At 39.3% G+C, this 1153433-nt stretch overlaps 6 protein-coding genes, 1 long non-coding RNA gene, 1 other non-coding gene and 4 pseudogenes across 15 annotated transcripts; 5 read left to right on the top strand and 7 right to left on the bottom strand.

Annotated features, from left to right (window-relative positions):
• Positions 1-44651: 44651 nt before the first annotated feature.
• On the top strand, positions 44652-130841 carry CYFIP1 (cytoplasmic FMR1 interacting protein 1). Of its 2 annotated transcripts, none has more exons than XM_060617925.2 (30): positions 44652-44774; positions 44850-44939; positions 46319-46396; positions 46651-46752; positions 47632-47813; positions 50959-51055; positions 51167-51295; positions 52553-52657; positions 55021-55112; positions 58256-58373; positions 63061-63183; positions 64249-64374; positions 72843-73009; positions 74223-74370; positions 75605-75758; positions 77210-77366; positions 78557-78653; positions 80976-81052; positions 81151-81259; positions 82277-82396; positions 84458-84657; positions 91393-91480; positions 103146-103289; positions 106119-106209; positions 107320-107450; positions 121733-121805; positions 122363-122457; positions 126874-127112; positions 127590-127737; positions 130025-130841. In XM_060617925.2, exons 1-30 carry the CDS (start codon positions 44658-44660, stop codon positions 130187-130189), a joined length of 3762 nt encoding a protein of 1253 aa, XP_060473908.1. In that variant the 5' UTR covers positions 44652-44657; the 3' UTR covers positions 130190-130841. The 2 variants fall into 2 exon arrangements, with proteins under 2 accessions (XP_060473908.1, XP_060473911.1); XM_060617928.2 differs by lacking the exon at positions 75605-75758 and adding an exon at positions 75185-75332.
• A 6378-nt stretch (positions 130842-137219) lies between these two features.
• LOC144616723 (uncharacterized) lies at positions 137220-142404 on the bottom strand. Its single transcript, XM_078448924.2, has 2 exons — positions 141477-142404; positions 137220-137531 (listed from the first exon to the last, which is right to left on the bottom strand). Exons 1-2 carry the CDS (start codon positions 142402-142404, stop codon positions 137275-137277), a joined length of 1185 nt encoding a protein of 394 aa, XP_078305050.1. The 3' UTR covers positions 137220-137274.
• A 9701-nt stretch (positions 142405-152105) lies between these two features.
• On the bottom strand, positions 152106-178247 carry NIPA2 (NIPA magnesium transporter 2). 2 transcript variants are annotated; one of them, XM_060617924.3, is made up of 7 exons: positions 177962-178247; positions 177077-177213; positions 169248-169475; positions 167876-167932; positions 158544-158634; positions 156985-157145; positions 152106-153609 (listed from the first exon to the last, which is right to left on the bottom strand). In XM_060617924.3, the coding sequence occupies exons 3-7, from the start codon at positions 169384-169386 to the stop codon at positions 152975-152977; spliced, it is 1083 nt and encodes a 360-aa protein (XP_060473907.1). In that variant the 5' UTR covers positions 169387-169475; positions 177077-177213; positions 177962-178247; the 3' UTR covers positions 152106-152974. The 2 variants fall into 2 exon arrangements, with proteins under 2 accessions (XP_060473907.1, XP_060473906.1); XM_060617923.3 differs by having other exon boundaries at positions 177997-178247.
• Positions 178248-186687: 8440 nt separating this feature from the next.
• NIPA1 (NIPA magnesium transporter 1) lies at positions 186688-271370 on the bottom strand. 2 transcript variants are annotated; one of them, XM_060617921.3, is made up of 5 exons: positions 271123-271370; positions 232736-232783; positions 231670-231760; positions 192418-192578; positions 186688-189588 (listed from the first exon to the last, which is right to left on the bottom strand). In XM_060617921.3, the coding sequence occupies exons 1-5, from the start codon at positions 271283-271285 to the stop codon at positions 189077-189079; spliced, it is 975 nt and encodes a 324-aa protein (XP_060473904.1). In that variant the 5' UTR covers positions 271286-271370; the 3' UTR covers positions 186688-189076. The 2 variants fall into 2 exon arrangements, with proteins under 2 accessions (XP_060473904.1, XP_060473905.1); XM_060617922.3 differs by lacking the exon at positions 271123-271370 and adding an exon at positions 233848-233875.
• On the top strand, positions 204750-208148 carry LOC144616569 (protein CRIPTO3-like; annotated as a pseudogene).
• Positions 271371-304353: 32983 nt separating the features above from the next.
• On the top strand, positions 304354-578132 carry HERC2 (HECT and RLD domain containing E3 ubiquitin protein ligase 2). 5 transcript variants are annotated; one of them, XM_078448927.1, is made up of 94 exons: positions 304354-304463; positions 304657-304696; positions 305130-305232; positions 316828-316942; positions 339780-339917; positions 366120-366339; positions 370162-370262; positions 370762-370918; positions 372754-372864; positions 373635-373806; positions 375757-375930; positions 377504-377692; positions 378300-378451; positions 380450-380607; positions 380697-380810; positions 388141-388392; positions 393586-393779; positions 399566-399766; positions 405214-405442; positions 405539-405663; positions 409607-409785; positions 415571-415755; positions 416990-417145; positions 417815-418000; positions 424492-424662; positions 425051-425154; positions 426442-426619; positions 428762-428976; positions 429446-429578; positions 429678-429805; positions 429890-430085; positions 432478-432611; positions 433162-433335; positions 433414-433550; positions 433914-434065; positions 435011-435202; positions 449404-449591; positions 450685-450877; positions 452297-452479; positions 454619-454800; positions 455369-455516; positions 455595-455791; positions 456025-456255; positions 457128-457266; positions 458804-458947; positions 461999-462141; positions 479461-479728; positions 479875-480011; positions 480499-480597; positions 482212-482380; positions 482481-482606; positions 486373-486481; positions 486597-486736; positions 494913-495103; positions 496037-496142; positions 496232-496323; positions 499671-499846; positions 507638-507749; positions 509443-509524; positions 509631-509774; positions 511268-511358; positions 511658-511835; positions 512022-512103; positions 512187-512358; positions 513125-513269; positions 513980-514205; positions 520712-520883; positions 521748-521937; positions 522479-522619; positions 526926-527117; positions 529893-530046; positions 541437-541544; positions 542350-542481; positions 542919-543077; positions 543160-543278; positions 544096-544221; positions 546054-546209; positions 546608-546723; positions 546823-547021; positions 550876-551090; positions 556472-556649; positions 557269-557430; positions 560018-560109; positions 560314-560453; positions 564412-564599; positions 565112-565309; positions 568091-568174; positions 572322-572463; positions 572628-572822; positions 573712-573824; positions 574436-574626; positions 575529-575634; positions 576023-576235; positions 577338-578132. In XM_078448927.1, exons 3-94 carry the CDS (start codon positions 305161-305163, stop codon positions 577608-577610), a joined length of 14541 nt encoding a protein of 4846 aa, XP_078305053.1. In that variant the 5' UTR covers positions 304354-304463; positions 304657-304696; positions 305130-305160; the 3' UTR covers positions 577611-578132. The 5 variants fall into 5 exon arrangements, with proteins under 5 accessions (XP_078305053.1, XP_078305054.1, XP_078305056.1 ...); XM_078448928.1 differs by lacking the exon at positions 304657-304696; XM_078448930.2 differs by having other exon boundaries at positions 304358-304696; positions 426469-426619.
• Positions 578133-587658: 9526 nt separating this feature from the next.
• OCA2 (OCA2 melanosomal transmembrane protein) lies at positions 587659-1084607 on the top strand. The gene is made up of 24 exons (XM_078447715.1): positions 587659-587802; positions 617584-617875; positions 679814-679912; positions 682899-683087; positions 690181-690238; positions 692272-692344; positions 700662-700822; positions 702985-703067; positions 704339-704492; positions 748705-748776; positions 750690-750755; positions 753152-753208; positions 754306-754430; positions 757543-757681; positions 765672-765804; positions 787865-788012; positions 789968-790025; positions 792550-792658; positions 842670-842797; positions 875665-875724; positions 876341-876445; positions 905572-905665; positions 920507-920600; positions 1083905-1084607. Exons 2-24 carry the CDS (start codon positions 617628-617630, stop codon positions 1083987-1083989), a joined length of 2538 nt encoding a protein of 845 aa, XP_078303841.1. The 5' UTR covers positions 587659-587802; positions 617584-617627; the 3' UTR covers positions 1083990-1084607.
• Positions 687763-688721, bottom strand: LOC132668839 (high mobility group protein B1 pseudogene; annotated as a pseudogene).
• On the bottom strand, positions 731987-734870 carry LOC132668838 (aryl hydrocarbon receptor nuclear translocator pseudogene; annotated as a pseudogene).
• Positions 882663-883709, bottom strand: LOC132668349 (uncharacterized). The gene is made up of 2 exons (XR_009605546.2): positions 883425-883709; positions 882663-882881 (listed from the first exon to the last, which is right to left on the bottom strand). It is a non-coding gene; the product is annotated as an uncharacterized LOC132668349 (long non-coding RNA).
• On the bottom strand, positions 944794-944900 carry LOC132670494 (U6 spliceosomal RNA). Its single transcript, XR_009606732.1, has one exon. It is a non-coding gene; the product is annotated as a U6 spliceosomal RNA (small nuclear RNA).
• LOC132669617 (SIN3-HDAC complex-associated factor pseudogene) lies at positions 1055583-1072460 on the top strand (annotated as a pseudogene).
• Positions 1084608-1153433: the final 68826 nt, after the last annotated feature.

Below are 1153433 nucleotides of genomic sequence, written 5' to 3'. Positions count from 1 at the left end.
CCACCAACAATGCAAAAGAGATTCTCCTTATCTGCATCCTCGCCAACATCTGTTGTTGCCTGAGTTGTTAATGTTAGCCATGCTGCCAGGTAGGTATAAGGTGGTGACTCATTGTGGTTTTGATTTGTATTTCCCTGATGATGAGTGATGTTGAGCATTTTTTCATGTGTCAGTTGGCCACTTGGATGTCTTCTCTGGAGAAGTGTCTATTCATGTCTTTTGCCCGTTTCTTCACTGGATTCTTTGTTTTTTGGGTGTTGAGTTTGATTAGTTCTTTATACATTTTGGATACTAACCCTTTATCTGATATGTCATTTGCAATATCTTCTCCCATTCTGTCAGTTGCCTTTTAGTTTGGCTAATGGTTTCCTTTGCTGTGCAGAAGCTTTTTAGTTTGATAAGATCTCAGTCGTTCATTTTTGCTTTTGTTTCCCTTGCCTCTGGAGACATGTTGAGTAAGAAGTTGCTGTGGCCAAGATCAAAGAGGTTTTTGCCTGCTTTCTCCTCAAGGATTTTGATGGCTTCCTGTCTTACATTGAGGTCTTTCATCCATTTTGAGTTTATTTTTGTGTATGATGTTAGAAAGTGGTCCAGGTTCATTCTGCATGTCGCTGTCCAGTTTTCCCAGCACCACTTGCTGAAGAGACTGTCTTTATTCCATTGGATATTCTTTCTTGCTTTGTCAAAGATTAGTTGCCCATATGTTTGTGGGTCCATTCCTGGGTTCTCTATTCTGTTCCATTGATCTGAATGTCTATTCTTGTGCCAGTACCATACTGTCTCTTGATGATTATAGCTTGTAGTATAGCTTGAAGTCCGGGATTGTGATACCTCCTGCTTTGGTTTTCTTTTTCAAGATTGCATTGGCTATTCGGGGTCTTTTCTGGTTCCATACAAATTTTAGGATTATTTGTTCTAGCTCTTTGAAGAATGCTGGTGTTATTTTGATAGAGATTGCATTGAATATGTAGATTGCTTTGGGTAGTATCGTTATTTTAATAATATTTGTTCTTCCTATCCAGGAGCCTGGAATCTTTTTCCTTTGTGTGTGTGTGTGTGTGTGTGTGTGTGTGTGTGTCTTCTTCAATTTCTTTCATAAGCTTTCTGTAGTTTCAGTGTATAGATTTTTCACCTCTTTGGTTAGATTTATTCCTAGGTATTTTATGGGTTTTGGTGCAACTGTAAATGGGATCGATTCCTTGATTTCTCTTTCTGTCGCTTCATTGTTGGTGTATAGGAATGCATCCGATTTCTGTGCATTGATTTTATATCCTGCCACTTTGCTGAATTCATGAATCAGTTCTAGCAGTTTTTTGGTGGAATATTTTGTGTTTCATCTGTGAAGAGTGAAAGTTTGACTTCCTCCCGGCTGATTTGGATGCCTTTTATTTCTTTGTGTTGTCTGATTGCAGAGACTAAGACTTCCAGTACTGTGTTGAATAACAGCGGCGAGAGTGGACATCCCTGTCTTGTTCCTGACCTTAGGGGGAAAGCTCTCAGTTTTTCCCTATTGAGGATGATATTAGCATTGGGTCGTTCAAATATGGCTTTTATGATCTTGAGGTATGATCCTTCTATCCCTACTTTCTTGAGGGTTTTTATCAAGAAAGAATGCTGTATTCTGTCAAATGCTTTCTCTGCATCTGTTGAGAAGATCATACAGTTCTTGTCCTTTCTTTTATTGATGTGATGAATCATGTTGTTTTGTGGATATTGAGCCAGCCCTGCATCCCAGATATAAATCCCACTTGGTCGTGGTGAATAATATTTTTAAAGTATTGTTGGATCCGGTTGGCTAATATCTTGTGGAGGATTTTTGCATCCATGTTCATCAGGGAAATTTGTCTATAGTTCTCCTTTTTAGTGGGGTCTCTGTCTGGTTTTGGAATCAGGGTAATGCTGGCTTCAGAGACAGAGTTTGGAAGTTTTCCTTCCATTTCTATTTTTTGGTGAAGTTTCAAGAGAATAGGTGTTAACTCTTCCTTAAATGTTTGGTAGAATTCCCCTGGAAAGCCATCTGGCCCTGGACTCTTGTTTTTGGCAGATTTTTTATTACTAATTCGATTTCCTTACTGGTTATGGCTCTGTTCAAATTTTCTATTTCTTCCTGTTTCAGTTTTTGGTAGTGTATATGTTTCTAGGAATTTGTCCATTTCTTCCAGAATGCCCATTTTGTTGGCATATAATTGCTCATAATATTCTCTTACTGTTTTTATTTCTGTTGTGTTGGTTGTGATCTCTCCTCTTTCATTCTTCATTTTATTTATTTGGGTCCCCTCCTTTTTTTTTTTTTTTTTTTTTTTTTTTTTTTTTTTTTGACCAAACTGGCTAGTGGTTTATCAATTTTGCTAATTCTTTCAAAGAACCAGCTTCTGGTTTCATTGATCTGTTCTACTGGTTTTTTTTTGGTTTCAATAGCATTAATTTCTGCTCTAATCTTTATTATTTCCTGTCTTCTGCTGATCTTGGGTTTTATTTGCTGTTCTTTTACCAGCTCTTTAAGGCATAAGGTTAGGTCATATATCTGAGATCTTTCTTCCTTCTTTAGGAAAGCCTGGATTGCTATATACTTTCCTCTTATGACCGCCTTTGCTGCGTCCCAGAGGTTTTGGGTTGTGGTGTTATCATTTTCATTGGCTTCCATGAACTTTTTAATTTCCTCTTTAACTTCTTGGTTGGCCCATTCATTCTTCAGTAGGGTGTTCTTTAGTCTCGAAGTATTTGTTACCTTTCCAAATTTTTTCTTGTGGTTGATTTCGAGTTTCATAACGTTGTGGTCTGAAAATATGCACGGTGTGATCTTGAGTAATATTTTTAAGTCATGAAAAGAATGATAAAACTTCCAGTTATTAAAAAATTAAAGAACTCTGTGTGTGTGTATATATATATAAATATATATATTATACATAACATATATAATACATATACTTTAACCTTATTTATTTTGAGAGAGAGAGTGTGCAATCAGGGAAGGGGCAGGGAGAGAGGGAGAGAGAGAATCCCAAGCAGGCTTTGTGCTATCAGTGCAGAGCCCAGTGCGGGGCTTGATCCCATGAACCATGAGTTCATGACCTAAGCCAAAACCAAGAGTCAGACACTTAACTGACTGAGCGACCCAGGCACCCCCAGAACTATATATATTAAAGTGAAATTTCCTCAGTACTTCTGTGGTACTATATAGCCTTTTCTGTACATACACATAGTTTTTGTTTTTTTTGTGTGTGTTCTTTTGGTAACATAATGAGATTATATTGCATATATCACTGTACCTATCCATTTGATGATTTTGGCTCATTTAAAGATCTTGGAGATATTTATATGTTGGCATACACAGTGTATATACACAAATTTTCCTTCATTCCTTTTTAATATCTGTATAGTGTTCCATAACATGGACATATTATAATATATATAATCAGCTTCTTATTAATTGACATTGTTGTTTCACATTTGTCACCACCATAGTCAATACTTTTGTTTCTATCTTTGTGCACATACTCAGGCTTATCATTCTGGAAGTGAGTTTGGGTTTAAATAATACCTTGAGTACCTATGCTCCAGCAATGTTCTAAGCCAGGGTTATTTTTCCTATAAAGGTCCAGAGAGTGAATATTTATCACAACTATCTCATTCCACTGTTGTAACATCAAAGCGGCATAGACAATATATAATGAGAGTGTGGCTGTGTTTCAATAAAAGTTTAATTACAGAAACACCAGTGTGGCTAACTCTAGTTCTGGGTACTTTACATACTATGTATCCTTGCAGCCCTCAAATGTAGGTGCAGTTATTAGGCCCACTTTATGGATGAGAAAATTGACAAAGAGAAATGAAGTATGTGTCCAAGGTTATGTGCCTGGTAAGTAGCAGAGCCAGCATCTGACTGCATACATCCAAGCATCTGACTGCATACATCAAGTTGAAAATTCGAGAAAGAAGCTGCCCCAAATACCTTCCCCAAAATGTTAGATCCTAGGACCTGACCCTCACACACACTTACTGAATCACTAGCTTATGATTCTTTTAAGGCAATATGCTTACTCAGCACTCCAGGAGCACTTGCCTTCCCACTCCTCAGATGGGCCAGTGTTCCCTTTGTCCCTCTCACTGTGTGACTGTGTCCTGGCTTTTGATTTGTGTTTTACTAGCATCACCTTATAGAGAGGTCAGCTCAGTGTCTGGACCATCCAGCTACCCAGTGGTAGGAAAGACAGACTTGAGCAGGTGAGATCAAGCTGGGTCCTGGCAAGTCTGCTGCTTTGAGTTGTTGATGTCTGCTCCAATATCATTACATAAGCCCAGGTGGGCACATTGCTTGGCCTGCCTTGACTCATTTTCCTTCTTTGGAGTCATGGGGAAAGTACCTATTAGATTGTTACGAAGATCAAATGAGATAATACAGGAAAAATTCTGTAGAAGGGACAGCTACTATTAGTGCTATGTTTTCTAAAGCTTTTATATTAGAAAAAAATTTATTTTATAAAAGTGTGAAGTTTTAAGTAACTAACCTGTCTCCTCTACTTTTATTGTTTTTGCAACCAAAATTTAGCCAGCTCTTAGCAGCCCCAGGTATAGTATGGATTAATTACATCTACATAATGTAAGAACTTTAATTTAGGCATTTCAATAAGGACAGAAAAAGAAAAAAAAGGCATAGAATTTGGCAGGGAAAATGAAACTGTCTCTTATTTGCAGATGACATGATGATCTGTACAGAAAATCCAAGGCATCTATGAGAAAACTATTAGGACTAGTAAGTGAGATTAGCAAGGTCACAAAATACAAAGTCAATACATGTAAGTCAATCATTCTGTATACTAGCAACATACGATTAGAAAGTGACATTTTAAAATACCATATTCAGGGGCACCTGAGTGGCTCAGTCGGTTGAGCAACCGACTCTTGGTTTCAGCTAAGGTCATAATTCCAGGGTTGTGGGATTGAGCCCTTCTGGGCTCTGCGCTGAACGTGGAGGCTGCTCGAGATTCTCTCTCTCCCCACCTTGTATTCTCTCTCTCTAAAAATAAACATAAAAATTAAAATAAAATACCGTTTTCAGTAGTTTAAAAAAATCAAATACTTAGATATAAATCTAAAAACACAGGAACTGTATCCTGAAAACGACAAAATGCTGATGAGTGAAACAAAGATGATGTAAATAAATGGAGAAGCATACTATGGTCCTGAGTTGGAACACTCAACATGGTAAAGATGTCAGTTCTCTTCAAATTGATGCATAAGTTTAACACAAGTCCAGTAAGATATCTCAGCGAAAAAATATTTTAAACAACTTATTGAGGTATAATGTACATAATTTATTTACTTTAAGCATATAGTGATTTATAGTAGATTTACAGGGTTGTGTAGCCATCACCATAATCCAGTTTTAAAACATACTTTTCACCCCAGTAAGATTCCACGTGATCTTTTATAATCTCCATTTCTAACCCAGCTCTAGCTAATTGCTAATTTACTTTGTCTTCTATAGAGTTGCTTTTTCTGGTCATTTAACATAAATGGAAGTATACAGTTTGTAGTTTTTATGTTCTTTCACTTAAAATTCTGTTTTTGGAAGTTCATTTCTGTTGTAGCATGTATCAGTATTTCATTCCTTTTTAGTACATTTATATTGTTATGTAACCATCACCACTATTCATCTCCAGAACTTTTTCATCATCTCAAACTGAAACTCTGTGCCCATTAAACAAAAACTCCTCATTCTTACATTTCCCTAGCACCTGGCAACTACCATTCTACTATCTGTCTGTGAACTTGACTATTCCAGATATCTATATAAGTGCAATAATATAATATTTGTCCTTTTTTTTCTGGCTTATTTCACTTAGTAAGGCCATCCACTTTTATCATGTATTAGAATTTAATTCCTTTTTAAGGTTGAATAATATTTCCTTGTATGTATATACCATATTTTCTTTGTCCATTCATCTGTTGATGAACATTTAGGTTGTTTCCACCTTTTCCTGTTGTAGAATGCTGCTATGAACATGGATATACAGATACCTCTTTGAGATCCTGTTTTCAATTCTTTTGGGTATATCCCCAGAAATAGAATTGCTGGATTATATGGTAATTCAATGTTTAGTTTTTTTTTTAGGAATTGCTATACTGTTTAACACAGCAGCTGCACCAGCATTCCCATCAGCAATGTACAAGGGTTCCAGTTTCTTCACAACCTCACTAACACTTGTTATTTTCTGGTTTGTTGGTTTGTTTTTAAACAAATATTTTTTGTATGTTTTACATTTTATTTATTTTTGAGAGAGAGAGAGAGAGAGACAGAGCAGAAGTCGGGGAGAGGCAGAGGGAGAGGGAGACACAGAATCTGAAGCAGGCTCCAGGCTCTGAGCTGTCAGCACAGGGCCCGACGTGGGGCTCAAACTCTTGAACCGTGAGATCATGACCCGAGCTGAAGTCATAATGCTTAACCGACTGAGCCATCCAGGCGCCCCATGTTGGTTGGTTTGTTTTGATAACCATCCTAATGGGTGTGAAAGTGCATCACATTCTGATTTGGATTTGTATTTCTCTAGTGATTAGTAATGTTGAGCATCTTTTCATGTAGTTATTTGCCATTGATATATCTGTGGAGAAATGTCTGTTCAAGTCATTTGTACATTTTTAAATTATGTTGTTTGTCTTTCTGCTGTTGAGTTGTGGTAATTCTTTATATATTTTAGATGTGAATCTCTCATCAAATAATCATTTGCAAATATTTTCTCCCATCCTGTGGGTTGTCTTTTCACCACTGACAGAATCCTTGGGTGCATATACTAGTTTTTAACTTTCATGTCTAATTTATCTATATTTCTTTGTGGTCAGTCTTTTGGTACATATCTAAGAAATCCTTGCCAAATCCAGTGTTATGAAGCTTTTCCTAATATATTTCCTTCTTAAGAGTTTTTTTTAGTTTTAGCTTTTATGTTTAGGTTTTTTATTTATTTGAGTTAGCTTTATATATAGTGTAAGGTAATGGCCCAGGTTAATTCTTTTGCATGTAAATATCCAGTTTCCCCAGCACCATTTGTTAAAAAGACTGTCCTTTTTGGGGTGCCTGGGTGGCTCAGTCGGTTAAGCGACTGACTTCAACTCAGGTCATGATCTTGCGGTTTGTGAGTTCAAGCCCCACGTCAGGCTCTGTGCTAATAGCTCAGAGCCTGAAACCTGCTTCAGATTCCTTGTGTCTCTCTCTCTCTCTCTCTCTCTGCCCTTCCCCCACTCACGCTCTGTCTCTTCTTCCTTCAAAAATAAATAAACATTTAAAAAAAAAAAGACTGCCCTTTTCCCATGGAATGGTCTGGACACCCTTGTTGAAAATCATTTGACTGTATATGCAAGGGTTTATTTCTAGTACTATTCTGTTTCACTGGTCAGTGTGTCAGTCTTTATGCCAGTGCCACATTGTTTTATTATTGTTGCTTCATAGTAAGTTTTAAATTCAGTAAGTGTGATACCTCTGACTTTGCTGTTCTTGTTCAAAATCATTTGGCTCCTCTGGGTACCTTGTAACTCTACATTAATTTGGGGGTGTGATTTTCTATTTTTGCAAAAAATGCTGGTGGTATTTTGAAAGAGATTACATCAAACCTGTAGATGGCTTTGGGTTATATTGTCATCTTAGCAATATGAGGTTTTCTAAACCATGAACATAGAATGTATTTATTTGTATCCATGAACATGGAATATACTTATTACTTTCAGCACTGTTTTGTGTTGTATGAATCTTTCACCTCCTTATTCTTAAATATGTATTTTTCTTTCCTTTTTTAAATTTTATTTTAATTCCACTGTAGTTAGCATACAATATAATTAACATATAGTGTAATATTAGTTTCAGGTGTACATATAGTGATTCAACAAATTTCTACATTACTCAGTGCTCATCATGGTAAGTGTACTATTATTAATCCTTTCATGTGTTTCACCCACCTCCCCTCTGGTAATCATCAGTTTGTTCTATATAGTTAAGTGTCTGTTACATGGTTTGTCTGTCTTTTCCTTGATCATTTGTTTTGTTTCTTAAATTCCACACAAGAAATTGTATGGTATTTGCCTTTCTCTGCCTGACCGATTTCACTTAACATTATATCCTCTAGATCCATCCATGTTGTTGCAAATGGCAAGATTTCATTCTTTTTTTATGGCTGAGTACTATTGCATTCTATGTATATATCACATCTTCTTTATCCATTCATCTATTCATGAGTGGTTTCCATAATTTGGAGGTGTAAATAATGTTTGCAATAAACATAGGGTTGCATATATCTTTTCAAATTAGAGTTTTCCTATTCTTTGGATAAATACCCAGTAGTGGGATTACTGGATGATAGAGTAATACTATTTTTAGTTTTAAAGAACCTCCATATTGTTTTCCAGAGTGGTTGCACCAGTTTGCCTTCCAGCAAGGCAAGGGTTCCTCTTCACATCCTAACCAACACTTGTTTCTTGTGTTTTTTTATTTTAGCCATTTGGATAGGTGTGAGGTGATATCTCATAGTTTCGATTTGCATTTCCCTGTTGGTGAGTGATGTGTCTGTTGGCCATCTGGATGTCTTTGGAGAAATGTCTGTTCATGTCTTCTCATTTCTTTTCTTTCTTTCTTTCTTTTTTTTTTCCTTTTTTTTTTTTTCCTTTTTTTTGAAAGAGAGAGCATGTAAGCAGGGGAGAGGGGTAAGGGAGAGAGAGAAAAGCTTAAGCTCAGTCACACAACCCTGGGATCATGACCTGAGTTGAAATCAAGAGTCTGGCGCTCAACCAACTGAGCCTACCCAGTGTTGCAGGGAGTATGGCCGGAGTCGCAAAAGATGAGTCCGCAAAGTGCAGTTAAGTGAAGGTCCTCATACTCAAGTCGGATTGAGGCCCCGAATCCAGAATGAAGCTTCTTTTTATTAGGATAATTGCTAAAGACTATGTGCATAAAGTCAGCTAAGCAAGTGTGTTAATCAATCTAATGGTTTAGCTTTTCAAGGTTGAATTTCGAGTTAATTGGTTTCTATAACACTAGGAAGGGTCCAGTGTTAAGGAGGATCCGGCCCTGGACAAAGTTAATGGCTCTAGGCGTTCCTTATAAGCCTAACTGCAGCTGCATTCAGCTGTGTAAATATGTCCTAAGGCCTTGCACCTTCTCCAGGCCTTCCCTTTTGAAGTCCTTTCCTTTGATGCTCCTCTCCTGCATCTCCCACAACCCAGGCTCATTTCTTAATTGGATTAGTTTTTGGGTGTTGAGTTGTATCAGTTCTTTATATATTTTGGATACCAATCCTGTATTGGATATGTCCTTTGCAGATAGCTTCTCCCATTCCATGGGTTGCCTTCAGCTATGTTAATTGTTTCCTTTGCTGTCAGAAGCTTTTTATTTTGATGTAGTCCCAGTAGCTGATTTTTGCTTTAAGTTACCTTGCGTCAGGAGACATTTCTAGAAAAATGTTGATGTGGCCAATGTCAGAGAAATTACTGCCATGCTCTTTTCTAGGATTTTTTGGTTTCATGTCTCACATTTAATTCTTTAATCCATTTTGAGTTTAATTTTGTATATGGTATAAGAAAGTGGTCCAGTTTCATTCTTCTGCTTGTGGCTGACCAGTTTTCCTAACACCATTTGTTGAAAAGACTGTCTTTTTTCCATTGCATTTTCTTTTCTGCTTTATCAAAGATTAGTTGACCATGTAGTTGCGGGTTTACTTCTAGGTTGTCTCTTCTGTTTCATTGTTCTGTGTCTGTTTTTGTGCCAGTACCATACTGTTTTGATCACTACAGCTTTGTAATATATATAACTTGAAGCCTGGAACTGTGATACTTCAGCATTGCTTTTCTTTTTCAAAATTTAGGGTCTTTTGTGGTTCCATACAAATTTTAGGGTTTTTTGTTCTAGTTCTGTGAAAAGTGTGGTTAGTATTTGGATAGGAATTCCATTAAATCTGTAGATTGCTTTGGGTAGTATAGGGATTGATACAATTTTTATTCTTCCAATACATGAGCACTGAATGTCTCTCCATTTCTTTGTGTCATCTTCCTTTCTTTGATCAGTGTTTTATAGTTTTCAGAGTACAGGTCTTTCACCTCCTTGGTTAGGTTTATTCCCAGGTATCTTGTTATTTTTGGTGCATTTATAAATGGGATTGTTTCTTTAATTTCCCTTTTTTTTAATGTATAGAAATGCAACAGGTTTCTGCACATTGATTACTTGTATCCTGCGACTTTACCAAATACCTTTATGAGTTCTAGTAGCTTTTTGGTAGAGTTGTCCAGGTTTTCTAAATACAGTATCATGTCATCTGCAAATAGTGAAAATTTTACTTCTTCCTTACCAGTTTGGATGCCTTTTATTTCTTTTTGTTGTCTAATTGCTATGGCTAGGACTTCTAGTACTGTATTGAATAAAAGTGATGAGAGTGGACATCCTTGTCTTTTTCATGGTCTTAGGGGAAAAGCTCTCAGTTTTTTCCCATTGAACTCTCAGTTTTTCATGTAAGGCTTTTATTAAGTTGAGGTATGTTCCTTCTAACTCTACTTTGTTGAGAGGTGGTTTTTTGTTGTTTTTTGTTTTGTTTTGTTTTGTTTACCATGAACGTATGTTTTACTTTGTTAAATGCTTTTCCTTCTTCTTTTGAAAAGATCATATGGTTTTTTTATCCTTCCTCCTGTTGATGTGAAATATCACATTGATTGATTTGCAAATATTGAACTACCCTTGCATCCTGGGAATAAATCCCACTTGATAATGGTGAATTATTTTTTTAATCTATTGTTAGATTCAATTTGCTAGTATTTTGTTGAGGATTTTTGCATCTATGTTCCAGAGATACTGGACTGTAATTCTCTTTTTTTTTTTTTTTTTTTTTAGTGCTATCTGGTTTTGGTATCTGGGTATTGCTGGCCTCATAGAATGAATTTGGAAGTTTTCCTTTCTCTTCTATATTTTGGAATAGCTTGAGAAGAATAGGTATTAACTTTTTTTTTTTTTAATGTTTATTTATTTTTGAGACAGAGAGAGACAAGAGCATGAACAGGGGAGGGGCAGAGAGAGAGGGAGACACAGAATCTGAAACAGGCTCCAGGCTCTGAGTTGTCAGCACAGAGTCCGATGCGGGGCTCGAACTCACGGACCGTGAGATCATGACCTGAGCCGAAGTCGGACGCTTAACTGACTGAGTCACCCAGGCGCCCCGGTATTAACTTTTTAAATGTTTGGTAGAATTCTCCTGTGAAGCTTTCTGGTCCTGGATTTTCATTTGTTGCAAGTTTTTTGATTAATGATTCAGTTTCATTGCTGATAATCAGTCTGTTCAAATTTTCTATTTCTCCTGCTTCAGTTTTTGGAGGTTGTATGTTTCTAGGAATTTATCCATTTCTTGTAGGTTGTCCAGTTTATTGGCCTGTAGTTTTTCATAATACTTGCTTAGAGTCATTTGTATTTCTATGATGTCAGTTGTTATTTCTCCTTTTTCATTGGTGATTTTGTTTGAGTTCTCCCTCTCTCTCTGTTTTATGAATCTGGTTGGAGGTTTATCAATTTTGTTGATTTTTTTCAAAGAATCAGCTCCTGGTTTCATTGATGTGTTCTATTGCTTTTTTAGTTTCTACACCATTTATTTCTGCTCTGATCTATTATTTCCTCCCTTCTGCTGGTTTGGGGGTTTGTTTATTGTTCTTTTTCTAGCTCTTTTATGTATAAGGTTACATTGTTTGAGATTCTTCTTGCTTCTTGAGGCATACCTGTATTGCTATAAACTTCCCTCTTAGAGCTACTTTTGCAGCATCCCAGAGATTTTGGATCATTGAGTTTTCATTTTCATTTGTCTCCAGGTATTTTTTTTTATTTCCTCTTTGATTTCCAGGTTGACCCATTCATTGTTTAGTAGCATGCTTTCAACCTCAATATATTTGTGCTCTCCAGATTTTTTCTTGTGGTTGATAGCATTGTGGTCAGAAAAGAGGTATGGTATGACTGATCTTTATGAATTTGTTGAGATTTGTTTTGTGATCTAATATATGATCTGTTCTGGAGAATGTTCTGTGTGTACTTGAAAAGAATGTGTGACCTGGTGTTTTAGGATGGAATGTTCTGAATATATCTGTTAAATCCATCTGGTCCATTGTGTCAGTCAAAGACACTGTTTCCTTGTCGATTTTCTGTTTCAATAATGTGTCTGTTGATGTAAGTGGGGCATTAAAGTCCCTCACTATTAGTGAATTGCTACCGATTAGTTCCTTTATGTTTATTATTAACTGTTTTCTGTATTTGAGTGCTTTCCTATTGATTGCATAAGTATTACAATTGTTCTATCTTCTTGTTGGATTGTCCACTTTATTACCATATAGTGTCCTTCCTTGTCTCTTGTCACAATCTTTGTTTTATTTATTTTTGTTTTTTATTTTAATGTTCATTTTGAGAGAGTTTGCAGGTGCTTGTGCGAACAGGGGAAGAGAGAGAGAGTGAGAGAATCCCAAGCAAGCTCCTGGAGCTTGGAGCCTGATGTAGGGCTCGATCCTACAACTGTGAGATTGCAACCCGAGCTGATACCAGAGTCAGCTGCTCAACTGATTGATTCACCCAAGCACCCCTACAGTCTTTGTTTAAAGTCTGTTTTGTTTGATATAAGTATTTTTATCCTGGTTTGCTTTTCACTTTTTTTACATGATAATCCTTTTCCATCTCTTCCCTTTTAGTCTGCATGTCTTTAGGTCAAGGAAGCATATAGATGGGTTTTGCTTTTTTGTTTTATTCATTTGTGTCTTTTGATTGAAGTGTTTAGTCCATTTGCATTCAAAATAATTATCGATAAGTATGTATTTATTGCCATTTTGTTACTTGTTTTGTGCTTGTTCTTGTAGTTCTTCCTTTCTTCTCTTGCTTTCTTTCATGGTTTGCTGGCTTTCTTTAGTCATATACTTGGATTCTTTTCTCTTTATCTTTTGCATATCCATTACTGGTTTTTGATATGTGGTTATCATTAGGTTTATATGTAACATCTTATGTATATAGTAGTCTATATTAAGTTGATGGTTGCTTATGTCAGAACTCACTATTTGTGCCTTTTCCCCCAACATTTTAGGTATATGGTATCATACTTCACATCCTTTTAGTTTGTGAGTCTCTTGACTGAGTTGTTTAGGTATACTAAATTTTACTGCTTTTGTGCTTCCTACTTTTCTTACTCCTACTTATGGTCTTTTCTTTCCACTCAAGAGTGGAACATTTCTTGTAGGGCTGATTTAGTGGTGATGAATTCCTTTAACTTTTGTTTGTCTGGGAAACTATCTGTCCTTCTGTTCTGAATGATAGTCTGACTGGATAGAGTATTCTTGATTGTGGGCTTTTTCTTCCAGCATTTAAATATATCATGCTACTCCCTTCTGGCCAGCAAAGTTTCTCCTGAAAAGTCCACTGATAGCTTTATGGTAACTATCTTCTTTTCTTTTGCTGCTTTTAAGTTTTTTCTTTATAACTAATGTTTGCCCTTTAAATTACTGTATGTCTTAGGGTAGATTCCCTTGGGTTGATTTTGTTGGTAGCTGTCTGTGCCTCCTAGATCTAGATTTCTGTTTTCTTCACCAGATTTAGGAAGTTTTCAGCTATTATTTCTTGACATAAATTTTTCTATTCTCTCTCTTTTCCTTCTGGGATCCCTATGATGAGAATGCTATTACACTTTATGATGTCACTGAATTCCCTTAGTCTGTTCTTATTTTTTATTATTTTTCTCTCTCCTGTTCAGCATGATTGCTTTTCATTACTGTGTCCTACAGGTCAGTGATCCATAGTTCTGTTTGCTCTCATATACTGTTTGTTCCCTTTAGTGTATTTTTAATTTCATTTATTGAGTTCTTCATCTCTAATTGGTTCTTTTTTGTTTTCTGTTTTTTTGAGGACCTCCTTGAAGTCCTCCATTCTTTACTCAAGTCTAGTATCTTTATGACCATTATTTAATTTTTTTAATATTTGAGAGAGAGAGAGAGAGAGAGAACATGAGTGAGGGAGGGGCAGAGAGCAAGATGGAGACACAGAATCCCGAGCAGGCTCCAGGCTCTGAGCTGTCAACACAGAGCCCGACGTGGGGCTTGAACTCACAAACTGTGAGATCATGACCTGAGCCGAAGCTGGATGCTCAACTGACTGAGGCACCCAGGTGCCCCAGTCACCATTGTTTTAAATTCTTTATAAGGCATATTACTTATCTCCATTTTGTTTGGGTCTCTTGCTGTGATTTTTCCTGTTCTTTCATTTGGGACATATTTCTTTGTCTCCTCATTTTGTCTAACTTTCTGTGTCTATTTCTATGTGTTAAGAAAGTCAGCTCTGTCTCCTGCACCTGAAAATAGTAGCCTTATGAAGAAGAGGTTCTGAAGTGCCCTACAGGGCAGTATCCCCTGTTCATCAGAATGTCACATTTCAGGGGTATCCCCCATGTACCCTACTGTTGTGGCTGAGCTGATTTGCCTTCAGTCCAGTCATGTGCAGTGGCTTTCTTTGCCTGTTGTGGTCAAGATTTGGTTCCTTTGTTGTTAGTATGTTATTCTGGGGCTGTCTTGGTCTTTTTTTTTTTTTTTTTTTTAAGTTTATTTGTTTATTTTGAGAGAGAGAGAGAGTGCAGGGGAGGGGCAGAGAGAGGAGAGAGAAAGAGAATCCTAAGCAGGCTCTGCACTGCCAGCATAGAGCCTGACAAGGGGCTCAAACTCAAGAACCATGAGATCATGACCTGAGCCAAAACCAAGACTTGGACACTTAACCGATTGTGCCACCCAGACACTCCAGGGCTGTCTTGGTCTTGAGTCAGTTCAGGCATTTGCCAGAGCTGCAGTAGCACTGAACTAAAGGTTGCTTTCCCTGTATTGTCTCCTGAAGATCTTTCATTAGTAGGTAGGGCCTGCAGTCAGACCAGATGTCTTCTCCTAGCCTACTGCTGGGGCCACTGTCTGACTGGTTGTGTGCCTAGGCAGAGGCACTTTGAAGTGGTGTTGGCCTGTGTTGGGGCTGCTTGCATACTGTTAGACTTGTGACACCTCTTTGGGTGAGCTCCAACCAAGAGTGTAGTGGATGGGGCAGTCCCCAGGAGAATGCGTAGGTTGGGCTCACAGTGCCTACAAGGTCCATGCTGGTCCATTGTAGGAAGGCACCTGCTGCTCCTTGGGAAAACTAGGCTCGTGGGTTTGGTGATGATGGGTCCACAGAAGTGCTTGGGGGTAGGGGTGGGGCATACTGTTAGCAAGGTAGGTGGAGAGTGTGGGAGAGCACTGGTTCTCAAAGGTGTGCTTGTATTATATCTATGCTGGTGAGTTGGGAGGGTGGAGAATGGCACCCACCAGCTCCTTTGTTCCTAGTGAAGTCTCCCAAAGATCCCTGCCCTTCCAGGTTATGTTCCAATATTAGTAAATAAATCTCCTTCCTGTATTCCCCAGGCGTTTTTCAAAATGTTGCTTCTCTCTTGTATCTGAGGGGGACTGTTTGTTGTGCATTGCTTGAAGGGTGGGGACTCAGTTTTCTATTGCCCTCAGGCTCTCCCAGAGCTGACTGAGCTCACTGGTTTTTAAGGTTTCTGGTGTGATTGTAAGAACTTGCAAAGTTAGGCTCCTCTGGTTTTGAAAACTGAATGTTATGGGGATTCATATATCCTGTGTGGGAGCCTTGTGTGGGGTTCTGCTCCTTTCACCTTTCCATGCTTATGGTTTACCTCCCTCCTGAGGACAGTTCTGTGGGTCCATTTGGCTCCCGACCATGTCTCCCCCCTTCCTACTTTCTTTTCTGTGGCCTCTTCTCTACATTTAGCTGTAGAGGGTCTATTCTGCCAGTTTTCAGGTTGTTTTTTGGGTCATTTACACTGATGTGGGTGTTATCTAGTTGTACCCACTGGACAAGGTAAGTTTGGGTTCTTCCTACTCCACCATCTTCCCTAGAAGTCCCTTTTTAAAATTTTGATGCTGTTGTAAATAGAATAAATAGAATGTTTTCTTTATATCTCTTTTTGGTTGTTAATTGTGACATAAAGAAATACAACTGATTTTAATGTGTTGCTTTTGTATCTTGCAGTTTTGCTAAATCATTTATTAGCTCTAACGTTTTTTATTTTTATTTATTTTTTTTTAATTTTTTTTTAATATTTATTTATTTTTGAGACAGAGAGAGACAGAGCATGAATGGGGGAGGGTCAGAGAGAGAGAGGGAGACACAGAGTCTGAAGCAGGCTCCAGGCTCTGAGCTGTCAACGCAGAGCCCGACGCAGGGCTCGAACTCAAGACCGTGAGATCATGACCTGAGCCAAAGTCGGAAGCTCAACCGACTGAGCCACCCAGGCGCCCCTTAACGTTTTTTTTTTTAATATTGAGGATGTACTGCATATAAAATTATATTCTCTGAAGTTTCATGTATTATAAAGCTGTGTTGTTGGGTGCGTATGTGTTCATGATTGTTAAATCTTGCTGAGAGATTGGCCCTTTCATCATGTGTTTAGTATCAATTTTTATCAAGTGTATTTTGTTTCATATTTAATATTAGTAAAGCTACTTTTTGCTTACTTTTGGTTTCTCTTTACATAGTGTGTCTTTCTCTATTCATTTAGTTTCACATATTTTTATCTTTGGATTAAAATGTGTCTCTCATAGCATATAATTGGTTCATTTAAAAAAATTTATTAGGTCAGTGTCTGCCTTGGGATTGCTTAGTCCATTTACATTTAATGTAAGTACTTATATGGGAGGGTTTATATCTGTCATTTTGTTGTTTGTCTTCCTTATATCTTATATCTGGAGAATATCTGGTCGCAAGTTGGGGCCTTAAGCACAGGAACTCTGCAGGAGATTGTGGAGAACCTAGGCCCATGAGTGGGGCATAAACATGTCAGCTCTGGCCTAATTTCAGGTTATCTAATAGGATTTCAGAACATTTCAGTGATAAGATTTGCATTTGTATGAATTTTCTGCGTTGAAAGCCTCTTAGAACATGGTCTCAAGGAAATAGGGATGTGCTTTTTGTCTCTGGTGTGCATTTGTACTGTTAGCAGAAGCTTATTGAGCATTCATTTAACTGGTTGGTCCCTACCCAACATTATCATGACTGCCTCATCTTCTGTGCATGGCTGTGGGGATAGAAATGATGGACCTTAAATATGGCTTTCAGAATTTTTAGTTGTGAGTATGACATATGGACAGTAATTACTACTGTGACCTAGAAACAGCATATTTGTGATTTGTATTTATATCTCAGGTATTCCACTAGCCAAACTTGTTAAGCCCAGTTCTTTGCTCTCCCTTGGGTTCATTTTACTCCACCTGGGAGAAGAACCAATGCTTAGAGAGCAGTGAGTTCCATCTTGGATTCTGATTCCATAGCCAGAATTTTGTGCCCAGACCTAGCATGGTTATTCCTGGTGCCCATGTTGTCTTGGCCATGGCAGTGGGGATGGGTGTTTATTCATCTTTCAAGATACTTGTCAAAAGAAGGTACGCTTTGCTCTGAAGAACCTTCTGGCCTCAAGTCAGAAGTAGTGATGAGTATTTGCATTGTATTTAAATCCCTGACCCTCTCAAGCTGTTTACTTTAAATAATTTTCTTCTTTTTCCACAAATCCTGCCTAGAAGGACCAGGCTTCGCAAAACCAGTGAGCTCTAAAACGACATGGACTCTTGATTCCCTGGGGTAAGCTGTCCCCAGAGATCACTGAATACCTTAAGTGTGTTAAATCAAGCAGACTTACGCATGTGTGTGATAATTTCATTGACTCTGGAAAGTCAGTCTTGCTGCTGCTCTGGAGACCACACTCATAAGGTTTTTGTACACACAGTTGTAGTTTTTCCTTTGTTTTGATGGGCATGGGGGTACGGGTCTTAGGATTCTCCAGAGAAACAGCCAATAGAGAGAAGGAGAGGAATTTATCTTAAGGAATTGGCTCACAGGATTATGGAGGCTGGCAAGTCTGAATTTGCAGTACGCTGGCTGGAGATGCAGGGAAGAGGTGATTTGGCAGCATGAGTCCAAAGGCAGTTTGGAGGCAGAATTCCTTACTCTTTGGAGGACCTCAGTCCTCTTATGTTTTCTCTTACAGCTATCAACTGATTAGATGATGTTCACCTACAGTGTGGAGGGTAATGTGCTTTACTCAAAGTCTGCTGATGTAAATGTTAATCGCATCTAAAAAATACCTTGACAGGGAAATACAAATCAAAACCACACTCAGATATCACTTCACACCAGTCAGAGTGGCTAAAATGAACAAATCAGGAGACTATAGATGCTGGCGAGGATGTGGAGAAATAAGAACCCTCTTGCACTGTTGGTGGGAATGCAAACTGGTGCAGCCGCTCTGGAAAACAGTGTGGAGGTTCCTCAAAAAATTAAAAATAGATCTACCCTATGACCCAGCAATAGCACTTCTAGGAATTTATCCAAGGGATACAGGAGTGCTGATACATAGGGCACTTGTACCCCAATGTTTATAGCAGCACTTTCAACAATAGCCAAATTATGGAAAGAGCCTAAATGCCCATCAACTGATGAATGGATAAAGAAATTGTGATTTATATACACAATGAAATACTACGTAGCAATGAGAAAGAATGAAATATGGCCTTTTGTAGCAATGTGGATGGAACTGGAGAGTGTGATGCTAAGTGAAATACGTCATAGAGAGAAAGACAGATACCATATGTTTTCACTCTTATGTGGATCCTGAGAAACTTAACAGAAGACCGTGGGGGAGGGGAAGAAAAAAAAAAAAAGAGGTTAGAGAGGGAGGGAGCCAAAGCATAAGAGACTGTTAAAAACTGAGAACAAACTGAGGGTTGATGGGGGGTGGGAGGGAGGGGAGGGTGGGTGATGGGTATTGAGGAGGGCACTTGTTGGAATGAGCACTGGGTGTTGTATGGAAACCAACTTGACAATAAATTTCATATTAAAAAAAAAATACCTTGATAGTAACATCTAGGTTGCATTTGAACCCAAACTAGGTAATACCATAGAATAGCCAAGTTATCACATGAAGTTAACCATCACATTTTTCCCATTTAATTAATTATATTAATTTTTAAAAACTAATTTTCATTTAGTTTTTATTTTGTGTTTTAATAACTTGAAGTTTAGATAATTGCCTCTTCCAACAAAGATTGGCTGAGTACGTACTGAAGGGTAAGTCCATGCAAAGGGTGGTCATGGGTACAGGGAGGTCCTTGCCTTCTGGAACTGCCAGCTGTGTGAAGGGAGAGTCAACACTTCCCACCTGCCCTCTACCAGGAAAGGGGAGCACATCCTTTCACGTGTCACTTTTAGACCTTGCATATGAGCTGTGGGAGGCTGTAACCCTCTTCATGTCCATATATAGCACCCCCCAACACACACCAGGATTGCCCAGAATGGGGTGAGCCTACTTGTGGATGCCTCTGCCAGGGTGGCTGAGGATTGGGGTATTTGCCAGTTGCCACGGGGGATGTGGTTTCTTTTCGCCTCTCTGTGACCCTGTGCTGAGTTCCCTATGTATCATTTGTATTCTAGTCACACATATTGGGCTTACACCATAGAGTTCTGTAGAATTAGTTGTGATTCTGGAAGGGCTTTTGAGAAGCTTTTGGAACTCTCTGTTGCCCCAATTCTGCCCCAGGTCAAGGCAGGAAAGGAGATATGCTGTATTGTCTGATCTCTAGGGTGTGACTCAGTCTTGGGGACCCCCCAACAGACTGGGGTAGGGGTGGCCCTGGGCACTGTGGCCATGCACACCCTTCCTGCAGACTATGAGTGTGAAAGTCTCAAGGTCCCTCTGAATTCTCCCTTCTTATATAGGTCATGTGCATTCCTACAGTTACCCGAGATGATGTTTTTGAGAGTGTGCTTAGAACTCTGCCTCAGGAGGGGCGCCTGGGTGGCTCAGTGGGTTAAGCGTCTGACTCTTGATTTTGACTCAGTTCATGATCTCACACTTTGTGAGTTCGAGCCCCACATCAGGCTTTGTGCTGGTGGTATGGAGCCTGCTTGAGATTCTATCTTTTCCTCTCTGCCCTTCCCCTGGTTCATGCTTTCTCTCTTTCTCTTACAAAAATAAAATAAACTTAAAAAAAAAAAAAAGAATTCTGCATTAGGAGCTTCTTGATTTCATTTAGAGTAATTGGGGAGCATGTCCCCACTAGAGAGCCCTGCCAGCTTTCCCAGAAGGTCCTGTTATCAACTACATGAGGAGGGGACATGCATGCTTGAAGACCAAGTCAGATTCCTTAGCTGGACAACTCAGCCAAGGTCTGTCCAGGCCAAGCTTAAGAACTAGTTGGTTCCTTGGCACAAAAACAGACACTCAGATCAATGGAACAGAATAGAGAACCCAGGAATGGACCCACAAGCATATGGCCAATAATCTTTGACAAAGCAGGAAAGACTATCCAATGAAATAAAGACAGTCTCTTCAGCAAGTGGTGCTGGGAAAACTGGACAGCAACATGCAGAAAAATGAACTGGGCCACTTTCTTACACCATACACAAAAATAAGCTCAAAATGGATGGAAGATCTAAGTGCAAGAGAGAAAGCCATCAAACTCCTCGGAGGAGAAAGCAGGCAAAAACCTCTTTGATCTTGACCGCAGCAACTCCTTACTCAGCACATCTCCAGAGGCAAGGGAAACAAGCAAAAATGAACTATTGGGACCTCATCAAAATAAAAAGCTTCTGCACAGTGAAGGAAACAATCAGCAAAACTAAAAGGCAACCGACAGAATGGGAGAAGATATTTGCAAACAACATATCAGATCAAGGGTTAATATCCAAAATCTATAAAGAATTTATCAAACTCAACACCCAAAAAACAAAGAATACAGTGAATAAATGGGCACAAGACATGAATAGACACTTCTCCAAAGAAGACATCCAGATGGCCAACCGACACATGAAAAAATGCTCAACATCGCTCGTCATCAGGAAAATACAAATCAAAACCACAATGAGATACCACGTCACACCTGTCAGAATGGATAACATTAACAACTCAGGCAACAATAGATGTTGGCGAGGATGCAGAGAAAGAGGATCTCTTTTGCACTGCTGGTGGGAATGCAAACTGGTACAGCCAGTCTGGAAAACAGTGTTGTAGACTCTAAGTCTAAAGTTCTCTTTTGACCAGCAAAAGAGTGGACGTAGGATTAGAGCGAGAGATGGCTAATATCTGGGAAAAGACAAGAGCCCTGAATAAGGGTACCTGCCCCATATTTATTAAGATCAGAAGGCTTACAAACATGGCAATGGATGTGCACAAAGAGACAAAGAAACTGTGAACATTAACTTAAGGATGTGAGGGAAAAGGGGGGGGGGTTTGAAGATATACAGTGTTTGGGGTTAGGGTCAATATAAAACCAAATCCTGGCATTGGGCAGATGGGCAGATGGTTGTTAACGGCAGACAGGAGGTGCGAGGCACTGCATCTGTTTAACTTAGCCAGCCTAGAGGATGAGACAACTAGAGGGAATAACCTCAGGGTTAATAAGGCACTTTTTCTTTTGTTAACCATCTCCTCCCTGGGCTGCTTTGCCTGCAGTGCAGTGGTCCATAGTCCAATTCACCAGTTTACCTAACTTGGCCCTTTCCTGCTGTGAAAGCAGCTTTTCTGGTATAGTACTAAATTGGGGGGCATTTTTGCCGTGCATGCCTGATCTTGCTTATCTCATATACCTTTGTATTGGGAGTCTTTGTACCCATTCCTATTTTGGGCCTTTGCCCCTCCCTCTCTATTCTGGGGGGTCTGCACCCCCTTTCTATTTGGGGGTGTCTTTGCGCCCCCTATTCTTGGGGTGCCAATCTGGTTTACCCAAACTCGGATGTGAGTATTCTATGGCTTTGTATTTCTTTATGCCTTGTTAACCCATTGGTGTAAGCCTGGAGGATTCCTAAGCCTAACCCCCACAAACAGTGTGGAGGTTCCTCAAAAAGTTAAAAATAGAACTACCCTACGACCCAGCAATTGCACTACTAGGTATTTATCCAAGGGATACAGGTATGCTGTTTCGAAGGGGCACATGCACCCTAATGTTTATAGCAACACTGTCAACAATAGCCAAAGTATGGAAAGAGCCCAATGTCCATCGATGGATGAATGGATAAAGAAGATGTGGTATAGGGGCGCCTGGGTGGCTCAGTCGGTTAAGCGGCCGACTTCGGCTCAGGTCATGATCTCGCGGTCCGTGAGTTCGAGCCCCGCGTCGGGCTCTGTGCTGACAGCTCAGAGCCTGGAGCCTGTTTCAGATTCTGTGTCTCCCTCTCTCTGACCCTCCCCCGTTCATGCTCTGTCTCTCTCTGTCTCAAAAATAAATAAACGTTAAAAAAAAAAATTTAAAAAAAAAAAAAAAAAAAAAAAAAAAAGAAGATGTGGTATACACACACACACACACACACACACACACACACACACACACAATGGAGTATGACTTGGCAATCAAAAAGAATGAAATCTTGCCATTTGCAACTACGTGGATGGAACTGGAGGGTATTATGCTAAGTGAAATTAGCCAGCCAGAGAAAGACAAAAATCATATGACTTCACTCATATGAGGACTTTAAGACACAGAACAGATAAACACAAGGGAAGGGAAGCAAAAATAATATAAAAACAGGGAGGAGGACAAAACAGAAGAGACTCATAAATATGGAGAACAAACTGAGGGTTACTGGAGGGGTTGTAGGAGGGGGGATGGGCTAAATGGGTAAGGGGTATTAAGGAATCTACTTCTGAAATCATTGTTGCACTATATGCTAACTAACTTGGCTGTAAATTAAAAAAATAAAGTAAAATAAAGAACAAAACAAAACAAAAAGAACTGGTTGGTTTCTGATGATTGTAGCCCCACGATGGTTCATAGCCTTTTGCCTATTCAGCTGGCTGCTCCCAGGAGGGAGTGATGGAGTTGTGCCATTTCCTCATCCCACATCTCCATCCATATGCCCAAGTTGGTACTTCTAAGTACCTCACGTTGCTTGAAAATTCAGTTTAAATAAATTATACACATTTACTCAGTATTTCTCCTTTCATCTTTTTTCTGCTTTATTAGCTCCTCCTGAAAAAGAAAGAAAGAAAGAAAGAAAGAAAGAAAGAAAGAAAGAAAGAAAGAAAAAAGAAAGAAAAGAGAAGCAAAGAAAATTGTTTTTGGAAAGCACAGCATTTCACATCCCTATCATTTTCATCTGCTTGCTCCATCCCTAACATGACTCTGAACATGAGCTCCAGTTGGTGATTTATAAATGTAAACAGTATCTCTGTCCGAGTTTGGTGGGTCAGTCATAAAGTATGCATAGTTGATAATAGATAATAGTTTGAAAACTAAGTGATTGAGGTGTAGGAGACAACGTTGTACGATGTTGTAGTTGTGGTGGCCTTGTGCTGGCTGTCTTAGAACTTCCCATGCTTGCAAGTTGGAGTGAGGCTGACTGAACTGTAGTGGGTGCCTGGGCTGCTGGTACTCCTGATTTCCTCCATCTCCAGGATGTTTGCAGGAATGAACCTTTCAAAGGGTTTGTGTGTTAATCTGTTAAGGCTCTTCTAACCAAGTACCACAGATTGGGTGTCTTAAACAACAGAAATTTACTTCCTCACAGTTCTGGAGGCTGGAAGTCTAACAACAAGGTGTCGGCAGGGTGGTTTCTCTGGACAAAGCCTCTTTCTTTGGCTTGTAGATGGACATCTTTCCTCTGTGTCCTCACATGGCCTTCCCTCTATGCCTGTCTGTCTCCTAATCTCTTCTTATAAGGACACCAGCCATATTGCATTAGGGCCACACTATGACCTCATTTTGCCTTAATGAGCTCTGTAAAGACCCACTCCCATGATACCTAAGGGATGGGGGATTAGGGCTTCAACATATGGATTTGGGGTAGGGGGAACATTTCAGCCCATAGTAGTTCATTTAGTTAAAACTTGGTGTTAACAGTGGCACTCTTCAGTTCCCTGGGCCAGACCCTCAGTGATAGGGCACCTGTGAGTCCTCAGACCTGTGGGCTACCACTGGTTAAGGGAGGACTGGGTCAGGTGAGTAGCTGTTAGGGCAGCTTAATTCCTTGTCCTTGTTAGGTAAAAATACAGTTGCCCCCTGTTTTCTTATATCATTGCAAAGGATTATATGGTATACCCCATATGGGAGACCAGTGTCCTGAAACAGTTTCTTACAGAATGGGCCAGAGACTCCTACCTTAGAATCAATGCAGGAGGTTAGGGGGTGGAGCTCTAAAAATGCAGGTGTCCAGAACCACCCTACCTCTAAAGAATTTGGGAAAGGCCTGAGATTTGGCATTTGGCATTGTATGTAAGTGATGAATCACTGAATTCTACACCTGATACCAATTTTATCATATATGTTAACTAGAATTTAAATAAAAATTAAAATTAATAAATAAGTAAAATTTATAAGTAATATAAGTAAAATTTCAAAAAAAAAAGCCTCCCTGGTGGTTTTCTGCAGTATTTAGTCACAGCCAGCTCATACCCCAGCTGGGTATGAGGACCATTAGGGCATTGAGTGGGAGGGTCCCACTCAGAATTTTATGGTTTTCTGAATAAAGTATTCATCTTATGAGCTTTGTAGCAGCCTGAAAATGGTTGCAAAAACTGTTATCTCTTGAGGAGTTTTAATTACCACAGGGAAAAAAAGATGTAGACAATTAAAACTAAGCTGGAAGGAACTTCAGGGTTTTAAATAGGTGGGAGTGGCTGGAACCCTTTGTGTCTGCAGGCAGAGCCACTACCTGCTGCCTCATCACCCACAGGGACAAGGGATTTGAAATCTCATATATATGTGTATTAAACTGTTCATTGTGAGCAATTCCAAAATGTACAGAGATACCGAAAATAGGATTATGATCCCTCAACAGTGATCTTGGTTTGTCTGTAACCACCACCACACATGCACTGTTGTGAAGCAAATCCCAGATGTAGCATTTCATCTCATTCACAAATGCTTCCATGTGTATTCCAAGAGATAGGAGTTCTTTTTAAGAACATAAACAGTGTTGGAATTTTGTTTCTTTTTTTCTGGGCCAGAAGTGGAAATGGTTTTGCACTTTCAAGGTCTTTCACTATTTTCTGTAAGCTGTTTTCTTTCTGATCCTAAATATCTGGGAAGTATAAAATTAAGTAATTGAAGCTAAAAATTTGGGATACTATATATTTTCTAAACAAAGCCCAGCAATTTGTAGTAGTCTGAAGTGTTCTAGTTAAAGTACTAAAATGATCATTTCTGGGGGCTAAGTCACCTTTTAAAAGCCCTGCCTGAGGTTGTGTGCTTTCCAGGCCACCTCTCCATGAGGTCTTTTAGAAGTTTTCTTCCAGGAGTGTAGGACTCTGGGCAAAACCTTCCTCTGGGCGGACAGACATAGGGATTTCCAAGGTAGGTACTGTGGTTGGAAAGATTTATTTTACTTTGAAGTGGATGCAGGTGTGTAAACTTGCCATGGGTCATAGCAGTAAGGAGCTACTGAAACACACCTCCATTCAAGGACTTAGGACACATCTGTTTGAACATTAAAAAAATTTTTTTTTTTGAGAGAGCACGAGCAGGGGAGGGGCAGAGAGAAAGGGGCACACAGGATCTAAAGCAGACTCTAGGCTGAGAGCAGTGAGCCCGATGTAGGGCTTGAGCCCATAAACTGTGAGATTCAAGACCTGAGCCAAAGTCAGACACTCAACTGACTGAGCCTCCCAGGTGCCCTTTGAACATTTTTAATTCCTTTTCCCTTAGGTTCATAAAAAGTTTTCAGGGGAGTATTCCATTATTACCCTTTTTAAATAATTTCAAACTGACAAAATATTGTAAAAAATAAAAACAGTACAAAGAGCATGCACACAGAGAAAACTTTTCCCCACTAATTTGAAGCCGTTTACTCTGAAACACATCAGTGTATATTTCCTAAGCATAATGTATGTATCCATAGGACAGCTACCAACTTCTGGCCTTTTTATAGGAAGTTTACTGACCCCTGCCTTACAGAATTCATTGCACATGTATTAATGTGCAAGAATTTTCCTCATAATTCATGATAACAAAGACCCTGTAACCAGCCTCGTGAGATTGGGCCCATAGACTATACTCCATTTGTTCAGTGGAATAGTATACACCTGTCAAAACCACTCTTCAAAGCAACCTGTGGTTGTGGATGCATCTTAGTGATAATATAGCAGTGGAAAAAAATTAGACAATTATATATAGCATGTTTTCCCTTTTTTAAATTTTTTTTTTCAACGTTTTTTATTTATTTTTGGGACAGAGAGAGACAGAGCATGAACGGGGGAGGGGCAGAGAGAGAGGGAGACACAGAATCGGAAACAGGCTCCAGGCTCCGAGCCATCAGCCCAGAGCCTGACGCGGGGCTCGAACTCACGGACCGCGAGATCGTGACCTGGCTGAAGTCGGACGCTTAACCGACTGCACCACCCAGGCGCCCCTGTTTTCCCTTTTTTAATGATTAAAAAAGTGTCTTTTAAGAATATGTATAGATGAGATGCAACTTATATAAAAGAAAGTGGGGGATCAGTGCCTCCTGTTTCTCCTGTGGATCACATGTAGGTCCCCAGCTTTCATTGTGGATAGGAGTTCCTCTCCTGTTATGGCATTATTAAACATAATTAAGTTGAAAGATGTCAGGGTCTAAGAACAATTGTGCATCTGAGGTCCAACTTTCTGTGGACCTCAACATTACTTTGAAGTTAACTCTTGGGGATTAACTGTTGTCTCAAAACTGTTTCTCAGATGGGCAGTGTTTGACTTACGGAAGTGGGTCAGCAGTTTGCTGAGATGGGAGCTATGGATTAGAAACTGCTTCCTTCCCTGGGTGGGGCTCGCAGAGTTCTTCTGGGTAAATTTAGAAGTAAAAGAGGAAATTCCAATGGGAAAAGGCTGAAAAGGTTGATATGATAAAAATTTTATTTATTTATTAATTTTAATTTTTATTTAAATTCTAGTTAGTTAACATATATGATAAAATTGGTATCAGGTGTAGAATTCAGTGATTCATCACTTACATACAACACCCAGTGCTCATTCACAAGTGCCCACCTTAGATCTCATCACCTGTCTAGGCTGTCTCTACCTCCCTCCATCAATCCTCAGTTTGTTCTCTGTTGTTAAGAGTCTCTTATGGTTTGCTTTCCTCTCTTTTTTTTCCCCTTTGTTTATCTGTTTTGATATGATACAAATTTTAAACTGAAGTTTCAAAGAAAAAAGTGGCAAGAAAGGCATAGAAAGCCAAGTAACCTGATCTGGGAAAAATGTTGCAGCAGCTTTCACATGGTTTTAATGTCTTAATATCAATGCTGTAGTGACCTGCCTGTAAACATTGATGAGGAAAATACCAACATTTTAAAGGATGAAATAACAGGAAAATAAATCAAACTGGCAAGTCACACAAGGGTAAAGAAAAAAATCCCACTAGGTTATTGTATAGGAATGTGTTCAGCCTTAGTAAGAATAACAAGAATGCATATTAAAAGAACATTGAGATACAGTTCCGCTTACTAGATTATAAAAATGACGGGGCCCCTGGGTGGCTCAGTCGGTTAAGCGTCCGACTTTGGCTCAGGTCATGATCTCACGGTCTGTGAGTTCGAGCCCCGCGTCGGGCTCTGTGCTGACAGCTCAGAGCCTGTAGCCTGTTTCGGATTCTGTGTCTCCCTCTCTCTGACCCTCCCCCGTTCATGCTCTGTCTCTCTCTGTCTCAAAAATAAATAAACGTTAAAAAAAAAAATTTAAAAAAAAAAATCAAAGTGATCCCTGGGTGCTGTGCTGAGGCTCCATGCTATCATCTCTGGGCCCCTGTGGTAGGACACCTCGCCTGAATCCACCTGCAACTTTTTTTGCCTGAATCCACCTGCAATTTTTAAAAATTGAGATATAATTGACATATAGCATTGTATTAGTTTACACTGTACAACATAATGATTTAATATATACATACAGTGAAATGATTACTTATGACAATAAGTCTAGGTAACATCCATCACTTCACATAGTTACAGAAAACCTTTTTTCCTGTGATGAGAACTTTTAAGGTTTACTGTCTTATGAACCTTCATATATGCAATACAATATAATTATTAACTGTAGTCACCATGCTGTGTATTACATCCCCAGGATTTATTTATTTTATAACGAAGTTAGTACCAGTTGACCACCTTTACCTGATAGATGCATCCTGTACCCCATGCTTCTGACAGCTACCGATCTGTTCTCCATATTTTTGAACTTGGGTTTTTGGTTTTTTTCTGTGTGGGTTTTTTTTTTTGTTTTTTTTTTTTTTTTTCAGATTCTAAGTGAGATTGTACAGTATTTGTCTTTCCTTGGCTTATTTCTCAGCATAATGCCTTCAAGATTCATCCATGCTGTTGAAAATGGCAGGATTTCTTTCTTTTGTATGACTGAATAACATTCCATAATGTGTGCATGTGTACACACACACACACACACACACACCCCACATCTTCATTTATCCATCGACGAACACTTAGGTGGCTTTTGTGTCTTGGCTGTTATGAAGGATGACTCAGTAAAGATGGGGTTTAGATATCTTTTGGAGTTAGTAACTTTGTTTCCTTCAGATAAATACCCAGGAGTGGGATTGCTGGATCATCACTTGCAGCTTTAAAGACAGTAGTTTGATTTAAGAATCTCCTCCTGGGATGCTCAGCCAGGAAGGTCATCTGAAAACATACTGACTTTTCTGGTTAGAGATGGTAATCTTAGGCTTTTCTCTAGAAGAGAAAAATGTATTAACTTAAATGGTTAATACGAAGGGTCCGAGTGTTTGGAGAGCACTTATGAGGCTGTGTAAGTAAGGATGAGGCTGCCATCCAGTATGGAGTGTTCTTGGTGATGCAACCTGGGCAGGAAGCATCTAGGTCCACACTTATGGGGACTGGGCTTGGGACAGGCTAGGAGGGTAGGCCTTTTGTGCACTCCTGGGGGCTGAAGACCAGTGTGTTTCCTTTCTAAGTTTTTGTGCTGCGCAGGTGTTTCTGTGATGGTGGAGAAGATCTGCATGAGCTCGGTGAAAGAACTGCTCTCTGCTTTTGTTCAGTTGAGACTAAGTGCCAGCTGATGGCTTCACTGGTCTGGACAGATTCACTGTTGTTTTGGAGAGAACTGGGGGGTATCTGGCTCTAAGAATCAGGATTTTGGTTTCTATGAAGCTAAGATCTCCTCCTCTGAGTTCCTGCGCCACTTACAGAGTTGGCATCTTTGTGGGAAAGCCTCCTGCCTGTGCCAGGACCTCTCAGGACACCCGCTCCATGGGAACAGTGGGGTCATAGGGCACAGAGGAAGACAGCAAGTCTGATGTGGATATTTTCAGGCTGAATGGCTTGAACAGCAACATCCTGGGTAGAAACTGGGGAGTAGTGCGGTATAGGTAAGGTGGTGGCTAAGGTCAGGGTCATGGCCTCAGGCTAGAGGATACTAGGTGGAGTCTGGCCCAGGGCCACTGTCTGTCTGGTGCCCCTCAAGGGGTACTCCTGGAGTGGGAGGAACTTGGGCTGCTAGCGGGCTGCTCCAGAACCACTGGGGACTTTTTAGAACCCCGGTTGGCACCCTGCTATACCCAGACAGTTAGATGGGGATGTGGAAGGCTAGGGTCCTTGCTGGGTCAAAAGAAGGACAAGGAGGCACATTCAGGTAGTGTGAGGTGCCTGGTGAAAGTTGACCCTGCAACTTCTGTGCCTTTTTGTCATAGTCCTGCAGCTTTCTTTACCCTTAGAGGAGAACTTAGGAAGCTGGCCTAGCACTTGTTAGGTAAGGCCAGGGAGAAGCAGGCCTCACAGCCTTGAACCTTATGAGACCTGTTCCTCAGCTGCCCACAGGATCTGGTCCTTCAGAGCACAACACATGATAAGGGGAACGAGTCGAATTGAGAAGGCTAAGAATGCCCAGCCAAATGATGAACAGTGGTATTCCTCACCAAATGCTTAAGACAGTGCCCAGTGCTCATTGTGATGCTTCTGCACTCTGCATCACTCTTTTCATACACAACTGCTTAGGTGAAGGCGGCAGCACCACTGAGCTGGGGTTGCAGGGACAGCATAGGCCAACTTGTGGAGTGTGGGGGGGGGGGGGGAGGGGAGAAGCTGAGCTGCTCCAGGGGAGTACAGTGGACCCTCCAGCTTCAGCTTCCCCCACTGTGAAGTGAAGAGGGTCATCATCCCTTGCACAGGGCAGGTCTCAAAGTTTGTTGATGGGCTTGTGTGGTGGGTGTAAGCCCATGTTTGGGTTAGTCTCTCTCATCTTCCAGGGCTTAATGCTGTCACTGAGGAATATAATATAACAGTGTTACACTAGTTTCAGGTGTACAATGTAATGATTCAACAGTTGTAGATATTACTCAGTGCTTATCATGGTAAGGGTGCTCTTAATCCCCTTCACCTATTTCACCCATCTTCCCACCTACTGTCCTCCCCACCCCCCTGCAGCTACCAGTTCTCTATTGTTAACAGTTTGGTTTTTGTTTATCTCCTTTTTTCTTTGTTCATATGTTTTGTTTCTTAAATTCCACATGAGTGAAATCATATGGTATTTGTCATTCTCTGACTTATTTCACTTAGTATTGTCCTCTCTAGCTCCATCCATTTTGTTGCAAATGGCAAGATTCTATTCTTTTTTTTATGACTGAGTAACATTCCATTGTATACAAATAGCACAGGTAGTGCCCTCTCTTATGGATTGACACCCAGACACATACCAGAGACTGCCACCGTGGGGTGTATTCTACTACCCACCTGGATATATTCTTGACTACCTTTGATGTCTCTTAAACATGTACTGGATTCTGTGTGAAAGATGAAAGACCACCACATTCACATGAAGAAACATTTAGCAATTAATACAACATGCTGTCTCTCTGGATCCCAGACCATGGAGGAAAACAACCAGCCCAGCAAGGAGAGTCCTGCTTAATCTGAATGTCTGTCAGATGGCAGTATATCAGGTTCTGTGGTGCTTACCTGTGTGCCTTGCATTCAGCTAGGGGGCCATTTCTTTCTTTTTTTAAGTATTTATTTATTTGGAGAGAGAGAACGAGAGAGCGTGCACATGTGCATGCAGGGGGTTGGGGGAGAGAAAGACAGGGAGATAGAGAATCCTCTCTTCAGTGTCGGCATGGAGCCTGACGTGGGGCTCAAACTCATAAATGATGAGATCATGACCTGAGCCTCATGAACCATGGGATCATGACCTGACCTGAGCTGAAATCAAGAGTTGGATGCTTAACCAACTGAGCCACCCAGATGCCCCTGCGGGACTGTTTCTAGTGTTTCCACTTTCCCAAGGGACCCACAGGGGGCCATGGGAGGGAGAGCACCATACAGGCATGTCAGGCGGGGCCTGGGTGTTAGGGAGCTGAGGAAGGACAGCTGCAGGCTGTGGGGAGCGCCCTTAACTTTACATCAGGGATTGAGACTTTACTCTGGAATACTGGGCCCATTCTGCCTGTTATTGATTATTTTAGCATCAGAGTAGTTTCTTCATACAAATCTCAGGAAGTATACCAGTATATTAAATGGTAAAAGCAGGGCTACTTTCCCTTGCCATTATGGGGTACCCCAGGGTCTCACAGAACATGGTCTGAAAACCACAGCTATAGGTAGAAGTAGCCAGTACAAATGTAAAGCAGGAAAGTAACATGATCAGAGTTGTGCTTTGCACAGTTAAAAGAAGTTAAAAAGGAGGGTGGCAGACATGAGTGCAGGTTTGGAGTGTTCCGTGTTAGGGAGGGGCTGGACAGACAGTGGGGCAGTAGCAGGAAACCTGCAGTGGGGGCAGGAACCCTTTCAGGAGGCTGATAGCTCAGTCTTGGGAAGACCACACCTAGGGGCAACCTGACCCCCAGGGGGATGGAGAGCAGTGTCTTGGAGGGGGAGGGGTCCAGAGAGTCAAGATTCCCAACCCGACTCCATCTCAGGACTTCACCTTATTGTGATTTTCAAGCAGACTTGATTTTGTTTCTCTGTTGATGCAGCAGTTCTTTTGAAGTGATAGTAAAAGAGACTAGTGCTGCATTTGAGAATGGAATTTGAAGTTTTTGTTCATTAAAACAGTTGAGTTTCTTCAGCATTCAAGCTTGGCTAGAAAATGATGTTTAGTTTTTAATTATGAACTTTTTGCTTGGTGATCACAGCAGCCCCTTCCCCGCCCTTCCGTATCTCCCCTTAATCTGGAGAAATAAAATAGAGTCCATGCTGGTTGGTGATACAGAAAAACCCATTGTTTTATTTTTAATTTTTTATCTTTCAAAGTTTTAATTTAAATTCCAGCCAGTTAACATATAGTGTAAATTTAGTTTCAGGTATAGAAATTTAGTGATTCAACACTTACATACAACACTTGGGTGCTCATCACAAGTGCCCTCCTTAATCCGTGTCACCTATTTCAGCCATCCCCCACCCACCTCCGCTGGGCAACCATGAGTTTGGTCTCTATTTCCTGGTTTGCCTCTCTTCCCCCCACACTGCTGTGTTTCTTTGTGTTTTTTCCTTGAATTCCATATTTGAGTGAAATCATGGTATTTTTCTTTCTCTGACTTATTTCGCTTAGCATAATTCTAGCTCCATATAAGCTGTTGCAAATGCAAGACTTCATTGTTTTTGATGGCTGAGTAAATGGACACTTGGGCTCTTTCTATAGTTTGGCTATTGCTGATAATGCTGCTGTAAACACTGGGGTGCATGTATTCCTTCAAATTAGTATTTTTGTATCCTTTGGGTAAATACCCAAAGTATTTATAGTAAGGCACATTGTTTTAAAATGTGGGAGAGAAAGGCAAGGTTCAGTAAAGTATGCTTCTTTTCTTCACATGATTTATTATTTTACATGTGAACAGATTGCATAAAAATATTGGACATTTCTACTTTTCTGGGAAGTACCTTTATTTGCATATAGAAGAGGAAGAAAATCAGTGTTCATATGTTAGCAGAATCATTTCAGTTTCTTCTTTGGTTATGCTGTGGAGTTTGGCAAGCAAAATACTTTCAATTTGTAAAATAAAAATTTAGAAATACTGGGAAGACTCCTCTTGGTGGTCATGTTGACTCAGGGTGGAATCAACACGTGCATGGCACTCTCACTGTGGGTGCCACAAGCAGGACTCTTGAGTGGGCACCAAAGTGATCAGTTCTGCATTTTCCTGCCTGTGGTTTCACCATGTTTTGTAACCTTGGTGTTGAGCTGCTTTGGCAGTTTCTATTTTAAACAAAGATTAGTCCTCTCAGTGCCTGTGTAGAGCTGCCACTTGCTGGCTCTTGGATAGGACACACCTTCACTTGGCTTGTCTGACAGTGGGCCACACTCCTTGCAGATGTCCCCAGAGGGAGGCTCTGGATCTCAGTCTGTGCTAGACTCTGTCTCCATGTGTGCATGGTGGTAGTGCCTCCCCTGCAACATACCCCTGGGTCCCCAGCTTCTGGCCTCTGAATTGGTGTCCCCATGCCTCATTCCTTCCTTAGAGCATCCAGGTGCTAACTATTGCTGTACATACTGCTGCCTACCCTTCCAGAGCTTCAGGTCAATTTTTGACCTCTTTGTGAGCTGGGTTAGCTGCCACCCTATCTTACTGACAGTGAGAACCCAACCTAGTCTGGTTCCTGGCCCTTGGATGCTTACTATTTATTAATAGGCATGTACCTAACAATAGTGTTTTTTTTCCTAAAGTTTATTTATTTATTTTGAGAGCGATTGACAGAGAACAAGAGCGGAAGAGGGTAGAGAGAGGAGAGAGACAGAGTCCTAAGCAGGCTCCGCACTGTCAGTGTGGAGCCTGACTCAGGGCTCAAGCTCACAAACTGTGAGATCATGACCTGAGCTGAAATCAAGAGCCAGATGCTCAACCATCTGAGCCACCCAGGCACCCCCTCCCCCAGCATAATAGTTTTACTTTCATTTCTTTTTTTTTTAATGTTTATTTATTTTTGAGAGAGAGACAGAAAGAGAGCACTAGCAGGGGAGGGGCAGAGAGAGAGGGAGACACAGAAACTGAAGCAGGCTCCAGGCTCAAACCCACAAACCATGAGATCATGACCTGAACTGAAGTTGGATGCTTAAACAACTGAGCTACCCAGACAGACACCTCTACTTTCATTTATATTTTTGTGGTGGACAGTAATTTATCTAGGTAAGACCTTACCTTAATAAAAGTTACAGATCTGTGAAGTTATTTGTTGAGTTCCTTTGTGAGTATGTGAGACCTACTGGAGTTAAGTGTTTGATTTACTAAAGATTTAAATTTAGAGGCTGTAGTAGGAACAGAAGTAACCAGAACCAGTTTGCTTACTGTTTATGTTTGAGCTGTCTCTCTTAGTGTTTTAAACCAGCCTTCTAAAGAAGCCACCTTAAGCTAATGTCCATCGTCCCTAGGTTCAACCTTTATTGGCATTTATTTTCTTTTGCTCTTCATTTTTATTCTTTTACACTGGTAGATGACTGTCCTTCTTCCAAATACATGCAAATGATTTCACCCAAAAGTGTTTTCAGATATTTTCTGTTTCTAGAACAGTGTTAGAGGAATGGTGATAAAACAGAAATACATCTCTGTGGTGACAGAAGTTTATCCTCTAATCTGCTAAAACATAACCCACCCCCCCCCCCCCCCCCCCCCCCCCCCCCGGCCTGAGTCCTGCTCTGGGCTGGCCCGGGCTGCAGACTGAAGTTGTCCAGGCTCAGAGGAGGCCTCGTGTGGAGACTTCAAGTCAGCTCTGTAATACTGCCCCAGGAGCCCTGTGGTCACCCTGAGGTGCTGTTGGGGGTCTGAACTAGGGCTGGACCCTTCAGGAACAGATGCCTCCATGCTGTGCTCTCAGGGGACCTTGGCAGGGATGTCTGGACTATGGATCCTCTTAGGCACCCCTTGTCAGCAGCCCCCAGCCACCTGCCAATCCTTTTGCTTCACCTGCCATGTCCATGTCTGAAGGCAACGGTCTTACCTTACACCTTTGTTTTGTTTTGTCTCTGCCACACCTTTCCTGACAGTATCCCATTTCCTAGGGATACTGGCTTATTGCAGACACACTCATACTGGTACATGTCATGCACACACACACACATCACTTTTTTTTTTCTTTCTGTTTTCATCTCTTGGCACCACCCATACTGCCAGTTGAAAATCAGTCTCACTGCTTTAATTTTTGTGAATTCTTTGCAGCCTAAGTATTCTTTTTTTTTTCTAAGTATTCTTTTTTTCGAAGACCATTGAGTTGTATAAGGACTCATTGTGTATCGTTAACTTTTAATGGAACTGCCAGCAGACGGGGGCTTCCCTTTCTTCCCTCCCACCTACCCCCATGCTACCCAGAAACAGGGCAGACTATTAAATCATATTTATTTTTACTAAAAAGTTCTCTTATTCACTGTTCTTTGCTTCAAAAGAGTGTGGTAACTATTACATTTTATAGAAATCATCTTGCCTTTTCGCTTGGCTGCTTACTGTGGCTCTGTCCCCTGTTCCCATGCTTCCCACCTGCCCCTGGGCAGCTCTTTCGGGGGTTCTGGCTCTTGCTTGCTTCTCTCTTGCCCCTCAGGCCTAAGCTGCTTTAGAAAGCACACACACACAACACTCACCCTTGTGAAACTCGTTTTATTGACTTCTCTGTTTGCCTCTGGCCTTTACCCAAGTGGACACAGTGCCTGGTGCTGGGGTGGGTAACTCTGTCCCTGCTCTGTGGGACCTCTGAGCCTTACTCTGCTCATCTGTCAGAGTGTGATGGCCCCACCTTGAGGGTGGGTGAGAGGACAACTTATTGAGAGGATGTCAGGATAAATCTGAGCCTGAGGGGCAAACATTGCCAGGTGAAGGAGAAAGAAGAAGGTCAGCAGCCATGGGCCTTCAGCATGTCAGGTGGGTACTGCCCTTCTAGTGGGCAGCTGTGAGGAACTCCTGCCCAGTGCTGGGAACTCCAGCCTTCTGACTACTTGTGATTGCTTGACCTCTGCCTAGGGTCCTCTGATACCCACCTGTGATGGCCACCTGAGATACATGAGACATCATCCTTGGGCTCTAAGTCCAGGTGGGAGATGAAAGGAAGAGGTGCCCCTAGTTCCCTCTGCTCAGGAGCTGCACTGGCAGCGTTGTCCAGGCTGCTGGCCCTGTGTGAGGGGATTTATGCATGCCAGTATGGTCTGTATCACAGCGGGAGAGGGGAGTCTGCATTTAGATACCTCTTATGGAGGCAGATGCCAGCAGGATTTTGAAGACCCTGCCCTGCACAGACCTGAGCCTTCATTTGGCATGAGTCTGCTCCTGGCCTTGAGCAACCTGCAGTTTGACAACCACCTGAGGTCACCTGCATCCTGGGAGTGCCTCACTCAAGGGCAGGGAACTTGGGGCATAGAAGGAGGAAGTAGCCTAGCTGGGCTGGGAGTGTTATAGTGTGTCACGGCACAGCCTTCCTTCCTCTGCCCTGTTCCTCCAGCTCAAGCTCACAGGCATGTGGTCCACATACCAGGGTCATGCCATAGGGACCCTGCTGATCACTCAGCAGTGTCTTCCCCGGACACAGGCTGAATGAAGGAAAAGCTGGGTATGTGAGGCGCACAGCATAGTGTGCAGGGCTCCCTAATTCATACCGCTGGCCAGCTCTCATGCACTAGTGTGAAAATGCTGAGTAGCTATCCAGAGCATAGGTGTCCCCTGAGCCAAAGGGACCCCTGCAATTGATTCAGGGGTACTTGAACAGTCACTAGAAGAGCAACAAACATATTTAGTATGTCCTTTGGAATGTTTATTTTAAAAGCTGTTAAGTTTACAAAATCAGTTGATGGTTTGTTAAAATGGCAGTTTTATAACTTGACAAGCTTGGAGACAAACCTGAGGGCTGGGAACTGCTGCCAATGGAGATTCAGTCAAGGAGGAAAAGCCTAGCTTGACATCATTTGTTGATGAAATGAGGGAGAGTTTGTTATTTGCAGTCATTTCTCTGTGACGGGAGGTGGATGCTCCCACACCAGAAGTGTCTATACTAGCTCTTTAAGACTGAGGCTCAAGCTTGTTTTTATTCCCAGCCATCTGCTCTTTCTGCATTGAGCATGTATTGTTTCATGATCAAAAAACAGTAGCGCATGGCGGATTTTAACAGCCAGTTGGTGCAAGGGCATAGGGACCCTGTCTGGGCAATTCTGCTCAACTCATTCTAGCTCTGTGTTAGTTTTCTTAGGCTGCTACAACAAATACCGCAGACCAGGTGGTTTAAGGAACAGAAATATATTGTCTTACAGTTCTAGAGGCTGAAAGTTTGAGATCAAGGTGTCTTCCAAGGTCTCTCTCCTAGGCTTGCGGACGGCCACCTTCTGTCTTGTGTTCCCACGTGATCTTCCTTTGGTGCTTGTGGTCACAGGCCACCCTGCTGTGACCAAGCCCCAGCTGGTGCGCATCTCTGTACATGAAGCTGTATGTGAGCTGAACTGGTGGAGACAGAAATGGGATTGAGTTATTAAACTGTAAACTCCCACCAGGCAGCACTGTTGGGTTTGAGCAGTGTTCCAGATATGTGATTTTCATTACGCTTTTGGGCATTGGCATTGTGGAAGCTGGTTACAAAGTCTTATCACTCCTTCCAGTGCTCTGTCCCACAGGCCTTGTGGTAGCCAAGCAGATGACGCACACTTGTCCTAGGGATACCCAGGCTTTGTGGGGGCTGACAGTAACATGGGCAGTAGCATGGACCTGAGGGGATGAGGCAGGAAGAGGCAAATTCCTGTGGCTTGGGGCAGCTAGAGTGGTTACAGAGAGCATGGACTTCATTTCTAGAGTGGTGTGATGCCCATAATGAGCACAGGATTTGCTGGTGGCAGTTAGAGATGGAGAAAAGTAAATAGATTTAAAAGAAATCTTGGGGGTGGCTCAGTCGGTTAAGCCTCTGACTTTGGCTCAGTTCGTGATCCTGCAGTTGGTGGGTTCGAGCCCTGCATCGGGCTCTGTGCTGACAGCTCAGAGCCTGGAGCCTGCTTCGGATTCTGTGTCTTCCTTTCTTTCTTTTCCTGCCCTGCTTATGCTCTGTCTCTCTCTCTCAAAAATAAACAAACGTTAAAAAAAATAATAATAAAAGAAATCTTGGAGGTGGAACTGTGAGGTGTCAAAGAATAAATCAGGACAGAGACTTTGGAGACTTGGACCCAAAGCTGACTATTCCAAGTTTCTTTAATGTGGTTGAGGCAGAGGCCATGCAGATATACATTTGTGGAAGATGCACAGGATGGAGAGACGTGGGAATGTTTGTGGGGCCCTGGGATTGTGTATGTGTATTCATGGCAGAGTGTTTGTTGAGGGGTGTTTATGGCTGTGAAAAAGATGAAAATGTGACAAATAGGAAAGAACAGTAGTGAGGCACAAAAGGGCCTTGGCCAGTGGTCCACACAAAGCTAAATGGGTGCTGCGGGAAAATGTTCAATAGTTTGAAAATTTTTATTTTGAACATTTTTATGGAAGTTGGAAGAAAGAAGCAGCTTACAAAACAGCTTGTATCATATTCTCTTCATTCTGTGGGGGATGGAGGCTTTATGGACTTTTTTCTCTTTTCCATATTTTCTGATTTATGTATGGTAAATATTGCCTTTTTTTTTTTGCTCCTGATTTTTGTTGTTGTTGTAACATCAAATTTACCATTTTGACCATTTTTAAGTGTATAGTCAGTGGCATTGAGTGCATTCACGCTATTGTGCAGTCACCACCACCAACCTTTCCAGAACTTTTCTCATTTTCCCAGATGGGAACTCTTGTACCTATTAAACACTAACTCCCCATTCCCACCTCCTTCCAACCCCTGACAACCATTGTTTACTTTCTCTCTATGACTTTGACTACTCTAGGTACCTAACATAAGTATAATCACACATTCTTTGTCCTTTTGTGGCTGGTTTATTTCACTCAGTATGAAGTCCTCAAGGTTCATCCATCTTGTAGAATGTGTGAGAATTTCCCTCCTCATTAAGGCTGAATAGAGGTGTGTGTGCACCATACAAATATTGCTGTGTTTATATGAGAAAAGTATTCTTTAATAGTGATTTGAATAGAGCATTTATGTTTTTCCTTGAATGTGACCTAAGTGTTTCACTGAGTCTGTCTGCAGCCCTCTTGTACCACCTCTTCTCCCATCAAAGGTGGTCTTGGGCTCTCTTGGGCAGAGGTGGAGGAGGAAGAAGGGTCCTGTGGGCGCTGGGCAGAAGGCCAAGATGACTGGTCACATGGGCAGTATGGCTGTCCCACGGTAGTTAGCCTGACCTGTTTTCTCACTGACCAATTGCACAGGTGGCATGGGAGCATGGAGGGACTCCAGGAGCCCCCAAGCCTCTCCTGGCACAGATTGGGCTTGGGCCATGCAAAGGGCCAAAAGCAGGACTCAGGGCTGGATCCATAGGAGACATGGTGCCTTGGAAGATGTTACTGGGACTCCCTACTCTGGCTCTTTAGGGCAGTGGCCAGTGCGACAACCAGCCTTCACTACTTGGTGCTTTGCTATCCTGGACTTCTTCTTTCATAAGTATGCAGAAGAGGAAGTCATGATGATAGAAGGAAGTTGATGATGGAAGTTAAAAGGCCATCTTCCTTGTTTACAAAGGACCAGATATTTTGAAAAATTATCTGCTACATTTTAAATTTATGGTTAGAAACATGCAGAATAGATATGTTGTTGAAGGGACTTTTGTGTAAATGCTAAGTAGTCCCAGTAGGTCCTAGTATTCAGTTCCTCTGTGTTCTGGCTGATTTTCTGTCAAGGACAGAGTTGTTGCTGTCAGTGCACTTGTGTATTTACTTCTCCTTTCAGTCCTGTTGGTGTTGGCTTGTTGTTTGAAGCTCTCTCCTTAGATGCATCCACATTGAGCATTGTTCTGTCTCCTTGGTGAATGACCTTCTGTCGTCACGCAGTGCACCTCTTGAGCCCTGGGAATTTCCTTGCTCTGAAGTTTACCTCTCACATAGCCATTCCAGCTTCCTTGGGACTGATGCTTGCATGGTTTATCTTTTCCTCTTTTACTTTCAACTTATGTCATTATATTTGAGGTGAGCTTCTTGTAGCTGGCATATAGTTGAGTCAGGATGTTTTTCATCCTGACAGTCTCTGGTCTTTAGGGTGTTTAGACTGTTTGTGATCAATGTAATTATTGGTATGTTTGGATATAGGTCTACCATTTTATTATTTCATACTTTTTATATTCCCACCCCACATACACTTACATATTTTTGTGTGTATATATGTGTGGCTTATAAACAATAGAAATTTATTTCTCACAGTTCTGGAGGCTTAAAAGTCTGAGATCAGGGTGTCAGGGTCCCAGCATGGTCTTGTCTGGTGAGGGTCTGATTTTTAATAAGAAATACGTATTTGGGGGCACCTGGGTGGCTCAATCGGTTAAGCGCCTGGCTTTGACTTTGGTTCAGGTTATGATCTCACAGTTCATGGGTTCGAGCCCTACATTGAGCTCTGCCCTGACAGTGCTTGGGATTTTATGTCTCCCTCTCTTTCTGCCCCTCCCCTGCTCATGCTCATGTGCACTCTCTCTCTCAACATGAATTTAAAAAAGAAATATATATATATATATTTATATATTTGGTCTTCATGTGTTTCTGACAGAGAGCTCCTAAAATCCTTGTAGTTCCCTAAGTGGAAAAGAATACAAAGGTGTCTTGATATTCATTAACAAACCCCTTTCAAAAATTTTTTTTAACGTTTATTTATTTTTGAGACAGAGAGAGACAGAGCATGAATGGGGGAGGGTCAGAGAGAGGGAGACACAGAATCTGAAACAGTCTCCAGGCTCTGAGCTGTCAGCACAGAGCCCGACGCGGGGTTCGAACTCACGGACCGTGAGATCACGACCTGAGCGGAAGTCGGCCGCTCAACTGACAGAGCCACCCAGGCGCCCCAACAAGCCCCTTTCAACCACATCTGAGTTTATGTTAATGAGGTAACTTTTGGAAAACTCCTTAAAAATGGGAGCCGTTTGCCAGGATTGTGGGGGTTGGAACTTTTAATCCCACCTCCCTGACCTTGGAGGTTGAATCCTTTGCCAATAGCCAGTTATTTAATCAGTCATGTCAATGTAAGGAAGCCCACAAGGACAGGATTCTGAGAATTTCTGGATTAATGAAATATGTGAACATTTGGGAAGAGTATGGAACACTCAGAGAGGGCATAGAAGTTCAGCACCCTTTTCCATAACTTGCCCTATGCCTCTCTTCCATCTGGCTGTTCCAGATTTATATCCTTCATAATAAACTGGTAATCTAGTAAATAAAATACTTTGCTCAGTTCTGTGAGCCATTCTGGCAAATTAATTGAACCCAGGAAGGGGGTTTTGGGAATCTTTGATTTCTGTCAGAAGCACAAGTAACAACCTGGACTTTTGATTGGGGTCTGAAGTGGCACAGGGGGCAGTCTTGTAGGATTGAGTTCTTAACCTGTGGGATCTGATGCTATCTGCAGCTAGATAGTGTCAGAATTGAATCATAGGACACCCAGCTAGTGTCTAAGAATTGGTTGGTGGTGTAGGGGGAAAAAACCCATGCTTTGGAATTGGTCACAGAATCAGAGGACCCTTTTCCAGGTTGCAATCCCCAGCTTCTCATTGTGTCCTCAAATAGCAGAAAGAGGATCCCTATTTTTTCCATTGCTCTGCTTCCTTTTCCTGCCTTCTGTTGGTTATCTGAACATTTTTAGTATTCCATATTAATTTATTATATATGATCTTTTTATAAGTTATGTTACTTTTCATAACTTTTTTATTGGTTGTTCTAGGGATTGTAAAGCACACGCTTAACATTTCAGTTTACTGAGAATCAATATTTCACTACTTCAAATGGATTGTAGAAATCTTAACACCTTTCCCTTCCCCCCCTTATGTCATAGTTCTCTTACATATTATGTTTATAGTCACTGAAATCCTATTAGACAGTGCTTTAATTTTTTACTTTCAACCACAAAATATCTTTTAAAGAGCTCCAGAAGAAACAGTCTATTCTCTTGTTCAGTTTAACCTCTGGATCGCTTTTGCTTTGTTCTATGTGTCCCAGGTTTCCTTCTGGTATCACTTCCCTTTTATGTAAAGAACTTTGATTAGCCTGTTGTCTATGAATCCTCTTACTTTTCCTTTATCTGAGAATGTTATTTCACCTTCATTCTTTTTTGTTTTTAATTTTTTCCAGTGTGTATTTTATTTTTGAGAGAGAGTGCATGAGCATGAGCGGGGGAGGAGCAGAGAGTGAGGGGGACAGAGGATCTAAAGCAGGCTGTGCATTGACAACAGCAAGTCTGTTGCGGGGCTTGAACTCACAGTGAGATCATGACTTGAGCCTAAGTTTGACACTAAACCAACTGAGCCACCCAGGCACCCCTTCACCTTCATTCTTGAAGACTATTTCACTTGATACAGGAATCTGTGTTGACTGTTCTTTTCTTCCAGACTTTAAAAAGTGTCATTCTACTTCCTAAGGCCTCCTTGGTTTCTGAGGAGAAATCAACAGGCATTCAAATTGTTGTTCTGTAGGTAATGCATTTTTTTCTCTGTTTTAAAGATACAGTTTTTTCATCAGTTAATTTTTTTTAAAATATAGTTGACACCCAATATGTCACATTAGTTTCAGGCATACAACATAGTGATTTGACAAGTTTATACATTATGCTGTGTTCACCACAAGTGCAACTACCATCTATCCTGATACATCCCTGTTACAATACCATTGACTGTATTCATTATGTTGTGCCTTGTATTCCCATGACTTATTCATTCAAGATATCTTTTTTTTCCTTTGCTTTAGTTTATAACAGTTTGATTATGATCTGTCCCGTAAGGATTTCTTTAGGTTTATCCTGTTTGGGATCCATTAAGCTTCTTGAATTCATATGAGTGTTCTGCCAAATGTGGGAAGTTTTCAGTCATTGTTTTCAGCTATTTTTTTACCCACTTTCAGCACTCCTTGCACTCATAACACAAATGTTAGACCACTTTTCTCATCCCAAAGTTCCCCTGAGGATTTTCACTTTTTTCCCAACCTTTTTTCAGTTGTTCAGATTAGATAATTTCTATTGTTCACTGAATCTTTGTTTTGCTCTTGAGCTCATGTAGGGGCTTTAAAATTTTTCACACAGTATTTTTAGTTCTAAAAGTTTAAAGATTTTCTTTAGTTCTTTATATAAAGGTTTTTTTTTTTCCTTTGACATTCAATTTTTTCTTTCAGTTTGGAAGTGTTGTCATTGTTAGAGCATTTTTTTAGTAGTTGCTTTAAACTCTGATGCATGATTGTAATATCTGTATTATTTCATTGTTGGTATGTTAGTCATCTTTTCCTATAAGAATTAAGACATTTCTGGTTCTTTGTGTGCTGAGTCGTTTGGACTGCAACTGGACGTTTTGTATATTATGAAATGAGACTCTGGGTCTTAAGTCCTAGGCAAATGCTGACTTTTTATTTTAGAGTCAAACAACCTGGTTCAATTTAGGGTGTGGTTTTGACCTGCTTTCTCTGGCGTGTGATTCAGTGTCAGTTCTGTTCTTAGAGCCCCTGCGGTGCCATTTGGATCTGTCCTATGAGTGCTGCCTCTGGCCATCTGGGAGTTTTCTGTGGTCTCAGGGATTGGGGTGTGAGAGGATCAGATCCATGCATTTGTCTCTTGGGCATGGGCCCAAAGTTCATGAGCAACTTTATGGGCTTGCTCTTCTGAGATTCTTCCTCTCCACATTGTCCCTGGGGCTGTCCAGTACCTTTGGGTTCCTTTTTTGGTTCTTAAGCCAGCAGCTTGGGGGTTTGGTAACTTGCCCTACCATGTACTTCTATACCCACACTTTGTCTGGGGCCTAGTGTTGGGAGGATCTTCTTCCATTGAGTGTTCTCATCCAGCCTGTCTGCTGCTGTTTCCTTCTCACAATACATGTAGCTGCCTCATGTGTCCCATCTGGGGTCAGAGCTGCCCCACATGTCCTATCTGGGATCAGAGCTGCTTGGTGTGTCACATCTGGGGTTGCAACTGCTTCTACTCCCTGTGGCCTATCCAGGTTCAGACCAGCATTCAGCTGGAAGCAGGCTGGAGTGTGCGGTCTCCTCTCCTGGAGCTGGCACAGATGTGTTAGATGACATCCACCTTCATTTCTGTGCTTCTCTTTACTAGCCTTCGAGTTTATGCTCTCAGTCCTTTGCTAACACCTCCCTGTTTCATGTTGGCCCTTGGCCCTCAGCTTAGCCTCTACAGGCTGACCATGGAGAAAGGGCTCTGGCCTTTTCCATTTTCATCCTTAGTGTGTAACGTTGCTTAGAGGACCCACCTGGGAAGGTCTGCATGCTGGGAAGCACTGTTGCCCCCTTAGAGGATGTGCTGGCTTCCTTGAGGGCAGACATGGTGTTGAAGATGATATTCCCTACTCTGGCCCTGTAAGAGCCCCTCTGGGAGCCCTCTAGAGACGATGGCCTTAAGGTGGAAAGGGTGACAGGAAGCATGTACCCTGCTCTATGACACTCCTGGAAGCTAGAAGAGGCTACATCATGCCTCCATTGCCAGCAAGCCCTAGAAGAGACACCAGACTCTGGGGGATTGGTCCTGACACCTCATCCACCCCCAAGTTCCCTCAAGTGAGGGGTCAGGGGAAGGGGATCTGATTGCCACACCTTGGAATGGTTGTCAGAGTATTACTACCCTTCCTCACAGTACAGGTGGCTCTGTGTTTTGTTCTAGGCCAGGATGGCAGCCCAGGTGACACTGGAGGATGCACTGTCCAATGTGGATCTCCTGGAAGAGCTGCCTTTGCCTGACCAGCAGCCCTGCATCGAGCCCCCACCATCCTCACTGCTCTACCAGGTGTGTGCCGAGTGGAAGTGGGGTGCATTGTCTGCAACACTGACCTCCACGTGATGGTTTTTCTCTTCCTTTCAGCCAAATTTCAACACTAATTTTGAAGACAGAAATGCATTTGTCACTGGGATTGCAAGATACATTGAACAAGCAACTGTCCATTCTAGCATGGTAATTCCTTCTGTATGTCTTTGTTTTCCTTGGGGGAATAGTACCTGTAATGACAAATGTAAACCTTTTTGGTATTATCCTGATATGATCTGTGGTAAGGAAGAAAAGAAGAAAGTGGATGAAAATGCCTTATGTTTTTAAAAAGACCTTTGTGTTTCTTATTATAAACATAATACATATTCTTTCTGAAAATTTAGCATTTATGGCCCAGAGAAAACCTTTGTCAGCATTTTGAGGGAGTCCCATTCTCTCTCCTCTTTATATTTTTATTATTTTTTTAATGTTTATTTATTGATTTTGAGAAAGAGAGTGCACAGTTGGGGAAGGGGCAGAGAGAGAGAGAGAATCCCAACCAGGCTCTGCACTCTCAGTGCAGAGCCCAGTGTGGGGCTCGAACTCGTGAACCGTGAGATCACTACCTGAACCGAAATCAAGAGTCAGATGCTTAACCGAGCCACCCAGGCACCCCTCTCTCCTTTTTATTTACACTTGTATTCACGAACACAGTTATACACTAAGATATGACTTCGATTGCATGAATGAATTGCAGTGTTATTATGTATTTTAATGATTTCATGAACTTTTCACTTGTCTTTAAAATGTGCCAGATAAGGTAATTTTTCATAACTGTATAGTTCATTTTGTAAATGTCCACAGTTGAATTACTTTTGCATGTTTACTTAGTTTCCCTTTTTTTCTTTGTAATAGAAAATGCAGTGATGAATATCCTTCCAAATCCATCATTATTCCCATTGGTAGATTTGTAGAAGTGAAGTTACTGGATTCAAGGTTGTAAACATTTTAAAGCATCTTAAGAATATGATGAAATTGTAGTTGATGTTTTTAGAACATCTCTGAACTTCTTACCATTTTTATCAAAGGAAACAATGTGAAAGGAGTAGACACTAAAGCAGTTTAAAAATGATGGCAGTCCTCTTTGCATGGATGCTCTCTCTGGATTTTAAGTGTTGCAGAAATACAGCTTTTCCTCCCCTGCACTGGGGATGGCAGAGCTGCCTCAGTCTTAAGAGCCTTGAAGACCCTGTGCGCATCTGTGCTACTTCAGGTCTGCACTGGCAGCAGGTTGTTTAGGGTTGAATGGAGCTGAGGAATAGTGGCTATGGCAGGTGCCTTGGGCTGTGCTGGCTCCTCTCCAGCCAACAGAAGCCGTGAGAGTGTTTGGGCGGTCGTTGTGGCCACACTACTGCACTGAACGTCACCAGCCTCTTAGCACCTGTCTTGTGGTGTGCAGGTCCTGGTACTTGTCTATTCTCAAAGTGAGAGGATACTATGAAGTATCTGGGTTTTAGCAACATGGCATTTCCTTTCTTATGATCATTTTCCTACTTGGCTTTGATTTGCCCTTTGTACCCTTGCAGAATGAAATGCTGGAGGAGGGCCAAGAGTACGCGGTCATGCTATACACCTGGAGGAGCTGCTCTCGGGCCATCCCACAGGTGAAGCCATCCCAGCCAGGCCACGCTGTCATTCCCGTGATTCCATCCCTGCTGACCACGCCCCTACCACAGACCTCACTCCTACCCTTATGGTTCCCTCATCTCAGCCAGACCACACCCCCATGCCACCAGCCCTGCCTCTATCCCACCAGTACTTTCCCCCTCCTGCACCCTACCCCACAGCCTGCTGGGACTGCCTGCTCTCCTATCTAGCTAATTTGAAGCCTCTTTATGTCATACTTGTTTATTCCTAGGTGAAATGTAACGAGCAGCCTAATAGAGTGGAAATTTACGAGAAAACCGTAGAGGTCCTTGAGCCTGAAGTCACAAAACTGATGAATTTTATGTACTTCCAGGTAAAATGGTGAAATAATCCTAGGGGTTTAATGCAGAGGAGTAGGAATCTGGCCCACTCTCACCCATCACCATGACTTACTAAACAAAGTGTATGTGAATTAAAGCAGCCATCATGGCCTCTGAGACAAAAGGGCACCAGACCTTTGTCAGTCTACAGCTTTATTGGCCCTTCTAGAAAAAATACGTCTTTTGTGTTTCACTTCTCTTATTTCTTTAAGAGTGAATATTTCCTTCATGAAGACTGCTTTCTGTCAGTTCCAAATATGTTTGTCTTTCTGTCAGTTTGTACTTTTGATTCATCTGGTTTTTCAGATGTTTTTCTCTCAGCCTCTGCTGACTGTCCACTTAGTGGTCCTTGGCCTGCCTTGGCTCCTTTGGCCCATCGGTTGGGTGGAGTAGCCACAGGGAGGGGACTTGCTGGCTTTTTAAGGATATACTTTGGAAATGTATGAAGGTTTTTATTATAGATTCCTTCAGCAAAAGGAGAAGATAGAACTTATTAGGAGATGAATTTTTGTTTTATCTTAAAGGTTATTAAGAGGAATAATTTCCCTGCCCCCATCTTCACCTCTGAAAGTGAAAACATCTGTTTGTAGACCTTCTATTGGAGCATTTCCTCAGTAACTTTGCTTGAATAATCAACAAAATTCTTTTATTTTAGGGATATAGTTGGTAAAGTGGAAAATTAATGGTGATTATCACAGAGCAAAGGCATGTGGATATTACTTTATAGAAACAAGTCTCATTACCTGAGCTGTAAATGTCCACTCATTTGGGTGGGTATTTCATCAAAGAGTAACAGTGACTGTGCTTGAAGGTGGGCATGGAGTTGGCCCATCAGTGACAGCAGGTTTTTTGCCCTCCCTTCCTTTTTTCAGAGAAATGCCATTGAGCGTTTCTGTGGGGAGGTGAGGCGCCTGTGCCACGCGGAGAGAAGGAAGGATTTTGTGTCTGAAGCCTATTTGATCACGCTGGGAAAGTTCATCAACATGTTTGCTGTGCTGGATGAGTTAAAGAACATGAAGTGCAGTGTGAAGAATGACCACTCGGCATATAAGAGGTGAGCTTTGACCTTGTGCCCTAGGACCTTGCAGAGTGTGCTCAGGCAGGCAGAGTGGTTCTTGATATAGCCGCATGCTCTGCACCTAGTAGGTGCACATCCCATATGTGCTGAAATAACCACAACTGTTTGGTAGTGGTTGTTTGGCAGGCTCAGGACTATTTGAATACACACTCCTACGTATAAGATGCAGGGGTAGCTGGCAGATTATGTGTGTGGCGATGTATTGAGTGAGATGTCTTCTCATAGAGTATGTGTACATTGTGGTTTTATAAGCTAGAGCGGAATATGGACACCCTGGTCATCCTCAAATGTTCGTTGAGGACCTCTGGGGGCTCAGCACATGTGAGAAGACAGATGTGCACAAGACCAATCCCTGTTACAGAGGGTTAGGGTCACCGTAAGGCTTTTGGCTCCATAAGCATCTTGATGAACAGCACCTCACTTCCTGGTTGTACATTTTGGGAAGGTACACACCATCACAGCAGTGGGCAGAGCTGGCCTGTGGACTGTCTTGGGGTCACACTGAGCTTCCAGGTCCCCAAAACCAGCTCTCCTCCAGGGAGAATGTGGAGAACTTCTGGAGAAGAGAATTGGAAAAGGTGGGTGTGCCATGGAATACTGTGAGGGAGCAGTTGATGGCAGGAAGAGGAAGAAGGGTGGTTGGTTAGAACAAAGCGAGCTGTCTTCTAATAAACTTTCTTTAGAAAGTCTGTGCTTGGTACTGTTGAAGGCATGGTTGGCTGGAATGAGATGCTGACTACTGTTTCTTCTGCTAGGCAAAGAATCTTTGCTGTGAAATTAAATTTGATGAGATTTTACTTTGCATTGGAATAGGCTTTAGTTGTGTTGTATCTGAAATCACACAACCGTTGTCGGGTCTTTAAAATAAAATCAACATGGGATATAGTGCTAAACAGATCTAAGGTTGAGGCAGCAGTAGGAGTTAAGCTGGATCACCTAGGGTTTTAAGCTTGGTCCATGTGAAGTTAAGTGTAGGCATTCATCACCTAGAATTAGCTCTATACAGAAGCCTGGATCTCCAGAACTAGAGAATCCTTGGAGTTGACCTATTAACCTTGCTTGAATAGGAAAGTCTGGAGTTGACCTTGTTTGATGTGCTTGCAGGCAGTCTGCACCCCCTCTAGGAGCCACCCAAGCTCTCCTGAGCACAGAGTGGGCCTGGGGCACCCCCCAGCTTCCATTGGCTTCTTCCTGTGACCTCTGTTTGGGATCCCCTATCATCTTCCCAGATAGTAACCCCCATTTCTCCCCAGCCCTCACACACTTACACTCACACTTTTTATTTGCACCTGGAAATAGCTAACAGTACAAATGCTTCTGAGTATAAATGCCAGGATAACCTATATGGTGAGGCTTGAGGAAAATAGAAAACAGCATCTTTGATTTTAAGTTTATTTATTTTGAGAGAGTGAGACAGCATGTGCCTGTGTGTGTGCAGGAGAGGGGGCATCTCTCAGCACATAGCCCGATTGGGGACTCAGTCTCATGAACTGTGAAATCATGACCTGAGCCAAAATCAAGAGTCGAACTCTTAATCGACTAAGCCACCCAGGTGCTCCAAAAAAGTGCTGTCATATCAGGGTTCATATTAGGTTTAACTATATAATTTATTTATTTATTTTTTATTTTTTAATGTTTATTTTTGACAGAGAGAGAGAGAGAGAGAGAGAGAGAGAGACAGAGCATGAGCGGGGGAGGGGCAGAGAGAGAGAGGGAGACACAGAATCGGAAACAGGCTCTCCAGGCTCTGAGCTGTCAGCACAGAGCCCGACGCGGGGCTCGAACTCACAGAGTGCAAGATCATGACCTGAACCGAAGTCAGACGCTCAACCAACTGAGCCACCCAGGTGCCCCTAACTATATAATTTTTTAAAACCCAGAGAAATAATAGTGGTTTAAACAAGATTGCAGATTATCTCTCATTTCTCTCTCATCTGAAAAGTCCCAAAGTAGGTGATCTGCAACTGATGAGGGGATTCCACAGTCCTCATACCAGGGCTTCTGCTGTCCTGCTGCTCTGCCATCTTCATGTGTTGTCTCACGGTCCAAGATGGTTGCTTGAGCTCCAGCTATCATGTCTGCATTCCAGTCAACAGGGAGACAGTAGAATAGAAGGGATCATACTGTTTCTTATCCATATACTTCCAAGTACTTTGCAGTGCTTTTCATTATCTCTCATTGCTCAACCATTGGTCATGTGAAGATGAAGCACATTGCTGTAACATGGAAATTCAGGATTTATTCCTAAGGAGGTATGGAGGAAATGACTGTTGGGATAGGTTATTAGCCTTTACCATAGGAATTTTTTTCAGTAAAACCTCAAAGTTTTTAGGTTGCACAGACATGTCCTTAGGTGGCCAGTTTACGCTAAACTTTTTGGGGGACAGCCCTAGATGTGCAGAATGCTCACATTCGCTGCTTTATGCTGCTTTGCAAGACTCAGAGACTCAGTGTGTGCCTTCCAGTCTTATTGGACCTAAGTGTACAGGCAATTCTGTGTATGCTGTTTCCTCTCTCCTCACATTTTCTCTGTGGGTAGGTCAGGTGGACAGTTGTTTGTTATAGATGTGATAAGTGAGGTTCAGGAGAGTTCAGGAGGTCAGTCCAAGATTGAGCAGTGTTTTGGTGGTGAAACCAGGATTCTGTCTCTGACCTTTGGCACCAGAACTGTGTGTGGTCCCTGACTTGTGGGAGACATGGTGGCCTGGAGGATTCTTGGTGGAGAACATGGACAGTGCCGGCCATCTTCATTACCATACTCTGGGAGTCACAGAGGGGGAGGCAGTCTTTCTCAGACTTAGGAACAGGTAGCCCAAGGGAGAGGCCAGTGTGCAGGAAACCCCCAGGAAGGCCTGTGGTTGGTGCTGCCATGTCTCTGAAGAAGTCCATTAGCTGTTGGGCAGTGAGGTCGTGAGCTGTCCAGGTTGGCAGAAGAGTGACCTGGAGTCCAGGGTAGAGAAGTTTGAGGAGGCTGAAATTATAACTCGCTTCTAAGACCTACATTATCACAGATAACTGTAGCCAGATAAAGTAATGCTGATTTTCTATGCTTTTTTTTTTTTTTTTATCATTAAGTCCGTTGGTTATATGACTTTTTTTTTTTTTTTTTTTGCTTTCAAAGGGCTGCTCAGTTTTTACGTAAAATGGCGGACCCACAGTCCATCCAGGAATCACAGAATCTGTCCATGTTCCTGGCTAACCACAATAAGATCACCCAAGTAAGGCTTCCCCCACCCTCCCCACTTTGGCTGATGGCGTGCACTGCTGGGGTCTGAGGGCCAGGGAGCTAGGAGCAGTCAATGGCATGGATTTCCCACTTTGTGTTTCAGTCTTTACAGCAGCAGCTTGAAGTGATTTCTGGCTACGAAGAGCTCCTCGCTGATATTGTGAATCTGTGTGTGGATTACTACGAGAATAGGATGTACCTGACACCCAGTGAGAAACACATGCTTCTCAAAGTACGTGTATGGGCATGGCTGCTCACATAACTGTGCAGAGAGACAGCCTTGCTCTCAAGAAGAGGCTGTGCTTTGACTGTGATGCTCTTGCCAACCTTATCTTATTCTCACGCTTGCCATGTATGTGTGTGTGTGTGTGTGTGTGTGTACACGTACGTGTGTTTGTGTACACAGCACCCTCCACCCTGCTCACAGCCTGCACTATAGGCTCTCCAGACACATTCCTTTGAATGTGTCCCAGGCTTGATCCTATTGTCAGGTATATGACATGCCTACCCCTGGAGAACGTGCTCATGACTAAGGAGTCCTGGTCAAGGGCTTCTGTCAGCATTAGCTTCTTGTAGCAAAGTTATCATCAGATTCTACTTGTTAAGGATGTGATTCCTAAGAATTAACACTACTGTGTCTCCATGATTGTAGTAGACTTTTCTTGGTCAAGAGCATGGCCTTTCACCATACTTTTCTTTATTACTCAGTTTTAAATTGGGGAGTGTTTTCAGTGACATTTCTTACTGGGATGAGGAGAAGTCAGTTCTGCCATTGCATTTGCTCTGCTTTCCACCTTTGGGAAGGATGGCCCTGAAGAACACTGTGCTGAGTGTCCTGTCAGCACAAACCCTTCCCTATAAGAGTGGGCCCAGCCCCAAGATCTCTTCCCCACAGGAGAGCATGGGCGAGTTGGTGCCCTCTCTAGTGGAGCACTTTATGACAGTGGAAATATTCTATTTGTGCCATCTGGGGTGGGAGTCCCTGGCCATGGATACTTATGGAAATACATACTTAGTATTTCATTGGGCTTAATGAGAGGTGGGTGTTTGTGCCTGGAGAGGACAGTAAAATACTCACAAGAAATGACACAGATAAAAGAAGAGCTTCTTATGAAGGGATAGCTATTTATGAGGAGCTTTTAAAAGTGCTTTTTGAACTTTTTGTTTAATGTTTATTTATTTTTGAGAGAGAGACAGAGCATGAGCAGGGGAGGGGCAGAGAGAAAGGGAGTTACAGAATCTGAAGCAGGCTCGAGGCTCTGAGCTGTCAGCACAGAGCCCGACGTGGGGCTCAAACCCATGAAACCTCGAGATCATGACCTGAGCCAAAGTTCGATGCCAACCGACTAAGCCACCCAGGTACCCCTAAAAGTGTTTTTTGAAAGAAGAATGAACTCCCACTTCAAATATATGAACTGTAGCATTAGAAGTTTTTATGAGTAATTAAACTTTTAGGTCTGAGTTTTATGTGCCATTTTGTGATTTTTAGGTCATGGGATTTGGTCTATACTTGATGGATGGGAGTGTCAGCAACATCTATAAACTTGATGCCAAGAAAAGAATAAACTTATCCAAAATTGATAAGTACTTCAAGGTGAGTTACATTTTTTTAGATAAGCCTTTCTTATCAAGTGTATACACTTAATTTTAGGAGTTAAACCTCTGTGCCCCATATTTGGAAACATGGGTGTGGGCAGTGGGGCGGGGGGAAATCACTGGCTCCCATCTGCAAAGGCAGCAGTTTTGTCTGGGTTTGAACCTTGTATAAAGGGCATCATGCCGGGTGTACTCTTTTGTATCTAGCTGCTTTCACTCACTTACTAGATTCATCTCTGTGAGATCCTGAAGCTGTAGTCCTTAGGTTTTCATTGTGGTATCACAGCCCATTTTATTATTATACCTCAACTTATTTATCCATTCTGCTGTGATGGACATGAGTTTTGGCTGGTACGAACAGTGCTCCTTTGATTTAGTGCACATCTGCGTATGTTTGTGTTTGCTCAGGGCTAGGATTGGGGGCCACAGGCATATACATTTTCAGTGTTAGATGTAGGCTAACAACTTCCCACATGGCTATGCTGATTTGCATTCCCATCAGCTATGAGTGAGCCTTCCTGTTGCTCCACATCCTTTGCCAACACTTGACACTCACTTTTTTGAGGAAGTGCATCCTAAAGGGTGTACATCATTGTGATATTTTTGGCTGGCATTTCCTTGTGGTTTAGTTCATATTTCTCTGATAACTTCACACTCTTCATCTTTTGTGTGTTCTCTTGTGAAGTGTCACTTCAAGTTTCTTGCTCCCTACCCCGCTCCCCCACCCCCCCTTGATTTATAGTTCTTTATATATTCTGGGTACATGTTCTTTGTTGAATACATGTGTTATAAAATACATGCATTCTGTGCTTCTGGCTCTCCTTTTCACTTTCTTAAAGGTGTCATTTGGTGGACAGCAGTTTTTAATTTTAATGTAGTCTAATGTATCAATCTTTAATATCTACTTTAAGAAATCTTTGTAGGGGTGCCTGGGTGGCTCAGTTGATTAAGCTTCTGACTCTTGGTTTTGGCTCAGGTCATAGTCTCACAGCTCATGGGATCGGGCCCCATGTCAAGTTCTGCACTGACAGTGTGGAGCCTGCTTCGGACTCCCTCTCTCTCCCTCTCTCTCCCTCTCTCTCTCCCTCTCCCTCTCTCTCTCTCTCTCCCCCCCCCCCCCCACTTGCTTTCTCACTCTCTGTCTCTCTAAATAAACAAACATAAAAAAAAAGAAATCTTTATATAGAGCAGGCTTATGAGAATTTTCTTCTTGTTACCTTCTAGAAATAGCACTATTTCTTTTTCCGTCTAGATCTATAATCCTCCTCGATCTGGCCTCTGTGTATGGTGTGAAGAAGGGTGTTGACATTTTTTTATTTTTTTTTTCCCCTTATGGGTATCCAGTTGATTCCATCCATTTATTGTAAAGGTCGTCTTTTCCCCCATTGCTGTGCATTGTTGCCTGGGTCATAAAGCAGGTGTCTATATATATGTGATACTGTCTTAGGTTTCCTGTCCTCCTCCACTGCTCTCCATGCTCCAGGGCAACACTGTCTTAGTTGCTATAGCTTTCTGTAGAACAGATCTGCTTATCAAGAAGACTTCAAGTTACGTTCTTCAAGATTATCTTGGATATTGTCCCTTTACCTTTCAAAATAAATTTTAGAATTGGCTTGTTGATTTCCATATACACAAACACATATATGCACTATCCATAAACCATTTTTCTTCTTGGAATATTGTTTTGTTTTGATATTTATTTATTTTTGAGAGAGCATGGGTACGGGAAAGGTAGAGAGAGAGAGGGAGACACAGAATCTCAAGCAGGCTCCAGGCTCTGAGCTGTCAGCACAGAGCCCGAAGCAGAGCTTGAACTCACGGACCACGAGATCATGACCTGAGCCAAAGTCCGGTGCTCAACTGACTGAGCCACCCAGGCGCCCTCTTCTTGGAATATTGTTTGGGATTCCATTGAATTTATAGATCAGTTTAGGGAGTAAAAAGTACCAAGTCTTCCAAAACGTTAACTTGATATATTTCTCCAGTTACTTAGAACTTTAAAACTTTCTCTAGAATTTTTAGTAGTATTTTTGTTTAGAGGTCTTGAACATATTTTGTTAGATTTATTCATATATATTTTAGTTTTTTTTGATGCTATTGCAAGTTGTTTCCCTTTAGATTTTAATTTTCTGTTTGTTACTAATATATAGAAATGCAAATTGATATTTTTTTATGAGCATGGATCTAGCAACAAGGTAGGTTAATTGTAATATTTGAATTAGTTTTATGAATATTTGTTCTTAAATTGTATTTTGTGCAGAGATAGTATTCAGCCCATAGTAATTACTACCATTATTCATTGATTGTATTTGGTGAGTAAACATACATAATGACCTTATTTTTTTTGTTCTTTGAATATAGCAGCTCCAGGTTGTTCCACTATTTGGGGACATGCAAATAGAACTGGCAAGATACGTCAAGACCAGTGCCCACTATGAGGAGAATAAATCTCGGTAGGAGGAGAGTGAGTTGTCCAGTTAGAACATTCTGCAGTGTTCTCATTGTGGTTTTATAACACTTATTTTTCTAGAGAGAACACCTTTGACAGTTTTAATCATCTGGAACCAAAACCAAAAACCCATCTGGTAGGCCCTGTCACTTGTGACTGCCTACTTTTAAATTTATTAAAACATGCAATTTATTTTCTTCGTTAGAGAAATTTAACCAAGAAATTTAACCAAGAAATTTATTTTCTTGGTTATTTTCTTGGTTATTTTCTTGGTTAGAACATCTGTATTTCATTTTTTTTTTTAAATATGTGAAATTTGTTGTCAAATTGGTTTCCATACAACACCCAGTGCTTATCCCAACAGGTGCCCTTCTCAATACCCATCACCCACCCTCCCCTCCCTCCCACCCCCCATCGAACATCTGTATTTCAAATGTTAGTAGTGGCTACTATGTTAGGACAGCTATAGAACTTTTCCATCATCAATCGCTTCTCAGCCTTTTGGTTAAGATCAAGTATAGAACTTTTCCATCATCACAGAGAGTTCTTTTGGATAGAACTCACGGAGAATGTCCAAGTTTAAACAAGTGGCACACTGGTAAATGCTTAACAACTAGCCCTGCTGGGCAGTGGGATGTTTGCATTTATATTACAGAGCTTATAAAACTATCACTGAAGAGCCAAATCCAGCCCAGGGCTCTTTTTGTAAGATCTCTGTTGCTGTGAATGGCCTTTACATTTTTTTTTTTAATGTTTATTTATTTTTGAGAGAGAGAGGGAGACAGGATCCGATGGGCTCTGCGCTGATAGCAGAGAGCTCGACAGGGACAGGGCTTGTTGAACTCACGACCTGAGATCATGACCTGAGCAGAAGTCTGAAGCTTAACTGACTGAGTCACTCTGGCCTTTACATTTTTAAAGGGTTGGTTTTTGTTTTTGTTTTTGTTTTTGTTTTTGTTTTTTTTTTAAAGAAGACAATGGCTGTGTGACAGTGTAGCCCACAAATTCTGAAGTATTTACTTTCTGACCTTGTACAGAGAGAGTTGGCCAGCCCCTGGCATAAAGAAAGGGTCTGTAGCTCACAATTACAGATGAGAAAAAAAAACACACCATACTCTTTTTTTTTTTTTTGTAGATTCCACATAGCTGGTTGAGTCTTCACGGGATGCTTTGTTGACTCTTGCCAAACAGGTGTATCCATAGCCAACCTACAATTGCAAATAGCCATGATTTTGAAAAATCAGTTACATCTCAATCTGCTTATTCAGAGGTTGGCAATCTTTTTTTGTAAAGGCTGAATTATAAACACTTTAAGGCTTTGCAGGCCACATGTGGTATCTGGCATATATTCTTCTTTTCTGTTATTGTTGCTTTTTTTTTAATTTAAGAAATGTGAGTACCATTTTGTATGGCTCTAGGGCTGTATAAACACAGGTTGTGTTTGGTCTGTGCTGTAGTTTGTTGAGGTCTGTGCTAGCTTATTTCCCAATAAAATTTACCATTAAATTTGATATACCATCCAGTTAGGTGACTTCTCATTCTTCTCTAAGTTACGTTCATTAAACTGAAACCTCTTTCTGCTTCAGCACTAATTCAAGCTCTGATCTGGAGCATGTGCTGATTTACATGGTGTAAATACTCCCGCCATGACTGACTTGAGGCTAACAACTTGTTTCAGCTCTAGTAGCATGCCATTACACAGTGCTTCTACCCTAACAGACACAGATGAGCTCTAGATGAGAGGTAATGGTAAAACCAGTAAGACAATCAGGAAACAATGAGTTTTGCATGCTTATTTCTATTTTTTTTTAATTTTTTTTAATGTTTTTATTTATTTTTGAGACAGAGAGAGACAGAGCATGAATGGGGGAGGGGCAGAGAGAGAGGGAGACACAGAATCCAAAGCAGACTCCAGGCTCCGAGCCATCAGCCCAGAGCCCGACGTTGGGGCTAGAACTCACAGACCGCAAGATCGTGACCTGAGCTGAAGTCGGACGCCTAACCGACTGAGCCACCCAGGCGCCCCTTATTTCTATTTTTTAAATATGATTTATTATAAGTCAATAGCATATAATTGGTGTTAGTGGGCATTTAACAGCCACCTTGGGAGGTGCCTGAGCAAGTAGCGGTGAGCTTTGAGAGCCCAACCCACTAGCCCTGCACCGACATCTGGGTCTAGAAAGGGTGGCCAGAGTGTGTGATGTCAGCAGTCAGGTTCTGGGCTCTAGGGCCTTGCTTTAAGTGGACATGCTTTTTGGGGCCTGCAGGGGAGGCAGGTTTATTGAGAGTGGAGCCTGGTCTAGGGCCTGGGCCACATGTACTCATTGCAGACTCAGGGAGCCACCTTGGATGATGCCAACATAATCATTGCATCATCCTATGGTGGAATCAGAAAGTAAGAAAGGACTGCTGCTTGAGACAGTGTCCCCATTATTTTGAAAAGTGGTAATCTGAATTCCTTCCCTTCAAGCAAAGAGGACCAGCTTGTTAAAAACATGGCGAGAGTGTCTGTGCTGAGTGTGAGGGAGCAGTGGTTAGAGCCCTAGGGCCCATACTTTCTGCCTAAGAGCTCCAACAACTTTTAATTCTTAATAAACTTCTTTCCCATTAAATTGACTATTTGCTGCTAAAATGGTGTATTGTGCACATAAGTCAACTGTCTAACTTCCAAGTAATGTCAGTTTTCAACTCCCTATAAGGATAACTTTTGTTTCGGAGTCTTTGGCTGACTTGTTTTCTACTATAGCTTATGTTTTCACATGTGAGTAATAAAGAATTCTTAGTTCCCACCAAATCTGCAGTATGTGTCAAGGGTCCTTGCACGGTGATGCAGTATCCTAAATCCAGCAACACCTCTCAGCTTTTTGAAAGTAGTTGGCTGATTAAAGAGAAATTATGATTCCTTTTCCAAAACGCAGGTATCGGAAGATAGGACAGTGACCCTAACACAGGGAGATGGGGCTGGCTGGCTACTTCTTTGCTGAGAATTCATATTCTCTCCGAGCCTCTTTCTCCTTGGCAGCATGCAGGACCAGTAGGCCATCCTGTGTGCCTGCTGTGCATATGTCCCTGGCCACCCAGCATTATGATGTATAAGTCTTATGCAGGTACCCTTTCAGGTAATACACATTTTCCCTTCACTGCCAGATGGACATGCACATCATCCAGCAGCAGCCCGCAGTATAATATCTGTGAGCAGATGATCCAGATCCGGGAGGACCACATGCGCTTTATCTCAGAGTTGGCGCGCTACAGCAATAGTGAGGTAAGTGGATCTTCCATGCCTGCCTGTGCTGGTACCTAAGGCCACAGCTGTGCAGGAGCCTCTGGCTGAATAGGAGGACATATCCTGTGCACCCAGAGGAGGGCCTGTAGTTGGGGGTAGAAGGAAGCACTGTCTCACCTATAGGTCTTTTTAATTCCTTCCAGCTTTGCAGCTGGGTTTTCTGTGTCCTTATTTGGGCTGGTCACATTTTTCTCATCTGCCAAGCATAGCTCCAGGCCAGCCCTGCCTGTATGTGGGGTGGATAGGAGTGGAGAGGTCTGAGTCCAGAGGAGCAGTGGGAATGTCATTTTTCACATCTGAGCAGGCAGGGCAGCGAGGTCAGGGACAAGCAGTAGTCAGTGGTATGGGTGTTACACATAGTCTTTGAGGGACCTGGGGACTTGAGACCACATACACCGGTCTGGTTTTTGAGACTGTGGTACCTCAGGGTTCTCAGGAGGACCATTAACATTTGGAGGGAGTAACTCTGTGTTGACCCCACCTACTGCAGGGCAATGAGCTCCCCTGTTTCTCACCCAGCAAACACTAGCCATCATGTAACCAGAATGACTGGAAGATAGTCCAAATGGCTCAGAGCACATGCTTATTCCAAGCAGACCCCTGGTGGCCAACTCCCCAGAGAGAAGGTAGTATCTCACTCCTTCCCAGCCACCAGCACAACCCACAGGATAGAAATGGGGTGGGTGTTCAAGAAGGCTGTGCTGATAGAATTGTAAACCAAACTCTTGGAAAGCTCTCAGACAACATGTAGAGTTGATTTCTACCCTAAAAATAGGCGCACTTGACAGCATGTATGGTTCCTGTCTATTTTTCCTCTGATTTCTGCTGTCATACCTTTATAATTACAGTAACGGTTTGAATAAGAAAAAAGAGATCTGTCTTTGAATGCTGCACAGTTGTTTTTTTTTAAATAAAGTTTATTTATTTAGAGAGTGAGAGAGAGAGCACAAGCGAAGGAGGAGCAGAGAGATGGAGAGACAGAATCGAAGCAGGCTTCACACCATCAGCACAGAGCCCAATGCAGGGCTTGAACCCACGAACTGTGAGATCATGACCTGAACCGAGATCAAGAGTTGGACACTTACCGAGTGCCACCGAGGCGCCCCTGCACAGTTTATTTTTAAACAGATTTATGGATATTTAATCCACATACCATACAATTCACCCATTTAGAGTGTACAATTCAAAAGTTTTTAGTTTATTCACTGAATTGTGTAACTACCATGATAGTCCATATTCGAACATTTATTACCCCCAAAGCAACTCCATACCCATGTGCTTCTGCTCTGTATATAGATCAGAGGTTCCAACCACCCTCTCCTTTGGGTTTCCATGTGACTTACAGAGATAAGGGCTCTTTTTAAACATGGCTATAGTACCATTATCATACCTTAAAAAAAAATCAAGTATTCCTTAATATTAAAATCATTGTTTAGTATCTTCTATCGACTCACAAATGGTTTATTTTTCCAAGTTTGTTTGCCTCAGTATCCAAATAAGTTTTGTACACCATAGTTGGTTGGTGTGTCTCTCACTCCCTGTGGTGTCATTTGCCATTGATATGGTTTGAAGTGTTGGGGTTCAGAGCCAACAGCCAGGAAAGAATTTTTGAAATGTCTTTGGTGCATAAAGGTGGTTTTATTAAAGCCCAGGGACAGGAACCATGGGCAGCAAGAGCTGCACTAGGGTTGTGAGGAGTGACTAATTATATAAGATGTTTTGGGGTTTTTTTAAGTTTATTTTGAGAGATTGCACACGTATGTGTGTGTGTGAGCAGGGTAGGTGGAGAGAGAGAGAGAGAGAGAGAGAGAGAGAGAGAGGGAGAGGTTGTGTGCACATGCAAGCAGGGGAGGGGCAGAGAGAGAAAAAGAATCCCAAGCAGGCTCTATGCTGTCAGAGTAGAGCCTGGTGCAGGTCTTGATCTCATGAACCACGAAATCATGATCAGAAATGAAATCAGGAGTTGGACATTTAACTGACTGAGCTACGCTGATCCTCCTACATAAGATTTTCTATCCTTTGGAGGACAGGGTAATGTTAAGGCTCCAGGAAACAGTCTGTAGGTTTCTGGAGATTACCTTTTTTCTTATAAATCATTGAGACAGTTGCAAACTCACGGAGACTCGTCCTACATGACTGTGATCTCTATCAGTTAACCCTTTGTTTTTCCCTTCCTTTGTTCTTGGGTAGCTAGGAGTGCCTGAAGAATGTCACACATATCCCACTGGGGTGTGAGCTTGTGCTTTGCCTTCAGCTTGCCTTTTGCTCCTTCATCATCATGTCCCCTGTGCTTCCACTGCGTTGGTTCTTAGATTCAGGGGCCTGATTAGACTCCTCTTTCATCTGGCCACCTGGCCCATAATTTGCTGTGCTGCAGTCTGCTAGAGTGCTGGCTGTCTCACCTGGGTTGTAGACAACCACTGTTCAGTGCCAAATGTATGAATTCATTAGGGCTGCAACCTGATGGTACTCTATTCACTCCTTCTCAACTCCTCTAACAGTTGAGCCTTGCTCTGCATGTATGATTCCTTCAGGAGAGACAGGTCAGAGCTGGATGCCTTTACTATGCATATCACATTTTCAAATAACTGATTCTCTAGCATCATCTAAAGTAATAAACTTTTTTGAATACTCTTTTGAAGTAAATCTACTTCAGATTCTTTTTTTTTCCCTTTCATGCTGAAAATCCTGGTTCTTAATTTGACTACAGCATTTTTTGACTTGATGTCTTATCTTAGTATACACTTACCAGTCTTAAAATAGCAATACCAGCACTGCTAATAACAATATAGTTACTAGAAACAATATAATTGTATATGGTCATATGCGATGTTATAATATATTATAATGACAATATAATTACTAAAAAGTATTTTAAGATTTCTTTTGTAGTTAATTTTGTCCTTAGATTTTCTCCCTCTAGGATTAGAGAACAAATCATTTTCTTTCTTTCTTTCTTTCTTTCTTTCTTTCTTTCTTTCTTTCTTTCTTTCTTTTTCTTTCTTTCTCATTGTTTTTCAAAGTCACTTGAAGTGGTTTTTGTTGGTCTCAGCCTCCTGATAGTGATACCTGAGGGACTCACCTATCTTTGGCAGTCTCCATAGACATGTCCCCGAGCAGAGCCAATACTGTGGCTGCACAGGCCCTGTGGTTCTTACTACAACTGCAAGGTGTACCTCAGCAACAACCATCAGGGAACTTTGGGGGAAAAAGGCATATGTACTCAGAGTTCTGGAAGGCACATGGCATGCCTGGGGCCACAAAGTGAAGTGACAACGGAGTGTGGACCTCGAGCTCTGTCTTTATTAAAAGACCAGGGTGTAGGGTATCTAGGATTTCATTGGTTTACTCTTTATAGGCAAATTTCAAACATAAGAGCAGGAATGAGGGCAGTAAAGTGGGTCACTCGAGTGATGAGTTATGTAGGTCACCAGAGCTTTCTAGAAGGGGAACTTCATAGATTGGACTACCTGGCTCTTTATCTACTTATGTAGCTGGTACTGTGTTTATTCTAGATGGATGTTTTTGAAATAGATGCCTCAGCAATCAAAAGCTTAATGCCAGGCACTTACACTATAATAAAAAAGCTCATTGTCAGATACCTGCACTACCTAGTTCCTCTGTGCAGTCATGCACCCAATTCAAGTACACACTTTAATTCATTGTTTCATTTTGCTTTTGAGTTTTAAGGATTGCTTTTGTCCCCTAATTTAATTTTATATCATAATTATATAAAATATTTATGTGGTTCCAAAGTCAGAGGTACAAAAGGAGGTATATTTCTCTCCACCCTGCACTTTCCTGTCTTTTAGGTTGCCATTCTTAAATTTTTTTTTTCTACATTTATTTATTTTTGAGAGACAGAGACAGAGCACAAGTGGGGGAGGGGCAGAGAGAGAATGAGACACAGAGTCAGAAGCAGGCTCCAGGCTTTGAGCTGTCAGCACAGAGCCCGATGCGGGGTTCGAATTTACAAACTGAGAGATCAGGACCTGAGCTGAAGTCCGATGCTTAACCGACTGAACCACCCAGGCGCCCCTAGGTAGCCACTCTTAAATACGAGTTTTCAGAGGCACCTGGGTGGCTCAGTCAGTTAAGCATTAGACTTCGGCTCAGGTCATGATCTCACAGTCCGTGGGCTTGAGCCCAGTTCCAGGCTCTGTGCTGACAGCCTGGAGCCTGCTTCAGATTCTATGCCTCCCTCTCTGTCTGCCCCTCCCCTGCTCACACTCTGTCTCTCTCTCTCTCTCTTTCAAAAGTAAAACATTAGAAAAAAATTTTTTTAACTCTTTTAAAAAAGTAGAAAAAATAAATTTAGGTTTTCATTTTTTATATAAGCAAATACACAGGATGTGCATGTTTTCCTTTATTAGCTAAGTAGAAGCATAACTATGCACATGGTTCTCTTAACACCATGTCCTAGAGATCCCTCCAGCACAGTCTGCAGAGACATTCTCTTCTTTGAGAGCTGCAGAATGTCCATTATCAGGGCTCTACTGTTGCCAGCCTTTTGTCATGGTAAAGGCTCATATGCCTACATCATTTTGTAGTTTTGCAAATGCACCTTTAATGTAGATTCCCAGTGGGTCTGATAGGTCATGGGGTAAATGCATAAGTGACTTTTCTAGATGTAGGGCAACTTCTTGATGTTCCTGTGTTGCTCTAGGTTGTCACAGGGTCGGGCCGCCAGGAGACTCAGAAGACAGATACCGAGTACCGGAAACTCTTTGACCTGGCGCTTCAGGGCCTGCAGCTGCTGTCTCAGTGGAGTGCTCACGTGATGGAAGTGGTAGGCACTCTATGCTTGCTTCTATTTGGAAATGCAGAGATCTGAAAGAACATATACCCCTGGTTGGTTACAAGTGCTTTTCTTCCCAAGGCCATCAAGAAATTAACTAAATGATATTTTTTCTGCATTAACTTTAGTCTTTGGTTCGAGAATGAATTGGCTTTTTATTTCTAACCCTAGAAATAAAAATGTATATCAGTCTAAATGTTTCTAAGATGGCTCAGAATATGTTTTGTCTGTTTATAAAAAAAGTCTTATCTTTTAAAACATTTAGATAGAATTTGTACCATTATGATTTTTAATTCTCATGCAATTTATTATTTATTTATTTATTTACTTAGAGAGGGAAGGGAAGGGCAGAGAGAGGGGGAGAGAGTGAGAGAGAGAGAAAGAGAGAGAAAGAGGATCCCAAGCAGGTTCCATGCCCAGCATGGAGCCCAATGCAGGGCTCAATCTCACGAACTGTGAGATCATGACCTGAGCAATCAAGAGTCAGATGCTTAATTGTCTGAGCCACCCAGGTGCCCCTAATTCTCATTTTTTTAAAACGCTTTCTCTGTGGAGTTCCAGCCATTGGTTTCTTTTGTTTAGCATTACTAAAATAGTTTCTGATGTGATATGAAGATTTGGATACCTGTAAGTTTTGGAAGATTTTCCCTCCTCTTGTTTACTTTGATTAGATGAAAATTATTAAATCAGATGAGCACATGATCATTTGAAGAGCTGATTTTAAAAAGAAGTGGTGATGAAATGGCTAGTTTTAGATATTCAACACAAAATATCCTGGACATTTTACCTGATATATTTCTTAAACCTGAAGTCACATGGCTAGAATGTTATGGAGATGAACTCTGGTTTGTGTGTGTGTGTGTGTGCGTGCGTGTGTGTGTATGTGTATGTGTGCATAGTGTATGTGTGAGCATGCATGCATGTGTGTGATTTTCAGATGCAGCTAATATTAAAAGACTAACCTTTGGTTACTTTGGTGATGGCCATGTCAGTCAGACCAGAAGGTAAGCATTTTACGTTCAGTGTGGATGTCTCCCCCTTTTCTGACCACACCAGTATTCATGGAAACTTGTGCACCCAACGGACAAGTACTCCAACAAGGACTGCCCAGACAATGCTGAGGAGTATGAGCGCGCCACCCGCTACAACTACACTAGTGAGGAGAAGTTCGCCCTGGTGGAGGTGAGGTTTGCTTTCTTTTCCTCCTTTGACTCTGGCCTCAGACTATCTTCCCATTCAAAGCAGAGGCAAAATCTTGAGTAAAATTCAATGAATAGTTTCATGTTGTTGCTTCTGTATAGGACAACCCTTTGTATCTGTTGTAGTTGTCAGCAGAACAATAAAATAGGATGTGGGTTTCTGGTCTCTGTATTGATAGCTCCCCGTGAAGATCAGGGGTTTGTTCACAAGTGTCTGGGAGTAGGACACATCTTGGGGGAGGGGGCAGAAGAAGAACAAAATGTGGACCCTGGTGGTCTGAGAGGACCCCCTGTGTTTCCAGCTGTTGTCACCAAGTTCTTTGCTCTCACATATGTTGGCTGTGTTCCCTCAGCTCTGTAGTGTCTTCATGAGCCTTTTGATGAACAGAAGTTCTTAATTTCAGTGCCATCGAGTTTCTTTTCTTTTGTAATTGGACTGTTTTTTGTCTTGTTTAAGAAAACTTTGCATACCCTAAGGTCATAAGATATTCTCCTGTACTGCCTTCTGGATGTTTTATTATTCTGACTTTCACATTTAGATCTGAAGTTCACCCCAAGTTAGTTTATTTTTAAGTTTATTTAAGTAATCTCTACACGCAACGTGGGGCTCAAACTCACAACCCCGAGATCAAGAGTCACATACATCCTCTTCTAACTGAGCCAGCCAGGCATCCCTCTCCTCCCCCCGCACCCCAGGTTAGTTCTTAAAACACTTCTGCCCCCATTGCTCCATCTTGCCACCTTTGTTGTCAGTCAAGCGACCATTCATATATGGGTGTGATTCTGGTCACTTTTCTAATCCATTGTTTTAATTGGTCTATCCTTGTTCTAACACCACCTCCTTCTTAATTACTGTAAGTTGATTCTGTGTCAGGTAAAGCAAGCTTTTCTGTCTTCAAGAGTTCCTTGGTTATTCTTGCCCTTTGTATTTTCATACAAATTTTAGAATCATTTTTTCATATCTCACAGTGAAACCTGTTGGAATTTTTTGTGGATATATGAATAAACCTATAGATCATTTTAGGGAGAATTGATAAATTTAGAATATTGAGTCTTTTATGAACATGATATATCCCTCCATTTATTTAGATTCTCTTTTATAATCTGTAAAACTCTTCCACATCTTTTGTTAGCTTTATTTCTAGGTGTTTGATACGAGATGGTTTATTTTAAATTTTTTCTAAATGTTTGTCACTGCTATTTAACATGTAAATTATTTTTTGTATTTTTCTTTATATCTACTAACTTGTCTAAACTCATTTATTAATTGTAATAAGTTATCCATTAGATTTTCTACCTATATAATCATCTGAAAATGATGGCAGTTTTATTTATCCCAATTTTCCATTTTTATTTGTTTTTTAAATCACACTGGGTAGGATCCCTACTTGTTAAATAGGAGGCACTAGGCTTTGTCTCATTCCTCATCTCAAAGGGAAAGCTTTCAACATTTCACTGTATAATGTGTTTGCTATAGGTTTCTTAATGCCAACAATCATCAGTTTAAGGAACTTGTGCTCAATTCCTTATTTGCTAAGAGATTTTATTATGAGTTAATATTACTTCTATTAAACACTTGGCATCCACTGAGGTACTCCTGTGACTTTTCTCTTTCATTCCATTAATGTGTTAATGTTGTTAATTTATATTGATTGTGAGGGTCCCCCCCCTCACTGGTTGGTTTGTCTTTTTGTTTTTTTGTTTTGTTTTGACCAGGTTTAAGGTAGCCTTGCATTCCTGGTATAAACTCAACTCAGTCATAATAGATTATCCTCTTTATATATTGTTAGATACAGTTTGCTAATATTTGGCTTAGGATTTTTATATCAAACTTGATGAGTGAAACTGTCTTTTACTATCCCTTTTAAAATAAACCTTTTATTTTAAAATATTTTTAGAGTTACAGAAAAATTGCAAAGATTATACAGTAAGTTCCTGTATACCCCACACCCATTTTTCACATTTTATATTAGTATTGTTATAATTAATAAACCCATATTGATACATTATTATTAACTAAAGTCCATATTTTATTCAGATTTCCTTAGTCTTTCCATAATGTCTTAATTCTGGTCTAAGATCCCACATTACATTCAGTTGTCATATCTCCTTAGGCTCCTCTGGGTTGTTTTTCAGACTGCCTTTGTTTTGAATGACCGGTCAGGTATTTTGTAGAATGTTTCTCCATTGGTATTATCTGATTAACCTGGGGTTATGGGTTTGGGGAAAGAGGATCACAGAGGTAAAGCACCATTTCAATCATATCACATCAAAGGTACATGTGGTCAACAAACTCATCACTGTTGGTGTTGACCTTGATCACCTGGCCAAGGAAGTATTATCAGGTTTCTCTGTTATGAAGTTACCTACACCTTCCCCTTATCCCTGTTCTCCCCTTTTTATAGTGTACTTTAGGGAAGGAAGTCTGTGCTCAGCCCACACCTGTGGAATGGGTAACATTACTTCTTTATAACCATCCATTCTAGTTTTCTGGATGCTGGCTTCATAAAACAATTCATTGAGGGCCCCCTTCTTTCTGTATTGTCTGTAGTGGTTTGTGTAAGGTTCATATTCTTCCTTAAATGTTTGCTAGCATTTATGTGATGGTTTTTGGTGATCAGTTTCTTTACCATGTACATTTTCTATTTCTTTTTATATCAGTTTTGGAAAGTTGTATTTTCAGGGATGGTAAGTTGTATTTTCAGGGAGTTCAAAGAATCTTTTAAATTTTTCTAATTTTTTTTGTAAAGATTTTTTAAAGTTATTTTTAACATTTATTCATTTTGAGAGGGGGTGGGGGGACAGGATACTAGCAGGGGAGGGCAGAGAGAGGGGGAGTCACAGAAACCGAAGCAGGCTCCAGGCTCTGAGCTGTCAACATGGAGCCCGACATGGGGCTCGAACTCCTGAACTGTGAGATCATGACCTGAGCCGAAGTTGGCACTCAACTGACTGAGCTACCTAGTCGCCCCTAAAATTTTCTATGTGTCGTAAAGTTTTTCATAATAAATTCTCCTCTTATTTTGTTAACAAATTTTTTTCCTACATCATATGCAATTCACCTGTTTTGAAGTATAAACATTCAATGCTTTTTTTTAGATATTCACAGAGTTGTGCAATCACAATCAAATTTAGAACATTTCTGTTATGTCAGAAAGAAACTTTGTACCCATTAGCAGTCACCCAATTCTCCCCTCCCTTTTGCCCTAGGCAGCCAGTCTGCTTTGTGACTCTGTAGATTTGCTCATTCTGAACAGTTCATATAAATGAAATCGTACAATATGTGGCTGACTATGATTGACTTCTGTCACTTAACATAATGTGTTTAAGGTTCACACATGTATCAGTATTTCATTCTTTTCATTGTTGAATAATATCCCATTGTATGGATGTATCACATTTTATTTATTTATTAGCTGATGGATATTTTGGTTGTTTCTACTTTTTCGCTATTGCGATTAATGCTATTAGCTTTTGTGGACTAGCTTTTGTATGGACTCATGTTTTCATTCCTTTTGATACACCTAGGAGTAGAATTGATGGGTCATATGGTAACTCTGTGTTTAACATTTTGAGAAACTACCAGATGGTTTTCCCAAGTGGCACCACTATTGTATACTCCTCTAAATAGTGTATGAGGGTTCTACTTTCTTAGAATCCTTATTAACACTTGTTAATTGTCTGTCTTTTTGGTTCTGGCCACCCTACTGGATGAGAAGTATATCTCATTATCATTATGATTTTGATTTGCATTTTCCTAACAACTAATGATGCTGAGCATATTTTCATGTGCTTGTTGGCAATTTATAAATCTTCTTTGGAGAAATGTCTATTCAGATCCTTTGCCCATTTTTTAATTAAATTTTTATCTTCTTATTGCGTTTTTTATATATTTTAAAGAGTTCCTTATCAGACATGATTTTCATTTTCTTCCATTCTTTGGTTGTCTTTTGACTTTCTTAATGGGGTCTTGGGAAGCATAAAGTCTTTCATTTCAATTAGGTTCAGTTTACTTATTTTTTCTTTTGCTGCTTATGCTTTTGGTTTTATATTTATGAAACCATTTCCCAACCCAAGTCATGAAGATTTACTCCTATCTTTTCTTATAAGAATTTTATAGTCTTGCTTCTTACATTTAAATGTGTGATGCATTTTGAGTTAGTTTTTTAATATGGTGAGGTAGGGGCTGTGTTAGAGGTTCCCAAAATTGCCCTTGGGCTTGATTTGCTAGGACTCACAGGACTGAGTAGCTGTTCTACTCAAAGTTATAATTTATTACAGTGAAAGTGATGAAGTTTTGGGGTGATGATGGGGGTTCGGAGCTGATGGCCAAGAATGCATTCTTCAAGATGTCTTTGGTGCAAAAAGGTGATTTTATTAAAGCACGGGGACAGGACCCCTGGGCAGAAAGAGGTGAACTGGGATTGTGACAGGTAACTGATTATATACCCTCAGGTTGGCAAGGGGGCAGGGACAGTGTAAGTCTCTAAGGAATTTTAGAAGCAAGGTTTCCAGGACCTTGAGGGGCTAGCTGCTGTTAGGAAAACACCATTTATTACTGTTTAGTAAAACCTCAGTCATGAGACCCTTCCGATATATATCAGGGGTCATGGCTTGGAGTCTGATTACCAGTGTTTATCTTGGGGAAGTTGAGATATAGGAAGTTTCCAAAGGAATTTTTATATGTTAGAGTAGACTTAAAGGTTTGGGGGGGGGGGGGGGCTTGTGGTGGTCAGGATAATGTTAAGCCAAGATTCTCTTTTGCCCCTAGCAAAGTGTCATCATTGAGGCAGCTGAGCTCCTAGAAGGAGGTCACTCTGCCAGTTTCAAGGACTTGTCAATGGGCTATAGGCAGTAAGGGAATTTAATTTTTTATTTGCCTTTGTTTCCCGTATCACCATGGCAAGCACTTAAACCCCTTTCCTTTGTTCTTGGGTAGCCAGGAGTGTCTGAGGAATATTACACATATTCCACCTGGGTGGGTCCAGGGGCTGCTGTTAGCCTGTACTTTGCCTTCAGCTTGCCTTATGATCCTTCATCAAAACGACACAGATTTAAATCAGCAAAAGGCACCTGGGCATAGTCTAGGAGAAACCAGATGCAAACTTCTAGGTATCCCCTACTAGTGCAGTTGTGCAGGATGTACTTTATTTTCCCGGCAAAGATGAATGGCAGCATGAGAAAAATGTTGCCAGTTAGGGAACCTTACGCAAGATCTTAGTGTCCAGGTTTAATAAAAAACCTCAATAAAGGGGGTTAATAATGTCAATAATGTAGGTCAGTAGTGTAGGCATGCAGCATGCCTGCATGATTGACCTCAGCTGCTCAGACTCCAGACGCCAGTGCAAAAATAGGTGTTTACCATAAATTACATTGTTGGTATAAACTATCTAGTCACACTGGTACTGCAGTGGCCCAGAGCCTTAGGTAGCCACAAACACTCTTTTCAGAATATTCGGAGGCTCAGAGCTCAGTTCCTAGGAGTTGGCCAAGGAAGGGCCAGTCCTAAAAACAGGGCTTTCTTGGGAATATGCAGGGTTTGATTATCTCAGTCCTCAGAGTTTATCCTTTCCTGCATAGGAGTGTTTTGCATGTGGATATCTAATTATCCCACTACTGTTGAAAAGGTAATATTTCCCTGTTGAATTGTTTCCACACTCTTATTGAAAATCAGTTGACTGTAAATTGATAGAAATGTGTAAATTTCTGAACTTCTATTTCTATTCCATTGACGTGTATGTTTATCTTATGTTGATATAGTCACATAATCTGTTAATAGCTATAAACTGTGTGACAGTTGATAAGGTGTTTTGGGGTGATGGTAGGGTTCGGAGCTAATGGCCAAGAAAGAATTCTTGCATCATCCTTGATGCAAAAAGGGTAATTTTATTAAAGCACAGGACAGGACCCAGGGGCAGGAAGAGCTGTCCCAGACCCTGAGGATAGAATAGTTATATACTTGGGAGTTGGGGGGATGTAAAGTCTAGAGGAAGTTTCCAGTAGGATTTTCTTGTGCTAAAGAAGACTCATAAGATCCCGGAGGCCTAGCTCTTGTCAAGCTAAGGTTGTTTATTCCCTTTAGCAAAGCATGAACATTAAGACTGTAGGGAGTTCCTAGAGAAACATTTTACTCTATATTTGTCAATGGCTGCAGGTTATAAGGAATTTTAATTTTATTTGCCATTTCCTTCTTGCCTTTGTTTCCCCCATCAGTAATCATCCCCTTTTCTTTCTTAATGCTGGTAATTGTGGCTTGTCTATTTTTCTTGATTAGTCTTGGCTGGACATTTGTCAATTCTATTATTTGTTTACTTATTTTTTTAAACAGCTTTATCTTCATTGATCACCTTCTGTGATATGCTTGTTTTCTGTTTTGTTAATTTTTACTTTTATTTACCTCTAGTTCTGGGAGGGGGGGGTTATTTTGCTATTCTTTTTGTAGATTTATGATGAATATTAGATTATTATTATTTTCACACATTTTTGTTTTCTAATGTATGCCTCTAAAGCTCAAAATTTTACTTTTTAGCATACTTTTCCCACATACCATAAATTTTTTTTTTTTTTTTTTTTTTTTTTTTTAATATATGAAATTTACTGTCAAATTGGTTTCCATACAACACCCAGTGCTCATCCCAAAAGGTGCCCTCCTCAATACCCATCACCCACCCTGCCCTCCCTCCCACCCCCCATCAACCCTCAGTTTGTTCTCAGTTTTTAACAGTCTCTAATGCTTTGGCTCTCTCCCACTCTAACCTCTTTTTTTTTTTTTTTTTTTCCTTCCCCTCCCCCATGGGTTTCTGTTATGTTTCTCAGGATCCACATAAGAGTGAAACCATATGGTATCTGTCTTTCTCTGTATGGCTTATTTCACTTAGCATCACACTCTCCAGTTCCATCCATGTTGCTACAAAAGGCCATATTTCATTTTTTCTCATTGCCACGTAGTATTCCATTGTGTATATAAACCACAATTTCTTTATCCATTCATCAGTTGATGGACATTTAGGCTCTTTCCATAATTTGGCTATTGTTGAGAGTGCCGCTATAAACATTGGGGTACAGGTGCCCCTATGCATCAGTACTCCTGTATCCCTTGGATAAATTCCTAGCAGTGCTATTGCTGGGTCATAGGGTAGGTCTATTTTTAATTTTCTGAGGAACCTCCACACTGCTTTCCAGAGCGGCTGCACCAATTTGCATTCCCACCAACAGTGCAAGAGGGTTCCTGTTTCTCCACATCCTCTCCAGCATCTATAGTCTCCTGATTTCTTCATTTTGGCCACTCTGACTGGCGTGAGGTGGTATCTGAGTGTGGTTTTGATTTGTATTTCCCTGATAAGGAGCGACGTTGAACATCTTTTCATGTGCCTGTTGGCCATCCGGATGTCTTCTTTAGAGAAGTGTCTATTCATGTTTTCTGCCCATTTCTTCACTGGGTTATTTGTTTTTCGGGTGTGGAGTTTGATGAGCTCTTTATAGATTTTGGATACTAGCCCTTTGTCCGACCCACATACCATAAATTTTTAATATGTAGTGTTTTCATTTTCATTCAAAGTGGTTTGAATTTTATTTCAGTTAAAAAATTTTTTTTAAATATTTTATTTATTTTTTGAGAGACAGAGAGAGATAGAGTGCGAGCAGGGGAGGGGCAGAGAGAGAAAGACGCACAGAATCCGAAGCAGTCTCTGGGCTCTGAGCCATCAGCACAGAGCCCTATGCAGGAGATGATAACCTGAGCCAGTCTGATGCTCAACCAACTGAGCCACCCAGGCACCCCTTGAAATCAGTTTTAATCTGAATTGGGACATTTGCCTTTTTTTTGGCAGAAATCCCCCCCCCCCATTAGAAAAGCAACACAGAACCATCAAATAGATCCCTAAAGCAAACAAATAGAACACTAGAGTATGTAGTAAGCGCAGTATATGATGCTGCCACAGAGATGAACTTTAAGCATTTTAGTGTAGTTTCTTCCAGGCCTTTTTATGCATATTAATTTAGCATGCTGTTACTGTTTAGCAAGTGGAATTTGGGCTATAAACTCTTATAACTTCTTCTTTCTTTTCCAACTAATAACATATTTGCTTTCTGGAATTTTTTTGTTCTTTTTCCTTTAAAGTCCTTCACAGGGCATGTGCCTTTATGCATTTGGGAGTGCTTTGAGTCAGTCACCAAATTCTCTGTTAGCTCCATGTCAAGCGAAGCAGATCCATCCCTGCCCTCAAGGCACTCGTGGTCTAATGGAGTCAGACCCTGGCATAGGGACAGCTACTGAGCCAGAGCTCCTGAGAAGAGTTACAGGGCAGCAGCTTCAGAGCAGAAACATAGGAGGCCAGGGAAAGGTACTATGCATGAGAGGGAGGCAGCTTCTAGGTGCAACTTGGCATCACCTGAGAAGGAGCCATCGCCTGTTCTCCTCCACCATACTGAAAGTCATGTGTCCCCCTGCAGGTGATCGCCATGATCAAAGGCCTGCAGGTGCTAATGGGCAGGATGGAGAGTGTGTTCAACCATGCCATCCGGCACACCGTCTATGCTGCGCTGCAGGACTTCTCCCAGGTTACCCTCCGGGAACCACTCAGGCAGGCCATCAAGAAGAAGAAGAATGTCATCCAGAGGTCAGCCTCAGTGTAATACCTCCCTGTGAGCTTGGAGTCCAAAACTGTTGAATTAGTTTAGTTTAAACAACCATATAGTTACATTTTCATAACTATGCTCAATGCATTTATATTCAACCTCCAAAATCCCTTCTGGTATATGTCCTCTAAATGTAATGCAGTGGGTACAATTATTCACCTGAACAATGTATAGTAAATCAACTACAGAATGTCTAAGCAGTGGAGCCACAGGGACAAGGGTGTATTTATCTTGGGGCAGGAGAGTGTCTCAAAATCTGTTTGATTATTCTAATCACCAGGCTTGTGGGGACAGGAAGCCCAGCATCACATTTTCCATCTCAAAATGTGTTGTCTTTAAGTATTTTTGCTTCTGTTCTTTTTGGCCTGTCCTACAAATTGGCCAAAAAATACATAGATATTGCAGACATCTTGTAGCGATCCTGAGCTAGTTTTCTCTTAATATTTAGCCTTTTAAAGTTGTCTTTCAGAGACATTTATGTAAAATGAAGCTTACAAGGGCTCACAAGTGTATTGATTTCATTTTCTTGCTTTATAATTGATGTGTTTATCACCTGGCTTGGTATGATTTTTAGCATTAATAAAATTTTATACTGTGAGTCTTCCCATTTTGCTCATGCTTGCTGTAGTAGGAAGCTAACCACATGGGAAATGTATAGTCTAAGAGTAACTTGGGTTTTAACTAGAATTTTCACCACGAGATAGGATAGGTACATCTGCCAAGTGTGGTGCCTATGGGGGGGTCTCCACATGGTGGGATGGGAGCATGTTTCAAATGTGTCTGAGACATAGACCCAGTCCCCACAGTTGTGTTGGTGACATGTTCCTTTAGAAATCAGGGAATCAGCCAAGGGAGGTCGAGTTTCAGCTCCCTAGGTGGATGTTTGTGGTCTGTCCTCTTGTTGCCCTTTGCATGACAGTGTTCAGGAAATAAAACACCACTTCCAGGCTAATTGATGCAAACTGCAGCTAAGTCAGATCTTCTGGGGCTACTAATGTCTCAGAGAAAACAGTCTATCCAAAGATAATTTCACTTTGAACTGGTCCATTATCATATCTCACACTGTCCCCAAAGGAAATTAGGTGTGAAAATTGGTTTTCCAGCTATGTGTTAGGTGAGGAGATGCAGTGATTGTAAAAGTCCTGAAGCTATAAGTGCTCCATGCCTCACTGATGACTTGATGGGGCTGTTTAGTGTTCTGCAGGCCATCAGGAAGACCGTGTGTGACTGGGAGACGGGGCACGAGCCCTTCAATGACCCAGCCCTGCGGGGTGAGAAGGACCCCAAGAGTGGCTTCGACATCAAAGTACCCCGGCGTGCCGTGGGACCCTCCAGCACACAGGTTTTCATCCTCCCTGCTCCCCTGCTCTATCTGTTCCCCTGAGTGGGCTAACCCAAAGCTGAGGGTTGGTAAGCAAGACCAGGAGTAAAATGACATCACCACTTCTGCTCAAGATGATCAAGTATTGCCTGTGCCTTTTCTGCTCCTTGGTTCCCTGCCCAAGTGAATCTGGAGCATTCTTGTGATTCTCAGATTTGATCATTTGCATGCAGAACTTAATTTGACTGCATCAACTCCTATCACAAAAATGTGGGTGAAAGTCTACGTGTCCGTATTTATGCTGTGTTTCCTGATAGGTGTTTAAATGTATGGTTATAATTTTTACATTGGGCGTAAAAATGATTGTTTCTGAAGATAAAACTTTTAGAAATTTAAGAATATACCTTTTTTGTATCCCTGGTCTTAAGCCACCACTGCTCTTCTCTCTCCTGCCATGCTCAGCCCCCTGCTCCCCAAAAGCAGCCTTATTCTGACTCTCATATCTGATTTAGTATGTCCTTCTGCTTTTCTCTTCCCATTTTGGGATGTAGTACTTCTTAACTCATCATTCTTCTGTTGAGGGTTTTTATAATCCCTTCTTGCCAATCTTTCAGAGAACTACCAGCAAAACACATTGTTGGCTGTAAATGAAACCTCTCAAATATCTGGGAGGAAAGCATTTGGCCCACCCAAGGAAGACGCTTGTCCTGATTCTGTCCAGTGTGCATGCACCCTTCCCACCCTCCGTTCCCATGTGTGTCTCCCCACCCCATGATGTGTGTGTCCTGTGACTAACGGCTCTCTCCCACCTCTCCCCCCATCTATCCATGTCTAGCTCTACCTGGTGCGCACCATGGCGGAGTCCTTGAGCTCTGCCGAGCTGCTGAGGCAGCTCAAGTCTTTGGGCATGGAAAGACTCTTGCATGTGGTAAACGCGTTTCTGAGGCAGTCCTACACCTATCCGCCTCTTTTAACCTTTGGTGGTAAGACATCATTTGTTTTTCTTGTTGACATTATGGCACGGAGGTGAATTGCTCCGTTACAAGTTCTTTCTCACAGGCAGCACCAACTTGGCTACTTAGATGGGCGCCCAGACCCACTTTGAGGAGCTGGCATAGTGGTAGGCTTACTGCTGCAGCCTGGCTCTGGTCAGGGCATAGCACAGTAGTCTTTCTCTTGTGGTTTATCTGAGTTTGGTATAACTAATGTGCCATGTGTATTTTCTCCCCCACAAATGTTTCCTTGGATAATGCAGCTTTACATGGTGAGAACCATGCTAGAGTCCCTCATTGCAGACAAAAGTGGTTCCAAGAAAACCTTGAGAAGTAGCCTTGAGGGGCCCACCATATTGGACATAGAAAAATTTCATCGAGAGTCATTCTTCTACACTCACTTGATTAATTTCAGTGGTAAGAGCTACTGCTGACCAGCGTCTGGCCCAGCATGTTCTAACACTGCTAACACTGTCTAGAATGCTTCTGCTGACCATCCCTGCTGTGGTCCCCTCACACACCCAGACGATGATCCATGTTGTAACCTTCGTGGTATTTCCTTGCCTGTCGCTTTAAATGCACGGCTGGCAGGGCTCCTTCCATGTGGCGTTGCCCTTAGAAAGATGAGGGCCGTGGGCCTGCAGCTGGCTCTGTGACCTGAATGCAAAGCCTTTGTAACCCATACAAGGTTAGAAACACAGACAAATGTCATCTGTCACCTGGCTCGAGAACAAGATAGTGATGAATATGAGAAACAACCTCCATGAGCACTGATGTGTGGAAGGTGGCAAATCACCTTGACCAGGGCATTGGGTGGCTACCCTTTGTCAATTTGGAGTCTGTGTTTACTCCAGTGCTGCAGCAGCTTCCTCAGAGCAGGAAGCCTCTATCTTGGCTGGGAGTATAGTGGGTTTGGAGTAAATAGTAAGGCTTTTGTTTTTCACTTGTCAAATGATGGAAACTTTTTTAAAGTTTATTTATTTTGAGAGAGAGAGAGAGAGAGAGGAGTGGGGAGGGGCAGAGAGAGAGGGAGAAAGAAGGAATCCCAAGCATGCTCTGCACTGACAGTGCAGATGCGGGGCCCAAACTCATGAACCGTGAGATCATGACCTGAGCCAAAACCAAGAAGTCGGATGCCTAACTAAGCCATCCAGGCACCTGGAAACATTGTTTTTAAAAAAAATTTCTGTTTTGCATTAGATAGATTTGTATTGAATATGCATGTAATGCTGCATCTTTATCCTAAAATAAAGTAACACGGTTTTTATTTATCCTTTTATTATTTGTTTATTTACTTACTTAAGGTTTACTTATTTTTGAGAGAGTGAGAGAGACAGTGTGAGTGGGGGAGGGGCAGAGAGAGATGGAGACACAGAATCCGAAGCAGGCTCCAGGCTCTGAGCTGTCAACACAGAGCCCAACGTGGGCCTCAAACTCACAAACCGTGAGATGACCTGAGACAAAGTCAGATACTTAACCAACTGAGCCACCCAGGTGTCCCTATTTCCCCTTTTAAAAAGGCCATTTTCCCCCTTCCCAGTCCCTCAAAGAAGCTCACAGGGTTGACAAGGTCCCATTGGCAGGTGGTGGTATACCAGACCAGCAGGGGCCAGATGCTGAATCTTCTCATTTTGTGAGCAGGAATGTGCAATGTCTAGGGTGGCTTTGCTTGCAGCCACTTCGTGGTTGTCTCATCCCTAGTGTGAGGTGCCGTGTGACCCCCCCCCGCTCATATCTGCTCCCGCATGGCTCACGGCTGAGATTGAAAGAGTCAGCATCTCACACATGCCCCCCTCCCACCTGAGATTGTCCTGCTGAGTCTTTTCTGCTTGCAGAAGATTAACGTGATGTCGTTTGAATCCTTCAAGAAACGCTGCAGCAGTGCTGTGACCTTTCACAGTTGTGGTTCCGAGAGTTCTTCCTGGAGCTGACAATGGGCAGGAGGATCCAGTTCCCCATTGAGATGTCCATGCCCTGGATCCTGACGGACCACATCCTAGAGACCAAGGAGGCATCCATGATGGAGTGAGTGCCCTGTGGGCCTGTTTTAGTTATTTGTGGTAACCTGGGTCCGTGGTGGCATTTGGGAGCTGGGAGAGGGAGGAAGGGGCTGGACTGTTTTCAGCACTTTATTTGAAGTTGTCATACTTGGGGTAAGACTTCAGAGATTAATACAAGTAACGGGTTTCTTGGCTTTAGACTCCAACTGGAACATAGCAGAAGTCATTAAGTCCCACCATGTCCAAGTAAGGCCCTGGGGACTCAGCTAAGATCAGCAAAAGGAGATGTGGCCTGGCCTTTCGTGTGGCACAGCCTCTGAGCCAGAAGAATTTGGGAGAGAAAGTGTTAATTGAACAGCTTTGTTTTGTGGTCAGGACTCAGGGCCAACGGAGGGGATCAGAGATTTTGAAAATATGAGGTCCATGAAGGTAAACTAATAGAAAAGGGAGATGTCTTAGGAAGATTGGGAACTGACCCAGCAGGTTCTTCAACACACAGAGCAAATGTCTTTGTCTTTGCCTATGCACATCAGTTCTTATGTGGTGGTCAGGAGGGTGGCCTTCCACTTTCTCTGGAGTGGCCATATCCTCTGTTCTACAACACTGGAAATCTAATGCAGAGGCCTTGGCATGCCTCTTTGTCGCATATTTGGAGTTGAACTTGACCCCACTGCTCACACAGCCTCCCTTGCTGTGAGGTGGGAGTGGCCTTGTACACTCAGAGGATCCTTATTACTGGAGACCTCTGGCTGCTGCCTTCTGTCCAGACATGGGGCAGAGGGAAAGGGGCTTTCAAAAGCTATGCTGGTCATGGTCATGGTCAGCTGTAGGACCCAGGACCTTTATGTTTTTCTTGCTAAGTCAGACAGTTCATTCTTAGAAATAAGAAAATAACTTGTTTTTGTGGTTATAAAAAATACTGTATTCTGTGGTGAGAAACTTTAAACATAAATGAGAAGCTGCAGCTACAGGAGGCCCTTGTGGACCCAACGGGCCCTGGGCATGACCTCCATAAGTGTGTCCCATCTGTGGGATTGTCTGGCTTATTAGTCCATTAGGATCCTGGACAAAAACCTAGTTTGGTGTTTGAAGTAAGAACTGTTTTTCCTCATGTGAGAGGTCAACAATGAATGTTAAATTTCACTTGGAGTACGGGATGTGAGAGCCGAAAAGCCCTTTGTGGAAGGCTGGGCTGACCACTCGCCCCCTCTGCAGGTACGTCCTCTACTCCCTGGACCTGTACAATGACAGCGCACACTATGCCCTCACCAGGTTCAACAAGCAGTTTCTCTACGACGAAATTGAAGCAGAGGTGAGGGCCCAGGCACCTTTAACAAACTTTAATTTCCTTTTTCTCTGAGTGTTACAGGAAGCAGATTTTCTTTAATAGTACAGGAGGTTTAAACAATAGAATGAACTTTGAAATAAACATTTTGTAGTGAACCCTCCTATCTGTACTTTTCTCTCTGCATCTACACATGTGATGATTGACAGCATGTCATAAGCACCTGTTTCCTCACCTGTCTTCTGTTAAAAACACAGTTTAAAGCAGGTGCATCTACATAGTAGATGCACTGAACCAACCCCTATTTTATTTCTTTCATTTTAGTTTCTTAGTTTTGCATATTGTAAGTAATGCTTTGATGAACTTCCTCGCACCTAATTTTTTAACTGTGTTCAATTATTTTTTGAGGACAAATTCCTATAAGTGGAATTATTAAATTTTTCTACATGTAGCTAAGGAGATAAATCTAAGGAGAAAATTTAAAAATTTTCTAGTTTAAGGTATAAGACAGTTTAAAGCTCAACAAATTACATTGTGCATCTGGATTTCCTTCTCTGCCTCCTCGCAAAAACTAAAAAACGCTTCTTAAGGGCAGACACCTGCAGGTCCTGTAGTGGTTCCCCTTTGAGCACATGGTGTCCTGTGAGCACCATGTGGGGTGGGGAGGCTAACCCTATTTGCAAGGGAGAATACAGTTTTAGGGGTGGAGTCATAGGGGTTTATCCATCCTGTGTGTCTTCACCAACCTCAGTGCCTTGAGCAGCCAGCCATGCTCCAGAGGATGCCACCACACACAGTAGTTCCTGGGACACACAGCCTGGTGGCAGAGCAGAACCCAAATACAATTAAACCACTGAGAACACTTAATAAAGAGAGACTTTTTCATACTCCTTTGCCTTTAAGAGACATGAAGCGTTTTTCTCCATCAGTAAGAAAGGTTCTGACATAATTCCAGTGGCTGTGTAGTGGTCACTCCTGGCCACACCATAATATATTTAATCTGCTGGTGTTAGACAATGAGTTTATTTCTTGGGGTGCCAGGGTGGCTCAGTCAATTGAGCGTCAGACCCTTGGTTTCGGCTCAGGTCATGATCTCATTCATGGTTTGTGGAATTGAGCCCTGCCTCAGCACAGAGCCTGCTTGGGATTCTCTCCCTCCCCTCTCTGTCTGCCCCTTCCCCACTTGCTCATGCTTGCTCTCTCAAAACAAATAATCTTAAAAAAAAAATTGAGGTTGTTTTTTGTCTCTCTTTGCTAATAATTGCCTTTGTTTGCCTTAACAAAAGATTTTCTTTTAATTTTATATTCCCAGAACTTATTCATTTTATAACTGAAAGTTTGTACCTTTTGACCACTTTCACCCATTTTGCCTACCCTTACCCCTGCCTCTGGAAACCACCAGTCTGTTTTCTGTGCATTCTTTTTTTTTTTTAAGTTTATTTATTTTTGCAAGAGGGTGTGAGTGCTAGGCGGGGAGGGGCAGAGAGAGAGAGGGAGAGAGAGAGAATCCCAAGCAGACTTTGTACTGTCAGTGCAGAGCCCAGTGTGGGGCTTGATCCCATGAACCATGAGATTATGACCTGAGCTAAAATCAAGAGTCCGCTCAACCGACTGAGCCACCAAGGCACCCCTCCCCCCTCTTTTTTTTTTTTTTTTTTTTAAGATTTCACACATGAGATTGTACTGTATTTGTCTTTCTTTGTTTGACTTACTTCAGTTAACATAATGCCCTTAGGGTCCATCCATATAGTTGCAAATGGTAGGATTTCTTTTTTTTATGGCTGAATAGTATTCCATTATATATATATATATATATATATATATATATATATATATATATATACACATATATACACACACACACATATATATATACCAAAATTTCTTTATATGTTCATCCATCAATGGACACTTAGGTTGCTTCCATGTCTTGGTTATTGTAAATAATGCTTCAGTGATCATGGGAGTGCAGATACCTTTTCAAGTTCATGTTTTTAGTTTGTTTTTTTTTTTTTTTTTAAACGTTTATTTATTTTTGAGACAGAGAGAGACAGAGCATGAACGGGGGAGGGTCAGAGAGAGAGGGAGACACAGAATCTGAAACAGGCTCTAGGCTCTGAGCTGTCAGCACAGAGCCCGACATGGGGTTCGAACTCACGGACCGTGAGATCATGACCTGAGCCGAAGTCGGACGCTTAACCGACTGAGCCACCCAGGCACCCCTTTAGTTTTTTTGGATAAATACCCAAAAGTGGAATTTGCTGGATCAAAAGATTTTTTTTTTTTTTGAAGTTGGGTTATTTGATCTTTAGGGAATAAAAATCTAATATATGCTTTCTTTTTCTTCAGGTGAATCTATGCTTTGACCAATTTGTTTATAAACTGGCAGACCAGATATTTGCATATTATAAGGTTATGGCAGGAAGGTATGTGGTTTATGATTTGGACATGAAATCTTGGGTTACTTGACATTTCCATTAAAATTCACAGCATATGAGAAATGTCTTCTCTTCCTCTCTACTAGTTTGCTTCTTGATAAACGTTTACGATCAGAATGCAAGAATCAAGGGGCAACGATCCATCTCCCGCCATCTAACCGCTATGAGACACTGCTTAAGCAGAGGCATGTGCAGGTGAGCCAGACCTCTCCTGGGTATTGTGAGGCATGGAGCCAGCACTGGAAATAGTGTGGTTTTCTTTGAGCTGACTGGGTATTAATAGATGTCAGTATGTTGTGTTACTGTGGAGAGATCCTTGTAAAGTGTTGAGATTTTAAAGACAGTTTCTTTTGGATACCCTGAAATACAGAGGAAGATTTGTAGCACTCTGCACCCTGTCCTGTTCTACCTCTGGGGAAAGGCATGGCCCCAGAGGGCTTGGGTCCTCTCTAAGAGCCCAAAATTCAGAACTTAGAAGGAATGAAGGTGAGAAACACTTGTCAGCTGAGTGTTACAGAGGAGCTCTCTCTTGGCCAGAACAAAGAATAAAAAATACAGTGTTTACTTTTGTTTCCTTAAAAACAGTATGTCAGAAAAATGAGTAAAATACAGAAAACTGTAGGGAAAAATGCATATAATTCTACAGATAATTACCATTCACATTTTGAGACATTTTCTACCAGGATTGTATCTATATGTTTATGTTATTGAAATGATATTGAGAAACACATATGTTTTTAGGATTCTGAAGTAGAGAGGGAATAATTTTCTCTTATTCATTCTTGTAATACTGTGAAAGTTAGGCATGCGCAGGCTGCTCTGTAGTGGGGGTTGGTCCTGAACACCATTGTGAGGGGTCCTAACTGACAGACCCAGATTTTCAGGGTGTATGGTGAAACAGAGTTTCTCTCCATGATGTTAAGTATAAATTCAGCAAAGGATGCTACAAAAGTCCTTTATGGTTTTGACCTGAAGGAATTTTAGCTCTAGGAAAGTAGAGTATTTGATCATGACACCTATATATATAATTTGATCTAAAATGTTTACATTTTGTGTATTATTTGTTTTATCTTTTGGAATTGGATTCTGGAACAGATATATTTAATATCTGTATAGGTGTATAAGTATATAGATATACATATACATATATACATATACATATATACATTTGTTTTTTATTGCTCATTCTTTTTTCCTTTCTCCATCTTCCAGCTCCTGGGCAGATCCATAGACCTTAATCGCCTGATTACTCAGCGTGTTTCAGCAGCCATGTATAAGTCTCTGGAACTGGCCATTGGACGATTTGAAAGTGAAGACCTGACATCAATAGTTGTAAGTGCTCTCCCCTTTGTCAAGCTCAGCAGAAACTGGTCACAAGGATTGGAGCTAATTTTAATTTTGTGCTTATGATAAACTGAACCAATAGTAGGTTCAGTTTTTGCATAGAAATCAAAAGCTTTGCACTACTCGAGCTTGGCCTATCCTGAGTATCGTTTTTTAGTGTCTATTCTTATTGGCTGCAATTCTAAGATGACTTCAAAGAAAAAATAGTCCTAACCTTGAATAAATTACACCTAACTATGGCAAGAGAATAAAAGAAGGAAAATTTGGGGCCTCTGGGTGGCTCAGTTAAGCATTTGACTCTTGGTTTTGGCTCAGGTCGTGATCTCACAGTTCGTGAGTTCGAGCCCCATGTTGGGCTCTGTGCTGACAGCACAAAGCCTGCATGAGATATTCATTCTCTCTCTCTCTCTCTCTCTCTCTCTCTCTCCCTCTCCCTCTCTCTCCCTCTCCCTCTCTCTCCCTCTCCCTCCCTCTCTCTCCCTCTCTCTCCCCCTCTCCCTCTCCCTCTCCCTCCCCCCTCCCTCCCCAGCTCCTCTCTCTCTCTTTCTAAATAAATAATTTTTTTAAAAAAGGAAAATTTTAAAAATCAAAAAGAAATGAACACAGAGAAAAAGGATTTGAAAGAAAATCATATAGAAGATTAACAATGAAGATCCAACATACAATACATATCACAAGGGTCTCCGAAGAGAAAAACCAAAGCAGTGTGACCTGAAAATTGTGTTTCCAGGAAACATGGATAAAATTTAGTACATGCTATAAATATATATTAAAAGCCTGTGGCATGTGCCTGGGAAAACTGACCCAAAGTGGCCAATACCAAGGAATATTTCAGTGGAAGTATTAGATTTTTTTTTTAATGTTTATATTTTTGAGAGAGACAGAGCATGAGTGGGGAAGGGGCAGAGAGAGAGGGAGGTACAGAATCCAATGCAGTTTCCAGGCTGTCAGCACAGAGCCAGATGTGGAGCTCCATCTCATGAGATGCAAGATCATGACCTAAGTTGGAAGTCGGATGCTCAACCAACTGAGCCACCCAGGTGCCCCTGTAGAAGTATTAGATTTTAAAGGAAAAGAAAAAATTAATCTGGATATCTGAGCAGAGTGATAAGAGAAAGAAAATTTGTCTTCAGAGCTTTGTCTACAGCTATTCATGCCAGAAGCCAAGGAAAGGAAATGAGAATTAAGGATTTTATGCCAAACCAAATAGATCTTCCAAGAATGAAGGCTTCAGACATTGTTAGTGAACATGTAAGAACACAAGGAAGGTTGTTCATTACTAAAGACACAGTTTTGGCTAGAACAAGAGAGGCGTCAGTGAGCACTGGGCTTCAGCAACTTGGGTTCAAGCATCTCCACATAGGGTGAGCAGTGCTCCTCATATTCTTCCACAGAATCAGGATGACTACATAGATATCTTATATTCTTTGTCTTCATACTTGGTCTTTTAAAGCTGGTGTGTAACTCACATGTACAGTGCACCTCAGTTTGGACCAGCCATGTTCTCATTGCCATTATGTGGCCATTGGCTACTACAGTGGATAACACAGACCTAAGCATATTTATGAGCAAATTAGAAGTTTAGAAATCTGTCTGTGAATGCACTTGCTGACTGTGCTTTGTCGCTGTGCACAGTAAGAGAGGCTGACTCAGGCTGATGCCTGAGGACACATAGCATGCCAGCAGGGCAGGGGTGGATGCATCCTAGTGGTCTCTGCCCTAGGGGTGGTTGGAAGCCAGTGAGGGGGCAGTGTAGAGGTTTCCTTAGTGAAAAAAGGATGATTGCCCTGGAGGTGTGACCATGGTTAGGAGGGGTGTTTCCAAAAGAGTGGAGAGAACATAATGAATTTAGGTGTAAGAAGCAAGCTCCTGTGGCCTACTAGACCCCCACTGTGTATATTCTTGGCCTAGCTCACCAGCCTTACCTCTGTGTATCCTATTCTCTCCTACCCAGCCCACCCTAGCACCATGGCACTGCCCATGTAAGGAATGGGGGCCAATGAGCTGGGCTCAATTCTGTCCTCACACCCTGTCTTTGTGGTCCTATAGGAGTTGGATGGCCTCTTGGAAATCAACCGCATGACCCACAAGCTGCTAAACAGGTACCTGACACTGGACAGCTTTGACGCCATGTTCCGGGAGGCCAACCACAATGTATCAGCGCCATATGGGAGAATCACCCTCCATGTCTTCTGGGAACTCAATTATGACTTCCTGCCCAACTACTGCTATAATGGCTCTACCAACCGGTGAGCATGTAACCTCATGGATAGTTTTAGATGCCCTTTCCAAAAGGTTCCTAAACAGGATATCTCTGGGCCTCCACACTGTCCATTAAGTTGCTGTCTTTTTCCCTGTTCCTATCATTTGTCACGTCCAGGGTACTCAGGCCCTCCCAGTCTCCTCTTTTTGCAAGTATAGCCTTAGGCCAGCCCCTGGGCATGTTTTATGGCTTTGCATGTAGAGACTGCACTGGGGCACTTGCTTGTAGGTCAGGGCAGGATCTCATAGTGCACGTGGACAGTAGCTGCAGGGTCTGCACCATCTCCACCGTTGTCAGTCTACCTGATGTTGGAATATAGTGGGTGACTTTCTATTTTTCTTCCATTCTGGGATGTTGGGGTGTATGAAGATCAGTTGGTGAGCCATACTCTCACCAACCTACCATTTACTACTATGTTGAACGACATAAAAGTGGCCAGTTATGTGGGTGGCATGGTTGATAAGTGGTTTAGCCTCCTGATGTGGCCCAAATCCTGGGACAGCCCTGCCTTGGCCTCTGTGCACTGGGCAGCCACCTGTCCAGGTTTGTTCTCTGTGCTCTACTCTAAGCTGACCTTCTGCTCTGTGTCAGCATGTGCCAAAGACGTATGTGTGTGTGTATGTATGTATATTATGACCACTTTTTAAAAATCACTGTCTTTGGCTTTTCTGCTAGATCTGAACATCCCACCATGTATTAGCTGAATTATTACTGACTTTCAAGCCCAGTTTTATGTCTCAAAGGACATACCGAGGACAGAAGGGAGGCCCTCCTGTGGTCTGATCATGTCTGCTATTGCCATTTTCTATTTAGGACCTCAAGGTTGGATTTCCTTATAGGGACACAGGCTTGGCCCAAGGTGCATGGGGCTATGCCATCACACCAGCCCCAGGTGGCTGACACTTGCCAGGCAGCAGTAGTGGGAACGTGACCATAGCTTCCAGAGCCACAGGGGGAGGAGTCCCAGTCAGTCTCCTCAGATTAGGGGGCTTCTGGGCCTGGCTGGGCATATACCAGAACCAGACTTTACACACTACTCATCATTGTTTAACTTCTTTGAAGGTGTCTAGTCTCCTGAAACAGATATCTTTCAAATTGTTAGAGTCTGGATTAACTGAAAATATATTTTTATTACATAAATAATGCATTATAATTGTAGAAAAGCTAGAAATCATATATACATATATGAGGAGGAAAATAAATCCCTAGAGATTGCTTGCATTAAAAAATATATCGATGGGGGGGGCATCTGGGTGGCTCAGTTGGTTACTGAGGTTCAGGTCATGATCTTACGGTTCGTGAGTCCAAAGCCCCACATCAGGCTCTGAGCTATTAGCTCAGAGCCTGGAGCCTGTTTTGCATTCTGTCTCTCTCTCTCTCTCTCTCTCTCTCTCTGCCCATCCCCTGCTTGTGCTCTCTCTTTTTCTCTCTAAATAAATAAACACTTAAAAAAATGTTTTGGGGCTCTTTGGGTGGCTCAGTTGGTTAATTTTCCGACTCGGGCTCAGTTCATGATCTCATGGTCATGAGATTAAGCCCTGTGTTCGGGCTCTGCGCTGGGCATGGATCCTGCTTATGATTCTCTCTCTCCCTCTCTCTCTCTACCCCTTCCCTACTCTCTCTTTCTCAAAATAAATGAATAAACATTTTTTAAAATGTGTATTTCTTCTACAGTTTTTGTCATACAGTCAGATATACATATATATTTTTTTATTTTGCAGAAATGAGTGCTATTAGGCATGCTGTTATATACACATTCTTATTCCACATGATATATCACAAGGAGGGTCATTCTGTATTAGACTATAAATATGCTTTTCTGCTTCTGAAAATCTGTATAAGTCATGGCTGATGTTTGCAGGACCAAAGAGTTGTTTTGGTTGATCCATTTGGAACCTTTGGAATTAATTTCTGTTACCTTTCCTTAAAATGTTTTTGCCTTGTCAGGTGTCTCTGAAGGTTACATGCAGCAGAACTCCACTATCAGTAGGCTGAAAAAAGGTGTTATGGTGAGGTTGGAATTGGGCAACACAGGAAGTTGTGATTTTTTTTGGTATTATTTTAGATTGTATTTTTTAAATGTTTATTTATATTGAGAGAGGGAGAGAGAGAGAGAGAGAGAGAGAGAGAGTGTGTGTGTGTGTGTGTGTGTGTGTGTGTGTGTGTGTGTAGGGGAGGGGTAGAGGGAGAGAGAGAGAGACAGGGAATCCTAAGCAGGCTCCATGCTGTAAGCACAGAGCTCAGCCTGACTTGGGGCTCAAACTCACAAACTCTGAGATCATGACCTGAGCCAAAACCAAGAGTCAGTTGCTTAACCAACTGAGCTACCCAGGCTTTTTAAAAATTATCTAGCATTTGGTCTTCCTTTAAGGGATTTCTCAGAGATCTTGCAAAAGGAATAATGAAAGGTGTTCCCTGAGCCTCCTTTATGCCTGTTGGACTGCCCTGGTCTCCTTGGTGATGGTTCAATGGGTCAAGTCCTCAGAATTGATGTGAGCTGTGTAGAAGATCTGCAGAGGAGGATCAGGATTACATGATGATGAAAAGCCAGCGTTTGCCGTAAACTCTTGTGTTGAACTGCTATGTTTTCTGGAAGATACTTTAGACATATGAACACAAGTTTGGTGAGGAAGAGTGGAGTTAGGGAAATGGATCAAATTCTGAGTCCCTGCCCATCAAGATAGGCCCTTGTTGGATGCCCTGTTTGGGACTGATGATGGAGAACATCCCCCCATTCAAGGCTGCCTGGCCTGCTGGCAGTAGGGGTCTTATTGTCAAAGACAGAATTGACAGGGCTCAGGTTAGGAAGTTGGTACTATGAAGGGTAGAAAACCTCCAGGCCAGTGTCAGTTATAGGACCCTGGTAGAACTGTGAGGAACATTGAGGCATCCAATATGTAACTGAGGAGTGGTGTCAGGTCACACCTCAGCCCTCAGCTACCTGAGACCACACAATGTCTGATGTAAATGACAGTGAGCAGAAGGGGCAGCTTTGGGTGTTTCATCTCTTGTGGCATATTTCTTCCATTGGCCCATGAGATGTGAATACCCCTGTTTGCAGAGTGAGCACAGAGCCCATGGAGGCTGTGAGTGGGCCCCACCTGTGTTGTAAGGAGGCTGCTCTGCCCACCAAGGCTCCTGAGAACTGAACTGGAATCCTGAGAAGACAGACAGAATTGTGTCACCCAGTATTTTAATTCCATCCCTGAGGGTTTTCTAAGAACTGTTCAAGGGAAACCAGAACTTCACTGGTTGCTTATTTTTGATTAGTGATTTTGCCTGATGGCTCTAGGAAGTGGTTTAGGGTAGCCTATGACTTAAATTTAACCTATACAGCTGATAATTGTGTGAAAATGCTATAGCTCTGGAAATAGGCAATGATTGGGATCAAAGTCAGGCCTCAGAGGGAGGAAGGCCACAGAGGAATGGGTGTGTCCTCAGTGCAGTGTACAATGAAGCAAAGGGCATTACTTTGTCCGTTACTGGTGATGTTAACTTCTGTCTTTTGGTTAGGATGGTGGCTGCCTGGTTTCTCCGCTGATATGTTATCATTTTTCTGCTTAGAATTTATAAGTAATTTATAGAGAGATGGTTGAGACTTCATAAATAAACTGTTCCTCATTAAAATTTGGCCTACTAGTTTTACCATCTGTTGATGATTCTTACCCAACTCAGTTATCATTATGGTGGTTGACAATGGTGATTTTCAAATGTCATCATTCCATGTATATATATTAGTTGGCCTTCAGCTATATATGTTGGCATATATTTATTTGTTTATTATAAGTAAAGAGTTGCAGATTCTAACTCAGCATTGTAATCTGTTATTATCATGATTTGGTTTTTGTGGCTTAAATTGACCCCATTTTGGCCAGTGGGAGCCCCTTCCACCTGGTTTTGGTGTCCTATTAGCTGTCCACATCATTTTGAAGCACTGCCCTACTTTCTGCACCACAAAAAGTTCCAGGTTCATCTTGTACTTCTCCTGCTCTATCTTTGCAATTTGTTATTTCTACAAGGATTCCTTTTAGTGGAGAATATTTTACAACTAGGCTTAATGTTTACAAAGTAAGTCTGGGTGTTAGGTATGCTCATTGCTACTGGAATGTCATTGTTTCTAGACTCTTTTGATGTTCAGAGCTAGGGAGTACCTGACTATGTACTGTATTAAGTCCCTGTATTACCACAAACCTTGGGGCTTAAAACAACAAAAATTTATTTTCTCACAGTTCTGGAGGCTAGATATCCAAAACCAAGGTGTCAGCGGGGCTGTGCTTCTTCTGAGACTCTGGGTAGAGACTTTTCTTGCTTTTCCCCAGCTTCAGGTGGGTGGTCAGCAATTCTTGGCCTTCTTAGCATGCAGCTGTATCATTCCAGTCTCTGCCTCCTTAGACACATGCTGTTTTCCCTTCTTCCTACAAGGACATGAGTCATATTGGATCAAGGGCCTGCTCTGCTTCAGTATAACTTCATCTTGACTAATTACATCTGCAGTAGCCCCATTTCTAAATAAGATCACATTATGAGGTACTGGTAATTAGGACTTCAGATTATCTTTTTAGAGGACACAACCCCATAAAATGTTTATGTGGTGGGGGGTGGGGGTTGCTTCTCTGTAGCTGTCTACATGTTCTAACCCTGAATTCACACTAATATCTTCAATTCCAGTTCAGCACTGCAGTTCTCATTCTCGTTTTCTCCCTCCCTTTCCATTTTTATAACTCCTTTCTACAGTGAGAATCCTGTTTCGTTATTAGTATATTTACTCATTTGCTTAATTCTAGAAAATGCAGAAAATTCAAAATTACTAATCCTTTCCACCATGAACACAAGTCTACTAACTGGAATTCCATTTTTTTTTATCTTTACATTGAGTGTATATATACTCAATATATTTGACTATATATTTATATATTACATATGTATATAAATATATAGTCAAAATACAGTGCTTAAAAGTTATTTGGGATAATGAAGTAACAGGGTTTGGATATATCTTTTGCCTTAAACAAGTGAAAAATTTATGAAACCACTGTTTCATACATTGCCTATTTCTCTAGGGGAAAGGAAACAAAGGAGGTAAGCCCTATGACTTCCCTGGGTTTCTGCTTGGAAGCACTTTCTGGGCTTCAGTGTGGAAGGATGTATCCCAAGTACAGCTTTGAAGTCTTATTTGTTAGAAGGGACAGATTGGAAACAGAGGATGCTGAGACAGCTGGAATTTGCAGGGCAGATTTGCAGTATGAGAGAAGAGAGAGCTGCATAGAGGAATAGCTCCTGAGACCAACTTAGGGGCCCTTTAGTCTTTGCTTGAATATTAAACTGTGTGTGCATTGTGGATTGTGGAAATCCATCTTTGTGGATCTCCACAAAGATGGGCAAAGAACAACTTTTTGGGGGCTCTAAGCTGAAGAATTCCCAGAGCTGACACAGAGCTAGGAGCCATCTGAGGCCCTGCCAGCAAGAATGGGGAGACCTCACCAAATACCTATGCATTCAGTAGAATTGCCAGAAGGGCCTGCCTTAGTACTAGCCCTAAGCTGTTTACAATACCATGCCACCCTAATTATGAAAGGTTCCAGCTGACTTGCAAGCAGTTTTAACATTCTGCCCAATATAACTCAACAGTCTTTAGAGGGTAACAACAAAATCCAGACACTCAAAAGCATGACATTTCTGTGTAAATGTACTCCCCTCAGATATGCATGTTCATTTCATGCACTGGTGGTATTATGCCAAGTACATCCTTTTTTATTTATTAAAGTGTAATATGTGTTAATCAAGTGCTTCATGTTTAATAGTTAGCAAATCCATGTAGTAATGATGCTTCTTTATAAAAGTTTTATAAGGTTTTTTGTTTTCTTTCTTTCTTTCTTTCTTTCTTTCTTTCTTTCTTGAGAGAGAGAGAGAGAGCAAGCAAGCAGGGGAGGGGCAGAGAGAGAGAGGGAGGGAGAGAATCCCAAGTAGGCTCCTCTGTGCTATCAGCACAACACAGAGCCCGACACGGGGCTCAGACCCATGAACTGTGAGATCGTGACCTGAGCCGATACCAAGAGCCAGACATTCAACCAACTGAGCCACCCAGGAGCCCCCAAAGTTTTATATGTTTAAATGAACTCTTCTGATATGAAAGTATTATCCAAGCTTTTCATGTCCACTTTAAAATCCCAGCATTTGATTTTCAAGGTCTCCTAATCCATTATCAAGCCAGTATGTTGGCTAAATGAATGTGGTTATAAGTACTTAGTTTGCTCTTTCTTCCCATTAGCTTGTAACTAGTGATTCGAGTAACTGGATATCAGTGCCTGTATCTTCCTTCCCACTCCTATCCCCGAGGTCATCACCATGTCCAGAGGCCCAGCAAGGCCTGAGTACTAGGTCATTACCACTTGTCAATGGACTGCATTAGGCATGAAATGGTCCTGGTGCCAACAGACCAGACTGTCTTCCAGAGTTTGGAGACTGCTTATGCAGTGGTAGGACCTGGGTGTTCTCAGTCTGTGAACTCTGGATACATGTATATCATATTTCAGAGTGTTTATATCATCCGTACTATGGTTTTTGATTTCTTAGACTTTTCCTATGTGATGATTGTATCAGTTAACTGTGAGGAAGATTTAACTGATGGGTAATGGAAAAGTTCTGAATTTTAAAGAAGTGCCATTAAATTTTTTTGTTTTCTTTTTCTTTTTTTTCTTTTCTTTTTATCCTTTTTGTTTAGATTTGTTCGGACAGTATTACCATTTTCTCAGGAATTTCAAAGAGATAAACAGCCTAATGCACAACCCCAGTATTTACATGGATCAAAGGTAGGTTCTTTTGTGTTTGTGTTAAAAAATTTTTTAAGTTCTCAATGAAACATATTTTCTAGTTTAGTTTAATTCATGTTAGTTGCAGTGATTTAGATGTATCATGCCATGTGTGAAATGTTATTGTTTTCTTCCATTAGCATCTTCCTAAAAAAGTAATAGTAGTGTTAGGACAGCACTCTGGCTGTCGTAGGTGTCCAACTAGGCCTGGCCTCACTCCTGGCACTACAATAAGTGAGGTTGTCAGCAGATTTAATGGTTTAAAAATATCAAACCAGGAAAGTGTGGAATAGGCTCAGGGCCATATCTGTGACAGAGAGGGCAGGATATCTTGTCCAGGTGTGATGCCACAAAGGGAGGGGCTGAGGTGGGAGGGGGCGTGGAGAAAAGGGTTGACATCCAGAAACCACAGGCAAGCAGGCAAACTGGCAAAAGCCACAGAACCACTGCTGTCTAGTAAGGTAAGACAAGTGTCCAGGCTGAGGGTGGCTGAATTTGTAACAAGTTAAGAGTATTATTAAAGGTTAGTTTTGTTAATAATTAAAGCACTCTTAGGGTTTCATAAAAAAAAGACAAACCCTCTATAGTAAAAATGAGATAGATTTAATGAGCAGATATTTCCAAAAAATGTAGTAAAAAAAATAGGAATAGGTAACTGGCCTCACCAGTAATTAAAGAAAAATAAATGAGTGCACATGGGACTGTATGATTCTAGGGAGCCAGCTGAAATGTTTATCAATATTTAAATGTTCTCACTTGTAGGAAGCTGGACAGCTAAGGGAATAAATCAGACAAGTATAAAGTAAGGTCTGCTATGGGGGTGGTCATAACAACATTGTCATAAAAAATACGGAAGCAACCTAACTGACCATCAGGTAATACTCCAATAACTTACTGTCCACTGGAATACAGTCATCACAGGTAATTACATAGATTTTGTGATAGGTTGTGGGGGCTGTATTGTATTAAGTTGAAAAAAAAAAAATCACACTCCAAACAGAATATTCCTTATTACAAAAAGATAAACCCAGAGAAAAGATTAGTGGATGCTAAAAAGTGGCTGTCTCTGGGAGGGCTGAGTCTGAGAAACGTTTTCCTTTTCTGAACTCACTTTATGATGTGTGTGCATTGTTCTCACTAGTTATTTTAAGCTGTTCCCTCTGATGTTGGTGTCAGCCTCGGTCTCCACACAGCCTGTGGGCTGTGTGGGGAAGTGGATCATGGCCCCTGCCTGGTCATGGACACCAGCGCCTATAGCCTTAGAACCTAAAGCTCTGAGCAGCTGCTGCTTCATTCGGCTCTAAAGCTCTGAGGGGCTGAAGTTTGGGCAGTACCATCTCCATATTTTCTGCACATTCTTCTCACAGGTGCAGAAGTGAGCCTATTAATAATGACATAAAAGGACCACTCTTCACATCCCTAGTGCTGGCTCTCAGGAGGGTGTCAGAATTTCAGCCTTCCCTTCTGACTAGTTTTTGAAGAGACAAGTCCTTGGCTCACCCTCCTTCTCTCCCTTCAACTTCTCCAGGCTTGTGATGTCATCTCCCTTTGGCCACTTCTGTCTTAATCACAGCATCATAACACTTTACAAATTAATGTGACCATTTAAAGTTTTCAACCTGTCAGCCAAGAAGGAAATGGTAGATGTCTTAGTGGGATAAGCCAGAGGGTTAAGTAGAGGATATATTTGGGAGGAAGGGGAAACCAGTGTTGAGAGAACTAGAAACTGCCTGTGTTTTGCAAGGATATGTGGAACTTCAAGCTGAAATGGATGCTGTCTCTGTTTTCCACATTTGGGTGGTGCCATGTACTCTGCATTGTGTGTGGGAAGGGCATGTCCACTTGAGAAGCAGCATTCCTAGGATGCTGTGAAAGGAACTGTTGTGATAGAACCTTGGCTGGTTTTTAGAGAGGCCTTGCTCTAACAAGATCTGGATGCTGAGAAGGAACCAGCCCTGCACAGGACCCTGTGGGCCCGAGTCTCTGTCACAAGATGGGGGTGGGGAGGGGTGGTGTATGACAGGCAGCTTGGGCCGGGGTCTGAGGGAGGGACCAGGAGCAGATGGAGAATGATGCCAGGTGGGAAGATGTTATCCTAGTCCAGTCAGGAGGTGGTGCCTTGGACCAGGTGGCATTGACAGAGATAGAAGTAGCTAGACTCAAGGGGTATTTTGGAAGTGGATGTGACTGGACTTTGGCTAATAACCCAAAGATTGAAGGGGAGAGAAACGGAAGACCCAAAGATGTTTCCCAGGTTTCTGGCAGTTGGTGGGTGGAGGTGTCCATTTTTGAAGTCAGACAGGGCTAGATTTAGGAGGGTTAAAGGGAAGAGGCCTTTATCCCTGGGGCCTGTGTCCACTCCTCTTCCTAGGTCTGTCTGCTCTGCACGTCATAGACCTTACTGTGAGCGGGGGAGGATGCTGCCCTGCTGGGTGTCTGTTTTGGACACATCAGGCAGGTTTCATGGCTCACTCAGCTGAGGCAGAGGTTGTGGGAGTTGGTGGGCTGGGTTGGAGGATCATATTGCCCCGTTTGTTAGGGTCAGGATTTTGGCTGCTGTGTTAAGCCTAGTGATGATGACCAGGAGTGAAGAAGTCCAGATGTCATTGTGCTTTCTGCTGTGTTCTGGGACTGAGTGTCATTTTTAAAAAAAGTAATGTTTTTCTTCTACCTATACCAAGTTGCAGTCATAGTCTCAGGGCTCACTCAGCAAGTGTTTCCTGAGCATGCGCTGTGACCCAGGCTGCACCTGGCCTGAGCCAGGGAGCAGAGTTCTTGGCTCAGCAGGTGAGTGCAGGCCTTGTTCCACAGAGGCCTGAAGGTGTGGACTGGGCCCTGGTGTGCAGACAGGTACCAAGAGCCTGGGCAAGGGAAGGGCACCCCAGCAGTTTTGGGAGCATGGCCAGTGAGGCAGGGAGGGTGGAAAGGAGACTGAAGCTGTTGAGATACAAGCAGGGGGCCACATGTCCCTAGTCTCTCCCTTCCTCCCACTTGGCCAAAGATTTCTCGCCTGCAGAGGAGTCCCCAGCAGCACTGCCTCAGAGAAGGGAGGTGGAAGATAAAGCACCTGACTCAGTGCTGCCTCTGGGAAACCCCACTGGTCAGACAGGTGATGCTTATGATGGGACACGAGGCCCAAGCAATTAACAGACTCTGCTCCTGTCCCATGCCCAGGAGACACCCACACTCTGTGGACCCTGAGAGAAAGCTGTTCTCATGCTCTGAGCTGCTGGTCAAGTGTAGCTGGCAACAGGTGTAGACCTGTGTACATGTGTTGAATCTCAGGGCAGTCGAGGCTAGGACACAGGTCAGGAGCTGAGGGGCTGCTACCCCACATCACCTACACTAGGACATCCTTTTAGATGTCAGCTGATCTGAGAAGTAGAAGAGATGCTTCTAACCCATTCTTTCCTAATCTATTCTTTAGAGTGTGAACCTTTCATTTCTGTCTTCTTGTTTGCCTTCATTGCTGTCACTACAGATGGTAACTTGAACTTGATTGTGCTAGGACTACGCCTTTGGAAGTGGGCAAACACTGTGATTCTGGCTGGTGTATTGGTGTAGGCTGCCCACCTCCTCTGCCCCTCCAGAAAGGCATGAGGATTTTTAGAAGTATTAGAATAAGTACTCTATGCCCCCTTTCTGAAATTAAAATGTAATCAGTGTTGAAACCTATCCCGAAGCTGACCACCTGAAGTGTGTATCAAAGACGAGTGAAAAGTCTTATTTAGGGGAACAAAAGAAAGCAATTATCAGAGAGAACTTAAAACAACCAGAATACAGTGTACAGGTATAGAATTCACATTCTATACTGATGCCACTACACTGATGCCATTTTACTCAGAATATATCATAGTTATGTTTAGTAAAATTCAATCATTTAAAAACAAAGAAATAAATAAAGTGTAGTATTTTACCTTCTTGGAGCTAAAAGAAGTTTTATATAGTTTTAGAAGATAGGACTAGAAATTTTGGCAAGTAAGATAGAAATTTCTTGGGTCTGTGTTAACTAAAAGATTTGCTATGAACTAGGCTTGATTCTGAAGTTTAATCCCTGTCTTAGGCATGACCACAAAATATGTCTTTATAATGCTAAGATAAAAAGAGAAGAGCCTGTGGGAAGGAGGAACCAAGAAATGAAGTGATTTTTCCATTCTCTCCTCCATTTCCTCCCCTGCCCCAGCATTTGGAGAGAATGACAAGGCGTAAGGGAAGTTTGGCCCTTTGAGGAAAGGTAGATGCTCATGATTTACCACACATTTGTACAGCATCTGGCCATGGGGTGTCAGACCAGCCTCCCGCATGGTCCTTGGAGGGATGGATTCCTGGGAAGAAGGCTTGTGGTGTTGGTTCTGAGAGAGCGGTTCCTCACCAGCACTATTGTGTCCATCCTGCTGCCCAAACACAGTGTGCATCCATCCTGGTGTTAATGGCTCAGGATTTGGTTTTATACTGCAGGTTTTGGTTTTATACTGATTTTCCTCCAGGAATTCAGGCAGCAGTGTTACTGCTTCTTGTACAGCAAAGATCCTGAGGGGCATGGGGTCTGTGTTCACACCTCATGTGTCTTCAGGGGCGTGAGCAGTCTAGGGTCATCTGCTGTACCCATTTGGAGGAAAAGAAAGATTAGATGAATTGGACTTGATTATTCTTTTAAAAGTGATCAGCTGCGACCGAACTGCAGATTTCAGCCTCAGTTTGACAAATTACGTTTGTGTCATTTTTATTCTTATGCCCTAAACTAGTAATTTTTGTTAAATTGTTTGGATTCTAACAAAAAGTCTGCCAAAAATTTGGGTGAGTGACATCGATGTTGACTGTTCATCTTATATGATACTTTTTTGAGGACCAAAAAAAGCAGAATGACAATATATTATGATATCAGAGTTGAATATTGTATTCAGAACCATCATTTTACTTCATTTTGTTGCAATGCAGTTTATAGTGTTTGTACCTGTGAGATTATGGAATACCATGAATCCAGTTCAAAAATCTAATGTGTTTTTTTTTTATTTTAATGAATGATGAACTAGGATAAGTGTCTTGTGAGAATAATATTGACTTAGATGAGTGGCTCATTTATGATGCTGTTTGGTTCTTGGAATATCACCACTCTAAGTGAACATGCTCTTGAGTATGTCACTGATGTTCTCTTTCTGTAAGATAAGTAATATTGTCCCTGACTTACAGTTGAAGACTCATACCTTCAAGGGTGTTAGAGAACCCAAGACACACCACTAGTGAGTCTAGCTCTGTGTCCTCTGGTTTCAAGGTGAGACCCAAGTCTTTGTGTCAGGTGTGGCTGGCAGAGTGTTTCTTGAATTGAGCTGTAAGTATTTATTTTACAATAAAGTATTTGTAACTTTGCCCTTTTCAGAGGTAGTGCCTTCTCTTCTTCCTCTGAGTAGTTACACCACTTTAGTTGTAGTGCCCCTGGGATGTGCCCTATTTGGGGTGAGTGTAGTCCATAGGGAAGCTGGACATTAGCTGGGGGGTGGGGGAGTATTTTTTTAATGTTTATTTTTTTTTTTAATTTTTTTTTTTTTAACGTTTATTTATTTTTGAGACAGAGAGAGATAGAGCATGAACGGGGGAGGTTCAGAAAGAGAGGGAGACACAGAATCTGAAACAGGCTCCAGGCTCTGAGCTGTCAGCACAGAGCCCGACGCAGGGCTCGAACCCACGAACTGTGAGATCGTGACCTGAGCTGAAGTCAGACGCTCAGCCGACTGAGCCACCCAGGCGCCCCTTTAATGTTTATTTTTGAGAGAGAGAGCATGAGTGGGGTAGGGGCAGAGAGAGAGGGAGACACAGAATCTGAAGCAGGCTTCAGGCTCTGAGCTGTCAGCACAGAGCCCGATGTGGGTCTCAAACCCACAAACCACAAGATTATGACCTGATTTGAAGTTGGATGCTTAACCGATTGAGCCACCCAGGAGCCCCTGGGACCAGGTATTATTAAGCCACAGTCCCTACGCAATTCAGGGCAACTTTTGTTTGTTTGTTTTGTTTGTTTGTTTGTTTGTTTTAATTTTTTTTTTAACGTTTATTTATTTTTGAGACAGAGAGAGACAGAGCATGAACAGGGGAGGGGCAGAGAGAGAGGGAGACACAGAATCTGCAACAGGCTCCAGGCTCTGAGCTGTCAGCACAGAGCCTGACGCAGGGCTCAAACTCACGGACCGTGAGATCATGACCTGAGCCGAAGTCGGACGCTTAACTGACCAAGCCACCCAGGCACCCCTCAGGGCAACTTTGAAAGTGAATTTTCTCATTTGTAATATGAGGCCCTCAGATTTATTTTTGTTTTTAAGTTTTATTTTAATTCCAGTTAGTTAACATACAGTGTTACATAAGTTTAGGTGTACAATATACTGATTCAACAATTCCATACATCACCCAGTGCCCATCATGACAAGTGCACTCCTTAATCCCCATCACCTATTTCACCCATCCTACCCCTCCTGTAACCATCAGTTTGTTCTCTGTAATTAAGAGTCTGACTCTGGGTTTACTCCTCTTTCCTTTTTCCCCCTTTATTCATTTGTTTTGTTTCATAAATTCCACATATGAATGAAATCGTATGGTATTTGTCTTTCTCTGAGTGACTTCTTATGTGTGTGTGTGTGTGTGTATGTTGTGTGTACACACACACACCCCACATCTTCTTTATCCATTCATCAATCAGTGGACACTCAGCTGTTTCCATAGTTTGTTTATTGTAAATAATGCTGCTGTAAGCATAGGGGTGCATGTATCCCTTTGTGTTAGTGTTTTTGTATTCTTTGGGTAAATACCTAGTAGTGCAATTGCTGGATCACGTGGTAGTTTTAACTTTTTGAGGGACCTCCATAATGTTTTTCAGAGTGGCCGCACCAGTTTGCATTCCCATCAACAATGCGAGAGGGTTCCCCTTTCTCCACATCCTCACCAACACCTGTTGTTTCTTGTGTTGTTGATTTTATCCATTCTGACAAGTGTGAGGTGGTATCTCATTGTAGTTTTGATTTGCATTTCCCTGATAGTAAGTGATATTGTACATGTTTTCATGTGTCTGTTGGCCATCTGTTTGTCTTCTTTGGAGAAAAATCTGTTTGTGATTTCTGCCCATTTTTAATTGGATTATTTGCTCTCAGGCCTTTGAGTTTTATAAGTTATTTATATACTTTAGATACTGGCCCTGTATCAGATAGGTCATTTGCAAATATCTTCTCCCATTCTGTAGGTCACCTTGTAGTTTTTTGTTGATTGTTTCCTTCACTGTGAAGAAACTTTTTATTTTGATGTAGTCCCAGTATTTTACTTTCGCTTTTGTTTTCCTTGCCTCAAAAGATATACCTAGAAAGAAGTTGTTACAGCCAATGTCAAAGAGCTTATGGCCTATATTTTCCTCTAGGATTTTTATGATTTCAGGTCTCACATGTAGGTCTTTAAACCATTTCGAATTTCTTTTTGTGTATGGTGTAAGAAAGTGTTCCAATTTCATTCTTTTTGCATGTAGCTGTCCAGTTTTCTCAACACTGTTTGTTGAAGAGACTGTCTTTTTCTCATTGGATATTCCTTCCTGCTTTGTTGAAGATTAGTTGATCATATAATTGTGGGTATATTTCTGGATTTTCTATTTTGTTCCATTGATCTGTGTGTTCATTTTTGTGCCAATACCATCTGTCTTGATCATTACAGCTTTGTAATATAGCTTGAAATCTGGAATTGTGATGCCTCCAGCTTTGCCTTTCTCTTTCAAGATTGATTTGGCTATTTGAGGTCTTTTGTGGTTCCATACAAATGTTAGGATTGTTTGTTTCAGCTCTGTGAAAAGGCTGTTGCTATTTTGATAGGGATCACATTGAATGTGTAGATTGCTTTGGGTAGTATAGACATTTTTAACAATGTTCTTCCAATCCATGAGCATGGGATGTCTTTCCATTTCTTTGAGTCTCTTGGAGGCAGCGTATAGACAGGTCTTGTTTCTTTATCCATTCTAACATGCTTTGTCTTTTGATTGGAGTGTTTAGTCCATTTACACTCAGAGTAAATGATGGATATGTATTTACAGCCTTTTTTTTTTTTTTTTTTTTTTTTTTTTTAACTCATTTTGTCATTGTTCCTGGGGATTTTCTCTGTTCCTTTCTAGTCCTTATCGCTTTTGGTCTTTCCTTCCCAACTCAGAGAGTCTCCAATATTTCTTTTAGGGCTTGTTTAGTGGTTTCGAACTCTTTTTAGTTTTTGTTTGGGAAACTCTATCTCTCCTTCTATTCCGATAATAGCCTTGCTGAATAGACTATTCTTGGCTGCAGATTTTTCCCATTCAGCACTTTAATATATCCTGCCACTCCCTTCTGGCCTGCCAAGTTTCTGTGGAGTGATCTGCTGCTAACCTTATTTGTCTTCCCTTGTAAGCTAGGGACTTCCTTTGTCTTGCTGCTTTTAAGATTTTTTTCTTTAGCATTATATTTCACAAATTTAATTACGCTACATTTTGCTGTTGGCCTACTTTTGTTGATTTTTGATGGAGCTCTCTGGTTTTTAAAGCCAAAATTTATGAATATTAGTCCTCTTATGTGAGCTCCATGGTGCAGAAGTTTTTTTCTCTGTCCATTTTACACACTCAGTTCCCTCTTTTCTGTGGGCAGCCTCCTTCTGCCTTTCTGACCATTGTAACATTTCAGATGTAGCTTCTTCTCTGTATTTCGATGTGGAGTTTGTTCCCACAGTCTTTGGTTAGCTCTCCATCTTACTGACTTGGAAGTGGATCATATCTCATTGAAAACATGGGATGGGGTAAGCTCAGGGTCCTCCTCCTCCACCATCTTTCCTAGCTCCTGAAACCTTTAGATTTCACTAACAATTTGCATGTTTTTCTTTTGAAACAGTAGAACTTATCAAGCAAAAACCTAACATGGAATCCCAGCACTTAAATGCAAATTTGAGGAGGAGTTAGGAAGAGGATATATCTGGTCTGATGATCAAAATATGCCCCTTTCAAGTGTGATTGGGGTTGTAAGTGTGGGCACAGGACAGGCGCTTGGCAGTGCTTCCAACCTGGTCAGTGTTTTATTTGAAAATTGTTTTCAGTTTTCATACTTTCTGTTTTGGGGTCCTAGGACCACCCACACATTTTGATTCTCCGGAAGAACTCACAGACTCACTTGTACTAACAGCTATAGTTCGTTATAGCAAACGGATGCAAAACAGGATTGGTAAGGGAAAAAGATGTATCAGGTGTGACTGAACTGGGCACGGGCTACCAAAGTTGTCCTTCATGGGGGTTGCTTGGGATGTGTAGTTTTTCTGCCCAGCGAAGAAAGGTCCACTCAAATCCTCAGGTCCAAGGCTTTCACTAGGGCTAGGTACATAGGAATATGCCACCTATGTTGACTGTTCATAGTTACTGAAACCCCAGAACCCCCAGAAGGAAAAGAGCCCATCATAAATCACTGTTTGTACATATAACCTAAACAAGTTTATATAGCATGGTTAAGTGCCCTAGTGGTAGAAAACAACCTTATTGTGCACAGGCACCCCAATGTTTATAGCAGCACTGTCAACAATAGCCAAAGTATGGAAAGAGCCCAAATATCCATCGATAGATGAATGGATAAATGTACACACACATACACACAGACACACACTGGAGTATTATGTGGCAATCAAAAAGAATGAAATCCTACCATTTGCAACAACGTGGATGGAACTACAGGGTATTGTGCTAAGCGAAATTAGTCAGAGAAAGGCAGATATCATAGGACTTCACTCATATGTGGAATTTAAGATACAAAACAGATGAACATAAGGGAAGGGAAGCAAAAATAATATAAAAACAGGGAGGGGGACAAAACATAAGAGACTCTTAAATATAGAGAACAAACTGAGGGTTGCTGTAGGAGTTATGGGTGTGGGGAAGGGCTAAACAGGCAAGGGGCATTAACGAGGATACTTGGGATGAGCACTGGGTATTATATGTAGGGGATGAATCACTGGATTCTACTCTGAAATCATTATTGCACTATACGCTAACTAACTTGGATGTATATTTAAAACAAAACAAAACAAAACCCTTATTAGTTGGTAACAATCCAAAGGATGAATTCCCAGGAATTGCAAGCAGGCCTGCTGTGCTTGTTCTTCAGAATCCTCACTTTTCTGATGTGGTTTTCAGTGTATGTAGAGGAAATATTTAAGACAATGATTAAGGGGGCAGGAGGAGGATACAGGGAACCTAAATGGAAGTGAGATTGGTACACTTCAATCAAAGTGGTAAAATGTTGGTAACAGTGGATTATGATTAACTTATACAATGTATAAGACCTAAAACAACCACTAAAACATCCGTGTGAAGAGATACTCTTGAAACTACTATAGGTCAATTGCAGTGGAATTCTAAAAAATGTTTAAGTGACCCAGAGGAAGTCAGGAAGAATGAAACAGACCCTACTTAGATATCAATAATTACATTATGTGTAAATGTCCCAAATGTAAGTGAGACATCTAAATACAATTAAAATACTGAGAGATAGGCAAAGTGGAGTTAAAAAGTTGATTAAGCAAGACATGCACTTCAAATTAATGATATAGGTAGGTTGAAAGTAAAAAGATGGATTAAGATATACCATGCAAACATTAATCAGAAGAAAGGAGTGATTCTATTAATATAAGATAAAATAGAGTTCAAAACAGAGAATATTAATCTGGGACCAAGAGGAACATTACATAATAGGGTCAAACCACCAAGAAAATAAGGCAGTCCTAAATGTTTGTGTACCAAACAATAGAACTTCAAAATACTTGAGGCAAATACTATACTAACATGAGTGAAAGAAGAAATGAACAACTCCACAATTATAGTTGGGGAATTCAACATTTCTCTCTCTTAGTCATCAGTAGACAGAAAATCAGCAACAACAAAGAAGTAAACACCATCAAGCACCAGTAAATTATTGACATGTGTAGAACACTCTACCCAACAAGGGCAGAACATACGTGCTTTTCAAGTGCCCCTGGGGCTTCCCCCCAGATAGACCATATTCTGGGCCATCAAACAAACCTCAAGAAAATTTTAAAAGAGTTGTTTTAAAAAGACAACCAAACTAAATGAAATGCAAATATATCAAAATTTGTGGGATGCACCTGAAAAGTGCTGAGAGGGAAATACACAGCACTGAATGTTTATTAGGGGTCTCCCGGCTGAGTGTTCAATCTGTGTTCTTAGACAAACTTGGAGGTCTCCTCCTATAAGAAACCACCCTGATTTCCTTTCTCACCCATTCTCCCTGCAAGGGCTGCTGTCCCAGCTCCCCATGTGTCCCTGAGATCAGTGTTTGCCCCAGATGTCTCCACCAGGAGACTGGGAACAGCTCCAAGGAGACAGCAATGAGGATGTATTTGTTTCTCATTCCAGGACCTTAAACTGGCACTTTGATAAATCTTTGAAACCAAATGGCTTTGTTTTCTTTTTTCTGTTTTAGCAAGCTTGCTTGTCATGTTTTTATGTTGAAGATATAAATACCAGTAAGGGCAGTCTAATAAATTCTCTGGAATTCTCCATCTTAAGGGCATGGTGTATTGAATGCATCTTTGGTGCAGCAGTTTTTTCGTCTTGGCTTCATAGTGACCACATTGAAAATTCTGGAGATTTCATTAAGCCCTTATATTCTTTGTCCCTCAGGCTTTGAACTTGGCCTACTCTAGCATTTATGGCAGCTACCGAAACTTTGTGGGGCCTCCGCACTTTGAGGTCATCTGCCGGCTGCTTGGCTACCAGGGCATTGCAGTGGTCATGGAGGAGCTGCTGAAGGTCGTGAAGAGCCTGGTATGTTTTCCTCAGTCTGCTTCCTTTTCACAGTGCAGTGTTCTGCACCCAATTCTTTTTTTTTTTTTTTCCATTTATTTTGGGGACAGTGCAAGTAGGGGAGGGACAGAGAGAGGGGGACAGAGGATTTGAAATAGGTTTTGCACTGACAGGCTGATAGCAGCAAGCCTGATGTGGAGCTCGAATTCAAAAAATGAGAGATCCTGAACTGAGCCATGGTCAGATGCTCAACTGACTGAGCCACCCAGGTGCCCCTGCACCCAATTCTAATGTGGGGAGGGGGGTTTTCCACTCCACTGAGCAATTCTCGGATACCAACTGGGTGTCCTATAATTCAGCTCAGTTCTAGCACTGTCTACCTTGAAATAGCATGAGTTCCTACAGATTAAGGGCTCTGACCCACAAGACTGCCCTACCCTCACCCCCACTAGATTTCAAGTCTAATTTGTCACCTGTGCCTCTGACCCACTGGCTGTAAATCAGAGGTTTCTATAGCCCCCTCCTTGAGTTCAATTAATTTGCTAGAGCAGCTCACAAAACTCAGGAAGCTGGTTTACTCTCTAGATTACCAGTTAATTACAAAGGATACAAATCCACAGCCAATGAAAAGATAACATAGGGAGAGGTCCTGAAGACAGGAGCTCCTCTCCTTGTGGACTTTGGAGCCCCTCATAGTGGCCTGTGGACCTGTTCTGGTTCCCAAATCTGTAAGCTCCCCAGACCCTACCCTGTTGGGGTTTTATGGGGGTTTCAGTATATAGTCACAATTGATTAAATCTCTAGCCTTTGGTAACTAAATTGACCTCCAGCCCCTTCTCCTCCCCAGAGGTCTGGGGGTGGTACTAAAAGTCCCAAATCCAACCATGGGGTTGGTTCTCCTGGCAGCCAGCCCCCACTGGTGGGTGGGCCTCCAAAAGTGACCTTAATAATGTAATAAGAGATGCTTTTAAGGCTCTCAGGATAATTTGAAGGTTTTAGGAGCTCTTTGTCAGGAATAGATACAAGACCAAATATATATTTATTATAAATCACAGTATCACACATAACCTTAAATTTTCTGGGGTGGAGAAGCCAGGGGTCCTTCCTCTGTGGTGTTTAGCACCACTTTTGACCATATGTAGTTTGATTTCTCTCCCATCTATCTTCCTTTTTTCTTTTTTTTTTTTAGTGTCTTTTTTTTATATTTAAAATTTTTATTTTAATTTCTCCCCCAACTTTCTTAATTCAAGAGAATAGGTCCATGTTATTTTAACTAATTCGTAGAAAAAGTTAAGGGGTGCCTGGGTGGCTCAGTCGGTTAAGCCTCCGACTTCAGCTCAGGTCATGATCTCATAGTTTGTGGGTTGGAGCCCAGCGTTGGGCTCTGTGCTGACAGCTCAGAACATAGAGCCTGCTTCAGATTCTGTGTCTCCCTCTCTCTTTCTGCCCCTCCCTTGCTTACTCTCTGTCTCTCTCAAAAATAAATAAACATTAAAAAAGAATTTTTTTTAAGAAGTTACGTACCAAAATATAGCTTTCTTATAAAGGACCACTGCTGTTGCCCAAGGGAACCATAAAGGCATTATGGAGAGACCATGTTTTAGTTGGCAAGCATCTGGGTAGGGATAGTTGTATGGAGAGGCCCATTTCTGATTGTGAAGTAGGAGTTTTCTTAAAACACAGATTTCCAGGAAACATTTATACTGGGGGATATGGAGGAGAGTCTGTTGGCCACGAGGAGTTCAGAGCTGTCTGTGGGGTAGGGCTGAGCAAGAGGCAGATGGGCTCAGCTGTGAGACAGTGGTGTGGGCAGGGTCCCGCTGCTGTTCAGACTTCTGTTGCCCAGCGATAGCTGGTTGTACCTGCAAGGCTGATGATGTGCGCCCCTGTCCTGGGTGCTAAGGGTTAAACTGTGAATAAAGGATTCAGACACTCATCTGTGTAACTTCAGATTGAGGTCAGAAGTTCTATGCAGAAGTATTTTATTTAAGTCTTTTTGCAAAGAGAAAGTGAGAGAATGATACATGTAGACTAACATGGATTTAGTTTTCTATGTGCTATTTCTGTTCACTGAGAAAGAACTTTATAAAATCTTAATCTTTAATCTTTTTCCATTATTTTAATAAACTACCTGTGATTAAGCCCATTTCTTTAAAATTTTTTATCGCGAAATAGAGACTTTCAGGTATTTCCCATGCTTAAAGCTGAATTAATGGCCACATAATTAAAGTAGCAGTCCATCAAGGAGATGATATGATCATTAACACAAAGCAAAACCTGACAGAATTCTAAGAGGTTGACAAAATATACAACCTGTTTGGATCAGAAATCAATTAGAATATATAAAAGTTGGGTCTTTTGGCACAGACACGAGCCCATGACCCACTCAGTCACTGCTGGGACCCCCAGCTAGAACCTCTGCCCCAAAACACATAACTTGTAAGGTGTTAGGCACATGAGGTGACATGGTCCAGTGTTGCAGCTACACCAAATCCGTCAGAGGAATACAGAAACTGCCCCATGAGGATGTCACTTCTTCAGAGCCACCGCACTCACCACAGATGGATACAACTAGAGCTCCTTGCCCTCCCACTGTCATACCTCAGGCCACTTGTCTCCTGAAAGAAGAATTGTGTTTTAGAAGATGCATTTAGTTATTCCTGTAAAGTCACTCTGGTGGAGGTTGTTTTCTTTCTGTGGATAGGATTTCCTTTCCCAGCCAAAGTGATTCTCAGTCCTGGTCATTACCATGTGTTTTACTAACAGACTCCCTTTTAGAAACCCCACGCACCACTCACAACCTTTGAGACAGTGGCAGCCAGTGGCTGATGCAGCCTATTTCTCCTACAGCTGCAAGGCACAATCCTGCAGTACGTGAAGACGCTGATGGAGGTGATGCCCAAGATCTGCCGCCTGCCCCGTCATGAATATGGCTCTCCTGGTGAGTATGGGCACCTCCCCAGGAGTGCAGTACAGAAGGGACAGCATAAACATTCAGACCTCAGTGCAAGATGTCAAGTCAGAAATTACTGATAAGGGTAGGATCTCCTTTCCCCAGGTGGGAGGAGGCCACGAACCTAATCAAAGCCTGGTTGTTTCCAATGGAACAAACAAACCAGCCTTTCTTTTGGGAGCAGGTGTGTTGGAATCATCACACTTGGGTGAGGAAGATATGGGGAAGAGGGGCAATGCCGCCTAGTCACTGATGGGTGATGGGGCTCTGAACTCTGAACCCCTGACTCTTGCACAGCACTGGGACCTTGAAGATCACCAACCAGGGAAGGACAGGGAACTCAGCTTCCAGGTCCAACTGCTCTAGGGATCCTTGCAAAATGGCATTTGGTACCTGACAGTTGGGATGAGGGGTTTGAAAACTGTTAAGTCTCCAACTTTGTTCTTTGTAGAGTTGTTTTGGCTATTCTAGGTCTTCTGCGTAACCACGTGAATTTTGGAGTCAGCTTGTGGACTTTTGACTGGGTCAGCATTTGAATGTATAGATCAAATTAGGGAATATTAGCTTTCTTCCCAGTGTTTATGCCTGGTGTCTTTTTGTGCCGTATCACAATGTGCAGGATCTCCAGGACAGTGATGAAAATGTGTGGTCTTGCTCTGGGGCTCAGAGAGAGAGAATGCAGGTTCCACCACTGAGACTCATGACATTAGCTGCAGGGCTTTTGTAGATGTACTTTAGCAGATTAAGTACATCCCTTTCTACCTCTGCCTGAGAAGGGATAATGAATTTTATAAAGACCTTTTCTGCCTCTGCTGGAGATGATGATGTGGTCTTTCTCCTTTATTCTTGTAATGTGCCTCCTCAGAAGATACAGGGTTGACAGAGAAAGAGGCTTTGGAGCTGAGTCCCAAGGCCCAGGTGATGGACAGGCTACTGTTGCAAGGAGGATGTTGGGGTCAGGACACATGGCCATCTCCATACCAGGCACGATGGCAGTGTCAGAGGATGTTTCATGACCAACAGAGATGCTCCCAGCCGTAGAGCCCAGGCTGTGCCTCCAACCTCCCCAGTCCCCTTACTCACTCTCTGCTACTACAGGCATCCTAGAGTTCTTCCACCACCAGCTGAAGGACATTGTTGAGTATGCAGAGCTGAAGACCGTGTGCTTCCAGAATCTGCGGGAGGTGGGCAATGCTGTCCTCTTCTGCCTGCTCATCGAGCAGAGCCTGGTGAGTGCTCAGCCTAGCCAACCCCCAGGCCATGTAGAGTTATTCCCCATAGGTGACAGAAAAAAGAATTTTTTAGAGGCTTGATTTATTGGGGTTATTTAATGGGGGTAAAAAGGGAGTAAGTGTTACAAAGCACCATTTTTTTGTGTGTGACTATTTAGGCTTTAATTTGAATTTGTTTCCTGCAACTGAAAAACAAAAATACAGTGTAGTTCATCATTTAAGAATGTTCTACTATGTGAGCACTGTGGAAATATTTTAATATGTAGTATTTGCTATACCTAAACAAACATGGGACATGTATGTAAGGATATAAAGCACTACTGCCCAGGAGAGCTGTTTGCATGATGGGAAATTCTATATCTGAGGCTGTTGAGCACTTGAAGTGTGGCTTAGTGTGACTGAAGAACTGATTTTTAAGTTTGGTTGAATTTTAATTACTTTATGTTTAAAAAGCTATATTAATGTTCCATGACTATTGTGGTGGATAGCATAATAGAGCAAATTCTGGAAGCTTACTACTACTGAAAAATTGCACAGGGGGACACCTGTTCTCTCCACTGGTTGCCTCCTTGTGGCGTCATTTAGCCTGTCTCTCAGTCCCCTCATGACAACTGACCATTCTGAATTGGAAAGCCTAGTGACTGTAACATACACACACTTGTGGCCTTACTCTGGTTTTCTCTCTGTTGTGACTAAGGTGGGCATCTTCGTTTGTTGCTTGTTTTTCCTATTCTGTTAAATCCTCATTGTGTCTTTTGCCCATTCTTCTCTAGCTTTATAGAAGCTCCTTGTATATCCTTTGTGTTTTACATGCATTGCAAATACTTCTCCCTGTTTGTGGTGTCTTTTCACTCTGATAGTGGTGATTTTTTTTTTTAATAAACTGATACTCTTAATTTGTTTTTTTTTTAAGTTTATTTATTTTGAGAGAGAACATGTGCAAGTGGGGGAGGGGTAGACAGAGGGGAAGAGAATCCCAGACTGACAGCGTGAAGCCCAACACAAGGTTCAAATTCACAAACTGTGAGAGATCAGAGTTGGACGCTCAACCAACTGAGACACCCAGGCGACCCCCTTTTCATATCTTTTTGACAAAGTTCTTTCCTACCTAGGGAGTCATAAAATACTCCCTTATATTTTCAACTGAAGATTTTAAGTTTTGTTTTCTAGATTTAAGTTTATAATCCTGGAATTGGTTTTTGTGAGTGATATGAGTGGATGAAGTTTCTTTTTTCTCTGTGGAGCTAATCAGTTGTCTCTCCTCCAGTGGCTGAAGAACCCCTCCTTTCCTTTATGATCTGCAATGTCATTGTCATCTGCCATATTTCTGTGGATGCACTGGTCAGTGTCCAGGCTTTTGCAATGTCCTTTCTGCAGGCCTTCATGCGTTGGTCATGTTTATGTCCATGGCATAACAACACATTGTCTTATTCCTGATAGCTCTCACTTAAGTCTTGCTACCTGACAGGACATATTTCCTTACCATATTCTTCTTCAAGGGTATGTTGCCTCTTCATACATTTTTGCTTGGCTTAAAGTATCAGTTTACCAAATGTACTGAAAAAGCATGACATTTCAGTCTTAATTGTGTTGCATCTCTATACCTATTTGGGGAGATTTTTTGATGTGTTGTTTCTTAAAGGAGTCTCTTGTCTTCAGGACCTTGGGAGCTTGACAGAGGCAGGGTCATGCTTTACAGTGACCGGGACCAGGGTGCCTATATACATTTCAGGCCATGGCAGCCAGACTACCATACTCTAAGGGCTGAGCCACTGGATTGGCCACTTTACACCTAAATTTAAAAAAAAAAGAAAATACATTGTCAGAGAGTCCAGGGTTGGATGTGGATACCTCCAGGAGCTGATGGCCTCCCATTAGGACCTGCATCTTTTGACTTTACCCTCTGTTACTGTATTCCTGGGTAGACCCTTTCCATGTGTGTGACACAGAGGGGGAACCCCAGGCCATCTGCAAGTCAGCATGGACTCTGAGTGAGCAGCCCCTCATGTGCTATCCTCTTCCACAGCAGGAGTGACAGCATGAGGTGGAGGACCCACCAGAGTCACTTGGTGGGCTGGGCAATTCTGCAGAGAGCAGGTAGGCTGCCTGTAGAGGGAGCAAGTAGCTGATGTCCAGGGCAGCCTCGCTCCAGGAACATACTAGGGAGAACTGAATCTTATACTACAATATTTTGTGAATTTTTGACAAGCAGATAAGCTAAAAAGAATTATTTTAAATCATAATCTATCATGAAGTTTAAATATTTAATATAGGAAGATTCCCTTCATGTGTGACTTTTCCTGAACACATAGTGCCACACAGTATAAAGTGCCATCTCTCTCGTCCATATGTATCTAAACCTGAAGGTGCGTTTTAGTCACTGGCATTGAGTTATGGCAGGGAGCCCCAAGTTTTACTGAGGGAGGACTGCCTTAGAGAATTGACATTAGTTACTGGCAGAGAACCATTAGAAGGCTGATTTTTCTCCTGATCCAGCTGTGCTTTTAGGAAATACAATAAATGGTCAAAACCTTTTCTTCACCTACAAAATAGAACATGTCCAGGAGGCCTTGTACGGACATAAAAGAATATTCTTTTGTATTGGTGCCTCAGCAGTGGAAGAATCCCCTGGGCCTCAGGTGCCTGGTGAGTGCTGGGTCTCTAGCAGCCAGTTGACACAGCTCCCCTTCGTTCTCTCCCTTCTGAGACTAGGCCTGTATCTCAAGTGTATACTCTTGTGCTTAGTTCCTTTGAGTGACAAGCATAGTATTGGACACTGAGAAAAGATGTTAATTAGTAGTTGTCAGTTGATTTGAAAGCAAACTTTGGCTTATGAGTATATGAATATTTCTGAAACAATGAATAAAAAGACTATCATCTACAGTTTAGTCATGTGCAGTTTTGTTTTTTTTTTTTTTATTTTTTTTAATGTTTATTTATTATTGAGAGACAGACACAGAGGTGAGCAGGGGAGGCACAGAGAGAGGGGGAGACACAGAATCCGAAGCAGGCTCCAGGCTCTGAGCTGTCAGCACAGAGCCCTATGTGGAGCTAGTACTCACAAACTGAGATCATGACCCAAGCCGAAGTTGGTACCTTAACCAACTGAGACACCCAGGTGCCCCGCAGTTTTGTTTTTCATGGCAGATCCTGTGACCCATGCCTGAGGCATAGTGAACACCATGCATGGCTCTCTTCTGGTCGTGGTAGCCCTTCCCTATAAAAATGCCTGTCACCACCCTTCCTCAGGCCCTTTGCTTACTGTCACCCCTTCACTTCTCCCTTCTCCAGATCCCCTTGTCAGTGCACCTTGTGGAAGCGGTGAGAAGCCACATGTTCTGTGTTGGGCACGTCTGCTCCCAGGTTCAGTCCCAGATAGGAATTTTGTGGTGTTGGCTTTTGTCCTGTTGGAAGTAGGAGGTTATATTTTGCAGTATGTCCACTAGGGTAGAATTTCCCATGGTGGAAGGAGGTATGGCTGTTGTTCTCAATCTATCTCAGATGATTATGCCCAAGTCCCATCAAACCCAGGGACAGGTTTGAAGACACTAGACACTGATCTCTTCTTAGTGGTCTCTCCAAGGAAGGTGGTAAAAAATAAGTTTTGGTATTTGTGTAGGTTCTCACTATTATAAATGGAGATATTAAGGGTGAATCAGATTGTCACATTAGAAAAGTGGGGTAACTGTGACCCAACTGCCAAGGCAACAAGTATTTGGGTGGGGGCCTCAAGGGCCTGTCCATATGTGGCCATGCAGTAGTTGTCCCAGTTGGCACCAGGATTTGATTCAGTAACCAAAAATGTTGATCTTTTTTATTCTGAATTCATGCATTGGGTAGATACATGTAGTTTCCTGAAGTTTGTTTGTTTCATTCTATTTTCAAATTCTCCTTAAACCCGACCTGGGTAGTATTGTTTTGGTGTTTTTTAGTTTATGCATGTGTGTCTAATAAACTTTTTTCCTTTTTATTTCTTTCTTTTTCTTTTTCTTTTCCTTTTCCTTTTTCTTTTTTTTGTTTCATATGTAGAATTTACTGATTCATCACTTAAATACAACACTCGTGCTCATCAGTCATCATTAAGTGCTTTCTTAATACCCATCACCCATTTAGCCCATCCCCCTGCCCACCTCCCCTCCAGCAGCCCTCAGTTTGTTCTATATACAGACATGTATACAATGGACATTTAGGCTCTTTCCATAGTTTGGCTCTTGTTGGTATTGCTACTATAAACATCAGGGTGCATGTATCCCTTCAAATCACTATTTTTGTATCTTTTGGATAAATACCCATGAGTACAATTGCCAAATCATAGGCAATTCTAATAGATCAGTTCTATTTTTAGCTTTTTGAGGAACCTCCGTTCTGTTTTCCAGAGTGGCTGCACCAGTTTGCATTCCCACCAACAGTACAAGAGGGTTCCCATTTCTCCGCATCTTCACCAACATCTTTTCTTTCCTGTGTTGTTAATTTTTTTTTTAAGTTTGCAAATGCTTTATTCTTTGTTTTACTGAAGACTATAGCCTGAGAAATGGCCTTTTAGATTGCTCTGAAGAACTTTGAAGCTTGTTAGCTACAGGGGATTTTATATATATATATATATATGTATATATATATATATATATATATATATATATGGGAAAGGATATACGTTCTTTTTTTTTCTTTTTTTTTTTCCTGCTCCTTTAATAGGATTTTTTTTTAATTTTATTTTTTATTCTTTAAAATTTACATCCAAATTAGTTAGCATATAGTGCAACAATGATTTTAGGAGTAGATTCCTTAGTGCCCCTTACCCATTTAGCCCATCCCTCCTCCCACAACCCCTCCAGTAACCCTCAGTTTGTTCTCCATATTTATGAGTCTCTTCTGTTTTGTCCCCCTCCCTGTTTTTATATTATTTTTGTTTCCCTTCCCTTATGTTCATCTGTTTTGTCTCTTAAAGTCCTCATATGAGTGAAGTCATATGATTTTTGTCTTTCTCTGACTGACTAATTTCACTTACCATAATACCCTCTAGCTCCATGCACGTAGTTGCAAATGGCAAAATTTCATTCTTTTTGACTGCTAATACTCCATTGTATATATATGTATATACCACATCTTCTTTATCCATTCATCCATCGATGAACATTTGGGCTCTTTCCATACTTTGGCTATTGTTGATAGTGCTTCTATAAACATGGAGGTGCATGTGTCGCTTCGAAACAGCACACCTGTATCCCTTGGGTAAATGCCTAGTAGTGCAATTGCTGGTCGTAGGGTAGTTCTATTTTTAAGTTTTTTGAAGAACCTCCATACTGTTTTCCAGAGTGGCTGCGCCAGCTTGCATTCCCACCTGTGTTGTTAAGTTTAGCCATTCTGACAGGTGTGTGAGGTGGTATCTCATTGTAGCTTTGATTTTTATTTCTCAGATGATGAATGATGTTGAGCGTCTTTTCATGTGTCTACTAGCTATCTGGATGTCTTCTCTGGAAAAATGTGTGTTCAGGTCTTTCCATTTTTTTACTGGATTATTTGTTTTTTGGGTGTTGAATTTTATAAGTTCTTTATATATTTTGGATACTAACCCTTTATCAGGTATGTCATTTGCAAATATCTTCTCCCATTCTGTTGGTTGCCTTTTAGTTTTGTTGATTGTTTCCTTTGCTGTGCAAAGATTTTTATATTGATAAATTCCCCATAGTTAATTTTTCCCTTGCCTTTAGTTAGAAGTTTCTCTGGCTGATGTCAGAGAGGTTACTGCCTGTGTTCTCCAGAATTTTGATGGTTTCCTGTCTCATATTTGGGTCTTTCATCCATTTTGGATTTTTTTTTGTATATGTTATAAGGAAGTGGTCCAGTTTCATTATTTTCCATGTTGCTGTCCAGTTTTCCCAATACCATTTGTTGAAGAGACTGGTTTTTTTCCATTAGATATTCTTTCCTGCTTTGTTGAAGATTAGTTGACCATATAGTTGTGGATCTGTTTCTGGGTTTTCCGTTTTGTTCCTTCAATCTGTGTGTCTGTTTTGTGCCAGCACCATACTGTCTTGATGACTACAGCTTTGTAATATAGCTTAAAATCTGGAATTGTGATGCCTCCAGCTTTGGTTTTCTTTTCCAGGATTGCATTGGCTATTCAAAATCTTCTGTGGTTCGATAAAAATTTTAGGATTGCTTGTTCTAGCACTGTGAAACATGCTGGTGGTATTTTGATAGTGACTGCATTCCATGTACATTGCTTTGAGTAGTATAGATTTTTTTTTTTAATTTTTTTAATGTTTATTTATTTTTGAGACAGAGACAGACAGGGCCTGAGCGAGGGAGGGTCAGAGAGAGAGGGAGACACAGAATCCAAAGCAGGCTCCAGGCTCTGAGCTGTCAGCACAGAGCCCAACTTGGGGCTCGAACTCATCAACTGTGAGATCATGACTCACAAAAGGTAATTCCTTTTGGAGCAATTATAAATGGGATCGATTCCTTGATTCCTCTCTCTACTGCCTCATTATTGGTGTAGAGAAATGCAGTAGATTTCTGTACATTGATATTGTATCCTGCAACTTTACTTAATTCATATATCAGTTCTAGCAAATTTTTGGTAGAGTCTTTTGGGTTTTCTACATAGAGTATCATGTAGTCTGCAAATAGTGAAAGTTTGACTTCTTCCTTGCCAATTTGGATTCCTTTGATTTCTTTGTGTTATCTGGTTCCTGTGGCTAGGACTTCCAGTATTATGTTAAGTAACTGTCTTGAGTGTTGACATCCCTATCTCGTTCCTGACCGTAGAGGAAAAAGCTCTCAGTTATTCCCCATTAAGGATAACATTAGCTGTGATTTTTTCATAGATGGCCGGTCTCTATTATGTTAAGTTCCCTCTAAACCTACTTTTTTGAGGGTTTTCAGCAAGAATGGATGCAGTACTTTGTCAAATGCTTTTTCTGCATCTATTGAGAGGATCATATGTTTCCCATCCTTTCTTTTATTAACGTGGTGGATCACATCAATTGACCTGAGAATATTGAGCTCCCCTTTCAACCCTGGAATAAATCCCACTTGATTGTAGTGAATGATACTTTTAATGTACTGTTGGATTCGATTTGCTAGTATTTTATTGAGAATTTTTGCATCGATGTTCATCAGGGATATTGGTCTGTAGTTCTCTTTTTAAGTGGAGTCTTTGTCTTGTTTTGGAATTAGGGTAATGCTGGAGTCATAGAATGAGTTTGGAAGTTTTCCTTCCGTTTCTATTTTTTTGGATAGTTTGAGAAGAAAAGGTTAGCTCTTCTTTAAGTATTTGGTAGAATTCCCCTGGGAAGCCATCTGGCCCTGGGCTTTTGTTTGTTGGGAGATTTTTGCTTACTGATTCAATTTCTTTGCTGGATATTCTTTGCTCAAGTTTTCTACTTCTTCCTGTTTTAGTTGTTGTAGTTTCTAGGAATTTATCTATTTCTTCAAGATTGCCCAATTTGGGGCATATGATTTTTCATAATACTCCCATAATTTTTTGTATACATATGGTGTTCGTTGTGATTTCTCCTCTCTCATTAGTGATTTCATTTACTTGCGTCCTTTTTCTTTTCTCTTTGGTAAGTCTGGCTAGGGGGTTACCAATTTTATTAATTTTTTAAAAGAAGCAGCTCCTGGTTTCATTCATCTATTCTGTTGGGGGGTTTTTTAGTTTCTATATCATTGATTTCTGCTCTAATCTTTATTATTTTCCTTCTGCTGGCTTTAGGCTTCTTTTTTTTTTTTTTAACATTTATTTATTTTTGAGAGACAGAGAGGGATAGAGCACAAGCAGGGGAGGAACAGAGAGAGAGGGAGACACAGAATCCAAAGTAGGGTCCAGGCTCTGAGCTGTCAGCACAGAGCCTGATGCGGGGCTTGAACTCATGGACTGCGAGATCATGACCTGAGCTGCAGTCAGCTGCTTAACCAACTGCTTAACCAACCCAGGCACCCCAGGCTTCATTTTTTTTTTTTTTCCTAGCTCCTTTATGTATAAGGTTAGGTTGTCTATTTGAGATTTTTCTGGCTTCTTGAGGTAAACCTCTATCGCTATATAACTCACTCAGGACTGCTTTTCCTGCATCACAAAGGTTTTGAACCATTGTGTTTTAATTTTCATTTGTTTCCAGGTATTTGTTTAATTTTCATTTTTTTTTTAAATATTTTTTTAATGTTTTTTAATTTATTTTCAGAGAGAGAGAGAGAGAAAGAGTGCATGAGTTGGGGAGGGACAGAGGGAGAGAGAGAAAGAGAGTCCCAAGCACGCTCTACGCCATCAGCGCAGAGCCCACTGTCGGGCTTGATTTCACGAGCCATGAGATTATGACCTGAGCTGAAATCAAGAGTCAGTGCTTAACTGACTGAGCTACCTAGATGCCCCTCATTTATTATTTTTTTATTTCCTGGTTGACCCATTCATTCTTAGTAGGATGTTCTTTAGCCCCCATGTATGTGGTCTTTCCAAATTTTTTCATGTGGTTGACTTCAAATTTCAAAGTACTGTGGTTTGAAAATAGGCATGGTATGATCTCACTCTTGGTACTTGTTGAGACCTGACTTGTGACTCAGTATGTGATCTATTCTAGAGAATGTCCCATTGCACTTGAATAGAATGTGTTTTCTACTGCTTTAGGATGGAATGTTCTCAATATGTTTGTTAAGTTCATTTGGTTCAGTATGTCATCAAAGCCATTGTTTCCTTGTTGATTTTCTGCTTAGATGATTTGTCCATTGTTATAAGTGGGGTGTTGAAGTCCCCTACTATTCTTGTATTACTGTTAGTGTGTTTCTTTATGTTTGTTATTAATTGTTTTATATATTTAGCTTCTCTCAAGTTGGGGCCATAAATATTTACAATTGTTAGTACTTCTTGTTGGATAGACCCCTTTATTATGATGTAGTGCCCTTGTTCATCTCTTTGCAGTCAGTCGTTTAAAATCTAGTTTGTCTTGGGGCGCCTGTGTGGCTCAGTTGGTTAAACGTCCAACTCTTGGTTTCGGTTCAGGTCATGATCTCGCATTTTGTGGGTTCGAGCCCCGCATCAGGCTCCATGCTGACAGTGCAGAGCCTGCTTGGGATTCTCTCTCTCCTTCTCTCTCTGCCCCTCCCCTGCTTGCTCTGTCTGTCTCAAAAATAAACTTTAAAAAAATCTTTTTTTAAATCTAGTTTGTCTGATAGAAGTATGGCTACTCTGGCTTTCTTTTGACATCCATTTGCATGGTAAGTGTCTCTCCATCTCCTTACTTTCAATCTGCAGATGTCTTTAGATCTACAATGAGCTATGAAAGGCAGTTGTACAGATGGGTCGGGGTTTTTTTGTTGTTTTTTTAATCAGTTCTGACATCCTTTGTCTTTTGATTGGAGCATTTAGTCTGTTTACTTTCAGGATAATTATTGATAGATATGAAGTTAGTGCCATTTTATTAATTTCTTTTGTCTGTGTTCGTTTTTAGTCTTTGTCACTTTTCTTCCTTCATTCCACTTGAAGAATCCCCTTTAATATTTCTTACAGGGGGCGTTTAGTGGTTACAAACTCCTTTAGTTTTTGTTTGTCTGAGAAACTCTTTATCTCTCCTATTCTGAATGATAGCCTTGCTGGCTAGATAGAGTATTCTTGGCTGCAGATTTTTCCCATTCAGCACATTGAATATATCATGCCTTTTTCTTGTCTGCCAAGTTTCTGTGGACAGATCTGTTGCTAACCTTATTTGTCTTCCCTTGAAAATTAAGGACTCCTTTTGTCTTGCTTCTTTTAGGATCTGTCTTTGTCTCTATTGTTTGCAAATTTAACTACAATATGTCTTGGTGCTGGCCTGCTTTTGTTGATTTTGATGGGAATTCTTTGTGCCTCCTGGATTTGGAGGTCTGTTTCATTTGTCAGATTAGGGAGGTTTTTGGCTATAATTTCCTCAAATGAACCTTCTGCCCCCTTCTCTCCCTTTTCCTCTGAGACTCCTATGATATCAATGTTATTACATTTTATGGAGTCACTGAATTCTCTATGTGATCCATGATACTTGTTTCCCTCTTTTGTTCTTCATTATTTCCCATATTGTATTTTTTTATGTTACCTATTCATTCCTCTGCTTCTTCCATCCTTGTCATTACATCCAGGCAGTTTTGATAATTAGTTACTGCATTTTTTCATTTTGGTCTGATTAGTTTTTAGCTCTTTTATCTCTGTGGTAAGGGACTCCCTGGTGTATTTGATGCTTTTCTCAAGCTCAGTTAGTTATGATTATTGCTTTAAGTTCTGGATCAGGCATATTACTTATATCTGTTTCGATTAGATCCCTGGCTGTGACCTTTTCTTGTTCTTTCTTTTGGGATGAATTCCTCTGTCTTGCATTTTTTCTAGTTCTCTGTCTTCTTCTGTGTGTTAGGAAAGCCGTTATGTTTCCTGCTCCTGAGAGTTAATGGCTTTATGAAGAAGAGGTCATATAATGTCCAGGGCCTAGTGTTTCAAGAAGTGTCTCTGGTGCATATTGTATGCACTGTGCTGCTGTGTTACGGCTGCTCTTTCCTTCAGGTCAGTCCTCTGCAGTTTCTCCTTGCCTGCGGTGGGGAAAGTCTGGACCATTGCCAGAATATAGCAACTTTTAACTAGGTGTGCTCTTGTCTGCTTGTTAAAAGAGACTGGATTCTATTTCCACTAGAGCTAAAGCTTTGTAGAACTCCATGGTCCTTAGACATAGTGTGTGTGGGAATTTGTGCTGTTCTTCTGGAGAATAGGCCAGCGGCGCTGGTCCTTAGGCATACTTGCCCAAGAAAAGCACTACCAGCATAGCACAGGAGGGTGGAGCTTGGTGTAAGCAGTTTAGGCAGCCAGTATTGACGCTGTGGTATTTACTGAAGTTAGTTTATGCTGAGGGGCAGGGGAGGAAATGGCTCCAGCCAGCTCCTTTGTCCAGAGAGGGGAGTTCATGCTTGCTTCTGTTCAAGAAGCCCTCCCAGAGGAGGGAGCAGTTTCTCCTTGTGTGTCCCAAGCATCCTTCAGAACGCTGCTTTCACACTGTCTGGGTCCAAGTTGCTTGCCTGCTTGGAGCAGTGCAGTACACTTTGAGCTCTATCCCAGCCAGGCCAACTGAGTTTTAAAACTCCAGACTTTAGGGACCTAGCATGGCGGAGATCTGCACTCATCCCCTTGAGGAGGGTCTTGCCACACCGGGACTGATGCAGGTTTGTTCCAGAAGGATAGTTGTACAAAGTGCAGGAGGATGGGGTTTTAAGTAAAGTACAATAAAGAGCCAGTGTACAGGTTAGCCACCCTCAGCAGGTATCCCTGGGCCTATGCTGAGGTGTGGGGGAGGGAAATGATGCCCTCCACTCCTTTGTCCCTAGAGAGGCAATGCCACCTCTCTCAGATGCGCTCCAAGAAGGAGGAACGGTCTCTCCCAGCTCGGTCCACGGGATCCTCAGATCATGCCTTCTGCCTCCTGTCTTCTCTACAGGAGCACTGCAGTACCCTCAGAGCTTTATACTAGCCACACAATGGACCAACACTCCAGTCTTTGAGCCCCACTGGTTGCAGAAACTCAAGAAAATCAGCCTCTCGGGGCGCCTGGGTGGCTCAGTCGGTTAAGCGTCTGACTTCAGCTCAGGTCATGATCTCGCGGTTCGTGAGTTCAAGCCCCACGTCGGGCTCTGTGCTGACAGCTTAGAACCTGGAGCCTGTTTCAGATTCTGTGTCTCCCTCTCTCTCTCTCTGACCCTCCCCCGTTCATGCTCTGTCTCTCTCTGTCTCAAAAATAAAACGTTAAAAAAAAATTTTAAAAAAAGGAAATCAGCCTCTCTTTTTTTCCTAGTCAGTGGCTTTGAGGAAGTGTTTTCCTTGTGTCTGCCTCAGGGCCTGTGTATACCTTGTGTATGCCTCTCTCTTGCCTCTCAACGACCAGGGCTCCCTCCTCTCTGCAGCACCCATGATCTGTTTCTTCCCCAAACCATGTCTCTGCACCTCCTACCTCCCTTGAGGTGGACTCTTCTCTCCCTCTAGTTGTGCAGTTTGTTCTTTCAGTCCTTAGATCGATGTCTTGGGTATTCAGAATGATTTGATATTTATCTAGCTATGTTCGAAGTACGAGACAAGCCTAGGGACCCCTGCTACTCTGCCATCTTAGCTGTGCCTCCATTAAACTTTTTATTTTAGAATAGTTTTGATTTTAGAATAGTTTTCATTGCTTATTTGTTTTTAATGGTAGTTTTTATAGTTTTTATATTTATAGTCTTTAGTTTTTATTGTTTTTATGGCTGTTCTTACTTTTTTGTTTGTTTGTTTGTTTGTTTGTTTGCTTCGGTTTGGGGGCAAAAATTTGAGCTCATTGGCAATAACACCTGGAAGCAGCACAGCTGGATGAACCACCTGTCTTGAATGGTATTGCTGGCCTGTAGGCTACTTTACTGCCTGCACAGCTCTCCTTGTGTGTGGCTCTGCCTCCAGCATCCTACCTGGTAGCTATGGTCCCTTGTCAAAGTTTCCCATCCTCCATCCATTTCCCTGAGTACTTTTCTTGCAGTCAATCAGCTTCCAACTGACCCCCTTACACTCTGACCATTCATTCATCTCCTCATTATTGTTTTCACTCGACAGTAAATATATCCTGGAGATCACTCTACATTTCTTATCTTTTTTGAGCTGCACATTATTCCATTGACATCACACTTCATTATGTGTTTGCGTACCATGCAATCATCATCTGATCATGTCCCTTTTTTTTTTATCTTGTTCTTCTCTCCTCCACACCTTCTTCGCCTAGACTAGAAGGCCCAAGCGAACAGGTCCTGGGTACACTGGCCCAGAGGTGGCTTCTACTACATATATTCTGCATGAAGAGCTCATGCTTTGGTGCTAGCCTCAGGAATAGAAGGCAGAGTGTGGAGGGGTCAGTCTCCTGGTTGAACAGGTCACAGCTAACTGGCTGCTGCACTAGATTTATGTTAGGGGACCATAGGACACTCACTTATAAGTACAGAAAGTCTTATCTTCCTTTTCTTGGTCTTACCTTTGCCATCATCTGGGGAGATCCTTGGAAGGGAAAATAGCATCAGTTGGTATATGTCTTGACCTTCTGTTAATAGTTCTTTTGTTTAATAATTTTTTTTTTTTCAACGTTTTTTATTTATTTTTGGGACAGAGAGAGACAGAGCATGAACGGGGGAGGGGCAGAGAGAGAGGGAGACACAGAATCGGAAACAGGCTCCAGGCTCCGAGCCATCAGCCCAGAGCCCGACGCGGGGCTCGAACTCACGGACCGCGAGATCGTGACCTGGCTGAAGTCGGCCGCTTAACCGACTGCGCCACCCAGGCGCCCCAATAATTTTTTTTAATTATTATAGAATTATAAGATTTTAAGATGGGTATACAGTAGAAGGTTCTGTGGAGAGCCTGATGTAGATTGAGAGAGAGCTTACTCACCTCTTCTGCCTGCCCCATGGTGAACACACCAATCTTAGGGACCCTTTTTTGTGGTTTAAGAGCCTTCAGACTCTGGAAATAAGCCCTGTTCTTTTTTTAAAAATTTTTTTTTTTAACGTTTATTTATTTTTGAGACAGAGAGAGACAGAGCATGAACGGGGGAGGGGCAGAGAGTGAGGGAGACACAGAATTGGAAACAGGCTCCAGGCTCTGAGCCATCAGCCCAGAGCCCGACGCGGGGCTCGAACTCACGGACCGCGAGATCATGACCTGAGCCGAAGTCGGACGCTTAACCGACTGAGCCACCCAGGCGCCCCAATAAGCCCTATTCTTGACCACCTTTAGATTCATGGTGGGTTTTTAGTTCTGCAACTCTTGTGATATTAGAAGTAAACTCTACCTCTACACTGCAATATTCTGGAGAATGGGTCTTCTTTTTATTACCTCTTTAAAAGAGTTACGTTCCAAAAGCAGGTTCAAGATGACTACTCAGAACTTGGTTTGGGTGCAAGAATGATGCTGCCTTTCTTTCTGCCTCTAGTGCTGCTCACAGAGGAAGCACCTTCCTCCTATCTATGCAGTGGTGTCTTGTTATAAAGTCTTATAACCCAGTTACAAACTTAAGAGGCAGGTAGCAAAAGTAAATAAAATTTGAAATTCAGTTATTCAGGTGTACTAGCCACATGTGGCTAGTAACTAAGTGTATAGCACAAACAATACATTTCCATCATTCCAGAGAGTTCTGCACAGTGCTGCTTAGACTATTTATTTTACACTAAAATGACAAAGATATAGATCTTGTTTTCAGCACCAGACTTCTGTCTGTCTTTGCGGTGAGGTAAACTTCCTAATGCAACCTTCTGTTCCTTTGCTGTAGTCTTTAGAAGAAGTGTGTGACCTATTGCATGCAGCCCCATTTCAGAACATCTTGCCAAGAGTCCATGTGAAAGGTGAGTTTCTGTGCCTCTGACCAGGGAGTCCAGATTGCCTATGCAGTGTTGAGTGGTGACACGTGGTCTTTGTGACCAGAGAACTCAGTGCTAGTTTTGTTTGAGTTTGGTCCCTGTTCAGTCATAACTGAAGGTAACTGGAAATGTAACATAGTTAAATTAATATTGAATAATTGAAATATTTAAGACTAAAACGGTATATCTTGGATGTGCTTCAGAATAGCAGGGGACGTTGAGTATCTATGAAACAAGAGTGGCACGAGTTGATCCTCATTATAACAAATGGGTACAGAGAGTTTTTGTACTATTCTTTGATTTTGATTACATTTATAATTTTTAGTGTTTAAAAAAATGAATATTGAACAGAAAATCAGTTCTGTCATTTTGAGTTAAAATATCAAATGAACCAGTTTTCTAAAACAATGTTCAGAGAATCTGTGTGTATAATTTTAAGAAATCTTCATGTGTTTCTTTGACAAAATTAAACTTCAGCAATCATTTTCCATGCAAAGGAACAGAAAGTTAAAGAAAAATTAAAATATTTTTTTCTACTGCAGAGGGAGAGAGACTTGATGCCAAAATGAAAAGACTAGAATCAAAGTACGCCCCACTGCATCTTGTCCCTCTGATTGAAAGACTGGGAACCCCTCAGGTAATGCATACTGTGACAGCTGTCACTGTGGCAAGTTTGGTATGCACATCAGACCACTGGCATGGCTGGGGCTTCAGAACACAGGTTCTGGATGACCCACCCTGGAAGGTGTAATGAGGTTGGATAGGCCCTCTCAGGCCTCAGTGTCTCCAGTGGGGTTTGTAACTGGACCTTGTCCCAGGATGATTGGGAAGTTTAAGTGAGCTAACATGTGTAAAGGGCTTAGGACATCACCTAGCATGTAAGATGTACACAGTAAATGTTACTTTTTTGTGTGGTCTGTCCTTTCATGAAGAAGGCTTTTTTCATAGGTTTTTAATAACAGAAAGTGGGAGTCTCCTATAGGAGGCAAGGTGTCAGGGTAGAGTTCCATGATTTTATATCAACTTAAGCTAGAGCTGGGTTTCATAGTTGTGGCACTGTCCCCAGTTTGGACCAGATAATTTTTTGTTGTGGGGGCTGTCTTATGAATTGTAGGATGTTGAACAGTATCCCTGGCACAACAGCCTCATGGAAATATAGCATAGAAGCAACAGTGTGAAAAACACCTGAGGCAAATGAAAAGGAGAGTAGTTTACTCATCTCAGAGCGCATCTTGGAGGGATTGAGATCCTTGGAAGATTTCTCCAGGAACAAAGGAGCTGGCAGGCACCATTTCCATCCCCTGCCCCCAGCATAAACTCATGGCCACCTTCAGTATAGCCAGCACCATGTTGACACTTACTGCCTAACTTGCTAACATTGCTACCCCACTCCCCGCTGTGCTGCAGCAGATCCACGCCCTCTAGACAGGCTCACTTTCAGTCCCAGTATAGCAGGAACCCCCTACAGAGGACTGGTGCTGCACAAACTTTGCTAATACCACCAGATACCAGGCTCCCCTGCCCCTTGCCATTACAGCTCCTCCCCTCCAATATGCTCTTGGCCAGAGCCCATCGAGGGCAGTGCCACAGGCCTGGCAGTGTGCAAGTACCTTGACAAGGGTCAGTGCCAGTCCAGAATGACTCTTACCCTGGACAGAGGGAAAGATAACCACACACACAAGTCAAACGGTGGGCCCAGCAGTTGGCTGGGGGCAGACAACCAGTCTGGCTGCAGGCCCTGCCCACCAACGAAAGCTCAGGGGACAGTACAGGGAAAGCAGCTGTAGTTTGGTGCTACTGCATCTCTGGCAAACACCTAGTCTGACTCAACTCAAGCCCTAGGCAGCATGAGACTGGCCCATTAACACCACAGGAACCAAGCAAGTACCCACAATAGGCAAAGAGCCACTGCAGACAACTGAAGGAAAAGCTCAGCCACAACAGCAGGACACGCATAACATATATAGGAGACACACCTTAAGTGGCACTACAGGACCTCTTCATAAAAGCTACTTCTTTCGAGAACAGGAGACATAGCTGATTTTCCTAACACATAGAAAGAGACACAGAGAGTTCATTCCTAGGATGCAAGGGTGGTTCACTCACCACTGATCAATCAGTGTGATACATCAGTAAGAGAAAGGATAACAACCATATGATCATCTCAATAGACTTAGAAAAAGGATTTAGCAAAGTACAATATCCATTCCTGATAAAAACCTTCAACAAAGTAGGTTTAGAGAGAACATACCTCAACATAATGCAGACTTTATATAAAAAACCCACAGTGAACATCATACTCAATGGTGAAAAACAGAACTTTTCCCCTAAGATCAGGAACAAGACAGGATGTCCACTCTCACCAGTTTTATTCAACTTAGTACTGGAAGGCCTAGCCATAGCACTCAGGCAACAAAAAGAAATAAAAAGCATCCAAATTGGTAAGGAAGAAGTAAAACTTTCATTATTTGCAGATAACATGATACTATATATAGAAAACCCTAAAGACTCCATCATAAAACTACTAGAACTAATAAATGAATTCAGTATGTTCCCAGGATACAAAATCAATGTACAGAAATCCATTGTACTAATCTGTACACTAATGAAGGAGCAGAAAGAAATATTTAGACAATCCCATTTATAATTGCACCAAAAATAATAAGATATTTAAGAGTAAACTTAACCAAGGAGGTAAAAGACCTGTACTCTGAAAATTATAAAATATTGCTGAAAGAAAGTGAAGATGATAGAAACAAATGGATAGATATTTCATGTTCATGGATTGGGAGAATAAATATTATTAAATATCCCTATTAGCCAAAGCAACCTACAGATATAATGCAATCCCTATCAAAATACCAACAGCATTTTCACAGAACTAGAACAAAGAATGGTAAAATTTGTGTGGAACCACAAAGAAATCCCAAGTAGCCACAGCAATCTTGAGAGAAAACAAACAAACAAACAAAAAAGCTGAAAGTATCATAATTCCAGATTTCAAGTTATATTCCAGAGCTGTAGTAATCAAACAGTATGGCACTGGCACAAAAAGAGATCAATGGAATAGGGTAGAAAGTCCAGAAACAATGCTTCAATTATATGGTCCATTCATCTTTGACAGAGGGGGAAAAAATATGAAATGGGAAAAAGATAGTCTTTTCAACAAATGGTGTTGGGAAAACTTGACAACTACATGCAAAAGAATGAAACTAGATCACTTTCTTATGCCATATACAAAAATAAATTCAAAATTGTTTAAAGACCTAAATGTGAGACCTCAAACCATGAAAGTCCTAGAGGAGAACAAAGGCAGTAATTTTTCTGACATTGGCCATAACAACATCTTACTAGATATGTGTCTTGAGGCAAGGAAAACAAAACTATAAAAATAAACTATTGGGATTTCATCAGAGTAAAAAGTTTTTGCATAACAAAGGATACAACCAACAAAACTAAAAGGCAAACTGCTGAATGGTAGGGGATATTTGCCAGTGACATCCGATAATGGGTTAGTATCCAATATATATAAAGAACTTATACAACTGACACTAAAAAACCAAATCCAATTAAATATGAGCAGAAGACTTAAACAGATATTTCTCCAAAGAAGACATTCAGATGGCCAATAGACACATGAGGAGCTAACATCACTCATTCATCATCAGGAAACGCAAATCAAAACTACAATGAGATATCCTCTCACACCTCTCATAATAGCTGAAAGCCTAAACACAAGAAACAATAAGTGTTGGCAAGGATGTTGTAAAAAAGGGAACTTTCTTGCACTGTTGGTGGCAATGCAAACTGGTGGGTCCACTTTGGAAAACAGTATGGAGGTTCCTCATTAAATTAAATAAATAGATAGATAGATAGATAGGTAGAACGAACTATATCTAGGATCCAGTAATCGCACTACTGGGTATTTACCCAAGGAATACAAAAACACTAATTTGAAAAGTTAAACGCACCCGTTTTTATTGCGATATTACTTAAAAAAAGCAAGTTATGGAAACAGCCCACATGTCCATTGATAAATGAATGGATAAAGAAGATATGGGGTATGTATGTGTGCATGTATACATATATACATATACATATATATGTATATGTATGTGTGTGTGTATATATATATATATATATATATAAACACAGTGGAATGTCATTCAACCATCAAGAAATGAAATCTTGCCATTTGCAACAATATGGATGGAGCTAGAGTATAATGTAAGCGAAATAAGCTAGTCAGAGAAAGGCAAATACAATGTGATTTCACTCATATGTGGAATTTACAAAACCCAACTGCAGAGAACAAACTGATGGTTGTTAGAGGGAAGGTGGGTGAAATAGGTGAAGGGGATTAAGAATAAAACACTTTTCTGAGGACACCTGGATGGCTCAGTCAGTTGAGCACCTTACTTAGGCTGAGCCTTGTGAGTCTGAACCCCTCATTAGGCTCTGTGCTGACAGCTGGGAGCCTGGAGCCTGTTTCGGATTCTGTGTCTCCTTGTCTCTCTCTGCCCCTCCCCTGCTCCCCACTCGTGCTCTCTCTCTGTCTCTCCCGCTTTCTCTCTCAAAAATAAATAAATACACTTAAAAAAAATAATTTTCTTGATGAGCACTGAGTGGAATAGTTGAATCACTATATTGTATACCTGAAACTAATATGACACTGTCTGTTAACTACATTGGAATAAAATTTAAGAAACATTTTTTTAGAACACAGTATCCCTGACCTCTGCTGACTAGATGCCATTCACCTCACCCCAAGCTGTGACAATCAAAAATGTCTCCACACATTGCCACATGTCTTCTGAAGGCAAAATCACTCCCAGTTAAGAATGGCTATAGTAGACAGTTCTCCTAGACTGAAGTATATTTAATCTAGTAAGACATATATGTAATAGCTGACATATTTATGTTGCTGATGCTTATTTCTAGAAATCCTCTTCTGCAAATTAGGATAGTTTTCAAGTAAGTCAGAAATAAATCTGGGTAGTTTGGTTTCAGCAGTGAGCCTGCCATGGCTCATAACATTCCATCCTTTCTGCAGCAAATTGCAATAGCGAGAGAGGGGGACTTGCTGACAAAGGAACGTCTCTGCTGTGGCCTATCTATGTTTGAAGTCATCCTGACTCGGATCCGGACCTTTCTGGACGACCCTATCTGGCGTGGGCCTTTGCCCAGCAATGGAGTCATGCATGTGGATGAGTGTGTTGAGTTTCACAGACTTTGGAGTGCCATGCAGTTTGTCTACTGCATTCCTGTGGGAACACACGAGTTTACAGTCGAGTAAGTGTACTCAGTGGATGGGGAAAGTGGGAACAAGCTGGTGTTAGGCTCACATAGAAGACTACATTCCTCTGGAAGTGGACTAGAAGTTTTTCAAGTTGCTTTAAAGCTATTTAAGTGGAAGTTCTTAATGCTCAGGAGGTGACTCGGGGTGAAGTTTCTAGGTGTTCTCTGAACCCATGGAAACTTAGGTAAGTTAAGTTTTCTTAACTGTGCATTTTCTAGATGGGGGTGTCCACAGCTTCATAGAATCATTGTTCTTGGAGGGTCTGTGATCTGAAAGAAGGTTAGGAAACAGTGTGCCAAAGGAACTCAAAAGAGACTTTTACCAAAAAGGACACGTCATCTGCTGCTTGGCGTTCCCTTCCTGGCCTGTTCCCAGTAGATCCCTTGGTCATTGAATTCTGGACACCGAGTTGTAAAAGACTTTATAATTGTTTGTGATTGCTTGTTGTCCTTGTTGCTTCTTGTTTCTAGGCAGTGCTTTGGCGACGGGCTCCACTGGGCTGGCTGTATGATCATTGTACTTCTTGGGCAACAGCGGCGCTTCGCTGTCCTGGATTTCTGCTACCACCTACTTAAAGTCCAGAAACATGATGGCAAAGATGAGATTATCAAAAATGTGGTATGTGGAAGAGAATCTTCCACTATGTGGAAGTTTCACAAAATATTTACTAAAAGTTATTTTTCTGGGAATGTTTTTCATCCCAATACATAAGGTGACACCAACTGAAGCTTTCTTTTCCAAAATGAATCTAAACATACTTGCTAAGTAAAGCAGTCAGGCAATTCAAATAGCAATTATTCCATTTTCTTTCTCTTTTTAGGGTACTTAGATCTGCTTCATATTATACAGCCTTATAGAATCTGCATTTTTAGATTATTGGCATATTATTCCAGTTTCTGGCTTCCTTTGTTATAGTCAAAATGTGTGTGGTTTGTTTTGTTTTGTTTGATTTCTTTGTTATGACTGCTCTTTAGGTCTTTTTCCCTTTGTCATTTTATGGATTCTTTGTAATTCTAGAAAATACTCAGCCATTATCTTTTCAAATATTTTAGTTTTCTTCCATTCTGTTTTCTTTTAGGACTGCAGTTACTTACTTGTTAGATATTCTTCTGGTTTCCATATCCCTTATCCTGTTAGTTTTCTAATTAGGTTCCAAATCCACAACAGATTTCCACAGGCTTAGTGGTTTAAAACAACACCCATTCTCTCACAGTTCTGTAGGTCAGAAGTCTGGGTACAGAATGACTCAACTGACTTTATTTATCATCTCAAGGCCAAAATTAGTGTGTCTGTAGCACAGTGTTCCTTTCTGGAGCCTCTGGGGATGAATCTGCTTCCAGGCTCATTCAGGTGGTTGGCTGGTTGCAGTCCCTTGCAGTTAGAGGACCAAGGTCCCCATTTCTTTACTGCCCATTGGCCTACATCCTTCTACTTTCCACATGAACCCCTCCAGCCAAGGTGGGTCAAGTCCCTCCCATGCTTCCAATCTATCAACTTTCTGCTATATCTCCTGCCTCTACCTGAAGGAAATTCTCTGCTCATATGATTAGGTTGGATTCACCTAGAAAATCCAGGGTAGTTTCCCCATTTTAAAGTCTAATCTTAACTACATTTACAGTCTCTTTTGCCATGAAAGGTAACATTTTCATAGGTTCTGGGGATTCAGGCATGGACGTCTTTGAGGGGCTACTCTACCTTCCGTATCTCCCATTTTCTTGTCTCTCTGGGCTGTTCCCAGAGTACTTTATTCAGTTATCTAATTCATTCAGCTGTGTCTAATCTGCTGTTTTTAGTTTTGAGAAATACTAGTTTATTTTTAAATTTTTGATTCGGAGGATGCTTGGGTGGTTCAATCGGTTAAGCACCTGACTTGATCTCAGGGTCATGAGTTCAAGCACAACATTGGGCTCCACACTGAGTGTGAATCCTATGTACGTACATATATACATACATACATGTGTGAAGCCTACATATATACACACATACATACATACATACTTACAAGTTTGATTTAGTTCAAATCTTGGTGGTAATTGATCATTTTATCTTCTTCACTGAATTTTTCCCATTTTTTTTTTACACATTTGATGTATTATATTTTTTAATTCTAGTATGTGAGACCTCAAAGGTTATCTCAAATTCTGAAATGTTTTGTGTGTTAGGTTTTTTATTTGCCAGCTCTTGTCCAATTAAACTTAATTTGGATTGCTTTTCTCCCAAGATATTTATTTGCTTCTCATCTCCACAGGCTGTTACCAACTTGGGGCCACATTAGCCTAATTAGAGGGACCATGGCTTCAGGTGTAGCCCAGCTTGCTTACAGCCCAGGCCATCTCCTCATCTCACTGCTGCTGGTGGCATCTGTCCCTGAGGAGGTCCTGGCTTCTGCTTTACTTCCTGCATAGACAAAACCTGCAGTGCTTTTTAAAGTTTCTTCCTGTGTGTGTGTGTGTGTGTGTGTGCGTGTGTGTGTGTGTCTGTCTGTGTGTCTGTGTGTGTGTGTGTGTGTGTGTGTCTTTTATTAAACCGGGAGGATCTATCAAAGTATCCTGTCTACAATAACTGGAAATCTAAAACTTGTATTAGATTACTGGTCTTTCCCCACTGACTATATTATCTTCATCTTTACATCACCAATTTTTAGCACACAGCAGGTTCTTAATACCTGTGTGTTGAATGAATAGGTCTAAGTTGTAAAAGTAAATCTACCATCAGTAGTATGAAACCGATAGAGAAATGTGTTTAAATGCAAAATACATTCATTGTTCCAATAGGTACATTACAGAGATGTGTGCTAGTAGTTTGCTATAATTTTTGAGAAAATGTGAAAATTCTGACATTTTGAAACATGAAAAATAAATGTACATGTTTTAATAATAAAACATCCTAATTTTAACTGTTGCAGCCATTGAAGAAAATGGTGGAGAGAATTCGCAAGTTCCAGATCCTAAATGATGAGATAATTACTATCTTGGACAAGTACTTGAAGTCTGGTGATGGAGAAAGCACACCTGTGGAGCATGTTCGCTGTTTTCAGCCACCTATCCACCAGTCCCTGGCCAGCAGCTGAGGACATGTACATCATGTTTTTGAAGAGTCCCAGTACTGACTGCATTTAATAACTATAAGGGCATGTTTTTCTTTCCATAAACTATTTAGTAAGATTTTTAGTGACTATTTTTCAGTATCTCTGTGCCTGTTAAAGGGGGTACTTTTCAATTTAAAAGCTTAATTTTATAAAATTATTTTTCTAGACTAAAATTGTATATGCCTTTGGTAATTAGAAAGTCTGAGAATATTAGCTGCTAATTGTTGCCATCATGTTCTTACAGAATTATTTTGCATTTTTCTATGGAATGTTCCAACAACTAGCTATGTCAAAATGCTGCTGAGTTCATCCATATATTCCTTAGCAAAGGATCAGTAATGTTTGGGGAAAGATTTATGGACTTAAGAAACTTAATACCAGCTCATTGTAATAAAATCCACTACCAATTAGAATTAAACTTAATGCTTATTTAGCTTTTGTTTAGGGATTTTTCTGATGGTCTTTTATGAATAACCTTTTCTAAGTCATTGTTCCTTTTTTTGTGTCAGTGTGTCAGAAAATAGTGAACTTGATTCCTCTGCTTCTACTAAATCCAGTTGTGACAGTCTAATTTGTAAGGTATGATTTAAAGGTTACAGAAATCAAACTAATAAAACTTAATTGTGTTCATTCATTTAGTGTTGTTGATAAGGTTTTGGAGTGATGGGGGTCTGGAGCCAATGGCCAAGAAAGAATTCTTGACACATCTTTGGTGCAAAAAAGTGATTCTGTTGGGGTGCCTGGTGGGTCAGTTGGTTAAGTGTCCAACTCTTGGTTTGGGGTCAGGTTATGATCTTGCTGGTTTCATGAGTTATGATGAGTTTCATGAGTTTCATGAGTTATGATCTTGCTGGTTTCATCAGGCTCCACGCTAGCAGCCCAGAGCCTGCGTGAGATTCTCTCTCTCCTTTTTCTCTCTGCCCCTCCCTTAACCTTGTCTCTGTCTCTCTCAAAATAAATAAATAAACTTAAAAAAAATTTTTTTTAAACATGATTTTATTAAAGCATGAGGACAGGACCCATGGGCAGAAAGAGCTGCCCTGGGACAGTGAGGAGAGACTGATTATATACCTGGGAGTTGGGGGAGGTAAAGGCAAGGGGAAGTTTCCAAAGAGATTTTCATATGCTAAAAAAGAATCACAGGATACTGGAGGCCTAGCTATTGTCAGGCTAAGGATATTTTTCCCTCTAGCAAAGCGTTAACACTAAGACAGTAGGGGGTTCCTAGAGAAATGTTGTACTCTGTATTTACCTCAAGTATTTGTCAATGGGCTGCAGGTTCTAAGGAAATTTAATTTTACCTGCCATTTCCTTCCTGCCTTTGTTCCCCATATCACTATGGAGGAGAGGGTGATGTTGGGGCTCCAGGTAACTTGAGTCTACAGGTTTCTGGAGATAAGGCTATTGATAAGATTGCCTTTTTCTTATAATTTACTAAGATATTTGTAAACTGATGGAGACTCATGTCCTGTATGACTGTGATCTCTATCAGTTAACCATTTGTTTTCTTTACTTTCCTTTGATCTTGGGCAGCCAGGAGTGCCTGAGAAATATCACACATATGGTGGGGATGGGGTGTTTGTGGGGTGTCAGCTTACCTTATGCTCTCTCATTTTGTGACCCTATGCCCTTGTTTGGGCAAAGTACTTTACTTATCCCAGTGCACACACCTGGCTCAGTAGGTCTGAGTCTAGGTCACCTGTAACCTTGCAGGAAGGGACAAGACCATGATAGGGAGTAACTGCCATATGGCTTTGGAAACACACCACTAAAACCAAATCCAGCAGCATCATACATGATACTAAAAATAAAGTCTGTGAACGATTCCATTCTACTCTTTAACCTTGACTTATTATGAAATGAAACTATTCTTTACAAAAAGTTGCCTAAAAATGTTGCTTTTGATAATGTGAACTAATGGCAGATTGAGGTAGTATCTGTGCTCACTCTATACTGAAAGTATAGAATATGATGAGGAATTACGATTAATGGCTAAATTTAAGTAATTCATTTAATAAGTTCTGTAAGATTCTATTATAAACTAAATCATATGTAGTAAACATTTATGTACAAGACAATTTCAAGTGTTATAAGATGTTGAAATAAGAATTCATTAACCTATGCATTCTCAGTGAATGCAGTATCACACCCAACGGAAGTGAAAATTGATTCTTTATTATGTACAAAGTACAGATACACAGTACATAAACATATAGAATATGTGAGACGTAAGGGAAATGATTCATTTTCAGAAATACCAAATAAAAGCTGTGCTGTCTTGTTAGGTTTACAACTTATTGGAAAAATGTATGAATACCTCCCCACCACCACCACAATGGAGTCCCAAACCTTTAGACACTTCACTTCCTGTTTTTTTTTCCCCCTTTCCATTTTGTGAGCTTATTTTCACAGGTTGCATGTGCCAAAGAACAAAGGGAAGAGAGACTAAAAGTCTCTGTGACACCTCAGGGAATGTACATTTGTTCCAGTCAGACTACTTCTTGCCTTAAGGGTGTAGGGGATGTCTAGGTAAGGCTATAACCTCTGTAGTACTCAGCCAATGAGGAGCCAGAGAAGGGACTTGCATGTTAGGAGATAAATTGCTATAACTGCCCTGAGTGTGCCTTTCGGTCAGACACTAACTTTCTCAAGAATGTTGATTAAAGCCTCACTTCACTGTGCTCCAAGTCTCCGCATCCCTCCTTTGATTGGGTTGGTGGGCCTATTTCTCACAATTTGGGGGCTTGTCCAGTATTCACCTCAATCTGCGGGGTCCAAGTTCTGAGAAAGGGGAGACATGTCCCACCCTGGTTTGGGTGGCCTTTCCACGGGAGGACCCCTGGCCTCTGCAGGATCCATGGAGCTCAAGACTTTTTACCTTTGGAGACAGAAGAAGTGATGCTGGGGGAAGGGTAAAAGGTACCACAGCGACCTGGTAATTCCGTGCATGGTCCAAGATAGGAAAATTAGACTAAGTACTGCTTGGGGGTCAGGAAATCTTTGGAGGCTGAGTATTTGTGACTGAGATCTATCCTACATACGAAGTGAATGTAGAGTCTCCATCTGCAGTTTCGTTCTCCCAAGAGGGGAACGGAGGGAAACGGCTGGAGACAGACAAAGCGAGTCCTGGAGAGTGCAAGAAACCTCCATTGAGTGGTTGAGCACCCCAGGGAAACTCAGAAGCAAGAACTAACCTGGTTGAGGATGGGGAACAAAAATTCTAGGCCTAGGGATAAGGGAAGAGACACCCAGAAAGAGGTGGGGTCTCTTCAGATTCCTCCACATAGTCCCCAGAGTACTGGGAGGATGCTCCTTGTACAAGGAACAAGGACAAACCTAAAATGATCAAACTCTACTGCATTGCTTGGACTAAAGACCCAATTCAATGACTGTTTTTTGGCCCATTTGGCTCAGCGGAAGACTGGGTCTATGGCTGTGGTACTTCATGTGAATGACAAAAGTTCCAGTATAAGGGAGGAAAGGGACTAACTATGCTCTCTTCTGGTTATCAAGAGCTCTCCCTATGTTTTCAAGAGTAAAGTGAGAGAGATCTCAGGTTTCTATTTCAAAACCATGACTGTAAGGACTGAGACTGAGGAAACATGGGATCTTCAGTCCCCAAGGACTCTCCCTTGGGATGCCTTTTATCCCCCTGGAATCAATTCGATTGCAAGATCTAAGAAAAAAAAAAAAGGATCTTTTATATTACTGCCTGGCCTCAATACTCATTAGGAGATGAGGAAAAATGGCCCATTAATGGGACATTAAATTTTAATACAATCCATCAGATCTCCTCTGCAAGAAATAGGACAAATGGACAAACAGGACAAATGGAGGTACCCTGTGTCCAGGCTTTCATGACCCTAAATAAGGATCCAGAATTGAGGGCCTCTTGCAGAATGTGTTTACCCAAATGTGTTTGGCTAGTAAACTCCCTCCTGATATATTGGATGATTGTCTAAACAGGCCTCCTCCAAATAAACCCAGGTTGCCAGAGGAAACAGGCCATCCCTAATGAAGGGGACTCTGACACTCTCTCTCACTGTTCCTCCTTCCTAATAGACTCTAGCTGTATGTGGGGTTTCTTCCTCATTCATTTCCTGGGTTAATGACTATGATAATTAGAGCTAATTGTCTGGTTAGTCTACCTCAGGGGAGAGACTTTAAGGAATATTCCCAAGCAGCTGCTGAAACTCCTTCCTTTTGTTTCAGGGAAATTCCCTATCTTCTCCAGCCTGATACAGACTCCATATTTCCACTTAGGTGGAAAAAAACAGTGGCACCTGCTCCTCTGAGCTGACGAGGTTTAGAACCAGGAATCTCCTTTCTCTGCCTTCTCTCCTTTCTGCCTTCCCCTCCTCCTCCTCCTGTTTCTGCACACCTACGGTGCAGCCTGCATAACTGATTCTATACCCTCTTCTCTGTCTCTGGCACTATTGGCTCCTCCTCCCACCCTTGATGTCAAGGAGTGAAGAGCACTCACTTGGACCTCCCACTTCAGATTCCCCCACCGGTAAAAGCTGACAATTGACTGACTTTTAAGTGGATACAGGTGGAACATAACTCATGTATTGAGTTACCAGCATTAAATGTGAAGCTTGTTTTCTCAGCCAGAGTGTTCAGTCAACTGAACAAAAGTTTCCCAACGTAGACAATGGGACAGGTGTTGCATCCACACGACTCCTGAAACAGAATGCTACGGGCACCAGTGACAGTCACAACAAAGTTTATTACAATGAGAGGCAAGGCCAACCGATCGGGACCAACACTCTTGATAAGAGTGCGGCCCCGAACAGCCAGGGTACAGAGTTTTTATAACCGATCACATCGTTTTATCATCACCTGGGAACAGAACAAAGAAACAATTTCCAGATGAGTTAGAAACAGTTGCCTAATGAGGTGTTTACTTTAAACTTTCTGCCTCTAAGTTGCAACCAGTGGATCTCCTTGACCCTGCCTCTGATGCTCTTTTCTTTGAACTTTTGTTTCCTTAATTGGTGAAGCCTAATTTACAAGAGTATGAGGCGTAATTTATAAGAGTAAAGCAAGGCTGTTATCTCTTAACCTTCAATGTCAACACAAAGCTGTTATTTTTCAAGCTAAGCATTAGCCCTACACTACAATTTAACCCTTACATTTCCCCCTTTTCTTGTCAGTGAATCAATCCCTTGATTCATCATTAGGAACTAAGGGGATATAATTGGACCTGATCATCATAATTTTTATTTCACTAACTCGCTTCTTGACATATTGTACTAACCAATTGATAATGCATGGGCCAATAGTTAACCCGAGAAGTAACAATAGCAGTGGCCCAGCTACGGCTGTAAGCAATGATGTGAGCCAGGGGGACCAAGAGAATAAACTCTGATACCAATTATTGCTGGCTTCCCTGGCACGTTCCCTTGCCCTAAGATTATCTCTGACCAAACTGAGAGTGTCTCGGATTACTCCGGAATTGTTCGCATAAAAACAGCATGTTTCTCCGAGGGCCACGCAGAGGACCCCTTCCTTCATGAAGAGTAAATCAAGCCCTCTTCTGTTTTGTAATACAACCTCGGCTAAAGAGTCTACTTGGTGTTCTAGCTGAGAAATTGAAGTTTCCAAGTAGCCTAGGTCTCGGTCCACTTGCTTGCTTACAGTTTTGAAATTTTGGTCCCCCACAATGAGTCCAGCAGTTCCAATAGCTGTGGATCCTGCAATTCCCAGTCCCACTAGGAGTGGAATGAGGACTGGTGCTGCCCTTTTTACCCTGGAATGTCCTTCAAATAGACGTAAGTGTTCTCTCCCTGCTTCTCCGCTATATAGGTATATTTGTGGGAGAATATGAACTAGGATACAAATCTCTTGGGTGCCGACCCCAAAAGTATGCGGCTGCAATGCAGGGGGTAATTCCTGATGAGCAAGCAAACCAGGCTCCAGTAAGGGCTCGGTATGCTACATTTTGGGCGCTATCAGTATCTGAACTACTTGGAATATACACTTCTGCACAAGAGTTTTTGTAAGGGGAGTTCTGCCAATTATATTCTTGGGACACTATACACCAACCCTGCCCTTGGACGTCTCCTAGGATTAAAATTGGTCGTGAACCCCAAGGGCACAATGTCGTGCTTGGATTTAGAAATTTCACAACATGCTTTTCTATGTCTTGTCCAATGCTAGCATTTGTAGCCACTCCCACATAATATGGGGGTTTAGGGTTTAAGCACAGCCAACAATCTTGTACAATCTCGGTGTGAGATGAATTTAGCCAAGCATACATAGAATCTACTACATCTAGCCAATGCGTCTCAGGGGAGAACGGGTTCTGGATATGACCTGTAGTTGGTAATTCCAACTTTGTGGGGGCACCCGATTGCGGGGTAGGTTGGGAAGGGACAGTCGGAAAGAGTGGGGGGTGTAAAATCATATCCTTGTTTGGCCCTACCGGATTGGGTGGAGTTTTTCTTTTAACCCGTTGTATAGTAAAGGAAATGCCCTTGTCAACTCCTGGAGCATACATCCTGAGACCCCAAGTGTGTCCAGTGTCCCAGGAAGAGGAAAAGGTACTGGAACTAGAAACCTTTTTTAAACATATTTTTGTTGGGTTACATTTTCCTTGAGTCTTACATTTGGGATCTGGAGTTCTAAGGAGGGTGATTAAGGGATCATGGCCCTGTCCTGCCAGCCAGGGGGCCAGCATTTCACAACCCCATTTTGCACAATGGTATTGGCCTTTTCCTTCACATTCGACCTTTCTATTTGCAGGGCAACTGTATAACCCTGGTATGTTAGCCAATTTTTGTTCTTGATCCCTGTGTCCACATCCATAGGTAACCATATAGGGGTTTTCGGGGACCGGAGGAGCGAAGCCCGTTGGCTGTTTATAATTAGTAACTAGAGTCCCCCATGAGTCCCCCACCAAGTCGCATAAATCAAACAAAAAACAAGGCACAGTGGAAGAGGTATTAGATGCTATCACCTTTCCCGTGACAGTGTCCCTGAGTTCCCATTGGTATGGCCAAAAAGGGGATGCAATTCCATACAGTCCCCCACACTTATCACCATACAAACCCAGAAAATTATTATTATTCCCGCATCAGTCTTAGCTTTAAAGGATCTTCTGGATGCCTTTGAACCTTCCATTGCTCTTTGTTATCTGGTTCTGCATCAGTCTGGGTTGTTCCCGCCTTCACGCAGTTTTTCTTAACCTGAGAGTGATGAATCCAGGTTCGGACACCATCTACCTTCACGGCCGTGGGTGTAGTCAGAATCACGGTGTGTGGTCCTTTCCAGCGCGGCTCCAGGGTTTTAGGCTCGTGCCTTTTGACCCAGACTAAGTCTCCTGGTTGCAAGGGGTGGGGAAGAACAGGAGGATGAGTGAAGGCTTCTCTCAAGGCCCTGGTTATTTCCTTCTGTACATGTTGCAGGGCCATGAGCGAAGCCAGCAAATGGTCCTGTTCCAACTGTTCCATTACATCGTCTCCTAGCCTCGGCAGGATAGGTGGAGGTCTGCCAAATAAAATTTCATGAGGGGAAAATCCCTTGACAAATGGAGTACAATGCGCTCGCAAAAGGGCAAAAGGCAGGACATCAACCCAATTTTCGCCTGTCTCAAGGGACAATTTGGTTAAGGTCTCTTTTAGGGTCCTATTCATCCTTTCTACTTGACCCGAGCTCTGGGGTCTATATGCACAGTGTAATTTCCAATCTATTCCCAATGCCTGGGCCAGACCCTGGGACACCTGCGCCGTGAAGGCCGGGCCATTGTCCAATCCTATGCTCAGAGGCAGCCCGAATCTAGGGATTATTTCATTTAATAATTTCTTAACTGTCGCCTGAGCCGTTTCTGATTTAGTGGGGAATGCCTCGACCCACCCGGAGAAGGTGTCTACAAAAACAAGCAAATATTTATATCCGTATTTCCCTGGTTTAATCTCAGTAAAATCTACTTCCCAAAAGCGGCCTGGCTCAATTCCTCTATCTCTTTTAGCTTCTGAAACCTTCCTATTTGCACCCTGATTTACTTGGGCACAGCTTACACATCTTTCAACCACCTCTTCAATCTCTTTTCCCAGCCCTTGCGCCCTGAACTTTCTCCGCACTAATTCCGCCATCTTCGTTTTTCCCAGATGAGTCCCTTGGTGGAGCTGACCCACCATGCGCCGCCCGAATGCCGCAGGTAAGAGGATCTTACCTTCAGGATCCTGAAACCACTTTTGTCCGGCATCCTACTTCCCCCTTTTCTGGAAATCCACTCCAGAAAATCCAGTTAGGAGTGTAACTGGGCTCCAGTGGAAGCAGGGGCTCTGTCAAGATTGGTAGCTCCAAGGCACTTTCACTTTTAGTTAGGGCAGCTTCTCGGGCTGCTGCATCAGCCAGGCGGTTTCCGACTGCCTCTAGGGAGTTGCCTTTTTGATGTCCCGGGCAGTGAATGATTGCCAGCCTCGCAGGTTCCCAGATGGCTGCTAGAAGATCTAAAATTTCAGCTTTATTTTTGATGGCCTTGCCTTCTGCTGTGAGGAGACCACGCTCTTGATAAATGGATCCGTGTACATGCGCGGTTGCAAAAGCATAGCGGCTGTCCGTATAAATGTTAACTGACTTGTTTCTTCCAAGTTTTAGGGCTTTTGTTAGTGCGATGAGCTCTGTGCGTTGGGCTGAAGTTCCTGGGGGAAGGGTCTGTTGCCATAAAACTTCACGGTCTGTCGTCACCGCAGCACCGGCATACCTTTGCCCTTGAAACACAAAACTACTGCCGTCTGAAAACATGCTGATATCAGGGTCATGTAAAGGAATGTCCGTAAGATCAGAGCGGAGGGACGAGATCGTTGCCAAGGTTTCTGGGCAAGAGTGTAGAGGGGGATTCTGTCCTTCAGGCAGCAAAGTGGCTGCGTTTAAGATTGTGGGAGCACAAAAACGTATTCGGGGCTGGTCAAGTAGCAATGCTTGATATTGGGTAATCCGAGCATTTGACAGCCATCGCTCTGGGGGAGCCCGCAGTAAAGTTTCCACTTCATGGGGCCCCGTGACAGACAATGCTTGCCCTAAGGTTAGTTTGCATCTTTAGAAGCGCAGTGGCAGCAATTTGTCGAATGCATGGGGGCCACCCGGAAGCAACTGGATCCAGCCGTTTTGATAAATAAGCCACTGGTTGGTGCCAAGGTCCTAGGCGCTGTGTCAGAACTCCCTTGGCTACCCCCCTTTTTCGGCTACAAACAAATGGAATGGCTTTGTGGGATCTGGCAGGGCCAAGGCTGGTGGGGTCATGAGAGCATCTCGTAAGGCTTGGAAGGCTTTGGTTTGAGTCTCTCCCCACATGAAGGATTCTGGAGACCCTTTGAGGGTGGCATACAAAGGGGCTGCCAGTTCAGCAAAGCCAGGTATCCATAGTCTGCAGTAGCCTGCCACCCCAAGGAACTCGTGGACTTGTTTGCGAGTTTTAGGCTGAGGAATATCGAGTATGGCCCGAATTCTTTGTTCACCAAGGTAGCGCTTACCTTTTTTAAGGTTGTAACCTAGATAGGTCACTGCAGTACGACAGACCTGTGCGTTTCTGGCTGACACTCGGTACCCCAGTTTTTGTAGAAGACTCAAGAGTCCTTTGGTGGCATTCAGGCATTCTAAATGAGAAGGGGCTGCCAGCAAGATATCATCAACATATTGCAATAGAGTTACCTGTGGGTTGGAAATCCGAAATGGCTCTAAATCTTGGTGCAGGGCTTCATTAAAAAGAGTAGGAGAATTTTTAAATCCCTGGGGGAGTCGCGTCCAGGTGAGCTGTCCAGCTTTTCCCTCTTCAGGATCAGTCCATTCAAATGCAAATAGTGGCTGGCTTTGTGGGGCCAGCGGGGTGGCAAAGAAGGCATCTTTTAAGTCCAGAACTGTATAATACACCTGAGAAGGGGGAAGCAGACTAAGGAGAGTATAAGGGTTGGGTACAGTGGGATGAATGTCCATTACCCTGGCGTTTACTGCTCTTAGGTCTTGAACTGGCCGGAAATCGGATGAATTAGGCTTCCGGACAGGAAGAAGCGGAGTATTCCATGGCGACTTGCATGGGATCAAAATGCCAGAGTCGCGCAAACGCTTGATGTGAATAGCGATTCCCCGCCTAGCCTCCCGGGACATGGGATATTGTTTTAGTCTTACCGGAAGTGCGGATGCCTTAAGTTCCACTATTATGGGAGCTTGATGAATTGCCAGCCCAGGTGGATTAGTTTCAGCCCATACCTGGGGAAAATCCGCCTGGAGGCTTTTAAGGAGGGGATCGACTGCATGAACATTTTCATTAGGCACTGGAGTGAGCAGGCCCTCTTCCCCAAGTGGCACAGTCACCATTACCGTTGTTGGGCCATCCTGGCCCACTTTAATATGCATACCCCCTTCAGTGAATTTCAAAGAAGCCGTTAGTTTATGCAGTAGGTCTCTACCTAGTAATCCAGGGTAGGGGCATTCAGGCATGATTAGGAAAGAATGTGTAACAGTTTTACGGCCTAAATCTACTTGTCGTTCAGTGGTCCATTTACAAGTCTGGGACCCAGTTGCTCCTTGCACCAGGGTTGCCCCTTGCCTGGTGGGGCCAGGATCTTGTTTTAAAACTGAAAAGGTTGCCCCAGTGTCCACCAAGAAGGTCTTAGGTTGGCCCCCTATATTAACAGTAACCAACAGCTCAGAAGGGGCCACCGAGCCGCGGCCCCGTCAGTCGAAATCGACTCCCATCACAGATACCTGGGGTGGCCCAGTTTTGCGTTGGGCTAAGTTGGGGCAATCCTTTTTCCAGTGTCCCTCTTGTTTGCAATATGCACACTGATTTTTTCCCAGTGACACTTTAACCCTTTGTTTATCTTTTTTCTTTTGTTCAGACCAGAATTCTTTGGGCGTTCTGGGTCCTCTTCCCTCACGGGCATCCAGGACGGCTGCCACCACCCTGCTTAATTTTTTTGTCTGTCTTTCTTCCTGAGAATCCCTATTGTTGAAAACCTTTTGGGCTATTTCAACTAACTCAGATAAATTTTTTCCTTCAAACCTATCTAATTTTTGTAACTTTTTCCGAATGTCTGGGGCTGCCTGTGAGACAAAAGCCAGATTTAATGCCCTTCTATTTTCAGGTGCCTCAGGGTCAATAGGGGTAAAGGTGCGGTACGCCTCCATGAGCCTAAGAAGGCCGAGGGGCTTTCCCCAGCTCCCTGAATTACTTCTGTTACCTTAGACATGTTTGTGGGCCGGCAGGCGGCTGCTCGGAGACCTCCCAGTAGAGTCTGGCGAAATAGGGTTAATGATTGCCTACCGTGAGGAGTGTTTGGGTCCCAATTCTCAGGATGCGAGGAAGGAAAAACTTCCTCCAGCACAGCAGGATCCACGGTGGGTTGCCCGTTTGGCCCCATCACTAATTTCTGGGCCTCACGACGGATCTTATCTCGCTCCTCAGTGGTGAAGAGAACCTGCAAGAGCTGCTGGCAGTCATCCCAGGTTGGCTGATGGGTCACAAATATGGTTTCAAGAAGAGAAATTAAGGTTTGGGGTTTCTCTGAGAACGAGGGGTTTTGAAGCTTCCAATTATAAAGGTCGCTAGTGGAGAAGGGTACATAAGTCATAAAGGGTCGGACTTCACCCTGCAGGGGTGGCCCTGGACAAAGGGGTAGGGCAGTGGGAGGGGGATGAAAGGGAGTCCCTGATCGGGTATGAGATGGGCTCAGGGGAGTGTCCTGACTCGGGCTTGCCTCCTGATCTGAAGCATCCTGATTTGTATTTTTTGAGCGAGAACTATAGGGCGGCGGGCGGTAAGTTTCTTCTTCTTCCTCTGGTGCAGGTGATAGAGGGGGCAGCCGCTTAGTCCCGTCAAGATTCTTATTTTGAGCTCCAGATGGGCTGCCTTTGAGTGGTAAAGCCTGTACTTTAGGGAGGTAAGGGGAAAGGGGAAGGAGAAGTTTTAACCAATCTGGAGGGTTTTCGATGAGGGTCCTCCATGCCCCAATATATGGGATTTGGTCTTCGTGCCTAGAAAAGACAATATCATGAACCTTATATATCAATGTAAGGTCAAAGGTCCCCTGTGGAGGCCATTCCACCTGAAAGCTGGTCCATTCCACCTCGCAGAGAGTTCGAAGGACTGGCTTCTTAACGTGGAGGCTGAAAACTGAGGCAGCTCTCCTATAGTCCTGGAAATGGGTTAGTATGAGACTCAGAGGGGTGGGGGTACTCTGATTTTGACCCATGACAAAGGCAGAACTGACAAGGACGCACAGTCAACAGGAAGAAGACAATTAAGACACGAAGAAAACACAAATTTGAGATCTCTAGGCCAGTAGGCCGTGGCAGCCACCTGAAAATAGGATCCTTCTTGACAAAAACCAAACCAAATGCGGTCCACCAGCGTCCCGGTGGGATCCCTGACTCTGGGTCTATAGCCGCGTCCAGCAGACCCTCCTGAGTCATCCAAATGGCGCGCCCCAAGAATTCCTTACCTCTCCCAATCCCGAGCTTCTTCCCAGGGGTCGGCGGAGCAATCCGCAGAAAGGGCCCTGTTTCAGACCTTTAACTTTCCCGCGGAACAATCCAAGAAAGGGCCCTGTTTCAGACTTTTAACTTTCCCGGCCAATGCACCAAATGTTGCATCCACACGACTTCTGAAACAGAATGCTACGGGCACCAGTGACAGTCACAACAAAGTTTATTACAATGAGAGGCAAGGCCAACCGATCGGGACCAACACTCTTGATAAGAGTGCGGCCCGGAACAGCCGGGGTACAGAGTTTTTATAACCGATCACATCGTTTTATCATCACCTGGGAACAGAACAAAGAAACAATTTCCAGATGAGTTAGAAACAGTTGCCTAATGAGGTGTTTACTTTAGACTTTCTGCCTCTAAGTTGCAACCAGTGGATCTCCTTGACCCTGCCTCTGATGCTCTTTTCTTTGAACTTTTGTTTCCTTAATTGGTGAAGCCTAATTTACAAGAGTATGAGGCGTAATTTATAAGAGTAAAGCAAGGCTGTTATCTCTTAACCTTCAATGTCAACACAAAGCTGTTATTTTTCAAGCTAAGCATTAGCCCTACACTACAATTTAACCCTTACACAGGGTTGATTGGGACATTGATCCTGGGGACAGGGTTAGGATGCAGGATTTAAGAGAGCTAATAATCAAAAGGATCAGGAATAATCAAAAGGATCAAATCTACTCCAAGATAGAATGTTGCCAAGGCTTTTGAGATACAGCAAGAGAGGAGTACTACATGGCAATGAGAAAGAACGAAATATGGCCCTTTGTAGCAACGTAGATGGAACTGGAGAGTGTGATGCTAAGTGAAATAAGCCATACAGAGAAAGACAGATACCATATGTTTTCACTCTTATGTGGATCCTGAGAAACTTAACAGAAACCCATGGAGGAGGGGAAGGAAAAAAAAAAAAAAAAAGGGGTTAGAGTGGGAGAGAGCCAAAGCATAAGAAACTCTTAAAAACTGAGAACAGACTGAGGGTTGATGGGGGGTGGGAGGGAGGGGAAGGTGGGTGATGGGTATTGAGGAGGACACCTTTTGGGATGAGCACTGGGTGTTGTATGGAAACCAATTGGACAATAAATTTCATATATTGAAAAAAAAAGAGATACAGCAAGAGAAAGAGGAAACCCCAGCTGCTTTCTTACAGAGGCTTAGGGATCAAATGAAGTATTCAGGCCTATATCTGGAGGACCTAGTGGGACAAGGTCTCTTGAAGGTTAATTTTGTAACTAGAAGTTGGCCTCATATTGCCAGAAGGTTAAAAAAGATGGATACATGGAATGAGGAGCAGATAGAATTGCTCAGGGAGATGCGAAAGATTTGTAAAGAGGGATGAGGAGAGAAAAAAATAGAAGGCAAAGATTATGGTAACTACTGTGGAGAAAATGATTGAAAAGAAAGGGGAAATAGAGAACCCCCTGGAGTGGAGGATGATGAGGAAAACAAGGGCAAGAGAAATGTAGCTTCAATAAATCTTACAGCTTGCAGCCCACTGATAGACATCTGAAACATGCAGAGCATGACCTTCCTTGAGGAACATATGGTTACCTTAATGCCTTAATATATTTGTTTTACTACCTAGGTTTACTGAAGGTCAAATTAGATATTGTTGGATATCTAATGAGATAAAATGCTAAAGCACTGATTACCTCAGTTTATGCTTTTAACTTCTTATTGCAGAGAAACTAAGGCTATTTGGGTCTGTTTGTAAATATGCTTTGTGCTTAATAGATTCATAAATTTGCCATCTAAAGAATTCTGACGAACGGTTCACAACTGGTAACTACTTAGTTTTCACATGGAGACTAAAGTTTCTAAGAGTTAAAATTCTGCTAACTGTAGTTAAGACTGATGGAAATAAGTAAAGCAACTCTGTAGAGAAGATGTGTAAGAAAGATATAAGAAATGGAAATATATTTTTGTTGAAGGTAAAAAAAAAAAAGTAATTTTGTCCTGAATGGAGAGAAATGGCTTGGGACAAAATCTGAATACAAAGGAACATTGTAGAAGGTTGATGAAGGGAAATCTTTGGAAAGGCATTTTATGTGTGGTTAGGATAGACTAAGGTTAAAATGAGTGGATTTTCTTTATTTTTATTTTTTTAATCTTTATTTTTGAGAGAGAGAGAGAGTGAGCAGGGAAGGAGCAGAGAGAGAGGGAGACACAGAATCCAAAGCAGGCTCCAGGCTCCAAGTTGTCAGCACAGAGCCTGATGCAAGGCTCGAACTCACGAACTGTGAGATCATAACCTGAGCTGAAGTTGGCCGCCCAACCAACTGAACCACCCAGGTGCCCCATAAATGAATGGATTTTAAAGGTACACTGGTATAAGATTAAAATTGCTCATCCTTTCATCCAAAGGCTGGGGAAATGGTGGTGATACCCTCGCTGCTGGCATTTGTGTTGCTTCTGCAAGGCAGAGGAATGGATGACTATGATATATAGGGATTTTACCGAGATACATGGGAGCCATTTTGCTACACTTAGCAAAGTGTATGCTGACTTGTATAAATCTAGATACTTTAAAGTAGGGGTGACTTGGTGTTGAGCGTCAGGTCATGATCTTGCAGTTTGTGGGTTCGAGCCCCACATGAGGCTCTGTGCTGACAGTTCAGATCCTGGAGCCTGCATCGGGTTCTGTGTCTCCCTCTCTCTCTGACCCTACCCTACTCATGCTCTCTCTCAAAAATAAACATTTAAGAATTTTTGCGGGGCGCCTGGGTGGCTTAGTCGGTTGAGCATCTGACTTCAGCTCAGGTCATGATGTCACAGTCCTTGAATTTGAGCACCGCATCGGGCTGTGTGCTGACAGCTCAGAACCTGGAACCCACTTTGGATTCTGTGTCTCCCTCTCTCTCTGCTCCTCCCCTGCTCATGCTTTCTCTCTCTCTCAAAAATAAACATAAAAAAAATTTTTATTATTTTATTTTTTAAAATTTATATCCAAATTAGCATATAGTGCAACAATGATTTCAGGGGTAAATTCCTTAGTACCCCTACCCATTTATCCCATCCCCCCTCCCACACCCCTCCAGTAACCCTCTGTTCTCCATATTTATGAGTCTCTTCTGTTTTGTCCCCCTCCCTGTTTTTATATTATTTTTGTTTCCCTTCCCTTATGTTCATCTGTTTTGTCTCTTAAAGTCCTCATATGAGTGAGGTCATATGATTTTTGTCTTTGACCAGTTTCACTTAGCATAATACCCTCTAGTTCCATCCATGTAGTTGCAAATGGTGAGATTATATTCTTTTTGATTGCTGAGTAGTGCTCCATTGTATATATATACCACATTTTCATTATCCATTCATCCATCGATGGACATTTGGGCTCTTTCCATACTTTGGCTATTGTTGATAGTGCTGCTATAAACATGGGGGTGCATGTGTCCCTTCGAAACAGCACACCTGTATCCTGTGGATAAATGCTTAGTAGTGCAATTGCTAGGTCGTAGGCAGTTCTATTTTTAGTTTTTTGAGGAACCTCCATACTGTTTTCCAGAGTGGCTACACCAGCTTGCATTCCCCCCCCAAAAAATTTTTTTAAATGGACACCCATGTGGCTAGAACATATTTATGTGGTCATTGCTGAAAAAGGCAAGGGAATAGACCTTGATGTGGCCCTTTTAGCCCCACTCAGTGGCCGATATTATCCTTACAAAGAAAAGGTTTTCAAATCCCTGTTGGGCCAAGATAAAATTATTCCATCCTCTACAACCAGGGGAGTCTTGCTTGATTGTAGTCAATACCCCCAAAGTCCCATAGGCAGCAGAGAGGGGTGAGAAATTGGGGAAGACAGGGTCAGCTTTCAGAGGTAGGGTCAAGCCTGGATAAAAGTGACTACTCCCAGCACCTTGCGAGACTAAGACTTTTTGGCTGCCAGTCGCATAGCCAACCAAAATGCAGGGTCAGGAGATGAGGCTTCTGGCCCACCATAAGAAATTGAGATAAGGGTTGTCTTTTCCTCTTTTTCTTAGAAATGGACAATTCCCCAACCAAGGCCAATAAAAAATTGAGATGATTTTGATCTACAAACCCTAAAGAAAAAGGGACTGCTTTTCTTTTGTACCAAGGCGTGGCCCCGATACAAATTGGCCTGGCAGCCACAAGGAAATAATACTATCCTACAATTGGACTTGTTTTGCAAACATGAGGGGAAATGGGGGTGGGGGTGTGTGTGTGGGGGAATCCCTTATACACATTTTGGGGCCTTAAAAAAATCAAGATACTTGTAAGCAGTGTAAGGTCAATCCTTACTGGTAACCTTTTCCAAAGTCTAGCAATCAGGAGGGGAAACAAGGGCCTGTACCCAAAGCCGACCTAGCGAAGAAGGAAGGGAAGTCTTCCACCTCAACCTCCTCCTCCTTGGGTCCTTGATCCATATATCCAGACAAAAATGAGCACTTCTGCTCCGTGCTGCCCACCTTATCCAGGCCCTCCCCATAGTGTAACAGGCATGTTTCCTCTACAAGAAGCTAGGGTGCTGGAAGGAGAAACTCAAGGAGGCACCACTATAAGATTACAAGTACCTTTTTCATTACAAGATTTAAGTTGGATAAAAGGATGTCTAGGTAAATTTTCTGATGATCCAGGTAAGTATATAGAGGCTTTTCAGAATATTCATGTATGTTCTAACATGGAAAGATATAATGCTTTTGTTGAATCAGACTCTTAATGAGAAGCATGGTGTTCAGCAGCTGAGAGATCTAGAGATGGGACTGGAGGTCCTATAGGGGACTTCCAGTTCCCTACTGGAGCTCAGGCAGTTCTATCCCAAGATCCTAATTGGGACTATAATCCCATTGGGTAATGGTATCGCTGCCACTTCCAAGCCTGTGTTTTGGAGAAATTAAGGAGGTCTAAGTTTAAGCCCTTAATGCTAAATTAGCCAGTATTCTACAGACACAGAATGAGAGCCTGGTGACTTTCTTGGAAAGGTTAAAGGAGGCTCTCATTAGAGGGCCATCTCCTCTGATACCCTCTGAGGCTGAGATGATGCTAAAGGACAAATTTGCCATTCAGTTGGCCCAAGATATTTGGAGAAAGCTGCAAAAATTTGGCTCTTGGCCCAGAAGGGACCCTAGAGGTGCTCTTATGAGCACTTATGAGTATATTACAACTGAGATCAAGAGGAGAATAAGGAACAGGAAAGGAGGCCTAAGAAAAAAACCTGAGGCCTAGTTGCAGGCTTAGGTATTATTTCAGACCAGACTTCCCGAGGTCCTGGCACTAAGTGCCATTTATGTGGCCATTCAAGGCACTGGAAACAAGAATGTTCTCAGAGGGGACAACTGAAATCAAAACCCAGTATGCAATGCCCCTTGTGTGGAGACAATTGCTTGAGATCTTAATGCCCTCGGGGATCTCAATCTGCCAGGGCTCAGATAACCAGTGTCCCTGAAAGGGACAGATGGGGCCTGGGGCTCTTTACAGTGGCTCCCCCAAACCAACTATATATTGGAAACCCAGAGTCTCACATACCTCTGGATATAGAAGGAAAATCAATTGATTTCCTTCTTGACATCAGAGTCACCTTTTCTGTCCTTCTTTCCACTTCTAGCCAACTATTCTAATGCAGCATAATGATTGGAAGCATCTCTGGAAAACTTATGACTAAATTTTTCTCTCAGCCTCTGGGATGCATATGGGGAGACATAATTTTTTTCACATTAAAAATTTATTTTTCAGAGAGAGAGAGAGAGAGCATGAGCAGGGGAGGGGCAGAGAGAGAGACACACAGAATCCAATGCAGATCCAGGCTCTGAGCTGTCAGAACAGAGCCTGATGTGGGACTTGAACCCACAAACTGTGAGATCAGACCTGAGCTGAAGCTGGACACTTAATGGACTGAGCCACCCAGACACTCCCACATTCTTTTTTGATAATGCCAGGGAGCCCCACTCCCTTGCTAGGAAGAAATATTATGACTGATGGAGCATAAGGCAAGCTGAAGGCAAAATATAAGCTAACAGCCCCCACCACCCCCAGGTGGAATATGTGTGATGTTCCTCAGACACTCCTGCCTGCCCAAAAACAAAGGAAAGGAAAGAAAACAAATGGTTGATAGAGATCACAATCATGCAGGACAGAAGTCTTCTTCAGTTTATGGATAACTTAGTAAACTGCAAGAAAAAAGCAATCTTATCCATAGCCTAATAAAAATCTATAGACTCCATTTCCTGGAGCCCTAATATCACCCTCATCAAGATGTAAGGGGTTTTCAGGGCAAGTACTTATCACTATGGTGATGTGGGAAACAAAGGCAAATGAAAAATTAAATTCCCTTACTGCCTACAGTCCAACTGACAAGTCCTTGAAACAGGCAGAGTGACCTTCCTCTATGAGTTCAGCTGCCTCGATGATGACACTTTAAGGGCAAAAGGGAATCTTGGCTTATCATCCTGACCCCCCCCCTCCCCAGGATCCTGTGAGTCTCCTTAAACATATTAAAATTCCTTTGCAAACCTCCTTTATCTTTAATTCCTAAGAATATGTTGGCAATTATACTCCAAGCATATGGCTAATATACATCTGAAGGGTCTCATGACTGAGGTTTTACTAAGCAGCAATAAATGACGTTTTCCTAACTAGCCCCTCAAGGTACTGGAAACCTTCCTTCCAAAATTCCTTAGAGACTTACACTGTAACTCCTTCCCAACCTGAAGGTATATAACCACTCTTCACAACCCCAGTGCAGCTCTTTCTGCCCGTAGCATGTGGGCTGCACTGGGGTTGTGAAGAGTGGTTATATGCTATGGAGTTGGGGGAAGTAAAGTCAAGAGGAAGTTTCTTAAAGGAATTGCCATATGCTAAAGAAGACATTACTGGAGGCCTAGCTATTGTCAAGCTAAGGTTGTTTTTTCCTTTAGCAAAGCATTATCCATAAGACAGTAGGGAGTTCCTGGAGATTAGGCTATTGATGATTGCCCTTTTCTTGTAATATTACTAAGATATTCGTAAACTGATGCAGACTTTTTCAGTTTAACCATTTGTTTTCTGTCCTTTCCTTTGTTCTTGGGCAGCCAGGAGTGACTGAGGAATATCACATATCCCACCTGGGGGTGGGGGATGTGGTACCTTATCCTTTGCCTTCAGCCTGCCTTATGGTTCCTCAACTCCAAAACCCCATCATGAATTACAGGCTATAGTGCTGCTAGCTCCAGGATGGATAAACATTTGCCTAAACTTATAGTAATTTAAATATCAAATATCAATCTTTCCTTGAGGTAAGTTACACCTCATGGAATGCTTATGGAAACTGGATGGCCAAAGAAGGAATTGAGGATTGAGGACCATGAACTCTTTCAGAAGCTTAATTATTCTAATCAACAGTATCACAAGATCCAAATAAGTATGGAAGAGGGAGGAAAAACTATAGTTAAATTGATTTAAAAAAATATATATGACCAGACATGTCAGGGATTGTTTTGAATGGCTACAATATGTCTTTCCTTCCCATGGTGTGATCTCCTCCTGTTACAGAACCAGGCTGGAATGCTGGCAGAAAAACCAAGCAGCACTCAGAGATCTTGGTGGATCAGAGATTTATTTAACACCGGTTGGCTCAGAGGAGACCATTTCTCCAAAGATCTGAGTGCCGAATGCAAGTGGGAATGGTAATTTATAGTTGTCAGCTTCCATATCTGTGGGGTTTTTTGCGTGCATGGCAAACAGGGCAAGAAGAACCCAGAAGAGGTGTCTCCAAGCTAGAAACCAGAGCTTGTTTTAGTTCCATCGGCCATCTTGTGGTGTAAAACTTTATTCATTTTCCCAACACTTCCTAGGAGGCATTGCATTTAGAATATTAATGCTTGTTGGTATGGTATTCTTTTTATATGTCATTCATAGATGCCATTGCATATGCCAGAAAAATAGGACAAAATTTTGCTGAGACATTCCAAATAATTTCTCATTGTATCAGACCTCTGGCTTGACCTCTGAACTTGCCCTGCCATTCCAGTATTACCACCCCCTCAGCAGGAAGCAGTTAAGATTGTTGTCCCAATTCCTAATGGCAGTGTGGAGTCACATGTTCAAAGGGGGAATATGATAGGAAAAGATAGGATTCAGTAAACAGAGAGGGAAAGGTTAGGACCCAAGGTGCCTGGGTAGGGAAAAACATACTTTGGAACAATGCTGGGAGCATCTGACCACAGCAAACCTCAGGCGTAAGGTTCCTTTTAAGAATGTAACAGACACTACCTACTCCACTTCAGGTTTCCCTCAGGAATTGGACAATCCAGCTCCTAGAGCTATCAAGCCAGTAAGTTGGAAGGAACAGGAGGAAAGATGGGGGGCTGACCAGAATCTTACAAATTTCTGTGCCTTATGGCTAAAATAACCTGTTATTATTGGAAGATAAACCTGTGAGGAGAGCCAACACTTGCTGAGTATGTTTGTGACTTCAAACATAAAGGAAATATAAATGAAAATGGAATCAACTTAGAAGAGGGATTGTGAGAAGGGAGAGGATTCATCTTCAGAAATACCAAATAAGAGCTGTGCTTTATTTATGTATAGTTGTAGGTACAACCTATTGGATATTTACAACCTACACCCCCTCCACCCACCACAATGGAGTCCCAAACCTTTAGACGCTTCACTTCCTGGTTCTTCCCCTCTCTGTTTCGCAGGCTGCATGTGCCAAAGAACAAAGGGAGGAGGGACTGAAAGTGCAACTCCTTAGGCAATTTATTTTCATAAATCGTCTGCTGTAAGTGCCCTCAATGTGCCTTTCGGTCAGACACTTGCTCTTGAAAGGATGTCGATTAAAGCCTTGCTTCACATGCTCCAAGTCTCCATGTCCCTCCTTCGATTGGGTCAGTGAGCCTATTTCTCACAGTGTATCTGTGATATTAAGATTACATGGGAGAGGCAGTTAGGAAAAAAAATGTCTACAAAGGCTCTTTGCAGGATTAATAAGAAAATGGTGACGAAAAGGAAATTTATTTCATGAAATTTGGGAGACTAACTCGGTCCTGATAAAGCCAATGCAGAGCTGTGTGGGACGTTGCTGCCATTACCATAGTGAGGCTCTGGCAACCTCCAGGCAAGGACAGTGAGGCACCTGTGGTGACTCGTTACACAGTGGAGGTCAAGCTGGGTGACCTGGGGTAGGAGCAGCAGAGTGGGAACAAGCCTGTGTTCTTCCTATTACCCAGTGGATAGTGTCAACTGTCACTTTTATACGGCCAATTGCTATGATGATCTGTTTTGAAGCTGGATGGAGTTCATTATATAATATTCTACCTTTTTGCATACATTTGAAATTTTCCATAAACATTTTTTCATGGATGTTTTTAAAAGGTCAAAATATATAGTGGTCTACACAAACTCTTAAGTAAAATATCTGGTACGAAGAAACCATATTTTACAAACATCTTAAGTGTGTTCTAAGCATTCAGACTTAGATGAGAACTGTTTCAATTTTTCTTTTTATTATAACATGAACTAAATTTAAGAAATTAGTCTTTTGACTTTATTTCCCAGAGTTGTTAGATCTAAATGACAATATAACTCATTATGAAAATATACTGAAAAGTACAAGAGCTGATGTAAAATGGTAATCAAGGTTCCAGGTATCAAGGGATTAAAGTAAGTGAAGAATGAAACCGGTCAGGCTGTAGTCTGACAGACACAGGATGAGCTGGTTTAGCATGGTGCCATCAAAGAATAGGAAGACCATCAAATGTGTGGTGGTAAGTCACAGTGTGAGAAACATTGCCTCAGGCAACTTCCTACCCTCTTTTTTTTTTTTTTTTTTTGTAAATTAGTTTTTCTTCATTTAGTAACTTAGGTTTCTCTTTTAACATTTTAAAATTAAAATAAGTCATCAAACAGGAGTCATTTTTACAGGTAAGGTAAATCACAGGATAATGTATTAGGAAAATTTTGTTCCTTTTTAAATCAAAAAGCCTTCAGATGGTCAGGGATTGATGGAGTGGGGAAGACAAATGTACATTTCAGATTTTCATCACCAATGAAAAAATACAGCATTTTTATAGACTTAAAACTGTCAGTGCATTTAGATTTTGGTGAAGGAAAATTTAAAATACCTCTATAATAATACAATGTTAATAGAAATTGGCCATGTACTGAGGTCATTTTAGTGAGCTACCATCATGTAAATATAAGAAAAGTAATTTCTTGGTCCAAATCAGTGAAACTTTAAAAAAGATTGTCTCTAGAGAACATTTTTTGAGAACAATGTTTTTTCGGACACATTCTGATACTCAAATTCACTTTATAACACAATTATAGATTAACCTTTTAATTACATTTTTCTTAAAAAGCTGTGAGATTTCCATTTCTTCGGGAGACATTTTCACCACTGTGTTGTTCAATTCCACAGGTTAAGTTTTCTTCATTATTACTAAGAACTTCATACATGTTAGACAGATTGCCATTCATTGCTTTTTCATCTTGTCGAAAAGACACAGGGAGACTTGCTAGAGTAAAGCTGACATCTTTAAAGGCATGCAACAAGAATATTCCCACAATGATTGTAAAGAAGCCACTCAAAGTACCAATGACATCATCAACAGGCATATCTTGCCACTCCTTAAAAAGAATAGCTGAACAAGTTAAAACTGATGCTGTAAAGAATACATAATATATTGGAGTCACAATGGAAGTGTTGAATATATCCAGAGCCCTGTTCAGGTAATTAATCTGTGTGCTTACACAGACTATAAGGCTCAGCAGCAGAATCCAGGCCAGGGGATGTCGCAGCACAGGCTTTCCAGCAAACAGCTCTTTGATAGCAATGCCCAGGCCCTTAACACAGGAGACTGAAAATGCTCCAATTACAGAGCAGATTGTTATGTACACAAGAATGTTTGTCCGTCCATGGCGAGGTCCCACCACGAAGATTAAGATCAATGACACAATGACCACAAGTGTTGCAAAGACCACAAAACCTGGAGGAGGCAAGAAGAGGCTTATTTAGTAATTGTGTAAGTATTAAAAGAAACCCCTGAGAATCCAAAACTCAATACGAAGGAGAAAAGGTGTGTCCCTAAAATAAGTACTAGATTTCTTTTGCTACCCTAGCAAAAGCACACTCATAAAAATTTAGTTAAGTGTATACACTGGAAGCACCATAACGTGCTTCATATTCACAAATTGTTATACCACTAACATTTTTAACATAGTATCTCAGGCCCCATGATAATTAGACCATAGGAAACATCAGAATGATTCACAGCCACCTATTCTAGAAGATCTTATTACTTCCTACCCACTGGAATGCTCTAATTCCAAGAATGGAAATAATCAGAAACTAGTGGAGAGAAATTATGAGATGATCTTGAACACTCAACAATTTATAGATGCTGAAAAGAACAGCAGTTATAAAGTTCATCCTAAAAGGAGTAAATTTTTTAAATATTTAGATACAATATTTAGAGACAAACACTGGGGTAAACAGCAAATCAATAAAAGAATCTGAAAAGTATTGGCAGGGTTCTCATTGAATATGGAGAACTGAACTTAGCAAACAACTGTGTAGCACCATGGGCCAGGCACTTTTCTCAGAAATTTGCACTGATTAATTCATTTAATCCTCACAACTACCCAATAATATCAATACTATCATCTGCATTTTAAGATGAGGAAATTGAGCAGTCACTCCTTAAACTCTGCTAATAAATAAGTAGTAATAGGATTCTTAAAGAAGCAAATGTACAAAAACAAGAACAGGTAAAGGAGATGACAGTAACATTATGGAAGCCAAAAAGCAGAAGATAACTCATAACTGATAAAGCATATCCACGAAAGCTGAATCCCACATCAGCAGATCAAAGACTAGAATGTAACTCAGTTTGCAGCACAGAACTTTCCAAAGATACAGTGTATCTCTGGAAGTGGGGTTAAGGGGAGAATGAGAAACAGGAGGCCTGGCTGAAAGTCTAGTAAATTATGATCCCAGAATCCCTGCTCAGTTCTGAACATCTGAGTGACTGTTCTTCCTGCCACAGTGAACTGGAGGACTCTAGGCCAGTTGAGTATGAAGGTACCACACTAACACAGAACTTTAGGGTAAGGTAAATGTCTATGCCATTGACTCCCCCTGTCCCACTCAACTCCCAGGACTCAGGCAGCCAAGCAGGAGGTTTTGCTGGGGATTTGACAAGCCCGACATTCAGAAGGCAGCCAAGGATCACCAGGAGAGGCACCAAAACAAACAGAAACAAACAATGATGAAATACCAGAGAAGCAACCAGAACTTGAAGGGGCAAAATTGGAGAAAAAGATAAGGTCCACACTCATCTCTCTGCTTTCTCCCTTGCAATGACTGCCAGTTCTAGAGTAGGGAGTAAGGATGGGCATAAAGGCCAGCAGAAAGTGGTGACTTGAGGCATGTGGAAGTTTCAGTAGACTAGGCAAAAATAAACCTTGGAATTTTGGGCTGCCTAAGCAGCTAGGACACAATGGACCAAGATTCCAGAAAGGAAGGAACTGAAGACAAGTGAGCCCAAATTTCTATGTGCAACTCCCCTTAAGGCATTTGTAGGCACAGAAGCTGCACGTGCCTAGGTTAGAGAAGCCAAGTGGACAGCCTGGTGAAAAAGCAAGAGAGCTGAGTGAAGAGGCCTGCAATCTTGGAATGCTAACACAGACACTGCCATTCAAAGTTCACCAAGGTGGAAGGTCCAAGTAAACATCCCAGGCTATCAGTTGAGAGAAAAGGACTTTGATCAAGAATATAAGCAAAATGGAAAGACACCAGCCCCTAAAAAGATAGAAGCAACACTTTAAGTTAAAAGTAATCTGTACTTGTATCTGCCTGACAGAAGAAATTTAGGTTCTCTCTGAAGGAATAAAACATCATTTAGAGCCTTTACACTTTTTAATATTGTATGTCCAGCATTTAACTGGAACTGCCAAAAGACAAAACTAAATGACTGAAAACAAAAGAAAAAATGGAGCCCACAAATAATCTTGACGTTGAAGTTTGCAGAAAAACTTTAAAATAACCAGGACTCTCTGAGGACTTGCTGCATACCACCATGCATGTAGTTGACCATACATATATGTGAAATGTTGAGAGGGTGAATTTTGTGTTGTGTTTTTTTGGCACACACACACACCAAAGAATAAAAGCAAGCTCTTGGAAATTAAACATGAAATAGCAGAAATAAAAAGTCAAAGAGCTGTAAGACAAAACTGAGGATATCTCCCCGGACACAGAGCTAAAAGGAAAAATGGTAAAAACAGGGAAAATATATATAAGAAAAGTCATGGTACAATCAAGGAAGTCCAATCAACAGAAGAATAAGAATTTCACAAAGAGAAAACAGAAAATTAAAGGACAAACTGATTTCCTAGAGTGAGATACACATTTCCAGATTTAAAAAAATCCATCAAGTATCTGGGACAATGGATAAAACTGGCCCACAGCTAGGTACATCAGTGGAAAATTTCAGATGACAAGAGCAAAGACGACATCCTGAAGGTTTCTAAAGATAAAAGATGGGTCACATATTAAAGATAAAGAATCAACTGTGTTTGATTTCTTAGCAGCAACACTGGAAGTGAGAAGACAATGAGGTCACATAGATTAAAGGCATTTTTATATATACAAAGTCTCAAAAAGTCTCATCTCTTCTGTGCCTTTCTTCTCTCCTACAACAGTGGCTCCAACCAAAATGAAGGAGTAAAACCAGGATTCAGAGCAAGAAAAAATAGAAAGTGGAGGGGATCCTCTACAATGCTGATGAAGGAAAATCTAGAATGACAAATGTGCTAGCACCCTCAAGATACCAGTCTAGACTAAGGCCAAAAGAGTCTCTGGCAGAGATTTCCAGAAGAGATGAAACTGCAGAATACCTAATGTGTTTGAAATTTCTGAGGGGAGAATTAAGACCACTGGAGAAAAGCTTCAAGATGGACTGGTATATTCACAAAAAAGTTATCAAACAATATCCTTATTAGTAAAGGAGAAGAAATCACAATGTATCATATGTCTAAACTGGGAATAAAAGTTATGTAGTGATTATAAATAAATCACTTAAACGGAACTAAGTACATACAATAGGTAGTAGATATAACAGATGATGCCTAAAGCCAAAGAGACTAGCAGCAATATAAGCACGTTATTTATAGACAAAGAGTTAAAAGAACAAAATAAACAAGGGTTTAGGGGCTGATAGGGGAGGAAAATGACCACTGTTTTTCCTAATAAGCTATGTAGAACAATTTGTCTCTTTACATGCACATAAAATTTTAGTTAAAATAAAAACTAAATAAAAAAGCAAACTAGTAAGACCGATACAGCTTTTATTATTTCTTACCTGGATCTCCTAGCTTGTGAGACATTTCATTTAGAGTCTCGATCTCCTCTTCTTTTGGAGCATGAATGACCATAACTGTAGATCCTAGAATACTTAGCAACCATCCAATTTTCCCATGAAGATTAAGTCTTTCATTTAGAAAGTATGAAGAAAGAATGGCACTAAAATGGTGGAGAGGAGTGTGGAACATTAAAATAATCACACTTTTCTCATATTTAAATATCAACACAACTCAGAATTTTAAGTTATTAAAAAACTAAAACACTGTGAACTTGTAAAGATTCTGGCTTTTAGACAAAGCTAAAATGAAAGTTTCCAGAGAAACACTGGTTTCATCATACACTAAACCAGCATAGTTACCGTATTTCCACTGTAGAAAATATGAAACTTACAATAAATGGAGCTGTGGCACAAATTTATAGCATTTTTATAGCATTTTATAGCATTTATAGCCTATGAATATAAGTCCAAACCCAAATTTTGTACTTAAAATTGGCTCAACTTTATTTATCCATACTGGTTGATGCATACTTCCTATGTGTTCGTGTAATAATTTGTCTATTAATTAAATCATCAAGTTTAAAAATTTTTTTGATGTTTATTTGATAAAGAGACAGAGCATGAATGGGGAAGGGGCAGAGAGTGAGGGAGACACAGAATCCGAAGCAGGCTCCAGGATCTGAGCTGTCAGCACAGAGCCCAACACGGGGCTCAAATCCATGAGCTGTGAGATCAAGACCTGAGCCAAAGTCGGATGCTTAACCCACTGAGCCACCCAGGTACCCCTAAGTTATCAAATTTTAATACATTATAGCCAGTTTAATCCAAATCTAAAAATGTATATAATGTAAACCTATAAATATAATGGTATAATATACAGAAAATTCAGGGTAAAAGACAATGTACCATAATATATCATTATATATTACATAGTATCTTGAAAAATTATGTAATTTACATATAATATCAATTTATATATGTATACAAACTATCTTGGGGGAGAAAAATTAAAAGAAAACTTATTAATCAACTTTGAGAATAGTAGCCCAAATCCAACTTCAACTATTAGGGGCTAAGCTAATTAGCTATTGGGGCTAAGCATTAAGATAACAGAAAAAGGACAAATCTTGGACTGCTCCTAATGAGTACCCCAAATCAGGCTTCAGAGGCACATAATCTTGCACCAAATCACTGATTTTCTGTAGTAGGTATAAAAACTGATTTATCATCAACCATCATCTATCAAAGTGTACATGTCTCAAATGATAAATGTTCCAACAAGTCCAACTTGAAATTTTAAAAAATTGTAATAAAAGTAGAACTATCATTGGCTCTGAATACAAGCAAGAAAAGCATAGATGCATTTTCTCTCCCAAATCGACAGCATGCCTATGCACAAAAGATAACCCTTTAAAAGCAAATTAATACACAGCTTAAAAAAAGTTCTCAAGATTGTTTAAATATAAATTATTCTGAGCATGTATAATTAGATGGTACTGAATACTTCATGGACTAAAATACCGACTGCTGTTTCTACATATGAAATGTAGTGTCCTTACCTTACTAGGACGCTGAGAGCTCCTAACGGAGTCACTAGGGTGGCTGGTGCAAAGGCATATGCAGCAAAGTTGACCACCTCACCTGCTCCCACTTGGGAGATAGACAACAAAAGAAACTCAGGAACAAATCACTCAAAATGGAAATGACTGCATTTTATTTTCATTTAGAGTTGACCCATGAACTGGAGTTTAAACTTTGTCCACTTACATGTACATTTTAACCACTGTAGATGTATTCTGTATGATCTTAATATTTTCTCTAGTTTATTAAGAATACAACGTATGATACATATAACATACAAAATATATGCTAATATGTTGTTGGTTAAGCCTTCTGGTCAATAGTGCACTAATAGTAAAGTTTTTAGGGAGTCAAAAGTTATTTGTAGACTGTCAACTGCACAGGGGGTTGGTGCTACTAACTCCCATGTTGTTGAAGGGTCATACACACACACACACACATATAATAATGTACTATTTATATATTATGTACTGTATATATATTATGTACTATTTCAATTGTATTTAGCAATTTATTTTCTCCCAGCTATTCATAAAGGTTCTTCTGTAAATTATCAACACTAAAGTTCCAACTAATTAGAAACAAATCTATAATTTTAACTGGAAGAGACCTAATTTATGCTTACAGATTTTTTAAAATAAAATTTTAATAGATACCTATATCCTATGAGAACAAACACAAATCAATTAAAAGCAGCTAAAACTGGTGTAAAAGCACTTCTCCCAAGTCTTTTTCACTAGCTTTTTCTTTTTTTAAAACCCAACTCTTATATTCGAAGGACATCCTTAGGTACCTACAATGTTCCAGATGCTGTGGTAGGATCAGGAAATGCAGCACTGAGCAAAACAAAGATACTGTTCTCCTAAAATTTACATTTTGTGAGGGAAAAAACAGGCAAAATAAAGGTCAAGTGATTAGCCCACGCAGTGTAGAAAAACAAAGTGACAGAAAGGAATGGAGTGCTGCTGAGGGCAGGATCGTGGTGCCAAACATGGGCACTCTGATAGGTAACTTTTAGACAGTCTGGTCTGAAGTAAAATATTTACCTGCAGCTATCGGGGGGGGGGGGGGGGGGGGAGAATGTCCCAGTCAGGGAGTACAGCAAAAAAAACCTCTGACTCAAGGCAATGTCTGGCATGTCTGAACAGCAAGGAAGGCAGGACGGCTCCAATAGAATGAGCAAGGGGAGAGTAGCCCAGGAGTCAGAGGTAGCCAGGGCCATATGGCACAAGTCCTTTGTGAGTCCTGACAAGGATTTCATCTAAATTGAAAGGCCACTGGGGAATCTTATGCAAGGGAAGGATGTGATCTTATAGAAAAAGATCACTCATGGCTACTGTTTTCCAAAATGGTTATACCAAATTTCACTTAGTAGAGTAACAGAGCTCCCTTTGTCCCACTTGGTGGTACTGTCAGATTTAGAAGTTTGCTAATCTGTTAATGGGGAATGGGATTATTTTATTATTCTTCCAATTTGCATTTCCCCTTTTCATGTGTTGGACAAAGGAAATCTTTTAATGGAGAAGCTGGTCAATTTTTTTTTCCTGTCTGCCAGTAAATCTATTTGTTTTCTCTTACTGATTTGAGGTAAGTTTTTATATATTTTGGATGTAAATCTTCTGTGGGTTAAAAATTGCCCTAGGCAGGAGAGTCTTTGACAAGGTGGAGGGAAGTGAATCCAGAACACAGATGGAGGAGTTAGCCTAAGCAGGAGGAGGACGTTTTTCTTTGTAACGAGAAAAAGGGATGAGAACGAAGGTAAGATTTCAGATTTGGTGTGGGAAATGGAGGGAGTTCTTAATGGCTTTTATGATCTCTCTGAAGTAGAAGGCCTACCACTATTTGAGAGTGTGGAAGCCAGTGGAGTTGGAAGAGGAAAATAGAAGGTTTAAAACAGACTCACTGATATTTCTTTTTAAGTTTATTTATTTATTTTGAGAGAGAGAGAGACAGACAGACAGACACTCCCAAGCAGGCTCTGTGCTGTCAACACAGAGCTCAAAGGGGGGAACTGTGAGATAATGACCTGAGCCAAAAATCAAGAGTCAGATGCTTAACCAACTGAGCCAGCCAAGTGCTCCTTATTTTATTTTTTAATGTATATATATTTGCAACCCCCCTCTCCCCCAAGACTCACTGATTTTTAAGACAATTGAAACTACGCTGCATGACACCGTAACGGTTGATGTATGTCATTATACGTTTCTCTAAACCCACAGAATGTACATCAAGAGTGAACCCTAATGTAAATTATGGACTTCGGGTGATTGTTATGTGTCAGTGTAGGTTCATCAACCGTAGAAAGTGCACCACTCTGATGAGGGGTACTGATAATGGGAGAGGCTATAAATGTGTATGGGCTGGGAGCATATGGGAAATCTCTGTCCCTTCTCCTCAATACTGCTTTAAACCTAAAACTGCTCTAGGTTAACTAAACAACAACCAGAAAAAAAATAAAAATAAAAATTTCCCTAGGCATGTAATAGAGTGTGCTAAAAAAAAAAGCCCTGGAACTGGAGGAGTTTCAGAATATTGGAAAGTCACAAGGACATGATGAAATGGAACTAGTGGCAAAGAGGTGCTATCTGGAAAAAGAGGAATGTGAAAAAATTAAGAGTTTTTATCCAAGGTAAAGCAAGTGCCGGAAGAAAACATCACAATAAAGTTAAAACAGCTAAAAGCTGAGGCAATATCAAAGAATAGCTTTGTAAATGAAATCATTTCACGAATCAAAGTTATATGAGAAAGTCCCATCAAAGGAACAAATATTGATAAGCTATTGTTTGGAATACTTTTGTATTGTTTTATATCAACCCTTTTTTCCACAGTGTTGACAATTTGATATCCATGAGATATCAACTTAATATTTAGTAATATTTTGAGTTAAATCAGCAAAATATTACAACCATTTTTTTGCCACATTCTGTAATTTGCCTTGTCATTCTTTTAAACTCTTGATAGTGCTTCCTACAACTTGCTTGAGAAATGTTATTTTTTAATTTTAATTCCAGTATAGTTAACATACAGTGTTGTTAGTTTCAGGTGTTCAATATACTGATTTGACAATTCTATACATTATTCACTGCTCATCTTTAAGTGTACTTTAAAAAATTTTTTTTATTTTTTAGAAAGAGCGCAAGCGTGGGGGAGAGGGGCAGAGGGAGAGAGAAGAGAGCCACAGACCTTCATCCCACAACTCCAGGACCATGACCTGAGCCGAAATCAAGACCAGGACGCTCAACGGACTGAACCACCCAGGCACCCCTTAAGTGTACTCTGAATACCCTTCACCTATTTCACCCATCTCTTATATGGGAGATCTTTCTTTAAATTCTTTATCCTTCAAATTCTTTAGTGTTCTCTTTCACATTTAAGTTTATAAACCACCTAAAGTTTTTATGTATGGAGATAGAAATCAAATTTTATTTTTTTCCATATGGATTGTTACAATAATATATACTGAAAAGCACATTTCTCTATTTCAATATCATCTTTGCAATAAATATACTGTTTTTGGGTTTGTTTTAGGGTTCGCCATTCTTTTCTATTGGTCTATTGTGTATTTTGGCACAGCACCATACTCAGTGTAGCTTCATAATAAATCTTAATACCTAGTAGAGTAAATCCTTTCACCTTTTCTTAAGAATATCTTTGCGGGGCGCCTGGGTGGCGCAGTCGGTTAAGCGTCCGACTTCAGCCAGGTCACGATCTCGCGGTCCGTGAGTTCGAGCCCCGCGTCAGGCTCTGGGCTGACAGCTCGGAGCCTGGAGCCTCTTTCCGATTCTGTGTCTCCTTCTCTCTCTGCCCCTCCCCCGTTCATGCTCTGTCTCTCTCTGTCCCAAAAATAAATTAAAAAAAAAAAAAAAAAAAAAAAAAAGTTGGAAAAAAAAAAAAAAAAAAAAAAAAGAATATCTTTGCCTTAGGGGCACCTGGGTAGCTCAGTCGGTTAAACAGCCTTTGGTTCAGGTCATCATCTCATAGTTCCTAAGTTTGATCCCTGCACCGGGCTCTGTGCTGACAGCTTGGAGCCTGGAGCCTGCTTTAAAAAAAAAAATTGTTTTCTAACGTTTATTTATTTTTGAGACAGAGAGAGACAGAGCATGAATGGGGGAGGGTCAGAGAGAGAGTGAGACACAGAATCTGAAACAGGCTCCAGGCTCTGAGCTGTCAGCACCGAGCCCGACGCGGGGCTTGAACTCACAGACTGTGAGATCATGACCTGAGCCGAAGTCAGACGCTTAACTGACTGAGCCACCCAGGCGCCCCTCAAATTTTTAAATCAACTTACCACGTAGCACATAAGCACATAGGTTTTAAAAGGAATAGCACTTAACCTGTCACTATGGAGAGGAATGTTGACTTTCCAATAAGGAATCCTTCAATCCATGAAAATAATATATCCTTGTATTTGTCTTTTTCTCAATAAGATTTCATTTTTTTCCATCAGTATCTTTCTCATCTTTTGTTAGATTTAGAATTAAATAATTCTTGTTTTTAAGAATTATATGCAAATGGCACCATTTTAACATTTCATTTTCTAATTGTTGCTGATAATACAGAAACACAGCTAAGTTTTGTATGTTGACTTTGTAACCCAACACCACTTTGCTAAATCTTAATTTTATAATTTATCTGCATATAATTTGGAATTTTTATACCCACAATCATACAATCAGTAAATAATAAGTTTATATGTTTCTTTCTATTTCCACCCCCTTGCCTTACTGCATTTATTATGAAATTCTTTCAGGATATTGAAGGAGTAACGAGAAGTCATTTGCTTGTTTCCAGTTTCAAAAAGAAAGCCTTCAATATTTCATTTTGGTGCTTATTTTGATTGTTCTGGTTTCACTGGTCTTGAAATGACTTATTTGAAATGGTTTTTTAGTTATGAATAGTTGCCGAATAAAAATTCGGTAAACTGAAATGATGCTTTTTCTGAATTTGTTAACATCATTAATTACAGTGATTGGTTTTCCAAAGTTATGCCAACTTTACCCCCCTAAAATGAATCTAGTTTGTTCATAATTTATTTAGGATTTTTGCATATATGTTCACAAATGAGACCAGACTATTTTTCCTTTCTTATACAGAGTCAAGTTTTGGTATTAGAATTATGCTAGATTTTTAAGAAGAGTAGGGGAATGTATACCGTTTTTTCTATTATTAGGAAATTACTCAATTGCAATTATTTCTTTTAAAAATAGGGGCGCCTGGGTGGCTCAGTTGGTTAAGCATCTGACTTCCGCTCAGGTCATAATCTTGCAGTCCCTGAGTTCAAGCCCCACATCGGGCTCTGTGCAGACAGCTCAGAGCCTGGAGCCTGCTTCAGATTCTGTCTTCCTCTCTCTGCCCCTCCCCTGCTTGCACTCTGTCTCTCTCAAAAATAAATATTAAAAAATTTTAAATAAATAAATATATAAATAAATAAATAAAAATGACCACAGAACTTGCCAATGAAACCATCTGGGCCCAGGGCTTAATGTATGCAAAGGTTTTAAAACTATAGACCCAACTGTACTAAGTTAGTAGAAATCTGCCTATTTTATCCAAGTTCTTATATTTACTGAGATAAAACTGTTCAAACATCCTGTTGGTATCTACAAAACTCTAGTTACATCACCAGCTATTCTGCCTTCTCTATTTCTCCATCAGTTTCAACAAAAGGTTTATCAATTTCATTTAGATCATAGACCCAAATGTTGGTTTTAATACCTTTTGTTTTCTATTTAATTTTAGCTCTTCTCTTTACTTCCTTCTACATTTTCTTCTTCTTTTTTTCTTGAACTATATGCCTCACCTTTCTTATTTTTAATTATATTTATTTAAAGCTGTAAATTTTAATTACTTCAGTAATAGTCCACAAGTTATATTTTGCATTGGGCACCAACATACTATTTTCTAATTTGAACATATTTTCTATTTTCATTCTGACTTCTTTAAACCATGGAGTACATAAGTGTATTTCTAAACTTCCACACATAGGGATTTTTATGTATTCTTTTTGTTACCGATTTCTAAGGTAATTATAATGATCTATGAAAACACTCCATTAAATCCTCTGAAAACTTTAAGACTGGCTTTATGGTCTAGCAAATAGTCCATTTGTATAAATATTCTTTCCATATGCCCTTGAAAACAATGTAGATCAATGACATGTCCAAGAAGTTTGTTAAATTTGCTCTTCAAATGTTCTATAGACTTAACAATTTTACTCTGCTTACCCTATGAGAGTGTTATATTAATATTTCACCATATGGTGTTGGATTTGTCTATTTCCCCTGTTCCTGTGTCAACTTCTGCTTTTAATATTTCAAGGCTATATTATTAAATAAAGTTAGAACTGTTAAAGCTTCCTGAGAAGTTGAACCTTTTATCTTTATGCTTTGAATTATATTTTACCTAGCATACTCTTCAATCTCAACTTTCTTCAGGTGTTTTTCCATCTTTCTCTTTCAGCCATTCTATATCCTTCTTTTACATGTGCATCTTGTAAAAGACATGTAGTTAATTTTTATTTGTTTTTATAATTCCAATACAATAATCTTGTCCTGGTTTCCATTCTTAGCAGCACCTGACTCTGACCCTTATTAGCCCAATTCAAAAGTTCACTCTCTCTCCTACCTACCTGCTCTGAAGTCTGCAATTACATCTAGAGCAGAAGTGTCTTCAGCTTATTCTGAGCTTTATGACTTTCTCTGATCTTGGCTAGGTAATTCACTACATGTTGGATCTTTCATGTTTTTAAGAGTTTATATTCTATCCAACCTTTTAACTTGTTTTCAGCAAATCTTATCAGTTCATCTTCAAAACAAAATCCAGTATTCTACCACTTCTTAACATGCTCACTGCAACTCCCTTGGGTCCATACCATCACCACCTCTTACCTGATTATTTCAATAACCTCCCACCTGGTTTTCTTGCTTCTTCCCCTATGTGGTCTATTCCTCAACACAGCAGCCTGAGAGACCTTATTAAAACCTAAAGCATATCATGTCACCCCTTTGCTCAAGTCTCCAATGACTTCCCACACATTAAAGTCAGAGTCATGTCTGTGATATACAAGACCCACCCTCATTACTTCCCTGAACTTATCCCCTGCTACTTCCCCCACATTCACTCTCTTGCTGTTCTTGCCTCTTTAATGTTACCTGAGGCTTTAATAATCCAGTGCTGCATTAATAAAGCACTCCAAAATGTGGCAATTTATTTATTTATTTAAAAAAATTTTTTTAACGTTTATTTATTTTTGAGACAGAGAGAGACAGAGCATGAACGGGGGAGGGTCAGAGAGAGAGGGAGACACAGAATCTGAAACAGGCTCCAGGCTCTGAGCAGTCAGCACAGAGCCCGACGCGGGGCTCGAACTCACATATCGCGAGATCATGACCTGAGCCAAATTCGGACGCTTAACCGACTGAGCCACCCAGGCGCCCCAATGTGGCAGTTTAAAAGACAAGCCATATTTTCTAATGGTCAAGATCTCATGGTTTCTCATAACTTCTATTGGTCAAGACTTCAGAAAGGGATCAACAGGTACTTCTCACTCAGGGTTTTTCAAGAAGTTTATAGTCAAAGATATAAGCTGGGGCTGCAGTCATCTGAAGGCTGGATTTCCCTCAGTAAGCAACCCAAGCAATCAAGGCAAAGCCACAGGCTTTTGGTGACTTGGCCTCAGAAGCCACACATTACAACTTCTTTTGCATCCTATCACCACACTGGGCCAGCACTAATTCAGTGTGAGAGGATTATACAAAAGTGTAAATACCAGGCGGCAAAAATCATTCTGAGCTATCACACTTCAAAAGGTCAGGCATGCTTCACCTCATAGCCTTAATATTTACTGTTTCCTCCTGCTTAAAACATTCCTCCCCCAAATATCCATATGGCTAGCCCCCTCATTTCCTTTACATCTTTTATCCATCTATCCTTCACATCCCTTCCCTATCTTACTCCTAGCAAATGTTAGCATTTGTCACTAACACACACATTTTAATTTCTTTATCTTGTTTATTATTATTTGTCTTCCATCTAGAATGTTAAGTCTTATGTGCATAAGGATTTTTCTGTTTGTTTCAACAGTTTATCTCCAGCACCTACAACACCTGGCATACAAGAAACAATATTTGCTGAATGGTCAAATCAGTCTCTTTGTTATTTCAACTGCTCTTAAACTTATAAGAACATTTACATAATTTAATCCTGAATACTTTGGAGGCTCAGTGAATTAAATATCATTTTTTATGTACTTTTTAAAAATGTTTATTTTTGAGAGAGCGAGAGAGAGAGAGAGAGAGAGAGAGCAAGCAGAAGAGGGGCAGAGAGGGAGACAGAATCTGAAGCAGGTTCCAGGCTCTGAGCTGTCAGCATAGAGCCTGAGGCAGGGCTCGAACTCAATGGGCCAGGAGATCATGACCTGAGCCAAAGTCGGACGCTTAACCGACTGAGCCACCCAGGTGCCCCTCTATGCACTTTTTTAAAGGTAATCATCAAAATAAGCATGGACACTCTTATCAAATGGATACCTGTTTTCCAATTTGGAATGAAAGTCAATGAAGGGGGAGGAGTTAAAAATGGGATGTTTTCTACAATCTTTTTTTTTTTTTAAGTTAATTTATTTATTTTGAGAGAGAGAAAGAGTGCACAAGGAGGAGTGGGGCAGAGAGAATTCCAAGCAGGCTCCACACTGTTGGAGCAGAGTCAACAATCCCACCAACTATGAGATTATAACCTGAGCTGAAAACAAGAGTCAGATGCTTAGCCAACTGAGCCACCCATGTGCCCCTCTATGATCTTTTACTATCAAATTTATCTTCTTAAACTGAGAATTTAAAAAAACACAGGTACATTAAACATGTTTTAATCAGACAGGTAAAAGAAAGTCTTCTCATTCAAATTAAACTATTAAACTGCTTGCTAAATGACTTTTACTGGCTTAAGTTTTACTTATTTTGAGTACTGTTCATTAAAAAACAAGAATTTAAGGGGTGCCTGGGTGGCTCGGTCAGTTAAGCATTCGACTTTGGCTCAGGTCACGATCTTGTGGTTTGTGAGTTCGAGCCCCGCATTGGGCTCTGTGCTGACAGCTTGGAATCTGGAGTCTGCTTCAGATTCTGTGTCTCCCTCTCTCTCTGCCCCTCCCCCACTCACTCTGTCTCAAAAAAACCCCCAAAAAAACACTAAAAAATTTTTAAAATAAAAATGAAGAATTTAATTAGTTTTAAAATGTGCTAGTAATATGAAGCTGTACTAGTATATGCAAATATTTTAATATACAATTATATTTTCTTGAAATGTTCTCTATACATACTTGATAGCAATCCAGCCCACCACAACCATTCTTTAAGATATGCATGGCCACCTTGACCTGTGAATGAAAAAATATTTCACTTTTTGGGAAGATTATCAGACTCTTATAAATTTATGACAACTATTAGCTATGACAGATTTTAAAACATCTTATTTGTTGATGATTATTACTTTGAATAAAGGTTCCATCATGATTTCTTAGATAATATTTTTATGATTTTCTTAGAAAAGAGGATGAGGATAATGAAAATGTTACAATTTTTAGGTTTGCACTATACTACAAACCTCATTCCTTGAGTGAAGTAATTAAATTAATCCTTATATTCAGTCCATACTTCATTCTTTTGTTTCGTGAACTCAGCTTCAATAAACCAAGTAAAGAAAATGAACCAGTAAGTAGTAGTCCAGCTTCAAATGAATTAGTCTGAAAGTGGATAAGCCATATAGGTGTGGGTTAGCCCCATTTATGAGGCAGTTACCTTGGAGAAAGGGGTCTTATATTGACCATACATAAAAAGTTAAGCATTAATCACAGTCTGGGGCTGCTAGGATATTCACCCTCCTTTTCTACTTGACTTTCTTCCCAATAAAAATAATAAAACCAGGAAGCAACTGGTACTTAAGCCATTGTCCAAAAGAAAAAGCCAATGCAAATGAACTCCTTGATAAACATATCCATCATGGACAATGCAAGTACCTGTCTTAGGACAAGAATGAGGAATATACTTGTTCACGCAGTATATGCCAATACTCTCTCCTTTGCCCACTAACCTCTAATAGAGGCCACTATTTTAAGATGGTTTGATTAGCTCTGGCCATAAAGATGGCACAGGAAAGAGGGAGAAGGTGTTTTGTTTTGTTTTGTTTTGTTTACTACCAAAGCAGGTCTTCCTGTGAGGTCAGAACCAGACTTAGAACTAAAGCAGAGACTGAGTGATGAAACACGGCCAGGATGCAACATAATGCTGTTGTGAATGTGCCAAAGTCAGAGTGGGGTTCAATCATAATGAGTATCCCCCAAGATCTTGCCTTCAGTAAGATTCTGATTCTATTCATAAACCCTCATTTCCTTCTCTGCAGAAATATCAAAATTTTAAGATAAGACTGGATGCTAATAGGGCACTGGTCCTTATTTCCACTTTGAAAGTAACTATAGGAGTGAACAGCTAGCTTATTAATGACATTGTCTCACTTTTATTTTTCTCATTACAAAGTAACTGATGTTTGATTCTCTATAAACATTTACAAGGCTTGCATAGTTCAAAGTTTCAAATATACTAACTAGGAATTAAGATGTGGTTGTCTACCATCAAGAACCTGAGTAAACAAGCATACACAGATATCATTTCACAGTCACATAGGGCATAGCCTACCTGCTCTCATGGAGCCTTTCCTGGCAAGGCGCAGAAGACCTTTTTTTTTCAAAATGAAACTCCCGCCAATGAAAATGCTGGAGCTCATAGCCAATCCCAAACCAATGTAAAAGTCATATTTTCCACGCCCCTGGATCATTTCGTTTGTTACTGAAGTTCTTTAAATCACACTGATTACAAAACAGAGAAACCGCTGGTGCTAGAGGCAGGGTTATGCAGTCTTCAAATCTAAACAATGCAAAACAAGACAAGATTTTCAGAGAATGATAGTGATAGTGCAAATGCAACTCAAAAATTTACTCCATTTCTCTTCTCATAAAGGAATATTTTCATTACTACTATTGATAATATACTTACTATTTATAATTTACCACTAATGTAATTATCTCTCTTCCAGTTATGGCAAAAGATAGGATCATGATATAAAGCCATACTAAAAAATCAAACTCATGGAATCAGGGAACAGACTGGTGGCTACCAGAGCCAGGGATAGAGGAGTGACAGATATGGGTATAACATAAAGAAGTCTGGGGGTATAATGTACAGCATGGTGACTACAGTTAAAAATACTGTGTTGTACATTTGAAAGTAACTAAATCTTAAAAGTTCTCATCACAAGAAAAAATTTATAATTGTGTGAAGTGATAAATGTTAACTGAATTTATTGTGATCATTTTACAACATATACATATATGTAATCATTATGTTGTATACCTTAAGCTAATATAATGTTTTATGTCAGGGATAACTCAATAAAACTGAAAAAAATTATGGGAATGCAAGCTGGTGCAGCCACTCTGGAAAACAGTATGGAGGTTCCTCAAAAAACTGAAAACAGAATTACCCTACAACCCAGCAATTGCACTACTAGGCATTTATCCATGAGATACAGGTGTGCTGCCTTGAAGGGACACATGCACCCCAATGTTTATAGCAGCACTATCAACAATAGCTAAAGTATGGAAAGAGCCCAAATGTCCATCAATGGATGAATGGATAAAGATGTGGTATATATATATATCTATCTACCACATGTATGTATACACACACACACACACACACACACACACACACACAAAATGGAGTATTACTTGGCAATCAAAAAGAATGAAATCTTGCCATTTGCAACTACGTGGATAGAACTGGAGGATATTATGCTAAGTGAAATTAGTCAGAGAAAGACAAAAATCGTATGACTTCACTCATTTGAGGACTTTAAGAGACAAAACAGATGAACATAAGGGAAGGGAAACAAAAATAATATAAAAATGGGGGGGGACAAAACAGAAGAGACTCATAAATATGGAGAACAAACTGAGGGTTACTGGAGGGGTTGTGGGAGGGGGGATGGGCTAAATGGCTAAGGGGCACTAAGGACTCTACTCCTGAAATCATTGTTGCAGTATATGCTAACTAGTTTGGATGTAAATTTTAAAAAATAAAAAAACAAAAAAAACAGACCTCATCTGAACAGGCAGGACAGCCAGAGATTGTATACCATGTGCATGGTACTATCTATGCAAAATATGGTAGAGGAATATCTGTAGGTTAAATAAATACTGTTGAAGCAGTAAAAAAAAAAAAAAAAGAAAAGAAAAGAAAAATACACTAAATTTAAAAATTTAAATTAATTTTATAAACTCTAGTTTCATATTTAAATAATGGTTCCAGTCTTAGTTGACAGTCCAAAGTAACAAAACTTTGCTGTTAAGAAAAAATATTCTACAGAACGAAAATAAATCATAAATATATACAAATTTAGTTCATAAATACATTTACCAGTTTCACAACATGTCCTTTTTAAATAATCTACACAGAGAAACTCAAAATTTTCTCACCCATACAGTTTCTTCTTTGAAATCTATGTAGATATAAGCAGATGGTCATTTATTTGTTATTTAGCCTATTTGGGGGTGTGTAGAAAGAAAACAGCTTCCACATTATTTTGTTAGCAGAGGATGATCATTCTAACAGACAGATGTTTGCCACAGTGCAAGTGTGATACTGATGGACTTTTTGGAGAACATGAGGGCCATGGACCTAGAGGGCTCAAACCACAAGACCAGACAGGGAGCAGAGGCTTATCAAAGACATTTCAAATGTCACTCATGAACTCTGCTAACAAATGAACTAAAGCAAAGTGCAGAAAGTAGAGGGAAAGATATTACTCAGCAAGAAGGTTTATGATTAGTTATAACTTACTGCCAGCCCAACTTTCTGGTAGGTCTTGAGATTTTTTATCCCACAAATTAACTACTGAGTTCCAGAACTAATCTACAATTCAGTCAGGATCCTCACTCATTAACCCTTGCCCACTAGCCAACTTTTTCCATTGTTCAGGTTATGAGATTCTGGCTTTTAGCAAAAGCATCATAACTCTAACCACCTAACCCCTCAATTGCTTTATCCATTCACTCAAACGGTATTTACCAAACATAAGCATTAAGCATTATGCTAAGCTCTATGCATAAAATGGTGATAGCTAAATTTTAGTCTTCCATGGGAGACAAACAAAAGACAGTTAAATAATGGACGATAATGTTCTGTAATAATGGTAAAAAGGGGCCAAAGGGGCCAGTGTTTAGATTTGCCTGTTGAGTCACATTATGGTTCCCAGAACCCTTCATAAGAACAGTCCTTCCCAATCCATTGATTTGGGGCTTGGCTCCGTGGCTTATGCTGGCCAATGGGGGGGAAGGTGTAAGTGACAGGAGTGCCAGTTCCAAGTCTAGACCTAAAGAGGACCTTTATATTTCTGCTTGCCCCTTTGCACCCTGCCATCACCCTGTGCACAGCCAAACACAGAGTCATCCCTGCTGACTTAATGAACCATGAGTACGATCATAAATAAATGCTACATGCCACTGGGATAACTAACTTACACACCTAAACAGACTTACTACAGGTAAATATAAAATTCCCATCAGATTTTTGAAAAACCAAAACTTGTCTGCAGAAATGGGGATCAGTGGTAAAGATGGGTGGCAGGCAGACAGGGGTTCATTGTTAGAGAGAGAATAATACTTCTCTCTATTCTATGTACTATGTATGTTTGGACGTTTCCATATCAAGGTTTTTTAAAACACATGTTGCAGTGCTCAAGAGCTGCAGAGATGTCAGGAGAGAAACAACTAACAAGTCTCAAAAGCAAAGTCACCCCACAATCTAGGATAAGATAATACTGAAACATGGAAAGAACATAAGACACTCAAGTCAGGGAGGTGCTCCAAGTTTTATAAGTATCAGTCACATACAATATGGATGAGATTAGCTGTCTAATTGAAACCTTTCCAGACTGATCTTTCTCATAAGGATTTGGAGAAGTATCCCTAGTCCTCTGAATGCCACTCCTAAGGGAAGAAAATGCATCGAGAAAGGTCCAAGGCAGGGAATTTGGAAGATCCAGTCCTGCCTCTAGCTGGGTGCATGACCTTGGTTAAGTCGCCACCTTAACAGAGACACATAAGAAAAGAAAGAAGCTAAAGAATCTGTAAAGTTATTGATTTTCAAATTTCAAATAAAATAAACTACTGGTCTCTTTACGTGCCACATATTGGTAACCCCAAACTTCAACTTAACTTCAGCTTGCCTTTGGAGTAATTCTGGATTGTGACAATCAGTTATGTACAGAGACATAAACATATGCAGGGAGGGGGGAGGCAGAAAATTTGGGAATAAAATGGTTAGCAGAAAGAATTACTTCTATAGACTGTAAGGGCACCTCGGTGGCTCAGTGGGTTAAGCGTCATCTTTGGCTCAGGTCATGATCTCGCAGTTCATGAGTCTGAGCCCCACGCTGGGCTCTGTGCTGACAGCTCAGAACCTGGATCCTGCTTCAGATTCTGTCTCCCTCTCTCTCTGTCTCTCCCTAGCTCATGCTCTGTCTCTCTCTCTCAAAAATAAACATTAAAATATATAGAGAGAGACTATAAAAAGATTATGACAACAAAAAAAGTGTGCTTAATGGTATTCCCAGCACACTCTAAATGACTCACTTAACCATGTTTATGACCCAGTCTTCCTCACTAGACTGCCAGATGCTGGGCTCCTACAGCTTCAAAATATGTCTTAATATCGGTTTTCTCAGTGAATATAGATGAATGGAATAATTATAATTGGCCCTAAAAATAAAGCTGTATCATTTAGATCAGCTTCCTAAAATGTAACAACTGTTTTTACAGTGTATAAACTTATGAACTGTAAAAAGTTGTCAAAGTATGCTGGGAAGTGATAGTATTATATGTAAGTGAAAATGCAAAGGTAACAGTAAAAAGTCTGGGAAGATGGGAGTAAAGAAACCTAGCTACCAAACACACTTCAGCCCACTCTGCATTCCAATGAACAAGGATCACCTAATATTCATCAAAGCACCCCCTAACTTAAAATCAGCTCCTTTAACCATTATCATCATGAAGCACTGTTCTTAATTATCATTCAAATTCTACTGAGGAAGTGACTACCTAAAGTTCTCTGGTCCACAAACCTCCCTTTTAAAAGTCTGAACAAGCTGATTTATAGTTTGAATATTCTGAAATCTATAAAATATAACTTTGTTACCTGCATAGATGATACCCATAAACAAGTCAGGTTTAGCTACAGTTCCAATCCAATAGCTTCACAAATCCAAATTCAGACTTCTTACATAAAGCTCATTTTTTAATTTTTTTATTTTAGAGAGAGACTGCAGGCACACTCACAAGCAGGTGAGAGGGACAAAGAGAAAGAGAAAGAGAAAGAAAGAGAGAGGGAGGGAGGGAGGGAGGGAGGGAGGGAGGGAGGGAGGGAGAGGGGGAGAGGGGGAGAGAGAGTACACCTTAAGCAGGCTCCATGCTTAGTGCAGAGCCTGGCGTGGAGCTCGAATTCACGAACCCGCGAGATCATGACCTGAGCCGAGGTCAGACGCTTAACTGACTAAGCCACCCAGGTGCCCCTGAAATGGATTGTTTTATTCTTGAGTATACTATGAAGTAGGGCCAGGTTTAAAGACAGCTAAACAAGAAAACTTAGTATGTTTCACTTCAACTATGTTCTCAAATCAGAGATGACAAGCTTCAGGTGATAATGTGCCCATCCTACCTCTGACAGGGACCAGGTAGAAGGTCCCATCCCATTCTCCTCTCCTCCAGCTGTTATTATTATTTATAGTGTGGTCATCTGTTCAGTAAACATGCGGAGCAGCTCTAATATGCCAGATGTTGGGGTTATAAAGATGATTTGATCACAAGTCCCTGACCTCAAGGATTCCACAGCTGAGTAAAATGATCTGAAGTGACCCATTTTAATTTTAAGCACACTTTTAAAGGCTCTTAGAATTTCCAAATTGTTCTTTCTAAAGTTTAACTTTCAAAGGTGATTTTACTTTTACGAATATTTATAACATTAACTTTCATTAAATACAAGTTATGTTAAAAATGAAATAAATATATCTTAAAGAAAATAAAGTTTTGAAATTGGTCCACCCTCTTCTAAAATATGGAGAACATGTAAGTAACAGGAAAAGATGGGACTAGTATTCTACCATCTATAAGATGATACTAAGATTTGCTTTGCAAAATGACTAACAGTAGGCAACACAATTACCAAAGTCATATACTTTTTAAAAATATACCAACAGAAGTACATTTACAGCTTTAAACTTGTCACAGCATTTCTGACATTTCATTTCACAAAACCTTGAAAGGTATGTGGTGAGGGCCCCATGAAGAGAAAACAGGTACAGAGATGTCAAGCAACTTCTCAAGAAGTGGGTAGGTAGCAGAACTAGTGCTAGAATCCAGCCTTTTGCCTTTCCCACTGGAGTCTCCATTTAGACCCAGAGGTGGAACACAAGGAAGAAACAGCTCCAACCTGGCTGTCAGTGTAAATCATCATCTGCCCAATCTGCTCCTCCTTGTATTCTGACCATGGCTTCACCATCCTCATTACCCAAACTGGATACAAGGGCCAAGAGTACCATATGGAGTATACCTTTGTGAAATACAGCCTCATATCTCCATGGCTCTCCCAATCCTCATTCAGCTTCAACAATGATGTTATCACACTGCTCTATAAAACACATCTGTGCTATCTCATTCTGCTTAAAACCTTAGAATGGCTACCCAATGTTTACAAAAAGAAGTTCAAATTTTGTAATCCTCTAACACCTTTCACCATTTGTTCCCAACCTAACTTTTGTATCTTATTTCCCTATACTATAATTCACATACCCTATGATACACCAGAGGTCAATATACTGCTGTCATTCTTACCTACTCCTTCTCCTCCTCCATACCTTTGTTTATATTCTCCCTTCATCTTAAAAAAAAAATTATTTTTAATGTTTATTTTATTTTTGAGAGAGAGAGAGCATGAGCAGGGGAGGGGCAGAGAGGGAGACACAGAATCTGCAACAGGCTCCAGGCTCTGAGCTGTCAGCACAGAGCCTGACGCAGAGCTCGAATTCACGAACTGTGAGATCATGACCTGAGCCGAGGTTGGACGCTTAACCTACTGAGCCACCCAGGTGCCCCTTCCCTTTCATCTTTTAAGGTGCAAACTCAAAATGCACCTCCACAATGAAGCCCTGCTTGAATTCCACAAACCAGAGAAATCAATCTTTTCTGAATTCCTTGGCCTTTAAACCTACACTTCTCTTTGGACACTTTTCTAGCCTATATTATGGTTACTTATGTATACGACTTAAATCCCCTTCACGGTGGCTCCTTGTGGACAGGTGCTTATCTCATTTACTCAACCAACAAACATTGACATGAATATATACTATGTTCTAGGAATGGGAATATAGCAGTGAATAAAACAGACCAAAACCCGGCCCTCATGGAATTTACCTTGTGTTGGAGGTAGGGCAAGACAATTAAAAAAAATAATAATAAATAATAATATTATATTGGAAGGTGGTAAACGCTATGGTTAAGGGCATTGAGGAGTTGGGTTGAGGGGATTCTATTTGAATTAGTTTGGTTAAGAGGCCCAGTGGAGAAGATAACACTGAGTAAAGCCCTGAAAGAGACAGGAAAAGAACAAAGCTGAGAAAAAATGCAAAGGCATGGAGGTATGAACTGTTATGCAGCTTTCCAGGAAAAGAAAGGCCACTGTGGCTGACACTGAGTGAACATGGGTAGGCAGGATACCACAGCAGGGTATTTTTATATAAAAGAAATATCCTGAAAACAAGTGTAATTCTTTTTTATCATTTCCCTCTAAATAGTAATAGCTACTACTTACTGAACACCTATGAAGCACTGTTCCAGGTAACTGATACACATTATTTCTAATACATACAATGAGAAGAAGGTATCTTTATCCCCACCTTACAACTAAAGAAACCAAACCTCCAAGGGGTTAAATCACATGCAGAGGACCACACAGAAAGTTATACAGTCTGAAATGGAACCTAAGTGTCTACTAGACTCTACTTCTATATGGGCTGCCCACGCTGAATGAAAACTAATATTAGAGTTCTTAATCTTTACTTCTGTTTGGTTTCCACTGATTTAACTTTTTCCAATCTCTTACTTTGCTAATTCTTTTAAAAAGTTTTCTTTAATGTTTATTTTTAAGAGAGTGAGAGCGAGCGGGGAAGAGCAGAGAGAGCGAGAGACAGAATCTGAAGCAGGCTCCAGGTTCTGAGCTGTCAGCACAGAGCCCGATGCAGGGCTCAAACTCTCCAACGGTGAGATCACGACCTGAGCAAAGTCAGCCAACTTAACCGACTAAGCAACCCGGCTTCCCGCTAATTATTTTTAAAAACGGTACTTATAAATACTGCAGAACCTAAATCTCCAATCCTAATTTAGCAACATCAGTTATAAATTAAAATTTTAACTTACATGTAAGTTTAATATGGTCTCTCTTATGAAAAAAAAGGCTGGAAGAGGTCAGAGATGACTTATTCACTCTCATTTCCTTGTAAATAATACTCTTTATTCTCATTTAAAGTTTTAAACCCTGGTAGAGTAGCTCCGGCCTGGAAAGAAGAAAATACATAAGTAAGCAAAAGGACTGAACAGTTACCAACAGTTTCAAAAATTTGGCTACTAGCCTCCATACTCTTTTTACTTACCAACATGAAACTTACTCAACCAAGCATAAACATAGTACTTCAACAGATAGCCTACTGCAATGAAACAAAGATCTCTACTCTCCCATCTTACTTTTACTACTAAAAAAAAAAAAAAAAAAGTACTACCTAGGTATATGGTTTATAGAGAATTTCTAAAAACAGAAAACGTAGTCCTGTATTAAACGAATTGAAAAACCTAGTGAACAAATTAAAGAGACACATAAACAAAACTAAACGTATATAGAGTTTTTATGAAAAGGAAGGAGGGATTAAATGACTTTATAAAAGTTAGGAAATTAAAAGTCATGTTCAACGGCTGACTTCTAAAACTTGTTCAACGGTCAGTTAATATCTCCGCAGCAGCTGAAACAATCTAAAACTCACAACAAAACGAAAACTATGTGAATGAGCTGAATGAACTGATGCCCCGACAGGGTCAAGCCAGATTTCCATAGGATTTAATAGCAACCCAATTCGCAGTGGGATTCCTTGAAGCAGGATAAGAGGAAAAGCCCTTCCATTTCACAACACACGTGTTCCCAGGGAAGAGAAAGGCGCCCCTGAAGGGCCCCTGCCAACCCAAGACCAGCAGATTCGACCACAGCCCCTTCGCCCTTGCTTGAAAGAAAAAATTAAAAACTGGCGACCTCACCCCAACTGGAGGCCGCCCATGGTCCCCTCCACTACCTGGCCCTGGTCACCTCCGCTCACACGCCCACACAGGCCGCACGGGCCGCCCCTTCTTGAGCTCGCGCGGCCAGTGCCTTAGACGCTGTCCAGTAGGAGGTGAGAGCATCCAGGGCTGCAGCCGTGCGCGCCGCCTCCTCCATGGGGGAGCGCCGAGGGGAGCCTGCCCCGGATGACCCGCGACCGCCGCCGGGACCTAGAGCTGTAAGTAACCGAGGAGCGCCTGGGCGCGGTCGAGTGACGCAAAAGGAAGCGCGCGCACGCGCAGTGCAACGCAGCAAAGGCCCGCCCCGGCCCACCTTACTGTGGATTTCCGGTTTCTTTAGCTGGCCTTGGGCTGTGGAGAGCAAAGAGAGCGGGGCGGGATGAAGGAAGGAGTGGATGCAATATTTTGCAAAGTAGGTTCGACGACCAAGTGATTGAAGTCAAAGAACTGTGTGCTGCTTGCTTAAAATGCGAATTCCCTTACGCGGTTACCGTGTAAAGCTGCGTTTTAAGCCGACTGCCTAGCAATCCCTAGGGAAATGGTGCTCCGAGAGGGCAAGGGGCGGAGCTAGGGCTGGGCCAGGAGGCTGGAGGCGGGTCCCGGAACGCGGAGGTGCGAAACCAAGTGGTGGGGGCGGGGTTGGGCTCCAAGTGGGGCTCTTTCTTCCCGAGGGTGACCTAATCGAAACCCGTAGAGAAGGCGTTCTTTTTAGTGGTTTGGTAAAAGCGCCTCTTAAGACACTTGGAGCAGAGATGTATTTCTCATGAGATACATAGGCAACCCACTGTTAGACTGTCCCGCCTTGGCTTTCTTAGAACCCACAATCATGGTTTTCTATAAAATGGACAAAGACAGAGGGCTCATTTATAAGAGGAGGGGGCGGGATGGGGTGCGACTAGCCAGGTCGGGTTATAGGTGCCAAGGTCCTCTGGGTATGTTGTTCCTGTTTCTGAATAGATTAAAAAAAAAATAACAAACTAGTATTTGAAATGTTAATCATGTAGAATGGGATTTTTTCTTTAAGTTTATTTTGAAAAAGAGACCATTGTGGAGAGCTGTGGAGAGAGAGAGCTGTGGAGGGGTGGGAAGAGAGAGAGAGAGAGATCGATCTCAAGCAGGCTCTGCACTGTCAGTGCAGAGCCTGAGGTGGGACTTGAACCCATGAACCATGGGATCAAGACCTGAGCTGAAATCAAGGGTCCCATGACCACCAACTGACCCACCCAGGTGGGGGCGGGGGGGGGGGGGGATGTTTTTTAAGTGAGTGCTTGTTGAACCAGAAAATGCCAAATATAATTTGCTCTTTTCAGACTAGTCTAATTGGACTACACAGCCCCTACACTCTGGTTTTGTTATAAGTGACTATGCAGCCACTAATTTAAAGTTTTTAATCTTTTGTGAGCTTGGTAACCAGCTAATCGTGCCATTTTAGAACTGACTCAGAGGGCCTTTTTTGCTTATTTCTTTGGTCTCAGCCAAATTCTAGCTGGATATACATAGCCAAATAAGGAATCACATTACATATTGAAAGATGGTTAGCATGTTCGTCTCTGATGATGTGATAGATTGATGAAAAATGGCGGCAATTCTCTGCTTATAAATGTACCCAAACATTTTGCAGAGTGACTTTGCAGCTCCACCCCATCCCCTGATTCTGCCTTGGCCTTGGGACTGGGGATAGTTTTCGGCCAAGAAAACGTGGTGGTTCCCAGCCTAAATTTTGCTAAGAAACTGGACCAGCTTGCTGGAGAAGGAGACCATGTGGAACAGAGCAACTTGCAAAGCTACCAGATGAACCATACTATGTCCAGACTCCAGAGACTGAGCCAACAGACTGATCCAATTGGTTGAATACACTGTTGATCCACAGACCTATGAAAAAGACTAAATGATTGTTGCTTTAAGCCACCAATTTTGATGTGGATTGGTATGTAGCAATAACTAACAAATGCCAACAGATACCTATAGGAGGCAGATGATTATAATGAAAGTAGTGGTTTGCATGAATACTTAGAAATTATGTTAATTTAACTTAAGGAATTTGTTTGCAGGTCTTTTCTGCCAGTATTCTAATCATTCCAGCAAAGCCCTGCTTCATCTATTCAGCTTTCTCTCTTTGTTGTAGTCCACAGACTCCTCTCACATTTATCTGGTCCTCCCATCTGACACTTAACGGTCACATTATACAATGCATTGTTTCATAAGTGTACATAACATACCTTGCTAACATTATGCAGGCTTCTTAAATGCTCAGATCACTCTCTAGCACATGAGGCTGTATTTCTTTTTTTTTTTTTTTAATTTTTTTTAACATTTATTTATTTTTGAGACAGAGAGAGCATGAACAGGGGAGGGTCAGAGAAAGAGGGAGACACAGAATCCAAAACAGGCTCCAGGCTCTGAGCTGTCAGCACAGAGCCCGGCGCGGGGCTCGAACCCACGGACCACAAGATCATGACCTGAGCCGAAGTCGGACGCTTAACCGACTGAGCCACCCAGGCGCCCCAGCATTTATATAACGTGAATGCTCAAGCATTGATCATAAGACATTTTAAAATTTTTAAATATCCACTTCCTTTTCAAACACTGCTGGTGGGATTATAAAATAGTGCAACTTCCTTGGAAAACAGTTTGGCAGTTCCTTAGAGAGTTAAACATGTATCAACCATATGACCCAGATGTTCTATTCCTAGGTATTTATCCAAAAGAAATGAAAGCATATATCCACTAAAAGACTTGTAATTGAACATTCAATAGCAGCTTTATTTGTAATGGCCAAAAAAAATGGAAACAACTCAAATGTCCAACAACAAAGCAACTGTGGATGAGCAACTATGGTGTATCCATATAATAGAATACCACTGAACAATAAAAGGGAATGAACTACTGATACATGTTATAACATGGCTAATTCTCAAAATAATTTTGGTAAGTGAAAGAAGCCAGACCAAAGGAGTATATAATAAACAATTGTAATATATAGCAACAAAGTGGGTGGTTGACTGGGAGTGGAGGGAACAAGAAAGGCAGAGAGGGATCATAGTGGGTGGGGCAAAAAGAAACTTTGGGGTGATGTATATGTTTGCTGTTTTGCTCATGGTGATACGATCAATCTATAACATCATATCACATCAAAACCTACCAAATGTATATTTTATATATGTGCAGTTTACAGTATGTCAATTATACCTCAATAAAGCTGTAAAATTTTTTTGTCAGTTATAGAAACAAGTTATATAAGCAAGACTTCTCTACTAAACAGTATTTTTGAAAATCATGTATTAGTAAATCAAATAGTTTTCTCATGTCTAAATTGTTCTTAAGTTGCTCTTCTGTGTTTTGGTTTTGTTACCACAGAGGCCAGCCAAGAGCCCAAGAACAGCATTTCAGGTATACAATATAGTGATTCATCACTTCCATACAACACCATGTGCTCATCTCAACAAGTGCATCACCTGTTTAACCCTAATCCTCATCACTTATTTAAACCATCCCCCCCCCCCCCCATCTCCCCTCTGGTATCTCTAGCATTTTAAAGGTATTATATAAATGTTTTCCAATTAATATTATTAAGTTTACTCAAGACCATAGACTTAAAAATGTAGTAGGGCATATTCTAAAAACATTTGTTGGAGGGAGAGAGGAGAGCTGTCTGGAAAAGATAGTAATAACTTGAAGTAAATTTAGGTAGAACACTAGGATGTTCATTAAAAGCCAGGAATTGGCTTTTAATAATTACCTCATTTGATGAAATGGGGAATGGATATGGTAGGCAGAATAAAGCCCCCTTCCCCAAAGATTTCCACAGTTCTAACCCATAGAACCTGTTACTATGTTATGTTAGAGGCAAAAGGGACTTTGCACCTGTGATTGAATTAAGGGTCTTGAGATGGGGAGATAATCCTGGATTGTCCAAGTGGGTACAAAATAATTACACGGGTTTTTGTAAGAAGGCAGGGGCACCTGCAGGCTCAGTCAGTTAAGTGTCTGACTTGATTTCAGCTCAGGTCATGATCTCCTGGTTCATGGGATTAAGCCCTGTGTCAGGCTCCAAACTAAGAGCAGGAGCCTGCTTGGGATTCTCTCTCCCCGCCCCCACCCCCACCCCTCCCCGTTTCTCTGCCTCTTCCCCGTGCACACATGTTCTCCCTCTTAAAAAACAAATAACAAAACAAAGGCATAAGTGTCAGAGACAGAGAATGAGATATGACAACGGAAGAAGGATCAGGGAGATGCAACATTGCTAGCTTTAAAGTTGGAGGAAGGGGAATGAGCCAAAAAATGTGCAAGGCCTCTGCTGAAAAAGGCAGGGAACAGATTCTCACCTAGAGCCTCCAGGAAGAATATAATCCTGATAACACCTTGATTTTAGCCCAGTTAAATTCATGTTGGATTTCTGTCCTCCAGAACTGTAAGATAATAAATTTGTGTTGTTGTAAGCCAAAAAGTTTGTAGTAATTTGTTAGAGCAGCAATAAGCACACCAAATTAGGGTAAGGAGGACACTAAGATCCCCCTAACATCATCACCAAAAATAAAAAGATTCCATTTTATAGACAGGCAACCACACTTTGACTTCTCCATCTTCTATCCCTTTATTTCAGTTATTTTATATGGATTTGTTGTGTTTGTTACTTGATTAGCATCCCTCCTACCCTGCTTGCCATGGTGCAGTTCAAATCCCAACTTTCAAATTTCCTCAACAGGAATCCTTCTCCTCTGAACTGCTAGTACAGATAGAAGTATCTTTGTTTTTGTTTCCTGACTGCCTTAGCTCTCAAACACAAAAAAACTTTTTGAAACGACCATGTGAGGTTTGAAATATGGTGTACCAGGTGATAAACATTAAAACAAAGATGCCAACAATGCCATGCCTCAGAGTCATCAGAGAGGCTGTTTCTCAGGAACAGAGAAAATAGAGCATAAGCTCTTTGGAGGGCAGGGGGCATGCCTGATTTTATACAACCCTCAGAACTAGGTGCAGTACTACTAGCTACTACTGTGCTTGGCTAGAAGCTGAAACTTAGTTCTATACTAGTAACCAACCAGGACAAGTTTTTGTAGAATTTGGCACTTACACGCTTCACAACCTCAAAAACCTGTGTGGAAAGGGGTATCCATAGGAACATTTGGTGGTTTTTAAAAATGTCTGTTCCTGATTTCTAAATAGATATAGTTTGATCAAAATGTGAGTAATTAGGGGCACCTGGCTGGCTCAGTCAGTGGAGCATGTGATTCTTGATTTGGGGGTTGTAAGTTCAAGACCCACTTTGAGTGTAGAGATTGCTTACAAGTAATCTTTTTAAAAATGATTTTAAAAATCTTTTTAAAAATGTAATTAAATCCTTTTGGACAGAGCCTAAAAAATACATATTTTTTCTCAAATAAAATATTTTTCTGTTTAACAAAGTGACTTACAGGACACTAAAAAGATTAATAATAAGATTTCTGATGATACTTGTAGTTTTAAGATGTGTTATAATTCTCTAAAGTTTTATGTGCTTAAAATATAATAAAATGTTATGTTATATACTCCCCAAACATGGAAAAGATATTAATATATTAAAATATACCTGGTTTTCTTTAATTGTATCAGAAGGTAATCACTAGATGGTAAATTCCTTCACACATCATGGTTTTGCTCCCTAAGATATTCACAGGCACATATTTTTTATATCATGATGGGAACTGGGCTATTTGTTTCTGTAAAGAAAATGGGAAACATTTAATTGAGGAATTAGGATGATATGGAACCTGGGACTACATGGGTGTTTCAAGTAGTGGGTAAAAAAAAAAAGCAACAAATGTTCAGCTAGAAATAAGTTATTTTATTTTAAAACACATACAGATTAATAAATATTATTGGAAAACTTAATAAATAGCCTTTTTTATTTACATAAGGCAATTACAACATGCTATGACTATTTCTATAAAGCAAAAGATAAGCAAGTCTTAGCCATTGACAAATGTGTGTATGTATGCTAATTGGAAGCTCCCCTGATACATTTACAGGAAAAAACTTATGCAGTCAATCAACATTTTACATTTTTTATCTAGTCTTCTTCTCTTTCACGATTATATTCCATTTTACAAGAAAGTAATAGTTGTCATTTAAAAAGGCAACAACACTCAGGAATGCTACTGGAAAACAGTACCTTTAAATTATTCCAAAGTGCAAAAACACTGACATAGAGGTGGGGGGAGGGAATTAGTACATTCTGACAAAGAAAAGAAACTTTTCAACGTGACCTTTTGGCACTAGTGGTTTGGGAGCTCCTGACATTTACCTGGTGTCAGGTAATTCATGGTCAGGGTTGAGCTGCTTGGAAGCAGGAATTTCAGCATCATTCCTAACAAATTTAACACAACAGAATCAATCTGGTTCACAGGTCATTGAATCTTCTGCAGAACATAAACATATGCAGAATGTCAGAAAATCTTATCACATCATCAGAATGTGATCTTTCAGTGCAGCTTTTAAAAGTCCCTGTTTAACCTTCACGTTTTATAATAGAATATATAAAACCCTTCCTTAAAAAAAAAAAAAGAAAAATTAAAGCTTCATGGAATCGTGCAAACTTTACACCCAGCACTTCCTTTGCTTACTCAGTGCTTGAAGCTGCATGTCTAAAGCACAGTCCTGAGCATACAGGATGCCCAGTGCAAGCTGAGTTTCCACTTCACCACTCCAGAGCAATCCTACACATAACACTCTTGTCGGAGGCTACCAGCACACGCTAAAAGTGTGAGTGCTCTAAAACAGGTGATTTGGAGAACCATCTCACCCCTTTAGAGGTAGAGAAACTGAGGCACAGAAAGGTTAAGTGACTCACCTATAGTTGCACAATTCAAGGAAAAATAGAGAAAAGAACAAATAAATCTTTCTCCCTGGCTCATGCTCTGGGGTCCTAGACAATGCTTTTTATCACATTGGGTACATCTGAAATAGATTTATTTACATGATCATTGTTCTACTATCAACTTTTTACTACACAATAATTTTTGATGTAACATAAAGTTACATTTTTTAAAATATAATTCTCTTGTTGCATTTCACAGCATGTGAGAAATGTATATGAAAATAAACAAGTAGTGATACTGAGCCAAATTCTCATTCTCATTCCTATAATTCTTAATCTTTTCAAGTATATGATGGAGGTATAAGAATCCGGCCAGATGTGAAAAATCACCAATAAACTAAAGGACAGACCCTTAAAATTCATCACCAGTACAACTGTGAGGTGGAAGTGAGGAATACAGAAAATTGAGGTATTTTATATGATAAACTGTTTTATGGTGTGACTGGTGTGCAACTTGATCTTTTCTCTTTCCAACTCAAGTTAACAGGCTTCTAGCTATGACTATGAGTAAAACATATGAAAAACTAACATGGACATGTCCTTGGGAAGAAGGTCAATACTAAGTTGTTAATGTTACATTTTTGGTCCCTGAGAAGGCGGAACACCAAGATTCCATCTAATCCTGCTTGATGGGTGAACTACTTCCTTGGTTTCAAACACAGTGAGAAGGATAACTCCTTCAGACCACTGGAACCAATCAGACAGTCATGAACAGATCTAAATTGAAGCATTTTTCTCTTTCCAGTTTCCTACTCGGTCATAAGAGGTCTAAGTCAGGATCAAGTAGGCATCAAAAAAGAGCAATGGCCATGGCTCTGTAGACAATTGGAGCACTTTCTCCTCTATTCTAGATTAGTTGAGCAGCTTGGAAAAGAGAGGTACCATCTCCCAATAAGAACTAGGCAGCCATCAATACCTTTGGTCTCCATGGACCAAAGTGCTTGTCTACACCTGGAAGACACTGCATATCAGTGCTTTACAAATGTCTAGGAACTAGCTTCTAGAAGTGAGCACAGTATTTACAAAGAGTGAAGCTGTCAAGGAAGAAGGAAGATGAGGGGTGACTGTACACGTTAATAGTGTTCTGACAGACATGAAACCCAAAGAAAAAGAACAAAGACCAACCTACTACAGCTGGAATGAACTTCTGGAGTTAATACTGAGTATAACAAACTGGCTTGAAAAGTAGGAATTGAAAGAATATTTCTTATTGCTGAACCAAGAGCAGCAAAGTGTATTTCACTAACATTCTAATGTGAAAATACTATAGTGACATCTGACTGAAGAACGAGTTATGAGCAGTTCTTATTCCTTGTGTGGCAAGAAGCAGACTACCCTTCCTCTCAAGGACCTTCTCTACAGAGATGGAATAGTCCTCTAGAAGAACAAAATGCCCAGGGTGGTCTCAGAATCCTTAATAGGCCCTACACTTGATCAATTAGCAAAACAGAAAGCAATCTTTTCAAATGCAAAGATTCAGATGAAAAAACAAAGCATTGTCCAAGTAGCAGAGGAGAGAAACGGCTTATTTAAGTATCCAGAGTAAATTTGCAAATTGTGATCAGAAACATAAGATTTTAGAGAGGCTTGAAAACAAGTAGGCGGTAGGTAAATTTCTTCTTAGTTTATCAGAGATAAAGCCCAAGGAATAGTATAATCATGAAAATGTTTCATATGTATTTACTTTTGGAGAGACCAATGAGACCCATTCCCATTCTAGCTCCTCCCAAACTCTCACTTTGAGGCCTTTTTTTTCTTTGCAATTCCAAATGAATTATGAAAACATGAATTTATAAAATAATATATATATATATATATATATATATATATATATATATATATATATATATATAATTAAATCAGAAGTTATATGCTCTATGTCAAACTTGAAAATTGGGCTCTTTAGACTGGTCATGTCCATTTGAGGCTAGAGTCACACACTTGAAATACAATCCTAAGAACTTTGTCCCACTGGAAGGAAAGCTGTTCATCCCACCAAAATAATCTGCTAAACCTGGGAGAGTCCAACTGTTCCAGAACAAGTCATCCTTAAGAGGAGATCAGCTATTACTACTTTCAGATTTTGTTTTGCTATAAACAAAACAAAACAAAACAAAACAAAACAGGGATGATCATCCAGAAAATACCACTGCTGAGTATCCATGGTGTAACCGTGAACTAAAATATAATGAGGAACACTAATAGATGAATTTAAACTAAGCTTCAACTGTAAGCTGTAACAAAATAAACAAGATAATTTCCTTAAGACACATGAACTTTCTCAGTATACTTTTGTTCACCACATGTATTCTTTTAATGTCTCAAACTCCTTATGTAGGAAACTATTATACTGACACTGCTACATGATATTTTCAGAAAGTTCAGTTCAATAAATTAAGGCTTGCATTCCTAAAAATACCTGATAATAAAAAAACCCAAATCTTTAGGAGCTGATAAAAAAAAGTGAGGGACTTTTTGAGTATTTATTAACTGTCAGTTAATGTAAGATTAAAAATTTTTTAAACAATTTTGTTGCTGCTCTTAGTTCACTAATCACTGACAACTCATGCCATCACATCTACTTTTAATTCATAAAGGTGTTCTTCACTGTATGTTAAACTATCCTCATTTTATTTAGCCTCTTTTATTTAGCCTTTTATTTAGCCTCCCCACACTTTAGGGAACAATTTCTTTGGTCTTTAGAAATGTTCTTTTTGCCTGAAAAAATATTTTTTTCCTTAGTGAGTAACTTTAATTGGGTATTATTAAATGTGATATTCTAGTTCGCTAATTCTGCCTTACCCAATCCCATTTTCCAACTTGGCACAGTTCCCTATTTAGATAAAACATTGCATATGAAGTACATGATATCTTGATGAAATAATTTGCATCACTTTGTGCTTTGCTCCCACTTACTATACATAGGAGGTTACTATAAACAGACAAATGATCTCTTTGATCCAAATACTGGCATATTTAGTGGCTATTTTGCATTTCAGAAGATTAATGAGAGGTTGGGTGAGGAATTGTAGGGTGCTCTGCCATCTCAAACAACAGGGAGATGGCTAAATTAATTGTTTTCATTTTAGAAGAAATTCTTTTGAAAACTTACTTTGTATGTTCCAATTTTCAGAAACTTGCCTGAGCTTGACTGTGTCTTTTAACCTGTTCCTGTATTATAGGGAACCTGACATATGTGCTATTGAACAGTTACTCTCTCATCTAACAACCTTATTATCAAGTTGAATAATTTATTTCTTTGGAATGGCCACAATGGTCACTGAAAGAGAATGTGGATATATTTGATACTGGGTCCCAGTTACATAGATTAAATACAAATAAAATACCTTATGCTACTTAAGTCAACTGTCTTTAATTGGACAATAAATACATGCTAAAAAGGTCAATTTGCTCTTATGTGTCTTTCACTGTGACTTTCTTCCAACAAATGAATATACTGTTATTTCTAACTGCTCTATACATTTATATTTTGAATAGTGAAATATTAAAGTATAATCAAAGAGTTATTCTAAGAGAACATACACATAGTAATAGTCAAATTAAGTGAAGAGTTCAAGTGATAAAGGCACTGAAATTGATTTGAGCTATTGAAAGTCATCCTATAAATGGAACTCTGCATCATGTCCACTCATTCTCTCTCTATGTTCAATTAAAATGTCTTGGAGTAGGAGGTGGGAGAGTCAGCTCATTAGCGGATTAAAAACAATTAAATGTATATACTTCTTATTTGGATGAGGTACCTGAATTTTATACATGCTTAATGCAAAATAACACAACTATAGACACATTTACTGTATAGTCAGACTATAAGACAACAATTTCCCCCATTTCCAAAGTAATCTTCTAAGTAACAATATCTGCTCCCCTGCAAAGACTAACCGGAAAGAGCCCAACTTTATTTTCTATTAAATAATGTTAAAATATTGTTAAAGGAAATAGTATTCATGAAAGCTTCCAGGTTAATGGCAATGAACATGAGATTCCTCTCATCAGAGAGAGATGATGCCCAGACAACCATTTAGCAACTTTAGACTGCAGAGGGCTGGGCCCCTACTTGGATGCTGAGCGATGCTCCCTACTGTCCACCAGACCACCCATTAATATGCAAGCAACTTTAATACCAGTGATTAGGGTCTCTTCTACTTCACATCGAATTAGGACCAGAAACCACATCCATTTCCTATTCCTTGAGCCACCCACCCCCCTGTTGCATCCTAGTCTGTTTTCATATTAGATTTGTTCATCTCCCCAAGGTTGAAATTGAACTCTTTGAACACCTGTATAAGGACAATCCCAACAGAGACAGTAGTGAACCCACAGGCCATACCCAAGAAGTCCACCAGGCCCACGTTGCTCCATTCCCGAAAGAGGATGGCCGAGGCTAACAGGACGAGGGTGGTGAATACGACGTAATAGATGGCCCCGAACACAGAGGAGTCGAAGCACTCAAGTGCCTTGTTGATGTACCTGAACTGGACAATGATGCTGCAACCAAGCACGGCGAGGAGCACCAGGCACAGGCAGAGTGCCCGTTGACTGGATGGGTTGTTGTGGAAGATGTCTTGGGCTGCCAGCCCGATGCCCTTGGTGGAAGGCACGGTGAAACTCCCCAGCAAAGAGCAGATACTGATGTAGACCATGATGTTGGTAGGCCCATGGGCTGGTGCAATCCAAAAGATGAGCAGTAGCAGCATAAGGAGCACGATACACAAATAGCCCACAAACACTGGAAAACAGACAATTTTCTTACTTTGGAGTCAATTCAACAAACCCTAGGCAGAATGTGGTCCTGTGTGTGTGGCCAGAGTGGGAGGGTTCTTCAGGAACATGTGGGGTAGTTGTGGCTGTTGCAGTGATTTAAGGGCTACATATAGTGGGCCAAGGCCAGGGGCCCTGAGATGTGGAGACAGTACCACACAAAAATCTCATTCTTCTCACAACTTCTGAGGGTCTCCTTGGACTTGTAAGTGACAAATGTGCTTATAATTATCAGAGCCTAGAACCCAGTTATATATAAAACAAAATAATTTTTGCATATATTTAATATGCACTGAATTTTTCAGAACTTCATTAAGAACTTCATCCCATTGCTGACAACAATATCCCCTGAATGTTTGAGTTAATAGCACGACACTCCACATGAGTCTTTATTTACAGCTCCCAGGCTCTCAGCAACTCCACAAGGCATGGGGTCTACTGGTATGTCTTCTATAGTTGTACCTGAGCATTCTATTTTATTATAAAGTACTATCCTGCTATTTCTCCTTCATATTACAATTAAGGCTTTATTTGCTTTGAAGTTATGTGTACAAAAGGAGGTTGTAATTTCTAATTCAATCTGAGATTATAAAGGAGGTGTTAGAAGCTGGGCCTGACAGGGCTAGGAACAGCCTGGACATGCACTAGGCAGGCTGTGGCTCTTCCTCAAACGTAAGAAGAAAAAAGAACTACGGAGCCCTGTTCTGAGGGAAGATTCAGGAAGATGACCTTAAAATTTCTTCTGAGGCAATTCTTTGACAAAAAAATTCATAATGTTTTTTTAACCTTTAGAAAAAAAATTTAAAAACTTAGAAGCCTCTTGGGGTGCCTAGGTGACCCAGTTGGTTAACCATTCAGCTCTTAATTTCAGCTCAGGTCATAATCTCACAATTCGTGAGATCAAGCTTCACATTGGGCTCTGCACTGGCAGCATGGAGCTTGCTTGAGATTCTCTTTGTCCTGAGCATATAAGCACGTGAGCTCTCTCTCTCAAAATAAATAAACATTAAAAAAAAACTTAGAAACCTCTTTAATTTATAAGTGGCTAGAATAGGGGCACCTGGGTGGCTCAGTCAGTTAAGCGTCTGATTTCAGTTCAGGTCATGATCTCGCGGTCCGTGGGTTCAAGCCCCACGTCAGGTTCTGTGCTGACAGCTCAGAGCCTGGAGCCTGCTTCAGACTCTGTGTCTCCCTCTCTCTGTTCCTCCCCTACTTGCATTCTGTCTCTCAAAAATAAAATAAACATTAAAAAAAATTTATAAGTGGCTAGAATAACATCATTTTATATTCCAGGTTAAAACATGTTATTCATGTTAAAAAGAAAAATCTTTTAGGGGCACCTGGGTGGCTCAGTCAGCTAAGTGTCCAACAGTTGATTTCAGCACAGGTCATCATCTCACAGTAGTGAGATTGAGCACTACATCGGGATCTGTGCTGACAGTGCAGAGCCTGCCTGGGATTCTCTCTCTCCCCCTCTCTCTGCCCCTCCCTGCTTGAGCACGTGGCTCTTTCTCTCTCAAAATAAATAAATAAACTACAATTTAAAAAAAAGAAAAATCTTTTTGCTACCATCATATTTTCATACCAAATTATTATGGCAGTATTCAAATTAGATATGTTTTTTGTAAAAGTTAAGACCTGAATATACTGGTATCATCCACATTTATCAGAAAGTAAAAAGCCTTTGGATATATTTTTCTGAAAATTACATAAAGGAAATTCTTCAGGATATTCATATCCATTTTTCTGATTTTTTTCATGTTTTTGTACTTTCATTTCTCACAGTTTTGGAAATATTTTGGCTTTTACAGGAGGAAGTAAATATAACAATGCTAAATGTTTAGGGATAAAAAAATTACAGGAAAATACAGTCTTGGTTAATTTCATTATGAATCCCTTTTGAAATTTTACAGATATTTCCACTGCAATGTCATTCACTGCCAATTAAAAGCTATAAAAGAGTGGTGAGGTATTTGTGGCTTAGAGATGTCTGTATTTGGGATATTGGTGTGGATGCAGTTTTGTGCTGGCACGTGTCTAAAATTGTTCGTAAGCAATATAAGATGGTCTGCTGGGAGTAATTTAGAAGAATCTATACTTTAGGCCAGTACAATTATGTAGACTGTTGTTTTTTATAGCATTTGTCATGTCAAAAACATGTAGAAAAACTATACAGAGATCTCTATGGGAAATCCAAAGATAAATCAAATTGGGTCTCAGCTCTCAGTTTCACATTACAGGGAAGTGTAGAGGCTTGGGCACAACAGTGGTCCTGAGGGGAACATGGTCCAGAGCAGATCCCAGGAGGACTGACACAAAAGAGAAGAGACAGTAGGAATGCAGGAAAGGAGGTAGGGTGGGAGTACTGGGAGGTGGCAAGAGGTGACAGGAGGAGGCGTGTGGGGGGTGGTCATAGGAGGTAGGGGAATGGGAAGGCCATGGTAAGTGGGAGGTGGGTGCTCATGGGATTGAGGCCTGAGGGGATGAGGCCGCGTTGAGGGGGCCAGGTGATAAAGGCACCCATGTGCAAGATCCCAGAGGTCCGGAAGAAAGCAGAAGCAGTACGAACTCCAGGGAGCAGGGATGCAAGGTCCAGAACCACCAGACCTCCTCCCACTCCTGGGGCAGCAGGAGAGCAGGGGATGCTATAAAGTGTAGGGCACAGCAATGGCCACTCATGTGCAAAGTCAAACACAGGGTCTGTGAAAACAGACCATAGGTAGGCCAACCCAAGCCCAGGCCTGGATCACACTGGAGACAGACAAGCTCTCTGGCACCTTTGCTAGAAAGGAGTTACCTGGGTTAGTCAGCTTCTCTTCCAGCTCAGCCTGAGTGGTCACACTCTCAGATTTCGGGGAGTGGATAATCAGTACAACAGAACCTGCACAGCTTAGCAGACATCCCAACTTGCCCAAGATGTTGAGCTTTTCCTTTAGAAGATAAGAAGCTAAAATGGACCTTTGTTTAAAAAAAGAGAGAGAGAAATCGTTAAAATTTAATACTATCTGACCTGTTTCTACTAACTGTAGTTATTTTAGAAAAGCCGTATTTTCTTGATAGCCATATTCATTTTTAACTTAGTTTTTAAGAGTAGAAAAGATTAGGAATTTATTGAAATTATTAAACACAAAGGATTTTCATACCAATACCATGCAGTCAATACATAATGACTCTTAACTCATACTGCTATACATTATTTCAGTAGATATGAAATAGATCAGAATAGAAAAATAAGTCATCATTCATAAAATGAGGTTTTATGGTTAAATAAAAATATTCTTTCCTTACTTCTTTATTTTTGTTTATTTATTTATTTTGAGAGAGAGAGAGAGTACGTGTACAAGTGGTAAAGGGGCAGAGAGAAAGGGAGAGAGAATCCTCGCTGACAGTGCAGAGCCTGATGTGGGACTCAATCGCACAAACTGCAAGATCATGACCTGAACCAAAACCAAGAGTCGGATGCCTAACTGACTGAGCCACCCAGGTGCCCTGTTTCCTTATTTTGAAAAGCAAACAATCAAAGAAACTATGTTAAGTGGGAAAGTAGGATATGAAAACTGTTAAAATAATTATAAGGCATTCATGATCAAAACACGTCAGTTAAAATAAATTAAGAAAATGCACAAACAAGAAAAAAACCAAAATGCTAATAGTAATTACATTATGGTAGGAGTATGGGTGATTGGGTATTTTTCTCTTCTATAATACCTCAAATATTTAAAATGTGGTCACATTATTTTTTAATGCAAAAAAAAATCTTAAAACATCTACAATTTTTTAAAAAAGTTTTTGTTTTGTTTTTTTAATTAAATAGGCTCCACGTCCAACATGGGGTCTGAACTCATGACCCAGAGATCAAGAGTCGCATGCTCTACCTACTGACTGATCCAGCCAGGCACCCCAAAATCTCTATAATCTTAAGGTTGGTAATATGTTTCCTTTTTTTTTTTTTTTTTTTTTTTAATTTACATCCAAGTTAGTTAGCATATAGTACAATAATGATTTCAGGAGTAGAATCCAGTGATTCATCCCCTACATATAACACCCAGTGCTCATCCCAATAAGTGTCCTCCTTAATGCCGGTTGCCCATTTATCCCATCCCTATATTTCTCCATATTTAAGAGTCTCTTATGTTTTGTCTCCCTCCCTGTTTTTATACTATTTTTGCTTCCCTTCCCTTATGTTAATCTGTTTTGTATCTTAAATTCCACAGGAGTGAAGTCCTATGATATTTGCCTTTCTCTAATTTCGCTTAGCACATTACCCTCTAGTTTCATCCACGTTGCTGCAAATGGCAGGATTTCATTCTTTTTGGTTGCTGAGTAATACTCCATTGTGTATATATATACACACACACCAAATCTTCTTTATTCACCGGTTGATGGACATTTGAACTCTTTCCATACTTTGGCTATTGTTGATAGTGCTGCTATAAACATTGGGATGCATGTGCCCCTTTGAAACCGCGTACCTGCATCCCTTGGATAAATACCTAGTAGTGCAATTGCTGGGTCGTAGGCTAGTTCTATTTTTAATTTTTTGAGGAACCTCCATACTGTTTTCCAGAGTGGCTGCACCAGTTTGCATTCCCACCAGCAATGCAAAAGCATTCCTGTTTCTCTGCATCCTCGCCAGCATTTGTTGTTGCCCGAGTTGTTAATTTTAGCCATTCTGACAGGTTTGAGGTGGTATCTCATTGTGGATTGGATTTGTATTTCTCTGATGTTGACCATTTTTTTCATGTCTGTTAGCCATCTGGCTATAGATGACTATCTTTAGAAAAGTGTCTATTCACAGGGGCACCTGGGTGGTTCAGTCAGTTGAGTGTTGGACTTCGGCTCAGGTCACGATCTTGAGGTTCGTGAGTTGGAGCCCCGCATCGGGCTCTGCACTAACAGCTCAGGGCCTGGAGCCTGCTTCAGATTCTGGGTCTCCCTCTCTCTCTGCCCCTCCCCCACTCACACTCTGTCTCTCTCAAATATAAATAAATATTTTTTAAAAAGTGTCTATTCAGTCTTTTGCCCTTTTTTTCACTGGATTATGGTTTTTGGGTGTTGAGTTTGATCAGTTTTTTTAATAGATTTTGGATACTAGCCCTTTATTTGATATGTCATTTGCAAATATCTTCTCACATTCAGTCGGTTGCCTTTTAGTTTTGCTGATTGTTTCCTTCGCTGTGCAGAAGCTTTATATCTTGATTAGGTACCAATAGTAGTTCATTTTTGCTTTTGTTTACCTTGCCTCTGGAGACGTGTTGAGTAAGAAGTTGCTGTGGCCAAGATCAAAGAGGTTTTTGCCTGCTTTCTCCTCAAGGATTTTGATGGCTTCCTGTCTTAAGCTTAGGTCTTTCATCCATTTTGATTTTATTTTTGTGGATGGTGTAAGAAAGTAGTCCAGATTCATTCTTCTGCATGTTGCTGTCCAGTTTTCCCAACACCATTTGCTGAAGAGACTGTCTTTTTTTCCATTGGATACTCTTTCCTGCTTTGTCAAAGATTAGTTGGCCACACGTTTGTGGGTCCATTTCTGGGATCTCTATTCTGTTCCATTGATCTGAGTGTCTGTTCTTGTGCCAGTACGATACTGTCTTGATGATTACAGCTTTGTAGTACATCTTGAAGTCTGGAATTGTGATGCCTCCAGCTTTGGTTTTCTTTTTCAAGATTGCTTTGGCTATTCGGGGCCTTTTCTGGTTCCATACAAAGTTTAGGATCATTTGTTCTAGCTCTGTGAAGAATGCTGGTATTACTTTGATACGAATTCACTGAATATGCAGATTGCCTTGGGTAGTATCGACATTTTATTTTTTATTTTATTTTATTTTATTTTTATTTATTTATTTATTAAAAAAAATTTTTTTTAACGTTTATTTTTGAGACAGAGAGAGACAGAGCATGAACGGGGGAGGGTCAGAGAGAGAGAGGGAGACACAGAATCCGAAACAGGCTCCAGGCTCTGAGCTGTCAGCACAGAGCCCGACGCGGGGCTCGAACCCACGGACTGCGAGATCATGACCTGAGCCGAAGTTGGACGCCCAACCGACTGAGCCACCCAGGCGCCCCAGTATCGACATTTTAAGAATATTTGTTCTTCCAACCCATGAGCATTGGAATATTTTTCCATTTTCTTGTGTCTTCTTCAATTTCTTTCATAAACTTTCTATAGTTTTCAGTGTATGGGTTTTTCACCTCTTTGATTAGGTTTATTCCTAGATATTTCATGGGTTTTGTTGGATAATATATTTCTTATTTCTCTGTATAACATCAGTATACACTTTGAATTGGAAAACCAAGACTTTTAGTTATCATGGGACTAGTAATTGTCACTTTGTTGTTGTCTATGCCAAATGCGCTCAGAGAACATGAATATCCATGAGGAAGGCACACCAGACCCAGATATACTGGATTATTTCCTTTTTAATCCTTGTTTACAGATAAAAAAGCTGAGCCTCAGAAAGGATTAGCACTGAACCCAAGGCCACAGAAAGCTAACAAGAGGTGAAATCATGGTGATGACATACACATAAAGCCAAAGCTCCAACTTTTTCCATATACCACTTGTGTCTTTACCCCTACACAGCCTGGCCCTCAAGGAAACCTTGGCAATGTACTTGGAGAAATAAATAACATCACTAAAAGAACCAACAAATGATGTTAGAATACACAACTGGGTGTTAAATTGAGGGGCTCCTCATAGCTGCACACAGAAGTGGAAACCAGAGGACTGGGAAGCTCTCAGGGCAAGAGATGAGCCTGGAATGATAAGCAGGCTATGCCACAGTGGAAAGTGGCTGCCATGCATGAAAGCAGAGAGGCAGCTATGAGCCTGAACCACAAGGCCAACTCATCTCTTAGTCCACTGTAAAATACCAGAGTACAAATTAAATAGTACTGCAAAATAGTTTATTACTCAGTTTCCAAGATGAGGGGTCATAGCAACCACTATACAATACACTATGCGGAGCCACACAGGGAACCACAAGGGTTGGTCATGAGATGGGGGAAAGGAAGAACCTATCGTGGTTTCTGTGAGAAGGAATGGGGAGGAAGGGTAAGCCCAGGTTTAGAATTGGCTAATGTGATTAATTTCAAGACTCTGGGGCATAGGGGCTCTCCCTAGTTGTCTCATACCTGGCCCTGGGGAGATTAGGCTCTGGATTAGTTGGTTTACATTTGAAAAGAATGCCTCCCCCACCTAAGGGGTGATAAATGGGGGAGAAGGCCAAGGCAAGGTGACTTGGGCTTATTATTGGATTGTTCAGAACTAGGTGTGTTTAGCACATGCATGTAGGGCAGATGTTAAAACATCAAGTTTAGAGAAGTTAGAAACATAGTATAGTACTGTCTCATTTAAGGACACACGAAGAAAGGATTTGGGCAACTAATTACCTCTGAGTCTATTCCTCATTAAGAATTAGTCCTTGCCCTCCCCTCTGTGGCTAGGAATGAACAACCCCATGGTGGCTGCGATGGAGGCGGAGTATCTACCTAACAGGCCTCCCCAGCACGAAATCACCAACTATTCAATTCAAAACCTTTCTCTTATTGCTTTTCCTGGGCTGCAATCATTAGAGCCTATTGGCTTCTGAGCTGAGATTAGATGAAAGGCAATCACGAATCAACAAACTGTCCCATAGGCCCAACCCAGACTATCTACTTTTGTAATTAATGTCTTACTGTACCACAGTCATGTCCACGTGTTTTGTCTGGTCCATGGCTACCTTCCAGTACAACACTAGAGTTGAGCAGTTGCAACAGAGCCCATACGGCCCACAAAGCATAAGGTATTTGCCATCTAGCCCTTGAGAGAAAACGTCTGCCACCCTCTAAGTTAAATGGTTAAATGTTCAGTGAAACTGATGGCATAGCTACCTGGAGAGCTGGTCTGAGATGTAGCTACAAGTTACATGTTGGCATCAGGGCCACAACACAGAGAAGCAGTGTCTGCACTGGTGAGGGTGGGGGTGGGAAGGTGAAGTGGGGAACAGTGTGATAAAGAAAAGGCAACAGAAAGAGGAAGAAAGAAACTTAATGCCAAGAGTCAATAAATTATCTCAATAAACATATAGCAATAGGAAACAAACAAAATGTGCTATTCACAATAGCTAAAACATGGAAGCAACCAAGTGTCCACTGATGGATGAAAGGATAGACAAAATGTTGTCTATATTGGGGCACCTGGGTGGCTCAGTCGGGTAAGTGTCTGACTTCAGCTCAGGTCATGATCTCATGGTTTGTGAGTTTGAGCCCCGCATTGGGCTCTGTGCTGACAGCTCAGAGCCTGGAGCCTGCTTCAGATTATGTGTCTCCCTCTCTCTCTGCCCCTCCCCCACTCACACTCTGTCTGTCTCTCTCACAATAAACATTAAAATTTTTTTTTAATAAAAAATAAAAAAATAAAAATGGGCAAGATGGTAAATTTTATGTCTATTCTGCCACAATAAAAAAAAAATTTCTTTAAGTGTTCAGAGAGCAGGAGAGTGCTCATGTTCCCATGAGGGTGGCCATTCAGAGAAAATTTAGGTTATGAGAAGGAAACATATACCATGGGAAGAATCACTTACACACACATAAAAATGCTGTGGAATTAGGAGTCTGAGTTTAGGAAAACTCAGGGATTTACTAGATTGACTAGATATTTTATTATTTATTATATTTACTATAATCTACCTATCTATATTATTAAAATAAAATCAAATTAACTTTTTAAGAGAGCAACTTATGACAAGTTTATTTGGCAAAGTAAATAAAAGTCAGACTTTTTTTTTACTTGAGAGTGCATGTAAATATATTAGTGATATAAACAACAACCTTTTCAGAGTATGTTCTCTTTTTACTTACCTACTGAAAAAAATTTTTTTAAGTTTGAGAGAGACAGAGATAGCACAAGTGGGAGAGGAGCAGAAAGAGAGGGAGACAGAGAATCTCAAGCAGGCTCCATGCTGCCAGCACAGGGCCTGATGTGGGGCTTGAACTCATGATACTGCAAGATCATGACTTGAGCTGAAATCCAGTCAGACGCTTAACCTACTAAGCCACCCAGGAGCCCCTACTTACTTATTTACTTGGGGCAAGAAATGAATCTTTGTATCTATATGATTCAAATAGTATTTTCTTTTTTTTTTTTAAATTTTTTTTTTCAACGTTTTTTATTTATTTTTGGGACAGAGAGAGACAGAGCATGAACGGGGGAGGGGCAGAGAGAGAGGGAGACACAGAATCGGAAACAGGCTCCAGGCTCCGAGCCATCAGCTCAGAGCCTGACGCGGGGCTCGAACTCACAGACCGCGAGATCGTGACCTGGATGAAGTCGGACGCTTAACCGACTGCGCCACCCAGGCGCCCCTCAAATAGTATTTTCTAAAACAAATGTCGGAAGAAATTGATGCTGCATTTCTAAGACAGTGGTAGCTACAAACATTTTTCAAATGACAGCATTAATAAACACTTAGTGGATATGTTATTAGGAGGTTGCTAAAAAAAATGAAGGTTAACTTTTTCAAATGATTTGTCTTTCCTCTTCTAACAGTATCTTGTGTCATACTGATGAGTACCAAATTATTTGCCCCAATTTTATTATAAACAATGTTACAACATAAAAGGCAATTTAAAAATTTAAAAACGACAAAATCTCTCCATGCTGTCAAACACTTATTTACTTTCTAACATTCTCCTCAGTTCTATCCATATCCACATATTTTTCCTTGAACTCACAATGGGCTCCATCATGCTGTTTGTTCCCCCTCATCCACTGCTACTCTAGGAAATTTACTTGTGAAAATACTTAGGACAGTTTATGGAACATGAAGCACAATAAATGTGGTTCTCTTTCATTTATAAAACCATTTAAGTATGTTATAAAACTGAAATTGTCTTTGAATATTCAATATCATTTGACATTTATATTGGTACATATACATATATCAAATATTTCCCCCTAATCATTTTCTAAGATTCTGTTCCTCAAAGCTGGACTCTCGCTTAAAGATCAAACACTTGGATGACTCTGGATATCCACTGCCATTATGCCTTCTGAAAGTCTATATTAGTTTAAATTGAATAGACAGTTTTTCTATTTTCTTTCTTTTTCACAGTTTTACTGAGATACAATTAACATAATACAAAATTCACCCATTTAAAGTGTATATGTAAAGTGTATGGAATAGAATTACACATCGATCACCACAATCAATTTTAGAACAAACTTTAGTATGCCAAAAGCAACTCTTTAGGACTCCTTAGCCATAACTCGCCATGCTCCCTCATGCATACATCCCTAAGCAACCACAAATCTACTTTTTGTTTATATATATTTCCCAATTCAGGACATTTCATATACATGAGATCACACAATGTATAAATGGCTTATTTCACCTAGAATAAAGCTTTCAAGGTTTATCTATGTTATAATGTATATAAGCAATTCATGTATTTTATAATAATATCCCATTGTATGAACACACCATCTATTATATATCCTTTAAATTTTTTTGAATGTTTACTTATTTTTGAGAGATAAAGAGCGCACGTGAGCAGGGGAGGGGCAGACAGGGAGATACAAAATCCGAAGCAGGGTGCAGACTCCAACCTGTCAGCACAGAGCCTGATGTGGGGCTCAAGCTCACAGACAGCGAGATCATGACCTGAGGTGAAGTTGGATGCTTAACCAACTGAGCCACCCAGGCACCCCTATTATATATCCTTTCTCACTTGATGGACATTTGAGTTGGTTCCACTTTTTGTCTGTAATGAATAATTCTACTATGGGCATTTGCATACAAATATTTCTATAGACATATATTTTCATTTCTCTTGGGAATTTACTTAGCTGTGATTTGCTAGATCATATGGTAACTCTATGTTTAACTGTTTGAGGAATTGCCAGGCAATTTTCCTAAGTAGCTGCAACAGTTTGCATTCCCACCAGCATTGTAAAAGGTTTCCATTTACTACAAGTTCTAGCCAACACTTGTTAATATCCTTCTTTATGAATATAGCCATCCTAGCAGAGGTAATATCTCATTATGGTTGATCTGCATTTCCCTGTTGGCTAATGATGTGTATTACTTAATAGGTTTATGAGCCATTTCTAGATCTTTGGAGAAAGGTACACTCAGATCTTCTGCCCATTTTTAATTTGAGTTATTTGTCTTTTTATCAATGACTTGTTATGTAGTCTAAATACGAGTTCCCTATTAGATATATAACTTCAAAACTTTTCTAATATTCTGTCAGTTGACTTTTCACTTTTTCTTTTCCAGCTTTATTTATATACAATTGACAACAGTATGTAAGTTTACAACATACAATGTGTTGATTCAATACACTTATACATTGCAAAATGATTGCCACCAGTGTTAGCTAATACCTCCATCATGTCACATAATTTCCACTTTTTTTTATCTGTATGTGTGAGAGCATCTAAGAACTCTTCTCTTAGTAACATTCAAGTATATAATACAGTATTAACTATAATGACCATGCTGTACACTGAATCCCAGAATTTTTCATTTTCTAACTAGAAGTTAGTATACTTTGACCAACGCATCCCATTTCCCCCACATCCCACCTCTCATACCCACCAGTCTATTTTTTCTTTTTTTTAAGTTAAAATCCAGTTAGTTAACATACAGTGTAATATTAGTTTCATGTGTACAGTGTACTGATTCCACACTTCCATACAACACCACTTGCTCATCACAACAAGTGCACTCCTTAATCCCCATCACCTATTTAATACATCCCCCTACCCACCTCCCCTCTGGTAACCATGTTTGTTCTCTACAGTTAAAAGCCTTTTTCTTGGTTTGCCTCTCTCTCTCTTTTCCCCCCTGTTGCTCATTTGTTTTCTTTTTTTTAATGTTTATTTATTTTTGAGAGAGGCAGAGACAGAATGTGAGTGGGTTAGGGGCAGAGAGAGAGGGAGACACAGAATCCAAAGCAGGCTCCAGGCTCTGAGCTGTCAGCACAGAGCCCTACGCAGGGCTCAAACTCACGAGCTATGAGATCATGACCTGAGCCGAAGTTGGATGCTCAGCTGACTGAGCCACCCAGGCGCCCCTCATTTGTTTTTTTTCTTAAGTTCCATATATGAGTGAAAGTCATATGGTATTTGACTTTCTCTGATTTACTTATTTTGCTTGGCATAATAAGATGTGGCTGCTCCATCCACATCTTGCAAATGGCAAGATTTCATTCTTTTTACGGCTAAGTGGTACATATACCATTGTATACATATATACCACATCTTCTTCATCCATTGATCAGTCAATAGACACATGGGCTGTTTCCATAATTTGGCTATTGTAGATAATCTTGTTATAAACATTGGGGTGCATGCATCCCTTTGTATCCTTTGGGTAAATACCTAGTAGAGCAATTGCTGGAATATAGGGTAGTTCTATTTTCAACTTTCTGAGGAACCTCCATACTATTTTCCATAGTGGTTGCACCAGTTTGCATCCCCACCAATAGGGCACAAGTGTTCCTTTTTCTTCACAACTTCGCCATATGTGTTATTTCTTGTGTTGTTAATTTTAGCCTTCTGACAGGTGTGAGGTCTCATTGTAGTTTTGATTTGTATTTCCCTGATGATGAATGATGTTGAACATCTTTTTCACTAGTTGGCTGGCCAGCTGTATATCTTCTTTAAAAAAATGTCTATTCATGTCATCTGCCTATTTCTTAACTGGGTTATTTGTTTTTTGGGTGTTGAGTTTTATAAGTTGTTTATATATTTTGGATTCTAACCCTTTATCAGATATATAATTTGTAGATATCTTCTTTGATCCCATAGGTTGCCTTTCAGATTTGTGGATTGTTTCCTTCACTGTGCAGAAGCATTTTATTTTAATGAAGTCCCAATAGTTTACTTTTGGTTTTGTTTCCCTTGCCTCAGGAGACATATCTAGGAAGAAACTGCTACTGTTGATGGCAAACAGGTTACTGCCTGTGTTTTCTTCTAGTATTTTTATGGTTTCATGTTTCACATTTAGGTCTTTATTCAGAATTCCATTTTGAATTTATTTGTGTATGGAATAAGAAAGTGGTCGAGTTTCATTCTTTTGCATCATGATGTCCAGTTTTCCCAACACTATTTCATTAAGAGACTGTCTTTTCCCCACTGGCTATTCTTTCCTGTTTTGCCAAAGATTTCCTGCTTTGTCAAAGACTAATTGACAACAATTAGTTGACTAGTTATGGGTCCTGGGTTCTCTATTCTGGGTATTCTATTCTGTTCTATTGATCTATGTGTCTGTTTTTGTGCCAGTAACATACTATTTTGGTTACTACAAGCTTCGTATTGTAATGTGAAGTCTGGAATTGTGATGTCTCCAGCTTTGCTTTTTCTTTTTCAAGATTTCTTTGGCTATTCAGGATCTCTTGTGGTTCCATACAAATTTCAGGATTGTCTGTTCTAGATCTGTGAAAAATGCTGGTGGTATTTTGATGGGGATTGCACTGAATGTGTAGATTGCTTTAAGTAGTATAGACATTTTAACACTATTCTTCTAGTGCATGAGCATGGAATGTTTTCCATTTCTTTGTGTCACCTTCAATTTCGTTCATCAGTGTTTCACAGTTTTCAGAGAACATGTCTTTCACCTCTTTGGTTAGATTTATTTGTAGGTATCTTATGGTTTTTGGTACAATTGTAAACGGGAATGATTCCTTAATTGCTTTTTCTGCTGTTTCATTATAGTTGCACAGAAACACATGAGATTTCTGCATGTTGATTTTTTATTCTGCAACCTTACTGAATTTGTGTATTGGTTCTAGCAACTTTTTGATGGTGCTTCAAGTTTTCTATATACAGTACCATGTCATCTTCAAATAGTGCAAGTTTGACTTCTTCCTTGCTGATTTGGATGCCTTTTATTTGTTTTTGTTGACTGATGGCTGTGGCTCGGACTTCCAGTACTATATTAAATAACAGTGGTGAGAGCGGACATCCCTGTCTTGTTCCACGCAATAAAGGAAACCTCTCAGTTTTTCTCCATTGAAAATGATATTAGCTGTTGGTTTTTCATAGATGGCCCTTATTATGCTGAGGTACATTCCCTCTACACCTACTTTATTGAAGGTTTTTCTCATAAATGGATGTTGTACTTTGTCAAATGCTTTTTCTGCATCTATTGAGAGGATCATACAGTTCTTATTCTTTCTTTTATTAATGAGGTGTATCACATTGATTGATTTGCAAATATTGAACCAAACGTGTAGCCTAGTCATAAATCCCACTTAATCATGTTCAGCGATTCTTTTAATGTATGGTTGGATTTGGTTTGCTAGTATTTTATGCAGAAATTTTACAAACCTGTTCATTAGGAATACTAGCCTATAGTTATCTTTTTTAGTGGAATCTTTATCTGGTTTTGGTATCAGGGTAATGTTGGACTCATAGAATGAGTGTGGAAGTTTTTCTTCCATTTCTATGTTTTGAAATAGTTTGAGAAGAATAGGTATTAACTCTTTAAATGTTTGGTAGAATTCTCCTGTGAAGCCATCAGGCCCTGGAGTTCTGTTTGTTGGGAGTTTTCTGGTTACTGATTCAATTTCTTTGCTGGTTAGTAGTCTATTCAAGTTTTCTATTTCTTCCTGTTTCAGTTTTGGTAGTTTATGTGTTTCCAGGAATTTAACCATTTCTTTTAGTTTGTCCAATTTGTTGGCATATTAATTTTTTTCAATTTTTAAATTCCAGTTAGTTAACATAAAGTGCAATACTGATTTCAGTAGTAACACTGTGATTCATCACTTACAACACCCAGTACTCATCACAAGTGCCATTTTTAATACCCATCTCCCATCTAGCTCATCTCCCACCCAAATCCCTACATCAACACTCAGTTTGTTTTCTATTTTTAAGAAATAAAAATAAAACATTGTTTGTTCCCTATTTTTGCCCCTCCCATATGCTCATCTATTGTATTTCTTCAATTACACGAGTGAAATCATATATTTGTCTTTCTTTGGCTGACTTATTTCCCCTAGCAAAATACACTCTAGCTCCATCCACATCATTGCACATGTAAAGATTTCATTCTTTTTGATGGCTAAGTAATACAAAATCGTATGTGTGAGCATGTATGTGTGTGTGTGTGTATATGCACATATATACATAAACACCACTTCTTCTTTATCCATTCATCAGTCAAAGGACATTTGGGCTCTCTCCATAGTTTGGCTATGGTTGATAATGCTGTTATAAATATCGGGGTGCACGTACCCCTTCAAATCTGTATTTTTGTATACTCTGGGTATGCACCTAACAGTGCAATTGTGGGATCATAGAGTAGTTCTTATTTACCTTTCTGAGGAACCTCCATACAGTTCTCCAGAGTGGCTTCACCCGTTTGCATTCCAACCAACAATGCAAAAGTATTCTCCTTTTTTCATATCCTAGCCAACACCTGTTGTTTCTTGTGTTGTTAATTTTAGTGATTCTTTCAGGTATGAGGTGGTATCTCATTGTTGTTTTGATTTGTATTTCCCAGGTGATGAGTGATGTGGAGCATCTTTTCATGTGTCTGTTAGCCATCTCGATGTCTACTTTGGAAAAGTGTCTATTCATGTCTTTTGCCCATTTCTTAACTGAGTTGTTTCTTTTTGGGGTGTTGAGTTTGCTAAGTTTTTTATAGATTTTGTATACTAACCCTTTATCAGATCTGTCATTTGCAAATATCTTCTCCCATTCGGTAGGCTGCCTTCTAGTTTTGTTGATTGTTTCCTTCACTATATAGAAGCTTGTTATCTTAATGAAGTCCCAATAATTCATTTTTGCTTTTGTTTCCCTGGCCTCTGGTAATGTGTCTAGTAAGAAGTTGCTCTGGCCGAGGTCAAAGAGGATGCTGCCTGTGTTCTCCTCTAGGAATTTGATGGCTTCTTGTCTCACATTTAGGTCTTTCATCCATTTTGAATTTATATTTGTGTATGGTGTAAGAAAGTGGTCCAGGTTCATTCTTCTGCATATTGCTGTCCAGTTTTCCCAACACCATTTGTTGAAGAGACTGTCTTTTTTCCATTGGATATTCCTTCCTGCTTTGTTGAACAGTTGACCATGTAGTTGTGGGTCCATTTTGGGTTTTCTATTCTTTTCTTCTGATCGATGTGTCTGTTTTTGTGCCAGTACCATGCTGTCTTGATGACTACAGCTTTGTAATGCAGCTTGAAGTCTGGAATTGTGATGCCTCCAGCTTTGGTTTTGTTTTTCAGGATTGCTTTGCCTGTTTGGGGTCTTCTGTGGTTCCATACAAATTTTAGGATTGTGTGCTCCAGCTCTGTGAAAAATGCTGGTAGTATTTTGATGGGGATCGTGTAGATTGTTTAGAGTAGTATAGACATTTTTTTTTCAATATATGAAATTTATTGTCAAATTGGTTTCCATACAACACCCAGTGCTCATCCCAAAAGGTGCCCTCCTCAAGAGTAGTATAGACATTTTAAGAATGTTTGCTCTTCAGATTTTGATCATGGCCATTTCCAAAGCGTTTGAACTGGAATTCACTACCACTAGGTTGCACCACCCATGTGAACTTGCACATCCCTCTCAGGGAGACCTGGCCTCAGGAGATGACAGCATTCAGTCCTGGGAGGAGCCTGCAATTAGTCATCACTTGCAGTTGGTGCCGTCCCTAGGAATCCAGAACTGTAAAGAGCTAAACGAAACCTGCTGTCTGAATGGGTGAACCTGCATGCTGGGGTCCTTCTGTGCCTGCCCCCCTCCTTCTATGGCTGGAACTGTGAGCATGATTCACACTAAGAGAACTGTGAGTCTGGTGCCCCACGGCACCTGGCTGCCCAAGAGATGGTCCATGTATAAATGCTGGCACTGCCAGGTTTCACTGCTTTCCTCCAACATTTCTACCAAAGGTGTGATGGCCATGTGATGGATGAGCACTTCCTGGTTTCCAGGACTCCAGAATTAACACTGTGTTCAGGCACCATTTTTTGCTAGCTGGCATCTGCCTTGCTATACAAGATACTGTTAATGGACACTTGCATATGCAATATTTGCTATGCAAATTCTGTAACCTGTAAAGACTGTCACTCTAATGTCCTAACTGGAAGGTGACCATTTGCCTTGAAATAGTGGACAGATTTTCATCATGGTTCCTAACATTTTCTTCTTTTCTTTTTTTAAGTATGTGATAATTTATTTATTGTTTTTTTGATTTTAATTTACATCCAAATTAGTTAGCATATACTGGAACAATGATTTCAGGAGTAGATTCCTTAATGCCCCTTACCCATTTAGCCCACCCCCCTCTCACAACCCTCAGTTTGTTCTCCATATTTATGAGTCTCTTCTGTTTTGTCCCCCTCCCTGTTTTTATATTATTTTTGTTTCCCTTCCCTTATGTTCATCTGTTTTGTCTCTTAAAGTCCTCATATGAATGAAGTCATGATTTTTGTCTTTCTCTAATTTCACTTAGCATAATACCCTCCAGTTCCATCCACATAGTTGCAAATGGCAAGATTTCATTCTTTTTGATTACTAATACTCCATTGTATACATATACCACATCTTCTTTATCCATTCATCCATCAATGGACATTTGGGCTTTCATACTTTCACTATTGTTGGTAGTGCTGCTATAAACATGGAGGTGCATGTGTCCCTTTGAAACAGCACACCTGTATCCCTTGGATAAATGCCCTGTAGTGCAATTGCTGGGTCATAGGGTAGTTCTATTTTTAATTTTTTGAGGAACCTCCATTCTGTTTTTCAGAGTGGCTACACCAGCTTGCATTCCCACCAACAATGCAAAAGATCCTCTTTCTCTGCATCCTTGCCAACATCTGTTGTTGCCTGAGTTGTTAATGTTAGCCATTCTGACAGGTGTAAGGTGGTATCTCATTGTGGTTTTGATTTGTATTTCCCTGATGAGGAGTGATGTTGAACATTTTTTCATGTGTTGGTTGGCCATCTGGATGTCTTCTTTGGAGGAGTGTCTATTCATGTCTTTTGCCCATTTCTTCACTGGGTTATTTGTTTTTTGGGTGTTGAGCTTGATAAGTTCTTTATAGATTTTGGCTACTAACCCTTTATCTGATATGTCATTTGCAAATATCTTCTCCCATTCTTTCAGTTGCCTTTTAGTTTTGCTGACTGTTTCCTTTGCTGTGTGGTCCCTAACATTTTCTTAAAGTCCCTACTACTTTCCTCTGCCCTCTCCTCTCCAAAAAACTTGTTTAAAAAAAGCCAGCCATATTTACATTGTGGCCAAGTTCCAAGTGTTTCTTATTATTTCCCTTTAAACAATTGAAGTCTATCTTCATATTATTAAAGACTACTCCTAATGTGGAACTGAGGCTAAAGCTTGGAGTAGAGTTGATCAAAATCAATAAAGACCTCATCTTTAGGGGCGTCTGGGTGGCTCAGTCGACTGAGCATGCAACTTCAGCTCAGGTCATCATCTCATAGTTCATGGGTTTGAGACCTGCATCAGGCTCTTTGCTGGACAGCTCAGAGCCCGGAGCCTGCTTCAGATTCTGTGTCTCCCTCTCTCTCTGTCCCTTCCTTGTTCATGCTCTGTCTCTCTCTCTGTCTCTCAAAAATGAACATTTTTTTAATTAAAAAAAAAGAATGTAAAAAAGACCTCATCTTTAAAAGGAAAGGAAGCCTCTGTAAATGCTAGAGAAGACAAGGGCAGCCCTTTTTTCTCAATGCATTGTAAAGAGATTGAAGTCTCCTTGGAAAAAAATTCCACCTAAATTTCCCCAACATGGGGCACCTGGGTAGTTCAGTCAGCTAGGCATCCAACTTCGGCTCAGGTCATGATCTCAGGGCTTGTGAGTTCGAACCACATGTCAGGTTCTGTGCTGACAGCTCAGAGCCCGGAGCCTGCTTCAGATTCTGTGTCACCCTTTCTCTCTGCCCCTCCCCACCCACGTTCTGTCTCTCTTTCTCTCTCAAAAATAAACATTTAAAAATAATAAACTGTTTTCTCCATACAAGTATTTTAACTGTTGTAAAAAAGAAAATGTTCACAATATATGCATTTAGTTGTAAACCAGGTGATAAAACTATGTACTGTAAAACTCATTTTTAAAATACATTGTGTGTATGAGTATGCTCAGTAAAAATGGGAAATCTATGGACCAAAAAAAAAAAAAAAGTTTGCTCTTTCTTTTTTTTTTTTTTTTTTTTTTATTTATTTTTGGGACAGAGAGAGACAGAGCATGAACGGGGGAGGGGCAGAGAGAGAGGGAGACACAGAATCGGAAACAGGCTCCAGGCTCCGAGCCATCAGCCCAGAGCCTGACGCGGGGCTCGAACTCACAGACCGCGAGATCGTGACCTGGCTGAAGTCGGACGCTCAACCGACTGCGCCACCCAGGCGCCCCAAAGTTTGCTCTTTCAATCCATGAACATGGAATGTTTTTCCATTTATTTGTGTCCTCCTTAACTTATTTCATAAGTTTTCTACAGTTTTCAGAGTACAGATCTTTTATCTCTTTGGTTAGGTTTATTCCTAGGTATCTAATTGTTTTTGGTGTAATTGCAGATAGGATCGATTCCTTGATTTCTCTTTCTGCTGCCTTGTAATTAGTATATAGAAACGCAACCAATTTCTGTATGTTGACTTTATATATCATGAGACTTAGCTAAATTCATGCATTAGTGTTTGCAATTTTTTGGTAGAGTCTTTGGGTTTTTTACATAGAATATCATGTCACCTGCAAATAGTGAAACTTTGACTTCTTCCTTGCTGATTTGGATTCATTTATTTTTATTGTCTGATTGCTGAGGGTAAGACTTACAGTACTATGTTAAATAGTAATGGTGAGAGTAGACATCCTTGTCTTGTTCCTGACCATAGGGGAAAGGATCTCAGTTATTCCCCATTGAGAATATTAGCTATGGGTCTTTCACACATGGACTTTATAATATTGAGATATGTTCTATATATCCCTATTTGTTGAGGGTTTTTTATCAAGAATGGATGCTGTGACATGGTGCCTGGGTGGCAAAGTTGACCATCTAACTGTTGGTTCAACTCAGATCATGGTCTCATTGTTGGTTTGTGGGATTAGGCCCCGCATCAGATACTTCATGGACAGCCCCAAGCCTGCTTGAGATTCTCTCCCTCCCTCTTTCTCTGCCTCTCCCCACTCACACACACACTCTCTCTCAAATAAATACACATAAAGAATGGATGTTGTATTTTGTGAAATGCTTTCTTCTCCATCTACTGACTTGATCATATGGTTTTTATTCTTCATTTTATTAATGTGGTATATCATGTTGATTGATTTGAGAATATTGAACCAGCTCTGCAGCCCTGGAATAAATCCCACTTGATCATGATGAATAATTCTTTTAATGTACTAGTGGATTCAGTTTGCTAGTATCTTGTTGAGAATTTTTACATCCATGTTCTTCAGTGGGGTCTTTCTGGTTTTGAAATCAAGGTGATGATTACAGACTCATTATAGAATGAGTCTCGAAGTTTTCCTTCCATTTCTATTTTTAGGAACATTTTGAGAAGAACAGGTAGTAAACTCTCCGTTAAATGTCTGGTAGAATTCCCCTGGGAAGCCATCAAGTCCTGGGTTTTTGTTTCTTGGCAGATTAAAAAAAAATTTTTTTTAATGTTTATTCATTTTTGAGAGAGAGAGACAGAGCATGAGCAGGGAAGGGGCAGATAGAGAGGGAGACACAGAATCTGAAGCAGACCCCAGGCTCTGAGTTGACAGCAGAGAGCCTTACGTGGGGCTCGAACTCATGAACCATAAGATCATGACCTGAGCCAAAGTCAGAAGCTTAACCAACTGAGTCATCAAGGCACCCCTCTTGGGAGATTTTTGATTAGTGTTTCAATTTCCTTGCTGGTTATGGGTGTTCCAATTTTCTATTTTTTCTTGTTTCAGTTTTGGGAGTTTGTATGTTTCTAGCAATTTATCCATTTATTCCAGGTTGTTGGCATATACTTTTTCATAATATTCTAATTGTTTGCAGTTCTGAGGTATTGGTTGTGATCTCTCCCTTTTTATTTGTGATTTTAATTTCTTGGGGTCCTATCTCTTTTCTTTTTGATAAGTCTGGCTAGAGGTTTGTCAATTTTATTAATTCATTTGAAGACCTAGCTCTTACTTTCATTGATCTGTTCTGGTTTTATTTCTTGTTTCTACAGTGTTTATTTCTACTCTAGTCTTTATTATTACCCTTCTGCTGCCTGTAGCCTTATTTTCTGTTCCTTTTCTAGCTCCTTTAAGTGTAAGGTTAAGTTGTGTATTTGAGACCTTTCTTTCTTCTTGAGGTAGGCCTGTATTACAATATACTTCCCTCTTATAACCACCTTTGCTGCAATCCCAAAAGTTTTTGACTGTCATGATTTCATTTGCTTCCATGTAATTTTTTATTAGGTCTTTAATTTCCTGGTTAACCCATTCATTCATTAGTAGGATTTTCTTTAACTTCCATGTATTTGTGGTCTTTCCGAATTTTTTCTGGTGGGTGACTTCAAATTTCATAGCGTTGTGGTCTGCATATATGCACAGTATGATCTCAGTCCTTTTGTACTTGTGGGGGGTTGATTTTATCTTTTTTAAAAAGTAGGCTTCATGCCCAATGCAGGGCTTGAACCCACAACACTGAGATCAAGACCTGAGCTGAGATCAAGAATTGGATGCTTAACTGAATAAACCACCCAGGATCCCCATGTGGAGGGTTGATTTATGAACCAGTATGTGATCTATTCTGGATACTGTTCCATGTGTACTCACAGAGAATATGTATTCTGCTGCTTAAGGATGGACTGCTCTGAATATATTTGTTGAGTCCATCTGGTCCAATGGATCACTGAAAACAATTGTTTCCTTGCTGATTTTCTGCTTAGATGATCTGTCCATTGCCGTAAGTGGGATGTTAAAGTCCCTTACTATTATTGTGTCATCAGTGAATTTTTGTTATTGATTTATATATTTGGGTTCTTTCAAGTTGGGGGAATAAATACTTACAATTGTTAGGTGTTCTTGATGGACAGACCCCCTTAATTATGATATAATGCCCTTCCTCGTCTCAAGTTGAGTCTTTGGTTTAAAATCTATTAAAATTGGGTATAAGTATGGCTACTCTGGCTTTCTTTTGCCATACATAAGCATGATAGATGGTGCTCCATCCCCTCCCTTTCAGTCTGCAGGTGTTTTTAGGTCTAAAATGAGTCTTCTAGGCTTCTGTGAAGATGGCGGCATAGGAGGACACTGGGCTCACCGCATCCTGGGGATCACTTATATTCCAACCACACCCGCCTAAATAACCCAGAAAACCGCCAGAAGACTAGCAGAACAGACTCTCCAGAGCCAAGTGTAGACGAGAGGCCCATGGAAGAGGCTAGGAAGGGCGGAGAGGCGGTGAGTGCTACACGGACTGGTGGGAGGGAGCCGGACGGAGGGGCAGCCCGCCGGCAAAGCAGAGCCCAAGTCTAGCTTGCAAAAACGGAGGGGCCGGGTGGAATGTGTTCTGATAGCAAGTGGGACTTAACATCCGGAAGGTTATAAGTTAACAGATCTGCTCAGAGAACGGGAGGGCTGGAGGACAAGGGGAGGGAGAGTTGTTGAGCCCCGGACAACAGAGCGCAACTTGGCGGGGAACAAAGGCGCTCGCCAGTGCCATCTCCCTCGCCCATCCACCAGCCAAAATACCAAAGGGAACCAGTTCCTGTCAGGGAACTTGCTTACACCACGTAAACACCCAACGCTTCTGGGATCCAACCCTCTGGCACGTCTGACTCTCTCTCAGTGCTGCAGGGCTCCTCCAGAAGCGGATTTCCGAAGGAAAAGCAAGCTGAGCCTGCCCCTCCTGCCCCTGTGCACCACAGCTAATACGCCAGATTCCCAGCACCACCAGCCTGGCAGTGTGCAAGTAGCAAAGACGGGCCACGCCACCCCACAGGGAATCCCGCCCCTAGGAGTGGGGAAGAGAAGGTACACACCAGTCTGACTGCGGCCCCGCCCACCAATGCAAGTTATTCAAGACAGCACAGGGGAAGTGCCCTGCAGTTCCGCACCACTCCAGGGACTATCCAAAATAATGAAACGGAAGAATTCACCTCAAAAGAATCTCCAGGAAATAACGACAGCTAACGAACTGATCAAAAAGGATTTAAACAATATAACAGAAAGTGAATTTAGAATAGTAGTCATAAAATTAATTGCTGGGCTTGAAAACAGTATAGAGGACAGCAGAGAATCTCTTGCCACAGAGATCAAGGGACTAAGGAACAGTCAGGAGGAGCTAAAAAATGCTATAAATAAGCTGCAAAATAAAATGGAGACGACCACAGCTCGGATTGAAGAGGCAGAGGAGAGAATAGGTGAACTGGAAGATAAAATTATGGAAAAAGAGGAAGCTGAGAAAAACAGAGATAAAAAAATCCAGGAGTATGAGGGGAAAATTAGAGAACTAAGTGATGCACTAAAGAGAAATAATCTATGCATAATTGGTATTCCAGAGGAGGAAGAGAGAGGGAAAGGTGCTGAAGGTGTACTTGAAGAAATAATAGCTGAGAACTTCCCTTTTCTGGGGAAGGAAAAAGGCATTGAAATCCAAGAGGCACAGAGAACTCCCTTCAGATGTAACTTGAATCGATCTTCTGCATGACATATCATAGTGAAACTGGCACAATACAAGGATAAAGAGAAAATTCTGAAAGCAGCTAGGGATAAACGTGCTCTAACATATGAACGGAGACCGATAAGACTAGTGACGGATCTCTCTACTGAAACTTGGCAGGCCAGAAAGGAATGGCAGGAAATCTTCAATGTGATGAACAGAAAAAATATGCAGCCGAGAATCCTTTATCCAGCAAGTCTGTCATTTAGAATAGAAGGAGAGATAAAGGACTTCCCAAACAAACAAAAACTGAAGGAATTCATCACCACGAAACCAGCCCTACAAGAGATCCTAAGGGGGATCCTGTGAGACAAAGTACCAGAGACATCACTAAAAGCATGAAACCAACAGACATCACAATGACTCTAAACCCATATCTTTCTATAATAACACTGAATATAAATGGACTAAATGTGCCAATCAAAAGACATAGGGTATCAGAATGGATAAAAAACCAAGACCCATCTATTTGCTATCTACAAGAGACTCATTTTAGAACTGAGGACACTTTCAGATTGAAAGTGAGGGGATGGAGAACTATCTATCATGCTACTGGAAGTCAAAAGAAATCTGGAGTAGCCATACTTATATCAGACAAACTAGACTTTAAATTAAAGGCTGTAACAAGAGATGAAGAAGGGAATTATATAATAATTACAGGGTCTATCCATCAAGAAGAACTAACGATTATAAATGTCTATGCGCCAAATATGGGAGGCCCCAAATATATAAAACAATTACTCACAAACATAAGCAACCTTATTGACAAGAGTGTGGTAATTGCAGGGGACTTTAATACCCCACTTACAGGAATGGAGAGATCATCTAGACCATGGTCAATAAAGAAACAAGGGCTCTGAATGATACATTGGATCAGATGGACTTGACAGATATATTTAGAACTCTGCATCCCAAAGCAACAGAATATACTTTCTTCTCGAGTGCTCATAGATCATTCTCCAAGATAGATCACATACTGGGTCACAAAACAGCCCTTCATAAGTATACAAGAATTGAGATCATACCATGCATACTTTCAGACCACAATGCTATGAAGCTTGAAATCAACCACAGGAAAAAGTCTGGAAAACCTCCAAAAGCATGGAGGTTAAAGAACAGCCTACTAAAGGATGAATGGGTCAACCAGACAATTAGAGAAGAAATTAAAAAATATATGGAAACACGCAAAAATGAAAATACAACAATCCAAACGCTTTGGGATGCAGCAAAGGCAGTCCTGAGAGGAAGATACATTGCAATCCAGGCCTATCTCAAGAAACAAGAAAAATCCCAAATACAACATCTAACAGCACACCTAAAGGAAATAGAAGCAGAACAGCAAAGACACCCCAAGCCCAGCAGAAGAAGAGAAATAATAAAGATCAGAGCAGAAATAAACAATATAGAATCTAAAAAAATTGTAGAGCAGATCAATGAAACCAAGAATTGTTTTTTTTGAAAAAATAAACAAAATTGAAGCCAGACTTCTCACAAAGAAAAGGGAGATGACCCAAATAGATAAAATCATGAATGAAAATGGAATGATTACAACCAATCCCTCAGAAATACAAGCAATTATCAGGGAATACTATGAAAAATTATATGCCAACAAATTGGACAACCTGGAAGAAATGGACAAATTCCTAAACACCCACACTCTTCCAAAACTCAATCAGGAGGAAATAGAAAGCTTGAACAGACCCATAACCAGCAAAGAAATTGAATCAGTCATCAAAAATCTCCCAACAAATAAGAGTCCAGGACCAGATGGCTTCCCAGGGGAGTTCTACCAGATGTTTAAAGCAGAGATAATACCTATCCTTCTCAAGCTATTCCAAGAAATAGAAAGGGAAGGAAAACTTCCAGACTCATTCATTGAAGCCAGTATTACTTTGATTCCTAAACCAGACAGAGACCCAGTAGAAAAAAGAACTACAGGCCAATATCCCTGACGAATATGGATGCAAAAATTCTCAGTAAGATACTAGCAAATCGAATCCAACAGCTTATAAAAATAATTTTTCACCATGATCAAGTGGGATTCATTCCTGGGATGCAGGGCTGGATCAACATTCGCAAATCAATCAATGTGATACATCACATTAATAAAAAAAGATAAGAACCATATGATCCTGTCAATCGATGCAGAAAAAGCATTTGACAAAATTCAGCATCTCTTCTTAATAAAAACCCTTGAGAAAGTCGGGATAGAAGGAACATACTTAAACATCATAAAAGCCATTTATGAAAAGCCCACAGCTAATATCATCCTCAGTGGGGAAAAACTGACAGCTTTCCCCCTGAGATCAGGAACACGACAGGGATGTCCACTCTCACCGCTGCTGTTTCACATAGTGTTGGAAGTGCTAGCATCAGCAATCAGACAACAAAAGGAAATCAAAGGCATCAAAATTGGCAAAGATGAAGTCAAGCTTTCACTTTTTGCAGATGACATGATATTATACATGGAAAATCCGACAGACTCCACTAACAGTCTGCTAGAACTGATACATGAATTCAGCAAAGTTGCAGGATACAAAATCAGTGTACAGAAATCAGTTGCATTCTTATATACTAATAATGAAGCAACAGAAAGACAAATAAAGAAACTGATCCCATTCACAATTGCACCAAGAAGCATAAAATACCTAGGAATATATCTAACCAAAGATGTAAAAGATCTGTGTGCTGAAAACTATAGAAAGCTTAGGAAGGAAATTGAAAAAGCTACAAAGAATTGGAAAAATATTCCGTGCTCATGGATTGGAAGAATAAATATTGTTAAAATGTCAATACTACCCAAAGCTATCTACACATTCAATGCAATCCCAATCAAAAATGCACCAGCATTCTTCTCGAAGCCAGAACAAGCAATCCTAAAATTCATACGGAACCACAAAAGGCCCCAAATAGCCAAAGTAATTTTGAAGAAGACCAAAGCAGGACGCATCACAATCTCAGACTTAGGCCTCTACTACAAAGCTGTAATCATCAAGACAGCATGGTACTGGCACAAAAACAGACACACAGACCAATGGAATAGAATAGCAAGCTGAGAACTAGACCCACAAAAATATGGCCAACTAATCTTTGACAAAGCAGGAAAGAATATCCGATGGAAAAAAGACAGCCTCTTTAACAAATGGCGCTGGGAGAACTGGACAGCAACATGCAGAAGAATGAAACTAGACCACTTTCTTACACCATTCACAAAAATAAACTCAAAATGGATAAAGGACCTGAATGTGAGACAGGAAACTATCAAAACCCTAGAGGAGAAAGCAGGAAAAGACCTCTCTGACCTCAGCCACAGCAATTTCTTACTTGACACATTCCCAAAGGCAAGGGAATTAAAAGCAAAAATGAGGGGCGCCTGGGTGGCTCAGTCGGTTGGGCGTCCGACTTCGGCTCAGGTCATGATCTCACAGTCCTTGAGTTTAAGCCCCGCGTCAGGCTCTGTGCTGACAGCTCAGAGCCTGGAGCCTATTACAGATTCTGTGTCTCCCTCTCTCTCTGACCTTCCCCCATTCATGCTCTGTCTCTCTCTGTCTCAAAAATGAATAAACGTTAAAAACAATTTTTTTAAAAGCAAAAATGATCTATTGGGGCCTCATGAAAATAAAAAGCGTCTGCACAGTAAAGGAAATAATCAACAAAACTAAAAGGCAACCAACGGGATGGGAAAAGATATTTGCAAATGACATATCAGACAAAGGGCTAGTATCCAAAATCTATAAAGAGCTCACCAAACTCCACACCCGAAAAACAAATAATACAGTGAAGAAATGGGCAGAAAACATGAATAGACACTTCTCTAAAGAAGACATCCGGATGGCCAACAGGCACATGAAAAGATGCTCAGCATCACTCATCAGGGAAATACAAATCAAAACCACACTCAGATATCACCTCACGCCAGTCAGAATGGCCAAAATGAACACATCAGGAGACTATAGATGCTGGAGAGGATGTGGAGAAACAGGAACCCTCTTGCACTGTTTGTGGGAATGCAAACTGGTGCAGCCACTCTGGAAAACAGTGTGGAGGTTCCTCAGAAAATTAAAAATAGACCTACCCTATGACCCATAGCACTGTTAGGAATTTACCCAAGGGATACAGGAATACTGATGCATAGGGGCACTTGTACCCCAATGTTTATAGCAGCACTCTCAACAACAGCCAAATTGTGGAAAAAGACTAAATGTCCATCAACTGATGAACAGATAAAGAAATTGTGGTTTATATATACAATGGAGTACTACGTGGCAATGAGAAAGAATGAAATATGGCCCTTTGTAGCAACGTGGATGGAATTGGAGAGTGTGCTGCTAAGTGAAATAAGCCATACAGAGAAAGACAGCTACCATATGTTTTCACTCTTATGTGGATCCTGAGAAACTTAACAGAAACCTATGGGGGAGGGGAAGGAAAAAAAAAAGAGGTTAGAGTGGGAGAGAGCCAAAGCATAAGAGACTCTTAAATAAAACTGAGAACAAACTGAGGGTTGATGGGGGGTGGGAGGGAGGGGAGAGTAGGTGATGGGCAGTGAAGAGGGCATCTTTTGGGATGAGCACTGGGTGTTGAATGGAAACCAATTTGACAATAAATTTCATATATTAAAAAAAATAAAATGAGTCTTCTATAGGCATCGTGTAGATGGGTCTTGTTTTTGTTTTGTTTTGTTTTGTTTTGTTTTGTTTTGTTAATCCATTCTGATACCCTATGTCTTTTTATTGGAGCATTTAGTCCATTTACATTCAGGATGATTACTGAAAGATAGAAGTTTTGCCATTGGGTTACCTGTAAAGTTGGTGTTTCTATTGATGTTCTCTGTTCCTTTCTAGTCTTTGTTGCTTTTGGTCTCCCCCTCTTGCCCCCTGCCCCACTCAAAGAGTCCCCTTTAAAATTTCTTCCCTGATTGGTTTAGTGGTCACAAACTCCTTTAGTTTTTACTTGTCTGGGAACTCTTTATCTCTCCTTCTATTCTCAATGACAGCCTTGCTGGATAAAGTATTCTTTTTTTTAATCAAAAGGAATAACAAGCGAATCTATTATTTACTTATTACTGTATTTGTCGCTTGATAGATATGTAACCATTACTTTTATTAATATGTAATACACTTAAATATAAATGGCACAAAAAATGAATAAAACATAAATGTGACTATATATATATTTCCAAAGTTTATATCCATTAAAGAACCTCAGAATTAATCAACAGATTAGTACTCTATTCCTGTTTTGATAGTTGAATATATTTTTCTTTTTAGTCTGCTATCTTAAGAGGCTGTTAAATTATAAAGTAGGTATCATAAAGACAGTAATTTTGTGATCAAGAAAAAATATTTAAAGAATTTTGAGTGGGGGGCACCTGGGTGGCTCAGTTGATTGAGCCTCTGATTCTTGATTTCAGCTCAGGTCATGATCACATGGTTCATGATATACAGCCCTGCACTGGGGACTGCCTGTGATTCTCTCTCTTCCTCTCTGCTCCACCTCGCTCATGCTTGCTTGCTCTCTCTGTCTCTCTCTCTCTCTCAAAATAAATAAACAGGGAGGAGCTGTTGGATAAATAATTTTTATGTGTTGGAATGTTAAATCTTGATTTAAACCCTGCTTGTTCCATGTTCTCAATCCTTGCCCAGAATCACCTGAGCCATGCAGGAAGATCAGCAAGGCGCTGTGTGCTGGCAACACCATGCAACGCTGCAACAGAATTGAATCCAATGCAGCCGCCATTGCTGCCGCCCAAGGAGTTTTGTCTGGATAAAGTATTCTTGATTGCATATTTTTCCTTTTCAGCATGAATATATCCTGCCACTCCTTCTTGGCCAGCCAAGTTTCTGTGGACATATCTGCTGTGAACCTGATCTGTCTTCCCTTGTAGGTTAAGGATTTTTTTTTTCTGTTGATGCTTTCAGGATTCTTTCCTTGATGTATTTTGTGAATTTGTCCATGATATACTTTGGCGATGGCCAGTTTTTGTTGAATTTAATGGAAGGTCTCTGCATTTCTTGGATTTTGATGTCTATGCTCTTCCCCAGATTAGGGAAGTTTTCAGCTATAATTTGCTCACATAAACCTTCCGCCCCTTTTTTTCTCTCTTCATCTTCTGAGACTCTTATGATACAAAAGTCACGGAGTTCCGTAAGTCTGTCTTCGTGATCCATTACCTTTGTTTCCATCTTCTTTTCAGAATCATTATTTTCCATAATTTTATCTTTTATATCACTAATTCCTTTCTCTGCTTCATGTGTCCTTGCTGTTATGCAATCCATTTGGGTCTGCATCTTAGTTATAGCGTTTTTATTTTTGGCCTAAATTTAATCTCTTATCTCTGCAGTAAGGGATTCTCTAGTCTTCTATGATTTTTTAAATCCTACCTCAGATATCTTACTTATATCTGTATTAATTGAATCCCTGGCTGTCATTTCTTCACGTTGTTTCTTTTGGGGCAAATTCCTCTGTCGTCATTTTGGAGGAAAAAACATAATAATAAAATAAAATAAAAATTAGAAAAAAAAGGATGCTAGATCCTAGATGTGTTTTGGTCTGCTTGTTAAGAGAAGCTTGAGAGGAAAAAAAGTAAAATTTTTTAAAAAAATCTGCTTTTTCTGTATTCAAGAAAAAAAAAAAAAAAAAAAGAAAAAACAAAAAGCCAGATCCGGTTTCCCCTAGAGCTGATACTTTGCAGCACTCTGTGATCAGCAGACTTAGTGCATGAGAGGGGGTTGTGTTGGTTTTCTGGGAGAGTGGCCTGCTGCTCTCATTCTCAGGTATATTTGCCCTAGTGGAGATGTGCCTGGAGGATCCGGGAGTGGGGGTGGGGGGGGTGGAGCTTGGTGTAATGTGTCTGTTCTCTGCTTGGTGATGCTGTTTAGCTCACTGAGGTTGATTAGTGATAGTGGGCTAGGGGTGAAAATGGTTTCATCCCCCTCTCTAGTCTCTGAAGCAGAAAGTTCCAGCCCTCACAGACACACATATGATCCCCTCTGCTCTGTCCCTGGTGTCCTTGACCAGGCTATCCGCTTGCCTAGGCGTGGCAATCTTGTGTTTTATACCTCAGGTGCAGCTGTGTTTCAAAACTTCACACTTCAGACAATGCACTGCTTGAACCCACTGCCTGATCCTGAGGGAGGTTCTTGACGCACTGTGGCTGGTACCAGCTTTTTACAGAAAACAGAACTGTGCAGCAGAAGTGGCCTGAAGTTTATGGTAAACCACAAAACACAAGGAGCACTAGGGTATGCTGCCCTCAGCTGACACCTTTGTTCCTATACTGGTGAACAGGGCCACCCCACTAGGTCTTTTGTGCATGAAGAGGCCCTATCACCGCTTCCAAATGCACTCCAAGCAGGGGAGCCACTTCTCCCCGTGCAGTGAAGGGGATCCTCAGACCATGCTGCCTGCGCCTTGGGCTCTGCCCTGCTTCCTTACCAGAGCACCACCAGGCACTGAATTCCAAAGTTTCAGATTCTGTGCTGTCTATTTATTTTTAAATTATTTTTAATTTTTAGAAAGAGAGACACACACACACAAGCCAGGGAGAGGAGCAGAGAGAGAGAAAGAATCTTAAGCAGGCTCCACTCTAAGTGCACAGCCAACATGGGACTTAATCCCACAACCCTGGGAATATGATCTGAGCCGAAATCAATGGTCAGATGCTCAACTGACTGAGCCACCCAGGTGTCCTTGCACTCTGCCATTTATAAAAACCTGGTAGTATGGAAACCCTCTTCTTTTTCCATGTCAACGGTTTTGGGGAACAGTTTCATTTGCAATCCCTTGCACATTTTTATGCCCCCTCCAACTTACCTCTCTGCAATCAGGGCTCCCTCCCCGCATCAGCAGCTGAGCCTCTTTTCTCCCAAAAGTCAACTCTCTGCAGTTCCTACCTCCATGGGTTGTTGGTTCTGCTTGTAGATGAGAAGCTTTGTTTTCTAAGACTTTTGACTGATTTCTTGGATGTTCAGAATGATTTGGTATTTATCTAGCTGTTTGCAGGAGGAAGCAAGCATAAGGCTGCCCTACTCCTCTGCCGTCTTAACCAGCATATAGTTTTTCATAATATTCTCTTATGATTGTTTGTACTTCTGTGGTGTTGGTTGTTTCTCCACTCCCATTTGTGATTTTCTTTATTTGGGTCCTTTCTCTTTACTCTTTGATGACTGGCTAGGGGCTTACCAATTGTAATTTTTTAAATTATTTTTTATTTAATTTATTTTTTAAATTTACATCCAAGTTAGATAGCATATAGTACAACAATGATTTCAGGAGTAGATTCCTTAATGCCCCTTACCCATTTAGCCCATCCCCCCTCCCACACCGCCTCCAGTAACCCTCTGTTTGTTCTCCATATTTATGAGTCTCTTATGTTTCGTCCCAATCCCTGTTTTTATATTGTTTTTGTTTCCCTTCCCTTCCTTTCTGTTTTGTATCTTAAAGTCGTTATATGAGTGAAGTGATATTTGTCTTTCTCTAATTTCGCTTAGCATAATACCCTCTAGTTCCATCCACATAGTTGCAAATGGCAAGATTTCATTCATTTTTATTGCAAAGTAATACTCCATTGTATATATATACTACATCTTCTTTATCCATTCATCCATTGATGGACATTTGGGCTCTTTCCATATTTTGCCTATTGTTGATAGTGCTGCTATAAAGGGGGTGCATGTGTCCCTTCGAAACAGCATACCTGTACCCCTTGGATAAATACCTAGCAGTGCAACTGCTGGGTCATAAGGTAGTTCTATTTTTAATTTTTTGAGGAACCTCCATAATGTTTTCTGGAGTGGCTGCACCAGCTTGCATTCCCACCAGCAGTGTAAAGAGATCCTCCTTCTCTGCATCCTTGCCAACATCTGTTGTTGTTGGGATTGTTAATGTTATCCATTCTGACAGGTGTGATGTTGTATCTCATTGTGGTTTTGATTTGTATTTCCCTGATGATGAGTGATGAGCATTTTTCATGTGTCAGTTAACCATCTGGATGTCTTCTTTGGAGAAGTGTCTATTCATGTCTTTTGCTCATTTCTTCACTGGATTGTTTGTTTTTTGGGTGTTGAGTTTTATAAATTCTTTATAGATCTTGGATACTAACCCTTTATCTGATATGTTGTTTGCAAATATCTTCTCCCATTCTGTCAGTTGCCCTTCAGTTTTGCTGATTGTTTCCTTCGCTGTGCAGAAGCTTTATATCTTGATAAAGTCCCAATAGTAGTTCATTTTTGCTTTTGTTTCCCTTGCTTCTGGAGACGTGTTGAGTAAGAAGTTGCTGCGGCCAAGATCAAAGAGGTTTTTGCCTGCTGTCTCCTTGAGGATTTTGATGGCTTCCTGTCTTACGTTTCAGTCTTTCATCCGTTTTGAGTTTATTTTTGTGTATGGTGTAAGAAAGTGGTTCAGGTTCATTCTTCTGGATGTCACTGACCAGTATTACCAGCACCACTTGCTGAACAGACTGTCTTTATTCTATTGGATATTCTTTCCTGCTTTGTCAAAGATTAGTTGGCCATACATTTGTGGGTCTATTTCTGGGTTCTCTATTCTGTTCCATTGATCTGAGCTTCTGTTTTTCTGCCAGTACCATACTGTCTTGATGATTATAGCTTTGTAATACAGCTTGAAGTCCAGGATTGTGATGCCTCCTGTTTTGGCTTCTTTTTCAAGATGGCTTTGGCTATTCAGGGTCTTTTCTGGTTCCATACAAATTTTAGGATTATTTGTTCTAGCTCTGTGAAGAATGCTGGTGTTATTTTGATAGGTATTGCATTGAATATGTAGATTGCTTTGGGTAGTATTGACATTTTAGCAATATTTGTTCTTCCTATCAAGGAGCATGGAATATTTTTCCATTTCTTTGTGTCTTCTTCAATTTCTTTCATAAGCTTTCATAGTTTTCAGTGGACAGATCTTTCACCTCTTTGGTTAGATTTATTCCTAGGTATTTTATGGTTTTGGTGTGTAATTTTTTCAAAGAAAAAGCTGGTTTCACTGATCTGTTCTGCTCGTTTTTTAGTTTTTATATCATCTATTTCTGCTCTATCTTTATTATTTCCTTCCTTCTGATGGCTTTAGGCCTAATTTGTTGTTCTTTTTCTACCTCCTTTAGGTGTAAGGTTAGGTTTTTTATTTGGGATTTTTTTTTTTTTTTTTTTTTTTTTTTGCTTCTTGAGGTAGGCCTGTATTGCTACCTACCTACCTCTTCCTCTTAGGACCACTTTTGCTGCATCCCAAAAGTTTTGGGCCATTGTGTTGTAACTTTCATTTGTTTCTATGTAGTACTGTTTTCTTTCTTCCTTGATTTCCTGGTTGACCCATTGATTGTTCATCTACCTTCTGTTTCCATGAGTTCAGTTGTTTTTAGATTCCACATATCAATGATATCTATAGTATTAGTCTTCCACTAACTTATTTCACTTAGCATGATGCCCTGAAGTATTCATATTTTTATAAATAGCAGAATTTTCCTTATAGTGATTTTCCTGTCTTTTTCAATAATATATCACGTCTTTTTTTTTATCCATTCATTCATTGATGGACATTTAGTTTGTTTGCATACCTAACTATTGTGAACAATGCTGCAATGAACATGGCAGTGCAGACAGCTCCTTGAGATCTTGTTTTCATTTCCTTTGGATATATACCCAGCAGTGGGGCTTCTGCATCATGTGCTAGTTCTATTGCTAGTTTTTTGAGGAACCTCCACACTGTTTTCCATAGTGGCTATACCAATTGACATTACCGCCAATAAAACACCAGTGTTCCCTTTTGTTAATGCCCTTCCTAATACTTGTTACCTCGTAGTTTTTTTGTTTGTTTGTTTGTTTTTGATAACAGTATTTCTAACAGGAGGGAGGGGATATCTTACTATTGATTTGATTTACATTTCCCTAGTGTTAGTTCTGTCAAGCACTTTCTTGTAACTGTTGGCCATTTGTACATATTCCTTGGAAAAATGTCTATTCATATTCTGTGCAAATTTTTAAATCATATTGTTTGTGTTTGCTGTTGAGTTATAGTTCTTTATACTTTTTGGATATTAACCCCTTATTAGATACACGATTTGCAATATATATTCTCCCATTCTGTTGGCTGTCTTTTCATTTTGTTTCTTTTGCTGTGCAGCTTTTTAGTTTCATGTAGTCCCACTTATTAATTTTTGCTTTTGTTGTGTTTTAGTTTATATCCAAAAAATCATTGCTAAGACCAATGTCAAGGAGATTCCCCCCTATGTTTACTTCTAGAAATTTTATGGTTTCAGGTCTTATGTTTAAGTCCTGAATACGTTTTAAATTAAATTTTGTGAGTGGTGTAAGAAAGCGGTCCAATTTCACACTTGTGCATGTGGTTATCCTATTTTCTGAACACAATTAATAGAAGAAACTATCCTTTTCCCTCTCCACTTGGTTCCCTTGTCAATGTTAGTTGACCATATATGTAAGGACTTATTTTGGGGCTCTCATTGCTGTTCAACTGGTCTGTGGAATGGCCAATACCATACTGTAATGATTACTATTTTCATGCCAATAACATACTGTTGTGATTACTAGCTTTATATTCTAGTTTGCAGTCTGAAAGTGTGATGCCTCCAAATTTTTCTTTCATTCTCAAGGTTGCTTTGGCTTTTGCAGACCTTTGTAGTTCCATATACATTTTAGGATTATATTTCTGTATCTGTGAAAAAAGCCATTAAAATTCTGATAAGGACTGCACTTAATCTATAGATGGTTTTGCATAGTATCAACATTTAAACAATATTAATTATCCTAGCCCATGAATATGAGATTTCTTTCCATTTGTACGTGCCTTCGATTTCTTTCATCAAAATCTTGTAGTTTTCAGAGGGTTCAAGATGGTAACATAGAAAGACCCTGAACTCACATCTTTCCAGGGACACAGCAAATCTATACCTACATATAAAGCAATTCTTCCTGAAGAACTGAGGGTTGACTGAATAGCTTCTGCACAACAAAGGATAGAGGGACCACACAGCAACTGGCAAAAGAGACAGAGGCATGGTAAACAAGGAAACCCCACCCCTGATGCTACAAACTATAGTGGGAAAGAATAGCACTAGGGGACCTACCTGCATGCATATTCACCTGCCCTAGGACACAGAAAAAAAAGCTATGGCTTAAAGGGAAACTAGAATTGAAGTGAAATAAGCCTGTAGCACTTGCCAAGTAGTAGAGAAACTGCTGGAACTCTCTCCAGGTTCAGAGGTACTTGTCAGCACCACTGTTTATGTTCACCTTCCACCTTGAAACCACAGATCGGAGTAGGGTGCAGGTGCCTGAGCTGGCATGCCACCTCAATGAGCACCAGGCCTCTAGCTCACACCAACCCCAGCATATGCCCCAAGGCAGTCCCTAGAATGATGCCTATAAGGGCTCTGTCTCCACAAGGAGGCCCCCATACTGATGCCTGCTCAAGCTCCAGCCATCCCACTAACACTGCCCCAGTATGGTGGACATTGGGACTCCCCTGAAGTGCTCCCACTACAACTCTAGCCATCTCACCAAGGCAGCACAGGTACAAAGCTCCCAGAAAACCCCCAGCATGCATCTACTTCAGCTCTAGGTAGCCCTGATGCAGAACCCCCTGGATCACCAACCATCAGCCACATCAACTCAAGCTGACCCACAAAGGCACACCCTGCATGAACACCCCAGGACAGCCAGGCCTGTGCCCACTTCTGCACTAACTGTCCTACACTGTATGTTAACTAACTTGAGGATAAATAAATTTTAAAAAATATAAACAAACAAATAAATAAATAACGACCAGGAGACATACTGTTTCACCTAATTCATAGAAACAAACACAGAAAGCCAAACAAAATGAGGAGACATATAAATATGCTCCAAACAAAGGAATAAGAAAAATCTCATGAAAATAATTAAATGAAATGGAGATAAACAATCTACCTGATAAGGAATTCAAAGTAGTGGTCATGATGATGCTCAATGGACTTGAAAGAAAAATGGATGGGGGCACCTGGGTGGCTCAGCTGGTTAAACGTCTGACTTCAGTTCAGGTCATGATCTCACGAGCAGTGGGTCTGGGCCCTGTGCATCAGGCTCTGTGCTGATAGCTCAGATTCTCCCTCTCTCTCTGCCCTCTCCTACTTGCACTCTGTCTCTCTTTCTCTCAAAAAAAAAAAAAGCTAAAAAAATTTTTTTAATAAAAATAAAAATGTATTCTTAAGTATTTGTTTGTTTTGGTACTATTTTATAATTGAATTGTTTCCTTAATTTTCATTTTTGGCTTGCCCACTGCTACTATATACAGATACAATTAATTTTTTATATTGATCATATATATAGCAACCTTGCTGAACTTGTTTATTAGTTCTAACAGTTTCTTAGCAGGTCCTTAGGATTTTCCATACATAAGATCATGTCCTCTGCTAACAGAGATAGTTTGACACCTTCCTTTCCAATCCAGGTGTCTTTTAATTCATTTTTGTTCATTTAATTTGCTTGCCCAGCTACAGTGGCTAGAACCTTTAGTACAATGCTGAATATAAGTGGCAAAAGTAGATGGCTTTTTCCTGATCTTAGGGGGAAATCATCCAGTCTTTAACCATTAAATATGATGTTAGCTGAGGGTGGGGATGGGGGAGGGGGATTCACAGAGGTCCTTCGCCAGGTTAGGAAGTTACCCTCTATTTCTAGCATATTGATTGCTTTCATCATGAAGGGGTACTGAATTTTATAAAAGGACTTTGCTATGTCTATTGACATGTATTTATTCTATTGATGAGGTGTATTAACTAATTTACACTGATGCTAAATCTATCTTGCATTCTTGAGATAAATCCCACTTGGTCATACTGTATAATCCTTTTTATATATTGCTGAATTTAAATTAGCTAGTGTTTTGTTGAGGATATCTGCATATACGTTAATAAGAGAATGGTTTACAGTTTTCTTTTCTGCTGATTTCTTTGGTTTTCTTACCAGGGTAATATTGCCTTATAGACTGAGTTGGGAAGGGTTCCCATCTCTCCTATTTTTGGGAAAAGTTTGTAAAGAATTCTATTAATTCTTCTCTAAATGCTTGAAAGTACTCACCTCAAGTGAAACCACCGCTACTGGAATTTTTCTTTGTTGGAAGTTTTTATATTACTAATTCAATCTCTTTACTTGTTGTAAGTCTATTCAGATTTTCTATTCTTAAAACATTTTCAGTAGTTTGAGTCTTTCTAGAAATGTGACCAATTCATCTAAGTTATCTAATTTGTTGACATACTGTTGTTTATCTTATTTGCTTATAATTTTTCTATTTCTGTAGAGCTGGTGGCAATATCCCTCTTTTGTTTCTGATTTTAGTAATTTCAGTCTTTGTCAATCTAGCTGAAGGGTTATCAATTTGTTGATCTTTTTAAAGAACAACCTTTGGGTTTTGCTGCTTTTCACTTTTGTATTTCTGTTCTCTATTTCATTTATTTCAGTGATTTTGCTTTCTGATTTCATTCTATTGCAATCAAAGAAAGTATTTTGTATGGTTTCAATACTTTCACATTTATTGATGATTATTTTTATTGCCTAGCAAATGGTCTATGCCAGAAAATGTTCCATATATACTTAGGGAAATGTGAATTCTACTGTTGGGTGGAGTGTTCTCTCTGCCCTTCCCCCACTCACGCTCTCTCTCTCTCTCTCTCTCTCTCAAAAATAAACATTAAAATTTTTTTCAAAAAATCCCTTATATCATAGCTTTAATTACTGACATATTTAACTTAAATCTTTTTCCATTTTATTTTTTTATTGTAGTAAGTGAAACTTTTCATTTTTATTACTTCAAACTTTAGACACTTCTTATCCTTTCAACATCTGAAAGATACTCTTTTTTTCAAGTTGTAAAAATAAAATTTTTCTTATCCATGGGCCATAAACCATGGAAATATAGCTAACTTTTTTTCCCCTCCTCTTTTACAGATTAAACCTCCATCACACATACTATGGGTTGTGCTAAAGTAAAGATGCAAACTTATTCAGTAAAAATCAGAGATAGAAAATGTCTACAGCTATATGTAATGGATTACTGGGTACATTAACTCATTGGATTTGCCACAGCTTTACACCGAACGCTGAACTCTGCACTACTGAGCAGGTTGACATACTTCAATATATCACATAATTCACATGAGTCATGCACTGCAATAGTATCAACAAACCATTCAATGTTGTATTTGCCTCTATTTCCACACTTGATGGCCATCCAGTATATAATGCTTTATTCACTTATTTTGATGGTTCTATGATTTAAATTGATGTTCCTACAAATTGCTTACCAGTTTTCCCAATATAATTTAAAGGAAAAAAAACCCTCTCTCTTTTAGACTAGAGACATGACTGTTAAATGCAGTTTCCAATACTAGACTAGATCCTGTGCTAGGAGGAAAAATGATGGCACAAATGAGAAACAATGGTATAAAAATAATGGTATAAATGGTAAAAATAAAGGTATAAAGAATAATGGTATAAAATAAGGGTATAAGGGGACAATTAACAAAATTGGAATATGGAAGGCAGATTAGACACATGTATTACAATGTTAAATTTATTGAAATTGATCATTGTACTATAGTTATTAAAGAATATTTGTGGGGTGCCTGGGTGGCTCAGTCAGTTAAGGTTCTGACTCTTGGTTTTGGCTCAGGTCATGATCTCATGGTTTTGTGAGTTCAAACCCCACATTGGGCTCCATGCTGACAGTGTAGAGCCTGCTTGGGATTCTCTGTCTCCCTACCTGCCCCTCATCCACTCACGCTGTCTCTGTCTCTCTCAAAATAAATAAATAAACTTATTTGTCATGTTAGGAAAGAATATTTGTCATGTTAAGAAATACAAACTGATGTGTTTAAAGGTGAAGAATCATGATAGAATACATAGTATTCTAGATCAAAAAAACCTCACAAAACAAACAAATAAAAAACCAAAGAAACACCACATTCATATAGAACAATGGTTCTCAACTAGGGATGATCTGCTTCCTCCCCAAGGACATTTGCAGTGTCTGGATATATTTGTGGGGGGGAGGGGTACTACTGGCATCTGATCAGTGGAGTCCACAATGCTACTAATAAGCGCCCTACAATGTACAAATCAGCCCTCACAACGAAGAATGATCTGGTCTCAAATGCCAACAATATTGAGGTTGAGAAATCTTGATGCAGAGAAAGCAACTGGTAGAGCAAAAGGGATAAAATAGCAACAATAGCTGTGTCTAGGTGAGCGTTATGAGTGTTGTTTTGATTATTCTTTTGTTTTAAAGTTTTTATTTAAATTTCAGTTAACATACAGTGTAGTATTAGTTTCAGGTGTACAATACAGTGTCTCAACCACTTACAGACTCCACCTGGTGCTCATCAAAAGGGCACACTTTAATCCCCATCACTTATTTAACCCATCACCTGTTTTGATTATTCTTTTTTTTTTTTTTTTTCTTAAGTAGGCTCCACACCCAGCGTGGAGCCCAGCATGGAGCCCAGGGCAGGGCTTAGACTCACAACCCTGAGATAAAGACCTGAGCTTAGATCAAGAGTCAGACACTCAGCCAACCAGACACCCCCCCACCCTGAATTTTAATTATTCTTAATCTTGTAACTTTTATGTAATTTGGAAATTATTTCCAAATAAAAAGTGTTTTTAAACTTCTTTTATAATTTTTTTAATGTTTATTTATTTTGAGAGAGAGAGAGAGAGAGAGAGAGAGAGAGAGCGAGCGAGCATGTGAGTCAGGGAGGGGCACAGAGAGAGGGAGACAGAGAATCTGAAGCAGGCTCCAGGCTCTGAGCTGTCAGCACAGAGCCCGACACAGAGCTTGAACTCACAAGCTGTGAGATCATGACCTGAGCCCAAGTTGAACTCTTAACTGACTGAGAGCCCCAGGCACCCTAAACTTCTTTTATCATACACTGAGTCATTACAGAGAAAAGTGGACCTATTTTGGGGCTCTGTATTCTATTTCTAGTCCATCTCCTGAAGATTTGGAGAAGTGAACATTTCTGGTGAGGTGACTTAATAACTGCTAAAGTCCACAGAAACAGTTCTTTGGGTCTTAACTAAGCAAGGTATTTTAATATATGCATATTAAATGTGCAATGTGCAAAGATTCCAGGGTCAGATTATTTGCCTGATTTTTTTTTTCCAGGAGAACAAATCAGAGTGAGGTTGGGCTCTAGGAAGTTGGAGCAGTGATTCCCCAAAGTGAGCACCACTCATGCAATCCAAGCTCTTAAGGGCCATCCAGACACAAAGCAACATCAAGCCACATGTGATATTAGCCTTTTGGGATAAGAGCAACATCCTACAAACACATTTCCAAAGGTTAACCTCTAGAAAACACGTTTGTGCTTTCAGCCTACAGAATTTTAAAGCCTAATTAACTTTAAAGTACAATTTAAATGTAATCATAAGACACCCTTCTCTGAGAGGATTTGGGAGTCTGTCTGGAATGCAGCAGAATACCAATAAATAAATGAGTTAGAAACTTGGATTTTATTTCTCTTCTATTATATCTCTGTTTATTAATAACTTCTCCAAAGGTAAAACAGAATATAAATAGGTTCACAGGAGGATATGTATTAAGCTATTTAATAAATGTTTCATAAAATCATTTTTTTAGGTATGCCAAATGTAATAAAAAGACTCTACTTGTAATGCATGCTGGCTGGCAGCCTTCGAGCCCCCAGTCCTACCTTTTTCCCTTTGCCCCACATCTGGGCAACCTGATAAGAAAGCCTGCTCATACCCTTAGACCTTTGGTGTCCTCAGTCCCTGGCACTGGCAGAAATTTCAAACCACACAAGCCCCACCTGAGTGTGGGAACCTCCATCCCACTCACTTTCTAACAATAAAAACCCAAAGTCCCACCTCCCTCATTTCCCTCTGGACCAAAGAGAAACCCTTCTCCTAGGTGTGGGGATTCATGTGCTATTGATTGTTATGAGTCATGAACTCTATTTTACACCCATTGGTGCCCATGTGTCATTTGTCCCAACTCCATAATTTCCCAGGGTGGAGTGGGAGAATTGTCCAGTGTCTGGTAGAGGATTCTAGCTACCCAGATAAAACAGTAACTGACTAGTTTTGCTTAATGATTTCTCAGAATCACTTGTCAAGGCAGCAGGAAGACTCTAGTCTCTAAGTCTTCCAGGGCAAAGACCAGAAGAATGATAGGATCATACTTACTGATGTCCACACATAAGTTAGGGTCTGAAATATACCAAAGCAAATTTCTATGAGAAAGGTTAATAATTCACAAAACAAAATTGAAAGGATAAAATTAAACCATACAGAGTAGAATACTGAAGTTACAATTAGTTACAATTTTGATTTTACTATTATAGAGACAATTAAAATGGAAAGTTTTTTTTTAAACTACATGTTAAAAACAAAAACACAGACTCCCAGCTCTCACCCAAACGGCACTCCAAGGGCACCCAGTGGAGTCACCAGGACTGTGGGGACCGCCGTGTAAGCCAGGAAGTTTCCAATCTGGCCAACAGCCACTGTCAAGAGAATCACAAGGATACCACTTGCAATTGCAGCTCTCTTTCAGCAATGATCAGAGTTTAATTGGGCAAGGAGCTGTTCTGAAAGGGCTATTCTCTATTACTTGTAAGGAAGCAAATGTGGAGCATTATTTGCATAATTAAGGGTCCTGAAGGCAGGGGAGAGCAGGCCCCAGAGTGTCACTGACCCAAACTGGAAGACTAGTTTCCTCTGTGGAAATTCCCAAACTAAATGGCAATGATTGACAGTAGGCGCAACAGAGTATATTTCCACTTTCCCCTTAACACATCCTTGTTTTACAACTAATCGCGTAGAATTTCTTGAGCCCCTTCAATGGCCTGGGACTTAACTCCAGTATAGACCACTGGGCCACAGTGACACGCTGCTGATATACCAGGTAGAAACACAACTGCCTGCATAGGACTGCATTCAGGGCTATACTAAGAGAGCTTAAAGATGAGCTCCTCAATAAAAGGAAATAATATCTGCTAGGTAACATCTTGCCTGAAAGGCAATGTGTGACAAATAAACCTCATAATATTGTTGAATTTTATAGTATAATTTTTCTTTATATATTTAGGGTTCTGAACTCTAATCTTATTAATTTTTATATGATAGCACATAACCTCTGCATGTGACCTCTTTTATCAGTCTGATTGAAGAAACTCTCCTTTGTAAAACCAATTACGTTCGACAAAACAAGAAATTTCACCAAGTGCCAACAGCCTGACTACAGATGAGTAAGCAGGAGCTATTTTAATTTCTTTGGAACCAGGACAGTCTGACCTGGACTAAATTCAGGGCTTATTGCAGGAAGTAGGACCCTCTACCTCCTCCCAACCGTGACTCCCACCCTGGTCCACAGTCCAAAGAATGCAGCCACACTCATTCCACCTCTGCAGTCCTGCTAGAGGAATGACTGATCTTAAGAAAGAAAGCACATCAAACTGTTCACCACACTGGGTACTTACTTGCAATTGTGCCTGCCCACCACACAATGTCTGTTAAATAGGAAGTACCTATGAAAGAGTGAGATAAAAAGGTCAGAAAAGTACAAAGCAAGAGGTTTACAAACTATATACTTTAAAAAAGGAACTTTTACTTGAAAATAAAATTGAAAAGAATATTGAATGCCATACTGCTTAGTCACCATTTTAAGAATCTTTAAGTTAGTCTATAAATAGCAGCATGAAAAACCACTAAAAGTGGCAAATACAGGTAATTTTTTGCAATGAACACAAGCTGACCCAAACAAGTCAAGCCTTTATTAAAGAAACATTTTTGAGCTCATCATGTGACCCAGAGTCACAAATATTCTTTGGCATGAAGTTTTATGTTGAAGTCCAGTTCTCTCATGCATTTACTATAAGCCATTTATATGATAATTTTATTAGTATAGGCTTCAATGACTTGGTGCTTAAACAGGTTAGTCAATTTTCAAAATTTACCTTTCTCATATGGCTCTTTTTTCAACCATTTGGGCAGCAGACCTTTTCTCTCACTCAGTGATTTGACATTTTACACAGTTTCTTGTACTCTCTTAGGTTACCCTCATATACCCCATGTATAGTCAGACAGAACCATGAGCAGGTGCCCAGGCCTCCCCATCACATGGGTCCCTCCTTCCTGTACGAGGAACCTGCAGCAAGATGGTCTCCCAACCGTTGAGACACAGATTTGTCCCACTTCAGATATGTCAAAATGTTTGTCTGAGAGGTTTCTTCACTTCAGGTTATAGTACCTAATTCTAGAGTTTAGCCATTCTAATAGGTGTGAGATAATATCTTATTGTGGTTTTGATTTGCATTTCCCTGATGAGTGATGTTGAGCATCTTTCCATGTGTCTGTTGGCCACTTGTATGTCTTTTTAGGAAAAATGTCTATTCAGATCTTGTGTCCATTTTTTAACTATATTGGGTTTTTTTTTGGTGTTGAGTTGTGTAAGTTCTATAAAGGTAACTTATATCTTAATATTTTGGATATTAACCCTTATCAGATATATCATTTGCAAATATATTCTCTCATTCAGTAGTAAATGATGTTACAATAGGGATGTAATGGGACAGATGGTAGCTATACTTACAGTGAACACAGCATAATGTATAAACTTGTCAAATCACTAAGTTGCACATCTGAAACGAATGTAACATTATGTCATCAGCTATACTCATTTAAAAGTAACTCTGTAGTTACCTTTATAGGGAAATTACTTTTTAAAAAATAAAGTACCTAATTCTAACTGGACATTCTAATTCTTAATAATTTAGTATAATGAACACAGGAAGTCAGTGATTCATGGAGGAACAGAATTACAGGTATTACAATATGTACTTGAAAACAGTGAAATGGGGCTAATAAGTAATGACAGAATAGGAAGAATGGATGAGTTAAAATATCATCATTTGGCAACATCACAATAAAAACCAATTTAGCAAGAATCACTAATGGATACTAAAGCAAGTGGATAAAAGTTTGTTGAGGAATATAAGATTGCCACATAGTCTCCCTTAATCACCTCCATCAGTTTTTCATTAATTATTAAGAGAAAAACTTACCTTTACAGTACTCTATAGACCCTGACAGACATCACCTAACTAAGTGGCTCAAGTTATCATCAGCAATGGGACAAATCAATATCACATGCTTCCTGAGTGGATGCACTGAGAAGGATACAACATTATATCTGGTATTCCCGCCAAAGTGCATCACTTGAATTTAAATATGAGGAAACTGTGAAATAGACTATGAATTTGCTGGTTTGCACTCTAAAAAAAGGCAAGGTCCTGGGGCACCTGGTTGGCTCAGTCAGTTAAGAGTCCGACTTCGGCTCAGGTCATGATCTCATAGTTAGTGAGTTCAAGCCCCACGTCGGGCTCTGTGCTGACAGCTCAGGCTGACAGCCTGCTTCAGATTCTGTGTCTCCCTCTTTCTTGCCTTTCCCCTGCTTGTGCTCTGTCTCTCTGTCTCTGTCTCTCTCAAAAAATAAACATTAAAAAAAATGTTTTAAAAGACAAGGTTCTAAAGACAAAGAAAGGCTAAAGAACAGTTGCAGATAAAAGAAAACTAAGACATGGTAACTCAACACATAAGATGCTAAATGAAAAAAAAAAAAACAACGTTGCTATAAAGGACAGTATTAGGGCAATTGGCAAAATCTAAATATGGACCGTTGTCAAGAAAAGACTTATAAAACCCATTTTCTTTCTACATGAGAATGTGACTCAAGGTTCACTTTCTGGTTCTAGGAAGCTGACAGCCATGTGGCCAGAGGATAACACTTAGAAATGACCTCTGATGGACAAATAGCACCTGACTGGAGGTCGGTGAACACCTGGTAGAGATCCTATTACTTGGACTCCCGAGTGCAATGCCTCTGGGAACAAGTATGTCTCCTGTGGGGCTTGGGAGCTTTGCCTCTGTGACTTTACCCTAGGGGGTACAAGGCTCATAAGGCAGGGCTGCTGTGGCATTGCCTACTGCAGCTCTGCCTCCAGGCCCCTGAGCCATGCTTTGCCTCTGCTGCCAACCTCCAGCAGGAGAGGGCACAGCACTAGCTATGGCTCCTGTCCTGTGTCCCTGAGTGTGTCTGAGGCAAATGTGGACCATACAGCTGAGCCTAAGAAAGCCCCTCCTAGTAAGCACTGTAGACTAGTTACCAGATATTAGTGCAAAATCCATGTTGAATTTCGTGAATGTGTTAATCACACTGTGTCTACTTAAAAGAATGCCCCAGTACCCCCCAAATACTTGCTATATTTAAGAAAAATTTTTTTTTAGTTTTTATTTTAAGTAGGCTCCATGCCCAATGTGGGGCTTGACTCATGACAATCAAGAGTCACATGCTCTACCAACTAAGCCAGCCAGGCACCCCTGCATGCTGAATTTAAAGAATGAAAGTTCATGAAGTCCACTTCCAGAATGCTGGTGTGAGGAACCCTGTGGACCAGTTTCCCACTGAAACAACAATAACTGCCAAATAAAGTATTAAAATTGTTTTTCAAGTCTCTGAAATTGCCCTAAAAGCATACAGCAAATCAAGAAACGTATACTCAAGAAAAATCTACTAAATCTCAGTGAGAACAGTGTAAGCCCTTAGCACATGAGCTAAGACCTATTTGTTCTCTCCCTCACTGCAATTCAGCTTCACAGAAGCTCCACTCCAGGCTGGTAACCAAGAAACTGAGGTCCCCTCTCCCTTTAGCTCTTCATCACCAGGAAGAGCAGTTCTTCAGCATTTCTTATCCCCTTCAAGTTGAATAGGCTAAATATCTGATCGGTGTATCCAAGAGTTTAGGGACTTCTTTCCCCAACCCAGCCCCTACCCAGAGACTCTATCCCTGGTACAACAGGCCCTGATCATCCTATCCTGTTTTAAGCCTGAAGGTAGGGTGCAAGTCTCATGCTTAGAGAGGCAAGCAGAGATCAGAGGCTACCAACTACTCCCAATAACTAGTCTCAACAAATATACCTGCCTTAAATTAACTGGACAAGACTATGAAGCAACTAAAAGCTAGATGTGATACCCAATGAGGCAGACAAGAGAAAAATTAGGTAAAGAAACAGTCAAAGATAGCCCAGCTAGTCATCTCAAGTAAAGGTGCACATACCCAAGACTATAACCTCTGAGGTGTGTGTCATTACAGGCTTCACAGGGGAAACAGACTTTACCAAAATACTCCACTAAACAAATTTAGGTCACTAAACAAATGAACAAGCAAACAATCCACTGAGAGAAGGAGGTCAATCAAATTCCAGAGTTGCTATCATACATTACCTAAAATGTCCAGATATCAACAAAATTCATGACAAAACAACAACAAAACAACACAATTCAAAAATAGCCAAAAGACTTGAGTAGACATTTCTCCAAAAAGATGCACAAATGGCTAATAAGCACATGAACAGATGCTCAACATTGCTAAACATTAGGGAAACACAAATCAAACCCCTATCACTTCACATCCACTAAAGTGACTACTATTCACAAAAACAAAACAAGTGTTGGTAAGGATGTGGATAAACTGGAAACCATGTGCACTGCTGGTGAAAATGGAAAATGGTGCAGCCACAGTGGAAAAGGGATTACATATAGGATCACCATATGATCCAGCAATTCCCCTTCAGGGTATATACCCAAAAGAACTGAAAGTGGGGACTTAAACACATATTTATTTGTACATCATGTTCATACCAGCATTATTCACAATAGACAAAAGGTGGAAACAACAAGTATTCTACAGCAGATGAATGAACAAATGGACAGACAAAATACAATGGACACGGTCCTTTTTGCTATACACGAAAAAGCAGCAAACGGTACAAGAAAGATTGTTATTCAACCTTAAAGAGGAATGAAATTCTGATACATGCTACAGCACAGATGAACCTGAGAGACAGTATGTTAAGTGAAACAGCCAGTCAAAAAATAACAAATATTTTATAAGTGAACTTAACATGAGGTACTGAGAGTAGTCACCTCCATAGAAACAGAATGTGATAGGGGCTGGGAGTGAGAACGGGGGGTTCCTGTTAAATGGGTACAGTGTTTCCGAAGGAGATTATGAAAAAGTTCTAGAGATGAATATTGATGATGTTTAACACAACATAAATGCCTTTAACACAGCCAAACTATACAATTAAAAATGGTTAAAATAGTAAATTTTATGGCATGCATATTTTACAACAATAAAAAAATAAATGGAGCAACAGAGGCCTGAAAATGTTAAGCTCATGACTCCCTATCATCTTGAGATATAAACTAAGTCAAGAGCTTCCAGCATTATGAATCATAAACCAGAACGTCCATGGTAGGAGTGCCTGGAGCCTCCACAATATCTGCAGTCCATCCTACAATGACACTATTGCCATCTAGTGGTCCTTGAGCCCTAGACCTTTGGGGTCTCCTGTAACCTAGGTGCTATTCAACTTCAAGAGGAGATGCTGGGTCAAGTCACTCTCCAGGCAGTGCTTCTTGATGGGAAAACTGTTATTTCTGTCTTTTTTTTTTTGGTGTTTAAATGTACTAAGAAGATGGGTATAGGGACCATTCTACAGAGATTCTGTGCCTTTTTGCTCTTGATAGTTTGTCTTCATCTTTTTCCTTGTAGGTCTCTTAGGGGTTAAGTAGTATCAAGAGGAAGCAAGGCAAAGTTTTCTTGTTTATTCTGCATGCTGGGAATGAGGAACATTTTAGGTTCATGAATAACTTATTGTATATTTGTATTATAATTAAAGATAAAATATTCTTGCTCCATTTGTTACACATGAAACAGAAGCAAAGAACACAAGGTAAACTATAATTAAGTGCTTGAATGATGTTGGTTTCTATTAGGTGTAAAAGTTCAAAGAAAAAAATGCTGTGTGATGGCATGATCATGTAATAATAAAAATAAGAACCCCCGCTCCCTAAATACAAGACATACAAAAAAGCCAGGAGAATGTGACCTACATTACATACACTATACAAACAGGGAAAATGCAGGCAACTAAAACTGCCTGTAAGAGAGCCTAATTTCAGACTTCACAAAAATCTCAAACCATACATTAAAAATATGTTCAAGTTACTAACTGGAATTAAGATAAAAACTTAAAAAAATATGTTCAAATAAGTAAAGAAGCCATGCTTAAAGAAGTAAAGAAGGTATGTGTAAATACAACTTCTCATCAAATAGAGAGTATTAATGAAGAGATAGAAATGACTTAAAAAAAAACAAACCCAAACTGAAATTCTGGAATTAAAAAGCACAATACTGGAATGAAAAAAGAAATCAATAGCAAATTTGAATATTCTCGGCAAAAGAAAGATTTAGTGAATTTGAACATAGATTGATAAAGACTGTACATTCTGAAGGGGGGAAAAGCATAAAGAAAAATAAACAGAACCTTAGAAAAATGTGAAACAACATTAAGTACATCAACACAGTCATAATGTTACTACCAGAAGGAGAGTAGAGAGGAAGTAGAAGAAAAAACATTCAAGGAAAAAAAGGCTGAAATTTACGAAACATGATGAAAATTCAAGAAGCTCAACAAACTCCAGGAGTTCCACACACAAGTCACATTGGTAAAAATGCTCAAAGATGAAGAAAAATTTTAAGAGAAGCAATAGAAAAATGAATGATAATACGCAAGACAATCTCAGTAAATTAACAACTGATTTCTTAGCAAATTTTAATTACAATTTTTAAAAAATGTTTAATTACAAAACACAAATTTGTTTCCCTTTCTCACCTTAACTGATTTGAAAAGCTATGGGACATATGTGCACAGAACTGTTGTTGGATTTATAATACATAGAATTGTAATATATTTAACAATAACAGCATAAAGGATGTGGGTGTGATCAAAGTTTTACTGAGTAAGGACATGGTAACTTAATAACTTGAATGCCGTAAGAACAAATAAAGAGAACAAAGAATGGTAAATAAAAAGGTTAACATATCGATGGGGTGCCTTGGTGGCTCAGTTGGTTGAGTGTCTGACTCTTGATTTCAGCACAGGTCATGAGCTTGGAGCTTAAGATTCTCTCTCTGTCTCCCTCTTTCCCTCTCCCCCAGCTCGCTCTCTCTCTCTCTCTCTCTCTCTAATAATAAAAATAAAAATAATTTAAAAATTTTTTAAATGGTTAACATATTAAACTCTATAAATCTATATTTGCTTTTCTTTATTTTGGAAACTTCTTTAAGGACATAAAATTATATAAAGCTTGCATTACTTTAATTATGTATTGCAACAATATATTGTTGGGTTTGTAACATAAAAACAATAACACAAATAAAAGAAGCAGCAATATACAAGCAAGGCTTCTATATCTAATTAGAATTAAATTAGCGTAAGTCTAAAGTAGATTTCTTAAAAAAATTTTTTTTTTAATGTTCATTTATTTTTGAGAGAGAGAGACAAAGCGTGAGCGGGAGGGGCAGAGAGAGAGGGAGACACAGAATCAGAAGCAGACTCCTGGCTCTGAGCTGTCAGCACAGAGCCCAACTCAGGGCTGAAACTCACAAACCATGAGACCATAACCCGAGCCAAAGTCAGCCACTTAACTGACTGAGCCACCCAGGTGCCCCTAAAGTAGATTTTCTAAGTTAAGACGTATATGGTAAGTTTAGAGCAACCACTAAAAAAATAATGCAAAAATACATTGACAGGGAAAATATCAGGAGGATGAGATTCAAGTGGTAAAACAGGAGGATCCTGAGCTCCCCTCCTCCCATGCACACCAAAACTACAGCTACCTATAGAACAACTCTCTAGGAGAACTACCTTAAGACTAACAGAATAGTTATTCTGCAACAAAAAATATAATGAAAAAGCCATATAGAGATGGGTAAGAGGGGCAGAGAGTCTAGTAGGAACTCATGCCCCCAGAGTAACAAACCAAAAGCAGAGGGATATCACAAAATGGAGGTTATCTCTCAGGAGCAAGGGGATCAAGCCCCACATCCGGCATCCCTACCCTGAGGACCTGCACTGAGTAGATGAGCCCATATAAAATCTGACTTTGAAAATCAGCCCAGCTTAACTCGGGAAGAACCAAAGGGCTACAGGATATTAAGACTCCAATCTTAAAGAGCCAGAGCACTATACCACTCACTCCATGACTCAGCATAGAGCCAGAAGTTTGAAAAGTAATTGGACCATGCATGAAGGAGATTATTTGACTAATTTTAGGGTATCCGCTAGAGGGGCTGGGATCTATAAGAACTTTCTCCAGGAACGGAAGTGGTGGTACAATTTTTATTATTCTCCTTCTAACTAGCTGACCTGGTGCTGGTGGGTACCATTTCTGGTAACTTCCATGCACCTTGCTAGCACCACTCTCCCCACCCTGGGGACTCACCCCACCTACCCTGCCCACCCAAGCAGGCACACTTCCCAAGTGGCTTCCACCTAACTGCCATCCCCACAGCAGCTGGTGGGAAGCATCAGCTGAAACCACACCTTCCTCTAGGGACTCCCACAGGGCAGAAGGGAAGGAGGAGCATCCTTGCCCACCAGCACACTCACAACAGTAGTGGCCTGGTTTCACAGTCAACCACACCAGGGGCCAGTCAAGCCCACCAGTGTGCCCACAGCAGTCACGGCTCAGCCATGATAGGAGGACATATGAAACCCACAGAGGCGACATCCCTGGAGCATGCAGTTCTGATAACCAGGGGGGATGGTGCTTCTGGGCCCCAAAGGAGACCCTGTATATAAGGCCCCTCTTTCAAGAACAGAAGACATAGTTGATCTACTTAATGCAAAGAAATAAACACAGAGAGTTAGACAAAATGAGGAGACAGAGGAACATGGTCCAAATGAAAGAATAAGACAAAACCTCAAAAAAGAACTAAATGAAATGTAGATCAGCAAGCTACCTGACAAATGGTTCAAAATAATAGTCATAAAGATGCTCACCAAATTTGGGAGAAGAGTGAATGATCTCAGGGACAACTTCAACAAAAGAGAAAATATTAAAAAGTTCAATCAGAGCTAAAGAATACAATAACAAATAAAAGACATACTAAACAGAATCAACACCAGATTACATAATACAGAAGAACAAATCAGGAATCTGGAAGAGAGGGTAGAGGAATTCAGCCAAGCAGAACAGCAAAAAGGAAGGAAGGAAGGATTTTAAAAGATACTTTAGGGAACCCCTGGGAAAGCATCAAACACACTAACAATTGCATTACAAAGGTCCAAGAAGGAGAAGAGAGAGAAAAAAAAGGCAAAAAAGTTATTTGAATGAAAACATAGCTGGAAACATTCCTAATCTGGGAAAAGAAACAAACATCCAGGTCGAGGAAGTAAAGAGAGTCCCAAAAAAGATGAGTCCAAAGATGTTCATATAAAGACACATAATAATTAGAATATAAGAAATTAAAAACAAACTCTTAAAAGCAGCAAGGAAAAAGCAATTAGTTACATGCAAGGGAACCACTGTAAGTCTGTCAGCTGATTTGCAGCAGAAACATTGCAGACCATAAAGGAGTACAATGAAATATTCAAAGTGCTTAAAAAAAAAACAAACTATTGAGAATACCCTACCTGGCAAGGTTATCATTCAGAATTGAGGGAGAAATACAGAGTTTTGGAATCAAAAGTTAAAGAAGTTCATTACCACTAAATCAGCCTTATAAGAAATGTTGAAGTAAATTCTTTAAGTGAGAAAGAAAAGGCCAAAACTAGAAGAAAATTATGAATGAAAAAATTTCACTAAGAAAAGGAAACATCGTAAAAGTGGTAGATCAACCACTTATAAAGCTATTATCAAGGTTAAAAGTCAACATTAGTAAAATCAACTATGTCTAAAATAATTATAAGAGATCCACAAAATTTAAAAATGTAAAATATGACATCAAAAAATTAAAATGTGAAGGGGAAGTAAAAGTGTAGCATTTTTACATAGTGTTTGAACTTAAGTAACCATCAACTTAAAATAGACTGCTATATGTACAGAATGTTATATATGAACCTCAGAGTAACCTCCAACCATAAAACTATAATATACAAAAAATAAAAAGGAATCCAACAGTAACACTAGATAAAATCATTGATTCACAAAGAGAGCAAGAGAAAAAAAAAAAGGAACAGAGAACTACAAGAACAAACAGAAAACACTGAACAAAATGACAATGTGTACATGTCTATCAATAATTACTAGAAACATAATTGGATGAATGCTCCAGTCAAAAGACATAGGGTGGCTTAATGGATTCAAAAAACAAAAAACAAAAAAACCACCAAGATCCAACCATATGCTGCTTACAAGAGACTCACTTCAGACCAAAAGACATGTACATATTGAAAATGAAAGGATGGAAAACAATAACCCATGCAAATAGAAATAAAAAGGAAACTGGCATAGCAATACTTATATCAGACAAAATAGACTTTAAAATAGACTACAACAACAAAGAAAGGTATTATATAATGATAAAGGGATAAATCCACAAGAAGATATAGGGATTTTAGGTATCTATGCACCCAATATAGGAAGGTCTATGTATATAAAGCAAATATTAACAGATTTAAGAAAGAAATTTACAGTAATGTATTAAGAGTAAATGGTTTTAATACCCAACTTACATCAACAGATAGGTCATCCAGATAGACAGTGGACAAAGAAACAGTGGACATAAATGACACATTAGACCAGATGGACCACATGGACTTAACAGATATACACAAAACCTTCCATCCAAAAACCGCAAAATACACATTCTTTTCAAGTGCACATGAACATTCTCCAGGACAGATCACATATTGAACCACAAAACAAGTCAAAATAAATTCAAGAATACTGAAATCATATCAAGCATCTTTTGACAATTACAGTATGAAACTAGAAATCAACTGCAAGAAAAAAACTGAAAAAAAAAAAAAAACCCCACAAACAAGTGGAGGCTAAAAACAGCATACTACTAAACAACTAAGGGGCCAATGTAAAAATCAAACAGGAAACTTAAAAATACCTTAAGACAGGTGCACCTGGGTGGCTCAGTTGGTTAAGCATCTGACTTTGGCTTAGGTCATGATCTCTCAGTTTGTGAGTCTGAGCCCTGCATTGGGCTCTCTGCTGTCAATGTGGAGCCCACTTCAGATCCTCTGTCCGCTCCCCCCTCTCTGAACGTCCCTTATTCATGATCTCTCCTTCTCAAAAATAAACATTAAAAAAATAAAAATAAAAATAAAATACCTTAAGACAAAACAAAACACAAACACAATACTCCAAAATCTATGGGATGCAGCAAAAGCAGTTTCTAAGAGAGATGTTTATGTCAATACAGGCTTACCTCAAGAAACAAGAAATATCTCAAACCACCTATCTTTACACATAAAGGAAGTGGAAAAAGAACAAAAAACCCCCAAATTAATAGAAGGAAGAAAATAGTAAAGATCAGAGACTAAAAGAAACAACAGAAAACATCAATGAAATCAAAAGCTGGTTCTTTGAAAAAATAAACAAAATTGATAAGCCCTTATCCACACTCATCAAGAAAAAGAGAGTGACTCAAAATAAATAAAATCAAAAATAAAGAAGAGAACTTACAACTGATAGCACAGAAATACAAATGACTTCTATGAACAATTATATGTAAATAAATAGGACAACCTAGAAAAATGGATAAATTCATATAAGCACACAATCTTCCCAGGCTGAATCAGAAAAAAATAAAAATTTGAACAAATCTACTACTAGTAATGAAACTGAATCAATAATTAAAAAAAAAAATCCAAACTCATTCTATGAAGCCAGAATTACCTTTGATTCCAAAACCAGACAAAGACCCCACTAAAAAGGATAATTACAGTCCAATATCCCTGATGAGCCCGGATGCAAAAATGCTCAAAGGATACTAGCAAATCAAACTCAACAATACATTAAAGAATTATTCACCATGATCAAATGTGACTTACTCCTGGGCTGCAGACTGATTCAATATTCACAAATCAATGTGATACACTACATTAATAAAAGAAATAAAATAATAAGAACCATACAATCCTGTCAATCAATGTAGAAAAAGCATCTACAAAATACAGCATCCTTTCTTGATTAAAAACCCTCAAGAAAGGAGGGATAGAAGGAACATACCTCAAAATCATAAAGGCCATATATAAAAGACCCATAGCTAATGTCATCCTCAATGGGGAAAAGCTGAGAGCCTTTCCCCTACTGTCAGGAACAAGACAAGGATGCTGGTACTATTTAACATAGTACCGGAAGTCTTAGCCTCAGCAATTAGGTAACAAAAAGAAATAAAAGGCATCCAAATCAGCAAGGAGGAAGTCAAACTTACACTCTGCAGATAACATGACACTCTATATAGAAAACCAGAAAGATTTCACCAAAAAATTACTACAACTAATACATGAATTCAACTAAGACACCGAATATAAAATCAATGTACAGATATCAGTTGTACTCGTATACACCAATAATGAAGCAGCAGAAAGAGAAATCAAGGAATAGATCCTATCTGCAATTGCATCAAAAACAATTAGATACCTACGAATAAACCAAACCAAAGAGGTAAAATATCTGTACTCTGAAAATTATAGAAAACTTAAGAAAGAAATTGAAGAGGACACAAAGAAACAGAAAAACATTCCATGCTAATGGATTGGAAGACTGTTGTTATAATGTCTATACTACTCAAAGCAATCTACACATTTAGTGCAATCCCCATCAAAACACCACAAGCATTTTTCACAGAGCTAGAACAAACAATCCTAAAATTTGTACAGAACCGCAAAAGACCCTGAATAGGCAAAACAATCCTGAAAAAGAAAAACAAAACTGGAGGCATCATAATTCCAGAATTCAGCTGTATTATAAAGCTGCAGTCAAAATAGTATGGTACTGGCACAAAAACAATAAATCAATGGAACAGCATAGAAAATCCAGAAACGGACCCACAAGTGTATGGCCAATTTATCTTTGACAGAGCAGGAAAGAATATCCAATGGAAAAAGTTTCTTCAACAAATGATGTCGGGAAAACTGGATAGCAACATGCAGAAGAATGAAACTGGACCACTTTCTTAAACCATACACAAAAATAAACTCAAAATGGATGAAAGACCTAAATGTGAGACAGGAAACCATCAAAATCCTAGAGGAGAACACAGGCAGCAACTTCTTCGACATCAGCCACAACAACTTCTTGCATATATATCATCAGAGGCAAGGGAAACAAAAGCAAAACAAAAAAAAAACCAAAAAAAAAAACAAAACAAAACAAAAAAAAACTTTGGGACTTCATCAAAATTAAAAGCTTCTGCACACTGAATGAAAGAATCAACAAAACTAAAAGGTAGCTTAGGGAAGGGACCAGATATTTGCAAATGACATATCTGATAAAGGGTTACTATCCAAAATCTATGAAGTTAGCAAACTCAACACCCAAAAAAACAAATAATCCAGTTAAGAAATAAGCAGAAGATATGAATAGACACTTGCCCAAAGAAGACATCCAGATGGCTAACAGACACATGAAAAAATGCTCTACATCACTCATGATCAGGGAAATACAAACCAAAACCATGATGAGATACCACCTCACACCTGTCTGAATCCCTAAAATTAACAACAGAAAAAAAAAACAGGTGTTGGCAAGGATGTAGTAATGAAAACTGGTACGCCACTCTGGAGAACAACATGAAGCCTCCTCAAAAAGTTCAAAATAGAACTACCCTACCATTTAGCAATTGTACTACAAGGTATTTACCTAAAGGATACAAAACTACAGATTTGAAGGAGGACATGCCCCCAATGTTTAAAGCAGCATTATTTTTTTTTAACGTTTAATTATTTTTGAGACAGAGAGAGACAGAGCATGAACGGGGGAGGGGCAGAGAGAGAGGGAGACACAGAATCAGAAGCAGGCTCCAGGCTCTGAGCCATCACCCCAGAGCCCAACGCGGGGCTCGAACTCACAGACCACGAGATCGTGACCTGAGCTGAAGTCGGACACTTAACCGACTAAGCCTCCCAGGCGCCCCTTAAAGCAGCATTATTAACAATAGCCAAGCTATGGATAGAGCCAAATGTCCATCGACTAATGAATAAAAAAGATGTGATATATTTATATAGGAATGTTACTCAGCCATCAAAAAGAATGAAAACTTGCCATGTGCAATGATGTGGATGGAATTAAGCAAAATCAGAGAAAGATAAATACCATATGATTTCATTCATATTTACAATTTAAGATACAAAACAGATGAACATATGGAGGGGGGGAGAAGAGAGAAGGAAACAAAGCACAAGAGACTTAATGATAGAGAACAAACTGAGGGTTGCTGGAGGGAGATGGCTGGGAGATGGGCTAGATGAATGACGGGTATTAAGGAGGGCACTTGTAGTGAGTACTGGGTGTTGTATGTAAGTGATGAATCGCTGAATTCTACTCCTGAAACCAATACTGTACTATATGTTAACTAAAATTTAAATTAAAAAAAAAATAAATTCCCAACAAACAAAAGCCTAGGAATAGACACTTCACAGGTAAATTCTACCAAACATTTCATGAAGAGTTAATACCTATCCTTCCCCAACTACTCCAAAAAATTTGAATAGGAAGAAATGTTTCCAGATTCATTCTACTAGACATGCATTACCCTGATACCAAAGCCAGACAAAGAGACTACAAAAAAATAAAAATTATAAGTCAATATTCTTAATGAATGAATATAGGTGCAAAAATCCTCAAGAAAATATTAGCAAACTGAGTTCAACAATACATTAACAGGATCATTACCACAATAAAGTGAGATTTATTCCAGGGATGCAAATGGTTCAATATCCACAAATCAACCAACCTGATACACTACATTCACAAAGTAAACGAGAAAAATCATATGATCATCTCAATAGTTGCAAAAAATGTATTAGACAAAATTCAACATCCATTTACAAATAAAAACTTCACAAAGTGGGTAGAGAGGGAATAAACTTCAACATTAAATAAACCACATAGGGGTGCCTGGCTGGCTCAGTCTGAAGAACATGTGACTCTTGACTTTGGAGTCATGAATTCAAGCCCCACATTAGGTATAGAGATTACTTAAAAAAATAAATAAAACTTAAATACGCACATACGTACATACATACCATATATGACATTACCACATATGACAAACCCTCAGCTAACATCATACACAACAAGGAAAAGCTTTTAAAATCAGGAATAAGACAAAGATGCTCACTCTCACCACTTTTATTCAACATAGTACTGGATATTCTAGCCACAGCAAAGCAAAAAAAGAAAAAGCAAAAAAGCAGAAAAGCAAAACAAAAACAGAAACAAACAAAAAACACCCAAAACTATAAAAAGAAAGAAAAAAAGAAAGAAAAGTCATCCAAATTGGTAAAAAAGGAAAACTGTCACTATTTGCAGATGACATAAAACTATATATATAGAAAACCCTAAAGACTCCTCTAAAAAATGATTACAATAGATGAATTAAGTAAATTTTCAGGATACAAAATGGACATACAAAAATCTGTTGTGTACACTTATAATGTATACACATTATATGTAAGTGTATATACACTTATAATGACCTAGCAGAAAGAGAAGTTAAAAAAATAATCCCATTTACAACTGCATCAGAAAGATAAAATACCTAAGCATTTAACCAAGGAGGTGAAAGACCTTATAGTGAAAACTGTAAGCCACTCATGAAAGAAACTGAAGACGACACATACAAATGGAAAGATAAACCCTGCTCATGGATTAGAAGAATTAATATTGTTAAAATGTGTATACTCAAAGCAATCTACAGATTCAATACAATCTTTATCAAAATTATCAATGGCATTTTTTTCACAGAAATATTACAATCCTAAAATTTGTATAGAACCACAAAAGACCCAAAAATAACCAAAATATTCTTGAGAAAGAGCTAAGCTGGAGGTATCATGCTCCTTGATTTCAAACTACACTACAAAGCTCTAGTAATCAAAACAGTACATTATTGGTGCACGCGCGCGCGCACACACACACACACACACACACACACAAAGACACATAGATCAACAGAGCAGACAATAGAGCCCAGTTATAAACACATGCTTACATGGTCAATCTACAACAAAGGAGGCAAGAATATACAATGGGGGGAAAAGTCTTTCCAATAAATGGTGTTGAGAAAACTGCTTGCTTACATGTGAAAGAATGAAACTAGATCACTTTCTTCCACCATATATCAAAGTTAACTAAAATGGGCTAACCACTTAAATGTGAGACCTGAAAACATTAAACTCCTAAAAGAAAACATATGCAGTAATTTCTTGGACATCAACCTCCACAATATTTTTCTGAATTATCTCCTCAGGCAAGGGAAACATAAGCAAAAATAAACTATTAGGACTATATCAAACTAAAAACCTTTAGCACAGCCAAGGAAACCATCAACAAAACAAAAAGGCAACATGATGAATGGGAGACAATATCTGCAAATCACATACCTGATAAGCAATTAACATCCAAATTATATAAAGAATCCATACAACCCAATACCAAAAAACCCCAAATAATCTGATTAATAAATGGACAGAGGAACTGAATAGATATTTCTCCACAGAGGACATACAGATGGCCAACACACACATGAGAAGATGCTCAACATCACTAATCATCAAAAAGACAAGAAATAACATGTTGGTAAGGATATGGATAAACCCTCATGCATTAAGCCCTTATGCACTGTTGGGGGGGGGCATAAATTGGTGTAACAGCTAAGAAAAACTATATAAAGTTTCCTCAAAAAATTAAAAACAAAACTACCATATGATTTAGTAACTATCCCTAGGTATCTACCTAAAGACAACAAAAATACTAATTGGAAAAGGTATATACACCCTATGTTTATTGCAAGATTATTTACAATAGCCAAATTATGGAAGCAACCTAAGTACCCACTGACAGATGAATGGAAAAAGATGTGGGGTATGTGTGTGGATAGATAGATAGATAGATAGATAGAGATATAAATATATATATACATATACATAGAGTGGAATATTAGTCATAAAAAAGAATGAAATCTTGCCATTTGTGACAACATGGGTGAACCAGACAGTATTATGTGAAATGAAGTCAGACAAAGAAAGACATATATGGTGTGATATCACTCACATGTGGAATCTAAAAAACAAACAAAAAAATGAACAAAGAAAACAAAATAGAAACAGACTCATAAAAACAAAGAATAAACTGTTGCCAGAGGGGTGAAGAGGGGGCAGGGGAAAGATGGGCAAAATAGGTGAAGAGGATTAAGAAGTACAAACTTCCAGTTATAAAATAAGGCATGGGGATAAAAAGAAAGCAAAGGGAATATAGTCAGTTATGCCTTAATAACTACATGTGGTGACAGATGGTAACTAGACTTGTCATGGTGATCATTCTGTAATGTATGGCAATGTCAAATCACTACATTGTACACCTGAAACTAATATAATGTTGTATGTCAACTGTACTTCAAAAAACATATATACATAGTGAAAAATCACTAAAGGAATAAAATATTACACTAGAAAAATTCACTTTATGCAAATAAAATGAGTATAGAAACAGAAAGTATGTGAAGCATATACAACAAAGAGTAAATGGCATACATAAATCCAACTGTAATAATTACAATATTTAACGTCAGTTGGTTTATAGTATCATTCAAGTCTTCTATTCCTCGTTGATCTTCTGCCTAGTTTTCTATAAAAACTTTATTAAATAAATTTTTGAAAGTAGCATACTAAAGTCTCCAACTATTATTGCTGAATTTTCTATTTCTTTTCTATGTCAATTTTAATGTATTTTGAGACTGCTGTCAGGTACATACTGATTTAGAATTGCTACATCATCCTCATAGATGGACCATTTCATTGTTATAAAATGTCCTTTGTTTTTTTTTTTTTTTATAATTTTTTTTTAACGTTTATTTATTTTTGAGACAGAGAGAGACACAGCATGAATGGGGGAGGGACAGAGAGAGAGGGAGACACAGAATCAGAAGCAGGCTCCAGGCTCCGAGCCATTAGCCCAAAGCCCGACGCGGGGCTCGAACTCGCGGACCGCGAGATCGTGACCTGAGCCGAAGTCGGACGCTCAACCGACTGAGCCACCCAGGCGCCCCTGTCCTTTGTTTCTAATAACAATTTTGTGTTAAAAATCTACTTTGTTTCATATTAGTATAATCACTCCACTTCTCTTTTGTGTATAAATAAATATTCTCATTAATTTAAATAATTGTAAATGTACATCATCCTACAACATCTTGAAGCTCATTTGTATGGCAGATGTGCACAATAATCTACTCAACTTTTTAAAAAGTTCTGTATTAGATATAACAAGATTTGAGGGACTTTAAAATTGAGGAATTAGTCACAATTGTGGGGAAACAGAATGTTGGGGGCAGAGAATGGTCAACTCCTTTTATTGCAATGAATATAGTCTGGTCATCAGTGCTTATGGAGTCAGGGATTGCTGCCGCAGCAGTATCTGGAATATGGGTGACCTTCCTGGGGCAGAAACTGGTCCAAGGATGCCAGGAGCCAATGCAATGAGACCCATGGGTTCTCCTCTTTCACTGCTACATTACCCAACACCATTTACCACCATATAGCACATGCATTTGGAGGTTTAGGAAAAAAAGTGTTAACTAAAATGGGGAAAAACCTGGGACACAAGGTACCCAGGGATGGGGAAATAGGCTTTTGGTCTCCCTTTTGTCAAAGGATACAAATCAGCTCCAAGTGTCTCAGACTCTTCCACTTATATGCACCAGGAGGAGCTTGCATTTGCTAAAATCCAAAAGCTTTTTAGATCGCCCTCACATTTTAGGGCAATATCAGGCAAAACTTTTCTGCTTCCATGGACATTTAATAAGTCAGACTTTCTGTCTGTATACCTGTCCCACACCCTTTACTAGAAACCAAAGTGAAGCTCCTGCAGGTGGTCCCCAAGGGCTTCAAATGAGTAGTATCCCTCAAACAAGTGCTCTGCCTAAGGGTGGATAGGCTGGCTTGCCCATCCACCTGTGCACAGCCTCCTCACTGAGCTGGCTGCCTCAGGTTCCTTCCTCTTTTTATAGCCATGAGCTCCCGGATGCCTGTATTCCATAACAGCTCTCAGCCTCTGTCATAAATAGAAGTTTTTCTCTTATTCTAAAACCAGTTGGTTTCTTCACAGTTTCATCTTCAAACATCACTGTAGCTAAAGATTTTAAAGTCACTCACCTTACATCAGGAGGCACTCATTCAAGCTTATGCCCACACTCCGTTTCCCAGCTGCTTCCCAGGACACTTCAAGTCCTCTGGGATCAGCAAGAACAGAGAGCCACAGAATTGTAGAACACTGAGGATTTTTTGTTTGTTTGGCTACGCTCACATGTCCTCTCCTCCACTCCTACGTATGGGCTGCAGTGATCCTAATAGTTAAGTTGTAGGGGTATTTGTCTCACATTGGAACCCTTGGGTGCTGAGAGTTGAATGGCTGTTTATAACAGCAGAACTATAAAACAAAGAAATGTTGTGCGAATACAAAAAAGACTTGTCAGGATGATAACATCAATTGGCAGTGATGCTGTCCAACCATGGACTTGTAGCTTTTGAAATCTTCCATTAAGTTATGTAAGTGCATCAGAAATATCCTTAAATATGACTTTCTAGCACAAAAATAGATAGTCATCTAGTTTATTTACCTTTTGGATTATACCATGGAAAAATGGCTTCCTTTCATGCATGCTCCTAGAGCAACAATAGAAGTTGCTGCAAACAGCAAAAATAGAGTACATCACTATGTCCTTTACTAATTAATTAATGCTTCAACTTAAAAAAAAATGTGTAACATGATGCTACAGTTTTCAGAGTTCTTTAAAAAGGACTAATAAGAAATTTTATTTCCAAACACCAACGTAGCTAGATGGGGGTATTAATTAGAATCAATTTGAGCACTGGTATTCACCAACTTATAAATCGATTTAGCATTTGAAGTTCTTTTGTACATCAATTATTAAATATGTAGAACTTATTTTCCTATAGAAATAGTTTGGCAGTCTTGAAAAAGAGGAACAAAGTTGTAGGGCTTATACTATCTGATTGTAAATTTTACTATAAAACTACATAATCAAGACAGTGTGGCACTGGCATAAGGATAGCCATATACAATGAAACACAACACAGTTCAGAAATAGAACCATACATGTACAGTCAAATCATGGGCTGAAGTGGCAGTATAATTCAATGAGGAAGTCACTTTAATAAATGGTGCTGCATCAACTAGATACCAGTAGGGAAAATATTGAACCTTGATTCATGCCTCAGCTATACCCAAAAGTTAACTCAATAGCTTACAGACCTAAAGGTAAAAGCTAAATCTACAAACTACTAGAGGAAAACACAGGACAAAGGCATCATGACCTGAGGAGAAACGAAGATTTCTTTGGCAGAAATCAAATAAAAAAGCACCAATCATATAGAACAAAAGAAGTTACAGAGGTTAGAAGATGGTGGCAGAGTAGGAGGACCGTAAGTTCCCCTCGTCCCATGAATACAACTAAATAACTATCACATCATTCTAAATACCCCCCATAAATTGACCTAAAGACTGGCAGAACAACTGCACAGCTAACAGTAGAGGAGAGGTCACATCAAAGAGGGTAGTTAGTGCAGAGCTGTGGTTCGGGAGGGAAACAGGTTGTGGCCATTGTGATGGGAAGGGAGCTGTGGCTGCAGAGATGGATGAAAGACAGACTAGCACACAGGAGAATATGCAGGGAAAACAAATCCCTATAGCAATTGCCTTAGAAGGTGAGAGGGGTTGAATTTCATGAGTTCTGGCAATGAGCCAGACTTAAAGCCTGGACTTTTAAAGGTCAGTGGGCTAGGATGGGATAGAGACTGGAGGGTATCATGCTGCTCTTGGAACAGAGGCAGGCAACAACTCACAGACATACAATGTGGAAACAGCAATCTGAAGAGCGCCAGGGATACACAATGGGAAGGCTCTTCATTTCAGAGTCCATTCTAGAGAGAGTGTTCACAGAAAACACCTCCAAGAACAAAGGAACTGGATAGTGCCATTACCTTCCCCTATTTCTCAAAAGCACAGGACCACCTGCAGGTGGCACTACTTAATTACACCCAACCCTACCCCATCCCACACACACTCGGGTGGAACTACTCCAATTCATCCTTGCCTCCGTCCACATGCAGTAGGCCCCACCCCTAGAAGACCTGCTCACACTGCACTTCCCCAAGGGTTTTGCAGAGCCTGGATTCAGGTGGTGGTGGTGACAGGTCTCATTTCACAAAGAGACCAGAGTACACCTAGTGAAAATATGTCACATTCAGGCTAGGAATAAAAACTGCCCACAACAGACAAAGTGAGCCTTTGCAGACAACTGGCCTGAGGGATAAAGCAGCCAGGAGAAAGCAGAAGAGCACATGCAGCACACAGTGGAGATACACCTGGAAGTCCCAGGCCCTGGGCACTGAAAGATACTGTACTTCAGTGCACTACGTGACCTATTCTTCATAAGGCCAATACCCTTAAGAACAGGAGACACGGCTGATGTTCCTAACACAGAGAAAGAGGCACAGACTTAGACAAAATGAGAAGACAGAGAAATTTATTCCAAATGAAAGAGCAGGACAAGGTCATGGCCAGTGATCTAAGCAAAACAGATACAAGTAATATGCCTGATAGAGAATATAAAATAATGACCACAAGGATACTCATTGGACTTGAGAAAGGAATGGGAGACATGAGTGAGACCCTTAACACAGAAATAAGGAATAGTAGAGACAAAGGGTTCAATAAATAAAATGAGAAACAAGCTTGATGGAATGATCAGCACGCTGGAAGAAGCAGAGGAACAAATTAGTGACCTAGAAGCTAGAGTAATGGAAAGTCATCAAACTTAGGAAAAGAGAGATAAAGGAATTATGCATGATGAGAACAGACTTAGGGAAATCAGTGACTCCATCAAATGTAACAACATTCATATTATGTGAATCCCAGAAGAAGAGAAAAGGGAGGAGGAAAATGTAATTGAAGAAAAAAATAGATGAAACCTTCCTTAATCTGGGGGGAAGAAACAGATCTCCAGATCCAGGAGGCAGAGAGAAACCCCAACAAAATCAACAAAAGCAGAACCACACCAAGAAATACTGTAATTAATTAAGTTGACAAAACATACTGAAAAATATAAAATTTTAAAGTGTAAAGTAAAAAAAAGATAATAACTTACATGGGAAAACACATAAGGCTAGCAGGGGATTTTCAGCAGAAACTTTGCAAAGCAGAAGAGAGCAGCACGATACATTCAAAGTACTGAATACGAAAAGTCTGCAGCCAAGAATATTCTATCCAGCCAGGCTATCATTCACAGTAAGGAGAGATGTAGAGTTTCCCAGACAAACAAAAACTAAAGGAGCTTGTGACCACTAAGCCAACTCTACAAGAAATATTAAAGGGGGCACTTTGGAAAGGAGAGACCAAAAGTGAGTATAGAGGTAGGAAACACAAATGCATTAAAAATGACTATTTCTATAAAAAATCAGTCAAGGAACTCACACACAAAAAAGTATATAAAATACAATAACACATAGCTAAAATGTGAGGAGAGAAGAGTAAAGAATGGGTTCAAACTTAAACGACAATCAACTTAATATGGTATGTGTCATATATATATATACATACATATATATATATATATGTATATGCTTCTTCATATATATATGCCTCTCTCTGCCTCTCCCTTGCTTATGCTGTCTCTGTCTCTCTCAAAAAATAAATAAATAAACTTAAAAAAAAAGTGAAGGAATGGAGAATCATCTGTCATGCAAATGGATGTCAAAAGAAAGTGTGTGAAGCAATACTATTATCAGACAAAATAGACTTAAAAACAAAAAGTGTAACAAGAGACAAGAAAGGACACTATATAATAACAAAGAAGACAGCTGAGGAGAGAGTTAAGATGGTGGAGTAGGAGGGGGATCCTGGGCTTGCCTTGTCCCTCAAACACAGCTAGATTAACAACAAATCATTCTGAACACCTAGGAAATCAATCTGAGGGTGAAAAGAACAATGTGCACAATTAGAGGGAGAGACTGTGGTAGGTACAAGGTGCAGAGACATAAATTAGGGGAGAGAAAAGCCGTGGTGCCACAGAGGAAAGAGAGCCCTTTTGCAAAGAGATGAGAGAGAGAGAAAGAGAGAGGGGGAGAGATAGCAGTGTGTTGGGTTTGTGTAAGAAAAACACTTCCCCAAAACCACTGACTGGGGATCAGGAGGATGGATCACAAGTTTTCACAAGCAGCAGAGCTCAAATTCTGAGCTTTTAGAAGTCTACACCATTCAGCAGAGTCGAGCTGGTGAGTGCAGTGGAGTTCCTGGGGAGAAGGAGGGCAGAGGCCTTGGAGCAAAGAGCATGGTGTAGGGATCCCTGGGCTGCACTGGGAGAGAACATTCCCCTTCCTGGAGTACATGTGGAACAGGGTATACTGCCTCTCCAAGGACAAAAGACTGATGGTCGCCATTTGAGTAACCATTCAACAGCAAGGGACAGAAGCTCACACAGAGAGTAGATAACCTGGTTGCTGCTTTTCACTGTTTCACAATAAACTCTAAGCATGAGTGCAGCCATACAACTGCTTTGCTGGGACAAAACAGCACCAGATGCACCATGGCAAGTCTCTCCTCTGTGGGAGGGAAGCAGTTCCACACCCTGCAAGGGTCCTTTAAGATTTGGATTTCTGAATCCCAGTCACAGGCCAGAGACAAAATACAGGAGAACTGTGGCCCTAGGCATGCCAACAGCCTTGTCACAGACAGGTTGAGAGCAGAAATCTGACAGAAGCCAGGAACACAAGAGGGAAATTCTTCAATCTGTGAGAGATTCCTGTTAGTAGGTGCCAGGTCTCCACTCCGGAGACCAGAGAGCAGGGTGATGCCACTTTCTCACTACAAACCAGCATGGACAGACTTCAGTGAGCAACACAGCACCCACAGTGGAGGCTGGAGCCACTTACCCCAAACCCTTACCCTGCCACTCCACACCCCCCCCCCCCAATGTCCTGCAGATACATCTTTACTAGGGCAGGTGTGACTGTGACCCAGTGTAGTGGGCCTCTCCCCCAGGGGACCAACCATCACAGGCTACCTGCAGTCACAACTCTATTGATCACAGAGTGCTCCGAAATGTCGGCTTCAGATCAGGTGGAAATAGGACTAGGCTTTTTTTCCTCCCCGCTTTGGAATTAGGCTTATACTTGTTTGTTTTTTCATTTCCTTTTCTCTTTTTTTGGACCAGGCTTTTTATTTTTTCTGTTTCTTTGAAATCAGGCTTATGGGGTTGTTTGCTTTTTTTTCTTTTTCTTTTCTCTTTTTCTCATTCAGACTTATTATTATTATTCAGGTTTATTTTAACAAACAAACAAAGCACACCTAATTAAAGGTCCAAACACTCCCCACTGCAAGCAAGGAGAAACTCTCCAGAGGACTGACCTGTGGGAAAGAGCAGCCAAAACACAATAGCAAAGTGCACACAGCATACACCAGAAACACTTCTGAAGTACCTGGCCCTGGACAGTGCATGACCTCTTCTTAATATAGCATTACTCTCAGGAGCAGGAAACATAACAAGCTTTCATAATATGTAAAAGACAGAAACATAGCCAAAATGACAAGATGGAAGAATTCTCCCCAAAAGAAATACCAAGAAGAAGTCACAGCCAGGGATTTACTCAAAACTGATATAAGCAAGATATCTGAACAAGAATTTAGAACAACAGTCATAAGAATACTAGCTGGGTAGTAGAAACCAGAGAAACGCTTCCTGCAGAGATCAAAGACTGAAAAACTAATTAGGCTGAAATTAAAAATGTTATAACTGAGATGCAACTGGATACAGTCACAATAAGGATTGAAGAAGCAGAGGAGAGAGTAAATGACATAGAAGATAAAAATTAAAGGGGTACCTGGGTGGCTCAGTCAGGTAAGCATCCAACTGTTGATTTCAGCTCAGGTCATAATCTCCCAGTTTGTGCTTGAGCCCTGCATCAGGTTCAGTGCACAGTGTGGAGCCTGCTTGGGATTTTCCGTCTCCCTCTCTCTTCCCCTCTCTGCTCATGCTCTCTCTCTCTCTCTCTCAAAAGTAAATGAGTATTAAAAAATGAATGAATGAATGAATAAATAGAAAATTATGGAAAATAATGAAGCTGAAAAGAAAAAAGAAGAAAACTATCAGATCATGAAGGTAGATTTAGGGAACTCAATGACAAAATAAATTGCAATAATATCAGTATCTTAGGAGTTCCAAGAGAAGAGCAGGAAAAAGGGACAGAAGGTTTATTTGAACAAATTATAGCTGAGAACTTCCCTAACCTGGGAAAGGAAACAGGCATTTAAGTCCAAGAGGTATTCAATGTGCTAAATGGGAAAAATATGCACCCAGGAATCCTTTATCCAGCAAGGCTGTCATTCAGAATAGGAGAGATAGAGAGTTGCCAAGATAAACAAAAAAGGAGTTCAGGAATACTAAACTAGCTCTGCAAGAAATATTAAAGGAGACCCTTCCAATGGGAAAGAGAAACCAAAAACAACAAACACTAGAAAAAAACAGAGACAATCTACAGGAACATTGACTTTACAGGTAATACAATAGCACTATATTCATATTTATCAATAATTATTCTGAATGTAAATGGACTAAATGCTCCAATAAAAAGATAATGGGCATCAGAATGGATTTTTAAAAAAGATCCATCAATGTGCTTCTTACAAGAGACATATTTTAGACCCAAAGAAACCTCCAGATTGAAAGTGAGGGGATGGAGAATGATTAATCATGCTAACAGACATTAAAATAAAACTGGAACAACCATACTTATATCAGACAAACTAGATTTTAAAACAAAGAATGTAATGAGAGATGAAGGGTACTGCAAAATAAAAGGGTCTACCAAAAAGATTTAACAATAATAAGTATTTATGCCCTCAACTTAGATAATCCAAATATATAAATCAATTAATCACAACCATAAAAAAACTCATTGATAATATAATAATAGTAGGGGGCTTTAACACCCCACATACAGCAATGGACAGACCATCTAAGCAAAAGATCAACAAGGAAACAATGGCTTTAAATGACATACTAAAGCAGATGGACTTAACAGATACATACAGAGCATTTCATTCTAAAGCAGCAGAATACACATTCTTTTTGAACAGATATACCACAGATATACCAGCAATTATAAGAGAATGTTACAAAAAACTATATGCCAACATATTGGACAACTTGGAAGAAATGGATAAACTGTGAGAAACATTATTAAACTACCAACTAAAACAGGAAGAAACAGAAAATTTGAGCAGACTGATAACCAGCAAAGAAACTGAATCAGTAATCAAAAAACTCTCAACAAACAAAAGTCCTAGACCAGAAAGCTTCACAGGCAAATTCTACCAAACATTGAAAGAAAAGTTAACACCAATTCTTTTCAAACTATTCCAAGAAAAAAAAAAAAGGAAGGAAAACTTCCAAACTCATTCTATGAGTCCAGCATTACCCTAATACCAAATAAAGGCACCACTGAAAAAGAGACCAACATCCTGGATGTTCACATGATGCAAAAATCCCCAACAAAATTCTAGCAAACCAAATCCAACAACACATTAAAAGAATCCTTCAAAAAAAAAAAAAAAAAAAAAAAAAAAAAAAAAAAAAAAGAAAGAAAAGAAAAAAAAAATCCTTCAACACAATCAAGTGGGATTTATTCCTGGGCTGCAAAGGTGGTTCAATACTTGCAAATCAATCAATGTGATACATCACATTAATAAAAGAAAGGATAAGAACCATATGATCCTTTCAGAAGATGAAGAAAAGCATTTGACAAAGCATAACATCCATTCATGAGAAAAACTCTCAACAAAGTAGGTTTAGAGGGAACACATCTCAACATAATAAAGGCCATCTATGAAAAACCAACAGCTAATATCATCCTTAATGGGGAAAAATTGAGAGTTTTCCCTCTACGGTCAGAATAAGAAGGGATGTCCACTCTCACCACTATTATTTAACATAGTATTGGAAGTCCTAGCCATAGCAATAAGAGAAGGAAATAAAAGAGATCCAAATTATCAAGGAAGAAGTGAAACTTGCACTATTTGAAGATGACATGATACTCTATATAGAAAACCTGAAAGACTCCACCAAAAAATTGCTAGTAATGACACACAAATTCAGTAAAGTTGTGGGATACAAAATCAACATACAGAAATCTGTTGCATTTCTATACAGCAATAATGAAGTAACAGAAAGAGAAATTAAGGAACAATCCCATTTACAACTGCACCAAAAACAGAAGATACCTAGGCATAAACCTAATGAAAGAGGTTACAGACTTGTATTCTGAAAACTATAAAATAGTGATGAAAGAAATTAAAGACGACACAAAGAAATGGAAAGACATTCCATACTCATGGATTAGAAGAAGAAATATTGTTAAAATGTCTATACTACCCAAAGCAATCTACACATTTCATGCAATCCCTATCAAAATATCACTAGCATTTTTCACAGAGCTGGAAGCAACAATCCTAAAATTTGTGTGGAACCACAAAAGACCCCAAACAGCCAAAGCAATCTTGAAAAGGAAAAGCAAAGTGAGAGGTATCACAATTCCAGATTTCAAGTTACATTACAAAGCTGTAATATAATCAAAACAGTATGGTACTGGCAGTAAGACAGACATATAGATCAAGAGAATATTATAGAAAACCCAGAAATGAACCCACAAATGTATGGTCAATTAGTCGTACTGGAAGTAAGATAGACACATAGGTCAAGAGAACAGAATAGAAAACCCAGAAATAAACCTACAAATATATGGTCACTTAATCTTAAAAAAATTTTTTTTAACATTTATTCATTTTTGAGAGACAGAGAGAGACAGAGTGCAAACAGGGGTGGGGCAGAGAGAGAGGTAGACACAAAATCCAAAGCAGGCTCCAGGCTCTGAGATGTCAGCACAGAGCCCAACATGGGGCTCGAACTCACAAACTGTGAGATCATGACCTGAGCCAAAGTCAGAGGCTTACCTGAGCCACCCAGGTGCCCCTATGGTCAATTAATCTTAAAGCATGAAGGAATATCTAATGAAAAGACAGTCTTATCAACAAATGATGATGGGAAAACTGGACACTTCATGCAAAAGAATGAAACTAGACCATTTTCTTACACCATACACAAAAATAAATTCAAAATGTATTAAAGATCTAAATGTGAGACCTGAAACCATAAAAATCCTAGTAGAGAACATAAAAATCTGAGAAGAGAACCTTGGATTGAAGTATCCTCTTTGACATGGGCCATCGTAACTTCTTTCTAGACATGTCTTCTGTGGAAAGGGAAGCAAAAGCAAAAATAAACTATTGGGACTACATCAAAGTAAAGTTTCCACACAGCAAAGGAACCAATCAACAAAACTAAAAGGCAATCTATGGAATGGGAAAAGATATTTGCAAATAACATATCTGATAAAGGGTTATCCAAAATATATAAAGAACTTATAAAACTCTGGGCACCTGGCTGGCTCAGTCAGACCATGCGACTCGATTTTGGGGTTTTGGGTTTGAGCCCCATATTGGGTGTAGAGATTACTTAAAAATAAAATCTTTTTTCTTTTTCTTTTGTTTTTTTAACGTTTATTCATTTTTGAGACAGAGAGAGACAGAGCATGAATGGGGGAAGGTCAGAGAGAGAGGGAGACACAGAATCCGAAACAGGCTCCAGGCTCTGAGCTGTCAGCACAGAGCCCGACGCGGGGCTCGAACTCATGGACCACGAGATCATGACCTGAGCCGAAGTGGGCCGCTTAACCGACTGAGCCACCCAGGCGCCCCAGAAATAAAATCTTTTTTAAAAAAGTACTTATAAAACTGAACACCCAGAAAGCAAACAATCCAATTTAAAAATTGGCAGAAGACATGAACAGACATTTCTCCAAAGACATACAGATTACCAACAGACACATGAAAAGATGTTCATCATCATTTACCTACCATCAGGGAAATGCAAGTCAAATCCATAATAAGATATTACCTTACACCCATCGGATGGCTAAAATCAACAACACAAGAAACAACAGGGTTTGGTGAGGATGTGGAGAAAAAGGAACACTTGTGCACTATTGGTGACAATGCAAACAAGTGCAGCTACTGTAGAAAACAGTATGAAGGTTCCTCAAAATGTTAGAACTGCTCTATGATCCAGCAATCACACTACCAGGTATTTACCCAAAGAATACAAAAACACTAATTCAAAGGGGTATATGCACCCCTATGTTTATAGCAGCACTATTTACAATAGCCAATATATGGAAGAAGCCCATGTGTCAATCAATAGATGAATGGATAAAGAAGATGTCATACACACACACACACACACACACACACACACACAGACACACACACACACACATACAATGGAGTCTTATTCAGTCATCAAAAGGAATGAAACCTTGCCATTTGCAACAACATGAATGGAGCAAAAGAGTATAATGCTAAGTGAAATAAGCCAGTCAGAGAAAGACAAATACCATATGATTTCACTCAGATGTGGAATTAAAGAAACAAAACAAACAAGCAAAGTGGAAAAAAAAAAAGAGAAAGACAAAACAAGAAACAGACTCCTTTAAAAAATTTTTTTTAACGTTTATTTTTAAGAGAGGCAGAGCACGAGCAGGGTAGGGGCAGAGAAAGAGGGAGACACAGAATCCAAAGCAGGCTCCAGGCTCTGAGCTGTCAGCACAGAGACCAACCCAGGGCTTGAACTAACGAACCATCAGGTCAAGTCGGACGTATAACCAACTGAGCTATCCAGGTGCTCCAAGAAATAGACTCTTAATTATAGAGACCATACTGATGCTTATTGGAGAGGAGGCAGGTGGGGGATGGGTGAATAGTTGATGGGGATTGAAGAATGCACTTGTGATGAGTACCAAGTGATGTATGAAATCGTTGAATTACTGTATCGTACACCTGAAACTAATATAACAGTGTAGGTTCAGTTACTGAAATTAAAATTAAAACAGAACACACACACACACACACACAAATTAAACTTCATCAAAACTAAAATTTTCTGTCCTTCCAAAGGCACCCTTAAGAAAATGAAAAGGCAAGCCACAGAGAAAGATTTGCAATTCCTTTATCTGACAAAGGACTTGTATCCAGGATATACGTACAAACTAACAATCAATAACAAAAAGACACAATCCAATAAAACATAGGCAAAGCTCTTTAAAAGACACCTCATTAAAAAACATATACAAATGGACAATAAACTCATTAAATGAAACTACCAAGAAAAAGAGAATGAAAATCACAGGATACCACTGTACACTTACCAGAAAGGTTAAAATTTAAATATATGACAACACTAAATGTTGAAGAGGATATGGAACACCTAAAACCCTCATATATTGCTAATGAGAATGTAAAATGGTACAATTAGAGTGGGAAAAATGTTTAGTAATGTCTTAAATTTACTTACATACCTACTATATGATCCAGCACTATTATTCCAAGGTATTTCACGAAAGAAATGAAAACATTATGTTTTAAAAAGAATTATATGTGGGGCGCCTGGGTGGCGCAGTCGGTTAAGCGTCCGACTTCAGCCAGGTCACGATCTTGCGGTCCGTGAGTTCGAGCCCCGCGTCAGGCTCTGGGCTGATGGCTCGGAGCCTGGAGCCTGTTTCCGATTCTGTGTCTCCCTCTCTCTCTGCCCCTCCCCCGTTCATGCTCTGTCTCTCTCTGTCCCAAAAATAAATAAAAAACGTTGAAAAAAAAAAAAATTTAAAAAGAATTATATGAGACTTGTCATTGCTCCTTTATTCAAACTGCAAAACTTTGGAAACAACCAAAATGTTCATCAACAAGAGAATGAATGAGCAAATTATGGTATATTCAAACAATGGAACACTATTCAGCAATATAATAAATGTACTATTGATAATAGCATAATGAATCTTCAACCATGCTGAGCCAAAAAATAAAATAGACGTAAGAAAGTACATACTATATAATTCCACTTAAATGAAGTTCAAAAATAGGCAAAACTAATTCATTCTATGCAGATAGGTATCAGAAGATTGGGTACTCTGCTGTGGTGTGGGGAGCACAGAATATAAAAAAGACATGAGGGAACATTCTAGGGCTACAGCAATAATCAATTTCTTTACTAGGGTGTTAGATACACACATATATTTATTTGTCAAATAACCCTAACCCTAACCTAACCCTAACCCTAAACTCACCAAACTGTACCCTTAAGATTTGTGCAGCTTATTCTATGTAATTATACTCTAATGTTTTTAAAAAAGAAACAGTTTATAAGCAATACATAAACTTCTAGGTTAGCCCACACAATGGTGACCATAATGCAATAACTGCTATGGTAGTTTCTCAGTTTCTTCAGGAAATGACATTGTGTTTCAAGAGGAAAATTAATCTGGTATATATTAACACATTCTCCTTCCTCATCATACTCCCCCAGAAAGCTCAATGCAATACTTGTATTCTATTTTCTTACTGTGTCCATCTATCACGTATTTACTAGAATCATCATGTACACAATCCTTAGTGAATACGAAGACTTAAAAAGTCTCCCAAGGGATGGTTTCTGCCCTTAAAGAGCATCCACTTCCTCCTTGCTGTAACTGCAGAGCTTTCTCTCCCATTTTTTTCCTCACAGAGATGGAGGCTGCCCCCAACCCACCCTGAGGGCAGAGAAGCCAAGGTGACTGATTCTTGCTTTCATGACAGGTAGATGTCAGATATTTATAGCTGTACTAGTGTGCTCTGTTTATGTGAACAGAACAATCTATGATAATGAGCTCTCAGTCATGACTAGTAGAATGCAACTATCGCAGAGAGAAGCCAAAATTGTGGAAAACAAATTTTGGGAATATATGTTTATATTTCCTCTACATTTAAATATGAGCATGGAAATAGATATGATATTCCTGGAAATCTTTTTGGCTATATATATATGTATGTATAATAGATACTTGTGTATGTATACAGTTTATAAAAACATCACTTTTAGGGGCACCTGGGTGGCTCAGTCAGTTAAGTGACCAACTCTTGATTTTGGCTCAGGTCATGATTTCATACATCACCCAGTGCTCATCACAACAAGTGTACTCCTTAATCCCCATTACCTATTTAATGTGAAAAGTGGTCTTTTCTAGTCCATCATGGTTAAAAAAGGTTTTTTTTTAATGTTTACTTATTTATTTTGAGACCTCACACATACGTGCAAGCAGGGCAGGGGCAGAGGGAAAGGGAGAGAGAGAATCCCAAGCAGGGTTTGTGCTGTCAGCATGGAGCCAGATATGGGGCTCAATCTCATGAACTGTGAGATCATGGCCTGAGGCAAAATCAAGAGTAAGATGCTCAAATGACTGAGCCATCCAGGCACCCTCCCCCCAATTTTTTTTAAAGTTTATTTGAGAGAGAGAGAGAGCATGTGCAAGAGTGAGCAGGGGAGGAGCAGAGAGAGAGGGAGAGAAAAAGAATCCCAAGCAGGTTCTGCACAGTTAGCATGGAGCCCCATGCAGGGCTTGAACTCATGAACCGTGAGATTATGACCTGAGCTGAAATCAAGAGTCAGATGCTTAACTGACTGAGCCACTCACGCACCCCCAAAATTTTTTTAAATGACTGTTTACTCATTACGGACTTAATTGGACTGAAAATATAAATAACATTTTATACTATACAAATATTTTTGAGGAAAAAATATATTTTGTTCAACAGCAATCCAATAAGACCAAGGGGTATTTCACTTACATTGTATGAAAATGAGAATAAATTTTTATTTGCCTTAAAGTCTTTGGGTATTATTCACAGTTATAATAACACAGTATCAGATTAAAAAGTAAATTTCACACTTAAGCCTTATCTGTAGGTAAATCTATCTTCCCTCTTGCCTTCCCTACAGGGACCAGGGCAAAATAGATGATCTTCATAATGAGCATGAGCTGGGTTAAAATCCTGATACCAGCAGTTCCACATCAGGTGCATGCCTCAGGGGATCTATGCCCTTATACATTCCCCTCCCACACCGAACCTGGGTTGGCCCTGAGTAAGCCAATAAAATGTGGCAGAAGTGGCACTGCAAAACTTCTGAGATCAGGCCACAAATATCCACACAGCTTCCACCATCATCCTTGGAAGATCTGGTCTAAGGGAAGCTACCCACCATGCAAGGGATCTGACTTCCCCATGAGACCATGGAGTAAGGAAGCCCAAGGTAGCCACATGTGAAGAGACTATATGGAGAGATGGAGAAAGGGAGGGAAGGAGGAAAGCAGAAAAGGAGGGAGGAAAAGACAGAAAGAAGAGAGGGGGGCTCAGCAAGCTGATAGATACATGAGTCTGGGACACCATGGGTTTCCTATTAGTAGCCTCCTTTATCTTCTCTTCTTATGGAAACAGTATCAGTTAAACCAGGTACAGGCTTCAGAGCTATTCTCACCATGTTCCTTATCAACAATGATCTCTCTTCAGGACTAGACAGAGATCAGATAGGTGTAGATCTTCAGATGTAGCAGTAACTCTGGCTTCATTTACTTAGTAGAGGCCACAAGTAAATGATGTCAGCTTTAAGTACCTTGAAGAAAGCTCTGAAGTCTTTTCATAAAATATAAGGTCCAGTTTTACCTTCTTCACTCAAGTTATACATGGCCAGTTAGCATTACTGAGTATCCATCACATGCCTCCCAAGTGGACAGGAGCTGTGCCCTGCCTTGATAAGCCAAGATCCAGGGGAACAGACAAGTAAACAGGCCATCATCCCATGGGTTTCAGAGGCAGAAGGGGGTTGAGGACCAGCGCCAAGGAAATGCATGGGGGAGGAAACTGACCCCATCTGTCAGGGTCTGGAGGGTTCACAGAAGCAGCAGAAACTAATCGCAGACCACTGCAGGGATGAAGACAATGTGTGTCTGTCTTCTCTGTGGATGTGGAGGCACATGCACCTAAGTGTGCCTGGAGATGGCAGGAGAAGCAACGAGAAAGAACACATACATCCCACAGCCAGGGAATGCACGTGCTTCAGAAACAATGTACAGAAGGCTTGGGACAGCAGGCGGAATGCCTGAATCCCCGGTTCCATGCTCACAACACAACTCACTCACCTTTCCAGTGTCTTAACAGTATGACTACAGTTTTAGACTATACTCCTCAGGAAAGAGACTATGAAACCTGGAAAGGATTTTTATTATGGTAAAATAAACATAAAATTTATCATTTTAAACAACACTTTTAAGTGTACAATTCTATGACATTAAGTACATTCACATTGTTGTACAACTATTACCACCACTGATCTCCAGAACCTTTTCATCTTCTCAAACAGAAACACTGTACTCATTAAACACTAACTCTCCATTCCCTGCTTCTTGCAGTCCCTGCAACCACCATCCTACTTTCCGTGTCTGTGAATTTGACTAAGTTCCGCATATGAGTGAAATTATACAGTGTTCATCTTTTTTTAACAGGCTTATTTCACTTAGCATACTGTTCTCAAGGTTCATCCATGTTGTAGCATGTGTTAGAATTACCATCATAAAGAGGCTAAAAAGGCTAAATAACATTCCATTAAATGTATATACCACAATTTGCTTATCTGTTCATCTGTCAATGGATATTTGGATTGCTCCCACCTTTTGTTTATGCTATGTCCTTTTGTTCTTGCTATAAACATGGGTGTACAAATATTTGTTTGAGACCCTTCTTTCGCTTCTTTTGGGTATATACCCAGAAGTGGAATTGGTGGGTCATATGGTTAAGTCTGTGTTTAATTTTTTGAAGACTCGCCATACTGTTTTTCAAAGCAGGTGCATCATTTTTAATTCCCATCAAAAATGCACAAGAGTTCCAATTTCTCCACACCTTCACCAATACCTGTTATTTTATGTCTTGCTTTTTGTTTCTTTTATTTTTATAATAGCCATCCTAATGTGTGTAAGGTGGTATCTCCTGGTTTTGAAGAAAGGGATTTTAAAAAGATCTGCTGGTTCATCCTGGTCTAGGGCATTCTATATAAAGTAACTTACTATGCAATTTTCCAAAGCTTCCAGCAAATTCAACCACATGACTTTCCTGAGACTGTTTCCACAAAGCTTGTCCCAGGGCAGGATACCACCCCCAGGCTATCAACCTCCCTAGCCATCATTGCCTACGTGTGCCAGAATTCTGAAGTTCTAACTGGCTTTCCACAAATGCTTTCACACCCCACAATTACCTTGTTTTTCTCACTTAAATCTTTCTTTAACTGGACTCTGACACTAGGCATACTATAAATGATCTGTGGCCCCTTGTGCCCCCTGCCCTCTTCTCACACAGAGTCCTTCAGAGGTGCCCTAGGAGTCAGGTAGTCCACCATGAGCTTGTGTTATGGAAAGTGCTCCTGGACTATCCGGGAACTCTGTTTATTGGGAAGGTCCCTTCAAGAGTGAGTGAAAGCTTGTAACAGAGGAAACTTGGCCCCAAAACCCCCAGTAGAAGGGCTGTGACCAAAACTTGCCTCTCCTGAAGCTAAAACTCAATGCTCTCATGTGGCACTTTGTTTAAAGTTGAAACTGCCCATTTCTTCACTGGATTGTTTTCTGGGTGTTGAGTTTGGTAAGTTCTTTATAGATTTTGGATAGACACTTCCAAAGACGACAACAGATGGCCAACAGACACATGAAAAGATGCTCAACATCGCTCATCATCAGGGAAATACAAATCAAAACTACACTGAGATACCACCTCACATCAGTCTGAGTGGCTAAAATTAACAACTCAGGAAACAACATACATTGGCAAGGATGTGGAGAAATGGGAACCCTCTTGCACTGTTGGTGGGAATGCAAATTGGTGTAGCCATTCTGGAAAACAGTGTGGAGGTTCCTCAAAAAATTAAAAATAGAATTACCCTACCACCCAGCAATAGCACTACTAGGAATTTATCCAAAGGACACAGGAGTGCTGATCCATAGGGGGACATGTACCCCAATGTTTATAGCAGCGCTATCAACGATAGCCAAATTATGGGAAAAAGCCCAAATGTCCATCAACAGATGAATGGATAAAGAAATTGTGGTTTATATATACAATGAAATACTACTTGGCAATGAGAAACAATGAAATCTTGCCATTTGCAACAACGTGGATGGACTGGAGGGTATTATGCTAAGTAAAATAAGTCAGTCAGAGAAAGACAGATATCATATGTTTTCACTCACATGGAATTTGAGAAACTTGACAGAAGACCATGGGGGAAGGAAAGGGGAAAAGTTGTTTCAAACAGAGAGGGAGGCAAACCATAAGAGACTCTTAAATACAGAGAACTGAGGGTTGATGGAGGGGCGGGGGAGAGGGGAAAATGGGTGATGGGCATTGAGAAGGGCACTTGTTGGGATGAACACTGGGTGTTATAGGTAAGCAATGAATCATGGGAATTTACTCCCGAAGCCAAGAGCACAGTGTATACACTGTATGTTAGCTAATTTGACAATAAATTATATTAAAAATAATAATAAAGTTGAAACTTTCACTGAGACAGTTTTTTACAGTGTAAGAAACTGACTGGTCTCCCTTAATGCAAGACCTTGACTTCCTAGTTCTTAGCTACCTCCTCTTTCCTCCTATCTCTCCCATATCAGTCATTTCATAATGGTCAACTCTGCTGCTTGTTAGCAGAGGTGGGAAAAGATTTTAAGGAGAGTAGATTCTGAAACTGCATATCCTCATAATAAAAGTTTCAAGAATATCTGTTGAACAAATCAAAACTACATTTATCAAAACAAGACTATATGTCTGTCTTCCATCACAGTGAGCAACTCAGCTAACTTGAATCTGCAGCAATGGGTTGTAAGTGGGAAAGTATGAAATTAGCAAATAGCACATTTTCACTTTATTAATTTAAAGGCATAGTACATAGTTATAAATAACAGCATCAATTATGGGTGGGTTTTTTTTCTGGTTGTGTTTTTTTTAATTTTCTTATTCACTAATATCCTCAAACACATAAGCTGAGCTAAAAAAACACATTTTAGTTTTACTCAATAATTGTTTGTTTTTATTAACTAAAGTCCGTATTCAGGTTTCCTTAGATTTTACCTAATATCATTATGTGTCCTTAGACGACTCCTGTCTGTGATAGTCTCTCAGACTTTACAACCTTGGCAGAGGACTGGTCATCTATTTTGCAGGATATTTCTCAATGTTTGTGAGATGTTTTTGTTATGGTGAGACTGGGGTTGTAGGTTTTTGGAAGGACACTATAGAGGAGGAGTGCCCTTCTCACATATCTTATCAATGGGCACATGTGTTATGTTTAAGTTACAGTAAACACTTCACACACCCCTGAAACCTGTCAAATTGATAGGTGCTTCCAGAAAAATAGGCCAATGCCAGATGTGTCTTAGAGACATGTCTGCATCCCAAGGAAAGCATACTTGGTTTTATTTGGATTTTATGTAAAGTTCAGTGTTTTCACTTCTAAGTTGAATTCTTTAAACAAATATCCATGATTTTATATTTTCATTTGAGATTGCAGTCTTTCTGAAGGGATTTTTGGCTCTCCATCCAGGAAACTCTGAGAAAGTTTCACCTGTGTTCTGGAATCAGCACTATTAAATAAGTTTACTTATTCTCAAACCCTTGACCTGGTGGTCTCATTTTCCTGAGAACTCTTAATACTATTCTTGTGAAAAGAACAGCTAACAACCCACAAGATTCTCTGTCCTCCTGAGAGCAGCATTTGTGTCTCACAGCATGCTACATCTTGCATTCAGTAAATCGTCCCAGGGTTCTCTTAACACAGACGCTGTCAACGAACTGTGCTACATCTCTCACTTTCTACATTACTAAGGAGTGGGGTCTGGTGGCTTATCCACCAGGGGAATACTCAGTTGACCCATTTTTTGCTTTTTCAGAAAAATCTGCCTTCAGCTTTCTCCACACTGAAGATCACTTGTAGCCAGATGGCTCAAGTCTAAACCAGAGTATCTCAATCAAGGACCCCAGGAACAGAAGCTACAAAGAAGCACAGACCTCTTGCTTGACCCTGCGAGTGAGAGCCTTCTTGGCCCACCTGTTCCCCGCTCCAACCCCCGCGGCCCTGCCTCGTGCACAGTTCTTTCTTCTGCACTAGCGTGGTCACTGCAGGGGGTTAGGGGAGGCAAATTAGCGGGTCTTGCTCTCCCCTAGGCCGAGGCCACAGCCTAGGCGAGAGGTTGCTCCTTCTGGGCAAGCACTGCACTCCGACCATTTTGGGATACTATAAACCGGAAGGTTTCCCTAGCAGCGAATGGGTGCGGGTGACAGGGTCGCCTAGGCTCCAACCGAAGGGCAGGTTGGTAGGCTGCGCGGCTGCAGAGGGAGTGGGAGGGTCTGGGAAGAAAGAAGTCAGCTGGTGAAACCCTGTAAAATTGAACAAAGCCTCTCTAGACGCTAGGAAAAGAGAAAAAGGGTGGGGGAGACACAACTACCACGGCTCAGGGTGCATCGGTTGATTCTCGGACAGCTTCTGGAACTGCGAGAGGACAAGACGCGGCAGCGGCTGTTACGCTTCTAGGGCGCAGGGCCGCGGCAGTGCCTGCGCTTCAGGTGGGCGAGGAGACTCCCGCCCTAGCAGCTTTGCCCTCCGAGGTGCTCCGCCTTGGCCCTAGGCCGGGTCTAAGCAGCGACCCAAACACCCCCAACTTGCGGCCGCTCCCCTGCTCATCTCCCGGCGGCTGCTCCCTCCATCCTCACCCCCTTAACCCAAAGCGCAGCCCCTGCGGCCCGCCCTACCTCGTCGCTTGGCGCGCACGATGCCCTTTTTTTGCAGCACGAACGTGGACCCATTCACCAGGCTCGACACGACGGCCACGCCCAGGCCAAGCGACACCGCGGCGGGGCTCGGGCTGCGCGCCCCCTCCCCGGCCGCCGCCGCTGCCGCCGCTGCAGTCCCCATTCCGCCCGCGCCCGCCCTCCGCGCCTGCGCCTGCGCGCCGCGCGCGCTGGGGCTGGAGGGGGTGGACCCGGGGATCTGCTGGGCCTGGACAGAGTGGAGGGTTGGGTTCGGACCGGGTGTGGGTGTGGGGAGAATTCCGAGTTCCGCGGAGGCGGGAAAGGGGAGGAGTAGAACTTGGTCTCCGTGAAGAGGTTGCAGTGGGGGAGCCTGGGGCTCGTCCAGTGGGGGTGGAGCCCTGGTTCCGCGGAGCCAGGTGATGGAGTAGAGAGGAGGGGAGTGACAATGAGGAAGGAGAGTGAGGAGAGGTAAGAGGGGGCGGTGTGAAAGGGATACAGTGGTAGATGGGTGGGTGGAGGTAGGGTTCCCAGATTTGGTAAATGAAAATACCGGAAGTCCACTTAAGTTTTTATCCGAGATAAATAATTTTTTAGTGTCCCATGCATTATTTGGAACCAGAAGGAGGTCGGCACGACACCGCCTTTGCTGGGATCACGATCCCAAAGCTTCTAGTCGGAGGCCGTCAGGGAATCTAAAGTGGGTCCTAAAACCTGGACGACTCAGCTGTAGACACTCAAATGGGACTGCTGAATCGGGTGAAGTCAAGCTGCCTCCACAGTGGAGCAGGGAGCCTGTAACCATACCGTCTAATTTCCTAATTTATTTTCAATAAAATATATCAAAATTATGGAAAGCATGGAAAACAGGAAATAGTTATTTTGAAATTCCACAATCCCAAAACACTATAGCCTAATTATTATTTATTTTCCCTTAGTATACATTCTTTTACGTATTTCCAGTTACAATATACAAAATATCCTTTTTATTTAAAGTTATAATCAGTTTCTTTGTTGCTACATAATTATGATTATTTTAATGACAGTATAATTTCCCATAAAGTTAATTACCATAGTTTGTCCAACCATTTAGCAGTTGTTGGTTGTATGGTAGTTTTGACTACCAGTTTTTTTCTATTATAAATGATGCTATAATAAACATCTTCATAAATTTTGAAAATACTAGGTTAGAGTATAAAACCTATGCCGACAACATTATTAGTTTGTGGAGCAGTATGAAATAATATACTATTCTGCACGAAAACTAATAATGAATCTAGCCCATTGTTTATTCTTTTGTATTGTGGTAACATACAGTTGACCCTTGAACAACAGGGACTTGAACTGCTTGGGTCCACTCACACTTGGATTTTTTTTACAATATAGTACTGTGAATGTGTTTTTTCTTCTTTATGATTTTCTTGATGTTCTCTTTTCTGTAGCTTACTTTATTGTAAGACTACAGTATATAATACATATGTAAAACGTGTTTTAATCTACTCTTTATGTTATTGGTAAGGCTTAGGTCAACAGTAGGTTAGTAGTAGTAGTAGTTAAGTTTTTGGGGAATCGAAAGTTATTTGTGGATTTTTCTGTGAAGGGGGGGCAATGCCCCGAAACCCCAGATTGTTCAAGGGTCAGTTGTATATAACATAAAACTTGTCATTTTAACCATTTTTAAATGTACTATTGATATTAATTGTGTTGACAATGTTGCAACCCTCTCTATTTCTAAAAATTTTCCATCATCTGAAACAGAAACTCTGTAGCCATTAAGCAGTCATCCCCATTTCTTCTTCCCCCTACTTCCAATCTTCTAATCTACTTGCAGTCTCTATGAATTCACCTATTCTAGATATTTCATGTAAATGGAATTATATAATATCTGTCCTTCTGTGACTGGCTTATTTCACTTAGCTTGGTTTTCATTTGGTTTTAAGGTTCATCCATGTTGTAGCATGTATCAGAACTCGATTCCTTTTTATAGCTGAGTAATATTCCAGTGTGTGTGTGTGTATATATATATATATATATATACACACACACACACACAACATTTTATTTATCTGTTCATCTGTTGATATATATATATATACACACACACACAACATTTTATTTATCTGTTCATCTGTTGATGCACCCTTGGGGTGTTTCTGCCTTTTGGCTTTTGTGAATAATGTTGCAATGATCACCACATGAAAGTATCTGTTTCAGTCCCTGACTTAAAATGTTTTGGATACACTGTACCTAAGAATGGAATTGCTGAGTCATGGTAATTCTATGTTTAGTTTTTTGAAGAACTGCCAAACTTTTCCATAGTCTCTGCACCATTTTACATTCCCACCAGCAATACACAAGGATTCCAATTTCTCTACATTCTCACCAATACTTATAATTTTCCAGTTGTCTTTTCTTTAATAGCCATTGTAGTAAGTGTGAAGTGGTTGCTTATTCTTTTTAAATATACTTGTGAACATCAGTGGTATTTCCTGAAATAAGCAGTAAATCCCATTATAACTCTTAGAGGCAAGTGAAAGCAGCAGCAGCAGCAGCAGCAGCATTGCCAACATAGTCATAATCATTTACTTCTCTAATAATGCCAGTATGTATATGTAAATATATAAATATGTATGTAAACATATACATAAACACACACACACATGCCTTCAGTGCTTTTGGCAAAAAGAGTAATGTTCATTAAAAAAAAAACCTCAGTGAATTCAGTAAATGCCAGAGAATATAAAGCCTCACCCCAAATTCCATCACCCTAAAGTAACTATTATTACCATTAAGAACTCCACTACAAACATTTTTCCAGATGAGTAAATGGGTAAAAGGATAGACATTTATCACATGGGAAGGCACATATGGTATTTTAATTCAAAGCTGAAACTATATTACATGGATTTAACATTTAAAAAGCTGAAATAAAAATGGAGTGACTACTGAAGCTGAGGTAAAATGCTATTCTACCACAAGAGGTATTAGTTCCTAAAAGATGCTTCTAAAATTAAAGTCAGTGAAAAACATTAAGAGGTGGGAGTAACTATGTTTCATTTAACTCTTAACTTTTAGACAGTATAAATTGACTCCTTGCAATAACAAATGAGGAAATCAGCTCACTTTCCAAATCCTTGCAATTTTTTTTGTATTTGCCAAGGCTTATAACATTTAGAGACTACCATGTATTCATAATTCTATACTTGTATAATCTTAAATATATATTTTACTGGGTTCATTATTCACATCACTCTTTTACCAATTTTTTTTTTCTATATTTCAATTCACTAGAAAATTTTCAATGAACAGACACTGAAAATAAAACATAGGTGCTATAATCTTTGAGGCTTTTAAATGTTATGGAATGTTTACGTGAACCACAAAATGGACAGATTTATTTATTTATTTATTTATTTATTAATGTTTATTTATTTTTGAGACAGAGAGAGACAAAGCATGAACAGGGGAGGGGCAGAGAGAGAGCGAGACACAGAATCTGAAACAGGCTCCAGGCTCTGAGCTGTCAGCACAGAGCCTGACGTGGGGCATGAACTCACAGACCGCAAGATCATGACCTGAGCCGAAGTAGGACGCTTAACCGACTGAGCCACCCAGGCGCCCCTAAAATGGACAGATTTAATATTTTCAGACTGTACTTCCTTTCCCTAAAACACTGCAGATGTTATTTCATCTTTTGGCATTAAATGTTATTTTAAAAGTCTGAGGTCACATTGAACACAAACAGGGTCTAAATAATGTTAAAGAGGGTTAATTTTCTTGGGTGTGCTAATAAGATTGTGATTATATTAATATCTTTATTACAGACAATTGGTTAAATATTTACAGCTGAAGTGATTATGTTGGAAATCTGCTTTTTAAAAAAAAAATTTTTAAACGTTTATTTATTTTTGAGAAGAAAGAGACAGACCATGAGCGGGGGAGGAGAAAGAGGGAGACACAGAATCTGAAACAGGCTCCAGGCTGTCAGCACAGAGCTTGACATGGGGCTCGAACTCATGAGCCATGAGATATGACCTGAGCCAAAGTCGGATGCTTAACCGACTGAGCCACCCAGACGCCCCGGAAATTTGCTTTTTATTTATTTATTTGTTTCTTTATTTTATTTAAAAAAAATTTTTAACGTTTATTTATTTTTGAGACAGAGAGAGACAGAGCATGAATGGGGGAGGGTCAGAGAGAGAGTGAGACTCAGAATCCGAAACAGGCTTCAGGCTCTGAGCTGTCAGCACAGAGCCCGACGTGGGGCTTGAACTCACGGACCGCGAGATCATGACCTGAGCCGAAGTCGGCCGCTTAACCGACTGAGCCACCCAGGCGCCCCCGGAAATTTGCTTTTTAAAATGTTATAAGGTTGGGGTGCCTGGATGGCTCAGTTGGTTAAGCGTCCAACTCTTGATTTCAGCTCAGGTCATGATCTCATGGGTCATGAGGTTGACCCTTGTGTTGGGCTTTGCAGTGACACTGCGGAGCCTGCTTGGGATTCTTTCTCTCCCTCTATCTCTGCCCCTCCCTGGCTCAGGAGCACATGCTTTCTCTTTCTTGCTCTTTCAAAATAAATAAATAAGTAAACTTTAAAAAAAATTAAAATAAAATTTCATAAGTAAATAAGATGAGTGTGTAAGCATATGTGTAAATGGATTTATCAAGCGACACCTGTTACCGTCTCCAGGCAAGGAAAAGTCATACTGCATGGAAGATAGCAGAGTAGGGAATGGATACCTGCCACCAAGAGCAGCAGTCACAGGATTTCCACTCATTCCATGGTATATAAATGTCAGGGTCACCAAGAGAGACAAGACTCACATAGGCACTGGATAGCACAAACCTTTACTCTCACACAGAAGAGACAGAATAAGATCAGCTTCAACAGTAGGTTTCAGTCTCTCGTGGTCAACAGGTCGCAGCCTGCAGCCAATGTGGGCAATGGCCTGCATGCACCCCTCTTTTGCTGCAAGCAAAGGACCCCATTCCCGCCCCTCTGGGAATGGATATAGTAGTGGGGTTGGCTAAGGGCCATATAATGCGCCTGCTTAAGCAGAACAAAGGAGTACACAGAATCTGAAACAGGGAAAGAGATTGTCACTCAAGGTGATAAACCCAGAACAGGCTGCCAAGGCTCTTTACTTCTTGATAAAGAAGTATTCTGTGCCCTACACACATTCTCATGCAACCAGGTAGGGATCAGAAGACTGCACACAAGTGATTGCCTTTCCCACCAAGTTTAAAAAAGTAAAAACAGGGGCACCTGTGTGACTCAGTCAGTTAAGTGTATGACTCTTGATATCGGCTCAGGTCATGATCTCACGATTTGTGAGTTCAAACCCATGTGGAGCCTGCTTGGGAGTCTCTGTCTCTTTCTCTTTCTTGAAAATAAACAAATAAACATTTTTTTAAAAGTAAAAAGAGCAGAAAGTTGCTAACTGATTAAGTTGGGTAATGTGTATGAGGATTGCATGCTATTCTCTATGTGTTTGAAAACATTATCTTTTTAAAGTTTATTTATTTATTTTAAGAGAGAGAGAGAGAGAGAGAGAGAGAGCAAGCATGCAAGCAAGGGAGGGGCAGTGAGAGAGGGAGAGAGAGAATCCCAAGCAGGCTCCATGCTGTCACTGCACAGCCCAACACAGGGCTTGATCCCACAAACCTGGAGATCATGACCTGAGCTGAAATCAAGAGTCAGATGCTTAACTGACTCAGCCACCCAGGTGCCCTGAAACCATTCTTAATAAAAGTATTTATGGTTTTTTTTTTTTACTCTGAAGACAGCCTGATTTTTAAAAATATATATTTTTATTTCTACACTTGAGAAGAGTTTAAATACAAACAAGTAATCAGGAAAGATTGAAAAATCTTTTTTTTTACTTTATTATAAAATATTTCAAATATATATGGAAGTGCAGAGAACATTTTTAAAAATCCATGTACCCATCCCTCCAAATCTGTCTAATCATAATATTTTTATAGGAAACATATAATAGCAAAGTCCTCTTTTATTCTATCTCTCTTACTTCTGCCCAGAATCTGCAGAATTATTCTCCTTGAAGCTCAATAACTCAATCAGGATATAACAGTACTGATCAATCTATACCATTTCTCCTAGTACATAGCATATTCTTTCTTTTGTAAATTGTTTTTCCTTCTTTCAGCAAATTTCTATCACTGTGTTTTTATTTTGTATCTTTTTTTTAAAGTTTATTTTGAGAGAGAGAAAGAGAGAGAGAGAGTGAACAGGGAAGGGGGAGAGAGAGAGAGAGAGAGAGAGAGAGAGAGAGAGAGAATCCCAAGCAGACTCTGTGCTGTCATCGCAGAGCCCAACATGGGGCTGGATCTCACGAACCAAACCGATCATGACCTGAGCAGAGATCAAGAGTCAGACACTTAACCAACTGAGCTACCCAGGTGCCTGCCACTGTGTTTTTAAACATCCCCAAGCTACCCCTCCCCATCTTACGTTCTATCAGGTGAGTTCTCTATTTTAAGGACACCAATTATTCTTATGTTGGATATTCTTTTATTATGTTATGTTTTTTTTCTTCTGAATTATCTTGGTATTTATCCTCTATGTCTGTAACCACAATAGGATAATGGTGACATTCTATTTACTTCATTAGCTCTGAAATTTTGTTTTCTTCAAATCTGTTGTTTGTTATATAGTCCTTGAGTTCTTCTTTTACTTATTTTATGTTCTTATTAAGTATCTGTGTCAGGACTTCTCAGGACCACCCAGAGGTAGATGATTCACTTAGGTAGACTCACAGGACTTAGCTTATAGTCATATGAATGATTATGATTACAATGAAAGGATGCAAAGAAAAATCAGCAAAGGGAAAAAGTCCATGCAATGAGGTCTGGAAGAAACAAGGAGCTTCCAAGAGTTCTCTTCAAAAGAAGTAACACACATGTGCTTAATTCCCCCAACAGGTTATGATGATATGTCTGAAACACTATCTACCAGGTAAACTTGCCTAGGAGTGCAGGGATTTTATCAATCCAAGAGTCTCTAAAGGAAAGCAGGTGTTCAGCATAAACCATATTGCTTGTACAAACAATGTAGGCACAGTGAGCCACTCTAATCAGTTAGGGAAATGGATAATAATTTAGTGGTAAGAGGACTCTCCAAATTCAGATTCCCAGATACCAGCCCAAGGCAAACTTTGAAAGCAGGCCTAAAGACAGTAGTCTCACATATGCTATGCTCTCTTCAGAACAGCATCCTGGAGTAAAATTCTTATCATGGAGTTTACTCTTATTCCTTGGGTAATGTTGTCTTCCAGACTGTTTTCTTCATCTATTTATGCATATCTATGTATCTATCTGCATGTCTTTCTTTTTCTTTTCTTGTCTGTCTTTTTTTTCTTTTTTTTTTCATTTTTTATTTTTTTCCATATATGAAATTTATTGTCAAATTGGGTTCCATACAACACCCAGTGCTCATCCCAAAAGGTGCCCTCCTCAATACCCATCACCCACCCTCCCCTCCCTCCCACCCCCCATCAACCCTCAGTTTGTTCTCAGTTTTTAACAGTCTCTTATGCTTTGGCTCTCTCCCACTCTAACCTCTTTTTTTTTTTCCTTCCCCTCCCCCATGGGTTTCTGTTAAGTTTTTCAGGATCCACATAAGAGTGAACATATGGTATCTGTCTTTCTCTGTATGGCTTATTTCACTTAGCATCACACTCTCCAGTTCCATCCATGTTGCTACAAAGGGCCATATTTCATTCTTTCTCATTGCCACGTAGTACTCCATTGTGTATATAAACCACAATTTCTTTATCCATTCATCAGTTGATGGACATTTAGGCTCTTTCCATAATTTGGCTATTGTTGAGAGTGCTGCTATAAACATTGTGGTACAAGTGCCCCGAGGCATCAGTACTCCTGTATGCCTTGGGTAAATTCCTAGCAGTTCTATTGCTGGGTCATAGGGTAGGTCTATTTTTAATTTTCTGAGGAACCTCCACACTGTTTTCCAGAGTGGCTGCACCAATTTGCATTCCCACCAACAGTGCAAGAGGGTTCCCGTTTCTCCACATCCTCTCCAGCATCTATAGTCTCCTGATTTGTTCATTTTGGCCACTCTGTCTTGTCTTTCTTTCTTCTTTTCTATCTTTCTGTATTTCTTTCTTTCTTTTTGCTATTTTATGTTTGCATTAATAGCCTCTCCAATACAGAAGTCAATTAAAGCCAAGAAAGTATGCCTGAAAAAGTTATTTGAGTAGATAAACTAAATACCATAAAGCCAACAGATTGATTCTATTAATTTTAAAAGCAGGTGAAACTCTGAAGTCTCACTCAGAAAAGCTATCTACTCTTATGTTACACACAAAACTAGTAAGATTTAAATTTTATTAGGACTCCCTAAACTATTATCTGGTGAAAAAATGTTGATAGGCTGTGGACAACTGGGTAACCATATAAAAAAATTAAATTGGATCTATTCATTATAACTTAAAGAAAGATAAATTCCAAGTAGGTGACTTTTTTCAGTGTTAAGAAGAGCCTCATTTGTTTTCTTTTGTTTTTTTAGATTCTGCACATAAGCAAAATCATGTTGTATTTGTCTTTCTCTGCCTTATTTCACTGAGCATAATACTCTCTAGGTCCATAGGTCCATTCATGTTGTCACAAATGTCAAGATCTCATCCCTTTTTATAGCTGAGTAATATTCCATTATATGTATATGTATATGTATATGTATATGTATATGTATGTGTGTGTGTGTGTGTGTGTGTATTCTTTATTCACTTATCTATTGATGGACACTTGGATTGCTTCCATATGTTGGCTGTTGTAAATAATGTTACAATGAACATAGAGGTGCATATATCCTGTCGAATTAGTGTTTTTGTTTCCTTAAGGTAAATACCCAGTAGTGAAATTATTGGATCATATGGTATGTATGTATGAATGTATGTATGTATGTATGTATTTTGGTATTTCTTTTTTTAGGTTTTTGAGGAACCTCCATACTGTTTTACACAGTAGCTGCACCAACTTACATTCTTACCAAAATGGATGAGGATGTAGACACATCAACACTTGTTATTTCTTATCTTTTTTTCTAGCCATTCTGACAGGTGTTAGGTGATATCTCATTATGGTTTTAATTTGCCTTTCTCTGATGATTAGTGATGTTGAGCAACTTTTCATCTATTCTATTGACCAAAACAAAGAAAAATCAGGGGCACCTGGGTGGCTCAGTGGGTTAAGTAATTTACTCTTGATTTTGGCTAGGGTCTTGATCTCATTGTTCATGGGTTTGAGCCCCACACTGGGCTCCTGCTGCCAGTGCAGAGCCTGCTTGGGATTCTCTCTCTCTCTCTCTCTCTCTCTCTCTCTCTCTGCTCCTCCTCACCTCTCTCTCTCAAAAAATAAACTTTAAAAATTTAAAAAAAACACAAAGAAAAAGCAGAAACAGACCCATAAATACAGAGAACAAACTGATTGCCAGACGGGAGGCAATGGGGAATAGGGCAAAATAGGCAAAGGGGAGTGAGAGATACAGGCTTTCATTTATGGAATGAAATAAGTCATGGAGATAAAAGGTACAACATAGGGAAGATAGTCAATGGCTTGTAATAGCATTATATGGTTGGTGGATGGTAGCTACACTTGTGAGCATAACTACATATAAACTTGTCAAATCACTATGTTGTACACCTGAAACTAATGTAACATTGTGTGTCAATTATAATAAAAGTAAAAAAAAAGTATACTTAAATTTAAGTATAATTTAAATTTAAATATACTTAAATTAAAAAAAAAATTAAAAGAGTGCCAGTCAACATCATGATTGCAGCCTTTTAAGACTCCAAGCGAAGGATCGAGCTAAGCCTTACTCTCTACCCCCAGAAACTGTGAGAAAACAAATATTCTTTGAAACTTAAAGTTTGTGGTAATTTGCTATGTAGCCATAGATAACTAATGCAGTTGCTAGTTTTTTTGTAGCATAATTTAATGGGTACCTCTATCATCCGTATTTTCTATAAACTAGATGTCACTTCTAGATGTTTGATTAGATTACAGTTGTACCTTTTAATATTAAAAATATGACATAGATGGTGCTAGTGATTTCTATTGCATCAAATCTGGAGGCACCCAATGCCTGATAAGGTCAGTGGGTTCAGGTAGTGAGAACCTGTTCTTTCTTCTGTAAACTTCCCTATCATCCTTCCAGCTAAAAGTTTCATCCATGAAACTTTGCCTGATGATCTTTGCCTGATTAAATAAATTAGATTAAATGCCAAAATAATGATGTTTAAAATTCAATCATTTTTTTTTACTTACTAACTGGAATCTTTCTTAAGTGTGCAGCTTGGTCTATCTATATCTATCTATATATCTGTATCTATATCTATATCTATACCTATCATCCCCCCTACCCAGATCAAAATATAGAGGATTTCTAGGACTCTAGAGGTTCCTTCTGGATCTATACCTTCCCTCAAGAAAATCACTATTCTGACTTCAATCATTATCATTTTGTTTTGTCTTCTTGAAGTTCATATAAATGAAATACAGCACATTCTCTCTTGTAGCTGGTTTCTTTCTTTCTTTCTTTTTTTTTTAATGTCCCTTCCCAAAGTTTCCAGTGTTATTTTCCATTGATTCTAGCCATGGCTCTCTTGCTGTTCCTCATGTATACTCATGATTTCTCATGTTGGTCTCATTATCTACAAGTTCCTTGCCTAGCTCTTATTCCACCATGCAATCAATGTATAATAATTTGAGGAACCTGGGTGTCTCAGTCTGTTAAGTGGCTGACTTCGGCTCAGGTCATGAACTCATGGCTCATGGGTTTCAGCCCCACATCTGTCTCTGTGCTGACAGCTCAGAGCCTGGAGCCTGCTTCAGATTCTGTGTCTCCCTCTGTCTCTCTGCCCCTCCCCTGCTCACACTCTGTCTCTCTCAAAAATAAGTAAACATTAAAAATTATAATAATTTATTTTGTTACCTGTGTATTATCTTGGAAGAGACAAGAAAGCATCATTAATTTTTTTTACCTATTCTTCTCTCTCTCTCTCTTTTCTTTTACTCTTTAAAGGAACTAGTCTGAGGCCAACTCCATAATCAGATAATCGTTTCTCTAAATTTGTTTTTTTTCAATATATGAAGTTCATTGTCAAATTGGTTTCCATACAACACCCAGTGCTCATCCCAAAAGGTGCCCTCCTCAATACCCATCACCCACCCTCCCCTCCCTCTCACCCCCCATCAACCCTCAGTTTGTTCTCAGTTTTTTTTTTCTTTTTTTACGTAAGGCCACGCAATTTATTTTTTTTTTTTCACGTTTATTTATTTTTGAGACAGAGAGAGACAGAGCATGACGGGGGAGAGTCAGAGAGAGAGGGAGACACAGAATCTGAAACAGGCTCCAGGCTCTGAGCTGTCAGCACAGAGCCCGATGCAGGGCTTGAACTCACGGACCGCGAGATCATGACCTGAGCTGAAGTCGGACGCTTAACCGACTGAGCCACCCAGGCGCCCCTGTTCTCAGTTTTTAAGAGTCTCTTATGCTTTGGCTCTCTTCCACTCTAACCTCTTTTTTTTTTTTTTCCTTCCCCTCCCCCATGGGTTTCTGTTAAGTTTCTCAGGATCCACATAAGAGTGAAAACATATGGTATCTGTCTTTCTCTGTATGGCTTATTTCACTTAGCATCACACTCTCCAGTTCCACCCATGTTACTACAAAGGGCCATATTTCATTCTTTCTCATTGCCACGTAGTACTCCATTGTGTATATAAACCACAATTTCTTTATCCATTCATCAGTTGATGGACATTTAGGCTCTTTCCATAATTTGGCTATTGTTGAGAGTGCTGCTATAAACATTGTGGTACAAGTGCCCCGAGGCATCAGTACTCCTGTATGCCTTGGGTAAATTCCTAGCAGTTCTATTGCTGGGTCATAGGGTAGGTCTATTTTTAATTTTCTGAGGAACCTCCACACTGTTTTCCAGAGTGGCTGCACCAATTTGCATTCCCACCAACAGTGCAAGAGGGTTCCCGTTTCTCCACATCCTCTCCAGCATCTATAGTCTCCTGATTTGTTCATTTTGGCCACTCTGACTGGCGTGAGGTGATATCTGAGTGTGGTTTTGATTTGTATTTCCCTGATGAGGAGCGACGTTGAGCATCTTTTCATGTGCCTGTTGGCCATCCGGATGTCTTCTTTAGAGAAGTGTCTATTCATGTTTTCTGCCCATTTCTTCACTGGGTTATTTGTTTTTCAGGTGTGGAGTTTGGTGAGCTCTTTATAGATTTTGGATACTAGCCCTTTGTCCGATATGTCATTTGCAAATATCTTTTCCCATTCCGTTGGATGCCTTTTAGTTTTGTTGGTTGTTTCCTTTGCTGTGCAGAAGCTTTTTATCTTCATAAGGTCCCAGTAGTTCATTTTTGTTTTAATTCCCTTGCCTTAGGGGATGTGTCAAGTAAGAAATTGCTGTGGCTGAGGTCAGAGAGGTCTTTTCCTGTTTTCTCCTCTAGGGTTTTGATCGTTTCCTGTCTCACATTCAGGTCCTTTATCCATTTTGAGTTTATTTTTGTGAATGGTGTGAGAAAGTGGTCTAGTTTCAACTTTCTGCATGTTGCTGTCCAGTTCTCCCAGCACCGTTTGTTAAAGAGACTGTCTTTTTTCCATTGGATATTCTTTCCTGCTTTGTCAAAGATTAGTTGGCCATACGTTTGTGGGTCTAGTTCTGGGGTTTCTATTCTATTCCATTGGTCTATGTGTCTGTTTTTGTTTGTAGCTGGTTTCTTTCACTCAACAATATGTGAGATTCACCCATGTTGTTGAATGTTCCAGTACTTAATTCTTTGTGTGTGTGGGGGGGGGGGGGGGCGGCGTGGTTAGTAGTATTCCATTAGGTAAATATAACACAATTTATCCTTTCTCTTTTTGATAGACATTTAGGTTGTATCCAGTTGGAGACTATCATGAATAAAAATGGCTCTGAACATTCTTATACAAGTCTCTCTGTGGACATATGCACTCATTTCTTTTGTGTACATACCTAGGAGTGGAATTTCAGAAGGTAGGCATAAGTTAAGCCTTAACAGAAAACACCAAACAGTTTTCCAATGTGATTATACCATTCTATACTCCCATCAGAATTGTTTGACAGTTCAGGTACCACCACACCTTTCTGATACTCCCATTTAATCTGTTAACTTTTAGCAGAGATAAAATAATGGAAAGACCCAAAGTATATAGGCATGTTCCTAAGAACACTCAGTAAAGCATTGTTCACCCAATTCTGGTACTTAAAACTATGATGTGGCCAGACTGCAGAAAGAAGCCTGGCAGAACCCTCTGGGTGAAGTGCATGTCCCTTCGGTGAGCTATGTATCCCATACACTCAAGTCCCAGGAGGAAGAGAAGAGATAAAGAAGGTTCCTTCTGGGCATGCTAATCTCTTCTGGACTTTTTCACCCTTGGGTCTCTACAACAGAATGAGACAGAGAGAGAGAGCACAAGTGAGAGAGAGAGAGACAGAGAGAGAGCTCTGACAGTGTCAGAGAGTAGTGTCTCCTGCCTCACTCTCCATGAGAGGCCAGCCTCTTGGCTTCTCTTTCAGGAATTCTGAAATCCATAGTTCCTTGGTATGCTCATTTATTAAACATGGTTTATTGTTTTTCATTATGAAAAATTTAAATCCAAGTTAGTTAACATATAGTGTAATAATGATTTCAGGATTAGAATCTAGTGATTCATCACTTCCATGTAACACCCAGTGCTCATCCCAACAAGGACCCTCCTTAATTCCCATCACCCATTTAGCCCATTCTCCTACCCAACACCCCACCAGCAACCCTCAGTTTGTTCTCTGTATTTAAGAGTCTCTTATGGGTTGTCTTCCTCTCTGTTTTTATCTTATTTTTGCTTCCCTTCCCCTATGTTCATCTGTTTTTTTCTTAAATTCCGCAAATGGCTGAAATTATATATTTGTCTTTCCCTGACTGACTTATTTCACTTAGCATAATACCCTCTAGTTCCATCCATGTTGTTGCAAATGGTAATATTTCATTCTTTTTGATTGCCAGGTAATCCATTGTATATATATGGATGCCAAGTCCATTGTATATATATACCACCTCTTCTTTATCCATTCATCAGTTGATGAACATTTGGGCTCTTTCCATACTTTGGCTATTGTTGATAGTGCTGCTCTAAACAGTGGGGTGCATGTATCCCTTAGAATCAGCATTTTTTAATCTTTTGGATAAATACCTAGTAGTGCAATTGCTGGGTCGTAGGGTAGTTCTATCCTTAATTTTTAAAAGCTTATTTATTTATTTATTTATTTATTTATTTATTTAGAGAACCAGTGGGGGAGACCAGTGGGGGAGAGAGGAGCCGGAGTAGGCTCTGTGCTTACAGCAGAGAGCCCAATGTGGGGCTTGAACCCATGAACCACAAGATCACAACCTGAACTGAAGCTGGATGCTTAACTGACTGAGGTGCCCCTATTTTTAACTTTTCAAGGAACTATTAAACATTGTTTTTAAAAAAAATTTTTAATGTCTATTTATTTTTGAGAGAGAGAGAGAGAGAGAGAGCCAGCCAGGGAGGGGCAGAGAGAGAGGGAGACACAGAATCTGAAGCAGGCTCCAGGCTCTGAGCTGTCAGCGCAGAGACTGATATGGGACTTGAACCCACGGATGTGAGATCATGACCTGACCAGAAGTCGGACACTTAACCGACTGAGCCACCCAGGTGCCCCTATTAAACATGTTTTAAAGCAAAGTCTCCCAGCTCTGTTGGATGGGTCCCCATGAGGGGAGCGAGGGCCAACGAGGGGTCCTTTCCTAAAGGGCTTTTCTTTTTTTTTTTTAATTTTAAATGTTTATTTATTTTTGAGAGACAGAGAAAGAGAGAGAAAGAGTGGGGGGAGGGGCAAAGAGAGATGGAGACACAGGATCTGAAGCAGGCTCCAGGCTGTCAGCACAAAGCCTGATGCGGGGCTTGAACTCAGGAACTGTAAGATCATGACCCGAGCCGAAGTCAGACATTCAAACAACTGAGCCACCCAAGCACCCTGAAGGTCCTTTTTTGAAGGCAGCACTCTGGTTAGAGTCTTCGGACCTCCAGGTCTTGTAATTACGGTGAGACTCCCTAGAAAAAGCCTTCCAGGCACGTGGTAGAGCCAAATGGCTTTGAGAAGGCAGTATTTGTCCCCACCCTAAAGAACACTCATGCCCGTTTGATAGGAGGGCTTGGGGGTGTGCAACTCTGGGCTGAGTCAACTATCTACGAGCAGGACTCAATGGAGCAGAGGGAGACCCAGCAGGTCTGACCTTGAAAGAAATAAAGCCTTTCTAGGTGCAGGTCTAGTCAGTCTTGGGCACCTACTCTATAATTTCCAACCACACTCAGAAATACTGGCACACAAACCAACTAGTGAATAATAGATTTCTAGATCTAAAAAGGGCCTTAGGAATATCTATTCTAAATCAACACATGCATTATGCATTTTATACGAACTGGAGGCTCCATAAATGCTAACAACTGCCTGTTTGGAGGTCACGGCAAGCAGACTAGATTTTTAAGTGCAATGTGAGTGATGGGGGATGGGCTTTAAGATTTTAGGAACAGAAAGAAATGTATTTTGAGTGAAATGGGTAAATTGAAAATGAGGTTTTAAGTTAGAACCATTAAAAAATTTTTTTAGAAAAATCTCTCACCTCCAAAATTATCAGCATTTCTACAGAGGTAACTAAGTGAGAAGAAGAAAGAATTCTTTGTGGGGAATGAAATTTAAATGTCTTTGTGCATAGCTATCAGGGTTTTTTGTTTTGTTTTTATATTTTGTTTATTGTGAAATACAACACATTTGGAAAAGTACATAAAACAAATGCATAGTGGAACAACATGTTATAAAGTCAATTCCCAGGTAAACACAAACCAGTTCAAGACCTACCTCCATGGTTGGCAAAAGCCCACAAGAACCTGCCTGCTCCTGTCTCACAGCCACCTCCTCCCACACTAGTGGAACTACTCTTTTGCTTTCTTGCTTTTCTTTAGAGTTTTATATCCCAGGGGTAATGAAAGCATTGGAAAACTACAGCCTACAAGCCAAATCTGGCACCCACTCTGTTTTCAAATAAAGTTTTGATGGAATATAATCACATCCATTACTTTATGTACTATACTGTTTACACCTACTTTCAGGCTACAAGAGCAGAGTTGAGTAGTTGTTGTAGAGACCCAGATGGCCAGCTAAGTCTAAAATATTTCTTGACTCTTCAGAAAAAATTTGGTGCTTCCAGGTGTATTGTATGATTTACCAAACTTGTAGTTTGCTGCCCCCTGGTGTAGTGAAGGCGCTACCAATTTCCCACAGCTGTTGGGAGGATTGGCTGCACAACTGCCTACTTCTGGCAGTTCTGGGGGGGAAACCAGGCCAGAGTGTGTCTTGGTGCAACCCTCAGTCAACTGATGATATTATAAATGTAATTGTCTTTTAATTTCACTTTTGAATTCTTTATAACTAATTTATAGAAATACAAATGGTTACCAATATTGGTCTTGTGTCCTGCAACCTCAGTGAACTTGTTTCTTACCTCTAATAAATTTTTAGTAGACTCCTTAAGGTTTTCTACATAAAGCTCATGTCATCTACAAAAAAGTTTCACTTCTTCCTTTTTCATCAAGTTGCCTTTCATTCCTTTTTCATGCCTAATTGCCCTACCTAGAACCTCATGTTGAATTTGTTGAACAGTTATAGCAAGAGCAGACATTCTTATCTTATTCTTGATCCTAGGTGGAAAGCTTTCAGTCTTCCAATTAACTATGTGGTGAATTTTTTTGTGGATGCCATACGTCAGATTGAGGAAGTTCCCTTATATTTCTAACTTGTTGGGAGATTTAAAAAAATCATGAATGGGTGTTAGGTTTTATCAAATTCTTTTTCTGACTACTGAGATGATATGCATTTCCTTCTTTTCCTATTAATATGATTTTTACGTGGATTGAATATCATATGTTGAAACAACCTTGAATAGCTGGGATAAATCCCACTTGGTCACAATGTATAGTCCTTTTTGTATAGCTGCATTTGGTTTGCTGGTATTTTGCTGAGAATTTTTGCGTCTATATTGATAACAGATACTGGTTTATAGTTTTCTTATGAGGTCTTTGTCTGGTTTTGGTATTCGAGTAATACTGAACTCATAGAATGAATTTGGAAATGTTCTCTTCTATTTTGTGAAAGAATTTGTGAAGAGTTGGTGTTAATTTTTCAAATATTTGGTAGCATTCACCAATGAAGCCATCTGGTTTGGATCTTATCTCTGTGGGAAGGTTTTTGAATATTGATCAATCTTCCTTACTTTTTATAGACTTATTAAGATTTTCTTTTTCCTCTTGAGTCAGTTTTGATATTTTTGTCTTTCTAGGAATTTCTCCATTCCATCTAGTTTATCTAATTTGTTGATAAGTAATTATTCATAGTATTCCCATATAATCCCTTTTATTTCTGTAAGGTTGGCAAATTAACATCTCCAGATATATTCCTGATTTTAGTAGGTTGAGTCCTATCTCTTCTTTTGTTGGTCTAACAAAAGGCTTGCCAATTTTGTTAATCCTTTCAAAGACCAAACTTTTAGTTTTGTGATTTTTTCTATTGATTTTTTATTCTCTATTTAACTTATTTCCACACTAATCTTTATTATTCATTCCTTCTGCTTGCTTTGGGTTTAGTTTAGTCTCCTTTAGTTTGTTCTTTTTCTAGTTTTTAAGTTGGAAGTTTACATTTTTTGAGGTCTTTTTTCTTTTTTATTTATTTATTTTTTAATGTTTATTTTTGAGAGAGAGACAAAATTCAAGTGGGGAGGGGCAGAGAAAGAGGGAGAGACACAGAATTTGAAGCAGGCTCCAGGCTCTGAGCTGTCAGCACAGAGCCCAATACGTGGCTCGAACTCACGAACAGTGAGATCACGACCTAAGCCAAAGTCAGGCGCTTAACTGACTGAGCCACCCAGGTGTCCCTCTTCTTTTTTAAATGTAGGCATTCACAGCAGTAAATTTCCCTATAATCATTGCCTTTCTGAGTGCCATAAATTTTGGTATTTTGTGTTTTCATTTTCATCTAAAATATTTTATAATTTTCCTTCTAATTTCTTCTTTGACTCGTTTATTTAAAGTGTGTTTTTAAATTTCCACCTATTTTTGACTTACCAAATTTCCTTCTATTATTTTATAATTTCATTAGAATTGAAATTACTTTGTTTAATTTCAATCCTTCTCACTTTATTGGTGCTTGTTTAATGACCTAACATATGGTGTATCCAGAGGAATGTGTCATGTACACCAAGGAAGAATATTTGTGTTGCTGTTGTTGTTGCCTGGAATGTTCAATAGATGACTGTTAAGTCTATTTGTTTTTTTTAAGTCTATTTGTTTATAGTGCTGTCAAGTCTCCTATTTCCTTGTTGATCTTCTGCCTAGTTGTTCTAACCATTATTGAAAGGGTGTATTGAAGTCTCCAACAATTATTTTGAATTGTCTATTTTTCCCTTCAATTCTGTTCATTTTTGCTTCATATATTTTGATGATCTGTTATTAGGTACATAATGTTTATAACTATGTTATATCTTTTTACCATATTGAACATTTTATTAGTATGTAAGGTTCTTTATCTCTTAGAAACTTTTTTAAAAAATATTTTTAATGTTTATTTATTTTGAGAGAGAGAGGGAGAGCACATGAGCAAAGGGGGGAGGGGCAGAAAGAGGGAGAGAGAATTTCAAGAAGACTCTGTGCTGTTAGCGCAGAGTCCAACGTGGGGCTTGAACCCATGAAACCGCGAGATTGTGACCTGAGCCAAGATGAAGAGTCAGATGCTTAACCAACTGAGCCACCCACATGCCCTGAGAAACTTTTTGATTTAAAGTTTATTTTGTCTGATATTGTACAGTCACTTCAGCTCTTTTTGGTTCCTATTTGCATGGTATATCTTTTTACTTCTTTTTACTTTCAACCTTTTTTTGTTTTTGAATATAAAGTGGGTCTCTTACAGATAGTATATTGCTGGATCATGTGGGCTTTTTTCCCCCTTTTAAATCCATTCAGCCAGTGTTTAACTTTAAATTGAAGAGTTTAATTGGTTTATAGTTAGTGTAATTATTGATAAGGTAGGAGTTATGTCTTTGATTTTGCTATTTTTGATATGTCTTATGTACTTTTTGTTATTATATTCCTCAATTATTGGCATTTTGTGTTAAATAAATATTTTCTAGTGTGTCATTATAATTTCCTTGTCATTTCTTTCACCATATAATTTTCAGTTAATTTTTAGTTGATTCTTGAGGGTCACAGTTAAGCTTGTGCTATTTCAACCCTCTAGATTTCAGTAAGGGCAATTACTCCCATGACATAAAGGCCTTGTTTCCTCTGTTTGTTGAATTTCAAGTTATAGGTTCTGAGTATAAACAAATATTCCTCGGGTACCAAGTGTTGTCTCCTTTGCTTGTTATTTCTCTGGTGTCTGGGATCTGACTATTGGCAACTCTTCACTGGAAAATAAGGCCTTGTCAACTTTTTTGTTAGATTCAATGTTTCTAAGGTTCTAAGGAAAAGCAATTTGTCATAGCAGCATGGCCTTGTTGCCTTTGCTTCTTGGATCAAACATCTGTAGGTTCTGAATATGAGCAACAACAGTGTCTTAGTTTGTTTGGGTTGTTGTAACAAAAATTCTCTGCTTTATAAACTGTATGGCTTATAGACAACGGAAATTTATTTCTCATAGTCTAGGAGCTAGAAGTTGAAGACCAAGGTACTGTCAGATTCAATGTCTGGTGAGGGCCCATTTCCTCATGGTTGGCTGCCTTTTCACTGTGTCCTCACATGGTGGAAGGGGCTAGGGAGCTCTTTGGGGTCTCTTTTATTAGAGTACTAATCCCATTCATGAGGGCTCCAACCTTACAATCTAAGCAACTCCCAAAGGTCCCATGTCCCAATACCATCACATTTGGTAGTGGGAATACTTGGCTCATACTCAGAACCTGTAACTTGACTCAGCACACAGAGAAAACAGGGCCTTTATATTCTGGGAGTAATTGCTCTTACCAAAAACCTAGAGATTGAATTAATTTCAACATATGGATTTTGAGGGGACATCAACATTTAGTCTATACTTAACATGGATGGCTTCTTTTACTCTTTCACTCTTCTTGCAAATCTCTGCATCTAGGATCTAATTCTGGACATGTATTCTTTAGGCAAGAAAGCCTTATCTCCTCTTTGTGTTAGATTCAGAATTTCTAGGTTCTGAGGTTGGGCAACTATACCCAGGACATCCAGACATTAAATCCTCTGTTTGGTAGAAAACAAATACAGTATTTATATTGTGATAATGGACAACTACTTCTTCTGGCCTTTTCCTCACTGCTTCCTCACTCAAAGATCCCCAGAACACGAATAAGTGGAACTACTCTTGGGGGCAATAGGCCTTACCCTCTTTACTTTTTATATCTCAGATCCCTAGGTTCCAAGCATGAGCAACAACTCCCACTACAATTAGGCGTTGTTCTCCCTTTGTTGGCTTATACATCTCTAGGTTCTGAATACGTGCACCTGGGGGCACCTGGGTGGCTCAGTCAGTTGAGCATCTGACTTTGGCTCAGGTCATGATCTCATGGTTCTTGGTTTGAGCCCTGCATCAGGCTCTGTGCTGACAGCTCAGAGCCTGGAGCCTGCTTCGGATTCTGTGTCTCCCTCTCTCTCTGCCCCTCCCCTGTTCACACTCTGTCTCTCTCTCAAAAATAAATAAACATTAAACAAAATTTTAAAAAATGAATATGTGCACCTGTTTCAAGAGTTCCAAAGCCATGTCTTCAGTTTGTTAGATCCCAAATTGGTAGGATTTGATTTATGGGTACTAATACTTCAGGGCACTAAGACCTCATTTCCTATAACTGTTAGATACAAGGGAGGCTAACTACTTTCAGGGCAACAAGGCTTTGTCCCTTCTGCTTGTTATACAACATTCTTTGTATTACAAGTATGTCCAACTTCTTGTCTCCTCTGCTTGTTGGATCCCAGGTCTTGGTTCCAAATATGGGAAATGACTTCCAGGTCAGCAAGGCCACTGCTTGTTGGATCAAACACCTCTAGGTTTCCAAGCCTCTATTTCCTGGGCTTTAAAACTTGTTCCCACTGCTTGTTAGGTCCAAGATGTGTAGTGTAAGTGCCTGACAATTAACTTTCTTTTTTTAACTGTAAGTGCCTGACATTAAGATTTTGACTGCTGAGGCATCCATTTCAAAACATATTGCTAGCTGTGTGATATAGTATGAGCTACACAACTAGATCAAGAGCTAGGCTGCTCTATTCATGAAGTTCCCCCTTTTAAAAAGCTCATGGTGGGGCGCCTGGGTGTCTCAGTCGGTTAAGCGTCCGACTTCAGCTCAGGTCACGATCTCGCGGTCCGTGAGTTTGAGCCCTGCATTGGGCTCTGGGCTGACGGCTCAGAGCCTGGAGCCTGCTTCCGATTCTGTGTCTCCCTCTCTCTCTGCCCCTCCCCCGTTCATGCTCTGTCTCTCTCTGTCTCAAAAATAAATAAACGTTAAAAAAAAATTAAAAAAAAAAAAAAAGCTCATGGTGACCTAGATAACTAAGTAACCCTGCTTTTCCTTTCCCATGCTTTAATTCCTGCTCTTTGTTTTAAATTCACCAGCAAAGAATGAACTTGTGAAACGCTAGGCACCCTACCCTTGATCCCTATAAAGTCAGAACCCCAGGTCTATGCATACACACACACTCTCTCTCTCTCTCTGTGAACTCACTATAAAGCCCTGGGCATGTAGTGTACCCTCTAGGACCTATGAATAATAACATAACTTTTTTTTTTTTTAACAAAGTTACCTGATTGTTGTTGCTGAAGCATGTTTTGCAATCACAATAAACACCACAAGGGTCTATCCAGCTACAACATTGGCTGCAGTTGGAGAAATGTCTGTGGGGGCTACCACAAGTAATATGGGCACAGGTGAGAGCCCCAAGTATTCCTAGCTGACAGTATTACTATACATAGGCTGAGACCAACACAAAACAAAATGTCTAGGATTCAAGTATAAGTGCATACTTTCTGGGCACCTAGACCTTGTACTATATACTTGTTGGATCCAAAGTCTCTAGGTTCAAAGTATAGAGAACTATTCACAGGTTATCCAGGGCTGGGCTGACCTCCTCTCTTGTTGGTACCAAAATCTAGGTTCACAGTAGAGGTACAAACCCCAGTATGCAAAGACCTGGTCTCTTCTGCTTGTTGGATCTTAGGCTTCTGGGTTACAAATATTGGCCATAATTTGACTCTAAGGCCTTGTGTGTTTTTGTTTAGCAAGACTTTAGGTTCCTAATGTGGGCTACTACTCTCAGCTTAACAAGGCCTATTCTGTTTTGCTTGTTGGATATCTAATGTCTAGGAACCAATTTGAGCAACAAGGCCTTGTGTCCTTTGCGTTGTATCCCAGGTCTCTATTCAAGTTTGAGAAAATACTCCCAGAAAACCAAGACCTGGTCAAATTTCTTTAGTAAAAATGAGCCTCTAGTTTCTAGTATGAGCCACTAATCTCCAAACATTAAAACTTAAAAAAAATCTGCTTATTGGATGCAAAGTGTCCAGAGTTTGAGTAAGAGAAACCATGTCCAAGGCATGAAAGTGTGTTTTATTCTCCTTGCTGGATCTCAGGTATCTAGGTTCTGGGTATAGTCACTGGACTTTGAGGACATCATGCCTATTCTCTTCAGTTTATTGGATCCCAGGTAACTACATCTTGAACCTGGACAACTACACTCAGGACATTAGGAACTCATCTCCTTTCTTGATGGATTCTGGATATTTATGTTTGGAGTATGGGCTTATATTCTCAGGTTACCACATCTCCTCTGCTTGTTGAAATCCTGGTCTCTAAGTTCAGATTTTGAAGAACTATTCCCAGAGCACCAGAAAGGTGTTTCCTTTGCTATTTGTTTTCCAGGTCTCTAAGTCTTGAGTACATATACCTTCTAAAGCAGAGAACCTTGTCTCCTTGCTTGATGGTTCCTAGTTTTCCAGGAAGCGGCCAAGGAACTACTCCCAAGGCACAAAAGTCTTGTGTCCCCCACTTATTGGATTCTAGCTATCTATGTTTTGGGTTGGGGCAACTTCTTCCCAGGAAAAAGGTATCACATATTTTGCTTTTGGGACTCCAGGTCTCTAGATTCCAAAAATTGTTACATGCTTTCAGGGCACTAGATCAATTTTCCTCTGCTTGTTGGGTATCATATCTTTAAATTCTGATTATGGGCAAATAATCTCCAGGCACAGAGGCATAGGTTACTTTGCTTGTTGGAGTCTAAGTCTCCAGGATCTTAGAATGAGCAATAACACCAAGGGCACCCATGACTTTGTCTTTTTTCCTTAATAGACTTTCAATCTCAACGATCTGAGCATAAGCAACTGTTTCCAGGGCACAAAACCCCTGGCTACTCTGCTTGAAGGAATTCAGGCCTCCAGGTTCAGATTATGAGCAATGATTCCCAGGGCACCAAAGACTATATCCTCTGTGTGTTCTCTAATTTCTTCTAAGAATGAGAACCTACTCCTAGGGTATCAAAGCCTTGTCTCGTCTCCTTGATGGATCTCACTTCTATGATTCAGAAAACTCTTGCAAGGGCATCAAGTGGTCTCCTTTTTTGTTACATTGTGGATCTCTGAGCTGAGCATGGACAACAATTACCAGGGTACCAAGGTCTTGTGTCCGCCCCTTGTTGTGTTCCAGGTTTGTACATTTTCAATATTTCTTCCCCAAGCAAGAAAGTCTCATATGTTCTGTTTCGTGGATTCAAGGTCTCTAGAATCTGAGAGTTGGTAAGTACACTTAGGGCACAAAGTTCTCTGCTTGTTAGATCTTAGGTTCTGATCATGGGAAAATATCCTGGCAGAGGTATAGACCCCTCTGACTTTTGGATTCCCAGTATATATTCTGGGGCTTGACCACTACTCTTAGGGCTCTGAATCATTGTCTCCACTGTTTGATTTTATGAGCTGAGTTTCCAAATATAGGCACCTATTTTCAGGGCACTGAGACCTTGTCTCCTCTGGTTGGTGGAAATCAGTCTGCAGGTTCTGAGTATGGTCTACTATCTCTAGGCACAAAGGCCATGTCTCCTATCTTGGTTGGATCTCAGGTTCCTGTTCCAAGTAGGGATAACAATTACCAGGTCATTAAAGCTGTCTAAACTACTTGTCTGAATCTAGTTATTCAGCTTCAGATGATGAGAATCCCATGTGTTCCACATAGGGTTAACTACCACCAGGGTGTCAAGGTCCTGTCTCTTCTGTTTGTTGCATCCTTGGCCTCTATGTTCTGGCAATGAGTCTCTACTCCATGGGCAACAAGGCCACATTTCTTCGTAGATCTCAGACATCTAGGTGCTGAGTATGGCTGACTTCTTTAGGATTCACAGCCTTGTCTGCTTGTTGGGCTAGACTTAGGCTCCCAGCATAAGCAATTATTCTCTGTTGCAGGGAGTATGGCCGGAGTCGCAAAAGATGAGTCTGCAAACAAAGTGCAGTTAACTGAAGGTCCTCATACTCAAGTCAGAATGAGGCCCCAAAACCAGAATGAAGCTTCTTTTAATTAGGATAATTGCTAAAGACTATGTGCATAAAGTCAGCTGAGCAAGCGTCTTAATCTAATGGTTTAGCTTTTCAAGGTTGAATTTTGAATTAATTGGTTTCTATAACACTAGGAAGGGTCAGGTGTGAAGGAGGATCCAGCCCTGGACAATGTTAATGGCTCTAGGCGTTCCTGCTAGCTGCAGCCACGTTCAGCTTGTAAACATGTCCTAAGGCCTTGCACATTCTCCAGCCCTTCCCTTTTGAAGTCTTTTCCTTTGATGCTTCTCTCCTGCATCTTCCACAATTCTCTGTGCTCCAAGTCTTGTCTCTCAGATTTGGATTCCCAGGTGTCTAAATTTCAAATATGGGCAACTACTTTCATGTCATAAACACTTTGTCACTCTATCATTGCTTTAGCTCTCATTTCTAAATATTCTTGAGATTTCTCAACTTGGCTATATTAAAAAATTTTTTTTTAACGTTTATTTATTTTTGAGACAGAGAGAGACAGAACATGAACGGGGGAGGGTCAGAGAGAGAGAGGGAGACACAGAATCTGAAACAGGTTCCAGGTTCTGAGCTGTCAGCACAGAGCCCGACACGGGGCTTGAACTCACGAACCGCGAGATCATGACCTGAGCCGAAGTTGGATGCTTAACCGACTGAGACACCCAGGCGCCCCTCAACTTGGCTATATTTAAAATGTAACACATTTCCATTATGTCTAGGTGTTTGTTTTTTTTTTTTAATTTTTTTTTCAACGTTTTTTATTTATTTTTGGGACAGAGACAGACAGAGCATGAACGGGGGAGGGGCAGAGAGAGAGGGCGACACAGAATCGGAAACAGGCTCCAGGCTCCGAGCCATCAGCCCAGAGCCTGACGCGGGGCTCGAACTCACGGACCGCGAGATCGTGACCTGGCCGAAGTCGGACGCTCAACCGACGGCGCCACCCAGGCGCCCCTATGTCTAGGTGTTTTTAATGGTAGGGTTTTTTTTTTCCCTCGGAAAATCTATTCCATCATATTTTCAGTAATCAATTTTGCTAGTTAACTAAAATAAATGTTTACACTCCAATTTTTGTTCTGAAGTTTTATTAATTTTTAAGAATATAATTTTATGTTTGTATGTTTAGAAAATTAGAAAATACAGACAAGCATAACTAAGGGAATAATAACATCATTTTCCACTGTGCAAAGTTTATCATTATTAATCCCTGAGAATTACATTTCCAGATCTTTTCCTATGCATGCACACACATATACAGATACTCTTTTGCTAAAATGTTTCCATCCTATACATTATTTTGCAACTTGTTTTTTCTGCATCAGTGATATCCACCTATTCAATGTCAGTATTTATTCACTTTATTTATTTATTTATTTATTTATTTATTATATTTTAAAAAATGTTTTTTAATTTTGAGAGAGAGAGAGAGAGAGAGAGCACGAGATGGGGAGGGGCAGAAAGACAGGGAGACAGAGAATCCCAAGCAGCCTCTGAGCTGCCAGTGCATAGCCTGATGGGAGGCTCAAACTCAAGAACAGTGAGATATGACCTGAACCCAAATCAAGAGTCAGAGACCTAACCAACTGAGCCACCCAGGTGCCCCTTACATAATTTAAAATCCAGATTTTATTCAGATTTCTCCCATTGTCCTTCAAACAGCCTTGTCATACAAATTGTCAAAAATATCCAAGCCAAGACTCTGCTTTTATATTTGGTCTCTTAAATTGCTTAACTAGCTCTTAATTCTCTTTTCATCTAACTGAGACCATTTCTTCACACCATTGACTTGTAGATGAGACTAATTCAAATTATTTTCTTTTGATGTCTTTAGCAAGTTTCTCTATTTCCCGTGTTTCTGATAGCTCAAAGGTTATAAGATCCCAAAGATGTGGTTTAATGAAAACTTTAAAAAAACTATAATGTATCATAGTGATATTGTGCATTTAATATTGTGTCAGAAGACTCAAAATATCTAGTTGACCCTTCACAAGTGGTGCTAAGAGTGGCCACTGAATTAGGATGATGTCAGTAGGAATGCTCTGCTCCTCATTAACCATTCACAAAATGGTTTAGCAGGAGTTGCCTGAGTCAATGTAATTAGGATTTATAAAACACTGATTCCTTAAGTATGCAATTACTTCTACATTTATTACCTGGCTTATTCTGGGAAGTATATAATAAGAATAGATGGGGATATGCTGCAGGAGCAAACAACTCTTGAATCCTGATGACTAAAAAAAATGTTTTCTTCTTGGTCAAGCTATGTGTCAAATACTGTTTAGTAGTGAGACCTCTGCTTTCACAATCACTGAGGGACTCAGGTTGATGGAGGCTCAAATTCAACACCTGCTCCCATTATTGTCATGAAGAAGAGAATGCTGGAATGTCTCACATTAGCAACTTACTGCTCCAGGCTGGAAGTGACACACATTACTTCTATCCATGACCCACTGGCACTACCTCACTTCAAGGAGAAATACAATCTTCTGATGTTCTTGGAAAAAGGGGGACTACTGCTGGCACTAACACTGGTTATTGAACACTTACTCTTTGCCTGCCACCTAGTATACATTGTCTCCAACTGGCTGTACATTCCAGGAGGTAAGTAGTTATATCCCTATTCCATAGACAAAGAAAGTGAGGTTAAAGATTTCTACAAGGTCACCTAGAAAGTATCAAAGTCATAATTCAAATCCAGGTCTTTGTGACTCTACAGCTCATGGAGGGATCTTTTGGTGGGGTAGTGGGATGAAAGTATCTTCATTTATTTTGTCTTGGAGTTTGGGGTCTTCTTAGGCTCTGGTTGACCCTAAGGATAACTGGAGTTAGGGTGAGGCCAAGGAAAATGATGATGAAGATGATGACAATGATGGTGATGATGATGATGGTGATGATGATTATGACATATATTGAGATGTTACCAGGCATTTATTAAGTGTGTTGCATCAAGTACTTCAATCTTCGAAGTAGCTCTATGAGGTAAATACTTTTATTATCTTCATTTTAGAATGAGGCTAAATAACTTGCCAAAACTCACATAGCTAGTAAGTGGCAGAAGTGAGACTTGACACAGGCAATCTGACTGTGAAGTTTTTCCTCTTGATGACTACAAACCTAATCAATCAGTCAGGCCTGGTCTTGCCTTAGACTTTACTAAGAGATAAAGGAATTTTGACAGCTGTGTTATAAGTTCTTACCCAGTTCGTACATTTTATTTGAAAATGTATCAATCCTATAGCTTCTGCAAAAGGACTGGGTCCAAGAAGGTATTTTTCACTACATGACTCACCTCCTAGCTATGGTGACTGACACTAAGGATGGAGACTTTCCTCAAGAAAGAGGGACCCTCCATAGCCTGGCAATAGCCAAGGAGATTTTTTTCTCTTGGGAATCAGGAGTTGGGGCATGGAGTCAGGTAGATAGTGGTGGGACTTTGAGCCATGTACAAACAAATGAAAGCCAGACAGATTTTGGAGGAAATATCATTTTAAGTAGAGAGAATGGCAAGTGCAAAGGTCCTGAGACAGAAACATGTTAGACATGTTGGAGAAGTAGCAAGAAGACCAATGTATTTGGAATGAAGTGGGTGAAGAGGGAAGCAGAAGTAACTAAGAACAGAGAAGGAGCCAGGAATAGATCAGGCAAAACCTGTAGTAATGGCCTTGGATATTATTTAACATATGATGAGAAGATATTAGAGAATTTTGGTCATGGAGAGAGATAATCTGAAACATATTTGAAAAGTATCATATTGGTTACTGGGTGAAGAATGGATGATAGAGCACAATAATGGAATCAGGGGGTGCAGTTACAAGGCTCTTGCATAGATGCAGGTGAGAGATGAAGGTGTTTTGGTTCACATTATTGTAGAGGTGATGGGAAGCGGTCTAATAAAAGATAGAGCCATAGAGTTTGTTCTTGGATTGGATGCTGGATGTAAGAGAAAGAAAGGAGTCAAGGATGATTGCAAAGGTTTTGGCCTGAGTAATTGGGTGCATGGTGATCTATTTATGGAGAGGAATAGGGTATGTGGAAGGGAGATCCTACATTCAGCTTTGGACATGTCAAATTTGAGGTACATTTTATTCTTCCAAGTTGGATGTGAGACTATGAAATTTAGAACTGGAGATCTATATATTTTAGATCCTCACTTCTGAGATACACATTTTCTGTATATTATTATCTCTGAAACCAGGATATATCCCATTATCATTGGCTGTCAGACAAGTGGCATTTGTGATTTAGCTATGACATCTTCTTTTGACACCTGTTAGTAAGATCAAGAAAATAACGGCATCAATACATCTTTGATTTAATGAAAGATGTCAAACCTGGGGGTATTGGTGTACTGAAAGCCATGAGATTAGCTGACACTATTCAGGAAGTGTTGATAAAAAAGAGAGCTGAGGAATAAGCTTGGGTCATTCCGTTATAGCAAAGTCAGGAAAATAAGGAGCCCGATGAGGGATTTCCAGTCACATAGAGGAAACTGGGAAAATGTGAAGAAAAGATATCCATTATGAAGTCATGAGCAAATGTGAACAAACTACTAGGAGCTTACATATGGTGAGGATTGATTACATGAGATTTAGCCAAGTGAATATCATTGGTAACCTCTGTAAGAATATTCTGGTGGAGTGGTAGGAACAAAGCCTGACTGTTGTGGTTTAAGTAAGAGTGAGGTGAAGTAGAAGTATAAAGTAGGGACCATTTGAAAAGGAATTTTGCTATTAAAAAAAAACAACAGAAAAAGGAGATATATTCTGGAAGGATATGTGGAATTGAAAGGAAGGTCTTTCTTTATTTTTTGAGATGAGAGGAGGGGAAGGGGGGAGGGAGAGAATCTTAAGCAGGCTCCATACCCAATGTGAAGTCCAACATGGGGCTCTACCTCACGACTCTGAGATCATGACCTGAGCTGAAATCAAGAGTTGGATGCTTAACTGAGCCACCCAGGCACCCACAAAGGAAGGTCTTTAAAGCTAGGATCCCATGCATATTTATCAGTTGATAGGACAGATGCAGCAGTGAAGGAGACATTCAGGGAAGAGTGAAGGTGAGGTGAGGCAGCGACTAATACCTGAGTGGAGTCATCGATATGTGAGGGGGTGGACCAAGAGTACTAGTAGGGGGATTGTCTACCCACAAGATATGGAAGCTTTATCCACAGTAATAGAATGAAAAGGAAAAACTACATAGTTATGGTGAAAATTTTCATGATGAGAACAGTTTTATTAGGGTGCTTCTGGCTTTAATAATATCTGCTTGTTAATTATTTCTAACTTTAAAAAGTCTGGAGGTGGATGGACACAAGACTGGGTCAATCAATGGTGCATATATGATTTCCAGGACCTCCTTTTATCCATCCACTCTGTTGTCCCCAGCTGGCTGGCTTTTCTTCCTTAGGCCTGTTGTATCCTTGGTACCAGATGGTTGTGTGGCACTAGGGAAAAGGAAAGGTCTGTGGAGTAGATATTCAATTGTGTGCCTCAGGAGTTCAGGCACATAGTAACTACATGAAGCGGATTCACCTAGCATTCAGGTTTGCCAGGCAAGTACAATGGAGAGAAAGAGGAATAAATGATTAGAAATTATGGACAAGCAATATCATGGACTGCAAAACTGAACTTGGCAAAAAAGAAAAGTGAGGATGTGAGTCAAGACTTCTAGAGGGGTTGAAGATTGTTTGCGTAATTACTAGAGGAAGTGAACTGGAAAGATAAGATGCAGTGATCAAAGAGTCAGAGGCTCACAACTGTGATCTTCTAAATGATTTCATGAATGGAACAGATCATGGTGGTGAGTAGCTCAGGAGCAGCAGGAAACAGGATGGTTAAAAGTAAGGCCATGAGGAAGTAGAGGCAGGAGCACTGAGTGGGTGACTCCTGTGCTAGGAAAAGCCCTGACAATGGAGCCAGTGATAGCAGTGGTAAAAAGGTCATAAGTGGAGTGGTTTAAATCTTCAATGAACATGAAAAGTGATGGATAGTACCATGGATTGTTGCAATCACGAGGGTGGTATAATCCGGTATCAAGTGTTTCAAAGAAGTTCAGTTTTGTCTTGTTCTTAAGTGAAGCAGGAGGAATAATGGTCTAAAAGTGTCAGGGATCTACTTCTTGCCCTAAGATGTATGAATGTGGAAGAATAAAAAGCCACTGCTTTCCACAAGGACTATAGGTTTTTCATTAGAACAGGACTATGATGAGAATAGGCCTGTAAGTTCCACAGGGTTCAGGGGTAGGGGTGTGGGAATAGATGAGAAATAGGTACCTAAAGATAAGACTATGGAAAGAAATGAGATTAGGAATATACAAAGCTTTAAATTTACTCATCTTTTTTTGGGTTGTCATCTGTGCTTTTGGTGCCATAATTAAGAAATCATTGCTAAATTCAATGTCATAAAACTTTCCCCCTATGTATTTTTCTAAGAGTTTTATACTTGTAGGTCTTATGTTTAAGTTTGATTCATTTTGAGTCAATTTTTATATATGGTGTAAGGTAAGGGTCCAACTTCATTCTTTTGCATGTGGAAATCCAGTTTCCCCAGCACCGTTTATTGAAAAGACCAACCTTTCACCATTGAATCATCTTAGCACCCTTGTTAGAAATCAATTAACCAGATATGTGAGTGTTTATTTCTGGGTTCTGCGTTTTATTCCATTGATCTACGTGTCTATCCTTGTGGAAGTACCACGCTATTTTGTTTACTGTAGTTTTGTAAGTTTTGTTATCAGGAAATATGAGTCCTCCAACTTTGTTCTTTTCAAGATTGTTTTGGTTTGTATATAGGTTTTCATAGGTGTTCATTAGTAGGTTGAGGAGTTCCCTTCTCTTCCTAGTTTGCTCAGAGTTTTTATGAGATGTTAATTTTTGTCAAAGCATTTTCTGCATCTATTGGGATGATCTCATGATGAATTACACTTAGCTCTGAATGTTAAACCAACCTTGAATTCATGGGATAAATCCCAGTTATGCTGTATAATCCTTTCTAATGTTGCTGGAATCCATTTACAAAAACCTTGGCTAAGAATTATTATACCTAATGTTTATGAAGGATTTTGGTTTTAAGTTTTCTTCCAATGTCTTTTTCTGGTTTTGTTATCAGGGTAATACTGTGGGTATCGAATGAAAATTTTTCCTCCTCTTCAATTTTTTGGGAGAGTTTATGTAGAACTGTTTCTACTTCTTTATTAAATATCTAGCAGAACCAGAATCTATCAATGAAACAATCGGGGCCTGGAGATTTCTATTTTGGAAGGTTTTTAAACTGTGAATTCAATGTTGAAAATAGGTATAGTCCTGTTCAGGTTATCTATTTTGTTTTGGCAGCGTATAACTTTCGTGGAATTAGTCCATTTCATATAAATTGTCAAATTTGTATGTATAGAATTTTCCTAGTATTTTCTTACTTTCATTTTTGAAGATTTTATTTTTAAGTAATCTTTACACTCAGCATGGGGCTCGAACTTACAACTCCAAGATCAAGAGTCACATGTTCTACTGACTGAGCCAACTAGGTACCCCTACCTTACTATCCTGTTGGAAGTCTGTGGGGTCTTTACTGGTATCTTCTCTTGTATTCCTGATATTGGTAACCTGTATGTTTTCTCTCTTTCTTTCTCTCTCTCTCTCTCTTTATTGGCAGTCTTATAGATATTTATCTTTTATCTTTTCAAAGGAACAACTTTTAGTTTCAATTACTTTCTCTGTTGTTTTTCTATTTTCAATTTAATTTATTTCTACTCCTGTATTATTTCCTCCTTCCTCCTGTTTTGGATGTATATTGCTTTTCTTTTCCTAGTGTCTTGAAGTGTAAGTTTAGATCCTTGATTTTAGACCTTTCTTCTTTTCTAAGAAAAGCAGCTAATGTTATAAATTTCACATTCATCACTGTTTTAGCTACATCCCACAAATTGTGATGTTATATTTTAATTTTTATTCAATTCAAACAGTTGTATTTCCCTTGAGATTTCTTCTTTGACCTGTGGATTACTTAGAAGTATATTGTTTAATTCCCAAGTGTTTGGAGATCTTCATATTATCTTTCACCGATTTGTAGTTTAATTCTATTATGGTTAGAGAACATACTTTGTAGAAATTCAATTATTTAAAAAAGTTTAAAGATATGTGTTTTGGCCACTGGTTCAGTGGTACTGATTCCCTTCTCCGATTCCCCTGCTCCTTGAATTCTGCCTAGGATTTTAGTTGCTTTCAGTGGGACAGCAGGAGGCTCTTACAGACTCAAGACAGCCTCCCGCGCTGTGTTCTCACCTGTACAGGTGCCCACGGCACACACCCTTGCAGCTCGGTGCAACCCAATCTCCGTAAGTCCTACCACGCCCACAGGTGGTTCAGAACTCAGTGCTGAGCCGGGGACAGGAGTGTGTGCGTGCAGCGGAAATCCCGCCCCCCGGCGCCTGCGGTTGGCCCTGACCGCGAGGGGTGAACCCCTAGGAGGAAGATGAGCAGGGTTGAAGGAAGCAGGAGAGATGGGAGGAAGGGCGAGTGGGCTCCTGTTTTCCATTGGCTGGGCCTGCCTCGTAGACTCTCTGTGATTGGCTGGGCGCGGGGGCGGTAGTCCCGTGTCGGCCCGCCCCTCCGGTCGAAAGAGGCATAGGGATCACCAGCGCCGGCGGAGCCAGCGGCTTCTTGGAGGCTGTGTCCGCACGCCGCCGAAGTCTGGCGGCAGGGCCTTAGCGCGTCAGGTCCTCGTCCCCGGGGGCGGCGAGGGCGGCGAGCCGCTGGGGCGGCGCGGGTCGGGACCCAGGGCACGGTCGAGCTAGGGCGCGGCGGGCGTTGGCGCGGCTGCCGGACCTGGGCCTGCGCGGACCGCCCGCGGAGCGCGTCTTGGGCTGTCTTTCCATTTCAAAGTGATTATTCTTTTGGATTTTTCTGCAGACGTGACTTTTGATTAATTTGTTTCACGCACCACTTACTGGTACGGAATAAGGCAGATGCATGCTACTGTCATTTGTCGTTGAAATGTGGGCTTCCTGTCTTTCCTGTGTTTACCTTTTGGATTTAAGGGAAGGGGATGACATTGTGATTTGGTCTCCTGTGACCGTCCATTCTCAATGTCTTGACGACGTAGTACAGAAACCAGGCGGATTCCGTGTGTGGCTTTTACCTATATTTGAAGTAGGCTTTTTCGTTCCTCCTCCTCCTTCCTGTCTCTCCATCTTTCTCTTCCTTTCTCTTCCTTTCCTTCCCCTCCCCCAACGGTTCTCTTCTCCCATCTTTCTCTCTGTGTGTGTGTGTGTGTGTGTGTGTGTGTGTGTGTGTGTGTGTTTTCCCGCATTAAACCTTGTGGGAGGGTCTTTGTACAATTCTGAAAAGCTTTAGGTGTTCCAACATTTATATTTTACTTGCAGGACTAACAACTGGGAGGAAGCTGGAGGAAAGATGCCCTCTGATTCTTTCTGTTTGGCTGCCCAGACTCGACTTGACTCCAAATGGTTGAAAACAGATATACAGGTGGGGTTTCCACATGCCTTTTTCTTAGTGTGTTTCTGCCTCCATATTTAATTTTCTGTTTAAAGCTTTATATGGGATAAGTAAGAGGATGCAGATCAGATCTCGCCATGGTAGAGAAGCAGGTTTATTTCCTATAATTTAAAATGTACTTTTATTGTATCAGTTTTTATAGACTGTGGCTACATTTTAATTGAAGTTATGTGTAAGTGCAAGAAACTTGAGATCTGATTATGCAAACATTTTTCCTATTACTATTTTTAACAGGTCTGTGTTATTCTTAAGTATACCTTGGTGATATTTAGTGATAGTTTTTGAGATGTTCAGATAGGAGGGGAAGTGACATGTAGTAATTTATTATGTCCTGCAGAGACTCACAGGACCCTGTGTTTGTGTTCCTGGAGAGACAAGAGTTCATTTGAGCTGTTTATTTAGTATTTGTGAGTGGTCGTATTAATAGGAAGTGCTCAGGTTTTCACATAAAGAATGTGTGGATGGGGCGCCTGGGTGGCTCAGTCGGTTAAGCGTCCGACTTCAGCTCAGGTCACGATCTCGCGGTCCGTGAGTTCGAGCCCCGCATCGGGCTCTGGGCTGATGGCTCAGAGCCTGGAGCCTGCTTCCGATCCTGTGTCTCCCTCTCTCTCTGCCCCTCCCCCGTTCATGCTCTGTCTCTCTCTGTCTCAAAAATAAATGTTAAAAAAAAAAAAAATAAAAAAAAAAAATAAAAGAATGTGTGGAAACAAAATGTTGGCCTTAGACTTTCTAATGTTTTGATTTAATAATGTAATTGCAAGCTTGTCCAGACATTGTTAAATAAATAATAGCGGTAATGTTTCTGTAGACTTTTTTTTTTTTTTTTGCCACAAGTTAGTTTTCTTTGTAAATGGTTTGTAAAAACTACTTTTGTTAACTCCATATTAACAGGAAAAAGAAGTGTCTGAAATATTTTGTAGTATATGTGGGTTTTCTTTCTCTTTCCTGAGGTTAACTGTTTTAAATATTTATCAAGTAATCTACCTTTTTCAGTATGATCTTGCACAGTTAATCAAGAGTCATATATTCTGTAAGCACTTGATCATAGATACTTGAAATATTATTGCCCTTCCTTTTTTTTTTTCTTTTAAAATTTTTATTTAAATTCTAGTTAGTTAACATACAGTGCAGCATAGGTTTCAGGAGTAGAATTCAGTGATTCATCACTTACATACAACATCCAGTGCTCATCATAACAAATGTCTTCCTTAGTACCCATCACCTATCTAGCCCATCCCCCACCGACCTCCCTCCCCTCAGTTCTCTATCTTTAACAGTCTTTTATGGTTTGTTTCTCTTTTTCTCTTTTTATTCCCCCCCATATGTTCATTTGTTTTGTTTTTTAAACTCCACATGAGTGAAATCATGTGGTATTTGTTTTTCTCTGACTTATTTTGCTTAACATAATAACACTCTACCTCTATCCACGTCACTGTGCAAGATTTCTTTCTTTATGATGGCTTAGTAATATTCCACTGTGTATTATGTATTTGTGTGTGTGTATACACACACACACACACACACACACATATAACATAGATGTATACGTACATATATATCCACTACCACATTTTCTTTATCTATTTTGTATTCATCAGTCAGGGACATTAGGGCTGTCTCCATAATGTGGCTATTGTTGATAATGCTGCTATAAACAATGGGGTGCATGTACCCCTTTGAATCTGTTTTTGTATTCTTTGGGTAAATACCTATTAGTGCAGATGCTGGATTGTAGGATAGTTCTATTTTTAACATTTTGAGAAATCTCCATGCTATTTTCCAGAGTGGCTGCACCAGTTTGCATTCCCACCAACAGTTATTGCCCTTTCTTAGTTTTTTTTTTTCTTAAGTGTTGAGTCTCAACTCATGATCTCATGGTTTGTGGGATTGAGCCTTGTGTTGGGCTCTGTGCTGGCAGCACAGAGGCTGCTTGGGGTTCTTCTTTCCCTCTCTCTCTGCCCTTCTCCCGCTCACATGTGCACGTGCTCTCTTCTCTCTCAAAAATAAATAAATAAACATTAAAAAAAAAGTGTTGAGGCCTAGTAGGTATGAGAGCCAAGTGCTTAGAACTATGTTGTGGATTTTGGGATTGTTATTAATGGTATAATGTTAGATTAAAGCACAAAGAATTGGGTTATGAATTGGCATAGTAGTGACTCTTTTGGTTTGTTATTGTTTAAACGTTGCCTTTTATTTGGCAATTACTGTTCATTTTCTTTTGTTATTTTTTTAAAAAGTGGGGTTGTGGGAGGTAAGATGAGTAATTTCTTATTTCTGAAATCTTGAGATTCAGGGAAACTGATTTTAAGGCTTGTTTTTTAAATTAGTGTTTTTGTATTTTGCAAAACTTGTTGAAGTAAAGAACTTTATCTCATGAAGTTTTTCTTTTCTTTTTAATCAGTATTGAATAACTGCTTAATATGAGTTTTAACATCTTGATCTAAAACCAGTTTAATGCTGAGTTTAGTGCCTATGATGATTCAGGCAGATATGCTTAAAAAGAAACACTGCTTATGCTTTAGAGTGCTTACTATTTTCCTTTTGATTTAATGTAACATACGGTACTTGGCCCTTCATAGACATTTCAAATATTAGTCAAAGTCATGCAAACTTATCCCAGGAGTAAGTGAAGAGATCTATGTTTTGGAGAGTGCACCAGAGGGAAAATGTGTTTTAGGTATTGAAGCCACTTAATATCATGAAAAAGGTGATCGTGGACCTTGGTTATATATAGTTTCTCAAGCATTCCTTATTATATGTGAGGAATAAATGTCGTTTTACCCTAAGAAATGACTTAGACATAGTTTCACTCTTTGGAATCCTTCCCGCAGACACATTGCAGATGCAAGCCTTGTACCGATAGGTTTTACCCTCTCTACCAACTGGAGTGGGAAGTGCCCCATTTCTTAGGTAGAGCTTTTGTATTGGGAACAAAATTGATAACTGGTTAATTAATATTATGTGGGGTAGAAACATATGTTTCTTAACCATAGGATTTAGCAAATCTATTTTCTACAGCTGTTTTTGTTTGAAATGTCCTTGAGGTTTTTAGCAACTTTAGAAAAGAAAAATTTTTAAAGGCTATGGAAACTTTTAATATGTGTATATTATGAAAAGCATGGACACTGATCCTAGACTTTCTTGTTAAATGTGTCAGGCCTAGGGTGTTGCAACGAGCTGCCCCTAATGGAGTGACAATTGTATGGCAGGCGTATATCTGGCTTTTACATATATAATGCTTTTTACGTTTCCTTAAAATTTTTTTTTTAATCTTTATTTATTTTTGAGAGAGAGACACATACAGAGTGTGAGCAGGGGAGGGGCAGAGAGAGAGGGAGACATAGAATGTGAAGCAGGCTCTAGGCTCTGAGCTGTCAGCACAGAGCCGGACATAGGCCCGAACTCACTAACCACGAGGTCATGACCTGAGCCGAAGTCGGACGCTTAACTGAGCCACCCAGGCACTCCTGCTTTTTATGTTTTTGATACTCTTCTTTTTTTTTCTTTTAGAATTAAAAAAAAATTTTTTTTTTAACATTTTATTTATTTTTGAGAGATAGAGCCCAAGTAGGGGAGGAGCAGAGAGAGACACACACACAAAATCTGAAGCAGGCTCCAGGCTCTAAGCTGTCAGTACAGAGCCTGATGCAGAGCTTGAACCCACAAACCACGAGATCATGACCTGAGCTGAAGTTGGATGCTTAACCAACTGAGCTAGCCGGGTGCCCCTTCAATACTCTTTTCTGCTTGTTGTGTGGAGTACTTTGAATCGGCAGTTCTTCACAACTCTCTTGAAGAGTCAATAAAATACAGAGCTAAGAGATGTTGTCTACATAATCACTACCGTTACCATTTTTTATATTTGAAGTAAAAGTCCTGTTTGATGTGATTGGTAGTTTCTCAGTGAACTGAAAAGTCAATTAAGCAAAGGAACTATAAAAAATAGTTTTTTTTAAAGGTATATGATACCTTAAAACCTTTTTATTCTTTTTTTTTTTTTTCTTAAATTTGATTCAAGAGATAGAGAGCAAAAGGGGGAGGGGTAGAGAAAGCAAGAGGGAGAGAGAGAATCTCAAGCAGGCTCTACACTATCAGTGCAGAGCCCTATGCAGGGCTCCATCCTATGAACCCGGAGATGATGACCTGAGCTGATATCAAGAGTTGGATGCCTAACTGACTGAGACACCCAGGTGCTCCAAGAGCTTTTTATTCTTAAATCATATATGCACATTTATTTGCTAGTCTTGATGTAAGGCTAAGGGTATGTCTTTGAGCATGGTCCAAGAATGGTATTATCCTTTTCTTGCATAATCTGTACTCAGATTAATCTCCTTACAGTTTCTATTTTTGGGTTCTTTGAAGTAGAGCATGAAATTAGATATGTATGATGCAATTTTTTTTTAACTTTTTATTTCGAAGTAATTATAGATTCATAGGAAGTTGCAAAGAAAGTGGAGATGTCACTGTATACTCTTCACCCAGACTCCCCCAGTGGTTACATCTTATATAACTATAGTACAGTATCAAAACCAGGAAATTGACATTGGTACAATGTGTATATAGTTCTCTGCCAATCATGTAATTATACCACAAAGATCTGCCTCTTGCTCCTGTATAGTCACACCCTCCTTACCCCACCATCTCTGACCCCTGGCAATCACTAGTCTGTTTTCCATCTTTTTAATTTTGTCATTTTGAGAATGTCATATGGTAATGTGACCTTTTGAGATTGGTTTTGTTCATGGTGTAATGCCCTTGAGGTCCATCAAAGTTGTTGAGTATATTAATAACTAAACTCGAATCATTTGTCTCTTCTAATCATCAATTTAAAATGAGTAAAGATAAGTTAAATATTAAATAAACATAAAATTATTACATGTATATACTGTCACTTTATGCTTGGAAATATCAGTACCTTAAAGAACATAAAAGTGATCATCTTGGTAAATTCTATTCTCAGGTTTTCCAGTTGACAGATGAGATGTAGAAATAAAAGAATTTTGTAAATACAGGTAACTTAATATTCATAATGGTATCTTTTGATTAATTTCTTGTCTATAGGATAGGTAGCATACCTCACTTTTTTTTTATTGATGAATTTGGTTATTTGTCTTTTTCTCTGTATTTTGGATTTATTTTATCAGAGCTTTATACATATTGTTAGTCTTTTAAAAAAAAAATAACTGTTCTTAGAAAAGACTAATAATGTTTATAAGAATATAATAAGGTTACCATCACACATTGACCGCAAGACTTTTTTGCAGAAGAAGATTGAGTAACACATTTATGGCACCCTCTAAGAAAAGAAAATGTGAGCCAAGGATGTTATATTCTAGTAAAACTGACTTTTCAGGTAAAAAAGGCACAACTTTATCAATGAACGAATATTGTTCCCATGAGCTCTTCCTGAGGAAGCTAGTAGAGAAGGATCTTTAGATGACTTAATGACTATAGACTGGCATGAAGACTCTTGGTTATTTGTGGAGCCTGGAATAAATGAGTTTTAAAAGGGAGAGAGCATATTATGTAATTGCTGTAAGCTTAGACATGGTACATTATAGTATAACTGTTCTGCCAGTATCTTAATCTATTAATGATACGCATCGAAAATTTCACTTTAGGTGTTGTATTTCATCTGGGGTTCCATTCAGGTCCTTTTTATATCTTCCATTTCACTTGTCATCAGGTTCATATTTTCATATTTGTGAGCCTATGGACATATCTATATAATAATGCTTTTAACGTTCTTGTCTGCTAATTCTATTATCTCTGTCACATCTAGCTTTATTTCTATTGATTGCTTCTGTTGTTTCCATTGATTGATTGCTTTGATTATGGAGCATTTTGTATGCCAGGACATTATAAATATTATGTTATTCTGTGCTGGCTTTTGTTTTATTTATTTTTTTTATTGAATGCTGGACATTATAAATATTGTATTATTCTGTGCTGGATTTTTTTTTTTTTTTTTTAAGAGCATTAGTTTGTCTGGCATGCAGGTAGGTTAGTTGGGATCAACTTAACTTTTTTAAAGCTTGATTCTCAGGTTTTTTCAGGCTGATGTAGCACAGCCTCTAGTCATGTGCTAATTTATCTGCCTTACTAAGGCAATACCCTCCTTAGGACTCTTCCTAATGCTCAGTGTGTTGGGTGCTTTTTTCATTCTGTTTGGTAGAAACATAGGCTTTTCTCAGACTGGAAATCATGGGAATTCTGCCCACTTCTTTCTAGAGCTTCTTTCCCTAGCCTTGATAATTTTTTCAACTATCGGTATTCAGCCCAAGACTCAAAGTGTCCCCTCTGCCCATCTCTAGGGATCATTCTCTGCAGCTCCCCCTTCACCTGTATTCTTGTCATTTTAACCTACTTATAGCTGAACTGTCTCCTCAATTCAGCAAGACCTCTGGGCTCTATTTGGATTCCCCTTTCCTGTGCTGCATCCTGGAAGCTGCTTCTAGGCAGTAAGCTTGGGCAGTTGTAGGGCTTCATTTGTTGCCCTTCTCAGGGGTCATAGCCCTGGGCTGTTGTTGTCCAGTGTTTGAAAACAGCTGTTTGATGTACTTTGTCTGGTTTTGTAGTTGATTACAGCAGAGAGGTAATTCCTAAACAAGTTAATCCTTCACCGGCAGAAGCAGCATAGGCCTTCCTAATCTGCTTTTAATCTCATTCAGAGTTCTTAATTATTGATAATGTATTTTTTTGATTCTAGAATTTCCATTTTTGTTTAAATGGATTTTATTGAGTGCAGTTATATTTAGTAAGGTACATCTATTTTAAATGTTTAGTTTCAAGTGTTTTGGCATTTTTTTTCCTTCCTTTATAGTTTCTTTGACTGCGTCTTCCCTTCCCTCTGGGCTGGCACCCCAGCATACCCATGGGCTGCCCTTCCCCTGCAGTCTTGGATATAATGCCACCAATAGCATGTGGGTTATGGCTTCCCAACTGCCTACCATGGAGCCAATGACACAGCCTACAAGGTGGTGGGAGAGCAGGATCTAGCTCCCCATGGACTGCCATTGTCATGCCACACATAATATATAACAAGTATGTCTGGGTTCCATTAAAGCTTTATTGGTACTGAAGTTTGAGTGTCATAATTTTCATGTGTCACAAAATATTTTCCTTGACTATTTTTCAGCCATTGAAAAATGTAAGAACCATTTTTGGTTTGTGGGCCATATGAAATCAGGTAGTGGGCCAGATTTGGCCTGTGGGTTAGGCCTTAGTTTGCTTACCCCTGTGGTAACGTGCTGTGTCTTATGCTTCATGTATTCCCTTGTCCCCCTTTCCCCTGCCTCTCACTGCCCTGGGCTGACATCTGCTAAGTAAAGTGTCAGGACTTTAATCTATTGCTCAGGCTCTTCTTTTTAGGACAGTCTGTGTCTATATTTCTATCTTTTGCATCTGCTCTTGGTCTGTTTCTATTGTCTTCTATACATTTTTTTTCCATTTTTCTGTCACATTATCTTGCCTTATCCATTATTATTTTTGTTTGAGTTCCAGATAACTGTGTATGAAAAATTATTGTGATGATTTGAGGCTCTGGCTCTGGGTGACAGTTTCCTCCTCTGGAGGGGAATCTATCAGTCCAGTTGCACTAGCAGTCCCAGGTCACTGCAGAGAAGTTGAGAACTGAGATGAATCAAAACTGGGCTTCTTCCCTAGGAATGCCATCTGCTCCCACTTCACCCCTGCTTCTGGTGTGTGTGGCCCTTCGAGGTTTTGCTCAGAGCAAGGTTTATTTACTAGGCCTTTACCCCATGAGGACCCTGGCTGCAGCCTGTCCCCCAGCAGCTCTGCTCAGCTATTGGCTTAGTCCTGCTCACAGAATTGGCAAGTGCCTTTTGGGGAAGCAGACTTAGGTTCTTCGGGCTGTACTTCTCTCTTGGGTCTCAGGCCTCCTATTCCTGGCTGCCTGATGTCTTAAAACAGGTGTACTTTATATTTCTATCTGACCTTCCTTGGCTTACTTTTTAAGTGTATTCTCTCTCTGTCTCTCTCTCTCTCTCTCTCTCTCTTTTTTTTTTTTTTGGTATCTCTAAGCTCTAAACACCAATGTTATTCAACTGGGACTGCATCCAGAGACATTGATGCAGTCACCTTGTGGGTAATCCCAGTGTGCAGTTGGGGTTGAGGATGCTGGTTACTCTCTCTCCTTGGGCGTTGGCATTTCCTCCAGGTCCTGATCCTATATCCCACTTGCTGATGACTCTCAAATTTGGATCTCTAGTCCTGAACACTCTGTTAACATCTGGATTTGTATTTGCAGTGTGTATGTGTGTGTGTTTGTGAGTGTGCATATAAGTATATGCATGTGTGCATGGAGAGAGGATCTCGGTGTTCATGTTCATAGTTAGTGCAAATCTCAGTGGTTAACACTGAGTTAGTTCTCTCTTGTTCTGATTCTATCCCTACCTTTTTTTCCATTTGTCTCATCTGTCTCATTTGATCTGAAATGTCTTAAGTACTTTACTTTCCTTGTCTTAGTTTAGGCTGTCATCCTTTTTTGGGGTGGCTCTTGGCAAAAGGCTCCAAAGTTATTTTCTTTGTTTCTAGTTTCTTCTTCTGTCTCTATCCATTGCACTGATAGTGAGTTACGCCTTAAATGATGATCATTTATTCCCTGGACCACCTAAAGATGCCATGTAACTGCTGGAGGCACACATGAGGCTGGTTAATCTGGCTCCTGTTTGCGTCCCAGGCTATGTGGCTGTGTGGAAGCTGGACTGAACCCCGGCAGTGTTAGCTGCCCTCCTCTTACCTAAACGAGTAGATGGGCCAGGCTTTTCCCTTCCCTTATTAAAACAACAGGGGTGCTGAATGTTTGTGGCTCACTCTTTAGGAAGGAGTTTCCTTTTCTCCCTGCCAGTTGATACTTTTATCTTTTTTTCTTCTTTTAATTTTTGTAAATGTTTATTTATTTTTTTTGAGAGAGAGATACAGTGTGAGCAGGGGAGGAGCAGAGAGAGAGGGAGACACAGAATCTGAAGCAGCTCCAGGCTCTGGATTGTCAGCACAGAGCCTGATTCAGGGCTCGAACTCACCGCGAGATCATGACCTGAGTTGAAGTTGGAAGCTTAACCGACTAAGCCATCCAGGTGTCCCAAGAGTCATATATTTTCGTTCTAAGTGTGTTTATGGCAGTTATCTTGTTAGTAAGGTGAACAAATAAAATATGAGGGCTGAAAGAAAGCTGTTGCTTCTATGAAAACTAAGTTGGATGCTGAATTGGTTTTCTCTTGCTGTATAACAAGTCACTGGCCACAAATTTAGCACCTTAAAACAACTCATGTTTATTCTCTCTCTGAGTTTCTGTGGGTCAGGAGTCTGGCCACAGCTTAGCTGGGCCCTCTGCTTTGGGTCTAATAGGCTGCATGAAATCAGGGTGTGGGCCATGGTGTGCTCTCATTAGTGTCCTCTTTGTCAGAATTTAGTTCGTTGCAGTTGGGGGACTGAGTCATGGGCTCCTAGATGCTGCCCGTCTGCATGGCAGCTCATGGCAGTTTGCCTCTTCATGGCTGTAGAGAATGTCTCTTCTGGATGGCCCCACACTCTTCAGGGCTTACACCTGATCAAGTAGGCCCTCTAGGGTAATCTTCTTTTTTATTAACTAGAAATCAACAGATGTAGGACTTTAATTATATGTGAGAAGTTCCTTCATGTTTGCCATAGATGGAAACAAAACCTGGTCACAGGTGTGATGTCCCATCTTATTCATGGGTACCCACCCAAACTCAGAGGGGATTACACAGGGTATGTATGTACTAGGGGAAGAGGATCTTGAGGGCTTAGACTTTTGCTTACCACACATGCTTTGGATAAAAGTGAGATGCTGAAAATATTATTTGTACAGGTTAGGTAAAAGAGAACTCTAAAGGATTGGGGAAAAGGTCTTGAAAATCTGGAAGAATTCTAATCTGAGATTGCTCACAAAGTGCCCTTTAATTCTTGCTCCATTTAAAGAATTGGAGACTGGAAATAGTGGATGCTTCATGAGGGTGGTGCATGCTAGAATGATGACAGGGAACAAGGAACGAGTTAGTGGACTTGTAAAAAAAAAAAAAAAAAAGGCCCTGGCTTTTCTTTAAAAGATGGCCAAACAGGGACGCCTGGGTGGCTCAGTCAGTTAAGCATCTGACTTCGGCTCAGGTCCTGATCTCACAGCTTGTGAATTAGAGCCCTGCATCAGTCTCTGTGCTGACAGCTTGGAGCTTGGGACCTGCTTCAGAGTCTGTGTCTCCCTCTCTCTCTCTCTGCCCCTACCCTGCTCACACTGTCTCTCTCTCTCAAAAAATAAATAAACATTAAAAATAATAATAAAAAAAGATGGCCAAACAGATGTGTCTGTTTTAGTGTAAAGTGTCTTGTGTGTATGATATGAGGGCTTCTGTTTTCAATGGGTGCCTTCTCTGGGTGTCCACCCCTGTCCCTCATTGGCTGCTTGCTCTGGGAAGCCTTTCTGACTCCTAAGTACTGACAAGTGAGAGTTATTTTTGTTTTTTTTTCTTTGAATATTACCATGGACTCATGTGTTTTTATTTACTTTTGCAGTCCACTGCAGTTATGTATTTTGATGCTCAAAATTGTTTTAAATTTGGTCAGTGGATTCCCCATAAGTCCTTAACCAGCTTTTTTGGTGCAAACACAAAATATTCCAGGCTCATCTTGTTGCCCTGACCCTTGAATCAGCCTTTTTTCCTAAGAGCCCAGATTTTGTTCAGTGGGAAGTGAGATTTAAAAACTGATACGTGGGTGCTGGGAGTACTAATTGCTCTCAGAGTGTCATTGATTCTAGGTCCTTTCCAAAACGAAACACATATATTCAAGTATAAATTCATATTGAGATTTCCAGTTCAGTTTGTTCTTAAAAATGTCCTTGATTTTATCTTTTATACTTAAAACATTCATATCTAGTAACACTAACATAACTGCTGTAAACACGTTTTATTATGTTAACACTGCTGTATCATACAATATATATGAGGTAGTTTTAAGATTTTAATTAAAGTCAATATTATGATTATTGATAAGACCAATGAGTAAAGTTTAAGATATTTTTTCCCTTAGAGTATATTTGACTAATGATGTATAATTGAAAAGGCCCCTGAGATGCTTTTCTTTGTGATAAATGTAGGTCAATTTGCTTGTTACCAGTTGTAGATTTTGCCTTTTTATATTGAATTTTAATTTTTGAAGATCAAAATCATTGCTCTGTTTTAGAAGTAAAAATATATAAAGTTTATTCAAAATCTTTCATTCATCTCTACTGCCCATGTTCCCCTCCTTGTCTCCCTGTAGATAATTATTATTATTTGTTTCTGGTTTATCTTTCCAGAGTGCGTATGTGTGTGTCTTTTTTCTTGTGTCTTATGCAAGTTAGCATGGTATGTATACTGTTATGCTCTGTGCCTTTTTCACTTAACTATATTTTTTGGGATGATTTTTATTAAATGTTGATGATTGAATAAAAAAGAAGAAATGAAATTTTTAAAAAAATCATCTAATTCTTTAAGAATTGCATTGTGAGTATAATCATTCTGTAAGTTTATTATTTATCATTACCAGCTTGCTTTCACACGAGATGGGCTCTGTGGCCTGTGGAATGAAATGGTTAAAGATGGAGAAATTGTATATACTGGGACAGAATTAAACCAGAATGGAGAGCTTCCTTCTAGAAAAGGTAAGGACCTTTCACTAGTAGTTTTCATTTTGTAAAGACCTTTATAAATTGTAGTTTATAGAAATTTTGGAATGTGCAATGGGAATATGAGTACCTGAACATAACTCTGAAATTTTGTTTTCTCTTTGGTGATTGTTGTCTAAATTACAGTTAATTATGAGCTACCTGGATTTCATTGTTCTTTGTAAATGAAGGTCTTTTCATTGCAAAGCTACCTTGCTCTGGTGTCCTTCCTCAGTTAATATTTCTTCTTTTAAGTTTTACAATATATCTTGCCTTGTCAAACTATAAATAGTAATTATTATAAGAGTGAGGAGATACAATTATTCCTGAAATTTTTCCTATCTGACTCTTCTATGAGAATATATAAAACACTTTTTGTAAGCCTTTGGCCTGTGGACTGGACTTGGCCCCTTATTTCATTGTATCTTGTATTTTTTGCAGAGAAATACCAGCAAACACTCTTGTTTAGGCCTGTTGTTATGAAAAGTCAACAAGACTCTGTCATTTAGTTGTTCTCGACCTTGGCTGTGGCTCAGAAACTTTTGAGTCTTTAAAAAGAAATGGATGCCTGTACCCACCCCAGAAATGTAGAATCTCAAAAACCCACTTGAGATCTGCTGAAGTTGCTAAAGTTTGTTAGTCCCACTATTTGAAAGCCATCAAGGTGGATAAAAATACTACTTTGGAAAGTAGTTCTTATCCTCTTTGTAGAATGAATTGAGATAGTGTCCATTTGAAAATACACTGGAAAACATTGGTATATTTTTTTGGTTACAACAGCTAGAATTTTCTCTTTTTTTCCTGGCATTTCATTGTGAAAATTTCCATACACCCAGAACAACTGACATATCTACATAGTGAGCAGTTGCAAACCCCACAGATCCTACCACAAGTGTTTCTCTTCACTTGTTTATCTCAGGGGTCTGTGGATCTCCATTCTTCTGTCCATTGGTGCATCTTACCTGGCTCCCTTACTTCATGCATATCATTTACTTGATTGAGTTCAGTTTAGCTTTTTGTCTCTCAGTAAAATACATGCATAATGAAATGCATATGTTTTATTATTCCACAAGTTTTGACAAATGTAACTTGTGTAACCTAAACCTCTCTCAACATTACTTCCCACTTAGAAAATTCCCTTGTGCCCCTTCCTGGCCTGACCCCACTTTCTAGATGCAGACATGGGTCTGATCTTTCTTTCTGTTGATTAGTTTTGCCTGTTCTAGAACTTCATGTAAATGGAATGATGTAGTAGTTTGTTCTTTTGTGTCTGGCCTCTTTCACTCTGTAATTTATTAATAGTTTCAGTGGTTCATTACGTTTAAAAAAAAAAGTTTCCCATCTCTTCTTCCCACCCCTCCAGTATTTGTTAATGAATTAAACAATATTTCCCCCATTTTTTTTTTTTTTATGAAACACTCATTCTAAAAGATGCTCTGAGAAAAACTATTTACTTGGAAAAATTCAAAGTATATTTCTGATTATATTTGATGAATATGTTTTCTTCTTTTGAAAGTCATATGGTTAGAAAGCAAAGCATAATTTTTTTTTTTTAATGTAGGTCCCAATTGAATAGTTTTTTGGGGATCATTTTTTTGGTATTCAGTAAAAGTTTCTATTTTAGGTGTGGCCTGATGTGTGCTTTTTATTGTTAGAAAATACTTTTTTCACAGATAGGTTTATATCTATACCAAATTCCATTTAGAAGACTATGTATGTTGATGGTATTGTAGCTGATTATGAGGAAAATACAGATTAGAGTAGAAGTTCTTTAGATACACAGTATTCCTTGTTGTATTTTCAAAGATTACTTTCTTTGGGAAAGGATCTGTTTCTTTCTTCCACAAACAGCCATGCTAGGATAGGTTTTTATTGTTGTCAAGTTTGATTCTTTCATGGCTTATTTCTGGGAAATAGTGGCTTTTAATAATTTCTATTTCCCCAGGAATAAACTTTATTACTTTCTTTTGCAATCAGATGTAGAACTTGCTAGTCCTACTGTTGAGGAAAGAAAGCTGCCTCCCATGTAGTACAATTTTTTGTTAATTTTTGGGGATATTCCCCCACAAAAGACAGGCTGGATTATGGTCTCATACTTTTTCAAGTGAATGTTTCTAATTAACACCCTATGTGGGGTTGTTTGTATTTATTATTTTGAGGGAAAGTAGAGGAGGGAATAGGATATTAAAACAAGAAAGTTAAGAGGCTACTAAAAGATATGCTAAGCTTATTTTTTATATTTACTTAGGGCTGCCTTGTATGAAGAATTTAAGCATGAGCTCTTTAATTTATTGTAAACCTTTTTAGTCTATGCAGGTAGTAGAAATATTACCCAGTACTTTGCTTAGCTGCTATATTTTTTCTTGAAAGTATTTTCTCATTATTTCCTTTTATCTTCAACTTTACCAACAAACGGAAGCCACAGTTTGCACAAATAATAGGGGAAGAGCTGGAAATTGAAGCGAGGCCTCTTGACAAAGTTTCGCTGCTATTTCTTTTATACTACAGATATTATTTATTGACACCAGGATCAACTTCTTGTAGTTCCATGGAGCTGATGAGTTCATGTTGTGTATAAGTGTGATAATTGTTTTGAGTGTGTGTATGTGGGTGTCTAGTCAGTACTCTTTATGTGTTTTTAAGAGCTCAGAGATTATTTATTTGAACATGAATGTTTCCATTATATCCTATGCTGATTGGCAGCTTTCCTGCTGTTTTATAACTTTTCTTTGGAGTTGTAAAACATTAAATGTGGGCTTTTTCCCACAATAATTCATGATTATTTGGGCAAAAAAAAGAGTGTGAGCAGATCAGGGGTAGTGTTGGCTGAAGTTTGAGCAACAGTTATGGAGACCTGGTCTGGGTTTGAGGGATGGTGGTATGTGAGGTTATGTAGGAGAAGTGGGCACTGGCCTCCAGGTGGAGGACTGTGGAAAGCAGGACTGGCAGTGGATGTGCAGGGGCGACAGGGAGCAGTGAGCAGGAAGCAGCAGAAGTGTGTTGTGCCAGACTGTAGTGCAATGTACTCTTTTAGGTGCCCTGCTGCATCTAAATCCTGGGAAGTATGCTTGTTGATGCAGTGGACACATTCCCTGGGTGACATGTTTATACTTTGAAGTTTGAAAGCCACTGCACAGAGGGCCGTGAATATTAGGAAAATTAAAGAAGACTCTGTCCTCCTGAGTGGGAACTTGAGTGGGAACTCAAAGAATTAAATCCTGATTCCCTAGCCCAAGGAGTCTCAACCTCTGTTGCTCATTAGAATAACCTGGAGGGCTTGGTTAGACACCCATGGCTGGCCCTTCCTCCAGAGTCTCGAATTTCTTAGAGTTGGGATGGGGCCTGGGAATTTGCATTGCTAACATGTTTCCAAAGTCCCAAGGATGATGCTTGCTTTTCAAAGAGTGTGTCATGTTTCCTTTTAAGGCACAGTCTATTGCTTTGGGAGTTAGAGATGCAGAGGAAAGGAAAAGAACCTCCTCACGTGCTGCTTAGGAAATAAGAATATTAAAGAAAACCAACCATATTCCAAAGCAAATGACCACAATTAGATTTCCCTCATAAACTTATTCTGTTCTCCATAATTAGTTCTTGTTGCTTTGGATCTCAAGTCCTTTATGGAAAGCGTAACCCACCTCTGGGAGTCTGCCTGGTGTCTACTGGCAGGGGTGATGTCAGCTTCTGCTGGAGTCTGTTCCCTACAGGATTAGTAGTTCCACTGAGGCTCTGTGTTCTTGTTTATTGAAGAACCATTTCTGGCCTTCACCTTTGGAAGGAAGCAGATAAGACATAAAGCTCTGGTTAATTGATTATACTTAGCAACAGTATCAGAATGGACAGGAGTAAAATTCTTGGCATGATGGGCTTCGTGGCTGTGTGTGATTTGTTTGTTCACCCTGGGGGTTAGAACATAGCAAGGGCAGCGAGGCATGGATGCATCTCTAGGGTCTCTCACTGTCCTGGGAACTACAGAGTGTTTGTTCATATAACATGCTACTTGTATGAAATCAGGCATCTTAATTTTCTCTTTTTGATTTGCTAGCTCTTCCCATACTGTGGGCCTAGAGCACAGGGAAACTCTAATGATAGTAGTGAGCTAATAAATAAGGAACATCCCAACTCTACCTAATTTTATGTTCAGCCTTCCTTTTGCTTGTGAGCATTTCATCATGAATTCTGTGATGTGGGAGCCCATGTTTGTTATTCTGGTCATCTGGAAAGTGCCAAAGACCATTGGGATGTAAAAACACCTTGACAATTTTTAGTTCAGAATTTTGAGTCTGATCCTGAGAAGATGGTATCAAACAGTTTCCACAGGAATCTGACCTGGGCTCTAGAGGGGAATGTCTATGCTCTGACTTTTCCCAGCTGGCATGGAGAAGTGGTTACAGAGAGGAAACCCAGTCTAGTAGTAAAGGGCTCACACTTTTGTTTCTTGATCAACTTGGTAAATTCTGACACATTTTTACAGATTTTGTAAACCAAGGCAGATAACATGTGAATTTGAATTCTATGTGGGAAAGTGCTACTTATTTAGTAGTAGAGATTTTTTTCTTTGGGACAACCAATACAAAACAAAGGGATAGCAGAAAGCAAACATATGAAGAAAACGTAATAGGGTGGTTCAAGAAGCTTCCAGGGAAGGTCCCTGAGATCAGGTGCCAAGGCCTTATGCCTTGTTCACATCCCCTCACCCTGCTATGCCTTCACATTTACATTCCTCACCCTGCCTATAACAACTCTATAATGGCTATGACCCATGGGGACAAGCTCTGTTTTTTCACCATGGTATGTACCCCCACCACCAAGCAGAATGCTGGCACACAGGAGGGATCCCATAAATAAGTAATCTGTGTTGTGAATTAGTGAGTACTTTCAGCTTCCGGCCGAAGAGGGGTGTACAAATTCCCCTAAGAAGGATGGGACACAGAGGATAAGTGACCTTTTATGTATCATTCAAGTGAATGCTTTGAGCTTTTTTACTCTGCTATCCATCCTTCTGAGTATTCTTCCTTAATTTTATTTCTCCATCTTTTAAAATCCAGTTATTGGTTTGATCGTTTTTTTTACTGGAGAATGAAATTTTCCTGTTAAATGAACATAGGTATCTTTTTATTTATTCTGAACTCTTTAAATTGTAAGGTTGCCATGTTACATGTATTACATTACTAATAATGAGCTAGACATAAGAGATAGTTGCACTGTATCTTTATAATGCAAAAGAATATTGGGGCACCTGGGTGGCTCAGTCAGTTGAGTGTCCGGCTTCGGCTTGGGTCATGATCTCATGGTTTGTGCGTTCGAGCCCCTTGTCGGGCTCTGTGCTGACAGCTCAGAGCCTGGAGCCTGTTTCAGATTCTGTGTCTCCCTCTCTCTCTGCTCCTCCCCCGCTCGTGCTCTTGTCTCTCTCTCAAAAATAAATAAACATTAAAAATTTTTTTTAATAATGCAAAAGAATATCAAGGGAAATTGGAATGATCATTTCTATGTTTGTGTTCTTTTTAATTAATTAATTAATTAATTAATTAATTAATTTATTTATTTTTAATTCACATCCAAGTTAGTTAGCATACAGTGCTGTAATGATTTCAAGAGGAGATTCCAGTGATTCATCCCCTGTGTATAACATCCAATGCTCATCCCAACAAGTGTCTTCCTTAATGCCCCTTACCCATTTAGCCCATTCCCTCCACCCAGAGCCCCTCCATGTGTTTATGTTCTATTAGAAAGTTGTCACGTCTAATCTCTCTTAAAATTGTACTTCTTTGTAAGTAGAAAAAAATTTCAGTGTCATACAAATACATAATACAGTATCTTTTTTTAACTAGTATTTGATTAGTTGGGACCCTTAGTGTGATGGTTAAATTATGTATCAACCTTGCTGGGCCATGTTGCCCAGATGTTTGGTCAAATACTATTCTGGATATTTCTGAGAAGGTGTTTTTTGGATGAGATTCACATGTAAATTGATGGACTTTGAGTAAAGCAGATTACCCTATAATGTGGGTGGGCTTTATCCCAAGCAGTTGAAGAGCATGAATAGAAAAAAGACTGACCTTCAGCAAGAATGAATTCTGCCTCCACATTTCCTTTGGATGCAAACTAACATAACTGGTTCCTGTGTCTCCAGTCTGCCAGCCTGCCCTGAAGATTTGGGGCTTGCACTTCTATAATTGTATGAGCCAGTTCCTTAAAATAAATAGCTTCTGCCTCCCTCTTTCCCTTTCTCTCCCTCTCCTATACATTCTTTTGGTTCTCTTTCTGTGGAGAACCCTCACTAATGTGCTTAGTTACCCATAGTTTTCTCCTACAATCAATCAGTCTGTCTGTCTATCTATCTATAGTTTATTTTTTGAGAGAGAGAGAACGGGAGAGGGGCAGAGACAGAGGGAGACAGAATCCCAAGCAGGCACCAATCTGTCAGCGCAGAGACTGTTGCGGGGCTTGATCTCATGAACCATGAGATCTCATTACCTGTGTGGAAACCAAGAGTCAGATGCTTAACTGACTGAGCCACCCAGGCGCCCCTCCTGCAATCTATTTTTCAGAAGCAATTGATAGTGAACAAGATTTCTTAAAGTTAGTGATTAAGGTAAAAACAAAACCCAAGTGAACCTTCTCGGATGGTGAAATGCTGATTTTCCTGATGGTGGCCCAAGACTGTTACACGTATACCCCTCCTGCTGTGTCCCCCACAGAAGTGCCTTCTGACTCTAGGCTGCTGCTGCCCCTGGGTGCCAAGCCTTCATACCTTGGCACTCATCCTTCTGTAGGTCCTGGATATAGCAACTTGAATGGAAATCACTTTGGATGGTTTGTAAAAACTTCCTCACTGTAACTGGACAGAAAGGTCTTAAAGTCCTCAGGTCATCCAGTCCTAGTTCCACTTTCTTTTTTTTTTTTTTTTTTTTTTTTACTCATTTAAAAAAATCCTTTTTTTTTTTTGAGAGAGAGCACACATGTGAGCAGGGGAGGGGCAGAGAGAGAGGGAGACACAGAATCCACAGAAGTCTCCAGGCTCTGAGTGGTCAGCACATAGCCCAACGCAGGGCTTGAACCCACTGACCGTGAGATCATGACCTGAGCCGAAGTCAGACGCTTAACCAACTGAGCCACCCAGGCACTCCCCTAATTCCATTTTCAGGGACCAGCTGGCAGAGGTCTCCCCCTTCAGTGGCCTCTCAGGTATATGGTCTTGGAAGGTCAGCTTCTCCAGTTTCTCCTTCTTCCCAGCTTTCCATGATTTGTGATGTGTTTGGGCGGCTTGTGTTCTGTTTATTTTCTCTCTGTAAACTTTTAACCCTGCATCCATAAAAAGGAGAGCAGACAAATACTGAAGCGAATGTGATGTTGTCTCTGGTCATGCTAATTCTTATTGTTTTAATTATTCTTCTCTGTTGTTTTCTTAACCTCTAGTGACTTCATTCTGCCTTTGCTGTTGTAAATGTTCTCATTTATGCCCCTGAGAATAAAACTTGAGGTATGCTTAAGTGATACTTCTTGTGTGCTTCCTGGTGACTGTCAAAGCTTTTCATCCTGGACAAGAGATTATATGACCAGTATACCCAGTTTAAAATGATCATTTTGTATTCTTATTTGTAAAATTTTAGAATAGTATAGGTCAAGCGTTGGCCAATTTTCTGTAAAGGGTCAGATAGTAAATATTTTAAGCCTTGTGGACCATAACTATGAGGTAAGTATGAGACCCTGCAGCTGTTGTACCAAAGCAGCCAAAGGCAAAATTAAGCAAATGGATGTGGCTATGTGCCGATAAAACTTTATGAACAGACCAAAATGTGAAGTTCATATAATGTTAATATCACAAAATATTATTATTCTTTTGATTATTTTTCAGTCATTTAAAAACATAAAATCATGGGGTGCCTAGGTGGCTCAGTCAGTTGAGTGTCTGACTCTCGGTTTTGGCTCAGATCATGATTCTAGGGTCATGGGATCGAGCCCTGCGTTACCCTGAGCATGGAGCCTGCTTGAGATTCTCTCTCTCTCTCTGACCTCTGGCCCTCTCCCCTACCCTCTTTCTTTCTCTAAAAACAAAAAGTAAAATCTTTTTTTAGCCTTTGGGTCAAACACAAATTGGACTTGGGCTAGAGTTGGCCCCTGGCTCTGTCAGTGGACCCCACAGTGGAAACCCAGGGCCTAGCAGTTAGAGCCAACACTGTGTTCTAGCCCCAGCTCTGTTTCCCTGGCTAGGACCTACTCTGGGAAGCACAGTTTCTACATATGTGAATGAGAGACACCAAAGCCTGTCTCTGTGAAAGGTCATTTGTAAAGCTTAAAAAGGATAATATTGTTTGGCTAGATGCCAAACTATGTAGTACACATTGGTTTATTTTCATTTTTCGTTAGCTGTCCCCCCCCCCCCCCCTTAATATCCTGCTTTTTGGGGTATCATTTCTAAAATTAAATGTATCTTGTTTCTTAAGATACTACTTTGTTCTCATACTTCCCGTGTTATTAGGTTAAAATAAGGGGCTAAATAAATCACTTATTTAAATTAGTGTTTAGTTTCTCAGGTCAAGATAGAGGGTTATCTACTGCAGATGCAAACTGTTTTCCCCCTATCCTTAATACATTTCCTCATGTCTTAACTGGCCCAAGGCCATGTCCTGCTCTAGCTTTCAGGACATAGCTCATTGCCTGAAAGTGCTTCTTCCAGACTCTTTTCCAGCTGTCTTCCCTGGTCCTTGATAAGTCACTCAGGACCTTGCCAAAGCCTGATTTGTATTGATTAGTTATGTATGTGATATATATTTTCTAGAAGTTCTTTAGGGCTATAGAAGGTATCTTTTACTTTTGTATAAAAGTGTTTACCATGGTACTTTGATGTGCTGGGTGGTAAATACATGTTTGTTGAACTTAATTGAAATTTTACTGTAATTTTAGGGAAAACCATTTAAACAATTTTTATTTTTAAAAGTAATATGGTGCAATTTATTCCTTTTAGATGTTCAGTTCAATAAGTTTTAAAGACATATATAGATTCATGTAGCCATCATTGTGATTACGATTCAGAACAGTTTCATTGTCCTTAGAAAAACTCCCTTGTGTTGTTCCCTTGTGTCACACATTTCCCCAACCCCTAATCCCTGGTAACCACTCATCTGTTGTCCATCACTGTAGTTTTGCCTTTTTGAGAATTGTCATATAAATGGAATTATATGTAATATAACATTTTGAAATTGGCTTTATTTACTCACTAGTTATATCTTTAAGATTCATCCAAAGTGTGTACCAATAGTTCTTTGTATTAGAGTAATATTCCATGGTTTGTACCACAGTATTTATTCATTTTGGTTGTTTCTATTTTTTTTTTTTGGTAATTATAATCTGCTATGAACATTTCTGTACAAATTTTGCATGAATATAGTTTCCATTTCTCTAGGATAAATACCTAGAGATGTATGACTGTTGGGCTATATACTAAGTGTATGTTTCACTTCATGCAAAACTGCCAAAATTTTTTTTCACAGTGGCTTTATTATTTTGCCTTCCCTCCAGCACTGTGTGTTAGTGCCTGTTGTTCTGTATCCTTGTCAGCACTTGGTATCACCAGTACTTTTAATTTTAACTATTCTTACAATTATGTAGTAGGAGCTCATCTTGGTTTTATTTTGCATTTCCTTAATGGCACGTAACGTTAAATACCCTTTCATGTCATCCTTACATCCTGTTTGATGAAGTTTCTGTTTACAATATTTGTTAATTGGTTAATTAGGTTGTTTTCTTTTTATTTAGTTTTGAGAATTTTTTTTATGGTTTGTATTCTCATTACAGGTCCTTTCTCAGATACATGATTTGTAAATATTTTCTCTCAGTCTGTACCTTGGTTTTTTATTCTCTTAATAGTGTATTTTATAATTTTTTCTTTTATGGATTGTGCTTTTGATCTCATGTCTAAGAATTTTTTTGCCTGTTGTCTGGCAATGAAGATTTTCTCCTATGTTTTCTTCTAAGAGTTTTATAGTTTTTCATTTTATTATTAGACCATTAGTCCATTTTGAGTAAATTTTTGTATAAAGTACAAGGTTTGGGTTGAAGTTATTTTTTATTTTTGCACATGGTTATCCAGTTTTTCTAATACTATTTTTTCCTATTGAATTGCTTTTGTACTTTGTAAAAAATGAATTGACTTAATTTGTATGTGATTATTCCTGGACTTTCCAGTCTGTTGCATTGATATGTGTCTATCCCTTTGCTAATGCCACACTGTTTGCTTACTGTGGCTTTATAGTATTAGAATTGGTTTTAGGACTGTGGCTGAGTACTGAGTATTAAAATTGACTCTTCCAACTTTATTGTTTCTTTTCATAATTGTTTTATTTATCCTAGTTTTTTTGCTTTATATGTAAATTTTAGAATCAGCTTCTCTAATATCTACAAAAAACTTGCTGGGCTTTTGATTGGTATTCTGTTAAATCTATAGATCAGTTTGGGGAGAATTAACGTCATTACTATATTTTGTCTTTCAATTCATGAACGTAGTATATCTCCATTTATTTAGGTAGTGTTTTATTTCTTTCATCAGGATTGTGTACTTTTCTGCATACATTTCCTATACATATTTTGTTAGTTTGTACCTAAGTATTTACTTCTTCTGGAGCTATTGTAAATGTTTTAAATTTTTTTTGCTTTCCAACTGTATGTTGATATTATATAGTATGTCTTCTACATTATGTCTGTTATGTAGAAAATATGTAGATGATACTATATATTACATTTTTGGGTGTTGGCTTTGTCTCCTGTGACCTTGCTAAATTCACTAGGCAGTGCTTGTGGAATGTTTCTTGGGATTTTCATGAAGGCAGTCATGTTGTTTTTGAATAGGAACAGTTTTTTTTTTTTTTTTCCAATTTTTCTTGCCTTATTGCATTAACTAGGACTTATAGTACAGTATCAAATATGGGTGAAGAGAGTGGATATCATTGCCTATACATCAATTGATAGTATCAAGTGATTCATATTTCTGTTGGGGGGTTACATTGATTGATTTACAAATATTGAATCAGCATTGTATTCCTGGGATAAACTCCTCTTGGTTTTGGTGTATTATTCTTTATATGTATTGCTGGATTCAGTTTACTAATATTCTATTGAGAATTTTACATCTATGTTCATGAGGGATATTCATTTATAGCTGTTATTTTTTGTATGATTGACCCTTGAACAACATGGGTTTGAACTGTGTGAGTCTGCTTCTATGCAGATAGTTTACAGCGTTGTACTGTAAATGCATTTTCTCTTCCTCATCATTTTCCTGATATTTTTTTTTCTGTAGCTTACTTTATCGTAAGGATGTAGTATATAATACATATAACATACAAAACATGTGTTAATTGACTATATTATCAGTAAAGCTTCTGGTCAACAGTAGGCTATCTACTAATAAAAGTTATTAGTAGATAATTTTTTTGAGGAGTCAAAAAGTTATATGCAAATTTTCAACTGGCAGGAAGTTGGCACCCCTGCCCCCCATGTTGTTCAAGGGTCAACTGTACTTTTGTTTGTCCGGTTTTGGTAAATGAGCTGGGAAATGTTCCTCCTCCCATTTTCTGGAAGAGATTGTAGAATTGGTATAAATTTCTTCTGTAAATATTTAGTTGAATTCTCCATTGAAACCTTCTAGGTCTTGACATTTCTAGTTTGGAAGGCTTTAAACTCTGAACTAAATTTCTTGAATAGTTATCACACTATTTAGCTTATCCAGTTCTTCTTGGGTGAATTTTGGTAGTTTGTGGTCTTTGAGGAACTGGTGTATATCCTCTAAGTTGTTGAATTTGTGTATTTAGAGTTGATGTAGTATTCCCTTATCCTTTTAATATCTGTACTGGCTCTAGAGATACCCTTCTTTCATTCCTGATACTTGTAATTACTGTCTTTTCTCTGTTTTTCTTTTCCCAACAGTCTTGTGCATAGTTTATCAATTTTATTTATCTTTTCAACAAATCAACTCTTAGTTTCATTGATTTATTTTTCTGTTTTTCTCTTTTCAGTTTTATTGATTTCTGCTCTTCATTATTCACCTCTTTCTGCTTGCCTTGGGTTTATTTTGCTTTTCTCTTTCTAGTTTCTTAAGGTGGAAGTTTAGATTGTTGACTTCAGACCTTGTTTTTGTTTTTTTTTTTTTGTAAACATAAGCATTTAATATTATAAATTTCCCTGTAAGGACTGTTTTAACTGCACCCCAGAAATTTCGATGTGTTTTCATTTGATTCAAAATATTTTTAAATTTCCCTGGAGACTATTTTAACCTGTGCATTACTTTGAAATGTGTTAATTTCCCAGTCTTTTGACATTGTCTTGTTATCTTTCTGTTAATTGATTTCTGATTATATGCCATATAGACAGGCCATATATACTTAGTATAATTGATTTCAGCTCATTTAAATTTGTTAAGATTTGTTTTATGACCCAAGACGTGGTCTATCTTGGTGACTATTCAATGTATACTTTAAAAAGAATGACTTCTGCTGTAGTTTGGTGATCAACGTGTAAAATGTTGATTTTGTACTTTTGGTTGAGGTCATGATCTTCAGTACTTTATTATTGCTGGTTTTCTTTCTACTAGTTCTATTACTGAGAGGGTAGTTTAGATATCTCTAATATAATTGTAAGTTGGTCCATTTTACCTTGCAGTTCTCATTTTGTGTTTTGATGGCTTATTGTTAACTTCATATGCATGTAAGATTGTTATGTTTTCTTGAAAATTTACCCCTTTATTATTATTGCTCTTCATCTCTGGTAATTTTCTTTGCTGTGGAATCTGTTTTGTCTCATATTAATAAAGTCATTTCACCTTTCTTTTGATTAGTGTTTCTTGGTATATATTTTTTCCACCCATTTACTTTTTTTTTTAAGTTTATTTATTTATTTTGAGAGAGAGAGAGAGAGAGAGCGCACGCAAACATGCAAGCATGCAAGCAGAGGTGGGGCAGAGAGAGAAGGAGAGAGACAATCCCAAGCAGGCTCCATGCTGTCAGAACAGAGCCTGATGCAGGACTCGAACTCATGAACCACGAGATCATGATCCAAGTGGAAATCAAGAGATGGACGCTTAAGTGACTGAGCCATGCAGGCACCCCTCCACTCATTTACTTTTAGTTGCCTTGTATCATTACATATTAAATGAATTTTTAGAGATGGCATATAATTGAGTCATTTAAAAAAATCCATTCTGACACTTTGTCTTTTAATTTGTGTTTAGACTATTTATATGTAGTATAATTAATGATATGTTTCGGTTTAAGAATATCATTTTATTTGTTTTTTTACTTGTTTTCTGCTTTTTTTTCCTGTTTACCTTACCTGCCTCTTTTAGGGTATTTGAACATTTTTTTAGTATTCCATTTCAATTTTTTTATTGTGATTTTTGAGTGTATTTGTTTATAGTTTTTTTAATGGTTGCTATAAGGGATTACAAAATGTGTACTTAAACATTTTGGTTTATTTAAATCAGTATTTTACCACTTTAATTGAATGTAGAAACTTTACCACCTATAGGTATCTTTACTCTTCTCTCTTTATGTTATAATTGTATTATTTATATATTACTTCCACATGCTTTGAAAATCTTATTAGACAATGTTGAAATTTTTGCTTTCAGTCTTCAAATGAACGTAAAGAAACCTAAGAGAAGAATAATTTATTTACTGTTATATATATCACTGCTATTGCTCATTATTTATTCCAGATGTTCCAAATTCCCCTCTACTATTGTTTCCTTTGTTCTTAAGATCTTTTTAGCAATTCTATTAAAATAGGTGCTGATGACAAATTCTCTTAGTTTTTCTTCATTTGAGAATGATAGATCTATTTGCTACATGTAGAATTCTAGTTAATAGTTGTTTTGTTTCAGCACTTTAAACATGTAGAACCCTAATTTTAGTCCTTATACCATAATTGGCCTTTTGATGCCATGACATCAGTTTAAACCTTGGTGATGACTGAGACTTTTAGGGGGAAAAGTGCTTCATAGGAAGTGAGTTGGTACTTGACCGGGAAGGAGAGGACCATATGGTGAGGTGGACGTCAAAAACGTGAACTTTACAAGTATCCTTTGTTATGTAAATATAGTTCATCAAGTGACCCCTGTGGTATTGGTGTGGGAGTATATGCCCCCAGGGGGCGTTCATTTAAGGTTAATCATTACCTGTGGCAATGGTGACAAAAATTCCATTTGCCAATTGTGAGTAATTTAAATAGAAGTTCTCTGAGGAGTCTATTGTGCTTCTCAAGTAAACTTGATGACTCCTCTTCTAGGCGAGGTGGAAGTGTCATTGAATGCTTTCCTAAAGAGCCCAGCATAGTGTATTCTGAGAAGTGGAATGAATTCTTTGGTCAACTCCAGAGGGGTGTAAGGAGTAATGGTCCTTGTCCTTACAAGGATAAGACAAGTGAGGCCTCATATTGGGGCCTTATAATACATAGGGATGTATCACCTTGATTTATATTTTCAAGTTTTCTTTCTTTTTTAATCTTTATTTTTGAGAGACAGAGAGACGGAGTGCAAGTGGAGGAGGAAGAGAGAGGGAGACACAGAATCCAAAGCAGGCTCCAGGCTCTGAGCTGTCAGCACAGAGCCCAATGCAGGGCTCGAACTCACTAACCTCGAGTTCATGACCTGAGCCAAAGTTGGACGCTTAACTGACTGAGCCACCCAGGTGCCCCACCTTGATTTATAGTTTCGATGTCTGTGAGGCAAGAGATTCTTGGAGTTCTTTACCCCCAAAAGATCAACACTGAGGCTATGGCTCAAAGGTTTGTAAAAATGTGCATATGGGGCCATTTGTTGGTTAGAAAGTCCAGTGCTAAAACAGCTGTCAGAGGTTTTGCTAATTGTACTGGCCTTTGGGTCCCATCCTTTCTTAGGGACACCCTCACAAGGGGATGAAAGCAGCAGCATTCCATTGAGCTCCATCACATATGATGGTAGAGATGTTGTCCATAAAGTGTGTGAACTCCAAGTTCTGTTCATTCAGTTGATCTAAGGGGCTCCCCCAGTAGCCATGGAGAGGGGTGACTTTCAGCATTGTGGCATTAGAAAAGGGACTGAGAACAGGGGAGTCCACCCCCTTGTACAAGTGGGCAAAGGGGCCCAGGTTTGGTTCCATGTTATAGCTGTGTCAAGCTTGTAGGGAGGTTGCTTCCATGACCCAAAGCATAGTGGGGAGCTGAGTGTGGACGGTCATAGGCTCAGGTTCTTTGGGAGACTCTGTTTCCAGGAAAACTCAGTATATGGCCAGCAGTTTCCACTCCAATGATGCATAGTGTAGGGCTGGTAAGAACCCTTACATCTGAAGCCCCTGGGCAACATGTTGTCGTTACAGGTGGTTCGGAGACTCCAGGGGGCCTGCAAGTAAGGAAGTAAGTTTAGGAAGTAAGTTCCTTAGTAAGTTCCTAAGCCTCTTTAGTGAAAAAGTCTCTGAGGGTGTGAAAAAGGAGTATTTGTTATTAATTTCCTAGGCCTGCTGTAACAGAATACTACAAATTAGGAAGCTTAAACAACAGAAACGTATTGTCTCACAGTTCTTCAGTCTACAAGTCTGAAATCAAGGTGTCAACTGGGTTGTATCCTTTTGAGGGCTAAGAGAGAAGGGTCTTCCAAGCCTCTCTCCTTGGCTTCTAGATGACATTGTCTCCCTGTGTTTTCACATTGTCTTTCTTCTGTGTATATCTGTGTTCTGTGTTCAAATTTCCTCTTTTTGTGAGGATACTAGTTATACTGGATTAGGGCCCACCCTAATGATTTCATCATTAAAACATTTTTTTTAATGCTCATTTGTTTATTTTGAGAGAGAGAGAGAGATAGAGTGAGCAAGGAAGGGTCAGAGAGAGGGGGAGAGAGAGAATCCTAAAAGACTCTGCACTGCCAGTGCAGAGCCTGCTGTGGGGCTTGAACCCACAAACAGTGAGATCATGACCTCAGCCTAAATCAAGAGGCATACACACAGACAACTGAGCCACCCAGGTGCCCTCCTGATGGCTTCATCTTAACTTGGTTATCTGCAAAGACCGTTTTTGCAAATAAGGTCACATTCATAGGTACTGGAGATTAGAACTAAAACATCTTTTTGGAGGACAAAGTTCATTGTATAACAGGTCCCATATTTGTTAAGCCAATTTATAATTGCTAAATACTTAATTTTAATTAATTATTCATTGTGTCAGAGCATCTAGGCCTACGATGGGATATTTTAGGGCAGTAGTTGCTATGACCAGGGGAAATTTAGGCAAGACAGTAGTTCTGATGGTTAAAATAAGGCATACCTGTTGTCCTATAGATTATATGTAGTAATTTTCCTAAGATTATAGGGGGTGCTTTGTTTACATTTAGTGGGATCTCCAGGCATAAATGTAATCTGAGCCCCACTATTGATTAAAATCCCTGGAGGTTTGCCAATTGGTGCATTTTAGCAGATACTAAAGTTAATTCAGAACCTGTAACATATATAAAAATTCTCAACAAGATACTAGCAAATAGAATTCAACAGTACATGAAAAGAATTATTTATTATGATTAAGTGGGATTTATTCCTGGGATGCAAGGCTGGTTATTTCTACACCACATTCCTAAGATAAAGGATAAGAACCATATGATCCTGTCAGTAGATGCAGAAAAAGCATTTGATGAAATACATTCTGGATAAAAACTCTCAACAAAGTAGGAATAGATAAAACAACCTCAACATCATAAAGGCCATATGTGAAAGACCCACAGCTAATATCATCCTCAGGGAGAAAGTGAGAGCCTTTCCCCTACGGTTAGGAACAAGACAAGGATGCCCACTCTCACCTTTACTATTTAACATAGTATTGGAAGACCAAGCCTAAGCAATCAGACAACAAAAGGAAATAAAGGGCATACAGATCAGCAAGTAAGAAGTCAAACTTTCACTATTTGCGGACAACATGATACTCTATGTAGAAAACCTGAAAGACTCCACCAAACAATTGCTAGAGCTAATCCTTGAATTCAGCAAAGTTGTAGGATATAAAATCAACATGCAGAAATCTGTTGCATTTCTGTACACTGATAATGAAGCAGTAGAAAAAGAAATTAAGGAATCAGTCCCATTTATAATTGCACCAAAACCAATAAGATACCTAGGAATAAACCTAACTAAAGAGGTAAAAGATCTGTGCTCTGAAAACTATAGAAGACTTATGAAAGAATTGAAGAAGACGCAAAGAAATGGAAAAGCATTCCATGCTCATGGATTGGAAGAACAAACATTCTTAAAATATCCATACTACCCAAAACAGTCTGCGCATTTAGTTCAGTCCCCATGAAAATACCACCAGCATTCTTCACAGAGCTAAAACAAACAACCCAAAAAAATTTGTGTGGAACCACAAAAGACTGGAATAGCCAAAGCAGTTCTGAAAAAGAAAACTGGTGGCATCATGATTCTGGATTTCAAGCTATATTATAAAGCTGTAGTCATCAAGACAGTATGGTACCAGCACAAACACAGACACATAGATCAGTGGAACAGAATAGAAAACCCAGAAATGGACCCACAACTATATTGGTCAGCTCATCTTCGACAAAACAGGAAAGAATAGCCGATGGAAAAAAGACCGTCTCTTCAACAATGGGTGTTGGGAAAACTGGATGGCGAAATGCAGAAGTATGAACCTGGACCACTTTCTTACACCTTATACAAAAATAAACTCAAAAGGGATGAAAAACCTAAATGTGAGACAGGAAATCATCAAAATCCTAGAGGAGAACACAGTCAGCAACCTCTTTGAGCTTGACCAGAGCAACTTCTTAGTAGATATGTCACCAGAGTCAAGGGAAACAGAAGCAAACGTGAACTACTGGGACTTCATCAAGATAAAAAGCTTCTGCACAGTGAAGGAAGTAATCAACAAAATTAAAAGGCAGCCTAACAGAATGTGAGAATATATTTGCAAATGACATATCTGATAATGGGTTAGTACCCAAAATCTATAAAGCATTTATCAAATTCAGCACCCAAAAAACAAACAACTCAGTTAAGAAATAGGCAGAAGAATGAATAGACACTTTTCCAAAGAAGACATCCTGATGGCTAACAGATCGTGAAAAGATGCTCAACATCACTCATGTTCAGGGAAATACATATCAAAACCATGATGAGATATAACCTCACATCTGTCAGAATGGCTAAAATTACCAACTCAGGAAACAACAGGTGTTGGCAAGGATGCAGAGAAAAGGGAGCCCTCTTGCACTGTTGGTGGGAATGCAAACTGGTGCAGCTACTTTGGAGAACAGTATGGAGGTTCTTCAAGAAACTAAAAATAGAACTGCCCTACAATCTAGCAATTGAATATTTGGTATTTACCCAAAGGATACAAAAATAAAGATTCGAAAGGGTACATGCATCCCAGTGTTTATAGCAGCATTATCAACAATAGCCAAACTGTGGAAAGAGCCCAAATGTCCGTTGACTGATGAATGGATAGGGAAGATGGAGTTTCATCAAGAGAATGAAATCTTGCTATTTGAAACGATGTGGATGGAGCTAGAATGTATTATGCTAAGTGAAATAAGTTAATTAGAGAAAGACAAATACCATATGATTTCATTCATGTGGAATTTAAGAAACGAAACATGAACACAGGGGAAATGGTGGGAAAAAGAGAAGAGAGGGAAACAAACCACAGAGAATCTTAGCGATAGAAACAAACTTAGGGTTGATGGAGGGAAGTGGGTGGGAGATGTGCTTGATGGGTGATGGGTGTTAAAAGAGAGCCCTTGTTGTGATGACCACTGGGTGTTGTATGTAAGTGATAAATCACTGAATTCTCCTGAAACCAATATTGCATTGTATGTTAACTAAAATTTAAATTAAAAACATGAAAAGTAGGTTTACATATTTTTAATAATTTTTAAAAAAGTTTTATTTGAGAGAGAGAGTGTGTGTGCACAAGCAGGGGAGGGGCAGAGAGAGAGGAGAGAGAGAATTCCAAGCAGGCTTCATGCTGTCCGTGCAGAGGCGGACATGGGGCTCGACCTCACGAATTGTGAGATCATTGCCTGAGCTGAGATCAAGAGTCAGATGCTTAACTGGCTGAGCCACACAGGCGCCCCTAAACATTTTTAAATTAATGGAATGATAATGTTCATTGTAAACAAGTTTAATCAACACAGCCGAGTATGAATAAAAAGAACCCTGTATTATAGAGTCATGAAAGCTCATTTATCTTTTTGTTGTATAAGTTCTTTCAGTAAACTTTGGGGTTCCAGTTGGGTCAAATTGTGGACCTTTGTTTCAATTTAATTTTTTTTTCCTCCTAAGAGCTTCAAGTCAGTATTGTCAGGGCTAGGAGCCTCCCTCATGGCACTGGTTGCTTTATAGGATTTAAGGACCCTGGTGTACACTGGCCTTGAATTAACCCCTTTGCTGTGCCCACTGCTGCCGTGGATGTTTTCTCTACAGACTTGGGGATCAGGATCTTTGTTGTGACAGAGGCGTGGGCAATGGAGTGATGGGTGTAGTGGACCAGTACAGGGCCCACAACCCAGAGGGTAATGCTTTGAAACCATTCTCTGCTTTAACCTTGCCTTTTCTTTCTGTGCTAGCCTTTGATTCTCTGTCTTTGTCTCTCTTTCCTCCCCTTCTCCCTTCCCTCTCTCCCTCTCCAAATTTTCTCAGTATTCTGGCATTTTCTGTTTTGTGCAGTAACTCATAGTGATGATCTTCTGAGTTGTTACAGGAAAGATTTGGGGTTCTGGTGACCTGCCTCTTCCTCTACAGAATGCCAGTCAGTCTCCAGGAGGTTGGGGTCTACATATCTAGTAAGATTATTTGTGTCTGGTGAGGAGCAAATGGGATGACACATGCGAGCTGGGGCCAAGTCCTCCATGCAGATGCTGGTGTTCCTCTGTCATATAGCAGGTTGGAGGTGGGCTTCTGAGCTTTCACTGATGGCAGAACTGAAGGTTAGAGATGTTGACTGATCTTATGCCTAACTGCTTGTAAAAGATTGAATTTGGAGAATCAGGTTTTCATTCCAGGACACTTCTCTCACACTTGTGCAAAAACCCCAAAATTTTGCAAACCCCTGTTCTTAATTAAAAAACTCAGTAACAATTCTTTCATTGTTTAGTTTTTAGCAAAAAGACAGTAACTTGTTAAAAACACAAGTGCCATAGTTATTTGGCCTCTCCTCTCACTTGTCTTACTTTAAAAAAAAAAAAAGTTTTATTCTGTGTGGCCTTAGTTTGTTACATTAAGAGAGGTTGTGGTATCTAAAACACTACCATTGTTACTTGAAAAACAAATAATCCAGTGAAGAAATGGGCAGAAGACATGAATAGACACTTTTCCAAAGAAGACATCCAGATGGCCAGAGACACATGAAAAGATGCTCAGTGTCACTCATCATCAGAGAAATACAAGTCAAAACCACACCGAGATACCACCTCACACTGGTCAGAGTCGCTAACATGAACAACTCAAGAAACAACAGATACTGGTGAGGATGTGGAGAAATGGGAACCTTCTTGCACTGTTTGTGGGAATGCAAACTGGTGCAGCCGCTCTGGAAAACAGTATGGAAGTTCCTCAAAAAATTAAAAATAGAACTACCCTACAACCCAGCAATAACACTACTAGGAATTTATCAAAGGATACAGGAGTGCTGAGTCATAGGGGCACATGTACCCCAATGTTTATAGCAGTGCTTTCAACAATAGCCAAATTATGGAAAAAGCCTAAATGCCTATCAACTGATGAATGGATAAAGAAGATGTGGTTAATATATACAATGGAATACTACTTGGCAATGAGAAAGAATGAAATCATGCCATTTGCAGCAGTGTGGATGGAACTGGAAGGTATTATGCTGAGTGAAATAAGTCAGTCAGAGAAAGACAGATATCATATGTTTTCACTCATGTGAATCTTGAGAAACTGAACAGAAGACCATGGGGGAAAGGAAGGGGAAAAAACAGTTACAGAGAGGGAGGGAGGCAAACCATAAGAGACTCTTAAATACAGAGAACAAACTGAGGGTTGATGAGGGGGTGGAGGAGAGGGAAAGATGGCTGATGGGCATTGAGGAGGGCCCTTGTTGGGATGAGCACTGGGTGTTGTATGTAAATGATGAACCATGGGAATCTACCCCCCCAAACCAAGAACACACTGTACATACTGTATGTTAGCCAATTTGACAATAAATTGTATTAAAAAAAAAAAAACAAAAAAATCTACCATGTTGTTTGGTCAGTTGCATTTACACTGAGTTAGTAAAATTATATCTTCTGCGCTAGTGATCCTTAATACTGGCTGAATATTAGAAATACTTAGCAACTTAAAAAAGGTAGTGCCCAGGTCCTGTCCCAGAGCAACTCAACCAGAATCTCAGGTGACAGAACTCAGGCGTGGTATCAAAGATATGTGTGCGCATGTGTATATAAGTGTGTATATGCATACCCCTCACCCAGTGCTTCTGAGGGCTGAGAACCTCATTCCAGGTCTTTTTCTATGACTTAAGCAAACATTAGTGCTTAATTTAGAGGTGCTATGTGATTTTATATTTGCAGTGTATAAAAATGTACATATTTCAAAAAACATCTGTCTACCCTTTGGCCACCTGTGCCTCTAGCCCCACATTTCCACTGATACTTCACGTTACTTAATTATCCAACAGATCATTGAAGGCTTACTTCTTGGCTTGCATTGTTCTAGGTACTTGGGATAACCAAGTACCAGATGAAGAGGGGGAAAAAATCCTGTCTTGGAGCTTATATTTTAGTTTACGAACGATTGCCAATTTGGTGAATGTAATGTAGTATTTTATTGTTTTAGTTTATATTTTTATAAACATGAGTTTGAGTAACTCTTCATAGCATTAGTCGTTTGGGATTTCTCCTGTTTGATATCTGATAATTTTCTTACAGAATACGGGAGTTTCTTGAGTGCTTGTCACTTGTTGGTTTTAGTTATTTTTAGATACTCCTGTTTGTAATATGATATCTCTTTCACAGATTTATATGTGTATTTCTAATTATGTTATGTAGAAAATAATTCATTTAGTATTGGCCTTCTAGGATAGGACATGTTTATACTTCAAGGTTTAGGTGAGCTGTGTCTTTATTTGCTCTGTAAGGAGTTTTCATGACATTTGTTCTTGACTGAAACCTAAATTGTCAGTAGTCTAAAGTCATGCTTTTCAACTTTTGGGTCCCAAAACTCCTGAATTATACTCTGTCAATGGTGGTGGTCCTGTGTAGCAGTGGTTCTCGGTGGAATAGGGCAATATATAGAGTTAAAAATGATTTTTGAATCATGCTTCCATTACACATCCTCCCTTCTTTTGGATGCACTTGGGGGTCACTGGATAAAAGCAGTTCACATGAAATTCAATTAGGTGATATCAAAGCTAAGTTTCTGGGGGGCACCTGGCTGGCTCAGTGGGTAGAACACATGACTGTTGATCTTGGGGTCATGAGTTTGAGCCCCAAGTTGGGTGTTGAGATTATTTAAGGAAATTAAAAAAAAAAAGACTAAGTTTCTTAGTTGTGAAATGTAGTAAGGAATTGATGGAATATTTTAGAAGACATGCTTCAAAGAAGAGTTTGAATGATATATTGATTTCTTTATTAAAAGGTTACTGGGCCATTCATTACTTCATAAATCACACTGTACCTTTTATGGTGATGATTCATATAATTTTCTTTTAATCCTCAAACTTTCAGCTAATGTTGAGTATTGTAATGAACTTTCCATTTTTGGGAGGGACATTTGCAAAGAGACTGACAAGTGGATGCTACATTTTGAAAAGGAATTTATAGATATTTTTTTGATTTTTAATTTTTTAGATGATGGAGTTGATACTCAAAGTGGAACAAAGAAAGAAGATCTGAATGACAAAGAGAAAAGAGATGAAGAAGAAACTCCTGCACCTGCATGTAGGGCCAGATCAATCCTAGAGAGCTGGGTATGGGGCAAACAACCAGGTATGTATTCTGAACTTCGGAGATTCTGGTACTTTGGAAAGTATCAGATGGACCAGATGGACATTTGTTTTTTGGTAGTGGAATTCTTTTTTTAAAATTTATTTTAGAGAGAGAGTGTGAGGGAGAGGAGCAGAGGGGAAGTGAGAGAGAATCTTAAGCTGGTTTCATGCTCAGCACACAGCCCAAACGTGGGGCTTGAACCCATGACCCTGGGATCATGGCCTGAGTCGGAATCAAGAGTTGGATGCTAAGCCGACTGAGCCATCCAGATGTCCCAGTTATGGAATTCTTTAAAAAATTTTTTTAATGTTTATTTATTTTTGAGAGAGAGAGAGACAGGGCGCAAGCGGGGAAGGGGCAGAAAGAGAGGGAGACACAGAATCTGAAGCAGGCTCCGGGCTCTGAGCTGTTAGCACAGAGCCCGATATGGGGCTTGAACTCATGAACTGCAAGATCATGACCTGAACCAAAGTCAGACACTTAACTGACTGAGCCACTCAGGCACCCCCAGTTATGGAACTCTTAAAAATTTAACTTAAAATTTTTTTTATATTATGGTAAATTCTACATAACATACAATTGACTGGTTCAACCACTTTTAAGTATACAATTCAGTGACATTAAACATGTTCACAATGTTTTGTAATTATCACCACCATCCATTTACAGAACCTTTTCATATTCCCAAACTGATGGAAACTTTATACTTATTAAATGGTAACTCCTGTTCTTCCCTACCCTCAGCCCCTGGAAACACAATTCTACTTTCTGTCTTTAGGATTTTGACTAGTCTGGTTACCTTGTGTAAGTGGAATCATAAAGTATTTGTCCTTTTATGTCTGGCTTATTTCATTATTTAGCATAATGTCTTCAAGGTTCATCTATGTTGTAGTATGTGTGAGAATTTCCTTCCTTTTAAAGGTTGAATAATAGTCCATTATATGTATAGATCACATTTTGTTGATCCTTTCATCCATGGATGGGCATGTATGTTGCTGCTATCTTGTAGCTGTTGTGAATAATGCTGCTATGAGTGTAAGTATACATAAGTTCTGCTTTCAGTTATTTGTGTATATACCCAGGAATGGAATTGCTGCATCATGTAGTAATTCTGTGTTTAATTTTTTGAGGACCTGGCAAACTTTTCCACAGTGGCTACACCATTTCATTTCCAGCAGCGTATGAGTGATCCTGTTTCTCTGTGTCCTCACCATCAATTGGTGTTGTCACTTTTTTTTATTATTAGGTGTGTGGTGTGGTATCTCATTGTGGTTTTAACTTTAAGAATCCTGTGGCTATTTACCATCTGTGTATCTTCTTCAGTAGAATACCTATTCATGTTAGATTTTTCTTTTTCTTTTTATCATGGTGTTTTTACACTTCTGTATATATTCCAGATACTAGTCCTTTGTCTTATCTATGGTTTGCAAATAATTTCTCTCAGTTCATAGCTTATCTTTTCACCCTCTCAACAGTGTCTTTAGTGCAGCAAAAGTTTCAAAATTTTGATAAAGTTCAGTATAGATTTTCCTTTCTTTTTCTTCCTCCTCCTCCTCTTCCTTCTCTTCTTTGCCTAGACCTTGAGCCTGAAGATTTTCCTCTATGTTTTTTCTCTAAAAGTTTTGTAGTTTTATGTTTTTCATATATGCTTCTGTTTCATTTGAATTAAATTTTGTGTGCAATGTGAGGTTTAAGTCAAGTGTTTTTATTTTTTATTTTATTATTTTGCTTATAAATAATTGCTCCACCATTTTTTGAAAAGGCTACCTTTTTTCATTGAATTGGTTTTGCACGTTTGTCAAGAATTATTTGGGTATACTTGTGTGGTCTATTTCTGGTTTCTCTATTCTGTTCTACTAATCCATATGTGTATCTGTCTGCCCACAGCATGCTCTTCATTACTATAACTAAGAGTAAGTTTTGAAATCAGATAGACTGGTTCTTCCCACTTTATTATTCTTTTTTCATATTGTTCTAGCTGTTCTGATTCCTTTGCCTTTCCTTACAAATTATTAAATAACTTTTGGATAATTTAATATCCATGTGTTCATTGCTAGTATATAGAAATACAATTTATTTCTATATGTTTATCTTGTATCCTGCAACCTTATTACTCTAGGAGGCTTTCTTGAATTTTCTATGTAGACCATCAGTTTTATTTCCCCCTTTCCAATCTATGTGTTTTCTATTACATTTTTTTGCCTTATTGTTCTGGCTAGAACTTCTTTACTATGTTTTATAAAAGTGGTGAGAGCAGCCTTACTTTATTCCTGATCTTAGGGGAAAACATTTAGTCTTTTCATTGTTAACTATAATGTTAGCATAAGTTTTATAGATGCTTTTTATAAAGGTGAAGAAGTTCCTGTCTATTCCAGTTTCCTGAGAGTTTTTGTTGTGAATGAGTGTTGAATTTTATCCAATGCTTTTTCTACATTGCTTGATTTGTCATGTAATTTTTCCCCCCTTTAGTTTGTTAATATGAAGGATCTGATTTTTGACTATTGAACCAGCTTTGCATTCTTGGAATAAACACCACTTGGTGATGATGTTCTTTTTATTAATTCTAGAATTAAGTTAATTCTACTTACTAATATTTTGTTAAAGATTTCTTGTGCCCATATTCACGAGAACAATATTCTATAATTTTTTTTTTTTGGTACTGTGTTGGGTTTTGATATCATGCTAATACTAGCTTCTTAAAATGTATTGGGAGTATTGCCTTTTCTGTATTATAGAAGAGATTGTTTAGAATCTGTCAATTATGTTTTAATATTTGGTAACATTCTTCAGTGAAGCAATCTGAATCTTGTGATTTCCTTTTTGAGATTCTTAAATAATGAATTCAATTTTCTTAATAGTTGTATGGCAGTTTCTTTTTCTTTTTAAATTTTTTTTTAATTTTTAATTTTAATTTAATTTAATTTTATTTTATTTTTTTATTATTTTTTTTAATGTTTATTTTTGAGAGGCAAAAAGAGACAGAGTGTGTGTGGGGGAGGGGTAGAGAGAGAGGGAGACACAGAATCTGAAGCAGGCTCCAGGCTCTGAGCTGTCAGCACAGAACCCAATGTGGGGCCCGAACTCATGAACCGTGAGATCATGACCTGAGCTGAAGTCGGATGCTCAACTGACAGCCACCCAGGCGCCCCTAAAGTTTTTTTTTTTTTAATGTTTATTCATTTTTGAGAGAGAGAGAGAGCGAGCATGAGTTGGGGAGCAGCAGAAGGCGAAGGAGACACAGAATCCAAAGCAGGCTCCAGGCTCTGAGCTGTCAGCACATAGCCCAACATGGGGCTTGAACCCATGAACTGTGAGATCATGACCTGAGCCAAAGTCAAACGTTTAACCAGCTGACCCGCCCAGGTGCCCCAGTTGTATGGCAATTTAAATGATCTGTTTCGTATTTGCTGAGTTGGGGTAGTTTGTATTTTTTGAGGAATCTGCCCATTTTGTCTAAGTTATCTAATTTATATGTGTAGAATTGTTCCCTAATAGCTCCTAATTATCTGTAGAGCCCATTTCTTTCTTTCTTTTTTTTAAGTTTATTTTGGGAGAGTAGGAGCGTGAATGGGGGAGGGGCAGAGAAAGAGGGAGCATGAGAGAGAATCTCAAGCAGGCTCCGTGCTGTCATTGTAGAGCCCGACATGGGGCTTGATCTCATGAACCCTGAGATGATGACCTGAGCCGAAATCAAGAGTTGGATGCTTAACCGACTGAGGCACCCAGGAGCCCTGAGCCAGTTTCTTTCATGATATTTGTAATTCATGTCTGTTCTCTTTTTGTTTTTTGTCAGTCCTCTTTATGGGTGTGTCAGTTTTTGTGATCTTTTGAAAGAACCAGTTCTCTGTTTCATTGATTTTTCTCTACTGTTTTTCCATTTTTCAATCTTACTGTTTTTGCTCTTAGTTATTTCCATTTTTTTTTTTTGCTTACTTTTTGATTTATTTTGCTATTTTTTTCCTAAGTTGCTGAGATGGGAGCTTATATTTATTGATTTGAAAGTTTCCCACTTTTCAGATTACGTATTTAGTACTGTACATTTCTTTTTTTTTTGTTTTTTAAAGTTTATTTATTTATTTTGAGAGAGAGTGAGCAAGCAAACACAAGCAAGTAAGTGGTATAGAGAGAAGGGATAGAGAGAATCCCAAGCAGGCTCTGCAGTGTCAGTGCATAGCCTGATGCGGGGCTTGATCTCATGACCCATCAGATCATGACCTGAGCTGAAATCAAGAGTGGGACACTCAACCAACTGAACCACCAGGCGTGCCAGTACTGTACATTTCTCTCATGACTGCTTTAACTCCCCCCATGACCCCCATTTTGCTCTGTTCTATTTACAACTTAATTCAAGTCAGTATATTTTTGATATCCCTTCCTCTCTGACCCATGGATTATTTAAGAGTGTGTTGTTTTGTTCCCAGGAGTATGGCGATTTTCCCATTATTTTTCTGTAACTGAATTTTTCTGTTTCTAGTTTGTTTCCATTGTTTTGGAGAACATACTCTGTGATTTCACTTCTTTTAAATTTGTTGAGGTTTGTTTTGTGGCTCAGGATATGACTGTTTTGATATTTGTTGTGAATGATTGTGTATTCTACTATTGGCTGGAGTGTTTGAAACATGTTGATTAGATTGTGTTGGTTGTTCCAATCCAAGATCCTGTGGGTAGATCCAGTGGTGTTGTTGCATTCTTTTGTGTCTTGTTGTGTCAGTTGTTGAGAGAAATGTTGAGGTCTTCAACTGTAAGGGTATGTAAATGTCCTTTTCTCTTTTCAGTTTTTTTGTTGTTGTTGTTCACATATTTTGTGGTTTGGTGCATACACATTTAGAATTATTATGTTTTAATGGTGGATTGACCATTATCTCATTAAAAATTTTTTTTTTAAGATCTACCCTATGACCCAGCAATAGCACTGCTAGGAATTTACCCAAGGGATACAGGAGTACTGATGCATAGGGGCACTTGTACCCCAATGTTTATAGCAGCACTCTCAACAATAGCCAAATTATGGAAAGAGCCTAAATGTCCACCAACTGATGAATGGATAAAGAAATTGTGGCAGTCAACAGCAATGAGAAAGAATGAAATATGGCCCTTTGTAGCAACGTGGATGGAACTGGAGAGTGTTATGCCAAGTGAAATAAGCCATACAGAGAAAGACAAGATACCATATGTTTTCACTCTTATGTGGATCCTGAGAAACTTAACAGAAACCCATGGGGGAGGGGAAGGAAAAAAAAAAAGAAACAAAAAGAGGTTAGAGTGGGAGAGAGAGCCAAAGCATAAGAGACTCTTAAAAACTGAGAACAAACTGAGGGTTGATGGGGGGTGGGAGGGAGGGGAGGGTGGGTGATGGGTATTGAGGAGGGCACCTTTTGGGATGAGCACTGGGTGTTGTATGGAAACCAATTTGACAATAAATTTCATATATTGAAAAAAAATTTTGTTTTTTAATCTTATTTTTGAGAGAGAGGGAGACAGAGTACAAGTGGGGAGGAACAGAGAGAGAGGGAGACGCAGAATCCAAAGCAGGCTCCAGGCTCTGAGCTGTCAGCACAGTCTGACTGGGGGCTTGAACTCATGAACTGTGAGTTCATGACCTGAGCCTAAGTCAAACACTTTACTGACTGAGCCACCCAGGCACCTCTTCTCATTTTTTAATGTTGCTCTGTGTTTCTAGTAATTATCTTTGCTCTGATGTTTACTTTATTTGACACTAGTATACCCGTTCTTGCTTTCTGTTTGCATGCTTTTTGTTTTTTCTGTCCCTTTACTTTTGCCCATTTGAAGTTACTTTCTTGTGTATGGCTTATAGTTGGGTTCTGTTATTTAGTCTACTCTGCCAATATCTGTCTTTTAATTGGTGTCTTCATTTAGACTGCATTGAATTCCATGTAATTATTGGTAAATTGTAGCTTAAATTAAGACTTCTGTTTTACATTTTCTCTTTGCTCTGTTTTATTCATTTTTGTTTTGTTCATACTGCCTCTCTTGACCATTTTTAGAATTCCATTTTGATTTATCTATAGTGTTTTTGAGTTTATTTTTTTGTGTATCCTTTTTAGTAGTTTGTGTGGTTAATACATTATATATGTATAACTAAGGACAGTTTCCTGGTTGTGTCATTTAACCAGTTTGATTGATGTACAGAAACCTTCCCTTTATCCTTTTCTGTTTATATGAATGCCTTAAATATTTTGTTGCTTGTATTTATAACCACATTTGGTAATACTATAATTTTTGGGTGAAGGTTCAGACATAAGTTAGAAAAGTCAAGAGATGAAGAAAATACTATTGTATTTACCCATGTATTACTTACAGTGTTCTTCCTTCCTGAGTGCCAAGGTTTTCCTTTTATTGTTTCCATTCTGTTTAGAGAACTTCCGTTAGCCATTCTTTTAGTGTGGGTCTGCTGATGACACATATTCTTAGTTTTCCTTCATCTGAGAATGTTTTATTTTCCTTTCATTCCTGAAGGAGGTTTTTGTTGTATTTAGGATTCTGTGTTAATGATTCCTTTTTTTCCCCATCACTTTAAAAATATTTTGTTGCTTTCAGCTGGCCTCTGTGGTTTCTGATGAAAAATTTGCTGTTACACGAATTGTTATTCCACCATAGTTAAGGTGTTTTTCTTTGGCTGTTTTTACAATATTTTCTTTGCCTTTAGTTTAATTATGATGTGTCTTAGTGTGGATTTCTTTGGGTACATCCTGTTTGGAATTTGCTCACCTTCTTAGATTTGTAGATTTACATCTTGCTGATGTGGGAAGTTTTCAGCTTTACTTCTTAGAATACTTTTTCAATCCCACCCCCTTCTTTAACCACCCGAAGTTCAATGAGAAAAATGTTAGATCTTTTATTATATTCCCATAGGTAGGTCCTGTGGCTGCTCATTTTTTTTTTTAAGATGAGGTATAATATATATGAGATATATAATATGTATGAGATATAATGATATATGTAATATTATGTTAGTTTCAGGTGTACAGTATCTTGATTTGGTATTTACATATATAAGAATGATCACCATAGTAGTCCAGTTACCATAGTCACCATATATAATTAAAAAAATTTCTGTGATGAGAACCTTTAAGATCCACTCTCCTAGCAACTTTCAAACATGCAGTACAGTATTAGCTATAGTCACTGTTGAACGCTACACCCACATGACTTACTCATGTTATAACTGAAAATGTGTGTCTTTAGATCCCCTTATCTGTTTTGCCTGCTCCCTCAACCACCCTACCCCAGTGACTCAAAACAACCACTAATCTGTTCTCTGTATCCTTGAGCTTGGTTTTGTTTGTTTGATTTTGTTTTGTTTTCGTTTTTACATTCCACATACAAGTGAGATCATCTAGTATTTATCTTTTTATATCTGATTTATTTCACTTAGCATAATGCCTTCAAAATCCATCTTTTTACGTCTTCTTTCACTTAGCATAATATTTTCATAGTCCATCTATGTTGTTACAAATGGCAGTATTTCCTTTTTTATGTCTGAATAATATTACAATGTGTATATACACCATATTTTCTTTACTCATCTATCCATCAGTGGACATTTAGTTTATTCCTATTTCTTGGCTATTGTAAATAATGCTGAAAATGGGGGTACATATATCTTTTCAAATTAGTGTTTTTGTTTTCTTCACATGAATACCAAGAAGTGGAATTACTGAATCATATGGTAATTCTGTTTTTGATTTTTTTGAGAAACCTCCTTAGTGTTTTCCATAGTAGCTGCACCAATTTACATTCCCAAAAATCATGTAAGAGTGTTGCCTTTTTTCTACATCTTAACCAGGACTCATTATTATTTTTTTTTCTAGCCATTCTAATAGAGGTGAGGTTATATTGATTTATAGTTGTTATTTACATTTACTTGATAAATGTTGTTGAGTACCTTTTCATATACCTGTTGTCCATCTGTATGTCTTCTTTGGAAAACTGTATATTCAAATCCTCTTCTCATTTTTAATTACATTTTTTTTGCAATTGAGTTGTGTGAGTTTTTTAAAATATATTTTGGATATTAACACCTTATCCCTTATCAGATACATCATTTGCAAATATTTTCACCCAGTTGGTAGGTTGCCTTTTCATTTTGTTGATAGTTTCCTTTGCTATGCAGAAACTTTTTAGTTGGCTATAGTCCCATTTGATTATTTTTGCTTTTGGTGTCAGATTGAAAAAATCATTGCCAAGGTCTGTGTCAGGGAGCTTATCACAAATGTTGAATTCTAGGATTTTTATGGTTTCAGGTCTTACATTCAAGTTTTTTATCCATTTTGAGTTAATTTTTGTGTGTGGTGTAACATAGTGGTCCAGTTTCATTCTTTTGTGTGTGCCTGTCGAGTTTACCCAACACCATTTATTGAAGAAACTGTCCTTTCTCCATTGAATATTCTTGGCTCCTTTGTTGTAAATTAATTGACCATATATGCATAGGTTTATTTCTGGGCTCCAATCTGTTCCATTGATCTGTGTGTCTGTTTTTATGTCAATACCATATTGTTTTGATTAGTATAACATAGTAATATAGTTTGAAATTAGGGAGTGTGGTGCCTCTGGCTTTGTTCTTTGTCTCAAGATTGCTTTGGCTATCTGGTCTTTTGTGGTTCCATACAACTATTAGGATCATTCTGTTTCTATGAAAAATGCCATTGAAATTTTGACAGGGATTTTGAATCTGTAGATTGCTTTAAGTACTATGGACATTTTAACGATACTAATTCTTCCAGTTCATGAATATGTATTATCTTTCCATTTATTTGTGTCATCTTCAGTTTCTTTCATCTATGTCTTCTATTTTTCAGTGTACAGGTCTTTGGCCTCCTTTGTTAAAGTTATTCTTAGGTATTTTATTCTTCTTGATGCAGTTATAAGTGGGATTGTTTTCTTGATTTCTCTGATCATTATTTATAGAAATGCATCAGATTTTTGTGTATTGAGTTTTGTATTTTACTGTACTAAATTTGCTTATTAGCTCTGACAGGATTTTTTTTTTTTTTTTTTTTTTTTTGGTGGTCTTCAGAGTTTTCTCTGTAGAATATCATGTCATCTACAAATAGTGACAGTTTTATTTTTTCCTCTCCAATTTGGATGCCTGTATTTCTTTTTCTTGCCTGAATGCTCTAGCTAGGATTTCTTATACTATGTTGAATGAAGTGGCATCCTTGTCTTGTTCCTGATTTTTGAAGAAAAGCTTCCAGGTTTTCACTGTTAAGTCATTGTTAGCTGTAGGCTTGTCATACATGGCTTTTATTATCTTGAGTTACATTCTGTCTATACCTGCTTTGTTGAGAGCTTTTATCTTAACTGGATGGTGAATTTTTTCAAATGCTTTTTCTGTATCTATTGAGATTATCATATGATTTTTATTTTTCATTTTGTTAATGTATACACCACATTGATTGATTTGTGGATGTTTATCATCCTTGCATCTCTGGGAATAAATCCCATATGTTCATGGTGTATGTATTGTCCTTTTAATGTATTGATGAATTCAGTGTGGTAATATTTTGTTAGGGATTTTGGTGTGTATGTTCATTAGGGAAATTGGCCTGTAATTTTTTTTTTTCTTGTGATGTCCATATCTGGCCTTGGTATTAATTCTCGCCTTATAAAATGAGTTAGGAAGTGTTCTTTCCTCTTCAATTTTTTTGGAAGAGTTAAGAGAAGGGTTGGTGTTAATTCTTTTTTGAATGTTTGACAGAATTTACCAGTGAAGCCATCAGGTTCTGGACATTTTTTTGTTAGGAGGTTTTTGATTATTGATTAAATTTTCCTTATATTTGATATTCTCTTTTTCTTTCTCATTCAGTCTTGGAATGTTTCTAGGAATTTGTCCATTTCTTCTAGGTTGTGCAATTTGTTGGTGTATAATTGTATATAGTAGTTTCTTATGAACTTTTGTATTTCTGTATTGTCAGTCTAACATCTCTTTCATTTCTGATTTTGAGTCCTCTCTTTTTTCTTGGTGACTTTAGCTAAATGTTTGTCAATTTTGTTTAAATTATCAAAGAACCAGCTCTTGGTTTCATTGATGTTTTCTTTTGCTTTTTATTACTTATTTCATTATTTCATCTCTGATCTTTGTTTTTTCCTTCCTTCTATGAACTTTATCCTTCATTTGTTCTTCTTTTGGTAGTTCCTTGAGGTGTAAAATTAGATTGTTTATTTGAGATGTATCTTGTTTCTTGATGTAGGTGTTTATTGCCTATCTCTTTTAGAACTGCTTTTGCTGCATCCCATGAGTTTTGGTATGCTCTATTTTTATTTTCATTTGTCTCCAGGTATTTTTCGATTTCTCTTGATTTCTTGGTTGAAGCATTGGTTGCCAAGTAGTGTGCTGCTTAATCTCCACATATTTGTGAATTTTCCAATTTTCTTTTTGTAATTAATTGATTTCTAGTTTCATACCATTGTGGTTGGAAAAGATGCTTGATGTGATTTCAGTCTTCTTAAATTTATTAAGACTTTTCTTGTGGTTTAATATCCTGGAGAATTTCCATGTTGACTTGAGAAGACTATATATTCTGTTGTTTTGCCGTATATATCTGCTATGTCCATCTGGTCTAATGTGTAAATTAAGGTGATCTTTCCTTACTGATTTTATGACTGGATAATCTATACATTGATGAAAGGAGAATATCAAAGTCCCCAAATATTTATATGGTCTTATGTTGGGTGCATAAATATTTGTAAATGTTATATCCTCCTGTTGGATTGACTTTTTAAAAAAATGTTTATTTATTTATTTTGGTGGGGGAGGTCAGAAAAGGGGGAAAGAGAATCTGTGCTGAAGGTGTGGAGCCCAGCATGGGGCTCAGTCCCACCAACTGTGAGATCATGACCTGAGCCGAAATCAAGAGTCAGGTGCTCAACTGACTGAGCCACCCAGGTGCCCCTGCATTGGCTTTTTTAAATCATTATGTAATGCTTTTCTTTGGTTCTTATACAGTCTTTATTTTAAAGTCTGTTTTGTCTGATATAAGTGTATCTATGCCCACTGTGCTTTGGTTGTCATTTGCACAGAATATCTTTTTTAATCTCTTCACTTTCTCTTTGTGTCCTTATGTCTGAAGGTGAATCTCTTGTAGGCAGCATAAAGATAGATCTTGTTCTTTTATCCATTCAGCCACTCCATATCTTTTGATTGGAGAACTTTCTGTACTTACATGTAAACTGATTATTGGTAAGTATGTGCTTACTGCCATTTTGTTAATTGTTTTCTGGCTGATTTGTAGTTCCTCTGTTCTTTTGTTTTCTTTGTGGTTTGATGGCTTTCTTTATTGTTATGCTCAGATTTCTTTCTCATTATCTTTTGTGTACCTGCTGTAGGTTTTTGTATTATGGTTAGCATGAGGTTTGCATATTTATAAGTCTATTTTAAGTTGGTAACAGCATAAGTTTGAAAACATTCTAAAGCTCAGACTTTTTACTCTCACCCCCATGCTTTATATTTTTATGTCACAATTTATATCTTTTTGTACTGTGTATCTCTTAATTATTGTAGTATATACTGTATTTTTACTAATTTTGTCTTTTAACCTTTATACCATGTTTATAAGTGATTGATCTTCTACCTTTACTATATATTTCTCTTTCCTGTGAGAGTTGTACTTTCATATATTTTCTTGTTACTAATTGGTTACCTTTCTTTTCAGTTTAAGGAAGTCCCTTTAACGTTTTTTGTAAGTGGTTAGTAGTGCTGAATTCCTTTAGCTTTTGCTTGTCTAGAAAATTATCTCTTTTTCAGTTCTGTATAACTTTGTTGGGTACAGTATTCTTGGTTGGAAGTTATTTTCTTTCAGCACTTTGAATATATCATGCCAGTCTTTTCTGGCCTGCAAAATTTCTGCTGGAATATCTTCTGAGGGTTCCTTGTATGCAACAAGTTGTTTTTTTCTTGCTGCTTTTAAGATTCCTTTTTTGTTTTTAATTTAGGCATTTTAATTTAGTTACAATGTGATTTTAGTGTGGGTTTCTTTGAGTTGTCTTATTTGGAACTCTCTGAGCTTCCTGGATCTTGATGTCTTTTCCTTTGTTAGATTAGGGAAATATTCGGATGTTATTTTTTCAAAGAAATTTTCTGTCCCTTTCTCTTTCTCTTTCTTCTGGGACTTCTATATTGTCAATGTTAGTTTACTGGATGTTGTCCCAGAGGCCAACAGAGAAATTTAGTAGGAATGTGGCTGTTGGCTCCCAGGATCTGAAGCTGCCAGGCTGATGAAGGTAGTGGCCTCATGGCTAATAATCATTAGAGACAACATACACAGGATACTCGTGCTCTTGCCAACACTGGAAGCTTGGTGTAGGGAATTTGCAGAAGGGAACTTAATTTACTGCTCAGCTTAAGGCAGTGTTATGTTTAGTTAGGAGATCAGAATCCTTTGAATTATTTTCATTCATGTAGTTGTCTTCTAGGTACTTAAAAAAAAGCTCCTTAATTGTGGAAAATTCAGACATACATTATATAATAGAGCAGTATAATGGAAATACCACTTACCTATCACACATTTTACTACAGTTAGTCTTTGAACAATGTGAGGATTGGAGCACTAATCCCCATCCAGTCAGAAATCTTCATATAGCTTTTGATTTCCCCAAAACTTCACTATTAATAGCCTATTGTGGACTGGAACTGGAAACATAAGCAGTCAATTAACATGTATTTTTTTAATATGTATCATACACTGTATTTTTATGGTAAAGTAAGGTAGGGAAAAGAGAATGTTATGAAGATCATAAGAAAAAGAAAAAAAAAACATTTAAAGGACTGCAGTGTATTGGTGCAGTAAGTTTACATGGTCTGTTTTCAAGATGAATTGTCAATAATATTTCGATATTGTCTTATATGATATGCACTAGATATACATATTATAAATGCTGGATAGTAAAAATGAAAAGATACTTGGAAAAAGAAATTCCTATTTATTTACAGTTATAATGATTCATGAATCCATAACAAAGAAGCAGCAATGTGGTTGCTTTATGGTAGCCTAGTGTAATTGATACAATTGCTTCATGGTGGCCTCACCTATACGCTAATGAATGGATTGTTATAAGATTTTTATAGCATACTGTATTACAGTCATATTCGTAATGCAATATTGGAAACATTGTTAAAAGTTTTTAGAAAACCACTTACCTGTGATGATAGGCTGATATACATTTTCTCCAATTATGAGAGTGAGAGACAGAGGGGTGCATACTGTACAGTAATGTAATTCTTTTCTTTTTTTTTCAATATATGAAATTTATTGTCAAATTGGTTTCCATACAACACCCAGTGCTCATCCCAAAAGGTGCCCTCCTCAATGCCCATCACCCACCCTCCCCTCCATCCCACCCCCTATCAACCCTCAGTTTGTTCTCAGTTTTTAAGAGTCTCTTATGCTTTGGCTCTCTCCCACTCTAACCTCTTTTTTTTTTTTTTTTTTTTCTTCCCCTCCCCCATGGGTTTCTGTTAAGTTTCTCAGGATCCACATAAGAGTGAAAACGTATGGTATCTGTCTTTCTCTGTATGGCTTATTTCACTTAGCATCACACTCTCCAGTTCCATCCACGTTGCTACAAAGGGCCATATTTCGTTCTTTCTCATTGCCCTGTAGTACTCCATTGTGTATATAAACCACAATTTCTTTATCCATTCATCAGTTGATGGACATTTAGGCTCTTTCCATAATTTGGCTATTGTTGAGAGTGCTGCTATAAACATTGGGGTACAAGCGCCCCTATGCATCAGTACTCCTGTATCCCTTGGGTAAATTCCTAGCAGTGCTATTGCTGGGTCATAGGGTAGGTCTATTTTTAATTTTCTGAGGAACCTCCACACTGTTTTCCAGAGCGGCTGCACCAGTTTGCATTCCCACCAACAGTGCAAGAGGGTTCCCGTTTCTCCACATCCTCTCCAGCATCTATAGTCTCCTGATTTCTTCATTTTGGCCACTCTGACTGGCGTGAGGTGATATCTGAGTGTGGTTTTGATTTGTATTTCCCTGATGAGGAGTGACGTTGAACATCTTTTCATGTGCCTGTTGGCCATCTGGATGTCTTCTTTAGAGAAGTGTCTATTCATGTTTTCTGCCCATTTCTTCACTGGGTTATTTGTTTTTCGGGTGTGGAGTTTGGTGAGCTCTTTATAGATTTTGGATACTAGCCCTTTGTCCGATATGTCATTTGCAAATATCTTTTCCCATTCCGTTGGATGCCTTTTAGTTTTGTTGGTTGTTTCCTTTGCTGTGCAGAAGCTTTTTATCTTCGTAAGGTCCCAGTAATTCATTTTTGCTTTTAATTCCCCTGCCTTTGGGCATGTGTCGAGTAAGAGATTGCTACGGCTGAGGTCAGAGAGGTATTTTCCTGCTTTCTCCTCTAGGGTTTTGATGGTTTCCTGTCTCACATTCAGGTCCTTTATCCATTTTGAGTTTATTTTTGTGAATGGTGTGAGAAAGTGGTCTAGTTTCAACTTTCTGCATGTTGCTGTCCAGTTCTCCCAGCACCATTTGTTAAAGAGACTGTCTTTTTTCCATTGGATGTTCTTTCCTGCTTTGTCAAAGATGAGTTGGCCATACGTTTGTGGGTCTAGTTCTGGGGTTTCTATTCTATTCCATTGGTCTATGTGTCTGTTTTTGTGCCAATACCATGCTGTCTTGATGATGACAGCTTTGTAGTAGAGGCTAAAGTCTGGGGTTGTGATGCCTCCTGCTTTGGTCTTCTTCAAAATTACTTTGGCTATTCAGGGCCTTTTGTGGTTCCATATGAATTTTAGGATTGCTTGTTCTAGTTTCGAGAAGAATGCTGGTGCAATTTTGATTGGGATTGCATTGAATGTGTAGATAGCTTTGGGTAGTATTGACATTTTGACAATATTTATTCTTCCAATCCATGAGCAGGGAATGTCTTTCCATTTCTTTATGTCTTCTTCAATTTCCTTCATAAGCTTTCTATAGTTTTCAGCATACAGATCTTTTACATCTTTGGTTAGATTTATTCCTAGGTATTTTATGCTTCTTGGTGCAGTTGTGAATGGGGTCAGTTTCTTTGGCTTTCTGTTGCTTCATTATTAGTGTATAAGAATGCAGCTGATTTCTGTACATTAATTTTGCATCCTGTGACTTTGCTGAATTCATGTATCAGTTCTAGCAGACTTTTGGTGGAGTCTATCGGATTTTCCATGCATAGTATCATGTCATCTGCAAAAAGCGAAAGCTTGACTTCATCTTTGCCAATTTTGATGCCTTTGATTTCCTTTTGTTGTCTGATTGCTGATGCTAGAACTTCCAACACTATGTTAAACAACAGCAGTGAGAGTGGGCATCCCTGTCGTGTTCCTGATCTCAGGGAAAAAGCTCTCAGTTTTTCCCCATTGAGGATGATGTTAGCTGTGGGCTTTTCATAAATGTCTTTTATGATGTTTAAGTATGTTCCTTCTATCCCGACTTTCTCGAGGGTTTTTATTAAGAAAGGGTGCTGAATTTTGTCAAAGGCCTTTTTGCATCGATTGACAGGATCATATGGTTCTTATCTTTTCTTTTATTAATGTGATGTATCACGTTGATTGATTTGTGAGTGTTGAACCAGCCCTGCAGCCCAGGAATGAATCCCACTTGATCATGGTGAATAATTCTTTTTATATGCTGTTGAATTCGATTTGCTAGTATCTTATTGAGAATTTTTGCATCCATATTCGTCAGGGATATTGGCCTGTAGTTCTTTTTTCTACTGGGTCTCTGTCTGGCTTAGGAATCAAAGTAATACTGGCTTCATAGAATGAGTCTGGAAGTTTTCCTTCCCTTTCTATTTCTTGGAATAGCTTGAGAAGGATAGGTATTATCTCTGCTTTAAACGTCTGGTAGAACTCCCCTGGGAAGCCATCTGTTTCTGGACTCTTATTTGTCGGGAGATTTTTGATAACCGATTCAATTTCTTCCCTGGTTATGGGTCTGTTCAAGCTTTCTATTTCCTCCTGATTGAGTTTTGGAAGAGTGTGGGTGTTTAGGAATATGTCCATTTCTTCCAGGTTGTCCAATTTGTTGGCATATAATTTTTCATAGTATTCCCTGATAATTGTTTGTATCTCTGATGGATTGGTTGTAATAATTCCATTTTCATTCATGATTTTATCTATTTGGGTCATCTCCCTTTTCTTTTGGAGAAGCCTGGTTAGAGGTTTATCAATTTTGTTTATTTTTTCAAAAAACCAACTCTTGGTTTCGTTGATCTGCTCTACAGTTTTGTTTAGATTCTATATTGTTTATTTCTGCTCTGATCTTTATTATTTCTCTTCTGCTGGGTTTAGGCTGCCTTAGTAATGTAATTCTTTGAAAGGAAAGTTATAAAACAGCAAGGAAACTAACACATTATTAATTTTATATTAAATATCACTTTATGCCTCTATAAGGGTAGGCTATCTACTTCCATATAAGTCTTGCACACGACCTTCTAAATGTTGAATACTTATGATGATGGTGTTGATGATGATGATGACAACATAAAAATGTCTTCTACAGTTCTTGCTGTACAGTTATTAGATTTTCACACAACGGCACTCACACATATACATCAGATAACTTTATTAACTTTATGGCATGATTATTCATTAATTGGAGGTGAATTATCATAAAGGTATTCATTATTGTCCTAATGTTGTGTAGGTTGAGGAGGAGGAAGAAGAGGAGGGGTTGGTCTGTTTGCCTCAGGGGTGGTGGAGGCAGAAGAATTGGAGGAGGTAGAAGGGGAGGCAGGAGAGGCAGGAACATTCAATGTAACTTTATGGGAATACATTGTAATTTCAGACTTTTTTGCCTTTTCATATCTCTGAAAATGTTTCTATATATACCAACCCTTCTTCTACTGTTTGCTTTGGTTTCGTTGCCCATATCATAAAAGGGTCCACATTGTAAAAGAAGTCAAAACTGTTTTTGAATAATTGGAACCCTTCTGCGAAGTTGTGTAATGTCACTTTTTTTTCTGGCATTGCTTCTACATCTTCTTGTTACAGACCTCACAATGTAACTGTTTACACTGCAAATATAAAAATTTGTAACAAGGGTTAATCCGTAGAGCAATCAAGAATACTTATGTATGGTAAGAAATAACAAAAGAATATGTGTGTGTGTGTGTGTATGTCTGTGTATATACACATACACACATATATATGTATACATATATACACTGTCTTGCTTGCACTGATTGGGAATCACTTATCTTCATTACATTATCTTCTGTTAATTCCTCTGGTGTGGTGTCTGTTACCTCTTGAATTTCTCCAGGATCCATATCTTGAAACCCTTTACTCCTCACCCTTTTGCCTTATCCACAGCCTCTTTCGTGATTTCTTTGATTGTCTCTGTCATAAATCCCATGAAGTCATGCACAACATCTGGACACAGTTTTCTCCAACAGGAGATTTGTTTCAGGCTTGATGGTGTTTATAGCTTTTTCTATAACAGCAATGGCATCTTCAGTGGTGTAATCCTTCCAGACTTTCATGATGTCCTATCAGGATTCTCTTCCACAATGTTAGTGATCCCTTCCACAGAGTACTGTGTGTAATGAGCCTTAAAGGTCCTTATGACTCCCTGATCTAGAGGCTGAATTAGAGACATTGTGTTTGGAGGCAAGAACACCACTTTGATGACACCTTCAGTGTTAAACTCAAGGGGTTCTACATGGCCAGGGGCATTGTTCAATATCAAAAGAACTTTAGAGGGGAACAGGAAGTTGGTGGCGTAGGAGGATGTTGGGCTCACCTCGTCCTGCTGATCACTTAGAATCCACCCACATCTGCCTAAATAACCAAGAAAACCACCGGAAGACTAGCAGAACGGACTCTACAGAGCCAAGCGTAGACAAGAGGCCCACGGAAGAGGGTAGGAAGGACAGAGAGGTGGTGCATGCTACACGTACTGGCAGGAGGGAGCTGGGGCAGCCCGCCTGAGGAAGGGGCAGCCTGAGGAAGGGGCAGCCCGCCAGGCAAGGCAGAGCCCCCGAAGTCTGGCTTGTAAAAGCGGAGGGGCCAGACTCTGTGAGTTCTGACAACCAGCGGGACTTAACATCTGGAATGTTAAAAGTCAACAGCTCTGCTCTCTGAGAGCTGGGAGGGTGAGAGGACGCCAGGCGGGGGGGGAGGGGGGGAGGGTTGTTGAGCCCCGGAAGGACAGAGCTCGGTGGGGGAAAAAAGGCGCTGGCACACGCCATTTCTCTCTCCCATCCCCCAGCCAAAATTCCAATGGGAACCCATTCCTGTCGCTGAACTTGCTGGCACCGCGCAAATGCCCAAAGCTGTGCTTCTGTGGATCCATCCCTCCAGTGGGCCTGCCTCCCTCCCAGTGCTGCAGGGCTCTTCCCTCAGGGGACCACCAAGGACAAAGCTAGCTAAGCCTGCCCCTTCCACCTCTGTGCACCTTGCGGATCCACCCTGGCTAGTATGCCCTTGGCCAGATCCCATCGAAGCAGTACCACAAGCCTGGCAGTGTGCAAGCAGCCCAGACAGGGGCCACACCACTCCACAGTGAGTCCTGCCCCTGAGAGAAGGGAAGATGAGGTACACACCAGTCTGTGGCCCCAGTGGTGGGCTGGGGGCAGACATCACGTCTGACTGTGACCCTGCCCACCAACACAAGTTTCTCCAGACAGCACAGGGGAAGTGCCCTGCAGTTTGGAGCTACCACAGGGACTACCCAAAATGATGAAATGGAATTCTCCTCAAAGGAAACTCCAGGAAGTAGCGACAGCTAACGAATTGATCAAACTGATTTAAGCAATATAACTGAACCAGAATTTAGAATAATGGTCATAAAATTACTCGCTGGGCTTGGAAAAAGCATAGAGGACAACGGAGAATCTATTGCTACAGAGATAAAGGGACTAAGAAATAGTCATGAGGAACTAAAAAATGTTATAAGTGAGGTGCAAAATAAAATGGAGGTGACCACAGCTCAGATTGAAGAGGCAGAGGAGAGAATAGGTGAATTAGAAGATAAAATTATGGAAAAAGAGGAAGCTGAGAAAGAGATAAAAATATCCAGGAGTATGAGGGCAGAATTAGAGAACCAAGTGATGCAGTCAAATGGAACAATATCTGTCCGTATCATAGGAATTCTAGAAGAAGAAGAGAGAGAGAAGGGGGCTGAAGGTGTACTTGAACAAATCGTAGCTGAGAACTTCCCTGATCTGGGGAAGGAAAAAGGCATTGAAGTCCAAGAGGCACAGAGAACTCCCTTCAGACGTGACTTGAATCAATCTTCTACACGACATATCATAGTGAAACTGGCAAAATACAAGGATAAAGAGAGAATTCTGAAAGCAGATAGGGATAAACACGCCCTAAGACAAAGGTAGACAGATAAGGGTAGTAGCAGACCTATCTACTGAAACTTGGCAGGCCAGAAAGGAATGGCAGGAAGTCTTCAATGTGATGAACAGAAAAAATATGCAGCCAGGAATCCTTTATCCAGCAAGTCTGTCATTCAGAATAGAAGGAGAGATAAAGGTTTTCCCAAACAAACAAAAACTGAAGGAATTCATCACCACTAAACCAGCCCTACAAGAGATCCTAAGGGGGATTCTGTGAGTGAAATGTGCAAGGACCACAAAGTACCAGAGACATCACTGCAAGCATGAAACCTACACACATCACAATGACTCTAAACCCATATCTTTCTCTAAACCCAACACTGAATGTAAATGGACTAAATGCTCCAACCAAAAGACATAGGGTATCCGAATGGATAATGAAACAAGACCCATCTATTTGCTGTCTACAAGAGACTCATTTGAGACCTGAGGACACCTTCAGATTGAAAGTGAGGTGATGGAGAACTATCTATCATGCTACTGGAAGTCAAAAGAAAGCTGGAGTAGCCATACTTATATCAGACAAACTAGACTTTAAATAAAGGCTGTAACAAGAGATGAAGAAGGGCATTATATAATAATTACAGGGTCTATCCATCAAGAAGAGCTAACGATTATAAATGTCTATGCGCCGAATACGGGAGCCCCCAAATATATAAAACAGTTAATCACAAACATAAGCAACCTTATTGATAAGAATGTGGTAATTGCAGGGGACTTTAATACCCCACTTACAGGAATGGAGAGATCAGGTAGACACAGGGTCAATAAAGAAACAAGGGCCCTGAATGATACATTGGATCAGATGGACTTGACAGATATATTTAGAACTCTGCATCCCAAAGCAACAGACTATACTTTCTTCTCGAGTGCGCATGGAACATTCTCCAAGATAGATCACATACTGACTGGGTCACAAAACAGCCCTTCATAAGTATAAAAGAAGTGAGATCATACCATGCACACTTTCAGACCACAGTGCTATGAAAGTTGAAATCAACCACAGGAAAAAGTCTGGAAAACCTCCAAAAGCATGGAGGTTAAAGAACAGCCTACTAAAGAATGAATGGGTCAACCAGGCACTTAGAGAAGAAGTTTAAAAATATATGGAAACAAACGAAAATGAAAATACAACAATCCAAATGCTTTGGGATGCAGCATAGGCAGTCCTGAGAGGAAGATACATTGCAATCCAGGCCTATCTCAAGAAACAAGAAAAATCCCAAATACAAAATCTAACAGCACACCTAAAGGAAATAGAAGCAGAACAGCAAAGACACCCCAAACCCAGCAGAAGAAGAGAAATAATAAAGATCAGAGCAGAAATAAACAATATAGAATCTAAACAAATCTGTAGAGCAGATCAATGAAACCACGAGTTGTTTTTTTGAAAAAATAAACAAAATTGATAAACCTCTAGCCAGGCTTCTCACAAAGAAAACGGAGAGGACCCAAATAGATAAAGTCATGAATGCAAATGGAATTAGTACAACCAATCCCTCAGAAATACAAGCAATTATCAGGGAATACTATGAAAAATTATATGCCAACAAACTGGACAACCTGGAGGAAATGGACACATTCCTAAGCACCCACACACTTCCAAAACTCAAACAGGAAGAAATAGAAAACTTGAACAGACCCAGAACCAGCGAAAAAATTGAATCAGTTATCAAAAACCTCCCAACAAATAAGAGTCCAGGACCAGATGGCTTCCCTGGGGAATTCTACCATACATTGAAAGCAGTTAATACCTATCCTTCTCAAGCTGTTCCAAAAAAATAGAAAGGGAAGAAAAACTTCCAGACTCATTCTATGAAGCCAGCATTACTTTGATTCCCAAACCAGACAGAGACCCAGCAAAAAAAAGAGAACTACAGGCCAATATCCCTGATGAATATGGACGCAAAACTTCTCAATCAGATACTAGCAAATCGAATTCAACAGCATATAAAAAGAATTATACACCATGATCAAGTGGGATTCATTCCTGGGCTGCAGGGCTGGTTCAACACTCACAAATCAATCAACGTGATACATCACGTTAATAAAAGAAAAGAAAAGAACCATATGATCCTGTCAATCGATGCAGAAAAAGCATTTGACCGAATTCAGCATCCTTTCTTAATAAAAACCCTCGAGAAAGTCGGGATAGAAGGAACATACTTAAACATCATAAAAGCCATTTATGAAAAGCCCACAGCTAATATCATCCTCAATGGGGAAAAACTGACAGCTTTCCCCCTGAGACCAGGAACACGACAGGGATGTCCACTCTCACCGCTGCTGTTTCACATAGTGTTGGAAGTTCTGGCATCACCAATCAGACAACAAAAGGAAATCAAAGGCATCAAAATTGGCAAAGATGAAGTCAAGCTTTCAATTTGCAGATGACATGATATTATACATGGAAAACCTGACAGACCCCACCAAAAGTCTGCTAGAACTGATACATGAATTCAGCAAAGTCACAGGATGCAAAATTAATGTACAGAAATCAGCTGCATTCTTATACACTAATAATGAAGCAACAGAAAGCCAAAGAAACTGACCCCATTCACAACTGCGCCAAGAATCATAAAATACCTAGGAATAAACCTAACCCAAGACGTAAAAGATCTGTGTGCTGAAAACTATAGAAAGCCTTATGAAGGAAATCGAAGAAGATACAAGGAAATGGAAAAACATTCCGTGCTCATGGATTGGTAGAATAAATATTGCTAAAATGTCAATCCTACCCAAAGCTATCTACACATTCAATGCAATCCCAATCAAAATTGCACCAGCATTCTTCTTGAAGCTAGAACAAGCAATCCTAAAATTTGTATGGAACCACAAAAGACCCTGAATAGCCAAAGTAATTTTGAAGAAGAAGACGACCAAAGCGGGAGGCATCACAATCCCAGACTTTAGCCTCTACTACAAAGCTGCAGTCATCAAGACAGCATGGTATTGGCACAAAAACAGACACACAGACCAATGGAATAGAATTAGAGACTCCAGAATTGGATCCACAAACGTATGGCCAACTAATCTTTGACAAAGCAGGGAAGAACATCCAATCAAAAAAAGACAGTCTCTTTAACAAATGGTGCTGGGAGAACTGGACAGCAACATGCAGAAGAATGAAACTAGACCACTTTCTTATGCCATTCTCAAAAATAAACTCAAAATGTATAAAGGACCTGAATGTGAGACAGGAAACCATCAAAACCCTAGAGGAGAAAGCAGGAAAATACCTCTCTGACCTCAGCCACAGCAATTTCTTACTTGACACATCTCCAAAGGCAAGGGAATTAAAAGCAAATATGAACTATTGGGACCTCATGAAGATAAAAAGCTTCTGCACTGCAAAGGAAACAATCAACAAAACTAAAAGGCAACTGACGGAATGGGAAAAGATATTTGCAAAGGACATATTGGACAAAGGGCTAGTATCCAAAATCTATAAAGAACTCACTAAACTCCACACCCGAAAAACAAATACTCCAGTGAAGAAATGGGCTGGAAACATGAAGAGACACTTTTCTGAAGAAGACATCCAGATGGCCAACAGGCACACGAAAAGATGCTCAATGTCACTCCTCATCAAGGAAATGCAAATCAAAACCACACTCAGATACCCCCTCACGCCAGTCAGAGTAGCTAAAAGGAACAAATCAGGAGACTATAGATGCTGGCGAGGATGTGGAGAAACGGGAACCCTCTTGCACTGTTGGTGGGAATGCAAACTGGTGCAGCCGCTCTGGAAAACAGTGTGGAGGTTCCTCAAAAAATTAAAATAGACCTACCCTATGACCCGGAAACAGCACTGCTAGGTATTTACCCACGGGATACAAGAGTCTGATGCATAGGGGCACTTGTATCCCAATGTTTATAGCAGCACTTTGAATAATAGCCAAATTATGGAAAGAGCCTAAATGTCCATCAACTGATGAATGGATAAAGAAATTGTGGTTTATATACACAATGGAATACCACTTGGCAATGAGAAAGACTGAAATCTGGCCTTTTGTAGCAACATGGATGGAACTGGAGAGTGTTATGCTAAGTGAAATAAGTCATACAGAAAGACAGATACCGTATGTTTTCACTCTTATGTGGATCCTGAGAAACTTAACAGAAGACCATGGGGGAGGGAAAGGAAAAAAATAAAGGGAGGGAAGCAAACCATAAGAGACTCTTAAAAACTGAGAATAAACTGAGGGTTGATGGGGGGTGGGAGGGAGGGGAAAGTGGTATGGGCATTGAGGAGGGCACCTGTTGGGATGAGCACTGGGTGTTGTATGGAAAGCAGGTTGACAATAAATTTCATGTATAAAAAAAAAGAATTTTAAAGGGCAGTCCCTGTTTGATAAGGTACTTCCTTGCATCAGGGACAAAGCATTGATGGAACCCATCCAGAAAAAAGGTTCTTGTCCAGCCCTTCTTGTTGGACAACCAGAAGACTGGCAGCTGGTGTTTATATTTGCGTTTCAAGACTTGGGGATTAGCAGCTTTATAGATAAGGGCAGTCCTGATCATAAACCTGACTGTATTTGTCTATCCCTGCCTGCCTTAAATTCTGGTGCTCAGTTGTCTTCCTTAGTAATAAATGCTGTTTGTGGTATTTTCTTTTTTTCCAGAATAGAGCACTTGCATCTGCATTAAAAACGTGTTCAGGCAGATTTTCTTTCTCTTCAGTGACACTCCGAATGGCATCTGGGAACTTGTATGCTTCCTCTTGGTTAGCAGAAGCTGCTTCTCCTGTTATCTTGACATTTTTTAAGCTAAGCTTCTTTCTAAAATTACCAAACTGTCATTTACTGGCATTAAATTCTCCAGATGTTGATCTTTGCCTTCTTTTTGCTTTAAGTTGTCACATAATGACTTCGCTTTTTCTCAAATCACATTAATGCCTCTATAGGTATGCCTTTCTATAGCAATCCTGCACCCATATAAAAGCTGCCTTTTTAGTACTAGATAAAAGGTATTTCGCATAAAGTGCAGTGTTTTTGTGTTTGCTAGTAGTGTAGCTGGTGTGTCAGCTTCATGAATTTTCTTTTTTTCACATTGGTTTTTATACTTGATTCATTTATCTTGAAATGGCAGGCAACCACAGCTGCAGACCTCAACCTATGGTCCATATCAAACAGTTCAACATTTTCTAGTAATGTCATGACTTTTCTCTGCTTCTTGGGAGCACTTCCAGCATCATAAGTGGCACTATTTATGGGTCCCATGTTGTTATTCAAGGTTTACGGTATTGCACTAAACACAATGAAAGTAGCAAGAGAACTATTAGAGATCACTTTTTACTGCAGTATGCAATTTAGTAGAGAGATGAACTGCTCATGTGGAGATGATTAGCATCTTTTTGGCATTTGAAGTGGATATTCGGAACACTTGAGCTCACTGCAGTACCAACAGGAGGTGGTTATGAAATTATTACAGTAGACATTACAGTAAGTCTGTACTGTTGTTAATTTTATGCTGTTATGATTTAATACTGAATCTTTAGATTTGTTTATGTTGCTTTCGACTGTGAATGGCACCATGTAGGGACTGTATTTTTGTGTGTAAGTGTTGATAAATTTTAACTTTATAATAGATTTGTGTATATTTTATAGTAATAAATGATAAAATAAACTAGTAGCTACATACATTTTATGCATTCATGACAAACCTAACATTAATTTTTTCATAGTTAAAATTTGAATATTAATTGAGATTTTTCCTATTTGTGATTTGTCTGTAAGTTTTAAAAAAAAAGTGTTGCAAATCTCCATAAAATTTTCCAATATATTTATTGAAAAAAATGTGGGTATAAGTCGACCCGTTTAGTTTCAAACTGTGTTCTGTAAGGGTCAACTGTAATTATTTTTCCCTGAAATATTCCAATAAATATATTACTTTTCATGAGTCATATATGCTATGCAGTTTTCTTCCTTCCTTTCCTTTCCTTTCCTTTCTTTTCCTTTCTTTTTTCTTTTCCTTTCTTTTTTTCTTTTCTTTGTGAGAGTGAGAGCATGAGTGGAGGAGGGAAGAAGAAGAGGGAGAGAGAGAATCTTAAGCAGGCTTCATGCCCAGTGCAGAGCCTCGTGCAGGGCTCAAGCTCACGATGGTGATATCATGACCGGAGCTGAAATGATGAGTTAGACACTGGGGCACCTGGGTGGGTCAGTCGGTTAAGCATCCGACTTCAGCTCAGGTCATGATTTCACAGTTCGTGGGTTCAAGCCCCATGTGGGGCTCTGTGCTGACAGCTCAGAGCCTGGTGCCTGCTTTGGATTCTGTGTCTCCCTCTGTCTCTGCTCCTCCCCCATTCATGCTCTCTCTGTCTCTCAAAAATAAATAAAAGTTAAAAAAAAAAATAAGAGTCAGATGGTTAACTGGCTGAGCCACCCATGTGCCCCTATGCTGGGCAATTTTATTGAAACATGTATATTTTGAATTTGGTTATATAGCATGAATATATAATGGATAGCTTTTTTTCTCTGTAGGAAATATGCTGCTAAGTACTGACTTTATAATTTTATGTTAAAAACTTTTATATAGTGTTTCAGAGAGGCAGCATACCGTGGTGGCTAAGAATGGTCTGTCTCATGTGCTGTAATCCTTTGGGTCACCTTGCACAAATTCTCTGTGCCTCAGTTTCCTCCTCCTTAAAATACGTGTACAATACTACCTCTTGATGATGACTGAGAGTTACTTAATAGGTGTAAGGTGCTTAAAACCATTTTGGCACATACTAAGTGTCCAAGTGTTACATATTATTGTTACCATTCACTTTATCATCTTTATAACAAACTATGAGCAAGATATTGAGAGGCTGGGTATTTTCTTCTTGTTTTCTAGATGTGAATGAATTGAAGGAATGTCTTTCTGTGTTGGTTAAAGAGCAGCAAGCTCTGGCCATCCAGTCAGCCACTACCACCCTTTCAGCCCTGAGACTCAAGCAGAGGCTGGTCATCTTGGAACGATATTTCATTGCCTTGAATAGAACTGTTTTCCAAGAGAATGTCAAAGTTAAGTGGAAAAGCAGCAGTATTTCTTTGCCTCCTGTGGACAAAAAAAGGTAATAATATAATGAAGAAGGAATCCTGATACCAACTAAATATAAAATGCAGGCTGTTTGGTTGAGGAAAGTTTAAGTACAACTTTCATTATAGTCCCTTCCATTCTTGCTTTCCCTTTTTGTATGTTTCATATAATCTGGAGAATGGCTTTGCTAATTTGCTGAGAGTAACAGACTATGCTTCTTAATCTGTGCCATTATTTAATTTATTTATTTAAAAATTTTTTTTTAATGTTTGTTTGTTTTGAGAGAGAGAGAGACAGAGCATGAGCGGGGGAGGAGCAGAGAGAGGGGGAGACGCAGAATTTGAAGCAGGCTCCAGGCTCTGGGCTGTCAGCACAGAGGCCAATGAGTGGCTTGAACTTGTGAACTGTGAGATCATGACCTGAACCAAAGTTGGGCATTTAACCAGCTGAGCCACCCAGGAGCCCCTGTGCCATTATTTTAAAATGCTTTTCTGTCAGTAACTGTGGAAGCCAGTGAAGGTGTAGATAAGCATATCTAGATTTTTGAAAATGGGTCCTGAACATTATATTGTTTTTGTTTTGTTTTATTTTGCTTTTGGATAGGGAATACTCAGATCATAATATTTAGTGGCTAGCTAGTTTAGATGCTTCAGTTTTTTCTTCCTAATGTGATTTTCTTACTCTTTTACTCTTCAAAATTTTTTTTAATGTTTATTTATTTTTGAGAGAGGGAGAGAGAGAGAGTGAGCACAAGCAGGGAGGGGCAGAGAGAGGGGGAGACCCAGAATCCGAAGCAGGCTCCAGGCTCTGAGCTGTCACCACAGAGCCTGACGCAGGGCTCCATCTTGTGAAACACGAGATCATGACCTGAGCCAAAGTCGGTTGCTTAACTGACTGAACAACCCAGGTGCCCCATCTTATTCTTTTATTGTAAGAGATGCTTTCAGATATATGATTTTTAATATACTGGTGTACATCAGCAGATTGTTCTCAGACGTAACTAGAATGCTTAAGGCTTGTGTAAAGTTTTCTTTTCCCAAAATGTAGCTTTCTACCACAGTTTTGTTCTCAGAAGCCTCGACTAAAAGATTTCCAGATTTAACTCATATTTTATGTAGTAAAAAGAATTTGTTTTATTTGATTGTAATACTGATTTTTATTCCCTAGAGAGCACATGGAATGTACAGGGGCAGAAAGAAGCAGGGGGGAAACCTTATTTTGCTACCGGGAGACAAGAATTGCTAAATGTATCATGTTTCATGTATTTTTCCTTTTAAATCTAGTTGAAACCACATTACATGTCCTATATTTGATAGTAGTTTTAAGATAAATTAAACCAAGTGACAGAGGAGGATTCCTGCCCATGTGGTGATAACCAGCAGCACAGTTCTTTCTTTCTTGGCTGGAGAGTGAGTGGTCTTTGTAGTGATCATTGATCAGGGAGGGGTTCTGCAATGGGGATGATAGATTCTAAGCCTTTTAAGTGTTCCTGTGTGTTTGTTGAATGAAAATGAATTCTCTAAGATGCAGAAGTGTCTTAGACCCCAACTGATTTTTCTTTGTGCTTTTTTCTTTGTGGTGACATAAGAGTTGGTGAGTTAATTGAAATCTGTCTTTCACTGAATCAAGCAAATTCCTAAAATTAAAAAAAATTCATATTTTGAGATAATTATGGGTTCACATGGAGTTGTAAGAAATAGTACAGATTCCTTATACCCTTCATCTACTTCCCCCCAGTGGTAGCCACTTGCAAAACTGTGGTATACTATCACAATGAGGATATTGACTTTGATACAGTTTACTTATCTTACTCATATTTCCTCAATTTTACATGTTTTCATCTCAGTTTTTTACATGTTCTCAGTGCATGCATGTGTCCATTGTGTTTCCATACAATTTTATCACAGGTTTGGATTTCTCTCACTATTGCCACAGTTAGAGTACAGGACAAGGAGCCTTTTTATAGCCACACTCACCTCCTTTTCCCTCCTCTTTGCCTTATCCTCTTTCAGCCACTAATGTGTTCTTCATGTCTATTATGTAACCTTGGCTTTTTTCAATCAGGGTTACCTCCTTGAGATTCTTTCAAGTAATTGTATGTATCATCATTGCATAGTAAAATTCTGTGACATGGATGTGCCTCATTTGGTTTAACCATCCAGTGAAGGACATCAGTTATTTACAGTTTTTGAGTTTTATGAATTAAAGCTGCTGTGAATATTTGTGGACAGGTTTTTGTGTGAACCTCAGTTTCATTTTTCTGGAATAAATGCCCTGGAGTTCAATTGTTGGGTCTTATGTTTAGGTTTGTAGGTCATTGCTGCACTCTTTCCAAAATAGCTGTGTAATTGTATAGTCTCATCAACTATGTATGAATGATGTAGTTTCTCCATAGCCTTGTCAGCGTTTGAATTTGTTGCTGCTTTGTTTTAGCCAGTCTGTTAGATGTGTCATGATATCTTCTAAATTTTTGTAGATTTCTTCATTTCTCAATTTACTGAATAGTGGTGGATTTCACCTTTTTTTGTGGAATTAGCAATGGGTTGGATTGTTGACTGGTGTGGATGGGAGTGGGTCTAAGCTATTTGCTTTTTTTTTCCTTGAGTATCTGTAAAATAGAGAGTGACTTATTGAAGATTTAGCAGTTCTTAAACTGTGCAGATTGAGGACCGTTGGGCACTTTCTCAGGGGCCATTATGATTACCTGAGGGGAGCCCCTGTTTCATGCTTTTCCTGGAGCAATTTTCTCCCAGAGGGAGAATAGACTTAGCATGTGTACTTCCCGTTTTAAAGACCACATGTATTATTATACATATGTATCTTGTAATATTTATATTTCTCATTCAGAAATAAAGTTTAAATCTCCTTAATCCTGTCTCCTAGGCACCCAGTCCCCTCATTAGAGGCAGCCACTAATTACAGTTTCTTGTGTCTCCTCATGAGCTTCCCTCATAGAGCTCAGGATTCACAGAATGTGCATACTAGCTGCCTCTCTGGGATCCTCACGTTCTTCACTGCTAATTTTACTTGACATTGTATCTTGGGAAGGTCATTCCATATCATTACCTATTTTTCATAGCATTTCCCCCGATTGTGAAAGAAAATTATAGTAAGTTTGAAAAGTATAATACATAGTAGAAATATTCAGCCGTATAAAGTTGCATGATTGAGTTTATACTGTACAGTTTTTTTGTATTCTAGTTTTTTTTTTTTTAGAATGTCATGGTATACTATTTGTATAACTTTAAAAAAATATGCATATCTTGTTAAATTTACATACAGAAGTAGTAAAAAGCTTAAAAAGACATGTGAGAGTGATAAGCACTAAATTCAGGAGAGGATAAACTCAGCAAGATGAGGGTGAAAGAGAATAGAACAGGTACATGGAGTCTCTACTGGTCAGCACATAGACCTAAAAGGGGCCAAAGCAAATACAGATTCCATAGCCCTGGGTGCAGTCCCGGGAATTTGTCGTATTGTTCTCTCAACGCCCTCACCTGCCTTTTCTTTGCTACATGAGCTTTAATCTCTCCATTTATGTATTTATATGTTTATTTTCTGTTTACCATGTGTATCTCCCTGACTAATAATATCAGCTCTCTGAGATTATTTTGCAAGTCATTTAAAATTCTCTGTAAATGCCTTTTTTTTTTCTTCCTTAAAGAGGGAACTTCCTTTACAAAGGACATTTGGTAAAAGTTTTTAAATATGAAACTAAAAGTCACTTGTGATCCTGCTGTCTAAAGAAATTCAGTGATCACATTTTGGTACAAATCCTTCCATATTATTTATTTTATTTTAGTATTTGCACAGTCCTCTGACCAGTTATCACAACTCCCATGTGTGTTGTCCGCAGTTCCCGACCCACAGGCAAAGGAGTTGAAGGACTTGCGAGAGTTGGATCCCGAGCAGCTCTCTCCTTTGCCTTTGCCTTTTTACGCAGGGCGTGGCGATCAGGTATGTGGGCCCAGAGTGTCGTTCGGTTTCCTCACCACATCAGGGGACTTGGGTTCTCTTCTCAGTTCTGCCACCACATGCCCTTGGGCTGATCCCATATAGTCTGTGTGCCTCATTTTTCTTGTTTGTAGAATGAGAGGCTTCAGTCTATTTGACTTTTCAGGTCTGTTCTTTAAAAAAAAAAAAAATAAGAAAAAGTGTGTATGTGTTTATATCGCAGGTAAACCACTGTTAGTACATCAGTGCTGATTTATTTTCTAGGAGAACAAGAAGTTAGAATTGCTCATGAGAGAGTCATAACATAAAGAACTGACTTTGGGGCACCTGTATTAAGTTTTAATCTCTTGAGTTCTTGGAGTATCTCATTGAGAGGAAAGTGAGGGATTGAAAATGTGACAGTGGTATCTTCTCACACAGAGGGGTTGGGAGAGTGGGGAGGGCTTTACTTGTCAGTGCTGCCTGAGGAGTGGATGGCCTCCTCTGATGCATGTGTGCTCAGGTGAAGATGCGGATCTATGCAGCGAGCTATTGCAGGAGTCCCTGGATGCCCTGAGAGCCCTGCCTGAGGCCTCGCTCTTTGATGAGAGCACAGTGTCCTCTGTGTGGCTGGAGGTGGTAGAGAGAGCAGCCAAGTTCCTTAGATCCGTCGTGACAGGGTGAGTTCTTTCTTTTCACATCTTAACTCTGAATGGTTCTAACATGTTTCAGTCTTGTCTCACCTTCTCTTTAGAGCAGGTTTGTGTGTATGTCTCCAGCCTGCCCTCAGCTCTGTTATTCTGGATCTTGGTTTTCAGCTTTTCAAATGTTTGCTTTTGATATTCTGATTAGACCCTGGAAGCTATCATATTGAATCAGATGGAAAAATGAAAAATATTTTTGTAATGTATTTTTTTTCAGATATTTATGATTTGGGTATCAGTCATTCATTAAGTGAGCATCTATTGTGTGCCTTTCAGTGAGAATATGGATGCTACCATTCTGAGTGATGGGTGTTGTCTTAATAGACAACATGGTACTAAACAGCTACTCAAGATCAAAATGTTTAAACCTCAATCTATTCTTTTTAGTGTAAAAAATTTTTGAATGTGAATCATTTTTCTATAAGGAAAACCCTGAACTCTGGTCTTGGGTGTTACATATTTTTGTTAACTTTAAATTTTTAGGTTTTTAAAAAGAAAAAGTATATATACTTAATACATAATTCAATGCCAAAGACATAATTAGAGGAGAAGTGAGTCTTTTCTCATTTGCTTTGTCAAAAGAGGTCACTGCTCTGCCCCTTCCAATGTGCAAGGACACCTGTGGTCTCTGTGCTAACAGATTGTGAGTTTGGCTCCCTAGAGAGCTGATGTAGGCATTGTGACAAGGTTTTGGGCTGGGGGCCCTGAAAATAGGCTTTGAATTACAGTTGATCCTTGAACAATGTAGGGGGTAGAGGTGCCAGCCCTTCACGCAGTTAAAAATCCACATATAACATTTTACTTCCCCAAACTAAACTAATAGCATATGTTGACTAGAAGCCTGACCGATAACATGAACAGTGGATCAATGCATATTTTATGTTGTATGTATTATTTACTGTATTTTTATAATAATACCCTTTTCTTAATTTTTTTGGTATTTCTAAGCTACATGGTTCATCTGTGAGTTTTTTCAAATTGTTGCAAATCTCCAAAAGATTTTCCAATATCTGTATTGAAAAAAAATCTGCATATAAGTGAATTTGTGCAGTTCAAACTCGTGTTGTTCAGGGTTCAACTGTAATTTCAAATATTCAGCTATAATGTTGATGTCAGAAGGCCCTCCATTCTCCATCTTGGGTTCAGAAGAATTGTCATTTATTGGGAAAAGTTAAAATATTTATTTGATAAAAGATAAAAATAAGCATAGACATTTTGTCTAGAGTCTCAGGTGCTTTTAGAAGTTGATTTTTCTCCATTTTCATAGAGGGATGTTGATACTCCAATAGCCTTAGATTTCACTGAAAGTGGAAACATATCTAAACATGTTTCTACTCATGATTTGAATAATGATATAAATAATTTTATGCTGTGGAAACTGGAATATGTGTTTTCTAATCTAGTCATCTTTTGTATCTGAAGTCTTTTAATAAAAACATATCTTTTTAAGTTAATTGTATACTTTATTTTTTATTAAAATTTTTTTAATGTCTATTTATATTTAAGAGAGAGAGAGAGAGACTGCACGAGTGGGGGAGGGCAGAGGGAGACAGAGACAGAATCTGAAGCAGGCTCCAGGCTCTGAGCTGTCAGCACAGAGTCTGATGCGGGGCTTGAACTCACAAGCCAGGAGATCATGACCTGAGCTGAAGTCAGATGCTTAACTCAGGCACCTCGTTAATTGTATACTTTAAAATCTGATTAAATTTGAGTAGTAAGTCTCGGAAACTTGATTCTAAATATTAAAAATATACATGCTGTCTTTAAGTTCTCATGTTACTTTGTTCTTGCATCTACTGCTGTCATTTCAGAGATGTTCATGGAACGCCTGGTACCAAAGGGCCAGGAAGCATCCCCCTGCAGGACCAGCACCTGGCCCTGGCCATTCTGTTAGAGCTGGCTGTGCAGAGAGGCACACTGAGGTAAGGGGTGCTGCAGGCTGGGAGCATTTCATGGAACACCTCTGTATCTGAACATCTGTTTCACTTTATGGCATTTCGTTGAATCATTTGTGTTTATAAAAACGTGTGGTGTTCTATAATCAAAGAACCGTATCCCAGGACTTTCTCTTCTTTCAAGCCTGGGTACACTTAGGTTTTCTTCACTTCCCTTTTTTTTTTTTAAAGTTTGTTTGTTTATTTTTTTTTTAGAGAGCAAGCAGGGGAAGGAGAGAGAGAGAGGGGGAGAGAGAATTTCAAGCAAGCTCTGCACCGTTAGTCCAGAGCCCGATGTAGTGCTCAAACCCACAAATTGTGAGATCGTGACCTGAGCCAAAAATCAAGAGTTGGCACCTTAACTGACTGAGCCACCCAGGCGCTCCTCTTCACTTCATGTTTTATGTTCAACTTTTGTAGTCTAAGACCTGTTCCTTTTTTTTTCTTTTTAATTTTCTTCAAATGATTTTTATTCCATTAATTTAAGGTCCTAGAAATTCTCTTTAGAAAGCGCTGTTTGAACTTCTTAACTGGTTTTATATTTCTTATCCTCAGAAGGTGGATATGTTGTGCTAAAATCTTGGCATTGTTTAAGTGATTTTACTGCCAAGAATTGTTTTCATGGCGTTATTTTAGTTTCCTTTTCAATCTAAAGTATTTTTTCTATTTTATTTAGCTGTCTGCTTTTATTTTTGATAGTCCATGGCAATAAAAGCTAATATGTTTTTACTAGATAATGAAGATATTTTCTCTTTCAGCCAGATGTTATCTGCCATCCTGTTGTTGCTTCAATTGTGGGACAGTGGGACGCAGGAAACTGACAATGAGCGGTCTGCCCAGGGTACCAGTGCTCCTCTTCTCCCTTTGCTGCAAAGATTCCAGAGTATCATCTGCAGTAAAGATGCCCCTCATATAGAAGGTGACGCTCACGTAAGTACCATAAAAAAACTCTGCCTTTAAGTAGCTTTCTTAATTCAGTTATCCTAAAAGAGTTAGACTTTTATAAACAAAACCAGAGTGCATGTCTGTGGCAGTAGTTGTCTCTAGGGGAAAGTGTGTATTTGGTGATGACAATAGTGAGTCAGATGTAGGACAGGTGTGGGATATCATGGGGTGAGTTTCATTCAATGCGGTGGAATATCACTTGAGCATATGGCATCTGTGTGTGTGTGTGTGTTCTGGATTGTGTATACTTAGTAGGGAGAATGTATTTCTTGACATATATCAACTTGTACTTTTAGAGAGATTCCTCTACTGCTTTTTGACCATGTAGTTTTCTTTCTGCTGGATTAGAGCCATTTAGCCCTTTGTGTTTGTGGGTTTATTATTACCTGTGTGTTCCCAGTAACCAGTCATGTTGTGCTTTGGCTGTGATGGAGAGTGAGTTTAAGATGCTGTGGAAGATAGAAAGAAGGCATGCTCACTTCCATGAAAGAGTTAGTAGAGGCATGAAAATGGGTAAAAATTCTGACAATATTTCAAGAACAAAGTGAGAGAGTCAAGCAGGTCCTTATGGGCACTTGCAGTAATAACATGGGGAGGCGGCACAAGTTGTTGAAGCTGAGCTGGTGTGGGATGGAGTGTGTGTTCGGTTCTGAGGATGTGCTCCACCGTGAGGTCGTGTAGTTGCCTAGTGGTTAATGTTTATTTGTTTTGACCTGCCTTGAGAAGTCTGGTAGTCCTTCTCTTCCATGTTCCTCCATATACTGTTTATGGAGAAAACAGTTCAACGAGCACCAGCTGTACTGCAGCACAGAGCTAAGTCTGACATACCCACTTTTAAATACATATTATAAAAAGAGCATTGAAGATAGTGGCTTACTTTTTGGCCCTTTCTTTGTGCAGAGCACTGCATGCATGGCGTGTGTCACCTAAGTCATCACTGTGTTTGTCCTAGGAAAACAAGGCTGGTAGCAGAGGAGGGCCTGTCTGGGTCCTGGGTCTGAACCCCTGGGACTGCTTCTTTTTAGAAGTACAAGTTTGATCTTGTAGGTCTTTTTTTTGGGGGGGAAGACAGCCATTCCATTATAAAGTTAATTTTCTATCACTTGGCAGTCTTTAATTGTAATAAGGCTTTCTGCCTTTAGAAGAATTAGATTTGGGGTGCTTGAGTGACTCAGTTGGTTAAGTGTCCTGACTCTTGATTTTGGCTCAGGTCATGATCTCACAGTTCATGGGATTGAGCCCTGTTTCGGGCTCTGCGCTGACAGCTGAGGCCTGCTTGGGATTCTCTCTCTCTCTCTCTCTCTCTCTCTCTCTCTCTCTCTCTCTCTCCCTCTCCCTCCCTCCCTCCCCCTCTCTGCCTCCCTCCCTCCCACTTTCTCCCCCTCACCCTCTCCCTCTGCCCTTCTTCCCCTCTCATGCTCTCTTTTTCTCAAAATAAATAAATAAGCAATTTTTAAAAAAGAAGAATTAGATTTACTTAATGTTACTTAATGTCCGAGTAACATTAGGTTTCCTTCAGAGTAGGTGGCATTAGGTTTTGGTTTTCAGTTTGTAAAGCCAGGTTGAGGTGTAGTGCTGTGTTCCTAGGAAGCTTCCTCTGCATTCTGAGGGCTGTTGGCTGGGCCAGGGGGTGGGGGGGGGAGTGGGGTGGGGAGCCTGCAGGATGTCTGGACCATGTCATTGACCTGTGTAGAGTATGCACATGCGTGATGGATGTGCAAATGTGCAGGCACTGCTGTGTGCAGTTTTACAGCAGATGTGTATATATGTAGATGTGTAGGGTCAGTGCATCAGCAGTACTTCTCATCTGATGGCTAAAAGGAGTAGATGATGCACAACTGTGAATACCAAAATATAAAGAGTTGTTAATGGCTAATTGTGTTACTTGAATTTTTTCCAGCGTTTTGAAGATGCTTGTTTACTTTTCTTCTCTAGCTTTTGTCTGGTCCTCTGAGCCCTAACGAGAGTTTTCTGAGATACCTTACTCTTCCACAAGATAATGAGCTCGCCATTGACTTACAACAAACTGCAGTTGTTGTCATGGCCCATTTAGACCGCCTGGCTACTCCCTGTATGCCACCTCTGTGTAGCTCGCCAACATCTCATAAGGTACCTGCGCTAACAGTGTTTATTCTTTGTATCTTTGCGTGTACTATAGTCATTAGCACCTGTAGGTTCTCATCCTGTGCCACTTTCTCTGGTATTGGGGGTGGAGCTGGCTTACAGCCTTTTTTTTTTTTTTTTTTTTGGAAGTAGGGTCCATGTCCAGTGTGGATCTTTAACTCACAACCCTGGGATCCAGAGTTGGATGCTCCACTAACTGAGCCAGCCAGACACTCTGCTGGTGTACAAGTGTAAACATGTATACAATTTAAGGTATTGTCAGTGGTCAGAGTGAGTGGTGAGCAAGCTGAGGTGTACATGGGTTGAGGACCCAATTCAGTGTTGCAGGTTCCAGATTCAGGAGGTATAGCTCCAGAGAGCTCTCCTTTATCCAAACAACCACATGCTGTCCTGCCTTCCTCAGGGAGATTCCAGCGTATTTTTTTGTACACTAGGAGCTTAGAACATGGGCTGTCTGTAATGCTGCTCAGAGCACTGATGACACTAATCTACATGTGTGTAGAGCCTGCCAGTGCGGGCCACCTGAGGACTTCACATTCACAGTTGCATCTGACCATCACAACACTACCCCACTGTATTGATGAGAAAACTGCCATTTGGAGTGGCAGTGAATTTTGGCAGGGTCACACAGAATAATCCTGGATTTGAATCCAGTTTTTGCTAACTTTTATTTTTAGCAGGATGTGTATTTATTTCATTTTATAGTCATTTGTTTTTTTCCAAATAAGTATATTCACATGGTTCAAAAATCAAAATTAAATGCAGAGACGATGTTATTTCCCTGTCCCCCCACCCACCTGGTTTTGCACCTGCTACTTTTCATTTTTCTAGTCTCTTATATATCCTTCAGTATTCTCTGAAATGAATATATTAGTGGTAGCATGTTGTAGCTTATTTTTGTCATTACACAGTTTGTACCAAGGAGTTTATCAATAAACAAAGCCTCTCTCTTTATTTTAATGCAACTCAGTATTCCATGTATGGTTGTATCATGATTTTTTTGTTGGAATCTGTGTTGTCAGAAGTCTACTATTCCAGTAGTGCTGCAGTGACCAACCACGTACATTTGTTCTTGTTCGTGCAAATGCATGCACCAGTGGTGATGTACCTGATGTGGGTGGACACTAGCTGATTATCACAAAATTGTTCACACACAGCTTGATCCTTCTCATCCCCACCAACAGTTGGATACTTGTCTGCCAGCCTTGTGCTTAGGCTTTTAGGTTTCTGCCTGTTATGGTAAAAATGGTAACCTGATATGGTTTGAGCATTTGTTTAAGGTTTACTTGTATTACTTTTTTTTTTTTTTGTATTACTTTTTAATGGGCTCTGTTAAGATGAAGTACTGTGGAGAAATATGCTTTATCTTACCTGTTAACTGAGGTAATATGGGATGTTTTGAGTTATTTTGATGTTTTGGATCATCGCCTTTCTTTACTTGCTTTGTTTTTATCCCACAGTATCTCAGTGTTACTCTTAGCATAAATTATTCTTTTTTTGACTAAGAAAGAAATTTTCTTGCCACTCTAAACAAAATGTTTACTTTGTTATCTTACAGGGATCATTGCAAGAGGTCATAGGATGGGGGTTAATAGGATGGAAATACTATGCCAATGTGATTGGTCCAATTCAGTGTGAAGGACTTGCCAATCTGGGAGTCACGCAAATTGCCTGTGCTGAGAAGCGCTTCCTGATCTTGTCAAGGAATGGCCGTGTGTACACGCAGGCCTACAACAGTGACACACTGGTGGGTGTTCTGGGCCCAGATTGCTTTCCTTGGTGGGTGGTTTTCTACTACAGGAGCTACAGAGGTGTCTAGTCTTTAAGTCATTTGATTTCTGAAGATTTGGAAACCTCTGTTCAGTGTATTTTATTAGTTTTATTTAATAATCTCAATCATAATTGTTGCCAAAATCTTGGGGCAGAATTTCTTAATTGTTAAGATCAGGAGCTCCTTATAGTAACACTTATTGCCCATTATGAATCCCATTTTTAAACTAACTTTCCATGTGTAAACTCAATTGACTTTGGGGGTGAGGCAGTATCAGATAATCTGAGGAAATTGGGCCTTGTCAGATAGTACATGTTCCTATTAAAGAAAGGTGCTCTTTACCTGGGGTTATTGAGTTTTCATTGTGTGGAGGTGGCCTAGTAATGTCACAGAGCTCTTGGAGGCTGCCCACTCTTCTGTTGGTAGTGGGCAGGGCATCTAGACAGTTGGCTGGCAGTCTCCATAGGCTCATGTTCTTTCAGTTCCAGGAGCGTTTGTTAAAATAAGATGCGTGAGAAGAGTCATGCTGTTTTCATTGTCCTTGGACTGCTTACTAATTTTCTTCCTATTTTTATCCTTTTAGGCCCCACAGCTGGTCCAGGGTCTTGCCTCCAGAAACATTGTAAAGATTGCTGCCCATTCTGATGGTCACCACTACCTGGCTCTGGCAGCCACCGGAGAGGTGTACTCCTGGGGCTGTGGGGATGGAGGACGGTTGGGCCATGGGGACACTGTGTATGTATGGTCCATTCTTGTAATTGACTTGCTCTTCTTTTGAGTTACTGTATCCAAAATAGGGTGGAAAAGGAGTGTGAATGGGTGTTTTCCAGCTGCTCTGACATTTAGGGCGAGGGTGGAGAAAGCAATCAAGATGTGTCAGCCCCTGGGTGATGCTATGGGAGTTCTGCCCACAGCACAGAAGATGACATCAATTGGCCTTCGTGTTCTTCTCTCTCAGATGGAATGCTTCCAGCTTTTGTCACTCCTGTTTTAACTATACATGGCACACCTCACACTGTGGAGTTTTCTAAAGCAAATCCCACGCTACTTGTTTCTTCATTCACAAACACTTCAACATATCTCTATCAGATATGATCCTCCTTTCCTTGAGCCATTTCATTTTCATAGGTACAAAAATATTTCTTAATGTCCTATTTTGTAGAAGCTTTTGATTTTTGTGAGAGACCAGGAATAAAACAAAATGATTGTTCTAAATGCAATGTTGTGAAAATGGAGAGTACCCATAGCTGCCACAGAATGGTGGGAACACTTTTATATATTGCTGGTTTGAGTGGAGCCTAGTGGAGCAGAACTTGGGCATTTGATTAGAATTGAAGATGCACTTGAAGAGGGTCAGAGGCATGAACAGCACTGTTGAGAGGAGTCTGGCCTGTTCTCACTGCAATGGGATGCAGTTGGACATCCCTGGGTAGAATCCCAAGCCATGAAAAAAGCTGAGCAATGTGTATTGAGTGTTAGCATTCAGCAGAAATATTCCAAACTTGGCAGTATTGTCAGGGATTCAGACAAGTGTGGTAAAACGATGGTGAGAAACAAAGGAATGATAACTACAGAATTTAGAATTGTTATTCTCGGACTGAAAGGGATGAGATGGGCAGGGCTCATAGGATTTGAAAGGATGGAGATACAGGGTGGAGGCATTAGTTTTTATTTCCAGTATGCTAGTTGTAATTTGTACTAAATTACAAAAAAAAACAACTACCTTGTAATAAAATAATACTCAGTTGAGGTTAAGTGCTAGATGATAGGAGTTGGAGAGAAACTTTGGGAGATTGAAACTTGAGCTGAACAGGAGGGAGAAATGGTATCAGAATAGGGTTGTTCAGTGCTCCCTGTGCCTGTATGTGCCCCTGCCTCTGTGTGTATTTATTTATTTTGCAGAATAGTGGGTCACAAAGTTAGTATGCCATGTTTTTGGAGAGGCTAGAGTAGGTGTTAACAATCACAGTGAACATGTTATGGATTGAAAGCATAAGGTATTTTTCTAGTTTTGAAAGTGAAGAGCCAACTAGTAAGGCCTCTACCTGCTGAATTCTTACTGCCTCCTACTTTTCAGTTGTAAAATATAATTTGGAGTGTGATTAGTAAACCTTGCGCCTTCATTCCCTCCTCATTTATTTAACAAATATGTAAATTTTAACCATCTGTATGAGGTTTACAAATCCATCAATTTTAAGAGAACAGTTTAAAGTATTTCAGCAAATGCACCATAACTGAGACACAAATTATTTCCATTGCCCCTGCTATTTTCTATGGATCCTTTGCAGTCAACTCCTGCTCTCTACCTCCAGTTCCTGTCAACCACTGATCTGCCCTCTGTCACTATATGGTATTTTGTTTCTGGCCCTGTCACTTAGCAGAGTTCCTGAGCTTCAGCCAAGTTGTTGGGCGTGTCAGTACTTGCTTTGTCCCTGTTGCTGAGTGATCTGTTTATGGATGGGCCACTGTTTTGGACCATTGTGAACAAAGCTGCTCTTAACACTGTTTTGATATTACTGCTGGATGTCATGCTTGGCATTGGGTGCCCAGTTAACACACAATCATGGAAATGTTACGTGTTTGAATTATGTGTTCCTTAATTATTTCATAAGACAGCTGAAAGGCCAAACTGTCTTGGCACTCTGATAGTTTATTCTGATAGTTATTTCCTTTGCTAACACTAATAGGACATGCTTAGAAGGACATTCATATTTGTTCCCATTCTTTCCACAGGCCTTTGGAAGAGCCTAAGGTGATCTCTGCTTTCTCTGGAAAGCAGGCTGGGAAGCATGTGGTGCACATCGCATGTGGAAGCACATATAGTGCAGCCATCACTGCCGAGGGGGAGCTGTACACCTGGGGCCGAGGGAACTACGGCCGACTAGGCCATGGTACATATGCTGTGAGCTGGCTCGAGCATGTGGTGGGAGGTTTTCTCTTTGGAGGGACTTACATTAATGATAGTCCTATCTGTTTGAAGGCTCCAGTGAAGACGAGGCCATCCCAGTGCTGGTAGCTGGGCTTAAAGGATTGAAGGTCATTGATGTGGCATGCGGGAGCGGGGACGCTCAAACCCTGGCTGTGACGGAGAATGGTATGCAGTACTCATGCTGCCCTGGGCAGGTTCTCAGGATGAGGAGTGCCGCTTTCCTAGAGGGAGTAAGCTCTGGAGTAGAGTGCACCTCATATGGTTGCCCCTTTGTCCATTTTTAAGTGGTGTGCACCTCTGGGTCCTTGGAAGAGGTCCAGAAGTTATAAGACTTTTAATTTCTGTTGCCCAGACTGCTAATTAGCAGCTACATCCTAACTATTTGGGCATTTTATTTTATTTATTTATTTTTTTATTTAAAAAATTTTTTTAAAATAAGAAATTTATTGTCAAATTGGTTTCCATACAACACCTAGTGCTCATCCCAACAGGTGCCCTCCTCAATGCCCATACCACTTTCCCCTCCCTCCCACCCCCCATCAACCCTCAGTTTATTCTCAGTTTTTAAGAGTCTCTTATGGTTTGCTTCCCTCCCTTTATTTTTTTCCTTTCCCTCCCCCATGGTCTTCTGTTAAGTTTCTCAGGATCCACATAAGAGTGAAAACATACGGTATCTGTCTTTCTGTATGACTTATTTCACTTAGCATAACACTCTCCAGTTCCATCCATGTTGCTACAAAAGGCCAGATTTCAGTCTTTCTCATTGCCAAGTGGTATTCCATTGTGTATATAAACCACAATTTCTTTATCCATTCATCAGTTGATGGACATTTAGGCTCTTTCCATAATTTGGCTATTATTCAAAGTGCTGCTATAAACATTGGGATACAAGTGCCCCTATGCATCAGACTCTTGTATCCCGTGGGTAAATACCTAGCAGTGCTGTTTCCGGGTCATAGGGTAGATCTATTTTAATTTTTTGAGGAACCTCCACACTGTTTTCCAGAGCGGCTGCACCAGTTTGCATTCCCACCAACAGTGCAAGAGGGTTCCCGTTTCTCCACATCCTCGCCAGCATCTATAGTCTCCTGATTTGTTCCTTTTAGCTACTCTGACTGGCGTGAGGGGGTATCTGAGTGTGGTTTTGATTTGCATTTCCTTGATGAGGAGTGACATTGAGCATCTTTTCGTGTGCCTGTTGGCCATCTGGATGTCTTCTTCAGAAAAGTGTCTCTTCATGTTTCCAGCCCATTTCTTCACTGGAGTATTTGTTTTTCGGGTGTGGAGTTTAGTGAGTTCTTTATAGATTTTGGATACTAGCCCTTTGTCCAATATGTCCTTTGCAAATATCTTTTCCCATTCCGTCAGTTGCCTTTTAGTTTTGTTGATTGTTTCCTTTGCAGTGCAGAAGCTTTTTATCTTCATGAGGTCCCAATAGTTCATATTTGCTTTTAATTCCCTTGCCTTTGGAGATGTGTCAAGTAAGAAATTGCTGTGGCTGAGGTCAGAGAGGTATTTTCCTGCTTTCTCCTCTAGGGTTTTGATGGTTTCCTGTCTCACATTCAGGTCCTTTATACATTTTGAGTTTATTTTTGAGAATGGCATAAGAAAGTGGTCTAGTTTCATTCTTCTGCATGTTGCTGTCCAGTTCTCCCAGCACCATTTGTTAAAGAGACTGTCTTTTTTTGATTGGATGTTCTTCCCTGCTTTGTCAAAGATTAGTTGGCCATACGTTTGTGGATCCAATTCTGGAGTCTCTAATTCTATTCCATTGGTCTGTGTGTCTGTTTTTGTGCCAATACCATGCTGTCTTGATGACTGCAGCTTTGTAGTAGAGGCTAAAGTCTGGGATTGTGATGCCTCCCGCTTTGGTCGTCTTCTTCTTCAAAATTACTTTGGCTATTCAGGGTCTTTTGTGGTTCCATACAAATTTTAGGATTGCTTGTTCTAGCTTCAAGAAGAATGCTGGTGCAATTTTGATTGGGATTGCATTGAATGTGTAGATAGCTTTGGGTAGGATTGACATTTTAGCAATATTTATTCTACCAATCCATGAGCACGGAATGTTTTTCCATTTCCTTGTATCTTCTTCGATTTCCTTCATAAGGCTTTCTATAGTTTTCAGCACACAGATCTTTTACGTCTTGGGTTAGGTTTATTCCTAGGTATTTTATGATTCTTGGCGCAGTTGTGAATGGGGTCAGTTTCTTTGGCTTTCTGTTGCTTCATTATTAGTGTATAAGAATGCAGCTGATTTCTGTACATTAATTTTGCATCCTGTGACTTTGCTGAATTCATGTATCAGTTCTAGCAGACTTTTGGTGGGGTCTGTCAGGTTTTCCATGTATAATATCATGTCATCTGCAAATTGAAAGCTTGACTTCATCTTTGCCAATTTTGATGCCTTTGATTTCCTTTTGTTGTCTGATTGGTGATGCCAGAACTTCCAACACTATGTGAAACAGCAGCGGTGAGAGTGGACATCCCTGTCGTGTTCCTGGTCTCAGGGGGAAAGCTGTCAGTTTTTCCCCATTGAGGATGATATTAGCTGTGGGCTTTTCATAAATGGCTTTTATGATGTTTAAGTATGTTCCTTCTATCCCGACTTTCTCGAGGGTTTTTATTAAGAAAGGATGCTGAATTCGGTCAAATGCTTTTTCTGCATCGATTGACAGGATCATATGGTTCTTTTCTTTTCTTTTATTAACGTGATGTATCACGTTGATTGATTTGTGAGTGTTGAACCAGCCCTGCAGCCCAGGAATGAATCCCACTTGATCATGGTGTATAATTCTTTTTATATGCTGTTGAATTCGATTTGCTAGTATCTGATTGAGAAGTTTTGCGTCCATATTCATCAGGGATATTGGCCTGTAGTTCTCTTTTTTTTGCTGGGTCTCTGTCTGGTTTGGGAATCAAAGTAATGCTGGCTTCATAGAATGAGTCTGGAAGTTTTTCTTCCCTTTCTATTTTTTTGGAACAGCTTGAGAAGGATAGGTATTAACTGCTTTCAATGTATGGTAGAATTCCCCAGGGAAGCCATCTGGTCCTGGACTCTTATTTGTTGGGAGGTTTTTGATAACTGATTCAATTTTTTCGCTGGTTCTGGGTCTGTTCAAGTTTTCTATTTCTTCCTGTTTGAGTTTTGGAAGTGTGTGGGTGCTTAGGAATGTGTCCATTTCCTCCAGGTTGTCCAGTTTGTTGGCATATAATTTTTCATAGTATTCCCTGATAATTGCTTGTATTTCTGAGGGATTGGTTGTACTAATTCCATTTGCATTCATGACTTTATCTATTTGGGTCCTCTCCGTTTTCTTTGTGAGAAGCCTGGCTAGAGGTTTATCAATTTTGTTTATTTTTTCAAAAAAACAACTCGTGGTTTCATTGATCTGCTCTACAGATTTGTTTAGATTCTATATTGTTTATTTCTGCTCTGATCTTTATTATTTCTCTTCTTCTGCTGGGTTTGGGGTGTCTTTGCTGTTCTGCTTCTATTTCCTTTAGGTGTGCTGTTAGATTTTGTATTTGGGATTTTTCTTGTTTCTTGAGATAGGCCTGGATTGCAATGTATCTTCCTCTCAGGACTGCCTATGCTGCATCCCAAAGCATTTGGATTGTTGTATTTTCATTTTCGTTTGTTTCCATATATTTTTAAACTTCTTCTCTAAGTGCCTGGTTGACCCATTCATTCTTTAGTAGGCTGTTCTTTAACCTCCATGCTTTTGGAGGTTTTCCAGACTTTTTCCTGTGGTTGATTTCAACTTTCATAGCACTGTGGTCTGAAAGTGTGCATGGTATGATCTCACTTCTTTTATACTTATGAAGGGCTGTTTTGTGACCCAGTCAGTATGTTATCTATCTTGGAGAATGTTCCATGCGCACTCGAGAAGAAAGTATAGTCTGTTGCTTTGGGATGCAGAGTTCTAAATATATCTGTCAAGTCCATCTGATCCAATGTATCATTCAGGGCCCTTGTTTCTTTATTGACCCTGTGTCTACCTGATCTCTCCATTCCTGTAAGTGGGGTATTAAAGTCCCCTGCAATTACCACATTCTTATCAATAAGGTTGCTTATGTTTGTGATTAACTGTTTTATATATTTGGGGGCTCCCGTATTCGGCGCATAGACATTTATAATCGTTAGCTCTTCTTGATGGATAGACCGTGTAATTATTATATAATGCCCTTCTTCATCTCTTGTTACAGCCTTTAATTTAAAGTCTAGTTTGTCTGATATAAGTATGGCTACTCCAGCTTTCTTTTGACTTCCAGTAGCATGATAGATAGTTCTCCATCCCCTCACTTTCAGTCTGAAGGTGTCCTCAGGTCTCAAAATGAGTCTCCTGTAGACAGCAAATAGATGGGTCTTGTTTCATTATCCATTCGGATACCCTATGTCTTTTGGTTGGAGCATTTAGTCCATTTACATTCAGTGTTGTTATTGAAAGATAGGGGTTTAGAGTCATTGTGATGTGTGTAGGTTTCATGCTTGCAGTGATGTCTCTGGTACTTTGTGGTCCTTGCAACATTTCACTCACAGAATCCCCCTTAGGATCTCTTGTAGGGCTGGTTTAGTGGTGATGAATTCCTTCAGTTTTTGTTTGTTTGGAAAACCTTATTTATTTCTGAGAGACAGAGAAAGGCAGACCATGAGCAGAGGCGGGGGAGAGAGAGAGAAAGAGAGAGAGATACAGAATCCCAAGCAGGCTCCAGGCTCTGAGCTGTTTGTTAGCCCAGAGCCTGATGTGGGGCTCGAACTCACGAACTGGGGGACCGTGACCTAAGGTGAAGTCGTATGCTCAACTGGCTAAGGTACCCAGGCACCCCTGTGGATTTTATTTTCTTAATATAAAATGAGAGTTACAGTAGAATAACTGACATTATGAATTGTTTCTGGTTATTATGTTTCTTTTTTTTTTTTTTTTTTTTTTTAAATTTTTTCCCAACGTTTTTTTTTTTTTATTTATTTTTGGGACAGAGAGAGACAGAGCATGAACAGGGGAGGGGCAGAGAGAGAGGGAGACACAGAATCGGAAATAGGCTCCAGGCTCCGAGCCATCAGCCCAGAGCCTGACGCGGGGCTCGAACTCACGGACCGCGAGATCGTGACCTGGCTGAAGTCGGACGCTTAACCGACTGCGCCACCCAGGCGCCCCATATGTTTCTTAACGTCTAGCTATCTTTGATTCCCTGTGGTGAATCCCGCTTTTGTCTGTGTGGATTCAGAGTATGAAGCTACATTGTTGGCTTGTTTTTGATTATACTTTTGTATTTGTCTTCATTAGTGAGACTGTACTCATTTTGCTTTTTTTTGAGCGTATATTTATTAGGTTTAACGGTTAGAATTAGATTGATATTTTAAACTGTTATTTGTTAATGTTGTGAGGGTCTGTCCTCAGAATCGTGGTGATCTGTCAAAATCAGCTGGGGAGCCTGTCTGCCCTCTTCCTGCAGAAGTTGAATGGCAGATTGGGAATTGACTTACTTCTGGGAATTTCTTTAGTAAGAGGACAAAAATAATTTCAGTTATCTTCATGTCCACATAGGGCCCCTTCCCGCCCCACACCTATTCCCACTAAAGGATAGGCATAGAGTCATCTTTCTTCTGCTTCTATGAGTCTTAGAGAAAAATGGTCTCATTAGTCATCTGAAAGTTCTCTTCTAGCATGAAGCTTTCAGTTTGACGTCTTGTTTTTAAGTGTCCATTGTTGAGTGATTGATAATATTTTATAAAACTCTTAACAAGGAAGTTTTTTTCTTAAGTAAGCCTTATTAGGGCTTGTTCTTGAATTCTTAGTGTGAAACTGCTACATAAGTAAAACTGTGTAAAGTGTTGACTAAATTGCCTTGATTGGAAACTGTGCATGCTGTTTACCTCACACTGGTGTTTCTTTGGTGTGGGTGTTATAAAGGGAAATGTCCCTGGTATGTTACTATTCTTTGAGAAGACTGGTATAGTAGAAGCCTGCTTGCCTGTTAGGTCTGGTCCTGGATGACAGGCTCACTGAAAAAAATTGGAGAAAGTGGGAATTGTGGGCTGGGCTATGTGAACAACAGGCATTTTGCAAGGCATGTAGTATATGCATATTCTTTGATAATTATGTATGGGTCTGCTGAGTTGAACATTGCTATTTTTCTTTCACTGACCACCTGCTAGTGTATCATATACAGTTTTAGATCAGGGATTGACTGTTTTTGCAAATAGACTGATATTGGAATGCCACCTTGCTTATGTAGTATCTGTGGCTGCTTTCCTATGACAGGGGAACAATTAGATAATTGTAACAGAGACCACATTGCCCACAAAGCCTAAAAATACTTACCTTCTGGGCTCTAACAAAAAGTTTGCTGGGGCGCCTAGGTTGTTCAGCTAGCTAAGCATTCGACTCTTGATTTTGGCTTAGGTCATGATTTCACGGTTTGTGGGATTGAGCCCTGCATTGAGCTCTGTGCTGGCAGTGTGGAGTCTGCTTGGGATTCTCTCTCTCCCTCTCTCTGCCCCTCCCCTGCTCTCTCTCTCAAAATAAATAAATAAACATTAAAAAATATTTTTAAAAATTTGCTGATCTTTAGATTATTTAAAATAGAATGGAGGAGTGTCTGGGTGGCTCAGTCGGTTGATTGTCCGACTCTTGATTTTGGTTCAGGTCACAATCTCATGGTTGTGAAATCGAGCTCTGCACTGAGTGTGGAGCCTGCTTAAGATTCTGTCTCTCTCTCTCTCTCTCTCTCTCTGTGTCTCTCTTCCCCTCATCCTCTACTACCTCTCTTCCCTGCTCGTGTGCTCTCTCTCTTTAAAAAAAAAAAGAAAAAAAAAACTTAGTCACTTATGGAGTGATGTAATTTCTTCTTTTATATTTCTTCTCGTTTCTTTTCTACAGTTTTCACCTGCACCTAATTTAGCAGGTTTCTTTTTTAATAATTCATATTTATTGACTTTTGCAAATTATCAGAGTAAATATAAAACAAACATATTTTTGTAATTTATTGCTTTATATAATATTTAATTAGATTATACTCACAAACATTATTAGAAAGAAATGCCGTCCTGCAGTTGACTTGTGGTCAGCATGACAGGAACAGTGTGCAGGCAGACTTGAGAGAGAGTGGTCAGGGAACTACAGCGGTGTTTAATGGGTCCAGTTATAGTATTTTATGGAGGCAGTGGGTCTTTTGTTCTGTTTTCACTACTTGGTTGAACTGAACCCAATCATTGAGCACAAACTAGTAAGGGTCAGGACTTTATTATTCTTTTAGCTAAAAACAAAAACAAAAAACCACACCCAGCTTTCCTTTTCCTATTGCTTCTGTATCAACCTGAAGTATAAACTAGATTTCATTTGGTAAGCGGTCACCTGGTTATTGTTATTATAGTTATTATACTATATATATAAGTCTAGATTTATGTTATTGGTTATATTGAGTATTTTCAGCCACTTAGAAGTTGCATTAAGATGTACAGTTATTTTTACTTAAATATATTTGTATTTTTTAGGTCAGGTGTGGTCTTGGGGAGATGGTGACTATGGAAAATTGGGCAGAGGTGGTAGTGATGGCTGCAAAACACCAAAGCTTATTGAAAAGCTTCAAGACTTGGATGTTGTGAAAGTCCGATGTGGAAGTCAGTTTTCTATCGCTTTGACGAAAGATGGCCAGGTTTATTCATGGGGAAAAGGTGACAATCAGAGACTAGGGCATGGAACAGAGGAACATGTTCGTTATCCCAAACTCTTGGAAGGCTTGCAAGGTAAGTGCAAAATGAAAACTTTTAAAACCTTTTGAAGCTTTTTCTTTAGCAATCTTTTAAAGTTTGTAGGTCTTTCCTTTATTTACCTAATATTTCACAAATTAACTCATCATTAGAAGGCTTTTACCCACATTTTTATAGGTATAGATTATAAATGGAAAATGGTTTTGTTTCTATTCAAAAATGGTGTAGAATTATTCTCACCAGATTTATTTTGAAATTCGTTCAGTTTTACAAATATTGGTGCCAGGCATCTATTCATCACTATGTAAGCTGGCCTTAGTGAGATTAACTTCTGTTGGTGAGGTCACCTGTAGTTATACTGTAGACACTGCTAAGATGACGGGTGTATATAGTGCTGTGGGAGCACAGTGGGAGATAGGATTGGTGTGCCTAGAGTGGTCTCATTTGAAATTATCCTTGATAGGTGAATCCTGCTTATTTGGTTTCAAGGGCATCTAGCATGCATTCTAGATAGAATGGGAGCCCAGGCATGTAGGTGTGCTTTGCAGGTGCCTTCTGAAGTGTGGGAGAGGTTGGTGATAGGTTTATCAGGTGGGGCTTGTAGTGCTTTATCTAAGAGGTGAGCAGACTGTTTTCCTAAAGGACCTAGACCATAAGTATTTTAGCTTTGAGTACCATACACTGTATGTCTCAACTACTCTTTTTCTGCTTTTGTACCCCAAAAGTAGCCATGGACAATATGTAAACAAATGGTCCTGGCTATGTTATGGCTTTATTCATAGAAACAACCCTTGGCCTGTGTTTGGCATGAGGGATGAAGTTTGTTGGATCTCTGTGCTGGATCCTACTTTATGTTTTTGCTTTTTTGTCAAGGGAGTTTAAAGGGAGACTTTTACATAGGACTTGATAGTTTCTTTCCTGATGACAAAGTTTTATGGTGTCTATTGTTTTCTAAGTTTCTGAGATAAGTTGTAGGGTAATACAGTTGGTTTATATTATGGAGCTATGTTTAAATTTTGTTAGCCTTTCTTGTTTATATTTTTTTCACTTAGCTAAGGAAATATGCTTCCTCAGCAACATTTATTAGATACAGAGAAAACTTATGAAAATATTTAAATAATTTTTGGTACATTTTGGTTGTCAACTTATCATAGGCTCTTAGAATTGTTCTCCTTACTCTAGTAGAATTTTGCAGCTGAATTATTTTTTATGTTGACATTTCTGAAGACATTCCTTGTGCTGGTCATGTTAGACTTACTATTAAGCAAAAATATAATACTTGGATAGCACTATTTAAATAGGAAAAATGTATTATTTGACTTTAGAAAAAAGATTTTTGTCTTAGAAAACTTCCTTAATGAAGAGGGTACTTTGATATTCATCAGGATAGCCCACAATGTGGGCTATAAAACACCCCTTAACATATTTAAAAGAAGGGAGATCAAACAATGTCTGCTGTCAGACTACAATATAATTAAACTAAAAATCAATAAAAGATAGCTGAAATATCCCCAAGTACATGGAGATAAACTTCCAGGATGCCGGGGTTGCTAAGTCAGTTAAGCATCTGACTGGCTCAGGTCATGATCTCACGGTTTGTGGGCTCCAGCCCCACATTGGGCTGTCTGCTGTCAGCTCAGAGCCCACTTGGGATTCTCTGTCTTCCTCTCTCTCTCTCCTGCTTGTGCATACTCACACACTGTTTCTCTCAAAAATAGATAAACATTAAAAAAATATTAAAAAATAAACACTAAACTTCCAAATAACACATGGTCAAACAAAAAACTCTCAAGAGAAATTTTAAAATATTTTGAACTAAATGAAAATGAAAACAACTTACCAAAATTTGTGGGATGCTGTGAAAGCAGTGCTTAGAAAGATATTTATAGCACTGAATTCATGTATTATAAAAGAAGAAAGATCTAAAGTTAGTAATCTTTGTGTTCAGGAAAGGAAACCATCAACAAAATGAAAAGGCAACGTACAGAATGGGGGAAATATTTGTAAATCATATATGGGATAAAGGATTAATATCCAAAATATATAAAGGACTCATATAATTCAATAGCAACAAAACAAAACAAAACCTCCAAAACCAATTTGTTGAAAAATTGGGCAGAGGATCTGAGTAGACATTTTTCCAAAGGTGGCTTATAGATAGCCATCAGGTGTATGAAAAGGTACTCAGTGTCAGTAATCTTCAGGGTAAATGCAGATCAAAACCACAGTGAGATATCACCTCATACCTGTTTGAATGGCTATTATCAAAAAGATAAGAAATAACTAGTGTTGGTGAGGATGTGGAGGAAAAGAAACTCTTGTGCACTGTTGATGGGAATGTAAATTGGTACAGCCACCATGGAAAACAGTAAGGAGGCTTTGCAAAAATTAAACAAACAGGGGCGCCTGGGTGGCGCAGTCGGTTAAGCGTCCGACTTCAGCCAGGTCACGATCTTGCGGTCCGTGAGTTCGAGCCCCGCGTCGGGCTCTGGGCTGATGGCTCAGAGCCTGGAGCCTGTTTCCGATTCTGTGTCTCCCTCTCTCTCTGCCCCTCCCCCATTCATGCTCTGTCTCTCTCTGTCCCAAAAATAAATAAAAAAAAAACGTTGAAAAAAAAAAAAAATTAAACAAACAAAAAAACCAACTACCATGTGATCCACCTGTTCCACTTCTGAGTATTTATCTGAAGGAAATAAATATGCTAACTCAAAAAGGTACCTGCATCCTCCTGTTCATTGCAGCATTATTCACAGTAACCAAGATATGGAAACAACCTAAGTGTCCATTGATAGATGAGTGGATAAAGAAAATGCAGTATAATGGAATATTATTCAGCCACAGAAAAGAAGGTAATTCTTCCATTTGTGTTAACATGGATGGACCTTGAGGGCATTATGCTAAGTAAATAGGTCAGACAGAGAAAGACAAACACTGTATGATGAGAAATGAGAGAGAAGACATACTACAGATCCTTTGAACTTTATAAAGATGATAAAGGAATACTAAGAACAACTCTATGTCCCCATATTTTGTAATGTAGATGAAGTGAACCAATTCTTTAAAAGACACAATTTGCCAAAACTCATATAAGAAGAAATAGACAAACTGAATCGGCCTATATCTATTAAATTGAGTCAATAATTGATAACTTTCAGAAAGCGTGAGGCCCAGATGGGTTTACTGGTGAATTCTCCCAAACATATAAGGAAGAGGGAGAAATTATACCAATTCTCTATAATCTCTGTTTCAGAGGAGAGAAGCAAAGGGAATACTTATTAACTCATTCTGTGAGGCCAGCACTACCCTAATATCAAAGCCAGACAAAGACATTATAAAAAAATTACAGACCAACATCTCTCATGAATATAGATGCAGAAATCTTCAATGAAATATTAACAAATCAAATTCAACAATGTATAGAAAGAATTATATATCACCACTAAGTTGAGTTTATTCTGCATATGCAAGATTGGCTAATTCAGCATCCAAAAATCAATGTAATCCATCAAATCAAGAGAGGGATAAGAAAAATCACATGATCATATCAATAGATGCAGAAAAAACATTTGATAAAATTCAATACCTATTCCTACTAAAAACTCTCAATAAACCAGGAATTCTTTAACTTGATAAAGAATATCTATAAAAATCCTACAGCTAACATTATACTTAATGGTAAGAAACTTGAATCCTTCCCACTAAGATCAGGTACAAGGAAAAGATGTCTCATCTCACCATCATCTCTTTTCAGAATCATGCTGGAAGTTCTAGCTAATGCAGTAAGACAATGAAAGAATAGTAAAGGAATGCAGATTGAGAAGGAAGAAATTTTGTTCACAGATGACATAAAAGTCTATGTAGAATATCTGAAAGAATTAACAAAAAAGCTGGAAGTAATAAATGATTATAGCAGAGTTGTAGTATACAAAGTTAATATACCAAAGTCTTGTTTTTTTATATGTCAACAATTGAGAAGTGGAATTTGAAATAAATACATAATATCATTCACATTAGTAGTAAGGGAATGAAATAAATAGGTATAACTCTGACAAAATAAGTACAAGAGCCATATGAGGAAAACTATGTAACTGATGAATGAAATCAAAGGAGAACTAATAAATTGAGAGATAGTCTTTGTTCATGGATAGGAAGACTGAATATTGTCAGTTCTTTCCAGCTTGATCTATAGATTTAATGTAATCTCCATCAAAATCTGAGCAAGTTATTATATTGGTATTGACAGACTGATTCTAAGTTTTATGTGGAGAGGCAACAGATCTAGAATAGCTAACACAGTATTGAAGGACAAGAACAGGTTGGAGGACTGACACTATGCAGCTTCAAAACTTAATATAAAGCTACAGTAATCAGGACAGTATGACATTGATTACAGTATAGATAAATTGATCATTGAAACAAAGTAGAGAGCTCAGAAATAGACCCACATAAATATAGTTAATTGATCTTTGAGAAGGGAGCCAGGGCAATACAATGAAGCAAAGGTGAGTTTTTCAACAAATGGTGTTGGAACAATTAAACATTCACATGCAAATAAAAGTGAATACTTGATAATAGGGGAGGCTATACATGGGGTGGAGAGTATATGGGAAATCTCTGCATTTTTCCTCAATTTTGCTGTGATCCTAAAATGTTCTAAAAATAGAAAGGAAAAAAGATATACTTTGCATGATTATATCTTGGGACAGGAGAATACGATTTAATGATTAATTAAAAATACACTTATCTCTTTCTGAATGAAAAACTGAATATGGAGAAAAAAAATAACAGCTCTGGGGTGCCTGGGTGGCTCAGTCAGTCGAGTGTCCGACTGTGGCTCAGGTCAGGATCTCGCAGTTTGTGTGTTTGAGCCCTGTGTTGGGCTCTATGCTGATAGCTCAGAGCCTAGAGCCTGCTTTGGATTCTGTGTCTCCCTCTCTCTGCCCCTCTCCCACTCAGGCCCTTTCTCAAAAATAAATAAACATTAAAAAAAAAAAAAAGGTAACAGATCCTTTTCATACCTTAACATTGTTTAATTTTCAGGCTGCAGGTCTTAATAAATTGTAGCTAGTAAACCATAACAAGGGTTTTAATAACATACATGAAGCAGATGAATTATGCATAGTATTAAAGCAATGAATTATCCTTTAGAAGTTGACATTAAATACCTTCTGACCTGAATGATCTACAACAGAAGTCAGGTGTGAAGCTGTATTGTATCTTTCCTCTCAGGGAAGAAGGTAATTGATGTGGCTGCAGGCTCCACCCACTGCCTGGCTCTGACTGAGGACAGTGAGGTCCATAGCTGGGGCAGCAACGACCAGTGTCAGCACTTTGACACCTTGCGTGTGACCAAACCAGAACCTGCTGCGCTGCCAGGACTGGATACCAAACACATAGTTGGAATTGCCTGTGGACCTGCTCAGGTACTGAGTAGATAGTTTGGTTAGATATTTTGTAGAATTTTGGTTGCCCATCCCTCATTGCTAGGATGTTGAAATACCATTGACTTGTGTGTGTTGTTCTTATATCCTGTAGTTGTACTAAACTCTCTTATTAGTTCTAGGAGTTTTGTGTCAATTCCCTGAGTTTTCTTCAGAAACATAGACACAGTTTTATTTCGTCTTTTTTCTATATTTCTTTCCCTTGCCTTATTGCACTGGCCAAGACTTCCAATATGATGTTGAAGAGTGGTAAGAGGGCAAATCCTTGTTCCTGTTTGTAGCGGGAAAGCATTTAGTCTTTCACTATTAGCTAGGATGTTAACTGTAGGATTTTTTTTTTTAGTAGATGCCTTGTGTCAGATTAAGGAAGTTTCCTTTAACTCCTACTTTTTTGAGAGTTTTTTTTTTTTTTAATACTGAATAGATGCTGAATTTTGTCAGATACTTTTTTCTTCTCAAATGATATGATCATGTAGTTTTCTTTCTTTAGTCTGTTTATATGGTAGACTATGTTAATTGATTTTCAAATATTAAGCAAACCTTGCATTTCTGAGATAAACCCCACTTGGTTATGGTGTATTATTCTTTCTTATATATTGCTTTATTTGATTTGCTAATGTATTGTTGAGGATTTTTCTGCTGATGGTCATCAGAGATAATTGGTTTGTGGTTTTATACTGTGTGTCTTTTTATCAGGGTAAAACTGGTCTCATAAAAAGTGTTGGAAAGTGTTCCTTTCTCTTCTGTTTTCTAGAAGGGATTGTGTAGAGTTAGTGTTATTTCTTCTTTAAATTTTTTTTTCTTTGGTGAATCCATCTGAGCCAGGAAATTTCTTTCTCAAAAGATTTTTATGTAAAAATTGTTTCTTTAATAGATACAGAACTATTCAGAGTGTTTCTTCTTGAGTAGGTTTAACGGATTTGTGGCACTCAAGGAGTTGTTCCATTTCATCTAAGATGTCTGAGTTTTGTGTATAAAGATATCCTTAGTATTCTTTTACTAACCTTTTGAAGTCTTTGGGGTCTGTAGTAATATATTCTCTTTCATTACAGATATTAGTAATTTGTGTGTGTGTGTTTGTGTTTCTTTGTCAGTTTTGCCTAGATATTTATCCATTTTATTGATCTTTTTAAAGAACTTTTAGTTTCAAAAAACTTCCCTTTGTTTTTTGCTTTCAATTTCATTGGCTTCTTCTCTTTGTTATTTTTTTTCCCTTTCAGCTTGCTTTGGGTTCACACTTTTCTATTTTTAGTTTCTTCAAGAAAAAGCCTAGGTTAATTTTAGACCTTTCTTCTTTTGTAATATTTAAGCAGTTGATGCTGTAATTTCCCTCTAAGTAGTGCGAATTTGCACTCACACATTTTGATGTATTTTGTTTTTGTTCAGTTCAATATACTCTCTAATTTCTTTTGAGAATTGCTCTGTGACCTATGTATTATTGTGTCATTTAATTTTAAAGTGTTTGGAGATTGTACTAGTATCATTCTCTTACTGTTCCTCATTTAATTTTATTGTGGTTAGGGAACAAACTATATGATTTCAATTCTTCTAGGTTTGTTAAGATTTGTGTCTCAGGATATGTTCTCTTAAGTGAATGTTCTGTGTGTGTGCTTAAAAAGGGTTATGTATTTTGTTGTCCATGTATTTTGCTGTTGTTGGGTGAAGTGTTCTATAAATGTCCATTAAATCCAGTTCATTGATGGTATTCAATTGTTGTATATCCTTGCTGATTTTCTGTCTGCTTCTATCTCTTTCTAGGAGGATAGTGTTGGTATTTCCAAGTACAATTATGGATTTCTCCATTTCTTTTGGCTCTATCAGTTTTATTTTTTTTTAATATCAGTGCTTTTGGTCATTAAAAAAATTATGGTTGACTATAGAGTGGCATTAAGTATATTCGTGAGACTGTGTAACCATCATTGTTATCCATCTCCAGAACTTTGTCATCATCCTAAACAAAAATTCTGTACCCATTAAACATTACTCTCCTTTTCTCTTCCCTTTGGCTCCTAGTAACCTCAAATTTACTTTCTGTTTCTGTGAATTTGCCTATTCAAGATACCTTATATAAGTATAATCATATAATATTTGACCTTTTGTGTCTGGCTTATTCCACTTAGCATAAGTTTTTTAATTTTTAATTAAAATTTTTTTTAAGCATAAGGTTTTTAAGCTTGTTCTATGTTGGAGCATGTTTCAAGATTTTATTCCTTTTAAAGGCTTAATAATATTCCATTATATGTATATCCCACATTTTGTTCATTTATTTCTCCTTTTTTGTACCTTTGGCTATTGTGATTGTGTTGCTCTGAGTGTCTGGGTCCACGCTTTCATTTTTTTGTTTTTGTTTTTGTTTTTGTTTGTTTGAGTATATATCTAGGAGTGGAATTGCTGGATCATATGGTAATTATGAGGAATTTGAGGAACTGTCAAACTGTTTTCTACAGCAGCTGCATGATTTTTACATTCCCACCAGATAGGCACAAGGGTTTCAGTTTCTCCACTTTTTTTTTTGGCCAACCCTGGTTATTTTCTGGTTTTCTTTCTTTGATTGTTTGAAGCCATCCTTGTGTGTATGAAGTGGTATCACACTGTGGTTTTGATTTGCACTTCCCTAATAGAAAAGATGTTGAGCATTTTTTTATGTGTGTATTGACCATTTGTATATCTTCTTTGAGGAAATGTTGATTAAGTCCTTTGCCCCTTTTTGAATTTTTTCTTGAATTGTAGGAGTTCTTGATGTATTGTGGATATTAATCCCTTATCAGGTATATGATTTACAGCTATTTTTTTCCCCATTCTGTGCTTGTCTTTTCATTTTGTTGATAGTGTCCTTTGATGCACACAAGTTTTTAATTTTGAGTAAGTCTACTTTATTTTTTCTTATGTTGTCTATGCTTTTGGTGTTATATATATTCAAGAAATCTGTTGTTATGTAGATTTCACCCAGTGTTTTCTTCTAAAAGTTTTATAGTTTTAGCTTTTATGTTTTGGTCTTTGATCCACTCTAAGTTAATTTTTGTATATGGTATAAGGTAATGATCCAATTTGGTTGCTTTGCAGTTTTCCCAGCACCTTTTGTAGAAAAGATTGTTCTTTCCCCATTGAATGGTGTTGGCACCTATCACAAATCACTTTACTGTATAGGTAATGGCTTATTTCTGGGCTCTCCATTCTGTTTCATTGGTCTGTATGCCAGTATTTCATTGGTACTTTATGCCAGGACCATGCTGTTGTGATTACTGTAGCTTCGTAGTGTAGTAGGCTTTGAATTAGGAATTGTGAGTTTTCCAGTTTTGTTCTCTGTTTCAAGATTATTTTGTTTATTTGGGGTCACTTGAGATTCCATGTACATTTTAGGATGGGTTTGTCAGTTCTTGTTTCATAGATTTTGAAGCTCTTTTTTTTTTCCTTTTTTTAAGATATGTGCACATTTAGGGTTGCTTTGTCATCTTGATGAATTGGCCAAGGGCATTATACAGTATGCCCCCTTTATCCTTCTTTTTCTTTGCTCTGAAGTCTGTTTTGTCTGATTTTAGTGTAGGTTCTTCATTTTTCATTTATTTTGTAAAAATTTTATTAGGTTTATTTTGGGAGAGCATGCATGTGAATGGGGGGAGGGGCAGAGAGAGAGGGAGAGAGAGTATCTTATGCAGACTCCGCGCCTAGCACAGAGCCCAATGCGGGGCTTGATTCCATGAACTTTGAGTTCAGATTCAAGAGCCAAAATCAAGAGTCAGACTAAGTGTTAAGTACTGACTGAGCCACCCAGAGGCTCCTTGCTTTTTATTTAATAGTGTTTGCATACTGTAACTTTTCCATTCTTTTAATTGAAAAAAAATTAAAAATTGAAATAATTATTGTAGGAATTTGCCAATGTCATGGGTTTTGTTTATTGAGGTTATATAAGAAGTCAATATTCTAGTTCCTTTCCCTTTTCATATAAAATTTAGAATAGTCTTGTCTATGTCAGCAAAAACATCTTGCTTGGACTTTAATAGGAATTGTATTTAACCTGTCATCAATTTTTGGAGAATTGGCAGTTTTGCTATATTTAGTCTTCCAATCAATGAAAGTGGTATGTCTAGATATTTATTTACATTTTCTTTGATTTCATTTATTAGCATTTTCAGTATATAAGTCTTTGACATGTTTTGTTAGATTTATATCTTTTACTTTTAACCCACATGTCTCATTATGTGTATAGTGAGTTTCTTGGGTACCGTGTATAGGTGCATTTAAAAAAAAATGCTTGAGTCAATCTGTCTTTTAATTGATATATTTAGATCATTTATTTTTACTCCAATTTTTGACGTACGTAGATTTGAGTCTTTCATTTTCTTGTTGGCTTTTGTTTGTTCTGTTATTCCTCTATTGTGCTTTTCCTGCCTTTTTTGGGAGTATATGAACATTTTTTAATATTCCACTTTATTTATTTTGAATTTGACTTTATTTCTTTATATAGTTTCTTTTTAGTGGCTGCTGTAGGTTTTACCATAAACATACTTAATTCTTTGCAGGCTACTTTAGAATCAAAATGTAACCATTTTTAATTGGAATGTAGAAACCTGTTGTTTAGTTTTCAAATGCTTAAGAGATTTTTCTAGTTATTTACATCTAGGTTATTCTTATTGGCTTCTAGTTTCTGTTGGTTTCTAAGAAGCTTAATTTGATTATGTTCAGAGAACATATTCTATGATTTCAATTTTTTTATATAGGTAAGAAATATTTTATGATTAAATATTTTAAATATGACTGTATTCTGTTGTGGTTTTCTAGTAAGTGTCAGTTTGATCTAGTTCATTGATGGTTTTATTAGTTTCTTTTAAAGTTTTACTTTTTTTTATCTCTCTTTGTTCTATGTTATTAGGATAATTTTGCTGTCTTCAACTATATTTTTGGATTTATCTGTTTCTTTCATTTCTGCCAGTTTTTACTGCCGTGTGTTTTGTGGTTCTGTTGTTAGGTACATATCATTCAACATTGTTCTGTCTTCTTGTGAATTGACCCTTTTATCATTGTATAATGTCTCTGTTTAGCCCTGGTAATTTCCTGTCTCTGAAGTTTGCTTTGTTTGATATTAATATAGCCATTTTCTATTCCTTTACTTAAACTTTTTTAATCTTTATATTTAAGGTAGATTTCTTGTTGATACCATATAGTTAGATTTTGGTTTTCATACCTCCTGACAATTTCTACTTTTTGTTAGTATGTTTAGACCATTTACATTTAATTTAATTATTTATAAGTTAGATTTATTTCTACCATTGTGAGGTTTTGTTTGCTCTCTTTTTTTATTCCTTTATCTTTTCCTGACTTCTTTTGGGTTGTTTGAATAATTTTTAGTACTCCATCTTAACTTACTGAGTTGTCTCTTTGTGTAGTTTTTTAGTGGTTGCTTTAGAGATTAAATATACCTAACCTTTTATTATTTACTTACAGTTATTTGTAACTGTTCAAGTAGATTATGATCCTCACTGTTATCTATTAGTGTGCATTAATAATTTTGAGAGTGAAAAGATTATAAACGTTGTATCTTTTTATTTGTGGCACAATGAGATTGGGTCCTAAAATGAGAGAGAAGATTGGAAGCTGATAGTGTATAAACTAGACAACCATGAAAGTACATTTGTATTGGGGACAATTAGAGGTATGAATAAGTAATAATTTAAGGCATCTTCATAATTCATAATGGTGAATCTTTTCTGTGAAACAGTCCAAGAACTGAATGTGTGAATTCATTTTAGGTTGTTTTGTTTCTTCAATAGAGTTTTGCTTGGTCATCTTGTTCTGAGTGGTCCATTGGCCTCCGTGTCCCTTTTGTGGTAGATATCTGCTCAATGACTTTTGAGCAGCTGGACCTCCTACTACGGCAAGTGAGTGAGGGGATGGATGGCACTGCTGACTGGCCTCCACCTCAAGAGAAAGAATGTATGGCTGTGGCAACACTGAATCTTCTACGACTTCAGGTATTAATGATTTCCTTTCCTCTCCCTCCCTTTGTAAGTGTCTTAGGTATTTGTAATAATGTTTGTGTATATTGAAGGGTATGCATTTTAGCCTGTTAATTGAACTGCTAATGAAAAATGTAAAGTATTTAAAGTGTTTAGATTATTTAGATTAGATTATTTAGATTATGATGGAATGTAATATGTAGGAGGCTTAAAAAAATCAGTCTAGGGGCGCCTGGGTGGCTCAGTCGGTTAAGCATCCGACTTCAGCTCAGGTCACGATCTCGTGGTCTGCGAGTTCGAGCCCCGCATCGGGCTCTGGGCTGATGGCTCAGAGCCTGGAGCCTGCTTCCGATTCTGTGTCTCCCTCTCGCTCTGCCCCTCTCCCATTCATGCTGTGTCTCTCTCTGTCTCAAAAATAAATAAATGTTAGAAAAAAATTAAAACAAAAATCAGTCTAGTTATATTTGTTCTGGAAGTCAGTCTTGGCATGCAGGGTGAGAGTATATATGGATTGTTTTATTTCTGCAATAATCAGCTTGTTTGCATTCATCATGGAATCACTCTTGAATTTACTGTTGTATGTGGAGAAACAACTGAGTGAGATAGTGGATAACTGAGAGACCAGTTGGTGTGCTAGCCAGTCTCTCCTCTGGAGTATGAAAGCTCAACTCTGTAAGCTTGTCTCCCTTCACTTTGTCACAGGGAAGGTTAAGGTGAAAGGTCAAAATAAGAAAACCTACAAACATATTTTTCTTCCCTTTTTTTTTTCTTTTTTTGTTTGTTTGCTTCTTTGTTTCTTTTTTAAAGAAAAACTATAGCTGAAATCTTTGGTCATCATATTTCTCTTGGCAATAAAATCCTATGACTGAATGTCAAGAAACTAGTTTTTCTCAACAAAATAATTTTTCCCTTTATTTTTTTTATTTTTTTTACACTTTTATTTTTTATTTTTATTTTTTTAATTTTTCCCTTTATAATACAAGGATTTCTATGTAACCCATCATGTCCCCCTCTTCTTCTGTCCCCTTCTTGCCTTGGTTCTTTAAAAGGCACACAGCTTATGGTAAGTGATGAATCACAGGAATCTAGTCCCGAAGCCAAGAGTACACTGTATACACTGTATGTTAGCTAACTTGACAATAAATTATTAAAAAAAATAAAAAATAAAAAGCACACAGCTGAATTTAGTGTTTAGTTGCATTAATCAAATTAGCAGAAGTTTGGAGAGTACTTCTCTTTCCCAAAAATCGTCTAAAGGAGCTCATTTATTAGGGCCTCTGTGGTTCCCTTCCATGATTCCACCCAGTTGTTGATTCCCATGGTTTGTAGCAATGTTGCTATTCTGGTCAGTGCTATGGAGAAAGACCTCATACATGTTGTTTTAGGTTCAATTCCTTTTGGCCTACATTTACCTGGTGACATATGTTTTTCTGTTGCTTTATTCTGTTTTTTTTAGGTCCTTATGTTTTAATTGCATCATTTTAAAAATTCACTTACAGAGCTTGATTATTTTTTTTTATTTTTAAAAATTTTTATTTTATTTTATTTTTTTTTAATGTTTATTTATTTTTGAGACGGAGAGAGACAGAGCATGAACGGGGGAGGGTCAGAGAGAGGGAGACACAGAATCTGAAACAGGCTCCAGGTTCTGAGCTGTCAGCACAGAGCCCGATGCGGGGCTCGAACTCACAGACCGCAAGATCATGACCTGAGCCGAAGTCGGCCACTTAACCGACTGAGCCACCCTGGCGCCCCAAAGCTTGATTCTTAAAAAGAATCCAATTTGAGGATCTTTATTCATTAGGTGAATTTAATTTTTTTATAGTTTTTGTGATTGCTAATGTATTTGAATTTAGGTCTTCTGATAAGTTTTATGTAAGTTTATTCTTCATTTTATTATTTCTCTCTTCTTTTAAATGTTTGTGTATTTTTGAGAGAGACAGAATGTGAGCAGGGGAGGGGGCAGAGAGAGAGGGAGACACAGAATCCAAAGTAGGCTCTAGGCTCTGAGCTGCCAGCACAGAGCCCGATGTGGGGTTTGAACTCACAAGCCGCATGGTCATGACCTGAGCCAAAGTCAGACACTTAACTGAGCCACCCGGGCGCCCCTATTATTTATCTCTTGATCAAGTTTCGAAAACAATTTTTTTAAGTTTATTTATTTGTTTTGAGAGCAAGAGCAAGAGGGGAAGAGGCAGAGAGAGAGGGAGAGAGAGAATCCCAAGCAGGCTCTTTGCTGTCAGTGTGGAGCCCCATACAGGGATTGAACCCACGAACTATGAGATCATGACCTGAGCCGAAACCAAGAGTTGGATGTTCAACTGACTGAGCCATCCAGGCACCCCTCCAAAACAGTTTTTTCTTTCATGATACCTTTAATTGTTCCTAAATTTTTAAATCTGATTTCTGGATATTAATCATGTCACAAAAAAATTAAATATTTGTTAATTCCACAAAATGTTAAGTAACTAGTCCTTCTCTTCCTGAAAAATATAGGGGCTATAGGATGCATTACCCTAAGCTCCCCTTTCCACCTTTTGTGTTTTAATTGTCAGGTAGTCTGTTATTACATTGGATCCAATGCACACTTTTTTGTGTATGTGCCCCTAAAAGAAAAATGCTCCCATTTGTGATGTGTAAGATAAATTTCTGATTTAAGACATGAAAAGAAATGCCTGTTAGGATTGGTGAAATAATTATTTTTATATTGTTACAAAAATAATAATCATTTTTCACTTTTCTTTGAATTATTATAATCATAACTGTCATTTTAATTTTTTAATTAAAATTCTTTTTAAGTTTATTTATTTTGAGAGAGACAGCACAAAATTGGGGAGACTGCCAGCAGAGAGAGAGGGAGAGAGAGAATCCCAAGTAGCCTCCATGCTGTCAACACAGAGCATGATGTGGGGCTTGAACCCATGAAACTGTGAGATCATGACCTGAACTGAAATCAAGAATCAGGCACTTAACGGACTGTGCCACCCAGGCGCCCCATTATAATCGTCATTTTTAAAGAGACCATGCTTACTTTGATGTAGCCTTTTTTTCTTTTTTTTTTTTAACCAATTTGTTTTGTCATTGTTGCTTATATCTTCTCCCTCCTGGGTACCTCCTTCAGTAAGTTTCTTCATCAAGGTCTGTGAGTTGTAAAGTCTGAAAACTGTTTGCTTGAATGTTTCTTAAGGTAGTTTAACAGGGCTTAGCTTTCTAGGTTACATGTTATTTTATCAACAGTTTGAAGATGTTTTGTCTTCCAGTCTTTATTTTTGCTGATGAAAGTTGTTTTATTGATGTAATTGTTTATTTGTAGTTAAGGTGTCTTTCTTTTTGGTAGCCTTTCAGATGTTCTTTTGTTTTGTAATTTTAATATATTATGTCTAGGTGAGGATTTATATTTGTATATGTAACTTGAGGTTATGATTCTCATTACATGTTTTGTTAAGTTTTGAAAAAATAGTCACCATTTAACCATTGAAATTAACTCTTTTTTTAATCTACTTTATCTACTTCTCAGTGTATGTTGAACTTCTCTTGTCTTCCTAAGTATCACAACTTGTTTGATATTTTAAAAATCTTTTTATCTTTTATGATGTTCATTTTCTGTCTTTTCCATTCTGCCTTCTGGTTTTTCATTCAATGCTCTCTTTCAGTTCCCAAATCCTTTCTTTAGATGAATGTTCCATATTTTTGAATTGTCCATTATAAAATAATTACTTGTATGATCATTGCATTCCATGCATTAACTCATTAAATCAGTGTGCCACTCATCTGAGAGTTAGGACCTGTGATGTATATTGCATAAATGAGGACACAGAGAGAGGTTCAGGAATGTGGCCCAGATCAGGTACCCATGGCCTCAAGGTTTAGGGCTGGAACCTGGGCCCAGGCTTTTCACACTTCTGCCTTGAGGTTTTTATTCTTGTAGCTGTTTTTTTTCATTTTTAGAATTTATATTTGGGTCTTTTTCAAAGCTTTCATTTTGTTCATTATATTCTTCTGGGTTCTGTTCCTTCCTTGATCTCTAAGAACATTTTCTTTTTTTATGGATTCATTCCATTGTTTTTATTGCTGCCTAGGGGTGTGAATTTTGCCTCTTGTAAGAGCTCTGTTTTTTGATTCTACCTTGTGGTGACCTAGTATGGCTTGTCCTTTCTGACTGCAACACCACTTTCAGGGGAGGGTTTGCTAGGGGTATCCCCTTGCCTTTGGCTATGATGATGTCCCCAGAGGGCAGTTTTGTATTTGTGTCTCTTAAGTGTCATGAGTTTCTCAGGCTCCAGATGAGTTTTGGTTTTCAGTTCTTGACTTGTGATATGTGTACCTCGATGGTTGGTGTAAACTTGATTTTACATCTGTTCACAGGACAGATTTTACATCTGTCAGGTCTCTGATTTATTGTGGGGGTCTCTTTCTACCAAAAGCTTTTATGGACAGTGTTGTTTTCAGGCCCTGGCTGGCAATAGATGGGTGATCTTCAGTGGCTCCCAAACTTCTGCAGGAAGCTCAGGTTCAGTGGGCTGTCATGGGCAGCTGGGATCTCATGCCCCAAGGCCTTGATCTATTCTTAGAGTCCAGAACCTCTTGGCTCCTGCTGGTGTATCTCTGTGAGTTCTGGTTTGGCCCTTGAGGAACTTCCTTGTATACTCTCAGCTTGGCTATATAATCTTTTTTTTAAAAACATTTTTTAAATGTTTATTTATTTTTGAGAGAGAGTATGAGAGGGGCAGAGAGAGAAGGGAACAGAGGATATGAAGCAGGCTCTGCATTGACAGCAGTGAGCCCAATGTGGGGCTTGAGCTCACAAGCTGCAATACCATGACCTGAGCTGAAGTCAGGTGCTCAACTGACTGAGCCACCCAGGCGCCCCTATATTTTTTTAACAGCTTTCGGGTTGTATTATATTCGCTATTTCTCTGTGTTTGGTGCAGATGACTGGTGGTGGGGTGGAGGTTGCTGTTTCCACTTGATTTTATTTCTTTTAATGTTTACTTATTTTTGAAAGAGAGAGAGAGATAGAACATAAGTGGGAGAGGGGCAGAGAGAGAGGGATACACAGAATCCGAAGCAGGCTCCAGACTCTGAGCTGTCAGCACAGAGTCCGATGTGGAGCTCGAACTCAGAAATCGTGAGATCATGACCTGAGCCAAAGTCGAGTGTGTAACCGACTGAGCCACCCAGGTGCCCCTGTTTCCACATGATTTAACCTCTCCATTGGTCTTGAGCTCTTCCATATATGTATTTATAGTGGGTTTAAAAAATTCCTCTTAAAAATACCTTACTGTGGACTCTCACCTAGTATGAGTAAAAGTTTTTAGTCTAGTTAAAAAAATTCATATAGCAGAGCTTTTTTCTTTATTATTTGAATAAAACTCAGTTTGAGGTATTATTTAATCTTTAACAAGATTTGAAATACACTTGTTTTTAGGACTTCTAAATTAAAATTCTTTTTCTCCTTTCAGTTGCATGCTGCCATTAGTCACCAGGTTGACCCAGAATTCCTTGGTTTAGGTCTGGGCAGCGTCCTCCTCAACAGCCTGAAACAGACTGTGGTGTCTCTGGCCAGCAGTGCAGGTGTGCTGAGCACCGTGCAGGCAGCTGCCCAGGCTGTGCTGCAGAGTGGGTGGTCCGTGCTTCTGCCCACTGCTGAGGAAAGGGCCCGGGCGCTCTCTGCTCTCCTGCCCTGTGCAGGTGGGTTTGGGGATGGGGTGGAGTGGTGGGTGCACAAGAGGGTGCCAAGGGGCATTGGCACTTACCTCACATTGTCAAAAACACTTTCCTTTCCAGTTTCAGGCAATGAAGTAAACATAAGTCCAGGTCGTCGATTCATGATTGATCTTCTGGTGGGCAGCTTGATGGCCGATGGAGGCTTAGAGTCGGCCTTAAATGCAGCCATTACTGCAGAAATCCAGGTATGGTTCTAGGAGTATGTATGTGAGCTGACAGAGGCAAGTTTTACCTGTCAGTGAGCTGAGATTGAAACACTGTACTCAGGTGAAGAAATAACATTTTGTAAGAATTATTGAAAAACTGAAACATTAAATGGTTAGTAACATCCAAATATTTTCTGTAATTAAAGCTTTTTTATCTAACTAGTTAAAAAACTTGAGATATTAAGTATGATAAAATATACTCACTTTTATCTACTTAAATGAATGTGACAGATACCCTGATCATATTATGAATCATTTCCATCACCCTAGAAAGTGTCATTGTGCCTCTTTGCACTCCAGGACTCCCATCCTCCCTCAGATTAAATTAGTCTTGCCAGTTCTGATTGCCACATAAATGGAATCATATAGTATGTACTATTTTATATCTGCTTTATTTTACATTGATAATTTTCAGACTCATCTGTTGTTTTTACCATTGAGTATTTCATTGTATGATTATGGCACTGTTTGTTTATTCATTGTCCTGTTGATAGACATTTGATTAAAATTTTTGATTCTGTAAAGCTGCTTTGATCATGCTGTATACAAGTCCTTTAGTGAACATGTGTTTTTCTCTTGCGTAAATACTTGGAAGTAGAATTTGCTAGGTCTTTTGGTGACTTGTGTTTTTACAGTTTCCTAAAGTGGCTGTGGCATTTAATTTGAACCAGCCAATATGAGAGTTCTAGTTCTAGCTCTTCTTGACCTCAGTGACATGAGGCATGTCATTCTTCATAAATTTAGCTATTCTGGGGGAGGGAAGTGTGGTTTTAATTTGCATTTGTATGTACTTATTGGTCATTCATAGCTTCTTTTGTTGCTTTTATTGTTGCAATAGTTTTTTATCTAAAAACTAACACTGATAAAATTAGATGAAGTAAATACATTGAAAATATCTTTGAAAGCATACTTAAGAAGTACTTTGATTAAATTGAAAAAAAAATAGGGGCGCCTGGGTGGCTCAGTCGGTTACGTGTCCAACTTCAGCTCAGGTCACAATCTCATGGTTCGTGAGTTCAAGCCCTGTGCCAGGTTCTGTGCTGACAGCTCAGAGCCTGGAGCCTGCTTCTAATTCTACTTCTCCCTCTCTCGCTGTCCCTCCACTGTTCATGCTTTGTCTCTCAAAAATAAATAAAAACATTAAAAAAAAATTTAAATTGAAAAAAATAGAAGAAATCGTATAAATAACATTAGGAACAACTACAGTTCTTTGTATAGCTATTATTTTCCAGGTACTATGCTGTGTACTTTATTTTGATTTTCTCTTTTAACTTTGTCAATGGTGTTGGGTGGAAAAAGTGGTTTAAAATTCCATTTTATAGATGTGGACATAAGTACCACAAAAGTGTAGTGATTTGCTAAGGTGTTAGGACTAGTGAGTGGTAGGTTTGCTGATTCCAAGCCTCTTCCTTTTCTTCCTCTTCCCCACACAGCTCTGTGTGACAGCTTACCTGATGGGAGCCATGACAGAGAACAGACAGAGGAAGTCCACGAGTGGGCCAGATATGACCCAAGCAGTATTTTTAGAACCTATTAATTTAGTTAGCAAATGTTTATTCCTCACTTCCTGCTGGACAGAGGAAGGGACCTTTAAGGAGGTATTGGAGGCAGGGTATTGCAGAGGTAGAGAGGCTACAGAGATACATAGATTGTGATTTATATAATCATTAAGCCTAAAAGATAACTAACAGGCCATTCATTTTAAAACAAAATTGTTATAAAGCTACAGAAAGACGTAAACAAAAACCTCATATTTAAGAATTATTAGTATGCCAATATTGTTAATATTTTTGTTTTATTGTCTGACTTTTGAGGATGCAAATGTTTACTAATGATGTGATTATGGGGCTAGAATTAATTTCAGTGGTGTGTTAATTTGCATCTTTTTTACTCATCAGGTTGCCATGTTTTCTGTTGTATATTTTACCGTCCATTTGTTCTGTTGTTTTGGAGAAGTCTGTCATATGAAAAGGGAATTCCTTCATATTCCTTTTTATTTTTTATAAATAATCTATTTACCTTTTAGGTTTTAGATATTTTTACTACAATTATTAATTATATTCTTTTTAAAACTGTAATTTATTTTGATAGAGAGTGTGCATGAGTGGGGGAAAGGGCAGAGAGAGAGGAGAGAGAAAATCCCGAGCAGGCTCCAAGCTGTTAGTGCAGAACCCAGTGCAGGGCTTGATTCCATGAACTGTGAGATCATGACCTGAGCCAAAATCAGAAGTTGGATGATTAACTGACTAAGCCACCTGGGAGCCTCTAAGTATATTTTATGGATTATAAGTCATTGAATAGAGTATAAGAATGATTATTAGGAAAGAGTTTTAGAAATGAAATTGTGCTGGGTTAAAAGGATGCACATTATTCATTTTTCTGATTTATGTTGCTTTCTTATCCTTAACAGTGGGTAGTCACTGAGGCTGAGTCTTCATCCCTATACCCCTCAAAGATTGGGATGGATTGTTGGTGTTTAGACTGTTCTTGTTTTTGCCATTAGAAAATGCCCAGAAGGAAAGAACTTTTTTGCTTTTTCACCATAAATTTGGTTACTAGAACAATGCTTGGTATATAGTAAGTCCTCAGGAATATTGGTTGTGTTTGGCAAAGATACCTTCTATTTTTGTTTTTTGCCTTTTTGTTTCTTTTTTTTTTAAATAATAGCTTTATTGAGATCTAATTCACATACTATAAAATTCACTCTTTTACAGTGTATAATTCAGTGGTATACTCACAGAGTTGTGCAACCATCATCACCAGTGATTTCAGAACCTTTTCATTACTTCAAAAAGAAACTCTGTGCCCCTTAACAGTCACACCCCCTATTCCCTACTTGTCTCAACCATTGACAACTGCTAATCTGCTTTCTGTCTCCTGAAGAATTTCTAGCTCTGGACATTTCATATAAATGGATTTATACAATACGTGACCTTTTGTGTCTGGCTTTTCACTTAGCCTAGTGTTTTCAAAGTTTATTCATGTCATACTTAATTTTTTAAAATTGCTAAATAATATTCCATTGTATGGCATAGCACATTTTGTTGATACATTCATCAGCCAATGGACATTTAGTTGTTGCTATTTTTAAGTTATGAATAATGCTGTTACGAACATTTGTGTATAGGTTTTTGTTTGGACAGGCTTTTTTTTTCTTATGGGTGTATGCCTAGGAGTGGATTTGTTTTGTTTTATAGTATCTCTGTGTTTAATGTTTTGAAGAATGGCCAGATTTTTTTCTTAAGTGGCTGTGCCACTTTATATTCCCAGTAGCAATGTATAAGGGTTCTGATTTCTCTACATCCTTGTCAATGCTTGCTACTGTCCAACTTTTCTTTTATAGCTATCCTAACAGATGTGAATTTCCCTGATGACTAATGATGCCTAACATCTTTTCATGTGCTTATGAGCCACTTATATATCATCTTTGAAGATACTTCTATTCAAATCCTTTGCTTATTTTTAAGTTGGTTATTTTTTAATTGTTGAGTTGTAAGAATTCTTTCTGTATTCTGAACACATGTTTCTTATCAGATACATGACTTGGGAATATATCCTCTTATTCTTGAGTTCTTGCTTCATGTTTGCAAAATAGACTGTGTGTGTATGGGGCAGATCACATTAAGTATTTCTTAGATCCAGTAGCAGGAGAAAAGATTTTAGGGACTTTACAGAAGGAACCTGGAGAACGTTAGCAATGGCAGCCTGGGTAATGGATTTATAGGACAAATAGTCTGTTTAGAAACTGAGCACCTGAGCAGTGGGGTTTTCGACAGTGGATGTGGGCCAGTGTCACCAGGTGGTTTTGTGAGTTAGTGCACAGAAGCTGGGACATCTGCTGTGAGATCAGGGCTCAGCTCAGGGTGTATTCACACTTGGTACTAAGATAACTGGTAACCAGTTTCTGTTTTATGAATTACAGGATATCGAAGCCAAAAAAGAAGCACAGAAGGAAAAAGAAATTGATGAACAGGAAGCCAGTGCCTCGACATTTCATAGAAGTAGGACTCCATTGGATAAAGATCTTATTAATACTGGGATCTATGAATCTTCTGGAAAACAGTGTTTGCCTCTGGTTCAGCTCATACAACAGCTTCTTAGGTAAATAGTATTAGATATATTTTAACAGGAGGATTATTGGTTTTCATAGTAAGATAGTGAGATCTAGCTAGTACTAGGGTCTGAAAATGTTTTGGCTGTTGAGGTATACTCTGAAAATTATGTAGAATAGGTTTTGGGGTAAAGAGCAGACTCTTTTAAGTTTTTATTTTAATTCTAGTTAATAAACACACAGTGTTATATTAGCTTTAGGTATACAATATAGTAATTGAACAGTTTCATGTATCACCCTGTGCTCATTTTAAGTGCACTCCTTAATTTCTGTCACCTAGTTAAGCCATCCTCCCACCCCCCTCCCATCTGGTAACCATCAGTTTATTCTCTGTAATTAAGAGTCTGTTTCTTGGTTTGTCTGTCTTTTTCCCCCCTTTCCTCATTTGTTTTATTTCTTAAATTCCACATATGAGTGACATCATATGGTATTTGTCTTTCTCTGCTGACTTAAGTACTTAGTATTATACTTTCTAGCTCTATCCATGTCATTGCAAATGACAAGGTTTCATTTTTTATGGATGAATCATATTTCATTGTGTATACACACCATATCTTCTTTATCCATTCATCTGTTGAGGGACACTCGGGCAGCTTCCCTTTGAATGAGTGTTTTTGTATTTGGGTAATACCCAGTAGGATGATTCCCAGATCATAAGGTAGTTCTGTTTTTAACTTTGAGGAACCTCCACACTGTTTTAAGAGCAGACATTAAATATAGTTGAGGGGAGAGTTTGGAGTGTGTGAGGTAGAACTGGAGATTCTAAAGATTTTCAAACAAGAGAAAATTGGAGTGTATGATAAACAGGAAAAGATTCTTAGCCTCATTAGTAAGGAGTAGATGCAAATGAAAATCATTTTGGTAGAACTATTTTTTTTTTAAATTGGTTGTATCATTGCCTCATTGTATATGTCATAGAATTATATGTATTACTAAGACAACTTTTATTTTTTTATCTTTTTAATTAATTATTTAATATAATTTATTGTCAAGTTAGCTAACATACAGTATGTACACTGTGCTCTTGGCTTCAGGAGTAGATTCCCATGATTCATAGCTTACATACAACACCCAGTGCTCATCCCAACAAGTGCCTTCCTTAGTGCCCATCACCCATTTTCCCCTCTCCCCCCACCCCCCATCAACCCTCAGTTCTCTGTATTTAAGAGTCTCTTATGGTTTGCCTTCCTTTCTGTTTGAAACAATTTTTTTCCCCTTCCTTCTCCCATGGTCTTCTGTTAAGTTTCTCAAATTCCATGTGAGTGAAAACATTTGATATCTGTCTTTCTCTGACTGATTTATTTCACTTAGCATAATACCCTTGCAGTTCCATCCACATTGTTGCAAATGGCAAGATTTCATTGTTTCTCATTGCCAAGTAGTATTCCATTATATATATAAACCACATCTTCTCTATCTATTCATCTGTTGATGGACATTTGGGCTCTATCCATAATTTGGCTATTGTTGATAGTGCTGCTATAAACGTTGGGGTACCTGTGCCCCTATGAATCAGCCCTCCTGTATCCTTTGGATAAATTCCTAGTAGTGCTATTGCTGGGTAGTAGGGTAATTCTGTTTTTAATTTTTTGAGGAACCTCCACACTGTTTTCCAGAGTGGCTGCACTAGTTTGCATTCTTACCAACAATTGCAAGAGGGTTCCCTTTTCTCTGCATCTGTTGTTTCCTGAGTTAATTTTAATCATTCTGACTGGTGTGAAGTGGTATCTTGATGTGGTTTTGATTTGTATTTCCCTGATGATGAGCCATGTTGAGCATCTTTTCATATGTCTGTTGGTCATCTGGATGCCTAAGACAACTTTTAATTAAAAAAATTTTTTTAAATCTTTTTATTTATTTTTGAGACAGAGAGAGACAGAGCATGAGTGGGGGAGGGGCAGAGAGAGAGGGAGACACAGAATCCAAAGCAGGCTCCAGGCTCTGAGCTGTCAGTACAGAGCCTGACATGGGGCTCGAACTTGTCAACCACGAGATCATGACCTGAGCCGAAGTTGGATTCTCAACCGACTAAGCTGCCTAGGTGCCCCGACAACTATTAATTTAAATGCTGAAGTAAATAAAAGAATGGTGAGCATTATTTCTGAAGGCCCTATCTGGAGGAGGTAAGAATCAGTCAGAGTCAGAATATAAACAGGAACCTTGGGCTGAAGTGATCAGACACTGTTCCTGAAAAATGTCAGCCAACATTTCATTGTCATTCAAAAAGACCAAAAAAGCAAGGTGATTTCTGAAAGGTATTTGTTAGACAATGGAAAACTCTTGGCTCTTCTATTTAACAAAATTCTTTCGTGTGTAAACTTGGCTCCTGTTTTGTTTCATTTTCTATACATAAAGAAAGTATTCTAGAGTGTTGGCTCAGGTAGTAGCCAAGTTCAGAGAGCAGGGGGCTCTGCATGTATGTCCAGAAGAGTGGTGGGTGGTATGCTGCTGGTGTGGGGGCAGCCTGCTGTCCATACCTGAAGCACCAGAATTTACTGGACACATTGGGAACTTTTAAGAGGAAGTTTTAGAGCTAGTTCTTTAAATAGATTATAGTAAATGCTAATTAAAAAAACTTTCCTATTTTTTTTTTAATCTGATGATTGTTTCTTTTGACCAGTATCTCATACATTCTGATCTTTAGTACAACAGATTGAAAGTGAATTAACTCAGTGTAGTTGTTGGTAGTGGAAAGACCCTGGGATTTATTCCTAGAAGATTTCACTTGTGACTGCTTGTATAAAATTGGCAAGTGAAACTCTCCCCAGTGTGGTAGCTGGCAGAGTAATAACAGGAGCAGTGTTTATAGAGTTAAGGATCAAATGAGAAAATGGATGCTGAGTGCTTTGTAATTAAAAAATGAAGTTCTATGCAGAAGTTTTAAAGCATAAAGCATGTATTTTCTGAAACAATATTGAGTTCTTGAATGCCCTACCCTTTGCTGAGGAGGCTGTGTCAGGACTCCTGGTGTTTCTGTCAGAAAGTGAGTGTGTGTTCCCTGGTCTCGGCCTATGGTAGGTTGCCCAGCTTGTTTATTCTCTTGGTGTGGAGAGACTTGTCTGTTTTACCCATCAATGCCTGTTACTGTACAGTCTGGAAGTCTCTTGCCATGTTTGACTGATTAGCACTTGGAATGTGTCCAGTGTAGCTGAGACACTGAAGTTTTATTTTTTATTAATTAAAATTCAGTTATTTTAATTGAATGATTAATTATTTATTAAAATTCATATTTAAAACCTTGGACTTGATTCAGTTGTTAGAAAACTTTTAAGTGTGTTTTTGAGTTTAAGTTTTATGTTGAAATAGTATTTTCAGTATATTGGGATACTTTATTAATACTGGTTTTACATTTCTTTTTTTCTTTATTAATGTGACTGGCAGAACATTAAACATTTTTTAAAGATTATTTGTTTATTTTGACAGAGCGAAAAAGAGCACAATCAGGCAAGGGGCAGAGAGAGAGGGAGAGAGAGGATACCAAGCAGGCTCCTCACTGTCAGCATAGAGCCCAATGCGGGGCTCAGTCTCACAAACTGTGAAATCATGACCTGAGTCAAAATCAAGGGTTCAGTGCTTAACTGACTGAGCTAGCCAGGTGCCCCAGTGACTGGCAGTACATTTTAAATGACATTTGTGGCTTCCTGGCATTATGTTACTATTGGACAGCACTTTCTAGACCATTTCATAGGTTGTCTTCTGAACCTTTGGTAACACAGGGAGGAGCTGTCTCCACAGCAGTCTTATAATAATTATATACCTGCTTAAAAAACACAAAAACTGAACCCTGGAAGTAAACAACACTTTCCAAAAGTTTTAGAATATAGAGAAAGGAAAATGTATCAACACCTTTCTCACTAACAGAGTGCCTACGATCCAGACTCTTTTCATAAATGTAGAAAGTGTACTTCTCTCATGTACAGAGAGACTTTGATATTTAATTTTCTTACCTTAAGTGTGATTGAAGGTAGCTCAATGTGTTGACTTAGCTGATACAGTTGTTGAAAAATAGTCTAAAGATGGAAGAGATTGTAGGGATGTTTTGTATACTTTATTCCTTGGAAAACAGGTTAAAGAAATTGCAGTTTGCCAAGAATAAGTTGTGAAACAGATTTCAGAGTAATGCTTTAGTCTTACACTGGCAAGAAGCCACAGAAAAACATTTATATAAAATCAAGAGCTATGAAGATTTTTTAATTAGTGAACTCAACCAGAATTATACATTTTGATTATGGTTCAGGATTTTTTATTAAGGAAATAAGTTAACATTTATATTAGTGTCCTTTGCTCCTTCTTGTATAGCATGAAACCCAGATTTTTTCTACTGTCAAGGCAGGGTGTCAGGCAGTAGAATAGAAAGGTGAGGTTGACTAGAGGCAAGACCCTGTGAGCACCTACCTTCATTTTGTGTGGACGGAGTATCCCTGTGCAGTAGCCAAGGGCTTCTTGCTGTTCTTTCTTAGCAACTTTTGGATGTGTGTTGGAGTTGTGCTGGAACTCCTCAAATGTTTCCTGCTCCTCTTCTTCCTCACAGTGCTGTTAGTTCCAGGAATGAATCATGGGGGCAAGTGCAACTGACAGGTTTCCCACAAACCTACTGTCAACGTTAGAAATCAAAGGAGTGGAATAGAATTCCTGTCTGTGGCCTGGTGTTATGCAGAATTCCCAGACTTACCTGCTCAGTGGCAATGCCAGGTGTTGGCTGGCTGGCCCTCACCCGCCCTGAGATGGAGCTACTTTGACAGCAGCCCAGAGCAAGGCTCTGTTTTAGCTCTTTTCTTCCCCTGATTTATTCCTCTGTTCTTAGTACGGGGATCAGGCCTTGTTTGACTGGTGGTGGGACTGTCCCTGGATGGCAGGGTCTTATCTGGTAGTCTGTGTCTCCTCTATGTTCACACTCATACCGAACTTAATTTCCTCAAACATAAACAGAACATACTCTCCTTTTGAAGCTTCAGGGGCTGGCTCAGCATTGCAGAATCTAGTACCAGCAGCCGGGCACTCTATCACCTACAGTGTCCATTCCTCTTCATTCTCTTGTCTTGACTTGACTCTCTGCCCTTGTTCCTTTGCAAGTTTCTTGTGGAGCCAGAACATTTTACTACTGTTCTAATTTTACTTTTGGGACCCATGTTTTGTTTTGTTTTTTTCCTTTTTCACCCTGTTAACTGATGGTTTGTGGCTCAAGTTAGATCCCACAGTTGGAATTGGAGCCTCTGCTCCTTTCTTTGCTGCTGTATTGTTTGAATACCTGTTACTCTGACCTGGTCTGTTTGCACCCACTTTGGTCTTCCTTCCTGTGCTTTCTGAACCCTGTGTGCCCCCTGCATTGCCCACCTAGGTACTTAACTTGAGTAGGTCTCAAGGCAGATTTGTGAGGCAGATGCAGAAAGGCGAGTAAATCTTGTATTTAAGAATAGTGTCACATCTATATTTGAAATACAGCTTTGGACAAAAGTAAAGACACAGTTGTTTTTTCCCCCAAAGGTCTGTTTTCTATCATTTTGGACCATTCCACACAGCTCTTTAGAGCACATTTGTAAAGCAAAGGGCATCATTATATCTTTTACAACTTCTGTGCTTCTTTTCTCAGTTTTGACTGAGGTTGTGTTTACTGCAGACACACCTGACTCATATTTGGGGAAGGAAGCCCGCTACAGGTCACCTGGATGCATGATTATATTTCTGAGTTTAGTTTTTGTCGTGCTTTCTTAATACTTTTTTTTTTTTTAATAGACATAGCTTGTTAAATTTTGCAATCTTCTTTCCTCTGCATAGAAACATTGCTTCTCAGACAGTAGCCAGATTGAAAGATGTTGCCCGTCGGATTTCATCATGTCTAGACTTTGAGCAACATAGTCGTGAAAGAACTGCTTCATTGGATTTGTTGCTGCGCTTTCAGCGCCTACTTATCAGTAAACTTTATCCAGGAGAAAGTATTGGTCAGACCTCAGATATATCTAGTAAGTTGCTTAAAATTAAAATGTCTTATGTGTATTTTGGGCTTTTTAATTTAGGCCTATTCTATACTCCCAGATGAGTAGTTCTTATATTATTAAATGTGCCAATTTGGGGAGACTTCATTTTGTATCCACTTTTTTTGGGGACAAATATTAGACTCATCAATATTTTTTGTTTCCTTGTCTTACTATTTAAGTTCTTTGGACATCAAAAATAGTTTCCTTTATGTTCAAGTTAGTCTTAACAGACAATTTATCAGACTTACTCTACGTGTCTGTTATGGAGTGTTGGATACTAACATAATGTGGGAACAAAGTAGTGACATAGCATTTGTTGATCGCACTGGAAAACCAGGTGGGGGGTAATGCAAGGAATGAATCATCGTTGGAGGAAGGCTGGGTCTCAGTTATAGCACTGGTTTATTAGCCGCTAGACATGGGACTAAGTCTGAGACTTACCAGGGGGCTGTAGGTTGCTCACCTGCGGAACTGGGATAACATCTGAGGGTGCCTATGAGGATTAAAATAGGATGATATTTAAGCACTTAGTTCTGTGCATGACATAGATTAGAGTACTTTCCACAAGCTCAAAAGATGGCTCTGTGTAAATTGGCTTTCTCTGTCAAGGATGGAAACATCCGCTGCTGTTAATATTTTTATAGATGTTATATTCTAAAATATCTTAGTTGCTGAAAACTGAAAAGGTTTATATATATTCTAAAATATCTTAGTTGCTGAAAAAATTAGGCATTTGTAGATAGAAAATTTCAGGTTGAAATAGGTGAACTTATAGTCCGAAAGAGACATCTCAAAGACAAAGTCATGAGGACTGAAAAGCTATTAAGAGCCTTGTAGGAAGAAAAGTTAAAGATTTTAGGAGATTGAAAAATGCCTAACTTTGTTTATTGAAGTAATTTGCAAGTGTTAAGACTTGAAATTTGATAACATTTGTGTGTATTAGGTGTAAGGTTTTAAAACTCTATAAATTATGACTTTAGTATTTACATTAAATAAATTTTCTAGGTATTATATAGTGCAGTGTATGAAAATTTACATAACCAAATTCACTGTTTCTCAAATTCTGTGACATAAAAACAGCCAAGGAATATGGGTTAATTTTCTCCTTTGAGAAAATTGTTATACATAAAAGATGTATAGATGAGGGTGGAATCAATGCGATTTATTTACAAAGTAAATTTTAATGGTAAAAATGAAATTTTCTAAATCTTTCTTCAAGGTCCTGAGCTTATGGGTGTTGGTTCCTTGCTGAAGAAGTACACAGCCCTTTTGTGCACACACATTGGAGATATACTGCCTGTGGCAGCCAGCATTGCTTCCACCAGCTGGCGGCACTTTGCAGAGGTGGCCTGCATTGTGGAAGGGGACTTCACTGGTACCTTTTTTATATCCTACCTTCAGACATTTATTTATTTTCAGAGATAGATAAGACTTAAAATTTATCACTTCCTGATAAACCTGCATGCCTTTGCCCCATACATTTTCTAGTCATGTTGGCTTTTCTCCTTTTCTTTTTTTACTTGCTTGACAATTCTGTTGGTGTAGGAGTTGTGTCACTGTAAATGTAATTAGTGATTTAGAGTCATACAGCCATTATTAACATTTCAATAATGAGGTCATTGGGAATTGTCTAATTTTATTTCAGCCCCATAAAAATTAGTTGCGCCTTTCAGGACCTTAATAATTTCCAGTATTTCTTAATATGTTTTCAAGTTAATTCTGTGACACTACAGCATTCTTATTAAGTGCTTTTTTACTGATAGTAAACTTAGTTGTAAACACTTAAGTTTTCTGAATAAAAGACAAGTTCACAGAAGTGTTGAAACACAGCGGTTTTGAAAAGTATTCTTGTAACTCAGAGGGTTCTGTTTGATACCTTTGTTTATCTTTTTCAAAATGAAAGATAAAATAATCCTGTAGAAATATGCTTTCCTTATTTTGTGATTTATCAGAATTTGAACATAGAACAAGCTTAGAAAGTAGTTTTATAGGATATATGGTTTTATTTAAATCTTAATGCTGTTTTTTTTCTTTTAAAATTTAGGTGTTCTCCTTCCAGAACTAGTAGTTTCTATAGTGCTTCTGCTCAGTAAAAATGCTGGTCTCATGCAGGAGGCTGGAGCTGTCCCTCTGCTGGGTGGCCTGTTAGAACACCTGGATCGGTTCAATCACCTTGCACCGGGAAAGGAAAGGGATGATAATGAAGAGTTAGCCTGGCCTGGCATCATGGGTATGACATCTTAACTTCTAGAACTTCTGCTGAGGAAAGTTTATCCTGATCTAACCTATTCTTGCCTTTTTATCCGAAAGGATACTTCACAAAGAGAAACCAATATTTGCCATTTTCACTGATGGGAGTATAAGTGGAAAATCAAGATAATCCAAATCAGAACAGATTTAGATTATATATAAGAAATGATTTTTCTGTTAATTGTTGTTACTTTCTGAATTGGACTATTTTAGAAAGTTCTGGAGAACCCTTTCTTGGGTGTTGCCTCCAGAAGGTACTGTTGCGGCGATTAGATATAGTCCAGCTTTGGAGGCTGACATCAATATGGGATGACTTTTTAAACTCATTTCTAACTGATGTTACTAAGTTGTGGAATTCCGATATTTAGCTGAGCACTTCCCTTATATGTACTGTCTATAGTGCTTACCAAATTGGGATGGAACTTGTCTTCTCAAAGTTTTCAGCTTTGACATTTTTTAAGTGTATGTTACCATACTGTGTATGGTTCTGACTTCCTGGACTCATAGAATTAAATTGAAGTTGTGGTTCATTTGTATTTTGTAGGAAAGCTCAGGCAAGCTGGGCTTTTTTCCCCTTCCATTGTAGACTGTCATCTTACAGGAGTTTCAAATAAGAAGTAACAACTATCCTGAAGAAAATAACAATAGGATATGGAGCATAGTTTTTAATTTTTTTATATCACTAGTATTTTTAGCACCATTCATTTGTGTTTATGAAGTTAAATGTTATTTTTGTCTCTATAGTTAGTATGGTTGAAGGCATTTAATCTGATTAAGCAGTTCAAATTTACTCATTTAAAAATCTTTTTTTATTATGAAATATACTCAAAAGTACAGAAAACAGCTCTGTGACTGATCATAGAGAAAATCATTTGGGGCGCCTGGCTGGCTCCATTGGTTAAGCGTCCGACTTCACCTCAGGTCACGATTTCACGGTCCGTGAGTTTGAGCCCTGCGTCGGGCTCTGTGCTGACAGCTCAGAGCCTGGAGTCTGCTTCAGATACTGTGTCTCCCTCTCTCTCTGCCCCTCCACCACTCTCTCTCAAAAATAAACATTAAAAAAATTAAAAAAGAAAAAAAAGAAAAGAACATCCATACAGATTAAGAAATGGAATGGTGGCAGGAACATCCTAAACACTGCTTCTTGTCTCCTGAAAGATACCTCTCTCTGGTCTTGTGTGGTTGCTGCTCCTCTACTTCTCTTTATCATTTTATCAGACAGGCTTGTGCTCCTTAATAGTTTGTTTAAATATTCTTATGTCTGTTTGTTTTTTTAAATTTTTTTTAAAATTTATTTTGAGAGAGAGCAAGAGTGAGGGAGGAGTAGAGAGAGAGGGAGACCCAAGAATCCCAAGGAGGGGCTCAGTCTCATGAGTTGTGAGATCATGACCTGAATCAAAACCAGGAGTTGTGTGCTTAACTGATTGTGCCACCCAGGTGCTCCTCTTATGTCTGTTTCTTGCTGGAATTAATTATGTCTATTTCTTGTTGGTTTGTAGGGTATGCTTTAGTACAGAATGCCAGGTTTCCATAGTGATTGTGCTGATTTTCATCTCCGTAGAGTGTGAGAGTTCTCACCATTCCACCCCTGTGCCAAGAGGTCACGTGTCATTTTTTCCCTAGGCATTTTGTCCACAGGTTCATTGTACCAGCACTCTTGGGTGAAAGGAGTGTCCTTGGTCACTCTTCGGGAGTACCACTTTTGTCAAAATCAGTTGACTGTCTCTGCCTGTGTCTATTTCTCATCTTGCAGCTTCCCTTTGTGACTTCTGCACTTGTTAGCACCCTCTGGTGCATTGTTGAATACAAATGGTGATACTGGTCAGCCTTGTCTTGTTTAGGAGCAAAAGAAAAGCTTTCCAAATTTCACACATGAAATATGAGGTTTGTTAAGGGATTTCTTTGTAGAAACCTTTTTTTAAAAAATTTTTTTAAGTTTATTTATTTTTTGAGAGACAGAGAGAGACAGAGCATGAGTGGGGGAGGGGCAGAGAGAGGGGGAGTCACAGAATCTGAAGCAGGCTCCAGGCTCTGACCTGGCAGCACAGAGCCCGACGTGGGGCTCGAACTCGTGAACCGTGAGATCATGACCTGAGCCGAAGTTGGACGCTTAACTGACTGAGCCACCCAGGCGCCCTCTTTGTAGAAGCCTTTACATATTAAGGAAGTTTCCTTCTATTCTGCTTTGCAATGAAGTTTTAATTAATCTCAGTGATCATATAATTTTTCTTTTTTCTGTTAACGTGTTAATTATTGATTTTTCAAAGGTTAAATCAGCCTTCTGCATCTGGAATAAAACTATCTTGATCGTATTATATTGGTCATATTAATATGTGTTGCTGGTCTTGATGTGTTTTGCTTTTTTCCAACAATTTTGCATCTGTGCTTGTGAATTGTAGTTTTCTTTTAATGCCCTATAAGTTGCTGATAATCACCCTTCCACTAACAAACAGGCTGTAATTTAGGAACATGACAGCTTCCCATGCAATCTCTGTTAAATTTCTTTTTGCAGTCTGTCAGCTGAGAATATTAGCTTGTTGGTAGAAACTATCTGAGGGATCCAGTAGTACAAAAACATAACAAGACATTTAAAGTTTTAGTAAGACAGGCTGTGCTAGTCTCTTAGAGTTACTTAGAGAATGTTCTTTCCTCTTCTTTTTTTTTTTTCCTCCCCAGAAGGGTATGTATAAGATTGGTAGAATTTGCCAGATAATCATCTTGATCTGTAGTGTTGTGAACAGTTTTTTTTTTTTTTTTTTTTTTTTTTTTTTTTTTTTTTTTTGGTTTTGTGGGTGGTAAGATAGAGTGGAAACCCAACTTTTTTTTTTTTTAACTATGGTGAAGTATACATAACATAAAATTTGTCATTTTAACCATATTTAAGTTTTCCATTCTGTGGCATTAAGTACATTCACGTTATTGTCCAACCAACACCACCATCCAGTTTCAAAACCTTTCATCTCTCCTGAATTGAAACTCTGTACCCATTAAACATTAACTCCCCATTCTCCACTCCCTCTCACCCTTGACAACCACCATTCAACTTTCTGTTTCTGTGAATTTGACTACTCGAGGTAGGTCATGTAAGTGGAATCATACAGTATTTGTTCTTTGGTAATTGTCTTACTCTATTTAGCATATCTTCAGGGTTCATCCATGTTATAGCATGTGTCAGAATTTCCTTCCTTTTTAAGGCTGAATAATGTTTTATTTTTTTTTATTTTTTTATTTTTTTAAATTATTATTATTTTTTTTAACGTTTATTTATTTTTGAGACAGAGAGAGACAGAGAATGAATGGGGGAGGGTCAGAGAGAGGGAGACACAGAATCTGAAACAGGCTCCGGGCTCTGAGCTGTCAGCACAGGGGCCCGATGCGGGGCTCGAACTCACAGACCGCGAGATCGTGACCTGAGCCGAAGTCGGTGCTCAACCGACTGAGCCACCCAGGCGCCCCTGAATAATGTTTTATAATATTGCAAACAAAATGGTTTATCCAGTCATCTCTTGATATACACTTTGGTGGTTTCCACCTTTTGGCTGATGTAACTAATGCTGTCATGAACATGGGTGTGCAAATGTATGTTTGAAGCCCTGCTTTCACTTCCTTTGGGTTAGAGGCTAAAAGTGGGATTGCTGAGTCATATGGTAATTCTGTGCTTAACTTCCCACCATAATGTTTTCCATAGTGGCTGTTCCATTTTACACTCCCATAGGCTGAGTACAAGGAAGGGCTCTAATTTTTTCACATCCTTGCCAACACTTGTTTTTTTCTGTTTTATTGATAACAGCCATCCTAATGGGACAAAGTGGTATTATAACATAGTTTTCATTTGGTTTTCCTTAATGGTTAGTGATAATGTATGTCTGTTCTTGTGCTTATTGGCCATTTGCATATCTTTGGAGAAGTGTCCATTCAAGTGTTTTTCCTATTTTTGAATCAGGTTTTGTTATTGTTGCTATTGTTGAATTGTAGGAATTTGTTTTGTATTCTGGATGTATATGATTTAGTTATATTTTCTCCTTATGTGTGGATTGCCTTTTCATTTTGTTGGTAGTGTCCAGCGATGTTTAATTTTGATTGAGTCCAACTTAACCTAGTTTTTCTTTTGTTGCCTATGCTTTTGGTGTCCTGTTCAAGAAATCATTGCCAAATTATATGTCATGAAGGATTCCTCCTGTTCTTTTCTAAGAGTTTGATATTTTATAGTTTTAGCTCTTCAAATCTTTGATCTGTTTTAAGTTTTGTATATGGTGTATAAGGTAAGGGTCCAACTTGATTTGTTTGCGATTGGATATTCAGTTTTCCTAGCACCACTTGTGGAAAAGATTGTCTTTCCCCCATTGAATGGTTGTGACACTCTGTCCAAAACATTTAACCATATATATGAGGATTTATTTCTGAGTTCTGTATTCTGTTCCATTGATCCAATTGTCTTTATGATGGTGCTACTCTGGTCTTTATTATTTCTTTTCTTCTTTCTTAGGGTTTAATCTGATATTTTTCTAGCTTTTAGAGAAATGATGTTTTGTTCATTGTGAAAACACAGATAAAAGTAGGGAGAATAGGATAATGAACCTGGATTTATAAGTATTCACATTTCAGCTTCTCCTCCACTTAACTTAGTGATTGAATGATTGAATCATTTTAAAGCAGATCTCTTTAAGACATTTTGACACACATTACCTGTTAATGATTAGAACTTCTTTTTGGTAATAAAACCTTAATATCATTATTCTGTCTAAGATTAACAGTGATTCCTTAATGTTACATGCAGTCTATGTTCCATTTTCCTGGATTATCTAAAAAGGTCTTTTTATTAGTGGTTATTTTGAATCAGCATCTAAATACATTTTGCATGTTATAGTTGGTTGATATGCTTCCAGTCTTTTTTTCCTTTAATAGTGTATCTCTAGGCCCTCCTCTTTGTCTCTGTGGTCATGCTCTTTATTTGTCAAAGAAGCAGGGAATTTGTTCTGGAGAATTTCATATTTTCTGAATTTGGTTGATTGCCCTCTCTTTTAGTCTAACATCTCTCAGTTACACTTTCTCTAAACAGTTGGTTATATGTATAGGGTTGATGAGGTTTGAATGCAGATTTGAATTTAGTTTTTGATAGAGTGTGTCTGAGGTCATGCTGTGTGTTTCTTGTTTCATTGGCTCTGAGGCCTGTGATTCTGTGTGACACCCACCTTCAGTTCTGTTCAGATGGACCAGGGAGTTCATATACAGTCTGTCTTCTATAAAATCCCCTAGCAACCTTGCCTTCATTTGTTTGGTTAGTACAAAGTACAATTTGTACAGGTAAGGACATGATCCTAGCTTGACTCCCCTCTTCAATCACCTCCCTGTATCATTTTTCAGTGATACTGAGTTAATGTCCTAGCACTTTGAAAGGTGACCAATGAGGCATTCTTCCTTCATCTTTCCCTTCATTCCTCCCCCCGCCTGCTTTTATTTTATTTATTTATTTTTTATTTACTTATTGTTTTTGAGAGAGAGAGTGAGCCTGGGAGGGGCAGAAGGAGATGGAGAGTGAGAATTTAAGCAGGCTTCATGCCCAACACAGACCCTGACTCAGGGCTCGATCTCCTGATTGTGAGATCATGAGCTGAGCCGAAATCAAGAGTTGGACACTTAACTGACTGAGCCACCTAGGTGCCCCTTTTTAAAATTTTTGACTATCATGAGCTCTTAGAATTTTATTGATTTAATGTTTATTAACTTATTTACTTCTTTGCTTTTTTTCCCCCTACTATATATATTTAAAGGTATAAATGCCCTTAAACACATATTTAGCTCTAGAAGTGTGGATCTATAGTATTTTCATTATCATTCATTGTATTTTTTCTATAGACATTTTTTTGTGGGAAGTCAAATATGAATTTTTATTTTATTTTTGTTACCTATTTGTAATTTAACTGCATTGTAGTCAGTGCATATGCTCTGTAACTTTATTCCTTTGAAATTTTTGGGATTTGCTTTATTGCCTTATACATAGTCAGATTTGCTATTCATGCTGCTCATGTGATATTGTTTTTGTTTTGTTTTATAATCATTGCATGTCCTTTGTGCATTTATTTATTTTTTAATGTTTTTATTTATTTTTGAGACAGAGAGACAGAGCATGAGCAGGGGAGGGGCAGAGAGAGAGGGAGACACAATCTGAAGCAGGCTCCAGGCTCTGTGCTGTCAGCTCAGAGCCCAATGCGGGGGTCAAACTCACAGACTGTGAGATCATGACCTGAGCTGAAGTCGGACGCTCAACCAACTGTGCCACCCAGGCGCCCCAAATCATTGCATATTCTTAGTGAAATTTTGTTTGTGGTATTAGTTACAGCGAGAGATATGTTAATCTCCTATTGTGATTATGGATTTGTCTATTTCCCTTTATAGTTCTTTTGCATGATTTGTTCTATTGCTTTATCTCTTGATCTATTGATTGATTGATTTTGGTTTCTGTATATGCAGAATCATTTTTTACAGGTCAGAACTGTAGAAATAATGAGGAGGTGACACAGATACGCAAAGCTGATTTGGAGAACCACAATAAAGATGGAGGCTTCTGGACTGTGATTGATGGGAAAGTATATGATATAAAGGACTTCCAGACACAGTCATTGACAGGAAATAGTATTCTTGGTAAGACCTCACTTTCTACTTCATGGTTAAAAGTTACAGCATGTGCCATTTTGAGCAGAGTATTTGTCTTTTAAGCGATCAGTTGAGTAAATTGTTCCACCCCCCACGTTTTAATCTACTGGTGACTTTGGTGTGTGGCCTATCAGCGAATTCAAGCAGGTTTGAAGAATTCCTTATCATTTTGCATTTGTTTCAACACCTGTTGAAACTTGTTTCAAATCCTGAGTTGGCGCAGGCAGCTCTGGGAGGGGATGAAAGATCATTATTATACTTTGGTAACCCTCACACTGGAGTCACCTGCCTGATCTATTTCCTACTTGACATTTCTACTATGGGTGTCTAAGCAAATTGTATTGAAATAATGTTGCTTTTGTTTTTTTTGTTTTAGCTCAGTTTGCAGGGGAAGACCCAGTGGTAGCTTTGGAAGCTGCTTTGCAGTTTGAAGACACCCGGGAATCAATGCATGCCTTCTGTGTTGGCCAGTATCTGGAGGTGAGGCTGTGTGCGTGGGCATCATGGTGAACGTCAGGGGAGACCTCCTCTGTATATTTGTGATAGGTGGTTTTTACCTTGAAGTATTATTGATAATGGGGCCTTTCGGTGGGGGTGCGTGTCATTAAGTGATACATATGAAGATCCTTTAGAAGTTTTTTCATAAATGAATTTATTTACACTTATTCGTGTTAAGATTTATGAAGTATTGGTCTTGAAAAATTGTAAAAGTTATTAATTTGTAACACATGTAGACACTTTTCCACACACAAAAAGGGGTTAACCTTTGGCCTTTATAGTTTTATTGTAAGCTTATGTAGAAATTTGAAGTGGCTTACTATCTTGAGATATATATTTTTGGGGGAAGAATTATCTAGTAGCATAATTCTTTAGAATAGAAGTATGTCCTACCTATGCATGAGCTTTGGAGTTTATATGTTGGGATTGGTTTTCCAGGTATAGATCCATAAGTAATAAAATTTATTAAATGCCACATAGGTAAGACTTAAAGCATTGCATAGGGAGAGATTGACTTTGCTTGTAAATGATCTAATAAGACTGGCAAAGTTTTTTTTCATCTGATCTCTTTTCTAACTGGTTTCTTTTTGTTAACATAAATTTATACCTCCACATATGTGGTCCTAGTTCACTACTCACAGCAGTCCTTTCATATTTTTGGGTTTTGGGGGGTGTTATTTATGCATGTAACAATTCAGTATATTTTCTGAAGTATACAGTCAATCTGTAAACTTCTATTTGATTCTTTAAGGAATTATCTAGTTTACCTGTTGTTTTTTAAATTTTTTAAAAAGTTTATTTGTGTGTGTGTGTGTGTGTGTGTGTGTATGTGTGTGAGAGAGAGGAAGAGGGAGAGAGAGAGAGAGAGAGAGAGAAACAGGGGAGGAACAGAGAGAAAGGGAGAGAGAGGATCCCAAACAGGCTCTGCACTGTCTGTGCAGAGACCCAGGTAGGGCTCGAACTCATAAACCGCGAGATCATGACCCAAGCCGAATCAAGAGTTGGACACTCAACTGATTGAGCTACCCAAGAGCCCCTCTAGTTTACCTGTTTATCTGAGCTTTGGTTTTACCACCAGTAGATCTGTGTGTTTACCGTTTGCTTTGTAGGGTGTGCCTACAGCACACAGCATGTATAGCAGCATAATAGGATGTAGGAAAAGGGTGTCCAGAGCATCTGCTTCTCTTCCTCATGGAACTTTGTCTCGTTTAGGGATATAAGCTGTTGCTCTTTTGGTTTTTATGTTTTCAATTAACCCTGTTTTCTCAGACTGATGATGAAATTTATCTTTCCAAGCCTGACCAAGAAGTTGTTACCATACCAGATCTGGGAAGTCTCTCTTCACCTCTGATAGACACAGAAAGGAATCTGGGCCTACTTCTCGGATTACATGCTTCCTATTTAGCTATGAGCACACCACTGTCTCCGGTTGAGATCGAATGTGCCAGTAAGAAAAATTTGCTTTCTGCTAACAGATTAGAAGGTTATTTTAGCTGAGTCTTACGTGCTATTTAGAATAGGAGAAGAAGAATCAACACAGTTGTTGGTGAGTAAAAATAAGGATCATGGGACTGTGACACTAAACCAATGAAATAGAAATAGTTGTGAATGGCTTTCATTTGCTCTCATGACCTGTGGCAGTAGAGGAAGCTAACAGGTGCATGGAAATATCAGTCCTATGTGTGCTCTCACTTTTGCTTCCTGTAACAGATGGGTTCAACTTGGCTGTCGTCTCCACGTGACATGGATTGGCTGTTCCTATTGGGGATAATATTCTTTTTGAGGATTGTGTTTTTACTAGACCCAAATACCTTTTGGGATTGCGACCTTTTTAATGACCTCAAGTAATAAAATTTCACTATATTCCATAAGATGGATTTAAAGTTTTCTTCACATATTCCTACATTTGTCTGCCAACCATCCAGCAAGCATTTACTGAGTAAATACTCAGTATGAGTTACCATGCTAGGTGCTCAATGCATTAAGTGTGGAATTAGACACATTTCTGCTTTTAGGTGCTTTTTGTGTGATGATGAGCCAGACATTATAATAGAGCAGTATGCAGGGTAGAAGAGCATGAAATGGAGACATTTGTAATTTGTTCTGATGGGGAAGAAACCCCATCAGAGGTGAAGGAGTAAGGACATTGGAGTCCCAGGAAAGTGAGTGTGTGAATCTTCTAGGCAGAAATACAGGTGTGTGAGGAGCATTTGTTAAGAAAAGTAGGGCTTCCTGTTGCTTGTGTATGTGTACTGTCAGGAGAGAATGCTAGTGGGCAAGGATGGTCAATGTACTTGGTCAGCCCAGCCTTCTGGAACAAGCCTTTGGTGTGCATGCTGGGCATTTTGCTGCCTGCACAGCCTCTCAGGGGGATGGACTCATCCTTTCCCTCAAATATTTGTAGTATGAGGAAGATACATTTCTTCTAAATCAGCAAAGAGGGTGGGAAATGAGAAGAGTCAGAGTAAAATTGATCAGAAGGTACTATGGGCCCTGGTGGGTGAGGGGCCTAAGCCATCAGAAACCACCTTTAGAGCAGTATCTTTGAGAGATTAGAGGGAGTTCTAAATGTAGAGACGTAGGTAAGGTCATGATCATATTTGTGTTTTAGAATTAATGTAGCACTTAGGAGAATGCTCCTGAATCTTCTAAAATCTAAATTTTCAGTAAAAGAACATGGAGTACATCCCAGATTTGATTGCTTGGGTTCTGGAGGACTATTTTGATAACAGAAGTCATTGAAAAAAATTTGTAGCAATGAACAAACTGATTCTTCATTTTTTTTGGTGAATCTCACTCCAGTTATCTTAGCAATTAGAATGAGCATCCACATTGGCACTGATGCATATTCTTGTGTGTCTAGCCATGCCTCACACAGGTCTCCTTTGTGAGACACACATAGTCTACTGGGTCTCCAGTCTCCAAGGATCTGTCTCTTACTAAGATCCCATGTTATATGATTAGTAGTCTCTCATTTTTATTACTAGATTAATGCTCTAGGGAAATATGTCCTGCCCTGAGCATGTTTTTTCTTTGTAGACCCCTTCTCATGTGCTGCTTTCCTACCTGGATGCTCAGTGTTTTTGTCTTTATCCAGATCTCCGCTCAGTTGTCACTTCCACAGAAAATCCTTTACCGACTCTTGAACAGTAGTGGAGGTCTATACTCTTGTACCAACTGTAGTACTTTGTAGCATACAGTTATCCTAATTGAAATTGAGTGATTGCTTGTGTAAGTGTTGCCTCCATGCTGCTCTCCCTAGTAAAATGCAATGCTCCAGTGTTCCCACAGTATCAGTAGAATCGGTCAGCTCCGTGTTTTACTGGGTATCTAGAAAAGTTGTACTGGAACTATTATACTGAGTTCTGATACCATGCTTAAGATGTAGTGAATAGCCAGAAGTGTTAACCTATTTTCATGCAGACATAGGAATTATAAGCCAGTGTATATAAATGTTAGATGTGACTCTTTAATATGAATGATGCTGAATTTTTCCTCTTAAATCAAATATTCACTTCTTTTATATCAATATTTATTTCTGAATAGTACACTCAAGTTTCTCTTTAATGTTTGCATATGTACTTTCTAGAGTGGCTTCAGTCATCCATCTTCTCTGGAGGCCTACAGACCAGCCAGATCCACTATAGCTACAATGAGGAGAAAGACGAGGACCATTGTAGCTCTCCTGGAGGCACTCCTGCTAGCAAGTCCCGACTCTGCTCCCACAGACGGGCCTTGGGCGACCATTCCCAGGCATTCCTGCAAGCCATTGCTGACAATAACATACAGGATCACAATGTGAAGGTGAGCGAGGCCTTCCCACACTTAGTATCCTTGGTTTACCGTAGAACTTTGATATGTGAACACTTTCATGTTCTCTGATTTGCTTAGCACAGACTTTAGTTACATATTATTTGTAGGGCTGGTTTTGAGGTAAGAGGCTGGTTCAGTTCTGGGTGCCTGACTCTTGACTTGAGGTCAGGTCACGATCTCAAGGTCGTGAGATAGAGCCCTGTGTTAGGCTGTGCACTGGGCATGAAGCCCGCTTAAGGTTCTCTCCCTCCCTTTGCTTCCTCCCCTGTGTGCATGCGCGCTGTCTTTAAAAAAAAAAAGAAAAAGAAAAAGAAAAAAAGGCTGATTCAATTCAATATGTCAGTGATGTTTTAGAAGCATTGCTGATTGCAAGTACATTAGAAATTGTGGCATGTAGTTTGGAATTTATGAGGGCGTGTTAGGTGGCTCTGAAGTTACCCTCCAGCTGTTTCTGTTACAGGACTTTCTGTGTCAAATAGAAAGGTACTGTAGGCAGTGCCATTTGACCACACCAATCACTTTTCCTCCTGAGCACCCTGTGGAAGAGGTTGGCCGCTTACTATTATGTTGCCTTTTAAAGCATGAAGATTTAGGTATGAGTCTTGACATTTTAGCTATACCATACATTTTTCAACTGACATGCAATGTGCATTCATTCTTACGCTGCCCCTTTTTAAAAATGTCTTTTACAGGTCACGTGGCATTATCTTTAGTTCATGCAGGAACACTTGGTATTGAGCAAGTAAAGCACAGAACATTGCCTAAATCAGTAGTGGATGTTTGTAGAGTTGTTTACCAAGCAAAATGCTCACTCATTAAGGTAAATACATTTTTATTCTTTTTTTTGTGCTTTGCAGATAGTTGGTAAAATATTTAAGTTGTCTTTTCATATTTAACTTTGTAGACGCATCAAGAACAGGGTCGTTCTTACAAGGAAGTCTGCGCTCCAGTCATTGAACGTTTGAGGTTCCTCTTTAATGAACTAAGACCTGCAGTTTGTAATGATCTCTCTATAATGTCCAAGTTTAAACTGTTAAGTTCTTTGCCCCGTTGGAGGAGGATAGTTCAGAAGATAATTCGAGAACGAAGGAAAAAGAGAGGTAAAAGATGGGAAAATGCTGTCAAAGTGTGTGCTTTTCCCCAGTACATTTGAGTCTGTGATTTGAGTGAAGCTGTTTGCTACTGCTTAGTACATGTGGATTTCCACAACTGCCATAATATTTGTTATGTGTATTTATGATTAAATAGACAAATCCTGCTTATTTTTCTTAGACATCAGATAATGATACAACTTTGCTATTGAGTATGTTATGATTTGGTAATTACTAAATTGATGCTGTACAAGGTAAATACTATAAACTTTATTAAATTGATGGGGAAGAGGAAGTGTTTTTTTTTTTTTTTTTAATCACTTGTTCTGGTAAATGAGATATATGAGAATGTTTATTCTTTTAGTTAATCTTGCCATTATTGTAAGGAAATGTTTTCCTTTGGAAATATTGAGTATTCTGATACATGGAGAATTGTTATAAAAGGAACTAAAAGAATTACTAATATTTTCAGGAAGCAACTATTTAGGGATGTGGAGAATTTTTATATTAAATGAGCAAAATTTGAGTACAAGTACATGAAATACTTTGGAATTTGGTTAATTATGATTATAAACACATTTTGCAGAAATTTCTGATTATATTCTTATGAATTATACCAATTTATTCACAGATAAGCTTATTAAACTATTATTTACTGAGTTTTTGATGGACATTATGAACAATGATGTCATAAAAGACTAACTTTGTGTTAGAAGCCGTCCTGAATTGATTGTTCTTGAGAAAATTCTTAACCATAACAATTTGCCTGAATCCTAGAGATGCTCTGAATCAGGAAATCATGGTAGGAATGCTTCTGAGATCCCTTTAACCTAGGTAGTGAGGAAATTCATAGTAGAGGCACAGACCTGGGAGACCACCATCTCAGCTTGAGGAACAGTGATTCCCTCACCACCTGGCCATCACCTCCATGGATTCTGAGGCCATGTTGTCACCTCTTAAAGTTTCTTGTTGTGGGTTTAAATATTTAGTTGTGTGAGTTTGAAGCTGTTTTTGTTTTTATTTTAAGAAAATCAAATAACTTATAAATGATTATTACTGGTGCTGTGTTAGGCTCACCAAAAGCACCCTTAAATTTGATGATTCACTGGACTCAGAAGAGCTGTTATACTCACAGTTACCGTTTATTACTGTGAAAGGATACAGATTAAAATCAGCAAAAGGAAAGGCACATTGAGGGAAATCCAAAGAAAACTAGGCCTAAGCTTCCAGTTCCCTCCCAGTGGAGCTGCACAGGGCCGTGCTTAGTTCTCTCAGCAGTGATGTGTGACAGCATGTGTGAAGGGCTGTCAGCAAGGATGCTCACCTGAGCCTTGGCGTCCAGGATTATTATTGCGGGTCAGTCACATAGACATATGGGGCCTGCATGGTTACTCTCAGTTATTTAGACTCTAGCTTCCACAGTAGAAACAGGTGATAACTGTAAGTCACATTCTTAGCATAAACTGTTCAAACTGGAAAACATGGCCTTAGACCTCAGGCATACAGAAACAGTTTTCTCAGGCAGAACATGTCAAGGACTTCGATCTCAGTTCACAGGAGATGGCCAAGTGCTGAAAGGACAGTGTTTCTTGGGAATTTGCAGAGTTTGGGCAACCCAGACCTGCTGTGTTGGTGTTTACTGCTCATGTGTATTATTAATTATATTCCTTATTATATTACTTGCTGAGAAGAAATAAACTAAAAATCTTGAAAGGGAGCAAATATATGAAAGCAACACCACATATCACATTGAAAATTCAATAGAAATTTCCCAAATTAAAGAGACTAACATAGTAAAAGGTATCCAGTTAATTCAGTTCAGTTGCATAGTGGTGACAGATTCATTGCATTGGTTCAGAATGGGCAAGCTGGGGACAAATGCAGCCTGCTGCTTGCTGTATGTTGCCCATGAGCTAAGATTGGGTTTTGAATTTTAAAGTTACTTTTTAAAAAACCAAAAGAAGAATAATATGTTTGACACATGGAAATTATATGAAGTTTAAATTGAAGCATCTGTAAATAAAGTTAGCTGCTTTTCAGCTTGCAACAGCAGAATCCAGTATTTGCAATAGACTGGCCTGCAAAGACTAAAATATTCACCATCTATCTGGCCCTTTAAGAAAAAGTTTGCCGACTACTGGGCTTCTCTTTCTGTATGACCATCATAGCACCTTCCCCATCTTTCTGTACATGATGTGGAGTAGCAGAGTGTTATTATTGAATGTCATGTGAGAATAATCATGATAGTTTTTACTTTTGTAGTTTGAGCATTTCAGTTGACAGTGGTATTTACATGTTTGAGTAAAATAGGTCCTTTACCTTCATGCATATTTAATACTTCTTAATTTAAAATTGTATATAAGTAAATGAATTTTATAATGAAAGATGTTTTTAATCATAGTTCCTAAGAAGCCAGAATCTACAGATGATGAAGAAAAAATTGGAAATGAAGAGAGCGATTTAGAAGAAGCTTGCATTTTGCCACATAGTCCTATAAATGTGGATAAAAGACCCATTACAATTAAATCACCTAAGGTGAAGTATTTTCTGTGATTCTGAGGCTGGCTGAATAGAGAAACAGCACATAGCAAGGGAACCCATAAGTATTGTCACTTTGTCCTTGAGCATCTATAAGATAGAGAGTGTAGTGGGTTACTATACATATGGGTGACCGCCCCAGTCATGCCTAACACACTTGATTTATGGTGTCCTGGTTAGATCGATAGCTGGAAAAGTGTTCCCTTTTACTTTTAGTAGTACATTATATCATTATTCATTTGCCATTCGTTCACTGAATGTATACTTTGCTCTAGAAACTGTCCTGGTCACATAGGCTGTTGAAACCTATGATAATTTAACTTTGTATAGTATGTTAGTCTGTTCCAAAGTATGTAAGTATAGAGATTATAAATTCATTTATAAGCCTATTTATGGCATAGTTATTTTTGCCATAAATTAGTTACTTAATTTAAAGTATTTTACCAATTTAAACGTACTTGCATTTATTTATAATTTATTTGAGTAACTGTTTCAGAGCCCATGTTAATAAGGTAAACTAATGGTGAAAATGGCTTTCCTTTGTCAGGATAAATGGCAACCACTGTTGAGTACCGTTACAGGTGTTCACAAATACAAGTGGTTGAAGCAGAATGTTCAGGGTCTCTATCCCCAGTCTGCGCTCCTCAGTACAATTGCTGAATTTGCCCTTAAGGAAGAGCCAGTGGATGTGGAAAAAATGAGAAAGTGCCTACTAAAACAGGTAAAATTTGCTAAAAACATTCTTCTCTGCATGGGATAATATACACAACATTTAACTGTATGCATTCATATTTTGCAGTTGGAGAGAGCAGAAGTTCGTCTGGAAGGGATAGATACAATTTTAAAACTGGCAACCAAAAATTTCTTACTTCCATCTGTGCAGTATGCTATGTTCTGTGGATGGCAAAGACTTATTCCTGAGGGGATTGATATAGGGTAAAACTTTATTATAACATTTTTTCTTAATAAGGGAAATTCTGGCAACAAGACATTATTTTATTGAAATTAAAAGTCTGGCAATATTCTGATTTTTTTTTAAATGTTTGTTTATTTTTGAGAGAGAGAGAGCACACAAGTGGGGCAGTGGGGGGGGGGGGAGTGGGCAGAGAGAGAGAGAGAGAGAGACAGAATCTGAAGCAGGCTCCAGGCTCTGAGCTGTCAGCACAGAGCTCGACATGGGGCTTGAACTCATGGACTGTGAAATCATGACCTGAGCCAAAGTCGGACGCTCAACTGACTGAGCCACTCAGGCGCCTCCTTTCTGGCAATGTGCCAAGTAAAATTCTTTATCTTTGAAAGGGAACCTCTTACGGATTGCCTAAAGGATGTTGATTTGATCCCACCTTTTAATCGGATGCTGCTGGAAGTAACTTTTGGCAAGCTATATGCTTGGGCTGTTCAGAATATTCGAAATGTTTTGATAGATGCAAATGCAAAATTTAAAGAGCTTGGTGAGTTAAAAAAAAAAATCTGATGTTTAAAAGGCTGTATTAAGATTGCTGTTGAAGTATTGCCTGTAATCATGTTAGCATTATCTTATAGTTTGGCTCTTAATTATATGTTGTGGAAACTTACAAATGCTAATTTTTTGCTCTTTGAGAAGACTTTAATAACTTTGTACATTAGAATGATAATCTTTAAAAAATTTTTTATTTTTATATTTATAGATATATAAATATATTTATATTTTATTTTTATTTTTTGAAAATGTGCACACACGTTCCTATGCGTGGGGTCAGGGGCAGAGGGAGAGGGGGAGAGAGAATCTTAAGCAGGCTCCAATGCCTAGTGTGGAGCCCCAACTCAGGGCTTGATCTCATGACTGTGAGATCATGATCTGAGCTGAAATCAAGAGTTGGACACTTAACTGACTGTGCCACCCATGTGCCCCTAGACTGATACTCTAAGCTGCTTTAAGGTTTCTCAAATTTTAAACGGAACTTTCAAAATTCAGCAGAAGACACACTTTTGTAGTGTCCTAATACTAAGCTTTTACATTTTAACGTTTTCATGTGTATCACTAACACCATATACCCTAAAGTGTATATCCTTTATTAATACTTAATTTCTTGAATAGTTTGAGCACCTGCAGAGAAATGCTAGGATTGGTTTTGTGGAAGAGAAGTGAAATATGACTCTTGTATATGAAATAAAATGAGTAAGCCACCAGGGATATTTAGAGGAGCTGCATGATAAGTTTTGCAGACAAATGGAAATAGCTATATGTGGATTGATGGTGGTAGGATTATTGCAAAGCAATGAACAACTGCCTGATGTCCACACTCTTTGGAAACCCATTGAAAAACATAGTTTTTAAAAAATTGCTATTGCTTTCCTCATCTGTATGTTCTTATATCCACATGCAAGAAATTTATGTGGGTGCTAATGCCATTTAGGTATCCAGCCTGTCCCTCTACAAACCATTACCAATGAGAACCCGTCAGGACCAAGCCTGGGGACGACCCCACAAGCTCGCTTTCTCCTGGTGATGCTCAGCATGCTCACCCTGCAACATGGTGCAAACAACCTGAACCTCCTGCTGAACTCTGGCATGCTTGCCCTGACACAGACAGCACTTCGGCTGATTGGTAGGTTGACACTAGTCATTTATGAAAATGCTAAGGTTTTTCCTTCATCTTTTCTTTCTCTTTATAAATTTTTTTTATTGTGGTAAAATGAAAATAACATAAAATGTATCATTTTTTTACAATTATTTTATTTTATTTTTATTTTATTTATTTTATTTTTTTTCAATATATGAAATTTATTGTCAAATTGGTTTCCATACAACACCCAGTGCTCATCCCAAAAGGTGCCCTCCTCTATACCTATCACCCACCCTCCCCTCCCTCCCACCCCCCATCAACCCTCAGTTTGTTCTCAGTTTTTAAGAGTCTCTTATGCTTTGGCTCTCTCCCACTCTAACCTCTTTTTTTTTTTTTTTTCCTTCCCCTCCCCCATGGGTTGCTGTTAAGTTTCTCAGAATCCACCTAAGAGTGAAACCATATGGTATCTGTCTTTCTCTGTATGGCTTATTTCACTTAGCATAACATTCTCCAGTTCCATCCACGTTGCTACAAAGGGCCATATTTCATTCTTTCTCATGAGGGTACAAAAAAGTTATGTAACTAGATACTGGTAATGCTTGTACAACACTGTGGATATGCTTAATGCTAATCAATTATAAAGTTGTTTAAAATGAACAACTTTATAATTGATTAGCATTAAGCATATCCACAGTGTTGTACAAGCATTACCAATATCTAGTTACATAACTTTTTTGTACCCTCATGCAAAGCCATACCCATTACTATCATTTTAAACAACTTTATAATTGATTAGCATTAAGCATATCCACAGTGTTGTACAAGCATTACCAATATCTAGTTACATAACTTTTTTGTACCCTCATGCAAAGCCATACCCATTTAGTGGCAGCTCCTGATTTCCCACTCCTCCAGCTTTTGGCAAACAAATCTGTTTTAAGCTCTGTAGATTTTCCTATTCTGAATATTTCATATAAATGTAATTTTTATATTTCATATAATTTTTAGCCTTCTGTATATGGCTTATTTCACTTAGCATGTTTCAGTACTTCATCTCTTTTTATGGCTAAAATATATGGATATACTACATTTTATTTATCCTTTTATCCATGGTTGGACATTTGGCTTGTTTCTACTTTTTGGCCATTGTGAGTAATGCTGCTAGGAACATTTGTGTACAAGTTTTTGTTTGAACACCTGTTTCCATTTCTTCTGTTATATACCAAGGAGTGGAAGTGCAGGGTCATAAGGTTATCCTATGTTTAACATGCTAAGGAACCTCCAGTCTTTTCCCTAGCACTGCACCATTTTCCATTCCCCCTCAGCAATGGACTGGCTTCTAGTTTCTCCACATCTTCACCAATAGTAGTTTTTCTCTGGATGGATCAAGGCCATCCCAGTTGCTATGAAGTGGTATCTCATTGTGGTTTGATTTATATTTTGCTAATGTAAGGACATTGAGCATCATTACACATATTTGTTGGTCATTTGTATATCTTCTTGGAGAAATTTCTTTTTTTTTTTTTTCTGGTGTGTCAGTTCTGCTTTACTTTTTTTTTTTAATTAAAAAAATTTTTTTTATGTTTATTTATTTTTTAGAGAGAGACACAGAGTGTGAGCAGGGGAGGGTCTGAGCAGGCTCCAGGCTCCTAAACAGACTCCAGGCTCTGAACTGTTTTCACAGAGCCTGATGTGGAACTTGAACTCACAAACTGCGAGATCATGACCTGAGCTGAAGTTAGACGCTTAACCAACTGAGCCACCCAGGCGCCCCTTTTTTTTAATTAAAAAAAATTTTTTTTTGTATTTTAATTTACATCCAAGTTAGTTGGCATATATTGCAATTATGGTTTCAGGAGTAGAATCCAGTGATTGATTCATCCCCTATGTATATAACACCCAGTGCTCATCCCAAGTGTCTTCCTTAATGCCCCTTATTTAGCCCATTCCCCCCACCCACAACCTCTCCAGCAACCCTCAGTTTGTTCTCTGTATTTAAGGGTCTCTTATGTTTTGTCCCTCTCCTTGTTTTTATATTATTTTTGCTTCCTTTCCCTTATGTTCATCTGTTTTGTATCTTAAATTCCACATATGAGTGAAGTCATATGATATTTGATATTTGTCTTTCTCTAATTTCACTTAGCATAATACATTCTAGGTCCATCCATGTAGTTGGAAATAGCAATATTTCATTCTTTTTGATTGGTGAGTAATACTCCATTTTGTGTGTGTGTGTGTGTGTGTGTGTGTGTGTGTGTGTGTGTATGTGTGTGTGTGTGTGTACATTTCCATACATTGGCTATTGTCAATAGTGCTGCTATAAACATTGGGGTGCATGTGCCCCTTCAAAACAGCACACCTGTATCCCTTGGATAAATACCTAGTAGTGCAATTGCTGGGTTGTAGGGTAGTCCTTTTGTGATTTTTTGAGGAACCTCCATACTGTTTTCCAGAGTGGCTGCACCAGTTTGCATTCCCACCAGCAACGCAAAAGAGATCCTCTTTCTCTGCATCCTGACAAACATCTGTTCTGGCCTGAGTTGTTAATGTTAACCATTCTGACAGTTGTGAGGTGGTATCTCAGTGGTTTTGATATGTATTTCCCTGATGATGAGTGATGTTGAGCATTTTTTCATGTGTCTATTAGCCATCTGGATGTCTTCTTTGGAGAAGTGTCTATTCATGTCTTTTGCCCATTTCTTCACTGGATTCTTTGTTTTTTTTGTGTGTTGAGTTTGATAAGTTCCTTTATAGATTTTGGATACTAACCCTTTATTTGATATGTCATTTGCAGATATCTACTCCCATTCCATTGATTGCCTTTTAGTTTTGTTGATTGTTTTCTTTGCCCTGCAGAAGATTTTTATCTTGATGAGGTCCCAATAGTTCATTTTTGCTTCTGTTTCCCTTGCCTCCGGAGACGTGTTGAGTAAGAAGTTGCTGTGTCCAAGATCAAAGAGGTTTTTGCCTGCTTTCTCCTCGAGGATTTTGATGGCTTTCTGTCTTACATTTAGGTCTTTCATCCATTTTGAGTTTATTTTTGTGTATGGTGTAAGAAAGCGGTCCAGGTTCATTTTTCTGCATGTCACTGTCCAGTTTTCCCAGCACCAGTTGCTGAAGAGACTGTCTTTATTCCATTGGATAGTCTTTCCTGCTTTGTCAAAGATTAGTTGGCCATACGTTTGTGGATCCATTTCTGGGTTCCTTATTCTGTTCCATTGATCTGAGTGTCTTTTTTTCTGTCACTACCATACTGTCTTGATGATTACAGCTTTATAGTACATCTTGAAGTCTGGGATTGTGACACCTCCAGCTTTGGTTTTCTTTTTCAGGACCATTTTGGCTATTTGGGGCCTTTTTTGGTTCCATCCAAATTTTAGGATTGTTTGTTCTAGCTCTGTGAAGAATGCTGGTGTTATTTTGATAGGGACTGCCTTGAATATGTTGATTGCTTTGCGTAGTATTGACATTTTAATATTTTTTCTTCCAATCCAAGAGCATGAAATATTTTTCCTTTTTTTGTGTGTCGTCTTCTATTTCTTTCATAAGCTTTCTATAGTTTTCAGTGTATAGATTTTTCACCTTTTTGTTTAGGTTTATTCCTAGGTATTTAATGTTGTTTGGTGCAATTATAAATGGGATTGATTCCTTGGTTTCTTTTTCTGTTGCTTCATTATTGGTGTATAGAAATGCAACCAATTTCTGTGCATTGACTTTATATCCTATGACTTTGCTGAACTCATGGATCAGTTCTAGTAGTTTTTTGGTGGAATCTTTTGGGTTTTCCATATAGAGTATCATGTTGTCTGTGAAGGATGAAAGTTTGACTTCCTCCTTGCTGATTTGGATGCCTTTTATTCCTTTGTGTTGTCTGATTACTGAGGCTAGGACATCCAATACTATGTTGAATAACTGTGTCGAGAGTAGACATCCTTGTCATATTCCTGACCTTAGGGGAAAGGCTCTAAGTTTTTCCCCATTGAGGATATTAGTGGTGGGTCTTTCATATATGGCTTTTATGATCTTGAGGTGTGATCCTTCTATCCCTACTTTCTTGAGGGTTGTTACCAAGAAAACATGCTATATTTTGTCAAATGCTTTCTCTGCATCTATTGAGAGGATCATGTGGTTCTCGTCCTGTCTTTTATTGATGTAATGTATTACATTGATTGTTTTGCAGATATTGAAGTAGTCCTGCATCCCAGGTATAAATCCCACTTTGTTGTGGTGAATAATTCTTTTAATGTATTGTTGGATCCAGTTGACTACTATCTTGTTGAGAATTTTTGCATCCATGGTCATCAGGGAAATTGGTCTGTAGTTGTTCTTTTTAGTCAGGCTTTGGGTTTGGAATGGAAGCTTTCCTTCCATTTCTATATTTGGAATAGCTTCAAAAGAATAGGTGTTAACTCTTCTTTAAATGTTTAGTAGAATTCCCCTGGAAAGCCGTCCAGCTCTGGGCTCTTGTTTCTTGGGGATATTTTTGATTACTAATTTGATTTCTTTACTGGTTATGGGTCTGTTCAAATTTTCTATTTATTCTTGTTTCAGTTTGGTAGTGTATATCTTTCTAGGAATTTGTCCAATTCTTCAGATTGCCCCGTTTATTGGCATAGAATTGTTCATAATATTCTTTTGTTATTGTTTGTATTTCTGCAGTGTTGGTTGTGATATCTCCTCTTTCATTCTTGATTTTATTTATTTGGGTCCTTTCCTGTTTCTTTTTGATCAAACTGGCTAGGGGTGTATCAACTTTGTTAATTCTTTCAAAGAATCAGTTCCTTGTTTCATTGATTTGTTCTGTGTTTTTTTGTTTTTTGTTTTTTGTTTTTTTTTTTATTTCAATAGCATTGATTTCTGCCCTCATCTTTATTATTTCCTGTCTTCTGCTGGTTTTGGGTTTTATCTGCTGTTCTTTTTCCAGATCTTTAAGGTATAAGGTACGTTGTGTATCAGATCTTTCTTCCTTCTTTAGAAGGTCTGGATTGCTATTTACTTCCCTCTTATGACTGTCTTTGCTGTGTTCCAGAGGTTTTGGGCTGTGGTGTTATCATTTTCATTGACTTCCATGTACTTTTTAATTTCCTCTTTAACTTGTTGGTTAACCCGTTCATTCTTTAGCAGGATATTCTTTAGTCCAAGTATTTGTTGTCTTTCCAAATTTCTTCTTGTGGCTGATTTCAAGTTTCATGGTGTTGTGGTCTGAAAGTATGCATGGTATGATCTCAATTTTTTGTACTTGTTGAGGGCTGATTTGTGTCCTAGCATGTTATCTGTTCTGGAGAATGTTCCATGTGCACTTGAGAATGTGTATTCTACTGCTTTAGGATGAAATGTTCTGAATATATCTGTTAAGTCCATCTGGTCCAGTGTTTCATTCAAGGCCATTGTTTGCTGGTTGATTTTCTGTTTAGATGATCTGTCCATTGTTGTAAATGGGATTTTGAAGTTCCCTACTATTATGGTATTATTGTCAATGAGTTTCTGTATGTTTGTGATTAATTGATTTATATATTTGGGTGCTCTCACATTTGGCGCATAAATGTTTACAGTTGTTAGGTCCTCTTTGTAGATAGACCACTTAATTATTATATGATGCCCTTCTTCATCTCTTGATACAGTCTTTATTTTAAAATCTAGTTTGTGTGATATAAGTATGGCTACTCTGGCTTTCTTTTGTTGACCATTAGCATGATAGATGGTTCTCTATCCCCTTATTTTCAATCTGAAGGTGTCTTTAGGTCTAAAATGGGTCTCTTATAAACAGCATGTAGATGGATCTTGTTTTCTGATCCATTCTGTTACCCAGTGTCTTTTGATTGGAGCATTTAGTCCATTGACTATTTTCAGGAAGCAACTGTTTAGGGATATGGAGAAATTTTTATATTAAATGAGCAAAATTTGAGTACAAGTACATGAAATACTTTGGAATTTGGTTAATTGTGATTATAAACACATTTTGCAGAAATTTCTGATTATATTCTTATGAATTATACCAATTTATTCACAGATAAGCTTATTAAACTATTATTTACTGAGTTTTTGATGGACATTATGAACAATGATGTCATAAAAGACTAACTTTGTGTTAGAAGCCGTCCTGAATTGATTGTTCTTGAGAAAATTCTTAACCACAACAATTTGCCTGAATCCTAGAGATGCTCTGAATCAGGAAATCATGGTAGGAATGCTTCTGAGATCCCTTTAACCTAGGTAGTGAGGAAATTCATAGTAGAGGCACAGGCTTAGGAGACCACCATCTCAGCTTGAGGAACAGTGATTCCCTCACCACCTGGCCATCGCCTCCATGGATTCTGAGGCCATGTTGTCACCTCTTAAAGTTTCTTGTTGTGGGTTTAAATATTTAGTTGTGTGATGTTTGAAGCTGTTTTTGTTTTTATTTTAAGAAAATTGAATAACTTATAAATGATTATTATTACTGGTGCTGTGTTAGGCTCGCTTATTTGCTGCTCTGCTTCATCCCTGCTTGCCGTCGTGGCATCCATTTGAGATTGCATCTCAACTATAGCATCTTTAACTTTGCCCTGACTAGATTTTATATCGTTTACCTCTGCAGAAATGGGTTCTATGCTTTTTTTCAACCCCAGCTGGTATTCTTATTATTGTGATTCTAAATTCTGGTTTAGACATCCTGCTTGTGTCTGTGTTGATTAAGTCCCTGGCTGTCATTTCTTCCTGTCCGTTCTTTTGGGGTGAATTCCTTAGTTTCATCATTTTGGAGGAAGAAAAAGATTTAATAAAATAAAAAGTAAAAATTGAAAAAATTAAAAACAACAGAAAAAATCAAATAAAGGATGTTAGATCCTAGGTGCGTTTTGGTCTGGTTGTTGAAAGAAGCATGATAGAATAGAGAACAAAGGGAAAGAAAAAGGGAAAAAAAATAAGAAAACATTTGGAAATTTAAAAAAATACAATAAAATAGAATAAAATGAAAGGATGAAAGTAAATGGAATAAAAAATTACAAAAAAATACAGTAGAAAAAAATTAAAAATCTTTTTAATAAAAACATAATTTCTGTTTTCACAAATAAGAAAAGAAAAAGAAAAAAAATTGAATAGATGGACCAGCTAACAGAATGAAATATGAATGAAATTACATCCTGTTTCTTCTAGCAGTCAAACTATGAAGCACTTTATAGTCCTTCAACTAAGCAGGCAGAGAGCCTTGTGGTGGTCATCTAGAGCTTGGCTGGCACAGTTGGACGTGATGGTGCTTCTTAGCTTACTGGGGTGGATCGTTGTGGTGCATGAACACGTGTATGCACATGCGTGTGATAGGTGAAAATGGTGTCACCCAGCTACCCAGTCTCTAGTATCAGAACTCCGTGCTCTCATGTACTGGCAATCAAGCACCCTTTCTTTGTCTCCGGCTTCCATCTACTCCCTGCTTTTATACTGTGTGGGACCACGCCGTCAGTGTGCAAGGTTGCACCTCCCTCTTGAATTTCATCTCAGATGAGGCTGTTTCCAAATCCCTTCTGAGGGCCCTGTGGCTTTGACCTGCTCAGACCCTCTTGGGGAGGGTCTCACTGAGCAATGGCCAGTTGCCAGCCTGCCCTCAGGAATGTTCACATGATGGTACTGTTGCAGATGCCTAGATACTGTGGCCTAGATATCTGTGGGTGCCAGCCAGCCCCAGAAAAAGTTGGCGTGATTGTGTAGCAGCAGTGTTTCAGGGATTATGGTAAATCACAATACATGTCTGGTGCCAGGCTTCACAGCCCCTTAACGTCATGTTCCAACACCAGCAAATATGGCTGTTCTATGGGTTCCACTGGGACCTTTGCCTGTGGGGAGGCTGCATAGCCTCTACCAAATGTCCTCTCAGCAGGGGAGCTGCCTCTCCTTATGTGGCCAGAGGACCCCCTCAGACCTTGCTGTTGCTCCTGGGGATTCGCCCATCTCATCAGAGCTCTGCCACATATCGAGAGTTTCAACTCTGTACTCCCCTTTTATAGATCCTAATGGTATTTACAACCTTCTCCTTTCTCCTTCCTCCCTTTCTTGTTCAGTCCCTTATGGGTGTTCCCACTCTCTTTCTCTCAGCTACTTTCAGTTGGAGTGCTTTTCCCCTACTCTTCCCTCTGTCTCTGTCCTCTCTCTGCAAGCAAAAATAGCTCCCTACCCTCCGTGGCTTTTCTCTTTCCCAGTTCTCCTCTCCATGCTGCATCCCTGCTAAGTTCTGTGGCTTACGTTATGCAGATTGTTGTGTTGATCCTCATATCAGTTTTCTGGGTGTACAAAATGGTTTGGTGCTTATCTAGCTACATTTCAGGAAGGAGGGAAGCAGAAAACTTTCAGCTGCTCTGCCATCTTGGCCTTTCTTCTCTTTCTTGGAGAACTTGCTATTCAAAACTTTTGCCCAGTTTTAAATTGAGGTATTTGTCTTTGTATTGTTGAGTTGTAGGAGTCCTTTACATAGTCTGGATACTAGACCATTTTCAGTTATATGATATGAAGATATTTCCTCCCACTCTGTGGGTTGTGTTTTACGCTGATGCACAGAAATTTTAAATTTTGGTGAAGTCCAATTTGTCTGTTTTTCTTTTGTTTCTTGTGCTTTTGATGTCATGTTCAATAAACCATTGTCAAATCCCAGTTAATGGGGATGGCTCACTGTGTTTTCTTTTTTTAAGTTTTATAGTTTTAGTTTTTATAGTTAAGTCTTTAGTCCATTTGTAGGCAATTCTTACTACGGTGTGAGGTAAGAACTCCTTTTACTTCTTTTGGTTATCCAGTTGTCCTAGTACTGTTTGTTGAAAAGACTTCTTTTCCCAAGGTCTTGGCCCCCTTGTGAAATCATTTGACTATAGTTATTATAGTTTATTTCTAGACTCTCTATTTTGTTGGTCTATATGTCTGTCATTATGTCAGTACCACATTGTTGTGAACACCAGCTTTGTGGTAAGTTTTGGAATAAAAAAGTAGTTTTCCAACTTTATTTTTCTTTCTCAAGATTATTTTGGCTATTTTGGGTCCTTAGCATTTCAGGAATTCAGGTCCATAGGAATTTCAGGGCTGGCTTTTCCATGTCTGGAAAAAAATAGCTATTAAGATTTTCTAGAGGTTGTATTCAATCTGTAGATTGTGTTAGGGAGTATTGGTATCTTAACAAATATTAAGTCTTTCTTTCCATGATCATGGGATGGCTTTATATTTATTTAGGTCTTCTTTCATTTCTTTGAACTGTATTTTATAGTTGTATTGTTGTAGGGTAATGCTGGCCTCAGAGTGAGTTAGGATTTGTTACATTCTATTCTATTTTTGGAGAGTTAGAGAATTGGTATTAAGTCTTCTTTAAAAGTTTGGTAGAATTCACCAGTTATGCCATCTGGCTCTGGGTTTTTCTTTGTTGAGAGGTTTTGATTACTGATTCAGTCTCTTTACTTATTCTAGGTCTACTCACGTTTTCTATTTCTTCTTAACTCAGTTCAGATCATTTGTGTGTTTCTAGGAATTTATCCATTTCATCTAGGTTAGCTAATTTGTTGTATAGTTGTTCATATACTCTCTTACCGTTCTTTTTATTTCTGTAGAATCAGTAGTAATGTCCTCACTTTCGTTTCTGGTTTTAGTTATTTGCATCTTGTCTCTTTTTTCTTAATCTACCTAAACGTTTGTCATTTTTTTGATATTTTCTAAAAAACTGACTTTTATTGATTCTATTGTTTTTTAATTATCTCTGCTCTAGTTTTTATTCTTTTTTTTCTTTCTACTATGGGTTTATTGTGTTTTTATTTTTCTAGTTCCTCCAGGTGTAGAGTTAAGTTACTGATTTGAGATTCTTCTTCATTTTTGTTAAGTTTATTTATTTTGAGAGAGAGAGTGTGTGTATGCAAGTAGGGGAGAGGCAGAGAGGGGGAGAGAGAGAGAGAGAATTCTAAGCAGGCTGTGCACTGTCAGTGCAGAGCCCAGCGTGGGGCTCAAACTCACGAACCATGAAATTATGACTGGAACTGAAATCAAGAGTTGGACTTTTAACCCACTGAGCCACCCAGGCACCCTCTTCTTTTTTCAATGTATGCTTTTGTAGATAAAAATTTGCCCAATAGCACTGCTTTTTCTGCATCCTATAAGTTTTGGTATGTTGTGTTTTTGTTTTCTTTCGTCTCAAAGTATTTTTTTTCAATTTAAATTTTAGTTAATTAACATACAGTGCAATATTGGTTTCAAGAGTAGAATTCAGTGATCATTACTTATGTACAACACCTAGTGCTCATCAAAGTGCCCTCCTTAATACCCATCACCCGTCTAACCCATCTCTGACCCACCTCCCTCCATTAACTCTTAGTTTGTTCTCTATCATTAAGAGTCTCTTGTGGTTTGTTTCTCTCTTTCTTCTTCCCCTCCCTTCCCATATGTTCATCTGTTTTGTGTCTTAAATTCCACATATGAGTGAAATCATATGGTATTTGTTTCTCTCTCATAGACTTATTTCGCTTAGTATAATATATTTTAGCTCCATCACATTGCTGCAAATGGCAAGATTTCATTCTTTTTGATGGCTGAGTAATATTTCAGTGTGTGTGTGTCTGTGTGTGTGTGAGAGAGAGAGAGACAGAGAGAGAGAGAGAGAGAGAGAGAGAGAGAGAGATTGTTTTTGTGTGTGTGTATACCACAGCTTCTTTATCCATTCATCAGTTGATGGACATTTGGGTTCTCTCCATAGTTTGGCTATTGTTGATAATGCTGTAAACATTGGGGTGCATGTACCCCTTCAAATCTGTATTTTTGTATTCTTTGGGTAAATAACAGTGCAGTTGCTGGATTAGTAGGGTACTTCTATTTTTAGCTTTTTGAGGAACCTCCATACTGTTCTCCAGAGTGGCTGCACCAGTTTACATTCCCACCAGTAGTGTAGGAGGGTTCCCTTTTCTCCGCATCCTTACCCATGCCTGTTGTTTAGCCATTCTGATAGGTGTGAAGTAGTATCTCATTGTTTTGATTTGTATTTCCCTGATGATGAGTAATGGTGAGCATTTTTTTCATGTGTCTGTTAGCCATCTGGATGTTTTTGGAAAAGTGTCTATTCACGTCTTCTGCCCATTTCTTAACTGGATTATTTGTGTTTTGTGTGTTGAGTTTGATAAATTCTTTATAGATTTTGGGTACTAACAAAATTTCTCTCATGATTTTTTTTTACTTTGGGTGGTTAAGTGTTTGTAATTTAATTTCCATATACTTGTAAAATTTGTAGTATTCTTTTGTTATTTTCAGTTTCATTCTGTAGTTGTTGGAGAAGGTAATTGGTATGATTATAGTATATTTCAGTTTATTGAGACTTGTGGTCTAGTATACGGGCTATCCCAGAGAATGTTCCATGTACCCTTGAGAAGATTGTGTATCCTGCTTTTTTTCAGTTCTGTATATATGTGTGTCTGTTAGATCTGATTGGTTTCTAATGTTTTTTGTGTGAACTTTGAAATACTGCAGCGTCAGTCTTCTAAGTCCAAGTGAAAAAGCAAGGCTTTCTTAAGCTCTTTGGTCTTCTCAATCTTTGTGTCCACATGACCCATTCAAAAATATGCATCAGTCTAGAAAACAGTCAGCCTCTATGAGTCATGCATCTGATTTCGTAAGACCTCATGAGTAATTAAAAAATGCTTTTAAAAAGTCTCAAACTTGTATTTCCATCTAGAAATTGCCTCTCTTTTTATATCATCTCCCTTTTTTCCAGAGGATCCAAATAGGTAAAAGTCATAGCACAAATTATTAATTATGGGGGCCTTTGTTAGGAGTTTAAATTTCAACCTTCCTCCTGGCTACAGAAAGCAAGGGAATTGTGTCCCATGAATATATATCTATATTTACCACTTTCCTTGATCAGGATTATTTTTCTTTAATATAAGATATTATAAGCTGGGTGCTTGGGTGGCTCAGTCAGTTGAGTGTCCTACTTCAGCTCAGGTCATGATCTCATGGTTCATGGGTTCAAGCCCTGCAACAGGCTCTGTGCTGACAGCTCAGAGCCTGGAACCTGCTTCAGATTCTTTGTCTTCCTCTCTCTCTGCCCTTCTCCTGCTCATGCTCTATCTCTCCCTCTCCCTCAAAAATAAATAAAAACATTAAGAAAAATTATAAGCATGTAATACTTTATATTAACTTTATGTATGCATCAGATATCACAGCCACAAAATACAAAAGCACTTAAGAAAAGGTCCCCCTTTTTTTCTTATTGCAAATGTATTCATATCCTTTGCAGTAAATTTGGCATTTATAGGGTTAGCATTATATCTGCCAGGGGAGCTCCTAGCTGGAATGTAACAGATGCCCTTTTTGAAGTCTCATTGAGGCACCATTGAGCTGGGCTGAAGAAAAGAATATTTTTTTTCCTAGTAAAACTGGGGAAAAGCTTTACTTTATCTAAAGCTTTACTCCAGCCCTAAGAATTGACTAACCGTTTTTTTTTTAATCCCTTTTGGAGTAGAGAGGATCACAGACTATGTACATTTTTGACCCACCCAAGCCCACCTTTGGGAATGTTTGGGCACCTTTTCCTCCCACTTGGAGGAGAGAACAAAGACTGAAGGAGTTACCAGGACTGTACTTTCCCCCCACCTCAAGTTAGCCAACAAGACCAAAAGCAGCCAGGGGATCCAGCACGCTGATTCCTGGGGTTAAATTCACTATTTTAAAATCCATTTGTAAATTTTACTTCTTGTAGCTGATGGTTCAGCTTCTGTTTTATATTATGGATGATTTCATAGCCATCAAGGACCAAATATTCATCATACTCCACCCCTTCATTCTTCCTTTTACCAAACAATACTTACGCAATATTTCAGCTAGTCAGGGTTGTTCTAGAGATTCCTACTGCTGCCATCCCTGTGCCAGAGTCCCTAAGACCACGCCCAGATTCAGTGCTTTGTGAGAAGACCTTATCAGACTCGCAGTATAGTCACACTGAGCGCTAAGATTTACTACGGTGAAAGACTAGGAAGGAAAATCAGTGAAGGGAAGGGGCACATGGGAAAAGTCCGGGAGAAACTGACACGAGTCCTGTCCTAGTGGAGTCACACAGGATGAAGTTCATTATCAGCAAAGAGTTGTTGATAGTACATGTGAAATGGTGTCTACACCTGGGAAGCTCACGAGAGACTCAGCACCTAGGATTTGCACAGGGGCAGGTCAAGTAGGCACCTCCTGGCATATACCCAAATTCTAGACCCCTAGAAGGAAGCAGGTTTAAGCAGAGACCACATTGTACAAATAGTTTAGGCACTGTGAGGCCTCTTATCAGGGAGGGGTGGGAGCCCTCCTGAGATCCAGGTTCCCAGAGGCCAGCTGAGGGCTACCTTGCAAGCCAGCCCTTCCTAAGGACAGTGGTATCAGGCCTGCTGTTCTTAGCTCTTTTCTGCATAGTATCATAATTAAAGTTTGTTAATTTCTCATTGTTAGACATTTAGGTGACTATCCTTTGCCTTACTGTTCTAATAAAACATGTGATGAGTGTTTTTCTAACTTAATCATTTGCTTTTTTTGGAAGAGGGGCATAATTCCTAGAAGTAGAGTAAATGTCTCTGTTGATCATTTTATATCTTTTATATCTTCTGATGCTTTTCTTTAATTAAACTTTTTTTTTAAAGTTTATTTATTTTGAGAGAGAGAGAGAGGGAGGGGCAGGGAAGGGCAGAGAGGGAGAAAGAGAATCCAAGCAGGCTCCACACTGTCAGTGCAGAGCCCCGATGGGGGGCTCGAACTCACGAACTATGAGACCATGACCTCAGCCGAAAACAGGAGTTGACTTCTTAACCAGCTGAACCACCCAGGTGTCCCTCTTCTGATATATATTTATATATTTGGTTCTCCTTTTATCTTTTTAAATTCTCATCAGTAAATCTTTCATGGTGCTTATTATATTGATAATACACTATACACTATAGATTCTTTAAAATTATTTTCATCAGTCCTTACTAATTTTTGAAAAAAGTGTATTAAGGGGTGCCTGGGTGGTTCAGTGGGTTAAGCACCTGACTTCAGCTCAAGTCATGGTCTCATGGTTCATGGGTTTGAGCCCTGCATTGGGCTCTATGTTGACAGCTCAGAGCCTGGAGCCTGCTTCAGTTTCTGTGTCTCCCTCTCTCTCTGCCCCTCCCCCATACTCTGTTTCTCTCTCTCAAAAATAAATAAACATTAAAAAAAATTAAAAAGAAAAAAGTGTATTAAGATTAGGATATTGTAACTACTTATTGGCTCACCTGCTGTTTTTGATGCTCTGATAGGTCCTAGTTGTGATAATGTTGAAGAGGATATGAATGCTTCTGCCCGAGGAGCTTCTGCTACAGTTTTGGAAGAGACAAGAAAGGAAACGGCTCCTGTACAGCTGCCAGTTTCAGGGCCAGAACTGGCTGCCATGATGAAGATTGGAACCAGGGTCATGAGAGGCGTTGATTGGAAATGGGGTGATCAGGTACTCAGATTTGATTTTAAACACATTAGCCACACATTAGTCACCATCCTTACTTGCATGCTCTTAGTGGGTGGAATTGGAATATATAACTATGTTAACTCAGGGCTTATGCAATTGACAGATGACGTAGTTGTGGATTCCTGGGCAGGTGAATAGAGTCAAAACAAGTAGAGAGTATCAGTGGCTGTAGGGGCACCTCAAGCAGGATCATGTATTTAAGGAGTCATGGCTGTTTTTAGAAAACTTCCTGGCATGGGCTCAATTTGAGGGGGAGCCTAGAGTAGGAGCAGGAGTAAGCAGGAAAGAGTAGACTTCATCTTATTAATAGTGTTCTAAAAGCTGTGAGGCAGAAAAACCCAGGTGCTGAGAGATGGTGGCCATGTGCCCAATTAAGTGCCCCAACCTAGCAGTTTCAGGTGTGCCAGCTGGGTGGTGGCCACCTCTCTGTTTCTCCTTGTGGCAAATCACTCCCAAGCTTCTGTGAGGTCTCACAAGGAGAGATTGTGGGGACTGGTGTCTGTGTTATTACCGTAGTCACTAGCTAAGGATAGTGCTCACCTTCCTACAGTATGGTAGCATTCTTGTCACCTCTAGGTTTTCTCAACCTCACTGTTAAGCATGGGTCTTACCAGAATCATTTCAGAAGTGTCCTAGAACAGGTAGCAGCATCCTAAAAACAGCTTTCACTCATAGACATGAGAGACAGAGTCTCCACTCTAGTTCCAGAGAGAAAACTGAAGAACAAGAGGAAAAGAGGAGATGCTGGTGCTTGTTTCAGGTTTCTGGTATTTTGAAGCCCAATGGAGGGATCAAGCCAAGGAATAGGGCATCAGGACTAGGCTGGAAAGCCTCATCTCTGTATTGGTTTAGGGAGGATGCTGATTGAGGCAATTCTTTTCCCAGTTACCTCTTTGGTAAAGGAGCATAAGCCAGTTATTTCCTGATGTTTGATTTAAGGTGATGATGTGAGCTGTGCATGGTGCAGGTGGGTTTGGAGCAGTCTGTGGGCACAGTGACACAGCAGTCCTTACAGGCTTTGTGCGACAGAACAGGCGTGGGCCCTCTTAACTGATCTTTGTTTTGGCTTCCTCAGGATGGACCTCCTCCTGGTCTTGGGCGTGTGATTGGTGAACTTGGAGAGGACGGATGGATCAGGGTCCAGTGGGACACAGGCAGCACCAACTCCTACAGGATGGGGAAAGAAGGGAAGTATGACCTCAAGTTGGCGGAGCTGCCAGCCTCAACACAGCCCTCAGCAGAGGACTCGGACACAGAGGATGACTCTGGTGGGTGCCTTCGGGTTGTTTAGTCTGGGGCAGCTTGGCAAGCTGTGTGCTAATGCTAGCTGGCTGTCCTTTTCATCTGGAAGTGAGAACAGTGTATCAGGACTCACCTGCAGACAGTGCTCTGTAGTTTTGGACTTGTCCCTAAAGGTTCAGTTTAAATAAGCCCCAGGTAATTCTGATATAGGAGTTAAAAGCATGGCTCTGGTGACTGGCAGCCTAGCTGGATTTGACTCCCTTGCTCCCTTTGGGGACAGTCCAGTAAAGTTTGGCACTGTAGGGCTGGCTTGCTTGCTATGTCTTTACCTCTAGTGGACCTTCTCATTTGGCTCTGAGTCTCCTGTGTGAGGTAGTGAGTCAGTGCCTGGTGAACTAGGAATAATGTGGAATTAGTCAGTACAGTATTACCTTAAGGAAACCAGAAATGAAAATTTGGAGTGAACCCAGAAAGTTAAATCCTATCTAAGTAAATCCAAGGTTGTGGGAGGAGGACTTCATGACATTTTCCGATGTGTCCAAAAGACTTTGGGATGTGTGAATGAAACTTCCCATGGCTGGTCTTGGTGAGACTGTCCAGGAGGCCTGGGCCGATTCCTGGGGCTCAGGTGCGAGCTGTATGCACTGCATGGTCAGGCTTTGGAAGTCACTTGTATGGTCAGGAGAGGAAACCTAAGAGGCTGAGCTCAGTAGAAGATGGGTGGTATGGAGAGTGGAAAAGGCTCTGCTCCATCAATGTCACTTGTGGGGGCCCACGCCCCCTCAGATGTAAACAGATGATGCCTTGTGGAGCTGTTGGGAGTAACATATGTGAAACTTGGAGTCGTGCTTAGTTGGTCAGGGCTGGTTTTGTTATCACTGCGTCTGAGCACACGATGTCTAGGCCACTTGTCCCTCCTCCCAGTTCTCTGTCTGGGGTCTTCACTCAGACAAGTCAGAACCTGAGCAGAGCTGGCTAAGTGACAGAACTATAGCTTGGCTGTCATGTGCCTCCTTGTCAGAAAGTCAGTGGCTTTGACACATGAGCCTCTGCTTCCCCTCCATGGAGCAGGCACTTCTGTCTTCATCCAGGGCATAGCTAGCTCATCAGCAAGCAGTTCTTGACATTTGATAAGTTGTCTTTCTAAAAGAATAAATCCTTGTAATTGTTTTAGTGCTTCTGAGCCATATGTGGAGATAGCTTTAAAAAATTAAACTATAATTTGGAAGGCTTATTTTCTTTGAGGAAGGTGGGGACAGAGATGATTACGGTGTTTAGTGTATTTTGAATTCTTTTCTTGTAAAGAGCTACTTCCCTTTCCACAGTAAAAATTGTGATATTAAATTCCTTAAAAGACTGTGTTATGAAATCCCTTAAGTTACATGCAGGGATATTTTCCAGTTCTATTTGGGAATATAGCTTCTTATTTTGATACTTTTTTCCAGAAGCTGAACAAATTGAAAGGAACATTCATCCCACTGCAATGATGCTTACCAGTACTGTTAATTTACTACAAACTCTTTGTCTCTCTGCTGGAGTCCATGCTGAAATCATGCAGAGTGAAGCCACCAAGACCCTGTGTGGACTGCTGCGAATGTTAGTGGAAAGTGGAACGACGGACAAGACATGTATGCAATGAATAGTTGTGGCCTACAGAGTACTGGGGCTATGAATTTGGTGTGTGTGTCAGTGAGTGTGAGCATGTGGGTGAGTGTGCGTGTGTATTAGTGTCCTAGGGCCGCTGTAACAATTTACTTCAAACTTGGTTAGTTTGTTTGGGCTGGCACATCAAAGTACCGTACACTTGGGTGGCCTAAATAATAGAAATTTTTTTCTCCGTGTTCTAGAGACTAGAAGTTCAAGGTGTCAGCAGAGCTGGTTCTTTCTGAGGGCTGTGAGGGAAGGATCTGTTCTAGGCTTCTCCCTTACCTCCTGTAGTTTGCTGGCAATCTTTGACATTCTTTAGTTTGTAGATTACTGACCTCATATTTACCTGTGTGTGTTTGTCTCCAAATCTCACCTTTTTATAAGGACACCAGTCATAATTGGATTAGGGACCCACCTTAACCTAGTTTAAGTTCTCCCAAACAAATTATATCTCCCCTGGACCCATTTCCAAATAAGGTCACATTCTAAGGTACCAAGGGTTAGGACTTCAACATACTGATTTTGGGAGGCAGGTAGGACACAGTTCACCCCATAATGGAGTTATGGAGACCACATTTTCCAACATCAAGGATTTTTGGAGACCAGAAGTCTAACATCAAGGTGTCAGCAGGGCTGTGTTCCCTGCAAAGACTTTAGAAGAGGATCCTTTCTGTCTCTTCCAGCTTCTGGTACCTCCAGGGTATCTTAGCCTGAGGCCACAGCACTCCAGGCTCTGCCTCATTTTCACACAAAGGACTGCCCTGTGTCTCTTTATGTCCTTTTCTGCTTCCTTATAAGGACTTTCATTGGATTTAAGGTCCACTCTGATCCAATACAGTATTATATCAATCCTTACTTTAAGTAAGTACATCTGCAAAGAGTTTATTTTCAAATAAGGTCACATTCTGAGGTTTTGGATGAACATGAATTTTGGGGGATACAGTTCAACCCACTGAAATGTTTGCATGAAAATGTGAATATGTGTAAGTGTGGAGAGAAGGAGTTGATGGAGTGGGAGGGGCGAGTGTGTGTGTATGTGTGAGAGTGCTTGTGAGTATGGGAGAGTTTGTCTGTGAGTGAGACTGAGTATGTGAGTGGCTACAGGTGTGAGTGTGAAGTGGGGAAGGGAATGTGTGTGAGTAGCTGGGTGTGTTTGTGAGTGTGTGTGGTAATTATGAGGGATTGTGTGTGAGTATATCAGTGACTGAAAATGAGTATGTGGGATTGTGGTAGGGTGTGACTGTGAAAGTTGATGTGTGTGTGTGTCTGTGAGTGTAACTGAGTGCAGGCATGAACTTGTGTCTGATGGCGGTGCCTCTGGAAGCGTAGAGAGCAGGAGGGCTGGGCCCTGGCAGGCGGGCCTCTGCCAGGAAAGAGTGGAAGCCCCTGGGTACCCATGAGTGGAGACCTGGAAGCCAGGAGGAACAGACAGGGTCAGTTGCATCCGTCAAATTGGATAAACCTCATGAAAGCCTCCTAGTCTTGTTCTATTACTGCAGACTTATTAAACTTGGATTGGAAATTTATGGTGCAGATTAAGTATAAACAAGATCATGGGAGATATTTATTATTATTATTTTTAAAGTGTATTTATTTTTGAGAGAGAGAGAGAGCACATGTGTGCGTGTGAGCCAGGGAGGGGCAGAGAGAGAATCCCAAGCAGGCTCCGTGCTGTCAGCAAAGAGCCCTTTGTGGGCTTAAACTCATGAATTATGAAATCATGACCTGAGCTGAAATCAGGAGTCAAATACTTCATCCACTGAGCCACCCAAGTGCCCTGATGATATATAACACGTGAGGTTTTAAAATATACAAGATGCACTCTAATAACTGCTGTTTGAATTGTGAATCATTTTCTTACTGCCTATAAATAATAAGTACATGAAACTCCTTAATTGGTTTGAGCTACTCATGTACTTTGAAGGTTTTAAAAGTGTTGTAAAATGTTCCTTTAGTAGGGTTTTCTCTCACTCCTCACATTTTGAATTAGTGAAATTGTAGTATATTTGTAAAGTAGGCTATTATCGAACATAACACGGTAAGTACATTAAAAGTATAGATTGTGCTGAGTATTTATTTCTAGAAATTTGGTGCCAAGCTGGTTTGTTTCACTGTGGCAGCTTCCCCAAACAGGCTGGTCTGCCGGGAGCAGCACCGGAGCTGGTGCACGTTGGGCTTTGTGCGGAGCATTGCACTCACGCCACACATGTGTGCTGCCCTGAGCTCCCCACAGTGGATTGCCCTGCTCATGAAGGTTGTGGAGGGACATGCACCTTTCACTGCTGCCTCGCTGCAGCGACAGGTAATTGTGCTGCTGGGCTGATGCTGTTCAGTGTGAATTTTGAAACTGTGCAATCCCCTTAAGAGGTGGCATCAAGATACCAATTCTCCCAGTCATCATAATTAGGTGCCTGTACTCAATGAGTGCAGAAAAGAACTGGAACTAACCCAAAGTAGATTTTCTAGTGCAAGGGGCTGAAGTCCTTGATTATTTTAAATTGATTTTAAGTTGCTAAACTGTAGTTGACTTGCTTTTCTTTGAAGTGATAAATCCTACCAGCTTCTCTTATCTGCTTCATAGGAGTTGTAGTATAATTGTCTTCAGAAGAATTAAGCTGAAAAGAATTATTTTTTAATTAAGTGAATATCTGCATCTGTAGTGTAGCTTTTTCCAACTCCTGATAATCTATATCATTAATCAACTTGGGTGTAATTATCTGGTTGTAAAATAATGGATATCTGAATTTTCACATGGTTAATTGCATTGCAGGGACAAAAAAAAAAGAAAATAAAAATCTGTTATCTCTTAATGTAAAACCACAGATTATGGTTTTCTTTAATGTTTGCCGTTTTAAATTGTCTTTTGTCAGATCTTAGCTGTGCATTTACTGCAAGCAGTGCTTCCATCATGGGACAAGATCGAAAGGGCAAGGGACATGAAATGCCTTGTGGAAAAGCTGTTTGGTTTCTTGGGCAGCTTGCTCACCACCTGTTCTTCAGATATCCCGTTCCTCAGAGGTGGGCCTCTCTCCTTACTTGTGTCCTGGGTCAGTGAGCAGGGCACCATGTAGCTCCTCTCTCACATGTCTCTTTCAGAATCTACTCTGAGGCGGCGGAGGGCACGCCCACAGGCCTCTCTGACTGCCACTCATAGCAGCACCTTGGCAGAAGAGGTGGTGGCACTGCTCCGCACACTCCACTCCCTGGGTCAGTGGAACGGCCTCATAAACAAGTACATCAACTCTCAGCTCCACTCTGTCACCCGCAGCTGCACAGGAAAGCCACCAGAGGGGGTGGGTGCTGCGTTTTCATATCTGTTAGTTTTTCTTTGTAGAATGTTGATTTCACTTTTAAATTATCTTTTGAAATGACATGTATTTTGTTTAAAGATATTTTAAACCATACTGTAGTGGAAATAACTATTGAAGAAACTAGTATAAAAATGAACTTGGCTTAGTTATAAATGTGTAAGAAACAGGCAGCACCCTTGGCTGTCTTCTTCAAACTAGCTGTCTGTCTGCATTAGGCCCTGTTAGAGGATTACTTTCCTGACTCCGAAAACCCAGAGGTGGGGGGCCTCATGGCAGTCCTAGCTGTGATCGGAGGCATCGATGGTCGCCTGCGCCTGGGGGGACAAGTCATGCATGATGAGTTTGGAGAAGGCACGGTGACTCGCATCACCCCAAAGGGCAGAATCACTGTACAGTTCTCAGACATGCGGATGTGTCGCGTTTGCCCATTGAATCAGCTCAAACCAGTAGGTGAACTTGTATTCAGTTACTTGGTAATAAGGCAGAGGAGTTTTATGCTGGAACTGAGTGCTAACATTAGTGCTAGAATGAACTTGATTCTTGTAGTTCATGCACGCTGTCTAGGAAACTATGCAACCTGAGGAAAGCCATATGTCTATCTTCCCTTGTTTGCTTTGTGTCTGTGATAAATAGGGCCTGGTCTCATGGTGTTACACAAATTACTAGTTCATGTCTTATTTTAGCCCCCAAAGACATAAAAGGGCGTTAGCAACATAGAAGGTACTGGTAATTATGTTTGTTAGTTTTAATTATCTTAAAATGTAAATTTATGAAGTCTGACTTTTATTGAACAACTCAACTTTTAAAGAAACCTAAAAATGATTCCTTAAAAAAATGACCTTTCTTCATAAATGCTTATTTATTGTGTTGAGTGACATGACTTATGTAGCAGATGCTGTCATCTTAAATCTGTGAATTAAGGATGTATAGGGAAAGAGAGTCATTTATATTATTTTGATGTAATCTAAGTATAACCTGACTATATTTCTATAAAATACTGTTTTTGATTTATAAACGAATACATGCATGTTGTAGAAAATTTTTAATGCATAGAAAATGCCTAAAGAGATAATCATCACCAGCCTGACATAATTATTATTGATAAGTTGTTAAAGAAAAAATTAATTTAGGTTATGTTTACTATACATATAAATCTCTATTTTATCTTTAATGGCATATTTTAAAATGATTTTCAGATATAAAAAGACTTACAATATGTATATTTTAGAATTAAGATTCATGGTTTGATAATTTTTAGAACGTTTCATTTGCTCATTTCATTGGACAGACTTTGAAGATTTCTATCTTCTTGCTTTAGCTCCCTGCTGTGGCATTCAGTGTCACCAACCTCCCCTTCACAGAGCCTATGCTATCTGTCTGGGCTCAATTGGTAAACCTTGCTGGAAGCAAACTGGAAAAGCACAAAGTAAAGAAGTCACCTAAACCGGGTTTTGCAGGTCAGTACATGGTACTTCTTGGTGAAACAACTACAACCTTAACTGGTATTGCTTGGACAATGTCATTTTGTGAGAGCAAGTTCCTGTGACTGTCAAAGTCTTTGGGTTTCAATGGATTGACTATTTGTTGAGTTATAGTGGACATGAAAGCTTGAATGTGGTGATAAGAGTGTGTAGTACCAAGAATGACACCATGGGGAGAGTGGCGTCTGAAGAATCCCTAGGTTTCTCCCCACCCCTGCCCCATGCTCCCTGACTTTCCAGTGCCAGCATTTATCCTGAACAAACCTTTTGAAGAGGAATCTGTGTTTTCTCTCCCCACCGTTAACCCTCCAGCCATGGCTCTTTAGTTCAGTTGCCTTTTAGGAGCTTTGCTTCTGGCCTCATCAATGCCAGACCCAGTAAGGCCTGCATGTTTAGACCTGCCTTGCTTCATATCTATAGACGTTGGGCTAAAACAAAGGTCACCTGTGCTTAAAGCCTTCCTTCCTTTGGTCTGGAATACTGCTCCCTTAATTTTCCTTACGTTGCCACTTGCATGTTCTTTGAGGAGTTCTTCTACTTGACTATTCTTTGCACATTGGAAATCCTTGTGGGTTTCTCCATAACTTTTGGCTCATTGTGTCCACTCTTACTGAGCTTTTTCACCCATTTCTCCCCATTCTTGTGATTGCTGCTGCAACATTTATGATAGTGATCACCTTTAACTCTGAATATCCAGTTCACATTTCTGGCTGGAGGGCCATGTGCATGTATACCACAGCATGTTCAGAATTCCGCTAACCTTATCCCTTAGTCACTCTTTCTCTTCACAGTGAATAAACCTGGCTGCCAGGCAGTCAGGCTTGATGCCTGAGAGGCACCTGTGATCCTCCATCCCCTTCCATCCTATGTTGCTGTTGGCTATGTTGCCTTCTGTGGCCTCTGACATGCCCTGCTGGAACACTGTTGCCACAACTATAATCCGGCTGTACTTGTGGTCTGCCTGCATTTTGTGGCAGCTTAGTTTCCTCCTCAGTTGGCTGTCAGGCACCACTGCAGTCATTTGTTTAGATAAGACTCCAGGGAGTGCCATGATCTTGTTGAGTTAGAGAACTGTATGTTGTGACTATCTGACAAAATCATCCTGGAGGAGTGTTGGCAAGAAAAGGTGAAGATATTTTGTTTGTGACATAGATATCTGGTTGAAATTTTAGCAATATGGGAAACATTTGATTATACTAATAATAACTGACATGGATCTAACTTTGTTAAACCATTTAATTCTCACCCTAATCCATCAAGGTAGTTGTGTGGGCAGCAGGAAAAGGGGAAGACCCAGGGGAGGTAGAGGATACTTATCCAGAAAGGCAAGTCCTTCATTATTGACAGTATTTGGCATGTCCAGCTAATTCCTACAGGGCAGGGCATTGTTTGTGCCACTTTACAGGCATGGCACTGTGGTGCAGGAGGCAGAGCACTTTCCCTAAGGCCACACAGCTGGTGAGGAGAAGAGCCCAAGCAAGGTGTGCCGTTCCTGAGTCCTTTTCTCCCACAGGACAAGTAGACCTGGAGCTGCTGAGGTGCCAGCAGTTAAAACTGTACATCCTGAAGGCGGGCCGTGCGCTGCTTTCACACCAGGACCAGCTTAGGCAGATCTTGTCTCAGCCGGCTGTTCAGGAGGTCACAGCTGCTCATACAGGTATCTTTTTAAGGAAGCTCTTATAGATATGTAAGGAATGCAGGTACTCCCATAGAAAACAGGCAAAAGACATGAGCAAGTAGTCCATAAAAAGGGAAATAGAGATGGTTTTTAAATGCATGAGAAAGATGTGTAACCTGGCCAGAAATTGATGAAGTGCAAATGACAGTGTCATAATCTTATAAGACAAAAGATCCATCTTTCCATCTTTTATGCCTACCCCCAGAAGACACCTTATCACTTGACACAAAAGCAATTCTCTCACCTCTATGGCCTTCCTTTTTCAAATACACTTATACCTCTCTAGTAGACTTATCATCCTGAATATCAGACCTTACCATACAGGTCCCTGCCACAGCTCTAAGTCAGTCTTATGTTTCACCCTGGTATTCAAGGCATTCTATCACATTCAAGGATCTGATGGGAAGGGGGGGGAAAACAGTAAAACAGTGGTGTCCTGCTTTGTTACTTAAAGTGTGGCTCATGGACCAGTAGCACTGATGGCACGTAGGAGCATGTTAGACACGTAGATTCTCAGGCTACACCCCAGACCTAAGAAATCAGAGTTTGCATTTTAATAAGGCCCTAAAGTGGTTCATACATATCTAAAGTAGCACTGCTTTAACACATTGCTTGTGGGAATTTAAGTTGGTACAACCAACATTGAAGAAATGTTACACTTTAAAATACATGTGTATTAGGGGCGCTTGGGTGGCTCAGTCGGTTGAATGTCTGATGTCGGCTCAGGTCATGATCTTGTGGTTCGTGAGTTCGAGCCCCGCGTTGGGCTCTGTGCTGACAGCTCAGAGCCTGGAGCCTGCTTCAGATTCTGTGTCTCCCTCTCTCTCTGCCCCTTCCCTGCTCATACTGTGTCTCTCAAAAATGAATAAACTTAAAAAAAAAATTTTAAATACGTGTGTACACATGCACACACATCTGTATCTGCATCTCTGTATCTAGCTCTGTATCTCTCCATTGACCTGGGAGTCATCTTGTGGGAATTTATCACATGAAAAGGCATGAAGATATGTGTTTACGGATGCCCATTATGGCTTCTTTGTTGGTATTGTTTTTAGGTTGAAAACTGGAGACAATTTTATGCCCATTATTAGGTGGTGTATCCATATACTGGAATACCAGCTGACTTTATTTTCTTTAGACTTTTCTTTATTTCTTCAATTTTCTGGAATAAGCTTATATTACTTTGAATAGAAAAAAAAAGCTATAAAATATTTTTTGATTATCTACTCTTAAAAAAGATGTGCTAAAGTATTATAGGGAACAAGATAGTCCTTGTTTATGACCCCAAACTCTCTGGGGTCAGAGTGAAAAGAGAAAATGCAGATGGCTCTGTACAGGTTATGATGCCAGTGCACTGTGAAATGTGTAATTGTAGTTCCACAAGTGTCTTGGGGATACAGGTGGCTGAGGGCTGGTGAGGGCAGCTTCTGAGGGGTGTGGCAGACTTGAGGTGCAGCATGATGAAGAAGCTCTATTTTGGTGGAAGAGACAATAGGAGCACAGATGTATCAGTGAGTATATAGGAGAATGTTGAAGTGCTTCACTTTGCAAGGAGCTCAGGATTTATTGATGAATGTGGGGCAAAAGCTGGAGAGGTCAGCTGAATTCATGTGATAGAATGCCTTGAATACCAGGGTGAAACATAAGACTGACTTAGAGCTGTGGCAGGGACCTGTATGGTAAGGACTGATATTCAGGATGATAAGTCTACTAGTGAGGTATAAGTGTATTTGAAAAAGGAAGGCCATGGAGGTGAGAGAATTGCTTTTGTGTCAAGTGATAAGGTGTTTTCTGGGGGAAGACATAAAAGATGGAAAGGTGGTTCCAGTAGATCATAACCTGGTGGTTTTGATAATAACCTCATGGGAAACCAGTGAAAAGTCAAAGATGGCTGATGTTTCAAGCTTGAGCTACCGGGAGGACAGGAGGGAGTGCCTCCGATGAAGATTAGAAAGCCTAGTATAGTGTGCAGTTTTTTGTTTCTTAATCTTAAGAGGGTATTGTGAATTTAATTTTAATGTGCTGAGTATAAGGTAAATCTAATGAAAGTGCAGATTTATTCTGTATTAGTCAGTAGGGACCTTGAAAACTATCCATAATTATAGAAGATCAGGAAACCAGAGACCAGGGAATTGGACTGACTGCTCTCTGGTCACCCTGATGAGTAGCTCTGTAGGAACTGAATCAGGGTTACTATGTCACGGTTGGGACAGAGTAGGGGCTCCAGATAGCTCTGTAGAGTAGGGCTTGACAAATTATCATGGTTACCTGTTTTTATAAAGTTTATGGGAACACAGCCGCACCTACTTATTTACACGTCATCTTAGGTGGCTTTTGCTCTTCAGTGGCAGAATTGAGTAGCTGTGACAGACCATGCAGCTGATAAGCTTGAACTGTTTACTCTCTGTCACTTCAAGAGAATGATTTTCCAACCCCTGGTCTAGAGAATTAGTTGAAGTTGTCACCAAACCAACCAGCGAACTCAAATGGTGAGTGGGCTCCAGGCAGTGGGACTCAGTGGGCCTGTGGCAAACAGGAAGTGCTAAATGCCTCACTCAAAGCTGCTCAGAGATTAAAACAGACAAAAAGATGTTACCCTGACCACACAACATATCTGGAATTGGTCTCAGTTTATGGTCTGAACAAGGGTTAACAGGAAAAGCCAAGGCTAAAAATAAAAAGGGAGTGTTCATAGAAGAGGTTTCTGAAGCAATGAGTGTGCACCAAGAAAGAGAAGGTATATGAACTGGACAAAAGGCAGAAATCTGGGAGGTAGCTTTTTTTTTTTTTTTTTTTTTTGGCTCTGAGGAGACAGATGAACCAACAAAGGACAGATGCCAAAAAGCAGGGAGTGAAACAATTTTTAGACTAATTTTTGATATCCAAGCCTTGAAGATTTTGATCGTCTAGTGCTTGAAGAGGTAGAGATCATACTCACTTTAACATGTTCAGTGCATCATCTTTAATAGTAAAGAGATGTTAGGAGTTGAAAATGTGATGTCGTGCATATTTTTTTTTTTTTATATTCAGATGATGGAGCAGCTGCATCCCCTGACCTTGGGGACATGTCTCCTGAAGGGCCACAGCCTCCAATGATCCTCTTGCAGCAGTTACTGGCCTCGGCCACCCAGCCATCTCCAGTGAAGGCCATATTTGACAAACAGGAGCTAGAGGTACGGTAGCAGCCTCTGCAATTTTAATCTGGTACACTAAATTTGGAACATTTTTTTTCCTAGATGTGTATTTTCTTAAGGATATATTCTGAATTTTAAATAATATGCTAAAATAATTCTTATGACTAGTTAGGCTTTAACCATGTTTGTCATAGAGCATTATAATACTAGTTAGAGGGTGAATGAGTTGAAGTTTAACCTTATTTTGAATATATGTGAATTCTTTGAAAAAGTTAATGAGATTCAACATGGGTCAGATGCTCAAATATTCATGGCATGATCTTTTTCTAGGAAATAATTGTTATTGAAGGAGCCCATTAGACCTTGGAATATTGCACTGGCATGTTTGTTCCACTCACTGCAAAGGCTTTTTTGGGCATGCACTGTTGCTGCCAGGCTCTTGGTCCTTGCCCTGTCGCAGAGCACCTGTGCTGCACAGTGTAGCTTAGGGATCAGGCTGTGGGCATGTTCCCATAGAAAAGACAACATGTGATCAGGTCTAAAAGTGATGACTTTCATGGCCTGCAACATGAGGGACTAGATGTTTCTAAAAATCCTTCTTTCTATGTAATATGTAAAAAACTCTGGATAAAATATTAAAGACAAAAACCAAACCTAGAGTACTCAAGTTGCCAGGCAGAATATACCCTAATAGAAATTCTTTGAGACCAGGACTGCAGGGAGTTGGATCCGAAGTGAGGAAGCAGCTGTATCAGGTTGATGGGAGGGCTGACAGTAGTCCAAGAGTGAGGTAGGAAGAAGTAGGTAGCAAGAAAGTAAGAACTGAGGTAGGAAAAAGGTGGGGTGCAAAGGGAGAAGGCAAGAAGTATTGAGCATGAGAATAGGGAGCAGTACAGTGCCTTCTTTGAACTGGCCTGAATGCCAACTACTTGCTAGGTCTAAAAACCGCTAAGATGAGGGTCAGGTTGAAGTGGCAACAGAACAGCAGGGTTTCTAGTCACTTCTAAAGATAAAAAGAGGGCATTGAAAGCAGTTGAAGAGCAAATTGGGCAGAATGCAACCTGGAATCACACTGGGAGGTACCCAGTGTTAAGAGGAAAGATGTGTAAGGAAACAGGGAAACGTAGAGTTATCCTTTAAGAATTGGGAAGGACTACCAAAGAGAGATCTTTCATTGTTTTATCTCCATTGATTTAGATGAAAATTCAACCATCATTCTTATTCTGTTTGAAGTGCCTTTTTGTCATAGACTCTGGGTCTAAAGTTCTTTCTTGTCTAGCAAGAAAGCGGGACTCAGGATTAAATGAGAGAGATGGTTAATGTCCAGGAAAAGACAAGAGCCCTGAATAAGGGTCCTTGCCCTGTTTTTATTAGGATCAGAAGGCTTACAAACATGGTGATGGACGTGCACAAAGAGACAATGAAATTATGAACATTAACTCATGGATGTGAGGGAAAGGGGGTCTTGAAGATATTAGGGGTTTGGGTTAATACAAAACAAAATCCTGGCTCTGGAGGCAGCTGAAGGTTGTTTACAGCAGACATGAGGCACCAACTCTGTTTATCTTAGCTAGCCTAGGGGATTAGACTGATAGAGCAAGTAACCTCAAGGTTAACAAGGCACCTTTTCTTTTGCTAATCAGTTCTCCTCTGGGCAGCTTTACCTGCAGCCCAGTGGTCTGTAGCCCTATTTACTTGTTTACCTAATTTGGTCCTTCCTTCCTGTGAAAGCAGCTTTCTGCTATAATACTAAATAGGGGGGAACTTTTGCCCTGAATCTCTAGTCTTGTTTACCTCATATACCTTTGTATTGCAGGCCTTTGCACCCCCTCTCTATTCTGGGGGCCTTAGCCCCCCTTCTCTATCCTTATTCACCTAATCTTGTTTACCCAAACTTGGGTGTGAGCATCCTATGGCTTTGTAATTCTTTATGCTTGTTAACTCATTGGTGCAAGCCCAGGGAATTTCTAAGCTTTTTCCTCACACATTTTTTCTCCCATTCTGGCTGCATTTAATATTTTGTGATTTGTTTGTTTTTTGTTTTGTTTTCTACAGTTTGACTAAGGCATGCCAATGTATGTATGTATTTTTTCTCCCCCATCCTCTTGGGATATGCTTAAGTTACTTGCATCTCTGGCTTGATATTCCACCCCCCCCCCCCGACCCCCACCCCTCCGCACCAAATTTGGAAACTTGTTAACTATATTTTCCTGTCCTGTTCTTTGCTAAGACTACGGTTACACATCTGTGAGATTAATTTGTTTCTGTGTGTTTTATAGGTCTTTTTCTCTTCGTTAATAAACTTGGCTAATTTTCTGGATCTGTTTTTAAGGTCAGGCTGTTCTGCTTTGTTGGGTCTAAATCTGCTGTAAGCCATCTAAGAGAGTCTTTATATTTTCAGATCTCACATTTCCATTTGGCTCTTATTTTATAGCTCTATAGTTCTGACAGTACTTATCTCTTCACTCTCTATTTCTTTACTGTATATGTATGTAAAACATATTCCTGATAGTTGTGTTAAATTTCTTTTTAACACGTGGGCCAGCTGTCAGTCTGCTACTATTGGCAGTTTTTTTCTCTTGATTATAATCAGTTATTGGTTCTGATTCTTCACCTATATGTAGTTGTTAGTATATTCTGGATGTTTTAGTTCTTTTTTAAATGTTTACTTATTTTAGAGAGAGAGTGCATGCATGTGAGTGGGGGAGGGGCAGAGAAAGAGGGGGGGACAGAAGATTGAAGTTGGCTCCACATTGACAACAGAGAGCCCGATGTGGGGCTCAGACTCATGAACTGTGAGATCATGACATTAGCCGAAGTTGGCATCTTAACCGACTGAGCCACCCAGGCAGCCTGTATGTTTTAGATATTACACTGTGTCGGCTCAGTGTTCTGTCAACATCTTCTGGAGAATGTGAATTTTATTCTCATAGATGGTTTAGTACCTGGCAGTTCTCCCCAATCCTGTGGAGGCTTCGTTCTAGACTTTTTATTTATTTATGTATTTTATTTATTTTTAATACGAAATTTATTGTCACATTGGTTTCCATAAAGCACCCAGTGCTCATCCCAACAGGTGCCCTCCTCAATGCCCATTACCCACGTTCCCCTCCCTCACAACCTCCATCAACTCTCAGTTTGTTCTTAGTTTTTAAGAGTCTCTTATGGTTTGGCTCCCTCCCTCTCTAACTTTTTTTTCCCCTTCCCCTCCCCCATGGGTTTCTGTTAAGTTTCTCAGGATCCACATAAGAGTGAAAACATATGGTATCTGTCTTTCTCTGTATGGCTTATTTCACTTAGCATCACACTCTCCAGTTCCATCCACATTGCTACAAAGGGCCATATTTCGTTCTTTCTCATTGCCGAGTAGTACATTGTATATGTAAACCACAACTTCTGTATCCATTCATCAGTTGATGGACATTTAGGTTCTTTCCATAATTTGGCTATTTTTGAAAGTGCTGCTATTAGATACTGCTGCTATTGGGGTATTAGATAGTGCTGCTATTGGGGTACAGGTGCCCTGGTGTTTCAGCACTCCTGTATCCCTTGGGTAAATTCCTAGCAGTGCTATTGCTGGGTCATAGGGTAGATCTATTTTTAATTTTATTTATTTATTTATTTATTTATTTATTTATTTATTTATTTTTTTTAATATATGAAATTTACTGTCAAATTGGTTTCCATACAACACCCAGTGCTCATCCCAAAAGGTGCCCTCCTCGGTACCCATCACCCACCCTCCCCTCCCTCCCACCCCCCATCAACCCTCAGTTTGTTCTCAGTTTTTAACAGTCTCTAATGCTTTGGCTCTCTCCCACTCTAACCTCTTTTTTTTTTTTTTTTTTTTTTTTTTTTTTCCTTCCCCTCCCCCATGGGTTTCTGTTATGTTTCTCAGGATCCACATAAGAGTGAAACCATATGGTATCTGTCTTTCTCTGTATGGCTTATTTCACTTAGCATCACACTCTCCAGTTCCATCCATGTTGCTACAAAAGGCCATATTTCATTTTTTCTCATTGCCACGTAGTATTCCATTGTGTATATAAACCACAATTTCTTTATCCATTCATCAGTTGATGGACATTTAGGCTCTTTCCATAATTTGGCTATTGTTGAGAGTGCCGCTATAAACATTGGGGTACAGGTGCCCCTATGCATCAGTACTCCTGTATCCCTTGGATAAATTCCTAGCAGTGCTATTGCTGGGTCATAGGGTAGGTCTCTTTTTAATTTTCTGAGGAACCTCCACACTGCTTTCCAGAGCGGCTGCACCAATTTGCATTCCCACCAACAGTGCAAGAGGGTTCCTGTTTCTCCACATCCTCTCCAGCATCTATAGTCTCCTGATTTCTTCATTTTGGCCACTCTGACTGGCGTGAGGTGATATCTGAGTGTGGTTTTGATTTGTATTTCCCTGATAAGGAGCGACGTTGAACATCTTTTCATGTGCCTGTTGGCCATCCGGATGTCTTCTTTAGAGAAGTGTCTATTCATGTTTTCTGCCCATTTCTTCACTGGGTTATTTGTTTTTCGGGTGTGGAGTTTGATGAGCTCTTTATAGATTTTGGATACTAGCCCTTTGTCCGATGTGTCATTTGCAAATATCTTTTCCCATTCCGTTGGTTGCCTTTTAGTTTTGTTGGTTGTTTCCTTTGCTGTGCAGAAGCTTTTTATCTTCATAAGGTCCCAGTAATTCACTTTTGCTTTTAATTCCCTTGCCTTTGGGGATGTGCCGAGTAAGAGATTGCTACGGCTGAGGTCAGAGAGGTCTTATCCTGCTTTCTCCTCTAAGGTTTTGATGGTTTCCTGTCTCACATTCAGGTCCTTTATCCATTTTGAGTTTATTTTTGTGAATGGTGTGAGAAAGTGGTCTAGTTTCAACTTTCTGCATGTTGCTGTCCAGTTCTCCCAGCACCATTTGTTAAAGAGACTGTCTTTTTTCCATTGGATGTTCTTTCCTGCTTTGTCAAAGATGAGTTGGCCATACATTTGTGGGTCTAGTTCTGGGGTTTCTATTCTATTCCATTGGTCTATGTGTCTGTTTTTATGCCAATACCATGCTGACTTGATGATGACAGCTTTGTAGTAGAGGCTAAAGTCTGGGATTGTGATGCCTCCTGCTTTGGTCTTCTTCTTCAAAATTACTTTGGCTATTCGGGGCCTTTTGTGGTTCCATATGAATTTTAGGATTGCTTGTTCTAGTTTCGAGAAGAATGCTGGTGCAATTTTGATTGGGATTGCATTGAATGTGTAGATAGCTTTGGGTAGTATTGACATTTTGACAATATTTATTCTTCCAATCCATGAGCAGGGAATGTCTTTCCATTTCTTTATATCTTCTTCAATTACCTGCATAAGCTTTCTATAGTTTTCAGCATACAGATCTTTTACATCTTTGGTTAGATTTATTCCTAGGTATTTTATGCTTCTTGGTGCAATTGTGAATAGGATCAGTTTCTTCATTTGTCTTTCTGTTGCTTCATTGTTAGTGTATAAGAATGCAACTGATTTCTGCACATTGATTTTGTATCCTGCAACTTTGCTGAATTCATGTATCAGTTCTAGCAGACTTTTGGTGGAGTCTATCGGATTTTCCATGTATAATATCATGTCATCTGCAAAAAGCGAAAGCTTGACTTCATCTTTGCCAATTTGGATGCCTTTGATTTCCTTTTGTTGTCTGATTGCTGATGCTAGAACTTCAGCACTATATTAAACAACAGCGGTGAGAGTGGGCATCCCTGTCGTGTTCCTGATCTCAGGGAAAAAGCTCTCAGGTTTTCCCCGTTGAGGATGATGTTAGCTGTGGGCTTTTCATAAATGGCCTTTATGATCTTTAAGTATGTTCCTTCTATCCCGACTTTCTCAAGGGTTTTTATTAAGAAAGGGTGCTGGATTTTGTCAAAGGCCTTTTCTGCATCGATTGACAGGATCATATGGTTCTTCTCTTTTTTTTTGTTAATGTGATGTATCACGTTGATCGATTGGCGAATGTTGAACCAGCCCTGCATCCCAGGAATGAATCCCACTTGATCATGGTGAATAATTCTTTTTATATGCTGCTGAATTCGATTTGCTAGTATCTTATTAAGAATTTTTGCATCCATATTCATCAGGGATATTGGCCTGTAGTTCTCTTTTTTTACTGGCTCTCTGTCGGGTTTAGGAATCAAAGTAATACTGGCTTCATAGAATGAGTCTGGAAGTTTTCCTTCCCTTTCTATTTCTTGGAATAGCTTGAGAAGGATAGGTATTATCTCTGCTTTAAATGTCTGGTAGAACTCCCCTGGGAAGCTATCTGGTCCTGGACTCTTATTTGTTGGGAGATTTTTGATAACCGATTCAATTTCTTCACTGGTTATGGGTCTGTTCAAGCTTTCTATTTCCTCCTGATTGAGTTTTGGAAGAGTGTGGGTGTTTAGAAATTTGTCCATTTCTTCCAGGTTGTCCAATTTGCTGGCATATAATTTTTCATAGTATTCCCTGATAATTGTTTGTATCTCTGAGGGATTGGTTGTAATCATTCCATTTTCATTCATGATTTTATCTATTTGGGTCATCTCCCTTTTCTTTTTGAGAAGCCTGGCTAGAGGTTTGTCAATTTTGTTTATTTTTTCAAAAAACCAACTCTTGGTTTTGTTGATCTGCTCTACAGTTTTTTTAGATTCTATATTGTTTATTTCTGCTCTGATCTTTATTATTTCTCTTCTTCTGCTGGGTTTAGGCTGCCTTTGCTGTTCTGCTTCTATTTCCTTTAGGTGTGCTGTTAGATTTTGTATTTGGGATTTTTCTTGTTTCTTGAGATAGGCCTGGATTGCAATGTATTTTCCTCTCAGGACTGCCTTCGCTGCATCCCAAAGCGTTTGGATTGTTGTATTTTCATTTTCGTTTGTTTCCATGTATATTTTAATTTCTTCTCTAATTGCCTGGTTGACCCACTCATTCGTTAGTAGGGTGTTCTGTAACCTCCATGCTTTTGGAGGTTTTCCAGACTTTTTCCTGTGGTTGATTTCAAGCTTCATAGCATTGTGGTCTGAAAGTATGCATGGTATGATCTCAATTCTTGTAAACTTATGAAGGGCTGTTTTGTGACCCAGTATATGATCTATCTTGGAGAATGTTCCATGTGCACTCGAGAAGAAAGTATATTCTGTTGCTTTGGGATGCAGAGTTCTAAATATATCTGTCAAGTCCATCTGATCCAATGTATCATTCAGGGCCCTTGTTTCTTTATTGACCGTGTGTCTAGATGATCTATCCATTTCTGTAAGTGGGGTGTTAAAGTCCCCTGCAATGACCACATTCTTATCAATAAGGTTGCTTATGTTTATGAGTAATTGTTTTATATATCTGGGGGCTCGGGTATTTGGCGCATAGACATTTATAATAGTTAGCTCTTCCTGATGGATAGACCCTGTAATTATTATATAATGCCCTTCTTCATCTCTTGTTACAGCCTTTAATTTAAAGTCTAGTTTGTCTGATATAAGTATGGCTACTCCAGCTTTCTTTTGGCTTCCAGGAGCATGATAAATAGTTCTCCATCCCCTCACTCTCAATCTAAAGGTGTCCTCAGATCTAAAATGAGTCTCTTGTAGACAGCAAATAGATGGGTCTTGTTTTTTTATCCATTCTGATACCCTATGTCTTTTAGTTGGCGCATTTAATCCATTTACATTCAGTGTTATTATAGAAAGATATGGGTTTAGAGTCATTGTGATGTCTGTATGTTTTATGGTTGTAGTGATGTCTCTGGTACTTTGTCTCACAGGATCCCCCTTAGGATCTCTTGTAGGGCTGGTTTCGTGGTGACAAATTCCTTCAGTTTTTGTTTGTTTGGGAAGACCTTTATCTCTCCTTCTATTCTAAATGACAGACTTGCTGGATAAAGGATTCTCGGCTGCATATTTTTTCTGTTTAGCACACTGTAGATATCGTGCCAAGCCTTTCTGGCCTGCCAAGTTTCAAAGGAGAGATCAGTCACGAGTCTTATAGGTCTCCCTTTATATGTGAGGGCACGTTTATCCCTTGCTGCTTTCAGAATTTTCTCTTTATCCTTGTATTTTGCCAGTTTCACTATGATATGTCGTGCAGAAGATCGATTCAAGTTACGTCTGAAGGGAGTTCTCTGTGCCTCTTGGATTTCAATGCCTTTTTCCTTCCCCAGTTCAGGGAAGTTCTCAGCTATAATTTGTTCAAGTACCCCTTCAGCACCTTTCCCTCTCTCTTCCTCCTCTGGGATACCAATTATGCGTATATTATTTTTTTTTAGTGTATCACTTAGTTCTCTAATTTTCCCCTCATACTCCTGGATTTTTTTATCTCTCTTTCTTTCAGCTTCCTCTTTCTCCATAACTTTATCTTCTAGTTCACCTATTCTCTCCTCTGCCTCTTCAAGCCGAGCCATCGTGGATTCCATTTTGTTTTGCATTTCGTTTAAAGCGTTTTTCAACTCCTCGTGACTGTTCCTTAGTCCCTCGATCTTTGTGGCAAGAGATTCTCTGCTGTCCTGTATACTGTTTTCAAGCCCAGCGATTAATTTTATGACTATTATTCTAAATTCACTTTCTGTTATATTATTTAAATCCTTTTTGATCAGTTCATTAGCTGTTGTTATTTCCTGGAGATTCTTCTGAGGGGAATTCTTCCGTTTGGTCATTTTGGAGAGTCCCTTGCGTGGTGAGGACCTGCAGTGCACTTCCCCTGTGCTGTGGTGTATAACTGGAGTTAGTGGGCGGGGCCGCAGTCCGACCCGATGTCTGCCCCCAGCCCACTGCTGGGGCCACAGTCAGACTGGTGTGTGCCTTCTCTTCCCCTCTCCTAGGGGCGGGATTCACTGTGGGGTGGCGTGTCCCGTCTGGGCTACTTGCACACTGCCAGGCTTGTGTTGCTGGGGATCTGGTGTATTAGCTGGGGTGGGTAGGCAAGGTGCACTGGGGGTGGAGGGGCAGGCTTAGCTCGCTTCTCCTTAGGTGATCCACTTCAGGAGGAGCCCTGTGGCAGCGGGAGGGAGTCAGATCCGCTGCCGGAGGTTTGGCTCCGCAGAAGCACAGAGTTGGGTGTTTGCGCGGAGCGAGCAAGTTCCCTGGCAGGAACTGGTTCCCTTTGGGATTTTGGCTGGGGGATGGGCGGGGGAGATGGCGCTGGCGCCTTTGTTCCCCGCCAAGCTGAGCTCTGCCGTCCGGGGGCTCAGCAGCTCTCCTTCCCTTTGTCCTCCAGCCTTCCCGCTTTCCGAGCAGAGCTGTTAACTTATGACCTCCCAGACGCTAAGTCGCGCTTGCTGTCGGAACACAGTCCGTCCGGCCCCTCCGCTTTTGCCAGCCAGACTCGGGGGCTCTGCTTGGCCGGCGAGCCGGCCCTCCGCCCCGGCTCCCTCCCGCCAGTCCGTGGAGCGCGCACCGCCTCGCCGCCCTTCCTACCCTCTTCCGTGGGCCTCTAGTCTGCGCTTGACTCCGGAGACTCCCTTCTGCTAATCCTCTGGCGGTTTTCTGGGTTCTTTAGGCAGGTGTAGGTGGAATCTAAGTGATCGGCAGGACGCGCTGTGAGCCCCGCGTCCTCCTACGCCGCCATCTTCCGGTATTTTTAATTTTATTAAAAATTTATTTTATTTTATAAAATAAACCTCCACACTGTTTTCCAGAGTGGCTGCACCAGTTTGCATTCCCACCAACAGTACAAGAGGGTTCCCGTTTCTCCACATCCTCGCCAGCATCTATAGTCTCCTGATTTGTTCCTTTTAGCCACTCTGACTGGCGTGAGGCGGTATCTGAGTGTGGTTTTGATTTGCATTTCCCTGATGAGGAGTGATGTTGAGCATCTTTTCATGTATCAGTTGGCTATCTGGATGTCTTCTTCAGAAAAGTGTCTCTTCATGTCTTCTGCCCATTTCTTCACTGGATTATTTGTTTTTTGGGTGTGGAGTTTGGTGAATTCTTTACAGATTTTGGATACTAGCCCTTTGTCCGATATGTCATTTGCAAATATCTTTTCCCGTTCTGTCGGTTGCCTTTTAGTTTTGTTGATTGTTTCCTTTGCAGTGCAGAAGCTTTTCTCTTCATGAGGTCCCAATAGTTCATATTTGCTTTTAATTCCCTTGCCTTTGGAGATGTGTCAAGTAAGAAATTGCTGTGGCTGAGGTCAGAGAGGTTTTTTTCCTGCTTTCTCCTCTAGGGTTTTGATGGTTTCCTGTCTCACATTCAGGTCCTTCATCTATTTTGAGTTTATTTTTGTGAATGGTGTAAGAAAGTGGTCTAGTTTCATCCTTCTGCATGTTGCTGTCCAGTTCTCCCAGCACCATTTGTTAAAGAGACTGTCTTTTTTTGATTGGATGTTCTTCCCTGCTTTGTCAAAGATTAGTTGGCCATACTTTTGTGGATCCAATTCTGGAGTCTCTATTCTATTCCATTGGTCTGTGTGTCTGTTTTTGTGCCAATACCATGCTGTCTTGATGACTGCAGCTTTGTAGTAGAGGCTAAAGTCTGGGATTGTGATGTCTCCTGCTTTGGTCTTCTTCTTCAAAATTACTTTGGCTATTCGGGGCCTTTTGTGGTTCCATACAAATTTTAGGATTGCTTGTTCCAGCTTCGAGAAGAATGCTGGTGCAATTTTGATTGGGATTGCATTGAATGTGTAGATAGCTTTGGGTAGTATTGACATTTTAGCAATATTTATTCTTCCAATCCATGAGCACGGAATGTTTTTCCATTTCTTTGTATCTTCTTTAATTTCCTTGATAAGCTTTCTATAGTTGTCAGCATACAGATCTTTTACATCTTTGGTTAGGCTTATTTCTAGGTATTTTATGACTCTTGGTGCAATTGTGAATGGGGTCAGTTTCTTTATTTGTCTTTCTGTTGCTTCATTATTAGTGTATAAGAATGCAACTGATTTCTGTACATTGATTTTGCATCCTGTGACTGCTGAATTCATGTATCAGTTCTAGCAGACTTTTGGTGGGGTCATGTCCCCTGCAAAAAGTGAAAGCTTGACTTCATCTTTGCCAATTTTGATGCCTTTGATTTCCTTTTGCTGTCTGATTGCTGATGCCAGAACTTCCAACACTATGTGAAACAGCAGCGGTGAGAGTGGACATCCCTGTCGTGTTCCTGATCTCAGCGGGAAAGCTGTCAGTTTTTCCCCATTGAGGATGATATTAGCTGTGGGCTTTTCATAAATGGCTTTTATGATGTTTAAGTATGTTCCTTCTATCCCGACTTTCTCGAGGGTTTTTATTAAGAAAGGATGCTGAATTCGGTCAAATGCTTTTTCTGCATTGATTGACAGGATCATATGGTTCTGTTCTTTTCTTTTATTAACGTGATGTATCGCGTTGATTGATTTGCGAGTGTTGAATCAGCCCTGAAGCCCAGGAATGAATCCCACTTGACCATGGTGTATAATTCTTTTTATATGCTGTTGAATTCGATTTGCTAGTATCTGATTGAGAAGTTTTGCGTCCATATTCATCAGGGATATTGGCCTGTAGTTCTCTTTTTTTGCTGGGTCTCTCTCTGGTTTGGGAATCAAAGTAATGCTGGCTTCATAGAATGAGTCTGGAAGTTTTCCTTCCCTTTCTATTTTTTTGGAACAGCTTGAGAAGGATAGGTATTAACTCTGCTTTCAATGTATGGTAGAATTCCCCAGGGAAGCCATCTGGTCCTGGACTCTTATTTGTTGGGAGGTTTTTGATAACTGATTCAATTTTTTCGCTGGTTCTGGGTCTGTTCAAGTTTTCTATTTCTTCCTGTTTGAGTTTTGGAACTATGTGGGTGCTTAGGGATGTGTCCATTTCCTCCAGGTTGTCCAGTTTGTTGGCATATAATTTTTCATAGTATTCCCTGATAATTGCTTGTATTTCTGAGGGATTGGTTGTACTAATTCCATTTGCATTCATGACTTTATCTATTTGGGTCCTCTCCGTTTTCTTTGTGAGAAGCCTGGCTAGAGGTTTATCAATTTTGTTTATTTTTTCAAAAAAACAACTCGTGGTTTCATTGATCTGCTCTACAGTTTTGTTTAGATTCTATATTGTTTATTTCTGCTCTGATCTTTATTATTTCTCTTCTTCTGCTGGGTTTTGGGTGTCTTTGCTTTTCTGCTTCTATTTCCTTTAGGAGTGCTGTTAGATTTTGTATTTGGGATTTTTCTTGTTTCTTGAGATAGGCCTGGATTGCAATGTATCTTCCTCTCAGGACTGCCTTTGCTGCATCCCAAAGCATTTGGATTGTTGTATTTTCATTTTCATTTGTTTCCATATATTTTTAAATTTCTTCTCTAAGTGCCTGGCTGACCCATTCATTCTTTAGTAGGCTGTTCTTTAACCTCCATGCTTTTGGAGGTTTTCCAGACTTTTTCCTGTGGTTGATTTCAACTTTCATAGCACTGTGGTCTGAAAGTGTGCATGGTATGATCTCACTTCTTTTATACTTATGAAGGGCTGTTTTGTGACCCAGTCAGTATGTGATCTATCTTGGAGAATGTTCCATGTGCACTCGAGAAGAAAGTATATTCTGTTGCTTTGGGATGCAGAGTTCTAAATATATCTATCAAGTCCATCTGATCCAATGTGTCATTCAGGGCCCTTGTTTCTTTATTGATCCTGTGTCTACCTGATCTCTCCATTCCTGTAAGTGGGGTATTAAAGTCCCCTGCAATTACCACATTCTTATCAATAAGGTTGCTTATGTTTGTGATTAACTGTTTTATATATTTGGGGGCTCCCGTATTCGGCGCATAGACATTTATAATCGTTAGCTCTTCCTGATGGATAGACCCTGTAATTATTATATAATGCCCTTCTTCATCTCTTGTTACAGCCTTTATTTAAAGTCTAGTTTGTCTGATATAAGTATGGCTACTCCAGCTTTCTTTTGACTTCCAGTAGCATGATAGATAGTTCTCCATCCCCTCACTTTCAGTCTGAAGGTGTCCTCAGGTCTCAAATGAGTCTCTTGTAGACAGCAAATAGATGGGTCTTGTTTCATTATCCATTCTGATACCCTATGTCTTTTGGTTGGAGCATTTAGTCCATTTACATTCAGTGTTGGGTTTAGAGAAAGATATGGGTTTAGAGTCATTGTGATGTGTGTAGGTTTCATGCTTGCAGTGATGTCTCTGGTACTTTGCGGTCCTTGCACATTTCACTCACAGAATCCCCCTTAGGATCTCTTGTAGGGCTGGTTTAGTGGTGATGAATTCCTTCAGTTTTTGTTTGTTTGGGAAAACCTTTATCTCTCCTTCTATTCTGAATGACAGACTTGCTGGATAAAGGATTCCTGGCTGCATATTTTTTCTGTTCATCACATTGAAGACTTCCTGCCATTCCTTTCTGGCCTGCCAAGTTTCAGTAGATAGGTCTGCTACTACCCTTATCTGTCTACCTTTGTCTTAGGGCGTGTTTATCCCTATCTGCTTTCAGAATTCTCTCTTTATCCTTGTATTTTGCCAGTTTCACTATGATATGTCATGCAGAAGATCGATTCAAGTCATGTCTGAAGGGAGTTCTCTGTGCCTCTTGGATTTCAATGCCTTTTTCCTTCCCCAGATCAGGGAAGTTCTCAGCTACGATTTGTTGAAGTATACCTTCAGCCCCCTTCTCTCTCTCATTTTCTTCTTCTTCTAGAATTCATATGATACGGATATTGTTCCGTTTGATTGCATCACTTAGTTCTCTAATTCTGCCCTCATACTCCTGGATTTTTTTATCTCTCTTTTTCTCAGCTTCCTCTTTTTCCATAATTTTATCTTCTAATTCACCTATTCTCTCCTCTGCCTCTTCAATCTGTGCTCTGGCCGCCTCCGTTTTATTTTGCATCTCATTTATAGCATTTTTTAGTTCCTCATGACTATTTCTTAGTCCCTTGATCTCTGTAGCAATAGATTCTCTGCTGTCCTCTATGGTTTTATCAAGCCCAGCGAGTAATTTTATGACTATTATTCTAAATTTTTGTTCACTTATGTTGCTTAAATTCGTTTTGATCAGTTCATTATTTGTTGCTACTTCCTGGAATTTCTTTTGAGGAGAATTCTTCTGTTTTGTCATTTTTGGTAGTTTTCTGTTCCTTATGCATTTTAAAGCTTGTGTGTTCTGCACCTGCGAGCACTGCTGTATTAAAAGAGGGTCATACACTGTCCAGGGCCTGGCCCTTCAGGAGGTGTTTTTTCGGAGATTGTTACTTGCTCTGTGTTGTTGTGACTTTGGTTATATTATTACTGTACTTGTAGTAGTATTTTACTATGAGTAAATATTTACTACAAGTAAAAAAACTTTCCACCAGGTGTGCTTTGAATTTTTCCTTGGAGTAACCCTGTAAAGGAAAACAGACAAACTGGAGACAAAAACATGCAAACACACAAACAAATAAAAGCAAAAACCTAAAGTCTAAAAACAAAAAACCCCAAAACACCTACTACAAGTAAAGAAGAAGGTGAAAGCGGTGATGATGGAAGAGCACATACAAAGAGAGAAATGACTGGAGCTGGGGAGGGGGGCAGAGAAAAAATAAACATTGATTAGGCAGAGAGACTAAAAGGCCTAATCCAGAGAGAGAGAAAGGAAATAAAGAAGGCGGCAGAGAAAATTAATGAAGATAAAATTACCCAGACAGAGAAACTATATGGCTTGATTATTCCAGGGAGAGAGAAAGGAGTGTGAAGAAGAAGCTGTAGAACATGTATCAAGACAATGGATTAAATATGTCTTTTTAGTCAGACCAATAACCAGAGTAACCAGCCTAGGGGAAGGAAGAGATAAGGAGGAGAAATGGGGCAGAGGGGAGGATATATCTACATATCCAGAATTGACCTATAGTTAATCCTGGCAATGCTGCATCGCTTGTAGGTAGTAGTATCTTCAGGGTCTGTGCCACTCCGGTGGATATGCAGTTACCCAGTGCAAGGGGGCATGGTTTGGCGTTTTCTGGACCAACTTCCACTATGGGCCTGGGAGTGATCCCTGAGGCGCCGCCTTGGTGGTGGCAGTGGTGGTGGTGGTGGTGGTGAGATGGAGGGGCGGGGGTCAGAGGGTGGGGTGGGGGGGGAATGGTGATTCCCCAGTCTCTTCTCCATGGAGCTGGAGCTAGACCTGGTGGACTCAGTTTGAGTCATCCTCACTATGCCGTGGGCACAGATGGGGTGGGCCTTCTCTCTCTACCAACTCCCCTGACCCTGCGCTTGGCTAGGATTCAAAGTCTCGCTCCATGGTTCTGACGCTGGGGAAGTGCCTTTCAGTGCAGGATATGTGGTCCCGGCTGGCTTTGTCTGTGCTGCAGCACTTCAGGGAGGACCGCCTTCTCCTACAGAGGAGCTCCTGGGGTGGCATACGAAGGCAGGCTTTGTTTTTTCCCACAGCACTCCAGGGGAACAGTGGCCTTACCCTCCTGTAGACTGAGCCCTCCACCCAGCCACCGTACCCGGAGGTGGCGGACACAGGCAGGTTCTGTGCTATTGCGCAGCCCTCCAAGGAGGGAACCTCTTTCTCCAGCTGCAGACTGAGTCTCTGACCTACCACCGCACCCAGGCCTGGCTCCTCTCCTCCCCAGGTGTGCGAACAGGGAGCTGGCCCAGTCCAAAGAAAGCCCCCCAGTTAGAGATCAGATGCCTCTCAGTCTCATTCCAAGGTCTTTCTCTTGTCCAGATACAGTCCTGCACTTCCCTTGCCGCTCTTTCTCTTCCCTTTGTCTCTCGCAGGAGGGAGTGTCTCCCCTCCATGCCCATGTGGCCTTTTTTTTTATCTCCCCCAGTTCACAGTTACCCACCTTTTTTCCAGTTTTCCCATTTTCTTCCTAGTAGATTCAGTCTCTTTTCCTCCCAGGCTCTGGTGTTCAGAGTCTTTGCTTCTACAGTTCTTTGTTTGAGAGATGCAGGACGTATGGATTCCCCCTACTTCTCCACCATGTTGGCCGCCCTTCCGGTGGCCAATGGCCAACCACCAGTGGTGGTTGATTTTTGTTTTGCTCTTAGTCTTGATTTCTGTATTCTAATTCTGCAGGATGTAGAATCATTTCCGAGGCTTCAGTGGAAACCTTTACAGCTTGACCAACTCCATCTAACTTGGTTGGACTGGGACCTCAGACTGTCTCCCTAGTATTGCATAGGTATAGAATCCCTCTAGCCTTCCAGCAGTTCCTTTATGCTGGGTTCTTCAGAGTCTCACAAATGCTCAGTTTTGGAATCAGCCAAGAATTTGGGATGGTTTGTATGCACATTTTGTGATTTCTCCCTCACTTCCGATTGCTTTGGCAGGACTGAATTCCAGCTTCTGACTGCAGTCTAATAACACTGCCTGGTCAGCTTGCCTGCTGGCTTCCCTTGTGGTCAAGGGTTGTATCTGTTTCAGTTTTGATTGCTTTGGCTGTTCTCCAGAACCTTCAAACTGTTTTTAAAAATACTTTGTTCAGGGTTCATAGTTATTATCAGTAGAGGTTTAGCCCAGTTCACCCTAACTCCTCATTATCACAACCAGAACTCTAAACTCAGTCTGGTTCTGAATTGTAAGCTTTTAGGATGAAGACCATCACTTGTGAGTTATTCACACTTCACAGCAAAACCCTAGGTTTTTGACACTACCTAGGCACTGGAAGGCTTAATGGAGTCCTCCTTATTTCTTCCACCCTGTTTCTTCTTATTCCTTCCTCAGATGCTCAGTTCAAAAAATATAGCAAGTCTTAGGCCATATGAAAGTAATTGGAGATGAAGAGCAGAGTGTTGCAAGTAGTTCAGTGAAAGGGTTGTGTGTACTGGGAGTAGGGATTCCTAATGATAACCTCAATAATGCATATATTCATTGATTGTAATTTATTTCCCAATATTTTTTATTTCCTTTATTTTTTTTATACCATGTTTAACTTGCAGAGTGGTTCTTTTACCCTTGAATCATTGAGAGTTGATTTGATGGTACATGAGAGAATTCCATGTCGTCTCTGACTTGTTTTACAGAAGAAGAGAGCAGGAGACCGGACCCTGCCTCCTGGGGCATGGGGAGGGGGTGAGGGACTCCTTCTTTCTCATCTGTCCCCTCTCACTCTGCATTTAACTTGCTCAACTTGTTTCCTACTTAGAGCGGCTATGAAGTTTTCTTTCATGGGCACTGATAACTGGCTAATTTCCTGGGCTCTGTGTGTGTTGCAGCAGGAGTTGTTTGACCATCACATCTTTCCTCTCCATTAAACCATGAAAGTTGTCTTTGTTTGTTGTTAACATGTTTTTATCCATTCATTTAAAAATAACACATGTAAGTCTGAATTTTCTGTTCTTCTGTACTGCATTTCATAGTAGAAGTTTGTAATTTCCATTTTCACAGACTGCTTAAGTCTTTTGACTTTTCTAAACCTCCCAGCTTCACTCTCATTTGTCCAGGCTGCAGCACTGGCCGTATGTCAGTGTTTGGCTGTGGAGTCCACTCACCCGTCAAGCCCTGTGTTTGAAGACTGCAGCTCCAGTGAGGCCACAACACCTGTCCCTGTACAGCATGTTCGCCCTGTCAGAGCAAAGAAGCGCAAACAGTCACCTGCTCCTGCTCTGCCTATTGTGGTTCAACTCATGGAAATGGGATTTCCTAGAAGGAACATAGAGTTTGCACTGAAGTCACTCACTGGTGCCTCAGGGAATGCTGCTGGCTTGCCAGGTATTTTGTTTTCCTTGTGGGTGTTTCACTTAATTTGCCCACACATTTGTTTGTGGGTTTATCTTGAGATGCTAACATCACATGCCTATGGGCAGGTGGGTGCTGTGGATCCTCACTCAGGGTGCACTGTGTGTACTTGCTTGTAGGTGTGGAGGCCTTGGTTGGGTGGCTGCTGGACCATGCTGATGTGCAGGTCACAGATCTTTCGGATGCAGACACAGGGTCTGAGGAGTGTTCAGATGAGGAGGTGGTGGAGGATATGGACGACGCAGCCTACGCTGTGGTTAGTGCCTCCTGTGTGGTTGCCCATCTGCCTGTGTCTACTTGTCCTGTGCTTTGGGTTTCCTGTATGCTGTTCCATGAGGTCTCTCTGCAGTTTTGCCAGGCACACAGTAAAGCTAAGTGCTAATTGTTTTTTTTGTGCCTTAATTACTTTAGCTGTAAAACAGACCCTTGTTCAACATCTAATGGTATTGGGTAGCCAACACCCATTTTTGTGTCATGTAAAAAGCATGTTTTATATGACACAGTTACTTCTAATTTCAGTAAATTGTTTCATGAGATTAATTTGGAAATGTCTCAGAAATTTTCTATACTTTTAGCTTTTGATATTCATTCTGTTTACCATATTGTGTCTTTTAGAATGAAGAATTTTATAGTGAAAATACGTATAATATTTCATATTTTATTTTTTGATATTAAAGATTTCACATACTTCAAGTAGGCTTATCTGGCTCACAATTTTTAAAAAATGTATTTATCTTTTGTAGTCTACTGGTGCTGTTGTAACAGAGAGCCAGACGTACAAAAAACGAGCTGATTTCTTGAGTAATGATGATTATGCTGTCTATGTGAGAGAGAATATTCAGGTGAGTAAATGTCTTAGGCTGGAACGTTGTTCAGGTTTTCAGTGAGCAGAGGCCTGGCGAAGGAGGGCACAGAACCCAGCAGGGAGGCTGTTGTGACTGGAGCAGAGGACAGAGGAAGAGAAGATGAGCAAGGGGTACCAAAGCTAGAGAGCCATGGCACAAAGACCTGTGCTTCTCAATTATTCCCATTTTGGACATTTTAAAAAACCTATTTCTGCTTGTTTTTCTTATATCATTCTTACTCCCATCTAATTTTTAAAATCTAGTTAGGCTTTTTATGTAGTCCTTTATGTATCTTAAATCTTTTCTTTAGTTGTTTTAATTCTTTTGTTCTAGTTAGTATACTTTAGAGAAAATCCCGGAAATCATCTCATTTAATCTGTAAATCTGTTAATATGCATTCCTAACACAAAAAGGATTTTGTTTTTGTTTTTGTTTTGTTTTGTTTTGTTTTGGTGAGCTCTACACCCAGCATGGGGCTTGAACTCACAACCCTGAGATAAAGAATTCCATGCTCTACTAACTGAGCCAGCCAGGTGTCCCGATAAAGGATTTGTTTATAACAGCATTACTGTTACCTAACATTAGCTAAGAAAATAAGCAATAATTCTATAATATCATCTCATATCCAGTGCTTACTCAGATTTTCCCACTTTTCTCAGAGATTGCTTTTTGAAACAGTAACATTTTTGAATTTGGATACAAACAGGGTCATACACCTGACATTTGGGTGAGGTCTCTCTGAAGTGTCTTTTAACCTGGAACAGTTTTCCCCTCCCATTTTTTTTTCTCCTTTCTATGTCATTTATTTGTGGCTTCTTCCTCCCTCTTCTGCATCTCCTGTTAAATCAGAATAAGGGCTGGTGGGGTCGGGGAGCTGTTGGACTCAGGCAGTGTCTTAGGCACGAATGCATCATCTGGACCAAAATGCAGTGTTGCTGGTTAGGTCTTGTTAGTCTATTCCATCTGCTAAGAAGTTCTCTATTGTTCACTTTTGCACTTTGATATCCATTTGTGTTACCACCTAGACTTTTTATGAGGGGTTGCATAATAGTGATTTTCTAACTTTGTCATGCCTTTCAAATTTATTAGCTGGAGTTTATTCTTTGACGAATGCTTTTTAAATCAACTCTAGTTACTCTTTATAATATAGTTATATAAGAAAGTAAGAATAAGTGCTTGCTTTTTTTTTTGTTTTTAGGTTTTTGTTTTTGTTTTTGCTTTATCAGTTTTCAGAATGGTGAATTGGTGCCATGGAACTTACACAGGTGACCAAAAGAACCTTTGCTTATTATCATTGTGATAAATTTATTGACTGATATGGATTTGATGTGTTTCAACCATTATTCCTATTGATTAAATTGTTCTTTTGAGTGAACACATTAATCTTTGAGCATTCCCTTGCTTTATGGCACAAGTTGATCCATGCTCATCTTGTGTATTTCCTGCTCCAGACATTGAGCCAGCAAGTTTTCTAAAGAGCCCTGGTTCCACTTAGTGTAAAATGATTTTGAGAGTACACTCAGTGCTAGAAGAAATCCTTTCTTAGATAATGCTACGTATAATTGTTCATCTATACATTGGACTGAATTTTTAATTTAATTTTAATCTTAGGTGGGAATGATGGTTAGATGCTGTAGAACATATGAAGAAGTGTGTGAAGGAGACGTGGGCAAAGTTATCAAATTGGATAGAGATGGATTACATGACCTTAATGTGCAGTGTGATTGGCAGCAGAAAGGAGGCACTTACTGGGTTAGGTATATTCATGTGGAACTTATAGGTGAGCACATTTTCAAGTGAGTTGTTACACTTTTTTCTTAATTAGTGACAGAGTTCCCAGGAATGAATACTAATTATAGTTCGCTTATTGTAATTTCTAGGCTATCCTCCACCAAGTTCTCCTTCTCACATAAAGATTGGTGATAAAGTTCGTGTCAAAGCCTCAGTCACCACACCAAAATACAAGTGGGGATCTGTGACTCATCAAAGTGTGGGGGTTGTAAAAGGTAATATTATCCAGGCAACAAAATTCCAGATGTTAACTTTTCATCAGCTAATATGATAAACTCATTTTTTTTTTTCGTTCAGGGGCAAGAAAAACAAGTATGAAGATAGCTTATGATATATAGTGTTTTTTTGCTTGTCAGTGTTCTCTAGACCAGGAACTCACATATAGTTGAAAGAGTCAGGTTTATTAGCTCATTGCCACTTGTGAGGATGCATACCCCAGAAAATGGGGTGTCTCCATAGGTGGGTATAGCAAAGGATTAATGGGGTTTGTGTTGGATACTTTGGGAAAAGTTTAAAGGAGTAGGGTTATTCTAAGAATGGGTGTCTTAATAATTATTATCTATATGTCAGAAAGAATGGAGCTAGGATGAAGTTAATGATTGGCAAGGAAACAGTTGTTCATATTAACCAGGATTGGAGGTTAGGGGAGGGTGTCTGGTTGTGTTTGTGGTTTGGGTTAGATTTGAACTTGATCAGACATGATTAAAGAGCAGTTTTGGTTTTGTCTTGATTCATTACAGTCACAGGGTAATCTTATTTGATGTTGGTGTTCTGTAAACTTGTTCTGTCATTCTGCCAAATGGCCTATATGTGAGTGTTTGGCCAACCCCCTCAATTGGGGACTGTTTCTGTCTCTCTCTCTCTGCTATATAAAAATTTAGGACTAAATTTAAGAAATGGAAAAGTGCAAATGATGGGATTTAGGAACTGGAAATACAAAATTCTTTTCAGTTTATGTTTAAATGTGATATTATAGAGATTTCAAACTAATCAGTGTACTTTAAAAGGTATACTATGTCCATTTGAACAATTACATGAGAAGTAATTAAAAATGCATGTGGTTTTATTTTATCTTTAAACTCTTTTAATGGCATAAGGAGATCCTGTTTTGTTTTGTTTGAACCTTCTATAATACTCACTGTCAAATACCTTAGATTAGAAATGGCCATAATGGTGGTGCTTGTCTAGTGCATGGGAGTGTTAGAATGTCTCAGGTTACATGAGAACAAATGGTTTATTTAACATTTTACTTTAGTTTAACATTTTTCTTCAGTTAACAGGTTCTTAAAAGCTTTATGAATCAAAACAGATTTATTTTGTTAACGTAAGTTTTTATTATTACAGCATATTTGACATATGATGTTATATTAGTTTCAGGTGCACAACATAGTGATTCAACAATTCATTATATTATACAGTGCTCATCACAATGAATGTAGTTACCATCTATCACCATACAATGTTATTACAGTATTACTGACTATATTCCCTATGTTTCATCTCTGTAACTTTTTTATTTTGTAAGTGGAGGTCTGTACTTCTTTTTTAATTTAATTTATTTTTTAAATTTACATCGAAGTTAGTTAGCATGTAGTGCAGCAATGATTTCAGGAGTAGATTCCTTAATGCCCCTTACCCATTTAGCCCATCACCCCTCCCACAATCCTTCCAATAACCCTCTGTTCTCCATATTTAAGAGTCTCTTATGTTTTTGTCCCCCTCCCTGTTTTTATATTATTTTTGCTTCCCTTCCCTTGTGTTCATCTGTTCTGTGTCTTAAAGTCCTCATATGAGTGAAGTCGTATGATATTTGTCTTTCTCTGACTATTTTGCTTAGCATAATACCCTCTAGTTCCATCCACGTAGTTGCAGATGGCAAGATTTCATTCTTTTTGATTGCCAAGTAATGCTCCATTGTATATATATACCACATCTTATCCATTGTTGGTCATTTGGGGTCTTTCCATACTTTGGCTGTTGTTGATAGTGCTGCTATAAATATTGGGGTGCATGCGCCCCTTTGAAACAGCATACCTTTATCCCTTGGATAAATACCTAGTAGTGCAATTGCTGGGTTGTAAGGTAGTTCTATTTTTAATTTTTTGAGGAACCTCCATACTGTTTCCCAGAGTGGCTGCACCAGTTTGCATTCCCACCAGCAGTGCAAAAGAGATCCTCCTTCTCCGCATCCTTGCCAATATCTGTTGTTGCCTGAGTTGTTAATGTTAGCCATTCTGACAGGTGTGAGGTGGTATCTCATTGTGGTTTTGATTTGTATTTCCCTGATGATGAGTGATGTTGAGCATTTTTTCATGTGTCATGTGGCCATCTGATGTCTTCATTGGAGAAGTGTCTATTCATGCCTTTTGCCCATTTCTTCACTGGATTGTTTTCTGGGTGTTGAGTTTGGTAAGTTCTTTTATAGATTTTGGATACTAACCCTTTATCTGATACGTTGTTTGCAAATATCTTCTCCCATTGTCAGTTGCCTTTTAGTTTTGCTGATTGTTTCCTTTGCTGTGCAGAAGCTTTTTATTTTGACTCATCAAAATAGTTCCCAATAGTTCCCAGTAGACTCCCAATAGTTCATTTTTGCTTTTGTTTCCCTTGTCTCCGGAGACTTGTTGAGTAAGAAGTTGTTGCGGCCAAGGTCAGAGAGGTTTTTGCGTGCTTTCTCCTCGAGGATTTTGATGGCTTTCTGTCTTACGTTTAGGTCTTTCATCCATTTTGGGTTTATTTTTGTGTATGGTGTAGGAAAGTGGTCCAGGTTCATTCTTCTGCATGTTGCTGTCCAGTTTTCCCAGCACCAGTTGCTGAAGAGACTGTCTTTTTTCCTGCTTTGTCAAAGATCAGTTGGCCATATGTTTGTGGGTCCATTTCTGGGTTCTCTATTCTGTTCCACTGATCTGAGTGTCTGTTCTTGTGCCATGTACTTCTTTTTTAAAATTTATTATTATTTTTTAAAATTTTATTGAAATTCAAATTCTAACATAATAATGTAATAATGATTTTAGTAGCAGAATTTAGTGATTCATCACTTACATATAACACTCATTGCTCATGGCAACAAGTACCTTAATGCCCATTACCCATTTACTGCATCCTCCCCACCCAGTACCTCTCCAGCAACCCTCAGTTTGTTCTCTGTATTTAAGAGTCTCTTATGACTTGCCTCCTTTCTGTTTTTATCTTATTTTTGCTTCCCTTCCCTTATGTTCATCTGTTTTGTTTCTTAAATTCCACATATGAATGAAATCATATAATTTTAATGTTTATTTTTGAGAGAGAGACAGAATGTGAGTGGGCAAGGAGCAGAGAGAGAGAGAGAGACAGACAGACAGACAGAGACAGACAGAATCAGAAGCAGGCTCCATGCTCTGAGCTGTCAGCACAGAGCCTGATGAGGGGCTCTAACTCACAAACTGTGAGATCATGACCTGAGCCAAAGTTGGGACGCTTAACTGGCTAAGTCACCCAGGTGCCCCTCATGATAAATTTTGAAAATAAGAACTTGGTTCAGAAGTTAATGTTTTGTAGCAGAGTGCTCTCACCCAAGGTCAAGAGATCTCTTAACATTATTATTAGTTTTATTTCCTAAGATACTAAATGGAGTTTTTGACTTGATGTAATTAAAAACAAAGTAACCATATTGTGGAAAATTTCAAACATATACGAGTAGAGAATATAGTGTAATGAGCCTCCATGTGTCCATCACTTGGCTTCAACAGTTGTCAGCCCCTGGTCAAAGTTGTTTCATCCATGATCCCCACCCTTGGTTATTTTAAAGCTAATCCCTTATTGACACCATGTGTTAGTTCATCCATAAGTATCTTAGTATGTCTCTCTAAAAGAGAAATACTCTTGGTAAAACATAAATAACTATAATGTAATTATCACATGAGTAGTTAGGTATAGTTTTAATTTTAATTTTAGGTTTTTATTGGTGACTGAGATGTTTCAGCAATTTCTATTGTGTCCTAGCATTCAGTGCAAATGGAAAAGATGTCATTGTCGACTTCCCTCAGCAGTCTCACTGGACCGGGCTGTTATCAGAAATGGAGTTGGTGCCTAGTGTTCATCCTGGGGTTACGTGAGTTAATTTTTATATCACTAGATTTGTTTTGGGGGAATGTTTTTCTTTGTAATTAAATTTAATAAACGGCCTTATCTTTTTCTTATCAACTCAATGGTTTTTTAAAAAATAGGTGTGATGGCTGTCAGATGTTTCCTATCAATGGATCTAGATTCAAATGCAGAAACTGTGATGACTTTGATTTTTGTGAAACATGTTTTAAGACCAGAAAACACAACACCAGACATACATTTGGCAGAATAAATGAACCAGGTATGATAGAATGGTTGTTTTTTTTTAATAAAATATTATTAATGAAATCATTGTGCACACATATGTATTTAGTTTACTCTTTAAAGGTCATGTTTATATGGTGAGCACTGCATAGTGTACACAGTAAAACAGGAAAGATGATCTTACACACTTGGTAACTTGGTATCTTTTTTTTTCAAGTAGTGAGGCACTGTGAGAATTGAATAACAGGATTTCTTTGCTTGTATTTTCATAAAGAACATTAAAAAGATCTTAAGAAACTAAGAAGTGTTTTATTCGATGGGGTGTGGAATTGGATAGATGGAGAGTGAGACTTTTTATTTGTGTATCTTTTATTATAATTTTTTGTTGTGGCAGAATGCAACATAAAATTTGCCATATTAATCACTTTGAAGTGTAACAGTTCAGAGAATGTTGTACAACCATCACCACTATTTATTTCTGAAACTTTTTCACTGCTCCAAAAAGAAACTCTGTACCATTAAGCAATAATTCTCCATTCTCCTCTCCCCCAGCCCCTGGCAACCTTTAATCTGCTTTCTGTCTCCATAAATTTGATTACAACATGTACCTCATATACGTGGAACCAAAATTTGCCTTTTTGTGTCTGGCTTATTTTACTTAGGATTATTTTTCCAAGGTTTATCCATGTTGTAGCATGTGGATACTTCTTTTTATAGCTGAATAATATGTCATTGTACGTACATACTACATGTTGTTTATACATTCATCCATTAATGAACATTTGGGTTGTTTCTGCCTTTCAGCTGTTGTGAATAATGTTACTGTGAATATTGGTGTACAAATCTGTTTGAGTCCTTGTTTTTTAAATTGGTAGTGGAATTGCAGGGTCATATGGTAGTTCTTTAACTTTTTGAGAAAATGCCAAAATTGGCTGCACCATTTTATATTCCCACTAGTAATATATAAGGGTTCTAATTTCTCCATGTCCTTACCAACATTTGTTATTTATTATTATTTTTTTCAATTACAGCCATCTGATTTTGATTTAAGTTTCCCTAATGACAAATGACATTGAGCCTCTTTCCTTGTCATTTTGGCCATTTGTATATCTTTTTTGGAATATATCTATTTAAGTCCTTTGTGCATTAAAAAACATTTTTTTTTTAATTTTTATTTTTGAGAGAGAAAGACAGAGTGCAAATGGGAGATGAACAGAGAGGGAGACAGATTCCAAAGCAGGCTCTGAGTTGTCAGCACAGAGCCTGAGGCGGGACTCAAACTCATGAACTGTGAGATCATGACCTGAGCCGAAGTCGGATGCTTAACTGGCTGAGCCACCCAGACGCCCCTTTTTAATTTTTTTAATGTTTATTTATTTTTTGTGTTTTACCCCTTTTTAAACCTTTGATGCTGAGTTATAGAAATTCTTAAAATATTCTACACATCAAACTCTAGGAGATAGGTGATTTGCAAATATTTCATCTCCTTCTTTGGGTTGTCTTTTCACTTTCTTGATAGTCTTCTGTGATACATAAGTTTTTAATGTTAATGAAATCCATTTTATCTATTATTTCTTTAGTTGTCTGTGTATTTGGTGTCATATTTGTTTTCGGTGTCAATAAATCCAAAGTCATGAATGAAGATTAATACCTATTTTTCTTTCTAATAGGTTATATAGTTTTAGCTCTTAAACTTAGGTTTTGATCCATTTTGAGTTAATTTTTGTACATGGTATAGTGTAAGAGTTCAGTTTCATTCACTGCACATGTGTGCAGTCCAGTTTCCTGACACTGTTGAAAAGACTATCTTTTCACCATTGAATGGTCTTGGTACCCTTTTTGAAAATCAATTGAACATAGATGTGAGAGTTTATTTTTGGGCTCCCAGTTCTGTTTTATTGTTTATTTGTTTATCCTTATGCCAGTAGCAAACCATACATTGTGATGATGGTAACTTTGTAGTAAGTTTTTGAAATTGGGAAGTGTGAATCCTCCAAAGTTGTTCTTTTTCAAGATTGTTTTGACTATTTGGTATCCCTTAAAATTCAATATGAATTTGGGGATGAATATTTCTGTTTTTATAAGCATTATTTGTATAGGAATTGCATTGAATTTCCTTATTGCTTTGGGCAGAATTGTCATTTTAATCATATTAAGTCTTCCAATATATGAATGAGGGATATCTTTTCCATTTATTTACTAGACCTTCTTTCATCAGTTTTTCTTTCAGCAATATTTTGTGATATTTCAGTTTGCAAGTCTGTGCCTTCTTGATTAAATTTATTCCTAAGTATTTTTATGCCATATTAAATGGAATTCTTAATTTCCTTTTTGGAATATTTTTTGTTAGTATATAGAAATATACACTACACTTTCAACACATTTTGTGTGTTGAGTTAGTATCCAGCATCTTTGCTGAATTTATTTATTGTCTCCTACAGTTTTTTTTTTTTTTTTTTTTTGGTGTTTTTAAAAAATTTTTTTCTACATGTAGGCATAGTATCTATGCACCAAGATCATTTTACTTCTTCCTTTCTGATTTGAATGCCTTATATTTCTTTTTCCTGCTTTAGCTAGTTCTTCCAGTACTAAGTTGAATGGAAGTGGCAAAGTTGGGCATCCTTTTCCTACTCCTGATCTTAGGGGGAAAGCTTTCAGTGTGTTAACATTGAGCATAATGTTAGCTGTGGGTTTTTCATAAATAGCCTTTATCATGTTGAGGAAATTGTCTAATTCTAACTTTTATTATTTTCTTATCTTTTTGTAGTAGATTTGTAAAATGTAGAGTTATCTCCTTTTCAAGGCTAACTTAGAATACTTTTTTCTTATTCAGCCTGCCGTGGGTTTGTCAATTTAATTATTCTCTCTCTCTCTCTCTCTCTCTCTCTCTCTCTCTCTCTTCTTTTTTTAAAGTTTTTTCAGAGAGACAAATTTTGGCTTGGTTTGTTGTTTTTCATATCTTTTTCTTTCTTTTTCCTATGGAATTAGGATTTAGATTGATTCCCCCCCCCCCATCTTGAGGTTAATGCTTATCTCATTTTCTCACTCTGTCTTTTTTAATATATGAACTTAAAAATTTAAATTTATCTTTAAGCAAGGCTTAAGCTGTTTTCTGCAATACTGCTGTGTAGTAGTAGTATTTTTAAAATTCCATTAGGATTATTTTTTTGTATTCATTGGTTTTTAAATTTTCAAACACATCAACATTTTTACTTGTTTCTGCATTGCATTCAGAGTGTGTATTCTGATTGATCTTTGACATTTTCTGAAACTTGCATGTGATCATATGACTTAGTATATGATTGGATTTTATAAATGTTTAATGTGTGCCTAAAAGAATGTCTCCTGCAGTTCTGTGGTAAAGTTAGTGTTTGCTTAGTGTATCTTTTTTAGCCTTTTACCCTCAGTCTTTCTGTATTCTTATATTTTCAATATATTTCTTATAAGTTGTAAGTAGTTTTTTAAAATTCGAATATGATTATTTGGATCCTTTAGGTATTTACAAGGCAGTTTATGATGTATTTTTATTTAAAGTGATCAAATTCTCAGTGGTTTTTATTTGTCCCTCCTGTACTCTGTTCCCCTTTCTGCATTCCATCTGTGTTTGGTCTGATAATGTTTTTTATTATTTAACACCAAAGCCCCCCCCCCCCCCCTTAGTGGCTTAGAAGTTACATACATTTTAGTGTATATTTATATATTATATGAGTAGTGTGTATGTTATACACATTTTTAGTATAAGTCATTAAGATAGTAAAACATTCATCTTTGACTTATCAAAATCTAATTATTATTTAGTATTTTTACTCTCTTCTAAGCAATGCAGAGATCTTACTTCCCTTTAACTTTATTTACTCTTATTTTGATTTAAATTATCATGTTTTTATTTTTTTTTTACAATTTTACACACATTTTCAACCATATAAGACATATTATTGGTATTGTATATAGCCATTATTTATTTAGATTTTTTCACATACTTAACATTAACAAATTTTTTTTAAGTATTTATTTTGAGAAAGAGAGAGCACGCATGTGTGCGTGAGTAGGGGAGAGGCAAAGGGAGAGAGAGAATCCCAAGCAGTCTCCGCACTGCCAGCACAGAGCCCAACATGGAGCTCGATCCCATGAACTGTGAGATCATGACCTGAGCAGAGATGAACAGCCAGACACCCAACTAACTGAGCCACCCAGGACCCCCTCTATTCTTCTCTATATCTTGCCTTTTTATCTGTCATTATTCTTCCACCTTAGGAATAGCCCTTAATTTTCCTTAATGGGTCTCCTTCTGTAATGCTAATGAATTACTTTTTTGTGTTTCTGAAAATATCTTATTTCTCCTTCATTTTAGAAACACATTTTTTAAAGAATTTCCTTTAAAAATACTATTCCTAAAAAAAAAAATACTATTCCTTTGGGGTGCCTGGGTGGCTCAGTCGGTTAAGCGTCTGACTTTGGCTCAGGTCATGATCTCATGGTTTGTGAGTTTGAGCCCTGCCTCAGGCTCTGTGCTGACAGCTCAGAGCCTGGAGCCTGCTTCGTATTCTGTGTCTCCCTCTCTCTCTCTGCCCCTCCCATGCTCATTATCTGTCTCCCTCTTTCTCTCTTTCTCAAAATAAATAAATATCAAAAAAATAAAAAATAATTAAAAAATGCTTTTCCTTTGTAATTTGGTTTATATTATTTCTTGAAGTCACTTCTATTAAAGCGGATCATCTTTGTATTTCCTCTTCGTCTGTTTTTGAGTTACTTTTTTGTTTTTATCTTGCACAAATTTTTAAAATTTTTTAAATTTTTTAAATTTTTTGAATTTACATCCAAGTTAATTAGCATGTAGTGCAGCAATGATTTCAGGAGTAGATTCTTTAATGCCCCTTACCCATTTAGCCCATCACCCCTCCCACAGCCTCTCCAGTAACCCTCTGTTTGTTCTCCATATTTAAGAGTTTCTTATGTTTTATCCCCCTATTTTTATATTATTTTTGCTTCCCTTCCCTTGTGTTCATCTGTTCTGTGTCTTAAAGTCCTCATATGAGTGAAGTCATATGATATTTGTCTTTCTCTAACTAATTTTGCTTAGCATAATACCCTCTAGTTCCATCCACGTAGTTGCAGATGGCAAGATTTCATTCTTTTTGATTGCCAAGTAATGCTCCATTGTATGTATGTATGTATGTATATATATATATATATATATATATATATATATATATATATATACCACATCTTCTTTATCCATTTATCCATCGTTGGTCATTTGGGCTCTTTCCATACTTTGGCTATTGTTGATAGTGCTGCTATAAATATTGGGGTGCATGCACCCCTTTGAAACAGCATACCTCTATCCCTTGGATAAATACCTAGTAGTGCAATTGCTGGGTTGTAGGGTAGTTCTATTTTTAATTTTTTGAGGAACCTCCGTACTGTTTCCCAGAGTGGCTGCACCAGTTTGCATTCCCACCAGCAGTGCAAAAGAGATCCTCCTTCTCCGCATCCTTACCAACATCTGTTGTTGCCTGAGTTGTTAATGTTAGCCATTCTGACAGGTGTGAGGTGGTATCTCATTGTGGTTTTGATTTGTATTTCCCTGATGATGAGTGATGTTGAGCATTTTTTCATGTGTCATTTGACCATCTGGATGTCTTCTTTGGAGAAGTGTCTATTCATGCCTTTTGCCCATTTCTTCACTGGATTGTTTTCTGGGTGTTGAGTTTGGTAAGTTCTTTTATAGATTTTGGATACTAACCCTTTATCTGATACGTTGTTTGCAAATATCTTCTCCCATTGTCAGTTGCCTTTTAGTTTTGCTGATTGTTTCCTTTGCTGTGCAGAAGCTTTTTATTTTGATAAGGTCCCAATAGTTCATTTTTGCTTTTGTTTCCCTTGTCTCTGGAGACTTGTTGAGTAAGAAGTTGTTGCGGCCAAGGTCAGAGAGGTTTTTGCGTGCTTTCTCCTTGAGGATTTTGATGGCTTTCTGTCTTACATTTAGGTCTTTCATCCATTTTGAGTTTATTTTTGTGTATGGTGTAAGAAAGTGGTTCAGGTTCATTCTTCTGCATGTTGCTGTCCAGTTTTCCCAGCACCAGTTGCTGAAGAGACTGTCTTTATTCCATTGGATATTCTTTCCTGCTTTGTCAAAGATCAGTTGGCCATATGTTTGTGGATCCATTTCTGGGTTCTCTATTCTGTTCCACTGATCTGAGTGTCTGTTTTTGTGCCATTGCACATATTTTATATGCCCATAGAAATGTATTTCTTTTTATTTATATTCTTTGAGGTTAGCAGGATTCTTTATTTTTATTTTCTTTTTTTTCCCCCTTAGCTGTATTTAGGAAATAAATTGACATATAACATTGTGTAAGTTTAAGATGTACAGTGTGACGATTTGGTACATGTATATATTGCAAAATGATTACCACAGTGGGGTTAGTTGGTTAGTTGACAAATCCATCACTTCACATAATTACCTTTGTGTGTGTGTGTGGTGAGGGTAAGAACACTTAAGATCTTCCTCAGCAACTTTCAAAGCAGGGCTTTTTAAATCTCTAGCTTGATATCTTTTGTCAGTTCTAGAGATTTTTCAGTCAGTAATATCTTCAAATATTGTCTGTGTCCTATTGTCTCTTCTGTTTTTGGGATTCCTATTTCACCAGTGTCAGAGCTTCTTTCTATTCTCTTTCACCTGCTCTTTTATGTTTTCTAAGCTTTTGCTCCTCAGGACTTCTTTCTAGATATTGTTTAGTAATTCTCTTTTTACCTGAGTCTCTTGTGCTAGTAAACCTATTCATTGAGTTCTTAATTTCAATTACTACATTTAATAATTTTTTTTAATGTTTATTTTTGAGAGTGAGAGCGTGTGTACTAGTGGGGGAGGGGCAGAAAGAGGGAGACAGAGGATCCCAAGCAGGCTTCTTGCTGTCAGTACAGAGCCCAATGTGGGGCATGAACTCACAGACTCATGAAATCATGACCTGAGCCAAAATCAAGAGTTGGCCACTCAACTGACTGAGCCACCCAGGTGCCCCTAACAACTTTAATTTTTCTGTTTTTTAATATAATTTTCAATTCTCTGCTGAAATATTCACTGTTCTTATCTTTTCAGACATAAGTAAGTATGGTTATTTTAAAAACTGTCTTATAACTCCAATATCTAGAGACTCTGTGGGTCTGTTTTTATTGTCTGTTATTTCTGATAGTTTTTTTAGTCATGTCTTAGTCTAGTCTCCTCATATGCCATTATGTACTGGACATTATATTAAAAAAAATTGTTTCTTGAATCATTTTGAGGCCCAAGATATTATCATTCTCCAGAGACTGAGGGGAAAGAGGGTTGGTCTTCCAGGTAATTGGGGTAAGTAACTATCTGAGCTCACCTCAGGCTGGTTTCAGCGACTGAGATGATTTCATGCTGAACTTTAATAAAATAAACAGCACTGCACAGTTCACTCTTCCTCTTGGGATTTTTCCTGTTGAGATCCCAACCCACAGTGTGGGTTTTTCTGTGGCTATCTTCTTCTCTCCTGGTGGGCTCTGGACTCCAGTTCTTGGTCCCCATCTCTCCCCTGCCCAAGGCTGTCCAAAGTAGTGTGGTTTTTTTGGAGGCTCTCCTTACTGACAATTATGATCAGGGACAAGTAGCTTCTGATCCATGGTGTTGCTCATCTGGACATCTCTTTTCATCTCAGCTTTTCTTAGATTCTGGTCCCATAATTCTTTGCCATCTTGTTATTTCGGATACTTTTAAGATTTTTTCATCTTTAAATGTTTTATCTGCCTTTTCTAGTTGTCCTCAATGGGGGGGGGAATAGATGAATTTCCAGATTTGCCATTCATGGATGTAGAGACTCTTTACAGGTTTGGTTTTGCTTTGCATTTGTAACAGCATTTTTAATCAGAATGGCTTTTGTTAGAACTGTTGCTGAACTCCCTCTCTCCCCCAGCTTCTATGTATTCTTTCATCTGGAAATATGTCACTCTGTTGTTACTTGACAGTCAAGTAGAATAAGCCATAGCATTATATAAACTTCATTTCATAAATTGGTATAAAATACACTGACTAAGCTTTTGAAGCTATTTTAGGTATTCTGTCCTTTTAAGTTGAAAACTTACTATTTTCTTGAAGTAAGAACTTCTCACTGTGTAGTATTCTTTATTTCTTGGTTGTGAAGGTCCTTCCATACACATCTTAACACTGTTTGACCACCATTAAATAGGACAGTCTGCAATATTTTGTGGCCGTGCTGGAAAACAGCTGAAGCGTTGTCACAGCAGTCAGCCAGGAATGCTGCTGGACAGCTGGTCCCGGATGGTAAAGAGCCTAAATGTGTCATCCTCTGTGAACCAGGCTTCTCGTCTTATTGATGGCAGTGAGCCCTGCTGGCAGTCTTCTGGCTCACAAGGAAAGGTAGTGTGCCATGTGGCACTTCTAGAAATGCTTTCATTTAGATGGCTTTACCATTTTAAACTTCAAAATGAACTTTGAAAAATCTGCTAAGTTACATACACTGTGTTGATACCTGCCAGTACTGATTTTATATTTTAGTTCAAAATTATTTTTAAAGCTATGAGTAATACACCATCCAATATGTATTGTCAGATTTTTTTTCTTTTACCATTTTTTATTTGTTTTTGAGAGACAGAGACTAAGCATGAGCAGGGAGGGGCAGAAAGAGGGAGACACAGAATCTGAAACAGGCTCCAGGCTGTCAGCACAGAGCCCGATGTAGGGCCCAAATACATGAACTATGAGATCATGACCTGAGTCAAAGTGAGATGCTTAACCGACTGAGCCACTCAGGTGCCCCTATTGTCAGAGATTTTAAGCAATATATGTAACATATTATCTAACTGACCAATTGATAGAAGGGGGTAATTGCTGTTGTTTTTGTTAACTCTCCCACATAAAATGTATGAGTTCAGATTCTGCTTCTGGTGAGCACTTTTTCTAATATATCTGAACAAATATGTGTTGCTCTTTGGAATGTTATCATGATTGCGCTCACATGTGGGTGTACGTCTTTTGAACTCATGGTCAGTCTTGGAGAAAAGGGTTTTGTTTTTTTTTTTTTCCTATCTTGACTCTAGTATTTTTATAGTCCACTCCTTGATGGGTATAAAGAGGCCACTGAAGATCAGGAGTCTCTAAACACATAGTTCCTGGGGTTCAGAGTGAGACTCTCTTGTAATGAACAATTAAGTAGTAGAGTAGAATAGTCCTCTCTCTCAGGTCATATCATATATTTAGAAAATCTCATGTAGATTCAGTCTTCAGTGATACTATTTTAATAGCTAAAATATGGCTGAGTTTTACTAATTGAGAGTACATTTTTTTTTAAAGCATTGGATTCGTTTGGAGATTTTCCCAGATGTTCTTGTTCATAGATTAAAAATGATAGTTGATCCTGCTGACAGTAGCTACATGCCTTCCCTGGTTGTGGTGTCAGGTAATTGAATTAGTTTACTCAAAGAATATCTTCTCTCATATGATAAAAACTCCTTTGTCTGATTCCTTTACTCTGTTTTTCCCCACTAGGTGGAAATTCCCTAAATAACCTAATTGAACTAAAGACAATCAACATTAATCCCACTGACACCACAGTGTCCCTTCTGAATGACTGCACAGAGGTATGATATCGTTTTTGATGGTTTGCAAAGGACAGTGGAGGTGACTTTTTTGATTGTCTCTAAACTAACATTGAGCCTGCTTTCCCCCCTGAATTAGATTAAACAGGTATATAATTTGAATTTGCTGCTTATCAGGTCAGCTTGAAAAGGAAACAAAATAAATTTCATTCTCACTATCTTAAGTAAGAAGTGAGGGTAAAGCTCCTAGCAAAAGTTGTTACCGGGCACATCATACTGGTTTTTGCATCCAGCACAGGATTGTTTTTATTAAGTATCTATTAAGATGTGATGGTTTTTTTTCTACCTGCACATGTGACACCTAAATTGCTTTTTTGTTTTCATTCCTGTTGGCATCAAGTATGGAACATGTCCTGAAATACTGAGCTATTGATTTGATTGGTTATAAAGTAATTTTTAAAATGAATACAAGTTTATTATAAATCTTGAAAATGCTGTCAAGGTTCTTTTACATAGTCCCTCTATTACAGAGCAGTGAGACTGTCTCATATCTTTCAGTAAATCTTTTCACACAGATGTCAGTACAATTTTAATAAATATATTAAAAATAATACAAAATAATATAGTTTTTAATACCACCTATATATTATTGTTTCATGAGGACTTATTTAATTGGTACAATGATAGTATAGATATCAAATAATTGACATTTATTCATCTAAAATTTATAAGTGAGTTTAAAAAAATTAAAAAAAAAGTTTTTTTAATGTTTATTTATTTTTGAGAGCAAGAAAGAGACAAAGTGAACAGGGGAGGGGCATAGAGGGAGGCACAGAATCTGAAGCAGACTCAAGGCTCTGATCTGCAGCACAGAATTTTTGAACTTACAAACCATGAGATCCTGACCTGAACCGAAGTTGGATACTTAACCCACTGAGCCATCCAGGTGCCCCATAAGTGAGTTTATTTTTAAATTATTAAATTCAGTTCAGCATTTATTATTACTATTATTGTCATTGGTCTACCCACATAAGAGCAGACAAGTTCAAGGTGGTCCTAGTGTGTTATTTAAAAGAAGCTGATACATAGCCATCAAGTTAATTTGTTCATGGGTGAAAAGTTGGTAACTTGTGTCTAGTCTATGGGAATGTACCAGCTTCTTTTCCCAGGTCTAAGAGGTGATGATCCGGCCTTTATTTTCAAACTTCAATAAATAGATTATGGGAAACCATTCATTTCTGAATGTCACTATTTTGGGATATACCAATTAATTAATTGATAATTAGTACCAGTGGTGGTAATAAATGAATAAAGTCATAAATTATTGAAAGGAAAGATAATATTGAATTTTTCTGAAAAAAGGTAATACCGAGTTTTAGTACATTTTACTGTTAACTCATTGCTAGATAACTGAAAGCAGCTTGTCTAATGTCTTAATTATACTCCTCAGTATTGTTGTACTTTAAATCAAGTAGAGTTAATTAAATCAGTAACTAACAGATGATTATTCATAAAAGGTGTATTAATTGTAATACAATAAATTTTCAACTTAGAACAATTTATTACATAATATTTGGTAAGTATAGAGTAGTGTACATGATATGTGAGAAATATGAAGCATTGTGAGTAGTTGGAAAACTCATGACCCACTCTCTATTCCTCCAACCAGCTTAAGAACAAGAATATTATCATTCCTGGGAAGCCATTGGACATTCTAGCATTGCCTTTCCTATAAAAATGGCTTGTTGTGGTAATTTTCTAACATAACCAAAAATAAAAAGGATACTGAATTCCCCACAAACCTTTGACACATCTTCAACAATTATCAACATTTTTGCCATTCATGTTTCACTGTCTCCTATATCTTCCCCTTTTTTTAAAATTCCTAGAGTGTGTAAAAGCAAGTCCTAGATATGACCTTATTCCATATTATGTACTTCAATATTAACCTCTAAAAAATAAACATAAAAAATTAAATTAAAAAAATGAATAAATAAAAAATATAAAAGTGATGCCTGGGTAGCTCAGTCAGTTATACGTCTAACTTTTGATTTTGGCTCAGGTGATGATCAAGCCCCAAGATCCACGCCCAGCGTGGAGCCTGCTTAGGATTCTCTCTCCCTTTCTCACTCTGCCCTCTCTCTGCTCGCTTGCTCTCTTTCTCTCTCTCTGTAAATAAATAAACAAACCTCCAACAAGGACTTTGAAAATGTAACCACAATGCCATGATCACACCTAATAGTTATTCTTTAATATCATACAATATCCAGTCAGTGTTTACATTTTTTGGAGTTATCCCATAAATATCTTTTTGCAGTTGGTTTGTGTGCCTTTACTTTGCACTTCATTTAAGTCTTGATTCTCTTGGTTTTGTTTTGCCAAAGAAAGAAATTGGTTTTCATTTCCTGTAGAATTTTTCATTTTTTCATTTGTTTTTTTGCATCCCAGGGGTTTTGTTCCATCTGTGTTTCCTGAGACATCTTAGGTAGTAGATCTTGTGGTTTGATCAGGTCCATTTGGGGCAATAAGAAGTCAGTGGAAGTGTGTGTGCTTCATGCTGCCTCATCACTCTTTGTTCACAGGAAATATAGGCATAGAGGAATACTGTAGATGCCAGATACAGGATGTGGGGCACTCTGCAGGACAAAGAACCAACTTTAACAAATGGATGTCAAAGGCATAACAGAGAGAGGTTGCATCCTGTTTGGATCCTGATTTGAACAAGCCAAGAATAGAAAAATGTTTATGAGATGATCAGAAATGTTGATTACTGGTAGCATATTAGATGATAGAAAGAATTATTGTTTTAGGTATGACCATAATAATGTGGATGTATTTTTTAAATGCTTGTACTTCAGTGACACACTGAAGTTTGAAACAACATGGTCCCTGGAATTTTCTTATGATAATCTGTGTATGAACAAAATTGCTCATAATGTTGATAACTTGGAACTAGGTGATAGGGTTGTGGGGCTTTTTGTGTGATTTTCTCTAATTTATATATATTCAAGTATTCTTTATTCTAAAAGTTAAGAATGCTCTGAACTACCTGACATTTAATCTCTTTCCAAATAATTCTTGGTTCTAGAATGCTTTAAGACAGAAAAGTTTGTAGTCATTCAGTAAGGCTATTATGCTGCTTCATTTTAGTAAGAAAATGAGTATGAGTCCCATACCTTGGATATACATACGTGGTGATTAATGACTTTTTAAAACTGTACTCAAATGTAGCTGTATTAATATTGCCTAACTTGCTTGAAATTTCCAGAACTAAAGTGAAAGAGCTGTAACTTTCCACACATTCCATGTCTCAAATGTGTTGCTGTCCAGTTTAAGTATCTCATGTATTTGAGTTTAAAAAGTCTGTAGCTTACCGTTTTTGTGTCTAGTATCACAGGTATATTGAAATTGCAATAAAGCAGTGCAGGAGCTCAGGAATTGATTGTAAAATTCATGGTCTCATCCTGCTGGGGCGGATCCGTGCAGAGGAGGAAGATTTAGCTGCAGTTCCTTTCTTAGCCTCTGATAATGAAGAGGAAGAAGATGAAAAAGGAAACAGTGGGAGGTGAGAGCCATTTGTTACTGGTGGTGCTCATTGCAAAATTCTCACCCTTAAAAGCAAATATTTAATTGGAGTGTATTTAATAATGAGAGTAATTTTATGCACTCAGGAATGTTTGGAAAATTTTAGTTGTTTTAAAAATTTTTAACTTAATTTTTGAAAAATGTTTAATGTAGAAACACATTGGGGTGCCTGGGTGGCTCAGTTGGTTGAGCATCTGACTTCAGCTCAGGTCATGATCTCATGGTTCGAGACTTCGAGCCTCGCATTGGGCTCTGTGCTGACAGCTCAGAGCCTGGAGCCTGCTTCAGATTCTGTGTCTCCCTCTCTCTGCCCCTTCCCCCATGTACACACGTGTGTGTACTCTCTGTCTCTCAAAAATAATTAAATATTAAAAAATACCATTAAAAAGAAGAAATAAAAATGTTTAACTTTTCTACCTGAAATATCACAGTTAATATTTTGATATATATCCTTTTAGTTTTCTTTTTTATCTGTCCCTAATTGTGTTTTTCCAAGAGATGGTGTGATATGATATACATTTTATAAACTTTTTGCTAAATATTTTGTTAACTTTTAAATTGAAATATTGTGTAAAATATATATAATAAAATTTATCCTCAACTATTTTTTTTATTAAAAATTTTTTTTTAATGTTTATTTATTTTTGAGAGAGAGAGGGAGACAGACAGACAGACAGAGAGACAGAGCATGAGAGGCAGAGGGGCAGAGAGTGAGGGAGACACAGAATCTGAAGCAGGCTCCAGGCTCTGAGCTGTCAGCACAGAGCCTGATGTGGGGCTCAAACTCACAGAGTACAAGATCATGACCTGAGCTGAAGTCAGAGGCTTAACTGACTGAGCCACCCAGGCGCCCCAGCCTCTTAACTATTTTTATTTTTTGATCAAGTGGTATTCATTCCTGGGCTTCACGGCTGGTTCAACACTCGCAAATCAATCAATGTGATACATCACGTTAATAAAAGAAAAGATAAGAACCATATGATCCTGTCAATCGATGCAGAAAAAGCATTTGACAAAATTCAGCATCCTTTCTTAATAAAAACCCTTGAGAAAGTCGGGATAGAAGGAACATACTTAAACATCATAAAAGCCATTTATGAAAAGCCCACAGCTAATATCCTCAATGGGGAAAAACTGAGAGCTTTTTCCCTGAGATCAGGAACATGACAGGGATGTCCACTCTCACCACTGTTTCACATAGTGTTGGAAGTCCTAGCATCAGCAATCAGACAGCAAAAGGAAATCAAAGGCATTAAAATTGGCAAAGATGAAGTCAAGCTTTCGCTTTTTGCAGATGACATGACATTATACATGGAAAACCCGATAGACTCCACCAAAAGTCTACTAGAACTGATATATGAATTCAGCAAAGTCTTAGGATACAAAATCAATGTACAGAAATCAGTTGCATTCTTACACACTAATAATAAAGCAACAGAAAGACAAATAAAGAAACTGATCCCATTCACAATTGCACCGAGAGTCATAAAATACCTAGAAATAAGCCTAACCAAAGATGTAAAAGGTCTGTATGCTGACAACTATAGAAAGCTTATCAAGGAAATTGAAGAAGATACAAAGAAATGGAAAAACATTCCGTGCTCATGGATTGGAAGAATAAATATTGCTAAAATGTCAATACTACCCAAAGCTATCTACACATTCAATGCAATCCCAATCAAAATTGCATCAGCATTCTTCTCGAAGCTGGAACAAGCAATCCTAAAATTTGTATGGAACCACAAAAGGCCCCGAATAGCCAAAGTAATTTTGAAGAAGACGACGACCAAAGCAGGAGGCATCACAGTCCCAGACTTTAGCCTCTACTACAAAGCTGCAGTCATCAAGACAGCATGGTATTGGCACAAAAACAGACACACAGACCAATGGAATAGAATAGAGACTCCAGAATTGGATCCACAAAAGTATGGCCAACTAATCTTTGACAAAGCAGGGAAGAACATCCAATCGAAAAAAGACAGTGTCTTTAACAAATGGTGCTGGGAGAACTGGACAGCAACATGCAGAAGGATGAAAGTAGACCACTTTCTTACACCATTCACAAAAATAAACTCAAAATGGATGAAGGACCTAAATGTGAGACAGGAAACCATCAAAACCTTAGAGGAGAAAGCAGGAAAAAACCTCTCTGACCTCAGCCATAGCAATTTCTTACTTGACACATCTCCAAAGGCAAGGGAATTAAAGGCAAAAATGAACTATTGGGACCTCATGTAGATAAAAAGCTTCTGCACTGCAAAAGAAACAACCAACAAAACTAAAAGGCAACCGATGGAATGGGAAAAGATATTTGCAAATGACATATCGGACAAAGGGCTAGTATCCAAAATCTGTAAAGAACTCACCAAACTCCACACCCGAAAAACAAATAATCCAGTGAAGAAATGGGCAGAAAACATGAATGACACTTCTCTAAAGAAGACATCTGGATAGCCAACAGGCACATGAAAAGATGCTCAATGTTGCTCCTCATCAGGGAAATACAAATCAAAACCACACTCATATACCACCTCACGCCAGTCAGAGTGGCTAAAAGGAACAAATCAGGAGACTATAGATGCTGGAGAGGATGTGGGGAAATAAGAACCCTCTTGCACTGTTGGTGGGAATGCAAACTGGTGCAGCCACTCTGGAAAACAGTGTGGAGGTTCCTCAAAAAGTTAAAAATAGATCTACCCTATGACCCAGCAATAGCACTGCTAGGAATTTCTGCAAGGGATACAGGAGTGCTGATGCCTCGGGGCACTTGTACCCCGATGTTTATAGCAGCACTTTCAACAATAGCCAAATTATGGAAAGAGCCTAAATATCCATCAACTGATGAATGGATAAAGAAATTGTGGTTTGTATACACAAGGAATACTATTGGGCAATGAGAAAGAATGAAATCTGGCCTTTTGTAGCGATGTGGATGGAACTGGAGAGTGTTATTCTAAGTGAAATAAGTCACACAGAGAAAGACAGATACCATATGTTTTCACTCTTATGTGGATCCTGAGAAACTTAACAGAAGACCATGGGGGAGGGGAAGGAAAAAAAAAGTTAGGGAGGGATCCAAATTGTAGGAGACTCTTAAAAACTGAGAATAAACTGAGGGTTGATGGGGGGTGGAAGGGAGGGGAGGGTGGGTGATGAGTATTGAGGAGGGTACCTGTTGGGATGAGCACAGGGTGTTGTATGGAAACCAGTTTGACAATAAATTTCATATTAAAAAAAACCTTTTTAAATGTATGTAGTTCCTTGGCATTAAGTACATTCATATTATTGTGTAATTACAGGCAGTATTTATCCCTCAAATATCCATACCATTAAATAGCCTTTTGTCAGGGTGCCTGGGTGGCTCAGTCGGTTAAGTGCCGCCTTCAGCTCAGATCATGATCTCAAAGTCTGTGGGTTTGAGCCCCACATCGGGCTCTTGGTGACAACTTGGAGCCTAGAGCCGGCTTCAGATTCTGTGTCTCCCTCTGTCTCTGCCTCTCCCCTGCTCACACTCTGTCTCTCTCAAAAATAAAATAAAAACCTAAAAAAATTAACAAAAAAATAGTCTTCTGTCATGTAATTTTATTGAGTGCAGTATTTCATCTTATGACGATGTTCTCATTTGCTTACTCAATTAGATATTTTGCATGAATATTATAGTGATGAATATTAGTGTATTTATTCATTCACCATCCATCTATTGAATACCTGTTATGAGCTAAATCCTATTTTCTGTCCTGTGAATGCTGTGGTGAATATGCAAATTAAGACAAAGACACACATCAGAATTCATCATCAGAGTGGCTGTGGAAAGTGCATGAAGGAGAAATGCATGGTGCTTTGAGAGTCAAACAAAAGACCGATGATCTACAAAAGAGCATTGATCTGTCAGGAGAACAAGAAAAACTCTCTCCAAAGGCATACTTTCAGGAAAAGTCAGAGTTTTCAAAACAAAGTGGGCAGAAAAAGGTGTTTCGGGCAGGGGAATAACATATACCAAGGGTTAAGAAAGACATCTGCCAGGTTTCTGCACATTCATTTTTTTAATTCTTTTTTTCCCCTTACATACATACATACATACATACATACATACATACATACATACATACATACATTATTTATGACCTAGAGAGACAGAGCACAAGTTAAGGAGGGGCAGAGAGAGAAGGAGACACAGAATCTGAAGCAGGTTCCAGGCTCTTAGCTGTCAGCACAGAGCCCAATGCGGGGCTCGAACTCACAAACTGTGAGATCATGACCTGAGCTGAACTTGAACGTTTAACTGAGCCACCCAGGCACCCCAGAAAACAGTGCATTTTCAAGTGTTGTGTGTGGGTTATATTCAAATGGCTTTGTTTCTTAAGGCATAAGTAAGAAATTTTCATAAAATAGAAAAATTCATACAAATAGTAAAACCAATATCTATCTTGTACAGAAAAAAATTTAAATATATATAAAAATCCAAGATGGCTTTTAGACTGAAATCTAACTACTTCTGAAATATATCTAGATTATAGGTTCTTTCTTTCTGTCTTTCTTTCTTTTTTAATTTTATTTTTTATTTTTTAAAATTTACATCCAAATTAGCCTATAGTGAAACAATGATTTCAGGAGTAGATTCCTTAATGCCCCTTACCCATTTAGCCCATCCCCCTTCCCACAACCTCTCTTGTAACCTCAGTTTGTTCTCCATATTTATGAGTCTCTTCTGTTTTGTCCCCCTTCCTGTTTTTATATAATTTTTGTTTCCCTTCCCTTATGTTCATCTGTTTTGTCTCTTAGAGTCCTTATATGAGTGAAGTCATATGATTTTTGTCTTTCTCTGACTGACTAATTTCACTTAGTATAATACCCTCCAGTTCCATCCACGTAGTGGCAGATGGCAAGATTTCGTTGTTTTCGATTGCCAAGTAATACTCCATTGTATATATATATACCACATCTTCTTTATCCATTCATCCATTGATGAACATTTGGGCTCTTTCCATACTTTGGCTATTGTTGATAGTGCTGCTATAAACATGGGGGTGCATGTGTCCCTTCGAAACAGCACACCTGTATCCCATGGATAAATTCCTAGTAGTGCAATTGCTGGGTCGTAGGGTAGTTCTATTTTTAGTTTTTTGAGGAACCTCCATACTGTTTTCCAGAGTGGCTGCAACTGCTTGCATTCCTATCGCTTTTTTAATTCTAAGATGTTTATGGAGGACTGGAGTGTGTAGGCAGATGTTTGAGCTCTGTTCACGTCCCAGTAGAAAACAACGTAGATAAATCACTTTCCTCAGATAAGTTGTATTTCCCTAGAGAAATTGCTAAAAGTACATTGCTAAATCAAATGATATACAAAGTCAGTTGATACGTGTTACTGTTGTCCTGCTAGTGTAACCTGTTCCTTGTGGATACTAGAAGGAGGCAGGTACCCTAGTGCTAGCTGAGTTCTTCTGCACTGCCCTTTTCACTAAGTGTTTTTTAGTTTTTTAGACAATGTAAGCTGTCTTTCTTTTAGAAACAGAGGAGCTCTGCCTCTCACTGTTATTAAAACACATTCTCTTAGTCGTGAATGGGTGGCAACTGTGGTAATGAATCAGGTTATTCTGGGGTTCTGTGATCTTGGGTTTGGATTCTGTCGTGTTTTATTTTGGAACCTTTGCACTGAAACTGAAAAGAAAATAGTATATATGACACTACCTCATCTAGAATATATATCATATTGTATGTTATGGTTCAAACTGATGGTATCTATATACGTTAATTAAGGAAGGAAAATTCCAGTTTCCTTAAATGAATCATTGAGATTTTTAAGAGGAAGATCTATAGATTTGCATATTCTTATTCAGTAGCTATGAAAATGAATTGGGCAAATATGTAAATACATGTACTATATACATGAGATAACCAAAAATGTTTGAGCTGTACTCATTGATGAAATTTTTACATAATTGAATACATTAACAAAGTAATTCTAGGTATTTGAATGTAATGTTTTTTCCTGTCAGATTTTAATTAGCTAACGATTTCAGGGTGAATGAGTAGTCCAGACAGTCTTCCCTGCCCACACTAACTACCCACTGACCTCCATTCCTGCTGGTTGATAATTACATGGTACCAGTTGTTTCATTTCTTGCATATCACTCTTGGTGTCCCATACATATTTTTGACTAAAATGTGTTGTAAGTATGTCAAAGATACATGGTCCCTGATTTACAGTAGTTTGACTTGTAAGTTTTCAACTTTACGAAAGTCAAAAGTGATACACATTCAGTAGAAGCCATACTTGGAATTTTGAATTTTGATCTTTTCCCAAATTAGCAATTTGTGGTACAATCCTCTCTTTTAATACTGGATGGCAGCAGCAAGCCTTAGCTCCCAGCCATGTGATCACAAGGGTAAATAACCAATATACTTATTATAGCCATTCTGTTCCTATACCATTCTGTTTTTCATTTTCAGTACAGTATTCAAGAAATTACATGAGATACTCAACACTTTATTATAAAATAGGCTTTGTCTATTTTGTCCAACTGTAGACTAAGTGTTCTCTGCATGTTCAAGGTAGGGTAGGCTAAGCTATGATTTTCAATAGGTTAGGTGCAGTTTTAAAATGCATTTCAACTTATGGTATTTTCTATTTATGATGAATTTATTGGGGTATAATACCATTGTAAGTGGAGGAAGATCTGTACTTACAATATACATTACTTGTTCTCTTTTGCCTGGTATCAGATGAAAGAATTTTCCTACATTTTTATTCCCAACCCATAATATTTTGATCCCTGAAAGTAAATATTCATTAGTATATAATGTATTACAAAAATCTTACTTATCTGGAATCCAGTCTCGAGCCTTCACTTTTCCATCCTCACTTATAAAAATAGAGCAAAAGCAAACAAAAAGGCAAACACCGTAAATACAGAAGAAGCAGTTCCTTAGTAGCTGGCATTACCTGACAACGAAGAAAATCTAACACTGTCCCATTTACTTGGTGGTCTCGAGTTCAAGAACTGGAGTACTTTATTGATTCAACTTCCAACCCATTGAGGGCAGGTCAGGAGATTTAATGAGCAAGGTGGTGCGAGCCAGTAGCCAGAGCTTTGCTTCAGGAGCCTTGGGGTACAGAGCAGGCCCCTCAGGAGAGCAAGGAGGTGGGGGATCTCTAGCCCAGCTGCCCTATGTGGAGGGCAGAGGGTGTGAAGGATAAAAATTACATTTTGCTTTGGGACATGTATCTGTGTTAGAGTACCTCAAAAGTCATATGGCTAAATCTATTTTATTACTTCTTTGAGGGGAAAAACGTTTATTGTTTAATAAACCAGTTGTTTATTTAGATTTACGGACATTGCCACAATGCCAGGCCCAGTGGTGATTCCTGAGGCCATTTAATCATTAAGTGTTCTCTGAATTTAACATCTGTAGTAGTTGTGTATTGAGGCATTGGGCGGGTATATCTGTGAGACAGTAAAACAGTTGTTTTGTTCAACTTGATGTGTAAGAAGAAAGAGAGCTTCATAGTGTGTCATAGAAAGGTCTCCGCCAAAAACAAGGCTAGAGTTAAATTACAGTATTGAAAGGTATTATGATGGCATCTAGAAATTTTGACCCTCTGGAATGCTAACTTGTGTATTTACTTGAGGTTTTGTTGTATTAAAACAAAACTCTTAAGAGTTTCTGATAATAACCAGCAAACTTTGCTTGCTTGAGGTTGCTTTCCTTTTTGTTTAAAAAAAATTTTTATATTAAATGACTTCTATTTCTGTCTTTTTTGTTTGGTTAGCCTTATTAGAAAGAAGGCTGCAGGGCTGGAATCAGCGGCTACAATAAGAACCAAAGTGTTTGTGTGGGGACTGAATGACAAGGACCAGCTGGGCGGCCTGAAGGGCTCTAAGGTATCCCTCTCTGCCTGAAGTTCCTCACCTGACACTCACCTGTCATCACCTGTCATTACATGATCGAGGAGGATCTTTGCTGGTGCCTTTGTCCCAGAGAGGCTCAAAAATAATCAGACCTCTTTGGAGGTTTTTATGATGGTTTACCTTCTATAAGTTGTTGTGTAAATTGGCTTTTCTAAAGACATTCTTGATATGAACTTGCAGACATTATCAGATTTAGTTTCTATTAAAGCCTCTGTCCTTAGAAAATAGTGCACTTCAGATGTAGTGGTATTATTGCTGTTTTTTAAACTAGAAAATATACTTTTGGAAAGATTTGACAAACAGATGAAAATTATAGACTGTAATTATGTTTTGCCTTCAGTACAATAAACATTTTCGCTAACCATGAACAAAATAATGTGTAAAAAATGCCATAGTGGCATAAAGATGAGGAAGATGTCATTTATTTTATTTTATTTTTTTTTAAATTTTTTTTTTTCAACGTTTTTTATTTATTTTTGGGACAGAGAGAGACATAGCATGAACGGGGGAGGGGCAGAGAGAGAGGGAGACACAGAATCAGAAACAGGCTCCAGGCTCCGAGCCATCAGCCCAGAGCCTGACGTGGGGCTCGAACTCATGGACCGTGAGATCGTGACCTGGCTGAAGTCGGACGCTTAACCGACTGCGCCACCCAGGCGCCCCGAGGAAGATGTCATTTAAACACTAGGTACAACAAATGATGCATTTGAACTAGGGTTGAATTCAGCATCTGTTATGTTACTTAGTGTCTCTTAACCAAGGAGCCACAAAACAAATTACTCGAAATTTAGTGCCTGGAAATAGTTTCCCTTCCGATAAGTGTCTCTGCCTTTCAGTATTCTGTGAGACTTCACCCATCATAAGATCCCTTATTAACTTGCATTGTTGAGAAGCTGATAAGGAAAGTTAGAACTCATTTTAAGTGTCCCCTTTCAAATACAATAAATTTTCATCTTTATTTGAACATCCTTGAATCAATTTGTGTTTTAAAGCCCCAAGGCTCCATTTGGAGGTGGGCAGGGGGCAGTAAGCTCTGGGAGTCTCAGTTGTAATGGTGTGGGGCTGTATAGAGGATTTGTTGGAGTTTGCACGTGAAGCATAGATTTGGCATTCCATGGTTATGATGAAGATTCTTTCTGGTGCTGGAGTAGTGATTATCTGATAATTTTGGGGAATTATAAAGATAAAGTCTTTAAGAATTTTAAATTAAGTCATACCCATACCAATGGGAAATTGAAGCACATAATTTCTGAGAGATGTCAGAATCAATAAGAATGAGCAGGAAGTGACATGAAATAAAATGTTTACCAGATGCTGGGTTACATCTTTACATTATATATATTTTATTTTTCACCTTTTATTGTGGAGCTTTTCAGACATAGCAGGTAGAAAGAATAGGGACCTGAGCCCTCATGTTCCTGTCCAGCTTCAACCATTAACAGTAGAGGGTCATGGTTTTTGTCTTTATTTATTTTACACCTCCACCCCTGTTTAAAGTAGATCTCAGCATATCATTTCATCTTTAGAATACTGTACTGCATCTCTTAGAGAAAAGAACATCTTTGGTTAATATAACCATCCAAATTACAAAGTTTACATGTAATTTTAAACGTGTAAATAAAATTATTTTTTTCCTTCTTTTGCTTAACAACAAATCCTGTTCTAGATAAAAGTTCCTTCGTTCTCGGAGACACTATCTGCTTTGAATGTAGTACAGGTGGCTGGTGGTTCTAAAAGTTTGTTTGCAGGTATGATTATTCTTACACTAAAAAATTTTTAAATTATGCTTAGCACTAAAAACATAGTTGTTATGTTGTGAAAAGTGAATCCTATCCTCCTTCTTGTTCTTTGCAGTGACTGTGGAAGGGAAGGTATATGCCTGTGGAGAAGCCACAAATGGCCGGCTGGGGCTGGGCATCTCTAGTGGGACTGTGCCCATCCCTCGGCAGATTACAGCTCTTAGCAGTTACGTGGTCAAGAAGGTGGCTGTTCATTCAGGTACCGGGCCAGAGTTGGCACTTGTATGCAGATAAGCCTTTTGCTCATGCTCTGTAAATAACTATGGCCCTTAAATATTTTTCCTGAGGGCGTCCTTGGATTCCTTTTCAAGTTTTACTTAATTGTTAAGAATAAAAGTTGGATAATGTAAATCTCCAGGTGGTCTAGAATTTATTGTTGGTACACAAGGCTTTTCAGAGACCAGTAGTTGTAGGCATTCCAGGCGTGTGGGGACTAACCCTCCAAGGTATGCATTTTCAGTCTAGAAACAGTGGTCACTGGTTCATGACATCTTTGAAATCATCATGTTCTGTGCTTAAATATAAGCTTGAATATCTTTCTGAGGAAAGAGCCTATAACTTTCCTCAGATTTTCAAAGTGTCTGTGAACCCTAGTGATAAGAAAGATCCTCTGAAAAAATCCCACTCCCTCAATTTAGAACCTTTGCTGAAAATTATTCCAAAGCACTGTGTGAGGCCTCTGAGGAGTGGAACTAAATTAGATACAAAACTCAGTTCATGCCTGCACTGAATAGGTTTGGGTTTAACCCCATATAAAAGCAAGTCCAAACAGTAGTGGCATGAGCAGGATAGAATTTTACTTTTCTCCTCTGTAAAAGTCTGGGGCTGGGGTCCAGGGCCAGTATGGTAGCTGAGTGCCCACGAGGAGCATAAGCACAGGCTCGCTCTTTCTGTCCATCCTTGATAGATGGCCATGCAGCTCTCCTAGGTGAGCACAGACAGGTGTTTCCTCCAGCCCACTCATTCCGTCTAAAACAGTTTTCAGGAAGCCTTGCTCACTTCTGTCATGTCTCTGTCACCATCCTCTCTGGACAAGGGAGTCTGGGAAGTATACTTTTTAGCTGAGTGTATTGTTACTCTCCTTGCTGTGGGTTCTGTTGGTAAAGAATAGGGCAGAATGAATGTTGTGGGGGACTGGGATCTCAGGAGTTGGCAGGTACACAGGTGACAGAAAATGCCAGTAAAGATAGTGTTGTTCAATCATGGGGCAGAGTGGATGGACTGGGACAGTGGTCCACACTGGGGAAGAGCATGAGCATGAAGATTGAGTACAGTGCCTTAATTGTAAATGATGCTGTTTTTGCTTAAATAACTTCACTGTTGGTGTGCATTTTTCTAAAGCTTAATTGCCAGTACATTTGATAATTTGCCTAATCACAAATGTACTTATTTCTACTTTTTTTCCATCTGAATTTTGATCTTTTGTATATTTAACATAACAGGAACCCCTTTATTAAATGGCACTGTTTTCTTCTTCATTGCAAGTAAAATTCTTTCTAGGATTTCAACTTTGTAGTTTAATAAAATTTCACTTACTTTATGTATTTGTCACCCTGAAATGTTGATCCTGTCTACTCATTTATTCAGCACATATTCATTGAGCACATACTCTATGCCAGGCAGAGTAAGTAATTACACTGTGAACTTTTTGTAATGCAACTTTGGCAGCCCATATCTGTGTGGATGTTGCAGGTGGCCGGCATGCTACGGCTTTAACGGTTGATGGGAAGGTGTTTTCCTGGGGTGAAGGTGACGATGGCAAACTTGGACACTTCAGCAGAATGTAAGAATATTTTCTTCATTACTTGCTAGTAAGAAACTGTTACTGATAATAATAGTGAACATCTTTTGGTAGTTATTTTGCAGAAAATTAAATAGGATAGGTCATTTTTGAAAATGGAACTTAAAATATGTATTTGTTAAAAATATCTGTGCATGTGATTTGGCCTCTCATGATCTGTTTTAATGTTTGATAGTTGATCTACAGATGTTTGACTAAATGTGGATCAGTGTTGATGTCCTTTTTTTCTTCTTTAAAAAGACTTGATCAATTATGGGGAATATTATTTTATCTTGCTTTAGGAACTGTGACAAGCCACGGCTTATAGAGGCCCTGAAAACCAAGCGTATCCGAGATATTGCCTGTGGCAGCTCGCACAGCGCAGCCCTCACATCCAGTGGGGAGCTGTACACCTGGGGCCTTGGAGAGTACGGCCGGTTGGGACATGGGGATAATACAACACAACTGAAGCCCAAAATGGTGATTATACACATTTTTGTTGCTTACAGAAAACTTACCATCTGCTGATTTCAAGAGAAGATAAGCTTCGAGTCTAGGAAAGTTCATAAAGACATGTGCATTATTGGCTTTCAGTCTGTGGAAAAAATTTCCCTTGTTTTTTCAGTGCCTGTGCTTGATTCTGTTTTTAAATTTGTAATTGAGTAGGTCAAAGTCCTTCTTGGTCACAGAGTTATCCAGGTTGCATGTGGAAGTAGAGATGCACAGACCCTGGCTCTGACTGATGAAGGTGAGCTGCTGCCAGACTCTATGTTTCTGGGTGGGTAGGAACATCATGAATGCTGGCCTGAAGTACATATTTTTTGAACCTAGGTTTGGTATTTTCCTGGGGTGATGGTGACTTTGGAAAATTGGGCCGAGGAGGAAGTGAAGGCTGTAACATTCCCCAGAACATTGAGAGACTGAATGGACAGGGTGTGTGCCAGATTGAGTGTGGAGCTCAGTTCTCCTTGGCTCTCACCAAGTCAGGAGTGGTATGGACTTGGTACGTAAACTCCCGGTCACCCATCAATGTGTCCGTGTCCATGTAGACAGTGGTGGGCCTCCACCCTGTACCCCATGCCTACCCTGGAGGGATGGTTAACTCTTCATTTTCTTACTTATCCAGGCATCTTTGTTCTTTTATTTATTTTGACTTAGGATTAGTGACAATATTATAATAATAAATTTCTCATTGTAACTCGGTCATTTGGGAAAGAACAGTAGAGAATTTTTAGCCCAGCTTGTCTTTTCTGTTTAGATGAAGTTTATATAGAGGGTTTCTTCTTCCTTACCATGCCAGAAGCCTAGTGATCAAATGGACAGAAAGCAGATTTTTTATTTCTTTGATCCTGAAAAAGTTCATGTCTGTCTTGTGAAAGCTTACTTTATTAAATTTAAAAGGAGTAGGGCACCCAGCTGACCTTGTGACAGTGTGATGGGCCTTTGCTTGAGTGTTATGACTCAGCGGCAGCTTGAGGAAGAATTAGACCTGAGAGGACTTTTAAGAAGCATTTGAAATTGTCATGTGTTCAAACTCTTTATATTAAAATCTACATCAGTAACTTAAGTGTTGTACAATATATGTTAAGGATCTTACTATAGAATTAGTGAATTAATTTGAATTAATGATATACTATTTTATAACATAATTTCAGAGACCCTAGGCACTTAGTCTGATGTTAACATGTTGGCTTTAATGGGTGTTTTCCTGTGGAACATTACCTGATGATAACCATATATTAAAATGCACACTGTTGACTTTCTTGCAGGGGGAAGGGGGATTACTTCAGGTTGGGCCATGGCTCTGATGTGCATGTGCGAAAGCCACAGGTGGTGGAAGGGCTGAGAGGGAAGAAGATTGTGCATGTGGCCGTCGGGGCCCTGCACTGCCTAGCAGTCACAGACGCAGGGCAGGTAAGCTGAGGTGACAAGTCCTTGTATCAAAAGTGTAACTTATGATGAAATGAAATGAAATGATGAAGAACTAGGAGGGTGGGCTGTGCCCATTTTGTTCCTGTGTGTATCTGTCCAGTTGTAAGCATGGGCAGGGCACCCAGTAAAGAGTTGTTGACTAACATGTATTACAAAGTAGTGGGTTTTCCTGCTCTAAAATCCACCCGTAAATGAGAAAAGATTATTGTCATGGAAGGTACTCCTACTGCTAAGGTGTTAGCAGTGTTTCACTTTAGAAATTGACAGCTGATGGAGAGATATACGTACATCATTTTAGAAATAAAGTCATTCATGACAAGTATTACTCATCCATGACAGGCTCATGAATGTTATATTTTAAAAATTCATTTATGACAACAAATTAGCACACTGTTTTTAAAACAAAATGACTTAAATTATTCCTTCTAGTTCTGTAAAGCCAAGAAGTGAATTACTGGAAAAGTGAAAATATTGTTTTTGATCATTTTTCTTTGCAAAATAAAGGAAAAAATAAGTATTGAACCTTATTGAAGAGGAGAATCTCCCTGCTTCCTAAAACAAAGCCAAATAGATGAATTCATTGGATTGATATTAAGTAGATACTTATTGATAGTCATTGGAAAGAATTTTGAAGTAATTTTAGAGAAAATGTTTGAAATGTTGAAAAATTCTGTTTTTGTTCCCTGTAACAGGTTTATGCTTGGGGGGATAATGACCATGGCCAACAGGGCAATGGTACAACCACGGTTAATAGAAAGCCCACACTTGTGCAAGGCTTAGAAGGCCAGAAGATCACACGAGTGGCTTGTGGGTCTTCACACAGTGTGGCATGGACTACTGTTGATGTGGCAACACCCTCTGTCCATGAGCCTGTTCTCTTTCAGACTGCAAGAGACCCTTTAGGTGCTTCATATTTAGGTAACACAGCATTGTTTTTAGTATGAGATCCTTCTGTATGGTACAGCAACATTCTAGATAGAATATTTAATAAGACCACCAGATTAGAGTTTGTAGCACTGTATTAACTGCATTCTGAACCAAGATCATGGTACTCTGATTTTTGCATGCTGGAATGAAAATTTTAAAAGGAAGTACTGATGCTGATTCTTATATTATGATCAGGTCTACTCTGACAGTGCTGTATAATAACTGCTTGACATATGTAAGCACTGTGCTGGGCTACTTGGTATTTTCAACAGCTCTATTCAGGTATAATCAACAAACTGTACATATTTAAAGTGTAATTGCTGTGAGCTTTGACATGTTTGTGCCTGTGAAAGCATCACTGAGTCAAGATAAGTGAACACAGATATATCTTTTGTGCCCCTTCTCAAGTTCCCTTCCTCCCACAACTCCTGACTTGTCTTCTGACACTATATATAGATTTGCATTTTTTAGAGTTTTATATAAATGGAATCGTACAGTATATACTTTTCAAATCTTTTTTCATTCAGCATAATTATTTTGAGATTCTTCCATGTTGCATGTATCAGTAATTCTTTCCTTTTTATTGTTGAGTAATATTTCACTTATGGATATACTGTAATTAGTTATTTATCACCTGTGGTGATAATAATACCACCTCCATATTTTTGTCTACACTTGGTTTGGTCAGTCTTTATAATTTTAGCCTAGATTTGTGTAGATATGTAGTGGTATCTCATTGTGGTTTTACTTTGCATTTCACTGATGACTAATGATGTTAAGCATCATGTTTATTTACTATCCAAATATATGTTTTGTTGTAGTGTCTATTCCTATCTTTACTGTAGTTAAAACTAGGTTGTTTTCTTATGATTGAGTTTTGAATGTTCTTTATATATTCTGGATCCAAGTCTTTTGTCAGATATGTGACTTGCACATATTTTCTTGAAATACGGCTTATCTTCTCATTCTCTTCAGGTCAGTTTTAAAGAGCAGAAATTATTAATTTTGATAAAATCCATTTGATCCAATTTTTTTTAAATGGTTCGTACTCTGGGTGTTATATCTAAAAAAAACCTTTGTGTACTCAAGGTCATAAGATTTATTTCCTGTGTTATGTAAGATCTTTAGTTGTAGATATTTAGGTCTATGCTTGATCTTGAGTTAAATTTTATATATTGTATGAGATGTGCATTGAAATTCTGTTTTGGAGGCATGTGTGTGAATACCCAGTTGTTTCAGTTGCATATATTGAAAAAACTATTCTTTCTCCGTTGAATTGTCTTTTGAACTTTTGTCAAAAATCATTTGTCTGTGTATGTGTGGATCTATTTCTGGATGCTCAGTTTTATTGACTTATTTTTGTGTTTTGATGCTAATACCACATTGTTTTGATTACTATAACTTTATAAAAGACCCACATTCGGGCTGTGGTAATTCTTTAGCTTTGTTCTTTCTCAGATGCTGTTTTGAGTATTAGAATCAGCTTGTCAGTTTTTATGAAATAGCCTTCTTGGAATTTTGATTGCATTGACTATGGATCAGTTCAGACATCTTCGTAATATTGAATCTTCCAATCCATGGATGTAGCATTTCTTTGCATTTTTTGAGGTCTTTAATTTTTCTCAGCAATATTTTATAGTTTTACTTTATAAGTCTTTATCGTATTTATCCCGGAGTATTTTATATTGTTCATACTGTTATAAGTGACATTTGAAAATTATTTTTGTTCCTTGTGTATTATCTAGAAATACTCAAGTTGGCACTTTCTAATATATAGAAATACAATTGATTTTTTTTAAGGCAACTTTATCTTTCTTTATTCTAATAGAAATGTATTTTTTTCTCCTCTGTCACTCATGAGGGGACATTCAGTCTCCAGCATCATCGGCTTTTATAATTACCTGAAATGTGGTCTTCTGGCTTCACCATTTATCAGCTGTATAAACTGGGGCAAGATCCTGAGCCTTCCTGTGTGCTGTTTCCTTTTCTGACATAGATGAAACTGGGGCTTGACTGTAGTCTTGTCTTTTCCAATTTATATTAATCAGGGGTTCCATGTGGGTCTGCTTAACTTACAGCTCTTTTCATGTCACATTATGTTGTTACATTTTGACATTGCCCTTTCCCATCAGCACAGTACTCTGGAGAGTCATCCATGTTGTTGCATGTTTCAGTAATCCATTCCTTTTTATCACTGAGTACTCTTCTATGTTTTAACTATTCACACACTGAAGGACATTTGGATTATTTCTAGTTTTAGGCTATTACAAATAAAACCTGCATGAATATTCATGTACAGGTGTTTGAGTCTGTCTTCCATATCTGGGATAAACCCCCTTGGTTTTGCAGCTTTTTGGTTTTTAAAATTTTTCTCTGTTGTTTATCTGCTTTTAGCTGTCTGTTCTCATCTTCATTAGTTCTTTCTTTATGCTTGCTTTATGTTTATTTTGTTATTTTTTGTCTAGTTTCTTGATCATCTCATTGATTTGAGACCTTTTATTTTTCCTAATGTAAACTTTTAATAGTATAAATTTTCCTTTCAGCACTGCTTTTTAGCTATAGCTCACAAATTTTGATATGTTGTTTGTTTTTTTTTATTCACTTTTGTGTATTTTAAAAATTCCCTTTTAAACTTTGTTTTGACTTATGGGTTATTCTTTGTTAGATTCAGTTTGCTAAAAAAAATTTTTAAGAACTTTTTCCTCTTTGTTCGTGGTAGATAGTGGTCTGTGCTTCTCAAATGTCTCTGTATGGTTTTGGTATCATGGTCAGGGTAATGCTCACCTCATAGAATGAAGTGGTAAATGTTCCCTGCTTTTCATTTTCCTTTTAAATTTGTGTATAATTGGTACTCTTTCAATAGAATTCATTAATGAAGCCATATGGGCCTAGTGTTTTCTTTGTGGGGTTTCTTTCTGTCTTTTAACCACAAATTTAATTCCTTTAAGGGATACAAGGTTATCTCTTTCTTTTCTAGTAAGATTTATGTCTTTGATGGAAGTTGTCCTTTCATCTAAGTTGTTGAATTTATTGGCAGTATTGGCTTATTTTCCTTTTAATATTTGTGGAATCTATAGTAATGCCATTTCTTTCATTCCTTATATTGGTGACTGTATCTTCTCTTACCAGTTTGTCTAGAGGTTTATCAATTTTACTAATTTTTTTCAAATAACAAATTTATAGTTTCCTTGATTTTTCTCTATTGTTTTTCTGTTTTCTGTTTTAGTGATGTGTGCTCTAATCTTGTTAATTTGTTTCTTTTTCTTTTGGTTTAATTTGTTCTAATTTCTTATATTAGAAGCTTAGGTCATTGATTTAGGATCTTCCTGCTTTTCATATGGAGCCATTTACTTTGCTCTCCTTGATTATTTGACTTTGTAATCATTCTGTCAGTTATCCTTTTTATCCCTTTGCTTTGAAGTTTTTTGTTTTTAAAATCTAATTTGTCCCGTATTAATATAGCCACTCCAGCTTTCTTTGATCAGTGCTGTATAGTATATAACCATGCTATTCCATGCACTGTGACATACTATATCTTTTTCATCCTTTTCCTTTTAACGTATTGTGTCTTTATATTAAAAGAAGTTTCCTTGGGGTGCTTGGGTGGCTCAGTCAGTTAAGCATCCAACTTTGGCTAAGGTCATGATCTCATGGTTCATGGGTTTGAGCCCCATGTTGGGCCCTGTACTGACAGCTTAGAGTCTGGAGCCTGCTTCAGATTGTCTCCCTCTCTGCCCCTCCCCCACTCATGCTCTGTTTCTCTCTCTCTCAAAATAAATAAACATTACAAAATATTTAAAAAAATAAAAGAAACTTCCCTTTAGGCAACATATAGTTGAATTTTGCTTTTTAAAATTTGTGCTGACAACCTCTAACTGGGGGTGTTTAGTCCAATTACATTTAATATGATTAATGTATTTGTTTTAAATCTATCATCCTGTTTTTTTTTTTTATCAGTCCTCATTGTTCATTGTTTTCTTTTTGCCTTCCATTAAATTATTTTTTATATTTTTTCTCCTTTGTTTTCTAGGAGTGCTAACATACTATGCTATTTTACTGATTATTTTAGAGTGTATATTATACACCTTTAACTTATTATAGTCTATCTTTAGATGTTACACTATTTCACATATAGTATATGAATTATATAACAGTATATTCTATTTCTTCCCTCCCAGACTTTGTGCTATTGTTGTCATATTTCTGTGTATGTTATAAACATCACAGCGTTTAAAATTAATTTTCTTTATTAAAAAAAATCTTTTTATGTTTATTTTATTTTTGAGAGAGAGAGAGAGACAGACAGACAGACAAGAGCATGAGCAGGGGAGGGGCAGAGATAGAGGGAGACACAGAATCTGAAGCAGGCTCCAGGCTCCGAGTTGTCAGCACAGCTTGACAGTCAAGCAGGACTTGAACTCACTAACCACAAGATCATGACCTGAGCCAAAGTTGTGCGCTTAACTGACTGAGCCACCCAGGTGGCCCTAAAATTAATTTACTTTAAACATTAGGTTATCAATTCAAATGTTTTAAATAATAAGAGAAGAATGCCTCTATATTTACTCATGTAGTTGCCATTTTCAGGGTTCTTCATCCCTTTGTGGAAAACCATGTTTCCATCTGGCATTATTTTCCTTCTACTTGAAGGACTTCCTTTTTTATGTTTTATGGTGTAGATGTGCTGGGGATTTTTCCTGTCAGCTCTTAATGTCTGAACTAGTCATTATTTTGCTTCATTTTTGCAATTTATTTTAGCTGGGTATAGAATTATAGGTTGACAGCTTTTTCTTTTAGTTCTTTAAAGAAGACCCAGTGTCTTCTAGCTTGCATTGTTTTCATTGGGAATTTGCTGTTATTCTTATCTTTGTTGTTCTGTATGTAATGTGTCTTTCTTCTCACACAGTTTTGAGACTTTCTCTTTATCCCCCTGGTTTTGAGCAATTTGACTACAATGTGTCTTGGTACAGTTATCTTCATGGATCTTGTGCTTGTACTTCTTGGATCTTTGGGTTTATAATTTTCATCAAATCTGGAAATTTTTCAGATTTTTTTTTCTTCAAAAAATTGTTTTTCTGTACCTTTCTCTTTCTCCTCTTTTGGGAACTCTGGTTCTCTATGTGTTAGGTCTCTTGAAATTGTCCCATAGGTAATTGGTGCTCTGTTCATTTTTTGCTTTCTTTTCTCCTCAGTTTCATTTTGCATAGCTTCCATTGCTATGTCTTCAAATTCACTAGTTTTCATTTTCTAATGTGCTGATTATGTCACCAAACTATTTTAATCTCAGACATTGTAGTTTCCTTTCTGGAAATTTGATTTGAGTGTTTTTATATCTTTCACATTTCCATTTCCCCTTTTGAACATACATAATATAGGTATAATAAGTGTTTTAATTTCCATGTCTGCTGGTTCTGACATTTATGTCAGTTCTGGGTTATTTAGATCCATTGATTTTTCTTAATATTTATGAATTGGCTAGTATTTTCCTGTCTTCCTGCCTACCTGGTAACTTTTAGTTAGATACTGTACATTGTGAACTTTACTTTGGATGTTGCTAGAGCTTTTTGTATGTCTATAAGTCTTCCTGACTTCCTTACTCTGAAACATTTTGTTCCTTTTGGGTCTTGGTTTTGGATTTGTTTAGTGGCTTCAGACCTCTTATTAGTCTGGGGCTGGTTATTCTCCACTGCTGAGACAAGATCCTTCTGAATACTTAGTGCCCAATGAATCATGGGGTCTTCCTGTGTGGCTGACGGGAGCAAGTGATATGCTTGTCCCTCTGTATTCTTCAAGATGGTGCACTGGGCCTCCAGTCCTTTCATGTAGTTCTTTCTTTGACTTTGGGAAGTTTCCTGTCATGTAGGCATGCATCACCTTTTGCTGCATCCTCAGCTGGGGTGAGTGAGGTTACCTGCACAACTTCAGAGCAATATCGGGGCAACTCTCTCCTCTCTGCTTCTGTTCTATGAACTCTGACTATATTGGCCTCCCTGACTCTGAGGTCTGCCCCCTTTATGCACATAGACTACTGTACTCCACCTGGTTCCCTTCCCTTGGCTGAGGCCTGTGAGCTCTTTGGGCAGTGAAGAGTCGGAACATGTGTTTAGTAAGACTATTTATTGGTGAACATCTTGTCTTCTCTCCATTGTTTTGTATTATTTTTTGTTTTGCATTTCAGTGGTAAGTAAATACAGGCAGTTATTGTATTTTCATAGCACATATGTAATAAATGCATTTAGCAAAAATCTGCATATTTTTTTTTCAGTTATAGCAAATCTTTGATGAAAATAGCTTGTTTTTAGAAGTATAGATAAATAATTGTTGTTGTTTTTGTTTTTGTTTTTACTCTGGGAGACCATTAATGAACCTAATACCTGATCTATGAAATAGGAAAATGCAGATTACAGTGTGTTTTAGAACTAAACTGAAAGGTCAAATAGGAATAGAGCAAACTCTGATCTTTAAAGTTGAACCCGCACTTTATTTTCCTTTTTCAGGTGTGCCTTCAGATGCTGATTCTTCTGCTGCCAGTAATAAAATCAGTGGTGCAAATAATTCTAAGCCAAATCGCCCTTCTCTTGCCAAGATTCTTCTGTCATTGGATGGAAATCTGGCCAAACAGCAGGCCTTGTCTCATATACTTACAGCATTGCAAATCATGTATGCCAGGTAGGCTTCTTGGCTAACTTTTGAAATCCTGTAGTTATGTAAACTTTGAGTTTCTGTATTTTTGTTTGATCATATGTCTAGGAGACTATTGTGGTGTTATCTTTAAATGCTGTGAGTTTTAGTTCATATACCCTTAGATAGTGAATGATGGTATCTTTGTGCTTTCTTTAATGGGGAATGAAATAGGAATCAGAAATCCAAACTTAAAAAACATTTTGTTATTCTTTATGGTGAGTAAACTCTAAGCATTACTGTTTGAGGAATGATATTGATGTGTATTGATACGAATATGCAGTAATGTTTAAGACCACTGGTCATCTTCTTCACTCAAACACTTGATGAGGCAGAGTTTTGATAATACTGACTTTCCAACATCTTGCTGCTATTTTCTCAGTCTGAATAAGTTGCCCATCTGTCATGGTTATGGACTTGATGAGTAGAAATAAATTACATAGGAAAATTAATTTCAGACCAAAGTCCAACTCTGTCATTGAGAAGATGTTTAGTCTTTGCAACTTTGTGTGAAGCACCCTTGGTACACAGCTCTCAGTAAATAAAAAATTATCCTCTAACAATAACCCTAGAAGATTTCTCAGGGAAATCCAGGGGTTTATTCTTGTCTGATTTTTATGTTTGATATTTTTCCACCTGTCATCACTGTGGTCATTCAGATAAATAAGATCTTAAGTAAACATTTTAGCTTTTAGTTGATGAATATTAGCTCATTAGTTTCCCAAAACTCCTTTATGTGTATCCTATAAAAATGAGGGCATCATTCAGTAAGGGCTTGTCCCTGCTCCTGACTCTTCTGTCCTGCAGTGGTAAAGGGCAGTTCACCACAGGTCTGGCTTTCTCTCCTGACAGAGATGCGGTGGTTGGGGCCCTCATGCCAGCTGGCATGATCGCCCCAGTGGAGTGTCCCTCATTCTCCTCCTCGGCACCTCCTTCTGATGTGTCTGCTATGGCCAGTCCTGTGAATGCAGAGGAATGTGTACTGGCTATTGATATTGAAGACAGACTGAGTCCAAATCCATGGCAAGAAAAGAGAGGAGAGGTAAAAATAAATAGAAAAGCAATAAAGCAACATTAGATCAAAAAGGAAATGGTAGCTACTTTGTATCTAGAGAAGTATAAGTCATTCTTCCACTAATTCAGAGTGCTTTTGTGCCTACTTCTGTGATTTTTGGCTTGGATTAGAAAATATTTTATTTAAAAGGATCTTTTTAGTGCTTAAGTAGAAATAGATTTATTCGTTTAAAAAGTTGTTAAATTCAAATCCATAGTCCTTTATTTGCAATTCTGACACCTTAAAGCTATTTTGGGGAAAAATCCAACTTGAAGAGTTGTGAGCTCATTTTAATCTTCATGTGACCATTGTGAATATTAATAGGTTTTCATGGGAATATGAATGTGCTTGACTTTGCAGGGTTGCCCTGTACCCCACTGGAGCTGGTGGTGTATGCTCCTTGCTAACCTCTATAACATCTGTGACATTCCAGATGACCCAAGGGGTTTGAGATCAGGCTTTTTGAAATTGTGTGGGAAGTGTGCCATGTTGCTGAGTTTTTCCTTTTCTTGTATACTTTTTAAACTAGATGATCTCTTCTGAAGATGCCATGACCCCCTCTGCAGTGACCCCATCTGCTTCCTCAGCTTCTTCTAGACCATTTATCCCAGTGACGGATGACCCAGGAGCTGCCAGCATCATTGCAGAAACTATGACAAAAACCAAAGAGGTCAAAGGGATTTCTTTTTTAACATTTTATTTGGAAATAATCTTAAATGTACACAAAAGTTGGAGAAATAGTACATAGAAATACAACACATTATACTACCATATACCGTTCACCTAGGTTCTCCAGTTGTTGGCATTTCTGAACCATTGTGGGGGAGCTGTAGGGCACAATCCCCTTTCATCCTCAAGGCTTTAGTGTGTATTTCCTGAGTGTCAGGGCATTACATTGATCCAGGATTACTTTCTAATCCATAGACTTAATCAGGTTTTTGCTCATTGTTCCAATAGTGTCCTTTATGGGTTTAGAACCCATCTCAGGGTTGTGTGTTGTTTCTTTAGTACTCAATATGGGACATTCTTTAGTCCTTCCTTTTGGCTGAAACACCATACAAAGGATGTAGAGTTCTTTTCATTGCACCCCTCTGGGGTATGTTCATTGTTGATTTGCTGCATTACTAGTGATACTAATTCTTATCACTTAAGAGTATCTGCCAGGTTTCTCTACCAGAAGTTAATAAGAGTGTATTAGTAATTATTCATGAGGAGATACTTTGAGACTGTAAATACCTATAAGTACCTTGTTCCTCATCATATTTTTACCCACTAGTTTCTAGTATCTGTTGATGATTCTAGCTGAATTCGTTATAACTGTGTTGTCACATGATGATTTTTCAGATTTCATCATTCCTTTTGGAATAGAATTGTTGCTGTTCTTCTGTGAGAAGCTCCCTTCTCATCTTTGTCTGTCTGTCTATCTATGATGATATAAAGTTGGATGGGATCCTACTTTACTCAATAATGACATACATTACTATCCTCATTTGACACCCCAATTATCCTAGACTTGGCCCTTGGGAGACCTTTTTGGCTGGTTCATTTGTCCTGACATGCTCCCATAATTCTTTGAGCACTTCCTTACTTTTTGGTACAACAGTGTGTTCTGGACTTATCTTTCATTTGCCCTGTCCCTGCTCGGGAATCACCCATTTCTCCAACGATCCCTGATTCCTTTTAGTAGATCATAGAGTTTAGAAACAAGATCTGGAAACTTGGTAAGTTGACTGCTATCGGATGTTCTTGGTTTACACCTTCTCAGCAAACATGCATGCAGCTGAGCATTTTTTTTTTTTTTTTTAGCATCTTCTTTATAATAAACACCATGAGGGGTACCTGGGTGGCTCAGTCAGTTAAGCGTTCCACTCTTGATTTCAGCTCAGGTCATGGTCTTGCAGTTCATGAGATCGATCCCCATGTCAGGCTCTGTGATTGTACCTTGGAGCCTGCTTAGGATTCTGTCTCTCCCTCTCTCTACCCCTCCCCCACTTGTGCATGTGCTTGTACACTCTCTCTCTCAAAATAAGTAAACGAAAAAACCCCCAGCAAAACCATGAGTAGTTCAAACCACTTTTCAGCTTAGAATGAAAACCAAAAAACATTTTCAGTTTCAGTCCAACAACCACAGAATTTATCTTTCCTCTCTCCCTTTCTGTATTTAAAGTATATAATCCTTTTATTTGTTGCTGGATTGATTTGCTATTTTGTTGAGGGTTTTTATAGCTTGTATTCATAAAGGATACTACTAATCTATAGTTTTCTTATGATGTCTGCCTGGTATTTGAGGAATACTGGCCTTAGTGGAATGAGTTGGGACAGTGTTCTTTTTTACTGTTTCTTTTTTAGAATAGTTTGAAGGGTTAGTGTTACTTCTTCTTTAACTATTTTGTAGAATTTTATGTGTCCCTTTAACCTGTTCTCATCATTTTTTGCGTGTTTCCTTGCTTTCTGGCACAACACACAGTTCTAGTCTCAACAAAATGATTTATTCTCCAGCCCAGAAATCAAATGTTTCTCTAGGAAGTCTTGGTTCTTTTTAGTGGAGAATGGCATTTAGAAGGCAAGATCTGGGCCTTCATGTCCTCATTTAAGTTGGGGTATTGATGTTCTCAAGCATTCTTAGTGGACACAGCTAGGGAATAAATGTGTATGTGTATGTATATTCACACAATAGATATGTATTCTTATATTTATTTCACTATATACCTACATATCTTGAAAACCACTGGTTCACAACAGTACAATCAATTCTAATACCTACACAGGATTCATTCTTCTTTTCTCCCCCTCTGTATTTATAACTCTCTTCTCTGAAAGTGAGAAACCTGATTCCTGTTATTGGCAGTTTATTTACTTCCTCTTAGGTAGCCAGCCTCCCATGTTGGCTGCCACACCTTGCCCCACATGGATACCCCCTTTTCTCCACACAGCTTCTGACACTCAAAACCAGAAGTCATCCCCAATGGATACCCCCTTTTCTCTGCACAGCTTCTGATGCTCAAAACCAGTTTGACTTCTGCTCAACTGCTTGATTTGTGACCTCTCCCTCACCTCCCAAGCTGGCTTGCCAAAGCAGGGACCCATTCTGTCACACCAGCCACCACCACATGTGGACACCCTCCCCACCCCCACTTAGGTGCTCCCTGTGCTGGGCTATCTTACCCTGCTCATACTCTCTCCCTTCTTCTTTGGGGACAAACATGCGTTTTTTGTTTTTTTTTTTTTTTATTTTAAGTTTTTACTTAAATTCCAGTTAGTTAACAGTGTAATATTAGTTTCAGGTATAAATGATAGTGCTCATCAAACAAGTGTACTCCTTAATCCCCATCACCTACTTAACATGCATTATTTTCAATTACATTTGGAACTCTAGATTTATTATTTTATTACTACTGGCAAAAATATGTCCTATGGAAATTATTCTTAACCATCTGTGGTAATAAAAAGATTGCCATTTATAAATTAGGTGTCTAGACTCAGCTTCTCCTACTTCATGATCTCCTATGGTGAAGGTTTAATGCAGAAATTATCCTGAATTATGTAAAATTTTTGCTTTTAGGTAGAAGAGGGATTTCTTTCCTACCAGTTTATTTAAGAGACATAGGCACTAACCAGATTATACCCCTAAATTCCTATCATTTCAGTTTTGGTTTGAGTCATAAATAAATAAATAAATAACATAAAATGTAAATGTAAATAAATAATTTTCATATTAGTATTAGGTTAGTATTAATCACGTGTTAATATATTCCACTGAATGCTTTTGCTGCTCTTCAGTGAGTGAGATTCTGTAATGGCATCATTTCTGATGAACTACACTTAACGATCTCTGGGAATCCATGCAGAGGTAGGAGCAGGGTCCATTTCTTTAAAGGGAGGAACTGTGTTCCTAGCACAGAGAAGTATGGTGTCCAGGGCCTAAGTCTGTGGAATTTGCACATTGGGTATGTCACATTTCCCTTAAGTTTCCTATGTGGGGCTTGTGCTTCCTTTATCTCGTTTCTTTTTCTGGAAAGGTTGGCACTAGTTTTGCTGAGATCCAGAAAGCAAAAGAGAAAAGGAGAGGCACATCTGGAATCTTGTTCTTCCCCTAATGATCCAGACTCTGCCTGGGGAACTAGAAGGTCCTGTGTTATTCCCCATTCAGCACAGGGTCTCAGTGATTCCCATTCCCTCTACGTCAAAAGCTCTGGGATTTCTCATCTCTGATGGCTCCTTGTTCCTTTCTATAAGTCAAACCCCACTACAACCCCCAAGACGCTCTTAGGTGTTGGATAGCAGGCTGTGAGGCAGCAGTGCTGGATGGGACATCCTCACAAGGTCAGAGGCTGCCACAGGCAAATAAGGGGCTCCTTTCACCTGCTACAGAGGAGGGAGAGGTAAATGATGACAGGTGGGGTATGTTCTAACTGACATACTGTGAATGAGAAGTAAGAGGAGAATATCTATTTTCATTTTCAAAGTACCCAAGGAACAAGAGATAATGGATACTGTGTTACGTGCCAGCCAACAAGTCACTTTAAAGCGATTTAGAGATTCTAGGAAAGAGTTATATAGAGAATGTAGGCAAAACATGTAAAAGTACAAATTTAGTTGATAGAAAATTCCCAAGCATATCTTATGAATCAGGGAGGGGTAAATTGTATATGTTGTGACTTCATTCCAGGCCGTCCACCTATGATTCGAATTTGGTCACAGTATAAATTGTCATTTATTTATAGTTTACGCATGCCTTTTCATAGATATTATCAGTATTTTGTAAAATAGTTAATTGGTCTTGAAAGCATAGTACATGGTGGTGGAAATTTTAGAGGTCTGTCCTTTCTTAACCTGGCATTTCATGCTCTTAAAAGCTAAAGGCCTCAGAAAGTCCCTTATTCATCAGTAGTAGTCATGTATTCTTTGAGTTTATGGGTAAACTGGTGACTATTTCATAATGTATCATTCCTCATTTTAATTGTTGGACTTTTTAGGATGTTGAAAGCCAAAATAAAGCAACAGGCCCAGAACCTCAGTCCTTGGATGAATTCACTAGTCTGCTCGTTGCGGATGACACTCGTGTCATGGTGGACTTGCTGAAGTTGTCCGTGTGCAGCCGGGCAGGGGACAAGGGCAGGGATGTGCTGTCAGCTGTGCTGTCTGGCATGGGTACCGCATACCCACAGGTGAGCCATGTGATGGGTGTCGTGGGCTTCTCTCTGAGAGATATGCTACTGTTGGCATCACACCTTCTCTCGTGCTTGATTTTATTCTAGGAGATAGCAGTTCAGAAGGACTCCTTGTAAACAAGCCCTTTCTCTGTCCTGTGTGCTGTGGTTGTCCTCACTGTGCCTTCTGACATCATTTTGGTATTTTTTGCCATTTAGAAATTTCTGATTTTTATGAAGTTGGATCTGCCAGTTTTTTTCATTGATGGCTTCTGGATTTTGTATTATGCTGAAAAACTGCTTGCCTATGTGACATTATTTAAAGAAAATTTTCCAAGTTTCTTCCAATTATTTTTATGATTTCATTTATTATATTTACATTTTTGAGCCATCTGGGATTTATCTTGATATATGGGATAATGTAGGGATCCAACTTTATTTTTTCCTAGATGGCAAACTTGTTGTCTGACAACCATTTATTGAATAATAGTAATAATAATCCATCCTTTTCCCAATGATTTGAAAAACATTTTAATCATATTGTAAATTCTTGTATATATTTGCGTCCATTTATGGACTCTTCTGTACATTAACCTAACCATTATGCTTTAAAATAGTTTTAATATTTGGTAACACGAGGTCCATCAGGATTTTCTACTGTGGTGGCTAGCTGAGCCATCCGGTATAGTGGCTTCCAGTCACATGTACCTGTTGACCACTTGATGACTAGTGCACCTGAAGAACTGAAGTTTTCATTTTATTTAGCTTTAACTAATTTAAATGTGTATAGCTACATGTGGTTAGTTTAGGGTATAAAGTCAGCATCATATCAGTACATCTTAGAAATTGGATTGATCAGTCCTAAAACTTTTTGGCTTCCTAACGACTCTTTTATTTATCAGTGGCCTTCTGCCTTTTTAGAACTGGCCACATCAGGGAGTCTGATGCCATGAACTCTGTACAGAAATGTAACCTGTGTTTTTCTAGACCTTATATCACTGCCGCCCAAGTGAGAAAATACTTAAGTGTGGTTGAGTGGTCTTGAAAACATAGTAAATGATTTGGTAGTTAGTAAATTAAATGGTTTGGGGCTTGTTATTTCTTAATCATATTCAGGAAGAACAGGAGGTAGGTTTCCTACTTTCTAGTTTTTTAAGGCAAGGTACTTGGCACAATTCTGAGAGATTGAATCAAGATGAATTGCCACAAGCAAAAGCTTTTTGTTTTTTGTTTTTTTGTGTTTTTGTTTTTTCACAAGTTTATTGCATTTGTGAGAGGAAAGGATATGAATGAGGACATGGATTTAAAGTAATAATGCCCAATATTTAGTACACACATATCTGCCAGGCCCAGTTGTGAGTGCATTCTCAGTATAGATGGTAGATGTTCTCTGTTTACAGATGAGGAAACTGAGGCTCTGAGACATTGTCCACTGGCTGTGGACACTCAGGTTGCTGGTGGGTGGGAGAAATGGGACTGGACCCTGAGTGCTCTGAGGGAAAAGCCACATCTGTGATGCCTGTCACCCTCTTCTTGTTGACCTCTCCTGGGGGAGTGATGGGATTTTCAGAGGAGGATTGTGAAGCCCAGAAAACTCCTGGTGGACTGTGTGGTAGGTGTTTGATGCTCCCAACATGTGTGTCCCAGTGATGCACACTACGTTTAAGGGGAAACAGAAGCAAAGATAGGATTGTCTTCAGACTATCCTGGCCAGGGGCAAGATGCTGGTCTTGTGTCACCCCAACCTAATATTTGGGACTCTTAAAAGAGAAATGTCTGAATTTATAGTCCTGTTACCTAGATAGCAGTGATATTAGTTTGTCATTAACAAAACTATTTACTAAGCTCATCTATTTGTTATCTAAATGTGAGGAAAAATAGAGGAGAAAAATCATTTATTCCTGGAAAGTATAGAATACACAATAGTTTTTTTCTCTAAATTTCAAAAATTTTCAGGCTCTTACTGCTGCAATAACATATTCTTATTTGTTTTTAAAAATAGAAATCAAAGAGTTTATAATCACCAGTATTTACCACTTCAATGGTGTGAATCAGTAAAATTTAAAATGAAATAAGTATTGGGGAGCCTTGGTGGCTCAGTTGGTTAAGCATCTGACTCTTGATTTTGGCTCAGGTCACGATCTCATTATTCACAAGTTTGACAACTGCATCAGGCTCTGTGCTAACAGTGCAAGCCTGCTTGGGATTCTCTCTCCCACCCTCTCTCTCTGCCCCTCCCCTGTGTGTGTTCTCTTTCTCAAAATAAATAAACTTAAAAAAAAATGACATAAGGACATTATGGATTGTTCAGAGAAGATGGTATTGGGGCTGACCCTTAATGTCCTGGGTCAAGGGAAATCCCACTTATGTTTGTGCTTGTAGCTGTTTGTTTCAGGTATTATGCTGCTGTTTGATCTGGGTGGCTTGATTGTTCCTATCTATTCCTGCCCCCTCCTGTTTGACCCCCAATGACTTCTAGGATCTTGGTCATTTTTATCACCTTTCTGCTCCTGCCCTGGGTATTTTTGTTCCTGAGGCAGATTTTTCCTCACTAGGAAGTAATCTTGTCTTGGTATAAAAAACTGTTGTGATCACAGTTTCATTGGTTGGCACATATTGAGTGTCTTGTGTATGTGAGGCAGCTCCCAGCTACTTACAAGCTTAACAGCACCTCTGAGGTCTGTGCTATCTTGATGTTATAGGTGAGGGAACCAAGCCCTGATTTAAACTAGATTTGTCAAATTCTGAAGTCCTATCCTGGTGCCCTGATCATGTCCCTGCTTCCTCCCCCAGGTGGCAGATATGTTGCTGGAGCTCTGTGTCACTGAGTTGGAGGATGTGGCCACAGACTCGCAGAGTGGTCGCTTGTCCTCTCAGCCTGTGGTGGTGGAGAGTAGCCATCCCTACACAGACGACACTTCCTCCAGTGGAACAGTGAAGATACCAGGTACTCAGCGCTGGCCTAGGGGGACGAGGGGGGAAGAATCTCTGCCTATAGAATAGCTTCATTTCTATAATTGTATCAGAAGTACACCATTTTATAGAAAAGAAGCTACAGAATTGCTTTAGACTTATTTCCCAACTTTTTAAAAATACTTTTTTTCTCAAAATAAACATGATACAGAAAACCATGCACAATGAATATTTAGCTTAACGATTATCAGGTGTGGTTGCCATAGTCCCCAAAACTCAGATCTAGAAGAAGTCCTGTGCCAGTTTCCAGAAACTCTTCTTGTGTCCCCACTAAAGTGATTGCTGCCCGCCCTTAGAGATAATGCTGACTTGTATTTCTGGGCAGTTTCTGTTACCCAGGTGTGTACCCTCTTCTAAGTCTCTTTCTAATTAATAGTTTCTATCTTTTAAGTTTCTTATTGTAACTTTAGTTCTTGATTTTCTTTTTCCTTTTTTTCAGCAATCTATGTGTTGAGGAACCTCAGCCTTTAACCCATTGGTCTTCCCTGCAGCCTGGATTTACATACTCCTATTGCACTTCAGCCTATTCTTGATCCTTGTCTTTCTGCAAATTTCTCCTGATTCAGAGTTCCAAGTAGTTCAGACCTTTGGCAAGACCATTGGTGGTTGTGTCCCTGTGCCTGCTTGTCTTTCCTTATGTGATGTCAGCAGCTACTGATACTCAGAGCCTGAGGCCATTAATCCATTGAGGGTTGCAAAATGGTGCTATTCTAATTGTTCCATTCTTTTCCTGTTTATTAGCTGGAATACTTTATAAAGAGATATTTCCCCTCATCCTTTAGTTAGTTACCTAGGGGTGCTGTTTGCATAAGCAAGACAGGATTAAAAGCTTTCTTCTATTTATATTTTTAAGAGGATGAATTGATTCCCTATCATTCTTTGAAGGTGACCAGAATTTTTTTTTCTTTTATATTGTTATGCACTTACAGATTTAAAAATATATGATGGGCTTTAATCTCTTGTGACTCTTATTCTGTTGAAGCTCAAATTATCCCATCTCTAGATATCAGGAACCTCTTCAATTTGTTCCAGAAATGACATTGGTGATCCATTGATAACCTCCATGCAGTCTGGTATAACAAGATTCTTTGGGCTTGTCATGTAGTTTCTGCCCCCTATCTGGAATCTTCCTTGGTGTCTTTCAGTGGAGAAGGCATTTTAGATTACTGGGCTGTCATTGTTTCTAGACCTTTTCAATAGACAGAGGTAGGATGAATGGTTGGGCAGTCCCCTTTCTTTTGAGTTCATACTGATACATTGGATTCAAATTCAGAACTGCAAGGTTTCTATTAACCTCTTACATTACTTCTGTGTTTTCTTCTGTACTGAAAATCTTGATTAGATAGGGGATGACAGAATTATAATATCTCAAAATTATTCATTTGCTTTATTTGACATTTCAGAAACAAGAGACTAAGGATTCAAATCTAATATAAGCAAACATGAATACAGTTCCTGAAATAGCAAAAAAAAAAAAAAAATTTTGGCTTATTCTCTCTTCCTTCTCCCAACTTTATTAAAATGTTATTATACTGTATCTACCAGAGCATAATAACCATTACATACCGTACTTCTGTTCAATCTTCATTTAGTTTTATTTTTACTCTGTTAATGCTCACTTCTAGTCCTTTGTCTCTATCTCTCTTTTTTAAAAATATTTATTCATTTTGAGAGGGAGAGAGAGAGTGTGTAATCAAGGGAGGGGCAGAGAGAGGGAGAGAGAGAATCCCAAGCAGGCTCTGTGCTTAGTGCACATCATGGGGCTAAATCTCATGAACCATACCATGACCGGAGCTTAAATCAAAAGTCGGTCGCTCAACTGACTGAGCCATCCAGGGGCCCTATCTCTTTTTTCATTATGATTGACTGAAGCTCACACTTTAGTCAATTCTTCAGTGGGCTCAGGATAGCAGCCCTGGGATCGGCTTGTCCATGACAGTTTGTGCTCAAACTTGAAAGTTAGGTTTTCTTGGTAGTAAATTTTTGGATCACCTGTTCTTCCTCTGTGAAAGTGTGATGGTGGTAATCTGTTTTTCCACTTATGTATTGTGCTTTGTTTCAGTAATTTTACTAGAATATGTTTTCAAATGGTTATTATAGGCGGTATTCACAGATAGGTGGTATGTTCCTTTAAAATGCAGTTTCAGACCTGCAGTGCAGACCTGTTTGTGTTACAGTTTGTACTGTTTGTAATCCCTTAGCCCTCTTTCATGGACCCGTGATCATCATGGTGTATTAGATACCTTTTAGACTCCATGTTAACTATTGCCTCTCAAATACTTCCTACCTTTCTCTTTTTCTTCTTTTCCTCCTTCTCTTTGTTTTAAAGCGCCATCTATTTGTGTTCATTTACTCTTATGCCCTTTCTAATTTAGTCTGTATTTAAAATTTTTTTTAATGTTTGTTTTTGAAAGAGACCAAGTGTGAGTGGGGGAGGGTCACAGAGAGAGGGAGACACAGAATATGAAGCAGGCTCCAGGCTCTGAGCTGTCAGCACAGAGTCCAATGAAGGACTTGAACTCATGAGCTGTGAAATCATGACCTGAGCTGAAGTTGGACGCTTAACTGACTGAACCACCCAGGTGTCCCACTCCAGCTTGGTAATAAAACTTGAAGTCCAGAATTGTGATGCCTCCATTTTTGCCTTTCTTTTTCAAGGTTGCTTTGGCTATTCAAAGTCTTTTGTGGTTCCATATAAATTTTAGGATTGTTTGTTCTAGCTCTGTGAAAAATGCTATTGGTCTTTGGATAGGGATTGCATTAAATGTGTAGATTGCTTTGGGTAGTATAAATATTTTAACAATATTTGTTCTTCCAATTCATGAGCATGGAACATCTTTCCATTTCTTTGTGTCTTCAGTTCCTTTTGTCAGTGTTTTATAGTTTTCACAGTACAGGTCTTTCACCTTTTTGCTTAGGTTTATTCCTAGGTATCTTATTATTTTGGGTGCAATTGTAAATGGGATTTTTTTTTAAATTTCTCTTTCTTTTGCTTCATTATTAGTGTATAGAAATGCAACAGATTTCCGCACATTAATTTTGTATCCTGTGATTTTACTGAACTTATTTATTAGTTCTAGTAGTTTTTTTGGTGGAGTCTTTAGAGTTTTCTGTGTGAAATATCATGTCATCTGCAAATCAGAAAGTTTTGCTTTTCTTTCTTGCCCATTTGAATACCTTTTATGTCTTTTTGTTTTCTCAATGCTGTGGCTAGGACTTCCAGTACTATGTTGAATAAAAGTGGTGAAAGTGGACATTCTTGTCTTATTCCTGACTTTAGGGGGAAAGCTCTCAGTATTGCCTCATTGAGTATGATGTTCGCTGTGGCTTTTTCGTATATGGTCTTAGTTATGCTGAGGTATGTTCCCTCTAAACCTACTTTTTTGAGGGCTTTTAGCATGGATGGATGTTGTACTTTTTCAGGTGTTTTTTCTGAGTCTGTTGAAATGATCATATGGTTTATATATCATGTTGATGAATTTGTGAACGTTGAACCATGCTTGCATCCTCAGAATAAATCCCATTTTTTGTGGTGAATGGTTTTTTTAATGTAATGTTGAATTTGGTTTGCTAATTTTTTGCTAATTTGGTTTTGCTATTTTTTTGAGGATTTTTGCATCTATGTTTATCAGAGATATTGACCTGTAGTTCTCTTTTTTTATGTGGTGTCTTTATCTGGTTTTGGTATCAGGGTGATACTGACACCATAGAATGAGCTTAGAAGTTTTCCTTCCTCTTCTGTTTTTTGGAATAGTTTGAGAAGAACAGGTATTAACTCTTCTTTAAATGTTTGTTAGAGTTCACCTGTGAAACTGTCTAGTCCTGGACTTATATTTGTTGGGAGTATAAACTTACCTCTTAGAACATTTTTGCTGCATTCCAAAAGTTTTGGACCATTTTGTTTGATTCCATGTACTTTTTTTTCCCCAAAGTTTATTTACTCATTTTGAGAGAGAGAGTGAGCATGAGCAGGGGAGGTGCAGAGAGAGAGGGAGACGGAGAGAGAGAAGAGAGACAGAGAGAGAGAGAGAGAGAGAGAGAGAGAGTGTCAGTCCCAAGCAGGCTCCATGCTGTAAGCACAGAGTCAGATGTGGGGCTCGAACCCACAAACCGTGAGTTCATGACCTGAGCTGAAATCCAGAGTCGGATACTTAACCAGCTAAGCCACCCAGGCACCCCTGATTCCATGTACTTTTTGATTTCTTCTTTGATTTCTTGGTTAACCCATTTATTTTTCAGTAGCATGTTATTTACCCTCCGTGTATTTGTGGTTTTCCAGACTTTTCCTATAGTTTCATAATGATTTCTGATTTCTAGTTTCATAATGTTGTGATCAGAAAAGATGCATGGTATGGCTTTGATTTTCTTGAATTTGTCAAGGCTCGTTTTGTGGACTACTCCGTGATCTGTTTTGGAGGATGTTCCGTGCCCTCCTGAAAAGAACATGTATTCTGCTGTTTTTGAATGGAATGTTCTGAATATGTGTGTTAAATTCATCTGGTCCAGTGTGTCATTCAAAGCCACTGTTTCCTTGTTGATTTTCTGTTTGGATGATCTGTCCATCAGTGTAAGTGGAGTGTTAACATCTCCTACTATTAGTATGTTACTTTCAATTAGTTTCTTTATGTTTGTTATTAACTATTTTATGTATTTCAGTATTCCTGTATTGAGTGCATAAATATTTACAGTTGTTATATCTTTTTGTTGGAGTGTCCTCTTTATTATTGTAATGTGTCTTTCTTGGTATGTTGTTACAGTCTTTGTTTTAAAATCTACTTTAAGTATTGCCACTTTGGCTTTCTTTTGACATCCATTTATATGATAAGTGTTTCTTCACCCCCTCACTTTCAGTGTGCAGGTGTCTTTAGGTCTGAAATGAGTCTCTTGTAGGCAGCATATAGATAGGTCCTGTTTTTTTGTTCGTTTGTTTTGTTTTTTATCCATTCTGACACCTTGTGTCTTTTGATTGGAGCATTTAGTCCATTTACATTCAAAGTGATTATTGATAGATACCTATTTATTGCCATAAATTGATTGTTGTTTTGCAGTTGTTTCTGAGGTTTTTCACTGATCCTTTTTTCTTTCTTTCGTGGTTTGCTGGTTTTCATTAATGATATATTTGAATTTCTTTCTCTTTATTCTTTGCATATCAGTAGGTTTTGGTTTGTGGTTACCATTAGGTTTGTATATAACATCTTCTGCATATAAGCAATCTATATTAAGTTGATGGTTGTGTAAGTTTGAACCCATTTTTTTCTCCTCTCTCCCCCAATGTTTTAGTATATGGTGTCATATTTTACATCTGTTTATATTGTGAATACCTTGACTGATTTTAGTTGTGTCATTTTGTTCCCCCAGTCTTTGGGCCTCTTTCTGAGTTGTTTGCTCTGATGTGAGTTACCTAGTTGTATCTGTGGGGTAAAGTGAATTTAGGGTTTTCCTATCTGCCTTCTTCCCCAGAAGTGCTTATCATTTCTACTTTTAAAATATATACATTACAAACTTAGCCATTTCTCTCTAACTCCAGGCCATTCTGGGTCCAACCACCTAGTCACATCCAGTTTATTATATGAGCACCATATATTAGTGGGCTGCTCCTGTTCCCACCTCTACACCTAACCTTCTGTGTCCTCCAGAATCATCTCCCTACAGGACATCCAGAGATGCTCTCTTAAAACCACCCTGTGAACCAACCCAGTCAGAACATGCTGGTCCTCTGCTTAAAACCCACCAGTATATCCCTATAACCTTAAAATAGGAGCTAAACTTCTCTAACCATGGCCTATGCAACTTTGTATGAACCCTGATCACCTCTTCAATGTATTCCTTTCTCCCTCGTTGTCTCTCCTTCCTGGCGCCTCCTCATCATCTTCTTTCCTAGTCCTGAAATATATTCCAGGTTCAGGATATTTGTCTCACTTCATATTTGCCATCTGCCTGAAATATTCTTCCCCTAGGCAATTAGTTATAGAGTTGTGACCATTCTCTTGTTCAGAGAATTCTTTCCTAACCATCATATGCAGAAACAGCCTTTCCCCAATCTCATTTCACACATGTCTTTCTTTATAGCAGTTTAAAGGGCATCATCTATTCCTTAATCTAGAGCAGAGACTGACTACAATCAGTGTTGTATACAAAGAGGGAGAGTGGAAATCCTTTTCCTTGTTCCAGTAGGGTGAATATATTCAGTCTCTCAGCATTAAATTCATTAACTATAGATTTTTCATAAATGCCCTTATCAACTTGGGGAAGTTTCTATTCCTACTTAGTGGGGGGTAGTAGGTACATTTTATGAATGAGTGTTGGATTTGGCAAATGCTTTTTGTGTGTTTTGTTACTCAGTAATGCATATTGCAGAAATCAGTTTTTGGATATTAAACTCACTCTGATCTTAAACAAATCACAGTTGTTCATAATGTATAATCTTTATTATATGTTACAGGATTTGGTTTGCTAATATTTTGTTAAGAATTTTTGCATCTATTTTCATGAATAGTATTGCCCTATAGCTTTTTTTTAGGTTTGTATTTTAAAATTTATTCATTTATTCATATAGCTTTTCTTTCTTGTGATAGCTTTGCCTGGTTTTGGTGTCAGGATAATACTGGCCTTAATACATGTTCCTTCCTCCTCTTTTCTCTGAAAGAGTTTGTGTAGGATTGACATTCTTCCTGTTGGGAACGCAAGATACCTCTCTTCCTGTTGGGGTCTGCAACTGATGAAGAATGGTAGGGCATAAGAGCTCCCCATTCTAGCCTCCTGACTTCATTTGAAATGAGGTGTCCTTTATTTAGCTTCACACATAGGTTTACCAGTTTATTATAAAGGATATTATAAAGGGTGCAGGTGAATAGCGAGATGAACAGGTACATAGGATGAGGTCAGGAAAAGACCTGATACAGGGGCTTTTGTTGCTATGAAACTGGGGTATATCATCCTCCCAACTTGGTGTCTTATCAAATCTTGCTATTCAGGAGTTTTATGTATCTTAATCTACAATACCCCCTCCACCTTACCTCCCCTTCCCAGAGATCTCTTGGTGGTATTAAAAGAGCCAGCCCTCTAATCATTTGGTCTTTCTGGTGACCAGCCCCATTCTGAGGTAATCTAGAGACCCCACCCTAAATTACCTCATTAGCATAAATTTAGGTGGGCTCAAAAAGGCTCCTTATGAATGACAAAAGACACTCCTAACAGAAAATTTCTAGGGTCTTAGGAGCTTTGTGCCAATGATGAGATACAAGATATGTATAATAAAATACATATTTTATTATAACACAATAGTGATATTCCTTCTTTTTTTCCTGGTTTTGATCATTTGTATCTTCTACATTTCTGCCCCCACCAATCATTCATCTTAAAAGTTTATTTTGTTGATCTTTTCAAAGGACTAATTTCTGGTTTCATTGATTTGTTTTGTTCTTCAGTTGTTTTTCTGTTTTCTCTTTTACTGATTTCTATTCTGATCTTTATAATTTTCTTCCTTCTGCTTCAGGTACAATATGTTTTTGCTTTTTGTTTTTAGTTTTTTTAAGGTAGAACCATAGATTATTGAGACCTCTTTTCTAACAGAGTTTGAAGTGACAGACTTCCTTCTAAACACTGCTTTGGCTATGCCACATAAATTATGATAATGCTGTGTTTTCAAGTTTTGTTCAGCCTAAATATTTCCTAATTTCCTTTTTGAGATCTCTTGTTTGAACCATGGATTATTTAGAAGTGCCGTTTAAGTATTGGAGGTTTCCCAAATTTCCTTCTTTTGTTGATTTCTGATTCAATTCCACTGTAATACAATTATGGTTGTAGTTGTTCAGTCATACATTGAATGATTTCACATCTTTTAAATTTATTGAAACTTGTTTTATAGAATGTGGTCTATCATAGAGAATGCTTCATGTCTGCTTAATAGGAATGTACATTATTCCTTTGTTGGGGGAGTGTTCTGTAATTATTATCTGTAAGGTTAAGATGATTGGTAGTCCTGTTGAAATATGTAGTCTTATTGATTTTCTTTCATTCATTCTGTCAGTTCTGGAGACTTGGATATTGAAATCTTCAGCTATAATTGTGGACTTGTCTACTTCTTTCATTTCTATCAGCTTTCCATTCATATATTTTGGAGCTTTGTTGTTAGGTGTGCATACCTTTGTAATTGTTATTTATATCTGATGTTTGACTCTTTTTTCAGTGTGAAATGTCCCTTTTTGTTTCTATTAACATTTCTTGCCTTAAAGTCTGTTTTGTGTAATATTTGTATAGCGACTCCATTTCTTTTATGGTGATTGTTTCCATACTAGATTTTTTTCCATCTTTTTACTTCGAACTTTTTTTTGTCTTTGAGCCTGGGTTTGTCTCTGGTTATGCACCTTTTAGTTGCATCTTGCTTTTTTCATCCAGCAATCTCTGCTTTTTGATTGAGATGCTTAGGCCATTCATATCTAATGTAATTATGGCTTTGGTTGGATTTACATCTGGCATTTTGCTATATTTTCTCTAATGCCTGTGTCTTCTTTTGTTCTTCCTTTAGTGCTTTCTTTTGTGTTAAAATTTTTTCGTGTGTAACATTTTAATTCCTCTGTTGATTTTCAGCCACTTTTTTTAGTGTTTGTTCTAGGGTCTAAAATAAGCATTTGAATATATCACCATCTACTTCATGGTTAATATCTTAATTCTGGTAAAATGTAGCAACTTTGCTCCAGTGTAGTTCTATTTCCTTTTCTCTCCTTTTTGCTGTTATTGTCATATATGTTACATTTATATATGTTAGAAATTTGTGCCACATACTTGTAACTATATCTGTTATACATACATGTATATGGTATGATAATCATTGCATTATGTCAAGGATTAGCAAACTTCCGTGTGTCACAAAATATTATTTTGATTTTTTTTCTAACCATTTGAAAATACACAAATCATTCTTTGCTCACAGGCTATGCAAAAATGGGGGGTGAGACAGATATGGCCCATGGACTATAGTTTCCTAAGCTCTGCTCCATGTAATATTTTGTATTTTAAAAGTATTAAGAAAAGGAAAGGGAAAAAAAATACTTATGCTGTCTCTTAACCCACATATTTCCCTTTTCCAGTGCTTTTTATTTCTTCCCATGGATTCAGGTTTCCATTTGATATCATTGTATTTCAGCCTGGAATACTGTAAATGGTTTTTGTAAAGCATATCTGCTAGCAGTTCTCTCACTATGTGTTTATTTGGGAATGTTTTAATTTTGCCTTCACTTTTTGAAGGATAGTTTTGCTAGATATAGATTTCTTAGTTGAGAAATCTTAGAGTTTTTCCCTTTTATTATTTTAAACATGTCATCCCACTGGTTTCTGATGTCCATTGAAGGCAGCCATTAAAGGTATTTTGTACCCCTAGGTGTTTTGTGACTTTTTTTTTTAATCTTGCTGCTTTCATGATTTTCTCTTTTTGTCTTTGGTTTTCAGTAGTTTCAGTATAATATCTAGGTGTGGATCTCTTTGTTTTATCCTACTTGGGATTTATTAATTTTGGGAACTGTAGATTAATATTTTTCATCAAATAAGGAGGTTTGGGCTGTATTTTTTAATTACTCTTTCTGTGCCCTTTTTTTCTCTTCTGTTTTTTGGGAGGAAATTCCCAGATGCATATGTTTGTATTCCTTAATGTTGTCTCCTAGGTGTTTGAGACTTTCTCATTTTTCCTGTCTTTTTTCTCTTATTTTCCAGGAGTGAGAGAGAAATGATACAGTCTTCAATTTGACTCCCTTTTTTCTGCCATTTTGCCCATCTAATGAATTTTTCATTTGGGTCATTCTATTTTCCAACTCCAAAATTTCCTTTTAGTACTTTTTTCATAGTTTCTCCCTCTTTATTGAGATTCTATATTTGTTAAGTCAGTCTTATCATTTGTTACCATGTTTTCTGTGTTATCTTATTTTCTCTGGTTTTCTTGGATTTTTCGAACATTTCAGTTGCTTTATTGTTTGCTAGATCTAGCATTTGGGCATCAGAGTTCATTTTTATTGACTGATTTTACTTTTGAGTATGGCTCACATTTTTCAGTGTTTTTGCTTGTCTCATAATTTTTTTGAAAAGCGAACATTTTAGGTAGTAGTATGTAGTATCATCTGGATTCTGATATTCTTTTTCAAGATTTGTATTGGTTGATAGGTTATTTTCATTGTGTTCTGTACTTGTTTTGTAACATGACTGTAATTCTCTCTGAAATCTGGTTCCCTCACAGCATGTGGCCTCTGATGTCCCGGTTTCATTCTTTTGTTCTCATTTTTGTTCTCTAGCCTGACTTCTAGGGTTTGTTCTGTATCCTCTTGGCTTATGCTCAAGCCTGTTGATCTCCCCTTCTGTTGGTGGATCTACATGCGGGTGGGAGCAGGGAGGGCATAGAACTCTGTTTTGGCAGTTTTCCTGTGCGTGCGCATCCCAGTTTGTCCAGGCCTCCGTGATGCCCTCACTGGCCCTTCTGTGCTCTCTGAATTTTATGATCTCCTTGTTAAATTTCTGGATAGTTCTCAGATTTGATACTTACCTCTCAGATTTGATACTCACTCGCCAAACCATGTTCTCAGGCCAGTGGAGATGGAGGCTTTCTTGTTGGTCTTTTTATTAGCAGTGCCCCTGGCATGCATTTTCTGCTCCCTGCTCTGCACCAGTCAGCTTCCCCTGGAGACAGAGTCCCATCTTGGTAGAACTGTCCTCCAGCTTGGATGGAAACATACCCAGGCAAGAACATCATAGGTACTCCCATCTCTATCCAAGTTTGGCAGTTTTTTTCATGAATAAACACTTCTCAACTTGTTGTTTGCCTTTAATTTATTTGCAGAGCCCTGAGATCATCATCTTTTATAATTTTGAATGGTTTTATAGCTGCTTTGAAGGAGGGGATTTGTTAACCTCTTCCCTCCACCATAACCTAGGTCCTGCTCTTCATTAATTCTTTTGTAAGCTAACTTGTCTCACAGAAGACTCTAGATCTAATACTAAATGTTGATGAATATGGTTTCATGTGGCATTTTAAATGTGTGTGGGGTGGGGGGATAATAAAGTTTGGTCTGGCAACTGAGGTTGCAGCCTGAAAATTTGCCCAGAAATGAGAGCACAAAATGAATTTGCCAAGCAGAAGTGTATTCTTGGGCTTTCCATCACAGGTGAAGTCTTCTGTGGGAGATAAAGTGGGGGGAAAGAGGCAGTCAATCTTAGATTCTTGTCTATGAGGTCAGTTCCTCCTGACTTTCTGCTTTTCATTAGCTGTTAAACATCATATTAGTCTCACTGTTTCTATGTGTCTGTTGCGGCTTATGGCCTTGTCTGTGGTATGTCATTTGGGAGTGATCACTGTGTGTTTTGTGCTCACTTGACCTCCAGGTGCAGAAGGACTCAGGGTGGAGTTTGACCGGCAGTGCTCTACAGAGAGGCGCCACGACCCTCTCACAGTCATGGATGGTGTCAACAGGATTGTCTCCGTGCGGTCAGGTGTGAAGGGAGGTTGAACAGGACACTATCTGCCCACCTTCGTAGAACAGAACTAGTAACTTACTAAACAGAATGCTACTGCTTCATTCCTGTGTGAGACTAAAGGAAGGGATAGTAAGCTATTTTGCTGCAAAGTATAGAAGGTTTTGTCTGCCTGTTCACAGTACTTTGAGTAAGATAGTTATGAGAATGGTATCTGCACCTCACCAGTGGCGGTAGAATTACTGGGTTCCTGGTAGGTCCTTGTCAGGACATTGGCCATCTTGGAGGCCCAGTTTCACCCAGATAGCTAGAGATGGTGCTGTAAGACATATGGGAGTACCAGGCTTGTGCAAACTAAAATATGATGTATGAAAAAGCTTCCTAAAGGGACTTGGTTTATAATTGACTGCAGTAAGGGCTGGGCTCAGGTTTTGGTAAGATTGCATGCTCTGTGAGGAAATCTGGGGCTCTTTCTCCTGTTTCCTGGGTAACTGCCATCACATAAGACCTTCCCCAGGAAACTCTCTATAGCCCTTGACCTGGGCTTGTGTGCTGCTGGCTCTGCAGTGTTGTAGCTATGTATCAGGGTAGTGCCCACCTGTCTTCATTTTCCCTAGTACTTGATGTAATGTATATGGAAGGGCAATATGTATTAAATATCATTCACTAGGAGTAGAGGGAACTCAGATTTTGGAGAACTTGGGTTGGAGGAGCCAGCTGTTCTTGAGACATAGTGTGAATGATTTTGCTTTGTTTTTAAAAAAGTTTGTGTTTATCACATGACATAGTGAACCCAATCCTGGGGCATAATTTTCCCCACTAGGCCGAGAATGGTCTGACTGGTCCAGTGAGCTACGCATCCCAGGGGATGAGTTGAAGTGGAAGTTCATCAGTGATGGGTCTGTGAATGGATGGGGCTGGCGCTTCACAGTCTATCCCATCATGCCAGCTGCAGGTAAGTAGGGGGCTTGCGATGTCCAAATCTTGATGACTCAAGCAAGGTGGACACATAAATTGTTTTCATTTAGTACATTGTACTCTGCCTTCTCCTGTTGTGTTGGGAGCCAGCACTGCCCAAGGCCCCACCACAGTGGTGATCGTAACTGCCAAAGAGCAACCTTAGTAGCCCAGTTGTTGGGATGTTAGGACTCCATTACCTAATGGGAAAGGAGTTATTATTGTTGAATGAACTTCTTAAGCTGTTTGATTTTCAGATAAAATGTCTAATACAGTGCATAGTTGTGTGACACAGACAGTGGCGGTACCATGGGCACCCTCTAAGCATGGCATCCGAGTAGATGAGGCCCACTCTTGGTCAGATTGTACAGGTCTCCTTGTGGGGTAGCCCTTATCCTGTCCAACATGGAAACATTTACAGTGCTCATTTCGCAGGCCCTAAAGACCTCCTTTCTGATCGCTGTGTCCTCTCCTGTCCGTCCATGGACTTGGTGACATGTCTGTTAGACTTCCGGCTCAATCTCACCTCAAACAGAAGCATTGTCCCTCGCCTTGCAGCATCACTGGCAGCCTGTGCACAGCTGAGTGCCTTAGGTAAATAGCACCTTTATTATGTCTGTTGTACTTGATGGGAAAAATGGTCAAGCTTCTGATATTTTCTGTCTGCTCATTTAAGCTGCCAGTCACAGAATGTGGGCCCTTGAGAGACTGAGGAAGCTGCTTACAACTGAATTTGGGCAATCAATTAACATAAACAGGCTACTTGGAGATAATGATGGAGAAGCAAGAGCTTTGGTATGGAACATTACCTCACAGTTTCTAGATGTTTGACTTTGGGAATAAAATGTTGCTTGAATAATTTAAGGGGCATCTGGGTGGCTCAGTCAGTTGAGTGTCTGACTTCGGCTCAGGTCATGATCTCGCAGTCTGTGAGTTCGAGCCCCACATCAGGCCCTGTGCTGACAGCTCACAGCCTGGAGCCTGCTTCAGATTCTGTATCTCCCTCTCTCTCTGCCCCTCCTCCACTCACACTCTATCTCTGTCTCTCAAAAATGAATAAATGTTAAAAAAAAATTTAAAAAAAATATTGCTTGAAAAATTTAAGTCACTGAGAAGAGTTGGGAAATTCTACATAACAATAAGCCTGCTTTTGTCCCATCCAGACTCCTTTATGTTACTCCATATACTGAGTGCAGGCTGGCCTGTGATTTTTGGAAACAAAGATGTGTCAATGGCTGTGAGCATAGGATTGTATCTGTTAGACTTTGCAACAAGTCTGGCTCACCACATCCCCTTATTTTGTTGGATGAGGTAGTTACTGTTAAAAGGATGCTTGATCCTAACGATCTTGGGAGATGGGACTTTGTAGGCCAAAAAGGGCCTTGTTCCCTGCAAGTGGCTGTATTGAAATCTAGACCAAGCATTCTGAGGTAAATTTTCAAGCTCTTCTTTTAAATTTTAGTGTTCATCAAACCTATTTGAAAATATCAATACACATTTTTTAGGGAGAATAGTATCAATATAACAAAACTTTTGACTCACAGAAATAAAATGGTTACTTTCCCTACATTTTGGATTGCTTTACTAGGATATAATCTTGTTGTTTTCTTAGAGTTTTACAGGTAGTGCTCTTGCTGCTTTGGTAAAAGGCCTTCCGGAAGCTTTGCAAAGGCAATTTGAATATGAAGATCCTATTGTAAGAGGTGGCAAGCAACTGCTCCACAGCCCATTCTTTAAGGTAATATTTGACTTGTTTTAAAGTGATGAGATCCACAAAAGTATGGCCAACGAATAATCTTTGACAAAGTAGGAAAGAATATCCAATGGAAAAAATACAGTCTCTTTAACAAGTGGTGCTGGGAGAACTGGACACTGCAACTGCAACATGCAGAAGAATAAAACTAGACCACTTTCTTACACCATTCACAAAATAAACTCAACATGGATGAAGGACCTGAATGTGAGACAGGAAACCATCAAAACCCTAGAGGAGAAAGCAGGAAAAAACCTGTCTGACCTCAGCTGCAGCAATTTCTTACTTGACACATCTCCAAAGGCAAGGAAATTAAAAGCAAAAATGAATTATTGGGACCTTATGAAGATAAAAAGCTTCTGCACTGCAAAGGAAACAATCAACAAAACTAAAAGGTAGCCGATGGAATGGGAAAAGACATTTGCAAATGACATATCGGACAAAGGTCTAGTATCCAAAATCTATAAATAACTCACCAAACTCCACACCCGGAAAACAAATAATCCAGTGAAGAAATGGGCAGGAGACATGAGTAGACACTTTTCTAAAGAAGACATCCAGATGGCCAACAGGCACATGAAAAGATGCTCAACATCACTCCTCATCAAGGAAATACAAATCAAAACCGCACTGAGATACCACCTCATGCCAGTCAGAGTGGCTAAAACAAACAAATCAGGAGACTATAGGTGTTGGCGAGGATGTGGAGAAACGGTAACCCTCTTGCACTGTTGGTGGGAATGCAAACTGGTGCAGCCGCTCTGGAAAACAGTGTGGAGCTTCCTCAAAAAGTTAAAAATAGATCTACCCTATCAGCCAGCAATAGCACTGCTAGGAATTTACCCAAGGGATACAGGAGTGCTGATGCATAGGCACACGTGTACCCCAATGTTTATAGAAGCACTTTCAACAATAGCCAAATTATGGAAAGAGCCTAAATGTCCATCAACTGATAAATGGATAAAGAAGTTGTGGTTTATATATACAGTGGAATACTACTTGGCAATGAGAAAAAATGAAATCTGGCCTTTTGTAGCAACATGGATGAAACTGGAGAGTGTTTTGCTAAGTGAGATAAGTCATACAGAGAAAGATGCCATATGTTTTCACTCTTATGTGGATCCTGAGAAACTTAACAGAAGACCATGGGGGAGAGGAAGGGGAAAAAAAAAGTTACAGAGAGGGAAGGAGGCAAACCATAAGAGGCTCTTAAAAACTGAGAATAAACTGAGGGTTGATGGGAGGTGGGAGGGAGGGGAAAGTGGGTGATGGGCATTGAGGAGGGCACCTGTTGGGATTAGCACTGGGTGTTGTATGGAAACCAATTTGACAATAAATTTCATATTAAAAATAAATAAATAAAGTGATGAGAGAGCTGGTTGGCTAGGAGAGACACAGAGAGTGGTTGTGTGTAGTGCACCACATTTCAGGCCTCCTTGAGGACATGGGTAAGTATTGCTGAAGTTGAATATGAAAAATTTCCAGAAATGACTATGACCTAATAAGCCCTTAATACTTTAGCCAAGTATTAGTGTACTTTGAGATGCTTGACTTGGGCAGTAAGTGTTGTGGCAGTTGTCAGATCTGAGGTCTTGTGTATAAGGTGCATCACTAGGAGCTGGGTGGGAATAATCCACACCACTGGTAGTGGTAAAACACTTGCAGACACATGGCAGTCAGCCTGGAATAAGGAGCTCCTGAATGAGAACTCCCAGAAACCCTGTAATGGTGTCTGTCTTTAGCATGCAGTGTTGGTGAAGTAGATTCTTAGCTGCATTTCTGAGCTTCCTTGTTTTGTTAATTTTTGGTTGCTACAGGTACTGGTAGCTCTTGCTTGTGACCTGGAGCTAGACACTCTCCCTTGCTGTGCTGAGACACACAAGTGGGCTTGGTTCCGAAGGTACTGCATGGCCTCCCGCGTTGCTGTGGCCCTGGACAAAAGAACACCATTGCCACGTCTTTTTCTTGATGAGGTATTGCATGTTATTTTGGAATGTAAAAACATTTTCCTTATTCAGTCATGGTGTAAACAGATGCCAATATTATGAGACATAGCAACATTTCTCTTACAAAGGGATACCATAAAGAAAAAAATCACATAGGTGAAAATGAATAAATGCATACTGTGAATTTCAGTTAAAGTTTATTTTTAGTAAACTAAAGATATACTAGTACTGCCCAGACATTCCAATATCTTAGACTTGATTATAATTGTATTGATTTTGCTTATTAACTATAAAATCACAGTATTGATGTTGGCATTCCCTCAGATTCTGCAATCGGGATCACTCCTGTGTTGTTACCTTAATATTATGTGTTTCATTTTTGAGAGGTGAGTGTTTATTGATAATCTCATAATAATGTTGTCTAGGTGGCTAAGAAAATTCGTGAGTTAATGGCAGACAGTGAACACATGGATGTTCTCCACGAGAGCCACGACATTTTTAAAAGAGAGCAAGATGAACAACTTGTGCAGTGGATGAACAGGTTATTATATCAGAACCAAGAATAATGCTGTACACTGGGGAAAGGTGTTGTATGTGCAGTTCTTTCCCATGTTAATTGTTCACTTAATGTTTGTTGTAGGCGACCAGATGACTGGACTCTTTCTGCGGGTGGCAGTGGAACAATTTATGGATGGGGGCATAATCATAGGGGACAGCTTGGGGGCATCGAAGGTGCAAAAGTTAAAGTTCCCACTCCATGTGAAGCTCTTGCAACTCTCAGACCTGTGCAGTTAATTGGAGGAGAACAGACTCTGTTTGCAGTGACAGCTGATGGAAAGGTAAGGGTGCCTTTTGTGTGTCATATGTTAAAAACTAAGAGACAGCTATGGCTAGAGTGCGTTATTGGTCCATGGTATGTGTAAGGACTCTATTAAAACGTTATCTCAAGGTTAATAGTACTTATTGTTGGAAGCAGTTATCATTCTAAAATATTTCTGTATGATCTTTGATGTGTTCTATAACTTTACAGTGTTTTATTTTGAAATACAGCGTACGTAGAAAAGTGTACTGTTTGCATATCAATAATACATTAGAGTATTCCTTTTTTTTATTTGCTAGTGTAATGCTTTTTAAAAAATTGCTTCTAGTATGATGAAATGGTTGATACATATATATTGTCTTTATGTTTGGTGACCTTATTCAACTATTTTCTTTCTTTTCTATATCTCAGGATTTCTTGTATCTTCTTTATAGAGTCATAATCTGTAAATCAGTTTTGTTCCTTTTCAGTTCACCACTCTTATTTTTTCCTTTTTGTGTGGAAGAAAGGAAGCTCATTGTATTGGGTTGTTTTGGTATAATATTGAGCAGAGGTGGTAGTTGTGGGCTTGTTCTTGTCTTAATCCAGTTTGCAAAGTAAACACTGTGATTGAACATTTCACAAACTTACTGTGAGGTTTTGGTGGATGATCTTTATGAGATTAAGGAAATTGCCTTCTCTTTCTACATTAAAAAAAACTATTCCTAGGGATGTTTTCTCCTTTAGTGGATTTATGTTGTGAATTGGATTAATTGGTTTTCTTATATTTAACCCACTTGCATTCTGTGGAGACACCCACCTTGGTCAGGATGTTTTATATTTTTTTGGTTTGTGTTTGTGAATATTTTCTTTGGGATTTTTGGGAGCTCCAAGATCTTAAAGTGCGATTATAATAATGTTTCTGTCTTATATATTCCTTGTCTGATTTTGGTACTCTATTATTATATATCTATTTAACTTACAACAATTAACTTAAAAATGCATGTTTATTATCTTGCAGTTTCTCTGCGTCAGGACTCTGGAGGTGGCTTAGCTTGGTCCTCCCACCTAGGATCTCTCCCCAGGCTGCAGTTGCCTCAGGGCTATACTGAGCATTCAGTTCCTCATGAGCTGTTGGTTGAGGCTGCCCTCAGTTCTTTGCCACATCACACTGTAGCAGCTGGCTTCCTCAGAGCAAGCAAGGGAGGTGTGGCAAGACACAAGTTACAGTCTTGTGTGACCTAATCCAAAAGTGACAGTCCATCCTTGTTGCCATATTCTGTCCATTAGAATTGAGTCACTAGGTCTAGCCCATGTTCAAGGAGAAGGGATTACACAGGGTGTGAATTAGGGACTCTTGGGAACCACATCAGAGACTGCCTGCCAAGAATATCAAGATTGTGCTAGTCTCATAAAAAAGGGTTGAAGTGTTTTGTTTTGTTTTTTTCCCTTTTTCTATTCTCTGGAGAATTCTATGTCTTTTATTGTTTCCTGGTTATTATAACATGCATATGTAAAATCTGAAGTGAATTACTACTTCTGTCCTCCTCCCAAGTAATACAAATAGCTGATACTTTGTTATCCTGTGTTCTGGCACAAACCCATCAGGGAATGATAGGCATTATTATTTTTGTTGTTATTTTTCCAGATTTACCCAAATGTTGCACATGTCTTTGCTCACATTATTTCTTATGTCTCAGACCTTATATCTTTAAACAGTTTCTTCTACTTCATTTTGCTTCTACTTTATATTTTCATTTTTCTTTAGTGAGTCTTTTGTTGGTTTATCCTCAGATTGTTTTTGTTTATTTGAATATGTCTTTATTTTATCCTTTATCCTAAGTAAGAGTTGCAAACATTTTCTGTAAAGGTCGTGATAGTATTTTTGGCTCTATGGGTCATGTGGTCTCTGTTGGCAACTATGAAAACAAGCCTATGAATGATATGTAAATGAATGTGTCTGGCTATGTCCAATAAAGCTTTATTTACAAAAGTACATGGTGGGCCTGATTTGACTCATGGGCCATAATTTGCCAACCCCTGTTCTAGAGTATGAAATTTTAAGTTGACTGTTATTTTCAGTCAGCCTGTTAAACGTTTTATTCTTTTGGATTTTGGACTTCATTGTTGCTAATGAGATGTCAGCAGTCAGACTAACTTTTACCCAAATGGAGGTAATAAATCTTTTCTCTATGGCTACTTTTAAGATATTTCTTTAGTGATCTGCATTTTGCTGTGATATATTTTTATTGCCCTTTTTTGTTTTACTTTGTTTTTGCCAGGTGGTAAGGGATGGGAGAGGGGGGCTTTCTGGCTCTTGAGAAGTTGTCTTTAAACAACTCTGGTAAATTCCTAGACTGTTTTTTTGCCTCAGATATTGCTTCTACCATATTCTCCGTGTGATCTCTGCCTGAAAATGTGTTCTGATTGTTGAGTGCTTTATATCTCTAACTCCTTCTTTCCATGTTTCCTCTTCTCTTTGTGTTTCTATGCTATATGCTAAAGAATGTCTTCAGATTCATCTTCTAGTCTCTTGTCACCTATTTATAATCTGCTATTAAATGTATCTGGGTATTTAATTTCAATTATTGTTTTTTTAATCCCTGGAAGTTCTGCTTTGGGTAATTTTGTAATTCTTATTCCTTAGGGATACTTTCAAGCTTTTATTTCTTTAAAGATAATATTGGACTGTTGTTCTGACTCCCTCATGGCATCTTTTTTCAACTATGAGCTGACCCTTTTCCTTAGAAAATTTTATGTAGAAATTCTTTGAGGCTTAGTTGGAAATCACTCATCAAAAGAGAATTTATAACCCTGGGGTACTACAAATCTAAGTCATTGTAAATTAAATTCTCAAAGGAATTTAGACCATACATAGTATAAATTTAGACTGAAAACCAACCTAATGACCACCTTTCATGGTTGTTAATTCTCAGGAGAGCTTTTTCTCCATATAATTTAGTGCTGAGATTGAGAAAGGGAACTTGCTTTGTTGTTTTCTTTTTATCCCTCACAGTTGGCCCACTGGAGGATCATCTTTCTAAAAGGAGACTCCTTTTAAGCTTGGTACTTTACCCTCGACACCCCGTGTGCTGAAGATTCTCAAAACCTTCTCAGGGGACACTGGCTTTAGGGCTCTTTTATCAATCTGAGTTCTTGGTTTCACTTTCTGTTTTAGTCCTTGAGGTTTTCCTTACTATTGTGTCATTGCAGCAATGCATTTGAAACAGTATGAAACAATATTTAAATTTTTATAGGAGGGATGTTTGACATGCATTTGGAAAAGGCAGTCTGATTCTTTTTTAAATTAATGATAAACCTTGTGCCCTGAAATAATTACTCACTTAGAACGAAAGAAAAATAGTGTATTCTACTGTGTGACTTATATGCAGCCTTGCTGAAATACTACATCTATTTATAGTTTTTCTATGAGTGTTTCTATCAGTGTTACTATCAGAGATTTGCTTCCAGGGAAAAGATCTTCTTTTTAAAATACATTTTGTGAACTTGGGATTTTAAATAGTCATAACTATTTCATTTTTAGTGTTTGATAAAGCATGGAAAAGTCTTAAACATTCTTGTAACTTTTTTTTTTTTTTTTTTTTTTTTTTTTTGAGAGAGAGAGCGAGCGCACATGTGTGTGAGCCAGGGAGGGGCAGAGGGAAAGGGAGAGAGAGAATCTTAACCAGACTCCATGCTCAGTGCAGAGCCCAGTGCAGGGCTCAATCCCACGACCCTGACTGAGCCACCCAGATGCCCCCATTCCTGTGATTTTTAACTTTAAAATTCATTTCTCTGTGGTAAAAATATCTAGAACACTGATTGAGTTTGTTAATTACTAGAACATAGGGATATTTAGATAAAAATCTGATATTTATATTCTTCTCATCTTAGCTGTATGCCACTGGATATGGTGCAGGCGGCAGACTAGGAATTGGAGGGACAGAGTCGGTATCTACCCCAACATTACTTGAATCCATTCAACACGTGTTTATTAAGAAAGTAGCTGTGAACTCAGGAGGAAAACACTGTCTTGCCCTCTCTTCAGAAGGAGAAGTTTACTCTTGGGGTGAGGCAGAAGATGGGAAGTTGGGGCATGGCAACAGAAGGTATTATGTGAAAACATTATTTTCGATGTTATGCTTTCCTTGTTTCTTTTACCTCTTGTATAACATATTGGCACTTTGTTTTTCAGGACAACATTTATAATAATCTACTCAAGTTAAATGTTAATGACTCATTTGGCAGAAATAAGTTCATGTTACAATGTGTGGGCTTGCCTCCATTGCCCTTCTATTTGAGGGGAAAATCAATTCTGAATTTTCGATTTTTAAGTACTAAGTACATTGAGCTTCTCTTCGTCCTTCTCCCCAAGTTTTCTTCCTCTGATCCCAAGTAATTCACTGAATCAACAGTTGGCATTTTGGTAACATGTGTGATACTAAAGCTGTAAATACAGAGGAAATGGAAGGAGTGAGGATAAGGGGACACACAAATGACAATATTTTTTAAACAAAGTAACCAAACTTTCTAGTTTTTAAAAATTAATGGGAATTACCTGCCCAGTTGGAGTAACAAAGACCTTCATCTCTGAAATAACTTAAAGTACCAGACTAAATATATGAAACAGCTGCCCTAAAGACAATGGATAACAGGCGGTAAAGTTACATACAGTGATCTACGGAGGTGAATACTGACAGTCACATGTGTCAGTGGCCAAGGAACTCAGAGGCCAAGGAACAAACCACCCAAAAGGACTAGAAGGAATGGTCCACAGAGCTCACAGAGGGCAGACAATACAGCTTGCTTCCAAAACCTGATAATTCCCAGAACATTGGTTAGAGGACTAAGAATGATGTTGCACAAAAGTGGGTAAAAAAACTAAAGGTAGACTGTTGCTCTGATCCCATCAAAAACACTTAAAAGCAAAACCTGAAAGGATTAAATTGTTCACAAGGAACCATAAGCTCAGGAATATCTTTATCAATACAGACATATCAAGCGCTCAGCAAGAGAAACGTCACAATGTTCTATATCCATTCAGAAATTACCAGGCATGTGTCTCTTCAATAAATAGTATTGGGAAAATTGGATATTCAAATGCAAAAGAATGAAATTAGATCCCTGAATTATACCACTTACAAAAATTAACTCAAAATGGATTAAAAACCTAAATATAAGTTCTGAAACTATAAGAGTCCTCTAAGAAAACATAGGGAGAAAGCTCCTTGACCTTGGTCTTTGCAATGTTATTTTGGATATGACACTAAAAGCACAAGCACCAGAAGCAAAAATAAAGTGGGACTACATTAAACTAAAAAGCTTCTGTACAGCAAGTGAAACAATCAACAAAATAAAAGGCAGCCTATAGAATAACAGAAAATATTTGCAAACCATATAACTGGTAAGGGATTAATGTCAAAAATGTGTAAGGAACTTGTATAACTCAGTAGCAAAAACTAAAAAAAAAAAAAAAAACAAACCCAATTAACAAATGGGCAAAGAACCTGAATAGACATTTTTCCAGAGAAGACATACAGATGACCCACAGGTACATGAAAAGTTGCTTAGCATTACTGATTTTCAGGGGAATGCAAATCGAAGCCGTGAGATATTACCTTACACCTGTTAGAATGGCTTTTATTAAAAAGACAAGATATAAGTGCTGCTGAGGTTGTGGAGAAAAGGGAAACTTTATACACTGTTGGTGGGAATATAAATTCATGCAGCCACTATAGGAAAACATAGAAAAAAGTAAAAAATAGAACTACCATGTGATCCAGCAATCCCTCTTCTGGGTGTATATCTGATGAAAATGAAATAATTTTCTTGAAAGGATCTATACTCCAGTGTTCAGTGTGGCATTGTTAACAATAGCCAAGACATGGAAACAACCTAAATGTTCATCCACAGGTGAATGGGTGAAGAAGATGTGGGGTGGGGTGGGGTGGGGTGGGGTGGTGGTAGTATGTGTGTTAGAATATTATTCAGCCATAGAAAAAGAAATCTTGGCATTTGTGACAATTTGGATTAACCTAGAGGACATTATGCTAAGTGAAATCAGTCAGAGAAAGACAAAACACTATGATTTCACTTATATTTGGAATCTAAAAAAACTGAACTCCTAGAATTAGAGTAGACTGGTGGTTTCCAGGGGCTGGGGATTGGGGGGTTGGGAGATGTCGACAAAGGGTACTAACTTCCAGTTATAAGATGAATAAATTCTGGGGACATAATGTACAGCATGGTGACTGTAGTTAACAATACTTTATTGTATCCTTGAAAGTTGCTCAGAGGGAGTAGATCTTCAGTGTTCACACCACACAAAAATTATTATGTGAGGTGATGGCTGTGTTAACCTTATTGTGGTAATCATTTTGCAGTATATATGTATCAACTCATCATATTGTACACCTTAAATTTATACAATGTTATATGTCAATTATATCTCAAAGCTGTAAAAAATTTATCAGGCATGCAAAAGAGTAGGAAAGTATAGCCCATATAAAGAGAAAAATCATTCAATTAAAACTGACCCAGAAATGACATAAGTAGTAGAATTACTAGATAAAAATATTAAAACAGTATTTTAACCACATGCCTATATCTTTAAGAAACTTGAGGGAAAACTTAAGCATGTTAGAGATTGAAAGGTATTTTAAATGCCCTAATCAAAGTCTGGGATGAAGAATACAGTGCATGTGTTTAATATAGATTAAACATAGTAGAGGAAAAGATCAGTGAGCTTGATGACGTAACAATAGAAACTGAAACAAATGAAATACACAAACATATAAAATGAATATCACATGAGTGAATTGTGGACAACAGCCTCAAGTGGCCTATTATATAAGTAAAGTCACCAAAGGAGAGGAGGATAGGGGATTTTGAGAAATGATGGCTGAAAAATGTCCAAATTAGATCTAGGAATAAAAGAGAACTTCTGTAACTTGATAAAGGGCATCTCTGTTAAATATAGAGCTAATAGTGACTTAATATGACATACTGAACTTCCCCTAACTATAGGAACCAAGACCAAGGACATCTGCTATCAAGATTCAGCATTGTACTTCAAGATTGTCAAGTGAAGTTCAGCAGTATAAAGATATAACAGGCATTCAAATGGGAAAGAGAATTAAAGCTGCTTCTTTACACGTAGTATAATTGCTTATATAGAAAATCTATGGTACCTACAAAAAAGCTACTAGAATCAATAAGTGAGGTTAGCAGGGTTGCAGGATAGATCAATAAATAAAAAGCAATTGTCTTTATACTAAGCAAATGTAATCAGAAATTGAAATTTAAAAATACCATTTATATTACCCTCCCCCACAATTGAAATAGTAAGGGATAAATTTGACCAAAAAAAAAAACAAAACACATGGACGATTTAGAGAAAACTATAAAATATTGCTAGGGAAGATTTTAGAAGACTTAAAAATCAACAAATGAGTATACTGTGTTCATGGATTAAAAGACTCAATATTGTTGATTTATTAGTTTTCCTCAAATTAACCTATAGATTCAACCCCTTCTCAAACAAAATTTCTGTAGAAATTGACAAGCTGATTGTAAAATTCATAGAGAAATACAGAGCACCTAGAATAATCAAAGCAACTTTGAAAATCAGGAGCAAAGTTGGAAGACGCTACCTTATTTCAAGCCTGATTTTAAAGCTACAGTAATCAAAACAGTGTAGTACTGTTGTAAAGAGAGAGAAATGTATTAGTGGAACAGAATAGAGTCTCAAAATGTACCACAAATACTGAATAATGAGTGTGGAAAAATGAAGTTTGATTTCTGCCTTATAACTTCCAATGCACAGTTTACAAAAGTGCAGTTTATTGGAGAACAGAGCTTTTTCAACAAATGGTCTTGAACAACTGGATAACCATATAGCAAGCAGTGAACTTCTTGACTTGCACTGTATCCAAAATTAACTCAAAATGAATCATAGTCATAAATGTGAAACCTAAGTCCAAAAGCTTATAGAAGAAAACATGAGAGAAAACCTTTGTGACTTTAGGTCAGACAAGGAGTTTTAGAAAGAACTCCAAAAGCATGATCCAGTAAAGAAAAACAGGATAAATTGGACTTCATAAAAATGTGAACTCCGGGTGTTTGAAAAGACATGCTACAGACTGGGAAAGCATTTGCAATCATACATCTGGCTTAGGTCTTACTTTCAAAATTATTATAAAGAGCTTTCAAAACTCAGTAATAAGAAAACAAACTTATTGTCAGTGCTTGGCACATTGTAGGCTAGTTGACATTCATTTGATAAAACTCTATAAATGAAATGTTGATTTATAGCAAGGGTGGATGAATTGTTTTGGTAAAGAGCCAGGTAGCCTACATATTTTAGTCTTTGTAATATATGCTTCTTTCCTTTTTTTTTTTTTTTTTTTTTTTTAAACAACCTTTAAAAATGTAAAATTCATTCTAGGCTCATTGGCTTTTCAAAAACAGGCCATGGGCCAGACTTGGCCCACATTTGGGCACTAGTCTCCTGGCCTCTGATTTAGCAAGTCTCCTGCTCAGTGGCATTAGGACAACTGGTGTAAAGGAAAACATTTAGGAAATTATAAAATTTTGAGTTCAGGTCTGAATGATTCTTCTTAATTAACAATTGATTTTATGACAATAACCAAAGTGTAGAAAGAGCCCAAATGTCCCTTGACAGATGAATGGATAAAGAAGATGTGAGATATGTATGTGTGTATACACACACACACATACATACACATACTCCATTATATATATATATATATATATATATAGTAATGATATAATGATAAGATATATATACATATGTATGTATGATATACATATATAAGGTATATATACATATACATAAGATATATATACATATACATAAGATATATATACATATACATAAGATATATATATATATATATATATATATATATATATATATATATATAATGGAGTATTACTTGACAATCAAAAAGAATGAAATCTTGCCATTTGCAACAGCATGAGTGGGACTAGAGTGTATTATGGTAAGTGAAATTAGAGAAAGACATATCATATGACTTCACTCATGTGGAATTTAAGATACAAAACAGATGAACATGAGGGAAGGGAAACAAAAATAATATAAATACAGGGAGGGGGACAAAACATAAGCGATTCTTAAATATAGAGAGCAAACTGAGGGTTGCTGGAGGGGTTGTGGGTGGGAAGATGGGGCTAAATGGGTAAGGGGCCTTAAGGAAGACACTTGTTGGGATGAACACTGGGTGTTACACATAGGGGATGAGTCACTGAAATCTATTCCTGAAATCATTGCACTATATGCTAACTAAGTTGGATGTAAATTTAAAAATAAAAAATAAACATAAAAAACAATTCATTTGAGAAGTGTACATTGAATAAGTATATAACAAACCAAAAGCCTAGTATTTAATACTTTTAAAATATTTAAGAATAAAACTATTTCAGTTATATTTGGTGGCCTTTTTTGCAGTCCATGTGACCGCCCTCGCGTCATTGAGTCTCTGAGAGGAATTGAAGTGGTTGATGTTGCTGCCGGTGGAGCCCACAGTGCCTGTGTCACCGCAGCAGGGGACCTCTACACATGGGGCAAAGGCCGGTATGGCCGCCTGGGGCACAGCGACAGTGAGGACCAGTTAAAGCCAAAGCTGGTGAGAAGGCGCCTTGAGAAGGTGCTCAGAGGCCTGGGGTGTCTCCTCACACCCTCACTTTTGAAGGTGGTGGGGAGGCAGCTTCTCATTGTCATTATGCCATTTTGATTTTTAAAAGTCAAAAGTATTTCCTGTTCTAGTTTCTTTTTAGTTTTAGAGTTGATGGTCTTAGCCTCATTATTTACAAGGAGGTTTATATTCCATGTGTCATTTAAACAGAATAGTATTTGAAATCTCCTTTTATTATTTTATTTATATTTTACACATATAAATATATATAAATAAATATTACCTGGCATCTAGCTAAATGCTTTGGCTTCTAGAAGGCCCACTGTATTTTGGGTGAGGCAGTGAATAAGACTTCCTGGTGTGGTAGGATTGGCTCACTAGGGACACTGATAACCTGCCTCCTATTGTTTAGATTGATTTGGTTCAGATTGATGAAGGTGTTTTTGGTCTTATCTTACATGATTATTAAAATTACACATTCTTTGTAAAGGCTTAAAATAGTACCGCCCCCACTCTCCCAACCCAAGAGCATCACAGTACTTTAAAGCCTTTCCTTAGGTCAACCTTCTTTCTGCTGTGATTGCATAACTTTGATTTCTTTTTTTTGAAGGTGGAAGCACTGCAGGGCCACCACGTGGTTGATGTTGCCTGTGGTAGTGGAGATGCCCAGACCCTCTGTCTCACTGATGATGACACTGTCTGGTCCTGGGGGGATGGGGACTACGGCAAGCTTGGCAGAGGAGGCAGTGATGGCTGTAAAGTACCCATGAAGGTATTTGTGTCTGCACAGTGGGAGAAAGGCACCTTTCCCAATGATCTGGGACTTGAGGGTTCCACGTCTTTGTGGAGCTCTTAGAGCCTGCCCCTCCCCACCCCAGGCCCTCCTAGGCTTACCACCCCATCCCCCTCTGCATGCTTCTCAGGAGTCTTTTAACCTCATCTTTACCTTCTTTGCAGAAAATATAATGGGTAGTTGAGTAAAAAGTGAAAGGCCCAAAGGTATTAAGATATATTAAGTGCTATTTGTGCTGTCTTGGGAAATTTATGTAAGTTAGCACAACCTGTGGTTTTATGTAGTATATAGACCTGTTTGAAGAAAGGGATAACAAATTGTTCATGGTCTTTTCAATTCACAGAGTTCTGTAGCTATGATTGTAATAGTACTTGCTGAAAGGGTTGCAGCTGGCTTAGCCAGAAGCTGTGTTAAATAGACATCCTGTGACACACTAAGAGAAGAGACTGTAGGCCTGGGTTGGGGGTCAGATTGCTTTTCTCCATGTGATCTGTATGACTCTGAGCAATTTCTTAACTTTGTGAAGTTTGTGAACTTGCCCTTGTGAATGGGTAGTTGGCAGAGATTAAGTTCATTGATGTGTTTAGATCATGTGCTGACTGCTGTGCTGCCTACAGTGCATGAACATGATGGAGCCATTTAGCTGAGGTGCTTTGCTGTGGATTTGGGAGTGTGTGTGCTGTGAAAGAAAACTAGAAATTGTTCTCTGCTTGGTGTTTGGTCTTGTTGGGGATCTGGGACTGCATGTGAGGAGTAGAGACCCTTACAGCCCACAGGCAGCTCTGTGGGGGAGGAGGGCAGCATTCTACTAGAGCCCCCTCAGATGGGACAAGAGCCTGGCTGAAACTGCATAGCTTTTCTTCCCAGAGCTGTGCAGCCCAGTATAGGAGCTGTTGGCCACACATGGCTATTTAAGTTTAAATGTAACTCAATTAAAATTCACTTCCTTGCTCATTCTGGCCGCATTTCATGTGCTCAGTGTGAGCATGTGTCTGGTGACTTCTATATTGGGCAATGTGGACACAGAACATTTCCATTACTGCAGAGAGTGGTTTTGGCAGGCAGTGCTTAGAGCCAAAGCCTGGTGGAGATGTGCCTGGAGACATCCCTGCATGCTGGTGGGCACTGCTGGAGAACCAGAAGCTCAGTGCTTCCTCTTCATTCTTATCATTTCTTATTCCTTTTCTCTTGCAGGTATACAGTATTTTAACCACATTACCAGTTACTTAAGGTTTCCAAATTTATGAAAAAAATTGTGTGTTGTAGACTTTCTTATGCTTAGGAAAGCTTTAGACACAGGCTTTGCACCTTCAGGGATTAGGATGTTGAGCATTGGGGGAATGGAAGTTACTACTTGATATGATTGTGACAGAGGTGAGGGTGAGGAGAGAACTGAGAGAATTGTTTTTAATTAATTTAAATTTAAAATCAAATATGAGGGGTACCTGAGTGGCTTGGTTGATTGAGCATCTGGCTTCAGTTCAGGACATGATCTCGCAGTTCTTGAGTTCGAGCCCCATGTCAGGCTCTGTGCTGACAGCTCAGAGCCTAGAGCCTGCTTTGGATTCTGTGTCTCCCTATCTCTTTCTGCCCCTCCCCTGCTCACACTCTGTCTCTCTCTGTCTCTGAAAAATGAATAAACGTTAAAAAAATCAGGGGCGCCTGGGTAGCTCAGTTGAACGAACATCTGACTCAGCTCAGGTCATGATCTCGCAGTTTGTGGGTTCAAGCCCCACGTCGGGTTCTGTGCTGACAGCTCAGAGCCTGGAGCCTGCTTGGGATTCTGTGCCTCCCTCCCTCTCTCTTTCCCTCCCCTGCTCACACTCGATCTCTCTCTGTCTCTCAAAAATAAACATTAAAAATTTTTTTTTTAAAAATCAGATATGAGAACTTAAGTCTGAGAACAGTCACAGGTAACAAGGAGCATAGCTTGCTGGCTGAGAAAAAGTGATGACTAGGTTAGTGAGCCCCAGTGAAACTTCTGGGTGTTGGTTGTGAAGGGCCTGGACCCCCGATGTACACGGGTGGAAATGACTTCTCATACTAGCCTGACCAAGGTCATGTTTGATTTGATTAACCTGGATAGATGGATAGGTTCTAAAGGCCAGAACCTGGTCCTCTTGGCCAATCCTCCTCCCCCTTTTTGCTGATCCTTTCTTGGGGGCCTGTGGGGTCTGAGAGGGTTGGAGGGCAGAGGAGCATTGCAGGGCTTACTGGAGAATGGGGCCGCCACACCAGAAAGAGAAATAGAGTTGGGAGAATAGATTCTGGGGGGAAATGATCATAGAACTTCCAACTGTGACATGTCCATTTTTAGTGACACATGCTGAGTGTCATTGTGCAGTAGCATGGGCTCGTGGCCTAGTGTCAGCAGGTGTGCCTTCAGAGTCAGGCATCCTCCTGAGAATATTACTTGGTTAAGTGGAGTAGGACTTTAAGTTGTGTGAAATATTTGATCTGAGTAAGGATTTTCAGAGTTCTTTATTAGATTTAGTTCAGTCTCTGTGTGGTTGCAGCAGTCAGAAAAAACCTTGATTCAGTCTGATTGAACCTTTTTCCCTTCCAGATTGATTCTCTTACAGGCCTTGGAGTGGTTAAAGTAGAATGTGGATCCCAGTTTTCTGTTGCCCTTACCAAATCTGGCGCTGTTTATACATGGTATGCAAGATTCTGTTTGTTTAATCTCACAAAACCAGTTTGTTAATTTGAAGTTATATTAACTGACATCTCATAGACTGAGATGTAACTTCTATAGCAGGCTGTGATTTGTGTCCTGAAGTATGGTGCTTATGCCAGGAGGGTGGGACGGGGTGGTAAACGACAGGGCCTTGCACTCATAATTCGATGTTTCATTTTGTGCAGGGGCAAAGGTGACTATCACAGGCTGGGCCATGGATCTGACGACCATGTTAGAAGACCTCGGCAGGTTCAGGGGTTGCAGGGGAAGAAAGTCATTGCCATTGCCACTGGCTCCCTGCATTGTGTGTGCTGCACTGAGGACGGTAGGTGGGGAGGCCCGGTGTTGCAGCACAGAGGCCTTTAAATCTAAGAAGTCCAGTCAGGGATAATATATGCATATATATTATCTGAGAATTTCTGTGGTGAGCAGGGCCTGGTGTTAACACCTCTGAATATGTTAAATTTCATGGCTGTGCAGAAAAGAGCAGAGTATACCTGATACTGTTGTCCTTAGGAAGGGCTGCTTGCAAGGTGAGCCTCAGCTGGCTGCTGGGAAACGAATTTGGGGAGGGCTCTCTCCCTTCCCTAATTGACAAGAGGCCTTGCTTTGCCTAAAACTGCACAATGTGGTCTCTGCTGAAACCTGTTTCCTGGAACATGGGTATGTGCCAGGTGGAGGTGCCCATGTGACAGCCCTAGTGAAAACTAGGGGCTCTAATGAGCTTTCCTGGTTGAAGGCACTTTGCATGTGTTGTCACAACTCTTTGCTAGAGGAATTAAACTTGTGCTGTGTAACTCCACTGGCATAGGGTCCTTGGAAGCTTGCATCTGGTTTTCTCTGGACTTCACCCATGCGCCTTTTCCCTTTGCTGATTTTATTTCATATTCTTTCACTGTAATCATAGCTGAGTATGACTATATGCTGAGGCCTGGGCATTCACCCAATGAATCAGCAAACCTGAAGGTGGTCTTGGGGACCCCAGTACAATGGCAAAAGGGACTTTATAGATAGAAGTAAGGTTGATCATTAGCTGACTTTACAATTGAAGTTATTCTAGATTATTTGGTGGGCTAGTGTAATTACATAGACCCTTCACAACAGAAAAGGAGGCCAAAGAGTCAGTCAGATGTGACAGAGAAGAGGCAGGAGAGAGTTTTCAAAGTGTGAGAGAATCTTGATCCACCATTGTTGGCTTTGAAGATGGAGGAAAGGGACCAGGGAATATTGGTGGCCTTGGGAAGCTGGGATCAGCCATCAGCTGATAGCCCACAAGGAAACAAAACCTTGGTCTTCCCAAGAACTGAATTCTTCCAACAGTCTGCATAAACAAGGAAATGAGCTCTCCCCTAGAGCATCCGGAAAGGATGAGCCTGCTGATATCTAGACTTTAGCCTAGTCAGACTCCTGTTGGTCTTCTGACCTACAGAACTGAAAGAACTGTTTAAGCCAGTAAGTTGTGGTAATTTGTTATGGCAGTAATAGAAAACTAGTGTATCATCTTTTATTAAAAGAGCCATTTCCCCCCAGTTTTGTCTCCTTTTAAAGCCTTTGATAAATTATATGAACATGTGCCCTTTAATTGTCTCATTGATGGAAAAGTTTCCTATATGAATAAGCAATTTTTATGGCTTATCATGGGACTGGCATTATAGTTCTTAACCAAGAACTTACAATACATTTTTTTATTTGCTTTAATTCTTTAAATTTTTGAAGCAAATCACACACTTAGAGAATAGGTGGAAGTGCAGTACAAAGAACTTTTTTTTTTTTTATCCGTTTGAGAGGTGCTGCCCTGATGCTCCATCACCCTGAACATTTGAGTGTATATTTTACAAATAGGAACAGCTACTAAACATTCCCAACGTGGCTGTTCATTTGGGAAATTCACACTGGTTATTACTCCACCTAATCTTCACTCCCATTCATGTTATAGCACAGGTTATACTTAGCTGTCATTTTAATGTCTCATCTTCTCTGAGACAATCCTCAGTTGTCCCTGAGTGTCATTCTTTGACACTTCTTCAATCTTCCTGAGCTTTTTGGACTGTGACACATTTAAAGATTACAGGCTGTTTATTTTGTAGAACATCCCTCAATTTGAGTTTGTCAGATATCTCCTCAGTAGATTCAGGTTGCACATCTGTGATCTTAATTCAGTCTGTGTTGTTAATTCATTCTAAATTCATCAGGTGTCATATAGTTTTTCTTTGTCCCAGTGGTGTTAACTTGATTAAGGTGGTGGCTGCTAGGCTTTTCCATTCTGAATATCTTTTGTAACTAGTAAGTATTTGGGAGGGTATTTGAAGCTATTTAAATATCCCTTTTCTCATTGTATATTTTATTCTCATCAAATATTTGATATTTGTTTTTAATTTCTATCTATGTGGGACTCATGGTTTCCTAATTTATTCATTGGATTGTACGTAATCTGTTACTGTTAATAATTTTGATGCTGAAATTGGCCCTGTTAGGCTAGCTTTATTTCCTTTTTTTTTTTTTTTTTTTAATGTTTATTTATTTTTGAGACAGAGAGAGACAGAGCATGAACAGGGGAGGGGCAGAGGGAGAGGGGGACACAGAATCTGAAACAGGCTCCAGGCTCTGAGGTGTCAGCACAGAGCCCGATGCGGGGCTCAAACTCACGGACCGCGAGATCATGACCTGAGCCGAAGTCAGACGCTTAACCGAATGAGCCACCCAGGTGCCCCTTTATTTCCTGATGTGTGCCCATCATTCACTGGGTATTTCCTTGCTTTCTGGCACAGTAAGACACCCTATCTTCTTGACCCTCCAAGGCCCAAGCCTAGCATTGACCATTTCCACAAGGAGTCTTGGTGTCTTTAGAGGACAATGGTGTTTAGAAGACAAGATCAGGTCGATAGATGTGCTCATTGCTCATTGCTCTCTCTGGCTCAAAAATAAATAAACATTAAAAAAAGATTAAAATCCTTGATAGTCTACAACACACTAGAGAGGTTAATATGGTAACTAAAAGGAGAACAATGGCCAAGGATGTGATGTGCTCATTATATATATATGTAAATAATATACAAATTTGCATCTATGTTTATTTTTGTGTGTGTGTATATATATATATATATATATATATATATATATATATATATATATATATATATATAGAATACCACACATTCACACCAGGAGCCCAGGTTCTAGTTCTATACCACAGGATTCATTCTAATTTTCTTTCTTTCCACACTTACAACTCCTTTCTCTTTTGGTGAGAAGTCTGGATTTCATTATCTCTAATATAGGTATCCACTCACTCTGCCTGAATGTGACCAGTGCCCCATCATTACCTTTGCTCTCTCCCCTGCATGGATCCTTACCTGACTCGGGCTGTGACTGCCCATTCTGGGCCACCCCCACACATGGGCCACTCTGCTTGGGCCAACTCCCCACACTGAGTGACCCCCTGTATGGAAGTTTTTGTCATGTATGGATTCTGATTCTCTGCATCCAGTTGTACCTCTGCAGAGAAGTCCTCCTCTCCTTACTTGTGCTGTAACACTGACCCAGTGGCTTTAGGACTGAATTGTCTAGGGTGGGAATGGGCCAGCAAGCACACTGCCGTTGATCATGTAAGCACTGCACTTTACAGAGTGCTGCTTATGGCTGCATGGCTCTCTTAGGAGTCTTTGTGGAATATGGCAAGGCTAATCTCTAGAAAACTAACCTCATTTCTATTTTAGTCACCAAGTGACCTTACCCTAGAATAGTTTTCTGGTGGTGTTTCATGGTTGGGATCTAGTATGGTACACTGAAAAATATGATTCTCATTATGATGAATCTCATGTTTGGGATATGAATAACTATAGGAAGAACTATGTGTTCCTTTAAAAACAGGTTGTGTTTTTAAAAAAAAAACTGATTTTTTTCTCTCCATTTAACATAAAAAATTAATTTGGGCAGTTAAGGATATTACCATCTGTTTTACTATTACTTGTTCTGATAAAGAACTGTTACAGTTATGTGCTTACTCCTGTGAACAAATGCTATTGTATTTTTAAGACCAGAGTCTTGTGCCTCTTACTAGAAAAGGCACGTTGGCCAGCAGGGGCTCTCAGGAGTTCTGAGAAGCGTGCTCCCTCTTTGGATGCTGCAATTAGAGACATCTAGGTCACACATGAAGTTGACATTCAGACAGCTGACCACCAGCACCATTTGAAGGGAGAGATGATTGTGATGGGAAGATGGTAGAGGTTGTGCATTCACTGGTCCTAGTATACAAGTTCTTGTTCTAAATCCACTTCATTTAGGTGAAGTTTATACGTGGGGTGACAATGATGAGGGACAACTGGGAGATGGAACCACAAATGCTATCCAGAGGCCTCGGTTGGTAGCTGCCCTTCAGGGTAAGAAGGTCAACCGGGTGGCCTGCGGCTCAGCACACACCCTTGCCTGGTCAACCAGCAAGCCTGCCAGTGCTGGGAAGCTGCCTGCCCAGGTTCGTACTGGTTGGGCTGGGTGGGCTAGGAGGTATACAAGTAGTGACAGAGTTACTATCTGTATATTGAATTATGCATGTAAGTAAGCCACACTCACATTTCATTTTCCATTGTATATTTACACAGGTGTTCCACTGAAAATAATACAGGTTAATATTCACATTAACCAACATTGTCCATATATCCATGTGTCACCTTCATTCTAAATCTTATAAACTGTACAAAACCATTCTGATAGTACAAGCTGCACACTTTCCTTAGTAAATGTATTTCTATAGACTAATTTTTAGCATTTTCCTTGGTTCACATTACTTGGCTCAAGCAGTCAAACTGGCCAGAATATTATTCTAAAACCAATAAAGTTTTTCACATCAGACTCCGAAGTCTCAATGATTCCTTGTTTTTGAAAAAAAAAAACAAAACAAAACACTTTTTCAGAATTCATCTACAAACTGTGACTTATCTGTGCATTTGACACCTAAGTTGATTTAATGTAGTTTCAACATTTCAGGTTCCCATGGAATACAATCACTTGCAGGAAATCCCCATAATAGCACTGCGGAACCGGCTGCTGCTTCTGCATCACATCTCAGAGCTCTTCTGCCCCTGTATCCCCATGTTCGACCTGGAGGGCTCTCTGGATGAAACTGGACATGGGCCTTCTGTGGGGTTTGACACTCTACGAGGAATTCTGATATCCCAGGGAAAGGTACTCTTGTAGCAATCTTTGCTATAGGCAAAACTGGTATTTTCAGTAAAATTTAATCCAACAAAAATTCCCAAACTGGGAGTAGACAGAATACAGTTTATTCAGCAGAGACTCATTGTTGAGTACCTGCTATATGCCAGGCTCTGTTCTGGGTGCTCAGAATATATCAGTGAAAAGCAGACAAAAATTTCTTCTCTTTTGGAGCTTACATTAAAAATTAATAGTGTGGTGCGTTATTTCCCTGTTGTAATCTCTGCTTGCTAATATTCCCCTTTAAGGGGTGGGGTGGTTTGCAAAACTAAGCCTCGTTCTTGCCCATGTTCTCTGCTTACCTAGCCATGAGGCATTATGGCAAATCTCCACTGGCAGCAGGAAGGATAAATGAGATAATTTCTTCCCCAGGGATGTCCAGCAGAGGGTGCCAGATATTATACATCATTTAGATAGAAATTCAATATCAGGATATGTAGAGATTCCTAGTCAAAGGATAATTTGTGAATAGAATCATGAAGGAGGGCATCTAAAAATCACTGGACATATTTTGACCCATTGACATTTGTAATAATTTGAGCTTTTTAGAAATAGGATGCCTGATTCAGGAGTTAAGAGTTTCCCATTACTGGACATCAAGTTTCTGGCAAGTAGGTTGGCAGGATGTTCTAAAAGAACCATTGTGTGGTAGGGGTAATATTTGTGTAGAAAAAAGCATAGAGGTCAGATTGAGAACTCCTAATTCTGAAAAGCCTATGATTCTGAGACCTATTTTGTAACTTATTTTGTTATCAAAGATTACGGTCCCTTTTTTTTTTTTTTTAATAATAAAATCTGTATTATTTGGAGTCCTATCCAAACAGATTTATTCTTTTTTAAGAATAGCTTTGTTTGCACTTAGCTGGAGGGGACTGGTCCACACATTTTATTTTCATGTGTGGCTTAGAGACAAGTGGACATTGATAAGGATTGTAGTAATGTAAGATCTCTCTGATGATGGGGAAGAGGAAAAAGTTGTATGCAGTTAACATTGATAAGAAACTTAACTTCAACCATTTTTTTTAAATTTTTTTTTTAACGTTTATTTATTTTTGAGACAGAGAGAGACAGAGCATGAACAGGGGAGGGGCAGGAAGAGAGGGAGACACAGAATCCGAAACAGGCTCCAGGCTCTGAGCTGTCAGCACAGAGCCTGATGCGGGGCTCGAACTCACAGACCGTGAGATCATGACCTGAGCCGAAGTCGGACGCTTAACCGACTGAGCCACCCAGGTGCCCCAACTTCAACCATTTTTTAATAATAAAAAGTAGCAAATTGATCCCTTTTACCATTTTTTAAAAATCTATCAGAGTGGAGATGATAATAGGCAGCTAGGAAAAAGCCTTTCCTCATAGGGAGACAACCAAGTGAGAGGCAGGATGGATCCCACATGGATTGCATGAGTGTTCTGCAGGCTGTGAGCACAGGGGCAGGACAGCAGGAGCACTGAAGGAGTCTGGCAGGCAACTTCAGTGGCAGAGAATGTGTAATCAGCCTCTGTTTTGGTCCTGGGTGAGAAAGGATTACATCTGCTGGAAAATTTGGGAAATGCGTGTTGGTGGTGACCATGGAACATTATTACCAGTATGCAATTCAGAGCACAGAAGAGAGAGCATCATAGGAGACCCCTGCTGGATCAGGCCATCAGAGAAGGGAAATGCATGTCCCTGTGGAGGAGGAGCTGTCCTTGGCTCTGGGCAGAGCAGTCAGGAAAGCAGAGGTCAGGCGGGATGGAGGACAAAACTAGCTGGTAGGTGTTGTACAAGGGTGCATGGTGATGGGTGCACCTATGCGAGCCCCTGTGTGGCGTAGGGTGCCCTGTGAAAGTCCCTTTGTGGTAATGGGTGGACCGCTGTGAGGTGTGATGGGTCTGTCTCTGTGGGCTGGTTGCCTCTATGACACTCTTACTTGACTTTCTCTACCTCTGAGGCCTCATCTTTGGGCTGCTTAGGGCTCTTGCCCTTCCTGCTTTCAGAGGTTGGAGTTCTGACCTGGGAGAGGGACCTGGATACTCTTGTAGGTACCTTGTGCTCCCCCAACCATGCTATCTGTGGACAACGGCAGAGTTATCCACTTGGCAGAGACCTGGGACTCCCATCGCTCCTATCTCGTTTGTGTCTCTTGAGTCTCCTTCCCTACCCCTGTGCTCACTGGTGCTGCCGGTGCCCTGGTCCATATGAGTATGGCAAGCCTACCTGTACGTGGGTGTCATTGGGCCCCAATATTCAGGTTTCTGTCAGTGTATGGTACCTATATGTTTCCTCCTTCACTGGTCTCCCATTCTCACCCCAAGCCTGGATCAACATACAGGACTCCCTGGCCCTGCTGCTGGTTTGTGGTTTTGTCACAACAGTGACACTGAGGCATAGTGTTTAATGTCAGTCCTGCCACGAGTGGACTTGTGGTCTGTCTGGGAGACCTTGGCTTTTCTAGTTAATCCTCAGGGCCTGGCCTGAGTCCCAAGTCAGAGCAGATATGTGCCAGACTCTGGCCCTCCCCACCCTGTGCCCAGAGCATGGTGGGCTTCTCTTGCCTCCAGATGGGGGGCAGAGAGCACAGGTGGGCCTCTGCATAGGCTGTGCCTCTGGCACCACCTCACAATTTGGAAAAGAAGAGTTTGTAGTTACTGTTCTTAAGAAAATTTGACTTTTAGGAGAGAATATTTAAAACAAAACTATGACATGATTTATCTATGGATAATAATATTTCCTATGTCAGATTCTAAATTTTGTCTATCCATCATATTTTAGGAGGCAGCTTTCCGTAAAGTAGTACAAGCAACTATGGTGCGAGATCGCCAGCATGGGCCTGTGGTAGAGTTGAACCGAATTCAGGTAACAAGTGGAAATTGTTCTGAGTCTGACACTTCTCAGATAAGATGGTTTTGTGGTTGGGAGTTGTGGCTCCACAGCCTGGGGGAACAGCAAACTTTCTCTTGTGCCCTTGCCTTAGAGAGCAAGGTATTACCTGTCTATGGTGTCCTGTGGTGCTGAGCTTTTTAGTTGGGAATGTAAATTGTTTTGTTTGTAACAGAAGTAAGAAAGATTTATTTCAGATAATCCAGAAGCATGCATACAGATAAGCAAAGAGGGGTAAAAATGACCCATATTTCCTCCACATGGCGATAATTACTGCTGACAGTTGGAGGTGTGTTTGTATGTTTGTTATAACTGAAACTGGGTGCCTCTCTTTTGTAACTTGCTATTTTTTCCCCCTGAAAACACTGTAAGCACCTCTCCTTGCAATACAGTGGGAGTGTGGGATTATTTTTGCTGACCAGCTACCCCATGTTCTCTTGGTTTTTCTGTGCAGGAGGCTAGAAAACCATGCCCACTTTTCTGGAATACAGCTGTGCTACTCATCACAGCCCAACTACAAGTGTATCTTCAGTTGCCCTTCTTGGGTTAGGTTCTGAGAAGGAGGTTAGGTCAGAGGCCCTCCATGCATCAAATTGTATGTGGGGACAGTCCCCATACCCACCAGCCTCACACCCTTCCTGGCTCTGATAGCTTTCTTTGCCCACTTAATAGACCAGAATCACTAATACTGTTCTCTAGTAATGAATAAATGAAAAGTAGACCATCTCTGAATTAATACTGCTGCCAAGTATAGATAAGCTTACAATTTAAAAAATTAACTGGATACCAGAGGAGCTCCAGTACTGATTATGGTATTGTGTGGTACTTGACATTTAACATGCAAATGAATTGGGCCCCACCTCTTGGAACAGAAACAGAGAGTTATGAAGAACAAATTCTTTGTTCCTTTATATTAACACATGATTTCTACCCTGGTGTTGGTTATATGACTAGACATTTCTCCAGAGTTGTACTTGGGGGCATTTTGAATTAAGACACAAACTCTTATCGTTTGTTGGAGAACACATGTGACCACACTGATGGATGTGGTCCCTTCACTGACGTCAGACTGTTTAATGCTAAGCTCTAGGTCAGTCAGCCTACTCTACAAACAAATGGGCTGTTTAATTAGGTTCATGAAAAAGGTTTTATTTCCGCACCTTGGAGGATCATTTTGGTTTGCTCTACATTATTAGGTCTTAAACACTAAAGTTCATAAGTGAGGAAAGCTCACCTAACAGATTGTTGGGCATTCCTAGATCGTATGCATGCCCTAGCCACATATAGGTGCCTGATCAGGGTCAGTGACCTGATACAGGTGGTCAAATCTGGGGCTTTTGGCATCATTGAACCTTGCTTACCTGGAACCCAAGTTAGGTGTGCCTTTTCTATCTTTCCCTTACCTCAGATTTTGCACTCATCATGTTTGGATGCCTCTTTCCTTCTAGTCTTTATATTCTAGCACAATGCCTTGTGTTATGAAAATGTTCAGTACGTGTTTGAAAAAAACAGAATGGATAAAGGGCAAATTAATATTAGCATTTTTAAAAGGCACATAAACAACTTTCAATGCAGCATGCCATGCTATTCCAGTTATACCCAGTGACCTTCTGGTACCAGAGCCAGATCTTTTTCAATTCAGAGTTCATACTTCCATCCTGAAGCTGGAAAGATCTTCCACAAAGATAGACATAGAATTGTTTTTCTGATCAAAAATAGAGTACAGGATGAGAGTGGAAGGTATTCCACGAATCCAAGTTGAACTCAAGATACCAGTTGATCCAGAAAGGTGGTATCAACCATCCTGTGGTCACAGGATGCTCCTGGCATCAGCCTCCTCCCATGGGGATGCCACTGTAGATATTCTCATATTGTATGTGCAAAGTGTTCTGGAGACACTAAAACATAGGCGTGTTCCTGGAGGGTTTTCTTTGTTTGAATTTGATTTAGTTTTATAACAGAATCTGAAAATCAGCGTGCATAAAAATTTTTAATTTAAAATTTATTACAGAATTAATGCATACTCATTTCTGAAAATTTAGAAAATTCAGATTAAAGGCAGTTAAAATGACTTATATTTCTACTGTCCAGAAGTAGCCACTGGTACACAGGTGCATCCATGCAGAGTCATAGCTGTCTTATCATAGCCATTTCCTTCAGAGGAGCCAAAAGCATCAGCCTCTGTTAACTGGTATTATGAATGGAGGTGATGTGACATTCACAATGGGAAGCTGGGTCTGTGGCTTGTTCCTTATGAACAGACACACCCCTCTTCCTTTCTTTAGCACAGTTTCCATCAGGGATTTGGGTACCTTAAAGAATTGCTGTGAGGTTTAAATAAAATCACATCTGTGAACATAGAGCCAAATGTGTGGCACACACAGAAAATTTCATTCCTTAGGAGTCTGTTATCATTAGTGTTATTATTTATAAGTCTTGTTTATGGTTATTTGTGTGTGAGAATTAGCTATTTATTTAAAAAATTTTTTTTAACGTTTGTTCATTTTTGAGAGATGGAGAGAGACAGAGCGTGAGTGGGGAAGGGGCAGAGAGAGAGGGAGACATAGAATCCAAAGCAGGCTCCAAGGCTCTGAGCTGTCAGCACAGAGCTGACGCGGGGCTCGAACTCACGAACCATGAGATCATGACCCGAGCTGAAGTTGGACACCTAACCGACTGAGCCACCCAGGTGCTCCAAGAATTAGCTATTTAAACTCACCTTAGAACTCATTAAGAAGTTAAGGATTGTAAGAGTTTAGCTGGAGGAGGCAACAGAAAAGTGCATTTTCAAGATCATTTTTTCTTAACTTTTCATTTTGCAATTATTTCAGACTGAGCTTCTCAGGTGATTCTGAAGCACAGCATAGCTAGCAAAGCTGTAGGGTTACTGAGTCCATACCAGGTGAGGGCCTTAAGGGCTCTTGGTCTGATCTGTTTGAAAATCTTAGATTGGGGGCACCTGGGTGGCTCAGTCGGTTAAGCGTCCGACTTTGGCTCAGGTCATGATCTCATGGTTTGTGGGTTCGAGCCCTGCATCGGGCTCTGTGCTGACAGCTCAGAGCCTGGAGCCTGTTTCAGATTCTGTGTCTCCCTCTCTCTGTGCCCCTCCCCCACTCACGCTCTGTCTCCCTCTGTCTCAAAAATAAATAAACGTTAAAAAAAATTAAAAAAAAAAAGAAAATCTTAGATTAGGATGAGAAATAAAGATAGGAAAAGTGATTGGGGGAAATGCAGTGACCCAAGGGTTGGAGTAGGATATGTGCAGGTGAGTAAGGGAGGGGAGCAGGGTTCTGTTCTGGCTGAGATAGTGGCTCCAGGTTTGGGTTCATAGTGCTGATAGTCTGCTAAGGAGAGCTGCTTTTGGAGCTCCTGGCATCTTATTCATGGAGGCCAAAGCAGAGCGGTAAAGTGGTTGGCCATAGTTAAGTTATGAAATGTGTGGATGAATCAGATTGTAGTTACCCCACCAGGTGCCACCACTCTGTGTGAATGACCAATGAGGTTTGTGATTTCTTGAAGGAATGTTTACTTAGACACCACCAGTCCTGAGGGGTGCTGGGCTGTGGCAATGTGCTGCAGGCATTTGGGTGACCAGAGGCCATGCCTCCCATGATTATAGCAGAGCTTCTATTGGCACAGCTGTCCAGCAGGCATCCTGTGCACGAGGCCTGAGCAGGTAAACATGTGTCGAGTGAGGGGAAAGGAGTGTGAAACCAGTCTTTGAGGTCCTCAGAAGGTTTGTGTGCAGGAAGTTAGAGACATGAGGTCCCTCTTGGGGGGAGGAGGGAGAATCATAGAGAAATGAGGTATGGCTTAGTCTAGAAGCTCTTCCACCTTGTACAGATGTGTTTTGTGGGTTTTGCTTTGTTTTGTTGGGTGATCACAGCAGCATCTGAGTGCTGCTGGCTGTGGACTCCATTCATGACAGCTCTTTAGGTCTGGTAGCAGAGTGCTGGCTGGACTTCTACTCTGGTGACCAAGGCAGAGGAAAAAAAAAGGGTAACAGGAGGGGTAAGTGGCTATAGGGCTCATTATTGCCTAGGGCTGGTTGGCTGTGGAAGATAGAAGCTGTGTCCTTTCTGCTGCTGCAGCTGTTTCATATTTCTTTCTTTCTCCTCTGTAGGTCAAACGTTCAAGGAGTAAAGGTGGCCTAGCAGGCCCTGACGGGACCAAGTCTGTCTTTGGGCAGATGTGTGCTAAGATGAGCTCGTTTAGTCCTGACAGCCTCCTCCTCCCCCACCGTGTCTGGAAAGTCAAGTTTGTGGGTAAGAACTTGCATGCACTGCAGACCTGTGGTCCTGAGGGTTGTCAGTCTGAACACAGGCATTAGTGCAATGGGCATTACAAGGAGAGCTGAGAAGCCCAGCTGGCTGCACCCTGTGGGGTTTGCTGGGGTGACTATGAATTACTGATTCTCTTTTCTTTCAAGGTGAATCTGTGGATGACTGTGGTGGTGGCTACAGTGAGTCCATAGCTGAGATCTGTGAAGAACTGCAGAATGGACTCACCCCCCTTCTGATCGTGACGCCCAATGGTAGAGATGAGTCAGGTGCCAACCGTGACTGCTACCTGTTCAGCCCGGCCGCTAGGGCGCCCGTGCACACCAACATGTTCCGCTTTCTGGGTGAGCCTACTCACACAGGCATCGTGTGACTGTGTGTGCCTTAGTTAGCTTAATGTCTACTGTGTCTTGGGAATCACAGATATTTTGAGTACTGTATTTGGTCTTAGCTTTTTTGATGTGTACCTGCAGGGACATGCAGAACCCAGCCATCATTTGCTGGGTGCTAAGGGGCAGAAAGTGTCTTTGGCACTCAGAAGATCGGAAATTTCATATTTCTGTAGTTTAAATGTATCTGAAACTTGGAATCAGATCTGAGAGGATTTTGGTAGTTGGCCAGTCCCTTCCTCCTGTTGCATTAAGTATTTGTGCTGAGTGCTCCTGTTGCTGCCTGTACTTCTCCAGCCATTGCACCTACCTTCCTTGAGAAACTCCAGCTTTTGTTTTGTCATCAAAGGAACGGGGATTGGCCTCTGTGTGGTTTATATCCTTTGGTGGAAAGAGGAGGAGAATTAGAAACTCTCCCATAGGAATAAAAGGAACAAAGGAAATAATGAATTTAGAATAGGACAAAATGTTTTAAGGATGGACCTAACTTGGGGTGCCTGGGTAGCTCATTTGGTTGAGTGTCTAACTTTGGCTGAGGTCATGATCTCATGGTTCATGAGTTCGAGTCCCACATCGGGCTTGCTGCTGTCAGCACAGAGCCTGCTTCAGATCCTCTGTTCCCTTCTCTCTTTGCCTCTCTCTCTCTTTTTTTCTTTCTCAAAAATAAATAAACATTAAAAAAAAAAAAAAAGGATGGACCTAAGTCTCCATGAATTTGGGTAGCACTGGGTTAGAAGGCACTGAGGCCCCAGTGTAGAGCTAGTCTCTACTGTGTTGTTGATTGAACTAGCTGTTTCATCATTGATTTCAAGTATCTACTGTCACTTGTGCTTTGAATGAGCAGGTGTGTTACTAGGCATTGCTATCCGGACTGGGAGTCCCTTGAGCCTCAACCTGGCTGAGCCTGTTTGGAAGCAGCTGGCTGGGATGAGCCTCACCATTGCAGACCTCAGCGAGGTAACCACCAGGAAGGTGGGATGGGGAAATATGACACTTTGTGTACCTGATACAGAGTACAGGGGGTGCCTCAGGCTGCAGACTACCTTCTGGTAGCAAAGAAGGTCTATGGATATGAGGCCAGTTTGCTGCCATAACTTGGTAGACCATCTGTTTTGTGGTGCTTTGCAACTTGAAATCTTGTCAGATAATAATGTTCACCATTTTTCCTGTGGAGGAGGGGAGCTTGTGAGTGGCTGAGTGGTGGCTCCGACTTTCAGTGGGGGAGACATGACTGACCAACCACAGCCAGCATCCTCCCATTGGCCATCCTTCCCTTGGTACCATGACTGTAGGGTGAGATTCATCTCCATCCAGTGGCTGTTGCTCTCTTATTGGTTAATTTTAAGGACTTCCTTGAATTACAAGTTCTTTCCTCAGCTCCCTGGGTGAAGTACTTTCTCACTGCTGGTCTCTGTTATTTCCTGGCGTGTACAGTGCACCAACAGCTTGAGGTATGCCCAGTGCAGACTGAGGCCCCCTTGTGGCTGAGTGTCTCAGGTGTGAACTGTAGTCAGAGGTGTAGGAAAGAGCCAGACTTAACATGTCGGCTCCCTTTTTTCCCTTAAAAGGTTGATAAAGATTTTATCCCTGGGCTGATGTACATCCGTGACAATGAAGCCACCTCAGAGGAGTTTGAGGCCATGAGCCTGCCCTTCACTGTGCCAAGTGCAAGTGGTCAGGACATCCAGCTGAGCTCCAAGTACACACACATCACCCTGGACAACCGTGCAGAGTATGTTCGGCTGGCAATAAACTACAGGTGTGTGGTCATCTATCCTCCATTGTTTTGATTCAGTAAATAGCAAAAATAGAAAATGGTTTGCTTGGATGGCTGCATTTTTCAGAAATATCATACAGTAAAATGCTAATGGACTTGGTTCCAACTGCTGCTGATCTGTAGTCATCAAAACTTGTTTTGTAATCCGAGTCCGAGTACTCATTATTGCCTGAGATTCCTGGCTCTGACTAGAATACCAAGGTGGATAGAATTGCCCTGTTTTGGGAGCTGTCTGAACAGAGATCACAGGGCCTTTGGGTGCCCATCTGTGATCTGTCAACACTCCTGGGCAGGACTGTGCCTGGCCTCTGCCTGGCCATCACACCAGCATTCTGCATGGTTGCTGTGCGGCAGGTCCGCAACACCTGCCCTCCCCATATAGCTTCTGCTCATTGCTGCTTCCACCTGACATTACAAATCCATACAGTGTGGTCCTTGGGGACCTCATTCCCCAGAAGCACCTGGCCACGTGTTGTGGTGAGACTGCATATTGGGTGGGCTTTACTTGCTGAGTTCTGCTTGTGAGTGGTCCTGGCAACTGTGCTGTGCTGTCTCTCTGTGTTCATTTCTGCCTTGTGCCCTAACTCACCAGTCATGGGGGCCACAGTATCTGCTTCCAGAGGGTTCTTACTGTTGGTGCTCTGGAGCCTGGTTCTCTGATTATGCATATCTAATTCTGTGTGCAATAAATATTAAGAATTGTGTCTTGGAAGCTGTAGGTAGTTTTTAAAATTATCTTCTATGTGCCAGTGTAGCTGCACTCAGAATGTGATGCCATTTCTATAAGATGCATACCTTGGTCATCTGAGTGGTAAGTCTTGTTATAAGCAGGACAAGATCTGTGTTACCAAAGATAGAAATGCAAAGTGATTTTTCTCTTTCAGACTCCATGAATTTGATGAGCAGGTGGCTGCTGTTCGGGAGGGAATGGCCCGAGTTGTGCCTGTCCCCCTTCTTTCTCTGTTCACTGGATATGAATTGGAGACAATGGTATGCCCCTAAGTGCTACTGCCCTGGAACTGCCTTTTGCATATTGAGCCACCAAATCAGTGCCACTAGTTAATGTCTTGATTAAATCTTGCCCTTAATTTACATCTGAAGTAGCTCATGCCTGTTGAATGAAGTGAAAACATGTTCAGGAAGCTGGTGTTCCCTGCCTGCCTCTTTCCCTCCCTCGCAGCTATCACCCCACACCAGGGTGGAGCACAGGGTCAAGTGCACATCCATCTGAACACACAGGACCTATCCTCCCAGCCATCCACTCCAGCTCTCACAGCCATCCTGCCCCAAACAAGCCTTGGTAGAAAGAAAGAATGATTTGACTCTGTACTGAAGAGTCGAAAGTGTCAACCATCCCTGACAGTGTGTCCTTCTGCAGGTGTGTGGCAGCCCAGATATCCCTCTGCATCTTTTAAAGTCGGTGGCAACGTACAAAGGGATCGAGCCTTCTGCGTCCCTGATCCAGTGGTTCTGGGAGGTGATGGAGTCCTTCTCCAACACAGAGCGTTCCCTCTTCCTTCGCTTTGTGTGGGGCCGGACGAGACTGCCCAGGACCATCGCAGACTTCCGGGGCAGAGACTTTGTCATCCAGGTGCGGTTCCTCCACATCTCATGGTGTCAGCTGTGGGGGCATGCTCCTTGCACGCAATCCTACAGCAGATTAGAAATGGGACTCTCATGTTATATGGTTTTTCTTTCTTCCTGGGAACAATAATAAAAAGCACACCAAACTTCTTTGATTTGATCACTCAGAATTTTATGACTACAGGATTTAGGTCTCACTTTCTACTTCTGGAAAATTTATCTGGCCACCACAAGAAGATACTGCTATTATGTTAGCACATTTGAGATTTTGAGCACACATGTCATTTAAAGCATATGTCTGATTCTCTGGTTGAATTAGGTAAATTAAGTAATGTTACTTACTGAGAAAAATAAGAGCACCATCAGACTGAGAGCAGGAGTTTTGCTTTGATTTCTAACTCGGTGATCTGATGGCCGGAAATAGGCTCCATTTATCTTCCAGGTCATGGGGACTCAGCTGCCCTCTCTCTCCCTCCTCCATCCTGAGGCACTGAGTATGACTTTCCAGGTAGCAATACCATGGGAGTGGGGAGCTTCCTCAGAGGGCAGATTGGGGTGGAGGGTCCATTCTCTCTGCATGCTTGGAAGGATTTGGGGATGGGTTTCTTCCTGAGCATAGCCTGACTCCAGTCTCTGGCCAGGGTTGCAAAAATAGTTGGAGATCTTTGAGAATACATATAGTTTTTCTCTCCTAAGGTGGGTAATTACTGGATTTCATCCACATGTCTTGCTGGCTTCATAATATCATATCTGTAGTAATTGAAAGGGGGTTAATGGTTCAAGGAGAATTCCCCATGTAAGTGAGTGCTGAGGACATGCCTTCTGCCTGCCTTGTGCCAGGCCCTTTTTACAGCACTGATTTGTCAAAAGTAGTTGTCACAGTAACCAATTGCTATTTTTGACCATAAGTCCTAGGAATTATTGAGCTGTTCCTTTTAATTTCTAAAATTGACTATAGAGTATATGTTTTCTGATATTTTGTTACTCTTAGCCAAAAATGTTACGATTTTTGTGAGAGTCAAGAATCTAATGAACATAATAAAATACATTTGCAGTTTTATCTGTCCTTGCACACCATCTCTAATTATTTAACATTTTTTCATCAATAGGTATTGGATAAATACAACCCTCCTGACCACTTCCTTCCTGAGTCCTACACCTGCTTCTTTTTGCTGAAGTTGCCTAGGTATTCCTGTAAGCAGGTGCTGGAGGAGAAGCTGAAATATGCCATCCACTTTTGCAAATCAATAGACACAGATGATTACGCTCGCATAGCCCTTACGGGAGAGCCGGCTGCTGATGACAGTAGTGACGACTCGGAGAACGAGGATGTGGATTCATTTGCTTCAGACTCTACACAGGATTATTTAACAGGACACTGAGATAGAGAAATGCCATTCATCGCAAGACACCACGAGACTGAGCAAGAAGGCAGAGCATTACAGTTTAGAGTGCAGGAGGTATAATGTATTTGATGAGAAATATTAGGTCTCTAAAATGCATGGGGGTGGTCAGGGAGACTGATCGCTGGTGATTGAACAATGAATGGAATAATGATTGGGAAATCAGCCCTTGCACGAGGGGCACTATGTGGACACTAACATTTATTTTTGAGACTTAAAAGGGTCTTCTCACCCATAATGCTGCATTACATGTAGGACTTCTGTGTTTACTACAGTGTGTAAATGTTTATATAAATACTGAATTGCAGCATCCCAAAATGAATAAAAAGCCTTTTTACTTGTGGGTGCGATAGACTGTGTTTTTTTCTTTTTTTTCTTTTCAAGTGTTGTGCATTGTCTTGATTGTACATTGGAAATACTGTGTAATGATTAAATCGTATTATAAATACTTCAATTAATATTACCCTGAATTTGTTTATTAAAAGTTTTTTGAACATTAAATGATCAGTATTACTTGAATGCATCCAGAGATTATTTAAATCAAAACCAAAATAAAAAGGCCCTTGGTCTCCCTCTTCTCCCCAGGTGCACATTTTAGCATATGCGGTATGTAACTTGAATTGAGGCCTTTCTGTGAGCAGTATCTATGATAGAAGGTATACTATATATAATGCTTGTGTCTTGTATATCCCTAAATTTTAATTCCCTATGAATAAAACATCTGTCACAAAATTATAAGCTGAACTTTCTTACCTGGTTAGACTAGCACTTGGTGGTGTGCTACAACCAAAAAGTAGTCTTTGATATAGCATTAGTTAAAGCCATTCCAATCTAGGTTAGACTTTTTTGGTTACAAAAACCAAAGTCACTCTGGTGATAAAGGAGGAATGGGTATTAGGAGAAAGGAAAGTTTCAAGAGGAGTGGCTGGCATTGGGAGCTGGGGACCAGGAGCCTTCAGGATCCATTCCCCTGTCCTGCACCCCACCTGTCCTGGTTCCCATTCCCATCTGCCTAGGGTCAGGGGTGTGTTTCTGGTCTAGCCGGCCATGGGGTACTATTTGAGGTGCTTGTTCTAGGGTTGTGTGTATGGCAGGTTCCCTGCAAAGGGAAGGACAGAATAGGGTATGAAAGTTGGCCGACAGGTCTGGTGCACTAGAACTTGAGGTAAACTAGATGTAGGCAAAAGGAGGTATTGTATGTTGGGAGATGATTTCTTTATTCTGGGATACTACGTTTTGCATTAGAAAATCCAAAGAGAGGAAGTTTTTCCAGGAATTTATCCATGATCAAATTGATGAATGCCCAGATTAGTCTTTTATTTTTAACTCAGCTCAAAATCTCCATAATCTGCAAGGTATTTTTTAAATCACCAACCCTTTTGTTGTCAGTCAGCTTTTGCTGCTTAACAAACTACCCCCAAAGTCAGTGGCATACAAGATGCAGCATTTATTTCTCTCATGATCTGGGTTGGCTAGTCTTGGCTAAATGGCTCTAGACAACAGGTAAGGTAGGGCTCTGCTTCACAGATCTTTCTGTCCAGGGCAAGAGAACAAGTGAAAACAGGTGAGGCCTATGCTCAGAACTGAACTTTCACCTCCACCCACATTCTGTGGGCCAAAGCCAACCAAGTATGTGGCCAACCCCAAAACCAGTGGGCTGACAAATGTCTTTTGCCTATAGAATAGCAGTTCTCAGAAAAGTCTTGTTTGAGGATCCCTTGAGTTCCCTTTCATGGTGTCCCAGGAGGTCTTCCCTTTTCCAGCTATATATCTGCATGAGGCCAAATTTTCTTTATATCCTTCAACTGAAACTATATTGTAATATATGGATGGCAGAAGCAGAAATGGGATTCCAGGTATCTTCTCATAAGCCAGATAGTAAAACAGATTAACATGTTTAATACCATTCGTCCCACTAAATTTTTTAGTTTTGGAAAATAATTTTTCAGAATAGTATTCATGTTAATAAATAGTGGGTTTGTTTTCCTTTTTTTTTTCAATATATGAAATTTATTGTCAAATTGGTTTCCATACAACACCCAGTGCTCATCCCAAAAGGTGCCCTCCTCAATACCCATCACCCATCCTCCCCTCCCTCCCATCCCCCATCAACCCTCAGTTTGTTCTCAGTTTTTAAGAGTCTATTATGCTTTGGCTCTCTCCCACTCTAACCTCTTTTTTTTTTTTTTTTTTCCCCTTCCCCTCCCCCATGAGTTTCTGTTAAGTTTCTCAGGATCCACCTAAGAATTAAAACATATGGTATCTTTCTCTGTATGGCTTATTTCACTTAGCATAACACTCTCCAGTTCCGGGTTTGTTTTCTTTTAAAATGAATGAATATTTTAAAACTTTTTAGTTTTAATTTCCAACATGGTAACAATTGATAGATAGAACCTGGATAAAAATTAGTGAATGAAAAAGGGTTCTGAGTCAAACTGCTGCAGAGGAGGGAACTGCAAAGTCATGACCAGAAGTGTGGTCCAGAGATGTGCAAACAGATTGGGTACCCATACCTTCTACCACACTGGCTTTGTCTTTGCTGGGTTTGCACTGTTCAGAAGCACTTGTTTAAGACCTACTTGTTATGAGCTCTTTTTCTTTAACTTAGGAAATAGTGGAGGATTATCTATTTCCTATTTTTGTACTATTCCACTAAAAAAAAAAAAAATTAGGGACTTTGATTTTTTTAGGAAGAGTTTCATTTTTGTCCAAGACAAATCTCTAAGACAGTTACAGATCCTCTTCAATTTAATCTCTTTCTCTTATTTATGAAGCCTAAAGTTATAGTTCATTTTTTTAATGATAAACACTAAATAAATAATTTTGTGAGAGTGAGAGAATGTGAGTGTGTGTGCACGTGCAAATGTTCAGGGGAGAGGCAGAGAGAGAGACTCCCAGGCAGGCTGTGCACTGTCAGCACAGCGCCTGATGCAGGGCTCAAACCCATAAACCTTGAGATCAAGAGCTGGACACTCCACCAACTGAGCGACACAAGTGTCCCATAAAGTTATAATTCATTTTGGCAGACTGAAATTAGTACAGCAGAACCTATGGAAGGATAAACTGTAGGAAAGACAGACCCATCCATGCTAGGAGTGAAAATCCTCAGTCACTGATAAAGACTACTTAATTTTATTGGCAGATTCCATCAACATTTTGAATTGTGGATTAATCCTTTCTGAGGCATAAAGTTGGTGTGATACATCATGTTTGTTTTTCTACCAATAAAAATGGTAATGGATGTGCATTTACAATGCATATGAAGCTACATCTGCTTAGATTTATAAAAACTTAATATGATGCCTGACACCAATGTTCACCCTTAGAATCCCTGACAAATTCTTTTTGGTTTTCTAAGCATAGAGCATCTCCAGTATTGTCCCCCAGGGCCTGATAGCCTTCCCTTCCCTAGTGCTTGCTCAAGGGGCTGTCAGCCTCTTGTGCCTTTGTTTGAACTTACGTACCCTCCACACCTCCACATGACCAGCTGCCTTGCTCTGCAGTTTTTCATTTGGTACACCCCATCTTTTAAAGCCCAAGTACAAGCTCCAGGAGCTGGGATCAGTTTCCTTTAGCATGTCCCAGCGCTGGGACCAGGCCTGAGTGAAGAGCAGTGCAGGGTGGTGTGGAGTGGGTAGCCTCTGCTCTGCCACTTGATCTATGACCTCAGAAGTGGCTGCTGGCTCTGTGTTGTTGCTGGACACTGGGCCCAAGTCTGACAGGTCCACTTCTGGAAGACACATCTTACCATCTATAAATGGCAGCCCTTGCCCTAGTGGCTGTTTGAACGCTAGAGAACGTAGAGACAGTACCTGGCTGACAGGTGTTCAACAATGAACGCTAAGGAAGGTTATTAATTTTCACCAGCATAGAATACTACTGTCCAGCATCAGGGTGACCACTGGTTTCTGAGGTTGTTAGAAACATCTGGGTTGACTAGAAATTGGCATACCAGAGAGAGCTTCCTAAGTTCATGTACATGTGAATTGTCTTGACTTGCAAAACTAGCCAGATACTTTCTTTTGGGAACAGTGGAAGAGAAGGGAGAAGTCTGAGGTATAGGTGACCTAGCCTGGTCTTTCATATGCTAGCTGTTCACATATGTACCAGGCATTGGGGTTGAGGCCTTCTCCAGGCTGGATCTGCTGGCTGGAGGAGCTAGGGAACATGGAGTGTGACACCCCTGGGGTTTCAGTCTGCTCTGTGGATTAGGGTCTTCTGATCCTTCCTATCTCTCAGTCTCATTACAACTCAGGCTTTAGCACTGACAAGGCTGATTAATCACTCCTTTTTTGTAGGTAAATACTTTATAGCAAGTGTCTCTGATAGGGTATGTCTCTTGGAAATCCCAATGGGCTTAGTAAGAAGGCCATGTATCATGAATCTTGGGTGTGGATGGGCTGGGGACACAGCTCCTTTTGTGGGTCCATCTTCCCTGTCCATCTGTTCTGTCAGAGCTCAAGGGTGCCAGGCAGGCTGGCCAGGGCTCATGCCCAAGACTGCAGGAATAGGCCATGAGGGTTACCCACTCCTGCCCTGTACTAGCCCTAGGTCCTTCCAACCACAGGGCTGCCCATAGTGAACCTCTGCCTCTTTGTGAATCAAAAAGGGAATCCATGATCATGGGACTTCTACCCCTTGAGGGGCGCATCTGAGACTAATGTGGCCATGGCAGCGTCCAGGGTTACCTGGTTACCCCACCACCCCACACTGGCTGGGCAGCCTAACATTGCTCTCAGGAGGCACAGGTAATGTTCCTGTGGTACCACTCTGTCCCGGGGTGCAGGCTGCATGAGGTGAGTCCCTGAGCCGTCTGCTTGAGTGCAGGGACATGCAGGGAGCACAGGAGATTTGAGAACTGGTTCTACCAACCCTGCTATACTGTGGGGTCTTTTGGCCTGTGGATAGGTGAGTTCTACTGTATGCAACACATGCCACATACTATAAATGCTGCCACCAGGCTGAGAGTAGTCCCTGGCCTCCTGCACTTGCTCTTGTTGGCATGTCATGGTGGTCACAGGCATTTGGTGTCTCTCTTGTCCTTAGAAAATTCTTTGTGTGTCATTGCTGTGACCTCAGCCTCAGCTTTGCACCCTGTTGTGTATGTGCATGCCCAGTGGAGGCACCCGTGCCCCGGGCTCCTCCTTTAGTTGGCTTGGATGGAAAGAGGCCCTTAGAGGGAGGGACCATTATTTCTCAAAGCAGTAACATCCCAGTCTCAGTGCAGGGCACAGAAAAACCTGTAGTTGACACATTGGTCCTAGTGAAGCCAGCACAAATGCAGGACTCTGGGCATTTCCTTTCTGCCTCACCAGGGCTGGAGTAGGCTAGACCTACTGCTGGCAGTGAGTCTCAAGGACACCGTCCTCATGGGTGAGCAGGTGTGAGGAGCAGGCCCTTCTCTGCTGCAGGGAGCTCTACCTGGTGAGCCTCATCCCAGCCACTTTTCAAAGGTTTTTTTCCCCTGTATACAATGGAATCTGCACAATGAATTTTCCTCTAGATCATTACATTAAAAAATAGACTTTTATTAGAGCAATTTTATATTTACAGCAAAATTGAACAGAAGGTGCAGAGATTTCCCATATACCCCTTATTCTCACACATGCATTGCCCCCACCAGAGTGGTACATTTGTTGCAACCAATGAATTTACCATTGCGGTATCATATAGAATAGTTTTACTACTTTAAAGATCTTTTGTGCTCTGTCTACTTACTTATCTCTCCCTCCCCCAAACCCCTGATCTTTTCATTGTCTCCATAGTTTTGCCTTTTCCAGAGTGGAATCTTTTTAGATTGGTGTCTTTCACTTAGCAATGAATTTAAGATTCCTTCATGTTTTTTCATGGCTTGATAGCTCCTTTCTTTTTAGTGCTGAATAATATTCCATTGTCTGAATGTGCCAGTTTATTTATGCATTCATCCACTGAAGAACATCTTGGTTGCTTCTAAGTTTTGACAATTATGAATAAAGCTGCTATAAATATCTGTGTGCAGGTTTCTGTGTAAATGTAAGTTTTGAACTCCCTTGGGTAAGTAGCAAGCAATGCAACTGCTGGATCATATGGTAAGACTATGTTTAGTTTTGTAAGAAGCTGCCAAATTGCTTTCCAAAGTGGCTGTGCCATTTTGCATTCCCACCAGCAGTGAGAGTTCCGGTTGCTTTACAGCTCATTACATATTAAAATGCCTTTAAAGTGCAGACTTGAAGGGGTTCCTGAGTGGTTCGGTCAATTAGCTTTTGATTTTGGCTCAGGTCATGATCTCCTGGTTTATGAGATTAAGCCCCAATGCCAGGCTCTGAGCTGACAGTGTGGACCCTGCTTAGGATTGTCTCTCTCCCTCTCTCTTCCCCTCCCCCACTCATTCCCCCCCCCCCCCATGCCTCTAAGTAAAAGAATAAAGTACAGACTTGAATCCCAAGATTCCTCCCATTGCTTGCATCATGCCTTCATTGTTTCCTTGCTACATCCTTGGCTAGGATGCAGTCTGGGGCAATTTAAACACGGCTCTAATGTTCTTTGACATTTTCCCATCAAGAACTGGAGACTGTGTCCTTTTCCTTGAATCTGGCCTCATGACTGCTTGACCAATGGAATATGATGGAAGTGACACTGGCCAGTCCAGGGTGCAAGGCTGAAGGAACTGGCAGCTTCCAATTCCTGTCCCTTAGGCCCCAGCCGCCATGCTATGAGCAAGTCCAAGAGTCAGGGCAGAAGCCACATGGCAGGGCAGGCAGTTTCACAACAAGTGAGTGAGGGCACCTCCAGATGCTTCCATTCCCCAGTCTCAAGTTGCTTCCTGCCTTTGTGCCACCTTGACTGTACTGGAGCCCAGATGAACTATTTCCACTGTGCCTTTCTGAGTTCCAAGACCCATGGCATCTGGGAGCATGATAAATGGTTGCTATTTTTACCACTAAACTTGGGTGGTTTGTTACACAGCAGTAGATAAAGAGAACCCATGTGAGTCTACATTTGATTTTTCTTCTCTCTCAGGTCACTCTCTGGGCTGGGCTAAGAGACAGAAAAGGAAGTTGCCCTGGCTGTCTGCCCAGTGTCCCCTCTCTCCTACATCTTTTAGGAGTCAGTGCACAGGCTGGGAAAATTGAACTACCTGTGGGCAGCAGTGGAGAAACAGGATGTGTAGCCTATGCAGTCAGAGCAGGCAAAGGCTGGTGGCCAGAGAGGCCTGCACAGTGGGTGGTCACAGGGACCCCTGAGAGAAGGTGGGATTTCCAAAGGGGAGTTGCAGACAGGTTTCCATGTGAAATGGGGCTGGAGGACTGGGATGGAGATCACTCTGAGTCACACCTATCTGTTGAGGGTGAGAAGCCAGGGGCACTTCACTGGATCACCCACAAAGGCAGAAAATATGTACATCTGCACATCCATATAAAACTCACCACTACTTATATAATGTAAGCAAAGGGATTTTATTACAGGTATATAGGAATTTATACATTCAAGTACTGCATACTATTTTTTAAAATTTTTATTTATTTTTAAGAGAGAGAGAGAGAGAGCATGTGCAAGCAGGGGAGGGGCAGAGAGAGATGGAGACATAATCTGAAGCAGGATCCAGGCTCTGAGCTGTCAGCACAGAGTCCAATGCGGGGCTCGAACTCACAACCCCTGAGATCATGACCTGAGCCAAAAAGTCGGACACTTAACTGACTGAGTCACCCAGGTGCCCCTCAAGTACTGTGTATACTTGAAAATAGCAACCTTATGTCAGATTCCAATGATACTGCTCTTTGCTAAGAATATTTAGAAAGTCCCTATTTTGGAATATCCCTTGGTGAAATCTTCCTGCCCAGCTCAGGAATCACATCATTTCTGACATTGTCCCCAATCACTTCTGACTGAAGAAATCAGAACCTCTCCATGGTATAGCACCGGCACCATGAATTATGCTGCAGGTTTCCAGTAACATCATCTGCATCCAATCCTCATTCTTAACTGCCTGAAAGGTACGCTGAATTGGACCTGGCTTCAACAACCAAGAGGATGGGCTGCCAATAACTGAGGAGCCCAGAGATGGAAAGCTTGATTCCTGTTCCAGTGTGGAAACCTGTACTGTGGGGGCTTTGTTGCCATGTGGGTTGGGACATGTAGATGCCAATCTCTAGCAGGGGTGGGATTTCCTCCATAATTTAGGCCACATGCACCCACTCCTGGAGCAGGGGTAGTTGATCCCACCACAGACATTAGGGGCTTATGATGAGGGAGTGAGAAGGAAGCATGCAGTCAGCCCTGCTCACCAGGCTTAGAGTCAGTAGGTGGACATTAGTAACACAGGCACTAGGCACCATGTGTTTGGCCATGGTTGTCCTCCTAATGCTTCATGATCCTCCTTTGGACCTACTGGCCTGCACACCAAGGTTCCTCGGGTATGGATACCATTCTGTAAGGGTGGGAGCAACCCAGAACCTTCCAACCATTCAGAGTGCCTGCACATTCATGCTCTGGGCTCCCCCCCTTGACACTTTCTATCCTGTATTGGTGTTTCTTGAGGCATTGGAGGAGAATGTGCAGGCTCAGGGATGAGCATGGATGAGCCAGCATTTCTACTGTGTTCACAGGCTCAGTAGTGCCCTGCCCCATGTGGATGGAGTCACCAGGCACAGCATATATGAACTGTGTCCACACCCAACGTGTGCAGTGATATGATTTGAAGTGTCTGAAATGCCGTACTGGACCTTACTGTAGAGAACTTGGGCTCTCTGGTGGTTGTGGCCAGCTTGGGGACTGCAGTGTGACAGTGCCCACCATGCTCTAGGAGGCCCAGAGGCTCTTTGGATCCCTGGTGTCTGCTCCTGGGTAGTCTGACCACTTGTTATGCAACATGCTTGTTATAAAGTCTGTGCCTCCCAAATACCTAGCATAGTCAGACTCCATGAAGAAACAATTCTCCCAGAGAGGTTTAAAGAGACATTTTCCAGAAAGAGAACTTTTGGGTTTTGCCTGTTACATGGTGGAGGACCCAAGAGCCTCTAACTTCCTGCCAATCCTTGGGCAGTGCTTGGGGTGGGGTGGAGTGGGGCTAAGATCCCACTTGAGCTGCCTGGCCCACTGCAGGCCTGGGTGTCTGTGTCTGTGTAGTTTATGTGTTTGTGTGTGGCTCTATGTGTCTTGAGTGTGTCTGTGCATGGGTGTTGGTGTGTGTAGTTATGTGGCTCTCTGTGTGTCTATTTATATTTCTGTATTTCTGTGTGTGTCCCTGTTTCTGTGTGTGGTTAATGTGTGTATAGTGTATGCTTGTGATATGTGTGTCTCTGTGTGTGTGTCTCTGTAGTTTGTGTTCTGTATGTGTGTGTATCTATATGTGTGCCTGTATTTCCTTGTGTGTTTGTGTCAGTATGTAGTTTATGTGTCTATGTTTGTGTAGTGTTTGTGTGGTGGGCTGGTGGCCATGTGTATACTTATCTGTATCTGTGTTAACTTTATGTGCCTGTGTGTCTATTTGTATGTCTGATGCATCATGCATGAGTTTGTGTGTCTCTGTTTATGTTTCTTTGTGTGTGTTGTATGGGAGAAAGGGTGAGCCTTCTACAAATGTAACATTGACCACAGCCCAAGGCTTGAGGGGGAACAGGCAATGAGAAAATAAGAGGAATCTGGTCAGGTTTATCAGTTCTAGCTGAGAACTCTTAAAATGCAGGAGAAAAAAGGAGGCAAAATATGCACTCAGTTTATGTTTTCCCCAAATCTCGTTCACAGGAAAAAACCTGTTACAAGTACTTGGCTACCTTCTATAAACCAGACCCTGGAATAGGCACAACAAGCAGACTGTCCGCTTTCAGAGAGGGTCCGGCCTTCTACATTTTCTCCATTTTTTCCCCCTGCATTCCCGATGGGTCTTCCATAGCTCTTGGGGCGAGGGAGCCCTCTCCTCCTCTCCAGGGCAGGCTGCCCTGGGTCTGGGGGAGTCTTCCAGAGGTGCCGTCTGTGGGAGTGGCCAGGCCCGGAGGTGCGGAGGAGGGCTTGCCCCGCCCCCGCGGTGCCCACGCCCGCATCCAGTCCCAGCAGAGTTTTCCTTAGCTCTCCACTCACCCGTTCGGGAGCTATCAGTTTGTATCTTACAACTTCACTTTTGGAGAAAGATCAAGTCGTCAGGCCAGTGGGGAGAGAGGACGTGAGGAGCTAACCTGTCTGTTCTGGGAAGCAGGTAGGGTTTTAAAAAGCCTGTGTTGAGTCGTTGCTTTATGGAGGGGAAAATGAGTAGCTGGTGTGAGCACAGGGCGCTCATTACCACACCAGGCATTTTCTAGATTTAACGGGAGCCGCTCACTGAGAGGCAAGTTCCCAGGACAAACCGGGCCCCTCACCCCGGGGTGGCCCATGGGGATACTGAGGGGCGTTTGGACGTGTTCAGACAGCGAATGTTCTGCTTGAACTGCAGGGCGGCATCTGCTCCCACTGCTGGCTTCACACACGTGAGCGCTAGTCAGGCGTTTCTGTGGAATGCGCCGGCGGGGGGGTGGGGGTGGGGGAAAGCATTAAATCCCCCAGAGCCTCTTCTTTTCACTCTGACCACACACAGCGGAATAAATGGATTGGATGTCGCTAGCTCATTCCAAGGATATGGATAGTAAGCACAAGCTTCCCTGTGTGGATATTCTTGGGGTTACAGACCCAGGCCTGGCTGGGCCAGGTGCCTAGCATTCCACCACACAGAACTGGCTGCTCCTGAAGTTCCGCAGGTGATCCTTTGAGCACTTCGGGGATGTGACAACCCCACAATATGCAGTGATTCTGAGGGAAAGCAAACAGGAGGCTGTTGTCAGTTGTGAGCAGTTATCTCCTGAATGCAAGGCAGTCCACTGTTACCTAAACCGCCTAGGAAATACAGTTCCTGAGTTTGCTTATAGGGGTTGGCATGGAGTCTGCTGTCCAGGCCCCTGGGGCAGTGCCTGCTATCCAGGTCCTTGGAGTAGGACTTGTGGGGGCTGGGAGCTTCACTGCTTCTGGTGATACCAACTCACATAATTGCTAATGAAGATTAAATCTCATTAAAAACAACAGAGGTGAAAGCTGTAGGTAAACCATGAAGGACTGAACAAAAACTGCTTGTTATTGCAATTTAGTTTACAAACATTTGAGTGCAGTTGTTCACATCAGATGTAAAGTGCAAGTGATTTAGGAACATAAGTTTTATTACACTGATGAAAAGCAAATACTGATACTGTTTTTATTCTTGAAAAAGGTCATGGCCCCTTTGAAGTTAGCTGAGGTCTGAGGAACATCAGGAATTACATAGGAAAGAAAAGCCCTGTCTGGAGATTTAGCAGTGCCCACACCTGGGACACCTGGGAAAAGTTTTAAGCCAGAGGACACATAGTCTGATGTGTATTTTGGAAAGATCACTGTGGTTGGGTGGTAGCTAGCTGAGTCTTGCCCACTGAGAGGTAGTTGCACAACCAGGGCAGTGGTAGGGGACACTTCATAGGTAAAGGGTCTGCAGGGTGAGGACAGTTCTCAGGCTCTGGGTTTGTGATGGGTGCATCTAGAAGGATGCTGGACATCAGGGGAGACAAGAAGGCAGCTGCACACAGTGATCTAGGCTGCAGAGGGCAGCTTGGGAGCATTGCCTGTCCACTAGTGAGATCTAAGCCTTTTGGGAGAGGGAGAGGAGTAGGGCCTTTTAACTCTGGGGTTAGTTGGGGGATGGTGGGGATAGGGTGGGGAGGATTTGGCTTGCAATGGAAACATGAAAGTCCAGAAAAGGGGGAGGACAACCTAGAGGCTGGAGGCCCAGAGGAGGCGGCCTGTGTACACAGGAAGGGGAGAGCCTTTCGGGGAGTTTTCAATCTTTCCTATATATTGGAAAATAGGAGGAGAGACCCCACACACCAGGTGTCTCTGGTTAGCTCCTGGGGGCAGCCCTACCACTTCGCAGAAGCACTTTCCTGTGCTTGAGAGCAGTCTCCTCTCGGCCAGTTGCCCACGCACTGGGCCTGTCCTAGTGGCCCAGGCCCTCGTGAGGTGGGGCCCGATTCGGTGGCCTGTGAGGCCACTCTGCGATGAGGTCGGTGCTCTGGCCGCGCCCCAACCTGCTGTGCCCTGTGCAGCAGGAGGCGCGCTCTGAGAGAGAAGGGAGCGAGGACTCGCCCCAGCACGGGTCTCTCTCTCTCTTTTTTTTTTTTGACGGGCAAAGGACAGTTTCAAACTTGTTTGCAGGATGTGCGAAAAGTCAACAACACAGCGCCGCAGGAATAAGCGAAACAGCCTGGAATGCAGGTAGAAGAGATGGATACTCCTTCGCCTGGGGGCTGGTGGCAAGGCCTGGCGTGAGAGGGTGTCCTGCCGAGGCAGGCAGGCGAGGGCAGGAGGCTGAGCACAGCGGCCCAGTTCCAGACTGCAGCGGGGATAGCAACGCTCCTGGAGGCACTCAGAAGCGCGCCCACTAGTTACCTTCCCTGGGCACAGCACGGGGAGAGCATAAAAGGGATTACAAACTGTCCTGTTGGGTTGAGTGTTCTAGACACTTCTACCCAAATTCACATGTTGCAAACCCCATCTGAAGAGATACAGGGTTATACTCTTGTGTCCTGGCCTGTTGTGCGGGTGGAGGCACAGCCCACCCTGCGCTACCCACCACAGACATATCTGCCTTTTCTCAGAGTGGACTGAGAAGTAGTCTGACCGGGGAGCTGGCCTGCAGCAGCCTCCTCACCCTAGGGGCTGTGCCTCTTTCCAGGCTTCATCAATTAGAAAGGTGCACTGGGCTCAAACTGCTGCAGCCTCGTCCCCACAGACAGCCACACCCCTGTGGACACAGATCCTCCTACAGCCACACCTGGAGGCCTCAGCAAGCAAATGCAAATACAGCATTTACCCTTCAGAGGCAGCCACACACCCCTGGAGACACAGCCACTGTGTCTCCACACTGACTGCGGAGCTTTGGGCCTCAGTAGTGCTTACCATGGAAAGGAACATTGGAAGATTCGAGTGTTTTTTTAGGACCTTGCACAAGAGGAGAAGATTAGCTGCTGAGCAGGTTATTTTCAATAACAAAGTTTTCACAGCAGCCAGTATACTCTTTTCTTTTTCTTTTTTCATTAGTGTATTATGTCAAGTGATTAAAGAACTTGAAGAAAAGTGTTCTTAAAATTCACAAACGATGTATATTGCTGCTACTGATTTACTGTGAAACCAACATGAGGATCGTCCTTCAGTAATTTAATTAGTTTAATTGGCATGTCTGTGCAGGGGAAGTTATCAGATCCTCAGAACGGGAGGTGCACAAGGTGTCAAAAAGATAGTTGTTGGACTGGGGTGCACAGAGGGCAGGTTCCTGGGACCTCTGTTCTCCTGTTGCTTCCTGCCCCTCATGCTCTGTCAGGCCATTTGCACGAAACTTGAGTTGTGCTCCATAAATGCCAACAAACCCTGCCATGCCCACAAAAGCCCAGCCAAGTTCTGTTAAGAGCCATTGGGTGCCCTGGCCTGGCTCTAGCATCTGGGATCAGCTCCGCAGATCCCCGCCTTTCTTACATCTCAATTGTCTGATCATCGTCTCAGGCCCAGCAACCAACAACAACTGCTGGACCAAGTTGAGAAAGGCCCAAAGGCAGAATTCTGTTCTCTCCTCAACATTGGCAGGTATTGGAACCTGTGTCCTATGCCCTGCCCCTGTGCACTGAGCCTTGGCCTCCAGCCACTCTTGACCTAGAGCTATCCTCCCAATGAGCCCCTCCACCACATCACAGGCACATCTCTGGGAGGAGCAGCAAGGCCAAATAGCACAACCTGAAGCAGGGTTGGTGAACTTCAGCTATGTCTCCAGGCAAGGCATGGTCAGGGTGTCAAGTCTGTGGCAGGACACACCAACAGGAGGAGGGCCTAGGTGGGCAGGGTCCTTGTAAGACCTGGAGGGATGGGGAAGTACTGCTACAAGGCTGCTGGGGAAGGGAGCAGAGCCAGAGGGCAGACCCAGGAGCTGCAAGATCCAGGTGTGAAGATAGGAACATTCCATGGGGTTTGAAATGTCAGCCACAATATCTACTTTTTTACAGAAGTTGGTGGCAGTTTGGTCAATTTGGTATGAATCTTGCTTAGAAGGAAAGGCCTGGGCTCAGCCATGGTGGAGGGCTGTCTGGCAGAGGGCCATAGCCCCTCTGTTACCACTCAGACCTCACGTAGTAGCTCTCCCACCCCAGCAGGAGCCTGCTGTGTCCTCTACCCCTGCTCAGGACACAGCTGCACCCAGGGGCTCAGGGGTGTAGCTCTTCCCCTATTGACTGCAGATGTCTATTGTAGTCTGAGCTTAGCTCAGTGCTCAGGGTGGGCCCTTCTCTGTGGAGTCTTAAGGGGTGAGTCCCAGACATCTCTCTGCATGTCAGGCATATGGGGAGAGGCTAGGCTGAAACTGTGAGTTCAAGAGAAGAGCAGCCACAGGCTAGGGTGCTGGAGAGGGTTTTTCCAGAGGTTAGTCCATGGGCTAGCATGTTGGGAGGGCCCCCTCAGAGGATGGGCTGTGGGTTGGGATAGTGGAGGTGGGCATTCCTAGAGGATAGATAGTGGAATTGGGGGTTGGGGTCCTCATAGGACAGATTGTGAGCCGGGGAGTTGGAAGGTGTTGGGAAGTTGAGAGTGGGCCATTGGCTAAGGTGTTGGGGTCCCTCCCAGAGGACAGTCTGTAGGACTGGAATGCTCCAGCCACCTAAATGAAAATTAATGACCGGGTGCAAGCAGGAGGGTTTGGGATGTGTTTAGAAGACCTGGATGAGAAACGTAAGAGAAAGAGAGGGACCTCTGGGTGAGCAGAAGCCTTTGTGACCCCAGAAGGTATCCAGAAAGTGAGCTGAACAAGAGCAGAGGCACTGGGCAGTTGCTGAGCCAGGGTACAGAGGAAGTTGTGGGTGGGAGACTCAGCAGAGAGCTAGTTGGGTCAAGAGATAGACCTCTCCAGAGAATGGCCAGTGTTTAAAGCTGAGACTAAGATCTCTTAGGGAGGGCAGGCCTCGGGTGGAGGGTGGGAATAGTGGAAGGAGCCAGCAAAGGAGAATGAGAAAGAGCAAGAGCCTCAGTTAACCCTGAGACTAAAAGGGAAGGCTGCTGAGAATCTGAGAAAGGGCCAGAGCTTGGACGTTATTGGAGGTGACCCTGACTAGATTGTTTTCCATCAGGTTGGGGGGACATGAGGTTGGTTGAAGTGGGTTCAGGAAAGAAAGGAGAAATGAATACAGTGGTCTTGAGAAGTTTGCTCTAAAGGACAGGAGAGAAATTGGGCAGTGGCTAGAAACCTCTGTGAAGACAGATTAAAGTTTTTATTTCGAGGTAATTATAGATTTACATGTACCTTTTACCCATTTTCATCCAATGGTAACATCTTGCAAAATTATGGTACAATATTACAACCAGAATATTCACATTGACACAGTCAAGATACAGATATTCCATTATTGTGAGGACTCCTCATGTAGCCCTTTTATAGCCACACCCGCAACCCTTTTGCCTGTATCACTTGCTTTACACATGGAGACCACTAATCTGTTCTCCATCTCTATAATTTTGTTATTTCAAGAATGCCAAACATACAGAATCATACAATGTATAACTTTTTGGGATTTGCTTTTTTTTTTTTTTAACTCATTACTTTCGCTCTGTAGTTTCATGCTATTTGTTGTATATATCACTAGTTGTGCCTTTCTATTGATGAGTAGGATTCCATGGTATAGATGTACCACAATTTGGTTAACCACTCATCCGTGGACAGACATTTGGGTTGTTTCCAGTTTTGGATTATTATAGATAGAGCTGCTGTGAGCATTCATGTACAGGTTTTTGTGTGAATATATAAGTTTCATTTATCTGCTGGGATAAACGTCCAGGAGGGCAATCGCTAGGTTGTATGGTAGTTTTTTAAGAAACTGTCAAACTGCTTTCTAGAGGGTCTGTGCAGTTTTATATTCCCACCAGAAGTGTATGAGGGGTCCAGTCTCTGCATCCTCTGCCAGCATTTGCTGTTGTCTCTATTTTGTTCATTTTAGCTATTCTCATAGGTGTGTAGTGATATATCATAGTTTTAGTTTGCATTTCCCTAATGGGGAATGTCACATTTTCTCATGTGCTCATTTACTATCTGTATATCCTCCTAAGTGAAGTGACTCTTAATATCTGCACTTATTTGATATTTTTTTAATTTTTAATTTTCCTTTCTGTTGAGTTTTGAGAATTCTTTATTATTATTATTTAGAAATATTTTTTAAAAATACCAGTATAGTTAACATATAATGTTATATTAGTTTCAGATGTACGATACAGTGATTCAACAATTCCATACATCACCCAGTGCTCATCGGGACAAGTGCACTCCTTAATCTCCATCACCTGTTTCACCCATCCCTCACACCTCTCCCTTCTGGTAACCATCAGTTTGTTCTCAATAGTTAAGATTCTGTTTCTTGGCTTGTTTCTGTCCCTCATTTCCCCCACTTTGTTCCCTTGTTTTGTTTCTTAAATTCTACATATGAGTGAAATCATAGTATTTGTCTTTCTCTGACTGACTTATTTCACTTAGCCTATACTCTAGCTCCATCCATGTTGTTGCAAAGGGAAAATTTCATTCTTTTTAATGGCTGAATAACATTCTGTTGTATATATACTATTTTTTCTTTATCCATTCATCTATCTATTCATCACTTGGGCTATAATTTGTCTATTTTAAATAATACTGCTATAAACATCAGAGTTCATGTATTCCTTTGAATTAGTGTTTTGTATTTGTTTTGGCAAATAACAAGTAATGTGATCCCTGGATCATAGGTCTGTTGTATTTTTAACTTTTTGAGGGACCTCCATACTGTTTTCCAGAGTGGCTGCACCAGTTTGCATTCCCACCAACATGCAAGAGGGTTCTCCTTTGTCCACAGCCTCACCAACTCTTGCTGTTTCTTATGTTATTGATTTTAGCCATTATGACAGGTATGAGGTGACATCTTATTTTAGTTTTGATTTGTGTTTCCCTGATAGTGAGTGATGTTGAGCATCTTTTCATGTGTCTGTTGGCTGTCTGTATGTCTTCTTTGGAGAAATTTCTGCTCATGTCTTCTGCCTATTTTAAATTGGATAATTTGTTTTTTGAGTGTTCAGTTTTATAAATTATTAATACACTTTGAATACTAACCCTTTATCATATATGTCTTTTGCAAAGTTCCAATTCTGTAGATTGCCTTTTGGTTTTGTTGATTGTTTCCTTTGCTGTGCAGAGGCTTTTTGTTTTGATATAGTTTATTTTCACTTTTATTTCCCTTGCCTCTGGAGACATATCTAGTAAGAAGTTGCTGTGGCCAAGGTCAAAGAGGTTGTTGCCTGTTTTCTCCTCTAGGATTTTATCTTATGTTTAGGTCTTTCATCCATTTTGAATTTATTTTTGTGTATGGTGTAAGAAAGTGGTCTGGTTTCATCCTTCTGCATGTAGCTGACCAGTTTTCCCATTGCCATTTGTTGAAGAGACTCTCTTTTTTCCATTACAGAATCTTTCCTGCTTTGTTGAAGAAGGCTTGACCTTATAATTATGGGTTTACTTCTACGTTGACTATTCTGTCCCATTGATCTATGTATCTGTTTATGTGCCAGTATCATACTGTTTTGGTTATTATAGCTTTGTAATATAACTTGAACTCTAGAATTGTGATATTTCCAGATTTGCTTTTCTTTTTAAAAATTGTCTTGGCTATTTTGGGTCTTTTATGATTCCACATACATTTTAGGATTGATTGTTCTAGTTCTGTGAAAAATGATTTTGATATTTGGATAGAGATTGCATTAAATGTGTAGATTGCTTTGTGTAGTATAGACATTTTAACAACATTTGTTCTTCTATTCCATGAGCATGGAATGTCTTTCCATTTCTTTGTGTCATCTTCATTTCTTTCATCAATGTTTTATAGTTTTCAGAGTGCAGATATTTCACATCCTTGGTTAGGTTCATTCCCAGGTATCTTACTAGTCTTGGTGCATTTGTGAATGGGACTTTTTGTAAAAATTTGTCTGTCTGTTGATTCATTATTAGTGTATATAAATGTGACATATTTCTGCACATTCATTTTGTATCCTTTGACTTTACTGAATTCATTTTTTCTAGTGTTTTTTTGGGTGGAGTCTTTAGGGTTTTCTATATAGAGTATCATATAATATGCAAATAGTGAAAGTTTACTTCTTCCTTACCACTTTGTATGCCTTTTATGTCTTTTTGTTGTCTGCTGTGGATAGGACTTCCAGTACTATGTTGAATAAAAGTGGTGAGAGTGGACATCTCTGTCTTGTTCCTAACCTTAGTGGGAGAGCTGTCAGTTTTTCCCCACTGAGTATGATGTTTGCTATGGGTTTTTCATATATGACCTTTATTATGTTGAAGTATGTTCCCTCTAAAACTACTTTGTTGAGGGCTTTTATCATGGATGGATGTTGTACTTTTTCAGGTACTTTTTCTGAGTCTATTGAAATGATCATATGGTTTTTATCCTTTCTCTTATTGATGTGATGTATCTTGTTAATTGATTTGTGAACATTGAACCACCCTTATATCCCAGGAGTAAACCCCACTTTTCGTGGTGAATGATTTTTTTTAAATGTAATGTTGGATTTGGTTTGCTAATATATTTTTTGAGGATTTTTACATTGATGTTTATCAGAGATGCTGCCTGTAGTTCTCTTTTTTATGTGGTGTCTTTATCTGGTTTTAGTATCAGGGTGATACTGGGTGATAAAATGAACTTAGTTTTCCTTCCTCTTCTATATTTTGGAATAGTTTGAGAAGAATAAGTATTAACTGTTCTTTAAATATTTAGTAGACTTCACCTGTGAAGCTGTCTGGTTCTGGAATTTATTTGTTGGGAGTTTTTTTGATTACTGATTCAGTCTCCTTGCTGGTAATTGGTCTATTCAAATTTTCTATTTCTTCCTGTTTCAGGTTTGGTGGGTAATATGTTTGTAGGAATTTATCCATTTTTTCTAGATTGTCTAATTTTTTGGCATATGGTTTTTAATAACATTCCCTTACAATTGTATTTCTGTGGTGTTGGTTTTTATTTCTCCTATTTCATTTGTAATTTTATTTATTTGTGTCCTTCTGTTTTTTGATGAGTTTGGCTAGAAGTTTATGAATTTTCTTTAGGTTTTGAAAGAACCATCTCCTGGTTTCATTTATTTGTTCAAAAAAAATTTTTTTTAGTTTCTGTATCATTTATTTCTGCTCTAATCTTTATTATGTCCTTCTTTCTGCTGTTTTTGGGTTTAGCAAACAAGTTCTTTCTCTAGCTTCTTTAGGTATAAGCTTAGGTTGTTTATTTGAGATTATTCTTGCTTCTTGAGGTGCCCTGTATTACTATAAACTTCCCTTTTTAGAACTGCTTTTGCTGCATCCCAGAGGTTTTGGACTGTTGTGTTTTTATTTTTTTCTGTTTACTTTTTGATTTCTTCTTTGATTTCTTAGTTAACCCATGTTATTTAAATTCCATGTATTTGTGGTCTTTTCAGGTTTTTTCTTGTGGTTGACTTCTAGTTTCATAGCACTGTGGTCAGAAAAGGTGCATGGTATGACTTCAGTCTTCTTGTATTTGTTTAGGCCTGTTTTGTGGCCTAATATGTGATCTATTCTGGAGAATGTTTCATGTGCACTTGAAAAGAATGTATATTCCGCTGTTTTAGGATGGAATGTTCTGAATATATCTGTTAAACCCATCTTCTCCAGTATGTCATTCAGAGCCATTGTTTCCTTGTTGAGTTTATCTTCAGATGATCTGTCCATTGATGTAAGTGTGGTGTTAAAGTCTCCTACTATTATTGTATTACTATCAATTAGTTCCTATATGTTTGTTATTAACTGTTTTATGTATTTGTTGTGTACATGTGGTCCTATGTATTTTATGTATTTGGGTGCACAAATATTTACAATTGTTATATCTTGGTGGATTGTCCCCTTTATAATTATATGGCGTCCTTCTTTGTTATTACAGTCTTTATTTTAAATATTTTGTCTGATGTAAGTATTGCTAATCTGGCTTTCTTTTGCTTTTGTTTTTGTTTTTAAGTCTGGCTTTCTTTTTACATCTATTTGCATAATGAAAGTTTCTTCATCCCCTCACTTTTAATCTGCAGGTGTCTTTAGGTCTAAAACAATTCTTTTGTAGGCAGCATATAGCTAAGTCTTGTATTTTTATCCATTCTGTCACCCTATGTCTTTTTTTTTTAAAGTTTATTTATTTATTTTGAGAGAGAGGGAGGTGGGGGAAGAGGGACCGAGAGAGGGAGAGAGGGAGAATCCCAAGCAGTCTGCACTGTCAGTGCAGAGCCCGATGTGGGGCTCAAACCCACGAACCATGAAATCATGATCTGAGCTGAAATCAACAGTCAGATGCTTAACCAACTAGCCACCCAGGCACCCCTGTCACCTTATGTCTTGATTAGAGTGTTTAGTCCACTTACATTTAAAGTGATTATTCCTGGGGGCACATGGGTGGCTCAGTCAGTTGAGCGTCCGACTTCGGCTCAGGTCATGATCTCATGGTTCATGGGTTCAAGCCCCACGTCGGGCTCTGTGCCAACAGCTCGGAGCCTGGAGCCTGCTTCGGATTCTGTGTCTCCCTCTCTCTCTGCTCCTCCCCCGCTTATGCTTTGTCTCTCTGTCTCTCAAAAATGAATAAATGTTAAAAAAAGTTTAAAAAAACTAAAAAAAATAAAGTGATTATTCCTGGATATGTATTTATTGCCATATTCTTACTTGTTTTGTGGTTATTTGTGAAGTTTTTTTATGATCCTTTCTTGTGTCTTTCATGGTTTCCTGGTTTTCATTAATGATATATTTGAATTTCTTTTTCTTTATTCTTTGCATATCTATTAGTGTTTTTTGATTTGTGATTATCATTAGGTTCATATATAAGATATTATGCATATGGCAGTCTATATTAAGTTGATTTCGCTTAAGTTTGAACCCATTTCTTTACTCCTCTCCTTCCCATGTTTTAGGTATATGGTGTTATATTTTACATCCTTTTATTTTGTGAGTTCCTTGACCAGTTTTTTAACAGAAATATTCATTTTTACTGCTTTTGTGTTTGCTACTTTCATATTGTTACTTTTGGTTTTCCCTTTCCACTCAAAGAGTCCCCTTTAATATTTCTTTCAGGGCCAGTTTAGTGGTCATGAACTCCTTTAGTTTTTGTTTGGGAAACTCTTCATCTGTGGTTCGATTGGCTGCATATTTTTCCCACTCAGCATTTTGAATATATCATGCCATTCCTTCTGGCTTGCAAATTTCTGCTGAAAAGTCCACTCATTGACATATGGGGTATATAACTGTCTTTTTTTGTCTTGCTGCTTTTAAATATTTTTTTTTATCACTACATTTTGCCATTGCAAAATGTTTTTGTGGATCTGCTTTTGTTAATTTTGTTGGGGGTTCTCTGTGCCTTCTGGATGTGGATATCTGTTTCCTTCCCCAGATAAGGGAAATTTTCAGCTATTATTTCTTCAAATAAATTTCAATAATAAAAAATAATTTTCTGCCCCCTTTCTCTCTCATCTTCTTCTGGGACTCTTATAATATGAATTTTATGTTTGATACTGAATTCAAACGGAGTCACTGAGTCCCCTAAGTCTATTGCCATTTGTTTTTCATTTGTTCAGCCTGATTACTTTCTATTACTCTGTCTTGTAGGTCATTAATTCATTTTTCTGCTTCTTCCAGCCTGGTGTTCATTCCATCAAGCGTGTCTCTCATTTTGTTTATTGAACTGTTCATCTCTACTGTACTATTCCTTATCTGTGTGTTAAAGGTTTTACTGATGTCTCCCACTTTTTTCTCAAGTTCAACGAATATCTTTATGATCGGTCCTTTAATTCTTTATGAGGCATATTACTTATATCGGTTTTGCTTAGATCTCTGACTATGGCCCTGTCATGTTCTTTCATTTTTTTCAAATTCCTCTGTTTTCTCATTTTGTTTAAGTCTCTGTGCCTGTTTCTCTGAGTTAGGAAAGTCATCTCTGTCTCTGTTCTTGAGGGTAATGGCCTTATGAAGAAGAGGTCCTGTAGTGCCCTTGCAGTATAGTGTCACCTGTTCCCAGGGCCTGTTGCTTCTGGCAGTACCTCCAATATGTGCTGCATGAACTCTGCTGTTGTTTCCTTGCCACTTTATCCTTTAGGCCAGTCACCTGCAGAGGCTCATTTTGCCTGTTATGGGCAGTGTTTGGTCCCTGACCTGAACATGCTGAGTTTTAATTAGGCGTGTGCTGGTCTGCTTTTGAAATGAGACCTGTTGAGGGGCACCTGGGTGGCTCAGTCAGTTAAGCATCTGACTTGGCTCAGGTCATGATCTCACGGTTTGTGGGTTTGAGCCCCACATCGGGCTTTGTGCTGGAGCTTGCTTCAAATTCTGTGTCTCCCTCTCTCTCTGCCTCTCCCCTGCTTGTGCTTTCTCTCTGTCAAAAATAAATAAACATTAGAAAGAAAGAAAGAAAGAAAGAAAGAAAGAAAGAAAGAAAGAGAAAAGAAATGAGACCCGTTGCCAGCACTGCTGAAACCAAGGCCCCCAAAACTCCCAGGCTGGGAAATGTGGTGTGGGCAGGGGTTTTGGTTGGTCTTCTGGGGGAGGAGGCTACTTCACTGGGACTGGGATAAGCATGACTGGGAAGGGAGGTTCCACCATAGCCTGGGGGACAGGTACTGGTGAAGCAAGTTAGATAGCCTAGTGTCAGTGCTGCACTGGTAGCCCTGTGTTTATGCTGAGAGGTGGGGGGGGGGGGGTGCGGAGAGTGGCACCTGCTAGTTCCTTTGTTCCTAGAGGGATCTCTCGGTGAATGCTGCCTCTCTGGGATATGCTCTGAGATGAGCAAATGACCTCCCTTCTGTGGGCCCCAGGTGTTTTCAGATCGCTGTTTCCACACTGTAGGTCCACATGCTATTTCCTCTGCCCTCTCTCCAAGAGCAGCCTCAATGCTCTTCAGGCATTCCCTGAGCCAAAGCTTCTGACCTTTAAAACTCACGGCTTTAAGCCCTGCTGGTTGGAAGAACTCACAAAATTTGGCTCCTCTTGCTTTCCAAGCCAGTTGCTTTGGCAATTTGTCTTCCTTGTGTGGACTCCCTTGTGCTTTAATCTGTCTTTGCCCTTCTCTGGGACCATGGCTCTCTCCCCACTGCAGCAACCATGATCCATTCCTCTCTCAAACTGTGTCTCTGCACTTCCCACCTTCTTTGATATGGCCTGTTCTCTACCTTTAGTTTTGGAGTGTAGTTATGGAGAAGTCAGGTTCATTTCTGAGGTATTTAGGCTGATTTAATGGTTATCTAGTTGTATTCATGAGCTGAGCTGAGCCTAGGATCCTCCTACTCTGCCACCATCTTCTCTTCCCTGAGAGTTCTTTATGTATTCATATCCCTTCCTGGATATGTGATTGGCAAGTATTTTCTCCAAGTTTGTGGTTTGTCTTTTCATCCTCCTAACAGTCTTTCACAGAGAAAGAAATTATAATATTGGTTAAGTCCAATTTATCATTTTTTTTTCTTTTTATGGATCGTGTTTTGGTGTCAAGTTTAAGGTTGTTTTGTTTTTGTTTTTTTTTTTTTTTTTTTTTTTTTTTGCCTAGCCCTATGTCTAAAGATTTTCCCCTATGTTTATTTGTAAAACTTTTATAGTTTTACATTTAAATGTGTGTTGTGTTTTTTAAAAATTTTTTAATGTTTATTTATTTTTGAGAGAGAGAGAGAGAGAGAGAGAGAGAGAGAGAGAGAGAATCTGAAGCAGGCTCTAGGCTCTGAGCTGTCAACACAGAGCCCGATGCAGGGCTCAAACCCATGGACCGCAAAATCATGACCTGAGCTGAAGTTGGACACTTAACCGACTGAGCCACCCAGGCGCCCCAGTGTGTGTTGTGTTTTGAGTTAACTTTTTTATAAGTTATGGGAAATAAACTAAAGGTTCTTTTTCTTTTGCCCATGGATATCCAGTTGCCCCAGCACCATTTGTTGAACAGGTTGTCTTTCTAATGTTAAATTGCCTTTGCACCTTTGTCAAAATCCACTGGGCATATTTTCATGGGTCTATTTCTAGGTCCTCTGTTCTGTTCTGTTGATCCATGTATGTATGTATGAGTCTGCTCACACCACACTCTTTTAGTTACTGTAAGAGTAACAGTAACTGTATAGTGTAAGTCTTGCATTTTGGTAGATTGGTTCCTCCCATTTTAATCTTTTTTTCCCCAAATTACATTAGGTATTCTAGATTATTTGCCTTCCCATGTGATATCTTGAATTTTATATCTATAAAATATCTTTCTGGAATTTGATAGGAATTGCATTAAATCTGTATATAAATTTGGAGAGAATTGACATGTTTACTATGTTGAGTCTTCCAATCCATAAACATAATTTATCTTTTAATTTATTTAGTTGTTTGATTCCTTTCATCAGTGTTTTATGGTTTCTAGCATATGAGTCAGTACATGTCTTTTTGGATGTACATCTAAATATTTAATTTTTTAGCAACTGTAAATTGTATTTTCAGTTTTGGTTTCAACATGTTCATTGATAGCATATGGAAATATAGATTTTTAAAATATTATCTTGTATCCTGTGACCTTGATGAACTCACTTAGTTCCATGAGGATATTTTTGTGGATTACTTGGAATCCACTGAAAATTGGGGCAGTTTTATTTCTTCCTTTCTGCTCTCTCTACCACCCCCCCCCCCCTTTTTTTTTTTGCCCTATTGCACTGGCTAGATATTCTTGTACTATATTGAATAGCAGTGATAAGAGTGGAAATCCTTGCCTTGTTCTTGATCATAGCAGGAAATCTTCAAGTTTCTTTGTATTAAGTACGTTGTTAACTATAGGTTTTTTGTAGATATTCTTTATCAAGTTGAGGAAGTTCCCCACTATTCCAGTTTTCTTCAAATTTTTAGCATGAATGGGTATTGAATTTTGTCAAATTGATATGATTACAACAATTGATATGGTTTTTCTTCTTTTGCCTGTTAACATGGTAGATTATATTGATTGATGTTTTTATTAGCTTTATTGATATATAATTATCATATAATATGTCCATTTAAAAGGTACAATTCAATGATTTTCACTATATCCACTGAATTGGATGGTGATAGCCACAATCTATTTTGGGGCACTTTCACTAACCCAAAATAAAGCCCCATATGTATGGTCAGTCCTCATTTTCCTTGTATCTTTCACTCCTCTCCTAATGGCAGCCACTAATCTACTTTCTGTCTCGGTAGGTTTGTCTATTCAGAAGACTTCATGTATAAATGGAATGAGGCAATATGTGCTCTTTTGTGGCTGGCTTCTTTCACTTAACAGTGTTTTAAAAGTTCATCCATGTCATAGCATGATCAGTATATTATTCATTTTCATTGTTGAATAGTATTCTATCATATGGATATACCACATTTTATTTATTTATTAATAATGGACATTTGGGTTGTTTTTACTTTTTGAGGGTTATGAATAATGCTCCTATAAATATGTACGTGTTTTTTTGTGGGCATGTGCCCCATTTCTCTTGGTTATCTACCTAGAAGTAGAATTATTGATTCATATGGTAAGTGTATAGTTAACATTGATCAATTTGTGAATCCTTAACTAGTTTTGCATCTCTGGAATAAATTCTACTTGGTCATAGTGTATATTATATATTGTTGAATTTCCTTTGCTAATATTTAACTATTTTTGTGCCACATTCACTCCCTCCCTCCCTCTCTTCTCCCTCCCTCTCTCCCTCCTTCTTTCTCTTCTTTGTTTGTTTGTTTGTTTCTTTCTTTCTTTTCCTGCCTTCTTCTTTCTCTTTCTTTTCTTTTTCTTTCTTTCTTTCTTTCTTTCTTTCTTTCTTTCTTTCTTTCTTTCTCCCTTCCCCTCCCACCCCCTTCCCCCTCTCTCCCTCTCTCACAGTTTCTTCCTTCTTTCCTTCCTTCCTTCCTTCCTTCCTTCCTTCCTTCCTTCCTTATTTCCTTCCTTCCTCTTTATTTCTTTCCTTCTTTGCTTCTTTCTTTTCTCTTTTCTTTTCTTTTCTTTTCCTTCTCATACTGCCTCTGATTTTGGTATAAGGATAACACTAACCTCATAAAATTAATTGGGAAGTGTACCTCATCTTCTTGTCTCTGTCTGATTTTGGTATAAGGGCAACAGTAACTTCATAAAATTAATTGGGAACTCTTCCCTATTCCCAACCTCATCTTCTATTTTCTAGAAGAGATTGGGTAGAATTGGTGTTATTCTTCTTTCAATGTTTGTTAGAAGTTTGCAGTGAAATAATCTGGCCCTAGAGATTTGTATTTTGGGAATTCAAAAATTCACAATCTACTTAGTAGTTGTAGCATTATTCAAATTATCTATTTTATATTGGGTGAATTGTACTCATTTGTGCTTTTTGATAAATTGGTCCCTTTCATCTAAGATGCCAAATTTATGTGTGCAGAGTTGTTCATAATGTTCCATTATTATCCTTTTCATGTCTGTAATGTCTGTAGTGATGTTCCCCATTTAATTCCAGACATTGGTAATTTCTATTCTTTTTTTCTTTGTCAGTCATAGTAGAGGTGTTTGTCAATTCTATGGATGTTTAAATTTTTTTTAATGTTTATTTTTGAGAGAGAGAGAGATAGAAAATGCACATGGGAGAGAGGCAGAGAGAGAGGGAGACACAGAATCTGAAGCAGTCTTCAGGCTCTGAGCTGTCAGCACAGAGCCTGATGCAGGGCTTGAACTCACAGACTATGAGATCATGACCTGAGCTGAAGTCAGATGCTTAACCAACTGAGCCACCCAGACACCCCTCTATTGATGTTTTAAAAGAACAGGTTCTTTGTTTCATTGATTTTCTCTGTTGTTTTTCTGTTTTCTAGTTCATTGATTTTTACTCTTATATTTATTGTTTTCTTACTTCTGCTTTCTTTGGTTTATTTTGCTCTTCTTTTTCTAGGTTACTAGGTTACTAAGATGGGAATTAGTTAACTTGATGAGAGTTTAGATTATTGATTTGAGACCTTTTCTTCTTTCCAGAATGAACATTTAATGCTGTAAACTTCCCTCTCATCACTGCTTAGCTTTATTCCACAGATTTTGAAATGTTATATTTTAATTTTGTTTAGTTCAGTACAATTTTTATTTCCCTTGAAACTTCCTCTTTGACTTCTGGGTTATTTAGAAGTGTGTTGTTTAATTTTCAGGTATGCAGATTTTCTGCTTGTCTTTCTGTTATTAATCTCTGATTTGATCATGGCTACAGAACACACTGTGTGTTTTCAATTCTTTTAAATTTTCTGAGGTTTGGGTTGGGAGATCCAATATGGCAGAGAAGTAGGGGGATCTGAATTTACCTCATCCCTCAAACACAGCAATGTGGAGGCCAAAGGACTCTGAATTCCAAGAGTCCAGGCTGCAGAGTGACAGAGATGTCTCCAGGGACACACGGGGACAACCTGGCAGGCCATAGGTGCATGATTGTGAACTGGGAGAGATAAAATGGATGGCATAGGCACTGATGGGAGGGATTCCTCTTCTGCAGAGAGACAAAGGAAAGAGAAATAGAGGCTGTGGAAGGACAATATCTGGACAAGAGAAAAACCACAGACTGGGATGGAGAAAGATCCAGTTACTAACTGTGGGGCTTTCTTTGGACTGGTGCCAGCTGCCCCGTTTGTGCACCTGTGGAGGAGGGGAGCCAGCTCCTGGTTCAGTAACTAGTTCAGAGGTGCAGTCCACAGTGGGAGAAAGCAATACCCTCCCTGGAGTGCTGTAGGAAGAAGGTATATAACTGTTCAAGGGACAAAGACTGCCTGCACCCACCAGCCAGAGGCCATACATTGATGGCATGGAGCGGCACTTCCCTGAAACTAGGGTGCACAGAGGGACCCTTTAAGATATCGGGGTTTAAATCCCAGCCAAGAGCCAAGGAGGTGCAGGAGTTGGTGGAGTGGGACAAACTGCTTCATTTGCACCTGTGGCACTGCAAGGACGGCCTGAACAGAGTGGTCTGGGACACCCAGTCCATGGATGTTGCCATTTTTCTCCCTATCACCAACAAGGTGGGGCTTCAGGGAATGGACATTGGGCCCACACTGGAGGCAGGACTGGTGCACACCAAACCATGCCCCTCCATGCCAGGTAACTGCATATCTACTGAAGCAGTATTGATGCTGATGAACCAGACAGCCCCTCCTCCAGACCAGCACTGCCACCAGTTCCAAGGCACCCAGCAGTTTTGCATTTTTTGATTTAATTCTTGGAAAATTCATAGTATATATATGTTTTTTTCTTCCTTATTTCTTCCCTCTAGTCTGGTTATTCTGATTGTTGGTTTGTTTAAGCAGACATATTTAATCTATTCTCTTTATACCTGTTCTATATCTCCTTATTTATTTTCCTCTCTCTCTCTCTCTCTGGATTAAGCCATATAGTTTATCTGCTTGGTCAATTTTCTTTTCTTTCAACTCCCCCCCCCCCCCATTGGTTTGTTGTAGCTGCTATTTTTGGTTGTTTTGTTTTGTTTTTTGTTTTTGTTTTTTGCTTGTTTGTTTTTTGTTTGTTTATTTGTTTTTTGTTGTTTTTTGTTTTGTTTGTTTTCTTTTCTAGGGCTACTTCAATGAACAAATCAAAGCACACCTGATGGAAGGTCCAAAACATCACTATGGGGAGGGAGATAAAGCAACCAAAGTCACAACAACAGAGAGCAAGGAGCACACTCCAAAAAAGCACCTCCTGAAGGGCCAGGCCCTGGACAGTGTATGACCCCTCTTTAATATAGTAGTGCTCACAGGTGCAGGACACATAACAAGCTTTTAAAACACATAAGGGACAGAAAACTAGCCAAAATGATGAAACAGAAGAATTCTCCTCAAAAGAAATTCCAGGAAGAAATGACAACTAAAGAATTGATGAAAACAGACATAAACAATCTAACTGAACAATAATTTAGCATGATAGTAATAAAATTAATTACTAGGCTTGAAAAAAGGAGAGAAGACAGCAGAGAATCTATTGCTGCAGAGATCAAGGAACTAAAAAATAGTTATGATGAATAAAAATGCTGTAAATGAGGTGTAAAATAAACTAGACATAGTGACAGTGAGGATTGAAGAGGCAGAGGAGAGAAAAAGTGAAGTAGAAAATAAAATTATGGAAAAAGATGATACTGAGAAAGCTGAGAGAGAGAAAAAAATTCTAGACCACGAGGGGAGAATTAGAGAACTAAGTGATTCAATGAAACATAATATCTATTATCATAGGAGTTCCAGAAGAAGAAAGAGTGAAAGGGGCGGAAAGTGTACTTGAACAAATCATAGCCAAGAACTTCCCCAGTTTAGGGAAGGAAACGGACATTGAAATCCAGGAGGCACAGAGAACTCCCTTCAGTGGTAACTTGAATTGATCTTCTGCACGACATATCATAGTGAAACTGGCAAAATAGAAAGATAAAGAGAGAATTCTGAAAGCAGCTAGGGACAAACAGGCCTTAACCTACAAGGGTAGACACATAAGGGTAGTAGCAGACCTATCTACTGAAACTTGGCAGGTCAGAAGGGAGTGGCAGGAAATACTCAATGTGCTGAATAGGAAAAATATGTAGCCAAGAATCCTTTATCAAGCAACACTGTCATTCAGAATAGAAGGAGAACTAAAGGTTTTCCCAGACAAACAAAAACTGAAGGAGTTCATCACTACTAAACCAGACCCTAAGGGGGGGCTCTGTGAGTGGAATGTTGCAAAGATCAAAAAGTACCAGAGACATCACTACAAGCATGAAACCAACAGGATAACACAATGACTCTAAATCCATATCTTTGAATAATAACACTGAATGTAAGTGGACTAAATGCTCCTATCAAAAGACATAGGTTATAAGAACGGATAAAAAAACAAGACCCATCTATTTTCTGTCTATGAGAGACCCATTTTAGATCTGAGGACACCTTTATATAGAAAGTGAGGGGATGGAAAACCATCTATCATGATACTTGTAAGTCAAAAGAAAGCTAGAGTAGCCATACTTCTATCAGAAAAACTAGATTTTAAAATAAAAGTTGTAACAAGAGATGAAGGGCATTATATCATAATTATGGGTCTATTCATCAAGAAGAGCTAACAATTATAAATGTTTATGCACCCAATTCAGAGGAACCCCAATATATAAAACAATCACAAACCTAAGCAATCTTATTGGTAAGAATGTGGTAATTGCAGGGATTTTAATACTACACTTACAACAATGGACAGATCATCTAGGCAGAAAATCAATAAAGAAACAATGATCCTGAATGATGCACTGGACCAGATGGACTTGACAGATATATTCAGAACTTTTCACCCTAAAGCAGCAGAATACACATTCTTCTCAAGTGCACATGGAATATTCTCCAAGAGAGATCACATACTAGGTCACAAAACAGCCCTCAATAAGTGTAAAAGAATTGAGATCATACCATGCACATTTTTAGATCACAATGCTATGAAACTTCAAATCAACAACAGGAAAAAGTGTGGAAAACCTCCACATGCATGGAGGTTAAAGAACATCCTACTAAGGAATGAACAGTCAACCAGGCAATTAAAGAAGAGATTCAAAAAATATATGGAAACAAATGGAAATGAAAATACAACAGTCAAAATCCTTTGGGGTGCAGCAAAGGCAGTCCTAAGAGGAAAATACATTGCAATCCAGGCCTATCTGAAGAAATAAGAAAAATCCCAAACACAAAATCTAACAGCACACTTAAAGGAACTAGGAGCAGAACAGCAAAGACACCCCAAGGCCAGCAGAAGATAAATAATAAAGAGCAGAAATAAACAATATAGAATCCAAAAAAACCATAGAACAGATCAATGAAACTAAGAGCTTGTTTTTTGAAAAAATAAAATTGATAAACCCCTAGCCAGACTTCTCAAAAAGAAAAAAGAGAGAACACAAATAGATAAAATCATGAATGAAAATGGACTTATCACAACCAATCCCTCAGAAATACAAACAGTTATCAGAGAATACTATGAAAAATTATATGTCAACAAACTGGACAATCTGGAAGAAATGGACAAATTCCTAGACACCCACACATTGCCGAAACTCAAACGGGAAGAAATAGAAAATTTGAACAGACCCATAACTAGTGAAGAGATTGAATCAGTTATCAACAATCTCCCATCAAATAAGAGTCCTGGGCCAGATGGCTTCCCAAGGGAATTCTACCAGACATTTACAGCAAAGTTAATACTTATCCATCTGAAGCTGTTCCAAAAAATTGAAACGGAAGGAAAGCTTTGGCTCATTCTATGAAGCCAACATTACCTTGATTCCAAAACCAGACAGAGACCCCACAAAAAAGGAGAGTTACAGGCCAATATCCCTGATGAACATGGATGCAAAAGTTCTCAACAAGATACTTACAAATTGAATTCAACAGCATATAAGAAGAATTATCCACCATAATCAAATGGGATTCATTTCTGGGCTGCAGGGCTGGTTCAGTATTCACAAATCAATCAATGTGATACATCACATTGATAAAAGAAAGGATAAGTACAATCTGATCCTGTCAATAGATGCAGAAAAAGAATTTGACAAAATACAGCACCCTTTCTTTTCAACTTTTTTTAACATTTATTTTTCAGAGACATAGACAGAGTGTGAGTGGGGGAAGGGCAAAGAGAGAGGGAGACACAGAATCTGAAGCAGGCCCCAGGCTCTGAGCTGTCAGCACAGAGGCTGATGCGGGGCCCAAACCCACAAACCATGAGATCATGACCTGAGCCAAAGTCAGACGCCTAACTGACTGAGCCACCCAGGTACCCCACAGCATCCTTTCTTAATAAAACCCTCAAGAAATTCTGGATAGAAGGAACATACCTAAACATCATAAAAGCCCACAGCTAATATCATCCTCAATGGGGAAAAACTGAGAGCTTTCCCCCTGAGATCAGGAACATGACAGGGATGTCCACTCTCACAACTGTTGTTTAACATAGTGTTGGAAGTCCTAGCATCAGCAATTAGACAACAAAATGAAATAAAAGGCATCAAAATTGGCAAAGAAGATGTCAAACTTTCACTTTCCACAGACAACATGATACTCTACATGGAAGGCCAAAAGGCTACTAGAACTGATACATGAATTCAGCAAAGTCTCAGGGTACAACATCAATGTACAGAAATCGGTTGCATTTCTCTACACTAATAATGAAGCACCTGAAAGAGAAATCAAGGAACTGATCCCATTTACAATTGCACCAAGAACATAAAATACCTAGGAATAAATCTAACCAAAGATGTAAAAGATCTGTATGCTGAAAACTATAGAAAACTTATGAAGGAAATTGAAGAAGACAAAGAAACGGAAAAACATTCCATGCTCATGGATTGGAAGAATAAATATTATTAAAATGTCAACACTACCCAAATCTATCTACACATTCAATGCAATTCCAATAAAATTGCACCAGCATTCTTCTCAAAGCTAGAACAAACAATCCCAAAATTTATATGGAACCACAAAAGACCCTGAATAGCCAAAGTAATATTGAAAAAGAAAACTAAAGTGGGAGGCATCACAGGACCGGGCTTTAGCCTATATTACAAAGATGTAATCATCAAGACAGTATGATATTGGCACAAACACAGACGCATAGACCAATGAAATAGAATAGAGAACCCAGAATTGGACCCACAAATGTATGGCCAACTAATCTTTGACAAAGCAGGAAAGAGTATCCAGTGGTAAAAAGACAGTCTGTTTAGCAATGGTGCTGGGTGAACTGGATAGCAACATGCAGAAGAATTAAACTAGACCACTTTCTTACACCATACACAAAAATAAACTCAAAATGGATGAAAGACCTAAATGTGAGACAGGAAAACATCAAAACTCTAGAGGAGAAAACAGGCAACAACGTATTTGACCTCAGCCACAGCAATTCTTGCTTGACACATCTCCAAAGGCAAGGGAATTAAAAGTAAAAATGAACTATTGGGACTTCATGAAGATAAAAAGCTTCTGCACTACAAAGGAAACAATAAACAAAACTAAAAGGCAACTGATAGAATGGGAAAAGATATTTGCAAATGACATACTGGATAAAGGATTAGTATCCAAAATCTGTAAGGAATTTACCAAAGTCAACACCCAAAAACAAATAATCCAGTGAAGAAATGGGCAGAAGACATGAATAGACACTTTTCCAAAGAAGACATCCAGATGGCCAACAGACACATGAAAAGATGCTCAATGTCACTTATCATCAGGGAAATACAAATCAAAACCACACTGAGATACCACCTCACACTGGTCAGTCATAGTGGCTAAAATGAACAATTGCACTGTTGGCGGGAATGCAAACTGGTGCAGCCACTCTGAAAACAGTGTGGAGGTTCCTCAAAAAATTAAAAATAGAGCTACCCTATGACCCAGCAATAGAACTACTAGGAATTTATCCAAAGGATACAGGAGTGCTGATTCATAGGGGCACATGTACCCCAATGTTTACAGCAGCGCTATCAACAATAACCAAATTATGGAAAAAACCTAAATGTCCATCAACTGATGAATGGATAAAGAAGATGTGGTTAATATATACAATGGAATACTACTTGTCAATGAGGAAGAATGAAATCCTGCCATTTGCAGCCACGTGGATGGAATTGGAGGGTATTAAGCTAAGTGAAATAAGTCAGTCAGAGAAAGACAGATATCATATGTGTTCACTCATGTCGAACTTGAGAAACTTAGCATAAGACCATGGGGTAAGGGAAGGGGAAAAAACAGAGGGAGGGAGGCAAACCATAAGAGACTCTTAAATACAGAGAACAAACTGCGTGTTGATGGTGGGGGGAGAGGGGAAAATGGCTGATGGGCATTGAGGAGGGCACTTGTTGGCATGAGCACTGGGTGTTGTATGTAAGCAATGAATCATGGGAATCTACCCCCAAAACCAAGAGCACACTGTACACACTGTATGTTATCCAATTTGGCAATAAATCATATTAAAAAAATAAATTTTCTGAGGTTTGTTTTATGGTCCAAGATGTAGTATACATTGGTATATGTTCTATGGGCACTTAAAAAGTATGTTCTGCTGTTGTTGGGTGGAGTATTCCATATGTGTCAATTAGATCCTATTGGTTGATGGTGTTATTCATTGCGTCTATATCCTTGTTGATTTTCTGTGTGGTTGTTCTATTAATTGCTGAGAGGGAAATGAAATTTCCAACTATAGAACTGTACATGTGTCTTTCTTCTTTCAGTTCCATTAGTTTTTTGCATCACATATTTTGCAGTTCTGTTGTTTGGTACATACATATTTAAGATTTCTATGTCTTTTTAGTAAATTGACTCTTATTATTATATAATGTCTCTCTTTGCACCTAATATTTTTTCTGAAGTCTATCTTATATCAATACAGCCAGTTGTGCTTTCTTTGGATTAATGCTTGAATATCTTTTTCCATTCTTTCACATTTTAGCCTACTTATATTATTATTTTTGAAGTAATTTTTTTGTAGACTGTACATAGCTGAATCATGTTTTATAATCCACTCTACCAGTCTCTGTCTTTTAATTATATTTATACCATTTATATTCAATGGAAGTTTAATGTTAGGAATGTGGGTTAATTGTTTTATTTTGTAATTCCATTTTGATTTATCTCCTGTATTTTTGAATATATCTCTTTTGTAGCTTTTTCAAGTTGTTTCTCTAGGTGTTAAATTATATATACAATACTTGTCATAGTGTTATCATTTTATCAGTTTGAGTTAAATTTAGAAAAACCTTACCCCTCTCTATATCCTTTTACTTCCTCCATTTGTGATAAAGTTGTCTTAAATATTTCCTCTACATAGATTTATAACTACATCAAAGAGTGTTACAATTTTTGTTTCAAAATCAAACATAATTTAGAAGATCCAAGAGGAGAGGAAAATGTTGTATTTACCCATTTCTTGTTTCCATTTTTTCTTTTTTACCTTCCTGATGCTCCAGAATTCCTTCCTTTAGCTGTCCTTTTATGTTTTGATAACTTCCCTTTGCCATTCTTTTAGGATAGTTCTTTCAGTTTTGTCCATCTAAGAAGGTCTGATTTCATCTTCATTCTTGAAGGATATTTTCACTGGATAGAAGATTCTAGGTTAATAGTTTTTATTTTTTCATTACTTCAAAAAATATTCCACTTCTTCTGTCATTTGAATTGTTTTTACTGTCTAGGTATATTGTCATTTGCTAGTGGTTTCAAGAGTTTTTCTTTGTCTTTCTTTAGTCTTCAGAAGTTTGTCTATTTTATGTCTTGATGTGGATTTCTTTGAATTTATCATTTTTTTAATATCATTAAGTGTCTTGGATCTGTAACGTTTATGTGTTTTGCCAAATTTGGGGAGTTTTCAGCCCTTATTTCTTTAAATGCTTTTTCAGCTACACAGTCTTTCTCTTCTTCTGGGATTCTGATTACATGAATGTTAAATATCTTATTATTGTCCCACATGTTTCTGAGGTTCTGTTAATTTTTTTAAAACTCTATCAGATTGTATTTCTGTTGTTCTGTCTTCCAGTTCATCAGTTCTTTTCTCACCACCCCCCTCCATTTTGTTGTTAAGCTCATCTTTGAGTGTTAATTTTGCTATTGTTTTTTTTTTTTCCACTTCTATTTGGCTCTTCTTTTCTGAGACTGTTTCTTTGCTGGGATTTTCTCTTTTCCCCCCATTTGCTTCAAGTGTCTGTTATTGCTTGTTGAAGTGTTTTTATTTTGGCTGCTTTAAAAATTTCAGTCAGATAATTCTAACATCTTTTATTTAAATGTTTTCTTCTATTTTTTTCAGGTTGAGGTTTTCCTGGTTATCACTGTGACAGTTGATTTTTTTTAATTAAAACCTTTTGAGTTTCATTGAACATTTTGGGTATTATGAAACTCTGTATTCCTATTTAAAGTTTCTTTTAGCTGACTTCCTCTGACACCACACCAGCAGAAAGGCCTGACTTCCTCTGACACCACACCTACCATCCTGGCTGGAAGGGGGTAAAGCACCATATTACTTCTTATGTGGCTTCTAGTGACACCATTGGGGGTGCCCTCATTACTGCCAAGCAGTGGTTAAAGTCCTGACTTTCCACTTGGCCTCCTCTGAAATCTTAGCAAAGATGGGGAGGGGTTCTTTTTATTGCAGGGAGGGGTAAAGTTTAGGTTCCCAGTGTGTGGTTTCTGCCTACACAGGGGTTGAGGGGTGTGTAGGGAGGAGATGGGACTACCTAGCACCCAGTAGAGGTGAACATCCCAGATCCCCATAAGTCTTCTCTGACACCAATAGGGATGGGGGCCTGGGTCCTTTATTTCAGCCTGGGGAGGGTGGAGGTTTAGACTCCCCACTTGGCCTTTGCTGTCTTGGGTGGATATGGGTTTGCAGTGTTTGGCTCCAGTAAAGCAGTTACTGCCTAAAAGTTTTCTGTCCTGCTAAGCTGCACCTTAACTACTCCTTTGGTTAGAAAAAGTAGGCTTTAGGGGAGCCTGGGTGGCTCAGTCTGTTGAGCGTCCGACTTTGGCATCAGGTCATGATCTCGCAGTTCGTGAGTTTGAGCCCCGCGTCGGGCTCTGCTGACAGCTCAGAGCCTGGAGCCTGCTTCGGATTCTGTGTCTCCCTCTCTCTGCCCCTTTCCTGCTCATGCTGTGTCTCTCTCTCTCTGTCTCTCAAAAATGAATAAATGTTAAAAAAAAAAAAAGCATGCTTTTCTTGGGACTTTTTTGCTTTGTGCTTGTTGGTCTTTCCAGGTTGCCAACTTCTTCAGCACCCTTTCTGGGATATATGAGGCAAAATAAAAATTCAGGGGCCTCACTGCTCTGTCATTTCTTGGGTCCCTAACCAGTTTTCTTTCTTCTCTCTACCTTTCAGAGTCTTCTTATGGTTGTTTTATACAAAATGTCAGGTTTTTCATTGTATTTATCAAGAGAAAGAGGGAAAAGTAGGTCTACTCTGTCTTCCTGGGAGCAGTAGTCCCGAGATGTATCTTTATAGTGTTGGCAGATATCACAGTATGTTTCCATGCTGGCCTGAATTCTTCAGGAGAGGAGAATTGTAACAATACAACTGAGTAGGTGAGAGTGGGTGGGTTCCAGTGTACCCAGTAGGGTTGCAAACTGTTGTGTACTTGGGAGGCTGGACATTTTATTCTCATTCCTACTAGTTTTGTCAGTGTGCCAATTCTGGGACTTTTGCTATCGGAGACATTCATCACCTTCACTGTTCTCTGCTTTGAATCTCAGTGTCTGGCTCCTGCTTGGGCTCCCAGGTCAGCATCTTCCTGCTGAGTTTGGCCAATAGGAAGCTCTGCTGGGAGATTGAGGGATGGGGAGAGGTAAGCTGGTACTTCTTACCACTCCACTCTGCTTTGGGAGGCATCTCTTCTGGCACTCCACCTTCTTTCAGAAAGGCCCACCATGGTTTCTGCACTCACTTCTTCCTCTGCTCTCAGCTATGGTGGGGTGGAAATTTTCCCACTGTTGCTAATTGTTAGCCTTTGGTGAGTGTCACAGCATGTCCATCTCTTGTGTAACCAGTTTCCACGGTTACGTCTTCAGCTTCTAGTTCCTTCTTGGACCCTGGTTGATTCAGTCAGTGAAGGAAGGAAGAGGCAAAGGCAGCAGCTGAGGTTGAAAAGGAGGGAGGGTGTATGGGAGTTTAAGGAGGGAGATGGAGGAGAACAGGAATGAAAATTGCCTTGGGAGATGTGTTAAAATTGTTGGGCAGTTTTAGGACCCAGTGGGAACACTGCACACAGAAGTCATGTAAGACTGTCAGAACCACAGAGGGTTCTCTATGGCTACATTCAGCTGCTTAGATGCTGGCACAGGGCAGGAAAGCCAATGTTGGGAGTTTTGCCATGAGTGGCAGACAAACCCCAGGGTAGCCCCCATGATCCCTACTGCCTGGTGGTCATGTCCTTGTGTGATTCCCTCCCCTGAGTTAAAGGTAGGCCTTGTGCCTGGCTTCCAACCAGTAGGATATGGCAAAGGCAGTTGATGGGATGTCACTCCTGTTTTTGTGTTACATTATGTAAAATTTTGCCTTGCCAGTGGATTCACTCTGGAGGCTCTCATGGTTGCTTGATGAAGTGAGCAGTTGGACGAGTCCACATGGCAAGGAACTGCAGGAACCTGTAGAAGGTGAGGGTGGCTTCTGAGAGCTTAGTGTGTGGTCTCTAGTCAACAGCTATCAAGAAGCCAGGGCCCCAGTCCTGTAGGACCAGGAAGTGAATTCTGCCAACATTGAGTCATCTTGGAAGCAGATTTTTCCCTCGTTGAGCCTCTAGATAAGAAAAAAAGCCTGATGACACCTTGAGATCCTTAGCAAATGACCCAGCTAAGCCTGCCCCAACACCTGACCCACAGAAACCCTGAGCTTATAAACATGTGTTGTTTTAAGCTTACCAATTTTGTAGTAATTTGTTATGCAGCAATAGAAAACTCACACATCAGGTGAGCTTGACAGAATGAGTTGGGGCAAGTAGGAGGAGAGGGTTTGTTGGGAAGAGGAGTGGGGACAGGGGGTGTTTGGCTGATGAAGAAGCAGAGAAGCTCCCTGCCATTGAGGTGATCACATAACTGAGAGTCCAGGGGGTGGGAAGCATCATCTCTGTAGATGTTGAAACCAAAATATGACAAAGGTAGAACAAGACCACAAGCTATGATTCAGATCTTCAAAGAATGAAGAGATATGACCAGGAAGATATTAGTTGTTTCAGTAAGGGGTTGGTGGGGCATTCCAATGACATGTTCTAAAGCAGCTGGAATACTTTAGGGATGGGAGAAGATTGCAGTGGAGAACAAGGAGGATACCTTTCCAAACTCTTGGTAGGACTAACTACATAATTTCTGGAGCCCCATGCAAATGAAAATGTAGGGCTCCTTTTTTAAAAAACAGGAAAAAAGTGATGTTAAGAGTATTAAAATGTAAAGCTTTTTCCTTTCTTCCACACTCTTTTTCTTGACTTGTCACAGTATTTTAAAATGTCATTATTCTAAGGAAGGACAAATTAAAAACCTAAATTATTAGCATGAACGTCATCCCTGATCTTTATTTTGAAGTATCATTTTAAATGCAAATATGAGAGCATTTAACTTGTAGGTGGAATCAGGAAAGTTGTACAATTTGTATTTTGCAGTTCATACATGCATGTGGACTTTGTTTTTACCAGACAATGGAAACATTGCATTAAACTAATGTAAATGTATTTACTTTACTTTTTGATACAGGCATATTCTACCAACACTCCACCTTCTTCTTACTGATGAGTGAGTCACAAGGAGTGGTGAATCCATGTATTGTACCCATTGAACCCATAGTCATGTACATTGCTTCTCAGTGTTGCAAATCCTGCTCAACCAAAGCTCACAACGAGTGTTGGGTTCAAAGCAACTATTGAAAGCAAACCATTCTGCTGCAAATCAAAGGTTATTTCTGGGGTTATGGGATGCTAGCAAATGTAAAAGAATAAAATTGTAATGGTTAGAAATATAATCCAAGAGTAGGACATCATAACCTTTTAATTTTACTTTCAATAAGCAGTTGTTTTCATTTTCATAGTAGGTATTATTTTCTCATTACAAAGGTATTAATTTGTTAGATGCAAAACCCATAAAACCATAGCATAGACAGGAACAAAGGAGAAAGCCCCCACCATCCAGAGGTACTCATGTTTCAGAGGCTGGGTCTTTTTGGTCTTCTGTTCTATGAAAATGCTATGTATATATTTATATCAAGAAAAATATCATAGTTTATCAATGTTTTTTCTGTATCCTTAATTTTCCCCCATATCAATCAATATCCTTATAGAGCATTTTAGTTGAATAGCATTTCATACTGCACACATATTACAACTTAACTAATGCTTCAGAGAGAGACTGCATGGATTCCATATGGATTCCCCAAAGTGCAAACAATATTTCCAGTTTGCTTTTCATCAACAGTGGTTTCTTTCTGGCTGACCTGGTGAGAAGAGTGACAACGGAACATGCATCTAGAGAACAAAGATGGTGGGCTGACCTCTGGTGTGCTGGAGATGGAGCTACATCAGTCATCTGCTCCTATGTGTGCTGGTCTGGGAAGGCCAGGGCTGGCGGTACCTGCCACCAGCAACCACAGGCTACTGCAGGGAGTCAACAGGGTAGACCCCACATCCCCCTACTCCAGCAGGGCAACTGGGCAGAGCTGCTTGGCTTCTGTGGACCAGGATTTTGGTTCATTCCTCACAGAGCAGAGGTGAGTTTATAATAGTTTTATCTGGTAAATGTGGAAGCCACACATATTGTGTTTTATGAGTGTAGTTCCCCTATTTTTTGTGGGAAATTTTCAGATATTATACAAGGAATGCAAGAATCTTTCTGTCATTAGATCACTTTCCTGGCCTGTTTCAAATGAATGCTCTTTCTAAAATGTAGCTAACATAACCCCAAAAGATTACAAAAATAGAAAAGAGTTTTTAGCATGAACTTGGAATTTATTATATTATTTTAAGGCGTTAAAAGTATTCCATGATTTTAAAAAGCACATGCTGTATCCTTATATGCTTATATATATATGTATCTTGAAATATGCTTTATTCCTATAAATGTCAAGTGAATCATTTCAATATTTTTTTCACGTTAGAAAAATCTTGATTTACATTAAAAAAACTTTTGATAAACCCTTAAATATTTACCAAAGTAAAACAATAAATAGGTATAAAAGTGTGCTATAAGTGTCTATTCATACCCATGTAGGGACATACTGGTTACCCTACAGATCTGGGCATCCTGGTCCCTACAGGCAAGAAGTCCTGCTTAACCAGGACCCACGCAGTACCAGTGGTCTAATGTTGAAAAAGGCAAAGATCACAGAAATACATACAAGTGTGGTATATAGTCCTGCCACTTGTCTGAGACTGCCTTCTCAGGTCCTAGCTCTGCATGGCATCTGCTTTGATGCTTGGGAGTTTGCTGTCATCAGCATCTTTGGCTCAAGCTGCTCCGCTGCTGTGTTCCTGTGAATATAGAACGTCGGCACAGTAGGTGTGTGGGGATGGGGAGAGGTACCTGCCCATGAGTGTGCCTCTCTGGAGCTGAGTAGGGGATTGTCAGTGCCTGGCCCACCTGAACCAGTAAAGGGTTGCAGGTATGGTGGGGCTGGGTCCACTTGTCAAAGCATGCGCACAGGGCTACCTAGCCCATGGGAGAGCTTCCCACTGGGCTGGGGTGGGTGGGCAGCTCCCAGCTGTGAGGGCCAGTTTTATTTTGTAAAGGGCTAGAGGAGGCCATTGCCTGTTTGTGTCCCACACCTGGAACTGTGGGGGTGGGGCAGCTCCTTACCTGGGAGGCCCTAGAGAGATAAAATAGGTTGGCCATGGCTCCAAGCCACACTCCACTACCCCAACTGTGCAGGCAGCTAGGAGCAGGCAAAGGAGAAGGGCCCCTCTACCACCACCCACTGCCTCAGGTTGGCTGAGGCTGGGTGTGAGGCTGGCTTTCTCACATTCTCGATTGACTCTATGTAGATTTACACCTGGAGATAGGAGAGAGCTATGGGCTCCACCTGAGTCAGAGTAAAAGGACAAATCTATATACAACGATATCTCAGAGATTTTCTGATTAGGTTCCAGACCACCACAAGAAAGCAGGTATCTCAATAAAGCAACTCAAATGAGTTTTTGGTATCACAGTGAAAATAAAAGTTATGACTACACTATACTGTAGTCTAATAAAGTGTGCAATAGTATTATGTCTACAAAAACAATGTGTATATCTTAATTAACAAATACTTTATTGCTTAAAAATGCTAACCATCAAAGATGGCTGAGAAGTAGGGGAACCTGGATTTCCCTTGTCCCTCAAACACGGCTGTATTGAGGTCAGATCACTTGGAACACCCAGGAAATCAACCTGCGGAGTGGCAGAAGGATCTCCGCAGGTGGAGGGAGACATTGGAGGGATCGAGGTATGTGTATATTAATTGGGGGAGATAAAATGGCATAGGCAAGGTGGGGAGGGAGCCCCTTTTGTGAACAGACAAAAGGGAGAGAAAGAGAGAAGGATTCAGTATCTACTTAGCATTAGAGGAAAACCTCTCCAGACCATGGACTGGGGAATGAGAAATATGGAGAGCGCCGGTTTCCATTTTGCAAACAGCCTTAGGAGCTGAAACTTGGAGGTATGAAAGTGCCCGACTTTCTCTGGACTGGAGCCGGCTGTGTGTGCATGCCTGGCGGGAGAAGGAGCCAGCCCAGGGTGCTGTAGCAATCTCAGGGGCTCACTGGGAGAGAATAGTCCCTTTCTTCCAGTACTGTGGGAAGAGGATTTATTGCCTCCCCAGGACAAAAGACCCTTTGGTGGCAGCCAAAGACCTTTTATCAGCAGGGCTGAGGGGCCCTACAGCTGGACAGGGTCCCCACAGTGCAGGACCGTTTAAGACATCAGGGTTTGAATCCCAGTCGAGTGCCTAGAAGGCGCAGGAGAACTGTGGAGCAGGGCAAGCTAACTGCTATTCTGTGATGGCTGCCTAAGTAGCATGGTTTGAGACACCCGGTTGGGGGAGAGATCGGAATGTTGGCCATTTTTCTCCCAAACACCAACATGGAGGGACTTCAGGGAAGCAGCACAGCAGTCCACCAGTGGAGGCGGGCTTACACCAAACCCCGCTCCTCCATGCCTGGCAACTGCTTTTCTACTGGAGCTAGACTGAGCTAACGCAGCCAACCTCTCCTCCAGGTCAGCATAGCCACTGGTTCAAGGCACAACCAGACAACTGTTCTTTGTTTTTGTCTGTTTGTCTCTCTGTCTGTTGGTTTGTCTGTTTGTTCTTCTATTCTCTCTACCGTCTTCTTTTTTTTCTTTTGGAATCAGGCTCATAGTTTCTGATTTGTTTTTGGTCAATTCATATATATATATATATATATATATATATATATATAAATTTTTTTCTGTTTTGTTTTTTGTTTTTTTTTTTTGCTGTTTAGTCAGGCATTTTCACTCTTTTTACACCTTTCCAATATCTTCTTTTTCTTTATTTTATTTTCTCTCTCTCTGGATTAAGACTTATACTGTTTAGTCTTCTTTTCTCCCTTTTCATTTTTCTCTTTGTGTGGGATCAGGCTTCCCCCCCACACCCTTTCCTTTTTTTATAGGGCTACTTCAATGAACAAATCAAAGCACAACTGGTTGAAGGTCCAAAAACTCCACCACTACAAGAAAGGAGGAGCTTTGAAGAGGACTGACCAGTGGGATAGAGCAGCCAAAATGCCACAATAGAGTGTATGCAACACACCAAAAAATTCCTGAAGTGCCAGGCCCTGGATAGTGTATGACCCCTACTTAATATAGTAGTACTTCCAGGTACGGGACATATAACAAGCTATTAAAACATGTAAAAGACAGAAACCTAGCCAAAATAATGAAACAGAAGAACTCTCCTCAAAAGAAAATTCAGGAAGAAATGACAGCCAGAGATTTGCTCAAAACAGATATAAACAATATATCTGACAACAATTTAGAATAACAGTCATAAGACTACTAGCTGGGCTTGAAAAAAGCACACAAGACACCAGGGAAAACCTTTCTGCAGACATCAAAGACCTAGGAACTAGTCAGGATAAATTTAAAAATGCTATAACTGAGATGCAAAACAAATGATACAGTGACTGCGAAGATGGAAGAAGCGGAGGAGAGAATAGGTTAAGTAGAAGATAAACTTACAGAAAAAAAGAGGGAAAGGAAATTACTAGAACATGAGGGGAGACTAGGAGAATTAAGTGATTCCAAGAAACTAAAAAATATCCAAATCATAGGAGTCTCAGGAGAAGAAGAGGGAGAAAAAGGGGCAGAAGGTTTATTTCAGCAAAGTATAGCTGAGAACTTCCCTAATCTGGGGAAGGAAACAGGCATACAAGTTCAAGAGGCACAGAGAACTCCCTTCAAACTAACAAACCAGGTCAACGCCATGACATATCATAGTGAAACTTACAAAATACAAAGATTTGAAGGAGAGTTCTGAAAACAGCTAGACACAAAAGGTACTTTTGTGTACTTTATGTGTCTACTACAAGGGTAGACACATGATGTTAGTAGCAGACCTGTCCACTGAAACTTGGCAGGTCAGAAGGAAGTGGCTGGAAATATTCAATGTGCTGAATAGGAAAAATATTCAGCCAAGAATCCTTTATCCAGAAAGTCTGTCCAGAATAAAAGGAGAGATAAAGGCTTTTCCAGACAGACAAAAACTAAAGGAGTTCATGACCACTAAACCAGCCCTGCAGAAAATCCTAAGGCGGACTCTGAATGGGAAGTAGCAGCAAAGACTACAAAGGACCGGAGACATCACCACAATATGAAACTTACAGATAATACAATGGCACTAAATCCATATCTTTCAATCATCACTCTGAATGTAAGTGGACTAAATGTCCCAATAAAAAGACATAGAGTATCAGAATGGATTGAAAAAAGAACAAAATCCATCTATATTCTGCCTACAAGAGACTCATTTGAGACCTAAGGACACCTGCAGATTGAAAGTGAGAACCATCTGTCATGCTACTGGATGTCAAAAGAAAGCTGGAGTAGCCATACTTATATCAGACAAACTAGATTTTATTTATTTATTTATTTATTTATTTATTACTATTTAAAATAATTTTTTTTAACGTTTATTTATTTTTGAGACAGAGAGAGACAGAGCATGAACAGGGGAGGGGCAGAGGGAGAGGGAGACACAGAATCTGAAACAGGCTCCAGGCTCTGAGCTGTCAGCACAGAGCCCGATGCGGGGCTTGAACTCACGGACCGCGAGATCGTGACCTGAGCTGAAGTCGGATGCTTAACCGACCAAGCCACCCAGGCGCCCCTATTTATTACTATTTTTAAAATGTAATTTATTGACAAATTAGTTAATGTACAGTGTATACAGTGTGCTTTTGTTTTTGGGGGTAGATTTCTGTGATTCATCGCTTACATACAACACCTAGCACTCATCCCAACAAGTGCTCTCCTCAATGCCCATCACTCATTTTTCCATCTCCCCCCCATCAAACCTCAGTTTGTTCTCTGTATTTAAGAATCTCTTATGGTTTGCATCCCTCCCTCTCTGTTTGTAACTATTTTTTCTCCTTCTCTTCCCCCATGGTCTTCTGTTAAATTTCTCAAGTTCCACATATGAGTGAAAATGTATCATATCTGTTTTTCTTTGACTGACTTATTTCACTTAACATAATATGCTCCAGTTCCATCCATGTTGCTGCATATGGAAGGATTTCATTCTTTCTCATTGCCAAACAGTATTCCATTGTATATATATAAACCATATCTTCTTTATCCATTCATCAGTTGATGGACATTTAGGCTTTTTCCATAATTTAGCTGTTGTTGATAACACTGCTATAAGCATTGGGGCACATGTGCCCCTATGAATCAGCACTCCTGTATCCTTTGGATAAATTCCTAGTAGTGCTATTGCTGGTTTATAGGGTAGTTCTATTTTTAATTTTTTTGAGGAACCTGCACACTGTTTTCCAGAGCAGCTGCACCAGTTTGCATTCCCTCCAACAGTGCAAGAGGTTTCCTGTTTCTCCACATCCTCACCAGCATCTGTTGTTTCCTGAGTTATTAATTTTAGCCACTCTGACCAGTGTGAGGTGGTATCTCAGTGTGGTTTTGATTTGTATTTCCCTGATGATGAATGATGTTGAGCATCTTTTCATGTGTCTGTTGGTCATCTAGATGTCTTCTTTGGAAAAGTGTCTGTCTATTCATGTCTTCTTCCCATTTCTTCACTGGATTATTTGTTTTTCGAGTGTTGAGTTTGGTAAATTCCTTATAGATTTTGGATACTAACTCTTTATCCAGTATGTGATTTGCAAATATCTTTTCCCATTCTATCAGTTGCCTTTAGTTTTTTTGATTGTTTCCTTTACTGTGAAGAAGCTTTTTTATGTTGATGATGTCCCAATAGTTCATTTTTGCTTTTAATTCCTTTGCCTTGGAGACATGTTGAGCAAGAAATTGCTGTGTCTGAGTTCAAAGAGGTTGTTGCCTGTTTTCTCCTGTAGGATTTTGATGGTTTCCTGTCTCACATTTAGGTCCTTTATCCATTTTCAATTTATTTTTGTGTATAGTATAAGAAAGTGGTCCAGTTTCATCCTTCTGCATGTTGCTGTCCAGTTCTCAAAGCATCATTTGCTAAAGAGATTGTCTTTTTCCCATTGGATACTCTTTTCTGCTTTATTGAAGATTAGTTGGCCATATATTTGAGGGTCCAATTCTGGGTTCTCTATTCTATTTCATTGATTAATGTGTTTGTTTTTGTGTCAATGATGATTGCAGCTTTGTAGTAGAGGCTAAAGCCAACAAACTAGATTTTAAAACAAAGACTGTAATAAGAGATGAAGAAGGGAATTATATCATAAGTAAGGGGTCTACCCATCAAGGAGAGCTAACAATTGTAAATTTTTCTGCTCCCAATGTGGAACACACAAGTTTATAAATCAATTAATCATAAATATAAACAAATGTATAGATAATAATACTGTAATTGTAGGGGATTTTAATACTCTACTTACACAATGGACATATCGTCTAGGCACAAAATCAATAAGGAAACAATAGCTCTGAATGACACATTGGACCAGAGGGATGTAACAGATATATTCAGACTTTTCATCCTAAAGCAGCAGAATACATACTCTTTGTGAGTGCACATGGAACATTCTCCAACATAGATCACATACTGGTTCACAAAACAATCCTCAACAAATATAAAAAGCTTGAGATCATACCATGCATATTATCAGTCACAATGCTATGAAACTTGAAATCAACCACAAGAAAAAATTTGACAAGCCCCAAAATACACAGATGTTAAAAAACATCCTACTAAAGAATGAATGGGTCAACCAGGAAATTAAAGAAGAAATTTAAAAATATATAGAGACAAATGAAAATGAAAAAACAACAGTCCAAACCCTTTGGGATGCAACAAAGGCAATCCTAAGAGGAAAATACATTGCAACTGAGGCCTATCTCAAGAGGCAAGAAAGGTCCTGAATACACAACCTAATCTTACACCTAAAGGAGATAGAAAGTCAGCAGCAAAGAAACCCCAAAGTCAGTAGAGTAAGACACATAATAAAGATTAGAGCAGAAATAAACAGTATATAATAAAAAATTAGTACAACAGATCAATGAATCTAAGAGTCGTTTTTTTGGAAAGAATAAACAAAATTGATAAACCCCTAGCCAGACTTTTTTTTAATTAAAAGAAATTTAATGTTTATTCATTTTTGAGAAACAGAGAGAGACAGAGAGAGCAGAGAGAGAGGGAGACACAGAATCTGAAGCAGGCTCCAGGATCTGATCTATCAGCACAGAGCCCAATGCAGGGCTTAAACCCATGAACCATGAGATCATGACCTGAGCCAAAGTTGGATGCTTAACTGAGTGAGTCACCCAGGCACACCCCTAGCCAGACTTTTCCAAAAGAAAAATAAAGGACCCAAATAGGTAAAGTCATGAATGAAATAGGAGAGATCACAACCAATACCACAGAAATACAAACAATTATGAGAGAATACTATGAAAAATTATATGCCAAAAAAACTGGACAATATTGAAGAACAGACAAATTCCTAGATAGTCACAAACCATCAAACCTCAAACAGAAAGAAATAGAACATTTGAACAGACCCATAACCAGTGAAGAAATTGAATTGGTAATCAAAAATTGTCCCCCAAAATAAGATTACTGGACCAGATTGAATTCTACCAGACATTTAAAGCAGAGTTAATACCTATTCTTCTCAAGCTGTTCCAGAAAGTGGAAATGGAAGGAAAGCTTCAAGACTCATTCTATGAAGCGAGAATTACCTTGATTCCGAAACCAGACAAGACCCCACTAAAAAGAATAATGAAAGCCCAATATCCCTGATGGAATTGGGCAGAAATTCTCAACAAGATACTAGCAAATCTAATTAAACAGTACATTAAAAGAATTATTCACTATGATCAAGTGGGATTCATTCCTGGGCTGCAGGACTGGTTCAATATTCACAAATCAACCAACATTATAGGTCACATTAATAGAAGAAGGAATAAGAACCATATGATCCTGTCAATAGATGCAGAAAAAGCATTTGAGGGGTGCCTGAATGGCTCAGCTGGTTGAATGTCCGACTTCAGGTCATGATATCATGGCTCGTGAGTTGGAGCCCTGTATCAGAGTCACCACTGCCAGTGTGGAGCCAGCTTTGGATCCTCCGTCCCCTTCTCTCTCTGGTCCCATCCCCACTCATGCTTTCTGTCTCTCAAGAATAAATAAACACTAAAAAAAGAAAAAGCATTTGACAGAATACGGTATCCATTCTTAATAAAAACCCTCAAGAACGTTGGGATAGAAGGAATATACCTTAATATCATAAAAGCCATATATTAAAGGCCCACCATTGATATCATCCTCAATGAGGAAAAACTGAGGGCTTTCTCTAGATCAGAAACATGACAGGGAGTCCACTCTCACCACTGTTATTTAACATAGTGTTGGAAGTCCTAGCCTCAACAATCAGACAACAAAACAAAATAAAAGGCATCCAAATTGGCAAAGAAGAAGTCAAACTGTTACTCTTCACAGATGACATGATACTCTACATGGAAAACCCAAAAGGCTCCACCAAAAAACTGCTAGAGCTGATACAAGAATTCAGTACAGGTGCAGGATATAAAATCAATCTACAGAAATCAGTTGCATTTCTATACACCAATAATGAAGCAACAGAAAGAGATATCAGGGAATTGATCCCTTTACAATTGCATCAAAAAACCATAAAGTACCTAGGAATAAACCTAACCAAAGAGGTAAAAGATCTGTACACTGGAGACTGTAGAAAGCTTGTGAAAGAAATTGAAGAAGACGCAAAGAAAAGGGAAAACAGTCCATGCTCCTAGATTGGAAGAACAAATATTGTTAAAATGTTGACACTACCCAAAGCAATCTACACACTCAATGCAATCCCTATGAAAATAACACCAGCATTCTTCATAGAGCTAGAACAATCCTAAAATTTGTATGGAACCACAAAATACCCCAAATAGCCAAAGTAATGTTGAAAAGAAAAACCAAAGCTGGATGCATCATTATCCCAGGCTTTAGCCTTTATTACAAAGATGGAATCATCAAGACAGTATGATATTGGCACAAAAACAGACACATAGATCAATGGAATAGATCTGTGGATCTATTGGAATAGAATCTATGTATCTGTGTGGAATAGAATAGAGAACCCAGAAATGGACCTACAAATGTATGACCAACTAGTCTTCAATAGAGCAGGAAAGAGTATCCAATGGTAAAAAGATAATCTCTTTAGCAAATGGTGCTTGGAAAACTGGACAGCAACATGCAGAAGAATGAAACTGGACCACTTTATTACACCATACACAAAAATAAATTGAAAATGGATGAAAGACCTAAATGTGAGACAGGAAACCATCAAAATCCTACAGGAGAAAACAGGCAGCAACCTCTTTGACCTCGGCTGCAGCAACTTCTTACTTGACATGTTTCTGAAGGCAAGGGAAATAAAAGTAAAAATGAACTATTGGGACCTCATAAAGATAAAAAAATCTTCACAGTGAAGGAAACAATCAACAAAACTCAAAGGCAACTGATGGAATAGTAGAAGATATTTGCAATTGACATATAGGAAAAAGCGTTAGTGCCAAAAATCTATAAAGAACTTACCAAACTCAACACCTGAAAAACAAATAATCCAGTGAGGAAGTTGGCAGAAGACATGAATAGACACTTTTCCAAAGAAGACATCCAGATGGCCAACAGACACATGAAAAGATGCTCAACATCGCTCATCATCAGGAAAACACAAATAAAAACCACACTGAGATACCACCTCACACCAGTCAGAGTGGCTAAAATTAACAACTCAGGAAACAAGAGATGTTGGAGAGGATGTGGAGAAAGGGGAACCCTCATGCACTGCTGGTGGGAATGCAGTGTAGCGCAGCCACTCTGGAAAACAGTGTGGAGGTTCCTCAAAGAATCAAAAATAGCAGACTACACTGTATGTTAACTAACTTGAGAATAAATTTTTAAAAATGCTTACCATCATCTGAGCTTTTACAAGTTCTAATAGCCAATTACAAATCACCATAACAAATATCATAGTAGTGGAAAATTTGAAATATTGCAGGGACACCTGGGTGGCTCAGTCAGTTGAGTGTCCTACTCCTGATTTTGGGTCAAGTCCTGATCCATGGTTCATAGGATCTAGCCCCATGTCAGGCTCCTTTATGATAGCGTGGAGACTGCTTGGGATTCTTTCTGTTGGGAAAATGGTACCAATAGTCCTTTTCCTCACAGGGTTGCCACAAATTTTCAATCTGTAAATAATGCAATATTTGCAATGCCCAGTAAAAGGAAGCACAATAAAACAAGGTATGCCTGTAAGTTATTTAGAGGCTGTGACAGGAAAGAAAATGGAGGCAGTTCCTGCTTTATGCATGTAAGGTCAGCTGTTCAATAAACTGAGTATTAATACTTATAATCTTGAAAGTCAGGATAAGTAAGAAATGACAAAGGCTGAGAATGAAAGAGGCCAATAACAGACAAAACTCATTTAGGAAGAGACTGGTCAAAAGCACTGGAAGGGTTGGGACATTAGGATGGTCCCAGCCAGTATGTAAAGGGGATGAAAAGCTAATGAGCTTTTAATTTACAGAGTAAGACATTGAAGTGGGTAACAGTCTGCACAACTAGGAGAGTATTTTTACAAATTCTTTTACCTTCAGTGTACCAGGAGGCAACCTGGAGACACACATTGTGGGCTTCACAGGCAGGAGGTCTTGTCCTTTGGGACCTGATTCCAGGTACAGTAGGATGGAGAGCATGAGGAGGGTGTGCTCAGGGCTCAGGAAGGTCAGTTGGGATGTACCAGCAGCTGCCTGAGGATTGGAGAAAACTTGGGGGACAAAAGAAGGCCTCTGTGCAGCTCTCTCAACCCTTCTGTCCCCACATGGTGAGGATAGAGCCCAGAAATTTCTACCCTCCTCAACAGGGGGACAAACAGAAGGAAGTATCTAGGGAGCTAGTCTGGGGACCTCTTCATCAGGGCAAAGGGCCAGACCTCAGGGATGCAGGGATGGTCCATAGGTTTAGGGTAAGGGAGGTGAGAGTAGGTGGAAGCCAGGAGACAACAGCCATAGATGAGGACAGGTCCCAGGGATGGTAGAGATGAGCACTCATGAGCCACAACTTCCCCTGTAGAGCTTCTAGGAGAGGGAGCAACAGCAACTAGGAAACCTATAGGGGCAGCTCACAAAAGACCCAGGAGAATGGCTGTTGGCTAGTCCTCCTGTGGTGTGAGCCCTTAGGACAAGGATCAGCTTGGTGTAAGTATGGAGGGTGTAGTCCATCCTCACTTATGCACTTAGGTGAGTTCCTCAAACAGCATGCTCTTCCTGGGCAGGGATGTGCTGGTGTTGTCTGGTTGCCCCAGATGCATCTCTTTTTAAAGGTTATTCAAGGGCTTCATTACATTTTGCAATTCTTGTTTCATGAAAATAAGTATAAAATGAAGAGATGTGTTCACGTGGGTAATAAAACACAGAGGTCTTTCAAACCTAATATAGGTAAGGCAGGATGGAAATCACTGGATATGCAAACAAACAAACAAAAAAAGCAAACCAACTCTTTACCTCAGAGAATTGAAAACTTATTAACTGTTATAGGTTTGTGAAGAGAATGAAACTAAAGAATGCTATGGATAAGCTACAAATACATTGCTTAATATTGTGTTGAAAAGGTAATTTGGGATTTCATATTTTTTAACTCTCTGAGAACAGTCCTCTTTCAACCTGTTCATTTTCTGTTAATTCTGAACAGAAGGGAAGCAGGCAGACGTTTGTAGAGTGTTGCACCCCTTTTGTCCTTTGACTTCCAGCAAGTCTAGGGGCAGTTTCTCAAATCAGCTATACCACCTGTGTACAAACTGGTTAGTAAGTGTTTTCTTAAAACTATTAAAATCTTTGTGAAACAAGGCAGGGTATAGATAATGTGACTATCTACCTGGAGTTAGTGTTAGATCCCACAAGTTAAGGGCTCAGTTCCACAAAACTGTCCCCACTTTAGATGCCAATTGTAAGTACTAGGTATCCTGCACTTCTATCTGATTGGCTATTAATTGTGGGTTCTCATGACCCCCTCCTTAGGCTTGATAATTTGCGAGAATGACTCCTAGAACTTAGGAACAGACTTTACTTATGCTTACTGGTTTACTGTAAAGGATGCAACTCAGGAAAGGCCGAGTGGAAGATATGGATAAAGCAAGATGTGGGGTTAGGGGTGGCATAGTGTTTCCATGCTCTCTCCACATGCACCAATTTCCCAGTATCTTGATGCATTTACCAACTCGGAAGTTCTTCCAATCTGTCTTTTAGAAATTTTTTTAAATTTTAGTTTTTTAATTTACATCCGCATTAGTTAGCATGTAGTGAACAATGATTTCAAGAGTAGATTCCTTAATCCCCCTTACCCATTTAGCCCATCTCCCCTCCCACAACCCCCCCAGTAACCCTCTGTTTGTTCTCCATATTTAAGAGTCTCTGATGTTTTGTCCCCCTCCCTATTTTTATATTATTTTTGTTTCCCTTCCCTTATGTTCATCTGTTTTGTCTCTTAAAGTCCTCATATGAGTGAAGTCATATGATTTTCGTCTTTCTCTGACTGACTAATTTCGTTTAGCAGAATACCCTCTAGTTCCATCCACGTAGTTGCAAATGGCAAGATTTCATTCTTTTTGATTGCCGAGTAATACTCCATTGTATATATATATATACCACATCTTCTTTATCCATTCATCCATCAATGGACATTTTAGGCTCTTCCCATACTTTGGCTGTTGCTGATAGTGCTGCTATAAACATTGGGGTGCATGTGTCCCTTCAAAACAACATACCTGTATCCCTTGGATAAATACCTAGTAGTGGAATTGCTGGGTCGTAGGGTAGTTCTATTTTTAATTTTTTGAGGAACCTCCATACTGTTTTCCAGAGTGGCTGCACCACTGTTGCATTCCCACCAACAATGCAAAGGAGATCCTCTTCTCCGCATCCTCGCCAACACCTGTTGTTGCCTGAGTTGTTAATGTTAGCCGTTCTGACACGTGTAAGGCGGTATGTCATTGTGGTTTTGATTTGTATTTCCCTGATGATGAGTGATGTAGAGCATCTTTTCATGTGTCGGTTAGCCATCTGGATGTCTTCTTTGGAGAAGTGTCTATTCATGTATTTTGCTGATTTCTTCACTGGGTTCTTTGGTTTTTGGGTGTTGAGTTTAATAGGTTCTTTATAGATTTTGGATACTAACCCTTTATCTGATATGTCGTTTGCAAATATCTTCTCCCATTCTGTCGGTTGCTTTGTAGTTTTGCTGATTGTTTCCTTCGCTGTGCAGAAGATTTTTATTTTGATGAGGTCCCAGTAGTTCATTTTTGCTTTCGTTTTCCTTGCCTCCAGAGACGTGTTGAGTAAGAAGTTGCTGTGGCCAAGATCAAAGAGGTTTCTGCCTGCTTTCTCCTCGAGGATTTTGATGGCTTCCTGTCTTACATTGAGGTCTTTCATCCATTTTGAGTTTATTTTTGTGTCTGGTGTAAGAAAGTGGTCCAGGTTCATTCTTCTGCATGTCGCTGTCAAGTTTTCCCAGCACCACCTGCTGAAGAGACTGTTTTTATTCCATTGGATATTCTTTCCTGCTTTCTCAAAGATTAGTTGGTCATACGTTTGTGGGTCTGTTTCTGGGTTCTCTACTCTGTTCCATTGATCTGAGTGTCTGTTCTTGTGCCAGCACCATACTGTCTTGCTGATTACAGCTTTGTAGTATAGCTTGAAGTCCGGGATTGTGATGCGTCCTGCTTTGGTTTTCTTTTTCAAGATTGCTTTGGCTATTCGGGGTCTTTTCTGGTTCCATACAAATTTTAGGATTATTTGTTAGAACAAATAATCTGCGAAGAATGCTGGTGTCATATTGATAGAGATTGCATTGACTATGTAGATTGCTTTGGGAAGTATCGACATTTTGACAATATTTGTTCTTCCTATCCAGGAGCATAGAATCTTTTTCCATTTTTTTTTTTTTGCATCTTCTTCAATTTCTTTCATAAGCTTTCTATAGTTTTCAATGTATAGATTTTTCACCTCTTTGGTTAGATTTATTCCTAGGTGTTTTATGGGTTTTGGTGCAATTGTAAATGGGATCGATTCCTTGATTTCTCTTTCTATTGCTTCATTGTCAGTGAATAGGAATGCAACCGATTTCTGTGCATTGATTTTATGTCCTGCAACTTTGATGAATTCATGAATCAGTTCTAGCAGTTTTGTGGTGGCATCTTTGGGGTTTTCCATATAGAGTATCATGTCATCTGCAAAGAGTGAAAGTTTGACCTCCTCCTGGCCGATTTGGATGCCTTTTATTTCTTTGTGTTGTCTAATTGCAGAGGCTAAGACTTCCAGTACTATGTTGAATAACAGTGGCGAGAGTGGACATCCCTGTCTTGTTCCTGACCTTAGGGGGAAAACTCTCAGTTTTTCCCCACTGAGGATGATATTAGCGTTGGGTCGTTTTTATGTGGCTTTTATGATCTTGAGGTATGATCCTTCTATCCCTGCTTTCTTGAGGGTTTTTAATCAAGAAAGGATGGTGTATTTTGTCAAATACTTTTTCTGCATCTATTGAGAGGATCATATGGTTCTTGTCCTTTCTTTTATTGATGTGATGAATCACCTTAATTGTTTTGTGGATATTGAACCAGACCTGCATCCCAGGTATAAATCCCACTTGGTCGTGGTGAATTTTTTTAAGGTATTGTTGGATCTGATTGGCTAATATCTTGTGGAGGATTTTTGCATCCAGGTTCATCATGGAAATTGGTCTGTAGTTCTCCTTTTTAGTGGGGGGTCTCTGTCTGGTTTTGGAATCAGGGTAATGCTGGCTTCATAGAAAGAGTTTGGAAGTTTTCCTTCCATTTCTACTTTTTGGAACAGCTTCAAGAGAATAGGTGTTAACTCTTCCTTAAATGTTTGGTTGAATTCCCCTGGAAAGCCATCTGGCTCTGGACTCTTGGTTTTTGGCAGATTTTTGACTACTAATTCAATTTCTTTACTGGTTATGAGTCCGTTCAAATTTTCTATTTCTTCCTTGGTTTCAGTTTTGGTGGTGTATATGTTTCTGGAATTTGTCCATTTTTTTCCAGATTGCCCATTTTATTGGCATATAATTGCTTATAATGTTCTCTTATTGTTGTTTTTATTTCTGCTGTGTTGGTTGTGATCTCTCCTCTTTCATTCTTGATTTTATTTATTTAGGTCCTTTCCTTTTTCTTTTTGATCAAACTGGCTAGTGGTTTATCAATTTTGTTATTCTTTCAAAGAACCAGCTTCTGGTTTCATTGATCTGTTCTACTGTTTGTTTTGTTTCGATAGCATTAATTTCTGCTCTAATCTTTATTATTTCCTGTCTTCTGCTGGTTTTGTGTTTTATTTGCTGTTCTTTTTCCAGCTCTTTAAGGCGTAGGGTTATGTTGTGTATCTGAGATCTTCCATCCTTCTTTAGGAAGGCCTGGATTGCTATATACTTTCCTCTTATGACTGCCTTTGCTGTGTCCCAGAGGTTTTGAGTTGTGGTGTTGTCATTTTCATTGGCTTCCATGAACTTTTTAATTTCCTCTTTAACTTCTTGGTTAGCCCATTCATTCTTTAGTAGGATGTGGTTTCGACTCCAAGTATTTGTTACCGTTTCAAATTTTTTCTTGTGGTTGGTTTTGAGTTTCATAGCCTTGTAGTCTGAAAATACGCATGGTATGATCTCAATGTTTTTGTATTTGTTGAGCGCTGATTTGTGTCCTGGTATTTGGTCTGTTCTGGAGAATGTTCCATGTGCACTGGAGAAGAATGTATATTCTGGTGCTTTGGGATGAAATATTCTGAATATATCTGTTAAGTCCATCTGGTCCAGTGTGTCATTCAAAGCCATTGTTTCCTTGTTGATTTTTTTGACTAGATGATCTGTCCATTGCTGTGACTGGGGTGTTGAAGTTCCCTACTATTATAGTATTACTATCAATGAGATTCTTTATGTTTGTGATTAATTGATTTATACATTTGGGTGCTTTCACATTTGGCGCTTAAGTGTTTAAAATTGTTAGGTCTTCTTGGTGGATAGACCCCTTGATTATGATATAATGCCCTTCTGCATCTCTTGATACAGTCTTTATTTTAAAGTCTAGACTTTGTGATGTAAGTATGGCTACTCTGGCTTTCTTTTGTTTACCATTAGCATGATAGATGGTTCTCCATCCCTGTACTTTCAATCTGAAGGTGTCTTTAGGTCTAAAGTGGGTATCTTGTAAATAGCATATAGGTGGATCTTGTTTTCTTATCCATTCTGTTACCCTATGTCTTTTGATTGGAGCATTGAGTCTATTGATGTTTAGAGTGAGTACTGAAAGATACGAATTTATTGCCCTTATGTTGCTTGTACAGTTGAAGTTTCTGGTGGTGTTCTGGTCCTTTCTAAGTTTTGTTGCTTTTGGTATTTATTTATGTATGTGTGTATGTATGTATGTATGTATGTATGTTTGTATTTTTTCATCTTTTCTCCTCTCAGAGAGTCCCCCTTAAAATTTCTTGCAGGGCTGGTTTAGTGGTCACACACTCCTTTAATTTTTGTTTGTCTGGGAAACTTTTTATCTCTCCTTCTATTTTGAATGACAGACTTGTTGGATACAGAATTCTTGGCTGCATATTTTTCCAATTCAGCACATTGAATATATCCTGCCACTCCTTTCTGGCCTGCCAAGTTTCTGTGGATATGCCTGCTGCAAACCTAATCTGTCTTCCCTTGTAGGTTAAGGACTTTTTTTCCTTTGCTTCTTCCAAGATTCTCTCCTTGCCTGAGTATTTTGTGAATATGAGTATGATATGCCTTGTTGATGGTCGGTTTTTGTTGAATATAATGGGAGTCCTCTGTGCTTCCTGGATTTGGTGTCTGTGTCTTTACCCAGGTTAGGAAAGTTTTCTGGTATGATTTGCTCCTGTAACCCTTCTATCCCCACTTCTCTCTCTACCTTTTCTGGGACACCTATGGTTCTGATGTTGTTCCTTTTTAATGAGTCACTGATTTCTCTAATTCTTAAATTGTGCTATTTTGCCTTAATCACCCTCTTTTTTTCTGCATTATTCTCCATATGTTTGTCCTCTATATCGCTGATTATCTGTTCTGCCTCATCTATCCTTGCTGCTGTGGCATCCATTCTATATTGCAGCTCAGTTACAGCATATTTTATGTCATCCTGACTAGCTTTTACTTCTTTTATGTCTGCAGAAAGGGATTTTAATCTATTTTGACTCCAGCTAGCATTCTTATTATCATGATTCTAAATTCTGGTTCAGACAACTTGCTTGTATCTGTGTTTGTTGAGTCCCTGGCTGTCGTTTCTTTCTGTTCTTTCTTTTAGGGTGAATTCCTTCATTTCGTCATTTTGAAGGGAGAAAAGGAATTAATGGGGTAAAAAAAAATTAAAAAAATAAAATGAAAAAATATTAAAATTAAAAAAATTACAAACAAACACACACACAAAATCGAATAAATGATGCTAAATTCTAGGTGTGTTTTGGTCTGGGTGTTGAAAGGGGCTTGACAGATTAGTGAAAAAAGGTGAAAGAAAAAGAAGGAAATTAGTTAACAATGTGAAAAAATGAATACACTGATGTAGACTAAAGTGAAATTATGTAATTAAAATAGAATTTGAAAAAATTTACACAAAAGTGAAAAATATTGTAGAAAATATTAAAGAAAACATTAAAAAAATTGAAAATAAAAATGAATTTTTTCTCTTTATTCAAGGAAAAGAAAAGAAATGAAAAAGAGAAGATAGAAAAAAGAAACAAAAAAAGAAAGAAATTGAATAGATGGACCAGCAAACAGACTGAAATACGATTAAAATTACTTCGTTTTCCCCTAGAAGTCAAACTATGAATCGCTTTTATAGTCCATAAACTAAGCAGGTGGAGAGACTGGTGCTCCTGAAGAGCGAGGTTGGCCCAGTTAGGCGGGGCTTAGTGTAATGGCTCTGTTCTTCACTAGATGGCACTGCTTAGCTTACTGGGGTGGATTGTTGTGGTGCTTGTAGGTGTGTATGTGCATGCGTGGGAGCAGTGAATATGGCCTCACCCAGCTACTCAGTCTCTAGTATCTGTTCTCCCTGATCAGCAATCATGCACCTGTCCTTCATCTTCAGCTTCCATCCACTCCCTGCTTTTACACAGTCTGTGACCAAGTCCCAGACAGCACCTCTCTCCTGAGTTTTGTCTCAGATGCAGTTGTTTCTCCCAACCCCTTACTTTTGATGGACTGTGGCTTTGACTGGTTCTGCCCTTCTGCAGAAGGGTCTCACCGAGCAATGGCCAGGTGCTGGTCGTCCCCAGGAACGTTTGTGGGACTGGGTTGCTGCTGATGCCCAGAGACTGTGGCCGGTTGCCAGCCCGCCCCAGAAAAAGTTCTTGAGATAGTGTAGCAGCAGCCTTTCAGTTATTATGGAAAATCACAGCACACATCTGGCACCAGGCTTCACCCTAATGACATTGTTCCAGCACCAGCGAATGTGGTTGTTCTCCCAGGTCCACTGGAGCCTTGCCTTTGGAGGACCCACACAGCCTCCATCAGGTGTCCTTCTAGGAGGGGAACCGCCTCTCCCCATGTGGTCTGAAGAACCCGGACTCCACTCTGCTCCTGGGGATTTGCCCTTCCACCAGAGCACTGCCAGGTATTGAGCTGTGGAGTTTCAGACTTTGAGCTTCCCCTGTTCATAGTCTGAATGGAATTTAAACCCTCTCCTTTCTCCTTTCTCCCTTTTTAGTTCAGTCTTGTGGCTACTTCCACTTTTCCACTTTTTCTCCAGCTGCATTTGGTGGGAAGCGCTTTTCCCATATCCCCCCCCCCCCCATCTCTGTCCTCTCTCTGCATGCAAAAGTGGCTCCCTGCCCTCCATGGCTTCTCTTTCCCCCAGTTCACCTCTCTGTGCCACATACCTGCTGATTTCTGTGGTTCAGGTTGAGCAGATTGTTGTGTTAATCTTCAGATCAGTTTTCTAGGTGTGCAGGATGGTTTAGTGCTGGTCTGGCTGTATTTCATGGACGTGAGACACACAAAAAACTTCATGATGTTCTACCATCTTAGCTCCTCCCCCCCATTTTTTTAAAACAGAGATTATGTAGGCACCGTTGATTAAATCATTGACAGTTGGTGATTGGATTCAATCTTCAGTCCTTCTCTTTCTTTCCACTGAGCTAGACTTCCTCTGAGTTAGGGATCAACTTGAGGTAAAGTTTAAGTTTTTCTCAGGAATTTTCTGGTCATTTGTCTGGCCTGAGTATGTGTGTGGCCTTTTAGATTCCCTTGTATTCATGGCTGCTTTTGAATGTCCTAATTTCTCAAAGATTCTTACCCCAGTTTCTTCTATGGCCTTAGATGATCTATTGTATATCTCCACCTATAATATTTTGCCCCAGATGTTTGTGGGTTTGTAGTCCACCTTGAAGGTTTTGTTAGCAGATGACTGCTGATTTTCCCACCTGCACTGAGTTATGTGAAACAGAGATAAGCACATTTCATCATGTAGGAATCTTTCACGTAGCCCCCAGACAGCTTAGGATAGAGATGCTCAATACATTTCAAATGAAGTCTTTTTTGCCTTTTCTACTTTAAAAGGTTGGGATGAACTGAGAACCAGACTTCCACCTGTTCAAGAGTCAGATAACTTCCACATCAGGGAGTGTGTGGGTCAAAGGCAAGTGAAATGCCTCCAAACTTTCCTACCCTTTTGAAGATGGCTTGTTAATGTTTGGGCTTTTGGTTGATTGCTGTAAACCTTTGACTGTTTTCCAGAGCTCCTACAAAGTTGGTTCAAAAAACTTCTGGTCCTTCCTTACTTCTTTCCTCTCTCCTCCTCTTCCCCTTCCTTCCTTCCTTCCTTCCTTCTTTCCTTCCTTCCTTCCTTCCTTCCTTCCTTCCTTCCTTCCTTTCCTTCCTTCCTTCCTTCCTTCCTTCCTTCCTTCCTTCCTTCTTTCAGTTTCTGTGAGGGAAAGAGGGCTTAGAACTTCCCAGGTTTCCATTTTCCTCTCTCCTTTATTTTGAAGAGTCATTTTACAGTCTGTGGAATTATTAGTTGAAGGGATTTCTTTCTGAACATACTGTTGAGCCACCATATTGAGATTTTTATTTCACTTGTACTTTACAATTATAGAACTTCTATTTGTTCTTTTTAATACTTTTTCTTTACCGATATTCTCTATTTTATGACACACTAGTCTCATGCTTGCATATAGTTCTTTAAATATGGGTTCCTTTGGTTTTTTGAACATGTTTAAAATCACTGATTTAAAGTTTTTGTTTAGGAAGTCCAATGTCTGACCTTTTTCAGGGAGGGTGCCTATTAACCATGCTCCTTGTGTATGGGCCATACATGCCTTTGTATGTATCATAAGTTTTTGTTGAAATTGGAAGTTTTAAATGATATAGAGTGGAAATTCTGGAAATCAGTTTCTTCCTAAGGTTCTTTCCTAAGGGAGAAATTCTTCCCCTTTCCTATGGTTTGTTGTTGTTGCTGTTCTTTAGTGACTTTCCTGAGTGAATTTTGTTAAGTCTGTATTATTTATTGTGTGTTGCCATGGAATTCTCTTAGCATAGTGATTTGATGACAAAGATTTTTTTAAATTTTATTTTATATATTTAGAGAGAGAGCAAGTGAGAGAGAGAGGCAGAGAGAGAGCGAGAGACAGAGAGAGAAAATCCCACAAGGTGTAGAGAGAAAGGGAGAGATGGTGGGAGAGACAGAGAGAGAGAGAGGGAGAGAGAGAGATTGAGAGAATGGAGCCCAGAGCAGGGTTCATGCTCACCTGAAGCAGGACTTGAGCTCACCCAAAGCAAGTTGTGAACTCATGAAACGTGAGCTCATGACCTATGCCAAAGTTGGATGCTTAACCGACTGAGCCACCCAGGTGCTTAACAGAGATATTCTTAAATGTCTAGAACTCCTAAGTCTCCCTTTTTGCCAAGGGGCTATATGTGCATGTTGGGATAAACCTTTAACATTCAGTCAGGCACTCTGCCTTATTCTTCATTTCTTGCTTGTGCAAAGTCTCAAGGTCAGCCAGACATGACACATTAGGGCCTTCTCAGGTATTTCCTGGGCCTGTGCTTAGCCCTGGAAGCCCAGGCCCAGACTATGCACATGCATGTGGCTTCTGGATTCCCAAAATGTGTTGGAACTTTTCAAAATCCACAATACAACTAGCATATAAAAGAGCCAACTCTAGAACTCTGCCAAATTATCAATAACAAAAAAAGCAACCTACTGAATGAGAGAAGATATTTGCAAATGATATATCCATAAGGAGTTAATATCCAAAATATATAAATAACTTAAGAAACTCAACACCAAAAAACTGCAAACAACTCAATTAAAAAATGGGCAGAGGACCTGAGTAGACATTTTCCCAAAGAAGACATACAGATCACCAAAAGACACATGAAAGGATGCTCAACATCACTAATCATCAGGGAAATGCAAATCAAAACCACAATGAGATATCACCTGAAACCTGTCAGAATGGGTATCAAAAAGACACTAAATAGCAAGTGTTGGGTGTCGTAGACTCTGGGTCTAAACTTCTCTCTTGTGTAGCAAGAGAGCAGGATGCAGGATGAAAAACAAGAGATGGCTAATGTCCAGGAAAAGACAAGAACCCTGAATAAAGGTCCTTGCCCCATTTTTATTAGGATCAGAAGGCTTACAAACATTGTGATGGATGTGCACAAAGAGACAATGAATCTGTGAACATTAACTGTGGATGTGAGGGAAAGGGGGTCTTGAAGATATTCGGGATTAGGGGTTTGGGTTAATACAAAACAAAATCCGGGCACTGGGCAGTCGGGAGGAGGTTGTTTATTGCGGACATGAGGCAGCACCTCTGTTTATCTTAGCTAGCCTAGGGGATGAGACAGATAGGGGAAATAACCTCAGGGTTAATAAGGCATCTTTTCTTTTGTTAACCATCTCCACTCTGGCTGCTTTGCAAAGCGGTCTATAGTCCAATTCACCAATTTACCTACCTTGGCCCTTTTCTTCTGTCAAAGCAGCTTTTCTGCTATAGTAGTAAATTGGGGGCATTTTTGCCCTGCATGCCTAGTCTTGTTTACCTCATATACCTTTGTATTGGGAGCCTTTGTGCCCATTTCTATTTTGGGCCTTTGCCCCTCCCTCTCTCTTCTGGGGGCTCTGCACCCCCTTTCTATTTTGGTGTGTCTTTGAACCTCCCTATTCCTGGTGCCTTTTCACCTCCCTATTCTTGGGGTGCCTTTGCACGCCCATATTCTTGGAGTGCCAATCTGGTTTACCCAAACTCAGGTGTGAGCATTCTATGGTTTTGTATTTCTTTATGCCTTGTTAACCTATTGGTGTAAGCCTGAGGGATTCCTAAGCCTATCCCCCAGATTTGGGGAGGGTGTGAGAGAAAGAAACCCTTGTACACTGTTGGTGGGAACAACTGTCAAAAACAGTATGGAGGTTCCTCAGAAAATTAAAAATAGAAATACCATATGGTTCCATAATTCCACTACTGGGTATTTACTCAAAGAAAACAGAAATACTAATTGAAAAATATATATGTATCCTATGTTTATTGCAACATTATTTGCAATAGCCAATATATGGAAGCAATCTAAATGTCCATTGATAGGTGAATGGATAAGGAAGATGTCTATATCTATATCTATATCTATCTATATCATCTATATCTATATGTCTATATCTCTATACACATCTCTCTATATATACACATCCATATATACATATATATATACATCCACAAGAAAGAATGTGTATATATATATACACACACATACACACACACACACACACACACACACACACACTCATATCCCTCCAAAAATTGAGATTGTGTCATTTATGACAACATGGATGGACCTAGAGGGTATTATGCTATGTGAAATAAATTAGACTGAGCAAGAGAAATCTTATATAATTTCACTCATATATGAAATCTAAAAAAACAACAAATGAATAAACAAACAAAAAGCAGAGTCATACCTGTAACAAACTGATAGTTGTCAGAGGGGAAGGGAGTGGAGGAAGGGAAAAATGGGTACAGTGGGAATTACAGGCTTCTAGTTATGGAATGAATAAGTCATGGGAATAAAAGGGACAGCATAAGGAATATAGTCAGTGATATTGTCATATCATTGTATGGTAACAGATGGTACTATGCTTGTGATGAACATAGCATAATGTATAAGCTTGTTGAATCACTAATGTTGTACACCTGAAACTAATATAATAGTGCATGTCAATTATGCTAAAAAAAGAGAGAAAAAATATTTAGCCCCCCCTGAAAGTATTATTCTGGCAATTTTTATCTGTGTTTTTGTTGCTTTTGTGGTGAAAATTTTTACTGGTTCTTATTCTGCCATTCCAGCTGTTACATCCTATTGATTTTATTTGAAAGAAAATCTCATAAAGATAATATTTCTGAGATACTAAGTGGAAGTACATTTCTGTCCCTGCAAGGGTACAGGAAGTTTGGATTTGTCTTAGAACAAGCCAGTCATAGCTCACTTTTGTATTTCAAGCTAGGATTAAAAAAAATCAACAATATCAGGGTGATAGCTTTGTGAGGCTGGCAGGGAAGTGCTGGTCTGGCTGGGCACATCACTGCTTGCAGTGCTCCACTGAAGGGTATGTCAGCATTGCTTGAGGAAGTGCCCACATCAGTGGTCTATGACAGATCCCTGGTCTTCAATTCTGGGCAGACATGCTGAGGACCTACAACTCCCACTTTCCAGCACTCCTGGGGAGTCTGACAGAGACAAAGTATAAGGATTTTGAAGGAGAGATAACAATGACAGTGGTAGAAGCTTGCATAATGTCCTTAGGGCTTGGTGGAAGCAGCACAGTTGTGATGAGGGACATGTCTGTGGAATTTGAAACTTCAATTGAATTAATGTATGCATTAAAAATAGTCTGTTTAAAATAGGAGACTGAGCAACTACTAAACTAGCATCCCATTCTTCCATTTATAAAAAGGCACTAGGGGCCAACTTATAGAACATGAGTTAATTAATTACTTACACGTGGAAGTGATATGGTGGCTATTCCAACAATGCTCAAATATTCTTCCTTCTCAGCTGGCATTTGCCCTTCCCTCCTTTGGGTTAATATGATGGATAATCTGCAAAAGACTATTACTGGGAATCAAAAAACATTGGGAAGTCTTTAAAAATTAGTCTCCTTTTCACATAGTTTTACGTAGAATATCATTCAATCTCATTAGTTATTTAGATCGATCAGTAGTATTAGCTTATTATTTTGCTCATTTTAGGCTTATTTCTAGACTTTCACAAATTATTATTTTATTTTGAAATAATCTTATAGAAAAGTTACAGTGTATTTTGAGAAACTCCCATATACTCTTCATCTAAAAACTCCAGTCAAGTTTTGCCATCTTTAGGAATAGTGACCTTCCTTTATAGCAAAGAACCCAATTCAGAAGCACATATTGCATTTTATTGTGATTTTTTTTATCTCCTTCAGTCTGGGACACTTTTTTGAATCTCCTCTTGACTTTCATGATGTTGAATCTTTTGAAGATTAGGGTATAGTTATTTTATAAAAGGTTCCCTCATTTTCATTTTCCTGATATGTCCTTCTGATTGGATTCAGGTTATGCATTTTTAGCAGCCACATCAGAGAAGCAATGCTGTGCCCTTTTCATTTCATCCTGTTAGGTGGTGCTTGATTTCATTTTGTCCCATTACTTTTGCTGTACACTTTGATCACTTAGTTAAGGTGATGTTCACTAGTCTTCCTCACTGTGAAGTTGCTCTTTTCTCTTCTGTAATTAATATTTTGTGGAAATGTCAATATCTCATTCCTCATCTGATTTTTTTTACTCAATAGTTTTAGTGTATTTTGATGTTTCTTGTTTGAATTAACCTTACTATGGTGGTACTGGATTATCTAAGTGCTCATTAGCATCTTCTTCTTTGCTGGCATCATTGGTGTTCTGCTCACTCACTGCATACCTGTGAGGATTTTGACACTCGAGTCTTTGTTTTCCTTTTTTCTCCATTAACAGTCATTCTTATAAGGCACTCTTTCATGGGCAATTCCAACTCTGAAGTTCCCTCAACTTCCTTGCACTTGATGACATTTCTCTACATTCAATGTCACTGGCTCACACTCATGACTGTCTTTGCCCATGTCTGCTCCAGAACAGTTTTGTATCTTGCCCTTCTGGCTTTCTTATCCTTTATTCCCAACATTTCCTTGAGCTCATTAAGTTTCTCAGCCTTCTCTCATGCACACACTGCTTCTTCCTACTGGCCCCCAGGGTGTGTTTTTCTCCTCTTCCAGCATGTTTCCAGTGACTGTGTCACTTTGTCTCTCTTGGCACCTTGTGCCTTCTCACCCAGCTGTATCTAAGCTTTGGTTCTCCCACTCTGACTCTCAGGGTGCTGAGTGCACTGGCAGAGAATGGCCACTACAAAGTCCTTACCCTTGCAAGATTCCACCTCACAGAGTTTCTAGGAGGAACCCTTTTTTCATGAGTTGATTCTGTACTCTCAATTTTATGGCCCATGGAAGCTATCCTACAACTTCCCCACTTTTTCCAGTCTTCCTCTCTTCTAGAAAATGGCCCTACCTCCTATTGCAGAGAGTGAATTTGGACCGCCACTCTTGAACACTCTCAACTCTGTGTCTCAGTTATGTGCACAAAAGTGTCTTCTGATTCTGTGGATGAAGCTGGTGAATCTTGTCATTTCTCTGACTCTATTGAGGGGTTGGACTCTGAAGAGTTGGGGTTACGCCTCCAACTCTGAGCTTATCAACCACAGCTCCCACCCTCCTCTTTGTGGCAGGGCTGCCCCATCACCCAGGGGCTATCTGGACTTGACCTGTCTTTTTTTGTGCTATCAATTACACATGTGGGGATCATGGTGTGAAGTACCCAGGGATGTCTGTGATGGCAACAAGCATAGCAAGATTGCTGCTCCCTGGCTGTGATTTGCTGAGTGGCTTTAGTGGAGGTTTGTGAGGGGAAATGCCATCAATAGAGGATGGAAACCAGTGCTGGCCTTTAAGCTTGCTCCTGTCTCTACTCACAAAAATTAAGGATGTGTAAATTTGGACAATTCAATTTTGTACTTTTCTGTTAACTTAAGGAATCAAATTAGTGGTTTTAGCATCATTTCTAGTGTATAAGCAGGAAATGACTCCTGGGTCAGGAGGACTTCCACTGAGAAATGTCACTTGGTTCCTGACCCGACCTACAAAAAAGGCTTCTGGACCTGATCCCACCGTCTCTGGAGCTGCCTGAATATTCTCCAAATGCAGATTGACTGTGTCTCTCTACTGCCCTAGTCCTATGTCACCCAAGGACAGTCTCTACTGCCCTTGTCACCCTGGAAACAGTGTCCTCAGGGTTCCCTGGGGACCAGCCTTTCACCACTGCTCTCCTGCACTCTGTGGGAACAGGAAGGAACCTGGGCTCAAATGGACCTTTCATGTAGCCTTTCACACATCCTCAGAGAGGTCAGTTTTTTCAACTTCTAAACAAGGAGGTGCATTTTGTACAGATATGTGATCTTCTAACATCCTGCATGTTTCCCTTTCCTGGTGGAGGGCAGCCATCATGGCGTTTTATCTTCACCCTATAGGAATGTGTCTTTTCATCCAGTACCAATAGAGTTGTCCTCAGATGCTGGCCCAGGGGTTTGTCACCACAGGCCAGACTCTGCTGAACACCTGCCCGGGCTAGGCTAGGCTTTGGCATATGACATTTATTACCTCTTCTAGTCCCACTGTCCTGTAAGAGGGGTGCTATTCATTGCCATTTTGGGGGCATAGAGGTCAGTGTCCTCCTTTCTTGTCTCTCTAAGAATGTTTGACTCTGAACTGTTCCCCTGTTTTCAAGGAATACTCACTCATTGTGCAGTGAGTGGCATTCCTGTGCTTCCTCCTCTCATCATGGCCAAGGGTCCAGTGGTAGGGCCCTTCATCTCCCTCACCTTTGCCACTCTGTTTCACCTGCCCATGGGGTCTAGGTCATCTCTAAGCCTCATTCACTTCTGAAGTGTTGCATGCTCTGCCTGAGTCCTGTCAATGGTGGGAACTGGTGCTCTGTGTCCACATCACTTGGGCAGTCAAGAAACTGGGCCCCTTTTGTCCTGGGCTTGTGTGTTTGATGTTGCTCCTAAGGGGTGAATCCAGGACTTTTCATTCTTGTTAGAGGGTGACCATACTTCCCCACTGTCCTGAGTGCCTGTGTCCTGGCTGGGTATTCAACTCCTCCTCACCAAGCCCCTCATACACATGGCCCTTGGGAGCCTTCCTGAGGCTCTGGTACCTGCCTGAGCCTGGACTGTATGTAAGGGCTGGTGAACTTGTTCATGCCCCTGGCCATCAACCCTCAGGACTCAGCTAGACCACACTAAGCAATAAGGGCAGGTGGAAAAGCCTGTTCCCCAGCTGTGATTCTGGGGGGACTGCAGAGGGTGGGCCTGCATATTGGGTGGACTCCTTTATCCTGCGCCTCACCTGGGTCCTGTTCAGCTTCCCAAGGGCATAGTTTACTGGCCTCATGGGAGAGAGGAGCTATTGGCTCCTCACCTTCCTGGCTGAGCACTCCCTAACACTTTTGGGTACTGGCAGGGGTGGGTTTAGAGAGCGTGCCTGAAGCTCCTAAATATACAAGTTTGTTGCCTATTGCTGTACTATTTGTTGAATAGTAATTCAATTGTTGTAAAAGGCTTTGAAGTCCCATTCACCCTTGGGGTTTGTTGGAGGTCCCAAGGGGAAAAACACAGCCACCTAGGGCAGGGCATGAATAGAGAGATGCCGGCAGCATCTGATCTTACCCACCCCTCTAGGGACCAAGGCCATGGAAATTATGAGCCAGGGATGAGACTCTGAGGATCCTGTGCCAGGAGGACCTTCTGGGGTAACTGGAGGGATACATCTTTTCTTTTTTTAATCTTTGTTTATTTATTTTATGTATTATTACAGAGAGAGAGTGAGAAGGGGGAGGGGCAGAGAGGGAGAGAGAATCCCAAGAAGGCTCCATGTATCAGTGCAGGGCCCAATGTGGGGCTCAATCCCATGAACTATGAGATCATGACCTGAGCTGAAATCAAGAGTCTGATGCTTAACTGACTAAGCCACCCAGGTGCCCCTGGAGGGACGCTTCTGAATTATCGCAGAAAAGTTTCAGGGTATGAGGCTGTGCAGAATGAGGAAGAGCTGTGCTGGGAACTCAGGTTTAAGGAAGGTCTGGGAAAGATGTGGACTTTCTGTAGATTGAGTGGCCATAGTTGGGAGCTGGGTGTGCAAGGCTGGAGATGCACCTGCTCACCAGGACCACCAGGGGGCATGCAGTCTCAAGTAAGGTCAGGGGGAATCCTGGGGTGGGAGTGCTAGGTCCCAACAGGTGACCTGCATGTCAAGCTTTGGCATCCCTCATTCTTGTTTTTAAGGTGTCCTCATCTTATATCTCTACCTTTATTATCCTTGTTCCCATTTTTAAAAGTTTTTTCCTCTTTTTTCTTGTGTTAATATGCTGCTTTGTGTCAGACTGTCTTGAGGCACTCACATGGCTCCATATTACTTGTGGCAGCCCCCACAGACATTTCCCTGACTGCAGCCAGTATTGAGACTGGTCCTGAAAGACATACCTCCGCAACAACCTTCGGGGAACTTTGAAAAAGCAAGGTTTATTCCTTACAAATCCTGGAGGGTATGCTGCATGCCTGGAGCCAAAAAGCAAGGTTGTAGGTAGACAGAGAGGGAGGAAGTGTGGACCTGGGGCTCTGCCTTTGCTAGGGTCAAGGGTAGGGTGTTTAGGGTTATATGGGTTCTCTCTTTATTGGTGAATTTAAAACACAAGAGCAGGAATAAAAGCAAGAAAGGGAGTACCCATAACAGAAGTTTTACCACTGTAACCATTTTTAAGTGTGTAGTTTACTGGTATTAAATGCATTCACATTGTTATATAGCCATCACCACTATCGTCTTTTTATTTTGTGAAACTGAAACTCTGTACCCATTAAACAACTCCCTATTCCCTTTTCCCCTCAGTCACTGGCAACTACCATTCTATTTTCTATCTCTGTGAATTTAATTCCCCTAGATACAATATATAAGTGGAATAATATGGTATTTCTCTTTTTGTGATTGGCTTATTTCACTTGGCATGATTCCTCAAGCTTCATCTATATTGTAGCATTGCAGAATTTCCTTCCTTTTTGAGGCCTGAATAATATTCAGTTTTAAATTTGCAATCTTATTATAGTTTTCAATAGCCTTGCAAGCCTCATTAAATCTTGTCTGGAACAAGACAAACCAATTAAAAAAGGTTGGCTTCCAAATTTAATGGTAAGGAGCAGTTTTTAAATTTCAACCTTTTAATTTTTTTTTCTGTGTGCTTTTGACAGCAGTATTTGGATCACCAGGATTATTACTATATATCCATAAGAGCAACCAAAATAAAATTGCAAGCACTGATCTTTAAAACAAAAAAAAAGAGAGAAGTGGCATAGCTTTATTTAACCAGGGCAACCACTATGGGCCTTCTATGCAGGGAAAAGCCCTGCAGTTGGCCTTATTTCACTGAACAAATACTCAGTTTGCTCTCTAAGGGGTAACATGAGTCCAGACCCAGAACAATGCAGAGGCACAAGTGTGCCAGACCTGGGGACAGCTTGTAGGGGTGGGGTTCTGGAGGCCAGTTTGCCTCTTGTGGGTACTTCCTGTGTCTTTGGAGAGCACTTCCTGAAGATGCAGAGGAAGCAACCCCATCCCAGCATCACTGCTCTTCTCTGTGTAAGAGACAAATAAAACAGAGTAAGCTCAGAAAACAGGTCATAAATATTTTACCACAGAAGAAGGAAGTTTTTCAAAGGAAATACAAATGCAAAAGAGGTGAGGACAGCAGCTAGACAGACTTGGCCCCTGGTTTCTAACCCATCCTGGTGGGCTGTGGTGGATGAGCTCTGGAGTTCTGCCTTTCATCAATGGAGAGACAGGGTATCCCTCTTAACAATGCGAGTTTGCGTTTGGCTTACAAACGGATACACATGTGAACCACATTTCCCCAGTATCACTTTTTCACCATTGGGCAGACCCTCAAGCTTAGAGGATCAGGATTCCCCTGTTCTTCTGGCCCTTGTAAGTCCCCAGGAAAATGTCTGCTGGTCCAGTAAAGAGATTAGGTGTGACTTTCGTGGGTCAGGCATTTTGCTGCAGCACCCCCAGCTCTGGGTAGGGCCCCACATGATACCCCTTACCCCCTGTCAACCCGGAATGAGGTACATTGCTTCTCCATGTATGGCAGATATTTATAGATTTGTGGCTCAAGGCCCACCCTGGAGATGCCAGCTAGATTCATCTGGGGAGGGGTCATTTTCTTGGACAATTTACTTTCCCCTCTGACTTTACTTCTGAGTTTCTTGAGAACAAATTCCACTACTCTCTTGGGATGATGGTTTTCTTTCTTACGTATGCTCTTATGGCAGTGGCCATTCATACCCTCTGTCTTGTTCTCAGATCATTAATACTCCAGGGAAAGTCTCCTCTCTCTCATAGCAGGGGCCATGTCTTATTCATCTCTGCCCCTCCACTCACTTGGCATAGTAAATGCTTGATAAATATTTGAATAGAAGAGATGTGTATATGTATTTCTGAGCCAGTTGTTTTGGGGGGTGTAGTGTACAGCAAGGCCGCTGCCAGGCAGCTCAATGTACTCTGAAGTATTCTGAAGTGCAGGAAGTGTTATCCATGGGGTCTTTGTATGTGCTGAGAGCATACTCAGTGATGATGATAGTTGGGCAGCAGGAGGGGTCCACTGGTATCTAGGATGTCTTGGGAGGGACAAACTGCCAAGTGGATCCTGACAAAGATGGGGCAACCTTCTCAATGTGAGGACACCACAGAGAAGGGTTGTTGTTATGTTGAGGGCCAAGGCAGTGTAATAAGGCAATGTCTTTAAGTTCCATGGAGTTGAATTGTTGCCTTTAAGAGATGGTTTCCACAAGCATTGGATTGTATTGCCTGTAGGTGTTCTTGTGGATTAAAAATAATGAGAGCCATGAGCACTAAAGAATTGAGTAGTTTCAAAATGATTTCTTTTTCAAAGTATTGGTAAAATAAAAGGCTAAATACCTTCCCTGTTTGAAACTCTTATAAATCAGACTTTTTGTGTCCAAATCCTATCTTTTTGAAACATGTGTTCCATTGTACCATCAGTCATTCACTTTGTAACAGAGGAAGCAATAAAGGCACAAATCATGTATTTCCACAGGCTCTTCCATTATAGAAGTGCACTGACCACCTTGTCTGAATTGATAACTTCTCATGAGAGAAGGGAGTCCAAGAGGACATTGGACTGGCCAAGCTCACATGAGCACCTGTGGCATGCAGATAGCAGGAGGCTACAGCACCCCCATCCTCTCCCCATGCGTGGCTCAGAGTGAGGCACTAGCCATCTTTGAATTTATTATTGGTCCAGTACCCTAGTCTTCATACAGCAGCAAGTACCTTGTTGGTGTTCTGGGTATAATTTAGGAAACCCAGATTCGGGAGGTAAAATGCTAAATGGGATTTCAAGGGAGAGGAAGGACTGTGCAGGACTCAGTGCTCTGGGATAGTGCTTCTTGGTGGTGCTGGATTTCCCATGCCTTGGATTCTGTTTGTCTACAGTGGATACTCTCCAGGCACACACTGTGCTCCTGCTCCCAGCCTCTGAGGCCTTGTTTCCAGACTTCTGACTATGAGTGGAGGAAGTCTTTGGAGGAACAATATCTCCATAATGCACACTTGGGAAACATACAGGAATATTCCTATTCAGGATACTACTCCAAATGAACTGTGTAGGAATGAACTTCCTGTGACTGGTCAAGACCTACACAAAAGGCAGACTGAAAGAGACTTTAGGAAGCTTTAGAAACTTCTGAACTTCTGCATTTGGTGGTTCTCAGGAGAAGGACTGAGCAGTTAGGATGTCAATCATGCTGGCATGAATGAAAAAATAAAAGCAATACTGAAAAAAGTCTCAACACAAGTGTTTTACAACCTGATAAAAACTTTTTATCCAGATAAAAATGTGAAAAAAATCCAAGTGCAAGGCAAGACATCCGGAAAAACACGTGAAGAGAAATACACAAAAAAAGAATGAACAAGGAGAAGTTGTGAAAATTAATTTGATAGACCTAATATTTCATGTGATTGGATACAGTATGGATTGTTCATGTTATGAAAGTGGACACACATTTTTTATTAATATATATATTTCTAACGTTTATTCATTTTTGAGAGACAGAGAGTATGAGTGGGGGAAGGGTAGAGAGAGAGGGAGACACAGAATCTGAAACAGACTCTAGGCTCTGAGCTGTTAGCACAGAGCCCAATGTGGGGCTTGAACCCACAAACTGTGAGACCATTCCCTGAGCTGAAGTTGAACGCTCAATTGACTGACCCACCCAGGTGCCCTGAAAGTGGATACACATTTGAAGAGAAATAAAAAGTTATTCAGTCCTATGCCAAAATAAAGTTCAGATTTAAGCGGAAAGAATAATAACATAAGTAATAGAAAAAGTATCTCTGAATAAATTTTTATGTAATTTTGTGTTGGGATGTCTGTAACTATGAAATTGAGTGTCTTGAGGGCTCCACATCTGGGCCTAGAGCCAGGGCAGACACTGATTGACTGTAGAGCCACCAGGTAGCAGAACTTCATTGCCATAGTTCAGCATGACTGTGATCATGAGCCCTTCACTGCCTTGCTGGCCTCTTGGAGTGACCTCCCAAATGAACCATATGACCCTAATCTTAGCCTCTATTTTAGTTAGATTGTGTTGCTATAGCAAAATTCCACAGGCTGGATGGCCTAAACATCAGATGTTTATTTCTTACAGTTCTGGAGGCTGGAAGTCTGAGATCATGGCCCTGTGCAGGCTGCTGACTGCCCCAACCTCCAGCAAGAGGGTCCTGAGGAGTTGGAGCTGTTTTTACTTCTGGTATTTCACTCAAGGAGGAGGGGCTTGGACTGCCTTCACACCCTCGACTCCATCTAGGTGAAGTAGGGAGTGAAGTAGAACTAAGAACTGGGATAGGAGGGAGGTGTCCCCCACTACCATGGGACAGACAGCCATGCTGGGGCAGCCACACTTCCTCTGTCCTGTCCTCCATTTATTTTGAGCTTGTAGCAGGCAGTCTACAGATTTCTGCAGAACCTGGGCGTGTGACAGTCTGAGAGGTGCTGAGAAAGCAGAGAGTACCTTGAAGGGCTCTTTCAGTCTTGCATTCCTTATGGGGACAGTACTGGGTGATGCAGGCAGGCTGAACGTGAGTGGTTTGGTGGTCTGGTAGTGTCCTCTCTCCAGCTCCCACCTGAAGACCACTGTCCTGACTTTACTCAGAGTTTGTATTGGGTGTTGATGAGAGATGTTCTCATGATAGGATGCATGCTTTGTTTGTGATAGAAGCTATCCTCCTCTTAGGAAAATGTCATGGTGGATGACAATCTCATAAACCAGGGGTTAGCTCACTTTCCACCAGGAATGACCCACATGTATAAGGCTGTGGAGGGACATGAGTTCAGGTAGAGTACAGGTCCCAGTGACAGACTGCTCACTAATCAGGTGCCCCTGATGCTCTACCCACCCTCAGGCCATCCCAGCAGTCCTGGGATGAGAAGTGAGGCCCGTGGTATCTTTGAGGCACACTGGGAGGCTGTCATGGATCAGTAGCCATTTGGCCATTGACAGGATATGGGAAAGAATCTTCTCTGAGGGTCAGTGCATGTCCTTAGTTCTGTCATGAGAGTTCGGGTCAATCAGAATGGGTGCAGGAGGTGCTATAGGCATCAGAAAACACAGAGGGGCACATTCCCTTCTTGGCCACAGATATGCTGCTCAGCCCCCAGGGACCACGGTAGTCGCCTTTGGAGGGCCACCATATACACAGGGATGTCTGCATACATACACATGTATACACATATAGACACATTCACTTGCATGCATCCATATACAGATACATATTTATACATGTATACATATACATATATACATTTTATACATGTAGATATATACACACATGCACACATTTATATATACACATATACATTTACACATATACATGCATAATACACATTTACATACATATACTCACATATATACACATTTATATGCAGTATATACATGCACATTTACACATGTAAAATACATACACCTATATACATATTTACACACATACACACACATGCGTGTATATACACATTTATACATATATATGTATATATACATATGTGTGTGTGTGTGTGTATGTGTATATATATATATATATATATATATATATATATATATATATATATATATTTATATATATGCACACATGAACAAGCTGTTTCTATTAGCCTGGACCATTGGGAGTTTAGAAGAGGATGGACCAGGAATGGTCTGCTTGTCTGAGGGATCATTGAGAACAGACCTCAGTACCCTACAATCTGGGGTCAAATCCAAGGCTGCTGCTTACACCATATCTCAGTCTCCCTCTCCTTATTTCAAGGTGGATGTAACAGTGGTGGTTACCATAAGCATTATGAGACACAAGCAAAGGGCTCAGGATGGGCCTGGCTGGTTGCAAGAGCTATGAGTATGATCTTGTCCTGAGGGGGACCCCTCTTTCTTGGGGGGATCATCATGGGCTGCAGGTGATGTGTTTGGACTCTGGAGACCTCACTAACAAGAGACCAGACTTATTTTGGGAGCTCGAAGGGAGGCAGCTATAACAGCCCTGAGCAAAGCAGCTCTGTCCAGCAGAGTGACTACCTCCTAGTCAGTGACTACCCCATATCCTGTCAATGGCCTCCATGAGAAATACCTGGAAATAGCTAGGGTATTTTGAGGGGTCTAATTTCTGGCACTTGGGCTGGGAGAGCATTGTGTTAGACTACTTGGGGATGAAAGAAGCTTGCCTTCCTCTAGGTCAGGCTGCTGAAGTACTGCCAGTACTTTCTTATATCTCTGACCTCCCACATCTCCCAAGGCATCCTCCTTCCCAGGATTGTGAAGGTGAGCTGGAAGCCATGGCAGGCTTTCCCTGGCTCACCCACGTGGGTACTGCCTGGTGACTTCCTCACAAGATGAGGACACTCCTTACCATGAGGATGAATGATACCAGTGATAATAGCAGGCATTCTGATAATGAAGCAGCTGTGGCTACAAGCCTCTCAAACGAACACTCCTTGGTGATTTTATGACATTAATATACTTTCATATGCATGTTAATTCAGGCTGTATTAGAATTACCTTTGGATATGATTTTTGAAAATGGAGTTCCATTTAAAATTTTCATTCCTACCTACATGTTAAAATTTGACTCTATATTGAAGACCAACCTTGAATTCTTTGTGTGAAGCTTCACCTAGCAACTCCTGTGGGCAGTCCTCTATCATACCTCTGTATGCTTTCTCACAATTTTTACTTTGTGTTATGCTTGTTTATGACTGAGTCTTACCTGCTTGATTAGGGGAGGGGTCAGCCAATTCACTTTTCATTTTCACCCTTTCTAAAGCAGTGCTGGGTTAGTACTCCTATAGTAAGTATTCCTCTAGTACTCCTCCTACAGAGGAGCTATAGTCTATTATGAAATACATAATTCCAAAAATTAACATTTCTCATATTGTAATTTTGTCTATGCTTGTGAGCTTTCTTGATTTGAGGCATTAGACATCTGTGAAAAATGGAGAAATAGTATTATGGCATTTTATAGTATTATTATTTGCCTTACACCTATTCATAGTTTATGGAGTATATACTCCATGATGGGGTGGAATTATTTTGGGGGTTTATGGTTTTATTTTCATGTTCTCCAATCAACTCTTACTGATTGCCATCTTTAACTGGCAAATTAAAATTTGGTCAATTAGCCCCAAGGCCAATAGTGCTCATAGTTAGACTGAAGTTGGGCACTGTGTGATTCCAAGTTTCAAAGGGTCATGAACAGCCTATCAGCAAAGGCCTAATTATTTTTCTATGTGAATGTACTGTAATTAGAACACAGCTGTGTGAGTTGTTAGTTTACAAGTGTCTAATGAGCTATTTCCTTCCCCAATCACATTAGTTGGGGAGTTAATTGGGTCCATCTGTTGTATAATCCACAGTATCTCTGATATCTGTGGTTTTATAAGCATGTAGCAAACTTGGACTCTGGGTTCACAAGGAGGGTTTTGGTGCCTGAGTTCAAAGAAGAAATTTAGTGAAGTACAGGAAGGGTGACGCTGAGCTGGGCAGGAGACTGCTTTGTAGGAACTGTGCTGCAGGAAGCATAATCTCAGGGCTTGCAGTGAGGAGCAGAGTGTAAATGGGCAGGATCACTCATCATCTGGGCCAGCATTTGAGATCTGGTTGCTGAGAGCAGTACCCATGCCGGTGGGCTACTGGGCAGAGACCTGCATCAGGTTAGAGGTTTCTCTCCATCTCAACGAAGTAGAGAGGTAGTGACAGATACAAAATTCTGGCTTTTCTTCACCAAGTGCATTCTGGAACATTCTGAAGAATGGCCTGCTAGAGGGTACATGATTGTGGGAAAGGTAATGTGGGTCACACCTGGGGACGTGTGTACCCGAGCTGACAGAAACCACAGAATCCTCATATGAGCAGACCCTGCCTGCCCTCCACCATCACATGCTTAAAGAGCCCCAACTTGTCTGTCCATCCTTCAGAGGCTATTCTGGGGCTTGGCCTCCTGCCCCCTGGGAAGGTCCTGGAACACATTTGTTTCTGAGACCACCTTCATCAATTAAGAATAGGATAAGATCCAGGTGCAGCCTTCTTCCTAGAGCCAAAAAACAACAACAACAACAAAAAAACCCCCCCAAAAAACAAAAAACAAAAAAAAAACCAAATAAAAGGATGGGGAAATGATTTTGCAGATTTTTCAACCACATTTGATGCTTGCCTAGAAAGATTAGCATACTGAAAAGTGATTGTGCAGGCAGACAGGGAGCTAGGATATCTAAGCTGTTCTTCCTTTCCTCTGGATGTCAGTGCCACCATGACTTTGTTTGTGAGACCTGCTTGGTCACCTCACATCCCTTCTGAGAAAACCCTGCACAAGACCACAGACCACACACTGTCCTGCCCCAAGTGGTGGGTGCCTCCTGGGGACATTGACCCTTTTGGGAGAGGCCCTGGCTGATTTTGCCACCCCCACGTCAGGTCCTTTCCTCTGTGGGTATGAGCCTGGCAGAGCCCGGGTCACCATGCCATGTGTAGGGCTGCACCTGCACCAGCCTAGGCTCTGCAGGATTGACACCAATGAGGACCTGTCCTGTCTAGATGTGGTGGGATGTGGCAGAGATGGGGCTGGAGATGGGGGTGGAATAGGAGAGGGATGGAGCTGGATGGGACTAGACGAGGTCAGGATCAGGGCGAGCACCATTTGCATTCCACCTCCAGCACTGCAGGAGAGGAGCTCTTACTTCCCAAGGGTCTGCTCCTGACCAAGATGTTTATTTACATTGCAGATATCTACAACATATCTGTGTGTTGAGTGTGGATCTTAGTCCTTAGCACATTGCTTTATTTTTCAGCCTCGCCCCTTTTTAGCTACTCAGTCTTATGCGAGCTACTTAACCTCTTTGTCCTCTGCTTATCTAAGAGATGGGTATAAAAATGCCAGCTTGGGGCGCCTGGGTGGCACAGTCGGTTGAGTGTCCGACTTCAGCCAGGTCACGATCTCGCGGTCCGTGGGTTCGAGCCCCGCGTCGGGCTCTGGGCTGATGGCTCAGAGCCTGGAGCCTGTTTCCGATTCTGTGTCTCCCTCTCTCTCTGTCCCTCCCCCGTTCATGCTCTGTCTCTCTCTGTCCCAAAAATAAATAAACGTTGAAAAAAAAAATTTAAAAATGCCAGCTTATATAAGTTATGACTTCTAAACTAGTTTTTGAAATTGCTTTCCTTGTGGTACAATATATAACATAAAAGTTGACATTTTAACCATCTTAAGTATACAATTCAGTGGTGCTAATTATATTCCTAGTATTGTGAAACCATCATCAGTATCTAATTCTAAGACTTTTTTCATCACTCTACACAGGAGCTCTGTATCTGGTAAGGAGTAACTCTCCTTTCCCCATTCCCAGCCCCCAGTAATTTCTAATCTACCTTCTGTCTCTAACAAATTTACCTAGTCTAGATATTTCATATTAGTGAAATCATGCAATATTTGTCCTTTTGTGTCTGGATTATTTACCCAGAATATATGTATGTATGTATGCATATATCTATATCTATATCTATATCTATATCTATATCTATATCTATATCTATATCTATATCTATATCTATCTATATCTAAATCTATATCTATATCTATCTATATCTATATCTATACACACATATATACATATATATGTATATATATACACACATACATATGTATATATATACACATATACATATATATACACATACATATATATGTATGCTACATGTATATGCTATATATGCTACATACATATATATATGCTGCATATATATATATATATATATTCATGTTGTAGCATTTATTAGAATTTCATTCCTTTTTATGGGTAATTAATATTCCATTGTATGAATATACTGAATATATGAATTTTGTTTATCCATTCATCTATTGATGGACACTTGGGTTCTTTCCACATTTTGGCTATTGTGAATAATGAACTGCTGCAATGAATGTTGACATACAAGTATCTGCTTACATCCCTGTTTTCAGTTATTTTGGATATCCCACCAGTGGAATTTGCTGGGGTATATGGTAACTCTATGTTTGACTTTTTGAAGACCCACCAAAATACTTTTCACAAATATTCCCACACTTCATAGTACCACTTGCAGCGTATTTGGGCTTCAATTTCTCCATTACCTCCCAGCATTGGTTATTTTCTGTTCTTTTGATTCTAGCCATCCTAATGGGTGTGAAGTGATATCTCATAGTGGTTTTGATTTGCATTTCTCTAATGATGTTGAGAATCTTTTCCTGTGCTTCTATCTTCTTTGGAGAAATGTCCATTCAAGTCCTTTGCCAATTTAAAAATTGGATTCTCTTTTATTGTTGAATTGTAGGAGTTCTTTATATATTCTGGGTATTAAACCCTTATCAGATATGTATGATTTCCAAACTATCCCATTTAATAGGTTGTCTTCTCACTTTCTTGGACAAAGTGATTTTCATTTTTTAGCTTATTTTTTTAAGGTGTATTGAGATATAGCTGACATAGAATTTAATTTTGATGAAGTCCAGTTATCTGTGTTTTTTTTTCTGTTGTTCATGCCTTTGGTGTCATATCTCAGAATCCATTGCCAAATCCGAGGTCATACAGATTTACTTCAATTTTTTTTTCTAAGAATTTTATGGTTTTATGTTTTAAATAAATGATCAATTTTGAGTTAATTATTTTCTAAGATGTTAAGGATTCAACTTTATTCTTTTGCCAACTAGGGAATCTAGTTGTCCCAGCTCCATTTGTTGAAGAGACTGTTCATTCTCTACTCAGTAGTCTTGGCACTGTTGTCAGACGTCAACTGGCAATAAATGTATGGGTTTATTTCTGGACTCTTAATTTTGTCCCACTAGTTTATATGTCTATCCTTATGACAGTGTCACACTGTTCAGATTACTGTACCTTTGTAGCAAGTTTTGAAATCAGAAAATGTGAGTGCTGAAACCTTGTTCTTTCTCAGGATGTTTTGATTACTTGGGGTCCCTTAAAGTCACATATGAATTTGAGAATTGGCTTTTACAATTTCTGCAAAAATGACCAACAGAATTTTGATAGAGATTGCATTGAATATGTATATTGCTTTAGGTGGCATTGACATTTTAACATTATTAATTATTTCTAACCATGAACGTGGGATATCTTTCCATTTATTTAACTCTTCTTTAGTCTCTTTCAGCAATGTTTTCTAGTTTTCAGCATACAGATATTGCAGCTTCTTGGTTAAATTTTGGCTAAATATTTTATTCTTTTGGATGATATTATAAATGGAATCATCTTGATTTGCTTTTCAAACTGTTCATTGCTGTTGATATTGTACCTGCAATTTGCTTGATTCATTTTTTATAGTAGCTTTCTTGAAAAAATTTTTGGATTTTCTATATATAGGATCATGGGATCATGTTTGCAAATGGGGATAGTTGTACTTCCTCCTTTCCAGTTGGGATGCTTTTAATTCTTGCCTAATTGCTCTGGCTAGAACTTCCAGTACAATGTTGAATAACAGTGGTGAAAGCGGACATTCTTTATTTGTTTCTGATATTAGCAGGAAAGCTTTCAGTCTTTCACCATTGAATATGATGTTAGCTGTGTGTTTTCCACAAGTTACCTTTATCATATTGAAGAATTTATCTTCTATACCTAGTTTTCTGAGTGTTTTTCACCCTTCTTCCAGAGAACTTGGGCTTAAGATGAAAGATGACAGGAAGACATAACCACTGGGGGACAGTAGCCCAGATGTATTATTTCCTGCAGTCAGCTAAAGCTAAAAGGAGATGAAGTTGGAAAGATCCAAGGTTGATGCTGTGAACAGATGCCGATACCAGGCTGGAGAGTCTAAGATTCATCTTCTATGCCAGTGTTTCTCACAGTGTGGTACTATTTAAAAATCCCTTAGATGTTGTAAACATATAGCTTCCTGAGCCATACACTTCTCTGAATCAGAATCTATAGGATAGGTTCCTGGGAAATTGTCTTGAAGCAGACTCCCAGATGATTTGATTGTATGCTTACATTGGAAACCACTGCTATAAGCCATGGAAGGAGAAAATGAAATGAGAATGGCAGGAGGAGGATGTTTTGGCAAACTTGGGAGGGGGAATCTAACACCCTTGGAATTGTTCCAGATCTACACACCTGATAATTCCAGGACACCAAAGTTTAAAAAGAGGGTTACAAGAGGGAACTCTTGAGCAGATGGATTTTAGGATAACACTAATTCATTTTTAGGCATGTTGATTTGAAGTGTGAGCAGAGCTGTGCTATAGCTCTCTCTCCTGGGTAGGGACACAGCCATGGCAGAATCCCATCTATTGTGCCTGATGTATGGGAGATGCTAATACATGCTAGCTTCTCTCACCTCATGGAATTGATGGCTTTCCCTGGCCTTAATCATGTGAACTGTTAGTTAATCTCATCCTTACATCTTAAGCTTGCTATTGCCAGGTGCTGTGCTGGGAGTTGAGCTCATGATATAGTTTAAGGGGCAGATATATAAACAAGTAGCTGCAAAGTATGCAATAAATGACACAACAGAGGTGAGTGCAAGGTACAGCAAGGGCACAGGGAGGGTGAGCTCCAACTCTCTTGGAGGAAAATGGATCCACCCAAAAGAACGAAGAGTACCAGGAATGCAAATGGCTTTAGTCAATATACACATTTCTTCTTATTGTCTTTCAAAGATAATTGATAATTTAAATAAAAATAATAAAAATGTAGTATGGGTTTTATAACACATGCAAAATATGACAGTAATAGCACAAATGTTGAAAAGAGAGAAATAGATACACATTATTTTAAGTGTGCCATTGTGCACTATAGATGTATACAGTTATATATATGTATATGTATGTATATATGTGTATATTACTATTGTGTGTTATATAGGAACAAGTATAATATGATTTTAAGTTAGATTTTAAGCTAAAGATGTATACTGTAAACCCCAAAGCAACAACTAAACTAAAAAGAATTGTAGCTGATAAGCCAGTCACAAAGGAGATAAAATAGAATCATACAAAATACTCAGTTACTGCAAAATAAGGCAGAAAAAGAGGAAAGAGGGAGTAAGGAACAGATAGACAAATAGAAAATAAGTAGCAAGTTGGTAGATGTAAACCTAAATAGATCAATAATCACATTATATGTGAATGGACTGAATTAATACCTTATGTATAAAGGAATTCACTTTAAGCACAGATAGATGAAAAGTAAAAAGATTGAAAAAGACATACAATGCTAAAATGGACAAAGGAAGAGTGGGATGGATACATTAATATCAGAACAAATGGATTATAGAGCAAAGAATATTGTTAGGACTAAAATGGCCATGTCATAAAGGAGTCAGTCTATTGAAAGGGCATAATTCTTAATGTTCAGGAACTTAAGAAGATCTGAAAAATACATGAAGCAAAAAGTGATAGTAAAAGAGCAAATTAAAAAGTATATGGAAGCCAATGAAAATGATAACACCACAACCCAAAACCTCTGGGACGCAGCAAAGGCAGTCATAAGAGGAAAGTATATAGCAATCCAGGCCTTCCTAAAGAAGGAAGGAAGATCTCAGATACACAACGTAACCCTATGCCTTAAAGAGCTGGAAAAAGAACAGCAAATAAAACACAAAACCAGCAGAAGACAGGAAATAATAAAGATTAGAGCAGAAATTAATGCTATCGAAACAAAACAAACAGTAGAACAGATCAATGAAACCAGAAGCTGGTTCTTTGAAAGAATAACAAAATTGATAAACCACTAGCCAGTTTGATCAAAAAGAAAAAGGAAAGGACCTAAATAAATAAAATCAAGAATGAAAGAGGAGAGATCACAACCAACACAGCAGAAATAAAAACAACAATAAGAGAACATTATAAGCAATTATATGCCAATAAAATGGGCAATCTGGAAAAAAATGGACAAATTCCAGAAACATATACACCACCAAAACTGAAACCAAGGAAGAAATAGAAAATTTGAACGGACTCATAACCAGTAAAGAAATTGAATTAGTAGTCAAAAATCTGCCAAAAACCAAGAGTCCAGAGCCAGATGGCTTTCCAGGGGAATTCAACCAAACATTTAAGGAAGAGTTAACACCTATTCTCTTGAAGCTGTTCCAAAAAGTAGAAATGGAAGGAAAACTTCCAAACTCTTTCTATGAAGCCAGCATTACCCTGATTCCAAAACCAGACAGAGACCCCCCACTAAAAAGGAGAACTACAGACCAATTTCCATGATGAACCTGGATGCAAAAATCCTCCACAAGATATTAGCCAATCAGATCCAACAATACCTTAAAAAAATTCACCACGACCAAGTGGGATTTATACCTGGGATGCAGGTCTGGTTCAATATCCACAAAACAATTAAGGTGATTCATCACATCAATAAAAGAAAGGACAAGAACCATATGATCCTCTCAATAGATGCAGAAAAAGTATTTGACAAAATACACCATCCTTTCTTGATTAAAAACCCTCAAGAAAGCAGGGATAGAAGGATCATACCTCAAGATCATAAAAGCCACATAAAAACGACCCAACGCTAATATCATCCTCAGTGGGGAAAAACTGAGAGTTTTCCCCCTAAGGTCAGGAACAAGACAGGGATGTCCACTCTCGCCACTGTTATTCAACATAGTACTGGAAGTCTTAGCCTCTGCAATTAGACAACACAAAGAAATAAAAGGCATCCAAATCGGCCAGGAGGAGGTCAAACTTTCACTCTTTGCAGATGACATGATACTCTATATGGAAAACCCCAAAGATGCCACCACAAAACTGCTAGAACTGATTCATGAATTCATCAAAGTTGCAGGACATAAAATCAATGCACAGAAATCGGTTGCATTCCTATTCACTGACAATGAAGCAATAGAAAGAGAAATCAAGGAATCGATCCCATTTACAATTGCACCAAAACCCATAAAACACCTAGGAATAAATTTAACCAAAGAGGTGAAAAATCTATACATTGAAAACTATAGAAAGCTTATGAAAGAAATTGAAGAAGATGCAAAAAAAAAAAAATGGAAAAAGATTCTATGCTCCTGGATAGGAAGAACAAATATTGTCAAAATGTCGATACTTCCCAAAGCAATCTACATAGTCAATGCAATCTCTATCAATATGACACCAGCATTCTTCGCAGATTATTTGTTCTAACAAATAATCCTAAAATTTGTATGGAACCAGAAAAGACCCCGAATAGCCAAAGCAATCTTGAAAAAGAAAACCAAAGCAGACGCATCACAATCCCGGACTTCAAGCTATACTACAAAGCTGTAATCAGCAAGACAGTATGGTGCTGGCACAAGAACAGACACTCAGATCAATGGAACAGAGTAGAGAACCCAGAAACAGACCCACAAACGTATGACCAACTAATCTTTGAGAAAGCAGGAAAGAATATCCAATGGAATAAAAACAGTCTCTTCAGCAGGTGGTGCTGGGAAAACTTGACAGCGACATGCAGAAGAATGAACCTGGACCACTTTCTTACACCAGACACAAAAATAAACTCAAAATGGATGAAAGACCTCAATGTAAGACAGGAAGCCATCAAAATCCTCGAGGAGAAAGCAGGCAGAAACCTCTTTGATCTTGGCCACAGCAACTTCTTACTCAACACGTCTCTGGAGGCAAGGAAAACGAAAGCAAAAATGAACTACTGGGACCTCATCAAAATAAAAATCTTCTGCACAGCGAAGGAAACAATCAGCAAAACTACAAAGCAACCGACAGAATGGGAGAAGATATTTGCAAACGACATATCAGATAAAGGGTTAGTATCCAAAATCTATAAAGAACCTATTAAACTCAACACCCAAAAACCAAAGAACCCAGTGAAGAAATCAGCAAAATACATGAATAGACACTTCTCCAAAGAAGACATCCAGATGGCTAACCGACACATGAAAAGATGCTCTACATCACTCATCATCAGGGAAATACAAATCAAAACCACAATGACATACCGCCTTACACGTGTCAGAACGGCTAACATTAACAACTCAGGCAACAACAGGTGTTGGCGAGGATGCGGAGAAGAGGATCTCCTTTGCATTGTTGGTGGGAATGCAACAGTGGTGCAGCCACTCTGGAAAACAGTATGGAGGTTCCTCAAAAAATTAAAAATAGAACTACCCTACGACCCAGCAATTCCACTACTAGGTATTTATCCAAGGGATACAGGTTTGTTGTTTTGAAGGGACACATGCACCCCAATGTTTATAGCAGCACTATCAGCAACAGCCAAAGTACGGGAAGAGCCTAAAATGTCCATTGATGGATGAATGGATAAAGAAGATGTGGTATATATATATATATATACAATGGAGTATTACTCGGCAATCAAAAAGAATGAAATCTTGCCATTTGCAACTACGTGGATGGAACTAGAGGGTATTCTGCTAAACGAAATTAGTCAGTCAGAGAAAGACGAAAATCATATGACTTCACTCATATGAGGACTTTAAGAGACAAAACAGATGAACATAAGAGAAGGGAAACAAAAATAATATAAAAATAGGGAGGGGGACAAAACATCAGAGACTCTTAAATATGGAGAACAAACAGAGGGTTACTGGGGGGGTTGTGGGAGGGGAGATGGGCTAAATGGGTAAAGGGGATTAAGGAATCTACTCCTGAAATCATTGTTCACTATATGCTAACTAATTTGGATGTAAATTAAAAACAATAAAATGAAAAAAAAAAGTGATAGAACACAAGAAGAAATAGACAAACCCAAAACTTAGTTGGAGTTTTCAGGACCCTCTGTCATTAACTGACAGAACCCTCAAAGCCTGGACTTATTCAAATGCATATCATATACAGGGGAGAGAATTGTGGTTTACAGAGAAATTTCATAACATCTGTCATTTTCTGTGGTGTCTCCAATTCATGTGTCTGCTCCAGACCACCAGGAAAATATCTCCTCTATCAGGCATGTTTCTAAGAAGAGCTTAGATAACCCCAAATGTGTCACCAGCAGGGTCTATCTAGGAACATGAGATAGAGACTGAGTCTGCCATCAGCTTCATGTCCACTTGAATATTTTATTTAAAAATAAATATTCTATTTAAAATTAGACTTCCTTTTTCTTAATGGGATATCACTGCTGAGCACGTGGTATATACACACGTACGCGATATGAAAAATATTAACAAAAAAGTGTAAAATGGTCTTCCAGAGAGCTGTGTACCCCATCAGCATAGTAATGATCTTAGGTTTCATATAATAATATATTAAGGCACTTTCAACTCATCTGTATTCCTATTAACAGTGCTGAATATCTTTCATCCTTGGACTCATGCATTCATTTGTCTGTCTGGGAGAGAATGAGTATAGAAAAATCTAGCTTTTTGCTCAGGGCCCATATATCTTTCATTAACGTGGAAAGTATTCTATCATCTTCCTTGAAAACACATAAGTCTATCTGGTTTGTTTTGGGATGAGTATACTTTTGTGGGATTTTTTTGTGCAATAGAAATGATTTATCTCTTCAATAACCAGCCCTGTCATAAGCCTATCCAAAGTTAATGATTAATTTTCTGGGTTTTCCAACTAATTGGAGTGAATGTTGGTCTGATTTCTTCCCACAGGTTTTTTTCTGATTGAAGATAATCTTTCCAATACTGATTTTATTGCTTATTTGGTTGAGATATTTTAAACTTGTTTATTACAGTGCAGTGATTTTTCCATACAGGAGGTCTTCCCACTCTAATCATCTGCTTTAAAAGAAAGGATTGCATCTTTTACATCTGCAGTATTACTTAGTCTAAGGACCGACACTTCCAGCTTACTACCTTTGTGGTAGCCCTGGAAAAAATGGACACCAATCTTTTTTATTGTGATTTTTTTGGGGACGTATACTGAGCAATCACCAGCTTCCACAGCAAGCTGGCTAAGGACAGGCATGCATATTTGGCCTTATTACTGATATGTCTACTTCATATGCCTCACTGGGCCCAATCACCACCTGACTGCTCTAAGCCCATCTTTTTGAATTATAAACCTGAACTATAAACTTCAAAAATTACACTACTAGGTCACTAGCTACTTAAACTCTTTTCTTTATGGGAAGTAATTCAAATTGAACCTCAAACAATATGAACCAACCAATATGATTGATTTTACGTTCAAGTAAATCCTAAAATTGTTCCTATAAATCTAAGTAAAAATTATAGATATATATAGATATATAGATATATATTTAATTTTTTATTTAAATTATAAAGGGTAGTATTTGTTTGATGAGTAGAACCCAGTGATTCATCGCTTACATATAACACCAAGTGCTCATCCCAACGAGTGCCCTCCTTAATTCTCATCACTCTTTTAGCCCATCCCCCCACCACCTCCATTCCAACAACCCTCAGTTTGTTCTTTGTATTTGAGAGTTTATTATGGTTTGCCTTCCTCTCAATTTTTTTCTCATTTTCCTTCCCTCCCCCTATGTTTTTATCTGTTGTATTTCTTAAATTCCACATATATGTGAAATCATATGATATTTTCCTTTTCCTGACTCACTTATTTCACTTAGCATAATACACTCTAGTTACATCCATGTTGTTGCAAGTGGCAAGATTTCATTCTTTTTGAACACCAGATAGTATTCCGTTGTATAAATATATACCACCTCTTCTTTATCCATTCATCAGTCGATAGATATTTGGACACTTTCCCTAGTTTGGCTATTGTTGATAGAGCTGCTATAAATATTGGGGTGCATGTGCCCTTTAAAATCAGCATTTTTGTATGGTTTGGATAAATAGCTAGTAGTGCAATGGCTGGGTTGTAGGGTAGTACTATTTTTTAATTTTTTGAGGAGCCTCCATACTGTTTTCCAGAATGGCTACATCAGTTTGCATTCCCACCAACAGTGCAAGAGCGTTCCCCTTTCTCTGCATTTCAGCCAACATCTTTTGTTTCCCGAGTTGCTAATTTTAGCCACTCTGACAGGAGTAAGTGGTATCTCATTGTGGTTTTGATTTATGTTTCCCTGATGATGAGTGATGTTGAGCATCTTTTCATGTGTCTGTTGGCCATCTGGATGTCTTCTTTGGAAAAGTGTCTATTCATGTCTTCTGCCACTTCCTCACCGGCTTATTTGTTTTTTGGGTGTTGAGTTTGGTATGTTGTTTATAGATTTTTGACACTAGCCCTTTTTCTGATATGTCAATTGCAAATATCTTATACTATTCTGTCAGTTGCCTTTTAGTTTTGTTGATTGTTTCCTTCACTGTGTAGAAGCTTTTTATCTTGATGAGGTGCCAGTAGTTCATTGTTGCTTTTATTTCCCTTGTCTTCAGAATTGAACTTCAGAAATTGCTGTGGCTGAGGTCAGAGAGGTTTCTGCCTGTTTTCTCCTATAGAATTTTGATGGTTTCCTGTCTCACATTTAGGTCTTTTATCCATTTTCAATTTATTTTTATATATGGTCTAAGAAAGTGGTCCAGGTTCATTCTTCTGCATGTTGCTGTCCAGTTTTCCCAGCACTATTTGCTGAAGACACTATCTTTTTTTCCCCCCATTGGATATGCTTTCCTGCTTTGTCAAATATTAGCTGGCCATACATATGTATGTTCATTTATGGGTTCTCTAGTCTATTCCATTGATCTACGTGTCTGTTTTTGTGTGAGTACCATACTGTCTTGATGATTACAGCTATGTAATACAGCTTAAAGTCCAGAATTGTGATGCCTTCAGCTTTGGTTTTCTTTTTCTTTTCTTTTTTAATGTTTATTTATTTTTGAGAGAGAGAGACAGAGAGAGAGAGAGAGAGAGAGAGAGAGAGAGAGAAAGAGAGAGAGAGAGTGACAGAGAGCAAGCGGGGTAGGGGCAGAGAGAAAGGGAGACTTAGAATCCAAAGCAGGCTCCAGGCTCTGAGCTGTCAGCACAGAGCCCGACATGGGGCTCGAGCCCACAAACTGTGTGATCATGACCTGAGCTGAAGTCAAACGCTTAACTGACTGAGCCAGCCAGGCGCCCCTTTGATTTTCTGTTTCAGCACTACTTTGGCTATTTGGGGTCTTTTATGGTTTCATACAAATTTTAGGATTTTTTGTTCTAGCTCTGTGAAATATGCTAGTGTTATTTTGATAGGGATTGCATTGGACATGTAGATTGCTTTGGGTATGATTGACATTTTAACAATATTTGTTCTTCTAATCAGTGAGCCTGGGATGTTTTTCTATTTCTTTGTATCTTCTTTCTTTCTGTCATAAGCTTTCTATAGTTTTCAGTGTATAGATATTTCACCTCTTCTGTTAATTTATTCCTGGGTATCTTATGGCGTTTGGTGCAATTATAAATGGGATCAATTCCTTGATATCTCTTTCTGCTGCTTCATTATTGGTGTATAGCAATGCAACTGATTAGTGTACATTGATTTTTATATCCTGCAACTTTGCTGAATTTATGTATCAGTTCTAGCAATTCTTTGTTGGACTCTTTCAGGTTTTCCATGTAGACTATCATGTCATCTGCAAAGAGTGAAAACTTGACTTCTTCCTTGTTGATTTAGATGCCTTTTATTTGTTTTTGTTGTCTGATTGCTGAGGCTAGGACTTCTGGTACTATGTTGAACAAAAGTGGTGAGAGTGAACATCCTTGTCATGTTCCTGACCTTAACTGGAAAGCTCTCAGAGTCCCTGGGTGGCTCAGTCAGTTAAGTAACCAACTCTTGATTTCAGCTGAGGTCATGATGTCACGGTTGGTGAGTTCGAGACCCATGTTGGGCTCTGTGCTGACAGCATGGAGCCTGCTTGGGATTCTCTCCCTCTCTCTCTACCCCTCTCCCAGTTGCGTTTCTCTCTCTCTTTCTCTCTGAAAAGTAAATAAACATTTTTTTTTTAAAAGGGGAAACCTCAGCACATGGCTGGCTCAGTCAGTTGAACATCCAATTTTAGCTCAGGTCATGATCTCACAGTTCATAAATTTGAGCCCCGCTTTGGGCTTTGTGCTGACAACTCAAAGCCTCGAACCTGCTTTGGATTCTGTGCCTCCCTCTATTTCGGCTCCTCCCCTGCTCACACTCTCTCTCTCTCTCTCAAAATAAGTAAGCATAAACAATTTAAAAAAATTGGGAAACCTCTCAGTTGTTCCCAATTGAGAATGATATTATCTGTAGGCCTTTCATATATGGCTTTTGTGATGTTAAGGCATGTTTCTTATATCCCTACTTTCTTGAGGGTTTTTATCAAGAAAGGATGATGTATTTTATCAAATGCTTTTTCTGCATATATTGACAGGATCGTGTAGTTCTTATTCTTTCTTCTACTAATGTGGTGTATTATGTTGATTGATTTGTGAATATTAAGCTACTCCTAAACCAAGGTGTGAATCCCACTTGGTCATGGTGAATAATTCTTTTAATATACTGTTGAATTTGGTTTTCTAGTATCTTGTTGAGAATTTTTGCATCTATGTTCATCAAGCATATTGACCTATAATCTTTTCAGTGGGGTCTTTTTCTGGTTTTTGAATCAAGGTAATGCTGGCTTCATATAATGAGTTTGGAAACTTTCCTTCCATTTCTATTTTTTGGAACAGTTTGAGAAGAATAGGCATTAACTTTTCTCTAAATATTTGGTAGAATTCCCCTGGGAAGCCATCTGCCCAGGACTCTTATTTGTTGGGAGATTTTTGATAACTGATTCAATTTCTTTGCTATGGTTATGGACCTGTTCAATTCTTTTATTTTTTCCTGTTTGAGTTTTGGTAGTGTGTTTCTAGGAATTTGTCAATTTCTTCCAGATTGCCCAGTTTGTTGGCATATAATTTTTCACAGTATCCTCTTTAATTGTTTGTATTTTGGTGGTGTTTGTTGTGATCTCTTCTCTTTCATTTGTGATTTTGTCTCTTTGTGTCCTCTCTCTTTTTGAGAAATCTAGGTAGTGGTTTATCAATTTTGTTTATTCTTTCAAAAAGCCAACTTTTAGTTTTATTGATCTGTTCTGCTGGGTTTTTTTGGTTTGTTTCTATATGCTTATTTCTGCTTGAATCTTTATTATTTCCCTATGTATTCTGGCTCTGGGCTTTATTTGCTGCTACTTTTCTATCTCCTTTAGGTGTAAGGTTAGGTTGTGTATTTGGGACCTGTCTTGCTTCTTTATATAGGCCTAAATTGCAAATGTGCTTTCCTTTTAGGGCTGCCTTTGCTGCATCCCAAAGTGTTTGGACTGTTCTGTTTTCATTTTCATTTGCTTCCATGTATTTTTAAATTTCTTCTTTAATTTCCTGGTTAACCCATTCATTTCTTAGTAGGGTGTTCTTTAATCTCCATGTATTTGAGGGCTTTCATTTGTCTTGTGGTTGATTTTGTTTCATAGTGTTTTGATATGAACATATGCATGGTATGATATCAATATGTTTGTACCTGTTGAGTGCTGATTTGTGACCCAGTATGTGATCTATTCTGGAGAATGTTCCATGTGCACTCGAGAAGAATGTGTATTCTGCTTTAGGATGAAGTGTTTTGAATATATCTGTTAAATCCATCCAGCCCAGTGTGTCATTCAAAGCCATTGTTTCCTTACTGATTTTAAAGTTTCTTAGTATTATGGTATTATTATTGATGAGTTTGTGTTTGTGATTAATTGGTTTATATATTTAGGTTCTTTAAGTTGGGGGCATAATATTTACAATTGTTAGCTTTTCTTGATGATAAACCCCTTAATTATGACATAATGCCCTTCTTCATTTCTTGCTACAGTCTTTATTTTAAAATCTAGCTTGTCTGGCATAAGTATGGCTATTCTGGCTTTCTTTTGATATCCATTAGCATGATAAGATGGTTCTCAATGTGCAGGTGTCCTTAAGTCTCAAATCGGTCTCTTGTGGGCAGAATATAGATGGGTCTTGGTTTTTTTTACCCATTCTGATACCCTGTGTCTTTTGATTGAAGCATTTAGTCCACTTACATTTAGTGCCACCGTGTTACATGTACAGTAAGTGTTTCTGGTGATGTTCTCTGGTCTTTTGTAGTCTTTGCTCCTTTGTCCCTCTTTTCCCTCCACTCAGAGATTCCCCCTTAATATTTATTGCAGGGCTCATTTAGTGGTCATGAAGTCCTTTAGTTTTGTTTGGCTGGAAAAGTCTCTCTCCTTCTCTTCTGAATTACATCCTTGCTAAATAAAGAATTCCTGGCTGCATATTTTTCCTGTTCAGCATATTGAATATTTTCTGTCACTCTCTTCTGTCCTGCCAATTTTAAGTGGACAGGTCTCCTACTACCCTTATGTGTTTACTCTTGTAGATTAAGGGCCTTTTGTCCCTACCTGCTTTCATAATTCTCTTTTAATCTTTGTATTTTACAAGGTTCACTATGATATGTCATGGTGTTACCTGTTTCTGTTGATTTTGAAGGGAGTTCTCTGTGCCTCTTGGACTTGGATGCTTGTTTTCTTCCCAAAATTAGGGATGTTCTCAGCTATACTTTGTTCAAATAAACCTTTTGGCCCTTTTTCTCACTCTTCTTCTTCTGGGACTCCTATGATACGGATATTGTTTTGTTTCATGGAATAACTTAGTCCTCCAAGTCTTCTCTTGTGCTCTAGTAATTTCCTTTCCCTCTTTTTTCAACTTCATTATTTTCCATAATTTTATATTTCACCTGTTCTCTCCTTGGCTTCTTTTTCTTTTTAAAAAAACTTAAAATGGTTTTATCTATTTTTGAGAGAGAGTGAGAGCATTAGCAGGGGAGGGATGAAGAAAGCAGAGACACAGAATCTGAAGCAGCCTCTAGGCTCTGACCTGTCAGCACAGAGCCCCATGTGGAGCTTGAACTCATGAGCTGTGAGATATAACTTGAGCCTAAGTCAGATGCTTAATCGCCTGAGCCTCCTGGGTGCCCCTTTCCTATGCTTCTTCAGTCCTTTCTGTCACTGTATACAGTTTATTTTGCATCTCAGTTATAGCATTTTTAATTTAAAAAAAATTTTTTTTAATGTTTTTATTTATTTTTGCGACAGAGAGAGACAGAACATGAGCAGGGGAGGGCCAGAGAGAGAGGGAGACACAGAATCGGAAGCAGGCTCCAGGCTCTGAGCTGTCAGCACAGAGCCCGATGCGGGGCTCGAACCCACAGACTGTGAGATCATGACCTGAGCCGAAGTCGGACGCTTAACCGACGAGCCACCCAGGCGCCCCAGCATTTTTAATTTTTTAATTCATCCTGACTAGTTCTTAAGTCTTTGATCTCAGCAGCAAGGGTTTCTCTGGTGTCCTCTGCTTTTTCAAGCCCAACTAGTAGACTTATGACTGTTGTTCTAAATTCTTGTTCAGATTTGTTTATATCTATTTTGAGCAAGTTCCTGGCTATGATTTCTTCTTGATCTTTCTTTTGGGGAGAATTCATATGTCTTGTCATTTGGGCTAAGTTTCTGTTTTTTTGTGTGTGTGTGTGTGTGTTTTAAAAGCTTGTTATGTTTCATGCACCTGAGAGTATTTCTATATTAAAAAGGGGTCATACACTGTCCACAGCCTGGCACTTTAGAAAGTGTTTCTGTATGTATGCTGTGTATACTCTGTTGTTGCATTTTGGCTGCTATTTCCCACTGGTGAATCCTCTGCAGAGCTTTTTCCTTCCTTGCAGTGGTGGAGTGTTTGGACCTTTAACCAGTGTGTTTACATTTGTTTATTGAAGTAACCCTAGAAAAAAAGTGGTGGTGGGGGGGAAGCCTGATTACATAAAAAGGGAATAGGAAAGGGAACAGAAAAACAGAGAATCAAAAAACTCTAAGGCTGATTCCCCCCCCCCAAAAAAAGGAAAAAAAGGGAAAAAAAAGCAGAAGAAAAGAAGGAAAATGAAAGGAATAAAAAAGCCTGATCTAAAAAAAAAAAAAAAAAGAGAGAAAAGGAAGCGATAAAAAACAAATAAGAAACTATGAGCCTGATTATAAAAGAAAAAAGAAGAAGGAGGCAAAAGGGAAAAAAGAATTGTCTGTTCATGTCTGAGTGTTGCTGACTGTGCTCGTCCTCTGGAGGAGAGACTGGCTGCTTTGGCTCAGAGTCAATCTTGCCCCAGTAAATAAGCAGTTACCAGGCACAGAGGGGCAGGGCTTGTTGTAAGTGGGTCCTGCCTCCACTGGGGGCCACTGTGTTGTTCTCTGAAGTCCCAATGTGTTGGTGTTGGGGGGGAAATGGCACCACCTCAGTCTCTCATTCCCAGTTGGTGATCTCAACTCCTGCTGTTCAGGAAGCCCTCACAGAATAGGGAGGGAAGTCAACTTGCCCTGCTCCATAACTCTCCTGCGTTTTTTCTTTAGTGCACATATGGGATTCAAAACCTAGAGTCTTAAAGTACTCAGCACCACATATACCCATTCCCCTTCTCCAACATAGAGCCACTCCACCATGCTGATGAAAGGTCTTTGACTAGAACCTACAGGGTTTTTTGACCTTGGGGAGGCAATAAACCCTCTTCCAAAAGTACTCCAGGAAGGGGACTATTCTCTCCCAGTATACTGGAGATCTCTACACCACCCTATGCACTCTGAGGCCAGCTCTGTCCTCCCTAGGAACACATGCCACAGCTCCACTCTGGAGAAAGTTGTGCACTTCCAAAACCTCAGTATTTGAACTCCAAAAGATGTTTTCAAAAAAAAAAAAAAAAAAAAAGAATGGGAATATTTAGTACTTCTCACTCCCCAGAGAGGTTTTCCTCTTGTGCTAACTCAATGCCGCACTATTTCAACCCCTCTCTCTTTCTCTCCCTTTTGTCTCTCCACAGAAAGGGTTTCCTCCTCTCCATGGTACCGCCATTTTTCTCTCCCTAATTCACATCCATGCACCTCTCATTTGCTAAGGTCTCTCCCTCCAACTGTGGAGATCCTTCTGCTATCCTGCAGATGGATTTCCTGGGTGTTCCAAGTAATCTGATCCTAATACAGCTGTGTTTGAGGGATGAGGAAAGCCCAGAGTTCCTCTACTTCTCCATCTTAACTCCTCCCATCTCCAATACTATATTGATTAGAAGTAGCAAAACAGATATCCTCAAATTGTTCTTCATCTTAAAGGAAAAGCCTTCAGTCTTTCACCATTGATTATGATGTTAGCTGTGAGTTTTTCATATGGCCTTTATTACGTTGCAGTTTCCTTTTATTCTTAATTGCTGAATATTTTTATCATGAAAGTGTGTTGAACTTTTTCATATACCTTTCTGCATCAATAGATGATTGTGTGTTTTTTCCTTCAGTGTTAATGTGGTGTGTTTCATTGATTTCCAAGATTTCCATCTTTGAATTCCAGGGATAAATTCCACTTGATCATAGTGTAAAACTTCTTAATGTGCTGCTGAACTGGGGCACCTGGGTGGCTCAGTCAGTTAAGTGTTTTGGCTCAGGTTTTGGCTCAGGTCATGATCTCGCGGTTCGTGAGATTGAGCCCTACATTCGGCTCTGCACTGTCAGTGCAGAATCTCTCTCTGCCCCTCGCCTGCATGCACATGCTCTCTGTCTCTCAAAATAAATAAATAAACAAAAAGTCTCTAAAACATAAGCTGATGAACTGACTTGCTAGTGTTTTGTTGAAGATTTTTTTTGCATCAGTACTTGTCAGAGATATTGGTCTATAGTTTTCTGCTCTTGTAGTATCTTTAGCGTTAAGGTAATACTGACCTCATTGAATGAACATTCCCTCCTCTTCAGTTTTCTTAAGGAGTTTGAGAAGGATTAGTGTTAATTCTTCTTTAAACATATGGTAGAGTGCATCAGCAAAGCAATCTGGTTCAGGGCTTTTTTTTGTTGTTGTTGTGAGGTTTTTGATTACTCTTTCAATTTCTTTAATAGTTGTGGTCTATTTAGATTTTATTTTTTTTCATTTCTAGTGTTAGTAGGTTGTGTATAGCTAGGAATTTGCCCATTTTATCTGCATTATCCAATTTGTTAGCACACAGTTATTCATGGTATACTCTTGTGATCCTTTTTATTTCTGTAAAATTGGTAGTAATGTTCCTGCTTTCAATTCTTATTTTAGTAATTTGAGTTTCTCTCCTTTTTCTTAGTCAATCTAGCTGAAGATGTGTAAACTTTATTGATCTTTGTAAAGAAACAACTTTTGGTTTAATTGCTTTTCTCTATTGTGTTTCTCATCTCTATTTTATTAGTCACCTCTCGAATCTTTGTTTTCTTACTTCTGTTAGCTTTTGGGTTTAGTTTTTCTTCTTTTCCTAGTTTGTTAAGGTGTAAAGTTAGGTTGTTGATTTGAGGTCTTTCTTTTGTTTAAATACAAACATTTACAGCTATAAATTTACCTTTTAGTACTGCTTTTGGCTCATCCCATAAATTTCATATGTTGTGTTTTCATTGTCATTTGTCTCAGGGCATTTGTCTCCAATTATATTAGTTTGCTAGGGCTACCATAACAAAATAGCACACATGGGATGCTTTAAACAACAGAAATTTATATTCTCATAGTTCTGGAGGCTGTAAGTCCAAGATCAAGGTGCTGGCAGGGTTAGTTATCTCTGATGCCTTTCTCCTTGGCTTGCAGATGGCTCCCTTCCTACTACCTCTTCACACTGTTGTCCTTTAGTGCACATGCACCTTTGGTGTCTCTCTGTGTGTCAAATGTCCTTTTCTTATAAGGACACCAGTCAAACTGGATTAGGATCCACCCAAATGGCCTCATTTAACTAAATTGCCTACTAAAGATATCTCCAAAAATAGTCATATCTTAAGGTATTGGGGGTTAGGGCTTCAACATGAGTTTTTTTTTTTTTTATTGTGAAGGGGAGACACAATTCAGCTCACAGCAGAGATTTTCTAATTTATCTTATGAATTCTTCTTTGAGCCATTGGTTGGTTGTTTTGTTTAATTTCCACATATTTGTGCATTTTTATTTTTCCTTTTTGTTATTAGTTTCTAGTGAATTCCATTGTGATTGGAAAAGATACTTTGTATGATTTCAATGTTTTAAAATTTATTAAAACTTATTTTATGGCATAACATATCGTCTATCTCAGAGAATGTTCCACGTGCACTTGAGAGAAATGTGTAATTCTTCTGTTTTGGGTAGAGTGTTCTGTGTATGTATTTTAGGTTCAATTTGTTTATAATGTTGTATAAGGCCTCCAGTACTATATGTATCTTTTATTTGATTTCTAACCATCATTAAGAGTGGGAAATTGAAGTCTCTAACCATTATTGTAGAGATATCTATCCCTTCAATTATGTCAGTGTTTTCCTCATATTTTTTGGAGCTTGATGTTCGGTGCATATTATTTGTAATTGTTATTGACAGCATATAGTTGAATCATGTTTTTTGTTTTGTTTTTATCCCTCTGCCAGCCTATGCCTTTTGATTAATGAGTTTAATATGTTGATATTTAAGGATCACTCATACAAGAAGAATTACTTTTGGCCTTTTGTTTTATGTTTTCTATATGCATTATAGCTTTTTATGTCTTATTTCCTTCATTACTGCCTTCCTCTATTACTGCCTTACTTTGTGTTTAGTTGTTTTTTTATAGTGACATGTTTTGATTCCATTCTCATGTTTTGGGTGTATATTTTAATAATATTTTCTTTCTGCTTACCATGACAACTAGATATGATGTTCTAAAATTGTAACAACCTAATTTTAATTGATACCAACTTAACTACATACAAAAACTCTACTTCTATATAGTTATGCCCCTGTTTGTTTTTGATATCACAAATTACATTTTTATGCATCGTGTACCTAGTAACATAGATTTATAATTATTTTTATGAATTTATTTTTTAATTCATGCAGAAAATAACTAGTGGAGTGTTAGGCTGAAGAAGTGGGAAACTGCTCTCATGTTTCCTGCTTCTTCATTCACAGCTGATTACAAACATTGCTTTTGAGCAGGCTGGGCTATAGGCTCTCCTTTCTGCCGTTAATTAAACTTAGCAGCCTGGCCCTGTTTGGGCAGAACAATGATAGACTCTCTGAAGCTCTGACTATATTTAGGTGAGGAATTATTGAATCCTCCCAACCCTTCTGAAAAATGACACATGAGTAGGTGGCAGCTTCCCTGCTCACTTTCCTTCCTCAGGTCTGATTTTTGTCAATGAACACACTTGGCTGTTTTCTGTGTGATCACTTTCGTGGCAAACCCAGCTTTTCCCAGCCTGCTCATTTGCTTTTTCCCTTCTGGAAATGTAGTTTGGACCAGTGAATCCAGGATGAAAACAGGACAGAAACAAGAGTCAGAAAGAGAGGGAGAGATAGATGAAGGCAGTAGCAGAATTTTGTACTCCTTGTTACTGGCTCTGGGTTCCCTGTCAGTTAGAGCTAGCTTCTGTGCCTGCATTGATGATGTCTACATGATATAGGGCTTGTGAAAGACTGAGAGAAAACCTCTTCCTCTACCACTGATAACCAAACCATTACCTCTCCAGTGTGTCCTTTGCACTAATCATTGTCTCTTGTCTGGCCTTTAGAAGTGTGACTCTTCTCAGAAGTGTTAATATATCAGGCCTTCAATATTTTTATCATTCTTCAATACTTTTTTCTCAATAAAATGACATAAGCACTGTAGGAAATGTTTGGATCTATAAAGAACTAGGGTGTCTGGGCCTATGGAAATGCCAAATGTTTGGATCTATAAAGAACTAGGGTGTCTGGGCCTATGGAAACTATTATAGATGGGGGAGGGCTAGAACGTATTACCAACACTGTCCATCTTGTAGGTTGGCACAAATAGATCTTAACAATAATGGCAGCAATATTTCTTGACAATGGTGGACCTGAATTAATTCTGGCTGTTTAAAATTTACTGCTTAAGGATCTAAAATGTGGCTAATACCCAGGGCTTTGGGGACAGGGATTTGTTCCCTTCTATAACTGAAAGGCATAGTAAAGGGGGCAGGCTCTCTATGGACCATAGGCACCAAGACTCCTCTTGACCCAGTGACTCTACTTCTAGGAACTTTTGGAGGCACACACTAAAACATCTACTAGGACTCTCATAATGTTTGTTACTTATATTAGTAAAAAAGTAGAAATTCCCTAAATTTCCAACATTTCCATCACGTTAAGCCTTATGTGGTGATCCATGTAATAGAATATGATGCCAACATTTAAATCACATTACAGAAGAATATTTAATAACAGAAATGCTAGTGACATAGCTAAGTTAAACAATTAGAAGAGAGGACAAAGCAATTTATATATTTGAATATATGTCTGAACACATGCATATTTGAAGCTGACTTTAAAAATATTCATGTATATGTAGAAAAAAAACTGAAAAGAAGTTTTTTGTTTTTAATTTTTTAAAAGTTTTTATTTAAATTCCAGTATTGTTGGGGTGCCTGGGTAGCTCAGTCAGTTAAGTATCTGACTCTTAATTTTGGCTCAGGTCATGATCTCATGGTTTGTGAGTTTGAGCCCCACATCAGGCTCTGCGCTGATGGTGTGCAGCCTGCTTGGGATTCTGTCTCCCTCTCTCTCTGTTCCTCCCCTGCTTGCTCTCTATCTCTCTCAAAATAAATAAAAACAAACTTTAAAAAATAAATTCCAGTATAGTTAACATACAGTGTAATATTAGTTTCAGGTATATGATAGTGATTCAACACTTCCACACATCACCTGGTACTCCTTACAAAAGGTGCACTCCTTAATCCCCATAACCTAGTTCACCCACTCCCTCCCCCACCTCTTGTAACCATCAGTTTGTTCTCTATATTAAGAATCTTTAAATGTTCACAACTGGCATCTCTGAATTACAGAACTGTATACACTCATTTTATCTGTTATCCTCTTCTTTAGTTTCTAAGTTATTCAAATAAGTATTGGCCACTTAAATTTACAGGCATATATGAATTTTGCAAATTTATATCCACAGTTGTTGAGTCACTAGGGAAAATGGATACTGTTGAATTTTGTGAATTTTAAAAGCACCCTGGTTTATATGTGAAGTCATAAAAATGTCAGTGAGATTTCTTTTATCAGAAGGAGAAAAGGTCAGGAATATTTCATCAATATTTCATCAATATTTTCTACCTTAATTAAGCCAAAATGACCCTGGAATTTGTGTTTCTTGGGAAATCCTGAATCTTTTTTTATGTGCAGTTTGTTAGTTTTCTATCCTCCAGGACAGCAGGTCAGGGGTCCTTTGCAATAACAGGGTCTGAAGGCCTCTCTGTGCTTCCCCTCTTTGCAAAAAGAAATTTACTTGGAACAATGGAAAATAATGTGTCAACAGTGTGAAATTAAGTTTTAAATTTCTGAAATATACTGAAATATTTATGGGAAATTTACTAGTGAAACATTTTATTTTTGGCTTTTTAGAATCATAACTCAATAATCAAAAGCCTAGAAACTACTCTCTGTATGTTTAACTACAATTATAAGATACTATGTGTACACAAAGTGCACTAGAAATGTTAAATAATGAAATCAGCCAGATGTGCCAACCAGAGAAAATACAAATATATTTCTGACTTTTCCCTACATTGATTTTCTTCCTTCATGGCCACAAGGTGAATTCTCAGCATTGCACACTGTGGTTCTACTGTGAGCTGTGCTGAGAGCCTGTGGGTAGTACTTTCCAAGGAGCAATAGCACCTCACCCCTTTGAGCATTCTCTGCTCTTCAGAGGGTCGGTGGTGATTCTGAGCTCATTACTGATTTAATGCTTTAGAAAACTGTTTCATGGAGTCAAAAAGGCATCTCATGCAAATAAGCCACAACTAATGGGACTTAAGTAATTCATTATTAAGTATTTAAGCACTTCCATTGAACTGGGTGCCACTTAAGGTACCAGATAAAACAAGATGGAAATGACATGGTAGCCATTCATAAGAGGCTAAGTGTAATAGAAATCATTGAATCAATAGCTAAGCCCCATGCTTTCCATTTATATGTCCTAATTTAGTGTGACTTATTTAGTGAGTTTTTTTTTCTTTTATCCACATTATACATCTGAGAAAATGGAAGCTCAGAGTGGTTAAATAGTGTGAGTGAGGTCATGTTAATGGTCACCTCTCCCAGAAGTGCTATGTAACAAACCACCCCAGGGAGTAACAGAAAACACTGGATATTAGTTGACTCATTGAAGCATTTCTGTAAATGTACCTGAGGCCCTTATTCTTTTACAGTTATGAGACATGAAAATTTTAAAAGCCCAACTAATAGTGTAACCCAGTTTGAATAGCTAAAGGGCACTAATTAAATCCCTCAAATGGAATTAATCTTTTATCTTGTTTGTTTCCTCTGCTAGTAGGGGCATCTATTCTATACCTTGTTCTCTGCCATGCTCTTCTCCTTGGCTGTTAAAGCCCCTGCAGACAGAGTCCTCAGTCATCTGTGTTTTCCATTAAAAGTGCTCAGGGCTGCCCAGAGGTGGCATTCAGACAACACTTGGTGGCCCAAGACAGACTCCTTTCCTGACTTTGGCATGGAGTGGTGGGTATTGTTAGACACAGCTTGGGGCTTTGGTCTTATTTATCCAAGAGACTGAGTCTTATTGTCTGTATCACAAGTGCATGCTTGAATGAGAGGGAGAAAGGGGGTGGAAATATTTTTCTTGGTTTTGTTCTTCATTTATGATCTGAAGTACTATTATTTCCCTGGGTGAGTGTTTCATGGCATCCACAGCAGCTCTGTGTTTCCTTTAGGAAAGAAAAGGCACTAGTGTGTAAAATGACATATTATCAACAGTTAGGAATGAAAATTATTTCTGCAGCTTGTGGGCTCTGTTGTACCTGTGCAATTCTTTCCATATCAAAAGCTCCTATTTGGATAAGTTTATGGTGGCTTTTCCTCTAGTATAGGCCAGAACAGTGGAAGGGGGTCTCACACAGTGTGAACCTTTGCTTTGCTTCATTTGTGGCTTGCATAACCCTGAGAGACCCCTCCCTGCCATTTTATCATTTCATTTTGACCCCATGGGCCCTGACTTCTGCTTCTTGGAATTTTATGGGAAGCCATTAAGATATTTAAAATGTGTGATCTTAGGAAGTAGAATTTTCTAAGTATAGAAAGGCCCATCAGACTCTGAATGGTTTTCTCCATGAAAAGCTCTGTATGGGATGGCAAAGGTGGCTGGAATCTACTGTTAATGCTAAAGTATGCCTAAAAGTATCAATCCCACAGCATCTGGTTTTCTATGTGAGTTTTTGCTTTGCACTTCCAACCTGGTTTATGCTGGGGAGAAGAGTTGTTTCTAATTGTCTCTCCTAAAACTCCTGCTTTTTACAATTCAGGTATAACTTCTGTATGATTACTGAATCACAGGCATGTTCTTGGAGGTATCCCCCAATTACCATTGTCTTTGTGTTGGTGATGCCTTTTCCTTCACTATGTCTTTCAGGTCTCACTCTTCTTTACCTCAGTTCTCCAACTCCAGGTCAAAAGACCCCTGCTTTACAGAAAATACCCCTTTGCTGGGAAATTCCTCACAAGAGAAAGGGTGAGTTTCCCCCACTCTCTTCTTCTAAAATTAAGAAATCTCTGAGCATTTCCCTTGTCACTTATGCTAGAAAATTTCTTCCTAAGGTATGAATTTTTGTCTGGCATGTTGTTGGTCTCTGCCAGGTCTTTGTCAATTCAATGTAGTATATATTCATGATTCTAGTAGTTGTATTGTGTGGCTTATGAATTTCCAAATAACCATGAGCATAACCCTGTAATGATTAAATAATACATGTGCACATTCATGATGTACACAGCTCTCATGGGCCATCTTACCAGGCCAGGGCTGTCAACTGGGGGCGAAGAAGATACTGTCCAGAGATATGTCTTTTGTTGTCACAGCTGGGGAAGGGGTACTATTGACGTTTAAGGGTAAAGGCCAGGGATGCTGCTAAACATCCTGCAATACACAGAACGCTTCCCCACAACAAGAATTACCTGGCTCAAATGTCAATAGCAGTGAAGTTAAAAATGTATGATTTAAGAGAAAACTCTATTTCCTTCAAGTTTGAAGGTCCTACTGGGGACAAACCATGATGGTTCTGAAATCTCTGAGCAGAGCTGATCTGGAGGATAACTTACTCTGTCCCCTAGAATGAAGGGCCCTGGCTTAGGTATCCAAGCTCATCTCTTCTTCCTTTTGTGGACAACTTTTGGAAGCCCAAACCACCTGCTCAGTATCCCATGATTCCCTATACATTAGAAACTTAGTGGCATTGTCATGGGCCCTTCCTTTCCTGCCCTCTGACCCCATGCATTTGCATCAGCAGGCAGGCTGCTGTTTTACCTGCACTCATCTCCCTCTCAGACTCTGAGGAGCTGCCCACCCTCTCTCCAGCCTTATCTGCAGCCTGTCTGCATGGGGGTGGGGCTTCATATTTTACAGAGTAAATCAAAATTCTTTTGGGTACTTGTATACCATGTGGATTCCTGGTCTCACTTGCCAAAGACTCACCCCATTTAGATGGGGTGTAGGAATGTAGATTTATCACCTCCAAGTTCAGAGACAATATGGCTTCCTCCAGAAGATTCCTGATGACAAGCTGTGTCTCTCTAAAACGTTCCCACTGAGCCCTTTGACTAGAGGATCCTCCTCCCCTTCTGGCTCTCCAGGGCAGTCTCATTCAACTTCAAAGGGGCTCAAATGTCACCTCTTTTATGAAACATTGGTCCCCCCCCCATCTCCCCACCAACTCCCTCAAGGGTTAATGCCTCTTCTGTGCTCTCAACACCATATTTATGCCTATACTTCAGAATATGCCCATATGTTCCATGGTTATGCCTACCAGCCTGTGTCTTCATCTTACATCCCAGTGTCCAGCACAGTCCCTGAAACCAGGAAGATAACTTATTTTTTCTCCATTTCTCCTAATAAATAACTTTGAAAACAAACACTTCATACATTGATTCCCTTAATGTTTTCCTTTGAATTACTTGGTAAACCATTAACGTTATTTTATAGCCCATGTTTCATTGGAAAAGCATAATGTGCAGCATTTGTACTGGGCATATGGAGTGCAGAAACATGGTCTGGGATGCCAAGCTGTGCATCATGTCACAAAACCACTTCAGAGGAGCAGAACATGAGTCAGGTTTTGTTTCCCTTTTTTTCAGGGGTTTGAAGGCAGGTATGTGCAGCTAATGGTACAAGGGTCAGAGCATGCTCTGCATCTGCACTGACCAGCATAGTTACCACTCATCAAGGTGTTATTCAAAGTCAAATTAATTAAAATAAAATAAAATAAAAAATTCAGTTCTTCAGTTACATACTTTCAGTGACCAATGAACATGTGTGACTACCATACTGGATAGGGCAGAGAACACTCCTATCCACCATAGAAAGTTCTATTGCACAGCATTGTTCTAGAAATACTGATGTTAGCTGCCCTGTTGCCGCTTCTAAAAGAAGTTTCCTTAGTTCCAATTTTGGTTACAGTTGTATTTGTTCACCAGCTGGGGGTGGGGGGGTTGTGATATTATTCCTTACACATGAGTATTTCCTGGTCACAAACTGTATATTTTCAGTATTGATTAGTTTGTAGCACTGTCAGCATCATTTATTATTGTTACATATTGGTTTCACACAGCCTAATTTGCATCTTTGGGCTTCTTAGTATGAATAAGAGTACTTTTTTTCTTGTTGTGAACCAGTTTGAAGGCAATTATGGGTATTCAGGAGAATCACAATGTCCTGTAGAGCTAGCTGGGCATGAGAGCCATCATTTGTTTCTAAGTTCATGGTCTTTTATGTCAATATTGTGATCCAATGAATATTCCAAGCAATACATGAAAACACTGGGCTTTGATGCAACCTCACTAGACTCAAGTGCATCTGTACTGAGCAGGTTGTTCAGAAGCCCAAAGATTCAACTAAAAGTCAATGGATATGTCTACATGTAATTTTGAGAAAAGTTTGTGATTCCTCTTGAATCATCCTTCTAGATATAGGTTCCATCCTTGGGATCATCTAGTCCAACACTAATGTTCTCCACTCCTGCTCATGCTCATGTACAGGCTGGGTGGAAAAGTCAGGTAGATCATCTTCCCTATAGTTCTATTATAGAAAGATAACTATACAGAAGAGCAAAGGTTTACACCACTCACTCTGCAATAGGACAAGTATAACAGCTAGGTATTGAAAATTGCAACATAATCAAAGAGAAAGCAATTACCAAAATGAGCTGGAGCTGGTCTGAGACAGAAATAGCTTTATTGTAAAGTTCCAAATTCAGAACAAACTGATGTTTCTTGAAAGTCCACAATTCATTTTGAAGACTTGAGTGACCCCAAATGATTTTCCTTAAGATAAGTGTCCTATGATGTCAAGAAAGACATATTTATACTAGTTTGACAGCACTAAAATGTCTGTGGTCCTTTTAAAAACTAGAATTGATTCCACGTTTCACACTCACCACTGAAATGAAATCTTGTTTTGGAGATGCTACTATTTCTGTGAAAAATAACTACAAAGTCTTGCTTTCCAGGTCATGGGGCATGCCTATTTGCCATCCAGAGTTTATCACTGCTGAAGAATCTTGGGGGAACAGCTCAGCTGAGTGGGATGGAGGATCTCTGCTGAGCAAAGACTTGGCTGGTTCCTCTGGATCTGCCTCCCAAGAGAAAGGGGAGCTTCTGGACAGTGCTCACATCAGGTCCCGTCTTTTGAAACTGAGGTAGGGAGACTTTAAGTGCTAGCACTGGAACAGGGTGATGGTTGTATAGAGCATCTCATTTGTCTGGGACTGAACTGTGGTGGGGGGGGTGTCTCACCCTCACTACATCCTTCCCAAGTGACAGAGTGAAGATGAGGAGGAAGGGTTTTCATATTTGGCCAGGCTGCACTTTTCCTGGAAGATTTTTAACCTTTTCTCCAGTTCCTGGAAGATATGTAAGGTGACACTGCTAATTGACATGGATCTGTGAGGCTATAAGACAGCCCAATTACAAACCTAAATGACTAACATCCTACACTCCTTCCTGTTTGTGATTCAGGGGTCTTCATGACCTTGAGGTTTGCAGATGGAATCAGTTCACTTCAGCAGTCCTCATGGTGTTTTAGAAGCTGATATGATCCCTTGAAGTTAGTGATAAAGCATGTTATTAAAAAGGTTGGGTGCATCTTTCAGGAAACTGTGTTGTTGGGCTGGGTGTGAGCTGGGAGCCTGAGACTGCGCACATGTGAGGAAAGGGGTTGGTGGTAGTAGTGGTGGAAAGGCTGTGCTTGTGCATGTGTAGGAGGTCTTAGGCATGCATATGTGTGGGAGGGCTGAGAGCATTGTAGAGGACTATGCAAGCTGGCCAACCATTGCCGGAGCACCTTTACTCTCCCTGCTTTGTTTTCTGGGCTTCCATAGGTACATTTATTTAAAGGAAAGTTCATGTTGAGACCAACATGTTTGAAAGTGGCATCTCCAGGGACAGAATAAGGCTTGGGGACCCTGGTAATCAGGTTCTCATTCCAGATATGTTCTGAGGTAGCTGAGGGACCAGCAGAGTCAGATACCTCTGTGCAACTGTCTCCTTTTCACCTTGAGTCTCCCTCACTACAGCAGAAGCCTGTGTGGGCTTCTGCTAAGATGGTCTGTGGCAAACCTCACTGATAGGTGTGAAGACACTATGTAGATATCAGACACTAGTGTTATTATTTGTCTACATTAGGGGAACTGTCTTTTCTGAAGCTATTTGAAGGGCTGATTACAAGTGTACCTATCTGTATGCCCAAAGTACACTTGACTGTTCCCAGAGAGGCCCACTATCAATTATTCTATTGATCTTCCTAGCAATCTTGAGAGATAGATGAAGAAAGGGACTTCATGGAAGTTAAGGATTTTGCCCAGGGTCATGCAACTTGTAAGCTGAGGTGGGTATGCAGGGATGTTACCCCACATTCCCCATTTGTGCTTGACTATGGAGATATCATTTCCCAGCATGCTCCCCAGCCATGTATAGCTTTTTTCATGATGACTGGTCTCAGCTGTCTGCATAGATATGATAAATATTTGGTCATAGAATCTGCTATGAAATTATGTGAATAGTGTGAAAGTGTGTGAATAGGGATCTGGTCCCATGGGCTACCGGGACAGTAAGCCCTGACATCCTTCCTCAACTGGTTGGTTCATAGCTCCAGAGGATGCCAGGTTCTTCAACTGTCCTGTACCATGGAAAAATTAAACTTTACTTTCTGTAATTGCTCTATATTCTAGGATTCATAGAATAGTTTCATTGAGCTTGCCACTGAACTAAAAATTTTAGTGCTATTCTTTTTAACAGGTCTAAAAAGTACCATGTATGATCATTAAAGAAACTGTGAAAACATATTTTGGTTTGTCAGCTCTGCTGTATATGTCAGTTATGTAGAAAAATGTTTTTAGAATAATGCCTCTTTCTTTAAAAAACTATCATTTTGATTCCCATTTATTACTATTTTTTAAATTTGAGTATAGTTGACATATAATATATTAATTTTAGATATACAGCACAGTGTTTCAGCAACTGTCTATGTCATCCTACTCTCAACATAAGTGTAGCTACCATCTGTCACCATGCAACACTCTTAAAATACCACGGACTATATTCAGTACTATGCTGTACTTTTTTTATTCCTGTGTTTTGTTCATTCTATAACTGGAAGACTGTATTTCCTCCTCCCCTTCACCCCTTTTGCCCATCCCCCAACCTCCCTCCTCTCTGGCAACCATCTGTATTTATAGGTCTGAGTCTGCTTTTTGTTTATTCATTTGCTTTGTTTTTTAGATTTCATATGTGAGTAAAATAAAATGGTATTTGTCTTTCTCTTTTTGACTAATTTCACTTAGCATAATATCTTCTAGGTCCATCCATGTTGTCACTGATGGCAAGATCTTTTCCTTTTTTATGGCTAAGTAATATTCTATTCTATGTAAATATAAATATAAATACACATACACATGCACCACATATTTTATATCCTTTCATTTATTGAAGGACACTTGGGCTGCTTCCATAGCTTGGCTATTGTAAATAATGCTACAATAAACATAAGGGTGCATATATCTTTTTGAATTAATGTTTTTGTTTTCTTTGGGTAAACACCCAGCAGTGGAATTATTGGATCATATGGTATTTCTATTTTTAATCTTTTGAGGAATCTCCATACTGTTTTCCACAATGGATGCACTAATTTACATTTCCACCAATAGTGCATGAGGGTTCATTTTTCTCCACATCCTTATCAACACCTTTTTATTTCTTGTCTTTTTCATTTTTGCCATTCTGACAAGTATATAGTGATATCTTCTTGAGTATCTTAAAGTGGTTTTGATTTGTAATTCCCTGATGATTAGTGATTTAGTGATACTGAGAATCTTTTCATGAATATGTTGGCCATCTGTATGTCTTCTTTGGAGAAATGTCTATTTAGGTCCTCTGTCCATTTTTTAATTGGATTTGTGTGTGTGTGTGTGTGTGTGCGCGTGTGCACACATGTGTGTGTGTTGAGTTATATAAGTTCTTCCTATATTTTGGATATTAACCCCTTATCAGATATATCATTTGCTAAGGTTTTTTCCCTTTCAGTATGTTGCTTTCTGTTTTGTTGGTGGTTTCCTTCACTGTGCAGAAGCTTTTTAGTTTGATGTAGTCCCAGTAGTTCATTTTTAATTTTAATTTTTTTAGATTTTTTAAAAACCTCTGCAATTATTAGTTTATTAGTATCATCCAGGACTCAGATGTTCAGTATTCCTACTGAAATTACATAAACTAATGCAAATGGAAAGTATCCAAGTCAAAATTATATAACAAAACATCACTCCATCACAAAAGTGTGTACAATTACAAGAATGCTATTTTATTTTATTTTTTTTTTATGTTGAACTGGTTATATTTTATTTTATTTATTTTTTTATTATTCTTTTTAATATATGAAATTTATTGTCAAATTGGTTTCCATACAACACCCAGTGCTCATCCCAAAATGTGCCCTCCTCAATACCCAGCACCCACCCTCCCCTCCCTCCCACCCCCCATCAACCCTCAGTTTGTTCTCAGTTTTTAACAGTCTCTTATGCTTTGGCTCTCTCCCACTCTAACCTCTTTTTTTTTTTTCCTTCCCCTCCCCCATGGGTTTCTGTTAAGTTCCTCAGGATCCACATAAGAGTGAAACCATATGGTATCTGTCTTTCTCTGTATGGCTTATTTCACTTAGCATCACACTCTTCAGTTCCATCCATGTTGCTACAAAAGGCCATATTTCATTCTTTCTCATTGCCACGTAGTAAGAATGCTATTTTAAAACACTGGCACTTTAAAAGAACTATAATCTCAAAAACCACAAAATTGCCAAATTGTTCCCTAAACTGCTAAGTAGATAAACATGACTCTAATGAATGAGTTTGGGTTTCGTAAAGAAAAATCAAATTCAAATCCAATAGCTCCTACTGAAATACAAAGTTTTAAATGTCTTCTTCCCTCAGGCCTATTTGATTTATATAAAGGAGCAAACTACAATATAGGAAAATATACCAGATTTTAAGTGTGGTATACATTTTAGAAGTTGGTCCAATTAATTAAAAATACCTTTAATGGAGAGTCAAGTTTCCTAAGAAATCCATATTTAGATAAATAGGAGAAGACATTTACAGCCAGCACTTTTTTTTCCAGAGCCTTTTATGGGACTAATGTCAACAAAAAATTTAATATGGCAGTCTTGTATTTTAAGCTCACACTTTTGGGGATACATTCTCAGGTCTTCTTTAATGTGGGAACTGCAAATATAACTACCATTACATGGTAATGGGTGTTAAAGAATGTAGAGTCCTCATGTAAAGATTAGAACATACTTTTCTCTTAGTCCTTCAAGGACAGACTTTCAAAATGTTTGATTCTACTAATCCCATGCTGTGAATAGACTGATTACTCTTCACTTTATATATGTGACTGGGCTATGTGAAATCTGTATCAACTGATCAAGACTGGAGTTTCAGTTATGGATGAAAACTATCTCAATTCAACTTTATTACCCTCATCATGAGTATGCAGGGTGTAGACAAAACTTTTTATCAGCTAACTATATGAAAAGATAACCACTGTAATAACCCATGTGATCCAAAATGGGCAAAAGCAAAAGACTAACTTCCCCTCAAGAAGAAAAATTTCAGATGTATGAAAAGGACAACAATACTAATAAAAAAATTGTATTTATTTAGAAGCATTCAGAATGTCAACAAAACAGCTGCAACTTTTTTTTTTTTGCAACTACAGAGTGGTATTCAGTTAACAGAACAACTAAGCTGCATCAGAGACAACTGAAGATGAAAAAACTACCATCCCCGTATATAACTAATTTGTGCTGTGCACAAACAAGAACTGCTTTAAATTTCCATGCCAATTTACAACCCCCATACTGTACCAGGCAAGGTTAGTGGCTATTGAAAATACCACCAGGACAGGGCTATCTAAAGACACATTAGGTAGTGTGTTAACTATACAAAAAAAGACACTGTACAGATTAAAAACAAATCCTACACAGCCTTACATTTCAATTTTTTTCTTTAAAAGGAGTGAGTTGTATACAGGGGGGTTAAATTCTTTATAGACAAGAAAGAAAAAACTGTGCTAGAACCAATTTATTCATCATCATCTTCTTCATCTTCATCTTCATCTTCCTCCTCTTCCTCCTCCTCATCTTCCTCATCCTCCTCTTCCTTCTTTTTCTTGCTTTTTTTCAGCCTCGATGACTCCCTTTTTTGCTGTATCAGGCTTTCCTTTAGCTCAGTATGCAGCAATATCCTTTTCATATTTTTCCTTCAGCTTCGCAGCCTTCTTTTCATAAGGCTGCTTGTCATCTGCAGTGGTGTTAATTCCACATGTCTCCCAGTTTCTTTGCAACATCACCAATGGATAGGCCAGGATGTTCTCCTTTGATTTTTGGGTGATACTCAGAACAAAACAAGAAAAAGGCCGAAGGAGGCCTCTTGGGTGCATTGGGTCCTTGAACTTCTTTTTTGTTTCCCCTTTAGGGGGGATTAAGTTTTCATTTCTTTTTCATAATGGGCCTTGTCCACCTTTGCCATGTCTTCAAACTTTCCTTTATCTTTAGCAGGCATGGTCTTCCACCTCTCTGAGCACTTCTTAGAAAATTCTCAGAAGTTGACTGAAACATCTGGGTGCTTCTTCTTGTGCTCCTCTCGGCAAGTTTGCACAAAGAATACATGTGATGACATTTTGCCTCTCGGCTCCTTAGGATCTCCTTTGCCCATGTTTAATTATTTTCCTCAGCAAGCCACAGAGTCACCCAGTGCCCATCTGGCTCTCACTTGCCCTGGCTCTGTCTCTATCCCCAGTAGTTTATTTTTGTTTCTGTTCCTTGCCTTAAGAGACACATCTTGCCTTAAGAGACACATCTAGAAAACTGTTGCTATTGCCAGTGTGAAAGAAATGACTGCCTATATTCTCTCCTAGGGTTTTAGTGTTTCAGGTTTCACATTTAGATCTTTAATCCATTTTGAGCTTATTTTTGTATACAATGTCAGAGAGTAGTCCAGTTTCATTCTTTTCCATGTAGCTGTCCAGTTTTCCCAGGACCATTTATTGAAAAGACTGTCTTATCCTTATTGTATATTCTTGCTTAGTTGTCATAGATTAATTGACCATGTAAGTGTGGGTTTATTTCTGGAATCTCCATTCTGTTCAATTCATCTGTTTTTGTGCCAGTACCATACTGTTTTGATTACTATAGCTTTGTAGTATATCTTGAAATCTGGGATTGTGATATCTCCAGCTTTGATTTCCATTTAAAAAGGAGTTGTTGAATCAGATTTTGGAAGTGTGAAATGATTATTCATTAAATTAATTAAATCTAAGAGAATGCAAAACAAGACTTAACCATTTTGAAAATATCAGAAAGGTATTGAAAAAGATGTTTCAACATGACTTTCTGCATTCTACAAACATGTGTCAAGCACAGGCCATGTACCAGCGCCCTTCCACAAACAGGGACAGAGTACAAACACCCCAGAGCCTGCTCTTGAGGGCTGGCCAGTGAGAGAGCACACCTCAGGGCTGGGCAGTGATAGTGTCATTAGAAGATGAGATTCAGTGGGCCTGGGGATGTGATATGAGCAGAGGTGGAACTCAAAGGACTCTAAAGACTTGGGGAGACTCAGATTCACCTAGGCCCTGAGAACCACAGGTAAGAAAGATATAATAATGATGACTGGGTCAGGACACTGTCAGGAGACCTCAGAGGGGGCCAACAGCATGGCATGATTGTTAAATTATAATTGTTAAATTATGAATTCTTAAAAGACTCTGTTGGTACAACCAGTAACAGTACTGCAATTTTTTTTTTAATTGTTTGGTTACGTCCTAGTCAGTATGTTTTTTGATCAAATCCACATTCCTACTTACCAGAAAACCTAGGGGAATATAATTGATAAATACAAGCCTGATAGCCAAGATAAAGCTTGTGTCCAGAAAACTCAGCCTTTAAAAATGCTAGTGAAGATCCTCCAAATTTGAATTTTAGCATCTCCAGCAAGAAACATATGCAAATACTCAACATTAACTTTGCCCTCCTCTGTAACTTTCACCAAGCTGCTTTTTATGATGCCATGCATTTACAGGTCAGCAGTGTTTTCCTTCATACCATGTTATGGAAAGAATTTCTAACATGTACTTTGAGATTGATATTACCCAAAGCTTCATAAAGGTGTCTGAGGTTTGGCAGACTAGACAGATGCAAATAGGACTGCTGTTGGTATGACTTGGGGCCTACTTTTTCTCTTACAGGTGCTGTATACGATGGCTGAAAGTTGCAAGCCTGTTTGTCTTTGTGGTGGTGTGCTCTGTGAGTACCACAGAGCTCTGCTGATGGGTCAGCAGAGCCACGGGGTGCCATGGGCTGGGTAGCAAGGCACCTGAGATATGGCGCTCACACTTTCTTTGGAGGAGATGCTGAGGGCATGTGGGATGGTGGGCTGAGGTTGGTGAGGGAGGCATCCCCTTAGCAATGCTCAACTGCTGTGATCCACATGTGACACAACAGAAGACCTGGGGACTTGGCTTTGCTTTATAGAAGCAGTTAGCTTACTCCCTGGGTCTAACTTTCCACCTCAAAGTGGCTTGCCAATTCTGTTTTCAACCACATGCAATAAAACTATTTGTGTTGGGACATGTCCAGCATCACGGGTGGCCCCAAGAATGTTTAGTGTCCCTTTGAGATGGTGCTCTAGGCCTCCATCTAACTGGGCTGCCCTGTTTGGGAGGGAATGAAGCTCCTTGTTTGCCCTTTTCTTGGATGCTTCTCCAACTCCACTTGCCCATGCATTCTAAGGGAGGACTGCAGAGCCATGTTTCTGGAGGTGACCTGAGTATGCCCTCTGACAGGAAGAGTCAGGTGTCTTGCTGCATTTGTGTGGTTTATATCCTGATGTAGTCCTCGCTGGAATCACATTGCAGGTGCTCAAATTTTTTTGCCAAATGAGTGTAAGATTCTTTGTGCCCAGGTGTGCATATCTGTATGTGTACACATGTGTGTGTACATGCCTGGCTGTGTGTGCACATGTGGGTGTGAGGTCCTCTGTGTCTGGCTGTGTGTTTGTGTGTCTGAATGCCTGTGTGGGACATGTGGGTCATTTGTGGTCTGTGATCATTTTGAGATTGTATCTGTGCTTGGGGTCTTAATTCTGGGGGTGTATCAATTTTCAGCATTGACATAAGATAGTTTGTGTGCACCATTGTTGGAGACCCCAGTGGGTGGTTGGTGCATGCTGCTGTGACAGCATGTGAGATTGTGAGCAAGGATGGGGTGTGTGAATGGTGTTTTCATGACTGTGCAATGTAGATTCCAAGATGTGTGTGGCCATGGCTCTTCTATGTAGGCAGCCTGTGGTTATGGCTCATGCTAAATGCTATATGACTGGAAACTTCACATGACCAAATGTGGCTGTGAATACTTATTTTTCATTATCTGTATCTGTGGACATGAATATTGGGGCTCTGTGTATGTGTGCAAGATTGTGCATGAGAAGAGTCTCCTCTTCTCAGTGTGACATATAGAGAGCAATGTTGCATCTTGAGCAGCAAGGGTGGTGCATGAAGTCAATACTGGCCAAATTGAATTGAATACCTGCAACCCTTTAAAAACCCATAGGGAGGAGAGCAGTGGCCCAGAGAAAGGAAGTCTATGCATGAAATAAGAAACAATTACATTGAATTCTGAAAACTTCATGAGTTTACTTTTTTGGCTACCAGTTTACCTCTTTACTTCCTATTCACATAAATGTGTGGTTCTGAAGCTCCAGATGTTTAACAAGGCTGGTGGTGGGGTGGGGACTGGGATTTTCAAGGAGAAGGAAGGGTGGGCCAATTCCCCCACTGATTTCCTGAGGTATGACCTGATCATGTTGTTTAGTCTTAAGCCTTCTTCTGGGAGATAAAGTTTTGGTGATTTGAGGAATTTGTTTTGAACTTCTGTAACAATCATCTTATGATCACTTCAATGTACTTTCTGATCAGGTATAAGCTGCTCTGCGAATTCCACAAAACATACTTTAACCATCACGTGGGTTGTGTTCCCTTTCCTCCAGTATGGGAAAACCACGTTTACCTACCTCTGATGATTTAATTTTGTGGCTGGGTGGTTAATCCTTAAAATCAACAAATATCAATAGTTAAGATCCATTATTGTGGAGAATAAAATAGTGAATCAGAATTTTATATTTTAATATCTAATAAAAACTATTTAGAGTGAGCTGGTGAATATTGGATACATCAGTCAACACTATTATCATACCCATATTTTCAAATTTTATCAAAATTATTTAAATCCTATTGTTTTTCTGCTATAAATCTATCATTAAATGTTTCTGATTGTTACAGATTTTATTCAGCCTGTATCCAGATCAAGGAAAGTTCTGGCAGTTGTTGGCTGTGTCACCCCTGCAAAGCTACTGTATCCAGTCTGTAGACTGCAGAGGATAGTTGTCCATGGTTGAGATTCACAGAGACACCAGAGAACTATTACAACTGTTACTGAAGGTCACAGCATAGGTGATCACTGTTCTTCTCATGAGTATTGTGTTCCTCTAGGACATTAAAAAAATTTCCTTTAAAGTTCACTTATTTATTTTTGAGAGAGAGCACACATAAACTGGGGAGAGGCAAAGAGAGAGAGAGAGGGAGAATCAGAAGCAGGCTCTGTGCACTGTCAGCATGGAGCCTGATGTGGGGCTCGATCTCATGAACCGTGAGACCATGACCGGAGTCGAAATCAAGAGTCTGCTGCTTAACTGACCGAGCCACCCAGGCACCCCTTACTGCAGGACATGTGATGAAACATGAGGCCAGAACAGAAGACAAGAGAAGCACTAGTGAGACTGTGATGGATAGCTGGTGGTGAGGTTCCTCCTGGGGTGATGATAGCCAACTGGCACATTCCAGTTAGGGCCTGGCTCCCCTGGGCTCTTGGATACTCTGATTTGTACCCCTACCCATTTCCTTTTGCATTTCAGCTTAGGTGGTTTCTAATGACCTATATTTTCCTTTCCTTTCCTTTCCTTTTCTCTTCTTTTCTTTTCTCTTCTTTTCTTTCTTTTATTTTTTATTTTTTTAGAGAGAGTGTGTGAGCAGGGGAGGGGCGGAGGGAGAGAGAGAATCTTAAGCAAGCTCCACACTCAGCATGAAGCCCCATGCAGGGCTCGATCTCATGACTGTGAGATCATGATCTGAGCTGAAATCAGGAGTCAGACTCTTGACTGACTGAGCCACACAGGTGCCCCTCTACTGGCCTTTCTTTAAATTCATTGGTTCTTTTCTTTGGCCGTGTCATCTGGGCTTGATGACTGCTTGGTTTCTTTAAATCAAGTTTTCTCGCGTGTCTTTTTGTAGGCCTCATAGTTTGTCAATAAAAGCCAGATATGTTGTATAGGATAATAGATATTGAGTGTGTTAGTCGACTTGGACTGCCCTAACAAAATACCACATCCTGGGGGTAACAGATATTTATCATTCACAGTTCTGGAGGCTGGACGTCCAAAGTCAAGGTGCTGACCAATTTGATTTCTGGTGAGGGCTCTCTTTCTGGCTGGCAGATGGCTGCCTTCCTCCTATGTCCTACAGGGCCTTTCCTCAGTGTGTTTGTGTGTGTGTGTGTGTGTGTGTGTGTGTGTGTGTGTGTGTATGTGCATTTGTATGTGGAGAGAAAGAGCATTCTCTGGTGGCTGTTCTTATAAGGACACAATCCTTTCATATCAGGGCCCCACTGTATGACTTATTGAACTTCAGTTACTTCCTTAGAGGCCCCATCTCTAGACATAGCCACACTGGGGGTCAAGGCTTCAACATATGAATTTGGTAGGGGGACATAGCATTCAATCCATAACACTGTGGGCTTTAGCTGGGGTTCTGTGTAAATCTAGTCAGAGTTTGGCTATGTTGCAGTGTGTGGTTGCCATGGTAACCTCTAATATCCCAGACACTTGGAATTGCTTGGCTTCTCTCCAACTGTCTGCTAGGCTGTGCACTGTTCCTACTCCTCTGCAAGGGGTAGAGTTACTTTCCCCTCTTTCCTGCCACTACTGGCTGCTGGGGTTACATTGTGCCCTTAGGCTACCAGATTTGATGTGCTTTCCCAGGAAATTAAGGTTTCTCCACCAGTCTTCTCAATCTCTCCATATCTTCCCTGTGAGCACCTGCTAGGGTCCCTGGAGCAAAACCGTACAAGAAGATGCTAACACCCCTATTTTGTGGCTCCCAGGGCCTCCCAAGTCTCACACTAGCCCACACTTGACCTTGAGCTGTTTAAAAATTTTCTGATTTAATCTTGCCTGCTTCTGTATGTGGTGGTAGCACCTGTCTCAGGGAAGCAATGCTTGGCCCTGTTCCTCCCCGCATTCACCTGTCTTACTCTAGATTTCAAGTTAGGTGTTGTGATACAGCCTCATTCTTGATAGAATAAGTCATTAACTTAACATTTGTTCCCTGTTTTCTGGTTGTGAGAGTGGGATTGGTGTGTTTCTAGCTCTTTATGTATCCCAAATGAAACTGGAAGTCCAGAGCCCACACCCTCTCTTAGAATGGACATTGGGATTAGGATATTGAAGCATGAAATCTCCTAAAGTTCCCAGTCCTGCTTAAAGCAGTAGGGTTAGTGGTAGGTCCTGAGGAAGGGACATCTTGGAAAGCAAAGGAGGAGAAGAGGGCAAGGAGGAGAAAGGAGTGGGGAGGAAGAGGAAGCAGGTGGAGGAGGAGGGTGGTGGAGGAGGAGGGAGAAGAGGAGGCAGATGTGTCCATTTCAAGTATTTATGATAATTACCTTTTATTTTCTGATTATTGCCTTTTAAAAGGAATTAAATCATGCATAGAGCTACATGGAAAGATTTTTTTTTTTCTCTAGTATCTTCAATTGCTAAGCTGGGTGCACTGAAATTTTAGGAAATTGGATAATTTTCCTTGCAGTCACCAAAAGCTATCACATATTATTGTTTCTTCTAGTTCTTCTGGGGACTTCCCCAGAATATCCTCTCACTCAGCTGAGCCACTCTTCACCCACAGGGTATCAGCAACATTCCAGAAAGACCTGGCACTTAAGGCCTTCAGGTGGGCTCATGAGATGGCTCTTGTGAGCAGTGCATGGTGCATCCCTGCCCTTTAATAAATGAGAGCACTCATCTGTACCTGCTCTCAGGACAGGGTAGCTCTGTTGTCTATCTAAGGGCTTGCTAAAGTCTTGATGTTTTCTTCACCACTTTAAAAATGTGTCTGAGTTTTAGGTAAAGATGTATATCCCTGTGAGAGAATTGGAAAGCTCTGTGATTTTTATGAGCTTTGTTTTTCATTCATGTCTTACCTCTATATCATCTCCATTAAACAAAACTAAGATATGCTTCTGCTTTCCTCAGCTCCTCCTGGAGCCTTCTCAAAGAAAGGTGTGGAGGCCTGGCTTCATGATGTCCCTATAAGATAGATGCTGCCTTCCCTTCATGGGACTTCACTGTAGGTGATCATAACCTGCTGCCCAGGCTGACCCAAGAGCTTGGAGTGAAGGGCTGGATACTGTCCAGAAACAGTCTTCAGTGAGAACCAGATAGGGAGAGGGAAATATTTTGGAGAATCTGGGTTATTACTGTACTGTGGCAACTCGTGTATGAACCTTAGCAGTTAGTAGAAATCATAAGTAAGCATAAGTAAGGATATAACAGGATAAAATCAGATAATAACAAATAAGAGTCCTCTATTCATCCCACCAAGAAATGTACCTTGTCACTTTTATTCTACAGCATTGTGCACAGTCTTCTTTCCAAAGCAGCCCAAGTACACTAGGCCTTTCCTGGGACTTGAATGAGCCTAGGCCCATCCTGGTGGCTGGCAGGCAAAAATGGTTTCTCCTGGCAGCAAGGGCAACTGGGGAGGTCTCTCTCTTGTTCTCTGAGCAGCGTGTATATTTGGGTGAAGACAGAAGAGAAGTGGAAGGGATAGAGAGAGCTGTGTGAGATGGTAGGGATGCTGCAGAGTGGCTCTTATATGTTTAGTGACATTTGTTAAGGATGGCAAATCAGACTTTATTCAGAAACCTAGTGATAGTTGTAGAGACCACTGCAGTGTGGGAGAGGGATTGAACTTGAGAAATGGGACTTTAAAACTAAGGGACAGGGTGGGGGGCAGTGGATAAAAAACTACAAAGAGGAAACATCAGGGGTGAGAGGAGACTCTGGCCAAGCTGACCTCACTGGATTCTTGCTGTAGGCTGGCCAGAGTGATCAGACATCAATTAAGGATGGTGGGGCATGAGGAACCTGATCAGATATTGAGTGTGATCAGATATGGGGAATGCAGATTCTGACTAAATTAACCTACCAGGATTCTTGCTAAAACTGGACAATGCAGAGATAAACACAGAACCCCCAAAGTCACGGCTTAGTCTTAGAGAAGAGAGTTCAAAGGTGCATGACTAAAGTTTGGTCAAAAAGAGACTCTCTCTGTCAATCATTAACCCTGATTAAGGCTGATTTAAGCTTCTTGTGGGTTCCTCAGAAAACATAATAGATTTCCCATATGTTTCTGTAAGCTCACAGACCTTCTTCAAGGACCCTAGGCTGAGAACTTGCTGAGGGGGGTTGTGAAAGGAGAGATCAGAGGTTTTAGGTCTCCCTCAAATGTCCTCAGAGAGCCAACTGCTGATGGTATCTACAAAAGGTGGGGGCAGACTGGGGAAAAGCTAGCTTGTGCACCAGAGTTTGGACCTTTGAAGGTGATTCTCAGCAAAGGGGTGTTATTGTGCAGGTCTGAGGCAGGCAGTGATTCTGGCCTGGTTTTGAAAGTCGGTAGTGGTGTTCTCATTGTTGTTCTCATTAGTGAAGAACCCCATTGTTCTTCCTTCTTGACTTCTGGCCAGACCCCTGGATGGACCGAGCTGAGTAAGAGGCCTGGATGACAGACACTAGGGGTGTGTGTTTTAGTGGGAAGTGATCTTGGAGAAAGCTCCCGTATGCATTAACTGGAGAATAACAAAGCTACCTTTTCTCCTATGAGGTTTTCTTTGTAACAATTGGGCTTTGTCACTTCAGTAATTGTAGGGGTTATTTTAGAAGCTTTGTGAAACAGGAAATGACTGTGATTGCAGGCACCTGAGGTTCTTTTTCCCTGAGTTGTTCTCTGTGCTTATTATGGGGGAGACATGTTCAAGGCTCCCAGGTCATTAGGTAAATAACGGTCAGCAAGCCAGGTTAAATATAAGCAGCTTAATTAGGCTTGTTCACTGGCCTTCCTCCTTTTCTTCTCTCCCTCCTCCCTTCTATTATTTTTCTTTGTTTCTTGACATATGGTCCATTTTCCATCACACCCTTCATAGTAGACCTGGGCTCCCAAAGTACATAAAGGAAACACTATACACATTAAAGAATTTTGTCCCCTCCTGTTCTTCCTCTCTTACATCCTAAGCTCCTTATACTACCTCATAATTATGTTCTCTAATATGGTAACCACTAGCCACTAGTGGCTCTTTAAATTTAAATTTATGTTAATGAAGTAAATAACATTAAAGTTTCACTACCTCATTCACACCAGCCATATTTCAAGTGCATAATAGTCAAATGTGATTTGTGGCTACCATATCAGGCAACATAGATATAAAACATTCCTATCACCACATAGAATCTGATTGGTCAGTACCAGTCTAGAAATTAAGGGCAATCATTCATCCATTTGGTCCCAAACACTGGAGAAAATACATTGGCACTAGATAGATTTATTTTTAATGAATTGATCAATCTTAAAAGTTTCGTACTTTATCAAATGACATTGCTCCCATTTTTATCATGAAGATGGGTCCAAAGGGTCCCCACTTTCTTACCTCAGTTCAACTAAGCAAAAGTTGTGTCAAAGAAAAATTGCATAAGTTAAACAGTAAGGAAGACTTGGCAATGGCGGAGGGGGGGGGGGAGATTGAACTCAACTCCAAATACAACAGGGGAAGCTAGGAATCTACAGTAGGATGAGGGTGAGGATGGAAAATTACCAAGGGGAACTTGGTTGTGTATGAGGAGAGAAGGGATTCTCAATAAACTGGGCTCACCAGGCCAAAGTTGAGGACTAATCAAGAAGAGGGCTCAGAGGAGCCTGACTCAAGTTTGGTCAAGGAGGAAGTCCTGGCCAGTGTTAATGAGCCTGGCATTTGATAGGCACTGTAGCAAATTTAAGGATAAATCCAAGGGGACTCTACAGTTTAGGCAGAAATGAAGGCCTCTCTTCAGGCTGTTGTGGATTTGTTCCATGTCCAGCAACAGCACATTGCCTGTTGTTCAGAGGTGTTTTATGTGTCTTCCTCCCCACCATACATACGCCTCTAGGACAGCTGCCCACACTCGGACAACCAGTGCAGAGTCAATGGTCACACTTAGAGGAACAACAGGAAGATGCTTAACCAGGAACTCAATGGAGGGAGGTCTAGGGGGCTCGCAGAGTAGGAAGAAGGTTCACGGAAGACATGTCAAGTTAGGTCATGAAAAATGGCTTTGATGTGGGTAATGGGAAAGGCAGGAGACTTCTTTGATGCAGTCAGAGGAAGGATGCAATTTCTCTCTGACTTCTCTATTGCCCGCCCCCAGCAGGGACTCTGGTCTATGTTTGGAGGACTTCAAGGATGATGCTGTAAACAAATATTTATTGGTAACATAAGTATTTTGGGGGGCGTCTAATGTGGTGAGAACTAAATTAGTCTCCAGAGAAGTAGAGAAATAAATAAGATGCAGATACTTCTCTTGAGGAGTGAGACCAGTTGGGAAGAAAAATCTTAAACAAACTGCAATATGGCATGAGTCAAATCTACAGAGGATCCACTGGAGTCGTAGATGACAAGCAAAGATTTTAAGAGAGGAGTGGAGAGTTTGAGTGAGATCTCAAAAGATGGCAGAAGTTCTTCATATTTGGAGAAGGCATTTGAAGCAAAGGCAGGGTACTATGTGTTAGGAGAATGGCAGATAGTTCAATATGTCTGCAAGTCAAGGATCAAAGCTGCCTGCAGGGATGAGGCTTGATTAGAGGCTCCTGTTTTCTGTGATCTGGAAGTCACAGATGACGCCAGAGCATCTCAGTGGGCTTTGAATCCTAAATACATGGTGGGCATGTAGAAAGACAGAGGAAAGGGAGGGTGGAAGTAAATGTGGTCCTGTGTCTATGTGGTTTTGTGTGCGCTCCATGTGATTAGTTAATCACAGGGAGATTTGTTATATGGTTGTCTCCTCAAGAGGTCATGAGATGCCCCTTAACCCCCAGGTTTTTATTCATTTACTTCTTGGTATGCAATAGATGCTCCACAAACATTCCTTAAATCTGAGGGAGAAGCCACTGCTTTTCCAATGTTAGCCTCTAGGTGGTGCTGTTCCATCTCCTGGGTTTCTGCAAAGTCTCTAGAATCCTTTCTGAACTGAAATATTTCTCCCCACCCTGTATCTTGTGTTTGACCAGGGGAAAGACAAGGACAGGAGTAATTTTGGTGTGGCAGAAGCAGCAGTGTCTCTTTGGGCCTTTTGTTGGTACATCCTGCCTCATGTGTGACTTCTGTTTCCATTTGTCCTTGATGGAACCCAAGTAGCAGCATAGGTATGTGGAGAGGCTTTCCAGCCAAGTGCTGGGGACAGCTGCACATTCTGGGCTGTCTTATAGACAACAGTGCTGATAAAGCGCTTTCTTTACCAGGATGTGTTTGTATAATAATTTTTTTAAACTAGTATATTTTGCTGGAGGAAATGGATAATGAAAAAGGATTAACCATTCACTGGCACTCAACACTCAATGCAAATCCTGTATACACTGTGGCAACAGTGAAGTTCTACCTTTTCCCTAAGTCTATTCCATAGACCACCTGTTTCTTTTAGGGTTTCTGAATCTTCCTACAACTAGTGAGCTGCTGCTAAGACTTTTGAGGCCTTATACAAAACATAGATTATTTTGAGATTCATTTTTCCACCTACAACAATTTTCTCTTCTGGATGAAAATGACTGGGCCAGCCTCTTTGTAAAATCCATGTCATGTCCCCCAGGACCTTGCAGCAGAGGCAAGAGTTGGCCCAGAACAGAGAGAGAAGGGCTGAGTCGCACAGACCCCTATGTTTGTGCAACACCCAAATGCAGGATGTAAGTACTGAGGGGCGAGCCTGAAGTGGGGAGTAAGTACCATGGGAATTATATTTTGTGTGGGGAAAAAGCCTCTTTTCCTGATAATTCTTCCCTGATCAAGACCCCTTAACACACTTTGAGGGAATTTCTCTCCTCTCACTTATTTAGCTGACTCCAGAATTCTTATTTTAAGTTCTCTTTGTGATTTCTCATTGTACAAATAGAGACCTGGCACCTGAGGATTTGGGCATGGATGTTGATCTGTGTATCTGTTCAGTCATGCAGCCATCCTGTCTACTAGCTCACCGTGGGTCCAGGAATTGGGCAGGAGTTTCATGCTGGCTGCAAAAGCAGAAGCAGAGATAAGGGTAGAATGGGGAGACACCACCACTTAGAGGTTAAACCAGAGGACCTGAAACATAAACAATCAGAAATGCAATTTCTGCAGTGCAAAACACAATGTAAAACCAATGTGTATGTCAGGAGTGAGGTGCTGAGGAGATAAGGAGTGGTCAGTGGCTGCAGTACAGTTGGAGGAAACATCCTGGATATGCATTTCTGTGTGCACCTTCTGAGGAGGGTACTCACTGAGTGGGTGGTGGGGGCACTTTAGGCCTCTCTTCCTTGCTTTGTGGTTCACCTTGACTTTGCCTCAGCTTCAAACCTCACCAGCTATGTGGACTCCACACTGCTCCGGGTGGACCTGGAAGGGGCCCTGGTGGCCAGTGGCCCAAGTCATGCTGGAAGAGAAGAACATGTTGTGGTGGAGGTGACCCAGGCCGATGTTCCAGGCTCCAGGCGGCGGCGGCCACAGCAGGTTACACTTATACTTTACCTAAAAGGAATTGAAAAAACTCACTTCATCTCTTCATAAATTGATTTCCTTTTGAGTGGATTTGATGGGAAGCCATAAGGCAATGACACCCTTCTTTTTTTTGTAATTTTATTTTTTATTTTTTAAAATTTACATCCAAATTAGTTGGCATATAGTGAAACAATGATTTCAGGAGTAGATTCCTTAATGCCCCTTACCCATTTAGCCCATCCCCCCTCCCACAACCCCTCCAGTAACCCTCAGTTTGTTCTCCATACTTATGAGCCTCTTCTGTTTTGTCCCCCTCCCTGTTTTTATATTATTTTTGTTTCCCTTCCCTTATGTTCATCTGTTTTGTTTCTTAAAGTCCTCATATGAGTGAAGTCATATGATTTTTGTCTTTCTCTGACTAATTTCACTTAGCATAATAGTCTCCAGTTCCATCCACATAGTTGCAAATGGCAAGATTTCATTCTTTTTGATGACACCATTCTTAGGCAAGCCCTGTCTTTTGCTTTGTCTTTGCAATTCTTTTTTCTCCTTTTGTCTAAGATAATTATAAAACTCTTGCAATTTCAGTAAAATCAGACTTGTGAGTTTTTTATTCAGATGATTTTATTGGACAATTCAGGGAAATATATATTTGAACGTAGTTTTCTGTTGTTAAATCACAATTAAACTTGGGCCTTACCTCATGGTATAGAAGATACACCACAGTTCCTTTGGGTTTGTGGACACTTAACCAAGTAGTTAAGACTTGCATAATTTCCTAAACCTTCTTCTTCTAAAGCAATAGGCTCTTGCACTTAGTGTCTCCTAGACCATCTTTAGCTCCCATACTTTGAAGGCAAGGAGGGTCAGCAGTGGTGTTGTCACCATGGCCCAGAGCCCAGACAAGGCCTGGACCCTCTCTGTGCATCCTGACCTATACCCCAAGTCCTGATAACTCCCTGGGATTATTATGGTGACTTGTGTATGAAGTCCATGGGTTTTTCCTATTATAATACAGAGAAGGAAACCCTGCTGTTGCACAATGCTGTGTCATCCAAAACAGAGAGTCTGATGGGTTACTGCACCCTCTCATTTTTCTGCCATACAGAGCAGGGTCCACAGAGCAAAGGCATCATTATTAATTAAGCTGCAGTTTCATGGGTGATGGTCTATGCAGCACCAGTGTTCTAAAAGTGTTGCCTTGGTCGTGGTCTTAGGACGTAAACTTGTCTTCCTTGTGTGCAATACACAGCCTGATGGCAATGGCTTCTCAGTAAAGACAAGGTGGGCACACATCTGTCTGCTCTGTCTGTGAGTCTTGGGTGGAAGAAGATGTGACCCTTTGCAGCCTGCTGACATGACTGCCTGCCCATGGGGCTGTACTGAGCTTCTCTTCTCCAGTGCCAGGACAAAAATCCAGCTCAGAAACATGAGGAACACAAAAGTCCTTTACTACTAGGCTTTTCTGATATACTCTTTCCAAATATTGAAGTGTTTTAAGAGAACATATGAACTCTCATTCATGCTTTGACTAATTTCAGAGTTCCTATTTTCATTTACTTCATGATTTTTGGGCATCAAGACTCCCGTCCTCCCATTGAAGTTTCCCTGGCTCCTCAGCTGCCCCAGCCAGCCCCCACTTTCTGCTCATATCTGGCTCCCCTCAGCTGGTTTCTCCACTACCCTGCTTGGGACAGGAAGATGTGGGGTGGATTTGCCCACAGCAAAGTAGCTTTATCCTTGGATCCTGCTTCTCATGGGCTCCTGTGACATGGGTGTGCAGACTTGTCTCTAGTTTGCAAGCAGGAGGCAGTTGTAAGTAAGCATTTTCATGAGTTGCCTCAGAGGGCTCAGAAGATTCCAAGTCTCCCATAAAGTGCAGTGATTTATTTTGCTCATAATAAATCATTTTGACATCTATACCTTTGTATCTTTTATACTAATTCTATGTGTGTACTTTTGTATTCTTTTTTCTTAAAGCCCTTCATAATGTAGAAATTTCCAGTTCCATACAACTTGGATATGCTCTAGTGTCAGGGATTTGGGAGTTGTGTAAAAAGTCCTTGCTGTTCCTCTTTTTCTCCTTATTATAAACAAACACGTACACTGAATAACACTGAATCCCAGGTGATGGTTCAAAGCCTTACTGTGATATTACATTTCAACTTTTACAGGTCACTCAGAATTGGACTGTATTTTTAAATCCGAGAAGAAGTGAGCGCTTAGTGGTGAGCAGGACCTTTGAGATACTGAGCAGGTGGGTCTCAGGTGATCGAAGATCTTGAGGGAGGGTCTTCTGAGACATGCTCACTTAAAAAGTTTGACCTGTGAGACTCTAATTTTTGGCACGAATAGCCAGATCAATTATATGACTTGGATGGGATGCTCTAACTGGGGAGACTGTGAACATGAGGGATGTAGGAGGGCATCATAACCACAAGTGTCAGGAAATGAGGATTGACTTCAGGGTCCATTTTGAAGCAAATGGTATTTTATAGTTGATTTTATAGTCATTAATATTATGAAGCTCTACAATGGAGAATTCCAGGAAATTTTCAGATTCTTTCTCTTTTTCTTTAATGCCACTCCATATTATGTCTGTAGGAGTTTGCTATTCCTGTCATAACAAATACCACAGACTGCATAAATTAAAAAGTAGAAATTTATTTCCTCAAGGGTTCAGCAGAGTTTGTCTTTTCAGAGGCCCCTATCCTTGGTTTGAAGATTCCTTCTACTTCCTGTGTTTTCACATGGTCTTTTCTGTGTTTGTGTCTGTCCCTATCCCTTCTTATAAGGACACCAGTCATACTGGATTAGGGACCACACTAGTGACCTTATTTTAACTTAATTACTCCTATAAAGACTCCGTCTCCAAATATAGTCATATTATGAAGTATTGAGGGTTAGGGTGTCAACATCTATATTTTGGGAAGACACAGTTTGGCTCACAACAGTTGCTGACCGAACTTTTAGAAAAATGCTTTAGTTTCACCATGCCACATACTGTTAATTACTTGGATGCTTATTATTCCAGGTACTTTCCCCCATCATCTGTGACAACCCGTCTATATATTCTCAGGTTACATGTGGCCCTTTTCCAAATCACTGTCATGTGAGAATGGTTGGCTTTGCTATTTGTTAGCAGGCAAAGCAGTCAGTGTGTGATGAAGAGAAAGAGAATTTTAATTTTAAATGGCTAGAACCAATGTGAAAGTTCCTGCTCCTTGTTAATTGTTGGAGTGGCACCTGCCATGAAGCAGATACTGCCAGGTGGGGGCTGAGGGATCTACATTAGATGGATCTGACCACAGGGAGGCTGTGTCTGCATCTCACACTACTCGTATGTGCCCTCAGAGCTCCTTGTCTGCCAGGTCAGGAATTGGGCTAAATCACTCTGAGATTAATTTGGGCTCTCATTATGGCCATAGATAACTTGTGTTGGGAAGGACACCAAGGAAACAAGCACTAATTGTTGACATAGGGTCTGGTTTCCTTTACTAATGGTAATATCTTTGCTTCATTCTACAGAGATACTGTTTCTATCAACATTCGAGCCTCTGTCCAGCAGACCCAGGCTGTTCCTCTTCTGATGGCTCATCAGTATCTCCGTGCAAGCATAGAAGCACAAGTGATCATTGCTGTGGTCATCCTTGCTGGGGTCTACATGCTGATTATATTTGAGGTAACTTTCACGTCAGCTCTCAGATTTATTTGGGCTCACAAGTAAGTGTCTTTCAATGTGTGGATGTTTTGGATAGGCTAAGTTCTCCTTCTTTTTTTAAGTTTCTTTATTTATTTTGAGAGAGAGCATGAGCAGGGGTGGGGCAGAGTGAGAGGGAGAGAGAGAATCCCAAGCAGACTCTGTGCTGTTAGCATAGAGAGAGCCTGACATGGGGCTCGATCTCACAAACCATTAGATCATGACCTGAGCTGAAATCAAGGGTCGGATGCTTAACTCACTGATCTACCAGGTGCCCCTCAGTTCTGCTGTTTCTTTTTTTAAGTTTATTTATTTATTTTGAGAGAGAGAGAGAGAGAGAGAGAGAGAGAGAGAGAGAGAGAGAGAGAATGAATCCCAAATGGGCTCCACACTGTCAGTGTGGAGCCCAACTTGGGGCTTGAACTCACAAACCATGAGATCATGACCTGAGTTGAAATCAAGAGACACTTAACCGACTGAGTCACCCAGGTGCCCCTCACTCAGTTCTGCTTCCTAATCAAATTGCCATGGCATCTTTCCTAAAAAGGAAGATTCCACTATTCTATGTAGAAAATTGATCTGTACTGGAATATTTGCTGAATGTTGGCAACTGACACATGCAAGATGAGCTGCATCAGGTACCAGCAAAAATTTACCTGAGAAAACTGAATATGTGCATGATTTTCTCACTCTCATTCTGCTGCTCACTTGAAATGTGACCCTGAAGGGGCAAATGTGGAAACTCTCTGAGATGTACATTAGACTGTCCCCTATTTGTTTCATAGGAATATGAATGTTATAGAGACTTGAGAGATCTTGGGCTATATGGGGGGGGGGGGAAGGATTATTATCTGTTATGCTTATCAATTCAGTGTATGAGCCTTTTTACAAATGATCTTATGTCTTATAAATTATGTGTTTTTGGGGAGCTAAGCGTGGCCCTACCTTTAATAGCATGAAGCAAAGTGCAGACACTGCCTGGGTGGGCTGGTACATTGTTAATTTAATTGTGAAACCAGACTTACTGCAACACATTGATGAGAATCTTGGCTCCAGTAGGTTGAGCCTGGAAGGTCAGTAGAGAATGAGAAGCATTTCTTCTTTAGTGTGGGATAGGTATGAGAAATACCTTGGAGTTGTCAAGAAAATGGCCTTCAGGAGAAATGGTCAGGAAAGTTCCAGAAGTTTTCCTGTGGTTGTCTAGTATGCCTGGTGAGGAATGTTGGCTCCAGTAAGTTGAGCCCAAACTGTCCAACAAGGTCCACTCATTAATTATTTTATCTCTTATGTCTTCTTTATTCCAGAGTAGCTCTATTCTCTCCATTCTTTTTCTCTTCTTTTTTTTTTTTAACCAATATCATCATGTTTCAGGGTTCCCTTGGTCACCTAAACACTGTGATTTTTCTAGAAGGGCTCACAGACTCACAGGAAGCTCTGCCCTGTCTGGGCTGTGGTTTATTATCATGACCAGCAGTGGAAGAAGCCTCATCAGGAAGTCTGGATGAGTCCAGAAGCAGGGTTCTGAAAGGTCTCCTTTCCCAGAAGGGGCCACATAGAACATGCTCCTTCCTTCAGCAGTGGCATTTATGCCCAGGGCAGCCTGCTTGAGACTCAGAGCTCCAGGGTATTGATGAAGCCTTGTCATGTAGGCTCCCTGAGCCCACCAAAGTCCTAGCCTCCCAGAAAGAAAGCAGGTGTTAACCATAAATCACATTTTATAAAAATAATTTAGACATGCTAGTACAGCAGAATGCAACGTTCTAAGCCTATATAACAACATTATCACTTTCTATCATAAGGAATATTCCAAAAGCCAAGTAACCAGATGCCAGCCAAGGGCCAACCCTAGAGCAGGCTCTTCTAAAGGCTCTTCTAATGATGGCAACCTTAGGCCTTCCAGGTTAGCTCTTTACTGTACCACCATCTAGTTAAAAAATATTTTTATGTGGTTCTGTAGAACATCTTGCATCCTGGATTGGGCTAATGGACCCCTCATAGGATTCTTATTCTATTTCTTTTATTTCCTATGGACTACAATTTATATCTGAAGCCTTCAGGTTTTATTTTGGGGCCCTTTTGCTTCACAGGTGTTCTAGGAGTTTGACTTGCACCAAGGAGAAGTGTAATGTCTAGATGTCCCCCTTGCAGGGATGCTGAGATTGCTTAGTGAGTTTAGGTGGTGGCAGCCTGGCCCAGTGTTTATCAAGTTCCCTGTGACCTTTGCTCCTAATAGTTTTAATATTCACCAGGGACCATTAGCATTCGCAATGAATTTTCTAATTCTGTCATTCTATCTGCATTTATAAATGACACATTCTGTACTGAAGAACTTTCTTCCACCCAATTTCATTAACGTGAAACACACTTAATGCCAGAAACACAAGATAAATTATTTTTCCTTAATTATCAATTTTCATAATAATGATTTGTTGCCTTAGCAACTTCCAGTGGTGTCCACTGAATTTATTTTTTGTCTGTCTCCCATTTTCTGAGTATCATTTTGAACTTATGGGTTTAATAAATTCAATGTACTTTAATCAGTTACAGTCATTAGTAATTAAAAAATACAGTTTAATGCCAATTTATTTTTGAGAAGACTTCTTTTTATTCTAGAATTTGACTTTTTGTGTATAATTGTACAACCTTTCAAAATTACATAATTATAAACATTTATTAATCTTTCATTAATTAATGGCTGTTATTAATAGCCATTCAGAAAATGCTTTTCCCTCCCTCCCAACAGCCATGTTGAAGTAATAAAAGTCCTGTAAAGAGGCCAATTCAACATGGTTTTTACCCTGGCAGAAACAAAAAGTGAGGAGGTTAGAAGAAACTAGATATATTAGTTCAATGAAAGGCTCATTAAGGGCACCCTTTATAAGTCAGTCAGGTGAACTGCTGCCCCTCAGTATAAGGCCTCACTCCTCTCCTGCTCCATATTATAATATACCAGCTACATTATCTATCAAAAACGTTTTTTGTTGTTGTTTTGAAATAATTAAAGATTCACAGGGCATTGCAAAGAAATGTACAGGGAAGTCCAATCTATACTTCCCCAGCCTCCCTCAATATTAATGTGTTATATGACTATGGTTTAATAATATCAAGACCAAGAAATTGGCATTGGTACAATCCATAGAGCTTATTCAGATTCAGTGGTTATAGAAGTGGCAGAGCAGTATGGAGACTCTGAGCTTGTCTTGCCCCTGAAATGCAGCTAGATCAGCATCAAAGCATTTTGAACACCTGAGGATTAATGAAAAAATCTGCATAATTTGAGCCACAGAATTTGGCAGGTATGTGGTATGGAGAGGTGAATTGGGGGAGAGAAAAGCTGCAGAACCATGGAGGGTAGGGAGCTGTTTTCACAAAGAAAGGACAGAAAGAGAAAGAGAAAAGGGATGATTGCAGCACATTGGGATTGTGCAAGAAAAGCACTCACCCCTGTAAGTACCTGGAAAGGAAGAGAGAGAGAAAGAATTAAAACACTTGCAGGGGACTGGACAAGAAATCTGTTCCCCCAAACCCCAAAATTTGGGATAACAGAGAGGGTTTCAATACCACCAGGATTCTATAAACGATGGAGTGCAGAGTCTGAAGTTCTGGAGCTCAGTGCCTGGGAGTGCTCTGGTGAGGAAGTAGGGTGAATCCCTAGGACCAGGCAGTGTGGTCTGAGGGGTCTGTGTGCCACATGGTGAGAAGCTGTTCTCCTGCTTGGAGTGCAATTTGGTAGAGGACATACAGCCTCCCTGTGGGCAAAAGTCCTCATGGACCCTGGAGAGCAGCCACGTTTGCTGATATTGAGACAAAGATGCCAGAGTGTGGTAAAATCCTGGCACCAGCTGTGTGTTGTTTTTCCATAAACTCTGAACCTCTCCTGCTGCACGATCACTGGAATGTTTTCTGGAACAAGCTGGCAACCAGCCATTGCTCTGTGAGACCCACCCCCAGAGAATTAGTGTGGGTCTCTGAAGTGTGGAGTTTTGAAACAGCCTCATCTGAGACAAAACTCTGGAGGGAGGCACTACCTGGCAGGTGGACAGCTTAGACATGGACAAGGTAGAGGCAGGGAGTGGATGGAGACCTGAGACAAGGGAGGGGTGCTTGATCATAGGTCAGGGAAGTGCAAAGTTCCTGTGCCAAAGACTAGGGAGCTGGGTGAAGCCATTTTCACCTCTGGCACATACGGGATCCACCCCAGTAAGCTAATCAGTGCCACCAAGTGGATAATGGAGCCATTACACCAAACCCCACACACCTGCACCCTCCAGGCACATCCCCCCGAAGATCAAAACAAATCCTTCCCACCTGCTTAGTCTACAGACTAGTATGCTTCAAAGTTTCAGTTCGAGGGGAAACTGGTTGTAACTTCAGCCAGGTTTCCTTCTGCTTGCTGGTTCATTTATTTGTTTGTTTTCTTTACTTCTGTTTTTGCTTAAATTGTTTTCATTTTTTTCTTTCTTTTCTTTTTATTTCTTGGATACAGAAAGAGCAAATTCTTTTTGTATTGTTTTTTGTTTTGTAAATTAAAAATATTCTATTTTATTTTCTTTATTTTATTTTACTCTATTTTATTATTTAAAATTAAAAAATTAAACTTTTCCCCTTCCTTTCTCTTTTTTCTCTATTCTGTCAAGCTTTTTTCAACAAGCAGGTTGAAACACACCTAAGATCTATCTTTCTTTACTTGAATCTTTTTTTTGTCTTTGATTTTTTAATTTTAATTTTTTATTTTACTGTTTTTCTTTCTCCAAAATGACAAGACAGAGAAATTCACCCCAAAAGAAAGAACAGAAATAAATAATGGATTTAATCAACACAGATGTGAATAAAATGTCTGAATTAGAATTTAAAACCACATTTTAAGAATCCTAGCTGGGGAGAGAGGGAAGATGGTGGCGTAGGAGGACGCTGGGCTCACCGCGCGTCCTGCTGATCACTTAGATTCCACCTACACCTGCCTAAATAACCCAGAAAAACACCAGAGGATTAGCAGAACAGAGTCTCCAGAGCCAAGCGCAGACGAGAGGCCCATGGAAGGGGGTAGGAAGGGCGGCGAGGCGGTGCGCGCTCCACGGACTGGCGGGAGGGAGCTGGGGCAGAGGGGCGGCTCGCCGGCCAAGCAGAGCCCCCGAGTCTGGCTGGCAAAAGCGGAGGGGCCTGACGGACTGTGTTCTGACAGCAAGCGTGACTTAGCGTCTGGGAGGTCATAAGTTAACAGCTCTGCTCAGAAAGTGGGAAAGCTGGAGGACAAAGGGAGGGAGAGCTGCTGAGCCCCCGGACGACAGAGCTCAGTTTGGTGGGGAACAAAGGTGCTCGCCAGCGCCATCTCCCCCGCCCATCCCCCAGCCAAAATCCCAAAGGGAACCAGTTCCTGCCAGGGAACTTGCTCGCTCCGTGCAAACACCCAACTCTGTGCTTCTGCGGAGCCAAACCTCCGGCAGCGGATCTGACTCCCTCCCGCTGCCACAGGGCCCCTCCTGAAGGGGATCACCTAATGAGAAGCGAGCTAAGCCTGCCCCTCCTGCCCCCGTGCACCTTGCCTACCCACCCCAGCTAATACGCCAGATCCCCAGCACCAAAAACCTGGCAGTGTGCAAGTAGCCCAGATGGGCCACGCCACCCCACAGTGAATCCCACCCCTAGGAGAGGGGAAGAGAAGGCACACACCAGTCTGACTGTGGCCCCAGCGGTGGGCTGGGGGCAGACATCAGGTCGGACTGTGGCCCCGCCCACCAACTCCAGTTATACACCACAGCACAGGGGAAGTGCCCTGCAGGTCCTCACCACTCCAGGGACTATCCAAAATGACCAAACGGAAGAATTTCCGTCAGAAGAATCTCCAGGAGATAACAACAGCTAATGAACTGATCAAAAAGGATTTAAATAATATAACAGAAAGTGAATTTAGAATAACAGTCATAAAATGAATCGCTGGGCTTGAAAAGAGTATAGAGGACAGCAGAGAATCTCTTGCTACAGAGATCAAGGGACTAAGGAACAGTCACGAGGAGCTGAAAAGCGCTTTAAACGAAATGCAAAACAAAATGGAAACGACAATGGCTCGGATTGATGTGGCAGAGGAGAGAATAGGTGAACTAGAAGATAAAGTTATGGAAAGAGAGGAAGCTGAGAGAAAGAGAGATAAAAAAATCCGGGAGTATGAGGGGAAAATTAGAGAACTAAGTGATACACTAAAGAGAAATAATCTATGCATAATTGGTATCCCAGAGAAGGAAGAGAGAGGGAAAGGTGCTGAAGGGGTACTTGAAGAAATTATAGCTGAGAACTTCCCTGAACTGGGGAAGGAAAAAGGCATTGAAATCCAAGAGGCACAGAGAACTCCCTTCAGACGTAACTTGAATCGATCTTCTGCACGACATATCATAGTGAAACTGGCAAAATACAAGGATAAAGAGAAAATTCTGAAAGCAGCAAGGGATAAACGTGCCCTCACATATAAAGGGAGACCTATAAGACTCGTGACTGATCTCTCTTTTGAAACTTGGCAGGCAAGAAAGGATTGGCACGATATCTTCAGTGTGCTAAACAGAAAAAATATGCAGCCGAGAATCCTTTATCCAGCAAGTCTGTCATTTAGAATAGGAGAGATAAAGGTCTTCCCAAACAAACAAAAACTGAAGGAATTTGTCACCAGCCCTACAAGAGACCCTAAGGGGGATCCTGTGAGACAAAGTACCAGAGACATCACTAAAAGCATAAAACATACAGACATCACAATAACTCTAAACCCGTATCTTTCTATAATAACACTGAATGTAAATGGATTAAATGCACCAACCAAAAGACATAGGGTATCAGAATGGATAAAAAAACAAGACCCATCTATTTGCTGTCTACAAGAGACTCATTTTAGACCTGAGGACACCTTTAGATTGAGAGTGAGGGGATGGAGAACTATTTATCATGCCACTGGAAGCCAAAAGAAAGCTGGAGTAGCCATACTTATATCAGACAAACTAGACTTTAAATTAAAGGCTGTAACAAGAGATGAAGAAGGGCATTATATAATAATTACAGTGTCTATCCATCAGGAAGAGCTAACAATTATAAATGTCTATGTGCCGAATACCGGAGCCCCCAAATATATAAAACAATTACTCATAAACATAAGCAACCTTATTGATAAGAATGTGGTAATTGCAGGGGACTTTAACACTCCACTTACAGAAATGGATAGATCATCTAGACACATGGTCAATAAAGAAACAAGGGCCCTGAATGCTACATTGGATCAGATGGACTTGACAGATATATTTAGAACTCTGCATCCCAAAGCAACAGAGTATACTTTCTTCTCGAGTGCACATGGAACATTCTCCAAGAAAGATCATATACTGGGTCACAAAACAGCCCTTCAGAAGTTTACAAGAATTGAAATTATACCATGCATACTTTCAGACCACAATGCTATGAAGCTTGAAATCAACCACAGGAAAAAGTCTGGAAAACCTCCAAAAGCATGGAGGTTACAGAACACCCTACTAACGAATGAGTGGGTCAACCAGGCAATTAGAGAAGAAATTTAAAAATATATGGAAACAAACGAAAATGAAAATACAACAATCCAAACGCTTTGGGACGCAGCGAAGGCAGTCCTGAGAGGAAAATACATTGCAATCTAGGCCTATCTCAAGAAACAAGAAAAATCCCCAATACAAAATCTAACAGCACACCTAAAGGAAATAGAAGCAGAACAGCAAAGGCAGCCTAAACCCAGCAGAAGAAGAGAAATAATAAAGATCAGAGCAGAAATAAACAATATAGAATCTAAAAAAAATTGTAGAGCAGATCAACGAAACCAAGAGTTGGTTTTTTGAAAAAAATAAACAAAATTGACAAACCTCTAGCCAGGCTTCTCAAAAAGAAAAGGGAGATGACCCAAATAGATAAAATCATGAATGAAAATGGAATTATTACAACCAATCCCTCAGAGATACAAACAATTATCAGGGAATACTATGAAAAATTATATGCCAACAAATTGGACAACCTGGAAGAAATGGACAAATTTCTAAACACCCACACTCTTCCAAAACTCAATCAGGAGGAAATAGAAAGCTTGAACAGATCCATAACCAGCGAATAAATTGAATCGGTTATGAAAAATCTCCCAACAAATAAGAGTCCAGGACCAGATGGCTTCCCAGGGGAGTTCTACCAGACGTTTAAAGCAGAGATAATACCTATCCTTCTCAAGCTATTCCAAGAAATGGAAAGGGAAGGAAAACTTCCAGACTCATTCTATGAAGCCAGTATTACTTTGATTCCTAAACCAGACAGAGACCCAGTAAAAAAAGAGAACTACAGGCCAATATCCCTGATGAATATGGATGCAAAAATTCTCAATAAGATACTAGCAAATCGAATTCAACGGCATATAAAAAGAATTATTCACCATGATCAAGTGGGATTCATTCCTGGGATGCAGGGCTGGTTCAACATTCACAAATCAATCAACGTGATACATCACATTAACAAAAAAAAAAAGAGAAGAACCATATGATCCTGTCAATCGATGCAGAAAAGGCCTTTGACAAAATCCAGCACCCTTTCTTAATAAAAACCCTTGAGAAAGTCGGGATAGAAGGAACATACTTAAAGATCATAAAAGCCATTTATGAAAAGCCCACAGCTAACATCATCCTCAATGGGGAAAAACTGAGAGCTTTTTCCCTGAGATCAGGAACACGACAGGGATGCCCACTCTCACCACTGTTGTTTAACATAGTGCTGGAAGTTCTAGCATCAGCAATCAGACAACAAAAAGAAATCAAAGGCATCCAAATTGGCAAAGATGAAGTCAAGCTTTCGCTTTTTGCAGATGACATGATATTATACATGGAAAATCCGACAGACTCCACCAAAAGTCTGCTAGAACTGATACATGAATTCAGCAAAGTTGCAGGATACAAAATCAATGTACGGAAATCAGTTGCATTCTTATACACTAACAATGAAGCAACAGAAAGACAAATAAAGAAACTGATCCCATTCACAATTGCACCAAGAAGCATAAAATACCTAGGAATAAATCTAACCAAAGATGTAAAAGATCTGTATGCTGAAAAGTATAGAAAGCTTATGAAGGAAATTGAAGAAGATATAAAGAAATGGAAAGACATTCCCTGCTCATGGATTGGAAGAATAAATATTGTCAAAATGTCAATACTACCCAAAGCTATCTACGCATTCAATGCAATCCCAATCAAAATTGCACCAGCATTCTTCTCGAAACTAGAACAAGCCATCCTAAAATTCATATGGAACCACAAAAGGCCCCGAATAGCCAAAGTAATTTTGAAGAAGAAGACCAAAGCAGGACGCATCACAATCCCAGACTTTAGCCTCTACTACAAAGCTGTCATCATCAAGACAGCATGGTATTGGTACAAACAGACACATAGACCAATGGAATAGAATAGAAACCCCAGAACTAGACCCACAAACGTATGGCCAACTCATCTTTGACAAAGCAGGAAAGAACATCCAATGGAAAAAAGACAGTCTCTTTAGCAAATGGTGCTGGGAGAACTGGACAGCAACATGCAGAAGGTTGAAACTAGACCACTTTCTCACACCATTCACAAAAATAAACTCAAAATGGATAAAGGACCTGAACGTGAGACAGGAAACCATCAAAACCTTAGAGGAGAAAGCAGGAAAAGACCTCTCTGACCTCAGCCGTAGCAATCTCTTACTCAACACATCCCCAAAGGCAAGGGAATTAAAAGCAAAAGTGAATTACTGGGACCTTATGAAGATAAAAAGCTTCTGCACAGCAAAGGAAACAACCAACAAAACTAAAAGGCAACCAACGGAATGGGAAAAGATATTTGCAAATGACATATCGGACAAAGGGCTAGTATCCAAAATCTATAAAGAGTTCACCAAACTCCACACCCAAAGAACAAATAACCCAGTGAAGAAATGGGCAGAAAACATGAATAGACACTTCTCTAAAGAAGACATCCGGATGGCCAACAGGCACATGAAAAGATGCTCAACGTCGCTCCTTATCAGGGAAATACAAATCAAAACCACACTCACATATCACCTCACGCCAGTCAGAGTGGCCAAAATGAACAAATCAGGAGACTATAGATGCTGGAGAGGATGTGGAGAAACGGGAACCCTCTTGCACTGTTGGTGGCAATGCAAAGTGGTGCAGCCACTCTGGAAAGCAGTGTGGAGGTTCCTCAAAAAATTAAAAATAGATCTACCCTATGACCCAGCAATAGCACTGCTAGGAATTTATCCAAGGGATACAGGAGTACTGATGCATAGGGGCACTTGTACCCCAGTGTTTATAGCAGCACTCTCAACAATAGCCAAATTATGGAAAGAGCCTAAATGTCCATCAACTGATGAATGGATAGAGAAAATGTGGTTTATATACACAATGGAATACTACGTGGCAATGAGAAAGAATGCAATATGGCCTTTTGTAGCAACGTGGATGGAACTGGAGAGTGTGATGCTAAGTGAAAGAAGCCATACAGAGAAAGACAGATACCATATGGTTTCACTCTTATGTGGATCCTGAGAAACGTAACAGAAACCCATGGGGGAGGGGAAGGAAAAAAAAAAAGAGGTTAGAGTGGGAGAGAGCCGAAGCATAAGAGACTGTTAAAAACTGAGAACAAACTGAGGGTTGATGGGGGGTGGGAGGGAGGGGAGGGTGGGTGCTGGGTATTGAGGAGGGCACCTTTTGGGATGAGCACTGGGTGTTGTATGGAAACCAATTTGACAATAAATTTCATATATTAAAAAAAAAATAAAAATCCTAGCTAGGGTTGAAAAAGCATAGAAGACACCAGAGTGTCCCTTTCTGTGGAGACAAAAGAACTAAAATTTACTTAGGCCAAAATTAAAAATGCTGTATCCAAGATGCAATCTCAAATGGATGCCATGACAGCAAGGATGAATGAAGCAGAGCAGAAAATCAGTAATATAGGGGATAAAAGTATGGAAAATAATGAAGCAGAAAAAAAAAGAGGGAAATAAAGGCAAAAGGTCATGATACAAGACTTAGAGAACTCAGTGACTTATTAAAGATGAATAACATTTGAATCATAGAAGTCCCAGAAAATAGAGAGAGGGAAAGGGGCAGAAGGTTTATGTGAACAAATTATAGCTGAAAACTTTCCTAATCTGGGAAGGGCACAGACATCAAAATCCAATAAGCACAGGGAACTCCCATTAGGTTCAACAAAAACTGACCATCACCAAGGTATATGATAGTCAAATTCACAAAATACACAGACAAAGAATTATGAAAAGAGGAAGGGAAAAACTGTCCTTAACCTAAAGGGGAAGACAGGTCAGGTTCACAGCAGATCTGTCCACAGAAACTTGGCATGCCAGAAAGGAGTGTCAGGATATTTTCAACATGCTGGATTGGAAAAATATGCAGCCAAGAATTCGTTATCCAGCAAAGCTATGATTCAAAATAGAAGGGGGATAAAGAGTTTCCAGATAAACAAAAACTAAAGGAGTTTGTAACCACTAAACCATCCCTGAAGGAAATTTTCAGGGGGAACTCTTTGAGTGGAGAAAAACAAAACAAAACAAAACAAGGCAAGTCAAAACAAGACCAAAAGCAACGAAGACTAGGAAGGATCAGAGAGCATCACCCAGAAACACCACCAATTCTACAGACCACACTATGGCACTAAATTCATATCTTTCAATAATCACTCTACATGTAAATGGACTAAATGCTCCAATCAAAAGACATAGGGTGTCAGATGGATAAAAAAATAAGACACATCCATATGCTGCCTACAAGAGACTCATTCTAGACCTAAAGACACCTGAAGATTGAAAGGAGGGCATGGAGAACAATCTTATCATGCTAATGGATGTCAAGGGAAAGCCAGAGTAGCCATACTTATATCAGACAAGCTAGATTTTAAAACAAAGACTGTAACAAGAGATGAAGGGCATTCTATCATAATTAAGGGATATACCAAGAAGATCTAACAATTGTAAATATTTATGCCCCCAACTTGAAAGAACCCAAATATATAAATCAATTAATCACAAACATAAAGAAATTCATTGATAATAATAACATAATGGTAGGAGACTTTAACACTCCACTTACAACAATGGACAGATTATCTAAGCAGAAAATCAACAAGGAAGCAATGGCTTTGAATGACACACTGGATTGGATGGACCTAACAGATATATTCAGAACATTTCACCCTAAAGCTGCAGAATGAAAATTCCTCTCAGGTGCCTATGGAACATTCTCAAAAACAGATCACGTACTGGGTCACAAATCAGCTCTCGACAAGTACAAAAAGATTTAAGATTGTACCATGCATATTTTCATATCACAATGCTATAAAACTTGAAATCAACCATAAAAAAAATTTGGAAATACAATGAATACTTGGAGGCTCCAGGCTCTGAGCTGTTAGCACAGAGCCCGACGCGGGGCTCGAACTCACAGACCGCGAGATCATGACCTGAGCCGAAGTCGGATGCCCAACCGACTGAGCCACCCAGGTGCCCCAACATGAGCTGAATTTAGAGGCGTAACTGGCTGAGCCACCCAGGTGCCCCAGAAGCTGGCTTGTTGAAAGAATGAACAAAATTGATAAGCCACTAGTCAGATTGATCAGAAAGAAGGAAGAAAAGGCACAAAATCACAAATGAAAGAGGAGAGATACCAACCTCTGTGTGCAGAAATACACACAATAATAAGAGAATATTTTGAGCAATTATATGCCAACAAATTGTGCTATCTGGAAGAAATGGACAAATTTCTAGAAACAGATTTCAATGGTTATACATACACTTGTGTGTGTGTGTGTGTGTATGTGTGTGTTTGCATGTGTGACTGTATACAATTATATATATAGCTTTGTGTAAGTACACCTGCAACAAGGATACTAAAACTGTACCATCACCACAAGCTCCCTGTGATAGCTCTGTATAGCCACACCCATCTCCTTGTTCATCATCTGTTAGGCCTGGTAACTACTAATTTGGTCTCCCTCTCTATAGTGAAGTTATTTCACCAATGCTTTGTAGTGTAATAATGTAGAGTGTGTCCTTTTGAGATTGGCCTTTTTTTCAGTCAGCATGATTTCCTTGAGGTTCATCCAAAGTGTTGCATAATCACTATTTTATTTCTTTTTTATTACTGAATAACATTCTGTGATATGGATGGAATAGTGTGTTTAAGCATTTATCCTCTGAAAGGCTAAAATGATTTTCTTCATTGTTGGACTACATAAAGATGCTATGAATACTTAAAAATATTTTTAAAAAATTAATGATGTTTTATGTTGTTTTATATGTACTTTATTCTAGACATAAGGACTTTGTTGGTTGTGTAGTTTGCAATTGTTTTCTCTTAGTTCAGTTTATAAATGTTTTCTTTCTTAGATTGTGCTGTTGGTGTCAAGATAAAGAACATACGCCTAGATCCCAAAGATCCTTTCCTATGTTTTTTCCTGAACTTTATGTCATCTTACTTTTACATTTGAGTCTATGATCCATTTTGTGTTAGCCTTTGTTTAAAGTGTGAAGTTTAGGGAGAGACTAATTTTTTAATCTATGGAGCATTATTTAAACTTATGGACCTCTAGCACCATTTATTGAAAAGCCTAACCCATTCAAATTGCTTTTGATCATTTGTTAAAAATTAATTGGACATATTGTGTGGATATATTTCTTAGTTCTCTATTGTGTTTCATTGATCTATGTGTGTATTCTTCCACCAGTACCATGATATCTTACGTACTTCAGATATATCATAAATCCTGACACTGAGATGAGTGATTCATTCCACTTTTATTTTTCAGAATTTTACTGTCCATTCTATGGTCTTTGTCTTTCCATATATATTTTAGAAAGACCTTCCAGTCCATGAATATTATATGCCTCTTCATTTATTTAGGTATTTGATTTATTTCATAATTTTTCATCACAAAGATTGTGTACATATTTTGCTAAATTTATACCTAAGTGTTTCCTCTATTTTTGGGGCAATTGTTATGGTATTGTGTTTTTATTTTAGTTTCCATTTTTTCATTGTCAGTATATACAAGTGCATTTGATTTTTGTATGTTGATCTTGTAACCTGTTACTTTATTATTAATAATAACACTAATAATATTTTTACTTATTAGTTCTTGGAAGTTTTTTGTAGATTCTCTGGGATTTTCTATATATATAATCATACCATTTGCAATAAGAACACTATTATTTATTTATTTTTTCAAGTCTATATGCCTTTAATTTTCATGCTTTATTGCAGTGGTGAAAACAAGAGTGGTGACAGTGGATATCCTTATCTGTTTCTGATCTTAAAGGGAAAGCATTCTGTCTTTCACCATTAAGTATGATGTTATGTTTAGATATTGTAGATGCTGTTCAAAAGATTGAGTAAATTCTTTTCTTTTCTTGGGATACTGAGAGTTTTTACCATAATTGGGTATGGAATTTTTGCAGTGTCCTTTTGTGTCAGTTGATTTCCTTCATTAGCTGTTTGATATGGAAGATTACACTGATTTATTCTAGAATTTTGGACCAGCCTTGCATATCTGGAACAAATCTTTCTTTTCTAATGTATATGTTGGTGTAACTTTTTTTTGTATCACTTTTGCTATTAGCACTTCTTTTTTTAAAATCTTATTATCTTACAACTTATTGTTTTAATTTTTTAAGTTTTTTTTATATTGTTATTTTTCTTTTTTTATTAAATTTTATTTTTCATTTTTTAAAATTTGCATCCAAATTAGTTAGCCTATAGTGCAACAATGATTTCAGGAGTAGATTCCTTAGTGCCCCTTACCCATTTAGCACCTCCCCCCTCCCACAGCCCCTCCAGTAGCCCTCAGTTTGTTGTCCATATTTATGAGTCTCTTCTGTTTTGTCCCACTCCCTGTTTTTATATTATTTTTGTTTCCCTTCCCTTATGTTCATCTGTTTTGTTTCTTAAAGTCCTCATATGAGTGAAGTCATATGATTTTTGTCTTTCTCTGACTGACTAATTTTACTTAGCATAATAGCCTCCAGTTCCATCCATGTAGTTGCAAATGGCAAGATTTCATTCTTTTTGATTGCTGAGTATATATCCATTCATCCATCGATGGACATTTGGGCTCTTTCCATATCTTTCCATACTTTGGCTATTGTTGATAGTGCTGCTATAAACATGGGGATGCATGTGTCCCTTCAAAACAGCATACCTGTATCCCTTGGACAAATGCCTAGTAGTGCAATTGCTGGGTTGTAGCATAGCTCTATTTTTAATTTTTTGAGGAACCTCCATACTGTTTTCCAGAGTGGCTGCACCAGCTTGCATTCCCACCAGCAATGCAAAAGAGATCCTCTTTCTCTGCATCCTTGCCAACATCTGTTGTTGCCCGAGTTGTTAATGTTAGCCATTCTGACAGGTGTCAGGTGGTATCTCATTGTGGTTTTGATTTGTATTTCCCTGATGATGAGTGATGTTGAGCATTTTTTCATGTGTCGGTTGGCCATCTGGATGTCTTCTTTGGAGAAGTGTCTATTCATGTCTTTTGCCCATTTCTTCACAGGGTTCTTTGTTTTTTGGGTGTTGAATTTGATAAGTTCTTTATAGATTTTGGATACTAACCCTTTATCTGATATGTCATTTGCAAATATCTTCTCTCATTCTGTAGGTTGTTTTTCCTTTTGCTGATTGTTTCCTTTGCTGTGCAGAAGCTTTTTATTTTGATGAGGTCCCAATAGTTCACTTTTGCTTTTGTTTCCCTTACCTGTGGAGATGAGTTGAGTAAGAAGTTGCTGTGGCCAAGATCAAAGAGGTTTCTGCCTGCTTTCTCCTCAAGGATTTTGATGGCTTCCTGTATTACATTTAGGTCTTCCATCCATTTTGAGTTTATTTTTGTGTATGGTGTAAGAAAGTGGTCCAGATTCATTCTTCTGCAGGTCGCTGTCCAGTTTTCTCAGCACCACTTGCAGAAGAGACTGTCTTTATTCCATTGCATATTCTTTTCTGCTTTGTCAAAAATTAGTTGGCCATATGTTTGTGGGTCCTTTTCTGGGTTCTCTATTCTGTTCCATTGATCTGAGTGTCTGTTCTTGTGCCAGTACCATACTGTCTTGATGATTACAGCTTTGTAGTATAGCTTGAATTCTGGGATTGTGATGTCTCCTGCTTTGGTTTTCTTTTTCAAGATTGCTTTGGCTATTCAGGGTCTTTTCTGGTTCCATACAAATTTTAGGATTATTTGTTCTAGCTCTTTGAAGAATGCTAGATGTTATTTTGATAGGGGTTAATAATAATGCTGGTGTTATTTTGATAGGGGTTGCTTTGAGTATGTAGATTGCTTTGGGTAGTATCGACATTTTAACAATATTTCTTCTTCCTATCCAGGAGCATGGAATATTTTTCCATTTTTTGTGTCTTATTCAATTTCTTTCATAAGCTTTCTATAGTTTTCAATGTATATATTTTTCACCTCTTTGGTTAGATTTATTCCTAGGTATTTTATGGTTTTTTGTACAACTGTAAATGAGATCGATTCCTTGATTTATCTTTCTGTCACTTCATTGTTGGTGTATAGGAATACAACCGATTTTGTGCATTGATTTTATATCTTGCAACTTTGCTGAATTCATGAATCAATTCTAGCAGTTTTTTGGTGGAATCTTTTGGGTTTTCCATATAAAGTATCATGCCATCTGCAAAGAGTGAAAGTTTGACCTCCTCCTGGACGATTTGGATGCCTTTTATTTCTTTGTGTTGTCTGATTGCAGAGGCTAAGACTTCCAATACTATGTTGAATAACAGTGGCAAGATGGACCTCCCTGTCTTGTTCCTGACCTTAGGGGGAAGGTCTCAGTTTTTCCCCACTGAGGATGATATTAGTGTTGGGTTGTTCATATATGGTTCTTATTATCTTGAGGTATGATCCTTCTATCCCTACTTTCTTGAGGGTTTTTATCATGAAAGGATGGTACATTTTGTCAAATGTTTTCTCTGTGTCTGTTGAGAGGATCATATAGTTCTTGTCCTTTCTTTTATTGATGTGATGAATCATATTAATTATTTTGTGGATATTGATCCAGCCCTGCATCCCAGATATAAATCCCACTTGGTCATGGTAAATAATTTTTTTTAATGTATTGTTGGATACAGTTGGCTAATATCTTGTGGAGGGTTTTTGCATGCATGTTCATCAGGGAAATTTGTCTATAGTTCTCCTTTTTAGTGGGGTCTCTGTCTGGTTTTGGAGTCAAAGTAATGCTGGCTTCATATAAAGACTTTGGAAGTTTTCCTTCCATTTCTATTTTTTGGAACAGCTTCCGGAGAATAGGTGCTAACTCTTGCTTAAATGTTTGGTAGAATTCCCCTGGAAAGCCATCTGGCAATGAACTCTTGTTTTTTGGGAGATTTTTGATTACTAATTCGATTTCCTTCCTGGTTATGGGTCTGTTCAAATATTCTATTTCTTCCTGTTTCAGTTTTGGTAGTGTATATATTTCTAGGAATTTGTCCATTTCTTCCAGATTGTCCATTTTATTGGCATATAATTGCTCATAATATTTTCCTATTATTGTTTTTATTTCTGCTGTGTTGGTTGTGATCTCTCCTCTTTCATTCTTGATTTTATTTATTTAGGTCCTTTCCTTTTTCTTTTTGATCAAACTGGCTAGTGGTTTATCAATTTTGTTAATTCTTTCATAGAAACAGCTTCTGGTTTCATTGATTTGTTCTACTAGGTTTTTTGTTGTTTGTTTTTTTGTTTTTGATAGCATTAATTTCTGCTCTAATCTTTATTATTTCCTGTCTTCTGCTAGTTTTGTGTTTTATTTGCTGTTCTTTTTCCAGCTCTTTAAGGCATAAGGTTACGTTGTGTATCTGAGATCTTTATTCCTTCTTTAGGAAGGCCTGGATTGCTATATACTTTCCTCTTGTGACTGCCTTTGCTGTATCCCAGAGGTTTTGGGTTGTGGTGTTACCATTTTAATTGGCTTCCATGAACTTTTTAATTTCCTCTTTTACCTTGGTTAGCCCATTCATTCTTTAGTAGGATGTTGTTTCGTCTCCAAGTATTTGTTACCATTCCAAATTTTTTCTTGTGGTTGGTTTCAAGTTTCATAGCATTGTGGTCTGAAAATATGCACGGTATGATCTCGATCTTTTTGTACTTGCTGAGGGCTGATTTGTGTCCCAGTGTGTGGTCTTTCTGGAGAACATTCCATGTGCACTGGAGAAGAATGTATATTCTGGTGCTTTAGGATGAAATGTTCTGAATATATCGGTAAAGTCATCTGGTCCAGTGTGTCACTCAAAGCCGTTGTTTCCTTGTTGATTTTTTGACTAGATGATCTGTCCATTGCTGTGAGTGGTGTGTTGTTGAAATCTCGTACTATTATGGTGTTGCTGTCGATGAGTTTCTTTATGTTTGTGATAATTTATTTATATATTTGGGTATTCCCACATTTGGCACATAAATGTTTACAATTGTTAGGTCTTCTTGGTGGATAGACCCCTTGATTATGATATAATGCCCTTCTGCATCTCTTGATACAGTCTTTATTTTAAAGTCTAATCTTTCTGATATAAGTATGGCTACTCCGGCTTTCTCTTTTTGGCCATTAGCATGATAGATGGTTCTCCATCCCCGTACTTTCAATCTGAAGGTGTCTTCAGGTCTAAAGTGGGTCTCTTGTAAACAGCATATAGATGGATCTTGTTTTCTTATCCATTCTGTTACCCTATGTCTTTTGATTGGAGCATTGAGTCTATTGATGTTTAGAGCGAGTACTGAAAGATACGAATTTATTGCCATTTATGTTGCTTGTACAGTTGGAGTTTCTGATGGTGTTCTCTGGTCTTTTCTAAGTTTTGTTGCTTTTGGTATTTATTTATGTATGTGTGTATGTATGTATGTATGTATGTATGTATGTATGTATTTTTTCATCTTTTCTCCCCTCAGAGAATCCCCTTAAAATTTCTTGCAGGGTTGGTTTAGTGGTCCCAAAATCCTTTAATTTTTGTTTTTTTTTTTTCTGGGAAACTTTTTATCTCTCCTTCTATTTTGAATGACAGCCTTGCTGGATAAAGAATTTTGGCTGCATATTTTTATGATTCAGCACATTGAATATATCCTGCCACTCCTTTCTGGCCTGCCAAGTTTCTGTGGATAGGTCTGTTGCAAACCTGATTTGTGTTCCCTTGTAGGTTAGGGACTTCCCCCCCCCCCCCCTTGCTGCTTTTATGATTCTCTCCTTGCCTGAGTATTTTGTGAATTTGAGTATGATATGCCTTGTTGATGGTCAGTTTTTGTTGAATCTAATGGGGTTCCTCTGTGCTTCCTGGATTTTGATGTCTGTGTCTTTCCCCAGGTTAGGAAATTTTCTGCTATGATTTGCTCACATAACCCTTCTACCCTTATTTCTGTCTCTTCCTCTTCTGGGACCCCTATGATTCTGATGTTGTTCCTTTTTAATGAGTCACTGATTTCTCTAATTCTTAAATCGTGCTCTTTTGTCTTAATCTCCCTCTTTTTTTCTGCTTCATTTTTCTCTATAAGTTTGTCCTCTATATTGCTGATTCTGGGTTCTGTCTCATCCATCCTTGCTGCTGCAGCATTCATCTGTGATTGCAGCTCAAGTATAGCATTTTTAACTTTATTATGACTAGTTTTTACTTCTTTTATCTCTTCAGAAAGGGATTCTAATCTCTTTTTGACTCCAGCTAGTATTCTTATTATCGTGATTCTAAATTCTGGTTCAGACATCTTGGTTGTATCTGTGTTGATTAAATCCCTGGCCATCATTTCTTTGTGCTTTCTTTTGGGGTGAAGTCCTTCGTTTTGTCATTTTGAAGGGAGAAAAGGAATTAATGAGGTAGAAAAATTAAGATTAAAAATAATTAAAATTAAAAAAATATTAAAATTAAAAATACACACATACAAAATCGAATAAATGATGCTAGATCCTAGGTGTGTTTTGGTCTGGGTGTTGAAAGTGGTTTGACAGATTAGAGAAATAAAGGGGGGAAAAAGGAAATCATTTGAGAATTTGAAAAAATGAATACACTGAAGTAGACTAAAAATGATGGAAGTAAATTAGAATTTGAGAACATTTACACAAAAGTAAAAAATATAGTAAAAAATTAAAGAAAAATATTTTTAATAAAATTGAAAATAAAAATGAATTTTTTTCTGTTTCTGTATTCAAGAAAAAGAAGTAAAAAAGAGGGAAAAAAATTGAATAGATGGACATGCTAACAGATTGAAATATGACTGAAATTACTTCATTTTCTCCTAGAAGTCAGACTATGAAGCACTTTATAGCCCATAAACTAATAAGGTGGTGAGACCTGTGTTCTTGAAAGGGAGGTTGGCCCAGTTGGGCAGGGCTCAGTATAACAGCTCCATTCTCCACTAGATGGCGCTGCTTACGTACTAGGGTGGAGAGTTGTGGGCTTGTAGGTTCATAGGCGCATGTGTGGGAACGGTGAAAATGGCGTCACCCAGCTACCCAGTCTCTAGTATCGGAACTCTCTTCTCCCTGATCAGCAATCACACACCCATCATCTCTCTTCAGCTTTTGTCCAGTGTACAGTTTTTCACTGTCTGTGACCAGGCCCCAGGCAGTACCTCTCTCCTGAGTTTTGTCTCAGATGTGGCTGTTTTCCCTGGCCCCTTACTTCTGAAGGACTGTGGCTTTAACCCATTCTGCCCCTCTGCAGAAGGGTCTCACAGAGCAATGGCCGAATGATCAATGGCTGAATGTCGGCTGCACCCAGGAATGCTTGCTGGACCATGCCGCTTTTGGTACCCCGAGACTGCAGCCAGGTGTCAGCCCGCCCCCGAAAACGTTTGTGAGATAGTGTAGCAGCAGAGTTTCAGGGATTATGGAAAATCACAACACACATCTGGCACCAGGCTTCACCCTTAATGACCTTGTTCCAGCACCAGCGAATGTGGCCATTTTCTGGGATCTGCTGGGACCAGGTGGCTTCAGCAGTCTCTACCAAATGTCCTTCCAGCAGTGGAACCACTTTTCCCTGTGTGGCCCAAGAACCTCCCCGGACCCCACTCTTTTCTTGGGGATTCACCCTTCCTACCAGAGCACCACCAGGTATTGAGTTGTGGAGTTTCAGACTTTGCACTCTCCTTGTTTATAGTCTTAATGGAATTTAAACCCTCTCCTTTCTCCTTTCTCCTCTCTCCCTTTTTAGTTTAGTCCCTGTGGCTGTTTCTAATTTTCCACTTTCTCTCCAGTTGCTTTTGGGGAGGGGTGCTTTCCCATATTCTTCCCACCCCCCATCTCTGTCTTCTCTCTACCCGCAAAAGCACCTCCCTTCCCATGGCTTCTTGCTCCCTAAGTTCACCTCTCCATACCATGTACCTTCTGAATTCTGTGGTTCAGATTGTGCAGATTGTTGTGTTAATACTCCAATCAGTTTTCTAGGTGTGCAGTGGTTTAGTATTGGTCTGGCTACATTTCATGGACTTGAGACACACAAAAAACTTCCATGCTCTTCCGCCATCTTGGCTCCTCCTTCTCCCTCTTAGCACTTCTTTAGCTGCATCCTACATTCTGATAAGTTGTATTTTCAATTTCATCTAGTTCTATCTTTTAAATCTTACTTTGAAACTCCCTCTTTGACCCATAGATTAGTTAAAAGTATGTTCTTTAATTTCCAGATTTTTAGAGATTTTCCTGTTGTTTTCTGTTACTGAATTATAGTTTGATTTACTTAAGGTCAGAGAACTTATTCTGTATGACTTCAGTTCTTTAATATTTGTTGAAAAATTTTGTATGCCCTAGGTTTATGGTCCATTTTGTTGAATATTCCATGGGCTTAATGTAATATGATTTTCCCACTGTTTTATAACACTAATGCTACTTGCAAATAGAAATTGTTTATACTTAGGCCAAGCAATAACTTGTGAAACTGAAATACTGCTGTTTTTTTTGTGTTTGTAATTTGATATAGAAGGTGGAGGATGTTGCAGAAGTTTTAGGAAAATAGTATGCTTGACCTTGTGTTTCTGAAACTACTGTGCTTCCAGAATCCCCTGGGAGCATTCACACATTATGAGGGGGAGATCTGGATGCATACTTAGACCTGTGGGCTTTCTAAAAGCAGAGTCAACATTGTGGCATTCCTAGGATCTACTGTAGGAGTCCACTCTAGGGGTAGAATTTGCCTTAGGTGAGGACTGAGAAGTTATTTAAGTCTTGGGGTAGAGCTGTTTTCCCAGAACCTTAGGGGTCTGATGGGTCCTGCTGTTGCCATCTGCACCCTCCTCACTAAGAGAGAGTGAGTCTTGGGGTGACCTGCAGCTCTTCTCATCTGCCCTCCCTCTCTGCTGCTGCCAGCTACTCTCCTTATGCATTATGCCCTCCTTGATCCCTCTTGGCCTGCCCTACTGTAGCTGTGTCATACTTTGCACTTTCTATTGTGCCATCTAGTTCATTCATTATGTGAGTTGTGTGTTATCTGCAATTTTGTTCTGTAGTGATTCCTGGTGCCTCATACAGAACCTGGCACAGAGTAAGTGCTCAATAAATATTTATGAAACAAGAATGTTCCCAGAGTGTCTTTAGATATTTGACCAGGTACTGAGGTCCTACTCTGCGTCTAGTCTAACCTGGCTGTTGGGAGTGGGAGCACCATCCACCTCTGACCCATGAGTGAATGACTGTCTGGCAATGAAGCATCAGGCAGGGTTCCCTTTGGCCTTTTAATAGATTCATGAGATGAAATAATTTCAGGAATTTCTCTAGGTTATTTAAACTTCTTGTCCTATAGATAATCCTGTTTGGCACTTTCTTAACTGAAGATTTGGGGTTGTATTTCTCATCCTTGTAAAGTAGTTCTTGGTAAAGCTCCAAAGAACAAAATTGGATCAATCTTTCTAATTCTTGAACTTTGCATATTTAATAGGGTTTCTGGAGATTTCCCAATGCAGCATTCTAAAAATTCCATTATTACAGTGAAGGCTTCTATGCCCTTATACTGTATGAAATCATATTGAAACAGTGTGACACGGTCTTAATGACAAATATTTCACAATATAAAGGAAATAATACTTTTCCCCTATGTGCCCTCCATTCAATATCTGGAATTATGTTTTAGGAAGAATTGCCGCCACGGGTTCCTTTCTGTTGGAAACAAGGAGGTTTTTCTTTCCTTTTCACTCACTTTATCTAATTGAAGCAAAGTGATGTAGCCTTTGTGTGAGATCATGTGTCATTGTCCTGGGTCCTTTAATTTAGAAGCTCATAAAGCATTTGGTTTAAAAATTAACTGTGAAATGAAATTCAAAATAGATGAATAGAGAACACCTCTAGTCTTCCAGGGGGCCTCTACTTTAACCTCCAGAAATGGGAGGTGCATTTGGAGAGAGGCGAGATGCTATATTTCACAATGCAATGTACATACCACAGTGCCATTTTCCAGTGGAAGCCTCCAAGTCAAGCCTTCCTAATTTTTGTTATTGTATTTTGCAAGGCTGAAATTTAAATTATAGCTGTGGCTAATGGCTCTGCCCCCTAATTCATTTCCCTTTGTCTGCAAGTCTTTTCTTATTGCTGAGATGTTACTATTGTGATTCACAGAACATATTGCTTCTAGTAGCATCTGGCAGGCTTTGTCTAGCAGGCTCCATTACCTTGTTCCAGAGATGCCTTTCTTTTTCTTCTTTGAAGTCAGAGACTTCAGAACTGCAAGAGAGCTGGTGGATTATGTAATACAATTCCTTTACTTAACAGAAAAATATGCTGAATTTCAAATACACTTTTGTAATTGAAAGAGTTGGATGGGGCATGAATCTTCTAACTATACTTGGCCATGCTGTCTACATTTCTTCTGATAAGATCACAACTTGATATTTCAAGGGTTTTCAAAGCAATTCAGTAGAAAAATATCTGGTATTTTGTAGATTTGTCTTGAAGGAAGTGTCCCAGCACTCCTGAAGGTTGTTACCCATGCCCTTGACTGTTCCTGGACATGCAGTCTGTGAACTGAATTATCTGTTTTGAAGCTATATCAAGTTAAGAGGTATGCGTGTGTGGGTGGGGGGGGGAGGATGATAGTGCATAAAGAAGGGCCACAGTGGGACCTGAGAGCTTTAACTTCAAAGAAAATAGTGATGCTATTGATACCTAGCAGAGCTAATGTGTGAAAAGGCAAGCACAGCTCTGAAAATTCTGTGTTAATAGGACCTCCACCATAATCTCATGAAATGGGATTTATTATTATACCCACTTTATAGGTGAGTAAATTGAAGCTCAGGGAAGTTAAATTGCTTGCTAAAAGTCCCTGAACTGGTAAAGGTGAAGTAGGGGCTCAACCCTTGCTTCTACCTAGGCTGCATCACCTGTCAAGGAGCAGGGAAATGTCTGAAGCCAGAATTGCAAAAACTAGACAAAGAGTGAACAAATGTCTGTTATGGCATACCATGGTCCAGCTTTGTGTTTGCAAATGTTATATTATTTAATTCCAAAAACATGTGGTAGTCCAGAACCTGTGAATATATGACCTTGTAAGGCAGAAGAAATTTGAAGATGTGATTAAGTTAAGGGCCTTGGGAGAGTATATTGGATTATCCAGGTGGGCCCAATTCCTTGAAAGTGGAGAACCTTTCCCAGCTGTGGGTAGGAGACATAACTATGGAATAAGGGTCATAGAAAGGTGATGTGATTACTTTTTATCCACTGTTGATAGCTTTGAGAATTGAAAAGATGGGCATTGGTCATGGAATATGGGTAGCCTCTAGAAACTGGAAGAGCTGAGGAGATGGATTCTTCCTAGAGTCCTCAGAAGGAATGCTGTCCTGCTGACTGTATGTTGGGTTTCTGACTTATCAAAGTATAAGTCTGTGCTTTTTTAAGCCACCTACTTTGTGACAGCAGCCCTAGGTAACTAACATAGGAGGTTCCCATGAGGGAGGTGTTACACTCCTGTTTTATAGCTGGAGAAACCATGCAGAAGACAACTTGATACAGATCTCAGCTGTGGTAAGTGGGAAAGGCAGGATTGAACTCATCTTCTTCCATGACCACGTACGTCCTCTTAGGAGGGAGAGTGGAAGTATCAAAGGTTGCCACATGGTTGCTGAGCTTCATTTCATAGCTGAGAATCGGGGCTTCAGCTTAGCTGCCTCCTCTCAAACATGTGGGTGGTGCAGGGAGCTGATTGCCCTTGTGTATATGCAAGAAGAAATCAGAAGTTGATAGGTAGGGGCTTGCCTTGTCTCCCAGTTTTATGATTAATCAAAAGACCTGGCTGCTATGAGCTGGAGGCATCAATTGGGAGGACATTTGGGGCAAGTGTGTGTGTGTGTGTGTGTGTGTGTGTGTGTGTGTGTCAGAGTGTGAGGAGGGTGTAGAATGTGTGTGTGTGTGCAAGTGTGAGATGGTTGATGCTGCATGAGTGTGCAAGATTATAGATGTGTGTGAGTGTAAAACTCAGTGGATGTGTGTGTGCAAGATTGTGTGTGTCTGCGTGTGCTTGTTAGTGTGAGTGTGATTGTGTGTGTGCACGTGCATGAATATGAAACCGAATCTGTGTTGGATGTATGCATAAGATAGATCCCAGTGCTACTTTGTCTTCATGTCACTGGATTACCTCTGGCACCACAATTGGGCTTCTCTGAGGCAGGGGTGGAGAGTCTGACCTGTTGCCCACACCTGGCAGTTTGGAGAATTGATTCCCTGGAGGCCAGGGTGCCCTCAGGATTAGAAGCAGACAAGTCCTGACCACAGGGGAGTGTCCACACCCAAGTCCTGGCCTGAGCTTCAGTTTTCATGTCTCCCCACATGATCTCCTTTAGGAGATGGGGCTCAGGATCAGGGTGCAGGAGGCACTGCCATGCCCCCTCAGCAAGGGCACATCACACTGAGGACAGGGATAGGCTTATATCCTTTCCTTTACCACTTGAGACCTCCCAGAGTGTGGACCTGATCTAGCACTGGGGAGGGATGGGAACCACAAGGGGCAGGTGGCATCAGGGCACATCTACTGGGGACAGGGAGAGTGATGGGAACAGTGGGATATTTCTTTCTCCCATCTGTTGTGCTTCTATGGTCTAGCTTGGGCAAGTCTCTGGACAGTACAGTACAGTTTCATTGTTCTTGAAAGTTATTTTATTTGCTGACAATGTGTTATTTTTTTTTACAAATGGAAAAAAATATTTTGTTTTAAAATCTTTGCTACATGTCATTATTTTTGTCACTGTAAAGCTCAGCACAGATGCTAGCAGTACAGAAATGGCCAACAAGAAAAAAAAAAAAACCCTGAAGGAAAATCAGAAACAAAACCCCCAGAGCCTCGTCTCCCTTCCCTCTCCTTCCCCAAAAGCCCTATAATAACTGTACAATATTATAGTCCTGATCACATTTAAAAACAATTATTAAAAACAAGGATTCCATTGGAAGCTCAACTTTTTGGATTCTTAAACTGTGATATAAATATATATGTATACAGTATGTGTGCACATAGAATAAAAAAAAATCTCCTTTTCAACTCCACTGCCTGGCACCAGACTGGAGACAAAAGGGAGAGAAACCCAGTAATGATGTTCTCTCAGCCTCTCTAAGGCCATCTATGCCCCCTCAGTCCCCTATGGCTACGTTTAATATGTCTTCTCCTTATTAATTCAGTCTTGCACTTAAGATACTGGCCTGAGCCAATTAAAAAAAATGGCTGCCACACATGACTGTTACCTGAGAAAGGTACAGAGAGAGAGTAATAACCTGTATCTGCATTTATATGGCTATAGTTAACTCCGTGACCCTGTTAGAATGGGAGTCTAGGCCCCATCTATGACAGGGATTCATACTCTTGTATCATAAAGCAAAATCCAATCTTAAGATTGGAGGGAGCAAAGAGGAAGAACTATAGGTCCAAAACAGACCCAAGTCTCAGTTTCTAGTCAGACTGAACTGGGAATGGGATGAAGGAGGCTACTTTGCAAGACTTGGTTTAAACTTCAGCAGTGAAGATTTCCCTGGGACTGCTAATCCAAGAAGTTGAGTTTCCATGCAGAAATAACCTCTACAGAACACACATCATCTGTGATTCTCACAGAAAAATGCAGCAAGTATGGCCAAGTATGGGGTTTTAAAAGGGGGTTATCTTCACACCCTAAACATCTGTAATGTTTGCAGATATTCTCTATAAGGTGAGAGCATCAAAAGCAGGAATGACCCAGCTTTACTACTAAATATGTTCGATGAGAGACAAGCCATATCAAAAGACTTTATATATCTGCTTAGAGTTGCATATTGGCTGGGAATAGATGTAAGTGCAGCAAAGATGTTTGTTTAAATACTCTTTGGCTGCAATACTAAGTGGAAAATACGTAGAAGATTTAACTCCTTAGGACTCTTTGAAAATTACATGGAAAAACAAAGATAAAATCTGGGACAAATTCTGCATAACTCCCTAATAGGGAGAAAAAGATAGAGAAACACACATGTGCATGCATGTACACACACACACACACACTCTTTCCTTCTCCCTCTCTCACTTCCTCACTCACTAGGCAGCAGAAAGAGCCTATGCTCACTTCCTAAAGCCATACAGGTATATGTAACCTACCATGTTTCATGATCTTCAAATAGGAGGACATTTCTCTTCTTCCCAACCTTATTCACAATTTCTTTCCCAAAACAAGCCACAGTATCCAAGGCAAATAGTGGATGAATGGATGTCAGGTTCTCTAACCTGCCTATTGACCCTAGCAAAAATCATTTCTGCATAAATCTCTGGTCAGGAGGTATAAGGAAAGGCATTCATAACTTCACCCAGACTCAGTTTTTCAAAGATCCCCAAAGCCTTCAGGATTCACCTCATTTCTTCTCAGAGGCAGGAGGGCAAGGAAAGGCCAGAAGGGGAAGGGGTACACATTAGGGGTGAGGGAAATGATGGGAGAGGGACTTTTATTTTCTTTACAGAAACATTTGCTTTTTAAAAACAAACGGTGACTTTCCTCCCCCACCCCTTATCATCACCCCAATAGTTCTATTCTGAAAAGGAGGGAAACATAGTTAGGTCAGGAAATTCTTCGTTGTTGTAGCTGTTGCTCTGGTCTCCCAGCATGGACAGCATCTCCTGGAAGACCTCAGGTGGGCCAGGTTGCCATGCTGATAGCTGTTGCTCTCTAGAACTTGAGCGATGATGAGAATGCTGGCCCTGACCCTGTGGCCAGACTTACACCCTCTGCTGTCTGTGTCTGGAATTGTCCTGTAGTCTGTCCAGTCTCAGGAGCAAAGTTGGATCCATGATTGGTGGGACTAGGGGAGGCAGCAGCACCAGGTGACACAGTTGAAGCACCAGGGAGGGACATGGGGCTGAAGGAGGATGGAATCTGAAAGCTTCCCATACCAAACTGGGAAGAACGAGTCTTGGCTGTAGCCTGAGTAGCCACCTGCTGGGCAGAGAAGTCTGGGCGGGTGCTAGGGGTCCAAGTTGGGGCTCCTTGGGGTGAGTTGGAGTGGTGGGAAATCTGGGCCAACATCTGCCCTGCAGAAGCTGATGGCTGGACGATGGTTACAGGAGAGGCCAGACCTGCACTATTTCTGAAATTCTCTGCCGGCCGGGGGAGGGGGGGTAGGAGGGAATGTATTGTCCTGTGAGAATAGCTGTTGGATGGAAGGGACAGTGCTGGAGGAGATGCCTTTACTCTGATCTGCATTGATGTTGGAGTAGATTTCTGAAAATCTTGGATCTCTATCCTTGGCAAACAGACCATCTGACTTTCCAAGGGGCTTACTGTGTTCTGGCCCTGTGGTTATTACAGGCTGAACAGAAACCTGGGAATGATTGTAGCCAGCCAATCTATCCCTTCCTGATACCACATCCAATTCTGTTTGGTGTTGATGCTTCCTGGATGCCAACTGCCTTGAGCCCATCTCTAAGGGTAAATTAGCCATGGGACCTAGCTGTGGTCTCTGGATTGTGTTGGACAGTGTAGGCCTTGGTTGATGGCTGGAGTTCTTCACATTGGTGTTGGTACAGATGATGTACTCAATTTCATCTGAGTAAGGGTTCTGGAAAGTAAAGGAGCTGGTTCTCATCCAGAGCCATTCCCTGTTCTTAGACCGGAACCGGAACATGACAGATAGCACTTGGCCTTTTAACTTCACCACCTGTTACAAGCTGTCTCTTAGAAGCTGTTGGTATTCAGGATGACATAATTCTACAATATTATTTCCTAAGAGTTCCTGTGGTTGGTAGCCAACAGTAGCCACACAGCGGTGTTCCACAAAAGTGAATATCCCCTCAATGTTGTGCCGCGAGATGAACTCTGTTGGTTGACAAATGTTACTCATGTCTGTACAGTTGGGAGAACTGGTTACCTGTAGTCTGCCAATGGCCACTAGGCAAAATTTGCTCCCCTGGCCAGACTCTGGATCATCATCTGGGAGGGAGACACCTGCTGGGGACCAGGCCTTGATATAGGCTGTGCAGTGGACCACCACAAAATGAGGTTCCCCATCCTTCACAGAGCCAAGTCCATTCCTGCATCTGTTCCTCACAAAGCTCAGTCTATTCATGGAGACTTGGGTCCACAGAGCTATTGCCACACCTCCTACGGCAAATAAATGATCTCCTTGAGCCCATACACATCTTCATGGAAGACTGTTGGCCTTCCTTTTTCACTGTTCCAGTCTTCAGGTCTGGAAGGATATGCCCTGTCAGGTCATTTTCTGAAGTGGAAAGCTGATCATGAAGTTTGTCCACATCATCTGGATGCACCTGATCATAGAGTGTGCTACCAAACCATTCAGACTTGTTCAAAACAGGGGTCACTGAGTCAGAGATGTAAACTACCCGACCTATCTCACATGAGACAATAAACAGAAAGCCGTCCGCTGCCTCCAAGATCAAAGGTTTGAGTTCCTGATCAGCGAGGAACGAAGGCTTGTAGGTGCCATCAGTGGATGTATTCCCAGTTCCTCACAAGGAATTTATGTGAGAGACTGCCATGGGTAAGATGGTTAGGTTGTCTGGTTTTTGAGCCAGGGCACTACAGGTAGGCACCATGTCTGACAGTTCTGTAATGTAGGCTGTCATCTTGTTCCGTTGCCCCTGTTCAATTTCACTGTAATTTTCCCTGGTGAGTCTTTCTTTATCTGCAAAGCTCTGCTCATCATCCAACCTGGCAAGTCACTCCTTATCATTAGACATCTGATCATCATCACACCTCAAAAATTTACCTTCTCCATCATCATCAAAATCCAACCCTGGTCACCACTTAATAGCCCTGTGGACAATGGCTCCTCCACCTTGAATCCCAGCCCCAGGGTTTCCTGAGGCAATGGCTGGACCCAGTGATGGTACATCTGATGTCATTTCTGGGTAGCTCAGTTGGTTAAGCATCCGACTCTTGATCTCAGCTCAAGTCTTGATCTCACAGCTGTGAGTTCAAGCCCCACGTTGGGCTCTGCACTGGTTGTAAAGTTGGGGTTAGCAGCAGCCGCAGCCTTGGCCGCAGATACCACTACGACGCAACCCCCCCCCCCAGTGGGAGGAGCCACCGCCACCGAACAGGGGGAAGGGGGAGGGGAGAGCCACTCCCCAAACGCGGTACCCTACAGCCACCACCGCTACCACGGAATCCAATATGGATAATGTGTTATTTAAAAGATTCTCTTTTGGTATTCTACAGAACCCTTCCCTCTTTTCCTCATTTCTTCCTTTCTCCTTCCTTCCTGTCTGCCTGCCTGCCTGCCACTTTTAGAGCACTGGAGGTCTGGAAGGCACAGATTTCTAAAAATTTCTAAATTGACACATAACATTGTGTAAATTTAAAGGGTACAACATGTTGACTTGTACATTTGTATATTGCAGTATGATTACCACTGTAGTTTAACCAACATTTCTATCACAGTTACATAATTATCAATTCTTTTATGTGGTGAGAATAATTAAATCTAGTCTCTTAGCAACTTTGAAGTTTATGATACAGTACTGTTGACTATAATCACTATGCTGTACATTAATTAGATCTCCAGAACTTACTTGCCCTCTGGTTGCAAGTTTGTACCCTCAAACATCTCCTCCACAATTGCCCCCCCCCCCCCCCCCCCCCCCCCCCCCCCCGTCCCTGGTAACCACCATTTTGCTCTGTTTCTATGTTTGGCTATTTTAGATTCTACATATAGGTAAGTTCATACAGTAATTTGCCTTTCTCCATCTGACTTATTTCATTAGCATAATGCCCTCAAGGTCCATCCTATTGTCACAAATAGCAGGATTTCCTTTTTCTCATGGCTGGATAATATTCCATTACACACACACACACACACACACACACACCATATCTTCTTTATCCATTGATGGACAATTAGGTTGTTTCAATATTTTGGCTATTGTGAGTAATGCTACAATGAACATGGGGGTGCGAATATCTTTTTGAGTCCTGTTTTTATTTCATTTGCAAGTAAAGGAAACAGACATACCTAATGTGGTATTTTCATCCTGTGGTGAAAATAATTTCCATTTGATGATGTGTGACCATAGAGCAGTCATTTTGGAAGAATGTTAAAAGGAAGTTGTGGGAAACTTCAAACAGAACATGTTTTTCTAAACTCTATTTCAATTTTTAGGATATAGTCACATGAAAAAATAGTGTTTGGTAACATCCTAATTCCCTAAATGGATCTGTGGAGTTGTAGCCACCTATTGTGATTCTCCAAAGCCAGAAGAGTTAACAACTGGCATATTTCTTTTACTGTGGTAGCTAAGCTTCTGTAGTTAGCAGAAATGTTTGTAGTATGCAATAGGAATTTGTACCTTATGAACTTAGCCCTGAAAATCCAGTGACACAATTATTCTTATTTTCCTTTTTGAGGAGAAACCTAATCTGTCCTCCTAGGCAACACAGGATCAATTGGTGATTGGATATGTTTTGTATGATTGCGGACCGCTGCAGATGACACCTTTAAGCTCCAGGATCTATAATTTTGTGTAACATAAGTCATGCCAGAAAATTAACTCAGTCTTATGTGGGTAATACCTAGAAATAAAATATATGATTTGTTCATATGCATTCTCCTTAGGTCACACAGTACATGAGGGGCCTTTCAAAGGGAATATATCATATAAAAACCAGTAATGGTAAAATATCAGCAAGAACAAATAGCCAGGACTGACAAAATACACATAAGGGAAAAAAAAGTGGGCATTGGAGGCAGGGTACTAGGGCACAGTAGATTGCTTCCATCTGCTCACGTGCTATCTTCCAAAGCAGAGTGAGGGCCTGGGGTCGGGTGATGTTTGGGAGCATATAACACAATCCACCCCAGTCCATCCACTGGTCACAATGGTTGCCTCTGCACTCAAATATACAACTTCCCTACAAGATGCACTAAAGCTGTCACCCTATTCAGCCTCCTGGTCCAATCTGGGAGCTACAACCTTTGAGTAGGAATTCTCTGCCTCTCATTCACACTATGAACCAGTGTAAGATGGGGATGCCATACAACCCACTTCTCACCCTGGGAGGGCGCTGTGAGGAAGCACACAGGCTTACAGGGAACCTACACAGGTGGCATCAACTAATAGCCTCCCATTCCAGCATCCACCTCACACCTCAAGCCCCCATGTTCCGGCATCTACCTCTTACCTCACAACCCCCTGTTCCAGGATCCACCTCACATCTGCCAGTCCCTGTTCTAGCAGTCACATCTCACCACACAGCGTCCTATATCAGTATTCCCTCTCACCTCATAGCCCTCTGTTCCAGCTTCCATTTCTCACCTCACAGCTCCATGTTCCAGCTTCTACCTCTCACCTGACCAGCCCCTGTTCTACCATCTGTTTCTCGCCTCACAGCCCAGTGTTCCAGCATCCACCTCTCACCTCACAGCCCTGTGTTCCAGTTTCCACTCCTCACCTCACAGCCCCATGTTCCAGCATCCACCTCTCACCTAACAGCCTTTGTTCCAGCATTCACCTCTCACCTCCCAGGCCTCTATATTCCAACATTCACCTCTAACCTCACAGCCTCATGTTCCAGAATCTTCATCTCACCTCACAGTCCTATGTCCAGAATTCATTTCTCCCCTCACAGCTTCTATGTTTTAGTATCTGCCTCACCCCTGTTTCCAAACCTCCAAGCTTATTAGGTACATTTTTGGCTTCTTGTTTGTCACAGGTGACCCTCTTATTAAATATTTTCTATCGTATCAGTTGAGTTGCGATTTTACCTCACCTTGTATATTAGTATTTTTTATGGACTACTGCCCATTCTATAAAGCCTTGCTACCTATTTTAGATTTTAGGTTTTTGTATCTGGAGTGTCATACTTTGGGGCCAATTTCCAAATTAGTCAGAATTTTCTATGTCCACAGCCATCCAAACATCCCAGTGACTTAACCTGTTGCTTTCTGCTCTGCTGGGATCTGATGACAGGACTGTTGTCTGCACAGAACCTCTGAAGCTCTGTTCAGATTGGCATTTGTTATGCTGTTCTGAATAATAGTAATTCTATATAGCCACACTTTTGGTTTCATGGAGGAAAACTTTATTAATAATAAGGGAAGAAAATATAAGGAATTAAACAATTATGATAAACATAAAGAGGGAGAGAAGTACAGAGAAGAGCAAAGAAGGCTCATACATCAAATTGGGTACTCACAACATCCAACTTTCTGTCTGGGGAAGCCCCTCAAAGAACAGCCAAGGTGGAGTCTTGATTGAGGGTGCTGGGTGGAACATCCTCCCCTCAGGTGAGACTTCCAACTAACTATTCCTGCCAAGGCAATATGTACACTACCCATGTGTTATTTATGGTTAGTCATTAAGTTTGCCTTAGTGCATACCCAAGCAAGCTGGGGCTAGGACACTTTTCTCTGTTTCTCTTATCATATCTCACAATCTTTGGAGTCTATACATCTGCATATTTCTCTTCCCTCCCTGATCCATTCCAGGGGGTCAGCCTGGTCTGGCTCAAGGACGTGATGCATGTTAATCCCTCTTGGCATCAGGAACAGAAGGGCCAGTTCTGATCCTAAGGCAAGATATGGAGTACAAACCAACTAAGCCCTCCATGATTGTGTGTGTGTGGCTCTGGGCAGAAATGCATGACAAATCACACAAACAACTTCTAAACGAACACATGCCTGCTTGTGTGGCCTCAGTGGACTAGCAGGACTAGACATTGGCTCCCAGATAACCTGCAGCCACTCCCAGGGTACATGTTCTTTTGCCTGTTCTTTCTGGTTGCCTCTTGAGAGGGAAAGCCCAGTAGCAATTAGGTTTTGGAAACATTGCAGAAAGGTATATCTGTGTGTATGTTTAACCAGCATTTTCCATGCCTATCGTGTCACAGGGTTTTATGTTGAGCTAGGATTATCAACACATCAAGGAACTCAGGATCTTTGGAACACACTTAACATTCCATCCATTTTCCATGTCATGTGAGACTCAGTAGAGAAATGGCTGAAAGTGCTGCTAGTGAGAAGGGAGCCGGTGGTGGCATGTAGGGTGAGAGGTTGTGGCTTTGGTGCCAAGTGCCTAAGGATCATTCAAGCCCAATGTAGTCAGTCTGAGGATAGGGTTAGGCTGAAGGCAGAGAACACTGATTCAAAGTGAGGATAATGTTTCGATTCCAAAGCACTGGTTCTAATGAAAACCTGGGTCATTTGATAGTGTTCACTTTCTGTGTGTGTGTGTCTCTCTCTATTCTTTGCTCCCTCTCTCTTATCTTTTTCTTCTCATTCTTCTTCCTCTTTTCTTCCTTCTTGCACTAGTGTAAGGCTACATTGTCATAATAGCAGAATATGTAGTATTTTTTTATGTAACAAAATAACTGGCATAACTGAATATAATTGATTTAAGCCCTTAACTATATCATAAGGAATGCAATTAAAGTAGAACTTTATCATCACCCATGCAATCTACTTCATAAGACATTGAAAGTGGTTACCCACATTAACAGAGGTTCTGTGATTGGCATGACACCTGTCAAGGTGGTTGGAACCTACATTGCCCAGAATAGTTTATAAACATTTTGAAACAACTTTGCCTGTATTATTTGTAAAAATAATAGTTAAAAAGGCATTGCATCACGTAAAAGTGATCTCTGTGAGCATTGTTGAGAAAACTTGCATTTCAATGTGGATTTTGAGCTTAATTTTAGATTTCTGTAGTATATCACACATAACAGACAAAATATAGAGATATATTCTTGCTTGTGAGAGCTGTTTCTAAGTGATTTGCAATCTCTGAGCAGAATGCATTTAGGTGCAGACTTCATGAAATTATGTACAGTGCTTTAATTTATTATCTTTCATGAAGATTTCAGTGATTTTAAAGTCAAGTGCATTAAAAACCATTTTTGACCAATTAGAAAAATGGTCTATGTATTGCTTTTCCTAAAACTAGAAAAAACAAGACAAATGAAACCTACCTTGGAATGGTAGTGAGAAGGAAAAGAACTTTGCATCTTGGCAACGTGCCTCATTATATTAAACAAGAGTCAGGGAAATTAACATACACCCAAATAGGCTGCTTAGAACTTACTTAAGGCTCCATGCTGTTTTGAAGTTTGTTGATCTGCAACATTTTCCTTTAATTCGTTCTTGCTGTTCTTTACTCTTTCTCATACACACACATACAAAGCAAAAAAAAAATGTGCATTTTTTGGGCAAGTAGTTGGTTTGTTTTAAATGAAAAATGATGAGATAACCCAGACCCCTCCTGAGCATGACCCAATTGCCTTGCCCTGACTGCTGGCACATCCTCTCCTTTCCTTCTGCCTCTGACACTGCAAAAGGGGTTGCCTTTTGGCCCTGGACGCCTATTCAGGCCTGAATCTTCCTCTTTCTCTGGGTGTCTTGTGTCCTGACTGTGTCATACCTTCAGGCCTCTCTGTCCCAGGACCTCCATCACTCTGTTTACTAAATACTCATTTCTTGTTTACAGGGACTGGGCACACCAGTCTCTGTATTTACTGAGTCCTCAATGCCAGGAGCAGTGACCAGTGAATGCACTGTTGTTGCTGTGCTATTTTTCAATTAAAATGAGCATTGTGTGAATGCTCCTTATATTTTGATGGCATTAATTTCAATGTTCCAGATTTAGGAAGATATTGCCATGGAATTCTGGAATGAGAAGGGTCTTTGGGGTCATCAGATTTGACCCCATATATTCTTATTCTTTCTTTCTTTTTTTTTTTTTTACTGTAAGTGCTATGCTAAATAGGATCCTAAGTTCTATCCTCGATTTAAATTTTGAAATGACTTGGAGGAGAGAAGCAATGACTTTTTTAAATTAAAGTTTTAATTTTGACATAACTACATATTCACATATAGTTGAAACAAAGAAATACAGTGATTTCCTGCACTCTTTATCCACTTTCTCCCAAGGGTAATGTGTTGCAAATTGTGGGGGTGGGAAAAATTTCCCTTCTTCCCTCCTATGTGCTTTGTCTGGTCTGGAACCCTAAAGTTTCCCAGAGCCAATTCCAAAATGGTGGTATCCCCCTAGCATCAGGCAATTCTCAGATACCAGCAGGGTGTCTGAGAACTTAACTCAATTTATGACAGTATCTACTCAGTGCTAGCACATCAGATTCCACAGGTTAAGTGTTCCATGCCCAACCCCAACTTCAGAAACCAGTCATAAGCCCCTGGCTTCTGACCAACTAGCAACAAATTAGAGATTCCAAAAACCTCCTCCTTAGGTTTGATTACTTGCTAGAATGGCTCACAGAATTCAGGGAAACACTTACTTATTTTTATTAGCTTATTAAAGAATGTGAAGAGATACATTGGGCAAGGTACCCAACAAAAGAGTTTCTGTTCTTATGGAGCATGGGACCGAGCTTGGTGGCATGTGGAAGTGTTTTGGTTCCCCAAGCATGGAAGATCTCTGAAAACAAGGACCAAAAAGCTATCATTTTGTGTTTTTATCGAGGCTTCATTACATAGTCATGATTAAATAAGTCATTGGCCATTGGCCGATTCAGCCCCTCTCTAGAGGTTGGGGAGTGGGGCTAACAGTTTTAATTCTCTAATCACATGGCTGGTCCTCCTGGCAACCAGCCACTGCCCTTGGGTGGGGTCCAAAAGTCAACTTCATTAATGACACGACACCCATTTCATTCCTCCCTCCCTTCCTTCCTTCCTTCCTTCCTTCCTTTTTCCTTCCTTTCCATTTAAATTTTTTGTTTAAATTCCAGTTAGTTAACATACAGAGTAATATTAATTTCAGGTGTACAATATAGTGATTCAACACTTCCATACAACACCTGGTGCTCATCACAACAAATGCACTCCCTTTTTAAGTTTTTATTTAAATTCTGGTTACTTAACATACAGTGTAATATTAGTTTCAGGTGTACAATTTAGTGATTCAGCTCATCCATGCAACACCTGGTGCTCATAAACATAAGTGCACTCCTTAATCCAGTTTGACTTTCATAGGTCTGAAATTTTTTTTTTTTAATTTTTAACGTTTGTTTATTTTTGAGACAGAGAGAGACAGAGCATGAACAGGGGAGGGGCAGAGAGAGAGGGAGACACAGAATCTGAAACAGGCTCCAGGCTCTGAGCTGTCAGCACAGAGCCCGACGTGGGGCTCGAACTCCCGGACCACGAGATCATGACCTGAGCCGAAGTCGGACACGTAACCGACCAAGCCACCCAGGCGCCCCGGTCTGAAATGTTTTTAAGAACTGTAGATGAAGACTAGATATAGCTTGGAAATAAATGTTGGTCATCTGAGTGACAAAAAATATTTTTTTAATCAGTCATTAGATCACTATGTCATTGTATCAGTTGGTTTGATAATTAAGTTGACAGAAGATAGATTAATAGGAGAAAACAAACTAATTTTGTACATGTAGGAGCCCCATAAAAACATGAGACTCAAAGATATGGCCAAAGAAGGCAGCTTTTATATCTTTTAGACAAGAAAATAATAATTTTGTGAAGAATTGACAAGACAAAGGGATTGTCTACTACTTGGGTAGTAAATTAGTGAAGTAACAAGTCTTGTTTATATAGCCTTTTCAGCCCTAAATTCCTGATGAGGATAGCTTCTATCCTAGTACAGGAAAAGTACCTTTCATATATGAGATTTATTTTTTCTTTTAAGGGGATCAACAAAAGGTTCAGAGTATCTTTCTTGCAACAGCTGTTTATTAAGTAACTTTGATTCAAAATAATCAATATGCCAAAATGGCATATTTTGGGTCTGACATATTCGGCTCCTCTTTACAAAACTGTAGTAGAATATCACAACCAGGACATTAACATTGTCACATTGAGGATACAGAACATTTCCATCCCCACAAGGATGCCTTATGTTTTCCTTTTGTACCCACACCCAATTCCTTCCATTTCTTATAACCCCCTTCTTACTGACAATTACTAATCTTCCCACCATTTCTATAATATTATCATTTCAAGAATGTCCAAATTGAGTCATACATTGAGTGACATTTTAGAATGGGTACTCAGTGTAATTCTGTTGGAGGTTCATCCAGGTTGTTGCATGTATCAGTGGTTTATACCTTTTCATTGCTGAGTAGGATTCCATAATGTAGATGTTCCATGGTTTGTTTAACCACTCAACTCTTTAAGGACATCTGGGTTATTTCCAGTTTGGGGCAGTTACAAATAAAGCTGTGATGATTATTCATGTACTGATTTTGTGTGAACACAGGTTTTCATTTCTCTGGAATAAAATGCCCAGGATGGAATTGGTGGGTAGTAGGGTAGTTGCAACGTTTAGTTTTTTGGACCATTTTACATTCCCACCAGCAATGTGTGAATGAGCCAGTCTCTGCATCTTCACCGGTATTTGGTGTTGTTTCTACTTTTATTTTAGCCATTCTCCTAGGTGTGCTGGGAAGTCTCATTGTTTCTAGCCCTAAAGCCCCTTCAGGACTCTGTGGGAGAAATATCTGCCTGCCCTTTTTTCTCCCTCCAACTTGTTCTGAGGTACAGACCCATGGCTGTGTTTCGTTCCCCCACAGGTGGATTATGAACTCTGTGAGGGGCACTGCTGGATTTAGTTTCCTGGCCATTCCCTGAGCACAGTTGTCTGTCACTGCCTTGACATTGTGCCTTGACTGTTACATGAATAGGAAACGCTTGCTCACATTTTGGAGGCACTGGCCTCCTCAAGGGGTCATGTGAGGAGGTGGGGTGGTTTTTGCTTCAAGAGTCCCTGGCTGGTGGGCAGAGGGGCTCTCTGCCATGTCCTGGGCCCTGAGTATCCATCTGTGCTGAGGGAAGAAGGGCCTGCCATGTCCTATGACTGGGTCCAAAGCCTGAGGCTCCAGGTGATCTATCCTTCAAAATCAAGGTGAAGATATTCATACCCACTGTGCTTTGCTGGGCATACCAGGTGCACTGGAGCCCACATTGCAAAGTGGTGTCAAGTAGCACTGGCCTGCCCTTTGAAATATTTCTGTCATGCAGGCTCTTGCACTCTGGGCCTAGGATGGGAGGGGCAGCCCTGATGATCTCTGAAATGTCTTCTGGGCTATTCTTCTACTGTGTTGGACAGTAGGTTTTGGCTTTTGTTTAGATGGCTGACTAATCTCCCCACTGTCTTGATGAATAACTCCTAGCTTCCCATTGTGATGTCAGATCCAAACTGATGTCTTTATGAAATTTGGCCATATGCTTTGTGTATTCTCTTGAAGCTTTCTCATTTCTTTTAGTTTGGATAGGCTGAGATTCCAAATTTTAAAGTTTGGCTTCCTTTTTAATTAACTGTTCCATCTTTAAGTCACTTCTCACTTCTCTCATTTTACTCAAAGCTGCTCCTGCAACCCTTTGCTTAGAAGACTCATCAACCAGTTAGCCGATTTCATCCCTTACAGGTTCTACCTCTCACAACTAGGATACAAACACAATTCAACTAAGTCCTTGGCCAGTTTATAACAAGAATTTCCTTTTCTTCATTTTCCAATAACATGTTCCTCATTCTGTCTGAGACTTCCTCAGAATGGCCTTTACCATCAATAGTTCCACCAACATTTTATTCTCAACCACTTAGGTATTCTCTCTGAAGACTGAGACTTCTCCTCAGATGACTCTCCTACTTCTGAGCCCTTGCCAGAATTGTTTTTAATGGTCTATTCACAGCAATTAAGGCTTTTCCTAGTGTGCCTCTCCAGAGTCTTCCGCTCTCCACCCATTACCTAGTTCCAAAGCTGCTTCCATATTTTTAGGTATTATAGCAGCACCCTCACTTCTCAGTTTCTTAGGGCTGCTATAACAAAATGCAACAAACTGGGTGGCTTATAAACGACAGGCATTTATTTCACAGATTTGGAGGCTGGAAGTGCAAGTGCCAGCCTGATCAGATGAGGGCCCTCTTTTAGGTTTCAGACTTCTCATTGTATCATCATGTGATGGAAGGGTCAAGAGATCTCTCTGTATCCTCTTTTATAAGGGCACTAATCCCATTCTGAGGATTCCACCCTCATGACCTCATGACCTCCCAAAAGCCCACCCTCTAATACTATCACTTCAGGTATATGAATTTTGGGAGGACACAAGCATTCAGACCACAGCAGCAACCATTAGCATGGTACAATTTTATTTTTTAATTTAATTTTTTATTTTTAAAATTTACATCCAAATTAGTTAGCATATAGTGCAACAGTGATTTCAGGAGTAGATTCCTTAGTGCCCCTTACCCATTTAGCCCATCCCCTTTCCCACAACCCCTCCAGTAACCCTGTTTTTTGTCCATATTTATGAGTCTCTTCTGTTTTGTCCCACTCCCTGTTTTTATATTATTTTTATTTCCCTTCCCTTATTTTCATCTCATTTGTCTCTTAAAGTTCTCATATGAGTGAAGTCATATGATTTTTGTCTTTCTCTGACTCACTAATTTCACTTAGCATAATAGCCTCCAGTTCCATCCATGTAGTTGCAAATGGCAAGATTTCATTCTGATTGCCGAGTAATACTCCGTTGTATACATATACCACATTTTCTTTATCTATTCATCCATCGATGGACATTTGGGCTCTTTCCATACTTTGGCTATTGTTGATAGTGCTGCTATAAACATGGGGGTGCAGTGTCCCTTCAAAACAGCATACCTGTATCCCTTGGACAAATGCCTAGTAGTGCAATTGCTGGGTCGTAGGGTAGCTCTATTGTTAATTTTTTGAGGAACCTCCATACTGTTTCCAGAGTGGCTGCACCAGCGTGCATTCCCACCAGCAATGCAAAAGAGATCCTCTTTCTCTGCATCCTTGCCAACATCTGTTGTTGCCCGAGTTGTTAATGTTAGCCATTCTGACAGGTGTCAGGTGGTATCGCATTGTGGTTTTGATTTGTATTTCCCTGATGAGGAGTGATGTTGAGCATTTTTTCATGTGTCGATTGGCCATCTGGATGTCTTCTTTGGAGAAGTGTCTATTCATGTCTTTTTCCCATTTCTTCACAGGGTTCTTTTTTTTTTTGGGTGTTGAATTTGATAAGTTCTTTATAGATTTTGGATACTAACCCTTTATGTGATATGTCGTTTACAAATATCTTTTCCCATTCCCTTGGTTGCTTTTTCATTTTGCTGATTGTTTCCTTTGCTGTGCAGAAGCTTTTTATTTTGATGAGGTCCCAGTAGTTCATTTTTGCTTTTGTTTCCCTTGCCTCCAGAGACGTGTTGAGTAAGAAGTTGTTGCGGCCAAGATCAAAGAGGTTTTTGCCTGCTTTCTCCTCAAGGATTTTGATGGCTTCCTGTCTTACACTGAGATCTTTCATCCATTTTCCATGGTATAAGAAAGTGGTCCAGGTTCATTCTTCTGTATGTCACTGTCCAGTTTTCCCAGCACCACTTGCTGAAGAGACGGTCTTTATTCCATTGGGTGTTCTTTCCTGCTTTGTCAAAGATCAGTTGGCCATACATTTGTGGGTCCCTTTATGGGTTCTCTATTCTGTTCCATTGATCTGAGTGTCTGTTCTTGTGCCAGTACCATACTGTCTTGACGATTACAGCTTTGTAGTATAGCTTGAATACTGGGATTGTGATGCCTCCTGCTTTGGTTTTCTTTTTCAAGATTGCTTTGGCTATTTGGGGTCTTTTCTGCTTCCATACAAATTTTAGGATTATTTGTTCTAGTCTGTGAAGAATGCTGGTGTTATTTTGATAGGGATTGCATTGAATATGTAGATTGCTTTGGGTAGTATCAACATTTTAGCAATATTTTTTCTTCGTATCCAGGAGAAGTGAAAAATCGATATGCTGAAAACCTAGAAAGCTTATGAAAGAAATTGAAGAAGACACAAAAAAATAGAAAAAGCATGATACAATTTTAGAATATTCATTTATCCCATAAAGATCCCTAGGGCCCATTTGGAGTCAGTCCTTATTTTTACCTCCAGCCACAGGCAACCCTGATCTTTCTGTATCTCTAAATCAACCTTTTCTGGACAGTTCATATAAATGGAATGACACAATGTAGTCTTTTATGTTTCACTTTTTCACTTTCCATAATGCATTTTGGGTTCATTCATAATATAGCATGTATCATTAGCTCCATGTTGTAGCATATACTACATTTTGTTTATCCACTCATCATGGATAGACATTTGGAATGTTTCCAGTTTTTTGCCTATTTTGAGTAATGTTGCTATAACATTTATGCTTTATGTGAAGTGTTAAAAAGATAAACTGAGGTATAGTACATTTTTAAGAGTTTATTTGACCAAAAATCAGTTAGAATTGGGCAGTGCCAAACTGGAAGTGGTTTGAAGTACTCTATCAACAGGAGCTATGGGAAAGACTTTTACAGAGAAAATGGGGAAAGCAAAGTAAAAAAATGATTTGATTGGCTATAGCTGAAGCATCTGCCTTATTTGGGAAGCCTAGTTAGCTGTTTATGATCAGTTGTTCTTAGATTTTGATTTCTTTTTTTTTCAATGTTTAGTTATTTAGAGAGAGAGAGAGAGAGAGAGAGAGAGAGAGAGAGAGAGAGAGAAAGAGAGAGAGAGAGGCATGGGGTGGGGCAGAGAAAGAGGAGAGAGAGAATTCCAAGCAGGCTCTGCGCTGATATGGCAGAGTCCAGCAACGCAGGGCTCAATCTCATAAACTGTGAGATCATATTCTGAGCAGAAATCAAGAGTCAGATGCTAATCAACTGAGCCACCAGATGCCCTATAGATTTTGATCTTTTAGTCTTGAGGCATTTATTATAGGCTTAGATTTTGGTTTGCTTATGTAGGCTGCTAAGGCATTAGAACCACTTCTGTATTTAATGGTCTCATTTAGTTAATTTAATAGGACATATATTTTCATTTCTCTTAGGTAGATTCCTAAGAGAGGAATTTCTGGTCATATGGTAATTTATTATTTAACTTTTTAAGAAACTTCCAAACTTTTTCATGAGGGCTGCACCATTTTATATTCCCACCAGCAATATTTTATTTTATATTTTTTAATGCTTGTTTATTTTTGAGAGAGAGGGAGACAGAACATGAGTGGGGGAGGGGCAGAGAGAGAGGAAGACAGAATCTAAAGCAGGCTCCAGGATCTGAGCTATCAGTACAGAGCTGGACGTGGGGCTCGAACCCACAGACTGCAAGATCATGACCCGAGCTGAAGTTGGATGCTTAACTGACTATGCCACCCAGGCACCCCTCCCACCATCAATGTTTGAGGGTTCCAATTTCTCTGCATCTTTGCCTTTCTACGAAGATATTTTGTCTCAGAAATTCCATGTCCATTTGAATTATAATTAAATAGAAAACATACTTTCATGATTCAGTGGTAACACTGAACTCTCAATTAGACTAAGCATTTGGCTATGTACCTTTGGTTTAATAACAGTGTCATTAATTGGGAAGAATTGATATATGTTGTGGAACTAATGGTCTACTTTCCTCAGGGTTATATGGTAAATAATTAATGACAATTTACTGCAGGTTTCCTTATAGAACATACGTTAGCCTTCTGCTTCTATTCCTGGGTCATCTAATTATTCAGGAAATGAAATTAGCTTTCATTAGAAGGCAGACTGGTGGTGTTTGTGTGTGTATTTGGGGTTTCCAGATTCTGAAATAAAAGGACCCCTGATTTATATGTATTTTAATAGATATGGTATAAAATGGCATATAGAAATAACATTGATGGATGCTAATAGCAATATAGGCTTTTTGTACGTTTTAAAACCCTGTGGACTGGAATGCAATAATTTCCTATGTTCCTTTCCAGATTGTTCACAGAACACTGGCAGCCATGTTGGGTTCCCTTGCAGCATTAGCAGCACTGGCTGTGATTGGAGACGTAAGTTGTAACATTTTGAGTCAATGGCTTACCACTCTATAGAATATAAGATTCAAAGATAGTCCAACAATTAGGCATTAGCTAGTGATTTTCATTCTTTTATATGCTATTTCCACATTTCTCCCTCAGGAACCATGTTGGAGGCATGAACCAACAAACCTTATCAACATTGATGATGTTTTTCATTTGACTTTCACACACATTTCTTATTTTGCATTTTAGCTGAGGAAAGGCTCATCGCTACGCAGTTGCTCAGGGCTGTGTAGCTGAGTGGTTAGATTTGGCTCTGGGTGCTGTCAGCCCTTGGGAACTAGAGGGGACCATCCTGCCTGGAGCAGAGAGGTGAGAAATGGTGAGGTTGGAGTTCTGTCTTGTAGACATCAGGAGGTCCCTGGAGATGCATGTTTGGGGGTGATGGTACCACATCAGGGTCTGCATGTGGCCTGTATGGCAGGAACATAGGAGTGAATGTAGAGAAGCAAAAGCAAGAGAGCCCAAGTGTCCACTGGAGATAGAGGCCTGCCATTGTTGAAGGAACAGTGCTGGAACTGAAGAAGGTGGTAGCACACAGAGCTGGATTTGAAAACAACTCCATATTTTTGTATCCTTTGGGTAAATACCTAGTAGTGCAATTGCTGGGTTATAGGGTAGTTAGTTCTATTTTTAACTTTTTGAGGAACCTCCATACTGTTTTCCAGAGTGGCTGCACCTGTTTGCATTCCCAGCAACAGCAAAATAAATGTCAGATAAAGACAAATGCCATATGATTTCATTCATATGTGGAATTTAAGAAACAAAACAGATGAACATATGGGGGAAGTGGAAAAAAAGAGGGGGGGGGACAAACCATAAGAGACTCTTAACAATAGAGAATAAACTGAGAGTTGATGGAACCAGGTGGGTGGGGGATAGTTGAGTGATGGGCATTAAGGAGGGCACCTTTTGGGATGGGCACTGAGGGTTGTATGTAAGTGATGAATCACTGAGTTCTGCTCCTGAAACCAATGTTACACTGTATGTTAACTAACTCGAATTTAAATAGAAATTTGAAAAGAAAAAAATAAAAATAAATCTATAGAATTTAAAGGATTTTTTCTTCAAAGTACTACTAAAGGCCATTTAGTTAGCCAAAGAATAATAACTGGTTTAAAAAACTATGTGGGGCTATGTTGTTATTCATTCATTCATTCATTCATTCATTCATTTTGGCTAGAGTTGGTATAAAAAAATACTAACCCTAAGGGTAAAATGTCCCAGAATGCTAAAACTTATACATAAACCACTGTTATTTTTATTAACTGTTAAGGAGTAATGTAGTAGTAGCTATTTTGTTTTAGAAAACACTAATGCGGCACACATCTTGTGCTGCGGGTAGCTCCTTGGGCCACCATGCAGTCCTTTCCCAACAATGAGACTCTCAAAGTGCCCTCACTTCATACTCTGTGCTCCCAATTCCCCATGACCCCAGCCTTCCCTACTCTGCAGGGTTGTTAGAAGATGAAGTGAGAGTGGATTAACAACTGGTGAGTAGGACAAGTGTATCTTTCAATTATTGCCATCCTGGCCTCATGCTCCAATACCAAGGAAGGCATGTGGGAACTTCACTGATCTCAAGGGCCAGTCCTGCATTTCAGGCTGCAGTTCTGGAGTTGGAGTTGCCAGGGACAGGGTTTAGGAAATTTGCTTTTCTTGTTACTAAGTGTATAAGCTTGACATTATGATGTCTTGGGTCATTGATGTTTCATTGATGTTTTTCATTGATGTTATACTCTAATTTTAAAAACAAGTGGATAGTATGATTTTTGACTCTGGTCAAATGAGTGGGCTTGCTATAAAGAGTGGCACGTTTTTTACAGCTATCACCAGAAGGATGATGCCTCAAATTAATTGGGAAATTTGTACTTTGATTGCAGAGACCCAGCCTGACCCATGTGGTGGAGTGGATTGATTTTGAGACCTTGGCCCTGCTATTTGGCATGGTAATTATAATCCTCTTAGTGGGACAGGGCTCCAAGCCTGCTGTAATCTGGGGCCTTCTCTTTTGCTGCCACTGCTGATAATACTTCATTATATTAAAGACATTGTACTGCTTGACAATTAGGGCTTGATTAAGAAGTGTTAGCGCAGGCCTAGCCAATTTCTCCTGTGGAGGAATGAAATGATTGGTGCTCTGGTTAGTTAGCTGGAGAATTACAGTCTTAGTCCTGTCTGATAGTTAAATAATATTGTCATTTAGATAACTTAGTAACATTTTTGAGTTGCTTCCCTTAAAATATACAATGGATTATCCCGAATAAGTGAACCATGTAAGTTTTGGTGATTGGAAAAACACCTGTAATTAAATACATGGAAAATGAAAGAAATTGAACCTAAGTAATAGTTTGTGTGTCATAAACCAATTTAACTAGAATAAGTGAAATTTGATAAGATCCTGAATAGCAGTAGGAATGCCTCACATGTTCTTGAACAGACCCTACAATGGCTAAGTGGTCTGAAGGAGGGTTTTCCCTTTCTGGACAAAAGATCCACTCTGTGTAAAGCAGATTATTATGTATCTTCATTTTCCTGGCTAATATTTTATCCCCCCTGGTAGTCATAAGAGAGGGCCATACTACTCTAGGCTTCAATGTGACCCAAACTAGCTGCTTCCTCTCTGAGTGGAGTGTAAGGAGACAGGTCAGTGCTCTGAACTTAGCCTTTATAGAGAAGTTCATATTCTTGTTGGTCTTGAAAAGTATGTAGTAGAGTCTGGGCATCTGGAAGGAAGAAGGAAGACATACCAGATGTCTCATAAAAGAGGTTAAAAAAAACTTAAATGAATGATATATTAGTTTGCTGGCGCTGCCATAATAAAGTACTACAGACTGGTGGCTTCAACAACAGAAATTTATTTCCTCATACTTCTGCAGGCCAGATTTCTGAGACCAAGTCAGCAGTGCTGGTTCCTTTTGAGGCCTCTCTGTTTGACTTGTGGATGATCATCTTCTCCCTGTATCTTCACATGATCTTCCCTCTGTGTGTGTCTGTGTGCTTATCTCCTCTTCTTATAAGGATACCAGTCATATTAGATTAGGGCCTCACTTTAACTTATCCTGAGGTACTGGGGTTAGGATTTCAACATAGGAATTTGTGGAGGAAAGTGGCACAATTGAGCCCATAACACATGGTTTAATTTTTTTTTCTCAGTTGAAACCATTCAGCAAGCTCCTATGATTCTGGAACTTTGAAGGTGCAAAGATAGTTTATGTATCCAGGCTCCTGCCTTTTCCTCTTTATTTCATGGCAGTTAGCCACCCCATGGGGCCACTTAACCCTGGTCCCTGAATTTAAGTCTCTTTTGGGTAGTTTTGGCAGCAAATGTATGGACCAGCTTCCCCACAATGATGGAAGACCACATAGGACCTACCCATTCAGTTCATGTGAAGCTTCTATTGGTGAGTGAAACACCACATTCTACAGACAGTAACAGGTGGCCATTTGGATTAGGATGAACATCGATGGTCATTATAGACAAGGTAGATATTTGTATTGAGTCTAAACTGACTTTTGGAAATTTTTGTTTTGTACTAAATATTTGAAGGATGATATTGGGCCTACTGTTTTCTAAGTACTTTAATTTACATAATTTTATTGAATTTTCACCACAGCCTTAACAAGGAATAAAACATTCAGAGGTGAGGTGAGGAAACTGAAGTACAGAGGATTGAATAATTTTTTTGCATAAGGTTAAACTACTTCTAAATGGAAGGATTAGTACTTGAACCTGTAGCTTTTCTCTCTAAATTCAACAAATGGTATATTGCCATCATAGGAGGTGGAATAAAGAATCTTCCAGAATCTTCTCTGGGTTCTGTGAACCCAGAGAATAATCATTTCAATGTAACTGATCTTATTTGTGTCTCTTGGTCAAATTGGTGACGGATATCTGTCCCATTATTTTAGGAAACAAAATTTAACTCAGTTTAAAAATCTTAAAATATTTAATTGTTGCTTGTGTGGACATTTAGGTGCAGAAGGCCACATTCCGGCTCATTTCCCTTCCTGCTTCTAGCTTTGTGTCTGTGAGCAAGTCATCTCCCATCTCTGCCCTGTGGTTTCCTCATCTATAAAACAGAGAGTAATGGTAATACCTGATGATTTTTGTGAAGATTAGGTGGAATGATAATTTACCTGGACAAAAATAGAGGTGCAAGCCTTATAGCAAGAGGCTCTATTCAGGAAGTTACTAAGTGGACTGCACTCAGCAAAAGAGCAAGAAGCTTGATGAAGTGGTAGCTTTCATGCAGATGCCTTGTAACTGATCACTCTGATGTCCTTTCGGGATGGTACACTTCTAAAAGATTCCTCTTGTCTCCTTTTTCTGTTTGCCCCACAGATGATCTTAGTAGCCATATTTTCAGAAACTGGATTTTTTGATTATTGTGCTGTAAAGGTAGGTTTGATGTGGGATTTAATATTTATGTATTAATATTTATGTATTAATTCACTGTTATTTACCATTACATATTCAGTCAATAAAGCTACCACTTAAAGCAAGTATTTTAAAATTCCATCTTCCTTTACAAAATTATGGGTGTAAGGCTGGGTACAATTGCTGTCCTAAGTTAGGTGGCTCTGAGAAACACTTTGATCTTCTCAATAAACTGAAGGAGATCAAGGAAAAGAGTATTTGGGTTGAATGTTTGTGTAGCATTAGTTAAATTGGCAAGTTGAGAGCTTCATATCAAAAATTGTTTTGCATTTTAGAGCATCTAAATATTTCAAGTCATCAGCTTCTGATTACTTTACTTTGTGTTGAAATAATTTCAGTGATGACTTTCTAATTATTGAACATATAAACATTCACTTTTATAACTGGAATGAATCCTGGGAAATCCGCCAGCAAGTTCTGACGGCCAGACTCTGCACTGGTGCTATGACTCAGGGTTGGTGAGAGGAGATCTTACCATGTTTTGCTAATGCAAAGGCTAATGTTGTGCTTGATATTCTTTTTTGAACTGGAAAGTTCTTCTAAAAGACTATTTACTCATCAAAGCCCTTTGCTTTGTCATTCTCTGAATGACAGAATTTTTGCCGTCTTTGTGTATCATCTTGCATCTTCAAATATCTGGTCTCTTCCTCTCAATGTCTTGGTACTGAAAATCCTTAAGATATAAGTCCCTTAGATAACCAACAATCAGCAGGCTTGAGGGTCATAGCCCAGGCTGTCTAACCAAAAGGAGATTGTAAGATACTGGATAATGTTAAAGGGATAGAGGGCAATCACCTTGTGACCAGTGAACCATCAAAGGGCACTGTGAAGAAGGAGAATCAGAGGGAAGGAGGGTAAATCATGGTGGATTCAGAATGTCCAGGTACAGGCCATCACTTCCTCATCTTAGCAAATTTAGGAACTCATTGGTCTAAGTTTTAATCCACCATGTTGTGGCTATTTGGATCACTGGCTCTTATAATCTGTAATGAAAAGTCACATCTATTCTTCAACCCCACTGATCCTGGCTTGTTCCTTTCTCTGTGTGTACATCTCAGACGTACCAGCTCTCTAGGGGAAGAGTGTGGGCCATGATCATCATGTTGTGTCTCATTGCCGCTGTCCTGTCTGCCTTCCTAGACAATGTCACCACATTGCTGCTTTTTACTCCTGTGACGATAAGGTATGTAGAGTGGCCCTGTATGGTGGTGTGTTCTGGTTGCTCAATCTAGTCCCCATGTTCCCTTTGCTGGTGTGCCCTGGTCCAGCCCGTGCATCCTCCAGGACTGTGGTGCTCAGTGCTCATGGCTATGGCTATGGCTTTTGCTTGTGGCCATGGCTATGGCAGAAGCAGTGGCGGCCATAGAAATATACATGGAAGTCACCAGATGTAGGCTTTGCTGTCCAGGGGTGTGGGGCAGATGGGTTACAGGAGTTCTTATCCATTGAGATGGTCACAGGTGAAGCAGAGCAGTGTGGAAGCTCCTGCCAGATGGTCAGGGACATGTATCCAGGTGCTGGGGAAGTTGGAGCAGCCATCTTGCTCTCCTCAGGCTTGGAGGCTTATGGGACCTGGCCTGACAAGGCTCTGCAGGGTAACTTTGGGAAAGAGAAATTCAATTTGATTCCATTTCATTTCTTTAAATTAGGCATTTCATTAATTAGACATTTATTGAACATCAGAGGCCATTTGTCTTAAATCTCTTGAAGCTTGAGCTTCAGTCCTGGTCATTATGCAGGCCACTTGTAAGGCCATGGAACTATACTTTTATCTAGACTTTATGTTATTTACTTTGAAGATGGTTCCCCAGGATATCATGGCCCTTCCGTGCTTGGACCCACCATGTCCTGGTACTTGGTTGTAGGGAAACACATACTCCCTGAGTGTTCATGGGAGGAAGGTAGGTAGTGAAGGGTGCCAGACAAGTCACCTCAGCTCCACTGATCTGGATGGTAGCATCAAAAGGACTAACCTAAGCTAGTGTTTTAAGGATTCTGTTAGATAGGAGACCCTCTTAGACATGAGGCACGAGACACAGCAAGTTCAAGTGTGTTCTGGTTGCTTAATCTAGTACCCATGTTCCCTTTGCTGATGTGACCAAAAAGTTCAAAGTGACCAAAAAAGGGCTACTTCCAAGGCTCAGAAGTAAATCTAGGTGATGCCTTTGGAATTTGAAGAATGGTGTCTCTCAGAGGTGGAGTGAATTGGAGTGGGGGATAAGGGGAGGAGAAATAAGGGTGGAGAAGAGCAGAGAACAGGCAGCGTCCCCACAGGTGCAGTCTGAAGTGTTGAGAGTTGGTTGTTGAGAGTTGGTCTCTTGCCCAAGCTCCTGCAAGCTTGGCTGCATTGTCATGCCCCACATGCAGACAGGGATTTAACCTTCCTGTGCAGGGGTGTGTGGCACTTCCTAGTATGTGGGGTTCTCCTGAGGGCAAATGAAGGCTGGAACAAATGTGGCTCAAGGGTGCTGTAATCTGTAACATGCACTACTAATGGCAGACACCAAACTCTGCCTCTAGGACACCTCAAGGGCAAGAGGCAGGGGACCTTCACCCCCTTCAACCAAGGTGACTCTGCTGCTGTCACTGGTTTAAAAGCCATACTATCACCTATGCACCAGGTCCCAGAATATCATTGTGCTCTCTGATGACAGTTCCAATGAGAGCAGGCTTCCATGGGGTACCCATATTCCTGGCATTCCTGGACAGTCTAGAAAGCTGAGGGTTTTCTCAGCCTTGCTAGGATTTGTTTATATCCTCACTACTACAGCAACCAGCTTTGTAATTTTCTGTGAGTAGCAATTCTTTGTCTAAAAGTTACAGCTTTCAAGATTTAAGTGTTAGTGTATTCATATTCACTATATATATTACCATATTCTTCATGACTTTATAAGCTTAATCATGTTCTTCTGCCTTTGTCTGGAGGAGCATAGTCTTCACAGTTAAACAGCTTGGTCCATTTAGATAGGATGCCATCTCTGTGCTTTCTCTACCATTGTTGATTCACGTACACTAATTATTTTCTTGCTTGAGGCAGATCCTGGAAACTTCCTCAGCTGAGCGCTACTGCTGCTGCTGATTGGGGTATAATCCTGTTTTTGGATTCATTCTTGGATTCATTCATTCATTCATTCATTCATTCATTCATTCATCCCCAGACACCTTTCCCTCTTCAGTTTCCACATGGCTCTGTAGGCTGATCCCCTTCAGATGTACTGTTAGTTTCTCTCTGACCTGGGAGATGAAGGGAAGGACCCTTGAGTGCAGCAGCCTGGTAGCCCAAGGCCTGGTTTCTATATGGAAGTAGACAGTATGGATTGGCAGGCGTGGTGGGCCATGATGTGTTTCCCAAACCTTCTTTAGAGCAACATCTTTCTTTCTTTCTTTCTTTCTTTCTTTCTTTCTTTCTTTCTTTCTCTCTAATTTTTTTTTGAGAGAAAGCATGTGTGAGAGAGCACACAAGTGAGGGAGGGGCAGAGGGAGAGGGAGGGACAGAATCTCAAGTAGGCTCCACACTCAGTGGAGCAGGGCTCCATCTCGTGACTGTGAGAGATCACGACCTGAACCAAAATCAAGAGTCAGAGGCTTAACTGACTGAGCCACCCAGGAATCCCAACATTTTTCAACTTTGGGTTCATTGTATCCACATTGGGAGCCTGTAGACTTCTGCTGCCCAGGCCCACTCCCAGGGATTAGTCTGTCATGGGCCGGGCAGCAGGACTTTCAAAGGTTCCCAGACAAATCTTATGTGCAGTCAAGATAGGGAACCACAGCTGTAGAGTGTGTGCTCCTTCTCTAAGGAAGAAGTCTATGGATAGTATTTAGAGGGGAGGGGCAAGAAGATAGCATCTGAGAAAGGGAAGGTGGGTAATGAATTACGTTGGTAGACTTGGTGTAAGCTACTGAGTTGTGGTGCTGTCTGCTCTGCCCCACCCCTGACTCAGAAGGGTCTGGTGGCCAGCAGACTTGTGTCAGGGCCTGCACACAAGGGACTGTGCTCCCTCCAGATCTGTGGGGGGTTGATGAGGGTACATTTTCACACTGATGTGAAACCAACCACAGGTGGGTGGTTGGTTGACTTTCAAAGAAATGCAATTCTGAGGGTCAACTGTAGCTCTGTAAACATTGTCTTTGTTCATCCTCCAGCATTGTACTTCTTATAGGTGTGTGTGTGTGTGTGTGTGTGTGTGTGTGTGTGTGTGGTGTGCCTCCCTTATACAAACAAGTGCATTAAAAATATTTAGATTGTACAATTGAAGAACATGGCTACTTTTATTTTCCTCCATTTGTGACAGATTGTGTGAGGTGCTCAACCTTGATCCAAGACAAGTCCTCATTGCAGAAGTGATCTTCACAAATATTGGAGGAGCTGCCACTGCCATTGGGGACCCACCAAACGTCATTATTGTTTCCAACCAGGAGTTGAGGAAGATGGTATGTACAGTGTAATAGGGTTGCTTTCAATAAATATAGGTCCCAACTTACCTGCCCATTTGGCATTCTACCCAATGTGGAAGACTTTATTAGAAATTAAGCTCTTCTATGTCACTTCTTCATATTAAGTGTTATTGGTTATCTTGAGAGGGGAGATTAGGTGACTGATCCTCCAGTGTAGAGTGAAGTGGTTTGAATTGATTCATTTCCATTCTGATAAATTATTAAGAAAAGGATGGATAACATGATGTACTTAGGTGTAGTAGATGATGTTTGCATTATATTAATGGGAACTGAGGTTTCTTCCAACTAATGTTAAAAATAAAATAATCTGTCCCTCACATTTTCAATTGTGGTGGATGAATTCACTGATGAAGAACTTAAACATTTTTTAAAGGGTCATAAAATGAAGGTCTTTAGGAATTTTTGGAAAGCTCTTATAAATATTAACATATAATTTCTTTGTATGCTAAAGTAAAAAAGTATTAGAGAGTGAAAACAGTATTTTATACATCTTAAAGAGTTTGAAATTATATAGGTTTCATTTATCATTCTTTGGTCATTAGAATTTTCTCAGTAGCTCTTCTGTGAAGTGTCAGCAAAAATGTTTCCAAATTGGTATCATTTATTTTAGATGATATGTTTATGTGTGTGTCTATGAAGTGTGCCAGTATATTTGTGTGTGTTTGTGCTGTCTTCTATAAAAATATTTAAGCCTTTGAGCATAGTTCTAAGGTATTGATATCCAGGGTATGACTTAGGTGCTTTGTCTAAACTTTAATGCTCCCTAGTTACCCTGGGAAACCAACTGGCAACACTTCACCAGGCTTCCTGTGTGAACTGAGCAGTATGCCCAGTATCATGTTATTCTAGAACACATCAGAAGGTGGCAGAGCCTTGTGATCTGTTCTAGGAGCGCCTATCACCCAAGATAGGCATCAGACACCTTGAAGAGAAGTATTTTTAATTTTTTAAAAACATTTATTCATTTTTGAGAGAGACAGAGCATGAGTGGGGGAAGGGCAAAGAGAGAGGGAGACACAGAATCTGAAGCAGGCTCCAGGCTCTGAGCTGTCAGCATACATCCTGATGCAGGCCTTGAACTCATGGACCATGAGATCATGCCCTGAGCTGAAATTGATCACTCAACCACTCAGGTGCCCCTGAACAGAACTATTTTTAGAGAAAGATACTGTTTTATTTTTATTTTGCAGTAATACATTTATTGTAGAAAATGTATATCATACACACAAGTTTTAAAAATTGTCATAATCTCACCATTCAGAGATAAATCCTCTTAATGATTTGGTGCATCTAGTTTCCCAGAATGTTTGTATGTAGATACACATGGATGAATAAAGATACACAGCTTCTGCTCTGCCAAGATAGAGTAACAGGGATTTACCCTGATGCTTGAGATATCCAAAAAGAAAATTAACGAAAATTCAAAAAACAAAACCCCAAACAAAGCAAAACCAGATAATGGTAATCAAGATACAGGGCATCAGACAAAAAAATTACAGTGTTTTTTGAGAATTGGGAAGCAAATGAGGTGAACCCTATCATTGCCCCAGTTCACTGCCTTGAGAGAGTTTCCAGGATGCAGTACAGAGAGGGAAAAACCCATGTGGAGCTCATCAGACTGCCCGAGTTTAGGAGACAGAACTGAGAGTCTGGAGAGACCAAGGTTAAGATGTCTTTTTTGGTGAATTCTCCAAATACTTAAGGAAGAGATAATGCTATAATACCAACTCTACATAAAGCTTCACAGTAAATTAAAGAGGAGAGAATACTTTCCAACTCATTCTACGAGACCCTGACACCTAAAGTGGACAAAACCAATATAATAAAAGTATTAACAAATGTTTTATGAACATAGATTTTTGATTTTTAATTTTTAAACATAATTTTAAAAAAATTATCATATCCAATTTAATAATATGTAAAATGGATAATATATCATAACCAAGTAGAATTTATCCTAGGAATGGAAGATTGGTATGATATTTGAAAAACCAATCAGTGTAATTTACTAACAAACTAAATGACAAAGTTCATATAAAAACTAAAATAATAACAAACTAAATAATAAAGTTCATCTATTGAGATGCAGAAAAATATTTGGCAAAATCCAACATCCATTACTGCTTAAAAATCTCTCAATAAACTAGAAAATAAGAGAACTTTATAAGTCCAATAAGGAGCATTTCTGAAAACACTACAGTAGCATAATACTTAGATGTGAATGCCTCTTCCTTAGATCAGAAACACGACAAAGATGTCCATTCTCACCACTTCAATGTAACATTTTAGTGGGGGCTCTAGCTGATACAATAAGAAAAGAAATACAAATCATCCATATCAGAAAGGAAGAATTGGAAGTCTTTATTTACAGATGACGTGACTGTCCATGTAGACAGTCTGAAAGAATCTGTAAAAAAGCTTCTAGAAATAATAAATTTGACAAGTGTGCAATAAAAGATCAATATAGAAAAATTAGTGGTTTTCTATATTCTAGCAGTATACAATTGGAAATTAGCATTGATATATAAAATACTTTAGGGTAAATCTGACCAAACATATGTAACACCTGTATACTGAAAACTATAAAATATTGTAGAGTAATTAAAGATCTAATTAAATGGAAAGAGATACTTTGTTGATGGATCAGAAGACCCAATATTGTTAACATATCAGTTCTTCCCAGATTGATCTACAGATTTATACAATCCCTATCAAAACCATAGCAGGTTTGTTGTTTTTGGTAGAAATTGACAGATTGATTCTAAAATTTATTTGGAAACTCAAGTGTCCAGAATGTCCAAAAATAACTCTTAATGGGAAGAACAAATTGGGAGGGCTAGTGCTACCTAATTCCAAGATTTATTATAAAGCTACAATAGTCAAGACAGTGTGGTATTAGCATCACTAAAAGTAAATAGGTAAATGGGACAAAGTAGAGTCTGCATGTAGACCTCCACATAGATGAACAAATGATTTTTAACAAACAAAGGTGGAAAGCCAGTTCAGTGGAGAAAGAATTGTTTTTTTTTTTTTTCACAAATGGTTCTGGAACAAATTGGACATTCATATGCAGGAAAAATGAACATCAATCCACACTTTCCAGTTTACCTAAAAACTAACTCATAAGTGGATCACAGACATAAATGTAAAAGCTAAAGCCTTAAAAGTTCAAATAGAAAACAATTTATAGTAAAATAGGTATAGAAATAGTTCAAGTAAGAGCATGGCTACTCCATTTCATTAGATTGTTTTTAGAACTTGGCTTTCAGTTTCTTTTATTTGTCTCCCCTTTTTTCCTCTTCTTATGACAACATATTAATGAATTAATGCAACAGCTTAGCCGTCCCTGGCGAGCATCACATTAGTATTAATGTAAAATCCTGAGCATGATGTCTTTCTTGGCACAAACTGAGTTAACTTTGCATCATTTTAAGCCTTCCTTTGGAGTCCTAAATCTGAATGCTCTGAACTAAACAGTAGAATGTGACCCTAGATGGGCTCTGAGTCCTGGGCCTCTACCAACTCATATAGAAAGCTGAAGGGACAGTCTGTTATACTAGTTCCACATTCCTCCATGACATGCTGGCATGCTGTTGTAAATATCAAGAGTTTAAATATGACAGTAAGTGAGAAAGGTCAGGTTTTCATAAAAATTCACAGAGGGCCGTGGAGGTGAGCACCCTCTCTGCATTGAGCCTTAGCCTAGGCTTCTCACACAGCTTTGTGCCCAAGTGACATCCTCTGGGGAAATGGCTTTAGGGCTATCCTTGTTTTATGGAAGATGGAGTTCCTTGTCTTCTACTTAATGACTTTCCTTGAATTTTTGGGTTAAACTGTCTATCATAGGAAAGGTATCTAATGAATGTCCTCTTGTAGATAACCAAGTGTGGTTTTAATTTATTTTATAGTAGCTCAGAGATAAGAGAATACTTATTTGTATAGAGATACAAATGAACTTATGGCTCCAGGGATAGTGTCTTCAGCAGAGATTAATTTATAAAACCTCATTATCAATGATAGCACAGCCACACATTTGTGTGCACATTTATTCTGCATTATTTGGTTGTTTATCTATGAACTGAACTAGGAAGAAAAAAGATTATAAAATAAAAATTAATTTTGAAATTAATTTTTAAAATATTAATGAAGAAAGTTAATACTCCATATGTAATTCAGAGGAATTATAAAAAACAGTACTGGACTTTGGAACAGTAAAATAAGTCACATAAGAAAATTCTTCCACATTCCCTGAGGATTAGGAAGAAGTTAAAGGGAGTTATGAAGAAAGTTCTTCCAACATACCCTTCTACACCCTGTTCACTGCTCCCAGATCTCTTAGGATGGTTCTTTGTTGGTGGGATTTCCAGTACTGAACAGGTGGGTGGGGAAGACTTCCAGGGTCCTTCTACACTGTAGTAGGACTTTCAATAATGCCTTGTTCCTTCATCTCCCAGTGGGCTAACAGGGATGTAATCCTTTGCTGGTTACATATACCCCTTTATGCTTGTTCTAGGGAGACTTATCAGTGTTGAACACAACTGTTTAACTATCTTTTAAATAACAGTTGAAAAATCTGTTTAGGGGAGCCATGTCCCCTGTGCTTCTGAATGACATCTCATAGGTCAGAGGAAGACTTTCTCCATGGTGCCCCAGAGAAGTGTACGCTGGGACATTCCTCAGGGCTTTCACACCATGCAGTATGCATGCTGGGGTGTTCTTTTGCTGCTCTTCCACCACCATTTTCTTCCACTCCATCAGCTGACAACTTTGATGCTGTCACTCTCTGCTGTTTCCTGCTCTGCCTTTCCTATCACTTCCTCTTAGTTTCCTTTGTGGGTTTTCTGATTCCACATGGCTCTCCAATATCTGTGGGCCTTGGAGTTCTGCTTTTTTTAAATTTTTTTTTTTTACAATCTTTCCTCTTGGGTCAACATTCTGTAGTAGACCTCATGCCCTCTATGGCCTGCTTTGTTTTCTGTGTGTTGGGATGACCCATTTCTATGCCTTTTCCAGAGGTTTCTACCTTCCTCAGATCCATGTATATCATGACCTCTCCTCCACATACTCCATGTATCCTCATATTAAGGATGTACCACACCAGATCCCTCCTGTCATCACACCCACTCTATAGAGCTGGGGTCTTCTACTTATTGAGTATCCAGATATGATTCAATCTTCAAGTTACACCATGATATTTATGAAAACATACAGCAAATTCAGCTAAGCCATTCTCTAACCCAGTTGACTGTTTTGACTTTGTCCCAGAGTTAGCCTGAAAGCATGACCCCTAGAAAATGATATTGGTGAGCCAAGAGTTACTCAGACAGATGATACATATATCCCCTTTGAATATATATAGTTTATGAAGCCGTGGATGTTCTAATATGATTCTGAGGGGGATCCTTTTTTCATAGTTTTACATGTCTCAAATTTTGACCACTTCCACTGTCAAATGAGGACTTTGTGGAAAATTAATAATAACATAGCTCAGTGGATCCCAAACCAAAACAGTACAAAACAAGACTAAAGGGGACAAAATAAAACCAGCACCTTGCAAGACAGGGCTGCATTTAAGCATTGTATTGATGGAAGTGTAATAGTGGGTGGTTTTGTTACTGAGAACATTAAGGAAAAGAGTGTAGGAAATTACAGAGGCACGTAAAGCAGCAGGTAGGCCCAGATACATGCACCTAATAAGCTTAGTGAAACTATTTGCATCCCATGATATATTTCATCTGCCTGTATTATTCTTAAATTTTTCAGCTGCGATTTTCCCACTCTGCATTGTTCTTACTTGATAAATCCACCCATTACAACTCTGGTAGCAACCAAATACTTCCACTCAAAGTTGTATTGTTTTGTTGTGAAGGCCTCCTAGGACCCCCTTAGTCTTTTTCTTTCTTTAATCCACCCCTCACTTTTTTTTCAATTTCCCCATAGTTTCTAACAGGACAAAAAATTTATAGTTAATATGTTCAAAAAAGGACCCAGAATTACTCAGGATACAAATACCTCTGCCTTAGTGGTCACCTTCCTTCAAAAAATATTAATTATATTCTATGACTGAGTTGGTATAAAGACAAATATATTCATATATTATTTTAGGCCATTTTCTTTGACTCAAAAGTTCTTCTTTTGCTTTTTTCCCAGTTTTTATTTAAATTCCAGCTAACATACAGTGTAATATTAGTTTCAGGAGTAGAATTTAGTGATTCATCACTTAGCAACAACACCCAGTGCTCATCACAATGAGTGCCCTCGTCCATTTAACCCAACGTCCATTTAACCCATGTCCCTGCCCACCTCCCCTCCAGCAACACTTTTTTCTTTTAATTTTAGAAGACATTAAAAGATTTTGAGGTGTCCCTGAAAGTTTTGTGGACTTTTTTAAACTAGATGTTTGGGGCATGAGTTCTATAGATGAACACCAAGTCCAAGGTAATATCCTTATTGAAGAACTACCAGAAAAGTGGTGAAATCTTATATGGCCATTAAAAACATTCTTTGAGTCCCACCTCTTTGTAGGTTTCTTGCTGTCTATGTATGGATGAATTCATGCAGCTTCATCTATCGTTCGTAATGCTGTTTTCCCGGGTAACCACTGAACGTGCAGATAACTAACTGTAAGAGATTAAGAACTTCAGATTATTGTACAACTGTCAAGCCTAAACTCTGACACAACTTTACCGATAATGGCTTCTAGTTATATCTTTAGTAAATTTAGAAGTGGTTTTAGATCTTTTCTAGAAGTGAAAAGGACAAATAAATTTTAATAAGCAACAATATAGTAAATATTTCTCCTCCTAATGCAGACCTTTTTAAGGTGGTCTTCCTGACCCCTGTCTTGGGCACTGTCTCTCAAGGTACTCACTTACATTCTCTGGGACTTGCCCCTCTAGCCCCCTGAGTGCACCCCCCCCCCCCCACCCCGGGGTAGAGAGACTTGCCCACATTCTGTGTGAGCACATATATCTGCCACACTACTGTGGTCCTTCCTGCCCTGGAGTAGCCCCCCATACCTGCACTTTGTCACTGGGCTTCTAACCTCCTTTGTGGCACCAGTGGTCCATAGACACTGCAGATAAAACCTAGAGTTCTCACCAGTGAGAAGTTGGTTCTCATGGACAACTTCATGGGGACAACAACTTTATCTGTCATGCTGGGGGCTCAGGGATCACCTTCACCATACCGTTGAGGTATAAGCGCTGAGTAAAAGAAAGACAAAACCAGCCAATGATGCTGCTGACTTATTCCTTGACAGATTAACCGAGTGGAGATTTTATCCCCAAAGAGAGATATCCTCAGCAGCTGACCATGGCAGATAGTTCTGCAGACAGGCAAAGGAAGTGTGACGAGATGGAGAAGTTCTTTCCTGGACCCCTTGTGGACAGTAGGGACACTCTGAACCACCTCAGTCCTGATGGCCACTGGTGACCCTGTAGAGGGCTGTGCTCTCCAGCCAAGGATGCTCTTTCACATAGATAGCAGGGATTTACATGAAATATTAAAAAAAAAAACAAGTTTATCTTGAAATGGGCAAATATTGCCACATAGTTTTATGTTTTGCCCCTGTCAGTCTTTATTTGTCCTGGGAGAATGTGTCAGTCCTGTGTGGTGAAGGTAGACCTAGTTAAGATTAAGAGTGTCTGTGATAGCCTGTTTTTGTTTTCTCCTAAGGTTGATTGTTTTTCGGGTTTGAATTGGTTTATCAATATGAAAGAAACAAACCTTAAGCATTTTCAATATTGTAAAGAAGAGTACCTGTTCTTTCTTGGGTGTTGTGCTGGACTTTGTGGCCCTTGTGCTAACATCCACCATACTGATGTGCCTGCCCCTGCTGGGTCTCGGTGTTATGCCCTCCCTGAAACCCTCATGTAGGGGGTGATCCCTGAAGAGGGAGCTGTGCTATCTGTTATTTCAGGGGAAAGTCCTATCTGTCATTTCATTTCCTCTTTTCTATTTCTAGGGCCTGGACTTCGCAGGATTTACTGCACACATGTTCGTTGGGATTTGCCTCATTCTACTGTTCTCCTTTCCACTCCTCAGACTCCTTTTCTGGAACAAAAAGCTTTATAACAGGGAGCCCAGTGAGATTGTTGGTAAGTATAAACACCTTCATATAGTCTTAGAGTTTAGTATTATAATATTATTTTTTCCAGAAGAAATTGCCACAGAAAGGCAGGAGTTTTCTTACATACTGAGATATGTTCCCATCTGCCTCCTGGTATGCACTGTGCTTTCAGGGGCTTTAAATCCATGGACCTCTTTAGTTTTTTGTAGAGTGAAATGTGGGAAGCAATGTCTTCTGTTTATAGTTTGCATGCCATGACATCATTAAACCACGTGTATACAACGTAAGTAGCATAGTATAGAGACTTTAGTGTTCAAATACGTCATACTTTGTGATTAAATGTGATTACAAAAGTGGCAACATAATCCAGCACAGAGGACAATGTACCATGTCAGTCAAGAATGTTGGCGAGGCACCAGGCAGCAGGAAGAGGGCTCATGACCATCTTATGGCTTTGCATTTTTCTCACCTAAAATTTTGGTAAATGTTTTATTGAGAACATTACTGATGAGGATATATTACAAGCAAGAGATTATTTGGGAAATAGCCATCCTCTCCTCAGCCAGACCAATATAGGACATTGTGCAGGTTACCCGGGTAGCAGAGCACATCTGGGTGACAGGAGTACATTAACAAAGGTGCATTTCTTTCTCTGTAGTTTCAGATGGTGTGGTGTCCTTACAGAGCTCATAGATTGTATATTTACCTCTCTCATCCTGTTATTACTCTGTCCTTGTGTTGTACAGGACTTCAGGTTTTATCTTTAGTAAGATAACAAAATACCATTTTTGTATGAATAGGTAAGGATCTATAGGTTTTGTTATCAGCCCTCCTGCTCATCAGATGTAACTGTACTTGGCAGATTTGCCTTTCTTTCATTCGTGACTTTTGTATTCAGAATTTGACAATTTTTGTTCTAGTTTGGAAAATATTACCTTATATACCCTCTCAAGAGTCATCCATATAAGACAAGCTTGTTCTTAGTAAAATGTAGTCATCCACCTCTTCCAGAGAAATGGAATGATACACAGAAATGTCTATTTTAGGAAATGCTTATTGACCAAATGCAAAAAACATTGGAGTGTCCTTGTGGATGTAGAAATGGTACTTTAAACATGACCAAGCAGTAAGAAATTCTGGGTGGACCCTCCGCCTAGCCCCAACTGAAGATGATGTAAGTGCAGGACAAGTGGGCACATTTCCTGTGCTTCAGATGCTCATGGGGCACTAGGATTGGCATAGGCCCCACCCAACAGGACCTGAACTATAGGGGGTGAGCCTAGGATGGGGGACTGGAGATAAGGGGGGTGCAAACACAGGTGTTGGGGGCTAAATAGAACTGTCCTTTTTATGTAATCCTTTTTATTTTTTAATTTTCATTTTATTTTTAAAAATTTGCATCCAAATTAGCATATAGTGCAACGATTTCAGGAGTAGATTCCTTAGTGCCCCTTACCCATTTACCTTACCCATTTAGCCCGTCCCGCCTCCTACAACCCCTCCAGTAACCCTCAGTTTGTTCTCCATATTTAAGAGTCTCTTCTGTTTTGTCCCCTCCCTGTTTTTATATTATTTTTGTTTCCCTTCCCTTATGTTCATCTGTTTTGTCTCTTAAAGTCCTCATATGAGTGAAGTCATCTGATATTTGTCTTTCTCTTACGAATTTCTCTTAGCATAATACCCTCCAGTTCCATCCACGTAGCTGCAAATGGCAAGATTTCATTCCTTTTGATTACTGAGTAATACTCCATTGTGTATATATACCACATCTTCTTTATCCATTTATCCATCGATGGACATTTGGGCTCTTTCCATACTTTGGCTATTGTTGACAGTGCTGCTATAAATATTGGGGTGCATGTGTCCCTTTGAAACAGCACACCTGTATCCCTTGGAAAAATACCTAGTAGTGCAATTGCTGGGTCGTAGGGTAGTTCAAGTTTTAGGTTTTTGAGGAACCTGCATACTGTTTTCCAGAGTGGCTGCACCAGCTTGCATTCCAACCAGGAATGCAAAAGAGATCCTCTTTCTCCACATCCTCGCCAACATCTGTTGTTGCCCGAGTTGTTAATATTAGCCATTCTGACAGGTGTCAGGTGGTATCTCATTGTGGTTTTGATTTGTATTTCCCTGATGAGGAGTGATGTTGAACATTTTTTCATGTGTCGGTTGGCCATCTGGATGTCTTCTTTGGAGAAGTGACTATTCATGTATTTTGCCCATTTCTTCACAGGGTTCTTTGGTTTTTGGGTGTTGAGTTTGATAGGTTCTTTATAGATTTTGGATACTAACCCTTTATCTGATATGTCGTTTGCAAATATCTTCTCCCATTCTATAGGTTGCCTTTTAGTTTTGCTGATTGTTTCCTTCGCTGTGCAGATTTTTATTTTGGTGAGGTCCCAGTAGTTCATTTTTGCTTTTGTTTCCCTTGCCTCTGGAGACGTGTTGAATAAGAACTTGCTGCGGCCAAGATCAAAGAGGTTTTTGCCTACTTTCTCCTCAAGGGTTTTGATGGCTTCCTGTATTACATTTAGGTCTTTCATCCATTTTGAGTTTATTTTTGTGTCTGGTGTAAGAAAGTGGTCCAGGTTCATTCTTCTGTATGTCACTGTCCAGTTTTCCCAGCACCACTTGCAGAAGAGACTGTCTTTATTCCACTGGATATTCTTTCCTGTTTTGTCAAAGATCAGTTGGCCATACATTTGTGGGTCCCTTTCTGGGTTCTCTATTTTGTTCCATTGATCTGAGTGTCTGTTCTTGTGCCAGTACCATACTGTCTTGATGATTAGAGCTTTGTAGTGTAGCTTGAATCCTGGGATTGTGATGCCTCCTGCTTTGGTTTTCTTTTTCAAGATTGCTTTGGCTATTTGGGGTCTTTTCTGCTTCCATACAAATTTTAGGATTATTTGTTCTATCTCTTTAAAGAATGCTGGTGTTATTTTGATGGGGATTGCATTGAACATGTAGATTTCTTGGCTGCTTTGCCATTTTAACAATATTTTTTCTTCGTATCCAGGAGCATGGAATCTTTTTCCATTCTTTGTGTCTTCTTCAATTTCTTTCATAAGCTTTCTATAGTTTTCAGTATATAGATTTTTCACCTCTTTGGTTAGATTTATTCCTAGGTATTTTATGGGTTTTGGTGCAATTGTAAACGGGATCGATTCCCTGATTTCTCTTTCTGTTGCTTCATTGTTGGTAAATAGGAATGCAACCGATTTCTGTGCATTGATTTTATATCCTGCCACTTTGCTGAATTCATGAATCAGTTCTAGCAGTTTTTTTGGTGGAATCTTTTGGGTTTTCCATATAGAGTGTTATGTCATCTGCAAAGAGTGAAAGTTTGACCTCCTCTTGGCTGATTTGGATGCCTTTTATTTCTTTGTGTTGTCTAATTGCAGAGGCTAAGGCTTCCAGTACTATGTTGAATAACCGTGGCGAGAGTGGACATCCCTGTCTTGTTCCTGACCTTAGGGGGAAACTCTCAGTTTTTCCCTATGGAGGATGACATTAGTGTTGAGTCATTTGTATGTGGCTTTTATGATCTTCTATTGATACTTTCTTGAGGGTTTTTAATCAAGAAAGGATGGTGTATTTTGTCAAATGCTTTTTCTGTGTCTATTGAGAGGATCATATGGTTCTTGTCCTTTCTTTTATTGATGTGATGAATCACCTTAATTGTTTTGTGGATATTGAACCAGCCCTGAATCCCAGGTATAAATCCCACTTGGTCATGGTGAATAATTTTTTAAAGGTATTGTTGGATCCGGTTGGCTAATATGTTGTGGAGGATTTTTGCATGCATATTCATCGGGGGAATTGGTCTATAATAGTCCTATGTAGTCGGGTCTTTGTCTGGTTTTAGAATCAAGGTAATGCTGGCTTCATAGAAAGAGTTTGGAAGTTTTCCTTCCATTTCTATTTTTTGGAACAGCTTCAGGAGAATAGGTGTTAAATCTTCCTTAAATGTTTGGTAGAATTCCCCTGGAAAGCCATCTGGCCATGAGCTCTTGTTTTTGGGAGATTTTTGATTACTAATTTGACTTCCTTACTGGTTATGTGTCTGTACAAATTTTCTATTTCTTCCTGTTTAAGTTTTGGTAGTGTATACGTTTCTAGGAATTTTTCCATTTCTTCCAGATTGTCCATTTTGTTGGCATATAATTGCTCTAATATTATCTTATTCTTGTTTTTAATTTCTTCTGTGTTGGTTGTGATCTCTCCTCTTTCATTCTTGATTTTATTTATTTAGGTCCTTTCCTTTTTCTTTTTGATCAAACTGGCTAGTGGTTTATCAATTTTTTTATTCTCTCAAAGAACCAGCTTTTGGTCATTGATCTGTCCTACTGTTTGTTTTGTTTCCATAGCATTAATTTCTGCTCTAATCTTTATTATTTCCTGTCTTCTGCTGATCTTGGGTTTTATTTGGTGTTCTTTTTCCAGCTCTTTAAGGCGTAAGGTTAGGTTATGTATCTGAGATCTTTCTTCCTTCTTTAGAAAGGCCTGGATTACTATATACTTTCCTCTTATGACCGTCTTTGCTGTGTCCCAGAGGTTTTGGGTTGTGGTGTTATCATTTTCTTTGGCTCCCATATACTTTTTAATTTCCTCTTTAACTTCTTGGTTAGCCCATTCATTCTTTAGTAGGATGTTGTTTCGTCTCCAAGTATTTGTTACCATTCCAAATTTTTTCTTGTGGTTGGTTTCAAGTTTTATAGCATTGTGGTCTGAACATATGCACGGTATGATCTCGATCTTTTTGTACTTGCTGAAGGCTGATTTGTGTCCCAGTGTGTGATCTTTCTGGAGAACATTCCATGTGCACTGGAGAAGAATGTATATTCTGGTGCTTTAGGATGAAATGTTCTAAATATATCTGTTAAGTCCATCTGGTCCAGTGTGTCTTTCAAAGCCATTGCTTCCTTGTTGATTTTTTGAATAGATGATCTGTCCATATTTGTGAGTGGTGTGTTGAAGTCTCCTACTATTATGGTGTTACTGTCGATGAGTTTCTTTATGTTTGTGATTAATTGATTTATATATTTGGGTACTCCCACATTTGTTGCATAAATGTTTACAATTGTTAGGTCTTCTTGGTGGATAGACCCCTTAATTATGATATAATGCCCTTCTGCATCTCTTGATACAGTCTTTATTTTAAAGTCTAGACTTTGTGATGTAATTATGGCTACTCTGGCTTTCTTTTGTTGGCCATTAGCATGATAGATGGTTCTCCATCCCTGTACTTTCAATCTGAAGGTGTCTCTAGGCCTAAAGTGTCTCTTGTAAACAGCATATAGATGGATCTTGTTTTCTTATCCATTCTGTTACCCTATGTCTTTTTTTTTTATTTTTTTAATGTTTATTTATTTTTGAGATGGAGAGAGACAGAGCATGAACAGGGGAGGGGCAGAGAGAGAGGGAGACACAGAATCTGAAACAGGCTCCAGGCTCTGAGCTGTCAGCACAGAGCCTGACATGGGGCTCGAACTCACGGAGTGTGAGATCATGACCTGAACTGAAGTCAGACGCTTAACCGACCAAGCCACCCAGGCGCCCCTACCCTATGTCTTTTGATTGGAGCATTGAGTCCATTGCTGTTTAGAGTGAGTACTGAAAGATACGAATTTATTGCCATTATGTTGCTTGTACAGTTGGAGTTTCTGGCAATGTTCCCTGGTCCTTTCTAAGTTTTGTTGCTTTTGGTATTTATTTATATATGTGTGTATGTATGTATGTATTTTTTCATCTTTTCTTCCCTCAGAGAGTCCCCCTTAAAATTTCTTGCAGGGTTGGTTTAGTGGTCCCAAAATCCTTTAATTTTTGTTTGTCTGAGAAACTTTTTATCTCTCCTTCTATTTTGAATGACAGCCTTGCTGGATAAAGAATTCTTGGCTGCATATTTTTCCAATTCAGCACATTGAATATATCCTGCCACTCCTTTCTGGCCTGCCAAGTTTCTGTGGATAGGTCTGTTGCAAACCTGATTTGTGTTCCCTTGTAGGTTAGGGACTTTTTTCCCCCCTTGCTGCTTTTATGATTCTCTCCTTGCCTGAGTATTTTGTGAATTTGAGTACGATATGCCTTGTTGGTTTTTGTTTGTTTTGGTCGGTTTTTGTTGAGAGTCCTCTGTGCTTCCTGGATTTTGATGTCTGTGTCTTTCCCCAGGTTAGGAAAGTTTTCTGCTATGATTTGCTCACATAACCCTTCTACCCTATTTCTGTCTCTTTCTCTTCTGGGACCCTATGATTCTGATATTGTTCCTTTTTAATGAGTCACTGATTTCTCTAATTCTTTTTTTCAATTTTTTAAATATTTATTTTTGAGAGAGAGAAACAGAGTGTGAGTGGGGGAGGGGCAGAGAGAGAGGGAGACAGAGAATCCAAAGCAGGGTCCAGGCTCTGAACTGTCAGCACAGAGCCTGACACGTGGCTCGAACCCACAAACTGTGAGATCATGACCTGTGCTGAAGTCAAATGGTTAGCCAATTGAGCCACCCAGGTGCCCCAGATTTCTCTAATTCTTAAATCATGCTCTTTTGCAATAATCTCCCTCTTTTTTTTCCTGCTTCATTATTCTCCATAAGTTTTCCCTCTATATTGCTGATTCTCTGTTCTGTCTTATCCATCCTTGCCACCATGACATCCATCTGTGATTGCAGCTCAGTTATAGCATTTTTTATTTAATCCTGACTAGTTTTTACTTCTTTCATCTCTGCATACAGGGATTCTAATCTATTTTCGAGTCCAGCTAGCCTTCTTATTATCGTGATTCTAAATTCTGGTTCCAACATCTTGTTTATATCTGTGTTGGTTAATTCCCTGTCGTTTCTTCCTGCTCTTTCTTTTGGTGTGAATTCTTTCGTTTCATCATTTTTAAGGGAGAAAAGGAATTAATGAGGTAGAAAAAATTAAAATAAAAATATTAAAAAAATATTAAAATTAACAAACACACACACACACACACACAAATCGAATAAATGATGCTAGATGATAGGTGTGTTTTGGTCTGGATGTTGAAAGTGGCTTGATAGCTTAGAGAAAAAAAGGGGGGAAAAGAAAAAAAAGGAAATTGTTTGAAAATTTGAAAAAATGAATACACTGAAGTAGACTAAATTGAAATGACGGGAGTAAAACAGAATATGAAAAAAAATTACACAAAAATAAAGAATAGAGCAGAAAAAAATTAAATAAAAATATTTTTAATACAAATTAAAAATAAACATGATTTCTTTGTCTTTCTGTATTCAAGAAAAAGAAAAGAAACAAAAAAGACAAAAAAGAAAAAGGAAATCATTTGAAAATTTGAAAAAGTGAATACCCTGAAGAATACTAAAATAAAATGATGGAAGTAAAATAGAATTTGAAAAAATTTACACACACAAAAAAAAAAACATATAGTAAAAAATAAAGAAAAGTATTTTTAATAGAAATTGAAAATGAAAATGAATTTTTTCTCTTTCTGCTGAATTGTGTGGTTCAGCTTGTGTAGATTGTTGTGTTAATCCTGTGATCAGTTTTATAGGTATGCAAAATGGTTTAGCGTTGGTCTGGCTGTATTTCATGGATGTGAGACACACAAAAAACTCCCATGCTGTTCTGCCATGTTGGCTCCAAGGACTGTATTTTCTTGATAGCATTGATAATGCCTCATCTCTTGTGGTCTACAGAGCATGGCATGTGCCTTTATTAAGAAAAAAGAATCCCAGATCCTTCTGTCCTCTTACAGCTTTATAATGGAGAGGACAACTACACATGATCCCATTCCTTTCCTGTTTTGAAAAAAATTAATCAAAATTGGCTTTTAAAAAAAGATATTTCTGGCACTAGGATACCTTGATCAACTTTTGCCATTGACCAATGTATTGTTTTTCTAGGACTGATGTAACAAAGTACCATAGACGAGTGGCTTAAACAACAGATGATTTATTTCCACAGATGCTAAGAGGATTTAGTAAGCTAAAGGATGGCTTATTTCCTCACAGTTCTGGAGGCTGGAAGTCCAAAATCAATGTGCCTATAAGATTGGTTGGTTCTGAGTAAGGATGTGTTCCAGGCCTCTCCCCTTGGCTTTTAGATGGCCAGATTCATGTTCCTGTGGCATTCTCCCTGTGTGTGTCTATATCCATATTTCCCCATTAATAAGGATACCAGTCATCTTAGATTTGTGGCCACACTAATGACCTCACCTTAATTAATTACACCTGCAATAACACTATTTTCAAATAAGGTCACATTCTGAGGTATTGGGGATTAACACTTCAACACATGGGTTTTGGGGGAAACAGTTCAACACATAATGACCAGTTAGAGATATTTAGAATGTTTTATCATCAACTAGTATATGTAAAATGAGATAATTTGATATTTAATTTTAGTTTTCTGATGGAAAGGATTGCACCAAGAGAGAGCTAAGGAAACTGTGATCCCAATGGATGAGTGTGTGGGCACAGCTGTACCTCAATGGAGAGTCAGACAGTTATCTTATTCAGTTATGCTAGATTTCTCCCAACCATCCTGATGATCAGAATGACCTGAGAACAATTGTTATATATTTAGGTTACCAGGCCCACCCCCAGGAATTCGGTGCTGTTAGTAAGCTCTTCTGGAGAAAACTATCTTGACATGAACTTAGGATACATGGATTTAGAAGTATAGGAAACAGATCTGTATAATCAACTCTTCTACTCTTCCTGAGTAAGGGGTTGAGAAAAGCTTTGAGGGAAGGGGTGGGGGATAATTGGGATCTGCGTGATGCTAAAGCCCCATGTCAATGCCATGACAATATGTAAATCAGCACAGAGTGAGCTATGCAGTGTCAGGGCAAATGCTCTGGGCCACCATGGGGCATAGGGCTCTCCAATTTTAGAATGCTTATTTTTTGAGTTTATTTATTTATTTTTGAGAGTTGGGAGGGGCAGAGAGAGAGGAGAGAGAGAATCCCAAGCAGGGTATCAGTGCAGAGCCCAATGCAGGGCTTCATCTCATGAACTGTGAGACCATGACCTGAGATAAAACCAAGAGTTGGACGCTTAACTGACTGAGACACCAAGGTACCCTTAGAATGCTTGTTATTACTACAGATTCCCAAGCCCTATTGTAGAGATTTGGGTTCAGCAGGTCTGTGATGGCATTCAGAGCATCTGTCAGAATAGGCTTGGTTATGCTGAAGTAAAGAAGTAACTCCAAAATCTAAATAAATTGCAAAGCCCTGTTCCCCGCACCGCCCCCCCCCCCCCCCCCGCTCCGCTCCCTTTCACTTCATTACTACTGAAGGCTGGTAGTACCCTGCTTGTCATCAGTTCTCAGAGCCCTGAGCTTTTGGTCATCAAAGTAGAACCACTTGTTCCACCCCATTATTGACTGACACAGGATGCCTCTGTTCATATTTTGTCATCCTGATTGTCACCAGGCCCCACCAGTCACAGGGGCCAGGATGTATCAGTCTGACAAGTGCCCAGATTGGAAAACAACATGACTTACTTGATAAAATGCACAAATAGCCAGCACAATCTGCCCTCCTGTTCACCAGACATCAGCTCAAATGGCTTCTTGTTAATATTTTGTATAGAATTTTTGTGTCTGTGTACATTAGGGAAATTGATGTACAGTTTACTTTCTTGTAATGTCTTTTTTTTTTTGCTGGACTCATAGGATGAGTACAGAAGTATACACTCCTCTTCAACTTTTTGGAGGAGATGGTATAGAATTTCTAACACTGTTCCCTTCAATGTTTGCTAGGGTATTTACAGGCCTGGATTTGTGTGTGTTGGGGGTTTAGCTAAACATTCAAATTCCTGATTAGACACAAAACTGGCTATTACAGTTATCTATTTAGTGATTTATCACTTACATATAACAACCAGTGCTCATCACAACAAATGACCTCCTTAATACCTATCACCCATTAAGCCTATTGCCCACCCACCTCCCTCCATTAACCCTCAGTTTGTTCTCTATAGTTAAGAGTCTCTTATGGTTTGCTTCCCTCTTTCTTCCTTTCTTTTTTCCCTTCCCGTATGTTCATCTGTTTTGTTTCTTAAATTCCACATATCAGTGAAATCATATGGTATTTGTCTTTCTGACTGACTTATTTTGTTTAGCATAATACATTTGCAAGTGACAAGATTTCATATATATATATATATATATATACACATAGTATATAGTATATACACATGTATATATGTAGTATATAGTATATACATGTATACATACATGTATAATATATACATACATATAATATACACATAATATTATATATAATATTTCATTCTTTTTGATGGCTGAATAATATTCTATTGGTATATTTACACATATATAATATTACATATATACTTAATATATATAATATATAAATATATAAAATATTACATATATAATCATTCTTTTTGATGGCTGAGTAATATTCTATTGTGTATATATACACATATATAATATTACACATTTATAATATATACACATATACAATACACATATATAATATTCTACTGTGTATACACAATATATATACCACATCTTTAAAAATTTTTTTTAATGTTTATTTATATTTGAGAGAGATAGAGAAAGACAGAGCATGAGCAGGGGAGGGGAAGAGAGAGATAGAGACAGAATCCAAAGCAGGCTCCAGGCTCTGAGCTGTCAACACAGAGCCCAATGTGGGGCTTGAACTCACAAGATGTGAGATCATGACCTGAGCCAAAGTCGGATGCTCAACTGACTGAGCCACCCAGGTGCCCCTATGTATAACACATCTTTATCCATTTATCCATTGATGGATATTTAGGCTCTTTCCATACTTTGGCTCTTGTTGATAATGCTGCTATAAACATCAGGGTGCATGTATTCCTTCGAATCATATTTTAGTATCCTTTGGGTAAATACCTAGTAGTTTAATTGCTGAGTGATAGGGCAGTTCTATTTTTAACTTTTTGAAGAATGTCCATAGTGTTTTCTAGAACGGCTGCACCAGTTTGCATTCCCCACCAACAATGTAAGAGGGTTCCCCTTTCCCTGCATCCTTGCTAACATCTGTTATTTCCTGTGATGTTAATTTTAGCCATTCATACAGGTGTGAGGTGGTATCTCATCATGGTTTTGATTTGTATTTCCCTGATGATGAGTGATGTTGAGCATCTTTTCATGTGTCTCTTAGTCATCTGGATGTCTTTGGAAAAATACCTGTTCATGTCTTTGACCCATTTATTAACTGAATTATTTATTTTTTGGGGTGTTGAATTTGATAAGTTCTTTATAGATTTTGGATACAAACCCTTTATCAGATATGTCATTTGCAATTATCTTCTCTCATTCCATAGGTTGTTTTACTTGTGTTGATTGTTTCCTTTGCTGTGAAGAAGGTTATCTTAATGAAGTCCCAATAGCTCATTTAAAAAATTTTGTAATGTTTATTTATTTTTGAGACTGAGAGACAGATTGTGAGCAGATAAGGGGCAGAGACAGGGAGACACAGAATCTGAAACAGGCTCCAGGCTGAGCTGTCAGCACAGAGCCCAATGCAGGGCTTATACTCACGAACCATGAGATCATGACCTGAGCAGAAGTTAACTGACTGAGCCACCCAGGTGTCCCAAAATAGTTCATTTTTTATTTTGTTTTTCATGCCTCTGGAGATAGATCTAGTAAGAAGTTGCTCTGGCTAAGGTCAAAGACATTGCTGCCTGTTTTCTTCTGTAGGAGTGTGATGGTTCCCTATCTCACATTTAGGTCTTTCATCCATTTTGAATTTATTTCTGTGTATGGTGTAAGAAAGTTATTCAGGTTCATTATTCTGCATGTTTCTGTCCAGTTTTCCTGACACCATTTGTTGAAGAGACTGTTTTTCCATTGGATGCTCCTTCCTGCTTTGTCGGAGATGAATTGACCATATAGTTGTGGGTCCATTTCTGGGCTTTCTATTCTGTTCCATTTTTTTTAAGGATTGTTTTTTTTTTAAAAGATTATTTTGGCCATTCAGAGTCATTGTGGTTCCTTACAAATTTTAGGATTGTTTATTCTAGCTCTTTGAAAAACTGGTAGTATTTGGATAGCGATTGCATTGGCTGTATAGATTGCTTTGGGTAATATAGACATTTTAACAATATTTGTTTTTCCAATCCATGAGCCTGGAATGTTTTTCCATTTCTTATGTCCTCTTCAATTTCTTTCATAGGCGTTCTATATTTTTCGGGTATAGATCTTTTACCTCTTTGGTTAGATTTATTCCTAGGTATTTTTTTTTTTCTTTTTTGAGTGTGAGAGTGGATGAAGAGCAGAGGGAGAGGAAGAGAGAGAATCCCAAGAAGGCTCCATGTCTAGCACAGAGCCTGATGTGGGACTCAATCTAATTCCCATGAGATCACGACCTGAGCCAAAACCAAGTGTTGGATGCTTAACTGACTGAGCCACCCAGGCGCCCCAGGCGCCCAAGTATCTTATGGGTTTTGGTGCAATTGTAAATGGGGTAAATTCTTTTATTTCTCTTTCTACTGATTCATTGATGTATAGAAATGCAACAGATTTCTTTACATTGATTTTATATCCTGTGACCCTCCAGCATTTGTGTATCACCGTTTTTTGGTAGAGTCTTTTAGGTTTCCTATGTAGAGTATTATATCAACTGCAAATAGTGAAAGTTTGAGTTCTTCCTTGCTAATTTGGATGCCTTTTATTTATTTTTGTTGTCTGATTGCTAAGGCTAGAACTTCCAGTACTGTGTTGAATAACAGTGGTGAGCGTGGACATCTCTGTCTTGTTCCTAACTGTAGAGGAAAAGCTCTCAGTTTTTCCTCATTAAGGATGATATTAATTGCAGGTCTTTGGTATAGCTTTTATGATGTTAAGGTATGTTCCCTCTATCCCTACCATGTTGAGGTTTTTTTTTCAAGAATGGATGCTGTATTTTCTCAAATGCTTTTTTTTGCATCTACTGAGAGGATCATACGGTTCTTATCCTTTTCTGTATTAATGTGGGGCATCACATTGATTAATTTACAAATATTAAACCATCTCTGAAGTCCAGGAATAAATCCCACTAGGTCATGGTGAATAATTATTTTAATACACTGTTGGATTTTATTTGCTAGAATCTTGTTGAGAATTTTTTCATATGTGTTTATCAGGCATACTGGTCTGTAAATCTCGTTTTTAGTGGTGTCCTTGATTTTGGAGTCAAGATAATTCTGGCCTTGTAGAATGGGTTTGGAAGTTTTCCCTCAATTTCTATTTTTGGAACAGTTTGAGAAGAATAGGTATAAACTCTTCTTTAAATGTCTGGTAGAATTCCCCTTGGAAGCTCTCTGGCCCTGGACTTTTGTTTGTTGGGAGATTTTTGATTACTGTTTCAATTACTTTGCTGGTTATGAGTCTGTTCAAATTTTCTATTTTTTTCTGTTTTATTTTTAGTAGTTTTTATGTTTCTAGAAATTTGTTCATTTCTTCCAGATTGGCCAGTTTGTAGGCATATATATTTTTTATAGTATTCTTTTATAATGTTTGTATTTCTGTAGTGTTGGTTGTGATCTCTTCTCTCATTTGTGATTTTATCTATTTGGGTCCTCTCTCTTTCTTTTGGTAAGTATGGCTAGGAGTTTATCAATTTATCAATTTTGTTGATTCTTTCAAAGAACCAGCTCTTAGTTTTGTTGATTTGTTCTACTGTTTTTTTTGTTTCTATATTGTTTATTTCTGCTTTAATCTTTATTATTTCCCTTCTTATGTTGACTTTAGACTTTATTTGCTGTTCCTTTTCTATCTCCTTTAGGTGTAAGGTTAGGTTGTGCATTTGAGACTTTGTTTGCTTCTTGAGGTTTGCTACATCCCAAAGGTTTTGGACTGTCGTGTTTTCATTTTCATTGGCTTCCATATATTTTTTTAATTGCTCTTTAATTTCTTGGTTAACCCATTCATTTTTGGTAGAATGTTCTTTAACTTCCATGTATTTGAGGGCTTTCCAAATTTTTTTCTTGTGGTTGATTTAAAGTTTTATAGTGTTGTGGTCAGAAAAGATGCTTGCTACATTCTCAATGTTTTTGTATTTGTTAAGGGCTGATTTGTGATCAAGTATGTAATCTGTTCTGGAGAATGTTCCATGTGCACTTGAGAAAGATGTGTATTCTGTTGCTTTAGGATGAGGTGTTCTGAATATATCTATGAAGTCCATCTAGTAGAGTGTGTCATTCAAAGCCATTATTTCCTTGTTTATTTTCTGCTTAGATGATCTGTCCATTGCTATAAGTGGGGTGTTAAGTTCCCTACTATTATGTTATTATCAATGAATTTCTTTATGTTTGTTATTAACTGAATATATATTTGAGTGCTTTCAAATTGGGGGCATAAATATTTACAATTGTTAGATCTGCTTGATGGATGGACCCCTTAATTAGATATAATGCCCTCGTTCATCTGTGGTTACAGTCTTTATTTCAAAATCTAGATTGTCTGGGGGTGCTGGGGTGACAGTCAGTTTGGTGGTTGACTTTGGCTTAGGTCATGATCTCATAGCTCATGGATTTGAGCCCCGTGTTGGGCTTTGTGCTGACAGCTCAGAGCCTGGAGCCTACTTCAGATTCTGTGTCTCCCTCTCTCTCTGCCCCTCCCCCAATCACACTGTGTCTCTCTCTCTCTCAAAAATTAATAAACATTAACAAAAATTTTTTTATCTAGATTGTCTGATGTAAGTATAGCTACTCTGGCTTTCTTTTAATGTCTATTAGCATGATAGATGATTCTCTATCCCCTCACTTTCAATCTGCAGGTGTCTTTAGGTCTAGAATGAGTCTCCTGTAAGCAGCATATACATGTGTCTTATTTTTTTTAACCCATTCTGATACACTATTTTTTTTTATTGGAACATTTAGTGCATTTACATTCACAGTAATATTGATAGAGAAGAATTTAGTGCCATTGTATTGCCTGTAAGGTTGGTGTTTCTGGTGATTTTCTCTGTTCCTTTCTAGTCTTTGTTGCTTTTGGTCTTTCTTTCCCACTCAAAGAGTCCACTTTAATATTTTTTGCAGAGCGGATTTTGTGGTCACAAACTCCGTTAGTTTTTTGTTTGTCTGGGGAACTTTGATCTTTTCTTCTATTCTGAATGACAGCCTTGCTGGATAAAGTATTTCTGGCTGCATATTCTTCCCATTCAGCATGTTGAATATATCCTGCCACTCTCTTCTGGCCTGCCAGGTTTCTGTGGACAGATCTACTGCTGACCTCAATTTTCTTTCCTTGTAGGTGAGGGGTTTCTTTTTCCTTGCTGCTTTCTGGATTCTTTTCTTGTCTCTGTATTTTGCAAATTGTCCTGTGATATATTTTGGCTTTGGCTGGCTTTTGTTTAATTTGATAGGAGTTCTCTGTGCCTCCAGGATTTAGATATCTAAGTCCTTCCCCAGATTAGGGAAGTTTTCAGCTATAATTTACTCAAGTAAACCTTCTGCCTCTTTTCTCTTTTTCTTCTGGGACTCCTATGATACAAATGTTATTATGCTTTCTAGAGTCACTGAGTTCTCTAAGTCTACATTCATGATCCAATACCTTTATTTCCCTTTTTTTTCAGCTTTATTATTTTTCATATTTTTCTCTTCTATATCACTATTTCATTCTTTTGCATCATCCTTCCTTGTTATTATAGTCAGTTGGTTTTGCATTTCAGTTATAGCATTTTTAAAAATTTTAGCCTGAGTACTTTTTAGATCTTTTATCTCTGTAATAAAGGATTGTTTAGTGTCTTCTATGCTTTTCTCAGGCCCAGCTAGTATCTTTGTGATTGTTGTTTTAAATTCTGGTTCAGGCATATTACTTATATCTGTTTTGATTAGATCCTTGGCTGTGACCTGTTCTTGTTCTTTCTTTTGCAGTGAATTCCTCTGTCTTGTCAGTTTTTCTAGGTCACTGTGTGTGTGTGTGTGTGTGTGTGTGTGTGTGTGTGTGTGTTAGGAAAGCCTGTTATATTTTCTGCTCCTGAGAGTATAGCTATTTTAAAAAGAGGTCTTATACCATCCAAGGCCTGGTGCTTCAGGAAGTGTTTCAGAGTTTGCACTCTGCTGTTATGTTTAGGATGCTTTTCCCCTCTAGTCAGTTCTCTGAAGAGTTTCTTCTTGCTTGCAGTTGGCGGGGGGGTGCAGGGGTCTAGGCATGTTTGACTTTGTTAGGTGTGTGGTGTTTTAACTAGGTGTGCTTTTGTCTGCTTGTCAAAATAAACCTGATCCTATTTCCACTAGAGCTGAAACTTTGCAGCATTCTACAATCAGTAGACTTGGTGTGTGTGAGGGTTTTGTGTTGGTCTTCTAGGTGAAGGGCCTGCTGTGCTGGTTCACAGGCTGATTTGCCCTAGTAAAGATGCACCTGCAGGGTGTAGTGGGGTGGGGCTTGGTGTAAGCAGCTCCAGCCTCCTCACCGAAGTCTGTTAGTGCTGACGGATTGGGGAAAATGGCTTTGCCCCACACTTTCATCCTGGAGCAGGGAATCTGCTCCCACTGTTCTAGAAGCCCTCACAGAAGAGCGAGCAGTCTCCCTTTTTGTGTCCTTGGCTTCCATTAGAGCCCTGCCTTCACCTTGTCTGTGCCCAAGCTGTCTGCCTGCCAGGTGGCACAGTACTCCTGTGTTTTATCTCAGGCATGTGGCTGTTTTTCAAAAGTCCAAATTTTAGGGAACTGGTGCAGCATGGATCCATGCTGATCCTCTGGGGGAGGGTCTTGCCATGCTGCAGCTTGTTCTGGCTTGTCCCAGAAAAGCAGTTGCAGGATCGCACAGAGGCTCAGAATTTATGATAAAGTGCAGCAAAAAACAAGGCACCAAGGCTTGCTGCCCTCAGCAGATGTTTCTGTTCCTATGCTAATGAATGAGGCAGCATGTTGGCACCCTCCAACTCTTTTGACCCCTGAGAGGCTGTGCCACCTCTCCCAAATGCACTCCAAGAAGGGGAACTGTCTTTCCTAGTGTGACACAGGGGATCCTCAGACCCCACTGTCTGCTCCTAGGCTTCTGCCTTCCTTTCCAACAGGAGAACTGTTATGTCTGCCAGGCTCCATCTGGCAGTGGCATGGACTTCTAAAACTTCACACTTTGAGCTCTGCTGCTTGTAAAAACTTGTGATAATCAGCTGTTCCAGTTTTCCCAGGCAGTGGTTTTGGGGAAGTGTTTCTGTTGTGAAGTCCCCTGTGTGCTGCTTTCTCTCTGTTTATCTGCCTCTATTCTGTCTCCAAGATCAAGGCTCCCTCCCCTTCAGAGCACCCATGATTCTTTTCTCCCCAGAATCATGTCTCTGCACCTACCACCTTCCACAATGTGGTTTCTTTTCTCACTCTAGTTCTACAGTTTATTCTCTCAGGATTCAGATTGATTTCTTGGGCATTTGGAATGATTTGATATCTGTCTAGCTTTTTGAGGATAAGGCAAGCATAGGGTCCCCCTGTTGAGCCACAATCTTAAATCCTCTCCTATCTCTGCTTTTCTCTGATGGGTCTGGTTAGAGTTTTATTAATTTTATTGATCTCAGGAACTAGGTTCTGATTATATAGAATTTTCTCTAAATTTTTCTCTTTTAGTGATTTATACTCTGATATTTATTATCTTTTTACTCTGAGATTAATTACTCTTTTTTTTTCTAGTTTCTTAAAGTAGAGGTTGAAGTTATTAATTTTATATATATCTTCTTTTCTAATATAGGTGTTCAGTGCTCTAAATTTCCTTCCAGGTACTACTTTAGTGACCTCCTACCAATTTTTGTATGTTTTGTTTCATTTCCATCCAGTTCAAATTACTTTCTAATTTCCCTTTTGATTTCTTTAATCCTTGGATATTTTAGAAGTGCTTATTTACCACATATTTGGAGAATTTCCAATTACCTAATTTAATTTAAGAGTGACCAGAGAATATACTTGGTAAAACTTGAATCTTTTTAAATTATTAAGATGGTTTTATGGCTAGAATGTCTAGCCTTGTAGATATTCTGTATGTACCAGAAGAGAGTATGTATTCTGCTGTTGTTGGGTGAAATTTTGTCAGTATGGTCAATTAGGTCAAGTTGGCTGATAAAATTATTCAAGTCTTCTATATTCTTGCTGATTTTATTTTTAAAATATTTTAAACCTTTATTTATTTTTGAGAGAGAGAGAGAGACAGAGTGCGAGTGGGGTAGGAACAGAGAGAGAGGGAGACAAAGAATCCGAAGCAGGCTCCAGACTCTGAGCTGTCAGCACAGAACCCAACCTGGGACTCGAAATCATGAACCATGAGATCATGAATGGAGCCAAAGTCAGACACTTAACCAAGTGAGCCATCCAGGTGCCCCTATTCTTGCTGATTTTCTATCCATTTGTTCAATAAATTACTGGGAGATGAAAATAGAAATCTCTAATTATGATTGTGGATTTGCCTATTTCTCTTTACAGTTATGATTTTTGCTTTATATATTTCAAAATTCTGTTACTAGGGTACATAACATTTGGGATTATTTCCTCTTGAAGATTTTATCTTTATCATTATACCTTTACCTTTATCATTATAAAGTGAGCTTCCATATCTATATTCATATTCTTGCTCTGACATCTATTTTGTTGTTAATGTAGCAATTCCAGATTTCTCTTGGCTGGTTGTAGGGTAGTATATCTTTTCCATTCTCTTATCTCTATATTTAAAGTGAATTTCTTGGAAGTGGCTAACAGTTGGGTCTTGCTTTTTTTATCCAATTCCTGATAATCTCTCTTTTAATTGGTACATTTAGATTATATTTAACATGATTAATAATATGATTAAAGTGTATCATCATGTTATTTTCTATTTGTGCCTTCTCTTCTTTATCCTTTCCCATTCATTTTATGCTTTATTTTGAATTGATTGAATATTTAAAAATATTTCATTTTATCTTTTCTTTTTGCTGTTACATTTTTGGCTATAGTTGTGTTTTGTGAATTTAGTGATAGTTATGCTACTGACTTCAAGTGATACTGCTTAACATAAACTATAAGAAACTATAAGAAAATTACAGTAGTATAATTCCATTTCTCAACTCCTGGCCTTGGCATCTTCCCCTGAAACTCAGCACTTGGAGCTGGATGACCCTCCTCTAGGCATTCTGGCAGTCCCCACATCCTGTGAGAGAGCACATCCCACATGGTAATGTCTTCACCTTTTTGTATCATGTATATGGTAACCCCAAGTAATGCTATAAGAGGTTGGTTGAAAAGCTCAGGAACATAGGGACAGGAGGTAATCAGAGAGGTGGAGATTAGACATCTGATGATATCTCCTGGTCAGGGGCCAGCGTGGAAAAGGTAAGAGCTTATATAGCGGGTCAGAGCTCACAAAAGCACTTGCCATTTGAGGATCTAGAGTCTTTCCTGTAGACCTTTGGCTTTATTCTGCAAGCCATGGTAAACCAATTTGAAAGAAGGAATCTGTCTGTCTGTGTATTTGCTACCCTATCTTTCTAGATAGATCAGCCTAGATATATTTATCTTCCTAGAAGATAGGTAAATATAAAGATAGATAAAGTGTCTTCTTTCTATATATCTATCTATATAACTGTATCTGTCTATATATATCTATCTATAAAATAGAATAAGCAGTGTTTTATGACTAACCGTGGGTGGATTGGTAGGAAGTGACTCCAGTTAGAGGTTACTGAGGAGGAATCAGAGTCAGTAAGTGTGAGGAGATGAGGCCTGGACAAACTGATGACCTGAGACAGGAGCAAGTGGAGGGTTGACCTGAGACAGGAACAAGAACTATACCAGTATATCCTTAACTGTTTTTGTGGCCCAGTACTGCCCTAGTTCATGTTTACTTATGACATATCTTCTATCTCTTTCTAACTTGTTGGAGACCAATCCTGTAACTTATTAATTTTTATCCTTTAGCATCTAGCATGGTATCTGACATGCCCAATAATGTCAGTGTAGAAATAGTGAAGAATGGCATTGATAAGACCAAAATGACATTTCAGGCTCACATACCTGGAAGATGAATGATGTCATATAAAAACTAAGAAAGTGAGAGGAGAGAGAGTTTTGTGGAGGGAAGATGGAATGTTTACCTGTGAACCTGACAGCACAAGATGCAGAGGGCAATTTCAAGTAGCCCATTGAAACCATAGTCTTAGAGCTTAGCAGAGAAGAGAGGGTGTGGAGATGGCAGAAGAGGTGTGGAGGAAGCCTGAGAACTGAGGAGCAAATGCACTTGGGTTCTCGGTACAGGCAGTGAGCTTCCTTTCCCTGGGCAAAATCTCTCAACTAAATTCCCTGATAAGTGATGATGTATTTCATTCCAAAATGATGAAAACAAAAGTACACTACCTAAGGATTCATGCATGGGGATTATCTGGGGAGAATAGCTCCTCCTGTTTGATTTGATACATTACAAGGCAACTAGGCTCTAGGTGTACACAAAGCGGCTGAGGCTGCGTCTGGAAAGGACACCTGCAGAAAGGAGCCCTGGGGACCTGGAAGGCCAGTTTCATGGATGCAGCAGTGACTCCCAGGCTCTGCTTCTCCACACATTGATGGGGAGAGGCCTCCCAGCCTTCATTGCATGGACTATCCTCAGAGACTAGCCATGCTCTTGTTTAGCTCTTTAAAGTTGATCCACTTGGGAAAGTGACCATCACCTATGCCTTGAAAGACAGGCTGGAAAGTCTCTGTACTTTATGGATGGGCTTTGAATGATATCTTCTGTGTAATGTGATTCACAGCATTGGATGAAACACCTTCACTGAAGCCTCTGCATGACCTCATCTCTCCTTTCCTGTCCCTGTGTGATATTTTTGTGCTCAGTCGTTCAGAAGTCTAGTTTATTCGATTTTCTCCTCCTCCTCCTGTTCCTCCTTTTAATGTTATCATAACCTCATAGGTTGTTTAATGAGATATGAGGCTCTCTGAAAGGAAATTATAGATATGTTTCTCTGAAGAAGATTTTGAATTATACCCAAGTTTATTTATTTTTTATTTTGGCAAACTACAAAGTGTCAATATGAACTGATGAAAACACATTACATAGCTTACTTCCAAAGAGTTGTCATCTTTGTAAGGCTAGGTCTTTAGAGAAAAGCGTGTGTTAACTGAAATAGTTTTAGTGCCCCTATTCTCTCCCACTTCTCTTTTCTGAATCTTGATGCAATTTGCAATAGCTCTGCCACATAGTAGGTAATCAACTCTTGTGTACTGAATAGAGGGGGCTTAAACAGTGGTGTTTTCCTAGTCACTAAACCACAAGTACGTGCTACTTCTCAGTATTTAGATAATAGGCCTGCCTTGCCTCTGCTCTGAGCTAGTTGTCAAGTGCTCTAGTCCTGCTTCAAAGGGTTCTGTCTTTCTCATCTTGAATTCTTGTGATATGAGGTATAGTACATTGCACATAAGAGGTGATTGATGAAAATACTGTTCTTCCTTATATTTTTTGGTGGATATTTGGAGAAATTTCTGTAGCACCTTTAACTGTAAAATAGAGGTTAAGTATAAATTTTCATAAAAGATTTTGATATTTTAGGAGCCAATGAATTGACAATTCATTCCTCTTTTCTATACCAGAAGATGTCTGAAATGATGAGTAAAATTTGCCTCATTCTATTAATTTGTGCATTACATAAGTTTGTCTATGTTTCTCTCACCTGTGTTCTTTCACAGATGCAAGCTCAGCTTGGAGGCCTGGTCAGGAGGCAGGGCATTCACTACCTCCTGCTCTTATCAGATGCCTTCCTGCTGAGAACTACACTTGTATCTTCCATGTTCACTAGATCTACTTCAATGATTAGACAGTGTCTGGATTTTGGCTGAGAGATCCAAACTCCTGGCTGTAAGAAGTAATTCCCTGGGAGGGGAAAAGTTTGTTGGGTGATAGCATTGATATGTATATTCAAGAATTTATTTCTCACCAAAATCACATTACTTTGCATCCATGGCAATTTTTTAATGTGGGCTTTGTCTCCTGGTTCTATTACAATAACACGAATGCTAAGTCACTGCTTTGGTTTGGTTCTTGGTTATTTGTGTATCATCAGGTATATGTTTCGTAGTCTTGGAAGGTTGTGAGGGGAGTAGGTGCCTGCTGATGTCTGAGGTGGTGGGACACTCAAGCCTTGGCTTTTCTTTCCTGCAGAACTGAAGCACGAGATCCACGTTTGGCGCCTGACTGCGCAGCGCATCAGCCCGGCCAGCCGAGAGGAAACAGCGGTTCGGGGCCTGCTCCTGGGGAAGGTGCAGGCACTGGAGCACCTGCTGGCCCGAAGGCTGCATACCTTTCACAGGTACCAAGCCAGGACCCTGCTTGGGCTACTCTTGGTTTATAGCAGTGGCTCTCAATTTTACCAGTTGTGCTCAATAGTTGAATTGTATCAATAACCTATTTACTACCACCTCCCATGGTATCTAAATGTCATACAATGTACAAGTCAAGTAAGTTAAAATGATGCTTCTTCAGAGTACTCATGGTACTACAAAATAGTAACACTAGCTTCATGCCAATGAAGCTGTGTAAGTCTCTTGTGGCACATTATTTTGTCTACCCTCACTTAGATCTCTGGAATATGTTCTGGTACCAGCCCCAGTTTAAGGATGACATAACTGAAGCTCAGAGAATTTGAGCAACTTGTCCAGGGTTCTACAGCTAGGAAAGAGTGACAGTGGGGATTAAATCCACACTCAAGCACTGCCTGTCACACCTTCACACATAACACTTGTTCTATAACAAGAATCAAAAACAATTAATATAACAAAGAAATTAACAAAATACTCTCCCAGTAGTTGATTTTCAGGGACCTCAAAGAATAGTTAAGTCCTACTCAATTCATTTCCTGTCATTTGCTTTTAATCAAAGCTGAGATGTAAAAGGTAAAAATGAAGGGATGAATTTTTCCTCCAACTCTGATGAGGTGCTGAGTTCCAACCTGTCTTCACTTTGGGAGAGCTGATAGAAGAAGCAGGAGCATATCTACCCTTCAGAGACATTGAATCATTACTGCCACAGAGCTGGGAGCTGGGCTAGAATGAGGGGTCTGTCAAGGCAAGGAAATGCAAATCCCTGTGAATGTAGTGTGAATGATCTTACATGTTGAAGTTTGCTGAAAGCAGCCCTGTATTCCTGGGCTGAGGACAGGAGCTGGGTGTGGTGACTGTGCTGACCCTTGAGGGTCATCCAGTATGGTCTTGAAGCCTGTTATTTTAGTAGGGCCAGGGGGAAGGCTACAGGGAATGTGTGGAATCTTACTCTCCAGCAAAGTGCTGTCTCAGCTCCATCCTAGCCTAGGACCAACCTCCACCAGATGGTGCTTGGGAAGCAGGACCTCGTGTCCTGAGGCTCCAGGAGGGTCCTGAATTGCAGGCTGGGGACCAACTTCCACCACAGGCATAGATCTTAAAAGGAGAAACTTTGTAAATGAAAGATGCTGGCTCTGCAGATTTTGTTTGTATGTATTATTTTAAAAAATTGTCTTCAGGATTTGCCTGCATCTGCTGTGATTTCCTTTAGGGTCTGTTCTGGCTGTGTAGTCAGCCTCTTTTGATACTTGTGGCATATAAGTGCTCATAAAACTAAATTCTCCACGGTATAGCTCTTTTTCCTAGTTAGTAGGGAAGAAAATAAAGCAGAAATCGTGGACTGTTAGGAAAGGTTAAAAGCGAAAGGCATGTTGGAACAAATGAGGGTGACTGAATCAGATCAGAGGTTCCCATGACCAGAGGAGGGAGAAGCACACCTAAGTTCTTTAAAATTGATTTCCATTGATAAAAATCACCACTAAAGCAAGTGGAATTTCTTTAATGTTTTTTCCTTTAATAAGTTTGGTTGTCAATATAAAATAACTTCATTTTGAAAAAAAGTAAAGGAAAATAGAAAGTAAAAAGAGAAAAACAAAAGTATCTTACTGTCATCCCCCTCGTTCACATTTTGGTTAGTATTATTCTGACATTCCTTGTGCTCATGCTCACACATACACATGCTTGCACACTTGCTTCATTAACATTCCATTCATTTCCTGTATTACTTTTCTTTGGAAATACAGAAATATCTTTTCCAATCCATAAACCCAAGTTCACTGGTCACCTTCAGTGACTAGGTGTGCCCAGTATGTGGCCAAATCAGGCATCACTTAGTGCCTGGTATCTAGGCCAAAGGTCCATGCTAAACATGTGCTGACTGCTGCCTTGCTGATCTCACTGCTCGGTAGCTCCAGGAAAATAATGAGACTGCCTTTTTCTCTTTTAGACAAATCTCACAGGAAGATAAAAATTGGGAGACCAATATCCAGGAACTCCAGAAAAAGGTACTGTGGTTTATTCTCTCAGGGATTTCTGAATCACCTCTTGCTTCACAAAAGTTAAGACTGAAAGTAATTTCTCTTTTTATTCCTATAGTTGTACACAAGACATGAGTTATTTCTAGGAATAAATGGGAAAAATCATTTTCCAGGCATGATAGGTCTATTTTGTCCTGAAATGGAAAAGTTAAAATTTTTAAATACCCTTTGAGATAGAGTGCCCCTTTCTATGGTTAATTCAGCTGCAGAGAAAGTTGGCTGGGTGCTTGAGGTTCTTGCAGCTCTTCCTGATCCTAAAAGGCAGGTCTTATGGTTCCCATTGCGTGGATGAGGAAATTGAGGCAGAAACAGATGAGGCATGCAGTGTGAGATGGAACAGCTTTAGGGACAGAGATGGAGTGTGTGGTGTACATTCTCTCATATGGCTCTGGCTTCTGGTGGGCTGTAACTTTTGAGTTCTGTTGATAATTTTCCTGCTTTAACGGACCTGTTTTTAGCCTATCTGAGAACACAGTGCCCCTCTCCTGGCTGAGAGAACTCTGCTCCAGATATGCTGGGAGACATTATATCTTTGTGAAATCTCAAATCCATGTAGTTTCTTTCCTAGGGAGAGATTGATTACCCATTTTCTTATTATGATAGGAACATTTTGTCCCTTTATAAAGAAATTTAGGTATGGTGGTCCTGATGGGTAATGTGTCCTTTGGGTCTCTCTTCCCAATCTCTGCACCACTGAGATGGTTGGGGTTAGGAAAGGAGGGTGTGGCTATGACACTTTTCTGGGCCCCAGGTTTATGCAGATCCTGCTTGCTTTGCTAGACCATGTAGTGCTGGCTGTGAATTAGGGAAAAGATTGTGTATCTCTCTGTGTACAAGGTGGATGAGGATTGAAGAGAAGTGGAAGGAAAAAACAAGGAGCTTGTATTAAATGAAAGAGTTCTTACTGTGATAGCTCCAGAAAGGCAAAGGGAGAAAATTTGACAGACACTCAAAATAACAGATAGGAATACATTTTGGATCATTTCCGCTTACACCAGCAAAGTGATGCTGGAATGTTCTTTGATCTTCCTGCTCTCTCCATTCCCAATCCTAGAACTGCCCATGGTAATACCTACGTTTTATGATTAACATGGCTGCATGGAGGGTTTATAGTGCCTCCCCTTACAACAAGTGAGGGGCCATACCCTTTTCCTCCTAATTCACCATCATAGACTCATCTAGCCAAACTGGCCTTCCTTGGAAGTGGGAAGGAGAAGATGAGTAGGGGCCAGTTGAGCCACAAGCTTTGGCAGTAGGTGGGGAAGGAAGAGATAATCAGGAGGTGGCCCACATGATTCGTGAGCAGGGGGCTAGGGACTGCAGACAGAGCCAGTGTAACATGTAAGAATATGCTTGTAGTTTTTATGACAGCAACTTTAACTGTATGAGTAGAGAAATCCAGAGAGAAAATCTATACCTATGCACACATCTGTCTCCGTATCTCTATACCTATACCTGTATCATCTTTCTGTACCTCTATCTCTATCCATATGCATACCCATAAATATCTGTCGCTGTCTCTCCCTTTCTATCCATATATACACATCCATGTCTATATCTATCTAATTCTAGATATACATAGACAGATGTGCTGGCAGGACCATACTTAAGAAAGGACATGGCATAGTTGTCAGTTCACATGGTAGAGCATGATTCACATAGGGGCCTGTTTGGGTAGGGAATGATGACCCAGGGCTCATCTGTGCCAGTTTTCCTGGATCTCTCTCCTTTCCCCAACTCCACACAGCTGTGGTCTTTGGGGCACAGCACCCTCTGGGGACCTCACCCCATCTTACTCTGAGACTCAGGCCCACTTAAAGGAGGTATAGTACTTTCATTAACCATTTAAGGTTAATGAAGGTACTATAGAGTTTTCTGGCACCTCCCGTCACCCCTGAACGACTCCACAGGCTACCAATGATGTCATCTTGATGGCTATGAGACTGCCAAGTGTCTTCCAGAGTCCCTGAGAACATGAAAGGATATAGTAGGAGCCTTCAGCAGGAGTCATATACTGCATGAATATGTTAACCTCGGTGCCACCGTAAACAGGGATTTGTGTAATAGGAGGAAAGTTGAATTAAAAGGATGTGAGCATGTAGCACCTGTGGAAATGTGTGGCCAGGTCCTTGGAAGTTACATGTTGTTTCCTCAGTGGTTTTGCCAACATCTAACCTAATTCTTGTGGTGTATCTGGGAGCACTTTCTGCATCATATTGATAAGCTATTTAGTCAGGTGTTTTATAAAAGGATTGTCCTATGCTTTAAATTTATTGTGTTTACTTTTTAATAAAGGTTTTGAATGCTGTAATTCCAAATATGTAGTTTTCTTTATAATGCATCACCTTATCATCTTCTTTGAAGCTCAAGATGTTGTATTTTTCATCTTAAGGAGAAAGTTGTAATGATTCAAGTCATGTAGGATGATGGACACATTGCAGGAAACAGAAGATTGTACCCAGTAAATGAGTTGTGTTTTTCTCTCTTACAGCACAGGATATCAGACAGGATTCTGATCACCAAATGCCTGATGGTGTTGGGATTTGTTATTTTCATGTTCTTTCTCAATTCACTTGTTCCTGGTGTTCATCTTGATCTTGGTGAGTCTAATTTTTTGTTACCTTTTGTCTATAGGCTTTGCAATTGCTATCACAGTCTGGAAGGGAAGATTTCAAAGCTTGTTCCCAGACATTGGTCATGAGGGTGAGATGGAGGGTGGCCATCTTTGATGGAAAAAAGGAAACCTTTATCCACTACCTTTCCTTTTGTTTTCTGGAAGAAAGGGAGAGGGAGAGGGAGAGGGAGAGGGAGAGGGAGAGGGAGAGAGAGAGAGAGAGAGAGAGAGAGAGAGAGATTCCTCTCCAGCCCCTAGTGTCTTAGTGCATGGGTCCTTGGCCCCTCCAGGGTTTAACATTAGAAGAAATATGGAGTAGATATTATCATCTCTCTCATACTTGATAACCAGATCTTTAAACTGTTGCTTGAGAAGCACTTCAGAAGAGATGGGAGGTCATATCAACAAGGTCAGAGTCCTACAGTTTGTGCAACTTGACATGAGGATTAGATGAGCACTGAAAGGGCCAGAGGAGTGCAAAAGGTCTATACAACCCCCTGTTCCCTATGGTGCCTCTGTTTTCCCTACACAGCAGAACCTGTTCTCCTACCCTTTCCCGTATGTTGCTTGCTTTCACAGTGCTGTGACTCTCCCTTTCCATTTCTCAAGCCCTGTGTCAAGGTTGTAGGGCCTGTTCCCACTTGAGACATGACTGTCTTGAAAATTGAGCTCACAAGATATCTTGTTAACTCTGGCATCTTTCCACTCTTCATCAATATTTTCCACATTCCTTAGGTTTTTTTTTTTTTTCTTTTCTGATTTAAAGTTCTCTCTATTGGTGTTATTACTTAAAACAAAACAAAACAAAACCCAAACCACTTCCAAAATGTACTTCATGGTAGGGAACTTTAGAAGAAGGTGGCGTAGGAGGACACTGGGCTCACCTTGTCCTGCTGATCACTTAGATTCCACCCACACCTGCCTAGATAACCCAGAACAATGCTAGAAGACTGGCAGAACAGACTCTCTGGAGCCAAGCATAGACAAGAGGCCCATGGAAGAGGGTAGGAAGGGTAGAGAGGTGGTGCGTGCTACATGGACTGACAAGAGGGAGCTGGGGTGGTGGAGGGGCAGCCCACCCGGCAAGGTGGAATCCCCAAGTCTGGCTTGCAAAAGTGGAGGGTCTGGACTGCATGAATTCTGACAGCCAGAGGGACTTAAATCTGGAATGTTATAAGTCAACAGCTCTGCTTGGAGAGCAGGAGGGCAAGAGGACACCAGGAGGGAGAGGTGTTGAACCCTGGAAGACAGAGCTCAGCTCAACAGGGAACAAAGGTGTGAACCAGTGCCATCTCCCTCTCCATCCCCCAGCCAAAAACCCAAAGGGAACCTGTTCACCGAATGGGCACGGGTTGGCCTCTCTCCTGGTCCTGCAGGGAACCACCAAAGGCAAACCGAGCTGATCCTGCCCCTCCCACCCCTGTGCACCTTGTGGATCCACCACAGCTAATATGCCAGATCCCATCAAAGCAACACCACAAGCCTGGCAGTGTGCAAGAGGCCCAGACAGGGGCCACACCACTCCACAGTGAGTCCTGCCCCTAGGAGATGAGAAGTTAAGGTACACACCAGTCTGACTGTGGCCCAGCAGTGGGCTGGTGACAGACATCAGTGTGACTATGGCCCTGCTGACCAACACAAGTTACTCCAGACAGCACAGGGGAAGTGCCCTGCAGTTTTGTGCCACCCCAGGGACTATCTACAATGATGAAATGGAAGAATTCTCCTCAAAAGAAACTCCAGGAAGTAGCGACAGCTAACGAATGGATCCAAAACGATTTAAGCAATATAACGGAACACGAATTTAGAATAATAGTCATAATATTAATTGCTGGGCTTGAAAAGAGTATAGAGGACAGCAGAGAATCTCTTGCTACAGAGATCAAGGGACTAAGAAATAGTATCATAAAAATGATATAAATGAGGTGCAAAATAAAATGGAGGTGACCACAGCTCGGATTGAAGAGGCAGAGGAGAGAATAAGTGAATTAGAAGATAAAATTATGGAAAAAGAGGAAGCTGAGAAAGAGAGATAAAAAAATCCAGGAGTATGAGGGGGAGAATTAGGGAAACAAGTGGTGCAATCAAATGCAACAATATCCATATAATAGGAATTCCAGAAGAGGAAGAGAGAGAGAGAGAAGGGCTGAAGGTGTACTTGAACAAATCATGGCTGAGAACTCTCCTGATCTGGGGAAGGAAAAAGGCATTGAAATCCAAGAGTCACAGAGAACTCCCTTCAGACATAACTTGAAATGATCTTCTGCACAACATATCATAGTGAAACTGGCAAAATACAAGGATAAAGAGAAAATTCTGAAAGCAGCTAGGGATAAACATGCTCTAACATATAAAGGGAGACTGATAAGACTAGTGGCAGACCGATCTACTGAAACTTGGCAGGCCAGAAAGGAATAGCAGGAAATCTTCAATGTGTTGAATAGGAAAAATATGCAGCCGAGAATCCTTTATGCAGCAAGTCTGTCATTTAGAATAGAAGGAGAGATAAAGGTCTTCCCAAACAAACAACAACTGAAGGAATTCATCACCACTAAACCAGCCCTACAAGACATCCTAGGGGGGATTCTGTGAGTGAAATGTTGCAAGGACCACAAAGTACCACAGGCATCACTACAAGCATGAAATCTACAGACATCACAATGACTCTAAACCCATATCTTTCTATAATAACACTGAATGCAAATGGACTAAATGCTCCAACCAAAAGACATAGGGTATCAGAATGGATAAAAAACAAGACCCATCTATTTGCTGTCTACAAGAGACTCATTTTAGACCTGAAGACACCTTCAGATTGAAAGTGGAGAACTATCTATCATGCTACTGGAAGTCAAAAGAAAGCTGGAGTAGCCATACTTATATCAGACAAACTAGACTTTAAATTAAAGGCTGTAACAAGGGATGAAGAAGGGCATTATATAATAATTACAGGGTCTATTCATTAAGAAGAGCTAACAATTATAAATGTCTATGTGCCAAATACAGGAGCCCCCAAATATTTAAAACAATTACTCACAAACATAAGCAAACTCCCTGATAAGAATGTGGTAATTGCAGGGGACTTTAATACTCCACTTACAGTAATTGATAGATCATTTAGTCACAGGAGCAATAAAGAAACAAGGGCCCTGAATGATACATTGGATCAGATGGACTTGACAGATGTATTTAGAACTCTGCATCCCAAAGCAACAGAATATACTTTCTTCTCGAGTGCACATGGAACATTCTCCAAGAAAGATCACATACTGACTGGGTCACAAAACAGCCCTTCATAAGTATAAAAGAATTGAGATCATACCATGCACACATTCAGACCACAATGCTATGAAGCTTGAAATCAACCACAGGAAAAAGTCTGGAAAACCTCCAAAAGCATGGAGGTTAAAGAACACCCTACTAAAGAATGAGTGGGTCAACCAGGCAATCAGAGAAGAAATTTAAAAAAAATATGGAAACAAATGAAAATGAAAATACAACAATCCAAATGCTTTGGGATGCAGCAACAGCAGTCCTGAGAGGAAGATACATTGCAATCCAGCCTATCTCAAGAAACAAGAAAAATCCCAAATACAAAATCTAACAGCACACTTAAAGGAAATAGAAGCAGAACAGCAAAGACACCCTAAACCCAGCAGAATAAGAGAAATAATAAAGATCAGATCAGAAATAAACAATACAGAATCTAAAAACACAGTAGAGCAGATCAATGAAATCAAGAGTTGTTTTTTTGAAAAAATAAACAAAATTGACAAACCTCTAGCCAGGCTTCTCACAAAGAAAAGGGAGAGGACCCACCCAAATAGATAAAATCATGAATGAAAATGGAATTAGTACAACCAACCCCTCAGAAATACAAGCAATTGTCAGGGAATATAATGAAAAATTATATTCCAACAAACTGGACAACCTGGAAGAAATGGACACATTCCTAAACACCCACACACTTCCAAAACTCAATCAGGAGGAAATAGAAAACTTGAACAGACCCATAACCAGTGAAGAAATTGAATCAGTTATCAAAAATCTCCCAACAAATAACAGTCCAGGACCAGATGGCTTCCCTGGGGAATTCTACCAGACATTGAAAGCAGAGATAATACCTATCATTCTGAAGCTATTCCAAACAATAGAAAGGGAAGGAAAACTTCCAGACTCATTCTATGAAGCCAGAGTTACTTTGATTCCTAAACCAGACAGAGCCCCAGTAAAAAAAGAGAACTACAGGCCAATGTTCTTGATGAATATGGATGAAAAAATTCTCAGTAAGATACTAGCAAATCGAATTCAACAGCTTATAAAAAGAATTATTCACCATGATCAAGTGGGATTCATTCCTGGGATGCAGGGCTTGCTCAATATTCACAAATCAATCAACGTGATAATTCACATTAATAAAAGAAAAGATAAGAACCATATGATCCTGTCAATCGATGCAGAAAAAGCATTTGACAAAATTCAGCATCCTTTTTTAATAAAACCCTCGAGAAAGTCGGGATAGAAGGAACATACTTAAACATCATAAAAGCCATTTATGAAAAGCCCACAGCTAATATCATCCTCAATGGGGAAAAACTGAGAGCTTTTTCCCTGAGATCAGGAACACGACAGGGATGTCCACTCTCACCGCTTTTGTTTAACATAGTGTTGGAAGTTCTAGCAACAGCAATCAGACAACAAAAGGAAATCAAAGGCATCAAAATTGGCAAAGATGAAGTCAAGCTTTCACTTTTTGCAGATGACATGATATTATACATGGAACATCCAATAGCCTCCACCAAAAATCTGCTAGAACTGATACATGAATTCAGCAAAGTCGCAAGATACAAAATCAATGTACAGAAATCATTTGCATTCTTCTACACTAATAAAGAAGCAACAGAAAGACAAATAAAGAAACTGATCCCATTCGCAATTGCACCAAGAAGCATAAAATACCTCTGAACAAACCTAACCAAACATGTAAAAGATCTGTATGCTGAAAACTATAGAAAGCTTATGAAGGAAATTGAAGAATCTACAAAGAAATGGAAAAACATTCCGTGCTCATGGATTGGAAGAATAAATATTGTTAAAATGTCAATATTACCCGAAGCTATCTACACATTCAATGCAATCCCAATCAAAATTGCACCAGCATTCTTCTCGAAGCTGGAACAAGCAATCCTAAAATTTGTATGGAACCAGAAAAGACCCCAAATAGCCAAAGTAATTTTGAAGAAGACCAAAGCAGGAAGCATCACAATCCCAGACTTTAGCCTCTACTACAAAGTTGCAGTCATCAAGACATCATGGTATTGGCACAAAAACAGACACATAGACCAATGGAATAGAATAGAAACCCCAGAACTAGACCCACAAACGTATGGCCAACTAATCTTTGACAAAGCAGGAAAGAACATCCAATGGAAAAGAAGACAGTCTCTAACAAATGGTACTAGCAGAACTGGACAGCAACATGCCGAAGGATGAAACTAGACTACTTTCTTACACCATTCACAAAAATAAACTCAAAATGGGTAGAGGACCTGAATGCGAGACAGGAAACCATCAAAACCCTAGAGGAGAAAGCAGGAAAAGACCTCTCTGACCTCAGCCACAGCAATTTCTTACTTGACACATCCCCAAAGGCAAGGGAATTAAAAGCAAAAATGAACTATTGGGACCTCATGAAGATAAAAATCTTCTGCGTTGCAAAGGAAACAATCAAGGAAACTAAAAGGCAACCAACGGAATGGGAAAAGATATTTGCAAATGACATATCGGACAAAGGGCTAGTATCCAAAATCTATAAAGAACTCACCAAACTCCACACCCAAAAAACAAATAATCCAGTGAAGAAATGGGCAGAAAACATGAATAGACACTTCTCTAATAAAAACAAGCACATGAAAAGATGCTCAATGTCACTCCTCATCAGGGAAATGCAAATCAAAACCACACTCAGATACCACCTCATGCCAGTCAGAGTGGCTAAAATGAACAAATCAGGAGACTATAGATGCTGGAGAGGATGTGGAGAAACGGGAACCCTCTTGCACTGTTGGTGGGAATGCAAATTGGTGCAGCCACTCTGGAAAACAGTGCGGATGTTCCTCAAAAATTAAAAATAGATCTACCCTATGACCCAGCAGTAGCACTGCTAGGAATTTACCCACGGGATACAGGCATTTTGAAGCATCGGGGCACTTGTACCCCAATGTTTATAGTAACACTTTCAATAATAGCCAAATTATGGAAAGAGCCTAAATGTCCATCAACTGATGAATGGATAAAGAAATTGTGGTTTATATACACAATGGAATACTACTTGGCAATGAGAAAGAATGAAATCTGACCTTTTGTAGCAACGTGGATGGAACTGGAGAGTGTTATGTTAAGTGAAATAAGTCATAGAGAGAAAGACAGATACATATGTTTTCACTCTTATGTGGATCCTGAGAAACTTACCAGAAGACCATGGGGGAGGGGAAGAAGAAAAAAAGAAAGTTTAAGGAGGGAGGAGCTAAAGAGACTCTTAAAAACTGAGGACAAACTGAGGGTTGATGGGGTGTGGGAGGGAGGGGGGGTGATGGGTATTGAGGAGGGCACCTGTTGGGATGAATACTGGGTGTTATATGGAAACCAATTTGACAGTAAATTTCATATTAAAAAAAACCCAAAAAACAAAATGTACTTCACATGAATTATAGATTTATGAGAAAGATAAATTTGAAGTCCTGTCAAGGAGTGTGTTCTTTAACCAAAAACTTTATTTATGGATTTCCTTCAAAGTAAGCTCTGTTAAGATATTTTAAATATTTTTTTCATAAAAATTTGATTTACTGCAACATTTGAAGAAGATAACTTCTGTAGAAAGTAAAGCTTCTAACTTTGTAAATTAGTTGGATAATGTGAGCAAGCTTCAGTTATTCACACCATGGCATTGCTCCTTTGGTTCTAGGCTACCACTAGAAATCTTTAGATTATAACTTAATTTCCCTTTTCTGTCATGTGTAGAAAGACACATTGCTAGAGTCTTACACATAGAACATGATGTACATGCTTTTGACTGGATGTTCAACTTTATATCATGTGTTTACAGCCTCTGAGAATTTATTTCCTTAAATAATTTGAAAACCAATTTGCCAGGCAGCCTGGGCTAAGTTCCAAGTTGACAAGTGTTCTTTGTCCACACCTGAGAGTCAATCCACATAGAATCCTGATGTAATAATGAAGAATGCCAAAGCTATACTGGTAAAAATGTCATGAATTTTTTTTTTTTTTTTTTTTTTAGTATTTTATTTTATTTTTTTTTTTTTTTATATTTTTATTTTTTTATTTTTTTATTTTTTTTATTTTTTAATATATGAAATTTACTGTCAAATTGGTTTCCATACAACACCCAGTGCTCATCCCAAAAGGTGCCCTCCTCAATACCCATCACCCACCCTGCCCTCCCTCCCACCCTGCCCTCCCTCCCACCCCCCATCAACCCTCAGTTTGTTCTCAGTTTTTAACAGTCTCTTATGCTTTGGCTCTCTCCCACTCTAACCTCTTTTTTTTTTTTTTTTTTTTTCCTTCCCCTCCCCCATGGGTTTCTGTTATGTTTCTCAGGATCCACATAAGAGTGAAACCATATGGTATCTGTCTTTCTCTGTATGGCTTATTTCACTTAGCATCACACTCTCCAGTTCCATCCATGTTGCTACAAAAGGCCATATTTCATTTTTTCTCATTGCCACGTAGTATTCCATTGTGTATATAAACCACAATTTCTTTATCCATTCATCAGTTGATGGACATTTAGGCTCTTTCCATAATTTGGCTATTGTTGAGAGTGCCGCTATAAACATTGGGGTACAGGTGCCCCTATGCATCAGTACTCCTGTATCCCTTGGATAAATTCCTAGCAGTGCTATTGCTGGGTCATAGGGTAGGTCTAAAAAATGTCATGAATTTTAATTGTATTTGGTGTATTACATTTAGAAATTATTGTTGTAATGTAGTTATTTTGAATTACACTGCATACATAATATAATTTTAACGTTAAAAGATGGTCATCACTGGCAATTAAGCAAATACAATAATGCTGGTGTTTGTGGGCAGAGGAGTTCCATTAAATAATTCTTGGGTGTTTGTTTTTAAAAAAATTTTTTTTTAATTCTTGGGTGTTTATAGAATATTTTGTTTCTAATTTTATTTGGGATCATACTTTAAAAGAACACAGCATGCATTTGAGAGAGTAAAAAATATATGGGAGTTTGCATACAATTTTGTTAGCATTTGGTAGTGATCATTGTATAAATAACAATATTTTTAAAATTTAAAATCACATCTTTAACTGTATGGACTTTTAAAAATCTTGATTACCATGAATCCTTTTAGCCTGAGAAGTCCATACTTTTTACTAAGATGTCACATCTCTTTTTGTGTGGTTGTTGTATCTATGATTGAGGGGCTTCTTTTTTGCTTTTAAGTCTTGTGTTTTGTTAGGATTGAACAAATGATTTTATCTGGGGATCCTGGAATACATAACTCCTATATTTGCTTTCATCATGACAGAAGACTTAGGTTGACTGGGAGAAAATTTCGATTAGTGTATATTTTAAATGGAGTACAGTATCCTTAGAATTACAGTAACTCTACTGATGGGAACAGGAGCAAAATTGATACATGACCTTCCCAGGGCTTCAGCCAGTAGAGAGGGGACCATTTATTTTTAGTGAATTACTGTTTTGAATGTGATGTGCTGTGTAAATTGAGTATAAAATATTATGTCATATAACATGAAGTGATGTCACATCACACAATGTGCATCATGAAAAACAACATCATATAAAACAGCGTGATGTCATTTGATAAAGTGGTGTCATATATCACTGTGTACAATGTGACATCACATAATTAAAGTGTGGTATCATATATCAGATCATGCCATGTAATAAAACAGCATCATATAACATATTCCTTCATTTAAACATCATATCCTAAACACAACATTGACTCTCATTTTCTTTTTTTATTTTAATTTTAATTTTTTAAAGGTTTTTATTTAATTATTTTGAGATAGAAAGAGAGAGAGAAGGGGGGAGGGGCAGAGAGAGAGAGAGAGAGAGAGAGAGATGGAGAGAGAATCCCAAGCTGGTTCTGTCAGCACATAGCCCGATGCGGGGCTTGATCTCATGGAACCTTTGAGACCATGACCTAAGCTGAAATCAAGTTGGATGCTTAAGCAACTGAGCCATCCACGTGCCCCTCATTTTATTTTTTAAGTTATCACAAAGAAAGACTGATTTTTCCTTTTGATATGAAGTTTTATGAATTTTAACAAAGATGCATATTTATGTAACCACCACTACAATTGGAATGCAGAACAGTTTCATCACCCAAAAATACTTCAAAGTTACCCTTTTGTAGTCACCACCTGTCTTAATCCCAGCAACTCCTGATCTGTTTCCTATCACTATAATTTTGTCTTTTGGAGAATGTCATACATATGTAGTCAGAGTATATGCAACCTTTGAGATTTGCTTCTCTCACACAGTATAAAGCCTTTCAAATTCATCCAAGTTGCTGTGTGTACAGTAGTTCATTCTTTTTGTTGCTGACTAGTCTTCCATGGTATGGATATAGTTTGTTTATCCATTCACCCATTGAAGGACATTTGGATTATTTCCAGTTTTTGGTGATTGTGGTGATTGTGAGTAGACTACTCCAAATATTCATGTACATGACCTTGTGTCCACTTAAGTTTTCACTTCTCTTGGGTAAATTACCTAAGTGTGGGACTGCTGGGTCATATGGTGAGTGTATATTCAGCTTTAAAAGAAACTGCTGCACCATTTTCTAGATTGGCTGTAGCACTTTGTGCTCTCACAGCAGTACATGGGATTTCCGACTTTTCCACATCCTCTAGTGTTTGACATGGTTAGACTCCCACCCCTGGAGTTCCACAATGCCTTGTAGAAGCCTTAGATCTAGAACTCACTTGTTATTCTAATCATTTGTTTGTGTCTCTGCCCCCGGGTTATCCTCTTTGCCCAAGCTAGACCCAAGGGCGTGGTCCACGTCTGCTAAATTTTTCTCTCTTCAGTGCCTTGTATAAATGCCTGACACATTAATGGATATAAGATATAGGATTACATAATGTACGAACAAACTTCTTATTGATTAGTATAATTCCAACTTAATTATTTTAAGAATTTTAGATGTGGCTGACTTAACTTGGATTCTGTAAAGAGCAAAGCCTGGAGCAAAGGCTTGTGTGTGAGATTTTCACTGGGGAGTATGATTCCTGGGAAGAGAAGTGAAGGATAGGGAAACAGAGTAATGTCAGGCAAATGTGAAAAACACTACACTGTGGAAACATGGAAGCAGAGTTGTGAAGAGAGTGAGCCCAAACAAGGCTGCATCATCATCTGTCTACCAATGTGGGCCACTGGTTGCTCTATCCCATAGGATTGTCTTAGGAAAAGTATGAAATATGTCTCAGGTCTGTCTGTGGGGTTGTGTGGGAGAGTGGAGGCATTTACCTATTGGGTCCCATAACCCATTGGTCCAAGTTCCTCCCCATTAAATGCTATCTTGCAAATGTATACAGCTGGTACATGCACAAAGGTCAAGCAACAGAAAAGCTACAGTTGAGAAGTAGGTGCATGGGTTCAAAACAGACTATATCAGAGTGCATCTGTATGAGGGCACATCCACATAGAGCTGGCTACTGCCACAGGCTTCAAGTGAGAGACAGGAGAGCTTTGAGTATCATCCCAAGGGTGCAAGAAGTGCTACAATAATGAAGAAAGAAAAGGTACCTGTCCTTTTATGTGCATCTGGCAAATAGATAGTTCCCCTAAGTGCAAGGATCTTTATCTCACAACATATGCTAGAATTAACTCTAGTCTGCTCATTTGTTATACACAGGTCTACAGTCCCTACAGGAAATTCTTGGTATAAGATATGTTTCAAAATTCTGATATCTTTGTATGTTACAAAGATAATTCAGTGCACATACTGAATTATATATAATATAACACCCCCAAGAGATTCGGGGCCAGTACCTTGTCATCTAAGAATTGGTATTTCTGGAGTGAAACATGAATATTTATACAAGGTGGGATAAATTAAGACCACAAATTGCCTCATTTCAGTTCAACTCAGATTTTATTAAATTTTGACATAAAACTTACAATAAAAATTTTTGCTCTTCTGAACTTTAGGATTTCATAATTGTAATTGATGAGGAAACTATGAGTCAGTGAGCCAGCTTCAAAATGTTGTCTTTGGACTTACAATTTATAACTTCATTAGCAGTTTTCTAGGTCTCCTTTGATGATTAGTTCAGGATGTCTCCCTAAGCTCTCTCACAATATGTTTGATTAGGTTTCAGTTCTGGAAATTTTTCTATAATTATTTCCCTGATTATGATTTTGAAATTGCCAGTGTTCTCACTGACCCTTGGTGTCCTATTGTTGAGCAATTTTATTGTCTTTGTTTAAGTATTTTTGGCTACCAATAAAGCAACCTACTTGTTCAGTCTTAAGCAAAATAAAGGATTATTGGAATCATACTGGGTTCACTGGCAGACTGCAGGGGATGATGGGTCCTGGGCAGGGGGCAGACTCAGGAAAAAGAAAGACATCCTGACAAAGGGCATGTTCCTGTTTTCCACACACCCTTCATTCTCTACTCACAGCCTCATGCTTCTCCATACAACATTTTCTCATCTTTTTTCTGTTCACAGCAGAATAGAGATGATTTGATTTGTAGAATCTCACTTACAGAAACACAGAGAGAAAAGGCTATTTTGATTTCTAGATTCCCTGATGAAGAGTTTGATTGGCCCAGGTTCGCTTAGCTTTCTTTTCTAACCTAGAGATTATGACCAAGAGGACAGGGGCCACATGTTTTATACTGGAGTGGCTGGAGGTATAGTGCTTAGAGGAAGGATGGAGTCATTGTGAACTGGACAGAGATCTCCAAAACTTCCTAATTTGTTTCTCAGGTACTCTGATTTCTAGGAAGTAATTCATTTCAATTATATCATTCATGTATTAATTAAGTCATGCATTATGGCATTTGTACAACAAATGCAGGTAGTGGTTTAGGGGCTGGGTGTAAGGTGGTGAACAAAAATACTAAGTCACTGCTTTCATTGGTCTCTCATTCTGGAGGGGAGATGGGTCTATACTGATTTACAAGAGGTGGAATGAGGGCTCCACAGCTAATTTAGACACAGATCTTTAGAGCTCTTATAGTCTGATGCAAAGGCAGGCAAGTTTACAAAGTTATAAAGCCAAATATGATCACTTCCATAATCAAGGTACAGAGGAACTGCTATCAATGTCAAAATGAAAGAGAGATAGAAGTAGGAGGGGGTAAGGAAATGGAAGAAAAGGAGGAGGAAGAGGAGAAGAGGAGGAACAGGAGGAAGAAGAGGAAGAGGTGGAAGAGATCACATCCAATTGAAAAGGCAGGGGAAATGCCTCTTGGAGGAGGCAGCATTTGCCATGGACTTTGACAAAAGAGTATGATTCCAAAGGTTGGGGATGAGATTAAAAATTTCATCCAGATGGAACAAGTTGAGCAAATACAAGGAAGAAAGTGACCCTTGTAGAAATTCCAATCAAAAGCAGTAACAGTTGGCCCGCGGTGACCCATAGTATATGCCTGGCAACTGGATGATTGCGTCGCAAGAAATAGTTCAGCAGCACCTTCATGTTGAGCAGGTAGTTAAGAAATGTCATTGTTCTAAGTGAGCTCAGAAACTCAGCAGCCCATAGGATGGATCTGTTCTTTTTATGGCTGAGAGGATTTGACCAGGTTGTCTACTAGCCGACATGTTATCAAACCATAAACTTAGATTGGTAATGTGAAATTTTACATTATAACAAGGATACCAGTGTATTAGTTTAGTGTCCCCTGTTGAGGGGACAGTGTATCTGGGTCTTGGGGTTAGTCAAAAGATTTGAGTGTTTCATGGCATCATGCTGTGATGCCTGTGAGTGACATATGAGGAATTGAGCCTTTAAGTAAGTCACATGGTTATCTTGTCAGTGAGGGCTGAGATAATCTAGTTTTGAGGGTCTTCTCAGGACTCTGCTGCCTCAAAGAAAGGCTTTTTCTTCCTATGGCTTCAAAGTAGACCTAAGTGAATTGTGGCACTCATCTGGGTTGGAAGGATGGTTTGGGCTCAGACACAGTGAGGTGGGAGAAGGGGGAAAACAAATGGAGAAGACAGTGAGGAAAGCTCCAGTGGCTGAGAAATTTAGGAAACCTGATCCATCACTATGAATGGAAATTGTTACGTGCATTTTGTGTCAACCTGATAATAAAAATATTTAAGTCCCTAGATAGATCCTTCCTAGTTTTTATTAAGTATTCATCTTAAATGAAAGTAATTATCAATGTGATAATTTGGGATGATTATAAATAGAACAAATAAGTCTTAGCTTTTAAAAATCAGAGTAAAGTACCTATTTTCCTTATTAATCTCAACATGGGTAAAATTACTACATTCCCCATTACACTGAAGAAATGAAATCATGAGAGAGAGAGAAGGAGAGAGAGAGAGAGAGAGAGAGAGAGAGAGAGACAGAGAGAGAGAGAGAGAGAGAGAGAGGAAGAGGAGGAGGAAAAAGAAGGAGGTAAGAAGAGGGAGAAGGAGAGAGAGAGAGAATGGCTTAGATTTTTTAAATTAAGATATGGAAATCACTACCATAAATTTCATATTTTTGTATAATTCAGTGTTTTTTAATATATTCACAAAGTTGTACAACCACTGCCACCATCAAATTCCAGGACATTTTCCTCACCCTCAGATAACCTCACACCGATTAGCAGCCACCATTTCTCCTCACATTGCACCCTACACCTCCCTCCAATCCCTGGCAACTGATAATCCTACTTTCTGACTGTATGGACTTGCCTATTCTGGACATCTTGTATAAATGGAATTATTCAACGTGTGGTCTTTTGTGTCTTAGCATAATGATTTAAAGATTCATCCATGTGGCAACATGTTTTAATACTTCATTACATTTTATATATGGCTGAATAATATTCCATTTTCTAAGCTGTACCATAATTTATCTGTTAATTGACTGATGGACATTTTGTTTTTTCCAATTTTTGGTTATATGAATAATGATGCTATGAACATTTGTGTATGAGTTTTTGCGTGGACATATGTTTTAAGTTCTCTTGGATGTATACTTACGAATGGTATACACTACACTTTACCTGTTTTTTTAACTGGCTTATTTGTCTTATTGAACTATAAAGTTCTTCATATAGTCCAGATACTAGTCCCTCATCAGATATGTGATTAGTAAACACTTTCTTGTATTCTGTGGATTTTCTTTTTGCTTTTCTTGATGGTGTCCTTTGAAACACAAAAGGTTTTTATTGTGATGAAGTCCAATTTATCTGTTTGTTTCTTTTTTTCCTTGTGCTTTTAGGGTTATATCTAACAAACCATTGCCTAATCCAAAGTCACGAAGATATGTACCTCTGCTTTCTTTTAGTGTTTTATAATTTTATTTCTTCCAGTTAGGAAGATCCATTATTTTTATATATGTTATGAGGAGTGGTCTTTTCTATATAGGAAGTGGTTTAATTACTAATACAATCTTTGTTGTTGTTTTTTTTTTTAAACCTTTCCCTCAGTTTTATTGGGAAATAATTGGCACATTGCTGTATAAGTTTAGGGCACACAGCATGATGGTTTGACTTACATGTATTGTGAAAAGATTACCACAGTAGGTTCAGCTAATATTTATTTTCTCTTATAGATACAATAAAAACAAAAGAAAGAAGAAAAGTTTAATAAAGGAAGAAAAATTTCCTCCTTGTGATGAGAACTCTTAGAATTTACTCTCCTAACAATTTTTGTGTATATCATACAGCAGTGTTAGCTATAGCCTTCATATTCTGTATTATATCCCTAGGATTTTTTTTTATCTTATAATGAAAAATTCAACTCTTTAATCAAATAGATATATTCAGATTTTTATTTCTTCAGTCAGTTTCAGTAGTTTGTGTCTTTTTAGGAATTTGACAGCTTTAGGTTATTTAAGTAAGATTTTTTTCAAAGGATTACAAGCATATCTTATAGATATTGTAGGTTCAGTTCCAGATCACTGCAATAAATCAAATATCATAATAAAGCAAGTCAAATGCATTTTTTGGTTTCCCAGTGCATGGAAAATTATGTTTACATTACACTGTAGTCTATTAAGTGTGCAATAGCATTATGTCTAAAAAAAAGTATACATTAATTGAAAAATATTGCTAAAAAATGCCACCATCATTTGGGCTTTTAGCAGGTCACAATCATTGATCACAGATTACTATAACAAATATAATAAACATTAATGTAAAAGCTTGAAATATTGTGAGAATTACCAAGGTGTGACACAGAGACCTGAAGTGAGAAAATACTGTTGGAAAAATGGTGCTGATAGTCTTGCTCGATTCAGGGTTTCCACAAACCTTCAATTTGTAAAAAATGCAGTATCAAAGAAATTCAATCAAGTAAAATGCAATAAAATGAGGTTTACCTATATGTTATAATCTTTTTAAATTCAGTAAAATCAGTAGTAATGTCCCTACTTTTCTTGGTCAGTTTAGCTAAAGCTTTATCAATTTTATTGCTCTTTTTTTAGAATCAACTTTTGGTTGTTTTTTTTTTCTATTATTTTTTTCTGTTATTTGTTTCATTATATCCATTCTCATCTTTATTATTTCCTTTCCTCTGCTTGCTTTAGGTTTAGTTTGCTGCTTTTTTTTTTTTTAGTTCTTACCATGAAAGATTAGATTATCCACCTGAGATCTTTCCTTTTTTTGAATGAAGGTGTTTACAACTGTAAATTTCCCTCTTAGTACTACTTTGCTGCATTCCAAATTTATTGTTATGTGTTTTCATTTCCACTCATCTCAAGTATTGTCTAATTTCATTATAATTTCTTCTTTGACCCATTGGTTTAAAGAGTGTGTTGTTCACTCAGGGAAGACTAATCCCCATAACATTTGGTTTAAAAACCAGAGAGGCTGATTTCTGTGAATTTATAAAACCAGTGGTACTTGGAGCCTGGAGTTTAAAAGTCTGCTGAGTCAGCACTGAGTGAACCTTGGGTGAGTGATAGCTGGATTGCTGCCCTTAAAGAGACTGCAACTTGTGTGGAGAGGCAGCATAAAAATAGCAGTTCACACAATGATGGGAGCAAACAGGAGGCAGATCTTGTCATACTAATTTTGGAGCATGTTTAGGGGCTTCTCTGAAAATGAGGGAACTAGCAGGTGCCATTTTCCTCCCCTACCCCCCTAGCATAAGCACAGAGTTGCCTGTGAGAGGCAGGGCTGTACAGACACTTGCTACCTAACCCATTAGCCATGTACCATGCACCCAAGTTCACCTGAGGACTGGCCCATTCCAGGCCTGCTAGCTTTGGCTCTGGGTCAGAGCAAGTTTTGTTAAAGCTGCACATGCTTTCTGATCAGACGCTCAGTACACAGCTGCTGCAGGGCACTGTGCAGTCCACCACTGTCCCTACACTGCACCTAGCTGTGTGCCTCCGACCACCTTGCATATCTCACTCAGGCATGTACTTCCAGCCACCATTTCATGCTATGCCAAGGCTACCTTGCCTGTAGAACCCAGCTGAGTGCCCCCAGCAACCATAGCACACCGTGCTCAGCCACATATGTGTGGTACACCCAGCAGCCAGGTGCATGGCTGCCCCTGCCCAGCCACCACACTATGTCCAACCACATACCCCAGCCACCTTCACATGCTAGGTCCAGCTGTGCCAGTCTCCATGCATACCTTAGCTGTCATAGTGCTTTGAGGGATATAGCATAGGACTAGTGGACTAGTGAGAATTTTGCTAATACTGCTACCCCCTTAGAGCTGGCCTGCCTGGGTCCCACTAACACTGCCTGCCTGGGTCCCACTAACACCACAGAGAGCAAGCACAGCCCACAACAGTCAGAGAGTCAGTGCAGATGACTGCACTGAAAGGAAAAGTGACTCTAGACACAATAGCAGGAGGTAAGCAACACGCATAGGATATTTTCCTGAAGTGCCAGGTTCTGGTGAACGGGGGACACCGCGCTGCAGGGGCTCCAGGATGTCTTCTTTATAAAGTTACTATTTTCAAGAGCAGAAGAGACACAGCTGACCTTAACACAGCAGACAAAATGAGGATATAGAGTTTATCTGAAATAAAAGAACAGGACAAGACCATAGCCACAGATCTAAGTAACATGCATGATAGAGAACTTAAAGCAATTATAATAAAGATACTCCTTGGGTGTGAGAAAAAAATGGAAGACATCAGTGAGACCCTTAACACAGAGATAAGGAATAACATAGCAGAGAGAAATGGCATAATAAATAAAATGAGAAACACACTTGATGGAATGGAATGGCCAGCTGGAAGAAGCAGAGGAATGATTTAATGACCAAGAAGACCACAGTAATGGAAAGAAGTCAGTGGAACAGAAGAGAGAGATAAGAATTATGCAAAAGAATAGAAGGAGAATTAAGTGACTCCCTCAAATGTAATGACATTTGTATTATAGGAGTCCCAGAAGAAGAGGAGACAGAAAATGGGGCAGAAAATGTATTTGAAGAAATAATAGTTGACAACCCCCCCCCCCCATTAGGGGAAAGAAACAGATACCCAGATGCAGGAGGCAAAGAGAACCCCCAGCAAAATTTTAAAAAGCAGATCCACACCAAGACATATTGTAATTAAATTGGCAAAATATAATGATAAAGAAAAAAATCTTAAAAGCAGCAGGACAAAATAAGTCATTAACATACAGGTGAAAACTGATAACACTAGCAGGAGATTTTTTCAACAGAAACATTGCAAGCCAGAAGGGAGTGGCATGATATATTCAAAGCGTTGAATGGGAAAAATTTACAGCCAGTAATACTCTATTCAGCAAGGCTATCATTCAGAATAGTAAGAAAGATAAGGAGTTTCCGAGACAAACAAAAACCAAAGGAGTTCATGACCACTAAACCAGTTCTGCAAGAAATATTTAAAGGGGACCCTTTGTGTGGAAAGGAGAGACCATAAGAGATAGTACTGAGGTAGGAAACACAAAAGCAGTACACATGAATATTTCTGTAAAAAATAAGTCAAGGAACTTATAGAAAAGAATATGGAATATAATAAAATATACCTAAAATGTGAAGAGAGGGGAAAAGATTTGGTTCAAACTTAAATGACCATCAACATAATATAGATTGTTATTTGCAGAAAATGTTATATGCAAACCTAATGGTAAGCACAAATCAAAAGTCACTAATAAATATGGAAGAATAAGGAGAAAGAAATCCAATATATCACTAAAGAAAATCAGCAAACCATGAAAAAAAAGAAAGACAAGAAAGGAACAGAGAGACTCTTCAGATACAATCACAAAACAAGTAATAAAATGGCACTAAGTATGTATCTATCAATAATTACTTTGAATGTAAATGGACTAAATGCTCCAATCAAAAGAGACAGGGTGACAAAATGGATGAAAAAGACCAACAAGATCCATCTATATGCTGCCTACAAAAGACCATTTTAGACCCAAAGACACTCGCAGCTTGAAAGTGAGAGGATAGAGAAACATTTATCATGCAAATGAATGTGAAAAGAAAGCCAGAGTAGCAATACTAATATCAGACAGAGTAGATTTTAAAACAAAAGCTGTAACAGAGACAAAGGAGGACACTATATAATAATAAAAGGTAAAATCCAAGAAGAAGATATAACAATTTTAAATATTTATGCCTCCAACTTGGGAGTACCCAAATATACAGAAACAATTAATAACAAATATAAAGGAACTTACTGATAGTAATACAATAATAGTAAGGACCTAACACCCTACTTATATCAATGGACAGATCATCCAAGCAGAAAATTAACCAGAAAACAATGGCTTTGAATGACACACTGGAGTAGATGGATTTAACAGATATTTTCAGAACATTCCATCCTAAAAAAGTAGAGTATATATTATTTTCAAGTGCACATGAAACATTCTCCAGAATATATCACATATTAGCCCAAGAAACAAACCTTAACAAATTCACAATACCATGCATCTTTTCTGACCACAACACTATGAAACTTGAAGTCAACCACAAGAAAATTATCTGGAAAAACCACAAATACCTGGAGGTTAAATACCATACTACTAAAGAATTAATGAGTGAACCAGTAAATCAAAGAAAAAATAAAAAAGTACATGGAAACAAATGAAAATGAAAACAGAACAGTCCAAAACCTCTGGGATACAGCAAAAGTGGTTCTAAGAGGGAAATTTACAGCAATACTGGTATACATCAATAAGTAAGAAAAATATCAAACAATCTAACCTTGCACCTAAGAGAGCCAGAAGAAGAACAACAAACAAAACCTAAATTCAGTAGATAGAAGGAAATTAGATTAGAGCAGAAATAAATGCTATAGAAAGTAAAAAGACAATAGAACAGATCAATACAACCAGGATCTTGCTCTTTAAAAATATCAAATAAAATGATAAACCTCTAGCCAGACTTACCAAGAAAAAAAATAGAAAGGACTCAAATAAATAAGATCACAAATGAGAGAGAAAAACTATCAACACCACAGAAATACAATCATAAGAGAATATTATGAAAAGCAATATGTCAACAAATTAGCCTTGAAGAAATGTATAAATTCCTAAAACATATAAACTACCACAGCTGAAACAGGAAGAAATAGAAAATTTGAACAGACCAATAACCAGCAAGGAAATTGAGTCAGTAATCAAAAACTCCCAATAAATGAAAGTCCAGGGCCAGATGGTTTTACATGTGAATTCCACCACACATTTAAAGAAGTTAATACTTATTCTTCTTAAACTATTCCAAAAGATAGAAAAGGAAGGAAAAATTTCAAATTCTTTCTATGAGGCCAGCATTAACCCAGTACCAAAACTAGATAAAGACACCACTAAAAATGAGAAATACATGCCAATATCCCTGATGAACATAGATGCAAAAAAACTCTCAGCAAAATTCTAGCAAATCAAATTTAATAATATATTTTAAAAAATCATTCACCATGATCAAGTGGAATTTATTCCTGAGTTGCAAGTGTGGTTGAATATTCACAAATCAATCATTGTGATACATCACCTCGATATGAGAAAGGAAAGGAACCATATGATAATTTCAATAGACACAGAGAAGGCATTTGACAAAGTACAACATCCATTGATTATAAAAACCCTCAACAAAGTAGGGTTAGAAGGAACATACCTCAACATAATAAAGGCCATATATGAAACATCCACAGTTAGCATAGTCCTTCATGGGGAAAAACTGAGATCTTCTCCTCTGTGATCAGGAACAAGAAAAGTTGTCTATTCTCACCACTTTTATTCAACATAGTATTACGAGTCCTGACTACAGCAAGCAGACAACAGAAAGAAATAAAAGGTATGCAAATCAATAAGGAAAAGTAAAACTTTCACCATGTGCAGATGACATCATACTGTTTATAGAAAACCCAGAAGACTCCACCAAAAAATGCTAAACCTGACAAATTCAGTAAAGTTGCAGGATACAAAATCAATATACAGAAGTCTATTGTATTTACATATGCTAATAATTAAACAACAGAAAGAGAAATTAAGAAAATTATCCCATTTACAATTGCACCAAAAATAACTAGGAATAAACCTGACCAAAGAGGTGAAAGTAAAAAACACTGATGAAAGGAATAGGAAGATGTTTTGTGCACATGGATTGGAAGAACAAATGTTGTTACAATTTCTATACCACCCAAAGAAATATATAGATTTAATTCAATCCATATCAAAATACCACCAGCATTTTTTACAGTGCTAGAACAAAGAATCCTAAAATTTGTGAGGAATCACAAAAGACCTACAATAGCCAAAGCAATCTTGAAAAAGAAAAGCAAAGCTGGAGATATCACAGTTCTAGACTTAAAGTTATATTGTATAGCTGTACTGATTAAAACACTATGGTACTGGCACAAAAATAGAGCATAGATCAATAGAACAGAGCAGAGAACTTAGAAATAAAGCCACAGTTATATGGCTAATTAATCTTTGAGAAGGCACAGAAGAATATCCAATGGGAGAAAGACAATCTATTCAACAAATGATGTTGGGAAAACTGGATAGCAACATGCAAAAAAACGAAACTGTACCACTTTATTACACCATACACAAAAATAAATTCACAATGGATTAAAGACCTAAATGTGAGACCAGAAACCATAAAAATCCTAGAAAAGAACACAGACAGTAACTTCTTTGACATTAGTTTTAGCAACTTCTTATTAGATATGTCTCCTAAGGCAAGGGAAACAAAAGGAATAGTAAACTATTCAGGTTATCTCAAAATAAAAAGCCTCTGCATAGCAAAGGAAACAATCAACAAATCTAAAAAGCAACCTATGGAATGGGAGAAGATATTTGCAAATGACATACTTCATAAAGGATTAGTATCCAATGCATGTGAAGAACTTATAAAATTCAATATGCCAAAACCAAATAATCCAGTTAAAAAATGGGCAGAGGACATGAACAGGCACTTCTCCAAAGAAGACATACAGATGGCCAACAGACACATGAAAAGATGTGCATTATCACTAATCATTAGGGAAATGCAAATCAAAACCACAATGAGATATCACCTCACACATGTCAGAATGGCTAAAATAAACAGCACAAGAAACAACAGGTGTTGGTGAGGACATGGGGAAAAAGGAACCTTCTTGCACTGTTGGTGGGAATGCAAAGTGGTACAGCTACTCTGGAAATCAGTATGGAGTTTCCTCAGAAAGTTAAAAATAGAACTACCGTATAATCCAGAAATTGAACTACTGAATATTTACCCAAAGAATACAAGAACACTAATTCATAGGGATACATTCACCTCCATGTTTATAAGGAGCATTATATACAATAGGCAGGATATGGAAGCAGCCCAGTGTCCATTGATTGATGAATGTATAAAGAAGTGGCATATGATACACATGCGCAAGTGCACACCCACACTCCCTCCCCCCACACAGATACATACAATGGTATATCATTCAGCCATAAAACAGAATGAAATCTTGCCTTTTGCAACAACATTGGCTGTAGGTAGAGAGTATAGTGCTAAGTGAAATAAGTCAGAGAAAGACAATTATATGATTTCACTCATAAATTGAAATTAAGAAAGAAAACAAACAAATGGGAGAGAGAGAGAGGTAAATCAAGGAACAGACTCTTAATTATATAGAACAAACTGATGGTTAATGGAGGGGAAGTGGGTGGGGATGGGCTAAATGGGTGATGGAGATTAAGGAGTGAGTTTGTAGTGATGAGCACAGGGTGATGGAATGATGTATAGAAGTGTTGAATTACTATACTGCACACCTGAAACTAATATAACACTGTATGTTAACTAACTGGAATTAAAATAAAAACTTATGGGTGCCTAGGTGGCTCAGTTTGTTGAGTATCTGACTCTTGATTTTGGCTCAGGTCATGATCCCAGGGTTGTGGGATTGAGCCCTGTGTCAGGCTCTGCACTTGGTGTGGAGCCTGCTTAAGATTCTCTCTCTCTCCCTCTGCCCATCTCCTCAGTTATTTCCCTGTCTCTAAAAAGTAATAATAAAAACTTAGAAAAACAAAAAGAAAAAAAAATCTCTGGGCCAGGAAGAAATCTGAGTTAGCTTTTGTACAAGAGTCCGCCTTCACCCCAGGTCGCTTGCTTCCTGAATAATGCTCATATTCCTTTCCAATAAAAAATTAAAGACTGTCTTGTTCAACTTCCACATATATGTGTTATTTCCCCAATTTTTTTTAGTTATTGAGTTTTAATTGTGGTCAGAGACCATACTTAGCATGATTTCCTTTTGCATTTATTATTTTACATGTAAAATCCTTTTACATTTATTTAGACTTGTTTTATGGACTAATATGTGATCTACTCTAAGGAGTTTTCCATAATCATCTAAGAAAAATGTATATTCTGTTGTTCAGTGGAGCATTCTGTAGATGTCTATTAGGTCTAGTTGTTTCACAGTGTTGTTCAAGTCTTCTGTTTCTTTGTTGATCTTCTCTCTGGCTTATCCATTATTGAAAAGGGGGTACTAAACTCTCAAACTATTCTTGGTGAATTGTTTAGTGTTTCTTTCAATTCTGTCAGTTTCACTTCATGTATTTGTGGCTCTCTTGTTAGATGCATATATATTTATAATTGTTAGGTCTCCTTGGGAAAAAATGACCTTTTAATCATTATAACAGTTTTTTTGTGTTAAAATCTGGTTTTAGTGGTACTAATAGCCACTCCAGCTTTATTTGATTTTGATAGGTCTAGGTGTGGATTTCTTTGAATTTATTCTATAGGATTTCGTTGAACTTTTTAGATGTTTTCATTACACTTGGGACATTTTTCTCCTGTATTTTTCAAATACTCTTTTTGCTTCCTTCCCATTTTCTTCTCCTTGGGGACCCCCTTTATGTGTATGTTGGTACACTTTATTGTATCCTGCAGATTTCCGAGGCTCTATTTATTTATTTTTTTCATTTTTCTTTTTTCTTTTTTTCTTTCTGTTACTGAGACCAGATAATCTCAAATGACCTATTTTGAAGTTTGTTCATTCTTCTTCCAGCTCAAATATGCTGTTAAGTCCCTGTAATACATTTAAAGATTTTAGTTATTGTACTTTTAAAATATAAGATTTTGATTATTTCTTCTTTGTGTATCTCTTTCTTTTAAAAAATTATTTGGTGAGATGAGTTCTCATACTTTAGTTCATTGAACATATTTTAAATAACTGATTTAAAGGCTTTGTCAGGTAAGTCCAATGTCTGGGCTCTCTCAAAGACACTTTCCTTCTTTCTTTCTTTCCTTCTTTCTTTCTTAATTTGAATCTAAGTTAGTTAACATATAGTGTAACAATGACTTCAGGAATAACACCCAGTGCTCATCCCATCAAGTGCCCTTCTTAATGCTCATCACCTATTTAGTCCATCCCCTGACCCAACACCCCACCCCCAACCCTCAATTTGTTCTCTGTATTTAAGAGTCTCTTATGGTTTGTCTCCCTTACTATTTTTATCTTACTTTTGCTTCCCTTCCCCTGTGTTCATCTCTTTTGTTTCCTAAATTCCACATATGAGTGAAATCATATAATATTTATCTTTCTCTTACTGACTTATTTTTTTATTTTGCTTAGTATACTACACTCTAGTTTCATCCACATTGTTGCAAATGGCAAGATTTCATTCTTTTTGATCGCTGAGTAATATTTGTGTGTGTGTGTGTGTGTGTGTGTGTGTGTGTGTGTGTGTGTGTATCACCTCTTTTTTATCCATTCATCAGACGGTGGACATTTGGGCTCTTTCCATACTTTGACTATTGTCTATAGTGCTGCTCTAAACATTGGGGTGCATGTGCCCCTTCGAATCAACATTTTTTGTATCCTTTGGATAAGTAGCTAGCAGTACAATTGCTGGGTTGTAGGGTAGTTCTATTTTTAATTTTTTTGAGGAACCTCCATACTGTTTTCCAGAGTGGCTGCACCAGTTTGCATTTCCACCAGCAGTGCAAAAGGGTTTCTCTTTCTTCACATCCTCACCAATGTCTGTTGTTTCCTGAGTTGTTAGTGTTAGCCATTCTGACAGGTGTGAGGTGGTATCTCATTGTGGTTTTGATTTGTATTTCATCTCAAGGATAGTTTCTTTTTTTTTATTAAAAATTTTTAAATGTTTGTTTATTTTTGAAAGAGAGACAGAGCTTGAGGGGCAGAGAGACAGGGGAGGGGCAGAGAGAGAGGGAGACACAATCTGAAGCATGATCCAGGCTCTGAGCTATCAGCACAGAGCCTGATGCAGTGCTTGAACTCACGAACTATGAGATCATGACCTGAACCCAAGTTGGATATTTAACCAACTGAGCCACCCAGGCACCCCTCAAGGACAGTTTCTATTGACTACCTCTTTTCCCCTGTGTATAAGCCATATTATCTTATTTCTTTGTATGTGTTGTTAACTTTCTTTTCTATTTCATTTGTAGTTGTTGAAAAGTGAACATTTCAAATAACATAATATGGCAGCTCTGGATATCAGATTTTCCCTTCTCAACATTTGTTGTTGTTGCTGTTTGTTTGTTTAGTAAGTTTCCTGAACTACTTCTGTAAAGTCTGTATTTTTTGTCATGTGTGACCACTGAAGTCTGTGCCTGGTAGTAGGAAGGTAATGATTGGATAGAGACTTCCTTACATGCTTTAAACCAATCATTCCCCTGCATTTGCCAAGAGGCTCTGTGTGTTTGGGCATGCCTTCAATGTTCCAACATGCAATTTAAAACTTTTCCAATGCCTTCACCTCCTGCTTCTATAAGGCCTTAGGGCCAGCCAGAAGTAAGAGCTTAGGTTCTTCTCATGTCCTTCTTGGGCACGTACACAATCCTATGGATGCATCTAGATTCCCAGGAACATATGAGAGCTTTTCAAAATCTCTTATGGGAATCTTATACTCCCGCTTTTCTTTTAAGATTTTTTGGTCAGCTTCAAAGCCCCAATTGTTATTGCTGCCACAAACAGCTGATATGTTAAATAGTTGCCACTGATTATGTTTAACCTAACCCTGGGGGATAAAACTGTAACCAGTGAGTGTGCTTCTAGGTCATGTAGTCCTGAAAGTGATCTTTCAGGTCCCACCTTGGGAGTGGGAGTTTTCAAGGAACTTCTAGACAGGTCAAATAGTGACAGTTCTCTGGGATGTGGCTTTTGGGAAACTCAAATCCTATTCTTTCTCTTCAGTGGCTGCTAGAATGCTGGTTTTCATTGTGATTATGGGGAAATTGGTTTTTATTTTATTTATTTATTTGTTTCTTTATTTTTAATTTATTTTTTAAAATTTACATTCAAGTTAGTTATCATATAGTGCAACAATGATTTCAGAAGTGGATTCCTTAATGCCCCTTACCCATTTAGCCCATCTCCTCTCCCACAACCCCTCCAGTAACCCTCTGTTTGTTCTCCATATTTAAGAGTCTCTTATGTTTTGTCCCCCTCCTTGATTTTATATTATTTTTGCTTTCCTTCCCTTATGTTCATCTGTTCTGTCTTAAAGTCCTCATATGAGTGAAGTCATATGATATTTGTCTTTCTCTGATTAAATTTTTAAAAAAATTTTTTGATGTTTTTATTTTTGAGAGAGAGAAGAGAAACAGAGTACAAGTAGGGCAGGGGCAGAGAGAGAGGGAGACACAGAATCCGAAGCAGCCTCCAGGCTCCGAGCTGTCAGCACAGAGCCTGATGTGGCGCTTGAACCCACGAACCGTGAGATCATGACCTGAGCTGAAGTTGGACGCTTAACTGGCTGAGCCACCCAGGCATCCCTTCTCTGACTAATTTTGCTTAGCCTAATACCCTCTAATTCCAACCACATAGTTGCAAATGGCAAGATTTCATTCTTTTTGATTGCTGAGTAATACTCCATTGTATAAATATGCTACATTTTCTTTATCCATTCATCCATCGATGGACATTTGGGCTCTTTCCATACTTTGGCTGTTGTTGATAGTGCTGCTATAAACATGGGGGTGCATGTGTCCCTCGAAACAGCATACCTGTATCCCTTGGAAAAATACCTAGTACTGCAATTGCTGGGTCATAGGGTAGTTCTATTTTTAATTTTTTGAGGAAACTCCATACTGTTTTCCAGAGTGGCTGCACCAGTTTGTATTCCCACCAGCAGTGCAAAAGAGATCCTCCTTCTCTGTATCCTCACCAACATCTATTGTTTCCTGAGTTATTAGTGTTAGCCATTCTGACAGGTGTAAAGTGGTATCTCATTGTGGTTTTGATTTGTATTTGCCTGATGATGAGTGATGTTAAGCATTTTTTCATGTGTTGGTTAGCCATCAGGATGTTTTCTTTGGAGAAATGTCTATTCATGTCTTTTTCCCATTTCTTCACTGGATTCTTTGTTTTTTGGGTGTTGAGTGTGATAAGATCTTTATAGATTTTGGATACTAACCCTTTATCTGATATGTCATTTGCAAATATCTTTTCCAATTCCATTGGTAGTCTTTTAGTTTTGTTGATTGTTTCCTTTGCTGTGCAGAAGCTTTTTATTTTGATGAGGTCCCAATAGTTCATTTTTGCTTTTGTTTCCCTTGCCTCCAGAGACATGTTGAGTAAGAAGTTGCTGCGGCCAAGGTCAAAGAGATTTTGCCTGCTTTCTCCTCGAGAATTTTGATGGCTTTCTGTCTTACATTTAGGTCTTTCATCCATTTTGAGTTTATTTTTGTGTATGGTGTAAGAAATTGTCCAGGTTCAGTCTTCTGCATGTCGCCGTCATGTTTTCCCAGCACCACTTGCAGAAGAGACTGTCTTTATTCTATGGGATATTTTTTCCTGCTTTGTCAAAGATTAGTTGGCCATACATTTGTGGGTCCATTACTGGGTTCTCTATTCTGTTCCATTGATCTGAGTGTGTGTTTTTGTGCCAGTACCATACTGTCTTGATGATTACACCTTGAAGTGTGGGATTTTGATGCCCCCTTCTTTGGTTTTATTTTTCAAGTTCAGGGTCTTTTCTGGTTCCATACAAATTTTAGGATTATTTGTTCTAACTCTGTGAAAAATGCTGGTGTTATTTTATAGGGATTGCATTGAATATGCAGATTGCTTTGGGTAGTATTGACATTTTAACAGTATTTGTTCTCAATCCAGGAGCATGAAATATTTTCCCATTTTTTTTTTCCTCTTCAATCTCCTTCAGGAGTTTTCTATAGTTTTCAGTGTATAGATTTTTTACCTCTTTGGTTAGATTTATTCCTAGGTATTTTATGGTTTTCTGGTGCAATTGTAAATGGGATAGATTCCTTGATTTCTCTTTATGTCACTTCATTGTTGGTGTATAGGAATGCACCCGATTTCTGTGCATTGATTTTATATCCTGCAACTTTGCTGAATTCATGAATCAGTTCTCACACTCTCTTGGTGGAATCTTTTGGGTTTTCCATTTAAAGTATCATGTCATCTGTGAAGAGTGAAAGTTTGACTTCCTCCTGGCCAATTTGAATGCCTTTTATTTCTTTGTGTTTTCTAATTGCAGAGGCTAAGACTTCCGATAATATGTTGAATAACAGTGGCGAGAGTAGACACCCCTGTCTTGTTCCTGACCTTAGGGGGAAAACTCTCAGTTTTTTCCCATTGAGGATGATATTAGCGTTGGGTCATTCATATATGGCTTTTATGATCTTGAGTATGGTCCTTCTATCCCTAGCTTCTTGAGGGTTTTTATCAAGAAAGGATGCTGTAGTTTCTCAAATGCTTTCTCTGCAATTATTGAGAGGATCATGTGGTTCATGTCCTTTCTTTTATAGATGTGATGAAACACATTGATTGTTTTGTGTATATTAAACCAGCCCTGCATCCCAGGTATAGATCCCACTTGGTCGTGGTGAATAATTTTTTTAAGGTATTTTTTGATCCTGTTGGCTAATATCTTGTGGAGGATTTTTGCATCCATGTTCATCATGGAAATTGGTCTGTAGTTCTCCTTTTTAGTGGGGTCTCTGTCTGGTTTTGGAATCAAGGTAATGCTGGCTTCATTTCTATTTTTTGGAACAGCTTCAAGAGAATAGGTGTTAACTCTTCCTTAAATGTTTAGTAGAATTCCCCTGGAAAGCCATCTGGTCCTGGACTCTTGTTTTTTGGGAGATTTTTGATTACTAATTCGATTTCTTTATTGCTTATGGGTCTGTTGAAATTTTCTTTTTCTTCTGTTTCAGTTTTGGTAGTGTATATATTTCTAGGAATTTTTCCATTTCTTCCAGATTGCCCATTTTTTTGGCATATAGTTGTTCATAATATTTTCTTATTATTGTTTTTATTTCTGCTGTGTTGGTTGTGATCTCTCTTCCTTCATTCTTGATTTTATTTATTTGGGTCCCTTCCTTTTTCTTTTTGGTAAAACTGGCTAGTGGTTTATCAATTTTGTTAATTCTTTCATAGAACCAGCTTTTGGTTTCATTGATCTGTTCTACTGTTTTTTGTTTGTTTGTTTGTTTGTTTGTTTTGGTTTTGATAGCATTAATTTCTGCTCTAATCTTTATTATTTCCTGTCTTCTGCTGGTTTGGGGTTTTATTTGCTGTTCTTTTTCCAGCAGCTCTTTAAGGTGTAAGGTTAGGTTGTGTACCTGAGATTTTTCTTCCTTCTTTAGGAAGGCCTGGATTGCTATGTACTTCCCTCTTATGACCACCTTTGCTGTATCCCAGAGGTTTTGGGTTGTGGTATATCATTTTCACTGGCTTCCATAATCTTGTAGTTTCCTGTTTAACTTCTTGGTTGGTCCATTTATTCTTTAGTAGGATGTTCTTCAGTCTCAAGTATTTGTTACCTTTCCAAATTTTTTCTTGTGGTTGGTTTCAAGTTTCATAGCGTTGTGGTCTGAACATATATGCACGGTATGATTTCGATCTTTTTGTATTTGCTGAGGAGTGATTTGTGTCCCAGTATGTGGTCTATTCTAGGGAATGTTCCATGTGCACTGGAGAAGAATGTATATTATGCTGCTTTAGGATGAAATGTTCTGAATATATCTTAAGTCCATCTGGTCCAGTGTGTCATTGAAAGCCATTGTTTCCTTGTTGAATTTTTGATTAGATGATCTGTCCATTCCTGTGAGTGGGGTGCTGAAGTCTCCTAGTATTATGGTATTACTATCAATGAGTTTCTTTTTGTTTGTGATTAACTGATTTATATATTTGGGTATTCCCACATTTGGCGCATAAATGTTTATAATTATTAGGTCTTCTTGGTGGATAGACCCCTTAATTATGATATAATGCCCTTCTGCATCTCTTGATACAGTCTTTATTTTAAAGTCTAATCTTTCTGATATAAGTATGGCTACTCTGGCTTTCTTTGGTTGACCATTAGCATGATAGATGGTTCTCCATCCCCGTACTTTCAATCTGAAGGTGTCTCTAGGTCTAAAGTGGGTCTCTTGTAAACAGCTATAGATGGATCTTGTTTTCTTATCCATTCTGTTACCCTATGTCTTTTGATTGGAGCATTGAGTCTATTGATGTTTAGAGCGAGTACTGGAAGATACGAATTTATTGCCATTATGTTGCTTGTACAGTTGGAGTTTCCGATGGTGTTCTCTAGTCCTTTCTAAGTTTTGTTGCTTTTGGTATTTATTTATGTAAGTGTGTATGTATGTATGTATGTATGTATGTATGTATTTTTTCATCTTTCTTCCCTCAGAGAGTCCCCCTTAAAATTTCTTGCAGAGTTGGTTTAGTGGTCCCAAAATCCTTTAATTTTTTTTTTTCTGGGAAACTTTTTATCTCCTTCTATTTTGAACCACAGCCTTGCTGGATAAAGAATTCTTGGCTGCATATTTTTCTGATTCAGCACATTGAATATATCCTGCCACTCCTTTCTGGCCTGCCAAGTTTCTGTGGATAGGTCTGTTGCAAACCTGATTTGTGTTCCCTTGTAGGTTAGGGACTTTTTCCCCCCCTGCTGCTTTTATGATTCTCTCCTTGCCTGAGTATTTGGTGAATTTGAGTATGATGTGCCTTGTTATGGTCAATTTTTTTTTAATCTAATGGGTTTCCTCTGTGCTTTCTGGATTTTGATGTCTGTGTCTTTCCCCAGGTTAGGAAATTTTTCTGCTATGATTTGCTCACATAACCTTTCTACCCCTATTTCTCTCTCTACCTCTTCTGGGGCCCCTATGATTCTAATGTTCCTTTTTAATGAGTTACTCATTTCTCTAATTCTCAAATCACGCTCTTTTGTCTTAATCTCCCTCTTTTTTTCTGCTTCATTATTCTCCATATATTTGTCTTCTATATCACTGACTCTCTGTTTTGCTTCATCCATCCTTGCTGCCGTGGCACCCATTCGAGGTTGCAGCTCAGTTATAGCATTTTTTATTTCATCCTGACTAGCTTTTACTTCTTTTATGTCCACAGAAAGTGATTATAATCTATTTTAGACTCCAGCTATTATTCTTATTATAGTGATTCTAAATTCTGGTTCAGACATTTTGCTTGTGACTGTGTTGGTTACTTCCCTGGCTGTCATTTCTTCCTAATCTTTCTCTTGGGGTGAATTCCTTCTTTTCATAATTTTTAAGGGAGAAAAAGAATTAATGAGGTAGAAAAAGTTAAAATAAAAAAATTAAAATTGAAAAAATATTAAAATTAAAAAATTAAAAACAAACACACACACACAAAAATCAAATAAATGATGCTATATCCTAGGTGTGCTTTGGTCTGGGTTTTGAAAGTGGTTTGATAGATTAGAGAAAAAAGGGGAAAAAATTAAATAAAGGAAATAATTTGAAAATTTGACAAAATGAATACACTGAAGTAGACTAAAATGAAGTGATGGAAGTAAAATAGAATTTGAAAAAATTTACACAACAGTAAAAAATTTAGTAGAAAAAAATTGAAAATATATTTAATAAAAATTGAAAATAAAAATGAATTTTTTCTCTTTCTGTTTTCAAGAAAAAGAAAAGAAATGAAAAAGAGAAAGGAAAAAAAAGGAAAGAAAGAAAATTGCATAGTTGGACTGGCTAAAGACTGAAATACAACTGAAATTACTTTGTTTTCCCCTAGAAGTCAAACTATGAAGAGCTATATAGTCCATAAACTAAGCAGGCAGTAAGGCTTGTGTTCCTGAAAAGTGAGGTTGACCCATTTGGGTGGGGCTTAGTGTAATAGCTCCGTTCTCCACTAGATGGTGCTGTTAGCCTACTGGGGTGGATTGTTGTGGCACTCGTAGGTTTGTATGCACATGTGAAGGCATGGTGAAAATGGCGTCACCCAGCTTCCCAGTCTCTAATATCGGAACTCTGTTCTCCCTGGTCAGTAATCATGTACCTGTTTTTCATCTTAGGCTTCTGCCCACTCCCCACTTCCACACTGTCCATGACCAAGCCCCAGGAAGCACCTTCCTCCCAAGTTTTGTCTCAGATGTGTCTACCTTCCCCAGCCCCCCACTTCTGAGGGACTGTGGCTTCTACCCGCTCTTTCCTTTTGTGAAGGGTCTCACCAAGCAATTGGTGGGTGCTGGCCACACCAGGAACTCTTGCAGGACCATGTTGCTGCTGATGCCCAGAGACTGCAGCCAGGTGCCAGCCCTCCCCAGAAAAAGTTCATGAGTCAGTGTAGCAGCAACGCCTCAGGGATTATGTAAAATCACAACACACATCTGGCACCAGGCTTCACCCTTAATGACCTTGTTCCAGCACCAGCAAATGTGGCCATTCTCTCAGGGCCATTCTCTCTGGGTCTGCTGGGCCCAGGTGGCCTCACAGCCTCCACCAAATGTCCTTCCAGCAGTGGAACCACTTCTCCCTGTGTGGCCCAAGAACCTCCTAGACCCCACTCTGGCCCTGGGGATTCACTCTTCCCACCAGAGCACCACCAGGTATCGAACTGCAGAATTTCAGAGTCTGTGCTCCCCTGTTTATAGTCTTAATGGAATTTAAACCCTCTCCTTTCTCCTTTCTCCCTTCTCCCTTTTTAGTTCAGTCCCTGTGGCTGTTTCTAATTTTCCACTTTCTCTCCAGCTGTTTTTGGGGAGGGGTACTTTTCCCATTTTCCCTGCCTCCCCCACTGTCTCCATCCTCTCTTCTCATGCAAAAGAGGCTTCCTGCCCTCCACGTCTTCTCTTTCCCCAAGTTCACCTCTCCAGTCCACGTACATGCTGAATTCTATGGTTCAGGTTGTGCAGATTGTTGTGTTAATCCTGAGATCAGTTTTATAGGTGTGAAGGATGGTCTAATGTTGGTCTTGCTGTATTTCATGGACTCAAGACACACAAAAAACTTCCATACTGTTCCACCATCTTGGCTCCTTCCTCGCAGCTCAGCTTCTTAAAGAGAATATTGGAAGTACTAAAGGTTGATAACTCTATTACCTTAAAAATAGAAACTTCCATTTATTTTGAGAAATTAGTGAGAAAGATATCATAGAGTGAAAAAATATGTGCAAAAATACTTTCCATTACATTTGGAAATTATATGTAGAATATATAAAGAATACCTATAAACTTGTAAGAGAATGACAGGACACTCAATAGAAAAATGGACAAGAATCCTGAACAGACAAGAGGATATATTGAAATGATTGAAATTACCAAAAGCATATGAAAAGGTGCTTTTTCTCATAAGTCATCAGTAAAATATGATTTTAAACCACAAAAAGATACCATTATATATACACACATAAGTGGCTAAAATTTTAAAGATTGACATTAGCAAGTGTTGAGAGAATGTAGAGCAACAAGAAATGTTATATATTGCTGATAAGATTGTAAATTTGTACAGAGTTTGGCAGCATCTACTAAAGTTTGTTCTTTAAAGTTTGTTGCCCATAAAATTTGTTCTTCGTTATATTACCAACAGAAATGGGTACATATGCACACCAAAAAACATTTGAAAACGCTCATAACACCATTATTTATAATAGCCTCAAGCTAGATGCAATTCACATATCTGTCAATCCTAGAATAGATAAATTGTGGGATAATCATACAGGGTGATACTATTAAAAATAGAAATAAATCTGAGGTGCCTGGGTAGCTCAGTTAGCTAAGCAACCAACTCTTGATTTTGGCTCAGGTCATGATCTCAAGGTTGGTGAGCTCAAGCCTTGCATCAGGCACTGATAGCGTGGAGCCTGCTTAGGATTTTCTCTGTCCTCCTCTGTTCACTCACATGTGCTCAGTCTTTCTGTATCAAAATAAATAAACATTAAAAAAAGAAATAAAAATAAATATATTACTGCAATTGTAACCACATCGCTGAAACTCACAGACATGTTTAGCAAAAGAAAAGTTTCATAGAAAAGAGTACATACTACATGATTTTATGTATAAAAAATTCAGGAACAGGCAAATCTAGTCTATGGTGTTAGGAGTCAGGGAGTGAAAGGGAGAATGTAGGAATAGAGGAAATCTAAATGGGCTTTGGAATATTGATAATTGTTCTGTTTCTTGCCCTGGGAGGTTACATGCATGTATTTCTTTTGTAATTGAGCTATATTTTTTATTTAAAATCAATGTATTTTTTGGGGGGCGCCTGGGTGGCTCAGTTAGTTGAGCGTCCGACTTCAGCTCAGGTCACGATCTCGCGGTCCGTGAGTTCGAGGCCCTCATCGGGCTCTGGGCTGATGGCTCGAGCCTGGAGCCTGCTTCCAATTCTGTGTCTCCCTCTCTCTGCCCCTCCCCCGTTCATGCTCTGTCTTTCTCTGTCTCAAAAATAAATAAACGTTAAAAAAAAACTAAAAAGACCTTTAAAAAAAATCAGTGTATTTTTTCTGCATGTATGCTATAGTTCAATTAAAATGTTTATAAAACGGTTTAATAGATGCATTCACTGTATCAGTCAGGGTCCTACCAGAAAATAGATGGTCTACTCCAACTTGTTAATTTGGAGGATTTAGTAATGCGGGTATTTACCAAGGTGTGGGCAAGGTGGAAGGATCCACAAAGGGTAGTGTGGTGTCCTAGAGCTAGTTTGTGTGTGTGTGTTTGTGTGTGTGTGTGTGTGTGTGTGTGTGTGTGTGTGTGTATGAGAGAGAGAGAGAGAGAGAGAGAGGAAAAGAGAGACAAATAGAGACAGAGAGACAGGCACAGAGAGAGAGGGGAAAAGAGAGACAAACAGAGACAGAGAGGCACAGAGAGAGAGAGAGAGAGAGAGACAAAGAGAGAGAGATGGGGGATGTGGGAAGAAAGTGAAAGAGAGAGAGAAAGGAAGAGAGGATGGAGATTCCTAGTAACTAGAAAGATGTGATGACAAGGCCACCTTGAGAACAGCTGTGAGACCTTTAGTGGAAAGACCCTGTAGGGAGGGATCCAAAGTAATGAATGTGGAATCCTCTCTCACCCCAATGCTATCTCCTATGGGGCTCTCCTTTGGCAAAGGCCAGCTAGAATCCTGGACATGAGAAATTTTTTATGTGGTCCACACAAGTCAGCTTCTGGGGCAGAGAGTTGGTTGGGACAGTGGACCATGGATAGGAAAGAGCAGCTCAGCAAGGTCTCCTGGATCTACTTTCACCTGTCAATATTGGTGGAAACTTTGTTTGAATCAAAATGCTTAGAATTAGAATCACTTATATTTCAATCACCTTTATTCTTCCCAACTTCAGCTCTTTTAAACTATTGACTTGATGCAATCATGGTATTTCCTAAGCCTGATTAGAAGTCACATGGAAGCTTCCAGGTGTTGAAAAGAAGTCATTAACTTCACTCTGAGCTTTGATTTCACAGCCACAGAAAGAACCTTGGGTTGTTTACAGCCACTTCCCTGGATTGAGTAGGGAGAGGGCAGATCTGGAGCCAGATCACCCTGGCTTTAAACATAGCTCCAATACTTGATACCTGTGGTTACCTGTTGTGCCTAAGTACCCCTAACCCCTGAGGTTTCTGTGAGGACTGAATCACTTAATATGGACAGAGATCTTAGAAACAAGGCCTGGTACACAATTGAGTGTGATGCGAAAAAACAGTTTAGGCTGATTGCTAAGCAGCTCAGGAAAATGTAGGTTGATGAAAAATGGTCTTGCTTTTGCTTGATTTTGAAGGGAAGCTAGAAAGAAGAGAACTTTTCTCATGAGAGGAAACCTGTGCAGGCTATATATTAGTTTCAGGCAGTAAGGTACCCTCTCCTTTTTGTCCCAGGCAGTTGCCCTATGCATAGTTAATAGAACTTAACCTCTTGGTGACTCAGCTTCCTATAACTTTGTAATCCAACTCATCCCATGCTGCTTGTCCCACCTGCTCACACAACTGTTAACTATGAGCTCCCCAGGAGAAGGCATTGGGTTTTCATCCTGGAGACTCGGGACAGGGTCAGTAGTAGGTCTAAAACTACTCCACAGACAACCACAGTGTTTCTGTGAACACAAAAGTCCTTGATTATTTATGATAAATCTCTTGTGGCCTATTTTAGGTAGTTCATGGACAATAAACATGAGATACCTCACCAAAGCAGGGCAGGCAGAGTGGCTTTTACTGTATCCAGTATACATAGTCCTTTTGTGAGGTGTCCTGGTTTGAAGGGCGGTTATGAGGCATATAACTGTTGAGATATTCTCTAGAGATGCATCCTGTGTGGCTTAAGACATATAGGTTAGTTCATGTTAACTATAAGTAATAGATTTATCAGAACAGTATTGCTTTTGATCAGAGGCTCCTGAAAAATGTTCAGAGCAAGGAACATAGACAATATGGGTTTTTTTTTCTTTTATATTCTTTTTCTTTCTTTCTTTCTTTCTTTCTTTCTTTCTTTCTTTCTTTCTTCTTCTTTCTTTCTTTCTTCTTCTTTCTTTCTTTCTCTCTTTCATTCTTTTATACAAAATTTATTGTCAAATTAGCTAACATACAGTGTATACAGTGTGCTTTTGGTTTGGGGGGTAGATTCCTGTAATTCATCGCTTACATACAACACCCAGTGCTCATCCCAACAAGTGCCATCCTCAAAGCCCATCACCCATTCCTCCCCACAACCATCAACCCTCAGTTTGTTCTCTGTATTTAAGAGTCTCGTATGGTTTGCATCCCTCTCTGTTTGAAACTATTTTTTCCCCTTCCCTTTCCCCATGGTCTTCTGTTAAGTTTCTCAAGTTCCACATATAAGTGAAAACATATGATATCTGTCTTTCTCTGACTGACTTATTTCACTTAACATAACACCCTCCAGTTCCATCCACATTACTGCAAATGTCAGGATTTCATTATTTCTCATTGCCAAGTAGTGTTCCATTGTATATATAAATCACATCTTCTGTATCCATTCATCAGTTGATGGACATTTGGGCTCTTTCCATAATTGGGCTATTGTTGAAAGTGCTGCTGTAAACATTGGGATACATGTGGCCCTAGGAATCAGCACTTCTGTATGGATAATATGTTCTTTATAAAAGATTGCAAGGTTTCAGATAGAACAAAATTGAGTTACATTTATGAGTACATGAAACAAGCCACCTTTTGGGGAGAGGTTTAATAAGTGGAATTACAAGGCTTATTTTTAAGTAGTGAAAGCATTCCATCTAAAGACTGAGCACATGAGATGAATCCAACTAGGTAGAATGGAAAGCAGTTCTCACGGAATGGGGATTGAATCCTGGTTTTGTCCCCAGCAGGCTGAAGAAAAACCATTAATCTTTGGGAGCCTGAGCTTTTTGTTTTTGTTTTTGTTTTTCCCACAGGCTAGTTTGCTGTGAGGTGACCAGCACATGCCTATGTCAAGGACGCTTGCTTAATGAGTGGTGGAAACCTTGTTCTACTTTCCGTTGAATCTTTCTGACCAGGGCCTTAGGAATTGGAGGGAAAAGTCCCATTAGTTCTTTGTTTTGCTTTGAAACTTGGCTCTGTTGGGGGATTTGAATGAGAAAGTACAGAGCCCCTCATCAGAGGTTTCATTTTAAGGAATGGTAAAGCACTTGGTAAGAGATTAATGCTTATTCATGGAAGGTGTTGGACAGAAGCTCCATAAGATAAATAGAGCTTAGGTAATGTTGCTTTTTAGTCTTATCCATCTTCAGTCATCTGAATTTTTAATTTTTAGAAGAGTCTCAATGTCACATTGTTAGTATTTGTAATAGAATGTAAAGCCTGAAATTGTGATGTTCTCATCTCTGGCTTTTTCTTCCAGCACATTATAAAAGAACCCACCACTTCATCATTTAACACTTGCTGGCTATCACTGAGGAGCCAGTGCTGAATGAGAACAGAATGGAATGTTGCTAATAGTGACCCAGGGAAACCTGTTAGAAGGTGCCACTTTAACTCCTCAGTAAAGTAACCAGGCATTACCAAGCAGATATGCTTGTGCTTAGGCAGTTGGATTAGTGCTGCTGGCTCTGCAGACAATATGATTAAAATTAAGGGAGAAATTGAGGCTTTGCTGGGACAAGGTGAGACCTCATTCAATTAGAGGTTATTTCAGGGAATTTTTATGACACAGCAAGGCTCTGTGAATATAGAACCTGTTCTGAAGTTGGATTGATGAGTGCTATGACAGGAGTTTCGGCTGGAGGAAAATTCAAGCCTCTACAAATTGTTAAGTGAAAATAGAACCATGTAGAGAGTCCTAGTGGAGCTTCCATCTTATTTCCTGACTGAAGTTTCTCTTAGGATCAGGAACAATAACTTGTATTTTTACTGACTCAGATATTCTTACTGCCATATGGCAGAGCAAACAATGTGATGCCATTTCTGGTTGTAGAAAAACATTATCCAGGGAAAGTGCAACTGATGAAAATTTTTTTTACTGGGAATTTAAAGAAATCTTATCTTTAAGAGAGCAATCAAAGAATCAGCCATCATAAATGATGGAACAGGTAAACAATAATTGTCTTTAGAACTGTGGTAGGTGCTCATTGAGGGTAGCTGGAGGGGGTGTAGTGGTGAGATGGGCTAAATGGGTGTTGGGTATTAAGGAGGACACTTGTGATGTGCATTGGGTGTTATATGTAAGTGACGGACCACTAAATTCTCCTCCTGAAACAAATTACAAAACTGGGAAAATTAAAAAAAATTTTTTTAATTTAAAAAACCAATAAATCCTTAAAAAAAAAGAACTGTGGTAGGTGCTATGAAGAATTCAGAGAAAGGTAACGAAATCTAATCAGGCAAAGATAGCTATACACATGGAAAAATTATGCCACTCCAGCTCCTTCACTTACAAAAACTTCAGTGATTTCCCTCTGTCTACAAATGAGGTTCCAATACCTCTGCATCCTATATAAGGCCTTCTGGTCTACTTCATGAATGCTAAATTACAATGCATTTCCCAATGTATCCTTCTTCTGTTATTTTTATTGTGTTAAAATATATCACATAAAATTTGCCACTTTATACATTTTAAAGTGCATAACTCAGTGATATTAATTACATTCACCGTGTTGTATAACCATTACCACAATTATTTCTAAGACCTTTCATCACCCTAATAGAATTAAATTAAACATTAATTCCTCATTCTCTTCCCCTGAATCCTCAGCCCCTGGTAACCTATGATCTACCTTCCATCTCTATGAATTTAGGTAAATTCCAAATTTAGGTAAATTACCTATTCTAGATATTGCATATAAGTGGAATCATACAATATTTGTCCTTTTGTGTCTGGCTTATTTCAATGAGAATAATGTTTTCATGATTAATTCACATCATAGCATGTATCAGAACTTCATTTCTTTTTGTGACTGAATAATATTACATTTTCTGTATATATACCACATTTTGCTTACCCATTCATCTGTTGATAGATACTTGGGCTGTTTCTACTTTTTTGCTGTTGTGAATAATGTTACCGTGGTATAAAGGTATCTGTTTGAGTTCCTAATTTCAGTTCTTTTGGGTATATGCCTGGGAGTGGAATTGCTGGGTCATATGGTAGTTCTATGATTAGCTTTTTGAGGAACCACTAATTTGTTTTCCACAACAGTTATATCATTTTTTTTCCCACCAGCAATGTATGAGAGTCTCGATTTTCCACATCTTCTCCAACGCTCGTTATTTTCTGTTTTTCACCCCTAATTATAGTTGGGCTTTCTGTTTTGTTCTATCAATCTATGTGCCTGTTTTTGTGCCAGTACCATACTGTTTTGATCACTACAGCTTTGTAATATAACTTGATGTCCAGAATTGTGATACCTCCAGCTTTGATTTTCTTTTTCAAGATTGCTTCAGCTATTTGGGATCTTTTGCATTTCATACAAATTTTAGGATTGTTTGTTCTAGCTCTGTAAAAAAGGCTGGTGGTATTTTTTTTTATTTTTTAATATATGAAATTTACTGTCAAATTGGTTTCCATACAACACCCAGTGCTCATCCCAATAGGTGCCCTACTCAATACCCATCACCCACCCTGCCCTCCCTCCCACCCCCCATAACCCCTCAGTTTGTTCACAGTTTTTAACAGTCTCTTATGCTTTGGCTCTCTCCCACTCTAACCTCTTTTTTTTTTCCTTCCCCTCCCCCATGGGTTTCTGTTACGTTTCTCAGGATCCACATAAGAGTGAAACCATATGGTATCTGTCTTTCTCTGTATGGCTTCTTTCACTTAGCATCACACTCTCCAGTTCCATCCACGTTGCTACAAAAGGCCATATTTCATTTTTTCTCATTGCCACGTAGTATTCCATTGTGTATATAAACCACAATTTCTTTATCCATTCATCAGTTGATGGACACTTATGCTCTTTCCATAATTTGGCTATTGTTGAGAGTGCTGCTATAAACATTGGGGTACAAGTGCCCCTATGCAACAGTACTCCTGTATCCCTTGGATAAATTCCTAGCAGTGCTATTGCTGGGTCATAGGGTAGGTCTATTTTTAATTTTCTGAGGAAACTCCACACTGCTTTCCAGAGTGGCTGCACCAATTTGCATTCCCACCAACAGTGCAAGAGGGTTCCCGTTTCTTCACATCCTCTCCAGCATCTATAGTCTCCTGATTTGTTCATTTTGGCCACTCTGACTGGCGTGAGGTGATATCTGAGTGTGGTTTTGATTTGTATTTCCCTGATAAGGAGCGACGTTGAACATCTTTTCATGTGCCTGTTGGCCATCCGGATGTCTTCTTTAGAGAAGTGTCTATTCATGTTTTCTGCCCATTTCTTCACTGGGTTATTTGTTTTTTGGGTGTGGAGTTTGATGAGCTCTTTATAGATTTTGGATACTAGCCCTTTGTCCGATATGTCATTTGCAAATATCTTTTCCCATTCCATTGGTTGCCTTTTAGTTTTGTTGGTTGTTTCCTTTGCTGTGCAGAAGCTTTTTATCTTCATAAGGTCCCAGTAATTCACTTTTGCTTTTAATTCCCTTGCCTTTGGGGATGTGTTGAGTAAGAGATTGCTACGGCTGAGGTCAGAGAGGTCTTATCCTGCTTTCTCTTCTAAGGTTTTGATGGTTTCCTGTCTCACATTCAGGTCCTTTATCCATTTTGAGTTTATTTTTGTGAATGGTGTGAGAAAGTGGTCTAGTTTCAACCTTCTGCATGTTGCTGACCAGTTCTCCCAGCACCATTTGTTAAAGAGACTGTCTTTTTTCCATTGGATGTTCTTTCCTGCTTTGTCAAAGATGAGTTGGCCATACGTTTGTGGGTCTAGTTCTGGGGTTTCTATTCTATTCCATTGGTCTATGTGTCTGTTTTTATGCCAATACCATGCTGTCTTGATGATTACAGCTTTGTAGTAGAGGCTAAAGACTGGGATTGTGATGCCTCCTGCTTGGGTCTTCTTCTTCAAAATTACTTTGGCTATTCGGAGCCTTTTGTGGTTCCATATGAATTTTAGGATGGCTTGTTCTAGTTTCGAGAAGAATGCTGGTGCAATTTTGATTGGGATTGCATTGAATGCATAGATAGCTTTGGGTAGTATTGACATTTTGACAATATTTATTCTTCCAATCCATGAGCAGGGAATGTCTTTCCATTTCTTTATATCTTCTTCAATTACCTGCATAAGCTTTCTATAGTTTTCAGCATACAGATCTTTTACATCTTTGGTTAGATTTATTCCTAGGTATTTTATGCTTCTTGGTGCAATTGTGAATGGGATCAGTTTCTTTATTTGTCTTTCTGTTGCCTCATTGTTAGTGTATAAGAATGCAACTGATTTCCGTACATTGATTTTGTATCCTGCAACTTTGCTGAATTCATGTATCAGTTCTAGCAGACTTTTGGTGGAGTCTATCGGATTTTCCATGTATAATATCATGTCATCCGCAAAAAGCGAAAGCTTGACTTCATCTTTGCCAATTTTGATGCCTTTGATTTCCTTTTGTTGTTTGATTGCTGAAGCTAGAACTTCCAGCACTATGTTAAACAACAGCGGTGAGAGTGGGCATCCCTGTCGTGTTCCTGATCTCAGGGAAAAAGCTCTCAGTTTTTCCCCGTTGAGGATAATGTTAGCTGTGGGCTTTTCATAAATAGCTTTTATGATCTTTAAGTATGTTCCTTCTATCCCGACTTTCTCAAGGGTTTTTATTAAGAAAGGGTGCTGGATTTTGTCAAAGGCCTTTTCTGCATCGATTGACAGGATCATATGGTTCTTCTCTTTTTTTTTTTGTTAATGTGATGTATCACGTTGATCGATTTGTGAATGTTGAACCAGCCCTGCATCCCAGGCATGAATCCCACTTGATCATGGTGAATAATTCTTTTTATATGCCATTGAATTTGATTTGCTAGTATCTTATTGAGAATTTTTGCATCCATATTCATCAGGGATATTGGCCTGTAGTTCTCTTTTTTTACTGGGTCTCTGTCTGGTTTAGGAATCAAAGTAATACTGGCTTCCTAGAATGAGTCTGGAAGTTTTCCTTCTCTTTCTATTTCTTGGAATAGCTTGAGAAGGATAGGTATTATCTCTGCTTTAAATGTCTTGCAGAACTCCCCTGGGAAGCCATCTGGTCCTGGACTCTTATTTGTTGGGAGATTTTTGATAACTGATTCAATTTCTTCGCTGGTTATGGATCTGTTCAAGCTTTCTATTTCCTCCTGATTGAGTTTTGGAAGAGTGTGGGTGTTTAGGAATTTGTCCATTTCTTCCAGGTTGTCCAATTTGTTGGCATATAATTTTTCATAATATTCCCTGATAATTGTTTGTATCTCTGAGGGATTGGTTGTAATCATTCCATTTTCATTCATGATTTTATCTATTTGGGTCATCTCCCTTTTCTTTTTGAGAAGCCTGGCTAGAGGTTTGTCAATTTTGTTTATTTTTTCAAAAAACCAACTCTTGGTTTCGTTGATCTGCTCTACCGTTTTTTTAGATTCTATATTGTTTATTTCTGCTCTGATCTTTATTATTTCTCTTCTTCTGCTGGGTTTAGGCTGCCTTTGCTGTTCTGCTTCTATTTCCTTTAGGTGTGCTGTTAGATTTTGTATTTGGGATTTTTCTTGTTTCTTGAGATAGGCCTGGATTGCAATGTATTTTCCTCTCAGGACTGCCTTTGCTGCGTCCCAAAGTGTTTGGATTGTTGTATTTTCATTTTCGTTTGTTTCCATATATTTTTAAATTTCTTCTCTAATTGCCTGGTTGACCCACTCATTCGTTAGTAGGGTGTTCTTTAACCTCCATGCTTTTGGAGGTTTTCCAGACTTTTTCCTGTGGTTGATTTCAAGCTTCATAGCATTGTGGTCTGAAAGTATGCATGGTATAATTTCAATTCTTGTAAACTTCTGAAGGGCTGTTTTGTGACCCAGTATATGATCTATCTTGGAGAATGTTCCATGTGCACTCGAGAAGAAAGTATATTCTGTTGCTTTGGGATGCAGAGTTCTAAATATATCTGTCAAGTCCATCTGATCCAATGTATCATTCAGGGCCCTTGTTTCTTTATTGACCGTGTGTCTAGATGATCTATCCATTTCTGTAAGTGGGGTGTTAAAGTCCCCTGCAATGACCACATTCTTATCAATAAGGTTGCTTATGTTTATGAGTAGTTGTTTTACATATTTGGGGGCTCCGGTATTCGGCGCATAGACATTTATAATTGTTAGCTCTTCCTGATGGATAGACCCTGTAATTATTATATAATGCCCTTCTTCATCTCTTGTTACAGCCTTTAATTGAAAGTCTAGTTTGTCTGATATAAGTATGGCTACTCCAGCTTTCTCTTGGCTTCCAGTAGCATGATAAATAGTTCTCCATCCCCTCACTCTCAATCTAAAGGTGTCCTCAGATCTAAAATGAGTCTCTTGTAGACAGCAAATAGATGGGTCTTGTTTTTTTATCCATTCTGATACCCTATGTCTTTTGGTTGGCGCATTTGATCCATTTACATTCAGTGTTATTATAGAAAGATACAGGTTTAGAGTCATTGTGATGTCTGTATGTTTTATGCTTGTAGCGATGTCTCTGGTACTTTGTCTCACAGGATTCCCCTTAGGATCTCTTGCAGGGCTGGTTTAGTGGTGATGAATTCCTTCAGTTTTTGTTTGTTTGGGAAGACCTTTATCTCTCCTTCTATTCTAAATGACAGACTTGCTGGATAAAGGATTCTCGGCTGCATATTTTTTTCTGTTTAGCACACTGAAGATATCGTGCCAAGCCTTTCTGGCCTGCCATGTTTCAAAGGAGAGATCAGTCACAATTCTTATAGGTCTCCCTTTATATGTGAGGGCACGTTTATCCCTTGCTGCTTTTAGAATTTTCTCTTTATCCTTGTATTTTGCCAGTTTCACTATGATATGTCGTGCAGAAGATTGATTCAAGTTACATCTGAAGGGAGTTCTCTGTGCCTCTTGGATTTCAATGCCTTTTTCCTTCCCCAGTTCAGGGAAGTTCTCAGCTATAATTTCTTCAAGTACCCCTTCAGCACCTTTCCCTCTCTCTTCCTCCTCTGGGATACCAATTATGCGTATATTATTTATTTTTAGTGTATCACTTAGTTCTCTAATTTTTCCCTCATACTCCTGGATTTTTTTTATCTCTCTTTCTCTCAGCTTCCTCTTTTTCCATAACTTTATCTTCTAGTTCACCTATTCTCTCCTCTGCCTCTTCAAATCGAGCTGTCGTCATTTCCATTTTGTTTTGCATTTTGTTTAAAGCGCTTTTCAGCTCCTCGTGACTGTTCCTTAGTCCCTTGATCTCTGTGGCAAGAGATTCTCTGCTGTCCTGTATACTGTTTTCAAGCCCAGCGATTAATTTTATGACTATTATTCTAAATTCACTTTCTGTTATATTATTTAAATCCTTTTTGATCAGTTCATTAGCTGTTGTTCTTTCCTGGAGATTCTTCTGAGGGGAATTCTTCCGTTTGGTCATTTTGGAGAGTCCCTTGCGTGGTGAGGACCTGCAGGGCACTTCCCCTGTGCTGTGGTGTATAACTGGAGTTGGTGGGCTGGGCCGCAGTCCGACCTGATGTCTGCCCCCAGCCCACCGCTGGGGCCATAGTCAGACTGGTGTGTGCCTTCTCTTCCCCTCTCCTAGGGGCGGGATTCACTGTGGGGTGGCGTGGCCAGTCTGGGCTACTTGCACACTGCCAGGCTTGTGGTGCTGGGGATCTGGCGTATTAGCTGGGGTGGGTAGGCAAGGTGCACGGGGGCAGGAGGGGCAGGCTTAGCTCGCTTCTCCTTAGGTGATCCACTTCAGGAGGGGCCCTGTGGCAGCAGGAGGGAGTCAGATCCGCTGCCGGAGGTTTGGCTCCGCAGAAGCACAGAGTTGGGTGTTTGCGCGGAGTGAGCAAGTTCCCTGGCAGGAACTGGTTCCCTTTGGGATTTTGGCTGGGGGATGGGCGGGAGAGATGGCGCTGGTGAGCGCCTTTGTTCCCCGACGAGCTGAGCTCTGCCGTCCGGGGGCTCAGCAGCTCTCCCTCCCTTTGTCCTCCAGCCTTCCTGCTTTCTGAGCAGAGCTGTTAACTTATGACCTCCCAGACGCTAAGTCACGCTTGCTGTCGGAACACAATCCGTCTCGCCCCTCCACTCTTGCCAGCCAGACTCGGGGGCTCTGCTTGGCCGGCGAGCCGCCCCTCCGCCCCAGCTCCCTCCTGCCAGTCCGTGGAGCGGGCACCGCCTCGCCGCCCTTCCTACCCTCTTCCGTGGGCCTCTCATCTGAGCTTGGCTCTGGAGACTCTGTTCTGCTAATCCTCTGGTGGTTTTCTGGGTTCTTTAGACAGGTGTAGGTGGAATCTATGTGATCAGCAGGACGCGCGGTGAGCCCAGCGTCCTCCTACGCCGTCATCTTCCCTCCCCATCTTGCTGGTGGTATTTTGATAGAGATTTCATTAAATGTGTAGATTGCTTTGGGTAGTATAGGCATTTTAAAAATGTTTGTTCTTCCAATCCAAGAGCATGAAATTTTTAAATTTCTTTGGGTCATCTTTAATTTCTTTCTTCAGTGTTTTATACTTTTCAGAGTACAGGTCTTTCACCTCTTGTTTAAGTTTATTTCTAGGTATCTATGTTTTTGGTACAGTTGTAAATGGGATTGATTCTTGATTTCTCTTTCTGATGCTTTCATAATTGGTGTATAGAAATGGAAGAGATTTCTATACATTGATTTGTATACTGCAACTTTACTGAATTCACGTAGCAGTTCTAGAAATATTTTGGTGGAGTCTTTTGGGTTTTCTGTATAGAATATCATATCCACAAATAGTGAAAGTTTGACTTCTTCCTTGATAATTTGGATGCCTTTTATTTCTTTTTATTTTCTGATTGCTATGGCTAGGACTTCCACTATTATGTTCAATGTGAGAATAGACATCCCTGTCATTTTCTTCACTGTAGAGGTAAAGCTCTCAGTTTTTCCCCATTGAAGATATTAGCTGTGGATTTTTCACATATGACCTTTATTATGTTGAGGGATGTTCCCTCTAACCCTACTTTGTTGAGGGTTTTTATTATGAATGGATATTGTACTTTGCTAAATGCTTTTTCTGCATCTGTTGAGAGGACCATATGGTTCTTATACTTTCTTTTATTAATATGATGTATCACATTGATTGATTTGTAAATGTTGAATCACTCTTGCAGCCCAGGAATAAATCCCACTTGATTGTAGTGAATGGTTCTTTTAATGTGCTGTTGGATTTGATTTGCTAGTATTTTGTTGAGAATTTTCACATCCATGTTCCTCAGGGATATTGGCCCATAGTTCTCTTTTTAGTGGAGTCTTCATCTGGTTTTGGAATCAGGGTAATGATGGACCCATAGAATGAGTGGAAAATTTCCTTCCATTTATATTTTTTGAAATAGTTTGAGAATAATAGGTATTAAGTCTTCTCAAACTGTTCAGTAGAATAGGACTCCCCTATGAAGCCATCTGGTCCTGGACATTTGTTTGTTGGGAGGTTTTTGATTACTGATTCAATTTATTTTCTGGTTATTGGTCTGTTTAAGTTTTCTATTTATTCTTGTTTTAGTTTTGATACTTCACATGTTTCTAGAAATTTATCCATTTCTTCCAGGTTGTCCAATTTGTTGCCATATGATTTTTCATGATATTCTCTTATAGTTATTTGTATTTCTGTGGTGTTGGTTGTTATTTTCTCCTCTCATATTTGTGATTTTATTCATTTGGGTCCCTTTTATTTTTTTCTTTTGATAAGTCTTGCTAGGGATTTGTCTTAACTTTTTCCAGAGAACCAGCTCCTGGTTTCATTGATCTGTTCTATTATCTTTTTTGTTTCTATATCACTTATTTCTGTTCTAATTTTTATTATTTCCCTTCTTCTGCTGGCTTTAGGCTTTGTTTGTTGTTGTTTTTCTAGTTCCTTTAGGTGTAATGTAAGTCGTTTATTTGAGATTTTTCTCGATTCTTGATACAGGCCTGTATTGCTATATACTTATGTCTTATGATCTCTTTTGCTGCATCCCAAGTGGTTTTGGACCATAGTGTTTTCATTTTAATTTGTTTCCAGGCGTATTTTTATTCCTTCTTTAATTTTCTTGTTGACCCATTCATTTGTTAGTAGCATTTTGTTTAACCTCCATGTATTTGTAGTCTTTCCAAATTTTTTCTTGTGGTTTACTTTAAGTTTCACAGCATCGTGGTCAGAAAATATGCATGATATGATGTCAGTCTTTTTGTACTTATTGAGGCCTGATGTGTGACCTAGTATGTGGTATATTTTGGAGAACGTCCCATGTCCCATGTGCACTTGAAAAGAATGTGTATCCTGCTGCTTTAGGATGAAATGTCCTGGATATATCTGTTAAGTCTGTCTGGTCCAGTGTGTCATTCATAGCCATTGTTCCTTGTTGATTTTCTGCCTAGATAATCTGTCCATTTATGTAGGTAAGGTTTTAAAATTCCTTACTATTATTGTATTACTTTTAATAAGTTCCTTTATGTTTGTTATTAGTTTTATATATTTGTTTTCTATAAAGTTGGGGGCACAAGTATTTATAATTGTTAGACCTTCTTATTGGATAGTCCCTTTTATTATAGTGCCCTTCTTCCTCTCATGTTACAGTCTTTGGTTTAAAATCTAGTTTGTTTTAAATAGGTATTGTTACTTTCACTTTCTTTTGACATCCATTGGCATGACAAATGTTTGTCCATCTCCTCACTTTCAGTCCAGGAGATTTTCCTGGATTATGTAGATGGGCCTAGTGTAATCACATGGGCCCTTAAAAGTAGGAGTGAAGACAGAAGAGTCAGTTTGAAATTTGAGAGGGACTTTACCTACCATTGCTGGCTTTGATGATAGATGAAGTTGGGGGGGAGCGGTCATGAGCCAGGAAGTTTGAATGGCCTCTAGAAGCTAAGAACAACTCTTGGATGACAGCAGCAAGGAAATTGGGACCTCAGTCTTTTTTTTTTAATTTTTAATTTTTTATAATTTTTTTGCATGTATTTATTTTTTGAGGGACATAGAGAGACAGCACAAGTTGGGGAGGGGCAGACAGAGAAGGAGACACAGAATCTGAAGCAGGCTCCAGGCTCTGAGCTGTCAGCACAGAGCCTGATGCAGGGCTTGAACTCAGGAGCTGTGAGATCATGACCTGAGCCAAAGTTGGACACTTAACCCACTGCACCACCCAGGTGCTCCAGGGCCTCAGTCTCAAGGCTGTAAGGGATTGAATGTCGGCAACTTGAAAGAATAAAAAAACAGATTCTCTCCTAGAGCCTCCAGAAAGGAATTCAGCCCTGCCAACACCTTGATTTTGTCTTGATGAGGCTCTAGTGAGAAATGTAGCTGAGCCCGCTATACTTCTGATATATGAACACTGTGATATTAGAAGTAGGTTTTATTTTAAGCCACTACACTTGTGGCAATTTGTTATGGCAGGTATAAAAAACTAGTACTATTTTTATGTCTATAGAATTGATAGACATGTCATTGTCCTTATTCTTGATATTGGCAAATTTTGTCTTCTCATGTTTCATCTTATTCAGATTGGCTAAGGTTTATCAGTCTTCTTGATTTTCTCTAAGAGCCAACTTTTTGTGGCATTGATTTTCTCTAATATTTTTCTATTTTCTATTTCACTTATTCCTGCTCCAGTCCTTATTCTTAGTTTTCTTCTACTTATTTTGGGTTTTATTTGCTCTACTCATTAAAATATGTGCAGACTATTTTAACATAAACTTCACAAAAGAAGATCTATGGATGGCAAATAGCTACATGAGAAAAAAGTTCATCATTAGTCATTAGAGAAATACAACTTGAAACTAAAATAAATACCCTTCATACTCATTGGAATGTCTAAAATTAAAAAAGTCTGACCCAGTGTTGAAAATGTGAAGGAAATGGAATTCTCATATACTGTTGGTGGTGTTGTAAAATGTTACAGCCATTTTGGAAAACAGTTTCATAGTTTCGTGAAACACAAACATCCTATAATATTAATCTATCATATGATCAACTAGTCCATTCCTAGGTATTTTCCCAAGGGAACTGAAAACATAGGTACATACAGATAATTGTATATGAAAGTTAATAGCACATTCATTTGTAATAGTCAAATAATGGAAGCAATCCAAACATCCCATCAACAGTGAATAGATATGTACACTGTGTCATGGTCATGCTATAGCATACTACTAAATAATACAAAATAATGAGCTATTGAGCCACACACCAACCCTGAAGAATCTTAAAATAGTTGTGCTGAAATGGAAGCAATCAGACAAAAGAATGTATGCTGTATGATTACATTTATAGAAAATATAGAAAATGTAAACTAATCTATATTGAAAGAAAAGATGTATTCCTGGGCATAGAGTAGGGTAACAGGGGGAGATAGAAGGGATACAAGAACGTGGACATTAGTAAAATGCTAGGGATAGTGAATATGTTCATTATCTTGATTATTGGTTTTATGGGTACATATATTAGCCAAAATATAAATTGTACATTTTAAATATGTTTAGTTTGCAGAATATAAATTTTCTTCAATAAAGAAAATGATCAGAAGATAAAATCTTAGTGTGTTAGCATTTGAATTACATCTATGTCGGTATGTCCACTTATTTGTTTTCCAGGGTGGATTGCTATTATGGGTGCCATCTGGTTGCTAATTTTAGCTGATATCCATGATTTTGAGATAATTCTACATCGAGTGGAATGGGCAACTCTTCTGTTCTTTGCAGCACTTTTTGTTCTAATGGAGGTAAGACTTTAGAATTCTTGCAATGTAATCCTTTATCTGACTTTTATGTTTCATACTTTATTGTGCGAATGAAAAAAGCCTAAGTCTATAGTCTTTCCACTTATTTAACATGGGGGAAATGATGGAGTTTATAAATAGACTATTTTAAGTTAAACCAGGTTTTATTTCAGCCACCTAAATATTTTCTGATAAATTGTTTATTTGGTTGTTGTTTTTAAAAATTATCTTTGTGATTTATAAACTTGCTCTAATTTCATCTTCCATAAAGTAGAATTTGCTCTAAGTTGTGTTTAGAGCTGAGTGACTTGTTACAGGAAATTGACAGGGTGATATTATCTTGATGATCTATTTCATTTTGTGTAATATTTAACTAAATATTCTATGTTATCATGGAAAAGACTACATAAAAAAGAGTGAATATTATTTTGGTAATAGTTGTTATGAAATGTATTCAAAAAATTATTCACATTATTATTCAATCTTGAGACTTGATTTATGAACTTGTGTCCTCTTCAAATACAAGGTTTGCTGAAATAGAAAAATACTACTCCCTAAAGGATATCTCAAGCACACCAAATATCTCACATTAATTAACTTACTGATGGTAGACCCATTTGGTTTTAATTCTTCTGTGTAATAAAACTTTGATACTCCTCCCACCATTGTCTTTAAGACAGGGCCTTTGAAGTTTTGTAATCTACATCTTTGCTCCTAATGGATTGTGTAGATGTAATCAGTCCCTCCAAGTCTGTGGGGGTTGTGAATTATATTCTAAATCCTCAGTTTCACACTCAAAACATTCAGCTTTTTTTTTTCAGGGTGTTCTTTCCACACTGAACACATAGAATATGGAGGGGAAAATTCTGGTTACTGTTTTAATGATTGGACTTTGAAAGTCTCTGCCTCAAATACATGTTTACTCCAGGTATAAATTTCTATCTCATCTGGGTTTTGGGCATATTTTCCATATTTTATACTTCACTTTGTTGATGTAGTAAACAATGGAATTTTAAAAACAACTTTATTGAGGTATAATTTACATATCATAATATTCACATGGTACGTTTACAATTTAATGATTTTAATAAGTTTAGAACATTTCCATCATCCAAAAAAGATCCCACATGTCTATTTACGATTAATTCTAGCTCTTGACTCCAGATTTAGGCAATCACTATTTTTTTCTGTCTATTTATTTGCCTTTCCTATACATTTCATCCAAAGGAATCATATATAGGAAAAATCATAGTTTTTTCTGTCTGCTTTCTTTAATTAGAATAATGATAATAATGTTGGTTCATCCATGTCTTTGTATGTATTTTAGCTCATTTGTTTTATTGCTGAATAGCATTCCACTTTGTGGATACCATTTGATGAATATTTGTACTTTCCAATTTCGAACATTATGAATATTACTATCATAAACATTTGTGTAAATTTGTGTGTAAGTCTTCATGTGGAATATATTTTCATGTCTTTGAGATATATGCTAGGTTTTATCATAAGTTTAGCTTCTTAAGAAACTGTAAAAATGCTTTTCACAGTGACTGTACCATTTTACATTCTCACTGGCAGTGTAATAGTATTCCAGTTTCTCTACAATCTCACTATCACACTTTGCCTTTCTTTTTTTTTTAATATATGAAATTTATTGTCAAATTGGTTTCCATACAACACCCAGTGTTCATCTCAAAAGGTGCCCTCTTCAATGCCCAACCAACCCTTCCCTCCCTCCCACCGCCCCCCAAAAACCCTCAGTTTGTTCTCAGTTTTTAAGAGCCTCTTATGGTTTCGCTCTCTCCCACTCTATCCTCATTTTTTTTCCTTCCCCTCCCCCATGGGTTTCTGTTAAGTTCTCAGGATCCACATAAGAGTGAAAACATATGGTATCTGTCTTTCTCTGTATGAATTATTTCACTTAGCATCACACTCTCCAGTTCCATCCACATTGCTACAAGGGCCATATGTCATTCTTTCTCATTGCCACGTAGTACTCCATTGTGTATATAAACCACAATTTCTTTATCCATTCATCAGTTGAAGGACATTTAGGCTTTTTCCACAATTTGGCTATTGTTGAGAGTGCTGCTATAAACATTGGGGTACAAGTGCCCCTCTGCATCAGTATTCCTGTATCCCTTGGGTAAATTCCTAGCAGTGGTACTGCTGGGTGATAGGGTAGGTCTATTTTTAATTTTTTGAGGAAACTCCACACTGTTTTCCAGAGTGGCTGCACCAGTTTGCATTCCCACCAATAGTGCAAGAGGGTTCCCATTTCTCCACATCCTCTCCAGCATCTATAGTCTCCTGATTTGTTCATTTTAGCCACTCTGACTGGCGTGAGGTGATATCTGAGTGTGGTTTTGATTTGTATTTCCCTGATGAGGAGTGACGTTGAGCATCTTTTCATGTGCCTGTTGGCCATCCGGATGTCTTCTTTAGAGAAGTGTCTATTCATGTTTTCTGCCCATTTCTTCACTGGATTATTTGTTTTTCGGGTGTGGAGTTTGGTGAGTTCTTTATAGATTTTGGATACTAGCCCTTTGTCCGATATGTCATTTGCAAATATCTTTTCCCATTCCGTTGGTTGCCTTTTAGTTTCCTTGATTGTTTCCTTTGCAGCGCAGAAGATTTTTATCTTCATGAGGTCCCAATAGTTCATTTTTGCTTTTAATTCCCTTGCCTTTGGGGATGTGTCAAGTAAGAAATTGCTGTGGCTGAGGTCAGAGAGGTCTTTTCCTGCTTTCTCCTCTAGGGCTTTGATGATTTCCTGTCTCACATTCAAGTCCTTTACCCATTTTGAGTTTATTTTTGTGAATGGTGTGAGAAAGTGGTCTAGTTTCAACCTTCTGCATGTTGCTGTCCAGTTCTCCCAGCACCATTTGTTAAAGAGACTGTCTTTTTTCCATTGGATACTCTTTCCTGCTTCATCAAAGATTAGTTGGCCATACTTTTGTGGGTCCAATTCTGGGGTTTCTATTCTATTCCATTGGTCTATGTGTCTGTTTTTGTGCCAATACCATGCTGTCTTGATGATGACAGCTTTGTAGTAGAGGCTGAAGTGTGGGAATGTGATGCTTCCTGCTTTGGTATTCTTCAAAATTACTTTGGCTATTCGGGGCCTTTTGTGGTTCCATATGAATTTTAGAATCGTTTGTTTAGCTTCGAGAAGAATGCTGGTGCAATTTTGATTGGGATTGCATTGAATGTGTAGATAGCTTTGGGTAGTATTGACATTTTAACAATGTTTATTCTTCCAATCCATGAGCACAGAATGTTTTTCCATTTCTTTATGTCTTCTTCAATTTCCTTCATAAGCTTTCTATAGTTTTCAGCATACAGATCTTTTACATGTTTGGTTAGGTTTATTCCGAGGTATTTTATGCTTCTTGGTACAACTGTGAATGGGATCAGTTTCTTTATTTGTCTTTATGTTGCTTCTTTATTAGTGTAGAAGAATGCAACTGATTTCTTTACATTGATTTTGTATCCTGTGACTTTGCTGAATTCATGTATCAGTTCTAGCAGACTTTTGGTGGAGTCTATCTGATTTTCCATGTATAATATCATGTCATCTGCCAAAAGTGAAAGCTTGACTTCATCCTTGCCAATTTTGATGCCTTTGATTTCCTTTTGTTGTCTGATTGCTAATGCTAGCACTTCCAACACTATGTTAAACAACAGCGGTGAGAGTGGACATCCCTGTCGTGTTCCTGATCTCGGGGAAAGCTGTCAGTTTTTCCCCATTAAGGATGATATTAGCTGTAGGCTTTTCATAAATGGCTTTATGATGTTTAAGTATGTTCCTTCTATCCCAACTTTATCAAGGGTTTTTATTAAGAAAGGATGCTGAATTTTGTCAAATGCTTTTTCTGCATCGATTGACAGGATCGTATGGTTCTTATCTTTTCTTTTATTAATGTGAATTATCATGTTGATTGCTTTGTGAATATTGAGCAAGCCCTCATCCCAGGAATGAATCCCACTTGATCATGGTGAATAATTCTTTTTATATGCTGTTGACTTCAATTTGCTAGTATCTTGTTGAGAATTTTTGCATACATGTTCATCAGGGATATTGGCCTGTAGTTGTCTTCTTTTACTGGGGCTCTGTCTGGTTTAGGAATCAAAGTAACGCTGGCTTCATAGAATGAGTCTGCAGGTTTTCCTTCCCTTTCTATTTTTTGGAACAGCTTGAGATGGGTAGGTATTAACTCTGCTTTAAATATCTGGTAGAATTCCCCAGGGAAGCCATCTGGTCCTGGACTGTTATTTGTTGAGAGATTTTTGATAACTGATTCAATTTCTTCGCTGGTTATGGGTCTGCTTAAGCTTTCTATTTCCTCCTGATTGAGTTTTGGAAGTTTGTGGGTGTTTAGGAATTTGTCCATTTCTTCCAGGTTGTCCAATTTGTTGGCATATAATTTTTCATAATATTCCCTGATAATTGTTTGTATCTCTGAGGGATTGGTTGTAATCATTCCATTTTCATTCATGATTTTATCTATTTGGGTCCTCTCCCTTTTCTTTGTGAGAAGCCTGGCTAGAGGTTTATCAATTTTGTTTATTTTTTCAAAAAAACAGCTCTTGGTTTCATTTATCTGCTCTACAGTTTTTGTTTTATATTCTACATTGTTTATTTCTGCTTTGATCTTTATTTTTTCTCTTCTTCTGCTGGGTTTAGGGTGTCTTTGCTCTTCAGCTTCTATTTACTTTAGGTGTGTGCTGTTAACATTTTATATTTGGGATTTTTCTTATTTCTTGAGATAGGCCTGGATTGTAATGTATGATTCCTCTCAGTACTGCCTTTGCTGCTTCCCAAAGCGTTTGGATTGTTGTATTTTCATTTTCATTTGTTTCCATATATTTTTAAAATTTCTTCTCTAATTGCCTGGTTCAGCCATTCATCTTTAATAGGGTGTTCTTTAACTTCCATGGTTTTGGAGCCTTTCCAGACTTTTTCCTGTGGTTGATTTCAAGTTTCATAGCATTGTGTTCTGAAAGTGTGCATGGTATGATTTCAAGTCTTTTATACCTATTAATGGATGTTTTGTGACTTAGTATGTTATCTATCTTGGGGGATGTTCCATGTGCACTCGAGAAGAAAATATATTCTGTTGCTTTGGGATGCAGAGTTCTAAATATATCTGTCAAGTCCGTCTGATCCAATGTATCATTCAGGCCCCTTGTTTCTTGAATGATCCTGTGTCTTGATGATCTATCCATTGTTGTAAGTGGAGTAGTAAAGTCCCTGCGATTACCACATTCTTATCAATGAGGTTGCTTATGTTTGTGAATAATTGTTTTATATATTTGGGGGCTTCCGTATTCAGTGCATAGACATTTATAATTGTTAGCTATTCCTGATGGATAGACCCTGTTAATTTTATATAATATCCTTCTTCATCTCTTTTTATAGCCTTTAATTTAAAGTCTAGTTTGTCTGATATAAGTATGGCTACTCCCGCTCTCTTTTGACTTTCAGTAGCATGATAAGTAGTTCTCCATCCCCTCACTTTCAATCTGAAAGTGTCCTCAGGTCTAAAATGAGTCTCTTGTAGAGAGCAAATAGATGGGTCTTGTTTTTTTATCCATTCTGATACCCGATGTCTTTTGGTTGGAGCATTTAGTCCACTTACATTCGGTGTTATTATTGAAAGATATGGGTTTAGAGTCATTGTGATGTCTGCAGGTTCATGCTTGTAGCGATGTCTCTGGTACTTTGTGGTCCTTGCAACATTTCATTCACAGAGTCCCCCTCAGGATCTCTTGTAGGGCTGGTTTAGTGGTGATGAATTCCTTCAGTTTTTGTTTGTTTGGGAAAACCTTTATCTCTCCTATTCTGAATGACAGACTTGGTGGATACAGGATTCTTGGCTGCATATTTTTTCTGTCATCACATTGAATATATCCTGCCATTCCTTTCTGGCCTGCCAAGTTTCAGTAGATAGGTCTGCTACTACCCTTATATGCCTACGTTTGTAACTTAGGGCCTGTTTATCTCTAGCTGCTTTCAGAATTCTGTTTATCTTTGTTTTTTGCCAGTTGCACTATGATATGTTATGTAGAAGATCAATTTAAGTTACGTCTGAGGGGAGTTCTCTGTGCCTCTTGGATTCAATGCCTATTTCCTTCCCCAAATAAGGAAAGTTCTCAGCTATGATTTGTTCAAGTACACCTTCAGCCCCTTTCTCTCTGTCTTCTTCTTCTGGAATTCCTGTGATGGGGATATTGTTCCATTCTATTGCATTACTTAGTTCCCTAATTCTCCCCCCATACTCATGGATTTTTTTTATCTCTCTTTTTCTCAGTTTCCTTTTTTTCCATAATTTTATCTTCTAATTCACCTATTCTCTCCTCTGCCTCTTCAATCTCCGCTATGGCTGCCTCCATTTTATTTTGCATCTCATTTATAGCATTTTTTAGTTCCTCATTACTATTTTTTAGTCCCTTGATCTCTGTAGCAATAGATTATCTGCTGTCCTCTATGCTCTTTTCAAGCCCAACGATTAATTTTATGACTATTATTCTCAATTTTTGTTCCATTATATTGCTGAAATTGGTTTTGATCAATTCATTAGCTGTCACTACGTCCTGGAGTTTCTTTTGAGGAGAATGCTTCTGTTTCGTCATTTTGGCTAGTCCCTGTGCTAGCTCCAAACTGCAGAGCACTTCCCCCTGTGTTGTCCAGAGAAACTTGTGTTGGTGGTGGGGCCACAGTCAGACCCAATGTCTGCCCCCAGCCCACCGCTGGGGCCACAGTCAGACTGGTGTGTACCTTATTTTTTCTTCTCCCCCACAGCAGGACTCAATGTGAATTGTTGTGACTTCTGTCTGAGCTACTTGCACAATGCCAGGTTTGTGGTGCTGCTATCATGGGATCTGGCCAAGGGCATATTAGCAGCAGTGGATCTGCAAGGTGGACAGGGAAGGGCAGTGCAGCACTGGGAGGGAGGGAGGCCAGTCAGAGGGATGGATCCAAAGAAGTACAGTATTGGGTGTTTGGGCAGTGCAAGCAAGGTCGGTGACTGGAACTGGGTCCCTTTGGAATTTTGGCTGGCGGATGGGAGAGGGAAATGGCGCTTGCCAGCGCTTTTGTTCCCCCACCAAACTTTGTCCTTCCGGGGCTCAACAACTCTCCCTCCTGGCATCCTCTCACCCTCCCAGCTCTCTGAGAGCAGAGCTGTTGACTTTTAACATTCTAGATATTAATTCCCGCTGGCTGTCAGAAGTCACAGAGTCTGGCCCCTCTGCTTTTGCAAGCCAGACTGAGTGGGCTCTGCCTTGCAGGGCAGGCTGCCCCTCCACTGCCCTGGCTCCCTCCGACCAGTCCGTGTAGCATGCACAGCCTCTCTTCCCTTCCTACCCTCTTCCATCGGCATCTTGTCTATGCTTTGCTCCGGAGAGTCCATTCTGCTAGTCATCCAGCAGTTTTCTGTGTTATTTAGGCAGATGTGGGTGGAACCTAAGCCATCAGCAGGTTGAGGTGAGCCCAGCATCCTCCTATGTTGCCATCTTCCTTTTCTAATCCCCCATCACACTCTGTTTTAAATAAAATAAAATTATTTGGGTAGAATTTCAGAACTCTTTTCTTATGACCTGACTATCCTCATGCCCAAGATGTCTGAGTCACTGATGAATACCTAGGGGCAGGGACAGTGGCCTGTTTCTCTTGAACTGATTCTTCTGCTTTATGATCAGGGCACTGAGTGGGGGTGGTAGTCTCAGGTCTTGTAGGCTTGCCTTTCTGGTTTGTAACTTATACCCTGCACAGGGTCCATGAGGAGAGTCATGGTTCCAGTGTGCTTCTTTTGACGCACATTATGTAGTACTTCAGTACTCTGTTTGATGTGTTGGTGCAGGAAGAGATCTAATTTCTTATCCCAACTCTTCTGTTATTAGGCTCTGCAACATGGAGATAGGAGGAAGGAATGCTGGTAGCTTGCTTCTCCTAGGGAAATATGGTTGTTTTTCACTGTGAGTTAGGGAGAGAGAGCAATATCTTCTTGAACATACCCAGAGTCTCCATTATGCTGAGTCCAGGGTGGGGAATGCGTTATATTTGATGTGCTACTGGTTCTTGTTATTCTCATGAAGATTTTCTTGAATAAATATGTCTTCACTGGTTGCATGCCCTTAGGACAATTTCCAGAGACTTTCATTAAAAATTTTTTTATGCCACTTTTTGTTGTTCTCTTGGGAAGTAGGCCTGCAGAGCTCCTTATCTGGTCATCCCCAAATTAAACTTCCCCACCTTCCTTTTTACTTGTTTCTTTGTTTATTTTTTAGTTAGTTAGTTGGTAGTTTGTTTATTTATTTATTTATTTATTTATTTTTTTTTTTTTAATTTTTTTTTTTTCAACGTTTTTTATTTATTTTTGGGACAGAGAGAGACAGAGCATGAACGGGGGAGGGGCAGAGAGAGAGGGAGACACAGAATCGGAAACAGGCTCCAGGCTCCGAGCCATCAGCCCAGAGCCTGACGCGGGGCTCGAACTCACGGACCGCGAGATCGTGACCTGGCTGAAGTCGGACGCTTAACCGACTGCGCCACCCAGGCGCCCCTATTTATTTATTTATTTATTTATTGTCCTTCTGAGGTCAATAATTGGTGATTTCCAAAGTTAGTAATAATTCTGAAACAACATGAATACATTAGCAGCTGAGTTTCCCTTGACTCGTATTTCAATGTTTATTTATCTTACTGTAACACAACAGAATGGTCTACAGCAAAGTAAAACGAATTAGCATGGTCTTTAAAATTGACCTGGAATGTTTCACAAATACAATGATGTTTCAAGTATTTTTTTTCTGTGTGTATGTTTATGTACATTAGCTGGGTAATATGTCCTAGTGTTTATTTTATTTTCTTATTACTTCTTAGAGGCCAGAGTAATAATTATAACACCTAAGGCACTCTTAAGTTGGTAAAATCCTCAGCATACATTCTAGGAACTGATGGGGTCTGTAGAACCACCCCTCTCCTGGCCTACGTCTTGTGCTATTGGGACCATGCCTGGGTTTTCTTACTACTTGATGTCTTTCATCTATTCATGTAATTGTGGGTGTCAGTGAAATAATGGTTCTTTGAAAAGAGCTATATGATATTTATCTTCTTGGATATTTTGGACTGTATACTCCTTTCATTTTTTTCTTATATATTTTTTATAGCTTACTTGAGTCCTTCTAATTGACTCTTGTTTTTCTCTGGACAAATAGGGGAACAAAACTGATATATTGTTAATTACCTTGATACTGGGGAAGGCAATTATATCCATTTCTTCTCATTATATTCATTCTGCAGCATTATCCTAGTGAGAAAAATCAAATATTTTTTGCATGTGAGTACTGCATTGGAAAAATTTGTCTAGAAGCTTTTGGGATCTGTATCCTAATCATTCAAATTCATGAGACATTGATTATATAATAATCTTAATAAGTCAGAATATAATTTTATAAAATTTACTTCCATGATTAAAAAAAATTCTGGCAACTATGGGGATATAACATGTTTTCACTTAGGAAAAACAAATAGAGAATTCATTTGTGCATGAAATTAATGTCAACAAAACCATCCCAGCAAGTTTGGTGCTTTCTAATAAAGAGAATTCTGAAATCAATATTGGTTTAGGCATTAATGCAACAGAGAATTTTGGTTCAGAATCCAACAGGAAGGGTTTTGACTATAGCCAAGGGATGCATCCTTGCCTTAGCATTCAACCTCCATATTTTCACTTGAGTCCTCAGCAAATATGTTTACCATAATTACTTATATCTTCCTGACACCATTTCATTGATCTTGAAAGTCAACAGGGGACTGAGATTTTTATTATTGCATTTTAAAATAGTTTTTTCATTTATTTTGAGGGAGAGAGTGTGTGTGAGCATGGTAAGAGCAGAGAGAGAGAGAGAGAGAGAGAGAGAGAGAGAGAAGAGAGAGAGAGAGAGAGAGAGAGAGAGAGAGAGAGAGAGAGAGACTCTCAAGCAGGCTCTGCACTGTCAGTGCAGAGCCCAATGCAGAGCTCGATCTCATGAACTGTGAGATTATGGCCTGAGCTGAAATTAAGAGTTGGGTGCTTAACTGACTGAGACACTCAGATCCACGGTAATTGCATTTCAAATTTTGTTCAAATCACTGTAAAAATTGTGATTTTTTTTCAGTAAGTTCAGTGATTTTTCAACTTGAGTCATCTAAAGTGTGGGAAGTTTAGGATCAACCAAATCTCCAAGTAAACCTTAACAGCACTAGTTCATATGCACCTCTTTCCCAGCACGGTGCTGAGCAGCAGGTTAATGCTTATTCTGGTAGGACCTGGACTCTGAAGGGACAATCAACTTGTCAAGATCATCTGACCGTTTTCTTTTTTGAAATAGGGAAAATACTGTTAGGAGTCAGTATAATAAGAGCCAGATGCTATCCTGTCTGTGTTATCTCATCTCCAGTTACCCTTTCCTTTAAAAACAATAATTTATTGTCAAATTGGCTTCCATACAACACCCAGTGCTCATCCCAACAAGTGCCCTCCTCAAAGCCCATAATCCATTTTCCCCTCTCCCCCACCCCCCATAAACCCTCAGTTTTTTCTTAATATTTAAGAGTTTCTTATGGTTTGCCTCCCTCCCTCTCTGCTTATAACTTATTTTCCCCTTCTCTTCTGGTCTCTCATGGTCTTCTGTTAAGTTTCTCAAGATCCACATATGAGTGAAAACTCAGTTACCCTTTCCATTTTTCTCCTATTCATCCTTACTCAACAGGGCTTCACTTTGTTCCTCCTCTCAAGGATCAGTATAAACAACTTTATTAGACTAAACCAGAACCTCAGTGCAGCTACATCTCATCTCTGGAGTGTTGGGGAAGTGTATGGATTAGAATCTTTCTCTCATATCATGAAAGACAGGGCCATAGGGCTACAGGGCCATGAAAGCAGACCAGTGGGTGTACTAAGGGAGGTCTATGTACCAAACTCAAGACTAGGGGTGACTCTTACAATTCAGGTTGCTAGTTTTAAGACATTAGCATAATATTTAAGAGAGATTTTAACATCAGAGAGATCCATGGTCAGATCCTAGCTTGCTGCTTCCTCATTATGAAATTTTAGGCAAGGTACTCAATACCTCTTAGTCTCAATTTCTTTATCTTTAGAATTGGTTTATTAATATTAATCTGGAATGTTGCTTATGAAAAGCCAATAAGCAGGGAGCCAGGGTGGCTCAGTCAGTTGAGTATCTGACTTTGGCTCAGTTTATGATCTCATAGTTTGTGAGTTCTAGCCCCATGTCGGGCTCTGGGCTCACAGCTCAGAGCCTGGAGCCTTCTTTGGATTCTGTGTCTCCCTCTCTGCCTCTCCCCTGTTTGTGCTCTGTCTCTCTCAAAAATAAATAAACATTAAAAAATAATAAGAACCGGGGCGCCTGGGTGGCTTGGTCGGTTAAGCGTCCGACTTCGGCTCAGGTCATGATCTCATGGTCTGTGAGTTCGAGCCCCACGTCGGGCTCTGTGCTGACAGCTCAGAGCCTGGAGCCTGTTTCAGATTCTGTGTCTCCCTCTCTCTCTGCTCCTCCCCTGTTCATGCTCTGTCTCTCTCTGTCTCAAAAATAAATAAACGTTAAAAAAATTAAAAAAAATAGTAAGAACCAATAAGCTCATATATTTAAAATACTGAATATCCATTTCATCTCATAGTTAACACTCATAAATTGCTTTCTCCTATCATTATTTTTTTACTTGGCATTTATTTAAGGTTTTATTTCAATTCTGGTTAGTTAACATGCAGTGTTATATTAGTTTCAGGTATACAATATAGTGATTCAAGACTTTTATACATCGCCTTGTGCTCATCAGGACAAATGCATGCCTTAATCCCCATCACCTATTTCACCCATCCCCTTACCCACCTCCCCTCTGGTAACCATCACTTTCTCTAAAATGAAGAGTCTGTTTCTTGCTTTGTCTCTCTTTTTCTTATGTTTTTCTTTTTGCTTGTTTGTTTTGTTTCTTAAATTCCACATATGAATGATACCATATGGTATTTGTCTTTCTCTGACAGACTTCTTTTACTTAGCATTATACTCTTAGTTCCATCCATGTCATTGAGTTTTGAGTTTGATAAGTACTTTATAGATTTTTGATACTAATCCTTTATCTGATTTATCATTTGCAAATATCTTCTTCCACTCTGTAGGTTGCCTTTTAGTTTTGTTGATTGTTTCCTTCACTGTACAGAAGCTTTTAATCCAGATGAATTCCTAGTAGTTCATGTTTGCTTTCATTTTCCTTGCCCTCAGTGATGTGTCTAGTAAGAAGTTGCTCCAGTTGAGGTCAAAGATGTTACTGCCTGTTTTCTCCGGAAGGATTTCCTGTCTCATATTTAGGTCTTTCATCCATCTTGAATTTATTTTTGTGCATGGTGTAAGAAAGTGGTCCAGGTTCATTCTTCTACATGTTTCAGTCCACTTTTCTCAACACCACTTGCTGAAGAGACTGTCTTTTTTCCATTGGATATTCTTTCCTCCTTTGTTGACGATGATTGACTGTATTTTTCTAGGTCAATTTATGGGTTTTCTATTCAGTCCCATTGACTTATGTGTCCGTTTTTGTGCCAGTACCATACTGTCTTGACGACTAGAGCTTTGTAATATAACTTGAAATCCAGAATCGTGACACCTTCAGTTTTTTTTTCTTTTTCAGGATTGCTTTGGCTATTCGGAGTCTTTGGTGGTTCCATACAAATTTTAGGATTGTTTGATATGGGTCTGAAAAGAATACTGGTGGTGTTTTGATAGGGAATGTGTAGATTGCTTTGGGTAGTATAGACATTTGAACAATGTTTGTTCTTCCAATCCATGAACATGGAATGCTGTTTCATTTCTTTGTGTCATCTTTAATTTCTTTCACAAGTATTCTATAGTTTTCAGAGTACAGATATTTTACCTCTTTCGTTAGGTTTATTCCTAGGTATCTTATTATTTTTGCTGCAACTGTAAGTGGGATTGATTTATTTCTTTTTCTGCTGTTCTATTATTGGTGTATAGAAATGTAACAGATTTCTGCATGTTGATTTTATATCCCATGACTTTGATTAAGTTATGTATTAGTTCTAGTGATTTTTTAGTGGAGTCTTTTGGGTTTTCTACATAATGTATCATATCATCTGCAAATAGTGAAAGTTTGAGTTCTTCCTTGCTCATTTGTGTACACTTTCTTTTTTCTGATTGCTGAAGCTAAGACTTCCAGTACTGTGTTAAATAGTAATGGTGAGACTGGGCATCCTTGTCTTTTTCCTGACCATAGTGCAAAGACTCTCAGTTTTTTCCCATTCAGGATAATATTAGCTGTGGGTTTTTTTATATCTGGCCATTACGATTGAATTATGTTCCATCTATTGCTATTTTTTTGAGGGTGTTTATCAACAATGGATGCTGTATTTTGTCAAATTCTTTTTCTGCATCTGTTGACAAGATTGTATAATTCTTATCCTTTCTTTTATTAATGTGGTGTATCATGTTCATTGATTTGTGAATATTGAATGACCCTTGCAACCCAGGAATACATCTCTCTTGATTGTGGTGAGCGATTTTTGTAATATATTGTTGGATTCTGTTGGTTAGTATTTTATTGAGAATTCTTACATCTATGTTCATCAGGGATTTGGCCTGTAGTTTCTCTTTTTTAGTGGTGTCTTTATCTGATTTTTGCATCAGGGTAATGCCGGCCTCATTGAATGAATTTGAAAATTTCCTTACCTTTTCTATTTCTTGGAATAGTTTGAGAAGAATAGGTATAAAGTCTTGTTTAAATGTTTGTAGAATTCCCTAGTAAAGCCATTTGGTCCTGGACTTTTGTTTGTTGGGCGATTATTTATATAACTGATTCACATTCTTTTCAGGTTATCAACTTATTCCATTTTTCTATTTCTTCCTGCTTTGCTTTTGGTAGTTTATATGTTTCTAGAAATTGATCCTTTTCTTCCAGGTTGTACAATAGGTTGGTATATAGATTTTCACAGTATTCTCCTGTAATTGTATTTCTGTGGTGTTGGTTGTTATTTCTGCTCTCTCTTTTGTGATTTTATTTTATTTTTTAAAGTTTATTTATTTTTGACAGAGAGAGAGAGAGAGAGAGAGAGAGAGAGAGCATGAGTGGGGGAGGGGCAGAGAGAGGGAGACACAGAATTTGAAGCAGACTCTAGGCTCTGAGCTGTCAGCACAGAGCCCGATGCGGGGCTTGAACTCATGGACCACGAGATCATGACCTGAGCTGAAGTTGGATGCTCAATCGACTGAGCCACCCAGGCACCCCTGTGATTTTATTTAAGTAGTGTCTTTCTCTTTTCTTTTTGATACGTCTGACTAGTTGCTTATCAATGTTATTAATTTTTCAAAGTACCAGCTCCTGGTTTCCTCGATCTGTTCTGTTGTTTTTTAGTTTCTATATTATTTATTTCTGCTGTCATCTTCATTATTTCCTTCCTTCTTCTGGCTTTATGCTTTATTCATTGTGGTGTTTTATCTCCTTTGGCTCCTAAGGCTAAGTTTTATATGTGGGATTTTTCTTTCTTTTTGAGGTAGGCCTGTATTGCTATATATTTCCCTCTAAGGAGCGCTTTTGCTGCATTCCAAAGGTTTTGGACCTTTGTGTTTTCATTTTCACGTTTTTAGGTATTTTTAAAAATTTCTTTAATTTCCTGATTGACCCATTTATGGCTTAGTAGCATGTTATTTAACCTCCCTGTATTTGTACTGTTTCCAATTTTTTTTTCTTGTGGTTTACTTCTAGTTTCATAATGTTTTGTTTAGAAATGATGCACGGTATGATTTCCATCTTTTTGTCTTTTTTTGAGGCCTGATTTGTGACCTAATATGTGATCTATTTTGGAGAATGTTCCATGTGCACTTGAAAAGAATATGTATTCTGCTGTTTTAGGATGGAGTGTTTGGAATATATTTGTTAAATCTATCTGGTCAAGTATGTCATTCAAAGTCATTATTTCCTTGTTTAGTTTCTGTTTAGGCTATCTGTTCATTGATGTAAGTGGAATGTTAAGGTACTCTGCTATTGTTACATAAATATAAATTAATTCCTTTTTGTTTTTACTTATTGTTTTATATATTTGGGTTCCTTCATGTTGGGTGCATAAATATTTTCAGGATTGTTATATCTTCTTTTGGATTATCCCATTTATGAATATATAGTGCCCTTCTTTGTCTTTTTTTTTCCTCTTTTTACAGTCTTTGGTTGAAAATCTAGTTAGTCCAATATTTGTATTGCTACTCTGGCTTACTTTTGATGTCCATTTGCATGAAAAATATTTCTCCATCTCCTCACTTTCAATCTGCAGGTGTCTTTAGATCTAAAATGTGTCTTTTAGGCAGCATATTGATAGGTCTTATTTTTTGTCCATTTTGACACCCTATGTATTTTTTATTGGAGCACTTAGACCATTTATATTCAAAGTGATTATTGATATATATGTATTTAAAAATTTTTTTAACGTTTTATTTATTTTTGAGACAGGGAGAGACAGAGCATGAACGGGGGAGGGTCAGAGAGAGAAGGAGACACAGAATCTGAAACAGGCTCCAGGTTCTGAGCAGTCAGCACAGAGCCCGACACAGGGCTCAAACTCACAGACAGTGAGATCGTGACCTGAGCTGAAGTCGGACGCTCAACCGACTGAGCCACCCAGGCGCCCCAATATATATGTATTTATTGCCATTTCATTACTTGTTTTGTCATTGTTTCTGGAGGTTTTCTCTGTTACTTTCTTTTCTTTGTCACTTTTGGTGTCTTCTTTCCACTGAAAGTATTCCCTTTAATATTTATTGCAGGGCTGGTCAGTGGTCACAAAATCCTTTAGTTTTTGTTTGGTTGGAAAACTCTCTCCTTGTGTTCTGAATGATAGCCTTACTAGGCAGAGTATTCCTTGGTGTAAATTTTTCCCATTAAGAACATGGAATGTATAATGCCACATGGATTGCCAAATTTGTCTTGAGAAATCTCCAAGTAGCATTATGGTTTTCCCTTGTAATTTAAGGACTTCTTTTGTCTTGCTGCTTTTCAGATTTTTTTCTTTATCACTATATTTTGAAAATTTAATTACAATGTGTCTTAGTGTTGGCTTGCTTTTATTAATTTTTTGGGTGTTTTCTGTGCCTTCTGGATCTGGATGTCTGTTTTGTTTCCCAGATGAGGGAAATTTTAGCTATGATTTCCTCAAATAAATTTTCTGCTCCCTTTTCTCTCTTTGTCTCTGGGACTCCTACAGTATGAATATTATTAGGTTTCATGGCATCATTGAGTTCCCTAAGTCTGTTCTCATGTTGCATATTCTTCGTTCTCTCTTTTGTTAAGCTTCATTAATCTCCATTACTTTGTCTTCCTGGTTAATTATTAATTCCTCTGCTTCTTGCAGTCTGATGTTCATTGCATCAAGCCTGTTTCCAATCTCATTTATTGCCCTCTCCATCTCTGATTTATTCTTTTTAAACTATTTATATCTGTGGTAAGGGTCTCACTGATGTCTTCTATTATTTTCTTGAGCTTGTCCTTGTCCCCACTGATATCCACAACAGAGTCCTCTGAAATCACCGTCTAGGTCTTAGATGAATTCCAGACTCTGCATTGTGAAGTTTTTCCATATTTCAAGGACATCTAAAGTATCTCTTTTGGGAAGACTTCCCAACCTTTTAAGTTCCAATATAGTGAAGTATCCCTCCTCTCTGATCCCAAGTCTCCAGGCACATAGCAGTGCTCCATTTCTGACTTCCTGGTATCTCCCTGAAAGATCACACCTGCCTGGTGGGCAGGGCCTTTGCCTCACCTGCCTGTTCTCCATCAGTGGGCCCTGTGCTTGGTATCCTGGGGTTCTGGTGGGTGGATATTGACTTATGGGAACATGCACAATGACCTTGACACCTGGTGTTTCCTGATGTGGCTGTAGGAGGAAGGTATGTCCCACAAAGACTCAGAATCTCAGGAAAATTAGGGCCTATAAAAAGTTAAGAAATAGCAGAACTAAAACCAATAATCACCAAAGTAGTAATTAGTAGAAATTTCTTGTGTATTTGGGCAGCATCCAGTCCTGAGGGAGAGGGCTCTCTCTTCTCTGGTCATCCAAGGTGGTCGCCTCCCATTTTAGGGCCCCTCCTAGGTTCAGGGGCTATGTCTCACTTATGCTGGCTAAGCACATTTAAAGTACTGGGTATTGGGTGTGGTGTCAGCTTGGGCTTATATCATCCTTGGAACATAAATCGTTGTCTAGGCTGTAGTCTTTGCAATAGGTAGAAGAAGAGACAGAGTATGCATATTTACCTATGGCTACTCATATAACTTCTGCTGCCTTCAAGAAACAAGAATAAAGGATGCTGGGATGAAATCGTAAGGTAGTAATGATAATGTCCTTAGAAAAAGTTACTTAAATTAAATACACTTACAAAGAAGCAGTGATGTTTCAGGGACTAGGGAATTATTGCATTTGTTGAGTAGACTCAGTTGGTAATAAATGTCAAACTCTTGGGAAGTCTAATGGATGGATGCTAACTCCAGGTACAATTGGATCAAGGGATCAAAAGATATCATCAGGACTGTGGCATTATCCTTCCCCCCAATGTCAGGACTCTGCTCAGCTTTATTTCCAAGCATGTTCTTCCCAGGATGGTCTGGAGAAGCCCAGCCCATAGTTTAGTATCTCAGAAAGAGACACCTGCTCCCAGTATGTGATCCACCTCCTAGGCCTTTGATGTTAAATTCACTGGGAAAGAGGCTGTCTGTGATAGGTGGTAGGAGGAGGTAGCCCTAGGTACACAGTTTATAGGGAGCAAGGACGGCTGACTTCCAAAGGGAGGAACTGACTTTTTTTTTGAAAATGAATGTGTATGAGTGTGTGTGTCAGCTTGGCCTGGCAAAAAACATTCAACCTAGAAACATTCTGATTTGATGCCTCAGTGCCTGCTCAGGGTGTCCACCGCACTGCTGTGTTAAGACCTTACCCACAGGATCCTGGCTTTTCCTACTGTCAGGATGCCCTTCCTGTACTTCGGCTTAAGGTCACTTCTCCAGGTCCTTCCTCAATCACCAAATTCATAGTCTATTTTCTTGATGGCTCTTTATACCAGTTATTGTTTGTGTGAGGTCTGACTCCACAGGGATGGATGGTAAATGCCAGGAGTATGCCCATGTGCCCTTGGAGCCCAGACACGGTATGTGCTTAGGGATGTTTGAGGAGTGAAAGATTTACTCTAAGCTTGGTGGTTTCTTCTGTTCACAGATTTTTCTTAGATATTTTTGATGTCACTGAGGCAAACTAAGAACTAGATTTCTTAAACTCAGCAATTTATACTTCAATTTAGGGAAAAGAAATGCATTTAAAAAGTAAATTTAGGGGCGCCTGGGTGGCTCAGTCGGTTGAGCGTCCGACTTCGGCTCAGGTCATGATCTCGCGATCCGTGAGTTCCAGCCCTGCGTCGGGCTCTGTGCTGACAGTTCAGAGCCTGGAGCCTGTTTCAGATTCTGTGTCTCCCTCTCTCTCTGACCCTCCTCCGTCCATGCTCTGCTTCTCTATGTCTCAACAAATAAAATAAACGTTAAAAAATTTTTAAAAAAAGTAAATTTAGTCAATTTATAATTATGGCCTCAATAAGCTCCATTTAAGTATAATATACCAAGTATGCTAATTTGTTACATAAATCAAGTCATAGATACATTTTAATGTTCCTAGAGTTATGAAATCATCTAAGCTTCATAAAAAGAAGACATTTGATCTATTTTGATTTTCCTTGGAAGTCCCTATTTGTCAAAGAATAGTAAAAGAGTTTTTATTTCATGATTTCAAAGTTTGCCAATGTTATATAGCTGGAAGAACTCAGAGGGGTTCTCATGCTTTCCAAAGTTGTGCATCTGTGTTGCCAAGACTCTACTGGGTCTCACAGATCATAGAAATTCCATTGCAGGGAACATGAGAGCTTAATTGAATCTTTTCATTTTATGAATAAAATTTAGATACCAGACACATCAAATAGCACTCCCTGGGACCCCTCCAGGCACAGTGGCTCTCAGTGGGCAGCTCCAGACAGATTTTTGCCCCTCCTATACCCCTCAGTCATTGGGCAGAACTCACTGTAAGTCTTGTGTCCTCAGCCTCACGAGGCTGCCAGTGCCACCCCAAGGTAGAAGGTTTGAGTGGACTAAACAACCACATTCAGCTTCTGCACTGGGTTTTATATCCAGGATTTGTATGTTCATTTGGGAGGAACCTGTACGACCGTTTGCAGTTTCTCTTAGGGGACTGTTTACAGAGCACAACTTTTCTGGTCCCAAAGCCAACTTAACTTTAGCAAGTCCCCAGTTCCCTTTGGGTGAGGGAAACATGTCCTGGTATTCTATTCCTCCCACTGCTCCAAATCTGAAATATTGTCTAGTCTGGTGGTTGTGGTGCTGACTTTGGTCTAAATGCAGTGTCCAAGCTGTCCCACCCTTGGCTGAGCTTTAGGTGAGTGTTCCTTCCACCTCCCTGCTTTCTGTGGGCACTCCTCTTCTTTTCTTCTCTTGGCCAAATGCTAGATTGGTATTCCTCTGTATAAACAAGGTGCCAAGGCAGTAGACTTTCTTTGCAGCATTGAGTGGGGCCCAAATGGTTTCTCCTTAGCCTCCCTCTCCTTTCAATGGTGCATCCAGTAGAGGGACTTGTCATCACCCCAGAATGTAAACTTGGAGTTGAGTTCTAGTGAGCCTGCAAGAGGACCTTATCTTCAAAGGTCCAAATCCTACAAGGCAGTGGTTATTGATTTTTGCTGTTAGCAAGACATATGTGTGTCATAGACCTAATCCATTATAGCTGAGTTTCTCTGCCAAATAAATGATTGGATTTTTAAAATTTAATTACTTAGCCTTATATTGCTTTCCTTTCTCCTATAATAATTTCTGTATGTTATCAACAATGGGTTTGCAGAAGGAATTATGTGTACTAAAATTTGGTTTTAGACATTATTGACAATTAAGTAACATAGATTGTAAATGTATGCTCTAATTATGATTTTCTTTTGCATCTTGTTAAATTATGAGATACTTATGTGGACAGTGAACTATTTTACATTACTTTAAGATTATTGCCATTAAAATGATTTCAAAATGAAAAATGCAACTTTTAAAATCTCCTGAGAAGATTACTTAATGTTGGATATACAGGTTTACTTGTTCATTTTTTAAAAATTGTTTATTAACTTTCAGTTGTACATGTTGTTCTCACAGTGGCATGTGTGTGGCCTGTTGAAATCCCAGCCAAGCAAGATAAAACTTTCCCTATTTCCTCATCTACCTGCTGTGTTTGATTCTCTTGGAGAGTCATCTTTGCTAGGGCCTTAACTTCTATACATAGAACAAAAAATATGATTATGAAAATGCTTTCCTTAAGTGTTTAAAACACTCAGTAGTTTTTTTAACTCAAATTTCATAATTTTAACTTTATCAAAAAGGGTACTGCTCAAACTTATTAAAATTAGAAAATTTAGTTAAAAAGGAAAAAATACCTTCGCCTTAAGCACCATTGAGAACCATCAGTATTTTACTATATAGCCTATTTTATCTATGTTTAGTTTTAAAACAAAATTAGAATCATTTAAAAATAAATTTAGAATCATTAAAAAAAATTTTTTTACATTTATTTATTTTTGAGAAACAGAGTGAGACAAAGCATGAGTGGGGGAGGGGCAGAGAGAGGAGACACAGAATCCGAAGCACGCTCCAGGCTCTGAGCAAGTGGTCAGCACAGAGCCTGATGCCGGACTTGAACCCACCAACTGTGAGATGATGACCTGAGCCGAAGTCGGACGCTCAACAGACTGAGCCACCCAGGCACTCCTAAATTTAGAATCATTTTATGCATAACTTAAAAAGTCCCACATCGCAATTATACATATTCTTTAATAACCTCTTCTAAACTCTTTACAAGGTAAATGTATTGCTATATCATTTAAAGAATATACAATGTTACAATGTATGACTATGCTATACTCAGATTCCCCGTTAAGTTGGTATTTTGATTATTTCTACTTTTTTTCCCCACCTGAAACAGCTCTGTAAAGAGCATTTTTGAGGACTGGGTGACTCTTTTTGACTCCCCTTACTAGGCAGGGTCTCAGCAAGAAACTATGTACTTGAAGGTCAAGGGTTTGGGAAAAGAACAGGTGTGTTGAAGTTCTGCACTGGATAAGAAAAAAAGTCATGACTGTATGGCCCAAAGGGGTAAGGGGAGAGCTGGGAGCTGCAGCTCTGGAGAAGACTGCTGAACCCTGGATTATAGCAGATTGCAGTGGGCCAGGAAGAGCCAGGAGATTAAATACCCTCACCCTGTTCCTCCCACCTGTCAAATTCTGCCAGTGTGTTCCATTAGCCAGACCCACACAACACCAGAAAATAGGAGAGATTGACTGAGTACAGCTTCTAGGAGCACAGAGCCACACAGCTTCCAGGAGCACAGAGCCAAAAAAAAAAAAGGCTGAAAGCAGGATGGGGGCAAATGTGGGCTGTCACAGTTCAATCCTCCACTTGTGCCTGTTATTTTTATCCTACTCCAGGAGAAAATCACCCAACCCCAATACAAGAGTTGCATAATATCCCATCATCTGTGTAGTGTGGGGTGTAATGCTGATTCAGTTATACCTGAAACCTAATTTTTAGCTACTCTAGTGCTCTTCATATATGGCAATGGAGAATAAAGGGCAGGAGTGGGAGAAGAAGCAGTGAAATACCATAACACATATCTGCTTCAGTCCCAGCTTCTATAGCTGACATGAAGTCTGGATTGTTAACCAACTTCCTTTTCTAACATCTTTGCCTTACCCTGCCACCATTTCAGCTACGTGGATTTTATTCATTGTTGGAGGTGACCCAAACCTTCATTCCAATAGGATCTGAGTCCTTGGTTGTCATGTCTTCACTGGAGTGCCTGGGTGTCCATGGATTAGGATTGACAGAATGCAAGGAAGCATGTAGGTGAATGCCCCATTTCTGGACGGTTCTCCTCTGGACAGTTCTCTATGAAGGAAAAGAAACCCAGCTCCCTCTGATAATTGGGATTGGTCATCCTGGATAGTAGAGGGACTACTCTTGTCTGCTTAATGCTTATAGAATATGAGCCCAAAAGGTCATGGGACGCTCTCCATTTCCAACATAACAGCACCTTCATTATGCTCCCTGTTAGTTACATTGGCTAAGCTCAATATTATAGAGACAATGAATTCATTGACTAGGTTATGGAGTATGGTAGCAAGAGGGTCCCTCCCATCTCTACCCTTTGGTTCTTGCACTCATGCTTTCTAGTGGGTATGCAGGATATAGGGACATATATATTATTCATTTGTTTAAAGCATATACTGCATGATGTAGGATGTCACCCCAACTTTGCAGAGTTTGGGGTTGCAGCGGGTAGCGCAGCTAAACCTTGAGCAGACGACCAGTGTACCTGAGTAATGGATTCTGGTGTAACACTCTTCATTTGCTGTAATAGGAGTTACTTATCAAAGGAACTGGGTGAGAAACCAACATTGGAGAGAAAATTCTGTAGTCAGTAAATAATGGGGCTGGTTGAAGCCTTGCAGGAAGGGAGGGGAAATTTTTATCTGTATTGATTTTCAAGCTAATCACAAACTAAACAGCAGTGATTGATTCTCTTGCAGTTGTGGATACCAGAAGTCTGAACTCAGTGTCGGCAAGAGTTTTCAGAGGAAGTATAAACTCAGGGTTTTACTTCTAGAGGCTTCAGAGGAAAATCATATGATTTTTCTTAACTTATTAATATGATTACATTTTAGATTTTAGATATATTTTCAAATTTTAAACCAGTCACATACTTGGAAGAAATCCTACTCGGTTATGGTGTATAATTTTTCACACATTTGTGAGTTCAATTTGGTAACATTTTGTTGAGGATTTTTGGGTCTAAGGTTATGAGATACATTGATATGTAGTTTTATTTTTTATACTATCTTTGTCTCATTTGGGCTTCATAAAATGAGTTGGGAAAGCTTTCCTCTTTTTTTTTTTTTAATGTTTATTTACTTTTGAGAGAGGGAGAGACAGAGAGCCATTGGGGGAAAGGCAGAGAGGGAGGGAGACACAGAATCTGAAGCTGGATCCAGGCTCTGAGCTGTCAGCACAGAGCCCAACGCGGAGCTTAAACTCATGAACCATTAGCTCATGACCTGAGCTGAAGTCTAACGTTTAATTGACTGAGCCCAGGTGCCCCAAGGCTCTCCTCTTATTTTATTTTCTGGAAAAGCTTGTATAGAATTGGTGCTAAGTCTTCCTTAAGAAGACTTATGGTGTGGTGGAATTCTCCAGTGAAGCCGTCTGAGCTTGGAGATTTTTTTTTTTGAGATTTTAAATTATGAAGTTGACTTTTTTAAAGGTTAAAGAGATATTAAGATTATATATTGTATCTAAGTTAAGTTTTGATATTTTGTGTTTCATGAGGAATTGGTTCATTTCTTCTTTGTTATTGAATTTGTGGACATAAAGTTGTTGATAGTATTCTTTTACTATTTTTTTAAATGGGTGTAATATCTGTAGCAAAACTCTATATTTATCTCCTGATATGGGTGATTTGTATATATTTATTTGTATATTTGTCAGTCTTGTTTTAAGTTTGTCAATTTTATTGATTTTTCCTGAAGAAAGACTTCCCCTCCCTACTACTGTTTTTCTCTGTTGTGTTCCTATTAAATTTTATTGATTTTTGCTCTGATCTTTATTATTTCCTCCTTTCTGCTTCAATTGCCTGTCTTTTGCTCCTTTTTACTAGTTTTTCTGAAGTAGGAATTTAGATTATTTATTTTAAAGTTTTCCTCCTTTCCAATGTTAACATTTAGTGCTACAAGATTTCCTCTCAGTTCTACTTTAACAGTATCCTATGTATTTTCATATGTGGTGTTTTTATTACCATTTGTCTCTATGTATTTTAAACTTTACTTTGAGGCTTCTTCATTGACCCATTAATTATTTAGAAGTGTGTTCTTTAGTCTTCATATGTTTTAGAGATCTTTCTATTGTCTGTCTGTTACTGATTTCTATTTTATTCCATCATGATGGTTGGAGAACATACTCTGAATAATTTCCATTCTCTTACATTTGTTGAAATTTGTTTTATGACCCAGAATATAGTCTCATGGCAAATCTTCTATGAGAACTTGAAAAAAAAAGATGTATTCTATTATTGGGTGGAATGTTCTATATATGTGAATAAAATCTTTTTGGTCCAGTGTTGTTCAGTTTTTCTATACCTTCAATGATTTTTATATCTAGTAGTTCTATAATATGCAGAGAGGGGGTTGTTGAATTCCCAACTATACACATGGACTTGTCTATTTTTTTTCTTTTAGCTCTACCAGTTTTTTTTTGTTGTTGCTGTTTTATTGTTATCTGTGTACACATTTAGGATTGTCATGTCTTCCCAGTGCAGTGATACATTTATCATTATTTAATGACCTTCTTGGTCTCTACTAATTTCCTTTGTTCTTAAGTCTAGTTGCTATTAATATAATTACTTAAATTTTTGTGTGAGATATATCTTTTCCTGTCATTCTTTAAATCTTCCCATATTATTTACTTAGAAATGAGTTTCTTGCAAGTAGTATGTGGTTGGGTTATTTTTAAAATCTACTTAAATCAAGACTTAAAACTGCCACTTAGATTATTTATTTTCTGTTTCTAGTTTTTGTGTTTCTCTTTCTTTGATTTCCTTAAACTGTTTTGGGTTATATCTTGATTTATTTATAGTATATTTGAGTATGTCTCTTCGTATGGTTTTTGAGTGGTTGTTCTGAGGATTTCAATATACATCTGTGACTTATTGGAACTTGCTGGTATTATCATTTACCATTTTGAATAAAGTGTGAAAACCTCATTTCCATTGAGATTCCTTTAACCTACCCCATGTGTTTAAATACCATTATCTTGAGTATCAGATAATATTATAATTTTTGTTTTAATTATAAAATGTGATTTATAAAACTCATGAGGAAAAGTATATTGTATGCGCATATATTTCTACTCTTTATGTTGTTCTCTTTCTTTCCTGATACCGCAGAGTAATTTTTTAAATAATTTACTTTGTGTTTGAAAAGCTTCTTTTAGGCAGTATTTAATGGTATGTCTAGTAAATTCTTTTAGTTTTTCTCATTTGAAAGTGTCATTATTTCCTTTTCATTCCTGAAGAATAGTTTCACTGGATATAGAATGTATAATTGACAGTTATTTTCTTTAATCCCTTGAAAATTTTCTACCATTAAAGTTGATGTTCCCTTATAGGTAATATATAGAATTGTCTGGGTGCTTTCAGTATTTTTTTTTTGTCTTTAGTTTTTAGAAGTTTATGATGTGCCTTGGTGTGGATCTCTTTGCCAAATTTGGGGAAATTTCAGCCTTATTTCATAAAGTACTTTTTCCACTCTATGCTCATTCTCTCCTTGCACTCCAATGACATGAATATTAGAACTCCCTGAATCTTTCTTCTGTCATCTCCACTTTATCTTGAGCCCATACTAAGAATTTTTAAAAATATTTATGTTACTGTATTTTTTTTTAGTTTTATAATTTCCATTTTGTCCCTTGAAAAAACCCCTCTATTTCTTCATTCTGGTTTTCTATTTAAAAAAAAATCAAGAGAATTTGTAATTGATTATTGGGACATTATATACTGACTGCTTTAAAATCCTTTTTAAATATTCCAACATCTGATTTATCTCCGTGTTGTTATCAACTGATTGTCCTTTGTCATTCAAGCTATGTTTATTTGTTTGTTTCTGATACGACAGCTAAATTTTGGTTGTATCTTGGGTATTGTATCCATTATCTTAGGGTACTCTGAGTCAACCCTAAATCTTTTATTTCAGCAGGCAGTCATCCTGTTTTAAGTTTAGCCCTCAGGTTCTGGCCTGTGGTCTATGGTTCCAATGACAGTTTAATTTTCAGAAACCTTGTAGTGCTACTTTGATCTATTTATTTGGTGCACTGGGGTTCCCCCTCATCCCTGCTGGTGTTTCCTGAGAGGGTGGAAGGGATTTCCCCAGGTTGGGCTGCCTGGTTTCTCTTTGTTGGGGAAGAGGAATCTTGGGCCTAGAGGAATGAAGAGGCCTCCCAAGTGGGTGTTCATTATAATGGGATCCCCCTTCCTGTGGGAGCCTCAGAACATTTCTTGAGCCATGCAGTGTGACAGGATACCTCTACCAGTGTCCCATAGCTATCCTAGATATTTATTGGCAGGGAAGAGGGTCTCAGGCCTGGTATTAAAGAGGACTGAGATCCCCCATCTGTGTTGTAGTGGCATCTTTCTGCAGGATCTGCATGCCTACCAGGTATTTCTCAGCAGAGGAGGAACAACTTCCCTGGCCACCTTTGTTGGCAGGCTCTATTGATCTTCCTTGCCAGGGGAACCATAATCACCTGGTATTGTCAGAGGGATCCCATTCCATCCAGGGGAGGAACAAGCCCACTTGACTCCCTTTTCTTGCTATGTTGGGGGGGGGAGGGTCAAAGAATGTTGGTTTTGGGAGATGGATGATACCCTGGTGCTGATTGTTCTTCCTGTCATGTCCTGATACCCTAGTGCTGATCATTCTTCCTGTCCTGAAAGCAAAGCAGTTTGTTTTTCCTATTACCACCTGTAAGAATTCTCCTTTGGTCGTCTCTTGATTTATTTCCATGATTTATAGTTGTGCTTAATAGAGATGAGCAGTTAGAAAGAAGTAGATGACCAGGTAGAAAGAATATCATTCTGTTTTGTATGGAAGTCTCCTGAAATTGCTCATTTATTTATTTTTAATCTCTGTCATTTTGTTTTTAGTTGGTTTCCAGTAAAGAACATACATTTGGATCTAATTTTAAACTACTCACTGTTATGTCCTGTATTTGATATTTGTTATATTTCCTTGGTATTTCCTTTTCCCATTTATTGATGAAGTATATTGTTAAAATTTCTTTGTGTCTATTTTACCAAGTGTTTTGAAGCTATAGACAATATTTGTATTCTCTTAGTTATTGGCTTAAACATTAAAAAGAAATAATTAAACCTATCTTTATAATCATAAGAATAAAACAAGAAGTGGATGTTTTAGGGATTTGAGAGACATTAATTAGGTTTATTGACTTCTCAGGTAGTAGGTTTTAGTTTGAGAATCTTGAAGGAGACACTGTTTCCACTTTTGCCCTGTGGTATTGAAAAGTTAGCCTTCAAATTCTTCTTGGATCTTTCTGGGAACACTTTTGAGCAGGATATACCCTTCTGTACTGCTGCAAACACTATTCATTTTCTTAGAATGTTTGTCAAAAACAATAATATTTGGAGTTTTCATAGCAGTGTTTTGTCCTCGTTGCACTTGGAATATAATCCAGAGCCTCAACCACAGCTTATTAAACATGAATGGTCAGGCTGTAGCTGCCACTTACACATTATTTTCCATCATACATTCACTTGTTCACTGAACCCAGACCCAATCGCCTTCTTGTTAGGTGAATGTGTATTTCTACTTGTCACTTCTACCTGGGTGCTCCACCTAAGCAGGCTGCTAGCTGCCTAACAGTGCTTGGCACATATCAAGCACTCAATAAATATTTGTCAAACCAATAATGGAATGAATGAGACTAGGCAATGTGAAATATTGCTTTATGAGGATTTTGCATTTATAAGTCAAACCACATGTCTGTAGATATAACAGTCATTCACAGTAATTGTCACAGGTGCTATGCTATGTGGAGTGGTTCTCAGATGGATTAATCTAAGAAAGCTTCTTGTGAAGCTATTTTTATCAGAATCTTAAAATGAGAAGAAAGAGAAAATATTTGCTATTTTTAGGCCATATTAGAAAGCTTTGGTGATTTCCTGGTTCCTAAGCGATGAGTTATCCTTGCAAGCACATTTATGCTTTGTGTCCGTTTCCTTCTTTGGATGTACAGGATGTTTGGAAAGTCTTCGCATGCATCTACATTTATTTGTGTCTTTGTCAATGGGACATCTTTAGCTATGCCAAGACTCTGTCACTGAAAATAATAATAGTGCTAATAATAAGTGGGAAAAAAGCTCTAATTTGTAGGTTTAATGTAATAATTTTATGTTAATAGTTAATAACTCATGCCAAGTTCCAAATCAGTTTTCACTGCAAGGCATTCCAAGTTCTCCTTGGCTATCCATCATTTTCTTGTATATAAGTTACTTTTTGAAATAAATTACATTTATTTATAAACCCTGAAGTTTATAACATAAAAGTCATACGTTCCTTAAAAACAGAGAAGGAGGAAAACCATAAGAGACTCTTAAATACAGAGAACAAAGTAGGAGTTTCTGGAGGGGAGGTGGGTGGGGGGATGGGCTAAATGGATGATGAGCATTAAGGAGGGCACTTGTTGGGATGAGCACTGGGTGTTATATGTAAGTGATAAATCACTGGATTCTTCTCCTGAAACCAATGCTACACTGTATATCAATTAGCTTGAATTTAAATGCATAAATTTAGAATAAAAAAAATCATATGTTCCTTATATTCTCAACTGTCTTAAGAAATGTTAAGATCAAATGAGAAGTAATAATGTGAATGAGTAAAAGAATTTTCATTCACTGGAAAAATTAATTTTGAGGGGTGCTGGCAGAGAGCACAGTTGCTTACACCTAAGGGGCAGAGAGTGACTACCAATATATTCAGATTACAAGTTCAAAAATACCAATGGCTCATTCTTGCCTTGGGGAAAAATAACAAATATAGAAACCACCCCCTTAAAAAATAAAACTAAGCAAATGAAAACGCAACACTATTACTACCTAAAACACTCAATAAAATTTTTTTATTTAATCTTATTCCTTTAATTTAGTATTTTTCAATAATTATTCAAATCTCTTTTAATATGTCTCTTCCATGGAATATAAAAATAAGATTAGTTTTTAAATTATAAATGCCTTTAATGGATCTTTAATTCCAGTGTGAGGGAACAACATAAGAAGTTTGTTTATTTATTTATTTATTTATTTTTAAATGTTTATTTATTTTGTGAGAGAGAGAGCATATGAGCAGGTAAGGGGAAGAGTGGAGAAAGAGAGAGAACAAGCAGTAGAAGGGCAGAGAAAGGGGGAGAGAGAATTCTAAGCAGGCTCCATCCTAATGGCATGGGCCTTATGTAGGGCTTGATCTCACAAACAATGAGATCATGACCTAAGCTGAAATCAAGAGTCAGATGCTTAACTGACTAAGCTACCCAGGCTCCCCAGAAAAAGTTTATTTTTAGATAATGAGAGTGGTCATCTAGCTTTACTGCTAGGCACCTGAACAGGAGGGTCATTTAAGTGGTGCTTTCTCTTATAGCTGAGTCTATAAAGAAGTGCTATCTTATAAATAAAATTGTTAGTGAGTTCACTGGGAGGATACATACATAATTCTGGGGAAAATGGACATACAGGCATTTTCATTTTTGGATATTTGTAGCAAAAAGGATTTATAATGAGCTCTTTCTCGGTTTCAGTAATCTGTTTCTAACCTAGCTATGACATTCTCTAAAAATAGTGCTGTAATTTAAGTTCAGTTAAAATAATTCCCATTTAATGTATTCCAAATGTTTGTGAAAATAGCTGAATGTGTCAGCTGTTAAACATATCAGAACTTTCAAATATATTTTACAGGTTTCCAAATTTAGGGTGTTTGTTTTTCTTTTTTTCGATGAGGTTAGATTTTGATGGAGATGATTTTAAAATAAGATGAGATATCATGAAAAGGGAAAACCAGCAGGGAAAGGTAGATCAGAGGGCATCTGAGAAAAAGACTCCAAAGAGCACATGGTTTTCTATTTGACCTCTTGAATATTGACAGACTTGTGCTTCCACCTTGGTACAATTGATGGTCATGGGACTATCAAACATTTCCTTTCAAATTCTGGCAGGATTCAGGTTGATTTGCATCCTTATCACTTTATTCAGAGTTGCTGTGTGACTCATGCTGTCCTTCCTAGCTCAGCAGTGGGCTCCAGGGTGGACACAGGGTCTAGCTATGCCCCTGCCCAGGTACCAGGGTATAATGGGTATGTAGATCAATTAGAGAGGATTTGGAAGAGGAGAAATAGCACATTTAATCTATTTTTAAATCTAAAAGTTAGCTGAAGGAAGAGTATTTTAACTGAGTTACATAATAAGAAAGAATATTGTATTCTAATTCTTTGGGGGTACAAACCTATTAAAGGTTATTCCTCTCTCTGATTACAACTGAAACGCTGGAAAAAATATAAAAACCAAGTATTGATGGACTCTGAACAATAGACAAAACCAGGTGAATTGTGGAAGGGAGTTAATACTTGGAAAAGTGACCCCCTTGGGGTGATTTTCCTATTTTTCTGCCTCCTAGATTTCCCTCCAGGACAGGAAGGCCTTAGTCATGGCATGGCATGGTGGCATAAATTCCTAGCCATAGTATCTGCATCTTTCCACCCAGAGGAGCCAGGGAAAGTAGTACCTGTGGGCTGGGAATCAGGGAATCTCAGAAGAGAGAGCCAGGGAATTCCACACCCCCAATCCCATGCATGAACATGTACAGTTCTGAACAATGCATGTGTGATACAGACCCAAAACAGCCTAGTGTAGGCCTAGAGGACTATCTGAGATTACAACCATTCATACAAGTCTCTAACAATTCAATGACATATATGCTGTACAGGCACAAATCAACATAGCAAGGTTTAAAGGACTCAGCTGAAACTTGAACCATCTACATGAGTCTACAAGTGCTGAACTCTGCATATGTGAGAGAGACCAAAATTATCATGGAAAATATGAATTTGAACCACTACCCCTGGAAAGTGAGACAGAAATTGTGTTCTGAACCTAACTTCTAACAGAAAAGAAAAAAGGCAAGAAAGAAAAGGACGATGTCCAGAAGATTATAACAGGACCCAGAATCTGCATATCTTATCTTTGACAATATCCAGGAGATGATGCTAAAGTACTCAAAATACAAAGAATGAGGAAAATGCAATAAATTCTCAGGAAAAAAGGCAATAAATAGATTTTAATCCAGACATGATCCAGATGTTGAAATGACCAAAGAATTTGAAGTAGCTATTACAACATACTTAATGAGGTAAAGAAAAATGAATTTGAAATGAATGAAAGATAGGAATCATTAAGAGAGTAACAGAAATTATAAAATAGAAGCAAACACAAAGGTCAGAATTTAAAAATATAATACTTCATTAAAAAAAGTCTTGGGTTCAGTAACAATGAATATGACCAAAGAAAAGGTCAGTGAATTGAAAATAGAACACTATATATTATCCAGTCTGAAGGGCTTGGTAAAGTATTACATATTTATTTCATTTGCCATTTATAAAGTTCTTATTAGATATTTGTATTTGACTTTCTTTTTTTCAATTAAGAGATCAGTTACTTTGAACTGAGTTATTAGATATAATGTTTAAGTATTTTGAAGATTTTCCTTTATGTTGTCTTACACTCTATACCATGGACCTTGATATTTGGGATAATTATATGGCACTAAATATATAAATAGATAGTTGTTTATAGGCACACATCAAGGTGTGCACATAATACTGTGTATGTGTATGTATGTATGTTTGTATGTATGTATACACACATATATAACCATCTGTATTTGATATCTAGCAAGAAGTTTTAATCTGGCTTAGACCTCTGACTTTTCCTTTAGTTAGTAGTATAGAATGAAATAAAGGATGTGACTACATTTAACTGTGTTTTTCAAATTAAAAAAATGTTTTATTTATGGATTATTATAAATCAGTGATTCTTATCAGGGGGTGATTTTGTGACAACACTGGCACTGCCTGGAGATAGTTTTGGTTGTCATATTGGGGAGTGGAAGCCAGGGATGGTAAACATCCTACAATGCACAGTACAGCCCTATGACAAGGAATTATTTGGTGCCTAATGTCAACAATGCTGACTCATTTATGAACAGATTTATCTAAATAGATTTATCCTTATGATTTAGTTGATTTAATAGCACACTTGTCTTAAAATTGTGATTGAAAACCCAACATTTGGGTTCCACAACTTTAAAAGGAAGGCTAACAAACAACTCTACATATGGATGGGGAAGTTGTAAACTTGCGTTTAAACATGGTCAAGCTGATGTTTTCAATATTCATAGTCACTCAGCATGGTGACATCACAGTGAAAAAGCCACATTTGAGAAGTGCAAGGCAGCTGTGTCACACCCACATCTCGTTCCTTACAAGTGCTTCCTGTCTGGGATCCATTGTGGTCAGCAGTGCATCCCTTCCCTGGCTGTGGTGAAGGCAACAGCCTGAGCAGAATGCCTCCTGAGCTTACATCTCCTTCGTCTAATCTTTCCTGCTTGCACTCAATTTTCTCAATCTGTCTAGTACTGAGAAAATAGTTACATGCTTCAGTTAAATATATCTGTTCTTCCTTTCTTTGACAGTTATAAAAACCATGCATTTTCTTTGATTCTTCTGTGATGTTGAACTTCAAAAAGAAATTTGAAATGTAACTTACTTGAAAGACCTTCTATATGAGCAGCATTTCACTATGTACAATTGAACAGTGCTCCTATACACTGATACTAAAAAGATGCCATTCCATTCAAATTTAAATTTAATGTGGACAGTAACACAAATCAATGAAAATTCCTGCCTGTGGTATAGTGCATTCTTCTCAGTGAATCATCAGTGCTCGTATCTGATAGTAAATTATTTATAGACTGTGTATTTGAGTATAATCCTTTCTAAGAAACGAGAGCTAGGACCTGCCTTATGTTCACGTGTTTTCATTTTAAAGACATATTTAAAAAATTTGCATATATTCTTAGTTTTAAACTGATTTTCATCATATATCCATTTCTTCTAGGCACTGGCACATCTCCACTTAATAGAATATGTTGGAGAACAGACTGCTTTGCTAATAAAGGTACATTAAATATTATAATAGAATGTGTCCCAGCCTCTGTTACTTTGATTTTGTAAAAAAAAAATCTGGTAAGAATAGGTCACAGACTATGTAAAAAATATAGCAGAGAATCCTTTTTGTCCTGTGCAGCCTAGAGATGAAGGGAGACTTTTTCCAAAGAATGTATAATTATAGAGGCCTGCAATTTTGCTATGAGCCTTTAGTTAAAACCTGTCTAAGAAGGAGAACAATTGAGAAACCAGTCTTAATAAGTGAGTAAAAATGCACAGCCCCAGTCCTCTGCCAGGAGCTCAGGTCAGTGTAACTAATATATGCTGCCACAGAGAATGGAGCCACCCTGCTCCCTTCCCTAGGTACTGGTTGGCTTGGGTGTGGCTGGGAATCATTCTCCTTAGTTTCTTGTAGACCCAGCAGAGGCTCCTGATAATAGCAAGGAAAGCCCATGCTGGTCCTGTTTGCACACCTGGGTCTGCCTTTGTCTTCTGTGTGAGAGGAAGGACTGGCAGCCTTGTGGTCTCTTCTGAGTCTCATATGTCCTACCATCAGATCCTCAGTGTGTGTGACTTATCAATGGCAACTGTGATACATAGCACTGCTATTATCTGCTTCCTTCCAGATGGTCCCAGAGGATCGGCGCCTCACAATTGCCATCATCCTGGTGGTCTGGGTCTCAGCCATTGCATCATCCTTGATTGACAACATCCCATTCACTGCTACAATGGTGAGTTGCACTGCTCTTCCATGTGATATGGACCCAACTTGCCTGGACACAATCTGGGCTCACCTTTCCCTCAAGAGGAAGCAGAGAATGAACCATGTCTGTTTGCTGCACTCGTAGCTATGGAGGAAAGATGTGGCAAAGCTTAGGGCCAGCTGGGCCAGGGATACTGAGTCACGCTACAAGCTGGAATCCGTGGGCCTGCAGCTGTAGTGGGAAGTGCATCATTAACTAGTTGTTTCAGGGTTAGCCCAACTGAGAGCTGCCACACTTCACGGAAAAGACAGTCTATTTATTTATTTATTCTTTGAAAGAAAATTGTAAGACACCAAAGATAGACTGGTTGAAGGCAATCATCCTTTATTCCTTGTGAATGCAGACACTGGCCAGTGTGGCTTCTCGTGCTTGGCTTGGGCAGAATTTTGAGTTCTCTATGTGGCCCTGACTGCAGCTGATATTGGGATACACATTAAAGGTCTTTTACAAGGCTGATGAGCCCTGTTCTTGCTGTGTTTTCTGACATCACTGATTGGTATATGGCAGAGCTGTGAATCCCTGGTATGACAAAGTAAAGGAAGGAATGGGGCTTGCATACAAGAAACTGGGGTCCTGTCACAATTACCATAAGTCCCAGGTGTGAACACTCCTCATGGTTGGACTCTGGACAGGGTAATTTTCTCTGTTCTTGTGACCTTGAGGCCCCACCCATACCTCTTCCAACAGCCTTTGCAAGGGGGCTCCCATTACATTCCATCACCATATATCACACTGGGAAACACTTGAGACCCAAGGAAGTAGAGCAGAGAGCCTGTCAGTGAGGAGAAAGGTGGTGCTTCTCTCTCTCACAGGACCTTAGGCTGACCTGACACTCTATGTCCCTCACTCATTGCCTGCAGGAATCAGTGTCTGCAGGTTGACTCTCTAGCTACATAGCTATATTATTCTTCCATGGTCTGGGTTTGGTAATTCTGAGCTAATGCTATCACTGTTATTATTTTTTCATGAAGTCCTGAGTTAGAGAAGTTGTACAGATGTTGAATGCCCTAGTTTGGGACACAGCAAAGCCCATCTCTTCCTGGGTGGTGTCTTCTCTCCAGAATGTGTCTCACAGTGTCCAAAGTTGGAAGAACTAGATCATAGATGGGCTTATCTCTCTAATTTGGCTGGACAGGGCTTCAGTTAAAATTCCAGCATGTGCACAGCTGGGTTTTAGAAGAGCAACCCAGAACTTTTTTGGGATTAGATTTGCTCTTTTAAATTTTCCTTATTCCTTGGGCTCTCCCCTTGATTTTGACTTTTGCTTATCTTTAATGGGAACACTATTTTTTAATGTTTATTTTTTGAGAGAGAGAGAGAGACAGAGAGAGAGAGAGAGAGAGAGAGAGAGAGATCCAAAGTAGGCTCTGTGCTGCCAGGTTCTGTGCTGTTCAAGATGTGGGGCTTAACTCACGAACCATGAGATCATGACCTGAGCTAAAGTCGCATGCTTAACTGACTGAACCACCCTGGCACCTCTTTTTTTTTTTTTTTTTTTTTTTTTTTTTTTTTTTTTTGGGACAGAGAGAGACAGAGCATGAACGGGGGAGGGGCAGAGAGAGAGGGAGACACAGAATCGGAAACAGGCTCCAGGCTCCGAGCCATCAGCCCAGAGCCTGACGCGGGGCTCGAACTCACGGACCGCGAGATCGTGACCTGGCTGAAGTCGGACGCTTAACCGACTGCGCCACCCAGGCGCCCCTCCCTGGCACCTCTTTAATGGTAACACTATTAAAAAATATTTAACATTGGGGTACCTGGGTGGCTCAGTCAGTTAAGTGCCAGACTTTGGCTCAGGTCATGATCTCACAGTTGTGGGTTCAAGCCCCGTGTCAGGCTCTGTGCTAACAGCTCAGAGCCTGGAGCCTGCTTCAGATTCTGTGTCTCCCTCTCTCTCTCTGCCCCTCCCCTGCTCATCCTCTGTCTCTCTTTCTCTCTCTCAAAAATAAATTAAAAAATTAACATTAAATTAATTCAATTTAATATTGACATTCCAGCTTTGTTTAGTGCAATCAGAACAGACAAGGAGACTCTGAAACAGGAAGTTTGAAGCCCCCTCTCTCCTCTTATCCAACGTGCCATTGTTAATTACTCAGTTGCTTGGGGCATAGCAGGGTCCAAAGGGCTGAGGCTGTGGGAGGTCCTGGGGGTCTCTATCAACTGGTTTGGAAATATTTCCTTTTTGTTTTATCTTTAATTTTTATTTTTTAATCGAAGTATAATTAATACACAGCCATATTAATTATATTCATTTATACAGAGTTTATACCATTTTCTACAATATAATGATTCAACAACATTGCTCAGTGCTCATCACTTTAAGTGTTTTTTTAAATGTTCATTTATATTTGAGAGAGGGGGCTGGAGGGGCAGAGAGAGACTAAGACAGAATCTGAAACAGTCTCAAGGCGCTGAGCTGTCAGCACAAAACTCAAAGCGGGGCTCAAACATGAGCAGTGAGATCATGACCTGAGCCTAAATCAGACGTTTAACCAACTGAACCACTCAGGTTCCCCTGTTTGTTTTTTAAATTTGAATATAGTTGACAATGTTACATTAGTTTCACATGTACAACATAGCGATTTGACAAGTTTATACATTATACTGTATTCACAAGTGTAACTACCATTTGTCCTGATACATCACTATTATTATATCATTGACTATTCTTTATGGTGTGCCTTTTATTCCCGTGATTTATTCACGCCATAACTGAAAGCCAGGATCTCCCTTTCCCCTCTACCTATTTTGCCCAAATACCTACCCCAGTCTCCTCTGGCAACCATCAGTTTGTTCTCTGTATTTATGGGTCTGGTTCTGCTTTTTGTTTGTTTATTCATTCGTTGTTGTTTTTTAGATTCCACTTTTGAGTGAAATCATATGGGGGCGCCTGGGTGGCTCAGTTGGTTGGGCGTCCGACTTTGACTCAGGTCATGATCTCACAGTTCTGAGTTTGAGCCCTGCGTTGGGCTCTGTGCTGAGAGCTCAGAGTCTGGAGCCTACTTTGGGTTCTGTCTCTCCCTCTCTAACTGCTCTTCCCCCATTCTCTCTCTGTCTCTCTCTCTCTCTCTCAAAACTAAATAAACATAAAAAAATAAAAAAAAAAGAAAAAAGAAATCATATGGTATTTGTCTTCCTGTCTTTTTTTAAAATTTTTTTTATTAAAAAAATTTTTTTAATGTTTATTTATTCTTGAGACAGAGAGAGACAGAGCATGAATGAGGGAGAGTCAGAGAGAGAGGGAGACACAGAATCTGAAGCAGGCTCCAGGCTCTGAGCTATCAGCACAGAGCCTGATGCGGGGCTTGAACTCATGGACTGTGAGATCATGACCTGAGCTGAAGTCGGTCGCTTAACCGACTGAGCCACCCAGTCGCCCCTGTCTTTCTGTCTTAAAAAATATTTCCATTCAGGGTAATCCTATTAACATCTGCCCATCTCACCTTCTTTCAGCTTCCTGTCTGCAATTAACAAGGAGCTGTGGGAGCACACATGAGCCCAGACCTGCTTTTGTGGGCAGCTTTCTTAGGTGTTCCCAGTAAATGTACTTGCAATACATTGCTAATGACTGAGAATTCCCTGACAGACTTTCTCCATTTAAACCTTATCTTTTCAGCCTCATTTCCTTGAACAGGAAGAATTCTCAGGAAATTTGCAAGTTAAAATGTGATTATTCTTGTCTTGGATGTTGAATTCAAAGAATGGTAATTTATGCACATGATTTTGTGTGTTTTCTCTGACTTCTTGGATACTCATCATTATCTGTATTATCTTGCAGCCTTGGTGTGGTAGTCAGTTTTTCAAGGCTGGCTTGTTCTCATGTATCTTCTTCTTCTAGGTCTTTGTAGTCTTCTCCCTGCCACTTGCCCTGCAGGAGGTGCTTGGGCAGAGGACAGACTGCTGTAACCCCTGACAAAGAAAAATGCTCTTTCAGGGTGGTAGAAGTCAGAAGCATTTCACATTTGCTTTTCTGTCTACATGATCTCATTTTTGTTTTCATTCATCCTTTTCCTTTTCCAGGATCAAAATAATGTGGAGGGTTGAACCTGGTCTAGCAGATTGCAGTTAGGTTTAATAACATGAGCCTTTGTAGGAATTAACAGTTAAGGTTCTAGAGAAGGTGAGTCTGGGCTTGAATCCCAGATCCATCATTGTGCAAGCTGAGAAAGCATTAGGTCAGAGAAAATAGAAATGACAGCAGCAAAGAGATGCTGTTTACCCCATTAGGTTGGGAGAGCTCCTGCAGTTTGATCACTTTGGTACTGGCAGGCTGTCAGGTTGCAAGTCAGCCCCTTGGGGACAGTGCACAACCTCTTTGGGAGGCCCCCACTCCCCTCTGGTGGCCGAGAGTGTGGCCTCAGAAGGGCCCTGCAGTGTCCAGGCTGAGGGTCTTTCACCTTCCATAGGTGTGAGGACTGGCCACTTTGCCGGATTCTAGCTCTGCAGCACTCCACAAAAAACAAGTAGCACATTTGGGGGACCAACAGCCTCAGACAAGATCCATCACAGCATGTCCCAGAGACATAAGAAAATAAACAATAAGTTGTAAGTACAATTCAGGAGATTTTAAGCATTGAATAAAAAGTACTTTCTGAAACCAAAACCCATAACTTAAAAAAATACTGAATAACGAATTGAAAAAAAAGTCAGTGTTAGGCCTGAGTTAGTGGGTTTGAAGCCAAATGAAAGAGCTAACTAAAAGTACAGAGCAAAAGTACAAAAGAACAGAATCATGAAAAAAGGTAAGAGATTTGAGTGAGACCCAGGAACCCTAGAATGGTAATGATAGGAGTTCCAAGAAGAAGAAAAGAGATGCATTGCATTGACAATATGCAGCCCCTCCATCTCAGGTGGAGTCTGGGTGTCAGCAGCCTTGGAGCTTATACAAATATATGCATTGGCTACCCAGACCTGTCAAGTCAGAACCTGTACCTGGACTAGGTGATGGGTGACTGCCTGCACATATGCACTGGAGATGCGCTGGTCTGGGCCAGCGCCCCATCTGCAGTATTTCCTTACCACTACAAATATGCCTGCCAGTGAAGAACTACAATCCCACCCTCTCCATTCTCAGGATCCCCTGTGAAGATGCAAGTTATCCCTACTATTTGCCTGAGGCACTCATTAAATCCCACATAAAAGGAAAGAGTGGGCAATTCCTCAGAGGCTGGAGCACTCCCCTGTGTATAAGAGATGGGGACAAGTCTCTAGATTAAGTGTCCAAACTTAAATGTCTCACCTGGAGACATTTGGTAGACATCAGCAGCAAAATGACAACCATCAAGAGTGCTAGCTGGGGGTAAGTGCACATTGACCCCAGTAGTGGTGGGTTTAAGGAAGGCAGGTGGTAGGTACAGGGAGGTTAGATGCGGTAGAGTAGAGGGAGAGCAGGTGTTCTGAGCCCAGGGAGAGCAGGGTGGTGGGTGTAGGAAGTGCAGGAATTGTGGATTTAGAGAGAGGGCAGGTGTGCTGGGCCAGAGATAGGGAAATACCTGTACAGCTGTGATGCATCTTCCCCCTGCAGGGAAGTAGGCATGGTATGTGCACTTATCTGATTTTTCCAAACAACAACAATAACAACAACAACAATAACAACAAAAACCAGGTATCACTATTTTTCTATGAAAAATTTTCAGCTCTCAAATGTTGACAATAAATTCAAATTTCAAAACTGACCCTGCTGGCATCTTCTATTTACATTCCCTTTCACAGAACAGAACATCCTTTTGATGCTCACTGTCTGATAATGCTACAGGGCCATCTTAGGACAGCTATCCACCTGAAAGTGCTGTATCTGCCCCTTTGGCCTTGCTTCATGGCCCAGGGCAGCCCTTGCCCTAAGAACCACTGCTGCTTCCTGTTGTTGCCTACATGGGCCATCTCAGCCCTCTTCTGGGTGTCTTCTTCCATGTGTCTCTTTCATTGCTATAAGGAATAGCCTAGCCAGCCTCCCTTTAATTGTTAATTCTCCTGCACTCAGAAACCATCCTTTCTAGGGTCGTGGATCAGATGCCCATTGTAGGGGTTAGAGTCCAGGCAGCAAAGTATGTGTCCTCCTGCTAAGATATTTGAAAAGGAGTTTTATATGTATTTTTAGATAAATTGATATTACAGTATTTAATTCTAAATGTATGATTTAAAGGAATGATGGAATGCTTTTAAGAATGTTAACATATGCTAGCAATTACATTCTTAGGAACTATTTTAATTTAGGATGAGCAATTTTACATATTAACTTAAATGTATGAACTAGTCACATTTTTTTTTCAGAATTCCTTGGGACCATAGCTGAGGTGACCAGCCCAGGGGTGGGAACTCAGCTGGTCCTCTTGTACAGTGCTGTATGCTGAGCTGATGCAAGTAACGTTTCATGGGATGAGGTGACATCTCTGGTATGATGACCCTGTAACAATATCAAGAAGAGAAGTTGTTTTGTACAGACCCAAAGCCAAACTAGTGATGTTAGGGGAACACAGAGGGTCCGGGCTTGGTATGCCGGCAGTGTGTGGCCCTGGCAAGTATCTCCATGGGCCCTGAGGTAGGCAGCAATTCATCTTCACCTGTCTTCCTACTTTGTTGGGGATTTCTTGGGGCTCAATTGGGATCAGTGCAAGCAGAGCCTTTCCCAACACATGCATGATTTTCAACATCCACAGGGCTATGATCCAGGAGCCACCCTCCTTAGTCTCTTCCCATGGGCCCTAGGACATCCATTTCTTAGGGCTGAGGAATCAGCTCACTTTGATGATGTATGAAAGATCTGGAAATTGAGTCCCTTAATACTACCCTCCTTTAAAATCTTCGTGTACCCCCAAAGAGAAATGTAACCCAGTCCTGGACCTTGCCCTAGAGTTTATTGTTGCTGATAACTTTATGACCCAAGTCAACAGCCCTTCCTGATGACCCACCCTGCTTTACATTCTCCCTTTCCTCCTTAAATACCTACCTTTCATAACTATTATTATGATTATCTTTGTGTATTAATCCTCAGCTCCCTTGCCACTATTAGGCTTCACAGTCTTCCTTTGGCAAGCAACACCCACCACCAGGTTAATCCTGCCCCCTGCCTCCCCATCCACATGCACAGACAATGAAACAGAGCAGCAAGGATTGCTGACTTGTCTCCCAGCCACAGCCCTTCCATCATGGACCCTCAGTGCTGCCTTCCACACAGCTTTGTCCTGAGCCTCATCTTCCCATGATTCTTGATGACTCCTGCACACCTCTCATCTCTCTTTGAGCCTCCAGCACCCTTTCTTTCCTTTCTCACAGTTGATGACCTAGCTTTCCTTTTGTGACGAGATATAAGCAGTGATGTGGGAGCTTTCATGAACAATGACCACTGTGGCTGCCTAGTGCATCCTACCTTCCTTCCAGTTGTATGGGAGACATTCCCACTCAATGGAGGCCAGTTCCTCCACCTGGTGCCACAGCCAAAGTTCTCTCCGGCATAATTTATTTTTCACTTTCCCCTACATCATTCTTATCAGGATCTAACATGCTGCCATCTCTCCTCTCATGAAGACCTCAGTGAGCCACATATCTCCATGGCTCCCTTCCCTTTTCTCTGCTTCCTTTAAAAGCCAAACTCTTTGAAAGCAAGGTCTTTCCTTGCCATACTCATCTTGCTGTAGCCCCTCTTCATTTTTCTCTTGACTCCACCGCAAGATCTCATGGTATCCACCCTTGTGAGAATCCAGTGATGTTCCTGGTTCTCTTCTAACCTGGACTGTCAGTAGCACATGATAGAGGTAACCTCTCTCCTATTTGGGTTCTTTCCCTGTTTGACTCCTCAAAATTCTCCTCCTATCCATGCAGCCACTCTTCCTTGGTCTCATTCTGCAGGCCCTCTTCATCTTCCAGCCCCCAAACACTGGAAGATGTTCTGGCCACTTCACTCTCTAGACTCTTTGCTAGAGGTATCATCCAAGCTCATGCTCTAAATTTCACCTGCATCCACCTACTCCTGGGCTTCTCCCATATCCAGTTGCCCTGCTCACCTCTCCACTGAGATAAAATAGGTATCTCAAACTTAACATGTTCCAAAAGAAACTCTGATTACATCCTTCCCCAATCTTTCTCACTTACATAAAACTTTCATATGCTCAGAGTCCCAAAATTTAGAACCAGCTTGATCCATTGCTTCTTCTTATACCCCACAGCCAGGTGCCCTTCAGAGCTTCTGAATACAGCCAGTTTCCATAATCTTTACCATTGCCCCCAAATCCTAGCCAACATTTCCCACCTGTGTATTGCAGTTACCTCCAAATTGTTCTGTTTCCACTCTTGCTCAGACCCAAACATCCATTCTCCACTGAGTATCCCCACTTTGCTCAGCACAACTCAGAGTCTTGCAGTGCCTGCATGCATGCCTTACCCATTTGGACACCATTACTTCCTTTTTTTTTTTTTTTTATTTAACTCTATTTTTTATTTTTTAAAATTTAAATCCTAATTAGTATATAGTGAAGCAATGATTTCAGTAGATTCCTTACTGCCCCTTACCCATTTAGCCCGTACCCCCTCCCACAACCCCTCCAGCAACCCTCAGTTTGTTCTTCATATTTATGAGTCTTTTTTGTTTTGTCCCCCTCCCTATTTTTATATTGTTTTTTGTTTCCCTTCCCTTATGTTCATATGTTTTGTCTCTTAAAGTCCTCATAAGAGTGAAGTCATATGATTTTTGTCTTTCTCTGACTGACTTATTTCACTTAGCATAATAATACCCTCCAGTTCCATTCATGTAGTTGCAAATGGCAAGATTTCATTCTTTTTGATTGCTGAGTAACACTCCGTTGTGTATATATACCACATCTTCTTTATCCATTCATCCATTGATGGACATTTGGGCTCTTTCCATACTTTGGCTATTGTTGATAGTGCTGCTATAAACATGGGGGTGCATGTGTCCCTTCGAAACAGCACTCCTGTATCCCATGGATAAATGCCTAGCAGTACAATTGCTGGGTCGTAGGGTAGCTCTATTTTTCATTTTTTGAGGAACCTCCATACTGTTTTCCAGAGTGGCTGCACCAGCTTGCATTCCCACCAACAATGCAAAAGAGATCCTCTTTCTCTGAATCCTCGCCAACATCTGTTGTTGTCTGAGTCATTAAAATTAGCTATTCTGACAGGTGTCAGGTGGTATCTCATTGTGGTTTTGATTTGTATTTCCCTGATGAGGAGTGATATTGAACATTTTTTCATGTGTCGGTTGGCCATCTGGATGTCTTCTTTGGAGAAATGTCTATTCATGTATTTTGCCCATTTCTTCACTGGATTATTTGTTTTTTGGGTGTTGAGTTTCATAAGGTCTTTGTAGATTTTGGATACTAACCCTTTATCTGATATGTCATTTGCAAATATCTTTTCCCATTCCCTTGGTTGCCTTTTAGTTTTGCTGATTATTTCCTTCGTTGTGCAGAAGCTTTTTATTTTGATGAGGTCCCAGTAGTTCATTTTTGCTTTTGTTTCCCTTGCCTCCAGAGACATGTTGAGTAAGAAGTTGCTGTGGCCAAGATCAAAGAGGTTTTTGTGTGCTTTCTCCTCGAGGATTTTGTTGGCTTCCTGTCTTATATTGAGGTCTTTCATCCACTTTGAGTTTATTTTTGTGTCTGTTGTAAGAAAGTGGTCCAGGTTCATTCTTCTGCATGTCGTTGTCCAGTTTTCCCAGCACCAGTGGGAGTGTCTGTTCTTGTGCCAGTACCATACTGTCTTGATGATTACAGCTTTGTAGTATAGCTTGAATTCTGGGATTGTGATGCCTCCTGTTTTGGTTTTCTTTTTCAAGATTGCTTTGGCTATTCAGGGTCTTTTCTGGTTCCATATAAATTTTAGGATTATTTTTTCTAGCTCTGTGAAGAATGCTGGTGTTACTTTGATAGGGATTGTGTTAAATATGTAGATTGCTTTGGGTAGTATCAACACTTTAACAATATTTGTTCTTCCTATCCAGGAGCATGGAATCTTTTTCCATTTTTTTGTGTCTTCTTCAATTTATTTCATAAGCTTTCTATAGTTTTCAGTGTATAGATTTTTCACCTCTTTGGTTAGATTTATTCCTAGGTATTTTATGATATTTGGTGCAATTGTAAATGGGATCAATTCCTTGATTTCTCTTTCTGTCACTTCATCATTGATCTATAGGAATGCAACTGATTTCTGTGCATTGATTTTATATCCTGAAACTTTGCTGAATTCATGAATCAGTTCTAGCACTTTCTTGGTGGAATCCTTTGGGTTTTCCATATAAAGTATCATGTCATCAGCAAAGAGTGAAAGTTTGACCTCCTTCTGGCTGATTTGGATGCCTTTTATTTCTTTGTGTTGTCTGATTGCAGAGGCTAAGACTTCCAATACTATGTTGAATAATAGTGGCGAGAGTAGACATCACTGTCTTGTTCCTGACCTTAGAAAAACTAACAGTTTTCCCCCATTGAGGATGATATTAGCTTTGGGTTGCTCGTATATGGCTTTTATGATCTTGAGGTATGATCCTTCTATCCCTACTTTCTTGAGGGTTTTTATCAAGAAAAGATGCTGTAGCTTCTCAAATGCTTTTTTCGCATCTATTGAGAGGATCATATGGTTCTTGTCCTTTCTTTTATTGATGTGATGAATCACATTAATTGTTTTATGGATATGGAACCAACCCTGCATCCCAGGTATAAATCCCACTTGGTTGTGGTGAATAATTTTTTTAATGTATTGTTGGATCCGGTTGGCTAATATCTTGTGCAGGATTTTTGCATCCATGTTCATCAGGGAAATTGGTCTATATTTCTCCTTTTTAGTGGGGTCTCTCTCTCGTTTTGGAATCAGGGTAATGCTGGCTTCATAGAAAGAGTTTGGAAGTTTTCCTTCCATTTCTATTTTTTGGAACAGCTTCAAGAGAATAGGTGTTAACTCTTCCTTAAATGTTTAGTAGAATTCCCCTGGAAAGCCATCTGGCCCTGGACTCTTGTTTTTTGGCAGCTTTTTGATTACTAATTCGATTTCCTTACTGGTTTTGGGTCTGCTCAAATTTTCTATTTCTTCCTCTTTCAGTTTTGATAGAGTATATGTTTCTAGGAATTTGTCCATTTCTTCCAGATTGCCCATTTTGTTGGCATATATGATCATAATATTCTCTTATTATTGTTTTTATTTCTTTTGTGTTGGTTGTGATTTCTCCTCTTTCATTCTTGATTTTACTTATTTGGGTCCTTTCCTTTTTTTCTTGATCAAACTGGCCAGTGGGTTATCAACAATTGTTAATTCTTTCAAAGAACCAGCTTCTGGTTTCATTGATCTGTTCTACTGTTTTTTTGGTTTCGATAGCATTAATTTCTGCTCTAATCTTTATTATTTCCTGTCTTCTGCTGGTTTGGGGTTTTATTTGCTGTTCTTTTTCCAGGTATTTAAGGTGTAAGTTTAGGTTATGTATCTGAGATCTTTCTTCCTTCTTTAGGAAGGCCTGGATTGCTATACACTTTCCTCTTATGACCGCCTTTGCTGCATCCCAGAGGTTTTGGGTTGTGGTGCTATCATTTTCATTGACTTCCATATACTTTTTAATTTCTTCTTTAACTGCTTGGTTAGCCCATTCATTCTTTAGTAGGATGTTCTTCAGTCTCCATATATTTGTTACCTTTCCAAATTTTTTCTTGTGGTTGATTTCGAGTTTCATAGCATTGTGGTCTGAAAATATACACGGTATGATCTCGATCTTTTTGTGCTTACTTAGGGCTGATTTGTGGACACCATCACTTCTAATTTCACTTTCTATCACTCTTTCTTTGCCCACTTAGCTCCAATCACACTGGCCTCCTTAGCTTTCCTTGGACACATCAAGCAAGCTTCTGCTTCTGAGTCTCTCTACTTTCTATTCCTTCTGCCAGAGACTCTTCACACAGATCATTAGGAGCTTGGTCTTGCTTCCTCACTTATATTCTTAAAATATTACCTTCTCCGTGATAAATTGATTGCCAGCCATCTCCTTTTTACTTATTTTTTTCCCATAGCACTTAATACCTAACATTGTGTTATGTTACTTGTTTTGAACTGGTTAGTTGTTTAGTGTTTAATTTTAAATAAATGTACATGTTCATATAGTTTAAAGTGCTAAGTCAGTCTAGAATTCTTATTTAAAAACAGCACTTTTATAATACCTTAATTTCCTCTTTTTCTCATGGAAAACCTTTTTCATCATTTGATGCTTTCTAATTTTATTTTTTGTTTTCTGAACGGTACTGTCTGTGTTTCTGCTCCTTCTCTCGCTGTGTCCTCTTTTGCCTGAGTTCTAGCGTCTTTCTATTTGTTTCCTCTTTGGAGAGGCAATGTCTTCCTTAAATTGACACATTTGGTGCCGGATTTCATAAGGGATATTGGTCTATAGTTTTCTTGTAGTGTTTTTACCTGGTTTTAGTATCAAGGTAATGCTGACTTCATAGAATAAGTAAGTATTGCATTCCCTTCAGGTTTAGGGATAGTTTGAGAAGGACTAGTGTTAATTTTTCTTTAAAAGTTTCTAATTTAAATCATAAAGCATTTATTAAATGTTTTACATGTTTTGTAAAACTCACCAGTTTGGAAGTGTTCCCTCCTCTTTAATAGTTTGGAAGGCTTTGAGAAGGATTGACATTAATCATTCTTGACATTTTTGGTAGAATTCACTGGTGAAGCTATCTGGTGTTGGGTTTTTCTTTTTTGGAAGATTTTTCATTACTGATTCTATTTCCATACTAGTTATGTATTTCTTTGTGATTCAGTCTTGGTAGCTTGCACGTTTCTAGGAATTTGTCCATATCTTCTCAGTTGCCTAATGTGTTGTAATATAACTATTTGTGGTAGTCTCTTATGATCCTATGTACTTCTGTGGTATCAATTGTAATGTTTCCTTTTTTGTTCCTGAGTCTTCTTTTTCTCTTAGTCTAGCTAAAGATTTGTTAATTTTATTTATCTTTTCAAAAAACTAGCTCTTAGTTTCATTGATGTATTCTATTGCTTTTCTAGTCTATTTGATTTATTTCTGCTCTAATCTTTTGTTATTCCCTCCCTTCTGCTAACTTTGGGCTTGTTTGTTCTTTTAGTTCCTTGATGTGTAATGTTAGATTACTTATTTAAACTTATTTTTTCCTAATGTGGGCATTTATTGCTGTAAATTTCCCTCTTGGAACTGCTTTTTCTACCTCATAGGTTTTGGTATGCTATATTTCCATTTGTGTCAAGATGCTTATTTCCCTTTTGATTTCTTCTTTGAGTTATTGGTTCTTCAGGGGCATGTAGTTTCATTCCACATATTTGTGAATTTTTCAGCTTTTCTTCTGTTATTGTTTTTAGTTTTATACTACTGTGACTGGAAAAGATGCTTGATACAATATCAATCTTCTTAATTTGTTAACACTTGTTTTGTGACTTAATGTATGACCTGCCTAGAGAACGTTCGATTAGTGTTTGAGAAAAATGTGCATTTTGTTATTGAATGGAATGTTCTGTATATGTCTGTTAGGCACATTTGTTCTAAATTGTAGTTCAGATCCAATATTTCCTTTTTGATGCTCTGTCTGAATGATCTTTCCATTTTTGAAAGTGGGGTCGTGAAGTCCACTATTAATACTATATTGTTGTCTAATTCTACCTTCACACCTGTTAATACTTGCTTAATATATTTATGTACTCTGATGTAGTGTACACATATATTTACAATTGTTATAATCTCTTGTTGAATCAACTCCTTTAGCATTATATAACGACCTTCGTGTGTCTTTACAGTTTTGATTTAAGGTATACTTTGTCTGCTACAACTATAACTACCCCTGCTCTCTTTGGTTTGCATTTGTATGGAGTATATTTTCCCATCACTTTGTTTTGAGCCTATGTATGTCCTTGATGTTGAAGTGAGTCTCTTGTGGCAGCATATAGTTGGTCTTTTTTTTTTAAATCCATTTAGCCACTGTGGGTCTTTTGATTGGGGAATTTAGTCCATTTACATTTAAAGTAATTATTGATAGGGGTGCCTAGGTAGCTCAGTTGGTTGAGCATCTGATTGTTGACTTTGGCTTAGGTCATGATTTCATGGTTTGTGACTTTGAGTCCCATGTCAGCCTCCATGCTGAAGGTACAGAGCCTGCTTAAGATTCTCTCTCTCCTCTCTCTGCCTCTCCCTCAAAAATAAATAAATAAAATTTAAAAAATAAAGTAATTATTGAAATTGAATGACTTACTTTTGCCATCTTGTTAATTGTTTTCTCATTATTTTATAGTTCCTTTTTCTCTCCCTTGTTGTCTGACTTTGTAAATTGATGGTTTTCTATAGTGTTCCACCTTCATTCTCTTCTCTTTATCATATGTATATCTACTATGATATCTGCTATATGGTTTTTGTATTGTGGTTACCCTAAGGCTTTCATAAACACCTTATAGTCACAATAATCTATTTTAAGCTCATAACAACTTAGCTTCAATTGCATATAAAAAGTCTATGTTTTTGCTCTTTCTTTCTTTCTTTCTTTCTTTCTTTCTTTCTTTCTTTCGAGAGGGCACAAGTGAGTGAGGGGTAGAGAGAGAGAGAGAGAGAGGGAGAGAGAAGTGGGGCTCATCCTAGGCAGGGCTCATGTTTTACTAGAAGCGGGGTTTGTTTTCACCTAAAGCGGGTCTTGAGCTAACCCAAGGTAGGGCTCATGCTCACCTGATGTGGGACTCAAGCTCATGAACAGTGAGTTCATGACTGGAGCCAAAGTCAGATGCTTAATGACTGAGCCACCCAGGTAGCCCCTATTTTATGTTTTTGATGTCACAGTATACATCTTTTAATCTTGTGTATCCATTAACAGATTGTTGTAGGTATATTTATTTTTAGTACTTTATCTTTTAACCTTTATACTAGAGTTAAGTGTTTCACATTCCACCATTATAGTATTAGAGTATTCTGAATTTGACTGTATACTTATATTTACCAGTCAGTTTTATACTTTAATTTGTATTCGTGTTATTAATAAGTATGTATGTTTTCATTTTAGCTTCAAGAACTTTGTTTAGCATTTCTCACAAGGCAAGTCTAATGGTGATGAATGTCCTTAGCATCTGTTTTTCTAGGGAAGTCTTTATTTTTCCTTAATTTCTGAAGGACTGCTTTGCTGGGTAAAATATTCTTGGTTGGCAGTCTTTTTCCTTCAACACTTTGAATATTCTCTTGTGGACTACAAGGTTTCTGCTGAGAAATCCACTCATCGCCTTATGGGTGTTCCTTTGTATGAGAGGAATTATTTTCTCTTGCTCATTTTACAATTATTTGTATTGATTTTAGGCACTTTAATAATACTGTGTCTAGAGAAGCTTTTTTTGTTTCTTTGGTAGAATAATGTTTTCCTGATTCTTTATGATCCCTCTAGTCTTGAATAAACAGTCACCTCTTCCAGATTTAATGGACTGACTTATGTAAGGAAAGACCTTTACCTTTAGGTGAGGGCATGCTGGAGTGTGTTGTGACCTAGGTATAGTGGTTGAGGGTATGGAGTGTTGGGAAAATGTGGCAGCTCTGTTCTGGGGTATATGGTAATGTTAGCTCAGCCTGCCGAAGTCCACAGCGTTGACACTGTGTGGTCCTTGGTGACTATCATGGGTGGTCCACAGAGGCTACAAAGGCTGTTGTGATCCCCAGAAGTGCTTCCAGGTTCTGTGGTTAGGGGCCAGAGTTAGCAGAAGTGGTGGTCAGAGCTGATGATGTGCACATAATTCATTGCAGGGGGAAGCTGCAGGTGCCTTGTGGTGGCAAGGGCCATTTGCAAATATACATATAGTTGTGGGAGCCAGGAGAAGCATCAAGGGGTAGGGCCTACTGAGGTTATACTGCAGCTGCAGAGGCTCTGGTTGTCTGTGTGTACTACCATAGCTACTTGTTCTTGCCATAGGTGCATGATGGGAGGCTAGTTTTAGGAGATAGGCTAGGGGCATGCAGGTGTACAGCTGGAAGGGCTAGCTGCAGGTGAGCCCAGTGGTGCAGACCACTGACAGGAGATAAGGCCAAATGTAGGCCCACAAGTTAGTATGGGGGCCTTGGCTACTGGTATGCACTCCTGTGACTACAGGATCTTGCCATGTGTGTGCATGTGGCAGTAGAAGTCAGTGACACATACCAGGCCAGCAATACGTGAGCAGATAGCTGGAGGGGCTAGCTCTGAGCATATGCACAGGGGTGGGAGTCAGCTTTAGGGGTCTAGGCTTGTGTCTTGCACTTGCACAGTTGCAGCAGCCTGGGCTGGCTACTGATGCAGGTCCTGGGCTATGGGTGGGGCTAGCAGAGAGGAAGTGAGGAGGGATTCAGGGCTGGTGTCAGGGAACACAAATACCTGTGGTAAATCTTCAGGGGTCTGCGACAACCATTCTGGCCATTAGTGTCTTCAGGGGTCAAAGCTACCAGAGTCCTCTGTAGATCAGGTCACTATGAACTGCAGTCTGCCTTTCTGTGTAGCCGATACTGGTGGGTCCTGCTTTTCTTCCTTGTTCATAGCCATCTCTGTATGTCTTAGGTTTGCCAGGTTTCTGGGTGGGGTGAAATTCAAGTGGGTACTTTGTGTGGTGCCCTGAAAGGCTGGGTAAGTATGTTGCTCAATACACTTTCTTTCCTGGTGTGGGGACTTCATTCTAGCTAAGAAGTTACCTCTTGGAACTGAGCAGTGCTGGCTTGGCCAATGGATGACACAGGTAAAATTAAACTTTTTCCTTATCTTTCGTGTGGTTTTCTCAGGTTTTCTCAGGTTCCACTAACATTTCTTAAGTGGACCATAGTCTTATCTCAGAGCTGCTTTTGTTTGTGGATTGCTGTCTAATTGTTCATCTTTGAGAGGATACAGAGGCTGGGTCTTATAGTCCACCATCTTGGCAATGTGACTTTGATTTTCTCTTTTATGAGATGAATTGTTCCTCTCTTGATGCTTTAAGTATTTTCTCTTTGTCTTTTGGATTTGATCATTTAACTATAAGCTGTCTTAGTGTAGGTCTCCTTGAGTTATCCTGCTTGTAGTTCATGGAGTTCCTTGGACATGTATATTCATGTATTTCCTCAGATTTGGAAAGTTTTTGGACAGTATTTCTTCAAATATTTTCTCTGCCTCTTTTTTTCTATCTTCTTCTGGGGCTCCTATAGTACATATATTGCTATGTTTGATGGTTCTTACAGTTTCACAGGCTCTCTTAATTTTTTTTCATTCACTTTTCCTTCTTCTCCTCAGACTTGATAATTTTGAACGTCTTACCTACAAGTTTGCTGTCCCTTTCTTCTGCATGCTCAAATATGCTGTGAGTTCTTATGAGTTTTTATTTCAGTTATGGTAGTTTTCAGCTCCAGAATGTCTACTTCATTCCTTTTTATAATTTCATTTTTTAATAACTTTTATTTCTTTATATTCTTATTTTAGTTATGCAACATTTTCTTGATTTCTTTTTGTCCTTTGTCTATGATTTCCTTTTGTTCATTGAACACATTTAAGACAGGTGATTTAACATCTTTGACTAATAATTCTAATGTCTGGGTTTCTATCATTATTTTTAATTTCTTCAGCTGTGAATGGGCCATATTTTCCTGTTTATTTGTAAGTTTTATAAGTTTTTTTGTTAAGAACTGGGAGTTTTGAGTATTATGTTGTATAATTTAATTCCCCCACTCCTCAGGGATTATTAAATGTCACTTATTGAGAAACTAGAACCATTAATTTCTGACTTTTCTGATTTTTTTTGCACAGTGTGCATTTCTTATTGTGTGTGGTCATTGATGTTTCTCTTCTATTATCTCTATGGTAAACCACTATTTTGAAAAACATTTTCTTAAGTGTTTGGCTCCAAAAATGTGGGGGAAACAAGTAGTTTCATTAAATCTCCTGGAAACTGCCTCATCCCTCAGGGATTAAAACAGTGGCCAGCCTCTGTGCTAACCCCTTAGTGATCAAACACAGTGATCAGTAATCAACACACACACCCAATTTTTGGGAGGACAGGATCCACCATGTCCACCTTGCTAGCAGGAATTTGCACTATAAAGGTAGATTGCTACCTCCATTGTTATCTGCCACAGGGCTGGGAGCATGGAGAATAGTAACCAGTATAAAAAAGGCCAAAATTAATCAACTTCTTTATTAATCTCTTCCTTGGCTCCTGCAAGTGTTTTTCCACACTCCATATTTCCAAAATAGTTACAATAATACTTCAGGGACATTTGTGGGTCTGATTCCAGACCACACAATAAAACAAATATTGCAATACAGTGTATCAAATGCTTTTTTGATTTTTCAGTGAATATAAAAGTTTTATTTACACTATACTGTAGTCTATTAATTGTGCAATAACATTATATCTAGAAAATAATGCACATATCTTAATTTAAAAATTCTTTATTGCTGATAATAATGCTAACCAGCATCTGAGCTTTCATCAAGTTATAATCTTGCTGGTGGAGGAAATTACCTCCATGTTGATGGCTGCTGACTGTTCAGGGTGGTAGTTGCTGAAGATTGGGGGTTGTTGTGGCAATTTCTTAAAACAAGAAAACAAATGAAGCTTGCCACATCAATTGACTCTTTTCATGAATAATTTCTCTGTAGCATGTGATGTTCTTTGATAACCTTTTACCCACACTAGAACTTCTTTCAAAATTTGAGTCAGTCCTCTCAAACCCTACTGCTGTTTTAACAACTAAGTTTATGTAATATTCTACGTCCTTTGTTATCATTTCAACAGTCTTCACAACCTTTTCACCAGGAGTAGATTCCATCTCGGGAAACCATTTTGTTTGCTCATCTATAAGAAGCAACTCCTCATCAGTTAAATTTTTATCATGAGATTGCAACAATTCAGTCACATCTTCAGGTTCCACTTCTAGTTATCTTGATATTACCACTACATCTGCAGTTACTTCCTCCTCTGATGTCTTGAACCTCTCAAAGTCATCCATGGGGGTTGGAATCAACTTCTTCCAAACTCCTGTTCATGTTAATATTTTGACCTCTTCCCACAAAACATGAATGTTCTAATTGGGATCTAGAATGGGGAATCCTTTCCATAATGTTTTCAATTGACTTTGCCCAGAGCCATCAGAGTGATCACCATCTATGGAAGTTATAGTCTTAGAAAAACATTTTTCTTAAATAGTAAGACTTGAAAGTTAAAATTATTTCTTCACCCATGGGCTGCAGAATGGATGTTAGTTAGTAGGCATAAAAACAATAATCTCATTGTACATCTCCATCAGAGCTTTTGTGTGACCAGGTACATTATCAGTGAGCAATAATATTTTGAAAAAAATCTTTTTTTCTCCAAGCAGTAGGTATTAACAGTGGGCTTAAAATTTTCACTAAACCATTTTGAAAACAAATGCAGGGGCGCCTGGGTGGCTTGGTCGGTTAAGCGTCCGACTTCGGCTCAGGTCATGATCTCATGGTCCGTGAGTTCAAGCCCCGCGTTGGGCTCTGTGCTGACAGCTCAGAGCCTGGAGCCTGTTTCGGATTCTGTGTCTCCCTCTCTCTCTTCCCCTCCCCTGTTCATGCTCTGTCTCTCTCTGTCTCAAAAATAAATAAATAAATAAATAAATAAATAAATAAATAAATAAATAAAACAACAAATGTACTGTCAGCAAGACTGCAATTCCTTTTATAGAGCACAGGCAGATTAGATTTAGCGTAATTCTGAAGGGCCCTAGGATTTTTCAAATAGTAAATGAACATTGGCTTCAACTTAAAGTTACCAGCTGTATTAGACCCTAGCAGGAGAGTCAGCCTCTTTGAAACTTCGAAGCTAGGCATTGACTTCTCTTCCCTAGCTAGGAAACTCCTAGATGGCATCTTCTTCCAATAGAAGGCTGTTTTGTCTACACTGAAAATGTATTATTTAGTATAGTCACCTTCATCAATTATCTGAGCTAGATCTCCTGGATAACCTGTTGTGGCTTCTACATCAGCACATACTGTTTCACCTTGTACTTTCATGTTATGAAGACAGCTTCTTTACCTTAAGCCACATGAACCAACCTCTGCTAGCTTCAAACTTTTTTTCTGCAACTTCTTCACCTCTTTCAGCCTTCATAGAATTGAAGAGAGTCAGGGCCTTGTTTTGGATTAGACTTTATCTTAAGGGAATGTTGTTACTGGTTTGATCTATCCAGATGATTCGAACTTTCTCCATATCACCAATAAGGCTGTTTCACTTTCTTATCATTTTTGTGTTCACTGGAGTAGCACTTTTAATTTTCTTCAAAAATTTTTCCTTTTAATTCACAGCTTGGCTGTTCAGTGCAAGAAGTCTAGATTTTAGCCTATCTTGGCTTTTTCCATACCTTCCTCACTAAACTTAAAATTTCTAGCTTTTTGTTTAAAGTGAGAGATGTGAAATTCTTCCTTTCACTTTAACACTTAGAGACCACTGTGGTGTTATTATATGAACTAATTTCAATATTTTTATGTCTCAAATAATAGGAATGCCTGAGGAAAGGGAGAGAGATGGAGGAATAGCTGGTCAGTGGAGCAATCAGAACACACACACCATTTATCAATTAATTGTACTATCTTGTATAGGCATGATTTGTGGCGTCCCAAAGAAATTACAATAGTAACATCAAAGATCACTGATCAAAGATTACCATAACAATAATAATAATAATGAAAAAGTTTGAAATATTGTGAAAATTACCAAAATGTAACACAGAGACCCAAAGTGAACAAATGCTGTTGGAGAAATTGCATGCCAATTGACTTGCTCCATTCAGGGTTGCCACAGACCTTAAATTTGTAAAAACTGCAATATCTATGAAGCACTATAAAATGAAGTGCAATAAAGAAGGTATGTATGATTGAATTGCATTTCTCCAAAAGATAGGTTAAAGTCCTTATCCCAGGTCCCTGAAATTGTGAGTTTATTTGGACATAGGGTCTGTATACAGATCTTAGGTTAAAATTAGTTCATTAGGATGAGCCCTAATCCAATATGACTTGTGTTATAATAAAAGTGGGAATGTGGACATAGAAGCAGATATGCAAAGAAGGAAGAACATGTAAAGATACACAAAGTAAAGTTAGCTATCTCACTGGAGTGAGGCACCTATGAGCAAGAATTGTTGGCAATTACCAGAAACTAGATGAGGCAGCAAAGGATGGTCCCCTAGATTTGTCAGGGAAAGCATGGCCCTACTAACATGATTTCAGACTTCTAGTCTTCACCACTTTGAGACAATGTATTTCTGTTCTTTCAAGCTACTTGTTTATGATAGCCCTAGAAACTGTATGCAGTTACTTCAGATAGTTGCCAACTGTTCAGTAATTATTTAGGTGGAAGGATGGATTTCTGGAGCTTCCTACTCTGCCATCTTCTATGACATCCTTATTTATTATTAAAATTTTTCTCTCTCTCTGCTTACTCTCATGTAAACTCGATGAGGGCAGGGAACTTTGTCTCTTATATTAACTGCTATGTGGACATAGCATTAACAGAGTGCTGCAACCACAGGTCATTTGTGAATAATTATTAAATGTTTTCAGACACAAATGACATAACCAGTAAGGAAATCGAATTAGTAATCAAAAATCTTGCAAAAAACAAGAGTCCAGAGCCAGATGGCTTTCCAGAGGAATTCTACCAAACATTTAAGGAGGAGTTAACACCTATTCTGTTGAAGCTGTTCCAAAAAATAGAAATGGAAGGAAAACTTCCAAACTCTTTCTATGAAGCCAGCATTACCCTGATTCCAAAACGAGAGAGAGACCCCACTAAAAAGGAGAACTATAGACCAATTTCCCTGATGAACATGGATGCAAAAATCCTGCACAAGATATTAGCCAACTGGATCCAACAATACATTAAAAAAATTATTCACCACAACCAAGTGGGATTTATACCTGGGATGCAGGGTTGGTTCCATATCCACAAAACAATTAATGTGATTCATCACATCAATAAAAGAAAGGACAAGAACCATATGATCCTCTCAATAGATGCGAAAAGCATTTGAGAAGCTACAGCATCCTTTCTTGATAAAAACCCTCAAGAAAGTAGGGATAGAAGGATCATACTTCAAGATCATAAAAGCCACATATGAATGACCCAATGCTAATGTCATCCACAGTGGGGAAAAATGGAGAGTTTTCCCCCTAAGCTCAGAAACAAGACAGGGATGTCTATTCTCACTACTGTTATTCAACATAATATTGGAAGTCTTAGCCTATGCAATCAGACAATGCAAAGAAATAAGAGGCATCCAAATCAGCCAGAAGGAGGTCAAACTTTCACTCTTTGCTGATGACATGATACTCTATATGGAAAACCCAAAAGATTCCACCAAAAACTGATAGAACTGATTCATGAATTCAGCAAAGTTTCAGGATATAAAATCAATGCACAGAAATCGGTTGCATTCCTATACATCAATGATGAAGTGACAGAGAAATCAAGGAATCGATCTCATTTACAGTTCCACTGAAAACCATAAAATACCTAGGAATAAATCTAACCAAAGAGGTGAAAAATATATACACTGAAAACTATAGAAAGCTTATGAAAGAAATTGAGGAAGACACAAGAAAATGGAAAAAGATTCCATGCTCCTGGATAGGAAGAACAAATATTGTTAAAATGTCGATACTATCCAAAGTAATGTACATATTTAACATGATCCCTATCAAAGTAACACCAGCATTCTTCACAGAGCTAGAAAAAATAATCTTAAAATTTCTAAGGAACCAGAAAAGACCCTGAATAGCCAAAGCAATCTTGAAAAAGAAAACCAAAGCAGGAAACATCACAATCCCAGAATTCAAGCTATACTACAAAGCTGTAATCGTCAAGACAGTATGGTACTGGCACAAGAACAGACACTCAGATCAATGGAATAGAATAGAGTACCCAGAAATGGACCCACAAACGTATGGTCAACTAATCTTTGACAAAGCAGGAAAGAATATCCAATGGAATAAAGACAGTCTCTTCTGCAAGTGGTGCTGGGAAAACTGGACAATGACATGCAGAAGAATGAACCTGGACCACTTTCTTACACCAGACACAAAAATAAACTCAAAGTGGATGAAAGACCCTAATGTGAGACAGGAAGCCACAAAATCTTTGATGAGAAAGCACGCAAAAACCTCTTTGGCCACAGCAACTTCTTACTCAACATGTCTCCGGAGGCAAGGGAAACAAAAGCAAAAATGAACTACTGGGACCTCATCAAAATAAAAAGCTTCTGCACAACGAAGGAAATAATCAGCAAAACTAAAAGGCAACCAAGGGAATGGGAAAAGATATTTGCAAACGACATATCAGATAAAGGGTTAGTATCCAAAATCTACAAAGAACTTATGAAACTCAACACCCAAAACACAAATAATCCAGTGAAGAAATGGGCAAAATACATGAATAGACACTTCTCCAAAGAAGACATCCAGATGGCCAACCGACACATGAAAAAATGTTCAATATCACTCCTCATCAGGGAAATACAAATCAAAACCACAATGAGATACCACCTAACACCTGTCATGTTGCGACCGGTGCCACAAACACCGAGATCAGGGTCCTGAGGGTAGGGGAATGTAAGAAAAAAAGAGAGAAGGGAAGACAGTTTGGGAACAGGAGGGTCCCCTGTGCTGATGGCCCAAGTGACGGCTTTATTATTGCTGTACACAATCTTTTATATCAAGACTCTTATGGGTCAGGCCATTCTAAGAATAAACAGGTTTCACATAATCGCTGCCAACCAAAACATTTAGTTTTGTGTTTCTTGTGAATTTTCTAAACGGGTCACAGTAAGACCTTGTTGATAAGATTGCTAGCAAAACACAATTCCCATGTTTGTTTCTGTCTGACTCGGGGTAGAAAAAGGGAGGTAGCATTACTGCCAACCCCTGAAGACCACAGGCTTCACGAATTAACTTTCTCAGCCTTGACAAGGCTTTCATATGCCCTTGAAAGTGGGGTAATGGGAGGGGGAACCACCGGGTTGGCTGAGTCAGCAGGGAACCGTTGCTCGACCTGGTCTCAGCCTGGCACCGAGGCCCGGCCTCCCACATGAATGGGAGGGGGAACCACCAGGTTGGATGAGTCAACAGGGAGCTGTTGCTCGACCCAGTCTCAGCCTGGCACTGGGGCCCGGCCTCCCACACTGTCAGAATGGCTAACATTAACAACTCCGGCAACAACAGATTTGGCGAGGATTCAGAGAAAGAGGATCTCTTTTGCATTGTTGGTGGGAATGCAAGCTGGTGCAGCCACTCTGGAAAACAGTATGCAAGTTCCTCAAAAAACGAAAAATATAACTACCCTACGACCCAGCAATTGCACTACTAGGCATTTATCCACGGGATAGAGGAGTGCTGTTTCGAAGGGACACATGCATCCCCATGTTTATAGCAGCACTATCAACAATAGCCAAAGTATGGAAAGAGCCCAAATGTCCATCAATGGATGAATGGATAAAGAAGATGTGGTATATATACACAATCGGGTGTAACTCAGAAATCAAAAGGAATGAAATCTTGCCATTTGCAACTACATGGATGGAACTGGAGGAACTACATGGATGGAACTACATGGATGTCAGTCAGAGAAAGACAAAAATCATATGATTTCACTCATATGAGGACTTTAAGAGACAAAACATATGAACATAAGGGAAGGGAAACAAAAATAATATAAAAACAGGGAGGGGGACAAAACAGAAGAGATTCTTAAATATGGAGAACAAACTGAGGATTACTGGAGGGGTTGTGGGAGGGGGTACGGGCTAAATGGGTAAGGTGCATTAAGGAATCTACTCCTGAAATCATTGTTTCACTATTTGCTAACTAATTTGGATGTAAGTTTTAAAAAAAATGAAAAATAAAATTTAAATGTCTGAAAAAAACACACAAATGAATATGGACAAGAGAATATGGTCCCAACGTGGTGGAGGAAGAAGGTATGTGTTATATGTGATGATGGGAGTAAGCTATGGGCATAATGTGTCATAAAAAATCGGAAAAGACCTCTCTGACCTCAGCTGTAGCAATCTCTTACTCAACACATCCCCAAAAGCAAGGGAATTAAAAGCAAAACTGAACTACTGGGACCTTATGGAGATAAAAAGCTTCTGCACAGCAAAGGAAACAACCAACAAAACTAAAAGGCAACCAACACAATGGGAAAAGATATTTGCAAATGACATATCGGACAAAGGGCTAGTATCCAAAATCTGTAAAGAACTCACCAAACTCCACACCTGAAAAACAAATAATCCAGTGAAGAAATGGGCAGAAAACATGAATAGACACTTCTCTAAAGAAGACATCTGGATGGCCAACAAGCACATGAAAAGATGCTCAACGTCGCTCCTTATCAGGGAAATACAAATTAAAACCACACTCAGATATCACCTCACACCAGTCAGAGTGGTCAAAATGAACAAATTAGGAGACTATAGATGCTGGAGAGGATGTGAAGAAACGGGAACCCTCTTGCACTGTTGGTGGGAATGCAAATTGGTGCAGCCGCTCTGGAAAACAGCGTGGAGGTTTCTCAGAAAATTAAAAATAGACCGACCCCATGACCCAGCAATAGCACTGCTAGGAATTTACCCAAGGGATACAGGAGTACTGATGCAGAGGGGCACTTGTACCCCAATGTTTATAGCAGCACTCTCAACAATAGCCAAATTATGGAAAGAGCCTAAGTGCCCATCAACTGATGAATGGATAAAGAAATTGTGGTTTATATACACAATGGAATACTACGTGGCAATGAGAAAGAATGAAATATGGCCTTTTGTAGCAACGTGGATGGAACTGGAGAGTGTGATGCTAAGTGAAATAAGCCATACAGAGAAAGACAGATACCATATGGTTTCACTCTTATGTGAATCCTGAGAAACGTAACAGAAACCCATGGGGGAGGGGAAGGAAAAAAAAAAAAGAGGTTAGAGTGGGAGAGAGCCAAAGCATAAGAGACTGTTAAAAACTGAGAACAAACAGAGGATTGATGGGGGGTGGGAGGGAGGGGAGGGTGGGTGATGGGTATTGAGGAGGGCACCTTTTGGGATGAGCACTGGGTGTTGTATGGAAACCAATTTGACAATAAATTTCATATATTTAAAAAAAAAGAAATTAGGATCAAAGGCTCAGGATGAGATTTCAACTTACACCCTCCAAATGAAGGGTGTTTTCAAAAAATAATATATAATAAATATAAATGACATTTTGAGGGCCCTCCAAGCCAGAGTGAGATAGGAGATAGAACTTCCAAAAAAAAACTATACATTTTAATTACTCATATAATAATCACAAGCCATTTCATATTTAAAGGGTAACACTCCAAATGCAGAAGCATTAAGGTTTCAAAATAAAACACTTTGGGGCACCTGGGTGGCTCAGTTTGTTAAGCATCTGACTTCAGCTCAGGTCATAAGCTCACAGTTTGTGAGTTCTAGCCCAATGTCGGGCTCTGTGCTGACAGCTCAGAGCCTGGAGCCTGCTTCAGATTCAGTGTCTCCCTCTCTCTGCCCCGCCTCACTTCTCTCTCTCTCTCTCTCTCTCTCAAAAGTAAATAAACATTAAAAAAACACTTTTAGGGGCACCTGGGTGGCTCAGTCAGTTGAGCCTCTGACTTTGGCTCAGGTCATGATCTCACAGTTTGTGAGTTCGAGCCCCGTGTCAGGCTCTGTGCTGACAGCTCAGAGTCTGGAGCCTGCTTTGAATTCTGTGTCTCCCTCTCTCTGCCCCTCCCTTGCTCATGTTTTGCCTCTCTTTTTCTCAAAAATAAATAAACATTAAAAAAAAAGAAATTGTGGTTTATATACACAACGGAGTACTACATGGCAATGAGAAAGAACGAAATATGGCCCTTTGTAGCAACATGGATGGAACTGGAGACTGTGATGCTAAGTGAAATAAGCCATACAGAGAAAGACAGATACCATATGTTTTCACTCTTATGTGGATCCTGAGAAACTTAACAGAAACCCATGGGGGAGGGGAAGAAAAAAAAAAAGAGGTTAGAGTAGGAGAGAGCCAAAGCATAAGAGACTCTTAAAAACTGAGAACAAACAGAGGATTGATGGGGGGTGGGAGGGAGGGGAGGGTGGGTGATGGGTATTGAGGAGGGCACATTTTGGGATGAGCACTGGGTGTTGTATGGAAACCAATTTGACAAAAAATTTCATATATTGGAAAAAAAAATCAGTCACTTTGGGAAAGTAAGGGAAAGTTCCAGAGGAGAGACGCCCAAGTGCTGTGAGAAGCTGCCCTTTGCTTGCTCCTCCAAAGAACCAAAACTTCAAGTTAAAAACTGCATCTATAACATTTGGGTTCATTATGAGACAACAAAATCAAAGAGTGAAACATGCTGTGAAATCTGCTCAGGGGCCCCCTGTGTCAGGAGTTTCTGTTTCTGCATCAGATAGATTTCCCAGGATGTTACTCATTTATCTTCCAGTAAATATTTGGGGCTACTGAAAATGAAAAAGTGAGCTTTTCAAAACGCCCCTTGTGATCCAACAAACAGTAAGTGCTCTTTCTCAGACCTTACAAGGCAAATCTGGAGAGATGTATGCAGGGCTGGCAGAGCAACATGTGCAGTAGGAGTGTATGCAGTAGTCTAGCAGAGAGGAGTGTATACAGTAGGTGAGTAGGTCGCAGGTTGACTACAGCCTTCTGGTCAGTGCTCTGCTGGGGCTCATGGGGCCCCCTAAATGTGTCTTCCTTCTGGCGAGTCCATAGATCAGTAGCACTTCCTAATGCATGCTCTTCTCATGGCTGAACCCGAAGCTCTGGAGAGGCTTGCAGTAATGTGGGATGCTTCTTTCTAGACCACTTGCCTATTTTTGGTAAAGCAAGCCATGGGCTAAGCCCAGTGTCAGTTGGGGTGGGAAAGTAGATCCATCTGCCCCCTGGGGGCCACTGCAGAAGCGTACACATGAAGTCCTATTGCAGGGATAAAGACAAGGGAGTGATCCACTCTTCCTAGATAAACAATGAGGCATTACTTTTTATGATATCAGGTGACCTGTTACCTACCAGAGCATGGTTCTGCCGTCCCCTGATTCTCTACTGCAATGAAATCACATGTCACTTATATGTCTCCACATTGGTTTCAACTTTCTGCTTGTGACTTTGGGAAATGTTTTTTGAATGGTTTACCAATGGAACTCTCCTTCTCCATCTCTTTAAAGACATTTACACAAGGCAACTGCTCTGAGACAACAGGTCCAAGGGTCCCTCCGTAACATCTCATGGGCTGCCTTTAGATGCCTAGCAGTGACATCATAGACATTCCCCCTAAGTGAACTGGAAGCAGACCTCATGGCTACATTCCAATCCACCCCCTACTCCCAGTTCCTTCTCCTACATTAGCAACAAGAGCCACAAGGGGGCATGCTGTTGGGACACAAATTGATTACAGAAACTTTACAACTACTACATGTTTCTTTGATTACAATAATGTGAAATTTATCTTTGTCAAAATGTGAATGATTGACTAGAGAATTCTACTTTCTGATTGTTGATTATGATAACTGTTATCATATAATTAACATAAACAGGATTGGGAATACTGCCCAGAGGACACTGGTGTGAAGTGGTTTAGCACAACTTTACCAGTTTGGAATCAGAGAACTGTGTTCAGGTTCCAGTTTGGCCACTTATAAAATATGGGTCTCTCCATGCCTTGATTTCCTCATCTATCAATTGAAGGAATAACAAATACACCAGAAGGATGTTTGAAGATTAAATAAAATTATATGTGCATGGAGTTAGTATAGGACTTAGTCCACTGCAGGGCTAAGAAATGCTAGTTAGATAGTTACAGTTATGGTCCCAGCCACTGTAGGAGGTTCTATAGGATGGTACCCCATTTAAGATCCACAACAGTAGTCAGGGTAGCTGAGGAAAAAGAGGACCAGTTAGCTGGTCATATAGGTGGAAACAAAAACATACCAGCGGGCTCAAACTCAAGGTTTTGTAGGTTCTGAAGTTTACTTTGGTTTCCTTTTGAACATCCGATGCTTCTTATAGTTTGTGAAAAAAATGCTTTGGATCTTGCAAGTCAATCACACTATGGGAAGCTCTTCTGGGCTTCCATGGATATGATTTTAGTGTTCTTTTCCTCTACAGATTCCTGTACTCCTGAACCTCAGCCAAGACCCCGAGGTCAGCCTGCCTGCACCACCACTCATGTATGCCCTGGCTCTTGGCGCCTGCCTGGGAGGTAAGGGGGTACTGATGCATGGAGGGAAGGGGTTGCTAATGCTGTAGTGAGCGTGAAATGATGGTTAGTACATGCCAAATTGAAAGTATATTAAGGAGAGTCTGGATGATTTACAGAGTGGAAACCCATCTTCAGCTTTGAGCCAATTCTAGAACTGTTTTGTTTCTCTACAAGGCCTGTCACTTCCTACTCTCTCCTGCCATTCCTACTTGGCAACCTGAGGACAATCATTATTGACATCTCAAAGTGAATGTGCTCCCATGCTGCATCCACACTGTACCCACACAGATGTGGTTTATATTTAGAAACATTTTGAATCAGAAGTCATCTTAAGTTGCAGTCTTATTCCCTCTGTAAGGGGTTAGGGAAGAAGTGATGAGTGGGTAAGCAAAGAACTAGAGACTCTAACCTAAGAGTAAGAAGAAAGATTAAAGATTTTTCTTTTTTGGAAAGGGGTATTGTCCTTTAGAGAAATTGAAAGGTGAATTAGAGAAAGTGTCAGGAGAGACTGACCTCTGATAAGCAAACAGAAGGGCTTTGATAATCTTTTGAGGGAGCTGTATTAGAGTCCTTCTTGTATTTAGGAGGCCTAATCACCTTTGGGAACAAAAGAGGATTTTGAAGAATCTTATATAAACACACAAGATACATTTTAACTTTTTATTCTCTTATCCAGACATGCTTAGATAATCCAGTGTGCTTTGTTCTTTGATTGATCTGTGACTATTAAATCAATAACTTTCCATTTATTTTATCTCTTTGTTAACAAAGGGGGATTAATGTTATTCAATGAAGTGCTATGATTTCTGGAGACAGCCAATTCACCTAATTCAGCAGCTAAGATCTCAAGTTCTTATGAGACTACACACCTGTTAAAATGCCCCCATTTAAGCATTAACCCCAGGAAAAGCAATAATTGTGTTCACAGCTATATTTAACATCAGTGATAGAAACAGAACAAGAGTAACTTGGAAATGTGTCCTTTCTGTGGGACTTTGTTCATGAAACCTTCCTGAGCCTCTGCTATAACCTGACACTGTGCTCTTGACTGGGGAGATGGTCACCTAAGCTAAGGTAACACCTTAAACAGATATGTCTTCTAATGGCAGTATGCATAGAGTGCTGAGGGAGCATCAGAGAAAGAGAGTGAGAGAGAAAGAGAGAGAGAGAGAGAGAGAGAGAGAGAGAGAGAGAGAGAGAGACTAGAGAGAAAGTCAGAAAAGGTTCTCCAGAGAAGAAAGTTTTGAGCCAGGTCTCAAGCAGTGAGAAGCCTCTAGGTAGTGCTGATTCCCCAGAACATGTAGAAGGAATGTGGATGATATTATCAAGGACAGAATTTAACATGGACCATTTATATGGCTATTAACCTAAAATATCAATAAACATTTGTTGACTGAGCTCCTTCTTAAAGCAGGAACACAGCTGTAATGAATCATAAATATATTAAGCCTTGGAATCTTTGTACCCTAGTAGCTCTGGTCATTGAATGATACTTGTTCCTCGATTGCAGATACCCAGTTGTACTGAGTGTTAACTCTACACTTACTCTGTCAGGGACCCTCTCTCATTGACTCAGGGTTTGGAATTACTTTTTTGAAAAATGTGGAAAAATGTATACGGCACAAAATTGACATTTTTTACCATTTTTAAGGATGTGTAATGTTATCAGCCATTAGAGAAATGTAAATTAAAACTATAATAAGATATCATCACATACCTATAAGAATGGCTAAAATAAAAAATAGTAACAACACCAAATATTGACAAGTATGTGGGGAAACTTTAACACTTATACATTATCATTGGGGCTATATAATGGTACCATCTCTCTGGAGAATAGTTTGGCAATGTCTTAAAAAAACTAAACCTTGAAACTATCATAAAACCCAGCAATTGCACTCCTGGACATTTATTCTAGAGAAATGAAAATTTATATTCACCCAAAACCTACATACAAATGTAGGAAGCTACATTTATAGCTTGGAAGTTTATGGAAGTTTATGGAAGCTTTGTTTGTGATACCTAAAAGGTAGAAACAAACCAGATGTACTTCAATAAACTGTGTTACATCCCTACCATGGAATGCTACTCAACAATAAAAAGAAATGAAATATTGACATACATGGCAACCTTGATGAATCTTCAGGGAATTATGTGGAGTGAAAACAGTAAATCTCAAAGGTTACAGACTCCGTGTTTCCATTTATATGATATTCTTGAAATTATAAAGTTATAGAATGAAGAATCTAAAGTTATAGATTAGTGGTGGTGAGGAGTTAAGTACAGGGCAAGGTGGAAGGAAGTGGGTATGGCTATAAAAGGGTAACAGGAGAGATCATTGTGTTGATGAAAATTTTCTGTATATTGAGTGTATCAATGTCAGTATTCTGATTGTGACATAGTACTATGGTTTTGAATTCTATTACCATTGAGGAAAACTGGTAAATGGTACATGGGATCTCTTTATATTATTCCTTACAACTTCATATGAAGGTAAAATTACCTCAAAATAAAATCTCAATTACAAGAATAAAAAAAGGGAAAAGCCAGAGGAAAAATTGATTAAATCCATAATTACTAAGCGAAATAAACATAGGTAGGCTGACAGAAATAAAATCAAACAAATAGCCCAGATTCTAGAGGCAAAAGTCAAAGAATAAATTACAGAAGAAAAATAATACACATAAAGTTCATTATGGGAAATCCCATATTTAACTTCTAGAAAAATCTCAGGAAGGACAGAATGAAATGAAAGAAGGAATTTATCCAAGAAATAATAGAAGCAAATTTTCCAGAGTAAAAGCATTACATGAGTGCATACATACAAATGCCATCTTTGTGAAATTTTAGAACTCAAAGAGGCTTAGAAACTTGCCCAATGTCATACAACTAGTAAATCTAAGAACTTGGAATCCACAGTAGTGACACCTAAGACCTCTTTCTCTCTACCACATGGAACCCATGCCATACATGGAATACCATCAAAAGTCTGTTAGCATCTTATTAAATTGCTGCAACAACCATTGGCATCTGAATAGTATCCTCACATTCTTAACCTTATGTGAACCCCAACTATCCTATGAGATGCCCAGGAAAAGTGGTGACTGTCCTCATTTTATTCACATGTCTCCCCTACATTTCTTCCCCAGTAATAATGAGTCAGAGATAGCCAGATGGATTCTTGCTCTGTGTCAAAGACATTTGAGTCAAGGAGACATGAGGGAGTTATTCTGTGGGTATAGAGGGGATCTTGGTAATGATTTCCCTGATCCTGAGAACAAACCTTAGGCAAGAGACTGGTCCTGCTTCTTTCTCTGGATACTGTCCCCTGTCATGTGGTAATGAGATACCTGGAGTCATTTCCAGCCTGAGTGTGGGGCCAAGACAGTGTTGATGAGTGGCAGAGCACACAGGTGGAAATAAATGGTCCTGGACAATGCAACTGAGCTCTGAAACAAACAATGAGTCCTGACTTGCCCCACTTTTGACTCCCTGTCATAACACCTATATTACCAACACCTTCCTGTTTTGCATCTTCTTTTCCTTACAACCCAAACCATTTTAATCGCTATAACAGAGCTGGTCAGTGACTACTCATGGTTATACAGCTTAGCAGATTTGGATTTCGATGGAGGTCTTCAGAACAAAATCTAGCATTCTTTCCACTATGCCCACTGATATACTCTATTTCCAATGTTTGTGCAGGACCTATGGTCTGGCTGACCCAACACTGCTCCCACTCTCTTCTCTGTTGTGTCCCTCTACTGTAATAGTTGCTCTGGTAGCTCATCTACTCTGCTTGTCTCATTTTGATGACCAATAAGACATGAGGGAAACCTGTTTTGGAGCCTGTTGACATAGATTTTGCCCTTCTGATAAAAATGTGTTGGTATCAGTTCCTCTTCACGCTTCCAACCTTAGATATAACAACCATAAAACCATCTGTGATGGGAGGCTGAGGCCAAGAGAATTATGAAGACCTGCCTCTGACATTACTTATGAGACACTGAACTAATTCTCCAGACCTCTGCCCCAAGCCTTCTTGTTACAAGGGAGGAGATTATTTCCCTTTGTATGTAAACCAGTGTTAGCTAGGTTTTCTGTTACTCATAGTTGAAAACATTCTTAAAAGAAATTTAATAAATTAATGCACCACCTTCCAGTTTACAAGGCATTAAGGAGGCTGAATGCAAAGGGATGACTGAAAGGCAGGTCTGGGGGAAGGAGGCCAGGGTGTGAAGACATATCCCAGTGCAAAAAGGGCTTTTGTGGAATAGCAATCCCCATTGTGCCATCCGTGCTACATTCCTAAAAAGGTGGATAGGAGTGAAATGTACAAAAGCTGAGCAACTGCTATACATGAGAGAAATCAGCCCAGCCCTTGTTCATTTCTCTGTCTCATCTTCCCTCTAAGGAAAGAGTTTGAGTCATGGGGCTCTTCACTTTACCTCTCTGTCCCCACCCAGCCCTCCTATTCCTGCCCAAGTTGTCATGCAGCCAGAAGACCAAGCTGCTGCCCTTTCCCTTCCCTTCCATTCCCCGAATCTGGAATTGTTCAGGAACAAATTTACCTACTGAGCCAGTGCACCTTGGCAACAGGAGGGCCTTTCATTTTTTGGCAAGTGGCACATTGCAGTTGAGGAATTCATACCAACTCCAGTATGATGAGATGCTATTGATCTAGGGAATGCCATCTTAACTGGAAAAAAAGGGTATTTTTTCAATTATGAATCCCTAACAGGAGAGAAGAAAAGTATTGCTTTTTAGTTTTGGAGCTCACATAGGTTGCTGAATGTGCCCCTGGATCACGTGTTTAAGCTCCATGCAATCCAGAAGCAGAGCTCTCCATGTTAAGTCCTGGAGTAGCAGTGTTTGGGAATGGCAGGGCAGGCACCGTCCAGGCACTGAGGTATGTGCCCTGCAATGGAGACTGGTAGGCAGGGTCCTCTGAGGATCATGGGCTTCCCTGTGGGGACAACCTTGGTAGACATGGAAACATTTGCAGGACAGGATGGCTTGCCAGGGTGTGGAATCTCATTGGTGGGTCTCCTGACCCAGAGCAGGAGCCAGCTGGCTGTCAGGGTGATGGGATATGTCAGTGTGACACACCAAGAGGAGGCTGTCTAAAGCCATAATTGATGTGGAATTCGTATTTCACCACCTGCTCAAGACCTTCAGATGCTTTGCATGACTTTCTACAGAAAGGCCTCGGGTATATGTCATGCAGACTGAATCTTGCCTTCTCTGATCCTTCTCTGGAGTCAAAACAGCTGGTTCTAGTCCTGGGCTTTTCACGTCTCAGCCCCAACATTTCAGCATGTTGCTTTTCTGTGCCTGTTTCTTCATGGGGACACTGGGAACCTCAGAGATCATGATGAAGATGAGACTCCAAGCCTTTAGAATGCTTTTGATCCTGAGTAGACACTGAGAAGACATCTGGTCTTGTCCCTCTCAAATACTTCTCCAGTACAACTCACCCCACATCCAGGTCTTGTTGAAGCTGGTTCTTCCTTCTCATTCTCCTTGCTGCCTCCTAAATCTCCTCTTCTTCAGGGCAGCACTACTATCTGGCCACGGCCTGGTGGACTTGGCCCTCTGAACATTTCTCTCGGCCTCTGTGATCTCATGCCTGCTATGCATCTCCTACGTGGTATGTCTGTCCTGTCTCCCCAAGAACATGTACTCCCTGAGCCCCAAGAGGGTATGAGCTGGTTTTTCCACAGAGAGTGGCCTACTGGGATGGAAGGGAGAGCTGTCTAGGATTGGGAAATTAGCAAGAAGCTAATGTAAATCAGGGAGAGGAGTAGAGACAGACGTCAGAATTGACATGGAAATAGACTCAGTTCTAGCAGATGTCTGAAACACAAGAGGTCTTCAGAATGGTCCTGGAATCCTGGAATCACCTGAATGAGCTTTCTATCACTACTGTAACACACAGAAAAACTTAGGGGATTTATTATCTCATATTTCTTATCTTCCAGGTAAGGGTGGCTCAGATGGATCTCTGCTTAGAGTCTCATGAAGCCAAGATTAAAGTGTCTGCAGGCTGTGCTCCCTTCTGGTAGCTCTGGGATGGGTCTGCTTCTGAGCTCACTCAGATTGTTGCCAGGATCCAGTTCCTTGCAGCTGTAAGACTGAGTCCCCATCCCTTGCTGGTTGTAAGCTGGGCTGCCCTTAGCTCCAGAAGGCCTCCTCATTCTGGAACTTGGGCCCAAATCTCAGAGTTAGCAACAATGTGTGGAATCCTGCTCGTGGTGGGAATACCTCCCTCCCCTTTCAGATCTTTCCTGGGATCCTTCTGACCCCACTATGATCTCTCTGACTCTCCCCACCCCATTTATTCTACCACCCCCACCCCTCCTCGGGTTCTCTCTGAGCCCCTGGAATATCTCCGACTCTCCCTTTGAGGCTTCTTTTCTGCTTTCAGCTGGAGAAAATTTTCTGCTTTTAAGGGTTCATGTGATTCAATGGGTCCACCTAGTGAATCTAGGGTCCTAGATAGTCACCCTTTCTTAGGGTCCATTACCTGAATTACTTCTGCAAAGTCACCTTTGCCATACAGGGTAACATGATGACATAACCACAGGTCCTGAGGATTAAGGCATGGGCTTCTTTGCAGTGGGAGTGGGGAGCATTGGTCTGCCTCCCACACCACCTGGAGCAAGCCAGTATCACCTGTAGCCTGGCATGTCCCCCAACCAGGCTCCCCGCTTCCTCTATCACCACCCTAAAGTCTGTTCTGTGCACAGCAGACTGGTGTCAGTGTGTCATGACCTTCTCTGTCATGTGCAAAGCCACCACTGCCCTTCCTGTTACTCTTGGTAGTGCCATATACTCTGAATGCACTGAGAAACCAGTGGACTGTCACAAAAATGGGATATAAGAAACACAGTGACCACAAGCAGAGTGGGGCTAATCTCAAGGAGGTCTTGCCATCACAAGGCTTGGGCTTGGTGGTTTCAGGGTGCTGGGGAGACCCTGAAGGATTTTATTGTGTTCTTAAGATCCAAAGTCTTCATCTTTTGAGCAAGCATATAAATGGATGTCAAAGGTTTTCACTGAAAAAAACCAGTCTAAATTGTCTATAGAAGAGAAACAGAGAGAGTGAGATGAAGCTTGAGCTTGCCTTCACTAGCCTTTGCACAAGCAGTCTAGGCTGCATGTTTGACAGGTGGTTTTGTTGCCTGTGTGTTTCAATGAGAGGATAGGACTGCATGGAAGGAAGGAGGAGGAATGTGCATTCAGCTGAGTGTCATTTGCACTGACACCTCATCTGCAAGTGCCTGTCGTGGAGAATGAGCCCCAGGCTGTGCGCCTCCTCTAGTGGAAAAATCCAGAAGGCCACATTGCTCTGAGGTTATTTATTCTGTACTTCTTTCCATACTCAGCACTCTGGAAGATGCAGAGATTATATGTTATTGGATTCTCAGAAAAGAGAGCACTTAGGGGCTGAACTTTTGCAGCCAAGACTCAACCCTTGGTTTTCCTTCTCCTGCTCTGCTGTTACTTATGTTGTGAAGTCTCAGAGAGGCTGCTTCCTTGTGTCAACAGGCAGTAGGAAGTTCCAGATTTGTGTCTCAAATTTCACTAGTCCTTAGGAAACACAGCCTTTTCCTTGGTGGTTTATGCACACATGTTAGAACTGAACAAAACTGGCTGAGCCTGGGTAATGTGCCTATTCTTGAGCCCTGACCTCTGAGATTAGGGGTTAAAAGATGATGATCAATTTCATCAAACAAATTCACTCTTCCCTGAATCAGTAGTGATGAAGGGGGGCTCGTCTTGGACCACATCCCTCTCCATGAGACCTAACCAGTATGTATGCATGTGTAGGTTATGACTTCACACAGATCTTGTACACCGTCAGAAAGGCTCACCCAGAGAGGCATTTAATTATCCCACTTGTTTGCATCCATCCTTCCATCAACAGACAGTCAGGGTTTTCTCTTGGGGGTCTTGGCCTGGAATCCTAAGGAAGGTGGTTCTTTTTTTTCTTTTTCTTTCTTTCTTTCTTTCTTTCTTTCTTTCTTTCTTTCTTTCTTTCTTTTTATTTTTTTGTCTCTTGATCTCTATTTGGTTTGTTTATTATTTATTTATTTATTTATTTAATTTATTTCAATACATGAAATTTATTGTCAAATTGGTTTCCATACAACACCCAGTGCTAATCCCAAAAGGTGACCTCCTCAATACCCATCACCCACCCTCTCCTCCCTCCCACCCCCCATCAACCCTCAGTTCTCAGTTTTTAAGAGTCTCTTATGCTTTGGCTCTCTCCCACTCTAACCTCTTTTTTTTTCTTCCCGTCCCCCATGGGTTTCTGTTAAGTTTCTCAGGATCCACATAAGAATGAAACCATATGGTATCTGTCTTTCTCTGTATGGCTTATTTCACTTAGCATCACACTCTCCAGTTCCATCCACATTGCTACAAAGGGCCATATTTCGTTCTTTCTCATTTCCACGTAGTACTCCATTGTGTATATAAACCACAATTTCTTTATCCATTCATCAGTTGATGGACATTTAGGCTCTTTCCATAATTTGGCTATTGTTGAGAGTGCTGCTATAAACATTGTGGTACAAGTGCCCCTCTGCATCAGTACTCCTGTATCCCTTGGGTAAATTCCTAGCAGTGCTACTGCTGGGTCATAGGGTAGGTCTATTTTTAATTTTCTGAGGAACCTCCACACTGCTTTCCAGAGTGGCTGCACCAATTTGCATTCCCACCAACAGTGCAAGAGGGTTCCCGTTTCTCCACATCCTCTCCAGCATCTATAGTCTCCTGATTTGTTCATTTTGGCCACTCTGACTGGTGTGAGGTGATATCTGAGTGTGGTTTTAATTTGTATTTCCCTGATAAGGAGCGACGTTGAGCATCTTTTCATGTGCCTGTTGGCCATCTGGATGTCTTCTTTAGAGAAGTATCTATTCATGTTTTCTGCCCATTTATTCACTGGGTTATTTGTTTTTCGGGTGTGGAGTTTGGTGAGCACATTATAGATTTTGGATACTAGCCCTTTGTCCGATATGTCATTTGCAAATATCTTTTCCCATTCCGTTGGTTGCCTTTAGTTTTGTTTGTTGTTTCCTTTGCTGTGCAAAAGCTTTTTTATCTTCATGAGGTCACAATAGTTCATTTTTGCTTTTAATTCCCTTGCCTTTGGGGATGTGTCAAGTAAGAAATTGCTACGATTGAGGTCAGAGAGGTCTTTTCCTGTTTTCTCCTCTAGGGTTTTGATGGTTTCCTGTCTCACATTCAGGTCCTTTATCCATTTTGAGTTTATTTTTGTGAATGGTGTGAGAAAGTGGTCTAGTTTCAACCTTCTGCATGTTGCTGTCCAGTTCTCCCAGCACCATTTGTTAAAGAGACTGTCTTTTTTCCATTGGACATTCTTTCCTGCTTTGTCAAAGATTAGTTGGCCATAAGTTTGTGGGTCTAGTTCTGGGGTTTCTGTTCTATTCCATTGGTCTATGTGTCTGTTTTTGTGCCAATACTACGCTGTCTTGATGATGACAGCTTGTAGTAGAGGCTGAAGTCTGGGATTGTGATGCCTCCTGCTTTGGTCTTCTTCAAAATTACTTTGGCTACTCGGGGCCTTTTGTGGTTCCATATGAATTTTAGGATTGCTTGTTCTAGCTTCAAAAAGAATGCTGGTGCAATTTTGATTGGGATTGCATTCAATGTGTAGATTGCTTTCGGTCGTATTGACATTTTAACAATATTTATTCTTCCGATCCATGAACAGGGAATGTTTTTCCATTTCTTTATGTCTTCGATTTCCTTCATAAGCTTTCTATAGTTTTCAGCATACAGATCTTCTACATCTTTGGTTACGTTTATTCCGAGGTATTTTATGCTTCTTGGTTCAATTGTGAATGGGATCAGTTTCTTTATTTGTCTTTCTGTTGCCTCATTGTTAGTGTATAAGAATGCAACTGATTTCTGTACATTGATTTTGTATCCTGCAACTTTGCTGAATTCATGTATCAGTTCTAGCAGACTTCTGGTGGAGTCTATCGGATTTTCCGGGTATAATATCATGTCATCTGCCAAAAGTGAAAGCTTGACTTCATCTTTGCCAATTTTGATGCCTTTGATTTTCTTTTGTTGTCTGATTGCTGATGCTAGAACTTCCAACACTATGTTAAGCAACAGCGGTGACAGTGGACATCCCTGTCGTGTTCCTGATCTCAGGGAAAAAAGCTCTCAGTTTTTCCCCATTGAGGCTGATGTTACCTGTGGGCTTTTCATAAATGGCTTTTATGATCTTTAAGTATGTTCCTTCCATCCAGACTTTCTCAAGGCTTTTTATTAAGAAACGTTGCTGAATTTTGTCAAAGGCCTTTTCTGCATCGATTGACAGGATCATATGGTTCTTCTCTTTTCTTTTATTAATGTGATGTATCACGTTGATTGATTTGCGAATGTTGAACCAGCCCTGCATCCCAGGAATGAATCCCACTTGATCATGGTGAATAATTCTTTTTATATGCTTTTGAATTCGATTTGCTAGTATCTTATTGAGAATTTTTGCATCCATATCCATCAGGGATATTGGCCTGTAGTTCTCTTTTTTTACTGGGTCTCTGTCTGGTTTAGGAATCAAAGTAATACTGGCTTCCTAGAATGAGTCTGGAAGTTTTCCTTCCCTTTCCATTTCTTGGAATAGCTTGAGAAGGATAGGTATTATCTCTGCTTTAAACGTCTGGTAGAACTCCGCTGGGAAGCCATCTGGTCCTGGACTCTTATTTCTTGGGAGATTTTTGATGACTGATTCAATTTATTCGCTGGTTATGGGTCTGTTCAAGCTTTCTATTTCCTCCTGATTGAGTTTTGGAAGAGTGTGGGTGTTTAGGTATTTGTCCATTTCTTCCAGGTTGTCCAGTTTGTTGGCATATAATTTTTCATAGTATTCCCTGATAATTGTTTGTATCTCTGAGGGATTGGTTGCAATAATTCCATTTTCATTCATGATTTTATCTATGTGGGTCCTCTCCCTTTTCTTTGTGAGAAGCCTGGCTAGAGGTTTATCGATTTTGTTTATTTTTTCAAAAAACCAACTCTTGGTTTCGTTGATCTGCTCTACCGTTTTTTTAGATTCTATATTGTTTATTTCTGCTCTGATCTTTATTATTTCTCTTCTTCTGCTGGGTTTAGGCTGTCTTTGCTGTTCTGCTTCTATTTCCTTTAGGTGTGCTGTTAGATTTTGTATTTGGGATTTTTCTTGTTTCTTGAGATAGGCCTGGATGGTAATGTATTTTCCTCTCAGGACTGCCTTCGCTACATCCCAAGTCGTTTGGATTATTGTATTTTCATTTCCGTTTGTTCCATATATTTTTAAATTCCTTCTCTAATTTCCTGGTTGACCCATTCATTCTTTAGTAGTGTGTTCTTTAACCTCCATGCTTTTGGAGGTTTTCCAGACTTTTTCCTGTGGTTGATTTCAAGCTTCATAGCATTGTGGTCCGAAAGTATGCATGGTATGATTTCAGTTCTTGTATACTTATGAAGGGCTGTTTTGTGGCCCAGTATGTGATCTATCTTGGAGAATGTTCCATGTGCACTTGAGAAAAAAGTATATTCTGTTGCTTTGGGATGTAGAGTTCTAATTGTATCTGTGAAGTCCATCTGATCCAATGTATCATTCAGGGCCCTTGTTTCTTTATTGACCATGTGTCTAGATGATCTATCCATTTCTGTAAGTGGAGTGTTAAAGTCCCCTGCAATGACCACATTCTTATCAATAAGGTTGCTTATGTTTGTGAGTAATTGTTTTATATATTTGGGGGCTCCTGTATTCGGCGCATAGACATTTATAATTGTTAGCTCTTCCTGATGGATAGACCTGTAATTATTATATAATGCCCTTCTTCATCTCTTGTTACAGCCTTTAATTTAAAGTCTAGTTTGTCTGATATAAGTATGGCTACTCCAGCTTTCTTTTGACTTCCATTGGCATGATAAATAGTTCTCCATCGCCTCACTCTCAATCTGAAGGTGTCCTCAGGTCTAAAATGAGTCTTTTGTAGACAGCAAATAGATGGGTCTTGTTTTTTTATCCATTCTGATACCCTATGTCTTTTGGTTGGTGCATTTAATCCATTTACATTCAGTATTATTATGGAAAGATATGGGTTTAGAGTCATTGTGATGCCTGTAGGTTTCATGCTTGTAACGATGTCTCTGGTACTTTGTCTCACAGGATCCCCCTTACGATCTCTTGTAGGGCTGGTTTAGTGGTAACGAATTCCTTCAGTTTTTGTTTGTTTGGGAAGACCTTTATCTCTCCTTCTATTCTAAATGACAGACTTGCTGGATAAAGGATTCTCAGCTGCATATTTTTTCTGTTTAGCACACTGAAGATATCGTGCCAATCCTTTCTGGCCTGCCAAGTTTCAAAAGAGAGATCAGTCACGAGACTTATAGGTCTCCCTTTGTATGTTAGAGCACGTTTATCTCTAGCTGCTTTGAGAATTTTCTCTTTATCCTTGTATTTTGCCAGTTTCACTATGATATGTCATGCAGAAGATTGATTCAAGTTTTGTCTGAAGGGAGTTCTCTGTGCCTCTTGGATTTCAATGCCTTTTTCCTTCCCCAGATCCGGAAGTTCTCAGCTATTATTTCTTCAAGTACCCCTTCAGCACCTTTCCCTCTCTCTTCGTCCTCTGGAAAACCAATTATGCGTATATTATTTCTCTTTAGTGCATCACTTAGTTCTCTAATTTTCCCCTCATACTCCTGGGTTTTTTTATCTCTCTTTTTCTCAGCTTCTTCTTTTTCCATAATTTTATCTTCTAGTTCACCTATTCTCTCCTCTGCCTCTTCAATCCGAGCCATAGTTGATTCCTTTTTATTTTGCAGTTCATTGATAGCATTTTTTAGCTCCTCCTGGCTGTTCCTTAATCCCTTGCTCTCTGTAGCAAGAGATTCTCTGCTGTTCTTTATACTGTTTTCAAGCCCAGCAATTAATTTTATGACTATTATTCTAAATTCACTTTCTGTTATATTGTTTAAATCATTTTTGATCAGTTCGTTGGCTGTTGTTATTTCCTGGACGTTTTTCTGAGGGGAATTCTTCCGTTTTGTCATTTTGGATGGTCCCTGGAGTGGTGTGGGACTGCGGGGCACTTCCCCTGTACTGTCTGGAGTAACTGCGTTGGTGGGCGGGGCTGCAGTCAGACCTGATGTCTACCCCCAGCCCACCGCTGGGGCCACAGTCTGACTGGTGTGTGCCTTCTCTTCCCCTCTCCTAGGGGCGGGATTCACTGTGGGGTGGCATGGCTCATCTGGGCTACTTGCACACTGCCAGGCTTGTGGTGTTGGGGAATCTGGCATATTAGCTGGGGTGGATCAGCAAGGTGCACAGGGGCAGGAGGGGCAGGCTCAGCTCGCTTTTCCTTCAGAGATCACTTCGGGAGGGGCCCTGCAGCACCGGGAGTGAGTCAGATCTGCCGGAGGGATGGATCCGCAGAAGCACAGTGTTGGGTGTTTGCGTGGTGCAAGCAAGTTCCCTGGCAGGAACTGGTTCCCTTTGGGATTTTGGCTGGGGGATGGGTGAGGGAGATGGCGCTGGTGAGCGCCTTTGTTCCCCGCCAAGCTGAGCTCTGTGTCCGGGGCTCAACAACTCCCCCTCCCATTGTTCTCCAGCCCTTCCGTTCTCCGAGAAGAGCTGTTAGCTTATAACCTTCCAGATGTCAAGTCCCACTTGCTGTCTGAAAACACTCCGTCCGGCCCCTCTGTACAGCCTTTAATTTAAAGTCTAGTTTGTCTGATATAAGTATGGCTACTCCAGCTTTCTTTTGACTTCCAGTAGCATGATAAATAGTTCTCCATCCCCTCACTTTCAATCTGAAGGTGTCCTCAGGTCTAAAATGAGTCTCTTGTAGACAGCAAATAGATGGGTCTTGTTTTTTTATCCATTCTGATACCCTATGTCTTTTGGTTGGAGCATTTAGTCCATTTACCTTCAATGTTATTATGGAAAGATGGGCTTAGAGTCCTTGTGATGCCTGTAGGTTTCATGCTTGTAGCGATGTCTCTGGTACTTTGTCTCACAGGATCCCCCTTAAGATCTCTTGTAGGGCTGATTTAGCGGTGACGAATTCCTTCAGTTTTTGTTTGTTTGGGAAGACCTTTATCTCTCCTTCTATTCTGAATGACAGACTTGTTGGATAAAGGATTCTCGGCTGCATATTTTTTCTGTTCATCACATTGAAGATTTCCTGCCATTCCTTTCTGTCCTGCCAAGTTTCAGTAGAGAGATCCATCACGAGTCTTATAGGTCCCCCTTTATATGTAGAGCACGTTTATCCCTAGCTGCTTTCAGACTTTTCTCTTTATCCTTATATTTTCCAGTTTCACTGTGATATGTTGTGCAGATCGATTCAAGTTATGTCTGAAGGGAGTTGTCTGTGCCTCTTGGATTTAGGAAGGTGGTTCTTATCTGAGATCCCATTCTACTGCTCTGAAGACACCTGTTCTCTCCTAGAGTTGTTAGCCTGTCTTACATTTTCCTTTAAAATGTAAACAAAAGCCACCACGTCCCACACTGATTTACCAATTCTCCTTAACATTTCCTCTTTTCTATCACATAGAACAGTCATTGTCCTATCTGTGAATGAATTTCAGTATTTATAAGCAGTAAATTTATTTTCTGGTTGTCAGTGTTTTGTTTGTTTCTGCAGATATTTGTAAAGCAATCACTTTGATAGTACCTGTAAAGTAATCATCAAATCAAAAGCCTGTGAGATGATCTGAATATTGCAGAACAAAAGGTAACAGAAACATACTACTAAGATAAACTGAAATTTTATTTTACTTTAAAAATTTTGATTACAGGTAATGGGACACTGATTGGAGCATCGTCAAATGTAGTCTGTGCAGGAATTGCTGAGCAGCATGGATATGGCTTCTCTTTCATGGAATTTTTCAGGTATTTTAAAGCTCATTTTAAATTTCTGTTTATTTGATCCTGAAGCTCACTTAATTAAAAAAATAGCAATGTGTACTGTTAAGCACTAGGATAAACATGTTTTTAGCAATTAGAGAGATGTTAGTGTTAGGTGAGCTTAGCTAAAAGAAAACACACATTAAAAATTTATTTCTGGGGCGCCTGGGTGGCGCAGTCGGTTAAGCTTCCGACTTCAGCCAGGTCACGATCTTGCGGTCTGTGAGTTTGAGCCCTGCGTCGGGCTCTGGGCTGATGGCTCGGAGCCTGGAGCCTGTTTCCGATTCTGTGTCTCCCTCTCTCTCTGCCCCTCCCCCGTTCATGCTCTGTCTCTCTCTGTCCCAAAAATAAAAAAATAAAAAACGTTGAAAAAAAAATTAAAAAAAAAATTTATTGCTGAGATTAGCTTCATAACACAGAGCATGATTCAGGTATTCTGAATAAGATTGACTCTTGGGGTCAATAAATGGTTGTGGGATTCCTGGGTATTTTATGTTGTTCTCTTGAAAATTCCAACTGGGAATTGTGCCTTGACTATCAATGATGGGCTGCCTAATGAGAATCTGTAGACCTCCTACCAGATTGTCCAGTGAAAAATCTTGTACTTGAAAGGACCCAGGAATATTGCAGACAGTGGCAGCCTGGCAACACGCATTCATGTGTGGACACCTATCAGGAGGGCAGCACAGAGATGAAGCCCTGGGTGAGGAAAAACAGCCAATGCTTGCTCCTACAAAGGAAAAGGTGCTCCAAAGGAGCAGGGCCCATGCTGGAGTCCTAACTCCCTGCGTGCCTGTTTTCATATGGCATCACTGCACTTTGAAAGTAGGTGAATGGGCAGAATGGCCATTGGCAGCTCCAAAAAATGGTGCTGCTAAAATGAACTGACATTTGGTGTTGAACAAGATTTCTGTTGACGTTCTTGGATTGTAAACTCACAGTTCATGTATGCACAGTGAAGGTTCTCAGAACCAGACCTGCTTAAGACTTGAAACAGTAGCTCTGCCTGAGAGGCAGAGTGACCTGAAGCCTATGGAGACTGTGACCTTGGGCTTCTGCAGGACACTACTTGGCTGGGCTGGGCCTGGGATAAAACTCCACTGTCATACCTTGGTAAGAACCAACATCAATTTCTGTGCATAATGCTGACTTTTGGCAGACTTATACTGGCCACTTCTGTTTATGAGTGACTAGTAATTCTTGACAGTTTTACTCAGACACTAAAATTAGTTAATCAAAACTCCTGGAAGACTTGGGCATGGGATGGAGGGACGAGGCTGGACAATGAGATGTGGGGATACTGAATGTGCTCTCCTCTCAGGAGGACTCTGGCACATTGTTGCCCCCACTACTAAGAGATGGGATCAGAAACTTATCACTTTACCACCATCTTCCTGTTAGAGTTCATCTTCCTCTGCTAAGCATAAAAGAAATAATCCTATCACTTAAACAAGGCTGTCATTCAAATGTCCCTGGTCTCCTTTGTGAGCCAAGCATGTGATACCCTGGCCCTCTACCTGCTGACAACCATGGCTGGACTCAATATAGGGACTCTCATGGCCATTTAACAACACTGGTTGGTCTCACAAGTAGGCTTGAGAGGGCTGGTATTAATATCATAAAAGATTAAAGGATTTTTAGGGCAACAGTACACCCTGGTCTGATATTTTCTCCAGTGTAACTTTGAAATAATAATCAGGACATCTGCTTGACTAAAAGGTTGGTGTGAAGCCACTCAGATCATGCATAGAGCCCAGGGTTTAGCTCCAGCAGGTGATGTATTGCACACTGAACTTTCCAATATGTGCCCCTTGTGTACAGAGTTACAGTGGTGAAAGCTAGGATAATATTTAGTAGCTTGGGAGCCTCAGAAAGACAGGGGCAAGACTGCCAGGTTTCTCTTCCAAAACCTCTTTAGCTAGTGGCCTTAACAATGGCATCCACCTTCTTAGATGGAGAAAAAATATCTCTCTGGTTAGTAATGTTCAAGAGCCACATCTTTTTTCTGTCTGGTTCCACCTCTGATCATTCTTCTTGTCAGGTCCTTGCTGCTCAGAAATCAGAGCAGTTTTCTCATAAATGGTCATCTAATTGTTCAGCCCATATTTGCATAAAATTCTTGGTTTGAAGCTACAATGTATTAAATGGACTTTTATCTACCTAATTTCAAAATTTCTTTCACAAAAGGTGGTTACCTATGATACACAGTGCAAAATGTTGACTTCCCACTTTATTAAAAAAATTACTATTTTTGGGGGGTGCCTAGGTGGCTCATGAAGTTAAGCATCCGACTTTGGCTCAGCTCATGATCTTGAGGTTTGTGAGTTTGAGCCCTACGTCGGGGTCTGTGCTGACAGCTCTGAGCCTGGAGCCTGCTTCAGATTCTATGTCTCCTTCTCTCTCTGTCCCTCCCCACTTGTGCTCTGTCTCTATCAAAATAAATAAATATAAATTTTTCTTAATAAAAAATCCCATTTTTAATGACTATATGAATATATGTCCAAAGGGAAATGTAAAAGTAAAGGAATAAAATATACAAGTAACTCATAATTTTGCTACCCAGAAATAACCACTAATCAAAATTTGGTGTTTTCTTCCATTTTCTCTTCCTCTCATGATACATAAATATTTGTTAACAAAAATTTTAATCTCATTGTGTCTTACCTTTCATTTTTCAACATATATTGGAACATCTTACCAGGTCATTAGTTATTCTTTCAAAATAGGATATGTTTATACCTACAACATATGGATATATCACTATTTTACTTTTGTTGGGCATATAGGTTGCTTCCTATTCTTTGTTATCATAATTAATGCTGTGTTGAATATCTTCACAGATAAAAATTTGTTTCATTATTGCTAGTTGAAAATAAACTTCCTGACATAAAATTGCTGGCTAAGTGAATGGTTTTTTAATTAAGTTTTTCTGTTTAATTCCATTATAGTTAACATATACTGTTATATTAGTTTCAGATATACAATATAGTGATTCAACACTTCCATACATCACTCTCTGCTCATCATGACAAGTGCACTCATTAACCCTCATCACCCATTTCACCCCTCCCCTCCCCCACCTTCCCTCCTAAACCATTAGTTAGTTCTCTATAGTTTCTTGATTTGTCTCTTTTTACCCCCTTTGTTCATTTGTTTTATTTCTTAAATCCCACATATGAGTGAAATCAAATGTATTTGTCTTTCTCTGACTGACTTATTTTGCTAAGAATTATACTTCCTAGATCCATCCATGTTGTTGCAAATAGCAAGATTTCATTCTTTTTTTATGGCTGAATAATACTTCATTGTATATATATAACACATACTGTTTATCCATTCATCTATCCATGGACATTTGGGCTGCTTCCATACTATGGTTATTGTAAATAGTGCTGCAATAAACATCGGGGTGCATATATCCTTTTGAATTAGTGTTCTCATATTATTTGGGTAAATACTCCGTAGTGTCATTACCAGATCGTATGCTAGTTCTATTTTTTAATTTTTTGAGGAAACTGTATACTGACTTTCACAGTGACTGCACCAATTTCATTCCCATCAACAGCGCACAAAGGTTCCCTATTCTCCACATCCTCATAAACACTTGTTTCTTGTGGTTATTTTTTCTTATATATTTTTTATTTTAGCTATTCTGATAAGTGTGAGGTGATATCTCATTGTGGTTTTGATTTGCATTTCCCTGATAATGTTGAGCATCTTTTCATGTGTCTGTTGGCCATCTGTATGTTTTCTTTGGAAAAATGTCTATTTATGTCTTCTGCCCATTTTTTAATTGGATTGTTAATTTTCGGAGTATTGAGTTTACAAGTTATTTATATATTTTGGATACTAATGCTTCACTGGATAAGTCATCTGCCACTCAGTAGGTTGTATTTTAGTTTTGTTGATTGCTTCCTTTGCTGTGTAGAAACTTGTTATTTTGATGTAGTCTCAATAGTTCGCTTTTGCTTCCCTTGCCTTAGGAGACATATGTAGAAATAAGTTCTTATGGCCAATGTCAGAGAGATTACTGCCTGTGCTCTCTTGTAGGATTTTTATTTTCAGTTCTCACATCTATGACTAAACACATTTTCAGTTTATTTTTGTGTATGGTATAAAAAAGTGGTTCAGTTTCATTCTTTTGCATGTAGCTGTCCAGTTTTCCCAACAATTGTTCAAGAGACTATCTTTTCCCCATTGCATATTCTTGCCTCCTTTGTTGAAGGAGCTTTATAGTATTGACTTTATATTATATTTCATTGATCTTTGTGTCTATTTTTTGCTGTTACCATACTTTTTTTGATACTACAGCTTTGTAATACAACTTGAAATTTGAAATTGTGTTACTTCCAGCTTTGTTTGTTTGTTTTCAAGATTGCTTTCTTTATCTGCTTTTGGTATCAGGGGAATGCTGGCTTCATAGAATGAATTTTGAAGTTTTCCTTCCTCTTCTATTTTTTTGGAATAGCTTGAGAAGAATAGGTATTAACTTCTTTAAATGTTTGATAGAATTCATCTTGAAGATCTCTGGTTCTGGACTTCTGTTTCTTGGGAGTTTTTTGATTGCTGACTTAATTTCATTGCTGGTGATTGGTGTGTTCAAAATTTCTATTTCTTCCTGATTTAGTTTTGGGAGGTCATATGTTTGTAGGAATTTATCCATTTCTTCTAGGCTGCCCATTTTGTTGGTGTATAATTTTTCATAATATTCTCTTACAGTCCTTTGTATTTCTGTAGTGTTTGTTGTTATTTCTCTTCTTTCATTTCTGATTTTGTTTATTTGAGCCCTCTCTTTCTCTCTCTCATTCCCTCCCTCCCCTCCTTCTCTCTTTTATGAGCCTGACTTATCAATTTTGTTGATCTTTTTCATGGCCAACTCCTGATTTCATTGATCTGTTCTATTGTATTTTTAGTTTTTATTTATTTCTGCTATAATCTTTATTATAGTTTCCTTATTTCTACTGTTTTGGGATTTTTTTTCTAACTCCTTTAGGTGTAATGTTAGGTTGCTTGAGATTTTCTTGCTTCTTGAGGTAACCCCATATGACTATAAACCACCATCACAGAACCCTCTTAGAATCCCCTACTTTTGCTGCATTCCACAGATTTTGGACTGTTGTATTTTCATTTTTATTTGTCTTAATGTATTTTTTAAATTTACTCTTTGCTTCTTCTTTGACCCATTCATTGTTTAGTAGCATGTTATTTAACCTCAATGTATATGTGCTCTTTTCATATATTTTCTTGTGGTTTATTTGTAGTCTCAAAGCATTGTGATCAGAGAAGATGCATGGTACGACTTTGATCATTTTGAATTTGTTGAGACTTGTTTTGTGGCCTAATATATGTTATCTATTCTGGATAATGTTCAATGTGCACTTGAAAAGAATGTGTATTCTTCTGTTTTAGGATGGAATGTTCTGAACATATCTGTTAAATCCATCTGGCTCAATGTGTCTTTCAAAGTTACCATTTCCTTGTTGACTTTCTGTGTGGATGATTTATCCATTGATGTAAGTGAGGTGTTAAAGTTCCTTACTTTTACTGTATAACTATCAATTATTTCCTTTATATTTGTTATTGACTATGTATTTGGGTACTTTCATTTTGGGTGGCTAAATATTTAGAATTGTTGTATCTTGTTAGATTGTACTCTTTATTATTATGTAGTGTCCTTCTTTATCTCTTGTTACAGTCTTTGTTTTAAAGTCTAATTTTGCCTAATATAAATATTGGTACTCTGACTTTCCTTTGTTTTCCATTTTCATGATAAATGTTTCTCCATCCCCTTACTTTCAATCTGCAGGTATCTTTAGGTCTGAAATGAGTCTCTTGTAGGCATATAGATGGGTCTTGCTTTTTTTATTTTTTCCATCACCCCATGTCTTTGATTGGAGCATTTAGTCCATTTACATTCAAGGTAATTATTGATAGGTATGTACTTACTGCAATTTTGTTACTTGTTTTATTGCTGTTTTTGTAGTTCTTCTCTGTTCCTTTCTTTCCTTATCCTCTTCTCTCACAATAAGTTGGCTTTCTTTAGTGATATACTTGGATTCCCCTGTATTTATGTTTGGCATATCTATTACTGGTTTTTGATTTGTGGTTACTATTAGGTTTGTATATAATATCTTCTGCATATAGCAGTCCATATTAAGTTGATGGTTGCTTAAGTTTGAAGCCATTCTTTATTCATCACCCTGGCACATTTTCGGTATATGGTGTCACATTTTGTGAGTCTTTTCACTGCTTGATACAGATATACTTATTTTCCTGCTTTGATGCTTTCTACTTTTGTTACTCTTACTTATGGTCTTTACTTTCAACTCAAATAGTCCTTTTTAAAATTTCTTGTAGGGCCGGTTTAGTGGTCATGAACTCCTTTAACTTTTGTTTGCCTGGGCAACTCTTTATCTTCCATCTACTAGGAATGATAGCCTTGCTGGACAGAATATTATTTATGGCAGATTTTTTTCCTTTCAGTATTTGAATATATCATGCCACTTCCTTCTGGCCTGCAAACTTTCTGCTGAGAAATCTGCTGACTGCCTTATGGGGTTTCCCTTGTAGTGATCTGTTCTCTTTGCGCCTGCTGCTTTTAAAATTGTCTGTTTATCACTACTTTTTGCTATTTTACCTACTATATGTCTTGGTGTGGACTTCCTTGGGTTGATTTTGTTGAGGGCTCTCTGTGCCTCCTGGATCTGCATTTCTGTTTCCTTCCCCAGATTCAGGAAGTTTTTGGTGAATATTTCTTCCAATAAATTGTCTTCTCTCTTTTCTTTTTCTTATCCTCTGGGATCCCTGCAATAAAAATATTATTATTCCTGATGGTGTAGCTGAGTTCTTTAAGTCTATTCTCATTTTGCACAACTTTTTTCCCTTTCACCTGCTCAGCTTGATTGCTTTCCATTCTCTTTCCTTCAGGTCACTGATTTGTTATTCTGCTTCATTTAGTCTGCTATTTGTTACATCTAGTATATTTTTAATTTCATTCATTATGTTCTTCATGTCTGGTTCCTTTTTTATCTCTTTGTTAAGGTCTCAATGGTGTCTTCCATGCTTTCCAAGTCCTGTGTGTATATCTTTATGATCAATATTTTAATTTCTCTATCACGCATATTACTTATTTCCATTTCTCTTAGGTCTTTTGCAGTGATTTTGTTGTGTTATTTCATTTAAGACATATTCCTTTGTCTCCTCATTTTGTCTCTTTGAGTCTTTTTCTCTGTGTTAGGAAAGTCAGCTATGTCTCCTGCTCTTGAAAGTGCTGTCCTTATGAAGAAGAGGTCCTGTAGTGCCCTGCAGTGCAATGTCCCCTGTTTCCTGGAACGTGGTGCTTCAGGGATATCCCCTATGTGTGTTGTGTGCATCCTTCTGTTGTGACTGAGCTGCTTTTTCCTTCAGTCATGTTGTCTGCAGTTACTCTTTTTGCCTGTTGTGGGCAGTGTTTGGTTCCTGTGGTGTTAATGCGCCAGTCTGGGGTCACCTTGGGCTGAAGTTGAGTCAGCCCACGTGTTCACCAGAGATGTAGTAGCACCAAACTGCTTGGTGCCTTTCTTATGTTGTCCCAAGAAGTTTTTGTTGGTGGGCAGAGCCTGGATTAAGACCAGCTGTCTGCCCCCACCACACTGCTGGGGCTGCAGTCTGACTTATGTGTGTTTATCTTTCCCTTTCCCTGGGGCAGACATTACTTTGGAGTGGTTCTGGCCACTGTTGGGGCTGCTTGCACAGTGCTAGGTTTGTGGCACTTCTTTGGATGGGCTCCAGGCAAGAGTTTATTAGAGGGGGGGGAAGATCCACACATGTGTTGTGAGCAGTGTTAGCAAGGTTTACCTGCTGGTCCTCTGTGAGAGGAGAACTGCTACCACTGCTGCCACTGGGACCAAAGCCTACCAGTTTGGAGGGGGTAGGTCACATGTGCAGGGGCAGAGCATGCAGTTTTAGCAAGGTTTGCCTGATCCCCTTGGGGAGGGGACCCATAGTGCCAGGATTGAGGCTGGAGGGGGCAGATTTGCTAAAGCATGGGGAGGGGGTATAAGCAAGTTAGTTAGTGAATGTTTGTGCTGCACTGGTTCCCACAGGTGGCCTATGTTTATGCTGAAGGGGTAGGGAAATGGCACTTTTTCTCCTGGAGGAGTTTCTCCTAATGGTCTCTGATTCTCCAGGATAAGTTCTGAAATGAGTAAATAACTCTCCCTCCCATATGCCCCAGGTGTTTTTAAAACTGCTGCTTCAGTGCTGTATCTCTGTGGGCTCTTTGTTGTACTATCTGTTTAATGGCAGGGACTTAATTTCTTAATGCCATCTAGACTCTTCCAGAGCCCAGCATGCTGATTTTTAAAATTCCAGATTTTGAGTCCCACTGGTTGTAAGAACTCATGAAACTCAGTCCCTCTTTTTTTCAAAGCCAAATGTTATGGGGATTCACCTTCCCCATGCAGGTTTCCCAGTGTGATAGTCTGTGTCTCCCTTGTCCGCACCCAGGGCGTCCTCCCTCTGGTGAAAGGCCTGCAGTCCATTTAGCTTCCCACCACATCTCTGCCCTTCCAATCTTGTTCAGTGTGGCCTTTTCTCTATGTTTTGTTGTAGGGTTTGTTCTGCCAGTCTTTGGGCGGTTTTCTGACCGGTGTGAGTGATATCTAGTTATATCCATGGGAGGAGGTGAGGTTAGCATCTTCCTACTCCATCTTCTTTTCAGCCTCTCCTAATTTTTTCATTCTTAATGGCAGATGAAATAAGTGTTTTACAGTCTTTGATTTGATGAGATATAGTACAATTTTTCAGTCTAAGCATTTTTATTTTTACTCAAGTGGAGAAAAGGAAATGTGGCTGGAAGGAAAAGCACTAGGTGGGCAGTCAGGAACTCCTCCAGCCAGCTTTGCTTCTGTACTGACCAGCTCAGTAAGTTGGTCATGTCACTTTTTACTGGAATTTCCACTTCTCTTCTGGGAAAACAGGATGAAAGATAAGTCTGGGATCTCAGTGCTTGCAGCTCCCCCTCAGGTTGCTGCCTCAGCTAGCGGATGGCACTTGTTGCCAGGACTCACCAATGTATGGAATCTGGGCTGCAAGTGCAGCATGTGAGGAGCTGAGGCCTGAGTACCTTTAATTTATCTTTGAAGTTTAATATTTTTACAGAGATATGCCCTGGAGTTGATTGTTGTGTCAATTTTTCTCAGGTATTTATTTTATTTTATTTTTTATCCAATATATGAAATTTATTGTCAAGTTGGTTTCCATACAACACCCAGTGCTCATCCCAAAAGGTGATCCTCCTCAATACCCATCCCCCACCCTCCCCTCCCTCCCACCCCCCATCAACCCTCAGTTTGTTCTCAGTTTTTAACAGTCTCTTATGCTTTGGCTCTCTCCCACTCTAACCTCTTTTTTTTTTTTCTTCCCCTCCCCCATGGGTTTCTGTTAAGTTTCTCAGGATCCACATAAGAGTGAAACCATATGGTATCTGTCTTTCTCTGTATGGCTTATTTCACTTAGCATCACAGTCTCCAGTTCCATCCACGTTGCTACAAAAGGCCATATTTCATTCTTTCTCATTGCCACGTAGTATTCCATTGTGTATATAAACCACAATTTCTTTATCCATTCATCAGTTGATGGACATTTAGGCTCTTTCCATAATTTGGCTATTGTTGAGAGTGCTGCTATAAACATTGGGGTACAAGTGCCCCTATGCATCAGTACTCCTGTATCCCTTGGATAAATTCCTAGCAGTGCTATTGGTGGGTCATAGGGTAGGTCTATTTTTAATTTTCTGAGGAACCTCCACACTGCTTTCCAGAGCGGCTGCACCAATTTGCATTCCAACCAAGAGTGCAAGAGGGTTCCCGTTTCTTCACATCCTCTCCAGCATCTATAGTCTCCTGATTTGTTCATTTTGGCCACTCTGACTGGCGTGAGGTGATATCTGAGTGTGGTTTTGATTTGTATTTCCCTGATAAGGAGCGACGTGGAACATCTTTTCATGTGCCTGTTGGCCATCCGGATGTCTTCTTTAGAGAAGTGTCTATTCATGTTTTCTGCCCATTTCTTCACTGGGTTGTTTTTCAGGTGTGGAGTTTGGTGAGCACTTTATAGATTTTGGATACTAGCCCTTTGTCCGATATGTCATTTGCAAATATCTTTTCCCATTCCGTTGGTTGCCTTTTAGTTTTGTTGGTTGTTTCCTTTGCTGTGCAGAAGCTTTTTATCTTCATAAGGTCCCAGTAATTCATTTTTGCTTTTAATTCTCTTGCCTTTGGGGATGTGTCGAGTAAGAGATTGCTACGGCTGAGGTCAGAGAGGTCTTTTCCTGCTTTCTCCTCTAGGGTTTTGATGGTTTCCTGTCTCACATTCAGGTCCTTTATCCATTTTGAGTTTATTTTTGTGAATGGTGTGAGAAAGTGGTCTAGTTTCAACCTTCTGCATGTTGCTGTTCAGTTCTCTCAGCACCATTTGTTAAAGAGACTGTCTTTTTTTTCCATTGGATGTTCTTTCCTGCTTTGTCAAAGATTAGTTGGCCATACGTTTGTGGGTCTAGTTCTGGGGTTTCTATTCCATTCCATTGGTCTATGTGTCTGTTTTTGTGCCAATACCATGCTGTCTTGATGATTACAGCTTTGTATTAGAGGCAACAGTCTGGGATTGTGATGCCTCCTGCTTTGGTCTTCTTCTTCAAAATTACTTTGGCTATTCGGGGCCTTTTGTGGTTCCATATGAATTTTAGGATGGCTTGTTCTAGTTTCGAGAAGAATGCTGGTGCAATTTTGATTGGGATTGCATTGAATGTGTAGATAGCTTTGGGTAGTATTGACATTTTGACAATATTTATTCTTCCAATCCATGAGCAGGGAATGTCTTTCCATTTCTTTAAATCTTCTTCAATTACCTTCATAAGCTTTCTATAGTTTTCAGCATACAGATCTTTTATATCTTTGGTTAGATTTATTCCTAGGTATTTTATGCTTCTTGGTGCAATTGTGAATGGGATCAGTTTCTTTATTTGTCTTTCTGTTGCCTCATTGTTAGTGTATAAGAATGCAACTGATTTCTGTACATTGATTTTGTACCCTGCAACTTTGCTGAATTCATGTATCAGTTCTAGCAGACTTTTGGTGGAGTCTATCTGATTTTCCATGTATAATATCATGTCATCTGCCAAAAGCGAAAGCTTGACTTCATCCTTGCCAATTTTGATGCCTTTGATTTCCTTTTGTTGTCTGATTGCTGATGCTAGAACTTCCAACACTATATTAAACAACAGTGGTGAGAGTGGGCATCCCTGTCATGTTCCTGATCTCAGGGAAAAAAGCTCTCAGTTTTTTCCCGTTGAGGATGATGTTAGCTGTGGGCTTTTCATAAATGGCTTTTATGATCTTTAAGTATGCTCCTTCTATCCCGACATTCTCAAGGGTTTTTATTAAGAAAGGGTGCTGGATTTTGTCAAAGGCCTTTTCTGCATCGATTGACAGGATCATATGGTTCTTATTTTTTCTTTTGTTATTGTGGTGTATCACGTTGATTGATTTGCGAATGTTGAACCAGCCCTGCATCCCAGGAATGATTCCCACTTGATCATGGTGAATAATTCTTTTTATATGCTGTTGAATTCGACTTGCTATTATCTTATTGAGAATTTTTGCATCCATATTCATCAGGGGTATTGGCCTGTAGTTCTCTTTTTTTACTGGGTCTCTGTTTGGTTTAGGAACCAAAGTAATACTGGCTTCATAGAATGAGTCTGGAAGTTTTCCTTCCCTTTCTATTTCTTGGAATAGTTTGAGAAGGATAGGTATTATCTCTGCTTTAAACGTCTGGTAGAACTCCGCTGGGAAGCCATCTGGTCCTGGACTCTTATTTGTTGGGAGATTTTTGATAACCGATTCAATTTCTTCGCTGGTTATGGGTCTGTTTAAGCTTTCTATTTCCTCCTGATTGAGTTTTGGAAGAGTGTGGGTGTTTAGGTATTTGTCCATTTCTTCCAGGTTGTCCAGTTTGTTGGCATATGATTTTTCATAGTATTCCCTGATAATTGTTTGTATCTCTGAGGGATTGGTTGTAATAATTCCATTTTCATTCATGATATTATCTATTTGGGTCATCTCCCTTTTCTTTGTGAGAAGCCTGGCTAGAGGTTTGTCAATTTTGTTTTTTTTTTCAAACAACCAACTCTTGGTTTCGTTGATCTGCTCTACCGTTTTTTTAGATTCTATATTGTTTATTTCTGCTCTGATCTTTATAATTTCTCTTCTTCTGCTGGGTTTAGGCTGCCTTTGCTGTTCTGCTTCTATTTCCTTTAGGTGTGCTGTTAGATTTTGTATTTGGGATTTTTCTTGTTTCTTGAGATAGGCCTGGATTGCAATGTATTTTCCTCTCAGGACTGCCTTCGCTGCGTCCCAAAGCGTTTGGATTGTTGTATTTTCATTTTTGTTTGTTTCCATATATTTTTTAATTTCTTCTCTAATTGCCTGGTTGACCCACTCATTCTTTAGTAGGGTGTTCTTTAACCTCAACGCTTTTGGAGGTTTGCCAGATTTTTTCCTGTGGTTGATTTCAAGCTTCATAGCATTGTGGTCTGAAAGTATGCATGGTATAATTTCAATTCTTGTAAACTTCTGAAGGGCTGTTTTGTGACCCAGTATATGATCTATCTTGGAGAATGTTCCATGTGCACTCGAGAAGAAAGTATATTCTGTTGCTTTGGGATGCAGAGTTCTAAATATATCTGTCAAGTCCATCTGATCCAATATAGCATTCAGGGCCCTTGTTTCTTTATTGACCATGTGTCTAGATGATCTATCCATTTCTGTTAGTGGAGTGTTAAAGTCCCCTGCAATGACCACATTCTTATCAATAACGTTGCTTATGTTTATGAGTAATTGTTTTATATATTTGGGGGCTCCGGTATTTGGCGCATAGACATTCATAATTGTTAGCTCTTCCTGATGGATAGGCCCTGTAATTATTATATAATGCCCTTCTTCATCTCTTGTTACAGCCTTTAATTTAAAGTCTAGTTTGTCTGGTATAAGTATGGCTACTCCAGCTTTCTCTTGGCTTCCAGTAGCATGATAAATAGTTCTCCTTCCCTCACTCTCAATCTGAAGGTGTCCTCAGATCTAAAATGAGTCTCTTGTAGACAGCAAATAGATGGGTCTTGTTTTTTTATCCATTCTGATACCCTATGTCTTTTGGTTGGCGCATTTAATCCATTTACATTCAGTGTTATTATAGAAAGATACAGGTTTAGAGTCATTGTGATGTCTGTATGTTTTATGCTTGTAGTGGTGTCTCTGGTACTTTGTCTCACAGGATCCCCCTTAGGATCTCTTGTAGGGCTGGTTTCATGGTGACAAATTCCTTCAGTTTTTGTTTGTTTGGGAAGACCTTTATCTCTCCTTCTATTCTAAATGACAGACTTGCTGGATAAAGGATTCTCGGCTGCATATTTTTTCTGTTTAGCACACTGAAGATCTCATGCCAATCCTTTCTGGCCTGCCAAGTTTCAAAAGAGAGATCAGTCACGAGTCTTATAGGTCTCCCTTTATATGTGAGGGCACGTTTATCCCTTGCTGCTTTCAGAATTTTCTCTTTATCCTTGTATTTTGCCAGTTTCACTATGATATGTCGTGCAGAAGATCGATTCAAGTTACGTCTGAAGGGAGTTCTCTGTGACTCTTGGATTTCATTGCCTTTTTCCTTCCCCAGTTCAGGGAAGTTCTCAGCTATAATTTCTTCAAGTACCCCTTCAGCACCTTTCCCTCTCTCTTCCTCCTCTGGGATACCAATTATGCGTATATTATTTCTTTTTAGTGTATCACTTAGTTCTCTAACTTTCCCCTCATACTCCCGGATTTTTTTATCTCTCTTTTTCTCAGCTTCCTCTTTTTCCATAACTGTATCTTCTAGTTCACCTATTCTCTCCTCTGCCTCTTCAAGCCGAGCTGTCGTCATTTCCATTTTGTTTTGCATTTCGTTTAAAGCGTTTTTCAGCTCCTTGTGACTGTTCCTTAGTCCCTTGATCTCTGTAGGAAGAGATTCTCTGCTGTCCTCTATACTGTTTTCAAGCCCAGCGATTAATTTTATGACTATTATTGTAAATTCACTTTCTGTTATATTATTTAAATCCTTTTTGATCAGTTCATTAGCTGTTGTTATTTCCTGGAGATTCTTCTGAGGGGAATTCTTCCGTTTGGTTATTTTGGATAGTCCCTGGAGTGGTGAGGACCTGCAGGGCACTTCCCCTGTGCTGTGGTGTATAACTGGAGTTGGTGGGCGGGGCTGCAGTCAGTCCTGATGTCTGCCCCCAGCCAACCGCTGGCGCCACAGTCAGACTGGTGTGTGCCTTCTATTCCCCTCTCCTAGGGGCGGGATTCACTGTGGGGTGGCGTGGCCTCTCTGGGCTATTTGCACACTGCCTGGCTTGTGGTGCTGGGGATCTGGCGTATTAGCTGGGGTGGGTAGGCAAGGTGCACGGGATCAGGAGGGGCAGGCTTAGCTAGCTTCTCCTTAGGTGATCTACTTCAGGAGGGGCCCTGTGGCAGCGGGAGGGAGTCAGATCCGGTGCTGGAGGTTTGGCTCCGCAGAAGCACAGATTGGGTGTTTGCACGGAGAGAGCAAGTTCCCTGGCAGGAACTGGTTCCCTTTGGGATTTTGGCTGGGGGATGGGCGGGGGAGATGGCGCTGGTGAGCGCATTTGTTCCCCACCAAACTGAGCTCTGTTGTCCGGGGGCTCAGCAGCTCTCCCTCCCTTTGTCCTCCAGCCTTTCTGCTTCCGGAGCAGAGCTGTTAACTTATGACCTCCCAGATGCTAAGTCGCGCTTGCTGTCAGAACACACTCCTTCCCACCCCTCCACTTTTGCCAGCCAGATTTGGGGGCTCTGCTTGGCCGGCAGGCTGCCTCTCCACCCCGGCTCCCTTCCGCCAGTCCGTGGAGCGTGCACTGCCTCGCTGTCCTTCCTACCCTCTTCCATGGGCCTCTTGTCTGCGCTTGGCTCCGGAGACTCCATTCTGCTAATCCTCTGGCATTTTTCTGGGTTATTTAGGCAGATGTAGGTGGAATCTAAGTGGTCAGCAGGACGCGCGGTGAGCCCAGCATCCTTCTACGCCACCATCTTCCTATCGACGACCTTGTCAGGTATTTAATGTGCCCTTCTAGTAGACTTGCCTTGTAGTCTTGTCTAGTGCAAGTCTTGTAGACTTGTAGACTCAAGTTTTTTTCCTTTCCTTTTCATTTGTTTTTAGCTTCAGAAAGGTTTCTTGGATCATTTTTAACTGTTAATATACATTGTTTCATGAGTCTGTTCATTTTGGATCTTCTTGGCTTGTCTTCTATTTCAATCACTTTCCCTTGGACTGATGTTATTAACTTAACTTATTTTTACACCCTTGTTTACTTTCCTCTTTCTTCAATGTCTCTTATTAATTTTTCATTTGACTATATTTTTCTATATATTTTAAATTATATTCCTTATAATTATAATATAATAATAATATATGACTATATATTTTAAATTATATTCCTTATAATTTAATCTTTATTTCTTATATGATTTGGTCTTTTGATTTATCATTTTATTTCTTCATGTTTTTGTCTATTTATGTTTTTAGCATTTGGGTTTGTGGTTTAAGGTGTTCTTTTTGTTGCTGTTTTTTTTTCTTCATATTTCCATGTGCTTATTCAAGATATATGGTTCCGTATAGAATCTAATGCAGTTTTATTTTCTAGTTCATATTTAGCCTTTTAGAAAAATCTTTATCAGTTTCAGTATTTAGATTCTCATGTTCTGTTGTTTTCTTATGAAAGCCTTGCGTAGGTGAAATCTGCTTTTATCCACCTGCTTTCATGGATGGGTTTGGCCTTTGGGGTCAAAGGAATTTGAAGATTCCTAGTCTAGAGCACCCTCTGTGGTCAGTGCCATGGACTGCAGTTTTTTAAAGATGATTTTATTTTATTTATTTTTTGTAGGTGAGGGAATGTCTATCAATTTTTGGTTCTTTTTGTCTTGTAAGATTATTTCCTCCTCTTGCTGCCTTTCCCTTCTCATCCCAAACTCCAATGAGCATTCTTGCCTTCCTTTCTACTTTCTTCTCTCCCAGAAAGGATATGTGCCAAGGCTGCTGCCTGTTATTCTGTGCACGTTTGCATCCTTTCTCCGTTGTCTCTGCTCTGATTGAGCAGGATTATTTTTCAGCATTTTAACACTTAGGTTGGACTTACTTTTTATAGCTGTTGTTATTCACTCATCCTTATAAACTTAATACCCTTTTTTCTTTTTCATGAAGTTTTCTGATTCCTTTAGCAATTTGTAAAGACTGGGGCAGGGGCTTGTGAGACAGTTCTGCTGGGAATTGGTGTTTATTTCTTTGCTGACAAGTAAATGTAAAGTTTATGGTGCTCTCTGTCTTCTAGTTAGTTATGTTGAAGGTGTGGTATCTATGTGGTTTTATTTGTACTTCTTACTGATCTGTAGAGTTTATTGTGAGCTGTGTGGAGAGCTTTGGATTTTGGTGGCTGTCATCACCTTGGCCACCAGAAGTCCCTGCCCTCCTTCTGAAGTAATAGTGGTATTACTTATTTATCCCTTGTGATCTTTTGTGATGACTGTAGGGATACAATAGAATTTTATCTTGTTCTCTTTGGATTGGATTATTTTTTAAATGAAGATTATTCTCATGTTGAATTCTCTCACTGAACAGGAAAATAGTTTTCATGATATTCTCCTCCATGGGACACACCTCCATGGGGTACCCTTCATAAAACATACTTTTATAGGTCATTCCTTCATTTGACACATGGGTCACATAGGGCTATTTGACACATGGGTCAAATAAAAGTTGTTTCATCAATTAATGATGCAGATTTTTACTATTTCTTTAAATTTAGAGACACAACAAGATGAATTTTATTGTGTAAATTAACCTCCACATAGTTTTTATCATTTGCTCTTTTGTTTCCTTTTGAGATTTATTGGAACACAGCTAACTCTTGTGAGGCTTTAAAAAAATGAACAAGTTGGTAAATTAAAATTTTTTAACGTTTATTTATTTTTGAGACAGAGAGAGACAGAGCATAACGGGGGAGGGTCAGAAAGAGGGAGACACAGAATCTGAAACAGGCTCCAGGCTCTGAGCTGTCAGCACAGAGACCGACGCGGGACTCGAACTCATGGACCGCAAGATCATGACCTGAGCCGAAGTCGTCCGCTTAGCCAACTGAGCCACCCAGGCGCCCCAACAAGTTGGTAAATTAAATTAAAGAGAAAAATATCCAGAAAATAAACTATTTAGAAACTAGTATTCTAAAAGCAACATTTGAAAATGTCTTGGCTTTGTTCAGTATGACTCAGAAAGATCACAAACATTGATTAACATTAAATTAAGATAAAGTTCTTTGGCCACTAGATTTTATGAAGTGTTCATTCTAGATCTTTTTTGAGGGATATACTGGTGGACACTTATATTTTCTCAAATGTCAAAACCCATCTAACATAATATATTTTTTTAGGTTCATCTCTATATTAATTGTGCTGCTATAAACTCACTGAACCAGAAGTCAAATCATTTCTTTCCTTGTGAGAATTAAAAATCATGAACATCAGATCAATATTTTCTGAATATAAATTACAAGTTAGTCTCATCCATACATTAAGTTTGTTAAGAAAGAAAGGGTTATTTTCATGTAACTGTTTCCTAGTTAGAGCAGAAGCGGTCCTCAGACTTCCCTGAACAGATAGGCCTGTTTTGTGTCTGAAGGAATACTCAAACCCACCCACCCCTCATTCTCCTGCCCTTATTCAAACATAAGGAACCCCTTTTGTTGGTTTGCACTGAGACATAAAATCTTCAGCCTTAGAGTTAAACCAGTTGTGTAGATTAGCATATTCTTGAACTTTCTAAGCAGTGATCCTGAGTATCTCTACTATAAGGGGGAAGGAGTTGGGCAGGCTTAGAGCACTGGAGAGCTATTTGAGACTTTTGAAGGTAAAAGAGTTCCAAAAAGGCCAAGAGAGCCATAATAGCCCAAGATACCCAGCCAGAGGATGCCATGAGAGGTAATGCAAAGAATGTTCTACTAAGTATTTATTGATTTTGTTTTCCATTTTTATGGAAACAATTACCCTGTTTTGATTTGGAGTAATCCCCCTTTCCTCACTAATGCACTTTCCAGGAGGGTATGTCCCAGAATGGGGGGAGGGACCCAAGGCAATTAAGGCACAATTGAAGGATGGCACATAACTCAAAGGAAAGATGGCACAGTTTTTGACCAGCACCAAAAACTGTTGAGTTGTTGGAGACGTAAAGTTTCTTCCACTAGACAAGGGTAATATAGAAAGCCTGAAGATGTTGTATGACATTACTAAGAAGCCTGAATCTGGGCTCTAAACCTAGAGGAACCAGAGTCCAGGAAAGGATCTTGATATCCTTGTTATCTCTATCCCTGTTATTGTGGCTGCATAACAAGTTACACCAAAATGTAGTGGCTTCAAGCAGCAGCAATAATTATTTTGCTCTTTAATTGTACTATCTTTGCAGGACTTGAAAGAACCAGTTTGTTTCTATTACACTCAGAATCATGAAGGGCTACTCAAAGGGTGGAGACTAGAATCATGTGTGGCTTGCTTACTTACTTGTCTTATGGCTGGGCTGTGGAGATTCAAAGACTTAGAGGTTGAATTGACTGAAGCATCCTAGGCATCAGTCTGTAACTCTATGTCACAGGCTCTCCCAAATTCAGAGGAAGGAACCTCCAAATAGGAGAGTAGCCATGTCACATGGTAAGAAGAGCATGAGGGCTAGAACATATTGGTGCATCCTAATTTGGAAAATACAAGGTGCCAGGTCATTTTATCTACCCCCAGACTTGTAGCTCACATCATCTCATAACTCGCCTTCTGCTTAACCATTCTGTATTGGACTTTATGTCACTTGTAACTATAAGAGTCCTTAGTTATACAGAGACCCAAAGAAATGTCACCATTTTATGATCTTTTTCAAGAACTCATACTGATGTAGTTGTCTTAATCAGGTGAGTGATTTGATTAAAATTAGTCCTTATTTTCTGTGTTCCATTATATCTAGAAGGCCCAAGTTTTTATTGAAGATGGTTTTCAAGATCCAGGCATTTCTTCATTTGAACTTCCTAGATTTTGTGACAATGTGTTGTCCACTTTGGCTTATTGCATGGGTCACACTCTGGAACTCATGGCCAAGTCATATAGGAGATGGTATTTGTCACAATGTACTGTGAAATACTTTGTCTCTCCTGTGGCTGTACTCCTTGTCAGCAGCCACTGGTTGCTATGGAAGACAGGTAGAGAAGCTGTTTCAGCAAAATTCTGCCATCACCAGGAAATGTTTTTTGTCTTCATATCAATCAATTCTCCAACTCCCTGACACCAGCTGTGTATCCTATAATTCAATTCAATTCTAACTATCTAGAGTTAGCACATACTTGCAGGTTTAAGGGCTCAATCCACAAGGCTGCCCCACTTCAGATGCCAGTTGCAAGTATCAGGTCCCCAGGCTATCCACACTTCTACAAAGTTGGAAGTTTCCATAACCCCCCTTTTCAGGTTTAATAATTTGCTACAAAAGCTCACAGAACTCAAGAAAGCACTTTAATTATATTGCCAGTTTATTTTAAAGGGTACAAATGAATAGCCAGATGAAGAGGTACATAGGGAAAATTCTTGAAGAGTCCCCAGTACAGGTGCTTCTCTTCCTGTGGAGTTGGGTATGTCATCCTCCTAGTATGTAGATGTGTTTACCAACCCAGTAATTCCCAGAACCCTGTTGTTTAGGGGGTTTTATAGGAGTTTTATTATGTGGACATGATTGTGGCCATTGGTGATTGACTCAGTATCCAGCCCCTCTCCTCTCCCTGAAGGCTGGAGAGTGGGGCTGAAATTTCTAAGTTTCTAATCAAGGCTTAGTCTTTCTGGTGACTGGTTCCCATCCTGAAACTATCCAGATGCCTACCATAAGATGCCTCATTAGAAACAAGACACTCTTATCACCTTTATCCGTCATGGAATTCCAAGATATTTAGGAGCTGTATGACAGGAACTGGGGACAGACACCTAATATCTTTCTAACTGTTCACCACTAGGAAAAAGGGCATGGAATGTGCCTGCTGTGTGTGATGGTACATCAACTAGGTGTTCACAGAGGACAATGCAGCTTTGTATAGAGACCATCCACCAAAGCAGGGATGAAATGTGTGCTGAGAAAGCCATTCACTATCAGTTTTTCTTTATATGCTAACATTTTATTCTCTAAAATATAAAATTGAAAGATAATATGGAGTTGTCTAATGGGAAATTTCCCTATGTCTTTGCATTGATCAAATTTCCTACAACTGGAAAGAAATTCAGTGAGACCATTTGTAGCCTAAGTGATCGTATTTATTTATTTATAATTTTTAAATATGAAATTTATTGTCAAATTGTTTTCCATACAACACCCAGTGCTCATACCAAAAGGTGCCCTCCTCTATACACATCACCCACCTTCCCCTCCCTCCCCCCCATCAACTCTCAGTTTGTTCTCAGTTTTTAAGAGTCTTTTATGCTTTGGCTCTCTCCCTCTCTAACCTCTTTTTTTTTTCTTCCCCTCCCCCATGGATCTGTTAAGTTTCTCAGGATCCACATAAGAGTGAAAACATATGGTATCTGTCTTTCTCTGTATGACTTATTTCACTTAGCATAACACTCTCCAGTTCCATCCACGTTGCTACAAAAGGCCATATTTCATTCTTTCTCATTGCTAAGTGATTGTTTTTATGCAAATTGTTTTCAATGTATTATTGACTGAATGGCAGAGAATTCTTAATTCCAACCATTATGGAATTCAGAAATAATGAGCAAATTAAGATAATTTAAAATGACTAAAAAAGGCATAAGAGACTTAATAGACTTAAAAGGATGAAGAAGTAAATGCCTTTGTAGAGTAGAAAATGGTGAGGTGGAGGTCAGATTAGTCCCAAGACAGCTTTAGTCATATTCTACAGTCTCCACAAACAAAAAGCACATCTGGTAACTTCCTGGAAACAACAATGGAATGCAGTTCAGTGCTTATGGATGGCAGAAATGCTGTCTATTCCTCATGTATCCTTTCATGGCAGACAGCATGTTTATTGGCTTTTAAAAAATATATATTCAAGTTAGTTAACATACAGTGTAGTCTTGGCTTACATATGACACCCAGTGCTCATCCCAAAAAGTGCCCTCCTTAATGCCCATTACCCATATAACCCATCCCCTCAAGCAACCCTCAGTTCATTCTCTGTATTTAAGAATCTCTTATGGTTTGCCTCCCTCTCTGTTTTTATCTTATTTTTCCCTTCCTTCCCCTATGTTTATCTGTTGAGTTTCTCAAATTCCACATATGAGTGAAATTATATGATATCTATCTTTCTCTGACTGATTTATTTAGCTTAGCATAATACCATGTAGTTCCATCAATGTTTCAAATGGCAAGATTTCATTCTTCTAAATTCCTAGGTAGTATTCCATTATATATATATACACATACATATCACATCTTCTTTATCCATTCATCAGTTGATGGACATTTGGATTCTTTCCATAATTTGGCTATTGTTAAATTTTTGAAGAAAAGGGAGCTTGGTCTAAACTTTCCCCCTTGGAATATGCTATTTTGAAAAGTAATGAAATGAAAACTTTTTAAAAAATATTTATTTATTTTGGAAGGAGAGAGAGAGAGAGAGAGACAAGCATGAGAAGGGGAGGGGCAGAGAGAGGGAGATATGGAATCTGAAGCAGGCTCCAGGCCCCCAGCTGTCAGCACAGAGCCTGATGAGGGGCTTGAACTCACGAACCGCGAGTTCATGCCCTGAGCCGAAGTTGGACGCTCAACCGACGGAGCCACCGAGGTGCCCCTGAAATAAAAACTTTTAATTATGAATTTAGATATTTACATTAACAAAGATTCATATTCTTTACTTATAAAATGATACATTTATGAACAACTAAATTTAATGAATTTTAATTATATATTTATATTTAACGAATGTTTAATGAATATTCATTGTGTAAATAACATTTATGTTCATCTGTTCTGTCGACACATATTTGTCACTATCAAGAAGTAAGCTCAAGTGGTGCATAGGTAAACCAGACAGATAATGGTCCTGCTGAGCTTGGAGTCTGGCCAGGTGAAGAGCAATACACACAAGTAAGCATATACTACATGAATTATCCACAATGTGAACAAATGCTACTATGCTAAAAATATTAATTTTCTGAGATAGGAAATAGTCCCAAGGAGGCAAATTGTGTATAGTCTCTCAGGAAACAAAGCAACTACTATCACTCTGGTGCAGGAGGCTTTGGGAGAGTCCTGAAAGAGGCTGCATACCTCACCTCATAAACTCAATGGAGAGAGACTGGGTTTATTTCAGGTGTGATGGGAACACACAGAAGGGCTTTAAGCAGGAAAACAATGTGATGTTATTTTTATTTTGAAAAGACCACTTTCACTGCAGTGTAGTGAGCAGATTGGAGGAGTCAAGAGTAGCAGCAGAGAGACCAGTTAGAGTCTGAGGTCTGAGGCGAGGGATTCACCTTGGGAAGAGAAGGTGAGGAAAACAAGCTACAGTTTGGAGATGGAATCAGCAGGGCTTAATGATGGAGAGAAGGCATGTAACTTGGGCAGCGTGAGGGGTAGGGGGAGGAGTTGCAATAACCTGGGGAGCAGACATTTGACGTTAGCCCTGGATGATATTGGAGAAGGAGAAGAAAGAATACAGGATGCACTCTTAGTCAGGATTCTTGGTTGTGGGTAACAGAAGCCTGTATCAAATTAGCCTGGGCAAGAAGGAGAATGGAACAGCAATCTACCAACTCTGGATGGGCAGTGTCTTGAGCTTCAGAGACAATAGGAGCCAGGCCTTGCTCTCCCCATCTTTCACCACTGCCTCATTCAGTGTGGGGCTCTTAGGGAATGGCCACCCACAGCTGCAGAGATGAACTGAAATAGGCTCCCTCTAGCATCCTTTTAAAAATTCCCAGGGAAGGGCTCTAAATGGTCTAAATTAGGTTAGGTGCCACTCTTGGACCGGGGCTTTGACACTTAGTCCCAGCTGTTTTAGTGTGTATCCAGGCCTCTTGTCGAGGCCAGTCACCAGGTGATACATTCACCATGGGGGAACAGGTATGCCTCCCAGAAAAGGGGGGTGGATGCTGTTTGGAGAGTCAAAACAATAGGCATCCACCATGTGTGTGTGGTGGGTGAGGAGGACACTGGAGAAGTCCCTGTCTGCCTCTCAGCATCAGACTCCGCAGGCACTGACACTGCTGATGCTTTTACTCTCAACATTCCCTCAAAGAATCTTACAGAAACACAGCTCTCAATTGGTGTTTCCTGACCTTACCAAAAGGGCAAACCCTTCACTTTGAGCCAGCCCACTTCCCTGAGCACTCTACCATAAACAAGCTTTCTTTTCCCATGGAGACACAATGCTACCCTTTGATATAATAAGTTCCAATCTTTATTTGGATCCATTGCCAGTTTGGTGATCTGACAGACAGTCCTAGAGCCATATATATATACATATGTATATATATATGTATGTATATATATATGTATATATATATATATATATATACATATATATATACATATATATATATATACATATATATACACACTTTTAAATCATTATAAAGCTGCCCATATAGTATGATATTTAAAATAGTATAGTATAATGATTTAAAAGTGCAAAAAATAATTTAACAATATTGTAAGACAACTTACTACTTTGAAAATAATTGTTCATTCTGAATCATTTACTTTTCAAAGTAACTTCTGTCATTTATATTAAAATTGAGATTCTGACTAAAAATGACGTTATACTAATAGAACATCCTTACTTTTAGAAATTTGATTTATTTCTGTTTATTCACCTCTCGCTTTAATAAGATATTCTATCTTGCTTTAATAAGGTTTTGCTCTTTCTTCATATGTAGATTTTGGACCTTTTCGACTTTTTCCTAGATGTTTTATTCTTTTGTTTAGCTGTTGTAAATTCAGTTGTTTTAATTTATGTCTTTCTTTACTCTTGATTCACAGCCTTGGAAAAACTGATTGATGGCTTTTTGTTTATCTTGAATTCGGCTGATATTTTTGATTCTCTCATGTTATTTATTTATTTATATAAAATATGGAACACTTCACAAATCTGCATGTCATCATTGCACAGTGGCCATGCTAATCTTCTCTGTAGCATTACAATTTTAGTATATGTACTGCTGAAGCAAGTATGATTCTCTCACGTTTTTTAAAAATTAAGTTTTCTTGTATTTTCTTAGGAACATAATTATATCACCTGTAAATAGAATTTTCCTTTCTTGCTCAGAATTTATACCTTTTTAAAAAGAACATTCTGTTAATATTTTATGTATCAGAATCTCCAAAACAGTGTGCCAAATAGTAGTTACTGCAAATATTCTTATTTTCCTGCTTTTAATGGTAATTGTGCATGTTGCTGTTAAATATACTGCTGGTTTTTGCTAGTTTGTAAGTAGTTTTTAGTTATATTGTACTTTTTTGTCAATTATCACTGCATTTCATTATACACTTTTTGTGCATCTGTTGATATAATTATATGATTTTCCCCCCCATTAATTCATTATGTAATGAATCGTATTTCAGATTTTCTAATATCAGGTAATTCTTATATTTCTGGAATAAGTCTTATTTGGTATATTCCCTTTCCTTTTGAATGATTTTTATCAGAATTTTTATATCTATGTTCATAAGTAAATATGGTCACAACTTTTCTTTTTTTACCACATTAGGTTTTTACAGTTATTCTAGTTTCATCAAATGAAGCAAGGAGCTTTTTACAAATGGAATGGTAAATCCATTTGGATCTGATGTCTTACATTTTGCTAGGAAATAACTTTAAATTCTTTACTGTCTTTAAATTTATGGTCATATCTTCCTTATCTGTGGAAATACACACCCCATATAATTTTAAAATAGTCTGATATTATACATATATATGTATATGTATGTATGTATGTATGTATGTATGTATGTATGTATGTATATGTATTCTTTCTTTAATGAAACTTCTTAGAAGTTTGTATTTTTTTTTTTAAGTTTATTTTGAGAGAGAGAGAGTGAATGAACACGAGTGGAATAGGGGCAGAGAGAGATGGAGAGAGAATTCCAAGCAGGCTCTGTGCTGTCAGTGCAGAGCCTGACAGGGGGCTCAAACCCATGAACCATGAGATAATGACCTGACCTGATCAAACCCATGAACCTGAGATCATGACCTGAGTCTTACCAAGAGTAGGACACTTAACTGAGCCGCCCAGGCATCCCAGAAGTTTATATTTGTATTTGAGGTTTCAGAAAATAGATTTTCGCCTTTTACTCTTTACATAATTTGTTTTTGTACTACATTATTTTCATTTTTTTATCTTAATCGACCCCTCTTTTGTAAACAATATTTATTGTGCTCTTTTATTATCTTATAGTGTTAAATATTTTATTTTCAGCCCTTTAAAGGTAAAAAGTAATAAAAATATTTTTATATTTCACCTTTTGTACCTTTTCAGTGTACCATGAAGTGTATTAAATGTTTTTCATTTTATCACTTTCTATACTATTTACCATTCATTTTTATTTTTTTTAATTTAGGGGTTATTTAGAATATTTCTTAATTTTATGTAAGTTATTTTAATCAATTTTATTGCTGTTTCCTTTTTTTATATTGCATAGGTAATACATTCAAATGGTTAAATAAATTAGAAAAAGTAGTACATTGAGAAGTCTTGTTCTTAGCCTATCACCATTTATTTCACTTTCTCTCCACCTCCTCATGTCTACTTTTATTACTTTCTTGTCCTTTTTCCAGTCTACTTTTCTGCAGACAGAGGAAACTCTTAAATATATATCCTTATTTCACCCCACTTTCTTATATGTAAGTTAGCACATTATATGTGCTGCTCTGCATCTTGCTTTTTTCCTCCATACTATATATCCTAAGACCTCTCCCTAGAGAATTTCCTCATCTTTTTTGTATGTTCATTTTTAAGACCTATATGTTAATGCATTGTCTGGATAGAATATAGTTTATTTAAATAATTTTTATTGATGGGTGCTTAAGTCATTTCCAAACTTGTGCTCTTTAGAAGGTAAAAAGGAGAAAGCATTGTAATGAGTAACTCTGTACATATATCAATTCCTAGATGTGGAATTTCAGGATTAAAGGGTAATACATTTATAATTTAATAAATATTGTTAAATTGTTCCGCATAACAGTTTATAGTTGCTTTCTAACTAGCAATTTATGAGAATGCTTTTCTATTAAAATTAGTGAAGTAGAATACCTTTTTACAAGTTAAGGTACAGCTTTATTTCTTTTGAACTCTTCATATTTTTCTACATTTTATGTGGCAGTATTAGACTTCTTAAATTGAGTTTGTTCATTCATTCATTCATTCATTCATGAGTTTTAAAGGCTCTTTATAAATTACGAAGATGAATCTTTTGTGATTTGAGTTAAAAATACTTTTCCTAGTTTTCTTTTGCCTTTTGCCTGCCATCACCACCTCCTCTTTTTAAATTTGTCATGCAAAGTCATTTATGTTTCTTTATTCTGTTAAATTCATCAGTCTTTTTGTGTTTTATTATATATATATATATAATTTATATATTTATATATATATTTTTATTTATATATATTTATATTTATATATATTTATATATATATTTATATTTATATATATTTTTTTTTTGAGAGAGAGAGAGAGAGAGAACATGAGCAAAGTTGGGGGAGGAGTAGAGGGAGAGAGAATCTTAACCAGGTTCCATGCTCAGCATTGATGTGATGCTGAGGGCTGATGTGGGGCTTGATCCCACAACCCTGGGATCATGACCTGAGCCAAAATCAAGAGTCAGACACTCAAGTGACTGAGCCACCTAGGCACCTCTTTTGTTTTAAGTCATAATTTAAAAGGTCTGTCTACTCTAATGTTATAAAGCAATTTTCCCTTAGTTTCCTTCAAGACGTTTGTGATTGCATTTTATATATTTAAGTTATTGATCTATTTGGAATGTATTCTTGTATATGGTGTGAGAAATGGATCTAACTCATCTTTTGCAAGGTGGGTACCCAGGTCTCCCCAAATTCTTTAACAAAATGTTGATCTTCACCTCAATGATTTAATGTACCACCTTTATGATGTAAAAAACTCCTGTGGGGTTTGGGGTATATTGTGGACATCCAACTGTGTTTTATGAGTTCAGTGTGGCATTACCACAAGGTTTACTTTGTTGAGACTTTATAGAATGTTTTACTATACGGCAGGGCAAATATCCCTTTATACTTTTCCGTTTCAATGTTTTTTTCTGGCTATTCTTATTTGTCTTTTCAGATGAGTTATAGAATCGCTCCTTTAGATTAATTAACAAAAAACCTTGAAGCACCTGGGTGGCTCAGTCGGTTAAGCATCTGACTCTTGATTCTGGCTCAGGTCATGATCTCTTGGTTGTGAGATCAAGCCTGGAATCAAGTTCCACACTGAACATGGAGCCTACTTAAGATTCTCCCTCCCTCTTCCTCTACCTCTTCCCTACTTGCACTCGCAGGCACTTTTCTCTCTCAGTAAACAAATAAACAAACAAATAAATAAATGAATAAATAAATAATAAATAAATATAAGTAAAATAGAAACAATTATTAATTTGATTAGGATTATAATAATGCTTGAATTAACTTTCAGATAATTGACATCTTTTTAATATCAATTTTTTCTTTTAAAAAAACATTTTGTTGTTCAATTATAATTTATATTTAAAATTTTTCCACATCTGATTTACACAGTCATGATGTTTATTCCATAGTATATTTGCTCATCTAATATCAATTGTAAGTGGAATTGTATTTTCCATTTTATCTTCTGATTGCAGTTTTCATATTTTACAGCTATTGATTTTTGATTATTAATATTGTATGCTAATATTTTATTAAATTATAAAATATTAGGAGCACATATCACCATTAAATGACAGTTTCACCTATTATTTCCAGTTTTTATATTTTGCTTTTTTTCTGCCCTCTAATTGCATTGGTTTATAGCTCAAGTACAAGGTTAAAATAGCAATGATGTTAGTGGATATCTTTATCATTTGGTCATAGTATATTTTTTAATGTGACCTGGATTCAGTCTGCTAATATTTTATGTGGGAATTTTATATGGACATTAATAACTGAGTTAACATGTAGTCTTTTTAAAAAATTTGTTTGTTTGTTTGTTTAAGTATGCTACCCAATGTGGGTCTTGAACTCACAACCCTAAGATCAAGAGTCAGAAGCTTTCCCAACTAAGCCAGCCGGGTACCCCAACATGTAGTGTTTATTGTATACTCTGTCAGATTTTGGAGTCAATCTTGTATTTCATAATATTGAGAGTTTTCTTTCTTTAGTTATTCTCTGGGACAATTTAAATTGCATTGGGCTTATCTGTTTTTCAAAGATTTGGTACAATTTTCCCTATGAAATTATTTGGACCTGAGACTTCTATTTTGGGGGAGAAGGTATCTGTTTTACAGTTTATTTTCTCATAGCTTCTTTGGAAATTAGTCTCTTAGATTTTCAATCTCTTCCTTAGTCAGTTCTGTTAAATTATATTTCCATCCATGTTTTCAAATGTACATAGTTGTGCAAATTAGTTTCATATGATTAAAAAAAGTTCTGATTCTCTACCATCCAACTCAGAGATAGCCTTTTGGGTCATCTGACAAGTATGTAAGCATAGCCACCCCAAAATTGTGTATATTTCCTTCAAATCCACATGCCCTATATTGAATGTTGTGCTGCCTTCTTAAAATGAAGGGAAGTAAAGTATAGTCACTGGTACTGTTCATGCTGACTGTCCCACCCAAAAGCTTTATTTCCTGCACATGTATAAGATTTATTGACAAATATCTATTTGTTATGCTTATGTCTTTTGTTTTTTGTTTTTGAGAGAGAGAGAGAGAGAGAGAGAGAGAGAGAGAGAGAGAGAGAAAGCAGGGGAGGGACAGAGAGAGTGGAGACACAGAATCTGAAGGAGGCTCCAGGATCTGAGCCCAGCTTGTCAGCACAGAGCTGGTTCAGATACTCATACTGCTTTTGGGAACTATCTATCTTCTACACAAGTCAACATGGAAAGCTGAGTGGGGATGTGATAAGCAAGTGTTTTTAGTGCCTATTATCTATAGATCAGGGATGCTAATGGAAGATGCTACCATTGAAGTTGGCTCCCTGCTTTCAATAGGGATGATGCTGAGGATATAGGTACAGGTACAAAGGCAAAGTTGGCCATATCTGTAGTTCACATATTCCATCTGCCCCTGGACACTCCATGTTGCTGCTGCTGTTAATGCTGTGACCAGCCCCTTGAACAGGTCTTCTTTGGCCTAGGCCATGTACTGTGTTTTAGCTGCAAGGGAGTTTGGGAAGTGAGCATCTGGTACTCCAAATTCTAGGTGAGAAGCAGTAACCAGGTACTCAGATATGTGCTCTAATTCCTTGCATTCCAAAAAATATCTTTCATTTGTCTTGATATATATATTTATTTACCTAATAAATTTATTTATCTAATGACCCCTTTGTTCCATATCTGTCTTACTCTTCCTTCACTTTAAGTCAGTGGGAGTTGCCTGTTTACATGCCACCTTGATTGTTCTCCCTAGATTGCTGCCTCCCCAGATGTAAGCTGCTCTTTCTCTTGGGCATTGCCGAGCTCTGTGTTTCATTAGTAATCCTGTCAGTAGGACAGATTTGTCTTCAGAATAACACTCAGAAAGGGGACCAGTAGTCCTCTAATTTCTCTATCTTAGAGGATCTTCTAGCACCCTCAATGGGTGGCAGAACCCCAGCAATTGGGGTTCTTTGCTATTACCCAATGCTACAGAGAACCCTAAAGCATGTCTCCTTCCTAAAGTATGCAACCTCAGAGAGAACTTTCCAAGAACTCCCAACTTCTGCTTATGATGAGTTTATTCTAAGCAACCATCTTTCCAGACATGGAATAGCAGTTTGTTCCAGATAAATCATCGCCTTATTTTCTACTATCTTGGTGGATATTTTTGATAACATGGGGTTTGTGATGTTACATTCAGCTTCAAAGCACTGTGATTTTTCCAACCTGTGATTATTTGGGGCATACAAGTCTCCAGTTATACTTGGCAGTACTTCTAGAACTTACTAGGAATAGCTGAATGTTTTATGCAGAAATTTCCTTTCTCTATAAATTCCTCCCTCTGGCTCTGAGATGGTCTGTGAAGCTTGAAGTAAAAAAGTGAGAAATGCATAGGGTGTGAAGTCCCTGCCCCTAAGAGAGCCTGCTTTTGGAGAGGCCAGACCAAAATGGCTGTGTGAAGGTACCTCAGGACCAGTGAAGAGAACACATTGGGTACGTTGGTATGGAAGTCCCCAACAGAGACAGCTAGCTGAGGGTGTGGCCCTTCACAGGAGGATGGACTTCAGTGCTTGGCCTGTGGAGAAAGGTCATGAAGGGAGTAGGAGTGGACATAGAGTGAGATAGGGGATGGGTGCAGAAGTGACCCTGATGTTAGTCCAGGTTTGGAATTTATCATTGGCTATAACCTCACTTTATCTACATGCAGCTTAAGTTTCTACCCATTGCTTGCACAGAGCAGTATGAAAGTCATAAGAAAAAAGAAATCAAGTTCAAGTCACAAGTCCAGCAAAGTCTATTTTATAGTTAAACGATTGGCAATAAATCCTTAGTGCCCTGTGCACTAAGATAAGATCATCTTATCTAGCAACCAACCACACTTTCAAGTGTTTTTGTTTCTCTATATAAAAAAGATTGGGGGCACCTGGGTGGCTTAGTTGGTTAAGCTTCCGACTTTGGCTCAGGTCATGATCTCATGGCTTGTGGGTTCAAGCCCCGTGTCTGGCTGTGTGCTGACAGCTCAGAGTCTGGAGCCTGCTTCTGATTCTGTGTCCCCTTCTCCCTCTTCTCCTTCCACACTCATGCTCTGTCTCTCAAAAATAAAAAAAAGAAAAAAAAGATTGTGAAAAGTCTATCAGTATGTAAAAGGCAAAAAAGTGAATGAATGGACAACAAATTTCAGAAATCTGAATTTACATTTTTAAAAAGATTATTTACTTTTCTCTTGATTAAAACAAAATGATTATGCATATTTTAAGTATCTCTATATTTATCTCTTCCACAGTTTTTAAGTATTTTGTGAGTTTTCTACAAAATTTAAAATAAACTATTCTCCCTTTTCAGAATTTAAATGGTTTTGTTTCTACCTTCCAATCAGCTGTGTATTATGAACAAATTTACAGCATCTTAATGGTTTCTTTTGTGTTTTTCTCAATTTATTTTTTTTCTTAAATCATAATGAATAAACTAAGTATTAAGTAGTACAACTACTACCCAGGTCGGATTTGACTGGTGTACTCATCACAGTCCCCAGCTCTGTCAGCATTCTTTGGAAGGTGGTATCCTCCTGAATTTCCATTTTTCTCTAGTAAACTCACATTTGCCTGAGTATTAGGATCTTCCTTCCAAAATGTAGCTCAATAACAACTTTTGAGAATTAATTACAAGATCTCTTGTGATTTAACTTTCTTTTTTTAAAATTTAAATCATACTTTGATTTTCTAGTTCTTGGCTGGTCAGCTCCTTCAGCATTGTACTATTTCTTCATTGCTGGCTACTTTAAATTTCTAGGTTTGTGTAATTGTCAGATGTGCTGGGCTTATTGTCTTATTATATTTTTCCATGTCCAAAGAGATGGAGCTGAGTCTAATATACTGATAAACATTTGTGAGAGGCCTCTTACTATGCTGTGCTGGTTGGGTTCTGTATGATTGTCCAACCACATGCAGTAGGCCTCTCTCCTGAAGGACATGGAAATCTTGTCAGGGAAGCTCATGCACACAGGGCTTCCTACTGAGAATCATACTGAATTCTTCTCTAAGATGTTAACAGAAGGGTCACAAAGTGAGTGTGTTGAAATGAGTTTTGGACTCATGTGGGTAAACAAAGCAAATTCTTACTGCAAAATGTCTCAGCTCTTAATATGCTAATATGTCTTGTGAGTCTTTAAGGGGACACTAAACTATGCAGAATGTCCCAAGGTGTTAGGCCACTTATATTTCAGGATACATCTTGACAGAGTTGTCTTCCACCAGCTTGGAAACTGTCCAAGCCAACCCCACTTGCAAGGTGACATCATTTAACTGGTAAGGGGGGATTTGGGCCTGAGTTCCTTTCCTGGGAATGTGATGTTGGGCCTGAGTCTGAGAGCCACAGAAGAGGCATGAATGCAGGAGCTTGTCATGCATGTATTCTCATGTGCTGAGAAAGGAAGAATGAAATGTGCAGAGAGAGGCTGAGAGGAGAGGCAGAGGCAGCACCCAATGGTATTCAGGCCCATGTTTCAGTCTGCACTGAGTGTCAGATGCATCCTGACCTATGGGATGCCCTACTACCCTCTTAACTACCCCACTTCATGCTTAGACTGAGGCACAGTCTAATTATTTGAAGCACAGTCTAATAGCTGAGAGCCTTGTACCTGGGCTTGAACTCTTATCCTACTATTTAATACTCTGTGTGAATGATGAGGTTCCTTGACTTATCTGTGCTATAGTTCCTCATTTGAAAAATGAGACTATGATCTACTCCTGTCTTAGCATGCTATTGCAAGCATGGAATATAATCACTCTTTAGTTTAGGTAAGAGCACTCAGAAAACTACCTGGTCCCATGACATACCTTATGAAACCAGAATGCTTTTTTGGGGAGACACTTTCTACTTTCTTCCAGAGAACTGTGACTCAACAGTTGAGAAGCAGTATAAAGGGCAGGTAACTGCGTGACATCTATGGTGGACATTGGCACAAATTCTTACAGGCCTGTATAAAAAAAAATATTCTCCAGATGATGACTTTTGCAGATTATGTGTCCATTCTCTGTCCCAACTGGCTTCCTCTACAATAATCTTAGCTCTCCTACCTAGTTGTTGTCTAGGATTCAGAGGCAGAAAATAATTTTATTTCCTTAGATATATTAGAATTTATTTATTTTATTTTTTATGAACATAATTTATTGTCAAAAGGCTTATATCCAACACCCAATCCTCGTCCCAACAAGTGCCCTCCTCAGTGCCCATCACCCATTTTCCCTCTCCCTCACTCCCCCATGCACCCTTAGTTTTTTCTCTGTATTTAATAGTCTCTTGTGATTTGCCTCCTTCCCTCTCTGTAACTATTTTTTTCCCTTCTCTTCCCCCATGGTCTACTGTTCAGTTTCTCAAGATACACATATGAGTGAAAACATATGATATATGTCCTTCTCTGACTGACTTATTTCACTCAGCATAATACCTTCCAATTCCATCCATGCGGGTGCAAATGGCATGATTTTCTTCTTTCTCATTGCCAAGTAGTATTCCATTGTGTATATAAACCACATCTTCTTTATCCATTCATCAGTTGATGGACAGTTAGGCTGCTTCCATAATTTAGCTATTGTTGAAAGCACTGTTATAAACATTGGGGTACACATGCCCCTATGCATCGGCACTCCTGTATCACTTGGGTAAATTCCTAGTATTGCTATTGTTGAACCATAGGGTGGCTCTATTTTTAATTTAAAAATTTTTTTACCGTTTATTATTTTGAGAGAGAGAGAAAGCAGGGAAAGGGCAGAGAGAGAGGGGGACACAGAATCAGAAGCAGGCTCCAGGTTCTGAGTTATCAAGACAGAGCCCGACGCAGGGCTCAAACTCACAGACCACGAGATCATGACCTGAGCTGTAGTAGGCTACCCAACCAACTGACCCACCCAGGCACCCCTCTATTTTTTATTTTTTGGGGAACTTCCACACTGTTTTCCAGAGGGGCTTCACCAGTTTGCATTCCCACCAACAGTGCAAGAGGGTTTCCATTTCTCCACATCCTCACCAGCATCTGTTGTTTCCTGAGTTGTTCATTTTAGTCACTCTGACTGGTGTGAGGTGGTATCTCAGTGTGGCTTTGATTTGTATTTCCCTGATGATGAGTGATGTTGAGCATGTTTTCATTTGTCTTTGGCCATCTCATGTCTTCTTCGGAAAAGTGTCTATTCATGTATTCTGCCCATTTCTTCACTGGGTTATTTGTATCTGGATGTGGAGTTTGGTGAGCTCTTTATAGATTTTGGATACTAGCTTTTTATCTGAGATGTCATTTGCAAGTATCTTCTCCCATTCTGTCAGTTGCCTTTTAGTTTTGTTGATTGTTTCCTTTGCAGTGCAGAAGCTTTTTATCTTCATGGGGTCCTAATAGTTCATTTTTGCTTTTAATTCCCTTGCCTTTGGAGATGTATTGAACAAGAAATTGCTGTGGCTGAGGTCAAAGAAGTTGTTGCCTGCTTTCTCCTCTCGGATTTTGATGGTTTCCTGTCTCACATTTAGGTCTTTCACCCATTTTGAGTTTATTTTTGTGTATGGTATAAGAAAGTGGTCTAGTTTCATTCTCTACATGTTGCTATCCAGTTCTCCCAGCACCATTTGCTAAAGAGACTGTCTTTTTTCCATTGTATGCTCTTTCCTGCTTTGTCAAATATTAGATGGCCATACATTTGTGGGTCCAATTCTGGGGTCGCTATTCTATTCCATTGATCTATGTGTCTGTTTTTGTGCCAATACCATGTTGTCTTGATGATTACAGCTTTGTAGTAGAGGCTAACACCTTGGATTGTGATGCCTCCCACTTTGGTTTTCTCCTTCAATATTACTTTGGCTATTCGGGGTCTTTTGTGGTTCCATACAATTTTTAGAATTGTTTGTTCTAGCATTGAGAAGAATGCTGGTGCAATTTTGATTGGGACTGGATATAATGTGTAGATTGCTTTGGGTAGTATTGACATTTTAGCAATTTTTATTCTTCCAATCCATGAGCATGGAATGTTTTTCCATTTCTTTGTAGCTTCTTCAATTTCCTTCATAAGCTTTCTATAGTTTTGAGCATACAGATCTTTTACATCTTTGGCTAGGTTTATTCCAAGGTATTTTATGGTTCCTGTTGCAATTGTAAATGGGATCAGTTTCTTTATTTCTCTTTCTGTTGATTCATTATCGATGCAAAAAAATGCAACCAATTTCTGTACATTGATTTTGTACCCAGCAAATTTACTGAATTCATGTATCAGTCCTAGAGTCTTTTGGGTTCTCCATGTAGAGTATCATGTCGTCTGTAAAAAGTGAAAGTTTTACTTCTTCTTTGCCAATTTTGATGCCTTTGATTTTATTTTGTTGTCTTATTGCTGAGACTATGACTTCCAACAGTATGTTAAACAGCAGTGGTCAAAGTGGACATCCCTCATGTTCGTGATCTCAGGGGGAAAGCTCTCAGTTTTTCCCCATTGAGGAAGATATTAGCTGTGGGCTTTTCATAAGTGGCTTTTATGATGTTTAAGTATGTTCCCTCTATCCTGACTGTCTTGAGGGTTTTTATTAAGAAAGGATATTGTATTTTGTCAAATGCTTTTTCTATATCTATTGACAGGATCATATGGTTCTTATCCTTTCTTTTATTAATGTGATGTATCACACTGATTAATTTGTGAATATTGAACCAGCCCTGAAGCCTAGGAATGAACCCCACTTGATCATGGTGAATAATTCCTTTTATATGCTGTTAAATTCTATTTACTAGTATCTTGTTGAGAATTTTTGCATCTATGTTCATCAGGGATAGTGGCCTGTAATTCTCCTTTTTTTGTGGGGTTTCTATCTGTCTTAGGAATCAGGGTAATCTTGGCTTCATAGAATGACTATGGAAGTTTTCCTTCCATTTCTATTTTTTGGAACAGCTTGAAAAAGATAGGTATTAACTCTGCTTTAAATGTCTTGTATAATTTCCTTGGGAAACCATATGGCCCAGTACTCTTACTTGTTGGGAGATTTTTGATAACTGATTCAATTTTTCACTAGCTATGGGTCTGTTCAAAATTTCTATTTCTTCTTGTTTGAGTTTTGGTAGTGTCTGAGTGTTTAGGAATTTGTCCATTTCTTCCAGGTTGTCCTGTTTTTTGACATAAAATTTTTCACAGTATTCTCTTATAATTGCTTGTATTTCTGAGGGATTTGTTGTGATAAATCCATTTTCATTTGTGATTTTATCTATTTGGGTCTTCTTTTTGAGAAGTTTGGCTAGGGTTTATCAATTTTATTTTTTCAAAAAACCAACTCTTCATTTCATGGATCTTTTCTACGGTTTTTTTATTCTATATTGTTTATTTCTGCTATGATCTTTATTATTTCTCTTCTTCTGCTGGCCTTGGGGTTTCTCTGTTGCTCTGCTTCTAGTTCCTTTATGTGTGCTGTTAGATTTTGTATTTGGGACTTTTCTTGTTTCTTGAGATAGGCCAGGATTGCAATGTATTTTCCTCTTAGGACTGCCTTTGCTGCATTCCAAAGGTTTTGGACTGTGTTTTCATTTTTATTTGTTTCCACATAAGTTTTAATTTCTTCTTTAATTGACTGGTTAACGTATTCATTCTTTAGTAGGACATTCTTTAACCTCCATGCTTTTGGAGATTTTCTACACTTTTTCCTATGGTTGATTTCAAGTTTCATAACATTGTGTTCTGAACGTTTGCATGGTATGATCTGAATTATTTTGTATTTATTGAGGACTGTTTTGTGACCCAATATATGATCTATCTTGGAGAATGTTCCATGTGCACTTGAGAAGAATTTCTATTCTGCTGCTTTTGGATGAAAAGTTCTAAATATATCTGTCAAGTCCATCTGTTCCAGTGTATCATTCAGGGCTGTTGTTTCTTTACTGATTCCGTGTTTCTTTATTGATGATCTGTCCATTGCCATAAGTGGAATATTAAAGTTCCTTGCAATTACCACATTCTTACCAATAAGATTGCTTAGGCTTGTGATTAATTGTTTTACATATTTGGGTGCTCTCTAATTCGGTGTATAAATATTTATAATTGTTAGCTCTTCATGATGGATAGGCCCCATAATTATGATATAATGCCCTTCATTTCTTCTTAACAGCCTTTAGTTTAAAATCTAGTTTTTCTGGGGGTGCCTGGGTGGCTCAGTCAGTTAAGCATCTGACTTTGGTTATGATCTCATGGTTCACAAGTTCAAGTCCCATGTTTGGCTCTGTGCTGACAGCTCAGAGCCTGAAGCCTGCTTCGGATTCTGTGACTCTCTTTCTCTCTGCCCCTCCCCAACTCATGCTCTGTGTATCTCTGTCAAAAATGGATACATATTTTAAAAAATCTAGTTTTTCTGATACAAGTATGGCTACTCCAGCTTTCTTTTGACTTCCAGTCGCATGATAGATGGTTCTCCATCCCCTCACTTTCAATCTGAAGGTGTCCTCAGGTTTAAAATGGGTCTCTTGTACACAGCAAATAGATGGGTCTTGTGGTTTTTTTTTTTTTTTTCCATTCAGATAGCTTATATCTTTTGATTGGAGCATTTAGTCCATTTACATTCAGTGTTATTATTGAAAGATATGGGTTTATAGTCATTGTGTTATCTGTAGGTTTCATGCTTGTAGTGATGTCTCTGGTCCTTTGTGGTTTTGCAATACTCACAGCGTCCCCCTTTGTGATACTCACACAGCCCTGTAGGGCTGGTTTAGTGGTGATGAATTCCTTCATTTTTTGTTTGTTTGGGAAAACCTTTATCTCTCCTTCTATTCTGAATTACAGGCTTGTTGGATAAAGGATTCTTGGCTGCATATTTTTCCTATTCATCACATTGAAAATTTCCTGCCACTCCTTTCTGGCCTTCCAAGTTTCAGTAGATAGGTCTGCTACTACCCTTATGTGTCTATCTTGTGGGTTAAGTCCTGTTTATCCTTAGCTGCTTTCAGAATTCTCTATCTTCGTATTTTGCCAGTTTCACTATGATATGTCATCCAGAAGATCAATTCAAGTTATGTCTGAAGGGAGTTCTCTGTGCCTCCTGGATTTCAATGTCTGATTCCTTCTCAGATTGGGGAAGTTCTCAGCTATGATTTGTTCAAATACACCTTCTGCCCCTTTATCTCTTCTTCTTCTGGAACTTCTCTGATACACTGAATGAATCACTTAGTTTCTAATTCTCCCCTCATGGTACAGAATTTTTTTAATCTTTTTTTTTCTCAGCTTCTTCTTTTTTCATAATTTTATCTTCTATTTCAACTATTCTCTCCTCTGCCTCTTCAATTCTGGCTGTCATCGCCTCTAGTGTACTTTGTACCTCATTTACAGCATTTTTAAATCCATCATGACTACTTTTCATTCCTTGATCTGTAGCAATAGATTCTCTGCTGTTGTCTATGCTTTTTTCAAGTCCAGCAATTAATCTTATAACTATTACCCAAATTCTTGTTCAGTTATATTGTTTATATCTGTTTTTAGCAATTCTTTAGTTGTAATTTCTTCCTGAATATCTTTTGTGGGTAATTATTCTGTTTTGTCACTTTGGCTAGTTTTCTGTCCCTTAGGTGTTCTGAAGTTGTTGTTTGTCCTGCACCTGTGAATACTACTATATTAAAGAAGGTTCATATACTGTCCAGGGCCTGGCTCTTCAGGAGGTGTTTTTTGGAGAATGTTACTTGCTCTCTGTTGTTTTGACTTTGGTTACCTTATCTACCTACATGTGGTGATTTTTGAGCCCTCCACTAGGTGTGTTTTCATTTGTTGGTTGAAGTAGCCCTGTAAAGGAAAACAAACAAACAAGAAAGCAAACAAATAACAAACAGAAAACAAAGACACTCAAACACACACACACACACACACACACACACACACACACACACACATACACACACAAACACAAAAACAAAAAAATAAACCCAGAAACACCAGCTACAAGTAAACAACAGGTGGAGGTGGTGCTGATGAAAGAGGTTTTATCCCATTCAAAGAGGGAAATGACAGGGGCAGGGAAAAAGACAGAATAAAAATTGATCAGAACAACTATGGGCTTAATCCAGAGAGAGAAAGAAAGGAAAATAAAATAGGAGGCAGGGAAAATGAAAAAGAAAATAATGTTTTCCAGACAGAGACATTGTATGGCTTAATCCAGAGAGAGAGAATGGAGAATAAAGAAGGAGGTGTGGAATATGTATCAAGAGAATGGATTAAATATGTCTGCTTAAACAAACCAACAACCAGAGTAACAAGACTAAAGGAGGGAAGAGATAAGGAGAAAAGGAAGGAAGAACATATCTATATAAAAAAACTGTCCTGAGAATTAAATCAGGCAATGCAATGGTGCTGGTCTGGAGGAGGGGCCATCTGGTTCACCAGCGTCAATCCCACTCCAGTAGATAGGCAGTTACCAGGAGCGGAGGGGTGTGGTTTGGTGTAGGTGGGTACCGCCTCCACTGTGGGTCCCACTGTCCATTTGCTGAAGTCCCCCCTTGTTGGTGATGGGGAGAAAAATGGGCAACACCCCAGTCTCTCCTCCACCAATCAGGTGTCCCAAACCACTTTGTTCGAGCCATACTCACTGTGCTGTAGATGCAAACAAGGTGGTTTGTCCCACTCTACTGACTCCTGTGCCCTGGCACTTGGCTGGGGTTCAAACTCCTGCTCCGTGTGCCCCAGTACTGGGGAAGTGCCACTCCATGTTGCCAGATATGCTGTCTCAGGCTGGCAGTTGCAGGCGGGATTTGTCCTATCCCACAGCAATCCAGGAAGGGGATCAATCACTTTCTTGTACTGCATACTGCACCCCTGACCTAGCCACCAAACCCAAGGCTGGCTCCCCTCCTCCCCAGGTACACAATCTGGGCAGCCATCCCCAGTCTGGAGAATGCCCCTCAGTTAGAGATTTGATCTTTCTCCCTGCTGGTCCGTGGTTTTTTTCTTTTTCAGATGTAGTCCTATGCTTCCCCAGCCTCTCCTTTTCTTCCCTTTATTTCTCCACAGAAGGAGATCCCTCCCCTCCATTCATTTTGTCTCTCCCAGTTTGCAGTCATAAACCTATGGCCCATCAGTTTGTCCTGGTGGGTCTCTGGAAGCATGACTGTCTCTTTTCCTTCTGGACTCTTGGAGTTCAAAGTCCTTTAGTTTCAACACTGCTTTGTTTGTGAGATGAGGGAACTTCAGATCCCCTTATTTCTCTGCCATGTTGGCCTCTCCAGATATAATAGAATTTAGAAGGCAAATCTATTATACAAATTCAGTTGTCATGACACCTCAGGTATCCATACACTCATCTGCCTGTCTGCATAGAGTTCCCTCCCCATCCACTGCTACATCTTGGCCTCTTCCCTGCCTCCTCACTGCTACTCAGCCTTGAAGCAGGTGCAGGCTCATACTCCCCAAGAAGCCCCTGGGGGCTGACAACTATTGTCTCTTACAGCACAGAGTAGAAGTAGCCTGTCCCATGAAGGAGGAAACCCTTCAACATGGAAACTGAATTTACATTTGCCTCCTAACATGTGTTCTTAGGCAAGAGTAGACACACAATGGCCTGGGCCTCCGGCAAGTATGGGGAAGGAGGAAGATGCCCACAGCTGGTGCTGAGGGGGCTGCCCTCTTCAGTGCTGGTCAGGTGGGCAGGGATGTTAGCCTTCTTCAAGGAATCAAGTCACCAAGCAGTCATTTCTTAATTAGGAGAATCATCTAGAGTCAGTTTTCAATTTTGTCTAATGTAATGATGATTATGTCATGTAATGACAATGTAATGATTGCTGATTGTTTAAGACACAGATTAGATCTTAATTAAAATTCTTAAATTCTTTTTTTAAATTATTTTTAATGTTTGTTCAGTTTTGAGAGACAGAGAGAGAGTGTTATCAGGGGAGGGACAGAGAGAGAGGGAGACACAGAATCTGAAGCAGGCTCCAGGCTCCGAGCTGTCAGAACAGAGCCCAACACAGGGCTTGAACCCATGAACCGTGAGGTCATGACCTGAGCCGAAGTCGGATGCCTGACTGACTGAGCCACACAGGTGCCCCCAAAATTCTTAAATTCTTAATTGGTCCCTAACAGGGCCACTCATGAGTATAGAGAATACTTGTTATCTTCACTTTTTGTGCATGTCACTTGTGATTAATGCCACATGTAGGTGAGATGACCAGATATACTCTTGATAGTCCACTGAGGTCCCACCTCAACAGAGAGGCTATGAGAATTACCCTCTTGCAAAACTCAATTATGGCACAGACCTTGACTCATATGTGAAGTGGTCTTTAGAAAAATTGTGTAGCTTTTTAGGTGAGTGTGCTACATGCAGAAAAGAGCTAATAGAACAAAACCTATTGCTGTCCTTAGAAAGGCCTGGTTGCAAGGTTTCCATCACCTGGCCTCTAGGAATCTGGATTTTGGGAGGGCTGTCATCATTCCCTGACAAGAGGCCTTCCTGTCTGTGAACTGTTTGAGCAATGTGGTCTCTGCTGACACCTGCTTCCTTCCAGGGTTCTGAAACTTGGATGCATGTCAGGTGGAGGTGCCTAAGTGACTCCCTCAGTGAAAACTCTGGGTGCTAAGTCTCTAGTGAGCTTCCCTGGTAGACAGCACTTCACTTATATTGTCACAACTCTTTGCAGGGGGAATTAAGTGTGCTCTGTGGGACTCGACTGAAAGAGGACTCTTGGAAGTGTGCTGATTTTGTTTTTCCATAATAAATAGTAGCCCTGAGTATGACTATATGCTGAGTCCTCCTAGTGAATCATTGAACGTAAAGGTGGTCTGGGGGACCTCTGACACATAACTACTTGAGACAGCTTGGGTCTCAAATATTTGAGTTAGTAACAATACTTTCAGAGATTACCTCTGATTGGTGTGTGTGTGTGTGTGTGTGTGTGTGTGTGTGTGTATTTGCTTTTTTATTGTGGTAAAAATATATATATATATATCATAAAATTTATCATCTTAAGCATTTTTAAGTGTGAGCTGAGTGACATTAAGTGACATTAAGTGTATTTATATTGTTGTGCAAACATTACTACCATCATTTCCATTTTTATGATGTCAAACTAAAACTGTATCTGTTAAATAATGACTCCTCTTTCTCACCTATCCTCTATCCTTGGCAACCATATTCTACTTTCTGTCTCTTTGAATTGGACCCTTCTAGGTACCTCATTTGAGTGCATTCATACGGTATTTGTTCTTTTGTGTCTGGCTTCTTTCACTTAGCATAATGTCCTCAAGGTTCAGTCACACTGTTGCATGTATCAGAATTACCATTCTTTTTAAGGCTGAATAACACTCCATTGTATGAATATTTAATGTTTTGTTTATCTATTCAGTCATCAGTGGACATTTGGGTGGCTTCTACTTTTTGGCTATTGTCGACAATGCTTCTGTGAACGTGGGTGTACATATGTGTGACCTAGTCTCTGCTTTACCTTCTTTTGGGTGTATATCCAGAAATAGAATTACTGTATCATATGGTAATTCTATGTTTAATTTTTTGGGAAATTGCCATACTATTTTCCACAGTGGCCACACCATTTTACATTCCTACCAGAAATGTACAAGGGTTTTAATTTCTCCACATCCTCGCCAACACTTGTTATTTACTGTGTTTTTGATAATAGCCATCCTAGAAGGTGTGAAGTTGTAGCTCATCGTGTTTGTGTTATTTTTTATGAGATTTGGATGTACAGATAATTATAGAGGAGAAATTATTTGGTCCATTCAATCTAACACTTTTGCTTCAAAAATTAAAGTATTTCAAGTGGGAAGTCAGACAATAGCTTACTTTACATACAAAGAGAGAGTTGACTAGGTATTTGATACTTCATTGTTATAATATTTAGACTTGAAATTGCCAACCAACAAATAACTGATCTTTTAACAATCTAGATTTTATACTGAAATTTTATTTATTCAAGAAAAACTAAGGTTTTGACAATTTAATTTTACATAAGTGTGTATCATTCTATTTAAATTATTTCCTCATTTTACATCAGCATATTTTTATGTGCTAACCTAAACTCAATGTCATGATAATATTTTTCTTTTATTTTGTGCATCATATTGAAGGCTGCATACTTTACAGCATCTTAAGGATAAAAACAAATAAAAGTACAAACACATTTTTAAAAGTGGTTTCAAGATTATTTTGATACTGGAGCAGCCAGATTACCATTTGAGTTTATGGGTTTAAGAAATGTGCCTGGGTTCCTATTTATAGTGTAAAGCTATTGATGAGTTTCATTATCCCATTTAATTCAAATTCATATACACTTCAGGCTGTCTAATATTGCAGTGTGAATCATTTTGTTGCCTCAAAATGCTTTTTTAAATGAGCATCTTGATTAGGAAATAAGTCAACATTACATTTTATTTTCATTGTAACAATAGAACTAATTAAAAGTTTCAAAGATAACTAGTAGTATTATGAACTAATATAGAATTTAGGGATGATTTGTGTATAGGTGGAGAAAAAGTGCTAACTCTGTAATTGAATAAAAGTTTTTTCAGTTCATTCATTTTTTAATTGAATAATTTATTAATCACTTAAAAATTAACTGTGGTTATAATAGAGATGTTATCCACAAAATGCTAAGATAATTGACTAAAAAGTGAAAAAATTCTAGTTAATTTTTTTTTATCTTTAGTTATATGGTTAGATTTTCCCTGGGTTGACTCATTGTTCAGCAGTAGGTAAACATGGACTTAATTAATTTTTATCTCTGATAGATTTATTATTTTGAGGAAAAATAAATAACTCATTATAATAGCAAATAAATTCATCAATATTATCACTATATGACTAATTCAATTAGATCTACAGCCAGTCTTCCTGCCTCCCTTCCTCCCTGTTTCTGCTCTCTCTCTCTTCCCTCCCTCCTTCCTTTTTTTTAACTAACATATAAGTAAAACAATGCTTGAGGAGCAATACTAGTAGATATCAATAACTATTATAAGCTCTAATAAAGAGAACAGTGTGGTATCGATGCAAGGACAGAAAAACAGTTTAGTGGCATTAAGTGGAAAAGAATAGAGAGCCTGGGAAGAAACCCAACTTGCTTTTCATTCTTTGATTTACCACAAAGTTTATATGGCAGTTTAGTAATGAAATGACTTTATTTACAATAGATGGTGCTTTGTCAACTGATTATCTATATGGAAAGAAAATGTACCTTGACTCCTAGCCACATTATACACAAAAATCATTTCCACATGTATTTCAGATCTAAATGTGAAAGGCACAATGTAAATCTTTTAAAGGGAAACATTCAAAAAATATTAGTGAACTTACAATAGTACATTTAATAAACAGGACCCAAAAGACACTAACCATAAAAGAAAAAAGAAGATAAATCAAACTCTATTGAAGACCTTTTGATCATCAAAATTTACTATTAAGAAAGTGAAATGAAAAGCAACCTAAAAAGTGGGAGAACATATTTACATCCAAGAAAGAATTTGTATTAAGAATATATAAAGAGCCCCTAAAACTCAATCATAATCTCCATACACATAGTCCAATAGAAAAATTAGCAAAACATTTGAGTGACATTTCACTGGAAGAAGATATCCAGTAGCCAATAATCATATTAAATGATTCTGAAACTCATTAGTCATACAGGAAATTCAAATACAAACCATACTGCCATATTATCACATACTCATCTAAATGACTAAATTGAAAAAGACAAAAAGTAGCAAATGTTGGTGAAGATATGAAGCAACTGTAATTCATGTACACTCACTGCTAGTGGAAATGTAGATTGCTGCCATTACTTTGGAAGTACCTTGATAGTATCCACTAAAGGTGAGCATTTGCATACCCTATGAACTCTCAGTCCCACTCCTAGGTATATTCCTAACAGAAACACAACTTTATTTCCATTTAAAAACATACTAGAATGGTAATACTAGCAGTACAAATTAGGTATATAATGTGTAACAATATTGAAGAATCTCAGAAACATGATTTTGAGTGAAAGAAGTCAGACACGAAAGAGCGTATGTCATTTCAGTTACATAAAGTACAAATAATAGAAAAATTAATTTGTGCTGTTAGAAAATAGAATAGTGATTCCTCTTGGGGAGTGAGATAACTAGAAGAAATTATTAAGAGACTTTGGGTGCTAGTAATGTCATATTTTATGACAGTGCATGCTCAGTTTGTAATAATCCCATTGATATATATGTATACTTACTTTTGCATTTATACTCTATTGATGGACCATGGTCTGGTCACCTATTTTTAACTGAAGTTTTATTGGAACACAGAGACGCTCATTCAGTGATGTATTGTCTATGGCTACTTTCACACTATAGTGGAGAGTTAAGTTGCCAGATCCACAGTACTTCAAAATATGCAAATAGGTTTTGTTAAGATACAGACAAGGAAATACTGGGTTGCAAATATGTGTGTGTGTGGGGGGGGGGAGCTACTTGTATGCATGTGTTTGTAAACCTGTGTAAATGTGCATGAGAGTGTGCATGTCTGCTTACGTGTGTGTATAGTGTGCATGAGAATACATAGACAAATGTGTATGTATGCGTGTGAGTTTATATATGTGCATTTGTAAATGTGCTTATATGGTATTTGTGTGTGTACATGTGTGGGTGAGTACATGTATGTATATGAGCCTGTGTGCACTTCTTCACATGTGTGTACACATGCACAAACATCACAAACACATACCTGTGGCCCACATGTATGCATGCACATGTATAGATATGTAGGTGTGCATGTATGTATGTATACACATGCATGAACTGCATTGTGATTTGATGTGCACACATGTACAACTGTGTGTGAGTGTGTGCATAAGTGTTCTTGCATGTATCCATCCATGTGTTTGCCTGAGCATATGCTCATGTGTATGTGTGTGTATTCATGTCCATTTATGTGCCTGTGTTTACATGTGAGAGAGAGAATGTGTGTAGTTCCAACTGAATATTGTCAGTTAAATTTCTCTCTTGCCTTGTGCAACTATCTTGAATTAATGTTTCAGGGACAGTAGCAGCATTACTAGAAAATGAACTAATTAGTCTTGCTTACCTTTGTTAAAATAAATAGCCATCTCAAGAATGTACATAAATTCTCCAAAAAAAAAAAAACACACACAAAAAAACCCCCCCAAAAACAAGTAAATATAAACCACTGCTTCTCCCATGTTGTTGTGAGTTTTGGATGGCATAGAATTTGAAAGGAATTTTGCACTTAAAAAAATTATGGAGTATCAAAGACAAATCATTTGAGACATTGTTTTGAGATTATTGTTTTCTTTCTGTCAGAAGGAGAGATTCTGCATTTACGTACAAGTCAGCTTGTATTTCTCTCTTTTGCTGTCTGACCCAGCAATCCAGGACAAAATATCCATACAACTTTGATTACTTATGTTAGACTGTCTTGAAATGTTTTAGTAGATAGTTAATCCCAAAGGCATGTTGCTACTTAAAGTCTGTAACAATGAAGAATAACCAGAATACTGAGAAATTATTCTTCTGTGTATAGTTTATATATCCAATCTATTTACTTTTTCAGTTAATGGACCTTGAGGCCATTTTTTGAATAAAAAGGAAAATGAGTTAAAAAAATTACAGTCCACATTTTATTTAGATAACCTTATTTTTTCCCTAGTGTCTTTTTCTGTTCCAGGATCCCATCCAGGAGACCACAATACTTGCAATCAGCATATCTCTTAAGTCTCTTTGTGGCTGTGCTAGATTTTGAGTTTCCTTGTTTTCAGTGCCCATGGCACTTTTGATGTATGTTGGTCAGATATTTTACAGGATAAAACTGAAACTTGGATTCATCTGACATTATTCTCATGCCTATACAGGGATTATGGGTTTTGTAGAGAAAGACCACAGCTTTAAAGTGTTATTTTCATCACCTCATGTCAAGGATATGCACTATCAACATGACTTACAACCATTGACGTTAACTTGATCCCTGGGCTGAAGTAGTTAATGATTGTCAAGTTTCTCCACTGCAAAGTTCCTCCCCCATCCCCATACTGTCCTCTTTGGAAGAAAGTTATTGTATACAGACCACACTTACAGGGTGTGGAGTTATACTCCAGGGTGGAGTATCTATAGAACATATTCGGAATTCTTCTACATAGATTTATTTATTCACTCTGAATTATTCACTTATTCAGTCATTTTATTTTTATAAGTATGGACTCATGGGTATTTATTTTACACTTTGATGATGCAATATTACTTTATTTTTTACTCAGTTTATTCCGGCTTTGGCCACTGGGAGCTCTTTCTGTTAGCTCCTGTGTCCCACTGACATATCCCAACATTGTGTTTTATTGTGTGTGTCTTTGAGCTCTTCCTCATTTTCTAGCATTACAATATGCCATAGGGTCATCTTGTATATCCTACTCCAGTCCTAGTATCAGCCATTTCTTCAATGAACCCTGATTTTATTTTATTTTATTTTATTTTATTTTATTTTATTTTATTATTTTTTTATTTTGATTTTTTTAAGTTTATTTATTCTGAGAAAGAGAGAGAAAGCAAAGGTGGGGGAGAGTCAGAGAGAAGTAGAGATAGAATCCCAAGCAGGATCTGCAATATCAGTGCAGAGCCAGATGCGGGGCTTGAACTCATGAACCATGAGACCATGACATGAGCCAAGATCAAGAGTCGGCTTAACAGACTGTACCACCCAGGGGCACCTATTTTGATTTTTTTTAAATTGGAGAATGGTATTAGAAAATGAGATCTGAGCCTTCAGTGGTTTCATTGATACTGGGATGTCATTGATTCTAGACCCTCTCAGCAGATAGAACATGGAAATATAGGCATGTATACTAATATATATATATATATATATATATATATATATATATATATATATATACACACACACACACACACACACGCACACACACACACAGGTCTATAACTATTTCTAATGCAACCATCTGTTTCTTTTTATTTATTTTGAGAGAGAGCAAGAGAGAGAGAGTGTGTGTGTGTGTATGCACATGTGCACATGCAAGCAGGGGAGGGGCAGAGAGAGAGAGAATCCTGAGCAGGCTCCGAACTGTCAACATGGACCTCAACACAGAGCTCAGTCTCATGAATTGTGAGATCATGACTCTTGATCATATCAAGACTCAAACGCTTAACCAAATGAACCACTCAGGTGCCTTTACAACCGTCTGTTTCTGTATTAAGTTAAACAGGAGTTCACATTGATGTCTCCAACTCTAATTCATTAACGTATGGCTAACTCTAGCCCTACTCCTTGCTTATTTGTAACCTCTCACTCCAACATGAGCCTTAACTCTCACCATCTGCCATCTAGCTACTTAATTTTTCAATTCCAGGACACATGTATATCAATATCAGACTTCTTAGCCTGTACCCCCATGGGCAACAGCTTTATCTACTAGAGTCCAGTGCTTTTGTATAATTCCCTTTCCCTTTAGTTTTATAAACTACACTCATTTCTAGTTATTTAGATCAGCAACCCTCCACCTGCCAGTGTGGCTGTTTCATACATTTATAATGCGATTAGATTATTTTGTCACAGTCTAGGATCCCCTGACATCATAAATGATTTTTGGAAATTTACATACATCAAGGTTCACTTTTTGTGCCATTTTACCATATAAAAAAAATCCCTGTGCTTCTCTATTTAGTTTATCCTTACCTCCCCCATAATCCTAGGCAGTCACTGATCTTTATACTATTTCTATACCTTTGTCTTTTTGGAATGTCATATAAATGTAATAATATAGTTTGTAGCCTTTTAAGACAAACTGTTTTCCCCCAACTTAACAGTATGCACTTAAGATTTATGCATGTCTTTTCTTAGCTTGATAGCTAATTGGATAGCTTGTTTCACTGCATCACTTTATCTCACTGTATGGATATACAGGGTTTGTTCATCCATCCACCCACTGAAGGGCATTTAATTGGCTTCCAGTTATTGGAAATTATGAATAAATTATGAATAATCTGCTATAAATGTGCAGATTTATATTATGCAGCTTTTTTTGTGGGCATGAGTTTTCAAATCAGTTGAGTAAAGACTTAGGAGCATGATTGCTGAGTTGTATCATGAAGCTACATTTAGCTTTGTAAAAATTTGCAAAACTGTCTTCCACAGTGGTTGTACGATTTTGTGAAACTTGATTTAAAAATATGCTTAACTTTTGTCATTTATAGGGTGGGAATCTATGTTTTGTCATCACCTGAGATCAAGTCATAAGGAATAAGTTGTTTAGACTAAAAGATGAGATTTTAGAATTAAAGAGAAGCATGATCCAATAATTAGCTTATCCTTCTTGGCTATGAATCTTGGTTATGTCAGTAACATTAATGTTATAAATGGGACGTTTGCTATAATTTACCTAAGACCTCCATGTTAGGTAGAATGATCAACTTAAAGGATCACAGTCTCATACATTAATTTTCATATACAGACAGGAATATTAATGTTAATGTTATTATTTTGAACTTTTCCACAAAATGTTCAAAACCTTTCTGAAATAAATGGCCTAAATGTGAAAAGATTTTAAAAATATTTTTTCTCAATTATATTATTTAGCTTGGGCTGCTATAACAAAATACCATAGAGTAGCTGGCTTAAACAACACGCACAGTTCTAGAGGCTGGGAAGTTCAAGACCAAGGTACCAGCTAATTCAGTTCCTGGTGAGGGCTCTCTTCTTGGCTTACAGATGGCCTCCTTTTTGCTGTGTCCTCACATGGAAGAGAGAGAGAGTGTCTGGTGTCTCTCTTCTTTCAAGGAACCAGCCCTGTTGGATTAGAGCCCCACCCTTATAACCTCATTTAATCTGATTGATCCTTATCTGGTAGTCTGGACCAAAGACAGTCCATTCTGCTTATAAGATATTCAGAAATGCAAGTGATCAGTGAAGAGCTGCCTCACATCAGCTTTCTCCCTGGTCTTCAGCAGACTTTCATTCAGTTACATGAATGTAACCTCTAAAGCAACCTCTTGTTATGTCAGACTTAAACATCTGCTTATGTCACTGCCATGTTCAGAAGTATCCAAGGTTCTCTGGGGTTTCTTAGTTTGTTGAGAATGACAACTCTTTTATGGCATTAATCACATTTTACCTTCATTTTACATGACTTTTCCCTTGTTATATTGTAAACTTCTTGGGGGAGGAGACCATATTTAAAAAATATTTTAATGTTTAGTATAGTAGGTGTATCATTAAATATTGAATTGATGTTTTTAGTCTTCCTTAAGAAATTAGATGTACACTTTTTAGGTTTTAGAAATGTGACTTCTGAATCATATTTCCTAATATGTCATTTTATTAGAAGGTAGGTTCCTAGGAATTATCAGAGTTAAAATATCAATTATTCATATGTATACATACATATATGTATCTTATATCAAGGATGTAAAAGTTCAGTGCCCTACTTACAAAGATCTCCCAAGTTCACATATAGACCCTTCTTTCTAGACGCTTACACCTTGGATGAGTGTCATATACACAAGCAAAGAAAGCTAAAAATATAGACAGGTTAACATAGGTTTGAAATTAATCATCAGGGGACTGAGACACTAGGAATGGTGAGCCTGGTGGAAGCTCTGTGGCCTGAACTCACAGGTTTGACTTTGGGGGGGGGGGGCTTGGAAGATAACTATGGTTACATAATAGTGAAAAAAGGGAAAGGCTTTCTAAGTGAGAGCCTCACCTGAGAAGAGACTGGGGGCAGAAAGCCTTAACTCTGCTGGGTGATGGATACACTCTGTTGATTACTGTTGTGGAAGCTTGGTACAGACTACCTTTACAAGGATCTTGGTACAACAACTAGCCTTGAAATACAGAGTGTTCTCCATTTGGAGAAAAAGGCAGGGATACTCACTGTCCCCTATAATAGATATGAGTTCCCTATGCTCTGAATACCTCTTCTGACATGGCTCAGTGCAAGTGCAAGTGTTGCCTGACCCTTTTGAGTTGCCCAGTAGAAACTGAAGCTCTGGGATCTGGCTGTAGACAGGCTAATGCTCAGACTGCTTGTTGAGCCATGAGTAGCAAGTCCTTTGTGTCTAACCCCAGAGTCTTGTGCCTGTGTTTTCTGACAGCCTCCATGAAGGGTGGGTAGGCATGTTTTGATGTCATTCAGAGGTTACCATCAGCAGATTTTGCAAAGAGAAGCCTCCTGTTTCTACAGTTTATGTCCAAGAAGGAAACAGATGGCACCTCAAGTGGGGAATTTGAGGAGAATTTATTACAAGAAATATTTACAAGGAAGAATTCAGAGCTTGAAGGCATCACTGTTCTTGAACCAAACAGAAGGGGAGGAATAAATTTAGGGGACTTGGAGAAAAAGGCAGAGTAGAGCTGGCCAATGGTGCTTTTCCTTGCCAAACTTTCCAACGTGGCTGGGACCTGACTTCCAGTGTACATACTATGCAAACATGAGTTTATATGGACACATAAACACATACGTGTTTGCATATACATGTGTGTATATGTACATTTTGCATATATATTCCTTTCAAAAGATTAAAAATGATAACATTCTGTATACACTATTCTGCAGCATCTTATTTGTTCATTCTTTTTAACTTCACAAGAAAACTTAAAGGACAGTCCCCATTAGAATTCTATAACTCTTCTGCTCTTAAATGTTGTTTTGCATTCTATTATGTGATAGCTCATTATTTACTTTGCCTGCTATGTGTTGGTGGATATGTTTTTCAAGATTTTGGTAGCCTGTTATAGATGCCTTTGGGACATGTACATGTGTCTAGAATGCAGTCTTATGAGTTGAAGTGCTGGGTAAGCGCTCTCAGTTATTAATAATTTGCTGGGTGTTACCAAATTGCTCTCTCAATAAGTTATACTAATTTACCTCATCCCACAAGTATGAGGATGCTTTTACTGTAAACCTTTACCAATTCTGTATGCTTTTTATCTTTGCCAATTTAATGTATAAAAAATGGTATCTCCTTGCTTAACCTAATCTCTTAAGTTAAGCACTGCTTTGGGGAAGTTTATTTCCTGTTGTACATGTATTGTCTGAGCACAGACATCATGAAGTCTTTTCTGTGAGCTGTGTCCCCTGTTCCTGATGCATGCCAGGAGAGTCCTGCTGTATATGAGTCTCCTAGCTACAGTGCTCACAGATTTCACTATGGGCTGAGGCATTTGAGCAAGTTGAAAGAGTTTTCCCCCATTCATTTAGTTAAAATTATCTACTCAAATATTTCAGTATTTTTTCTGTGATATTTTACTTGGATTGCTGGCTGGAGGTCAGTCTTTCCTATCTCTCCCTGCCATGTCAGTGATCAGAAGGCACAAGAAAAGCCCTGCTCCAGGTGGGCATCTTGGACACTTCCTTTGATGGCCACAACACTTTCCTTATTTATCCGTGGGGAAAATCCACACTTTTTAAAAAGCTTATTTATTTTGAGAGAGAGAGAGAGAGAGAGAGAGAGAGAGAGAGAGAGAGAATGCGTGAGGGTAGGGGAGGAGTAGAAAGAGAAGAGAGAGTATCCCAAGCTGGCTCAGTGCTGCAGGGCTTGATCCCAAGAGCCCTGATATCATGACCTGAACCAAAATCCAGAGTCAGTTGCTTAACTGACTGAGCCACACAGCTGCTTCCACATTTTTGTTTTAATACGAACACATCTGTACTTAATATAATAACATAATGATCTTAAAGATGGATTGAACCAAACTTAACTAATGTTTTAAAAGTAATAATATCTGTTTTAGTGTTTCAGCTTTTCCTTGTCCTATTGGCAATGGATAATTGTCAACATTTTACTAATTGTGTTACTATACTAAATATGTCAAATATTCTACATCAGCTTCTTCTGTCTTTTGTCAATAGGTATTATTATATGTCTTAGACATTTCTTAATCATTCTTTATTGCTATACATTTATATATTATATTCTGCAGTCTTATTCACTGTTTTTCATGCTTATTTAATATCCCATTCTTCTCCACTGGTAAGATCTTTCTTACATCCTTTTTGCTTAAAAATTTTTTTTTTGTCTTTTCAAAGTAAACTGCTTTTCTCCTATGTTCATCTTTTATCTATAGATTTTAAAAGATGCAAATACTGTTGTTTCCTCACCTCTGGTTTAAGAGGTTTCTTCATCATTTTTTATCAGGGCTTTCTGAAGACACCCAGGATTTGTTATTTCCAGACTTTTGAGCATGAAATATGTGTGAAAAGTCTCTTTCTTCTACATCATGAAGTTCAGTGTACTATTATGCACCACAATAATTGCAAATCTTACTGATCTGATAGTTAGATCCTCCTAGTGGAAAAGCTTTGAATGAAAATGAAATGGTTCCCTTTAATGAGCTCAACTATCTTGCATATCTGATGATTTCTGTTATTTTATTTCCATACTTAAAATATAGATTTGTTGGGACCTGGAAGACTAAGGACATTTTCTCCAATTTCTATGTCACTTGAGCCTGACTGAAGCACTTTCTCTCCTTTGTTTGTGCATGTAAGTGTTTGTGTAGAGGCTGTGGGAAGGCAGGTAAAGAAGCCAATGGGAGTGGGTTGACCCCTGCTGAACACTGAAGGTGCAATGAGGGATCAGGGGAGGAGAGAGGCCCTTTCCATTTGGTTGGGACCCTGGAAAAGTGCTGGCCCCACACTTTTTGCGGGGGAGAGCTGGGCAGACTCTGTCCTCTGCTATCACATTCCTGATGCAATGCCAGTCCCTTCTCTTTGTTCCCACGTTCTGAGAAACATTTGTGTTCTCAGCAGTGCCCCCTGCTGACCCCTCAGAGCCTATTTGTTCATATACATGTTATGTTTGGGGCCAGACCACTGGCTTGGAGAACCCTGACTGGGACTGGGTAAGGAGCCTCTGAGCATCTGTAGTGAGCATGTGAGGAAAAGGTGTTTTGGAGAGAAGTAGTTTTATGATAAGAAGCAGTTGAAGAAGGGATGGGGTGACTACGAGGCATGTATTAATGAGGGTCTTAGCAAAGTAAATGCAGACAGGGATGGCCTTGCGTGTTTTACCTCTAGTTAACTAGACAATTACAGTTATAAAGTCACAGTAGGAGAGACAGATTATTTTTCTTTTTCATTTCAAGGCAATAAACATTATCAGTATTTTAATTTTTTCTTATCTCTATCTTCTGCCTATGGATATGTTACTATACGTTTTTTAATTTTATTTTTTAATATAACTTATGTCAAATAGGGTAACATACAATGTGTGAAGTGTGCTCTTAGTTTTTGGGGTAGAATCCCATGGTTCATCCCTTACATACACACCCAGTGCTCATCCCAACAAGTATTCTCCTCAGTGCCCATCAGCCATTTTCCCCTCTCCCCCACCCCTCCATCAACCCTCAGATTGTTCTCTGTATTTAAGAGTCTCTTATGATTTTCCTCCCTTCTCTCTGTTTGTAACCATTTTTTCCCCTTCCCTTCCCCCATGGTCTTCTGTTCAGTTTCTCAAGATCCACATATGAGTGAAAACATATGCTATCTGTCTTTCTCTGACTGGCTTATTTCAGTCAGCATAATACCTTCCAGTTCTATCCACGTTGCTGCAAAAGGCAGGTTTTCATTCTTTCTCATTGCCAGTAGTATTCCATTGTATATATAAACCGATCTTCTTCACCCATTCATCAGTTGGTGAATATTTAGGCTCTTTCCATAATTTGGCTATTGTTGAAAGTGCTGCGATAAACATTGGGGTACATGTGCTCCTATGAATCACCATTGGTGTATCTTTTGGACAAATTCCTGGTAGTGCTATTGCTGTGTCGTAGGGTAGCTATGTTTTTAATTTTTTGAGGAACTTCCACACTGTTTTCCAGAGGGGCTACACCAGCTTGCATTCCCACCAACAATGCAAGAGTGTTCCCTTCTCTCCACATCCTCTCCATCATCTGTTGTTTCCTGAGTTGTTCATTTTAGCCACTCTGACCAGTGTGACGTAGGATTTCAGTGTGGTTTTGATTTGTATTTCCCTGATGAAGAGTGACGTTGAGCATCTTTTCATGTGTCTGTTGCCCATCTGGATGTCTTCTTTGGAAAAGTGTCTATTCATGTCTTCTGCCCATTTCTTCACTGGATTATTTTTTTTTCTCTGGTATTGAATTTGGTGAGTTCTTTGTAGATTTTGGATACTAGCCCTTTATCCGAGATATCATTTGCAAATATCTTCTTCCATTCTGTTGGTTGCCTTTTAGTTTTGTTGATTGTTTCCTTTTCAGTGCAGAAGCTTTTTATCTTCATGAGGTCCTAATAGTTCATTTTTGCTTTTAATTCCCTTGCCTTTGGAGATGTGCCAAGTAAGAAATTGCTGTGGCTGAGGTCAAAGAGGTTGTTGCCTGCTTACTCCTGTAGGGTTTTGATGGTTTCCTGTCTCACATTCAGGCCTTTCATCCATTTTGAGTTTATTTTTGGGTATGGGGTAAGAAAGTGGTCTAGTTTCATTCTTCTGCATGTTGTTGTCCAGTTCTCCCAGCACAATTTGCTAAAGAGACTGTCTTTTTTCCATTGGATGCTCTTTCCTGTTTTGTCAAATATTAGTTGGCCATACATTTGTGGGTCCAATTCTGGTGTTGCTATTCTATTCTATTGGTCTATGTATGTGTGTTTGACCCAATACCATACTGTCTTGATGATTACAGCTTTGTAGTAGAGGTTAAACTCTGAGATTGTGATGCCTCCTGCTTTGGTTTTCTTTTTCAATATTACTTTGGCTATTTGGGGTCTTTTGTGGTTCCATACACATTTTAGGATTGTTTGTTCCAGCTTTGAGAAGAATGCTGGTGCAATTTTGATTGGGATTGCATTTAATGTGTAGATTGCTTTGGATAGTATTGTCATTTTAACAATTTTATTCTTCTAATACGTGAGCATGGAATGTTTTTCCATTTCTTTGTGTCTCCTTCAATTTTGTTCATAAGCTTTCTATAGTTTTCATCATAGCGGTCTTTTACATCTTTGGTTAGGTTTATTCCTAGGTATTTTATGCTTCTTGGTGCAATTGTGAATGGGATCAGTTTCTTTTTCTTTCTCTTTCCGTTCCTTCATTATTGGTGTATAAAAATGCAACTGATTTCAGTAAATTGATTTTGTGCCCTGCAACTTTGCTGAATTCATGTATCATCAGTCCCAGGAGTCTTTTGGTAGAGTCTTTTGTGTTTTCCATGTTGAGTATTGTGTCATCTGTGAAAAGTGAAAGTTTGACTTCTTTGCCATTTTTGGTGACTTTATTTTGTTTTGTTGTCTACTTGCTGATGCTAGGACTTCCAACAGTATGTTAAAAGCAGTGGTGAGAGTGGACATCCCTGTCGTGTTCCTGATCTCGGGGGGACAACTCTCAGTTTTTCTCCATTGAGGAAGATATTAGCTGTGGGCTTTTCATAAATGGCTCTTATGATGTTTAGGTACGTTCCTTTGATCCCAACTTTCTTGAGGGTTTTTAATAAGAAAGTATGTTGTATTTTGTCAAATGCTTTTTCTGCATCTATTGACAGGATCATATGGTCCTTATCCTTTCTGTTATTAATGTGAAGTATCACATTGATTGATTTGTGAATATTGCAGCCCAGGAATGAATCCACTTGATCATGATGAATAGCTCTTTGTAAAGGCTGTTGAATTCTATTTGCTGGTATCTTGTTGAGAATTTTTGTTTCCATGTTCATCAGGGATATTGGCCTGTAATTCTCCTTTTTTTGTAGGGTCTTGGTCTGGTTTGGGAATCAAGGTAATGCTGGCTTCATAGAATGAGTATGGAAGTTTTCCTTCCATTTCTATTTTTTGGAACAGCTTAAAAAGGATAGGTATTAACTCTGCTTTAGATGTCTGGTAGAATTTCCTTCGGAATCCATCTAGCCCAGTACTCTTATTTGTTGAGAGATTTTTGATAACTGATTCAATTTTTCACTAGCTATGGGTCTGTTTAAATTTTTGATTTCTTCCTGTTGGAATTTTGGTAGTGTGTGGGTGTCTAGGAGTTTGTTCATTTCTTCCAGTTCATTTTTTTGGAAAATAATTTTTCACAGTGTTCTCTGATAATTGCTTGTATTTCTGAGGCATTGGTTGTAATAAATCTATTTTCATTTGTGATTTTATCTATTTGGGTCCTCTCTTTTCTTTGAGAAGTCTGGCTAGGGGTTTATCAACTTTTTAAAAATTTTTTCAAAAAAACAACTCTTAGTTTCATTGATCTTTTGTACTGTTCTTTTATTTTTGAATTCTGTTTTGTTTCTTTCTGCTCTGATCTTTATTATTTCTCTTCTTCTGCTGGCCTTGGGGTTTCTTTGTTGTTCTGCTTCTAGTTCCTTTGTGTGTGCTGTTAGATTTTGTATTTGGGATTTTTCTTGTTTCTTGAGATAGGCCTGGATTGCAGTGTATTTTCCTCTTAGGACTGCCTTAGCTGCATCCCAAAGCGTTTGGACTGTTGTGTTTTCATTTTCACTTGTTTACATATAATTTCTAATGTCTTCTTTAATTGCCTGGCCAACCTATTCATTCTTTAGTAGGATATTCTTTAACCTCCATGCTTTTGGAGATTTTCTACACTTTTTCCTATGGTTGATTTCAAGTTTCATAACATTGTGTTCTCAACGTTTGCATGGTATGATCTGAATTATTTTGTATTTATTGAGGACTGTTTTGTGACCCAATATATGATCTATCTTGGAGAATGTTCCATGTGCACTTGAGAAGAATTTCTATTCTGCTGCTTTTGGATGAAAAGTTCTAAATATATCTGTCAAGTCTATCTGTTCCAGTGTATCATTCAGGACCATTGTTTGTTTGTTTTGTTGCTTATTATTATTTATTATTTATTGATTGGTTTTCTGTCTGGATGATCTGTCCATTGTTGTAAGTGGAGTATTAAAGTTCCTTGCAATTAACACATTCTTACCAATAAGATTGCTTAGGTTTGTGATTGTTTTTTATATTTGGGTTCTGTCAAATTGGGTGCATAAACATTTAGAATTGTTAGCTCTTCTTGATGGATAGACCCTGTAGTTATGATATAAAGCCCTTCTTCATTTCTTGTTAACAGCCTTAAGTTTAAAATCTAGTTTTTCTGATATAAGTATGGCTATTCCATCTTTCTTTTGACGTCCAGTAGCGTGATAGATGGTTTTCCATCCCCTCACTTTCAATCTGAAAGTGTCCTCAGGTTTGAAATGGGTCTGTTGTACACAGCCAATAGATGAGTCTTGTTTTTTTTTATCCATTCAGATACCCTATGTGTTTTGACTGGAGCATTTAGTCCATTTACATTCAGTGTTATTATTTAAAAATATAGGTTTAGAGTCATTGTGTTATCTGTAGGTTTCATGCTTGTAGTGATGTCTCTTGTCCTGTGTGGTCTTTGCAATAGTCACAGTCCCCCCCCCCCCCCCAACCTTAGGATCTCTTGTAGGGCTAGTTTAGTGGTGATGAATTCCTTCAGTTTTTGTTTGTTTGGGAAAAACTTTATCTCTCCTTATATTCTGAATGACAGGCTTGTTGGATAAATAATTCTTGGCTGCATATTTTTCCTATTTATCACATTGAAAATTTCCTGCCACTCCTTCTGGCCTGCCAAGTTTCAGCAGATATGTCTGCTTCTACACTTATGTGTGTACCTTTGTAGATTAAGGCCTGTTTATCCCTAACTGCTTTCAGAATTCTCTTTATCCTTGTAGTTTGCCAGTTTCACTATGATATGTCATGCAGAAGATGGATTCATGTTACATCTGAAGGGTGTTCTCCTGGATTTCAATTTCTGTTTCCTTCTCAGATTGGGGAATTCTCAGCTATGATTTTTTTCAAGTACACCTTTGTCCCCTGCCCTCCCTGCTTCCTCTGGAACTCCTTTGATATGGATATTATTCCGTTTCATTGAATCACTTAGTTCTCTAATTCTCCTGTCATGGTCCAGAAATTTTTTATCTTTCTTTTTCTCAGCTTCATCTTTTTCCATAATTTTATCTTATATTTCATTTATTCTTCCCTTTGCCTTTTCAATCCTCACTGTTACCACCTATAGTGTATTTTGCACCTCATTTACAGCATTTTTAAAATTCATCATGACCATTTTTTTTAGTTCTTGATCTCTGCAGCATAGAGTCTCTGCTCTCTTCTATGTTTTTTTCAAGCCCAGTGATTAATCTTATGACTCTTATTTTAAATTCTCTTTCAGTTTTATTGTTTAGATCTGATCAATTCTTTAGCTGTCATTTCTTCCTAGAATTTGTTTTTTGGATAATTCTTCTGTTTCATCATTTTGGCTAGTTTTCTGTTCCTTATGTGCTTGTTATGTGCTGTTCCTTATGTGCTTGTTATGTGTCCTTCACCTGGGAGCACTACTTTATTAAAGTGGGATCATACACTGTCCAGGGCCTGGATCTTCAGGAGGTGTTTTTTGGAGAGTGTTACTTGCTCTTTGTTTTTGTGACTGTTGCTTTAGCTCCCTACTCATAGTTATGTTTTGGATACTTCACCAGGTGTGCTTAGTTTTGTTTGCTGAAGTAGCCCTGGAAAAGAAAACAAACAAACAAACAAAAACAGAAAAAAAAAACCCACCAGCTGCAGCAAACAATGGAATGATGTCATTTTTGATGGAAAGGCTTTATCTCTTGCAAAGAGAGATATGATATGGGGCAGGGAAAAAGAAAAGAAAAGAAAATTGACCAGGCATAGAAACTCTATGCCTTAATCCAAAGAGCCAGAGGGGGGAAAATAAAGAAGGAGATATAGAACAAGTATAAAGAGAATAGATTAAATATGTCTTCTTAAACAAACTGACAACCAGAATAACCAGACTAGAGGAGAAAAGAAATGAGAAAATTAAGAGAAAAAATATATATAATAAGACTCGTCTAAGATTTAAATCAGAAAATGAAAATTCACTGGGTACCTTGGAACTTGTGGCAGTGCTGGTCTGGGGGAGACACTGTCTGGTTTATCAGCCTCAATACTGCTCCAGTAGATTTGCAGTTACCAGGTGCAGAGGGGTATGGTTTGGTGTAAGTGGGTCTGGGATCCGCAGTGGACCCACTGTCAGTTCCCTGAGGCCCCATCTTGGTGATGGGGAGAAAAATGGTGACACCCAGTCTCTCCTTCATGGACCAGTGTGCCAAACCACTCTGTTCAGGCTGCCCTCGCAGTGCCGTGGGTATGAATGAGGTGGCTTGTCCCACTCTGCTGACTCTCACGCCTCCCTGGCTCTTGGCTGGGATTTATACCCCAATGTAGGAGAGACATATTCTATCATGGGGATGATGTATACCTAGAGAATTCTTTACATCATACATTTCTTCCTTCTTCTAAGCAAGAGAGGGTTTATGCTTTTGTTGCTATTGGAATTGGATCTTTTTTGGGGTTCTTTAGAAAGAGAAACCAACCTGAAAGTTTTATATCCAGACCTAGGAAATGAATAGTTACTTCACTAAAATGGCACTGCCATGGGAAAAAAATGCAATTTATCATACAGTTGTCTTTAATTAATGTTTTTTTAATGAAAGAGTTTTTAAAAAGTTTTATTCTTCTTCCTATCAGTACCAAAGCCTGTCATGAACTTCTTTCAAGCCAAAGTGCCACCACTCTGTCACATTATATGGTGATAAGTTTGAGAATGATGAGGGGAAAATAGGGCATATTCCTACCTTCACATTACATAATAGCTGGAATTCTCCTCTCTTTGCTGGGAACTCACAGGGGAAAATATTTTCTCTCAAGAATTTTTCTTTGGGAAAACCCTTATAATTTTATAATTGAATAGTAACTGAATACTTAAAATCTATATTATATTATTGTACATGTGGTTGGTAAAATGAATTTGGGTGTTTCTATGGGCAGAAGGTTGTAATGGATTTTGATAAATGAAGACTTTCATCCAAGAATTCACATGATTTATGGTGGGTCTTCACTCCAATAACTATCTCATAGTTGAGTCATCAACTTCATTATACATGCAATATCAGTTAATAAAAATGCTCAACTTTTTGTGAAAATTATTTTTGGAATTATTTATGGAATGACAAAATCCAACTTTGAGATCATTTTTTAAAAATGTTTGTTTCCCTGATGAGGAGCGACGTTGAGCATCTTTTCATGTGCCTGTTGGCCATCTGGATGTCTTCTTTAGAGAAGTGTCTATTCATGTTTTCTGCCCATTTCTTCACTGGATTATTTGTTGGAATGCAAATTGGTGCAGCCACTCTGGAAAACAGTGTGGAGGTTCCTCAAAAAATTAAAAATAGACCTACCCTATGACCCAGCAATAGCACTGCTAGGAATTTATCCAAGGGATATAGGAGTACTGATGCATAGGGGCACTTGTACCCCAATGTTTATAGCAGCACTCTCAACAATAGCCAAATTATGGAAAGAGCCTAAATGTCCATCAACTGATGAATGGATAAAGAAATTGTGGTTTATATACACAATGGAGTACTACGTGGCAATGAGAAAGAATGAAATATGGCCTTTTGTAGCAACATGGATGGAACTGGAGAGTGTGATGCTAAGTGAAATAAGCCATACAGAGAAAGACAGATACCATATGGTTTCACTCATATGTGAATCCTGAGAACTTAACAGAAACCCATGGGGGAGGGGAAGGAAAAAAAAAAAAGAGAGGTTAGAGTGGAAGAGAGCCAAAGCATAAGAGACTGTTAAAAACTGAGAACAAACTGAGGGTTGATGGGGGGTGGGAGGGAGGAGAGGGTGGGTGATGGGTATTGAGGAGGGCACCTTTTGGGATGAGCACTGGGTGTTGTATGGAAACCAATTTGACAATAAACTTCATATATTGAAAAAAAAATTAAAAAATATTTGTTTATTTTTGAGAGAGAGACAGAGAATGGACAGAAGAGAGATAGAGAGAGACACGAAGAACCTGAAGGAGGCTCTAGGCTTCAAGCTGTCAGCACAGAGCTTGAACTCACTAACCATGAGATCATGACCTGAGCCAAAGTCTGATGCTTAACTGACTGAGCCACTCAGGTGACCCAAGATCATTTTTATAAAGTGGTTTGAAGTAAAAATGAAGCAATCCTTGACCTGTTTAATGATTGTCCAGCCCTTTGGCCACAAGGTCAGTAGAGCAGCAAGGGGATTACATCTGCTGAGGCCTCCTGCACCTTGTTTGGGGCGTGGCATTTGGTGCCTTTTCTTATTTGGTCACTATGTCTGTCACCTAAATGGCCAGGTCTTATTAGCTTCATTTTATAGGTGAGGTAACCAACATGGTTCTTGTGACTTGGTCATAATGACAAAGCTACATCATCCTCTTGCTTAAGTGACATGGGTGCTGTCCACCCCAGACACAAAGTCATATTTCCCTATATCCAGAGAAAAGATGAGCTTTCATCACAGTATATATAAGACCCTGAAACAACACTAAGCCATTTTCTTCTCTTGATTGACTTATAAATTAAAAAAAATCAATATATCTGAGTTTCCTAAACTCCAAAAATTGATAACTGTTTGAACTATAATAGTTCTATTGGAATGGGGAGCAACAAGGAGAGGGGGGAAAATGTTATTCTTCTCAAAGTGAGTGAAACACTTCAGAACAGTGAGATTCAGCATTATCCAAAATAGAAGTTATAAGAAATTGAAGAAATATCAGAAATTGGAGGATATGAGTAAAGGCCTGCATGGGCAAGAGTAGGTTCATGTTGAGGCAGAAATAGAGCAAAAAGGATGGAGCTGTGAGGTTGGTGGTCCCAGAGGAGGTTGGAGAAAGCAAATGGCATGGAAGACACCTGGTTTTTCCCTCAGAGGTTACAGTGAGAACTAGTTGGAGAGACAAGAGCACTGAGGTGAAGGGGATCCATTCAGTCCAGGAGAGTGAAGATCTAGAAGATACTGAGGCAGGAGCAGGACATCCATTATCCTGGGACATGACAGATGCATAGGACATTCTGGGTTTGGAATAACACTCCGTGTGAATTTCTCACCTATGACTTCCCACCAATCCCACCTCCAGTTTTCTATCTGACTCCAGACCCAATTTTCTAAGGCCCATCCTCCTTGATGCGCTGTTTACCAGAATACACACCTTATGCCCTCTCCTCCCTTCAGGCACGTCCTCCCCGTTTCTGTCAATCTGGTATATTTTCCTAAATATTCAGGCCAAAAACCTGAGTCATATAATGTCAGTGCTGTACTGAAATGTACATATTATTCCCCAACCCTCCCTCAGGAATATGCATTGTTTCCCAATTTCTTGTGTCTTCCAACTCCTAAGAATGTCCACTTGGTGTTTAGTTATACAGTTGGACAATCCTTCTTCATGAGTAAGTGGATTCTGCCTATGGTGGTCTTCTCCCCCTCTCTCTACCCCATTAGTCCTAGCACAATATTCTCAGCCCAAAAATTAGGTGGTTTTAACTTCTTCCCCTGATCAGTGTCTTGGTCAGTTCAGACGACTATAACAAAGTACCATAGACTGGGTAGCTTATGAAAAACAGACATTTATTTCTCATGCTTCTGGAGACTGGAAGTCTGAGATTAGGGTGCCAACATGGTCAGGTTCTCTTTCAAGTCTCAGCCTACTGACTTCTCAATGTGTCCTCACATGGTGGAGAGAGAGCAAGAGAATACTCTGGGGTCTCCTTTGTAAGGGCACTAATCTCATCCATTAAGTCCTCTACCTTTGTGACCTAATCACATCCCAAATACCTTCACATTGGCGGTTATGACTTAATGTATGAATTTGGGGAGACACAAACAATTAGCTGATAGCATATCGCCAGTTCTCACAGAGCTTTCCCTTCTCCACCTAAAATCCTTTGGTGATAGTCACATCCTTGCCCATTCTATCTGAGCCAGTGTGAGTTCTTCCATTTCTTCTATAAAGTGTGGGCTTGCCAGAGAAGAAAGGAACCATTTTCTCCCTTGTTTTATACTATATCCCTCTATTTGTGAAGCCTGATTCTGCATTAACCCCCGTGTGGAGTGAGGAGAAAGGAATATTTACTGGAGCAAAAGACTGGGTGATTGAATTCCATTCCCTTTGCCTTGTGTATCCACTGTTTTCACAGTGTCTTCACAGCAGAGAGCAGACAGGCATGAAGCAATTACCTAAGTGAGTTAAGAAAAACAATTGCTTTTGCTTTCTTATTACCTCCATCATCAGAGGAGCCTCCTTCATCTCATCCCCAGATAGCTCACACTTCTCTTTATTGGGAAGACAAGGTCTAAATCTACTCTTTTGACTGAGGGGTACTATGGATTGGAGACTTATTGAAATCAGTGGCAGGGCTGTGGATTTATTGCTTGGTCTTTCTCATTTTCCTGAAGAAAATGGACTTTAACAATAATCTTCTCTCATATAAAAAAATAAATTCTCAGGAAAGAAAATCACTCATGGCGTCCAACTTACTGAAGTACTCTAGAGCAGAGTTTTTCAAATGTTCCTTTAATATGATTACATAAACTGGGTGTTAGGACATGAAGCAAGTTTCTCTTTGTACTGGGAAGTATTTGCTGTCCACAGGAGGCTGGTCTGTGAGTTCCCTGAGGGAAGGGCTCTGTTTTCTTATTCCTCACTGCATGTGCATTGACAGCATTTATCACTGCATGAATTCATATGTATGCTTGCACATATATGTACAAGTACGTGCATAGTCATCTACCTTTCCAAGTAGTGACAAGTGACATTGAGAAAAATAAGTTACAAAATGAGGTGCTTGAAAGTACAAGGTGAAGGTTGAGGTGGGGCTTCTTTTGAGGAATGGGTCAGCAAAGACTCTCTGAGATGCGCTTTGCTCTGAGAGATATAAGGGTAAGTCATAAGACAGTGGGGAGCAGGAACTTGGTGAAGGAGCCCTCAGTGGAAAAACCCTGAATCATAGATGTCTGGGGGTCACCTCAGGCAAGACATAGCCTTAAAGACCCTGTCAGGAACTTAGATGTCATTTCTGTGTTACATGAAACCATCAGAAGGGTGTAGGCAGGGTGTGGTATGATTAGATTTTCATTTGCTAGTATCAGTTTGGCTGCTGTAGATGACAGAGTGGCAGCCAGAGCCAGTTAGGGTGATTCCAGTTGTCTAGAGGGGTGCTGGTGGTTTGGACTGGGGAAGGCATGGGCTGGGCATGACGTGGGACATACATTCCTGGTAGGGCTGAGGGGATTTGTATATGTGTCAGATGTGGGGTTTGAGGCCTGGATGAGTATCAGGGATGATTTTCAGGTATAGCTGGGGCCATTATGGATGAGGGCAGGAACATAGATGGAAGCACAGTGTGAAGAGGCTGGTGAAACAGACAGTCAGGCTTGGCGACACACACCTTGTTTGCTACCTACCAGCTTTTATTAAGCTTGCCAGAAGTCTGCTCCAAAGTATGGGCCACCACTGGAGTGAAAACTTTTTTTTTTGTAGCAAACACCCTATTTCCTATGGGAAAGAGATAAGGAGAGTTGGCAAGAATCTGGCCTCTTAACCACCCCCAGACTTTCCAAACTGCCAGGGTAAATCCTGTCTTGACCCTTCTCCAACAGGGTATGGCCCAAGGAAATGGATCCATTCACATTTGACTCCCTGATTTCTCTTCAAACTTGGCCTACTTGCCTCAGACTACTTTATCCTTCTGGGTGGGAAAACCAGGTTTTATGACTTGTGCACACTTTACACATCTGTGAATCATTATATAAGTGTCATGTTCTTTCAATCTCCTAAGCTTTGGAAACTTCAAACAAGGCACAAAATGAAACCAAAGTCTTTTGTCTGTTAGAAATTGTAGCCTTTTTTTTTGGTGGAAGTCTAGGATTTTATAAAACTTCAATTTGGAGACAAAAACTGGAAATGAGCCCTTTGCTCTCAGTTCTCAGCTGTATCTTCCCCACCCCAAGGAAGGCCAACAGGAGATCAGGATGTCAAAAAGCCTGCCAGCTATGTGAGCAGTCAGAACACCACCATGCCACTTTAGCCAGACAGCACATAAAACTGGGCATCTTATTAAGCGTGTTTCTTTTTTTTAAACCGTTTTCTCACTGTCTCAGAAAACTTCCATTGTAATTTCCCTTTGAGGATGAGGCTCTGCCATTCAGCCTAAGACGCAGGCATGGAGAGATGATGCTGGAGGCTCTGGAACCCCTCTGACTTCCTGGTCCTCTGGGACCTCCATCTCACTTGCCTCTGGTGAACCATTGCATCTGGCCACCCAAAAATGTCTTTGGGCTGCTTCTCTGTTGCTCTCTGCTGGGTCATCTGTGCACTCCTGTGGTTTCTGTTCCATCTGGATGTTGGAGACAGGAATCCCCTCTAACCAGATAGTCACCAGGAAACTTCCTACTTATTCCACACCTCCACGTGGATGACCTGGGCTCTGCTCCCAGTCTGGTCCAGAGCATCTGCTGAGCAGCCCACTCCAGCCCAGTTCTGCCATTCAGAGGAAGATCCCCGGACCCTGGTGTCATCCTTCTTTCTCTCCTTTCTCATGTGCAATCAATGGACAAATCCTGGGCAGGGCAGCTCCCTGGACATGCTGCCGGTGTCATCCACATCTCAGATCTCCCAGGGCTCTGATCAAGGTTCAGTGCTCTGCTCTTAGCTATCTTGAAATTCTTAGTAATTTTTGAACCAGGGGCCCTGCATTTTCACTTTGTACTGGAATCCCACATGGTGTAGCCAACTGCCTACTGGTTCTGTCTGTGAAGTATCTAGAACACCCATCCACTTCTCTCATGTCTTCTTTATAGCTTCTCTGTTTTTACCTTACTGGTGGAAGTAATTGCTGGTCTATTCTTGCTTCCCTCTACTCACTGTATACACAATATTTTCAAAGTGACTTTGCATTGCATTAAGTGTCATGTCTAAGTAGGTAACCTGTCCTAGCCCTGTGTGGACACAGCCACTCCTCATGTACCTGTGCCCTGGTGCTGATACTTCCCAGGTGGAGCTCCTGCCCTCACCTTTCTCAGGCATCTCCTCAGCCCAGGCCCACCCTCCCCACTCTAAAATATCTGCTCTGCTAGCTCTTCTCAATCTAGACCACACTCCAAAGGTAGGGCTTCCTGACAGGTGCTTCTTCACTGCATTGATGGCAGGTGCAGTTAAATAACTAATTGTGCAGAGAGTTGTTTAATGTCTGTGTGTCTTGCTAGAATGCAAACTCAGTGAATTTTTGGGTCATAATTATGGTGGGAGGAGAGCCTAACACAGGGCTTTATATCCCCTGGATGCTAAGTAAATATTGATGGAAGGAAGGAAGGAAGGAAGGAAGGAAGGAAGAAGGAAGGAAAGGCGGAGAGGAAAGAGTGATTCACTTTAGAAACTACTAGCTCTACATTGATGATTGGGGTGTTGGGCTCCAGGACCCTGGTGATTCCAAGGCCACTGGTGATTTTGTTGTCTTTCTCAGCCAAGGGAAGGAGGAGTGCAGCCCCCAGGGCCCCCATTTCTGGCCTCCTCCCTGGCATCTTCCCCAGGCATCTTCCCATCTTCCCTGGGCTTCAGTTTACTCACCTGATAAAGAAGAGGTTGAACCAGATGGTTTTTGAAGTCCTTTGTGGTGCTAGAATTTTGTGATTCTATTTTTGTCAAGCCCCTCAGGAAATAAAACTGCAGTGTAAATAATAAAAATAAAAAAGAACATTCTATTTGAAAGTGCTGTAGGCAATTCCTTTTTTATATTCCCAAGAAATGATGCTATTTCCATCCACATGAAATTGGGCCATTCTGGCTTTCTGTTTCACAAAGTCAAACTGGGTGACTTTTTTCATTTAAGTTTCAAGAAGACAGTTTAAGTACAAGGAGTCTGATATGGTTAATTTTTCATTCTTTGTGTGTAAATGTTGCTTAAGTGTAGTTTGGGGTTAAAATTCACAATCAGTGAGAAAAATATTAATGTTCAATTTTCTAAACTCTTTATGGTAGACAAAGATAGAGGGTGACAATTTACCATTCTTCGAACAATTTCTGGGTGAAAATTGTATCTGTGAGTTTGTTAGTGAATTTTTTTTAAAGACTGAATAAGGAAAACTTTTTTGTTGTTATTTTTAATATTTTGCTATATTCTGCTATAGTCTCTTTTTACTTTTTAAAAATATCTTTATTGAGGTATGATTAATATACAATAAACTAAATGTTTACAGTATAAAATATAAGTTTTGACATATATATATGCCTGTGAAACTTCCCATAATCCAGTATAGTTAATATACTCATCATACTGCCCCCAGAAACTTTCTCTTGCCCCTGCCTCCTCCTGTACCCAATGAACTGCTAATATGTTTTCTGTCACTAAAGATTAGTTTGCACTTTCTAGTTTTATTTTATTTTCAAAGTTTACTTATTTATTTTGAGAGACAGAGAGAACAAGTGGAGGGGGGGCAGAGAGAGAGAGGAAGAGAGAGTATCCCAAGCAGGCTCTGCACTGTCATCACAGAGCCTGATGCAGGGCTTGAACTTATGAACCATGACATCATGACCTGAACCAAAACCAAGAATCAGATGCTTAAGTGACTGAGCCACCCAGGCTTCTCTGCACTTTCTAGTTTTATATAAATGGAATTATCCAGTGAGTATTCTTAGCTTGTATTCAGATATACACCAAGCACATTTTTTAAAATGTTTATTTATTTATTTATTTATTTATTTATTTATTTATTTAATATATGAAATTTACTGTCAAATTGTTTTCCATACAACACCCAGTGCTCATCCCAAAAGGTGCCCTCCTCAATACCCATCACCCACCCTCCCCTCCCTCCCACCCCCCATCAACCCTCAGTTTGTTCTCAGTTTTTAACAGTCTCTTATGCTTTGGCTCTCTCCCACTCTAACCTCTTTTTTTTTTTCCTTCCCCTCCCCCATGGGTTTCTGTTACGTTTCTCAGGATTCACATAAGCGTGAAAACATATGGTATCTGTCTTTCTCTGTATGGCTTATTTCACTTAGCATCACACTCTCCAGTTCCATCCACGTTGCTACAAAAGGCCATATTTCATTTTTTCTCATTGCCACATAGTATTCCATTGTGTATATAAACCACAATTTCTTTATCCATTCATCAGTTGATGGACATTTAGGCTCTTTCCATAATTTGGCTATTGTTGAGAGTGCTGCTATAAACATTGGGGTACAAGTGTCCCTCTGCATCAGTACTCCTGAATCCCTTGGATAAATTCCTAGCAGTGCTATTGCTGGGTCATAGGGTAGGTCTATTTTTAATTTTCTGAGGAACCTCCACACTGTTTTCCAGAGTGGCTGCACCACTTTGCATTGCCACCAACAGTGCAAGAGGGTTCCCGTTTCTCCACATCCTCTCCAGCATCTATAGTCTCCTGATTTGTTCATTTTGGCCACTCTGACTGGCATGAGGTGATATCTGAGTGTGGTTTTGATTTGTATTTCCCTGATAAGGAGCGACGTTGAACATCTATTCATGTGCCTGTCGGCCATCCGGATGTCTTCTTTAGAGAAGTGTCTATTCATGTTTTCTGCCCATTTCTTCACTGGGTTATTTGTTCTTCGGGTGTGGAGTTTGGTGAGCTCTTTATAGATTTTGGATACTAGCCCTTTGTCCGATATGTCATTTGCAAATATCTTTTCCCATTCCGTTGGTTGCCTTTTAGTTTTGTTGGTTGTTTCCTTTGCTGTGCAGAAGCTTTTTATCTTCATAAGGTCCCAGTAATTCACTTTTGCTTTTAATTCCCTTGCCTTTGGGGATGTGTCGAGTAAGAGATTGCTACAGCTGAGTTCAGAGAGGTCTTTTCCTGCTTTCTCCTCTAAGGTTTTGATGGTTTCCTGTCTCACATTCAGGTCCTTTATCCATTTTGAGTTTATTTTTGTGAATGGTGTGAGAAAGTGGTCTAGTTTCAACCTTCTGCATGTTGCTGTCCAGTTCTCTCAGCACCATTTGTTAAAGAGACTGTCTTTTTTTCCATTGGATGTTCTTTCCTGCTTTGTCAAAGATGAGTTGGCCATACGTTTGTGGGTCTAGTTCTGGGGTTTCTATTCTATTCCATTTGTCTATGTGTCTGTTTTTATGCCAATACCATGCTGTCTTGATGATTACAGCTTTGTAGTAGAGGCTAAAGCCTGGTATTGTGATGCCTCCTGCTTTGGTCTTCTTCTTCAAAATTACTTTGGCATTCGGAGCCTTTTGTGGTTCCATATGAATTTTAGGATTGCTTGTTCTAGTTTCGAGAAGAATGCTGGTGCAATTTTGATTGGTATTGCATTGAATGTGTAGATAGCTTTGGGTAGTATTGACATTTTGACAATATTTATTCTTCCAATCCATGAGCACGGAATGTTTTTCCATTTCTTTATGTCTTCTTCAATTACCTTCATAAGCTTTCTATAGTTTTCAGCATACAGATCTTTTACATCTTTGGTTAGATTTATTCCTAGGTATTTTATGCTTCTTGGTGCAATTGTGAATGGGATCAGTTTCTTCATTTGTCTTTCTGTTGCTTCATTATGAGTGTATAAGAATGCAACTGATTTCTGTACATTGATTTTGTATCCTGCAACTTTGCTGAATTCATGTGTCAGTTCTAGCAGACTTTTGGTGGAGTCTATCGGATTTTCCATGTATAATATCATGTCATCTGCAAAAAGCGAAAGCTTGACTTCATCTTTGCCAATTTTGATGACTTTGATTTCCTTTTGTTGTCTGATTGCTGAAGCTAGAACTTCCAGCACTATGTTAAACAACAGCGGTGAGAGTGGGCATCCCTGTCGTGTTCCTGATCTCAGGGAAAAAGCTCTCAGTTTTTCCCCGTTGAGGATGATGTTAGCTGTGGGCTTTTCATAAATGGCTTTTATGATCTTTAAGTATGTTCCTTCTATCCCGACTTTCTCAAGAGTTTTTATTAAGAAAGGGTGCTGGATTTTGTCAAAGGCCTTTTCTGCATCGATTGACAGGATCATATGGTTCTTCTCTTTTTTTTTTGTTAATGTGATGTATCACGTTGATTGATTTGCGAATGTTGAACCAGCCCTGCATCCCAGGAATGATTCCCACTTGATCATGGTGAATAATTCTTTTTATATGCTGTTGAATTCGATTTGCTAGTATCTTATTGAGAATTTTTGCATCCATATTCATCAGGGGTATTGGCCTGTAGTTCTCTTTTTTTACTGGGTCTCTGTCTGGTTTAGGAATCAAAGTAATACTGGCTTCATAGAATGAGTCTGGAAGTTTTCCTTCCCTTTCTATTTCTTGGAATAGTTTGAGAAGGATAGGTATTATCTCTGCTTTAAACGTCTGGTAGAACTCCTCTGGGAAGCCATCTGGTCCTGGACTCTTATTTGTTGGGAGATTTTTGATAACCGATTCAATTTCTTCGCTGGTTATGGGTCTGTTCAAGCTTTCTATTTCCTCCTGATTGAGTTTTGGAAGAGTGTGGGTGTTTAGGAATTTGTCCATTTCTTCCAGGTTGTCCAATTTGTTGGCATATAATTTTTCATAGTATTCCCTGATAATTGGTTGTATCTCTGAGGGATTGGTTTTAATAATCCCATTTTCATTCATGATTTTATCTATTTGGGTCATCTCCCTTTTCTTTGTGAGAAGCCTGGCTAGAGGTTTGTCAATTTTATTTATTTTTTCAAAAAACCAACTCTTGGTTTTGTTAATCTGCTCTACCGTTTTTTTAGATTCTATATTGTTTATTTCTGCTCTGATCTTTATGATTTCTCTTCTTCTGCTGGGTTTAGGCTGCCTTTGCTGTTCTGCTTCTATTTCCTTTAGGTGTGCTGTTAGATTTTGTATTTGGGATTTTTCTTGTTTCTTTAGGCCTGGATTGCAATGTATTTTCCTCTCAGGACTGCCTTCGCTGCGTCCCAAAGCGTTTGGATTGTTGTATTTTCATTTTCGTTTGTTTCCATATATTTTTTAATTTCTTCTCTAATTGCCTGGTTGACCCACTCATCGTTAGTAGTGTGTTCTTTAACCTCCATGCTTTTGGAGGTTTTCCAGACTTTTTTCTGTGGTTGATTTCAAGCTTCATAGCATTGTGGTCTGAAAGTATGCATGGTATAATTTCAATTCTTGTAAACTTATGAAGGGCTGTTTTGTGACCCATTATATGATCTATCTTGGAGAATGTTCCATGTGCACTCGAGAAGAAAGTATATTCTGTTGCTTTGGGATGCAGAGTTCTAAATATATCTGTCAAGTCCATCTGATCCAATGTATCATTCAGGGCCCTTGTTTCTTTATTGACTGTGTGTCTAGATGATCTATCCATTTCTGTAAGTGGGGTGTTAAAGTCCCCTGCAATGACCACATTCTTATCAATAAGGTTGCTTATGTTTATGAGTAGTTGTTTTATATATTTGGGGGCTCCGGTATTCGGCGCATAGACATTTATAATTGTTAGCTCTTCCTGATGGATAGACCTGTAATTATTATATAATGCCCTTCTTCATCTCTTGTTACAGCCTTTAATTTAAAGTCTAGTTTGTCTGATATAAGTATGGCTACTCCAGCTTTCTTTTGGCTTCCAGTAGCATGATAAATAGTTCTCCATCCCCTCACTCTCAATCTAAAGGTGTCCTCAGATCTAAAATGAGTCTCTTGTAGACAGCAAATAGATGGGTCTTGTTTTTTTATCCATTCTGATACCCTATGTCTTTTGGTTGGTGCATTTAATCCATTTACATTCAGTGTTATTATAGAAAGATACGGCTTTAGAGTCATTGTGATGTCTGTATGTTTTATGCTTGTAGCGGTGTCTCTGGTACTTTGTCTCACAGGGTCCCCCTTACGATCTCTTGTAGGGCTGGTTTAGTGGTAACGAATTCCTTCAGTTTTTGTTTGTTTGGGAAGACCTTTATCTCTCCTTCTATTCTAAATGACAGACTTGCTGGATAAAGGATTCTTGGCTGCATATTTTTTCTGTTTAGCACACTGAAGATATCGTGCCAATCCTTTCTGGCCTGCCAAGTTTGAAAAGAGAGATCAGTCACGAGTCTTATAGGTCTCCCTTTATATGTGAGGGCACGTTTATCCCTTGCTGCTTTCAGAATTTTCTCTTTATCCTTGTACTTTGCCAGTTTCACTATGATATGTCGTGCAGATCGATTCAAGTTACGTCTGAAGGGAGTTCTCTGTGCCTCTTGGATTTCAATGCCTTTTTCCTTCCCCAGTTCAGGGAAGTTCTCAGCTATAATTTCTTCAAGTACCCCTTCATCACCTTTCCCTCTCTCTTCCTCCTCTGGGATACCAATTGTGCGTATATTATTTGTTTTTAGTGTATCACTTAGTTCTCTAATTTTCCCCTCATACTCCTGGATTTTTTTATCTCTCTCTCAGCTTCCTCTTTTTCCATAACTGTATCTTCTAGTTCACCTATTCTCTCCTCTGCCTCTTCAATCTGAGCCATCATCGTTTCCATTTTGTTTTGCATTTCGTTTAAAGCGCTTTTCAGCTCCTCGTGACTGTTCCTTAGTCCCTTGATCTCTGTGGCAAGAGATTCTCTGCTGTCCTCTGTACTGTTTTCAAGCCCAGCGATTAATTTTATGACTGTTATTCTAAATTCACTTTCTGTTATATTATTTAAATCCTTTTTGATCAGTTCATTAGCTGTTGTTATTTCCTGGAGATTCTTCTGAGGGGAATTCTTCCGTTTGGTCATTTTGGATAGTCCCTGGAGTGGTGAGGACCTGCAGGGCACTTCCCCTGTGCTGTGGTGTATAACTGGAGTTGGTGGGCCGGGCCGCAATCCAACCTGATGTCTGCCCCCAGCCCACCGCTGGGGCCACAGTCAGACTGGTGTGTGCCTTCTCTTCCCCTCTCCTAGGGGCAGGATTCACTGTGGGGTGGTGTGGCCAGTCTGGGCTACTTGCACACTGCCAGGCTTGTGGTGCTGAGGATCTGGCATAGTAGCTGGGGTGGGTAGGCAAGGTGCACGGGGGCAGGAGGGGCAGGATTAGCTCACTCCTCCTTAGATGATCCACTTCAGGAGGGGCCCTGTGGCAGCGGGAGGGAGTCAGATCCGCTGCCGGAGGTTTGGCTCTGCAGAAGCACAGAGTTGGGTGTTTGCGCAGAACGAGCAAGTTCCCTGGCAGGAACTGGTTTTCTTTGGGATTTTGGCTGGGGGGTGGGCGGGGGAGATGGCCCTGGCGAGTGCCTTTGTTCCCCACCAAACTGAGCTCTGTTGTCCGGGGGCTCAGCAGCTCTCCCTCCCTTTGTCCTCCAGCCTTCCTGCTTTCTGAGCAGAGCTGTTAACTTATGACCTCCCAGACGCTAAGTCGCGCTTGCTGTGGGAACACAGTCCGTCAGGCCCCTCTGCTTTTGCCTGCCAGACTCGGGGACTCTGCTTGGCTGGCGAGCCACCCCTCCGCCCCGGCTCCCTCCCGCCAGTCCGTGGAGCACGCACCGCCTAGCTGCCCTTTCTACCCTCTTCCGTGGGCCTCTCGTCTGCGCTTGGCTCCGGAGACTCTGTTCTGCTAATCCTCTGGTGGTTTTCTGGGTTATTTAGGCAAGTGTAGGTGGAATCTAAGTGATCGGCAGGATGCGCGGTGAGCCCAGCGTCCTCCTAGGCCGCCATCTTCCCTCCCTCCACATTTTTTTTTTTGAGATTCACATATGTTGTGTGGATCAATGCTTCATTCCCTTTAATTGTTGAGTAGTATTCCATTGTAAGGGTTTTCCACAGTTTGTTTTTTCATTTCTTGAACATCTGGGTTATTTCCTGTATATGGCTATTACAAATAAAGCTGCTAAGAATATTCAGATACAAGTTTTTGTATGGACTTACCTGTCTTTTGGGTAAATACCTAAGAGTGGAATGATTGGAACATATGGTAGGTATGTCTTTGAGATTTTAAGTAATCACCACACTGTTTCCCAAAATGATTTTATCATTTTGAGTTCCCACCAGCAGTGTATGAGAATTCCCACTTTTCCACATACCAACATGCATTACTTCCTATCTTCTTTATTACTGTCATTGAGTGGGTATAACTGCTCGTGTGTGTGTGTGTTTTTAATTGCAATAAAGTACACATAACATAAAATTTACCAGTTTAACCATTTTTAAGTGTACAGTTCAGTGGTATTAAGTACATTCACATTTTTTTTTCAACCATCACTCTCATCCATCTTCTGAACTCCTTTCATCTTGCAAAACTGAAACTCTGTACTCCTTAAACACCAACTCCCCTTTCCCTTCTCCCAACCTCAGGCAACTACCACTCTACTTTCTATCTCTATTGATTCGACTATTCTAGGTACCTCATAAAAGTGGAATCATATAACATTTGTCATTTTGTGATTGTCATTTTATGACAATGATATAAAATGTCCTCAAGGTTAATCTGTATTGTAGCATGTGTCATAATTTCCTTCCTTTTTAACGTTGGATGATATTCCATTGTATTTATTTATTTATTTAAAATATTTTTAACTTTATTTTTTATTTTTTAAAAATTTACATCCAAATTAGTTAGCATATAGTGCAACAATGATTTCAGGAGTAGATTCCTTAATTCCCCTTACCCATTTATCCCATCCCCCTCTCCGACAACCCCTCCAGTAACCCTCAGTTTGTTCTCCATATTTATGAATCTCTTCTGTTTTGTCCCCCTCCCTGTTTTTATATTATTTTTGTTTCCCTTCCCTTATGTTCATCTGTTTTGTCTCTTAAAGTCCTGAGTGAAGTCATATGATTTTTGTTTTTCTCTGACTGACTAATTTCACTTAGCATAATACCCTCCAGTTCCATCCACGTAGTTGCAAATGGCAAGATTTCATTCTTTTTGACTGCCGAGTAATACTCCATTGTGTATATATATATACCACATCTTCTTTATCCATTCATCCATCGATGGACATTTGGGCTCTTTCCATACTTTGGCTATTGTTGACAGTGCTGCTATAAACATGGGGGTTGCATGTGTCCCTTCAAAGCAGCACACCTGTATCCCGTGGATAAATGCCTAGTAGTGCAGTTACTGGGTCATAGGGCAGTTCTATTTTTAGTTTTTTGAGGAACCTCCCTATTGTTTTTCAGAGTGGCTGCACCAGCTTGCATTCCCACCAACAATGCAAAAGAGATCCTCTTTCTCCAAATCTTTGCCAACATCTGTTGTTGCCTCAGTTGTTAATATTAGCCATTCTGACAGGTGTCAGGTGGTATCTCATTGTGGTTTTGATTTGTATTTCCCTGATGATGAGTGACGTTGAGCCTTTTTTCATGTGTCAGTTGGCTATCTGGATGTCTTCTTTGGAGAAGTGTCTATTCATGTCTTTTGCCCCTTTCTTCACTGGATTATTTGTTTTTTGGGTGTTGAATTTGATAAGTTCTTTATATATTTGGGATACTAACCCTTTATCTGATATGTCATTTGCAAATATCTTCTCCCATTCTGTCAGTTGCCTTTTAGTTCCATTGTATTTATATATTACATTTTGCTTATCCACTCATCCATCAATGGACACTATGGGTTGTTTCCAATTTTGGCTATTGTGAGTGATGCTATTATGAACATGGGTGTACAAATATCTGTTCTAGTCTCTACTTTCAGTTCTTTTGGATATATACCCAGAAGTGGAATTGCTGGATTATAGAATCTCATTATGGTTTTAACTTGCAGTATTCTATTGACTGATCGTGTTGGACATCTTTTCATGTGCCTGTTTTCCATTTGCATTTCCTCTTTGAAACGTGTCTGTTCAAATATTTAGCAAATTTTTGTGTGTGCTTTTTGTCTTATTATTACTGAATTTTCAGAGCTCTTATATAGTCTAGACACAAGTTCTTTATGAGATATACACTTTGCAAATATTTTCTCCCACTTGTGACTTGTCTGTTCATTCTAAGAGTGCCTTTTGAAGAGGAGAGGTTTCAAATTTCGAGGTTTTAAATTTTAATTAACTATGTATTATGGATTATGCTCTTGGTATTGTATCTAAGAAGTCTTTACTTAATTAGGGTCACAAAGATTGTCTCCTGTGTTTTCTTTTATACATTTAACAGCTTTATGTTTTACATTTATGCCTTTGATCCATTTTGAGTTAATTTTTGAGTATGCTGTGAGGTATGGATCCAAGTTTATTTATTTATGTTTGTTTTGCATATGGATATGCAATTATTCCAGTAGCATTTGTTGAAAAAGTATCCTTTTCCCACTGCATTTCCTTTGTGATTTTTTCAAAATTCAGTTGTGCATATATTTGAGAGTTTATGTCTGAACTCTGATTTGTCCGTCTTTACACCAGTGCCCTATTGTCTTGATTACTATAGATTCATCATGAGTATTGAAAGCAGGTAGTGTTATATCTCCATCTTTGTTGTTATTTTTCAGCATTATTTTGGCTATTCTACATTATTTGAATTTCCATATGAATTTTAGAATCAGTTTGTCAACTTCTACAAAAAACCTGAGACATTTATTGTGATTGCTTTGAATCAATAGAACGATTTTGAGAGAATTGACTTAACACTATTAGTTCTTCCAACCTTGGCCAAGGTATATCTTTCCATTTATTTAGTCCCTTTTATTGCTCTCAGAAATATTGTATAGATTTCAGTGTACAAGTGTTTTGTATCTTTTTTCAGGTTTATTGCTAAGTATTTCATTTTTTTAATGTTTATTTTTGAGAGAGAGAGAGAGAGAGAGACTGTGGGGGAGGGTCAGAGAGAGAGGGAGACACAGAATCCGAAGCAGGCTCCAGGCTCTGAGCTGTCAGCACAGAGCCCAATGTGGAGCTCGAACTTATGAACCATGAGATCAGGACCTGAGCTGAAGTCTGAGCCACCCAGGTGCCCTGTAAGTATTTCATGTTTTTGATGTTATTATAAATGTTTCTTTAAATTTTAATTTCTGTTTATTACTATTATATAGAAATATAGTAGAGTTAAGTATATTGGCCTCAGATCCTACAGCCTTGCTAAATGTATTTATCAGTTCTAGTAGCCTTTTTGTAGATTCCATCAAATTTATTATGTAGATAATCATGTAGTCTGCAAATAAACACAATTTTAGTTCGTTTATTCCCCAATCTGTACTCCTTCCCCCCCCCCCTTTTTTTTTCTTGGCTGATTACATTGACTATAATTTCCAGTAAAATGCTGAAGAGCTGTTGTGGGAGAGGATATCTTGTATTGTTCCTGATATTAACAGGGAATCACTTAGAATTTCATCAAGTATGATGTTGGCTGTGTGTGTTTTTGTGTGTGTGTGTGTGTGTGTGTGTATGTGTGTGTGTGTTTAGAGGCTGTTTGTCAGTTTGAGGAATTTACCTTCTACTTTGGTTTGCTGAGAGGTTTTATTAAGAAGGGACATTGAATTTTTCAAATGCTTTTTCTGTGTCGATTAAGATGATTAAATACATATTTTAAGTTTGTTAATATAGTGAATTATACTGGTTGGTTTTCAAATGTTAAACTATTCTTACATTCCTGGATAAATTCCACTTGGTCATGATGTATTTTCCTTTGAATATATTTTTAGATTAGATTTTCAAAATTGTTAAGAAATTTTACATCTCTGTTTATAAAGTATATTGTTTGTGGCTTTCTTTTAATGTTTTTGTCTGGTTTTTGTATCTGGATAATTCTGGTCTCATTGTATAAGTAGGGAAGTATTGCCTTTTATTCAATTTTTTAAACAGTTTGTGTAAAATTACTATAATTTCATTCTCATATGTTTGATATAACTTACCAATAAAGCCATCTGGGTCTGGGATTTTCCTTATGGGAATAATTTTTACTGTGATTTCAATTTCTTTAATAGAACCAGAGCTATTTGTTTTACCTTTTTCTTCTTGAGTGAATTTTCATAATTTTTATCTTCAAGGAATTTGTTCATTTTGTCTATTGTCATATTGATTTACATAAAATAGTTTATATTATTTTCTTATTATCCTTTTATTACCTGTAGAATCTGTAGTGTTGTCACTCTGTCCTGCAAGACACTGATAATTTCTGTCTTCTTTCTTTTCTTCCTGATTAGTTTTGGCAAGGAGTTTAACAATTTTATTGATATTTTGAAAGAAATTGCTTTTGATTTTACTGATTACTGTTTTTTCCGTCTTCTAGTTCACTAATTTGTGTCTTAATCTTTATTGCTTTTTCTTCTGCCAAGTTTGTCTTACTTTTTTTTTCATATTTTTCTAGTTTCTTTGTTTCTTCCTTCCTTCCTTCCTTTTTCTTTCTTTCCTTTTTTTTTTAGAGAGAGAAAAAGCACAGCAGCAGGGGAGAGGTGCAGAGGGAGAGAGAGAGAAAGAGAGAGAGAGAATTTTAAGCAGACTCCATGCTCAATGTGGAGCCTCATGTGGGGCTTGTTTCCATGACCTGAGCTGAAACCAAGAGTTGGATGCTAAACTGTCTGAGCCAGGTGCCCCTTCCTAGTTTCTTAATGTAGAAGCTGTAGTCATTGATTTGAAACTTTTCTAATTTAAGTGTTTTAGTGCTATAAATTTCCTTAGGACTGCTTTAATGTCCTACACATTCTGATATATTGTGTTTTTGTTTTCATTCAGTTCAGAGTACAGTATTTTCTATTTCTCTTTTTATTTCTTCTTTACTACACAAATTATTTAGTTATTAACTATTTAGTCATCTTCTAAGGATTTTTCTGTCATTGATATCTAATTTAATTTCATGTGGTCAGATAAATATACTTTGTATCCCCTTATATGGATCTGTGAGGTTTCATGTGTTCTGGCCCCTCCTGTCTGACCATATATTGTACCATTCTCTCCTTTCTCAATCAAGTCTTTTTACTGTGTTTTTAACATTCTAAGCCCATGGCTGCCCCAGGTCTTTGTACCATTACCTCTCTCTGGGATTTTTGTCCACCATTCAGGCACATGACTGCCTCCTCAGTTTTTTTCAGTTTTGTGCTCAATGTCACCTTAGCAGAGAGGCCATTTACCACTCAAAACCACAATGGGAGCTCCCACACCTTCTCTGCCCTATTTTTATCCATAACACTTAACACCTCATGGAGTGCATATGTATTTGTCTGTTGTCTCTCTCCCCCAACCAGAGTAAAAGGCCACAGAGAACAAGGTCCTGAAGTGCTTGCTGTTAGGTGCCCAGGGCTGGCACAGTACTTGTTTGCAGTGGGTGTTTAATATGTATTGAGTAAATGAGTGAATGCTGTCCACTAAGCCCCAAGAGCTGCTCCAGATTTTAGCTAAGTCTGGTCCTTCTCTGTAAATGCACAAGCTGTTGTCACCCCTTTACTTTACCCATAGTTTCTCTGACAACTGAAAAGAAAATGGCTTCCACTTTGTAGAATAATGAGAAATAGTCATGTTTTTTAAAGCTGCTTACTAAGTACTCTTGTTCAATGAAAAACATTGTTTGGTTTTCTTAAGATCCTATTGTTATGCAGATTTGACAATGTGTGCAGCTGGTCTTTCTCTTTATCTAAAAGCCCATCTGGGTTCTTCTCAAGAAAACCATATTCTAAATGGAATTCCTTAAAGTTGCAGCCCCCTCCCTTTTTTTTCAAATCAAGCTGTTACACAGCTACACTGTGACTCAGTACTTACTGGCCTAACTTTGTTAAATGCTTTGTAAATCCAAAGGTTTATAAATTTTAAAGAAGAGTACAAAATCCTGCAACCATCATGTTATTTTAAATGTTGGAATTTACATCCAGACCCAAATGTACTATTTGTGTAGTGATTAATGAAGTGTCATCTTAAATGTGCCTGGTGCTTTTTGTGTGTTTATTTTGATGCCAAAAGATTTTTTTCTTTGAATCAGTAAGACAGGGTCAGAAGGACTTCTATAACTTGAAAAGAGATTACAGTGAGGACATCTCAAACTTCTGAATTTTCTTCTCAGAATCATAACCTCCTGCAATGTGAAGGTTCTTGTAAGTTATCATTATACAGAAAATTTTGAAATAAAAGGCCAAACTGAGAATAAAGTCATATTACATTAAAAAACAAAAACAGCATTCCTGTATTCTTAGGATAAATTTCTAGTAGTGCTATTGCTGGGTCATAGGGTAACTCAATCTTTAATTTTTTGAGGAACCTACCTCCACACTGTTTTCCAGAGTGGCTGCACCAGTTTGCATTCTTACCAACAATGCCAAATATGTAGAAGTTGAGAAACTTAACAGAAGACCATAGGGAAAGGGAGAGAAAAATATAGATTTATAGTTACAGAGAGGGAGGGAAACCATAAGAGACTTTTAAATACAGAGAGAAAACTGAACGTGAAAGGGAGTTGGCGGCAGGAATGCGGGGAAAATGGAAGATGGGCATTAAAGAGGGCACTTGTTGGGATGAACACTGGGTGTTGTATGTAATGATGAATCATGGGAATCTAATACCAAAGCCAAGAACACACCGTATACACTGTATGTTAGCTAACTTGACAATAAATTATATAAAAAAATAAAAAAATAATAAAAATTAAGAATGAAAACCAAAACCAAAACCAAAAACACCTCTTGTACTGTCAAACTTTGGGTAGCCAGTTTGGGAACCATCTCTGTCCACTGAGGGCCCCTGAGTCGACATCTGGGCCACTCCTAGAAGTGCCCTTGTTTTCTAATCATTCCTCAGTCTGTCACTGCTGTCCTTCCATTGCATTCTTCAACTGGTTTTTACCAGTTCTGTGTAGTGAGGCTGGTTACCTCTTATTCTGAAAATCATTTTTTCCGCTGAAGATTAATCTTATTCTAAATATTATTACCCACTCACAAATTAAACATAACAAATGAAGCTTATACCATTTCATTTTTTTTAGAAACTTAAGCCAAAGCTTAATCATTCAGAGTATTTATATTATACTCCTTCCAAAGGGTGAGAATATTCTTAATAAATGTGAATGGTTTCTCTGCCTGGTTTGAGTTTCTTAATGCACATAACACTCATGCACTAGAATAGAACCTAGGTGCCCAGCTAGGAGACAGGATGATTTCAGGGGAATCTTGAGGGTTCTAATGTCCAAATTCCATGGCTATGAATTGCTATTGACCCATGTGAACTGACTAAAGACTGAAATTCCATCTTTAGAGTCATCCCTTTATATCAAGGCTGTTCTACATCATGGTAGTGTGAAGAGATAAAAAGAAGAGGCATACGGTGTTTGGCACACAGCTGGGTCTCAGTAAATATTTGTTGAATGATTTAAGAGAAATAATAATAATATAGCTAATAATTATTAAGTGTGAAATGGATTTTCTCCATTACTCCTCCTTGTTAAAGTGGGAGAATCATTCCCATCCCCTGGAGGAAAACACCCCAAGAGGATAAGCTGTGTGGTCCAGGCCTTGGGCTCTGACCAGTGGGGCCACTGGGCCCAGCACTCTAGCCCTAAGACTTGAAATTATATAGGCCATGCAGAAACAGAGAGAGATGGGAAACCTTCACTGAGAAACAGGAGAAGCATGGGGATGCAGGCCTGCCTTGCCTGGCCTTTGATTCCTGAGGAATTTTTCATACAGTTTGGTACTACTAGTTGCTTCCAAAATGGGACTAGGAAATGTTTCCAATAGTTGAAAAGAATGCTCTTGATGATGATGCTTTTCACATGAATGCTTTGAGCCTTTTTACAAATATTGGGGGACACTGACACTCATGAGGACATGCTCCACCTGGCACTATGGTAAGTGCCCAGCATGTGCTATTTCCATAAATTCCCAGGCATCACGATGGCCCATTGTCCTATGAGGGTGCTGGTGCTCACAGTGGATGGGAACTTGCTCAAAGCCTTTCAGAGGCAAGTGGTAGGGCTGGGTTCTTCACAGATTTCTCTGCCCCAAGTCCAAGCTCTTTTTTTCCATACTCTGCCTCTTCCCATAGACATTTTGGAAGCACATGTCTTAGTGGAAAATAATCAGCATGGATGTTCAGGACTTGGTGGTGTTCCAATAAGTATGGCAACAAATGTTGCCCATTCCACAACCCAGAGAACAGATGTGTGCATCAGAAGAGCTCATGATCCTGTGGAACTATTGATGGCACAGAGCATCTTTGTCCTATCTGTCAGTGTATAATCAGGCTAAGGTTAGTGTACAAGCAGTAAAGACTAAAGAACTCAAGATACTGGAGAAGGTACAAAAAACATTGCTTTAGGGCAAATATCGATTTTTTTTCTTAAATAGGAAAATTCAAGTGAATGGAAGTACATTCTACAGTTACAAGTTTTACAAGTGAAACATTTCCAAAGGCTATAACCTTGTCATTTGTGAGGTTCCTCTTCTAATACAGTGTTGTGTATGGAGATGCTGCTGCCAAGACCAGCTATGAGAGAATGCAGCTTTGGAGCCTTGTGGAGAGTCCAACAGTGAGATAGTGCTTCCAGGTGGAGTTCTGCCTCCAGTGACCACCTGCTCTCAGATCTGGGAGACATGACCAGTTTCAAAGTTTTAAAAGATCTCCTTGAAGGCAATGAGGGAAGCAGAGAGATAGTTGTTGAAGAGATGGGACTGGTCTGGAGTGTAGCATTAGCTGAGATACAGCAATAATGAGAGATAAGGAGCCAACTAGCTTGTGAAGAATTAATGATGTGGGCAAAGAAGGGGGAAAAAGAGAGTGTTCAAGGAGACTCCTGAGTGTGGCTTGAGAAACTGGGTCAGCAGCAATATCATTCATTGAGACAGGAGAGCGCTAATGCTATATGGATGACTTCAAATTCTTCAAAAATTCAGCCAAAAATAAAGACACAAGAATTTGTCCAAAACAGTGTTGTTAAAGGCCAGTCAGTCCATTCTGAACAATGCCAACATCTCTGTAAATTACATAAATTACCATGTCAGATAAGGGCTTGGTGCTATGTGGAGTACAGCAGTCTGAGGTGATAGAAATGTGCTTAATTTAAACTAATTTTAACCAAAATGAAGGTTTTTCTAGGCACCAGATATCCAATAGGCAGTGACATTATCTTGCATTAGGTTAAAGTGAAGTCACCCACAGAATAAAATGAAATGAAGTACCTCAATGATTAAAAAGCTAGAAATCAACTCCCTGTGAAATATTTCCCATCTGCTTCCCAATGCCATAGAAATGGTCTGGTCTGGTCTGCTCTCTTTCTCAATATGATATATGAACTGCATGAAAAAGTTGTTTTCAAGCTATATAATCTGAAAAGAACTAGCAATTAAAAGGACAAAACTACTAAAGTAGATATTATCTTTGTGCTGAGGACAAAAAATGCATGTATGTTTTCATTGATCTTCCAAAATATGGGCTTTTATATGGAACTTCAAGGTAAAATTGGCATTTAAGAAGGACGTAGGCATTTCAACAAGAATGGTCTTAAGAGCATATTATTTATAAATGCATTTTCTACACCATCACTTGGAGGATATATATTTAAATGTGTGCCTGCATATACTTTCCTTTTAAGTTCCTGGCTCTATAGCACACTTCCTTTTATGTAACAGTCAGGGTGATAATGGTAATGGATGCACTGTTCAGCAGTTGCACACATTTATTTATGGGAAATTTCTTAAGTCATGGTTCCTTAGGTTTAAGACTAACAGGAGTATTAATGTCAAGGGTGTTCATCGCTATACTCCTGCTGTTTATTGATATATCTCCAACTCATTTGAAGGTGTCTGAACAGAATGTGTGTAAAAGTTCACCTCTAAATTTTCAGCTCCAGAACTCACTGTTCCTGCAATATTTACATATAGTTTCCTCCAACCTGAGTGTGGTTTCCTCACACACCTCTTGGGCAAATGAACTGTGTTGCCTTCCACATGGTGGAGCAGAGGGTTCTAATCTGACACTTACATGTCTGACATGTGCAAACACCAGCAGACAGAACTACCCAAATCTGTTAAACTCGTGTTTATGGAATTTTCTGGAGGAACACAGAAGCTTGGATACCCTGGCCCTAATGTGTGTGCAAGAGCTGGTTTGCAAGAGCTGATTGCTAAATTTTCAGGATTTTTGCCACCCAGTTGTTAAACGTAGTTGTTATTAAAAATGAAGTTATGTAAACTTACAATTAAGTATATTAAAACAAAAGTAATAAATATTCAAAATGCATCTCTTCCTAATTAGTTTGCTACATTTTTCCATTATGTATGCCCTTGAGGCTATTTACATTTGTTTTACCTGTGTGGTAGAAATGTTATATAACAGTGTGCTGCAGTGATCACTCACTGGCTCCATGTTTAATGGTGTCACATTTTTGTGCTTGAAATTAGTCATGGTGGGAGTATTAACACCATTTATTTTTACCAGCACACTTAGTATATAAGGAGAAATTTTTCTCCCTTGAAAATCTTGGTGTATAAATTCTTATGCACTAAAAATCATGCTTTGTCATTTTAGAATGCAGTACTATCTTACTTCTATATAATTTCTAATATTATAAACATCTACCATTTGTTGAGTGCCTACTTTTCTCCAGGCTTCATATCAGGTACTGATATGCATCAATCTCATCTTTTACCTAAGTTGGAATGGAAACCTGGATCCCTTCATTTAGATAGTAAAGCTCCCTACCACACATTTACTTGCTGTAAAACTTTTTAGAACTTTCATTCTTTCAGGCTTAACAATCTGTATGTTAAAATTTTTAATGTTTATTTATTTTTGAGAGAGACAGAGACAGGGCATGAATGGGGGATGGGCAGAGAGGGAGGGAGACACAGAACCCAAAGCAGGCTCCAGGCTCTGACCTGGCAGCACAGAGCCCAACATGGGGCTCGAACTCACAAACTGAACCCTTAGATTGTGACCTGAGCTGAAGTCAGACACTTAACTGACTGAGCCACCCAGATGCACCCCCCCCCCAGTCTGTATGTTAAGATGCAAAAAAGCTGGGGTTCCTGGGTGGCTCAGTTGGTTGAGTCTCCCACTTTGGCTCAAGTTATGATTTCATGGCTTCTGAGTTGTAGCCCCACATCGGGCTTGCTGTTGTCAGCACAAAGCCTGCTTCAAATCCTGTCCCCCTCTTGCTCTGCCCCTGCCTCGCTATGCTCTCTCTCTCAAAAATAAATAAAACATTAAAAATTTATAAAGATGCAACAAAGCTAAATGTCTGGAAATCGTGGTGGCCTCATGACTCTTGCTGCACCTCCTTTGATGTTGCAGTCACACGGTGCTGTGCTCCTCCAGGGGGCAGTAGAGACTTTAGAAAACAGCTTAGAAATGAGCAGCAGGACAGAGGATGCAGCCTTTTACAGTGAGGGTTGAGGGGAAGCTGACCTTGACAAACTTTTGTGTGCATTGAAGTCAGCATGGAACCCACCATCTCCAGGACAGGGTGGGTAAAGCTACTAAATCAATACTTCAGACAAAAAACTGCCCATATTCTGTCCATATTTTTGGTATTTAAACATGGCAGCAGTAGCCTCATTCTTGAATCAGCATGGAATTCTAAATTGTTTTCTTAACCTACCAAAGATAAGGTGCTGTCAATGCACCTGGATCATGAAGAATGCCTGTTTAGAGTAAAACTGCTCTACAAAAAGCCACATGTGATTCCCTCTCAACACAAAATGGGTACTTGGGACTGGGTGAGGTGTAAATACAGTACTTTCTGTGGATCCTATGTAATGTGGGAGTGGCTGTTAGGCTATTCGGTGTGGGATTCAGATGTCCCAATGTAGCAGGCCTAGAGGATCCAGAGTGTGGGCCAATGCTGGCCAGCAGAGACTGGTTTGTGAGCAAGAGTGTTTTCCTGGGAGCTGATGGAGGTGTCAGCCAGCACCTGCTGACACTCGCATGCAGTGATGGAAGGTATTGTCCATTTATCTCCACTTTCATTAATACTAAAAGAAAAATGTAGCCTGTCTGTTAAGTTGATGTACACAAACATCAAATCTAAAGTGGCAGTGTGTGTTTTGGGTCGAGCTATCTAGTTGTCAGCATAGTAAGGGGTTTCCAGACACCACTAGACATAGTCTCTAAACCAGCTGCTCTCCAAAGTGGATGGTTTTCCATAAGAAGAATGTAGTTTGGAGACCATGATATCCAATATAAAATAAGTCAGTTTGTATGTCATAAGATTGGAGCCTGGGTGGCTCAGTTGGTTAAGCGTCCGACTTCTGCTCAGGTCATGATCTCACAGTTTGTGGATTTGAGCCCTTTGTAGGTCTCTGTGCTGAGAGCTCAGAGCCTGAAGCCTGCTTCAAATTCTGTGTCTCCCTCTCTCTCTGCCTCTCCCCCACTCATACTCTGTGTCTCTCTCAAAAATAAATAAAAACATTAAAAAAAAAGATTGGAGGTAACAGAAGTTTAAGCTTCTGTAGGAATTTAAGGTAGAAAAGAAGGAGTAGGGCAGGATGGATGTGCCCCAGAGAGAATTAGCTGGCACCCCCACAGCACCCTCAGCCTCTGTTCTAGGGCCCTATGATTTGGTAATTGCCCAGGAGCTATGTTGAGGCAGGCTGTCATCACAGCAGTGGCTCCTGCCCACCCATGATGCCTGTGGTCCACTGTGGGACTTAGGATGTCACCTGGCCATGCCTCCAAAAGCTGATCAGGCAACTGGCTTCTCTCTGGTTTTCAGAAGGGTCTTAATGCAGGGTTGCTGTGTAAAGGGGTGTATGAGTTCTTTGAGCTTTCAGCACATGTAGCTATTTTTCGTCTTCCTAGATTCAGGTTCTTTGAAGATCTGACCTAATAAGGATCTTTCTTCCCTGGGGAGGAATTTCTCTAGGAAAAAGGGTCAGAGTCCTGACCCCCAGTCCTGACCAGAGTCCTGACCTTTCCTTTATTTGGCTCCTGACGAATCCTCCAGATCCACCTGATATGCTTGTATCTGACTAACCTCCAGCCTTTATGGCCACTTCTGAATTCTTTTACCAGGAACTCTCCACCCCACCAAACCAGTGAAAGCAAATGGACACAGAAGGTGTGTAGGAGCCCCAGACTGAGGGTGCCTCTTCAGCTCACTCACCCATGGCCTTGTCAGCTCTGCTAGAAAACCAAATTCCATTACAAGTACTAAGCACACACTGGGTGATACTTTCACCTGCCTCCTTTCTATTTAGGACAGATGTGTGTTTGAGGACAAACTCATTATTTGGGGATAGATGTGTGTTGTACAATATTATATGTATTTCTGGGAGTTTAAGCCAAGTCTTTCTGTTGCTTTTTCTGAGGCTATAATGTTAATAATACAATCCACTGAGTTCAGAAGCATAGCCCTGCCATGGACCATGACCCTAACTAGGCTTTTCATTGACACGTTTTATCTCAATTGGATATCCACTGCTACATAAAGGATGGAGCAGAAAAGGAAAGGTAGATTGGACAAGGAGACCAGCAGTGAGGCTTCTTCTGTGGTTCATTGAAATGTCATAATGCCTGGTCCACTTCTGTGCATGATAAACAGTTGACTGAAATATATTCCTCCTTTACATTTCCTGTGAGTCTGTCCTATACTTCAACCCCTCAGAAGGTGTGGCTGTATATTGTGCTTACTTATCAACATCCGGCTCTGTGCCTCTATAATGAACATTGAGAGCATGGTGAGTAGATTAAGAACTAAGCATGTATACTTTCACCCTCAGCTAATGAGAAGATGAGAAGATGACACAGTATAACCCCAGGGCTTATGTGGGTCATCCTCTCTCCCTGTCACATGGAATTATAGCACAGCAACAGGGAAAGGGGACATAGTGGTCTCAAGAAACTTTCAGATTAGAAAGTTTACTCCACATCATCGTGGAACATTTGTAGGTGTTTGCTCCTTTGGGGAAAAATGGAGATACAGAGGTACTCCTTTCTCCTTTCTGTGTTGTCTAAAATAAACCTGTGTTATTCCTCATACCCTGCTCACAGTCCCTTTCTGAGGCCATCTCCTGATTGACCGTCTATATCTTCCCTGTTGAATTTACCTACTCTTGGATTTTCACATCTTTTCTTTCCTTCAGTGTAGATATCTTCTTTTCTTTGTATTCAAATTTATTTGCAAACTTTAACTTGCAGATGTAGCAAGCATCAGAAAATGTTGTTCGGTTTCTGTTTTATCAGCATGGTCATCTGATAGCAACACTTAGAGAGTTTATCCCCAGGCAGTCTCCATGTTAATGACCCATTTCCTATATAGAGAAGTGAAGAACTTTATAGTGGGCCAGTTTTCTCTAAGATGTGAAGATATTTGCACTGAAGTCATCTTGGCAAGATGAAGAGAACCCTGATATCAGGGCCTCTGGGCTCAGTCTCCAGCTTCAGCAGTCACCACACGCTCTTTTCTCTTCTGCAACATGGTGGACATGTTGTTTACTACAAAGTGTTGTGCAGGTTGTAGTAGAACAACTCCAAAAGAAGAACACAAGAGTACAATTATAGTATTGTTTTTGAAGGCTTTTAAAATGAAATTATTCCTAAAAAGAAGGCTCTCTCAGGAGTCAAAGATTTAAGTGAAAAAATCACAAATTAAGTAATTTGAACTCTGTTCCAAGTATTTAGCAATCCCAAAATATTGAATAATGAAACTGTCATTTAACTATAGATACAGAATACAGTGAGAATTGCAGATTCAGTAATACAAACTTGGTGACTATTCTACATTTTACCAGGGATATCGGATAATATGCTCCTGATCTATCCCCCAGGCTAGGCAGACATAGGTGAAGCAGAGGCCCCACAGTTACCTTCTTGAAGCTTTGCCTTAAGAGGTTGGGGTTGCTGCAAAGTTCTGCCGAAATAAGAACCCTACTCCCACCCACCTCTAATAACACATCCTCTAGGTCCTGAATGAGCTCTGCCAAGGATGGGAGAATCTTTACTTTAGAATGTAAATTTTTCATATTTCTTAGAGAATCTTACTCAATATTGAAATTCATAAGAATAAAACGTACAAAAATGAAAACAAATGTCAAAGATATAGCATTCAGAGACCCTAACAAAATACATATTCTAAGAAATTGATGAAAATTACAGGGAATCCATTTTCTACAAATTTTACATAGAGATTAAAAATTTTAATTTATATTTCAATATACATGTAGTAAAATTCAGTCTTGTGGTGTAGAGTTCCATGAATTTTTAGGAATATATTGTCAGATATCTAGCACCACGATCAAGAAACAGATCAATTCTATCACCAGGAAAAAAATTCCTTTATGCTGATCCTTTATAAATAACCCCTTCCCCCATGAGTAACCCCTGACAACTTCTGATTTAGTCTCCATCCTGAAGTTTTGCCTTTACCAGAATGTCATATAAGTAGAATAATGGGGAAGACTAAGCATGAGTGAGAGCAAGAGGTATTTTGGAAATCTCTGTACCTTGTTAAGCCTTTGACTTGCTTCATTCATTTACCAAAATGCACTTGAGTTTCATCTATGTTGCATGTATCAATAGTTTGTTCCTTTGTATTTCTGTGGATAATTCCATTGATGGGTGATCAGCAGGTTGTTTATTCACCACTTGAAAGTCATTTTTCCTTTTTTTAATTTTGGATGAAGAGGAATAAAACTGTACTCACTCAATTCAAGAATCTCAATTCATTTAAAAAAAACTGTACTGACTCAATTCAAGAATCTCAATTCATTTAAAAAAATGAGAGTAATTAGGGTATAATTTCATACAGTAAATTTCACTCTTTTTGGGTGTGTATTTCAATGGGTTTGGACAATACATACAGTCATGTAACCACCATCTCAACTGAGACAGAATATTTCTCCCAGAAGTTTCTGGGTACTGCTTTATGTTTAATTCCTTCTCCTCACTCCTGGTAAGAACTCATCTGATTTCTGTCCCTGTAGTGTTTTAGTTTATTTTTGGGTTTTGGGGTTTTTTGTTTGTTTGTTTGGCTTTGGGTTTTTTTGTCTGTTTTTCTAGCTTAGAGGCTTTAAAAATTTTTATTTTAAATATTTTATTTGTGTATTAATTGTTTTTTATATTTATTTTCAAGTTAGTTAACACAGTGAAGTTTTGGCTTCAGAAGTAGAACCCATTGATTCATCCCTTACACATGACACCCAGTACTCATCCTGAAAAGTTCCCTCCTTGATGCCCGTCACCTATTTAATCCATCCCCCTACCCACCCCCACTCCAGCAACCCTCAGTTTGTTCTCTGTATTTAAGAGTCTCTTATGGTTTGCCTTCCTCTCTGTTTTTATCTTATTTTTTCTTCCCTTCCCTTATGATCTTCTGTTAAGTTTCTCAAATTCCACATATGATTGAAATCATATGATACATGTTTTTCTCTGACTGACTTATTTTGCTTAGCATATACCCTCCAGTTTCATCCACATTGTTGCAAAATGGCAAGATTTCCTTTTTCATTGCCAAGTAGTATTCATGTGTGTGTGTGTGTGTGTGTGTGTGTGTGTGTGTCTGTGTACACACATACATATACATACCACATCTTCTTAATCCATTCATCAGTTGATGGACATTTGGGCTGTTTACATAATTTGGCTATTGTTTATAGTGCTGCTATAAACATTGGGATGCATGTGCCCTTTTGAGTCAACATTTTTGTATCCTTTGGATAAATTCCTAGTAATGCAATTGCTGGATGGTAGGATAATTCGATTTTTAATTTTTTGAAGACACTCCATACTGTTTTCCAGAGTGGCTGCTCCAGTTTGCGTTCCCAACAGTGCAAAAGGTTTCCCCTTACTCCACATCCTTGCCAACATCTGTTGTTTCCTGAGTTGACATGGGTGAGGTGGTATCTCATTGTGATTTTGATTTGTATTTCCCTTATGAGTGATGTTGAGCATCTTTTCATGTGTCTGTTGGCCATCTGGATGTCTTCTTTGGAAAAGTATCTATTCATTTCTTCTGCCCATTTCTTCACTGGATTATGGTTTTTTTGGGTGTTGAGGTTGATAAGTTCTTTATAGATTTTGGAGACTAACTCTTTATCCGAGGTGTCATTTGCAAATATATTCTTATTCGATTAGTTGCCTTTTAGTTTTGTTGATTGTTTCCTTTCCTGTGCAGGAGCTTTTTATCTTGATGAGGTCCCAATATTTAATTTTTCCTTTTATTTCCCTTGCCTCTGAAGACATGTCAAGTAAGAAGTTGCTGCAGCCTAGGTCAAAGAGGTTGCTGCCTGTTTTCTCCTGTAGGATTATGATGGTTTCCTGTCTCATATTTAGGTTTCTCATCCATTTTCAATTTGTTTTTGTGTATAGTGTAAGAAAGTGGTCCAGATTCATTCTTCTGCATGTTGCTGTCCAATTCTCCCAACACCATTTGCTCAAGAAATTGTCTTTTTTCCATTGAATACTGTTTTCCACTTTGTTGAAGATAAGTTGGTCATATGTTTGTGGATCTATTTCTGGGTTCTCTATTCCACTGCTCTATGTGTCTGTTTTTGTGCCAATACATACTATCTTGGTGATTACCACTTTATAATACAGATTAAGTTTGGGATTGTGATGTCTCCCACTTTGGTTTTCTTTTTCATTGCTTTGGTTATTTGGGGTCGTTCGTGGTTCCATACAAGTTTTAGGATTGTTTGTTCTAGCTCTGTGAAGAATAGTGGAGTTATTATTTTTTTAATGGTTATTTATTTTTGACAGACAGAGAGAAACAGAGCATGAGCGGGAGAGGGGCAGAGAGAGAGGGAGACACAGAATCCAAAGCAGGTTCCAGGCTCTGAGCTGTCAGCACAGAGCCCGACATGGGGCTCGAACTCACAGACTGCAAGATCATGACGTGAGTTGAAGTTGGATGCTCAACTGACTGAGCCACCCAGAGGCCCCTGGAGTTATTTTGATAGGGACTGCGTTGAATGTGTAGATTGCTTTGGGTAGTATAGAAATTTTAACAATATTTGTTCTTCCAATCCATGACCATGGAACGTTTCTCCATTTCTTTGTGTCTTCAGTTTCTTTCATAAGCTTTCTGTAGTTTTCAGCATAAAGATCATTTACCTTTTTGGCTAGGTTTATTCCTAGGTATTTTATGGTTTTTGCTGCAGTTGTAAATGGGATCAATTCCTTGATATCTCTTTCTGTTGTTTCATTATTGGTGTATGGAAATTCAACCACTTTCTGTACATTGATTTTATATCTTGTGACTTTGTTGAATTCATGTATCAGTTCTAACAGGTTGTTGTTGTTGTTGTTGTTGTGTTTGACTGTTTTAGGTTCACAACAAAACTGGGAGGAAGGTATAGAGATTTCTTACCTGTCCCCACTCAGGCGTAACCTCCTCCATTATCAACATCCCCCATCAGAGTGGTATATTTGTTATAACAGATGAACCTACATTGACACATCATTATCGATTAATGTGTCACCCAAAGTCCCTAGTCTACCTTAAGGGTCATTCTTGATATTGTACATTGTGTGAGTTTAGACAAATTTTTATGATACATATCCATCATTATAGTATCATACATAGTATCTTCACTGCCCTAAATATCCTCTGACCTTTGTCCCATCCCAATCCCTGGCAACTATTGATCTTTTTACTGCCATTGTGGTTTTTCCTTTCCCAGAATGTGCTGTAGTTGGAATCACTCAGTATGTAGCCTTTTCAGTTTGGCTTTTTTTTCACTTAGTAATATGCATTTGACTTTCTCTGAGTCTTTTCATGGCTTGATAGCTCGTTTCTTTTTAACACTGAATAATATTCCATTGTCTGGATGTACCACAGTTTGTTTATCCATTCACCTACTGAGAGACATCTTCCAAGTTTTGGCAAGTATGAATAAAGCTGCTATAAGCATTCATGTGCACATTTTTCTGTGGATGTAAGTTTTCAGTTGCTTTGGGTAAATACCAAGGAGTACAATGGCTAGATCATATGGTAACAGTATGTTTGGCTTTTTAAGAAGTGAAATAAGTCAGTCAGAAAAAGACAGATATCATATGTTTTCACTTATATGTGGAACTTGAGAAACTTAACAAAAACCATAGGGGAAGGGAAGGAAAAATAAGTTACAAACAGAGAAGGAGGTCAAACTATAAGATACTCTTAAATACAGAGACAAACAGGGTTGATGGGAGTAGGGGATAGGGTGGGGGAAATGGGAGATCGGCATTGAGGAGGACACTTGTTGGGATGAGCACTAGGTTTTGTATGTAAGTGATAAATCAGGGGAAACTACTCCCAAAGCCAAGACTACACTGCATACACTGTATATTAGCTAACTTGACAATAAATTATTTTTTTAAAAGAAAGAAAAGAATTGCTAAACTTTCAATGTAGCTGCACCATTTTGCATTGTCACCAGCAATGAGTGAGAGTTTCTGTTGCTCCACACACTCACCAGCATTTGGTATCATCAGTGTTTTGGATTTTAGTATAACAGATGTGTAGAGGTATGTCATTTTTGTTTTAATTTGCATTTGCCTGATGACATATGATGTGGAACATCTTTGTATATACTTATTTGCTATCTATATATATTCTTTAGTGAGATGTTGCCCCTATAGTTTTACTTTTTTCAGAATCTCATAAAAATGGAAGGTAGATCCTTCACTTAACATAATGCTTTTTAGATTCAATCATGTTCTTGCACTTATCAGTAGTTAATGTCTTTTTACTGCTGAGGAGTATTCTATTATATGGATATATCACAGTTTGCCCAGGGGTCTTTGTGTGGATATATGTTTTTATTTCTCTTGGAAAAATACTTAATAGAATTGCATGGCCATGTGATTTGTGTATGTTTAAGTTTATGGAGTTGCTGTATCATTTTGAATTGCACCATTAATGTATGAGAGTTGCAGTTAAATTTTATTTTTAGCCATTCTAACATGTGTGTAGTGGTAGGTGATTTTAATTTACATTTCACTAATGACTAATGATTTTGTATATGTTTCTATCTGTTTATGTTCTTTGGTGAAGTATCAAGATATTTTTGCCTTTTAAAAATTGGATTATTTTCTTCTTGTTAGGTTTTGAGAGGTTTTTATATTCTTAAGGTTCAAGTTCTTTGTCACACATGTGATTTGCAAAATTTTCTTGTGTTTCTATTTTTGTAATAGTATGCTTCTCAGACAAAAGTTTTAAATTCTGATAAAGTCCAACTGATGAATTTATTCCTTTGTGGGTCATGCTCTTTGTGTTCTAAGAAATCTCTGTTTTAGCACAAGGTCACAGGTTTTTTCTCTTAGATTTCCTTCAATAAGTTATACATTTTACCTTTAGGTCTATGATCCATTTTGAGTTTATTTTTTGTGTGTGGTATGAGGAATAACTAAATAATCATTTTTGTTAACATATACAGCATCACTTATTGGAAAGACCATTATTTTTTGCTTCTTTGGCACTTACTGCTGAGTAAGCTGCTTTGGCACTTTTGTCAAAAATCAAATGAAAAGGTAGACTATCTATACATTTAATAAGTGATCCAGGGAATATGATAGCCAGAGTAGGCTTTGATAAGCTCCTATGTATATTTTCAGGAATCTTCATACTGTTTAACATAGTAGATGCACTGTTCATTTCACAATCCCACCTACAGTGCACAAAGGTTCTAATTTCCTCACATCCTTGCCAACACTTATTACTTTGCTGTTATTTATTTTTTGATAGCCATCATCCTAACTGGTGTGAGGTGATTATCTCATTGTGAGTTTGATTTGCATTTCTGTGATTATTAGTGATGCTAGGCATCTTTTCATATGCTTGTTGGCCATTTGTATATTTCTTTGGAAAATTGTCTTTTAGGCCATTGAAAATATTTTGTATTCTGTAGGTTGCTTTTTCACTCTCTGGATTGTTTTCTTGTTTGTTTATTTGTTTTTTGTTTTTATTTTTATTTTATTTTTTTGCCATACAGAGCTCTTTAAATTTGATGTAGTCCATTTGTCCAGTTTTGCTTTTGTTGCTTGTGCTTTTGGTGTCAAGAAGTCATTGCAAAACCCAATGTCATGAAGATTTTGCCCTGCTTTTCCTAGAAGTTATTTGAGTTAGTTTTTGTATATGTGTGAAAGAAGGGTCCAAATTCATTCTTTTGCATATAGATATCTAGTTTTCCAAGTACCATTTGTTGAAGAAACTACATCAAAATAAAAAGCTTCTGCATAGTAAAGGAAGTAATCAACAAAACAAAAAGACAATTTACTGAATGAGAGATATTTGCAAATGAATGATGTATCTGATTAGGGGTTAATATAAAAAATATATAAAGAACTATTAAATTCAATATCAAAAAAAAAAACCCCAAATAATTTGATTAAAAATGTCTCAGCATATTTTCTTATTTTCCCTGTGATTTCTTCTTTAACCTGTTGGTTGTTCAGAGTATGCTGTTTAATTTTCACATACTTGTGAATTATCTAGTTTGTTTTTGCTGTTGATGTCTAATTTCATTCTACTGTAATCACAAAAAAATCTTTGGTATAATACTCTGTCGTCTTAAATTTTTTAAGACTTGTGTTTTGCCTTAACACGTGATCTCCCCTGGAGAATGTTCCATGTGCAATTGAGAATAATGAGTATTCTGCTATTGTTGGGCAAAGTGTTTATATGTCTGTTTGGTACAATTCGTCTGTAGTGTTGTTCAAGTCTTCTGTTTCTTTATTACTCTTCTGTCTGGTTGATCTATTATTGAAAGTGGTATATTGAAATATCCTACTATTATTATGTTACTTTTTATTTCTCCCTTTAATTCTGTCAATGTTTGCTTCATATATTAGGGTGTTAAGTGCATATTTATTTATAATTGTTCTATCTCTGGTTAGTTGATCTTTTAGCATTATATAATGTTCTTATTTGTCTGTTTTAACAAGTTTTCAAGCATAAAATTATTTTTCAAGTCAAAGTGAAATAAAAGTTCACCATTTTAAGTGTATAATTCAGTAACTTTAAGTATATTCATGATGTTGCACAAGTACCACCTCTATCTAATTCCAAAATATTTCCATCATACCCAAATAAAAATTCATTCCCATTAAGCATTTGCTCCCCATTTGCTGGTTGTCCAAACCCCTGGCAACCACTAATTTGCATTCTATCTTATAGACTTACCTATTCTAGATATTTCCTATGAACAGGGTCATATAATATATGATCTTTTGTGTCTGGCTTCTTTCACTTAGCATAATGTGTTTGAGGTGCATCCACATTGTAGCATGTATCAGTACTTCGTTTCTTTTTTTATGGCAGAATGATATTCCATTTTATGTATATATACAATTTATTTATCTATTCATCTATGTATGGGCACTTGGGTTGCTTCTATCTTTTTGCTATTATGAATACTGCTGCTGTAAGTATTGGTGTACAAATACCTGTTTAAGTCCATGCTTTCAAGTCCTTTGAGTACATATTCAGATGTAGAATTGCTGGATCCTTTGGTAGACCTATATTTAGTTTTTGAGGAACTGCCATTTTTTTCTATAGTGACTGTACATTATTACATTTCCTCTAGTAGTGTACAAGTGTTCCAGTTTCTCTACATCCTCTCCAATACTTCTTCCTTTTTAAAATGTAAGACAATTGTATATGATGAGTGTAAAGTGGTATCTCGTTTTGATTTGCACTTCCCTAATGATTAGTGATGTTGAGTAATTTCTTTTCATGTGCTCATTGGCCATTTGTATATCTTCTTGGACCAAGTGTTCACTCAAGTCCTTTGCCCATATTTTAGGAGGGGTATTTATCTTTTTCTTGTTGAGCTATAGGGATATTTATATATTTTGGTTATTAACCTCTTATCAGATATATGATTTACAAATATTTTTCCATTTCCACACGTTGTCTTTTCACTTTATTCATTATGTCATTTGATGCACATTTTATATTTTGATTAAGTCTGATATATATATATATATATATATATATATATATATATATATATATTTCTATTTTCTATTTCTATTTTAATCATTTTGCCTGTGCTTTTGGCATGATATCCAAGAAATTATTGCCAAGTCCAATGTATTCCCAATATTTTCTTCTAATAGGCTTATATTTTTAGTTCTTATGTTTAGGTCTTTGATCCATTTTCAGTTAATTTTAGCATATGGTGTAAAGGTATAACCTTATTCTTTTGCATGTGAATATCCAGTTTTCTCAAAACCATGTTATTGAAAGATTTTCCTTTTCTCACTCAATGGTCTTGGCACTTTTACTGAAATCATTTGTATATTTGAGGGTTTATTTCTGGATTCTGTTTCTTTGTATATCTTATGATCTGAAAATTGAAAATTGAGCATTGAAAAGACAACCACCTCTTCCAGTCTTTGTTGACTGGCTCCATGTAGGGGAAGACCTTTACTAATCAGCCTGATTTGAAGGCTTACTGTCTTCTAAGGCCTTTGCTGGGCATGCATCTACCCTGGGTCTGCAGACGCTTTTGGAAAATTCCCCACCCCCACCCCCCACCAAATTCTACTTACAAATGTTTTAATTCCCTAAGAGTCTCACTCCTGTTTTTTCTTGCATCCTTAGCTGTTCAATTGTATTTCTCTATCAGTGATCTCTTAACCTATGTCTTTAGATTCTGTAGTCCCCTGTGGCTTTCAGGAGCTAAGCTGCTATTTCCTGCAGTTTTCAGAAGCCTGAGGCCCAAGCTGTGCCATTCTTAACTGTTTGAATTTCAAGGCAGGTGTTGCAGAGACTGATCCCACAGGCAGCTGCCAGAAATGTTAGAACATTGCAAGTTTGGTCCTCTCTACTCTCTCAGGTTCATGGAAGTGATCTGGGGATCAGTCCATGGCTTCTCCCAAAATGTATGACACCAGGGAGGGTGTGGGGCAAGTGTGAGTAAAAACGCTCTGAAATTACTGTTTTGAATGTCGCTTTTTCTTGATTGGTGGGTTGCTTTATTGCTGTAGATCTTTGACTGATTTCCAAAACTCCTATAAGTTATTTTGATTAGTTTCTAGTTTATTTAGTGTTTCTAAATATTTAGGGGGAACAAGGGCCAGGAGCTTCCTAGTCCACCATTTTTTTCTGCTTCACTCTTTTTTTTAATGGTGGAATGGCATTCTGTTATGTAGGTATACCATTCATGTATTGTTGGACATTGGGCTGTTTCTACTTTTTGCTACTGTGAATAGTGCTGCTGTGATCATGTTTAAACATACATGGGATTTGTTTGAATACCTGTTTTTAATTCTCTTGTGTATAAACCTAGTTGAAGAATTTCTGGGTCTCCCTTATTTTTGAAGTATTTTTTTTTTCTGGGTATAGAATTTTATGTTGACATGTTTTTCTTTCCAGCACTCTAAAGATGCCTCCCCATCATCTTCTAGCTTGCATAGTCTGGCAAGACTTCTGCCATAATTTGTTTGTTTGTTTTCTCTTTCTGTATAAAATATGGTTGTTTTCTCTGGCTACCTTAAACAATTTCTCCTTCTTTGGTTTTCAGTAATTTGAATATGATATATCTAAGGTTTGATTTTGGTTAGTTTGTTTTTTAGCATTTATAAAGCATGGTGTTTTGTTTGTTTGTTTGTTTTTTGCTTTTAGATTTATGTTTGATATCATTAGTTTGAGAATATCCTTGGACACTAATTTTTTCTGCCCATTTTTTTTCTTTTCCTACTTCTAGGATTCTAGTTATACACATTAGATGAATTGATATTGCCAATTCTTGGATGCCTTGTTTTTTTTTTCTCTTCATGTTTCAGTTTGGATAATTTTTATTGATCTATCTTCACATTCACTAATTACTTTCTCAAATTGTCAAGTCTGTTCGTGAAGCAGCATTTCATTTTTGCTAACATGTTTTTTCATTTCTAGCATTTGCATTGGATTCTTTCTCATAATTTCCATCTCTCTGCTAAAATTACCCATTGATTTTGTATGTTATTCGCATTATCCATTAGGCTGTTGAACATATTAATGTCAGTTATTTAAAATTTCTAATCTGAAATTGTCATGCCTGAGTCTGGCTTCATTAATTGTATTACCTTTTGAGAGTGTATTGGCTTTATTCTAGCTTATTCATATGTCTCAAATTTTTTGTTGAAAGGTGGATGATAGAAAATAAGGCAAATATTAATTTATGCCTGGAAATGAATGCACCTTTCCTTCTGTTAGGCCTTTCGTGTGGATATTTGATTCACTCTAGTCAGGAGTTGACTTGGTGTGTGTCTTGCTGTTGGTTGATCACTTTCAGTGTCCCATACATAATATTCAATCCTCTAGTGTTATCTTGTGTTTAAGGAGGAAAAATATTTGTCAAAAGGTTTTTCTCAATGTCTTCTCCATCCTCATTTTTCAGTCTTTCCTTTGTGTTGAAGTACAGAGAGTGTCTCTCCAGGCTCTTAAAATATAATACTATTATTTGTAGCTCAGCACTTGTTCACCTGGTAGAGGTGTGGTGGGGGTTTTCTTTGTTATTTGCATTTTTTTTTCTCAAGTAGGCACTGTGTCCCTAGGTCTTGACTGTGTGGTCTTTTAGATTCATGCCCCTCCCAAGCTGTGCTTCAGTCTATTCACTATTCTTGACTAACCTTCTGGGGTTATGGTTTTATGTCTTGTTTGTTTCCCCTGGCTGAAATGGGTTTTTCTCAGTGCTCTGGGGTATGGTATTTGTTGCCTTTCACCCAGAAATTCTAGGCTTTGGTACATAAGGGGATCATGGAGAAAGATTCAAGCCTGGTGTCATTTCTTCCAGCAGCATGTGCTGACGCATCCACCAGGTCAGCACCACAAAGGATGCTTTCTCAGGACCTGGCCAGTCTTTTCTGTGAGCACTCAATGAGGTCCATGGTGAAGAAGCTTCAGATGAATATAGAGACTTTTTTTTTTAATCTGAAGTCCCTAAGAATTCTATATTCTCTTGTTATTTCACATTCTTATTTTGCCATTTTTTAAAAAAGATATTGGTTAAGCTGTTTGTAATAGTGGCTGGCCTGGGTCTACAAGTAATCACACTCAATTTCTCCTTACAGGTACCTGCCTTTCCTTAGATTTCAGGTTAGTTGCTCCAATATCTCAGCTCTATGGTGGTTTTAAGAAGATTTTGATTTTCAGTTTGTCTGGATCTTTTTTGCTACAAGATTGGGAATGATGCTCTTTTTGCTTTTTTCTAATTGAAGTCTTGCATGGAATTAACTTACCAGGATGGGAGTCACTTTGACATATTCATTAAATCAAAGTATGAAGTGTGGGGAAAAAAATTAAAAAACTGACCAAATCCTGTCTTTATAACATTCCAGTAATTCACCTTCACATGTATTTTCCAGAATGACTTTGGCTTTTATGCTTTGGGTCCCATGTTCACACTGTGCTTCTCACCTGGGATGCTCACCCAGATCATCTCTGAGTTCCAGTAACAGTTCATCATTAAGGTCCAGTTTGAACACCTTCTTAATAAAATATTCATAGGTCATCATAGCAGGGTGTGTAATCTAACTGGTCCCATTTAAGACGTGATTAGCTGTGTCTCATACTACCTAGAACACTGTGTACATTTTCCTGCATTCCTATAAATCTAGTCCAGAGCCCAGCATAATAAAACTCTGAAAAGTTATTTAATGAACGAGGCTTAGTCAGAATCAGTTAAGAATAATTTCACATATGGGGGTACCTGGATGGCTCAGTCAGTTGAGTGTCTGACTCTTGATTTCAGCTCGAGGCCATGATCTAGTGGTTTGTAAGATTGAGTCCCATGTCAGGCTCTGCACTGATAGTGCAGAGTCTGCTTGGAATTCTCTCTGTCCCTCCCCCACTTGCATACATGTGCACATGCTCTTTACCTCTCAAAATAAATACACTTAAAAAAAGAATAATTTCACACATTAACTTATGTTATAGTAGTTGTCTATGGATCTGTATTCTTTACAAATTTATGACATACTGAAGACAAAATTGGTCTTATTTTCTTTACAATCCCTATGGGGATAGTAGGCTTTCGATTTATATTATTAAATAAACAATAATAGCTTTCAAAGATGGGCACTCAGTGGCACTCTCAGGGGAAACAGGGAGAAAAGGGCATGATGAAGTGAGGAGAGAAGAAAGATGCACAGTTAGGTGTCATGAATACTACCAGGCTCAACCATTTTTGAGTCCCCATTCTAAGTCATGATGCTTTAGCACAACATCTGCAAATCAGTTTGTGAGAGATTTTCTTTACACATTGTATGGAATGGCTGGCTACCAATACAACAATCAAAATATGTGTAAAGAATTGGTTATTCTTGGAGGAGGGGCCAAGATGGCAGAACAGCATGGAAGATTTTTTTGCCTCTCTAATCCCTGAAATGCAGTTAGAACAACACCAAACACCAAATCTTTCACACCTAGAAAACTGATTTGAGGATTAACACAACAATCTGCACAACTTGAGCCATAGAAATTGATAGGTATGTGGTATGGAAAGGTGAACTGGAGGCGAGAGAAGACACAGAGGGTAGGGAGCTGTTTTTGCTTGCAGAGAGAGGATGGAGATAGGTTGGAGGGTACAGGAAAAGCACCCGCCCCTTGAAAGCAGCTAGAGATGGAAAAAGACACAAGGGACAGAACAAAAAAGGGAGAAAGGAGAAAGGACAGGGTTTAAATTCTATTAAGACTCTATAATCAGGGTGAATGCAGAGTTTGAAACTCCCCAGCTCAGTACCTAATGGAGCTCTGGTGGGAAGGGTGAATCCCCAACAGCAGACAGCAGAGTCCTCAGGATCCTTGGGCAACATCAGGTAAGGTGGTTCCTCTGCTAAGAGGACATTTGATAGAGGCTGTGAAGCCTCCCCACAGGCAAAGGTCCCAGTGGATCCCAGAGAACAGCCACATTTGCTGGTGTTGGAACAAGGAATTTAAGGGTGAAGCCTGGGGCCAGATGTGTGGTGTGATATATCATAATCCCTGAAATGCTGCTGCTGCTGCATGATTTGGCAAACTTTTTCTGGGGTGGGCTGGCACCTGGCTGCAGTCTCTGGCCATCTGCAGCAGTATGGTCATGTGAACATTCCTGGGGGCAGCCAAGAACCTGACCATTGCTTGGGGAGACACTCCCCCAGAGAGTCCGAGCAGGTCAAAGCCACAGGGACCTCAGAAGTGAGGGGTTTGGAATAACAACCCCATCTGAGATGAAACTCAGGAGGGAGGTGCCACCTGGCAGGCTGACAGCTTGGTCTCAGACAGCGTAGAAGCGACGAGTGGACAGAAGCTGGAGACTAGGAGGGGTGCTTGATTCTGGTCAGGAAGAGCACAGGGTTTTGATACTAGAGACCAGGTAGCTTGGTGACACCATTTTCACCCCTCCTGTGCTTACACATCCTTGCCTACACTCACCACAATGGTCCACCCCAGTAAACTAAGCAGCACCATCTAGAGGAGAACAGAGCCATTACACCAAGCTCCGCCCAACTGGGCCAACCACACTCTAGAGGAACACCACATGACTCTCTGCCTGCTTAGTTTATGGACTACAAAATGCTTCATAGCTTGATTCCTAGAGGAAACTGGATGTAATTTCAATCATATTTCATTCTGTTCACTGGTCCATCTATCAAGTTCTTGTTTTTCTTTTCTTATTCTTGAATACAGAAAGAGAAAAAAATTATTTTTATTTTCCTTTAAGTTTTTCTACTATATTTTTAACTCTTTTGTAAATTTGAAAAATTCTATTTTACTTTCATCATTTCATTTTTATTTTGTTGTATTCATTTTTTAAAATTTCAAAAATTTTTTCCCTTTTTTTTCTTTTCTTTTCTTTCCCTTTTTCTCTATTGTATGAAGCTTCTTTCAACAACCAGACCAAAACACACCTAGGATCTAGCATCCTTTATTTGATTTTTTGTGTTATTTTTAATTTTAATTTTTAAAATTTTGTTAGTTTTCTTCCTTCAAAATGACAAAATGAAGGAGTTCACCCAAAAAGAAAGAACAAGAAGAAATGACAGCCAGACACAGAACAGATAAAAGCAAGATGACTGAAACAGAATTTAGAATCAAAATAGTAAGAATACTAGCTGGGGTTGAAAAAAGCATAGAATCCCTTTATCTGGAGATAAAAGAAGCAAAATATAGTCAGGACAAAATGAAAGATGTTGTAACTCAAATGCAATCTCAAATGGATGCCACAGCGGCAAGGGTGGATGAAGCAGAGAAGTGAATCAGAGACATAAAGGACAAATGTATGGAGAACAATGAAGCAGAAAAAATAGGGAAACTAAGGCAAAGAGCACAATATAAGAATTAAGGAACTTAGTGACTCATTAAAAAGGAATAACATCCAAACCATTGGGGTTCCAGAAGATGAAGAGAAAAAGGGGTAGAAGGCTTATGTGAGCAAGTCATAATGGAAAACTTTCCAAACCTGGAGAAAGACACAGATATCAAAATCCAGGAAGCACAGAGGATTCCCATTAGATTAAACAAAAACCAACCATCACAAGGATTATCATAGTCAAATTCACAAAATAGGCAAGGAAAGAATCATGAAAACAGCAAGGGAAAAAAGTCTTTAACCTACAAGGGAAGGCAGATCGGGTTCACAGCAGTCCTATCCACAGAAACTCATCAGGCAATAAGGGAGTGGCAGGATATATTCTCTGTGCTGACTCATAAAAAATATGCAGCCAAGAATTCTTTATGCAGCAAGGCTGTCATTCAAAATAGAATGAGAGATAAAAACTTTCCTAGACAAAAATTAAAGGAGATTGTGACCACTAAACTGGCTCTGCAAGAAATTTTAAGGGGGACTCCCTGAGGGGAGAAAAGACAGGAAAAAAAGCAAACAAAAAGACCAAAATTAACAAAGACTAGAAAGCACCAGAGAACACAACCAGAAACTGCCAACTCTATAGACAACATGACAATAAATTCATATCTTTCAGTACTAGCTCTAAATGTCAATGGACTAAACACTCCAATCAAAAGACATAGAATAACAGAATGGATATGAAAACAAGATCCATTTATATGCTGTTTACAAGAGACCCATTTTATTTTTTTATTTAAAAAATTTTATTAATATAAAATTTATTGTCAAATTGGTTTCCATACAACACCTAGTGCTCAGCCCAACAGGTGCTGTCTTCAATGACCATCACCCATCTACCCCTCCCTCCAACCCCCCCATCAACCGTCAGTTTATTCTCAGGTTTTTTTTTTTTTTAAATTTTTTAATGTTTATTTATTTTTGAGACAGAGAGAGACAGAGCATGAATGAGGGAGGGTCAGAGAGAGAGGGAGACACAGAATCTGAAGCAGGCTCCAGTCTCTGAGCTGTCAGCACAGAGCCCGACGCGGGGCTCGAACTCACGGACTGTGAGATCATGACCTGAGCCAAAGTCGGCCGCTTAACCGACTGAGCCACCCAGGCGCCCCTTATTCCAGTTTTTAAGAGTCTCTTATGGTTTGGCTCCCTCCCTCTCCAACTTTTTTTTTTCCTTTCCCTCCCTCATGGTCTTCTGTTTTCTCAGGATCCACATAAGAGTGAAACATATGGTATCTTTCTCTGTATGACTTATTTCACTTAGCATAACACTCTCCAGTTCCATCCACGTGGCTACAAAAGGCCATATTTCATTCTTTCTGGTTGCCAACTAGTATTCCAATTGTGCCGATTGTGTATATAAACCACAATTTCTTGATCCATTCATCAGTTGATGGACATTTAGGCTCTTTCCATACTTTGGCTATTGTTGAAAGTGCTGCTATAGACATTGGGGTACAAGTGCCCCTGTCCATCAGCACTCCTGTATACCTTGGGTGAATTTCTAGCAATGCTATTGCTGGGTGATAGGGTAGATTTATTTTTAACTTTTTGAGGAATCTCCACACTGTTTTCCAGAGCGGCTGCACCAGTTTGCATTCCCACCAACGGTGCAAGAGGGTTCCCATTTCTCCACATCCTCTCCAGCATCTATAGTCTCCTGGTTTGTTCATTTCAGCCATTCTGACTAGCGTAAGGTAATATCTCAGTTTGGTTTTGATTTGTGTTTCCCTGATGAGGAGTTACATTGAGCATCTTTTCATGTGCCTGTTGGCTATCTGGATGTCTTCTTTAAAGAAGTGTCTATTCATGTATTCTGCCAATTTCTTCACTAGATTATTTGTTTTTTGGATGTGGAGTTTGGTGAGTTCTTTATAGATTTTGGATACTAGCCCTTAATGCGATATGTCATTTGTAAATATCTTTTCCCATTCTGTTGGTTGCCTTTTAGTTTTGTTGGTTGTTTACTTTGCTGTGCAGAAGTTTATCTTCATGAGGTCCCAATAGCTCATTTTTTTGCTTTTAATTCCCTTGCCTTTGGAGATGTGTCTAGTAAGAAATTGCTTCGGCTGAGAAAGAGACTCATTTTAGACCTAAAGACACCTTCAGATTGAAAGTAATGAGATGGAGAACAATCTTTCATGCTAATGGTCGCCAAAGGAAAGCAGGAGTAGGCATACTTATAACAGACAATCTAGATTTTAAAGCAAAGACTGTAATAAGAGAAGAAGAAGGGCATTATACCATAATTAAGAGGTCTATCCACCAAGAAGATGTAACAATTGTAAACATTTATGCTCCAAGCATGATAGCACCAAAACATATATCAGTTAATCACAAACATACAGAAACTCATTGATAATATTACCATAATAGTAGGGGACTTCAACACCCCACTTACAGCAATAGACAGATCATTGAAACAGAAAACCAACAAGGAAACAATGGCTCTGAATGACACACTGGGGCAGATGGACTTAACAGATATATTCAGAACATTTCATCCTAAAGCAGCAGAATACACATACTTCTCAAGTGCACATGGAACATTCTCCAGAATAGATCACTTACTGGGCCACAAATCAGCCCTCAACAAGTATAAAAAGAATGAAATCATACCATGCATATTTTCAGACCACAATGCTATGAAACTTGAAATCAACCACAACAAAAAATTTGGAAAGACAACACATACTTGGAGATTAAATAACATCCTACTAAAGAATTAATGGGCTAACCAAGGAGTTAAAGAGGAAATTAAAAACTATATTGAAGCCAAAGAAAATGATAACATCACAGCCCAAAACCTCTGGGGTGCAGCAAAGGCGGTCATAAGAGGGAAGTATGTAGCAATCCAGGCCTTCCTAAAGAAGGAAGAAAGGTCTCAGATACACAACCTAAACTTACACCTTAAAGAGCTGGAAAAAAAAACAGCAAATAAAACCTAAACCAGCAGAATATGGGTAATAATAAAGATTAGAGCAGAAATCAATACTATCAAAACCAAAACAAACAAATAAACAAAAAAAAAACCAAAACAGTAGAACAGATCAATGAAACCAGGAGCTGGTTCTTTGAAAGATTTAACAAAATTGATAAACCCCTAGCCAGTTTGATGAAAGAGAGAAAGGAAAGGACCCAAATAAATAAATCAAGAATAAAAGATGGAAGATCACAACCAACACAGCAGAAATACAAACAATAATAAGAGAATATTATGACCAATTAAATGCCAATAAATTGGGCAATCCAGAAGAAATTGACAAATTCCTAGACAAATACAAACTACCAAAACTGAAACAAGAAGAAATAGAAAATTTGAACAGACCCACAATCAGTAAAGAAGTAGTAATCAAAAAATCTCCCAAAAATCTCCCAAAAAAGACTAGGGCCAGATGGCTTTCCAGCAGAATTCTACCAAACATTTAAAGAGGAATTAACACCTATTCCTTTGAAATTGTTCCAAAAAAAGAGAAAAAAAATGGAATGAAAACTTCCAAACTCGTTAGATGAAGCCAGCATTACCTTGATTCCAAAACCAGACAAAGACTCCACTAAAAAGGAGAACTATAGACCAATTTCCATGATGAACATGTATGCAAAAATCCTCAACAATGTACTAGCCAAACAGATTCAACAATACTTTAAAAGAAGTATTCACCATGATCAAGTGGGATTTATGCTTGGGATGCAGGGCTGCTTCAATATCTGCAAAAAAATCAATGTGATACATCACATCAATAAAAGACAGGACAAGAACCACATGATCCTCTCAACAGATGCAGAGAAAGCATTTGACAAAATACAGCATTCTTTTTTGATAAAAACCCTCAAGAAAGTAGGGATAGAAGGATCATACCTCAAGATCATAAAAGCCATATATGAAAGATCCACTACTAATATCATCCTCAGTTGGGAAAAACTGAGAGCTTACCCCTAAGGTCAGGAACAAGACGGGATGTCCTTTCTCGCCACTGTTATTCAACATAGTATTGGAAGTCATCACCTCAGCAGACAACACAAAGGAATAAAAGGCATCCACGTCCTCAAGGAGGAAGTCAAACTTTCACTCTATGCAGATAACACAACACTATATATGGAAAACCCAAAAGATTCTACCAAAAAACTGCTATAACTGATTCATGAATTCAGCAAAATCGCAGGATATAATATCAATGCACAAAGATATGTTGCATTCCTATACACCAATAGTGAATCAACAAAAAGAGAAATCAAGGAATCAATCCCATTTATAATTACACCAAAAAGCATAAAATACCTAGGAATAAACCTAACCAAAGAGTTGAAAATCTATACACTGAAAGTATAGAAAGCTTATGAAAGAAACTGAAGAAGAATGACAAGAAAAGGAAAATTATTCCATGCTCCTGGATTGGAAGAACAAATATTGTTAAAATATCGATACTACCCAAAGCTATCTACATGTTCAATGCAATCCCTCTCAAAATAACACCAGCATTCTTCACAGAGCTAGAAAACAATCCTAAAATTTGTATGGAACCAGAAAGACTCTGAATAGGCAAAGCAACCCTGAAAACAAAAAACAAAGCTGGAAACATCACAATCTGAGACTTAAAGAAGGATTATAAAGCTGTAATCATCAAGACAGTATGGTACTGGCACAAAAACAGACACTCAGATCAATGGAACAGAATAGACAACCCAGAAATGGACACAAAAACATATGGCCAACTATTCTTTGACAATGCAGGAAAGACTATCTAATGGAATAAAGACAATCTCTTCAGCAGATGGTATTGGGAACATTGGACAGTGACACGCAGAAAAATGAAACTGGACCATTTTCTTACACCATACACAAAAATAAATTCAAAATGGATGAAAGACCTAAATGTAGGACAGGAAGCCATAAAAATTCTACAAGCTAAGCAGGTAAAAACTTCTTTAACCTTGGCCGCAGCAAGTTCTTACTCAACACATCTCTGGAGGCAAGGGAAACAAAAGCAAAAATGAACGATTGGGACCTCACAAAATAAAAAGCTTCTGCAAAGGAAAAAATCGGCAAAACTAAAAGGCAACCAATGGAATGGGAGAAGATATTTGCAAATGACATATCCGATAAAGGGTTAGTATCCCAAATCTATAAAGAACTTATCAAACTCAACACCCAAAAAACAAATAATCCGGTGAAGAAATGGGCAAAAGACATGAAGAGACACTTTTCCAAAGAAGACATCCAGATGGCTAACAGATACACGAAAAAATGGTCAACATCATTCATTATCAGGGAAATACAAATTAAAACCACAATGAGATACCACCTCACACCAGTCAGAATGGCTAAAATTAACAACTCAGGCAAGAACAGATATGGGCAAGGAGGCAGAGAAAGAAGATCTCTCTTTTTTTTTTTTAACGTTTTATTTATTTTTGAGACAGGGAGAGACAGAGCATGAACAGGGGAGGGTCAGAGAGAGGGAGACACAGACCTGAAACAGGCTCCAGGCTCTGAGTTGTCAGCACAGAGCCCGACGCGGGGCTCGAACTCACGGACTGCGAGATCATGACCTGAGCCGAAGTCGGCTGCTTAACCGACTGAGCCACCCAGGCGCCCTGGGGATCTCTTTTGCACTGGTGGTGGGAATGCAAACTGGTGCAGCCACTCTGGAAAAGAGTATGGATGTACCTGAAAAATTAAAAATAGAGCTACCCTACGACACAGCAATTGCACTACTAGGCATTTATCCAAGGGATACAGGTATGCTGTTTTGAAGGGACACATGCACTCCCATGTTTATAGCAATGCTGACAATAACCAAAATATGGAAAGAGCCCAAATGTCCATTGTCAGATGAATGAATAAAGAAGTGGTATACACACACACACACACACACACACACACACACAATGGAGTATTACTTGGCAATCAAAAAGAATGAAACCTTGCCATTTGCAACTACATGGATAGAACTAGAGGGTATTATGATAAGCAAAATTAGTCAGAGAAGGACAAATATATGATTTCACTCATATGTGGAATTTAAGATACAAAACGAAGGAACATAAAGGGAAGCAAAAATATAAAAACAAGGAGGTGGACAAAACATAAGAGACTATTAAATACAGAGAACTAACAGGGTCACTGGAGTTGTTGTGGGAGGGGGGATGTGTTAAATGGGTAAGGGGCATTAAGGAAGACACTTGGGATGAACACTGGGTATTATACATATGAGATGAATCACTGGAATCTACTCCTGAAATCTTTATTGCACTATATGCTAACTTGGATGTAAATTTAAAAAATAATTTATTACTCTTAGAAATGTCAGCTTTTATGTATGGGTATATTTTTTGTGGTTTTCAATTTTGCTAACAAAACACAAAAGTTATAGTGTGTCGCTGATAACTAAATTTGTGATAGATTGCTTTTCAACTTGCATTAGAAAATACCCATAGTTATGTTCTATTGGATACTTCCCACATTTTTTTCTTCTTTAGCCAACTATATTTTGTTACAAAGTATGTAATAAGGAAGATCAAACTATCTTTTTTTCTTCTATTTCATCTCATTGTAATTGCCTCATCAGTGCCAGGCAAAGACTTTCCAATTGTGGCCCTAACTCACCCTCCTGTGAGGAATGTGTACCTGAACACAGCTATCTGCCAGGGAGTGGTATTTTTGCCTGCAGTCTGTGGAAGGTGGCTCATCCTTGCAGATGAAGTGGCATTTCCTAATTAGATCATAATTCTTAACAAACCCTGAAGGCAAGGGTTATGTGACCATAAAATGGGTTACTTGGAAGGCTGAGGAAAAAGGAATAGTAAACTTTATATTTTTGAGCTGTTGGAAATAATTCAGCTTTAATTAAAATATAAATTTTCTTTCATTAGTCTTGGACATTATATATATGAAAATTTTATAGAGCTATCTTGATATTAAAAAGGAGAGGAGAGAGACAGAAATACTGAGCAAGAGAAAGAATGGGTTCAATTCTCAATTCTTTGTCAAAATAGAATGTAAGTCATAATAGAGCAGAGACTTTTTTTTCCTGTAGTGTATCTCTAGCACAGAGAATAGTGTTTGGCACATTAGGTAAATGCTCAAAGACATATATTATAAGAATAGACTACAGCAAATCCCTTTACTACTCAGGCTTTGGTAGGTTTTTTCATGTGTAAAATGAAGTTTTAGACAAAATTACCTCCGAAGTTATTTTTTAATTTAGTAATTTTAGAAATTTATTATAATTTTGATATCAATAAGTTATTTTTAAGGTTTTACAAATTGTCTTAATCTCTGATATGATATATAAGAAGTATGAAGCAGTTATCAAAGATGATAGGCTACACAAAATAAATGAATGGACTTAAGGATCACTGTTTAAATCTCTTGAGTTTTGAAGATCTCAGGAAGCGAGTATTAAGTAATGGCAAAATGAAAGAAAAAAGGTATTATAGGAGTGCTTGGGTGGCTCAGTTGGTAGAGCGTCTGACTCTTTTTCTTGGGGTTGTGAGTTTGAGTCCCACGTTGGGTGTTGGGCCTACTTAAAAAATATTGTAAACTTAGAGTGACAAAATAGTAGTAAAGAAAACTCTCTGGGGTGGATGCTCTACACATGTAGTTTGGGAACGTTAATTTTTAATATCTGAGGTAGGAGGCACAGTGAAAACTAGCCCTCATCCACAGAATGAGAGTGGTCAAGGATTTAAAATATTTTCATCTGAGAATGAGTTGAATGCTAAATGCTGGAAAAGAAAATATGAAAGGGGCTTGGTAGATGCTGAGAGAAATATTTACATATTGCTACAAGGAATAGAAATGGGACCTATGAGTACGAGTGAGATTTTTGACTCAATGAAAAGGAAGAATTTTATCAGAGCTCAGGATGGAATGCTTTATGAGGCAGCTAACACTAGAATCCTGTAAATGTTCAATTTGAGATTAGAGCATTGACAAAATGATGGTTATGTGTATGATGGCCACAATCTGGTATTTTTTGAGTGAAATTTATGAGAGGAGACACTCACCTTAAAATGCTGTAGAGAAAGTACTTTGATACTATGTCAGAATAATTCTAAATTATTATTTTTAAATTTATTATTATTTTTTAAATATAATTTATTGTAAAATTGGTTTCCATACAATACCCAGTGCTTATCCCAACAGGTGCCCTCCTCAATGCTCATCACCCTCTTTTCCCTCTCCCCCAACACCATCAACCCTCGGTTTGTTCTCAGTATTTAAGAGACTCTTATGGTTTTCCCCCCTCCCTCTCTGTAATTTTTTTCCCCTTCCCCTCCCCCATGGTCTTCTGTTAAGTTTCTCAGGATCCACATATGACTGAAAACATATGGTATCTGTCTTTCTATGCCTGACTTATTTCACTTAGTATAATACCCTCCAATTCCATCCACGTTGCTGCAAATGGCCAGATTTCATTCTTTCTCATTGCCAAGTAGTATTCCATTGTATATATAAACCACATCTTTATCCATTCGTCAGTTGATGGACATTTAAGTTATTTCCATAATTTGGCTATTGTTGAAAGTGCTGCTATAAACATTGGAGTACATGTGCCCCTATGCATCAGCACTCCTGTATCCCTTGGGTAAATTCCTAGCAGTGTTATTTCTGGGTCATAGGGCAGTTATATTTTTAACTTTTTGAGGAACCTCCACGCTATTTTCCAGAGTGGCTGCACCAGTTTACATTCCTACCAACAGTGCAAGGGTGTTCCCTTTTCTCCACATCCTCGCCAGCATCTGTTGTTTTTTAAGTTGTTCATTTTAGCCACTCTGACCGGTGTGAGGTGGTATCTTAGTGTGGTTTTGATTTGTGTTTCCTTGATGAGGAGTGACTTTGAGCATCTTTTCATGTGTCTGTTGGCCATCTGGATGTCTTCTTTAGAGAAGTGTCTATTCATGTCTTCTGCCCATTTCTTCACTGGATTATTTGTTTTTATCCGGTGTGGAGTTTGGTGAGTTCTTTATAGACTTTGGATACTAGCCCTTTATCCGAGATGTCATTTGCAAATATCTTCTCCCATTCCATCGGTTGCCTTCTAGTTTATTGTTTCCTTTGCAGTGCAGAAGATTTTTATCTTGATGAGGTCCCAATAGTTCTTTTTGATTTCAATTCCCTTGCCTTTGGAGATGTTTCACATAAGAAATTGCTGCAGCTGAGGTCAAAGTGGTTTTTTCCTGCTGTTTCCTTTAGGGTTTTGATGGTTTTCTGTCTCACATTCAGGTCCTTTATCCATTTTGAGTTTATTTTTGTGTATGGTGTAAGAAAGTGGTCTAGTTTCATTCTTCTGCATGTTGCTGTTCAGTTCTCCCAGCACTATTTGCTAAAGAGATTTTTTTCAATTGGATGCTCTTTCCTGCTTTGTCAAAGATTAGTTGGCCATACTTTTGTGGGTCCAACTCTGGAGTCTCTATTCTATTCCATTGGTCTATGTGTCTGTTTTTGTGTCAATACCATACTGTCTTCATGATTACAGCTTTGTAGTAGAGGCTACTGGGAATTGTGATGCCTCCCGCTTTAGTCTTCTTCTTCAATATTACTTTGGCTATTCGAGGTCTTTTGTGGTTCCATACAAATTTTAGGATTGCTTGTTCTAGCTTTGAGAAGAATGCTGGTGAAATTTTGAATGGGATTGCATTGAATGTGTAGGTTGCTTTGGGTAGTATTGACATTTTAACAATATTTATTCTTCCAATCCATGAGCATGGAATGTTTTTCCATTTCTTTGTATCTTCTTCAGTTTCCTTCATAAGCTTTCTATAGTTTTCAGCATACAGATCTTTTACATCTTTGGTTAGGTTTATTCCTAGGTATTTTATGCTTCTTGGTGCAATTGTGAATGGGATCAGTTTCTTTATTTCTATTTATGTTGTTTAATTATTGCAACCGATTTCTGTACATCAATTTTGTACCCTACGACTTTGCTGAATTCATGTATCAGTCTAGCAGACTTTTTGTGGAGTCTTTTGGGTTTTCCATGTAGAGTATTGTGAAGTCTGTGAAAAATGAAAGTTTGACTTCATCTTTGCCAATTTTGATGCCTTTTATTTCCTTTTGTTGTCTTATTGATGATGCTAGGACTTCCAACACTATGTTAAACAAAAGTGGTGAGAGTGGACATCCCTGTGGTGTTCCTGATCTCCTGGGGGAAAGCTCTGAGTTTTTCCCCACTGAGGATGATATTATCTGTGGGCTTTTCATAAATGGCTTTTATGATGTTTAAGTATGTTCCTTATATCCCAACTTTCCTGAGGGTTTTTGTTAAGAAAGAATCTTGTATTTTGTCAAATGCTTTTTCTGCATCGATTGACAGGATCATATGGTTCTTATCTTTTTTTTTATTAATGTGATGTATCACATTGATTGATATGTGAATATTGAATCAGCCCTGTATCCCAGAAATGAATCCCACTAGATCATGGTGAATAATTCTTTTTATATGCTATTGAATTCGATTTGCTGGTATCTTCTTGAGAATTTTTGCATCCATATTCATCAGGAACATTGGCTTGTAGTTCTCTTTTTTTTTGCTAGGTCTCTACGGTTTGGGAATCAAGGTAATGCTGGCTTCATAGAATGAGTCCAGTAGTTTTCCTTCCCTTTCTATTTTTTTGGAATAGCTTGAACAGGATAGGAATTAACTCTGCTTTAAATGGCTAGTAGATTTCCCCAGGGAAGCCATATGGTTCAGGACTCTTATTTCTTGGGAGATTTTTGATAACTGATTCAATTTCTTCACTAGTTATGTGTCTGTTCAAAGTTTCTATTTCTTCCTGTTTGAGTTTCAGTAGTGTGTGGGTGTTTAGGAATTTGTCCATTTCTTCCAGGTTTTCCAGTTTGCTGGCATATAATTTTTCATAGTATTCCCTGATAATTGCTTGTATTTCTAAAGGGATCGGTTGTAATAAACCCATTTTCATTCATGATTTTATCTATTTGGGTCCTGCTACTTTTCTTTTTGAGAAGCCTGGCTACAGGTTTGTTAATTTTGTTTATCTTTTCAAAAAACCTACTCTTGGTTTTATTGATATGTTCTACTATTTTTTTTGATTCTATATTGTTTATTTCTGCTCTGATCTTTATTATTTCTCTTCTGCTGGCTTTGGGGAGTCTTTTTTGTTAAGCTTCTAGTTCGTTCAGGTGTCCTGTTAGATTTTATATTTGGAATTTTTCTTGTTTCTTGAGATAGCCCTGAATTGCAATGTATTTTCCTCTTAGGACTGCCTTTGCTGCATCTCTAAGGGTTTGGATTGTTGTATTTTCATTTTCATTTGTTTCCGTATATTTTTAAATTTCTCCCCTAATTACTGGTTGACCCATTCATTCTTTAGTAGGATGTGCTTTAACCTCCATGCTTTTGGAGGTTTTCCAGTACCTTTCCTGTGGTTGACCTCAAGGTTCATAACATTGTGATCTGAAAATATGCATGGTATGATCTCAATTCTTTTATATTTATTTAGGGCTGTTTTGTGACCTGGTATGTGATCTATCTTGGAGAAAGTTCCATGTACACTTGAGAAGAAAGTATATTCTGTTGCTTTGGGATGTAGAGTTCTAAATATATCTGTCAAGTCCATCTGGTCCAATGTATCCTTCAGGGCCATTGTTTCTTTACTGATTCTCTGTCTAGATGATCTATCCATTGTTGTAACTGGAGTATTAAAGTCCCCTGCAATTACCACATTCTTATCAATAAGGTTGCTTATGTTTGTGATTAATTGTTTTATATATTTGGGTGCTTCCAAATTCTGTGCGTAGACATTTATAATTGTTAGCTCTTCCTGATGGATGGACCCTGTAATTATGATATAATGCCCTTCTTCATCTCTTGTTACAACCTTTAATTTAAAATCTAGTTTGTCTGACATAAGTATGGCTACTACAGCTTTCCCTTCACTTCCAGTAGCATGATAGATAGTTCTCCATCCCCTCACTTTCAATTTGAAGGTGTCCTCAGATCTAAAATGAGTCTCCTATAGACAGCAAATAGATAGGTCTTTTTTTTTTTTAATCCATTCTGATACCCTATGTCTTTTGATTGGAGCATTTAGTCCACTTACATTTAGTGTTATTATTGAAAGATATGGGTTTAGAGTCATTGTGATATCTGTAGGTTTCATGCTTGTAGTGATGTCTCTGGTACTTTGTGGACCTTACAACATTTCATTCACAGAGTCCCCCTTAGGATGTCTTGTAGGGCTGGTTTAGTGGTGATGAATTCCTTCAGTTTTTGTTTGTTTGGGAAAACCTGTATCTCTCTATTTTGAACGACAGGCTTTCTGGATAAAGGATTCTTGGCTGCATATTTTTCCTGTTCATCACATTGACAATTTCCTGCCATTCCTTTCTGGCCTGCCAAGTTTCTGTAGAGAGGTCTACTACTGCCCTTATTTGTCTACCTTTGTATGTTAAGGCCCGTTTATCCCTAGCTGCTTTCAGAATTCTCTCTTTATCCTTGTATTTTGCCAGTTTCACTATGATACGTTGTGCAGAAGATAGATTCAAGTTACGTCTAAAGGGAGTTCTCTGGGTCTCCTGGATTTCAATGCTTGTTTCCTTCCCCAGATCAGGGAAGTTCTCAGCTATGATTTGTTCAAGTATACCTTCAGCCCCTTTCTCTCTCTCTTCTTCTTCTGGAATTCCTATGATACAGTTATTGTTCCATTTGATTGAATCACTTAGTTCTCTAATTCTCCCTTCCTGATCCTGGATTTTTTTTATCTCTTTTTCTCAGCTTCTTCTTTTTCCATAATTTTACCTTCTAATTCACCTATTCTCCCCTCTTCCTCTTCAGTCTGCACTGTGGCCACCTCCACTTTATTTTACACCTCATTTATAGCATTCTTTAATTCATCATGACTGTTTTAGTCCCTTGATCCCTGTAGCAATAGATTCTCTGCTGTCCTCTATGCTTTTTTCAAGCCCAGCAATTAATTTTATGACTATTATTCTAAATTCTTGTTTAGTTATATTGCTTAAATCTGTTTTGATGAATTATTTAGCTGTCACTTCTTCCTGGAATTTCTTTTGTGGAGAATTCTTCAGTTTCATAATTTTGGTAAGTGTTCTGTCCCTTCTGAATTTTAAAAGCTTGTTGTGTGCTCTCCACCTGTGAGCACTGTTATATTAAAGTGGCGTCATACACTGTCCAGGGCCTGGCCCTTCAGGAGGTGTTTTTGCTGAAATTGTTACCAGTTTTCTGTTGTTGTGACTTTAATTATTTTGTTTCCCTACTATTTTATTTCCCTAATTATTTTATTTCCCTGTTATTTAATTAATTAATTTTATTTCCATAGTGATGTTTTGGATGCTCCACCAGGTGTGACTTGATTTGTTCCTTGAATTAGACATGGAAAGGAAAATAAACAGACAAACAGGAGAGAAAAACACACAAGCAAATAAAACAAACAAACAAATAAACAAAAACACAAATCTAAAAAGAATCCAAAAGCAAAAAACCAGAAACACAGGGTATAAGTAAAGAACAGTGTGGAGGTGGTGCTGATGGAAAAGCACATATACAGAGAGAAATAACAGATGAAAGGAAAAAGAAAAAAGAAACATTGACTAGGCAGAGAGACAAAAAGGGTTAATCCAGAGAGAGAGAGAGAGAAAAGAAAACAAGGAAAGGGGTGGGAAAAAAGGAACGAATATAAAGTTACCCAGACAGAGAAAGGAATGTAAAGAAGCACCAATGCTGTGGTACTTGTCTGTAGGAGCTGTCTATCTGGTTCCACAGGGTCTGTCCAGCTCCAGTAGATACACAGTTATCTGGTGTGGAGGGGCATGGATTGGTGTAGGCTGGTCCCGCCTCCACTGTGGGCCCCTCGGACAGAGTCCTGAAGCCCCACCTTAGTGGTGGGTGGGGGAAATCGGGATCCCCCCAGTCTCTTCTCCACAAACCTGGTGGACTCCGTTTGAGTTGTCCTCACTGTGCCGCGTGTACAGATGGGGTGGTCCTTCTCACTTCACCAACTTCCCTGACCCTGCACTTGGCTAAGGTTCAATGTCCCACTCTGTGTGCTCTGGCACCAGAGAAGCACCTCTCTGTGTGACTGGATATATGGTCCTGGCTGGGTTTGTCTGTGTCACAGTACTTCAGGGAGGACTGCCTTTTCCTGCTGCAGACTGTGCCCCTGACCTCACCGCGGAGCCTCGGGGTGGCGGTCAGGGTCGCAGGCAGGCTTTGTCCTTTCCCACAGCACTCCAGGGAGGGGACTGCTTTCTCCTACGGTGGACTGTGCCCCTGATCCACCACCGAACCCAAGGCTGGCTTCCCTCCTCCCCAGATGCTCAAATAGGGAGCCAGCCCCAGTCCAAAGGAAGCCCTACAGTTAGAGATGGGATCCCTCTCAGTCCCAGTCTGAGGTTTTTCTCTTGTCCAGATACAGTCCTAGACTTCCCCAGCAGCTCTTTCTCTTCCCTTTGTCTCTCTGCAGAAGGGGGTCCCTCCTCTATGTGCCTATGTGGCCCATTTTATTTCCCCCAGTTCGCAATCACCCACCTATTATCTCTCAATTTGTCCCATTTTCTTCCTGTTAGATTCAGTCTCTTTTCCTCCCAGAATCTTGGAGTTCAAAGTTCTTTGGCTTCAGCACTTCTTTGAGAGACACAGGAAGTATGGATCTCCCTACTTCTCTGCCATGTTGCCCCTCCCCCCAGAATAATTCTAAATTAGACTAGAGCCTAAGTACTTTTCCTCATACTTTTGTATGAAGACATATATATGAACCATGGCATCTTAGTCTTTCATTGTTTTGTACCTGAAGTAGCTAAAATAGATTTTTGTTCTTGATAGTTACCTAATTCTTAGTACTACAACTTTGTTTCTCCCCATTTCTCTTTAAAGGATATCCCACAGAACACTGCTCATTTGAAGTAACTCAAGAAAGAGGGTTTCCAGGTAAAATCATTTTGGAAACACTGCGTAATACATTAAACCCTTGGAGAATGACAGTGCACATTGGAATATCAGATTCCAAGGAACCCTGTAGTTAATTCTACTTCTCAGAATTTCTCTAATGTATTTGACCCTGGAATTTGATTTTGAATAACATTTGGAGACATGCCAATGAACCCATGTTGGAAGCAGGGTAGTCAGGCATGGTACCTCTCTCTGAGGGTCTTGGAGCTGCTGCACAGGGACCTTTTACAGGCTGCATAGGTAGCATGTGCTATTCTGATGTGTAACAGAGTTCCCTTGCAGGAAACCAGAGCCCACTATCCAGAACAGGATGCTTAGGCAGCTAACTGTGGCTTGGAGACAAGGGGCATAACAGTGGCAGCCTCTGGGGGAAGCTCACCATCCAGAACAGACTGGTTTGTGCTTGGGCACCAGGAAGTGGGGAGGGGGATGGAAGAAAGGATTGCAGAGGCCACAGTTCACCTTCTCCTGTTTTTCAGGGAATGGAGAGCCTGGCCATTGTGATATAGGACTTCCTTCAATGCAATTGGGGTAGAGAATGCAGTCAGAAACATTTTTAAGTCCTTTTAAGATAAGGACTCTGCTTTCAGCCATGGTCTCTCTAATTCTACCTTAATGCTTTCTGAATCACTTATGACACTTTAAGTATTGAAGGAAACTTCCAAAGCTTTAGGGTATAACAGTTCTAGTTGATTTATTTTTTTAATTAAAAAAATTGTTTTTATGTTTTTATTTTATTTTTGAGAGAGAGAGACAGAGTGCAAGTGGGGAAGGGGAAGAAAGATAGGGAAACACAGAATCCAAAGCAGGCTCCAGGCCCTGAGCTTTTGTCACAGAGCCTGACACAGGGTTCAAACTTATGGACAGTGAGAACATGACCTGAGCCAAAGTTGGATGCTTAACCGACTGAGCCACCTAGGCACCCTAGTTCTGGTTGATTTCTGTCTCTGCTTTCTTTCTATCTCTGTAATCTATTTGAGCCTCAGTCTTTTTCTTTTTTGTCTATCAAGTAAGCATGATACTATCCAACAATATCCAGGTTTTCATAAAAATTAAAGAAGCATAAAAAGCTCATAAAACATTGCTTGGGATATAATACTTAAGTGAAATTTTTGCATGTTTTCTTTCCTTTTTCTTCCTGCAAGGAGCTGAATTTAGAGCTTTCTATTAACATAGAAACTCTTGAATCCCCTTTTGCTGCACTCTGAGTTCAGTTTCTGTGACCAGCCTTTCCCAGGTGGGGACAGGCTCTCCCTCTGGACTTGCTCTAGCTTTCATCTTCCCCAGTGTTTACTTGCTGCTTGCTGTGTGAGAGTGTCTTGGTGAGAACCCTGGGAAATTTCCAGCAGGTTTTTTCCTTTTGTGTCACACCATGACTTTTGATGTGAGATCTTTTTTTCTACATGATATACAATTTTAAAAAGATATAAGCAGAACATTGTAATTCTGAAAATAGATATGCTAGGGCTCTCCTTTTGTGCAGAGTGCTGTAAGAAAGGTGCACATGGTGACTGATTTAATATGAAATCAGCCCAAATCCTCACAGGATGTCTCTTGAAAAACAAAGCCTCTCACATGGGTCTTTCCTCCTTTTTTCCCCCAATTCTTTTTATGGTTGCGTTCTTCTGGTGCATATGTGTTAGTTCAGAATGCAGAAAAATTTGTACTACCTGGCAAGATCTCTACTGAACACAGTGTTGTAAAGCTATAAAGAAAAGCCATTTGGATTTTAAAATGCCTAATTGACTTTAGGGGTTTCAGTTTCAGCAAAAGGTTGATGTTAAAAACTGACATTAACTGATGACAGTATGTATCTCCAATGCCTCTATAATCTTGGTGTGCTTGAATTTTTTTAAAACTGAAATCTGAATTCCTAAAATGGGGTCAACTTAATAAAGATTAATTATGCTTAAAGTTTTTCCTTATCTGATATTCTACTTTGAAAGTCCACTTAAAAAACATTTGTTTTATTGAGATATAATTGACATATTATATTAGTTTCAGTTTTACAACATAATGATATGAGACTTGTATATGTGGTGAAATGGTCACCACAATAAGTCTACTTAACATCTGTTACCACACATGGTTACAAATTCTTGTGATAAGAACTTTTAAGATTATTATATTAACAGCATTCAAACACACAACATAGTATTTTAATTATAGCCACCATACTTTACATTATATCTCATGACTCATTTGTTTTATAACTGGAAGTTTGTATCTTTTGACCTGTTCAACTCATTTTACCCACCCCCACTCCTGGCTCTTGCAAACAGCAATCTGTTCTCTGTATCTGTGAATTTTTTTTTTTTTAAGATTCCACATGTAAGTGAGACCATAGTTTGATCATATGATCAAAGATCATTTTTACCTTTTTGTCTGACATTTCACTTAGCATAATGCTCTCAAGTTCTACTCATGTTGTCACAAATGGTAAGATATTATTTTTATTTTTTAATGGCTAAGTAGTATTCTGTTGTGAAGGCACACACACACACACACACACTTTCTTTATCCATTCATCCATGGATGGACACTTGGTTTTTTTGTATCTTGGCTATTGAAATAAAGCTGCAATGAACATAGAGGTACATAAATCTCAAGTAAATGTCTTCATTTACTTTGGATAAACACCCAAAAGTGAAATTGTTGAATTGTATAGTAGTTCTATTTATAATTTTTTTAGGAACCTCCATACACTTTTCCATAGTGGCTGCACCAACTTACATTCCCATCAACAGTGTATAAGAGTTCCCTTTTCTCCACATCCTCTCCAACACTAGTTATCTCTTGTCTTTTTGATAATAGCCATTCTGATAGGTATGAGGTGATATCTTATTGTGGTTTTGATTTGTATTTCCCCAATAATTAATGATGTTAACACCCACAACCTTTTCCTGTATCTGTTGGCCATCTGTATGTCTTCTTTGAGAAAGTATCTGTTCAGATCCTCTGCCTTTTAAAATGGATTTATTTGCTTTGAGTTGTGTAAGTTTTTAATGTATTTTTGATATTAATCTCATCATATATATTATTTGCAAATATTTTCTCACATTTGGTAGGTTGCCTTTTCATTTTGTTCATGTTTCATTTGCTGTGCAGAAGCTTCTTAGGTTGATATAGTCTCACTCGTTCATTTTTGCTTTTGTTGTCAAATTCACAAAGACACCCAAGGCCACTGCCAAGGAGATTATTGTCTGTTTTCTTCTAGAAGTTTTGTGGTTCATATGTTCAAGTCTTTAATTCATTTATAGTTATTTTTTGTGCGTGGTGTAAGAATGTAATCCAGGTTTGTTCTTTTGCATTTGGCTGTCCAGTTTTCCAATACCATTTTTTGAAGAGACTTTCCTTTCCCCATTGTATATTCTTGGTTCCTTGGTTGTAAACTAATTGGCCATATATACATGGGTTTATTTCTGCGCTCTCTATTCTGTTTCACTGCTCTCTGTGTCTGTTTTTATGCCAATACTGTTTTGATTACTATCACTTTGTACTATAATTTGATCAGGAAGTGTGATCAATGCAGTTTTATTCTTCTTTATCAAAATTGCTTTTGAATATTTGGGGTCTTTTGTGGTTGCATACAAATCTGAGGATTGTTAGTTCTATTTCTGTGAAATATGCCATTGAAATTTTGATAGGGATTGCATTGAATCTGTAGATTGCTTTCGTAGTATGGTATTTTAATAATACTAATTCTTCTAATCCATGAGCACAGACTATCTTCCCTTTTATTTGTGTCTTTTTCAGTTTCTTTCATCAATGTCTTATAGTTTTCAGTGTACAAGTCATTCCTTTCCTTGGTTAAATTTACTCCTAGGTATTTATTTCTTTGATGCAAATGTGAATGAGGCATGTATTGAGTCATTTTCTTCTAGTCATTTTTCTAGACATTTTTATTTCTCTTTCTGTTTGTTTTTAGTGAATAGAAATGCAATCGGTTTTTATCTATTGACTTTGTATCCTGCAAATTTACTGAATTAATTTATTCTAACAGATTGCTTGTATTTTTGGTGGAATCTTTGGAGTTTTATGTATATAATATTATGTAATCTACAAATAGTGACAGTTTTACTTCTTCCTTCCCAATTTGGGTGCCTTTTATTTCTACTTGCTTAATGGCTCTGGCTAGGACTTTCAGAACCATATTGAATAAAAGAAGAGAGAAAGGACATCTTTGTCTTGTTTCCGATCTTAGAGAAAAAGTTTTCAGTTTTTCACCACTGAGTATGGTATCTGTGGGTTTGTCATATGTGGCATTCATTATGTTGAAGTATGTTCCCTCTATACCCACTTGCTTGAGAATTTTTTTATTATAAATGTATGTCAAATTTGATCAAATGCTTTTTCCCCATCTATTGAGATGATCATATGATTTTTATCCTTGTTAATATGATATAGCACTAATGTGCTAATGGATGTTGAGCCATTCTTGCATCTGTGAACTAAATCCCACTTGATCATGGTGTATGATCCTTTTAATGTATTTTTAAATTCAGTTTGCTGATATTTTGTTGAAGAACTTTACATCTATATTCATCAGAAATTTTAGCCTGTAATTTTCTTTTCTTTGGTGTCCTTGTCTGGCTTTGGTATCAGGGTAATGCTAGCCTTGTAAAATGAGTTAGAAGTGTTTTCTTTTCTTTTCTTTTCTTTTCTTTTCTTTTCTTTTCTTTTCTTTCTTTCTTTCTTTCTTTCTTTCTTTCTTTCTTTCTTCTTTCTCGAGTTTGAGAAGGATTGGTAGTAACTCTTCTTTAAATAGTAGCACTCTCCAGTGAAGCCATCTGATCTTAGGCTTTTGTTTTTTTGGGAGCTTTTGATTACTGTTTCAATCTTCTTACTCATTACTGGTCTGTTCTGATTTTATATTTCTTCATGATTGAGTCTTCCTAGGTTATATGTTTCTGAGAATTTATCCATTTCTTCTAAGTTGTCTAGTTTGTTGACATATAATTGTTCTTCCTAGTCTCTGATGAGCCTCTGTATTTCTGTATTATCAGTTATTATGTATCCTCTTTCATTTCTGGTTTTATTTATTTGAGTCTTCTCTCTTTTTTATCAGTGAGTCTACCTAAAGCTTTGTCGATTTCTTTTATCTTTAAAAAAACCCAGCTTTTAGTTTCATTGTTTTTTTTTCTATTTTTTTTTTCTGGTCTCTATTTCATTAATGCTGTTATGATCTTTGTTATTTCCTTCCTCCTGCTAACTCTGAGTTTAATTTCTCCTTCTCCTTCTCCTATTCCTCCTCCCCCTCCTTCTTCTCCTCCTTCTCCTCCCCCTCTTCCCCTCCCTCCCTGCTCTCCTTCTTCTTCTCCTCTTCCCTTTCTTCCTCCTCCTTCTCCCCCTCCTTCTTCTCCTCCTTCTCCCTATCCTTCCCATCCTCCTTCTCCTCCTCCTTCTTCTCCTCCTCCCCTCCTGTCCTCTTCCCCTCTTTCTCCTCTTCCTCTTCCCTCTCCTTCTTCTCCTTCTCCTCTTCCCTATCCTCCTCCTCCCCCTCCCTCTCTTCCTTCTCCTCCTCATTCTTCTCATCCTTCTCCTTCTTCTTCTCCTCTTCCTCCCCCTCCCTCTCCTTCTTTCTCTCCTTCTTCTCCTCCTCCTCTCTCTCCTTCTTATTCTCCTCCTCCCTCTCCATCTTTCTCCTCCTCTTTCTTCTCCTTCTATTCCCTCTTGTCCTTCTCCTTCTTCTTCTGTAAGCTTGACTTGCTCCCAGTGTGGAGCTTGAACTCACAGTGTGGAGCTTGAACTCACAACCCTGAGATCAGAAGTTGTATGCTCTATGGAATGAGTTAGCCAGATGCCCCTTCTTTTTCTAGTATCTTGAGGTGTAAAGTTAGGTTGTTTATTTGAAATCTTTCTTTTTCTTAATGTATGGCAATTATTACTATGAAACTCCCTCTTAGAATTGCTTTTGTTGTATCCCATAAGTTTTGGTATACTCTATTTACATTTTCATTGGTCTTAAACGTTTTTTAAATTTCTCTTTTGATTTCTTCTTTGACCCATTGGTTGTTTCATAGGATGTTGTTTAATCTCCACGTATTTGTGATTTTTCTAGCTTTATTTTTGTAATTGATTTCTAGTTTCACATCATTGTAGTCAGAAGAGATGCTTGATGTGGTTTCAGTCTTCTTAAAGTCATTAAGATTTGTTTTGTGGAATAATATGTGATCTATCCCACAGAATGTTCCATGTGTGCTTTAGAAGAATGTATATTCTGTTGCATTTGAATGGAATATTCTGTATATCTCTTAAGTCAATCTTAAGGTGTAACATGTCCTTTAAGGCCAGTGTTTCCTTGTTAATTTTCTGTCTCGGTAATCTATCCATTGATGAAAGTGGGACATTCAAGTCCCCTACTGTTATTTTATTATGGTCTATTCCTCCCTTTAAGTCATTTAATATTTGCTTTGTATGCTTAGGTGCTTCTATGTTGGGTCCTCTGACTGACTAATTTCGCTTAGCATAATACTCTCTAGTTCCATCCACATAGTTGCAAATGGCAAGATATCATTCTTATTTTGATTGTTGAGTAATACTCCATTGTATATATATACCACATCTTCTTGTTAGATTGATACCTTTATCATTATATAATTCCCTTCTTTGTATCTTATTATATTCTTTGTCTTAAAGTCTACTTTGTTATGATATGAGCATAGCTACCCCAGCTTTCTTGTGGTTTTCATTTGCACCAAACATCTTTTTCATCTCTCCACTTTCATTTTATGTGTGTTCTTACATCTGAGGTGAGTCTCTTATAGGCAGAATATATATAGGTATTATTTTTTTGGTCCACTCAGCTACTCTGTCTTTTGATTGGAGCATTTAGTTCATTTACATATTTTAATGTTTATTTATTTATTTTGAGAGAGAGAGAGAGAGAGTGAGGAGGGGAGGGGCAGAGAGAGAGAAAGAGGGAGACAGAAAATTTCAAGCAGGTTCTGCACTATTAGTGCAGAGCCTGACGTGGGGCTTGAACTCATGAACTACAAGATCATGACCTGAGCTGAAATCAAGAATCAGATGCTTAACCAACTGTGTCACCCAGGCACTGCTAGTTTATTTACATTTAAAATAATTATTATTTTAACATTATTTCATAATATATCAATATTATTATTGATAGGGATATACTTATTGCCAATTTCCACTTGATTTCTGATTGTTTTGTAATTCCTTTCTTCCTTTCTTTTTCTATTGCTGTTTTATTTTGTGCTTTGATTATTTTCCTTAGTGATATGTTTAGGTTCCTTTCTCTTTATCTTTTGTATATCTGCTATAGCTTTTTTTTTTTTTTTTTGCTTTGTAGCCACCATGAAGCTTACACAAAACAACCTATATTTGCAACAGTCTATTTTAAGTTGATAACAACTTAAGTTCAAATGCATTCTAAAGCTCTACACTTTTAGTCCACCCAGCCATGCTTTATGTTTTGGATGCCACAATTTACATCTTTTTAAAGTGTACACCCATTAAGAGATTATTGTAGCTACAATTATTTTTACTACTTTGTCTTTTAACCTTCATACTAGCTATATAAGTGATTACCCCACCACCTTTACCTTATATTATTCTGAATTTTACTATATACTTACCTTTTACCAGTGAGATTTGTACTTTTATATGTTTTCCTGATACAGATTAATAGCATTTCATTATAGCTTTCATTACAGCATAAAGAAGTCCCATTTCCTTATGGCTGGCCTAGTGATGAACTCCTTTAGCTTGTGTTTACCTGGGAAATGTTATCTCCTTCAATTATGAAAGGCAGCTTTGCTGGGTTGAGTATTCTTCATTGGAAGTTTCTTTCTTTTAGTGCTTTTGTGACACTGCCTTCTGGCCTGCAAAGTTTCTGCTGAAAAAATATGCTTATAGTCTTATGGTGGTTTTATTGTATGGAACAAGTTGTTTTTCCTTTGATGCTTTTAATATTGTGTCCTTGTCTTTAACTTTTGACACTTTATAATGTTTCTTGGTGTGGTTCTCTTTGGGTTCATCTTATCTGGTACTTTCTGGGCTTTCTGGATCTTCATGTATGTTTCCTTCCCCATGCAAGGAAGTTTCAGCCATTATTTCTTCAAATAAGTTTTATGCCTTCTCTCCTCTTTCTGGGTGCCTTATAATGTTAATGGTGGTCTGTATGATGTTTTCTCATAAGTTTCTTAAGCTATCTTGATTTTTTTTCATTCTTTTTTCCTTACCATTCTGATTGGGTGAGTTCCACTGCCCTGTTTTAAGGTTTACTGATCCTTTCTTCTGCTCCATCTAGTCTGCTGTTGGACCTTCTACATTATTGTTCAGTGCAGTTGGTTTATTCTTCAGCTTTACTTCTATTTAATACTTTCTTATATTTTCTATCTCTTTATTGAAATTCTCATCTTGTTCATCCATTCTTCTCTCAAGCTCAGTCAGCATCTTTATGATTCATTATTTTGGACACTTTTATCAGGTTAATTTACCTCCATTTCAGTAAGTTTGAAAAGTCAATTTTTATAAGCCTCAAAATCATATGGAATGTGTTTTATCATAGGTTTGTTAAAAAGAGCTTCTCTGCATTCCTTATTCTGGATTCTTCATCTCTGAGAAAGGGAAACAAAGATCACTGTGTGTTTTCCAGTTAGTGCTGGTTACCTCTTTCCATGCTTAAGAATAACCCCTGCTAACACTTTGATTCTGGTGCTCCAGCTCTTCTGTGCATTTATCATATATGAAGTGTTTTCAGGGTGTTAAGTAGGACTATTCTTACTTCTCTAAATTCTCCCTTGATCCTAGAACTTAGCTAAGTCAGGAACAAGGACCCCACTTTTTGAAGGGGGTACTATAGTTATCTGCATAGGACTTACCATGTCAAGGACAACGCCAGCAACAACCTTGGCCAGTCAGGCATGTGGAAGAAAGGCTGGGCACACACCCATGATAGGTAGTCCATGAATGAGGCTCCCTTGTAAGAGAGGTGAAAGGCTGGCATGGTAGGGACAAGGACTCTCCTGGGGTTTGCACACCCTCCTCCCTGACACACATGCATATGGACCTGCTCCCTGCTGCTACTAGTATAGACCCCATTGAGATATCTGTTGAGAAAACTTCACCTGTGTCCTCCAAGATTTGGAGGAACTCAGAGACTGGGGCATTTGTTTTGTCTAGAAAAGTCTAGTATGCTTCCTGAGCTATGCAGCATGATAGTGGATTAAATAAACAGGTTTTAAAACAGTTGAGGTGGCCTGCATCCCTGAGTTTGCTTGCAACAATTGTCTCAGAGCAAGTGGGTGCCAGTGTAGCCCTCAGCTTGGAGCTGTGTGCTGGGGACTCTGCCTTCAGCAGATAGAGGTGGTGCAGAGCTTACTCTCAGTGCAGGTTTGATAAGACATCTTTGGAGGTCAACTTGGGGGAATATCTCCTTCCCCAAGGAACTATAGGAGTGAGAATCTCAGTTGCTCTCATGTAACCTGCACATGTCTCTCAGGTGACAAATGTCCATCAGCCTGCTCCTGGGCCCACCCTGCTCTGGGGAGAGAGTAGCCCACACAAGATGGTAAGGACTAGTCATATAAAGGCACAGTGATGATTATTTTGGAATGTATAATTGGAGAAGACATAGGCTATATAGTTTCCTTAATTCAATAAGTCCTATGTTGCCTTTGAGGGTTAGGAAGAAGAGGAAAATTTATTAATATTGTCATTTAGCACAGTGCGGAAAAGTCTCAATAACTATCACAGGGAGGGTGTAATGGAGGGAGAAGAAAGGAGAGTGAGAAGATAGAAGGGAGGGAAGGGAAGAGCAATGTGTAGATTGGGCTACAAGAAAAAGGCAGATGATGAAAACACCATTAAAACTTCAATGCGATTGCCTAAATAAGCAGAAATATGGGCCCAAACCATAGTTATAGAAGATAAAGTTTTTTAATGGAAAATGATATAAAATATTTATAGAAATAGAAATTTAGGATTTCAGGGGCACCTGGGTGGCTCAGTTGGTTAAGCACCCAACTTCAGCTCAGGTCATGATCTCATGGTGGATGAGTTCAAGCCCTGTCTTGGGCTCTGTGCTGGCAGCTCAGATCCTGGAATCTGCTTCAGATTCTGTGTCTCCCTCTCTCTCTGACTCTCCCCCACTCATGTTCTGTCTCTCTCTGTCTCAAAATATAAATAAACAGTAAACAATTTTTTAAAAATTAAGATTTCATAATAGATTACAAAAGCTAGGGAGAAAATATAACTTCAAAAGTTAAAATTAAATACTGGAACAAGAGTCATGCCCAAGCAGAAAAACAAGGAGATATCCTTGGTTCAAGATAGGCCTGAGGGCTTTGGTGCTAGACATTGTTACAGACTGACATAACACCCATTGTTATTTTCTGCCACTGGCCACTGGCTCATATATTGAAGCTTTCACCTTAGAATGTGACTATATTTGGATATAAGATTTTTAAAGTGGCAATGAAGTTAACATGAGGTCATTAAAATGGACCATAATCTACTATGAATTGCATGCTTCTAAAAAGAGGAGATTAGAATACAGAACATACACAGAGATAACTATGTGAGGACACAGGGAGAAGAAGGCAAGGAGGGAGAAGAAACCAATTTTGTTAACACCTTGACTTCCAGCATCTAGAACTGTGAGAGAATAATTTTCTGGTGTTTATGCTATCCAGTTTGGTACTATGTTTTGGAAGCCCTAGCAAATTAATATAGACATACTGACTTCAAAGGACCATCCAGAGGTGATGCCAGACAGTGTGTGGATGGAGCCTATCACTGTGGGCCATAATGGAATCCACCTTCGGGAGGTAGATTAAAACCGTATGAGAAACAATATAGGTTTCTAAGGGATGAAGAACAGAAAAAAAAGAAAGTTTAAAGATAACTATTGAAAAAATCTATTTTAATAAATTTAAATTTATTATTAATATATTATATATAGTTAAGTATTTTAATAGATGATGACATATATTTTAATGGAGAAATCAATGACATAGAGAAGTCATCCAAGAACTGGGGCAACTAGGACAGCAGAGCCCCTGAAATTATAAGAAAGGATAGAATGTAATAAAAGGAGAGCTTCAACAAAGGAACTGTGGAAGGTGAAGAAGAGAAAAGGTCCTGACTGTGAGACTTTCAGGCCACTTTCAAGCTTACATATTGCATATGTGGAGGGAATTAACCCTGCCTGTGGTGAACCAAAGAGCAAGTGCAGGTCAGCTTCCATGTTAGCATAAGGTCAATCCATATCGATTCCTGGATACAGAAATTGATACCATTAAGAATACCTTGACCTTATTAATGATAAAGCTCAGTTCCTTATTAATAAATGCAAAGGAAAAACAAACATATAGAAGTGGCATAGAAAGATCCTGAACTTACTTTCTCCCATAGACACAACAAACCTCCAACTACATTTGGAAGAATTCCCTCTGAAGGGCACCTAGAAACAACAAGGGACAGCACTGAAGCATGTAGAAGAGGCAGAAATCTGGTCTTACTAAGGAGCACTCCATGGTCAGGAAAGATCTCAAAAGTATGAATTTCTTTCCCAAGGAGCAAGATATGAGCTACACATCAGGCACCCCATCCCTTAGATCCTGCATAGGAGAGATGAGTCCCCAAAATACCTGTCTTTGAAAACCAACGGAGAGTACATCCAGAAAAACTACAGAGCTGTGGGGAAAGGAAAATCCAGCCTTAAAGGACTCACATGCAAACACACTTGACCCAGAAACCAGCATAAAGACACCAGATGGAAATGTGCATAGACCATAGGTGAAGGGGACCTACTTATTAGAGCACCTGCCAGAGAGGCAGGAAGCAGCTTGGCCTCACCCCAGGGACTATGACACTGACAGCAGACACTTTTTCCTAATGTGTTCTGCTATGCTGATCTCAGCACTAGAGGGATACATATTGGAGTCATGCCTCTGGACTGCTCATGTCAAGAGACAGAACCCGTGGGAGCCCCACACAACACTGTACCTCAGTAGGGCCTCATAGCTTACAGGAAGATAAATCCACCCACCAACATGCCCACTACAGGTGCTGCTGAGCCTTACAACCAACTGTGCCAGGGACCAGCTCTGCCCACTAGTATAACTGCAACAGTCATGGACTATCATTCATATTTTAGGGATCCCAGATAGAGAAGAGAGAGTGAAAGGGACAGAAAAACTTATTTGAAGAAATAATAGCTGAAAACTTACCTAACCTGGGGAAGGAAAGAGTCAGCCATATCAAGGAAGGACAGAGTCACAAACAAGATGTACCCAAAGAAATCCAAACACATTATAATTAAAATTGCAAAAATTAAACATATAGAAAGAATGTTAAAAGCAGCAAGAGAAAAACAATTAGTTACATATAAAGGAAGCACCTTAAGACGGTGAGCTAATTTTTCAGTAAAAGCTTTACAGGTGAAAAGGGAATGACATGATATTTTCTAAGTGCTGAAAGGAAAAAAAAAACTTACAAGCAGGAATACTCTACCCATTCAGAGTTGTAGGGGAGATAAAGAGTTTCCCAGATAATCAAAAATGAAAGGAGTTCACCACCACTAACCTAGATTTACAAGAAATATTGAGGGGATTTCTTTAAGCAGAAAAAGAAAGGGCATAAATAGAAATAAGAAAATGTATGATTTTGTGCTGTACTGGTAAAGGCAAACATATACTAGAGGTAGTGAATTAAACACTTATACAACTAGGGGCATCTGGATGGCTCAGTTGGCTAAATATCTGACTCTTGGTTTTAGTTCGGGTCATGATCTCATGGTTCATGAGTTCAAGCCTCATGTCAGGCTCTGCACTGACAGTGTGGAACCTGCTTGGGATTCTCTCTCTCCCTCTCCCTCCTTCTCCCCCACTTTCTCTCTCTCTCTCTCAAAATAAACAAATACACTTTTAAAAACACTTATAAAACTAGTATTTTGTTAAAAGACAAAAGTAGTAAAATCAACTACATCTATGATAGTTGATTAAGGAATACACAAATTTAAAAAAATGTAAAATATGACATAAAAACAAAATGTGGGGGGAAGTAAAACTATGGTACTTTTAGAATTCATTTGAACTTAAGTAATCACCAACTAAAAATATACTGCCAAATACATAAGTTATTATATACGAAGCTCATGATAACCACAAAGCAAACACCTATAATAGATACCCAAAAAATAAACAGAAAAGAATACAAACTTAACACTAAAGAAAGTCATCATATCATAGGGAAGAGAGAGAGAAAGAAGAATGGAGCATAGAAGAGAGCGACAAAAGCCACCAGAAAACAATTAACAAAATGGCAAAAAGTGCATAACTATCAATAATTATTTTAAATGTAAGTGGACTAAATTCTCCAATCAAAATACATAGGATTTCTGAATGGATTTTTTTTTTAAAAAAGACCCATATATATGCCACCTACAAAAGACTCACTTCAGAAATAAGACAAACACAGTCTGAAAGTGAGGGGATAGAAACAGATATTCCATGCAAGTATAAATGAAAAGAAAGCTGAGGTAGCAATACTTATATCAGACAAAATAGACTTTAAAACAAAGGCTGCAACAGGAGACAAAGAAGGGCATTACATAATGATAAGTGGTTCAATCCAACTAGAAGATAGAACACTTGTAAATAATTATGCACCCAAAATAGGATCAAACTTAAAATATAAAGCAAATATTAATGACACAAAAGGAGAATTTGATAGGGATATAATACTAATAGGGGCCTTTAGTACTCCATTTACATAAATGGATAAATCATCAAAACAGAAAGCTAATAAGAAATCAGTTGCTTTGAATGACATATTGGATGGGTCCCATGGAGTTAATACATATATAGAGAACATTCCATCCAAAAAATAGCAGAATACAAGTTCTTTGCAAGTGCACATGGAACATTTTCCAGGATGTATCAAGTGTTAGGCCACAACACAAGTATCGATAAACTTAAAAAAAATAAAATAATATTATTAAGCAACTTTTCTATGAAACTAGAAATCAATTATAATAAGAAAAGTGGAAAAAACACAAACACTGGTAGACTATAGCGACATGCTACTAAAGAACCAATGGGTCAATGAAGAAATAAAAGTGGAACTCAAATAATACCTAGAGACAAATGAAAATGAAAACACAGCATTCCAAAGTCTTAGGGATGCAGTAAAAGCAGTTCTATGAGGGAAATTTATAATGATATAAATCTACCTCAAGACATACGAAAAACACCAAATAAATAATCTAACTTTCCACCTATAGGAGCTAGAAAAAGAACAAATAAAGCCCCAAATTAGAAGACAGGAAATAATAAAGATCAGAGCAGAAATAAATGAAATAGAGAATTAAAAACCAGTAGAAAAGATCAATGAAACTAAGAGCTGGTTCTTTGAAAAGATAAACAAAAATGATAAACCTTTAGCTGGACTCATCAAGAAAAGAGAGATCAAAGTGGTAAATTCAGAAATAAAAGAGAAGTTACAATTTCTACCACCTAAATACAAGAGATTATAAGAGACTACTATGAAATAGAATACATCAACAAATTGGACAACCTAGAAGACATAGACAGATTCCTAGAAACATATAGCCTTCCTGTGATTTCTTTGTATCGTAAAGAAATAGAAAATCTGAAAAGATTACTTGTAATGAAATTGAATCAATAATAAAACTCTCAACAAAAGTCTAGGATCAGTTGGCTTCACAGGCAAATTATACCAAACATTTAAAGAGTTCATACATCCTTTTCCAAAGATTTCAAAAAATTGGAAGGGAAGGAATTCTTCTAGACTCATTCTATGAGATAAAAATTACCCTGATACCTAAACCAGACAAAGACGCTACCAAAAAAGAAAATTACTGACCAATATCCCTGATGAAATCCTTAAGAAAATGTCAGATTAAAAGAATCATTCACAATGGTCAAGTGGAATTTATTCTAAGGATGCAAAGATGGTTCAGTATCCACAAATCAACATGACAAAATGAAGGATAAAAATCATATAATCATCTCAATAGATGCAGAAAAAGCATGTGACCAAATTCAACATACATTTATAATAAATAAATGTATAAATAAATAAATATATAATAAATATATAATTTTATAATAAAAACTATCAACCAAGTGGTTGTATAGGGAATGTATCTCAACATAATAAAGGCCATATATGACAAACTGACAGCTAACATGTTGAATGTTGAATGGAGAAGGGCTTAAAACTTTTCCTCTAAGATCACAAACAAGATAAGGATGCCCACTCTTCAGCATCTTTATTCAACATCACACTGGAAGTTCTTGCCACAGTAACTAGGCAAGGAAAATAAAGGCATACAAATTGGCAAGGAAGAAGTAAAACTGTTACTATTTGAAGATAACATGATGTTATGTGTAAAAAATCCTACAGTTTCTACCAAAGAAGTTTTAGAACTAGAAAATAAATCAATAAATTTGTAGGATACAAAAGCAATACACAGAAATCTGTTGTATTTCTATATACTAATAATGAACTGTCAGAAAGAGAAATTGAGACCAACTCCATTAATAATTGCATCAAAAAATAAAATATCTTGGAATAAAATTAACCAAGTAGGTAAGAGACCTGTACTTTGAAAAGTATAAGACATTGATGAAAGAAATTGAACATGACACAAATAAATGGAAAGATATACTGTGGTCATGGATTAGAAGAACTAATATTGTTAAAAATGTCCGTCCTACCCAAAGAGATCTATAGATTTAGTAGATCTATCAAAATACCAATGGCTTTTCTCACAATATTAGATAAAATAAGCCCCTAGACTAGGTAATTGTGGAGGAGGGAGCGATTGGAGGTGGGGGAGTTGGCTTGGCATGCACTCCACACCTTGGGAATATTATTGCATGTGGAATGGATGCTTTTGGAAGAACAAGATATTTTGGATATTTCCCATGCTGCACATGTCACAGATCTATTGCATTCTTTTTTTTTTTTTTAATTTATTTATTTATATTCAAGTTAGTTAACATACCGTGTAGTATTGGTTTCAGGAGTAAAACCCAGCGATTCATCATTTACATATAACTGCATTCTTTTTAAGGGCTGAAACAGTATTCTGTAGTATGAAGACATCATACTTTAACCAGTCTAAGAATCCATGGACATTTAGGATGCTTCCAGTATCTTGTATACTTTTTTAAAAAAGACTATTGCCCAGAAGAAAAGATGTATGGCTTTCACAAGCCAACGATGTACCAAAGTAGAGACAGGGCTGCAGTATTTGCAGAGCTAAGTCCTCTAGTTCTTCATTCACTGACAGTAAATGCTATGAAAAGGACTTCCAGCATTGTTTTGGGTTACATGAGACTCCTTCAGGACACATCTGTAATGCCTTTGTCTTGCTTGTGAAAAGATGGAAGAAATTGCCAGCAGGATCAAAACAAACAAACAAACAAACAAACAAACCTGGAATCCTAGTAGATGCAAGGGCAGGACCCAATCTAAACACCACATTGAAACCAAAGAAAGTGAAAACTCTATCTGGAAAAGGATAAAAAGCACCCAGGTCAGTAAACCACAGAAGGAATTTAAACGTTACAATTCTGATGCTCACAGTACCACCTCAAGTGCCTTCCCAGCTCACTCTCCTTGTTATAGTAACCAGTCAGGTGATAGCTCAGATACAGAGATGTCCTCTGGCTTTAACAGATGCCAGGTGTTTTTTTTTTTTTTTCGCTTTTAGACCTCACATACTGGAAAAGACAGAAAATATGTTGTGGGGTTAAACATAAAGGCCGTTTTGGGCAAGTCCTCATTGACACACATCTATTCAAGTCTTGCTGCAGCAATAAGAAAGCAGCTCCTGAGAAGCTGGAGGAGCAGGGGCCAGAGACTTTGCCCATCTCCATTCAGGAGTGGTTAGTGGGGTTTAGGTATAAGGGGAACAAAAAAGGATTTAAATTTTGGAAAGAAAAGAAAGCAACAAAACCCTCTTATTTTTAACTTGGATAACTGCTATTCTGCCAAAAGACAATTTCTAGAACAGTTTTGAATGGGTTATTTGTCCTCCAGTTACACAAAATCTGAAGCCAGTGTCTAGCTTACTAAAAGAAAAAAAATTGTACGTAATATTTAAGATGCCGAGTATTTCATAGGAAAGATTAATGCTGCTGTAAAGTGCTCTTTAAGTCTTTTTAAAAAAATCCCCTTGTAATGAATGAAACAAGGGGAATATCAAGGGACAGAGATGGGATTTGTTGTATGATAAATGTATGTAGTTTTAGTTTTTCTATATTGAGAAGCAGTGGTTGGGGCATTTTAAGATGGCTGGCTATATTTGTTTTCCTTCATGACAAATTTGTCATAAATCAGTAACATGGACTTGCCCCTAGAGGTAGTTGTTAATAATTTTGAAATAACAAGGTCTTACCAAGGTTCTGATGATTCAAACCTGTACTACTGAATATTAAGCAGAACAGACTAAGCTCTCCAGTGCAAATACCTCGAAGAAGTAATTTCTAAATATACAGAGAGGTAACTTTACTATATATGTTGCATCCTGTGTCACCACCCTCCATATTGATATTTGATAAAGATTTTAACCCATATTGAAACTTCTAAAGAAGAATCAAAGCTCCTTTGGGGAAATTTCAAGTTTTAGGATGAGCAATCCTAAATGAATACTACCAAAGCATTACCACATGGTAGAGATCACATTCTATTAAAATGTTAAATTATCTGAAAAAATGTGCAATTCGTCAGGCTGGCACACAGAAAAATGTTAATGTTTCTTGGGGTACATTTCTTAGAAGGCTTGCCTAGTATGTAAATAATTGACTTTCGTTTGTGCTACATGACTTCATTGAAAATCTGCATGATTCAGTTTTAGTTCTGGATTACTTCAGTTGACCTTTGTGAAGGTTTTATCTGTGTAGAGTGGTTGTTTGACTTGTTTTAACCTATTACGATTTGGGGTATTTTTCACTCTATATTAAAGTTAAATTCTACTGAAAGAAAAAAAAAGAAAAAAAAGCCCTAAAATTTGAATGGAACCACAAAAGACCCCAAATATCCAAAGCAATTTTGAAAAAGAACAAAGCTGAAGGTATCACACTCCTGGATTTCAAACTATACTACAAAGCTATAGTACTCAAAATGGTGTTGTACTGCACAAAAACAGACACATAGATATATGGAACAGAATAGATAGCCCAGAAATAAAACAACATTTATATGGTCAGTTAACCTAAAACAAAGGAGGCAAAAATATACAATGGGGGAAAGACAGTGTTTTCAATAAATGGTGCATGGAAAACTGGACAACTACATACAAAATAATGAAACCCTTTCTTATACCATTTACTAAAAAAAAACCTTCAAAATTAATTAAAGACTTAAATGTAAGACCAGAAGCCACAAAACTTCTAGAAGAAAGCATAGTAAGATTTTGGACATCAATCTCAGCAATATTTTTTGGATCTGTCTTCTCAACCAAGGAAAAATAAATAAATAAATATGACTACACCAAACTAAAAGCTTTTGCACAGTGAAGGAAACCATCAACAAAATGAAAAGTCAATCTAGGGAATGTGAGAAGATATTCACAAATGATTTATCCAATAAGGTGTTAACATCCAAAATATGTAAAGAATTCATACAACTCAACATAAAACAATCTGATTAAAAAAAATGGCTGAGGACCTGAATAGACATTTTTTCAGTGAAGACATACAGATGGCTAACAGACAAATGAAAAGATGCTTAACATCACTAATTATCAGGGAAATGCAAATCAAAGCCAAAGTGAGATATCAATTCACATCTGTCAGGATGGTATCAAAAAAGCAAGAAACAGTGTCAGTGAGGATGTGCACTGTTGGTGGGAATGTAATTTGTTGCAACTACTGTGGAAAAGTATGAAGTATGTTTCAGTCACTGGGGAAAAGTATGAAGTTTCCTCCAAAAATTATGAATAGAACTACCATATAATCTAGCAATTCCACTTCTGGCTATTTATCTGAACTCAATGAAAACATTAATTCAAAAAGACCTATGCATGCTTATATTCATCACAGCATTATTTAAAATAGTCAAGATATGGAAGCAGCCTAAATGTCTGTTGATAGATGAATGGATAAAGAAGATGTGAGATATGATTATTATATTATTTATATATTATTATATATCATATCAATATTATATTAAATATTATATATATAAAATATTCCATGGAGTATTACTCAGCCATTAAAAAGAATGAAATATTGCCATTTGCACCAACATGGATGGACCTAGAGGTCATTATGTTAAGTGAAGTAAGTCAGAGAAAGACAAAAACTATATTATTTCACTTATATGTGGAATATAAAAAGAAAACAAAGCATAAACAGACTCATGGATATAGAGAACAAATGGATGGTTGCCAGAGCGGAGGGGCATTGGGGGGATGAATAAACTAGGTGAAGTGAATTAAGATGTATAATCTCCTACTTATAAAATAAATTAAGACACTAGAATATAATGTATAGCATTGGGAATTATAGCAACTTTGTATAGTGAACAGATGGTAACTAGACTTATTGTGGTGACCATTGTGTAATGTATATGAATATCAAATCACAACCTAAAATGTTTATTGAAAACAACCTCTTGGGGGACTTTGCTTAGATAAATGTGATTCAATTAAAAAGTAAGGAAACAGTAGCAACAATCAAAACATAATTGAAGAAAATATACCTGGATATTAAAACACACACACACACACACACACACACACACACACACACAGAAACTGATTTTGGAATGTACATCAAAATATGCTCACGATGTCTCAGATAAAATTAACTATGACACAGCCTGTCAGTAGTTTTAATAACCAGGATAAAGAAAGATAACACTTTGGAGCACCTGCGTGGCTCAATCAGTTAAGCATCTGACTCTTGATTTTGGCTCAGGTCATGGTCTTATGATTGAGCCCTGTGTAGGGCTTTGTGCACAGCATGGAGCCTGCTTAAAATTTTCTCTCTGTCTCTCCCTCTGACCTTCCCCAACACGCACACACACGTTCTCTCTCTCTCTCTCTCTCTCTCTCTCTCTCTCTCTCTCAGAAAAAAAAGAAAGATAATATTTCTACAAGAACACAAGAAACTTATGCACAAAAATAGAAACAAAATTAAGAGACCTCTGACTCCTATTACTAAATGCCCAATAACAAAGTTTGGATATGAAATGGCTATGATCCAAGGGTTTTAATCTCAAGTCCAATCAAGTTCCATCTATCCACTGAAGTTACAGAAACCTTTCTGTTTCTCTGTTCCTAACCGTCTGTGTGATCTTGGGTAGTTACTTAACCTCTCTGTGCCTTAGTCTTGTTATCTTTACAAGTAGAGAATAGTACTAACTACCTCAGTATTTTGTGAGAATTAGCTGAGCTAATGCATATAAATCTTGATGCGTGATATGTTATCACTCATGGATATCATCTGCTGTTATAATTGTCAGATTGTCCTCCTCCTTTTCATCATCATCAGTGTATTAGGTGAGTCACAATTCAGGAACAACACCACTGCTAACATTTCCTGAAAGTGATTATTGAAATATGTATTCCATAAAGAAGCACTTAAGTTATGCAATTTGTGGTAAGAAAGTGATTAATAATAAATATTAAGATAAATTAAACACACACTTATAGAAATAAGATAATTAATGTTTATAAATAGACTATTAAATCAAACTGAATTACATAACTAAAATGTATCTAAACAGAAAATATACATTATAAGTAGAAGAATGTAAGAAATATAACCTTAATATACAATCCCATATTGAATTAATGAAGACAACAGAATGTGTTGAGGTGTTATTGAAAGATTTTAAAACTTTCTATTTTCTTTGTCTTGCATAGGAGGGTCAAAGGATAGTGGTTAATTTGTCTTTTGTATTTAAGGTATATGGACTTATCTTTATATTATTAAACACTTAAAAGTAATTATGAGTGGAATTTAATTTTTAATTTTTTTTAAAGTTTATTTTGAGAGACAGAGAGGGAGAGAGAATGAGTGATGGAGGGGCAGAAAGAAAGGGAGAGAGAGAGAATCTTGAGCAGGCTCCAGACAGCATGGAACCCCAGGCAGGGCTTGATCTCACCACAAAATGTGACTTGAGCTGAAATCAAGAGTCAGCCTAACTGACTGAGCCACCCAGGCACCCTGGAATTTAATTTTTAAATCAGTATATTGCTAAAGGCAAATCAACAAAATATATATAGAGAAAAGTATAATAAAAAAAGAAAGGAAACACAAATTTAAAAATATGAAACATAAACCAACATTATATAAAGAAAGCCAAATATAGCATTAAAAGTGAAGAATCAAGGGGTGCCTGGGTGGCTCTATCTGTTAAGGATCTGACTCTTGATCAGGTCATGATCTCATGGTTGTGATATTGAGCCCCATGTGCTCTCCACTGAGCATGGGGCCTACTTAAGATTATCTGTCTCCCTCTGTCCCTCCCCCACTCACTCATGCATTCTCTCTCTCTGTCTCTCAAAAAAAAAGTGAAGAATCAAAAATAGAGAATAAAATCATATTGTAGCTCACTTCTGCTTTAAAAACAGAGATCAGGGTAATATAGAAAAGTTAAAAATAAAACTGAATAAAGGAAGTCTGGCTAATACAATTGAAAAGATAATAAAGATAGAAACATGTGTAATGTAAAATATACAAGTCTTGTTTAAAATTTCAGTGGGATAGAGTCATATAATAGGTTTTACCTGCCAAAAATTATAGCATCAAAATGTACAAAATAACTTCAGTCAGAAATAAAAGAAGAAATTAACATAAAATTCATTGGTAATGTAAGACTTTCAGGTGATACTATCCATTCCTAAGAAATGAAATATTAGGTATATGGTTCTCTTTATTTTCTACGGAAAATAGGCTTCCTTTTCAAGTGTCCATAAAACAGCTACAAAAATTCATTGTATTTTAAGCCATGAAAACAACCTCAAAGATTTAATAACTGAATGCTTACAAACCATAGTCTCTGACCACAATGAAATATTTGCATTGCATTGTAAATTAAAAATAAGAGGAAAAAGGTGATCCACTTTACAAAAGATAAATTAAAAGAAGTAATATAATAATAATAATAATAATACTGATAAAGAGTAATTGTATTAATAGAATTTTTGGTAGTAGTAACAAAACATTGATAATTTTTTTTAAATATGAAATTTATTGTCAAATTGGTTTCCATAACACCCAGTATTTATCCCAACAGGTGCCCTCCTCAATACCCATCACCCACCCTCCCCTCCCTCCCACCCCTCATAAACCCTCAGTTTGTTCTCTTTTTAAAAGTCTCTTACGTTTTGGCTCCCTCCCTCTCTAACATCTTTTATTTTTCTTCCCCTCCCCGATGGTCTTCTGTTAAGTTTCTCAGGATCCATATAAGAGTGAAAACATATGGTATCTGTCTTTCTCTGTATGAATTATTTCACTTAGCATAACACTCTCCAGTTCCATCCACGTTGCTACAAAAGGCCATATTTCATTCTTTCTCATTGCCAACTAGAATTCCATTGTGTATATAAACCACAACTTTATCCATTCATCAGTTGATGGACATTTAGGCTCTTCCCATAATTTGGCTATTGTTGAAAGTGCTGCTATAAACATCGGGGTAAAAGTGCCCCTATGCAACAGCAGGCCTGTATCCCTTGGGTAAATTCTAGCAGTGTTATTGCTGGGTCATAGGTAGATCTATTTTTAATTTTTGAGGAACCTCCACACTGTTTTCCAGAGTGGCTGCACCACTTTGCATTCCCACCAACAATGCAAGAGGGTTCCCATTTCTCCACATCCTCGCCAGCATCTATAGTCTCCTGATTTGTTCATTTTAGCCATTCTGACTGGCGTGAGGTGGTATCTGAGTGTGGTTTTGATTTGTATTTCCCTGATGAGGAGCGACATTGAGCATCTTCTCATGTGCCTGTTGGCCATCCGGATGTCTTCTTTAGAGAAGTGTCTATTCATGTTTTCTGCCCATTTCCTCACTGGATTATTTGTTTTTTGGGTGTGGAGTTTGGTGAGCTCTTTATAGATTTTGGATACTAGCCCTTTGTCTGATATGTCATTTGCAAATATCTTTTCCCATTCCGTTGGTTGCCTTTTCGTTTTGTTGGTTGTTTCCTTTGCTGTGCAGAAGCTTTTTATCTTCATGAGGTCCCAATAGTTCATTTTTGCTTTTAATTCCTTTGCCTTTGGGGATGTGTCAAGTAAGAAGTTGCTGCGGCTGAGGTCAGAGAGGTTTTTTCCTGCTTTCTTCTCTAGGAAGCAGGTTTCCTGCTTTGATTGTTTCCTGTCTCATATTCAGGTCCTTTATCCATTTTGAGTTTATTTTTGTGAATGGTGTGAGAAAGTGGTCTAGTTTCACCCTTCTGCATGTTGCTGTCCAGTTCTCTCAGCACCATTTGTTAAAGAGACTGTCTTTTTTCCATTGGATGTTCTATCCTGCTTTGTCAAGGATTAGTTGGCCATACTTTTGTGGGTCTAATTCTGGGGTTTCTATTCTATTCCATTGGTCTATGTGTCTGTTTTTGTGCCAATACCATGCTGTCTTGATGATTACAGCTTTGTAGTAGAGGCTAAAGTCTGGGATTGTGATGTCTCCTAATTTGGTCTTCTTCTTCAAAATTACTTTGGCTATTCAGGGTCTTTTCTGGTTCCATACAAATTTTAGGATTGCATGTTCTAGCTTTGAGAAGAATGCTGGTGCAATTTTGATTGGGATTGCATTGAATGTGTAGATAGCTTCGGGTAGTATTGACATTTTGACAATATTTATTTTTCCAATCCATGAGCACAGAATGTGTTTCCATTTCTTTGTAGCTTCTTCAATTTCCTTCATAAGCTTTCTATAGTTTTCAGCATACAGATCTTTTACATCTTTGGTTAGATTTATTCCGAGGTATTTTATGCTTCTTGGTGCAATTGTGAATGGGATCAGTTTCTTTATTTGTCTTTCTGTTGCTTCATTATTGGTTTATAAAAATGCAACCAATTTCTGTACATGGATTTTGTACACTGTGACTTTGCTGAATTCATGTATCAGTTCTAGCAGACTTTTGGTGGAGTCTATCAGGTTTTCCATGTATATGTCATGTCATCTGCAAAAAGTGAAAGCGTGACTTCATCATTGCCAATTTTGATGCCTTTGATTTCCTTTTGTTGTCTGATTGCTGATGCTAGAACTTCCAACACTATGTTAAACAACAGCGGTGAGAGTGGACATCCCTGTCGTGTTTCTGATCTCAGGGAAAAAGCCCTCAATTTTTCCTCATTGAGGATGATATTAGCTGTGGGCTTTTCATAAATGGCTTTTATGATGTTGAAGTATATTCCTTCTATCCCAACTTTCTTGAGGGTTTTTATTAAGAAAGGATGCTGAATTTTGTCAAATGCTTTTTCTGCATCGAATCACAGGATTATATGGTTCTTTTCTTTTCTTTTATCAATGTGATGTATCACATCGATTGATTTGGGAATGTTGAACCAGCCCTGCATCCCAGGAATGAATCCCACTTGACCATGGTGTATAATTCTTTTTATATGCTGTTGAATTCGATTTGCTAGTATCTTGTTGAGAATTTTTGCATCCATATTCATCAGGGATATTGGCCTCTAGTTCTTTTTTTGCTGGATATCTGTCTGGTTTAGGAATCAAAGTAATGCTGGCTTCATAGAATGAATCTGGAAATTTTCCTTCCCTATCTATATTTTGTAATAGGTTGAGAAGGATAGGTATTATCTCTGCTTTAAATGTCTGGTAGAACTCCGCTGGGAAGCCGTCTGGTCCTGGACTCTTATTTGTTGGAGAATTTTGATAACTGATTCAATTTATTCGCTGGTTATGGGTCTGTTCAAGTTTTCTATTTCTTCCTATTTGTATTTTGGAAGTGTGTGGGTGCTTAGGAATGTGTCCATTTCTTCCAGGTTGTCCAGTTTGTTGGCATATAATTTTTCATAGTATTCCCTGATAATTGCTTGTATTTCTGAGGGATTGGTTGTAATAATTCCATTTTCATTCATGATTTTATCTATTTGGGTCATCTCCCTTTTCTTTTTGAGAAGCCTAGCTAGAAGTTTATCAATTTTGTTTATTTTTTTCAAAAAAAATACTATTGGTTTCATTGATCTACTCTACAGTTTGTTAGATTCTATATTGTTTATTTCTGCTCCGATCTTTATTATTTTTCTTCTTCTGCTGGGTTTGGGGTATCTTTGCTGTTCTGCTTCTATTTCCTTAAGGTGTGCTGTTAGATTTTGTATTTGGGATTTTTCTTGTTTCTTGAGATAGGCTGGATTGCAATGTATTTTCCTCTCAGGACTGCCTTCCCTGCATCCCAAACCGTTTGGATTGTTGTATTTTCATTTTCATTTGTTTGCATATATTTTTTAATTTCTTCCCTAATTGTCTGGTTGACCCATTCATTCTTTAGTAGGCTGTTCTTTAACCTCCATGGTTTCGGAGGTTTTCCAGACTTTTTCCTGTGGTTGATTTCAAGCTTCATAGCATTGTGGTCTGAAAATATGCTTTTTTATTCTTTTATACTTATGAAGGGCTGTTTTTTTGTGACCCAATATGTGATCTACTTTGGAGAATGTTCCATGTTTACTCGAGAAGAAGGTACATTCTATTGCTTTGGGATGCAGAGTTCTAACTATATCTGTCAAGTCCATCTGATCCAATGTATCATTCAGGGCCCTTGTTTCTTTATTGACCATGTGTCTAGATGATCTATCCATTGTTGTAAGTGGAGTATTAAAGTCTCCTGCAATTACCACATTCTTATAAATAAGGTTGCTTATGTTTGTGATTAATTGTTTTTTATATTTGGCAGCTCCTGTATTCGGCGCATAGACATTTATAATTGTTAGCTCTCCTGATGGATAGACCCTGTAATTATATATAATGCCCTTCTTCATCCCTTGGTACAGCGTTTAATTTAAAGTCTATTTTGTCTGATATAAGTATGGCTACTCCAGCTTTCTTTTGACTTTCAGTAGCATGATAGATAGTTCTCCACTTTCAATCTGAAGGTGTCTTTAGGTCTAAAATGAGTCTCTCGTAGACAGCAAATAGATGGATCTTGTTTTTTTATCCATTCTGATACTCTATGTCTTTTGGTTGGAGCATTTAGTTCATTTACATTCAGTGTTATTATTGAAGGATATGGGTTTAGAGTCATTGTGATGTCTGTAGGTTTCATGCTTATAGTGATGTCTCTGGTACTTTGTGGTCCTTGAAACATTTCACTGACAGAATCCCCCTTAGGATGTCTTTTAGGGCTGGTTTAGTGGTGATGAATTCCTTCAGTTTTTGTTTTTGTTAGGGAAGACCTTTATCTCTCCTTCAATTCTAAATGACAGACTTGCTGGATAAAGGATTCTCGGCTGCATATTTTTCCTGTTCATCACATTGAATATTTACTGCCAATCCTTTCTGGCCTGCCAAGTTTCAGTAGATAGATCTGTCACTAGCCTTATCGGTGTCCCTTTATATATTAGAGCACGTTTATCCCTAGCTGCTTTCAGAATTTTCTCTTTATCCTTGTATTTTGCCAGTTTCACTATGGTACTTCATGCAGAAGATCATTTGAAGTTACGTCTGAAGGGAGTTTTCTGTGCCTCTTGGATTTCAATGTGTTTTTCCTTCCCCAGATCAGGGAAGTTCTCAGCTACGATTTGTTCAAGCACACCTTCAGCCCCTTTCTCTCTCTCTTCCTCCTCTGGAATCCTTATTATATGGATATTGTTCCATTTCATTTCATCACTTAGTTCTCTAATTCTCCCCTCATACTCCTGGATTTTTTTATCTCTCTTCTTCTCAGCTTCCTGTTTTTCCATAATTTTATCTTCTAATTCCCTTATTCTTTCCTCTGCCTTTTCAATCCGAGCTGTGGTTATCTCTATTTTATTTTGCACCTCATTTATAGCATTTTTTAGCTCCTCCTGTTTCTTAGTCCCTTGATCTCTGTAGCAAGAGATTCTCTGCTGCTTCTATATTTTTTTCAAGCCCAGCGATTAATTTTATGACTATTATTTTAAATTCATGTTCTATTATATTGCTTAAGTCATTTTTGAACAATTTGTTAGCTGTTGCTACTTCCTGGAGTTTCTTTTGAGTAGAATTCTTCCATTTCATCATTTTGGATAGTCCCTGGAGTGGCACAGAACTGCAGGACACTTCCCCCTGTGCTGTCTGGAATAACTTGTGTTGGTGGGTGGGGTGGCAGTCAGACTCGATGTCTGCCCCCAGCCCACTGCTGGGGCCACAGTCAGACTGGTGTGTACCTTATCTTCCCCTCACCCAGGGTCAGGACTCACTGTGGAGTGGCATGGCCCCTGTCTGGGCTACTTGCACACTGCCATGCTTGTGGTGCTGCTTCTCTGGGATCTGGCATATTAGCCAGGGTCTATCTGCAAGGTGCACAGGGGCAGGAGGGGCAGGCTTAGCTTGCTTTGCCATTGTCAGTGGTCCCCTATGGGAGGGGTCCTGCAGCACCAGGAGCGAGGCAGGCAGACCCTTCAGAGGGATGGATCCACAGAAGAACAGCATTGGGTGTTTGCGTGGTGCAAGCAAGTTCGGTGACAGAAACTGGTTCCCTTTGGGATTTCGGCTGAGTGATGGGTGAGAGAGTTGGCCCTGGCCAGCGCCTTTGTTCCTCGCTGAGCTGAACTTTGTCTTCCAGGGTTCAACACTTTTCCCTCCCGTTGTCCTCTTGCCCTCCCGCTCTCCAAGCAGAGCTGTTGACTTATAACATTCCAGATGTTAAGTCCCACTGGCTGTCAGAACTCACGCAGTCTGGCCCCTCTGGTTTTGCAATCCAGACTTTGGGGGCTCTGCCTTGCTGGGCAGGCTGCCCCTCTGCCGGGCCGGCTCCCTCCTGCCAGTCCATGTAGTGCACACAGCCTCTCTGCCCTTCCTACCCTCTTCTTTGGGCCTCTTATCTATGCTTGGCTCCAGAAAGTCTGTTCTGCTAGTTTTTTGGTGTTTTTTGGGGTTATTTAGGCAGGTGTGGGTGGAATCTAAGTGATCAGCAGGACGCGGTGAGCCCAGCGTCCTCCTATGCTGCCATTTTCCCAAAGAAGACCTCAAAACATTGATAATTAATATACATTATTTCAAGAGCATTTTCAAGAGCATAATGTACTATACCTTGGTCATTGCTTTATTTACTATATTTTAAATTTCTTTGCAGAAAATATTATTTGATAGGAAGATTAGCCTAAGGGAGGTGGGTATTTGTTGAGGTATGCAGCAAATTCAAGTCACAGTACTAGATTTTGCTTGGGCCCTGCTTTCTATGACTTACCAGCAGCTGATTTGGCTCCAAAGAAGAAGGTAACATGGTAAAGTTCAAGGCAGGCCTTGGGGATGTACATGGGAGTCAAATCTAACCTTGGTTATTTTAATTAATTTCAATTGAGGAAAAGTAATACACAAATGAAATAAAACAGGAAAGAAGGAGGAAAAAACCAAGCAACAGAAACCAAACTTACTGAATTAGAAGACTAAAAATGGAATAAGAGAAGATAATTGCAAGTGACATATCTGATAAAAGGTTAGTCACCAAAATATATAAAGAACTTATAAAACTCAAAACCCCAAAAAAACAAATAATCCAGTTTGAAAATGGGCAGAAGGGGGGAACCTGGGTGGCTCAGTCAGTTAAGCTTTCAACTTCAGCTCAGGTCATATCACAGTTCATGAGTTTGAGCCCCATGTCGAGATTTGTACTGGCAGCTTGGAACCTGGAGCCTGCTTCAGATTCTGTGTCTCCCTCTCTCTCTGCTTCTTCCACATTCATTATCTCTCTCTCTCTCTCTTTCTCTCTCAAAAATAAATAAACATTAAAAAAACTCTCTTTATTAAAAAAAAAGTTCAGAAAACATGAACAGACATTTTTCCAAATAAGACATACAGATGGACAAAAGACACATGAAAAAAAGCTCAACATCACTCATAATCGGGGAAGTACAAATTAAAATTACAATGAGATATCACCTTACACTTGTCAGAATGGCTAAAATTAACAATATTGTAAACAACAGGTATTGGTGAGAATGTGGAAAAAGGGGAACACTTGTGCACTGTTGGTGGGAATGCAAACTGGTGTAGCCACTCTAGAAAACAATATAGAGTTTCCTCAAAAAATTAAAAATTTAACTATCCTACCATCCAGCAATTGCACTACTAGGTACTTACCCAAAGAATAAAAAAAAAACTGATTTAAAGAACACATGCACCCCAATATTTATAGCAGCATTATCAACAATAGTCAAGTTATGGAAAGAGTCCAAATGTCCACTGACTAATGAATGGGTAAAGAAGAAGTGGTACATATACACAATGGAATATTATTCAGCCATCAAAAAGAAAGAATACTTGCCATATGCAAAGACATGGATGAAGCTATAGAGTATTATACTAAGTGAAATAAGTTAGAGAAAGATAAATACCATGATTTCACCCATATACAGAATTTAAGAAACAAAACAATCATAGGGGAGAGAAAGAGAGAGAGGCAAACCAAAAAACAGACTCTTAACTATAGAGAACAAACTGATGGCTATCAGAGTGGATTCGGGTAGGGGGATGGGTTAAATAGGTGATGGGGATTAAGGAGTACATTTGTGATGAGCACCGGCTATTTTATGTAAGAGTTGAATCACTAAAATCTATACCTGGAACTAATATTTCACTGTATATCAACTAACTGGAATTTAAATAGAAACAAGCAAAACCAAATACACACACACACATGCAAACAAGTCTATAAATGGTAGAACTGGTAAGTCAAGAGGTGATTTTTTTGTAAAAAAAATTTTTTTGTAAACACTCCACAGTGTGAATTCTGATGGGGGGGGGGGGGGGCGCTCAATCTCATGACTGTGAGATCATGACCTGAGCCAAAATCAAGAGTTGGACACTTAACTGTCAAAGCCACCCAGGCACCCCAACATTTTTCATATTATAGATAAAACTTTGTCATCAACAAAGAAAAAGAATAAAATTAAAAATTGTGTGTTAAAAAGGGAATAAAAAGGGCACCTGGGTGGCTCAGCTGGTTGAGTGTCCTTCAGCTTAGGTCATGATTTCACAGTTTGTGAGTTCGAGCCCTGTGCCAGGCTCTGTGCTGACAGCTTGGAGCCTGGAGCCTGCTTTGGATTCTGTGCCTCCCTCTCTCTCTCTGCCCACCCTCTCTCTCTCAAAAATAAATAAAAACATTAAAAAAATAAATACAAAGGGAATAAAACTACAGAGGCAAATACTAAAGTTATATTAGAATATTACATAAAAAGAATTTTTCTAAAATAAATGTTTTTCTGGAAAAATATAAATAATCAAAGTTATTTTAAGAATCAGTGGAACCAAATAGATGCTCTCTTTGAAATTTTCATGCCCATTCTCCTCTTCTTTGCCTGTTAAATTCCTATTTTCTGTTGAACACGAAACTCAAAAGTCATTTTTCTTACAAACCTCCTCTGTTCTGCTCAGCCCCTCACGCCCCCCCACCCCAGTTGGGCACCACCAATGAAAGAGCTGCTTGCTTTTGGTGCTTTCCTTCAGAATCCTGAGTAGGGGCCTCTAGATAGTACTAACTATATTGTTTTACAAATTTGATCTTCTGTTTTTCCCTTTCACTGTGGGCTACTTGTAGGCAAGGAGTGCCTGTTATTTCTCTTTATATCGCCCACATATTAGACAACAAAGAGTTCAATGTAAATGATATTAAGTAATTTAAGAGAGGATCAATTAATTGTAATAAAAGAAGAATTTCAGGTGTGTATAGGCCAGAATATGCCAGTAAAAAGGAGGCATTAAAGATATGGGAGAATAAGGCACTTGGTAGAGAAACTTCTTAGAGGAGAGCCAGAGAGATGTAGTCCAGAGTTTGAGTCCAACACTCAAAAGAGGGAAAAAAGAAAGGGAAAGATAAAGGCTTCTGGGTGGAGATGAGGAATGTTGCTGCCATTTCACCTAGATAAATGTGATATTCTTTAAAAAGTCAGAAGGGATGCATGAACCCCTGTTTATTGTAACATCATTTACATTTGCTACATTATGGAAGCAGCCCAAGTGTCCATCAATAGATAAATGGATAAAGATATAATATATAAATTATATATTAGAATTCTATAATATATATATTATTATAGAATTATAGATATATATTTATATCTATATATAGATATAGAATTATAGATATATATAATATATATTTATATATTATATATTATAATATATATTTATATATTATAATATATAATATATATTTATATATTATATATTATAATATATATTTATATATTATAATTTATAATATATATTTATATATTATAATTTATATATTATAATATATATAATAAATATATATTATATATTATAGAATTATATAATTATATATTATAAATTACATAATAGAATATTATTTAGCCATAAAAAAGAATGAAATCTTGCCTTTTGCAATGATATGGATGGACTAGAGAGTATAATCCTAAGTGAAATAAGCCAGTCAGAGAAAGACAAATACCATATGATTTCACTCATGTGGAATTTGAGAAACAGAAAAAATGAACAAAGGGAAAAAATGAGAGAGAGAGAGAGAGAGATACAAACGAAAAACCAGACTCTTAACCATGTAGAGAATAAGCTGATGGTTACACACAGGGGAGATATACGAAATAGGTGAAGGGGATTAAGAGTACACTTATCTTGAAGAATACTGAGTAATATCAACAAATCTAAAAGGCAACTGATGGAATGGGAAAAGATATTTTCAAATGACATATCAGACAAAGGGCTAGTATCCAAAATCTATAAAGAGCTCACCAAACTCCACACCTGGAAAACAAATAATCCAGTGAATAAATGGGCAGAAAACATGAATAGACACTTCTCTAAAGAAGACATCCGGATGGCCAACAGGCACATGAAAAGATGCTCAATGTCGCTCCTCATCAGGGAAATAGAAATCAAAACCACACTCAGATACCACCTCACACCAGTCAGAATGGCTAAAATGAACAAATCAAGAGACTATAGATGCTGGCGAGGTTGTGGAGAAATGGGAACCCTCTTGCATTGTTGGTGGGAATGCAAACCGGTGCAGCGTCTCTGGAAAATAGTGTGGAGGTTCCTCAGAAAATTAAAAATAGATTTACCCTATGACCCAGAAATAACACTGCTAGGAATTTACCCAAAGGATACAGGCGTGCTGTTGCATAGGGGCACTTGTACCCCAATGTTTATAGCAGCACTTTCAACAATAGCCAAATTATGGGAAGAGCCTAAATGTCCATCAACTGATAAATGGATAAAGAATTTGTGGTTTATATACACAGTGGAATACTATGTGACAATGAGAAAGAATGAAATATGGCCTTTTGTAGCAATGTGGAGGAACTGGAGAGTGTTATGCTAAGTGAAATAATTCATACAGAGAAAGACAGATACCATATGTTTTCACTCTTATGTGGATCCTGAGAAACTTAACAGAAGGAGGGTAAGGAAAAAAGAGAGAGACAGGGAGGGAGCCAAATCATAAGAGACTCTTAAAAACTGAGAATAAACTGAGGGTTGATGGGGGTGGGGGGGAAAGTGGGTGATGTGCATTGAGGAGGGCACCTGTTGGGATGAACACTGGGTGTTGTATGGAAACCAATTTGACAATAAATTTCATATTAAAAAAAAAAGAATACTGAGTAATATATGGGATTGTTGAATCACTATATTGTATGCCTAAAACTAATATAACACTATATGTTAACTATACTGAAATTAATAAAAATCAGAAAGAAGGTTACATTCCAAATATGGGACAAGGAGCCAGGAAACTTAACATAGGTATTGGACAGAGCATAATAGAGTGTCTTCACATGGTGCCAGGTGTCTGGGAGGTTGTCTGACTTTCTATTTATGTTCAGTGGAGATTCTCAGCTGGTAAAGCGACTTCCCAACATGGAAGTGAGAGGCTGGCTGACTGCAGATCTCATGGTGGTAGAGATGAGAGTTCTAACTCCACAGATGGCCAAATAGTACTGATGCTGGTCAAGAGACAGAAGAAGATGGCAGAGGTGGGCACAAAGTATGCAACATAAATGCCTTTTCTCAGGAGGAGAAAGACCAAGACATAATTTTCTAAAATTCTTTCTCTTTTGCTTGCTATAAAGATGGTAGATACGTGTCATAAGCTTGAACGCATGAAAAAGAAACAACCCAAACTAAAATCTATTCTGATGGGGAAAAAAAGCAAATTATTAGAATTTCATCCTTGGATGCCTTTTCCTTCCCAAGCTTTGCCTCTTCACTTTGATGCTTTGTTCCTTGCCATTATTTCTATAATGTTCCTCTGTCATCCTTTCTAGTCTTTAGCCATGTGAACTATACTGCTGGCAGATAGTCACCAATGCATTGTGATGGGGAGGACTCTGAAGACACCAGGAGACCCCCTCCTCCCTTGGATGTGCCTTCTTTCTTCTGTAGCTCTCCCTCCAGATCATCACTTTCTACCCCTCCATGAACTCCTCTCTCTCTGGGAAATACAATGATGGGTCTTTATTTATAAGATGCTGGAAGCTCCTTCAGCCTTTCTTCATGAAGAGAATTAGCTAGTTGTCACCTGGAGAGATCCAGGAGATGAGGCATGCAGCTGTTCAAATTTAAAATGAGGGCTGAGGATGAGAAAGAAATTCCTGTCCTGGGGTCCTGAGTGAGCTGAAGACAGGTTAAGGGGCTGAAGAGCATGGCTCTCAAGGTACCCATGGTCTACAGAAAGTGGAGCCAGCTGTGTACCCACGTGATAAGCATCCACGGTTCTGTAGAAGCAGAAGCCATTCTGCTGAGAAACAATCATTACTTTTGTAGAAAGGCAACAGAAAAATGTCTTTTGATTAAGATCTATAGTCATGGTGTGTTATAAAGCCTTTTGGAAAGGAAAAATAAAAAGGAAGAATGGTTTCAGTCTAAAACCCAAGTAGGAGACTTCATTAGCAAACATGTCCTTTTGAAAACCAGGTCTCTCTTCAGTGTGTGGAGCTTTGCTCTCAGTGCAATGCCTGACCTCCATTGGAAATTGCGTATTTCTGGGGCAGCTTGTTTCCCAGAAATCTGGAAGTTTTGGTTCCTTGGAGTACGGTGTGTCATCACAGTTGCGTTTTTACCTAAAACTGAATACATCAAATGCAGCGTTTGTCTGGGCCTCCATCTGAAATTTGGCATCTTGATTTGTGCTTTTATTTTTTTTGCAACTTAACAAATTATTTTATTTTATTTTATTTTATTTTTTTATTAGAAACTATGCACTCCAGAGGACAGTGGAATGCTTTTTTTTTTTAAATATATGAAATTTATTGTCAAATTGGTTTCCATACAACACCCAGTGCTCATCCCAAAAGGTGCCCTCCTCAATACCCATCACCCACCCTACCCTCCCTCCCACCCCCCATCAACCCTCAGTTTGTTCTCAGTTTTTAACAATCTTTTATGCTTTGGCTCTCTCCCACTCTAACCTTTTTTTCTTTTTTTCCTTCCCCTCCCCCATGGGTTTCTGTTAAGTTTCTCAGGATCCACATAAGAGTGAAACCATATGGTATCTGTCTTTCTCTGTATGGCTTATTTCACTTAGCATCACACTCTCCAGTTCCATCCATGGTGCTACAAAGGGTCATATTTCGTTCTTTCTCATTGTCATGTAGTACTCCATTGTGTATGTAAACCACAATTTCTTTATCCATTCATCAGTTGATGGACATTTAGGCTCTTTCCACAATTTGGCTATTGTTGAGAGTGCTGCTATAAACATTGGGGTACAAGTGCCCCGAGGCATCAGTACTCCTGTATCCCTTGGGTAAATTCCTAGCAGTGCTACTGCTGGGTCATAAGGTAGGTCTATTTTTAATTTTCTGAGGAACCTCCACACTGCTTTCCAGAGTGGCTGCACCACTTTGCATTCCCACCAACAGTGCAAGACGGTTCCCATTTCTCCACAACCTCGCCAGCATCTATAGTCTCCTGATTTGTTCATTTTAGCCACTCTGACTGGCTAGAGGTGATATCTGAGTGTGGTTTTGATTTGTATTTCCCTGATAAGGAGCGACGTTGAGCATCTTGTCATGTGCCTGTTGGCCATCCGGATGTCTTCTTTAGAGTAGTGTTTATTCATGTTTTCTGCCCATTTCCTCACTGGGTTATTTGTTTTTCGGGTGTGGAGTTTGGTGAGCTCTTTATAGATTTTGGATACTAGCCCTTTGTCCGATATGTCATTTGCAAATATCTTCTCCCATTCCGTTGGTTGCCTTTTCATTTTGTTGGTTGTTTCCTTTGCTGTGCAGAAGCTTTTTATCTTCATGAGGTCCCAATAGCTCATTTTTGCTTTTAATTCCCTTGCCTTTGGGGGTGTGTCGAGTAAGAGATTGCTACGGCTGAGGTCAGAGAGGTCTTTTCCTGCTTTCTCCTCTAAGGTTTTGATGGTTTCCTGTCTCACATTCAGGTCCTTTATCCATTTTGAGTTTATTTTTGTGAATGGTGTGAGAAAGTGGTCTAGTTTCAACCTTCTGCATGTTGCTGTCCAGTTCTCCCAGCACCATTTGTTAAAGAGACTGTCTTTTTTCCATTGGATGTTCTTTCCTGCTTTGTCAAAGATTAGTTGGCCATACTTTTATGGGTCTAGTTCTGGGGTTTCTATTCTATTCCATTGGTCTATGTGTCTGTTTTTGTGCCAATACCATGCTGTCTTGATGATTACAGTTTTGTATTAGAGGCAACAGTCTGGGATTGTGATGCCTCCTGCTTTGGTCTTCTTCTTCAAAATTACTTTGGCTATTCGGGGCCTTTTGTGGTTCCATATGAATTTTAGGATTTCTTGTTCTAGTTTCGAGAAGAATGCTGGTGCAATTTTGATTGGTATTGCATTGAATGTGTAGATAGCTTTGGGTAGTATTGACATTTTGACAATATTTATTCTTCCAATCCATGAGCAGGGAATGTCTTTCCATTTCTTTATATCTTCTTCAATTTCCTTCATAAGCTTTCTATAGTTTTCAGCATACAGATCTTTTACATCTTTGGTTAGATTTATTCCTAGGTATTTTATGCTTCTTGGTGCAATTGTGAATGGGATCAGTTTCTTTATTTGTCTTTCTGTTGCTTCATTGTTAGTGTATAAGAATGTAACTGATTTCTGTACATTGATTTTGTATCCTGCAACTTTGCTGAATTCATGTATCAGTTCTAGCAGACTTTTGGTGGAGTCTCGGATTTTCCATGTTTAGTATCATGTCACCTGTTAAAAGTGAAAGCTTGACTTCATCTTTGCCAATTTGAATGCCTTTGATTTCCTTTTGTTGTCTGATTGCTGATGCTAGAACTTCCAACACTATGTTAAACAACAGCGGTGAGAGTGGACATCCTTGTCGTGTTCCTGATCTCAGGGAAAAAGCCCTCAGTTTTTCCCCATTGAGGATGACGTTAGTTGTGGGCTTTTCATAAATGGCTTTTAGGATTTTGAAGTATGTTCCTTCTATCCCGACTTTCTCAAGGGTTTTTTTTTAAGACAGGATGCTGAATTTTGTCAAATGCTTTTTCTGTATCGATTGACAGGATCATATGGTTCTTATCTTTTCTTTTATTAATGTGATGTATCACATTGATTGATTTGGGAATGTTGAACCAGCCCTGCATCCCAGGAATGAATCCCACTTGATAATGGTGAACAATTCTTTTTATATACTGTTGAGTTCGATTTGCTAGTATCATATTGAGAATTTTTTCATCCATATTCATCAGGGATATTGGCCTGTAGTTCTCTTTTTTTACTGGGTCTTTGTCTGGTTTAGGAATCAAAGTAATACTGGCTTCATAGAATGAGTCTGGAAGTTTTCCTTCCCTTTCTATTTCTTGGAATAGCTTGAGAAGGATGGGTATTATCTCTGCTTTAAAGGTCTGGTAGAACTCCCCTGGGAAGCCATCTGGTCCTGGACTCTTATTTGTTGGGAGATTTTTGATAACCGATTCAATTTCTTCACTGGTTATGGATCTGTTCAAGCTTTCTATATCCTCCTGATTGAGTTTTGGAAGAGTGTGGGTGTTCAGGAATGTGTCCATTTCTTCCAGGTTGTCCAGTTTGTTGGCATATAATTTTTCATAGTATTCCCTGATAATTGCTTGTATCTCTGAGGGATTGGTTTTAATAATCCCATTTTCATTCATGATTTTATCTATTTGGGTCATCTCCCTTTTCTTTTTGAGAAGCCTGGCTAGAGGTTTGTCAATTGTGTTTATTTTTTCAAAAAACCAACTCTTGGTTTCGTTGATCTGCTCTACCGTTTTTTTAGATTCTATATTGTTTATTTCTGCTCTGATCTTTGTAATTTCTCTTCTTCTGCTGGGTTTAGGCTGCCTTTGCTGTTCTGCTTCTATTTCCTTTAGGTGTGCTGTTCGATTTTGTATTTGGGATTTTCCTTGTTTCTTGAGATAGGCCTGGGTTGCGATGTATTTTCCTCTCAGGACTGCCTTCGCTGCGTCCCAAAGCGTCTGGATTGTTGTATCTTCATTTTCGTTTGTTTCCATATATTTTTTAATTTCTTCTCTAATTGCCTGGTTGACCCACTCATTCTTTAGTAGGGTGTTCTTTAACCTCCATGCTTTTGGAGGTTTTCCAGACTTTTTCCTGTGGTTGATTTCAAGCTTCATAGCATTGTGGTCTGAAAGTACGCATGGTATGATCTCAATTCTTGTAAACTTATGAAGGGCTGTTTTGTGACCCAGTATATGATCTATCTTGGAGAATGTTCCATGTGCACTCAAGAAGAAAGTATATTCTGTTGCTTTGGGATGCAGAGTTCTAAATATATCTGTCAAGTCCATCTGATCCAATGTAGCATTCAGGGCCCTTGTTTCTTTATTGACCGTGTGTCTAGATGATCTATCCATTTCTGTAAGTGGAGTGTTAAAGTCCCCTGCAATGACCACATTCTTATCAATAAGGTTGCTTATGTTTATGAGTAGTTGTTTTATCTATTTGGGGGCTCTGGTATTTGGCGCATAGACATTCATAATTGTTAGCTCTTCCTGATGGATAGACCCTGTAATTATTATATAATGCCCTTCTTCATCTCTTGTTACAGCCTTTAAAGTCCAGTTTGTCTGATATAAATATGGCTACTCCAGCTTTCTTTTGGCTTCCAGTAGCATGATAAATAGTTCTCCATCCCCTCACTCTCAATCTAAAGGTGTCCTCAGATCTAAAATGAGTCTCTTGTAGACAGCAAATAGATGGGTCTTGTTTTTTTATCCATTCTGATACCCTATGTCTTTTGGTTGGCGCATTTAATCCATTTACATTCAGTGTTATTATAGAAAGGTACGGGTTTAGAGTCATTGTGATGTCTGTATGTTTTATGCTTGTAGCGATGTCTCTGGTACTTTCTCTCACAGGATCCCCCTTAGGACCCCTTGTAGGGCTGGTTTAGTGGTGACGAATTCCTTCAGTTTTTTTTTTTTGTTTGTTTGGGAAGACCTTTATGTCTCCTTCTATTCTAAATGACAGACTTGGTGGATGAAGGATTCTCAGCTGCATAGTTTTTTCTGTTCATCACATTGAAGATCTCCTGCCAATCCTTCTGGCCTGGCAAGATTCAAAAGAGATATTGGTCACGAGTCTTATAGGTCTCCCTTTATATGTTAGGGCATGGTTATCCCTTGCTGCTTTCAGGATTTTCTCTTTATCCTTGTATTTTGCCCGTTTCACTATGATATGTCGTGCAGAAGATCGATTCAAGTTACGTCTGAAGGGAGTTCTCTGTGCCTCTTGGATTTCAATGCCTTTTTCCTTCCCCAGTTCAGGGAAGTTCTCAGCTATTATTTCTTCAAGTACCCCTTCAGCACCTTTCCCTCTCTCTTCCTCCTCTGGGATACCAATTATACGTAGATTATTTCTCTTTAGTGCATCACTTAGTTCTCTAATTTTCCCCTCATACTCCTGGATTTTTTTATCTCTCTTTTTCTCATCTTCCTCTTTTTCCATAATTTTATCTTCTAGTTCACCTATTCTCTCCTCTGCCTTTTCAATCCAAGCCATGGTCATTTCCATTTTATTTTGCATCTCGTTTAAAGCATTTTTAAGCTCCTTGTGACTGTTCCTTAGTCCCTTGATCTCTGTAGCAAGAGATTCTCTCCTGTCCTGGATACTGTTTTCAAGCCCAGCGATTAATTTTATGACTATTATTGTAAATTCACTTTCTGTTATATTATTTAAATCCTTTTTGATCAGTTCATTAGCTGTTGTTATTTCCTGGAGATTCTTCTGAGGGGAATTCTTCCGTTTGGTCATTTTGGATAGTCCGTGGAGTGGTGCGGACCTGCAGGGCACTTTCCCTGTGCTGTGGTGTACAACTGGAGTTGTTGGGCAGGGCCGCAGTCAGACCTGATGTCTGCCCCCAGCCCACCACTGGGGCCACAGTCAGACAGGTGTGTGCCTTCTCTTCCCCTCTCCTAGGGGCGGGATTCACTGTGGGGTGTCGTGGCCTGTCTGGGCTACTTGCATACTTCCAGGCTTGTGGTGCTAGGGATATGGCATATTAGCTGGGGTGGGTAGGCAAGGTGCATGGGGGCAGGAGGGGTAGGCTTAGCTCGCTTCTCCTTCCGTGATCCACTTCAGGAGGGGCCCTGTGGCAGTGCAAAGGTGTCAGACCCTCTGCCGGAAAGGTGGCTCTGCAGAAGCACAGCGTTGGGTGTTTGCGCGTAGCAAGCAAGTACCCTGGAAAGAATTGGTTCCCTTTGGGATTTTGGCTGGGTGATGGGCGGGGGAGATGGCGCTGGCTAGCACCTTGTTCCCCACTAAGCCGAGCTCTGTCATCCCGGGGCTCAGCAGCTCTCCCTCCCTTTGTCCTCCAGCCTTCCCGCTTTCCGAGCAGAACTTTTAACTTATGACCTCCCAGATGCTACGTCATGCTTGCTGTCGGAACACACTCCGTCCGGCCCCTCCACTTTTGCAAGCCAGACTCGGGGGTTCTGCTTGGCCGACAGGCTGCCCCTCTACCCCGGCTCCCTCCTGCCCATCCATGCAGCGCACACCGCCTCCTCGCCCTTCTTACCCTCTTCCGTGGGCCTCTCATCTGCACTTGGCTCTGAAGACTCCATTCTGCTAGTCTTCTGGTGGTTTTCTGGGTTATTTAGGCAGGTGTAGGTGGAATCTAAGTGATCAGCAGGATGCGCGGTGAGCCCAGTGTCCTCCTACGCTGCCATCTTCTCCCGAAATCCCTCGATTTGTTCTTTGACATTCAAGTTTTTTTTTTGTCTTCTGTAACAGAATGTGATGTTTGGAGCCAGAATGGATTGAAAATAATCTCAGAGGGAAATGAAAACATAATGTGATGCTATGTTTTGAACAAATATGCTTTTCCTAAGCCTTTTGGTGAAGGTACTGCTTTTCTGAGAGGCTTGGGGAGGAAGACAGATGTATCTTCTGGGAAATGGAACTGCTCTTGGTAAATGTGGAGCATAAATATGTATACTCAGAGAATGGCTGGCAGTGATAGGAAGTCATTACTTCCCTCACTTCAAATAAATCTCCTTTCAGTGGACTCTTGCCTGGACAGGGAGTGAAGCATTAAAACACCAACCAAACTAATGGTACTCCCACAGGAAAAAGCAGCAGGGGCTCACCCCAAGAAGGAAGATGCCAACTTTAGAAGTTTCAACAGAGCTGCCCCATCCTTGTCTTTACCCATCAGATACTCAGGTGTGTAGCTACTGCTGTCAGTGCCATCAAATGCCAATGAATATCTTCACCATTTGTCTTGACTCTAACATTAGAGAATTCTTTGTCTGTATGTGTGACTTCCAAAATGTACAAGAAAAGGCCACACTGATGAGGTTGCTAGCCTGGTGGAGATGTACACAGGTAGTTGCAGCGACCCTGCCAGTCTGTCTCAACCTCTTTTTTTCCTGCAAATGCTTCACTCTAGCATATTCTCTGTGAAAGCTCCATGTAGAGCCAGAATCCCCTGCATCAACTCAAGGTCATAAACCTGCCTTTTCAAATGTTTTCATCCAGATATTGTGAGCCACCTAGAGCTGCATCGGACCACACAACCCCTAGTCAGTTTGGCACAATTGAGGCATGAAATGTGGCAAGTCAAATTAAGGTGTTCTGTGAATGGAAAACCCACACTGGATTTCAAAGATTTAGTATAAAAATTAATGTAAACTATTCAATTTTATGTTGATTATATATGTTAAAATAATATTTTGGGTATGTTGGATTCAATACTATATTATTAAATTTAATTTCACTTTTTTTTTAGTTTTTTTTTAAATACGTGGTACTAGAAATTTGAAATTACATGGTGGCTCACAGTATATATCTATCGGCTTATGGTCTGGGATTATCTTGCATTTTGAGTGAGCTGACAAGAAGATGACAAGTTTCTTCTCCTTCCTAGGACTTAATGTCTTTTTCTATGATAAGGAGTGACAAACATTTTTTTTTTGTAAGGGGTCAGATATAAATCTTTCAGGCTTTATGGGCCACATGGTCTCTGTTGCAACTACTCAACAATAGTTTGATGTGGCAGCCACAGCTACCCTAGATGATAGAACATCCATTTGTTGATAAGTAAATGAATGGGAGAGAATGTGTTACAATAAAACTTTATCTACAAGAACAGTCAGTGGGCCAGTATTGGCCTGGGGGCTGTAGTTTCTTGTTTCTTGATCTATAAAAAATACTGATTTACCTAGGCCAATTCTCTTTGGACAGTAAAAGTACATTTTTCATTCATAGAATCCTTACTGTATACACATTTATGGGTTCAAGGATCTTATGGTACATGCAAATATCTTTGTATTATTTTTTGTTGGCATGTTATAATCCAACTATCAGATGATGAAGCTTGAATCTAAAATATTAGCACTGACATCTGGTATAATTCCCTTCTCTTTTTTTTTGTCTCTCCCTCCCTGCCTCCTCTCTTTACCTCCCTCCCTTCCCCCTTTCCCTTTTTAACCCTTTCTTTCTGTCTCTATCTCTGTCTGTTTCTGCTTTTGTTTATGTCTCTCTCTTCCCACTGGTTAGGCTGGAGTTTGTATGTTGTGGTGTTAGGAGACTGTAGGTGGTATTAGGATAGGCTTAGGTTGATCCATTCTCCCGAGGCTCAGCGAATATTAAAAGGTCTCCCTTGTAGTCCTGAACATCTTGTCTGAGATTCACTGTCATGTTAAATGAACACTAAGGGGTCTCTTGTCAGTCTTTGCTCTGGTGGCTCATTATGTGACCAGATGCTTGTCTAAGAGATTTATAGGGGTGAACGCATAATCCTCATAACAACCTTAGTAAGTAGGTATTATTATTCCATTTTAAAGATGAAGAAATTCAGTCATGGAGATGTTTAATACTTTCCCAGGATCATGCAGCTGGACAAGAACAGTACCCTTAACTAATGTGTTGTGGTGGGAATGCATGTGGATTTTGAAGCCAGAAAAATATGCCAAAACATCATCTGCATCTTAGTGGTGGCATATTTTTTCAAATTCCTTAATATATTTAAGCTTCAGTTTCTTCTATAAAATAGGGATAATATGTATGACCTGCCTTATTGTGTTTGGGAAATTTCAACATCTGCATTCTCAACATCAGGCCCTTAGCATATAGTAGATGTGAATAAGTCACTTATTTCTGAGTTGTATGTTGTCATTGTATGGTTTACCTGTACCAACAGGGAAGCAGAATGTATAGTGATTAAAAGCATGCACTCTAGAGTTAGACTGAGGGGGTTTGAATGTCTGTCCACACCAAAGGAGATTAGCCAAGTAACCTGGATAAGTCTGCTTCCTTTTCCGAATCCCATCTGCACAGTGGATGTGATGATATCAATCTCAAAAGGTGATATGAGCAGTTGATGAGGTCAACTTTATGAGGATTTCCACAGTGTCTAGACACTACATGAACAATTTTTTTTTTGATGGAGTCTGAATGCTTGCATCAGTCCATAGATGATACTCCTCAGGATTGTTGCCATCTCTGAGACACCAGTAACCATCTACGATGTTGGGAGCACAGCAGAACCATCTACAAGGAAATTCCTTTGGGCTTGGACTCCCCAAGAGTAAGGTCTTCTTTTTGTGGACTCCATCCTTTGGCGAAGCATACTTGCTTCTGAAACACAGTCAGGTGTCCTATCACCCAGGTTGAAGTATTCAGCATCTTACTTGACACTGACTCAATTCTATACAATCTGTCACAGTGTAAGGAAAGGTTTTACATTTGTGTGAACGCTTGTGATGATGTCTGTGACACCTGGAGTCGAACAGACACTGTTCCTGGGGTGCATTTTTCCAGAATTCAATTATTAGGACTGACATATTGCTAACATATTCAGCTATTAAAAAAAAAAAACAACAAAGTTTACTAATCTCAAATTTAGATTATTTTACTGAAATCTGTTGTTTCAGTTTTCCATTTTGTAAAAGAAATGTGCCTAGAATAGAAGCTACCACCTTACTGAAATGTCTAATTCTGGTCTAGAATTTAAGGAGCTATTTCACTTGTGGTTGTAGTTTCTGTTTTAATTACAGCTTCATAGAGAGAGCCTTACTGTGACTCTTTCTGAGTAGGCACTCCCCATGCCCACGGCCGGGGTAAGGAAGAATGTTATAATCATTATCATTATAACACACTAGGCTCTTCCCAGTGAATTTTTAAGCCTTTTGGGACAAAAATTTTAGTCTTTGCAGTAACTTCCCTCAATGGCAATGCAGCATGAAGTAATGGCTTCAAAGCATGAATTCCAAATGTGAAATGGGAATCAATTGTGATTTGTTAGCTGGGATAGGAATTTGTGGGAACACAAGTACATCGTGGGAAGCATATAATGAGGGAAACTTTCATCTTCTCATGACTTCTTTTGTATTTGTGCATACCTATACTTCCTGCACTTCACTGAATACAGAAGAAATTCCATTCTTTCCTCTTACCTTCCTAGAGACAAGAGATTATTTCCCAATCCTACCTCTAAAGCTCTCTTCACTATTAAGTGTTAGGAACTTCAGGGGTCTGTAGGAATATGACCTTTCTAAGAAATCAGTTTTCTCAGAAGGACAATTGGAAGATGATGCAGAGACTTAAAAAATGGTCCAGTTATATGACACTGACAGTTGTTAAATGTCATTATCAAGACCAACACTCTAATGTAGATGATTAAGTTGAGGCTATAAAATGTCAATTAAAATTTATAAAAATTGTAAGCATTTCTCAATAAAATGTCATGCATTGGGAGATATCTAATGTAGGCATGCATCCATATAATCTAGGTTAAAACCAACTTTTCAATTTCTAGAAATAAGAAGTAATTGACTTTGTGGATACACAAACCTCCTAAGTCATGGCAAATATAATGATGTAATGACATATGTAATAATTAATTTAGAACTCACATTACTTGCCAGACACCAGACACCACAATCCACTTCTCTTCATGTTTCAGGTTGGGCTTCCCAATGATGGTTGTCTCCTGCACAGTTGGGATGTGTTACCTCCTTGTTGCTCATGTCGTGATGGGATGGAATTAACAGATATACATCGTTTGAAGACTAAGGGAAACTTTATCCATCACCAACATCAGTAGAAAACTGCCCCAAGACCACTCTTGGGAGAAGAAAAGGTGCTCATCATGGGGGTGCTCTGGAGTGGAAACCTTTGGCATCCACACTTATTCAGGTGAATGCTAGAAAATCATGGGAAATACAAGATAACTTACTAAAGATTCCACTACAAGAAAATATGTATATTTCAAAACAAGTCTTGCTATGCTCTGTAAGAAAAGACACAAATGCAATATTCGACTCCAAGTGGCTTGTACTGTTTAACTTTCAGTTTCCTGAGGTCATCAAGAGTTTTTTTATGTAATCATTTTCCATGTTAAAATAGTCTGCATCTCTGTACTCTTTCTGGGAAAAGGAAAACAGTTTGTAAGGAAACATTTTATGTATTGAAAAAATAAACTGTAACTTGACAAAAGGTTTAGAATTAATTAGTCTCCTAGCTTTTTAGTAGTTTACATAATATAAAATTATATTTTATCCATTTATGTTTTTCTCTGGAGTTTTTAAGTCATCAATTACAAGTGTAGAAATTTGACTTGTAAGATGGTCATAAGTGCTTTTAAAATAATATTTTACAATTTAACAGCCTAGAATAATAAACTTGAGTTTTGAAGGTGGTTCAAGCTATTTCCATTGATTATCACAAAAGTGTGGTTAATACACCCAGCTGTGCACACTCCACAGGACTCCAGTGGTTCAGTCAATGTTTATTAAATGCTGGAATGCTTTTTTGTGTGTGTGTGTGTGTGTGTGTGTGTGTGTGTGTGTGTGGAGTGTTACATGTGAGACAAGGCTAGTGAGAACAAAGAGCAAGATAGGGCAGCATGCTTCAGCTGAGGTCTCATATGCTCTGCTTAGGCAATACCATGGCTAAACCCCAGACAACTGATCTCTCCTTCAGTTTTTGTCTACTGCATCTGATTGCTTGAGATGAATATGTTTACTGGGGATTCTTCTCAGAAGTGGTAGTTGTATGAAGTGTCTGATTTAAAAAGTCTTAAGATCCCCAGGGCACTAAGTACTGGAAAGTAGGAGACCTTTATAGTTGCATTTCTGTCCCTGGCATCCTCAGGATGAATGTACCCTTTCTACAGTTTGGAATCTACAATTTTTAAATGGCAACCTGTGTCCTCCATGAGAGAGTTTCTCAGAATATGCCCTTTGGATTCATAAGCCATCTTTGAATTCTTTGACAGCAAAGGTGACATGAAGCCCCAGTTTGTTTTAAAATCTGGTCTTTGTCACATAAAATGCTGTGTGGCACCTGCCTAAGTGCTCCAGAGGAGCTTCCACTCCTGACTTTCCAGGGAAAGAGACCTGACAGCTCTACTAGCTCTTGGTCCCTTTCCACATTGCCTTACTGACACCTAGATGTCCCCAAATTCTTTCACCAAAAGTCACTGTCTTCTCTTCTCCTGCATATTTCCATGCCTGGTGGTGGTGGTGGTGACTTCCTTGTGCCCAGCTGCTGCTTCTAACTCCTGGCTCTTCTCTGCTCCTTCAGCATCTACTCCCCCATGATGCCACAGCATCCATCTCTTCACCTCCCACCTCTCCTCATTGATGCCACCCTCAGTCCTCAGTCACTCCTTCTCATTCTTAAATACCTTTGTCTCCTGACTCATTTATTCCTCTTCACCTTACTCCCTCACCTTCTCAGAATTCCTTATTTGGCATTCAAGCTTCATTACATCTGAAGTTGGTCCCTGGTAACTGCCTCTTGAAATATTTATCTCACATATCTCTCCCTGACACTTCTTGTCACCTGCTGCAGATCACCACCCAAACATATCCCCCCATTGATGCTTCCAGTGCATCAGCCTCTCCCCCTTTCTAACTTCCCACATCAGTTCCCTCCTAGCTCAGTTTTCTACTTCTGCTCTTAAATTAAAAACTGCTCTTAAATAAACTGCCACTCCTCTGCCTTTTCTGGCCCTGTGTCTAATAGTGCTGAGGTAATTAATCAGTTAAGATGACAGGTTTTACCTAAAATAGAGATCACAAGCATCAAATGGGCACTCAATGCTCCTGGTTCATTTCTTGTATTTTCCTAGTACAGCAGAGTCCTGGCTGGAAACACTTGGGTGCTCAAATTGGGTAACTCAGAGGGAATTTAACCAGTATGATATGTTCCTTCAGACTAGTGGGAAGGTGAGGGAAGGAAATAGCAGAACCCAGAAATGCAGGGAGCTGGATGGCAAGGGATCCCTAACAGAAGCTGTGATCTTCTGTAGATGGTTACAGCCAACAAGAGTCACTTGCAGGCTGTGGGAATTACCTTGATTTCACTCCCATTCTTCTCTGTAATTTCCAATGTCCTTCCCATTGGGTAAAGCCAGCAAAAGCCAGAGGAGGAGAGGAACTGTTGTTGTTTACATAGGTCAGCTCCTGTGGACAGAGTAGGACAGGTAGCATGGAAAGTATGTTTGGGGGAGCAGATGGAAGGTACACTACTCCATTCACCATTTTTGCTCTTTAGCAGATGAGAAGTTCACATCTGCAATGAAGGAGACATTGAAAGTTCTATCAGCTCTCCTGTCATCAGGAGACAATGCAAGTTTGTCCATACTCTGTCCTGATGCTGTCTCCAGAATTAATAGGTGGATAATCCAAAGCTTATTAAACTCTGTTTCACCATGATAGGAAAAGACAACATTGAAGAGACAAACTGTATCTTCACTATAAATGTTGAACCACACAGATGTTATCCTTGTAGAAGTTGTTCTGATACCTCATGCATGAACCCTTCAGTGTCACCAGGACCATGAGGAAATAAATGCTTTTAGAGTCTGAATTCACCATGAAAATCAAGATGAAAATCTCTTTGCTTCCTGTCACATATGAGGATTCTGAACTTGCATTAATAGCTGTGTATTACCTTTGATAGATACCTCACCCCAGATATATTCCCAAGGCCACATTCAAGCATGAGTGGAGGAAGTGGTGTCAAAGCAGCAGACATAGCTACCATAGGAATCTGAGCAACTTTCTTCAGTTTATGTGTGCCTTCCAGACATGCTTGGGCCCAGTTTCCTAACTGCCACATAACGGAAGACCAACTTTGTGGATCAGTTGGTCAGATGACACTTTATGATGCACAGCTCAACGTGCCTGGTCACACTGCTTCCCACCATCAGGTCCTCAATCTTTACTAGGGCCCAGTGGCAGCCAGAAGTTGCCTTTGGTGTAGATGAGTAGTCAGAAAAGCAAGGCATGGACTTTATCCAAATCCTTAGCGTCTACACTGTGATTCTCCCATTGAGGTTTGCCAATACCTCCCCTCCATGTGCTGTGGCATTGCTGAAGGCCCATGTTGCAGGGAAACTTGCACAACATGGCCTTATGGAGGGGCTTTTGCTTTATTTTGTCCTCCTCAAACCATGCAGCCTCATGAAGGTTGGAGCAGCTCCTCCAGTCTATTATATGTTGCCTATAACATCAAAAGAAGGCCAAGAATTGTGTTTTGTAATCTGTATGAATGTGATTAATGTAACAATTTGTCTCTCACTTTGCAAGGTAATTTTAAATGATAAGTTGGTGCTAATCTCTGCCAATTCTATCAGGATATTGTGTTTCTTTCATTTTGCTATCTTGGTGTGGAATGGGGAAACTTTAAAACATAATAAGGAACAAACTTGGAGATTCTGATAGTTATTTGACACATCCATCGCAGGACTCATTTTAGAGCTGGGAAAATAGCCACTATACCACAGGTTCAACTACTGTATGGACTTAGCTCAAGAATGCATCCACCACTGGACTTCCATAGGCCTCTACTTTGGTGAATCAGATGGCATTTTGACTGCCAATTGCAGAAAATTAACACCTAAAGATGGAGATATAAGTTATTTCTTTTCACCAATGCACAAATCCCCTGATAAATGGCAACAAATGGTTTGTGCTGTTTCCCTGCATTCCTCTGAGGTAAGTGTGAGGGGAGACCCTAAACACATTCTTGCCTGTATTGCAATGTTCTTTCTTAAAGAGACGTAGTCTCCCTTCAAGGAACACGCTCAGGCCTGGGAAGTGGTTGAGGTTAATTCTTCTTAATGATCCTTGAGTTAGGGATTTTTTCCACTTTTATGTGGGAAGCTGCTCATATAATTCATTACCATGTAATTTGATGTACGATCAATTTGCTTTTTAGTATAGGTCTCTGAAGCTTACCGTAAACTGTGCCTACCTTTGTAACAATGAAGCACTACCCTGGTTTCTCCTGTCTTGGGATCCCATTATTCTCCCTGGGAAAAGAAGACTAAATTCTATTATTGTGACCCCCTACTATCATCAACAGTTTTCAGAGGACAGCTATCCCAGGGGTTTTGAAGGACACTGATGCCCTCCTCCACAACCTGCTGTTGTTATGCTTCAGTAGGCATGGTAGGTCATGCACGAACACTCTGAGCCTTAGGACTCATTTTTCTATATGCCAAGGATTAACCAGTTGTGCATAGAATTACCTCTTCCAAGTGCTCAAGCCAACACATGAAATCTCAAATTTTGAAGATGGCGGCATAGGAGGACGCTGGGCTCACCGCACGTCCTGCTGATCACTTAGATCCCACCTACACCTGCCTAAATAACCCAGAAAACCACCAGAGGATTAGCAGAACAGAACCTCCAGAGCCAAGCGCAGATGAGAGGTAGTAGGGCGAGGCGATTTTTTTTTTTTTTTGGTAGAGCCCCTCCTGAGGAAACCAAGACCCTGAGAAGTGGCCAAACCTAAACGCTTGTATATTGGGTTGAACAAGGAGAAGCGACAGTGGACGGCTAACTGAACTGCGTGAGGAAGCTAAAGGATGATGAGGATTTTAAAACCAACGAAACCAACCAACCAAGATCTGTTCTCCTCTAGAATTCTCTCCACTTCTCCTCCTGTCCTTGAGGATAAGAATGTCACTCCCCTGGTGGCATAGGAAAGACATGGTGGGGGGCGCTTCCAGGGAGAAAAGGAGGAGAGTGCTCCGTGCATGCTTCTTGCACCTGCTGGGCAGGAGGGTAGGGGTGGGTGGTTTGCTTGCTTGTTTGCTGCTACTTTTTGAAAGCTTCTCTAATGTTTCCTTTACATCTAAGTCTTCCTTTCCAGTTTGGCTTTGGACAGGAGGAAGGCAGGCCACATGTTTTTCTGACATGGTGGAGAACGAAGGGTAAGATGAGTGCGGGCCCGTGCGTATTCTTTTCCGTCAGTCATGTGCCGTGGTGAGTGGAGCATCAGCTCTTGCCAGATGGGTGTCTCATTCCTCCGTGAACCATCAGGCAAGATGTCGGGCAAACACACACAGGGAGACTAAAGATATGAAGAACGTAGAGAAGACGGGCGACACGTGCCCGAGTCTCCAGAGCGACGATTTCATCCAGGGCACGGCAACGTCCAAGGTTTCCGGACACCACGTTGACAGACGCTTTGGTGCATAGGTCACTTTGAATCTACAGTGCCACCTTCTGGTCCCATTAGCACGTTGCCTCTGGCTCACGTGAGCGAGCGGTGGTGTCGTCGCGCAAAGAGACTGTGGGACTCGTCCTGGGGTGGAACTGGGCCAGAGAGAGGGAGGGACACTGCAGCTCATCGTTGAGCTTCAGGTGTCTCTAAGAGACCGAGTCTCTAAAGTACACTGAGGCACAGGGCGAACCCCTCGCTCGTGGCTGGCTGGATGTCTCTCTATTCTTTCGAGGGGTGGATATCTGTGAGTGTGGTTTGTTTACTTTCTGGACAAGGCGAAAGAACCCTGAAACAGGAAATATTGGCACAAGGGGTCTGGTGGGATGGGAGGATGCGGGTCAGTCCACCTACCAAGAACACGGGAGGATCGGGCGTCTGAACAACCAGGCGGAGAGAGGAGTTTAGCCTCGGTCATCACGGCAACCGGCACCTCAACAGAAACCACAGAAGGTGCCCAGGACGAACTGCGTCACAGGAGCCAGCGTGGGCATTGCCCCACTACCCTCAGCCCTCAGCCCTCAGCCCAGGAGCAGGCAGCAACTGTTGTCTGGGTCCAGGCCTCGCCCCACTGCCACACAGAAGAGGGTAGGAAGGGCGGCGAGGCGGTGCGTGCTCCACGGAATGGCGGGAGGGAGCCGGGGTGGAGGGGCAGCCTGCTGGCATAGCAGAGCCCCCGAGTCTGGCTGGCAAAAGCGGAGGGGCCGGACGGAGTGTGTTCCAACAGCAGGCGCGACTTAGCATCTGGGAGGTCATAAGTTAAAGGCTCTGCTCGGGAAGCGGGAAGGCTGGAGGACAAAGGGAGGGAGAGCTGCTGAGCCCCCGGATGACAGAGTTCAGTTTGGTGGGGAACAAAGGCGCTCGACAGCGCCATCTCCCTCGCCCATCCCCCAGCCAAAATCCCAAAGGGAACCAGTTCCTGCCAGGGAACTTGCTCACTCCTCCGCCCAAACACCCAACTCTGTGCTTCTGCGGAGCCAAACCTCCAGCAGCGGATCTGACTCCCTCCAGCTGCCACAGGGCCCCTCCTGAAGCTGATCACCTAAGGAGAAGCAAGCTAAGCCTGCCCCTCCTGCCCCTGTGCACCTTGCCTACCCACCCCAGCTACTACGCCAGATCCCCAGCACCACAAGCCTGGCAGTGTGCAAGTAGCCCACACGGACCACGACACCCCACAGTGAATCCCGCCCCTAGGAGAGGGGAAGAGAAGGCACACACCAGTCTATGGCCCCAGCGGTGGGCTGGGGGCAGACATCAGGTCTGACTGCGGCCCCACCCAACAACTCCAGTTGTACACCACAGCACAGGGGAAGTGCCCTGCAGGTCTGCACCACTCCAGGGACTATCCAAAATGACCAATCGGAAGAATTCCCCTCAGAAGAATCTCCAGGAAATAACAACGAATGAACTGATCAAAAAGGATTTAAATAATATAACAGAAAGTGAATTTACAATAATAGTCATAAAATTAATTGCTGGGCTTGAAAACAGTATATAGGACAGCAGAGAATCTCTTGCTACAGAGATCAAGGGAATAAGGAACAGTGACGAGAGCTGAAAAACGCTTTAAACGAAGTGCAAAACAAAATGGAAACGACGGCTCGGATTGAAGAGGCAGAGGAGAGAATAGGTGAACTAGAAGATACAGTTATGGAAAACGAGGAAGCTGAGAAAAAGAGAGATAAAAAATCCAGGAGTATGAGGGGAAAATTAGAGAACTAAGTGATACACTAAAAAGAAATAATCTATGCATAATTGGTATCCCAGAGGAGGAAGAGAGAGGGAAAGGTGCTGAAGGGGTACTTGAAGAAATAATAGCTGAGAACTTCCCTGAACTGGGGAAGGAAAAAGGCATTGAAATCCAAGAGGCACAGAGAACTCCCTTCAGACGTAACTTGAATCGATCTTCTGCACGACATATCATAGTGAAACGGGCAAAATACAAGGATAAAGAGAAAATCCTGAAAGCAGCAAGGGATAACCATGCCCTAACATATAAAGGGAGACCTATAAGACTCGTGACTGATCTCTCTTTTCAAACTTGGCAGGCCAGAAAGGATTGGCATGAAATCTTCAGTGTGCTAAACAGAAAAAATATGCAGCCGAGAATCCTTTATCCAGCAAGTCTGTCATTTAGAATAGAAGGAGAGATAAAGGTCTTCCCAAACAAACAAAAACTGAAGGAATTTGTCACCACTAAACGAGTCCTACAAGAGATCCTAAGGGGGATCCTGTGAGACAAAGTACCAGAGACATCGCTACAAGCATAAAACATACAGACATCACAATGACTCTAAACCCGTACCTTTCTATAATAACACTGAATGTAAATGGATTAAATGCGCCAACCAAAAGACATAGGGTATCAGAATGGATAAAAAAACAAGACCCATCTATTTGCTGTCTACAAGAGACTCATTTTAGATCTGAGGACACCTTTAGATTGAGAGTGAGGGGATGGAGAACTATTTATCATGCTACTGGAAGCCAAAAGAAAGCTGGAGTAGCCATATTTATATCAGACAAACTGGACTTTAAATTAAAGGCTGTAACAAGAGATGAAGAAGGGCATTATATAATAATTACAGGGTCTATCCATCAGGAAGAGCTAACAATTATGAATGTCTATGCGCCAAATACCGGAGCCCCCAAATAGATAAAACAACTACTCATAAACATAAGCAACCTTATTGATAAGAATGTGGTCATTGCAGGGGACTTTAACACTCCACTTACAGAAATGGATAGATCATCTAGACACACGGTCAATAAAGAAACAAGGGCCCTGAATGCTACATTGGATCAGATGGACTTGACAGATATATTTAGAACTCTGCATCCCAAAGCAACAGAATATACTTTCTTCTCGAGTGCACATGGAACATTCTCCAAGATAGATCATATACTGGGTCACAAAACAGCCCTTCATAAGTTTACAAGAATTGAGATCATACCATGCGTACTTTCAGACCACAATGCTATGAAGCTTGAAATCAACCACAGGAAAAAGTCTGGAAAACCTCCAAAAGCATGGAGGTTAAAGAACACCCTACTAACGAATGAGTGGGTCAACCAGGCAATTAGAGAAGAAATTAAAAATATATATGGAAACAAACGAAAATGAAGATACAACAATCCAGACGCTTTGGGACGCAGCGAAGGCAGTCCTGAGAGGAAAATACATCGCAACCCAGGCCTATCTCAAGAAACAAGAAAAATCCCAAATACAAAATCGAACAGCACACCTAAAGGAAATAGAAGCAGAACAGCAAAGGCAGCCTAAACCCAAAGATCAGAGCAGAAATAAACAATATAGAATCTAAAAAAACGGTAGAGCAGATCAACGAAACCAAGAGTTGGTTTTTTGAAAAAATAAACACAATTGACAAACCTCTAGCCAGGCTTCTCAAAAAGAAAAGGGAGATGACCCAAATAGATAAAATCATGAATGAAAATGGAATTATTACAACCAATCCCTCAGAGATACAAGCAATTATCAGGGAATACTATGAAATATTATATGCCAACAAATTGGACAACCTGGAAGAAATGGACAAATTCCTAAACACCCACACTCTTCCAAAACTCAATCAGGAGGATATAGAAAGCTTGAACATACACATAACCAGTGAAGAAATTGAATTGGTTATCAAAAATCTCCCAACAAATAAGAGTCCAGGACCAGATGGCTTCCCAGGGGAGTTCTACCAGACCTTTAAAGCAGAGATAATACCTATCCTTCTCAAGCTATTCCAAGAAATGAAAAGGGAAGGAAAACTTCCAGACTCATTCTATGAAGCCAGTATTACTTTGATTCCTAAACCAAAGACCCAGTAAAAAAAGAGAACTACAGGCCAATATCCCTGATGAATATGGATGCAAAAATTCTCAATAAGATACTAGCAAATCGAATTCAACGGCATATAAAAAGAATTATTCACCATGATCAAGTGGGAATCATTCCTGGGATGCAAGGCTGGTTCAACATTCCCAAATCAATCAACGTGATACATCACATTAATAAAAAAAAAGAGAAAAACCATATGATCTTGTCAATCGCAGAAAAGGCCTTTGACAAAATGCAGCACCCTTTCTTAATAAAAACCCTTGAGAAAGTCAGGATAGAAGGAACATACTTCAACATCCTAAAAGCCATTTATGAAAAGCCCACAGCTAACATCATCCTCAATGGGGAAAAACTGAGAGCTTTTTCCCTGAGATCAGGAACACGACAGGGATGCCCCCTCTCACCTCTGTTGTTTAACATAGTGTTGGAAGTTCTAGCATCAGCAATCAGACAAAAGGAAATCAAAGGCATCCAAATTGGCAAAGATGAAGTCAAGCTTTCGCTTTTTGCAGATGACATGATATTATACATGGAAAATCCGATAGACTCCACCAAAAGTCTGCTAGAACTGATACATGAATTCAGCAAAGTTGCAGGATACAAAATCAATGTACAGAAATCAGTTGCATTGTTATACACTCACAATGAAGCAACAGAAAGACAAATAGAGAAACTGATCCCATTCACAATTGCACCAAGAAGCATAAAATACCTAGGAATAAATCTAACCAAAGATGTAAAAGATCTGTATGCTGAAAACTATAGAAAGCTTATGAAGGTAATTGAAGAAGATATAAAGATATGGAAAGACATTCCCTGCTCATGGATTGGAAGAATAAATATTGTCAAAATGTCAATACTACCCAAAGCTATCTACACATTCAATGCAATACCAATCAAAATTGCACCAGCATTCTTCTCGAAACTAGAACAAGAAATCCTAAAATTCATATGGAACCACAAAAGGCCCTGAATAGCCAAAGTAATTTTGAAGAAGAAGACCAAAGCAGGAGGCATCACAATCCCAGACTGTTGCCTCTAATACAAAGCAGTAATCATCAACACAGCATGGTGTTGGCACAAAAACAGACACATAGACCAATGGAATAGAATAGAAACCCCAGAAATAGACCCACAAACGTATGGCCAACTCATCTTTGACAAAGCAGGAAAGAACATCCAATGGAAAAAAGACAGTCTCTTTAACAAATGGTGCTGGGAGAACTGGACAGCAACATGCACAAGGTTGAAACTAGACCACTTTCTCACACCATTCACAAAAATAAACTCAAAATGGATAAAGGACCTGAATGTGAGACAGGAAACCATCAAAACCCTAGAGGAGAAAGCAGGAAAAGGCCTTTCTGACCTCAGCCATAGCAATCTCTTACTCGACACATCCCCAAAGACAAGGGAATTAAAAGCAAAAATGAATTACTGGGACCTTATGAAGATAAAAAGCTTCTGCACAGCAAAGAAACAACCAACAAAACTAAAAGGCAACCAACGGAATGGGAAAAGATATTTGCAAATGACATATCGGACAAAGGGCTAGTATCCAAAATTTAAAAAGAGCTCACCAAACTCCACACCCGAAAAACAACCCAGTGAAGAAATGGGCAGAAAACATGAATAAACACTACTCTAAAGAAGACATCCGGATGGCCAACAGGCACATGAAAAGATGTTCAACATCACTCCTTATCAGGGAAATACAAATCAAAACCACACTCACATATCACCTCACGCCAGTCAGAGTGGCCAAAATGAACAAATCAGGAGACTATAGATGCTGGAGAGGATGTGGAGAAACGGGAACCCTCTTGCACTGTTGGTGGGAATGCAAATTGGTGCAGCCATTCTGGAAAGCAGTGTGGAGGTTCCTCAGAAAATTAAAAATAGACCTACCCTATGACCCAGCAATAGCACTGCTAGGAATTTACCCAAGGGATACAGGAGTACTGATGCCTCGGGGCACTTGTACCCCAATGTTTATAGCAGCACTCTCAACAATAGCCAAATTATGGAAAGAGGCTAAATGTCCATCAACTGATGAATGGATAAAGAAATTGTGGTTTATATACACAATGGAATACTATGTGGCAATGGGAAAGAATGAAATATGTCCTTTTGTAGCAACGTGGATGGAACTGGAGAGTGTGATGCTAAGTGAAATAAGCCATACAGAAAAAGACAGATACCATATGGTTTCACTGTTACGTGGATCCTGAGAGACTTAACAGAAACCCATGGGGGAGGGGAAGGAAAAAAAAAAAAGGAGGTTAGAGTGGGAGAGAGCCAAAGCATAAAAGACTGTTAAAAACTGAGAACAAACTGAGGGTTGATGGGGGGTGGGAGGGAGGGTAGTGTGGGTGATGGGTATTGAGGAGGGCACCTTTTGGGATGAGCACTGGGTGTTGTGTGGAAACCAATTTGACAATAAACTTCATATATTGAAAAAAAAAAAAGAAATCTCAAATTTCAGGTGAGTGCACTGACTAAAGAATTTGGCCTGTTCAAGCCTTATATTTTATCCTCCCTGGTGTGATATCAGTAGACTTATATCCCTTACATGCTCCCTAAACAGAGTGGTGGAGTTCTATTTCACATTTTCAATTGACAAGATAGTTTGTGTTGAAGTGGACTTTCTACTTCTCCAAAATGGAGGCTATTGGGGATGCGTCTTGAGACAAATTCACATCAGCTTGGGAGGCAACTGACCCAGGTGAAATGGTTGTTAGGAAAGACTGCTCCCCTGTTTATTACTGAGGGGGAGCTCAGGAGGGGCTTGGGGGTTCAAAGTTCTCAGTCACATCTTAGTCTGATCACAGGCCCACAGCCTGTGCTTTCAGGATCCTGTTCTTTTTCCTTAACAATCCTTATAATCAGGGCAAGGGCCAAGGCCTCAGCCAGATCTGCTGGACTACTTCCAGCTGCCTTCACAGCTTTCTTATCATGTACTCATGTTCTCACCTGGATAAATACACCTTTCAATTCCTGTCCCTATCTTCTGTTTGTGGTCTCCAGGACTGTCAGAAAAAGCCAGAGGACCCACACACCTTGGTGATTAAGCACCACAGCCACTTGGGGGTCCAATGTCTTATCTTCCCTGTAAACTTCAGTGATAGTGATTCTGTTGCAGCCATGAATAGCCTTGGTTAAATTCTTCCCTGGAATAAGAGTTATTCCTGCCTTCCTCAGAGATATGAGAAAAATAATTCCAATTCTTATTTTGGGAGGGTATTTCCTGGGGCCACTCAGATTATGAATTAGGTAGCAGAGGGCACAATTAAATAGCAAAATATGAGAATAATTTGATAAAGGGACTATTTACAAAGTATGGTGCATTATTAAGAAACAACAAAGGTGAATGATGTGCCTGGGGTTGGTGACAAAGACACAGCATTATCACCCCTAAAGCTATGTGAAGATGACTTTCCAAGAGGACTTATGACCTTTGGCCAAGAGCTGCAGCCTGCCCACCAGTGCCTGCAGGAGGGAGTCAGGAAAAGAAATAGTGATCTCAATCTCCCCATCTTCCAGATCCTGCCAGTGATTCCCATTGTCCGAACCCAGTGAGAATTGCAGGGTGTGGAAAACCATTCACCCCCATGTGGGCCAACCTCCAGGATGGGACAGGGTGGCAAAAGGAGGGCTACACCTATGGGTAAGAGGGTGGAGATGCAGCTCAGGAAGACATTCACCTGCTGTGGGATGATCTCATGCTTCTTCTCATCTAAGCCCTCACACTTCACACCCCCATCCTCAATTTTACTTCGTTGAGAATATAGAAGCCCCCAGAGAAGAAAATTGTCTGCATCTGGACTCAAATATTGTCTTATAACATAAGAATAGTGCCTCTGACCTTGTGAAAAGCCATTCCCTCCATGTTTGCTCTGAATCTCGTGGCCCTCATTGTTCACAGGAACTTCACTCTTTCCAATGAGAAACTCTTCTCTGCATCATCTACCAAATCATTCCCACCCAGATACAAACATGATTTTGTGGGGGTGCCTCAGTGGCTCAGAGGGTCAAGTATCCAATTCTTGATTTCAGCTCAGATCATGATCTCACAGTTCATGTGTTTGAGCCCTATTTCAGGCCCCGTGCTGACAGTGCCAGGCCTGCTTGGAGTTCTCTCTTCCCCTCTCTCTGCTCGTCCCCCACTCTCTCTCTCTGTCTCCTCTCAAAATAAATTTAAAAAACACATGATTTTGTGGACTTTATTCATTTGCTCACCCATTCATTTACTCATTCATTCATTCATTTCAAGTACAGGAATACCCTGCTTTTTGAAAGTTCTCATTAGGCACTTCACGTTTACAAAAGACCTACATTAACATCTGTGTTCAGTACTTAAAGGAAATCTGAAGAGGATTTTTGCTTTTACAAAAAGGTGAAAAGCAAGAATAACATTCAGCGTTGGTTTTGCAGGGAGCATTAGAGAGGCAGCACAAGGCCTGAGCAACGAGGGTGGCCCTGGCAAGCTCCTTCCCCAAGAACTATACTCAGAATCAAGCCACCATAGCTTTGAAGTGTTAGCATCTATGCTTTATCTCAATTTATTTTGTGCAACCATTGGCAAGATGTGTCCTAAGGTACAGAAAACCATGAGAGAGGTTATTTTTGGGTCTGCTCAAAACATTTTTGGGACATCTGAATGGCTCAGTTGGTTAAGCATCTGAATCTTGATTGCGGCTCAGGTCATGATCCTACTGGTTCATGAGATTAACTCCCACGTCAAGCTCTGCACTCTGCCCCTCCGACTCCCCGTATCTTTCACTCAAAAAGTAAAATAAACTTAAAAAAATCATTTTCCATATAAAGCAAAGGTAAATTGCTTCCTCACTTTATGACATTTTGGCTTGTGAAAGGTTTCATAGGAACATTCTGCTTTTGGATGGTAAGCAAAACTTGTATTAATGTTTTTTATGCTTTGGACAACTTCTCCAGATGCTAGAGATGAAAGAGCAAATAAATAAATAAATAAATATAACCAACCTCATGGAATTTGTGTCTAATCCCATTTTAAAAATCATCTTAGGGCCCCTGAGCATCTCGGTTAAGTGTCCAACTTCAGCTTGGGTCATGATCTCACACTCCATGAATTCAAGCCCTGAGTCAGGCTCTGTATGGACAGCTCAGAGCCTGATGCCTGCCTCAGATTCTGTGTCTCTCTCTGTGCCCCTCCCCTGCTCATACTCTGTCTCTTTCTGTCTCAAAAATAAGTAAAACATTTAAAAATAAAAAAAAATCATCTTCCTCCAACTACCACCCCATTTCTAAAACTTTTTGAAACAATTTTTGACCATACCATTTATACTTTCTTTTCTCCAGTTTACTCTCTTTTTACTATAAAGTAATTCAAGCACACAAAAAATATAATGAACATCTGTGTATGCACTAACCAACTGACTTGAAAAAAAATACCAGATATCACCCAAGACTGCTCTCTGTCCCTCTCCCAATAACACTCTCTTTCCCCTTTCACTAGAGGTAAGACAAACATAGATTTGATGCTCTTCTGAAACCTCATATAATCAAATTCTCTCCTATCATTACTCCCCAGAAGGGGTCCTGAGTCACATGTCATTGTCACCACTGTGCCTTAGTTGAGCTGGTGTACGGAGTAGATTAAATAAATGCGTCAGGCAGTGACAAGTTCTGGGAAGAAAAATGCAGCTAGCAATTTTTGATAGACTGTTGGGGATGGGGCATCTGAGCAGAGCATAAAGTGAGACCAGCTATAGAAGGGTCTGGGAAAGAGGGAGCACAGTAAAGTGCTCAGGATGTGAGACCCCCAAGGCAGGAACATGCTGGGTGTTATTGTAACAGCAGAGGGAGCTAAGGGATGAGGAACCAAGGCTCTGTCCTTGCAGAACAGTGAGCCAAGGGGAAGACTTTAGATATTTGTTCATTATAAAAAAAAAGGTAGATGGATAAATGGGGAATGTTTTAAGGAGGGGGTCACATCTTAGCTGCCCTAGAAACATGCTGCTGTCTCCATTTGTGCACCAAAGACAAGAGCCAGGACAATAAAGAGATTGATTTTATTTAGATTATTGCAATGGAGAGAATGACCCAAATCCAAAAATCAGTGTCTTAAAAGGATAGTTTGCTGTTTTTACTGGAGAGTCAATAAGCTGCAGATGTGGTGATTTGCAGTTGGGGTTGCTTTTCTTTGTAGTCAGTGTCAAAAGTAGTAATTAGTAAAATGTTACTGTGCACACATCAAAAAGACAGTTTTCAAACATGAAACAAACTAAAACATGAACGGAGGCTCAGAGGTATATACTGTTAGAGAACTGCTTGTATAGTGAGCAGGCTGTGACCGTCTATTCTTCACAATGCTTGGTTATTATACTAAAGTTTTGTTAAATGATAGAGATTTGATTACTGGTTAACTCAAACCAATATTGGGAAGCTGTTTAAGTTTTGCTTATGATTTCCAGAGACACACATAAGAAATAACTCAGATCAAGTTAGTCTTACACAAAAAAAAAAGCTAAATTAAGCTTTATTTGTATGATTGAATTGGTTTTGTCTTCTCAGGAATTTTGTCTTCTCTGGTTTATGTTTGTTTTTTAACATTAACTATTTTCAGAGAACAAACAGTTCTCAGCCAATCATTCACAAGAAACAGTTTAAGTCTTTGCTAATCAATCATGAAATGAAGAACAGGAAGTTGGAGGATTAGTGTTTGGCCTTGGCAGCTGCAATTACATAACTGCTGGGCCCCTCATCATATTTCAGTATAACAACATTCAAGTAACTGAGACTAACTGAATACAAAATATAAATCTTTCCCTGCATTGTGTAACAGGAAGCCCCAGATAACAAGCCCCGGTAAGGGTCTCCACTCCATGAAGGACAGTGAAGAGCATAACACTGCTCACCACTAGCAATGGTGGGGCCACCACAAGCCTCAGCTCACTGCATCATCTATGGGGTGGAGTCACCAGGGAGATCTCAACACACAAGGTGCTGCTGATTCCAATGATGCCTCACTCAGAGGGAGAATAGATTTGGCAAGATCAGTGTCTGCAGTGTGAGCTGGTCTCCCATGCCAGTGGGTCTCTCCAGGTAACTGATGCAGAGTGATGGGTTGCAAGCTCCCCTCTCCTGCTGCAAAGACCTCATTCCCTTCCTGAAGGGGGTAGATATACCAGTGGGCTGACCAGGTGCCATATGATATATACACTTAAGCAAAACAAGGAAGTCCATTAAGAACTTCACCCATACTGCTATAGGGCTGGAGTCATTAAGGAGAACTCAGCACACACAGAGCTGGTTGGAATAATGTCTTACAGAAGGAAAACAGACTTGGCAAGATCAGCATTCATTTTAGAACAGGGAAGATTCTTCCTAATTAAGGAAAGAGAATCTGGGGTTAGCAACAACTTGGCACCTGGCCTCCATAGGAGGGAAATATTCTGGGCCCCAAAAACAGAGGGAAGCAATGTCTCTCCTCCAGGGGAAGGGACACTGCTTCCCCAACAGGCATCTTAAAAGACTAAAAAGAGTGTGCAAACTCACAGAACTTATGAGAAGTAAATCCTTTTTGTCTGTCCCTCTCTCTGTCACTGGCACTGGTCTGGCTCTTGGGCTGTCTTCCTCTACACCTACCAAATTCCTTCCCATTCACTTTCAGTCTTTCTGGATTCATCTTCTGCCCCCTGCCAGTCTTCATTTTCGGTGTAAAATACCCATAATCTTGCTTTGCTGCCTTTAAATTCTGCAGTTCTTTTTCACACCTTATTTTATGTGATTTATCAATTTGTTAAAAGACCACTTTCTCCTTCCCTGGTGGTTCCTCTCTCAGCAATGCAAACAGGGTGGGTGGAGACAAGACTAGATCTAATCACTGTCTTTAGTAATTTTTGCATCTCACTGCTTACATCTGCCTTTTTCCAGCACTAAGGGAGACTAAAATAAGGCAGAGATGTTGCTAGGTGAACAGGCTTGGCCAGCTTCGGGGAGACTGTCCTTTCACTGACCTTCAATCTCTTTCTCACACTCTTTAATGGATGGAAATGTGGTAGGAAATCAATGAAAACTTTCATGGGCAAAATGGATTTTAGAGGAAGCATTTGTGAAAAAGGAAGCAGCTGGTAAAAGATCAAAAGCAGAGACACCACTAGTGTGAAGGTGGTAAGACAGTACACTCAGACGGCTAGATGAAGAAAAAAGCTGAAAGGTCTAGAAGTGGAGCAGGGGCTGCTGGTGTGGGTACTGAGTCCTGAGAGCAAAGGGAAGTCAGCCTCCTTTCCCTGCTTTGGTCAGTGGATTAATTTACCAGGCGCCATCAGGACATAATCCATGCCTGAAAAACAAGTGTTTTTGATGTTTTATTTGTTTGTTTGTTTGTTTGTTTATTTTTGAGAGAGAGAGGGAGAGAGAGAGAGAGCAGGCAGGGGAGGGCAGAGAGGGAGAGAAAGAATCCCAAGCAGGCTCTGCATTTTCAGCACAGAGCCCTTCATAGGGCCCAGTCTCAGGAATCATGAGTTTATGACATAAGCTGAAACTGAGTTGGATGCTTAACTAACTGAAACACCCAGGTGCCCCAAAGGGTTTTTTTGATTGGAATCTACTTGCTTATGGTGATGGGACTTCTGGCCTTCACCCTGCAGACAGCAAACTTTTAGTTGCTCAACTTACCAACTCATAGCTCACTGGACCCCTATAGTGCTTGTAGACCTGACATAAGCAGACATCTGTGACATGCTCAGACTTGTATCTGGGGTGTCTGGACCCATTGTTGCTGCTCTGGAATAAGTTTCATGAAAAGACAAAAGAGAGCAAATGCTGAAACTCCTATCTGGGTTGTCAGGAGTCTCTCTGCCCTGGGGCTCAGAAACATGGAGTAAGGACAATTGATAAGCATGCTATTTCTTTGGGTATAGCTGATGTCCCTCAGGGCAGCATGAAATCAACTGGAATAGAGCCTGTCCCTTCCCTTTTCTTGGGAGCACAACAGAATGCCAGTTCCTCTGCTTAGTCTCTGCAGCAAGGAGCAGCTCCTTCCCTTGTCTCAAGCCCTCCCAAACTGGGCACCTGTGTCCTTTCGATTGCCTCTTGTTAGCCATGAGTAGTGCCAAGACACTCCCTTCACAGGCATGCAGCAGAAAGAAACTGAGCTGAGGGAGTAAAATGACTTTTTTAGAATGTCTTCCTTGATGACATGTTACACTGTGAGTGAACAAGCTTTTCAATTAAGTGTCTAATCTAATACAAAAGAGGGGGCAACCAGTCCCTGCCTCCAGGAACTCTCATGAAACATTACATATTTCATTGTTATCTTCCCAACTCAGCCTCTCCCTGAGGCCACCACCATGTGCTCACAGGCTCTATAATCTCAACAGACTCTTCAGAAGGCTTTGTGGCCAGACCTCAATAAAAATGTGGATTTATTAATCCATCACTATAAAGCCTATTATATGTAGAAGGAGAGTCTTAGATGTCTGAAAGAATTCTTTCAGTGACAAACCAGCTTCCAGCTGTGATCTCTGCTCTGAATTCCGAAGTCGGTCCTCTCCCCATTTTTGCTCAGCTTTCTTTTGCAGAGGCAGGAAACCTTAAAGCTAATGTGGCCCAGTTCTGCATCACCCATGTAAATCTTATTGGTCTCAGCCATCTCAACTGCACTTCCTTCCTTCTCTCAGGGTCCAGAACTCTTGGAGTGGGAGAGAACCAGCTCTTGTTTCCATCCCACATACCGCCTAATCCCACCCCCCATCCCTCCACCTACCACAGGGCTGGTCTAGTCTGAGTTTGGGACAAAAGTTTTGGAAACTGACCATTCCCCAGGCATGTTCTTTGCTTCACATCTTCCTGGCTGCTTTGCACATTTTTTAACATTGTGCTGTAGAACAGTTACAAATGCCATTTATGTAGCAATCTGCAGCCAGAAATGTGGGCACCTTCCATTTTCATCTGTTTTTGCTAAGCCCTGCTCACACCTGTCCTCTACTATCTTGAGCTATACTAGAAGACAGGAAATGGATTCTATTTGTGCATCTTCTCCCAAACCTAGCACAGTGCTTTTCATCTAGTGAGGGTACGTGCTGGTCAAATGAAACATCACCCACCTGCAAGCAAAGGCATAGCTTCAACAGCCCAGATAAATCTTCAATTGTATTGAAAGCATCATTTTTTTTGGCAAAAGAAATCATCAAGAGGAAGCTTAAATCATTGCTGAAATGTTCTGTCCCTTGGAAAAGTCGGTTTGGTTTAGAAACTGGTGCTGTGGCTCTGAGCTGTTCCATATGATGATAAGTGTTTATCATGTAACAATAATGAAAAATATGCTATTCAGAAAAATTCATATAAGACATTTGAGTAAAAGTAATTTGTCATAATTCATAGTGATGATGTTAAACTTCTCCTGAGTCTGTGCTCTTAGAAGCACAAGTTAAGAAACCCCATTCCCTTTGTGTTACCAGAAGTGACTTACTGCAAAAACAAAACAAAATAAAAACAACAGCAAAACCTCTGCTCCCTGTGACTTAGGTAAAACACAGATGCTTTCCTTTGGTTATCTAGAATAAAGCCAGATACTCCAAATTCTTCCTTGCTTCATAAATGCTTAGCTGAACTCGTTGTCCCCACTCACCAATCTGGACAAAATCCCTTTTCCCCAGACCCCTCAAATTGGGCCTTCCCATGAGGATTGCAACATAGAACAACCCTCCTTAATACTTGCTTGGGAACATTTCCTGCTAAACTGTAGGATAATGCACTCTCTCCCTGCCCTCTCTGTTTTTGTAGCCTTGTTCACCTGTCTCTATAACAGAAAGTCTCTTTCTGCCTGACCTTTGAGAGACTTGCAGATCTGACAGTCACAGTGTTCCTGTTATTGCACTAGCTTCTTCTTTCTATAGCAAGGTCATTTCACCCTGATTGCAACAATCATTTAAAGTCTCTTCTTACCTAGTTGTGGGTTTGCTTTTTTATGGGACAATAGAAATCATATATGTTGTGTGTAAGATTCTCCATTTCAAAGGGACAACTGGTGAGTAATCATATTGCCTATAATCCAAAATGGAGAATTTTTGTCTTGGTGAGAGTGAGAGGCCTTAGAAATAAATAAGGTATGGATAAAGTCTGTGCTGTAAATAATGCAGGGCTGGAAACTTTCACTTCCCACCCCAGCCTGTCCTGGGAATGCCCTTTGGTCTTCAGTGGCCTGTTTCCTCCATTACTGAAGTCATGTGACTTTGTGAACTACAGGAGATCCCCATAGGTTCTCTGCCCTGAGATTCCTAGTGGGACAGAATGAAGAGAAACAACCATTTTCAGGAGGCTGGAGACCCATGGAATGGAGGCAAGAGCTTGCTTCTGATGTGCTGACTGCAGAGGCTTCTTCAGTCTGGTGTCAAAGCACAATGTTGAGGTCAGAGAGAAAAAGGTGCACTTGGCCTGGAAGGAAGATAGATAACTGAGGTCTTGCACCAACATCTACTCTGCCAAGTTTGGCCATACTCAGGAGGAAGGCTTGAGTTTCTTCAGGTAGGATCTGAATTAATCTGTTGATTCCACTCATCTTGATTAAATGTTTGGTAAGTACCTGTTACCCTGTTTGTTCTCTCCATAGGCTGTGGGATTAGAAAACAAGGACCATGTGTGGCTCAATTTTGCACCTCCTGCCCGCAGTGAAAGACCTAGTCCATAGTTGTTAAATATGTTTTTGTTGACTCAGTTATATTAAATTACCCTCCACCTCTCCTTCCTCTCTCCTGGTGGAGAAGGTAGCAAGATGGCAGTGTGGCTAATGTCATGTGAGAGGAGAGGTGGAGAAGTGGGTCCAGGGGTACTTGGATATTCTTTATCTTCCTGCTAGTGGCAATGATGAGGAAGGTGACTGCTGTTTGTAGGCTGGAAGAGTGGGCATGGGGACTGGAATCTGGTGGGGAGGTGGAGCTGGAACTCCTTATTCTTTCCTGTCTTGTCCTCCAAAACACTCCCAGTTAACCCTGCTGGAAATAGGCATGAATCACACTCAAACACAGGGCAGGGCACAGAGTTCAGTAAACTCCACCCTTACTGTTTTTTTACTCTAAATAACACGCTGAAAAAATGTTGTGTGCACAGCAAACTGGGTGGTGTGAATCATGTTCACAAAAGCAGGTCTGAATAGAAATGCTATGAACAGAACAGTTCTTGAGATAAGCAAGTAGAAAATGGTATCCAATTCGCTATTACTCAGCCACAAAAATAATGAGCATACAATTAAGCATATAGCTTAAAAATTAGCATTCTAAGGAATACTACATGAAATGCAAATCCCCCCTGTAATTTAGCTTTCCTGAATCATGTCCTTCACAGATAATGATTTCTGGGCAGTTGCCAACTCTCTGGGAGAGGCACCTTCCTTAGTTGAGTAAAATAACATCCTCACTGCATAGAGAGTGATGGAAAGGTGTGGGATATACACATGAGGAAGTTTCCAATTGAGAGATGTGAGCTGTATGTGTTTAGAAAACATTAATGTTATTATTGAATATAATGATTAGTATGCAGTCATCCCATCACTGCTTCTCCAAGGAACAAATTGAACCTGGAAATAGTATGTCCACCCTACCCATCTCCTATATAGGCAGGATGAATTTGTATTAAAGGGTAATACTGCAGAGTGTTGAGAGCTGAATCGATAATGAGAGAGTTCTATTTTAGTCTTTCCCATAAGTAGCAGTGCAGGTGGGCACGTTTCTTTAAGGAATTACCTTCCTACATCTATTTCTGGGACTTCCTATGTCTCATCTTTTATGGCCATGGCATCTAAAACTGAAGAGAATACTGGTAGTTTATGTTGACAGGGAAAGCTGGAAGGGGCTCCTGGAAAACACCAGGGATCCCATTCTACTCCATTTCCTCCACTGATTCAACCACAGACATGCCCTTTAGTCACTGTGTCTCAGTGTTTGACCCATAGAACAGAGCTACTGAAAAAGATGCTTCCTAACTTTTCTTCCAGATCCTAAGTATCACATGTGTAACCTTGGCTACTTTGTATTTTAAAATAAGCATTTGTATGGACATGTAATGCACTTATATCATAAATCATAATACACAGCTTAAAGAATTTTCACAAAAATCTCATACCCAGAAGCCCAGTCCCCTCCATGCCCTCAGGAAGCCACTGACTTTCAACACCATAGATTAGTTTTGCTGCTTTTAAACTTTTCTTAAGTGGAAGCAAATTGTGTAATTTTTGTGAGTCTTTCTATCTTATTTCACTTAACATTACATTTGTGTGATCCACCTATGGTATTGTAAGTAGCAGAATTTGCTCATTTTGTTCCTGTGAGTATTGCATTGTGTGAACATACCACAGTTTATATATACATTCTATTGTTGATGGAAGGGCATTTGGACTGTTTCCCATTTCTAGATGTTAGTAATAATTATGCTAGAACATTTTTGCATATTTTTTTTATTTTGGTGTACATATACACATATGTTTAACTGATACATACCTAGTGATGAAATTTCTCAGTCCTAGGGGTGAGCCTATAATCAACATTATTAGATAGTTTTCCTAAGTGATTATGTTCCTTTACACTCCCATCAGTGGAAGATCAAGTTCCCCTTGCTCCTATCCTTAGCAGTATGTGATATTATTAGGGTTTTGTTACTAGACATTCTGATGGGTGTATATTGGTACTTTTCTGTGGTTGTAATTTGCATTTTTCTGATGAGTAATGATGTTGAACACATTCTCCTTTTGTCCCCTTTCTTATGCTTTCTGTCTCTTTTTAATATTTTAAGTTTTTGAGCTTATTTATTTTGAGAGAGAGAGAGAGAGCGCACATGCATGTGTGTGAATGGGGTAGGGGCAGAGAGAGAGGGACAGAATCCGGAGCAGGCTCCATGCTGTCAGTGCAGAGCCCAATGAGGGGCTCAATCTAATGAACCATGAGATCATGATCTGAGCTGAAACCAAGAGTCAGATGCTTAGCCAACCCCCCCAGGTGCCCCTGCTTTCTGTCTTTTTGTATGGGAGTTCCTTATATATTCTGGATTGCAGTACTGTGTTGGATATATGGATTGAAACTATCTTGTCCCCTCTGTGACTGCCTTATTACTTTTATTAATGGTATATTTAGTGGTATATTTAATGGTATAGAAACATAACACATGTTTCTATGTAGTCCATTTGACAACTCATTTTCTTTATGGTCAGCAGTGTCTTTTGTCTTTTACAAAACAAGTAATTTTTGCCAACCTTCAAACCATCATATTTTCTCATAGTATCTGCTAGAAATTTTATTATTTTACCTTTCCAGTTTTGCTCTACAAGTCATCTAGGAATGATTTTTTATCTACGGCCTGAATAGGACTTCTGCCTGGGTATTCAGTTGACAAAGCACTCTTAATTGCAAAAGTCTTCATTTTTCTGGACTGTTCTGTACCATTCATATATTTTGCTACACTTTAACAAAAAAAAAAATTATTAGAAGGAGAAAGAAAGACCGTGAGTTGGGGGAGAGGGCCAGAGGGAGGGAAAGAGAGAGAAAGAGAGAGAATCCCAAGCAGTCTGTGCTCCTCTCAGAGAGCAACACACGGCCTGATCCCATGACCCTGGGATCATGACCTGAGCTGAAATTCAGAGTCAGATGTTCAACCGACTGAGCCAACCAAGCACCCCAATATATTTTGCTATCCTTGAACTAATGTTCTCTGTAACAAGTTTTGATGTGTCAAAGTAAAATATTCTTGCGCTAAAGTATAAGTATTCTAACTTTGTCCCTTTCTCAAGATTATCTTGGCTATTTTCCTTCTTCATTTTCATGTAAATTTTATACATTGCTCATTAATTTCCACAAAAATACCTGCTGTGATTTTGATTGGGATTGTATTAAGTACTCAGATAAATTTGAGAAGTATCAAACTCATGAGCATTATATATTTAGGTTTTTTAAAGTTTCTCTGAGGCATGATTTTGAAGTATTTTTGTGGAAAGATCTTCTCTGTCTTTCACTACATTTTTTTCCTAAAAAATCCTTTGAGGTTACTGTCAATGACATCTGTTTAAAATTTTGTTTTCTATTAAACTATTGCTGGCATAAAGAGAAGTAATTGCTTTCTGTATGTTGTCCCTCTACCTAGCAACCTTGCTTAAGTCAATTAATAATTCCAATGATGTTTCTGAATAAAGTCCTATATTTTCTTTCTTTCCAATCATTATTGTTTTATTCTATTTCTTGCCTGGTCAGGCACTATTTGTTGCACTGGTTAGGAGCAGGCATCCTTATCTTATTCTCAAATTCAGAGAAAAAGCTTTCAGTATTTCACTGTTACATATAAAGTTGCCTGTGAATGTTTCTATCTTTATCAGATAAGGAAATTCCCTCTGGGAAGGATTTTAAAGCAGGTGGGAACTCATTCATTGCTTGTTTTCTGTGGGGACACTTGGATCATTATTCCTTTATTCCTACCAAACTTCCTTATAAATATAACAATGGGATTTGCTAATTGTAAGATAATCAGGGGGTTTTAGGGGATGTTAAGAAGTCCCTACCCAAGAATGCTTTCAGCAGGCTAGAATGGGCCTTGGCAGACCCTCAGCTGCAAATGTTATCTTCATACCTCTACAAGACCCTGAACTCTTCCTGGTTTCTTGGCCTCTCAGCAACTCCCTCTGCTCTATGGCAGCCTTTCAAGTGTCTCTGTAGAATCTACAAATAACTTGAAAAACACGCCAGGAAATCCGGGGCTTACCTCTCTACACCTCCCCCTTCTCTTGGAATGTAGGCAGCCTGATTTCTTGCTGGTTCTCAACAAAAACATTTTGTCCAACTGTTGGGAAAATGAATAAAGTTTTACACCATAAGATGGCCAATGGAACTAAAACAAGTGCTGGTCTCTAGCTTAGAGACCTCTTTTCCGGGTTCTTCTTGCCTTGTTTGCCATGCACGCGCGAAAGCCCACCACAGATATGGAAGCTGACAACTATAAATTACCCTTCCCCCTGTAATGCCCCGACTTTGAATCTGAGAGACCACCATGGAGCCAATACTGATGCAAAAGCACAAGGGTTTATTTGCAAGCTCGAGCTTGGGCCCAAGTATACCCGAAACAGTGGAGCAGGGACTTGGACCCCTAGGTTAAGAGGCGTAGCAGTTTTATAGGGACCAGTGGCCAATGAGATTGTAACACACACAGAAAGTTGCATAGTCATGTCAGTCCACACGCAGGTGGCCAATTGAATTACAATTTACCCTATAGTAACTGTTTGAACTAGCCTATCACTCTGGTCAGAATTGGCGCGCAAGTTTGGTGGGCAAAAGGCGGGGTTTAAGAATTGGCATGCAAGTTTGGTGGGCAAAAGGCAGGGTTTACATTCTTTGGTGGTTAGGGGTTCCGCATTCCTATATGAGCTGGTTTCCAGTAAGGGTGTGCTCAGCAGCTTGACTAGGGTGGGGGAGTGTCTTAAGCAATAAGTAGGTCATTTGGGGGTTATACGTGAGATGGTGGGTGTAGCACAAAATGGAGTTAGTCTTGCTCTGCTTGTCCAGGGGTAGGGGATTTTTGTTAAATTCCTTGGGTCCCACACCCCCTTCATTCAGGGCTCAGATCTTTGGGGAAATGGTCTCCTCTGAGCCTGCCAGTGTTAAAGAAATCTCCGATCCACCAAGATCTCCGAGTGCTGCTTGGTTTTTCCGCCAGCATTCCAGCCTGGTTCCGAAACATATTTGGTTCCCTGACTGGGAAACCCTGTAATAGGTCAACTTATAAGATACCAGAAAGCATATTGTATATAAGTTCAGCTTAAACTCATCTTTCATGAATAGTTGAGATAAAAGGCTTATGTAGTTCCCTATTAGGGTTATCAGTAATTGCTAACTGTCCTATCTCACTTCTGTGACCTCATCTGCCTACTAAATAGATAACTTAGGATGCAAAATGCTCCCCCACCCCCTCTACTAAGATCTGGCCTAGGCAAGACCAACATGTAAAAAGTCACGTACTCACTGCCCTATAGCATCTCAGGTGTCTATGATTGGTCATTTTAAACCCTCTTAGGGCAAAGACCTTTAAAATTAATAGCTTCCCACCAAAACTAACGTCTGGCTATCTTTGGCTATAATTGTCTACCATGAAATGTTGCAGATTGTAATTTCTTAACCAAATAATGATGTATTCTGACTTGCTAAAATCCATATAAGCCCACTGCTGCCTTTGTTCGGGGCCATTCTCTGTACTTTTCTCCTTAAGATCAGGAGATCAGGTTTGGCCCGGCCGTGAATAAAATCTTGCCTCGCTTCTATTCAGCGTCTGGTGGTTTTTTCGATATCACCCTGTTTCAACCCAACTGCACTGGCTCATTGTCACCACCGGTTTGGAAGAATGGCGAGGTGGTGATGGAATGAGGAATCTCAAGGAAGAAGGCACCCCCTGCCTGAATTTCAGCAGTCTCCCACTGGGTCACCTCAGGCCAGTCCTGCTCCACTGTTCCCACCAGACTTGAGGAGACTTGGCAGGTGAGGACCTGGACCCGATGTCAGAACCGGTAAGGCTGGGGCCCAATCTAGTCAGGCCCACTCACAAGAGTGGAAGGGTGACCTGATCACTCTCCAGAAACCTCAGAGGTCTCACAGGTAGGAACTCTGTGAGAGGGAATGTAATAACCTCTGGTGTGTACGTGAATGTGAATGTGTGACTTTGTCTTGCTTGCCTGCCAAGTTCGATTCTGTGACTCCATGGGCGGGTACCCGTAAGGTCCCCAAAAGCCCATGGAGTCTGAGTGGGCCCATCTGCGATTCCATGGTGAATGACATACAGTCTATGGCGGCATCGGAATACTTTCCAATTGTAAGTCACAAAGCTGAGACTGCTATGGCTAAGCATCACCTAAGTTCCTTCAGGACACGGCCAGATGGGCATTTGACTGGTCTCCTCATTAGAGGGGGCACCCCTATCCCTCTGTCTGTTTTTGCGACTCCACCTCACTGGAACATTATGGGGTCGGGACAGAGCAAAGAAAGAGTTTTTGGGAGATTATTGAATTAAGATAACCTCTGGCATTTTAAGAACCCTATGTGAGTTAGAATGGCCCACTTTTGGTGTAGGAGGCCCTCTGAGAGAACCTTGGATGTCCCAATGGTCCACTGCATCTGGCATGTTGTCTCCAGAGACCCAGGTCACCCTGATCAATTTCCATTCATCGACTCCTGTCTTGAAATTGCCCAAAATCCTCCACTGTGGGTGCAATTCATCTACAGCAAGCAGAGTCAGGCAAAGATTTTAGCTACCTTATCTGGAGACTCACCCAGGGAACCAAAGAAGCAGCCCACTGTTTCCCTAGTGTTTGCAGGAGACCCGTAAGAAGATTCCATCTTTCTGCCACCTTATGACTCACCAGTCTCCCTCCCCCCTGCCCCTGAGCTTGAAACTCCTCCCTGTCTGTCTCTCCTCTGCCCTGGAAGTGCTGCCCCAACTCTCCTCCCCTCCCAGACCCAGAGAACCCTCCCCCACAAGGACCAGCAGCCAGATTGCGCCCTCAGCCAGGCACAGGCACTCTCCAGACGTTGGCCCACATCCGCTGGTACCAAGAGGCTCTTCTCCAGGGGATCAGAGCAGGGGTTGAAAAGTCCATGAATATGCCCAGCAGCAAGGGGATTCCTCCAAGGATTATTATGAGAGGCTATGCGAGGCTTACACGGTGTTTGCTCCAGAGGCACAAGAGAGCCATGGCAAAAGGATGGGGAAGGTCTTGTTGCCAAAAGGGGGGAGGCCCAGAACCTCCTTAGCAAGGGGTCAATGAGCCTACTGCAAGGAGAAAGGACATTAAAATAATAAATGTCCCAACCAGGGAAAGTCCCAGAAACCCAGCTGATATCAGAAGGAACCTTGAGATGGGGACCTTATTGCTCTGGCAGAGATAAAATCAGACTGAAGGGGACACTGACTCTGTCCCTGTTCCTCTGCCTAATAGATGTGAGGGATTCTCCCTCATTTCCCAGGTTAACAGCTATAATTGGAACCAACTGTTGTTAGTCTACCTCAATATGGGGACTTTAAGGAGTGTTCCCAAGCAGTTGCTGAAACTTCATTTGTTTTGGGGAAATTCCCAGTCTTCTCTGGCCTGATGTGGACTCCATATTTCCACTTTGATGGAAAAAACATGGTGTCTTCTCTGAGTTAAGGTTTTGAATTAGGTTTTCCTTCTCTGCCTTCTACTGGCACCTTGCCTCTTCTGCCTTCCCCTCCCCCTGCTGTTTCTGCACCAACTTGGGTGTGGTCTACATAACTTGTTCCAATACACTCCTCAGTGCCTCAGGCACTATTGGCTCCCCCTCCCATCAATTCAAACAGTAAAGTGCACCCGCTTGGATATCTAGGTCTTTTCCAAATAGAATGAATTACTAAAGCTTTGATTACTGAACACAGGTTTGTTTTTAACTTCTTATTGCAGAGAAATTAAGGCTATTTGGACCTATTAGAAAACATGCTTTGTGGAGAGAGGGAAGATGGCAGCGTAGGAGGACGCTGGGCTCACAGCGCGGCCTGCTGATCACTTAGGTTCCACCTACACCTGCCTAAATAACCCAGAAAACTACCAGAGGATTAGCAGAACGGAGTCTCCGGAGCCAAGCGCAGACGAGAGGCCCACGGAAGAGGGTAGGAAGGGCAGCGAGGCGGTGCGCGCTCCACGGAATGGCGGGAGGGAGCCGGGGTGGAGGGGTGGCTCGCCAGCCAAGCAGAGCCCCCGAGTCTGGCTGGCAAAAGCGGAGGAGTCGGACAGACTGTGTTCTGACAGCAAGCGCGACTTAGCATCTGGAGGGTCAAAAATTAACAACTCTGCTTAGAAAGTGGGAAGGCTGGAGGACAAAGGGAGGGAGAGTTGCTGAGCCCCCGGACAACAGAGCTCAGTTTGGTGGGGAACAAAGGCGCTCGCCAGCGCCATCTCCCCCGCCCATCCCCCAGCCAAAATCCCAAAGGGAACCAGTTCCTGCCAGGGAACTTGCTCACTCCGCGCAAACACCCAACTCTGTGCTTCTGCGGAGCCAAACCTCCGGCAGCGGATCTGACTCCCTCCAGCTGCCAAAGGGCCCCTCCTGAAGCTGATCACCTAAGGAGAAGCAAGCTAAGCCTGCCCCTCTTGCCCCCATGCACCTTGTCTACCCACCCCAGCTACTACGCCAGATCCCCAGCACCACAAGCCTGGCAGTGTGCAAGTAGCCCAGATGGGCCACACCACCCCACAGTGAATCCCGTCCCTAGGAGAGGGGAAGAGAAGGCACACACCAGTCTGACTGTGGCCCCAGCAGTGGGCTGGGGGCAGACATCAGGTCGGACTGCGGCCCCGCCCACCAACTCCAGTTATACACCACAGCACAGGGGAAGTGCCCTGCAGGTCTGCACCACTCCAGGGACTATCCAAAATGACCAAACGGAAGAATTCCCCTCAGAAGAATCTCCAGGAAATAACAACAGCCAATGAACTGATCAAAAAGGATTTAAATAATATAACAGAAAGTGAATTTACAATAATAGTCATAAAATTAATTGCTGGGCTTGAAAACAGTATAGAGGACAGCAGAGAATCTCTTGCTACAGAGATCAAGGGACTAAGGAACAGTCACGAGGAGCTGAAAAGCGCTTTAAACGAAATGCAAAACAAAATGGAAACGATGATGGCTCGGATTGAAGAGGCAGAGGAGAGAATAGGTGAACTAGAAGATACAGTTATGGAAAACGAGGAAGCTGAGAAAAAGAGAGATAAAAAATCCAGGAGTATGAGGGGAAAATTAGAGAACTAAGTGATACACTAAAAAGAAATAATCTATGCATAATTGGTATCCCAGAGGAGGAAGAGAGAGGGAAAGGTGCTGAAGGGGTACTTGAAGAAATAATAGCTGAGAACTTCCCTGAACTGGGGAAGGAAAAAGGCATTGAAATCCAAGAGGCACAGAGAACTCCCTTCAGAAGTAACTTGAACCGATCTTCTGCACGACATATCATAGTGAAACTGGCAAAATAAAGGGAGACCTATAAGACTCGTGACTGATCTCTCTTTTCAAACTTGGCAGGCCAGAAAGGGTTGGCACGATATCTTCAGTGTGCTAAACAGAAAAAATATGCAGCCGAGAATCCTTTATCCAGCAAGTTTGTCATTTAGAATAGAAGGAGAGATAAAGGTCTTCCCAAACAAACAAAAACTGAAGGAATTTGTCACCACGAAACCAGCCCTACAAGAGATCCTAAGGGGGATCCTGTGAGACAAAGTACCAGAGACATCGCTACAAGCATAAAATATACAGACATCACAATGACTCTAAACCCATATCTTTCTATAATAACACTGAATGTAAATGGATTAAATGCGCCAACCAAAAGACATAGGGTATCAGAATGGATAAAAAAACAAGACCCATCTATTTGCTGTCTACAAGAGACTCATTTTAGATCTGAGGACACCTTTAGATTGAGAGTAAGGGGATGGAGAACTATTTATCATGCTACTGGAAGCCAAGAGAAAGCTGGAGTAGCCATACTTATATCAGACAAACTAGACTTTAAATTAAAGGCTGTAACAAGAGATGAAGAAGGGCATTATATAATAATTACAGGGTCTATCCATCAGGAAGAGCTAACAATTATAAATGTCTATGCGCCGAATACCGGAGCCCCCAAATAGATAAAACAACTACTCATAAACATAAGCAACCTTATTGATAAGAATGTGGTAATTGCAAGGGACTTTAACATCCCACTTACAGAAATGGATAGATCATCTAGACACACGGTCAATAAAGAAACAAGGGCCCTGAATGCTACATTGGATCAGATGGACTTGACAGATATATTTAGAACTCTGCATCCCAAAGCAACAGAATATACTTTCTTCTCGAGTGCACATGGAACATTCTCCAAGATAGATCATATACTGGGTCACAAAACAGCCCTTCATAAGTTTACAAGAATTGAGATCATACCATGCATACTTTCAGACCACAATGCTATGAAGCTTGAAATCAACCACAGGAAAAAGTCTGGAAAACCTCCAAAAGCATGGAGGTTAAAGAACACCCTACTAAAGAATGAGTGGGTCAACCAGGCAATTAGAGAAGAAATTAAAAAATATATGGAAACAAACAAAAATGAAGATACAACAATCCAGACGCTTTGGGATGCAGCGAAGGCAGTCCTGAGAGGAAAATACATCGCAACCCAGGCCTATCTCAAGAAACAAGAAAAATCCCAAATACAAAATCGAACAGCACACCTAAAGGAAATAGAAGCAGAACAGCAAAGGCAGCCTAAACCCAGCAGAAGAAGAGAAATTACAAAGAACAGAGCAGAAATAAACAATATAGAATCTAAAAAAAACGGTAGAGCAGATCAACGAAACCAAGAGTTGGTTTTTTGAAAAAATAAACACAATTGACAAACCTCTAGCCAGGCTTCTCAAAAAGAAAAGGGAGATGACCCAAATAGATAAAATCATGAATGAAAATGGGATTATTAAAACCAATCCCTCAGAGATACAATCAATTATCAGGGAATACTATGAAAAATTATGTGCCAACAAATTGGACAACCTGGAAGAAATGACAAATTCCTAAACACCCACACTCTTCCAAAACTCAATCAGGAGGATATAGAAAGCTTGAACAGACCCATAACCAGCGAAGAAATTGAACTGGTTATCAAAAATCTCCCAACAAATAAGAGTCCAGGACCAGATGGCTTCCCAGGGGAGTTCTACCAGACCTTTAAAGCAGAGATAATACCTATCCTTCTCAAGCTATTCCAAGAAATGGAAAGGGAAGGAAAACTTCCAGACTCATTCTATGAAGCCAGTATTACTTTGATTCCTAAACCAGACAGAGACCCAGTAAAAAAAGAGAACTACAGGCCAATACCCCTATTGAATATGGATGCAAAAATTCTCAATAAAATACTAGCAAATCGAATTCAACAGCATATAAAAAGAATTATTCACCATGATCAAGTGGGATTCATTCCTGGGATGCAGGGCTGGTTCAACATTCGCAATTCAATCAACGTGATACATCACATTAACAAAAAAAAAGAGAAGAATCATATGATCCTGTCAATCGATGCAGAAAAGGCCTTTGACAAAATCCAGCACCCTTTCTTAATAAAAACCCTTGAGAAAGTCAGGATAGAAGGAACATACTTCAACATCCTAAAAGCCATTTATGAAAAGCCCACAGCTAACATCATCCTCAATGGGGAAAAACTGAGAGCTTTTTCCCTGAGATCAGGAACACGACAGGGATGCCCACTCTCACCGCTGTTGTTTAACATAGTGTTGGAAGTTGTAGCATCAGCAATCAGACAACAAAAGGAAATCAAAGGCATCAAAATTGGCAAAGATGAAGTCAAGCTTTCGGTTTTTGCAGATGACATGATATTATACATGGGAAATCCGACAGACTCCACCAAAAGTCTACTAGAACTGATACATGAATTCAGCAAAGTTGCAGGATACAATATCAATGTACAGAAATCAGTTGCATTGTTATACACTCACAATGAAGCAACAGAAAGATAAATAGAGAAACTGATCCCATTCACAATTGCACAAAGAAGCATAAAATACCTAGGAATAAATCTAACCAAAGATGTAAAAGATCTGTATGCTGAAAACTATAGAAAGCTTATGAAGGAAATTGAAGAAGATATAAAGAAATGGAAAGACATTCCCCGCTCATGGATTGGAAGAATAAATATTGTCAAAATGTCAATACTACCCAAAGCTATCTACACATTCAATGCAATCCCAATCAAAATTGCACCAGCATTCTTCTCAAAACTAGAACAAGCCATCCTAAAATTTGTATGGAACCACAAAAGGCCCCGAATAGCCAAAGTAATTTTGAAGAAGAAGACCAAAGCAGGAGGCATCACAATCCCATCTTTAGCCTCTACTACAAAGCTGTCATCATCAAGACAGCATGGTATTGGCACAAAAACAGACACATAGACCAATGGAATAGAATAGAAACCCCAGAACTAGACCCACAAACGTATGGCCAACTCATCTTTGACAAAGCAGGAAAGAACATCCAATGGAAAAAAGACAGTCTCTTTAACAAATGGTGCTGGGAGAACTGGACAGCAACATGCAGAAGGTTGAAACTAGACCACTTTCTCACACCATTCACAAAAATAAACTCAAAATGGATAAAGGACCTGAATGTGAGACAGGAAACCATCAAAACCTTAGAGGAGAAAGCAGGAAAAGGCCTTTCTGACCTCAGCCATAGCAATCTCTTACTCGACACATCCCCAAAGGCATGGGAATTAAAAGCAAAAATGAATTACTGGGACCTTATGAAGATAAAAAGCTTCTGCACAGCAAAGGAAACAACCAACAAAATGAAAAGGCAACCAACGGAATGGGAAAAGATATTTGCAAATGACATATCGGACAAAGGGCTAGTATCCAAAATTTAAAAAGAGCTCACCAAACTCCACACCCGAAAAAGAAATAACCCAGTGAAGAAATGGGCAGAAATCATGAATAGACTCTTCTCAAAAGAAGACATCCAGATGGCCAACAGGCACATGAATAGATGTTCAACGTCGCTCCTTATCAGGGAAATACAAATCAAAACCACACTCACATATCACCTCACGCCAGTCAGAGTGGCCAAAATGAACAAATCAGGAGACTATAGATGCTGGAGAGGATGTGGAGAAACGGGAACCCTCTTGCACTGTTGGTGGGAATGCAAATTGGTGTAGCCATTCTGGAAAGCAGTGTGGAGGTTCCTCAGAAAATTAAAAATAGACCTACCCTATGACCCAGCAATAGCACTGCTAGGAATTTACCCAAGGGATACAGGAGTACTGATGCCTCGGGGCACTTGTACCCCAATGTTTATAGCAGCACTCTCAACAATAGCCAAATTATGGAAAGAGCCTAAATGTCCATCAACTGATGAATGGATAAAGAAATTGTGGTTTATATACACAATGGAATACTACGTGGCAATGGGAAAGAATGAAATATATCCTTTTGTAGCAACGTGGATGGAACTGGAGAGTGTGATGCTAAGTGAAATAAGCCATACAGAGAAAGACAGATACCATATGGTTTCACTGTTACGTGGATCCTGAGAAACTTAACAGAAACCCATGGGGGAGGGGAAGGAAAAAAAAAAAAAGGAGGTTAGAGTGGGAGAGAGCCAAAGCATAAGAGACTTTTAAAAACTGAGAACAAACTGAGGGTTGATGGGGGGTGGGAGGGAGGGTAGGGTGGGTGATGGGTATTGAGGAGGGCACCTTTTGGGATGAGCACTGGGTGTTGTATGGAAACCTATTTGACAATAAATTTCATACATTAAAAAGTAAATAAATAAAAAAATAAATAAATAAAAAGTGAAGAAAAAAACATCATTTGTACGTAATTGGTTCATGAATTTACCATCTAAAAAAAAAATTCTGGTGTAATCACCTCTCAATTGGTTACTAAGTCCTTACTTGGAGACTAAGGTTTCCTAAGAGTTAAAATTCTGCTAAGTGTACTTAAGACTGATGGAAATGAGGAAAGAAACCCTGTATGTAGGAAAGTAGAAGGTATGTAAGAAAGGTATAAGGAATGAAAATACATTTTTGTTGAGGGTAGGAGAAATTTTGTCCTAAATGAGACTGTACTATTTGGAGAGAAATGGCTTTGGGACAAGGCTTGAAAGCAAAGGAAAGTTGTAGAAGGTTCATAAGGGAAATCTTTGGAAAGGAATTTTATGTGTACTCAAGATGGACTAAGGTTGAGATGAATGGAATTTTAAAAGTACACTGGTATAAGGTTGAAATTCTGCTTTTCTCTCTGCTCAAATGACAAAATTTTCTTGGACTGTTGATCTGCTCTTGATAAGACAATGCAACCAAAGGTTTGTCTTCCAGGAAAACCAATCTTTATCAGGTCTTTGATTACTTAGTTAAAACTTCTGAATGTTAAAGGAGCTAGGTTTTGGTAACAACTATATAATGCTATACATTCACCTTTAGGATCTTTTATTGCCACCTTGATTGAATAAATAAAGTTTTAAGATTTGTAATGATCTGTAATCTTATTTAGAATGTACTTATAACTTCCTAAGGTTGTAACAAACTTCACAGGATTTAAATGGTAAATCTTTTTGACTAATTAGGCCCTTTTATTTGGGATGCTATGTTACTCGGAAAAGCACTGTCGTATAATGGCAAACCTTAGGCTGTATTACACAGGTAAATGCTGTAATCGCCCAAATACGTATGAAATTCCCAAAGTTTTAATGTTTGGGTATAAGGTCATCACTTAATATTCTAATTACTTGAAGTGTTATGTGTCACAAAAATAACCGAATTTCTTTGTCAACTGCATCATAATGAACTCCATCAGATCTTTAACGATGTCTATTTCTGAGATTTTGTCATTTATAATAGTTCTTATTCTCTCACAAAACGTGTTTCTTCAAGGAGATTTATAAAAAGGACTTTGGGGACAAATACAAGTATGCGACATCTTTTTTTTTAATTCTTTTTTTAACATTTATTTATTTTTGAGAGACAGAGAGAGACAGAGCATGAGCAGGGGAGGGGGAGAGAGAGAGAGAGAGAGAGGGAGACACAGAATCTGAAGCAGGCCCCAGACTCTGAGCTGTTTGTTAGCACAGAGCCCGATGCAGGGCTCGAACTCATGAACTTCGAGACCATGATCTGTGCTGAAGTCAGATGCTCAACCGACTGAGCCACCCAGGCGCCCCTACAGCATCTTTAAGATTAATACTAAAATGGGTAAGAATTTCCAGAACTAAAAAGCTGCATTCAAATGGAACAAGAATTAACATGGGATTAAATGAACTGAGGAAGATTATAGTTCTGTGATTCCTGTTGAAAATATTGCTGGTTCTCTAATGTTTTCTCTTCCAGATTAAGGAAATTTCTCTTAAGATATCTATGATCTACAGAAATGTCATAAAGTATTCATTTGTAAACTGAAGCATTTATCTTTTCTCTCTATATAACTCCCCTGAAATTCAAAAATTCTCAGTGAGTATTATTTCTTTAATGGCAATTACAATTGTTTGCACAAGTTCAATAAGAATCTGTTCATCTTGTAACAGGTCACCATTGGAAATACTGGTTATTTTACCAAGGCTTTGGAATGTCATATTTGAGAGTGACATGCATAGACTCAGATATGACCAGACAGCTTTAAGGAACTGAGGTTGGCTTTATGAAACATGGAGCCATAAAGCCCCTTGGAAATGTTGGCCTGATACCTTGCTTACAGAGTTCCCAGCAGCCTCACCAAGTGAGTAAAGAAGGTCATGTTCTGGCAGGTGCAGGAACCTCAGGATATCTTGGGGACCTCATGAAGAGGAATTCACCCAATTCTACAGGTATTGCAGGCCTGTCTGATGGCAAGGATTTGGCTTGGCTTCTGGCCTGGAGAGGCGACTAAAAGTTCAATCTGGGGATTCCTTATAAAAGGTTCCAGCAAAGCAAACTTTAAAAGAGCCTCATGATCAATCACTGTTCTTGCTGAGCTTATGTAAATAATTAGGCCACGTTTGTTAAGACTGGACTTGTTCTACAAATGCATTGGTCTCAATTTGGCTATCTCTGGAAAGGGGGGGTTTTAGAGAGAAAAAATATGTTTCAACAATGCACTGTTATGGATGTGAAATTCTAGTTATGATTGTCTTTAAATGTTTGTTGTTTGCCTAAACTAGACAACTTGAGGTAAACTTCAGAAAAATTGTCACAGTATTTCATGTATAGACAATCTTCTGTGCTTGTTATTCTGTGGGGATAATAATAAGACCCCATGGGCATATGGTTATTTAAACAACTGGAAAACAGGATGGATATCTAAATATGCAAACCATATTTTCCCTAAACCTGATTGGACAATTACCAGAAACCTGCCCCTTTCGAAGACTTGGAGGTGGACTTTACAGATATACAACCAAATAGAGGATTTGGTTTCAGGTATCACTGGGTCCATCACTGCAGAATTCAGAAGGCCAACTCAGAGGAACCCTCAACCTGGTGAAGTGATCCAGATCCAGTCAACCCACTTAAATTGAACCTCAAAGAGACACTGACCCCTGAGATCTTCAGCCCTGCTCCAGCCACACCCTGGAAGCTGGCTGGCCTGTGTGCGGCAGAAGCTTGAGGAATCAATGTGTGGACCGAGCCCAGGGGTTCGGATGCAACTCTGCCAGCCCTTGCCCCTTACTGGTATCATAGCCCTCATCTTGTTTCTTGCTGTTGGGCTAATAGAGACTGCACCAACAAACTGGACATGGAACAGATGGCAGACTCCCTGGTAACCTTACCAAATAAACTCCCTGGCAGCAGTGTCCCTCCAAAATAGGTAAGCCCTCAACCTCTTCACTTCAGAAAAAGGAGGGACTTGGATCTTTCTGGGGGAGGAATGTTGCTATTTCGTGAACCAACCAGGAATAGTCAGGACTAACGTTAAGGAACTCAAGGAAATAATTCAACGTGGACAACAGAAAAATATCAATGGAGAGGATGGGATCTCACAGACTGGGCATCCTGGCTCCCTGCCCTGGCAGGACCCCTCCTTTCCATAATTTTACTTGTGACCATCAACCCCTGTTTACTAAATACCCTGGTACATTTTATTGAAAACCCTGTTGCTCAGCAAACTGCAGCACGTATCTTAGCCCTCTGAGGTTACCAAACCCTAGAACAAAAAGGGATGCCTAAGAAAAGATTTTTTTAAAAGGCATCAAAGGGGGGAATGTTGGGAAAATGAATAAAGTTTTACACCATAAGATGGCCGACGGGACTAAAAGAGGCTTTGGTCTCGAGCTTAGAGACCCTTCTTCCAGGTTCTTCTTGCTCTGTTTGCCACACACGCGAAAACCCGCCACCGATATGGAAGCTGACAACTATAAATTACCCTTCCCCCTTCATTCGGGGCTCAGATCTTTGGAGAAACAGTCTCCTCTGAGCCTGCTGGTGTTAAGTAAATCTCCAATCCACCAAGATCTCTGAGTGCTGCTTGGTTTTTCTGCCAGTATTCTAGCCTGGTTCTGTAGAACAACTATTAGATTATTTTGCAGGAGAGAATTCATCAGAAACAACTGAATCTGATAACTGCCATAAGCAGAAGTAAGTTCTGGAAATGCAAATTTTAGCATATGTTATACATAATTTCAAAATAGTAATTTTAATGTTTTATACATATTATAACGTGAAAATTTATCATTTTAGTAGTATACCTTAATGTAAGATTTGAACAATATTATATACTATATTGTTTTAAGTTTAAAAATGTAAAAAAAATGTGATGATTTAAAATGGAGATATTTAGTTTTATGGATAGCTCTCATTATTTTTTTTAAATTTTTTTTTTAGTGTTTTATTTATTCTTGAGAGAGAGACAGAGACAGAGCATGAGTGGGGGAGGGGGCAGAGAGAGAGGGTGACATAGAATCCAAAGCAGGCTCCAGGCTCCAAGCTGTCAACACAGAGCCCAACATGGGGCTCAAACCCACAAACCTTGGGATCATGACCTGAGCCAGCGTGTGATGTTCAACCAACTGAACCACCCAGGTGTCCCTGGATAGCTCTCATTATTAATTAATTAAAAATCATTCACTAAACTTTGCTGAATACCTACTATGTGATAGACACTTTTTGGTGCTTGGTGAGACATCAGAACAAAGATTTCTGCCCTAGAGGGGCTTATATTCCATCAGAAGCAGACACAAGCAATTAACATACTATGTCAGCTTATAGGAAGGGCTAGGGAGGACTTGGGAGTGCCCAGATGTGTAGATTCTACTGAAATACTAAACCATGTGGACTGGTCAGGACCATTAGGAAGGAAGGCAACATTGGAAAGAGGATTTGAGCCAGGCTGACTGAGGGGACAGGTTAGTGGGCTGCCAGTCTGAAGGTCTGATTTTTAGAAGGGCTCAGGTTGGAGCAGGAAAGACATAGGTCAGAGGTGGACAGAAATGTGGACCATGGGGACCAGTGACATGTAGAGCTACTGCACTATTGAAGGAATAATGGGATCTTACATTTTCAAAGAAAAAAATATTTCATCTGAAAGAAAATATGAAGAATTAAAAAAAAAACCACCAAACCTCTATATTAGACTATATTCTCTATCTTTTGAATGTCTAGATCAATCAAAAACTTTTCAGGTATTCTGTTTATGTTTTAACCAAATCAAATTGGTTCAAAAGAATGCAGTCATTCATCAGAGATGAGTACTAATGGATCCTAGGGTCATGAGTGTTCCTAATGCTGAGAATGTTTTTGTTTTTTTTTTTTTTTCTCCATGTGTTGTTTTTTTGTACTTAGTTGTAATTATCCTTTGCCCCAGTTTTCTGTAATGGGCAAAGAAGACTGTATATGGTCAATTTGAAAACATATATAAATGGCAATTAAATTTGTTTCTTCCTGTTGGGTAAAACCAAAGCAATAAATGACAATTTTCTCATATCATAATTTTGCAAACTGTTATCTCCACAAGTTATGAATGAGCTTCTAGCTTACTGAAACATCTGAAAGAGGACATAGTTAGAAAAGGGAGAAATCCCTGTTCTTGTCGTGTGAGGGAGGAGGGTCTGTAGCCCAGACACCCAACCATCCATGCATGAATACAGTGTTTCTGTTTGTTCTTTCCCGTTTATGAAGAGACAGATCCTCTTCATGCACAATGGAATTCACTCTCCTCAGCTTCCAGTTTATGTGGTTGTTTTCAAGTCTACATTTTGGAGGAAGCTAATTCAGAAATGAATATTTCATACAATGGATTGGTATTTAAAATAAGACCATCTCTGGTCAGTAAGCCTGTTCTTATTGGCTTGTCCCTCTCACTGTATTTACAGGACAACTGTCACAACGATATCTTGTCAGACACCAAACTGTGCATGTGATAGCCCAGGGTTCCTGTCTCAAAGTTGAGCCAAAAGTGATTAAACCTCTTGGCAGCACTGAAATGGATTACACAATTTCACAGGTGTAATAAACAGATGACAGAAAATGAGAAACCACACTGGGAATCCTGTAATGTTAAACAGTGTTAACATATGTGCGATTTTTGAATCTGCTCTCAGAAATCTTTTTAAAGGAGAACTTTCTTTCTCTCCCCTAAGCACATAGCACCTACTACCTTCCTCCTGCCCTGTTACCCAGACTGACCATGGCATCAGAGACTCTGAGAATCTACGAAGGGGTGAGGATTACAAGTATAATGTTTATTCAACTTCTTCATGCTTCATTAAATCAAAGAAAGATGTTGTTTAGCGTTTATATCTATGAATAGCTTAACATTAACATTACAATGTATTCATTTCCTTTGAGTTCTTTTTTCTTTTTTTACATGCAGGCTGAGGCCAAATCCCACATATGAGGAATCTCTACATCTGCCACGAATAAAATACCATCTACATTTTCTTCTCAAAAAGAGACATGTAATTTGAAAGTTATATACATATCACAGCTAAAATAGCTATTCTTGCATAATAATATATAACACACAATTTTCTCCCCAGTAAGAACTAATAGATACTATAAATTCAGAGACCCACTATATTTTTATGACAAAGTATATGAGGTTTATAAGACTAGTTTTGAAGACATTGCATACAAAGCCATCAGTGCTTTTTGAGTTTTAAGGTAGATTTTATAATCGAATGCAAAATCTATTGGAAGTGCTATATGCACATGTAAAGTGTGTGAAACTACCTGAGAGCCAGTGTAATAACAGTCTTGTGGCAGTGTCAAGTTATAGGAGCTAGGAGTGCCCTTATACTTACTAAGTAAATATACTTAGAATGACTTTGCCTGGAAGTAGTAGAAAATTTAAATCAAATTAATTAAAAAATAAGGAAATTTATTAACTCATATTAGGGAAAATGCTGATAAAAAGTGGGCTTTGGAGTCAGTTGACCCAAAAACATCCTGAGACCCACTCAATTCTCCATTCCATGCCTCTGTTTTCTGCTGTGTGTTTGGTGGGCTTGGGGTGTTTTCTTGTCCATCAGTTCTGTTCCCAAAGCCCCGATGCCACCTAATTTTAGAAATGTACTTTCATTGAATATAAATCACAAAACACTAAAGCACCACACTCTTAAGTTTGTAGCTTGGTGAATTTTTACATTTGCTGATGTGGTAGGCACAATAATACTTCCCCCTACCAAGATGTCTATACCCTAATGCCAATAATGTAAGTCTTTAAAAGCAGAGGCCCTGGATAACCTTCCTTGGCTGTAGGCAGAGATGCAGATGGCAGTGAGGAGGAGTTGATACTCCAAGTACTGGCTCTGAGATGGAAAGCTCTGTGTGTAAGGAACTAAATTGTTCCAGGAGTTCAAGTGCACAAAAAAACAAACAAACAAAAAACAAAAAACAAAAAACAAAAAAACACGTCCTCCTTCAGGGTCTCTGCAAAGAAATAAGGCCCTCTAACACCTTGATTTTAGTTTGGTGAGACTAGTATGAGACTTCTGATCTGAAGAGCAAAAAGATAAGGAATTTGTATTGTTTTAAGCCAGTAATTGTGTGATAATACATTATGGTGGCAACAGAAAACTAATACATATTTTTAGACCAAGGGGGTGCTATAACAAATGGCTAAAAATGTGGAAGGGGCTTTGAAATTGGAAAGTAGGTAGAGACTGAAAGAATTTTGAGATGATAAAGCTTTGATTACCTTGAACAGACTATTAGTAGAGAAAAATGGATGTTAATGACATTGTCACTGAGAAATCAGGAGGAAGTAAAGTATATGGTAGAGCAACCTGTATGCAGCTTAGAGAATATCTAAGTTTGTGAAGAGAATGTTGGTAGAAATATGAGCATTATAGACACTGATGATGAAGATTTAGAAGAACAGAAATGTGTTATTGGATACTGGACAAAAAGGGATATAGTGGTAGAAAACTTAGCATGTCTTGTGGTTGTGTGAAAAAGAGAACTTGTAAGTGACTACAGTCCAGTTTTTTGTTGTTTATAGCAGAAAGCAAAAGAAAATAGATAAACTAAAGGAAAAATTTCAAACAAAAGGGAACCAGGACTTGATGGTTTGAGAAATCCTCAATCTATCCAGGTTTCAAAAGACACTAAAATTAAGAGATTTACTGCCAAAACAAACAAACAAACAAACAAACAAACAAACAAAAAACATACTCTAGAGAAAAGGCTGAATGGAAGGCTTTACAAACTTTGGTGAATATCTTAGGAAGATCAAAATTTCAGAGTATTCAGTCATACAGAAGGCTCTTTGAAGAGACTGTGATTCACAGATGCCCTCAATCAAACCAGAAAGCATCTAAAAAGCTTAAAGACATTGTCTCTCAACCATCTTAGCAAAGGAAAAGTGGAGATGGAATTATCTAGGAGGGATATGTGATCAAGCCTCTAATTTAGTGGGGTGAATCCGTATGACATACATGTGTGACCCACAAGATTCTTGAGAATTTTGTATCAGCAGAAACAGTACTAGCTTGTACTAAAAAGTATAGAAAGAATTTTTAAAAAGAAGATTGTTGGACTCTTAAAATTCTACTGGAAGGCAAAAGGCTGATAACTACTAGCTATACACATTTGCTGTATTTCATGAAAAAGGTAGGATAATTCAGAGAGTCACATAGCTGAGAGCAACCTAGTACCATGTTTTGACCTTCAGACCTAATGGAGTTTACCTGTCTTGATTTCAAATTGCTTGGGACCAGTGACTCCTTTTATCCCTGAAAGAGAATGTCTGTAATTATTACCTGATGCCTGTTGCCCCAGTGTATTTTGGGAACAGAAAACTTGTTCCTTTGTTTTCAAAGCTCCACAGATGGAGGGGAATTTTGCTCCAGGACAGATTGCACTCAGAGCCTCTCTAATACATGATTTAGGTGGTAATATTTTGAACTTTGAAGTTGATAAGATTTGTATTATAAACTTTGAGTTGATGCTATTATGGGTTGAAACTTTTGGGGATTGTGGGATGGAGTGAATGTATTTTGCATGTGTGATGAACATAAATTTTGAGGGGCCAGAGGGCAGACTGATGCAGGCAGAATAATGCCCCCTCTCAGAGAGGTCCATATCCTAATCTCTGGAACCTGTGAATATGTCATACAGCAAAAAGGACATTACAGATGTGATTAAGCTAAGGATCTTGAGTTGAGGGTATTATCCTGGATTATTCAAGTAAACCCCATCCTTAAGGATGTCTGTCTTCATTTGAGTCTTTGATGCAATCTAGTATCCACTGACCCTTAACTCTAGCTACTTATTTTCTTCTTTCCCTTATTAGCAGACCTCCAAAAGATTCATCTCTCTTCCATGGTGCCTCTCCTTCCCCAACAACTGTTTTCTTTCCAGGACTGCCACCTCTGAACCCCTCAAGACCCTCCTATATGACACCTGAGAAGTCAGTTGATCAAGCAGGTCTAAGACTTGATACCTTTCACACTTAAAGAGGTGCCTCTCTATCTTCCTGTGATGTCTCATTGATGTGATCTGGGTTCCGCTCCTACTAGAAGGCCACACTGACTTCTCCCCTGTATCACTCCATCTCTGTTCCAATCTGCGTCCTGGTCTCTAAGACTTTGCTAACCAGAGAGGTGCAGCTGAGACACAGCAACATGCCACATTTCCCATCTACTTCCCCTAGAATGAGAAGCTTGGTTGCACATGGTGGAGCTTCAAACATATTCCTGTGCATTTTTTCCTGATGATTGGAAACAACCTAACAGGCATCACATGCTTTCCAGCTTACAAATATCTGTGTCTTTGTCACCTGCCTCTAGATTGTTGAGCCAATGCCACATAGATTTGCTTCTGTTGTATGTTTTCCTTTGTCATGTAACTTTCTAGAAGCAGATGACCTAGGCTGGGTTCCAGACTCCTTCTAGCAAACTGTCACTCCTCCTCAGTTTTTGCTCCCATCTGCATCATCCAGGATGAAGGTGCACAGGGAAGAATATGTATGCTCTCTCCCTAGGGGGATAGAAGCAGCACCTGTCGCTCCTCCTCCCATCCCATTGTCTGAACAAATCACATGTCCACATCTGGCCACTGTGAAGTGGAGAAGCTGGAGAATGTTCTCTTATTCTTTTTTTTTAATTAAAATTTTAAATTTTAATTCAAGTACAGTTAACATTCAGTGCTATATTAGTTTCAGGTGTACAATATAGTGATTCAACAATTCTATACATTACTCAGTGCTTATCATAAGTGTACTCTTTAATATTTTTTACCTATTTCACCCATCCCCCCACCTACTTCCACTCTTGTAACCATCAGTTTGTTCTCAATGGTTAGGAGTCTGTTTCTTGGTTTGTTTCTTCTTTATTCTTTTCATTCTGAGTGTTCAAAGCTTAGCTAAACAGTGTAGTTCTGTTACTCTGGAACAATTCTTCAAACATGGCCTAATCTGTCCTGGTGCCTCCTTTTTTTTTTTTTTTTTTTGGTATTGGGCATGAGTTAGTTTTTACATTTTTAAACAATTGTTAAAAAAATAAAGTAGAACATGTGACAAAGTCAGCATATTGCCCACAAAACCTAAAACACTTCCTACCTGGCCCTTTATATAAAAAACGTGCTGAAACCAGTTCTATAAGAAGAGGGGAGTAAGGGTGCCTGGGTGGCTCAGCTGGTTGAGTGTCTGACTTCGTCTCAGGTCATGATCTTACAATTGACAAGTTCGAGCCCCACGTGGGGCTCTGTGCTAACAGCTCAGAGCCGGGGGCCTGCTTGGGATTCTGTGTCTCCCTCTCTCTCTTCCCATCCCCCACTCATGCTGTGTCTCTCTCTGTCTCAAAACTAAACAAAACATTAAAAAAATTAAAAAAGAAGAAGGGAGTGGATCATGGGGATGCATGTCCCTGTGAATGCATTCAGTAGAAAGTCTCACTGATTTTCTTTTCTGACCTTCTCTTTCCAGTGAAATAGGGTGAAACGCTGATATTCTCCCATCCAAATGCAAACCGTGCCCATCCTCTCCTACCTCCCAACACCTAAAAGAAGACCCTGGGGACAAAAACTCCAAGTATCCAGGAGGGAGAGGCAGCTCTCTCTTCCTAGGTGCAAATAAAGGGCCTTTTATTTTTTATTTTTATTTATTTTTTTTTCTTTTTTTTATTTTTTAATATATGAAATTTACTGTCAAATTGGTTTCCATACAACACCCAGTGCTCATCCCAAAAGGTGCCCTCCTCAATACCCATCACCCACCCTGCCCTCCCTCCCACCCCCCATCAACCCTCAGTTTGTTCTCAGTTTTTAACAGTCTCTAATGCTTTGGCTCTCTCCCACTCTAACCTCTTTTTTTTTTTTTTTTTTTTTTTTCCTTCCCCTCCCCCATGGGTTTCTGTTATGTTTCTCAGGATCCACATAAGAGTGAAACCATATGGTATCTGTCTTTCTCTGTATGGCTTATTTCACTTAGCATCACACTCTCCAGTTCCATCCATGTTGCTACAAAAGGCCATATTTCATTTTTTCTCATTGTAAAGGGCCTTTTAAAGAGGCACCAAAAATCTTCCTGAACTGCCTTACTTTACTTGACTTTATTCTCTTATTTTACTTCCTTTTGAATAACCCAGGTCTTGGTCTCACTGGTAAGGGGTAATGTATATGCTCCAGGTGACATGTGGTGTGATCCTGGCTATGTCCTGTGGTGATGACATGGACTGGTATTCAGTGTGTCATCAAATACATAGTGGACAGCCACTGGCAGAAGGTTCACCTTCTTTATTCTTACATGTGTATGGCACTTCTTTATCTTTATTTCCAGTTGTTTGCTGAACAATTAGTTTTAGTTCTTAGCATTTGAACTATTCTCCTTTTATCAATCCTTGATGTTATGGGTTCACTCTCAACTCTATATTTGCTTAAAGCAAGAGTAACAATCATACCTACTTGTCTCAAAGGAACATGCTAATATGTGTGTGTGTACACACACACACATATATATAAAACACAACAGACAAATATTTGGATTTGAGCAATATTTCTTTCACTAGTAATTCCTGAGTAATATTGAGATCATTATTGAGTATGAGATTGAGTATAATACTGAGTTGCTGATTGACTTGAGTTCAGTTTTCTCATATGTATACTGGGGATAAAATGCCTTTTTCACAGAGCTTTGGGGATCAAGTGTATAATATCTCTAAAACAAAACAGAAACAGTAAAGAATTTCCCCTTCTTCTTAGTCATTAGTAAGACTAAGCATTAAAGAAGTCAGGATCCCAGTGGCTGACACAGATGTCCTGGAGCTTAGGATAGCCAGCAAGGGACAATGGATTATAGAAATATGCACAGTACCATTAATGTCCTCTACAGGCCTATTATGGGATGAACTGCATCTCCTCAAAAAAGATATGTTGTATTTTTTAACATCTAATACCTCAGAATGTAATCTTTTGGAAACAAGGTCTTTACAGAGGTGACCAAGTTAAAATGAGGTCATTAGGGTGGGCCTTAATCCAATGTGGCTTTATAAAAAGGGAAAATTTGGACATAGAGACAGCCACACAATGAGGGGAGACAACATAAAGATACAGAGACAATGTCGTCTTTAGCTAAGAATGTCTGGGGACACCAGAAGCCAGGGAAGAGGCCTGTAACAGACCCTTCTCTCACAGACCCTAGAAGAAACCAACCCTGGCAACAGCTTAACTTTGGACTTTTAGCCTCCAGAACTGTGAGGCAATAAACTTCTGTTGTTTAAGGCATCCATTCTGTGGTACTTTGTTACAGCATCACTAGAGACAAATGCATGTACATTTAAAACATTATCCTTTAGAGGCTGAGAATAGCTCCGAGAATGCCTTCAGATATCTCTTCCTGTGGGTTTCACCTGAGAGATTCCCCCAGAGCTTTTTGAGCCACCTAGTTTATAGTACTTTGTTACTGCAGCTCCAGGAAACCATACGGACAGACAGGAGAATTCTGTGGACAGTTTGAAGCTGTGTGCCACATATACTTCTAAATGTATGATTTGCCATAATACACCTCTGAAATGTCCCTTGCAGACCAAGTGACTCACATTCTGATTTTTAGCAGGCACCTCTGGAGAGTCCTCTACATCTTAAATGTTGAGAAGCTTGGAACAAGGATTTGGTAAATGTGACAAGGGCAGGGAAGTCTGATGGGTTTGGGTTGATGAGTTTGGTGGATGGGAATATGATATGCAAGGATGGCTAAGGTGGGCAGGAAAATGTGAATGAACCTTCAAAACCATCCAGGAGGTCAGCTGGCTCCCCCTGGTCTTCCTCAAGGCCCTACATTTGACCTGTTCCAGTTCTGTTTTTCACACTGATTTCTCATCCCTATATATACTCTCTGTGGGCTCCCTCTGTCTCTGGGTCAGATGTGTCCTGGGGGGTGGCCTCCCTTGCACTTTGGGCATATTTAGTGTTTATGAGAATATGGCTTATTGGATGTTTATTATGATTTCTAGAAAGGGAAACCATGGACTCACACAGCTGTATTTAACAGGCATATTTGGATGCACATTCATTCACTTATTAGCCATTCATTAAAAAATATTTCACTCCTACTATGAGCCAGATATTATTCTAAACAAGGGAACATGGAGAAAACCAGGTGGAAAACAAAATCCCTGATCTTTTTTTTTTTTTTTTTAATCATGGGGGTGGTGGATAGATAATTAGAAAAGCAGATATAGGTATAAAATTTTAGATGCTGAAAAGAGGTAAGAAGAAAGACAAAATAGGTTAAGGAAGCAAGAGAGAATGGTGGAAGGGTGGGAAAGTAGCCCTTAGGGTTCTGTGGATTTCTCATGAATATTAAGATAAATCTGAGCAGCCATTAGACTGCAGCCAGAACACTTAATGAGAGTGTCCACAGCTGCCTTGCATTCAGGAAAGACAAACAGACACATGCTGCCAGCTGTGCAAATGGGAAAGGGCTTGTGGGAATCTGTACTCACAGCCCTGAAAATGTTCCATCTCAGCCTGAGCAATCCAATTTGAGGAATTTATTCTGAACAAATTCCCACAAACATTTGGAAAGATTGGTGTGCTAGGGTTTTCACATTCACATTACCTACCATTGAAAAATAGATACATGACTCCAGAGCTCAACTATAGACATTGGTGCAGCAGGTACAGAACAACAACATCCTCTAGACAACACACATTTTTGGTTCCCTGCTGCACTTCAGAAACTATTACACTTACAGAATTAAACATTGTACATTCGTGCTGACGAGTATATTTAATAACTCATGTTATTAACTTGAAAACTCCATACAGTATTAACTTGAAAAAGCTGGTGAAATTATTTTAGCACAGATATTTTAATATATACAAATGGCGTGTATCTAAATTAATATTAGGAAAAGTACTAGTTGCACTGACACAAGCTTGCTAACAAAGGTCATACCTTGGAATTTTAAAATAGATGTTTAAATGATAGATATTCTTTCTTGTCTCTACAATTTTATTTCCCAAAATTTCTGTAAAGAACACACATTATTTTTTGATCAGAAAAAAATATTCTATGGGTTTAAACATGACAGAAAACTAATGTGCTGAGCATATTACCCATAGAGACACACATTTTACAAATAAAATTGTCACTTCCAATTACAGATTTGTGTAGAAGACAAAAGAGCATCACATTGGACTTGAGTCATTTTTGTTTGATTTAATGCAATTTGAATTGATAGTTAGTGAAGGTGATAAATGTCCTTTGGGAATACTGATTAAATTTTAATTTCTGCCAGGTTTTCACAGAGAATTGGATTATTTGAAGGTAGTACAGAAATAATATTTCACTTTCATTAAAATTAAGTGGAGCCATTGCTTATAAAAATATATTTCTCCTAATGCATTAACTCAATTTTAGTGTTACTCATTAACAAAATATGGTTCATTTTCTTTGTCTGGAATTTTCCATAGTGTCCCATGTAATGTGTCAGACTGAAATTGCACATCATATATTCTTTAATAAATGGATTTGAAAATGGATTTCAAAGTTCCCAGAATCAACTAACAGAAAATTTAGACAGAGGTGCCCGGCTGGCTCAGTAGGTTAAACGTCCAACTTCGGCTCAGGTCATGACCTCATGGGTTCGTGGGTTCAAGCCCACAAACATGTCGGAGCCAGGATCCTGCTTCGGATTCATTGTCTCCCTCTCTCTCTCTGCCCTTTCCCCGATCGCACTCTTTCTCTCTCAAAAGTAAATAAATATTAAAAATTTTTTAATGTTTTTTTTTATTATTTATTTTTGAGACAGAGAGAGACAGAACATGAGCAAGGGAGGGGCAGAGAGAGGGAGACACAGAATCCGAAGCAGACTCCAGGCTCTGAGCTGTCAGCACAGAGCCCAATGCAGGGCTCAAACTCATGGACTGTGAGATCATGACCTGAGCCAAAGTCAGATGCCCAACTGACCAAGCCACCCAGGTGCCCCTTAAAAATTTGTTTAAATAAAAAAAAAGAAAATATAGACAAATACATGCTACTCAAAGGGTACAAATTTCCAGTTAGAAGATAAATAAGTTCTGGGTGTCTAATGTACAACATTGCCAGTATAGTTAACAAAAGTGTATTGTATACTTGAAAGTTGCTAAAAGAGTAGTAAATGTTTCACCACAAAAAAGAAGTGATAATTAAATTATGTGACAGGATGGAAGCATTAGCTATGTGTATCAAATCAACAGATGGATACACCTTAAAGTGACACAATGTTATATGTCAATTATATCTCAATAAAGCTGAGAAAAAAAGATATTAAACCAAACCAGGGGGGCTGGATGACTTAATCAGTTGGGTGTCCAACTTCTATTCAGGTCGTGATCTCACAGTTTGTGGGTTTGAGCTCTGCATTGGGCTCTGTGCTGACAGCTCAGAGCCTGGAGCCTGCCTCGGATTTTGTGTCTCCTTCTTTGCCCCTGCCCCACTCGTGCTCTCTCTCTCTCCCTCTCTCTCTCTCTCAAAAATAAATAAACATTAAAAAAGACTTAAAACCAAACAAGAACCGGGAAGTTAACTGTGATGTTACAACTGTGCATTGAGTAGTTCCATTTGCTGAGGATAACATGAAACTGAACTGTCATTCCTCCCTTCTCATTGCTGCACCTAACTCCTCATCCAGGAGCTTCTCCATGCTTAGAGATTCAGCTTCAGGATTCAGATGATGGCTCTCTTTGGGAAGTAAATACATCATGTGGCAATTTCCCCCTCAGAGATGCTGTGATTAACAGGGTGCACATTTTGTTTTTACAAACTTATTGAGGTATTTGTATGGTACAAATTGAACTGCATATATGTAAAGTATACAATCTGATCAATCTTGGCATGTCCACACACCTGTGAAATGTCACCACTATCAAGATAACAAATATGTCTGTCAACCCCCAATGCTACCTTTCTGCCCCTTTAGAATCTGAGCTTCCCTTTGCCTCTTTCTGAGGGCAATTACCGATCTAATTTTGGTCACTAGAATCTTATATAAGTAAAATCATAAACCATGTTCTTTTTTAAAAAGCTCAGCCCAGAGATTTCAAGACTCATCTAAGGTGCTACATATTTTAAGAGCTTGTTCTTGTTCTCTCTCTTTTTACTAAGTACTACTCCATTGTATGTATATATCACAATTTGTTTATTCATTCACCCACTGATGTACAATTGGATATTCTTTTATAGCTTTGGGCTATTATAAAGAAAGATTCTATGAAATTCATATGTGTGGACATATCTTTCCATTTCTCTTGGGAAAGTACCTAGGATTAGAACGACTGGCTTACATTATGAATGTTTTTCAAGGTGGTTAGACCAGTGTCTATACCCAGCAGCATATGTATGTACACATGCATATATGGCTACTTGTGTGTGCATGTATGGATGCATACATGTATGTATTCATATGCACAGTAGAAGCTGGGTAATTAATCTTGGCTTCTTTGATCCTCTGGAATTTCTCTGAGATGTGCACACTATCTTTTGCACTTCTGCTTAAACAGAAAGCTCAAAGTATAAGGATGCTGAATATCCCTATACATTATATTACATTAACATTAGATACTCTGGTTTCTCTTCAGATCGTATAAATCTTTCACCTTTTACATTAACATTAGAATGCTATGTGTATAGGGAGCAGACCTTTAATTAATGCCAGACATGCCTTGAGCCCCTGCTTTGTGTCAGATATTGGGGCTAGGCACCAAAGATACAATAAAATGTTAATGACCTGCATTTTTTTTAACAAGGGGGATAAACCAATACACATGCATTTACAGTATAGTTGAAAGGTGAAGAATCTATTCTCTTTGATTATATCATTTCCCATAATGACTTCCTTTAATGACTTATATTAGACATTTGCATCATAATGTCCAGATCCTGTATGAGACTGTGCTCTTCACTGCCACTTGTACCTGGTATGAACCTGACCATGACTGAAGTCTAGGGGCAGGGACATGGGGTGAAGGTGGTAAGTCTGTGGCTGGAATGAATTTCCTCCAGGAAAAGGAGGAAGGAAGCAAGGAAGAGTGTCAGCTTTTGTAAGAAGCCTAATATTCCACCTTGCTTAAAGAATACATTGTTCTATTTGGTTCACAAGGTAATAAGCCAGTGGTAATTGATAGTTTTAACTCTTTTCCCACAAAATAAACATGCACCTTTTGCTCCTCAGTTGTTATTTCATACTGTGGACCCAGAACATTCACACCAGTGTTGGCCAAAGGGACGTCGTCCTGATGAAGCTGGAAGACAGGGGCTGCAGAAGTGCCCAGGGTAATGCTGACACAAAGAAGAGCAGTGGTTTCTCTGAGGACCTGGAGGTCCTGACATCACATAACTCCTGTTGCAGGATTTAGCCTGTGTCTGTGACAGAGCACTAACTCTTGGTATTCCCATGCCATGCTCACAAGATCATCCCATAACACTCAGCTTTTCTCAATTGTTTCCATCTTATTTCTGCCAGGTTCACAGGCTCAGCTAACAAGGGATTAACTGTTCCATGGGATAACTCAGTACTTGTTCACTCAACATTTCACTAAGCATTTATAATGTCGCTGCTAGCCATTGTGCTGAGTCCAAGAAAATACAAAGTTCTTACCTTCCAGGTTGAATGGAACAATACAAGATCTCCTCTAACCCCATAATCTATAATGAAGGTCATCCATCGCAGTTACTGACTATGATGTAGGGCCAGCCCTTTATTTTAGTGGCATCCTGCTTCTAGGATGTGAGGACCAGCAGTCTGGAAATTAATTGTGATCATGATAGCCTACTGAACCATCAGAAAGTCAGAGTAAACAAATGAGGAAACAAGCCCCATCAGGTCAGACCACATATCCAAAAATAGAAAGCTTTTGAAATGCCCAGAACTGATATGCTAACACTATATGTTTGTCTTAAAGATGATATTTCAATTGAATTAGAGAGAAAATACAACATATCAAAATATGTAGAATGTAGCTATCGCATTACCTGGGCAGAAATTTATACCGCTAAATGTTTACATTAGAAAAGAGAAAAGGTCTTGGAGCACCTGGGTGGCTCAGTTGGTTAAGCAACTGACTCTTGATTTTGGCTTAGGTAATGATCTCAGAGTTTGTGAGATCAAGCCCTGCATCAACCTCCACACTGTCAGCACTTGGTATTCTCTCTCTCTGCCCCTCCCTTCTTCCTTGCATTCACATGTGCTCTCTCTCTCTCTCTCAAAATAGATAAACATTTAAAAATAAAAGACAAGAGAAAAGGTCTTAAATCATTAATCTAAATTCCAATTTCAAGAAGCTAGAAAAGAGTAAAATAAATTAAAAATGAGCAGAAGGAAAGAATAAAGATCAGAGCAAAAATCAATGAAGTTGAAAACAGTAAAAAAAAAGAGGAAATCAATGAAACAAAAAGTTGGTCTTCAAAAAAGTTCAATAAAACTTATGAACTTCTAGGAAAATAAAAAAAAGATAAAAAGAATACAAGAAGTCACAAATCACAATTATCAGGAATGAAAGCAGAGTTATCATACAGCCTACATACATACAGCCTACATACAGCCTATCATACAGATCCTACAGCCATTCAAAGGATAAGGGAATACTATGAACAACTTTGCACTCATAACTCTGACAACTGTGAAGAAGTAAACAAGTGCCTTGAAAAGCAAAAACTGTCTAAACTCAACCAACATTAAATACATAAACTGAGTAGCCCTAAAATAGAAAAAAAAATTAATTAAAAAGCTCTTGAAAAAGAAATCCTGAAGAATTCATTGGAGAATTCTTTCAAATAGTTATTGAGCCATTAACACCAATTTTACACAATCTCTTCAAAAAAACAGTAGATGACAGGATACTTCCCAATTCATGTTACAAGGTTACTTATATCACACCCTAGACAAAAATTAATCTCAGAGACCCAGTGGATACTACCGAAATATGAACTTCAGTAATTCTTTATCATGTGCTTTTTCATTAAATGCCAGAGTAAAGATTGTTTGCTTTTCCTGAATATTCATGTTTAAAAAAAAAAAAAAACAAGAAAAAAAGTTCAAATTTGGCCTTGTGCATTATGAAGCTTCTTTTACTTACTAGTTTCTATACTATAGACAGACTAAACTGGATTAAACTGTCTATAACAAAAGCCCCAAAATTTCAGATGTTAAATTAGAAGTTGGTTTATCTTTCATGCACTGGTGCACAGTGAGGCCATCCTGGGCATGTGCAATGGCCTGGTCTGGAGCTGATTTAGCTCCATCTAGCTTCTGTCCATGCCATCCTTAAAGTGGCTTTCTACAATGCCCATATTTCACTGAGCAGGGAGAAGGAAAGGCCAGTATATGCCAGTCTTTTCTCCCCAAAGGATATGACTCTTTCCATGGGTCAGAATGTAGTCATATGGACGCACCAAGCCACAAGGAATTAGGAAATGGAGTCATTGTGGTGAATGGGGGGCAAGTGGGGTGGAGTGAACACATAAAAATAAGGAATCCTATTGCTATGAATGAAGAAGCCAAGTGAGGCCAACTGGTAGTCTCTGTCACCCAGCAAATGGGATACACAGTGCTCACAGGTGTCATTTTTGCTAGATTAATCCTGTGTTTAGTAATGAGAAAGCTGCCATCAGGATGTGTCTACCAAGTTGAATTAGATATGTAAGAGTGTGGCCTGTCTGGTTCAGTTGCATGTGATTAGAACAGAGGTCCTCTGAATGTGGTTCCCAGACTTTTAGCAGCACCTGGAAATTGTTAGAAATACACATTGTTACAATCCTGACCCAGACCTGCTGAGTCAGAAACTGGGGAGAGGACCAGAGTTTCTCTAAACCCTCAGGGGATTCTAATGTATGCTAAATTTTGAAATCCACTAATTCTAACGTATGCTAAAATTTGAGATCCACTAGAATCGCAAAGGAGTCATGAAGGGAAATATTAAGAAAATGTAGATTCAGGAATATAGAGATTATGTAGTGTGATTCCTTAAAAATGCACAAATTAAAAGCGATTCTGAAGGTAATAAAGTCAAGATATTTGAAGACACTGGTTGTGAATGATTGCAAAAATTGCCATTGCTTAATTGTGTTGTCTGTTCCCTTTCATGTCTGACATCCAAAGTTGGCAAAACCACACCCATATGGTTGATTGCACTCTCTGTGGCACTCAGCACACCACCTGGCCTGCACCAGGCACCCAGTAATTTGTTAGATGAGTGGATGAAATATGACAAGAGAAAAGTATATCTTGGGTCTCTACCAGATAGACAATCAGATGTGTACAGCAATGAATTATAACCAATTTAGTGTAAGAAAGGAAAACATTATGCTTAAGCTTTTATTTTATTGGGTGGGGCCAGCTTTTATGCACACACAAAGTACAAGTAATTGCCAAAATGTTTTCTTGTAATGCTGAAAATGTATATATTAATTTTCTATCGCTGCCCTAAAAAATTACCACGAACATAATGGCTTTAAACAACACAAGTGAATTATCTTTCACTTTCTGTAGGTCAAAAGTCGAACATCAATTATACCAGGTTAAAATTAAGATATGGCAAGTTCACATTCCTCTCTGGAGACTCCAAAGGAAGTTGTGTCCCCTTGCTTATTTAGTTTCTTTACAAAATTTAGTTACCTGCATTTATAGGACTGAGATATCTATTTCTTGCTGGCTGTGAGCTGAAAGCCATTCCCAGCTTCTAGAGACTACATGTGGTTAGATTGGGTCCAACAAGAGAATCCATAAAAATCTCCCCATATCAAGATTTGTAATCTTAATCAGATATGCAAATCCTTTTTGCCATATAAGGTAACATATTCACAGATTCCTGGTATTGGTGCATGGGCATCTTTAAAGGAAATAAGGAGGGCAACATCTCATCAAGTAGAGAATATCAGCAAAAAGATAAAGAGGTAGAAGGGAAACTTCCAGCTCTAAAGGAAATTCTGGAACTAAATGAAAATTTCCTATATATACATAATGAGTCCCAGAAAGAAAGAGAAAGGGACAGAAAAAATATTTGAAGAAATAATGGCTCAAACTTTCCAAGTTTGATAAAAGACATGTGTTTGCACATTCAGAAAGTTCAATGAACTTTAAGAGTAATAAACACAAAGAGATCCACAATAGGACATATTGTAATCAAACTGTCACAAGCCAAGGATAAAAAGAGAAGCTTGAAAGTGGCAAGAGAGAAGTGACTCATCACATACAAGGGATCTTCAATATGATTAAGATCTGATTTCACAGTAGAAAACATGGAGGCCAGAAGACAGAAGGATAACATATTTAAAGTGCTGAGAGAAGAAAATTGTCAGGTGAATACTATATCTGGCATAAGTGTACTTCCAAAATGAAGGAAGAAATTAAGACATGCTCAGGTAAACAGAAAGTGAAGGAGTTTGTCACTAGTAGACCTATAAGAAAGTCCAAAAGGAGTCTTTCAGTCTGAAATGAAAGGACAATAGATAGTAACTCACAGCCATAAGAAGAAATTAAGAGTTATGGTCAAAGTAACTACATAGGTAAATGTAAAAGCCAATGTTATTTTATTTCTGTTTTGTAACTCCTCTTTTGGTTTCCTATGTGACTTAAAAGACAAATTCATAAAGTAGTCAATATAAACCTATTTTAGTGGGCACACAATGTGTAAAGGTATAATCTGTGGCAGTGCAACAGGAAGGTACAATTTGGGACAGAGGGTCTGTATAGAAGCAGAGTTTTTGTATGCTATTTAAGAATTTTATGAAAATTAAAAGTAGATTGTAAAAAATTTGGGATATTTATTCCCATGGTAACTACTAGGAAAATAGGTAAAAAATATACAGGAAATAAAATGAGGAAGGAATAAAAGAGTGACACCAGAAAAAAAAAAATCAATTCAAAAGAAGGCAGTATTGCAGGAGCTGAGTACAAAGATAAGACAGAAGACTAATAAGAAATGGCAGAAGTCTTTTCTTATCAGTAATTACTTTAAATGCAAATGAAATAAACTCACCAATTAAAAGAGACAAAAAGAATGCAACAGAAAAAAACATGATCCAACTATATGTTGTCTATTAGTAATTCACTTTAGACCCAAAGACAAAAATTAGGTTGAAAGTAGAAAGATGATACCATGAAAATAGTAACCAAATAAGTGGGAAGGTAGTATAATAACATCAGACAAAAAAGTCTTTATGTAAGAAATTGTAAGAAATTGTTACAAGAGACAAAGGAGGTCATTATATGTATATATATATATATATATATACACACATATATATATATACACACATATACATAATATATAATATACATATATAAATAGTATACATATATACATAATCTATACACATACAATTTAAATTTTATATATAATTATAAATATTTAAGTTTCAGTTAATATACAGTGTAATATTTGTTTCAGGAGAACTCATCACTTACATACAGCACCCAGTGCTCATAACAAGTCCCTTCCCTAATACCCAACACTCATGTAGCCCATCTCCCACCCACCTTCCTCCAGCAATCCTCAGTTTGTTCACTATCATTAAGAGTTACTTGTGGTTTCTTTCCCTTTCTTCTCTTCCCCCTCTTCCCCATGTTGTTCTGTTTTGTTTCTTAAATTCTATATATGAGTGAAATAATAGGGATTTGTCTTTCTCTGATTGACTTATTTGCTTAGCATAATACATTATAGCCCCATCCACATCATGGCACATGGCAAGGTTTCATTCTTTTTGATGGGTGAGTAATATTCCACTGTAAAAATATACCACCTCTTCTTTATCTATTCATCAGTCCATGGACATTTGGGCTATCTCCATAGTTTGGTTATTGTTGATAATGCTGCTATGAGCAGTACCCCCTTTGAATCTGTATTTTTGTATTCTTTGGGTAAATACCTAATAGTGCAATTGCTGGATCATAGGGTAGTTCTTTTTTTAATTTTTTGAAGAATGTCCATACAGTTCACCAGAGTGGCTTCACCAGCATTGCAAAAACGGTTCCCCTTTCTCTGCATCCTCACTAACACCTGTTGTTTTTTGTGTTCTTCATTTTAGCCATTCTGACAGGTGTGAAGTGGTACCTCATTGTGGTTTTGATTTGTATTTCCCTAATGATGAGTGATGTTGAGCATCTTTTCATATGTCTGTTAGCCATTTGGATGTCTTCTTTGGAAAAGTGTCTATTCATGTCTTCTGCCCATTTCTTAAGTGGGTTGTTTGTTTTTTGGGTGTTCAGTTGGATAAGTTCTTTATGGATTTTGGATACTAACCCGTTATTATATATTTTGTTTGGAAATATCTTCTCCCATTCCATAGGCTGCCTTTTAGCTTTGTTGATTTTTTCCTTTGCTGTGCAGAAGATTTTTATCTTGATGAAGTCCCAATAGTTCATTTCTGCTTTCGTTCCTCTTGCCTTTGGTGACATGTCTCATAAAAAGTTACTGTGGCCAAGGTCAAAGAGGCTGCTGTCTGTGCTCTCCTCTAGGATTTTGATTGTTTCCTGTGTCACATTTATATCTTTCTCTGTTTTGAACTTATTTTTGTGTATGGTGTAAGAAAATGCTCCAGTTTCACTCTTCTGCATGTTGCCATCCAATTTTCCCAGCACTATTTGTTGAAGATACTGTCTTTTTTCCATTTGATATTCTTTCTTGCTTTCTCAAAGATGAATTGAACATACAATTGTGGGTCAATTTCTGGTTTCTCTATTCTTTTCTATAGATCTATATGTCTGTTTTTGTGCCAATACCATACTGTCTTGATGACTACAGATTTGAAATCTGTAATCTTGATGTCTCCAGCTTTGTTTTTCTTTTTTATGATTGCTTTGGCTATTCAGGGTCTTTTCTGATTCCATACAAATTTTAGGATTTTTGTTCTAGGTATTCGAGAATGCTGATGGTGTTTTGGTAGGGATTTCATTAAACGGGTACATTGCATTGAGTAGAATAGACATTTTAACAGCATTTTTCTTCCAATAAATTAGCATGGAATACTGTTTAATTTCTTTGTGTCCTCTTCAGTTTCCTTCATAAGTGTTCTATAGTTATTAGAATACAGACCTTCTATCTTTTTGGTTAGGTTTATTCCTAGGTATCTTATTGTTTTGGTGCAATTGCAAATAGGGTCAGTCCCTTGATTTCTTCTTCTGCTGCTTCATTATTGGTGTATAGAAATGCAACATATTTCTCCTTGTTGATTTTATATCCTGAAACTTTACTGAATCCATGTATTTGTTCTAGAAATTTTTTGTTGAAGTCTTTGTATTTTCTACATAGAGTATCATGTCATCTGCAAACAGTGATAGTTTGACTTTTTCCTTGCCAATTTATATGCCTTTTATTTCTTTTTGTTTTCTAATTGTTGAGACTAAGACTTCCAGTGCTATGTTAAATACTAATGGTGAGAGTGGACGTCCTTGTCTTGTTCCTGATTGTATGGGAAAGGTTTTCAGTTTCAGATGATATTAGCTGTGAGTATTTCATATATGGCATTTATGATGTTGAGGTATGTTTCATCTATCCCTATGTTTTTGAGTTTTTTTTTTAATCAAGAATAGATGCTGTATTTTGTCAAAGGCTTTTTTTTTGCATCTATTGATAAGATCATATGATTCATATCCTTTCTTTTATTAATGTATCATGTTGATTGATGTGTGGATAATGAACCAGCCTTGCAGCCCAGGAATAAATTCCACTTGATCATGGTGAATAATTCATTTAATGTACTGTTGAATTCTATTTGCTAATATCTTGCTGAGAATTTTTGCATCCATGTTTATCAGGGATATTGGCCTGTAGTTCTTTATAGTGGGGTCTTTGGTGTTGTAATCAAGGTAATGCTGGTTTCATATGATGACTTTGGAAGCTTTCTTTATATTGTGTGGAACAGTTTGAGAAGAATAGGTATTAACTCTGCTTTAAATGTCTGGTAGAATTACCCTGGGAAGCCACTGGTGCAAGACTCTTGCTTGTTGGGAGATTTTGATGACTGATTCAATTTCTATATTGGTTATGGATCTGTTCAAATTTTATATTTCTTCCTGTTTCAGTTTTGGTAGTTTGTGAGTTTGGAGAAATTTGTCCATTTCTTCCAGACTTCCCAGTTTGTTGGCATATACATTTTCATAGTATTCTTTTATAGTTGTATTTCTGTGGTGTTGGTTGTGATCTCTCCTCTTTCATTTGTAATTTTATCTATTTGGATATTTTCTATTTTCTTTTTGCTAAGTCTGGCTGGGGGATGTCAATTTTGTTTATTCTTAAAAAGAACCAGCTCTTAATTTTGTTGATCTATTTCTAATCTTGTTGTTGTTGTTTCTGTATTTTTAATTTTTGCTCTAATATTTCCCTTCTTCTGCTGCCTTTAAGCTTTATTTGCTGTTCTTTTTCTAGCTCTTTTAAATTTAACGTTAGGTTGTATATTTGAGATCTTTCTTGTTTCTTGAGATGGGCCTGAATTGCAATCAAGTTTCCTTTTAGGACTGCCTTTGCTGTATCCCAAATGGTTTGAACTATTGTGTTTTAATTTACATTTGCTTCAATGTATTTTTAAATTTTTTTCTTTAATTTCCTGGTTAACTCATTCATTCTTTAGTAGGATGTTCTGTAACTTCCAAATATTTGAGTGCTTTCCATATTTTTTCTTGTTATTGACTTCAAGTTTTATAACATCATGATATGAAATATGCATGGTACGATCTCAATCTTTTTGTACTTGTTGAGGGCTGATTTGTGACTCAGTATGTGATCTATTCTGGAGAATGTTCCATTTGCACTCAAGAAGAACATGTATTCTGCTGCTTTAGGATGAAATATTCTGAATATATTTGTTAAGTACATTCGGTCAAGTGATTAATTCAAAGTCATTGTTTCCTTGTTGATTTTCTGCTTAGACATCTGTCCATTGTTGTAAGTGGGGTGTTAAAGTCCCCTACTATTATGGTTTATTATCAATGAGTTTCTTTATGTTTGTGATTAATTGATTTATATATTTGGATGCTACCACGTTGGGCACAAAATATTTACAACTGTTAGATCTTCTTGATGTATAGACTCCTTAATTATGATGTAATACCCTTCTTCATCTCTTGGTACAGACTTTGTTTTAAAGTCTAGTTTGTCTGATAAATGTATAGCTACTCTGACTTTCTTTTGTTGTAGATTAGCATCATACACGGTTCTCCATCCCCTCACTTTCAATCTGTGTCATTATGTCTAAAGTGAGTCTCCTGTAGGCATTATATAGATGGATCTTGTTTTTTATCCCTTCTGATACTTAGGTCTTTTTTTGGGCCATTTAGTCCATTTACATTTGAGTGATTACTGAAAGATATGAATTTAGTGCCACTGTGTTACCAGTAGAGTTGGTATTTCTCATGATGTTCTCTGGTCCTTTTTAGTCTTTGTTGCTTTGGGTTTTTTTTCCCTCCACTCAAAAAGTCCCCCTTAAAATTTCTTGAAAGACTGGTTTAGTGGTCATGAACTCCTTTAGTTTTCATTTGCCTGGGAAATTCCTTATCTCTCCTTCTACTCTGGATGACAGCCTTGCTGGATAAAGAGTTATTAGCTGAGTATTTTTCCCTTTCAGCACATTGAATATTTCCTGTCACTCCTTTTTAGCCTGACAAGTTTTGGCAAACAGGTCTGCTGCAAACTTAATGTGTCTACCCTTGTAAGTTAAGGACATTTTGTTTCTAGCTGCTTTCAGAATGCTCTCTTTATCTTTGTATTTTGCAAGTTTCACTATGATATGTCATGGTGTTGACCTGTTTTTTTTTTTTTTTTTTTGTTTGTTTGTTTGTTTGTTTGAGGGGTGTTCTCTGTGCTTCTTGGACTTGAATGCCTGTTTCCCTCCCCAGATTAGGGACATTTTCAGCTACAACTTGTTCAAATAAACCTTCTGTCCCTTTCCCCCCACTCTTCTTCTGGGATCCAATGATACAGATATTGTTTCATTTGATGGAATAGCTGAGTCTTTTAAGTCTCCCTTTGCTATCTAATAGTTTCCTTTGCCTCTTCATTATTTTCCATAACTTTATCTTCTATATCACCTATTATCTCCTCTGCTTTTCCAATCCTCATTTTGACTATATGCCATCAGTTTTGCATTGCAGTTATAGAATTTTTTATTTGATCCTGACTAGTTCTTAGGTCTTTGATCTTGCAGCAGGGGTCTCTCTTGTGTCTCTTATGCTTTTTTCAAGCTCAGATAATAGTCTTATGACTTTGTTCTAAGTTCTTATTCAGGTATTGGTTATCTGTTTTGAGCAAGTCTTTGGCTGTGATTTCTTCTTGACCTTTCTTTTGGGGAGAATTCCTCTGTCTTGTCATTTAGGCTAAGTTTATGTCTTTTGCATGTTTTTAAAGCTTACTATGTTTCCTGCACCTCAGACTATTGCTATATTAAAAAGGGGTCACACACTTTCCAGGGCAGTCACTTCAGGAAGTGTTTCTGGTGTACACTGTGTGTACTCTGCAATTGTGTTTTGGCTGCTCTTTCCCACGGGTCAATATTATTCAGAACTTCTCCTTGCTTGTAATGGTGGAGTATTTGGATCTTTAACTAGGTGTGCTTTTATTTGTTTGTAAAATAAGTCTATAACCTGTCACACTGTCTCCCTCCTACCGTGAAGATGCTTCTGCCAGTCCACAGATTGATTTCCTTGGTGATCCAGTAATCTGATCTCAATACAGCCATCTTTGAGAAAAGAAGAAAGCCAGGGTTCCCCTACTTCTCCACTCTAATTCTGCCCCCCAAAGAAGATAATTATAAACTGACAAAAGGATCAATTCATAAAAGATATATAACAAATTTAAACCAATATTTGAACAAAAAGACAGAGCCTCAAAATATATGAAGGATAACACAGACATACTGAAGGGAGAAATAGGCAATTCTACTTCCCCACTATTGACTTCTCTACTGTCAATAGTGGATACCCTCTAAATAAATGGTCAATAAGAGAGGACTTGAAGAGTGCTGTGAACTAACTAGACCTAATAGACTTATGTAGAACATTCCATCCAGTCACAGAAGAATATACATTCTTTTCAAGTACAGAGAGAACGTTCTCCAGAGTAGACCATATGTTAAACCATAAAGCATGCCTTGATGAATTTAAAAGAATTAGTGTCATGCAGAGTAGCTTCTCAAAACACCATGGCATGCATGGTCAATGACATTAAGAAAACAGGAAAATTCACAAATATGTGGAAATTAAACAACAAACTTTCAAAAAAAACCCACTTGGTAAAAGAAGAAATCACAGGAAAATTATAAAATTTTTTGCAATGTGTGAAAATTAATTAAATTTTTTTTATATATTTAGAGAGAGAGAGAGAGAGAGAGAGAGAGAGAGAAGGCATGAGCTGGGGGAGGGACAGAAAGAGAGAAGAGAGAGAATCTCAAGCAGGCTCCACAATGTTAGCATGGAGCCTGATGTGAGGTTTGATCCCATGAACCATGAGATCATGACCTGAGCTGAAATCAGGAGTGTAATGCTCAACTGACTGAGCCACCCAGGTGTGCCTGAAGAGAGTGAAAATTAAAATACAACATACTAAACTGCACTGGATGCAACAAGAGAAGAAATTTATAGCAGCAATTGTGTGCATGAAAAAGAAAGATCTCAAATCAGTAATGTACCTTTGCATTTCAAGGAACTAGAAAAGGAAGAGAAAACTAAACCCCACACTAGCAGAAGGAAGTAATAATAAATATTAGTGGAGTTAACCTAAATAGAGAATAGAATAACCATAAGATCAAAAGTTTTTTCTTTGCAAAGATCAACAAATTGAGATATTTTAGCTTGATGGAAAAAGGGAAAGAGAGAAGATGCAAATAACTGATTGACTTACAGAAATAAAAAGTCTTATAATATCTAGTGTGAACAATTGTGCACCAACATATTAGATAAATAGGTAAATGAATAAATTCTTAGAAACATACAAGCTATCAAAATTGACTCAAGAATAGAAAATATGAACAGATCTACAACAAGTAATGTGATTGAATTAGTAATGAAAATACCTGTAAGTAAGAAAATTCTAGGACAGGACCAGAGGGCTTAACTCATTAATTCTTCCAATTGCTTTTAAAGATGAATTAATACTGATCCTTCTCAAATTCTCAAAAAAATTACAAGAGGAGTGAGCACGTTCTAACAGCTTGTATGAGGCCAACATCACCCCAATATGAAAGCCAAAAAAGAACATCACAAGAAAAGAAACTGCAGTCCAATATAATTTATAAATACAGATGCAAAATTCCTTAACAAAATACTGGCAAACCAAATCCAGCTGGAAATTAAAAGGATTATACACCATGATCAAGTGGAGTTTATCCCAGGAATGTGAGGAACATTTAAACAATATAATATACCACTTTAATAGAATGAAGGGAGAAAATTATAAAATTATTTCAATTGAGCAATGTGTTTGATAAAGCCAACACCATTTGAATAATTAAGAATAAACTGGGAACAGAAGGGAGCCACCCCTATGTTTATTACAACATTATTTATAATAACCAACATATGTAAGCAGCCCAAGTGTCCATCAAAAGATTAGTGGATAAAGAAGATGTGGTATATGTATATACCATTAAATATTACTGAGTCATTAAAAAAGATGAGATTTTACCATTTGCAACACATGGATGGACCTTGACAGTATTATGCTAAGTGAAATAAGTCAGAGGGAGAAAGACAAATACCATATGATTTCACTTACACACAGAACCCCAGAAAACAAAACACATAAACAAACAAAAATCAGAAACAGACCCATAAACACAGAAAACAAACTGATGGTTGCCAGAGGGGAATAGGATGGGGAGTGGGAAAAATGGGTGAAAAAGAATGGGAGGTACAGGCTTCCAGTTATGGAATGAGTAAGTCATAGGATTGAAAGGTGCAGTATAAGGAATATAGTCAAGGGTATTCTAATAGTGTGGTGACAGACAGTAGCTATACTGGTGGTCACGGCATAACTTATAGACTTGTCAATAATACTATGTTTTACACTTGAAACTAATGTAACATTGTGTGTCAACTATACTTCAAAAAAAAAAAATAGAAGACAGCTTGTTCAACCTGATAAATATCCTCATGAAAACCCACAGCTAACATCATGTTCATTACTCAAAGACTGAAAGCTTTGCCACTAAAATCAATAACATGATAAGGATGCCTGCTTTTGCCACTTATATTCCACACTGTGTTGGAAGTGCTAGACAGAGCATCCATAATGGAAAGGAATAAGTAAAACTATCTCTTTGCAGCTGAGATAATCTTACATAGAGAACATACTAACAGATCCACAAAACTGTTACATCTAATACGTTATATCTAATAAATTTGGCAAAAGTGTAGAACACAACTAGGTGTATATTTACATGCTAGAAATGAACAATCTGAAAAAGAAATTAAGAAAACAACTTCATTTACAATAGTATCCAAAAGAATACAATATCTAGGAATAAATTTGATCAGAAAGATGAAAATGTTGTATACTGAAAGTGCCAAACATTGCTGAAAGAAAGAAGACTTAAATAAATGGAAAGACATGGTGTTTAAGTATTGGAAGACCTAATATTTTTAAGATAGTGATTAAAATTTCAATAGATCTTTTTTTTCAGAAATGGTAAGTCTAATCTTCAATTCATATGAAATTTCAAGACACTCAGAATAACCAAAACAATCTTGAAAAAGTAGAACAGGAGGTAGAAGGAAAGATGACAGTGTAGGAGGATGCTGGGCTCACCTCGTCCTGCTGATCTCTTAGATTCCACCCATATAGGCCTAAATAACCCAGAAAACCACCAGAAGACTAGCAGAACTGATTCTCCAGAGCCAAGCCTAGACAAGAGGCCCACGGAAGAGGGTGAAGGGCAGAGAGGCAGTGCGTGCTACACGACTGGCAGGAGGGAGCTGGGCGGTGGAGGGGCAGCCCACCCAGCAAGGCAGAATCCCCAAAGTCTGGCTTGCAAAAATGAGGGGCTGGACTCCATGAGTTCTGACAGCCAGCAGGACTTAACATCTGGTATGTTAAAAGTCAACAGCTCTGCTCTCAGAGAACGGGGAGGGCAAGAGGACACCAGGAGGGAGAGTTGTTGAGCCCCAGAAAGGCAGAGTTTGGCGGGGGAACAAGGGCACTGGCAAGCACCATTTCCCTCTCCCATCCCTCAGGCGAAGTTCGAAAGGGAACCAGTTCCCATCACCAATCTTGCTTACACCCTGCAAATGCCCAACTATGTGCTTCTTTGAATCCATCCCTCCATGGGCCTGCCTCCCTCCTGGTGCTGCAGGGCCCCTCCTGCAGGAGACCACCAAAGACAAAGCTAATTAAGCCTGCCTCTCCCGCCCCTGTGCACCTTGTGGATCCACCCCTCTAAAACACCCTTGGCCAGATACCATCAAAGCAGCACCACAAGCCTGGCAGTTTGAAAGCAGACCAGACAGGGGCCACACCACTCCACAGTGAGTCCTGCCCTTAGGAGAGGGAAAGATAAGGTACACACCAGTCTGATTTTGGCCCCAGTAATGGGCTGGGAGCAGACATTGGGTCTGACTGCAGCCCCGCCCACCACAGAAAGTTTCTCCAGACAACACAGGGGAAGTGCCATGCAATTTGGAGCTATGCAGGGATTAGCCAAAATGATGAAATGGAAGAATTCTCCTCAAAGGAAACTCCGGGAAGTAACGACAGCTAACGAATTGATCAAAACTGATTTAAGCAATAAAAAGGAACAAGAATTTAGAATAATAGTCATAAAATTAATCACTGGGCTTGAAAAAAGCATAGAGGACAGCAGAGAATCTATTGCTACAGAGATCAAGGGACTAAAACACAGTCATGAGGAATTAAAAAATGCTATAAATAAGGTGTAAAATAAAATGGAGGTGGTCATAGCATGTAATGAAGAGGCAGAGGAGAGGCTAACTGAATTAGAAGATAAAGTTATGGAAAAAAAGGAAGCTGAGAAAAACAGACATAAAAAAAAAATCCAGGAGTATGAGGGGAGAATTAGAGAACAAAGTGATGCAGTCAAACAGAACAATATCCATATCATAGGAATTCTAGAAGAAGAAGAGAGAGAGAAAGGGGCTGAAGGTGTACTTGAACAAATCATAGCTGAGAACTTCCCTGATCTGGGGAAGGAAACAGGCATTGAAATCCAAGAGTCAGAGAACTCCCTATAGATGTAACTTGAATCAATCTTCTGCACAACATATAGTGAAACTGGCAAAATACAAGGATAAAGAGAGAATTCTGAAATCAGCTAGGGATAAATGGGCCTTAACATACAAAGGTAGACAAATAAGGGTAGTAGTAGACCTCTCTACTGAAACTTGGCAGGCCAGAAAGGAATGGCAGGAAATCTTCAATGTAATGAACAGAAAAAAATATGCAGCCAGGAATCCTTTACCAAACAAGTCTGTCATTGAGAAAAGAGAGAGAAAGGTTTTCCCAAACAAACAAAAACTGAAGGAATTCATCACCACTAAACCAGCCCTACAAGAGGCCCTAAGGGGGACTCTGTGAGTGAAATGTTGCAAAGACCACAAAGTACCAGAGACACTACTACAAGCATGAAACCTACAGATATCACAATGACTCTAAACCCATATCTCTCAGTAATAACACTGAATGTAAATGGACTAAATGATCCAACCAAAGACATAGAGTATCAGAATGGATAAAAAAACAAGACTCATCTATTTTCTGTCTACAAGAGACTCATTTTAGACCTGAACACACATTCAAATTGAAAGTGAGGAGATGGAGAACTATCTATCATGCTACTGAAAGTCAAAGAAAGCTGGAGAAGTCATACTTATATCAGACAAAGTGGATTTTAAATTAAAAGCTGTAACAAGAGATTAAGAAGGGCATTATAAAATAATTACAAGGTATATTCATCAGGAAGAGCTAACAGTTATAAATGTCTATGCGCCAAATACAGGAGCCCCTAAACATATAAAACAATTGATCACAAACATAAGCAACCTTATTGATAAGAATGTTGTAATTGCAGGGGACTTTAATACTCCACTCACAACAATGGATAGATCATCTAGACACAGAATCTATAAAGAAACAAAGGCCCTGAATGATACATTGGATCAGATGGACTTGACAGATATATTTAGAACTCTGCATCCCGAAGGAACAGAATATACTTTCTTCTCGAGCACACATGGAACATTGTCCATGATAGATCACATACTGACTGGGTCACAAAACAGCCCTTAATAAGTATAACAGAATTGAGATCATACCATGCACACTTTCAGACCACAGTGCTATGAAACTTGAAATCAACCACAGGAAAAAGTCTGGAAAACCTCCAAAAGCATGGAAGTTAAAGAACACCCTACTAAAGAATGAGTGGGTCAACCAGGCAATTAGAGAAGAAATTAAAAAATATATGGAAACAAACGAAAATGAAAATACAACAATCCAAATGGTTTGGGATGCAGGGAAGGCAGTCCTGAGAGGAAAATACATTGCAATCCAGGCCTATCTCAAGAAACAAGAAAAATCCCAAATACAAAATGTAACAGCACACCTAAAAGAAATAAAATCAGAACAGCAAAGACATCCCAAACCCAGCAGAAGAAGAGAAATAATAAAGATCAGAGCAGAAATAAACAATATAGAATCTAAAAAACTGGTAGAGCAGATCAATGAAACCAAGAGTTGGTTTTTTAAAAAAATAAACAAAATTGATAAACTTCTAGCCAGACTTCTCAAAAAGAAAAGGTAGATGACCCAAATAGATAAAATCATGAATGTAAATGGAATTATTACAAGTAACCCCTCAGAAATACAAGCAATTATCAGGGAATACTATGAAAAATTATATGCCAACAAACTGGACCACCTGAGAGAAATGGACAAATTCCTACGCAACCACACACTTCCAAACTCAAACAGGAAGAAATAGAAAACTTGAACAGACCCATAACCAGTGAGGAAATTGAATCAGTTATCAAAAATCTCCAACAAATAAGAGTCCAGGACCAGATGGCTTCCCAGGGGAGTTCTACCAGACATTTAAAGCAGAGTTAATACCTATTCTTCTCAAGCTGTTCCAAAAAAATAGAAAGGGAAGGAAAACTTCCAGACTCATTCTATGAAGCCAGCATTACTTTGACTCCCAAACCAGACAGAGACCCAGCAAAAAAAGAGAACTACAGGCCAATATCTCTGATGAATATGGATGCAAAAATTCTCAACAAGATACTAGCAAATCAAATTCAACAGCATATAAAAAGAATTATTCACCATGATCTAGTGGGATTCATTCCTGGGCTGCAGGGCTGGTTCAACATTTGCAAATTAATCAATGTGATACATCAGAGTAATAAAAGAAAAGATAAGAACCATATGATCCTGTCAATCGATGCAGAAAAAGCATTTGATAAAATTCAACATCGTTTCTTAATAAAAACCCTCAAGAATGTCCGGATAGAAGGGACATACTTAAACATCATAAAAGCCATTTATGAAAAGTCCACAGCTAATATCATCCTCAATGGGGAAAAACTGAGAGCTTTTTCCTGGAGATCAGGAGCACGACAGGGATGTCCACTCTCACTGCTGTTGTTTAGCATAGTGTCAGAAGTTCTAGCATCAGCAATCAAACAACAAAAGGAAATGAAAGGTATCAAAATTGGCAAAGATGAAGTTATGCTTT

Source organism: Panthera onca, chromosome B3 (genome assembly GCF_046562875.1).
Source record: "Panthera onca isolate mPanOnc1 chromosome B3, mPanOnc1 haplotype 2, whole genome shotgun sequence".
In the NCBI taxonomy this organism is placed as follows: domain Eukaryota; kingdom Metazoa; phylum Chordata; class Mammalia; order Carnivora; family Felidae; genus Panthera; species Panthera onca.
Note: the sequence above shows the minus strand (reverse complement) of the source record. Positions and strands in the feature narration are given on the sequence as shown.

Coding starts and splice junctions, on each gene's coding strand:
- CYFIP1 (XM_060617925.2), top strand. CDS start 44,658: ATGGCAGCCCAGGTGACACTGGAGGATGCACTGTCCAATGTGGATCTC. Junction 44,775..44,849: donor CATCCTCACTGCTCTACCAG/GTGTGTGCCGAG, acceptor TCTTCCTTTCAG/CCAAATTTCAACACTAATTT. Junction 51,056..51,166: donor ACCACAATAAGATCACCCAA/GTAAGGCTTCCC, acceptor TTTGTGTTTCAG/TCTTTACAGCAGCAGCTTGA.
- NIPA1 (XM_060617921.3), bottom strand. CDS start 271,285: ATGGGGACTGCAGCGGCGGCAGCGGCGGCGGCCGGGGAGGGGGCGCGC. Junction 232,784..271,122: donor CGTGCGCGCCAAGCGACGAG/GTAGGGCGGGCC, acceptor ACTCTTTCATAG/GTACTTCCTATTTAACAGAC. Junction 192,579..231,669: donor GCCCTTGGAGTGCCGTTTGG/GTGAGAGCTGGG, acceptor TTTTAAACAAAG/GTCCATTTTAGCTTCTTATC.
- NIPA2 (XM_060617924.3), bottom strand. CDS start 169,386: ATGATCCAGGGGCGTGGAAAATATGACTTTTACATTGGTTTGGGATTG. Junction 167,933..169,247: donor GAAAGGCTCCATGAGAGCAG/GTAGGCTATGCC, acceptor TTTCATTCACAG/GTCAAGGTGGCCATGCATAT. Junction 153,610..156,984: donor TCACAAGCTAGGAGATCCAG/GTAAGAAATAAT, acceptor TGCCTCCTCCAG/GTTTTGTGGTCTTTGCAACA.
- LOC144616723 (XM_078448924.2), bottom strand. CDS start 142,404: ATGGGTCAAAATCAGAGTACCCCCACCCCTCTGAGTCTCATACTAACC. Junction 137,532..141,476: donor GGACCCAAACACTCCTCACG/GTAGGCAATCAT, acceptor CCTTGCAACCAG/GAGACTTAGTCTGGGTCAAA.
- OCA2 (XM_078447715.1), top strand. CDS start 617,628: ATGCATCTAGAGAACAAAGATGGTGGGCTGACCTCTGGTGTGCTGGAG. Junction 757,682..765,671: donor ACCAGGAGTTGAGGAAGATG/GTATGTACAGTG, acceptor TTCTATTTCTAG/GGCCTGGACTTCGCAGGATT. Junction 905,666..920,506: donor TCTTGGCGCCTGCCTGGGAG/GTAAGGGGGTAC, acceptor TTTTGATTACAG/GTAATGGGACACTGATTGGA.
- HERC2 (XM_078448928.1), top strand. CDS start 305,161: ATGCCCTCTGATTCTTTCTGTTTGGCTGCCCAGACTCGACTTGACTCC. Junction 434,066..435,010: donor TGCAAAATTTAAAGAGCTTG/GTGAGTTAAAAA, acceptor AATGCCATTTAG/GTATCCAGCCTGTCCCTCTA. Junction 565,310..568,090: donor TTCTGATATCCCAGGGAAAG/GTACTCTTGTAG, acceptor ATCATATTTTAG/GAGGCAGCTTTCCGTAAAGT.